We start from the raw sequence: 980,965 nt of genomic DNA, 5'->3' as shown, positions 1-980,965 counted from the left end.
GGTTGGAAATACTTTTTGACATTGCGTAACATTCCCACCCCTCCCACGGAGAGGGGGTGTCCAGTACCACCACTCACATGTATGAACATCATCTTGCCCCCCTCAAATGCAGTGTGTTGACCATAACCTGGAGCAAGGGCCCTTCCCTTTGGCACCACCCTAGTGACGGCCCACCCTATTATTTCAACAAGCATCTCATAATGACCATACAGTATATACACTTTAATCACAGTGGCTGACAGTCTGGTTGTTCAACTAACTCAGTAGCATGAATATATGTATAGGCATCACTTAGAATAACAGGTACTTATCATATCTGATAACAGGTATAATGCAATTCAATAAAAACCCCTAAAAGGCTTCACATTTATAATCGCATGGTTATGCAATTGCAACCAGGCACCCTGGCAGGAATGCCTAAGAACATATTTCTCAATTACTTATTATTTCACATAATGCATATGACCTCCAGTCTCCAAAAGGAACAACATTACATAAAAGCACCATAAGTGCAATTACACCTTTCTACCCCTAGATGGCGTCACCTCAATGACAATCCATGTTTATCCTCACACACCTCAGTGCAGTCCTAAGCATCAGCTGCAGAACAAAAGTTCCAGCATTAGGTAGCCTTTACAAAACATAAGTAGCCCTTGAAGGGTTATTTCCTTCAAGTCCCCCAGAGACTGAGGGTGGGGACATTTTACTTCTGTGCTGGGGGAGTCTGCGTTGCTCCTGCATCTCCCCCTGCACCTTTGCTCGCCAATGGCGGTGACCCCATCTTCCTGCAGTCACCACACACCACAAACGAGCTGGTTTGCTCTGCAGGCTTAAACATGCCCTGCAAGGCATTATGGGGTGCTCCTGCATGAATATTCTAGCAGCGGCACTCCCGCTGCTCCGGGAGAGCCCTGCTGCTGGCTGGTGGCCTCACGCCGCCTCGTCGCTTCTTCGGGGGGCCTGGTCTCACCTGGGCACCCCGTGTGTAGGTAAGGGTGGAAAGCAGCTTGGGGAGCCCACCCCCTTATGCTCTCACTGGCTCCCCGACTGGCCAGCACCCTTGCTGCTGCCGTGGGAGCTGGCTCTTTATTCTGGTCTGCCTGCTCCAGCAGGTAAACGGATGCTGTGGCTGGTCGGTCGGGCCATGGGGGAGTGTGGCGGCACTCCCCCCTCCCTTCCACTGACACCAGGGCCCGAGGAAGGATCCTGGGCCCCACCCACATTTATGGAGAGAGTGACGGCACTCCCCAAACTCCGTTTCTACAGGGACCAGAGTTGGGGATTCTGGTCCCGAGGAATCTCTCCACAGGGAGGGCGACGGCGCTCCCCGGCTTACCTTTCGGCGGGTTCCCCAGATCCCTAGAACATTTTCATGGGGGCGCCACAGTGCCCCCCCACTTCAGTTTTTGTCGGGCCAGGGTAGGCTCCTGGAACCCTGGGGGCCATTTCACAGGAAGCGCGACAGCGCTCCCCAACTTTACTTCGAGGGGGCCCAGGATGGAGAGCCTGGGCCCCATAGGCACCTTCACTGGGGCACAACAGCGCTCCCTGGCATCACCTTCTTCTAGGAGCAGCCCCCGGGATGGACCTGACCCACCCGGGGGCACATCAAAGACTGGCAGTGGAGACCCACACGCTTCGTCGTCAGTATGGTCAGAGGTCAAAGGTTGCCTACCTTCTTGGGGGCATATCTCGGCCCCCATGCGGCTGATTTCAACAATCTTGGCCTCTTCTCGCTTCTGGTGGCCAGCCCTAGCCACCTGGAGCACTTTTCACCACTCTCCTGGCCTCCATGAGGGTGCTTCGGCAAGGAGCTGTCTTCACTGGCTCCCTGCACCAGCCTTTCAACTGGTTATTCCTCTAGGCCTCTCTTCTTCTTGCCCAGAGGCCCAGGCTTCTTCTTACTGGCCCTGGACTCCCTCAAAGGCGCAGTCCAGAGTCCTGGGACAGTCAGTGGGTTCTTCCTTCCAACTGTCCATGGCGCCAGGTTCCAGCACCAGTCTTCCTCAGCAAGACCACACCCCAGAGAGAGCTCCTCTTCCTGTGCAAGAACTTTTAAGAGAAATTGGAGGGGTTGGTATGAAGGCACTTCTGCCCTATCCTGCAACGACACATCACCTCTCTGCCCCTGCTCCCTCCTTCCGGCACAGGCCTCTGGGATACTTCAAGATGGTGTTGTCCAGGGGTCTCATGCTACATGGTCTCTCAAAAGCCCCCTTCCCCCTTTGCTGTCTTCATGGCCCGGGCCTGGTGCCTGGCACCAGGTGACAGCTGCTGATTGATGCCCTGGTTATGAGCTGAGTCAGAGGAATATGACATTTCTGGATGGCCCATAAGCAAAACAGATATGGCTTTGAACTCAGCAGAATAATTCTTTTCACTCAACTTACAGTGTACTTTGGTGCATCTCTGGAGTTTGTAGGCCCTAGGGAACTGAAACTACCCCATGTGGTCTCTGGCTTTGTTGGAGAGTAATGGAGTGTTCCTACAGTAAAACAGTAAAGCACACTGACTTCCCCTTACATCAGTCTCCCCACATTATAAAGCCTGTTCCATGTCACCAACCCACTCTGCATAATCCGTGCCACACCATTCTATCTGTACCAGCTTCTGGGCCGAGCACGACAGGAATCTCCCCCGCACAGCCCTTACACGGATGCACACACGGATGCACACTCGTGTGCACATGTGTTCACATGTAACCAGTCCAGTGCCCCTTACCCTGGCTGCAGCGAAGCGGCCTTATCTCACAAGGCAGACACCGGTGAAATCCACATGCAGTCCATTTTATAATGAGTTCACTGTGGGTGAGTCCCATCTTATGAGGCTCTCCCACAGTAAAAGCTCAAAAATCAGGTATTCAAAAAGTAAAAACTCTGGCCGGCTCAGATGGTCAGAACCACCTTCTCACAGTTGTAAAGGTAATCCTCCACACTACTCAAGAGAATTACAAGTTGCCTTAATTATTGGAAGATAGTTCCCAAAATCCAAAATGTATATTTGGGATCCACTAAATGTTAATGCCTGGGACGTCTTATTCTTAATTGAAACATGGCTCAATTCAGAAGTGGGCTATTTGAACATTCATATTGATCGATCTACCACCCTGGGTTGGGGGACTGCCACTATCTATCTTTCCAAAAATAACTGTACCGTCACTAAGCTAGAGGATCTAGACCTAACTGAGAGGCTGGTCTTTTCCCTCAAGGTCTCCCTCTTCAGGGCCTTAGTCTGTCGCCCTCCCAAAACCTCTGCTCTGTCTTTAGATGCACCTATTAATGCGCTTAACCTCTTCTATCTACAAAACTCAAATGTCATGTTCGTGGGCTATTTTAATGTTCATATGAACGACCCCACATTGTATTGTATTGTATTGTAATTGCATTTATATAGCACTTACTAGATTGGCAGTTTTGAGATCACAGGACACTTCTTTTAGATATAAAAGGGTTTAATAAGTAACACAGAAGAAACCCCCAGAACGACCTCCTCAGCTCCTCAGCTAAGCTTCACTGCTGGACTCTACAATCCAGATTCCAGCAGTAGAACCTCGTTGCTAGGATATGAAGTACAAAGCATAACATGGCCACATTAAAGGAACCTTACATCTAAAGAAAACATAACACATCTCCCTTTCTTAAACAACAATATGGAAGAAAATAAGAATATTACGAAAGAAGATTTGCTATTCACACATACACATATAATTTACTACAACGCGTAAACAAATGAAGATTTCCTTGAACCACCATAGAAATTGGAACGTAACGATGCTTAATCACAAATAAAATTCTCCAATTTTTTTGGTCTAGACTTAATGCGCTCACTAGGAACCCTTCTAGGCAAATCACTAGTTCTGCTAAACAAGTTAGGATTTTTATCCAACCACAACTTTCTCTCAACTTCACTACATCTTACCACCCTATGCACATTCCACCATTTTCCATCTGAAACCTTGATCATGTTGCCCTGAACTTCACTGACCTTCTTAGGTTCCGATAAGTTGGAACTCCCTTTTTTTCCAAAACATCCTGCACTCACTCTTACCCAATCTCCTTCATTAATGCTAATGACAGATTTCTTTAACTTATCATTGTGTCTCTTTTGATAAGAATATTGGTAATTCTCCACTTTACTGCGTATGTCCCCATCATTTATAGCCTTCTTACCACATCTGCCCATCCATGCTGGCACCGACACTGTACAAGGCACCCTACCCTTAAGTAAACTAAAAGGCGTTTGCCCAGTTACGGAGTGGGGAGTAGTTCTGTAATTCCATATCAATTTTTTGACTTCAGTTCTCCAACACCCATTCATAGATAGAGCCAATTGAATATTTTCACCCAGAACTCGGTTAAAGCGTTCCACCAAACCATTTCCTCTGGGATGATAAACAGGAGTCTTCAAATGTTTGATGCCCAAACTGTTCAGAAAAACTGCGGACCATTATCCGTCAATATCTCTGCAGGACAACCTTCTCTTCTAAATACCTCATCACAAAAGGCAACGACACTGCTAGATTTGACATCACTGACGAATGCAACTTCAGGCCATTTCGAATAGTAGTCCATCATAACTATAGCATACTTTTCGGATGATGCTAAACAGTCAAATGGACCACAAATGTCCATCCCCAATCTCACCCATGGTTTCTCTGGAAGCTGCATGGGAATAATAGGTGATTCCCTTAAAACATGAGACTTGTCACTACAAGTACAAGCTATACATTCTCTCACAAACCTTTCGATGTCCCTATCCATGCCAGGCCACCAGAAATCCATTCTGGCTTTTCTCTTGACAGCAGACATGCCTCCATGACCTTCATGTAACAACCGCATTAATCTATTCCTTAAAGATTCAGGCACAACCAGTTTATCCCCTCTCCTTACAATGCCATTGACCACCGATAACTCCTCCCAAACATCCTTGTAACTTCTAAAATCGTCATTTATTTTCCAACCATATGTAGAGGGTAACATTTTGATGATTCTAACCAAAATCGCTTCCTCTGCAATTGCCTCTTTCCACTCAGACTCGCTTATTGCTTGACACACGTCCACGATGTTAGCTACCATCCATTCTTCCTCGTCAAGATTATCATGTGTATCATGACTCACCGGTAAACGTGACAAACAATCTACATTCACGTTCCTCACTCCAGGAACATACTTTAATTCAAACGAAAATTCCTGTAAGCGGTACAACCATTTTGCAATTCGTGGAGTGGCCCTTCCAGCACCTGCAGTAGTAAAAATATCTAATAATGGTCTGTGATCAGTATATAGTTCAAACTTGGTTCCCCAAACATACACACGAAAATGCTGTACACCCCACCAACACGCAAGCGCTTCCTTTTCAATAGTTGAATACGAAGGCTCAGCACCCTTCAATGTGCGTGATGCGAAGGCTACTACTCTCTCTTTACCTTTACTCCTTTGCATTAATACCGCCCCAAGACCATATCCACTAGCATCTGTCACAATTATAGTTTCATCCTGTGGATTAAACGGACTTAAAGCAGTTGCATTAGCCACGGCTTTTTTGATAGCTACAAATGCTGATTGAGTTCCACCGACCACACAAATGCCACACCTTTTTTCATGAGACCATGTAAGGGCTGTACCAAATCGGAAAAATGATGAACAAATTTGGCATAGTACTCGGCTAAACCGAGAAAAGATCTTAAATGGTCCTTGTCTTGAGGAGCTTTTTCCAAATCCTCTACTAAATTCAATTTGGGTTTTATGCCTTCAAATGTCAGGGTGTGTCCTAGATATTCAACTGTTTGTTTCCCAAATTTGCATTTTGGGAGACCAATCGTCAGTCCCGCAGACTGTAACTTAGTAAGAACTTCTTGTAAAATCGTATCATGTTGTTTTTCATCCCCTCCCCAGACCAGTACATCATCTTGGAATACCAAAACATTTCTTATATCCTTCAAAATTGATTGCATCACTCTCTGAAAGACTGCTGATGCCGAGGCTAATCCGAATGGCATCCTAACAAATTGAAACGCCCCTTCAGGTGTTATGAAGGACGTCAAATGCTTCGATTCTGGTTGCAAACGCACCTGATGATAGGCACTGGATAGATCAAGAGTTGTGAAATGTTTACCACCCGCCACGCTTGCCAACATTTCATTTATGCGCGGCAAAGGATGTCTATCTACCCATATACATTCGTTTAAGTCTCTCAAATCCACACACATGCGGATATTTCCGTTGGGTTTGTGTGCGATCACAATCGGACTCAACCATTCCGATGCCTCAATGGGTTCTAAATACGTAATAAAAGCTTCCTTCCAATCCTCCCATTCCATGCACGTGGGACCCGGTTCTTGTAAAAAGGTGGGCGGGGGAGGAATGCTTTGAGTGGTCATGATTGGCAATGCTTTTACTAATGTAACACTATGCCGCTTTCAAATTTACACAAAAAGAAAAGAAAACGGTTTGGCTTTTCTACAGTGAGCTATTACATAAAAACATAAACGCTGGTAATGGCATTCATTGACAAATTAACCACTAAAAATTCGCACGTTTAACATTCACCCCAGTGATACTTGGTTTTCTTTTACCACGTGAGCTTATTCAAAAGAAAAAATAAATGCTGGTAATGGTATTCGTGAATAAATTAACCTTAAATTCACACATATAACCTTCAGATCATCATTATGAAAATTACTTTCATCCCCACCCAAGATATCCACTTTGTGTCCTCCAATTCACCGTTCTGACGAGAGGAAACAAATCTGCGCGTCGCGAACGGTAACTAGGCAACACAAGACGACAATCGTCAGCTTCCTGATTGTCTTATTGCACCAATCCGGCGAGTTCATGGAAACAAGCGATCATCCAATCAGGCGGGGGCTTGCAACCTGAAAGCTGATGTCATCAAACTCTGGGCGTGGACTTGAACATTACGCATGGCACATGAAGATCCCGACGTCACTCCAGCAGCCTCAACAGTTCCAGCGCCACTCAAGAAATATGGCCGCGCAATCGCCGCTCCACCTTACGCCCCACAGACGATGTTCTTGACAAAGATGCGTCCAGTACACCACTGCTTCTCCACCTCGCAGCGTGATGCGTTATTAACAGCCACGTACCACGAAGGTAAAAGTTCTCTTGATCAGTAATGCCGCAGGTATTTTTAACACGAAGGAATCTCCAGGCGTCACGAGCAGTCACAGATCCTGCGCGCTCCGCGAGCGTGCATATTCATGTCGCTGTTGACTTACAAACAGCAACCGTCTTTCTCCTCCAAGTCAATTACCGCTGGGGCTGAACTCACGTAAAGTCCGCTTTTAACCACAATCTCTTCCCTGAAAGAAGGGGATTAAAATCAGAGTAGCGATAATCCAACGGTGCAGTCTGGGGGTCTTCTTAAAATGTTCAAAATGGAATAAAATTCTTCCAAGATAATTAATGTCCAAAAATATCTTCAAGTATCCACGTCTTCATAGGGATCCCATCCTCGTCGCCATTTTTGAGATCACAGGACACTTCTTTTAGATATAAAAGGGTTTAATAAGTAACACAGAAGAAACCCCCAGAACGACCTCCTCAGCTCCTCAGCTAAGCTTCACTGCTGGACTCTACAATCCAGATTCCAGCAGTAGAACCTCGTTGCTAGGAGATGAAGTACAAAGCATAACATGGCCACATTAAAGGAACCTTACATCTAAAGAAAACATAACAGGCAGAACAGTTTGGGAAAGGAATGGAGGATTTAAACTTACTCCAACTGGTCTAGGGTGCTACTCAAAATGGTGGCCATAGCCTTGACCTGATTTTATCTAACTGTCCGTCCCTTGTTATTGGTGCCCCCTCTCCCACTAGTCTGGACAGATCACATTTTAGTACCCTTTTGCGTTCCCTATGCCACGGCCAAGTCCAATACAATCAAAGCCAAGAGAACTCCTAGGCCATGGCATACCATCTTGGGGGCCGATTCACAGAACTAATCTCAGATAAAATCCTAAACGTACTACTTTTGGTATTCAAAGACGGCATTTAGTAGTAGTAAAGTTAGGGGTCCTAACTTTACTACTACTAAATGCCTTCTGTGAATACCAAAAGTAGTAAGTTTAGGATTTTATCCCAGATTAGTTCTGTGAATCGACCCCTTCGAGTCTAGTCTATCTAATATGGGGGCATATCAACAACAACCGGCGATAATTATCGCTAAGCGCACTTAGCGCTAGGATAATTATCGCCGGCTAGCGTTGATTTTTATCGCTGAGATAGCGTGCTATTAGCAACGCTTATCTCAATAGCGATAAAAATCCTCACGCTAAGTGGCTAACGTGAGATTAGCGCTGGAAACCCAGCGATAATCTCATGTTAGCTTGTTGATAGGGACAGACAAACTTAGCCATGATATCCTCCTTCCATAGGATATCATGGCTAAGTCAGAAAAATACCAGATGTAAAAAAGCAGCGTTAACCGCGGTTAGCGCTGCTTTTTTGTCTCTAACAGGGTTAGCGACATTCTTGATAATAGGAGAAATGTGGCTTAGCGACATTTCTCCTATTATTTTACTCTGGAACGCCCCCTTTGCATCTCATTAGAGATGCAAGGGGAAGCGTAGAGTAAAAGGGTGCTAACATGCGAATTTGCATGTTAGCACCCTGTTGTTGATAGGGCGCTAGTTTTATCTCTCCTTTTTTGGCTAAAAAGCAGAGATAAAGCCCTTGTTGATATGCCCCATGTTCTCTCAAATCACAGTAGATGCCTCTGCGGGAATGGATGGAGTGATTTTTTCTCTTAATGATGCCTTAACACTAGGCTTTGACAAGCTAGCTCCTTCAAGAACCTGCATGAGTAAGCAAACTGTTCTCTCAGCTAGCTGATTTTCACTCAGTCTTCAAGCTGAAAAACTCAAGTGTAAATAACTTGAAAGGACATGGAGACGGAGGTATGGCACTGAGGAAATGCTGGCCTTCAGTATTGCCCTTAAACAGTTCCAAACAAACAGAAAGAAAGCCAAAATTGACCTTTTTTGTTAAGCAAATCACTGCCTCGGATAATGCCCATAGAACAGTTTTTTAAATTGTTAAAACATTTCTGCAGTGGTGGCTCACAAACAGAGGGGCAGATTTACAAGCTCCTTGCGTCACTTTTGCGCTGTTGTTGCGTCACTTTTGTGACACTGTGGCAGCATAAAAGTTGCGGCCCATTTACAACGTGACGCATCTAGGGAGATGCGTCACGTTGTAAAGCCCTGCGTGACATTATACGTAGGTCAGGTAAAATGTATGCAGGGTAGGCGTCCCCACACAGGAAAGCCTCGTAAAAAGTGACGCAGTGAAATTTCAAAATTTCACTGCATGACTTTTAGGACGCCATTGCGTCAAAACTTTATGCCTGCTTGAAGCAGGCATAAGGAGTGACGCAGTGTATTAAGAATAGGCCGCAACACGCATTGCTGGAGTTGCGTCGTGCTTGCGACATGAGTCCAGCAATGCGTGACTTTTCCCTCAACAGATGCATCAGAATGACACATCTGTCAATCCATGTGCCATGGTGCGGCGTATTGTAAATACGGCACATCCATGGTGACGCAAGGGTTTTGCATGGTGGCGCAGAGAAAGTGACGCATCTCTACAGATGCGTCACTTTCTTGTAAATCTGCCCCAGAGTATTCCAACTTTGCTGCTTGACCGACTCGCGGAGATCGGTGTTTCAAGGTCGGTTTGGGGCTGGATTAGGTCCTTTTTGGAGGGCCGGGTACAGCAAGTCTGGCTGCCACCGGCCGAGTCTGCCTCTCTGCCAGCTACTACTGGGGTCCCACAGGGGTCGTCCCTTAGCCCCCTCTTGTTTAACATCTTTCTTACTCCTCTAGTCATAATGGTTGAGGATCTGGGGGCTAAGGTGATTGTCTATGCTGACAATACCCAGTTACTTTTCACCTGGAAAAAGGATGAGGATTCCGTGGCTCCTGTTCAATTCTGCCTGTCCTCGGTTTTTAAGTGGCTTGCGGGCGCCCAATTAAAATGCAATGAGGACAAGTCGGAGATACTCTTGTACGGCAACTTTCCCTCTGGCTTTAGAGATCTCATCTGGCTGTCTGAGTATCTACCACCATCTTCCAGCAGCAGTATTGCTAAGAACTTGGGAGTTTGGTTTGAGGATAACTTATCTTTTGCCACCCAGGTAAAGAGACTATCTGGGTGCTGCTTTGGCCTTCTCAAAATCTTGAGAAGATTTCTACCACTTCTCCCACAGGCGGCGAAAGAGACAGTAGTCCGCGCGCTCATTCTCTCCCTTGATTATGCCAACGCGCTTTATGTGGGGATTCCAGCATACTCTCTTAACAAACTTCAAGTGGTGCAAAATGCAGCAGCACGGCTTTTGGGAGAGATTTCTCAAAGAAGTAGCGTGCAAGGCTATCTCCGCTCCCTTCACTGGCTCCCTATGGTGGCCCGGGTGAAATTTAAATCTATTTCTATTGCCCATTGTGCCCTGCATGGCCTTAGGCCAACCTACTTGCAGAAACGGTTTTCCTTTTATGTTCCGGGGAGACTGTTACGCTCCTCCATTCTCCGCTTGGCAAAGGTTCCCTGCTTTCATCGGCATAGGCTGGGTGGCTGTTCTCTTGCTGTTTTGGCGGCCCAGGCTTGGAACGCTTTGCCACTTGCGCTTCATAATACTAAAGATCGTGTGGCTTTTAAAAAATTGCTAAAAACTCATCTCTTTGCTTAGTTTGGTCGTGCTCTCAGTCCCCTGTGCTCGCTCCGGGACACTCCTTGGAGTAGCTGTGCGCGTTAGAAAATTAATTAACATAACATAACAACCTCTCAGTCTTTGACAGAGGACCTATCTCTGTTCTTCCACACTAAAGTGGAGAAAATTTGCTCCAAGCTCTTTGGAACACCCTACCTACCAGATAAATTCTACCTCTTCTCCTGGTAAGGTTGGCTCACAGCTTGAGGCATTTAAAGAGATTTTGCTAGCCAAAACTTCACATACTATTTTAAGTCAAATCTGGCTCCCCACCTGATCCCTGCCCACCTGCATGCTTTCTAAAGCAGTGACATCAACTAATCCACAGACTAATGCCCTTATCAATTTCTGCTTAGAACGTGTTGTGGTACGTTCTAGTTGGAAAAAAACATTGGTTGTCCCTGTTTTAAAAAAAGTTAACACGGATCCGCTGATCTTGAGCAATTATAGGCCCAACTCTCTCCTTCCTGCCCTTGGGAAAACGTTGGCATCCCTGATGAACTTTCAGATCGCCAGGCATGTCGAGCAGAATAATATTCTTCATCCGACTCAGGCTTCCGCGCTGGCCTAGCTTGAGGTTACCGAATACATCCGAGGGAATCTCAATCTTGGTCGTAAAGCGATGGTCATTTTATTAGATTGGTCTGCCATTTTCGACACCGTGTCTCATAAGATCCTATTGTAACCAAGAAATGCAAATTAGATAAGCAACGTTACAAACTTTTGTGCCAGATGTAAAAGGTTATAAAAAGCCCGAAGTGAAAGAACCATAACAAAAAAAGGAAAATAATGGTGGCAAAGCATGTGTGATATCGGTACATCGGTTACAGCCAGCCTCATCCAATAAATACATCAGTGAAATACAGTAGCACAAGGGAAAGTCCTGTAGTTTTTGTTTTTAAACAATGGTCTATTTGTGAGGAGGTTGACGGTGTTTCGACCCTATAAGGAGTAGAAGAGTCTCAACAGAACTGTAATTGACCTTGGCGAGGGTTTGTCAAAGAGCGGTGTCTGTGTACATCACATCACTTAAGGACCACGGGAGGATGCAGACCCGTTGCAAGACTGCTGAAACCTACCGGCGAGAAATCAATCATCAGATTTATTCATAACTGAAGCCCGACTTTGATGAACTTATTTAAAGGACTCCAAATAAAGATACGAGTCTTACAAACATCACCTGTCTGTGAGGATCGTCTATACATCCGAAATAGCAGGTATCCAACTAAGATTGCCTGTGTCTACATATATCGTCACTGACTATTAGCACTGTGCAGATAAGGATCAACTTTAATCGATCTCAGGAGTTCCATATAATACACAATAGTCCTGAAGATGGTCTCATGGACGATTGCATGAGAGACCGAAACGTCGACCTAAGACACTTTTTCAAAAATCAACATATATAAGAAAAAGTGTATACAAATGTGATACTGTAGGACCATTGAATTGTTATCAAACTTCCTCTTGTTACATTGTATGCGTATAGTCACAGTACCCTTTATAAATTCTTTGAAAGATAAAATTTCCTTTTTTATATACACCCTTGTTAGAATATTTTTTGATAATTTTTCTTATGATTTGATTGAAGTTCTGATTGTATTTAGAATTGATTTACATTTACCAGACAAAATTAATAAAAATTAATTTACTAATAAGCAATTGATGAAAGCTTATAACAGAATGAGAGTTTGAAATTTCATGACTGAGTACTTTAAACAAATCCCTTGACGGCACTTTAACCCGTTTATTTAATTTTGCCCAGGCCCTCGAGGGTAGATTGGGTTTCCATTTTCTTTAAATACAAAAATACGGGAGGATTGCAGCAGAATAGTTGGACGCAAGGGGGAGTGCCAAGGGATACACCACAAGGAGATTAAGGGCAGATGGCATAGAGGTTAAAATCTCCAAGGAGGAAAGAGAATGACAATAACACTCACTGGGCTTGAGACCTTGAGGTATAGTGGCGCTCGATGCAGCAGGAGGGCCCGAGAGGGAAGCAGGAATCAGTGCTGTGAGTACGGAAATTGAGGCGAACTCCACAATCTGATGATCACTGAGGAGTATTGTAGCCGATCGCCAGTGTCTCCATTACTTTCCTTGATTTTTATTTGCGGCGCTGCCACTTTTTGCCAAGGGGAAGCTTTGAATTTAATTTTGGGGGAGAGTAAGTGGGAATCAATCACCAGTTTAACCTCACACTGGAGACACTGACGATCGCCTGCGATACTCCTCAGGCGATCCCTTCTCAGCAGATCCTCCAATTGTGGAGTTTGCCTCAATTGCTGCATTCAGGCTGCACTCACAGCACTGATTCCTGCTACCCGTCAGGGTCCCCCGCTGCCTCGGGCACCACTATACTGCACGGGCTCAAGCCCCGTGAGTATTATTGTCATTATCTTACCTCCTTGGTGATTTTAACCTCTAGGGCATCCACCCTTATTCTTCATGTCGTGTATCCCTGCGCACTCCCCCTTGGGTCCAACTATTCTGCTGCAATCCTCACGTGGTCCTCAAGTGAGGTTATGTACAAAGACACCGCTCTTTGACAAACCATCCTCCAGGTGATACTAAGTCCCAATGAGACCCTTCTACTGTTCATAGGGTTGAAACACCGTCAACATCCTCACAGGCAGACCATTGTTTAAAAACAAACACTACGGGATTTTCCCTAGTGCTACTGTATTTCACTGACGTAGTTGTTGGATTAGGTTGTCTGTTTAACACAAATGTACTGATATCACACATGCTTTGTCACAATTTCTTTCCTTTTTGGTTATGGTCCCTTCACTTGGGGCTTTTAATAACCTTTAACATCTACCAAAAAATGTCAGCTTTTCTTATGCAGTTTGCATTTCTTTTTTAAAATAAACTCTATTCAAATGAATTGATTGCAACAACTTTATACTGGTTGTTACTTAATTGTTCATTTCCAGATTAAATCTCAACAGCTATTTTCTGTCCTATTATATTCTCTTTGTGTATGAGTTCCATGTGAATGCCTGTTTAAACTTTGTGTTAGATACCTATGTTTACATGTACATTTGGTTCGCTCTTGTTTTGGAAAAATATATAATAAATAAATAATCATAAAATCCTGGCACAGAGATAGGGGAAGGCTGGAAATGCTTTTCTGCTACTTAGCCTATAGGCATCAAGCAATATTTCTATCCCCTTCACCTCACAGTTCAGAGATATAAGTTGTGGTGTCCCTCAGGGCTCAGCATTAATCCCTACCCTTTTTAACATTTATATGGACCCATTAGCCACAATAGTACAAAGTTGGGGTACGAACATTGTCTATAATGCTGATGACACACAACGTATGTTGACTTTCCATCAGCTCAATGATTCTGTGGTTTGTGACTTCCAAGGATGCCTCACGCCATTGAAAACTGGATGCATAACAGCTGCCTTCAACCCAACTCTGACAAATCTGAAATTCTGATGTTTGGCACCACTCTCCACTTGATACCATGAGACTTTGGCCTCCTGAGCTGGGACCAGCACCCACTCTAGCCACAGTGGTTAGGAACCTGGGGGCGCTGATGGATACGGCTCTATCATTCAAACCCCAGGTTCAGGCCACTGCTGCTGTTTCGGCATTTTAAAATTACTAAGGAAGTCTCTGAAATATCTATCTCTTGACCCCCAAAAAGAAATTGTTAATGCACTAGTAATGTCCAGGTTGGATTATGCCTATGCACTCTATCAGGGAGTCCCTAAGAATCTATTGACATGGCCTCAGCTTGTACAGAATGCCACAGCTCAGCTCATCTTGAATTTCCCAAAAAGACACTCTTTTAAGCAAGGTCTTAAACAATTGCACTGGCTATCAGTGAAATCAAGAATCAAATGTAAAACCCTCACGATCACACAGGAAGCATTCTATCTGAAGGGCCCAAGTTATATTCAAGACAAGTACAACAAATATCTACCTTCTATGGCTCTCGGCTCATCCAACCATAACCTATTGTGTGTTCTAAAAATTCAGAAAGCCAGATCCAGGGGCAGATCTTTTTCCTTTCTTGCCCCCTCCTTTGGAATGCCCTACCACACCTTTAAGTTTTGCTACTTCGTATGTGTGCTGCACAGTGCGGCATGCATGCAAAGTCAGAAAAAAAGGAGAAGTGAATTTTTTTTTCTATTAACGCCTGCTTTCTAGCGGCATTATTTTTTGGTGCTAAACCCTGTCTACTCATGTTAGTGGCTAGGGTTTAGCCTAAAAAAGCATGGGTGATTGCATGGGAACACACATGTACGACCCATGTAATGCCCCTTGACTCAAAGTAATGCAAAGCAGCGTTTTGCACTGCTTTGCATTACTTTCCCATACAAACCAATGCTAATACCAAATATTGTTGGTTTGTTAATCACCAAAAGGGTTTATCGAATATCACACTCTTCCTGGCCATTCTGGGGCAATGAGGATGACTTGTGCCCAGTTTTGGCAAATCTTCCTAAAAACTCACAGGGGCATATTAGCAAGGGCGGTATCGCAGCTTTAGCGGCAATTCTTGCTGCTAAAGCGGTGATATTTCTATCGCCCTATTAGCAAGCTGTCGCTAACAGCTGTTAGCGACAGCTTTATGGTGAAAGCGACTGTTTTGGTGCCACTTTGCATGTCGGCGTTATTTATAACCCCGGGCGTAGTACTACGCTTCGCCCACGTAGTGTATGTAGCGCTGCCTGCTTCGCAGTTTTCGAAGTAGGTGTAGCAGGCAGTGCTACGCACAGGCCAGGGCGAAGCGGAGCTGCCTGCCGCCCGCCACCCGCCTCCCGCCTCCCGCCAGCCCTCCTTTTAAAATAATGTCATGTATGATAAAAAAATTAAATATAAAGACTTACCTGCAGCGCGGCCACTCCGGGGCTCCCTCTTCCTCGTTCACAACTTCTTGTCACAAATGCGCATGCGAGGACGCCCGCGCATGCGCATTTCTTGCATATTTGTGATAAGAAGTTGTGAGCGAGGAAGAGGGAGCCCCGAAGACGCCGCGCTGCAGGTAAGTCTTTATATTTAATTATTTTATCATACATAACATTATTTTAAAAGGAGGGTGGGCGGGAGGCGGGCGGCGCGTAGTGGGGCTACGCTGAGCGCGCGAGTGTGCGTAGATTTGGGCACACTACGCGCTGCTCCACATAGCCCCACTACGCCCAGGCTTAGTTATTTATCGCTAATGACATGCAAAGTGGGCGTTACTCCACACCACCCCATGGGAAACACTCGCTAATACAGCTTCGGGATATTAGCAAGGCTGCACAAGACCCGCGATGCGAGCTTGAAAGCCACGCTAAGCCCCCTTTATCGCAGGTTTTTAACACCTGAAAAAAATACGACTTAGCCATCTCTAACATGGGAGGTGGATTGCATGGCTGAGACCATACCTGCCTATCATCAAGGTCTGCAGTATCGCTGGGAAATCATCGCTTGTTTTCCCACGATACAGCATGTTATCACGGCTATCGCTGGATTTATTATCGCCTTGGAGATAAGCATTGCTAATAACGTGTTATCTCGGCGATAATATCCAGCGATAGCCGGCGGTAAAAAAATGAGCGCTAAGCGCGCTTTGCGATATATATCGCAAAGCGTTGCTAATCTGCCCCACAGAATTAAGGGTATAGGGGAAATGGGTAATGCAGCAGAAACTTCCACTTCAACTGAAATGCATCCATCCAGAGCACCCCAAAACAGATACTGACGGGTGCAGATCCGTAGGCACTAAGCCTTTTCATAGGAAGAGAATAAGTCCACCTGAGGCGTGCCCCTCTGGGGAAGATTGTAGTTAAGTGCCCCTTTTGGATATGGTCAGTCCCACTTTTTGCCTCGTATCTGATTAAATTTTGACAGAAGTGCACTGGGTTCCTGCTAACCAGGTCCCCAGGCCAGATCTCTTTCCTTAAAACAGTACAATTTAGCACCCCATAAGTCTCTATTAAATGGCACCCTTGGAACCTAGGGCAAGGAGTACTAAAAAGGGTCCCTAAGGGCTGCAGCATGTATTGTGCCACCCTAAGAGATCACTCACTATCAACATTCAAGCTGCCATTCCACCCTGCGTGCCATGGTGTAGAGGAAAACGTGGACATGACATGGCACACCGCCTGCTTGCCATGCCCACAGACACTGCAAGCAGGATAGGTAAGCCATCCTTACAGCGCAAAGGCAGGTGCACTATACTACATGTGAGGACATAGCTGCAAGTGCAGATATGCCTCTGTGATATCTAGGTCGAGTCTTGGATATTACAAGTGAACAGGGAAGCCATTTTAGGAACATGTGCTGGTCACTGGTGTTTACAAATTCCCCAGCTACATTATGGCTTCTCTGAAATTAGGGATGTTTGGAATCAAATATCTCATATTTATAAACCCACACTGATCCCAGTGATTGATTTATTAATACATGCTCCCAGAGAGCACCTTAGAGGTGCCCCTGAAAACAGTGGGGTAGCAAGGTCAGATGGTACACGGTGCGGAAAATTTCTTGTCACCCCCGGCTTGACAAAATGGCAAAAATATGTGTTTAAAACACATATTTCTGCCATTTTGTCACCCCCTCAGTGATGACACCCGGGGCGGCCCGGACACACCGCACCCCCTTCCTACGCCACTGCCTGAAAACCTACCAGCTACTAGTGTGCTGGCTGACCAATGTGGACCAACCTGCCACCACAGACAGGTTTCTGACCCCCTGCAGTTGACAGCCCGTGCTCTAGGAGGACAGAAACAATGCCTGTTTTGGCCAGAGGTGCCTCTGCCACCTTTGATATGTGCCCCAAGGCTGACACTGACGGGAAAAATGCCAGCCCTGTCCCATTTGGCACCAAGACCGGTGGGAAAATTAGCTAGTTAGGAGGCATGCCCCCTCTCAGGCTACTGCCACCCCTAAGGTGGCCTACCTGAAGTAGACACAACTTTTAGAATTACACCATCTTAATTTTGGTAGAATTAGGCTTTCTGGGTCAGTGTTATGCCAATTTACCACCGGAAGTGGTCAAGTAGAGGGTGTAGACACTCTAAGGGTAAGTAGCCCATTGGCTACTACCGTGTCACTCCGTGTAACATCCCTAAATTGAGTATTTCAGTTGCACCCTGACACCAGTAACTTAGATTTGATGGACCAAGAGGAGAACACAGAGAACCGCATGAAAAAGTGAGAACTGAAGACTGCTGTAAACTTTTGCCGCAAAACCCTGCCTGCCATCTTGACAATCACGACCCAGTGACTTGTCCTGCAGCTGAACTCCTGCAAAGAACTCCAGCGGGCTGCCAGCACTTCTCAAATTGCCAGCAAATCTTCCTTGGAGTAGAAGAGCTAATCTGATGCAGTCAGGAGACATTTAAATGCAAAGTCCGGTCTACCGAGTTGCTGCTCCCCGGCCAGCCCGATGCAGCAGCCCCCCAGGAAAAGGACCATGTGCTCCAGAAGGTCAGATCTGTTTTTCCACCAAGTGAGAGGACACCAGGACCACTCAGGGCAGCACAAGACCAATACCCATGGGGCCGGAACCCTTGCAGCAAGCCAAGACCGTGAGAGTCCAGTCGTGATTCCAACTACTGCCAGACAAAGCAGCCATCAAGGGACATCAGCATCGCAGAGACCCAGTTACAGAGTGGCCCAACTGTCCTGAATTTTGCCCCCTCACCCGGCAAGACCGAGGACTGCAAGGCTCCAGGACGCACAGAGCCCAGCAGACCTTCCTACTTTGCACCAGAGTCCGCCAGCCGGGTACCAATGAACCGACTCTTGTGACCCGAGCTACCCCATTGGGAGCTCCTGGACTTGTCCCCAAGTTCCCCTCTGCAGCCGGTTTCTAGGTGGCTCCCTTTCCTTCTACATGCGTAGCATGGACAGCTGCCAAACCGATTAGTACCTCTGCACCCAGATGCCCCAGCGCAGGTAACGAGTAACTGCTGGTGGTACTTTATACCTTGGCCCCCACGACCCTAAGTCAAGAAGGAGAACCCCAGAAACCGAAAGCAAATAACTGTATACTATACATGCGTTTTCTCCCACATGAAAGCGTTGTGCGTAAAGAAGCATTCAAGTGAAATTTTACTTGCCTGCTAAACTCCATATTTTAAAAAGTACTTATTTGATAAAAGTTTTTGCTATCAAAATTTATATAAAAATACAACTTGTTTTTCTAAATTCGTCTCAGATTTATTCTTGACTGTGTGTCTCATTTATTGCCTCTGTGTGTGTCAACAAATTCTTAGCATTACCCTATGATAGGTCTAACTGCTCGCCCACACAACCTCAAAAGAGAGCATTTGGCATACCATTTGTACCTCTGTAATCCAATCGGGGTTTGTCTTGACTCTTTACACAGTGTACCTAATTTTGGTCCACTATATAAAGAGCCACCATCCTACAAAAGATGTCCTGGATTACCTCTGGTGGAAGACCCCACTTGTGATCAGAAAGATAAAGCCGGCTGAGGCTGTCACCTGTGACATTCAGAGACCCGGTTAGGTGTTTGGCGGTGAGCCAGATCCCTTGGCAGTGTGCCAAAGAAAACAGTCTCAGCGCCTCCAGACACATATGGTGAGACCCTATTTCCCTTGCTTGTTCACCTACCACATCACAGACGTGGTGTCTGTCATGATCTGGACAGATGATCCACGATAGAGCAGAGGAAGGTCTTGAATTCCAGCTGGATCACCCACACTTCCAACAGGTTGATGTGCAGCGTCTACTCCTATGGAGACCAGAGGACTCTGATCTTCAGATCCTCCAGATCAGATTCCCCCCCTACGGTGTAGACATCCTTCACTAATGTAATCACTGCCGGAAGATTAGTGAAAGCAAAAGAGACACAATTGATGGACGGAATGCAGAACAAATCAAAACATTCACCCCCAGTCAAGAGATCTGGGTTAAATCCATCATTATTTTGCTCACCATGCTACCCCAGTTTAGACCTGGCCATATGCAAATCAGTCTTGACGCTGTGCCTCATGGGAACAGTCCAGCCCAAACTGCCAATCCAGGTCCTCCCTGGACCGGAAACAAGCATCCTAGGACCGGTTTCTGGGTTTCACCCCTTTTCAACCAGGATAGCTTGATTTCAGTGGCACAGTGAGCCCAAGACCCACGTCTGGGCATACCTGGCACACTTAGGGCGAGAAAGCAAAAGACACACAATTGATGGACGGAATGCAGAACAAATCAAAACATTCACCCCCAGTCAAGAGATCTGGGTTAAATCCATTATTCTTTTGCTCACCATGCCACCCCAGTTTAGACCTGGCCATATGCAAATCAGTCTTGACCCTGTGCCTCATGGGAACAGTCCAGCCCGAACTGCCAAGCCAGGTCCTCCCTGGACCGGAAACAAGCATCTTAGGATGCCAGGATAGCTTGATTCCAGTGGCATGGAGAGCACGGGACTCACGTCTGAGCATACCCGTCCCACTCGGGGTGACAAATGCAAAACAAGCATTGGCATAGCCAATAAGTCTCGCCTTTGGGGCCTTATAAGTGTTTAACCATACAACAGTTAATGTTGTTACACCAAGGATATTGTGCTGCATAACTAAATACTTATAAGGTCCCAAAAGCGGGACCTATTGGCTATGCCAATGCTTGTTTTATATAAGACTGCTAAGACCCCTAAAGCTGTATTTTACCCAGACCTAAAAATGAATGCTTCAGATAAAAATGTAGGGCACTGCGCCTAAAATGACCCACCCGGCTTACGTCACCATGGCACCCTAGGTTCCGCAGTCGTAGTACATGGACTAAAGAGATATTATATGCATCATCGAGAAATTCAAAAGGTACTTTGATGATTTTTTTAAAAAAAAAGACAATAGGTAATTGTGTCTTGCATAAATAAATGCTACGTTTTGCATACCGCAAGTGCCGTGCTAATACATCCAGTCCCCTGGATGTTGGTAATGAGGAAAAAAAACCAAGTAAGAAAGAATACGCGATTTCAAAGGCTCAAGGGATGAACCTAAAAAAAAAATCTACAGGAATCTATTTGCAAGCGGTTTATCTACAGGGTTACGATAATTTTTCACGCTGGGCCCATTTCTGGTAAAAATAATTACAAGTGAAACTCCGTGAATTTAAGAACACGTTTTCGACGAGAGTGTACTGGTTTAGATATTTTTTATTTGATTCCCTGCCAGTCAGGCAGGATAATGCAAAAGCAACGTTGACTTTTTTTTTTTAAATAAATGACATTCAGCAGTCATATCGGAAGTAGTGTTACACCATGCTCTGCTTGAAAGGAGCTCACGTAAACATTTACAAATCAACCTGGATGACGACTAGAAGGGGGATGGGAGCACACTGCTACCTCCCAGCACAGTTTGCCCCTTTGCATCCTGGTACATGCAGTTCAATTTAAATGCTTACTTGACATTTTGCAGAGTGTCTCACCAAAGTTGGTGCAGGTTAGTGCTGTTAATCTCTAGACACATGTGTTTCTGGATTTCATCCTTCTTCAGTAGAGATAAAACAAAATTCTTCTGGGGTTTGCTGAGAAACCTGCCACAATCCTCTCAGGTCTCTGTACCTCTCCCTGGCGCACAGGTGCCTCCCATGAGCTCGTCAGCCCAGTGGCTCAAGGGAGCCTTTTTGAAACAGAAGGGGGATGGGAGCACACTGCTACCTCCCAGCACAGTTTGCCCCTTTGCATCCTGGTACATGCAGTTCAATTTAAATGCTTACTTGAAATTTTGCAGAGTGTCTCACCAAAGGTGGTGCAGGTTAGTGCTGTTAATCTCTAGACACATGTGTTTCTGGATTTCATCCTTCTTCAGGATGACGACTAGAACTAAATTTGTTTTTCCTTGTATTTATAGGTGGAAACTTGAATTCCAGGTTGCAATACACGTTTTGGTTTAGATATAACGTAGGTGGCAGAGAGGGGGTGGAAAGAGCACGTGAAGGGCAGCGCTGCATTAGTGCAAGTTGAAATGTGGTCAGACAGACCCAGCAATACACAAGTGTTGCGGCCCCATATCTTAACAGGTGCGCGCCTCGCGCTGAAAGTTTAAACAAGCAGGAAGTGGGATAAGGGAGGGGGGGGTAGGGCACGTCGCGCGCACTAAGGCGGAGAGAGGCACGCAGGCTGGCAAATGGTGTGCACTTTCGCGGCCGCTTTGATGTTCTCAGTGGCCGCGCGGCTCACTGAGAACATCAAAGCGGCCGCAAAAGTGATCACGCAGGCTGACAAATGGTGCGCGCGCCCGGTGCACATGCACTGTAGCTGGAGGCCTGAAAAAAGCCACTAGTTAGCACTTCCAAAACCCGCTTAATAAAACTCTCGCCAGACCAGCACTAAAGCGCTGGCTCAGGCGAGACCTAAAGAACTATTGATGGACAGAATGCATAACAATGTCATACATGTCATAGATGTCCTGCACATCTAACCTGGGCTTCTATTGGAATTCTATAACGCATATTAGCAAGCCCATTATCGCCGTTTTAGCGTCAGTTTCCTGCCGCTAAAACGGCGATAATTTTATCGCCGGTCTTGCTAATATGCCCCCAGGTTCTCAGGAGAAGGGAATGGGATTAAAAGGCAGGATTGCCAGGGGCACAATGATAAAAGCAAGCAACTTGCTGTTTGACTGCTGTTGTCGTTGATGGATTTTCCCTTGCTGCCAGAACTCATTCCAGCAGGGCCTTGTTGACAGGTAGAGCTCCGTGAGGACACTAGTTTTATCCTCAGTGGTCGGCAATTGAAGATCCAGTACCCCTGCAGCATTTAACATCACCTTTGCAAGGAGACGACCTCTGATGTTAGTGGACCAGTAGGGAAGTCCCTGGCTAACTCAGGTGATAAGTCCAACCCACATGCTAAGGACAGGCCTTGGAAACCTAGAGGAGCCTGATGTGGGTCACCTTAATGAAAAAACTCCTTAGGATCCGAGTCAGTTCTAAAAATGTCATGAATGTGTCCACTATATAAATCTCTGGGCCTCAATACGAGAGTGCACCTTGGGCTCGAAGCTGGGGTGCAGTGTTGCTGTATCTGGAGCCGGAGGAGACTTCGACAGTGGAGGAGTCAGGGGGTGAAGACAGGATTGGCATCATCCATGGCATTGGTTGTAGCATCATGAAGCGTGTGAGATCAAAACAGTATGGAGCTGGCATCAGTTCTGATGGAATGGTGCCAAATGGCTATGGTTGGAACGGTATGAAGAGTGGTAAATGTGTCAGCTCCACTTGGTCCAAAGTTGCTCCAGATGGCATAGACGCTTTTGCGAACATCATGTGCACAGCGCTGAGGAATGCTGCTGAGTCTGCTACTGATGCTGGGAACTCTGGGAGAGCCAGGCTTGGCGCTAGTGGATCGAGAGTTGATGGTATCGGAGGTCTACCTGGAGCTGGGTCCACAGAGGGAGCAAGGCTGCACAGAGGATCCTTTGTAGGAATAAGGACTGTTTCCGGTCCTTAGGACAAGGGTCCTGTAGCAGACAGAGAGTGACTTACCTCTGGCAGGTTTCTTCTTCTTTCTCCTCCGTTTCTCTTTTTCTTGCCAGATGAAGTCGAAGGAGAACAGGAACAATGTCTGGAACACTTTTGGGACAGACTGTCATCCTTCGCTTGGGCCTTGAATAGTTTGACCTCCTCCTTTTTAATGGCCTTGAGGTTCATGCGGAAGCACGAGGAGCAAGACTTTATGTTATGGTCAGATCCCAAACACCACAGTCTGTGTGGAGGTCTGTGATGGACATCTGTCACTCACAATCCCTACATGGTTTGAGTCCAGACTTTTTTGGATTAGACATTATTCAGCACCACCCTAAAATGTCCTCAGAAGTGAATCTCTGGATCCGCATTGAAGGCGAGTTAAAAATGGATATGACATTGGTGTGAAAGGGTGGCTACTTTATGGTCTCGGTAGCGCCACCTGATGTCACTTCCTATGCTGACTAAGTCCAGCGGCCTCTACTAGCGACCTCGTTGCTTTGAATTTTCTAGATCCAGTCTGACACCATTGGGATGTTCTCCAGGTGAGGAATATGCTGTTAGCAGTACCCATGTTATGTTATATGTTATGTTAAATCAACTTTTATAGCGCAACGACTCACCGGGGGGCATCTAGGCGCTTACTTAGTGAAAAAGAGGGGGGTCAAGACGCCGGTGCTGTAAAAAATTCAAAACAGAAATGTTTTTAATTGTTTACTAAAAACAGGAAGTGAGGAGCATTCGCGCAATGCAATGGGCAGTTGGTTCCAGTACCGTGGGGAAAGGTACGAGAAGGCCTTACCTCCTGTGCGACTGAGACGTATTTGAGGGACGTATTTGAGGAACTTTTAAGAGAGCTAAGGAATTAGATCTGAGGTTTCGACCAGATACCTGTTCGGTAAGTTTCTTTTGAAGGTAGAAGGGACCTTTGCCATTTAATGCATTAAATGTGAGGCAGCAGATTTTAAAATTGGATCGCTTCGTCACAGGTAACCAGTGTAGCTCTCTCAACAAGGGGCCTGAGGGAGAGCCTGGAGGACGATTTAAAATCATTCTTGCTGCGGTGTTAAGAATCACCTGCAGTTTAGCAAGCAACGTCTCACCAATTTCAGCCAACAATGCATTCCCATAGTCCAAGCGGCTGATCACCGTTGCCTGGACCAGGGTTCTGCGATGTTTGATAGGTAGATAGGGCAAAATCGTCTGTAAAAGGTGTAAGCTGTAATAACAGGAGCTGGTGGTGGCAGAGTTGTGATCTTTCAAAGACAGTGTCTGGTCCAATTTTAGACCAAGGTTTTTCACGGATTGAGTAGGAGTAGGGGCAACTCCCAGCTGACGCGGTCACCAATCCTCAGTCCAGATGGTTGAGGCTTTTCTCATTAGCATAACCTCAGTTTTGCTGGGATTCAACTGGAGGCAGTTCTCCGTCATCCAATTTGAGATGGCGAGCATACCCGCCGAGAATCGGATTTGCTCAGCTTGTATATTGGGGCCAATTGGAAATATCAGCTGAATATCGTCAGCATAAGAGAGTATTTCGAAACCTAATGGTTCTACGATTTTTGCCAAAGTGGTCATATATACATTAAATAATGTTGGACTTAAACAGGAGCCCTGGGGAACGCCCTTATCGAGACGAGATTTCTGAGAGAGGTAGGGTCCAAGCATTATCGTTTGCCATCTGTCCGACAATAAATTCTGTAGCCATTTCAAGGCTGTGCCTCGGATACCACATGAATGTAGTCTCTCCACGAGCAGGGAATGTGAGATGGTATCAAATGCCGCGGAGAGATCTAGGAGGATCAGAACTGCTGATCCTCTTGCATCCATTACTTGCCTTAGTGACTCCATCTCTGCCAGGATCCATAAGAATTACTTTTTTTTGCACTATGCAGCAACCAAAGGTACTGGGTTGTATGGTGCACAGGGGTAAAAGTAATGCAGAGCCTTATTTATTAAGACGGTTTGCTGCTGCTCACTACCCCTTTGCTTGTGCACAAGCTATCTTCCTAGCGCCATGCACACACCTTTGCACCATGGTGCAGAGGTGTGTCCATGACGTCTAACATAGGATTTGTATTGGAAGCCGAGTCACAGAGGCACCTTCTAAAACATACCACACATTGTATGTGTGCTATTCAATGCAGCACACAAGCAATGTGTAGAATGTTTGGAGAAATCAAAACATTTCTCCAAGTTAGCGCCTACTTCAAGAAAGCATTATTTTTTACTAAAATCTGGTCTACCAATTTTAGTAGATCGGGCTTTACTTCAGAAATTTTGGGTCCTTTCAATGATCTGCCCAAGTTACATCCGTGTAGTACCCCTTTATCACAATGTGCTACATAGTACCATAAAGCAGCACAAATAGCTATGTGTGAAGAGAAGGGCATCTTTCCAGACCGAAATTCCTTTTGCACTGGAAAATAAATACCCTTACAAGACTTTGTGCTGCTGTGTCTCACTTTACATGACTTTGAGCTGGCCCAAAGTGTTGGTCAATATTCCCCTCAATGGCCAGCGAGTGCAATTATTTCAAAGAAGTAGTAATAGCAGTTATTAATATGATATACAAAACCAGGCATCTGAGGCCAAATATATTTATTGAACTTACTTTCTAAATTGTAGATTTCCACAATCTTGGCCCTATAAATAATATTGTGTTATGGGGCAAAACTTTAGGAAACTTCAGAAATTGTTGCATCATTCTCTAGGGGCATATTTATTAAAAAGTAATGCAGCAGTGCAGTACACGGAAAGGGCGGGAATGCACCACATTTAACACAATGTGGCACATTCCTGCCTTTTCCCTAGCACTGGCGCACAATGGCTGCCTAGCGCCAACACAGGCACCCTTGCACTTTTGGCTACTACCTCTGGAACTAAATGAAAGATGCTAGGTGGATAGGGGTCCAATGGTCATCCTGACTTTAGAGATAGCCTGCAAATCTTGATCCACTGTTGCTGGAACAAACTCCTTGAGGGTAGCCTTATCAGAGGGCCCTGCCATAACTAAGTTGTTATTCATGCCTGCAAATCTGCTGCTAGAGAATTTATTAAAGATAGCTTCCACTTTCTGTTGAAAGAAACATGCCAGAGCATCACAGAAGACCTGACTGTCCTCCATTGAGTTGTGGATCGCTGGAGTTGAGAACTTGGTCACTGACAGCTCTGGGATCCAAGTACCATCAACTAGGATACCTGGGCTCCCATTGATGTCACTGCAGCCACTGCTTGCTGCAGCACCTCAGGACAAGACCCTAATACTTCCAGTAGCATAGGGTGTTCAGTAATTCTTAACACTGAGGGCCTGATTACGAGTTTGGTCGTCCGAGGACCGCCAGACTCAGGGTGGTGCGGTGGTGGCAGTCCAGCCACAGTCGCACTGGCGGTCTAACCGCCCGATTACGAGTTGCGTGGTCGGTCTGCCCTGGGACCACCGCCAGGGAACTGCTGTTCACAGGAGGTGGCGCTGTGGCCCAGAGGCCGCAATATACTTGGCGGGACCACTGAATTCTCACCAAGCATATTACGAGTTTCCTCTCCACCAGAGTTTTCATGGTGGTGCCACCTCCATGAAAACCCTGGTGGGGAGGAAACAAAGGGGACCATACAGGGCCCCTGTGCTTCAACCACATGTGCTTGCACACAGGGAGGCACAACACGTGCCCCTCTGTGTGCATGCACATAGGTAACTGCACAGCATGGTCATTTGAGTCCGTTCCGTGCGGGATCCGTGTTAGCGGTCCCATTACAGTGCCTTTTTCAAAGGCACTGCTGCCTTTGAAAGAGGCACTGCAGTGGGACTGCCATGCTGCCCGCCCACCACACTACTTAAAAGTCATAATATGGCAGGTGGGCAGTGGCAACCTTAGGCAGAGCGGTGGTTTGCACCGCCGCGCCACTGCCCCGCCCAAAGTCCTAATCAGGCCTTCTATGTCAGACCACAAGATAAATCTAGCTACTTCCTCAGTCCTCAGTATTCAACTGCATCACTAATGATATAGCCCTCTAAAGCCTTTGAAAACATACCAGATCTTACTACTCGACAATGAAAGAAAACAAATCATTGCACACCTATTGCCTGATTCACTAAACATAGTGGGAATCATAACGTACCTCTACTACTGCAAATTCCTTTCACAGTTTAATCAAGTCAAGATAAAAAATCCACCATGCTTAAAAAATTACAAAGTAAAATGCAAGAGCTCCTATATGGAAGAAAGTTTACTTCATATCAAAAATACCAAAACCTGAAAATTCCTCAACCCAAAGTTAAAATCCTAAAGAAACCACATGAAATGCAGAAAAACCCGAATTTCTGTGGAGCATTTTATTAACGCTTACGTCCAACCAGGTGACACACAGGGCCTTATTTATGAAGGCTTGTAACATTTTTATGCCGCTATTGCATCACTTTTTGTTACACAACGGCGGCGTAAATATTGAGCTACGTTTGCCATATTTACAAAGTGACGTATCTAAGCAGATGCGTCACTTTGTAAATGCCTGCGCTACATTATTCCTACGTCTGTTATAATGTATGCAGAGGGGGGCGTTCCCACGTGAAAAAGCCTTGTAGAAGTGCCGTAGTGAAATCTATCAAATTTCATTGCGCCACTTCTAGGACGCTGCTGCGTCACAATCTTAAGCCTGTCTCACAGCAGGCATAAGGGTGATGCAGTGCAGTGGGAATAGGCCTCCCCCATGCATTGCTAGAGTTGCATCATGCTTATGCGTGGGTTTTGCGCTGACAGATACTTCAGGATTCCTGACGTATCTGTAATTCCTTGCGACATGGTGCGCCATACAATAAATAAGGGTCACGTATCGTGTCGCAAGGAGGGCACACAGAAAAGTGTTGCATCACTTCTTTCACACAGCAATGCAACACTTTTCATAAAGGAGGCCCCTAGGGGCTTATTTACAAGCCCCATGCGTCACCGTTTGCCACTTTTCGTAGTGAGGAAATAGGGTTAACTAAGTTAGCATGAGTAGTATAAGCTTGGCTGCCATTCTTCCGCTTTTGCACACGACACTACGTGGCTCTGTTCTCGTGAAATACTTTGCTGACGCTGCTTCACATGAGAACTGTCTACCTTTCACTATTCCAGCGGGGCACCGCGATCTCTGTCTGTACAGCCTGTTCAAGGTCGAATAACAATGTATGCTGTTGATTCACTTTGGCCAGTCCCACGCACATAGACATAACATGATGCACAGCGGCCCAACTGAAACTCGGGTGCTTTTAATATGGCATTACATGCATGAAAAAGCACCTGGAGAAACCCTTTCTAACATAGAAGAGCTGTGCTGATCCTGAGATGTAATTCACTGCATCTGATCTCTTAGGTATGGGGTCTCGCTGACAAAGCCCAGAGGTCTTCTATAATTATTCTAAACTAGCTCATGAGCACGGGGAGGGTAGTAAAAGGAGCTATAGTCCTGTTTCCACTGTCATTATATTATGATTTCCTCTTTTGTGCCTTATGGAATTGTAACAATGCTAAGTATATTGTTTTTACGCATTATGCTGCTCGTATTGGCTAGAGTACTGCATCTTAGAGCACGTTAGTTAAAAATAAACATTTTAAACTTTACAGTGTCTCTGTTTACTTATGTTGTGGACAAGTATGAGTGTGAACGAAAGAGTGTTCTCGTTTCCCACTATTCCTGAGAGTTTACTAAGTCGCATGTTCTAGGTTGTCTAATCATTGGTAGCTACGCTGAAGTACGGAGAACGAATGAGACACTAATGCTAGTCGGATTGGGGTTCTGGGCAGTGAGGTGGCTTTTTTGGTACACAACAATACACCAAGGTCCTGGTTTCCTGCGCATAGTTCTGTGCATGAGCAAAAACCCTGCAACATGGCGCCCTTAACATTTGGTCTGGTACTTATCTACGAGACGCTTTAGTAGTGCTTCTACTTGTCCACAATACCCTCACTCCTGTTTTCCGGTAAACAGTGGTGACGGCATAACCTACCTGTATTAAAACTTTATAGGTCCTTTCAAGCTTGAACATATAAAAAGGTTTTCTTATTCATATGAATTACGAACCTATTGCGCTGCCACGCTTTTAAGTTGTTTTCCTTTTCTTAGTCCTTATGGCTGATGTCGATATTGCGGCGCATAGCCGCACCCCGGTCCGTCAACATTTGGCGAAATATGGGGTGCCAGACGCTGGTATCGCACTAATCTTTGTGGTTGGAGCCGATACGGCTTTCCACTTTCAGGTATTTTACTCTTGGGTAATGTTTAAGGCAGTGAACGGTGATGATAATTTGTTCCATACATACACTCCCACTGCAGTACCTGTAGCTTATCGGCCATATACGACTCTTGAAGTACTGATTTCGGCATGGCAACACCGTATTTGGTTTAATGGCGCCCTCCCCCACACCGTGACTCCGGTCTGGTTAGGCCCTTTGTCCATTCCAGGGGCTACATGGCCAGTTTTGGACAGGTACACACCACATCCACATTATCTAGCAGACACTGTAGCTGAATTGCGTGTCTTGCACACCTCCCTGATTGAGGTGCATAGGGCTCTAGTACAATACGTATCCCACAATCTCCAGATGGGAGCACCTGGGGTTGCAGCGCAACCAGCTGGCCCGGCCGGGATGTCTATTAGTCCCGTCATGGTTAATTCGGTTATGGGCAAGCGACCACAGATTAAGGATGATTTACCTTACTGGCTTGCTGAGAAATGTGACCAGCTGGAAGCGGTATTTCCTAATACCAATCCTGTGGAGAAACACAGGATTTTAACGATAAGTTTACAGAAAGACTTAGTTCCAGAGGTAACCGATTGTGAGAATTGGGGTAAGGTGTTCGCAGCAGTGTATGCAAAGTGTTTTGGCACAACTTCTATGACTGTGCTACCCTCCGCGATTAAGCGTGTTCAGGATGAGCCTGGACCGGAGGCGGCAGTTGAGCTGGGAATGAGGCTTGGAGTGTTTGACGTAGTTGCTGATCTCATACTTGTGAACATCAAGGGGGATGCGGTTAACTTTCAAGTGTCTAATGCTTTGCGTCTTGTCCCGGAAGAAGAGAAACCCCGAGAGTTACCAAAAATTATTGCCGATGCCTATAAGACCATTGGACGCAATTGTTTGGTTTTTAAGCCTTTTGCTAAAATACCGGCACAACAGCAAACTCAGATTGCGCAGTCTAATAAAGACGACCGCCCAATTTTTCCTAAAAAGAATTGGAAAAATAAAAAACAGGGGAAGCAACAACAGAAACAGGGGTCACGTGCAGCGTCACCGGCACCCGAAACCTCTGAGCGCACTTATGATTTGTGCGACCGCGCGAGAATTAGGTCTCCTGACAGGTTTCAGGTCCCTGACCAGCGTTCTCCTCGTTCTTTACAGGAAACATCAGGCTCACAAGCCGGTGGAGGTGATCGCCAGGATCGCGGCAGAGGTCGAGGTGCGAGGTGCCCTGCAAGGACGCAAGCAACCTCGTCAGACTGATGGTAAAGGGAAGCAGGACGATTTTCCTCGTGAATGCCCTCCGTTTCAGAAAAAGAAAGTTGCTGCTTTAACAGCAAGATATGCCACGGACGGTGAGAACCCGCCTTCGGAATCTAACTTGGGCAGTAACTCTGCTAGACAGCGCAGTGGAGGTTACCATAGTGCGGACATTTCTGGAGGCGACAGCAACTGACACTTTCATCACAGTAGAAACCGCTGACACCTGAGTGGCTCCCCCTGATAGATTATATGAAATTGTACTTTTAATTGAAGGTGATATACAATGTGTTATTATAGGGATTTTTTGGGAAAATCTGACTTTGTCGTATGGCATCTTGTTAGCTGAGGCAGACTGGTTCCCGCCTTTTGTTTTAGCCACTCCAAGGGGGGAGGAGGTGATCCTCCCTAGTTTTTCACACAACGTAGCCAAGGAGCAAGCAATTGCTTTTGCGGTAGAGTGGGCTTTGGTGCTTTCACCGGCTCTGTACCGTACTCAGGTGGGCTGGGATAAGACCTCTCCACCTCATGAGATACAATTGCAGTCTATGACACAGCCACAACCCCAATATACCCTCCGGCGGGAAGCAAAAGCTCCAGTTTCTCAAATTCTTGAACAATTAGAGTATCAAGGAGTGATTGAGACATGTGTGTCACCGATGAATAACCCTCTTTTTACAGTAACCAAACCAGATGGGTCGTACCGCTTAGTTTTGGATTACCGACATTTGAACTCTCATTGTCGTAACTGTGCGGTTCAGAATACCCATAGCTCAGGACTCATAGACAGTCTTGTGCGTAAAAAATATAAAACTTCACTTGACATTTCCAATGGCTTTTTTAGCCACAATCTATATAAGTAGTCAATGGACAGCTTTCACCCTGGGCGGTAAACAAAAACAATTTACTAGATTGGCCATGGGCTACAAAAACAGCCCGGGCGTTTTTGCCGCACGTGTTGTCTCTCTGTTAAACAACATAGACCCTGATGAGTACTCGTTGATGATATTTATCTCACAGACGACGAATTATGGCCGCATCTTTGTCACGTGGACCGCATCATAGTTTTGTTTGCGGACTACGGTTACAAATTTAACTTTGCAAAATCACACATTGCAGAGTACACAGTGTTGTTCCTGGGCTATGAGCTCAATAATGAAGGAAGAGCCCTGGAGCCTCACTTCTTGGAGAAATGCGCACGTTTGCGCTATCCTTCAACCCTTAAAAAATTAAAGTCTTTTCTGGGATTTTTAAACTTGGGACGAACTTACATTCCCGATTATGCCCAGCGTATCAAGCCGCTGTATGCCTTGATACAACTGACCTTTACAAAAGCCTGCTGGCTTCCGGAACATTCAGCTATTCTGCAATCCTTGCAGTCTGACCTTATTGAATCAAAATACTTGTTAACACGTGATAACCACACAAAACTGGTGATAAGAATTGTGCCGGGGCAGTGGGTTTCACCTACTTGTCGTTTAATGAAGGTGACACAGTAACTATTGCTTACAAGTCACATTTGTACACTTCGGCTGAACTGCGTTTTTCGACAGTTGAAAAAGTATTAACCGCAGTCCAGATGGCAATCCTAAAGGAACGTAAACTGGCGCAGGGAAAACGCATGAGGGTTGTAACACCATATCCTGCTCTTGAAGCTGTAACGAGAGCCAGTGCACCAAACTCAAAAGCTTTACATCCACGTTGGATACAATGGGCAACTTTGTTGACATCATCTGATGTCACCTATATCTTGACTCCTCATTACAAACTCAGGAGTTCTTACATATGAATTTGTTCACCCTGCTCCTCTGTCTATGCGCCCGCTCGAGGATTACCATTGTATTATTTATACAGACGGTTCTGCGCAACTGGTGACCGGATAAAAACATTCTTACTCTGCAGCTTGGCCAATAGTGGCAGGTACCATGGGGAACGGTGAGTTCAAGTCCAGTGTCATGCACACACAGGCACTAGGGAACTGTACCGCCCAGTTGGCAGAGCTGCGGGCTCTGGTGCTAGCACTGGAGTTTGCTGATCCTAATGTGACTACTTTAATTGTAAGTGACTCTTACTACTGTGTTCAGTCATTTAATGACAACTTATTCTTTTGGTCTCAGAATGACTATCGTGATTCTAAAGGCAGCGCAATTAAGCATAAAATGCTTTGGGCCTCGTTTATGAGAAGTGACGCATCGCTGCGTGAAAGCAGCAATGCTTCACTTCTCAGTGCGGCCTCCTTGCGACATGATGGATGTGCCATATTTACTGTATGACGCATCATGTCGCAAGGAGTTACAGATACGTCAGTATTTCTGACGTATCTGTCGACGTAAAAGTGACGCATTGCTGGAGTGTGTCACAAAAATGACGCAACTCCAGCAATGTGTCCTTTCACATGGGGCAAGCCCCATGTGTAAGGGCCTGCGTCAGTCTTACGCCTGCTGTGAGGCATTTGCACCCTAGAAGTGGCGCAGTGAAATCTCATAGATTTCACTGCGTCACTTCTACGAGACTTACCTACTTGGGAACGCCCATCCTGCATACATTATACCTGATGCAGGTATAATGTAGCGCAGGGGTTTGCAAAGTGACGCATCTGCTCAGACGTGAGTCCCTTGCTCACTTTGCCACTGGATTCAAGCAAGCCTGGCTGAAGACGGCTGAAATGCCAGAAACCGGTCCTAGGAAGCTTGTTTCCGGTCCAGGGAAGACATGGCTTGGCAGTTCGGGCTGGACTGTTCCCATGAGGCACAGGGTCAGACTGATTTGCATATGGCCATGTCTGAACTGGGGTGGCAGAGTGGGCTAAAGAACGGTGATGGATTAAACCCAGATCAGTTGACTGGGGGTGAGTGCTTGCAATGTTCAACACTCCGTCCATCATTTCCTTTGGTTTTCACTTCCAACAACATCAGAACTGACACTGCCATTGAGATGACCGCTGTTACTGATCCTCCGGCTTGCAGTCTTCATGAAGAAACTGAATATACATATCCTGCTACAGAGTCATTGGCTGGTTTGCAAGACAACACACTGAACCAGTCGCATTTTTCCTTTGACTCTAACTGCACATCATCGAGTCCCCCTTCCAAACTTTCTATTTTTTTCACCTGGTTTAGAAGAAATTATTTGGTTCTTCCTTGGACATACATATGGTTGGTGCTCATCGCCATTTTTTGTTCATGTCAATTGGATTTGTGACGTTTTTCTTCCTTTTAATAAATGGTCACTACCTCACTGAACGCTCTGCAGTTAAAATAATTGATGGAACTTTGGCAACACACTCCTCATCACACATCATGAAAAGGGACCAGACTTTTGTCAACATCTCTGCCTGGCCAGTTGCGGATTGAATAGTGTGGGATGCAGTGAACTTCCAAATTCATGGCCCCACTGAGGTGGTTAATGTCCCAATGTACTTCGGGTTTCTATGGAGGATGTAGTGAAACAGAATATACGCTCTGATGATTGGGACATACAAGTCGTTGTATCTTTGTTTTCTGATTTAAAAAACAAATTCTATTTTTTAATAGTTCGATTTATCAAACAACCTGTTTAGGTCTGGCCACTGCAAAACAAATGAATGCACCTAAAATACCTACACTGGCTCCTTATGACACCTGGGATAATCATACTGATTTGGCCATTGAGGATTTGCAACTGTTGCTTCCCAATAATACTTTTAATATCTCTAGTCTGCACCCCCAGGGTTGGTTGGTTTGACAAACAAGTTCAGATTCTTGCCAACGCTGTTTTCTAGGCAAGGCCCCAGGATACATACAGGATCGACCATATCCACGTTTTTCTGACTCCCATTCAGTTACTACCTATTCAGTAGGAAAATGATGTCAAAATTGGTTGCAACACTCGACCCTTGCGTCAGTTAAACGCCATTTGTCGTTCTTATCAGGTGACGTCAATGTGACTGATTTTATAAAAGGGCCTACTAGTCCTAGATCAAAAAGATTTATTTATGCCACTTACAACGAAATCTGGAAGCTGTCCCATATTGAAGCTGCTTCACGTCTAAGGGCAATAGACCAAGCTAATTTAGGAAAAGTGCTTGCTGTTGTTGATAATAGTATTAACACTCTTTCTTCCTGTATTTACACATTGGACAATATTGTTTCATCTGTTGTGGATATTGTTCAGGATGAGTTGTCTGTTTTGTATCATGGTCAAAATCAATTGCGTTCTATTATGCAGTTTGCCTGGACATTGCAAACTTTGAAGATGGGGAAAGTTCCATGGGATTACATGAACACGTAATCGTTATTTACGCCACTTAACTTGACAGATAGACAACAGTTTATGTCCATGAAGGATTCCACATACACTATGTTACATTTTGAAAAATTAGAACCTTTGCCTTTTTCAGTTGCTGAAACGAATTCTGCAGTATGGCTCATCCATGGGGTAATAACTCTGCCATTTTCCTTGTTTAAATTTAGTTCATGTATGAAATATTACCCCTTAGGGCGCTCTGAACCTTTAGGTACTGCATTTCTTCACGAGGTGTGGTCTTTACCATTCACGTACAGATGCTTGCGGGATGACAAAGAGGTGTATCTTACTGGGGAATCATGTGATTCCTCGCCTGATCATTCTCTTGTGTGCTAGTATATACAATTGCACAGCGCATGTAATTTATCGGCACCTAATCTAGCGTGTATTTTGAAGGGTCATCCAGTACCAGCTATCACACCAACGTTTACCCTGCTAGCAAACGGTAGCTATTTGCTTTTAAATAATAAAGATTGCTGCGGCATGCTTGCTGGCATCCCTTACATTGTAAGTCTCACAGTGTGTGGTTTGCTGTAAAAATTAGCTTTTTCCACCCCCGCATGAGAGGCTCGACATCTCGATTTTGCCTTCCATTCCGACCTTGAAGGCAGAGTTCAACAAATTGAGCAGAATAAAAGCATTATTGTCCCAAAGAGAAGTTGCTCTCACATCCGCCCGTGAGACATTCCTTCACATGGCTAACACCCGTACAGCGGTACATGCGCTTCTCAATACCGATCTCCCACTACATTTTGGGGCATTAATTCACACTATCTTCAATGCTTCTAACATGACAAGCATTGCCCATTTTTTTACGGCTGTGGGCCCTAGCCTTGTGACCTCTTTTCAAACTATATTTGGTGTAATACCGGCATTTATTCATTCTATTTTTTCCAGCGTCTTTGGTGGCTTGCCGCTGTTACTTGCACTAGCCGCTGGAGTCCAGCTATTAATTTGCTTGCTCCGAAATGGATGCTCTTCCTGTGGCACCACACAGCCGGGACCAGCTGCTGCTGCTCCGTAGTCGTATGCTTGCATGCTACGGTACTTTGCCACTCGCCACTCTGAGCTTGGCTTATGGATTGTCCTTCAGGTTTGGTTATTTCACTTGCGTGCAACCAGTTTTCCACTGCCTGGAATGTTCGTTTGAATGGGCATTGGATCTTTGCCTCTCCAATATGGTGTCTCCTGCCCGTATTATGACCTGCTAATGAGTCCACTAGTGGCATATGAGCTGGAATGTTCTGGTATTGGGATTATGGCCTGCGCGGCTGCGCTTGGAGTTTTAGCGGAATGGGATGTCTGTGCAGCTGCACATGATTTCCTACAACAAAGTAATCTTGAGGAACACGCAAGTTGTCCACTGATGGTGCTAGAAGTCCCATTGTTGATGAACATTTATGTTCATTCTCTTTGCTGGAATGGATGGCTACTCCCTTTTCTGACGATATCAATGACTTCCTCTTGGAGGCTGTTGCAACTTACTGCTCATATACCTTAATGGATTAACCTGGATGACTTCCATCATTTGCCGGATATTTTTTGTAATAGTTTTTCTTTTTCACTTTTTTCTCTCACATTGAGTTTTTACACAAGAATTGGTGCACCATTTGACTATTTGTCCAAATTTGACTGCTGCTCTTAATTCTTGCTCACTCTTATTTTGAACTCTGTGTTCTATTGGGTCCATTGTCTGTTGGTCCGACCAAGAGGTATAGTGAGGAAATGGGGTTAACAACAGACATTGCTAAGTTAGCATGAGTAGTATAAGCTTGGCTGCCATTCTACCGCTTTTGCACACAACACTCTTCTTCTCTGTTTTGCTCTGTTCTCGTGAAATACTATGCTGGCGCTGCTTCACATGAGAACTGTCTACCTTTCACTATTCCAGCGGGGGACCGCGATCTCTGTATATACAGCCTGTTCAAGGTCGAATAACAATGTATGCTGTTGATTCACTTTGGCTAGTCCCACGCATAGAGACATAACATGAAACACAGCGACCCAACTGAAACTCGGGTGCTTTTAATATGGCATTACATGCATGAAAAGGCACTTGGAGAAAACATTTCCAACATAGTAGAGCTGTGCTGATCCTGAGATGTAATTCACTGCATCTGATCTCGTAAGTATGGGGTCTCGCTGACAAAGCCCAGAGGTCTTATTTCTATAATTATTCTAAACTAGCTCATGAGCACAGGGACGGTGGTAAAAGGAGCTGTAGTCCTGTTTCCACTATCATTATAATATGATTTCCTCTTTTGTGCTTTATGGAATTGTAAGAATGCTAATTATATTGTTTGTATGCATTATGCTGCTCGTATTGGCTAGAGTACTGCATCTAAGAGCACGTTAGTTCAAAATAAACATTTTAAACTATACAGTGTCTCTGTTTACTCACGTTGTGGACAAGTATGAGTGTGAACGAAAGAGTGTTCTTGTTTCCCACTATTCCTGAGAGTTTACTAAGTTGCGTGTTCTAGGTTGTCTAATCATTGGTAGCTTCGCTGTAGTATGGAGAACGAATGAGACACTAATGCTAGTCAGATTGGGGTTCTGAGCACTGAGATGGCTTTTTTGGTACACAATAATATACCGAGGTCCTGGTTTCCGGCGCATAGTTCTGTGCATGAGCAGAATCCCTGCAACATTTTAATGTGGGAAAAAACTGACGCACCAGCAGCACAAGCGGCTTGTAAATAAGACCCACAGGGTCAATAACACTCCAAAGCACTTCTTTATTCTGTTTCTATATGCGAAAACTCATGTCAACATTTTCTTTAATTTTATTTATGATCGTTTCTGTAGCGCCACTACGCTGGCTGATTTTAGAGAGCTTTACATAGACCTATTGAAGAACTTATGCAAGATATATTTACAAAAGCAAACAAACTGGCTGTAAAAACTTTAGAGGGAACAACTCGTAGGAGGGAGGGTAAAAGTAGGAGAAAGAGAGAACCAAATATGGCATAGGGAAAAAGGTTCCTTTTATGCAAATATCAAACAGCTGTTTCTTTAAAGGTGAATATAGAACTATCAGAGAGCCACATTTCTGCAGCTATATTATTTTGTAGAATTTATACACTGCCAGAGCATCATTGCCCTGACAAAGCCACAAAGCGCTCTGATTTGCATCAGTATCCTAGCACCTCTTTGGAGTGTATGATTGACAGGGTGTTGAATATATTAATACCTGCGTGAGAGGTACTTTGATCATGATATGGCTGACGTCTCTGCACATAAGTGTCACTATTTTGCAAGGGTTCCTGTGCTGTAGGGGCGATTGTTTATGTGCAGTAAGGGACACCTTCCTGCACATAAACAATAATTCATGGCGATTTGCTATTCCCATGTGTGCCTCACAATGCAGCACACATGGAAAGAGCAAAAAAAGGAGGAGAGATCAATGATTTCTCCTGGTATCGCTAATCTAACGCCTGGTAATCCATGGCATTAGAATGGCGCTGTTTTTGGAGCTGCCTCAGCCTTGTAAATCTGGGGCAGCGTCAAAAAGCAATGGGTGTTGCGGTGGAATGCCCACTGCAACGCCCCTTTGCCACAGAGGACTGCGGTGGAAAGGGGCATATTTAAAAGGTGGCATTAAGCCATGTTAAGTGGCTTAGTGCCACCTTGTAAATATGGGAAATGGCACTATGCCACCAGAGCGCCAAAACAAGTGACACTCCAGTGGCGATAGGGGTTTGTACATATGCCCCCATGTCCCTCCGCAGCAAGTTCTAGCTTTCATCAGGATATTAATGTCTTATATACCACAACAGTATTAAGGTACAATTGTGCTCAATTATATAATAACTATTAATCCCATCTGTCGAAGAAATAGGGTCCACAGATGAAAATCATGCTAATTTTATTGTCTTTGTGGAAAAAGGCCTGGTGACCAAAATACAACAAAAATGTAATACTGTCAAGCAATCAGGTGAACATTGACTGTAAACAACGATTAATAAAAATGAAAACGTATACCGCATTCATGTTGTTAACATTGCAGTAGAGGTATTTTTTGAACAAATGTATTTTAGTTAAAATGTACTTGTAAAACACGTTGCTAAAATATTGATCCTGAGTTGAAGAGCAAATGATTAAAAGAGAGGAGGCCTGGGTTTCCTCTGACATATCTTCACATTACAAATGTGCATCAAAGATGGAGGCGTCTCCGAGGTTTAAATGTCTGCTGCGGGGCACGAATGCGGGTAGACTCCCGGGTGCTCGAAGGCCTTGCCGAAGTCCTGCACCTCGATGTGTTGTCCTTTGGTCAGTACGAGGTTTCTCATGCATCCACGGAAGGGCGTCCGGCTTGTCAAGCAGTTTTGTTTAACGTTGGCTGCAAAGAAAATGTTAAAAACCTTATGAAGAGTCTTCCAATTCATTTTGGGTTCAACAAGAATACGTTTTGTCACCATCAGCATGTCGAACAGATTAGCAGATTCATCAATAAAATACTTTTTTTTAAACTTGGTTTTCGTTTATTGCGTCTGTGACAATATTCCTATCTAGGCTAACGCTTCTATGTGACCAACAGCTTTTTTATGGATTGCGTCCTGTGCTTTATGTTGTGCATCTTTCTAACTTATCATCATCAAACTTTAAACAAGTGCAAATCAGAGAAAGGCAGAAAAGGGAGAAAGATAGAAAAAACTGGGACACATGGAGAAAAGTAGGGACGAAAAAGTACCTGCAACAGTGAAACAGAGACAAAACTTGTCGGCTGATGGAAGAAAGAGACATAGGGGCTTATTTACAAGTTCCTTGCGCCACTTTTGCGCCACTTTTTTCATGTTAAAAATTCCGCAAAAGTGGCGCAAGGGGCTTGTAAATCTGCCCCATAGGGTTTATTTATAAGCCCTGTGCGCCACCGGAATGTCACTGTTATTGACGTTCACGCGGCCTAGAGTCATATCTACGAGACAACAAAATGCTACCCAGCACAAGCTCTGCGTTGCCTCACACTGCACCGGGGAGGAGTGCCATGGGCGTTGCGGTGGGTGTTCCCACTAAATGCCCATGGTATTTGACACATTCCCAGATTTACAACACATTGTAAATCTGAGAATTCGTGAAAACCCTGAACCTACCCGGGTTAGGCCTAACTATTTTTTTCTATGCAGAAAGGTGCCTCTTACTGCACAAAAACAATTGTGCCAACAGCGCAGACACCCTTGAACCATGGTGCAAGGGTACCTGCATTGCTGCTAGGCACCAATTTGTGTACCAGCACAGTGGAAGAGAACAGGAATACGCCATATCACATAGATACATCACATTCCTGCCTGTTTCTTTTGACGCAGGGCAGCACAGCAAAGTGACATGCAGCGCTGCCCTACGTCAAATTGTTGTAAATGAGGCCCATTATGTGGAGTCATGGCTATAGTTAGCAGTGGTATACATCAACCCTGTCATTCAGCTATGCTGGCGAATGAAAGGAAACCCTGAGTCCCTTCCACTTACTTTTCGACAAAATATGCACTGCTTGTATCCACATCAAATTGTGGGGAGCACATAATTCAAACGTTTTCCAGAATAGCAGAGAGGTGGTTGAACTGCATCTAAACATATGAGGGGCATATTATCAAGAAACGGCGTTAAAATTATCACCGCTTTAGCGGCAAAAAACTGCCGCTAAAGCGGCGATAATGGGCTTGATAATATGCCCTTGAGAATTCCCATTGAAGCCCATGTTCTGGTGTCAACATGGGCTTCTATTGGAATTCTCCGTAGAGAGAATTCCAATAGAAGCCCATGTTGACACCAGAACATGGGCTTCTATGGGAATTCTCAAGGGCATATTATCAAGCCCATTATCGCCCCTTTAGCAGCAGTTTTCTGCCGCTAAAGCGGCGATAATTTTAACGCCGTGCTTGATAATATGCCCCATAAACCTTTAGCAACTAATAATGAATTACTTAGACCCCTGTAATAAGTGTAGAGCTTTTAACCAAATAACCAGGGGTGTGCAAAATCAGCGCAATTTGCTTTTGCATGATTATACAAAATACCGCTTAACTATGCAAAATGGAAACCCAGCATTTAGAAAAATAACACACAAAGACAAGTGGCGCACACAGCAGCAGCACATGTTCTTATTGTTTATGTTGCTCCTGAGCTCCCACACTAAGGTGTCTATTTATGAAAAAGTCATGCAGTGCAGCGCAGCAAGCCACCTTGCTGCGCTGCACTGCATGACATGGAAAGGGCAGGAATGCACCGTATTTAAGGCAATATAGAGCTTTTGTGCCTTTTTTCTCTGCACTGACGCCCTTTTGGCAGACTAGTGCCAACGCAGGCACCCTTGCACCGTGGTGCAAGGGTGCCTGCATTGCATGCAGGATTGTTTTTGTGCAGGAAGGAACACCTTCCTGCACAAACACAAATCAGAGAGGCATTTTCCTCTTTCTTTATGTGCTACAGAATGCAGCACACATAGAAAGAGGAAGTGACGAGGAGAAATATAGCTATTTCTCCTCGTTACGCCTCTACTGGGAAGGCGTATCTTTTTGGCATATTCCCAGGCTCACCAGTTCTGGTAAATCTAGGAATGCGTCAAAAGTGATGGGAGTTGCATGGGACCACCCACGCAACGCCTATGGAACCCATTCCCGGTGCAGAGTAAGGCAATGCAGCGATGTGCGCTGTATTGCCTTAATCCAGATTTATGGAGCCACTCAGTGCCACGCAAAGTGGCCTTGTGTGGCTTCATAAATCTGATTTAAAGTTTGCGTTGCTCTTGCACCACGTTGCGTGGTTCAATAGCTATGCAAACCAGCTCGTTATAGGCCCCAAAAACGTGCTGCAAACATGTCGTAATTACACTACGTGGCATAATGGCATATCTTGGGGGATTTCATGCAACAAGCATAGCGCTAAATTTGTGAAATTATGTGATATCACGCTGGTGTAACAGGAATTTCATCTAGGCCTAGACATTATGCAAAATGGCAATCTGATATTCAGATATATGTTCAAGAGTTGGGTGGTAATGCAAAATGTTCGACTTTCTGAATAAAGTTATAAATACAGAGGAGATTTCACTTGTGAAATTTCCTACGCTCCAAATATGGTGTGGGGGGAGCGATTCAGGGGGGGGGTGCAATTTTACTTGTGTATTCCTAGCTGGGTTTAACTCTGTATGTAGACATTGGGGGAATCATTATTACTAATCAGCTTTAAATCTGGTCCATAGTCCTGGGCTGTCTATTACTTGTGAATCATTTTGTGATTATCGAAATAACATTATTCCATATACAACCCTTCAACAAAAAAGATTGTCAGAAAATAAGTATATTCTGGGAATAACCCAATACAATAGGTTAGGAGAATGACTGTTGGAAGACAAAAGTGTCGATGAGGACCTTAGCTACTTTTGGACAAGCAAAGGGCCTGATTTAGAGTTTGGCAAACAAGTTTCTCAGTCACACACGTGGCAGATTTCTTGTCTGCCTTATTATAAGTGCATTATAAATCTTCAGTGGATTCTCTGCTCAAGGTCTGGGCTATAAGTAACCCAATGCACATCCTAAGGGGACGTCGAGAAGCTGAGCGACTTGCAAATGTGCACTGTGTCCAGGGGTTCCGGTGAATAAGGCTTCGGGATACCCTCCACATTTGTGATGGACTAACCCATCCGCCAAACTCTATTTCAGGCCCAAAGTCTTCAAATGGGTAGAGCTTGTCCATATTTTCTTGCAGATTCCCAATTAACAAACATTCCCAATTAGTATGAATTTAAAGAGTGACAGTGAAGGGATATAAGGCTCTTGGACCAGCATTGTCTGAACAAAAAGCAATCACTCTATATCCTTTTTTGTAGAATAGCAGTCACAACAAGGATATATTTTCCTGTTCTTAATTGAGTTTTTTTTCTGCCTTGGGAGAGAATACGGTCCTGATTTAGAGTTTGGTGGTTGATACTCAGTCACAAATATGGCAGATTTCTCTTTGTCTTATTAAAAGTGCATCATATCCTAGGGCACTGATAACAATGCGTACGCGTCCGCCAAATTCAAAATCAGACCAATTGTTAGGTATAATTGATTTTTAAAAAGAAATCAAGATTTACCATTAAAATGAAAGCCCTCCTATACAAAATGTACTACTCACATATTTTAGGAACTTCTCTATTCTTAATCCTAACAAACGTTTACTCACATTCACAATCATAGCAAAGAGGATGGCACAAAAAATGTATAGCAAAGGTTAGGTATACAGATATCAATGGCAAATGTGTCACTCCCATGCAGTTGGTGCCTGACAGTCCATGCATCTCTTGTGTTTTACAAGCTAGTTCCTTAACAACCTTTATTCGAATCAATCTGAGGAAATGTGGTGCTAATAAATTTAAAAGATAAAAGAATATTAAATATATTAACTGGGAAGGAAATGTGGTATTGGAAAGGAGAATCTATGGACCTGCCGCTCAAGAGTAGTTTGCACACTTAAGTTCAACTTTGGTTTGTGACAGAACCATTTGCAAGGATAAAATCCCAAGTCTGATTTACAAAACAATGATTGGAAGCATAGTACTCTTGTAAATGGCATTTATAAATGTGAAAATTCTGCTCATATCGTAAAGTTAGGGTTAAAAGCAGACTTACAGGCCATCCTGGAATTGTACTATTTCTCTGTTTTTGACGTTTGGTACACAGGGCTATTTTTCAACCAGCGAAACATGTTATTGGGGAAGTACTATATTTTCCTACTCAGATTACATCAGTATTATTTACTGTTGTTTCGTTAGTTTTTTAAAACATATGTTTGATACATATTAAGATATCTATTTTGTTAGTAAAATACATCTTAATTACTTTAAAAATAAACTTTGACAATGTTGTTTCCAATGTTTGAGTTTATTTTCAGGCATTTGTGATTATGTCTCTTATTACAGTAATAACTTTCTATATCTTCAAACATGCAAAGATTCCTTAAGGATACCCCTTCTTTGGCCCACATTGAATAAAGTCATGTCTTTTCGGGGTTTCTCCTCATCCAGTTTACCTAGCGATCACTTCATTCTGGAGGGAGGGGCCTATAAGCAAATCTTCAATTGTGCATGTCTTCCCAAAATATCAGGTCTACAAGGGCCCTAACATAATTCAGTATTCTAATGAATCAGGGATTCATTTACAAGCTCCATGTGCCGCTGGAACATCACTTTTAATGCCACCCCATTAACGCACACTGCAGAGGCATATCTACGAGGCCACATAAAGCCACCCTGCCTGGCTTTTCATGGCCTCGTAGATATGGTGTGAGGTAACTCAGCGCAAGTCGCTGCGTTGACTCACACTGCGATAGGGTTGCGTGCCACAGGCTTTACGGTGGGTGTTCCCATGTAACAACCATGGCATTTGACACATTTCCAGATTTACAACATGTTGTAAACTTGGAAATGCGTCAAAAGCCTACACCTCTCCACAGGTGGTGTAACTGTTGTTTTTGTGAGGGAAGGTGTCCCATCGTGCACAAAAACACCTGATTTTAATGCTGGCACCATGGTGCAAGGGTGCCTGCATTCACGCTACACAGCCATTGGTGTGCCAACGTAGTAAAAGAGGACCGGAATGCACCATATCTCATAGATACGGCACATTCCTGCCCTTTTATTTTTACATACGGCAGCGCATCAGGAAGGCTTACGGCACTGCCCTACTCCAAAAATACATAAATGAGGCCCAGAGAGTTTAAAATAATACAGAGAGTTGTTTCTTAAACAGCAACTTTTTTCAAAGAGAAGCTAAACATAATAAGTGCATTTTTTGAACTAGGAACAAACAACACTTGGGATATTAAATCTGATATGTCACAAAAACCCATTTGATAAGCAAAAGCTGTTCATCAATTTATCCTATGCATTTTATCAATCTCAAAGGTATAAAAGGATTAGTCAGCCTGACTTGAATTTAAATCTCTTTGGACGGACAGTCACTCGGTCCACTTAGCAGGCTAATTGGCCATATAGCTGAGAACTAAATATAGTAATGACATTTTCTTTACATTGTGGTATGGAATTAATGCAATGCACATCTGCCTCTATTGTGTCACTACAACAAACTGTACAGAGTGTCTGCCTGAGGAATAACTAATCACTCATGCTCATCTTGTAACTAAACTACCTCCTTCAAACAAAAACAAAAGAATGAAGCACACCTTCCAACTGTGCGCAACAAAGGTTTGGAACTCCAGCCTGACAATTATCAGAACAAACTTAGAGTTCAAGAAAAATCTCAATGCTCTCCTTTTTCAATATCACCTCTAAAAATGACAAGATGCAAGTCAATCTTTTCAGCCTGTCTCAGCTCAGAAGTCATTTAAACCTATGATATTAATCAAACAGGAGACCTCCTGTCATTTTATATTGATGACTGTGACTCCTTACCTTTCTAACTACAATTATCGTGATTTATTTAGGTCCATTTCGGAATGGTTAGCCCTCTGGGTTACTCTTTTGCTGTCCTTGTATAACTGCTAACTACCAGCTCCATAGTTCAAGTCCCCACGTGATGCCTTCTTAGTCCCCACTGTAGGAAACTGGGTTTTTGTTGCAGTGGTCCCCCACTTTTTGCCTAGTATTTGATACAACTTTGACTGAAGTGCACTGGGTTCCTGCTAACCAGGTCCCCAGGGCCAATGTTCTTTCCCCAAAACAAGACAACTGGCCACTTGATCCCTAAGTGACCAGGTCTTTAGCATCTCTGTAAGTCCCTCATAAATGGTACCTCTTGTACCTAGAGCATAGGTTCTAAAGAGGGACCCTAAGATCTGTAGCATATATTATGCCACTCTAAGGGACCCAACACCAAACTCGTACAGTCTGACACCACAGGCTGCATGACAAGGTGCTCCAAAAAGTGAAAACATGACATGGTACACACTGGCAAGCCAGATTCCCTAACACTGCATGTAAAATTTATAAGCCACCCCTACAGCAGACCTCACAGCCCTAGGGCAGGGGCATTATTTTACATATGAGGACATATCTGCATGAGCAGATATGCCACTGTGCTGGCCAGTTCAATTGCCAAAAGTACAAGTGAACAGGGAAATCATCTTAAGGTATGTACTGGGCACCAGTCAAATGAGCTGCCCAGCTACATAATGGCTTCACTGAAACCTGTGGTGTTTGGTATCAAACACCTCGTGTTAATAAACTCACACTGATCCCAGTGTTGGATTTATTAATACATGGACCTAGATGGTACATAGAGGTACCCCCTGAAACCTACTAGGCCTCTAGTGTTCTGGTAGACTTGTCCTGTCACGCCTGCCACCACAGACGAGTTTCTGAAACTTAGGGATGAGAGCTCTCGCCAGGAACAATATCTGCTCTGGAGAGAGGTGTTATCACCTCCTCCTCTAGGAAAGGGTGTAAATCAGCTTATCAAGGCAGATGGCTTCACAGGCCTCTGCCGCCTTTAATATGCGACTCAAGGCTTCTCCAGACAGGGGAAATGCCACCCCTTTGCCCTGGGGCCATTTGGTACCAAGATAGGCGATAAAATTTGCTATGCAGGAGGCGTGTTACTCTGCCAGGCAGGACACAACTCTAGGGTGACCAGTTTGGAGGGAACATGAAATTAGGAACTCTGCCATCTTGTGTGTGGTGGAATTAGGCTTCCTGGAACAGGGTGATGCCCACTACCCAAAGGAAGTGGTCATCTAGGTGAAGTGGTGACCCCAGGAGTAAGTAGTCCATTGGCTAGTACCCCTCATGCCCCTGATACCAAGACTTCTGATTTCACTGGACAAAAAAGACGGAGTGGACAAAGAAAACTGCTGACCCGAGAACCGAGGAGCACAACAAACTTGTTGCCATCTCTGGCAGCTTGCCCACTGCACCAGAACCTCGTAAAGCAAGTGACTCATCCTGCTGCTGTGCAGACTCCAAGAATCCCAGAGGGTTTCACCAATTGCCAAAGAAGCTCCCTTGGAGTAGAGGAGCTACTCCCCGCAGTTGCAGATAAAAAGGCGCAAGACCCGGTTCACTGACTACCAATGCAGCAGCTGCTCAGGAAGAGGCAGCATTAACAGGGGTTATCGCTACTTTTCCTGCGCTATGCTTCATAGCATGGGGCTTGATGATAGGAGAAATGTCGCTTAGCGACATTTCTCCAGTCATGTCAGGTCAGGAACGCCCACTTTGCATCTCATTAGAGATGCAAAGCTGGGCGTTAAGAATTTGTGCGCTAATGCAAGGTTTCACGTGATAGTGTGACCTTGCTGATTAGGCGATAAAATTATCGTCGTTTTTCTGCCGAAAACGGCCACAAAAGCGGCGATAATTTTCTATCGCCGCCTTGTAGATATGCCCCTTCTTTAGTTTCTCAAAGTCCACACTTAGAAACTTTTCAATGAAAAACAGTCAATGCTATCCTATGGAGGACAATAGTGTTATCGGTTTTGAGGTAAGTATTTGGTAGTGGGAGTTGAGGTTCTGGGGGTAGACTCAGGGGCCCCCGGGTTAAGGATGTACTCTAGTTACACCCTCAGTGGCACTAGGGTGGCCGGGTGCAGAGTGCTGAGGCCCAACGATAGCCAATAGGGGCTAGGGGGCCTCCGGTTGGTGGCTGCTGACGATCAGGCCACAAGGTTGTGCGAGCCAAGCTCCTGGTGTTAGGCTCAGGGCAAAAGGGGATCCTGTTTAGCACAAAAAGTGCACCCGCATCGGTGCAGGGGCGACTGGGTGCAGGGTGCTATTTTGGCATTGGGTGCTCTGTTGTTTTCAATGGGGATTTTTTTATTTTTGGTTTTCAGCTGCAGGCTCGGTCCAGGAAAACTTTCAGGAGGAAACAACAGCTGGGCAGGTAAGTTGGAGGGCTCGGGGACATAGATGCACCTCGGGTTCTGTTCTCCAGGGCGTAGGGCGGCTGGATGCAGGGGTGTCTTTTGAGGTCAGATTTCACCTTACTGGGCCGCTCCCGGTTGGGGGGGTCTCCGTGCAGAGGCTGCAGGCGACGTCGGGAAGGCCTGGAGGGGTCAACCGGCGGTGGACTCGTACTCTGGAGCACTGGGGACCTCGCTGGAACCAGTGGGCCACTCGAACTCGGGCTGTAGGCAACAGCTGCAGTGGTGATTCCAGGCATCAGATTTCTTTTTCCTCAGCAGGCTCGGAGTCTTTCTTTGGGGTTTCTTCTGAACAGAACTGCTGTTCACAGGAGATTCGGTCTTTGTTAAAGGCAGTATGTCCTCCCAGGGGTTCTGGAGGTCGCTGGCTACAGGACAAGACGATTTTTGGCGCAAGATCTCTGGAAACTGCAGACAGGCCATTAGGGCTGGGGCCAAGTCAGTTGTTCTCTGCAGTCTCCTCTGCTGGGCATCTTTTTTCGTCTTTTTTATGTCTCGCCTAGCGTTGCAGCACAAAGTGCTGCTTGCTCGGCTAGAGCTTTTGTGGATGAGGGGTTTTCAGAAAGGGACTCGAAGCCCCACCCCTCATTTCCATTGGCTTGCGTCACCATTTATGCTAAACGGTGGCCTGCCATTGGAAATGAGGGTATTTTGGTTGCCGCCCTTTCGCTTTTTGGTCCGGCCTATCCGGACTGGCTTGTCTGCTTTGCGTCTGTCGCAAAGCACTTTCTTATCTTTATGGGGCCATGTGTTTCTAATTAGTGTGGAGGAGCGCACTGCCCTGACCTCTCAAAGGAAAAAAATCTTGGTTTCGTCAAGATTTATTTCCTTTGCGAGGTCGGGGCAGTGCGCGCCGCCACTCTAATTAGAAAAACATGGCCCCATGAAGACAAGAGATCGATGCTTGTTTTAGAAGTATTCCATGCCAGGTTCGTGCATGTTACTGGTACTCGAGAAATAGAAAGAGGACGACGTGAGAAAAGCGGGCAATGGGGAAGGAAAGCAAAGGGAGCACAACATCCCAGGTTAGTATTCCCATCACCCCACTACCTCAATACCATCCAGTCTTAGCAAAATGATCGCAGAATATCTCTTTCCGCCGCTTTAATCAAGCCCATTTGATAATTCCTACTCTGCTCCCTCTACTCACACAAAGCTGAAGCAGTAATAATACATTCCTAAGCATCTCACTCCCGAAGCCTCCTGTTTCTGTCAGTTGCGTTGCACTCGCTGATAAAACGCTTCAACACCTCATTGGGGGTAGTCTGCTCTATATAATTAGTTGCTGTTACAATACAATACCAGTATTCAAGTTTCGGCTAGCATGGGTAGGCCATGCGCAATACTACAATAAGTGGCAGCGTTACACACTGTGCAAGATGAGAATCACACATTTGTTAACATAACTATAGTACTAGTTGTGACTCATAGCACATGACCGTATGGTATTTCGCGTGGACGATTATGTTTACCGATATTTCATATAAGTATACTGACAACTCAGATTACAATTCTGCACCTTTTTATGCACTGCACCAAATACGGCATTTTGACACAATGCCTGTGGGGCAGTCAATCTAGGCGTGGACCCTTGCAGTATTATGTCGGTACCTGGTGCATGTTCCTGCTTCTTTCCTTGTTTTAAGTCCTTATCTGGGCACTCTGTATACAGAGGGAGTCTGCGACTGCATAACATGGGATACAAAACTTTGGACTACCGCCGGTTTAAAAATGCTTCTGGGGCTCCAACTTTGGAAATCTTAATTTAAACGCAGTGCATACTATCTTTGGATGCATTTGCCATTCCGAGCTAATGTTTTAGGAGGGTTGTACCTGTTTCTGTGTTTAAAAACATTAAAAGTGACTTACATGAAATACTGCAAGCACGTTACGAGGGCGGAGAGGTGTTCATCGAGGACGGCAGATAAGGAATGCAGCCCTGCTGCAGTCAGCAGCCTGGAGTACACTTCAGCGCTCCGGTCACTTGCTGCAGTGCACGCTGCAATGTGGGGTGGTACTCCGCCCTACAATGTTTCCGTGAGGGCCCCACTGACTGCCTAACGTAACCCCACATCATGGCTCTTTCCTGTGCAACTGAATTATGTATGGTGTTTCCAAGAACATTCTGAGAGGAAACTCTAAAACCGTGCCTGCCCCTTTAAGAGACCACCTTAGCTAGCTTCAATCCAGGAAGCGGAACTCCTTTAAAAACGTGGTTAATACTGGGAGGTATTTGCAATTGCACTGGGTGAAAAAGAAAAGGAAGGAAAACAAGTTGGTCTCGGAATTAAAGTTTGGAGGATTCCAACATTTAATTCAGCTGAACATTGGTTCGAGAGCTGCAACCTTAATTAGGATTGTCCTCCCCGGAGAAATACACATATTTACGTTTTTAATACGCTTCAGAAAACCAACAATTAAATAAAGAATAAACGTTAATGCTAATGCTTAAAGCTAACAAACGCTAATGTTTAGCAACGGGGTTTCCATTAATGAAAGTCATTTGTTATGGACTAAAGTCCACTGCAGTTTAAACATTTTGATTATGTTGCTGCCCTCTATAGTGCCAAGAAACTCCGGGATAACAGCGCTTTAAAAACCTACCATGACATTTATGGCATTATATCAGAAACCAGCACAAATCCGTTCAGTACCGTTTAGAGCACAGACAAATGTGTGTCTTGTATCTGTGCATCATACATGTGTGTGGCTGCAGGAGAACAGTGGTGCGCGTGCGCAGGACACACACGTGCTATGTAGGGTGACAACACACAATAACATGTAAATAAGCCACTTTGAGCCCCAGCACGCTTTGATACTGTGAAGCGTTATTAACGTCTTAGGCTGCATTAGTTTGTAACTTGTCACAGCAGGAGGCGCTCTGCAGCCCCTGAGCTCTGCCCTCAATCACCAGGTACTGTCACCATCGGAGCGGTGCCACTTATTCACTCTATTTTTCAAGGGTGGGCAGTGAGTAGGGGCGCAGTACAGTGCCAGAGTGGTCCTCTCATGCCCATAGCCCCAGTTCTTGCCATCATCACTTGTTTAACGCCTTTTCCAGAACTGCAGTGGTTTATACATCCTGGTGCAAGAGAGCCCCTTATGGCAGCTGAGTTTAGCCGCAGAGTCACATGGAGAAGATGTGACCTAACAACCAGAGCTGACAACTTCAGAACTGAGGACCCGGGTTGATTGGAGCTCGGCGTCGGCTCAACATCCTGTGATTCTGGCCAAATCACTTATTCTCTCCCCTGCCTAGCAAAAATGAATGTTCCCTACTGTAGCTTAACTAGTGATCATGTAAAGCGCTCCTCTACTTTCGAGTCGACTTCACACTCTATAAAACTGCAAATGTAGCACCATGAAGCAAAGGCAGGCAGCACTTGTCTTGCCAGCCTTATAGTCGTGCGTTCTTTCCAGTGTGAAGGAGAGAGGCGGGTGCACACACAGCTCATGTGCCCCAACAGCTTTCACTCAGCTGTGCGCCCTTAAAATCACATAAACATATCAAGCACTGACAAACCCAACAGGCGGGGCTTTCTTTGCTTCTTTTTTTTTTAATGCAAGCACATGCCACAAAATAAAATGAAATCAAATGCAGTTGTAGTGTGTGGCACTTGGCTGCCACACACTTGCAATAAAAATGTTTACATTATAAAACATTCACTGAGGCGGCTGCTTTACCAGTGTTTTTTTGTGTTTTGTTTTAAATAGCAAGACCTTCGGTTGCACTGTACATTGTATGATTATTTGAGAAGGAGACAAGAATAAATCAACACCAAACCCTCCAATCACAAGCGCTCTAATCAGAGGGATCTCTGACGTGTCACTTACGCGACTTATTACAGCAGCTTTTAAAAAAAAGCATTTGCAATGCAATCGGTCTCGCATTTACGCAAGTTTAAGCTATTGGCATTGTAAATGACAATGCCTTTTTTTTATGTTTTAGAAAACAAAAATAAAAGGAATTGCTATTTGCAATGTTAGTAGCTCAAACTTGTGTAAATGCGAGACCTATTGCATTGCAAATGCTTGTTCTTTTTAGGTTGCGGGAATCTGCCTTCTTGCTTCAGGGCTGCCCCCTAAACGCTGGTTTTAGGGGACGTTTTAGGGGTCTCGAGGTCAGTAGCCAATGGACTACTGACCTTAGGGTCACTACACCCTTGGTGTGCTTACCCCACGTGGGGGAGTGAGCACAATTCCTAATCCTGATTGTGGAGTGCCTGCCATCTGCAAGATGGCGGGCACTGAAGAGTTGGCTTCCCCTCGCCTCCCCCACCTGAGAGGTGGAGTTGGCAGAGGTGGGCACACCTTCTGAGCTGGCTAGTTTTTCTCGCCTGTCTTCCCGCCGAAAAGGAGGGAAGACAGGAAGGGGGCCTACTCCTGATAGCAGGAGAGGCTGAGGGAAGCATTACAAAGACTGCCAGGCCTTTGAAGCTCCCCTGCCACAGATGGCTCTTCCTGGCCTGGGGGAGTTGTGAACACCTCTGCCCAGGAAAGGCTTTGTTTCTGGTCTCAGGGAACGAAGGCTCCCGCCCTAGGGGTCAAGAAACATGTCTCGTGGTAGCAGGCTGGTGTGTACCAGTCAGGGAACCCACCAGAGGCTGGTCATTTTTCAGGGGGCATCTCTAAGATGCCCTCTGTGTGCATTTTTCATTAAATCCCACACTGGCATCAGTGTGGGTTTAATGTGCTGAGAAGTTTGATACCAAACTTCTCAGTTTTCAGTGTAGCCATTATGGTGCTGTGGAGTTCGTAATGACAAGCTCCCAGCGCCATATACTCTTAATAGCAGCACTGCACTTACAATGTCTAAGAATGGACTTAGACACTGTAGGGGTACAGAGCTCATGCACCTGTACCCTCATCACTGGCATAGGGCACCCAGCTAGAGGGGTGACTGATCTATGCCAGGGCAGTGGGTTGTAGGCATGGCACACAGGGAGGTGTGCCATGTCGACACTTCACTTTGTTCTGCACCAAAACACGCAGCCTGCAAAGGCAGTGTGTGTGTGTAAAGGCACAGGGCCTCTAAGGGTGGCACAATAAGTGCTGCAGCCCTTAGAGGTCTTCCCTGTTCACTGTGCCCTGGGTACCTGTGGGACATTTACCAGGGGCTGACCTGTGACCAGAGATGCCAATTGGGTTAGGTTTCGGGAAAGAACACAGGCCCTGGGAACCTGATTGGCAGAGACCCAGGGCACATCAAGTCAAAGTGCATCAGTTGACTGGCAAAAAGTGTGGGGGGGGTTACTGCAACCGAAACCCACTTTCCTACAAATATATTTTGTTTAGAATATTTTGTTCCTATGTACAGCCTCCTGCCACTTGGTGGGCCTGGTTTGCGCTATACAAAAGTCAATACGCTCCTAATTAACATTTTATAATGTAACCGCTACAGGCAAACCAACTAAAGAATCTTAATGAGCTAGTGATATTTCAGTTACCCGTACACTTTGTCAAGCACTTAGAGTTGAATTGCTGGGAATCTTCAACCCCAAATATCAGGAGGGTGGAACAGTAATGCAGATCAATGTGCTGGCACAGGGAACCCTGCCTATGTGCCTCATGAAAGGTATTTTGAAAAGGAAATAGCGTGTCCACAGACAAATAGAAAGAGAGAAGGAGACATATAGGGGTACTGATGTAACCTTGATACCCAAGGTGCCTCGGAAGTGTATTTTTTTCACTTTTACAAAGGACCAATATCACTACAAGCACCAATGGCACAAGAAACAGAGGATGGCTCCTACAGTCCCAGACAAGCCATGAGTGATGCAAGAGAAACCTCAATTTTCCTTCTCAAGAAGCATTATTTCTCATTCAGAAATTCACCTAGAATGGCATCAGATTGAGCTTTTTTTTCCACTATTTTTAGAAGAAGAACAGATCTGGGCTCACTTTAGTAGTAAGAACATGATGCTGCAAGAAGCAAATGATCTTGATTTCCTCGTTTCTGGAACATTGATGTCCACAACTATTAACAGTTTTAGAAGTGCAATAGGCACTTCCTTTATCAATGTGCAGTCATAGTGTAGGAAGATGGCTCTTGCTATAGCATACCAAAAAGAGGTATACTGTGCAAAGAGTCCAGATATACCTTATAAATGGACAGGGACTTGCTCTAGCAACCCCAAGGTGCTCTCTTGGGGGGTAGTGTGTTCGAGCAGCCTCAGGCTTATCAGAGAGGAGTGTTAGACAGGTACTAAATGATACACATGACTCAATAAGGAGATCCACACTCATCTTTATATATATTAAGGCACCAAGATCATCACGATTAGGTAAGCACGTTTCCAGTTATGAATTTTTACAGTTTTTAAAAGACTACAGTGAAATGTCTGGAGCGGTAATGTTATCCTATGGAAGAAATATATATAGTGCATACAAGTATTTTACAGCGACTTGCAGGGCCCATCTTCTGGATTTCAGGTGAGTATGGGGCAGTGTCCAAAGCAGCACCAACAGGTCACCTCGGCAACAATGGGGCAGTCGAGTACTGAGGTGCAATTCAGCATCAGGTGCCCCGTTGAAGTCAATGGGGATCAGGCTGGAAATAAAGGGGCCAGAGGCTGGGACTGGGGGCCAGTCTGGCTGAACCAACAAGGGGGCTCAGGTCTCAAGATGCTCAGGAATGTGGGAAAACCTTTGGTCCTCTTCTCCTCAGGCCAAAGGAGCTGGGTGCAGAGGTGTCATGAGGCATCAGGTTTTTGTCATCAGAGACACTCACAGTAGAGGAGGCCTGCACAAAGAGGCTGCAGGTGGCGTTGGTGAGTCCACTGTGGGTAAACCCAAGGTGCGATATGTCTCTGGAGGTAAAGGTGACCACACTGGCACTGTTTGCCCACTTCAACTCAGTCTAGGGGGCATGGGTGAAGTGGTATTTCCGGTGTCGGGTTTGCAGCGGTCTGGAGTCCTCTTAGTCTGTTTGAGGTACCTGCAGGATGCAGGGGAGCAGCTCCAATACTACTCAGGAGTTTATTGATCTTGGGTGAAGGATGAGTGAGTCTTCTTTGGTGCAATTGTTGGAGCCGCAGGCATGCCGGCAGGGTTGGTGTCAAGTCAGTAACTGATCCTCTTTTCTTGCTTCTGTGGCTCTTTAGTGTCCTTCTTTTTTCAGGTCAGCAAGATCTGCTTTCTTGGTACCAGTGTCTCCCCTAAATACTAGAATTAGGGGTGTTAGGGGAGTGTGGGGTAGTAACCAATGGGCTAGTTACCCCTGGGGCCACTACGCCCCCTAGATGACGCCTTTCTGTGGAAAGTAGGCATACTCCTGTCCCAAAGTTCCTTATTCAGCCATCATCAAGAAGACAGACTTTTAATTTTCATATCCACATCAGATAGCTCACCTTATGGGCGGAACTAGCTTGAATGTGAACATGCTTCTCTGACTAATAATTTTCATGCCTGTCCAGGTGCCAAATGGGCCCTGGTCGGAAGGGGGGGGGGGGGGGGTGGCATCACCTCTGAGGGAAGCCAGATTTGTGAAACCAAGGTGGTGAGCTCTTTGGAATGCACATTTATGGGTCATCCTGCTGGAGGAGGTGTAAAACACCCTCTGCTGGAGCAAGCTTTGTTCCTGACCTCGTGAGAGTCTGGGCTCTCACCCCTAGGGTCAGAATCTCGTCTGTGGCGGCAGGCTGGCCAGGACCAGTCAGCCAGCACACTAGTAGTTGGTAGGTTTTCAAGGGGCACCTCTAAGGTGCCCTCTGGGTGCACATATTAATCCATCACTGGAATCAGTGTGGGTTTATTAATGCAATATGTTTTATACCAAATATCTTTGGTTTCAGTGAAGCCATCATGTATCTGGGGAACTCATTTTTACAAGTGTCCAGCACATGTGCTTAAATGGCTTCCCTGCAAAAGACACACAATTGATGGGCGGAATGCAGAACCAATCAAAACATTCACGCCCAGTCAAGACATCTGGGTTAAATCCATCATTCTTTTGCTCACCATGCCACCCCAGTTTAGACCTGGCCATTTGCAAATAAGTCTTGGCCCTGTGCCTCATGGGAACAGTCCAGCCCAAACTGCCAAGCCAGTTCCTCCCTGGACCAGAAACAAGCATCCTAGGAAAGGTTTCGGGGTTTCACCCCACTTCAGCCAGGATAGCTTGAATCCAGGGGCACAGTGAGCCCGGGACCCACGGTCACTTGTACTGGCAGTAATTGAACTGGTCAGTACAGGGGCATATCTTCTCATGCAGATATGTCAACACATGTAGTATAGTGCACCCTGCCTTCAAGATATACGGCCTGCTGTTTGGGTGACCTACATATACTGTATGCATTGCCTGCAGGCATGGCATACTGTTATGTGTGCCATCTCGTGTTTTCACCTTTGTCTGCACCAAAACACGCAGCCTGTAAAGGCAGTCTGCATGAGTTAGGTGATGGGTGCCTTAGGGCGGACCAATACAATGCTGCAGCCCTTAGGGACCCTCTTTAGCTCCCAGGTCCTAGGTACCTGGGTACCATTTACTAAGGACTTACAGTGGAGCCAAATGTATTGCCAATTGAGGGAACAATCGTACAGTTTTAGAGAAAGAGATCTGGACCTGGATAGCATTACCCAGTGCACTTTCTGTCAAAAAGGCATCACAGTCGGAGTGACCATGTCAAAAAGTGGCACTTTCCTACACATAGCACTATGGGTCTGAAACTTAGTAATTAGGCCTACCCCAAAATCATTGTATGCTGTGTTCATTCGATTTTGTGAAAAGCATGCACAAGACTTTTCTGCAATGCTTTAATTTACAAAAAGTACTGGCACTCAAAGTTGTGGCATACATGAGACATATATAGCCAGGACTATGAGTCTTCCAGTCATAGGAATGACACTAGGATTGGCCAAAGACTACCGGAGCCTCATGACAGTTTATTGGAATACTGTTTCAGTAATTTGCTATTGAAGGTCTTGACTTAGCATAATAGTAACTCAGGCATAGGAATTTGTGTAACACATAAAGCTGAATTTCTATTTCAGTTACCACTTTTGCTTTTACAAGAGCTACTGATTTGTCAATTCCTGCTAGAAAACAGTGGGATACATACCAGGATAGCCTCCAACATAAATCGGATTGTTTGTATCTGCTGAGGTAGACTGCGTATGGGGATTCTCCGACTTCACTAAGTTACCATCAACAATGATTATGTTGTGGTGTTTGCTCTTGTTTGCTTGAAGTTTGTGCCATTTTCCATCACACAAGGCGCTGGTTTGCTTTGGTTCATATGTAGTTGTTATTCTGCCTGCTCCGTTGTTTACATGGAACAAAACCTACATAGACATTGAAAAACAAAAACAAATTAGCAAGTGCAAGATTATGCCACTCTAATAAGAATAATACTCTGGGAAAAAATAACTGATAAATATTTCTGTAACATTATCATGTGAGCGTAAAATTGTAAGGCCCCTCATTAGAGACTGCCTTTTAATTTCATTGTGATTTGAGGAATTACAAGTTGTGCGTTTTCATTATGTTGGTTACCATCACACGGCACACGTAATTCTTGTCTCGAAAGCAAATTGAGATTCCTACCAAATCAAGAATTCAGAGGGATGCAGGAAGAAGAATGTTGTATGCAACAATTGGTTTGCAAACTGAGGAGCTTCGGATTCAAGCACCTTGCACACTGCTGCCGTTTAGTGTTCTGCGTGCAGGAATCCCACTGCAATATTCATGTGAGACCTGTGATAGTGGCCAATTCCCTTTCCTTTTAGCTATGTGCATTTTGGAAGGAGAGAGTGCACAAAATAATAAAAATGGCATGTATGGGGCAAAGCAGGAGCCCCTGTTATTCACCATTGTTACATCATTTAATCCCTTTGAAAGTTTACCACACAAAGATGGGAAAAAAACAATCCTCACAATGTCACTCTCTCTCAGGGAAAATTTCGTGACAGCTTGGTAGATTCTTAAAGAGTGTTTAAGAGCATTTTTTTTTTAAATGGATATATATTTTATTTGATAGGGTCTTGAATGGGTCTCCTGCTCTCACTAGGTTGTCGGGTCTATTTATGAGTTTTTCAGCCCACTTGCAAGTGACAACACTGTTGTACAAGAGGCGGTCAAGTACCGGCCTTATTAGTGCTAGCAAGCCATGAAATTATAATGGCTATGAAAGAAGACTATTGTGCTCTGTGGCACCTTTACTGCTTTTGAATGAAAGAAAATGTTACTCACTCTTTTGTGCAAAAGTTGAACTCAGCCTTTAGACCTTTTCTTTAGACAAGTGTACTCACACCAGTTGAAATGTAGCAATCCAATCCTGCAGTGTCAACTCTTAAGAAGGATTCCTCGAGCAGTCACCACCAATTGCAAGCAGTTAATATAAATGGACATTACATGGGCTTTTCTAAGCGCCATGTAGGAGTAAATGGTTATTGGGCAGTAACCTGTTTCACCACCATTATCCAAAGGTATGAAATAATATTTCCCTCCAACTGTAGGTACATCATTTGGGGATGTGAAACTGTGCAAGTACCAAAGAGAAGCAGTCAGTGTAGGACTTCTTGAGAAGTGGCATAACACCAAATGGTCAACAATGACACACGTTAAAAAAAAAATTAGAGAAGAAAACAGAGACAGTTCTGGGCGGCAAAGTAAAGTGCACCATGTGAATACAGAAAGATTCACACTTCAAAACCTCAGATGCAGTACGACACACTAAATAATGCAACCAAAAGCAAGCACTTTCTATTCAGAGTTTTAACTTAAAAAAAGAGAGGACATTTATTTACAGGTGTGAAATCGAACTATTAAAACCGGATTCTAAAAACAAGAGCACAGGATGCTAGTACCCTTTAAGCTAAGACAGCCCAGAGTGTGGATAGTCTCTAGAATATTCTAAACCCAAAAGGGCAGATTTACAAGCCCCTTGTGTGACTTTTGCGCCGCTGTTGCGTCACTTTTGTGACGCAGCCGTGGCGTAAATGTTGCGACCCATTTACAACGCGACGCATCTAGGGAGATGAGTCACGTTGTAAAGCCCTGCCTCACTTTATACCTGCATTCGGTATAATAGATGCAGGGTGGGCGTTCCCACATAAAAAGCCATGTAGAACAAATGCAGTAAAATCTACAAGATTTCACTGCGTCACTGTATGCCTTCACTGCGTCATAATTCCTACCCCTGCTCAGAGCAGGCGTGAGGAATGACGCAGGGCTTTTTGAATGGGACTCACCCATCTGTTGTGGCGCATTGCTGGAGCTGCGTCACTTTCATCAGCAACTCCAGAAATGCGTCACTTATGCGCCAACAGATGTGTCAAATTATCTGACGCATCTGTTAATCCTTGCGCCATGGAGCACTGTATTGTAAATACAGTGCATCCATAGTGACGCAAGGACATTCGGTGCTGACGTAAGGAAACTGACGCATCTATGCAGATGCGTCAGTTCCTTGTAAATCTGCCCCAAAGAGTGCATTGCTCCTTACAACAGCTTTCTCCAATTGAATGTAATAGAGTATACTCCTCGTCCTAAGAGCAACTCAGCTTCTACAACAAAAAATTGACAATACATATGTATTTTCAATCGACTTAAGTTTGTTGGTGATTTTTGGGAAAAACTGTCCCAAATTATGACTAGTATGAGGTAGCGCCTTATGCTGAAGATCAGTTGCAGTCATACTCAGAGAATAACCCAGTGGTAGAAATAAACAATATAAAGATGGTTCCAACACGTTGGGCATGCCGAAAATCAAATCTCAAAGGTTTTCGAAACAAAAGGCCAGATGTACGTCCCTTTTTCAGTAGTCGGAAACAGGAAATCAGCCCGTTTGCGACCGCTAAAAAGGGTTGTGGTATGTACAAACCCTATTTTGCGAGCAGGTAACCTATTGCCGACTTGCAAAATAGGGTTTGCGAGTTGCTGTTAGGGAGGGGTATGCTAAGGGCGTTCCCTCCTAATAACGAGTTGCACTGGTATGTACGATTGTTTTGCGACCACAAATGCGGCGGCAAAACAATCACAGTTATCAAATGTTTCAAGTAGTTGGTAAGCCAGTTGCAAACCCCTTAGTGAATGTATGCGAAAATATTTTTTAAGACCAGGCAGTGGTCCCATGGATCACTGCCTGCTCTTAGAAAATTAAAAGAAAACTTTTCATTTTTGTCTTTTAAACACATCCCGTTTTCTTTTAAGAGAAACAGAATGCACTTGAAACACAAAAAGTTGCTGTGCTTAAAAAGCAAACACAGACATGGTGGCCTGCTGTCCCCAGCAGGCCACCATCCATGTGATATGTGAGATTCCTATGGGGTCGCAGATTGCGACTACCTCGTTATTATTAATGAGGGAGGTCTTTAGCAACCCCATTCCATTTTGCGAGTTGCAAATTGCGAATCTCAAAACATTGCAATTTGCGACCCGCAAAATGGAATGGTCATACATCTGGCCCAAAATGATTTGCCCTTTTAAGAAAATAACGTGGCTTTGTTATGGTCCAACCCTGTTCTTTATCATAATTACCATATAAGCTAGTGCCCAAATCAAGTATTTAACATCGTTTGGCTGCAAACATTTCCTTGACACACATGCAATTTCACTCATCTTTTTCTTAAAACTCCTGTTTTGTAACGTATACAACACTAACCTTGCCATTGACAATTTCAATTCCCACAGCATCAACTTTAGCACTGCTGATTCCAACGAGGACTCCATTCAAGGCCGTTGTGCGGAACTCTAAAGAGATGTTTACATCCGATCGCACTTTGTAACCGTCTTTAGCTGAGTATAATTGAAAAAACATTGTATATGTAACTCACATTATGTACCCTATTGATTTTTTTTAAACAGAAATATGTAGCTATGCCTCCTAATATCTCTTACTTTTTATGCGTTACATATGGAGGGTTGTAAAATGCCTACCGTATTTACGATTTCACTATTTTACACAGATCAGCTAAAATGACGTATGCTGACCTTTCACCTGATCCAAACTTTATAAAATCAGCTCAAATGTAAAACATGGGTTGCTACGCCTTCAAGCTCAAAACAGCTTGTTTGTAGAGTTTTTCATTATCTAAATCTAGCCACAAAATACCTATCTAGCATCAGCCTTTAATTTATAGTCTAAAACAGAATCTACCTGATAGGATTATTTGTAATGAATACAATTATTTCCAAATAAACATAGTACACAATTGTGCATGCACCCCAAAGGCAACTCTATCAAAAGCACAACAAAGCAATAGCTCCCCCCTAAATCAAATTCAGGGATAAACCGATCATGAGGTATCACTTGTACCATTAACAATAAATATTTACCCAGGGCAGCATGTCCACTTCCGTCAAAGAAAGTGCCTTCTTGCACTGTCACGTAACATTTATCCACAAAGGCCTTTGAAAGTGGGGTTTGTATATCCAACAGCTTGGAGTTAATTGTCACATTGCCAATGCAGGAAACCATGCTGTTTGAGACCTAGAAAGTGAACACAGAACCATCAATGCACATGATAATAACTAACCCTGCAACAATGATCTGGAGAGCAACAAACTGCAGGGAAAATTCCAAAACAGACCTTCTCTGAAACAAGATTCTGAAGAAGGTACTTATGAAATAATGTTTCTGACGGAAACCTTTCCTCTGGTAGTATCGATGAGTGCCAGAAGGGTTTGAGGTCCTACCAATGAATGGGTGGGAGTCAACAAAAAGCACACACACAAAGCCGGTCATATTGAGGTTGTCAGATCATTTGCAGTCAAAACAAGGTCAGGCTATTGCATTATTGTAGCAGCTCATCATATTCCCTTAAATGAGTCATAAAGCTGAAATAATATATTAATCGTTTATCTGCATTTTTTTCCACATCCAAATTTAGGTTTAATGAGTGCACGATTGATTTTTGCCGGTGCGAACCGAAACGGATTTCTTATGATGAAAGGTAGTATAACCATACTTGTGATGCAATAACACCACTTACCTTTAAGGCCCTGACTAGATGCCAAACTAACTGTTTCAGGTTTTGGAGCAACGACTATCTTAACTGAACTAGCTGCAAAAAAAAAACATCTTGATGCATTAGGTTAGCATTTACTGTTTCACCAGGAGACAGTGCACTTAATCTTGAATGTCCTTCAATCATTAGTTTTTCCAGTGCTCAATTTGAGCCAGTGGCTTCCAGTGCTTGGCACCGTCACTTAATCATCAACACCGGTGTTTTAGTGCGAACTCGACCCAAAGGTATTGGAGCGCTTTGCATGAGCACCAGTTAAGGAAACATTTGTTTTTTGTAGACAGGGAAGATTAAGTGATTTGCTCAAAATCACAGGATGTTGAGCCTACGTCATGACTCAACCTGGTTCCCCAGCTTCAAAGTTGGCAACTTTGTCCATTATGCCACATCCTCTCCCCACTTGTAGCGTTTCATGGTTAGAAGTTAGCTCTGTTATGGGTGGTACTAATAGGAGCAATGGGCTGGTGCAATCTGCCTCCTGATGACAGCCCTGGTGCTTATTTTTTCGCAAATTAACCACTGGTTATTTACCACATCCACTTGCCACATATTACCTTGACGTAGTCTGCACTCAATAACTGGGATGTTGCAGCACTGGAAAGAAGGAAGCCTCAATTGGGTGGGGGTGATGGATTATTCCTGAATCCATAATCGTCCTATCGTCCTATGTGTTGCTACATTCTGGTCAAGATCAAATTAAAAGGCAGACCCATGTTCTGACTACCCCATCCATCTCATTTCATGGATGTCTATATAAAGATGAGCTTCACATGCGACGACTCGTTTTCCCACTAAATGCAGCGAATTTAAATATTTCATGGATCTCATGTTTTATTGTTCACTATTCTATGTCATATGTTTGTGAAAGACTGTGTTTCTGATTTAAAAAATATAAAGAAAGTCATCAACTCTCAGAAAAAACATCACTATTAATTTTAGAGAAACTAGCATTTAATAAATTACACTTCATAGCAATTTCTTAAATTCTTGATAAAATACTACATGTTCTCTGCAGTTTTCTCTGTTAAGTGTATTTATGATTTATGCAATGTAAACGCATATGGTAATCAAGCTACCAGGAAAAAAACAAATGTTAGCAAATTTGATAACAAAGTGTGTTGTGTTTTTTTTAGCCAATCACAAATCAGCTATTCCTTCAGTGAGTCTGGGCAAATCAATTCTTTGTGATGAATGCCTCTGTGAAAGGGTCCATTAAAAATCTATATTTAAAATAAAAAAAGATAAACTTCCTTTGCAGCGATACCTCAATTGTTACTACTTTGGAGTAGAAGTGATTGATCAATACTGTGTGACCTCATTAAAATAGCAGATTATGCATTACTGCAGTTATTGGCAAATTCGGTATAGCTCTCCCCATCATCAGAAATATACATTATGAACTTTGCATCTAAATTTTCCCAAAGCCCACTTACAATTCCTAACTTCTTGATGGTGTAGTTCGATGGCAGACCTCCAAGGAAAAGCTTTCCTTCTACATCCAGGGTGTTGCCGTCGCCAATGGCATTGACTGCAGTTGATTCTTGTGTGTCAACTGTGACTGACCCTTTCCTTTTCACATATTCAGTCTTGACCTAGATGAAATAAGAAAAGCTTATTCATAACTATGCAGCAAGAGAGGTAGGAAACACAGACTACCTTGAAACCACCCCTATATAACACATTGTCACTATGAGGCAGCCTTTACAAAAGTGTTTACTTACTGTCATTACAGTTTATTTAATTTCTACATTACATTTATGTTCTCATAAGCGATCTCCCTCTCCCGCATATGAAAGCACCAATGGTCAGACAACAAACATATCTCACCCTCGTAACAACAGGCACATAAACCAAACACACGTACATACAAATACAGATACAGACAACACACATGCAGGCAAACATGGATGGTGCATAGATAAACAAAGGGGCAGATAGGTGTATGATAAAGAACTCATGGATGCTTAACTCATGCTCAGTACTTTTTGTAATTATTTCACATATATTTATATATTGATGTTGTGTCCTGTGTAATTCAAAGGAGCCAAACTGCTCTTGAAAAAATCACAGCTTATTAGCTCCTTTACTACAATGATTAAAAGTACAGTATATTTTGGATGCAACAGATTAAAGTGGAAGAGAGGCGGTGTAAATAATATGCAATCAACAAAAAGCAAGCAGAACAAGAAGGAACTACATTTCTGACTTAGATGGGCTAGATGGAGTGAGTGCGTAGTCAGCCAGTAGCGTCAAAAGAAAGAAAGTAAAGACTAGCATTAAAATAAGAGTAAGAAGTGGAACTAAAGTTCAAAAGAGGAAATAATGCAGATGTAAAGTGTTGCCTAAATAAGTGAATAAGGACAGAACCCAAACAAGCATAAAAAAAAAGCAGAAACAAGATGACTTGCTGACATTATTTTGAACAGGCACATAGAGAGACAAAAAATAAGGTATCAAAGATTGGTGAGTACTCTACATAGATGTAGCAGAGCAGGCAGACAAGAAATAATGCATGTGAGAGGATAGGTGGCATGCAAGTAGACAAAGGGCAGACCACAGAGAGGAACACCAAACTGAAGTAGAAAAGACTTTCAAAACAGTTCTGTTGGATATATCGACTTAGTATGGCCGAATGGATAATAAAAATACAAGAGAGGACAAAAAAAGAAACTTCAATGTAAACTGAGAAAGTGGAGCAAAGAATAAAGTGAGTCACTGTGTCAAAGGCAACAGAAAGGTGAAGAGGAATATGAAGAGAGTGTGGTTCTGACTTGTGAGCAGGTGTTAAAGTGTTAGCGGCTGACAGATTAGAAGTTTCTTCTCACTGAGTAGAATAAAAGCCAGGCTGAAAATTACAGCTAGAATCAAGATTAAAGACTAAAGGCCCCAGTCATTTGGAGAGCAAAGATCGGCACGTGATTGGTTGAAAAGAGAAGAAAGGTCAAGAGCGTAATATAAGAATGAAAAGAATGTTAGAATGCTTGAAAGAAATGGGAATGGATAGGTAGGAGAGATCAAGTTTGGAGAGTCAGACAAGGTAGAATGGCAAGTAAAGATAAACAGGAAAAATACGGGAAGGGGGAATGGCCTCAGAAGTAGTGACAGTCAAATTAACCCTGATAAGCCAAAGATGGAATTCACAGTCAGAAATAGAAGTGGATGAGGATAAAGTGGAATGCATAGGTGAAAGCACAAGGGTGAGAAGGGGAACTGTTGGACCCGGCCTCGCAGAACGGCCCTCCGTGCACCCGCACCACCGAAACCTGGTACCTGCCGCCCCAACCACCCGGCCCAGCCGGTCCCTCCTACCAGAACACCCGCACCCGGCCCGGACATCCCCGTCCATGGCCTCCCTCCTTTCGGCCACCCCGGGCCCGCATGCCCACTTCATGCGTCAAGATGGCCGCCCGGCCCCAGCGCGACCCTGGCTTAGAGGCGCCACTCCGGCTGGAGGACATGACACTTCCCGGGGGATGAGAGAGGGAGGAGCAGTTTCTATCGCACCTCTGGACTCCCCTGGGACGATGGGTTTCGATCGGCCCTCCGGCCTCCCTGAGAGCTGGCTCCACGCCTGCTGGGTGTCTGGGACTCCTCCCGGCCCGGCCCTGAACGAGATCAAAAGACAATAGCAGGAAACCCCGACAAGCGACCCCCAGGTGACAAGACCCCTGCCTCCACCGACCCCGGACATCAAAGAGGGGTCGACCTATAACAAGGGGTGCTCCGGGCCGGTCCGGCAGATTCGACGCTGGAACAACGTAAGCCTGCTGAGTGACTCGCGGCTCCTGAAAGATCGTAACATCTCCGAACTTGCGCCTAGCCTGCTGAGTGACTCGCGGCTCCTGAAAGATCGTAACATCTCTGAACTTGCGCCTAGCCTGCTGAGTGACTCGCGGCTCCTGAAAGATCGTAACATCTCTGAACTTGCGCCTAGCCTGCTGAGTGACTCGCGGCTCCCGAAAGATCGTAACATCTCTGAACTTGCGCCTAGCCTGCTGAGTGACTCGCGGCTCCTGAAAGATCGTAACATCTCTGAACTTGCGCCTAGCCTGCTGAGTGACTCGCGGCTCCTGAAAGATCGTAACATCTCTGAACTTGCGCCTAGCCTGCTGAGTGACTCGCGGCTCCCGAAAGATCGTAACATCTCTGAACTTGCGCCTAGCCTGCTGAGTGACTCGCGGCTCCTGAAAGATCGTAACATCTCTGAACTTGCGCCTAGCCTGCTGAGTGACTCGCGGCTCCTGAAAGATCGTAACATCTCTGAACTTGCGCCTAAGCCTGCTGAGTGACTCGCGGCTCCTGGAAGATCGTAACATCTCCGAACCTGTACCTGAGCCCGCTGAGTGACTCGCGGCTCCCCCAGATTCTCACGGCCCCGCCGGACCCCGACTACGACCCCGTATCCCCCGGCTCGAGGATTGTGAGCTGTGCGCCGGATACGTCCCTGCTTGAACTTTTGCCAAAGACTGTCCCGCTACCCCCCTACCTTTCCGAGACTCTTGAACCCGTGCACACCGTGTACATATTTACCGTGATAGCCTACTTGATAAAGATTGTTTCTGAGAATAACCGGTGTGATTACTCTGTGTCGTGTGGCGCCAGAAGTACGATCCTAGCTGCGAGATTCCTCCCCCTGGGGAGTCTCCCGCCAGTGCCCGGCTACGATACTTTGAGGGTGGGTCTCAGGGTAGTCAGGACCCCCTTTCCGGGCTCCTCTGAGGTCGCCGTCTAACATTGGTGGCAAGCGACGGGATTCGGGCCCATCACCTAGAGATCGTACCGTGAACAACGGACGCACCACCGACAAGGATGGCAGAAGGAAGCGCCATGAGCCCCGCAGAAACCAACGCCAACAGGGTGTTCCAGGTGGAGCATCTAGAAGAATATACACACAAGGAGCTGAAGCAGTTTTGCAAAGAACTTAAAATCGCTACCACTGGTCTCAACACGAAGGAAGATTTGCAGAAAGCACTGAAAACTTGGGTGGAGACCGGGGCCTCCCGCCCGGAAGGCACGGGGGAGCGCCCCGACGAAACCGAACCTCCCCAAAGTGAAAGCAGCAGCAATCAGGTGCGAGGAGGCGTACCAGACGGGGGCTTCTCCCCAGAAGAACTCGCGGACAGAGAGCGAAGCCGCAATCATGAACTAGAGCTGGCCAAACTCAAAATTGAGGGCGAGCTGAAGTTAGCGGAAAAAAAACTAGCGGTAGAACAAATGCGTGTACAAGGCGAACTGGAGGAGAAAAAGCTCCAACGGGAGCACGAAGGAAGGAAGCTCCAGCTGGAGCACGAACGCAGCTTAAAGGAACTCGAGCTCAAGGCCCGAAACGAGGAAGGGAGGCCCCCAAGTAACCGAGAGACGGTCTCCCCAGCGGAACAGAAGGTCCACATCCCGAAGGATGTGGTCAAGGAATATTATAAAAACGATGACATTCAGCAATGGTTTCGGGCCTACGAGGTCGCCATGACCTCCCATCGGATCCCGGAGAAGGACTGGGGGGCGGGGTTGTGGGGGCGGTTTCTGAGCGAAGGAAGGGACACCCTGCTCGACCTACCCCTCTCCCTGCAGACCTCCTACAGCCACATGAAAGAGGCTCTACTCACAAGATACGGCCTCACCCCAGAAATGTACCGTCAGCGGTTCCGGGACTGCAGGAAGATCCCGGGCACCACATGGGTGGAATATGTAAACTTTTTCAGTCGGGCCTTCGATGGGTGGACCAAGGGCAGCAAGGTCACCACCCTGGCCGAACTCACTGATCTCATGTTGTGGGAACATCTAGCTGCGAACTGCTTCGTAGAACTACGTCAGCATCTGCTGGACAGTAAGCTCACAGATCCCCGGAAGCTGGCTGTGGAGGCCGACCGCTGGACCAACACCCGGGTCTCCCGGGGCATGGTAGGAGAGTACCCCCGAACCAGTCAGGGACCACCCCGCCAGAGAGGAGGAGGGAACCAGGGAGGGCCGAGAGAGTCCCAGCCTAGCCCCCCGAAGACACCACCTCCACCTTTCCCGGCGCCCCCTCCACCAGTAACCGGGCCCCCTGGGAAACGGGGACACCGGGTGACCGTCACATGTTTTCGCTGCCAGAAACCCGGGCACTACGCCAATGACCCAGAGTGCCCCATGGCCCCCCAAGTCCCCCCGACGAGACAGATAGCCAGCGTAGCCCTGGGGGAGGGGGTAGAGGAAGCCGAAGAGTGGGAACCCGCAGCAATGGCCCTAGTATCCCTGGGAGATAGGGAGATGATCCCTGGTAGCCTCCTCCCCTCCAACACCCAGAAGTATGGGCAGCTTGTCAAAATCAATGGCCACCAAGTAGAGGCCCTGCGAGACACCGGGGCCAGTATCACCGGTGTCCTCAGGCACCTAGTCCCCGAAGAGCAGATCCTCCCCAACGTCTTTTGCCCTGTGATATCCGCAGACAATAGAGAGAGCATGTGCCAGGTAGCCCTGGTGCCATTTGAGTGGGGAGGGGTGATAGGCAAACTCAAGGTGGCCGTAAGAACCTCCCAGCCGGTCGACTGCCTTTTAGGGAACGACCTAGAGAGTTCCCCATGGAAGCACGTAGAGCGTAAGGCCCACCTGGGAATGATGGGACTCCCCGAGTGGGTGTGCGCCACCACCCGATCTATGTCCGCCCGACTCACTCCCCAGAGGGAGGTCGAGAGCACCCCGATCGAAGAGATCAGAACAGTCCCCGCCGAGGGTCCTTCCGTCCCCCCATCAGAAGGGTCCGTCGCTAGCGATGAACCCACACCATCCGACCCGGACCCAGTCCCTGAGTTAGGCGATCTACCCGAGTTGGCCCAATGGCGCCACGAGGGCGGACCCACTCGGGAGGAGTTTTGCAGGGAGCAAGCCACTTGTCCGTCCCTGGTCGGGCTGCGGCGCCAAGCCGAGGGCCAAGCCGCAGGTGACCAGACCGGGACGCACCGAATCTATTGGGAGAATAGCATCCTGTACAGTGAGCAGAAGTCGGTGGAGCTGGGATCGGGACGGGTACTGGTGGTACCCCTCCGCTTCCGAGGTTTCCTCCTGGGTTTAGCCCACGACGTCCCCCTCGCCGGTCACCTGGGACAGGACAAGACGTACAACCGTCTTGTGACCCATTTTTACTGGCCTAAGATGAGAGCAGCGGTAGAGGCCCATTGCAAGTCCTGCCCCACGTGCCAGGCTAGTGGAAAGAGTGGAGGGAAACTCCAGGCTCCCCTCCAACCCTTCCCGGTCGTCAGTACCCCCTTCGAACGAGTCGGGATCGACATCGTGGGACCACTGGACCCCCCCACCTCCCAAGGCCACCGTTTCATCTTGGTCCTAGTGGACCACGCCACCCGCTACCCAGAGGCTATCCCCCTGCGCACCATTACGGCCCCTGTGGTGGGCCGGGCCCTGATGGGGATCTTTTCCAGGGTGGGGTTTCCCCGCGAGGTCGTGAGCGATCGCGGCACTAATTTTATCTCAAAGTATATGACGTCCCTGTGGCAACAATGTGGGGTGTCCTATAAGTTCACCACCCCGTACCATCCCCAAGGGAACGGCCTAGTAGAAAGATTTAATAGGACCTTGAAAGGGATGATCGCTGGCCTAGACGAACCCCTCCGGCGGAAGTGGGACGTCCTGCTCCCTTGCCTATTGTTCGCGTATAGAGAGGTCCCCCAGAAGTCCCTAGGATTCAGTCCGTTTGAGTTACTCTATGGGCACCCCGTCCGAGGTCCCCTCAGTTTGGTAAAGGAAGAGTGGGAGGCGGCACCCCAGACCACCCCCCGAGATGTGTTCCAATACGTCTTGGCCCTCCGGAACCAGACCAGGAAGTTCCGAGAACTGGCCGAGGCCAACCTGGAGGCGAGTCAAGAAGAGATGAAACGCTGGTACGACCAGAATGCCACTCTGGTTGAGTTCCAGCCGGGCCAGCAGGTGTGGGTCATGGCCCCCGTGAAGCCTGGCGCCCTCCAGGACCGATGGACTGGGCCGTACAAGGTGGTGGAGCGAAAGAGTCCAGTTACGTACTTGGTGGACGTCCAGTCGCCCCGGGACCCCCTCCGGGTCCTGCATGTGAACCGACTCAAGCCTCACTTCGTGCGGACAGAACTGAGCCTCCTGCTGGCCACCGATGACGGGGCCGAAGATGAGTCGGATCCCCTCCCGGACCTCCTGTGTGTCAAGGAGCAGGATGGCTCCGTGGAGGAAGTGAACCTTTCCCCAGCCCTCACGGCCCAACAACAAGCGGACTGCCGCCAGCTCCTAAGACAATTTGCCGACCTCTTCTCTCTGACCCCCCGGGTCACCAACTGGTGTGTTCATGACGTGGACACCGGGGACAGCCCGCCGGTGAGACACCGAGCCTACCGGGTTCCTGACCGGGTCCGGGCCTGCATTCAAGATGAGGTCTCGAAGATGCTGACCCTGGGGGTGATTGAGCCCTCTGACAGTCCCTGGGCCAGCCCCGTGGTCCTGGTCCCGAAGGCAGCGGCCCCCGGTGTCGCCCCCGAGCTCCGATTCTGCGTGGATTACCGGGGGCTCAATGACGTTACCCGAGCCGATGCCCACCCCATTCCACGAGCCGACGAACTCATTGACCGACTAGGGGCAGCTCGGTTCCTCAGCACATTCGACCTCACCTGCGGATACTGGCAGATTGCGCTCACCGAAGGAGCCAAGGAGCGGTCCGCTTTCTCCACCCCCGACGGGCACTACCGCTTCCGCGTGATGCCCTTCGGGATGAAAAATGCCCCGGCCACTTTCCAGCGACTGGTGAATAGGGTCCTGGCCGGGTTGGAACAGTTCAGCGCGGCATATCTAGACGATATCGCCGTCTTCAGTTCGGAGTGGAGTGAGCATCTCCAGCACCTCCGGAGGGTGCTAACCGCCCTGCGCCAGGCAGGCCTCACAGTAAAAGCTAGCAAGTGCCAGATCGGGCAAGGCTCCGTAGTCTACCTGGGGCACCGGGTCGGGAGCGGCCAGGTAGCCCCTCTACAACCAAAGATCGACGCCATCCTGGCCTGGGAACCACCCATCACCCAGACGGAGGTCCGAGCCTTCCTGGGACTCACAGGATACTACCGACGCTTCATTCGGGGATATGGCAGCCTGGTCGGCCCTCTCACCGAACTCACATCTAAAAAACAGCCAAAGAAGGTGCAGTGGACGGCTGCCTGCCAAGAGGCTTTCGATGCTCTAAAAAAGGCCATGTGCACTGCTCCCGTCCTCCAGGCTCCCGACTATGCCAAGGAGTTCCTAGTCCAGACCGATGCCTCCGAACATGGCATTGGGGCCGTCCTGTCCCAAGTGAATGACCAAGGCCTAGACCAGCCCGTCGCCTTCCTCAGTCGGCGGCTGCTGCCCCGAGAGCAGAGGTGGAGCACCATAGAGCGCGAAGCCTTTGCCGTGGTCTGGGCACTCAAGAAGCTACGACCCTACCTGTTCGGCACGCATTTCAGAGTCCAAACTGACCATCGGCCCTTGCGGTGGCTCATGCAGATGCGAGGAGAAAACCCCAAGCTACTGCGGTGGTCAATCTCCCTCCAGGGGATGGATTTCACCGTAGAACACCGCCCTGGCACGGACCACGCCAACGCTGACGGCCTCTCCCGGTTCTTCCGCCTCAGCGAAGAGAACCCCCCAAGATGATGGGCAGTTCTCTCCGGCTTTCAGCTGGGGGGGACGCGTGTTGGACCCGGCCTCGCAGAACGGCCCTCCGTGCACCCGCACCACCGAAACCTGGTACCTGCCGCCCCAACCACCCGGCCCAGCCGGTCCCTCCTACCAGAACACCCGCACCCGGCCCGGACATCCCCGTCCATGGCCTCCCTCCTTTCGGCCACCCCGGGCCCGCATGCCCACTTCATGCGTCAAGATGGCCGCCCGGCCCCAGCGCGACCCTGGCCTAGAGGCGCCACTCCGGCTGGAGGACATCACACTTCCCGGGGGATGAGAGAGGGAGGAGCAGTTTCTATCGCACCTCTGGACTCCCCTGGGACGATGGGTTTCGATCGGCCCTCCGGCCTCCCTGAGAGCTGGCTCCACGCCTGCTGGGTGTCTGGGACTCCTCCCGGCCCGGCCCTGAACGAGATCAAAAGACAATAGCAGGAAACCCCGACAAGCGACCCCCAGGTGACAAGACCCCTGCCTCCACCGACCCCGGACATCAAAGAGGGGTCGACCTATAACAAGGGGTGCTCCGGGCCGGTCCGGCAGATTCGACGCTGGAACAACGTAAGCCTGCTGAGTGACTCGCGGCTCCTGAAAGATCGTAACATCTCCGAACTTGCGCCTAGCCTGCTGAGTGACTCGCGGCTCCTGAAAGATCGTAACATCTCTGAACTTGCGCCTAGCCTGCTGAGTGACTCGCGGCTCCTGAAAGATCGTAACATCTCTGAACTTGCGCCTAGCCTGCTGAGTGACTCGCGGCTCCCGAAAGATCGTAACATCTCTGAACTTGCGCCTAGCCTGCTGAGTGACTCGCGGCTCCTGAAAGATCGTAACATCTCTGAACTTGCGCCTAGCCTGCTGAGTGACTCGCGGCTCCTGAAAGATCGTAACATCTCTGAACTTGCGCCTAGCCTGCTGAGTGACTCGCGGCTCCCGAAAGATCGTAACATCTCTGAACTTGCGCCTAGCCTGCTGAGTGACTCGCGGCTCCTGAAAGATCGTAACATCTCTGAACTTGCGCCTAGCCTGCTGAGTGACTCGCGGCTCCTGAAAGATCGTAACATCTCTGAACTTGCGCCTAAGCCTGCTGAGTGACTCGCGGCTCCTGGAAGATCGTAACATCTCCGAACCTGTACCTGAGCCCGCTGAGTGACTCGCGGCTCCCCCAGATTCTCACGGCCCCGCCGGACCCCGACTACGACCCCGTATCCCCCGGCTCGACCCCGTATCCCCCGGCTCGAGGATTGTGAGCTGTGCGCCGGATACGTCCCTGCTTGAACTTTTGCCAAAGACTGTCCCGCTACCCCCCTACCTTTCCGAGACTCTTGAACCCGTGCACACCGTGTACATATTTACCGTGATAGCCTACTTGATAAAGATTGTTTCTGAGAATAACCGGTGTGATTACTCTGTGTCGTGTGGCGCCAGAAGTACGATCCTAGCTGCGAGATTCCTCCCCCTGGGGAGTCTCCCGCCAGTGCCCGGCTACGATACTTTGAGGGTGGGTCTCAGGGTAGTCAGGACCCCCTTTCCGGGCTCCTCTGAGGTCGCCGTCTAACAGGAACTGATTGAAAAAGATTAATAAAGTTTATCATATTAGCAATGTTAGGTGAGAAAGAAACAAAAGAGATGCCAGAAGCATGAATACAAAGAAGTTAATGAAGAATAGAGAAAGAACAATGAATGGCAGAAAAGTGATTTGATCTTGCATCATTTAGCTTGATGTAAGGTGAATAGGATGTGAAGGTCAGAAGGACAGAGCGCGCGGTAGAGCGAGGCACATGCAGAGTAGCAAGACATATTGAAATTAGGTCAAGATGGGCAGATAGTGAGAAATCAAAGAGGGTAGACAGGCATAAATAGAAGAACGAAACCTGGATATTGGAGAAAGTTCTCTAAAGAAAGGAAGACAAAGTGATGAGAAGGGGGGAAGAGATGAGAAGGAGTCAAAATGAAGATGAGATTCAGATAAAACCAGTAAATATATCCAAAGAAATTTGAGGATAAATGTTAAACAATTGAAGGGAAAGATAAAAGTAATGTATGGAATGAGGATTAATTTCGAAATCTTTGATAAAAAAGAAAAGGGGTGGACAGGAAGTAAGAGGGATAACGCACATCTTAATAGAAAAGAGAAGGCACAGATGATTAGAAAAGAGAAGGGATAAGGTGCAGGGGAAGAAGCATAAAAGATTTTATAAAGATGAAGGGCAGGAAAAGGAAAAGAATGAGGGTGATGGTAGAAAAGGAGAATGGTTGCGTAGCCCAATGTCCCCCCATTGCAATAAAGGAGGAATGAAGAAAAAGGAAAGTGTGACAGCAACAGAGGCTAAAAGAATTGATGGAGATTTCTGTAATATATAGGAATTAAGAGATTAAGGGCCACATGTTATTATTTCAAAAAGTGATTACCTAATTGTGATTCTCTGCAAATTGCAATTAAGTAATCACTATTTAAATGTATGAAACTCCATGAGTTTCATTTAGCATTTCCCAATGGGTCACAAATCAACCTACTTCATAAATATTAATGAGGTAGGTCACAATTTGTGACCGATTAGGAATTGGTAAAATCACAGGGATGGTGGCCTGCTGAGGTAACAGACCATAATGTCTGTGATTGCTTTAAAATACAGGAAACATTTTTTTGATGCAGCCCATTTTACTTAAAGAAAAACAGGTTGCGTTTAAAAAAGAAAAAGGAAAAGTTTTCTTTTCATTTTTCAAGAGCAGGCAGTAGTCCGTGGGACCACATCCTGCTCTTAAAAACATTTTAACAAACATTCACAAAGGGAAAGGAGTCACTTGGGGACCCCTTCCCATTTATAAATGGGTTACCATCTAGTTGAAGTAGGTGGTAACATGCAAATGTTTTGGACAGCATTTCGGTTGCAAAACATTCCTACATACCTCTGCGATTCGGTATTAGGAAGAGACGCCCTAACCACTCTCCTTCCTAATACTGAATCGGTATGTATTCGCAATTCCAAATTGCGATTCGGTAACATGTTACCAAATCACAAATTGGAATTCATACATACCAAAAAGCATTTTACCAGTCACCAATGGCCCGATTTGGTGAATCGGGTCGTTTGCGACTGGTAAAATTCATGATACATGTGGCCCTAAGAGCTGGTTTGAATGCAGGGCTTAACAAAAAATCCTCCAATTTCTAGAGGGAGTGCTAAATGTGGAGGCAAATCTACTGGTGGAATTCCCTTCAGCATAGGGATAAAATGTTGTGAAAATTTCCATTTGGCATTTTTCCCAGAAATAGGATGATCTTCCAAAAGTAGAGATAGCGTTTTTGCAAACTGAGGGCCATATGAATTACTATTTCATGTAACAGGGTGCAGCATGGGAACTTGCTGTGATGCACTGTGTGAAAGGGAGAGAGCATAAATGCTCCATATTTACAAAGATATGGAACATTTCTGCTTTCGCCTTGTTCTCACACACTTGTGGCACCCTTCCTGAACTAAAACAATCCAAAGAGGCATATTACTCGTTATATGTGTGCTGTTTAATACAGCACACATGGAAAGAGGAAATAACAAGGAGAAATAAAGTTATTTCTACACGTTACGCTGCTGTGAGGAAGGCACACCCTTGTGGCACAAATACTGGTTTGAAAGTCTTTGTAAATCTGGGGTTTGCATCAAAATACATTGGTGAATACGTGGGAACGCTCATGCTCCACCCATGTAATGCCTGCCCAATGCAAAGTAAAGCAAGGCATCACTGTGCATTTGCAGTTCCTAGACCATGCAAAGCCACACAAAGTAGCTTGCAAAAACGGTTTTGCATTGGGGCTGCGCCACAAAAGTGATGCAACCCTGATGCAAAATTTTAGTAACCTTGTACCTGAATATGCATTTTCTGTAGTGTAACAAAATTAAGCAGAGGAAGGGGTACGTAAATAAATTGGTAAGTGAGATTGTAAGGGCACTGTAATCATGTAGAGACGTCTAGCGACGCGGTGCAGGCAGAAGAGAGAATTTAAGCTCAGAATGAGGCAGTCGTCAACAGAAGCAATATGAGACCAGAAAGATGCAAACATTAATATGTGCTAAGGAAAGACATTAAAGAGTTGGCAAAGAATCAGATTTAGAAACCAGAGCTGATGTGACCCACTGTCCTGGGCAGGTTGAGATGGGTGATCTTTATGAGTGCAGTGCCCAAGCTGCACGTAGTGAGTGTTCACTAACACTGGGCAGCCATTAGGTGCTGCAAATGGAAATGAAAGCAACCTGACAAAAGAACAGGATGACAAATGCCCCCCACAGGGCAGCCTTTGATGCCCTGCTGTCACGTTGTGTTTATATAGTGGACAATGACTTTTGGAAGGGGCCCTTTTAGCCACAGTAGTAGCTATGAAACTAGTGGTAGAAGTGGAGTGATCAGCCAGCATTATGTCGAGATAGCAAAGAAGAGGCCCCCTGCAGGCTGTTCTTCTGGCATTCTGTGGCTGCCTTCTGGTGCATTCAGGCATGTATGAAAACATGGAAGGGAAGATGTGTTGCTGTCTGCAACGTAGATGATGGGATAGGGACAGCAGTGACATGTCGTCATTTAATACGGCAGGTCTGTGCTGCTTATATCCCCGAAACTGGGCATACAAGTCCGACTGAAAGTGAAAAAGATGAGGACCTGTCATGCAGAAGATTTTGAATCCTCCAGTACACCTAGCGGCTTATTTACAGTTCCAAGCCAAATCCAGTGAAATATTCTGTAGTGCTCTTTATATTGCCACTGTGCATTAAATCCTGATTTTGTGGTTCATGCAAATTAATCAGGACTAACGCATATAAACACCTTAACTGCACATTTAGACACATTAATAAAACCTGGCTTTTGAGATTGGTAATGGGATAAGACAGTTCCCTAGTGGAGAGCATAAATAATACAACACTGATGTATTACCACATCACGCTCTCCATTTTTAACACAAACATAAAATCTGCACACCTGGGAAGTGGTAGTGTTACCATGGCAAAGGTCAATTGTAAGTGACAATTTTAGGAACCTGTGGCAAGCAAAGTACATTCACAGCAGAGACTACTCCTTGGACTAGTGATTGTTTAACTTGGCCTCGATTTACTAGACGGTTAAAAGTAATTTCTTTTTGGAGTAGATAATTCTAATTTTGAAACCCCAAAGCCCCTTTTTTATCAATGTTTCTTCTCTATCCCTCTTCCACAACTTGATCAATATATTGCAGTAGGGATTTATGATGCCTCATTTTTACCCGTAGATGGAAACATCCATAAGCTTAAGATATGGTTAAAGTTACGCCGCTATTACGACCAGGCGAAAAGGTGGTGCATCATGCAGGGACCAACCGTTTAGTGGTCCCCCGTTCACCTCAAGGCCTATGAGCCCTCGGGCACTTTTCTTCTCCCACTTTGTGCACCTCCAAGACTTCAAAATTCATGTTGACAATGCTGAACTGGGGGACACACGGGAGTTTCTTCATTCCCTGAAGCTAGCCCCATTACAAGAAGGTGTGTCCCTACCCATGCATCGAGAGGGCCACATCTTGGACCTGATCTGTTCTAACACCCCACTCACTGTAGATGAACACCCTGCCAGTGAAGTGGTCTGACCACTTTTTGATTTATTTTTCCTGGCAAATCCAAAATAAGGCTAAGCAGGCACGGCCACTTATAGGACACCGGGGTAAAGCTGTCCATAGAATAGACCCGGCGGCCTTCAGTCTTGCTTTAGCCGAAACATGTCCTGTGATAGCTAATGACTAGAACGATGCCCTGGGGAATATTACCAACTGGATCAACAAAGTGGTAAAGCGCCTCACCCCGAGTCTTGGCCCAGGTGCCTTAGGAATCCTCTCCCAAAACTATGGTTCTCTAGCTCCTTGAAAATGCAGGAACAGCAATGTAAAAGGCGGAACGAAAATGGAGACAGGATTATTGCCCCACGGCTAGAGCAACTCTTAACAAGCATTGAAAATGCAATAGGTCTCGCCTTTGATTAAGTTAAAGCCATTTACTAATGGTATTGTATAGCAAAGCAAATGTCTTTAACTTAATGAAAGGCGAGACCTATTGCATTTTTTAGCATACGTGTTTAAGCCACACCCTTAATCACATTGGCCACGCCCCTTTGAGAGACCCCCCCCGTTTTTTCATTCCACTTAAAGTCCTGCACAGGGCTACTGAGTTTGGGACATTTAAACCTACAGTTAAGCTGTGCTCTGTTTAAGGACAGTTTTGTAGTACTGTCGGGGCAAGAAATACATTAGATACTGGACTGAGCTGGAACCCGTCACTAGGTAAGGAAGGCATACTTTGGTGAGACTCGGTGCTTTCACTCTAATGAGTTATACTAACAACCAATGGACACGATCAGAGTTAACCTTCCTGTGAGAAGCGACTGGTCTTAGCATAAATATCTCATCTTACAGCTTCAGTACTCGCCTCTCGACTCATGTAATCTTTATATCAAACGTCTTGCGTGGGAAAGAGTCTTTATTTCTTGCTTAGCAAGTTTCCTGTAGTCACAAAAGAAGTGCAGTGCGCATTCAGGACAGCCAGCTTCAATAAATATAGCGCTGTGTGCCTTAAATGTGCCTGTTGCAGAGGCTGGGGAAGCTTCAATAAGCGCAAAAGTGAAAGCATTTTGCTTGCGCTTGAAACAAACCGCGTTAAAGAAATGTGCGGTAATACCCCAAAAAAAGTGCTTAGCGGCTAATTAAGAGACACTGTCTACTGCCGCAAGTAAAAGATCCAATCCAGGTTGGCGGGGCCAAAAGTGGATAGGATGGTAACCAGGCGGGACTAAAAAGCCTCCTAGACAATCATAACACCCGGTTTTACATAATTGGTGACGCAAAATGACTCGCACCAATGGAAAACACGGGTGAAGCAGAAAGCGAGCTTCTGGAAATCGTATCGATTCCAAGAATCCCTCACCTGGCGAGAGCAGCGCATGCATGCTGCTAACGCCAGGCGAGACCTAAAAAGGCAAAAAAGCTCTATTATGCTGCCATTGCTCAAGCTAAACGCCAAACACATTTTTAACATTGTTCAAAAGCTTTCTATCCCCTAAAGCAGAGATCAGCAGACACTCCCCTTCCCTTGCTTGGTGTGAGGAACTTTCCAGTTTTTTTTATTAATAAGGTTCTGGCTCTTCAAACCAGCTTTGGAAATGGGGACAGCCTGCCAGTAGCTATGGTTCCCGCCCAGTTGTCATCTTCCTCCACCTCAGCCAAATTCACATCCTGTGAACTTATACCGGTGTGGAACTCACTCGCTGTTCTTAACACCCTCAAATCAGGCTTGCCTTCTGATCCGTGCCCAGCCAAACTGCTGGCCGGCACTGCTGAAGTGATTAATCCGGTGATGAACACACTGATCAACATATCCTTAGCATCAGCCACTGTCCCTCCCACCTGGAAACAGGCGATGATTCTACCCTTACTTAAAAAAGCCACACTGGACCCCAATCTTCCCTCCAGTTATCGCCCTATTTCCCTTCTTCCAGCTGTGGCTTAGGTTTGTGAGAAACTGGTCAACAAACAGCTGTCTGATTTTGTGGAACAACATGATCTTCTCCACCCAGCCCAATCAGATTTCAGAGCCTCTTGTAGCACGGAATATGATTTGGGGGAAATTTCTGAGGCCATTCGTTAAACTTTAGATGCAGGGGGCAGGGCGGCTCTGGTCCTCCTGGACCTGACGGCAGGGCTTGATACCGTGCTGCACGCTTGCTCCTGGCTCGTCTTCAGGATATTGGCCTAATAGGGTCTGCATGGAAGTGGTTGAAATCCTTCCTTGAGGGAAGAACTCAGCAAGTCTGGATCCCTTCTTTCACAGTTCCATAACATCCAGAATACCGGAATTAGAAACCTAACCATAGGAAGAACAGGGATTCCACTGAACATGTGTGAAAAACCCTCTTTCCAGAAAGAAAAAATATTTTCTAGAGTCCCCTCACCCACCAGAGTTACCCCTAGGTGGTATGCTTAATCTTTGAGGTCCTCTCAATCCACTGCAAGTTGAAGCGTGCTGCGACTTGCGGACTACGAAGGAGCACATAGTTTTTGGAAAATGTGTGGTGCAGTGATGTGGAGTGGGAAAAAATAGGTTAAAAATACCTAGCTAGTGAGCTAATATTTTATTCCTGCTCCAAGTCGGTATGTTTCTAAGATCAGTAGTTAATACTCGGGAAAGACCTAACTGTAATGAGTATGGTGTCCCTAGTACTGGGTCGACATGTTTCAAGCTTTCCCCTAAAGCTCTTGTTCAGGACCGCACAAGGGCCAGCCCCGTGCATACCACTCCTAAAGAATCCTGTGAATAGTTAACAATGGGGTGCACATTCAGTAAGGAGGGTGAACCTAACCTTAACCTCTACCTCCCCCCGTTTTTTTTGATTGTCCCTCCTTTTACAGCCAACCCACAGAATCTGTTGACCGGGGTTCCGCAAGGTTCGGTCTTGAGCCCTCTGTTGTTCAACATCTGTCCCCACTCATTCGGATGGCAGAGGACTTGGGTGATAAAGTCGCATGTGCTGATGACAGTCAACTCCTTTTCACTTGGAATAAAAATGAGTTGTTTATTTCCCTTGTTAAAACATGCCTGACAGCAATAATTCACTGGCTCACTTTGGCTCAGATGAAATTTAATGAGTATAAAACCGAGATTCTTTTCTTTGGTAACTTCCTCCCTCAATTCTGGCCCTCAGATTAACAAGTTGATTGGAATGTGCTTTGGCATCTTGAAAGCACTAAATAAATTCCTGCCATTACTCCCGCTTTCCGCAAGGGAAATGGTTACTTGAGCGCTAATCACCTCGCGTATCGACTATGCCAATGCACTGTATGTTGGTCTGCCTGGCTTTCTACTGAACAAGCTTCAGGTAGTTCAAAATGCCGCAGCTAGAACTCTTCTCAGTCTCCCTTAGAGGGTCAGCATCAGGCAGCACCTTCGTAACCTACACTGGCTACCGGTAAAAGAAAGAGTGAAATTCAAGTCACTGGTAATGGCACTTGCTGCCCTCCATGGGCTCAGCCCAGTGTGTCTGAGAAAACGTATTCAGTTTCATAACCCTTCCAGGCAGCTTCACACTTGTACATTGCTGTTAGCTTGTCCTCCCTGGTTCCACCGAATAAGGATAGGTGGCAGCTCCCTTTCGTATACGGCACAGGTGGCCTGGAACCAACTTCCACTTGACTTACGTCGCCTTCAGGAGCCAAAGATCTTCAGGAAGAGATTGAAGACCTTCCTCTTTAATTAACATGTCTCCCTATTTCTGCTTCTCATCACTCTGGACTTGAACCGGGACACTCTTTTGAGTAGCTGTGCGCGTTACAAACTACTATAAGATAACATATAACATGAGTATCTGTGATATATAGGAGTCTCAGGGGCCCCTCATCACATTCAGCAGGAGGGCCCAATCATACTGTGTTACGCCACTGGCATCACATGCAATGAAAAAAGTAACAATGAAGATTCTCCAAACTGACTTGAAATCATTCTGTTTAGGATTCACAACATACCTGTTTACTTCATAAAATGTTCAATCATGTTGAAGTAAAGAAACAGTTACAGTTCAGCTTCCATCTGAAACTCTTACCGTATGCCATTTTCCATCACTGATGTGAACGGGGTGAGTGGCTACTGCCTGCCCTTTGCCAAGATCAAATAGAAACTGTAGCTGTCCATTGTGGAGTTGCAGAGCAGCGTAATCCCCTTGGTTCTGATGGGCCACATAAAAAATCAACCCGCTGGAGGCGTATGTTCTGATACTCAGCTGGACTGAAAGCCTTGAGAGCAAGAAAAAGAAGAATATGCCATCTGAGGAATGCAAACAGAGTCCTCATGGTAACAAGCAGGTGTGAATCATCAGCATGAGAGTGCCAACCATTGAGCCATTGAGCCAATTTCCCCCTTTTCCATGTCTACTCTTGACTTCCCATCCGTCCTTTTATTTTGCTCTATGACCTAGCATTTTGCACTGCTCCACCCACTAGATGGTGGAATTATGTACAGCATGTAAATCTAGAAAATATTTCATTCTAAAAAACAGAAGTTCAATCTAAGTTGCTGGCACTGAAGAAACCCCTGTTGACACCACATTTTTTCCATTTTGGTACTAAATTTCGCCTCCCAATGGGTGCTTCATCTTGTCCTTGACCCATCATAACTTCTTTTTCCTCTCCCTGACCACATCATGTCTGCTTCTAGTGTTTTATCCATCTCTGCTACTGGACAGTCTGATGTGGTGAAGAATCAGGTCCTATAAGTTCTTGCTAGTTTAAAAAAATAACCGTCACGCACCTTCTCACTACTGGCTCTGCTGTGGTTTTAGAGGATCGCCGCTGCCACTATCACATGGTCTAGTTTCTTGAATAAGCACATTATTCTCAAACTGCTCGGACTCAAAGCTACAAGGCCTACAAAATGAGTTGTACCTACAATCTTGTTGTCATCCAAGCAGTCCTTATTTCAGCTCAGTTGGAATCTCTTCCTATCTAACTGGCAGCAGCACCTTACCTATGGAAGAACCTCCCTCCACCTGAAACTGTGTATCCTGAAATAGGAGAGAATAACAAGTAGGGCCTAGGAGATGGTAGTCACCTTTTAGCTTGATGATATCAATCCCCATGAATTCCTATTCTTTCTGAATTTAATTTTCCATCATCTCTTAAAGGTAAATAAATCAATTAATCAAGTGGCTTGTACAGCGCAAGTACTCACCCATAAGGGTCTCAAGGCACTTAGGTATTACATTTTATGGCATTATTCATAATCTTCCAAGACAGTGTAGGTACAGAAAATTGTGCCCTGAATATCGAATTACACAATCTTTTTTTTTTTTTTTAATAATTCTTTTTATTAACATAGCTCATAGAATTACACAAATATTGTTAAAAAATATCAGCAGGTAAGTGTATATAGGTAGGAATAGGTTTTCTATAATTCAACTCCACATATACGTACTTTGATGATACATAATATATCTTCAAGGTACCCAGATGTGGAGTTAACAACAGTAAATCTATTCTTACTTGTTTGTGCTTACTTACTTCCTCGAAATTGTGTTCCCCAATATATTCACCAAGTTTATCTTTTAACTCACCATTCAGGACACAATATTCTGGACGACAGTCCTCAACCTGGTATTCGGCCCTGCTAGCAAAATATGAGAAATGCTACTGTTCTGCCTCACTGTGACCATTCCAATATGCGGGTTTAGGACCTTGTTAGGGAAGGTATTTCAGTCTCCTTCAGTCCCCTCCTGTGCTTAAGTCTTCAGCAGTGTCAACCCCTTTCCTTTTCCTGACAGTAAAACTCAGTTCGTATTCTCAGAAGCTCATGCTCTCACTCAATATCAGCCCATTATTAAGTGAGAATTGTTAGTAGCAGGTTCTCTTTTGATTTATTTGCATATTACTGGTGATCACCTATGATAAAGAAAAACCGTTGAAACCTTGCTTTTCTGCCACTAACCTGCTATTTGCCGACCGCTACTGCTTTGGTAGTCCCCAAGCTGGAACAATTGTAGCTCCTTATGGCCAATAGAGCACTCAAAAAATGTTCTTCATTAATCAGCAGTGCCCAAAGTAAGTATAGTGGCAAACATCTTGTAGATATATTGGTAACATAAGAAATAACCTTTAAATGGCACTATCTAAATATAATCTAATGTATTCGCAGCCAAACTACTCAAAACCATTTGACAATTCCAAAACAACCATGTATTTTCAGAAATGCATAAATGTATTTATTTCTAGGAATATCTGAAACTTATATCCTATTGAAATGTTTCCACAAACAAGACCTTTTTAAATCAAAAATCACGGTAGTGCCCCGAAATAAATGACAAAGTTGCACAAAAAACTGAAAGGTTCAGCAAAGTTGAGCCATTCAGTATGCCAAGGACTGTGTTGCAATAAAGTGGCAAGGCTCTAAAATACAAATACACATCTCAAAAAGGTGTACGTATCATCTGCTTTATAGAGCAAGGATACAAACCACTGATCAATGTCATGAGCCAGGTAGCAACTCTGTAGTAACGTTGTGAGGATAGCACCTTATTTTTTGCTGATAATAAATAGGAAAATTACTGGAGGTACCGCTTTGTATATGAGCAACAGAAACAATATACTCACTTCTTTCGGACTGCAGCGTGATCGAACGGCAGCACCAAGTGGCTTCTTAAGCTACTCCCAAAGTGATGTGCCCCATGTAGGATGGTTGGGCTATCATCTTGTGCACACTGTGCCTGAAATTAACAAAGGGACAGTTTAGTGCAAACTAAACAAATACTCAATGTGCACAGATTAGTAAGTTAGATTGATAAGTTCAACAACTACATTTAAACATAGGCCCTGATCCGGAGATTTTGCAAACGTGACAGAGTACCCTGCCTGCCAAATGCTCAGTCCTCTGCCTCATTTAGAGACCTTAAGTATTCTGTCGCAGAGTAGGTGTCATTGGAGGAAGGACATTGCACCAGCCGCCCTACTTGCAGTGGACGATGTAGTGTCTTTTTTTCCAAATACATTGTAGGAAGCTGGCTCTTTATTTAGTGGACAAACTAAGGTAAAGAGTGCAGGCAACCCTTATTGGTTTACAGAGGCAAAAATGATAGCACTAAATGATATCTTTTGTGGTAGAGTGGACTTGCATTTTAGGCTTATCAGAGGATAGTATTAAGCATTTGTTGTACTCACAGAGGCAATATATGAGGCACACACTCAAAAATAAATCTGAGATGAATTTAGAAAAATAAGCTGTATGTTTATATAAATTTTGATACCAAGAAATTCGTTATCAAGTAAGTACTTTTTTAAATATTTAATTTCACAAGTTACTAAACAATTCACTTAAATTAGTTTTTATGCAGCAATGCTTTGCAATAGGTAAAAAGGCATTTGTTACATACTGTTTTTACCGTCAATTTCTGGTGGTCTCCTTCGGGACTAAGGTTGTACAGGGCCATGGTCCAAAGTACCACAAACTGTTACTCGTTACTTGCCCTGGGGTATCCGGGTGCAGAGGTGCTCGTTGGGTTGGTAGCTTTGCGAGATACGCCGGTGGAAAGAAGGAGGGCCACATAGAAACAGGCTGCAAGTCCTGGAGCTCCCAATGGTGGGCTCGGCTCCTTAGGATTCGTAGGAGCAAGGGGGCATAGCTGTTTCATTGGTACATGGTCTGGGGAGCTCGGGTGCAGGGTGGCTAGGTTGGCTGGGCTTTGTGCTTCCTAGGTGCTCGCCGTTGTCAGTATCACCAATTGAGGGTGCAGAAAATCAGGATAACTGTGCCACTCAGGAAATGGCTCACTGCGATGCTGCCGTCCCTCGAAGGCTGCTCGGTCTTGGTGCTTTTAAAGTCCTGACTGGACTAAAACAGGCCTTGGTTGCTGCAAGAGGTTTGGTTCCCTGGGTATTGGTGCTGTGCCGCATTGGTCAGTAATGGTGTCCTCTCACTCGGTGGGGGGACAGATCTGACCTTCAGGAGCACTGGTACCTCTGCCAGGGGGGCTGCTGAATCAGGCTGGCTGGGGAGTGCCAACATGGTAAACTTAACTCTGCTTCTTCGGTGCCTGCAGACTTCAGGAAAGTAACTCCTCTACTCCAAGGGAGATTGCTGGTAATTTGCAAAGGGCTGGCAGTCTACCGGGGTTCTTGATAGTTGTTCAGCTACAGGGCGAGTCACTCGGTCACGATTGTCAAGACTGGTGCAGGCAGGCAGAGTTTGGAGCCAAAAGTCCACAGTAGTTGTCAGTTCTCGTTGTTTTGTGGCTCCTCTTTGCCCTCGTCTTCTTTGTCCTTCTCTCATATGACCATTTCCTGTGGGAAGTGGGCAGAACCTTGGCCCAGTAAGGCTAATTCCACCAAAAACCAAGGTGGTGGAATTCTAGTTTTCGTGTTCACATCAGGTTGCCCACCTTAGGGATGTAACTAGCCTAATGGAGAACACGCCTCCTGACTAGCTAATTTTCCCACCTGTCCTGGTGCCAAATTGTTCGGGCAGTGGGTGTCATTTTCCGAGTCATGTATTAATAAATCCATCACTGGAATCAGTGGGGGCTTAATAATATGAGATGTTTGATACCACACATCTTTAGTTTCAGCCATCAGGTAGCTGGGGAACTCACAATCACCAGTGCCCAGTAAATATACTTAAGATGGCTAGCTTGTTCACTGGCAATGTCCACGAATCAACATGGACATCACAGGGGCATATCTGCTCATGCAGAATATCTGCTCATGCAGATATGTCCTCACATGTAATATAATTCACCCTGCCTAAGGGCTGTAAAGCCTGCTGTAGGGGTGACTTACTTATATGCCATGCAGTGTCTGCAGGCATGGTGCACAAGAGGTGCGCCATGTCTTGTCTTCACTTTTCTCTGCACCATGTCATGCAGCCTGCAATGGCAGTTTGCATGAGTGTGATGAGGGGTCCCTTAGGGTGACATAATACATGATGCAGGCCTTAGGGACACTCCTTAGCTTCCCTGCCTTAAGTACCTCGGGTACTATTTACTAATGAGTTCTGTCAAAATTGCATCAAATACCAGGCAAAAAAGTGGGGGTGAGCATGTCAACAAGGGCCACTTTCCTACATACATCTATAAAGAACAAAGCATACCCTATGGTATACATCAAGAAATTGGAAACAGAGGTCCCTGCAGTGACAATAAAGAAGAATAAAAGATTCTTTTCTTTTACAAAAACTTTTTATTGCTCAATATTAGGAACATAAACAGTTGAAAACAGGTAACATAAGTGATCAGAGAGGTGAAGGAAGTGCTCGGTGCTCAAAACTTAGTGATGCATCTTTGCGAATTATACAATACAAAGTATCATCAATTGTAAACAACTAGTACAATCAACACAGGTCTTGGTCAACAGTCAATGGTGTTTCAATCCCATGTTAATAAAGGATTATCATTAGGATTTCAGCTGCAAACGTGTTGCTTCCGCTCTGGTGCATGTGAACTTAAGGGATGCACAACAGGCGTGTCTTGCACTGGTATTTACAGATGGTGGAAATGCCACAATGGGGAAGTACGCACTGTGTATATCTCGAGGGCCTTCACAGGTGCACCCAAAGTGTGCCGCACACACTTTGCAAAAGTGGATCTGTCGCAATGGGATGTTCCTGCTGAGAGACCAGTGGTAAGGGCCAGATATAATGAGGAGAACAACATCAATAGGTGGCTGCACTGGTAAAGGAGTCTCTTGTTGCTTTCCTGTACGTCACCTCCAGGAAAAGCCTGGTTTGTGAGGGACAGGAAAAAAACAATAACGACCCTCACAACCTAGGAGAAAATTCCCATGGTTTTGGGATCATTCGTTTTTTTCATTTTTCAGAAACAAACTTCTGCTTGGGGCAGCCATCCACCAAGTGTTTAGTGCATTGAAAAACATTGCTGTTATGGCAGTTTCCTTCGATGTACAGAGATAGCCGCTGGGCCTGTGGTCATCTCTTAACTTGGTGGGAGGAGTACCGTCCTGATGAATATGGCAAATTCCTTCGCCACATCAACTGCCACTACTTGGCTGCAAAACTCTAAATTAGGCCCTCTGATTTTTACTTGTTAAAGAAATAAGAAGACTATAGAATGTTAATATAGCATTCAGTACGAGACATGTACAAATGCATTTGCCACTTAGTGCACAAATAAAACAAAGAATACCTATTCAAATTTGCGATTGGCTAACTGGCTAAAACCCATCTAAGGATAATTACTATTGAGCATCTGGCCACTACATTGTTGGAACGGCATGCGTGATATGCCATATTGCCCCAGTATAGTTATAGTTAGGTGAGAATTTCCCTAGGAAATTATATTTACATTTTAAAAAAAAATAATGTTGCCTTAGTTTGACAATTTGCATGAAAATTTCCCGAAAAAGTTCATCTACTTGTGCTTCATCAAAAAGAGGTCATAAAAGGTAAGGGGGTAGATATAAGTGTGATTTCCAATTTATTTCCAATAGGAACGTTTGCTCTCCGATACAGAAAAAAAGGCAGGATAGATTTACACAAAACGTGGCACAAAGTTAGAATTTAACTTAGAAAGTGTGCATTTTGTGATCTGCTGTAATGCTGTTCAGCTGTTTCCAAGAAATAAGCATTTAAAGAGGGCCTCGAATCGGACATTCTAGGAAAATGTATACTTTTATGGTGTTGTTGTGAGACCTCACCATGTAATAATGTCACAATCTCTATATCAGGTCCAGTTAGGTTCTTTAATGAAACATCTTGCTCAGTCCTGAATAGCTTGGCACAGAGCAGTCCTGCTTAATCAAAGGAACAAGATGAAAGCATTTAAAAGTAGCAAAAACAGCCAATAAGTAAACAAATACGACTCTATAGAAATCCAACACCAATTTATAAAAATAGAGTATATTTTTACATTTAGATAGAAACTAAAAAGACACACATCTATAAAGGGAAACCGGAGATATAATTTTTCAAACCTAAACTAAATCTCTGTAGTTCAATCTTTAAGTTGCAACAAATCACTGCAAGTAGCTTAGCAGGTCGGAGTCAATGGGCTAGAATGGCTACTAAAACTCTCTTGGATGGGCCACAACAGGTTGGGAGCCAGTCACAGGGACTTGTCAGGTCCAGGGGGACAAATACCTGTCAGGTCCAACGGTCTCAAGGTCTTTCCTGTATCTTTAGCCTTTATCTACTCCAGCAAAAAAGTGGTCCTGATGCTGGGGATACTAATACTGAGAATACAGAATGTTAAAAATACAGGATGCTGAAGAGTTGTGAGATGCTGAGAATGATGTGAGCAGCGATAGGGCTTCCTGTGGCTACTCTGGGACCCACAAGGGTCAGATGCCCTCTCCAACCTCAAGACTTTATCTCCCGCGATGAACCAGTGGTTCCAATGCAGGTTTAGTCGCCACTGGTCAGCTGATCTACTTGTTACAGCAGTCTCAGAAGTTCCTTGAAGGTAATCATTATTTATAGTGGGTCCAGAGTCCACTCTCCCCCCTCTGTTACGGGTTCAACAACCATGGAGGCACCTCGTGACGGTCAGGACTCGGCTTCTGAGGCTGCACTTCGATGTCCAGTGGAGGGCAGGTGTTTCTAGGCAGCTCTCTTGTAGTCCTGTTGATTAACAGGATGCTAGCCACTGTGAGAAAGTGTCTCATTTGACATAGTTAGCCCCCACATTTTGCACTATACCACAGGTGAGGGCCTATCTGCATGAGTAGATATGCCCCTACAACACTTGAGTCGATTCTTAAATATTGTAAGTGCCAGGGAAGCCATAAGGTGAACATGGGCTGGAAACTCGACAATCCGAGTTTCCCAGCACCATGATGGCTTCTCTGAAACCAGGAGTGATTGGTACCAAACAACTAATTGAAATAAATCCACACTGATGCCAGTGTGAGATTTATTAAACCATGTACTCAGAGGGCACCTCACTGATGACATCATCCAAGTAGGCTTATAAATTTGTATGCTGGACCTCCCTTCTGAGGGTGTAAAAAAGTAGCAAATTATATATGGAACTTTAAGTTTAAAGGGGTTTAATTGTTTGGTGGTGCAGTAATAGACACATATTTCCTACTTGGCTGCATAGCATGTACTTGTAGATGGCCTATATGCCCCACACAATATAGTTATACATTCCTATGGGACATCTAAATAGCCAAACTCTAATACCTCAAGTGCCAGACCCCTAGGTTGAACTGCAAGGGGTCTGGAAGCCTGATTTGGCTGCTTTGCTGTGTGAGAAGTTCTGGCCTGTTCAGAAGTGTCTTGTGGGCACTGATGGACATCTGCTGGAGCATTGAGCAGGTGTCTACCTTAAGTTGAGGCAACCAGGATGCGGGAAATGGAGACCTCCCTCATCTTACTCACCATGTATGTGATAAGTGGGAGAAGCAGAAAAACACTGGCAAATATCCCAGACCAGTTCCTCCATAGTGTGTTGCCCATGGACTGTGGGGGTCAAAATCAGGGGGGTGGGGTGTGTTTAGACATCTTGTGTTTTCTGGGACAGCGAAGAGGTCAATGGCTGGAGTTCTCCACCTTTGGAAGTACCTGCAGAGGACTTGCAGATGGAGTTGCAAATTGTGTTGATGCACCTGCTTAACAGGTCCACAAAGTTCTGATTGACTCCTGAAAGGTGTTCTGTCAAGAGATGAATCTTGTGGCAGATTACACAGTACCAGATGTCTTGCGCTAGCAAAGACAGTGTGGGTAGTGAGTGCCTCCATTTCTGTTTGTAGGCCATTTGAGTGATGTTGTCTGCCTTTACATGGACAAGCAACTAGAAAGCTTTCAGGGCTTGGTTAGAGGCCATGAGCTCTAGGTAGGCGATGTGGTACTACTGTTGTATCCCACTCTACCTCTCCATCTCCCCCACTGCTGGGCACTGCTAGCATTGTGCTCTTTTGGAGGAGCATGCTGACATCCTCTTGGAACAGAGTGAGATGGTCTTAACTGAGGGTTCCTGTGCGGTTATCGGTTGCTTCTACGCTTAAGAAATTGTGGAACAGGTGAGCGGGTGCTCGTTGGGTGATTTGGAGAATATACAGAGGTATAGATGTGAGATTCTCGTATGCTAATGGGTTTATTTCGATTTTTTTAGCAATCTCTTCAGAGCCTGATTGACCCAGTGGGGATATTTGTTTCCAAAGGTGGTCAGTAATCTAAGGTTAGTGCACGAGGATCATTGCCTGTTTTTAGTTTGGCTAATTTAAAACTCTGAGAGCCCTTTTTAAGTTTTGGTATTTTTTTCTTTTTTGCTCACAGAGAGTGGTTCTTACATGGTCAACAGGTACGCTAAGCCTCAGTTCTTTTCCCACATACACGAACGTTTGAGTACACTATTTTTTCACCTAGGGTGACTGGGTTTCATAATGGTATCTTTCCTAGTAGTACGTTCTGATTGCAATAATTTATCAGCGTTATCAGTTTCAAGTACGCAACGTGATGATGAGATAATATGTTGCAGTTGCATATAGTACGTTTTTTCATGATATATTAGAGTTGTTGTCTGCACTTATGGAAAAAGAAATATTGTTGGATTTATTGTTTATAATTTCATCTTGTAGATTTTCCCCTGAAGAAGGGCCATCATACGGCCCGAAATGCATTGGGCGAGCACGGAAATGATCAAATTCTTGACCTATGTATAAATTATGTATAAATTGTGATGTACAAAGTATTATTGTGATTTGAACAATAATTAAATGCTGTTTTGTATAACTCATTCAATTGCGAACAACAATGCTTGTGAAATACAATTGTTTATGAAAATTACCAGACACAAAAAACAAGGTTGATCACTTAAGTTAAGTAGACCTAAAAATAAGCATTTGCATTCTGGGAAGGTTGCTCCGTAGCAAGAGTTTTTTTCTTTGCACCATCACACACTTAACTGAGGGTGTACCAGCGTGGTACTATGCTGAGCGGGGTGGTATGGAATTCTACGCAGTAGCCCTCAATGAACCACTGTTACTACCCACTGATCTGAGGTGATTTTCTCTCAGCAAGAGTAGAAAACCCTTTACCCTCCCCAACAGATGTTGTGTTATTGGATGGGAGAGTGGCCGAGTCAATGCTTGGGAGCGGAGGCTAAAAAAATAAAAAACAAATTCTCTGCCTGATCTGCCTCTACCTCTACCCTCATGTTGTTATCCCTGTAACCTCTCCTCAAGTATCCTCTCCCTACCTGGGACTTGTGAAAGGCTGATAGGATTGCTCCTAGTCTTGTGGAGGGGCCTTGTCCCATCCTTGACTGCTGTCTGCGAAAGGAATGTAGCAGACTGCAGGGTGCCCAGGGACTTTGGGATTTCAGTGTCCTTCTTGTTCACTTTGGAACTAAAGAGATGCTTCCTTCAAACGAGATGTTTAGATAGGTGTTCATGGGTCTCTAGTTTAAACCCTGAGATACGAAGCCATGCACGGCAGCGGAGCAGGATGCTGGTGTTTGTAAGAAACTGGCTCTATATATACTGCACCAAAGTGAGGTACAGTGTGTATAGAGTCCAAGAGTCTCCAAAGGTAGGTAGGGGTTAAAGTTAGATAGAACCTTACTCTCTAAAGTGGTAGCTTGGTCGAGCAGTAAGGCAGTATCAGAGGACAGTGTTAAGCATTTGATGAACCCACTCAGTCAGCAAATGAATTCATACACTCAGGAACTGAACTCTAGGCCAATTGTTTTTGTATAAAAAAGTATACTGTTGTTTTATTTCTAGAACCAAGCAAACCTGGTACAGTTAAGCATATAAATACTTTTCGTCTACAAGATGCCGTTGTTGAATACTTTCAAAATACAGTAGGACTCTGTACCAATTCGAGTTTACAGAGGTTGCAATGCAATGCACAAACTTAATAGACTTAATAGGCTTTTTTAGTAAAAATGCAATTAAATTACTTTTCGGATTACTTTTACTAACACAGTGCTGGATCCTAGATTCAGCACCGGGGCATTTCCTGAAAACAGTTGAGTAAATGCGTTTTAGTCAGTTGTACGATGTTTAAAGAATATTCTTGTATTTGAAAAGTTGACACTTAGAAACTTTTTCACATAGAATCACCAATGTTATCCTATGGAAGGAAATTCAATTTGCAGGTAGGTTACTTTAACGTTACTTTTCTTACTCAGTGATGGATACCTAGATTCAGCACTGGGACATTTCCTGAAAACAGTTGAGAAAATGTATTTTGGTTATTTGTGTGATTTTTAAGGAATATTCTTAGTTTTCAAAAGTCGACACCTAGGGTTCTGAGGTTAGACTCAGGTGTCTCCCAGGGTCAGTGATGCACTGTTGTTGCACCCCAAGTGGCACTAGGGCGGCCGGGTGCAGAGTGTTGAGGCCCAATGTTATCCTATGGAGGATAGGGGGGCTCCGGTTGGTGGCTGCTGGCAAGCAGGCCACTGGGTTGTGGGAGCAAAGGTCCTAGGGTTAAGCTCAGGGCAAGTTGGGGACCAAGTCAGCACCAAAGGGGCACCCTCAGCGGCACTAGGGCGGCTAGGTGCCGGGTGCTGTTTTGAGGTCGGGTGCCGTGTTGATTTCAATAGAGATGCTCCGGGACAAAGAATCACTGCAGGTTCGGGGGCGGGGATATTCCAGGAGTGACCACCACTTCGAGGGGTAAGTTGGGATGTTGAGGGTTGGTTAGGCACCGCTGGGTTGGGCACACAAGGCTGTGGGGCGTCGGGTGCAGGGGTGCCTTGGGACGTCGGATTTTCTTACCCGCTCTGGTCACGGTAGGGGGTGCTCTGGATTGAGGCTGCAGGCGTCATCAGGAGGCTTGAGGCAGGTCAGGGGTCGCCGGATCTTGGGTCAGGATCACCGGGGGACCTCCTTGTGGTATTTTTCCACTCGAGCTTGGGCCAGGTTCGGCGGTTGCAGAGTGGGCTGGATTCGCGGGTCCTGGCTGGCACCAGAAGCTGCAGTTCAAACACGTCCGGTGTTCACGGGAGAAACAGCTTGGAAAGTGAAGGCAGGCAGGTGCTCCGGGGTTTTTGAGGTTGCTGTCCGCTGGACACGCCGGGGTTTTGCAGGAGCAGGTTCAAGGGGAGACAGGCCTGTAGGGCTGGGGCCAAGTCAGTGGGCGTCGTCCTCTTGTTAGCTCTACACGGCTTCTCGTCCTTCTTCTTCTCTTCTTTTTCTTGTAGTGGTTGGATCTGAGGAAGGAAGGTTCAGGGTGCCCCTAAATACTAAATTTAGGGGTGTTACAGGTAGGCAAAGGGCAGGGACCAATGGGTCCCTTCCCTGGGGTGGGTACACCCCCTATTCTGCCACTCTCCAGTGGGAGGGGGGCAGGAGCCTGTCCCTGGTTGGCTGGGTCCCCCCATCCTCAAGATGGTGGGGACTCGAGGTTGTGCTTCACCTCGCCTCCCCCACCTTAGGGGTGGAGTTGGCAGAGGAGGACACACCTCTCTTCCTCACTTGTTTTTCCCGCCGGTTCTCCCACCCAAAGTGGGGGGTAGAACCAGTGGGGACCAGTTGCTGAAAGCAACAAATGGTCTGGAGAGGCTCACAAAAGCGGCGTGCCTTTGAAGCTTCTCCTTCGTGAACCCTGCCCATCCTGGGGGAGGAGGCTTGGCACCTTGTCCTAGGATGTGCATTGTTTCAGGCCCCCGAGAGCAGCAAGCTATCGACCCAGGGGTCCAGAAACATGTCTGGTGGTGGCAACCTGCGTAGTCACTCAGTCAGGTCACTAGAAGTTGGTCGAGTTTCAGGGGGCATCTCCAAGATGCCCTCTTGTCATGCATTTTACATTAAATCCCACACTGGCATCAGTGTGGGTTTAATGTGCTGAGAAGTTTGATACCAAACTTCCCAGTCTTCAGTGTAGCCATTATGGTGCTGTGGAAGGCGTAATGACAAACTCCCAGCACCATATACTCTTAATGGCAGCACTGCACTTACAGTGACCAGGAATGGACTTGGGCACTGTAGGGGTACAGGGCTCATGCTCCTTTACCCTCACCACTGGCATAGGGCACCCAGCTAGAGGGGTGACTGATGTATGCCAGGGCTGTGGTTTGTGGGCATGGCACACAGGGATGTGTGCCATGTCGACTCTTCACTTTGTTCTGCACCAAGGCACTTAGTCTGCAAAGGCAGTGTGTGAGTGTCAGGTTACAGGGTCGCTGAGGGTGGCACGATAAGTGCTGCAGCCCTTAGAGGCCTTCTCTGGCCACAGGGCCCTGGATACCTGTGGTACCATTTACCAGGGGCTGACATGTGGCCAGAGATGCCAATTGGGTTTGTTTTTGGGGAAAGAACACAGGCCCTGGGAACCTGATTGGCAGGGACCCAGGGCACACCAAGAAAAAGTGCATCAGTAGTCTGGCAAAAAAGTGGGGGGGTTACTGCAACAGAAACCCACTTTCCTACAGTGTTGACACTGGGAGAAGCAGTATCCACTGCATTGAATACCCAATGGATCTTCAAGTTGCAATTTATCTTTCCTTTTGCGACTAGCTTCCCACCTCTCTCCTGTAAGTCTCAGGGAGGTGTTGTACCGGGGCCTCTATCTCCTTCCAGTGGTACTTATCTCAAAAGCAACCCCACCGAATTGGCAGTTCAACACAAGGAGTTGCTAGTGGTGTTCAGACCCTTATTTCCCTTATCTTAATAGGAGGCATCCCCTATTGCTTGGGAGGAGGCCCACTTCCTTGTAATATGAGCCACAACAGAGACGGGGGACTCGCCTTCTGATGTAAAGTTCATTAGGAGAGGCCTTAAACTTTTTCTATATATCCTGGGAGTGACCACCTTGGCTCAGACAATGAAGGAAGAGGACAGTGTGTTCTGCCTTTGAGAGGGTTTCCACTAAAAAGTCGTCCTCATCCTATAGGACATGCATGTCAACTTTATGTTGGCGGACAACCCTCTGAATGACTGCATGATAAGAAGTGGTGCCATTGGGGGGAGAATATTTGGCTTGATAAGGCTTGAGGTCTGGATCTTCTGCCAGGTTGACGTTGTAGTTGCCCAGAAGTCATCCCTGTCTCCTATCCCAGGAGGCTGGTCATAAGGGTCTCTTTCTCTATATGAGATACTTGAGTCAAAGAAGAACTGAACTAACCTCTCAGGAGATTCTGAAGGATGTATAGCAGGGGGTGAACATGGCTGGGGTGGAAGTGGTGGTGTGGAGCAGGAGGTGACGTTTGAGTGGCTAGGTGTATAAGTGTGGGTAGAAGAGCTTGAAGCTGTGTCTTCAAGTCTCGGTGAGAGCATTTGGGTGGGTGGGGCTTAGCTCCATGGCTTGCCACCATGGTGGTATTCATGGTCCTTGGTGTCATGTTTATGCGTGACAATATTGGTGTCAACGCACACCCTCCCGATCAGTTTCCTCGAAGGTGCCTGGCCAATGATGCTGGAGAGGCCTCCCTCCTCTTCTTCGATGCCAAGCGGGTGCTGTTTTCCAAAAATGGTAGGTCTTTCAGAGGATGATTGCTACTGCATCTTACTGTGCGCCCGACTCCTTTCTCTTTGGTACCTCAAAGTTGTTTTGCAGCTAAAGGCAAGGCAGAAGCCACAGAATGACTCCTTGTGGTCGGGGAGAGGCAGAGGCTGCAAACTTTGTGCTTGTCTACCCAAGGACAGTTGACATTGCACTGTGGGCAAAATTGGAAGGCTGTTAATTTCAGGACCACTTCCTGTCTGCATTCTCTGAGGTAAGCTGCCAGAGATTGAAGAGGACTTTACCAAGTCTGGAAACAGAGCTTCAGCTACCTCGGCATTGAGGCAATCGGTTACAGTCAGTTAGGTCTGAGAAAGCCACCAAGGGTGTGTCGATCTTGGAGCCATGGATGAACATGTCTGAAACCATTTGCGGAAAAAACAATCCAAGGTCAAGTCAGTGCCCATGAGCGTTTTAGACAAGGGCTGGAGTCACACAACATCCTGTGAGCCAAAGCTTCTTCAAAGAAAGACAATTTGTAATGGCAGAGTCTAACACTAAGTGACAGGAGTATGTAAAGCATGTGTATCTACAGTCACACATGCTACAAACACACACACACACACATACATATACATATTTATACATATGGTTATAGAAATTTTAACTTATAGAAAACTTATATTAATCTGTGTATGAGATTATATATTTTTAAAATATGAATAATGTTTTTTCTAGACTTTCAAACACTACCTTAACTTTGTTTTAAATCTCTCCTTTCTATTTCCTTCCCCTGTGCTTCTTATAACTGAAAAGATAGTACCATAAATTTAAAGAGAGAGAGATCCTAGGAAACTCATGGTTCGAGTTTAGGTTATAACATGCCTCAGCTTGCTTTTGAAGGGTATGTGTTTGAACTGTAACATGTTGAGTGTATGTGAGAAAGCTCACCTTTTGCAGTTCAACATAAAGTGTAAGGCTTCTCATTGTTAAACATTTGTACACTTGATTTTTAATACACTTTTACCACCCTAGATAACTACAACAGTTCATCAATTAAACCATGCAAACTCAATAAAAATTAAAAGTAACTTGCAAAAATGGCAAGATAATCATTTTCAATATTTGAACCCAAATCCCTAATTTAATGCTTGTACGTCCAATTCCCAAAATCTTGCACTTTTCCTTTATCTATTTATTTGAGCTTTAGTTTTGTCTCATTAGGTGATTCACTGACATTAACATGTTTGTTTTTACGGTATGAATTCCCAACTAACATTTATTTTATGAAATTGTATTTTTAATCTGTTTTTACTTTACTCACGTCTTTTACCTTTGATACATAATTGTGGGTCTCTTTTTTCAAATTGCTTTTTTCTAGGAAGAAACTTTAATTGAGATGCTTGAAGTCTTGTAAAAAACTTAATATAGTCCACTAAGAAACACTCTACACTCAATAAGGCACTACTCACATCTTCTAGCCTGGGTTATACAAATATCAAGCATACATATGCCAAATGATTGACTATTTTTAGTGTCTAATATAAAACATGTTTGTAAATGTGTCTCCTCAATACAATGGTGAAACACATGACTCAGGGTCGCCTTTTTGGTATATACAGGTGCTGACAGAGGAAAATTGCTCAACCAACAATGTCAAAAGAGCAGATTAACTTTTCTCTCTGTTGCATAACCAAACGTTTTGGTAAGATTTGTAAGTAGTTAATCCAGTGTGGGAGGAATGCATTTCAGCGCAGTTCATCGCAAAACATGCGCTGCTGCCTTCAACTACAAGGAATTCATATTTTCAGGGAAGTTTTTGGAACTGCCTGATGCTGGTTCTGCTCAGCCACTTAGCCAATGAGAGCCCAATGAGAGGGTATACAAACGTGTCAATGCTGTCTGTTCTCCTGCCTTGTATTTATTGTGGACTCTTTATCTGAAAATGTGCTTGGTGAGACCAATCCCAGACCTTGTCAGTGTACACATTTGCAGGTTATTTGAAATCTGAGATGCAATGTTTCTCTTGGAGGGGGTGCACGTAGATATTCTATTGGAACATTTGCAGCTTCGTAAAGATGTTTCACTCTCGTTCCTTTTAAACATGAGTGTAACGCTTTTCCTTGGTGTTTCAGGGTGGTCAGAGATTACTAGGCAATAAATAGCTCATAAGGATGCTGTTCACTGCCATTTGTGTTCCAGGGTACAATACTATTGCCCTCCAACGGAAATGACCAAATACTCCCTTTTAGCATTTGCCTCGCTCAGGATAGCGAGGACAGGCAGTCAAGGCTTAATCCAGGAGTAGTTCAAACACTCATATGTTATCCAAAGGAGCCCCACTACTGATCAGAACAGATACCCACATATAATCCTTTGCACTCTCTCTCTTGCGCACACACACACACAGACATCCTTCATTCAAGTCCAACACACAATGAAAGCCAAGGGCCCCAGTTATGGGCGACTTAATAGACCTTTTAAAGAGACTCTAAATTGAATTCCACTGCAGGGGCACAGGTAAAAAGGCATGTCTCCCTTACTAGAAAACACACTTTTGTCACTGTTAGTCTCCACATAGCGATGGTCGAGAGAACTGTAGGCATTCTCCAACAAGCATTTGCAAAGCAATAGGTCTCGCATTTACGCTAATTTGAGCTATTGACATTGTAAATGACGTACGAGTTACTTACCTTCGGTAACAATGTATCTGGTAGAGAGGTTGTCCAGCCGCAGATTCCTTAACTTAGAATATCCCCAGGCGTCAGACTGGATCCAGAAAATTCTTTGCAGCAGCACCTCTGTGCGCCGGGGGACGGCGCAACACGACCCCGCCCTGACGTCGTCCACGTACGTGATGTCAGCGAGGTCATATAAGTCCCACCCGGCGCGCTGACGTCAGTTTTCTTCGGAGAAACTTTTCCGAGGCACTACGCGGAGCCACCAACAAAACTGTGAAAGTATGGGAGCAGTGTGTGAGGGATGAAAAATCCACAAAACAAATAAGGCGGATGGTGCAAAACACCATCATAAAAGCCAGTATCAGACACTGTCTACATATAAGTGAAAAAGCAAAAGTGGAACAACGCTGTGAGAAAGAACCCCGCATAGCGAAGCGTAAACTCTTTCCAAAGTGTGAGCAACAAGGGAAGAATATCTCAACAGACAAAAATAGGCTGTTATTACTATGTAGAACCGTGCCATCCAACAAGAACGGAGCACAGAAAGAAGGAACAGCAATGTACTTCAAGAAGGTATCGTCCCTCATGGAAGCAGAAAACAGAGCTTAAGAGATCTTCAAAGAAGACGACTATATAGGAGACAAGAGCCGCCAGTCAATGGAGAAAGCGGGAGGGAGGGAAGACAGCAGGAGAAGAAGAAGAAAAAGAATCTTCTGATGACAGTGAATGAAAAGGCACCATCTACAGGAAAAAGCCCCTTGGAGGGAGTCAGCCGCATTAGGTAATTCCAAAAGGGGTGCAACTATGTGAGCACCCTTGAAAGAAAACCAATGGCAACTGAAAGTAGGCAAGAGGTGAAGCCCACCTGGCAAGGTTCTCGGAGAACCGGGAGGATGGGAGGGCGTTAAGGAATCTGCGGCTAGACAACGTCTCTACCAGTTACATCGTTACCGAAGGTAAGTAACTCGTACATCTGATAGAGACATCTAGCCGCAGATTCCTTAACTTAGAATAGATACCACAGCCATCAGCCATACCCCGAGGGGGGGGCGGCGGGTCAGCGACAGAACCACAGAAAGTGCCCAAGCACTGAGCTGGAAACAGAGTGACGGACAATGGGGAAGGCTGTGGCGGGATAGCCATACAGCAACCCAATTAGCTTGGAAGAGCAAAAGATAACGGGAGGCAAGGTGTCCCAAAAAATGTCAGAATAGTGCTACACCTTACCCGTATAAGTATGTGATGTAGAAACAGCACCAACTATATCCCAGACAAAGAGAGAGAGAGAGAGTCCACAACGAAGGAGGAAGAAGGACCACTCTTAGCCTAATGGTGCACTATGTGGACACCAACATGGCGCACTATGTGGGCACCAACCAAGGTTGGGAAAAACATGAAAAGAGGCAACCAGAGCCTACCAGGCTAGCCCACGGAAGGAAGGCCAGCGAAGCTACAGCCAGGAACCAAAGGGCAAGGGGTAGAAACTGAGCAATGTCCTAGAAGGCCAGGCGTGAACAAGAAACACGCCAAGTGCACACCAAGGCACCAAAGGGGGGACAGGGGCGAACAGTAACAATCTGAAGCACGCGGATGCAGGCCACCACTGAAACATGCACAGAGCCGACAGCCACAGAGACAACAAGGTGGCGTAGCTAAAATAAGCCCAGGACTGCGCAACCAGGCAGCTTGAAGACTAAGGTGAGAACTAACTCACGAAATACAGATATGCAGGGTGCAGAACCGAGGACGACTGACATCAGAAGAGCTGTCCCGCAGACACAGCCGACATAGTATAGGGTGATACCTAATGAAAGGCACACATCCGAAGGAAGTGGCAGCAGAGGCACCAGAGCACCAAAATGCGTAAAAATGTAGGAAAGAATCTCAGAATCCTAGACCACATCCTCCGATTGGGAGTAACTTTCGTCCAGAAAGAGAGATATTGTCCAGTATCAGAACACCAAGAAGGGGGCAGTGTAAAGCCGGGGAACCACCCCAGGTAGTGGGACGCAAAAAGGACCCTATTGCTAAAGATGCAGGGAAAGCAACGAAGTGCACCTAAGTGTACTGAAAGACACCCTGCCGCATAGATCAAGGGCAATCCCGAGTGCAGTCCTGAAAAGCTCCCTGACCCATGGAGACATAGGACCAGACCTCGCAGCAGCGAAGAGAGGTGGAGATGTAGGAAGAAGAGTACCCATGGTAGCCTGTATATAATATATATATATATATATATATATATATATATATATATATATATATATAATCTACTGGCGGTTGCCAGTAGATAGTTATAGTTAGGACCGTGTTTCCATAGGAAATCCGCAACATTCTATTTGGAATAACTTTGGCGCCGGTTGACGAATCCTCGCGAAATTTTCAAAATAGGTGGGGCGCTCCGCTCCGCTCCTACCCTGAAAGTCTCGGGGGATTCGTCAAGCAGGGGCTGAGAAAAAAGGGGGGTCCCAAAACACGTTTTGCTCATGCAATTTTCCATAGGGACCTTTAGTCCAAGGTACAGCCCGAACGGCTGAACAGAATTACTTGAAATTTGGCAGAGAGGTAGTCCTCAGCTCAGGGAAGTGCCTTTTGCAGGTCTGGTGTCAATCTGTTCAGTAGTTCCTGAGAAAATCAAAAGTAAAATCATATATATATGTGGGCGGAGCCTAACCACACATCTCATCCTGAGATCTGATTGGCTGTCAGCACTTCATCCAAGAAGTGTTGGCAGCCATCTTGGGACCAATATACATGATAGCACCTCATTAAAAAGCATTGCAGTTAATAGAAGGTTTTAAGACTTTAGTTACATTATAAATCATTTGTTGATGGTACCATACTCATTTTAGGAATTGTGGTATGTTCTAAGGTGATTTCACCATGTGAAAAAGCCTTCTGCTGGGATATCATGATTGAGAGAAAAATATTTTCTCATGCTTTTCCCACAGAGGTTTGGAAGGTGATCTATAAGCTAAACTGAGAGCTTATTTTCTGTAAATTCACATTATCTTTCTCAGTCATGTGAGAATGAAGTCTGACATTCTCAGTAAAACATGTACATCCAACAAGGGCAGAGACTGTCAGTTGATTCTTTTATGTTCTACTGCAGCTTCCCAGAGGGTTCCAAAGAACAACTAGAGCGCTAACAGTCCTACTTATGATAAACGTATGGCACACCTGAAGCCATCTTGCTTGGATTAAAGTGGTAACTCTTATAACATTTAATTTAAAAAGGAACAAAATGAGGGGGTTCATTTTTCCATAACAAGTATGATTAGTGCTGCAGAAAGAAAAACTAGGGCACATTTTGACTTCTGAAATCCTCTTTTATTTCATTAAAAAATTCTGACATGCAGACTGAAACATGCACTTTCAATACCAGCAGCAGTTTTCCCTGGTGAGCAGTAGCTTTACTACAGTGATCTAATGAGCAAAAAGAGTGCTAACATTCTGAATTTATGGCAAATGTGTGACACATCTGAATGCCTTCTTGATGGAATCAAAGTAAAAAACTGAAAGTATTTCCTACTGAGGAGACTGCAGTAAATGAGAAAATTAGGAAACTTCATAATAAATAAGTCTCCCAAGATGGCCACCAGAGACAAAAGAGCCCAAATGTAGCCCAAATATCACCCAGATGTAGCCCAAGTATAGCCCAATGACAGAATGTCCCACAGTGTTCTTAAAAACAACTAGAGCGCTTACTGTCTTCATTATGACAAAAGTATGGCACACCTGAAGCCATCATGATTGGAATAAACTGGTAACACTTAAAACATTTAATTTAAAAAGGAACACAATGAGGGGGTTCATTTTGCCATAGAAAGTATGATTAATGCTGAAGAAAGAAAATGAGGGCACATTTTAAGTGACTTCTCAAATCCTCTTCTATTTCATTAAAAAATTCTGACATTCAAACTGAAACATGCACTTTTAATACCAGGAGCAGACTTCCATGGTGAACAGTAGTTTTACTACAGTGATCTAATGAGCAACCAGAGTGCTAACTTTCAGAATTTATGGCAAATGTGTGACATATCTGAATACCTTCATGATGGAATCAAAGTAAAAAACTGAAAGCATTTCCTACTGAGGAGACTGCAGTACATGAGGAAATTAGGAAACTTCATAACAAATAAATCTCCCAAGATGGCCACCGGAGACAAAAGAGCCCAAATGTAGCCCAAAATCACCCAGATGTAGACCAAATATAGCCCAATGACAGAAGTGTGCAAAACACTTATTATTTTGTGTTTTTTGCAGAGTTATATAGTGCAGACTTGTCAGGTATTGGAGTGCTTTACATGAGCATTGGTTACATCACACAAGAACAAATTCATTTTGGTTGTTAGACATGGGGGGACTAAGTGATTTGACCAGAATCACAGAATGTCGAGCTGAAGCAGAAACTCCAACCTGGTTCCCCAGTTGCAAAGTCTGCAGTTCTGGAAGTAACACCACATCCTCTCCCCTAAGTGCAACATTTAATCAAGTGGTCAGCTGGATAAAAAAACATAAAGATAACAAATAATTTAAAAGTGCTTTGTCGCTATTTGAAAACTCAGAAAATATGTCCTTATTTTAGTCTTTTAGAGCACTAACCATAATTTTGATGCCAATAAGACCCTCTCATATATGTACTTTCTAAAGGAAATGCTCTAGGTATTACAGTTTTGATTACATCAAGATGACGTCAGGCGTTCCACACTTTTGTAATAAATATAGAATGTTAGCAATCTAGTTGTTCATTAGGATACTGTTGAGAGGCAGAGGCCAGGGGCACGGACTCTGAAAATTGAAGGCAGGTAGGAGGGTGCAAAGGCAACAATTTAACCACACTGAGCAGGCAGGAAGGGCCGTGGCAGCACAACAGACTATGGAGGGCAGTGGAAAGGGGGGCAGGGGCAACAAACCAACAATACAGGACTTGCAAGAGAGGCTGTGGCAATGTAATAGACCATTGTGGGCAGAAGGAAGAGGCAATGGTAGTACAACCATACATGCCAACAGACCCGATTCAGCCAGGAAACGTCCAATGTTTTTAAGCTCAAATGGGCTTTATTTGATCTGTCTCCTGTCTACAATCTCCTCTTTTTCAATGTAACTCAAAGGGGAAAATCAATACCCCAGTTTTTTTTCAAAATCTCCCTCTTACCAAGTTCAAAATGTTCGCAAGTATGGTACATTGGATCATGGAAGGAAATGGGGTAGGGACATGGACTTGGATAACAGAGGACAGGAGGGACATGGAGAGGTGCACCAAACTGACCCTGAAGGGCAGGCATCAGGGTTTGCAGCAGCACAATACACCACACAGGGCATGCGGGACGGGAGTGCAGCACAACAATCCATAGAAAGCAAGAGGGAGGGGACAGGACCATGCACATGGACAACAGAGAACAGAGGGGCAAGAGGCAATGGTAGCTAGCTGACCATAATGGACAGACAGGAGAGAGAGCTGCAGCATAACAGACCATAAAGGGCAGGAGGGACGGATCAGGGGCATTACAATGGAACAGACAAGCCAGGAGGGAGGGAGTAGGGGTCTGCACATGTAAACAGAGGGCTGGGGGCAAGGGGGCAGGGCAGGAGCAGCAAGATAGCCATGAAGGTCAGGCAGGATGGGCACTAGAAGCAAGACACACCATGAAGAGCAACAGTGAGACTGTGATGGCATACACACAGACCATGGAGGGAAGGTGGGAGGGGGTCAGGGGCAGCTAACTGACCACACAGGGAAGGTGGGAGGGGCCATGGCAGCACAGAAGACCATGCATGGCAAGTGGGAGGGTTAGTGGCAGCACAATGGCTATGATGGGCAAGAAGGAGGGTGCAGGGGCATGCACAAAGGACGATGGAGGATAGAAGGGAAGGTCAGGACCTGTGCACAGACAAGAAAGTTCAGGGGAAGGGGCCTCACAACAGACCGCACGGGGCAGGCAGGAGGAGCAGTTGCAGCACAACAGACCAGGGAGGGCAGAAGGGTGTGGCAGTACAATGGACCATGTAGGACAGGAGGAAGAGGATAGGGGCATGGCATGTGGACAGGCAGGGTGGAGGTGGCAGGGACAGGTTACAGTCATCTGACAATGCTAGGCAGGTGGGAGGGGAGTGGCAGCTCAACAGAACACTCAGAGTAGATAGGAGTGGCAGGTCCATGGAACATGGTGGGCAAAAAGGATGGAGCAGGGGCATGCACAAAGACATCGGAGGGCAGGGGGAAGGAGAATAGGGGCAGCAAGCTAAGCACAGAGTTTAAGCACGAGGTCAATGATGGGGCATAGAATTGGGCAATGGAGGGCAGGAGGAGGGGACTGGTACATCATACTAAATTGAGGGCAGTGGCAGCACATCAGACCATGCATGGCAGGAGGGAGGAGGCTAGTGCATGGATTCACACAACAGAGGATAGGGAGGAGGGGGATGGGGCAGCAAGCTAACTGTTCAGAGAAGGCGGGTATTAGGAACTTTATTGTTTTTAAAACGTGTGTCTGTGCGAACTACTTAAAATATGAACAAGTATGCAGCATAATCTCACTTTTATTCAGGAAGAAGAGGACGTTTGTGACTGTGACTCCGGGCTCACTTGGCAGAAACACCCCCTGACCCTCCACCCCTATCGCAAAATGTAATGCCCGTGAAAAGGGTAGGTGAACACAGTGTTATATAGAACATAGTCCTGAGAGCACGATTGAAAATGAAAACTAGATATAGTGTATGATATAAACTATGCACCAAAAAGTGTGATATAAGATGAACCGGGCGTGAAATATAATATGCAATACATTGTGCGCAATGACAGATTCATTTGAGAGTGCGAGATAGCACAGGCACTAGCACGTGCTATGCGATGTGCGCCTGGGAGTGTAATATGCACAGGGCAGTGTTGTGTAACTTAACTAGTCTCTAAAGTTGTAATATAAAATATGTGCTGGGGAGTGTAACGTTGCATATGCACTGTGACAAAGATATGGATCCCAGATTGTAATATGTATGGCATAGCACTGTGCGTTATAACATAGGCATCGAGGAAGGCACGTTAGATGGGGCAATATAACCCGTGCGAAGACAAGTGTGGCATGACATATTCACGGGGTGGTGTTACAGTGCACATGGGCTAGAGAGTGTTATAGCATATGCACTAGCTGGTGGAATACAACACAGAGGTGTGTGGCACTTGGCAGGCAATGGTGGGTGTAACACAGCATTGGGCTCTGCCAGGAGCGCGCTGTGACTCTCAAGTGATGTTCGTCCCCTTTCCAGAGAGTAAAATAAAAAGTATTACACATCCTGCAGTGGATGTGTGTTTTATTAACCGTGAGGGGGGTTTCTTACATAGTTTTAACAAATTTTTGTCGAATCCCCTTTGAATGGCTTGGTGTGCATGTGTATTAAATGTGCCCGTCAATAGCTACCCATGTTTGTATAAATAAACAACAAGGGTGTCTACCGGGATTAGGCACGGTAAGGCATCAGACATGTCAGAGCTTCACTAGTGGTGTAAATACATTCCACGTGGATTCATTGTATGCATAGTCGCCTTTTAATGAATATCACTCAAATCATCATGGTGATAGGTACGTACGGTTTGTCCAGCATGTCCTAGGTGTGTCTATATATATATATTTTTTTAAAATAATAAAAAACAATCGCCGGCCCTGGGGATTGGGGTCAAAAAAATATAATTAGGAGACAGGCCCTGGGGGATGGGGTCATCAGGGCCAATAAATTAGAATAAGAAGGAGAACCACACAGCCCCCCTTCTTAAAAAATTAAAATAAATAAAAGACTGGCATCATGCCGGAGGCCACGCCCCCTCCTTGCAGCACTCTGCAAACGCGCCCCCTGGCGAGTTGTAAGTTGGGGAATTAATTCCTCTTCAATACTGAGGGTCCCTGAGGGCCAACTAGCCCAACAGGCATCTCCAGTATGCGCCAGGGAGCTGCGCTGCAGACAGGTGTTCTGAGGCCAAGCCCCTTTTTACACCTCTCTGCAACGCAGCTCTGTGGCGCTTACTGGAGGTACCTAGTGGTCTAGTTTGACCCTAGGGACCCTTAGGATTCAAGGGGACTTAATCTCTCAACTTAGAACAGCCACAGGGCGCGTTTACACAGTGGTGAAGGGAGGGGACGGGGCCTGAGGTGACGTGTGCAAACACGAACTATGGCACGTTTTAAATTGGGGATATAATTTCCCTTCAATACTGAGGGCCCCTGGGGGCTAACTAGCCCACCAAGTGCTTCCAGTAAGCGCCACTGAGCTGCATTGCAGAGAGGTGGTCCAGGCTGTGCCACTTTTTACACCTCTCTGCAACGCAGCTCTGTGGCACTTACTGGAGGTACCTAGTGGGCTTGTTGGACCCTAGGGACCCTCAGGATTCAAATTAACTTAATCTCCCAACTAAAAACGGACACAGGGTGTGTTTACACAGTGGTGAAGGGAGGGGACGGGGCCTGAGTTAACGTGTGCAAAAACGCCCTGTGGCCTGTTTTAAGAGGTAGTTTTAATCCCCCTGCCCTATTATATACTAGGGGCTTACAGAGGAGGTCATGCTAATCACAGGGGGACCCCAACGCATAATGTTCCCTAGTGTATGTAGGTGTTTTCACTGTATTCTAAGTGTCTTTTAACATACCACTGGCTCTAGGACTGTTTAGTCAGACTCAGTTACCACCAGTATCCGTCTGAAAAAGTTGAGGGTACAGGATGATTTTGCAACAAGGATTCTTTCTGCTCTTCTTTTTGTTCTTTCTGCACGTTATCCTTCTTCCTGCACTTTTCTTCGTCTTTGAGGACTTCTGTTGCTTCTTTCTGCACTTCTTTTTTTTCTTTCAGTGCATTTTTTCGTCTTTCTTCACATGTCCTATATCTGTAGGCATAGTTAGAAATTAGCATTTAAAAAACCTTTGAAATTCAAAGAAAAAACCATAGGTTTCAGGCACGTTATAGTTAGGAATTAGCATTTAAAAAACCTCAGAAATTCTCTGAAAAAACCATAGGTTTCAGGGGTGTTATAGTTAGCTGGACTTTTCACTTGTACAAAACCATTGAAATTCCCCAGTTATAGTTAGTTCAGCTAACTATAACTCGCGCGCCCGCAATGCACTGCTGATGACGTCACATATTACATCACTCATGACATGGTCAGTGACATCACTCATGACATCACTGATGACATCTCAAATGACATCACTGATGACATCATCCAGTGAATGTCTGTTTTTCTGAAAATTAAATATGTTTTATATATGTATATCTCAAGGTCGATGGAAGAATAAATGGGTATATAAGTGTCTAAATGGATGATTTGTTTTTGAAAAATTGATTGTGTAACTGACTGATTAAGTGTATCATAGTAAATACATGGCTTAGTGAGTAATGTTTAAATATGTAAATATCTGTATCAGTCTCTCACTTTGTGTATAAGTGGCTGCATGGGTTGGTGAGTAGCTACATGGGTGTCTATATAGGTTATTAGTTGGTTTTTTGAGTATCAGTCTGAGTGTCTGCATGGTTCGGTGGGGGGTATTACGTAGTGCATAGGTGCATGAATGAGTGACTCACTGTTTGTATGTGTTGAAGACAGCATGTGTGCAGGACTGTATGGGTGGATGAGTGTGTGTATGGGTGTGTTAGTGAGTGAATGACTGTCTCGATAGTGTCTTTATGAGTAACTGCATGTTTTAAACTAGTATATGTGACTATTGGTGTATATAAGTGAGTATATGTGAGAGTGAGAGATTGAAAGAGTTCCTGTATGAATAAGTATGTGTTTCTATAAGTGATTGTTTAAAAGACTAAGTATGTGTAAGTTTCCGTAGAAGTAAGTGTGGTGGTGTGTGTATAACTGTATATGCAAGTAAATGTATGTTTGATTCTTTATTAGCATGAGTGACTATGTGTGTGAGTAACTCTATGGATGTGTGGCATTGTGTAACAGGATGTATAGGTGTATGAGTACATATGATGAGTGAGTACATGTATGAGTGACTGTAGAGGACTGTTGGTGAATGAGTGGATGTGTATGTGGATCTTAGAATTACTGAAGAGGTTGTTTTAACTGGTATTGGTATGTCCATTGTTTTGAAAATGTTAGTCTCTATTTTTGAATGTGTGTATCAAAGGTTATATTAGGGTGAGAGGAGGTCTGCCACTCTATCACAAGGATGATGTCATCAGTGATGTCATCAGTGATGTCATTTGAGATGTCATCAGTGATGTCATGAGTGATGTCACTGACCATGTCATGAGTGATGTAATATGTGACGTCATCAGCAGTGCATTGCGGGCGCGCGAGTTATAGTTAGCTGAACTAACTATAACTGGGGAATTTCAATGGTTTTGTACAAGTGAAAAGTCCAGCTAACTATAACACCCCTGAAACCTATGGTTTTTTCAGTGAATTTCTGAGGTTTTTTAAATGCTAATTCCTAACTATAACGTGCCTGAAACCTATGGTTTTTTCTGTGAAATATATATATATATATATATATATATATATATATATATATATATATATATATATATATATATATATATATATATATATATATATATATATATATATATATATATATATATATATTACCTACTGGCGGTCGCAAGTAGGTAGTTATAGTTAGGACCACGTTTCCATAGGAAATCCGCAACATTCTATTTTGAATAACTTTGGCGCCGGTCGACGAATCCTCGCGAATTTTTCAAAATAGGTGGGGCGCTACGCTCCGCTCCTACCCTGAAAGTCTCGGGGGGATTCGTCAAGCGGGGGCTGAGATAAAAGGGGGGTCCCAAAACGCGTTTTTCCCATGCATTTTTCCATAGGACCTTTAGACAGGGCTACAGCCCGAACGGCTGAACAGAATTTAATGAAATTTGGCAGAGAGGTAGTCCCCAGGTCAAGGAAGTGCCTTTTGTAGGTTTGGTGTAAATCTGTTCAGTAGAATCTGAGAAAATAGCCTTTAAATCAATATATATATCTGTGGCAGCTTACGGTGCGCTTACCGTGCGCTTACCGTGCGCGTACGGTGGCGTGCGCGAGCGCGATTCTGATTGGCTGTTAGATCTTAGTAAACATTCGAATCGGTCGAAACCAGGAAGCGGCGGCCGCCATTTTCTCTCTCGCACTCTGAGGGGGGAGCTGATAAACAAATGCCAAAAACATATAAAGGGGCTGTTTAGACAGCGCCCATGCACATAACCATGTTAGTTGAGTCTTCAAAGATCCCCCAAGGCAAAAAACGGTAATTTTTTATTTTTCGAAAATTTCGCCGATTACGCTTACCGTACGCTTACCGTACGGGTACGGTCAAAAAATATAAAAAAAAAAAATCCACACTCTCTCCACCCCGCGTGCAAATGGTGGCCGAAGGCCACCATTTGTGAATGGCATATTTGAGCACAGCATTTCCCCAAAAAATTTCAACAGATTACCTATCACAAGGAAGCGCATAATATGTCCTCCATGTGCGCACGGTGCGCGAAGCGTATCGTGCGTACATGGCCCATCTAGCGTAACGTGGGCACGCGGTGCGCGTAGCGCACCGCGTGCCCACCGTGCGTGCACGGCACTAACTGCGTAAAGTGGGCGCGCGGTGCGCGAAGCGCACCGCGTGCTCACTGTGCGCGCACGGTGCGCGAAGCGCACCGTGCGCGCACGGAACGAACTGCGTTAAGTGGGCGCGCACGCCACGAATGGCGTAAAGTAACTTAGCATTTAAAAAAACGTACAAATTCACTGAAAAAACCATAGGTTTCACACACGTTATAGTTAGGAATTAGCATTTAAAAAACCTTGCAAATTCACTGAAAAAACCATAGGTTTCACACATGTTATAGTTAGCTGGAAATTTTACTGATAAAAAACCAATGAAATTCCCCCGTTATAGTTACTGTAGGCAACTATAACTCACGCGACCGTAATCCTGTGCTGATGACATATGTGTCTTTATGAAAAAAAAATATTTGTAATATATGTATAGCTAAAATTTAGTGGAAGAAGACATGGGCAAATAAGTGTCTAAATACAGTATTAGCATCAGCAGAGGATTACGGTCGCGTGAGTTATAGTTGCCTACAGTAACTATAACGGGGGAATTTCATTGGTTTTTTATCAGTAAAATTTCCAGCTAACTATAACATGTGTGAAACCTATGGTTTTTTCAGTGAATATATGTGTGTGTGTATATATGTATATATGTGTGTGTGTATATATGTATATATGTGTGTGTATATATATATATATATATATATTCACTTAAAAAAACATAGGTTTCACACATGTTATAGTTAGCTGGGCATTTTCCTCATGAAAAACCAATGAAATTCCCCCGTTATAGTTAGTGCAGGCAACTATAACTCACGCGACCGTAATCCGCTGCTGATGACGTCAGATATTACATCACTGTATTTACACATTTATATACCCATGTCTTCTTCCTTTTTTTTTAGCTATACATATATATATTTTTTTTTTTCAGAAAGACACAAATGTCATCAGTGATGTAATATCTGACGTCATCAGCAGCGGATTACGGTCGCGTGAGTTATAGTTGCCTGCACTAACTATAACGGGGGAATTTAATTGGTTTTTCATGAGGAAAATGCCCAGCTAACTATAACATGTGTGAAACCTATGGTTTTTTAAGTGAATATATATATATATCCACCTCTAACTTAGTCACGTTGCGGGAATGAACACAGCAGCTGACGGTTCAAAAACCTTTATTATCTACACCTGCATTGGAAATTCAAAGACTTGAAATAAACAAAATCCGACGCATTTCGGAGCTGACAAATGCTCCTTCTTCAAAGGATAATGGCTCCGCTGTATGCTGAAAACTCGTAACATCACCATTGCTGCATGCTCCGTAAAATAGTCCCTGTGGACTTCTCATGTGAGCGCAGTTCTCAGCATGCTGGTACATGTAGTTTAATTATTCTCGAGCTTACTTTTTTCCATGTGGAATCAGCATACCAGCAGAGTTTGTAATGTCCACATATGCCCATGTGGGGCTCCTAATTCAAACTGTTGGTCGCTTTCCTTTTTCCAGCTGTGCCGTGCAAGGTAGGAACAAGTTTCACAGCCTCTGGCCCCGTAGTTCGGTGGTTCATTCCCCACGGCCGTGACAGCTGTGTACGAATCCACCTCTAACTTTGTCACGTTGCGGGAATGAACACAGCAGCTGACGGTTCAAAAACCTTTATTTTCTGCAACCAGCATTGGAAATTCGAAGACTTGAAATAAACAAAATCCGACGCGTTTCGGAGCTGACAAATGCTCCTTCTTCAAAGGATAATGGCTCCGCTGTATGCTGAAAACTCGTAACATCACCATTGCTGCATGCTCCGTAAAATAGTCCCCGTGGACTTCTCATGTGAGCGCAGTTCTCAGCATGCTGGTACATGTAGTTTAATTGTTCTCGAGCTTACTTTTTTCCATGTGGAATCAGCATACCAGCAGAGTTTGTAATGTCCATATAATCCCATGTGGGGATCTGAATTCAAACTGTTGGTCGCTTTCCTTTTTCCAGCTGCGCCGTGCAAGGTAGGAACAAGTTTCACAGCCTCTAGCCCCGTAGCTCGGTGGTTCATTCCCCACGGCCGTGACAGCCGTGTATGAATCCACCTCTAACTTTGTCACGTTGCGGGAATGAACACAGCAGCTGATGGTTCAAAAACCTTTATTATCTGCAACCAGCATTGGAAATTCGAAGACTTGAAATAAACAAAATCCGACACGTTTTGGAGCTGACAAATGCTCCTTCTTCAAAGGATAACGGCTCCGCTATCTGCTGAAAACTCGTAACCACTCCTGCCTTGTATTTATTGTGGACTCTTTATCAGGGAGCGTCCCAGACAGGGCGCTGAGAAGCTCAACACAATCAGCACAGCGGTCAGGGGAGCCCGAACCCCCGCCATGGCCTTGGTGGAAGACCGGGGCTCTGCCAGTTTCGGGGTGAAGTGAAGCAGCGAACCGGGTACATAAGGCAGACGATGATGGGAGGGACCACAGGGCCCGGAAATGTGATAGCAAAACAGGTCAAACCGGAGAAAGGGAGCAGGAGACACAGCCAAACACCATAGGAGCCAGGCACCGGCAGCCTAAACTAAAAGCCTGAACAGGAAGCTTCCAATAATGATGAAATAGTGGGCTGCTGGCTGTTAACAGCATTAAGCACGAACTTCCGGCTGCCCACACCATTAAGATTATTGAAAAGCCTCAGGTCTTTCTATGAATAAACCGAGCACAGTGTCCCTAAAGCGGGCACTGCGCTCCAAATAAACACAGAGCGCGGTGCTGCTGAATCGCAAAGGCAGACACTTGTTTATATATATTCACATCGCGCTTTCACTTAAAGTGAAAGCGCGATGCAAAAATAAACACTCGGCTGCCTTTGCGAAAGCCGAGTGAAAGAAAATAGTGCTCAGCCACCAGATAAAACCACCCTGTAATTTCCGCCAGTAAACAATCCAATCCGGATGGGCGGAGCCAAAAGGAGACAGGGCAGTAACAAAAAACCCTGGGTATCAATCAAAAGGCAGCGTTTAACATAAATGATGATGCTACCAAATAGTAAACATGGGCGTGGCTTCGAGCCCTTTTCTAAAATCCACTCTGCCACAATATGTCTCGCAGAGCGAGGAGCGCATGCGCGCTCCAGCGCTAGGTTTGTGAGACCTAAAAAGGAGATACACTTTGGGTGTTCCCATGATAGCACAGCCCAGCTCTGATATATCTAATCAGTTAAAAAGAAAGTACTACATAAGGTTTTCTGGACTTTAGAGTTCATGGGGGAACACTAACTGGACAGTACAAATAATGCACAAGGATAGATTAGCACAGCTTCACAAAGCTAAGCAGAGGGCATATCTTCCAAAAAGTGATTGATGAGTCAGTGCGAGACTTAACTGCTACAAGTATAGCACGTTCATAAGGAGTGCCTGGTTACTAAAAAGGCTGGTTACCAAATAACAATGCTTTGGGAACCGGAGGCAACATATTTTCACTTGTTAAAATTCTGCTAATTGCACAGAGAAGATAGCATGCCACTAAGATACAAATCAGTTATTTACTTAATAAAAGCGCACAAATAAGGCATGTATATTTTGTTATAATTATTCCTCAGATAACTCATTGCCATATGAGATTATATAATACAACAAAGAAGAAACCATGGATTGACCATTACGACTGATCACACTGTGTCCAAATGGAAAGAAACATCAGAAACAAGACAAGGGTTTTATATGTAACTGTTCACAACATAACATGCCTAAGTCTATTTTTTAATTATTTGTTTTCCTTTTGTAATTTGTAGCAAGACAAAAAACTCACTATCGGTAAGGCTCTTTCTGGTAGAGACTCTATTTGGCTGCAGATTCCTCACCTTTTGAATAGTCCTCAGGTATCAGGCGGATCCTGAAACGTTTTGGTAGTATCTGACGCCATTCTGCTACGGGTGTGCAGGGCCTTTAAAGGCACCACTCCTGTGTGCTGATGTCAGTTGCTTTCAAGACTGTCTGTGCCTCCAGATGTGGAGCCCCAAAAGGAAATCGTAGATTAGTGTGCAGATACCTAGTCTTTGGAACTTATTAATCGATAGATTCCAACCACAGAAAGGGCGGATGGCTGGGTCAGTGAGGAATCTGTGTCTAAATAGAGCCTTGACCAGAAAGAGCATTACCGAAGGTAAGTAACCTGCTCTTCTAATAGAGACTTTTGGTCACAGATCCCTCACCTTTTAAATAGATACCAAAGCAGTAACTAAGATATGTGGAATGTGGTTGGACTCAAACCAGAAAGTCCTGCAGCACAGAGCGAGAAAAATTACTGTCTCGGCAGACTTGGTGTTGGAAAGTGGCTCTGTATATTCTGTTCTCAAATAGGTACAGTGTGTACAGAGTCCACAGTCCCCAGAGGTTTGGCAGAGGCTAAAGTTAGATATAGAGTTTATACTCTTGGTCTTGCCCTGCATCTAACAACGACGGGTGCTGGAAGTTGTTGCACCACGTACACAAACATAGTGTACCTTAGTAATAAGGAAAACAGTAGGAATACAAGTGCTTGACCTTGGTCCGTCGTTGGGTTTGCTTTGTTTTTGTATAAAGTTAGATATAACCTTACTCTCTAAAGTGGTAGCTTGGTCGAGCAGTAAGGCAATATCAGAGGACAGCGTTAAACATTTGTTGTACACACTCAGTCAGCAAATGGTCTCACACACTCAAGAACTGAACTCTAGGCCAATGGTTTTTGTATAAAAATATGTAGTTGTTTTATTTTAGAACCAACAATAGGTATCAAAATATACTTTCTTAGATTGAGAGGCTTTAGGTAAATACTATTCATGCAAAAGATACAATTGTTGAAATAGGCAACACAATTTCAAACACAATTATACATTGAGCTCAATGGGAATTTCTAGTAAAATTTTCTTACCACAAGACTGGATCCTAGATTCAGTCCTGGGAGAGTTCCTGTAAACAGGTGAGTAAAAGCGTTTTGGGTACAGTAGTGATTTTTAAGGAATATTATTGTATTTTAAAAGTTGACACTTAAAAACGTTTTCAGCAAAATTCACAAATGTTATCCTATGGGAGGAAATTCACATAGCAGGTAAGTGGGGTTATAGTTACTTTTTCTAACTCAGTATTGGATCCTGGATCCAGCACTGGGACACCTCCTGTAAACAGTTGAAATAATGTGTTTTGGTTATACAGGCGATTTGTAACGAATATCTGTAAGTTTGCAAAATCGACACTTTTTTAGCAAAAATCAGGCAATGTTATCCGATGGAAGGAAATTCAAGTTACCGGTAAAGTATGTTCTCGTTACTTTTGTAATCCAGTGCTGGGCTCCTAGGTTCAGCACTGGGACATCTATCTAAAACAGGTAAGTAATTACGTTTTCACAGTTGGTGCGATTTTTAAAGAATATTTGTAGTTTGCAAACATCGACACTTAGAAGAAATTTCACAGAAAAACAGTCAATGGTTTCCTATGGAAGAAATTTGGGTTAGCGGTAAGTATGGTTGTAATTGCTTTTCAGGGTGAGTGCTGGGCACCAAGATCCAGCACTGGGATCTCTCCTGATAACAGGTGAGTATTTTCGTTTTCGTTACTCGGTTGATTTTAGGTGAATATTTTAAAGTTTAGAAACTCCACACGTAGAAGAATTTCCAAGTGAAACCAGTCAATGTTACCCTATGGAAGAAAAGAGAGTTATCGACTTTTGGGTAAGTACTCGACTGGCAGAGTTATCCTGTGGGAGGCAGGGGGCCCTTGGTTGGTGGCTGCTGGCTAGCAGGTCACGCGGCTGTGGGAGCTGGGCTCCTGGTCACTTGCTCAGGGCAAATGGGGAAGTAGAGTAGAGTAGAGATTGCACTGCCAGGGGCACTCGAGCGGCTGGGTGCAGGGTGCTTTTGAGCCATCGGGCGCTCAATGGATTGCAATGGAGAAGCTCAAAAACAAACAAAGGCTGCAAGCTCGGGGACGAAGATTCTTCAGGTGTGACCACCACTTTGAGAGGTAAGTTGGATAGTTGGAGGATAGGCAGGCACCCAGGAGTTGGGCACAGGGGGCCGCGGGCGCCGGGTGCAGGGGTGCCTTTTGGCGTCTGGAAATCTTACCCTCAGCTGGTCGCGGTTGGAGGGGTCCCTAGTTCTGAGGCTGCAGGCGTCGTCAGGAGCGTCGAGGTGGGTCCTTGGGTGCTGGATTCGGGGTCACAGTCGCTGGGGGGACGTCCTCGGGGTCTTTGTTCACTCCAGCACAGGCCAGGCTTGGCGGGTGCAGAGTGTGCAGGGTTCGCGGTTCCTGGCTGATGCCAGGGGTGAGTTACTTGATTTGAGCAGTACCACTGCTCGTGGTAGTCTCAGTTGCTTAGAGTCACAAGGTAGCCAGGTCCTCTGGGGTTTGTGACGTTGCTGGCCACTGGAGATGCCGGAGTTTGGCAGGAGCAGGTTCGCGGGTCGACAGGCCGGTAGGGCTGGGGCCAAAGCAGTTGGTGTCTTCCTCTTGTGAGCCGCTGCACGGCAGGTCTTCTTGTCTCTTGATCTTCTTTGCTGTTTCGGAATCTGCATCTAAGGAAGGAAGGTTCGGGGTGCCCCTAAATACTGAACTTAGGGGCGTTACATGTAGGTAAAGGGCAGGGACCAATGGGTCCCTGCCCTGGGGTGGGTACACCCCCTATCGTGCCACTCTCTTGTGGGAGGGGGGCAGTAGCCTAGTTCTGATTGGGCAGGGCTTCACATCTGCAAGATGGCGAGAGCCCGGAGATGTGCTTCACCTCCCCTGCCCCAACTGAGGGGTGGGGTTGGCAGAGGCTGGCACACCCCCTTTCCTTCCTTAGGGTTTCTGGCCAATCTTCCCGCCAGAATGGGGGTCAGAACCGGTACGGGGCAGTTGCTGAGTACAGCAAGTGGCCTGGAGAAGCTCACAAAGGCGGCATGCCTTTGAAGCTTCCCCTGCCCATCCTGGGGGAGGAGACCTAGCGCCTCGCCCAGGATGTGCATTGTTGCAGGCCCAGGAGAGCGGATGGCTCTCTACCCAGGGGTCCAGCAACATGTCTGCTGTGTGGCAGCCTCAGCAGCCCCTCAGACAAGACGTGGATTGTAGGTTAGGTTCAAGGGGCATCTCTAAGATGCCCTCTGTCGTGCATTGTACATTAAATCCGACACTGGCATCAGTGCGGGTTTAATGTGCTGAGAAGTTTGATAGAGGCCTTCCCTGGTCACAAGGCCCTGGGTACCTAGGGTACCATTTACCAGGGGCTGACATGTGGCCAGGGTTTGCCAATTTGTGTTTTGTGTTTTAGGGAAGGAACATAGGCCCTGGGCACCTGATTGGCAGGAGTCCAGGGCACACTCAGTCAAAGTACATTCAGCAATTCAGCAAAAAGTGGGGGCATACCATGCAAGAAAGATGGCACTTTCTCACACTTGGGCTGTGCCAGAAGCAGCTTCGTAAGTGACTCCGAAGTCAGCCAACTTAGGCAGAGGGAACAGGACAGTTAACTGCACCCACACGTATCGTCAGTGGAGTGGGAATGGTGCAAAGAAGTGGAACGCTGCTTCAACTACTTATGCTTACCTGAGGATTTGTATGGCCTTTGTGAGCGGACCCTTCAACTCAAGAACAGGAGCAGGACGAGGAACAGGATTTCAACTTGGAGCAGGATGTGGTGTGGCCCCGGCACTGCATCTTCTTGTGGTTGGCTACGTAAAGTTTGCCTTGCTTTTCCTGATAGTTTTCAGGTTTGGCACTCACTCCCTTCAGGTCTTGGAGTAATGACCCAAACGCATAAACCACAGGCACACCTGGTGGGAATCTGTCAGACATCTGTTTGCAACAGGGATTACAATCTATTGTCTTAGGGGCTGACATCCCTGGCACAATGCAGAACATTTTGAAAATAGCTGACATAAAGCAGTCTCTGAGATGAGAGAAGCTTCAGATCCACATCTAGAGGCACGAAAAAAAAGAAACTGAAGTCAGTGTGCGAGAGTTGCACCATTATAGGCCCTGCAAGTCATTTCCGGAGTGGAATGGCGTCAGTGCACAGCTGTATGTCTCAACAGGGAAAATGAATAAGAGGACCAATCAATACATAATTCAATCAAAGGGAGGGAAAAATTAAGAGAGATCCAAGAATAGAAAAGGAACATATTTAATAATTAGATACACAAATGGTATATACAATTCAAAATAACCATAACTAACACATATGCACTGACAAAGAAGTGAAAAAGTGAACGGCGCAGTGACAAAAGTGTGGAAGTGACAACACGGTACGGCGAAATGATTTAAATAAATTCGAGGTCAAGGAGAGTAATATACAATGGGTAATTTACATATAATCATGAAGGTCTCACAGGACCCTGTAGTTAGCCGTAAGTAATGCTGTCTGGTCGACGACGTTTCAACCTCCTTAAGTTGAGGTCATCATCAGGACTATGGTTATTGCAATATTCTAAATACCTGTGTCCGTGGTCATAAACCACTTCAACGTTAATTGCAGGGAAATTGTGGAACAAATAATTATGGTCCGTCACATTTAGAAGGGGATCATCAAATGTCTGTGGGTAACAACAGAGAAATGAAGGCCAATAGGAAGGATAAAAATATCCTGGTAGTGTTTAAAAAGCAGCCATCAATAGGGGCATTTCGTTAAGTAACGAGAGGGCATCCAGCGGTAAATATTCCGCAATATTTGAAAAATAAGGACTTAGAGTAGGCTCGTTAAATGCCAAACATCGGGATTAGTCCACAGAACTTAGAGTAGGCTCGTTAATTGCCAAACATCGGGATTAGTCATCAGGACTTAGAGTGGGTTCGTCAATTGCCAAACAACGGGATTAGTCCGGGATAGGGCCTCAGCGTCCAGACAAGTAAGACGTCTTACTTGTCTGGACGCTGAGGCCCTATCCCGGACTAATCCCGTTGTTTGGCAATTAACGAGCCTACTCTAAGTTCTGTGGACTAATCCCGATGTTAGCCTACTCTAAGTCCTTATTTTTCAAATATTGCGGAATATTTACCGCTGGATGCCCTCTCGTTACTTAACGAAATGCCCCTATTGATGGCTGCTTTTTAAACACTACCAGGATATTTTTATCCTTCCTATTGGCCTTCATTTCTCTGTTGTTACCCACAGACATTTGATGATCCCCTTCTAAATGTGACGGACCATAATTATTTGTTCCACAATTTCCCTGCAATTAACGTTGAAGTGGTTTATGACCACGGACACAGGTATTTAGAATATTGCAATAACCATAGTCCTGATGATGACCTCAACTTAAGGAGGTTGAAACGTCGTCGACCAGACAGCATTACTTACGGCTAACTACAGGGTCCTGTGAGACCTTCATGATTATATGTAAATTACCCATTGTATATTACTCTCCTTGACCTCGAATTTATTTAAATCATTTCGCCGTACCGTGTTGTCACTTCCACACTTTTGTCACTGCGCCGTTCACTTTTTCACTTCTTTGTCAGTGCATATGTGTTAGTTATGGTTATTTTGAATTGTATATACCATTTGTGTATCTAATTATTAAATCTGTTCCTTTTCTATTCTTGGATCTCTCTTAATTTTTCCCTCCCTTTGATTGAATTATGTATTGATTGGTCCTCTTATTCATTTTCCCTGTTGAGACATTGTTTTTTGCTACTACATATACCCGGTCTCTGCTGGGCTAACGGGCTTGCTCCTGTTTTTCTTGTATAGTGCACAGCTGTATGGCACTACCTTCCGGCATCCTGAGATACTACAGAACAGTTTTTAAATCCAGTCTGGGGAATATTCAAAACATGAGGAATCTGTGGCTAGAAGTCTCCATCAAATATTTTTAACAAGTAAATCATATCTAACTTCATACAATTTTCAAGATTTATGAATACTCATGAATTTTCTTACTCACTTTGGAACCAGTTGTGGTCTGGAGCGTAGGCATCACCTGTCCTTCCTTATAGGTAGCAGGTTTAATGGGGGTAAGGGAGGGAAGAGGTTCAGGCTGAGGCTCCTCGTCTTCAGCATGTACGACAGGTCTAGGCCTTTCCGAGAGCAGACAGCTACCCTTGTCCACCTGCTCATATTTCAGTGCAGAGGTGAAGTCTACAATCCTAGATAGAACAGGGTGGAGACCATTAGACATATTTTCTGTTTTGTACATTCTTCTAGAAACTTTGCAAAAGGCCAACACTGTTATAAAAACACAGGTACGAGTCATACACAAATACTATTTACCGGTAAAACAAAATATTTTGTAATTAGTTAGCTATAATACGTTATAAAAATCATTTTGTAAAAAGAAATACAGTTAAAACATTTTGACACTGTTTATTTCTACTTACTCCATGTTAAAGATCAGGTTCTGGATACAACCATAAAATGACTTATTTGTCTTCAATGCAGGAATACTCTCCCCAGGTGGGATTCCACCGACGTACACATTGGAAACATTTAATGAACTTGCTTCCAGTTGTTGGGCAGTAAATTTCATGTCTGTTGGTTTACTTTCATCCACCTGCACTGTTACATTCCTGAAAAGTAATACAACTGCATGTAAATCTTTATCTATAAGTCAGTGTGATGCTGTGACCAAGAATGCTTCACGCATAATATTCATATGTTTTACTACAGTTCGGCAATTTACTTCTGTGACATTATGTCTCAGCTAGAAATGTGACACTTACTAATGGATGAGCAACATCAAATATTCCACTCTTCATTGAAAAGCTTTTAACTCAACTGTATTGAGGAATTGAAACACAGGAACCACACAGTAAAAAAAGACTCATAAGTAGGTACTAAAACTCAGTGAAGCAGAAAATGTGTGCTTCCCAGTCCACAATAGAAACTGCAGAGCTAGCATCAACACAACCTTTACAATGATGGTGTTAACTTTAAGGTATACCTCTTGTTGCGGATCACGATGACTGAATGCTGTTGTCCGTCGCTGTAAGCGCCTGTGGCCGATTTAAGGACAGCTTTTCTCATACCTGTGCCAGGGTTAATATGCACTTCCAAGTTCCCAGCCACCAACATGATAGAAAAAGATGGCTGTGGAGAGACAATCACAACCTATCAATTCAATTCCATCTGACATAACACATGATTTCAAAGTTCACACAATGGTTATATGGCGATGATAAAAACATCTAATAATAACAAGATTAGGGAGTGTAGAGGAAAAAGCCCTACACGGGCACTGGAGGTGGATACGTCCTCCACTCAGAATTAGTTACCAAACATAAGGATCCACCTCATGGAGGAAAACAAAAAACCTGGGTAAAAAAAACTGGGGTAGATGAGTGTGCGTGTCCCACAATGGTTGGACACACACTGAGTTGTTTAAATACCCCTCACACACCAAGAATGACCCATGGTGTCATGCTTCATCATAGGGGTCTTCCCGCCCCGCTGACGTATTAGGAGTAAGCACACATTGAGTAGGGAATCTCCGCACCACCTTTTTACTAGTACAAGCCCCCCCCCCTTGACATATTAAAGTTTCTTTGTCTTAAGGGGCCAGGTCCTTTTTAATCTCACATTAACACTTACCCCAGACCCTCCCATTGCATTACACATAGCATTTTATCGTCAGTGCTCCCGCGTAGTCGCAGGTCGTAGCACGCCCCGTCCCGCAGCGGGGCGGGAAGACCCCTATGATGAAGCATGACACCATGGGTCATTCTTGGTGTGTGAGGGGTATTTAAACAACTCAGTGTGTGTCCAACCATTGTGAGACACGCACACTCATCTACCCCAGTTTTTTGAACCCAGGTTTTTTGTTTTCCTCCATGAGGTGGATCCTTATCTTTGGTAACTGATGATGAAAACATGCCCTATGGAAAGGAATGTACGAGCATGTCAGAAAGAAGTTTGATATTGTCTTAATGACATCTTTAAAAATTAAACAAAAACTTAGGGTGAAATTAACGCGAGCCAATGTTATATAGTAAGGCGTTCACCGAAATTCAAATTTAGAACAAGAATCACATGTTGCTAGGCTTTTTAAAAAGTGGCTTTCTCTATTCACAGAGCTTGGCGGTTATAAACTAGTTTACGCTAACATATGATGGCATCAAGTTTGTATTTGTAATGTAAATGATTTATTGCAAATCAATAGCTCGTGCTTTGCGACATTATTTTTTTAGCTGCACAAACATTTAGCATTACTAAGACATATCATGAACTGTATTAAGGGTTAGCACGCACTGAGCGTTTTTCCAGGTGTAGCACACATTAATGTTGATGTGAAAAGCAAAGATAATCCACTTTAAACTTAGTGCACACCTGTTCCATTTTTATGTTATTATACTAAACAAAACCTGTTGTGAACACCAGATTTTTTCACTTTCTTTTGTTCATTATTGCATATTTGTCTTATATCAGGATTTTTTCTACATCTAAACTAGCCTGGATAGGTAGCATAGCATTTACACATAAATGAAAAAAACAATTGGACGTGTGCATATAACAGGCCCGTGGATATGAAAATGTTGCAATAGAGGATAAAGAGTAACATGTACATGTGCAATAAAACACATTTCATGGGATGGGAGTTAGGTAAAAGGATGGAAAAGGTACTGAGAGAAAAGGGTCAGGGACAGAACGAGTGCTTTCCAGGTCAGGAGTGACCCATGGTTTATTTCAGTACAATAAATACTTACCACATGTGCCTGTCTGCGGTTACGCTTTTTCACTCCCTTGCTGAGGCCAGCCAGGATAATGCCAGTATCATTCTTCGTGGAAAAGGTGGCCATGATCTCAAACTTTGATGGTAGGGAAATGGGCGGTAGTTCGATGTAGCCATTACTCAGAACAGTAATGCTATGGATAGGCTGTTGTGATGATCAAACGAATAAACATTAAGTAAAAATTCCGCAAACGTCTAGTTGGTGCTGTGAGAATTATAATTTCTTAATACACAAGGAGAGCAGTTGTGCAATTTATCTTCATTTCTATTAATCAGTAGAATTGACTATTTATTAGTATTTCAACACATTCTTAAAATCCAGTCTTATTCACATTAAAATATGCAAGCAAAAGTTGAGAGTTCATAAACATCAGAAAAATCCTTTAATTCAAAAATCACTGTTATACAGATCTCTACTCATCGTCACAAATGGGTCTCTTTTATGCCAAACTGTCGATATAATTTGATCCTCTAGCCCAATATCTGAAAAAAGGCAGAACTTTGCCTGGTAGAATAACTGCTGTGTTTGAACCAAAGGTCACACTTTCGTGGGAGTCACAAAGAACCCCAGGAGCACGCCCTAAAAGCTCCTACCATTAAAATTCTATCCAGAATTTAGCAAAATCACTGCACCAATAGTGTGTCACATTTAACAGTAATCATGTCATTTCCGATATCCAGCAGGGATTACTGTATTCCCCTTGATCAGATCAATATTGAAAGAAATCAATTCGAAGCGGCACACAGAGCCCAAATAAAGAGATCATTCACCTCTACCTGTATTCAGTCATTTCACCAAAAAACGAATGCAAATGTCCTGCTGTTTAGGGAATGGAAACAGATGCAAACTGTTGATCCCTAATCCAAATAGAGACCTTAAAAGGTGTACTCCTCTTAGGGAAGTACAATTATATGCTTCTTTCAGAGATGTGTAGAAGGAGATGGAGGCATGCTTCACATGAAAGTATAGGAGTGATTGGGGTTCTGGCACTGAGGGTTGCTGGTAGGGGAAAGCATGTCATCTGGGAAAGGAAGGAGTCTTTGTAGGGAGTGCTAATCGTGGAAGGGTTCTTTTTGCTGAGAAGGAGGGATCTGTGGTAAGAAGTGTATGGGCTGGGGGATGATTTAGAAGACTGCAGGGTGGGTCTTTGCAAGGGAAGGATGCTCTGGTAATTGGGAATGGTTGCAGAAACGATTCGGTGGGTAGTAAAAAAAGTATTATGAAGAAACTTGACAATTTAATCATATGATAGATTCTATTAAGTGTCTTGGGTTGCAGGGTGCACTTTGCTCAGGTTATGGGCTCATTGGAAGGAGGAGAGTGGGTCTGCTAATGCTTGGGATTGGTGAACTCTTCTGGAAATGGAATGTCTCCTAAAGGAGTCTCTGTACCTGAGCCTGAGGGAGATGATAAGGATACAGAGTTCATATATTTTAGTCTTGCTGCTTATAAAGAAGGGGATTGCACAAAATTGTTTCTTTTTTTGCTGGAACAAGTACTTGGGCATATTTACAAACAGGAATTTTCCGAGGCATTCAAAGTCAGCACCACTTCACAAATTTTAGCTAGGTTGATGACTTTTAATTAAAGTGAAACATCATTGTATCAGGAGATTACCTGAGTAAAGATGAAACTGCAGTAACGGTTTAAATGAAATGGTTTTACCTCATTGAAAATTGATTAGCATTTGCTGCTTCAAATAAAAATTGAAAAGTATGTACCACTTAATTTACAATTCTATAGGGCCTTACAGAAGTCACAGTAATTCTCCTACATCACACCCAAGACATGGAACAAACTCACTCAATTATCAGAGCCTCCTTTTCACTTCTTGAGCTCCTCAAGAAGCTGAAGACCTGGTGCTTCATATAAGCACCTTTGGATCACACACCTGCACATCTTGCCCAAGCACCTGGATACCCCCTTGGGTGATTAGTGCGCTATACAAATCAACATAACATAACAAAATGTAACAAAACTTAACATAATGCCTGTGGCCTGTGCAGCTTTGTTTGCATGCTATCACAATCTGTGTTGATTCAGTTCTCCCTAACTTATTGATCGACTCAAATGTGTGCTTTGAAAACCCCAGAAGAAGCTATGCCTCTCAGGGCCAGCCTTCTGCAGACACCACTGAACAGATGCATGAATGTGCACCAAAGCATAGCTCCATGTAAAATAATTTCTGGGGCAAACACTACTTCTGAGAGAGGACAACATGTCCACCTAAAAGGCCTGCACCCACTGAAGTTGGCAGCAAGTCATCTCACTGAGCAGGGCATGCGCCACATCTTGTTTGCGCATGGACTGGCTATGATGTCATATTTCTAGTGCTCAGCATTACTAGTCCATGCAAAGGAAACTGAAAACTCGCCAGTGCACAGAGTGATGGTCGATGGCCCAGAGTTGAATACAATAGCTACAGGCACCACTCTGTAGTGGCACTTTAAATTGATACTATCAGAGAACTGGCTATCAGCACTGCTGCTAGCAGTGGGGAAACCAGAGGAGGCTCCCGGGAAATGTACCTGCTAGTTTAGTTTGCTCAGAAGAGCTGCAGATCATGGCTCGTAGCAGTCTGCAAGCAAATCACCCACTGTCCAGAAAAACGCACAGCTGGGCAATGAGGAAACAAGCTCAGGCCATGAGGGAAGAACCTACATGAATTCCCATGCAGTTAGATTCTAGGACATCAGTCCTACAGGGGGCAAACAATGTGCTGTACAACACACTGACTGACTATACTAGTGGCCAGAGGATTGCTAGAGGGCGTGGAGGCAGTGGACAGCCAGTCTCTGCTGAGACAAGAACTACTTACTGTTAAAGCAGAGTGGCAATTCTCACTGCACTACATACCACTCTCTATGAGTCTCGGTGACTGCCATATACCATGCAGTTTGCTTGGCTCTGAACTCTCGCACGTGTGCAAGATAGTACAGCGCAAAGTGATGGTCTCTACGGCATTGTAGATAATTCTCCCTAATTTGTCTATTGCCCAGATGTAACAAACAACACACTGAGTTGCATGAAAACTACCACCCTTGCAACCTTTAAATGGCATGATGTGGCCTACGTACCAGAACGATTCCTAGTAATTTTACGCAAAAACAACCACTACCATATAAAACTCAGAAAACAAGACTTTAACTACCCTGAATATTAAAATCTTTAAAAAAAACCTGGTATTGTGGTGCAGCCAATAAATGTAGGTACTTTGAACACTTTGCCAGAGAACATTCTAAACTCTTCATTCTGTTTCTATTACCAGATTAAGTGTATCAAACTATAAACCGCAGGAAAAATTACAGACTTTAAAGTTTGCAGTCCAGTATTTCCACACTAACTGAATCAAATGAAACAGCGAATATGAATTTTATTTTCAGAGCGCAATTCATGAATCGTTTACATCAGTCCACTTAAAGGCACATAAGTGACTCCTACCTCCAATTTGCAGCCCTTTCTTACGCCGTAGGAGTTACTTAGCAAGTCAAAGTTAGAGCGTGCAATTTCCAAGCTCTTAATGCATCCTACAAAGGACCTGCTGCTGAGCTCTTTTCTGAAACAAAAAAAACATAAAATCGTTCGGAGATACATGCACCCTTCGGAAATGTTTAAATAATGAGCAGAAGGGCTAAGCTGCCCTAGCTGGGAGCATACTAATCACACAAAGGTGCACAGAAAACATAGTACATAGCAATCCAACCACATTAACTTCCAACCAGGCACATTCTTCTAGGATTAACAAACGCAGATGTGCAATGCAGTCACAAATATAATAATTTATGTTTCAATATAAATATGTCTAATTTCCTGTTCTACATTATTATCTGCTTAACAATTTTTAATGTAACATAAGATTTAAAAATCATCGCTGGGCTCAGAAAGTACTTCCCGTAGGGTTGCATCAATTCAGTACTTGCATAGATGTGATTAAGAAAACAATGCCTAACATCTTATTCAATTTAGAATGCTTCATATTTCATTTAATTCTTAGTAAGTACAGCTGTATAGGATGACCGTGGTATGAACATAATGGGCTGATGTCAAGTTGGCCAGTAACTAGCCTGTTAATTCGAACCCCATTATCCCCTGCAGCATTACTGATACCATGGGCATTAATACTTTCAAAGGGAGAGGGTAAATACCTCTTTTGCAAGATAATGAGGAATAACATGGGAGACTCCGTTTTCAGAAGAATGTTCATTAGGACATTTTGACAGCTCTCTGCAGGTAATATGGCAGGGTGAAATTAAACCCCTGGGCCTGAGGTGTACCTGCATACCCTATGCTTGCCAATGGAGCTGGTAACTCCTGTTCCTGGCCCCTCTGGGAATTATGGACCGTTTGTGATGGGCTCCTAAGGGACAAATGATAACTGCCTTACATTTATGGTATGCAAGAATGGGGATATTGCAGTGATTGAGGATTATATTATAAGGGTGTCCGCAAGACTAGGAGCAAAGGTTTTGCTCCTATTTTTGCAATAGCGCCAATTGATAGAAATGTACTTGATCTGGTCCAGCTATTAAAAATAATAAAGGCTAAAAACAACAGGAATAAGAACACGTGTTTTCACACTGGAATTGTTACATCTGATGCCAAATCTCAGTGAGGACGTGCTACAATATTATTAGTTCTGAGCAGTTTTTGCACCAGGGAGTTTTGCAGCAGACGCCACATGTCCACACTGAGGAGTCACACCAGTGTTTAGAGTGGCACAAATGGTGTTTGCACTTGTTTTCATACTAGCACCGACTAGGAAATGAGCTACTTTGATCTGAGTGTTCACCTCTAAACGAATCCACTAGAAATAGTACATAGCGGTAATGTTGGGTGTAAAGACCTTTTTGGCTAATTTTCCCACAATTATAATGCAAAATATGTATATCAGGAGCACAAATTTGTTGATCGCCTAATTAAAAGTTTTTTCTTTCAGTTTATCCTTGTTTTTGCTGCATCAGATGTCCTAAGTGAGATGTGTATGCCCTGACGTGGGTCTTGGGCTCGCTGTGCCATAGAACTTGAGGTACATCCTATTGACGAGCCCCAAGTATGGAAAAACCAGTCTGGGATTGCGTGTGGTTCCCTTCTGGAGAAAGCCTCGCCGGGCAGTTCGGGGTGGACTGTTTCCATGAAGTAAAGGGCTAGCACTGATTTGCATGAGGCAAGCACACTTTGTCTAGAGTGGCATGGTGGATGAAAAATGGTGCAGTCCGAGCGATTACCAATGGCTAAGATTAATAAAAGCATTCTATCCATCACCTCAAGGTTGTTTCAGTTGAGCCCCAGCACCTAAATGAGACCAATAGGATTTTCCTCTTTTTCAGCCAGTCTCGTGCATAGCCATAAACTACACAGTAATACTGTTTCAAAAGATTGGCTGCAGCAGGTAAAAAAAACACAAGCTATATTATATCAGTCTGTATTCAGTCATCAAATTAAATCATTCCAATGAACAAAAATTTGAATCTGTAAAAATAATAGCAAAATGTTATGTTATGTTATGTTATATTGATTTATTATGCGCACAGCTACTCCAGCCAAGGAGCGTCCCGGCACAGAGACAAAGAGAAACACAACACAACAGGAAAAGAGAAAACCTGAAATGGACAGCTAAAACAAAAACGTCTTAATGGCTCTCCGGAAGGACAGCAGATCGTCTAACTGACGGACTTCAACTGGGAGGGTGTTCCAAATTAGTGCAGCTTTCACGCTGAAGGAACGACCCCCCATCCGACTGAGTCTAAATCTAGGGACCACAGCAAGGGCCTAGCCCTGAGATCGGAGGCTACGGGTGGGGACATAGAAGGAAATAAAATTGGACAAGATTTCAGGGCCTATACCTCTTAATATTTTAAAAGCCAAGCAAAGGACCTTGAAAAGAATACGCTTCCTTACCGGGAGCCAATGCAAGGAGCGGAGGACATTCGCCACCGGGCAAAATCTGGGTAGGCCAACAATGGCTCTGGCCGCAGCATTTTGAACCCGCTGTAGGCGGGTTAACTCAGCCTGATTAGCCCCAGCCAGAAGAGAGCTAGCGTAGTCCAGGCGAGAGATGATGGTAGCCTGGACTACAAGCTGTCTGGTTGGGGCATCGAAATATTTAAGAACTGGTCTAAGTCCTCTTAACAGACCAAAACAACAGGCTGCCGTTTTTTTGGTATGTCCTATAAAGGTAAGGCCAACATCCAACCAGACCCCCAGATTTTTCACCTCCGACACTGGGGTCGGAGTAGGGCCCAGCTCAGAAGGCCACCACTGATCGCCCCAAAGTTCCACTCCCTTCCCAACAACCATTACCTCCGTTTTTGTGGCATTGAGCTGGAGACAGTTTTCTGTCAGCCAGCTAGCCACCGCCTTCAGTCCAGACTGAAACCTGGGGGCATCTTGTTGTACATCTCCGCTAAGAGTAACCGCCAGCTGAGTGTCATCGGCATATGAGACCAAAGTGAGGCCCCACTGCCTCGCGACATCAGCCAGCGGTCTCACGTAAAGATTGAACAACGTGGGACTTAGCGAGGACCCTTGCGGAACCCCCATGGCCAGAGGCTGGAAACTGGACGAAAAGGGAGGAATGGCCACACAGAAGGAATGGTTGTCCAGGAAGGAGCGGAACCACTGCAGCGCCAGACCACTGACACCGATCTCCTCAAGCCGATGCAGGAGGATGCCGTGAGATACAGTGTCGAAGGCGGCGCTGAGATCTAACAATATCAGCGCCGCCGTCTGACCCGCATCCAACCTTGCACGCAGATATTCCACCATTGCGAGGAGGGCGGTCTCCGTGCTGTGACCAGCACGGAAACCATTCTGTGTGGGATCAAGGGCGTTGGTCCGGGCTAGATGTTCTGACAGGGCCAGATTGACATGGGCCTCTGTCAACTTTGCCGGCCAAGGTAGCAGCGAGATGGGGTGAAAACTTTCAGGCTTAGACGGGTCTAAGGAGGGTTTTTTGATGATCGGAGACACTACCGCCTGCTTCCATTTAGTTGGAACTACCCCCGACTCCAGGGAGAGGTTGACAAGGGAGCGCACAACGGGGCGTCCCATAAAGGTCTGGTCTCGAAAGAGAGCAGGCCTTCCTGGATCGGATGGAGATCCAGATTTAACTTGCAAAGCAAGTTGATCAAACCCGTCCGAGGTGAGAGGGGGAAATGAAGGCAGGGTGATCTGACGTGGTGTCTCATTGGAACTTCCCAGCGGAACCCCAATGCTAGGGAAAGTCCGATAAATGGCTTGGACCTTTCCCAAAAAATAGGAAGCAAGGGATTCACAGTGGGAGACAGAGCTCTCGGCTAAAGAGGTAGTCCGCTTGGCCATAAGATCTTTAACCGCCTTGAAGATGGCCTTTGACGGGTTAGTGCTGTTCCGGAATTCTTCGGCATAGAAGGCCTGACGAGCACGACATATGGCCCGATGATAGAGCTTAACTGACGCGGCATATGCGGCTTTTAAATCGGCCCCATATGTCTTCCGCCAGGCCCTCTCTGCCCGTCTACTGGCTCCCTTCAAGGCGCGTAAGGCCCCGTCATACCAGGGACTCGACTCACGAGGATTGATCGTAGTCGATACAATAGGTATCAGAGCGTCCAGAGCCCTAGTGAGCCAGGAGCAAAAAAGGTCATACCCTTCATCAACATTGTTCAATGGGCCCAAGGGCTCCACCAACAAAAGATGATGAAAGTCTTCCAGCCTGAGTTTGTTCCAAGATCTCCTGAGTACCCGTCTAGCTGAAGAAGTGGGAGTAGTCACTGATACGGACACTGGATAGACACCAGGAAATGGTCAGACCATTCTACTGGGGTAATCGCAGTGACTTTGGCCTCAATCAAGTTGGTGAAGAAAGGGTCCAAAGTATGTCCCCCAATGTGCGTAGGCTGGGAAACCAGCTGGAACAGTTGAAAGGCCTCTAAGTCCAAAGAGATGGCACGAGCTGTCAGACTGGACAGTGTATCGAAATGCAGATTTAAATCGCCCAGTATAGAAAAGTTGGCGCAGTCAGTGATCAAAGTGCCGACAATATCCGAAAAAGCATTTCTAAACAGCACGTCACTGCCCGGCGGACGATATACCACCATCCCAGAGAGTGTAAACTCTGGGTTGACAGAGACTTTAAAAGAGGCGCTTTCACAGCCAGCGATCTTAAGGCTGTTCCACACACAGGGAAAACAAGACCTAACTATCAGCGCTATTCCACCCCCTCTAGATGCTCTATTCAAGGTGTACATCGAATAGTCAGAGGGGCATGCCAGATTGAGAATGGCAGTGTCAGCTTCCTGAAGCCATGTTTCAGTTATAGCAAGGATATCCGGAGCTTCATCCTCAATGAGATCGTACAGATTCTGCTGATGTTTCAAGATCGACCTCACATTTAGGTTCATTATCCGCAAAGAGGGAGAAGAGAGCCTGCTATGATGGACAACAGAGGGAAATTTCCGAGAAACAAGAAACAAATGTGCCACACCCGGAATCATCCATTTCATTAACTCCAACACTCTGTTTCAGACTATCTACTACCCATAGTACAACCAAACAACATTGATGACATCAGAGGGGTATCAGGCTTATGTTAATTGGCAGACTAACATGTCTAAGTCACATGTTTCTTTCTCCACTGGGCGCAAATGCAATGTTTTGAAATAGTTATTCAGAGATTGCTGATTCCTCTTCAAATATATTACCTGACAGTCCTTGACCGTGGGAGTCCGCCAATGTAAATTGGGTCCTTAGGGGAGCGATTAAGGTCTGCAGCATTGCCAGGCGATTCGCCGCGCATTGTCTCATTCTGCCTTGTGTTAAATGCATCCATAACAACTAGGTATCCTTGGGGAGAATAAAAGCACAACTTAGCTGCAAAGGCCATATTAAAACCGATGTATGGTGAATTACAATCACCATGCGTCACCTTTTTTCACCTTCTGATTCTTAATAAATTTTATAAAAACTGTATCCAGTTTTCAGCAAGTTACTCTACTGCGGTGTCCTAATACACACCATCCTTCACAAAATATCTGAACATTCCTAAAGTAGAAACCCCAAGACACTTATTTAAAATTCTACCCACATGTGACCCAATATTCCCGGTCCAGCATGCAGAGTTTCTCACTACAAGTGCCAAATTGAATTTAGAGTACTGTAACATAAAAGAGTTCCAAGAGATAAAATGTGTTCTTAAAAAAATGCCCCAAAATTTTGCAATTATTTCAACTAAACTGCCAGGTGGACTCTACTCTCTACTCCAAGATCCTTTTTTGTTTTTTGTAGCCACTGGATGTTGTCCCCCCAAAAAAGTATATACTTCTGACTAGGTCTAGGAATAAGTCCCACCTTCTTAGAGAATGCACCAATGCACTAGGCATTATGTTCATATGGTCTCTTAGAACACTGACTACTACTTTAAAGAAGACTTTTAACAATTATGAAGTGATTACAAAGTATACTAAATACTTGGAATCTTTTCAGTTCCATTCAGTCCAGCGGTTGTAACACACCTTTTTTCTTGTTTCGACCATAGGACAGCATATACCAAGCTCCATCATTGTATCTTTTCTCTGTAGTCATTACAAGTGGTCCAGAGCCGAGATCAATAGTCAACCTAACTCTCCCATCTACCAATTCAAATGATAAGAAATCTCTCTGCAAGAAAGAAAATGAGTTTTATGATTAAAAACAGAATAGAAAAATATAAATTCAATTTATGTATATATAATGCAATATTGAATATGATAGAAATGCAGCTTTACAAAATGGTCTCTTTTGTAGCAGGAGCTCTAGTTAGCACAATACTGCGAAAAGTTTGCAGAACTTTAACAGAAAAGTCATGATTTGCAAACATATGTGGAAATCTATGAATCCAAAACTTAACTTACACCTTTGATTTTTGTTGATTTCTGCATAGTTGTGGATCTACATAATCTATGAACTTAAACAGAAAAGGTAGATTGTTCACTCCTAATTGCATATTTTCTCCAGTTTTTTGCCATTAAGAGAGCAATATTGGTGTGCAAAAATATTGGGAAGGTTTTTTTAACCATCGTCCCTCCATGGCATGGGTACTCGTAAACTTTTGACCAGGGTCCACAAAGTATGGTCTGTGGTGTGACCGAGGGCTGCACTGTAGCGGTAGGGGGCCCTGGGAGGATCAGGTATTGTATAAGGAAGTCTAAAAAAAATTTAAATAAACGGGCAAGAGTTTATTTGCAGGTTAATTAAAATTAAGTGGTGCAGGACACCACAGTAGTTACTTTTTTTAACGTGCATATAAATGCTTGCAGGTTTATTTAACATTTTTTAGACTTCCTTACAGAATCTCTGATCCTCCATGGACCCCTACCGCCACAGTGTGGCCCTTAGTCGCAGGACTATGCTTCACTAAAAGTCTCCAACCCAGCAAGGACTTTATTCACCAACCTTTGGAATGTGGCAAGGACATTCCTTAACCCAAATGGCATAACAGTGAACAAGAAATGGCCATCTGGGGTCAAGAATGCTGTCTTTTCTTTTGCTCCAGGCGTCATACCAATCTGCCAGTACCCTGTTGTCAAATTGAAAGTAGTGAGAAATTTGGCTGCCCCCAATAGGACAATCAATTCATCTGCTCTTGGTATCGGGTGTAGGAAGCTGGTTCTTTAAGTGATATGCCCATATTTGGTTATATTGTGTAAAGAGTCCAGAGATTCCCACAGAGGTGTACAGGGCTCAATGCAAACCCAAAGTGCTCTATTTGTGGTATTGTGGTCGAGCAGCCTTAGGCCTAACACAGAGAAGTGTAAGACATTTGTTATGCACACAGTGATTAATAAATGGCACACATCTCAAAATGGAGATCCACACCAATTTTAGAAAAATAAGCTTCCTTCTAGATTTATTTTAAGGCAAAGATGTACAGTAAAATGTAGGTACGTTTTTCAATAAAAACACTTTTCACTTTAAAAAGTGGACACTGCAATTTTTCAGGTCAGCAATGTTAACCTATGGGAGGTAAACAAGGATGCAGTTTTGCAGGTAAGTACATGACCTCCAATCCAGTCTTCTGGGTTTCAGGTCAACACCAGGCAAGGTTCAAGTTAGTACCAAGACTGCACCTTCAGCGGCACAGGGGTGGCTGGGTGCAGAGGTCAAATTTGCAGTCATGATCCCAATGTTAAACAATGGAGACTGGAGGTTACAGAAGATGTGCTGTTCACAGATAAGTAAAGCTGTGTCACGCTGTACACCGTAGTTCTTGATCTTTATTGAAGGCAGGTAGTCCTCCCAGGGTTTTGGAGGTTGCTATGCCTTCAGGACGAGTCGACTTTTGTAGCAGGGGCAAAAGGCAACAGACAGGCCGGCAGGGCTGACGCCGAGTCAGTCACTGGTCCTTCTTTCTTGCTGTTGCGCCTTTTCTATGTCCAGGCTTTGTAGGTTGTCAGGAATCTCCCTACAGGTTCTGGGCGTGCTACCTACATACTAGATTTAGGGGTGTTACAGGGGAGTGACAGGTAGGGGCCAATGGGTCCCTTACCTGGGGTGTCTACACCATCTAATATTCCACCCTCCTGTGGGAGGGGTGTATAGTCCTAGCCCTGATTGGATAAGTCCCACCATCTTCAAGATGGTGGGCACTGAAAAATGTGATTCACTTCGCCTCCAACATCTGAGGGGTGGAGTTGGCGAAGGGGGGGCACATCATCTATTCTCACCTAGTTTTCCCACCGGTTCTCCCACCACAAGTGAGGGTTTGAACCGGGGGATGCTAGCTGCTGCAAGAAGCAGAGGCGTGGGTCATATTGCGAAGGCGGGAAGGCTTTTTAAGCTCTCCTCTTGAGCACTGTGCCTGTCTGGGGGAGGAGGTGTGACACCTTTGCCCAGGATGGACTTTGTTTCTGGCCTTAGAGAGCAAGAGCTCTCACTCCAGGAGTCCAGAAACGTCTGGTGGTGGCAGGCAGGCCAAAACCTCGACCCCTCCCCATCTGGATTCCGCAGCAACCACAGTACCGAGACTGCCCTCCTTGCCGCCACGACATCCGCACGCTCCTACTCGACCTCTCCACAGCCTTCGACACTGTTTCCAACTGCACCCTCGCAGCCAGGCTCCACGACGCTGTAATAGAAGGAACCACCCTCGACTGGCTCTGCTCTTTACTTGCCGACAGAACCCAAAGGATCAGACTCCCGCCTTTCCTGCGGAGTACCACAAGGATCTTCTCTCAGTCCAATGCTCTTCAACATCTACATGGCCCCCCTCACCACCATCGTCAGACAGCACGGACTCAGCATTGTATCCTACACCGACAGCACCCAGCTCATCCTCTCCCTCACGAAGGCCCCCAAAACCACCAGACTCAGCTTCCAAGAGGCAATGAAAGACGTCGCAGCTTGGATGGGCAGCAGCTGTCTGAAACTCAGCTCGGAGAAGACAGACGTCCTAGTCCTCGGATACTCCCCCTTCGTGTGGGAGATCTCCAGGTGGCCCTCCGCCCTCAAACCCCGCCCACCCCGCGGACCATGCCTGAAACCTTGGCTTCATACTCAAATCCTCCCTCACCATGACCCGACAGATCAATGCCGTCGCCTCCACCTGCTTCTACACCCTCCGCATCCTCAGCAAGACTTTCAAGTGGATACCCCCAAAGCCAGAAAGACCATCACCAATGCACTCATAGCAAGCAGACTGGACTACGAAACAATCAAATCCCTGCTAAGCAAACTCCAAGCCATCCAGAACACCGCGGCCAGACTCGTCCTCGGCATCCCACGGCACAAGCACATCACCCAACACCTGCGAGACCTCCACTGGCTCCCCGTTAAGAAGAGAGTAACCTTCAAGCTACTCACCGACGACTACAATTCCCTCCACAACAGCGGACTCAAATACCTCAACAAAATAGTCTCCTTCCATGTACCCAAAAGGAATCTCCGCTCCTCTGACACCGCCCTAGCTGAAACCCTGCACATCGTCAGAACCAGAGTAGGTGGTCGAGCCTTCTTGTACATCGCAGCCAAAGCGTGGAATGAGCTCCCATTCAAGATCAGACGCTCCCCCACTCTGCAGACCTTCAGGAAGCGCCTCAAGATCTGGCTCTCTGGCCGGACCGGAGCTGCGCCCCCTCCCAGCGCCTTGAGATCCTCGCATGTGTGTAGCGCGCTTTAAACCCCCTGATTGATTGATTGAAAGCCAGTCAGAGACCACACTGCGGTTGGTAGGCCTTCAGGGGGGCACCTCTGAGGAGCACTCTGGATACATATTTTAATAAATCCATCACTGACATCAGTGTGGGTTTATTAAGAGGAGTTGTTTGGTACTAAACACTCCTGGGTTCAGTGAAGCAATCATGGTGCTGGGGAACTTGAGTTGTCGAGTTTCCAGCCTATGTACTCTCTATGGCTTACCTGGCACTTTCAATATTAAGAAGAGACCTAAATGTTGTAGGGGCATATCTGTTATGCAGATATGTCCACACCTGAGATATAGTGCTTGCTCGAGGGGCAACTTACGATGCCTTAGGCAGTGCTGCTTGGCATGGCACACAGGTAGTATGCCATGTCGACTTTGTCTTTTTTGTCTGCACCAAGGCATGCAGGCTTCAGTGGCAGTTTGTGAGAAAGTGCCATCTTTCTTGCATGGTATGCTCCCACTTTTTGCTGAATTGCTGATGTACTTTGACTGAGTGTGTCCTGGGCTCCTGCCAATCAGGTACCCAGGGACTGTGTTCCTTCCCTAAAACTGCATGAAGCCTAAACCCAATTGGCATCTCTGGCCACATGTCAGCCCCAGGTAAATGGTACCCTAGTACATGTTGCTGGACTCCTGGGTAGAGAGCCATCCACTCTCCTGGGCCTGCAACAATGCACATCCTGGGCGAGGTGCTACGTCTCCTCCCCAAGCATGGGCAGGGGAAGCTTCAAAGGCATGCTGCCTTTGTGAGCTTCTCCAGGCCACTTGCTGTACTCAGCAAATGGCCCCCACCGGTTCTGACCCTCACTCTGGTGGGAAGACTGTCAGGAAACCCCAAGGGAGAAAAGGGGGTGTGCCAGCCTCTGCCAACCCCCCTCAGGTGGGGGAGGCGAGGTGAAGCACATCTCCGGGCTCTCGCCATCTTGAAGATGGGGAGCCCTGCCCAATCAGGACTAGGCTCCTGCCCCCCTCCCTCTGGAGAGTGGCAGGCTAGGGGGTGTATCCACCCCAGGGAAGGGACCCATTGGTCCCTGCCCTTTACCTACCTGTAACGCCCCTAAATTTAGTATTTAGGGGGCACCCTGAACCTTCCTTCCTCAGATCCCGGAACAAGCAAGCTGCTAACAAGAGATCAACACCAACTGACTTGGCCCCAGCCCTACAGGCCTGTCAACCCTCGAACCTGCTCCTGCTGAAACCCGGCGTCTCCAGTGGTCAGCAACCTCAAAAACCCTGGAGGACCTGACTGCCTTGTGACTCTAAAAGACTGGGACTCCCACGAGCAGTGGTTCTGCTCAAAGCAAGTAACAAGCCCCTGGTGCCAAGCAGGAACCGCGACTCCTGCACACTCTGCACCCGCCAAGCCTGGCCTGCGCCGGAGTGGACAAAGACCCCGAGGACGTCCCGCCGGCGACTGTGACCCCGAATCCAGCACCCAAGAACCCACCTCAACGCTCCTGACGAGGCCTGCAGCCTCAGAACCAGGGACTCCTCGAACCGCGACCAGCTGAGGGTAAGATTTCCCGACGCGAAAAGACACCCCTGCACCCGGCGCCCTGAGGCCCTGTGCCCAGCTCCTGGGTGCCTACCTAACCTACAGCTTCCCAACTTACCTCTCGAAGTGGTGGTCACATGTGAAGAATCTTCGTCCCCGAGCTTGCAGCCTTTGTTCATCACTGAGCTTCTCCATTGAAATCCATTAAGCGCCCGATAGCTCAAATGCACCCTGCACCCAGCCGCCCGAGTGCCCCTGGGAGTGCAACCTCTGTCCTATTTTTCTTCCCCACTTGCACTGAGCAAGTGACCAGGAGCCCAGCTCCCACAGCCACGTGGTCTGCCTGCTAGCAGCCACCAACCAAAGGCCCCCTGCCTGCCATAGGCTAACATTGGGCCTAACTCTCTCTGCACCCGGCTGCCCCTGTGCCGCTCAGGGTGTAACAACTGTACCTACCTCACCCTGGGAGACCCCTGAGTCTATGCCCAGAACCTTAACTCTGCCAGTCGAGTACTTACCCAAAAGCCGATAACTCACTTTTCTTCCATAGGGTAACATTGACTGGTTTCACTTGGAAATTCTTCTGTGTCGAGTTTTGAAACTTTAAAATATTCACTAAATATCAGCAGATCAACGAAAACGAAATTACTCACCTGTTATCAGGAGAGATCCCAGTGCTGTATCTTGGTGCCCAGCACTGACCCTGAAAAGCAATTACAACGGTACTTACCGATAACTTGATTTTCCTCCATAGGATAACATTGCCTGGTTTTTGCCAGAAATTCTTCTGTAGATTTTTCAAACTTACAAATATTCCTTAAAAATCGCCTGTGTAACAAAAATTTCTTTCAACTGTTTACAGGAAATGCACCAGGGTTGAATCCAGGATCCAACCCTGAGTAAGAAAATCATACGTAAAGTAACTAAAATTGCATTTATTTAAAAAGTCCCATTGAGCTCAATGTTATAATTGTGTTTGAATTGTGTTGCCTATTGCAACACCTGTAACTATTGCATTCAAAAGTCTATTGCCTATTGAAAGTATTTAACTAAAGCATCTCATTCTGAGAAAGTATATTTTGATACCTATTGTTGGTTCTAAAATAAAACAACCATATATTTTTATATACAAACCATTGGCCTAGAGTTCAGTTCTTGAGTGTGTGAGACCATTTACTGACTGAGTGTGTACAACAAATGCTTTACACTGTCCTCTGATACTGCCTTACTGCTCGACCAAGCTACCACTTTAGAGAGTAAGGTTATATCTACCTTTAGCCTCTGCCAAACCTCTGGGGACTGTGGACTCTGTGCACACTGTACCTATTTGGGAACAGAATATACAGAGCCACTTTCTTACACAGTTTGCATGGCATTGGTGAGGGGTCACCAGGGGACTCTTTTCAGTCCCAATTCCATAGGTACCAGGGTACCATTTACTAGGAACTTACAGGGGGGTCTAAAGTGGTATCAATCGTGGTACCAGTAGCGGCCTGTGGAGGGAGTGCCGCAGGACGATGGGCGGGGTGGGGGAGCGGCAGGGTGGGGGGTAGTAAACTCTGGATCACGGCCGACCAGAGTAATGTAACTAAATAAATTAGAAAAACGAATTTCATTGTGCGCGCTGAAACGCATTTGGCATTTCAGCGCACGCAATGAAATTCGTTTTTTTTTGTTTTTTTGTTACATTAGTCCGGTCGGCCGTGAGCCGGAGTTTACTATATCCCACCCTCCCCAACCCCGCCCCATCGCCCCGCGGCACTCCCTCCATGGGCCGCTACTGCGTGGTACAGTTTTGGGAAAGAACACTGCTACTGGGAACCTGATTAGCAGGGACCCAGTACTCTACAGTTAAAGTTGCATCAAAAGACAGGCAAAAAGCGGGGGGTACTGCAACAGAAACCCACTTTCTTATATGCTCCCTAGCACCCTACATCCAACAGGGGACCCCCAAAATATGATAGCAACTATTTGTAAGCAGTATATGTTTCTTTCTCCATAGGAAAGCATTACTACATAAAAGTGCATTTCTGTGACATTTTTGCTTGACTATAAAAATCGAGGACTCGAAAAGTACTTACCTGATTATTAAGCTCTTGGTGTTAAAAATTATATAAAAATACCTGTTATTTTTCTAAATTGGTCTCAAGTTTCCTCTTGAGTGTGTATCTTATTTATTGACTCTGAGGCATATTCTCAAAGATCTATCGCCGAGTTATCGCCCCATTCACAAGCTGGTGCAAACAGCCAACATCAACAGTTTACCTGCGATAGCATCCACAAAAAACATCGCCACAGATGACCCCGGCAACTATCGCTAATGAGATGCAGAGTAGGCGTTCCCGAGCAAAAAGCTGCGACAACACCACGTCACAACATTCTCAATGACCAGCCAGATCGGCGATAAGATCACAAAACATGTGATAAGGCGCGTTAGCAGCAGGAATGTAACACCTGCTCTTACCTGGTGGAAAGTTGGATGACAGCCTGCACCAGACAAGGGAGCACAGCCCACATCCACACATGAAGAACAACTGATGCCCTGGAGCAACTGAACATGCAGCCCGGAGCCTCAATAGGGCAACAACACCCACTGCCACCACCCCCAGGACCCCCCCAGCCCCCCCCACCGGGCACCCCCCCCCCACTTTGTACAAAGATATTGCACATCAACTCCACGAAATCATGAACCAAACAATTCACCTGCAGTCGAACAATCACAACACCTAACATACATGTGTGGTCAAAAAATAGGAAAATCATACATTCATCTCATAATATCCAAATGAGACGTTTATTACAGAATAAACCCAAAACAACAGTTCTGAAGAGTCATGGCGGATCTTCTCAGGACATTCTGTAAGTCACAGCATGCAAGACAGAAATCTAGATAAGAAGGTGTGTCATGCGCTCATCAAAGTACAGAGAGAGAGAGAGCGAAAGAGAGAAATAGAGATAAGGAGAGAAAGAGAGGGAGAGAGATAGAGAGAGGAAGAGAAAGAGAGAGATAGAGAGGGAGGTAGAGAGAGAGGGGGAGAGAGGGAGAGAGAGAGATAGAGAGAGAGAGAGAGAGAGAGAGAGAGGAGAGAGAGGGAGAGAGAGAGGGAGAGAGAGAGAGAGAGAGAGAGAGAGAGAGAGAGGGAGAGAGGGAGAGAGGGTGCTGACACTGCGGACCCAGGCCTCACTGCTCACCCGCTGCCACCGGTGTGTCTCCAGCCACGTGCCGGTATACACTGCAGTCCCCCAGATCCCTCATCTGAAAGAGTTTCCAGAGACATGAATGGCAGAGTCCATACAGTTGCACACGCCATCATCGCTTGCCCGCCCCTGTGCAACCAGGTTGCTGCCCCCCGCCGCCCAGTGGTGATTGCCCACCACTGCGCAACCACGCCTCACTGCTCACCTTCCACCACCGGCATGTCTCCAAGAGGGCCCACCACGTGCCGGTGGGAGCTCCAAGCCTGTGGCCCGTGACCATGGCACCCTCCACATTATGCAGCCCCACACCGCCGGTGACCAGGTCACACCTGATTCTGGTTCTTGATTTCGCAATTGCATCATCGCAGGCTGCACACCCGCTCAGCTCTTGAGGTGCCACTAACTCTGTGAACCGCGAGGCAACGCCACATGGCGGGAGGCCCGCACTGCCCGCTGGCTCAGGCCTACACTGCAGTCCATCAGGGCTCACACTAATCCTTGCCAGTCCGGACTGCCAGGATGGCGCATCATCGCAGGCTGCAAACCTGCTCCGCACTTTAGGTGCCCCTAACTCAGTGCATCGAAAGACACCGTCCCGTGGCGGTGTGCCTGTGCCTGCCGCAGTGTATCCGGTGCCACCAAGTCTGTGCACCGCTAGCCATGGACCCCTTATGATTGAGTCCCGTGGTGCGTATGCCATCATGTCACCCCCGGCACTGGGCAATTTGAGGTGGCAGGGCCCCAAGCCCTCATGCATGAACGATAACCACACAGAGACACCCAAGTAGAGAGTGGAAATGGCGTCCAGCAAGTGCGCAAGGCCCTTTTTATTGGCAGGGTCACATGTCCTGTGACGCGTGTGCTGGATGGGTGTTGTGTGGATGTAAACCAGCCGTGAGGGAGTGGCTGTGGCATGCTGACAACTAGACCTGTGAGCAGCAGATCCCTACAGGGAAGACCTGGGACATGTAGCGTTGTCGTCACCCTCTGCGAGCGTAAGCGGAGTGGGCTGTCCTGGCGTATGCCAGTCCAGCGTAAGGGTGTGAACAATGACCCCAGGGCTCTGGGCGAGGTTCCGTCCTGGGCTGGACAAGGAAGTAACTAATGGATGTGTCCCTGTTGTAGTGTCGGCGCAACCCGGACCGTAATCGGCAATGTGTCACCCTGTGACCCAAGTCCCACAACATGAGCAACATGGACATAAGGGGAAATCACTGACCCTACATTCATCCATACTTCCACACTTTAAAGATCATAGACATGACACATCTGTGTTAACGTGAATGTTTATTGCACAATCAGTGGAGTGTTGCAGCTGGAGCAGTACAGGGCCATGCAAACCCCACTTTACATTGTTGGCCCAAGGAGGGCCAGCCAGAGTCCTTCAGGGAATGACAAGTACATCAGAAGAGGAGGAGTTCAGTTCGCAGTCTGATAGCTGTGTCACTGGTGACCAAACAGAATATGGCAGTCCATGTCGAGGTCCAAGGTGAGTGTCGCAGAGTGCATCGGGGGACAGTGGAAGGTGATGATGCAGAGGGCAGAACCAAGCAGAAAGAGGCCACATGGCGGAGATGAATGTTACGGCCTCCTTCTGACCATGAAGGCATATTCATCCGCATCTTCGTCCTCTGCTGTTGCATGTGCCTCACATGTGGGTGGTGGTGTTCTGTCTCCAGCACTGTGTGGCAGTGACACCTCAGAGGTCGGTGGTGGAATGTCTGCCGCACTTTGTGACACTGACACATCAGGGGCCGGAGATGTGGATGGGATGGTAGCAGCAGCATGCATCAGCGCCAGGCCTTGTGGCAGCAATGCCATGAGGAGGGTATTTAGGGCATTGAGGGACTCAGCTACCTCTCGCTGGTGTGCAGCCGTGGCAGCTGCTCTTTCCACCTGCGTCTGCTCCATGTTCTTCATGATCCTCCGCATGTGTCCCAACTCCCGGGCGAGTTTGCTGGAGCTACTACTGGAGAGTCGTTCTTGTCGCAGAGTCAGGACTCTAGCGATGTCAGCCATGGTTCTTTGGAGAGCATGGAGTGGACTGTGGGTGTCCGTTAGGGACTGTGACTGTTTGGGGGGAGCTGCCTATTTGATGCGGGACAGTAGGCATTTCGACAACATCACAGATGTGTTTTTGTACTTGTACATCATCCTCTCACATTTCCCTGATATGCCATATGTGATTGGCCAGTTTCTACGCACATACGCCACCAGTTGTGTCCTCTGTTCTGTTATGGACGTGTTGCGATTTGTACCACATCGTTGTCAATGTTAATGTGCTCTGCATGTAATATCTGTGTGCTGCATTTTGGGGGAGTCGCCCCTGAATCTCTGATTTAGCTGCCCCTCATCCCTTACAGGCGGTGTGCCTCTGGCTTCTGTGCATATGCAGTACTGAGATGTTGCATACTTGTGTGCATTGGTCTCTTGGTGGGAGTTGGGGGTCTGGGGCATGGTTTTCCACAGATATGCTATGCTTAATTGTGCATGTGTGCCATTGTGCTCATCTCCCCCTGTCCCCCCAGTCCCTTGTCATTACTCACCCTGTTGCTGTTGTGTCCGGTAATGTAGAGCAGTGTACAGGCCCCCAACTCCTGCACCGTCTCCCTACTGATGACTGTGGACACCATTCCCTCCATCATGTATAGCTCCTCCATTGTCCTCTTCAGCACTCCGACTGCATTCCCTTTGTCCACGATGGTCTGCCATATTCCTTTTTTAGTTCCCAGTGACACAGTGGAGGTGACGAACAGTAGTTGATGGTGTTCTATCACCTCCGTTATCAGGATCCTGTTTTCCTGCGGACTGAACCGCTTCTTCCTACTCTTCTTGTCCTTGTCCTTCCCTGACCCCGAGGTCCCAGGCTGGTCCTCCGGGGGGCTTGTTGGGTTCTGATTGTCCTCTGTACTTGCTCCGGCTACCTCCATTGTGCTTCGCTGTTGTTTGGCTTTTGTTTGTATGTTTTTTTTCGAATTTTATAGTACATTTTCACGCATGACGCGTGGGAATTGCAGGCCTGTGGCTGGTTTTTGCTGATTTTTGTATTGCGATTGGCGTCATCGCTACTATTTTCGCGTTTTTGCGGCGTCGCATTGATTTTAACGTGTTCATTTGACGTGTTATCGTTGGACTATCCCATGGTACCGCTGTGTTGAGAATAGCACGTTGACACAGCGTTATTTTCTCGCGATAGACAATGTGAAGAGTTGCATTAAGCTAATTTTGCGGTAGTTATCACACGTTCTTGAGAATATGCCCCTCTGTGTCAGACAATTAGGGTCGTCTGGGTTTTCTACTTAGTGTACATCATGTTGGTACACTTCATAAAAAGACAGCTTCCTACAGTGAAGCGCTATTTTGAGAAACTACTAATCTTTGTGTTAGTTACATCCTACAAAAGAGCTTAGATAATGCAAAAACAATTGTTAAAGCTGTCGTAATAGTATAACTCTATGCATGCATATTATTGATCTAAAGCACAAGTCAAATGAGGGCAGATAATTGAAAAATGGAAAAATGATAAAAAGGAAATACAACTACAAGATCTATGAAACTGGTACTTCAGAGAATGAGCTACTACTGAGTTGTAGTCTCAATGAAGACAGGTGCTTTCAAGAATTTCTCTCTACAGAAATGTCAGAATGTCCGACATGTTGAGACTATCATAACTATAAAGCAATAAGAAAAGTAAAAAGAAAATAAATATTAAGGCTAGTAAGAACCAAGCAACAATAGGTGAAAACCTCTGGCTGACATAATTTAAGCAAATGTCACCTGCTTGGGTTTTTGCTACATGATGCACAATGAAGACAAAAAAAACAGGCATGATCGATTGAAAATGTCACTCTTGTCATTTAGTATGCAAATCTTGACGTAGGAGTAGTAGTAGTAGTAGTAATAACTTTTTTTGGTTAGATAACCATCAAAATATACACATCACCAAATAAAACAGAAGCACTAGTAAGTAATAGACAAGGAAAATGGTACATGTAATTCCTTTTCTGAAAAAAGAAAAAGGGGGACCTATATGCACCCAGATACAGCGTAATCACAATGTCCTGATTAAAATACAATCAAGGAAATCATTAACATTTTTCTAAAAGTTTGTTACTCATCATTGTATTCCTCCAGGTAATGAAAATTAACAACTTGACCATACAAAATGCGACTGTTACTGAAGTGCAAGATAATATAAAAACATGTGTTACTTAGGGGACAAACAAAACAAATAGCTAAAAACCACCTATACATTTATAGCGTTAGTATGGATGTGCAATAGAGACTGTGCAACAATTGCATAAAGTGACATAGTGCAAATGGATAATTAGGTCACAGTACAACAAGTAAAACAATCAGCTAGTAACCATGGGAATGTATTACATTTAAAGCTTTCAGTCTCTTGTACCACATCGTTTGTAAATATTTACTAACAGCAAATACTATTTTTGGTGACGTGTCCCTTCTTAAAATCCTGAAGATTTCCAGGTGACTAATAGTAGACAAGTCGCAGCAGATTGGAACTAACCATTTGCGACGTATGGTATGGTATTCCCTGCAGAAGAACAATACATGTTTCTCATCTTCGTTACACAACCCACCGATAGGACAAATGTTTAGATCTTGGTTAGTACACCATTTGCTTGTAAAAGACCTCAGTGGTAAGATCCCGTAACGGAATCTTATATACAACTTCCTGGTTGGGAATGGGTATATTGAATCAAGGAATTCTTCATACATGGGGGCAAACTTGTGATCTAAAAAAAGTGCTGATTACAGAACCATTATTAATATTGGTAACATAATGGTCGGTTATATAAGCCCAGAATTGACATGTTAACAGATTGTTATCTGATTTTACAATGGAGTTAGGGCCATCCCACAAGTTCTGCAATCCAAGTTTAGAAAACCAACCTGAGACAGCTATGTCCCATGGAATGTCCCTAGCTCCATAAAGATTCAATAGCTCTACCAAAGAGTCTTTAAAAACTCCAAGTTCTAGTATCGACCAGAGACGGATTTAATAAGCTAAGGTTTTTAAAATAGCCAGATCAGCAACTCATTTTATCCCAACATCAAAGTACATTGGGGTTAGTGGTGAGCTAGATGGTAGACCTAATAGTCTTCTGAAGAATTTATTTTCAGCGATCGTCAATGAATGTAGATTACCACAGCCCCAATTATCCGCCCCATAAAAAGCAGCTCCCTGTGCGGTTGCACAATAAGTTTCCATCGCAGGAGAAATTATGCGCGACGGCGTTTGATTGTAAAACCTCAGAATAGCATTAGATCAGTGTTTGATCGTTAGTGTAGATTTTTCCAATTGGCTTGTCCACCTTAAGATATCCATGAGTCTGACCCCTAAGTAGTCAAAGCTATGAACCCTACCAAAAGCCTCGCTACCAACATAGATAGTTTGACTTCCCTTCTTCGACTTTTCAAACACCATGAACTTGGTTTTATTTATGTTTAATTCTAAACCTCTTGAATTACACACATTTTAAAACATGTCAATTAAAATTTGTAGGCCCATTGGTGATTGTGATAAAAGGAGCGAATCGTCAGCAAAAAGTTAAATCGGTATCTTCTTAGTATTCAAAACTGGGGGGTCGTTCCTGCATTGTTCTAAAACATCCTCAACATCATTAATATACAGGAAAAATAAGGTAGGGGCCAAAACACAGCCCTGGCGGACTCCTCTCTCTATGGGTATGCGATCCGTCAGTTCGCCGTTGTGGTCCCAGCGAACTTGGTCGAAGTTGTTTACATGCAGTTTTTTATTAGATGTACTAGATTAACTGGGACCCCCTTATTTGCCAGGGCTTGCCAAAGAGCAGCACGAGGAATAAGGTTGAATGCTGCTCTGAGGTCAATAAAAGCTACATATAAGGCCCGATTCACAGAACTAACTTAAGACAAAATCCTAAACTTACCACTTTTGGTATTCACAGAAGGCATTTAGTAGTAGTAAAGTTAGGATTTTGTCTTAAGTCTGTCTTAAATCTGTCTTAAGTCGGTATTAAGAGAATTATGGCCACTATCCAAGAGTGCCACCACTTTCATATCATGCAGGAGTGGTCACAGTCTTATATCAACTAATGTACGTGTTACGTACCTTAGGTAACGATGTATCTGGTAGAGATGTTGTCTAGATGCAGATTCCTTAACTTAGAGTATCCCCAGGCGTCAGACTGGATCCGGAAAAACGTTTGCAGCAGCACCTTTGTACGCCAGGGGGATGGCGCCACACGACCCCGCCCTGACGTCATCCACGTACGTGACGTTAGCGAGGTCATATAAGTCCTTCCCGGCGCGCTGACAGTTTTCTTCTGAGACCCGTTTCCGCGACACAACGCGGAGCCATCAATAAAAAAACTTGGAAAGTATGGGAACAGTGTGCGATGGATGAAAATCTGTGAATAAATAAGGAGGATGGTGCAAGACACCATTGTAAAAGAGAGAAGTAGACACTACCTACGTATAGGTGAAAAAGCCTTAAGAAAGAAACTTGCAAGCTAAGCAAAGACCTTTCCCAAGTGCAACACGGGAAGAATATCTCAACAGACAGAAATAGACTGTTATTACCATGCAGAACTACAGACAAAAATAGACTGTCAGTACCATGTATAAATGTGCCTCCCAGCAAGAACGGAGCACAGAAGGAATAACAGTCCACAGCAGGTATGAAAAGTCTGGCACTGCCCCTATAGTAATGGAGGTCTGTAACAGAGGTGAACAGAACCCCAAATAAGACTACCGTAGAGGAGATCAGAACCATGAGCCAATAGAGAAGGCGGAAAGGCAGCAGGAGAAGATAAGAAAATGAAGAGGAGTCTCCTGGTGAAGGTCAACCGAAAAGACATCATTTTACAGACAAGAAACCCTTGAGAGGGAGGCAACTGTATTATGGCAAATCTCAAAGGGACGCAACAATGTGAGCACCCATGAGAGAAAAAAACAATGCCAACTGTAACAGGGGGGCCAGCGGAAAACCCCACTTGGCAAGGTCCTCGCAGAACGGGGAGGCTAGGTGGGCGTTAAGAAATCTGCGGCTAGACAACGTACATCGTTACCGAAGGTAAGTAAAACGTACATCTGATAGAGACATCTGGCCGCAGATTCCTTAACTTAGAATAGATGCCACAGCCATACCCCAAAAAAGGGGGGTGGGTGTGCGAGAGAACAACAGAAAGAGCCAAGCACCCAATTCGGCAACAGAGCGACGGATAAGGGGGGGGGGAAACCTGTGGGAGAACAGCCAGACCGCAACCCAGCAGCTCGAAAGGGCATAAATAACAAAGCAGGAGACATCCCAAAAATGCCTGAATGGCGCCACACCATACCCGTATAAAAATGACAGGCAGAACGGAAGAAGCCTTGTACCAGAGCAGGGAGAGAGAGAGAAATGAAGAAGAACCACTCTCCGCTTAATGGCACCCAATGAGTACACCGACCCAAGCTCGAAAGGAACTTGAAGAGATGCAACCAGCCTAACAGACTAACCTAAAAAGGAAGTCGAAGAAGCCGGTGTCACAAGCCCAGGGCAAGAGCTAGAACCTGAGCCATGCATTGGGAATAGCTAGGGGGCAGGAAACATGTCAAGTGCACACACAATCCCCAAAAAGGGTAAGTAGAGGCAATTAGCATCAATTCTAAACCCGCGAAGCAGGAAGAAATATTCAGTAGGCAAACAGCCAGAGAGACCTTAAGGTGGCTTACACAAGAAGCATAAGACTGTCCGACCGGGCAATATGAAGCCAAAGAAACAACCTACAATAGAGCTGTCCCGCAGGCTCAGCTGTAACAATAGTACGTGAAAACGTGGAAAAGGGCAGATCCGAAGGAAGTGTCCAAAAAATGCCAAATTTACGAATGGTGGGAAGAGTCTCTGAATCCGAGACCAACACTCCAGAAAAGACGCATAGTGTTGAACACCAAAAAAGGAGCATATGTGAAATTGGGAAAGTACACCAGCAAGCAGAAGCAAGGAGGAACCTATTGGCAACTTGCTACTACCTAGAAAAGGTCCCTCACACATGGAGATATTGGTCCGGGTCGTGCGGCCTCGAAAGAGGTGACGACATAGGAAGAGGAATACAAATGCATATGAAGTTATTGGTCCGCGTTGTGCAGCCTCGAAAGAGGTGCAACATAGGGGCAGCCAGCATGTATACAGAATGTATGAACATATAATCATGTACAGACAGATCTTGCCAGGAGCCAGAACATGCCCGTACCGGAACATATCTAGCACAGTAAGGTCAGGCTGGAGCCATTGTAGAAGAGGAGCCCATTAATCCTCCCAAAGAGGTGGATGTTCATGGCGTGAGCATATGGCCCCAGGAAAAAACAGAGAACACCGGACAATCTGACCACCAGACGACGCATGGCGACACAAGCTCTCCAGGTCAAGGTGAAATAAGCAAAGCTATATAATAGCATAAAAGTACCCCACATGGAGTATGCATACCCCAAACAACGGGGAACACCTCTTAGGGCAAGAAGCCAAGCTAAAAGAGTGCAGTAACGATCTGAACCCATGAACCTGAGTTCCGAGCCGTATGACATTACCAAGCTGAGCCGCCGGCTCAATACCACAGTCAGAGGACCAGACACAGCAACCCGTGGAACGCTGGCATAGCAGGCCAACATGCAGCTGAAAGCAAAACGCACTCAAGGGATGCCAATAAAAGAGTAATCACCCTTGACCACAGAAAAGAGGACGTAAGGTTCACCACCCATGTTAAACACAGAGCGCATCGAAGGGATGCGAAATGAAAAAGTATCACCATGGAAGATAGGCCTAAGAAGACATAAGTGGGAGGACGAAAGCCTGCAAGGAGTCGGTGAACCGCCGACTCGGCGTGAGCATCAAACAGCAAAACCCCATCAAAGGGTAAGTCAACCAGTCGCTCCCGGATATTTTCTGGGAAGACACTATCCCGTAACCAAGCGGGACGCCTTAAGGCAACAGAGCCCGCCATAGCTCGGCCCAAAGAATCTGCAGTATCTAAGGCTGAGTGGATTGTGAATTCGGCAAGGTTGCGGCCGTCCCAGAGGTGGCGAAGAAGATCAACCCGAGCACCTTCAGAGGTGGCAGAAAGCAAAAACTCTGCAGAGTCCCACAGGGCAGATGTAGCCTGAACCAAATCACACACTGTATTTAAGGACCGTAGGGCCGCACTAGTGGAAGCAAAGATGATCCTACCCTATGACTCAAGCCATCTAGACTCCAGAGTGGGAGGAAGCATTAGAGGAGGCAGTGAAGGAAAAGCAGTCTGCAACACAAACCCGTGCACATCAGGATGCACAAAAAGACAAACAGGGTCATGCGGAGCTGGACGGTGGGGGTGCAAAACTGAACGAGCCACTGGGTCACCGGAAGCAGGCCGGACCCAGGTACCCAAAAGGGTATCATAAAGGGAAGCCTCAGAGGGCAGAAGTGGCTCCACATTCCCAGACCCCCGGTGAAGGACCTCAAGCAAGGGGTCCACAGACAAGGGGGCAGATGGGGGTTGCATGTTTAAAATGCAGGTGGCTAATGAGACCACTCTCAAAAAAGCTGCACCAGCCTCGCTAGCCCTCCGTGGAGGGGACACAACTTATCAGTGGGGGAGGGTTGTAAGCTGACCCTCCCAAGACACTGAGGGTGCGACCAAAGCCCCACGGAAGGGAGCCCCATTGAAGAATGAGGATCCTGACGTGGCTCCTGGGGAGGCGTAGAGACTGCCAGATCTGGGAGCTCCTGAGGAGGCTCCACAAATTCCAAGGGGGGCACTGGCAACAGTACCTCCGGTGATGCTGGACGAGAGGGCGGCGCTGAACTCTCTCCAGAGGCCTCCGGAGAAGAGTCCATAATTCGGCGTGGACACAGTGCCGAAACGACGCACGTCGGCGCCACCCTTGCTTCGTCAGTCGCTGTCTCGGCAGCATCCGGCGTCGACTCAGTGCCGTCTGGCGCCAAAACTATGACAAAGCCCCCTTCCGAAGAAGGAGAAGGCACAGAGCCAGCGAGGCAAGCTTTCGGTGTCGACTCCAATGAGCTCCGACTCCGGAGAAAGAAGCGGAGGCGGAGCCGAGGAGGCGGGCCGAGGAGGCAAGCTTTCGGCGCCAGTACGGCACCGACCCCGGCTCCGGACAGGCGATCGCCTGCCCGGGAGCCCAGGGTGTGCTCAAGGCAGGGCTATGAGCACCTGCAACCACCTGCGGCGCCACAGGGAGCCCAGCGGGGCTATGCGGCGCGGCAGAGGCGCCGTGGATCGTAGAGGGGGACCCAAATGGGCAACGTCCTAACGACTCCACGTGGACCGCAGAGGGGGACTCAACCGGGCCGCACCCTAACGGCACCACATCTCTGACGTTCCTGGGGGGAAAAGGCTCAATTGACTTCGCCCCGGCGAATCCGTCAGAGATCCCAGAAGAAGCAGAGGCGCCGAGGACGCCCCCGGAATGGGAGAGGGCCCAAGGGAGGCCTGCAGAGTTGCGGCATATGCCTCCATTTGGGCCCGAGTCGCCCCCACACCCGGAAAGGGTTGGTAGAGGGGGGGCAACTGTTGGGAGCACATGTCTGGAATGTTCCAGGAACCAGTGCCTCTGACAACAGAAGAAGGGGAGGTCGAAGACCTTGGCGACAAGCGCCTCAACTTACAAAGTGGTGAACGAAAGCCCCGGACCCCGGAGGCCGAACAACGGCAGAACCAGACAGTAGAGGGACCTGCCATTGAAGAAGAAGCCGGGGAGGAGATGACTCCGACCGGGACAGCCGTGCCCAGAGAGCTTCATACACCGCTCCCGGCAAAACTTCGGCTTCAGGTGTTGGCAGGCTTCGCAGTACATGGAGTCATGGACTGCGAAGACACCCAGACACCACATACAAATAAGATGCGGGTCCGTCGCAGACATCTGTCGCGAACAGGAATTACAAGTTTTAAAGCCCGATGGCATTGCACACTGTTCCTGACGCGAAGCGTCGACAAGGAGGCCTGAAAACAGGCCAGAGGAACCGCTCACTCCGGATCCGTGTTGCACGCGGAAAAGAAGGAAACTGACGTTAGCGCGCCGGGAGGAATTATATGACCTCGCTGACGTCACGTATGTGGACGATGTCAGGGCGGGGTCATGTGACACAGTCCCCCGGCGCGCAGAGGTGCTGCTACAAAAGTTTTTCCGGATTCAGTATGACACCTGGGGATATTCTAAGTTAAGGAATCTGCGGCTAGATGTCTCTATCAGATACATAGTCAAGATGTCTCTATCAGATACATAGTCAATGGTACTAGTAAAAACCCCTCTTTTAAATGTTACTGCCCTTATGATGTCAGATGGAGTGCGCCCATTGCATGCTCTAAAGCCCCTGCTTAATGTGAGGGGAGCCAGTTCTAGTGCAACATTTGAGAACCTTTTCTTAGGGTGACCTAACAGTGGTGGAATACGCCAGACTTCATCCTCCTCTTTTGTTATGTCGTTTAGGTGGGTCGAGTGTTCAAAGGAGGTATTGAAACCACCAGCTACTACTATTTTTATGTTGGATTCCAATTTAACCAAAAAAAAAACAAGGAGGGATAATGTGGTAGATTTATCAGGTCCCCTTGTGCTCCTGACATAGATATTAAACATAGACAAACAAAGACCAGACTAGAAAGTCACAGTGATCCCCATTAGGTCAAGACTATCGATCGGCATCAGTGTAGAAGTGCTAGCGCAACTATTCTTCCTTAGGATCATGAGCCCACCTATCGCTCTCCCATAGTGGGCTGCCGGATTTGCCTCCACGCTATCACAAGTGAACCCCTCAATATGTTCTTTTTCTGTCGCCCACGTCTTCTGTAACAGGCAAATATATTGTTCGGCTATTAATTCCCTCCATTCTAATTTCGACCCCAGACCAGCTATGTACCAGGATAGTAATTTAAGGAAAGGGGCGGGGTTATTCTGCCCATTCGGCTCAATTTCAGTCACAGCAACTAATAGCTCGTCTTGGCCACAATTCCCTAGATGGTTCAAGCTATTAGCAACATAGTGCTTGCACCTACTATCTGCAAGATTGTTGACCAGCTCACAAGGGGTTAGTGAAATTGGATGTAGCTCCATATGGCTGTGACTCTCTACTAAGGTAGTTGAGTCTGCCAATCCCACCTGATAATTGTCTGTATGGTTGATCTTTTCATCCCCAACATAATAAACAGACAGATTACTTGGGTCAACAGAAGAAAGATCTAGAGTAATTGAATCCACCAACCCCAACTGATGATTGGCCGTATGGTTGATCTTTTCATCCACATCATATTAAACAGGCAGATTGCTTGGGTCAGCAGGAGATAAATCTGGGGCATCGATACAACCTGGGGCATGAAGGGTTGTATGTCCCTGCTTCCCTATTGAGGGGCATAGATCTTCCATCCCCGCCTGAAGGTAGCCTGTGTGATTAGACACTTCATCCCCAGCACAATAACCCAGAGAATTACTTCGCTCAACAGAAGTTAAAACTGTAAGATCAGAACACTCAATGACAAAAGAGACTAGAGGCAGTCTACTGGTTTCTTTTAAGTTAGAGTACTTAATCTATTCAACATCACGCTAACATTAATTTGGAATTATCACACTCTGTTGGTAAACTAATATAAATCTTCATGTTTGACAGTGTCTACCAAAAAGGATAAATGAATTGCTGAGTCAGAATTACTCACCATCCCATCGGAAGCTAAATACAGGAGAAGCCCATTCTGTGAGAGGGTGCTGAAATGCATTTCTATGTATGTCGTTTCAGGTCGAAGGGTCTTCTCTACTATAGAATATCCACTGCCATCAAACTGGAATGAAGTGTCTCTTTTCTCACTGGAACTACAAAATAAAGCATGTAAATTAGAAGTCCTAGAACAAGAAGAAAAACAAAAGCGGATATTTATCTTTATATTGCAAAACTAATTTTCAGCACATCAATTAGAACTGACCCTCTAAAAGTACAAGGTCAAATATCAACAAATCTGTTTGGATGAAGTACTTATTGTATGCTGTATTTCAATGTGACTAAAATCTCCATTTGATTTCTTAACTGGGAGGATTAACATCAAATCCCACAATCCTCAACTCTCATCAAGCTGTCTAACTGGAACGCTCACTCTTGTACATTGTTTAGCTCTACCTTTGCACCACAGACAGACCGAAGAACTATCAGAATGATTCCTAAATGGCCTTTTAGCACATCAAACTCAATGTCACTCAAAACAGGCTCCCTGGAAAAGGTTGTGGCTTTGCCCATTGCTATATTATTATCATACTTTTTTAAAGTTTAAAATGCTTTATTGAACTTATATGGAAGACTAATATAAAGTAAACACAATATTCAAAACAGTACAATTCAAGCACAGTGAATAAAATAAATATATGCAAGCTTAACAGTTCAATATATAAACTATTTACAAAACAATATGCATTTTTAGGAGATTTTGTAAGAGAAAAAAAGAGGGAGAAGGAAAAAGAAAGAGAAAAGGAGAAGAGAGGAATCATTCATACTTTGAATGAAGTGACAGCAAATGTAATACTGTTAGCACACATTAAAATGAAAAGAGAAGTACAACAAGGTTTTTATACAAGAAGTGCCCATCTTCAAAGAATAGTGTTATAAAGAATCCCAGTAATAATAAACAGGAATCTAACAAGAGACAATAAAATGATGGATAAAAGACCAAATGGAGGCCACACGTAACAAAGCTGTCATGGAGGTCCAGTTGATCATGATCTCCACTGAGTGAACAATTTCATTTTAGTTCTCCAAAAAGAGAATTTTCACAAGGTTGAGCAATCTCACTAGAGGCTAAGATCTAAAAATTATTAATAAAGCTCAGTAACAATCCTCTTTTCACCACTACCATCTGAAGGAGTTTGTGCAATTATGAAAATCTAATCCATTGCATCATCTTTGCATGTTGCTTTCAGTAAATTTAATGAAAATTAACCCCTGCGCTGCGGGGGTAATTCCCCGCGGCGCGGGTGGGGGGGCGGTGGCGGCGGCGCTGTGCTCATGACAAGCCCACTAATTGATTCTCCCGCACAGGCGGGGAATCAATTACGCATGGGAGTGGCGCGACGGTTATGACGAGCCCAGCTCGTCATGAGCACAGCTCCACTGTGCCTCATGACGAGCTGGGCTCATCATGAGCATGCAATAGGTTAACAAAACCTGGGGAGTGAGAGTTTTGATGCTTTCTTTTAGGTTTCAATCCTTAGTGAAATAAAACCATTACCAAAGGGATGCCTCAAACTCGTTACTTATCAATATATCCTGCACGTAGACAGTGCAACACCCCCTCAGCATCACTTCAGCACCAGTCAGTATCAGTCAGCACCACTTCAGCAGCACAACCACAGCACCACCTGAGCTTCGCTCAGCCACACCTGAGCACCACCACAACACCAGCACAGCAGCACCTTAGCATCATTTAACTCCAGCGCTGCACTACCTCAGCCCCAGCACTGCACCAGTGCAGCACCGCACCAACACATCAACTCAGCACAAGCACAGCACCACCTCAGCATCAGAGCAGCACCACTTCAGCAACAGTCAACGTCACTCAGCACCACTTCAGCAGCATAAAAATAGAACCACCTGAGCATCACTCGGCAGCACCTGAGCACCACCACAACACCAGCACAGCAGCAGCTCAGCATCATTCAGCCCCAGCGCAGCACTACTTCAGCCCCAGCACTGCACTACCTCAGCACCAGTACAGCACCACCTCAGCACCAACACACCGTTCAAGCACAGCACCACCTCTGCACCAGTGCAGTACCACCTCACTGCCAGCACAGCACTACCTCAGCATCAGTACAGCACCACCCCCTCAACATCAGTGCAGCACCAGCACAGCATCACTCAGTACCACCACAGCATCACTCAGGACCAGCAAAGCATTTCCTCAGCATCATTCAACACCACCTCAGCACAATCAAAGCATCAACACAGCACCACCTCTGCATTAGTGCACCACCATCAGCGCAGCACCAAATCAGTACCTGCTCAGCCCCACCACAGCATCAGCGCAGCACCAGCCCAGCACCATCTCAGCAGCAACTCAGCACCAACACATCACCACATCAGCATCAGTGCAGCACCACTTCAGCACCAGTGCATCATCACCTCAGCACAAGCACAGAACCAACTCAGCATCACTCAGCACCATATGGGCAGCAGCACAACATCACCTGAGCACCGCCAAAGCATAATTCAGCACTACCTCAGCATCACTCAGCACCACCTGAGTATCACCTCTGCACACCAACACCTCAGTATCACTCAGCACCAGTCAGGCAGCACCTCAGCACCAACACAGCATCAACACAGCACCACCTCAGCATCAGCGCAGCACCATCTCATCATTAGCACAGTATCACCTGAGCATCACTTGAGCACCACCTCAGCACCACCTTAGCATCAGCAGAGCACAACCTCAGCATCAGCACAGCACCCCATCTTCATCAGTGCACCGCCACCAGTACAGCAACAATTCAGCATTAGCGCAACTTCACCTCAGAACAAGCGCAGCTGTCCCTCAACACCAGCACAGTCGTGCCTCAGCAACAACTCAGCACCAAAGGCAGCACCACTTCTTCATGAGCTTAGCACCACCTCAGCACATCACTACCTCAGCATCTGCAAATCACAATCACAGCATCAGCACAGCACCACCTCCTCATCAGTGCCCTACCACCTGCGCTGCACCAACTCAGCACCGGGGAAGCACCACCTCAGCATCAGCAAATCATCACCTCAACATCAGACCATTTCAGCATTAGGACAGCACCACCTCCTTATCAGTGCACCACCACCAGTGCAGCACCAACTCAACACCAGCACAACACCACCTCAACACCAGCACAGCATCACCTCAGCACCAGCACAGTATCACCTCAACATCAGCACAGCACCATCTCAGCATTAGCACAGCACCACACCTGCATCAGTTTATCACCACCAGTGCAGCTCTACCTCAGCAACAGCACAGCCCCACCTCAGTACCAGTACAACCCTACATATGCAGCAATTCAGAACAACAAAGCACCATTTCAGCATTAGCGCAACACCACCTCAGCACCAGTAAAGCACCACCTCCGCACCAATGCAGCATCACCTCAGTATCACCACAACACTACCACAGCATCTGCAAATCACAGTCTCAGCATCAGCACAGCACCACCTCCTCATCAGTGCCCTACCGCTTGTGCAGCACCAACTTAGCACCTGGGCAGCACCACCACAGCACCAACACAGCACCACCTCAGCACCAGCAAAACATCACCTCAGCATCAGCATAATTTCAGCATCAGCACAGCACCACCTCCTCATCAATGCACCACCACAGGTGCAGCACCAACTCAGCACCTGCGCAGCACCAGCAACACATCACCTCAACATTAGCACAGCACCATCTCAGTAGCAGCACAGCATCACCTCTGCATCAGTGCACCACCGCTAGCACAGCCCCACCTCAGCACTAGTGCAACCCTATCTCAGCATCTATTCAGCACCAACACAGCACTACTTCAGCGTCAGTGCAGAATCACCTCAGCACAGCACCAACTCAGCATCCCTCTGCACCACCTGAGCAGAAGCTTAGTATCAACACAGCACTACTTCTGCATCAGTGCATGTGAGAAAGTGGCTCTGTATATACTGTTCCTTAATAGGTACAGGGTGTACAGAGTCCACAGTCCCCCAGGGTTTGACAGAGGCTAAAGTTAGATATAACCTTACTCTCTAAAGTGGTAGCTTGGTCGAGCAGTAAGGCAGTATCAGAGGACAGTGTAACGCATTTGTTGCACACACTCAGTCAGCAAATGGTTTCACACACTCAATAACTGAACCCTAGGCCAATGGTTTATATATAAAAAATATATGCTTGTTTTATTTTAGAACCAACACTTGGATTTAAAATATACTTTCTCAGAATGAGATATTTCATATAAATACTTTTGCAATATGCAATTGACTTTTGTAAACAGTTACAAGTGGTTGCAATAGGCAACTCTAGTTTAAACACAACAATGCATTGGGCAAAATGGAAAATTCAAGTTATTTGCAACAGATTACTTTTTAGATTACTTTTGGAATTCCAGGACTGGATCCTAGATTCAGTCCTGGGTCAGTACTCAGAATCAAGTGATGAAAGTCGACTTAATTACTGTAATGATTTTTAAACAATATTTAGCTATTTTAAAAGTTGACACTTAGAAAATATTTCAAAGAAAACAGTCAATGATTCCCTATGGAAGAAAATTCAAGTTGCAGGTACAGTATGCTCTCGTTACTTTTGTAATCCAGTACTGGGTGCCTAGACTCAGTACTGGGACCTTTATCCAAAACAGGTAAGTAATTACGTTTTCAGATATTATACGATTTTTGAAGAATATTTAAAGATTGCAGAAATTGACACTTAAAAGAAATTTCACAGAAAAACAGTCAATGATTTCCTATGGAAGAAAATTGGGTTACTGGTAAGTACAGTTGTAAGTATTTTTCAGAGCCAGTGCTGGGCATCAAGATCCAGCACTGGGAGCTCACCTAAGAGCAGGTGAGTAATTTCGTTTTCGTTACTCGGCTGATTTTTGGTGAATATTTTAAGATTTGAAAAGTCCACACTTAGAAGAAATTTCAGGAAAAAGCCAGTCAATGTTACCCTATGAGGAAAATAGAGTTATCGGTTTAAGGGTAAGTACTCGACTGGCAGAGTTGAGGTTCTGGGCATAGACTCAGGGGTCCCCCAGGGTCAGGTAGGTACAGTTGGTTCACCCTCAGCGACTCTAGGGCGGCCGGGTGCAGAGTGAGTTAGGCCCAATGTTATCCTACGAGGGATAGGGGGGCCTTGGTTGGTGGTTGCTGACTGGCAAGCAACGCAGCTGTGGGAGCTGGGCTCCTGGTCACTTACTCAGGGCAAGTGGGGAAGTCGGTAGGTGTAGAGGTTTCACTGCCAGGGCCACTTGGGCAGCTGGGTGCAGGGTGCTTTTGAGCCTTCGGGCGCTCAATTGATTTCAATGGGAAATCTCCGGGTTGGAAAAAGGCTGCAAGCTCGGGGACGGGGATTCTTCAGGTGCCACCACCACTTCAAGAGGTAAGTTGGGTAGTTGGAGGATAGGTAGGTACCCCGGGATTGGGCACAGGGGGCCGCAGGGTTCCGCATGCAGGGGTGCCTTTTGGTGTCGGGAAATCTTACCCTCTGTTGATCGCGGTTGGGGGGCACCTTGTTCTGAGGCTGCAGGCTCCTTCAGGAGTGTCGAGGGAGGTCCTTGGGTGCCGGACTCGGGGTCACAGTCGCCGTGGGGTCGTCCTCGTGGTCTTTGCCCACTCCGGCACTGGCCAGGCTTGGCTGGTGCAGAGTGTGCTGAGTTTGCGGTTCCGGGCTGCTGCCAGGGATTAGAGGAAGGTTTTGAGTAGAGCCTCTACTCATGGGAGTCCCAGGGGCTTAGAGCCAAAAGGTAGCCAGGTCCTCCGGGGCTTTTTGAGGTTGCTGGCCACAAGAGATGCCGGGTTGGAGCAGGAGCAGGTTCGAGGGTTGACAGGCCAGTAGGGCTGGGGAGAAAGCAGTTGGTGTCTTCCTCTTTTTAGCAGCTGCAGGGCGGGTCTTATTTCTTCTTGCTCTTCTTTGTAGTTTTGAATCTGGAATCTGGGGAAGGAAGGTTCAGGGTGCCCCTAAATACTAGATTTAGGGGCGTTACAGGTAGGTGAAGGGCAGGGACCAATGGGTCCCTGTCCTGGGGTGGGTACACCCCCGATCCTGCCTCTCTCCTGTGGGAGGGGGGCAGTAGCCTAGTCCTGATAGGGTAGGGCTCCCCATCTTCAAGATGGCAAGAGCCCGGAGATGTGCTTCACCTCATCTCCCCCACCTGAGGGGTGGGGTTGGCAGGCTGGCACATCCCCTGTCCTTATTTGGGGTTTCCGGCCAAAGCTTCCCGCCAGAGTGGGGGGTTGCAGTGGCCTGGGGAAGCTCACAGAGGCAGCATGCCTTTGAAGCTTCCCCCTACCCATCCTGGGGGAGGAGATTTAGCACCTCGCCCAGGATGTGCATTGTTGCAGGCCCGGAGAGCAGGGGCTCTCCTACCCAGGGGTCCAGCAACATGTCTGCTGGGTGGCAGCCTAGGCAGCCTCAGAGCAGACATGGATTGTAGGTTAGGTTTAAGGGGCACCTCTAAGATGCCCTCTGGGGTGCTTGGTACATTAAATCCCACACTGGCATCAGTGCGGGTTTAATGTGCTGAGAAGTTTGATACCAAACTTCTCAGTCTTTAGTGTTGCCATTATGGTGCGGTGGAGCTCGTGTTTGACGAGCTCTCAGCACCATGTACTCTTAAATGGCAGCACTGCACTTACAGTACTCAGGAATGGACCTGGGCACTGTAGGGGCACAGGGCTCCTGCTCCTGTGCCCACACCATTGGCATAAGGCACCCAGCTAGAGGGGTGGCTGATGTATGCCATGGCAGTGAAGGTGATGGGCATGGCACACAGGGATGTGTGTCATGTCGACTTTGTTTTTGTCGTGCACCCAAACACTCAGCCTGCAAAGGCAGTGTGTGTGTGTAAGGGTACAGGGCCTCTAAGGGTGGCACAAGGAGTGCTGCAGCCCTTAGAGGCCTTCCCTGGTCACAAGGACCTGGGTACCTAGGGTACCATTTACCAGGGGCTGACATGTGGCCAGGGTTTGCCAATTTGGGTTTGGTTTGTTTTAGGAAAGGAACATAGGCCCTGGGCACCTGATTGGCAGGAGTCCAGGGCACACTCAGTCAAAGTACATTCAGCAAGTCAGCAAAAAGTGGGGGCATACCATGCAAGAAAGATGGCCCTTTCTCACACAACCCCCACCCCCCCAAACTAAAGGTGATGAGACTAACCTTGCCCTATGGAGTCTTCTTTGTCTAAGTGGAAGAACCTGGAAAGTCCATCTGCATTGGCATGGGCAGTCCCTGGTCTGTGTTCCACTTCAAACTGCATTCCCTGTAGGGAGATGGACCACCTTAGTAGTTTTGGATTTTCCCCTTTCATCTGCATTAGCCATCTGAGAGGTCTGTGGTCAGTTTGAACTAGGAAGTGAGTATCAAACAGGTATGGCCTCAACTTCTTCAGGGACCAAACCACAGCAAAGGCCTCCCTCTCAATGGCACTCCAACGCTGCTCTCTGGGGAGTAGCCTCCTGCTTATAAAAGCAACAGGTTGGTCTTGGCCTTCATCATTGGTCTGGGATAGGACCGCTCCTATCCCTAGCTCAGAGGCATCAGTCTGCACTATGAACTGCTTGGCATAATCTGGAGCTTTTAGAATTGGTGCTGAGCAAATTGCTTCTTTTAGGGTGTCAAAAGCCTTTTGGCATCTAACTGTCCAGTTAACCTTCTTGGGCATCTTCTTGGAGGTGAGTTCTGTGAGGGGGGTCACAATGGACCCATACCCCTTCACAAACCTCCTGTAGTATCCAGTCAAGCCAAGGAATGCCCTGACTTGGGTCTGGGTTGTTGGAGCTATCCAGTCCATGATGGCCTGGATCTTGGGTTGTAAGGGCTGTACCTGGCCTCCACCTACAAGGTGGCCCAAGTACACCACAGTGCCCTGCCCTATCTGGCATTTGGATGCCTTGATAGTGAGACCTGCATTGTGCAGAGCCTCTAAAACTTTTCCAAGGTGGATCAGGTGATCCTGCCAGGTGGAGCTAAAGACAGCAATATCATCAAGATAAGCTGCACTAAAGGACTCCAGCCCAGCCACGACATGGTTCACCAGCCTCTGGAAAGTGGCAGGGGCATTCTTTAACCCAAAGGGCATCACAGTAAACTGATAATGCCCATCAGGGGTGGAGAATGCTGTCTTTTCTTTTGCTCCTGGGGCCATGCCAATCTGCCAGTACCCTGCAGTTAAGTCAAAGGTACTGAGGAATTGGGCAGCCCCTAATTTATCTATCAGCTCATCTGCTCTTGGGATAGGGTGAGCATCTGTCTTGGTGACAGAGTTGAGCCCTCTATTGTCCACACAGAACCTCATCTCTCTCTTTTCACCTTGTTGATGAGGTTTGGGGACAGATCCACTGGGCTGGCCCAGGGGCTCTCAGAGGGTTCAATGACCCCTAACTCCAGCATCTTGCTGACCTCAGCTTTGATGCTCTCCTTGACTTGGTCTGACTGTCGATAGATTTTGTTTTTGACAGGTGCACTGTCACCAGTGTCCACATCATGGGTACACCAGTTTGTCAGACCAGGGGTCAGGGAAAAGAGGCTAGCATACTGCTGCAAGACTTGCTTACGGTCAGTCTGCTGTTGGGCAGAGAGGGTGTCTGAGAAGATCACACCATCTACTGACCCATCTTTTGGGCTGTAGGAGAGGAGGTCAGTGAGAGGTTTCCTCTCTGCTTCCTGCTCCTCATCAGTCACCATCAGCATGGTGATGTCAGCCCTGTCATTGTAGAGCTTGAGGCGGTTCACATGGATGACCCTTTTGGGTGTCCTGCTAGTGCCCAGGTCAACTAGATAGGTGACCTCACTCTTTCTTTCTAGGGTAGGGTAAGGGCCACTCCATTTATCCTGGAGAGCCCTTGGTGCCACAGGCTCCAAAACCCACACCTGTTGCCCAGGTTGAAATTCAGCCAGTGCAGCTTTTTGGTCATACCAGTGCTTCTGGAGCTCCTGGCTGGCCTCAAGGTTCTTGGATGCTTTTTCCATGTACTCAGCCATTCTGGACCTTAGGCCAAGCACATAGTCCACTATGTCTTGTTTGGGCTCTTGAAGAGGCCTCTCCCAGCCCTCTTTTACAAGACAAAGTGGTCCCCTTACAGGATGACCAAACGGAAGTTCAAAGGGTGAGAAACCTACTCCCTTCTGTGGCATCTCCCTGTAAGCGAAAAGCAGGCATGGCAAGAGGACATCCCATCTCCTTTTGAGTTTTTCAGGGAGACCCATGATCATACCTTTCAATGTCTTCTTGAATCTCTCAACAAGGCCATTGGTTTGTGGGTGGTAGGGTGTAGTAAACTTATACTGCACTCCACACTCCTTCCACATGTGTGTTAGGTAAGCAGACATGAAGTTGGAACCTCTTTCTGAAACCACCTCCTTAGGAAACCCCACTCTGGTGAAGACACCCAGGAGGGCCTTGGCTACTGCAGGAGATGTAGTAGTCCTAAGTGGAATTGCTTCAGGGTACCTAGTGGCATGATCCACTACCACTAGAATAAATGTGTTCCCTAAGGCTGTGGGAGGTTCAAGTGGACCCACAATGTCCACTCCTACCCTTTCAAAGGGGACCCCCACCACTGGTATTGGGATTAGGGGGGCCTTTGGGTGGCCACCTGTCTTGCCACTGGCTTGACAGGTAACACAGGAGCTGACAAACTCCTTCACCTTTTGGTGCATCTGGGGCCAGTAAAAGTGACTCACTAGCCTTTCCCAAGTTTTGGATTGCCCCAGATGTCCAGCTAGGGGGATGTCATGAGCCAAAGTTAGGAGGAACTCCTTGTACACTCCTTCTGTGGCACTGCCAAACTTCTCAGTCTTTAGTGTTGCCATTATGGTGCGGTGGAGCTCGTGTTTGACAAGCTCTCAGCACCATGCACTCTTAAATGGCAGCACTGCACTTACAGTACTCAGGAATGGACCTGGGCACTGTAGGGGCACAGGGCTCCTGCTCCAGTGCCCACACCATTTGCATAAGGCACACAGGTAGAGGGGTGGCTAATGTATGCCATGGCAGTGTAGGTGATGGGCATGGCACACAGGGATGTGTGTCATGTCGACTTTGTTTTTGTCTTGCACCCAAACACTCAGCCTGCAAAGGCAGTGTGTGTGTGTAAGGGTACAGGGCCTCTAGTGGTGGCATAAGGAGTGCTGCAGCCCTTATCACAAGGCCCTGGGTACCTAGGGTACCATTTACCAGGGGCTGACATGTGGCCAGGGTTTGCCAATTTGGGTTTGGTTTGTTTTAGGGAAGGAACATAGGCCCTGGGCACCTGATTGGCAGGTGTCCAGGGCACACTTAGTCAAAGTACATTCAGCAATTCAGCAAAAAGTGGGGGCATACCATGCAAGAAAGATGGCACTTTCTCACAGTGCACCACCACCAACGCAGCACCACCTCAACACCAGTGCAACCCCACCTCAGTACCAGAGCAGCCCCACCTCAGCAGCAATTCAGTACCAAAGCAGCACCACTTGAGCATCAGCGCAACACCACCTCAGCATCATCCCAGCATCAACTCAGCACAGCATCACTCAGCACCACTTGAGCACCAGTGCAGCACCACCACCTCAGGAAGACCCAACACCACTGCATTACTCAACACCACCTCAGTATCAGTCAGCATCACCTCCACACCACCACCTCAGCATCACTAAGCAAAACCGAAGTCTGCCCTTGGAATCTGACATTTGTTGATTATCTCCTAGTATCCGTCCGCTACTCGTGTTGCAATTCAAGCACTATTTCCCAACCTCCACCCTCCTGTTGGTTATGCCCCCCCCCACCACAACAAAAGAAAAGCTAGAATAAACAAGCATTAGAACAGGCAGGAAGAAGTTACCAGCATTACCAGGACAAAAAAATCAGAAGACATTTTTTATGTTAATTCTTTTTATATAGGGTTGTTCATTTGTACATAATGTCTTCTTGGTTATATACACAGAACCAAAAATGCTTATAACACTTTTCTATTATAACTTTTCAGCATGCTGCACAGCAGCCACAATGCTCTATAACATAGCTTAAGACATTGGCAAAGCCAATAGCTCTGGCTAAACCCTTATAATGTCCGAAAGACGAGACCTATTGGCTATGCCAATGCTTGTTATTTATAGCAAAGCACCAGATGAGGATTCGGGAATAGGGAACCAGAAATCTCTTCTGTGTCAATCGAGTGTGCCTAGCCCTAATCCTGTGTTGTTTATACCAAGCACCACTTGAACGCTTTACAATTACTCATGATGCTTTAATTGAATAAAGTGTTTACTTTGACCATTGCTAAGCATGCTTTGGGAATACCAATGTATACCTATAATTATTAGATTTTTTTTATTAGTAGACCTAGGGTGGCCATGAAACGCAAAGGAATGAAGGACTATACATAGAAACAGGGAGAGGTAACTGGATATGGGAGGTGACTAATCCTAATCAGACCATGAGAATATGAGAAGGATGGGGAAGGGGACTTTTAAGGTGCTAAAGGTTCAGGTCAGCCACAACCACATAGCTCTTGTCAAAAGACAACAGCACATAAAGCCCTGTATGAATCTAAAGTCATGATCACTTATTGCTTCCGTACAAAATTAATAACTCTACCGCAAAGATTTTCTAGTGTGTATCACATGAAGAGTCCTTTCTGCTAATATATGAGACCTTGAGAAGAAAATGGTTACATAATGGCTGTACTGACATAAAATATGACAGAACACATTTGAGACCACGGCCTGAAACAAATGGCTATAATATTTCAGGCAGATACATAATCTTCCTGCAGATTCCTCATCTTCTTTATAACCTTCAGGTGCCAGACTGACTTTCAAAACTTTTATTCCCAGTAAATGCTCCATACGTAACAACATTGCAGTATACAAGGTGCCAACCAGTGCGCTGGTGTCTGTTTCTGGTGATTTCTCTACACTTCATCACGGTCCTAACAGACCATCAACTGCAGTGACAAATACAATACAGCACATAATAGACCCAATTTCAAAGGTAAATTTACACATGCAGATTTACTTGGATGTAAATTTATGGTTGAACCAAGGTGTAAATCTACACTTTTTAGGTCTCGCCTGACCCAGCGCATGCGCTGGTCTGGCGAGACATTTAGTAGGTGGGTTTAGAAAGTGCTACCCACCTTTTTGTGCTGGCGACAAGCTACAGTGCACAATGGCGTGCACGTGCACAGCTGCTCCCCGCATTTCCCCCTCCCTTCTCGCCCAGCCATCCTGCGCCAGCCTTCAGCACCATACCCCTCCCCCCGCTGCTGCACGCGCATCCCTAGTGTGCGTCATCGCGATCACTTTCGCTTTTACAGTGATCGCGATGCGGTATTGTCAGTGTGAGACCTCACACCAGCACACATAATCTACCTTCATTTTTGCTCACTTACCTCCAGCACCTCTCAGTCCAACAACCAGCTACGGCCCACTACTGCCACAGAGTACACTTTACACTCTGACCGCCGTTGCTGCTGTTGTGTCCTACCCACTGATTGGCACACTGTGGAAGAAGGGCTACACTGCTGTGCCTGTCGATTGGTCCTTCCACTCTTCTTTTCGATTGGTTCCGTTCTTGAGCAGTCATAACACGTTCGACCTATCAGCACTACGCACACCTTTATCCGAACCCACTTCGCCTTGTGTCATATCACATTCCCATCTGCCTAACCAGGTCGCCTCCAGCTTCACACCAGATTATTAGTATCTCGTGTATTTTAGATAAGATCTATATAAAAGACACACAAAGTCCAGATAAAAAACGTTTCCATGTCGCGGCTACATGGTACAGGTCATTGTTATAAGCCCTGAAAATCAGTGGAAATATCCTGAAATATATGTCTGCAGAAATGAAGGTGAAAATATACCTGTACTAACCTAATTTTTTGATTTTACTTTTTTAACTATCCTGATTGGATTTGTAACGTGTAACTATGTAAATATCCTATATAACGTAATTGGTTCTATTGTAAAGCGCTCTGATGCGTGGGTAAATAAAGTCCACGCTATATAAAGCTGCATTAAATAAACAAGCATTGGCATAGCCAATAGGTCTCGCTTTTGGGACCTTATAAGTATTTAGTGATGCAGCACAATATCCTTGGTGCAACAACATTAACTGTTGCATGGTTAAACACTTATAAGGCCCCAAAGGCAAGACCTATTGGCTATGCCAATGCTTGTTTGCTATTCTCCTTATCTGGGTAGATTTACACCTAAGTGAAGACTTACATGTCTCCACCCCCTGAAACCAAGTGGTTGAGACATCTAAGACTGAATTTATGGGTGTAAAGTTACTACTAGTAACTCTTCACTTGTAGGCGAGATCTTCACCTTTGGGGTGGAGACCTACCTATGGTAAGGGACACGGAAAAAGATGAACTTTATTAATAGCTTAAACATATTTTAATGTAAAATAAAAAAGGACATTAAATCAAAGTAATTCTTATTACCCTATAACTAATAAAATGATACAGCACATTAGCTCATCAAATAAAAAGTTCATCAAATAATGTAATGATATAAGTACTTTCATTTAATTTATAAAGACACCGCTGTGAAGGGGAAATTTATGGAGATCAAATAGTATCCATGTTTGTAGCTTTGATGTGTAACATTCCTGGGTATGATGGACAAAGATATGAGATTCAATAATGAATGTATTGTTTTACTACTGTAAATATATAGTTGTGTAATCTATGTATTGAAAGGATTACGTATTGGTGATTTAACCTGCACATCGCTTTGGAATGTTATTTCGTGATTATTTAAGACCACTACAAGATGGCCGACAGTTGTCTTTTTGACTATTTTCACTGTCATTGTTTTTCACGTCACATGCACTTGTACTGTTTTGTTTAAATGTCCACTTGTAAGAGAAATGAATTTACCCGTGAGCAAGGCGGTTTCGCCGAAACGCGTTGGGTGCTTCTTGTTGGCTCGATGCATTGAAAATAAATTCTTTGGAGCACTTTGGAGTTGGTGTTATTTTACGAGAGGAGTGCACGTGTGCTTGATTGCATGGTGAGTGGAAATAGAAAACCGGCCTGCCTCGGACCCGGAGGTGCACCGAGTGTCCCGGCTACTTCTGTGGACAGTCTTGTTCACACACAAACTGAAAAGTGAAACCTAGTTACATACCCTGATCAAACACAAATGACGGAAAAAAAGGGATGTCTATTTACTATACCAAAGTAAGGAACAGTGTGCACAGAGTCCAGTGGATCCCCAGAGGTTTACAGAGGTAAAAGTAGATAATACCATACTTTCTATTTGTGGTAGTGTGGGCGAGCAGTAAGGCTTTATCAGAGGGTAGTGTTAAGAATTTATTGTACACACTCAGGCATGAAATTATGTCACACACTCAAAGACTGAACTCAGACCAATTGTTTGTAGTAAAAATATTTCTTTAGCTGTATTTTATTTTTAGAACCAAGCAGGACTTGGTACAGGTACAGGTAAATAGAATTGTACTTTTCCAGACAGATTGATCAACAAGCAAGCTGGATGAGAATGACTTTTGTTACAGGTTGGTAAAATATTCAACTAGAGTTGTAATACATTTTGGATTCATTTTGATGACTTTTTAGAGTACTTTTTAGATTACTTTTTCTACTCAGTGTGATATGCCTTGATATCACACTGGGACATTTTCTAGATAAAAGTTAAGTAAAACAGTTTTCATAAAAACACAGTGTCTAATGTTTCCATACAAACATCCTCAACACTTAGATATTTTTCAGAGGAAAACAGTCAATGCAATCCTACAGACAAAAATGAGGGTATCGGTTTCGCAGGTAAGCAATTGGTCTTTGGGGTTGAGTTTCTGGGGTTAGAACAAGGGTTCCCACAGGTTCAAGAATGCACTCAAAAAGCACCCTCAGAGGCATTAGGGCAGCTGGGTGCAGAGTGCTGAGGCACAATGTTAGCCTACGGGGCTAAGGGGCCGTCGGTTGGCGACTGCTCTCGGGCAGGCCACAAGGTTGAGGAAGCAAAGCTCCTAGGGCTATGCTCAGGACAAAGGGGGGTCCAAGTTAGCACACAAGGTGCACCCACAGCGGCACAGGGGTGGCCGGGTGCAGAGTGCTGATTTTGCATCAGGTGCCCTGTTGTCATCAAAGGAAGTTGCCAGTTTGGGATTTTGGCAGCGGGCTCAGTCCAAGAAGTCTTCCGAGAGGAACAACAGCTGGGCAGGTAAGTTGGAAAGCTCAGGCATGTAGGTGCAACTCAGGTCCTCTTCTCCTGGGTGCAGGGCGGTTGGATGCAGGGGTGTCTTTTGAGGTCGGATTTCACCTTACCGGGCTGCTCGCGGTTGGGGGGGGATCTCCGTGCAGAGGCTGCCGGAGATGTCGGGGAGTCCTGGAAGGGTCAACCCATGGTGGACTCAGACTCTGGAGCACCGGAGGCCCTCGCTGGGACTGGTGGGCCACTTGGACTCGGGCCGTAGGCGACGGGTGCAGTGGTGGTTCCAGGCATCAGGTTTCTTTGTCTTTAGCAAGCTCGGAGTCTTTCTATGGAGATTCTTTTGAACAGAGCCACTGTTCACGAGAGATCCGGTCTTTGTTGAAGGCAGGCAGCCCTCCCAGTGGTTCTGGAGATCTCCGGCGGCGTGACAAGACGACTCTTGGTGCAGGATCTCTGGAAACTGCAGACGGGCCGGAAGGGCTGGGGTCAAATCAGTTCTTTTCTGGAGTCTCCTCTGCTGCACGTCCTCTTTCATCCTTCTTCATTGTAGGTTGCCGGAATCTGCCTTCTGGGTTCAGGACTGGCCCTAAATACTGTATTTAGGGAGTGTTTTAGGGGTCTTGAGGTCAGTAGCCAATGGGCAACTGATCTTAGGGTGACTACACCCTTGGTGTGCTCACCCCGAGTGGGGGAGTGGACACAATCCCAAACACTGAATGGAGACTGCCTGCCATCTGCAGGATGGCGGGCATGGAAGAGTGGGCTTCACCTTGCCTCCCTCACCTGAGGGGTGGATTTGGCAGAAGTGGGCACACCCTCTGGACTGTTCTAATTTTTACACCTGTCTTCCCACCGAAAAGAGGGGGAGACAGGAAATGGGCCTGCTCCTGATAGCAGGAGAGGCTAGGGTCATGTCACAAAGGCTGCAAGGCCTTTGAAGCTCCCCTGTCACAGATGGCTCTTCTTGACCTGGGGAAGGTGCGACTACCTCTGCCAGTAAAGGCTTTGTTTCTGACCCAGAGAGCGAAGGCTCCCACCCCAGAGGGTCCAGAAACATGTCTCGTGGTGGCAGGCTGGTGTGTACCATTTAGGGAACCCACCAGAGGCTGGTCATATTTCAGGGGACATCTCTGAGATGCCCCTTGAGTGCAATGTATAATAAATCCCACACTGGCATCAGTGTGGGTTTATTATGCTGAGAATTAAGTGAAGCTATTATGGTGCTATGGAGTTCGTAATGACAAACTCCCAGACCATATGCTCTTTAAGGCTTTATTGCACTTACATTGTCTAAGAATGAACTTAGACACTGTAGGGGTACAGTGCCCATGCACCTGTAGCCTTACCAGTGGTATAGTGCACTTAGCTAGAGGGGTGTCTTACCTTAGCTATAGGCAGTGTGTTGAGGGCATGGCACACAGGTATGTGTGCCATGTCGACTCTTCACTTTTTTCTGCACCAAAACACACAGCCTGCAATGGCAGTGTGTGTGTGTGTGTAAGGTACAGGACCTCCAAGGGTGGCACAATAAGTGCTGCAGCCCTTAGAGGCCTTCCCTGGTTACAGTGTTCTCTGTACCTTTTACAAGGGACTTACATGTGGCCCAAAAGGTGCCAATTGGGGGTCCAAAGGTACAGTTTTGGGAAAGAACACAGGCCCTGGGAGCCTGATTGGTAGGGACCCAGGGCACATCAAGTCAAAGTGCATCAGAAATCTGGCAAAAAGTGGGTGGGTTACTGCAACAGAAACCCACTTTCCTACATCCCTGTCCTGCGAAGATGGCCTGTGGCCACTGACGCGACTCTTGTAAAGGCCCAAGGGTCTGAAGTGAGGTCAAAATCAGAACAGTGAACTAGAAATAGATTGATCTTACCATAAACAGGAGATATTTCCTGTGTGACTGCAGGAACAACACATGAATGTATGTGTCCTACAGGTCCAGGGACACCATCCAATCCTTGTAGTTGGGGTTGCCTTCTTTCTCAGATAATAATACCAGCCATTTGTTCACATTTTAAGATTCTGCAAGGCCCTGACATAGACACATAAATAGAACATTCAATAAAGTCATAATTATTTATTTATAACATTGCCTTTCTATCTTTGTTTACTTTAATTACCAGCCAGGGATCATTAAGAGAGATTTTGAATGCATTTTAAAGTCCTTTCTTCTTATATTTTCTGTTCAAAGTATGCACTGATGAGGGGAAAACTATCAGCATTTAGTAGTTTGACTAGTTTTTGAACCAGCTGTAACATTAAAATACCGGTAATGCCGATACAAAACTGGCTATGTGGCAATGCTACTCGTAGTGCAAGGATAGCAGAATTTATGTCAGGCTCATCATCTTGATCTTCTACTTTTTTAAGAATTAGTTCAGTAATCTGAAACCTGGAATGGGCCTCAAGAACCATTTCTTTCTGGAGACCAGGAAGTAGAATGAGTAACAGCTCAGTCTACACTATGCCTCGGGAACCAGCTCAACTGCCCTCTTGGGAAGGAACATCAATACATTTTTTCAAACAGATACAGGAATGATCTGCCGACATCTGGGTGTAAACAGGATTCCCTTGAAGAGGGGTGTCCAGAGGAGGGGCAGAATAACCAACTTTGACAATCACGTTGACATGGGATGACTTCATCTGGTGTAATCCAGTTCCAGGGAAGGAACCAGCAGAAGTATGACTAGGGACCCCGCTCAGTCTGTGTGGCCAGAAGACATGCCAGAATAAGACAAGATAAATATGAAGATCTGCAGAATAGCTTCTTTGAAGGCATCAATCTGCTGCAGAGTCAGTGACTGTCTATGGAGCTCAGGGTGCATCAGCTGCAGATTTTGGATAGGATCCAAGGAGGAAGGAAATGCCACTCCTGACAACCGAAACTCTCTAAAAAGCATGGGTGTCTGCACATCAAAGACCCTTGTTAACTTTTCCTATGTTTCTTCTTTTACTTGTCCCTCCATTTCACCTTCTACTTACATGAAGAGGGCAACCTGGAAAGGGACAGGCATCATGGCAGGCCTCATGATCTGGATCGGAACAAGATTTGTTTCTTGCTTTTGATGATGTAGTGTTTGACCTCTTGCTCTCTCGTGGCCTTAGGATGCATCAGGAAGCTTTAGTCACAGGATGTGGAGTCTTATTTAATAATGAGGACCCACAGGCAGACGTTGTGTGGCTCCATGGTCAACGTGCTCATACACGTACTTAAAATGGGGTTTTGTCGAGTATTACTTCCTTATTTGTGGATAGATTAGGTAAGGTGAGTGTGCCTCAGCGTTCGAGGTAAAGATATAAGCTGTAACCATAACTGGCCCATTCCTCAGAAGAGAAGTAAAGGCATCACTGGTTTTGAATGATATTAGTAATATACACTATACTTACCACAACTAAACAACCTAGGAAGAAGTATAAATAGTTTATCCGCAGTACCCGAATGAAGTAGATAAGTTAACACGCAACTACATATACTATCATGGTAGCTTGAAAAGTGCAGTCCCATGTACTGTTCCACACAAAGAGTACACTTTTATTCAGAACATTAGGACTATTGGCTTTATGGTGTCACATATAGATGATGCAAGGTTCTAGGTAGCCAACGAGGGTAGGAATCATGGCTGTGGAGCTTTTTTCCTAGCAGCGAACAGTAAAGAAGAAGAGCTTGAAGGCATGCACTATGGTTGCTAGGAGATGAAGACGCATCCTTGGCCCAAGATAAGGACTACCATCAAGGGGTTATGTCCAAGGATGGTAGTGCGAGTAGTCTGATAACCACGTAATGTCTCTTCACAGAGACTGTTTGTAATTTGCTGAAGTGCTGGTAGTGTACATTTCCCATCACCATTGTAAGGCCCAGCTTGGCATTTAACATTGATGATGCACAGTGCATCATCACCTAACCCTCTAACTGCCAAGGGTCTGAACCAGTTGATGAAGAAACCTGATGCTTCCCAGCCTGCACTGGTATATAGTGGACCACTGCTTTCCATATGTAATGCTTTTCCCACCCGTCATCCATGTGTGGATTTATCAGTGCTGTGCATGGTGTAGTGAGACAGGATTGGGATAAAGTGTGCAGGAAGCAGCAGATGACAGTTGCCTCAACCTTTATGACATCAGTGCATTGTTCCCCAGAATGGAGAGACTAAGGAGGGTCCTTGATAACGTAGAAAAGCAAGCCTGTTCCCTATTGTAACAGGGACATTTGACCTCCCATGGAATGGAAAGGAAATACAGGGTGAATGAACAAGTAAGTGGCCTGGTAGCTCTGAATCTAGAAACCATGTGAGCAAGCGATAATGTGGGGATCAGTGTAGGAAGATACAACTGGAAGGGGTATATAGAGGAACCCTCGTTAAAAGGTAGGCTCTCTCTCTGATGACTCTCCTCAGATATTTCATAATAGGCATTCATCAACATTATTATAGTTCAAATACTGAATGTTTTTGTTGTTTCCTTTGTAGAATAGTGGCATTATTAGTAGTATGTAGAAAAGCTATCAGATTATCCTGTGTCTTGTTTCTCACCCAGCATGTTACATACTCTGCAACAATACACAAGCTCAATGTTCACATCTCAAAACAAGGGTGTCTGCCAATGTTTCATAACAAGTATTAACTATTATACAAAACAAAATAGTAGTTACAATTACCTTTCATGGCACCCGCTACATTTGCCTTCTCTTTCAATGTAATTCCAGAGACCAATGGACTTGCCGTTCAGTGACACGTCTTCCACACAACCCTTAAAATGGGTTACTTTAACTGCTGGAGATTTCTATAAAATAAATGACAACAGTATGAGCAAACAAGTTCAAAGATACATGTCTAAAGGTTTGAGTAAAAAGGTTTACAACTGATAAAATTATATGGTATTTTACTTTTTATATTTGTTACATTCATTCACACAATAAAGGGTAATATATGGCATATAAGCCCTCTTAAGGACATACCTTGATTTGTCCTCCTAAACCACCTACAAACATTAATGTTGATTTGTCCACATCCAGTATGGATGATGTTCCTGTGGAGGTTGCAGTTTTTGTTACTGGTTTAAGAGTAGATTTAATTTCCTTCACACTCAGTGTGCCTGTCTTTCCAAACCTGCAATTGAAATAAGAAACAATGAGAAACGTTTCATGTATATGTCATCATAAAGTATTGTGCTGCAGTAATCACTGACAGTGACTTCCACAGGGACAGAATGCTACTGTGGAAAGAAGTGAGTGCATATTTTGATGATTTAGTTGTTTTTTTTATCGGAATGCAAGGAGACACAGGAGAAAATATATAGACCCTTGTCGATTGTTTGCTGGGAGGGGCATCGACCATGGCCCCACCACGATGGTCATACATCCTATTTAGAGATCCCTGCCTTCCTAGCAGGACTCTATGTCCCGTGAAGGGAACAGCATCAGCAGCAGCTTCCTCACAGAAGTGAAGATATGCAGGCACAATGTTTAAAGCGCCATCTCTTCTGTAAACTTTTTTGTTTAGACAAATCATACTCAGAAAGCAGGAGTTTCCTCTCTTACCAAAAAAACTAAATCCTTGCAAGTTGGGACAATCTACATTTTCCCTGTTTGTGAATGCCATGCCCTTGTGTGGTATTCAAGGACCGGAAAAATCTGTGCCGATGATCCCATCCTCAATAGGGCGGAGGACTGTCACTTTGATCTGGCAGACTTTTAGGAAGACAGATAGTCAGGCAAGATGTTTACATTTCAGGAGCCAGCAAAGGATCCACCAGTGTAAGAACACAGCCCTTTTCTTTACTCTAAATGAGGTGAGCAGGGAACCGCATCGATTTACAGTGGTATTCCTGAACACAGCGAAGGAGAAACATGACAAGGTCACTGGTATAAGCAGCCCTGAGATTACACAAGAATATAAATATGGACAGTGTGAAAGTCAGAAAATGTACACAAGCACTCACTTGAACAACAAGATAGAGCGCTATAGAAAAATGTACAAAGAGAATTGTGATCAGAGACCAACTAATATGGACATGAGAACACTTCATTCATGAAAATGTCCCTCTGTGCTAAAAGCCAATGTAATGTCAGGCATTATGTTTTAATGATATGACAGGAAATAACACAAGATATAACTTTAGATACCATTTGTGAGGAAATGGGGTGCATTATAGGGTGTGGTTGTGCAACCTCACCGTTTAATACTCTTGTCAACCACTGTAGGTCCAGTAGGTTTCGTCTGGAAAAATCTTCGCTCAACCTTGGGTAGTTGTGGCACTGAGAAGCAAGGCTTACACAGAGGAGCAAGTATTAAGCATTTAAACAGCACCAAAACAATTGAAAAACAAATCGGACCAACACTCAAGAAATCCAACACTAATTTATAAAATTGGACACTTAGAAACTATTTCAAGGAAAACTAACGCAAATGTAACTGTAGTCGGTTAGAAGTACTTGCTGCAACCAACAACTAACTCTGGCAGGGAACTAGTCAGGGGGACCAGCAGGGTCCTCAAGACCAGTTACCTTCACAGGTGAGGCAGTCCTTCTGCAGTTCTGGTCACACTATCCTTGTTGCAATCCACTCCTATGGAGTGGTCTTGATGCAAGGGATGAAGGATGCTGAAGATGCTCAAAATATGCTGTGGATGTGACCTGGTCTCGAAAAGAGTCTTCCTGCTAGGATACCTTGGTCCACGAAGATGGTGAAGAGGTCCTGTTTGCAGGGTCGATGTGCCATATAGTTATCTCTGGTCTGGCCAAAGTCCAGCTGTCCCTGGACCACCAGTCGCCCATTGTCGTGGTCACAGGATAATCATTCCTGAGTCAATAACTCTTCTGAGGGTCCCAGTACCTTTCCAACAGTACTCCCGGCTTCAGCCAATTAGGGTGCAACTCTGTGCTGCGCTGCCTGGTCCTTGGTGCTGCAGCTTGAAGACATTTCTGGATTCACATGCTGTGCATTATTGCACCATCTAGTGGTTGGGTCCGGAATTGTAGTGTTTCTTTTCATTTTTTGTTTTCGTTTTTTTGTTGGTGGGCGTCAACATACCACCATTTGGTGTCCTCCTGTGACGTTGACGGGCTTCCACCGGAAGCTCCCACCTTTGGTCGCCATCTTCGCATTCTTTTTTTTTTTTCTTCTCTCCTCCTATTGTCATCTTCCTTGGCGGAGGAGGGTGGGTCCGCTAGTGAATCCAGAAAATTCGTCAAGCTGCAAAACTACACTGACAGGTAAGAAACTATTCATTTAGCAGCGTGAATCTTTTCTGGATTCACATACTGTGCATAGACTTTGTAGCGGTTTGCTAGTCTTGTGGTTGCAGGGTGGAAGATGAACTTTGGTTTGTGAATAGATGTTGTAAGACCTTTTGTCCTACTTGTGCTTCTTTGTTCATTTGTACGTCCACAAAGTAGTGCTTCGTGAATGTGTGTACTGAAGACCATGTTGCAGCCATGCAGATGTCTTGAATTGGAGTTTTAGCTGGAAATGCAATAGTTGCTCCTTTCTTTATTGTTGAGTGTGCCCACGGGGCACCTTGTAAGGCTTGCCCTGCTTGCCTGTGGTATAATTGTATGGCTTGCGCTATCCATCTTGTAATAGTGCTTTTGGTTACTGGTCTTCCCAGAAAACTGTTTGCAAAGGATACAAATAACTGTTTTGTTTTCCTGTATTCCTTAGTTTTTTCAATGTAGTACATGACCGCTCTTCTGCGTCCAGTGTGTGCAAAGATTTTTCCGCTTTGGTCTTTGGATTTTGAAAGAAACTTGGTATTTGTATACTCTGTTTTATGTGGAATCTTGATACCAACTTTGGTATTAATTGAGGATCTGTCCTCATAACAATCCTCTTACTATGTAAATGGAAGTAAGGTTCCTGTAGTGTTTGTGCCTGCAGTTCGCTAACTCTACGTAGGGATGCTATTGCCACTAAAAAGGTAGTTTTAAGTGTGAGCATTTGTGGCGTTGCTTCGTGTAGTGGTTCGAACGGTGCTTTCATCATCTGTGCTAGAACTATGTTCAGGTTCAATGTTGGTGCTGGTACTATTTTTGGAGGTGCAATTCTTTTTGCTCCTTCTAAGAACCTTTTGACTACATGTGAAGTGAAGAAACTTTTCCCGGTATCGTCTCTTGTATATGCTACAACAGCTGCTAAGTGTACCTTTAGTGATGTATAGCATAATTTACTTTGTAGTAAATGTGTCAAATACTTTAAAACCGACACTCTACTCACGGGCTGCTGTACTCGGCTGACCCGGCAAACCGGAGGACGAGGGGACTAGAACACGGATAATATTTGAGAGCGATGCCAAACTCGGGCTCCACGTCAAGGAAACTGTGATAGTCCTCGTTCCCCGCTCCTTTCACAGAACCCCATGTGGGACGGAATTACAACCACAATTCAAAGATTTCTACAGTACAAAGATAGCCTTGAGGAAGTCGTGGGACTACATTCCCGATACAACGAAACACGTGTTGGCTGTGACCGGCTGTAACCTTGAGGCTCCAATTGAACACTTCTTAATAAAGAAGATATGAAGAAGATATCACTTTGATATATGGTCTTGCCTTTTATGTATACATGTTCTTACATACTAAATAGATAACCTAATCTATATTATTTACGTGTGCTGAGGTTTTGAAAATATACTTTAAAACAGTTCTTTCTTTTGTAATCTTCTTTGAAAGACGAGTTTTAAGGCACCATTGTGTATATCTTTTCCATTTAGCTGTATAACATTTTCTTGTTGTTGGTTTCCTAGCTTCTCTTAAAACAGCAATTGTGCTTTCTGGTAGTTTGAGATGTGCGAATTCTAAGTCCTCAGGAGCCATGCCGCTAGGCCTAAGCTCTCTGGTACTGAGTAAAATACTTTCTAGTTTTGCATCGTTAGCAAATTATTTTTTGGGGAAATTTGTGCATTGCTCCTTGAAACATCTCCATTATTTCTGAGAACCAAGTTTGTCTGACCCACTATGGTGCAATGAGAATCATTGTCATTTTGCTAATCCTGCATTTGCTGATCACTTTGTTCATAACGGTATTGGGGGAAAGCGTAAGCAAATATCCCTGACCAGTCTATCCATAGTGCATTCCCTAGGGACTACTGCAAGGTCGCCTGGATGCAAAGTTTTGACATTTTGCATTGTGGTGTGTTGCAAATAGGTCTATTTGTGGTGTCCCCCATTTCCTGAAAATCTTCTGTAGTTCTGTTTGATTTAGTTCCCACTCGTGGGATGATGTTGTTTCTCTGCTCAGTCTGTCTGCTTCCTATTGTCTTTTCCTGGTAGGTGTATTGCTACTATGTCTATTCCCTTTGGGATTGCCCATCTCCATATCTCTTGAGCTAGTGTTGAGAGTGTGAGTCCCTCCTTGTTTGTTTATGTAAAATATAGTTGTTGTGTTGTCTGTTTGTATCAACACCCTTTTCCCGTAGAGCTCCTTCTGAAAGGCTTTTAAGGCTAAGAATACTGTTTTTAGTTCCAAGATATTGATGTGTTTCACTGCATCCTGCTGTGTCCACAATCCCCTCACTTTGAGGTTGTTCATGTGTGCTCGCCATCCCATTATGGACGCATCTGTTGTTATGGTCACTGTTGGAGTTGATGGTGCAAAAATTCTCCCCTGCGCTATGTTTGTTTTGTTCCACCATGCCATCGCCTGATGAACTGTTTGTGTGACAACAACTAGATCCTCCCAACTCCCTGTTGCCTGTGATCATTGTGACTGGAGCCATTCCTGAAATGGTCTCAAGTGTAGATGAATTTTGGGAAAAAATTAATGCATGAGGCCATCATTCCTAGTAATTTCCCCACTGTTCTCACCGTCAGATGTTGCCCCTTCTGGTATAGATGAGTCTCCTTCAATAAGGGAGATCTCCTCTTTTCGTTTAGGAATGCTCTCCCTAATACTGTATTTATTTCTGCGCCTAAGAACACCTTTATGAGTTCTGGCTCTGGTGATGATTTTTCACAATGTGTGGATGTGAGAAAGTGGCTCTGTATATACTGTTCCCAAATAGGTACCAGGTGTACAGAGTCCACAGACCCCAGAGGTTTGGCAGAGGCTAAAGTTAGATATAACCTTACTCTCTAAAGTGGTAGCTTGGTCGAGCAGTAAGGCAGTACCAGAGGACAGTGTAAATCATTTGTTGCCCACACTCAGTCAGCTAATGGTCTCACACACTCAATAACTGAACTCTAGGCCAATGGTTTATATATAAAAAATATATGCTTGTTTTATTTTAGAACCAACAATAGGTATTAAAATATACTTTCTCAGAATGAGATGCTTTATATAAATACTTTTGCAATATGCAATTGACTTTTGTAGAAAGTTACAAGTGGTTGCAATAGGCAACACAATTTTAAACACAATAATGCATTGAGTTCAGTGGAAGTTTCAAGTTATTTGCTACAGATTACTTTTAGGATTACTTTGGGAATTCCAGGACTGGATCCTAGATTCAGTCCTGGGTCAGTACTTGGAATCAAGTGATGAAAGTCGACTTAATTACTGTGATGATTTTTAGACAATATTTTGCTATTTTAAAAGTTGAAACTTAGAAAATATTTCATAGAAAACAGTCAATGATTCCCTATGGCAGAAAATTCAAGTTGCATGTATAGTATGTTCTCGTTACTTTTGTAATCCAGTACTGGGTGCCTAGACTCAGTACTGGGACCTTTATCCAAAACAGGTAAGTAATTACGTTTTCAGAAATTATACGATTTTTAAAGAATATTTAAAGTTTGCAGAAATTGACACTTAGAAGAAATTTCACAGAAAAACAGTCAATGATTTCCTATGGGAGAAAATTGGGTTACCGGTAAGTACAGTTGTAAGTATATTTCAGAGTCAGTGCTGGGCACCAAGATCCAGCACTGGGAGCTCACCTAAGAGCAGGTGAGTAGTTTTGTTTTCGTTACTCGGCTGATTTTTGGTGAATCTTTAAAGTTTTGAAAAGTCCACACTTAGAAGAAATTTCAGGAAAAGCCAGTCAATGTTACCCTATGGAGAAAATTGAGTTATCGGTTTAATGGTAAGTACTCGACTGGCAGAGTTAAGGTTCTGAGCATAGACTCAGGGGTCTCCCAGGGTCAGGTAGGTACAGTTGGTTCACCCTCAGCGGTACAAGGGCGGCCGGGTGCAGAAGGAGTTAGACCCAATGTTATCCTATGAGAGGTAGGGGGGCCTTGGTTGGTGGCTGCTGACTAGCAGACCACGCGGCTGTGGGAGCTGGGCTCCTGGTCACTTACTCAGGGCAATTGGGGAAGTAGATAGGTGTAGAGGTTGCACTGCCAGGGCCACTCGGGCGGCTGGGTGCAGAGTACTTTTGAGCCTTCTGGCGCTCAATTGATTTCAATGGGAAATCTCCGGTTTAGAAAAAGACTGCAAGCTCGGGGACGAAGATTCTTCAGGTGCCACCATCACTTCGAGAGGTAAGTTGGGTAGTTGGAGGATAGGTAGGTACTCCGGGATTGGGCACAGGGGGCCACGGGGCGGCGGGTGCAGGGGTGCCTTTTGGTGTCGGGAAATCTTACCCTCTGTTGATCGCGGTTGGGGGGGGGCACCTGGTTCTGAGGCTACAGGGTTCTTCAGGAGTGTCGAGGGAGGTGCTTGGGTGTGCCGGACTCGGGGTCACAGTCGCCGAGGGGTAGTCCTCGTGGTCTTTGTTCACTCCGGCACAGGCCAGGCTTGGCGGGTGCAGAGTGTGAAGGGTTCGCGGTTCCGGGCTGCTGCCAGGGATTAGAAGTAGATTTTGAGTAAAGCCTCTACTCATGGGAGTCCCAGGGTCTTAGAGCAAAGGGTAGCCAGGTCCTCCGGGGTTTGTGAGGTTGCTGGCCACAAGAGATGCCGGGTTGGAGCAGGAGCAGGTTCGAGGGTCGACAGGCCGGTAGGGCTGGGGTCAAAGCAGTTGGTGTCTTCCTCTTCTTAGCAGCTGCAGGGCAGATCTTCTTTCTTCTAGCTCTTCTTCGGATTTTGGAATCTGGAATCTGGGGAAGGAAGGTTCAGGGTGCCCCTAAATACTAGATTTAGGGGCGTTACAGGTAGGTGAAGGGCAGGGACCAATGGGTTCCTGTCCTGGGGTGGGTACACCCCCTATCCTGCCTCTCTCCTGTGGGAGGGGGGCAGTAGCCTAGTGCTGATTGGGCAGGGCTTCCCATCTTCAAGATGGCGAGAGCCCGGAGATGTGCTTCACCTCGCCTCCCCCACCTGAGGGGTGGGGTTGGCAGGCTGGTACATCCCCTGTCCTTATTTGGGGTTTCTGGCCAAGCTTCCCGCCACAGTGGGGGGTTGCAGTGGCCTGGGAAAGCTCACAGAGCTGGTATGCCTTTGAAGCTTCCCCCTGCCCATCCTGGGGGAGGAGATTTAGCACCTCGCCCAGGATGTGCATTGTTGCAGACCCAGGAGAGCAGGGGCTCTCCTACCCAGGGGTCCAGCAATATGTCTGCTGTGTGGCAGCCTAGGCAGCCTCAGAACAGACGTGGATTGTAGGTTAGGTTTTAGGGGGCATCTCTAAGATGTCCTCTGGGGTGATTGGTACATTAAATCCCCCACTGGCATCAGTGCAGGTTTAATGTGCTGAGAAGTTTGATACCAAACTTCTCAGCCTTTAGTGTTGCCATTATGGTGCTGTGGAGTTCGTGTTTGACGAGTTCTCAGCACCATGGACTCTTAAATGGCAGCACTGCACTTACAGTGCCCAGGAATGGACCTGGGTACTGTAGGGGCATGGGGCTCATGCTCCTTTGCCCACACCACTGGCATATGGCACCCAGCCAGAGGGGTGGCTGATGTATTCCAGGGCAGTGTAGGTGATGGGCATGGCACACATGGATGTGTGCCATGTCGACTCTTTGTTTTGTCTTGTACCCAGACACTCAGCCTGCAAGAGCAGTGTGTGTGTGTTAGGGTACAGGGCCTCTGAGGGTGGCCCAATGAGTGTTGCAGCCCTTAGAGGCCTTCCCTGGTCACAAGGCCCTGGGTACCTAGGGTACCAATTACCAGGGGCTGACATGTGGCCAATTTGGGTTTTTGGCTGTTAGGCAGTTTTTAGGGCAGGAACAGAGGCCCTTGACGCCTGATTGGCAGGAGCCCAGGGCACAACAGGGAAAAGTGCATCAGCTATTAGGCACAAAAAAGGGGGGGGGGGTTACTGCAACAGAAACCCACTTTCTTACAGTGGAGAAACCCAGTTGAACTAGTGTCTCTATCACCTGTTGTATAGGCTGTTTACATAGACTGTAAGAGTTAGCTCTGACTAACCAGTCGTCCAAGTAGGGGTAAACATGAATCCCATGCCTTCTTTTGATATGTGCTGCTACTGCTGCTAGGCACTTTGTGAACACTCTTGGTGCAGATTTTAGACTGAAAGCCAGTACTTTGAATTGGTAGTGTCTTTTGTTGACCACAAACCTTAGCAGCCGTATGTGTTTTTTGTTCATAGGGATGTATAAGTATGCATCCTTCAAGTCTATGGTGGCTATGTAATATCCCTCTTGCAATTGAGGTAGCACCTCTTGCAGTGTAGTGATTTTGAATATTTGTGTCTTTATGAATTTGTTTAGAAACCTTAGGTCTAAAATTTGGTGTAATGTTCTGTCTACCTTTGGAAATTAGGAAGTATGTTGAATATACTCCATCGTTCTTTTCTTTGTGTGGTACGTGCTCTATTGCATGTTTCCCCTGAAGTTCCTTCATCTCTTTGACTAGGTGAGATAATTCTACTTTTGAATGTATCTTTTGCTTTGTTTTGTTAGCTCTAAGCAGTAACCGTACTGTATTATGTTTAAAATCCATTTGTCTGAGGTTGTTTTCTTCCATTTGTTCAGGAAAAATCTTAGTCTGCCTCCTACTGGAGTGGTATGTTGGAGAAACTGTAAACTGACAGGTTCTTGTCTTTGTATATGTTGTTTTTCTGTGTGTACCCTCACTGCTGTTCTTTGTGAGTGTACCTTTTTTTGAGTGCAGTCACTTAGTAGAGGTTTGTTGCCCACCTCTTTGTGGCTATCCTCTGCCACGGGGACGCCCCCGAAAGGATCGCCTTCCTTGTTGGTATTGCCAGCTCTGCTGCTGACCCTGGCTTGTCCCTTGGTAAGTTTGCTGGTAACTTTGATGTGAGGTAGCAGGTTGGTGTGCACCTCTCCCTGCTGATCTCCTTGATGGTGTGCCTCTACGCATGCCTCTAAATTGTAGAGCACCCATGGATTAAGCTGTCTCATTTCCTTTTTTATTTGATTGAGTTTTTTTATCAACCATACCTCCAAACAGTTGCTCCCCATTGAATGGTGAGTTAATGATGTTACTTTGCACTTCCGGCTTGAAGCCTGATATTCTCAACCATGCGTGCTTCCTTTCTGTGATACCAATCAATATTTAGCTGCTTGATGTTTCTGCAGCATCTAGGGCTGATTTTAAACATGTATTCGCAATGTTTTTACCCTCTTCCACCAAGTAGCTAGCTCTTCTATGTAATTGTTCAGGTAGATTCTTCAACTATTCTCCCACCTCATCCCAATGTTGATAAGCATGTCTGTTTAGCAATGCATTGGAATTTGCTATGTGCCATTGATTTGCTTCACTTCTTTCTACCTTTATCCCTACAAGGTCCATCCTGTTGCTTTCTTTGTCTGGAGGTGGTTCCACTGTTGCTGGTACATTTGCTCTTTTCCTTGCTGTGGAAGTAATAATAGAGTCAGCTGGTACAGACCCTCTGATGTATATAGGGTCCTTAGAGGAGTGATTACATTTCTTTTCTGCTCTAGGTGCGATAGCTTTGCATCTTGCAGATTCTTTGAATGTCTCTTTTCCTTGGTCCAGTACACTTGGCAGTATTGGAAGGAATTGATTTCTTGATTGTGTTGGCATCAAAGTCTAATAAAAAACATGATTGCAGTTTTTCTTCCTCCAGCTGAACTCCATAAGTTTCTGCTGCTTTTTTAATCACCTGGTTATACATGCGAATGTCATCTGGGGGTGATGACCTCGAAAGATATGTTTCCACAGCCTCCTCAGGTGATTCAGCGTCAAGATCTTACCATTGGAGGTCTTGTTTCTCCAAAATTGCCGATTCGGCATATGTTTGTTCGTCATCTTCCACGTCTTCTCAGAAAAAGAATGATTCTTCCTCTTCTTCTTCGATCGGCTCAGGTGTTGTCGGCGGCATTAGTTCCTCGACGACCTTTTCTCCTTCTGTACTACTTGTTTTGGGCGGTATCTTGAAGTGTTTCAAGCTTTTGTTGGAGTCTTTTTTACGTTGTAAAATATTAGCCATTTCGGCTTTGAGCCTCTTCTCCATCTTGGCCATGTGTGTTTCGGTGTCGAGACTTTCGGCTTTTCGGTTTGTGCTCGTTGACGCCGATCCGGCTGTCGACGCTTGCTTGGACCTCTCTTTTTTCGACACTGGGGCATCCTTTTCCAGACTTTCTTTTGAAGTCTTTGTCTTTTCGAGGGTCTTTGCCGATGCGGAGTCCTTATCCAAGGATCCTACGGTGTGTTTTTGCTTGGATGCAGCTGCGGTCGCCAAGTGCTTCAACGCCGAGGCTCCCTTTGAAAGTCTTGAGTCTGCTTTTCGAGACTTTTCTAGTTTTTTCGAGGTCGACAACTCTCTTACCTCCTTTGAAGCCTTCTTCTCGACCTCCACGACCAAAACATCTCTGTCCTCGTCGCCTTCTGGCCTTTCGGCGACGTTATCTTCCTCCTCACTCGAGAGGCCCAGGTCTCGTAGCGATGGCGGTGGTACTTGGTCTTGCATGTTTTCTCTCACCCTCAATGTCTTCGGGGTGAAGACAGAGCACGCGTTACAGTCCTCGCTTCGGTGATACAGCATTAGGCAAAGGTTACAGACCGGATGCTGATCCTTCTGAGCGTACTTGTGGTGACAGTTCTTGCAAAACTTGAACGGTGTCTTGTCCATTACCGTGCACAGGGAGCTCCCTGCATGCGCATTCTCCGATCGGCGTCAGAGATTTTGTTTTTAACCTTTCGTCGATCTCCGGTCATTTTGAATTGAAAACTTGAAAGTCGAAACGTTCTACTGGTGTTTTACTTGAGGTTTTTCCTTATTTTCGCCGATTCTTCTCTGAAATCTTAGGAGCTTCTTCCGTATCGATCCAGACTCAACAGCGGAAAAAAAGAATCTGAAGAAGGCGACCAAATGTGTGAGCTTCCAGAGGAGGCCCGTCGACATCACAGGAGGACACCAAATGGTAGTATGTCGACGCCCACCAACAAAAAAAAAAAGAAAAGAAATACTACAATTCAGGATCCAACCACTAGATGGCAGAATAATGCACAGCATGTGAATCCAGAAAAGATTGACACTGCCAAATTTGGGTCACAACGTGGCCCAGCTGACTTCTTCAGCTGTTGTGTCCTTGTGCTGCAAACAGGAGGTCAGTCAGCTGGCCCTTGGTTTCTCTTGGCTTGACTGGACTCTGGAGACAACTCCTTCTTTGGGCAGGACATGTCAGGCACAGTCTCTCTCTTCACTAGTCACCAGGTGCAGCAGGTTCAGTCTTCAGCAGTGCATCCTCTCTTCTCTTCGGTCCTTCTTTTGGAGACCAGAGTTCTGTGTAAAAGGGGTGCCCTGTTTATCTTCATAAATGCCCCCAGGTATAGATGCGGTTGGTAGCCAATGGGCTACCAGGTTTCCATTCTCTTGATGATCACTTCCTGGAAAGTGTGGCATCTGGTAATCTTAGGATGCAGCATTCTGCCCACTCCCAAGATGGCAAGACCCCTCTCTCGGCATTCAAACCTCCACAGCTAACTCCCAGAGGTGCGACTTCCAAGGGGCTACACACCCCTGGAAAAAACTGTTTGACAACTGACTTCTCCTCTCCTCTCCCCAGTGTCAGCCTTTCTACCTACGCAATAGAGTAGTTCCTCTCCCAAGTGTTAACCATTTCCCTTCAAAGGCGGCTTCTCCTGTGAAGCTTGCCTTTTGGGGTAAAACCCATTTGGCTCTCAGCAGGAGGGAGGTAACACCTCTCTTTCATTCAGACCCCTATTGTGCCCTTTCCTGGGAGTCGTTAGTATGTTTCCCTAGAAGGGAAGTAAGCTGTCTGGAGGACAAGCCCTGCGCATACATCAGTAAATGGGCAGTTAAAAACTTGGGCAACTAAAGTAGCAACTTCTAAAGTTGCACTTTGCCTACCAATGTAACCGTTAAATCAGATTTAATGTACTCATTCTTTCGATACCAAACAGTACCAACCTTAATAGTCCCATTCAGAAGTCAGCAGTGCTGGGGTGCCAGCCTGCAACTCTATACTTGCCGATGGGGCTACTAGCCTTTCCATAGTAAACACGACAATTTCGTGTTTTTACTGCTGGAAAATGTAAAAGCACAGATTCCACCTTTTAACATCAAGCACCTTAGAGCAGAGCTCATTAAGCCTGCCATGGGGTGACTTAAATACATTAAAAGGGGAGGTTTGGGCTTTGTTAATTACCATATTTGGCAAAATCGAGGTATTAATTTTTAACTGCTCTTCCAGTTTGCAGTGGCAGAATGGAAGCTATGTTTTACCTTTTTTCCTACTCAGGTAATCCCAAAACGTGCTCTAGTCCCTGTGGGGACACACTAACAGGCCCTGGGTACCCCTGGTACCATATACTAGATTCTTAGAAGTAAGTTAGGCTATACTAATTGAGAATAAGACCATTAAACATACACCATTTTAAAGACCAGAGCCCTGTTTAGCAGGACTCAGGGCAATTCAGAGTCATTATACCAGTGCCTAGTAGTCAAAATGGTGGCAAAAAGTCGGGGTAAGCCTGAGAAAAGCCTACTTCCTTACAACTAAGTTGTCCAGTTTGCATTTGACAAATCACAAGTTCATTGTATACAATGTATTCCAATGGCACAGCTCTGTACCACTGACTGAATTCAGTTTAAAAACACTGGAGTAAATCTGAACAATTAGATTACTTAGACCACCTGAATAATTCCTGTAGGGAAGTGCCCCTTTTTGACATGGTCACCCCCAGTTTTTGCCTGGTATTTGATGCGATTCTGACTGGAAGTGCACAGAGTTCCTGCTCACCAGGTCCCCAGTGCCAGATCTTTTTCCCAAAAACTGCACAATTGTTCCCCAGTAGGCAACAACTTTAGCCCTCCCTGTAAGCCCTTAGTAAATAGTACCCCTGGTACCTAGGGCAAAGAGGCTAAAGAGGGTGGACCCTGAAAACCTACCAACTACTACTGTGCTAGCAGCCTGCCACCACAGATGAGTTGAGGGCCTTAGCTCTCAGGAGCCCAGCAACAAATCCTGCTTTGGGCAGAGGGTGTTTACACCGCCGCTCATAGGATAGCCTGTGACTTAGCATTCAAAGGCGGGTGCTTCAAAGGGCCTACTGCCTTCGGCGCCTGGGAATGGGGGTAAATTAGTAATCAGAGAGGCGTTTTCACCCTCAGGCTAGTTCCACCCCCTAAGATGCGCTACCTGAAGTGCCGACAAAATTTCACAGTCTGCCATCTTGGTGACGGCAAAATTAGGGACTCTGGGACTGGTTTATGCCCACTTCCCACAGGAAGCGGTAATACAGGGGATGTAGACACACAAGGGGTAAGTAGCCCATTGGCTACAGCCCTACATTCCCGTTTTTAGGGGAGCACTGGCACCAAGAAATCAGATCCTGCCGACCTGAACGAAGAAAATGGAGTGCAGAGTTGCAAAGAGCAAGAACAGAAGAACCAGCAACTGACTTGGAACCAACCCTGCCGGCTTGTTTGCCTACTTTCTTAATTGCGCTAAAGATGACTTGTACTACTGCTGCTGCTGTGTCTCCAAAGTCTTGGAGACTTGCCAGTACTTCACACAAGAACCAGGAACTCCCATGGAGAAACAGATCCGCTTCCCTACATCCTGCAGTCACCCCAAGAGAGCTGTGAGGTCTACGTACCACCAGAACCTGATACCTAAAAACACCACTGCACCTGAGCAGTCTAGCCCAACCTGAAGAGGGTCGGTGGGGCCAGCATGGTTCCCAGACCCTCTAGATCTAAAAGCCATCTTGAACTTGCCCTCTGTGGACTTCCCAACGCCACCTGCAGCCTCCATATGCAGGCCCCCACAACTACGAGTGTCTCCGGTGACAAAAACTTGATGCCTTGAAGTACCTTTGCACCCGTTGCCTTTGGCCCATGGAGAAGAAGACCAAAGGTGTCCCCACATCCCTGAGCATGATGAGGCCTGAGTCCACTTTTGGTTCAACCCAGCTGGCCTCCCAGTCCAAACCTTCAGCCGCTTTTCACAAAGGCTGATCCCCATAGACTAACATTGGGCACCTGAAACTGTATTGCACCGCTGCACCTGGCCGCCCTAGTGCCGCTGGAGGTGAGCAGCTGGTGCTGCCTTGAACCTTGCCCTATACTCACCTTAAGTCCCAAGGATTGGTATTGTAGGTTGCATGCAAAAAAACTGGTATGTAGCATTTGTTTTTCCTCCCTTAGGATAACATTGGTGCCTATGAAAATTGAATGGTGTCCATTTTTAAAATCTAAAAGTATTTCTGTCTTGAAACGTATATACCTGATCATATTGATTCTGGTGCCTAAATATGTATAAAGATATGTGTTATTTTTTATATATTGGTGTGGATCTCCTTATTGAGTTGTGTGTACCATTTTATTGACTGTATGTGTACTTTCAAAGGTCTACCACTTCTCTCTACCCCCTAGAAGAGCACCTTAGGATTGCTAGAGAAAGCCCCTGTCCACTCATAAGGGGATACCTGGACTCTTTGCACAATATACCTTTTCTTGGTATATCATATATAGAGCTAGCTTCCTATAAAATCCCACAGGGTAACTTCAGCCATAGTGGTAAATGGTATTTGAAAGCGTTGATCCTAGTATGTGGAATGCTATACATATGTTGTTTGTTGTATCTATGCCCACAAGGTCCAAACGCCCTTCTTACTCACCAGAAAATTAAAGACATAGAGCATAACACAGACTTTGGCAGACAGGTTCCTCTGTCACAAATGTGATGGATATCAGGTCCGCTGTATTACAAACGACATTGGATATAGCGCACTTGTATTACGGCTGACAGGATATCTGTCACATTTGTAACAGAGTAACCCATCCACCAAATTCTAAACGTGGCCAATCTGCTTCTTCTGCGTTATAACCTTGTATGTTCAAATTATTTATTGTGTTGACTATTCAAAGAGGTTCAAGTGCCCAAAGAGAGAACCTTGGTGACCCAGTTGGTGTGCAATAGTACTGATGACCTCTCACTTCCATTTAAAAAAACTGTGGGAAAATGCCCAGTAACTAATGATTGGGCCAGCACTCCAACAAGACCTTGACATAAACACATTAGGTAAACTATACCGCACACACAACACACCAGACAATCTGTGTATGTGACAAACATAACAGAACCAGGAGCATGGACACTTCATGCAAGGCAACGCACAACCAACCACCCTCACAGAATGAAATAAATGAAAACACATATAGCACATCGTCAGAGTTTCCTTGAAGATTTGGGAAACTATTATTCCTTAAACCGAATCAATATGAACCATCAGTCAACACTACATTGAGCAGAATAAAAAACAGTTCATACAAAATTACACTAAACCACGATTTCCCATGAATAAGAAATCTCAGAATCATGTGCATGGGGTGCCTTGGCTTCCAAGAGCAAAGAATGATCGCAAACATGGAAGAAGTTGCAAATACAAAAGTGGCAACATAAGATATGATGGGCAAAGAAAGCTCAATCTCCAAACATTGAGGTGTAGCTTCTAGAGGTTTAGGAGCAGATCCATGCCTTGTTGTGATGGCAGGTTCTCCCAAATAGGTTGACAGAGTAGGGACAGAAGTTCGGACTCAGCAGCATGGAATACCAGGCTCTTTAAGCTCAGTCCAGGGCTATCAGAGCCATATCAGGGCTATAAGACTGATCTCTCCTGACCTTCTCCAGAAGCAAGGGCACAGACAGAAAAGTGGAAAAGAGACTAGAGTCCCATGAAAGGTCGAACGTATCTCCCCAGGAGTCCTGAGGTGGAAACTCCAGAAGGCAAAGGCTCGACAATGAGCATTCTCAGCAGTAGTGAAAAGATATCCCCAAGGCATACCTCACTGAGCAAAAACACTTTGAACTACCTCCAGGTGCAGACTCCAATTTTGGTGAGCTAGATGACATCTACTGACCTTGTCTACCTTGACGTTCAGGTAGCCTGCCAGGTGGTTGACAGGCAGGGAAATTTCCTGATGGTCCAGCCAGCTCCAGATTTTCATATCCTCCTGGCACAACACACAAGACCCCCACCATGCCTGCTTATTACACTAAAACATAGTGGTCATGCTGCCCATCAGAAACCTGTATGGAGATATATCTGATGGAAGGCAGGAAGGTCTTAAAAGCCAGCAACATGGCATGCAGCTCCTGCAGTCTCTACAGCCCAGAAAAGATGCATCGATTACTCCTGTGAGCTCTGGAAGGAGCAAGGAGAACAGCCTGTCAAAGTTCAGGTGAACATCCTTCATTCACCATTGAGGGTCACCGGCTCACTCGCCTGACACACAAATATTGTTCAAGAGACACCCCATTGCAGAGCCAATTGAAGTCCCCCATATACCAATGGACATCAGGTACTGGTAGGATACAGGAGACCAAGAAGCCACAGAGCCATCCAGCTGGAACCCAGGACCAAGCCTGAAACATTGGGATCATATCCTCAATGTCCGAGACTCACTGCAGGGGGGGAAAAGACTTTGAATACTACTGTGTAAAGAACAACCTCTACATAGGGGATCCTCTGTCCTGGACAAAGTAAAGATTTTGGCTTGCTGATGGAGCACCCCAGGACAGAGAGTAGAAAGACAGTCATCCACAGGTGGTCTGCGGATGACTGTAAAGAGATGCCTTCAGCAGTCAGTTGTCGAGGTGCAGAACTATGTGAACCATGGCCTGCATATATCAAAGTAGTGCCACAACCACCACCATTTTCTTCAGACATATATCTGGGGGAGGAGGGGCAGGAAGATGTGAGGTGAGAGGTAGAACAGTGAACTGAATGTGTTCCGACACCACAATGAAGCAGAGGACACCTGAAAGTCCATGGACATCAACCAATCCATAGGATCTAAGGCAGAGAGGACATGGACAAGAGTCAACCACTTGTATTGTCCTTACAAGGGAAGGTGTCCAAACCTGATGATCCACAATTTGGCATTAAAACATAAGGAGTAGCACCTTGTGCTTCTTCCTTCTCAGGGACTTTCTTAACTGCTCCTTTGGCCAGCAGTGAATAAACCTCAAGGACAGAAAGACATTCTGCTGTGGTCTGAGTAAAAATAGGAGGAACTGGAAATGGATAGATAGAAAAGGAGGAGCATAAATAAGAAGAAAAACCAGCAGGAATAGCTGGGCTGAGGTAACTGCACTTTAACAGGGCAGGTAAAATTGGACCTTGCACCCAAAGGGAGAATCAGATTTGCGGTTGAAGAGGAAGAAGAAGAATGACCTTGCTGGTACCCCATCCTCTGCTCCCACCACGTATGGATCCTTCAAAAGGCATATCCATAAGTGATGCTTGCACAGCCCCAGAAAAAAACTGTTGCACGGATTCAGGCATTATAGCAATTCACAGCACCTGTGCTTATATTGCAGCACAGACTATCTGTGGTGCCCAGGGCTAGACTGTAAAATGTACTTGGCTGTGTCCTGGCTATTGAGAACCATCCGGTTAAAGGTTAAAGGTTAAGGTCAAAGGTATTTTGGAACTCCTTGGCGATGGCAGGCAAGATCTTCCTTGCCATATCCAGAGGGCATGATTGTATCTCCTCAACAAACAAACAGTTTTCAGAAACTGCAATGCCAAACTGGAAGGAAAGAACACCATCTTGCCAAGTGTGTTAATCAGTTTCAATCCTCTTTCGGGGAATAGGCAAGGCCTTCTGGTCCACCTTCTTGACTATAGCCTGCATTACAAGGCTCTGCAGTGTTGGATGCTGTGTCAAAAAGACTGAGGGCCATATCATCAAGGGCTTTATCTCCGCTTTTCTGGCTTTAAAAGCCAGAAAAGTAGAGCTAAAACCAACGCCCTATCAGCAAGAGGCTGCTAACATGCGTATTTGCATGTTAGCACCCTTTTACACTACGCCTACCTTTGTATCTCTAATGAGATGCAAAGTGGGCATTCCTGACATACACTACATGTCAGGAGAGCAATAACGCGTCTTTGCGCTATCAGCAAAGATGCCCTTGCATTTTAGCAGACGTTAGTTTTTGGAGAAAACTGCTGTTTTCTCCAAAAACTAACGTCTGCTAAAATCCTGACTAAGCCACCCCTAACACTGGGGGTAGATGATGCTGATACGACCACAGGGTCGTATCAGCAAGGTTATCGCTCTTTTGCAAGGAACATCGCTGGGAAACCAGCGATGTTCCCTGCAAAACTGCGATAACATCGCTATCTCTGGAATTTTTATCGCCCTGGAGCAGCACGTTGATGATAACGCGCTACCAGGGCGATAGCCAGCGCTAAGAAAATTATCGCTAAACACGGCCAGCGATAATTATCGCTGGCCATTGCTGATATGGCCCCTAATCACCTGAGTAAGTCTATGGCTCCTAGCAATTAAATGGCTTACCAGTGGCCCCACAAATGGTTTCGATAATGCCGTCTTCAACGTTTCTGTCAAGAAAGACCTGTACAGACCACCACCGAAAGCGAGGCAATTTTAGGAATCCAATTCAGTCTCTAGTGAGGGCTCAAGGCTATTTGCAGTCTGAAGGTTTAAATAAAGACCAATATCAACATAGTGAGGGGGTAGGAAATGTTCAGCCTGCTCCTAATCATCCTTGTCAAGTGGAATATTCTGAAAGGTCTTTATTGTGCTGAAAACACAGGAAAAGAAGCAAAGAATCAGAACAGCCAATCTTCGCACACTATGTACTGTGCCTTAGTGATCCTATAAAATGAAATTGTTTTAAATCTAGCCAAACTAATCTTCAGAGAAGATTCAACGTTGGCATCAGATTCGGAACCAGAGCCTTAGGAGTAGTGGCCGGTGCTAAAGCACCAGCCATCAGCTTGGCCTTCAGCTTGGTAGTGGAAGCATGGCCTTGCATATGCGAAGGGCTTTGCAGGGGCCTGTCAGGGTCAGTTGATGCTGAAAAGGCCCCATCAGTGGAATTCCGACTAGGGGCCCCAGAGGATCCTTTAGGTCTAATGGTGCTCCAGGACGATCCAGGATCATCTGAAAAAGCTGTACTATCACCTCCTTGAAGGCCTCTACTTCCCGCAGAGTCAAAGATGATGTGGGAAATTTGAGGAGCTTCAGCTGCAGATGAGGAGTAAGGTAAGAGTTGGAGGAGTACCGGGGTCGGTCCTTTTATGCAATGTGTTTTCATAGAGAGGGAGTGTGCAATGGGGAGAAGACTACCATTTGGACTTCTTGTTCTTTGACTTTGCTTTAAGACTTACCCAAGAAATTGAACATGCAGCTTCTCCTCCCACTCCCTGATAGCCTATTGGTGCATCAGGGTGCACTTTACATATGATTTCGAATCTTGATTGAGTCTGAGACACCAAAAGCAGGTATTATGTGGTCAGTAACCAACATCAGCTTTCTACAGATTTGGGATGGCTTGAAACCTGTACTTTTAAGGGGAAACATAATCTTGCACACTGTCAAGAAAACATTTTGGAGGTTGGTGAAAAGCTGAATAAGCTTGGAAGCCAAATTCCAGAACACAGTTGAAGGGTGTAGAAAGAAAGGAATTGCCATCAGCGCTCTAGGGCTGCCTCTATATATGGCACCACACCATGACTTCCAGAGGTGGAACAAGGCAGATGCAGAGATTGACAGCTCTAAATTTCCACGGGTGATCAATTACTGTAAAGTTTCTGGGTTCGGTCGGGCACCTGGGGGAATTTATAAGGTGAGGAATCTACAGTTAGAAATATCCAATTAGACATGCTATTATTATAGGGCCCGATTCACAGAACTAACTTAAGACAAAATCCTAAACTTACTACTTTTGGTATTCACAGAAGGCATTTAGTAGTAGTAAAGTTAGGATTTTGTCTTAAGTTTGACTTAAGACAAACTTAAGACAGACTTAAGACAGACTTAAGACAGACTTAAGACGGACTTAAGACAAACTTAAGACAAACTTAAGACAAACTTAAGACAGACTTAAGACAGACTTAAGTTAGGATTTTGTCTTAAGTCTGTCTTAAGTCTGTCTGAAGTCTGTCTTAAGTCTGTCTTAAGTCTGTCTTAAGTCTGTCTTAAGTCTGTCTTAAGTCTGTCTTAAGTTTGTCTTAAGTCAAACTTAAGACAAAATCCTAACTTTACTACTACTAAATGCCTTCTGTGAATACCAAAAGTAGTAAGTTTAGAATTTTGTCTTAAGTTAGTTCTGTGAATCGGCCACATAATGTTTACCCTACACAAAGTCACTCTGTTTTTGCTATCTCACCCAGGTACCAATGTTGGTTCTTGGAAGGGTACACTGCTGCTCCAACAGTTGTTAACTTACAGTGTGAGAGTCATAGATACTACTGAGACAAACAGTATGTGGGATAATTGGTGCTCTGCACCACTCTACATGATGTTAATATTACTGAGGATAATACTAGCACCTGCAAGTATTGTTTTCAAAATATGATGCTTGTTAAAGATCAGCCATGTCACTATCTGAATCATTCTAAAAATGGGAGTATTTTGGGGAGGTATTGGATCTTCTTTAGTCAATTCCCAAACTTATCCAGAATATGAAGGCTGCACAGAACATTTGGAAAGCTTACAACAGACATTCATAGACTGACTGGATTGAATGCCAGGACAACATAAGCAGAGATCATACATTTTAAGGAGTTAAACTATAGATAGCAACATATTCAAATTGCTACTACTGTTAGTTTAAGTAATATATACTGAAACATTGTGTTTCAGGTAAGCTGTAAAACATTACTGATGACTTCATATATTTAAGCATAGGATAGTCAAAAATGAAAGAATACGCCAATGATTGCTGAATATCTCAATGCAATGAAATAATAGGAAATCAAATATCCAGTCTGTACCTAGTTGCATGTATTCTGTACCAGGTGTCGTTTTTCAGTTGAAAATCAGAATACTCCAGTTTTGTGGCTCCAGAACCCAAATCCCAGAGGAAAGATACTTGGCCACGCCTCATTTCCAGTGCCAAAAAGTCCATCTGAAAATGTTGGAAAATACATGTTAGACGCCAGCTACTTTACAAGTTATCTAGACTAGCCAAAACTCCTCAAACATGCATAGCTTTGTCTATGTAACAATAGGAGTATAAAGATGTTTGTTTCTCTTTAACTTTTTTCACCATGTTTCTAACCTTTCTCCGTCTTATAAAATGCCTATACAGTGAAAACCAGAAACTTCTAGCATCATTCTCTTCATTTCATACAGAGCCGTGCTAGTTTATTTTTTTGTTATTGCTGTGTTTTTGCTGCAACTGTGTCCGTCTTCAGGGTGTCAGACAGCAATAAAACATATATCAAAGTAAAAGGATAAAAATAATTCACTGGTGGCTCTCAGGGGCGGTTACATATTAGTCCGAGTTGGACGAAATCAGAAATCGCATTCACAAAAATGTTTGGGCTTGATTTAGAGGTTGGGCAGGTAATGGGAAATCCACCATAAAGCGAAAGGTGTCACATCTGCTCACCTATGCATTTCCACATGCCAGTTAGAGAGCACAGGAATCAGCTCCAACATCAGGAATGCCAGCATAGTGGCAGGCAAGATCCCCATTTTGGGTTGCTGGTTCTCCACTACTTTCGACCAATCGTGCCTCCTCAGTGACAAACTAGCATTGAAACCACGGTGGGCTGTCAACCAAAACAACAGATAAGGGTCCCCGATATGCAGGGAGAAAAGACATCTGGAAGCTGAAACAAAGAAGGCTGATCTGGCAACAGCAAAAAAGATGAAAGGGCTGAAAGGTTCCCTTTAACTGTACCCAGGGCATGGCCTTGCTGAGCTAGGGACAAAACAAACCATAAAACATCCAATAACTTGTCCTGAAAGGGGTCTAGCTGCAGTGTATAGCACCAAGCCACAAATCTGCCTCAGCAACAGGCGTATACAGTTTTTGTCGTGGGACGCCGGACTGCCAAAATGACAACCACTGAAGGAAGAGCAAAGGTGTTCAGCTGCCATGGCTCAATCTCCTGGCATGAAGGTGGAGACAGAGATGGCCCGGGAGCTGAGCCCTACCCTGCTGCTGTACCAGCTAATCCTCCCAAAATGGGCAGCCTGATTGGAGGACAGATGCTCAAGTCCAGAGGTTCTGGATACCATGCTCTGTGCCCATACAATCCAGGGCCACTAGGATGACTTGGACTCGATCAGTCTTTATACTCTTCAGTACTTGGAGCAGGAGTGATATCAACGGGAAGGCGTACAGGAGTCCCGAGTATCCGAGCAAGAGACTCCTTGGAAACTCCAATACACAGAAGTGCTGACATGGTGCTTTCTTTGGTGGTGGCAACCAGATTGAGCCAAGCTTTTCCTTATTCGGGAAAGAGACCTTGTGCAACCTTGGGTGTAACTGCCATTTATGATCCGTTAAGAGCTGCCACCTCAGCTCCTCCACCCTGGAATTCAATCATCCTACCAGGTGGTTCACTACAAGGAAAATTCCTTGGCGGTCCAGTCTGTTCCAGAGGCACAAAGCCTTATGGCACAGGGTCTGTGACCCCACCCTGCCATCTTTGTTGCAATACCAAATAGGGGTGGTGTTGTCTGTGAACACCTGCACCAGCCTCCATTTCAAGGATGGTAGGAAGGCTTTCTGCCACTGATGTAGTCATGGTACAGCAACCACCACTGCAGATCTTTAGCAGTTACCTCCGAAATCTGAACATGGTCAGAGAGGTCCCCTTGATGTTGGGCTCACTGAGACAGATCCCACTGCAGAGCCCACATATGCCACCAGGTGTACTCAGCCAGGAAGATGCAGAAGGCTATCAGTCCCAGCAACCTTAGAGTTGAACTCACTGAAATCCAAGTCCCAGTCTGAAAGATTGTGATCATAGCCCTAAAGACCTGGACTCTCTTTGCAAGAGGAAAAGCATGAAGCCAAACCGTTTCCAGAATGGCTCAGATGAATTGAGTCAGGTGTGACTTCGGCACATTGATAGTGAACCCCTAAGATGACAGGAGGGTCACTGTAGTCTGGAGGTGGCTGACGACTCAAAAGAGCACATGTCATGTAAGAGCACAGGGGACTTGAATACTGTCAAGTGCACTATGAGCGATATTCTGTTTTTAGCTGACCCCGTAGCCAGTTTTAATGATCTTTTCTCACTCACAACATAGCACTGCACTTCTTTCAGTACACACCGAGCCACCATGGGGTTTTAGAATACCCACCTTCTATTTGAAAAAGATCCCTGAGCTCCTCCCTCGCAGCGAGGGGGTTGTAGCCCAAGTGAGGACTAGGTTCTCACGTGAGGAGGTACCCCCATGATTAAGCATGACACCACTGGTGTGTGAGGGGAACTGTCCTTAAAAAGGGAATCCCCAGCTTATACAAGTAGATATCCAGAGTCACATGCTAGACCTCCCCACGAACCTAGACCCGGGGCTTCTTTTGTGATTTGTTAGTACGAATGGGGAGTTGGTTCCCGCTGGTCCTTAAACCGCCTCCAGCCCCCCTTGTGTGATTACTGGTGGCTGGCGACTGCCTGGGGCGAGCCCGCCTTCACCAGCCACACATCAATGTAAGGGAAGGGTGGCACCCCTGACCTCCAAAGATATGCTGCCACCACTGCCATCACTTTCGTGAACACCTGAGGGGCAATGGTCAGACTAAAAGGGAGCACCTCAAGCTGAAAATACTTCTGTCCCATGATCAACCGCAGGCGATGCAGGTGTGCCGGCAGGATGGGGAATTTGGAAATAGACGTCCCGCAGGTCAAATGTTACCATTGAGTAACCAGGGTCTAGGGCAGATAAGACCTGGTCCAGTATGAGCATTTAAAAATGTTCCTTTAGGAGGGGGGCATTGAGAGGGCGCTGGTCTAACATAGGTCAGAGGATTCCTTTCTTTTTAAGCACCAGGAAGTAGCAGGAGTAACAACCACATCCTACTTCTGGTGCAGGCACCCTCTTGATAACCCCTTTGGCCAAAAGTGCTAGCATTTCCTGCCGCAAAACAGAATGATGGTCCTCCGTCATGCCTGATGTTGTGGCCTGCCAACCCAGCAAGAATTTCGTATCCTTCCTCCCACCAGGTGACTTAACTCCCCTGAGGGCAGGCTTAACGGGTTTTGTAGGTGATGCTGCAGCAGGGATCGGACTGGTCGGCTCTTTGACGTTAGCCATGACTGTGGTGAGGAACACAGTTGCAATCACAAAACTGCTTTGGCATGCTGGTGGTATGGGAACCTCTGATGAAACCGCAAAAGGAGCGGTAGGGATGATGCGGCTGGCGAGGTGTGGCAGATTACCCCAAAGAGCGCGCTGTGGCCCTGCTCTCCTTGAACCGCTAAAGAGCGGAGTCTGCTTTGTTTCCAAAAAGTCGATTCCCATCATATGGCATGCCCGTGAGGAACGACTGGACATCGCTTGAAAAATTGGTGGACCACAGCCAGGCATGGCTGCGAATGGCAACACTGGTGCAGACGAACTGCCTGATGGAATCAGTGATGTCAAAGCCACAACTAATCATGAACTTGGAGCATCTAATTCATCCTCAATGGTTTGGGCAAAGGCAGGTCAGAGTTCTTTGGGGACACCTGGGAGGACTTGACCCACTGAGTCCCAAAAGGCATGGGACTAGCATCCCGGCAGGCAGCTGGTATTCACTGACCTGAGCACCAAGCTGTTAAATGAACATACTCGTTTGCCAAAGTGGTTGACAAAGCCAGCAGCATCAGTCAATACATTTGGGGTTGATTATACAAAAAGAGGCATTTCCTTACAGACAGGCAATGTGAAAGTCCTAAACATTAATGGTCTGTCTTCTCAAGGTGATATGTGAAATCAAGTCATTAGTTGACCAATAAATACAAATATAAATTGGTCCAATACCATGAGGAGAAGAAATTCTCTCACAGGAGGTATCTTCTCTAAAAGGAAAGTTCTATTACCATATCCGATAGTCTAAATTGTTAACAATGGGATCGGGGAAAGTTGAGATTATGCATTGGCATGTGGTGCTAGATATTTCAAAAGCCAATACATATCTTCTGAATATTTGTGTTTGTGTTAATTGATACCTATATGGAAAAAGTAGGAATACAATACTTAGGTTTCAATGACTTGGGATTCCCAACTGTTTAATAAGGTGGCATCAAAGTATTTGCATCAAACATATATGATTTGTAGATATATGATATATTTAATAAGGTCTCCTGAGAAGGAGAAGGAGGATTCCAATTACTTTGAGGTTGGTGCTCTTAGTGAAGTTTTTTATATTTGTTCCGAAAGTTGTTGATACACATTGGGCAGGAGATACATAGCTCTTAGGCTCTGAAAATGTGTTTCAACAGCAGTCCAGCAGTCAGGTAGGTATCAGTTCTATAATTGTGTCTGATTAGGTTAAGCGGGGATGTTACTTTGTTTCGAAACAGACAGATCAGTTTCTATGAGCACCAAATATGAAGAATGTTCACCATGCTTTTAGTGTGAATAGTGCATTTTAAAATGGACAGGCTTACTGTTTAGAGATCAGATGATGCATTAAGAAGGAAATTAAAATTGTACTGATGAGCGGAGAGTTTTATAGACCTCTTGACCCCTAGGGGATAGATGTCACTTGTCATCTCAGTCATTAAAACATTGCTAAAATTATTCAAACTGCTCGGAAACCACCCTGGGTGAATTGGGACTAATCTAACATGAATGTTATTGTATCAACAATCGACAGTGTAGATGTTTATTTGTGTTGCCAGCAACCAAACTCTGTGAATGGAGCTGACATGATGTATCATTAGAGTCATCATCAGTAGGATTCAGAAACTTTGAAAGTTTAATAGGGCCTGGTGCTGAACTGGTCTGAACAGATAGAACTTTATGGTCAAGCACTGTGTAAGGAAAGCAGCCATTAGTTGTGTGGCCTGCACAAGTAATGGGTCCACATTTGCCCTTCACTGGGAACCAAATAAACCATTCTAGCACTTGACTCTCTCAGGGTAGTGGAGCAGAGCAGTCCAAGGCCTACTCAAGGGAGGTGGTGTGGGCTAGTACTCACCGTTCGCTAATAATACTCAATAAATAATTGCGTAATACACTCTGACTCCCTATAGGGGTCAAGATTAAAAATCTACATGCCAAAAACCATTATTTTACAAGCAAATGCAGTAATCAATAATAATCATGTTGAAATGCACTTATTAATGTTAATAATGCATACACAGTTGATCAGTAATCACTGTCAACATTATCCTTTCAATGAATCATATAAAAATGAACATCACATGTGTCTGCGTGCATTCTATATACATGAAACCATTGGAAATTCAATTATAAAAACAACCAGCCCATAGAGAGCATCGCAATATGATCACACAGGATGCAACCTTAGACTTTAGCCCTAGAGGGTGTTGTATAACATGTACATTCCTTTGAACATGTTTAGGTTACAATAGCTGTGACCATAAACTTAGCCCCTAGATGGTCCTGCACTCACAGTTGTAAAGCTGTAGCCTGGGGAGTGCTTGAAAACATGAACAAAATGCTTGGTTGGTCCATCCTTTGGAGACCCTACACAGTTAGGGTCAGTACATTTAAAGAGCATCTTTGGGCCTCCTGGCGTAAGTTGCAGAGCTCCTTTGTGTCTTTTTGTTAACATTTGGAGGTGGTCCTGCTGTCCTGGGGCCACCAAGAGAGGAGAAAATGAGACAAATTGAAGGGCCCATAGGGCCTTATGGGGCGCTCCTCTGGAGCAGTTAGTATTTGATGACCGGCTCTACTGCTGCTCCGGGTAGAGCCTCAGCCTCTGCTTCCCTTTGTGTTTCGTGCTGCGGGGCCTTGTGCCGGTGGCTTTTCTTTTTATTTGGGAGTGCCGGTCCCACCGGGCACCCTCCACGTCTCCAGACTTTAGGGGTAGCTGAGAAAGCCCAGCCTCACTGTCCAGATGGCTCCCTGTGCCTGCAGCACTCGTACGTGCTGCTGTGGGAGCCAGCAGGGCTCTTCTGCCCTGCCTGTTCCTGTGGCAAGGACGCTGGGTTCGGTGGTGGCAGCCCGCTCCCCCCGGACATGAGCACTGTAACCTATGTGAGAAGAAGTATTATGCAGAGTCCAAAGTCATATTTGTACTGCTTTTGGGTCATCCAGAAATGCTATATTTCTCTGAGTCAGCTCATAACCATGGCCTGGCTGGGGGCTAACTCTACCAGGCTGATTTAATGACCTTCTCTCCAAGCCGTGGTCTCAGAGGCCCAGCCCAGCACAGCCAGCATTCCAAGGGCAAGGGACTCCACTCAAAGAAGAGCAGATGGGTGGAGCTACAGGTTCATCCATCAGTAGCTGACACCTGGTGCCAGGCACCAGGCCGCTCTGGAGGGAAGGCAGCCTAGGGGGTATGGGCGCTCATAGACCATGTGGCAGGAGACCCTGGACGATGCCATTTTGAACAAACTCCGAGGCCTGGGCAGGAAGGAGGGAGCTGGGGCAGAGACGTGATGTGTCGCTGTGTGATAGGGCAAACAGAGACTTCCTGCCAGCCCCCTCCCCAACGTTTTAAAAGAACTTGCAACAGAAGAGGAGCTCTCTCTGGGGTGTGGTCTGCTGAGGCAGAAGGTGCTGGAGCCTGGCGCAATGGGCAGTTGGAAGGCGGAACTCCTTGACTATCCCAGGATCCTGAACAGCGCCAGGAGAAGAGACCAGGACCAGTGCGCAGAAGCAGGGGCCTCTGCGCAGGGAGAAGAGAGGCCCAGAAGGAGAGCCAGGCGAAAGGCTGGCGCAGGGCGCCAGTGAAGACAGCTCCCTGCTAAATCCACCCTCTGTGAGACCCAGAGGGCGAAAGAGAGTGCTCCCAGTCGCTGGGGAGCGCCACCAGGAGCAAGAGGAAGTGAAAATTGTGCAAATCTGCAGCCTGGGGGCCGAGATATGCCCTCCAGAAGGTAGGCGACCTTTGACCTCCAAGATGACCGACGACGAAGCGTGTGGGGCTCCGCCGCCAGTCACAGATGGGCACCCGGGGTCAGGTCCCAGGGGCTGCCCCCAACAGAAGTTAAGGTGGGGAGCGCCGTCGTGCTCCCCGTGAAGAGGGTGAAAGGGGGCCCGAGAACCCAACTCCGGGCCCTGCTGCAGGTGGGAGGGGTGCCGTTGTGCCCCCTTGCGAAGATGTGGAAGGGGAGGGGCCCGGGATCCCAACTCTGGGCCCCACCACAGCCGGGGTGCGCCGGTGCGTGCCTGTGCGCACCCCATGAAAATGTGCCAAAGGGCCCGGGACCCCATCCCCGGGGCCCGAAGAGGGAGATGACAAGTCAGGGAGCAAAAATGGCTAATCGGGGCGCCAGGAGCCCACCCTGGCCCCTGAAGACTCCCGAGGGAGGGGAGCACCGTCGTCCCCCCTTCGAAGATGTCCGGGACCCCATATCTGGGACCCCATACCCGGGCCCCGAGGAGAAGGAGGAGACCGAGAGAGTGCAGCCGCACTCCCCCGAGTACAGGAGAAGACCAGCGCATCTGCCCGCCAGAGCGGACAGGCCAGAACTGCGTTGCCGGCTCCCGCAGCAGCATGCAAGGGTGCTGGCCCGGGCGGGGAGCCGGCGGGGGCAGCCAGGGGTGGGCTCCCCAGGGTGGGCTCCCCAGGCTGCCCTCTAACGTGTGGGCATGCGGGGGTCCGGGCGGAAAAGCAGTTAATATGGGGGCCGTGTCTGGTATGCATATTAGTATGCAGGCGGGGTGTTGCCTTTCAAAGGCAGGTGGTTTTCACCATTGGGGGCCTGTAGCGGGCCCCCAGGGATTCTGGGGGGTGGGTGGTGCACATGGGGGGGTACCTATGGTACCCCCTGCCATTCAATGAACAACGTGGCAGGTGCCTGTCACGTTGTGCATTGAAACGCACAACCTGCCTTTGTGGCATTGTGGCTGGCGGTGCCCTCTGCACCGCCCGCTGCAATGTTGCAGATGCGCCCGCCAGTGTGGCGTGCGCATCCTAATCGGGAGTGCAGGACCGCCGCACCCTCAGATGGCGGTCCCGTTTCCCGAGGGTATGGCGGGCGGACTTCATACTAATGGGGCCCAAAACATTCATAAATAACAAAGTACTAGACTACTTAGAAGTAATGCGCAAATCTATCCTCTAAAATACATATTAACTTAACATAAATCTCAAAAAACACAACATACTCAAACACAATCAATCACATTTTTTAAATAAAATAATAATATAAATATTTTATTGCACCAGTGAAAAATGTATCTGAAATAAAAAATTATTATTCACTGATTATAAAAATCTTAATATGAATAATTAAATATATATATAATACTAACCAACAAACCAACTTAAAAATAAACTCAATCCATGACATCAAGTAAATACAACACATAATTTAAAAATACCACATAATAATAACATAAACATAATATAAGCAAAACAATATCACATTTCCCACCAACAACAAAAATGAATACAAAAACGTACTGTTTCGCAGCTGCAGATCTCTACCCAAATCCACATAATAAAAAATTGTAATCCAACAAAAAATGTATAAAACAAATACAAAAAGCCAAAAACAAAATTCAAAATATTAACAACCTAATCAAAATCCCTCAAAGCAATCCAAAGTCTGTAGCTTCCATAAAAATACCCGAAAAAGGATTAAAAAAATAATCACTCCAGGAAATTACAAAAATAGGGAATTCTAATTAAAAACAATTTGTAAAGTTCAACTTCCCATTGATATTGTTCGTAAACACAAACCTGTTAAATAAAAGTTTAACACCCTCCCGAACAACATTACAATCCCAAACTAATATATACATAACATTTAACCATCAAAGCATAAGTTAACATATTTTACAAATAATTTAATAATATATTAACATAAAAAAAGTTAAAAGTGGAACAACAACATAATGCAAAACACTAAGGGGCCGTTTCCGATCAGGGTCGGAAGGGCACCGAACGCGATCCGGCCGGAAAAACTACGAGCCGTACGCGTGTTTTCCGACCAACTCGTACAGCTGTACGAGTGAGCAAGTACGATGCGAGCTACGTGAAATTCACCGACCGAGTCGTTCCCGGGTCCAAATCGCACCGTACGTCTCGGTCGGAAGCTAATCGTGGCGTGTAATGTATGTGATTTACGACCGAGCCAGTACGATGCACACGTCGGACAGCCTGTGCGAGCCGGAGTGTCCGGCACACAAAACGTCTGGGTGGTTGCCTATGGGGGTCCGCGTTGGACCCCCTGTCACCCGCAGCCCTACGACTCGGACACAGGGGGAGACCCAAGGGTCCCCCCAACACAGGCATGTACGGTGTGGATGGCACCGACGCGTACCCACTGTAGGGGGCGCCCTTGTGCAAAGACATACCCATTCAGTCAATGGGAGCCCATGTCGTCGTACGACCGGCTCCCATTGACTTCTATGGGAGTCCGACAGAACCGAGCATACCGCCGCATCGTACTCGCTCGGTCGGACTGCAGGACTCTAGCTCGGTCAGAAAACACTCCGGATCCGGCACAGTCGGAGTGCTTTCCGACCCAGATCGGAATCAGCACCTAAAAAGAAATCTAAGCATACCTAACAATCTTAAACAACACTTTATCGAACCTTTAATCATCCACCCTAAATCCCGCCAAAGTAAAAGCCCTTAAAAAATCCTATAAAAGGGACTTACCTGTTCCGATGAACAGCAGCACGTAACTGTGGCTTGCCTCCTGCAAAAAGTATCCAAAATAACACCAATGGATTACAAAATACAAGCCAGCTGTAGAAAAATGGTAGCCAAATTAAATTACAAAAATAGACTATCTCCCAATAAACTCAATGGGAAATATAGTAAAAAAATAATATATGTTAAAAGAAGAGTAAAACGTTATTAACATTTTTAAACATGTCAAACAATGTTGAAAAAAATATTCCAAAAATTATAGTATAAATTAAAAAAAGTTTAAATGATGTACAATTATTTAAAATAACTATCTAATTTTTTTTTTTAAATGTATGTTCAAAAATTAGATTGAATGTAAAATAACATGTGAAAATGTATATTGTGCGAATATGAATAAAATCAATTTTTCTTTTATCAATACAAAAATGAAATTACTGCCTCTCCTCTTCCTGCCTGGTGCCAGCAGCACCTAGGACAGACTTCCTGCTCAGACCAGGCAGTTGGTAGGGGGTTCTCCAGCCCGTCTGCTCAATGCAGCTGGGCTGGAGAACACCTAAATGCATGTGTGTTTTGGTCATCCTGAGACGGCTGGCTAAACACACATGAGCATTTAGGGAGTGAAGTGCACTAGCACTCCTCCTCCCCCCTCCCATGCCATGGCCCGCCCCTACAAACACCACTGGCTAAGAGCTAGCAAATGTAAAATAAAATGTTGCAAACACATCATTTCATTTTACATTTGCTGGCTCAGAGCCAGGCAGTGGAGCGACACTCCTCCTCCATTGTGGAGGAGCTGCTATTGTGTTGGACATTAAAGGGGTGGAATTTACAATTCCCCTTCCAATCTAAACCAACTCAGGGAAGCTGTTGGACACTAAAGGGATTACATTTATTATTCCCACTCCAATCTATACCAACCCATGGAAGGTGTTGGACACTAAAGGGGCGACATATACTATTCCCACTCCAACCTAAACTAACTTGAGGAAGGTGTTGACCACTAAAAGGGTGACATTTATTATTCCCACACAAATATTAGCCAATTTGGGGATGGTGTTGGACAGTAAGGAGGTGACATTTGTTTTTTCCACTCCAATCTAAACAAAGTTGGGGATAAAAACTTGAAAATACAAATTAAATATTTCCAATTCAAAATAAAACTTTTGACCTGCAATATTATAATTAAGAAAATACAAAATACAGAATTAATACTAGACATTATCATACTTTAAAAATTATAAATGTTTCAAAAATTGTATATAACACACCAATGTGAACTACTAATATTTATATTAAAAATAAAATTTAAAAAAAAATATATTTTTAATTTACTAATAAAATTTCGAAAATTTTAATTATTTCTACCATTCATACATTTTTAAAAAGCACACTACTTTTTTTCCAAATAAACCAATCTGATAAATATTTCTAAACATACATAACAATTTCATACACAGATTTAGAGATTTTAATTAAAACTTATAAATACAAATATATTATTTTATAAAACGTTTCTAAAATATCTTAATAATTTTAAATATTTCATAATATATTTACAAAAACACATAAAAAAAAAGAAAAAAAATGCACATATTTTAAACATCACCCCACCCTTATACTTTATTGGCCCAATATCACGCTACAGAGAAAAAATAAAAAAATATTAACAATTAAAATTTAAGAAATAAATATTGGGGAAAAAAAAGCATTTTAGATGATTATATTGAATAGATTATTTTCAAATAAACATTAAATCAAATCTTATTTCACATTAATTAAAAAATGTATAATAAAAATGTTTTAAAATTAATAAAACAATTTGTATATAAAAATTAACTTAAAATTAGAAACTTACAATTCACATTTTATTTAAATCTCCCCACCCTTAATGCAACATCTCACTATTAAAAAAACTTCTATAATAAAAAAATAAAACTATATAAAATTACAAATTAAAACAATGTAATAAATAAACAAGCATTTGCAATGCAATCGGTCTCGCCTTTGAGACCTTATATGTATTTAGCTATGCAGCACATTAGCCTGGGTGCTGAAACATCTACTGTTCTTTAACATGGAGGGAAAGTAAGCACCAAGCTGCTTGACACGCCAGGTATGGGAACACATGGAGAGAAATATTGCCTTTCAGCGGGAAATGGAATAGTCCAAAGCTCTATTTTTAATATAAAATCAGGTGCTTCGGTGGACATATCACTGATAATACAAGATTTGAGAAAAGTATTATTGTGGTACTTGCCTTACAACATGGCTCATACTTTTGTAGTGCAGTAGTCGGATGACTGTCCTGAAGAGACCCCCAGCACTGTAATGTTTTTTTCACACATCATTACATATGGATTGGTTGAACCTATGTATTTTGACAGAAACTACAAGCAGTCTAATGTCTCTTAACTTACATTAGGTGATGAGAATTTAAACAGTGCATTAGATGGTCGATTCCTCGAAACCACTGAGAGGTGTCTATATTTTGAAAGATTACAACAGGACAATTTCCCACATTGTTATCTTACATCTTTATTTTCCCGTTTTAGACCGGTCAGCACTGCCTGGGCAAAAGTTTTGCATCACTAGTACCTGTTTAACACCCAGATACATAGTCAGGCATCAGTGGTGTGGTGTGATGGGGGAATCAGCTAACCTTTGCAAAAGACCTTTCGCTGTGAAGCAGTACGTGTTGTTGCTGTTTATTAGTAATTCTTGATTAGTTTGAGCTAGAATTTTTTTTTTTTGTTAAAATCTGCAGGTTATGCCACAGATGATCGATTAGATAGCAAATGCACAAATTATGTGGAAAACGCCAAAGACGCAGAGTACCATAATATTAGTGGCCCTGTCTACAAAATTGCTGTGGCATCTGTTTGACTTAAAGGTCAAGCTGCAAAACAATATCTCTGCCAACTTGATAGATTATACTCTTGGAGAGAAAGCACTTTTCTGCGCGATCAAAACATGCATTACTGCCCACCAAAATGTGTGCAGAGATGTATGCAGTACTCCCGAAAGCTCTTTCTGCGGTTAATTACATTGTGATGACACCTGCACTGTCAAGCGAGACCTAAAAAGGCAACCGGGTTAATGCAAGTGTTTAACACCTTTCTATGGAACTTAGTACTGTACACTCATCCCAACAGGTATAGCCATTCCTCTTGTGTAAAAGCAACACAATCATACATAAAGTCTTTATCCAGATTAATTTCAGAAAATCAAAAGCTCACTGGCAGAGGATCACAACTGATACATTACAAGGAAGAGACCCCAATTTTAGATTAAAGGCACAGAAATGAGGAATACCACTAATTATCAAAACATCAACCAACTGCTAAAAGTTTCTCACTTTTATGAGACCTTAAGCGTAAGTCCTGCAGGGACAGCAGTCTAATGAAGAGCCTGCTCAGTGACAAAACAACTATTACTGAGCTAGCACCAGTGCCGTTTGCTCGGCATCCATTTTGAGGGAGGGGCGCAGTGTCTTACTACAAACTGCATCAAAACGAATCAAGAGCGGTAGACAAGGCATGGGGGTTGGAAAGGGCGGTTGGAATCGGCGGCAGAGGAATACGCAGGGGGGATTCTGTGTCAGTGTTTCTTCAGCAGCAGCACAAAGAATCCGTGTTATAAGGCGCCACAATCAATAACAGGCGGTACCACCAGCCCTGGCTGCGCTCCATGACAGCGAGCCCGCGAGCGGAAGGGCAGAGTGGCAATTGTGTAACGTAGCCGGTGCTCATGTAAAGCGCTCCCATACCTTCGGGTCCAGTTCGCGCTATATAAATCTGCAAAAATAAAAAACGTTACACAAAAGTGGCACCTACGTGGCATAGTCACACACACGTGCGATGACATACGTTGGATAATTAAAGTCCTTCTCTCTCGATGCTCGGGGTGAGGCCAAATTGATTGTCAGTCAGCTGTGGGTCGGGGAAGAGTCCTTCCCCGACCCAGCAAGAGACACGAATAAACACGAGAACATCCCTGTAAAAAAAAAAAAAAAAAAAAACACGCCCACCAGTGTAAAAGGGACGGGGTCTAAAAAAGAGAAAGAAGCGAAAAAACACACCCCCGAATACGAAAAAGACGGGGCTTGAATTGACAGACAAAGCTCTTCTCCAATGGCTGACCAGCATTTAAGAGGCCAGCCAATGGAGAAGAGGGGCAGGTTCAAGCCCCACTACTAGAAAACATAAGATCTCGACAGAGACTGCGCAAGCGCAGCCTTCGCTAGCCGAGACCTAAAAATCTAAAATGAAAACATATAAAAAACTAGAAACACACAAAATAAAAAAGCCTATACATTATTTACTATTTTACACTAAAAAACGACATTATATTCAATGATATTTAATACAGCAATAGTTTTTTAGAGCAGGATTTAAAAATAACACTTAAAACAATATTTTTGACATTGATATTCCAGACCACGATATATATGAAATTTCAATATTCTTGACACATTGTTTCTGCAACACAATATATTTTTATCAGACATTTTCTCCAAATACCCACCATGGGTAGGGAGAATGCAGTGGCCCTTCCCTACTCTTCTCATCAATGTGGGGGACTGGAAGTTATTCTCTTCCCTCCTCTCCGGGGCAAGCGTGATGGCACTCCCCTACTCTCCTCAGCCATCAGAGGACCAGAGTTGGTGTCCTGGATCTCCAGAGATAAACTGGTCTGGGGGATGGGGTCCCCTGGGGCACTGGGGAAGGGGCCCCATGCATACCACCTCCAAGCATTGAAAAATAAAAGATCCTTTGTTCGGCAACCTACCTGGCCCTGGGGTATAGAACAGCTGGACAACGGAGCTCCACCTGCTCTAGGATCACAATGGGGGTCAAGGGTCATATCTCAGGCCATGTTGGGCTGTTTTGCACGCTTCTCTGCTTTTTTTGCTCTGGGTGATGAGCCCTAGCCACCTGGAGCACTTTCCTCAGGCATGGTGGCCTCTAAGGCATTAACATAACATAACATGTGTATTTGTAAAGCGCCCGTATCACCCAAGCTAGGGTCTCAAGACGCTGAATAACAGATGTTTATTGTTACCCAACTCAATGGGACTCATTGTATCGACCTCAGATGGATGAGTGGACCCGCCGGGATTTAAACCTCTGACCATGAGGTCGAACACAGGCCCCTAGAGTGGATGCATTAGTCCACTAAGCCACCAGACCCGGCTCTACTGCATCAAACTCTGCAGGGGCTGGCTCCACTGGCTCGATGTACTACTCTTTTTCCTTAGTTTCCTCTGTGCTTCTCTCCTCCTTGGTGTAGAAGTCCAGGTTTACCCCAAACTAGTCCTTAGGGGTGGAAGGGGAACAGCTTCCCTGGTCCTGGGATAGCACACAGGCCCTGGGGGTAACTGTAGTCAGAGTCCTGGTCCAGATGTATATCAGGGGGTTCCTCCTTCCAGCTGTCCATTGTACCGCCACCAGTCCCAATGTCCAGCAGAAACTCACAAGCAAGAGACACCTCTGGCCTATCCTGGGGTGCCAATTTACTTCTCCACCCCTGTCCTGATCTTCCTGTACAGCCAGCTGTGAAATTTCAAAATGGGGTCACGCAGGAGTCACTAGTCACATCTGCTCTGCGGGCTCAGCTCCACCAAATCTCCAAAGGGAGCCCCCTCCTGTGTTTGCTTCAGAGGTCTTGTCTCCCTCCTTTATTCAAGGGTCTTGGGTTGCCCTATCCCTGGTACAGTGTGACAACTTATTGATTGATGCAGATCCTTCATCCCCACCCCTTTCCTATTCAGGAGCTGAGTGAAGCGCTGATTATTGCTCCCTTTGTGTGGTGTGGCCTTTGTTCCTGCTGCTTGAGAGAAATGTAATTAACTTGGCACAGCAGGGAGACAATAGGTCTGTGCTCTGATCCTGAGCTGAGCCAGCAAGGAGACAAGAGGCCTGGGCTCTGATCCCGAGCTGAGCCAGAGAAATATGACAATCCTGAATGACCCATAAGCTACACAGATATCTTTTTGGAACTTACAGAATTGATTTTCCCGCACAGGTTACACCCCAGTTCGATATGTCACTGATCTCTGTAGGTCAAAGGGAAGTAAAGCTGCACTCTAAGGAACACTTCCCCAAAGGTATATAATGGAGTGTTACTGCACTCAAGACAGTAAACCACACTGACTTTCCCTATGGGTGTACACTAATATTATGAGGCCTACCCCAGGACATATCCAATCCTACAGAGTCCCCTCTGCACTAGGCGCAGTTACCGGGTTGCGCATGACAGAAGTCTCTCATGTGCAGTCCACACACGGGTACACACGCGTATGGACATGTGTTCATGTATAACCAGCCAAATGCCCCTTACCCTTGCTGCATCGCAGCAGCTGCCTTATCTTAAAAGGCAGACACTGGCGGTAAACAAATGCAGTCCATTTATAGTGAGTTTATCGTGGGTGAGTCACTGGTTGGGTTGTGAGGCTCACCCACAGTAAAAAGGTCAAAAGCCAGGTGATAAAAAAGTGAAAAATCTGGGCAGATTTAATGGACAGAATCTATTGTATTACATACAGGATCTGACATGAGCAAAGCATAATACTTATTCACATTTTCATTATCTTTTTCTTTGTTTTCTTATCTCGCATTTATTTAATTTTTCAAATGAATGTGTGGAATGAAAATAGAATATAAGTATTAATTAACTTTTTGGGATATCGTATAATACCATTAATAACTCACGTTAGTGCTACTCCCCAGGTAGAAGAGAAGGTTATCTGATTCATGGGTTTTCATGTTCAGCGATACGGTGTTGAAATTGGATGAAGAAATTTGTGGCTGATAGGCCCGGACACAGTCTCTGTCTGCTAATACTGCAACTTTAATCTGAAAACAAATAAAAGTCCTTAATATATCATAACAAATCATAACATAAGAGGGTAAGTTTAAACATGAGCATAAACAGATCGACTTCAACTAATTAGACTGAGAAATCCCACCATAGCTGTATTCTATCAGAGTTACTTGTTTGTTCAAATGCATACAATTTTGAATGTCGGAATATAATGTTGGTTTGCTTGTGACATTTTTACAATACAATACCCTCTTGTAAATTACTTCCCTCCCCCAGGTTATAGCATTTTGCCTGTCTGTGTCGTACGCCTTTATATAGAAGCACTGACCAAATGGCTTCTTATGCCTTGGTCCATGTTAATCCTTCCCTTTGGCATTGAGTCATCTACATTAAGAAACTCCACTTTTCAAGTCTGTACTTACAGATGCTGCTTCTTTTCGTGCCTGGCTAATCAGCTCCTTAATTTCGGAAAGGTTTCTGTTTAGGTTCTCCTGGAAAATTTTCAAGGGTTTCAGTCGATCAAATAAGAGATTGGCTTGTGCCTCTGCTTCTTTGACTTTCTTTTCAGCCGAGTCCACTATAAAAATAGATGTTTTAATAAAGACTGGGAAAACTCAAGTTATGACTACAGATGCAATTCATAGTTTACACCAGCCAATTTGTTTAGATGTCATAGACCTGTTATGCCAGTTTTTGAACTTTTTGCAAATGTGGACAAAAAAAACACCCAAAGCTAGCGGTATCCCACTAGGAAAGCACCGGATTTAACAATAACTCAATATATCTACTGGTGATATATTCCATTCACCACAAGTGTGCAATCTTGGTTAGCACCCGCCAGCACAATGCCGTTCCAGTTACTGGAATGTACATGAAAAAAAACAGCACCAAATGCACCACTCAACTTGTACAATGTAATTTAAATAAGTCCAAATCCTTAGAGTTTTTTTCTTTTCAAAAAGTTCTTCTTTATTGTGCAGTTTGTCATGCAATTATTAAAACTTCCAAAACAGCCAAAGCAGCCGACGCGTTTCGTCCACCTCTGGACTTCTTCAGGGCTGCAACAAATTTATACAAAAGAGGAAAAGCAATATAAATGACACACATAAAGACTAAGCACAAACAATTATGTCAACACAATGGAGGACATTATAAACATTATAGACACAATCCAATACAATTGGACACAAACACCAATACAATTACATCTAACATAAATAACAATTAAAAATCAACATATAATATTGCAAAGGTAATCCATATTTCGTAAAATATCTATTTAATATTTACAACATCGTATTCGTGACATGTTGACTGGTTGAAATAGCATGTAAGTGTATGATAAGTATATGAACACTCCTCTCAATATGTCACATTAAAAAGCCTTACAGGGCTAGTTTAACAAAAAGGTGAGACCAATGTCAGGCAATAGGTGGCAAACCACAAAAGCCTAATATGAAATATGTAAAAGGAATTAAACGTAAATCTCCAACAGGTGAGCAAAGTCTTTTACTCAGTAGGGGCAGCGTTGGTAAACCCCAGTCTTAGTCTGACTCAAAACGGGGGGAGCAAGGAGAGAAACAGTTACTACGGAAAAGAGGAAGGTATGTACCCACCAAAAGAATGGAATTGATGTCACCGTCTTTAGGTTCTTTTTTTCTTTCTAATCCCTCACTACTTCAATTTGTAGTATTGCTGGGAATGATAATCAAAGTCACTGGGGAAAGAACAAACACATAGGGCGCGCTAGTGTGACAAAGGGTTAAGTACATACAACCGCTAAATTAAGGGTCATAAAAATTTCTTACTCACTTTTTAATAAATTAAGGGTCATAAAAATTTCTTACTCACTTTTTAATAAAACATACAATCCGATGTAGAAAGGTTGTCTATTAAGTAACCCAAGTGAAGCATGTCAATATAATGGTGGTCCTATATAGAAAGTCATCCAATGATAAGAGCAGCTATATCGCTTTCCAAGATACCTATAATAAAAGATATATATAGAGAACATCCAATCAATAATGAATCGTCAAAGTTCATATAATCATATTACATCAAAAAAGTAAAAAAGGAAAAACATCATCAGATGGGGAACCCTAAGTAAATGTAGGGAAGAAGCCATATAGGACCAAGAAATATTTAAACGAAAAACAAAAAACAAAAAACAAACAAAAAACCTGCCCCCATGACCTAAACATATACTTTTATCGTGCCCTTCTCGGCACCTAACCATCGAATGTAATGGTTTTATAGAGCCAAACCAAAAGGTATGTGCATAAAAGAAACGCCCTCATGACCTCAGAGGATCCCCCTGTCGTGCCCATCTCGGCATTCAGTCATCAAGGGAATTAAATCCAAAGCGCTTAAGGCAATCAAAATGGGAGGAAAAAATATATACAAGTATGAAATACCCCGAAAAAATCTAAGTGTAGGATCACCATAAAGCAACATCTAAGAAGAGGCGAGAGGCTGTGCAATAAAGATATGGACTGCCCCATGTCATCTCATAGAAATAATCTCAAACCGCAAAATAAACCTAAGGAGGCAAGTGTTGAAAGAGCCGGGCAAATCAACTTACCCGATTCCGTATCGTTGTCCTAATGAGAAAAGGCACCGACCCTGTCAGGTAGCAACAGGACCTATGATTGAAGGTTCTTGCTTATATAGTGTCCATAATAGGTGAAAATGATAACACCTGAGTTCTAGATCCCGAAACGCGGGAATTTCAAATATCGACCAAAGGTCCAATCAAAAAGAGTAAGTAACTGGCCGCCATCTTTGAAAGGTGTTGTAAACCTATGTGGCGGTCAGGAGAATCGGAAGTATGAATGGTTTTGTATTTTCTTGCTTATATAGTGTCCATAATAGGTGAAAATGATAACACCTAAGTTCTAGATCCCGAAGCGCGGGAATTTCAAACATCGATCAAAGGTCCAATCAAAAAGAGTCAGAAACTGGCCGCCATCTTTGAAGGGTATTGTAAACCTATGTGGCGGTCAAAAAAATCGGAAGTATAAATGGTTTTGTATATAACCATCGTTGAAAAGCCAAAAATATAATATAATTGCTAAGTATGTGTAAACCAAAAGATATTTGGAAGAGCTGTGTAGATAATATCAATAAATAACGTTTAATAGGACATCGAATAACGGATTGGAGATGACGTAAAGCAACCGCCATTTTGGAAAAGTAAGCATGTAATAAAGGAGACGGTTGAGGATGAAGTAAACGAGCGCCATATTAGAGAGGTGATGAAATTAAGGTATCATGCGAGAATGAGATTATTACTAACAGAAAAGTAAAATTATTCCTGTATAGGGCAGAGCTTTGGGGTTTCGACGCACTATCATCCTTGACAGCAGTCGAAAACAAATTTTTCCGTGGCATAATTGGCCTCCCACAAAGCACGCCTCTGGTCCCATTGCGTTATGACCTAGGCAGAAAGGCCATTAAGGACTTGGCCAAACTCCGTCCGGTTTTATACTGGAGGAGATTATGGATTACACTGGAGTTACGGCCTTACGCAATGGGTATCATGGACATAATGCAGGCCGACAAGTTCCATAAGATTGGGTGGCTCAGGAACCTCTGAGAATCCTTGAAAGATCTGGGAATGGAGGGTCTATGGAACGACCCAGTTGCTGCTGTGTTTCCTGCAAAACAGCTCCTGAAAACGCTCTACTGGGAACGGGTAAACCATAGGCTGTGGAGTGACTCTACTTCTCCCACGATGACCAGCCGATTTTTAGAGGTAAAGGCTACCCCTTTCTTCGAACCTTACTGGGATTTGATCACCATACCAAGAGACAGGAAACTCTATTTTCAACTCAGAGCAGGCTCCCTCCCACTCAGGGCTCTAACTAGTGGGTGGTTCGGTGTAAGCGCAGGTACCTGCCCTGTCTGTGGTGCTAAAGAAGAAACCATTGCCCACTTCTTGTTTGTTTGCCCCGTATACGCTAACCCCAGACGATCCTGGCTTTCACCTTTATGTAAATTACCGGGCACAAGGAGCTCTGCTGTAGCTATTAGAGTCTTATGCACAAGCACTTTACCTGTCCACTCAATTGCTCTAGCCAAATACTTGGGCTGGGCATGGTCTCTAAGATGTAACGCCATTCGGGGCACTGAGGAGGTACACTCGTAGGGCCCCAACTACTGATGTTGTTTGCTAAAATTTTTTGCTCTACTTATTGTTTTTATCATGTAGTTGTATTGTATTTCATCCTAAGTCTGTTTCAATGTTTAATTCTTTTCTTAAATTGCAAATTTTAATTATTTATTGAAAGATTTTATATATTTCCAGTGAATGGGATTTTTTCTGTTTTATGTACATGTTTGTGTCTTGTATGAATTATTGTTTTAATTCGAATAAAGACTATGATGATGATGATGGTAAAATTATTCAAATAAAGCCGCCATTTAAAAGTTGTCGGAGAGGCCAAGATCGGGAAAGAAAAAAGATGGTATGTAATGATATAAAAGCCAGAAAAAAGCATGGGTAGAGGTAAGGGCTCACACAAAACCAACTTCCCACAACAACGTAGTTTGTAAGTGGTCGTTAGGATTAACAGAGAGAGTAGTATATAGGGCTAAGGCTTGAGAAGGGGAAAGGTAAATATGCTCTTAAGTCAGTTTAAGGTGAGAAACAGGGGCAAGACTCCGTCATGTCACGGTGAGGGTATTTAGTAAGTCGGAGCAAACCACAGAAATTTCGCTAGATTAGAATCCCCTAAGGAGGGATGGAAAGCTAGAGAGGGGCACCATGAGAGGAGGTGGCCAGAGGGGCCCACTTGCAAAAGTTATCCAACCATGTTAGCCCAAAGGGGCTCAAGCTTCTCAAAAAGTGTAACTATGAGAGGGGAGAAGGGACAAATATGTATTAGGCCAAAGTCATATGTCATACGGAAAGGAGTGCTCATCAAGCGCATACCAAAGAACATATCATCTAAGGATTTGTATTTGGCCAAAGTCATATGTCATACGGAAAGGAGTGCTCATCAAAAGCATAACAAAGAACATATCATCTCAGGAACTATAACAAAACCAACCACAAATGGTCTTTGTTATGAAACATACTGGGGGCAGTACATTGATCGTTTTGTAATGATATCATTACAAGTATCGTATGGCGTGAATACAGACAGTATAAAGTGTGGCCACAGAAAGGGGAACTTATATGGTGGTCTGCTAGTTTTAAAGAAAATAGTGCATTTCTGATTCACTATTATGACCCATTTCCACACAACGGAGTCTGCATATCCAACTAGCTTCATTTCTTCTTAAATCCTGTTCTCTATTTCCTCCCCTCGGGGATATCGGTATATGGTCTATTCCAAAAAACCATAACTCATTAGACTTATGTTGTTCTTCCTGGAAATGCGATGTAAGGGGATATCTAAGATCCCCATTGTTTACTGCCCTAAGGTGTTCTTGTATCCTAACCCTTAATTCTCTTTTGGTACTGCCTACGTATATCTTGTTACATGGGCATCCCAGAATGTATGTCACAAACTTGGTTTTGCACGTGATAATGTGTTTGATCCTGTGCACTCTTTCAGTGTTAAATTGGAAAGTACGAGTTCTGTTTTTTCCAATTTTACAGACGCAACACTTAGTACATGTGAAAAACCCCCCTTGACCTTCCCTCATCCAATTAGAAATTTTAGGGGATGTGACCAGGCTAGGGCAAAGCATATGTCTCAAATTTTGGCCACGCCTATAGGTAACCCTAGGGTTTTTGGTTATTTCATCCTTGAGGCCTGGAACTTCCTCAAGTAGTCTCCAGTGTTTCCGCAAGATGTTAAAAATCTTGTTACTGTCCCTATTGTAACCAGTTACAAGGGCAGTGGGCGAGCATTCCCCTTTCTTCTTACGTGGCATTCTTTCTCCAAGTGTGCTTTCTCGTTTGACATTCAAGGCCCTCCTCTCAGTTTTATTCATCAGGGTGACGGGATAACCCCTTGCCAAGAATCTCTTTTTGGTTTCTGTTACATTCTGAACAAATGTTTCCATAAATGTTTAAATGGCGGCTTTATTTGAATAATTTTACTTTTCTGTTAGTAATAATCTCATTCTCGCATGATACCTTAATTTCATCACCTCTCTAATATGGCGCTCGTTTACTTCATCCTCAACCGTCTCCTTTATTACATGCTTACTTTTCCAAAATGGCGGTTGCTTTACGTCATCTCCAATCCGTTATTCGATGTCCTATTAAACTTTATTTATTGATATTATCTACACAGCTCTTCCAAATATCTTTTGGTTTACACATACTTAGCAATTATATTATATTTTTGGCTTTTCAACGATGGTTAAATACAAAACCATTTATACTTCCGATTTTTTTGACCGCCACATAGGTTTACAATACCCTTCAAAGATGGTGGCCAGTTTCTGACTCTTTTTGATTGGACCTTTGATCGATGTTTGAAATTCCAGCGCTTCGGGATCTAGAACTTAGGTGTTATCATTTTCACCTATTATGGACACTATATAAGCAAGAAAATACAAAACCATTCATACTTCCGATTCTCCTGACCGCCACATAGGTTTACAACACCTTTCAAAGATGGCGGCCGGTTACTTACTCTTTTTGATTGGACCTTTGGTCGATGTTTGAAATTCCCGCGTTTCGGGATCTAGAACTCAGGTGTTATCATTTTCACCTATTATGGACACTATATAAGCAAGAACCTTCAATCATAGGTCCTGTTGCTACCTGACAGGGTCGGTGCCTTTTCTCATTAGGACAACGATACGGAATCGGGTAAGTTGATTTGCCCGGCTCTTTCAACACTTGCCTCCTTAGGTTTATTTTGCGGTTTGAGATTATTTCTATGAGATGACATGGGGCAGTCCATATCTTTATTGCACAGCCTCTCGCCTCTTCTTAGATGTTGCTTTATGGTGATCCTGCACTTAGATTTTTTCGGGGTATTTCATACTTGTATATATTTTTTCCTCCCATTTTGATTGCCTTAAGCGCTTTGGATTTAATTCCCTTGATGACTGAATGCCGAGATGGGCACGACAGGGGGATCCTCTGAGGTCATGAGGGCGTTTCTTTTATGCACATACCTTTTGGTTTGGCTCTATAAAACCATTACATTCGATGGTTAGGTGCCGAGAAGGGCACGATAAAAGTATATGTTTAGGTCATGGGGGCAGGTTTTTTGTTTGTTTTTTGTTTTTTGTTTTTCGTTTAAATATTTCTTGGTCCTATATGGCTTCTTCCCTACATTTACTTAGGGTTCCCCATCTGATGATGTTTTTCCTTTTGTACTTTTTTGATGTAATATGATTATATGAACTTTGACGATTCATTATTGATTGGATGTTCTCTATATATATCTTTTATTATAGGTATCTTGGAAAGCGATATAGCTGCTCTTATCATTGGATGACTTTCTATATAGGACCACCATTATATTGACATGCTTCACTTGGGTTACTTAATAGACAACCTTTCTACATCGGATTGTATGTTTTATTAAAAAGTGAGTAAGAAATTTTTATGACCCTTAATTTATTAAAAAGTGAGTAAGAAATTTTTATGACCCTTAATTTAGCGGTTCTATGTACTTAACCCTTTGTCACACTAGCGCGCCCTATGTGTTTGTTCTTTCCCCCAGTGACTTTGATTATCATTCCCAGCAACACTACAAATTGAAGTAGTGAGGGATAAGAAAGAAAAAAAGAACCTAAAGACGGTGACATCAATTCCATTCTTTTGGTGGGTACATACCTTCCTCTTTTCCGTAGTAACTGTTTCTCTCCTTGCTCCCCCCGTTTTGAGTCAGACTAAGACTGGGGTTTACCAACGCTGCCCCTACTGAGTAAAAGACTTTGCTCACCTGTTGGAGATTTACGTTTAATTCCTTTTACATATTTCATATTAGGCTTTTGTGGTTTGCCACCTATTGCCTGACATTGGTCTCACCTTTTTGTTAAACTAGCCCTGTAAGGCTTTTTAATGTGACATATTGAGAGGAGTGTTCATATACTTATCATACACTTACCTGCCATTTCAACCAGTCAACATGTCACGAATACGATGTTGTAAATATTAAAAAGATATTTTACGAAATATGGATTACCTTTGCAATATTATATGTTGATTTTTAATTGTTATTTATGTTAGATGTAATTGTATTGGTGTTTGTGTCCAATTGTATTGGATTGTGTCTATAATGTTTATAATGTCCTCCATTGTGTTGACATAATTGTTTGTGCTTAGTCTTTATGTGTGTCATTTATATTGCTTTTCCTCTTTTGTATAAATTTGTTGCAGCCCTGAAGAAGTCCAGAGGTGGACGAAACGCGTCGGCTGCTTTGGCTGTTTTGGAAGTTTTAATAATTGCATGACAAACTGCACAATAAAGAAGAACTTTTTGAAAAGAAAAAAACTCTAAGGATTTGGACTTATTTTTGCAAATGTGGCTAACAAATTCAAAAAACTTTAATGTGATTATGTAAAAAGCTCCTAATTCCAAAGTCCAAATTTTCAAATTTCATGTTACAACTCTAGTTCTTAACACAAAGGATTACTATTTATCACAAAGGCATTTTCAAGACTAATAAGTAAGCAAGCATACCAGTCGTTGAGGAGTCTTTTATGAGTTCCTTGGTTTTCTGTAATGCTTCAATAACTAAGGGTAAGGAAGAAGATGTGTTCTGCAATTTTTCGCTAAAATTCAATATACGGCTTAGAGCTTCACCCACAGTCACATTTGCTGATATAGCAAGCCCCTTGGCTTCAGGAAGTCTTTCATTTGTATCTGAAAAATATTTTTTGAATGGATGCATTAATCAGATATCAGCATTTTCCTAATTCATAAGCAGTGTCATCTCTTTTCTCGACAAACAAACAAATAAAATTCACCAGAAAGGTTTACGGAATGGCAAACAAAAATATGTAGGGGCTGATTATTTATGATGTCGGTCGGAAAGGCTCCGAAAAAGGGTTCTGATTTTCCTAACCTGTGTCGGAACCTATGTTTCCGACCGACTTGAAAACAATTCCGACTGGAATTCAGAGACTCCCGAGTCGGTCGGAGTTGAATCGTACAGGTCTATGGACTTCGATTCCGACCGACGTATTACGATGTCGCATTTGGACAGCCTGTCTGAATCAGTCTGTCAGACACGAAAGAGATGTCGGAAACTGAATTTGGGGGCCTGTAGCAGTTCCCCCTTCACCTGGAGGCCTCCGGTTGGGGCCCGAGGGGGGTACCCATGGGACCCCTCTTTCCAACCATGTACAGTGTGGCAGGCACCATGGTGTGCCCACCACAGGGTGCAAGGTTAACTGCAACCACCTCTTTTTTCAATGGGAGCCTGTGTTGTCAGTCGGAACACAGGCTCTCATTGAGGTCAATGGGAGTCTGACCGAATGGTGTTCGGAAACATTGTAATCAGTCAGTCGGACTCCCCGAACCCGAGTCGGTTGGAAACAATTCCGAAAAGGAGTCGATCAAAATGCATTCCGACCGACATCGTAATGAGGCCCATAGTATCCATTTCAATACTCAGGAACCCATAGGCAAATTAGGAAAGTCTATAACAAGAAATGGTGACCCATATAGCAAACCACCTTTCTGAGTGGTTAGTCTTAAGTGGGGAGGTCCTTCACTGACTAGCCTCCACTCTACTCTGAATGTAACGAGGGTCAAGAGTAAAATTACTTTTTTGCATTTGATTGTTCAGGGCAATAATATATCTCTCTTTTGTCACGTAAAGGACAGGCTTACATTTAAGTTAAATTCTCTTTATTACAATTTTAACCCCCCAAACCTCCCCAAACAAACATGAAACATACATTACACAGTGAGATTGAAGGCTTTGTCAGTATTTAACACCAAACAATGAAATCTGTGTAAAATTCTGCAAGTGGCAGTGTGGGCTAAGAACAAGGGCACACTGGTTTAATATCAGGACAATTCCATTAGCATACTCTCACACTCAACTTTTAGTGGTCACACTGCCCAAGAGCCACGTTCATGCAAAATCCAATTTTAGAAGAAAACGAGCGTGTAGAAGTCCATCCTTGATTCGTCTTTCCAAAATTCCAAGAATAATACTGTTTATTCCTTAATTATCATCAGTCCATTAAAAATATAATCACTTGGTAGTCTTGTGTTTCCTAATGGATCCAATTTTTTTATTCAATCAATGCTTTTCCTCAAAAGCTGTCAACGCAGTCCAGCCAACGCGTTTCGTCCCTACGAACATCATCAGGGCTCAATATCCCGATTCAGTCAGAAGACTCCGTTAATTCCCCTGTTGTGTCTATCAAGGTGCAGCACAATTCACATAAAAGTTTCATATCCTGTCCTCACTGATCTTGTGCTGTCAGTTCCAACAACGTGTCCATGGAGACCTCCTGACTGCTGCTCATCTCTTATCCATCTAGTTAAATGCTCTGTGTCTTTGAAAACATTATTGTTTATGAAAGTTGGAGCTTCTATGATTAATAGTAGACAGTTTGCACAATTCAGTGTTCAAGTTCTTAACCCATGCACTACCCCTGTTCGCAGAGCTACCTTTGTTACCTCACATGCAGTTTGTCTCATAAAGTTCATAGACAAATTGTTAGACCTGTGGAACAATGAAATTTCCATGGAAGAAAATGGATTGTCCTAGTGCTAGCAATGCAGGTGAAGATCTTCTGCTATAAAATTCCATTAATTGTTTTTCTTTGTCTGTCCCTATTTGATTTAGAAAATGTTATAGTCTACTGTTAGAATGTCTCAGGCTATACCAGTTGTTAAAGACCATCTTCGTTGTTATAGACCCTCTCTTTCAGCCAGGAACTAAATTGTGGGAAGAGAGAAAGACTCTGTGGCTGAGTCTCAATTATCAATGCTTACATATATGTGAGGTGATTCCCACACGTGTGGCTTGCTCCCAGGCTGGTCGTGTCCCAGGTGTTGCACCACACGATTTAACTGCAATCAATTTGCATGGGCCCAGGCTGGGTGAAACAGCCACCTGGAAGTACTTTTATGTCCAATTAAAACATGTCATGAATGTCATGAGGTGTCCCGGGCAGGTTGGGATACTATGAAATTGTTGTGGAGGGGATGGTAATTAGACTGCATTTGGTAATTGTTAGCACACAAAGGACAAACATCTTGAAAGGACTGAAAGAGTTTTCTGTCATTCCTGTAACTAAGGGTGTGATGACTGAAGGACTTTCCCTCAGAAGGGTCCATGTTAAAGATGGGCAGAGGATTTGGCTGACTCATGCCTAACAATCTTCCTTACTGACAATTGGTAACATAAAATAACTTTTCCTGGGTGGTAAACTTCCTAACTGTATATTCAATATGAAGGAGATTAGATTATCTATGGGCTGGTGCCCTGCTGGCTTTTATAATACTGTTTATGGCCACCTCAATCGATGGCTCCATCAGGAATGTTGTGTAATTATATAATGCCCCATTGGAAGTGAGTTGGGAATGAATGTGCAGCAGCCATATCTTGCTTTCCGAGAATGGTGTCAAGTGACAAGAAAACCCAGATTATAGCTTTCTTTCTTTCTTACCAAACGCTGCAAAGTACTTGTGGGCGAGTAGAAAAGTGAAATAAGACCAGATTAAAAAGCAGACTTATTGTAAAAACTTTTAGTCTAAAAGAAAATCCAGGGGAGGGGAGGGGAGGGGGGGGGGTAAAATCCGGCAAGATAATTCAACTTACCATTTCGGAGTGTGTTCAGTGAAAGCAGTGAGCCACTTAACTGAGTGGCTAATAGAGAAGTATTCTTTCTTATAAGGTCCACTTTCATTTTCAGTCTATTCATATCAAACATGACACCTGTATGAAACAAAAATGCCTGTTAGCATTAATGTGCACTGCTATCTAGTGTTCTAAAAGGCAGAGAGGCCACTGGAAGACCTCAGAATTCATATCATAGTTGCCCTTTCAAAATTCATGGTTGGTAAGAGTGTGAGTTGCAGTGTGGCGTACATAGAGGTGTTGGGTGGGATGTCTGAGAATCATAGATATGCTGCAATCAAGGTACAGAAAACCAATGGTTCTGGAGAAGCCTGAGTTGTTCCAGAAAGTGTGAGGACAGACAGGGTCACACATGTATGTACCCTTCGTCTTCTTTGAAGTGGTCCATGTCCTACAGTTTGAACCACCTTTGAATTTGGACCAGAGGGGTCCACCCAGAAGCAACAAAGGAAAAGACCACATGGAGTTGAAGCTTACAAGACAACAGGAGTATAAGCTCTGTGGAACTGACCATCAGCAATGGCAGGGTAGTCCACTGGGATAGAGTAAACTGCAATTTATGCCCCTGCCAGAATTAAAGAAACATTTGGTACATGAGTAGTTATCTACACTTTAAAGTGAATGTGGCCAACACATAACAAAACCTACTGAGGTTCATCACTGTATTTATTTGTTGATAGGAAAGTGAATGGCCTCATTTAGAATTTGTAACAAACTGAAAATCTACCAATTTTTGCAAGAATCTATAAAAAACCTTACCTCTAGAATACTATGGCATGGGCATTTCAGCTGGTGCACTGTACAACGTATCTAGAGTTTTCTCCAGAAACTGGAGGATTTTCAGCTTTTTATTTTGTACATACCCACAATTTAATAACAAATGTACATTTTGTTTCATTAATAAACATAAACCACTAAGATTGTGTCTTCCAGCGTAATACAATACTTACAGCCTCCATAGTATTATCAGGTATCAAGCAGCCTCTTTCCTTGACTACAACGCAAAGTTTATATTTGTAGCATGCTGCCCTTTGAAAACTAAAGCTAAAATATTCTCCAAGGCAAAATGGCATTTCAACTTCAGTATGGAAGTGTCACTACAACTCACCTTCAGATTTCTTAGTCAGGTTGTTCACTTCAGACAAAAGCTCAGTACTGACCATTAGAGATTTTCTTGCAACAGAGTCAAGAGATGCATTGTGCTGAAAAATCTAAAATCACAGAAATCAAACATTACAACAAACATCTATGAAGGGAATTCGTTGTACATGACATTTTGTAGCACACTTGCTTTGTTTGTAATTAATAACTATGTTTGTGAGCATTATTTACTGTGAAAAGTAAGTATGTTAGTGTGGTAAATAAGTGCAGTGATTACTTTGTATAATATTGACAAAACATAAAATGATAATCAAATATCTGGAATTTGTATTCATAAAATAATATGATAGACAATTTGCCTAGGAAAGAAAACTATTACTTTCTTTTCTACAGTGAATAGAAGTTTGTAATTGCCCTAAAATTGGGTGTAGTTTATGGGTTATTACAAATATGTTCACACATCAGAAAGTGTAATTATTAAGAAAATTAGATCACTACAGTAAGGAAAGGCCCCTCTTTGTATGGTTGTAGGAAGTTGGCTCTTTATATAATATACCAAAGAGAGGTATACTGTGCAAAGAGTTCAGGTATTCCCTATAAGCAGGCGGGAGCTTGCTCTAGCAATCCCAAGGGAATGTGGTCGAGCAGCCTTGGGCTTATCAGAGGAGTATTAGATGTCTGCTGCATGCACACAGTCAATAAATGATACACAATTCAATAAGTAGATCCACACCAATTTATAAAAATAACACATAGCTTTACATATATCTAGGCACCAAAATCATTCCGATCAGGTAAACTCGTTTCTTGGTAGTAATTGTTACAGCTTTTATACGTAGTAAGTGCAATTTCTGAAGCTGTAATCTTATCCTATGAAAGAAAGTATATGCTGCATACAGGTTCTTTACAGTGACTTACGGGACCAATCTTCCAGACTTAAGGTGAGTATGAGACAGGGTCCAAGTCAGCAACAACAGCTCACCGCGGGCAGCACTGGGGCAGCCGGGTGCTGAGGTGCAATACAGCGTTGGGTGTCCCTTTAAAATCAATGGTGATCGGTCTGGTCACAAAGAGCCTGCAGGTTTGGACTATGTGGCCAGTATGGCTGAACAAACAGGGTGGCTCAGGTCTCACAATGCTCGGGACGTGGGGACACCTTTGTTCCTCTTCTCCTTGGGCCGGGGTGCAGAGGTGTCCTGAGGCGTAGGGTTTTTGTCATCGGAGACACTCGCAGTAGAGGGGGCTGCACAAAGGGGCAGCAGGCAGTGGGGGGACGTCCAGAGCTAAGAAACCCAAGGCGGGCTGCAGATCTGAAGGGACTCTGCTCCCATGGAGGAACCACCGCTGGCCAGGAGAGGGGTCCTGCCGTATTGGACGTGGGCTGAATTGTGCATACTGGGATTGCCAGATGCCACACTTTGCAGGAAGTGGTCATCAGATGAGAGAAACCAGTTAGAGCATTGGCTACCAATCGCCTCCTGCCCTGAGGGCATTTCCTGAGCATAAGTAGGGCACTTCTGGAACCCCGACCTGGATGAAGGACTGAGGAAGGATTGTCCTGCTGCACGGTGGAGCTATCAAAGTGAGACTGCACCATAGTGGACTGCACATGCTGCACCTGGTGGCTAGTAAAGGAAAGGGACTGTGCCTACCATGTTGTGCTCAACGAGAAGTTCTTTCTAGAGCTCAGCCCAGGCCAAGAGACTCCAAGAGCCAGCTGATTGCCTCCAATTCACTGCACAATGACACAACACCTAAAGAAGAATGCTCAGGCAAGTGGGTAGCCCAAAGTCTTTAGCCCGCCGCCAACCGCTGCCGTGCAGCAAGCTGAGAGTGCTGGGGGTGTGTAGCAGGGATCCCCAGAGGGTGGGTTATTGACCTAAGAAGGATTGAACGGTGACCGACATACTGGGTGACTGGTAGCCCAGTGATAACTGGACTTCTGCGAGCGCCAGGGCACTTTGAAGGATGTCGACCCTGTAACCAGGATCACCTCACCGTCTTCGTGCAGCAAGGTGTAGTCACAGCATGTCCTCCGTTGACTGCATCACATCCACAGAATCCTTGAGCATCTTAAGCATCCTTCATCCCTTGCATCAGGACCACTTCAATAGGAAAGCCCTGCAAAGGATGAAAGTGCCTGCGACATACTGAAGACTGTTTCACCTGTTGAGGTAACTGTTTCTCAGGGCCTTGCTGGTCCCCCTGACTGTCTCCCTACTGGAGATAGTCGCCTAAAGTGACTCAGAATAACCACATTACAATCAGTCCAAACTTTTTACTGAAAAAGTTTCAAAGTATCAAATTCATTGAATTTGCCAATGTTTGCTCACAGTTGAGTGAAATGCGTTGATTTACTATAGATTGTAAATTCTATATCTCTGGAACCCTTTGGTGGATCTTTTTCGTTGTGGTGTCCTAAAATACATACAATTTATAGTCTATTTTTATAAATTGGTGTTGTATTTTTTTGGTGTCTTGTTAATTTCTCCTTCAATTGTTTTGGTGCTGTTTAAATGCTTTACACTTGTTCCTTTGTGTATGCCTTGCTGCTCAGAGCCACAGCTACCCAGGGTTGAGCTGAAGGTTTGACAAATAAAATCTAAGGGTCCTCAAGGGTTGGTGAGTGTATTACATGATGAGGTTGCACAACCACACCATACAATACACCCCATTTCCTCATAACTGCTCTTCAGGAGTCTAGCGTCTGCCGAGCTGAATCATCTCTAGATTTTGGCTTTTGGAAGAAAGCTGCAGCTGTATGCTTTGATTGAAGCAGAAGGCTGAAATCTTTTTTGGCAGGAAATGTGAGTAACTGAACATCACTACCTAATCTTGTCATTTTGAAGTTATGATTCTTGCACTGTGCACTACTCACCCAGCGCAGGGAAGTAATTGCCTCCAAGAAATCTGTCTTTATGGTTAGCAAACAAAAGTCCTATGATTTGCGTTGGTTTGAAGGGTGATTGCATAAGTTGTGTAAGTAAATTGTTGAGGTTTCATGTGGGTGTAGGAGCTGATTTCAGTGGTGCTAGTTTCTTTGTACCTTTCAGGAATCTCTTAATGACTGGTATTTGAAAGAAGCTTCTGCCTCTTACTTCTCCATAGTATGCTACAATGGATGTGAAAGTGAAGTGAAACATATGATAATCCGCTGTTGAATAGATGGGTGCAGTATTCTAGCACAGTTGTGTTGTGTGCCCAGTTGCATTTGGGTGCTACTGTGGCATGCTAGTGTTTGAACGCCTTCCATTTTGCAATCAAGCATCATCTTGTGGAAAACGTTCTTGCTTCCCATACCACCTCCATGGTTCTCTCTCACAATAGCAGGTGTCCAAATTTTAACTCTTCAGGAGCCATGCTGCCTGGCTGTGTGTGGGCCTCTGGGTGGCTACTAATGGTATCAGAGGAACTGGTGGAAAAGTGTATGCAAATGTCTCTGATTTATCGATTGATAAGGCATTCCCCTACACTTGTTGGCTTGGAAATCTGGCTGTGAAGCTTAGGCATTTTGAGTTCTCATGCTGCGAAAAGGACTATTGTTGGTGTTTACACTTACTCAATATAGTGTCTACCACCTCCTGCTTTAGCTCCCACCCATGTCAGATGCTAGCCTGACAGCCTCTATGTTCTGCACTCCTGGTAGGTGTATCGTGACCAGTGTGGTGTGCCTCTGAATGGCCCATGTACATATCTCTTGTGCTTCAGTGGAACGTTTGTGGGATCCTGCTCCCTAAAGTTGCGGTAGAACACGGTTGCAGTGTTGTCTGTCTGGACTTGCACAGTTTTACCTATGAACTGTTTCTGAAAGACCTTTAGTTCCAGAAAAACTGTCTTGAGTTCCAGCACGTTTATGTGCTTTACTGTGTCCCGAAGGCTCCATGCGCTCCTGATCTTTATCTCATTCATGTGAGCTCCCTAGCTGTGTGCAAGGCATCCATTGCAATTGTGAATGAGGTAAGTTGAGTTTTGAAAAGGGCTGCCTATCGTGATGTTTGATATGTTACACCACTGTAGGAAGTTGGCTCTGTATATACTATACGGGAAAAAGGTATAGTGTGCACAGAGTCCAGTGAGTCCCCAAAGGTATAGCAAAGAATAAAGTAGATAATACCTCACTGTCAATTTAGTGGTAGCTGGGATGAGCAGTTAAGACTTTTCAGAGGGTAGTGTTAAGCATTTGTTGTACACACTCAGGCAAGAAATGTTAGCACACACTCAAAGACCGAATCCAGACCAATTGATTTGTGTAAAAAGTTATTTTGTTGTTTGTGAGAAAGTGCCATCTTTCTTGCATGGTATGCCCCCACTTTTTGCTGAATTGCTGATGTACTTTGACTGAGTGTGCCCTGGGCTCCTGCCGATCAGGTGCCCAGGGCCTGTGTTCCTTCCCTAAAACTGCATTGAAGCCTAAACCCAATTGGCATCTCTGGCCACATGTCAGCCCCTGGTAAATGGTACCCTAGGTACCCAGGGCCCTGTGACCAGAGAATGCCCCTAAAGGCTGCAGCACTTATCGTGCCACCCTTTGAGGCCCTGTACCCTGACACATACACACTGCCCTTGCAGGCTGAGTGTCATGGTGCAAAACAGAGAGTCGACATGGCACACATCCCTGTGTGCCATGCCCACAAACACACTGTCATGGCATAACTCAGTCACCCCTCTAGCTGGGTACCCTATGCCAGTGGTGTGGGTACAGGTGCATGAGCCCTGTACCCCTACAGTACCCAGGTCCATTCCTGGGCACTGTAAGTGCAGTGCTGCCAAGAGTATATGGTGCTGGGAAATCATCATCACAAACTCCATAGCACCATGATGGCTACACTGAAGACTGAGAAGTTTGATATCAAACTTCTCAGCACATTAAACCCACACTGATGCCAGTGTGGGATTTAATGTAAACTGCACGACAGAGGGCAACTTAGAGGTGCCCCCTGAAACTAACCAACAACCAGTGTCCTGACTGAGAGGCTGCATAGGCTGCCACCCAGCAGACATGTTGCTGGACCCCTGGGTAGAGAGCCACCCGCTCTCGTGGGTCTGCAACAATGCAAATCCTGGGCGAGGTTCTAGGCCTCCTCCCCCAGGATGGGCAGGGGAAGCTTCAAAGGCATGCCGCCTTTGTGAGCTTCTCCAGGCCACTTGCTCTACTGGCCCCCACCGGTTCTGACCCCCACTCTGGCGGGAAGATCGGCGGGAAAACCCAAGTGAGGAAAGGGGGTGTGCCAGCCTCTGCCAACCCCACCCCTCAGAAGGGGGAGGCGAGATGAAGCACAACTCTGGGCTCTCGCCATCTTGAGGATGGGGAGCCCTACCCAATCAGTACTAGGCTCCTGCCCCCCTCCCACTGGAGAGTGGCAGGATAAGGGGCGTACCCACACCAGGGAAGGGACCCATTGGTCCCTGACCTTTACCTACCTGTAACGCCCCTAAATTTAGTATTTAGGGGCACCCTCAACCTTCCTTCCTCAGATCCTGATTCCGAAACAAGAAGAAGAACAAGAAGAAAGAAGACCTGCCATGCAGCTACTAACAAGAGGACGACACCAACAGACTTGGCCCCAGGCCTACAGGCCTGTCGACCCTCGAACCTGCTCCTTCTAAACCCCGGCGTCTCCAGTGGTCAGCAACCTCAAAAACCCCGGAGGACCTGACTGCCTTGCTTCTCTAAAAGACTGGGACTACCACAAGCAGTGGTTCTGCTCAAATAAGTAATAACCCCTGGTGCCAAGCCAGAACCGCGAATCCAGCCCATTCTGCACCCGCCGAGCCCGGCCTGTGCCTGAGTGAACAAAGACCACGAGGACGTCCCCCCGGCGACTGTGACCAAGAATCCAGCACCCAAGGACCCTCCTCGATGCTCCTGACGATGCCTCCAGCCTCAACTCTGGGGACCCCCCCAAGCCGCGACCAGCAGAGTGTAAGATTTCCCGACGCCCAGGTACTCTGGATTCACAGTGAATTGGCTTAAATTAGTGGTTTGTGTCCTTAAGGTGGAACCACCAATTATACCACGGGGTTGCCCGATCCAAATCATATCTAACGGGTTCTGGTATCTCGGAAACTTCGTCACACTAGACCCGAAACTCCGCTATGCCCGCAATTTGGACCCACCCATGCAGAGACTTAGGACGGACTTAGCGCATTGGAAGGCTCTTCCCTTTCCATGCTGGGCAGGGCAGTCCTTTTTAAAATGATGGCCCTGCCTCGTTTTCTATATGCGCTCCAAAACACGATGGATCCAGTTCCTGCGTCCTATTTCAAAGGAATCGAGGATCTCCAGAGACAGCTAATTTGGGAGGGTAGACCTCCCATAGCATTTTCCAAACTGACTCTTAACTGGTACGACAGTGGAATTAGTCTGCCAAACTTAAAGAAGTACTACTGGGCGTCTCAACTGGCTGCTATTAATCACGGGATCTACGGGCATCCAAGTGATCCCAGATATGCAATGGACAGATGGCAGCTCCCGGGGGGGGGATTATACCAGAGCGCTATACGCTAAACCCTATAGCCTAGAGTTCAGTTCATGAGAGTGTGAGACCATTTGCTGACTGAGTGTGTACAACAAATGCTTTACACTGTCCTCTGATACTGCCTTACTGCTCGACCAAGCTACTACTGTAGAGAGTAAGGTTATATCTAACTTTAACCTCTGCTGAACCTCTGGGGACTGTGGACTGTGCACACTGAACCTTACTTTGGTGCAGTATATACAGAGCCACTTTCTTACATTCTTAGTTTATTTTCTAGAACCAAGTTACTGAGTTGCAGGAGCAACACATTCCAAATACTTGTAATGCTGTTATTGTGAACTACAGTTCAGAATACAATACTTTTACAGGATAAACAGTGATCACTTGCAAACAATACTTGAAGATGGAAGTGCAGTTCATTTAGCTCTAGCACACTTTTGTTTTACAGAACACACACATTTAAATGCAATCCAATAGGAGGAAATTTAGGTAAGTAACTTACAGGTTAGTACTTGAATTAAGAGTTCAGTCTCGGGTTTGTTGCACTTACACTGGGCAAGAGTCAAGAAAGGGCAAAGGGTGCACCCTCAGCGGCACAAGGGCAGCTGGGTGTAGAGACCAAAGGGGAGGTCGGTTCCCAAGGCAAGGCTATGGAGACAGGGGGGGCTCAGGAGAGCACCGGTTGCAGGTAGGTACCTGTGATTTATGGATCAGGGCCCCAGGATCAAGGTTTAGCATAAAGGGGGCAACAACTTGGCACCAAGAGCACACCTCCAGTGGCACACGAGCAGTAGGGTGCACGGTGCAAAGTAGGCATCGGGCTCTCAATGGAAAACAATGGAGATCATTGTTCAAGGAAAAAGCCTGCAGGCGTGGACCAGAAGACTGGATGAAGGGAACCAATGACTGGAGGGTGAAGTTGGAGAGTTGCTGACACCGGAACACCATTGGTTGGGCACCCCTGCATGTTTTGGTGCAGAACAAAGTGAAGAGTCCACATGGCACACATCTCTGTGTGCCACGCCTACAAACCACTGCTCTGGCATAGGGATCAGTCACCCTTCTAGCTGGGTGCACTATACCAGTGGTGAGGGTACAGGTGCACAAGCCCTGTACCCCTACAGTGTCTAAGTCCATTCTTAGACATGTGCAGTGCTGCCATTAGGCCAGAGACCCTTTGGGCCAAACCAAGACTTGAGAAAGGCTAGTTAGCCACTTTTACTGGCTCCAGATGCACCAAAAAGTGAAGGAGTCTGTCAGCTCCTGTGTCACCTCTCCGGCCAGTGGCAAGACAGGTGGCCCCTCAAAGGCCCCCCTGATACCACTACCTGTGGTGGGGGTACCCTTTGTGTGGATATAGTGGGAGAAGCCTCTCCAAGAACCCAAACAAGATATTGTGGCCTATGTGCTTGGCCTAAGGTCCAGAATGGCTGAGTACATGGAAAAGGCATCCAAAAACCTTGAGGCCAGCCAGGAGCTTCAGAAGTACTGGTACGACCAAAATGCTGCACTGGTTGAATTTCAACCTGGGCAAAAGGTATGGGTTTTGGAGCCAGTGGCACCAAGGGCACTCCAGGACAGATGGAGTGGCCCTTACCCTATCCTAGAAAAAAAGAGTGAGGTCACCTACTTGGTTGACCTAGGCACAAGCAGGACACCCAAAAGGGTTATCCATGTGAACCGCCTAAAGCTCTACCATGACAGGGCTGACATCACCATGCTGATGGTGACTGATGAAGATCAGCAGACAGAGCATGAACCTCTCCCTGACCTCCTCTCCTACAGCCCAAAAGATGGGTCAGTGGATGGAGTTGTCTTTTCAGACACCCTCTCTGCTCAACAGCAGACTGATTGCAAGCAAGTCTTGCAGCAGTATGCTAAGCTCTTTTCCTTCACCCCTGGTCAGACAAACTGGTGTACCCATGATGTGGACACTGGTAACAGTTCACCTGTCAAAAACAAAATCTATCGACAGTCTGACCAAGTCAAAGAAAGCATCAGAGCTGAAGTCAGCAAGATCCTGGAGATGGGGGTTATTGAACCCTCTGAGAGCCCCTGGGCCAGCCCAGTGGTTCTAGTCACCAACCCTCATCCACAGGGTGGAAAGAGAGACATTAGGTTCTGTGTGGACTATAGAGGGCTAAACTCTGTCACCAAGACAGATGCTCACCCTATCCCAAGAGCAGATGAGTTGATAGACAAATTGGGTGCAGCCAAATTTCTAAGTTCCTTTGACTTAACTGCAGGGTACAGGCAAATTGGCGTGGCCCCAGGAGCAAAAGAAAAGACAGCATTCTCCACACCTGATGGGCATCATTATCAGTTTACTGTTATGCCCTTTGGTTTAAAGAATGCTCCTCCCACCTTCCAGAGGTTGCTGGATTGGAGTCCTTTAGTGCAGCTTATCTTGATGATATTGCTGTCTTTAGCTCCACCTGGCACGATCACCTGATCCACCTTGGGAAGGCTTTAAATGCCCTGCAAACTGCAGGCCTAACTATCAAGGCATCCAAATGCCAGATAGGGCAGGGAACTGTGGTGTACTTGGGCCACCTTTTTGGTGGAGGCCAGGTACAACCCTTACAGCCCAAGATCCAGGCCTTCCTGGACTGGGCTGCTCCAACAATCCAAACTCAAGTCAGGGCATTCCTTGGCTTGACTGGGTACTACAACAGGATCCATTTGTCAGAGGTAATGGTTCATTTCCAGCCACCAACATCTCTATGGAGATATTTCTACACATTAGTGGCTGGTAAATTGGACATGTTTATGTAGATAATAGTCCTTCACCTCACTAGAGGCCCAGACCTTAGGCTTTGGACCTACAGCTAAGGTGGAGGCATTTGTCTTCTTACGATTATGCCCAATCAAGCAGACACTAAAGCTATGCTAAAATATACAAAAGTATAAAGACAACCCTAACATGTGAAAAATAAATATTTTGAAATATCACACAAAGGATTGTAACTTACAATATGGCACTTACCAAATGCTCTGAATTAGCTACAGTAAGGTTAGCTTTCTGAGCCAAATCATCAGCTTGCTCAATCTTGTTTTTGATGAAGGAGTGAGAGTGAACTGCATTAGTTGCATTTACGGTCACATTTCTGACCTCTAAAAGATAACTAGGGCAGAAGAGAGAACACATGTAAGTCACATCTTAGTATACCACCAATGGTTAACTGATATTAGATAATGTAAGACATCAAATGCTAGACAGAAACCCCTCACAATCATGCACTCCACATGGCACTAAACGTATAGTTTCTTACCTGTCCGTGCACTTTTCCAACTTGGAAGAATTTTCTGGATTCACATGCTGTGCTTTATTCTGCCATCTACTGGTTGGGTCTAGAATTCTCTCTAAAAAACCTCTGCCCTTCTACTCTTTTTAGGTCTCGCCTAGGCAGAGCTTGCGCTGTCTCTTAGAGTCATGCTGTTTCTATGATATGGGCCTGAAAAAACGCCCATCTTTTTCATTGGTTGCTGTTGCTGTCCTTTTGAAATGCTGGATTTTCATTGGTGAATACACTTAGTAGTCCCTCCTTTTGGAATTCTGTATACTCCCATGAGAACTGCTCCTCTTACATGTGTTCTTACTGTTCAGGTTTTTTATTCTCAGAGAGAAATCTTTTTTTAGTTAGCCTGCCTCTTTCCTCGTTAACTGTTCTGTTTATTTGTGCAATGAAACTTCAGTCCCATCATTTGCTTGCAGTAGCTTTATCTCCCTGTGCCTCCCCCTCACCCCTCAAACAACACTGCTTCAGTTGCTTCATGTCCCATAATCTCCCCATGACTCCGCTCATCCCTCCCACAACACTGCTCGGAGGCTCTCACCACCCCTCTGAGGCCACTGCTGTTTTGCTAGTTTTTTTGTTACTTTTACAAACACTTTTATTTATATGGAGCACCTAGCCATGGGCTTGACAGCAGACTCGTCCACGGAAACCCAGCTCACCAGTCGGCAGCTCTCACCACTGCGGCATATCTTTTGCCTAGCCATGTTGCAGGGTGGAGGACCATATGTGGCCAAAAGAGGGCCCACGGGACACCTTGTGACATCCTGTGTTACTGCACCCTCACAACACTGCTTGTTTTTTTTGTTTTTGTTTTTTAAATTGTTTTTATTATTATAAAAGTTAGGGCAGAACACAATCACATAAATGTCTATACAATTGCAGTTTGTTGGTACATTGGCTTACATCAACGCTCATAGCACTGTTACACCACAATACTGGTCAGGTCCCACCGACGGACCCGTAGATATCGCCTCACCCCCTCCCCGTTTCAGATGGCAATATCCTCATTCGGCAACTCCGGTGGTTCGCAGATAAAGCCCCTGTATTTGTTCCAGGCACCCAACACTGCTTGTTTTTATGAGGAGTCGGAACTGCCATTTTCACTCTCAGCGCTACAGCACCATTGCAGGTGTACTACATTTTTTAAAGACATAACTGAGTTCTTTAATTTATTGAGGTGGGGAGAGCATATCTATTGCACAGGTAAAAAAATATTGGCATTTATAATGCCAATTGCTCCAACTCCAACAAATGCAAGACTTATTGCATTTCCAATTCTAATTGCTTTTGTTGATGGTCGGTGTTGACAGACCTCCATTTGGTGTCCCTTTTTGACGTCATTGTGCTTCCTCCGAAAGCTTCCACCTTTGATCGTCATCTTCAGATTCTTTTTTTTCCCCTGTTCTCTCTTGCATCTTCTTAGTAGAGGTGGGTGGGTGCGCTTGTGAATCTAGAAAATACTTCATGCTTCAAAACTACACAGACAGGTAAGAAACTATGTATTTTGCAGCATGAATCTTTTCTGGATTCCCATGCTGTGCATTGACTTTGTAGCAGCTTGTTACTACAGTGTTGGTTGGGTTGAAGATGACCACTGATTTGTAAACAGATGTTGTAAGACCTTTTGTCCTACTTGTGCTTCCTTGTTCATTTAGATATCTACAGTGTCTTGTGAACGTGTGCACTGATGACCATGTTGCTGCCATACAAATGTCTTTTAATAGAGTATTTGCTAGGAAAGCAATAGTAGCTCCTTTCATTCTGGTTGAATGTGCTCCAGGAGTGAATTGTAATGTTTCTCCTGCATTCTTGTGGCACAATTGAATAGACTGTGCTATTCATCTTACGATTATGTCCATGGCAATTGGTCTTCCTTGAAAACTCTTTGCAAATGACACAAAGAACTGGTTTGTCTTTCTGTCTGCCCTTGTCTTTTCAATGTAATACTACATTACTGCACGTCTTGTGCCTAAAGTACATAATGTCCTTTCCGCGTGCATCTTTGGTTTCTGAAAGAAGCTTGGTATCTGTATGCTTTGATTCAAGTGGAATTGTGAGATAACCTTTGGCATGAACTGTGGGTCAGTTCTCATGACAATCCTGTCCTTGTGTACTTGGAAATATGGTTCTTGTACTATGAGTGCTTGTAATTCACTAACACTGCGTAGTGAAGTAATGGCCTCTTAAAAGGCAGGGCCCAATTCACAAAAGTAATCTGAGACAAAATCCTAACTTTACGACTTTTGGTATTCACAAAGGGCATTTAGGAGTAGTAAAGTTAGGATTCCTGACTTTACTACTCCTAAATTCCCTTTGTGAATACCAAAAGAGGTAAAGTTAGGATTTTGTCTCAGATTACTTTTGCGAATCGGGCCCGCAGTCTTTACCGTGCGCACCTGCAATGTAGCTTTGTGTAAAGGTTCAAATGGTGCCTTCATCAGTTGTGTGGGGAGTACACTTAAATTCAACGTGGGTGAAGGTATTTTCTTTAGAGGTGCAATTCTCTTTGCTCCTTCCCAGACCTGCTTAATGACTGGGGCAGTGAAGAAACTTCTCCTAGTGTGGCCCCTTGTATATGCCACTATTGCTGCTAAATTACCCTTGAAGGATGCATATGTCAGTTTACAGTTTAGAAGATGTGTTAAATATTTTAGCACTGTTTTGTCTCAAGTGCTATTTCTTAATAATCCTTCCATAAGACACCAAAATGAGTATCTTCTCAATTTTGCTATGTAACACTTTCTAGTTTTTGGCTTTCTGTCCTCTCTTAGGACAGCCATTGCAAATCTGGTAGCTTTAGGTGTCCAAATTCTAAGTCTTCAGGAGCCACGCTGCCAGGGTCAAAGACTCTGGTTCTAGGTGAAGCACCCTTCCTTCTTCCCTTGACAGCAGATAGTGTCTGATTGGTAATTTGTAAATCCTTCCCTGAGATAGTTCTATTAGTTCTGAGAACCGTGTTTGTCTCTCCCACTGTGGTGCAATTAGTATCAGGGTCATACAGCTGACCTTGCATTTGCTGATCACTCTGTACAGTAGTGGTATCAGGGGGAAAGAACATGCCAAATCTCCATTACCAATCTATAGACAGTGCATTCTGCAGGGATTGGTGGTAATGTTGTCTGGAGGCAAAGATTTGACATTTGGTGTTCTGTGGTTTTGCAAACGATCTATAGCTGGTGTTCCCCATTTTTTAAAGATCCTCGAGTACTGTTTGGTTCAGCTTCCATTCATGGGAACATGAAGCTTGTCTGCTCAGTCTGTCTGCCTCGCCATTGTTTTTTACCGGTAGACGAACTGCTAAGATTTCCATCTTCTGTTGAATTACCTATTTTCATTGTTCTTGTGATGATGTTGATGGTGGTAGGGCCTGTGTCCTCTCTGTTGATATAAAACATGGTGGTTGTGTTGTTTGTTTGTATCAATATTGTATTTGTGCAAAGCTCTTTCTGGAAGGCTTTTAAGACTAGGAATACTGTCTTTAGTTCCAGGATGTTGATATGTTGTACTGCATCCTGTTCTTTCCAGACTTCCCTTACCTTAAGATTGTTAAGATGTGCTCGTTATCCCATATGTGAGGCGTCTTTCGGAATGGGAGTTGGTTGCGCAAATGTTCTCTCTAGTGTTATACGTGACCTGTTCCACCACGCTGTCTCCTCTTCTATTCTCTGCGTGACAACCACTAGATCTTCCCAACTCTCTGTTGACTGAGGCAATTGGTTTTGTAGCCATTCCTGAAATGGGCTGATGTAGAGTCTGGTGTTTGCTATCAAAGGGAAGCAGGAAGACATTCCTAATAACTTCCCCACCTTCCCCACTGTCAGAGCTTGCCCCTTACGGTACATATGTATTTCTTTTAACTGTGCCTCTGTTCTATTCTCGCTGAGAAACACCTTCCCTTGGATTAAATTGATCCTTGCCCCAAGGAATATCTTTTCTTGTTCTGGTTTGGGAGATAACTTCTCCATGTTTATTGAGAACCACAGCCTGTACATAGTTCTCATTACTTGCAGAATGTGTTCTTTGCAATTCTTGTGAGTTTGCCCTTACTAGCCAGTCTTCTAGGCAGGGATAAACGTTTATACCTTGACTCTGTAGGTCTACCACAAATCTGAGGAATCTTTTGTGGCTTGCATTCATTGGAATGTGTAAACAAGCATCTTTTAAATCTGCTGTTGCCATGTAATCCCCTACTTGCAATTGTGGTATTACATCTTGCAGGGTTGCCATCTTGAATGTTTGTGCTTTTATAATTTTTTTCTGAAACGTCAGGTCCAGAATTGGCTACAGTGTTTCATCTACCTTTGGAATATGAAAATATGTTGAGTAGTTTCCTTTGTTGATTGCTATCTTTGGCATTAGTTTTTTTGCATCTTTTGCTACCACATTTCTTTCACTTCCTTGAGTAGACGGGATGTTTCTTCCTTTGAATGTACTTTTCTCTTTGGCCCCTTGCATGGAAGTGTCTTGTCTAATACTATGCAATATCCGTATGGTATTATGTTTAAGTGATCTTCCACAATCCTGAAGGAATTTGTTTATTCTGCTCCTACTGGTGTTGTATGTAGAAATTCTTGGTGTTCTGATTTTACACTCTTGGATGTTTGTAGAGTGTCCTTAGTAAATGTTCCCAAGTCACTTATTGACAGGGAGTGCCCCTCCCCTTTGTGGCTGCCCTCTTCCAGATGTGTGTCCGCGAAAGGACCATCTTCCCTGTTGGTGCTGTCAACCTTGTTGTTGACTTGATTGACTACCTCCCTGATTTTCCTGTTGGTATGTCTGGTATGTCTGCCAGGAGCCCCTTCCTAGGGGCCTTCACGAGGGTACTGATCCCCTCTGCATGTTGCATCTTAACTGCAGAGCTTCCATTGACTTTGCTGTCTCATTATCCTTTTTCACAGATTCAGAGTTTCATTGACCAAACTCAGGAAAAAATGTTCGCCTTCAAATGGTGTTTTGAGAATGTTTGTTTGTACTTCAGGTTTGAACCCTGAAATTCTCAATCAGACATAGCTTCACTCTGTAATACCTATCACCATCTGCCTGCTCAAAGTATCCACTGCATTAAGCGCTGATTTTTAACATGTATTGGTGATGTTTTTGCCATCCTCTACCAGGTGAGTTGCCCTCTTGTGATACTGTTACGAAAGGTGTCTTATAAGTTCTCCTATTTTCTAAAAATGCTGGTATGCGTGGTAATTGTACTCATTGGAGTTAGCAATACGCCATTGATTTGCAGCACTACCCTCCACTTTTTGATCCATGAGGTCATCCTCTTACTCTCCTTTTCTGGAGGAGATCCTGATTCCTCCAATAGGAAACAAGACTGAGGTTTTTCTTCCTCTAACTGGACCCCATATCTATCTTCTGCCTTCTTTATGACCTGATTATAAATGCCCATACTGTCAGGTGGAGATGGTCTTCAGGGGTAAGTATGTACCCCCTCCTCTGGTGAATCTGTTTTAAAGTCCTGCAATTGTGTTTCCTAGTATTCTGAAGCTTCAGAACCCAGATAAATCTGCTCCTCGTCCTCCTCACAGAGGATGTCTTCCTCAAATTACTTTTAAGCTTCAGGAGTTAATGGTGGCTCGATTTCTTCACGACTCTTGTCCTCTTGTCCCCTTGATCCTTCGACACCAAAGACTTTGTTGGGATCCGATATTGTTCCAGACTTTCGTTGAAGTTTTTGTTCTTTTGTAGCAGAATTGCCATTTCGGCTTTTAGCCGTCTTTTCTTTTTCTCTATCTCGGCCGCCTGTTGTTCTTCGTCGAGACTGTTGGCCATCTTCCTCTTCGATGTTGAACAGTCTTTTAAAGAAACATCGATCGGCTAACAGTGTTTGGTTTGTTTTTGACCTCTCCTGCTTCGACGTCGAAGCATCTTTTCCTCGACCGCCCTTCGAAGTCTTGGATTTTTCAGGGGTCTTTACTGCTGCAGTAGCCCTTTTTGAAGGCTACAAGGGTATTTTTCTTTCTGGTCACAGTTGCGGTCGTTGAGTGCTTAGATGCCAAGTCTCCCTCTGAAGATTTTGAGTCTGATTTTCTCAACTCAGGTAAAATCTTTGAGGATGATAGTTCTCTTACCTCGATTCAAGATGTCTTCTCGCCCCCTTGTGTGTCAACATCCACGAACTGGGTGTCGACATTTGTTTCACCTGCCGGTCCTTTGGTGATGTTCTCCTCTTTGTCGCTTGAGAGAACCAAGTCTCGTAGAAAGAGGGGGGATGTTGGCCCTGCATATTATATTGGACTCTTCCCTTCCGCTCTCTTACCCTCAAGGTCTTTGGTGTGAAGACTTAACAGGCGTTGCAGTCCTCACTTCGGTGATCTACCGGCAGGCAGAGGTTACAGACCGGATGCTGATCCTTCTGAGCAAACGTGTGATGGCAGTTTTTGCACAAGTGGAATGGTGTTTTCTCAATAACCACATACAGGGAGCCCCATGCATGTGCATTCTCCAGATCCATCAATGAGAAACTTCATCCTTCGCGTGAAAAAACTTCTCTTGCAACTTCTTCAAGTGTTTCCTTCACTCCGTTAGACTTTTGGTAAACTTCTCATGATATTCGGAAAAAAAATCTTCCAATTGTTTGAGAGCTTTCAGCATGCATTCAGACTCAACGGCGGGAAAAAAGAATCTGAAGATGGCGACCAAAGGTGGGAGTTTCTGAAGGAAGGACAGCAACGTCACAAGGGGACACCAAATGGGGGGCTGTCAACAACCACCAACAAAAAAACAAAAAAAAAAGAGTAGGATAAAAGCTGCTTTAGATTGAATTTCGGACCCAACCACTAAATGGAGGAATAATGCACAGCATGTAAATCCTGAAAAGAGTCACGCTGCAAAAGTGATGCAGTTGGCAAAGAGCTGCCAAATCAATAGCACTGTCACACACTACATCAACATACACCCTACAAACATGCATAAAAATTGTGCATAAATAAAGCGCAAACACTCTCATACGCACATCACCTCATATGACCCAGACCTCGAATATAAACAAATTGACTCCCAATCAAGAGAGAAATGGAAAGTCTAAGTCCTTCCACAAACACTCCTATACACATAAAACACCACAGTGAATATTTTAGATAAATCTCATTTTAATTTCACACTTCACACTAACCTACACAAACCATTGCAAAACCGAACAATGTGAAAACTATCAATTAACCACACGTCACCAAACACCAATCAAACAGCAGACAATATCTTACAATAATTAATTTAGTCCAATGGCTGGCCTGGCTAGGCCCAATCAAAAGAGCACCCAGATAAACAATGTACTAAGATGCCATAACAGTGGCAGTTAGTGCTATAAAATTGTGAATAACATTACATGTAAGATTTCTAAGGTGAGTTGTGCCTATATACTTGTACAAGATAAATGCAAACCTTAGGTACTGACAATTTCAATGTGCAAGTTCAATTACCTTGTGTGGGATCCTTCAGAACAATTGAAAATATACATGCCCAAGACAGCATGAGCAAACTGAATTTTTTAAAGCCCCCCCACAATTTATTCTGTTACCATATCAGTAAAGACAAGGTCTGACATATCTGCTAATCTGAGCTAAAACACATCTAATTTATGGTAAGGATTCTGTTCATTGTAAATATGCATGCATTAACAATTTTTGTCAGATTGACCAAGTTATGGATGATGCAGTATACATCCACGAAGGGCCAGAGTAATTCTCACCTTCCTAGTGAATTTGCAAGGGCTTGGAGGTCAGCTGCATGGTCCTCTGCTTTGTAGACTAGGTCAAGTGCTTCCCGTTTTGACATCTGCATGACCAGGTTATCCACATGGAGCCTTAAGTTGGCACTCCACAACATCATCTCATCATGGTGGGCATCTAAAGCCTACACAAACAAATCACCCTTTTGTTAATGGCTTGCTGTTCTAAAGGCACTCTGGATGAAGAAAGGCTTAATCTGGCACTTACAGAGGTAGCATTAATCACATCTTCTGAAATATTAACAGCGTCGTCCACCAGAGAGACTCCTTCTTCAAGAAACACGACAGACTGGTTTTTGCCCTCCAAGATGTTTTGTTTTTTTACCTGTTGCATAAAGTATTTTAGGATCAGCAACATGACATATAAAATGCTCAGAATTAATTTAGCTTGTATTACTCTACAGTTTATTTTATTTTTGAGAAATTTATATTTATAGCTTGAAAACTCTTGAATAGAATATCAATTTTATAAAGATGAGTTCAGCAGATGCAATACACGAAATGTAGTTTGGCAACAATTTAGTATGTCTTTTATTTACATTCAGCTCCAGCAGATTGCTCTTAAAAAGGATGTGGAAGCGGCGGGCTTCGATGGTGTTTATGTCTGCTTCATCTATCAGTTCCTTGGCCTCAATTAGTTTCTTATGGTGATTTTCTAGAAGAACTCTTATATTTTCTATTTTCGTTTTCCCATCTGGCTGAGATTTTTCAAACTCCTTCTTAACCCGCCATAATACATTTCCAGCATTTCTGTAAAAAAGAGCAGTGTAAGATAAATATACCCTTACAAATGTCAAGCTGATCAGTGTGAATCTGAGTACGTAGAACTAGTTCCAAAATACAATGTGGCACGACCCAGACATGAGAAGAATCCAGGTGGGACTTGAAATCAATATAAGACTCGATAACTCAGGCCTGCTGACTACATTCAAGACTTTACCAACTTCCATTAGTTTCACACAGCCTAGATCACACATACAAAAAACCCTATACACCCTAACCTCTTGGTCACATGCTAATTTTCGTTTACTTGCCTCATATTTGCATTATGAAAATCTAGAGGTAATTAAACCAGAATAACAACATAATGGAAATAATGGGAGCACAAAATAACCAAATGGACACATGAAAAATTAGATTAGGGAATAAGGGGCCCAATTCACAGAAGTAATCAGACAAAATCCTAAACGTACTACTTTTGGTATTCACAGAAGGCATTTAGTAGTAGTAAAGTGAGGATTTTGTCTTAAGTCTGTCCTAAGTTTGTCTTAAGTTTGTCTTAAATCAAACTGAAGACAAAATCCTAACTTTACTACTACTAAATGCCTCCTGTGAATACCAAAAGTAGTAAGTTTAGGATGATTTTGTCTCAGATTAGTACTGTGAATCGGCCCCATTGTCAATAAAAGGGTGGAGGGAGCAGAAAAAGTTAAAAAGGTGGTGGTATGTAAGAGGGTCTCCCCACCCCAGACTAATCCATAAATTAAGTGCAAAATACATACCAAAAAAAGAGACGAGTACAATTAAATATGAGTTATACATTCGCAGAATAAGCCACAACGCCATGTATAGGCTACAGGAATATTAGCATAGGAATACAACAATGCTCTTAATGCGACATTAATGGAAAAACAAATAAATAATAGGGGTCTCAAATGAATTGCCTTGTCGCTATTGTTCTGAGATTTATCCCTAAGTGACTTATGTTCCCGAAATAAACACATGGAACACACATTCTGATGAGTACCTGAACATTGCCAGTGTAACTGTAAATACAACTTATACTTTGTACACAAAGTGCCCCTTTACCCACTCCAATCATGACATCTCTTGAGTTCCCCATTTGACTCTCCATACAAGGACAGATCAGGACTGCATTAGGTTTAAGTAAGGAGTCTTTTAGGGCGATTCGCTCAAATGGCTGCAGTCTTTTCTAAGAGTTAGACAAAACTGAAGGGATTCTCCGGAATTTAGGGATGTAAGAAGCCTACTGAACAGGCACTTCATAGCTTCATGGCAAGCCACGCTTTTCACTGGGTTTTAGCCATGGTAGGCATCTGGGTCTATGCCATAATTTGCCAGAGAAGATGTAGTGCATCTCCAACAAGGTGGGTGTGGAAGCTTTATCATAGACAGGTTTCTTATAGAAAAAGATGATCAGTCTGGGGTTGGACTGGAGTTTTTTTCTATAAGTTGAGATTTTGTTTTGGGCTATGTGTACTTAGTACAGAATTGTTCAGATATGAGCTTCGTTTTTGTGACGGTGGTTTAGTGGACTAGATGTAGCTAGGCATGAGGACATTTAATTTGGCCTGATAGAGCTTTTTTGGTTTGTTCAAGATTTCTTGGACTAGGTGGGGAATAAGGTTTTTTCTTTGCACTGAACAGTGTCTTCTTATCAGTACTCAGGGCCTGCATTAGATTTGTGAGGTCTGACCTAGACCACTTGCAGCTAGCATTGAAGCAGGCACGGGTGTGAATACTAGAGGTGAAGTTTCCCTAGGCCCTGATATACCCACTGTAGGAAGCTGGCTCTGTATATGGTATACCACTAGGTGGTTATACCGTGCACAGAGTCCAGAGTTTAACCCAGAAGTGTACAGGACTCATTGCAAACCCAAAGTGCTCTATTTATGGTGGTGTGGGTGAGAATCCTTAGGCCTAACACAGAGGAGTGCAAGACATTTATTGCACACACATTGATCAATAACTGACACACGACTAAAAAAGGCGATCCACACTAATGTTATTGATATTGATAGTGAGGCCTGCACTTCTCAGAGCCTCGAGGACCTTTCCAAGCTGGATCAGATGATCCTGCTAGGCAGAGCTGTAGAAAGCAGTATCATCAAGATAAACTGCACTCAAGGGTTCCAGCCCAGCAAAGACTCTTTTCACCAACCTTTTGAAGGTGACAGGCTATCTGTGAGAAAGTGGCTCTGTATATACTGTCCCTTAATAGGTACAGGGTGTACAGAGTCCACAGACCCCAAGGGTTTAACATAGGTTAAAGTTAGATATAACCTTACTCTCCAAAGTGGTAGCCTGGTCGAGCAGTAAGGCAGTATCAGAGGACAGTGTAAAGCATTTGTTGTACACACTCAGTCAGCAAATAGTTCCACACACTCAATAACTGAACTCTAGGCCAATGGTTTGTATATAAAAAATATATGCTTGTTTTATTTTAGAACCAACACTTGGAATTAAAATATACTTTCTCGACAGGAGATGTTTCATAAAAATACTTTTGTATATGTAATAGACTTTTTAGTAAACAGTTACAAGTAGTTGCAGTAGGCAACTCTATTTCTAAACACAATACATTGAGTTCAATGATAAATTCAAGTTATATGCAACAGATTACTTTTTAGATCACTTTTGTAATTCCAGGCCTGGATCCTAGATCCAGTCCTGGGTCAGTTCTCAGAATCAGCTGTTAAAAGTCGACTTTGGTACTGTAATAATTTGTAACTAATATTTAGCTATTTCAAAAGTTAGCACTTAAAAAATATTTCAGAGCAAACAATCAATGATTCCCTATGGAAGGAAATGTAGGTTACAGGTACAGTAGGTTATCGTTACTTTTGTAATCCAGTACTGGGTGTCTAGACTCAGTACTGGGACCTTTATCCAAAACAGGTAAGTAATTACGTTTTCAGATGTTATACGATTTTTAACGAATATTTAGAAATTGCAGAAATCAACCCTTAGAAGAAATTTCACAGAAAAGCAGTCAATGGTTTCCTATGGAAGAAAAATGAGTTAAAGGTAAGTATAGTTGTGGGCACTTTTCAGAGTCAGTGCTGGGCACCAAGATCCAGCACTGGGAGCTCACCTAAGAGCAGGTGAGTAAATTCGTTTTTGTCACTCGGCTGATTTTTGGTGATTATTTGAAGATTTGAAAAGTCCACACTTAGAAGAAATTTCAGGAAAAAGCCAGCCAATGTTACCCTATGAGGAAAATAGAGTTTGCGGTCTAAGGGTAAGTACTCGACTGGCGATGTTGAGGTTCTGGGCACAGACTCAGGGGTCTCCCAGGGTCGGGTAGGTATAGTTGTTTCACCCTCAGCGACTCTAGTGCGGCCGGGTGCAGAGAGAGTTAGGCCCAATGTTATCCTATGAGGGATAGGGGGGCCTGGGTTGGTGGCTGCTGTCGGGCAAGCCACGCGGCTGTGGGAGCTGGGCTCCTGGTCACTTACTCAGGGCAAGTGGGGAAGTAGGTTAGAGCAGAGTTTTCACTGCCAGGGCCACTCGGGCGGCTGGGTGCAGGGTGCTTGTGAGCCGTCGGGCGCTCAATTGATTTGTATGGTTTGGAAAAAGACTGCAGGCTCGGGGACGAGGACTCTTCAGGTGCCACCACCACTTCGAGGGGTAAGTTGGGTAGTTGGAGGATAGGTAGGTACCCCGGGATTGGGCACAGAGGGCCATGGGGCGCCGGGTGCAGGGGTGCCTTTTGATGTCGGAAATCTTACCCTCTTGTTGATCGCGGTTGGGGTGGCACTCTGTTCTGAGGCTGCAGGCTTCTTCAGGATAGTCGAGGGGTGTCCTTGGGTGCCGGACTCGGGGTCACAGTCGCCGTGGGGTCGTCCTCGTGGGTTTAGTTCACTCCGGCACCGGCCAGGCTTGGCGGGTGCAGATTGGGCTGGGATCGCGGTTCCGGGCTGCTGCCAGGGGTGAAAGGTAGGTTCTGAGTAGAGCCTCTACTCATGGGAGTCCCAGGGGATCAGGGTTCAAAGGTAGCCAGGTCCTCCGGGGTTTCTGAGGTTGCTGGCCACAAGAGATGCCGGGTTTGGAGCAGGAGCAAGTCCGAGGTCGACAGGCCGGTAGGGCTGGGGCCAAAGCAGTTGGTGACTCCCTCTCCTTTGCAGCTGCAGGGCAGGTCTTCTTTTCTTCTCGCTCTTCTTGTAGTTTCGGAATCTGGAATCTGGGGAAGGAAGGTTCAGGGTGCCCCTAAATACTAGATTTAGGGGCGTTACAGGTAGGTGAAGGCCAGGGACCAATGGGTCCTTGTCCTGGGGTGGGTACACCCCCTATCCTGCCCCTCTCCTGTGGGAGGGGGGCAGTAGCCTAATCCTGATAGGGTAGGGCCTCCCATCTTCAAGATGGCGAGAGCCCGGAGATGTGCTTCACCTCGCCTCCCCCACCTGAGGGGTGGGGTGGTTAGGCTGGCACATCCCCTGTCCTTGTATGGGGTTTCCGGCCAAGCTTCCCGCCAGAGTGGGGGGTTGCAGTGGCCTGGGGAAACTCCTAGAGGCGGCAGGCCTTTGAAGCTTCCCTTTGCTCATCCTGGGGGAGGAGATCTATCACCTCACCCAGGATGTGCATTGTTGCAGGCCCGGGAGAGCAGGGGCTCTCCCACCCAGGGGTCCAGCAACGTGTCTGCTGTGTAGCAGCCTAGGCAGCCTCAGAGCAGACGTGGATTGTAGGTTAGTTGTAAGGGGGCATCTCTAAGATGCCCTCTGGGGTGCTTGGTACATTAAATCTCACCCTGGCATCAGTGTGGGTTTAATGTGCTGAGAAGTTTGATACCAAACTTCCCAGTCTTTAGTGTTGCCATTATGGTGCTGTGGAGCTCGTGTTTGACGAGCTCTCAGCACCATGTACACTTAAATGGCAGCACTGCACTTACAGTGCCCGGGAATGGACCTGGGCACTGTAGGGGCACAGGGCTCCTGCTCCTGTGCCCACACCATGGGCATAAGGCACCCAGCCAGAGGGGTGACTGACATATGCCTTGGCAGTGTGGGTGTTGGGCATGGCACACAGAGATGTGTGCCATGTCGACTCTTCATTTTGTCCTGCACCCAGACACTCAGTCTGAAAAGGCAGTGTGTGTGTGTAAGGGTACAGGGCCCCTAAGGGTGGCACAATGAGTGCTGCAGCCCTTAGGGGTCTTCCCTGGTCACAAGGCCCTGGGTACCTAGGGTACCATTTACTAGGGGCTGACATGTGGCCAGGGTTTGCCAATTTGGAGTTTGTGTGTTTTAAGGAAGGAACATAGGCAGGAAGATTGGCAGGAGTCCAGGGTACACTCAGTCAAAGTACATTCAGCAATTTAGCAAAAAGTGAGGGCATACCATGCAAGAAAGAGGGCACTTTCTCATACAACCCCCCCCCCCGCCCAAACGAAAGGTGATGAGACTAACCTTGTCCTATGGAGTCTTCATTGTCTAAGTGGAAGAACCTGGAAAGTCCATCTGCATTGGCATGGGCAGTCCCTGGTCTATGTTCCACTTCAAAGTCCATTCCCTGTAGGGAGATGGACCACCTAATAGCTTTGGATTTTCCCCTTTCATCTGCATTAGCCATCTGAGAGGCCTGTGGTCAGTTTGAATCAGGAAGTGAGTACCAAACAGGTATGGCCTCAACTTCTTCAGGGACCAAACCACAGCAAAGGCCTCCCTCTCAATGGCACTCCAACGCTGCTCTCTGGGGAGTAGCCTCCTGCTTATAAAAGCAACAGGTTGGTCTTGGCCTTCATCATTGGTCTGGGATAGGACCACTCCTATCCCTAGCTCAGAGGCATCAGTCTGCACTATGAACTGCTTGGCATAATCTGGAGCTTTTAGAATTGGTGCTGAGCACATTGCTTCTTTCAGGGTGTCAAAAGCCTTTTGGCAACTAACTGTCCAGTTCACTTTCTTGGGAATTTTCTTGGAGGTGAGTTCTGTGAGGGGGGTCACAATGGACCCATACCCCTTCACAAACCTCCTGTAGTATCCAGTCAAGCCAAGGAATGCCCTGACTTGGGTCTGGGTTGTTGGAGCTATCCAGTCCATGATGGCCTGGATCTTAGGTTGTAAGGGCTGTACCTGGCCTCCTCCTACAAGGTGGCCCAAGTACACCACAGTGCCCTGCCCTATCTGGCATTTGGATGCCTTGATAGTGAGGCCAGCATTGTGCAGGGCCTCTAAAACTTTTCCAAGGTGGATCAGGTGATCCTGCCAGGTGGAGCTAAAGACAGCAATATCATCAAGATAAGCTGCACTAAAGGACTCCAACCCAGCCAGGACATGGTTCACCAGCCTCTTGAAAGTGGCAGGGGCATTCTTTAACCCAAAGGGCACCACAGTAAACTGATAATGTCCATCAGGGGTGGAGAATGCTATTTTCTCTTTTGCTCCTGGGGCCATGCCAATCTGCCAGTACCCTGCAGTTAAGTCAAAGGTACTGAGGAATTGGGCAGCCCCTAATTTATCTATCAGTTCATCTGCTCTTGGGATAGGGTGAGCATCTGTCTTGGTGACAGAGTTGAGCCCTCTATAGTCCACACAGAACCTCATCTCTCTCTTTTCACCCTGTTGATGAGGTTTGGGGACTAGAACCACTGGGCTGGCCCAGGGGCTCTCAGAGGGTTCAATGACCCCTAACTCCAGCATCTTGCTGACCTCAGCTTTGATGCTCTCCTTGACTTGGTCTGACTGTCGATAGATTTTGTTTTTGACAGGTGCATTGTCACCAGTGTCCACATCATGGGTACACCAGTTTGTCAGACCAGGGGTCAGGGAGAAGAGGCTAGCATACTGCTGCAAGACTTGCTTGCAGTCAGTTTGCTGTTGGGCAGAGAGGGTGTCTGATAAGATCACACCATCCACTGACCCATCCTTTGGGCTGTAAGAGAGGAGGTCAGGGAGAGGTCCACTCTATGCTTCCTGCTCCTCATCAGTCACCATCAGCATGGTGATGTCAGCCCTGTCATTGTAGAGCTTGAGGCGGTTCACATGGATGACCCTCTTGGGTGTCCTGCTAGTGCCCAGGTCAACTAGATAGGTGACCTCACTCTTTCTTTCTAGGATAGGGTAAGGGCCACTCCATTTATCTTGGAGAGCCCTTGGTGCCACTGGCTCCAAAACCCACACCTGTTGCCCAGGTTGAAATTCAACCAGTGCAGCTTTTTGGTCATACCAGTGCTTCTGGAGCTCCTGGCTGGCCTCAAGGTTCTTGGATGCTTTTTCCATGTACTCAGCCGTTCTGGACCTTAGGCCAGGCACATAGTCCACTATGTCTTGTTTGGGTTCTTGAAGAGGCCTCTCCCAGCTCTCTTTTACAAGACAAAGTGGTCCCCTTACAGGATGACCAAACAGAAGTTCAAAGGGTGAGAAACCTACTCCCTTCTGTGGCACTTCTCTGTAAGCGAAAAGCAGGCATGGTAACAGGACATCCCATCTCCTTTTGAGTTTTTCAGGGAGCCCCATGATCATACCTTTCAATGTCTTGTTGAATCTCTCAACAAGGCCATTGGTTTGTGGGTGGTAGGGGGTAGTAAACTTATACTGCACCCCACACTCCTTCCACATGTGTGTTAGGTAAGCAGACATGAAGTTGGAACCTCTGTCTGAAACCACCTCCTTAGGAAAACCCACCCTGGTGAAGACACCCAGGAGGGCCTTGGCTACTGCAGGAGCTGTAGTAGTCCTAAGGGGAATTGCTTCAGGGTACCTAGTGGCATGATCCACTACCACTAGAATAAATTTGTTCCCTGAGGCTGTGGGTGGCTCAAGTGGACCCACAATGTCCACTCCTACCCTTTCAAAGGGGACCCCCACCACTGGTAGTGGAATGAGGGGGGCCTTTGGGTGGCCACCTGTCTTGCCACTGGCCTGACAGGTGACACAGGAGCTGACAAACTCCTTCACCTTTTGGTGCATCTGGGGCCAGTAGAAGTGACTCACTAGCCCTTCCCAAGTTTTGGATTGCCCCAGATGTCCAGCTAGGGGGATGTCATGAGCCAAAGTTAGGAGGAACTCCCTGTACTTCTGTGGCACTACCACCCTCCTGGTGGCTCCAGGAGTGGGGTTTCTTGCCTCAGCATACAGTAATCCCTCTTCCCAATAAGCTCTGTGGGTACCACTGACATCTCCCCTTGCTTCTGAAACAGCTTGCTGCCTCAGGCTTTCAAGAGTGGGACAGTCTCGCTGACCCTGGCACAGCTCTTCCCTAGAGGGTCCCCCTGGGCCCAAGAGTTCAACCTGGTAAGGGTCAAGCTCCATGGACTCAGTTCCCTCAGGGGTATCCAAATCCTCTCCCTGGGGAGAGGGGTCCTGAATGGTTTGCTGTGTAGAAGCTGGTTCCCCAGTCTTCTTTCCTTTTCTCTTGGTTGGCTGGGCCATTATTCCAGGCTCCAGACCTACTTTTTCACCCTTCCTCTTGCTCTGTGCTCTGGTTTGCACACACACCAATTCAGGGATGCCCAGCATGGCTGCATGGGCCTTTAGCTCAACCTCAGCCCAGGCTGAGGTTTCCAGATCATTTCCAAGCAGACAGGCAGCTTTCAACTTTGGAGAGACCACTACCTGTTTCAGGCCAGTAACCCCCCCCCCCAGCCTAATGTTACCATGGCCATGGGATGACTAGTGGTGACACTGTCAGCGTTGGTGACTGGGTAAGACTTCCCAATCAAGTATTGCTCAGGGGAAACCAGTGTGTCTTTCACCATAGTGACACTGGCACCTGTATCCCTCAGAGCTTCTACCCTAGTTCCATTCACCCAGGGGTACTGCAAGTATTTCTTTAAGTTGGGTGGCCACACAGCTACAGTGGCAAACTCCACTTCTCCCAAGGAGACTAGACTGGCTTCAGTGTGTTCCCAGATTTGCTCAGGGTACACCTCTGATCCCATTTGTATGCTTGCTGCCCCAGGAGTAGCTGTACTGGGTGCCTTAGGGGCTTTGTTTTGGGGGCAAGCTACAGTTAAGTGTCCTTGCTTCTTGCAGGTATTACACCAGGCCTTTAAGGGATCAAAGTTCTTCCCCATATATGGTTGGGGCACATAGGGAGTAGTTTGGGTCCCACCCACCTGAACAGGTTTTTGGGGCCCTTTGGAAGACTCAAACTTTTTATCTTGGGGATTCTCACCACCTTTCCCCTGGGGAGGTTTTGGGACCACTTTCTTTTGGTCACCCCCTGTGGTTGTCTTAGTCACCCTAGTCTTGACCCAGTGGTCTGCCTTCTTTCCCAATTCTTGGGGAGAAATTAGACCTAGGTCTACCAAATGCTGATGCAACTTTTCATTTGTGCAGTTACTCAAAATATGTTCCTTCATGAATAAATTGTACAATCCATTAAAATCCTGCACACCATGTCCAGCTAACCAACCATCCAGTGTCTTCACTGAGAAATCTACAAAAGCAATCCAGGACTGGGTCTGGGTTTTGTGAGCCCCCCTGAATCTAATTCTATACTCCTCAGTGGTGAATCCAAATCCCTCAATCAGAGCTTTCTTCATGAGGTCATAGGATCCTGCCTCTGGCCCAGAAAGGGTCAGAAGCCTGTCTCTGCAGTTACCAGAGAACAGTTCCCACAGGAGTGCCCCCCAGAGAGGTTTCTTCACTTTTCTGATATCACAAGCCCTCTCAAAGGCTGTGAACCATTTGGTGATATCATCACCTTCCTCAAATTTAGGGACAATCCCTTTGGGGATTTTAAGGTCAGAAGTTTCCTCCCTATCCTTATTTTTATTATTGCTGCCACCATTGATGGGAGCTAAACTCATCTCTCTCCTTTCTTTTTCTAGAGCCAGGAGCCTGGACTCTAGCTCTAATCTTTTGGCCAGCCTCACAAGGCTGTCCTCTTCACTGGGGGGTCCCCCAATGTTCTCTCTGGGACCAGAGCCACCTGTGTAGTCTCTCGGTGCCCAGATGCTAATCCTTGGATTGGAGGGTATGGTTGCCCTCTCCTCCCTAGGGAATAGCATGGGGGGTTGTTGTCAACCTCCTCTGCTTCCCTTTCCTCATCTGACTGGCCATCACCATGTTCAGATCGGTGGTCCTTAGCATACTCAGCCAAGAGCTCTTGGAGCCCTAGTTTGGTTGGATGCAGGCCCATTTGTAAATTTTTAAGTTTGCATAAGGACCTCAATTCCTTGAAAGACAAGTGTAAGTAAGGTGTGAGGTCGAGCTCCTCCACCAGGTCCATGTTATTATTATCACTAATAGCTGGGTTTGTTTGAGACATTCTAACCTGACAGTTCTAACCCTCTACCCTGACTATAGTGACTTTTATTTTTCTAAAATTCCAATGGGACTTAAGCAAGGCCCTAGCAAGACTTTTAGTAATTTTGGAAAGACCAATCAGAATTCTAAAGGCAATTTTTAAGAGTTCTGTCGTGTGGTCAGATGGTAACCAAGTAGTCCAACAAATGCAAGTTTGTATCCCACCGCTGATCCACCAATGTGAGAAAGTGGCTCTGTATATACTGTCCCTTAATAGGTACAGGGTGTACAGAGTCCACAGACCCCAAGGGTTTAACAGAGGTTAAAGTTAGATATAACCTTACTCTCCAAAGTGGTAGCCTGGTCGAGCAGTAAGGCAGTATCAGAGGACAGTGTAAAGCATTTGTTGTACACACTCAGTCAGCAAACAGTTCCACACACTCAATAACTGAACTCTAGGCCAATGGTTTATATATAAAAAAATATATGCTTGTTTTATTTTAGAACCAACACTTGGAATTAAAATATACTTTCTCGACAGGAGATGTTTCATAAAAATACTTTTGTATATGTAATAGACTTTTTAGTAAACAGTTACAAGTAGTTGCAGTAGGCAACTCTATTTCTAAACACAATACATTGAGCTCAATGATAAATTCAAGTTATATGCAACAGATTACTTTTTTGTAATTCCAGGCCTGGATCCTAGATCCAGTCCTGGGTCAGTTCTCAGAATCAGCTGTTAAAAGTCGACTTTGGTACTGTAATGATTTTTAACTAATATTTACCTATTTCAAAAGTTAGCACTTAAAAAATATTTCAGAGCAAACAATCAATGATTCCCTATGGAAGGAAATGTAGGTTACAGGTACAGTAGGTTATCATTACTTTTGTAATCCAGTACTGGGTGTCTAGACTCAGTACTGGGACCTTTATCCAAAACAGGTAAGTAATTACGTTTTCAGATGTTATACGATTTTTAACGAATATTTAGAAATTGCAGAAATCAACACTTAGAAGAAACTTCACAGAAAAGCAGTCAATGGTTTCCTATGGAAGAAAAATGAGTTAAAGGTAAGTATAGTTGTGGGTACTTTTCAGAGTCAGTGCTGGGCACCAAGATCCAGCACTGGGAGCTCACCTAAGAGCAGGTGAGTAAATTCGTTTTTGTCACTCGGCTGATTTTTGGTGATTATTTGAAGATTTGAAAAGTCCACACTTAGAAGAAATTTCAGGAAAAAGCCAGCCAATGTTACCCTATGAGGAAAATAGAGTTTGCGGTCTAAGGGTAAGTACTCGACTGGCGATGTTAAGGTTCTGGGCACAGACTCAGGGGTCTCCCAGGGTCAGGTAGGTATAGTTGTTTCACCCTCAGCGACTCTAGGGCGGCCGGGTGCAGAGAGAGTTAGGCCCAATGTTATCCTATGAGGGATAGGGGGGCCTGGGTTGGTGGCTGCTGTCGGGCAAGCCACGCGGCTGTGGGAGCTGGGCTCCTGGTCACTTACTCAGGGCAAGTGGGGAAGTAGGTTAGAGCAGTTTTCACTGCCAGGGCCACTCGGGCAGCTGGGTGCAGGGTGCTTTTGAGCCGTCGGGTGCTCAATTGATTTCTATGGGAAATCTCCGGTTTGGAAAAAGACTGCAGGCTCGGGGACGAGGACTCTTCAGGTGCCACCACCACTTCGAGGGGTAAATTGGGTAGTTGGAGGATAGGTAGGTACCCCGGGATTGGGCACAGAGGGCCGTGGGGCGCCGGGTGCAGGGGTGCCTTTTGATGTCGGAAATCTTACCCTCTTGTTGATCGCGGTTGGGGTGGCACTCGGTTCTGAGGCTGCAGGCTTCTTCAGGATAGTCGAGGGGGGTCCTTGGGTGCCGGACTCGGGGTCACAGTCGCCGTGGGGTCGTCCTCGTGGGTTTAGTTCACTCCGGCACCGGCCAGGCTTGGCAGGTGCAGAGTGGGCTGGGATCGCGGTTCCGGGCTGCTGCCAGGGGTGAAAGGTAGGTTCTGAGTAGAGCCTCTACTCATGGGAGTCCCAGGGGATCAGAGTTCAAAAGTAGCAATGGTCCTCCGGGGTTTCTGAGGTTGCTGGCCACAAGAGTTGCCGGGTTTGGAGCAGGAGCATGTCCGAGGTTGACAGGCCGGTAGGGCTGGGGCCAAAGCAGTTGGTGTCTCCCTCTCCTTTGCAGCTGCAGGGCAGGTCTTCTTTTCTTCTCGCTCTTCTTGTAGTTTTGGAATCTGGAATCTGATGAAGGAAGGTTCAGGGTGCCCCTAAATACTAGATTTAGGGGCGTTACAGGTAGGTGAAGGCCAGGGACCAATGGGTCCTTGTCCTGGGGTGGGTACACCCCCTATCCTGCCCCTCTCCTGTGGGAGGGGGCAGTAGCCTAATCCTGATAGGGTAGGGCCTCCCATCTTCAAGATGGCGAGAGCCCGGAGATGTGCTTCACCTCGCCTCCCCCACCTGAGGGGCGGGGTGGGCAGGCTGGCACATCCACTGTCCTTGTATGGGGTTTCCAGCCAAGCTTCCCGCCAGAGTGGGGGGTTGCAGTGGCCTGGGGAAACTTCTAGAGGCGGCAGGCCTTTGAAGCTTCCCTTTGCTCATCCTGGGGGAGGAGATCTATCACCTCACCCAGGATGTGCATTGTTGCAGGCCCGGGAGAGCAGGGGTTCTCCCACCCAGGGGTCCAGCAACGTGTCTGCTGTGTGGCAGCCTAGGCAGCCTCAGAGCAGACGTGGATTGTAGGTTAGTTGTAAGGGGGCATCTCTAAGATGCCCTCTGGGGTGCTTGGTACATTAAATCTCACCCTGGCATCAGTGTGGGTTTAATGTGCTGAGAAGTTTGATACCAAACTTCCCAGTCTTTAGTGTTGCCATTATGGTGCTGTGGAGCTCGTGTTTGACGAGCTCTCAGCACCATGTACTCTTAAATGGCAGCACTGCACTTACAGTGCCCGGGAATGGACCTGGGTACTGTAGGGGCACAGGGCTCCTGCTCCTGTGCCCACACCATGGGCATAAGGCACCCAGCCAGAGGAGTGACTGACATATGCCTTGGCAGTGTGGGTGTTGGGCATGGCACACAGAGATGTGTGCCATGTCGACTCTTCATTTTGTCCTGCACCCAGACACTCAGCCTGCAAAGGCAGTGTGTGTATGTAAGGGTACAGAGCCCCTAAGGGTGGCACAATGAGTGGTGCAGCCCTTAGGGGTCTTCCCTGGTCACAAGGCCCTGGGTACCTAGGGTACCATTTACTAGGGGCTGACATGTGGCCAGGGTTTGCCAATTTGGAGTTTGTGTGTTTTAAGGAAGGAACATAGGCCCTGGGCACCTGATTGGCAGGAGTCCAGGGTACACTCAGTCAACGTACATTCAGCAATTTAGCAAAAAGTGGGGGCATACCATGCAAGAAAGAGGGCACTTTCTCACACTATCCTTTAGTCCAAAGGGTCTGACAGTAAACTGGAAGTGCCCATTTGGAATGGAGAATGTAGATTTTTCTTTTGCTCCGGGGGTCAGACCTATCTGTCAGTACCCAGGTGTGAGATCAGAGGAACTCAGATGCTTGCCTGCCCCTAACCTGTCAATCAACTCATCTGCTTTAGGTATTGCGTGTACATCAGTTTTTGTCACAGCATTGAGGCCCCTATAGTCCACGCAAAACCACATTATTTCTTTTCACCCTTTGAGTGAGGTTTGGGGACTACGACAACTAGGCTGGCCCAGGGGCTCACTGAGTGTTCAATGACACCCAATTCCAGTACTCACTTCAGCTTGGATACTCTCTCAGACAGCCTGTAATTTTGTTTTTGACAGGTATGCTGTCAGCAGTTTGCACATCATGGGTACACCAGCTAGCCTGACCAGGGGTCAGAGAGAAGAGCTCAGCATACTGACTGAGGACCTGCCTGCAGTCAGCCTGCTGTTGGTCAGTGAGGTTGTCTGACAAGATCACTCCATCAACAGACCATGCTTTTAAATTGCTAGACAGGAGATTAGGGAGAGGTTCACTCATCTTCCTGTCCCTCATGTGTGACATCAGCTCTGTCATAGAAGGGCTTCAGGCAGTTGACAGGTATAACCCTTTTGGGATATTTGCAATGCCCAAGGTCCACCAGACAGGTGACCTCCCATTTTCTTTCATGGACAGGGTAGGGCCCACTCTACTTGTATTGGAGGGCCCTTGAGGTCACGGGCTCCAATACCAACATCTTCTGTCCTCGTTTATATTCAACCATGGCAGGCTTTTGGTCATACCACTGCTTCTGCAGTTCTTGCCTGGCCTTTCTCCATGTACTCAGCCATCCTACCTCAGTCTGATACTACCTCCTTAGGAATACCAACTCTGGTAAAGATACCAAGGAGGGCCTTGGTCACTGCTGGAGCAGTAGTGGTCCTAAGTGTAATAGCTTCAGGATAACTGGTGGCATGATCCACTACCACCAAAATATATCTGTTTTCTGAGGCCGTTTGAGGGTTCAGGGTGCCAACAATGTCGACCCCTACCGTTTCAAAGGCTACTCCTGCCACTGGAGGTGGATTAAGGGGTCTTTAGGTGGCCTCCTGCCTTACCACTGGCCTTGTAGGAGACACAGGATGGACAAAAGCCCTTCACCTTCTAAGACATCCCTGGCCTGTAAAAGTGATTGACTAATCTACACCATGTTTTATCCTGACCAAGATGCCCTGCTAAGGGGATATCATGGGCCAAGTGAGGAAACCTCTAAACCTCTGAGTTACTACCACTTTCCTGTTTGCACCAGGTTTGGGGTCTCTGGCCTCAGTGTATAGGAGTCCATCCTCCCAAAGACCCCTGTGGGTGCCACTGATATCACCCCTTTCCTGTGTAGCAGCTTGCTTCCTCTGGCTCTCAAGAGTGGGACCGGTTTATTGTCCCTGGCACAGATCCTTCCTAGAGGGTCCTCCTGGGCCCAAGAGCTCGAGCGTGTAAGGTCCAAGCTCTTCAGGCTCAGTTTCCTCTGAGTATAACAAGTACTCTTCCTGAGAAGAGGGGTTCGGACTTGTCCCCCAGTCTTCCTGCCTTTTCTCTTGGAGGCCTGGTCCACTCTTTCAGGATTCAGCCCTTTTTTTTCACTCTGAGCTCTGCTCTGTGCTCTGGTTTTCACAAAACACTATCTGGGAGCCCTATTATCTTTGCATGGGTCCTCAGTTCGACTACAGTCCAAGGGGAAGTCTCCAAATCATTTCTAAGCATTTTTACAGGGATGATTGGGGACGCAACCACTTTGTTTGGTCCAACCTCTCCCTGCCAGTCAAAAGATACCATAGCCATGGGATGGAACTTTGTGACATTGTCAGCATTGGTGACTGGATAGCTCCTTCTAATCAGGTACTGATCTGAGTGAACGAATTGCTGGGTCACCATGGTGACACTAGCACCAGTATATCTCGAGATCTCTGTAAGAAGCTGACTCTATATATGATATGACACTAGGTGGTTATACCGTGCAGCGAATCCAGGGGTTCCCCAAAAGTGTACAGGTCTCAATGTGAAAACCAAAGTGCTCTATTATTGGTAGTGTGGGCGAGCTGGTTTAGGGCTAACAGAGGAGTGCAAGTCATTTATTGCCCAATAATGGGTACACAACTCAAAAAGGAGATCCACACCAATTTTATAAAAAAAGCTTTGTTTGTACTTTATTTTAAGACCAAAATCTTCGCAAAAAGGTACATTTTCAACTAAAAATACTTATCACTTTCAAAAGTAAACACAGTGCGATTTTTGACCAGTTCAATGTTGTCCTATGGAGGTAACCAATAATGCGGTTAAACAGGTAAGTTGGCAACTTACAGTTCCAGTCTTCGGGACCAAAGGTCAACAAGGTGCAAGGGTCAGGTAAGTATCAAAGCTGCAGCACCAGCGGCACAGGGTCAGCGGGTGCAGAGGTCAAAATCGGAGTTCAGCCCAGTGCACTTCAATGGACACAGAGGGTGCTCGAAGCCACACTGCTTGCAGGTAGGTAAATTGGTTGCAGGGGCCATGCTTTAGGGTCAGAGCAAGTATATAGCGGGCCACAAAGCAGCACCAAACATACACCACCAGTGGCACAGGGGCAGCCAGGTGCAAGGAGTAAAATCCGAGTCGGGGGCCCAATGCTTTTCAATTGAGAACTTGCTTTCGACAAACAGGCTGAAGGTGTTGCACAGTAGGTTGTAGGAGGGAGACCGACAACAGCATAGGTAAGTAGAGACATAGAGGGTCACAGGGACACCTCCTATTTAGCTCACCAAGGCACAGGGGCTTTGGATTAAGAAGGTGCCTTTAGACGTTGGGAGCCTTCTTACCAGAGCAGGTCGCAGTCAGGGGGAGCCTCTGGATTCAGGCTGTAGGGATACCTCCTAGCCTTTCTAAGATTTCCTGCTGGTTTTGCTGCTCAAAGTGGGGGTGTAAACCAGAGCCTGCCATCTGCTGCTAGCAGCAGAGGCTGGGGGTTGCATTACAAATGCGGCAGCCTTTTAAGCTTCCCCTTTGAGCACTTGGCCCATCCTGGGAGAGGACGTGTGACACCTCTGCCAAGGATGTACATTGTTTCTGGTCCCAGAGACGTCACAAGGGAACATCAAATGACGGTCCGTCGAAGCCCACCAACAACAAAAAACAAACAGACAGGACAAAAGTTTTTAGGTGGAATAATGATCAGCATGTTAATCCAGAAAAGATTCAAGCTGCAAAACAGGTTTTTTGCAGGTTTACCCTGATTTTTTGCCCCCATTTTAGCTACTAGGTACTGGTGTTTATGGCTGTAAAGTGCCCGAGCCCTATTAAACAAGACTCAGACCATGTGCTCTGACCCTTTAAAAGGTGCATGGTTAATTGTCTTTTCCTCAATTGACATATCCTAACTTACTAGTGAACTGCTAGTATTGGTACGAGGGGTACCCAGGTGTAGGAAGCTGGGTTTCTGTTGCAGTAACCTACCCACTTTTTGCCAGATTTCTGATGCACTTTGACTTGATGTGCCCTGGGTACCTGCTAATCAGGTTCCCGGGCCTGTGTTCTTTCCCAAAACTGTACCTTTGTACCCTCTATTGGCACCTGTCTGGCCACATGTAAGTCCCTTGTAAAAAGTACCATGGGTACAAAGGGCACTATGACCAGGGAAGGCGTCTAAGGGCTGCAGCACATATTGTGCCACCCTTAGAGGTCATGTACCTTAACACACACACACTGCCATTGCAGGCTGCATGTTTTGGTGCAAATAAATGTGAAGAGTCGACATTGCACACATTCCTGTGTGCCATATCTGCAACCCACCTCCTATGGTGTAGTTAAGGCACCCCTCTAGCTGGGTGCACTATACCACTGGTGAGGGTGCCTTTGCATGAGCACTGTACCCCTACACCCTTCAGTGTCTAATGCCATTCTTAGACATTGTAAGTGCAGAAAAGCCATAAAGAGTATATGGTCTGGGAGTTTGTCATTACGACTTCACAGCACCACAATAGCTTTACTGAATTTTGGGAAGTTTGGTGGCAAACTTCTCAGCATAGTAAACCCAAACTGATGCCAGTGTAGGATTTATTATACAATGCACACAGAGGGCCTCTTAGAGATTCCCCTTGAAAAACGACCAGCTTCTGGTGGGTTCCCTGACTGGTAAACACCAGCCTGCCACCACGAGACAAGTTTCTGGACCCCTGGGGCGGGAGCCTGCACTCCCTGGGCCCAGAAACAAAGGTGTTCCTGGGCAGAGGTGTTCACTCCTCTCCCAGGTCAGGAAGAGCCATTTGTGGTAGGGGAGCTTCAAAGGCCTTGCCGCTTTTGTAACATGACCCCAAGCCTCTACTGCTATCAGGAGCATGACCCCTTCCTGACTCCCCTCCTTTTCAGCAGCAAGACTGGCGGGAAAAATTAGAAAAGCCCAGAAGGTGTGCCCACCTCTGCCAACCCCACTCCTCAGATGGGGGAGGCGAGGTGAAGCCCACTCTTCAGTGCCCACCATCTTGCAGATGGCAGGCACTCTCCAATCAGGGTTAGGGATTGTGCCCACTCCCCCACGTGTAGTCACCCTAAGGTCAGTAGCCCATTGGCTACTGACCTCGAGACCCCCAAAACCCCCCTCAATACAGTATTTAGGGGTCAGTCCTGAGCAAAGAAGGGAGATTCCCACAACCTATGAAGAAGAAGGACTAAAGAAAACTCACAGCAGAGGAGACTGCAGAGAAGAACTGACTTGGCCCCAGCCCTACCGGCCCGTCTGCAGTTTCCAGAGATCCTGCGCCAAAAGACTCTGAGCCTGCTGAGGACAAAGAAAACTGATGCGTGGAACCACCACTGCACCCAACATCTACAGCCTGAATCTGAGTGGTCCCCCAGTGCCCCAGAATCTGAGTCAACCATGGGTTGGCCCCTCCAGGACTCCCCGACGTCACCTGCAGCCTCTACACTGAGACCCCCCCCCCCCCAACTGCGAGGGGTCCGGTAAGGTGAAATTCGACCTCAAAAGACACCCCTGCATCCAGCCGCCCAGTTGGTTCCTCCCGGAAGACTTCCTGGACTGAGCCTGCAGCCAAAATCCTAAACCAGCAACTCCAATGAAAACCAACAGGGCACCCAAAGCCAAAACAGCAGCCTGCACCTGGCCGCCCCAGTGCCGCTGTGGGTGTTCCTTGTGTGCTAAATCAGATCCCCCTTTGCCCTGAGCCTAACTTTGCTCCCACAACCTTGTGGCCTGCCCATGAGCAGCCACCAACCGGAGGCCCCATATTGCCTATTGGATAACATTGGCCCTCAGCACTCTGCACCTGGCCGTTCTAGTGCCGCTGAGGGTGCTTTGAGAGTGCATCCTCGACAGTGGGGGAACCCTGGTTTTAACTGAAGAAACCCAACTCCCCACAACCACGTACTCACCTGTAAACCGATAACTTCATTTCCTCCCATAGGATTGCATTGACTGCTTTTATTAGAAAATTCTTCTGTGTGTGGACTTGGTTTGTATGAAACCTTGAAAAACTGCACATTAACAAAAACGGAATTACTTACCTTTTGTCTAGGAAATGTCCCAGTATGATACTTAGGCATATCACACTGACTAGCAAAGGTAACTAAAAAAGTAATCAAGAAGTAATGTGTACAGTAATCTACAAAGTAACTGAAAAGTAATTTTAACTGTTGACTTAACTGTAAATCAACCAACTGAATTTGAAACTGCATTCAACTGTAATTCGCTGCTTAAATCTTGCTAAGTATTATTTCACTTACCTGCACCAGGCCTGGCTTGGTTCTAGAAATAAAATAACGAAATAATATTTTTTATACAAACAAATTGGTCTGAGTTCAGTTTTTGAGTGTGTGACCTCATTTCTTGCCTGAGTGTTTACAACAAGTGCTTAACACTACCCTCTGATTAAGCCTTACTGCTCACCCACAATACCACAGATAGAGAGTAAGATAGTATCTACTTTCACCTCTGCCTACCTTTGGGGTTCCACTGGACTCTGTGCACGCTATACCTTACTTTGGAATAGTATGTACAGAGCCAGCTTCCTACACCAGGGCTTGCAAATTAGTGTGTTGTAGGATGCTGGCTCTTCATATGGTATAATAAAAAGAGGTATACTGTGCAAGGAGTCCAGGGGTCCCCTGTGAGTGGACAGGGGTGTGCTACAGCAATCCTAATGTGTTCTTTTAGGGGGTAGTGTGGTCGAGCAGCCTTAGGCTTATTAGAGAGGAGTGTTACACATCTCCAATACACACACAGTCAATAAATGAAGCACACAACTCAACAAGGAGGTCCACACCAACTTCTAAAACTATCAGTTATCTTCATATAACTTTTGGCACCAAGATCATTAAAATCAGGTAAGTAAGTTTTGAGTTATGAATTTTTACAGATTTGAAAAATACACACAGTGCAATTTTTGAAGTAATGTTATCTTATGGAGGAAAGACATACTCTACAGACATGCACTTCACAGCAACTTACGGACCAATCTCCTGGACTTAAGGTAAGTATGGGGCAAGGTCCAAGGAAGTACCAACAGGTCACCTGGGGCAGCACAGGACGGCCAGGTCTAGATGTGTGCCCAATGTTATCCAATGGGGGAAAAACATGTACTGCATTCAGGAACTTCACAGCAACGTACAGGACCAATCTCCTGAACTTAGAGGTGCCCGCTGAAAACCTACCAACTACTAGTGTGATGACTAACTGCTCCTAGCCAGCCTGCCACCACAGACTGGTTTCTGACCCCCAGGCGTGAAGGCCTTTGTTCTCAGGAGGTCAGGAACAAAACCTGCCCCGGCAGAGGGTGTTTACACCCTCATCCACAGGATGACCTGCAAATTAGCATTCCAAGGCAGGGAGCTTTAAAGAGCCCACTGCCTTTGGTATGCAAATCTGACCTCCCTCACAGGAGAGGATGCCAACTCCCCTGACCGGGCACAGTTGGTGCCTGGACAGGTGGGAAAATTAGTTGTCAGAGAGGCGTGTTCACTCTCAGGCTAGTTCCACCCCTAAGGTGGGCTACCTGATGTGGGCATGAACAATTAAAAGTCTGCCATCTTGTTGATGGCAGAATTAGGAACTCTGGCACAGGGTTATGCCCACTTCCCATAGGAAGTGGTCATATAGAAGGCACAGTGAGCCCAGTGGTAAGTAGACATTGGCTACTACCCTACACTCCCCTAAAACCCTTACATCTAGTATTTAGGGGAGCCCCTGGCACCAGAAAATCAGTATCTGCTGACATGAAAGAAAAAGGAGATTGAAGAGCCACAAAAGCAAGAACAGAGGGCCAGAAACCGGCTTGGCGCCAACACTGCAGGCCTGCCTGCTGTCTTCAACAATTGTGCCAAAGACGACTTGTCCTGCAGCTGCTTGTGCCTCCAAAAGACTGGAAGGACTGTCAAACTTCACCCAAGACCCAGGAAATTCCGTGGAGTAGCAGAGCTGCTCGCCTGCAGGCACCTCGGAAGAACTGCAAGGACTCCCGCCCGCCAAAAACCAGACATTGGAAAGCACCACTGCACCTGGGCCTCCTAGCCTGAGACGAAGTGGGCCAACGGTGACAGCGTGGTCCCAAGACCCTCCAGAGATGAAAACCAACTTGGGATTTCCAACAGTGGACTTTCCAACACCACTTGAAGCCTCTTTGTGTAGGCACACTTTACCGTGTGTGTCTCCAGTCATGAAAACCCAACACCTAAGAAGATGTCTGCAAGAAGACTAAAGGAAACAAGGGGGCTCAAGTCTCACGATGCTTGGGGGTGTAGGGAACTATATCCTTGAGCATCGTGAGACCTAAGCCCCCTTGATGGTCCAGCCCGATTGGCCCCCCAGTCCCAGCTTGCAGCCTTTTTTTGACTGGACCAATCCCTATTGACTTACACGGGGCACCCGACACTGAAAAGCACCTCTGCACCAAGCCACCCCAATGCTGCCCGAGGGGACTTGTTGGTGCTGCCTTGGACCCTGCCCCAGTCTCACCTTATGTCAAGAAGACTGGTCCTGTACGTCATTGTAAAGTACTTGTACGCAGTAAATGTCTTTCCTCCATAGGATAACATTACCGCTCCAGAAACTGCACTATGTGTCGACTTTTAAAAACTCTAAAATATCATAACTCAAAATGTACTTACCTGATCGTGATGATCTTGGTGCCTAAAATGATATAAAGATAAGTGCTATTTTTATAAATTGGCGTGGATCTCCTTATTGAGTTGTGTGCATAATTTATTGACCGTGTGTATGCAGCAGATGTATAACTCTCCTCTCGGAGAAGTCCAAGGCTGTTCGACCACACTAACCAATAAAAGAGCACTTTGGGAATGCTAGAGCAAGCCCCTGTCCACTTATAAGGGATACCTGGATTCTTTGCACTGTCTACCTCTTTTTGGTATACTATATAAAGAGCCAGCTTCCTACAGCCTGAAATGTGTTATTGGCCCTTTTGTCGGGTATGAGGTTCTCATCTGAACTCTGTGGATGTAGGGACATCCGAATAGCCAATGTCTTGAATAAGAATATTGTGACTCGGCTAAATACTAATGGGGTGGCCATAGGAGGTACTCACTCTAGTGAAAAATAAATATGTACACACTCAGCGGGTATTTTCATTGCCTTTGAGTGGGAATGGCCTGCGTTGAAACGTCTGCTTGCGATGCACGAGCTGCCATGATGACCACATGAAAGGGCCCGTAGGAAGCTGACTCTGTATATACTATACCAAAGTGAGGTATAGTGTGCACAGATTCCAGTGGAACCCAAAAGGTAGGCAGAGGTAAAGTAGATAGTACCTCACTCTCTATTTGTGGTACTGTGGTTGAGCAGTAAGGGTTTATCAGAGGACAGTGTTAAGTATTTGTTGTATACAGTCAGCAAATGAATTCACACACTCAAAGACTGAACTTCAGACCAATTGTTTTTGTATACAAATATTCTTTTAGTTAATTTATTTTCTAGAACCAAGCAAGCCTGGCACAGGTAAGCAGTAAATACTTTACAGTAGTAAAGCAGTTTGTAAATAGTTTGAATTGCAATTGTAAATGTACTTTGATTTGATTACAGTAGTATTACTGATAATGCAATGCTTTTCAGAATACAGTACATATACTTGGTAAAGGAGTTTTAGTAAAATTACAGCTAAGTTACTTTTGAGATTACTTTTCTTACACAGTACAGTATGCCTGGATACTGCACTGGGACATTTCATGTAAACAGGTAAGCAAAAGCGTTTTTGTTGGTTAGTACAATTTTAAAGAATTTCTTTAGTTTTTCCAACTCCACACTTAAAACTTTTCACAGAAAAACAGTCAATGTTATCCTAAGGAGGAAAATAGTGTTATTGGTTTAAAGGTAAGTACTTTGTTGTGGGAGTTGGTATTCTGGGGTTAGACTCAGGGGTCTCCCAGGGTCAAGGAGGCACTCTTGTTACACCCTCAGCAGCACTAGGGCGGCCGGTTGCAGAGTGCTGAGGCCCAATGTTACCCAAAGGGGGATAGGGGGCCTCCAGTTGGTGGCTGCTGACAAGCAGGCCACTGGGTTGTGGGAGCAAAGCTTATGGACTTAAGTTCAGGGCAAATGGGGGTTTAGGCCAGCACATTAGATGGTCCCTCAGCAGCACTGGGGCGGCCGGGTGCAGAGTGCTGTTTTGGCTTCGGAAGCCCTGCAGCTTCCAAAGGGGAGACTCCGGTTTGCAAAAGCACTGCAGGCTCAGGGAGGAAGGTCTTCTGGGTGTGACTACCACTTGGAGAAGTAAATTGGGATCTTGGTGTAAGAAACTGGCTCTATATAGTACACCAAAATGAGGTATAGTGTGTATGGAGACCAAGTCACCCCAGAGGTAGGCAGAGGTTAAAGTTAGATAGAACCATACTCTCTATTTGTGGTAGAGTGGTTGAGCAGTAAGGCAGTATCAGAGGGCAGTGTTAAGCATTTGATGTACACACTCAGTCAGCAAATGAATTCACACACTCAATAACTGAACTCTAGGCCAATTGTGTTTGTATAAAAATATATACTGTGGTTTTATTTTTAGAACCAAGCAACCCTGGTACAGGTAAGCATGAAATACTTTTCAGTAATAGATTACTGGATATAGATTAGTTTGAAAATGCAATAGAATTGTACTTTGTTTGATTTACAGGGGATGCAGCAGGTTGCAACACTTAGCAAATACAGTACATTGAAATGAATAGGATTTTTCAGTCAATTTCAGGTAAGTTACTTTTTACGTTACTTTTCTAACTCAGTGCTGGATACCTAGATTCAGCACTGGGACATTTCCTGTAAACAGGTAAGTAACTACGTTTTGGTTATTTGCATGATTTTTAAAGGATATCTTTAGATTTCAAAACTCCACACTTAAGTCGTTTTTTGAATGAAAAACAGTGCATTGAAATTAATGGGTTTTTTCAGTGAATTACAGGTGAGTTACTTTTTACGTTCCTTTTCTAACTTAGTGATGGATACCTGGATTCAGCACTGGGACTTTTCCTGCAAACAGGTAAGTAAATACGTTTTGATTATTTGTGCAATTTTTAAAGAATATTTTTAGATTTCAAAACTCCACACTTGGAAACTTTCTGAAAGAAAATGTTATCCTATGGAGGAAAAACAGGTTTGTAGGTAAGTAATCGACTGTGGGAGTTAAGGGTCTGGGGTTAGACTCAGGGGTCCTCCAGGGTCAGTGATGCACTTTTGTTTCACCCTCAGCGGCACAAGGGCGGCGAGGTGCAGAGTGTTGAGGCCCAATATTATCCTATGGAGGATAGGGGGCCTCCGGTTGGTGGCTACTGGCAAGCATGCCACACGGCTGTGGGAGCAAAGCTCTTAGGGTTTGGGTCAGGGCAAATAGGAAACCAAATTAGCACCAAAGGTGCACCCTCAGCGGCACTATGGCGGCCGGGTGCAGGGTGCTGTTTTGAGGTCGGGTGCCCTGTTGTTTTCAATGGAGAACCTCCGGTTTGCAAAAGCACTGCAGGCAGGGAGACAAAGGCATTCTGGGTGCGACCACTACTTCGAGACTTAAGTTGGGAAGTTAAGGGTTAGTTAGGCAGCGTTGGTTTGGGCAAACAAGGTGCAAGGGGAGACAGGCTGGTAGGGCTGGGGCTAAGTCAGTGGGCATAGTCCTCTTGTTAGCTGGCTGCATGGCTGTTCAGTGCTTCTTCTTCTTTTCTTCTTGTTGTCAGGCTGGACCTGAGGAAGCAAGGGTCAGGGTGCCCCATAAATACTAGATTTAGGGGCATTACAGGTAGGTAAAGGGCAGGGACCAATGGGTCCCTTCCCTGGGGTGGGTACACCCCATATCGTGCCACCCTCCAGTGGGAGGGGGGCAGGAGCCTGTCCCTGGTTGGTTGGGTCCCCCCATCCTCAAGATGGAGGGGACTCAGAGTTCTGCTTCACCTCGCCTTCCCCACCTGAGGGGTGGAGTTGGCAGAGGTGGGCACACCTCTCTTCCTCAACTGTTTTTCCCACTGGTTCTCCCGCCCAAAGTGGGGATCAGAACCAGTGGGGACCAGTTGCTGAAAGCAGCAAGTGGCCTGGGGAAGCTCACAAAAGCGGAAAGCCTTTGAAGCTTCCCCTTCGTGAACCCTGCCCATCCTAGGGGAGGAGGCTTGGCACCACGTCCCAGGATGTGCATTGTTTCAAGCCCCCGAGAGCAGCAGGCTCTCGACCCAGGAGTCCAGAAGCATGTCTGGTGGTGGCAGCTGAAAGCAGCCACTCAGCCTGTACACTAGTGGTAAGTCGTTTTTCAGGGGGCATCTCTAAGATGCCATCTGTGTGCATTTTTCATTAAATCCCACACTGGCATCAGTGTGGGTTTAATGTGCTGAGAAGTTTGATACCAAACTTCTCAGTTTTCAGTGTAGCAATTATGGTGCTGTGGTGTTCGCAATGACAAGCTCCCAGCACCATATACTCTTAATGGCAGCACTGCATTTACAATGTCTAAAAATGGACATAGACACTGAAGGGGTACATGGCTCATGCACCTGTACCCTCACCACTGGTATAGTGCACCCAGCTAGAGGGGTGACTGATCTATGCCAAGGCAGTGGGTTGCAGGCATGGCACACAGGGATGTGTGCCATGTCGACTCTTCACTTTGTTCTGCACCAAAACACGCAGCCTTGGGTACCTGTGGCACCATTTACCAGGGACTGACCTGTGACCAGAGATGCCAATTGGGTTTTGTTTTTAATGCAGGTTTAGGGAAAGAACATTGGCCCTGGGCACCTGATTGGCAGGAGCCCAGGGCACACTCAGTCAAAGCACATCAGCAATTAAGCAAAAAGTGGGGGCAACCATGCAGAAAGAGGGCACTTTCTCACAGGCCCTAATAGTCAGAAACTGTTGACAGCCACCTAGTAGTATGGGGGTGGCATGGGGAAGCATGAGACTTTCACAATAGGGTTGAAACGCCATTGACAGTAATAAATAACATACAAATAACTTGGCAGTTATGGCCAAAGTACTATCATATATTCAGAAGTTGTTACAAACACACAAGCACATTTGTTTCCCCGTCTAGTTGTTGTTAATATCCTTTTTGTTGTGTTTTTTTTTCTTAGCTGTGAAACATTCAACCTTACATAACTTAGTGACAAAATGTTTGTGTTAAGGCACAAGTGTGATGGTCATTATGTTCAGCTGATATCACATCTATTGAATAAGGTGATTTTGCTTTTTACTGAAAAACTGTCTAAATGATACTTATGAGAACCATTGCTTTTAAAAGTGAAGAGGTGTATTTTGGGGCCCACACCTGTGCAGTTACAATGTGAAATGTCATTTGTACCCTACCTCTTTGTTTGGCCTCAGCTTGACAAATTTGCAAGTAACTTGTCATGCTTAACCCTAATCAAATGAACATTTTTATTGGAACGTTTTGTGCAGATCAGATCAGATCAGATAGATAGATAGATAGATAGATAGATAGATAGATAGATAGATAGATAGATAGATAGATAGATAGATAGATAGATAGATAGATAGATAGATAGATAGATAGATAGATAGATAGACAGATAGACAGATAGACAGACAGACAGACAGACAGAGACAGACAGACAGACAGACAGACAGAGACAGACAGACAGACAGACAGAGACAGACAGACAGACAGACAGACAGACAGACAGACAGACAGACAGACAGACAGACAGACAGACAGACAGACAGACAGACAGACAGACAGACAGACAGACAGACAGACAGATAGATAGATAGATAGATAGATAGATAGATAGATAGATAGATAGATAGATAGATAGATAGATAGATAGATAGATAGATAGATAGATAGATAGATAGATAGATAGATAGATAGATAGATTATGGAAACATGCCAGTATAACAATACAGTTCAATGGAAGATTGTTAATTTATAGCATTTGTACATGGATTGCCTTTAAATTGTAAGTAGGTGTGTGACACCTTACCGGAGCTCTGTTGTAGAGCTATGATTGTATGGACTAAAGTCCCTCCCACGAATAACTTCCAACATAACTGAGACATTCTTCTGTAGGTCTTCAAGCGTATTATTTGATAAAATTATATCAGATGCCAGCGACTCATTTAATGTTGATGCCACTTCAGCATACACTGAATAGGAGAAAAACATTCCCAGAAAGGAACACATGAAAATGATGACAAAAACCTATCAACCTAGCACACAATATGAAAAGAACATTATATGCACCATCTGCATTTAGCCTATGCGCCCCCACCAAACGCATGATGTCACCTGTGTATCTATCAATGTCAAGGAATCCTTTTGCAGTGAAAAGTGGACTTCTGAAACATTCAGAAAGGACAGCAGTCTTTGTTTATCAAAAAGGTATTAATTTAAATAGCATGTTTTATTTTTAGCTGAAATTTAACTTGAAGGCAGTGATCTGAGGTCACTAAAGGAAAGGTTACACAATGATTAGTCAGTAAATTACTGTTGTTTGTTTGCCTTTGGGTGTAGATGGGAATTGGGCAGTCAGGGTGAGACACAACATGGAGTCAGGTTAAGAGACATGCTGCCAGGTACCATTTTACATGGGAAGTTACAGGACATGCATGTTCAAATATAATCATTCAGAAAAGCTTGAATATGTGGGTAGCCAAAGATCAAATGTTTTGTAATTAATGGTTTCTTACCTGTCAGTGTAGTTTTGCAGCTTGAAGAACTTTCTGGATTCACTATGCTGTGCATTATTCCGCCATCTAGTGGTTGGGTCCGGAATTGTAGTATTTCTTCTCTTTTTTTTTTTTCTTTTTGTTGTTGGTGGGCGTCAGTGACGAAGTACCATTTGGTGTCCTTCTGTGACGTCAACGGGCTTCCTCTGGAAGCTCCCGCCTTTGGTAGCCATTTTTGGATTTGGTTTTTGTTTTTTTTAATCTTATTTGTTATCCCTCTTTATATACATCCTCCTTATAGTTCTCTTCCTTGGCGGAGGAGGGTGGGTTCGCTAGTGAATCTAGAAAGTGCTTCAAGCTGCAAAACTACACCGACAGGTAAGAAACTATTTGTTTTGCAGTGTGAATCTTTCTGGATTCACTATGCTGTGCATAGACTTTGTAGCGGTTTGCTAGTCTTGTGGCGGCTGGGTGGAAGATGAACTTTGGTTTGTAAATAGACGCTGTAAGACCTTTTGTCCTACTTGTACCTCCTTGTTCATTTGAATGTCCACACAGTAGTGTTTGGTGACTGTGTGTACCGAAGACCATGTTGCTGCAATGCAAATATCCTGGATTGGGGTGTTAGCGAGAAAGGCAATAGTTGCTCCTTTCTTCCTTGTTGAATGCGCCTGTGGCGCCCCTTGTAAAGTCTATCCTGCTTGTGTGTGGCACAATTGTATGGCTTGATGCTATCCATCTTGCGATTGTGCTTTTGGTTACTGGTCTTCCTAGAAAAACGTTTTGCAAAGGATACAAATAGCTGTTTTGTCTTTCTGCATTCTTTAGTCTGTTCCACGTGATACATGACCACTCTTCTTGCGTCAAGTGTGTGCAAAGCTCTTTCCGCTTTGTCTTTAGTGTTTTGACAGAAACTTGGGATTTGTATACTTTGGTTTATGTGGAATTTTGACACCACCTTTGGCATGAATTGTGGATCTGTCCTCATGACAATTCTGTTACTATGTATATGGAAGTAGGGTTCCTGTAATGTTAGTACCTGCAGTTCACTAACTCTACGTAAGGATGTTATTGTCACTAAAAATGCCATCTTTATTGTAAGCATTTGTAGCATTGCTTTGTGTAATGGTTCAAAAGGTGCTCTCATCACTTGTACTCGAACTATGTTCAGGTTCCAAGCCGGTGCTGGTACCATTTTTAGTAACGCAATCTTCTTTGCACCCACTAGGAAACTTTTGACCACATGTGAGGTGAAGAAGCTTTCCCCTGTTTCCCCTCTTGTATATGCTACTATTGCAGTTAAATGTACTTTCAGTGATGAAAACCTTAATTTACTTTGTAGTAAATGTGTGAGATATTTTAGCACTGTTCTTTCCTTTGTAATCTTTCTCGAAAGACGCCTTTGAAGACACCATTGCGTGTACCTCTTCCATTTTTCTGTAAAACATTTTCTTGTTGTTGGTTCCCTAGCTTCTCTTAGAACCGCCATGGTGTTTTCTGGTAGTTTGAGATGTGTGAATTGTAAGTCCTCAGGAGCTATGCCGCTAGACCTAGGCTCTCAGGTTCCAGAGGAAGCACTTTCCCGTTCTGCATTGTTAGCAAATGCTTTCTTCTTGGAAGTTTGTGCATTGTTCCTTCTGAGATTTCCATTAGTGCAGAGAACCATGTTTGTCTGGCCCATTGTGGAGGTATGAGAATCATTGTCATCTTGCTGGTTCTGCATTTGCCGACTACCCTGTTCAGCAATGGTATTGGGAGAAAAGTGTATGCAAATTTCCCTGACCAGTCTATCCATAGCGCATTCCCTAGGGACAGCTTGCAGGGTTGCGAAAGGATTCTCTGCCTTGGTACTGCCAGCTTTGCTGCTGTCCCTGCTTTGTGCCCTGGTTTCCTGTTTGGTATGTTTGCTGGAAACCCCAATGAGAGGTAGTTGAGAGGTAGTTGGTTGTTGCGTACCTCTACCTGCTGGTCTCCTTGATGGTGTTCCTCTACGTAGGCTCCTGAACTGGAGAGCCCCCATGGACCTCGCAGTTTCATTGTCTTTTTTCAATTGATTGAGTTTCTCATCCACCACATTCCCAAACAATTGCTCCCCATTGAATGGTGAGTTGATGATGTTGCTCTGAACTTCAGGTTTGAATCCAGAAATTCGAAGCCATGCGTTTCTCCTTTCTGTGATTCCAATCATCATTTGTCTGCTGGATGTTTTGGCAGCATCTAAGGCAGATTTTAAGCATGTATTTGCGATGTTCTTCCCTTCATTTACAAGGTGGGTAGCTCGCTTTTGGAATTGTTCAGGAAGATGTTTCAGCAGCTCTCCTCCTTCTTCCCAATGTTGGTAGGCATGTCGGTTTAATAGTGCATTTAAATTGGCTATGCACCATTGATTCGCTGCACTCCTCTCCACTTTTCCTCCTACCAGGTCCATCCTTTTGCTTTCTCTGTCTGGAGGTGGACCTACTGTAGCTGGGACATTAGCTATTTTCCTTGCCGTTGATGCAATAATGGAGTTAGCCGGTACCGATCCCCTGATGTATAAGGGGTCTTTAGAAGACTGTTTGTACTTCTTTTCAGCTCTCTGAGTTATAGCCTTGTAAGCTGGCTCCTTGAATGCCTCTTTTCCCTGGTCTAGTACGCTTGGTAGCATTGGGAGAAATTGGTTTCTCGATTGTGTAGGCATTAGTGTCTCTAATAAAAAACATGACTGTGGTTTTTCCTCCTCCAGAGGCACCCTATACGTGTCTGCTGCCTTCTTAACCACTTGATTATACATGCCAATGTAATCTGGAGGTGAAGGTTTGGAGGGATATGTCTCCACGGCCTCCTCTGGTGATTCTGTGTCGAGATCTTGCCACTGGAGGTCTTGATTCTCCGAGATTGCCCATTCCGCATACGTTTGATCATCTTCGTCGACGTCGTTCCCGAAGAAGAATGATTCCTGTTCTTGTTCTTCTTCCTCGACTGGCTCAGGGGTTGTCGGTGGAATTATGTCCTTGATGACTGTCTCCCCTGCCGTATCCTTTGTTTTCGGCAGAATCTTGAATTGCTTCAAGCTTTCGTCGAAGTCCCTCTTTCGTTGTAGTATATTTGCCATTTCGGCTTCGAGCCTTTTTCTCTACCTTTCTATCTCGGCAGCGTGTGTTTCGGCATCGAGATCTTCTGCCTTTCGTTTTTTGGCTGTCGACGCCGAAGCGGTCGTCGAGGGTTGCTTGTGTCTCTCTTTTTTGACGCCAAAGCGTCCTTTTGTCGAGCGTCTTTCAACGTCTTCGGCCTTCCGAGGACCTTTGTTGTTTCGGAGTCCTTATCAAAGGATCCTACAGTGTGTTTCGGTTTGGGTGCTGTCGCAGTCGTCTAAATTTTTGGCGCCGGGGCTCCCTTTGTTAGTTTCAAGCCCATTTTTTGAGACTCTTCAGGTTTTTTCAGGGTCGACGACTCCCTTACCTCTTTCGAAGTCTTCTTTCAACCTCCATGACAACAATCTCTCTTTCCTCGTCACCCTCTGGTCCTTCTGCGACATTATCTTCCTCTTAACAGGAGAGGCCCAGGTCTCGCAACAAAGGCGGTGGTCCTTGGCCCTGCATGTTGTGATTGGCACGCCGCTGTCTTTCTCTCACTGTCAAAGTCTTCGGGTTGAAGACCGAGCAGGCGTTGGAGTCGGCGCTCTGATGATCCAGCGGCAGGCACAGATTGCAGACTGGATGCTGATACTTCTGTGAGTACTTGTGGTGACAGTTCTGGCAAAATTTTAATGGTGTCTTGTCCATTACCGCGTCCAGGGAGCCCCCTGCATGCGTATTCTTTGATTGTTGTCGAAGAACTCAATTTTCGACTCCTCGTTTACCTCCTGTTGCTCCAGGCAGTCGAAAGAACTTCCTCACGGTCTTTCTTCTTTATTTTCTTCGATTCTTTTCTCCAATCTTAGGAGCTTCTCCGTAATGATCCAGACCCAACGGTGGAAAAAAAGAAACTGAAAATGGCTACCAAAGGTGGGAGCTTCCGGAGGAAGCCCGTCAACGTCACAGAAGGACACCAAATGATACTACATCACCGATGCCCACCAACAACAACAAAACAAAAAAAAGAGAAGAAATACTACAATTCCAGACCCAACCACTAGATGGCGGAATAATGCACAGCATAGTGAAACCAGAGAGATTCACAATGCAAAACTGAGGTCTATTGTCCTCATCATGTGTGTGGCATGGATGAAGAATGTGTATGTTTCACCAGCATTTGATAAATTGTGGGGCCAGTTGCACCTCTTTTTCTCTTTTTCAAGCAGCACATTATGCTGGTTCTTCTTTGGGGATGTTGGCTTTATCCATGTTGAAGATGACAGCCTCCATTAAGCCTCCCTTAGTTCCAATCCCTGAAACCCGTTAGTACTGTCAAAAACCACTTCCTTTTTTCAGAGAAGATTTCCCTTTGCCAGAGTAAAACCGACCCATCTACTACTTTCTGTATAGTTCCTGGTTCTAGGCAATAAAAACAAATGAATATCACTGTCAGAGATGCAATCCACAAATCACCTGAAACCAGTTCAAAACTGGTCTGAGCTGTGACTCTCGCCTACAGAATGCCGAAAAGCTAGAAAACAACAGGAATGCAAGCTTCTCCGTGACAGGTAGCTTTTAATCTCTATAATAAGGCAGGACTCTGGTTGACTTCTCATCTTGGCCACAAGAGGAGGATAGGTACTGACCCCCTTGATCAGTACTGGGTAAATTATCTGTAGAGAAAGCCAGGTAGCCAATCCAAAAATGATGTTGTAGGTTCCTACTGGGATTGTAGATAAGGCAGATATGTGTGTTACATTAATATACATAGAGGTAGTATAAGGAGTCTAAGGATAAGTCTCCGCACTTCCCTCACATCCCAGAACTGACTTTTCCCTTTCCGCCTGACCTCTAACTCTGCAATATCAGATTTCTCTTCTTCATAGTGGCATTTTTCCCTTCGCTGCTTACCCGATCATACACTTCTTTTCTCTAAAGGACTGCCATCCTTCATACACTGTGGGCAACATTCCCTGCAAGAGCAACTACAGGAAGGCCAAGGTAAGTAAATGTTATTCTCTCATGGCCAGAGGTAGCAGTGAGCTTCACAGGCTCCTCCCACAGGGGTTTAAATTTAAAGAGAAAACGTTAATTGAATTCCTTATCCCTCAACTCTACCATACAACCCCAATGTAATGGATTGTATTTTATGTATGTTTGTTTGAATGATTACAAAGTGCTGACTGTAGTTGGAAACTTTAACAAAATGACTATAAATAATAGTACGCATGCATAAAATCACCTTCCAACAGGAAAATGGACAGGATTTACTACCTGCCAATTATCAGCTCATTAGATGCTTTATTGACAGGACTGCATAAAAATGCAACACAGTCATCTAAATTCATGGCAATGCCATAATAGCATTACCATACCGAAAATCGACTGATGTAGATCATAGAGTTAATAAAGTGAGTCATATATTCACAGCAGCACATCACCTCTGATGGTTCCTTGTAATTTGTCAATCTTTGCAGCCACCTCTTTCGTCTTCTGGAGAATTAGTCCTGAAGAACTATTCAGCTCCTTTCCTGTCTCAAAAGCTTGAACCACCTATTGAAAAAAGAAGTACCTTTAACTAAACAAACATTTTGTAAGTGGCTTGTGGCTACCAAGTACACAACTGAGTCTTCACAGCATGTTTTATATTTAAAAATATGGATCTGTTGTGTGTTCCCAGGAACCAGAATCGCTAAGTCATTAAGTAGAATGTGATTCCTACAAATTTATTTAGAACAGTGTCTAACCACTAACTGGTTTACTAGAGAGTTGTGTGGCCCTGGAGCACAGAGGGAATCAGTCACTTATTTTCACTCAATTAATTATTTTCAAAGGTAAACAGAAAGATATGGAACATGACCACTGCAACTGTCATATTAGAAGGCTTTTGTATTATCCTGTCAAAAAGCATTGCACAGATAATCACTGTACAATCATTGTGGGTACTACAGGAGTGTATGGGGTGATAATGCAGTGCTCAGGTAAAATGTGGTGAAACATAAACATGTGATGAACATGTGTGAAAACAGTATTGGGCTGCCCAGCAATTCATTAATTAGAAGATAGAGAGACAGCACAAGTTGGAGACATTTATCCTGGACACCCTGTCTGCCCATGTCCATGATCAAGGTGCACAGGTCTGCAAGTGTGCTCATAATAACCATGCTAGAGTGTGCTTTGTTAACCCTTTCCGTGCTTGTGACGGAGCGGTTCCGTCATGCGCGACGGTCGCGCTGTGCGCATGACGGAACCGCTCCGTCACGGCCCCGCCCACGCACGGAACCTTCAGCGTGGCGCGGAAATCCACGCCGCGCTGAAGGGGTTAATCAATCATATTGATAATATTGATAACACCTTATTGTTTTGCTGGAAGCATGTAGTGGACTACAGTGTACACTGTGAGCATTAGAAACGGAAACTTTACAAGTTGCTTTAATGTTTTGTTATCTTTATTTATTTTTATTGCAGATGGTCTATATTTTTTTCTCGAGTCCTAATTAGCTCTCTGCCTCACAAACGATGGGTAGGGCATGGGCTTTTCCCCATTAGGACCTTGCAAAACCTATGGTGATTACTACTATCTATGTCTACTCAACCTCTCCTTACAAGGAATCGGAACCAGAAGTCAAGGGAAAGGGTTCTGGAGAAACTTATAGCTTCACTCAAAGCTTGGCAATACTGGCTGAGGGGAGGCCCTTAAACAGGCCCTTTAGTGCTCTTTTTCTCCAGACTGAAAAAAGCCAAGAAAAGAATTAGTTCCCAGCACGCAGGCTGCTAGCCCCCCTGAATCTGATTCTATACTCCTCAGTAGTGAATCAAAATCCCTCAATCAGAGCTTTCTTCATGAGGTCATAGGATCCTGCTTCGGGCCCAGAGAGGGTCAGAAGCCTGTCTCTGCAGTTACCAGAGAACAGTTCCCACAGGAGTGCCCCCCAGAGAGGTTTCTTTACTTTTCTGATGTCACAAGCCCTCTCAAAGGCTGTGAACCATTTGGTGATATCATCACCTTCCTCAAATTTAGGGACAATCCCTTTGGGGATTTTAAGGTCAGAAGTTTCCTCCCTATCCTTGTTTTTATTATTGCTGCCACCATTGATGGGTGCTAAACCCATCTCTCTCCTTTCTTTTTCTAGAGCCAGGAGCCTGGGCTCTAGCTCTAATCTTCTGGCCAGCATTACAAGGCTGTCCTCTTCACTGGTGGGTCCCCCAGTGATCTCTCTGGTACCAGAATCACCTGTGTGATCTCTAGGTCCCCAGATGGTAATTCTTGGATTGAAGGGTATGGGTGCCCTCTACTCCCTAGGGAATAGTGTGTGTGTGGGGGGGTGTTATTATCCACCTCCTCTTCTTCCCCTTCCTCATCTGACTGCCCATCACCATGTTCAGATGGGTGGTCCTTAGCATACTCAGCCAAGAGCTCCTGGAGCCCTAGTTTGGTTGGATGCAGGCCCATTGGTATATTTTTAAGTTTGCATAGGGACCTCAATTCCTTGAAAGACAAGTGTAAGTAAGGTGTGAGGTCGAGCGCCTCCAACAGGTCCATGTTATTATTTTCACTAATAGCTGGGTTTGTTTGAGTGATTCTAACCTGACAGTTCTAATCCTCTACCCTGACTATAGTGACTTTTATTTTTCTAAAATTCTAATGGGACTTAAGCAAGGCCCTAGCAAGACTTTTAGTAATTTTGGAAAAGACCAATCAGAATTCTAAAGGCAATTGTAAGAGTTCTGTTGTGTGATCAGATGGTAACCAAGTAGTCCAACAAATGCAAATTTGTATCCCACCGCTGATCCACCAATGTGAGAAAGTCGATCTGTATATACTGTTCCCAAATAGGTACAGGGTGTACAGAGTCCACAGTCCCCAGAGGTTTTGGCAGAGGCTAAAGTTAGATATAACCTTCCTCTCTAAAGTGGTAGCTTGGTCGAGCAGTAAGGCAGTATCAGAGGACAGTGTAAAGCATTTGTTGCACACACTCAGCCAGCAAATGGTCTCACACACTCAATAACTGAACTCTAGGCCAATGGTTTATATAAAAAATGTATGCTTGTTTTATTTTAGAACAAACAATAGGTATTAAAATATACTTTCTTAGAATGTGATGCTTTATATAAATACTTTTGCAATATGCAATTGACTTTTGTAGAAAGTTACAAATGGTTGCAATAGGCAACACAATTTTAAACACAATAATGCATTGAGTTCAATGGAAGTTTCAAGTTATTTGCTACAGATTACTTTTAGGATTACTTTGGGACTGGATCCTAGATTCAGTCCTGGGTCAGTACTTGGAATCAAGTGATGAAAGTCGACTTAATTATTGTGATGATTTTTAGACAATATTTTGCTATTTTAACCCCTTCAGTGCCACACCCTTTCCCCCTCCTGTGCCGGGCGTTGCACTAGTGGGTTCATGACGAGATAGTCTCATCATGGGCACAGCGCAACTGTGCTCCATGACGAGACTATCTCGTCATGGGCACTGAAGAGGTTAAAAGTTGACACTTAGAAAATATTTCATAGAAAACAGTCAATGATTCCCTATGGCAGAAAATTCAAGTTGCAGGTATAGTATGTTCTCATTACTTTTGTAATCCAGTACTGGGTGCCTAGACTCAGTACTGGGACCTTTATCCAAAACAGGTAATTAATTACGTTTTCAGAGATTATTCGATTTCTAAAGAATATTAAAAGATTGCAGAAATTGACACTTTGAAGAAATTTCACAGAAAAACAGTCAATGATTTCCTATGGGAGAAAATTGGGTTATTGGTAAGTACAGTTGTAAGTATTTTTTAGAGTCAGTGCTGGGTACCAAGATCCAGCATTAGGAGCTCACCTAAGAGCAGGTGAGTATTTTCGTTTTCGTTTCTCGTCTGATTTTTGGTGAATATTTTAAGTTTTGAAAACTCCACACTTAGAAGAAATTTCAGAAGAAACCAGTCAATGTTACCCTATAGAGAAAATTGAGTTATCGGTTTAAAGGTAAGTACTCGACTGGCAGAGTTAAGGTTCTGGACATAGACTCAGGGGTCTCCCAGGGTCAGGTAGGTACAGTTGGTTCACCCTCAGCGGCACAAGGGCGACCGGGTGCTGAGAGAGTTAGGCCCAATGTTATCCTATGAGAGGTAGGGGGGCCTTGGTTGGTGGCTGCTGACTAGCAGGCCACGCGGCTGTGGGAGCTGGGATTCTGGTCACTTACTCAGGGCAAGTGGGGAAGTAGATAGGTGTAGAGGTTACACTGCCAAGGCCACTCGGGCGGCTGGGTGCAGGGTGCTTTTGAGCCTTCGGGCGCTCAATTGATTTGAATGGGAAATCTCCGGTTTAGAAAAAGACTGCAAGCTCGGGGACGAAGATTCTTCAGGTGCCACCACCACTTCGAGAGGTAAGTTGGGTAGTTGGAGAATAGGTAGGTACCCCGGGATTGGGCACAGGGGGCGCGGGGCGCCGGGTGCAGGGGTGCCTTTTGGTGTCGGGAAATCTTACCCTCTGTTGATCGCGGTTGGGGGGGCACCTGGTTCTGAGGCTGCAGGCTTCTTCAGGAGTGTCGAGGGAGGTCCTTGGGTGCCAGACTCGGGGTCACAGTCGCCGTGGGGTCGTCCTCGTGGTCTTTGTTCACTGCGGCACAGGCCAGGCTTGGCGAGTGCAGAGTGTGCTGGGTTCGTGGTTCCGGGCTGCTGCCAGGGATTAGAAGTAGATTTTGAGTAGAGACTCTACTCATGGGAGTCCCAGGGGGCTTAGAGTCAAAAGGTAGCCAGGTCCTCCGGGGTTTGTGAGGTTGCTGGCCACAAGAGATGCCGGGTTGGAGCTGGAGCAGGTTCGAGGGTCTACAGGCCGGTAGGGCTGGGGCCAAAGCAGTTGGTGTCTTCCTCTCCTTAGCAGCTGCAGGGCAGGTCTTCTTTCTTCTAGCTCTTCTTCGGATTTCGGAATCTGGGGAAGGAAGGTTCAGGGTGCCCCTAAATACTAGATTTAGGGGCGTTACAGGTAGGTGTCCTGGGGTGGGTACACCCCCTATCCTGCCTCTCTCCTGTGGGAGGGGGGCAATAGCCTAATCCTGATTGGGCAGGGCTTCCCATCTTCAAGATGGCGAGAGCCCAGAGATGTGCTTCACCTCGCCTCCCCCACCTGAAGGGTGGGGTTGGCAGGCTGGCACATCCCCTGTCCTTATTTGGGGTTTCCGGCCAACCTTCTCGCCAAAGTGGGGGGTTGCAGTGGCCTGGGGAAGCTCACAGAGGCGGCATGCCTTTGAAGCTTCCCCCTGCCCATCCTGGGGGAGGAGATTTAGCACCTCGCCCAGGATGTGTATTGTTGCTGACCCAGGAGAGCAGGGGCTCTCCTACCCAGGGGTCCAGGAACATGTCTGCTGTGTGGCAGCCTAGGCAGCCTTAGAAGAGACGTGGATTGTAGGTTAGGTTTCAGAGCGCCTCTCTAAGATGCCCTCTGTGGTGCTCGGTACATTAATTCCCACACTGGCATCAGTGTGGGTTTAATGTGCTGAGCAGTTTGATACCAAACTTCTCAGTCTTCAGTGCTGCCATTATGGTGCTGTGGAGTTCGTGTTTGACAAGCTCCCAGCACTATGTACTCTTAATTGGCAGCACTGCACTTACAGGGCCCAGGAATGGACCTGGGTACTGTAGGGGCGCAGGGCCCCTGCCTCTGTGCCCACACCACTGGCATAGGGCACCCAGCTAGAGGGGTGGCTGATGTATGCCAGGGCAGTGTAGGTTGTGGGCATGGCACACATGGATGTGTGCCATGTCGACTCTCTGTTTTGTCTTGTACCCAGACACTCAGCCTGCCAGGGCAGTGTGTGTGTGTTAGGGTACAGGGCCTCTAAGGGTGGCACAATGAGTGCTGCAGCCCTTAGAGGCCTTCCCTGGTCACAAGTTCCTGGGTACCTAGGGTACCACTTACCAGGGGCTGACATGTGGCCAGGGTTTGCCAATTTGTTTTTGAGGTTTTTGTTTAGGGAAGGAACATAGGCCCTGGATTGGCAGGAGTCCAGGGCACACTCAGTCAAAGTACATTCAGCAATTCAGCAAAAAGTGGGGGCATACCATGCAAGAAAGATGCCACTTTCTCACAGACTACACTAAAGGAGATGAGCCGCCATGTCATAGAGGCAAGACCCAGCTATGTGACATGCTTGAGACTTGAGAGGACGGCTTTCCCAAGCTCCATGAGAATCTAGTACACTGTTGGCCTAACCCATACCTGTGAAGCATCTCTACAAAATCTGCATCAACAAGAGGGATGAAGATGTGCCAGAGAAAATGAAGGACTGCACCTGCTGGTGAGCCTGTACAGCCCAGCATACTGTCCACTGTACTCCTGCACTACAGAAAGAGGTAAGCGCCTGGACAAATGATACATAAGAGGATAAGACCTTTGCCTGAAAAGAGCTTCTTTAACATTCCCCCAAACCATTATTTATAACTTCAGTAGGAGGTGGAAGGGGATCGGATAGGCAGGAGAGAGTACAAGGTGAAAGGGAGCAGCAAATGTCAACAGGCATTTTTGATTTATTGGATTTGAAATAAAAGGAAAAAAAGGGCAGGCCATGAATGTCAACTCGCATGCTGTGACTGTTGAATATACATTTATTGTGTTGTTAAATGAGCTACAACAAGAACCAAATAGATTTCTAGGTGCTACGTCTCTTCACATATTAAATCAGAAGTCTTTTCTACAATTTCTTAATAAGAGTACATCTTAGTATGTTCAATAATTTAAATCTCAAACAGCATAAATGTTAGTGTACTTGTCACATGCCTAACTAAAGATAGTATATCATAAGTACCTTTTCGTACAGTTTAGAAGCCTCATCAGTAATGCCAGCAAGCATTTCTTTATTCCTCACCAAGGAATAGGATGCATTAACTCTTGAAGATAAGGTCTCCTTTAGAAAGCAAAAGACATTCTCAAATAAGAAACTCATTGTTTTGAGACATGCACAGACTATCATACTCACTGTCACTGACAAACAAATGTAGCTTGTATTGGGCGTGTGTGTACTTTCCTGCAGCTATTTATTCTTCCTTTAGAAAGTATTTTTGTGTTTCAATTTTTCAGAATAGCTCTTGCACATATGTTCAGAACATACAACCTGTTAATACAATAAAGTGTGCCATGCAAGTCTTTCACTCATTGATATACACTATCCCCTTTTGAATTGAAATGGGTTAAAGAACATGATACTTACCGTCAGTAATGCCTTATCTGATGGAGACTCAATCTAGCTGCAGATTCCTTGTCCCTTACCTTAGAATTAGCCCAGGTGTCAGACTGGATCTGGAAACTGTTGGTGCACAGTACCCCTGCAACAGGCAGGTGACATAGTTCAGCTCTGCTTTTCATGACTTTCTAAGCCAGGAATTTGGAGGGACGAAGAACACTGTCCACTGGTGTGGAAAACAAGGGCCCTGAAAAGAGAACAGCCTTGCCCCTAGAAATCCGTTCGCAGAGCAGGGAGGATGGGTGGGGGAGTCTGCAACTAGACCAGGTAAGGTGTTACAGAAGGTAAACTTGTTCATCTAATAGAGACTTCGAGCCACTAATTTCTAACCTTAGAATAGATACACAAGCAATACCTCCCCAGAGCTGCGTCTGCCAAACCGTTTCACACTAAAAAGTCCTGCAGCACTAAATGAGCAATGTGCCTGTCCCTATGTGCCAGACTGTCCAGGCAGTAGTGCTTGAGAAGCCCACATTGCTGCCTGGCAGATGTCCACTACCATAACTCCATGTGCTAATGCAGTGGTCACAGCCTTGGCTCTGGTGGATGAGCATGCAAGGCCTCAGGGGGTTGCTTCTTGGCCAATGCGTAGCAGACTTTAATGCAGAGCACGATCTACTGGGGAGATGGTCCATTTTTGCATGGCCTTTCCTTTCTTTGCTTTGACATACCCCACGAAATGTTGATCAACCACCCGGAACTCTTTTGTATAGTCAAGGCAGAGCCACAACACTCTTTTTGGGTCCAGTCGGTAGATTTGCCTCTCTTCTGTAGAGGGATGTGGCGGAACTAAAAGGTATGTAGGGTGATAGACTGACCTACATGAAAGGGAATGACAATGTTTGGCAGGAAGAAAGCTCTTGTGCGAAGAACCAGCTTTTCTGGGAAGATGATATTGATAACACCTTATAGTTTTGCTGAAAGCATGTAGTGGACTACAGTGTACACTGTGAGCATTAGGAACGGAAACTTTACAAGTTGCTTTAATGTTTTGATATCTTTATTTATGTATGAAGGCTTAAATGACAAAGTCTGATGCTCAATGACCCTCTGGGCAGAAGCTATCACCATTAGGAAGGCCATCTTGATGGTAAGTAGCCTGAGAGGACAGTTGTGCAGTGATTCAAAAGGAGGGCACATCAGAAACGTGAGAACTAGATTCAGATCCTACTGAGGCAGGGTGAAGGTGGGAACATGTGTTGCAGACCTTTCAAAACGAAAAGTTTCTTACCTGTCGGTGTAGTTTTGCAGCTTGAAGATCTTTCTGGATTCACTATGCTGTGCATTATTCCGCGATCTTGTGGTTGGGTCCGGATTCGTAGTCTTTTCTTTGTTTTTTTTTTTTTTTTTTTGTAGCCCAGGTGGGCGTCGACGTCCACCATTTGGTGCACCTCCCGTGACGTCGTCGTGCTTCCTGCGGAAGTCCCACCTTTGGGGCGCCATCTTCGGGTTCTTTTTTCCCTTTTTTTTTTTTTTTTTTAACCCTAGGCGATTGATTAATCCTTTTGTCCATATTTCTGTACGTTTCCACTTCTTTGATCCTATCCATTTCACCCCCTCTTCCTCCAGCCTCATCTTCCTGGCGGAGGTGGGTGGGTTCGCTAGTGAATCCAGAAAGATCTTCAAGCTGCAAAACTACACCGACAGGTAAGAAACTTTTCGTTTTGCAGCGTGAATCTTTCTGGATTCACTATGCTGTGCATAGATTTTGTAGCGGTTTTCCTATTTTTGTGGTGGCTGGGTGGAAGATGATCGCTGGTCGTTGAAAATGTGTTGTAGCACCTTCTGTCCGACCTGTGCTTCCTTATTCATTTGAATGTCCACGCAGTAGTGCTTTGTGAACGTGTGCACAGATGCCCAAGTTGCTGCGAGACAAATGTCTTGGATGGGCGTGTTTGCCAGGAAGGCAACTGTGGCCCCCTTCTTCCTTGTGGAGTGAGCTTGGGGCCCCTCCGTTAGCTCCTGTCCAGCCTGTTTGTGACAGAATTGAATAGTGAGGGCAATCCACCTAGCGATGGTGCCCTTGGTCACTGGTCTACCCATGAAGCTAGTAGCAAAGGAGACAAACAGCTGCTTCGACTTCCTGAGTTCCTTGGTTCTTTCAATGTAGTGCATCACCGCTCTTCTGGCATCGAGGGTGTGCAGGGCCTTTTCTGCGTTTGTAGTCGGGTTTTGGAAGAAACTCGGTATCTGGATACTCTGATTCATGTGGAACGCCGACACTACCTTGGGCATGAAGTGTGGGTCCGTCTTCAGGACTACCCTGTCTTTGTGAATTTGAATGTAGGGCTCCTGTAGCGTTAGTGCTTGAAGCTCGCTCACCCTGCGTAGTGAGGTTATGGCCACTAGAAAGGCAGTTTTCATCGTCAACATTTGTAGAGTGGCCTTGTGAATGGGTTCAAACGGCGCCTTCATGAGCTCCGTCAGAACCACGTTTAAGTTCCATGCCGGCGGCGGCAACCTTTTCGGGGGTGCCATTCTTTTGGCTCCCTCCATGAATCTCTTCACCACCTGCGAGGTGAAGAAGCTTCCACCCTTCTCACCTCTGGTGTAGGCAACGATCGCTGCTAGGTGTACCCTTAGGGAGCTCGAGCAGAGGTTACTCTTTAGAAGGTGTGTGAGGTACCTCAGCACAGTTGAGTCTATTGTCATTCTGTTTTGCAGGCCCTTTTTCCTGCACCACACCGTGAATCTCTTCCACTTTGCGCTGTAGCACTTTCTTGTAGTAGGTTTCCTTGCCTCCCGTAGCACTCGCATAGTGCTCTGAGGTAACCTTAGGTGTGCGAACTCTAGGTCTTCAGGAGCCATGCTGCTAGGTTGAGTGTCTCTGGCTCTGGGTGCAGGACCTCCCCGTTTTGCATTGAGAGCAGGTCTTTTCTCCTCTCGAACCTGTACGGATTGCCTTGCGCCATTTCTTGAATCTGTGAGAACCATGTCTGCCTCGCCCACTGTGGAGCCACCAGGATCAGAGTCATGTTGCTGGTTCTGCACTTGTCGAGCACTCTGTGCAACAGGGGTATCGGTGGAAAGGCGTAGGCAAATGTCCTCCACCAGCTTATCCATAGGGCATTTCCCTTGGATTGCTGATCTGGTTGCCTGGATGCGAAGCTTTGGCATTTTGTATTGTGGCGTGTTGCAAATAGGTCTATTGTGGCAGTCCCCCATCTCTGGAAGATTTTCTCCGTTTCCTGGCCATTGAGCTCCCACTCGTGTGATGCTGAGGTCTGTCTGCTCAGCCAGTCTGCCTCCACATTGTCCTTCCCTGGTAGGTGAATTGCCAGTAGATCTATTTTGAGAGGTATGGCCCATCTCCAAATCTCCTGAGCTAGGGATGAGAGGGGAAACGACTGTGTCCCCCCTTGTTTGTTGATGTAGAACATCGCCGTGGTGTTGTCTGTCTGTACCAACACCCTCTGGCCGAACAGGTGTCTCTGGAATGCCTTCAGGGCTAACAGTATCGTTTTCAACTCGAGGTAGTTGATGTGGCGGACCGCGTCTGCTGGAGCCCATAGACCCCTCACTCTGAGGTTGTCCATGTGCGCTCCCCATCCCTTCTGCGATGCGTCCGTGGTAATGGTCATTGTTGGGCTTGGTGGTGTCAGGCTTCTCCCCGTTGTTATGTTGTCTCTGTTCCACCAAGTTATCTCCTCCTGCACTGCGTGCGTAACAACCACTAGATCCTCCCAACTTCCGTTTGCTTGTGACCATTGCTGTTGCAGCCATTCCTGGAATGGTCTCATGTGCAGGCGTACATTCGGCACCAGCTGGATACAGGACGCCATCATCCCCATCATCTTGCTCACCGCCCTCACTGTCAGAGCTCGCCCCTTCTGGTAGAGCTGCGTCTCCTTGAGTAGAGCATCTGTCCTCCTGTCGCTGGGCACTACTGTACCGTTGAGGGAGTTGATCTTTGCCCCCAGGAAAATCTTTACCTGTTCCGGTTCCAGCGATGATTTTCCCCAGTGGATGGAAAATCCCAGATTTGTGAGGGTGTCTGTTACGCGTTTTGCGTGCCTCTCGCACTTCTCGCGTGAGTTTGCCTTGACCAGCCAGTCGTCCAAGTAGGGGTATACGTGTATTCCCTGCTTTCGTAGGTGTGCTGCTACCGCCGACAGGCATTTTGTAAAGACCCTTGGCGCTGATTTTAATCCGAAGGCCAGGGTTGTGAACTGGTAGTGTTCCTGTTCGATGTTGAATCTTAGAAGGCCCTTGTGCCTTCTGTTTATTGGGATGTGAAGGTAGGCATCCTTGAGGTCCACGGTGACCATGAAGTCCCCTTCTCTTATCTGTGGCAGTACCTCCTGCAGTGAAGTCATTTTGAACCTTTGCGTTCTGATGAACTTGTTTAGGTAACGGAGGTCCAGTATGGGTCTGAGGTCTCCGTCTACCTTCGGAACCACGAAGTAGTTTGAGTAGACCCCTTTGTTGCGTTCCCTGAACGGCACTGTCTCTATGGCTCCCTTTTGTAGGAGTTTCCGCGTTTCTTCTCTGAGTATTGCCAGTTCTTGGGCCGATCTCTGTCTTCCCTTCGGCTTCCTGTTTGGAGGTCTTTTCTCCAAGTCTACGCAGTATCCGTACTGCACGATGTTCCGTATCCACTTGTCTGTGGTTATACGCCGCCACTCCTGAAGGTAGAACCTCAGCCTTCCGCCTACTGGTGACGTATGCTCGTAGGCTCTTGAATCTTCTCTTTCCCCTGATGACACTGTTTTGCGCCTCCCCCTTGGGGACCTTACGAGGGTAGGCGTCTTCTTGCGTGCTGAGTCACTTCGAGGAGGGCTGATCGCCCCCTCTCCTCCTTTGGCCACGTCCGTTCCCTCTCCCGCGAAAGGACTGGCCCCGAGGTTGATATAGCCAGCTTTGCTTCTGCTGACTTTGTCCGTGACCTTCGCCCTGCTGACCCTGTTGGAACGCCTGGTGCGACGTCCCCTGTTGGCTTCCACCCCTACCGTAGGGTCTCCTCGAGGGATTTCCTCGTCTCATTCCCCTCAGCTGTAGGGCCCCCATGGACCTCGCTGTCTTGTTTTCCTTCTTGAGCTGGGTGAGCTTTTCGTCCACCGTTGCTCCGAACAGTGTCTCTCCGTTGAAGGGGGTGCCAAGGATGTTGTTCTGTACTTCCGGTTTGAATCCCGAGATTCTTAGCCATGCATGCCTCCTCTCTGTGACCCCTATGGCCATGAGTCTTGCTGAAGTCTCTGCCCCATCCAACGCCGTCTTTATACAGGAGTTGGCGATGTTCTTGCCTTCATCCACCAGGTGAGAGGCTCTCTGGCGGTATTCTTCGGGGAGGTGCTTTACTAGCTCCCCCATCTCATCCCAGTGTTGGTATTGGTGCCTATTGAGGAGTGCATTCGAATTCGCCATGCGCCAGTGCATTGCGGCGTTCCTCTCGACCTTTCTGCCTGTGAGGTCGATCCTCCTGCTCTCTTTATCCGGAGGTGGGCCCGAAGTTGCTGGAACGTTGGCCCTTCTCCTGGCCGTGGAGGCTATGATGGAGTCTGCGGTGACGCTACCCTTGATGTAAGGTGGGTCCAGGGAGGAGTGCTTATATTTCTTCTCTGTCCTGGGCGTGATCGACCGGCAGGTGGCAGGCTCCTTGAAGGCTTCTCTCCCCTGGTTCATCACGCTTTGTAGCATGGGGAGGAACTGACTCCTGGTCTGGATGGGGAGCAGTGTTTCGACGAGAAAATCGGCTTTCGGCCTCTCCTCGTCGAGTTTGACGCCGAAGGCCATTGCTGCGCTCTTCACCACCATATTGTACACCCCGATGTTGTCGGGTGGCGAAGGCCTCGAGGGGTACGTGTCCACGGCCTCCTCCGGGTTTTCGGTGTCGAGATCGTGCCATTCGACGTCGTTGCTGGTAGATGCCGCCGATTCGTAGAACGACTGTTGGTCTCCTTCCTCGGCTTCTTCCTCATAATAGGGCTCCTCTTCTTCCTCGAGATCCCTTGTCAGCCCTTCGGCGTCGAACTCGTCTTCGACCTCGACGACGTCCGCCGATGAAACCGTTGGAATCTTGAATTCCTTCATCCTGGCGTCGAACTCCTTCTTCCTTTGAAGGATGTTCTCCATTTCGGCCTCGAGCCGCCTCTTCTTTTTCTCCATTTCGGAGATGTTTTCGGCGTCGACCGCGGGTCTTTTCGATGAAACTTGCGTCGACGTCGAACGTTCTTTCTGCGTCGATCGGCCAGTTTCATGGGATGGTTTCGACGACCCTTGCCTTTCGGCGTCTTTCTGCACCAGGGAGTCCTTTTGTAAGGATCCGCTGGGCCTTCTGTCCGAAGTTCCCCCTTTGGACGTCGATGTTTTCGGCGCCGGGGCTCCCTTCGTGGGCCTTGACTCAGTTTTTCTCGAGTCACCCTCGTGTTTTCGAGGTGTTTTTTGATTTGCGCTCGACGATTCTCTTACCTCGTCTTCTTTTTTCTTGTCGGTCTCTACGACCGTGAAGTTTTCGGCTGTCTCGGCGACGTTGTCCTCGTCGTCCGTGTCGAGGCCCAGCTCGTAGAGTGTCGGGGGTTTCCCTTTGCCATCCATGTTGGCGTTGGCTCTTCTCTGCCTCTCTCTCACCCTGAGTGTCTTCGGCGCGAAGGCTGAGCAGGCGTTGCAGTCGATACTCTGGTGATCCACCGGTAGGCAGAGGTTGCAGACCGGATGCTGGTCTTTCTGCGCGAACTTGTGGTGGCAGTTTGGGCAGAACTTGAATGGCGTCTTGTCCATTTCGCTCAGGGTCTCTGAGCGTGCATTCTCCAAGGTTGTCGAAGAAAAAAGGTTCGCTGGTCCTCTTTCTTCGCGCTCCTGATGAAATCTGTTCTATTCCTGATGTCTTCTCTCGATTCTATCGATGAAACTCGCTTTTCTTCCTTCTTCCTCCGAGTGAATTTCTGGAGCTTCCCGATGACGATCCAGACCCAACGGCGGAAAAAAGAATCTGAAGATGGCGCCCCAAAGGTGGGACTTCCGCAGGAAGCACGACGACGTCACGGGAGGTGCACCAAATGGTGGACGTCGACGCCCACCTGGGCTACAAAAAAAAAAAAAAAAAAAAAAAGAAAAGACTACGAATCCGGACCCAACCACAAGATCGCGGAATAATGCACAGCATAGTGAATCCAGAAAGATTCACGCTGCAAAAACCTATTTACAATGAGGGATTGGAACAGAGAACGCTCAACAGGAAACAGCAGAAAAGCTGCGATGGCAGAAAGATATCCCTGTTAAGTGCTCAAAGCAAAGCCCCGCCGGGCTAGAAAAAGTATAAGCAGAAGAACCTGAGAGAGGAGAGCAGAAAGAGGGTCAGCCTGTTTCTCTGTACACCATACCACAAATGTGCTCCAACAGCAGGTATATTCTGTCTTGGTAGAGGGACACTTAGCTGCACAGATAACATTGCAGACGTTGAGCAGGACGTCAAAAGCTGTCACCTGTCGCCACTCAATCTCCACGCATGAAGGTGGAGCATTGACAGGTTCGGGTGGAGAACCCTCCTCTGCTGCTGTGACAAAAGACCCTCCCGAAGAGGCAGCCAGGTCGAAGGACCAATGGCTATGGTGGAGAGCTCGGGATACCAAATGCTCCAAGCCCAGTCTGGAGCTGTAGGAAACTGGCTTTTATTGCAGTTATCCTCTTACTTTGTATCCCCTTTTCAGCTACTAGATGCTTATTTTCGACTTTGACAGTGTACTGAGGCCTGCTAACCAGACCTCAGTGCCAGTGCTCCTTGTGCTACAATTGGCTAAGGACATTAGCACATGTGTAAGTTGTTAGTAAATGGTATCCCAGGTACCTAGGACATGAGTGTTACTGGATATTGCAAGTGAGCAGTGAAGTCATTATTAGGTGTGTACTGGGCATTTGTCAAAAAAAGTTCCCCAGCTACATAATGGCTTCACTGAAACATATGGTGTTTGGTATAAAACACCTTGTATTAATAATCCCACACTGATTTCAGTGATGGATTTGATATATGTACCCAGAGAGAACCTTAGAGGTGCCCACTAAAACTTACCAGCCCTCCAGTGTGCTGGCTGGCTGACTGGTTCAGTCCAACCCGCCACCACAGACGATTTTCTGACCCCCAGGGGTGAGAGTCCATGCACTCAGGAACAATGCCTGCTCTTGAGAGAGGTGTTTTACACCTCCTGCAGGAAGGCTGGTAAATTATCATTCCAAGGCAGTGTCCACCCTCAGGCTAATTCCACCCCTAAGTGGGCTCCCTGATGTGCATACGAAATTTAAAAGTTAGCCATCTTGGTGATGGAAGAATTAGGAACTCTGGGACAGGGTTAAGCCCACTTCCCAAAGGAGGTGGTCATATAGGGGGTGCAGTGACCCCAGGGTAAATACCCCATTGGCCATCGGCAGTTGGAGACTTTTACAAGTGGTGAGGCACGTGCAGAACATAAAGGTTAAATCACTTCCTAAAGTACAGACGTGCTTCAATTTGCATTGCAGGATTGATCAGGGCACATTCTATTTATAGGTACATTTAATTTATATAGAAATTGCACCAATCACCCTTGCAATGCAAATATCCTTTCTAGCCGAGCTGATCCTCCAGATTCGTGCTGCCAGAAACGATATGGATGCTGGGTAATAGTATTTCAGCCAAGCACTGCTGTAATGCTGCTTCTAATACCAAACAGAATAAGATCACTGCCAGGATTGGCTGGGCCAGGGAAAGACAACGTTCTGTCGGAGACTGATGGGGCTGTGTTGAAGCTCTTTCAGCTACCACGTAGAGTTAATTATGGAAGTCAGAACTGCGCATGTCAGGCTGGCCACGGCAAAACCATGGCCAATCGGATATGCGCAGTACTTTAATGCAGCCTCAGTCAATCTCCACATTGTCCATAGCCCCACCCCTAAAGGAACCAAGGGCCAGATCTACGTCCATCCAAATTGCGACTCGCAATTTGCACTCAATTGTGAGTCGCAAATTGCGAGTCACAATTTGGAATGTACTACAGTGTGTTCAATACTGTTTGCGATTCCCAATAGGGTCGCAAATTGCGAGGCTCATGAATATTAATAAGCTTCTCGCAATTTGCGAGCCCATTGGGAATGACAGGCTCTCCAAGGGATGGTGGCCTGCTGGGCTCAGCAGACCACCATGTCTGGGACTGCTTTTAAATAAAGCAGGTTTTTTTTGTTAAATGCCTCCTGTTTTCCTTAAAGGAGAACGGGATGCATTTTTTTTTTTAATGAAACGTTTTTAAGGGCATGTGGTGGTCCCTGGGACCACTGCCTGCCCTTAAAAAATATTTTTGGAGCCAGTCTCAAAGGGGAAGGGGTCCCCTGGGGACCCCTTCCCATTTTTGACTCCATTACCACCCTCTTGAAGAGGGTGGTCATTTGCAAGTGTTTTGCGATACCAATTGCGTTCACTAACATTCATACATGGCTCTGCGGTCGATATTAGGAAGGGAACTCCCTTTCCTAATAGCGAGTCGCAAAACCTATTTAGCGAGTTGCAAATAATTTGCGACTCGCTAAATAGACTTTGTACATGGCCCACAGTGATTTTGCGACCCGTTTGCGCATTCATAGGCACGTCATACATATGGCCCCAAATGCTTTGGGATAAGGAGTCTAGGGTGTAATGGCTAGCAGTGGAGGTCAACGCCCCCACGCTCATTTGGATGAGCCGCCCCTGTTATTGGCTACACTAGATAACATTGCAGACTTGGCAGGTCTAGAATAGGATGAAGGCCTCTGTCTATTTTGGGCACCAGAAAGTAGTGGGAATAACAACCATGAGCTACGTCTGGCGTCGACACCCTGTCTATGGCTCTCTTGGCCAAGAGAGCCCCCACTTCCGAATGGAGAAAGGGGAGATGGTCCTCCGTCAGCCTGTTGCAAGTGGGTGGCATGGGTGGAGGGGTAGTCATGAACGGAAGGGAATAGCCCGTTCAGACAAGCTGATGTTATCGACCTTCAGTGAGGCAGGTGATGGGGTATCCTGCCTCCCACTAGGTACCCATGATGGTTGGAGGACGAACTAAAGGGGCTTGGAGGCTGTAGCTGCTGGAGGGGTTGATAGACTACCCTAAGCTCTGGCTGCCCGACCCATAGAATCTATGGACACCGCATCCCCGGCCACACAGAGGCTGGGAAGCTTGCTTGCAGTGGTGGCTGGGTAGATAAAGATGAGGCTGGAAGCCCCTTCCTTGGCCACAAAAGTAGTGAAATGCGGACTGGGGTTGCTGGGGGCAATGGAAAGTCCCAAGGACCTAACCATAGCTCTGGTATCCTTGTGGCGCTCCAGTGCTGAGCCCAACTTGCCACTGAAGAGCCAGGAGCCATCAAAGAGCATGTTCATAAGCGAAGCTCAGACATACCCTGAAAAGTCAGTCACCCTCAGCCAGGCGTGGTGCTGAAAGCTACTGACGAAGAAACCGCCCTGCCTAGCAAATCAGTTGTGTCCAGCCCACATCGATCATGAGCTTTGCTGCATCTCTCTGACCTGCAATGGCTTGGGAGAGTATGGCCAGGGCCTTCTCCAGTGCAATGGGCAGCACTTGCGCAACTAAATCCCATAGTGCATGAGAGTGCCAGCCCAAAAGGCACTTGATGTTCATGGACTGCAGTGCCAGACTGGTGGAAGAAAGCATTCTCTCGCCTAAGGTGTCCAACCTTTTGGATTGCCTATCAGGTGGGGTGGTAGAGAATGCACCAGGATTTACACTGGAAGTGGAGGCTTGGACCACCAAGCTCTCCAGTCTAGGGTGTTGTGTGTGGAAATCTGGGATCCCCTGGGTAGAGGCGATGGCAGCGGGCAATTGTCCTGTGCAGGCTTTGGACCAGGTCCCAAGCAGGATGTCTGTAAGCGCTTCATTGCCTTCAGTGCCTTTTGTTCATGCTGTATGATGCTGATGAATGCTGAGATGTAAGGCAAAAGCTGGAAAAAAGAGGATATGAGGTGGCTGCATTATTTTGTATGTGTGCATGTGTGCAAAAGTGTGCGTGCATGTGTCATCATGCATATTTGCCTCCAAAATTACACGAGTGCCTTCTCTTTTTTAAATTTGAAAAAGGGTACTGCGAAAGTGCCTTTTTTGATTTGTATAAAAGAAGCAAAAAATATGACTTCTAGGTGGGCTTGAAATGGAGGAAGGGGTGGGGGTAGGAAGCAATGGGGTGTGGGAGGGAGAACGCAACAGTCAGCACGGGGAACACAAAGACTGGAAAAACACATGCACTCTTCTGGGATGCACCTAATATGCTAATATCATCAGTTATTCTTAAAAGTATTCCCATTAAACACTGGTTTTATGATGACAAATAAAAGTGCAACGTACACTATATCTTGAAGTGGATACCCATATAATTTACAGCTTTTGCTTATACCTATTTTCATACCATTTTAATTACTCCAACCAAGATATCGAGTTTGAGTTCCAATGGATCACCTTCACTACATCTCCCAGAATGCATTATGAGGTTAAATAAAAATCCAGGACTAGAGTATGTTGTCCTTGGTGACATGGCCTGCTCTGACAACCTTACTTATAGGCCATGCTGTGACCTCACCCTACTGCATGGCCTCAGTAAATGTTCTGTAACAACATGAACTCTCAGCACTTACCACATGGTTTGATGCAGTGCACAAAAGGCCATTTTGAACTACAAAACTGCATGGGAGTATTTCTAATGGATATATCTGTTGGTCAAACTCCTAAAATCAGAACAAGTGCAGATGGAGTACAAGTTCACAGGCCTGCCACCACAGGACATAAACACCTCCTCGGAAGCAGTGTCACCATGAGGCCTTTTAAGCATAACAGATGTCTGAGTCCAAAAAAGACTACAGAGAATATTGCAAAATACAAAGCATTGCGATACTCTAGCATCAACAAACTAGTGGCTTGAAGCAATAGTGTTCCTTAAAATAGCCCATAAAAAGTTCTGTTTGTCCAGTCCTGCATCACCAACAACAGGTTTTCCAGAATGTTCCTTAGCTTGATGATGTCTTCTTGACTATTGAGATCTAGTTTAACATAATCCACCGGATTGGTTATTGGATGCCTCTGGCAGTGTAGTTATGTATGCAAGTCATAAATGTACCTTACTCAGATAAGTCCCCTTTGCCAGCATCATGTAGCTCACCCCAAGTGCCGGAGAGGAGCCAGTCCCCCATCGTCTTCTCAAGGTGTTCAGAACAACCTGCCCTCCCCACCGAGCAGCCAGTGATGGAGAGCTAACATGATACACATACTAATAGACCAAGTTAAGTTACTGCTGCGTGAACCAGATAGGATGACCCACAGTGTTATTTGTAGTTATGGGGCATGGAAGTATATGATAGAATTGTGTATGGTAAATATGAACAGAGTCACACATGTGATACATTGTATTTGTTTATTTATGGTATTTATAGTGCACTGAACTAGCCTCATGGGCAACTGAGAACTTTACATATTACATTCCAACTGTATTCTGGAGGATCTAGTTGCTAGGAAGGCAAATCATTCAGAATCTTTTTTTGAAAAGGTGCTTTTACTACTTTTTGGGAAGTTCGGAAGTTTACAATTGGTCTCATGGATTCAGGGAACTGGTTAAGTAGTTTGAGGGCTTGGTAGAAAAAAAATCCTCTTGGACTTCTTTGTTTTATGAAACTTCCGAATCAGTCTCTCATACTCTTGTTCGTTTATGTCTCCCTGAGGTGTGGAGCTTTTACTGCAGGTATAACCACTGAGTACATCACATATTTGCTTTACGACACAAGGCATTATGGAGGGTATTTGCAAACAGAGCCACTGATGTGAAACCATCACACTGGTACTCCCAACTCAGAGTAGGAACTTTTAAAGTACCTATGAGTAAAAGGTTGAAGGAAGCAAGTGTGGGGTGTTGTCATTCAGGCGCCTAAGGCAAAAGGCCCAGATGAGGGGTACCTTATAGAAGAAAGATGGGAATTTTGAAGCAGCACAGAGCAGTACTTATTAGTGGATATTCTGAGCTAGAGTGTATCAAGGGTGGGTTTGCACTAGGTAAACTGGTGTAGTGTAATGGACTAAGATTAGTAGTTTGAAAGGGCCAATGTGTGTGTGTTTTCTGGAAGAGAGTCCATGCAGCAAACTTAATGAGTTTGTCCACGGAAGAAAAGGTTGTATTGGGGCAAACCAACTAGAAGGATGATGTAATATCCATTTGCTCATGACCAGTGAGTTGAACTATTCTTTGCCGGGAGAATAGATTTTACGTACATTCTGCATTAAGTATACAAATACCCTTATAATTGCTTACCTACTCTTCATGTGTACATTGTGCACTGAACCAGAGGAGATCAGAAACAAAGTTACAGTGTGGCTCATTTGCATAGCATTCCCAGGTGTACCAAGCTTCCAGGCGCAGGACCGTGAATTTAAGGATAAATATTTGGAAAAATATGTAACCCATTTGTGTGCCCTTTTTCAAATGTAGCTTACAGGCAGCCTCACATTTAACAAAACACTAAGGGGCCGATTCCGATCCGGGTCGGAAGGGCACCAAACGCGATCCGGCCGGAAAAACTACGAGCCGTACGTGTCTTTGTCGCCCGATTCATACAGCTGTACGAGCAAGCCTGTACGATGTGAGCTACATGAAAATCACCGACCGAGTCGTTTCCGGGTCCGAACCGCTCCGTATGTCTCGGTCGTAAGCTAACCGTGGCGTACAACGGATGCGATTCACGACCGAGCCAGTACGATGCACGTGTCGGACAGCCTGTGAGAGACAGAGTGTCCGGCTCGGAAAAGCCCCCGGAGCCAGACTTCGGGGGTCCACGTCGGACCCCCCTACACCCGCAGCCGTACGACTCGCACACAGGGGGAGACACATGGGACTCCCCCACACAGGCATGTACAGCGTGGATGGCACCGACGCGTACCCACTGTAGGTGGCGCACTTGTTCGAGACGTACCCATTCAGTCAATGGGAGCGCATGTACGCATCGCACAACTGGCTCCCATTGACTTCTATGGGAGTACGACCGAACCGAGTCTGACAGCATACGTGCGCATCGTACTCGCTCGGTAGGACTGTCGGGGTCCGGCTCGGTCAGAAAACACTCCGGATCCGACTCGGTCGGAGTGCTTTCCGACCCGGATCGGAATCGGCCCCTAATTTGTAAAGAGCACATGCACCCTTGGGTCTCTTGGCACTGAAATAACAGATGTTTATTGCTACCCATCTCAATGGTACTCATTTTATCAACTTCAGGAGGTTGCAATGCTAGGTGAACATACCAGGATTTACGTCTTTGACCACAAGATCAAACACAGATTCCTGGAGTGGAATCATTAGTCCACTGAGCCACCAGACCAGGCACCTGTTCAAACCTATATAGAAGGATGAGGGACCTGCTCAAGAGCTGAACCTCAGTCCAAAATGCTATTCAATAACTTCAGAGTGTACATATACCTTGATAAGGAGGATCTTTTCATTATATTTCAAAAGTGTAAGACATGCGCCAAACACTAATGTGATACGAACAAGGCACAATACTTGTAAATCATTCCTGTGCTATCAGGAGTGTCCTGTCACCAGTGACGTGACATTCTATATCACCAGTAGGTGAACTGATATCACATGAGGGGACACAAATCAGGAGGCTTAATCACTAATTAGGAAACAAGTTCTGAGAAACATCATAGACACGGTGTGCGAGGAAACAGAAAGAATTGCCTAAAAACTCAGGCAACCGAATTTGGGTAATGTAACACTTAATCCATATTGTTTGGTTATGAGGAAAATCATTTCAGTCTAAACATAGATCAAGGAGGAAAAATTCCATAGCCACCAGCCTGCATCCCCAGAACACCTGTATTTTTAAAGCATCTAGGTCAGCAAACGTTGTCTTAAAAAGGACTCAAGAACCAATCATAATGTACAGCCAGACAGAGCTTTTATATAAATGGATTTCTTCCAACTCAAAAGGCACAGACTAGATGCGAGCAAATGGCTTTTTTTTAACAAAAACTTGAGAGTTCAGAAGTGATTTTGAAAAATAAAAAAGGTATACATCTTTAATTTAGACCAAAAACCCTTAAAGGGAGCAGTAAATGATTTTTGAATTGCTCACCCAATGATACCTTTAATAGGTTTTTATAGAAGATCTGCAGAAACCTCCATAATTCTTTTGAGCAATGGTGCTCTACCCGAGTCAATCCAGTATTCGCAATAGAGAAATTGCTTACAGCAGAGGGCTGACTAAAAATCAAACTCCAAAGAAAGCGCAAGTGGATGCAAATAAACAGCAGAAAAGGTCCATCTGTGGTTCTATGGTATGGGCCCCAGCAGAGGGGTATTTGCTGAATGCAATTGATACACTGTGGTCTTTAGACCCGAATGTAACTGGGGACGAGGGAGGGTTGAGGGGTGGAGGAGTGGCCGAGTTATGTGGTATTGCAGCTATCGCCAGGAGGCCCTGCAAGCTACCCAACAGAAGTACCTGATCTTAGGTGTAAGTCCCTGTCGGTTACACAGGACAAACAAAATCATAAATTCATGACTCCTGAACAGCTGAAGGTCTTCAGATTTAATACGGAAAGCTGGAGAGAGAAATAACAGATGGAGAGAAGAGAGAGAAAAAAACAGAGAGAGAGAGGGAGGAAAGCTCCATGAGAGAGAGAGACCAATCAGGATGGGGCTGGTTCGGACAAAGTCAGATTAGAGTGAAAAAGAGTATTGGAGAGAGGATAAACTAAGGTCCATGTGACAACGGAGAGGCATATCGAGTGGAACGGTATGAGTGGCCTGGTGAAAGCTGTCGCCAAAAACAGAGGCAAGAGCCAGAGCAGAGCACCAAGGTCCAGCGAAGACTGAGCGAAGGGGAATTTGAGTGGCAGAACGTTTTGAAGCTTGCAAAAGAGGTAGGGTATGTGGCATGCAAGATAGAGGGCAGACCAAGAGCTACAAATTTAAGATCACAAAGGAGGGTAATAGTGAGATTTCTGTATCCAGCAAAAGTCATCTCTGTTCTGGTGGCCAATAGAGGCTGAGCTCCGATGCCCAGAGACAGCAGGAGCCAATCCTAGGGCCGGAGGGTGAGAAGGGGCGGGGCAGAATGCTCTGTGAGGCCAAGGGCTGCACACAGCCCATGTTCATGCACGTTCTCTTCTTCTTGCACACAGCGTATCAAAACAACACACATATCGAACCCAACAGAGAAAGAAATTTAAAGAGGGGCTGTCAAAAACAGTCTCTGACATTTGATCTCGGTCTTTGAATGCACAGCAAATGTGAGGAGATTAAAAGAACTATATCCTTGTTTACAGAAACAGGATTTGGAGTGCATAGCAACTGAAAAGATCGCGTGCTCATGTGCAGTGGTATTGGACAAGGGAAAAAGTAGTCCCTTTTAGAGTTGCTATAATTGGACAAATGGAGGAGTACATGTACTGGGGAACTGCTCTCTGGGAGTAAACAAACAATGAAAAAGTGGGACCAATAGGAAAGATTAACCACTTAGAAGCACAGATTTTTAAAGGACACTGACATAAGCAAATGAAAAGCAGGGGGCGGGCTGTAAGCCCACGAAGCGAATGCAGCATGTCTCGATTTAAAAAGTTAAACATAAAGTCAAAAAGTGTCAGTCAAAAAATGACTGGGGTTAGCTCTCTCCAGATATGCAGTGACCCGCACAGAAAGAAAAGAACTGATGCCAGGCCGCAGGGGTGGCGCCTTTATAGGCATCTTGCACGTCACTTACGGTGCGGATGACTCAGACAATGACACATGGAGGCGAATAACACTACCTATTAGTGTGCAGAGGTACTGCTCAAAATAATTTACGGATCCAGTCTGATGCTTTGGGATAAATCTAAGGCAAGGTATCTGAGTCTAGAAGTCTCGGTCATATATGAAACGTTACTCTCTTGGAACCTTCTACTACCTTGAAATGCACAATTGTAATCTTAACTTAAGATGCTGCAGTTTGAGGTGAGAAGTTTGAGTGCAAGCTAGTTTCTTGCATCAAACATTTCTGTGAATTGTTTTTACGAGTGCAAACCAACTTTTTGGAATTACAACAGTGGCTTTACATGCATAATCCAGGTCATTGGCACATATAAGTCTCAATTACATGAGCACAGCTTTGATAATCGGGACCTATATCTGTACACGTTAATTTTGAAAAAGAAACTTAGTTTAAGATGTTCCTCAGACATGAGCACTCTTGAGATGCAGATAAAAATAAAGAATAATTACATAGGGAAAAACCAAATTACACTATCACACAGAAATCAATATGCCTTTATCCACTGGTAAATAAACTGCAGCAGGATATGAAGGAAATGAAGGGCAGCACATGCGAAATCATTCGTTGTGCCAGCATACCTGATAATGCTTCAACCCTGGTGGTCAGTCTTGATGGTATTAGTCATGAAAACAAAGACTGCTTCTAATCAAATTGCCTTTCACTGGTGGCATGTGAAGTAGAAATGGACTGTTGATTAAGATTAATTTTAATCAATTCAAACAGACTGTGCTCAATTGTATGTATTTTACTAGAATACAATTTTCATGTCTCAGTCTGGATTTTTGAAAAGCCATATTTACTTCCATGTAAACAAAATAAAAATAAAAAGGATGTTGTTCGTCTAGAACAGAGTTCAAAATCAGGAAACAATTTTTGATATGATGGGAGTTAGGCAAAAAGCTGTGCCCCTTTATTTGTCATTATTTTATGGTAGATCTGCTAACAACTGGAGGTGGCATTGCACTGTACATCATAGAAGGGTGAAAATACTAAAGTAATAGAATTTCCTTTTCAGACAGAGTATACTATTAGCAGACCCGTTTGGTCTTTAGTGTAGTGAAAGGCGAGAAACTGGGCTTTGAAGAAATATGTTGGCCATGGCAGTGAAGTTACCTTGTGCCAGAACCATGCTCTGATGGGTAGAAGTATTGGCCGATAAACTTACCACAGATTGTAGAGTTTTAATTTGGGATGGAATCAGCCTAAATAAATAGGTGTGCTGTAATGATGGAGACTGTCAGTATGTGACGATTTTGGCCGTTGAACAGTTATTTTGACTGTCTTCAAAGCTTTATCAAGATGGCTGAGTAACTTTGAATAGATGACAGTCTAGTGCTTCAGCTACTGTAGGAATCACTTGCTTTGCCAGTCACATTTCCCCCTGCTGCTGTTGTGAGTGCATTCTCTGCTACAATGGCAGCAAAGTAAACCCAGTGTATGTAGATAGTCTGTTTAATCATAAAACTTGCAACAACAAGCAGACAATGTTCCCTTCTTTGGCAGACCACTGTTGGTTACAAAACATTTTTAAGCAGTGCTCCTTATTAACTGAACATTACTAAGCTTAAAGAACATTGAATAAACAGCCTGATACTGACTTTCTGTGTGCACATATTAAAGAAAGCAGACAATATATATGTGACTACAACCAGCTTGCCATCTTACTTATTGCCTTCATTAAACTTTAAATTGGTATAAAATTAACTCAAGTAGTTACTCTGGGTTTATTTGCACAGCCATATTGATAATGCTCAGCTGAAGCATGGGCTACTTTTAGCTTATTATTTGAAATTTCAGAAAAGTATAATTGCACCCTTTGTGGCATCCACAGTTCTGTAAAACCAGGTCCTAGAGAAACTAGTGGTGAGCTTAGGCATAAATTATGCCTATCATCAATACCCAAAAAGAAAAATGTTTTACTATGTCAGGATTTCCGGACCCAACCACTATGCATTGCGGTACAGGGCCTTATACTCTTGCGACTTGATTATTGCAATTCGCTTTACTTGGGCAGTCCAGCCTCTGTGGTAAAAACATTACAGATCATTCAAATTGCTGCGGTTCACGTTCTGATAAATATTTCCAAATCTCACTCTTTACGCACATCACTGGAAAGACTTCATTGGCTCCCAGTAAAGAGAGGGATTGAGTGCAAGGCCCTATGCATTTCCCACAAGATCAAATATGCTCAGGGCCCACATATTTAAGCTAGTTAATTGTCCCACACAACAGCTCATATGATTTGAGGTCAAACAATCGCTCCCTCCTGATTATCCAAAAGTTAAAAAGAACCAGAGGTGGAGGATGGTCCTTCACATACTTGGCATCTAAACTATGGAACTCCCTCCCCATACACTTGAGAGCAAACTACAATCTTCTGAGCTTTAGAAGGCAATTAATGACACAGCTGTTCAGTTAGTCATCTCAAAACCTTGTGTCATTATGTCTGCTAGTGCTGGGACACCCGAGTTTGGGTAGCCATGCGCTATATAAAACTTGGTAACATAACATCCATTATAATGCAATACATAGGAATCTTGAACATGTTTATGCTGCATGGCTATTTACTCCCTCAAGTAATGATTCAGGCAAAGTTTGCTGCAGAGACTTGAGCAGAAAATTAACATTTGCTACTTTGTCAATCCTTATAAATCATATTGTTGATATGCTTGCAGGAAATCAACCTGTAGCTCCAAAGAAATACAAAAATGTCAGGAAAAAGTTGCACATGCAACTGAGACGTCCGACCCACAATCGGTCAAGGTTTGGATTTAATGGAGGACATTCCTGTCTATATAGCTGACAATTGTATGATGTGCCAAGCGCAATTGCAAAAGCTTGAGAAGAGAATCAAATTAGATGTTTTTACTCTTTATTGAAGAGTTTACATGGGAGCATACTAAAAAACTGTGCAGTCCATCAAAATAAAAGGAATCAGGAACAACACAGATGGACAGTTGGAAGTAGTTTACGACAGACATATATATACAACAGCAACTACCAGTAAATGGTCAAAAGTCTGCACATATATGAAATGCGAATACAGTTAAGAAGGCAAACACATATGCTCAAAATAAAGGCTGAAATTTTCTTAACATATCATACCTTCAGGTTTTGCGTGACGTTTGCAAGATTGGAAACAAGGCTATGTGGAGTCAGAGCAACTCCAGTGAAGTTTACCAACGAGATGGCATAGCTGATGCTATCAAGGTCATTCAAGAGTAATCCTGTGCACTCATCGTCACATGCTGGGAATGTAAAATATTACAAAACACTCAGGTCAATTTACACATACAAAAGTTGAATGTACAGTTAAATACAAATTCTCATTTGTATAAGGCCTTCAATGTTAAAAGCAGTCTCCTCATGTTTTTATGTTATAGTTCAATAATTAAATACCTCATTTAGGGGCCTATTCCGATGTCGGCCGGACTCAGGTCCGTCTGACATCGGGCAGGAGCCGTAACCGACGGTTACGGCCCTGCTAGTACGATGCGTCCGCACAGGGTTCAGTCGCACTCGTATACAGGTCAATGCAGGCATGCATTCCGAGCGGAATGCATGCCTGCATCCTTGAAAGCAGGGGTGCAGTTCATCCCTGCACCCTGTGGGTGGCACCCCAAGGTGCCTGCCACCGGGTGCAGGGATCCACAGAGGGGCACCATAGCTGCCTCCAGGTTGCCATTTGGCAGCCTTGCACCCATGGGGGCCCTACTGGGGGCCCCCAAAGACAGTTTCCGACTGCCTTCTCATGCCGGAAAACTCGGCACAAAAAGGCAGTGAAAAACTGCCATCATACTCCCTCGGTCGCAAAGAGGCGGCCGGGGGAGTACTGGGAGATTTCTGGACGGCGGATGGGCTCTCCGAACTTGTCGTCCGCAATCCGAAAATCCGTGTCGGATTCCTTTCCGACCGAGCCCATCGGAATGGCTCGGTCGGAAAGGAATCCGGCCGACATGATCCGAATCGGTCGGAAGGGCTCCGACCGTCGGTCGGAGCCCTTCCGACCGGAATCGGAATCGGACCCTTAGAGTTTGCTTCACAGGTTACTGTGTCACAAATGATGTTGCAGATATCCTATCTGCCTTATGACAAGAGCCATAGGATCTAAAGCACCTGTAACGAGGTAGCACGATATCGCCATGTTTGTGGCGGGTTTAGCCCCTTTCGCAAACTCTACAACAGGCGCGAAGTTCGATACCTGGGGCCAAATGACAAAGAGATTATGATGAAATCTTTTTGGGAGATTTTAGTAAGGTCCGTCTTCTAGGAATGTGATCTTTCAAAAAAGTAGACATGCTACGTCAAAACTGAAAACATTTCCAAATAAATATGTTACTTTATAAAGGTTGAGCATTAGAGAGCATAGAAGTGTAGCAAACATAGATACAGAGCTATATTTCCCTTCCCTTGTGCAGGCGCACTTAAGGCTACCTTGTGCCAAAGCACACACCATTGCACCATTGTGAAGGGAGGGTGTGTTCTTTTAAATATAGGTTTTGCACTCAAAGGGACCCATCTAGCACAAAATACTATGCTTTAATACCCTCCGCACTATTTGTGTGCTGTACAGTGCAGTTGGAAAAATGTGAAAACCTTTAAAAATTGTTCCACTGTTACACCTGCCATCAGCAGGCATAATTTGTTAATCAAATTCCCTGCCTACCAATGCTAGTAGTTAGGGATTTGTTTCAAAAGCCAAGAATGCCCATGTATCACAAATGGCGCACCCAATTGATGAAATGTAGTGCAAAGTAGTGCCTATCGCTACTTCGTGTTACTTTTGGCAACTTTACAATGCAAATCATGATTCGCAATGGTAAGTAACTCCCAACACAATATTTTATACCAGGTTTGCATAAGTTTTTTGACAGAAACTTGGTGGGTTCAAAGAGTTAATAACTCTCGACCACAAGGTTAATTTACTTCACACCGAAGGCATATCAATTTAGACTGCATCCCACTCCAGATCTGCCCTGCTGAAACAGACTGTGATGCTGATGCATGATGGCAATCGGTACTGTAACCACATACATTTGTAATTTGCATATATAACATAATACCTAGAAGGGATGATTTTTGTTGCTACAAAGGTCTTTTTTTATAAAGTTAAAAAAGATAAACCACTTACAGATGCACTCTGTTTCCAAAAGGAGATGCCTGGGCTGACAGGCATCGCACAGTCGTCCTGTCACACCATCCTTGCAGACACACTGCCCAGATTGTCTGTCACAGTGACCATGCACAGAGCCATTAGGGTTGCAGTCACAGTGCTGACAGCTGCCACCAGGTTCACTGGGGTTTCCATAATATCCCAAGGAGCATCTAGAAGCACACAAATTAGCATAAGCACACGTTTGGATCAAAATGGGCAAGTCTTGAAATGAACACAAGAAAATGATTAATGTCAGAAATATATAATACATTGTTCTGTATTGAATTCTAGGTTAAACCCTTAGTCACAATGTTCAAGTAAGTTAATATATTTGCTTACAAAGGTTTGTCACAACAAGAGCACGTTGTAAGGAAACAGGCTTTTTGACGGTGCCTGTTGCGACTCAAGTACTGGTGTAATAGCTCAGAAATGCGTGGAGCCCTGATACACAGGACACAGTGCATGTGCTCAGACCCTTAAAATGGTGTATGTTTAAATGGGTTATCCCCAATCAGCATAGCCCAACTTACTTGTAAGGCCCTAGTATAAGATTCCAGGGGTATCCAGGGCCTGTAAGGTAGAGTGTCCCCCAGAGACTGGAGAACTTCTGCCACCCTGAGTGGGACAAAGTAAAACATGGCTCCCAGTCTGCCACTACAGACTGGATGGGCAGTTTACAACTACTAACTCGACTTTGTCATTTAAGGTAATGGCAAAGCCCAAACCTCCCTTTTGAATGTATGGAAGTCACCCCAATGGCAGGTCTAACGAGCCCTAAGACAGGATACTGTATATTAATAAGTGGAACGTGTGCTTTTTTATGTTCCAGCAGTACAAATCCTAGTTTGTCATTTTTACTGTGGAAAAGCTATTAGCAGCATTGGCAAGTCAGAGTTACAAGCTGGCACCCCAGCCCTCCTAACGTCTGAATGGGACTACTAAGTTTGGTACTGTTTGGTATCAAAAGAAACAGCACATTAAATCTGATTTAATAGTTACATCGAAACTAATGTCACTGGTGTGCAAAGAGCAAATTTAGAAGTTCCCGCTTTAGTTGCCCAGGGTTTCCAGGGCCTTTTTACTGAAGTTCATGGGGCTTGTCCAGCAGACAGCTTTCTACTCTCCTGGGGAGACATGCTGACAACTCCAAGGAAAGGACACAATAGGGGCCTGCATGGAATAGAGGTGTTACCTCCCTCCTGCAGGAAGCCATACAGGTGTTGGCCCAAAAGGCAAGCTTCAAAGGAGAAGCAGCCTGTGAAGGGCAACTGGGAAACTCTTAGGAGAGGAGCTGCTCTATTTTTAGGCAGATAGGCTGGCCCTGGGGACAGGAGAGGAGAAGACAGTTGTCAAACCGGTTTTTCCAGGAAAGTGAAGTTCCTTGTTAGCCACAGTTCTGCGGGTGGGCTAGGGAACTCTGAGTGTCAAGAGAGGGGTCTCACAATCTTGGGAGTGGGCAGAATGGTGCATCCTGAAATAGCCAGATGCCACACGTCCCAGGAAGTGGTCATCGGGAGGGAAGGAACCTGGTAGCCCATTGGCTAACAACCACATATGACCCTGAGGGTATTTTCTGCAGATAGATAGGGCACCCCTGGCACCCAGAACTCAGATCTCAACTGACTCGGAAGAAGGACTGAAGGAGGACTGCCCTGCGGCACTGCAGGACCAGCAAAGAGAAGCCGCACTGACAAGGACTGCACCTGGTGGCTAGCAAAGAGAGGGACTGTGCCTGCTGTGTCCTGCTCAGGGAGAAGCTGTCTCCAAAACCCAGTCAAGCCAAGAGAACTCCCAGGATCTGACTACTTGCCTCTTGTTTGCAGCACAGGATCACAACAGCTGAGGAACCCTGCTGGGGCAAGTTGGTAGCCTAAAGTCTTCAAGTTGTACCCATGTTTGCTGAGCCCGGAAGGGCTGTCAGAGGTTGCTGTTACCATCAGAACGATAGTTATCAACCCAGGAAAGACTGGCCTATGACCATGACAACGGGCGACTGGTAATCCGGTGGCGAATGGGCTTCAGCCAGACTGGAGAGGACTCTGTGGGACGGCCACCCTGCTTATCAGCACCCCATCAACATCTTCGTAACCCAAGGAATCCCTGCAGAAAGACCCTTGTCGACCGCGTCACACCCATAGCATCCTTGGAGCATCTTCAGCATCCTTCATCCCTTGCCCCAGGACCACTCCATAAGAATCGATTGTTACACAGATAAAGTGCCTGTAGCTGCTGAGGGACTGCTTCTTCTGTGAAGGTAACTATTTTGAGGACATTGCACGTCTCCCAGAGTACCTCCCTGCTAGAGTTGGTTGAACCAAAGCACTTCTAACCTACCGAATTGGCAATTACTTAAGTTTTCCTTGAAAAAGTTTCCAAGTGTCCAATTTGTTGATTTTGCCAATACTTGTCCATGGTTGAGTAAAATTGCTTTGATTTATCATTGCTTGTAAAATCTTATCTCTGGAACCGTCCGGTGGATCTTTTTTGTTCTAGTTTCTAAATTCTTATAAAAATAAGTAAAAATACAGTCTATTTTTATAAATCGGTGTCAGATTTATTGAGTGTCATGTTGATTTCTTGTTCAATTGTTTTGGTGCTGTTTAAATGCGTAACACTTGTTCCTCTGTGTAAGCCTTGCTGCTCCATGCCACTGTTACAGGACCTAAAGGGGTTGGTAAGTGTATTACATGGTGAGGTTACACCACCACACCATATTATACACCCTATTTCCTAACACACTTTCACAGTTTAACCACAATAACCAGTAATTGCCAGCACAAGTAATATAATGCACCCTGCCTTAGGGCTGTATGGTCTGCTAATACATGAAGTGTTTTCGCCTTTTGGAGTACCTTGTCACACAGCCTGCGGTTGCAGTCTATATGAGTTTGGTGCTGGGTCCCTTAAAGTGGCATAAGATATGCTGCAGCGCTAAGGGGACTTCTTTAGTACCTATGCAATAGGTACCAGAGATAATACTTACTAGTGGCTTGGTCACTTGGGGATCAAGTGACCAGTTGTCTTGTTTTGGGGAAAGAACACTGGCACTGGGCACCTGGCTAGCAGGAACGCAGTGCACTACAATCAAAGTTACATAATATACCAGGCGAAAAGTGGGGGACAACTGCAATAAAAACCCAGTTTTCTACTGAGGAGGAGGTGGATGAGGAAGAGGGCTGGTGCTCCAGTCCTTGTGCCTCTTGATTTTAGGAGATAGGGGAGACTCCAAAGCAGTTTAATCTTCAAATGTAAGCTTTCTTTTTCAGTGCAAAGTCTATCTTGACTTTGGAGGGAGCTTGGTAGTGATCTTGCCTGTCTGAGGACAGATGAACAGGGATTTCTGGTGAGCATCCAGGTATTCCTGTAGCTGCTGGAGGATGAGCTAGCCACAGAGGATGTTATTGGAGCCAAGTGTGCTCTTGGAGCCAATGGTGCTTCTGACATCGAGATTAGTTTAGCGTTAACAAGGGTTTCGGTGCCACAGCAGATTTGGCTTCAAAGGTCTGTGCAGGCTCTTCTGGGATTGAAGAATGTGATAAATCAGTCCTTGAAGGAAGGAGTGCTGGTGGTGCTACCCAAAGGCTTGAGTCAGTGCTAGCTATGGCCTGAGAGCAGTGGCTGTGCAGGCCTCTAGTAATACTTGAATGAAAGCGATGTATCTTGTCTAGAGTTTCCATTTCAAGCACACACCATTTTGGAGGTGGCACAGCCATGATAGCAAGGAGGCAGACAGGGGCATGGGTGCAAAAAAACTAAACTGGCATCTACTAGTATTCTGTTCAACTATGCAGGCTTCTAAGACACAGGATGGTGCATGCCGGTGGCATGTCATTGATGGTTGGGTGCTCTATTCCCCCAATGCCTGTGTTCCCGTGCATGTCAACAGGTGCAGGAGGGAGGAACAATATACAGACAAGGGTGTAGGGGATAATCCTAGGAATGCCTCCACCAATGGTATGTCCTTCTGCCCACAGGCACATTAATTGCAAAGCAGCCTAAACAAAAGAATCGTCCAACTGGGAAGTTAAGCACAATCCAAAAAAAGAACACACTAAATGAGGATCAACATCTTGAGACCGTCCTTGTTTCTGAACACCGCTTTGGTAGGAAGAGGCTACAAAATACTCTTGCATACACTGCATACATAAAATGAATGCTTCAGTGTCAGATGGTGAAATTCAAGGTCACTATTTAAGGACAGTGACTGCAGAATCAGTAGCACAGAAGGAAATAATGACTTCACATATAGTTACCTTGAGAAGGGTCACAAACATAAAAAATATAGACGCAAGTGTATGTATAGGGCAACACCTTGCATAATTACTTTTGACCTTGAAAATTCTTAGAAATCTGGATTGTTAGTGCTGTATATCAAAACTTTGCTTTGTGTTCTGTACCTTTCACAATGTTGCCCTTCATATCCAACAAGGCAGGCATCACAGCGAAAGTCTTCAACTCCTTCCAGCACACACGTGGGACTAAAGCTAAAAGGAGAATAAATTACAAACCATGAATCAGTATATCAACAAAAGCAGCAAAAACACATAATGCAACTAATTTGATTTGCACACCCTGTCTTTGTGGTTTCAAATGGTGATCTACACATGAGGCTGCAATTCCTGAACAAATAGAGTGTTCTAATATTCACATGAGCATGACGCTGATGAGGATTAAAGCCAGTGAAGAATGCTCCCCAGAGGCAGAATCAGGGTGATAATCCTACTTTTGTTACCTTCCAAACTCCTTCTTACACAACACACCCTTTCCTTTTGCAATAACTGAATTTGAAACAGTTCTAACAATTTGTGTTTACCTGTTTGGGCTGCGGTAAGGACAAGCACACAAAGAGCAATCACTGATGGATCCAGTTACTCTCCCATAGTATCCAGGTGCACACACATGACAGTGATCCCCCGCTGTGTTATCTCTGCACTCCTGCAAAACAATAAAATTGTTATGGTAAAACAAAAAAGGGTTATTGTGAGCTCCAGCTGAAATGAAGAAATTCTAACACATTGCAACAAAGGGGGCTATATTTCGACACAGGTGCATTCAAGTCATCTGCTAAAATAGGAAATTTCTTTGTTGTTCTATCTTCTGGTTCTGCAGTCCTATTTAGAATTGGAGGAATTATTGAATTTCCACCGGTCATGTCTCAGCTGGCTTCGCTGTAGGAAACCATCAACACAGTGTTCAGTCAGCCAAAAGACAACAAAGTCACTACCTATTTATGGCAGGTCAGCCGAAAAAACACCATGCGAGGCAGGACCAGACAGGAAAGAGAAGCAACGGTCCCAACATATATATGGAGAAAAATCTCTGAACACCAAGGATATTCGTTTTTTTGTTCTGCTGAAACAAATTGTTCTCACTTTGGGAGTTCCTATAAAAAAAAATGTAAAACAATGGCAAATGAGCAAACAAACATGTCATTCATCTGAAGCTTCTATGCATCCTTTACAACACCGGATCTACCAAAGCCACAGAGACATCTGCTATGAAGGAGAAGAACTCTATATAAGATGTGTGGTCCTCTATAAGGAAAATGGGCGCCTGAGCTCTGCTCACAAGGTGAACAGTCAGGCTGCCCACCAAACTCTAATGGGCACTGAAAGTTTTAATAGCTACATGAATCTCTCGCTTTGTTTGAGTAAGTCTAGGGTTGCAGGACAATCTGAATAAATCAAGAGCTACGGACTCTTTATCATGTGAAACTACAGGAAAACCAGATTGACCACTATCACTTCTGTATACCTGCCAGGGCTGTACATTTAAATGAAACCTGCCCCCTACTTTGAACCATGCCATTGATTTTTCCATTTTTCTCCCTTCATATGGATGAAAGACATGAGCTAGATACAACCCAACATTTAAATTGGGTTAACTTTGAATTAGGGCGTGTGCATTACCCAGTACTGGAGAATTGCCGTTTTACTTATTATTTTAACATCAGTATTTTTCCAACTCTAGCATATACCAGAGGATTAGAACAGAAGTTGATTTTATTGTTTTTCCTTTTATTATATATGTTTGTAGCATATGGTGAACTTCAGCATGCCTAGGAAAAGTCATCATTTGTCAGTGGCCAGAAATTCAAAGAAAGTTTAATGGGGACTCTATTAGCTTATAAATGTAAACAACAAGAGAGAGAGCGTTGAGACACACTCTTAATCCCCCTATATAATGAGTTAAACAACAGAAGAGTGCGTATGAAGAAACAAGTATTTCAATACAAAAAGCTCTAAGTGTATTAATGTGCCCTAGACAAATCACTCTGATATGAAATTAGAACCCTCACTCACCAACCTGGTTGGTGACATGCTTCATCATCGGGTTCCACCAGGGGTGCCTACTGCGCCTCAGGTGTGCTTCGACGCTTCCTTAAAGCGGAGCGCAAATATCAGACCAAAGGGATTTTAATATGTGATGAGTGCAAAAAATAATAGTGTTAATTAAAAAGTACACAGGATTCGTCCACAAACAATTTTAATGGCGACGAGCATGGCACTGTCTAAAAACAAGTGTGAGAAAGGTTGGTTAACACTGACTTAAATTGGTCAGGTATATCCTATATAATGAATGTTATATTGGTCGACATGTTTCAGCTTCTAGACGTTATTACACGAAGCTTTCTTCAGGATTCATTTTTCAGTACACATACCCTAAGGCTTTTGTGAAGTTTTCGAAGGCCTCTGCAAAACCGTGAGTTTATTCGGTTTTTTCTGCACCTGAGGTGAGGGTAAGCCTTAGCGAGCTTATACCGCCAAGGTGCTTTTTCCATTTTTTATAGGTCCTGAAGAAAGCTTTGTGTAATAACGTCTAGAAGCTGAAACATGTCGACAAATATAACATTCATTATATAGGATATACCTGACCAATTTAAGTCAGTGTTAACCATCCTTTCTCACACTTGTTTTTAGACAGTGCCAGGCTCGTCGCCATTAAAATTGTTTGTGGACGAATCCTGTGTACGTTTTAATTAACACTATTATTTTTTGCACTCATCACATATTAAAATCCCTTTGGTCTGATATTTGCGCTCCGCTTTAAGGAAGCGTCGAAGCACACCAGAGGAGCAGTAGGCACTCCTGGTGGAACCCTATGATGAAGCATGTCACCAACTAGGTTGGTGAGTGAGGGTTCTATATTCATATCAGAGTGATTTGTCTAGGGCCCATTAATACACTTAGAGCTTTTTGTATTGAAATACTTGTTTCTTCATACGTACTCTTCTGTTGTTTGACTCTATTAGCTTAACAACATAAAAACTCTGTTTTGTCCCTATTGAATTTTAAGGAGTTCTTGTCTAGCCATTTGACAGTGTCGTTCATACGATTGTGGAAGGAGTCTAAAACATCAGGCTTATTGCTTTCTATAGACAGCATCAATTGTGTGTCATTGGCATAGATGACAAGCCTGATGTTGTGGATTTTATGTGTTATTAGAGGTCGCATTTAAATGTTGAAAAGAATTAAGCTCAATGCAGATCCTTGTAAGACTCCATGGTTGACAGTTTTAAAATCAGTGCAGTATGGGGACAAGGAAATGGCTTCGCAACACTCTGACTGGTATGAACACATCCAATTCAATACTGTAACACTAACTCCACTCATAGCTAGTTTTGCCAGTAATATTTTGTGATTGAAAGTGTGAAAAGCAGCTGATAGGTCTAATAGCATTAGAACCGCTGACTGACCACTATCCACCCGTATCTAGAGTCCATCCAATGCCAATAGCAGTGCTACATCAGTTCCATGCCCTGTTCTAAATCCAAACTGCCCTCTTCTAGGAGTTTTAAGTCTTCCAGGTGCATTGACAATTTCCTGCTCTAATATTGTTCTAGGATTTTTACAGGAAAGGGGAGTAATGATATTGGTCTGTAATCACGAAGAACAAGAGGGTCTTCATAGGGCTTTTTTTTTAATAGGATGGTGACAATAGCCTTATTCAAGCCCACGGGACGAGGCCTAGTTCCAGTGATTGATTACAAATCTGTAGTTTTGGGCATGAGTAATTCATCAGCCATATCTTTCCAGACACTGTGCAGTAGCGGATCTAGGGGTAAGCCTGAAGTTGTAGACATTGCTGTTGCTCGAAAACGGTCCTCAGACATTGGTTCAAAAGATTCTAGCTTATTAAAATGGCTAACTGCCAAACTGGAGGCATTCATTTCTGATAGGACAGTCATTAAGGTTTCATTTCTCACATCTTATAAGGGTGCTTTAGGGCCAGGATCTGTCATTTGGTTAGTATTTCTAATGTCCTCTAGAATCTTTTTAATCTTGTTCTCAAAGAATTCATCAAGATTGTCACAGAGTGACTGTGAGGGTTTAGTTACTTTCCCCATACACTGCGGATTTGATCATTTGTGTAGGATGTCAAAAACTTTTTATGTGCTATTTGGAGCTACTAAAATTGCATTAGCATAATAATTAGCTTTTGGCTTACAGACCTTTTTCTTATATTCATTCAATGCACTCTTTAATCGTTTATCCACTTCTAAATAGGAGCTGCACCATTTTCTTTCCAGCTCTTTTTACTCTAATTAGGAATACACTACTGTTGTGGCTCTGAGATGCCAGTGATAAACAACATTAGCCACAAAGGGCTGAAGAACCCCAAGACATGCCCCACTCTCCCACCAACAATCTCCCTGCAGGCACTAACTTAAGGTAAAAGGAGATTAGAGAAGCTGGGTCATAAGGGACATAATAAAGAAACACAGAGAGCGAAGGTTAAGTGTTTATATAAATTGACCTGACCTTCATTATGTTTGATCAACTGATTCATTCATTTGAAATATGTTTATGAATAATATTCACTAAAGTTTGTTGATGCATTTTATAGAAAGAAAAGTATCCATGCCAAAAAGCTAATGGGAGAAAAATATATGAAAGAGATTACTTTATTTGAAGAAAAAAACACAAACTTCAGCAATGCAGAATAGCAAACACTTCACTGCTACATACCTGACATTTGCCAGTTTCCTGGTCACAGGTCTCACTGTGATTGCTACAGTGACACGGTACACAAGGGGCAATCAACGGACGAGGTCCTCTTACGTGTAGATCTGACAGTTTCTCCCTGTAGAAGCCAGGTGCACATTCCTAGAGAGAGAGAAGGAGAGAAAGAGAGAGAGAGAAAGAGAGAGAGAGAGAGAGAGAGAGAGAGAGAGAGAGAGAGAGAGAGAGAGAGAGAGAGAGAGAGGAGATGTGTGTGAGAGAGAGAATGTTGTCAATAATTAATATTCAAGCAGAAATATCATAGCTCAAGGGACAAGATCTCACAGGAAACAGTGTTTGAAACGCCGTTTCCACAATGCAGTACCATTACAACGTGGTCATTACAACGACTGCGTTGTTACCACGCATACAATTACATCGCAAGTCATTAGTACGACTTGATGTAGGGGGCGCAATGGTGCTGGATTTAGAATCCAAAACCTTCCCTGCTTTTGCGCAAACTGGAGTAGTAATAGTAAATAATACTATTCCTAAGTCCAGCATGCCCCCTACAGCAAGTCGTAGTAATGACTTGCGATGTAATGGTATGCATTCTAACAACATGCTCGTTGTAACGACTGCGTTGTTGCATGCGATGTATTCGCATGCGTTGTAAGGGTATATATTCAGGTCTCACACAAGTGAGACGGAGAGTGAACCTTGAGATCCGACCACAATCAGTCAAGTTGCCTGAACCTGGAAGACTCTGCAGCAGTTCAGCGTGAACACCAGATGCCCAACTTTAAGAGAACAAGGAGTAAGGGTAATTTCTCCTCTCTTCTGTTGATACTAATATTTATTAAGCCACCCTCCATAGAATGAAGACAGAGAAAGACTAATAGGAACAGTTCATATAGAGGTAAGAAGAGCAAATCGACTTTTGCTGTTATGTATGATAAACATAACAAGTGTTATGAAAATGAGATCCTGTGCACACATATGGATAATTAGCTGGTTCTGTATGTATTCAATAAATGCCAGAAGGAGTCAGACAGATTCTTAATAATGGATAAACACCGGTCGACATCAGGCGTGTTGTGTGCAAGATTCCTTTTAATGAAAAATTTCAGTTCAATGTACAAAAGAAATTGATCAGCCGACACGTGTTTCGTCACAACGTGTAGCTGTTGTGACTCATCAGGGCTGTACGGAAGTAAATGTATATGTCAAAAGGACCTCAGTACGAGGTCACTCGAGGAGAAGGACCCGCTGAGGGAACGGCGGGAACTTGGATCGCACGGATAACGCTAAAATAGCAGGTTCGGTTGAAGAGCGGTCTCGGGTAACGGATCAGCTCGCGATTCCACGGTGCGCACCCTGGAATCGCGAGCTGATCCGTTACCCGAGACCGCTCTTCAACCGAACCTGCTATTTTAGCGTTATCCGTGCGTCAGCGGGTCCTTCTCCTCGAGTGACTTCGTACTGAGGTCCTTTTGACATATACATTTACTTCCGTACAGCCCTGATGAGTCACAACAGCTACACGTTGTGACGAAACACGTGTCGGCTGATCAATTTCTTTTGTACATTGAACTGAAATTTTTCATTAAAAGGAATCTTGCACACAACACGCCTGATGTCGACCGGTGTTTATCCATTATTAAGAATCTGTCTGACTCCTTCTGGCATTTATTGAATACATACAGAACCAGCTAATTATCCATACGTGTGCACAGGATCTCATTTTCAGTTTTTGTTGTAGGTCTTGACCTACGCATTGCAGGGGTAATTTCATTGGGTTCGTCCCCCCTGACCTAGTGGCACCGGACACCTTTGTTGACTTGACTAAACCACGTACACGCTTGAGCGCCAAGCTTCCTCCAAACAATCAAACCCTTACCACTGTCAACATAACAAGTGTTATGTACAGTGTTATTCAACAACAAAACAGGGATTGAAAGTGCAACCGGTATGACTGTTTATCATAGCCAGAGCCACTGAAATTATTTGATTTTGTGGCCGCAGCAGTTTCTGAATTATTATGGATTTGCCATATAATCCATCATCTGTTGCAAAATCTACAGATGTTAACATCTAGCTCATATGGATCAAAAGTTACTAGAATTGCAGCAACATGTTGCCACACAGTGGATTATAATTGATAATAAGAATTTAGAATTACTGAATGATAATGTTGTGGGTGTGAACAATTTAGAGACATTTGTGTATGATTATGTAGCCTCGTTTTATTTTGTGTAGCATGTCTGCTCCATTGACAATTTAGAGTACACAAACTCTTGTAAGGCCCAGCAAGCCTTTAAAGCACCCTATAAATTGCCCGTAGAAAATCACCAGACATGTCATCTACTTTTGAGTTAAAGCTAGCACCACGTGTGTACAGTTGGGGTTGTATTTCTGCCAGCAGAATCAGTTTTTTTGTGTGTTGTACTTTTAAAGATCTATTTTTCCAACCATACATAGAGACATATTTGTTTAAGATGTTTTAGCAACAACTGGATATTCAGTCTATTGTACACTCTTTATTGTGTTCAACCTTTAATGCTCCTTACAAGTTTATTAACCCAACCACCTGCTGGAATATTAAGCCTAGGCTACGCAACTTTACTACCAGTAGTCAGTTACGTGGTAAGAATTTACTACATTAGGATTGCGGAGGAAAATACATTTGCAATTCCGAGGGTCCTCCGCCTGCCAAATTTAGAGTTGTCTGCCGATCCAGTGGACAAGTCTCGACATTGACAGGAACCGCTTGGCATGGCAGTTTCTTTCAATGCAGGAAATGTTTGATGGACGATACTATACGACATGAAAGTAGACCATCAAATTTTTCAAAAGATTTTTTGCTTTTCAAAAACAATTCCTGAAGTCAGAGTTTGTGTTTCAAAAACAAAAAGGACAAAAAAATTGCTCCCACACCGTTAAAGTCTCCTCCCAGGGTGTGGGGGTCATTATAATTTTTTCTATCCTTTACTGCGAGGTTTTTCCTGGGTGTGAGGGACAGGAAAAAAATACTTTTTAAACTGTGCACCCTAAATAGGGAAGGTGGTGTAAAGTGCAACCTCCAACGGCCCTTCGTTTGTCAGGACATCGAATGAAGTATTCCATCAGTGAAGCCAATGTGAGCTCCACTGATGGAATACTTACAATATGCCTGACTCTAAATGAGGCGGGAAGCTGAGGGCTTGGAGGACAGAGTACTCCATTTTGTTTGTGACAGAGTACCCTGTCTTCCACCCTCTAAATCAAGCCCTATTTTGTTAAGCAATTGGAGTGCAATAGTGCTGGTAGGTCCTTGACATGAGTACACTACAGCACCAACACAGCTTATCGCCCAGTAACCACTGACTACCCTAGGGCAGGGCCGTCTTGACAGCATTATCAGCCCCCAGGCAAAGCAGTGCACTGTGACTTGCCTACACAACTACTCACAGGAATAAAAACATTTAACGAACAATTAGTGTTAAATTCTAGTCTGCAAGGGGCCCCCATGCTCGTGGGGGCCCCGGTCAAATGCCCAGCTTGCCCATGAGTTAAGAGGGCACTGCCCTAGGGCCCTAATGAAGTGCCTCATAGCTTCTCATTGCTTATATATATATTATACACAGCAACAAGCGGCATTCACTGAATAAAAACTTTCAAATACCAGGTTGCACTTTGTTCGAATAACCACTGATGGCAGAAGAATGCAAAAAGTTTGACTCCTTAACAATTTTAGCAAAAACAAAATTTAGGTTAGAATATAAACTTTGGCTCAAATTTAAAGCCCTGACTGCACAAATCAGTTCTATCGCTATTGGACGTAGATCCGCCATCTTGAAAGCAGTAGAGCATTTTTATTAATAAAAGGTTTCAGAAACCCCACCTTTTTTTTTTTACATAAGTCAAATTGGCACTGTAACAAAGACTCCAGTCAAGAAGGGAACACAAAATTGCATCCCCCTCCCCCTAATTTGCGTTCACCTGGGGAGGACACACAAAATGCGCTGGTGCTCATATTGTGCCCATTTGTAAGTCTGACACCTTTGAGTAGGAAATAAAGCCCAAAGTGCACGCACTAGCCCATTGCAGCTAGTGAAAACAATGCATGTGCGTTATGTGAGGCAGATATCGCGGGATTAAACTATCGTGATTTGTGCCCACGTTATAGTATCGTTTTCGGCGCAAACAGAGATTGGATCCGAAACTGGATTACTGGCCGATCGTGATTGGTGCCAAACAGTGGCATTTATTCTGAGCATTTATCATGTGTACTTTACCTGGCATGACAGTCCAGTGTAGCCTGCTGGGCAGTCGCATGTCTCTATAAGACGGGCTGCTTCCCTGCTGGAGTGCATGTCCTCCGCTGGAACGGCAACCTCCATTGAGATATTGGAGATTCTGAAGTACAAGCGGGGAACAAAGTGAAAAACTACACTTTTGTATAAAAAATAAACAAATACATATTTAAAATAATATTTTATGCAGCTGCTTTTATGCACAGCAAGAATGTATTTCAAACCTGAAAGCTGTTCCTCCATTTAACCGCACATTTTGCTTTAATGTGGTCCTTCATTTGTGGGTAATCTTTTGACATTGTAAACGTCACTGTTGTCCATATTGGTAACACAGGGATCTTACTGTGTAAGTCTTACTCTGAGGACTCACCTGCTCTGCTGCAGTGCTTGGCCGTACGAGGCCTTGATGAGGATGTACTCAATGTTGCTCAGAACAGAGAGGAAGTCTGCACGAGTGACATGGCTCTCAGACACTGAGTTGAAATATTTCCAGAAATTCTGTGGACAAAAATAAATGTCCAGCGAGGATGAATTTATAAAAAAAGAACATTCATTTATTGTTTTATTTAGTACTATGAAGAATTATTGCACAATTATAAACCAATGGCTAACGTTGTATTTTCGAGAACTGGCTATCATCCTTTCACACCCGCTCCCCTTTAGAACAAAAACAATGTTATGCCAAAACTGCATTTCATAACCAAAATTGTTAGATCTAAGGATTAGACATGACACGTGCCACGGCTGAAGTATGCAGGGTTAAGTCTGTAGTGCTGGGTTCACTGGGGGCATCCCAGGATCCTAGAGGAGAGGGAGGTAGTGTAGAGAAAAGGGTTTGGGGGCAAAGCAGGCTTCATTTGGACCCTACAGGGAAAGGTAGGCAAGGAATAGCAAATGGTCAAGAGTACTGAGTCCAGGGAGTGGGTAGCGGCACCGGCTATGTGGGGTCGAAGCAGGTTCCAAGAGGCTGCAGTATAGTTCTCCTGATCAAAAAGTACCGGCTCTGGAGGAGCATCACAGAGTCTGAATTGGGAAGCTGTAGAGGGTCCCATGTGGTAGGGGCAGAGAACTCCTCAAAGTGCTAGTGGGCAGCACAGGACCAAGGTACAGGGAAGAGTTCATGCTCTAGGAGACAGCCGCACATGGTCCAGGGACCAAGAATCACTGAGGTCAGAGCAGTGGGCGGATTGGCCACTAGCCCCAGCAGAATAAGTGGATCAAAGATTTTAGGGACATTTCATGCAGATTATCACATTGCTAATTATGAGCATCATTGGAGGTAAATCCACATTTAAAGTTGGGTTGTGCCTTACACCTTAAATGCTGCAGCTCCTACTCTCATTCTCCCCTCTGAACTAATGTTAGGCACCTTAAAGCAGCTTTTTTTAGCATCATGCAAGGCTGTGCGTGGGAACAGCAAGCATAGACTATATAATACATCCCCATCTGCTCAGGGGTGCTGTCAGTGTGAATGAGAGGGAAAAGGCAGCAAGCTTCAAGATGGGAGGATACAGGCAGGTTACCAGGAAAACTACTTGGCTGCCCCAGCGGCAGCCCAGGTTGGTGGGGAGTGTTAGGAAGGCAACAAGGCAGTTGGACATAGGGACAGACTACCAACATGGCCCAGCCTTTCCTGCACTTTCTACTGCTGTCCTAGTGTAAAGCCAGTACCACTTGCTGCATCCTTTCCAGTCAGGATAATCCCTGCATTTCTGCAGTTAGGTGTTGTACAAACTTGGATGCTTAATCCAAGAAGCACACAATACACAGGTATTGGATGGCATCAATAATTCTTCTTTAAAGTAAAAAGCCTCACTGCAGCCCTTCTCTCTTTGGGGAGAGGAGTTGGCCGAATGGCTAGGGCGGTCGACCTCGAATCTGGGGAACTGGGTTTGAGTCTCAGCAATGATGCTGAACATCCTGTGATTCTGGGCAAATTACTTAATCTCCCCGTGCCAAACAAAACTGAATGTGTTTTCATGTAATGCAACTGGGGCTATGTACAGTGCTCTGATACCCAACTCGGGTCAAGTTCGCGCTATATAAAACTCTGTAAAATAAAATAAATAAATAAAAATAAAGTGTACTCACCTCTTTCATCTCCACTTGTACTTCACTTCTTACACCACTTTCAGGGGCAGGAATATCCATGTAGATCACATGTTTACTTAGGTGACCACCCTTCATGAGAATCTGTGGCTCAAAGTTTGACACACCAGATTCACCCAAGGCATGGAAAGCAGCAGTGTACTTCAGTTTCCCACCATAGGACATAAGCTGTAGAAACAATAAAATCAAAGTCAACTTTATCATCAGAGCTTACTTATTTTGATGAGATCGACTATAGAACAAATATAGACAACAGTCCACATTTATGTTCAAAATATATTATTCAAAGCACAAATACAACTATTACAAATTAAGCTATTAGGACAGAAATGTCCCCTACATGGGGTACAGTTGTGTTTCACTGCCCTGCATACCCAACTGCATGTATCCTGGTATTTGATTCTGTCTCTAGCTTCCCACTAATCTAATGTGTGTTAAGACCTAGGCCTGCCCTTTGGCATGAGTGAGGTCCTGAACCTGTCCTTAAACCTGGAGGGCATTCCAAGCATGCCCTCATTGCACTCACAGTGGTCTACTGTACCTGTCATGGGTTTAGTGCCTATACACTTGACCCATGGTGTTAGTGGTGGTAGCGTGCCATGTGTTGTGAATGGATAATTGTGACCAGGTCTTATTATGTGTGCCGCTGTAGTGGAGACATACTGGCCCACTAATGTCCCACTTCTATGCGCTAATCCGGATCCAGCGTTAACAGTGTGTTTGTGTACGTGCCCTACCAGCATGGTGTCTATGAGTGATCCAGAATAATGGACGCCTGTGGAATTCATTTTGGTTGCCCCTGACATAGCCTTGTGCAAAATATTGGGATAAGGTTGTTTTCTCAGTCAGTGGAAGTGTATAGCTGACAGTCCTGAAGCTGGGGGGAAGAAATAAAGATAATGAAGAGGGAAGAGAGGAGATAAGGCTCCTTTAGAAATTCAATTAGGATGTTAGTTGAGAGGAGCTGCTCATTAGTCTTCCTGTAGCACTGACATCTGGTAGATGGCAAGGGCGAAGAGTCGGGCTACAGTCTCCATTGTCCTTGGTGAAAGGGACCCTTAAGTGAAATCAGTCATTTGGCTTTCCCCAGATAACTTTTCAGGTGCCTGATGACAACCAGGTGCAGAAATCCCGCACCTCTTTGTGCACACTTGTTTGTTAAGTTGTGGATGCTTCAGGCTGAAGACAATCCTGCTGTAAAGAGAATTTCTCTGTACTAAAGTTTCACCTGGAGAGGAGCCGTAAAAAAAGGCATTTGAAAAGAAAGCTACCCCAAACCAGTTCTGAAAGTGCAGACAGGAGATTCCCCCTCTCCATCCTGCTATGATGAATGAAAGCGGTACCTACAGACCCACTTTTGGTTCAAGTTCCAAGTGCTCTATGATCAAGGAAGAGAGTGCACTGCAGATTACTCAGAGGACTGCTGTGCAACCAGAACTGGTGTCTGCTTCACAGTCTGCTTCCCAGAGGTGAGGGGACATCATTTGAGTCATTCCCTTGCTGGAAGAAGCTGTTCATCTCCCCTTAGACTACTTTGAAGCCAATCCTCTTTCTTTAGGTTTATAGAATTCAAGAGTTTTGTCCAGCTCAACCGATGTGCTTAGAAATAGCAATCATGAAAAATAGGAGGTTGCTACCATTTTTGGACCAAATGATGACCCTACCCAAAATGTTTCAACAGGGTTTATACAAGCCAACTGAAATCATGTATGTCAATATTAATAATAAACTTTAATTTTGAGTCATGTTTGTAGGAAGCTGGCTCGTTATATAATATATCAAAATGAGATTTATTGTGAAAGAGTCCAGTGGTTCCTTTATGAGTGGACAGGGGCTTGCTATGGCAATCCTAAAATGCTTTATTAGGGGGTAGTGTGGTCGAGCAGCCTTAAGCTTAACCCAGAAGAGTGTAAGACATCTGAAAATACAAACAATGGTCAATAAATGAGACACACAACTCAAGAACGAGATCCACACCAATTTATAACAAGGATTTGCAACTCACAATCTGATCATCTCCTCTGGACGTTATCCTCTTATCTGGAAAACAGAGGTTGTCAAGTCTCAACTTAAGAAACCTAATCTGGACCCATCGGAGCCTAAAAACTATTGGCCCATTTCCTTGTTACCTGTTCCCACTAAGATCTTAGAGAAACATCTAAATGCCCAGTTAAGCACCTACGTGGAGAAACATCACCTGCTCGATTGCTCCCAATATGGATTCAGGAGTGGCCCGGTTCTGAGACTGCTCGAATTGCTGCAGTAAATAACGTACGCATCAAAGTAGATGCCAGGCATACCTCAATGCTGATACTGTTGGACTTATCTACGGCCTTCGATACCATCTCCCCGACAAGACCAATTGACCATCTTCAGGAAATTGGGGTGTCAAACTCTGCCTTGGAGCTCCTGTCCTCATTCCTGACAGATAGGTCACAGAAAGTAAAGATGGACTCATTTTATTCTGATTCCATATCCACCTTCTGTGGAGTTCCGTAATACTCCTGTTTGAGTCCAACTCTATTTAATATGTATGTTTCTCGACTGGCTAAGGTGATTATATCTTTTAGGTTGAAGGCCTTATCCTATGCTGATGATACACAAATAATCGTGTCTATCACAAAGAATATAAATGCCTCTGCAGCCAATTTCAACAGCTGTATGCAGGCCGTGGCCTCCTGGATGGTAAACAACTACCTTCAACTCAATGGGGACAAAACTGAGGTCCTGGTCTTTGGCAGCCAACAAACTATATGGACCCACGCTTGGAGGCCAGAAATGCTTGGACCATGCCCATGCCCTGCTGCCTTGGCAAAGAATCTCGGTGTCATAGTTGACTACATGCTTTGATTTGATCCCCAGGTTAATAGAACTGTCTCATCCTGTTTCTGGGACATTAAGACCTTGAAGAAGATCTTCCCATTTCTCTCTCCCTCTTCGCGAAAACAAGCAGCTGTTGCCTTCATTCTGTCCAGGCTAGATCACTGTAACACTCTTTACCTGGACATTAACAGGAGATCCATCCATAAGCTGCAACTTATCCAGGATGCCGCAGCAAAACATATTTTGGTTCTTTCAAAATTTCACTCGATTTCTGCCGCCATTCGGAAATTGCATTGGCTTCCATCTGAGAAACGAATTCTGTTTAAGGCCCTATGTATTGTTCATAAAGCACTTCACAACTCAGGTCCAGAAGGAATTAAACACCTCTTTCAACGTTACATCCCTACTAGACAGCTGCGATCTACCAACAAAAATTGGCTAGTTGTGCTCAGATTTAGGAGGGCAAGGTGGGGAGGAAGAGCCTTTGCTGTGGCTGCATCTAAACTCTGGAACACCCTCCCTATATCGATCTCCTGCCTGGACTCACACCTTCTCTTTAAATCTTTAAAGACCTAGGTCTTTGCCTTTTAAACTTTCTTAGAGGGTTAACACCTCCTTCCCTCTGACCGTGATACCGTTTCAGCACCTTGACGCCTTTGGGCATTTGTTCGCGCTTTACAAGTTGGTCATTCATTCATTCAATAGGACTCACATTTTTGAGAGTTAAAGCTATTGGTGTTGTAAATGACAGTGTCTTTTATCTATGTGTTTTGGTTTGGAGTGTAGTGGATGTATGAACAGAAAGCAGCTGCAGCACTGCCTAAAGGGCTTTGAATGAGGACTTACCACTGGCACCAGAGACGCAGCTGCAGCATTGTCTAGATGACTTAGAATGAGAAATTACTGAAAGGACCAAACATTCAGCTGCAGCACTGTCTAGAATACTAAGAATGAGGAATTACCAACGGGACCAGAGAAACAGCTAGTAGCACTGTCTAGAGGATTTAGAATGAGAAATTACAACTGGGACCAGAGCAGCAGCTAGCAGCACTGCCTAGAGGACTAAGAATGAGAAATTATCACTGGGAACAGAGACACAGCTGCAGCACCGCCTAGAGGACTTAGAATGTGGAATTACCGATGTTACCAGAGTAGCAGCTAGGAGCACTGCCTAGAGGACTTAGAATGAGGAATTACCACTGGGACCAGAGAAGCAGCTAGCAGCACTGTCTAGAGGACTTAGAATGATGAATTACTGAAAGGACCAGAGAAGCAGTTAGCAACAATACCTAGAGGGCTTTGAATGAGGACTTACCACTGGCACCAGAGACGCAGCTGCAGCATTGTCTAGATGACTTAGAATGAGAAATTACTGAAAGGACCAAACATTCAGCTGCAGCACTGTCTAGAATACTAAGAATGAGGAATTACCAACGGGACCAGAGAAACAGCTAGTAGCACTGTCTAGAGGATTTAGAATGAGAAATTACAACTGGGACCAGAGCAGCAGCTAGCAGCACTGCCTAGAGGACTAAGAATGAGAAATTATCACTGGGAACAGAGACACAGCTGCAGCACCGCCTAGAGGACTTAGAATGTGGAATTACCGATGTTACCAGAGTAGCAGCTAGGAGCACTGCCTAGAGGACTTAGAATGAGGAATTACCACTGGGACCAGAGAAGCAGCTAGCAGCACTGTCTAGAGGACTTAGAATGATGAATTACTGAAAGGACCAGAGAAGCAGTTAGCAACAATACCTATAGGGCTAAGAATGAGGAATTAACACTGGGACCAGAGAAGCAGCTGCAGCACTGTCTGGAGGACCTAATATGAGGAATTACCACGAGACCAGAGAAGCAGCTTGCAGTAATGTCTAGAGGACTAAGAATGATGAATTACCACTGGGAACAGAGACAAATCTAGAAGCCCTGTCTGAAAGACTTAAAATGAGGAATTACAGATGTGGCCAGAGAAGCAGCCAGCAGCACCACCTAGAGGACTTAGAATGATGAATTAGCACTGGGATCAGAGAAGCAGCTAGGAGCACTGTCTAGATGACTAAGAATGATGAATTACCACTGGGAACAGAGGCACAGCTATCAGGCCTGTCTAAAGGACTTAGAATGAGGAATTTCCACTGTGACAAGAGGCACAGCTGCAGAACTGTCTAAAGGGCTTAGAATGGGGAATTACCAACGGGACAAGCATAGCAGCTAGACGCACTGCCAAGACAATTTAGAATGAGGAATTACTGACAGGACCACAGATGCAGGTGCAGCACTGTCTAGAAGACTAAGAATGAGGAATAACCAATAGGATGAGAGAAAAAGCTAGCAGCACTGTCTAGAGGATTTAGAATGATGAATTACTAATGAGACCAGAAAAGCAGCACTGTCTAGAGGACCTAGAATGTGGAATTACAACTAGGACCAGAGAAGTAGCTAGCAGCACTGTCTAGAGGACTTAAAATGATGAATTCACAATAGGGAACAGAGACACAGCTGTAGCACTGCCTAGAGGACTTAGAATGTGGAATTACTGACAAGACCAGAGTAGCAGCTAGCAGCACCATCTAGAGGACTAAAATGAGGAATCACCACTGAGACCAGAGAAGCAGATAGCAGCACTGCCTAGAGTAGTGTTCTTCAATCTGTGGGGAACTCCCCCCTGGGGGGGGTGCCACACCATCTCAGGGGGGGGGATGCGCATTCCACCGTAAAATCTCACCGTTGTTTACCACTGTCCAACGTCGCAAGTACATTAGCTTCCGGTATTTCTTCAGCCATTTTAAATGTGGCCTTTGGATTGGAGAACAGCAGCCAATCAACACATAGAACATCACCACTGACATTCCACCAATGAGGGGGACAGCATTATAGATGGGAGGAAGTGCGCAAAGATTTGTGTGCATAAACTCCTGCATTCTACTACCTTTTGGTTGTGTGGCGCTTCTTCACTCCTGCCGTTTGCCCCGTGCTTGCTGCCTTTTCTTCTTTAGTTGCTGTCCTTTGCCTGCTGCCTCGCTGTGAAAGATCTCGCCTCTGAACATTTTACATCACCAACAGGTAAGTGAAAGCGAACAGACAGTCCTTCCCAGGGCGTCTGCTTGCCTAAAGTAAGTCTGTTCACTTTCGGTTTGACAGCACAGGAGACAGCTGTCGCCTTTTGGGTGTGGGAGGGGGAATGTAGCTAATACAATTAACTTTATTAAAAGTCAGCTGCGAGTATCTTATTTAAACTACTTTTTGGATGTGTACATTGTCTGCCCACGAATCACACGTCAGATCCTGTGATATCATAGGGTTTTGCTGATACTATTTAGCCTCCCCACTATTTGTTTCAGGGACTGACCCCGACAGTCCTAGAAGTTAATTGGACCTGACAATAATATATAATAAATGCACTACTGAAAATAGCTCTCAGGTGGGGCACAGTACAAAGGGGAACTCGTACAGATCCAGAGCTAAGGACTGCTCTCGGGTGATGCAGGCTGTTGAGGGCAGACGCTGCACTCCTGGAGTTCTGTGCACAGAGCTGGTGTGGGCTGTTGAGGGCAGGCGCTGCACTCCTGGAGTTGTGTGCACTGAGCTGGTGTGGGCTGTTGAAGGCAGGTGCTGCACTCCTGGAGTTCTGTGCACAGAGCTGGTGTGGGCTGTTGAGGGCAGGCGCTGCACTCCTGGAGTTGTGTGCACTGAGCTGGTGTGGGCTGTTGAAGGCAGGTGCTGCACTCCTGGAGTTGTGTGCACAGAGCTGGTGCGGGCTGTTGAGGGCAGGTGCTGCAGTCCTGGAGTTGTGTGTAGAGAACTGGTGTGGGCTATTGAGGGCAGGCACTGCACTCCTTGATTCTTGTGTAGAGAGCCGAGGGCAGCTCCCTAAGCTCTTGGGTGGTGCAGGCTATTGAGGACAGGAGCTGCACTCCTGGAGCTGTGTGCACAGAGCTGGTGAGGGCTGTTGAGGGCAGGTGCTGCACTCCTGGAGTTGTGTGCACAGAGCTGGTACGGGCTGTTAAAGGCAGGTGCTGCACTCCTGGAGTTGTGTGCACAGAGCTGGTGCGGGCTGTTGAGGGCAGGCGCTGCACTCCTGGATTCTTGTGTAGAGAGATGAGGGCAGCTCCCTAAGCTCTTGGGTGATGCAGTCTGTTGAGGACAGGAGCTGCACTCCTGCAGTTGAGTGCACAGAGCTGGCGTGGGCTGTTGAGGGCAGGCGCTGCACTCCTGGAGTTGTGTGCACAGTGCTGGTGTGGGCTGTTGAAGGCAGGTGCTGCACTCCTCGAGTTGTGTGTACAGAGCTGGGTCAGTCGGTTGAGGACAGCTGCTGCACTATGCTTCATGTCTTGTCTTTCCATGCTCAAATGTTTATACAGCCAAGCACTGTGAAGACGACTACTGCAGCTACTTGCCAACCTGCTAGCAGGCTCTGTGTTCCGCTAGATTTTCTTTAATAAGATGGAACCTTTAAGTTCTCTGAACCTTCAGATTTGAAGGTTCAAATGCCTCTGCCTCAGCATCAAGAATTGCATTCCCTTTCTTGGCTCTTTCCCAATCTGGAAACCCACTGTATATGTCTTTCTGCTGCCTGCCCTGTATCCGAGGAAGCATCCTCCACTCTACAGTTTAAGTCTGCTCAGTGGTAGTGTAAGGGGATTTATAAAACAACAAACAAGAGACCAAACTTGTACCAATCACAGGTTGCATGTCTGCATATCCAGTGCCTTCCCAGTCGCACAACTGATGTCTTCCCAAATGCCTTAGCTTCAGAATTACAAACAAATATGCTTCATTTTTGTTTTCCTAACTGCTGAAGATGTACGTTATGTAATGGACAATTTGTTCTGCGTTTCAAAAAATGACATCCTCCTGTCTTTTATTTTACACTCACTGTACCCAAAATAGATTGACTGCAAAGTGAGAGAAGTTCAACAGTCTTTGATGTATTTGTGACAAAATGAAAAACGGGAACAGGATGGTGGCCATTCCTGAGCCATTCCAGAACCCCTGCACAATCCTCCTCTAGACTTCTGCACGTTTTGTTCTGGAAATCGAGCACATTACAGAGGATGGAGAAAAGAGTTCTATGGGAGACTAGAAACCAAGGAAATATTTCAGCACAGATCGAATCAGGCTGGATATTGCCACCAGTTGCAGTGCAGTGGGTATTCATGATCATAGAGCCTGGGAGTGCAGAAAGCACAGAGAGTATCTTCTCTGCACTGGACACGCCTGAAGGTACAGGAAGGGCTGTGGATATTCTTCCAGTCTTATTGACAGTACCCCAGATTCTGAGCCTTGCACAGACGGATCCTAAGAACAGCTTGGTAGGACATCTATGCACAGATTGCAGCTCATGAGTAACAGAAAGGTTTACCAAGGTCTTAACACATAAATAATCTTGTATCCGTAGATTGAACGGTTTGTAGTGGCCCCTGTCTCATGTTTAATTCGTTTTTTATGTCCATGATTTCCCCCCAGTTTTTGTGACTTCTGGTGCCACATAGGCAACCGCATCACCTGCTTTTGCAGCTGTACTCCCCTACACACTGTACTCCCCTGTCCCCCATATATTAGGGTTCTTGTCATCAATGAGCAGGTCTTTTATGTAGCACATGGGTTAAAATATCCCTGGGCTTGACTTTGGGGTTGTAGGATTTTGTGGAAAAACGGCAAATTTGGGAATATACCTGAGGAATACTTTGGCAGTACAATGCACCATTTAAAACCATTCTCTTTCATTATGTATTACGTTTTTTTCTAAATGCATGCAGTACAATGCATCGTTTGAACTATTTTTTTCATAAGCTAATCACACTTATTAAACCCAACCCTCTTTTAGTTTGCGCTCATCCACTGTACTCGTTCGAGTGCTGAACATGGATTGATGCTTTCTGCCACATCACTTTTACCATGAGTTTGTTAGCAGTTTCACAAGTGGGAGAAGGGTATCCGAGCCCATTTAAAAAAATATTAAGTTGTTACATTTCCAATTGTATTTGTTAAGTTTGCTCAAAATACACCAGAGTTGCTGACTTATAACTGGGGAATCAGGTTCCAGAAATTTTGCCGGATATGGCCTGGGATATGCGGACGACTTTCAATTATGCAGTGTAACATGGTCCAGAATTTTTGTCAGGTGGTGGGGGGGACCGACATCTAAAAAAATTCAGCTGGGGGGCTCAACCTAAAAACGTTTGAAGACCTCTGGCCTAGAGGACTTAGAATGAGGAATACCACTGGGACCAGATACACAGCTAGCAGCAATGTCTAGAGGACTACGAATGAGGAACTACCACTGGGGACAGAGACATAGCTAGCAGCACCGTCTGAAAGACTTATAATAAGGAATTACCGACAAGGCCAGAGAAGCTCTCAAGTCATTCAAGTTGGGTTAGAAAACAATTTCTTCCAGTCTGAGAGCACCATCAGTCACAGTGGCACACCGCAGTAGTGTGCCTCATTTGGTGCCTTTTGTGGTGCCCTACCTTGAGACTTGGCCAAGCCACACATCTACCGAAAGAAATTTCAGCCTCACAGCATGGCATACTACTATGAATATGTCTGTTCATAGGGTCCTTCACTGCTCAATTCTCCAACCACCTCAGCTAAACACTGGTTTCTGTAAATGTGGCATATCTATGTACCAACCCTATAATGTTTACAGCGTTTCTGATGCACGCATGCATTTAAATAAATACAAAGGGGCAGATTTACAAGCCCTTTGCGCCTCCTTGCACTGCCATTGTGTCACTTTTTTTGACGCAGCGGCGGAGCAGACAATGCGGCCTATTTACAACGTGACGCATCTAGGGAGATGCCTTACGTTGTAAAGCCCTGCATTACATTATACCTGCGTCAGGTATAATGTATGCAGGGAGGGCGTTCCCCTGCAGTAAGGCCTCGTAAAATTGGTGCAGTGAAATCTACAAGATTTCACTGCGCCACTTTTAGGACGCCACTGCGTCAAAACCTTACGCCTGCTTGATGCAGGCGTAAGGAGTGACGCAGTACAGTAAGTATATTCCTCAAAATACATTGCTGGAGTTGCGTCCTGCTTGCGACACAACTCCAGCAATGAGTGACTTTTGGGCCAACTGATGCGTCAGAATTTCTGACGCATCTGTTAATCCTTGCGCCATGGAGCACTGTATTGTAAATACAGCGCATCCATGGTGGTGCAAAGACATTTGCCGCAGGCGCAAGGAAACTGAGGCATCTATGCAGATGCGTCAGTTTCTTGTAAATCTGCCCAACAGTTTATTGACAAAAGCCAGTATTCAGATAAAATATTTTTTACAGTAATGGTAAGGCACAGACTAATGTAATTTTTCATAAACTATCCTAAATATTGTTTAGAAAAGGGCAAGGTTGGGCTCATTGAGTCACTCAATTATACATTCCAGTGACATATCCAAAATGAAAATGATTGTGAGAAACATATATATAATTACTTTTAGATATAATTATTTGCATATTTTCTTATTCTTCTAAAAACCTGGCTCGAGCTTACAAATGGGTGGATTGTTAAGCTCTAGATTTTTTTTTTTTTATAAACCAGCATGGCACATGTACCTCCTGAAAGAGTAACTTAACTAAACTGAGTAATATGTTAAATACAGTATCTGGCCTCACAGAAGTGAAATCTAACAATGGGGCACATATATTTGCAGTAAATCAAACAAACGAGCGGTTTTGAAGTCAGTGAAGTATACATTGTCTTGTGCTTTGTCAAATACCAATCATAACATTTTGAGTGCCAACTCCTAAACAAAACCACATAATATTTTTCATAACTTTAATTACAGAAATTAAAGGTATATGCAACATTAATTTTAACTCAACATGGTATCTCGCCAAAGATTTCTTATTGAAATAATCTTGGAAAATCAACAAATAAGAGTGAAACAAGTAAATTACCAGTCTAATTTGCTTTCAGAACAGCATATAAACCATTTGGAATAAAATATCCATGCTGCGCTGATGTTCTTTTTAGACACTGTACCTTATCTTCCAGGACAGAAGCAGGCATCTTCCAGTAGAAGGGCTCGGCGTGTAGATGCAACAGCACAGTGGCAGCATCCAGTACCAGCTCAGACGCCTGGGAAAAGACACCCTCAGTGGTTCCTGCCAGATTGCTTTGGGTTACCACAGGCAGGACAGCATTGTGTGGGATGACGGACATCTGCGCATACCGAACACGGGGCAACACATTCAAGTTTGTTTACTTTATGATGTAAATGTAACATGCCAATTGTTTCCTATATATTAAGAAGGTAATTTCAAGAAAGGTACAGTACAAACACAAGGAAAATGTGCTCCACGCCACTTATCATTTTGGAATAAAAATGGAAATATAGAGGACTGGCTGGCAAATGACTACTGGGTTTAAAATAATACCCATTTCTTAAAACTAGAGATATCCATAAATATAGCTAGCTTTTAACGCAAAGTACAATCATTATAATTAGGGCTCTTGGTTTTATGTGGTTTTTTTTTTTTTACATTACCGTCTACATTTATCCATATTTATTTTTGGCCATCTTATTGGTATTTATCCATATTTATTTTGTGTTTTGAAAATGGATGGAGTCGCAAAAATGTATATTTCTACATTTATTTAACTCTTACACATGCCCTTATACGTGATGCCTGTCGCGTTTTAGCAAATGAAGAAGAAGACACATATAACATAAAAACTACACCCACAGGTATTATACTTCAAATATATATATATATATATATATATAGCATATATCATATATCATGAAAGGCAGCATGGAGAGTCTCTCACAAAACCACAATCTTTAGTATTTTCTCGCTTTTAAAAATAAATAAATACAGACAGTAAACACATTGTTTTCTTTCTATATTTATCTGTAAAAATCTGTAAGAACAGAAACTGGGAGCCTTAAATACAATACAGAAAAAAAGCTTGACATAGGTACACAGGTTATTTGGAGACTATTCACCAGTTAGTGTATCGCCTTTTCGATGGTGATATACACATGGTTCTCATCTAAATGTTTTTATGCCCCTTACTGGAACATTTCAGACGAGCTTCTATGTTGTCTTTGCATCTGAGGTCAAAAGAGGACACATACATCTCCAGCACTTATTAAACATCTTGCTTGACTTACAGGAATCTTGACATGTCCTTGTAATTCTGAACATATGGAGGATAACCCAAAACAGAAACATGGCGAGCAACCCGAGGGATTTTCAGAGCGCAGTGCAAACGTCCCCTCTCTGCATTCGCTGCAATGAAGACCGCCCACATTTTCCTAAAAGGAATGCAAGATTCAGTTACAAAAATAGATTTAGAAAAGAAAAACCAAAATAATCTTAAGCACAATAAACTCATACAAATCCTTCTGATCTGTATCTTTAAACAGTCAGAGGTGTCTTGTATTCTGCCAGCACCAACTAATTCCCTTTTTACTAATTCAGTTGCTCTTGGAACTGTTGTGAAGTGCGGTAATCAGATTTAACCAGCAGAGTCCAGTATTGGAAAGCACACGTAGACCTCTGTCTGCACCCTGATTTTAGAGGTGGACTGAGCATTAAGCACTTTACTTCTCCCTAAAATGACCTTCATGGCAAGGGTACTCATAAGGCCCTCACTACCAGCAGGGCCGGCTTTAGGGCAGTGCGACTGGTGCGGCCGCACTGGGCGCTGTCCTGGGGAGGGGGCTCTGACCTCAACAGGTGGGGGGGGCTGCTTGGAAATAACTGATTTAAAAACACCTTCAGTAGAGTTCCTTGTGCATCCAGTTTTCAGGCAGCATTAAAAATGTCAAGATAACTCTTGTGATTAATGTTCCTGCTAGAGAGAGATCAGAGTTTCATCTAGGGGGTTTTTAACTCACCATAAAGTAGCGCAGAGGGTTAATGTGCCTACTGCAAAGAACGCTTATTGTGCAGATCACAGATCTTTATTTTATGTGGATAGCTAAGTGGATTATTGCGTTTGTCGCAGATATCCTTTTGTCACCACAGTTGATAAGATACAACCCAAATATTGAACAGTGACTGTTACAAAGTGTCATCAAAGAGCTGCATGCAAACTGCATTAAATAGGTAAGGATATTCTGTTTTTTCCCCCCAGTCTTTCATTATCTATTCCTAATGTTACTGAAAAGGGTGGGTTTGTTTGTTTGGTAGATATACATCCTTATTAGTAAAGTCAGCCTTTACCAGTGCTTTAAAACAAATGAAATGTATGTGGGAGAGGGGCTATGGAGAAATGAGGGGCACTTTTGCCTGGTGCTCGTGAGGGAATCCAAGGAGGTGGTAATGGGGGGGAGGGGTGCCAAAAATGATTTTTGCACCAGCCGCCAACAGCTCTAACCGGTGACTACCAGTGGCCTGGTGGGGGATACTTTATTTACTTGCCTTGATAAATGCAGATATGCCGGTATTTATCAGGGCCAATAAATAACTCTTCTCACAGGTTTTCGGCATCCAAATGGTGAATAACACTCAGATTTTGGTGCTTTTACACCCAAAACTGCATGTCCAGGAGGAAACAGAACTTTTTTAACCCCTTTTTACACATTTCTACCAGTCAAAATTTGACTCTGGGCATTGGACTTTATTGCGCTACTTAATTAACGGATGCAGTGTTCACAATTTACTGGGCCTCTTCCACCGATGGCCAAAGTCTCAAATATCTGATCCTAGTCCTCTTATGAAGACTTGTAAATCTGTTCCCAGGTACCGATGCACATATACAGCATTTGAAAGCACTTTTCTTAATTATATTATTCTGAGGCAACACTCAAATAAGCAGGTGTCTAGCCGTGGCAAGTGCTGCATTATTCTTTTTGGGAGGAAGGAGGCATACAGAATGGTGAATAACAAAACGGACAACTCCAGAGTCTACAATACTGATTTATTATTGAGATAATGCAAAACAAAACTCTTCCATCACAGTATGAAAAATTCAAAGATAGGCATCAAAAGGCCGAAACAAAATTTCAAAGGCAAATATTAAAGGACCAGTCATGTGGACCTAGCCCATGAGTATATACGGACGCACTTCGCTGGGCAGCTTAAAACTGGGCGATTGGTTTGGGCCTCCCTATCCAAATTATAGGTAGACAGCTTTCAAATCCAACACAATCTGTTTAGGACAAATTCAGTAATCCATGGGCCACAATACAGCACAGGAATGAAGCCACTGAGATAGTCATTCAGCAAGACAAATGGCTAATGTTGGAAAAGGTGATCACCTGATCTATATTAAATTCAGTTTATTTTAATTGTTAGGGCTGGCCTAGAGACTAGTTTCTCGCCAGCCTCATGCTTCCCAAAAAGTCATAATAACAAACATATAGCTATGTATACATAGAGGGACTTTCATTCAACTCTCTTCATTCATTGGTCTGTTCAAGCGTCATTCACATTTTGCTTTCCCCACCCACAAATAGTATACAGCATGGGTTAATCTGTCACCCCACTTCAACCACTGGTTCTTTTCATTATGAGTGGAGGCATTTTGCTCTTGCACATGTACATATTTATCCAGCAAATAGTCTATTTCAATGCTTGGGCTTGTAGGCTAATGTCTGCTTTCATTTTATTTACTTTTTTTTATTTATTTTTGTGATGGGACAATTTTTTTACTTTTTTTTTCAAGCCACCTTTAGAGATTTACATATTTTTACTTTAACTCTTTTAATCGCTTGTATATGTTGAAAAAAAATTATAATATTAAAAAATCGTTGGTGTGTTAGGCCTGTTTGGCTTTGCCAAAGCTTGTTTTTGCAGGTGATGTCCAGGATCGCAGTATGTCACGCTCTGAACAGTACTAACAATAGAGCACTGCACTGTATTGACCAAATGTCATACAGACTTTGACGATCCTCAGCCACACCACTTCCACCATATCATTAGTCTGCTTCACCGTGCATTGGCTTCATATAGAAATCCGGTGCAAATTCAAAACAACATGCCTGACATACTCTGTTTTTTTAAGTTCTTACTTTCTTGTAGTTTTCTAAGATTTACACTGCAAAGATAAATGTCATCGTAAATAACCTTTTCCACAGAAAATTCTTTCACAAGCTTCCTGGTAAGTCCCATCAACCTCATTCTTTCAGGTAGTTGCCAGAGCACTCCTCCCTTTAAGAAGTTTCTCACTGGGAAAGTCTAGATCTATTTAAGACACTTCTGTACTATTACAAAGAGACAGCTCATACAGGTTCATGTGGTGAAAGGACCTACCATAGTTCGTAAGCATCGATGTGCAACCCCTCTCCACTCATGGATCCCTATCCCTCTTAGCTTGCCAGTTAACACCCTCTAGACCAACACATTCCTCAAGGTCTGGCAAACACATTTATCCATGTGGTGTTCGCCTCCTGCTCCATCACTATGGAATTTAGCATGACTTTGAAATTGTTCCTGTTCCTCACTTCCCATAGGTAGGCAAGATCTCCATCATGTCCTAGTCCTGTTGCTTCCCCCCCCTGGAGTTCCCTTAACATACTAAATGGCAACGAAAACATTTATATATGTATTGGCCAATTACCATGACACAAATATGGATTCTGGTGAGCCACCCACATGTTCACTGTTATCACCTAAAAATCTTTGAGCACTCAGGGTTCAGAACCATCCTTAATGTTTAAAAGTTGACACCCACAGATGGTGAAAGTGTACAAATCTCCCCAAAGTAGTATCCCATGGGTGGGGAAATCACTTACTTAATTTGCTGATTAAATAAATTAGGCCACTCCCAACTCAACTATCTTTCCCATACTTTGTCCTATCTTTCCCTTTTGCCCAAGATATTGATTCCACCATGTTCCTCTAGATATTTAACATCCAGGGAAATACATTTCTTTCAACTGTAATGTCCTCTTCTGAAACGCTCAAATCATAGCACCATCGTTGTCAGTCATGATCCTTCTAACACCAAGGAAAAAAGATTCTGAAAGTAGTAAAATGTTTTTTGGTTGGGGGACCGTAAAAACCTATTGTCTCTGGAAGAGGTTATTTTCTTTATTTTCTCCTTGACATGTGAAAAGTTCTCAGTGAGGGCCCTCATTTCTGTATATCTAAAGAATTTTCTCTAAACATGCTGTGCACTAAACATTGATAACCTTGCCTCACCTTCGAAAAACACTGAGGATACTATTTAAAGCCTAAGAAAAGATTTTTTTAAATACAAGACTATGTAAATAAGGACATGGCTTAAAAAACAATGTCAAACAGTTTGGATGGAAGAACCATTAACTTTTAAAAGTCAACTGTAACTATTTATGTAATTAGTGTGTTTTACATTATGCCACCCTGCTGCCTAAACAAGTGCCCTTAATAGAATCACATAAGATATTAGTGGGCCATTCATTACGTCCAGAGTTTGGAGCAAAAGCAAACAAATTGTTCAATGTGTCCTAAATATGAGTATATAATGTCCACTTTTCAGTCACATGATTACCTCAACCTGTTTGTATAATGAAGTCTCCTAAACTGGCATCCAGGGCTTCCATATTTACTGTGCTTGTAATCAATTTTTATTTATAGTGTGTCTGAATAAGTATATAAATCAGATATGGTCAGCATTTCTGTGATTCCATGGAAGCTTAAATATCTTTCCAGAAAGCCCTTTAGATTTCAATTGAGACTGCTACCTGATGCATTCGCCTCTGGTCTTCAATCGCGTTCTTTGAGTCTTAAATGGTTTACGTTCAGTGCATGTCACAAATAAAGACACTAAAGACATGTACACATCATGACAAGAAATCTTGTGATGGGACTGTCAAGCAACTAATTACCTTACAAACACAGGCACCAGATTCTTCTGCACAGTGGCAAGTGGTTTGTTTCTCATCACACCACTCTTCCCGAGTCCCCCTCACATCACACTCACAGGGTACACAGTTGGGATGACCTCTAAATCCGAAGGCACATGTGTCACAGAGTTTGCCTCCAAAAGCTTCATTGCATAGGCATTGGCCTGTCAGGAGGTCACACTGGGGATTGGTGGAGCCCAACTCACTACAATTGCAGGCCTAAAGACATGAATACAATAGAAAATAGTTAATAGCAGAAAGCAAAATCATAGTATATAGCACAACATTTAAATGTGAAATTTGAAGTGCCTGCAGTAAGACTATATATTTGTTTATTTAAGAAGCATACTGTCTATACAATTGGCCATGTTGCTATGCTTTCTGAAAGGTATGCCCTCAGATAAATTTAAGAATGCCAGAACTTGACGAGTTCTACCTAGTATGATGTACTTCCTTGCAAAAGATTTCGTGATTGTGGTAGCAAAACATTACATAGTGACACTGACCTAACCAAGATCTTGAAGAAGGCAAATTGCCGACAGCAAACCCTGAATAGGATTCAGTGGAGGTAATGAGTTTAAAATCATAACCAACAAATCACCCACAACTGAAATGTGGAACAAGTTTCAACACCATTGGAAAAACCTACTGAGCCCACTCAAGACTTCTGTTTCAATTACTCATTGTTATGAATAATGTAGGGAGTCAACAGCCATTATTTATTCCTACAGGATGAAAATAAGTCATGGCCACGGATATCATGAACCTGGGTTCTTGGTCAACCGTTTCTGGTGGCCAAGTGAAACACTCACTTGAAATACACAATTTGATCACATGTCCAACATTTGACAAAGAGCCAATAGGCAATCTCCCTACAGGAGAAGAGGTAAAAAAGATATGCAACCCTGGACTAGTAATGAATGTAACCACGGCCAGTCATCAGATAGCCTGATATGAGGGGACAGTAGCCGACACTCACTATGTGTTCTTTGTATGTTCTTCCTTTAATCAGACTTCAACATGAAATGGAACACTTTCAGAAGACTGACCTTATTGTTCAATTCGCTGAGGAAAAACACAGAGTTAGTATAGAAAAATTAATTTGCCAGGACAGCACAGCTTTTCCAAGCTGTGTAGGTGAATGTCATCCCAATATCTTACCCATGTATTAAGGCATTACCAAAACACCTCACAAAAGGCAGTCTCCGGTTGACTCTTCTTGAGAACCACTTTCATCCATTTCATTCTTGGAAATTATATGTTCCACACTTTTGTTCACTATAACACGCAATTTAACAAACTATTGCTCATATGCCTGTAACCGAAACTAGCTTAAGAACTTGTTTAGTGACACCCAAAAATATTAAAATAATTTCAGGCTTTGAAAAATCTCACCCATTAATATCACAGTTTTGATTTCTACTTGAAAAGAATAAATCTGAGAGCATAAGATCCCTTGGCACTATGCTACCTGTAGGGTGTGGAAATATGAATTTTCATGATCCATTATGTCCCCTATCTTAGACCCCAACGGTTCCATGTATATGCTACAAGTACATGTATGTTCCCTCCAGTTCCAGTTATGAAGACGCAAACACATGTGCGTCCATTGTCAACATGTCCTCTTTCAGATCCGCCATGAATGGGCCGGATATTCCATTCCTAAGTACAAAAGGCCACCGACTTTGTATGGCTCAGTTACTCCATTTTGCAGTTCAGGCGAGTAGGCCCTGAATGCTACCATCAAGCCTTTCCCTGCTTTCTAGTTCTGACAGCTCCAGCATGAGCTCGCATCTGTATCCATGAACTTTGTCCTACTCCCTGCGCGGCTGACGGTGCCTGACTTCGGCCTGTCTGCCTGCCAAAACTGTATTTCACCTTCAAAGATTATCTGCTTCGCTCCCTATCCAATGCATTCCTGTCTAGTAGTTTAAGTAAACATTCTTCCAGCTACCGAGCAAAGGGCCCGGCTTCTCTGTCTTTATGCAAGTAATTCATAAGCCCTGTTACTATGAACGATTTCTGCCCTCGCATCTAGTGTAGACACTTAGACGCTTGTACACGCACACACAGTCAGTATAGAATAAGATTCTATCCTAAGAAACCTTCCTTTATGGATAACATAGTTCTTTAAACATAGGATGTTAGATATGATTTGGGATTAGGTTGACTTGACCCCCCAGACTTCTTGTCTCCACATGTAGAGCTAAATGTCAAGTCCCCTTCACCCCCTAGTTGCACGTCAATCACACGTCATGCTGCTGCGTGCGCATCTCTGCCAAGTATTTCTGCTGACATTGCGAAATCATCTCATAAGATCCACCCATTTGTGACATCACACCTAAATGACGTTTTCTAGTTACACCCAGTTACACCCATTTCCATTACGCATGTATGATTTTATCTTCACTATCAATTGTTACGCCTCCTGCATTTGTTTCACTGTAATGCTTCTTCTATAAAACGAATTGCTTGTCAATGATGTATTGCTCTTCACTTCCTGAACCTCCGTGGTGATGGAACATGAAATCCCCGATTCGAATCGGTATTGGAATAAAGCCCATTCCGAACCTCTAATACCACGGATTCTGCCTCTTATTTTACTGAGCTATTTTTACTAATTTTCCGTATCAAATTAAGTCCCGGTAATTAAATTATTTACCACATGAATGGCGCCCGAACAGGGACACTTTCTCATCTCACGCGCCGGTGATGCGTTGCAGGCCCGGTCTCCTGCCACAGCTGGACGGACAACAACGCGTACCAGCAGGATTTCCTGTATCTCCCTCCGGTCAAGCGGGGGCGACTGAGGCTGCGATCAACACCCAGACGAGGCGGTGAGAAGTGCGAAGTATCCCGACCAGAGCCTAGCTGAGAGAGCAAGATCCGAGGTATGCAGAGGCCCACCAAGTCCCGAAGTTTCAAGTCGAGCCCGAAGTTTCAAGTCGAGTCCAGTCCGGTAGTCCGGTCCAGTTCAAGTTCAGTTCCGTTCCGAGGCCTTCTGTTCCGAGCTACCCGGTGAGTACCATTACCGGGGAGGCGTTTCTGACGTGCACATAGGTTGTGCCGGTCAAGACGGGTTTGGGTACACAAATCCGGTCTGCACTGTTTCAGCAGTGTATCTGTACTGTTTAGCAGTATATCTAGTATGTCAAGTATGCTAAGTGACTAGTTTCCGAATGGCCATCATTATTGTTCGTTAACTGTTAAAGTGTTAAATGTTAAATGTTAAATGTTTTAGATACGTTCTGCATATTGTGGGGTGAATGACTGTTCATTATTGTTCATTATTTTTGTTTAGCTGTATTAAGTGTGTTTAAGATTAAGTATCAGATCAGTTCTCAATATGCCGCTCTTTTCAAAGTTAAGACAGATCAAAACTAGAAAAGGGGTACTCGAAGAAGCTGTTCCCATTCCTCCTAGGGACACTCCAGGGTACTTCATGTATCATAAACATGGCCTAGATGCTGTATTATTTCTTGATTTATGGGTAGACTATACCAAGGAATTACCAGAAAATCAGAGATGGCCCGCAGCTGGGACCTGGGATGCAGATTGCATCATGAAAGTAGAGGAAGAGTTATGGAAAAAGAAAGCTAGACAATCACAGAAAGATGCCATCGAATTATGGCGTAAAGAATCCTATAGACGTACAGAAAAAGCGCTCAGACTAGAAGAGAAGAATAAGGAGAATTCAAATAAAGCACAAGAAAATCTCTTAATTGAGGAAGGTACACGAGTAAAGTCAGAACAAGTAGACAGACAAAGAAATGCCCTTCTGAACGGTATGTATCCACTTCTGGCCGAAGGATTACCTAAGGCTACCCCGGAAATACCAAAAGACTTGCCACCCCCATTGTTTCCAATAAAAGTACATCCCAAAGGGCATCCCCGCACCGCAGAAGATGTTTTTCTTTCTTCATATTTAGACGACGCAGTTCCCGAGTATGCTAACCCCGCACCACATAGAGCGTCTGCCTTGGTTCAACGCCAAGACCCTGTGTCTGTACCTCAGCAACCACAAATTCCGACACAAGTTCCGGCAAGCACATCTGTTTCTACATCTGTTCCCACAGCCGTTTCTACAGCTGTGCCCACACCTATGGTTGCTGTATCAGGTTCCACAAATCCTTTCGCGCCTAGTACCCCAGATGGGGCTACCGGAGGTGCTATCAACGATTTTTCTACGCCGCCCAGAATAAATAAACTTACCTTTCAAGAATCAGCACATCCACGTACGCCCAAACTTATAAATTCCCGTACGCTTAAGGAACTTCTTGTAGATTGTAGATATGACCCTGTGCCCGGCAAAGAGGATGAAATGATCTTGGCATCATTACGTATCCGACGAGCTGCGATGTATTTAGGGAAGCTACCAGGAATGACTATGCACCTAGATAATATATATCATTTTGTCCAAACAGGGCGAGATTTTGAATGTATTAACAGAGCTATGGAATATCAGAAAGTAGAGATACAAGGGGAACTGTTACGTTTCCTCATAAATTGTGTGATCAGAAATCAAGACCGACCGGGGGTAAATCCGGAAGCAATGCAAATTCTTACGAGATGGAGCCAGAATATATCAGAGGGGAAACATGATAGGCAATCATGTATAGTAGCCATGTGCCGAAAGATCCGCAAAGAAATAGAACGAATACACGAAGAGAGATTAGAGATAGACGAGCCTGAACAAGACAGAATAGAAGAGGAAGAGACAGGACCGCCAACAGGATACGTAGACACGGTGGCTTATGTAGGTAGAGGAAGATTTTCCAATAAGACTAGATGCTATAATGATTCGATACGTCCGACACGTCCAGAAAGTAGCAGACATTACCAAACCCCTATAATAAATATAAGATCTCCCGAACATTTATTCCAAGCCGCTGACAACCTACTTCGAGAACGAAGAGGACATCATTTACTTGATTCTTTGGACGAACAAGAATTAGCCAGATCAGCAGTACTATGGGCTGACAGTCCCGGAAAATACAGTGATGATACACTAGCACACACGTTTTTAAACCTTACCCCAGACGAACAGCGTTTAGCTGGTATATACATGATTCAACATCTCCTTATATTATATAAAAGCCAACACTCTGATCCTGGTCCTTTACCGGACATATTGACTGAATTACTCACGAATAAATGGAGAGGTTCAGGTACTGATTTAATCAAAGAAATACTAGAATTCAGAAACCAGTATATTCTTTTTGTATGCCCAGAACATGTCTCACTACCCATCAAGGAAAGAACGACGTATTATATGGATAGACAGAATCCCTTACGCGAAGTACACACAATAAAGGGTGAAGACAATCAGTTTAAACGTGTATTTGTATACGCACCCATATCTAAAATAGAATTATTAGAAATGAAGAAGGTGGTACCCAGTCATGACAAAGACCCAGCGGGTTTCCACCGGGAAATTAAAGACATGTTGCTCATGGGGGAGTATACCTACCCCGACATTATGAAAATATTAAAGGTTCTAATGCCAGCTGGCATTTACGAGAAACTCAAAGAAAAAGATTGGGAGGTGGGAGACCAAAAGATAGATTGGACAGCATCAGAAACCGAAGAGAGAGCCCGAGGTCCAGGTTCAGGGCTTGGGCCAAAGACTAAAGCACTACCAGGTTTACTAGTACAGGTATTGCCACGTTTATTAACTACGAAAAAGGAAGACTGGGGTGCAATCTCAGCCTGTAAACAAAAGCAAGATGAAGATACTAGTGATTTCTATGCCCGATTCGAAAAATGTTTTGGTATAAATAGTGGTATAAAAGCAAATAGCGAATCATACCCACATCTGTTTGTGACAAAGTTAGTTGAAAACTCCCTGCCCCAAGTTAAGAATAGAGTATTGAAATTTGAGAGTACCTGGCAAGGTAACACTCCGTCACAAATGTTACAAATGTTACAGTACCATCACAATAGAATTAGGGAGGAACAAGAACATGAACAAAGACGAATGAAAGACACGAAAATGAAAATGCTAGTCTCCCAGACAGTTCCAGCTGACGGTCATAAAAAGGGTATGACACAGTCCAGTGACTCAGCAGGTCCTGTGAAAGGGACATGCAACTATTGTAAACAACCAGGTCATTATGTACACGATTGTCCAGTCTTAAAATACAATATCGCCAGAGGTGCAACAAAGGAAAGACCACGTCCGCTTAGACAGGATCAGAACCAACAAGGAGCCCTGCAGCATGCACAATCCATGCCAGCTCCGCAACACTCTATGCCAGCTACACCACCGCAGCCCATTGCTACTACACAATCAACGACACGACAGATGTACCAGACCGCACAGTATGACTATCCTGATTATCAACGATACTCATGAAACAGCCTGGAGAGGGAAGTTGACTTACCCCTTATCGAGGTTCCTGTAGATCAAGAAGGACCTTATGTACACAGTGAACTATTAGGCCAAGACAGAAAATTTTTACTCGATACAGGGGCAAGCCGAACAACAATAAAACGTAGTGAAGTTCCAGGGGTACCCCTCTCAGGCTCACAGAATATTTCCCTTGGTTTTTCAGGAAAACCTATCATTAACGAAGTATCACAGCCTCTTCCACTTACGATTGGTCCCTTGACACGAACTACAGATTTATTGCTTACTAAATCATGTCCAGAAAACTTGTTAGGTATAAAAACACTGAAAGCTCTAGGAGCTATAATATGCTGCTCTCCGGAAGGAGTACGATTGTTTTTACGTGATTTCAAAGGGCACTATGTGTCTCGAGACATGGATTCCCGACTGCAGAATTTACCTGTACACTTATGGGCACAAGGCCCTACTGATGTTGGTTGCATGAACATTACACCATATCAAGTCACATTAAAGACAGGAGTAGTATTACCACGAATACGACAATACAGGTTACCCCCAGATGCTGTAGTGGTTTTACTGCAAATCATTGACGAGCTTATTGCCCAAGGAGTGGTTGTGGAAACCGACTCCAATGTATGTAATTCTCCGATAATTCCGATTCTTAAACGAACTGATCCAAAGGCTCCGCCAGTATATCGATTAGTTATTGATCTGCGCGAATTAAATAAATGCATTGTGCCACAATTTCCTGTGGTCCCAGATATCTCGTCATTACTGACAGCCATTGATTCCGAAGCAACGTTCTTTACTGTAATTGATCTCAAAAATGCCTTTTTCAGCGTCCCAATAGATCCGGAAAGCCAATACTTGTTCGGATTTAGTTTAAATGGACGAAGTTTTAAATTCACACGCGCACCTCAAGGATTTACAGAAAGCCCCAGCATCTATAGCCAAGCACTGAAACGAGAACTTGACAGTATACACATGCCAGTCAACACTGCACTGCTCCAGTATGTTGATGATCTGCTGATCACCGCTCGAAGCGAACCTGAATGTGAAAAAGCATCACTGACGGTTTTACAATTTATGGCCGACAAGGGGCACAAGGTGTCCCCTTCTAAGCTGCAATTCTGTGTCCAGCGAGTTGTTTACCTTGGTCACTCGCTGTCCAAGGAGGGAAGGCAGCTTACACCCGACCGCATTCAGTTAATAGCTAACATGCCAATACCCAAGACACAAAAGGAGGTGCGGGCTTTTATAGGCCTCACTTCATACTGTAGGCAGTGGATCCCTCAATATGCATTTCTAGCGAAACCACTCATTCAGTTGACAACACAGGAGGCGGCCACATCGACTGTCCTCCCTTGGACCCAGGAACACACACTAGCTTTTGAAAGCTTAAAGACAGCTTTATGTCAAGCACCAGTTTTAGCAACACCATGTTACAGCAAACATTTTACACTCTTTGTTACAGAACGCGAAGGTACTGCCTTGTCGGTACTCACACAGGAACAAGCAGGATCACACAAACCGTGTGCTTATTTTTCTAGTACATTAGATCCCGTAGCTCAAGCTCTGCCTGCGTGCCTGAAATCAGTGGCAGCAACAGCTTTAGCAATCAGACAAAGTGATGCCATAGTGTTAGGACATCCATTGACAGTACAAGTACCACATGCAGTAGAGGTTCTTCTGAACCGAACGCAAACACAACACTTGACCATAGCAAGACTTACAGGGTACGAATTAACATTGTTTCAGCCACATATAGAGATTAGACGTTGTAAAACATTGAATCCTGCCACACTTTTGCCAGTAAACGGAACAGACCCACTAGCACATGACTGTATTGATGTTATTACTATCACGACGAAACCTAGACAAGACTTGACAGATATCCCATTATCAGACCCAGACCTAACGTTGTATGTAGATGGTTCATGTATGAGAACAAGTACAGGAGAGTTAGTGGCCGCGTATGCAGTCACAACAGAAACTGAAGTTATTGAAACAAATTGTATTAGCACTTTGTCAGCTCAAGCAGCAGAGCTCATTGCTCTGACACAAGCCTGTATTCAAGCCACAAATAAGAAAGTCAACATATACACAGATTCACGTTATGCATTCGGAGTTGTTCATGACTTCGGCGTGCTGTGGCGAGAGAGAGGTTATTTAACTTCTCACGGTGCCCACATTCAGCACGGACCCCTTATTCATGCTCTGTTAGACGCAATTCATCTACCCACTGCAATATCGATTATGAAATGCAAAGCTCATACGAAAGTTACTGATATCATTTCTCAAGGCAATGATCTAGCTGACAGAACAGCTAAACAGACTGCTCAAATTCACACATCTGACGTGACAAAGACTATAGTTCCGACACCAACACATTGCCTGACAGTTAAGGATCCCGCTCTTGATGTAATTGACATACAGACACATGCTACACCAGACGAGATAAAGAAATGGACTGAATCAGGAGGGATCCAAACGGACCAGGGATGGATGACGAAGGAGAAATCTGTATGGTTTCTTCCTGATTCAATGGTTCAAGTCGTCATAAATACCATACATAGTCCGGCACATCTAGGAGAGAAAGCTATGCTAGACAGCATTCAACACATTTGGTTCAACAAACATTTACGAACAGCAGCTAAGCAAAAAGTCCGTACCTGTATGATATGTTGTCAGTTTAATCCAGGTAAAAGCATCCCCGTAGAGCAGGGTGGATTTCAGCCCCCTGATCACCCTTTTGAAGTCCTCCAGATGGATTATATCCAGATGGAACGTTGTCGAGGATTCAAATATGTTCTCGTAGTTGTATGCGCTCTTTCCCGTTGGACAGAGGCGTATCCCGTCTCAGATTACACTGCCCCGACTACTGCCAAACAGTTAGTTCGAGAATTTTTCCCACGGTATGGTTTACCACGTGTCGTCTACTCAGATAACGGCCAGCCGTTCTCATCCGAACTAATGAAACATGTCTCACTTTTGCTAGGATATAAATGGAAGTTTCATTGTGTCCGACACCCCGAGGCAGCAGGTCTCGTGGAACGACATAATCAAACTCTGAAAATCAGATTGTCCAAAATATGTAGAGAGAAAGGTGTCGACTGGGTAGTAGCTCTACCAGTTGCACTCTTTTACATGAGAATGGTAGCACACTCTCGAACAGGGCTATCCCCTTATGAGGTGATCTTTGGCAGACCACCAAATATGTGGGGGACGCCTATACCTCGTAAAATAACTGATGTTGACTGTAATATGCTGACAGATTACCTGGCTTCCTTGATGTCTGCACTACAATCTTGTCGTTCACAGGTAGCTGCAGCCTTTCCTGACAACACCGAGGTGAAACCCCATGACGTAGTTCCGGGGGATCTCGTATTTGTGAGGAACTTTGATCGGAAGACTCAGCTGGATCCTAGGTGGAAGTCGCCACAACTAGTTTTGCTTACCACAAGGACAGCCGTGAAGATCGAGGGCCGCAAAGGCTGGGTGCATTCAAGTCATATCAAGAAATTTCATGGACTATCCTCCGATGTAGACATTGTGCCCTGCATTCCCTCACAGACTGATTCAAAACTTCCTTTGGTTGAAAAGACTGAAACCGAACTCTATAAAGTAAAATTGAGGCCTAGAACGTCAGACAATTTGATTGTTTAAGTCCTCTCCAAGGTGAAGCGGTTGAATTTGTCTCTGACATGTATCCTCTAGACCTGAATAGGGAAACCGATGGAAAAATGTTGAAAAGACATGCGTACTGCAAATCACTACGTAGTCATTGTACAGTGACGTTATTAATTTTGTTTTTCTTAAGTCTTTTAATAATCGTTGCAAGTATATTGTTGCACATATATTATCCTATTTCTAAACATGTTTACAATGTTACTGCCGAACATTCTTTTAGTGAATTACCACCGCATGAATTGTCCTATAGAGTTGCGCTGCGCAATAACACTTTCATTAGTATGTTACATCATTCCCATCAGACCAGCAATGCTACCAATTGTTGGATATGTGGCCAACTCCCTCCCTATCAGGATTATAAAGGAGTTTTGCCTCTTTTTCCATATCCATTCACACACAATGGCTCCTGTGGAGCATGGTTCAGTTTAATGAATTCCTTAGATTCAATTTCAGTAGTTCATCAAGACAATTGGGTATGGGGAAACCTGAACCTAGTGTTGCTTAAAGTCTGCTACCCTAACAAGGAGGGACTCCCCAAAAGAACAGGAACTGATCTAGAAAATGAAGTATATGGATTAGGTAATTTTACACTTAACCTCATGATCCTGAACGTTGAATCCGAACCTACACCAATCTTGCCCGCCATGTCAGTATTCCCAGTAAAAGGGGAACTATGTGTAAGAAAGAATGGTTCCGTACACATGGGCCATAGTAAATGCACCACTGTGATAAAATTCAGTGATCAAGGCAAGTCTACATACTGGGGCGGTATTTTCCAGGGCTACTGGTCGAGGGACGAGAGCAGCACATAGCATTATATGCGGATGACCTACTGCTCTTCTTGCCGAATGCTGGGGAGGCCTTACAGGGGGCGCGGGGTTTGCTGGAGACGCTGGGGAGGGTGGCGGGACTCCGGGTGAATTGGACCAAGTCTTGCCTATTTCCCACGGGCCCAGAGGGGTTGCTACGCCAGGGGGATGTCCCATGGGAATCCCGGTGTTTGCCTTACTTGGGAACCAGGATCTATCATGATCCCGCTGATTTGTTAGAGGGTAACGTGGGGCGAGCGATAAGAGGGGCGAAAACCTGCTTTGAGTTTTGGGGCACTCTCCCATTGTCGGTGGCCGGCAGGGTCGCCTTAGTGAAAATGGTGATTTTGCCCAGATTTCTTTATTACTTTGGGACTCTTCCAATCTGGATTCCGGGAAAGCTATTTGCTCAGCTGACCTCGTTGCTTACGGGGTTCATCTGGGGTGCGGGGAGACGGAGGGTAGCGCTGCTTACTCTACAGCGTCCTGGGAGTGAGGGAGGCCTTGCGTTGCCGGACCTGGAGTCCTATTACCATGCTGCGCAGCTCCAGTGGTTCATGAAGTGGGTGGCGGGGCACATCAGGCGTCCGGAAGAACAGGGAGGGGCGGATCCGAGCTGGTCCCAATTATCGTGCGTGCTGCTCCGGGTGCCGATGAGGAATGCCTCACTTCCTCCGGACTTGAGGGTGGTTCGACAATGCTGGGCGCGGTTGGCTAGGAGGGCGCGTGTGATTATTCCCTATGCACCCGAGATCCCGTTGCGTATGTGTGAGGCGCTACCCCACGGGGGAGACTGGAACCGGTTATTGACCTGGGAGGAGGCGGGAGTTATGACATTGGGAGACTTGTATGAGGATGGTAACCTGCTACCTTTTGACGACCTTAGGGAGCGGCATGATCTCCCGCGGGGGGACTTCCTATTCCATGCAGCCTTGACTGCGGCCGTCAGAAAGCACTGGCGGAAGGGGATGATGGAGCCGGACACATCTCTTGCCTGTCAGTATGTAGTGATGGGAGCGGGTGTCTATAAGGCGGTGACTTGCCTTTATAGGCGGATTACTGGTGATATGCGGCGACCCCTGGCTGCCCTGCGCGTCAAGTGGGAGGCGGATCTGGGAGCGCCTCTTACGGACAAAAACTGGGAGGAAATCATGGAGCGCCCTTGGAAGTGTACACGAAATGCACGCTTCCAGCTTATACAGTTTTATATCTTTCATAGGGCATACCTTACCCCTCACAAGATAGCTGAGTACTTTGGTGGGCCAGATGCTTGCCCCCGATGTGGTTATAGTGGAGCGACTTTTCTACACATGCTCTGGGACTGTCCGCAGGTGACAGGGTTTTGGGAGGAAGTGGCGACGCTACTCCTGACGGTGACAGAGAGGGACTTGGAGGTAGGCCCGGGGGTCTGCTTGCTACATGGCTTTCCGCATACAGCAAAGACTAAGATCACCAGTAGGTTTATTGATCTAGGGCTGGTCCTGGCCAAGCGGGAGATTACTTCTCATTGGAAGGCGCGGCAGGGCCCTAATTTCTTACGGTGGGCTAGGGAAATGGAGAAATGGGCGGGAAGTGAGGGGACTTATAGATTGTGCTTGGCTCGACGCAGTGACAATGAAAGATCGCACGAAGGGGCCCGGGCATGGATGGCTCTCCTGGACTTGTTCAAAGGTTCGGTTATGGGGGATGGGGGTGATCCGGTGGGGGATGACGGGACCCCGGTTCCTTGAGTGCACTATACAGGGCTTCCCCCCTCTGCTCTTGCGGTACTGTCTGTTGGGATTGCTGGGAGGCGGACTCGACGGGTGGTAGCTGAGGGTTTGATGTACATGTACTTCTGATAGATACGGGCGACATGCTTGGGTGGGTGGGTAGGGAGGAGGGGCTCGTTGGGGGGGATGTTGGGAGATGGGGTGGGGGTATTCTGGCTGTCTCGCACACTCATGGTGGATTACTCCTGTGGATGCACTACCTAGTAGCACGGACATTATTGGGGTGAATGCTGTACAGAGGTAGCTTATGTGCCGGGGTGATTATTGCAAGATGTCCTGATTTGGCTGGGGGGAGGACTATGGGGGACGGGGATTGACTGCATTGTGTTCTGTGACCTAATAAAGTTTGTTTAAAAAAAAAAAAAAAAAAATCAAGGCAAGTCTACATTTAGAGCTTCGCGCCATTCCTACTTTATATGTGGTCATATCGCATATATACGCTTACCTCTAGATTGGGATGGTACCTGCTACATAGCATTCCTTCTGCCACCTGTTTTTCTAGCCCCACCTGATTATCATAGGAATATCCATTTAGTACACAATAGAGAACAGAGAGATCTCCCAATTGTCGATTACACTGAGACGGCATGGGAAAAATATACAGATTTCAATAAAGGTCTTTTTCCCTATATAGGTACAGTTACTAATAGTAAGCTGATACGTAGATTAACCAGGACCCTTGAAGCCGTAGTGAATGAAACTATTTCCGCCTTAGGCAACCTGACAGAGGAGCAGTCTGCGATGAGGATTGTTGTTCTTCAAAATCGTCTTGTCCTTGACGTCATCCTGGCCGATAGGGGTGGAGCTTGTAGGGTCATCGGATCAAGTTGCTGCATATTCATACCAGAAAATTCGCCATCTGTATATGAACTTTATAACTCGCCTTCATAAGATTGTAAGCCAGATACACCAGAATCCAGGAACCTGGACTTGGTCCAGTTGGTTTTGGAGCGTGTTGTCAGCCTGGGGATGGAGAATACTATCCTTCCTAGGTATTGGCTTTCTCATACTATTCAGTTGCTGCTTATGTCTACAATGTGGGCCAGCGATTTGTGGTCTGTGTGCCACATCGTGTATCCCACATTCAAGTTTTCGTTCAAAATCCCGGATAAAGAAAGAAGAACAAATGATACTATATGAACAGATCGATGGATTGATGAAGATCGATATTTCTTGAGGTCAGTAGGGGACAAGGAGGGAATGTGGAAATATGAATTTTCATGATCCATTATGTCCCCTATCTTAGACCCCAACGGTTCCATGTATATGCTACAAGTACATGTATGTTCCCTCCAGTTCCAGTTATGAAGACGCAAACACATGTGCGTCCATTGTCAACATGTCCTCTTTCAGATCCGCCATGAATGGGCCGGATATTCCATTCCTAAGTACAAAAGGCCACCGACTTTGTATGGCTCAGTTACTCCATTTTGCAGTTCAGGCGAGTAGGCCCTGAATGCTACCATCAAGCCTTTCCCTGCTTTCTAGTTCTGACAGCTCCAGCATGAGCTCGCATCTGTATCCATGAACTTTGTCCTACTCCCTGCGCGGCTAACGGTGCCTGACTTCGGCCTGTCTGCCTGCCAAAACTGTATTTCACCTTCAAAGATTATCTGCTTCGCTCCCTATCCAATGCATTCCTGTCTAGTAGTTTAAGTAAACATTCTTCCAGCTACCGAGCAAAGGGCCCGGCTTCTCTGTCTTTATGCAAGTAATTCATAAGCCCTGTTACTATGAACGATTTCTGCCCTCGCATCTAGTGTAGACACTTAGACGCTTGTACACGCACACACAGTCAGTATAGAATAAGATTCTATCCTAAGAAACCTTCCTTTATGGATAACATAGTTCTTTAAACATAGGATGTTAGATATGATTTGGGATTAGGTTGACTTGACCCCCCAGACTTCTTGTCTCCACATGTAGAGCTAAATGTCAAGTCCCCTTCACCCCCTAGTTGCACGTCAATCACACGTCATGCTGCTGCGTGCGCATCTCTGCCAAGTATTTCTGCTGACATTGCGAAATCATCTCATAAGATCCACCCATTTGTGACATCACACCTAAATGACGTTTTCTAGTTACACCCAGTTACACCCATTTCCATTACGCATGTATGATTTTATCTTCACTATCAATTGTTACGCCTCCTGCATTTGTTTCACTGTAATGCTTCTTCTATAAAACGAATTGCTTGTCAATGATGTATTGCTCTTCACTTCCTGAACCTCCGTGGTGATGGAACATGAAATCCCCGATTCGAATCGGTATTGGAATAAAGCCCATTCCGAACCTCTAATACCACGGATTCTGCCTCTTATTTTACTGAGCTATTTTTACTAATTTTCCGTATCAAATTAAGTCCCGGTAATTAAATTATTTACCACAAGGGAGTGGAAGAATTATCTGCCCAATCCCGAAAAGACAGCTCTAAATGAATATTCAGAATTAGTTAACACAGCTGAACGACCACAGCCTTTAGGCTTATCGAACCATATTTAAGAAACAAGGCAGTAATCACGGCTCACACTTGCTTTCGAGATAGACACTCAGCTAATAGATGAAAATGCATGTGCATTCTTAACATGTAGGTATTTGACACATAAGCCTCATGTCAAAAGTTGAAAGCTTTCCATTGTAATGCACCTTCATATAACGGTGTTCTGTTGCTTATTCAATTCACTATGTCCTAGCTATTCTGTGTAATTCAAATGCATCCCTAAATATTGCTTTGCACATCATCTTACCTTGCATCCGAGAGCAGGGGCATGGCCCCAGTAGTTGGGTTCACATAGTTCGCATTTCGGGCCCAGAGTATGAGGCGGGCAGATGCATCGGCCATTTTCATGGTCACAATTATTCTGAGTATGAGCGCAGTCGCAGGCTTAAAAGAGAAGAGGAAAAAAGGAATTAGTAACATCTGACAGTGCAGATCACTTCACAAAGCAGTGATCAATACAACCTGCAGAGCACACAATTGCAAGAAATGAATTCCTTTAATTATTTACCATGTTTCATTTGTTCTCTTTTGAACTTTTGCACCACAGCACTTGAGCACTCATCTGCGCACAGGCTCACTCACCTTAATCCACTTTTTCAATTCCCTTTATCAATAAGTTCAGATAAAAGATTAATTTAACCAGAGTTCTAATTTATTGCACTGCAATGATAGAAGGACAGTGACAAAAGCAGTAGTGGTAATTTATAAGTTTTATAGCTGCCCATCTACCTTCATGATGTGGATTTAAGGCATCATAGGGACTAAAAGAAAAGGAGGTGAAAGGTGTTGGAGTAATGGAATTGAGGATCGTGAGAATATGCTACTGGTTTATAAAGCTTTAGCCCCATCAGTAAAAGTATGATGTTGTGGAAAATGGGATCTAGTTCTGACATGCTAAGTACTACCACATCATGTTAGTCGTTCACCTTGTTATTTTGTGATTATGTGATAGATGGCCAAATTAATTCAAGCATACTCACAATATGCCAAGGATAGCTGCCATTATGTCATGATTCGTCCAACAAAGGGGAGAGGATGTGGCCTAATGGCTAGGGCGGTCGACCTCAAATCTGGGGAACCGGGTTCAAGTCCCTGCAACGACGCTCAACATCCTGTTATTCTGGGCAAATCATTTAATCTGCCCGTGCCTAACAAAAATTAATGGGTCCTTCGTTAACACAACTGGTGCTCATGTAAAGTGCTCTGATACCTGTTACCTTCAGGTCAAGTTCGCGCTATAAAAAATTCCAGGGAAAAAAACCATTGAAGCATTCTACGTTTCTTCATCAATTTATATGGTAAGTCAAACTCACATTTAATCATTTAACTTGTCATTAAAAGAAGTTCATAGCATCTGAAGGTCCTTAGTAACTTATAGTGGGGTCTTCTGCATGAACAGAATTTCTGTCAAGATGGTAGAAATCGGGATGACATTAAGGTGGTCATAATAGTTAATCAAAGACTTTCACTGTCTCCAAGGCTGTTGTGCTAGCAATATATTATCAGAGGAAATTACAGTCTTTGAGGCTGGATTAAGTTGTTTTAAGTTATAGCGATTGATATAATTTCTCGTGAAGGGATGCTCATTTAACCTGTTTCCATGTACTCTACATGTGGGACTCTGATACTCAAGACGGATTGTTATTTAGAATACTCTGTGATCTTGTAACTCCATCCCACTTTCAAAAAGAGCCCAACGCTTTCAATGGTTCAGAGTACTTTCCCATTACACCTCCTATGTGCCTTGCAGTCATAGCTACAGATAGTTACCTAGTGTATAATTGCAGATGCCTAATCCTCCTGTGTATCATCTTCACACAGCGCAATCGGTCAAATAGTGCCCTGACATCATAAAGCTAGAGCAGGATGTCACCTGGCATGATGGCCAATCAATTTCCTAGCAAGCAATATGATACATTTCTCCTGGGATTGAAATGGGTAGCAGGGTATACAGGACACCTAGCTGAAGGCTAAGATGGTGGGATGAAAGAAATAAGGGCATTTTTTGAGACTTAGAAATTTGTTTAAGGTGTGGTTGATCATAAAACTCTCAACTTCACTATTGCTTGACTGTTAGGGATGCTAAAATGAAGATGTTAGAATCTTTTTTATAATTTGTATTATTCCCACTAACTGTAGCATAAACCTTCCTCCCTCAACTCATCAGATGAATTAATTATTAATGGTGTACCATAACCCAAAAGAATTTCAGGGAGAAGTATAGGCTATCACTTAGCTGGCAGGCAAATCTGATTATCTACGTCCTTATATAGGTGCTAGAGTTGTGTAGAGAGTGGTAGCAAATGAGGCATAGGATTGAGAGCTATATGTTAGGGTGAAAACAAAAATTTATATTTGATTTTTGAGTGAGCTCTGTATTTTCACAATATTACAGATATCATGGTACTGATATTAAAGCTTTATAAAGATTGTTTTTTATTGTAATATATTACTTTGAAAATATTCAAGTTTTAATAATGAAATAAAAGTGAACTTTTCCATATGCCCAACATGTGTCAAGATTTAACATTATTAGACCAGAACCAACATTTTGTCAGGATTAGTTATAATTCTACCAGAGGTGGACTCCTATATTGGTGGCACCATATAAACTTGGTGCTCCCTAACACAAGTAATGGCTTCCAGGGTGAGCTTATGTCTTCCAAAGAGGGACACAACAGCAACGACATACACAAGACATACATATGAGAGCACATGTACATGCATATACACAGAGAAAGATTTAAGCAAATACACATGCATATAGCCACACAGCAGCCCCACCATCTGAAACAAACAAGACCATGATCTGTCTCCACTTACAATCCAGCCTCTCCTTCGCTACGGGGCTGCTAACACAAGTTTATCACATTCTTCCACTCTATCTCTGGCAATCTCACACTTTAGCAACTACACTCTGGTTATTACTGGCACTACTTTTATGGCCCGTTTTGTACAGGTAGATGAATTGAGAGGAGTTTGAACAGTGACCAATCTCCATGTGACGTTAGTAAACTAAAAGTGGTGACAGGGGGTCATGTTGCAAATACCATACTGTGCTGGACTGCACTTTAGGGAGCTATTTCCAGGATACTGGTGAACTACCAGTAGCTCCTGTGTTACTCGGTGCAGATCCCTGATCTAGAAGGTGCTCTTTATGAAGATGGCATCTAGCACTCAGTTGAGCTCAAGACTGTCAGACCCAAATAGTATCTAGAAGGTGGAGTCCAGGAGAGATGGCATCTAGTGATGAGCTGGATATTTTCCACACTCATATAAGCAGAAAAGGTTATGTAGGTGAAATGAATCAGACAGCTCCTGGTGGAATCTTTCCCCAAACAAAGGCCACCAAGGTCTCTATGGAAGGTAGGATTGTGTGTTTTCCAGTATGAATCCCAAAATAAATGGTCACCTAATTAGCCTTGCTTAATAGACTGTGTATTATCCCACCAATTAATGTTATGCTACTCCAAGAAAGTGAGTCTGTGGTTATTTCTTGTGGGATAAGCCTTTTTGTCTTTTAACTTAAAGAGGAGGCATCTTATGCAATGCATGTTTGTTCTACACAAGAAAAATAGTAGGATGCACAGACACCACAACACGTGCAGCATGGTAAGTTTTAAACTACTCAAACCCCAACTGGATGTCATTTTCAGTATATGGCGGGGGGGGGTTGGATTAGACACTAAGGGCCATATTATAAAGAATGGCGAGAAAATTATCGCCGCTTTAGCGGCAGGAAACTGCCACTAAAGTGGCGATAAGGGGCTTGATAATATGCCCTTGAGAATTCCAACAGAAGTCCAGGTTCTGGTGTCAAGGACATCAAACCTGGGCTTCTATTGGAAATCTAAAGGGCATATTATCAAGCCCCTTATCACCACTTTAGTGGCAGTTTCCTAAACCAGCGATAATGTTATCACCATCCTTGATAATATGGCCCTAAGAATCTCCTGAAGAACTCAATGGAACATTGTATACAAATGTGAAAAATCTGTAGCTACATAAGCATGAGAAAAGGTAGAGAAACTGTGTTGATTGTGTTGATAAACGTGTACTTCTCTCCCCACGTTAGCATGACGGTCAGACTCTTCAAGGGCACAGCTTGCTTACCTCTAGCCCATATGTATAAAATAGAAAAAATGTTAAGGGAACCAAATAGTTGTTGTCTCTTACGTGTGCATCCTCCATCCTGGAATGCATAAAAACCAGGTGCGCAGTGGTCGCACTTCTTCCCAGACACGCCCGGTACACAATGACACTGCCCATCATCATTGCAATCTTCCGAGGCAGAGCCAGATGCACTGCAGTTGCAGGAGATGCATCCCTGCCCCGTGGTCAAGCCGTAATATCCAGACTGTGAGAAAAGGCAGGTAATATACAAAGTCACCATTTACTGCTTATCCATAGACTCATTTGCAATCCTACAAAGCTTATAGGTATGTGGGGCACCTGCTTCACTAAGATTTACATTATCCCACACCACACATAATGGATATTTGGGACAACTGACATAAAAACTCTCTCTATTGCGCAATTCATTGCCATATTCATCTGGAAAATGCTTCACAATCTTGCAGCAAATTCAGAGAGCAGGGATTTCAGTCTGCAAAGTTGGACACTATATAATATGAGTCATGTTAGCTCATGTAATTCAGAATTAGCCACATACATTTTTTTTGCCGATCATTCAAAGGCAGAGCTGATGTCACAAAATCACTGAAATGAGTCCGATTTTCAGTATAAATGAAGTAATAAGCATGAGAAAAATCCACACAAACCCCGGTAGTGTCTAGATTTGTCGATCATTCTGAAAACCTAACTAAATCTTTGTATTCATTGGCTCGACAATCCCAGTTCTGCTTTAAATGGGCCTGGCAGCTCTTACATCCAATGCATGTAGACAGTTTAACAGAGGGTTAATGCCTCGTCTAGTTTCAACTTTCCCGTTTAATTTTTTATTTGCTATGTCTAAAACGGAGGAAACCCCAACCAACCCAAAATGGTACATAGACTTAATTAGAATCAGATTATATACAGAGCCTTTGTGTGGAAACATAGTGAGTAGTGAATTTCTTGCCTGAATCACAGGTGGCAACCTCAATTAGAACATTTACCAAAATGCCAACTGGTGCAAATCCCAAGTCAGACTTTCATTAATATAAGTGTTTTAATAAGTGGGACAATGATCATCGAGCAGATTTTTTGCACAAAATATTAATCCGCTATCTCTCATTTTATCATCACTGGTGCTAATCCGTAAAGGTGTATGTGTTCCTGTAGCATAGATGCATCTTGTGGAGGTGAGCACATAGTCAAGGTTTTTTCAGAGACAAAAATCGTACAGTTAAGTGCAGAATTCAGGCAGACTTGTCATTGGATCAAAGATCTCCAGAAGTCATTATATTAGACCAAAGTGCTATGCACTCAGAAGGTGCTCAAGACCTAGCAGTATGGTTGGTAGATTTAACTGAATTATATTGCTACAACCGGTGTTAATATGCAAGTGTTAACACGTAAGCATGATGATTACTTTAGACACTTGGGAGGTCTATTCAAATCAGTGGAGCAACAGCACACCATAATGCAGCAAAAATGCCAGGTATAGGGGGCACTCCCAGGTAGTAATTGACTAAGGGTCAGACGATCAGATGATGCAGAGAAAAAGCAGAAGCCCTTTCCAATGACTCGGTGGAAACCTATTTGGGGTATAAGTATTGCAGAACATCAATTTCTCAAGCTCATGACCACAATTCCTGCCGGATATGCTTGTGCATTCTGCTTATGGTTGTAGTATTAAGGGGAGAGGAGGCTTGGTGGATGAGCATTCCCATCTTTGCCTACGAGCTGGCCACCATCTTTTTACCCCATGCATTTACCTGACAGACACTGACCAGTCAGCAACCACTCACTATGTGGCACTTTTTATTGAATGCTTGTCCTTTATCCATCAGTGGCATATGCCTTCTGAATCAAAATGTTTCCCAGTGCAGGACCTCAGACTCTCAGTCATTCATGGTGGAATTAGATTATAAGATTTTAAGAAAAGTAGTGCATTGGATTAAGGTCATGCAAGGAAAAGGTTTCTTTTAACTACTTTTCCCAGTGGCACTCGTTGTATATCAGAATATTGATAACGTAACTATTGTGGCCTTAATATCGGTTACAAATATATCTCTCCATTGGTGTAGATTTTCAATTATTAACACCAATGGGAGATTATTTCTGAGAATAACATCTAGAACATCATATTATTGTTGGATGATATTTGGCCATAGCATTCTAGTGAATATTTATAACCCAATCCCAGCAGGGAGTAAGTGCACCAGCATGCACAGTTCACTGTTGATGCCGTTGACACATAAGCAGGAGTCACTATGTGATGAGTACATCACTACACATGAAGTTAAAATGATAGGGATAGTTTATAGGAAAGTTTGTTCCGAAATAGAAGGTTCTCACAACCTTATAGTATTTCTGCAGCGTGCTATTACATTAATTAATTGCCATTCCCTCATTAAGGCTATTACCTGCAGCTTGAGCCGGCCTATACCCAATGAACAGAAATGTAATTGTGTGTATGGTCTGCTGGGCTAAGTTAAGGATTGAAGCAACAGTGAAGTTCTAAGCACATACAAGAGAAAACCTCACATACAACATCAGATGCAGAATGTGTGCTACATTGTGGAAATTCACTTTGTATGATTCAATGAAAGAGAACAACAAAAACAAGGTTAATCATCTTCACATTCACAACATATTTTAGTTTTGCTGGCTACAGCTAAAATATTCATTATGCCTGCTGTAGTAGAAAGAAATGGGAACAAGATGGAAACAGTACTAAAAACATGACCTACAAATGCACCAATATAATACTAAAAACCCATGGTTTCTTAAGCTGCTTACCCTTTCTGGAGCTCAAATGCCTAAAAACTACAAACATCTGCAAACCTTAACTATACTAATGAGAAAACTAGTCTAACATGTGTTATGAGGTAATAGCGCTTGTGGTGATACTTCTTACCAGGCACTGATCGCATCGCTGACCCACCACATTCGGCTTGCAGTCACACTGGCCTGTCTCGTGATGACATGTACTGAAATAGGAGCTGTTTATGTGACAGTCACAAGCTGTTACAGAATAGAAAAAAATGGATAAGTAATTTGCCACTGGGACATCTGTAAAAGAGCTCCGTCACCGATTTTTCAAAAGAACATATACATTTATTTTCAATTGTTTAGCAAAATACACAAAACCAAGTGGTACATTTCAAGAACACAAACGGCGTCACACGAGAAACATCCATCAGCTACAATAACGTCTATGAGACATCTGTGATGAAGTATTCAAAATCAGCACAGACCAGGTAAGACTTACTCTCTTCTTTTGTAAATCTACAGTTGTCTTGAGGCATCACACCAGAGGTGTTTTGATTGCATTGCCTAAGTAATGAGAACAAGCTTATATATGATTAGATATTATGGGTTTTCTAAGCCCCACTTGTGGTTAAAACACATCTTGAGTAAGTGAACTTATTTGAGAAGCAGCATTTGTTGTAGGAGTTGTGACAGTTTTTGAAAGTTAGAAAGTAAATATGTCCCCAATTTCCAAACATGAGAAAATATATTTTAAGAGCTTCACATGGAAGAAAATTATGAATAAATGTGGGTAGATTTATTGTACTTTATGCTCAAGGCCAATATGTTCTTTGATCTCCCCAGGTTCTTCCACTTACCCTTTTGACATCTGGCTTGACAGGGCATTTTTCTGAAAACATTATAGCTACAAATGCTTTAAAATCGAAATGGGGTAGAATGTGGGTTCCCCAGAGCAGCGTTACTCACTCACATTTACTGTTACTGGCTGCTTGGTGGATTATTCCGCCTCCTAGTGAATGCTTTCATTGAAAGTATCAGGGACTACTTAAAATCTCTAAAGTACAATATATCATCACACTTTATTTTTTTTTCTCATAGATGCATCAAATAGAGTGATCAATCTTTATTGCTTTATTTTTCTCTGCCTGTTACAATTTGTAGTTAGGGTACAAAATGAATGCAAGCCAGGCATATCAGCTTTGCAAATGGTTGCTTATGTTTGTGTTATTGTTTGGGTCAGGCTGGTACTTTGGTGTTTATGTGTGGTGTGATTTTATTTATTCTAAACATAATAATTGGTTTACATGAAGGTCAATGCATTACAATTTAACTACTCATATTTTATCAATGTAGGATTTTTTTAAAGTTTCATGATATGAGTGCATAATTGTAAGTATTTTTAATACACCTGCCTTAGTAGGCTTCAACTCACTAGAAATGTGCTGGGCTTACCAAATGCAGATAGGCTGTTTGGCCACACTCCCAGAGTCTAGACTGGAGAATGGAGTTATAAGGGGGCTGGGCCTCAGACTGTGTGGCCACCAAGGTTGGGGGCCTAGAGGATTGCTGCAACCCAGTTTCCCATATTTCAAAGTTCCCTCCGGGATGGTCTACATTCTGCACCTATCAAGGCCTTTTCTTGCATAATACATTCTGTAAAGGGAACATGTGCCAGAACACAAAAACGCCTATTATTTCCATGGGGGATAACCTCGTGCAAAGATGGGACCAGGGGCATAACACATCCGTTGCTGCACGTAGGGCCCAGGTTCCTTGTTCTGGGAAAGGGAGCAGTTCAGCCACCTTTCATTTTTGGCCCCAAAGTCTGTCTGGGAGTGCCCGGGGCATCAATGTACTTCACAGCAGGACCCCTCAGGTTTCGTTATGCCTCTATAGCGTAGAGGATGTTTTATCTTTAGTTCCACCCGTGATTTGAAAAGAAAGTAAAATAAGTCCTAAATCTACATTTGCAGAGTACACTTCTTAGTTTCTTTTTTAGCTTTACTTACAAACTAATTAGATCTGTGAAAATGTCAAAGAAAAATATCAGTGGCTATGGTCTTGATGAGCCTGAAAAGGTGCTATATTTGTAACTGCATGGCTGTGTTGGCCAATGCTGGAAAAGATTGTGTTTCAATGGAATTGCTTTGATTTATTATTGCTTGTAAAATGTATATCTCTGGAACTCTCCGGTGGATTGTTTTCATTCTAGTGTCTAAATTCTTATAAAAATACAATCTATTTGTATAAATTGGTGTCGGATTTCGTGAGTGTTGTGTTGATTTCTTCTTCTTCCAATTATTTTGGTGCTGTTTAAATGCTTAACACTTGTTTGTAGGAAGCTGGCTCTATATATAGAGGGCCAAAAAGAGGTATACTGTGTTAAGAGTCCAGGCAAACTCAAAATAAATTACAGAAGCACAAATGACACCACAAATGCTCTCTTTTGTGGTAGTGTGTGCGGGCAGGTAGGCATATCAGAGGGAAGTACTAAGCATTTATTGCACGCACAAAGCCAGCAAATGAGACACACACTCAATAAAGAAATCGAACACCAATTTATAAGCCATACTTTTATCTGAAGTTAGTTACCAAGATCATCGTGAAAGTACTTTTCGAGTTATGAATTTTTGCAGTTTTCAAAAGTTGATGCACTGCAATTTCTGGGAGCGGTAATGTTATGGGTGAAAAATATGTACTGCATTCAGGCACTTAACAGTGACTAACAAGACTGTTCTCCAGGACTTAAGGTGAGGATGGAGCAAGGTCCAAGTCTACACTAACGGGTCACCTCTGGAGGCTCTGGGGCGTCCAGGTGCAGAAGTGTGTCATGGCGTCGGGTGACCTATTCATTTCAATGGTGAACGGTCCAGCTGGAGATAGGCTGCAAGCTCGGACTGGGGAACAAGTCTGGGGAAATCCATAGGTGGACTGTACCCTTGAGATGCTAAGGCACGTGGGGACACCTTTGGTCCACTTCTCCTCATGCTGTAGGGCTCGGGTGCAGTGATGTCTTTTGGCATCTGGTTCATTGCTGGAGCCTCTCGCGGTTGCAGGGGCCTGCAGAAAGAGGCTGCAGGCAGCGACTGGAATTCCAGTCTGACCAGACCACAAAAGTGTGGGTCTCGAGACCCTGTTGGCCCCATCACCTTCCCTGGATTCGTGCTTTGGGGTGCAAGTGCAGAGGTGTTTGGCGGCGTTCTCAGACTCACCCTTTGTCTTTGTTTCTGCTGTAGAGGGGCAAACAGGACTGCTAAACCACTCTTGATGAGGGTCTCACTGTCCCTGAAGTCCCTCAATGTGCAGGGTAGTCTTCCTCGGCGTTGGTGTCCGGACTGGACACAACAAGCCTTGGTTGCTGCAAGGGGTCCGGTACCCCAGGTATTGGTACTGTGCGGCTCCAATCGGGCCTGGTGTCGCCACACTTGGAGGGAGGACGGATCAGACCTTTAGGAGCACTGCTCTCTCTTCCTGGGTGGCTGCTGTGATGATAGTGCCCATAGGCAGCAGGTCACTGTACCGGACGTTGCTTCTTTGGTGCCTGCTGGTACTGGGACCTGTGCTCCTCTGACTATGCACAAAGCATTGCAATAGGCATTCAACAATGGACATCCAACTCACTGAGCTATGGTACCAACATGGCATGCTTATTGTGTTTAACAGGAGTTCATTTTCATTTCACGCTTGGTAAACTATGAGGGTAAAATTATCAAATAAAGGGGGTTAACAAAAAAAGCAAAAGAAATAACAGTTTAGGATACCATGGCAAGCTTTTCAAGGACTTCCCTGCCAATCTAGGCAGGACAGTTCAACTTCAAGGATGTCATCAACCGTGAACACTACTAAAAACAGGAAGGCAGATACAGACAATAGAGTCTGGGACTTCATGACACTGCACATAGGTCTACCATTTTTAGGCAGCCAATCAGAGTCAACCTCAAACAAAGAGTTTCGGTCAGAAGCATACAATGCACAGCGCTGTTTCACAATTTACTTACCTCTGCAGTTTTTAGCAACGATAGCATCCCCATAGAATCCATCAGCACAAATCTCACAGTGTTTTCCAGCAGTGTTTTCAATGCATTTCAGACATTCTCCAGTGACTGCATCACAGTGGGCAGGCTCCAAAGGGTCAACGTTACCATTGCAGTCACATGGAGCACAGGACCCACCAGGTAATGATGGATTTCCATAATATCCGTTGGAACATCTGAATAAAAAACAGGAAGTTTGTAAATGTAACTTAGGTAATCACATTGAAAGTGAGTTTCAACATTTGTACTGCAGTTGCTGTAAATTCAGTCCAAATATGTTTACAACAGATTCGAGGTTCAAGCAATTTGATGTTAGGTACAAAGCCTTCAAAATAAAATGGATGCACCCACAAAAGTAGTGTTGTGTGTTTTCTCATAGAGGGGAAGATAGTACTATGAAGGTAAATATGGCTTAAATTAATTTATATTGCCTGCTATGAGTAGCCAAATGCAACTACCAATAGGCAGGCTGTTTACTATGTCCAAGGTAAACATATAACCCTCTGCTGCTATGGAAATGTAGTATCAAACTGCACTTAGTGTAATATATCCCATAGTACAAAGATAGCAAGAAAAATATTGCTTTCTATGTTTACTCATTTCAGTATGAACTATCATCCGCTGCTAATCTAAATAACTAAATAACAACATTAGCCTGCTTACTATAAAATAGCAAAAAGACAACAACCAACAGGTTCCTGTGCCAAGTTACCCCAGACATCATAAGAGCAATTTCTTTATATAAAAAAAAAAGGTCAGAATGTCTTGTTCATACCATAACTCCCCTTTAAGACGTGATAACTGCACACTTGCATGCTTGGATCTATCAATTTGTGTATGTCTTCAAAAAGATGAATTCAAATGCTCATATTTGAAAAATGTTTTCAAGTTTGTTGGTCTTTGTAAATCTCAAAATTCGGAACTTGAACAAAATTGTTTCCCAATGCCTAGTAGCCATGTCATACAGTGAAGTGTTTAGGGTGACTTAATTGATATACGCATATTTAACACATTTTTTATTTTCTGCCATTTAATAGAATATGAATAGCATGCCAACCACAGGAAAGGGAAGTCTGAATAAATTGTACACAGCTGTGGCATATTCCCCTAAATCCAGTGGATTATCCTCATACCACTTGAGCATGACTGTCTATGCAAAGAGTCCACTGAAAGAATGTGGACAGACTAGAGAGGGAGCGAGAAAAAGAGAGAGTGAGTGAGCGTCAAATACAAAGAAACAAGCTAAAAGGGAGAGATATTGTAGGAAGCTGGCTTTGTATATGGTATACCACTAATTTATTATATTATGCACAGAGTCCAGATATTCCCCCTAATGATATACCGGTTACCATGCCGAGGACGGAATTCTGCAGTTCGTTTAGACTACGTTACATGAAACAGTCATCATAAAGCTTTTTGGAATAAGGAGCAACACATGGACTCGTGTGGTTGTTCACATATGCCTGATATAATTAACTGTGTGCTCCCTTAACCTATAGATTATTTGATTTGCGCCTACTTCTGCCTTAATATCCATCGTGACCTGGAATATTACTTATTACGATAATTCTTATATATTGAATCCGATGTTGGAACATTCAGAGCCCTGACGAAGTTCCCTCTGGCAATCGGGAACAAAACGCGTTGGCTGTGTGCCAGTTTTTATGACTTACCTAATAAAAGAAGCAACTTCTGGATCAACTTGGCCCGACTGATTGATTCCGTTTGGAGTGCACCTTCCTTTTTCTTGAACATTCCCCCTAATGTGTACAGGGCCCAAGGTAAACCCAAAGTACTCTATTTGTGGTAGTGTGGGCAAGCAGCCTTAGGCCTAACACAGAGGAGTGTAAGACATTTGTTAAGCATACATTGACTAATAAATAACACACAACTCAAAAAGGAGATACACACCAGTTTTAGAACAATAAACTCCTTTCAGGTTTTATTTGAAGACCAAGATGTACGCAAAAAGGTAAATACGTTTTTTCAGTGCAATTTTCAGACTTTGCAATGTTGGCAGATGGCAGGAAAACAAGAATGCTGTTTTTGCAGGTAAGCACTCGACTTACAATTTCTTCAGTCTTAGGGGCCTTTGGTCAACACCAGTCAGGGTTCAAATTAGTACCAAGATTGCCCAACCAGCGCAAAGGGGCGGCCGGGTGCAGAGGTCAAATTCGAGGTTGGGCCCAAGGTTAATCAAAGGAGACTGGGGATACTCAAAGTTGCGCAGCTTACAGGTGAATAAAGCAGTGTAGGGATCGAGCTCCAGGGATTAAGGTAAGTACAAGGAGGGCCACAAGGCAGCATCAAAAAATGGCACTAAGCAACAAGCGAATGACGGCAGCTTGCCCCACGCTGCTGCAGTATGGGCTGAGTTCCACTACATGCTGAGGCATGCTGGCAGATAGCCTATCATGCTGCGGTACGGGCACGGCCTGCTCCACGGCACGCAGCTTGGTTCGGTGGCAGCTGGCCTGTGTGCTGCTGCTGCAGTGTGGGCTCACATCGACCAGCTGCACACAGCACCGGCTGCAGAAAGCTCTTTCTGGTGCAGGTTTCAGTCTGCAGTGGAACGCACCACAGAACCCCCACAGTTGTGCAGCGTGGGCTGTTGTCCCTGACAGTCCACGTCTGGCAATACAAAACCAACGCTGGTGCAGTATGGGCTGGGTCCGATCACCTGTATGCAGCACTAGCGCCACAGCTCCAGACCCACACTTACTTAGGATGGCCTATGCCTGTCTAGCCTACAGCGGCCTCAACCGGCACCGCATGCCTCGCATTTGTGCCAGATCGGCTGCAGCCAGTACCTGCAACATAGGCTCCGCATTAGTGTAATATATATAGGCTATGTCTATGTGTTGGTAAAAAGCAATGTACGCTTCTGTGCGACTTTCTTATTTGGATTTGTGCACTTTTCGTTTCTGTCTCGCCTCTGGACATATACCCCTAACCCACATTGTGCTATTTTACAAGTATTGTTTCTGCCCCACCCCATGCTGTCAAGTTTTCAACAGGTGTTGCGCCCAAGCCCTTTGTTTTTTCCACATTTTAGAATTAGTAAATAGTGCGAACACAAAGGATAGAGTACCGAAGTGTGGGTTTGCTATTTAATTTACATTTTAGGCACAGTAAGATTGTGTGATTTGCTCATAATAAAAAGATACCGGGCCATATTGCTCCACGCTTTAAATCACATTGCATTTACGAGTAGATATTGGCGTTTCTTATTTGGGTGAAAAAACTCACTTTAGTGCTCTAGATTGCTCGCTTTGCAGTGGACTTTTGTTCCCGAACCATATTGTAATATTTTGTCCATGTGTTTTTAGTACTCCCACCATGTTCTTCACTGATGTGCGTGTGCCTCTCCTTAGTGCCCTTCCATTTTTCAGGTTTTCCGGTTTTATCTTATGTTATGTCCGGTTTATTTTTTTCGGGTTTCACAGACAAAATATTAATTTGTCACAACATGCTGATGCCATATGGTGGCACACTTTGAACACATGACATTCACGCATAGATGTTGCCATTTAATTTGCCTTTGTTTTAGGGGAGCTGGGTTTGTGCTTAACGGGTGGTGCAACACCCGGTAGTTTATGGTACTTAAAGGGCAGACTTTATTTTCCTTAGTAATACAATCACAAGTTGCCAGTGCCATAGCGTGTCACGCTGTGATCACACGGCATTGGCACACAAATGTTGGCGTCTGTTACCTTGTTACAAATATCCCCCTTAGCACTGTAGGCTAGTATCTCGCATGTGGGCATTGGTCCACCAATCCATATTGTACTATATCACCAGTCAAACAATTAAAAAATGCCCTTCAATTTCAATTTCAGGCTTGAAAACACGGCATTCGCGCTCGCACTTTGTGTTTTTCTGCAAATTCTCTCTTTCACTTCAGTGCTACAATGCTAACATTGTAAATCTACATTTTAGTTTTAGTAAGGGGAGATTATGTTATTTAATCACAATCACCAGCCAGGTTGCAATATGCTTAGAGCACATTCCAGGGCTCTAGATTCTGTTTCACTTGTGGGCTTTAAGCACGGCATTCCCGCACATGCTCTGTTTTTGACTAATTTCCGCACTTTCTCTACATTGCTCCACAGCTTACATTGTCGGCTGGAAAAAAAGGCATTATTGCTCACAAGGTGTTTGTTTGTGCAGTTTCTTACTTTCAATTCAGCGCTACAAAGCTCACATTGTAAAGTTACAATTTTGATCCCGTACTGGGGTATTATGTGATTTGATCCAAAGCACCAGAGTCTGATGCTATGTTGCTATACGCTTAGAGCACATTCCAGTGTGCTAGGTTTCAGTTTCACTTCTGGGATTTTTTCTCTTTTTTAGTCCTCATTTTTCATCTCGCAAGGCCAAAATAGCTCTAATAGCTCAAAAGTGCCTGTCCCGGAATCCCGGGAACATGATTGACTAAATCTGGAGCCTAGACCTTGACCGCAAATAGGGTCAAAAGTTGGGGAATTTTAACAGCAACTACAAAATCTGGTTCCCCTTTTACCATCACTGCGAACATGTTATAATCATAGGACATGTAACATTCATGAACTAGGAGATAGTAAATCTACGTGCCATATTGGCCAGCTCTAAACCATTCTTCCCAGATACCCCAAAACTGTATTCTTCTAGAAGAGGGGCCACTTCGATCTAACTTGTAGATTCTTCGTACACTACACTGGTAACAACTCCTTTTACACTACCACCAACATCAAACACCAAACATCACACTGCTCTTACCCTCATCACTATCAGTCCTTCTGCATTACACTGCTCTTATCCTACTCCCTCTTCTATATTCTCCCTCAAAGTGCTCTTCTATACCTAACTACTTCCTTACACCTAAATCTAATACAATATTCTTACCTTGCTTCTACCTCACACTACTCTTCTACTTCTTACACTCCTTTCATATCCCTCCTTCTACTCTTCTACTACTCTATACTTCCGTATACCTCATACTGCTCTCCACACTTTCCTTCATTCAAAATAATGCTAATCTACTCCACGCTTTATTCCTTCTCCCTCATACTCCTCTCCCCCGCACCTTTCTTCTGCCTCATACTATTCTACCCCTCACTATACTTCATTAACCCACATGCTATTCTCCTACTCACTCTCCACTCCCAATTCTTAAACACTGCTCTTCTCCTCCTAACGCTATACTTTCCCCTACTACACAGCTAACAAATACAATTCTAACATAGAAACACAACATATCACATACATACACTCAATAATACATAGCTATAATACAATACAATTAGCAAAGCAAATGGCTTTAACTTAAACAAAGGCGAGACCTATTGCATTTCCAACGCTTCTTTTCTTTGTAGGTTGTCTCTTTATAGACAGGTCCACTGTCCATGGGAGATTTGGAGTCTTTATCGAAGGTAGGTAGTCCTCCCAGGGCTTTGGAGGTCACTGGGCCTGCAGGACAAGTCGAATTTAAGTAACAGAGGGGAGAGGCAGCAGATAGGCCGAAAGGGCTAGCTCAGAGACAGTCACTGATCCTTCTTCTTTCATGCTGGTGTGGCTCTTTGGTGCCTGGGCTTCTTAGTTCATCATAGATCTTTTTTCAGGGTCTGGGGGAGCCACCTACATACTAAATTTAGGGGTATTTTAAGAGAGTGGCAGATAGGGCCAATGGGCACCTTACTTGGGGTGTCTACACCCTCAATTACACCACCCTCCTATGATAGAAGGCTTAGTCCTAGCCCTGATTGGAGGGGTCCCCATCTACAAGATGGTGGGGACTGAAAAATGTGCTTCACCTCGCCTGCCCCACCTTAGGGGAGGAGTTGGCATAGGTGGGCATACCTCCTAGTCTTTCTAAGATTTCCAGCCGGGGGCTGCCATCAGCTGCTAGCAGCAGAGGCTGGGGGTCGCAATTCAAGGGCAGCAGGCAATTGAAGCTTCTCCTTCGAGAACTGCGCCCATCCCGGGGGGGGGGGGGGGGAGATTTGACACCTCCACCCAGAATGTGCATTGTTTCTGGTCCTAGAGAGCAGGCTCTTTGTGTAGCAGGCTACCTAAAGCCAGTCAGTGACCACACCAGGGTCGGTAGAATTTCAGGGGCACCTCTGAGTACATGTTCAATAAATCCCACACTGGCATCAATATGGTTTTATTGAGAGGAGTCGTTTGGTATGAAACACTCCTGGGTTCAGTGAAGCCATCCTGGTGCTGTGAAACTCGAGTTGTCGAGTTTCCAGCCCATGTACTCTCTGTGGCTTCCCTGGCACTTACAACATTAAGGAACAGACCCTGATATTGTAGGGGCATACCTGCTCATGCAGGTAGGCCCTCACCTGTGGTACAGTGCACCCTGCCTTAGGGCTGTAAGGCCTGCTAGAGGGGTGACTTACGGCAGTGCTAGAGGGGTGACTTAAGGCAGTGCTGGCTGGCAAGGCACCCAGGCAGGGTGCCATGTCGACTTTGTTGTTTTTCACCTCACTGGGGCATGCAAGCTGCAAGGGCAGTGGCATGGTCCTAGTGAGGGGGTCCCATAGGTCCCTCTTTAGCTTGCAAGCCCTAGGTACCCAGGGTTCCATTCACTAGGGACTTATCTGGGGCAGAATTATCAATTGTGGATATGTTTTATGGGAAGAACACTGGTACTGGAAACCTGGACAGCAGGGACCCAGTACTCTACAGTCAAAGTTGCATCAAAAGCCAGGCAAAAAGTGGAGGGATCTTGTAACAGAACACCATTTACTCACAGGTTGAATGCTTGATTTGTACAGCATTTCATCCATCATTTACTCTTTTTGCTTTTCTCACCATAAGTGAGAAGGCTGTGCCCATACATGGGTCCCATCCTCACTTTCCCACTGGGTCCAAGCTAGCCTGGCTGATGAGGGGTGATACTTTACGCCAAATCCGGACATAAGATGCTTGTTTCCAGTACAGGGAGGACCTGGTCTGACAATTCAGGTTGGACTGCTCCCATGTGGAGCTGGGTCAATACTGATCTGTATATGGCTAGGTCCAATCTGGGCTGGAGTGGTGAACAAAAACAATGATAGATTATACCCAGATCTGTGATTGGGGGTGAATATTTGATTTGTTCAGCATTCCGTCCATTATTTTTTATTTTTCCTTTTGTCACCCTAAATGGTAAGGGTATGCCCAGATGTGGGTCCCGTGCTCACCATGCCACTAGATTCAAGGTAGCCTGGCAGATGAGAGGGTGATACCCCGAAAGCGGTCCCAGGATGCTTGTGTGAAGTCCATGAAGGACCTAGACTGGCAGTTCTGGCTGGACTGTTCCCAAGGGGGGTCAAGACTGATTTGCATATGACTGGGTCCAAACTGGGGTGGAATTCTGACCAAAAAAAGATGGATTTGGTCAGCCTTCCGTCTGTCATTTGTTCTTTTTGCTTTTGTCAAACTAAGTGGGAACGTATGCCCAGATGTGGGTCCCGTGCTCACTGTGCCACTGGATTCAAGCAAGCCTGACTGATAAGGGGTGATATCTTGAAACTGGTCCCACGATGCTTGTTTCCAGCCCAGGAAGGATCTGGTCTGGCAGTTCGGGCTGGACTGTTCCCATGGGCAGCATGGTCAAGACTGATTTGCATATGCCTGGGTGGAGGGATGAGCAAAAAAATGATGCATTAAACGTAGTCCCATGCTCACTGTGCCACTGGATTCAAGCTAGCCTGGCTGATGAGGTGTGATACCCCGAAACCGGTTCCAGGATGCTTGTTTCCAGTCCAGGGATGACCTGTCATGGCAGTTCGGGCTAGACTGTTCCCATGGGGAGCAGGATCAAGAATGATTTGATATGGCTGGGTCTAAACTGGGATGGCAAACGATGGATTAAACCCAGACCTGAGAGAGGCACTGGGGGGTTGTTTAGTGCCAAATCCCCATGAACTGAAATGTAACTTACAGGTCCTAGGTACACCGAGTACCATATACTAGGGATTTTTAGGTAGGTTAAATATGCCAATCAGGTATTAGCCAACAGCACATATACTTTAGGGGTCAGACAACATACACTGGGCACGGGACTTCTGCACTCCAGTGTTCTGAGTCACTAAACCACCACTAAATCTAGCAAAAAGTAGGGGAAAAAGTGAGGGTAACCCTTCAAAAAGGGCATTTCTTTACATAAGTTAATAATAGCAATTAGTAATATACCAATTCAACCATGTATAAATGGAAACCAAAGGAGCTTTACCACTGGTTAGTAGGGATAAAGTGCCCCGAGTTGTAAAGTCAGCAAAAATATAGGGTCTAGCAAAAGATTTATAAACTGGGGTGACCACACAGAAAAGGAAGATTTCCTTCAGGTACTGTGTAATGTGGTCCTGTAATGCCATCTCTGAGCTCTGGTGACATTTATAGACCTTTGACGCTGTGGTTTGTGATATAATGAGAACCTCTACTCAACCCCATTACACAGTTTACTCATTATATATGTTGCAAAAGGAACCCTTCATGGGTTGTCACCCTCAGTTTTTCAATTTTTTAGAACTCACCTACTTTTAATCATGAAATCAAACAAGGAAACACTGATGCCCTGTGCCTAGTGTCTGTGATCTGTCCCCAAAAACATGTCAACATTTGATTAACATCTGATTGTCACATTTAAGTTTCCAAGAAGACCATGGTATATCATGCATAAGTATAAACACAGGATGGATATGTAAATACCACTTTTGTACTGCAGAGACTATTGTGCCATCCACTACGGTGACAGCAAAAATATGGAGTAAGGCCTGCCTTGTGTAGCCTGACATCAGTAGTTGGACCTTGCTGTCCTTGACTGTCAAAATCACCAGTTTGACAAGTAGGAAAAGCTGATTTTAAACCTTAAATAAACTACTCTAAAGCACACCGTGGTGCCCACAAGACATGGTGCATAATATTTAAAAGTGGGCTATGTATGACATTAGAAATGGCATGTTCTCCCAAGGACTAGGCCCAAAATGACACTGTCACTGGTAAAACCATAACTAGTACCATAGAGAAAGTCAAAGTATACGTTAACCTACTCATCTTGGATTTTAGCTTAGTCAAATTAGATCAATAGAAGAAAAACAAGATTATAACACCCAACATGCATTAGACTAAAATATAAATGTCTAGGGCTGGAAACAGTGTCCGTAATGACCTGGAGGGAGGTCCTCACCTGACATTTATTGAAAAATACCATCATGTTTCAGATCTTTAAAAATCTTTACACTGGATTCATATTATTGTCAGATTAAACTTTCAAATCTTGAATCTGTCATTTGAATATTTTAGGAGCTATCTAGACATCTCCCGGCTGGTAGATCATTACAGTCCTACAAAATATGTCATCTAGTTGCTCCCAGTACAAAATGCCCAACGTAGAGGGAAGTGCATTCCCACCATGTATTGGCAGAAAGAGGCGGAAGGAAGAGCACAAAATACAAAATGCTCTTACTTTAAAGGAATATCCATAATTTCAGTACAGGGTTGGGGTTACATAGTAAATTTTACAGAAGTTAATAAGAGACTAGAGTTTCTATGTAGGTAAAGAATTTTGCCATATACAATATTTACCTTTCACATCGAGAACCTGTGTATTCTGGAGGGCACTCATCACAGATAACTTCACCTCCCTCATCCAAGTGGCAAGTTGGGCTGAAGCTGAAAAAAACATCAAATGCTGTTGAAATAGATAAAGCTCTTCATTTGCAAACCTAAATTGATAGCATTGTCCACAAATAATGGCTTTTAAATGGACTATTATGAAAGTGTTTCTACCATAAAAGGCAGTGAACATCCAATGCATTTTTAACTGTCAGAAAACTCCCAACCCAATAAACTGAAAATTCATTTTGAGTTATAATTTTGACTTATCATATTTAAAATGTTCCTATTACAATTTAAGTCCATCCTTGTTTAACAAGGCCGCCAGCTGAAACTTCAGCAGGTGCTAAACTGGCTATTGACTTTTTCACTCACTTGTTGGATGCAGTGTTCAGTGGACAAGCACAGGGCTGGCAGTCATCACGTGTTCCCTTGGAAGGAGTCCCATAGAAGCCTGGGGAGCACTGAGAACAGTGATGTCCGGTGGTGTTATGCTGACAATCCTAACATACAAAAACATTTATTTTAATATTATTCAGAACAGAATTTTTTTTTCTGAAGTTGTTTGTAGAAAGCTGAATACTAATTAATGATACCATACTTCAACAGATTTGATCAGCACCATCATAGAAACTTAACCAATCACCAATCATATAAACTTAAAAAGGAGCAAAGAATCTGACAATGGATCTGGTGAAAATAACGTAAGTTTTACTTCCAGTGAATTTGTAACTAGAAGTATGTGTAACTTATGAATATGTGCCAACCACAGTATACCAAATGCAAAAACAAGCCTTAGTATATTGATTTTCTTGCACAGACAACATACGGAGCTGTAAATGTTTTGGTTTGAGAGACATGGCTGGGAGGCTGCGTGTAGAGAAGGAGTCAAGGGGAGGTATGGGCAAAATGTACGAGACACAATGGGTTGGATGGTAAAAGGTTTCCATGCATGGCTATATTGTGAACAAAATGTTTGAACAAAATGAAACATCTATGGCTGAACTTATTTCTGCGTTTAGTCTTTTTTAATCATGGCTGTTTTAAGGATTCTGATTTGTTTCTATTTGACAGTGAAACTGTCTCGGTCAATGATACATTACACATTGTTAAGATTAGCTCAAAATACTATACCCTACAATATAAGTTTGTTCGACCAGTTTTGAAATTAATGAATTTTACTCAAGTCAGGTCGGCTTTACTGTATTTACAGTTTTTAAATTCACCCACAGTATGTTTCTTTCTTACGCGTTTTCTCTCGGGGGATAAGTGTGATTATGTGGGTGACAATTTCTGCTCTCTTTAACTGACTTGTCTTTTATGATTTTATTTTTAAAATCAAATAAAGATTATGATGATGATGACTATGGCAGTCTGTGACAGACAAGCTTTTAGGGTAGATCTGGTGTTACATGAACATTGACATTTATTAAAAGGAAGAAGAAAATAATCAAGATAGCTAGCTAAGCAGATGGAAAATTGAAGGTGTATCAATATTTAAGAGCATTATATCATTGATGTTGTTCTTATTGGTGAAGTCAATGGCACCAGCATAGTTGTGGGTATCTTTATATAATGAAGGGGTATTAATAAAAAATTGTATTCACAAGAATCCATCTTAGTGAATGAGGCTGTAATTAAGTGGTACTTTTGTACAGTGTGAGTTAAGGTGGACTTGTTGAGTGGGCAAGCACAGCCCTATATCCTGTGTGCTACCTGCTTCACTGATCAATAGTTAAAAATAGTGTTTTCCCCCTGCTTAGGTACCATTAGGGCTTGGTCAATATACATATCATACACAAGGATACGCCAATTGGCCATAATGTCATGCTTAATTTCATATGGTGCTAATGACCGAGCTTGCATCTGAAATCGAGGGTATATATTCACCAATTATTTTGCACTGTTTTTGCAGTATATTATGCATGATCAATAATTACATAACCTAAAAACATAAACACATAGTTTTATTTGGATATTTTAGTATTCACTATATGATAATGCACATTTACCAAAGATGAGTTCAATCCAGCACCTTATTCAGAGCACTACAGACATATAATTTAGAAAAGGGAACCAAGTTAAAGAATTTGTATTTGGTTCAAATATCTGATAATAATGATATTATCAATGATATTTTTGATAGTCAGTTAAAACAAATAAATACAAGGACCCCTTTCTATCGGGACCTATGTAATGTCAGTAGTTCACTACAGTTGAAGGCATGAGGACACAATTTCTCATGCACCTGATGTCAAAGTTGAGGGTTCCTCAGGGAAGATCAAAACTCTCCAGTTAAAGGTGTGCTACACCAGACACAGTCAAAAATATATTGATGCATGCAAGTATTTTCTGCACAGGCAATATTCTGCAAAATTAGCCCTGCTTGTCGTGTCACTGGAGCACAGCTCCCAGACCAATCCACTTCTTGCATAGAGACCCTTATGACGCCACACTGTTTTCAGTAAAGGTAGTTTAAATTGGAGAAAATTTTGTTGCAAATTAAAAAAAACATCTATTCTGTGTATCCACGCGCCTGTGACACAACTTTGATATAAGCAAGTACTGCTTCTAGTGGAGGAATATGATTTATATATTTTTTTAGACTATTTGTACTTTAAGTAAAACACTTCTAACTCACTTTCATAAATCATCATTATATTTAAGAAAACAATTTAGCACAATTCTCCTACACTGAAGTCACACAATCTTCCAGGCTTTGTACCTTCTTATGGTTTTGGGTGTCTTATTTTGTATTATTACTTATGAAAAATACATCCTTTTCCCCATTTGTCATTAAATTATTCATTTACCTATACTTCAGTAATCTCACAGTTGCCCAATGCCTTTTTGTAATGCATGTTCAAAAATAAATAAATTATATTCGGACTTACAAAGCACATGCCATTAGTATCACATTCAGTCGCATGGCCGTTGCATTCACATGGTTGGCATATACCTCCAAACAGGATTCCATCCACACGATAATATCCGGAAATACAAGACTGGAAAATAAACAAATAGCATTAAACTACATCAAAATGCTAGGTTTCGCCATGACCACATTGGCCTTCCAGATTCATGCTCTAGAGGACATGTTATTATGTTATAACGAGGTATCTTGACCCTCTTAAAATTATTTTACTGCATAGAAAGGTGCCAGTGTTCATTAGGGGTGTAGAAAGCCCAGAAAACAGCAGCTGTCATTTGTGATTACATAATGACAGCTTTTACGCCCCGTAGAGCAGTCAGTGTCCTGTATCCGGAATGCCCATCTCTGCAACAATCTTGGAGCGATGCATGATAGCACCACCAGCCTTAAGGTTAGTATCCCCAACATGATGCTGTCCAACTCTGAACTGCGGAACCATGGAGGCACCACCTACTTACTACCTGTTGTCCCTGTTGTTCTTGATCCTGTACATTATAAAGTGATTTTAGGGTGAGCAATAAGGAGAATCCCTAGCCAACACTAGACTAGTTCATCAAGGTCTTGCTGCACCTTAAGCATCCACATGCATAAGTTCTCAATATGCGTCTTGCAGCCAGGAGGAAGTACTGAGGCAATGAGTAGCATCTCAATCTCACTAGGCACTAAATGTATGTTTTGAGAGATATTTAGAAAATGCACTTATGGCCGCAACAGTGGAGTTTTAAATCAAATGCACTAATTACACTCTTTCAATACCATGCTAAATAAACTGCTTATAATGTTGTGTGCTATGATTGCATTCGCATCGACTGCTCTGCCATTTACAGCAGTCACTGAGTCTCAGAAGATTAGCTTTTTGTTACAATAGTATTAAATATTTAAGGTTGTTCAACAAGAGAGAGCACCTGAGAAATGTTCCTTTTCAGAACACCCCAAGGGTCTAGGAAACCAAGAAACAAGATTTGGCCACCAAGGTTCTTTTAAACAATAGCAAAGTTTTTTATTTTGAAATCGTTGAATACATGTTTCCTTAGGTCAGGAGTTAATTGCAACTGTAATCTAACAATTTATAACGGATGATATTACCTCACAGGAAGTGCCGGTGTAACCAGGAGGACATTCACAATTTTCCACAGTGGCAGCAGGTAAAAGATCAATCACATTTGGGCGTGCCGTGTCCAGTGAGACGGAGCTTAACCTGCAAAGGAAGGAATTTGCATTGAGTTTCTAAAAGGGTCAAACAGAAACAGAGTATGCAGGAAGATAGACAGATGAGCATTTCAGATTAAATGAGCACAAATTCACTCGCGTCGAGGTTCAAAATATTCACATCATTCGGAGTTTATTAAAGTCAGCAGTAGACATTAAATCAAAGGCAGTACATTTTTGCTGGATGTAAAATAACGTAAAACAGCCCTAATTTTTGCCTATTTTTGTTAACATAATACTTATTATAAATGAGCTTTTTTTAAAACCTAATTCATATCACATGAAGGCATTATCTTTAAGAAAACAATCCTAAACGTTACCTATAGAGCTGCCAGCCAGGAGTTTCATCAGAAAAAAACGAATATAGGAGGTGTTCAAACTGAGTTTTATTTTCAACTGGTTTTAAGCAAAAGTGCACAATAATATAATTTTTTAACCTGCTTCACTTAAAGGCTGCTTGCTCCCATGTAAAAAAAATCCTCTGTCTCAGCTGGTAAACATAATTCGCCTATTGTTTTACAGTGCTTTTAAATGCTTTGGATTTAGTTCTGCAAGTTAAGCATGTCAATTACATGATGTGGCATATGTGTTATGACAGTATTAACAGTTCTATTATCAATTAACATTCATTGAGAAGGGTCACAACCCCAAAACAAATAACTGGTAAGAAGTAGCAGTAGCCCTGTGGAGCAAAAACAGCACATCTGTCAACTGGTGGGTCTCTTATACATAGGCTGTCTGGTTTTAGGTTGAAACCTATAATAACTGATAAAACTCCACCGAAAAGGAAATAGCCCTCACCAGTGTAAACATATAAACACTGAATAAACACCTGCACAACCACAAAATAAATGCCATTCAAAGAAAAGAAGAGTGAAAGAGTTATTTTTTTACTTTCTAAAGGGGCCAATACAATATAACTTGGTTATACAAACTAGCAGCAAGAATTCATATTCTGCTTGAGTTTTGTTTAGGGATGTCACTAAAATATAGTTTGTTCTTCCTTTTGCTTTTTTCGGTTTTGTGGTCTTTACTCTAAAGATGCTGGGTTAAGAAGCATGTTTTAGGTCTTGTTCAATTATTTTATAATCTTTGGTCTAAAGATGCCAGGTTAAGAAGCATGTTTTAGGTCTTCAATTATTTTATAAACTGTAGAGAATCAGGACATATCAAAATCATATCTGATATTTTGGCTGCTTTTGAGTCTTTCACTGATAGGTAAACTGGTTGGTTTCATAAGAATCATTCCCAATATGCAGCATCAAATTTACCCACAGAAAATGGGTCAAAATCCTTCATACATCAGCACCCCGTTTCTAGTGAGTCAGTATTGATATTAGGTGAATTGCCAACAACTCAGGCTTTAAACTTTCAATGCAAGGTGTAGTGACAGGTTTATGTGAAAAGAATGTTGTCCCAAGCATATGGGATAGTGGTGAAAACATGACACCAGACTTTTGGAAAACATGGAACGCTGTGTCACTTGCAATGCTGCTGCTATGAGGTTCTTTCCAAGTTCAACAAAGATTGGAGTGATATTGTTTGTATTTGCAGTGATTAAGCTACATATATGAAAAAGTTGTGCGATGACCTGACCAAATCGATAACTGAGCTGAAGTGCTTCCCTGTAAGAGATCCTCACCACTTGCTAGATGGTATGCTGAAAGCATCTTTACTATCTTCAGAAGTAATGGAGAATTCTATTACATTTTTTGTCTATTCTGGCGCACTGTTTGGTTATGCGCGGGAACTAAAACTCAAATATTTCTCATTTTGTGTTTTGTGTGGCATCAAAGAAAGAGTCATCCCAACTGTGTCACTTAACTGATGGTTCTCAGTCCAAAGGGCTGTGAATGCTATATTATCCATGCGCCAACCGTTTACAGAATGTTTGCTGAGTGATAATGCCAAAGGCAAGAAATGTGAGGATCTTTTGTCTCATATTGATAGTGATGTGAAAAAAGTACACACTACTGCATTCTTAGATTTCTACAGGAAATCATGACTGCTGTGGTGGACATAATTATAAAACTCGAGTCTGAAAACACCCTTGTCTGCCAAATGTTCAACATAATTGGTGTATATGTGAAACATCTCCTTGAGAGTAGGCTAGGCAACACAATTAGGGGCTTATTTATGATCCTTTATGTCACTTTTGCGCCACCGGTGCGTCACTTTTTGTGACGCACCAGCAGCGTAAAAAAGGTGCCTTGTTGCACCATATTTACAAAGTGACGCAACTAAGGTAGATGCATCACTTTGTACACCCCTGCGCCACATTATACCTGCGCCACGTATAATGTATGCAGGGGGGGGCGTTCCGATGCAAGAAAGGGTCATAGAAGTGGCGCAGTGAAATCTATAAGATTTCACTGCGCCACTTCTAAGACGCAAATGGCAGGCGTAAGACTGACGCAGGCAGATTTCACATGGGACTTTCCCATGTGTAATGACCCATTGCTAGAGTTGCGTCATTTTTGTGACACACTCCAGCAATGCATCATTTTTGCGCCTACAGATACGTCAGAAATACTGACGTATCTGTAACTCCTTGCGACATGCTGCGTCATACTGTAAATATGATGTATCATTGGTGTCATAAGGAGGATGCAATGAAAAGTGACGTATCGCTTTTTCTCGCAGTGATGCGTCACTTTTCATAAATGAGGCCCATAGTGACTTAGGAACTGCAACATGTTCCATGTTAGAGGGCTTGCCACTTGGTAGGCAAAGCAATGTTGAAGGGAAATTTGGAAACTTTTATTTTACAATGTACGAGAAATGGCTTGCAATGATGCATAGAAATGTCCCTTCGCCAACCATGGCAATTGAAGTCAATGAAACCTCACTGTGGTACTCTTACAAGATCTCGATCCCTTCCATAAAGGGGAATTTCCTCTGTAGTTTCAAAAGTGCTGCTTCATTTTTGACCGCTTCAATAACTCTGAGGGCATAAGTGCCCAGTTCAACGCAAATGTTGCAGAACTTGCCCAGAGAATCGCAATCTTCAAGTGCACCAGTATTGGCATAGAAAGCTGGGTCAGTGGCCAGAGATAGCAAATTGTGTACTGGCTGTTTTGGTGTTGCCCGTCTCAAGTGCCAATGTTGAGAGGGCCTTTTCAGGAAGAAAAGAGCGAGCGCACATGACCAAAGACTCACTGAAGAAGTATTGTATGGTGTACTGCAATAAGTTTGATTTGCAAAAATGTATTTGGACCTCATATGCAGTGTACATACACTGTCTATATACCATGCACAACATAAATCAGTACAGAAAGCAAGCAATAATAAAATCAAAATGTTCCATAAACACTGGAAAAACACTGTTTCTGTTGTTTTTAGCTGTACAAAAATGTGTAACCACTGTTTTTTTAAGGTATTGAAATTACTTGAAAACATTGAAAAACCCGACCAGAATTGACCAAAAATAGAAACTGAAAACAGGAAAGCCTACTTATAAACAATTACCTTTGGAGAAATATTATTGCAATAACTCAAAGACAGTTTTTGGCAAATATTTTCAGTTCCTTTGATTTGGTCCAGCAAGTGTAACTGTCTCTTGACCTAATTCAAATCATCACATTGTGATTTCCTATGTGTGATGTATTTTTATCTTATTTTCTTCAGGAGTACCTGTACCATATTCAGTTGAAAAGGTACTGGGCTTGCTGAGCACTATTGAATTAAAATGGCTGGCCTGTTGACAGTGCACCTAAGGTTTCTGGACAGAAATAAAACCTATGATGATATTCTGCTTGATCTATTATTAAATCGTTTATGAAGGCACTGGAGACAGAATATAGATGACTTATTATTATTGCAGCATTGGTTTCTTGATGCAGGTCTGCCTTTAAAATTTTACAGTATAGGTGTCACAAATAGAACATCCTTGGAATGTTCACAATCTCACGTTTGCGACTGTTCAAAAAATGACGATGCAAATCACATTTTAATCTTCCCACTCTCCACCCGTGTGTGGACTTAAGGTTCTGCAATTCTTTTGCCAAACAATTACACAGTTACAAAGTGCATGTGTGCCTAAAATGTATCCTTCTGTACATTTCTAGGGTGTAAATTCAGCTATTTGTTTGTGCAAACTTCCTTTACGGACAAAAATATATTTGTGAATTATGCCTTCAGTTCAAATGAATGAGTGATGGTGCAAATCCGAATATGCATTTAGGGTTAATCAGTGATGGCTGACCATGCATAATGATGATACTAATAATTTTTGACATGGGACATTCTTGGCACAGTGGTGCCCACTCTACACAATACTTGCAAATAAACAGAAATTTTTGACATATAATTGGACCAATGGCGCCCACCCTTGGAACAAAGCTTTGGCATTTTCATAAGACTGTTAATAATGCTGTCAGTAACTTCAGCCTGTTTCATTCATGTACCCTGCTTGCATTCACTTGTGCACTCAATCAGTTCATTCACACATTCAAGAATTCATTAAACCATACACAAATGTACCCAGTTATTGTATCATTCATCCACCTATGGACTCACTCCTTCCAAACATATCAATCCACTGTCACTTATTCATTCATCCAGCCATGTGTTTACTCATACATAAAACCGATGTCCTAGGGCCACCACAACCAGCCCCAAAAATATGGTATCAATTGTGAGAAAGTGCCATCTTTCTTGCATGGTATGCCCCCACTTTTTGCTGAATTGCTGAATGTACTTTGACTGAGTGTGCCCTGGACTTCTGCCAATCAGGTGTCCAGGGCCTATGTTCCTTCCCTAAAAACCTCAAACCCAAATTGGCAAACCCTGGCCACATATCAGCCCCTGGTAAATGGTACCCTAGGTACCCAGGCCCTGTGACCAGGGAAGGCCTCTAAGGGCTGCAGCACTCATTGTGCCACCCTTAGAGGCCCTGTACCCTAACACACACACACTGCCCTTGCAGGCTGAGTGTCTGGGACAAGACAAAACAAAGAGTCGACATGGCACACATCCCTGTGTGCCATGCCCACCACCTACACTGCCCTGACATACATCAGCCACCCCTCTAGCTGGGTGCCCTTTGCTAGTGGTGTGGGCACAGGAGCATGAGCCCTGTGCCCCTACAGTACCCAGGTCCATTCCTGGGCACTGTAAGTGCAGTGCTGCCATTTAAGAGTACATGGTGCTGAGAGCTCGTCAAACACGAACTCCACAGGACCATAATGGCAACACTGAAGACTGAGAAGTTTGGTATCAAACTTCTCAGCACATTAAACCCGCACTGATGCCAGTGTGGGATTTAATGAAGCAATCACCCCAGAGCCTGAAACCTAACCTACAATCCACGTCTGGTCTGGGAGGCTGCCTAGGCTGCCACACGGCAGACATGTTGCTGGACCCCTGGGTAGGAGAGCCCCTGCTCTCCTAGGCCTGCAACAATGCACATCCTGGGCGAGGTGCTAGGTCTCCTCCTCCAGGATGGACAGGGGGAAGCTTCAAAGGCATGCCACCTCTGTGAGCTCCCCCAGGCCACTTGCTGCCCCCACTCTGGCGGGAAGCCTGGCCGGGAACCCCAAATAAGGACAGGGGATGAGCCAGCCTGCCAACCCCACCCCTCAGGTGGGGGAGGCGAGGTGAAGCACATCTCAGGGCGTTCGCCATCTTGAAGATGGGAGGCCCTGCCCAATCAGGACTAGGCTACTGCCCCTATCCCACAGGAGAGTGGCGGGATAGGGGGTGTACCCACCCCAGGGCAGGGACCCATTGGTCCCTGCCCTTTACCTACCTGTAAAGCCCCTAAATCTAGTGTTTAGGGGCACCCTGAACCTTCCTTCCTTAAATTCCAGATTCCGAAAAACAAAGAAGAGCAAGAAGAAAGAAGACCTGCCGTGCAGCTGCTAAGAAGAGGAAGACACCAACTGCTTTGGCCCCAGCCCTACCGGCCTGTCGACCCTCGAACCTGCTCCTGCTACATCCCGACACCTCTTGTGGCCAGCAACCTCACAAACCCCAGAGGACCTGGCTACTTTTTGGCTCTAAGCACCTGGGACTCCTATGAGCAGAGGCTCTGCTCAAAACCAGCTTCTAACCCCTGGCATCAGCCAGGAACCGCGAACCCTGCACACTCTGCACCCACACAAGCCTGGCCTGTGCTGGAGCGAACAAAGACCCCGAGGAGGTCCCCCCGGCGACTGTGACCCCGAATTCAGCACCCAAGGACTCACCTTGACGTTCCTGACGACGCCTGCAGCCTCAGAACCAGGTGCCCCCCAACCGCGATCAACAGAGGGTAAGATTTCCCGACACCAAAAGGCACCCCTGCACCCGGCGCCTTGTGGCCCCCTGTGCCCAACTCCTGGGTACCTACCTATCCATTAACTACCCAACTTACCTCTCAAAGTGGTAGTGGCACCTGAAGAATCATCGTCCCCGAGCTTGCAGCCTTTCCCATTGAAACCCATTGAGAGCCCGAAGGCTCAAAAGCACCCTGCACCCAGCTGCCCGAGTGGCCCTGGCAGTGTAACCTCTACACCTATCTACTTCCCCATTTGCCCTGAGCAAGTGACTAGGAGCCCAGCTCCCACAGCCGCGTGGCCTGCTAGTCAGCAGCCACCAACCAAGGCCCCCCTGCCTCCCATAGGATAACATTGGACCTAACTCACTCTGCACCCGGCTGCCCCTGTGCCGCTGAGGGTGTAACAGCTGTACCTACCTGACCCTGGGAGACCCCTGAGTCTGTGCCCAGAACCTTAACTGTTCCAGTCGAGTACTGACCCAAAAGCCGATAACCCAATTTTACTCCATAGGGTAACATTGACTGGTTTCTTCTGAAATTTCTTTTAAGTGTGGAGTTTCTAAAACTTAAACTATTCACCAAAAATCAACCGAGTAACGAAAACGAAAATACTCACCTGCTATTAGGAGAGATCCCAGTGCTGGATCTTGGTGTCCAGCACTGACCCTGAAAAATATTCACAACCGTACTTACCAGTAACCCAATTTTCTTCCATAGGAAATCATTGGTTGTTTTTCTGTGAAATTTCTTCTAAGTGTCTATTTTTGCAAACTTCAAATATTCTTTAAAAATCGTACCAACTATGAAAACGTAATTACTTACCTGTTTTAGATAGAGGTCCCAGGACTGAGTCTAGGAGCCCAGTACTGGATTACAAAAGTAACGAGAACCTACTTTACCTGCAACATGAATTTTCTCCCACAGTAACTAAGTCGACTTTTATCACTTGTTTCTAAGAACTGTCCCAGGACTGAATCTAGGATCCAGTCCTGGAGTTACAAAAGTAATCTATTGCAAATAACTTAAAACTTCCATTGAGCTCAATGCATTATTGTGTTTGAAATTGTGTTGCCTATTGCAACAACCTGTAATCAGTATTTACACAAGTCAATTGCATATTGCAAAAGTATTTACCTAAAGCATCTCATTCTGAGAAAGTATATTTTAATACCTATTGTTGGTTCTAAAATAAAACAAGCATATATTTTTTATTTAAACCATTGGCCTAGAGTTCAGTTATTGAGTGTGTGAGACCATTTGGTGACTGAGTGTGTACAACAAATGTTTTACACTGTCCTCTGATACTGCCTTACTGCTCGACCAAGCTACCACTTTAGAGAGTAAGGTTATATCTAACTTTAGCCTCTGCCATACCTCTGGGGACTGTGGACTCTGTACACACTGTACCTACTTGGGAACAGTATATACAGAGCCACTTTCTCACATCAATTTCAGCCCCACAGAGCATTAAGGTGCACTCCCTCGAGGAAGCGTGAATATAAGATGAGCAGCTCTGGCCACATTCCTCGACTACCATATGTCCTCATGCCACACGGTTTCTTCAGTTTTCTTTCCTTTTATTTATTTCCTTGGGGAACCCTGTCCCACCGGGAATGCTGCATGGCTCTTTTTGTTGAGGGCAGCAAGGGAATCCAACCCAGTTGCCCCAGCTGTCTCCTCCCTGATCAGCATTCTGCTGTGCCGGCGCGGGAGCAGGCAGCAATCTGATCCCCTACCTTCTCTTGCAGGCATGGTGTCTTCTTTGTGGTGACTGCCCCGTTCCTGCGGACACAGGGAGGTGGGACGGACCCACCACTGTTTTGGGGGCACAATACCATTCTCCCAGTAACCCTGTTCCTCAGGGCCAAGAGATTGGGTTTTGGTTTCCAGTTCTTATTCGTGGAGGGGAGGGGAGGGGGGCACGATCGCACTCCTCGGTTTTATTGGTGGTAGGGGCCTGGAGCTGGGGTCCAGGGCTTCTATACAAATACATAAACTGTCACTGATCCCCTCCCCAGGCCTTCAGACTAGAGCACTGAGGAGGTGGCCCCATGCACACCCCCTCCGAGGGTTTTAAAATAATAATAATCCTTGCATCAACTCTCGCGCCATGGCCTACCCCAGGGGATCCTTGCTCTTCTGCAGCAGAGCTTTCCATGCACTGTTGACTTGGGGGTCAAAGGTCAAATCTATCTCCCTTCAATATTTTGGGCCCTGTTGGGCCATTCTGTATGCTCTAGGGCTCATTTTGCTCCAGATAGTGAGGCCAAGCCACCTGGCCTCCTGACCTCTAAGGTGGCATATTTTGCAGGGAGCTGGTGTCACTGACTCCCTGCGCCAGTCTTTCTTTTTCTGTCCTCTGGAGCTTCTCTCCTCTAGTATGGGTGCAAAATTCCAAAATTTGCCCCAACTGCCCTGTTTGGGTGTTACGGACAAGCTTCCATGGTTCTGAAGAGAGACCCATTGGTATTGGGGTCAACTCTAGGCAAAGTCCTTAGTTCAAGAGGGCATCAGAGGTTTCTCCTTCCAGTTGTCCCTGGCTGCTGCTGTCCAGTCCCTGTGTCCGGCTCCAATAAAAAGCACTCTGTGCCCATTGTGCAAGGGTTTTGAAGTGGGGGTGGTAAGTTCTAGAAGCCAGGCACCCCGGTCAACCCTAGGGTGCCATATCAACTCTCCACCCCTCCTGCACAGCATGCCTGGACAATTCAAGGTGACACCATCCAGGAGTCACTGGTCACAACTCCTCTGGGCTCACAGCTCAGCTCCTCACTGACATCACTGCTAGGGCCTTTGCCACCAAAGCTTCAAAGAGGTACCCCTCCTGTGTTGGCTCCAGTGGTTTGGGCTTCCTCCTTTATTGAGTTGGGCTGTTCGAACCCTGGTACAGTGTGAAAGCTATTTAACAGATGTAGATATTCTTCCCCACCCCTTTCTCAAGTACTGACTAAAGCATTGTTAATTGCTCGCTTTATGTGGGGGAAGCCTTTGTTCCTTCTGCTGGAGAGCAATGTAATTAACTTGGCCCACTGGGGTGACAAAATGCCTGGGCTCTGATCCTGAGCTGAGCCAGAGAAATATGATGAATCTGGATCACCCATAAAGTATTTATATAATTGTTTAGGAATAGTATAATCCATCTTGGCACACATGTGTCACCCTATTTTGATACCTTGATGGACTCTGTAGGTCAAAGGAAAGCGAAATTGCAATCTAAGGTAGAGTTCTCCCTACGTATATAATAAAGTGACAATGCATACAAACAGTAAATCACACTGACATTACCTATGAGTGTCCCCTAATATTATAAGGCCTACCCCAGGTCAATATCTAACTTACGGAGTCCCCTCTGCACTAGCCTACCTGTGTGCAGTACAGGGCTGCGACCAACGGTAGTCTCACACATGCAGCCCTCAAACATGTGCACTCACATGTGCACCCATAATCGCGTGTAACCAGTCAAGTGCCCCTTACCCTTGCAGCGCCTCAGTGGACTTATTTACCGGGTAATTTACCATGGATGAGACACCAGTTGTGGGGCACAGTAAAAAGTCCAAAACCAGATAATCCAAAACAAAAAATCCAGGTGGATTAAAAGGGCAGAACTCATTTTGTAACATATCCTCTGACAGATCTCCACAATCAACAGTGGGCCAATGTCACTGAAACCATATGTATACTGTATAGTAGGACACAGTTGTTATTCCAATTAAATATGTAAGTTCTAAAAATGGAGGAAAACTTTACACTTCTAAAGTTCTTCATTTCTAATTAGAGACAGAAATACTGTAACTGCCAAATCTTGTATATGTAATGAACATTAAAAGGTCTAACAGAGATATCATCACCAGGCACATGAATTAAATGAAAATAAAACCCACAGATTTGAATTCATTGACACGGTCCTCACTTCGCTAGCCTTACCTGAAGACAGCGTTCTGCGCAGTGCTGTAACTTGCACGGATCTGGAGACTATTCACATTTGCCAAAACAGTCATTAGGAGGTCCCGGTCTACAGGTCTTTTTGTATAGAAATCTACAAAGTTCTCAGGCACAATTTCCACTCCAGCCCCATGTTCTTCAAACGGCTGTAAAAGCAGTCCATCAGACCGTGTGCTTAATGAACGCCCATTTCCCTAAAACAGAACAGAAACAAGTTTTTGTGAAGATAGAGAATTAATGATTTTGGTAATTATTTTGTTAAGGTTGTGTTTTGTACAATTAGGTAATCTGTAAAGCTGTCAGTATAGTCTTTCTTTTGGTTTTATTGTAGAAGGCTCTAAGAAAAGAGTCCGTCTTGACCATATATTTCTTTCTAAGAGTCCCCGTGAAGCCATTTTTCTAGTGCTTCATTTCATTTTAATGTGGTCATTTGTATTAGTCTTATTTTTGTATTTCCATAATTAATTACAGCTGATAGAAGTCAAGTGGGTGTGCTTGGGGTGAGAAGCAAAATGTCCAACCCTGAATGATGAAACTTCCATTTCACAAAAGATGCATGATTACGGCAAGTATGGTAAATGACTAGCAGAAAATACAGCATAGGTGTGAATGAAAAGAAGAGAACCCGAAGAGTAGAGAAAGCAAGACAGAAATTGAGAGAGAATAATGGACTGCGAGAGAAGTAAAAAAGAAGATGAGACACACTGTTATGTGATACAAAGGTGTGTCACATGTCACATATGGCATATTCAAAGTCTTGTTACTTTTAGCATATAAAGCGCCTACACATGCTGCATCTTCTAAACACCAGAGAATTTGAATTTGTAGGGGGGAAAGGTTTCATGCTCCATGATGATGATAGTGACTAGAAGGAGTACACAATGCACAGAGGCGCATAAAAAGCATGATCACGCATTCTCCATATTAATTTATTTTCTTGAATCTCCTGCTGATTTATTGTGGTGTACATCAAACAGAAATACTTACTATTAAAAATAAATAGAAGTGTCAGGTAAGAAAATCTCAATAACATATTCAACTTGCAAATGATGGAATCAGAGCAGGCCTCACAGGCCATCAACAGGTTAACATTGTCTGGTTCTGGGAACCTGGGCTTCAAGGTCCAAGTGGCTCCAGAGACGGCTGATTTCAAATAGGTGACCACCATGGGGCTTCAAGCAGCTTGACCTTGCAGTGATCTTCACAGTAATAGGTCAACTACTCTTCTCAAGGAGGGAAGATCATCTTCTTTTTGCATGTCACAGACACAAGATGGGCCCATTTCTAGGGCATATTCCAAGACCTTAGACGAAGGCAGTAAGAGTCTGTATCTGGTAAAGTCACTCTGGGCTGGTGACTAGAGTATATTTGATGTCCTGACAAAGCATGGGATAAACACTCAAAGAGGCCAGAATCTATCCTAATTTAGGAGCACTGTAAGGGTGCCAAAGTCAACTAAAGGACAAGATATATTTCCATTTTGAAATCGTACTCCTCACACACAAAAAAGTGCATGGTCCAAACCAGTCAGGGTTGGAACGAGACTCTACCCCTGGCTGCTGGCTACATGCTGTTTAAGATAACTAATGGGGAAAAGTGGGCTTGTAGTAGAGTGGGGAAACTAGATTGGCAGGGGGTAGATTTGTGCTGCCAACAGACTACTAGTTAACTACAGTTCAGACAGGATTGAAGGACATGCAATTTGTCAGAGTACAAAGGCATTCTAAACATCCATATTGTGCAGACATATGTTGCATTTTCTCTAGGGACAACAGTACAATAGTCACTCTGCCAACAGTCTTAATGTCTTAAGCACAAGACACACACATCACAACAAACTGCATGCCAGGCATACTCTAGAGCTCTACAGAAGGCAAGGACGCCAGTTATTGCTGATTGCTCAGACGTTTATACTAAGAAAACAGGTACACAGGCTTCATAGGAGAGGTACTCACCTCTATTAGAAGGGGGAGCTTCCCACCCTCGACTATTGGTGGTAATACTCTTTTGGCTATCCTTTAAAGGGGAGAGACTAGGCTCTAACAGTGACTGTGATGAAAATCATAGTGCACCTCAAGTAGACAAAGTGACTGGGGGATTGTTGAGGGGAACACATAAGGCAGATCAGAATAAGTAGCCAGGAATGGTGACTCATCTTGTTTGGGCAATTATAGGACTCCTGCCTTGCTCATGAGATAAATGCTGTTCTCTAGGTGCAGTAAAGAGATTATGAGGCTGACTCAGTGTTTCATCTTTCTGAGAACGACACGAGTGCCATTTAGTTGGATGATGGCAACATAGACTATTTTCAGCTTTATAGTGCAGTATAGAGATTACGAGGCTGACTCAGTGTTTCATCTTTCTGAGATCGACACAATGAGTGCCATTAAGTTGGATAATGGTAACATTGACTATTTTCAGCTTTATATAGATATTAGAAATATCTTGTTTTGTGTCAACAATACAAGTACAGATAAAATAATTACCTGAATGATTACATCCATGTCAGACAGCAAATCGCTATCCGTAGAGTCCACTGGAATGTCATAAGACACTGTGTATTTCAAGAAGCCACCATAGGCTGTTAACTGAAATGACATTAAAAAGATAAAAACAGAAGTATTACATGTGGTAAGAGAAATGTTTGTCATACATATATTAAAGATGGCCAGATAAACAGTTTGCATTTTCTAATTCAGTACTCTCAGGGGCACATAACTAGTGTCAGAACCCTGCTTCCAGGGGTTTTTAGTATCACGTTGTCATGCTCTGTACATTGAATTAAATGTTGTCTAATAAAAACCTTCACACTACCTTGTGTATTCCTTTCCTCATAAATTCCTATCTGAAGCCCCATGGTCAACCACTGATTCTAGGTTAGAATCTAAGTAGTAGTGCGGATTATTGCGCTTACTTTAGAGGGTGACCAAAGATTGGTTTCCGATCCAACAACGTTGCATAAACGATTGTTACCTATTGAAGATGTAAGGCTGGTACGAGGCAATACAATACATCCAATTACTTTGAAGTTCTTGACGGCATAGAGAATTGAGAATAAATAAGTTGATATTGTACGCACTTGGGGCCTGATTTAGAGTTTGGGGGAGAGGGTACTGTTTCAATGGTGATGGGAGTACCATTGCTGCCAAAATGAAGTTCTGCCCGCCTCCTTTAGAATCGGGCAGAAAGTATGTCAGCAATGGAGACAACTCCATATTTCCCTTTAAATTCCCCTCTGATAGGCTGATGAAGAAAGGATCATTAGATGTTTGGACATTTGTCTGCGTGACCTATTTAGAGTGGGAAGACAAATGGTCAGTTTTTACTTTTGCAAATTGACGTCCAAAACATGGCGGTAAGTGAAAGTAGAAACATTTCAATGATTCCCCATGTCATGGGCGAAAACTCCCATGGTGAGGAGGGCATTGATTTTTTTTATTTTCAAAAAGAAAATCCTGCTTTGAGATTTTGTTTTTGAAACAGAAAAATATATTGAGAATGTGCTGTACAGCACCATCATGTTGACTGAGCTAATGGCATACTTTCAATGCGCTCACAAGAACCGCAGTGACAGTGGTTCCCTCCAACTTAAGAGATGTCTGCTGGGTTGGCGGGCATGTCTGAATCTGGAGTACTTCATCAGAGCAACAGAGTATTTTACTCTTACATCCCCAGGATGTTTAGCGCCGGGACACTCAATTCAGTAGCTGTGCGCTCTATAAATTCTTAGTAACATAACATAACATAAATTCAAAACATGAAACAGAACTATCCTCTTTTGGACAATGGAAGATTTAAACACGGCAGGAAAATAATTTTTGGCATTTTCTCTGAGCCATTGTTCTCAAAACATTTCAAGTTACCCGTCTAAGAACAGAAGAATGGATCTCTATATTCATGGCATCACAACAAAGAATCACTGAAGAACAATAAACAATAAATTCCAAAAAGAGACAATTCACACTGACAATGGTTTCATGATAAATACAAGAAAATGTATCTATAGGTATGAGTGGCAAGCCAGTTCTAATGATGTGTGTGTTTGTAGCCACCCTGTATCTTCAGTACAATATAATCTTAGCTACTTGAGTTCCTACATGTGCCATTGAATTCATCATCTACTGCATACTTACACCACATGCAAAATGGATAGTAAATGTACTTCATGGCACTCAACACAAAAAAAGAAGCTTGTGTACCTTTCACACGATCTAAGCGACTTCTCCTGCAACACTTGTCTTCAGCAGGTGTGTTGTCAGTGTGGTCAGTCTGACAAGCACATGACACCTGCACAGCAGTTGACCACAGCAGGACTGTCCCAGGGCACGGTGTCCATGGGTCATGCTTGGCTGCCATTGGCTCTGATTCTTTAAGTCTTCACAGCCATTGCTACATTGTACAGGGCTATACTAGAGCAGCATGCTCCAGACGTGGTTTATTGCTTCTGCTCCACGCTTAAGCCACTGCTTATGGGCTGAGGCTTGGCAGGTCTGAAATCAAGTGACTCAGTAAAACTGATTGACCCACTGAATATACATCAGCTAGAGTACCTTTGTGTAGGCTAGCAGTCCCTGAGAGGGCTAGGAGTTTGCGTTGATGATAGCGGGGTTGGAGATTGTTGGAAGGAAATACTATTTCAGTTCTCTCCATTGATGCTTGTTTAGTGCTGCCTTCATCTCCAACAACATATGACCCCAGTCTTGCAAATACCTCACTGCCTATCTGCATTTAAACGTTCAATTCTCTAAGAACTTTGCATCATCAACAGAGCCTACCAAAGAAATGGACCACTACGTCTACAAATTACATTCAAACAATACAAGCAAACTAGGAAACTGGGCTGCAGGCTTGAACCACAGATCGTCATACCACCTTGAGATACAAAATCCATGGGAGGGTCCAATTTGTTGATACAAGCCGCCAAGCTCTCAAACTCAATGGCCACCAAGATTCGAAGCATCCAGGGGCATCTTGTTTTAATCCAGAAGCAAGTAAAATTCAGAAGAGAAGTGAAAACATGGTTGTTCCCATGGTAATTAAAGTAACAGTTCACCATGGACTGGAACTCAGAACGATGATCTTTCAACCAAAATAAGCACAGTCAAGAGCTCTTGAAAAGCATAGACCAGCCTGCCATACCAAGAGGACAGACACAGGCATTCAGCCCAAATTTGGGAGCTCTACCCAGCATAATTTCACAATGACTCTAAAATAAGGATGGGAATAAAATAACTATTCCTCTCTAATCAACACTAGCTGCCACTCTTCACTGCAAGCCTGTAACTAGCTTGATGAAATATCCTCCAAAGTTCTCAGAGACATATTAAGCTATGTCTACCCCTCCTTACACGTCTAACTAACCACAAGACATAGGGCAGTTCATCTAGTCTTGATGATGGTCCTCCAATAATCAATCTGATATAATTCATGTCACTGTATCATATCATATATCAAATCAGTACCATGTCCCTAATCGTCACTAGGACAGGCATATAATGTATAAAAAGACATATGGAACGTTGGTGGCAACTGGACGGTCACATAAAGGCTAGTCCAGCACACTTAAAAAACATTCAATCTAGGCCTGCCAGGATCAAATAGATTTGGCACAGATTGTTGGTCAATGGAGGACTTTAACATAATCCGCCCTACTAGTTCTGAATAATCACACACTCTGAGCATTTATATCATATTATGACAAAAGGGTTGACAATAATGCAGTACATGTTGAAAAATCTCTTTAACTGACATCTCATAATGACAATATATAAAGGAGGACTATAATGCAGTCTATCCTAGTAGATATTTGATTCCCCGTCACTCTTTAGCCATGCCTGTTACGGCTTGCAGATCCATAAGATCACACAGTGGACACCCTCCTGCCTCAGCCAGCATAAGAAATCTGATCGAGAACATAAAAGATAAACTAGCAACAGAATAAAGAGACCTGTATAGTTACTCAGAGCAGTCAGGACAACACATATTTTTAAAATGTGTATGTCTCTTACACTTCCTCATTCACCACACTGCTAAGAGCTGTGTCCCATTACAGGATAACCCCAAACTCAGTGATCATTATGCAAGACATGGAAACATTTCCTATACAGGTTCAAAGCAAAGAGAAAACTCTTTCAACCACTCACCAACATACCTGCATGTACAAGGCTTTAGCATCCCACAAACAGGTAGTAAGTGCTATAAAGAAAACTATAACATAATACAATAGAATATTAATTGCACAGCTTGGTCCTTAAAGAGCTGCTCATCACCCTACAGGTCCCATCAAAAAAGTGACTCAAGTAATGATTGAGAAGTGTAAATTGAACCTGGGTGTCAAAAGGAATTCTAAAGGTGTAAATTCAAAAACCTAATCAGTATCTGCAGAAGTATATGACTGAAGATTGAAATGAAATGAAAATAAAATGTATAAAGCACAACTAATATCTGAGCGTGTCTAGGTGCTGATCTCAGAGAGGTGAACTGCAGTAAAGGGAAAAGAGACTGGGAGTATTGGTTAAAAAGCCAGGTTTTGAGTGCTTTTCTAAAAGCTACCAGATCTGTTTTCTTTTTTAATTCCAGGGGGAGAGAATTCCAGAGTCTGGTTGTGTTCACAATAAAGTTTCTGCCGCCCAGCCATTTTTTTTGTATTTAGGCACTATAAGGTTATGTGCTGAGGCAGACCGAAGTGGTCTGGGTGGGACATACCATTGAAAGCTGTGCTTAAGGTACTCCGAGTCAATGCCATGGAGTGCCTTAAAGGCAATGCACAAGGCTTTAAAATCAATGCGCTTCTTGACTGAAAGCCAGTGCAGGAGACTGAGCGCAGAAAAGACAGATTCGTACTTAGGAGTGCCTAAAAGCAAGTGTGCAGCTGCATTTTGTACAATCTGGATTTTGATCATGCACTTTTTTCTGATATTGATGAACAATAGTCAACCTTTGATAGTACAAGGGCTGAAGTCACGTGTATTTGTAGATTGGGTGGAATAAAGGGAGAGATCTTTCAGAGAAGTTTAAGCATGTAAAAAGAGGCAGAAGTGATGATGTGGCCTTCAAAGGAGAGTTCGCTGTCATATACTACACTCAGGTTCCTCACCTTGCAAACAGTGGTAGGAAGAGAGCCCAGTTCCTGCGGCCACAAGGTTGGGGTCCAAATGGAAACTTTCTTCCCAAAAGGTAGAACCTCAAGTTTTACTTGAGTTGAGCTTTAAGCAGTTTAACGCCATCCATTTCCCGACCAGGAGCAAGCAATCATGGAAATGCGTAACAATTTGTCTATCATCGGCGTAGGACAGTACCAAGAACTCAAAAGACTGAATCAGTTTAGCCAATGGGGCAACACAAATATTAAAGAGAGTAGTGGTCAACGATGAACCCTGGGAAACGCTATAAAGTAGTGTAAAGGTGGGTAGACATAGCCATTTGCAAAAATCACATAGACAGCAGATTTGAGAGACTTTCACAATGTTAAATATCTACTCAGTTCTTAGGTGCAGCTATACAATGCTTACAAAAAGCCTTTCATAGCTGGAATCTGCCCAAAGATCTCTACCTTTAAAGGGTCTCTTAGTGAGACATTCAATAAAAATACAATTGTACTAAAGGTTCACATAAATATAAATATTATATATATTACCTACTGGAGGTTGCCAGTCCAGTTGATAGTGATACTAAGGACCATGTTTGCAAAGAAAAGACATTTTTTGGCTTGCCTATTTCTTTGCCGTTGTTTGACAATGAGTCTTGTTGTGCATGGAAGAGTTTGGGGTGAACCGTCAAGCGGGGGCCGAGAAAAAGTGGGGGGGCAGCAAAAAAAGGCGGAACCGGTGGACAGAAATGCACCGAATTTGGCAGAAAGGTAGATTTGTTTACACAGATCACTCTTTCACTTATGTAGTAGTTTTTGAGAAATCCAAGGAAATCCAAATTTGTATATCTGCGATTGTGGCTAATTTGCGAATAATAACAAGCTTGTGCAGAGAACTGTGGAGCTATGATTGGCTGCCAACACTTCAGCCAGGAAGTGTTGTCAGCCGTCTTAGGATTTGGCTTGAAGCCGAGTCCCAAAAACAAACATTAAAAAAAGGAAGGGGGAAGGGTAGGAATATCCTGACCCCCAAGCTTTGGTCTTGGGATCACAGAGGTACCCCAGCAGGGCCAAAAAAGCATTTTTTTTTATTTTTGCTAAAAATTTGTAAAATTTGCAGCAAAAATGGGAAAAAAACATGTGTGGTAACCGCTCTTGTCTATACTAAAGCCCCTGGGTGGGCCAGGCCTGGAGGCATGTGCACACCTTCAAAAATACAAGAAGGGGGGTCCATGGGGCCACCCTCGTAGGGCATTTTTTTTGCCACCTCCTTCGGCATATGTTAATATGGAGCGGGGGCAACGCGGACAACCACCTGTGCCCCGGGGATCACCACTTCCCTGGGGTATTTTTTTCATAGAAGGAAGGAGCCACGCGGCCCCACAGTCTGGGCTGTTCTCAGCGCCGGGGACCACCACCTCCTCGGGGCAGATGAGCAAACAGAAGGAGGGGGGCCATGTGGTGGTCCTCCTGGAGCCATAAATGGTCCTGGGGACCACCACTCCCCAGGGCCAGTTCCTGCTAAGTCTCAGGGGACATAGCTGTTTGCTTTTGTTCACTCAGAGTCTCACACACCCCGCCACAGATGCACTCAGTCTCCCACACCCACTCACAGACCTACCCAGAGATCCATGCACTCACTCACAGACCCACTCAGAGACTCATGTACTCGCTTACACACCCACTCAGACACTCATGCACACACACACAGGCCTACTTAGAGACTCACACACCCACTCACAGACCTACTCAGAAACTTGTGCAACCACTCACAGACCCACGCAGGCACAAGCACCTACTCACAGACCCATTCATAGACTTATGCACTCACTAACAAACCCACTCAGAGTCTTGTGTACTCACTCACACACCCACTCAGACACTCATGCACTTACTCAAAAACCTACTTAGACATTCATGTAGCCACTCACAGACCCACTCAGAGACTCACACACCCACTCACAGACCTACTCACACACCCACAAACAGACCTACTTACACACCCACTGATACTTAGACACTCTCACATCCACCTGCAGACTTTCTGAGATACTCATGCACTCACTCACACACTCATTGTCAAAGGTTAGTGGTTACAGTTAAGAAATAACATTTAAAAAGTCATAGAAATTCATTGAAAATACCAAAGGGACATTATAGTTGGGAAATAGAATTAATAAACCTTAGAAATTCACTGAAAAAATAAAAGTTACAGGGACATTATAGTTAGGCTCAAATTTCACTCATACAAAACCAGTGAAATTCTTACACCCCCACAATGCACTGCTAATGACCTCAAATATTACATCACTCATGACATGGTCAGTGATATCACTGATGACATCTCAAATGACATCACTGATGACATCATCCATTCAAACCCCATAAAACCTCTCATACATCCACTCACACACCCACACAACCACTCACATACACATTCAAAGACCTAAACAAGTAGTCACAACCGTTCTGTCACCCATACAGTCACTCACACAGACACTCACCCACACATCTACTCACACAGTCACATTTTCACCCATACAGCCACTCACACACCCACTCACCCATCCATACAATCTCTCAACACAGCCACTCACTCACCTATACAAGCACTTGCACAACCACTTACATACATATTCACACATCCTTACAAGCACTCTCACATCCACTGTCTCCCACACACCCATTCACACAGATTATCACTGTCCAATACAGCCACTCACACACCAACTCACTTAACCAAAATACCCACTGAAACAGCCACTGACTCACCAATACAGCCACTTACATACCAATTCACTCATTCATATAGCCATTCAGACACCTATACAGTCACTCACACATCCACTCACCCACACATCCAGCCACTCACAGCCACTCACTCACCCATAGAGCCACTGACACACCAGTCACTTACCAATACAGCCACTCCCATAGCTACTCACCCACCTACAGAGCTGCTCACACACCCACTTATTCACCCATACAGCCACTCACTCACCCACTCACACACCCAAACAGCCACTAACACACCCACTCACACACAGACACACACGGTCACACAGCCACTTACATAATATATGTTTGAAGTAGTATCACTCATTAGTAGTACACCTAATATACTAATTGAACTTTTGCAGTACCTTAATATATATTTTTAACAATCATAAACTCTTGTAAAATACTTACATTCACTGGATTATACCATCAGTCATGTCCTTTGAGAAGTCAAAAGTGAAGTCATCAGTGATGTCACTGACCATGTCATGAGTGATGTAATATGTGAAGTCAAAAGCAGTGCATTGCTGTGGTATGAGTTATAGTTAGCTCAGATAACTATAACTGCTGAATTTCACTGGTTTTGTATGAGTGTAATTTAAGCCTAACTACATCGTTACCAGCCATGTCTCCCTGGGTGCCCTGGAGTGCACCCAGTGTGCTATGATGAGGACTGTGTGGGGAGTCTCTAGGCCCCCACGGTGCCAGCCAGCTTCCCACCTCTACGGGAGCCGGCATTGCTCCCGCATGCAGGGAGCTGCTAGAAAGGCAGTGAACAGTGAGGTGATTGAGATGCGCACCTCAACTCGTAAGTGAGGCATCCCTGGTGATGGTATCTTGCGGAACTGGGTCAAGGAAGTTCGCTTGTGTTCCACCACTGCAGAGAGCGATGTGTGCTGCCCCAAACCAATAATAGATCCTCTAGATGACCCTCTACTTGAGACCTCAAAGCACTGCAATGGACGCCTGTGCAATCTAGAGTGAGGAACTATGACTATGCAAGATACCATCATACAGAGCAAGCATATCACATTTCAGACCGTTACCTGACGATCTGGCTGAAAAAGATGTCACAAGTTTTGAAAGCCTTGTACTCATGCTGAACTGGGGAAAGCCTTCTCCACCTGCAAGTCTAGGATGCCCCGAGGGAGGGTTGCATCCAAAGGGGCTGGAGGTGGGGTTTTGTCAGATGGATGGTGAAACCTAGACCATGTAAGGTGTGGATGGTAGTTTGGGTATGCATAAGTGTGTGGCGCTCTTGATCCGCCATTTGTTCAGGTAAGGAAACATGTGGATGTCTTTCCTTCTGAGATGAGATGCCACCCCAGCCATACATTTGGTGAAACCTCCTGGAGCTGTGATAACCCCGAATGGAAGCACTTTAAACTTGTAATTTTTTCCACTCACCACAAACTCAAGTATATTCAATGCGCTGGGTGGATGGGTATGTGGAAGTAGACATCCATCAGATCGAATGTCTTGGAGATTCACCATGTGGAAATGTTTTGAAAAAATGTATTTGGTGAGGGGCCTGAGATTGAGGATGGACCTTAGGGTGCAGTCCTTCTTGGGGGTAAGAAATTACAGGGAATAAAAACCCTTTCCGCTGTATTGTTGCATAACCAGCTCTATGGCCCCTTTTGTGAGGAGGGCCTATATCTCTTCTTAGAGGAGTCGCAGCTGTTCTGTGAACATTCTGTCTGGGAGGGAGGAATGTTTGGTGGTGTTTGAGTCAGTTCAAGACAGTACCGCTCCAATAAAATGTTGAGAACCCAACTGTCGGAGGTAATTTCTGCCCAATGGAGCAGAAAACACTGCAACCTTCCCCCAATAGGCATTGTGTGGATGGGGAAGGTGGAGAGTGTTACTGTTTTGGAAGGGCTGCCCCTTTTGGGGCTGTGCCCCTTCCTCTACCCATGCCATTATTGCACCTGTATCCAGGTTTCCGGGGTGGTGGGTTTTTGTGCAACACGGCATTGGGAGCATCGAAAGCAGTCATGAGAAGTGATTCCTGTAGTGCACCCATCGCTTTGGCCATGCCAGTGTCTTCTTTGCTTTTTCTAACATCTCGTCGACCTGGGTCGAAGAGATGCTGGCCATTAAAATGTACATTTAGGAAGTGCTGCTGTACCTCTGGTTTGAAACCAGACACATGCAGACAAGCAAAACTATGCAAGAGAATGCTGGTGCTAACGCCACGAGCGGCTGCATCGGCATTGGGAGCGTCAAAAGGTGCCATGAGAAGTGATGTCTGTAGAGCACCCATCGATTTGGCCAAGCTAGTGTAATTTTTTACTAGTTCTAATATTTTGCGACCTAGGCCAAAGAGATACTGCCCACTGAAGGTCCTGCTATACCAAGATGTTGGTGTTAGAGAAAACTTTTCCTTCTGCCACCAATTCCTGTCTCTTCTTGCAGTACTGCTCTGGGAGATGTTTGGAAGATGGTCCGCCATCTAATTCCACTGAGCATGGTCGTACAGGGAGAGTGAGCCGATGGAGTCGGTGATGCACCAATGCATAGCACACCTGGGCACCCGGGCAAACGACAGAGCCAGAAAACTCCACACCTGGATCTCCAACTGTGCAGACAAGCTCGCCCCGCTACGCAACCCCGACTGACAACGCCCCAGGAAAGCCGCCTGGTTCACCACCGCTCTCCAAGAAGCCAGACGCACCTGCAGATGCCTGGAGAAGAACTGGAGAAACACAAAGACAACCGAAAACCACACCACCTACAAGGACGCCATGACGGACTACCACAACCAGATCAGAGCCACCAAAAGGAACTTCACCCACAACAAAATCCTGGCCAACTCCACCAACTCCAAGGAACTTTTCAGTGTCATTCAAGACTTCACCAACCCACGCAGCATAGCCACAGACATCACTCCATCCCAAGACCTCTTCGACAAGTTTGGAACCTATTTCCACCTCAAGATCAAAAACCTCTACGACAACTTCATTGACCATCCACCAGGCGCCACAGATGGCCCCTGCCCCCCACAAACACCAGCCAGCCCACCATCTCCAACTGGACACCAATCACGGCTGAAGACACCGCCTCGACCATGAAAAGCATCCACTCGGGGGCCCCCACCGACCCCTGCCCCCCTCAAATCTACCACAGAGCAGCGGCCGCCATCACACCCGAACTACAAAGCACCATCAACACCACCTTCAAAACAGGCACCTTCCCAGGCGACTGGAAGAGCGCAGAAGTCAGACCCCTGCTCAAGAAGCCCACAGCTGACCCCACCGACCTCAAGAACTATCGACCCATCTCGCTCCTCCCCGTCGCAGCCAAAGTTGCAGAGAAAACAGTCAACAGGAAACTGAAACGATTAATTGAAGAGAACGCCGTCCTCGACCCGTTCCAATCCGGATTCTGAAGCAACCACAGCACAGAGACCGCCCTACTCGCTGCCACAGATGAAATCCGCACTCTCCTGGACCAAGGCCACTCCGCAGCCCTCATCCTACTCAGTGGCCTTCGACACCGTCTCCCACCGCACACTAGTCGCCAGACTACACGACGCAGGCATACAAGGAACAGCCCTGGACTGGATACGATCATTCCTCACCGGAAGAAGCCAAAGGATCAGACTCCCACCCTTCCTCTCCGACCCCACAAAAATCACCTGCGGAGTTTCACAGGGTTCATCACTGAGTCCCACCTTCATCAACATCTACATGGCCCCCCTCGCAGCCATCGTCTGTTAACACGGCCTCAACATCATATCCTATGCCGACGACACGCAGCTCATCCTCTCCCTCACCAAAGACCCCACCACTGCCAAACTCAACTTCCAGAAAGGAATGCAAGACGTCGCAGTCTGGATGACCAACAGCTGCCTGAAGCTCAACGCCGAAAAGACAGAAGTCTTCGTCCTCGTACCACGCCTTCTGCATGGGACAGCACCTGGTGGCCGACCTCCCTCAGAAGCCCACCTACCCCCTCAGACCACGCCAAGAACCTCAGCATTGTACTCGACTCATCACTCACCATGAACCAACAGGTCAATGCCGTCACCTCCAGCTGCATTAATACCGTCCGCATCCTCCGCAAGACCTTCTAGTGGATCCCCCCTGAGTTAAGGAAAGCAGTCACCCACACACTCATCACCAGCAGACTGGACTATGGAAATGCTCTCTACACTGGCAGCAAAAAGTCCCTACTCCGCAAACTCCAGACAATACAGAACACCGCCGCCAGACTCATCCTCGGCATCCCCAGACATGAACACATCAGCCAACACCTACGAAGTCTCCACAGGCTCCCCGTGGAGAAAAGAGTCACTTTCAAAATCCTCAATCACACCTACAAATGCCTAAACAACAACGGACCCAAATACCTCAACAACAGAATCAGCTTCCACGTACCCAAAAGAAACCTCCGATCTTCCAACCTTGCACTGGCCGAAACCCCGCGCGTCCACAGAGCCAGAGCAGGCACATTGCAGCCAAGACCTGGAACGAGCTACCGACAGACATCAGACACGCCCCCTCCCTGAACACCTTCAGGAAGACCCTCAAGACCTGGCTCTTCGGCTAAACAGATCTGAAGACCCTCTCCCCCCCCCAGCACCTTGGGACCCTCACAGGTGAGTAGCGGGCTTACAATTCCCTGATTGATTGATTGATTGATAGCAGAAGGTGCTGCTAGCCTCTGACTCCTGGCATCAATGTTCTTTTTCTCCCGGTCTGGAGGGGGCGTATACCCTGTGCCCTGAGTGTTAGCTCGTTTCTAGCTGTATGGACTACTAGAGAGTCAGTGAGTAACTAACCTTGTATATATGGAGGGTCATTAGGGGAGTCCTTAAATTAATGATCATCTCTAGGTGTAACAACCCTCGCTTTGACTGCCTCCTTAAATATCTCAGTGGCTGGTCTAAGGTCCTCTATTGGGCATGATAAAGGTACACCAATAAGCGCTGGGTGGAGGAGAGGATCTCCATGAGGAAATCATCTTCCTCTTGCTGCACATGCATCTCCATGTTGCGGAAAGTAGCTGCCCTATGAAGGACCTAATGGTAAATGGTGATGTCTTCTGAGGGAGAGGATTTTGCAGGGTACAAGTCTGGATCTGGATCCACTGATGAGCAGTGGCATAAGAGCCAAAGGGAAGACTTGGACAGTGCCCACCCCCTGATTGTGATAAACCCCATGGTGAGTGCTTTGGAGACTCCACATGCAGTACAGGAGAACTAGGAGAAAGTTGAGAAGGGGGAGGGGTGCGTGGAGGAGATGGAAGAGATGGTCGATCAATTGGCAATGGAGAGGTAGCCCTGTAGAGCATTTTAGGCTTTTTTTGGGAGTGGGAGGGACAGGAGGGTTGAGGGCATCCTCAAAAGTCAACTTCCTCTTTTGAGAGACTGAGGGTAATATGTATAAGGAAATGGCGCAGCCCGGTGCTGCGGCAAATTTCCCAGCGCTGCACCATTTAAAAACTGCAGGGATGTGCCATATTTATAAGAATATGGCACACCCCTGTGTTTTCATTAGCTCTGGCCCTAAAAATAGCTGCCTAGTGCCAACACAGACACGCTTGAGCCATAGTACAAGGGGTCCTGCATTGCAGGGATGATTGGTTATAAGCAAGAAAGTGTCCCCTCCTGTACATAAACAATCAGTAACGGTGATTTGCTACTTCTATGTGTGCATCACACATAGAAGTTGCAAATCACCATTATTTAATGATTGTTTTTGTGCAGGAAGGGACACCTTACTGCACAAAAACAATCATTAATGGTGTTTTGCTCTTTCAATTTGTGCTGCAGAATGCCGCACACAAGGAAAAAGCAAAATCAAGAAGAAATCAAAGTATTTCTCCTTGTTGTGCCAATCTAATGCCGGCTTTAGCATGCTGTTAGGTTTTGCCGCTGCCTCAGATTTACACAGCTTTGTAAATCTGGGGCAGTGTCAAAAAGCAATTGATGTTGTAGTGGAACGCCCACAGCATCATCCATTGTACGCCCAATTCATGCAGATACCAGTGTGAAAGGGTACCATATTTACAAAGCGGTGTTAAGCCATGCAAAGTGGCTTAACGCTGCTTTGTAAATATGGTGCAGGACATTGCGACACTACCATCGAAAAAAGTGACGTTCCGGTGGCACAATCCCCTTGTACATATGCCCCTGAGTCTTTTGCCAGCTGTGGAGGCTTTGTTATGATATGAACAGTGCCCGGCTGGTTGTGGATCCACTGCTGCTTAACATTGAGATGTTCCTGCATTCGCTGGAGGATTTGTTGGTCGAAGTCCTCACAGGCAGAAGAGGATGCAGCAGTGGAAGGAGTTCTGGAGTGAGCAGAAAAGGGGCTTGATCTTGACTCAGAATGCCTCGGCCCTGAATGCTTAGAGGCGATGTCCTTGGGTTCCGAATGCTTCGAGATGTCCTTCAGTTCCGAATGCTTCGGGTGGCAAGTATCTGGTCCACCCGTTTCGAGTCCAAGGGTGGTCAAGGCTGCATCTTCGAGTCTGGTGCCGAAGCAGTAGTTGAAGGCAATGCTCGAAGGTTGAAGGAGGCCTTCGGCACAGAGTGTTTAACAGACATCGGGCCCAACTCAGAACAGCAGAGTCAACCATGGCCGGAAGGCAATAGTGCACCGGAGGCCTCAGAGACGGCACGGGAGCTCAAGGCTGGTGCCTCCATTTGGTGAGCAGAAGGGTGCCAGTACTGACTTTGATCTTCTGGTTTGACATCCGCCTCGGAGTTGAGGCATTCTGGCGAAAAGGCCGCTTCGACTTCGGCGCCTGCGGCAAGCTGTTGTTCACCATCTGACTTGGCTCGCTCACCGAAGAAGTCTGAGGTATCTTCCTTCTCCCATCTGTGTGCCATGAATGTCGAGGCGATTCAAAGAGAGCACTGCTTCCCTAGAGTCTTCTTGTTTCAGAAAGCAAGAAATGCCGAACAGGAGAGGGAACAGCCGGAACAACGCGGGTAGAGCCACGCATGTTCCGACTACACAAGCGTAACCACGCTTGCCTTAACCAGGCATATGCCTTAACCACGCATATGCGTGGTTAAGGCAGTGCTCAGTCTAGCTGCTGAAGCTGCAGGGCGGAACTAAGAAGCAGCAAGACCTTGGACCTTGACAGAGGACAGGCTGAGGAAAGTATGGCTGGGGCTGGTTTTGGGGGTAGTTTGTATGGTTTTGGGGGTAGATACAGGGCTGAGGGGTTCGGCGTTGTTTTCAGGGCTTGGGAAGGAGGCGGGTTTGTTTTCAGGGCTGGGCAGGGGGTTGTTTTCATGGTTGGGGAGGGGGTAGTTTTCAGGGTTGGGGAGAGAGTTGTTCTCAGGGTTGGGGAGGGGGAAGGGGGTCATTTTCTGGGGGGGTTCAGGATTGTGTTCAAGGCTGGGGAGGGGGAGTCGAGGTGGGAGTGGGTCGATGTAGTGATAGCTAAGGGTCAGGGTTTTAGGCCTTAGGGCAGGGGAATGGGTAGTTGGGACAGTGTTTAGGGCTTCGGGGATGGCGGGGTAGATTTTAGGGCTGGGGGGATTCGAGGAAGTTTACAGTGCTAGGGAGGATTGGGGTAGTTTAAAGGGATGGGAGAGGCTTGGGGTAGTTTATTAATTAGGGGTTAGGGTGTTAGGCTTAGGGGCAGTGGAAGGGGTAGGGGTAGTCTTAGGAACAGCGCAGGGGTGGGAAACCGTCGGTGTAGTGTTAGCTAAGGGTCAGAGTTTTAGGCCTCAGGGCAGGGGCAGGGGAATGAGTAGTCAGGACAGTTTGTAGGGCTTAGGGTAGTGGTTTTCAAACTATGTTACATGGAGCCCCCCTTGAAAAAATGTTTTGGAGTCAGGCTCCCCTCGAAACTACAAAGTGGTATATTTCGAGACAAGGGTAAGTATGGTACTAAACAGGGGTGGGCTTACAGTTTGTGTTGAGATGAGGAGCAGTCGATCTCTGGACCAAGCTGCGCTTACTCCCATTGTGTTGATGTAAGGAGCTGTAGCCATGTAGACTCAGCTGAGCGTCATATGGCAGCACTGAGACAAAGATCACAGAACCCTTGAGTTTAGGGCACTTTCCTGAGACTGAGTATGAGAGTAGCAGAATGTCCATCCTTCCAAGGGAAGAACGCTAAGTTCTTCATGGATGTTAGTGTATTATGGGACCTCAGGCCCCTTCCATACCCACTTCCACCATCACCACCACCACCACCACCACAACCACCACCACCCTACAGGAGACGTTGTTAGTAAAACTGGCATTTACAGGGGATGAAACACTAATCTCAGGGACAAGCAGGTCTGTAGGACATCAGGAGAGCTAGGGAGTATGGGCACCCACTGCAGAGTTGATTGAAATGATGGGGTGGGCCTTCAGTATACTGTGGAAGGGGAGAACAGGAAGATGGATGTGTTATTCCTTTTTTGCTTCTTGCCACATAGTGCCCTACCCAGCATCTTGTATAATGGGCATTTCGGCAACTGGAATACCCCCGACCAGTGTTGAGAGGACAAAGGAGAGAACATTGTAAGGCCTGTGGATGAGGATTAGATGAAGGGAGGCAAGGCCACGGTGCAGTTGTGTCTGGTAAAGGCAGCATGTCGTAATGAGAGAAAGAGGCATGAGAATGAAAGCAAACATTTTTTAAACCTGGCGTTTGCTTTACTTACAATTAAGTGAACCACTTTTTTGTCTGGTGTGATATTGTCCCATTCTACAATTTATTCTAGATAGCATTCTCAGAAAATAGCTTTTCAAAAATCACATGAAACTGCGTTTTCAGAGGAACTCTAGAAAGAATATCAGAAGAAAGCTCTTACAAAATTGTGGTAATTGTTTAGGTTGAATGATGCATGTTCTATTCCTAAAGATCAAAAAAGCAAAAACATTAAAATGTGTGAAAAAGACACTATTTAGCACATACTTAGAGGCTGAGTTCTTTTGACTGCCCCACCTACCTGTTTTCCCTAGGCTTCCCTTGAAATCTCCTCCTCAGAACAGGACTCTTGCAACAGCCCATGGGCAGGGCCTGATTAGCTGTTTAGTTCATCGGGCATTTCCTTGCCCCAGGGGGTCCGTGAGGGCCATTAGGGGCCTCTTTTTGACAGTTAACGGCCTATTTCTCCAGCAGTCAGGTTTAATGCAATTGGCACAGAGGGTACAAAACGAGAGAGATCGATATTGGGAAGAAACAGAAAGGTAGCAGGGGCTGTTTTCAACATTTTGCTCAGGCTGCTTTCAGATTCCAGCCCGGTACTGCTTACCTAGTTTCCACTGTTCTTACAAAGGACTTTAGACTAAAAGAAGCATTTGCAGTAGAAGGCAAACTGCATTTAAAAATAAAGCCACAAAATACAAAACAAGGGAAATAGGTAACAAAATATTTTGAAGAAAACTTTCTGTTGGGACTCGTGCACTACTGTGGGTTTGTGGAGCTGAGCCCCTCTTCAAAAGAGTTCCCGCACTCCTAGTGGGGCGCACCCCACAGTTTGAAGATCACTGGCTTAGGGGGTGGCGGGGTAGTTATTAGGGCTTAGGGTGGTCGGGTCGTTTTTAAAAATAGGGGTTATGGTTTTAGGCTTCAGGGCAGTGGAAGGGGTTGGGGTAGTTTTAGGGACAGCGCAAGGTGAGAAGGGTTCGGGTAGTGCAAGCTGAGGGTTAGGGAAAGCATGGGGGTTGGGTATTGGTACCAAAGGGCTGGGTGGGCATGCAGGGAGTTTGTAGTTGAGGGCAGGGGGAGGGGGGTCGCAAACTTAGCCATGCATACTCAATTACCATTCATGCCTTCACCATGAAATTGCATGGTAAAGGCTTGCGTGGTAAATGAATGCGTGGTTAAGATGCATTTGTGGTTCAGGCTGTGTGGTAGAGGCATGCGTGATTGAGCCATGTGTGCCTACACCATACAACCGAACAGGAGTCTTCACAATGATTAGGAGACAAGTAAAGGTTGCACACCTCATGGAGGTCGGTACTCAGATGAAGAAAAGTGCCCACTTTTTGCCTGGTATTTGATGCGATTTGGACTAGAAGTGCACTGGGTTCCTGTTAACAAGGTCCCCAGTGCCAGATCTCTTTCCCAAAACTGTATCAATTGTTTCCCCAATTGACAATACCTTTATCACTCCCTGTAAGTCCCTAGTAAATGGTACCCCTGGAGTCAATAGAGGGTCCTTAAAGGCTGCATCCCGAATTGTTCTACCCTAAGGGACCCCTCACCAAACACATACAGAATACCACTGCAGGCTGCGTGTCTTGGTGCAGACAAACGTGAGAACACGACATGGCACACATCCCTGGGTGCCCTGTCCACAGACACTGCATGCAGTACAGGTACGTAAACCCTACAGCAGGCCTTACAACCCTAAGGCAGGGTGCCCCATACTACATGTTTGGACATATCTGCATGAACAGATATGCCCCTGTGGTGGTCAGTTTTATTACTGCCAAAACAAGTGACCAGGGAATCCATTTTAAGGACGTGCTGCACACTTGCGAAAATGAGTTCCCCAGCTTTACGGAAACCGGAGATGTTTGGTATCAAACATCTCGTATCAATAAGTCGGCACTGATTCCAGTGATGGATTTAACAATACATGCACCCATAGGGCGCCTAAGAGGTGCCCCCTGAAAACCTACCAACTACTGGTGTGCTGACTGACTGGTACTAGCCAGCCTGCCACCTCAAACAAGTTCCTGACCCTGAGAGCTGAGGGCCTTTGCTCAAAGGAGGTCAGTAACAAAGCCTGCTCGGGCAGAAGGTTGTTAACCTCCCCACACACACACAGGATGGCCTGTGAATTTGTATTCCAAGGCAAGGAAGGCTTCACAGAGACCACCATCTTTGGTATGGAAATCTGGTATCTAGAGAATCCCCTGGCACCAGGAAATCAGATCCTGCTGACCTGAAAGAAGATGACAGGCGTGAAGAGTCACAAGAAGTAAGAACAGAACACCAGCAACTGCCTTGGCACCAAACCTGCCGGCCTGTCTGCTGTCCGAGACAATTGTGCCAAAGACGACTTGTCCTGCAGTTGCTGTGTCTCCAAAAACTTTGGAGAATGACCAGCCCTTCACCCATGAAAAAGGAACTCCTGTGGAGTTGTGGAGCTGCTTCCCTGCATTCTGCAGGCAACCCTAGAGACCTGAGAGGACTCTTGACTGCCAACACCCAACACCAGAAAGCAATACTACAACCATGCCGCCTAGCCTGAGCTGAAGTGGGCCAATGGTGCCAGCGTGGTCCCCGGCTCTCTAGAGACAAAGCTCACCTTGGACTTGCCCACTGTGAACTCACCAACACCTCCTGCAGCCTATACTTTCAGGCAGCCTCGACCACGAGTGCTCCCGGTGACAAAAACCCAACACCTCAAGACACCTCTGCACCCATCACCCCTGGAGAAGAGAACCAAAGTTGTTACCGCGTCCCTGACCACTGCAAGACCTGAAACCCCCTGCTGGTTCAGCCTGAGTGGCCTCCAAGTCAAAATCTGGAGCCTCTTTTCACCAAGACCGATCCCCGTTGTCCAACATTGAACACCCAATGCTGTATTGCACCTCTGCACCCAGCCGACCTAGTGCAGCCGGGTGTGACCTCTTGGTGCTGCCTTGGACCTTGCCCCATACTCACCTTAAGTACAGGAGATTGGTCCCATAAGTCTCTGTATTGAACCTGTATGCAGTATTTGTTTTTCCTCCATAGGATAACATTGCCACCTCTGAACACTGAACTAAGTGTCGACTTTTAAAACCTGGAAGTCTTTCTATTACAAAAAGTACTTACCTGTTCGTATTGGTTCTGGTGCCTAAATACATATAAATATACATGTTATTTTTATAAATTGGTGTGGATCTCCTTATTGTTTTGCAGATGTCTAACTACCCTCGAGAAGAGCATCTTGGGATTTCTAGAGCAAGAACCTGTCCACTTATAAGAGATACTTGGACTCTTTGCAAAGCATACCTCTTTTTGGTATACTATATAAAGAGCCAGTTTCCCACAACAAGTAGGGCAGAACCTGAATAGAATGCTTTCCATTTTGAAGACATTATCAACTCAAGCGATGAGAGTCGAGAGGTTGGTGACAGACACAGAGTGGTAAGTATGCAACAGTGGAAACTGATGAAAGGGTGTGATTGTTTAAAAGAACCGACGAGAAATGGGCCAGAAGTCCCGATGAGAACACCATGCGATGTCAAACCAGAGCTCACTTCGACATGTCTTAACTGGGAAACTTCGTTTACCCCACATTTTTTGCTCCACATGGCTTTACCCTGCATTTTTTACTCTGCAATAACTTTTTACATCGCAGGGCTTTACACTGCAAAACTGTTACAACCTATTCCCCAAAGTAACACCCCCCTGGAGTTAGAATAGTAATTGCGTTGGAATGGGCAACAGCCCAATTTATGTGATACCCCTATGATTTCTTGGTGTACTTATCTATGCAATGAACATGATGCTGATACATCCCTGTTTGCCAATGCAACATTTTTTTCTGGATGTGTAGCAAGAGCTTGAATGATGAGAAGATGTGGTGAAATAAGGGGGTGCGGGTAAGTGTAACAATGGGCTCCATCTCTTGGGGAGTGAATTTTGCCAGTTATGCCATAAGGGTAATGATGATGCTGCATATGACCGGTCACAGCACTGGAAAGTGAAGCAGCAGATTTTCTTGGCTACGAAAATAATTTATAAAACTCTATTCTCTTCTGTAAAGTTCCAATGGACTTTTATAATACTAGTTTATTTTTTAGACTTTTGTTATAGTCTCTACAATAGTTAGCTCAAACAATGTTTGCTTAATGTTTTTTTATTCAGCCCAGAATCTGTTAGTCATGAGTGCCATCTACTTACTGTTAACCGCCTGATTGTAGTCTTTGCCACCTTAATGGCTCGATATATTAGCAGCTTTTGCAGTCCAAAAGGCTGTGATTCGTAAAGTCACAGGCTTTGCAACTAAATTAGCACAAGTGACAACGCACTAAATTTCCTTTGTTTCTCAGAAATGCTTTTCCAACTCACAAAGGGGTTTTGATAACCCCTTGTGAACTATAGCGAAGAGAAGCATTATTGGCTAGTTGCAAAATACAGAACAAATACCAAAACCCTACATGAGGTGATATATCATTGACAAAGTGGGAGCTGTCCCTGTGAAATTCCTGCACCTCTGACTTATATGGCCCAACAACGAGTTTGGTGGACAGGCAAATCACCAGTTTATGGTGATTCAAACTCTAAACAACCTTCTACATGTCAGTGCAATATATTAGAACAAGCACTGGCAAAGTCAATCGGTCTCTCCTTTATATTTTGAATGCCAAGCTGTTCAGTTTACCAATGTTTGTCTGTAAAGTACTGTTTAAAAAAGGTAGATAAAAAGACATTTCAAAATACTAAAGGGAACGCAAACACATATCTTATGATATCTCAAAACTGTACATTGAATTCAATGTTGGGAGGAGTGGAACTAACATAGAGTGGGCAGAGGGTATTTGACAGGAGGAAACAGAGCACAAGGGAGAGAGCTAAAAAACACATGCACTCGCATGGAGAGTTAAATTTAAAAACTTAATTCTCTAAATGTGACAAATGGAAGGATAGAAATTGGCCAGTCAAAAGGCTCATAGAGAGGCCATGCCCCAGGGGAGGGAAACACACAAGCAAAGGAAGGCAAGCCACCGACTAAGAAGCAGGCAAATAAAAATAACAATAAGACCAACCAAAGGTAAGGAAGGGGCAGGCTGTAAGCCCACTCTAAGGTCACAATAGATCTTTTGCAACTTTTTGTTAGGCAGACCTAGAAACGCTACTCTCAGCCTGTCATATAATTCCCAAGGAGATACCAACCCACTATGCTTCCCGCTCGGACAACATGCACAACCATACTTAATGCAGTGAGCAATAATCAACCATCACCCTAAAAAATCAAGAAGCAAAATGATCAAGACTCTTACAAATCCTTCACGCACTCTGATAAAAAAAAACATATAATTCACAGGAACATAACTTCCAAAGATAATTAAGACACAACAAAGCCACCCAATGCAGACCAATTAAAAGTTATACAGAGTTCACAATCTTTGCAGTTTCACAAATTACTAAAATTCCCCACACAGACAATGTAATTTTAATTCATCATACACCTATGTTTTACCACTCTGTGCACTATAGCTGTACAATACTTATTTTGATTAATTGATTTCTTAAAGAACATGGCAAACTCATTAGGTACATAGAAAATATTTACCCCTTATGGCTACACAAAGTCCTTCATATATAGCTTCCAAAGCACTGAAGTACACATATTTTTTGTCTGACATAGTAAACAAAGTTCAAGGACAATTTATGTAAAAACAGATCAACAGAATATAAACACTGAAAGAAATCGCTAAACATTGCATGCTATGCCCAAAAGCTTAAAAGTGTGTTTATGAATTGAGTTAATGTGTAAGATGGCATGACATGTTAGGAAACTTACCTTATTCCCAAGGTATGCTGTAGGGGCTTCCCAGTATATTGGAGTTGGGAGTGTTTTCATTGCTTCACTGTTGTTGATACTGATTTGATGAGGGCCGTCAAACAAATCCCTCTGAGGCTCAATACTATTTTCACCTTCTTGGTCAGTAACAAGCCACCCTACAATGTCTGACACCTAAGGGAAGAACATGACAACTTGAAAATGAGGTACTATTTACATACATGAATGAAAACAACATATTTTTATATATGTGTATTAGTGAGGATAAAGACATGTATCCCCCCGATAAGTGTTGGCAGGGTTAGAGATTGTGTTAAGGGCTACAATGAAAGTGTTTTGCAGCCTCTTTCTTAACTCGCAAATATATGTCCAATTGTTCAACGAAAAAAGGGCAGTAGTTTAATTCTAAATGAAATGATCACAGTAAAATATTTTATTTGCTTAGACTGATGTAAGGGAAGAGTTTTTGTCCTAAGTGAACTTTACACTGATACCCTAATGAAAGAGCCGTGATGCTACAAATATTGATCTGGAACCCTGAAAACATGAAAAAATGTTTTGCTCCGCTGCACCACTTTCTGTGGTTGCTAAAAAATACAAGTACTTGGCCCATTTGTTCAAAATGCCCAAAATCCTCACATTTTATAGGCGGGGCAAAGGCTTGGACTAACAGAGAAGGAATATGGATTCTCAGACCCACAATCCTCACCCTGAGAGTCTTCTAAAGCTTTTTGATATTTTGGTTGAGAAATTTAGAAGATGTCAATTCAGCCTAAAACTCCTGATTTAATATTAAATAAACCTGTGGGAGATACACATGTTTTGCTGGTGTTAGACTTGGCATCTTATAGCGTGTTTCCCATGTCTTTTTGCTTTCTGACCTCATGGTTTTGACTCTGTTTTTGCTGATTTACTGTCTCTGCGTAATTTCTCACTGCTATTCAGTGGTAAAGAGCAAGTGCTCCGTGTGTGCCCAGGGCCGGTAAATCAAATGCTGCTAGTGGGCTTGCCGCACTGGTTGTGCCACCCACCCAAGCAGCCCTTCAAAGGTAACTCAGATCTGCCATCACAGTATCTGTGTGCAGTCTAGTACTGCCATGTCAACTTGGCAAGTGCACCCACTTGCCAGGGGCAAATATTCCCTTTTCTTACACAGGAGTCACCCCTAAGGTAGGCCCAAGGTACCCCTGTGGGCAGGGTGCAGTGTATGTGAAAGGTAGGACATGCCCAGATGTGTGTGGTTTATCCTGATAGTGAAATACTGCCAATTAGTTTTTCACTGTTGCAAGGCTACCTGTTCACATAGGGTAGAATGGGGAGTTTAGAACATTTTATAAGCATAACTACCTCTGGGAACAAGTTAGGAAAATAAAAGTTTAGTATGACTGGACTCCGAATGTTAAAATGCATCTTTTAGTGAGAGTGATTTTTACATTCTGTGTTTGAAAATACCACTTTTAGAAAGTAAGTATTTTCTTGCTTAGCCATCCAGTGTGCCTCTGCTGGATTTGTGGATTGACTGTCTGGCTTTGGAATGACAGGGGCTGGGGATGTGCCATGGCTCCAGAGAGTCTATATGGGTCAGGGCTGGGCTGAATAGACCTAGGCTGCATTTAGAGTAGGGGGAGGAGATTTCCTTTCACCTGAATGGGACTGGTCTGCCACTGACAATGCTGTCTTCAACTCTTGCCAGGAAGCTGCACCAGGGAGGACAAGACTGGTTTTGGCTAGGCACAGACACTCTATGCATCCAAAGAACAAAGGATTTTGGGCTATAAAAAGTGGGGCCCAACCCCCTAAACTTTAGAACTGTGTTGGAACCAAGAAGACTGCCAAGAAGAAGAGTGCAAAGAAGCTGTGAGGAGGGACTGCCACTTTGCAGTGTGCTTTCCTTTATTGCCCTGCTTCTGTCTTGGGCTGTGAAAGGACTGGACTGAACTTTCTGCAACTTCCTTTTTGTGAGTTTCTCCAAGGGCTTGAGGTAGAGCTTGCCCCTTGTTCAAGAAGTCTCAGGAACAGCAAAGTCTTCAAGTTCTTCGCCCATCAGCACTGGGGACTGTGTGTTTTGTGCTGTAACAGAAGAATAGCAATCCACGGTGCCGCTGCCGACTCTGTGTCCTGAAGGCACTGCAGAGGGCACCGCCGCAATGCCGCACCGTAACCCTGCTCTCACCAACTACGCCACCTGATGCCACCTCCGAGCCGCTGCTAGCACCGTGATCTGTGGGCACCGCACTTCCCACCGCCTCGCTTCACACTGTCACCCTGATATCCCTCAACGACGATGCTCCACGCTGACATCGACGCTGCTGCTTGCACCGTGGTTTGAGGGCACCGCTCGTAAGTTTAATGACACACCATCCTCATCCCGCACAGCAACCTTGGCCTACCGACATCGGCGCCATCGACTCCAGTTCGTCAGTCGACGACAGCTCTTCAGCAACAACGCCGCCGCTGCTTGCACCGTGACCTGCAACCTCCGTGACGAGCACTGTATCACTTTCCACCGCAGCCCTGGTCTCACCGACGCCGCTGGATGACCGTCACCGAGCCGCTGCATGCACCACGAACTGAGGGCACCACACGCTGTACTGTGGAACTTTGCACCGCAGCCCCGACGCCAGCCGATGCAGGCGCTCTTGACTTCAACTGCGAGGAGTTTGATCTGTAATGCGTGTGACTTCAAGGGTACGACAACTCCTGCACTGACCCCCAGAACCGACGCCTGCAGACGCCAGCCTTTCGAGGCTCATCGAGAAGTCGCCCACACCCTGCATTTCTAAAGGTACCGTTTTGGGGGTCTTCCCGACATCATAGCTGGCCCGTGCCACCGCGGTCATCCAGAACTGTTTGGATTTGCTGTTCAGGATGCCGTGATAGCCCCAGCCGGAGCTATCGACTTCAAGGAACTATATTACAAGTCTATTTTGATGACTGAAGATTTCTAAGTGTTGTATTGTGGATTTGTATCGTTTTGGTCTTATTTGAGTATATAAAAATATTTGATATTTTTCTAAACTGGTGTGGTGTCCTTTTGTAGTGCTTTCACTGTGTTACTGTCAGTTTTGTACAAATGCTTTACACACTGCCTCTAAGATAAACATGACTGCTCATGCCAAGCTATCAAGGGGGTGAGCAGGGGTTATTTAGGAGTTTAACTCCCTTATCCTGGCTTGATATAGGGGCCCTACTTGGACAAGGTGCAAACCATTGCCAACTAGCGACCCCCTTTTCTAACAGCTGGTTTTAGTACCCATCTCCAATTATGATTATAGGCTTCTAGCCTACTGCCAAGGGCTATACAAGGCATTGAACACAAGTTGTAGGCTCAAGCTGAAGGCAATGGCCATTATTAAGGGAAGAGGGCTTTAACAATTGGTGTAGCACGTGTAACACGAGGCAGAAGAGCTTTAAGGCTATTACAACATTCCACCCATTAAGCGTTAAATGTTCAAAAATAAACAGGGAGAAAAAAAAAGGAATGCATTGGAATATTGCTGTAGAAGGCCTGACATTATTGAGCCTGAGCCACTCCATTGTCTCCAGTAGACCTCTCTACATTACAATGTTCTAATACTTTATAGTTTTAGATGCAATTTCTTTAAAGATATAGAAATGACCGCTGAGCCGGCGGTCATCACTGAATTTGGTGGATGTTTGTGGCCCTGTTTGGTGGGCAGTGTTTACTGTCGATTTTCCTGATATCACCACAAACATTGCCTGCAGCAAACACAATGTACGCGGTCTCCTATACCTTACAAAATACCCATACAGCATGTTTTTACCAAAGCCTGATTTGAAAATGTGGGCCACTTTTTTAGCTATCTGGTTTGCGAACCGGGCATTCTTTTGTTTTGATGCCCGGAACTATTTTTTGTCCCAGTCCAACCCTGGGTGGAGGTAATGGCCTCCGTCATCCCAAGCAACACTACTCTGACTGTCAAGCTCTAGATCAGTCCCCATGTCTCATATTGTGCCTAAAAGCAAGTAGTTTAACAAAGGTGCTAAATAAATGTATATATTCATTCCTTCACTAATTCACTCCCTAACTAAAACCATTCTTGCAAGAAGCCCTTTCCCCAACTACAGTCTAAAGCACTACACAAAACAACAGGGACCATTTCCTTCAGAAATGGCCTTTGCATCAACCAGAGGTTTGCAGATGTATCTATTCTTTGTAAAGTCTTGAAATTCACCATAGGCTAAACAGATCTGTAAATAACACTGTGTTGTGAACAGATAAGAAATAAATGGGCTGTGTTAGAATAAGGTTTTAAGAGGAATGAAAGGGCATTAAACGAAGGCATGTTAATTCTATGGCTTCTTTGGGTCGATCAGCACATTCAGTCGGAATATGGGGAAATGTATGTGCCAATCTGATGAAACATATAGTAAAAGAGGCAAAACACTGAGCTTATTCCCAGATACAGACCCGTGTAACATGCCAGAAAAGGCTCTCGCAGACATCGGACACGCCAAAGCAGAAGCAGTCTGTGCAACCCCGAGGATTTCTCTCTTGCAGGTTGTATGTTCCTGGTTTGCAGCGGTCACAGTTTTCACCCTCAACATTTTCCTGCAAATTAAAAAGAACGGATGGTTTATGTTTGGTCCAAATGCTCTTCGAAATGTACACATGTCAACAAATGTGATGCAACTCATTCGCATTATAGGAAGTGTATTTAAACTTTTACAAAACATCTTGGGAAGGTCCCAGATATATTTCACTTCTATTGGTATTTTGATGAAGGAAGTCAGTCTATTAGGGGCAGTAAAATATGAATTGTCAAAATAGTCTCTCAAATTGTAGAATACATTTTTAGCTGTATGATAGTGTCTTTCAAATCCTGTGTTATCATTTCTTTATTCTGTATCACAAAGTCTAAAATCACAGTACCTCAACTAACATGTCTCATTTAGGCCAAATTACAAACAAAACCCTTCATCCATGCATTCCAAACAGTGTCCAAGAACCTGATGCACATTTGGATTGGTTCTTTGAACTGTTGCCTTACAATTGTGCTAGACTGTGGGTGGGAGTGGGGGCGGGAAAGGCAGCAGTAGTTGTATTTCTGTTGTTTTTTCGACTCAGTCATTAAACCAAAAAAAATTGTTTATAAAAAAAAAGAACCTGATGCAAATTGAAGCATTTTACAATATGGTCAGGGGTATGAACCATTGAGAAAAAAAATACAACCAACCCACCTAGGCAAAGCTTTGTGTCTCACAAGTTTTTATAAAAGTACAATACATACACTGCACACTGCCTTTGATACTGTGATATACTTACGTCATCCAAAGGACAAGAAAACAGTTCATTCACCAAATCAATATAAAAAAATGTTTAAATGTCATATACTTTTTTCTACTAGAACCTACAATTATAAATTTTTAATTTTTTGTGAAAGTAAAAGCAAGCATTCACCTTTAAAACATGTCGTCCTGTGTTTGAGCTGGCATAATATGTCCTGCCTTAGCAGTGTTTACAAAGCACAACTACGTATAAATTACACGAATACACCCTACAATGAGCATTTCTGTATGTGTAAGCAAAATACATTATGCAAACAAAAGAATCTTCACACTCACCTTGCAGAAACAGGGCTCGGTGCATGGGTCATCATTCACGCTGCCCACCAAGCTGCAGTTGCAATGTAAGCAATGTGGATAGCCCCGGTATCCAAAGACACATCGGTCACACTTGTCACCAGTGTAGCCTTCTCTGCATTGGCAACGGCCTGGAAGGACGCCTTGAAAAATATATGTAAGAATGAACAGATAGAAGAGCGGAACAGACCAATTTCGAGAGGTTCTGTGTAAAGTGCAAACCATTAGGATCAGAGATCTCTTGCTGGTGCCAACAAGAAGGGGGACAGCAGAGGAAAGCAATACAGCATTGGAAAGATCTAATAGCGTACGAGGACAAAATAAATTAAAAAAAAAAAAAAGAATGAACACAGAATAATACATTCACTTTATAAAAGAGAGGAAGATGATAAAAATCACCAAATGCTTAATGTGCCACTTCTGTGTTTATGAACCACTTAAAAGAGGACCTCTTCCTTGGCATGACACTTTTTTAGCCACCTAAAGTTTCTTGGCGCTGCACTTTTCAGCCTGTATTTAAAACAATGGCTCTAGGGCCCATATTCAGGTGGCCTGAAACCCAACCTCTGATCCAACTCACTCTTTTCCTTTTTAATATTTTATTATTATTTCTGTTTATTTGGAACAAGAATTATGTTGTAGAAAAACAAAAGTGCATGAAAAAAGTGAAAGTGGTGGAATGAATTTTTGAAATTTCAAAGCTGGTAATTATGCTTTCACAAAAGCATCAAGTTGGGCTTCATAAAAATATGGGACAAGTGCTTAGACAAGTACGGCTAATGAAAACTCGCCTAGCACATAGCTATTACTATTCACAAATATTTATTTTTAAACATCAAGTGATTAATATAGTTTGACTACTACAACTTTTTGTATTACTTTTACATCAGAGGAGTATTAGTCGAATATTACTAAGTATTGTAGAAGATATTGTGATGTATCTAGAAAATGTTATTTGTATTTGAAATAGAATTACTTAGGAAAGGATTACGTAAAAACAATCCTCATGTACAATTTGCATATATATGTATTTAAATATTCGCAGAAAATCCTGCCTATTCCATTCACATAATCTCATATTTAATACACGCTAGTAGTGGTCTGTCCCTTTCAATCTCCCACAGAAGGAAGAGGCAGCCATCTCTTGACCATAAAGTGCGCAAAGGATTGCATGACAGACTATCGATGACCAGGTTAACTGATCAGCCTCACTATTGAATGTGAGACAATGTTGCAATTTAACAAGGGTGAGGTGGCAAAGTTCTCGTGCATTTGTCCAAAATGGAGGCCTTGAGCTGACAACTACGTTACCCTTTTACTGTTCATGCTACTTACCATGCTCCAAATCAGCATGGGTGTCATCCTTTACACATACGGGGCTGAGGGACCCAAAGGGGTCACATTCGCAGGGACGGCATGGCTGCGCCTCATAGGGAGACATCTGGGGGGAAAAAAAGAGAGAAGCCGTTCAGAGATTCATTTTATGAATGGTTTGATATCCACAGCACTAGTCAGAAATCTAGCCTAAAAGGAATCAAACAGTTTTGGCTAATGCACACAAGTTTGATTATGTTTTTTGCATTGTTGGGTAGAAAAAAGCTCCGGGTTCCTAGCCAGATCTGCAGGCGTTGGTTGCTCCCATGTGATGCCATAGAATAGGCTAACACAAGCGGCGAGGCCAATTTCAACATGTTAGTAGCCCAGGAACTCTGCTAATTGGATGGATTATTACAAGAAGGCTTAAAGTACAAGTGCCTGGCTGGTATCTATTCTCCAGATGAGGGCAAATGTTCAGCTTCCAGCCTTTTCTGTAAAGCCACTCTGCAGAGCAACTCGCTTTAACGAGATTACATGAAATCAAGGAAAATCTCAATTTTAGAGTGAGCACAAAAAGTGCTGTGACTGAGCACAGTAAAAAGCTCTCTTACTTTGTAAGGCCTGAAATATCCGTCAATGCAGGTTTCACAGTTGATGCCAGAAGTATGCTCTGTGCAGTTGATGCATACACCTCCCCCAACAAACTGTCCGTTGATGTTCATACTCTGATTCTGATCCGCCACGTTCTGGTCGAAGTAGCAGTCCTCCGCTTTGTTATGGCAGTTGCACTCTACAAGGAGAATTGGGAAGATTGGTTAGAAGTTACATGCTTATGGGCATGCCTATCGTGCTCAGTTACTGGGCTATTAAGGACTGCAGATGACAGGGTCTGTCCAAAAGGACCAGGAACTCCTCAGGAATACCAGAGGGTTTGCTCTTTGGAATGTGAGGGATGGCATTTTCATCTCTTGACTTCAATCTTGCAGCTTGCGTATCAGTTTGGATTAAGGTTGAGCAAGGGTTATCTCACATATCAAGTGGCCTTCATCTGGTCACACCCAATACAATCTTAGTCTCCCAGTTACTAGTAAGTTGTTGCAGGACTGGGCTTACAGTCATGGATGAAGTGTAGGCCAAGTCAAATGATACCTAAAGTGGACTTCAGGAGTATTTTGCAAATAGTGGTGCCAAGATGGATGAATGTTAATAATAAAATGCATTGTTAAATCACTAACTCCTTATCTCGAGGTAGGGGTAGCAAAACAGTGGTTGGATTATAGTAATATAAATATTCTATATGTCGTTATTTAATATTTTATTCGTCCTTTGAAAATGAACCAAAAAAAGCAATATCTCTGAATGCATATTTTTCAAGGATATCACCTATTAATACATTTTAACATTTATTCATAGCCTCTCAAAGGGCCACAAGATCACACCTTGTATTTTAATTATTTTATAGGAGACTAGTGTGACCTTTGGATATTTGTGGTGGGGAAGATGCAACACTTAGGGGCCGATTCCGAGCTCGCTCGGAAGGGCTCCGAACGCGATCCGGCCGTAAAAATTACGATCCATACACTTGTTTTCCAACCGACTCGTACAGCTGTACGAACTAGCAAGTACGATGCGAGAAACGTGAAATCACCGACCGACTCATTTCCGGGTCCGAACCGCTCCATACGCCTCGTCCGTAAGCAAACCAGGCCGTGCAATTGAGGCGAATTCCGACCGAGCCAGTACGATGCACGTGTAGGACAGCCGGATCGAGCCGAAGTTTTCTGCTCGCAAAACGTCCGGGAAACTGCCTTTGGGGGACCACATCGGACACCCGCAGCCTTACGAATCGGACACAGGGGGAGATCCAAGTGTCTCCCCAACACAGGCATGTACGGTACGGATGGCACCGACGCGTACCCACTGTAAGGGGTGCCCTTGTGCGACACGTACCCATTCAGTCAATGGGAGCCCATGCACGAGTCGTACGACCGGCTCCGATTGATTTCTATGGGAGTCCGACCGAACCGAGTCCGGCAGCATGCGGCCGCATCGTACCCGCTCGGTCGGACTGCAGGAGTCCGGCTCGGTCGGAAAACACTCCGGATCCGTCTTGGTCGGAGAGCTTTCCGACCCAGATCGGAATCGGCCCCTAAGATGTGTTTTGTGATAAAGGGTTCTATAAGTAGGAACAAAAAGATGAACAGGAGGTATCATTCAAAATCATATCTTCTCAGTTGGGAATGCTGCCACTTTTGTCCATCAAATGCTTGCAGGTATTTGTGTATCTATTTTGCAGCAAAATATTTTTCTATACCAAACTATTTTTAGTCACTGGGCTCTGATTCTCGCCAAAGCCTGGTAAGGTGGCATCAATATTAACAGCAAGAGAAATAAAACTCATTGCTGTCGAATAATCACATTTCCAAATATAATTTACATTTCTATTCTTCAAACCAATATCTATATGCATGGGTGTGGTGGAGGGTGGCTTGACACAACTTCTTACAGCCCCCATTGAATTGTATCAAGACCTACAAAAAACCACATGCCATGCCTCCAAAAACCACATGCTCCCAAACATACATGTTTCAGGAAAAGTCACAAGACACTTTCCACAACACAGCCTTTACCAAAGGGTAACGGTAACCCATGGCCACACTTCACACTCTTTGTCCACAAATACGTAGGTGGAGACATGCTTACATGGTCTAGTACCGTTTATTTGCTCCATCATATTCTAACCAATGATTGCAGTGAAAATGATCCACTGTCTACACATACACTGATGCAGGGATTGGTTCCAAGGCACAGCACATGGCAAGGTTCTCTCTAATGGGGCACCCCACAGCTACAACATATCTTGTTATGCAAAAAAACACATACACACAGACTATTACATACAATCACATACAAACACATGGGACCCATCCCTCTACAGAAGTCCTATTACCACAAAACTCAGAAATATCAGACAAAGCGTTGCTGAGGCAAACATCTGGAGCCAGAAGTGTGAGAAAGTGCAATCTTTCTTGCATGGTTTGCCCCCACATTTTGCTGAATTGCTGAATGTACTTTGACTGAGTGTGCCCTGGACTCCTGCCAATCAGGTGCCCAGGACCTATGTTCCTTCCCTAAAGCCTAAAGCCCAAATTGGCAAACCCTGGCCACATGTCAGCCTCTGGTAAATGGTACCCTAGGTACCCAGGGCATTGTGACCAGGGAAGGCCTCTAAGGGCTGCAGCACTTATTGTGCCACCCTTAGAGGCCCTGTACCCTAACACAAACACACTGCCCTTGCAGGCTGAGTGTCTGGGTACAGGACAAAACAGAGAGTCGACATGGCACACATCCCTGTGTGTCATGCCCACAACCTACACTGCCCTGGCATACATCAGCAACCCCTCTAGCTGGGTGCCCTATGCGAGTGGTGTGGGCACAGGAGCCTGAGCCCTGTGCCCCTACAGTACCCAGGCCCATTCCTGGGCACTGTAAGTGCAGTGCTGCCATTTAAGAGTATATGGTGTTGGGAGCTCGTCAGACACAAACTCCACAGCACCATGATGGCAACACTGAAGACTGAGAAGTTTGGTATCAAACTTCTCAGCACATTAAACCCGCACTGATGACAGTGTGGGATTTAATGTACAATGCACGACAGAGGGCATCTTAGAGATGCCCTCTGCACCTAACCTACAATCCACGTCTTGTCTGAGGGGCTGCCTAGGCTGCCACACAGCAGACATGTTGCTCGACCCCTGGGTAGAGAGCCATCCGCTCTCCTGGGCCTGCAACAATGCACATCCTGGGCGAGGTGCTAGGTCTCTTCCCCCAGGATGGGCAGGGGAAGCTTCAAAGGCATGCCGCCTTTGTGAGCTTCTCCAGGCCATTTGCTGTACTCAGCAACTGGCCCCTACCGGTTCTAAACCCCCACTCTGGCGGGGAGACTGACCGGAAACCCCAAGGAAGGACAGGGGGTGTGCCAGCCTCTGCCAACCCCACCCCTCAGGTGGGGGAAGCGAGGTGAAACACATCCCCGGGCTCTCGCCATCTGGAAGATGGGGAGCCCTGCCCAATCAGGATAGGCCACTGCCCCCCTCCCACAGGAGAGTGGCAGGATAGGGGGTGTACCCACCCCAGGACAGGGACCCAGTGGTCGCTGCCCTTTACCTACCTGTAACACCCCTAAATTTAGTATTTAGGGGCACCCGGAACCTTCCTTCCTCAGATTCCAGAATCCAAAACAGCAAAGAAGATCAAAAAGAAAGAAGACCTGCCGTGCAGCTGCTAAGAAGGGGAAGACACCAACTGCTTTGGCCCCAGCCCTACCGGCCTGTCGACCCTCAAACCTGCTCCTGCTAAATCCCGGCACCTCCTGTGGCCAGCAACCTCACAAACCCCGGAGGATCTGGCTACCTTGCAACTCTGAGCATCTGGGACTCTCACGAGCAGTGGCTCTGCTCAAAGCAAGTATCTAACCCCTGGCATCAGCCCGGAACCACGAACCCTGCAAACTCTGCACCCGCCAAGCCTGGCCTGTGCTGGAGTGGACAAAGACCCTGAGGAGGTCCCCCCGGCGACTGTGACCCCGAATCCGGCACCCAAGGACCCACCTCGACGCTCCTGACGATGTCTGCAGCCTCAGAACCAGGGAACCCCCAACCGCGATCAACAGAGGGTAAGAATTCCAGACATCAAAAGGCACTCCTGCACCTGGTGCCCAGCGGCCCCCTGTGCCCGACTCCTGGGTACCTACCTATCCTCCAACTACCCAACTTACCTCTCGAAGTGGTGGTCACACCTGAAGAATCTTCGTCCCCGAGCTTGCAGCCTTTGTTCGTCCTTGAGCTTTTCCATTGCAATCCATTGAGCGCCTGTAGGCTCAAAAGCACCCTGCACCCAGCCGTCCGGGTGGCACTGGCAGTGCAACTTCTACTCTTACCTACTTCTCCATTTGCCCTGAGCAAGTGACCAGGAGCCCAGCTCCCACAGCCACGTGGCATGCTAGTCAGAAGCTACCAACCAAGGCCCCCCTGCCTCCCATAGGATAACATTGGGCCTAACTCACTCTGCACCCGGCTGTCCCTGTGCCGCTGAGGGTGTAACAACTGTACTTACCTGACCTTGGGAGACCCCTGAGTCTATGCCCAGAACCTTAACTCTGCCAGTCAAGAACTTACCCAAAAGCCGATAACTCACTTTTCTTCCATAGGGTAACATTGACTGGTTTCCCTTGAAATTTCTTCTAAGTGTGGAGTTTCTAAACTTTAAAATATTCACCTAAAATCAACCGAGTAACGAAAACGGAAATACTCACCTGCTATTAGGAGAGATCCCAGTGCTGGATCTTGGTGCCCAGCACTGACCCTGAAAATTTCTTACGACCGTACTTACCACTAACTCAATTTTCTCCCATAGGAAACCATTGACTGTTTTCTGTGAAATTTCATGTGTGTCGATTTTTGCAAACTACAAATATTCCTAAAAAATCGTACCAACTGTGAAAACGTAATTACTTACCTATTTTAGATAGATGTCCCAGTTTTGAGCCTAGGAGCCCAGCACTGTATTACAAAAGTAACGAGAACATACCGTACCCGTAATTTGAATTTTCTTCCATAGGAAACCATTGACTGCTTTTTTGTGAAATTTCAATTTTGCAAACTTATAAATAGTCGTTAAAAATCGCCTGTATAACTTAAACGCAGTTTCTCAACTGCTTACAGGTGGTACACTCATGCTGGATCCAGGATCCAACACTGACCTAGAAAAAGTAACCATAACCCTACTTACCTGCTAAGTGAATTTCCTTCCATAGGATAACATTGGTAATTTGATTAGAAAAAGTTTCTGTCAACTTTTAAAATAGCAAAATATTGCTTAAAAATCACAACAGTAACTAAAACGTATTTACTCACTTGTTCCCAAGAACTGTCCCAGGACTGAATCTAGGATCCAGTCCTGGAGTTAGAAAAGTAATCCTGAAAGTAATCAATTGCATATAACTTAAAAATTCCCATTGAGCTCAATGTATTATTGTGTTTGAAATTGTGTTGCCTATTGTAACAAACTGTAACTATTGCATTTCAAGTCAATTGCCTCTTGCAAAGTATTTAACTAAAGCATCTCATTCTGATAAAGTATATTTTGATACCTATTTTTGGTTCTAAAATAAAACAACCATATATTTTTATATACAAACCATTGGCCTAGAGTTCAGTTCCTGAGTGTGTGAGACCATTTGCTGACTGAGAGTGTACAACAAATGCTTTACACTGTCCTCTGATACTGCCTTACTGCTCGACCAAGCTACCACTTTAGAGAGTAAGGTTATATATAACTTTAGCCTCTGCCAAACCTCTGGGGGCTGTGGACTCTGTACACACTGTACCTATTTGGGAACAGTATATACAGAGGCACTTTCCTACAAGAAGCCATGCAAATTGCAGATGTTTCACTTAAATAAGGTGGGTCAGGAATTAGTCACACTATAGTGTAACCCGCAATGTCTCCTTGCATCGTAAATTGAAGTGAGTGTACATTTTGCAAAAAATATGGCACTAAATAACAGATTTGTATTTTGTGTGATTATGCGTAACTTTCACTATATTTTGTGAAAGTAAATTTCTGCAAATTCTGAATACCCATACCAAAAACATACTGCCAAGTCAATGAAACAGTGTGACTGTAATCTCACAAAGTTGGTGTCATGGAAATGATCTAATTTCAATCTAGGGCTCAACTCAGTACCCACCAGGTTAGTTTTTTCCCTTTACATGTAGTTCTTCGAATAATTATGGATCTAACACTATGTGTTATATGAACATCAGATGAACAAATAATCCCGCAAGAGTCTGTAGGTCAAGCGGATAAATTTGAAGAGTAGAAGATGCTCTAAATATGGAGAAGATTTTTATCTGTCATTAGGCAGCAGTTTGTGACAAAAGAAACCTAACCCGATGTAGCACTTAATGAGTGACTGTCAGTACTGTAATCATAACCCCCCTAAACCTAGCTAATAAAGAACAATAATAAATGTTGAAAGTGATTGAAGACTAGGCCAATATCACAAATAGAGCGCACTGTCCTTGTTTGCGCAATGGCACATCTGTTTAAAGGTGAATAGTGGCGTAAACAATGACAGTGCACACCATTACAATTAAGGCGTTGCCCTCAGTGCGGCTGGGATCCCGCACCTGCCCTTTGGACAGGGTATTCAGTCAAATTTTGAGCGGATGATTAAAGGGACCTCCTTGTTTCATAGTGCAAGTTGCATGCATCTGCACTTTAAAGAGGGAAGAGAGATCCCCTAGCAGGCATGTAAAGTGAGGGGCTGCACCTACCTGCAGAGGGATATCAGGTGGGGGTCAATAGGACCCCCCTTTCCCACCTTCAGAGGGATGGCTTAAAGAGGTGCACTGAAAGCGCACCACCTTTTTGTGGTGCACTCTCAGTGCACCTCCTAAGGGCCAGTTTGACTCTGCGTTCACGTCTGTAAGCCGGGCCGCGCCTCCATGCAAATGAGGCAACAGCCCCTGAAGATACCTCTGGTGCTACATGTGCGCCTGTGCTATCAGTATTACAGAAGGGGCTGCACTGCACATGGGTCTGTGACCCCTTTTGTAATACCATAGTGCCCCAGGGTGCAAACAGCAAGCACACGCGCCCACTGCGGCCCAGGGTATTATGGCCTCAGGTGACTACACTTTCCGTATGTGCGTGAAACCTAAACAAAGCCATTGACACAAGTCAATGAAAGAAATGTCTATTGTCCAATCAGGATTCAAACCACTGGCTTGAGAGTCTTTTCCCCAAAAATTAAAACCATAATTGAACAGTAAGAGGTGAAAATCTCTATGGATACCAAGGCACGACCCAGAGGGTTGTAATATAATGTTATATTATACTGAGGTACATGGCAGTATATCACTTTATTTATTTGCTATAATAACAAGTCATCAGCCAATTGGTCACTAATACACAACTACTATTTTCAGCATTCCTTCAACATTATCTCAACTGACCATAATCTTTATATCACACTTATACACAGACACATCAGTGCATTACTGACATAATGGTACAGCGTATTCCACAAAAGTGAAGCACTTTAGCTCATTATGCCTACTCCACCTCTGCAATGGAAGCAACTTACTTTCACATGTGTTGCCAACAGACAGGGTCCCAGGTCTCCACTGAGTCTGGTGGTAGCCTGGGCAACACTCGTCACAGCTTTCCCCGCAGGTATTGTGCTCACACACGCATTGCATTTTCTTTAATGAAAATGGAGAAAAACATAAGTTGGTCAATATTAGGCAGGTGAAAACAAAGTACTCATAGCATAATGCAAACACTGGCAATGCTGCAGCAACTGAAGTAATGAAATATCAATACAAAAACAAAAACAACCTCTCCTGTAATCAAGCCCAATGAGAAGCCAAACTAAGTAGCCTATGAAAAATCAACTCTATTGCTAAACAAATACAATACTTTTTAAAGGCACAGAACTCTGATGTGACAACTATCTTTAAAATATATTTGATAGATTTATTGAATATAATGGCACAATCATAAAAGGTATTCTTCTGAAACATTGAACAGGTTACCTGCAAAACCCAGAGCAAATGTTTAAATGCAAAGGATTTATTGTAGCGCCATGGCTATAGCATAAGCAAAGTTTAAATTGTAAACCCGAAAAATACACAACCTCTTCGAGCTCACCCTTCATGTTGGGTTATCTCAACTATTGGTAAAGTGCACCATCGCCTAAGTGCACCTTGGTGCTGAGAAGAAATAAGAGACCATTCCTAATAATTTTATATTGGAGCGACAAAAGTTTTTAGGAATCTCTTAAAGCTAAGATGGTACTAAATAGAGCTGGCCTCTAGCAGAAGGGTATGCGGCTGTTATAAAAATGCCCTAATTCTCTTAAGCATGCACTTTATGCATGAGACGATCATGAAAATGAGTCACCAGAGCAATTAGCGTGATTGAGTCAGTACCTTGTTTGTGTGGCCTGGCAAAATTTAGGACCTGAAATCAAAAGGCTCTAAGAGCTATGCAATAGGCCTAATACACGTATGTGCATCTACTGGTCAACAGTGAAGCGGATGAAGCGTTGGCGAGATTTCCCGCTCTGTAAGACATGCACCTGACAGATAATTTTGACACATAATAGATCTTGAGCTGAGCTCCCTAGGATGCTGAAGCCCAAAGAGATTTACCAAACAGCCATGGTTTTATCTGTGTATTGTTAGAAAAACATTCTAAGTGAATAGAAAATGCAAATCATGCATCCTGATGAATCTATAATCTCTAGGGTCTTCCAACCAACTGGAAGCTAAATGGTAAATTGCTTTAGGGTACCTTGAGTTCAAAGACTTTCTGTAACTGAAATTTACCATGGAGCTCAAAGAGACAACTTCGGCTCACTAGAGCTGTGGTCCACGGCCAGAACCACAAAGTGATATCTTGTGGTTAGCAGCAAAGAAGGAGTTACCAAAACCTCCAGCAGGTTGCAAGGGTCTTGGCATGGAGTACTGTTTAAAGTGATGAGCAAATAAGAAACTGTGTTAATTGGGAAAAAAATATAATAGAAATCGATGCAAATCTCTTACCTATGTATCATGTATGTACTTGTGCTAAAGACTATGGGCCAGATGCATGACCATTACAAATTACGACTCGCAATTTGCGCTCAATTGCGAGTCGCTAATTGCGACTAGCAATTTGGAATGTACAAGTGTCAGAGACACTGATTGCGATTCCCAATGGGGTCGCAAAATGCGAAGCTCATGAATATTAATGAGCCACTCGCAATTTGCGACCCCATTGGGAATGGCTGGCCCTCCCAGGGATGGTGGCCTGCTGGGCTCAGTAGACCTCCACGTCTAGGACCGCGTGTCAATAAAGCAGTTTTTTTTTTAATGGAGCCCGTTTTCCTTAAAGGAAAACGGGATGCATTTAAAAAAAAATAATGAAACCGTTTTGTTTCATTTTTTAAGGGCAGGTAGTGGTCCCTGGGACCACTGCCTGCCCTTAAAAACCCTTTAAAAATATTTTTGGAGCCAGTCACAAAGGGGAAGGGGTCCCCTGGGGACCCCTTACCATTTTCGACTCCATTAACACACTCTTGAAGAGGGCAGTAAATTGCGAGCGTTTTTTGCGACCGCAAATGCGGTTGCAAAACCCTCATACATGCTAGCCATGTATGAGGGTTTTGCAACCGCTATTAGGAAGGGAACGCCCCTTCCTAACAGCGAGTTGCAAAACACTATTTTAAGAGTCGCAAAATAGTGTTTGTACATGACCATGTAGGTTTTTGAGTGCGCAAGCGGGTCGCAAACCCTTTTGCGCACGCAAAAACTGGTAGTACATCTGGCCCAAAGATGTTCTTGGGGTATTACAGGATTTACAGAAAGTGAATAACAAATACCGTGGCACGTTATATTCTGTTGAATACAAGTGTCTTATATTAAGTTTTTGCTTTTATCGTAGAATGTGCAGCTCTAAGGTCAACTAAAGCTGTCTCCAAGTGCTGGGAGGGGATAGTAGAGGGGGATTGGGGACTAGCTTTGTGAATACAGTGATCTTCCATAACACTGTCAGATTACACAATGGATGCTAGGCTAGGAACACATAATGGGGAGCATCACTTATGCTCCATGATCCACTATAAACTACTACTTTAGACCACAATATTCTGCTCATCTTATGTGTAGTTGTGTTTCATCCAAACGTTGGAGTGTTAAGAAGATAGAGGGGCATATTGAAGTCTGCCAGTTTGCGGAAATTATGATACTGACATGTAGGTCAGCCTGACAGGATGTACCTGCAGACCTTCATAAGCTTACATACAATATGAAAATACAGACGAACCACACAAGTAGTGTGAACAGCAGTGATCAAATGGTCCATCTCTGGATGAAGGAAAGAGTCGAGCAAATTCAGCATGATCTTGATGAACCAAGTATCACCTTCCCATCACCACAACATGTTAAACAAAGACACACTTGGGTTTGTCATGCCTTGAATATTAATATTGTTTCAGAAAACAATGTGTTAATATAAGCCATAGACAAATGAGAGCCACAGACAGCACTTCTACACAAGGATCAGGAGAAGTAAAACTGGTAGCATGTTCCGCAAAATATGGAGAATTTAGTGTGGCTTGCTATATAATCTTAACCCCAGTGCCCCCTCCGTGCCCTGAATGTCATCTGTATGTGTTTCAGCTTCACAACAACTACCAGTGAACAGACATCGGTAAAGGAAGTGCTGCCTCCGAACATGTGGACCACAAAAGCCCACAGAAAAGACACAGAAGCAGTACAAATCAGGCATACGGCAGCTCAACGTTTTCAATCAAACGGGTTCACAATGACGACTGAAGGCATAGCTCCTGAGAATGTTAATGCACAAATATGCCTAAAGCAGGAGCGGCCCTTGCAGGTAAGAGGGGTGGGGCGGAAGGGGGGGACTTGACAGATCCCAACTAGGAAAAATTAAATAAATAATTAATTTTCCCTAGTCGTAGTCTGTCGAGTACCCCCCACCCCACCGCATCGCCCCACCGCTCTTACCTGCACAGGCTGCTCCTGGCTCAAAGCACTGTGCTAAGAAAGTTGACTGAGGTCGATTGTTCATTTTCACCTTGTGACTACATCAAGTTTACAGCAAGGTTAGAGCATAGGTCAAGGCGGTGAAGGCTCATAATTAGGTCAGAAGGCAGACAATGCTTCAACAAAGCCTTTCGAGATTAACAGCCTGATTTAGAGTTTGGTGGATGGGTTACTCCATCACAAATGTGATATCCTGTCTGCCTTATTACAGGTGCATTATATGCAGCAGTACTTGTAATAAGGCAGACGGGATATGTGTCAAATTAGTGACGGAGTAACCCATCTCACAAACTCCCTTAATCAATATATAAGTGCTAATTTTGCTCTTTCTCTACAAAGGTCACCTGGGATATAAGCTATTTGGAACACCTGAAACTGTGGTTTCGTTCTAAAGTGGCATGTATCAGTATATGTAGGGTAACTATACAGCACAAAACTAGCTAGAAAGCAATAAAGCAGTTATCATATTTTGTGATTCTTTGCGAGTTATACAACAAGGGGCAGCAAGTCAAGAAAACGCTTCTACAGACATCTTTTGCCTGCTGAGGTTCTACGCATATCCTTTACATATTTATTGCAGATTACTTTTACAATCACCCATTGTTCTAAGATGTAAGATGCTATACATTCCCAAAGGCAGAATATTAAATATTGTTAAGCCCTCCAAAATATAACAAGTATATATTCTTCTACTTCTATGTCACTGATGCCAGTTTTTTGTGCACACAATTTGCACATTCATGGCCTTTGGTCAAAGGAAACAATTGTTTTAATTTGGGGAATCTTTACACTGCAACAAAAAGCTTTTCCTGCAGCCTGTGCATAGATTATATAGCAGTGTTCCTTTGTCCTGAGGGAAGCTGGGTGGAAAAATAGCTTGTATTTGTAAACAGAAGTTTAATTACTTTCTGTCACACCTGTGCTCCCTTGTTAGCTTGAGTGCCCACATAGTAGTGTTTTATGTAAAGAGGACAATAGTTCTGTCATGTCGCTGATTGAGACATTAGCTTTGAAGGTACGCATCGCTTCTTTCTTTCTCGTATAATTCACTTGTGGCCTGTCTTCTAATGAGACCCCTACTCTTGTGTGACAGGTTTATATTGTTTGGGGTATTCATCCTGCACTAGTCTCTTTTGAAACTGGTGCCTCACTGGTTGCTCAGGCAAAGAACCTGAAAAACTGGTTGGTCTTCCTGATAGGTTTGGTTTCCTATATGCAGTACATCACTAGCATCCTGATGTCAAATGTGCCATGGGAGAGTTCTGCCAGCGATTTTGGTTGCTGGAAAAAAGCAGGTTGTTGTACAGAGTGAGTGACATGGAATTGTGAGACTACCTTGTCTTGGAAGCTTGGATTACTTCTTATTACAACTCTGTCTTTATGGATTTGAAGATAGCGTTTCTGGATTGTGAGTGCTTGGAGCTGGCCTAATCTGCTCAAGGATTTGATGGGTACTAGGAAGGCCATCTTTAAAGTAAGGAATTGCAGCTTATTGTTGAGCCTGGTTTCAAAAGGAGGTTTCATGAACTGTGTTAGCACCAGGTTTAAATTCCACATTGGTGCGAGGGCTGTCATGTGTGGTGCTAGTCTCTTTGCCACTTCTAAGAATCTTTTGGCAACTGATGTTTGGAAAACAATCCTTCCTATGCCCCCTCCTTTGTATGCCACAAATGGCTGCTGTTAGATGTGCCTTTTGTGAGGCTTAGGACAGTCCCAATCCCTGTAGATATGTTAGGAGCAGGTCCTGGAATCTCTCTTTGGAGCACCAATATCTGACTGATCATATGGTCTGTCTTCTTGCTTCTTTCAGGACTTTGATGGTCGTTTACTTAAGCTGTAAATGTCAGAATTCTGTGTCTATAGGAGCTATGCTGCTAAGCTGAGTGTTTTAAGTTCTGAGTGCAACACTTGGACCTTGTGCATGGTCAGTATGTCTGTTTGCAGTGACAGTGGCATGTCATTGACTAGTGTTGCTCCACGAGGTTGGAGAACCATGCTTGCCCGGGCCGTCGTGGTGCAATGAGGATGAGAGTTATGGATGTTTGCTTGTACTTCTCTATCACCAAGGGGACCGTGGGGATTGATGGAAAAGATTTTGCAAATTGTTCTTGAGCATATGGATGCAAAGTTTTGCATTTTGTGTTCTATTGGGTTGCAAACAGGTATGTATGTGGGTTTTCCCACCTTTTGAAGATTCTGTCTATAATCTGTTGTTTCAGTTCCACTCATGCAAGGCTTTCTTCTGTCACCTAGCCTGTCTACTTCTGTGTTTTTACTACTTGTATGTGGATTGCTACTATTGTTATGTACCTCTGCATGGTCCAGGTACATATATCCTGCATTAGGCTGGATAGGACGTGAGATTTTGTCCCCCCACTGGTTGAGGTAGAACATGAAGGTAGTGGTATTTATCTGAACCTGCACTTTCTATTCCCTTTAACTGTGACTGGAATGCTTTGAAGGCTTGTACAACTACCTCGAGTTTCAACACATTTATGTGTTTTACTTCATCCTCTAGGATCCAGAGGCCACTGATGTTCAATTTCCCCATGCATGTTCTCTACCCTTTGTGAGATGCATTCATCATTATAGTAACAGGATCTGGTCGAAGGGTCTGCCTACTGTGTTGCTCCTTGCCTTCCACCACTGCATCTCCATATGTACCTTGTCCATTACAACCACTAGATATTCCCTACTTCCTGTTGCCTGTGGCCAATGACTCTGTAGCCACTCCTGTAATGGTCTCATAAGAAGCCTGGAGTTTGGTATGAGTGGCATGCGTGATGCCATCATGCCCATCAGATGAATTTGTTCTGCTAAAGCCAGGGTTCTCTTCTCAACAGAGAAGGTTTTACCTTCTCTGAAATTCAGTCTGGTTCAAAGAAATGTATTTTCCCTTTCCGGCTTCAAGGTTGATCTTTTCCACTTGACGTAAACTCCCTGATTATATAGGGTTCCATTACTGCCCTTCGACTGTCTTTGCATTGTTTGTGGGACTTTTCATTTACCAGCCAGTCATCCAGGTAGGGAGGGGTAGACATGGATTTCTTTTCTCCTTAGATGTGCTGCCATTGTGGCTAGGTATTCTGTGAACACCTTGGGCACAGAATTTATCTGAAAGGTAACACAGTGAATTGGTACAGAACCTTGTCTACAACAAATCTCTGGAACTTCTTGAGCCTGTTGTTCATTGGCACATGGAAGTACCCATCTTTGAGGTCTATTGTTGTCATATAATCCACTCTTCCCAGGTGTAGGATAACTATCTGCAGGTTTGTCAACTGAAACCTTTGTGTTTTGTATGTATCTGTTGAGGGCCTTGAGATTTAAGATAGGACCGAGGGACTTGAATGGGGTTGGGACCAGAATGTAAACTGAGTAGTCTTTTCTTTTTGATACTATGTTTATTGCCTTTTCCTCTGCAGGTCTTCCACATCCTTCCTTAGATGCAGTAGATCGAATTTGCTGTGTTTACTTCACTCTGGTGTGATGTTAGGTGGTAGTTTCAAAAGTTCCATACAGTATCCATATTAAATTATGGTGAGTATCTATTTGTCAGCGGTGATGCCTTTCCATTCTTTGAAGTATTCTCCAGTTCTGTCCCCTATGAGCTTTAAGTGTAGGTTAACCTCCCCTCTTAAGTCACTTGCCGGCGTGTCCAGCACCTCTTGGTGCCAGTGCCTCTTCCCCAAATCTTACCTCAAAGGGCTGCAGTGAAGTGCTGGGGTATTGTCACTGTGTTGCGGTGCTCTGGCTTTATTGTTGTGGTATAAAATGTTAATTAGACATCACTGGATGTGATCCTCCTCTTTTTGGCAGTCTCTTCCTAGGGGTGAACCCGCCTCGGGATTGACTCTTAAATTGGAGTACTTCCATGGACTTGGCAGCATCATTGTCGTTCTTCATTCATTTCAAACAGTTGTCAACTTCCGAACCAAAAAGGCTTTCTCATGTAATCAGCATGTTTACCACTGCCACCAGTATTTCCTGCTTGAAGTCGATCACCCACAGCCAGGTATGCCTGAGCCTTGTCTCAGTGCAAAGCTGTCTGCTGGAAGTGCCTGCTACGTCCAGGGCTCATTTCAGGCATGAAGTGCTGGTGATTTTGCTCTCCTGGATAATATAATTTTCACATCTTTGATATGCATGAGGAGGTGCTGCAATAGGCCTTCCACCTCCTCCCACTGCTGGTGGCTGTACCTATTCAGAAGGGCACTGAAGTTTGCGATCCTCTGCTGGACCACAGCAGAGTTTGATTTACCTCCCACCATTTCTTGCTCTTCTTGTAGGATGGTGGGCCTACTGTAGCTGAGGTGGAGGTGGGTATTTACCCTCTTCCATGCCATTGACACAATGATAATACATCGGTTGATGTATGTGGGGTCTTGAGTGGAGTATCTATATTTCTTTTTGACTCTTGCGGTAGCTGCTTTTGCTGCTGCAAGGTCCCTAAATGCTTCTCTCTCCTGGTCCAACACATTTACCAGCATTTCACTGCAAAGGTAGCACACCTTCCAGCAGGAAACATGATTATGCTTGTTATTCCTCTAGTTTGACTCCATGGGTGTCAGCAGCCCTCTTAATCACTGTGCTGGATACAGCGATATCGACAGGCACTGAGGGTCTCTATCGATAGGTGTTGACTTCCTCCTCTGGTGAGTCAGTGTCCAGGTCCTGCCATCCTTACCCCAAGGTGTCTATCATGAATGCTCTCTGCTGATAGGATCTTTCCTCGATGTTCTCCTAATACTCCAAAAATTAAATTTTCCTGTTCTTCCGACTGCTCTGGTGTCAATGGCAGCTCCAGTTCCTCGACCTCAAGTGTTTTTTTCTTCGACTGCTGAAGTGGGCACCTGCATCTCTTCAGGGAGTCATTTAACTCCTTCTTCCTCCTCATCAAGTGCTAACTATTTCTGAATCGGATTGCCTCTTCTTTTCAATGCAGAGCGGCTCGGTTCACCATTGAGCAGCAAAATCCTCCATTTCGGTGCTGAAGGTTCCAGCTCGCAGGATTCCTTCTCACTTCCACGCTCTCAAGGCCTTTCAGAGTCAAGACAGGTTCTGGGGGATTTCCTTCTGTAGAATACTTGGGTTTGGATCCGGGGCTCTTTGGGTTTGTGGTTGCCCTCCAACGTCATGGATTTTGAGGTCGATGTCGACTTGGGATGTTTGGATTCCAACACTCTCATCTTTGTGCCCACCTGCCTTTTGATGTTACCTTCTGTTGGAAGCTCTCAGTGTCCTTCGCTGTTGAGCTTTTTGGTGCTTTCTGCTTTAGGAGGTAGATTCTCTTGGCAACAGAGTCCTGTTTCTGATCTGTTTTGGTTTCCTTGCGGGCATCATCCTCACTGTAGGCCCCTGACTCTTTCCTGGGAGTTAAGTTCTGCACCTTTGCCATGGCGTATTGTGACTCCTCTGTTTTTCTCGATCTTGAATATCTTTGGCACAAATGCATCTCAGGCATCAGAGACCTCTGATAAGTAGCCTTGTATAGGCACATATTGTAGACATTGGGTTGTAATTTTGAGCAAGCTTATGATGGCATTTAGGGCAGAATCTCATTGGTGTGTGTGCCATGCCTCAAATGCATTCTCCGATCCATGTGATCAATGACCTTGTGTGATATCAGGGTTGAAAACGCAGAAGTTTTTGATGGAAAATGGTGATTGTCCTTGGTGTCCTCCAGTACTCTATGTTCGGCGTTGAAGAAAATTGGTGTCTTTTCTCCAAAACACTCCTTTTTCTTCTGCCCATCCAGGAGCTATCTCTTCTGCATTCAGACTCAACAGTGGAAAACAAAGAATCTGAAGAAGGCAATCACACAGTGGGGCTTCCAGGTCGAACGTCTGATGTCAGTAAAGGAGGAACATAGCACCAAATGGTCGACAATGACAACCACTCAAAAAAAAGGACAAAGAGAGAGAGACAATTCCGAACCCAATCACCTATGGTGTATTAATGCATCCAAAATGATTCACGCTGCAATACCAGTAACATTGGGTATAGAAACACAGAGCCCAGTTTTATTGGTGAGACTATGCACCTGATAAAACTTAGCTGGGTTTGTGGCTGGTGTTTGCTAATGGCAGGGTCTGTGGGCAAGAGCGAAACCTGACCTCCATCTGCCTCCTACAGCATCGCAGGGAGAACTATCAAGTGTACCCCTAATGAGTCCCATGACTCCCGTGGCCACGTGACGCTCCACCAACTTCGCAAGTAGAAAGGTGGATGCAGGTCCGCACATGTCAACAGCAGAAGCCCTGGCCAAAAGCAGACAACAGTTCTCCAGACTAGACTTAGCCTCTTGTACCCTCAAGCCAACATGAGACCACTAGACTCTCACCCACAACCCCCACTGCCCTTCTTGCTCCCATTTACCACCTTCTTCGAAAAACAGTGAAAAATCTCCTTAAAGCAGGAAACATTAGGCAGATTTAGAGAGGGTAAGGCGGGATCTATGTTGCTATTTCCCATTCTTGAGGGGTGCTAGAAATATCTGGATTCCAGTGAAAGGTTAACTCCTGGAATCAGTGAAAATCTTTCCCTCACAAGGATGGGTCCATCCAACAAAGAATTTCAAACATAAAAAGAAACCTACTGAAATATTAATTGAAGGTACTTAAACTGGGAAAAGAAATCCACAATACTTGGGCGATATGTGAATTTTATGAAAATCAACATTCTATCACCTTAAAATAATACGAGTTTGTGCTCTCTATAACCATGTTTTTATTCTCAATTATTGATAATATGAATAAGAGTGTTTATATAATTTATTTATGAGATGTCACTTAGAAAAAACAAAGTTTTAAAATGTCCTACCTTTGTAGTTTCATCCCAAGGGCAACTGCTAGCATGGCCGTAGCAAATGCACATTCCTCCAACTGAAATGTCTTTTATAGAATAGTAATACTGCGGGGGGAAAAAGACAACATAAAGGCATATTTTGGCCACTTCATGGAATATTTACTTTATAATTAACTCTAGTTATTCTACTAACAAACTGGTGGTGAACGAATGAGCTGCAAAGTCTACATTCTATTGAGCAATAGATAACCCGCTGGTTGAGCGAACTTGAGGATTTTAATATGTATTTTCCACCAATTAAAGAGCTCACGGAAAAATAAAGTGTGACAATCATTACTGTAATCTTTTACATATGGTAAGACTATTATATTTTAGTAGATTTTCCAGAAGACATCACAAAGATTTATTGATTGCAATTATTCCATTTTAAAAATATGTTATGTCAGAAGTCATGAGTGACTGCTCAGGGTTGATTTCCCATTGCCTAACCACATCTCTGTCACGACTTGGTGTTTCCTTCCACTTTCCAAACCAACCAATGAAACCTAACTTGGATCATGATTACATAGAGGAGCAAAATCTGCTAATGATACAGATTCAATCTTACACTGGTTTATGCAGCATCCTGCAGACCATGGAATATTGTAGGCACATTGTAAAAATATGCTCACATTTTCATTCATGACGATACCGGAAACATTTTAGAATTTGTTGACTCTAGTTGCTGTCAGTGTACGCAGCATCAAATGCAGAAACTTACCCTTCTAGTGACAATAGGATCAACATCCTTGAGATCTCGCCGATTCAGTGTCATGAGGTCAGCGTTGAGTGTTCTAATACGCTGCAAACGTAGGCGGATATATCGAGCGGATGTGAAGTCCAATAACGCTGGAGACAAATCATCAGCACTTGGTCTGCCATTGATTAGGGATGTGTGAATCTACGGTGGGAGACAAGAGGCCATGTTTAGCCAATGGAATACAAGCCTTTGTTATAGCTTTATTGAGGACACCATAGCACTATCAAAACATATCTGCTTTTCAAAAACAGCACATAATAATTGAACATATAAATCCACTAGGCAGAGTTCTGTGCCTGCGAGAAAGTAGTAAGCAAATAATGTTTCAGTAAATGTTACTAGTATATAGACGGAGACCCAGTGTTGTATCGTTGATGTGAAATATGGCTAAAAACAGATTACTGATCTTGGAAAAAGTATGCAGAGCTAAATAATAAACTCTACAGCATTATTAACTACATTTTGAAATACATCTTTAACTATTGTAAATATATTAAATTAAACAAAAAATATTTTTCTCAAGTCCAAATGTACAAATAAATTCCCACCTAAATTATTATGCATAATAATCATTAAAACTGGTGTATACAATTAATTAACAGTCATTTAATTATATTTAATCAACATTATTGCTGCAATATTTTTTAAATGCAGAAAATTGTATTCAAATTATAATGAAATGAAAAAAATCTAATTTTAAAAAGTAAATCTAATGTTATTGAATTTTAACTTTTTTTTAATTAACATTATTTCCTATGAGGGTACCCTTTACATTCCTGCGTCCATTATTTCCTATGGGAGGGTGTTGCAGCACCAGTGGTTGGCCATGAGTGTTGCTGTTCTTAATAATGTTACAGGGGATGGAGGACTGTAAGTCTACACATTTGAGTAACTTTACACTCAGATTTTGTGAATAGCCCAAAGTAGGATAGTAACTCAAAAGTGTAAGAGCAAAGTAACGTGTAAATTACGCACAAGTGCAACTTAAATTTTTTGAGCAGCCCCATGGATTTCTAAACATACACATATATCTACAAAAGCACATACACATATATCTCCTGTATTGTATTGTAGCATTTATATAGTGCTTACTATCCCTGCGTGGAGTGCTGAAGCTCTTGCCTACATGAGTTTCATGCGACACCATGTAAGGTGTGTTGTTGGAAGAATGCTGCTTTTGCTTTAATCCTACGTGGGAAGTGTTTCCATGTCATGCATGATGACCACTGAGGTGCAGTTATCAGGTTATGGGGCGCAGCATGTTGGATGATGATACACAAGAGACAAATGTGCAGTATTAAAGTATTCAGTATGTGTTTAGCTTTGAGAAACTCTGTAGGTCCCTTTACAGTATTTCATATGATAATGTCTGCCTAGCTGGTTACGGCACTGGGTTGCCCAATCTGAGATTTTGTGTATAGTTCTGGTCCTGAGCTGGCATGGTTAGAGGGCGAGAGAAGCAGAGAGATCTGTAGGTATTGGCATTTTTATCATCCCATATCTGAGTGTCTATGTGAGATGTAAAGAAGAAATCAGATTGTAATGTTATTTAGGATCTGCAGTGAATGGCTTATATTAGATATACCATGCCTGTTTATTTGGTGTTGTTTGGTTTTTTGGCTGTGCAGTGATGGACATCCTTTGTAGCAAATATGTATTGTGTGAGTTTAATAGGTATTAGTTACAATGTGTTGCTGACCACTGCATATCACGGTTTTTGTATTATTGTGGACCGTAACAGTTATATATGGAAGTACAAAACTATAAAATGCCATGGAGACCACAGGTCATCCCTTTTTGATTCCCTGCGTAATGAAAGCTGATTGCTGGGTAAGTTGTCTGCAGTTCGTCGATTGTAAGCTGAGGATTGCACTTAATGGTGTGACTGCTTTCTGCTGCCTGGATGTCGGTGGTGCAGTTAATTTGATGCCTTTTCAGTTCATCCACAACTGTAGGGCTCGTGCAAGAGGCAGTGGTGTAACACAAGCCCCTGTAAGGGCCACCTCAACCCTTTAGGCCAAGGTCAATTAATGTCCATGAAATATGGGCGACTCAAGGGGGCCCTTTTCACATTCTGCAGGAGGTGTGGGTATTGGTTTGATTTGTATCACTAGCAAGAGGGGTGAGTGCTCAATGCTCTCATCTTTGACTTTTCTTACAACAACCATGTACTATGAAGCATTATCTTCTGCTTCATACTTTCAATTAAATCAAGCAATACGTGTTGTACTTCTTTTTCTAGGTTCATTTTATATAAAAAATTTTAGGCAAAATAATATCAATTGTTTACAGGGGCATAGCTTCAGGGGGGTATTTTGGGTGTTATGTATTTTGGGATAAATAGTCGGGTGCAGGTGCTTTCAGTCGGGAATGGTGAGGTGTCTGTCGGATTCCTCCAGGTAATTTTACACATATAGACAAACACGTTTGTTTGGAAAGACTTCTAAAATGTTAGTTATTTCACAAAATGATGTGCTTTCTCTCACTTAGCACCCATACCAATCCTCTTAGTGCCCTGGTTGTCGTGTATTGTATTTTAAAATAACGTGCCAGCATGATTGTTGGGAAATCTGAAGGCCACACGCCCCCAATCTTACTGACCAAGCCACGCCCCTGTTTGTTTACTAAAAATGTGATTGATTTTTCTGTATTTGATACTCCTACCAGACTTCTTGAATAAATGTCAAACCACTGAAAATTAAGAATGGTGAAGGGGGCAGACTGCCACAAAACGTGCATGACCTAGCTGTTGGCGCCGTTTTTCATTAGTGGCACAAAATGAATGATTTAACCAATGGTCAATCTGTAAAAAAACAAGTGCTGGGGCTCTCGTCAGAAGGTCACTTGCAGTGGCCCATTTCTCCTGTTAGTGCCGCCTAAAACAGAAACAACTGCTAACCGCGAAAGTTGAGAGAGGATGTGGCCTAATGACCAGAGCTGATGACTTTGGAGCTGGGGAAACAGGTTTGAGTCTCGGAGTCTGCTCAACATTCTCTGATTCTGGGCAAATCACGTAATCTCCCTGTAAATGAATGTGTCCTTAACTGGTGAACAGCAAAACACACAAAATGATGGACGGAATGTTGCACATTGGCAAAATATTCACCCCCATCCACAGATCTGGGTATAATCCATCGTTATTTTGCTCACCACGCCACCCCAGTTCAGACATGGTGAAACCCCGAAACCGGTCCTAGGATGCTTGATTCCGGTCCAGGGAAGACATGGTTTGGCAATTCGGGCTGGACTGTTCCCATGAGGCACAGGGTCAAGACTGATTTGCATATGGCCATGTCTGAACTGGGGTGGCGTGGTGAGCAAAATAACGATGGATTAAACCCAGATCTGTGATTGGGGGTGAATGTTTTGCCAATGTGCAACATTCCGTCCATCATCTTGTGTGTTTTGCTATTCGCCCTTTGTGGGAAGGGTATGCCCAGACGTGGGTCCCGTGCTCACTCCGCCACTGGAGTCAAGCTATCCTGGCTGAAGAGGGGTGAAACCCCGAAACCAATCCTAGGATACTTGATTCCGGTCCAGGGAAGACATGGCTTGGCAATTCGGACTGGACTGTTCCCATGAGGCAAAGGGTCAAGACTGATTTGCATATGGCCATGTCTGAACTGGGGTGGCGTGGTGAGCAAAATAACGATGGATTAAACCCAGATCTGTGACTGGGGGTTAATGTTTTGCCAATGTGCAACATTCCGTCCATCATCTTGTGTGTTTTGCTGTTCCCCCTATGTGGGAAGGGTATGCCCAGACGTGGGTCCCGTGCTCACTATGCCACTGGAGTCAAGCTATCCTGGCTGAAGAGGGGTGAAACCCCGAAACCGGTCCTAGGATGCTTGATTCCGGTCCAGGGAAGATATGGCTTGGCAGTTCGGGCTGGACTGTTCCCATGAGGCACTAGGTCAAGACTGATTTGCATATGGCCATGTCTGAGCTGGGGTGGCGTGGTGAGCAAAATAACGATGGATTAAACCCAGATCTGTGACTGGGGGTGAATGTTTTGCCAATGTGCAACATTCCGTCCATCATCTTGTGTGTTTTCCTTAACTGGTGCTCATGAAAAGTGGTGTGTTCATGATTAAGTGCTGAGCACCGGAAACCACCGGCTCAAATTAAACACTCGATTTAACAGAGCAATATGGCATATGAAGTCTCTCACAACAGTCTGTTTGTGCCTGAAAAGTAAGCTATTCATGAAGTGCAAGCCATCGAATAATGTTCAGTTGACTGCCACGACAAACACAACAGCCTCCTCACTGAGTTTATTACATTGTTTCATTATGCATCTGAAATAAATTACAGAACGCGCCATGAATGGACTGCATTAATTAAAAGAACAATAGACAGTGAGCCTGAACATCTTGAATGACGCTACCCCTTAACAATGCGAGAGAGGATTGCAGACTTCCTGCGGACGAGAACCCTGCTCTCTTTGGGAGCTTTGATCTTGCAGACCAGGTGTTCCCTTCAAAAGAGGCTTCTTTTACACTTTAATAAAGACTTGGCATGAAAGAAACTCTCTTTGCATTGATGTGTAAAATCTAAGGGCAAACACACTGGCTTCACTTTTTTTGTGATGGATTCCTCGAAATTTTTCTATCAAGTGTGGAAAACAAATGGTATGGCGACTGGTATTCAAGACTCGCCCCGCATGTTGTCATGCAGAGGCTTGACAGAAAACATAGTTCGGCCATTTCACCACAAAAAGAGAGGAAAACAGAGATAGATGTCCCAAATATTTTCAAGTAACATACAAATGACTCACAGTTCTGCAAATTAGCAGATGTATTAAGTGAATTTCTAATTTTGTGCTGATTTATGTTGATGGTTCCCAACAGAACATGGTCCCTGAGTCCAATAAAAAATAGACATGATTATTGAATTTCTTCTCGATTAATGTTGGAGGTGGTTACCTGCCTACGAATCCCATAAAAAATAGACACTCTACTATCCCTGTCTCCTCATGTTCTTATGGCTTTCAGCTGGCCTGAAAGTTCAAAAATACTTTTGAAAGCACATTAGTCTTAGGAGCCTGTAAAACAAAATACATAATTCCGGATATGACATTCACTATACAAAAATATTCATTTGGCACACGAAATTCAAAATTTCTGGGAATTATTCATTTGAAAAAGTGTATGTATGAACCACTGCTAAAGTAGTGCGACCTGCTAACTGCGACTATTGTCAAAGCAGCAACAAATGCAAAAATAAGAGATTCTCCAGGATCTGTGATGCTAATTTAACACATGATTCTCATACCTCTCCGTGTTCCAAAGGGACAAGCCGGGAGTAGTAGGACGTGCAGATCACTTCGTTGTCCTTCTTGTATGTGGGTGAGCCAAGCCTTGGTGTTACATTATATCGAGTTAAGCATTCGGTGTCACTGATGGCATAATATTGCCATGGGGTGAAGTTAACACCGTCAATGGAGCGCTCCAAAATCCAGTTCCCAGGGCGGGGAGAATTTGCAGCTTTGATGATGACATATGCAACTCGAAAGACCTAATAAGAATTAAAACATCTATAAATTCGATGAAAAGAACTAAGATATTGGGAATTAGTGTGCACATTGAAACCGATTCATTACAGACAATGTTTGCAAAAACGTTATTCGTTCCAGTACATGTGTAACAAAAAGCACAATGCCATTACAGACTACGCATTTTCAATTGAACACCACAGATACCATAATGTGTGGGTATGTCATCATACAGAGTATTAATTTGTTTTGATCGTATTAAAATATTCGTTTCTATCGCACTTCAGAATTACAAGAACATGTGCTTTATGTGTGCTTTCCTAATTCGTATATATTATGAAATGTCTGCACAGTTTATTACGGACATTTACACTTTGTTGTGTGCTAGAAAAAAAGCCTTTCATAGCAAGATTGTCACAAATACTCTCACTTTGAAGTCATAGAAAGAAAAGTAAACACAAAGCTCCCTCGGAAGACAGAGCCTGACATGTGACCTCTGTCTTTCAATGCACAGCAAATGACACAAGATAAGAACAAAATTCAAAGACTTGTATACAGAAAGGGAGCACTTGGAAGGTTACAGTAAATAAGTAATGCTCATCGCGAGGTACAAACTCAAGCTGAACAGCCTAAAACTAAAACAAAGAAAGCCAGCAAATAGAAAGCAAGCAAATGTGAGTTACTAACCACAAAGCCAATTGTAAGCAATGGGAGGAATGCATTACCAGTGAAGCTTTCCAAATACCACATGATGTCTTTAGCAATCAAGACAGCTGTGCTGTCTGGTAGGCTTTGACCTAAAAATAATCACATTTGATGTGGGCAAATGTCTCGGTTTAATTGTTGCTCGTTTATGAAAATACAAGTCACACACTCTGCCCAAAATTCACTACAAGTGGTTTACGGTTTGTGTATAAGTCAGTAGTACTTATGTTTAAACCACTGAATCTTGACATAGCTTGATGCCAACAGTTGCTGTTGTCAACTTGTAATTAATTATACCATGAAATAAAACCGCCAAAACCTTTTTTCAGACAAACCACAATTACAATGTTGCAGAGATTAGCAAAGGTGCCCCATAATGATCTTTTCTGTTGCATGGATATAGTGGCTTCAAAATTTGTTCCTCTTGTCCTTTGCTTTTTGAGATAAAGAAGAGCAGGAAGGGGCATAATAGATGGCACAGTTTCAATTCTTCTAAGAGTTTTACAATATGGTCTTATTTAGTAGTGACATTAATAAAGTCACCAGTGGCGTCATATGTATCGTCATCCATGGTGTGATTTCCGATTATATGTGGTGTCATTAGCAATAGATTGATATGAAGTCAACATTTAATTGCCCTTGTATGCCCCTTCGTTTGAGGGTTTTCAACAATCAATTCACTGCATTAAAGAGCTTACAATGAACCCTGAACATCATCAGATTTCTCTCCCAATCATTTGGTCGATCATCAACTGACAGCCCCACAAAACAACTCTAAAAAACCACGAAACAGCAATCGTCTTTTCAGACTCGCTGGCAAAGTTTTCTTTCACGCATTAAAACGGCATGCTTAACAACACCCCAAAGGCATTAAATGGCATACTCCAAGCATTGTTTTCCTCTCACATCACACGAATTACATTTCTAATTAATATTCTTAATTTTCCTCCGTAGGCGGGTGTAAGATTTCAATGTTCTTTACTTTATGATAATCTGCCTTTTAGCCTCATGATGAGGATGATGGAGGGGACAATGGTAACTCGATTTGTGTTAGAAACTTCAGAGGGATTTATATATTTCTTAAATACCAAAAACTCTCTCCGTCTCATTCGTGCTTCCTACAAGATTAACATAATTGGCTATTTGTGTGCCTGCCAAACATATCTTTTTGATGTGGCCTAGCATTCAGTCATTGGGGCAACTTCGTATGTCATATGTTGGCAAATAATCTTCTCACAGGGAAAGCTTTAAGGCTTATGTGAATTAATGTTATGTATATGTGGGTCTAGCATAGAGGCAGATGTCTTGCCGTTCTCATGTAATCAAAGAAATCAATGAATAAAAAATTCATTTGTATATACATACATGTGCCAGCCATATAACCCTGCCAGAATTTTAAGAGGGAAAATAGCTAGTAGATAATGAGATATGATGATTTTGGTGTAGTAAACAGCAAAATCCATATGCTATGCTCCATTTTGAGGGCAAAACTTGTGATGGGTGACAATTTTCACACCCGTTTTATTCAATACACATCAGGGAAGAGTTGTGGCGCCGCGGCCAGGGTGAGTGACTCCGGAATCTGGGGATCATGGTTCGATCCCTGGCGCTGGTGGCAGATTAGCCCAGCACCATGTGACTCTGGGCAATAGCTTGCTTAATCTTCCCGACGGCCCACAGCGCCTAGAGACCCTTACGGGTGATTGTTCGCACTTTACAAATGTGGATTATTATTATATTATAGTGTATTTTTGATTGCCACTATAATTATCACACTAAACACCAGGCCACTCAAAATGAGGGTCAGTCTTCTTCATACATTGGTCTGTTAAACTATGATTCACATTTTACTTCCTCCCACCACAGCATTCAGGTGGTGGCAATGGGTCAGCCCACTTCAGCCATTGGCTATCTTGCACTGTGACAGTATTTTGCCTAATCATATGTGCACTTCTGCCTAAAAAGGAGTGTACTTCAGTGCCAAGGCGGTGAGGCTACGACTGTACTTTACCAATACTTTAGTCATCCCTGTGTGTTTAAGCTCTGTCTTCAGCTTAAAGTAACTCAAAGCCAAACGTGTTTTCTCGCTGTGCCAATACAAATCATATTTTCTTGTGATGTGCTACTTAAAACAAAATAGAGTTTATATCCTAGTTCTAAGTAAACCGGCCTCCTAGGAAGCTTTCTTACTTTTCTATTAAAATTATATAAAATTATTTTTTTATTTTGAGATTTACTTTTTTTGCAAGCATATGGCCACCACATTTAGGTAGCAGCATGTTTTAATGTTTCGGTTTTTTCTTCTTTTTCTTTTTGTAGAATACATTTGCGAATAAAATACAGAAATACATCACACCAGGTTGCCAAGACCCGATCTGTTGGATTTGCCAGTGCTTGTTAGTGAACTATCACCACTCATGATGAACAACTGCCACCCAGTTAGAATCCAAGGCTAACCCTCTACACCAGGCTTCTACTCGGCATCTACTGGACAAAGTGGGTTTGTAGCAGTAGAATCTATGTTTTTTCTATCAATTCTCAACTTAAATGATTTGGACAGAACGTTCCTACTCAGCCTAGAGCACGGCAAAGATGTTCAATGGATTCATATGTGCACATTTCCGTTGGACACTGTGCTTGAGCCCACCTAATCCCCAGGAAACACTCCCATGGTTTAAGAAGGGGACACTTTTTGTGGATCCTATGGAGCATGTATGTGGCTGTAAGAGCAAAAACGTCCAATAATGGAAATTACATAGCTCCGAAAAGGGGAAATCCATAGTTCCTGAAAATGAATCTTACAGATTATATGAAACTGTGTGTGGGAGTAATTTCATGATTCTGCATTCATTTGAATGACTCACTGTGGCAATTTTATGACACTCCTTGGCAGTAGCGCCTAGAGACCTTCTGGTGATTTGGCGCACTACAAATATAAACTAATTTAACATAACATAACCTAGCATGAGAGGTGGACATACTCATGACTTGTGTGAGAACACATGCCACATGTAGGAAATGTTGTACCTTCCCCCAGGTAATGTAATGTGAGAACACATGCCACATGGAGGAAATGCTGCACCAGGTAATGTACTACCGAGTAGTTAATATAGGGAAAGTTTTCCATATTACCGCCATATTGAAGTGCCACATGCATAGAGAAATTCATGGGTCATCAGTTGACAATTTTGTGGCCCAATGGGCCAATTTCATGATTTGCATTCGCAGTGTGATGGTTTTTAGAAAAATTCAATCCGCTGGCAACTTAGAAATCTGGAAAAAGCGCTCACTAATACCTTTCAAGGACAGATCCAGAATGGGTAGTTATGGGCCTCGGTCTGAGGAACCTTGACTTGAAGTGAATATCTTTCACACTTCAGGGGCCTAGCTTCTAGCTCAGGTAACCTTTCAGGTGAGATTTGCAAGTCTACAGATTTGCTACCTGCTGCGGTGGTCAGAAATGTGGTGGCACCCTTACCGTTGACTACAACTGAACCTGCTCAGCATTTTCTCCTTTGGCAGCAGCTCTGTAACTTCTCTGGTCTCCTATGCAGAAGTGACACTGCCAGGGTGGAACTTCTGAGGGGTTGGCCTCTAAAGTGTTAGGACAGCACCAACTCTACTCTAGAGCTTCCTCTCTGGCACTGCACAGTGAGCCCACCTGCAGTCAGATCAACCTTGCTCAGCTGCACCTCAAGTTGTGAGATACAGCAGCGACCGGTGCAGATAAGTGCGATGAGGGGGGCAAGGGGGATGTAGACAGATGATGGAATAGGGCAAATTAAGTAAATAAATAACTCCTACTCCGTCTGTCGACATCCCCCCGGAGCAACACCCCCCCCCCCGCCCCACCACGCTTACCTACACCCGCCGCTGCTGGTAAGATATAATTATAGGGCACCAAAATTCCATCTGCTAAACTTTCATTCTATAAGACACAACTTCACCCTGAATCATCCTATCTTATCAAATCCGAACAACTCACATTCACTTACAGTCACTCAGAAAACACTCATGTTGCCATCGGTCACTCAGAACACACTCATTCTGCCATCCATAGATTTATCCATCTCAAATATTTCGTGGAAATGAAACTTGGCCCTTAAATCACAAATCAGCTCTGTATCGAAGCTTTAGCTTCAGTACCAGAATGCTGTGAACCTCGCTCACTGCCACAACTATCGCCCATTTCACTGTTACTAATAAACATTATCCACGCTTAAGAAGGCCTCACATATCCCGATCTGTTTTCTTTCCGAGTTCAGAGGTCATGGCATGCAGTCATACATTCAAAATGGCGTGTGAACTGTCCAATGTTGGTCTACAACGAATGTGAGTATGTGGATAAAAAAAACAATAGTTCAATTAACTTATTCAGAATTCAGCTGTACCTGTAACTGGGGAAAAAATGTTTGCTGAAATAATTGAACTTACCTCAATTATGAAGGAAACGTAAATAATGCAGTTCTTTTTGCACCGGGAGAGGGGGTCAATGTTAAATCAGTTCCCCATCCTCCCCCCTTCAGCGATGAATATTTTACCATGTGTTAGCAACAGTCTGCTAAATCGCTTCATTGCTCGTTACGCAGCTGACTGCACAGCAAGTGAACCAAGCGCTTTTTGATTACACTGACATTTTTCAATTGCTCGGCATTTACTACTGTCTCGCCACAAATGCCGCTGATACAGCCGAGGGCAAATCCGGTTTAAACAAGTAAAGAGAAGAATGTCTCTTCCTTCCCCGGGTGCACGCAGGCAGCTTGGACTGTGGGAAAATATGGAGTGTTCCACAGGGGATTTGCACCAGGAAGCTGTCACTTGGCACCCACACACGAAGCATTTTGAGAATCCTACATTCAAGATAAGTGCGCTAAATTTACACTGTGGCTCCATTACATTTAAGGGGCCAATTGCATTATGGGTGGAAACATTATGTTTGCACCTGATAAAGAATTCCAATTTGGGTGGTTTCTGCCCATGCGCTATTTGCACATGTACTATTTGCCTATGTGCAAATTGAATAACCTGGACCATTTTAAAGAGGTAAAACATGGCAAGAATGTTGTTGGCAAATAGCACAAATTTCTGATTTGGACACCCTGAAATGCATTCTGGGGTGCACAAATCAGAATTTTGCACCTCTGCCTCTTGGAATGCATGGCCAATACAGCTCTGTTTCAGCCCCTTTCCAGCTGACATTTTTTTTTTTAATTGGGCCCTTAGGACCCGATTTAAAGTTCAGGTGACGGGTACTAGGATAAAATGCACTTGTAATAAGGTACACAGGGCTATCCGTCGCGTTTGTGACGGAGTACCCATCTGCCAAATTCTAAATCGGGCACATCGTCTTATTCGTAATTAATGAGCTCAGAAATATTTTCGATTCAACAGCTACTTACCTTGTCAATCTACACTTACCTATTTATAGTTACCATGACAATTTAGAGGTAGACGATATTCAACAGGCAATGTTCTTGTTGGTTCATATGAAAAACTAGCTAGTGCGTGATAGAACACAGTTTACTCGTTATATGTAAAGCACACTAATGAAGTCTGGTACAGTCTTTGCTATGGAAAATTTTAAATACAATTAAAACTGAATGTGTATATAAGCAGCACATACATAGCCTGCATACATTGTCACATTATAAACACTACTGGCATTAAGGACAACTCTGTCTTTGAACAATTGGCTTGTTTTGACAATCCACTGTCTACAAGGGTTCCAAATATATGTCTCATCCATCACATCCAAAAAATCCTTTGTCAACCAGACCCCACGCTCACACCCAGTGCTGTTATATGTTTCAGCATCTCAGGATAGAGGTGCTCTCTGTAAAGTGCTCCACTGCTCTCTGGAGCTAGATCGCCACTAAATAAAATACCTAAAATCTTGTAATATTTTCCACCAACATGAGGGTGGTTAGGAGGGCAGATGCCTGCCACCCACGCAGGGGCCAATGCCTTTGCCCCAAGAGGTCAAAAGGTTGGGCATTTCCAGGTGCATAAGCAAGCAGCCCCACAAAAGGACATGCTAATGCAGGGTCAGCTGTAGAAACAGCCCACTGGATTGAGTATTCACTAACGAATCTACATTACAATATTTAGGCTGCATTACAGAGCGTCCCAGATGTACGTTCTAATCCGCTGAGAAACGTGTAAATCCTTTCAATGTAAGCTAGCAAATTAGTTTTCAATATCTGCTATTTTAGTTTCAAAGTCACCCCACCAAGATCTTAGACCAAGGAGTTGCCCCAGGAACCCCCTGCCAACTGCACAGCATCCTTCAGCATCCTGTATTCCTTGCCTCAGAACCACACGCTGTAACTCTGTATCACACGGATTGAATTCCCTGGACGAATGGAACACAGTTATTACGAGTGGCTAGGATCCATGTTGTTACTACATGTTGTTACTCTTTGATGCCCAGACTGTAGTATTCTTGGTCAGTGTGTGAAAAAATGTCGAAAAAATGTTAATAATGTGTACAAATTCTCTAATTGTTTGAGTCTTTTTACAACATCTTACTCCTTTGTCTAAATTGTTTTGCTATCCCAACAATGTTGTTTTTACCTATCCCTGTCTTCTCCCCCCTTCCCCCTTCCTCCTTCCCCCCTCCTCTCCCTCCCTCCCTCCTGCCTCTCTCCCCTCCTTCCATCTCTCTTTCCTTTCCCCACCCCTCTGCTGTTTCCTCCCCTTGCCTTACTCCACCCCCACGCCTCCCCCCTCTCCTCTCCCTCCGCCACCTCCATGCCTTCATACACACCCCTTTGATTTTCTCCTCCATAATCCACCCTACTGTCCCTGCATCCCCACACTTCCCCTACTGTCCCTCCCTCCCCACCCTTCCCCGGTCTCCTTGTTTTCCAAATGTGTTTCAACATAGATACTGTTCATTGAATGACGTTGCAATATTAATTTTTGTTTATTTGTCATTCACAATTTGCTACTTGTGTTGATTGTCTATATGTTTTATCCATATCTTACTATTATGGTGTCTAATTGTATTTATTAACACTGTTGCAATCGTAAATTGCTTTGCCCTTGATCAGAGGTTCATACGGAAATTGTTAATTGTAGTTGACAATAACTATACATAATTTGTATACTTCGTAAGGAATTTATTATTTTTATTGTTGATCACGACACTGATCGGGTGTTTCTTTCCTTTCATCTTCCTCGTTCTACCTAGGGTCTTGTTTCCCTTTCTATGCCCGTACCTGCTAGTCCCTCCTTTGTGGCCTTGCTGTGGTTACATGACCCGGATTGTTTATTTTTAGCGTCCACGTCTCATATGCGCTTGACGTCTTACTTGTTTGGACGCTGAGGCCCTATCCCGGACTAATCCCGATGATTGGCAATTGACGAGCCTACTCCAGTAAGTCTCCCCATGGTTGCCTCCCTTGACTAGATTATTTATTTTTCGTTTTGATTTGGCATTGTCTTTACACGCCCGCTTTTCAAGCTCGTTTTCTTTCTGTCCTGTAGAGTCCTGAATTTTTCAAATATTGCGGATTATTTACCGCTGGATGCCTTCTCGTTACTTAACGAAATGCCCCTATTGGTAAGCGTTTTTGTCCCCCAAACCTTTTTTATTTTTCCAACTTGAGCACGAGTTTCATTTCTGTTTCTCTTCACGATAGATGGCCGCTTTTTAAACACAACCAGGATACCTTTAATCATTCCTATTGGCCTTCATTTCCCTGTTGTTATTCACAGGTAAGCGCCTTACACCGCGCTTTACTTTACTAATTGCATTGAATTAGTTGTCCTCCCTTATATTTTCTTCATTATTATTTCAGACATTTGATGATCCCCCTCTAAGTGTGACGGACCATAATTAATTGTTCCACAATTCCCTGCAATTAACATTGAAGTGGTTTATGACCACGGGCACAGGTACTATTACCCCCTGACATGCTTTTTACTTTTCATTTTCTGTGCTGTAAGTTATGTTTTTCTTCTGGGCCTTTCTATTCATTATCCTCCCCCTTTCTTCTTACACATAGGTATTTAGAATATTGCAATAACCATAGTCCTGATGATGACCTCAACGTAAGGAGGTTGAAACGTCGTCGACCAGACAGCATTACTTACGGCTAACTACAGGGTCCTGTGAGACCTTCATGATCACATGTAAATTACCCATTGTATATAACTCTCCTTGACCTCGAATTTATTTAAATCATTTCGCCGTACCTTGTTGTCACTCCCACACTTTTGTCACTGCGCCGTTCACTTTTTCACTTCCTTGTCAGTGCATATGTGTTAGTTATGGTTATTTTGAATTGTATATACCATTTGTGTATCTAATTATTAAATCTGTTCCCTTTCTATCCTTGGATCTCTCTTAATTTTTCCCTTCCTTTTATTGAATTATGTATTGATTGGTCCTCTTATTCATTTTCCCTGTTGAGACATTGTTTTTTGCTACTACATATACCCGGTCTCAGCTGGGCTAACGGGCTTGCTCCTGTTTTTCTTGTATAATTCTCCTCAAGCAGGGCACAGCAGGACTCTCCTTCACATTTGCTAGCCACCAGGTTCAGCAGGTGCAGTCCACGCCGGTGCAACCTTTCTCTGCTGGTTCCGCAGTGCAGCAGCGCAATCCTTCCTCAGTCTTTCTTCTAGTCGAGATCTGAGTTCGGGCTGGCAGGGGTGCCCTACTTATAATCTGTAAATGCCCTCAGAGCAGGATGTGGTTGAGTGTCAATGGGCTACTAAGTTCCCTCTCAGTTGAGTACCTTTTCCTATGAACTGCAGCATCTGGGCATCCCAGAATGTACCATTCTGCCTACTTCCAAAATGGCAGGACACCTCTTCCTGCTTGTGGACATCCCTAGCCCAACCAAGAGGTGTGGCTACCAAGAGGGTTATACCCCCAGGGAAAACCAGTTTGGCAGCTGGTTTCCCCTCTCCTGTCCCTAATGCCAGCCTGTCTACCAAAACAATGGAGTGGCCACTCTCCCAATTGTTCCCATGTGTCTTTCAAGGCACTTCGCCTTTAAAGCTCGCCTTTTGGGCAAACACTCATGTGACTTGCTGCCTGGGGAATGTTAGAGCTCCCCCAGTGGCAGGCCTCTATTATTACCTTTCCTGGGAGTTGTTAGCATGTCTCCATGGGAGGGCAGAAAGCAGTCTGCAGGAAAGACTCATATACAACAGTTAACTGGCACTGGAAACCTTGGGCAACTAAAGTGTCAACTTCTAAAGTTGCACTTTGCCCACCAGTAAAGTAAAATTTGATGTAACCATTAAATTGTATTTATTGCACTGATTCTTCTGATACCTTAGAGTACCAATTTTAGTAGTACCATTCTGAAGTAGCAAGGCCGAGGTGTCAGCTTGGAACTCTGTACTTGCCAATGGGGCTACTAGCATTTCCACAGTAAAAAGAACAATTTAGGGCTTTACTTTGTTCTTTGCAACCTACAGCATGCTGCCTTAGGGCTCGTTAAGCCTACTTTAGGGTTGACTTACGGATATTAAAAAGTGAGGTTTGGGCTTTGCCATTATCTTAAATGGAAATGTTGAGTTTGCAGTTGTAAACTTCCTTTCCAGTCTGCAGTGGGAGACTGCAAGCCATGTTTTACCTTATCCCACTCAGGGTGGCACAACAAGTGCTGCAGTCCCCAGGGGACACTCTAACTTACAGACCCTTGGTACCCCTGGTACCATACACAAGGAACTTACAAGTAAGGTTGGCTGTGCCAATTATGGACAAGCCATTCAAACATGCACCATTTTAATGGTCAGAGCACATTCAATGAGTCCAGTTTAGCAGGGTTCAGGGCATTTCAGAGCCATTACACCAGTTACTAGTAGTCAAAATGGGGACACAAAGTGGAGGAAAACCTGCAAAAAGCCAGTTTCCTTACAGCCAACTTTAAATGGGACATGGGAACCTCTGGTTTGCTGAAGCAGGAGCACTACTGGTTTATGTGGCTGTTGACTGTGAGGGTGTGATGTGGCTTCATCATGTCCACCAGAGCACTTATAAAGCCTCCCCATCCTTAAGTATATTTTTTGCACACTTACCAATGTGCATGAAGTACTAAGTCAACCTCTGCAGGAGACTGGGTGGGTTGCATGTTGAGCCATAACTACTCATGCAGTAAAACAATTTTTGTAGGTCAGTAACCTTTTTTTATAAGGATACATCTTATTTATTTATTTATTTATTCATTTATAGAGCGCCTGGTTACACCAGCCGGTGTGTCCCCGCGCTTAGAGAGAGTTCTAAGAGATATGTTGGGTGTCTGCACACATGTCCGTTGAGAGGGAATTATCCAAGAGGTGGATGTACAAATAGCCATGTTTTAAGTAGCCTACGAAACTTGATTTCGCATGGCTCTCTTCTTAGGTTAACCGGAAGGCTATTTCATAGTTTGCGGCTCGGTACCTGAACGAACGTTCGCCCATTCTGGCTCTAAAGATTCTTGGTATGTTCACCAAGTCCTTGTCTATTGATCTTAGACAACGCCCTGGTATGTATTTCGTGATTAACGGTTGCAGATACCTAGGACCTTTCTTTAGAAGAATTCGATGGCAATGGCACATTGCCTTAAATACTACTCGCTTCTCCACTGGAAGCCAGTGGAGAGCTGTCAGGGATTTTTTTGCATTGGCTCTTCTTGGCAGCCCCAGTACCAACCGAGCTGCCGCATTCTGTACTCTCTGTAGTCTGGCCATGTCCCTCTTGGTTGCTCCGAGGTATAATACATTTCCATAATCCAGTTGGGAAGTCACCACTGAATGAACAATGGTCTTCCTGGTATTAGACGGTAATAAATCTAGTATTTTTTGCAAAGTTTTTATCGTGGCATAGCATTTTCCGGCTACCTTCCTGATTTGGCTCTCGAATGTCAAATCTGAGTCGAACCACATTCCGAGGTTTTTTACTTCAGCCTTAGGTGTAGGTAGTATGCCCAGAGAGTCAGGCCACCATGCGCTTGACCAATGGATGGCGTTTTCCCTACAATCAGTACCTCCGTCTTGCTACCATTTAGTTTGAGGCACTGATTTGTCATCCAGAGTGCTATTTCCTTTAGACATTCAGAAAAACGAACAGCTGCTTGGTCCTTGTTTTGAGAGAGCAGAACAATCAACTGCGTGTCGTCCGCGTAAGACACTATTATAAATTCATAGACCGCAGTACTCTGCATTGGTGCCAGGTTAGAAGTTGAGCACTTCTTAATACATACTTAGGTACCCCTAGTACCACCCTTGGATCTCTTGCTCTACTGTTAACAATGCAATAGTGTTATGTAAAAGCATATGCGTAATTACGTGTAACTGCTGTATAAATATGGCCAATGGAAACTTTGACATTAAATAGCTACTGCTTGGGGCCTTGTGGAATGTTTTGAGTTTAATGTATAAACCATAGGCCACCAGGCTGTAGCGTGGTTGTATGAATTGTAAAATCCACCTAAATCATACTGCCTTTAAAATATTCCTATTTTTGTCAGTTTCGGCCATGGGAAGTTCCTTAGTTTTCCTCATGCCCTTTAGCTTGCACGAAGATTCATTAATGCCCTTCCAATTTCTGGGACCACATCATGAACAACGCACAGAGCCGCAGAATGGAGCTATGCGCCTGTGTTGTGTGAAATCGCTGCTGTACTGGACAGGACATTCTTTTGGTGCAAATATCTACAAGAAATGTTGACACAAACGATGCTTGAACTGAGCGGAAGAAGGTAATCATTCCTGAGCACACATATGGCGTGGGATACTAATTCACCGTTCGAATTCAGGTGCCAAGAATTCAAATGTCAGGAGCTATATCCAGGACAGTGTGTGATATATTTACCATGCCTGTCATTATAGTTAGGGCTCCCAGAATAATTGCATTTTTAATTTTTTTATATTTCCATCTGTATTTATCCATATTTATTTTTTGGTTATTTTAATACGTATTTATCCCTATTTATCTTGTGTGTGGTATGAAAAATTAAACTGCTGTGGGTATATTTCAACGTTTATTTAACCGGCAAATATTTACTCTTGTTGGAATGTCCAACTAGTTTTAGCCATTTACAGTACAATGCAATCATCTGAATCATCGGCATTGTAAAACAGCTTAAACAGCTGTACTGTTGCAGTTATTTAGGCTTCAGTGAAATTGTTGCTTTCTCTTTTTTAACTCCCCTACCTGCCGGTCTGCACAACTATTGACCCAGCATGCATGACTGACAATATTCAGAATCATCCACCAGGAAACCCCTTTTTTCTGTATTTTTGCCATATTTGAAAATACATACAGACAGGAAAAGCGATTGTTTTGTGTCTGTATTGATCTGTAAAAATCACTAAAGGCGGAAAGAAGTGGAAGCCTTAATTACAGTGAGGGGAAGTGTTTTAACATCATCTTTCAAATGGAAACTATCTATACTGATAACTGGTTGGCACACTTCCAATCTTTGGAGACACTCGAACTATACAGATCACGTTTTGTTTCAAGCATCACATTTCAAAAGTTGTAAGTGTATAACCACTTTTTAAGTTCATGTGCAGCAGCTAGACGAGCACTTGCCTTTTGTGCGCCTACACGCTAGCCAAAGGCAGCCAAAGGAAATGGACACATTGTGATTTATTTTCATGAAAATAAATATTACGAAATTGTTCGCATCTTTGTGTCTTGTAACTTACCTCCTGTGCTGTGTGCAATATTGTATGGCGAAGAGCTCACACTCATTGGTGGGTCTGACTCGCTCTTTAAAACATTGTAAAAGAATTACAAAGTAAAATTCAGGGCCACAAAAATGCAGAAACAGTGATGGACATTGACACCACTTCCTCCACAGACACATGGTAGGTTTTAGATTCTTCTGTCTCCTGACCTTTGCTTATGAAAACACTGGGGGGAGGGCAGTGTGTTCAATCCCACATCCCACCCTCTCTGTAACAAAGAAGTGTTGTGCTCTTTCAATGAGACAAAGCAAAGGCTTTGAAGCAGAGCGTACACTGCTTTTAGACTCATTTTACAAACAAACAATGCATTTAGTAATTTATCTCCTCTTTCACTCTGTGCCAAAGAAAGAAGGAGCTTTAGGAGGCAGTGACTCACTAGCTTTTGACCCTCACCTCTGCCCATGCTGGTCTTGGCATGATACCTGGCATGAGATTTCCCAACAAATACCTTCAATCATTCACCACATGCCAGCCTGGCATTTCTTAGGGATCGCGGATCTTATTCCGACTGGACAATTTATAAGATGATGATTTGCACCAATCGGTGCCGATTGACTCTACCATTGGCTTGGCGGAATGAGATCTTGTCTGTGGTCTCCGTCAAAATATCAAGTGAGGAAGCAAAATATAATGTTATCATTGCAGTGTAGAGAATAGTTGCCTAACTACAGTAACCTCGTTCCTTTTCATATCCTTCTCTTAGTCAAGTTTCATTTCCTCCTCATCACCTCATTAAGGATATCCAACGGCATGACATGAGGGACAGGGTAGCTTGTCAGACATTGAAAGGTTGCAGCTGGTGGCAGAAAGGACCACCAAGCACCTTAGAGAAGAAATGCTAGGATAACCATCAAGAAGGCACAATTTTCTTGCATTCTTCTGGACTGAATGAAGTCAATGTGCAATAGTCTACCGCGGCACACTTTTCTCATCATTTGGAACAAATGTCAATTGGTGCTGTCACATGGGAGTCTTCATTGGAAATCATTCCCATTAGACCTGGGAACTCTCTCATGGCAGAGAGTGAGCAGATCTTATGGATGTTTGTTTGCAATGCTAGCAAACACCAGCAGGATCAAGGCTCAGGTTTCAGAATCATAAGTTTTTTTTTGTTAGGGGAGCTGGCTCCTTATATGATATGCCAACATTAGGTATATCATGCAAAGAGTCTAGATTTTCCCTTACTAGTGGACAAAGGCTTGTTCTAGCAATCCCAAAGTGCTCTTCTAGGGGATAGTGTGGTCGAGCAGCCTTAGGATTATCAGAGAGGAGTGTTCAACATCTGCAGAACACACACACAGTTAATAAATGATGCACACAACTCAATAAGGGGATCAACACCAATTTATAAAAAATAACATGTATTTTTATATATATTTTGGCATCAGAATCAATATGATCAGGTAAGTACATTTCAAAATAGAAACAGTTTCTGTTTTCAAAAGTCAACACAGTGCAATTTTCAGTAGCTGCAATGTTATCCTATGGGAGGAAATACAAGTACAGCATACAGGTAGGGCACAGTGAATTGAGGGACCAATCTCTTGGACTTTAGGTGAGTATTGGGCAAGGTCCAAGGCAGCACCAAGAGGTCACACTGGGTGGCACTGGGGCAGCGTGGTTCAGAGGTGTAATACAGTGTGAGATACCCAATGGTAGTCTATGGGGTTCGTTCTGCAGGTTTGGACTGGGAGGCCAATCAGGCTGAACCAAAGAAGGGACACAGATCTCACGATTCTCGGGGATGTGAGGACACCTTTGGTCCTCTTCTACATGAGCCACAGGCGGCGGGTGTAGAGGTGTTCTTAGGCATAGAGTTTTCAGCACTGGGAGTGGTCGCAGTAGAGGGGACCTGCAAACAGAGGCTGCAGACAGCATTGAAAAGCCCAAAGCAGGAAAACCTGTAAGGTCTGAGGAGTGCATTGGAACTGTTGGCCCACTTTAGCTCAGGCTAGGTGGCTCGGGTGCAGTGGTGCTTTCCGGCGTCGGGTCTTTGCTGTCCGGAGTCCACAGAGCAAAGTATTTGGCACCTGCAGGATGCAGGGGAACAGCTCTGCTGCTCCATAGGAATTTCTGAGTCTTTGAAGAAGTGCTGGTAGTCCTCCCAGGCTTTGTAGGATCAACAGCGCAATTGTCGAGAATAGGCAAACAGGCTGGCAGGGTTGGCGCCAAGTCAGTTGCTTATTCTTCAGTTCTTTCTTTTCGCTTCTCTTCAGTCCTTCTTCTGCTTTTAGTAAGCAGAATCTGATTTCCTGGTGCCAGGGGCTCCCCTAAATACCGAATTTAGTGGTGTTAGAGGAGTGTAGGGTAGCAGCCAATTGGCTACCTACCCTTGAGCTCAACACACCACCTATGTGACCACATCTTGTGTGAAGAGGGCATAACCCTGTCCCAGAGGTTCTATGTTTGCCATCACCAAGATGGCAGACTCTAAAACTTCTTCTTTACTTCAGTAGCTCACCTTAGGGGTGGAACTAGCCTGAAGGTGAACACGCCTATCTGACTACTATTTTTTCCACCATGTTCAGGTGCCAAATGGGCCCTGATCAAGTTGGGGTCGGCATCCTCTCCTGTGAGGGAAGTCAGATTTGCATACCAAAGGTGGTGGGCTCTTTGAAGCTCCCTGTCTTGGCATGCTAATTGGCAGGTCCTCCTGTGAGAGGAGGTGTAAACACCCTTTACCCGAGCAGACTTTGATCCTGATTTCCTGAGAGCAAAGGCCCCTCTTTAGCCTCCTTGCCCTAGGTATCCCGGGTACCATTTACTAGGGACTTACAGGAAGTGCTAAAGGTATTGCCAATTGGGTAAACAATTGCACAATTTAAGGAAAGAGATCTGGCACTGGGAACCTCAGTAGCAGGAACCTAGTGAACGTCCAGGCAAGTAACATCAAATACCAGGCAAAGAGTGGGGGTGACCATGTAAAAAAGGGCACTTTCCTACGCTTTTGTGTTTCTTTTTCCCCTGGGCCCAGCTCCCAACCTATTCACACCCAATTCCTGTAGGAATTTCTTCAATCAGGGCCATATACACAGGAGGTCAAGCAGTGGTGGCATCGAATAGAAAATATTTCTGGCTTACCGTTGTGACCCACACACAAGATGTGGTCACCACAAACATATACCCCTGGGGGTCTTGACCATCCCTTCATAGGTCAATGTTTGGTGCTAGGGAATTGGCATCAGTCTTCTGGACTCTAAAGCACTGTCAACTAAAGCTCTAGGGGACGTTAGCCCTCGTATAATCCAAGGGCACATTGACTGTAACATACACACTAGGAGATTCACAATCTATGGGTCTCAGGTAGGATTGCTGGGAATGTCAGCAGTGCAATTCAGGGATTTGGACAATTTCCAAGTGGACAATTCCAACAAGGAATTTCAGCCTCCTGTAGAATACTGATTATGATGACAGTTTACGACAGCCCTTTCATGTTGGCCTTTCCGACATGGAAAGGCTGTTGGAACGTTTTTTGGGGGGCCCTAGCTGGGCCCCCTCCCCTCTGACCCTCTGCAATGGGGCCTGGTGGGCACCTATTGTACCCCCTAAACATCCCTGCACCGTGTGGCAGGCACCTCACAGTGCCTGTCACACGGTGCAGAGATGTTTCAAAACATGCATTTTACAATAGAATCTTGTGCTGTGGGCCTTTTCCGCAAGCCGCACAAGCTTCCATTGTAAAATACATGTTTGCCACCGCCCTATGGACGGTCACTTCGTAATCCTACGGTTGGAACCGCCAACCTAAGGTCGGGCGGTCCCAGACAGATACAGTGTTGTAATTTGGTCCCTAGTGTTCCAATAAGGGGTCAATATATTAAAAATGTATGTAGTCTAAGAGAGGTTGAGACAATACTAAGCTTTGAATGAGGAGTTGATGACACCTCAAAGTTAGATCTGCTGGCATCAGAAACAGACTCTGGATAGATGCAAGCAGCTCTGTTTTCATTCAGTAAAGTAAGAAAAGGGAAGAGCACATTAAGCATTAATGCAGCAGTCACTCTGATATTGTTTTTTATAAACGCAAGAAAGTGCAAACAACCAGATCTCCCATGAAAGTAATAGAAACACTTATGACAAAAATGTCTGTACAAGGACCACTAATCAATCATCCAGGTCTAACCATAGTTAAAATGTATCAAGTGGCATTGGCTGACAATTGAAAAGGGAAAACAGGTCACAGCTGGCATTAGTTGGACCAATACATGTGGCATGACCTCCACAAAAAGGCAGGCTGGCACCTGGGTGATCAGACTGAAACAGCAGGTGTGATGACATATAGCATGACCAAGACGTTTGGGGCGACTATTACTGATCACCTTGTTTACTGGAAAAGCAACATGTGGTTGCTGGTGGTGCTCATGCCTTGCAGCGGAGTATCTGACCTGTCAACAAATCAATGTCAGTTCAGAGACTCTGTACATGACCTATTGCTGTGGTCAATGACCAGTGTGAGAAGGTGTCATGTACTAATACAGGCAGGCAACCCTCTCTAAAACAAACAAAACTTATACTAGATGTCAACGCATCATCTTCTTGATAAAAAGAATAGTACAGACTACAGGAAAATGGAATCAATTGGAATCAATTGGAATCTTAGAGCTCCTGTTAGTGATGTTGATGAGATGATGGTGGTACAACTGGTACAGGCCCCAAGGTTTAATTTGAGGACTGTTTTTGGAACAAATTGAGCGACAGGAAAAGTAGCATCTAACTGCCAAAACAACACATATTTCCATACTCTATCTCTATGAATATTTATATATTCTATTTTTCCTTATTACTGCCCTACCCCCTAAGCTTACCAGTTGCTTACTCATGCCTGGCAGACTACTATCAATGTGAAGCAACACTATACAGTGCTGGGTCCAGGTGTTTCTGGTGGCATCAATGGTGTACGTCCATCTGATTGGCTATCTTTATCTCATGTTACTGCTCCACATTCTTGAATGCTATTGCTTCTATGAGCTAATCACCCAGACAGCTCTTTCATATTCCCGATGAAGTGAGTCCCCTTGCCTACAGAGCTAGACTCTCCCTTGCCTGCCCCAGCAGTAGCAGCGAGGGTCTATTGAGTTGATGCACTTTTGCTGACAAGGTCTTCACTGCTTTAAATGAGGCAGGATCAAACTCCATGATTGATCAGAGAGTCTACGACATGTGTTCCAAGCCCCCACACAGGGAGGACATGGAACTCTTTTCGATAGGCGGATTAAGCAAACACTTGGAGCACAGGGACCAAATTGCACAGATAACACTATAAGTGGCCTGTGTCCAAAATGCTGAGCACTTGCCACCTCATCCTAAGCACTATTTGGGATGTAAGTGTTTGAAAAACTTTCAGCATACAAAGGCCTACTTGTACCATGAACCCCAGAAACATGTTTCTTGGGTACATTCCCCATGCATGTACATGCAGAAGGAAAAATATGACTGCCCTGCTAGTCCAAACAAATTGAGGAATTGTGATCAAAAGTACTGAGAGCCCAGAAGTGGGGGGCTGAATGGATGACATGGAGGAATGGTCACAGGACCGGACTGGCCGTAGTGAGCACTGGTCATTTCCCCGGTGGGCCGCCAGGTGGGGGCCTGTTTTAGACCCTTGGGTGGGAGTTTTTGTTACCAGGGCCGGTTTTGCAGCATAAAAGACCCACCTCCCAGCGTCCCTCCCCCCACGGCCTTCTGAATCGATTGCCAGGGCCTGTTATATATATATATATATATATATATATATATCTCCAGTCATTTCCGTTATCTATTTTATTCCTAAAATTCACAAGAACTCTGTCAAACCACCAGGCAGACTGATCATATTGGCTCGTAACAGTTTAATGGAAAACACCTCACGTTATGTGGTTTATTTCCTCCATGAGCATGTAAAAAAACTACCATCCTTCATCCAGGATACAAGTGACCTTTTACAGAAAATCAGAGATGGGGCATGGGACTCAGAGTGTGTATTGATCACCCTTGATGTCGCGTCACTCTACACTAGTATCCATCACCAGGATGGAATCAAGGCAGTGGACCATTATTTGAGTACCAGACCTATGTATCTGAAGCTTCACAACAAAATGTTATTGACCATGATTATGACATGTTTGGATAATAATTATTTTCTTTTCCAGAACCAAGTATTTCACCAAATTAGAGGGGTAGCAATGGGGGCCTGTTTCACCCCCAGTTATGGAAAAAAACAACAATTGTTCCTATAGTTCCTCAAAAAGGAGAGAGAGGGGATGGTGTCAACAATAAAGGCTGACATGTGTTAGTAGCACCATGTGGACCCAATTGGGAAATCCAAATGTCGGATTTGAATGCCCTCACACACCCTTGCAGGTGTCATGCTTCATCATTTGGGCTGCTCCTCATCGGGCCGGCGGTGCAATGCCCGACGGGCTCCCTCGAAGGGGCACTTTGACGGAGATCTTTTACCCGACTGCCGTAAAGATGAAGTGCGGGTATGGGGCCTGGTAGTTGTAGATATGAAGTGATGTGATTAAAAGGAGGTGAGGAGTGTCCGGATGAAAGCAAAATTTTTATTCTGGTGGCCTCCTACCTCAGATAAAAACGTGTGTACATAGCACTCATACGGGTACAATGTCCCTGATTAAAGTGGCATGTAACTATCAAGGTTTGGTCAACATGTTTCTCGCTGTGAGTATCTCTACTCGCGATTCTTCAGGACCTTTCTAGAACAAATATATATATCTACAATATGTGGACCTATTTAGGTTGTGGTAATAAAAGGGGTCTACATTTATAGACTCAATACCTGTCGATGTCAGGAACTACCCTAGTCGGTTATTTCCCTGTCATCAACAGTACTCGGTGGACTGTCCCAGGGATCGTATTCCTCAAAGTTCATGGAATAGCTTCTTCCCTCGACGAGCGCGTTCACCTACCCTCTCCCCAGTTATGCCTGTCTCCATATGGGACTGTGGGAGGAACAGGTCCTCGAAGTGGAACATGGTGATATCTTGACTATTCATGTGTTACATTGGTACAGATACATTGACGATCTGTTTTTAATCTGGAGAGGCACTCCATTTTATCGAACAGATCAATAAGAACAGTTTCAATTTACAGCTCACAAGAGCAGGGACTCTGCGTGCTTCTTGGATGTAGAGGTGTTTGTAATGAATGGTAAGTTGGAGACTAGGCTACACAGAAAGCCCACAGCAGGTAACACAGTGCTCCATGCGACTAGTCATGATCCAAGACACCTTATTCGTAGCATGAACAATGACTGTGAAAGGGCCCAGAAAAAGAGTAGAGATAGATTCCTGGCCAGGGGTTACTCTATTACCATAATCGACAAAGCAATTGATAAGACTAGCCTAATCCCGAGATCGGATGCACTGGTTAGCAAAGCCAGATCTATGAACATAACCTCTGTACAGCCTGGTCCACCTACCAGCCTGATCTTGACCTACAATCGACAACATCAGTCTTTACGTAGGATATTTATCAAAAATTGCGTGCGAGTGCTTAATGACCCAATACTCGGGGACTTACTTTCTAAAACTCCAAGCATAACCTTCAGGAAAGCACGCTCTATGTGCGATACCTAGGTCAAACGTAGTCCTGAGATAACTACGACTAAAACCTGGTTAAATTCCAGAAAGGGATTTGTCAAGTGTACCTCTTGCAGAGCATGCAAATATGGTACTAGCAAAACAACTTACAAAACCCTTTCAAATCACCTCCAGTGCCCATCACCAAGATGCTCACATGTAAAACTGAGTACGCTGTGTATGTGCTGGATCGTTCATGTGGCCTGCAGTATGTAGGAAGTACAAAACTGCAGGTCCACAAAAGGATACTCCAGCACATTAGGGCGATTACCAACTGCGATGCATCGTACCTGGTTGCCAGGCACTTTAAGGACTCCCACTGCAACAGTCTGGAACATCTGAGATACTGCGAAAACTGGAAACCAGGTACATACTGGAGTTAGACACCAAGAGGCCACAGGGCCTTAACTCAAGTGAGGACTTTTTTACCTGCCTTTATCTATTCCATCTTATCTGCACAATCATTACATTTTAACTGCTTTGCCCCTGATAACTTTTTTTAGCCATCATTTATTAGCACTTTGCACTTCTATGAATCAAAGTTGGTTTATTAGGGTGACACTTTTTATGCACTTGCACCTTGCACTTTGTCAATAAAGGCATAAGGGGAGGCTTCATGGCCCACTTGGGCTGAATTGTTCTGCACCAGCACTTTATGTAAAAGCAATGGACCAATAAGTGCTCTGAGATATTGCTTTGGTGCACTATTCACATACAGAGTTGAAGAGACAGATTTATGACGGGGGCCAGTCCAACATACGCACATGCTTAGGAATTTCCCTATAGTGTATCTATGTCACATATTACCCGTTTTATTTATTGAAATTTTTGGAGATGTCATCAGTGATGTCACTGACCATGTCATGATTGATGTAATATGTGACGTCATTAGAAGTGCATTGCGGATGCGCGAGTTATAGTTAGCTGAACTAACTATAACATGGGAATTTCTATGGTTTTTTTGCAAGAGAAATGTCCAACTATCTATAACGTACCTGAAACCTATGTTTTTTCAGTGAATTTCTAAGGTTTTTTAAATGCTAATTTCTAACTATAACGTGCCTGAAACCTATGGTTTTTTCAGTGAATTTCAAAGGTTTGTTTAAATGCTAATTTCTAACTATAACGTCCCTGAAACATATGGTTTTTCAGTGAATTTCAAAGGTTTTTTACATGCTAATTTCTAACTATAACATACCAGTTGCGTTTCCAGAGTGGTGGAGAAAGGTGAGCGTGGCCTCCGAAACACCTCTTAGCAATCCCACTGTGTGGGATTTACTGGAGGTAACAGGAGGAGTAGTTATCCCCAACGTCAACCTTGGGGGCCAACTATCCCTTTTATTACCACCAGTAAGTCCTACACAGCAGGATTTCTAACTTCTTACATCAGGCCCCGCCCCTCCCTGCACCGCTGTGCAAACGTGTCCCCTACATCGTGTAAGTTGGTAGATTAAGTCCCCTTGAATCCTGAGGGTCCCTGGGGGCCAACTAGCCCACCAGGTACCTCCAAGAAGCGGCACATAGCTGCTTGCAGAGAGGTGGTCCAAGGTCACGCCCCTTTTTACACCTCTCTGCAATGCAGCTCATGGGCACTTACTGGAGGTACCTGGTGGGCGGGGCATGATGTGACAAGTGTGCAAACGCGCCCTGTGGCGCGTTTTATGTTAGGGGATTAAGTCCCCTGAAGTCCTGAGGGTCCCTGGGGGCCAACTAGCCCACCAGGAACCTCCAGTAAGCACCACAGGGGTGCGTTGCAGAGAGGTGGTCCGAGGCCATGCCCCTTTTTACACCTCTCTGCAACGCAACTCTGTGGCCATTTTCCCACGGGGCATGGCCAGTATTTTATTTATTTTTATATTTGGAGGGGGCTGCGCGGCCCCCCTACTCAGGCCACTTCCAGCCCCGGGGACCCAATCCCCCAGGGCCTGGCCACTCCGTTGGGGACCGTGGGAGGAGCACCAATGCCCCCACGTTCCCGCCAGCTCCCCGATTCCTGCAGGAGCTGGCACTGCTTTCCACACGGGGAGCTGATAACTTGCAGCTCCCCTTGTGAAAAAGCAATCTGCTTTGGATTTTGGAAGCGAGAGCAGGAAACCTGCTCTCATTTCCAAAATCCAAAGCAGTGTTTGTCCCGCCATAGCAAACAGCAGTGTCCTGGGGGTGGGTACCCTGGGACACTGCAGGAGCCGGCCCTGTGGGGTGGTGGTCCCCAGGGCCATGAAGGGCTCCAGGAGGGGGTCGCGCGGCCCCACTCCCTACCATTGCAAAGCCCCATGGAGGTGGTGGTCCCTGGGGCTCGGGGGTCCGCAACGGACCCCTGCATTTAGATTTTTAGTGCCCCGGGAGGTGGTGGTCCCCGGGACAAGTGGGGGCACTCGAGCCCCCCCACACAGGTTTTATTTTGAAAAAAATAGAGCCCCGGGGAGGTGGTGGTTACCGGGGCAGTGTGGGGGGGATTGGGACCCCCCCACGCATTTTTGTACACAGCTCGGGGAGGTGGCAGTCCCCAGGGCTGTGGGGGGGCCACGTGCCCCCTGCGGTTGTTTGTTATAGCCCTGGGGAGGAGGTGGTCCACGGGGCAGCGTTGGGGGGATTGGCACCCATGCATTTTTTTTATCAGCCCTGGGGAGATGGCAGTCCCCGGGGCTGCAGGGGGGCCACGTGCCTCCCCTCGGTTGTTTATTAAAGCCCCGGGGAGGTGGCGGTCCCCAGGGCAGCTTGGGGGGATTGGGACCCCCCACACATTTTTCACAGCCCCGGGGAGGTGGCGGTCCCTGGGCTGCGGGGGCCCCCGTGGGCCCCCGCTATTATTGATTTGGCAATGCCCCCGGGACCTGGCCCACCCGGGGGCCTAATTTAAATGAAGCGCGGGATCCCGAGCTTAATTTTTTTTTATAATGTCGGCGGGATGCGCGATCCCAGCGCGATTTCCGCTGAAATTATTTTAAAAAATGCTTTTTTGGGCCCTGGGGGCCCTGAGCAGGCCTAGGGGTCAGGGTGTTTCTTTCCTGACCCCTTTTCTTGTTTTTAAACATTTTTTTCACTGTTTTCTTGTGACTCGGTTACCGAGTCACAATATGGCTGCCAACACTTCCTAGTTTGGAGTGTTGGCAGCCAATCACCGTGAAGCTCGTGCTTGGGAGGGTTCGCGAACCCACCGCTGCCCTAGATATCGAAACTTTTTCTTTTTCAAATTTCTCAGGAACTACTGAACGGATTTACACCCTTTAACAAAAAGGACTCTTTCTAAACCAAGGGCTACCTTTTTGCCAAATTTGGTGTAATTCCTTTGTCTAAACTTTCCTATGGAAAATAACATGGGGAAAACGCATTTTGGGACCCTCCTTTTTTCTCGGCCCCCACTTGACGAATCACCCTGAAACATTTAAGACAGGAGCTGACCGGAGCGCCCCACTAGTATTGAAAAATTCGCAAAGATTCGTCAACTGGCGCCAAAGTAATTGGGAAAACAAAAAACGCTTTTCCTATGAAAACTAGGTCCTAACTATAACTACCGTAGGATATATACATATATATATATTACCTACTGGCGGTCGCCAGTAGGTAGTTATAGTTAGGACCACGTTTCCATAGGAAATCCGCAACATTCTATTTTGAATAACTTTGGCGCCGGTCGACGAATCCTCGCGGATTTTTCAAAATAGGTGGGGCGCTACGCTCCGCTCCTACCCTGAAAGTCTCGGGGGGATTCGTCAAGCGGGGGCTGAGATAAAAGGGGGGTCCCAAAACACGTTTTTCCCATGCATTTTTCCATAGGACCTTTAGACAGGGCTACAGCCCGAACGGCTGAACAGAATTACTAGAAATTTGGCAGAGAGGTAGTCCTCAGGTCAAGGAAGTGCCTTTTGTAGGTTTGGTGTAAATCTGTTCAGTAGATTCTGAGAAAATAGCCTTTAAATCAATATATATATCTGAGCCAGCTTACGGTGCGCTTACGGTACGCTTACCGTACGCGTACGGTGGCGTGCGCGAGCGCGATTCTGATTGGCTCTTAGATCTTAGTAAACATTCGAATCTGCCGAAACCAGGAAGCGGCGGCCGCCATTTTCTCTCTCGCACTGAGAGTGATGTTTAAAATATAAAGCACAAAAACATGTAAAGGGGCTGTTTAGACAGCTCCCACACATATAGCCATGTTGAGGGAGTCCCCAAACATCCCCCAAGGCCAAAAACGGAATATTTATTTTTTCGCTAATTTCGCCGATTACGCTTACCGTACGCGTACGGTAAACAATTATAAAAAAAAAAAACTATCCACACCCTCCCCACCCCGTGTGCAATTGGTGCCAGAAGAGCACCAATTGTGCATGGCCTTTTCAACTTAGAGATAAACTAAAATATTTTAAAAAAAAATAATAAAAAAAAAATTATCCACACTCTCTCTACCCCGTGTGCAAATGGTGCCCGAAGGGCACCATTTGTGCATGGCTTATAACATTTTCGAAAAATTAAAATATTACCTTTCAAAACGAAGTGCATCATATGTCCTCCATGTGCGCACGGTGCGCGAAGCGCATCGTGCGTACATGGCCCATCTAGCGTAACGTGGGCACGCGGTGCGCGTAGCGTGCCCACCGTGCGTGCACGGCACTAACTGCGTAAAGTGGGCGCGCGGTTAGGAATTAGCATTTAAAAAACCTTGCAAATTCACTGAAAAAACCATAGGTTTCACACATGTTATAGTTAGCGGAAATTTTACTGATAAAAAAAACAATGAAATTCCCCCGTTATAGTTAGTGCAGGCAACTATAACTCACGCGACCGCAATCTTCTGCTGATGACATATGTGTCTTTATGAAAAAAAAATATTTGTAAAATATGTATAGCTAAAAATGTATGGAAGAAGACATGGGCAAATAAGTGTCTAAATACAGTATTAGCATCAGCAGAGGATTGCGGTCGCGTGAGTTATAGTTGCCTGCACTAACTATAACGGGGGAATTTCATTGGTTTTTTATCAGTAAAATTTCCGCTAACTATAACATGTGTGAAACCTATGGTTTTTTCAGTGAATATATATATATATATATATATATATATATACTTCAGTGATGCTAGAAAGGACATAACACCAGCAGAGGGTCTGACAGGTTTGCTAGTGGTCCTAAAAGCGCTTCTGGACCAGAGGTTGCACTACCTCCTTGAATTCCACACTGGCTTTGCACTACAGTATGTGGTGTGCATCAATGGCTAGGGTGTCACTCCTGAGTATCAATATTTCAGATTCTATTACCCCACACTCGCGTACAAGAGATATATAGTGTATTGCTACGCTAACTGTAGTTGCCATGCCACTCCAGAAATATTATAACTCAATCTTCCCTACAGTGTTTAAACTTAATAGGCATGGCCTGAGTTTTTCTAGTCTATGCATAGATCATTATTTTGGGTATATATTAAAACTGAATAAAACATTTTCCTGAAAATGCTTGACTGATTCTGAGGCTCCACGTAGATAAATGTTGTTTTACAGGCAGGCAAGCAGAAATCTCATTCACTCCAGTCAACAACACCTTGCTCCTTCACTGCCTCCATCTAAAAACTGCTCCTAGCGTAATTATGGCAGAAGAGAGGGGGGGCATTTTTCTGTCCCTGACTCCACCTTAATCCCCTTACAGGTATTTCCCTGCATGCCAGTCACTGATTCAGCTGAAAGAACCAAACCAATAAGAAGCAAGGGGTGGGTAAAACGGTCACAATGCAAACCAATCAGACAACCACCAAAAGCAAAGCAAAAGCAATAAGAAATGTTGTAAAGAAAAAAGTACAAAACTATATCAAACCACAGAAATCTAATTGCTTGTTTCTCTCAAATCATTTCCCCCCCTATATCTTTCTCGGTGTCTCCAAGAACAGAAACCTTTCCCTCTCATGTCTCTTTCCAGCAACAACGACCAGACATTTCCTCAACACTCTCTTCATTCATCACGTCTTCACAGACCAAAAACAAAGAAGGGCGCTCCAGCCAGGATACCATCAGACTGCAAACTAAAACGTAAAAAAAAAAATTATGAACCCAGGATCTGTAAAACGTATTCATCAGGACCGCGTCAACGGTGCTTCAATTTAGGAAAGAGTTGAAGAGCACCTTTTCAAAGTACACTAGGTCTCAATCTATTACCAGTCCACAAACAAGCTCTATGCCTCTATGCTTTTCTTTCATTTTGTACAGCGCTCCACTGCCTTTTGGCTAGGTCATGCAATAGAAATACCACATACGTACATACAAACATTCTCCCAGTACAACAAATGACTTCTACATAAGAAATAACACTTGGCAAGCATCTTGCAACTGTGCGGAGTAGTCCATGTAAAACATTTGTTTAAATTTGGGGTTTATTTTGGCCTGTATGAATCTGAAATCAGTTTTCTGATGCGATGAGTGTTTAGCTCTGATTGCATGGAAAATACGGCTGCCTTGACAGACGAATGCCTGCTAGTCGACAGCGTGCTCACACACAGCAGCCACGGGTGAAAAGGGTGACCATAATTAACAAAAGCTTTGCAGTGTGGTCTACCATTCGGAAGTTTGAGATCCTCGTGTCTCATAATTCGCTGAAAACTACTATGCGTTTGAGGTTGGCTTCAGCAGATAAAAAAACCTACTGTAATTACTGAAGATGAAAGGGTCATGGCGGCTGCAGGACACCAAAGCCTGGAGGCACGCTTTTAAGGTGTCTTTGCGCCCATTTACTTCAAGGCACTATGGGGGGGGGGGGGTATTCTTGAGTACACAGATATGCTTTTGACATTTCAAACTCCAGTGCTCTTTTTAAAACTCACCTAACTCGGACAACATAACCAGCTACACATGTGAATGAGTATTAAAAGTGATTTTGCATAAAATGAATATCTAGGCATTATTAATGGACCATCTGGAACTAATGCCACATTTCAAAAAGCAGTGGCAAAGTCAATGCGTCTTACCTTGTCACTGTTTTTTAGCTATGCTGCAGACACCATCATGGCAAAATAAGAAAAAACAGCCTATGACACGGACAGTCATATCATTTTGTAGAGCGCGTACCATTCATGGGTGCACCTACAAAATGAATATGTTTTTCAACTCTTTTTATTTTCCGCCTTGGGCTAGCAAATAAAAAAACATTCATTGGCAAAGCCAATAGTTCTCGCCTATGCTAGATCTATTGGCTTTGTCAACAGTTTTGTTAGCATTGACAAACCCACAGCCCTCGTGTTTTCAAGAGCTATTTGGCTTTGTCAATTTTGTTTTTGTTGAGTAGAGGGATGGGAGATATGCCTATGGTGATATAAAAGGCATCAAGCACGAAAAAGACAGTAGATCACTATTGCACAGTCATGACTGGTGCGATGATGTTTGACTATGGTGACATAAAAGGTACCAGGTATGAAGAGGTTAGCAGACCACTGTGTTACATCAGGGCTGGAGTGATGATATCTTTCTTGGGTAGTTTAAACGATACCAGGCATGAAGATGTCAGTAGATCACTGTTACACAGCCAAGCTGGAGCGGTGTGGTCTGATACAGACGGCACCAGGCATTAAGAGGCCATTAGATCACTGTTTGACAAATAGGGCCAGTGTGAAGATGCCTGTCTAGGGTGATATAAATAGTGCAAGGTTTGATGAGGCCATTAGATCAGTGTGATTCAGTCAGGGCGAGAGCGGTGGGGTCTGCCTTGGGTGGTTAGAACAGTACTAGGCACAAAGAGGCCAATAGCCAATCCTGGGCAGTAATCTCTGAGTAGGGTAAAAGGCATCAGGCAGGAATAAGCTAGTAGATCAATTTTGGATCGTCAGGGCAGTGAGGGCCGGCTCAGTGATGTCTGATGATGGTGATATAAAAGGCACCAGGCACGAAGAGTCTGGTTGATCAGTGTTATACAGCCAGAGTGGTGAAGTCTGCCTTGGGTAGTATAAATGGTACCAGACATAAGGTGGGCAGCAGTGTACTGTTATATAGCCACGGTGAATGCAGAGATGTCTGACGAGGCCAATATAAATGATCCCATCCAAGAAGAAGCCAGCAGATCACTGTTATACAGACAGGGTCTACACAGTGATGTTTCAATGAAATATGAGCCACATTCTGCTGCAGTGTAATGTGCTATAGTGCACTGGGGGTAGCTCTTTGGATGTTTGCAATACACCAATACAGCCAAAATCCCTTGCGTCTGGCAAGTCTGCTTCTGATTGCGAAGTGACATGAGCAGGTATCATGCTGGGGTTGAATATTGCAATTGCAAATATAAAAGATACAGCTGTGATTTGTGCACATGTTCTGCTGAGATTAAAATTGATCTGGTTTATGTTGTTCACTATGTAAATGGCAAGCACCATATTGCGACATAACACCTGTTGTTTGCTTCTGTGAGGCATTTCACATCTTTTTGACACCTATTCAAATATTAAATCCTGCCTGGGAGATGTTTGAGAGCAAATGCAAATTAGCCTCTAGGAACATCAGACAGGGAAAAGATAACTTTTTAAAAGTTATTTTTCCTTAATAGTTATTAAGAAATCCAGGTTCACCATTGTATTTGATTTTCAATACCTAATAAAAGCTAGTCAGTGCAAGGCAAACGTCTTCAAACTACAGGGCATGGCCCCTGGAGGCCAATGGCTGCATTCCCAGGTGGCGCAAATGCATGTGCATCTACTTGTAAATAAAGATGTCCTGGAAGCGCAACTTTGTTTATTTGGTGCATTTCCAGACTATCTTCATTTAAAGTCATTGAATCTCCACGTGGCTATAATCTGCCCTTATATAATGTAACTGGAGCTCATGTAAATGGCCCCAATGCTCTTGGACCGAGTAGCATAAAATTAAAATAAAAAAGGGGGACAGCAAATATATTTCAAGATTGGAGTGATGATCTGCCATGATGGGGAAGGGGTGAATGAAGCAGAGGAGCCAGCCTCCTACTAAGGGCCCAGCTATCATTAGTGCAGCAGGTGCAGTTACATTGAGGCCCAGGAGTGTGAGGGTTTCATAACACCCCAATTATGGGGAGCAGAGTTTTCTAGTCCATTCCTATATGATGAATTTGCTCTTTTCTGAGTCTCAGAGTTATTGTAGATTATAATTAATAGAAAAAGTGTCTCCGAAATGATCTCATAAACGCTCCATCCTGAGCTCAGCCCTACCCCACCGGCTCTCTCACTCGTTGTCTTGAAGTTTTAGAGTCAGGCCATGATTTCAAACTATTTTGCTCTTGGGGGGTCAGAGCAAATAAGTTTGTGAAGACCTCAGCTGTAAGGGCATATCAACATTAAATTTCTACATGTAATTTATGTACTACTGATTTTGTTTTGGTATATGTTGTTGGCGGGCTGTTAGATTTGTAAGGATGTAGGATGGGAAGTTAATCTGGTAATAACTAAATGTAATATATTATTAATTGTTAATTCATTATTTAATTGATGTTTTATTATGTGAAATATGGAATACTGATTTATTGTACTTATATTTTAGTTGCTGGTGGTTAGGTTTGTAGAGGTATAGGATGGGAAGTTAATTAAGTAATTATTTATTTGAAGTTTAAATATGTAACTTGTGGAATACTTATTTACTTTTGTTTTATTTTAGTTGTGGGATGCTAGGTTTGCAGGGGTCTAGGGTGGGAAGTTAATTAAGTATTAACTAGTTAACAATTAATTGTTAAATAATTATTCAATGTTTTTAAATATGTAAATTATGAATAGCTATTTTTTTGCTATATTATAATTATGAGCTGCTAGGTTTGTAAGTGTACAGGGTGGGTAGTTACATAATAATTACAAATATTTATTAACTGGTCATTTTTTATTGAACAGTAATTACGTAAATTGATTAATTGTTTCAAGTTTTGGTAATACATATATTTATATATATTTTATGTTTTTTCATTAAGAGTTTAGTATTTTTCTAATTTCAGGAGTTTACTCATATGTTTGAAGTGAGGTATTTTCCCTACTCTTGCTTAGACAGCAGTAGAAATAGCAAAATTAACCTTCTCACAGTTCAACACTTTCCATACTATTGTGCTATTCGGAGTCGGAATAGTGAATCTCACTCCTCCAAATCAAACACTTTCCCCACTTTTGCAGAGACTGTAGTGGGAATATTCCACTTTGCCTCTCCAAAGTCCAACGCTTTCCCTATTGTTGCTTAGACTGAAGTGGGAATAGTAAATTGCACCCCCTCCAAAGTCCAACACTTTCCCTAATATTGCAGTGACTGGAGTAGGAATAGTAAATGTCACATGGCCTTAGAATAACAAAAGAGAGGGGCCAAATAAAACTGAGGTGGAGGGGGGCCACGCAGCCCTCCTTCTGGAGCCAACAATGGCCCTAGGGACCGCCACACCAGGCTCCCTATGTCTTGAGGTGTCCACCCTCAGGACATGGTTGTTTGCTGTCACTTGGCGGAAGTTCTGACAGGTTGCTGCAAGCAAGAGCAAACAGTAAGTTGGCCCCCAGCAGGCAAGAGGAGGAAAACTGCTCCCGCACGCTGGGAGCGGACTTTTCAACTGTTTTGACAGCGGGCAGGAAAACAGATGAAAGAATTGCTCTCACATGCAGGGAGCAGCATTTTCGGCTGCTCCTTGCATGTGAGAGCAATGCTGGCTCCCGCTGGAGGCGGGGAACCTGCAGGGACCACAGGGGCATTAGATTCTCACCGTAGTCCCCAAAAGTGCACAATGGGTGTCCTGGGTGGGGCCAGGGCAGAAAGCAACAAGGGGCCAGGCCCCGGGGGATAGGATCACTGGGGCCAAAATTGGCCCAGAAAGGGAGGAGCACGTGGCCCGCTCCTCTTTTATTAATTGGCCAGGTCCTGGGGTGAGGGTCGCCGGGCCAAAATCATCTGCCTTCCCCTTTCATATATGAGGAGGGCCCTGGGGGATGAGGTCCCTAAGGCCAAATAGGCCCAGGGAGGGTAGCCATGTGGCCCTCTCCCCTTTCACTAACTGGCCATGCCCTGGGCCAAAATCGGCCCAGGGAGGGGGGCCTGCAACTCCCTTTTAATAATGGGCTGTGCCACGGGGATAGAGTCCCTGGGGCCGTAATTGGCCCGGAGAGGAGGCTACAAGCCCTGGTCCCGGGTTGGCTACATATGGGGGAGTGCGCCACAGGTCCTGGCTGCAGAACAGGCTCTGTAGCCATTCCTCCGCTAAACACAGTCAAAGGCCATGCGGAATCTGCTGGTGTGTGTCAGTGGCCAACCCACCTCTCCGTGCGTGGTGTGGGGATGGGTGCTTATGGGTGGTTGGTTGCAGGACCTGGCCTGTGGACAACACCTGCTGTGCACAGTAAAGGGCGTGCGTGGTGCAGGGTTGAGAGCCTATTGGGGGTTGGCCACAGGGCCTAGCCAAGATGGTTGGTTTATTCACATCGCAATAAAACACATATGGTAATAATAAAGTATGCTGTATGTTCTTCTTAGCAAGTTTTTTAAATAAAAATATGTGTGTGCAAAACTGTTTACTTGTTCATATGATAAAGCAAATGCATGTTTTTTACCTTGCAAATCAGTGGTGTCTTTTAAAAGTTTTACTATTTGAAATTTTCACTCCCAAATGTGTAAACATCACAACACCTGTCAATTTAAATTAGTTATATGACTATTATGCTTATTACTGTCATATTTGGACACGACTCCTACAATAAAAACTGTTGCAATCAGTGTTTGTGCTGCATTACAGCATTAATACAAATTAGGAGATGAGTGAAAAAGTGCTTGCTCCCCTTTGTGCACTCTCACAGCTATGTTTTCAGGTCTTGACAATCGTGAGCATGAAATCTTGAGACACTTAGTATCAACTGCACATGCAAAATGGGCACAAAAGCAATTGTAACATTTTACTTCTCATATTTGCACACCAAAGTGGAGATCAGGCATACAATCAGTCCAGAGACCAAGAGAAAACATTATTTGCAACCTTGTTTTAACACTCGGAACACATTAACTAATACTTCACGCAACGCAGGGCATCAAGCAAAGTAGCTGCGCTGTAATGCATGAAAGAGAGAGAGCAGAAATGCTCCATATTTACAAAGGTATGGAGCATTTCTCCTCTGTCCTTGCTCTGGTGCATTGTGTGCAGCCTAGGGCCAATACAGGCACCCTTGCACCATACAGCAAGGGTGTCTGTGTACTCGGCAGAATTATTTTTGTGCAGGAAAACGCACCTTCCTGCACAAATACAATGTTTAGAGGCATTTCTTCTTTCTATATGTGTTGCATGGAAAGAGGAAATAACGAGGAGAAATAAAGATATCCCTTCTTGTTACACCTCTGTGTGGAAGGCGTGGCATTTTGATGCATTTCCAGGATTATTAGCTTCAGTAAATCTGGGAATGTGCCAAAATGCATGGTTGGATACATAGGTACGTAATGCTCCCCCTACAGCACAACTTGCACAACGCAAGAACAACACAAAGGCTTCATAAATCTGGGCCTAAATGTTAAAGGCTCCCTTAATATTTTACTTCTTAAATGTGATATTCTATTATACACAAAGTGTGGGTTGGTTGATGAAATATTAAAACGCGGGTAGTAAAAAATCTACATATATTGAATTTCAGGCAAGAACCCTTGGACTTTTTTTGTTCATTCTGAAAAATCAAATTGACTTTCCTATTTAGTGGTGCGGTGAGCCCTGCCCTAACAGACAATGCTGATCCATACCCTTTGAATCAAAATAAATATGGACTGGGCTATGTGTGTGAACAGCTGCATTACTAAACAACCAGCTTAGGTCCCAGCCAGGTCCCAGCCGGAACCATTTACTCAATTAGTGTTGACCAAGCAACATGTTTTAGTCATACATTTCATCTGTGCTTTTTTTCTCAGGCTCTACTGAATGAAACCTTTGCTGTTGGAATGACATCACTTTGCCTAATCGAATCAAGGCTCAGCCCAACGGAAGAGGGACAAAGAAGGTTTTCACAGAAAAGAAACAACTAGATTTCAGTTCTTTCTTTCAACAAGTTGAGTTTGCAATTGAATCTAAGATTCTGAATGGTAGGTATTTCACAGACGAGACCATACAAGAGAAAAGGACCCATCACCCATGGTAACCAAACCTCTAAATTTGAGATTCTAGTTGTCAGACTAGAATTGCATTGCACCCTAGTAAAGGGTGCTCCTACGGCCAGCTGAAAATGTTTGCCAACAAAGCACTGTTTGCTCATATTAGTTCATCAACTGAAAGCATAAACGCTCACACACTTCCTCAAACCATGAGGCAGAGAGAAAGGCAATCACTACAAGCGGAAAGTAGTACAGTGCAGAAATATGTCTTTGTTGCCATCTCCTAAATGTCCATAGACATCTAATTGCCCATGCCTTCTCAGTTATCTTGTAGTGCACTACACTCATTACTGGCTGTAGCCACTCAACCTCTTCCCAAAATGGGGTTGGAAAAAAAAAAAGTCAGCTAGCCTAATGTGAGGTAACACAAACGGAAACCAGCACCAAAAAGGTTCAGTGCTACTCACTGTAGTGCAGAGGACTGTTATTGGATTTCCTACTTGACCTCACAGTGAGTTAAAAGGTCACATTGTTTCCAGTCCCCATTCTAGCCCTACCCACTCTCACAGTAACCACTTGGACCACCTCATCATATTTACCTCAGTGGCACAGTCCTCAATCTCTAATTAACCCATTTTCCTCTAACCATTCTGTAATCCACATGGACATTGACATTCCTCACACTGAACGACAGTCCCCCATATCCAAATGTGCATTTCTAACTTTATTTCCTTCTGTCTTAAAGCAATCCACCATCTCCTTGCTTCGCCTCTTATGATGCCTTCAACAATGCACTTCTGAAGGCCTTTGGCTATCACTACCCATAATTTGAAGACCTGCTTCTCCATTCTGCTGTAAATATTTTGGTACATCCTTGTTTAAGCTAGGCTCACGCTCTTTTGAATGAGGCCCAGTAACATTTAAAGGTTAAAATGCCCATGTGACATACCTCGCAGATTATTAGGCACGCTACGTGTAGAGTAAAGACCTTTGCACTTCAATATAACATCAGATTCCGGTGCTCACAACCTGGTACCATTGAGGAACCTTATCTGTATACTGCAGTATCAAATACCCAAAAGAGGCCTAGCTCCTGGGTGCACTCAGCACCGAAAGAGAAAGATTTAACATCTCACTTAAAATGAGGATAAATCAAAAGAATTTCCCAAGCTACCAATGAGACTCTGTTTATAATGGCACTGGGAATGATGCAGTGATAGAGATCAGCTCTATAGATGAAGTCACAGTTGATGAAAGTTAATATACTACTGAAGTGTCCTGCTGGTGTGAACTACTTCGGAAAAAATTGGGAAACTCCAGATATTGCAAATCAGCAACAAGGGGAATAATGAACCACTTAGAGGAGCCATATCACGACCGTGAGAAATATGCCCAAGCTTCCAGTACATGTCAGAATCAAATTTAATATTTTGACACTGGTTCTATTTTTCTCTTCGGTGGAACTCTGGTGTTTGAGGGAAAGGCTACATCTCTACAGGTGAGGTAGAATACTGCGGTCAGATAATAACAGCTAACTAATGACATCAGAATAGCAAAAAATAAGAGCATTTCCAATTCAGGTCTGTTGAATGGAGTAGAAAAAAACTAATTGGTCTGGTCAATGAGGAATGGGGTACCAAAACAAATGTGATTCAACCACCAATGGTTTCTATTTACAAAGGATCTCAAAGCATATTTGTTCAGTTGGGGCCAATTTCTCTCTCCCATGCCAATAATGTGCATGGTAACATAAAGGTTTCAGTTTTATACAAAAAACACAATGGTCAGGAACATGATTTCAAATTCCAACAGACCAAGATTCAAGCAGAACTTGAGAACGTTTTAATTGTCCACTGGCATCCCCCAAGAAAGAATATGTATGAATCCACATCACAAAAGCAAATGTATCAATATATGCAGAGTTATAAAGCATGGCACATGAATACCTTGACAGAATGTTATACATTTCTTACCTGCCCTACAAGGTGAAACTGCCCTTTGGCAAAATGTAATGGAGTCTTATAAATCTCATCAGCTGGGTGGAGGACATCATGATAAGAATCTGTTTTCTTGTTACATCTGTGGGCTATTTTTATAGCCCTCTTAATGTATAGCAAAGGCCTCAACACATGGAGAATCGAGCGCTTCACAGAAATGAAGAAATACATAAATGAAAAGTCAAGCGTGTTAGATAATTATTAAAAACAATATGAGCCTTACGGTAGATAGCATGGTGGAGGTAATACAGTCCTTCAGATATGAGTGGTGTAAATAGGTTTTCAGGTTTCTGAGCTCTTTGAGTAGATTGGTAAGGAGCTTTGGAGTTAGACAGTAGGTGGCTTGGTTAATGTGTTTAGATGTTTTACTTTCAGAAGTTCTTGGATCATTTGAGATTTGCTTCTGGTATGTCTTTTCATTCCTGTGGAGAGGTTTGTCTACAAGCTTCAATAAAAATTACTATACTGAGTGAAGGGCCCGGTCAGTCTGTCTTATAAAAAAGTGACCTTGCTGTATTTGCCCCTTCAATTGTTATGCTTGTACTGACCTTTTAAGTTTGGGTACTCAGCAATCCAATTTTCTTTAATAATATGGAAGAATAAAATCCTGGCATAGGAAGAAAAAAAAACTTCTCTTTCCCCGGGTTAGGAATGTTCGTTCCTGTCTCATACAGCAGACCACATCAGATACTGACAACTGTATTCAGAGTTAGATGTTCTTTTTGGCTACTCCGTGCCCCTCACTTCCCTAATCATACTGTTTGTTCTTGTTTTCTTGCTTTGAGAACTAATCTCAAAATAGGTCATACTCTTCATGCATTGGAAGACACAGTGTGACAGTCAAATACAAAACACATAATACAGTCCATAGCTACTATCATTTGACTGCTTTGGAATCTCTTACAGAACATTTATGTCCTTCAAAGCACTGGCAAACAGCAGTGAAGGAACAAAGTAAGGGATGGATTGACACACTAGCAAACTTATTTAATAATGCCATAACTATCTTTGGGGCCTGTTTAAAATATTACTCGATTTTACTTAGCCTCCTTAACTGCCCTATGGCCCAACATTCAAGAGACTGCAATAACTAACAATATCACCGTCTCTGTAGTCAATCATGTTACACTGGATATCATTTGGAGAAGCAGCTTTTTGAAGTGGTTTATGTTTTTTCCTAGTTCACCGTGCTGGAGTTTAAGGATATTTCAAACAGGCCTTCACATTCCTAGGCCTGAGCAGGAGCAGCTGCCTTAGCTGGCTTTTCTGAACTTGAGATGTTAGGGTTATGAGGCGAAAATTACTTTGGAAGAATTGGGCTTAATGTCTAGGACCAAGAGGCAAAAATGGAGTCCAGATTCCCAACTTCAGCATGCTTGTTAGCGAGAACGGACATTACAGTGCACTGGCAGACAAGCACTTCTCCACCAGTTGCCGTAGGGCTGTCTAAAATTAAAGTTGTCCAAAATGGAGGGTGCTGCACTACACGTGTTCTCATGAAATGGCGAGAAGACAGTGAATTTGGATCAGCAGGACACAATCTTACTTTCTCTGGCGAGGTCAAACGATGATAAACCCCCTTGAGCAACTTGGCAATAAGAAATAATATTCCCACCAAAAATCAGCTGGGATACACACTCTTGGCTGCTCTCGCCATTACACAGACAAGCAAGGAGGCCCCAAAACAATTACCTGAATCTAGGGAAGCAGCATATGGGAGGGCAAAGAGGAAGATCATGATTCATATCCCCATCCACCTTTGAAATGAAAATGTATTACACTGGAACACCTTACACATGCTGGTAAGTAAATCAGCTCATGTAGAGTGGAAAATGATTCCTGCAATGTCAATGTGATACCTGTAGTACTGTAAACTTTAATGCAGAGAGTGTAGACTTGCACCTGGGACTGGTTCGTTGATGCAGTTATAATTTACTCTATTGGTGCTTTCCAGCTTATCAAACATCCAGTTAGGCTCAATATGAATTTAGATAAGTGCACACGTTTCAGTACGGTTTGGTACTTATAAACTTTCAAGAAACGGATTTTTTTTAAAGTTGCAAAAGTGCACTGGCCTGAATATAGTAAGTTTATCTGAGATTTCCAGGTATTATTTTGATTAGAGAACTTTGTATATGAGGAACAGGGGTCTGAAAGTTGAGTAGGATTTGTTGGATATGCTGTTGAGTTGCAGTATTACTGGGTGATGCAAGAAGGATCTTCTGGATCCAGTGATCAATATTAATGTTACGTTTTTTAACAATTATAGAAGCCAACAACTAACTGCCTCTTTCAAACTCACATACAGGCAGTTGCAATACCCTACCTGGGGAAGGATGAGAACTTGAGTGACAATGAAGAGGTTATATTTGGAGAGCACAAATGTTATCTTGCGAAGCAAAAGTGGTTAACACGTTAGTTCAAAACTGTTAGGTTTAACTAAGAGTGAAGTATCAACCAAGATGACAAGATTCTACAGGCCCTATCGCAAGTTGTGTAGCTTTAGGTGAAGATACTGGGTTCCCAGAATTAACCATTTCAGACAGTAGTGCTGCATCTAAATCTCCCCTTTCTGAGCTAATTCTAATGGAACATGGTAATGGTCTTGTGGATTCAAAACATTCTGCACCGTACACCCTTTTCATTAGAGATTAACACACCCATTTACCATTTGCTATGAACAGGTGGGAAATGCAAGCGATGGGTCTGATGCAGGAAGGGGGAGGGGGGTTCAGTCAGGGAGGCTAAAATTTAAAATGTCCACAAATAAAAATACAATCTGACATACAATGTGGTCAGTCAGGGAGGTTAAAATTGAAAGTGTCCACACAAAAAAAGAATATCTGAAATAGGATGTGGCCTGGCCTGCTGTTGGGTAATATTAAATTACACCAGGCAAGCTATAATTGCGCAGCGAAGAATTCCACCTTGGGATACTGCTCCACCCAACTTGAAATCAGGCCCTATGTGAGGTGCCCTTCTGAGAAGGACTTCAGAAGGAAAGTGCTCTCCCCTTTGGTAGCACCATCAGAGCACTGAATTCAATGCCCATTCTGCTTACGAAACTATTAGTCTACGTGGCCAAGCCTGTTTGCCTCAAGCCCTTATGAATAAGGTCCATTGCCTACTTTGAAAACAACATAGCAGCATATCATTTCCACTGTATTAGCACCCGCTTCCCTCATATTTTGGTAGACTGCTGAATCTTCCCTGGGAACACAGAGAGAGTTTGTTACAGTGATCTTAGATTTGCTGCCTGAAACCACACCCATGAGAACAAACCATTTTAAGAAAGGAGGTAAAAAGCTTCTCCAATTCACTAAGCAAGTTTTACAATGTATGAGGATCTTTGTGTAACCCATCCCTAAGGCTGAATTGTCCTACCACTTGAGTCATTATCTTCCGCTTTATCCCATGACTACTTCATGCCCAACTGTCTCATCCTTTAGCCACAAATGACCAGTCCAGCCGAAGTATCACTTTCGCCTAGCCTATTTTACATAGCATTATGCACAATGCCACAATATATGGCACATTTACTTAGATAAGAAAAACAACATAATATTGCAATTTTCAACACAAGCACTCCATATCCAGTGTTATGTGTTCACCTGCTTCAAGTCCAGTGTGATGGTGACCCCATGGTACTCCCTTCCGTTCTGAATGCTCGGGCTTTGCCACCAGTTGTTTGTTCCGTCAATGGCATTTGTGATGGGATGCTTCTCTGTAAAGAGAGACCCCATTAAACAGTTGATTGAACAGTGTATATCAGGCCAACTACTCTAAACAGACCAGCCATCTAAAGAACACAATGTGTGAGGTTCAGTTTGAGAGTCCTTACATTGACAGTTTATCATGAATATGGTAGTACAGGCCTGGAATACCTACTACAAAAGTGCACCAGTAGCTGGTTGTAGGACATGTTCACTTACAAAAAGTCTGATTCTCCGCTTGGATCTGCACTAAAGATCCTTTAGCTTAGAACAAGATAATTGTCTCCCTCTGATTCATAGAAGACTAATACATCTTCGGAAATTTGTACCCCTGTCCCCAAACAGGAATAACCTTTTCACTTATGGTACTTAATTTTTGCAAAGTTACGAACCAATAGGGTTTTTCACTGAACTGTAGCTTAAATTTGTGTTCGACCGCACTTTAGCCAAAATGTAGGCATCTTCAGGTGCATACTTTTTTCTTTGCGTAATTGAAACAAAATTGTTAAAGCTGGCATTCATCAAATACAGATTCAGAAAATAGAGGCACCTTAGTCTCTAAATTTACATGCTGCGATTTTAAATGAAACTGCTGTCTGTTAACAATGTATTGTTTACCAACTTTTATGTAGGAACTGACCTATAAAAGATACATGAGTATATGGGATATTCAATTTTTAACAGTACTTTTACAGTGTGTGTGTGTGTGTGTGTGTGTGTGTGTGTGCGCGCGTGCGTGCGTGCGTTTGTGTGTGTGTGTGTGTGTGTGTATAGCCAAAAGAAGACATATTCTACTCCTGACCTCTGTGCCCTTGTGGGGGTGGTGCGTTGAACTGGCGGAGGTGTCGATATAATTTTATAATCAAAACTGAGAAAACCGAGAAAAACATGCACTCAAGTATGCTGTGTAGATACCTTTATTCATTTATTGCCAAATTCCTCATGATGCATTTCGACCACAAAGGGTCTAGTACGTGATCGTGACCAAGACCCTTTATGGTTGATACACGTCATGAGGAATTTGACAATAAAAATACCTATACAGCATACCTGAGTGCATGCTTTTCCTGTTTTTCTCGGTTTGCGTGAGTATATATATATATATATATATATTTATTTAGTTAGTTAGTTAGTAATTTGGCTATGTCAAGACTGTCAACACGAAAAGCAGACAAGTTCTACTGAAAGAGACAATGAAATAAAGTAGCTGATTTGCCCGAATTACAGTCTTACCTTTGGGATTGGCACTGTTCTGGTCACAAACACGGCACTGTGCATTGCGTATGAGCCGGCCTGGCACATGCTCCACAAGTTTGCAGAACATCTCTGGTCCATTTTCACCACAGGTGGCGTTGGCGGTGATGTGTGCATTGCTGGCAAGATTTAAAATGGCAGGAAACAGACCTACAAAAAAGGCATGCATTAAGATATAGTCCACATTATGTTAAGATTCTGTATTATTAAGGACATTTGCTTTCCCCATATTAGGGCAAAGAAGGATTTGGTCTTCTGCAGTTTTTCTGAAATTATTAAACAAAACTCAGGAAAGCAATAAAAAAGAAACTGCATTGTGCAGACGGAGCAAATATACATTCTGATACATGTTCTTAGTGCGTCATTCAGAATGCTAAATCTAATCAAGGAAGAAGGGGTAGCTCAAAATCTGCAGCGCAATGCATCATTCGCCTGTAGGTTAACAGTTTGTGGGCAGTGTCGCAAGCAATTTTGCTGCATCGAGCTGTGTCGTTTTAAAAACGCAGGGATGTGCCATATTTACAGTGCACCCATGTGCTCTCCCCGGCACCTATACTAAAACAGCAGCCGTGCACCAACGCAGGCACCCTTGCATTATGGTGCAGGAATGATTGTGTTTGTGCAGGAAGAGACACCTTTCTGCACAAAAACAATAATTAATTGTGTTGTGCTCCTCAGAATGCAGCACACATAGAAAGAGAAAAAAATTAAATAAAAGTATTTCTTTGCGTTGTGCCACTTTAATGCCTCCACTTGAAAGGCGTTTGTTTTTGGCGCTGCCTCAGATTTACCAATCCTTGTAAATCTGAGGCAGTGTCAAAAAGCCATGGATGCTGCATGGGAACACCCACAGCAACACCCATGACATGCCCCTTTAATGCAGAATACTGTGTGAAAGGGCCCTATTTATAAGGCCATGTAAAGCTATGCAAAGTGGCTTTGCATGGCCTTGTAAATATGGGCCAGCAAACAGCGCCACCGGAGCGTCAAAAACAAAATGACACTCCAGTAACCCCAGTGGCTTGCAATTATGCCCCAGGGTTTTTTGTATATTAGCAGGTCTCTCTTGACAATAAATAACCAATTTCTCAGTTCTAGAAAATTGGTTAGTGTGTACCACACAGGAGAGGTAAATTAAGTCTCAGCAGGTGGAGAAGGATTCCTTCTTATTCTCACAAGGTGGTCTCTTCAATTCACGTAGATGGAAGGTTACGTGTGTGTATGTGTCTGTGTGTGTGTGTCTCTATAGAGGTCAGTTCTTACTGGTGCCATGAGCTTAGCTTCAGTGCATACACAAAGTATCACAGATTCTTCCTCTAATATACATATATCACATCTGTTCTTTCAGTCGAAAGTCCAAACAATATACCAAGAATTAGAGAGCCTGAATACAGGACCCTCCTCCCTGCAGGCATCACCCGAGGTGGAGGTATCCTCCACATCCGGTAACCTAAATAGTTTCTCCCCCCTGACCACCAACATGGTAAAAAACCTGTTAACCTCAATCAAATCTAGCTCCCCCACAGACTCCTGCCCACCAGATATTATCCCTGGGGTCTCAAACATAGTCAGTAAGATGCTCACCCCTCTTCAGAACACTGCCATTATTAATAGAATTTTCCCAACCCCCTGGAAGAAGACATGTGTAAGGCCTATCTTAAAGAAACCATCTTTGGATCCTCTTGAGGTGACCAACTATCGCCCAATCTCATATCTGCCCCTGGCAGCTAACGTTCTGGAAAAAGCGGTTAATTCAGAGCTCACGGAATACCTAGAAAACAATAAACTCTTAGATCAAACCCAACATGGTTTCCGGACAGACCACTCCACAGAATCGGCACTTATTACGGCCACTGAAGAGATACGCTGGCAGATAGATAGGGGCGGAAGGGCTATACTGATCCTACTGGACCTCTATCAGCTGCGTTTGATACGGTTAACCATACCGTTCTCACACAACGGCTGAAGGCAGTAGGTATTGGGGACACGGCCATTGCCCTTCTCACCTCTTTTCTCTCTGATAGAGTTTATTGGGACAATTTGAAATCAGGCAACTTCTAACCTGCCTGGTGGAGTACCACAGGGATCAGCACTCTCCCCAACGCTGTTTAACATCTATGTCTACCCTCTAGCCAAACTGATTAGGGACCATGGTTTCTCACTTGTATCATATGCAGATGATACTCAAATCATCATATCTATCTCATCAACAAATGATCCAATTGCAGACAGATTCCATAGCTGTCTTAGTCATATCATGACCTGGATGCACACAAACTTTCTAAAACTGAACACTAATAAAATGGAAGTCATGGAATTTGGTAATGGACCTCCAATCTGGTCCCAGGCATGGTGGCCCGCAGAGGCAGGGGCCTGCCCAGTTCCTGCCACCAAAGTCAGGAACCTAGGAATCATGTGTGCTGCTCAACTTAACTTCTCAGGACAAATAAATCAACTGACCTCTGCCTGCTACCTTCTTTCAAAAATACTTCAATTAAATTCTGCCCTTCTTACCTCTGGGGTTGAAGAAAACCGTAGTGGTAGCCCTCATTCTCTCCCGCTTGGACAACTGTAACGCCCTGTACTTGGGCGCAGGGCCGGACTGGCCTTAGCGGGCACCGGGCAATCCCCCGGTGCGCTGCATGGGTGGGGGCCGGTTTTGGGCCCCCAGGGGCCGTTTTTGTTACAGGGCCGTTTTTGCAGCATTGCTGCGAAATCGGCCCTGTAACAAAATCGGCCGAAAACCGTCCCTGGCAAAGAGCTCGGAGCTCTTTGCCAGGGCCGGTTTTGGTTCCCAGTCCGGCCCTGCTTGGGCGTAAACAAACATCAGTTGTCCAAACTCCAATCCCTGCAGAACGTGGCTGCACGCACCCTTCTCAACATTCCAAAGTTCAGTCACATCTCGGATGCCATCAGAAACTTACACTGGCTCCCAGTTGAGCAGCGAATTAAGTTTAAAGCTCTTTGCCTTGTTCATACAGCCATGCACGGAGGGGCACCTAACGACTTTCAAAACCTTTTCCAATGGCATGTACCTCGCCGGATGTTGAAATCGGCCAATAAAGCTCTGCTCTCCGTGCTTAGAGTTAGAAGAACCAGGTGGGGAGGCCGATGCCTCTCCTTTATGGCACCGAAGCTCTGGAACGAACTTCCTCTAAACATCAGACTACTCTCTTCAAGATCTCAGTTCAGGAGTCAGATTAAAACCTGGCTCTTCCCTCACAATTAATGACCAAGACCTTCCTGACTTTCCGTACCTTCTTGTTTTCTCAGCACCAAGACGCCTCGGCATTTGTGCACTTTATAACATTTTACTTTCTTACTTACATCATATAAAAAAAACATTGGCAAAGCCAGTAGGTCTCACATTTGGGACCTATTGGGTTTGCCAGTGGTTTTAGCATTGTGCCACAGTATCCCCAATGCTGAGCCATGTCGCTTAAGAAGATTAATGCAGTTCGCCATGCCATTTTGTAGATGTGCGCACAATGCATGCATGCACATACAAAATTAAGCATCCACCTTTGTCTTCCTGTTAAGTAACTAGTTGAATAGGTAACTAAAATGGGGGGGAAATTAGAGAAAGATTTAGTGGGTGGGGGTAGAACACCACATGGTTGTGAGTTGGAAGCAAAACGGGGGCACTGATATGGGGAAGCAACATGGAACTGGTAGGAAAAAAGTTTGCATGGGTGTGGGGGAGAAGCACACGGGCAAGAGAGAGGAACACAGAGCACAGCAGGGGTGGGAGAGAAGCAAACGAGAGAGACAGAAGGAAAACATATGCACTCTCGTAGAGCGCCAGCAAAAAGAAACAAGCATTGGCATAGCCAATAGGTTTCGCCTTTGGGACCTTATAAGTGTTTAGCCATGCAACATTTGCATAACTAAATACTTATAAGGTCCCAAAAGCGAGACCTATTGGCTATGCCAAGCGGCCATGAGGCCGCGAAAGTGATCGCGATCACGATCAAACATCAAAGCGGAAGTGAAAGTAATCGCGGTCAAGCGCGGCGCGCGCGCCCGCGCACATGCACTGTAGCTCTAGGCTGGCCTGGTAGCACTTTTTGGAGCCCTCTCAAAAAGTCTCGCATGTGTTGGGTCAGGCGAGACCTAAAAAGTTGTGGCTTTAAAAGCGAGCAGTGGAAGAACTGAGGGGCATATCATCAAGGACCGGCGATAATTATCGCTAAGCGCACTTAGCGCTGGGATAATTATCGCCAGCTAACGTGGATTTTTATCGCTGAGATAGCGTGCTATTAGCAACGCTTATCTCAAAAGCAATAAAAATCCTAGCACTAACTGCCAAACGTGAGATTATCTCTGGAAATCCAGTGATAATCTCACGAAGTTTGGCATTAACTTGATGATAGGGCAAGGCAAACTTAGCCATGATATCCACCTTCCATAGGATATCATGACTAAGTCAGTCTTGAAGCAGGCGTAAGGAAAGTAGCGATAACCCCTGCCGCTATGCTTCATAGCGTGGGGCTTGATGATAGGAGAAATGTCGCTTAGAGGCATTTCTCCAGTCATGTCAGGGCAGGAACGCCCACTTTACATCTCATTAGAGATGCAAAGCTGGGCGTTTAGATTTCAGGCGCTAATGCAAGGTTTCACGCGATAGCGTGTCTTTGCTGATTAGGCGATAAAATTATCGCCGCTTTTCGCCCAAAAACGGACGCAAAAGCAGCGATAATTTTTTATCGCCTCATTGATGATATGCCCTATAGTTATGCGTCCATGCTCTAGTGAAGGGAAAAACAGAAGAAGAGAAAGGAAAGTCCACACGGATAATGAATAAGAATAATGAGAGGGACAATGAAACCAACCAATCGTAAGACGTGTGAGCTCTAAGCACAATCTAAGATAACAAGTTTTCTCTCGCAACAGACACGCATGTGAGGACTTTGGAGAGACCTAAAAGTTCGTTCTTCATGTGGAGAAGGGCAAAGACGCTGTACTCCAGGGGGCGGACAAAAACGAGAAGCGGTAAGAAAGCTATCAAATAAGACGCAAGCAAATGAAATGTACAGGGAAACGAACCAATAGCAAGCAATTGGCTATCCAAAAGCCTACTGCGAGTATTTGGTACTGGCCATAACAGGTCTTCGATAACAGACATCTAAAATCACTCTATTGACGAGACCTAAAAATCTGTGCGGATGCTCCCGATATGCACTATACTCCCGCTCCCCGGTCAGATACGGCAGGCACAATATCTACCCTCGCACAATGGGTACAGTTATTCTTCCTTTACAGGAGGGAATATCTGTAGGAATAATTCCCCGTTTCACAATAATTACTCTTTTCTGGGAGAATCATGACAACCCTCGTTCTTGTGATCCTAGGAATTGATTACTGACTTAAATTTCCACTGATTGAAGCAGGAATCGTTTATACAAACATCTCTAAAGTCGCTAACTGCTGCAAACATAGATTCAGGTACTTCGACGTTGTTTAAACTCGTTCACCTGCATCTGCTCGGGGCCCTACGTGCCTAACAAGCATGCTTCCGAGCGTTTCCCACGTGGCTTTGCGGCTATCGCACACGGCTTCTCGCGCGCCAAGTGGCCCGAACAATAACAGCAGTTAGTGATTCTTAGCACAGATATGCAGCCGGTGCTGGCGGTGTGCAGTCACGCATGGCACTTAATTTAGCTGAACATTTAAAGAATGTTCATTCATAGCAGATGTTAACTCGCTAACTTCCACAGTGCTGCTCAGAGAGGTTTCTGAAAGTCACTGAAAAACGCTGCCTACCCACTGCAAATGATTTATTTCAGTTCCATGAACGCTGACTCATATATGCCAAAAGACACTATTCGGACGGAAGACTCTCGATTTTAGAAGTCAAAAATTGCTTTCTTTTTCTGTCTCCCGCCTGAAATTGCTTTTGTTGCAATGAAAAAAATACATTTTCCTGGTTCTGTTTTTTCAAATCTCCCGCTTTGCTCTTTTAAAAATGTCGGTAATGCAGTGTCCGGCTGGACACGTTCTAGTGTTTCACCCATTATAACATCCACACTAGCACCCACCCATCGCAGGCATCAATAGTCAGGTGACCCTGCTAATAAAAGGGGCCGGGCGCACGCGCCCTGGGCCAGTTACCAGTACACTAAGCATGACTCTGTGTGCCTTATTTATATAGCATGTGGGCCCTGGGCCCACGACACCACAGGTATGTATGCTGACCTACTGCACTCATCACCCGCCTCCTACTGGTTTACTACAATTCCCCCTTACATGAAACAACTGAAACTGAAACTCAAGAATTGGGGAGGGGCAGGCCCTTGCTGCCCCTGTAGCTTAGGAGTGCCCTTAACCCTACAGCTCCCCCTCCAACACTTCAGTGGACCCCCACTGAGGCAAAAACGAATGAATATCTTTGAGATATGGGTGACTCATGGACTCCTCATCACATTCTGCAGGGGGCGTACCATAATTTTGCGTTACACCACTGGGACAGACCAGAAACAGAGCATTTTGAAAGCCAAGGCAATGATAGGGTGCCAATTGCATTAAGGCTGCAGATTGTCTCTAACCAACTTGCATCTACCAGATTAAATATACTCCATTTGCGTAGAAAGGGGGTGGAGACACAAAAGTGCTTGAATTGGGATAGGCACATAGTTCCTCAACCCAAAGGTTCTACTTGTTTTGTCTGGCCAAATCACCTGGCCTTTTAGAAAGATGTGCAGCATAATTGTTCACAGTTTTATGCCAGTAATGGGGTTCTGCCCTCTGACATCACCGTATATTCTGAAAAAGCAGCAGGCTTGAGTCACTCACAACCCCAGGATGAACATTTGTAAGTCTACTCCAATAGAGTTACTCCTGACGTTGAATTAGATTTCTGACTTGTACGGCATTTACAAAATAATCGAAGTAGTACTTAGGCAAACCTGCACCAATCATGGGGAGAGGATGTAGCCTTACGGCTAGAGCGGTTGACCTAGAAGCTGGGAAACCGGGTTCGAGTCTCGGCAACGACGCTCAACATCCTGTAATACTGGCAAATCACTTAATCTCCCATGCCTAACAAAAATGAATGTGTTCTCCTGTAACAAAACTGGTGCTCATGTAAAGCACTATGATAGCCGATAGGATGTAGCTTTATGGCTAGAGCAGTCGACCTCGAAGCTGGGGAACCAGGTTCGAGTCTCAGCAACGACGCTCAACATCCTGTGAATCTGGCAAATCACTTAATCTCCCTGTGCCTAACAAAAATGAATGTGGTGCTCATGGAAAGAGCTCTGATACCCGATGTCTCGGGTCTAATACGTGCTATATAAAAATCTAAAAAAAAAAAAATCATAGCCTCGCAGGAGTAGTCCAAAACACAAATTTTACTTAGCATTGTTCCCAACAGCCTGAAGAATACCAATCAGATATATTGCTTTTTCTTCTTTACCCAAGGGAAAATATTTTTTGCTTTGAAGAAAAAATCCTTGAAAGGCACTTCCTGCCTTTCACAGGAGTACTTTTGTGTGCAATGTATTTGGAACGTGTAGACTGTTTTGTGAACATTCACCAACCAACATATAGGGGAGTGTTTAGAGAAATATTTCCGTGTCCCTTGACCGCCCAGTAAAGTCCATATTTCCACTGCTGTACCTGGCAAATGTTCTATATTTTAGAAAGTGTACAATCCCAACAATCGTGATTAAGTCAATGAGAAGGTGACATGTATATTTGTGATCTGAGTTTTTGCACACTGAAGTGAAAAGTACACGAATAAACAAATGTGCAAATTGGGCTCCCATTCTTTCACACATGAATCAAATAAAGAACATTTACAGAGCTACTGCAGTTCGGTTGCCTGACAGAAAATTCTGTATAAAAAATGTCCAACAAAAATATAGTAGTCAAAATATCGACTATAACAATATTGTGAAGGCGCAGGTGAGGAAGGCCGGGACCAGGGAAGGGAGGGAAGTCTGAGGGGGAGGAGAGATAAAGAGATCAGTGGCGTAGCAAGGGGGGGGGTGGCATAAGTTTTGGGGGCGGCAGCCTCACCCCTGCTCTTACCTGTGGCTGTCGCGGGGCAGCAACCGCAGGAATCGCCAGCACCCCCCGATCTTCCTGCGGCTGCTGCTACCAAGTGGCAAAAACAGCTACCGCTACGGGCGGAAAAAGGTCTAGCTATGTGTAGTAAGTAGATTGTATATTGTTATGGTAAGTGGGTTGTGTTACTTTATGGAATGTAGCTAGGTGAGCAGAAGGTAGAATGCTACTGGGGATCTAGAATCTCTGGTAGTGGTGAGATGAAGACAGGATGTTAACGGGATATGTCGTGGGTCATTTGCTATGAAAATAAATATAACATTTCAAGAAACTTCTGTTCCTGTGATTTCATTATATGCTCTGAAGGTGAAGAGAGCATACTACACTACGCTACTGAAAGAGAGGGCAGAAGTGGAGAGGGCAGAGGAGGAGAGAGGACAGAGGAGGAGAGGGTAGAAGAGGAGAGGGCAGAGGAGGAGAGAGGACAGAGGAGGAGAGGGCGGAAGACATGAAGGCAGAGGAGGAGAACGGAAGAGGACAGAGGGAGAGAGGGCAGAAGAAGCGAGAACACAGGAGAAGAAGGGAAGAAGAAGAGAGGCTAGAGGAGGAGATGAGAGGGCAGAGGAAGAGAAGAGAGGGAAGGGCAGAGTAAGCAAGGACAGAGGAGGAGAAGGGAAGAGGAGAAATAATCTGGGTCGTTGGTGCCAGAGAAGGTGCAGAGGTGAGGTGATCAACCCTACAACAGGGGCAGACCTTAGGGGACCTGGTCTAGAGAGCAGAGGGCTCTCCCATATTCAGAGTGAGTGAGAGAGACTGTTATAACTTAATTGTTACCATTCCTTTTTCTTAGCTACGTCTTCCCTACTGCTCAGTCAGGATGAGTGCTGGAGTGCTTGGTGATGAGTGGAATGTTGAATGTTTGGTGATGCCATAGAATGCATGGGTGCCTGGTGATGTGGTAAGTGTCAGTTGGAGTATGCAGGCTGAGCAGCACAGAGGTTGCTCCTGGTGGGGCTATCCACTATTTACATGTCATGGCGGTGATATGCTCTGTTCTGTGCGAGGCTCCTTCCTGCACGCTGTTACGGGACTCCAGGATGTCACAGTGGAGGCTGTGCGTTCCGAGCGGTGCTCGAGTAAAAGACTGGTGCGCTGACCCACATGAATTTGCAGGTTATGCTTTTGTGATGCTGTTCAACTGTCAGGTGATGCGGCGTGTGGCTGAAGTAATCTATGCTAATCGGAGCAGAGCACAGCAGGAGTCCTATGGTTACCAGCGTGTATTATGTGCGACATGAGATGCCATTCTGGAGGAGGACACTGTATATCTTTTAGTTTCTCATCGCATGCATTGTGAGACGCCAACTGGGAGGAGGTCACAGTTTATTTTGAAGTTTCTATTCATATTGAACCCTGTGCACCACGGTGTATTGTGTGGCTGCAGCAACATGGAGCTCGTGGACAAGTATTCAGTATGGGTGAGGACTTCGGCAGAGATATCGCTCACCGGAGTAAAAGACTTTCAATCTGCTTTTGATTGGATTACATGTGTGCTGCATGAGGAGTGGTTGTTTCTTGACACTATTTGGGGTTTCCTGCCTACGTGTATTATGCATTTATGGGCCCCATTGATGTTAACCCATGTCTTGTAATGGTGTGTGGTATATGTTTCTGAATGGTGGTAGATTCTTGTACTATATCATGGGGTTGTTTAGTTTTTATGCTGCGCCTGTCTTGTGTGCTTAATTTTTGTGTGCTTGTGGTAAGGTCATGTATTTTGTTTTGGGATGTAAGGTCTTTTGCCTTAGTACAGAGTTGTGGGGTGGTGAGTGCCCCAGTACAGTGTTGTAGGGTTGTGTGTACCCTATTACAGAGTTATAGGGTGGTAAGTGCCCTAATGCAGTGTTGCAGGGTGGTGTGTACCCTAATACAGAGTTGTGGGGTGGTGAGTGCCCCAGTACAGTCTTGTAGGGTGATGTGTACCCTATTACAGAGTTGTGGGGTGGCGAGTGCCCCAGTACAGTCTTGTAGGGTGGTGTGTACCCTAATATAGAGTTGTGGGGTGGAGAGTGTCCCAGTACAGTGTTGTAGGGTGGTGTGTACCCTAATACAGAGTTGTAGGGTGGTTAGTACCTTAGTACAGTGTTGTGGGGTGGTGAATGCCCTAGTACAGAGTTGTGGGGTAGTGAGTACCCTAGTGTAGGGTTGCGAGTACCCTATTACAGAGTTGTGGGGTGGCGAGTGCCCCAGTACAGTCTTGTAGGGTGGTGTGTACCCTAATACAGAGTTGTGGGGTGGTGAGTGCCCCAGTACAGTGTTGTAGGGTGGTGTGCACCCTAATACAGAGTTGTACGGTGGCTAGTACCTTAGTACAGTGTTGTGGGGTAGTGTGTGCCCTAGTACAGAGTTGTGGGGTAGTGAGTACCCTAGTGCAGGGTTGCGAGTACCCTAGTTCGGAGTTGTGGGGTTGGATGTACCTACCTGAGTGTTGAGTTGGAGGTGTGTGTATTTGATTACTGCGTGAAGTTTGTTTGCCTGAGAATTTTATTGGCTCAGATGTATAGGGTGTGTTGTGTTTTACGCCATGTCTTCTTTGGTCTCGGAATGATTGTATATTTATGTTCCCTAAGTAAGGGGATGGGGTAAATCTTAATGTATTTAATTGATTCAGGAAGTGTTGGTTGCTTTAGGAGTTATCGTTTGCTTCAGGTATATTCTGTCAATTCGTTTACATGAATTTAATGCATGTATACATTAGGAATGTTCCTTCTATCATTTGTGAATTTAATGTATTTAATGAGGTTTCTGTTTATTTGCATTATTTCTGCTTATAGTTTCCTTAAGGAGGGGGGATGTGCTATAACTTAATTATTGCCATTCCTTTTCCTTGGCTACATCTTCCCTACTGCTCAGCCAGGATGAGTGCTGGAGTGCTTGGTGATGATTGGAATGCTGAATGTTTGGTGATGTCATAGAATGCATGGGTGTATGGAGTATGCAGACTGAGCTGCACAGACGCTGCTCCTGGTGGGGCTGTCCAGTATTTACCATCATCTACTTACTTACCTGGAACTTACCCTGTAACTAAGCTTGAATAAACCAACCTTAGATTATACACCTCGGCTAATGGACTTTCAAGTACAACAGAGACCGACCAGGAGCAGGAAACCAAGACATAAAGGCAAGGCAAGACCATTGTCAGAGGTCACAATAACCTTTTGTAACTTGCTCTGCCCTGAAGGCTGAATGGCAGAGTGTGGTGCTAGGGCCCCTGGGGCCATGAGAAGGCCCCCCTCAACCAGGTGGTGCTGTATGCCTTCCAGAGCGAGACCGTCAAGAAAGAGAAAGGGAGGCAGAAGTTATACATGGAATTTAACATCAATCCATTTCACAAGGGGAAGAGGGTATAGAGAGTATAACATCATCTCTATCACAAGAAGGAGTGAAAATCTGTATCACAATATCGTCTCTATCGCAAGATGTTACAAAGGGTTTACCGCTGTCTCTGTGACAGGTTATAGCATCAATCCATTTCACAAACATCAGAGGGTATAACATCTACATTACAAGCAGGCTAGCAGGTATAACATCATCTCCATCACAAGAGGGTACATATGGTGTAACTTAATCTCTGTAACAAGAGGCTTTAACATCGATCTATTTCACAAGAGTAAGAGGGTATTGCATATACATCACACACCGGCATAGAGGGTATAACATCATGTCAATCACAAGAGGGTATAAAGGGTATACCATTGTCTCTGTGCCAAGAGGCTATAACATAAATCAATTTCACAGGGAAAAGAGGGTATAGATAGTATGACATCATCTCTACAGCAACGGTTCTTCCATAGGAGTGGAGGAGCACAGCCCCCCTCCACACACAGCTGCAGAAAGCTGGAAAAATAAAATGGTAATAAAAGGATTCTATTACCATTTTCATTTTCCAGCTTTCTGCCGAACGGAGAGGGCAGGGCAAGGCCAGTGGATCATTGCTATGACGAGTGGCCCTTTCGGTGAAATTGCGCATGTCGGTTTGGCCGACAACATTATTATGGCCAAACGGACATGCGTAATTCAACCTCTCGCAGGCACAGGCCCTTCTGTGCAATAGGAGCGCTGAAGCAGCCTGCTCCAGCCAATCCAAACACTTTTCTCATGCAGCATGAGAGCAGTGTCTCTGTTGGATAAAGAGCTGCAAGACCTGCGCTGGAGGAGTCAGAAGCCGGCTGGAGAACACTGAGGACATGCTGCAGCCTAAAAAAGTAAGTGAAACTTTTTTTTCATTTTAAAATGTAAATATTTATCCATATACTGTTTCATTTTGTTTATGTCAACTCACCATTTTTGTGGGTCATCACCCGCCACTGCATCTCTATCACAAGCGAGTACAAAAGTCTGAATCACAATATCGTCTCTATCGCAAGATGGTACACAGGGTATAGCATTGTCTCTGTGATAGGTTATAACATCGATCCATTTCACAAGAGTAAGAGGGTATAGCATCTACATCACATGAGGATATAGAGGGTCTTACATCATCTCTATCACAAGATGGTACAAACGGTATACCAAAAAAATCATTATAAAATACAAAAATAAATTAGCTTCAAGTACAGCAACACTTGTATGTCTGAGTTTATACAATGCAACTTAAAATCTTGATATATTATCTTACATGTATCCCCTTTCTATGTAGTTATCTATCTATATATGTATTACTTTACTCCTACCGTAGAAGGAAAAAACCTCTGACTCTGGCTAATACACTACTCTGTCTCACCCTATACCTTTCTCAATATATCCTCTATCTTTACTCTCTGACTCATCCCACATGTCATTTTACTACTATGGTCTCCAAAATAACCCTTTACAGACTCTTCCCTCCTTGGCTCACCCTCCTAAACCTCATTTTACTACTATGATCTCTCAAACAACCCTTTCTAAATTCTTCCCTCAGGTATCCTGTTGTATTCAAAGATACGCCAACCCAATGGTGTGTATAAGGATACACTTTATTTCAAGCCCAGATGATACTGCATTGGTGATTCCTCCTTTGACTCATCCCAAACCTCATTTAACAACTATGATCTCCCAAAAAACACTTTCTAGACTCTTCCCTCTTCTACCCCTTCATTATCCTATTCAATCCAATTAACAGACTTGCATGTCCACCGCTCAAATTAACTCATATTTCCCAATACTAATCAATCACTAATCCTTTTTGGGTTCCGGAGTAGCGTGCTACTCGCCGTAAAGCGCTTTGTCGCCTCGCCAGGGGTAGTAAGTGGTATATAAATACAATTACAATGTATGTATGTATGTATGTATGTATGTATGTATGTATGTATGTATATATATATATATATATATATATATATATTATCTACTGGCGGTCGCCAGTAGATAGTTATAGTTAGGACCGAGTTTCCATAGGAAATCTCAAAATTTTGAATAACTTTGGCGCCGATTGACGAATCCTCGCGAAATTTTAAAAACTAATGGGGCGCTCCGCTCCGCTCCTACCCTAAAAGTCTCAGGGTGATTCGTCAAGCGGGGGCCGAGAAAAGGGGGGGTCCCAAAACGCGTTTTCCCCATGGGTTTTTCCATAGGGACTTTAGTCGCAGCTACAGCCCGAACGGCTGAACAGAATTACGTGAAATTTGGCAGAGAGGTAGCCATGAGGTCCATGAAGTGCCTTTTGCAGGTTTGGTGTAAATCTGCTCAGTATTTCCAGAGAAAATAGCATTTAAATCAATATATATATCTGTACGCGCGCAGCGTGCGCGCTTGATGCGCGCACCTTGCCGTGAGCGAGCGCAATTCTGATTGGTTGTTAGACATTAGTAAACATTCGAATCAGTTGAAACCAGGAAGTGTCGGCCGCCATTTTGTCTCTCGCACTCTGAGGGGGTGAAAAACAAATGTGGAGAACGTGAAAAGGGGGCAGGGTGGACAGTTCCTGACCCCCTAGCCGTGGTCAGTGGGTCCCAGAAGGACCCCCAAGGGCAAAACATTTTTTTATTTTTTTTTCGAAAAATCGCCGAGTGCGCGCACCCTGCGCGCACCACCCAAACGGTAACAATTCTGCGAAGTTCGCGCAGCGTGCGCGCACTCCGCGATTTTTCGAAAAAAAAAAAAAATTATTTGGCCCTTGTGGGCAAAGTGCTCCGTGCCCACCGTGCGTGCACGGTGCGCGAAGTGCTCCGTGCGCACACTGCAAGAACTGCATAAAGTGTGAGCGAGGTGCGCGAAGCGCACCGCATGCCAACCGCGCGCACGGTGCGTGAAGCGCACCGTGCGCGCGCCGTGAAAAAGTTTTGTTTAAAAAAATATAAAAATACATAACTTAGCATTTAAAAAAACGTACAAATTCACTGAAAAAACCATAGGTTTCACACACGTTATAGTTAGGAATTAGCCTTTAAAAAACCTTGCAAATTCACTTAAAAAACCATAGGTTTCACACATGTTATAGTTAGCTGGGCATTTCGCTCGTAAAAAACCAATGAAATTCCCCCGTTATAGTTAGTGCAGGCAACTATAACTCACGCGACCGCAATCCGCTGCTGATGACGTCAGATATTACATCACTGATGACATATGTGTCTTCCTGAAAAAAAAAAAATGTAATATATGTATAGCTAAAGATGAATGGAAGAAGACATGGGTAAATAAGTGTCTAAATACAGTGATGTAATATCTGACGTCATCAGCAGCGGATTGCGGTCGCGTGAGTTATAGTTGCCTGCACTAACTATAACGGGAGAATTTCATTGTTTTTTTACGAGGAAAATGCCCAGCTAACTATGACATGTGTGAAACCTATGGTTTTTTAAGTGAATATATATATATATATATATATTCACTGAAAAAACCATAGGTTTCACACACGTTATAGTTAGGAATTAGCATTTAAAAAACCTTAGAAATTCAGTGAAAAAACCATAGGTTTCACACATGTTATAGTTAGCTGGACATTTTACTCGTAAAAAACCAATGAAATTGCCCCGTTATAGTTAGTTCAGCTAACTATAACTCGCGCGCCCGCAATGCACTGCTGATGACGTCACATATTACATCACTCATGACATGGTCAGTGACATCACTCATGACATCACTGATGACATCTCAAATGACATCACTGATGACATCATCCAGTGAATGTGTGTTTTTCTGAAAATTAAATATGTTTTATATATGTATATCTCAAGGTCAATGGAAGAATAAATGGGTATATAAGTGTCTAAATGGATGATTTGTTTTTGAAAAATTGATTGTGTAACTGACTGATTAAGTGTATCTCTCACTTTGTGTATAAGTGGCTGCATGGGTTGGTGAGTAGCTACATGGGTGTCTATATAGGTTATTAGTTGTTTTTTTGAGTATCAGTCTGAGTGTCTGTATGGTACGGTGGGGGGTATTACGTAGTGCATAGATGCATGAATGAGTGACTCACTGTTTGTATGTGTTGAAGACAGCATGTGTGCAGGACTGTATGGGTGGATGAGTGTGTGTATGGGTGTGTTAGTGAGTGAATGACTGTCTCAATAGTGTCTTCAGGAGTAACTACATATGTTTTAAACTAGTATATGTGACTATTGGTGTATATATGTGAGTATATGTGAGAGTGAGAGATTGAAAGAGTTCCTGTATGAATAAGTATGTGTTTCTATAAGTGATTGTTTAAAAGTCTAAGTATGTGTAAGTTTCCGTAGAAGTAAGTATGGTGGTGTGTGTATTACTGTATATGCAAGTAAATGTATGTTTTATTCTTTATTAGCATGAGTGACTATGTGTGTGAGTAACTCTATGGATGAGTGGCATTGTGTAACAGGATGTATAGATGTATGAGTACATATGATGAGTGAGTACATGTATGAGTGACTGTATAGGACTGTTGGTGAATGAGTGGATGTGTATGTGGATCTTAGAATTACTGAAGAGGTTGTTGTAACTGGTATTGGTATGTCCATTGTTTTGAAATTTTTAGTCTCTATTTTTGAATGTGTGTTTCAAAGCTTATATTAAGGTGAGAGGAGGTCTGCCACTCTATCACAAGGATGATGTCATCAGTGAGGTCATCAGTGATGTCATTTGAGATGTCATCAGTGATGTCATGAGTGATGTCACTGACCATGTCATGAGTGATGTAATATGTGACGTCATCAGCAGTGCATTGCGGGCGCGCGAGTTATAGTTAGCTGAACTAACTATAACGGGGCAATTTCATTGGTTTTTTACGAGTAAAATGTCCAGCTAACTATAACATGTGTGAAACCTATGGTTTTTTCACTGAATTTCTAAGGTTTTTTAAATGCTAATTCCTAACTATAACGTGTGTGAAACCTATGGTTTTTTCAGTGAATTTCTAAGGTTTTTTAAATGCTAATTCCTAACTATAACGTGTGTGAAACCCATGGTTTTTTCAGTGAATTTGCAAGGTTTTTTAAATGCTAATTCCTAACTATAACGTGTGTGAAACCCATGGTTTTTTCAGTGAATTTGCAAGGTTTTTTAAATGCTATTTTTTTTTTTTATTCTTCATTTTTTTCAAACATATTTTTAATTTAATTTTCTTATCTTTTATAAAGACTATGCTTAAATTTTTAAAATCCTTAAATATTTTTTTTATATATATTTTTTAAAATAAACATGTAAAATTTATTTCCAGATTTTTTTTTTTTTTTTTTTTTTTTTATAGTACGCGTACCGTAAGCTCACGGTAAGCGTACGGTTTACGCAACGTCCGTAATCTATCTACGCTGCTTGCGTATAGTTACGTACTTTGCGTAGCCGCGCGTACTGCGCGTGGGACGCGTGCGCGCTTACGCAACACGCGCACGTTACGCGGAAGTGCCGGGAAATGACTGTTATGCGCATGCGCGCAAGCGCGTGTCTTTTTTACGCGCACGCGTACTTTTTGCCGTAAGCGCTCCGTAAGCGTACCGTAAGCGTACGGTAGGTCATGTGATCATGAAACACAACTTTTGATTGGTGGAAACTACTTTCAGTTCTAGAACTCTCCTACACCACACCCATTCCCCTCATTTCTGCTTGTGATCCCTTGGAAGAAGGAGCTGGTTTGTCTTTGGGATACGATGGCAGAACAGCAGAGCCCTTCTGAGAGTGAGGCTAGCACCAGCAGCACTGTCTTGAGGCAGAGAGCGAGGAAAGTAAAGCCTTCTTATGTTTGGGATTATTTTACTTTTCCAGAAGGCCAGCAAAAGGTGAATGCACCCTTAGTTACTTGCAGGCTGTGTCAGCGTGTACTTTCTAGAGGTAATCCTGACAGGAAGTATTCCTTTGGGAATCACACCATGATCAGACACCTCAAGGATGTACACAAAAGGACACATGGTCATCTTTTTGGAGGTAACTCTTCAGAAAGACGAGCCAGTACATCCACAGCAGCTCAGCCTGGACCATCATCTGCAGGGCAGACTCCTTCTTCTGCAGGTCAGGTGAGCCCTTCATCTGTGGGGGGAGAATCTCCTTTTGCTGGCCCTCTGGAAATTAACCCTCGGTTTGCGAGGGTTGAAGTACGGTGCGCCACTTGTCACGATCTAATTACTTATAGGGAGACCAGTATTTCCCTAGTGAACAATAACATAGATCAGCACACTTGTCGTACCGTCTAATATTACCAATCTTTCTTTCCTCTGTCCCTGCATGAACACAACGGCTCTTTTAAGAGCCAACCTTATCTTTCATCTTTTTTTTACATATGTTTTTAAAAACTTTTTTTTATTTTTTTTTTACCGTACGCGTACGGTAAGCGTACCTTTTTTTTATTTTTTTTAAAAAAAACACTAAAAATCATTTATCACATTACATTGACTTACCATACTCACTCAAAAAAATATTTATTCATTTGTTTTTTAAAAAAATAGTTTTTAAAATGGTTGTAGTTTTCGAAAATTTTCTATATCGATCTGAAAAAAAAGAAAAAAGTATTAATATTTTTATAACAATTTATAATACAGTACACATATTTACATTTTTTTCCAAAAAATATTTTTGCCTCTTTTAACAATTGGAAATCACTTTTACAAACTGACACATTATGAAACCACTATTTTTGATTTATTTAATTGCACGTGTCCAAGCTGTTTTTTTTTCAGACCACCACCATGTGCATTCTCTGTGACTGCCTACACTCCACCAAGGGCAACCAGCCTTAGTGATGCTGAATGTATTTGCATTACAGACTTAAACCTGAAAACCCCACTGGCTTGTAAATACTGTGCATGACTATACACGGCAAGGACATGGGTGTGTGCTAACCCTCTGCTTATTCCCCCAAAAATTCGCTCCCCCTTTCCATCTAATGCAACTGTGAAATCACCAGAGCAAGACGCAATAAATCTCTGCCTATAATTCTTCTATGCACACAGAGTCATGTTTTCACATTAGTCCCAAAACGAAATTTCTTTGCCAATTTGAAAGCACACTTACTGCTCTTTTTTTTTTCAGGGGCAAGTGTAAATCACTTTTACACACTGACACATTATGAAACCACCATGTGTAACTACAACAAAAACAATTCCCATTTCTATTATTCATTTCTTAAGTTACCACATACATACCCTCTCAAACTGTAAACTCACCTTTAAAATTAGTTAGTTGTGAAAGAAATGTGACACTCAAACAGCAGATTATCAGAGCCAGGATCTCTGTTGTGTTCACCTCTCTCCTCTCAGCAGAACCAGATAATGGCAAACTTTCCCTCTATTTTTCCACACATATACATGTAAGTTTCAAATCTCAGTGCTTCCCCCTTTTTTTCACATGTAATCACACATTTCTATTGGTTGAAAACGAACCCTTTTCCAAAAGTACCCTTCCCCCAACTTGACTTCTGCCTAGTACCCTTCCCCCAACTTGACTTCTGCCTGCTACCATAGCAACAGCTCATGGAACACTGCTGTGTGCAGTTAGGTCAGAAGTTCGACACACAATGTTTCAATTCCACAGAGCAAGAGTGCTTGACTTTTCAAACCTAACAGCAAATCCATAGTACTGTTCTTTGGTTACACATTTTTTTGTACCAATACAAAACATGCTTCTATTAATTTACACATACAGCCTAGTTTTTATTCTAGAATGGTATGAAACAGCCAATCAGTTCTTTTTGTTTTGAAAAAAATATGTATGCCTCCATTTCCAAACTGTCTTTCTTTTCATATTGCCATTCTACTGAAAGACACCTCCTGAGTGCATCCAGATCTCCTTTGAAGATGTTCACAGTGTGGATTGTAGGGCACAGCTATGTCTTCTGGAGTGAAAAGTTTGCAGAGAAAACAGATATGGTGAGAGACCTTGCTTTGCCAAATGTAGACATTAAATGGATTGGTCAGAGAAGGTTAAAGTGGCACCAATTGATGCCATTGGTGAAATCCTTCATGCAAATCCAACACCCTGACCTCATAATAGTGCACTGTGGTGGCAATGACCTAGGCACTTTGACTGGGGTAGGTCTGGAAATGCTTATGAAGGACACCTTTGCACAACTGTTTTCACTTTTCCCTAAAACTGCCTTTGTGTTTTCCAACATATGCCAAAGGCAAAAATGGAACTGGTCCAATCATTTCTGTCCACAGATTGACAAAGCAAGAAAGCACGTCAACAAATCTGTTTCTGCTTTCCTCCGTGACTATGGTATGGGTGCCATTTACCACAACAACTTGCGTTACGACATGCAAGACATTTATAGAGGAGATGGTGTGCACTTCAATGATGAAGGGAACAGAGTCTTCTTCTTGAACCTTAGACTCTGCATCGGTACTTACTTGTAGGTACCACTAAAAAAATGACTCCATAAACACAACAGCTCTTTTTAGAGCTCCCTAATTTCTAAACTCTTAAATCTGCTTTTCATTTATTTATTTTTATTTTTTTTACCGTACGCTTACCGTAAGCTTACCGTACGCGTACCCCGTGATTTTTTTTAAAATCAATAAATGTTTTTTTTGTACTTTTCTGTCCATCTTTGACCCCCTTACAATTGTTAGGGGGTCTGTAACTCTCCTCATTGCCCCCTTTCCTTGTTTTCACTCTTTTTTTTCAGAGTGAAATACACAAAATGGCGGCCGCCGCTTCCTGGTTTCGGCCGATTCGAATGTTTACTAAGATCTAAGAGCCAATCAGAATCGCGCTCGCGCACGCCACCGTACGCTTACCGTAAGCGTACGGTAAGCGTACCGTAAGCTGGCTCAGATATATATATTGATTTAAAGGCTATTTTCTCAGAATCTACTGAACAGATTTACACCAAACCTACAAAAGGCACTTCCTTGACCTAGGGACTACCTCTCTGCCAAATTTTGAGTAATTCTGTTCAGCCGTTCGGGCTGTAGCTCGTTCTAAAGGTCCTATGGAAAAATGCATGGGAAAAACGCGTTTTGGGACCCCCCTTTTATCTCAGCCCCCGCTTGACGGATCCCCCCGAGACTTTCAGGGTAGGAGCGGAGCGTAGCGCCCCACCTATTTTGAGAAATTCGCGAGGATTCGTCGACCGGCGCCAAAGTTATTCAAAATAGAATGTTGAGGTTTTCCTATGGAAACGTGGTCCTAACTATATAACTACCTACTGGCGACCGCCAGTAGGTAATATATATATATATATATATATATATATATATATATATAAACACACGATCTCTTCATTTGGAAGGAATCAGAGGGACACATTGAGGGAGCCAGGAAAGACGTTTATTTGCAGTGTTGGCATGACGCGTTTCGGCGGGGGTATACCTTTATCAAATGCCGGTATGCTAACTTAGTCAAATCCCCATCCGCCATGATATTACTGAAAACGTTCTCTGATTGGTGAAAATACAGGTGGGCCGAGTTTGTAGTCCAATCCATACTGCAGCCCACGTCGGTAGACTACAATTCCCAGCAGGCAACAGTTCTGGCCTGTTAGGTAAATGTTTGGCATCAATCCCACGGCATCTCATAGTGAATGTTGGATTTTCAAGTTTTCAGGAACGAGATACCATGCAGAACGGTGAGTGTCCAATGTTGCCACAGAAACAACTTTCCCTCCCTGGCCCCTCGATGCCCAAGCCGCATTAGTCCAATTCCAGCGTGCCTCTGGGACAAAGATACAATGCTCTTGTCCCTCCGTGTAATCACGGACTGCTTCTGCAGCGATGCTGTGCCTTCGCAGGATGCGGCGGTCACGGAGTAATTCCAATCCTTTGGATGCTTCACACCGATGTTGCCCTTGTAACTCCGGACACTTCGTTGGGAGGGTCACCTCTAGCGCGTCAGGGACAAACGCGCAACATACAAACACACGATCTCTTCATTTGGAAGGAATCAGAGGGACACATTGAGGGAGCCAGGAAAGACGTTTATTTGCAGTGTTGGCATGACGCGTTTCGGCGGGGGTATGCCTTTATCAAATGCCGGTATGCTAACTTAGTCAAATCACCCATCCGCCATGATATTACTGAAAACGTTCTCTGATTGGTGAAAATACAGGTGGGCCGAGTTTGTAGTCCAATCCATACTGCAGCCCACGTCGGTAGACTACAATTCCCAGCAGGCAACAGTCCTGGCCTGCTAGGTGAATGTTTGGCATCAATCCCACGGCATCTCATAGTGAATGTTAGATTTTCAAGTTTTCAGGAACGAGATACCATGCAGAACGGTGAGTGTCCAATGTTGCCACAGAAACAACTTTCCCTCCCTGGCCCCTCGACGCCCAAGCCGCATTAGTCCAATTCCAGCGTGCCTCTGGGACAAAGATACAATGCTCTTGTCCCTCTGTGTAATCACGGACTGCTTCTGCAGCGATGCTGTGCCTTCGCAGGATGCGGCGGTCACGGAGTAATTCCAATCCCTTGGATGCTTCACACCGATGTTGCCCTTGTAACTCCGGACACTTCGTTGGGAGGGTCACCTCTAGCGCGTCAGGGGCAAACGCGCAACATATAAACACACGATCTCTTCATTTGGAAGGAATCAGAGGGACACATTGAGGGAGCCAGGAAAGAAGTTTATTTGCAGTGTTGGCATGACACGTTTCGGCGGGGGTATGCCTTTATCAAATGCCGGTATGCTAACTTAGTCAAATCACCCATCCGCCATGATATTACTGAAAACGTTCTCTGATTGGTGAAAATACAGGTGGGCCGAGTTTGTAGTCCAATCCATACTGCAGCCCACGTCGGTAGACTACAATTCCCAGCAGGCAACAGTCCTGGCCTGTTAGGTGAATGTTTGGCATCAATCCCACAGCATCTCATAGTGAATGTTGGATTTTCAAGTTTTCAGGAACGAGATACCATGCAGAACGGTGAGTGTCCAATGTTGCCACAGAAACAACTTTCCCTCCCTGTCTCCTCGACGCCCAAGCCGCATTAGTCCAATTCCAGCGTGCCTCTGGGACAAAGATACAATGCTCTTGTCCCTCTGTGTAATCACGGACTGCTTCTGCAGCGATGCTGTGCCTTCGCAGGATGCGGCGGTCACGGAGTAATTCCAATCCCTTGGATGCTTTACACCGATGTTTCCCTTGTAACTCCGGACACTTCGTTGGGAGGGTCACCTCTAGCGCGTCAGGGGCAAACGCGCAACATATAAACACACGATCTCTTCATTTGGAAGGAATCAGAGGGACACATTGAGGGAGCCAGGAAAGACGTTCATTTGCAGCGTTGGCATGACGCGTTTCGACGGGGGTATGCCTTTATCAAATGCCGGTATGCTAACTTAGTCAAATCACCCATCCGCCATGATATTACTGAAAACGTTCTCTGATTGGTGAAAATACAGGTGGGCCGAGTTTGTAGTCCAATCCATACTGCAGCCCACGTCGGTAGACTACAATTCCCAGCAGGCAACAGTCCTGGCCTGCTAGGTGAATGTTTGGCATCAATCCCACGGCATCTCATAGTGAATGTTGGATTTTCAAGTTTTCAGGAACGAGATACCATGCAGAACGGTGAGTTTCCAATGTTGCCACAGAAACAACTTTCCCTCCCTGTCCCCTCGAGACCCAAGCCGCATTAGTCCAATTCCAGCGTGCCTCTGGGACAAAGATACAATGCTCTTGTCCCTCCGTGTAATCACGGACTGCTTCTGCAGCGATGCTGTGCCTTCGCAGGATGCGGCGGTCACGGAGTAATTCCAATCCCTTGGATGCTTCACACCGATGTTGCCCTTGTAACTCCGGACACTTCGTTGGGAGGGTCACCTCTAGCGCGTCAGGGGCAAACGCGCAACATATAAACACACGATCTCTTCATTTGGAAGGAATCAGAGGGACACATTGAGGGAGCCAGGAAAGACGTTTATTTGCAGTGTTGGCATGACGTGTTTCGACGGGGGTATGCCTTTATCAAATGCCGGTATGCTAACTTAGTCAAATCACCCATCCGCCATGATATTACTGAAAACGTTCTCTGATTGGTGAAAATACAGGTGGGACGAGTTTGTAGTCCAATCAATACTGCAGCCCACGTCGGTAGACTACAATTCCCAGCAGGCAACAGTCCTGGCCTGCTAGGTGAATGTTTGGCATAAATCCCACGGCATCTCATAGTGAATGTTGGATTTTCAAGTTTTCAGGAACGAGATACCATGCAGAACGGTGAGTGCCCAATGTTGCCACAGAAACAACTTTCCCTCCCTGGCCCCTCGACGCCCAAGCCGCATTAGTCCAATTCCAGCGTGCCTCTGGGACAAATATACAATGCTCTTGTCCCTCTGTGTAATCACAGACTGCTTCTGCAGCGATGCTGTGCCTTCGCAGGATGCGGCGGTCACGGAGTAATTCCAATCCCTTGGATGCTTCACACCGATGTTGCCCTTGTAACTCCGGACACTTCGTTGGGAGGGTCACCTCTAGCGCGTCAGGGGCAAACGCGCAACATATAAACACACGATCTCTTCATTTGGAAGGAATCAGAGGGACACATTGAGGGAGCCAGGAAAGACGTTTATTTGCAGTGTTGGCATGACGCGTTTCGATGGGGGTATGCCTTTATCAAATGCCGGTATGCTAACTTAGTCAAATCACCCATCCGCCATGATATTACTGAAAACGTTCTCTGATTGGTGAAAATACAGGTGGGACGAGTTTGTAGTCCAATCCATACTGCAGCCCACGTCGGTAGACTACAATTCCCAGCAGGCAATAGTCCTGGCCTGCTAGGTGAATGTTTGACATCAATCCCACGGCATCTCATAGTGAATGTTGGATTTTCAAGTTTTCAGGAACGAGATACCATGCAGAACGGTGAGTGTCCAATGTTGCCACAGAAACAACTTTCCCTCCCTGGCCCCTCGACGCCCAAGCCGCATTAGTCCAATTCCAGCGTGCCTCTGGGACAAAGATCCAATGCTCTTGTCCCTCTGTGTAATCACAGACTGCTTCTGCAGCGATGCTGTGCCTTCGCAGGATGCGGCGGTCACGGAGTAATTCCAATCCCTTGGATGCTTCACACCGATGTTGCCGTTGTAACTCCGGACATTTCGTTGGGAGGGTCACCTCTAGCGCGTCAGGGGCAAACGCGCAACATATAAACACACGATCTCTTCATTTGGAAGGAATCAGAGGGACACATTGAGGGAGCCAGGAAAGACGTCTATTTGCAGTGTTGGCATGACGCGTTTCGACGGGGGTATGCCTTTATCAAATGCAGGTATGCTAACTTAGTCAAATCACCCATCCGCCATGATATTACTGAAAACGTTCTCTGAATGGTGAAAATACAGGTGGGCTGAGTTTGTAGTCCAATCCATACTGCAGCCCACGTCGGTAGACTACAATTCCCAGCAGGCAACAGTCCTGGCCTGCTAGGTGAATGTTTGGCATCAATCCCACGGCATCTCATAGTGAATGTTGGATTTTCAAGTTTTCAGGAACGAGATACCATGCAGAACGGTGAGTGTCCAATGTTGCCACAGAAACAACTTTCCCTCCCTGTCCCCTCGACGCCCAAGCCGCATTAGTCCAATTCCAGCGTGCCTCTGGGACAGAGATACAATGCTCTTGTCCCTCCGTGTAATCACGGACTGCTTCTGCAGCGATGCTGTGCCTTCGCAGGATGCGGCGGTCACGGATTAATTCCAATCCCTTGGATGCTTCACACCGATGTTGCCCTTGTAACTCCGGACACTTCGTTGGGAGGGTCACCTCTAGCGCGTCAGGGGCAAACGCGCAACATATAAACACACGATCTCTTCATTTGGAAGGAATCAGAGGGACACATTGAGGGAGCCAGGAAAACGTTTATTTGCAGTGTTGGCATGACACGTTTCGACGGGGGTATGCCTTTATCAAATGCCGGTATGCTAACTTAGTCAAATCACCCATCCGCCATGATATTACTGAAAACGTTCTCTGAATGGTGAAAATACAGGTGGGCCGAGTTTGTAGTCCAATCCATACTGCAGCCCATGTCGGTAGACTACAATTCCCAGCAGGCAACAGTCCTGGCCTGCTAGGTGAATGTTTGGCATCAATCCCACGGCATCTCATAGTGAATGTTGGATTTTCAAGTTTTCAGGAACGAGATACCATGCAGAACGGTGAGTGTCCAATGTTGCCACAGAAACAACTTTCCCTCCCTGGCCCCTCGACGCCCAAGCCGCATTAGTCCAATTCCAGCATGCCTCTGGGACAAATATACAATGCTCTTGTCCCTCCGTGTAATCACGGACTGCTTCTGCAGCGATGCTGTGCCTTCGCAGGATGCGGCGGTCACGGAGTAATTCCAATCCCTTGGATGCTTCACACCGATGTTGCCCTTGTAACTCCGGACACTTCGTTGGGAGGGTCACCTCTAGTGTGCCAGGGGCAAACGCGCAACATATAAACACACAATCTCTTCATTTGGAAGGAATCAGAGGGACACATTGAGGGAGCCAGGAAAGACGTTTATTTGCAGTGTTGGCATGACGCGTTTCGACGGGGGTATGCCTTTATCAAATGCCGGTATGCTAACTTAGTCAAATCACCCATCCGCCATGATATTACTGAAAACGTTCTCTGATTGGTGAAAATACAGGTGGGCTGAGTTTGTAGTCCAATCCATACTGCAGCCCACGTCGGTAGACTACAATTCCCAGCAGGCAACAGTCCTGGCCTGCTAGGTGAATGTTTGGCATCAATCCCACGGCATCTCATAGTGAATGTTGGATTTTCAAGTTTTCAGGAACGAGATACCATGCAGAACGGTGAGTGTCCAATGTTGCCACAGAAACAACTTTCCCTCCCTGGCCCCCGCATTAGTCTAATTCCAGCGTGCCTCTGGGACAAAGATACAATGCTCTTGTCCCTCCGTGTAATCACGGACTGCTTCTGCAGCGATGCTGTGCCTTCGCAGGATGCGGCGGTCACGGAGTAATTCCAATCCCTTGGATGCTTCACACCTATGTTGCTCTTGTAACTCCGGACACTTCGTTGGGAGGGTCACCTCTAGCGCATCAGGGGCAAACGCGCAACATATAAACACATATATATATATACAGTCCACAAACGATTAGGAACTCCTGCTGCCTCCAAACCAAAGGGCGCGTCGAAGTCTGGATCTCCCAATCACGGTCCAAAGTAATTCACCAAACTTTCCTCAAAGAAAGCAATCAACGCCGTGTCTGTGCGCAGCAATTCGTTTAATGTCAGCTGAAAATGCTAGACGCAATGGTTTTCAGCTGTGTGAGTTAAACTTAGGCTGTAATACAGACCACCATGGTCACAATTGTGGTTGAGCGCTCTTCGCCTAAACACGGCATCCTGTACAATGTAGTTTTCAAACAGAACAGGACTAGAACACAATCAATATGTAACCGTTCCTTTTTGAAAAATTGTTATGTACTTAGTTCACAACTAGGCACGTATTCAAATTCATTCCAGCAAAACCTGTATGTTGTATGGAAAAACTACCAGTCTGTTGTCTAGCTTTATTGCTGTAGTTCAACACGTTAATTCGAACAACAAGAGAGAGAGGGTTAAGCCACACTCTTAGTCCCCCTGAATAATCAAAAGCAACAACAAAAGAGTGTGAAAATAATATACACAGGACTAGTGGTTCGTAAAAAAAAGACAATTGTGACACTGCGAATCAATCTGAAGTTCCTATGGAACCCTCACTCACCAACATAGTTGGTGACATGCTTCATCATGGGGTTCTCCTGGGGGTACCTTGTGTACCTCCAGTGTGCTTCGACGCTATGTTAAGGCGGAGCAACAAGGTCAGACTAAAAGGATAGTGATTGTCAGTGAAAAAAGGGGGAGATTTAAAATGTCAAGATTCATCCACCGATATATTTAATTGTGATGAAGCTTAGACGTTAAAAACAGTGAAGGATGTGTAATCCTGACTATTAGTGGGTCAGATACATCCAGTTAAGGTCATATTGGTCGACATGTTTCAGCTTCTAATGTGTAATTCACAAAGCTTTCTTCAGGACCTAACCAAAAAAAATCAAAAAAACCACCAGGGCGGTATAAGCTTACTAAAGCCTATCCTGACCTCAGGTGTAAGGAACCGATACACTCACGGTTTTCGTTATGTGCCTTCCGCAATTCCGAAAGGATACATGTGTTCAAAATGGTGCTGTACTCCTTAGGCAAAAAGGTGGGTGGCGGGACTACAGGACAAATCTTCCAAGTCCACTGCCTGGCTCTTAAACCTACGTGAAACCACCGAGCCCGGAGTCCGGGCTCGGTGGTTTTTTCCCTAAGGAGTACACAATTGTCACAATTGTCTTTTTTTTACTAACCACTAGTCCTGTGTATATTATTTTCACACTCTTTTGTTGTTGCTTTTGTAGTTCAACACGTGACTTGTTCACATTTCACAGTTAAAAATCCATGAAAACTTTAATGAATTGCTAGTGAACAAGCCTGCAGGACAGGCGAAATGCGTCTAGCATTTTCAGCTGACATTAAACGAATTGCTGCGCACAGACACGGCGTTGATTGCTTACTTTGAGGAAAGTTTGGTGAAATATATATATATATATATATATATATATATATATATATATTCATGCACATATATCTACAGCATGCCAAATGACTACTTTCACGCCGATGGGAGCAGCCTCAGCGTTAGATGTGATTACACCTGGATTGTGTCATATTTCAGTCACAGTCACAGTGACGGCCCGTGTAGGGCGTTTTACCGGGGCGGTGACGTGGCGCAGAGGAGGGGCAGGGTGGGGGGTTGCAAAATACGGCAAACGGCCGATTTCAGCTAAGTTACGAACAAAATTAATAAAACAAATTTCGTTGCGCGCGCTGCATCGCATTTGGCATTTCGTTTTATCCACGGCTGAGAATGTGTATTTACAAGTAATTGGCAATATTGATAATTTGTTGACAATAGTGCATCATGAAAGGACGTATGCCGATACACGGCGAGATTCTAACATGTATGCTAATGTCATAATATGGTTTAAAAACATCATTGATGGGGTATTTACTCGGAATAATTAAATTTGACTCTGAATTGCTTTAGAGTTAAGCCGATACACAGCGGAAAATAACGATTGTAACCATTACAATATGGCACTTGCATTTGGTTATAAAATGTTTGTCCTTTCTCCATGTCGGAAGCACTAAGTCAACCCCTTTTTAAACGTGCCAACATGAAAGTGTTATGAACACAGAAGAAGGCTGACGCCGAAACGCGTTTGTTCTGTTTGCAGTTACCATTAAACTACAAACTGTGATGGTCCCCCCAGAGTGCGTTATTTCTTTGAAACAAGAGAAATTGGAGCTTGGATATATATATATATATATATATTTATATATATATATATATATATATATATATTCATGCACATATATCTACAGCATGCCAAATGACTACTTTCACGCCGATGGGAGCAGCCTCAGAGTTAGATGTGATTACACCTGGATTGTGTCATATTTCAATCAGTCACTGTAGCCTAAAACGAGATATTTAGTCCCGTGTAGTGTATTACAATATCCGCCATTAATTCCCTCATTTGCTTTTTATAACTCTGTGGAACCCTTTTGTGATGTGAAACGTGGACTCAGCATGGGTTTTTATTAAATACCACAATAGATCTCTGTAGTTCTGCTCACAACGTCCTAAAATCTGTCTAAAGAACGCAATTTTGGTGATCGGTAACCTCACCATCCTTGCGACCGATTTGCAACAAACGTGACAAGAAAATGAATTGCATGACTGAGAGTTATTTGCGAAGAATTTCAGGGAACAAACTTCTCCTAATGTGATTGGCATAAGGTGTTTACCTTCCACTGGTGCCTTTGTGCCAACAGTAGAATTCCTGTACATTGCTTTTACAGATGCCTAATATATAGAATTATAGATGGGTAACAGTTTTTCATGTAGGGGCGCTGAGTGACATGAAATAGATAACAAGAGCAAGCTTGAGTTTCGGGTGATGTCACTCAGAACCCCAAGGTGGAAAATATCTCTGCAGTTTGTTTTTCGCCTATTTATAATTTTATAATATGTCTGCCCCTCACCCAATTCATCCATCCCAGCTTTCAACAGCTACACAGGAGCAGAGGATTAATGGGGGAGCCATACACAACATGGTCTCTCTTGTGTCCAAAAGTTAAATAAAATTCCCGGCCTCCTGTCACTCACCTCCACCACTCTCTGTGCCTTCCCTTCCCTCTCCTTCAGAAGCTGTGAATTCCTGAGTTGCTCGGATAAGCTCTCACAGAGCACAGCCAGAGCAGCCTGGAATTCCATTACAACATAGCAACATAGCAACAGTGAATTATGACATCTGTAACCCACCATTGCTACGTCACAGAGCTGAATTAGCACATTTAGACTGTGACATTCACGCTAATGGCTCTCAGTGAGAGTCACACATAACATTAATATTGATTCCCACCAGGATCCACCACTCGATCTATCGCGGGCAACGAGTGTGCCAACAAAGATTCACTGCTAGGCAAACTCAAGAGTTACAGAGGTGCCATATTGAGCCAACTTTAACTCTTCTGTGGCTTCTCAACTGTAATAATTTTCACCTAAGAGTTTTAATGGATCTTTAAGTGCCCGCAACATCATAGGAAAAATGCTGCCCTTTCAAATCAGAATTTTGGAATCTTCTGTAAATGAGTTATAACACATTTTGCAGAAATAATTACCATACGAAAATCCTTTAAATAAGCATGAAAACATGTCAATGTAATCATTTGCTCAGCACATCATCATTTTTTCTTAAATTACGGTTCTATAATTTCTTCACCATCATTACGACCCTTAAGTATGGATCATCCTTGGACCCCTGCCAAGAAAATCCCTGGAAACGATAACCACTATGGATCACTAATGCTTTTCCTAGGATTCTAAACTCCACTCCACCAGGCATAATCACAGGTACTTTCAAACACAACGTAGCTTCTCCACCACTCAAACAAGCATTGTCCGAATCCAAAGTCTTTCAAGCCATAGGCCTAGTTGTCGCTCCCCTTCCAGTTTGTACTCAGGCTCAAGAGGCTGCAGTTACGACTCAACTCTGAAATGTAACTCAAGGCACCAATCATCTGATGATGTTGATGCCACAACACCAATTCAGTCAACACCAATTCAGTCATAGTAGCAGTGTTGGGTGATTTGTAGATGACTGCCAATGTTAGTTAGGCCAACGCCCTAGTTCATATGGACCACTATGTGACATTTGGTGCCATTAACAAAGCGATAATGATTAAACAAGTCAGGCTTTTTAGACTGAGGGGAACAGTGCCCAAATAAGTTAAACCTGCAGTACTAATCTGCCCCAAATAGTGTCTAGTTTTTCATTTGTATTCCAAACCTGGACAGTTTACTTGTGGTGTCCCACAGGGTATATCTCACCAAGTCTGTAAAACAGCTACATTGACCCATTTAACTCACTTCGTGTATTAGCTGCCACTTTTACACTCGTGCCAATGACACTGAGATTCTCCTTCGCCTTAAAAAGGAATCTAGGTGAAACCGCTGATTAGTTTCAGGCATGCACATTGGCAGAAAGAGTACTAACTGGCTTAAGCTCAACTTAGATAATATAGAAATGTTGCTTGCTGGAGAAGCAGAAATCTATGGAATAAATTATTTTGGCCATCAGAGCTAGGCCTTTGCCCTATAATGGAAAAACATAGGTTTATGTCAGATGAGAAGGTCTCTTTGGAGACTCTAAACTCTTTTTCTCATTATTTCTTCTTTCTGTTTTTCCTCAAGCTTTTTTCATCACCACTGTCACTCATCAGGAGGGGCCACAGTCATTAAGATTATCATTGGACACAAGACCAGTATGGAAAATAGGAATGCTTTCTACCTTATACTCCCCAAAGAGTACTTCCTCAGACAGCAATCACTCAAAAAAGTGTTGACCTAATGCCTTTGTGATGCCTGCCAAATTGACTGCCATTCTTCTTCTGCAATCATTTCTTTGACTCCCTGTCCAAATCAGCATTGATCCGATGTATTATAAATTAATCGCTGAATAACGAAGCTCCTTATCTAGTAACAACAAGCATTTACAATGCAATGGTCTCGGCATTGTTAAAGTTAGAGCTATTGGCATTGCTCATGACATTATTTTTGTTTATGTTTTTGTTTTTAAAACCTCGCCTGGGATTCTGTGTTATGGAGCGGAATTATGTGGAATGGTATTTTGTGTCGTGTAGTGGTATGGTGGAGTTCAACTACGTGGTGTGTTGTTGAATTTGATAGGATTATGTGGTATTCTGTGGCGTGGATTGGATGTATGTGGTGTTGTGTATATGTGTTGTTGAGTTGAATTATGAGGTGTGTTGTCGAATTGTGTGGTGTAGAATGGTAGTGTGTGGAGTGGAATGGTGTTGCGTGGAACTGTGTGGCGCTGAATGAAATGATTCTGATAGGAGTTATGTGGCATGATGGCTCGGTTGGAAGGAATGCAAGAGAGAGGCGACAGAGAAAAGGAAAAGCTGGTAAGGATGAGAGTGCATAACATGGGAAAAAGACAGAATGAAGGGGAGAGAAGAAAAAGGAAGCAGGAAAAGTGGATAGAGCGGCAAGTGAGAGAAAGGCTAGAGGATGGAAGAGCGAGGAGGGCAGAAAAGGGAATGAAAGGAGGAAAAGCGACAGCAAGAGGAGTGCGAGAAAGGAGAGTGAAGAGAAAGAAAGGAGAAGAGTGGTAAGAGTAGAGGAGGAGGGAGGCAGACTCAGAACGGGGAGAGCTGAACCGGCTGCAGTCAGTGCTGGAGTCGATGCTGGTCCGCACATGAGCCTCACTGAACTCTTGATGTAATCCCTACATGTTCATGTTAAGCTAGAGCTTTTGAACTGTGGTGTTCAATCCGGGGCTTTCGGATTTTCTTCCACCGGGTGGTATGCAAGGGTGCAGCTCCCGGTGGCATTTGTCTCCGTTACCTGAAGCTGCACTCTCCGAAGGAGCGCTCCTTCACCCTGTACCAAGCTAAGTATAAGTAAGATCCTTAAACAAACATGTAACGTAGTGGGAGAGGTAGCGGACAGGTGCAACAAGCAAAGCAGTGAGGATATGGGAGGTGCGACCATAATGATGAAAAATGAAGCGCGGTGGCCGGGAACAAAGTAGTGTTTACTGAAACCTTTATGGCATGTTCAAATGACAAGCTCTGAAGCAGTGCTAAAGTAACGTGGCGGGAGGGACAGCAAGCAACGGAGGTGGAAATGCAGCCACAATGAAGAAGCCGAACGAAAAAAATGTGTGCATCAGACAAATCATAAATAAATAAAAGGGTAGGACGATATAACAGGAGCAGGCTCCATGGGAGTGAACTAAACACCAGAATGCCATAGTCGTACTCACTGTTTGATGTTGTCCCCTAACGCTTCGCTTAGACTCTTCTTGGCTGCTTCCAGCTCGCTCACAAAAGTTGCCATCTTTGAGCCCACCCGCATGACTTCTCACAGAGAGAAAGATTGAAAACAGAAAAACACCGCCGAACAACAAACCAAAGTGCGCCCGCTCTCCTCAAAATTTGTTTAAACAAGCAATTGCATTAATTATGTAAGGAGGGAGAGGTTTTTTTTTGTAATGCAGCAACTTCCACTACGGGTTCGTCGTCGCTTTTTAAATAAAGTTCTTTAAAGTTCAACCACAGAAAATGTTCGCTTAAACAAGGAGGTTTTTGAAGGAAATCCAGTAGCAAGCGCGTGGGGACTCCCTCTCAGCTGTGGGTGTGAGGGCGAAGCGTGGACTCCTCGGGAAGAGCCCGAGCAGAGAACAAAGGAGGCTGCGGGAATTGGGAGCCAAGGCTGCATCGCGCCTGCCTTCCTCCCCGAATAAACACGAGAACGTCCCTGTAAAAAAAAAAAAAAAAGCACTCCCACCAGTGTAAAAGGGGCGGGGCTTAAAAACGAGAAAGACGGCGAAAAAACACACCCCCGAATCCGAAAAAGACGGGGCTTGTTTCGAGAGACAAAGCTCTTCTCCAATGGCTGACCAGCATTTAAGAGGCCAGCCAATGGAGAAGAGGGGCGGGTTCAAGCCCCACTACTAGAAAACGTTAAATCTCGCGAGCGAGACTGCGTAAGCGCAGCCTTCGCTAGCCAAGACCTAAAAAGGAGTATCCTGTTACCATTCCATCATAGGACAACATCTTCTGATGTCTGTCTCCTTTCAAGGGAGAAGAATGTTTTTGGTTTTGACTCCCACTAGATTGGAACTATCTCCCTTTGTACATGTTCTGTTCCTAATCTGCTCTTATTCATGAAAACACTGAAGACATTCTTACTTTCAACATCCCCTACTAATAAAAGGCATCCTTGATTTCAGTTCTTGGTGGTTTCAGCACCAAAAGACCTTTCCGGGTGGCTAAGCAATATACAAAACCTGTTTTAGATTATTTAACATATACCAATTCGGATAAAATTTTTAAAAAATGCAATGCTATCTAAAAATCATATCTAACACGGAAGACCAGAAGAGTGAAGTGCTGAAAAATAGTCCTCTCTAGATTCCAGTCTATGGGAAACGTGCACCAAAGTGAAGAAAACTGGAAGGAAGGGAGTAAGCACAATTACGGGAGCTGAACCCGCTATCTAAAAGGAGGGGTTGTAATGGTCAATTTGGAACAGATGGAAGTTGGATAATTTCCAAACTTGAGGTGGCTAGTTTCAGTTTTAAATTTACAGGGTAAGCATTACGGGCCTCATTTGCAAGGCCCCTGCACCGCCAGAACATTACTTTCAATGACACTCAGGCGGTGCCCATTACAGTGCCATAGCTACAAGGCCACGTAAAGCCACTCTGCGTGACTTTTAATGGCCTTGTAGATATGGTGTGAGGCAATGCAGCGCAAGTTGCTGTGTTGTCTCTCACTGCGTAGGGGAGGCATGCCATTGGCTTTACGATGGCATGTGACACATTTCTAAATTCACAACATTCAGTAAACCTGGGAATGCCAGGGGAGGCACAACGAGGAGAAATAACTTTATTTCTCCACGTTTTTTCCTCTTTCTGTGTGTGCTGCATTCATCAGCACACATAGGAAGAGGAAATCACCCCCATTGATTGTTTTTGTGCAGGAAGGTGCCCCTTCCTGCACATAAACAAACATCCCTACAACAAAGACACCCTTGCAACACAGTGCAAGGGTGTCTGCATTGCGCATGGCAGCCAATTGTGCACCAGCACAGGGAAAGAGGACAGGAATGTGCCGTATCTGATAGACACAGTGAATTCCTGCCCTTTTCTTTTGCTTTAGGACAGCGCCGCAGGAAGCCTTGCTGCGCAGCGCTATGCAAAAATATTCTAAATGAGGCCCTCCCCAACCAGGGTCCTTTGGCTCAGAAGCATTTTTATTCTTTCTACGAGAAAATTGTTTTGCCAAAAATACTGGAGTTGCCTCTTTGCAAACCTACAGCTTCACCTTTAAGATTTGAATCTGGGATTCGAAAACAATTACTTCAAGGCTGACAACAAACACCTTTCAAACAGAGAAGGATACATTTGCCGTGGGTTGAACAGCAAGTTCCATTTTTGTGTTTTTTCTGTTTTAACTTAGGCCAAAGTGGTCGTGTTTTAAGTGGAGGCTGAGTCCAGAGAATCCAAACCCTTTCATATCGAAATAACGCCGACGGGGCCCTTCTCTGAAGAGTTGCAGTTCAATGAATTGTGCGATTCTTGTCATAACTTCACAAACAATACATTACAGGGATTTAAATTACTGTGTATCATAGCTAAAAGTAAGTCTTTAAAGACCTCATCTTTAAATGGACATGGTCTTATGTTGTTCAGAAAAATTGCCATATAAAAATGGAGGACATCTGAATTCTAGAATGAACTGCTGGCAAAAAAGCATTTTGCCAAGCATTTTACACCATGTAGCCCAGCTCTGTCATGATAAAACCAGATTCCACTGCACCCGTTGATCTTTATGAATTCAACTAAAAAAACGCAAAGGTTTTTCAAAGACCAGTTTTTTTTTTACTGCAGTGTAAACAAAAGTTGGAGAAGTCACCAATCCTGAGCCCACATCAATGAGAACTCGTGTGGGAAAACAAGGCTCAGCTTGGCTTCCTTGGAGGGGTCAAAGAGCAATCCTGAGCTCTCTGGTTATAATTTCAACCTGTTATTTTAATACATTACACTAAACTAGACCCCGCAGAGCGTGACATTCCCACAGGAAGCTCAGACCATTCCAGAAATTACTTACACCAACACAGCCCTCAGTTCTGTAAAGGCTTCAGGGGTACACCGTGAGCAAAGGCAAAATTTGATTTTAAATGCATCTTCCAATTTCAACCAAGTACCAGAGACAAATTTACTGAGTATTTACTTGAAAAACTATGCTATGTGCTAGCCACTAGGCATTTAAGGCATTTGTAGTTTCAATTATAATATGGTTTCCAAGATGTAATGGTCAGTAAACTTACAAGTGAGCAGGAACACCGACTGGCAAAAGGGTGTAGGTGCAAATCTCCACAACGGCGTAATTCAGTCTTGGATAATGATGATTAAGAGAAATCCCATCTCCTGATTCTGCATCAAAATGTAGTTTTTCTCTAGCCCTTCGCGTGAATTTTGATGTTTCCTACTATTTGTAATATGAATCAAACCAGGAATGGCTTCTTTATGGAGGAACAGAAAATACTGTCCACTGCTCCAATTACTTCTGTAAGCCACTTACTATCTAAGATCAAATTTCCCTGTGATTTCCCTATTGAGAAATTCTCCGGTCGTGAATATTTGTTACATATTTGATACCGTCCAGTCTGCTCGAAGGAGCAATTTACAGAGACCCCTTTTTAGTGCAGCGGGACCATCTTGAAAATAAGGTCCCATGCACAGAAAAGCATACTGCATCTAGTACGGTCCCGAAAGTATTCGACAAGCTTTGGCAAAGCCAATGTTGGCAGTGTAACCTATTGGCTTCTGCAATGATATTTTTGTAAGATAGACACTGCAGAAGCCCACAAATCCATGGCTGAAGGCCGCCATCTTTGAATTTTGTTTGCTTTGGTTTGTATCTGCTACCAACATGTTGTCAAGAAATCCTGTACTACAAAGATAACACCATCTTTATGACCTAGATTTCAAGTTTTTTTATGCCTTTGATGTTTGTCTCACTGTTATTCTATGCATTGTCCCTGTGTGTCCAGAGTTCTGTCGATCGATATGAAGAACTTAAATATGGATTTTACTAACAAGCATGCCTCTGGGCACCTATGAAAATATCCCTGCAATATTAAGGGTAGGATAACTCAGACGGGGAACATTCATCTGGTTGCATCAACTATATTTCATCCAGGGAACAGAGTGTTAGAAACACTGGAGCCTGGAACAGACCTTTGACCTTTACCAAGGAATGCAAAAGAGACCAGAGACAGCACCGACGGTCGGCGAGGAGATAACCTTTGCACATTAGCAAAGAAAACAAGAAGCTGGCGGGATCAAAAGCAAACACCATTTAACTGTCACTTTCTCCTCTGCTCTGCACCAGCGCGCTCGTCGCGCCAACCACTGGCTTTGATGGGCTGCGCCCCAGGGTGTCTGTGCCCGGGAGAGCAATTAGTTGCACCTGCAAGGATTAATGTTCAGACTTAAAGAGATGAGTCTGCAGCGAGCCCTGAACGGTTCAGGTTAAACTACACCTCGGGCGACGCGAGCACGAGGGCCGAAGTAAGTTTGACGCCCCCCAGGGCGCTGTGGTCTCTTCCTCCAGAGCGGGACCTTTTGAAAACCATCTGAAGGTTAGAGAGAACAAAGCGTCTCTGTTCGACGGCTCAAAACGAAGTTGACGGGTTGCTAATTAAAGGAATCGTCTCGTCACTGGCCTCTGCCTACCATGATGCCCCCTAATTTAAAAAGAGGTCTCCCTTTCATGTGCTGTAACTTTACGAGTATCCTCAGTGCTTTATCTGTAAAAAGGACAAAAATAAGTGCAGGGACCCAAAGTTTTACTAAGGTGCCCAACATATGACGAATATCACCAGGGTCTGCCGACTGCAGCCACTGGCTAAGAGTGACAGTATAGTGTATTCATAATGTGCACCGCTGCAGAATCGCTAGCCTGCTTCAATGCCAGGGACTACTGGTGCAATGTGTGCTTTTTACATATAAAAAGGAAATATTTTGGTTTTTAGACAATGCTTGTTTTCATACAATGTGTGCCCTCACACACAAAAAATTCACAAACAAAATAAGCACTGGCAAAGGCAAACGGTCAAAAGGCAATGCAACTATTGGCTTTGCCAATGCTTGTTTCCTTTAGTAAGAAGGAACAGCCTTTGTTATACCTATCAAACAGAAGCTAAAGAAAAAAAATTGTGTCAGATAGCACCTCCCAGGCCTAAACAACTAAACATTTTCCCTGCATATTTTTGACTAGGAGGAGGCGCGGGCAGCTCTGTAGCACGTGATGCTCATCAAAAAAAGTATTGAAACCTTGGTGGAATTTGCTATCAGGATCTACGTTTGGTTCATCAAAGCAAGTAGTGCTCTTTCTTGCTAATACTGTGGCTCTTTTGGAAAGTCCAGGAAGAGGGTCTAGGTGATTTCAGTATCAAACTCAAGCAAAAGTGAAAAACAAAGTTGAAGCAAGTCAGAAAAATAGTTTGTAAATTTTTGTTAATTAGGATGAGGTGAGGTGGAGAAACTGCATTAAAACACGGTCAAAACCACGCGTGCTGTTACAGCCTTTCCTTTACCACGCATACGCCATAACCACGCATATGACTTAACCACGCACATTCCCTCACAACCATTTCTGTAGTAAAGGTGGCGAAGGCATATGCGTGGTAAAGGAAGGCAGTCAGTAGTCTAGCATTGGAGTGAGTGGATGGTTAGTGGGAGGTGTTGGAGACTTCCTGCGGACAACAATGGAAGGAACGGCATTTGGGGTATTTTAGAGGGCTGGAGGCTAGGTTTCAGAGCGGGGGTCGGCCATTTTTGAGGGCTGAGGGACAGGATTTAGAGCTCGGGCAGGAGGTTGGGATAGGTTTTAGGGCTGGGGTCGGGGTAGTTTTTAGGGTTGAGGACTGGGTTTTAGGGCTCAGGACGGGCAGTCGGGCTGGGTTTTAGGCCAGGGAGTCGGGGTATTTTTCAGAGCTGGGGGTTGGCATTTAGGGCTCAGGGCGGGTGGCCACAGTAGTTTTTAGGGTTGTAGTCCGGTTTTAGGGTTCAGGGTGGGGGGCTGGGGGCTGAGGTGTTTAAAGGGCAGGGGTTAGGGTAGTTATTCGGGCTGGGGCAGGTTTTAGGGCTCAGGGTGGGAGGAGTCTGGGGTATGTTAAGGCCTGGGAACGGGGTAGTTTTAAGAGCTGGGGCCGGGTTTTAGGACTCAGGGCAGTGGGGCTGGGAATGTCACCTTAACCACTCTTTTACCTGTACCAATCATGCCTCTACAACAAAATGCGTTGTAAAGGCATGCGTGGTAAAGACGCGGTCGTTGTTAAGACTGCTTTGTGCGGGCATGCGTTGTTAGTGCATACATAGTTCCGTCATATAACCAGTGAGGTGAGGCGCGGTGAGGTGGAAATAAGCACAGTCCAGATCACCCGTGCTCGTACACCTACTGAGCTTGTTTCACAAAGACTTTTCCATCAGTAAGTGTGACTTTCTCTTGTACTAATCCTGACTTACTCTTCAATTTTAGGAGTAGGTCAGGGGTCACATCAAAATCGTTGTGACTCGAGCACTAATTGTATATAACAGTTTCACAGTATGTAGTTTGTTCAATGAGAACCCAAATGTATACTATTAATCATCTCCTTAAACAACAAAGGTAGATACTGCTCTCTGAAAGTTTTCTGAGACCCGAGAATCACATATCAAACCTAAAAGCCAAGTCTTTATTTAGATCCACAATTCAGCATTCACCTTGATTCATGGATGCATTTACTCAGCTGTGCCATACTCATATGTTTCTCTACATACATATTTACAATTTGTTGATGCTTATAAAAAGAGGAAAAGTAATTTTCCCATGTCAGCCAAGGTAAAGATTTTATTGGTACAATATTTACACTTTCTAGGGTCATAACTAGTTCCTTTAAAAAAAATCAACTCTAAAACGATTTAGGATATATAATGAAGAAAATGTCCTCATTTTAGATCAGGGTGTTGCTGGGCCACACTTTTTTTTAAATACATTTTTTTATTAACAGACATCAGCTTATTGATTACATTACAGAGGAAGTGATAAGTCAGGCAACATGGAGACAATAGGTAAAATCAGTTAATACAAAATGTCACTTGGAAGATCTAGGGTGAGGGGGGTCTTCACAACTAACAGTGAGGGGCGGCCGACATATGTCCCCACGATTGGAATTCCAGAAGCCCCATATGCAAGTCCACTTTTTAGGGCAACCCCGGGCCACATATACTGTCTTCTCTCTGAACATGGACCAATCCAGATCTTTCTCCCAGTTTCCCACTGTGGGAGGATGTGACGCGCCCCACAGCTGCGCAATGTTTCTATTAGCAAGCATAAGCCCCAGAGTGACCCATTGCGTGGTGTAATCATTCAAATCTGTTGGCTCCCAGATATTCAATAAGCATCTACGAGCTTCAAGACTGAGTTGGGTGGATAGAACCTTGTTAATGATGTCATGTATCTTACACCAGTAGGGTTGAATACTGTCGCATTCCCAAATTATGTGCATGAAGGTACCCACCTGGCCACATCCCCATCTACAATCCCCCATGTCTATTTTCCCCGTTCACACCAACTGGGGTCCCGTCACATAAACCCTATGGAGGATTTTAAGTTGGACTAGTCGGAATTGCGCTGTTATTGCCACGACTCTAGGCGAGGAAACAGCCTCCTGCCATTCCTCGTCATCCATCTCAATTCCATCTCCTGACCATCTCTCCCGGAGTGATTGAAGAGGGTCTGGCTTTTATTTATCAATTTTTTTTATATCAGTGAAATAGTTTTGTCGGGGACGTGGCCATCCAGTATCCTAACCTCCAATGTGGAAGACTCGGGAAGGGTGGTACCACGCTGCAAGTGGGAGCGCAAAGCTTGTCATATATGTGTGTAACGGAAGAATTCCGAGTCAGCTAGTTCGAATTGCTGTTGCAGGACGGTGAATGGTTTAATATCTGTCTTGTCCCATAAGTCACCAATACGCGAGATACCTATAAGGTCCCACTTGTCAAACCCCTGGCATTTCCATAGATTACCCAGCTGTTCTGAGTCCCGTAACAGGGTCGCAAGGGTAAGCCTGCGATCCCAACCAAGGCATTTAGTGGCAGTATGCCAAACATGCACCAAATGTTTGGTGGGGCCCGTGAGTTTAAAGTGTTGAGGTTTGGAGTGGGCCACACTTTTAATATAAAGGTGTGACATCGTACATTTTGCATGGTAACATAAGTGCTATATATATCTTCAAGATTGTTCATAACAACAGTATGACCGATGGGGTGGTTACCTAAGGAAGAGATTATGGCATAGGGTTGGCAGTGAGACTCTTGCTTATACAGTACAAGGCATGGCATGATTCACATAACCTTTTTTCATGAGTAATTGTGTTATTATCCTCAAACAACTGTAAGGGACAGAACTTTGTGAATGGATTTAACAATTGGCACACATATTTACAGAAATGCACCAACTTATCATGCACAGCAGTAGCGACTGGCTTTCTTTGGTTTGTTGTGGGGTGGAGCGTGGTGGTATTGGGATTATGGGTATCTGGGATCTAGGGTGCATGAAGATGGTGTTTCATGGCTCTTCGGGTATTGAAGGGTTAGGGATGGTGTTCCATGGTATACACCCACTTATCAAATGGATCTGAACCTCATGGGGCACACAGGTATCTAAGTATAGTCAGGAAGTGGAGGCTAACTGGGCGTAGGTAATGGAGTGGAGTGTGGCATGTGAACTGCTGTGCTATGGGTGGTTTGGAAGTTATGGTGAGGAGCTTGAATGTGCCCGGCGTCTTGTATGAAGTCAGTTGTCTTGGTGCCGAAGAAATGAAAAAGGTGATTTCGAGTTGTGTAGTGTGCATGTGGCAAAAGTGAAGATTTTTTTAAGATTGGGAATGTGTACCCGGGCGTTTCTATTAGTAAATTGTCTTTAATTATATCCCAGTTTCCTGATAACCAATTTTTTTAATTGGAAAGGTGCTCGCAGGCATTTCTGGTCCTGGCAACTGGAAATTTACCACATGTTGGTGGAGGTAGTGAAGCACTGCAGTCACTTGGTGGAATACAATCGAAAAGCCTTAGGGTCTTACAAGTCCCTTTGGCAAGCATTTAAACAAGTTGAGTTGTCCAGTGAAAATTGCACCATAATGCATCCTATACTCTGTAACTTCCTACTTGTATTGTATTGCAGCATCTGTATAGTGCTTCATAGCCCTTATGATGTAGCAAAGCACTTTAATTTGCACTGGCGTCCTGGGTGCCCTTTTGGAGTGTACTGCTAGAAGAATGTTGGATGTGGGATGCCCTACATAGATATTGGGTGTGGTATGCGAGTATTAAAGACATGTTTCAAACATGATGTGGGTTATGCTGCTATGCACATAAGCATGAAGTGATGCAAAGAGTGTGAGTAGAGATGCATTCGTGCACACCAACTTCTAAAGTTTGTAATTTTCATCTTGTGATTATGTGGCAGGAAGAGCCTGTCTGAAATTAAATGAGGTATGGCCTTCCTTATATTATAATAACTTTTTTTTTCATCTGCTTAAAGTCAAATGCTGCGGTGTGCTCATTTTATACACTTCTAACGACATTTACATCCATCTTTTAAATTCTTTGCTCGTTATTCACGTGAAATATTCCTCATTGACATATTTATGTCAAATCAAGAGCACTCCATTATTTTATGCTTTACATGAATGGCAATGCACATTACCACTTAAAAGGATACATTATCTTCGTTGGTAATTGAAATCAGATATGAACAGACATGCAAAACCAACCTTCTCCGCTCCTCGAATACCCCGAAGCTACTGTGTGTTATATAAGGTGCAGCAATTTTATAATAGGTTATGCTTGATACCCTACACCAACATCCAAAAATGTTTCTCAGCCTCAGTGCCCCAAACAGGCCCAAGTTCTGAAGAGCTTCAGCACCCCCACCCCTCTGTTGGCATTCGGTAAGAGCTGGACATCCCATTAGAGTAAGAGCGCTGCCTTGTTCTGCACACAAGTTGAGAGCAACTGCTAAGCACCCATAAAGCACCACCAAACACAATTTGCAACACTTTGCTCAGTATCAAGGTATGCTCTATCCAATAAGCCGGGGTAGTTGGTTGTGTAGACTGGTTGTCGCCACCAATTTAGCTTGCATAACCACCAGTATACTCACTATGATCAATGACAGAGTGTGTGATCCGTCAAAGAAGCAGAACAGGCCATGCGAGCGGCACAAAGAACCAGTGTTATGGGATGAGATGCCATCAGTGTTCTACGGTCATGGCAATACCATATACCATTTAGCAGGGAGGTTATAAGGCAACACACAAACGTCCCATATGGAACCAAAGAGCGTGGAAAGGGAAGCCGCCCATGGACCACTCGGACCAACCACCTGTTGCAATGAAAGATTCATCACCATATGTTGGATTCTGGACAAAGAAGATTATAGTTGAGCCTGAAAGATAATTAGTCTTGGTGTTGCAGTCCCCCACAGGTGGAAATCCCTGGAAAGCAGTGGGAAAAACAAACACTGGACAAAATTGGAAACCACACGAGAACATTAGAATGTTGAAAGCTCCTTCGAAGACAACGAGTGATTTAGTACAGCTAATAACTGCTAGAGTGCTTCTGCTCCAACATTCCAATCTTTGTGTTTTTTGCTTCTCCCTGTTTAATTCTAGAACATTCTATTCTCAGTGGCTGGAATGTTTTAATAGACCTATAGACCTTCTGCGTCTGGCTAGTCCAGTTGTTAAAGCCCCTCTCATTTGTTCTAACCTCTCGCCTACAGCTTAAGCCAATAACAACCGGCAGCCCTTTACAGCAGTCTGTAGGGCTATATCATAAATCTGATAGAGTGGTGTTATCTTGAGGTAAATGTGCTCACAATAGGATAAGGAACACAGCACAGTACCTTCTAAGCTATCTATGGGTGAGAAGAAATATAGTGGAAAGCACCCACACCTTGTCACCAAAGTGCACCTTTTTTCCAGGCCGGGCTGGTGGCTAGTTACAGATCTTTGGGTATCACACACCGAGACTTGCATATTTAGAATATTTTGTCGAATTTAGTAATTCAAACTAATGTATAGATGTAAAATCTTTCAAATGTCACTTTTAGAAGTTAAAGTGCATTCATACCGATAAGTAGAGATGTTTGATGAGCAGAGTTGTTTCGAGCAGCTTTTTCAGTTTTCAGTCCCAAAATCTGAGCTGCACCCCGTGCTGTAAAGTCACAAGATGACTCATGTCAGGAAGCACACCATATTCCAGGCCTAAGAGGTCCCTTAACAGGCCAGTTTTGGTAGACGGAGTCCTTATTCATCAAAACAGAACAAGTCAGAATGAGAAAGGTTTGTAATTTTAGAAAGCCCTGGACTGGAACTCGCTCTCCGTGACAGAGAGACATCTGATAACCTGCCTCTTGGTGCAAATGACCCTGAATTAACCCTAAGGAATGCAGAATTACATCTGCAGAAGCAAGCTGCAGAGAACTTGCTTAAATCTGATCGAATACTCGCCTTTCTTATTGCTCCCTCCTCCGCAGCTTTAAAGGATTTTGTCTTCGGAGAGAGCAGGCATCCTGACAAAGTGTTTCACGGTTCAGCTGCTGCCTTTAAAAGTACTTCCTTTTCGAAATGCCGCGGCCTCTTTGTTGATAGCATCGCACGCTCCTATGGCCAGTGCCGTGACATGCTCAGGGAGGCCCGGGTTCAAAGCCTTCCTTCCTCGCAGTCTGGGCGGCAGGAAACCCCCTGGACGCTTTGAAAGGGTGCTATTATTTGGGTTAAGTGAGCATTTGATGTGTTCGAGGCTCCACGACCATGGCAGAAGCCACTTAGCGCGCGCTTCCTACGCGTTTCTTGTGATGGTGGGATATCATTGTGTTCGTGGAAGGCAGCCACGGCCGTTTACCACTCTGAAGTCTGGTTGTGGGAGAAAAATAAAAGGAGGGGGGTCGCCATGATTTTTCCAGTTTGATATAGCGCCATGTTCACCCGAAGGCACCAGAGCGCTTTGCATGAGCACCAGTTGCATTACAGACAGACACATTCATTTTCAGCCGCGGCCCGTGGAGGGAGTTCCGTGGGGCAGAGAGGCGGAGCGGGGGAGGGGCAGGGTGGGGGGTACTAAAAACCGGAATATGGATAATTGGAGGTAAGTAAACAATTAAATAAATAAAACGAATTTCGTAGCGCGCGTGCATTGCATTTTGCGATGCAGCGCACGCTACGAAATTCGTTTTATCTATTTAATTCTTTACTTACCTCCAATTATCCATATTCCGGTTTTTAGTACCCCCCACCCTGCCCCTTCCCCGCCCCGCCTCTCTGTCCCACGGAACTCCCTCCACGGGCCGCGGCTGTTCATTTTTAGGGACAGGGAGATTAAGTGATCTGCCCAGAATCACAGGATACTAAACCTCCCGCCAGACTCGAAACTGGTTCCCCAGATTCAAGGTGGGACGACCTAGCCCTCAGGCCACGCCTTCTCCCTGGGGCATATTATCAAGCACTGCGTTAAAATTACCGCCGGTTTAGCGGCAGAAAACTGCCGCTAAAGCGGCGATAATGGGCTTGATAATATGCCACAGAGAATTCCAATAGAAGCCCATGTTCACACCAGAACATGGGCTTCTATGGGTATTCTCAAGGGCATATTATCAAGCACATTATCGCCGATTTAGCAGCAGTTTTCTGCCGCTAAACCGACGATAATTTTTAACGCCGTCCTTGATAATATGCCCCCCTATTCTTTAAAATATGCTCTTCTGCGAGTTTAAATATCTCTAGAATATCAAAAACAGAGTGGATAATCCTACTGAGGTGCTTCAATCTGTCGAAACCAAGGGGCATATTATCAAGCGCTGCGTTAAAATTAACGCCGCTTTAAAAGCGGCGATAATGGACTTGATAATATGCCGCAGAGAATTCCCATAGAAGCCCATGTTGACACCAGAACATGGGCTCCTATAGGAATTCTCAAGGGCATATTATCGATCCCATTATCTCTGTTTTAACAGCAGTTTTCTGCCTCTAAAGTGGCGATAATTTTAACGCTGTTTCTTGATAATATGCCCCCAAGATACATATATTAGAGATAACACAGAAGTATCACTCTAGTACCGAAAGAGGTAACAAGCATTGGCTAAGCCAAATGGCTTGGCATTGACTGCATGACTTTTCCTGTGCCAATTCTGTTTTGTCATGGCTTAGGTAATATTTATCTTGGAGGAGCCGCTTGGCCCTCAACAGCTTAAAAAATTAAACTGGCTAAAAGCAAAAATAGTTTGTTGGTCTCAAATAACGCACATTGCCGCAGTAGTCCCTGTCACTGGAGGGAACTACTTTGTGTTTGGATGTGTTCCTCGTGAAAGAGAAGAAAGCTGTCACTCACAGTGAAGGCAGCCAATGGATGAAGTGAACACACCATTGCCCCATGCTGTAGTTGCACTAGGTGGAAGAAAAATGTAAGTGACATAAATAACAATACACCAATGGAAGACGTGGTCTGGCGAAAAATCCCTAATATATATATATATATATATATCCACTTCGTTTACCCACACAGGTTTCCTCGCGCACTCCCAGAAGGACAAACAGCTTCACCAATGATCGTTTTTTATAATTCCTTTACTTTCAGCATGCCAGATACAAAAAGACAAACTCTACGCGTTTCAGTCTCAGCAGAGACCTTGCTCACGAGTCTAGACTCGTGAGCAAGGTCTCTGCTGAGACTGAAACGCGTAGAGTTTGTCTTTTTGTATCTGGCATGCTGAAAGTAAAGGAATTATAAAAAACGATCATTGGTGAAGCTGTTTGTCCTTCTGGGAGTGCGCGAGGAAACCTGTGTGGGTAAACGAAGTGGATTTTACAACGGCTTAACCCTGCCGTACCTCGAACGCACCACCGCAGAGCGCCCATGATTCCTGAAGCGGGTTGTGTTGGAAAAAAAAAAAAAAAAAAAAAAAAAAAAAAAAATATATATATATATATATTATCTACTGGCGGTCGCCAGTAGATAGTTATAGTTAGGACCGAGTTTCCATAGGAAATCTGAAAATTCTATTTTGAATAACTTTGGCGCCGGTTGACGAATCCTCGCGAAATTTTCAAAACTAATGGGGCGCTCCGTTCAGCTCTTACCCTGAAAGTCTCGGGGTGATTCGTCAAGCGGGGGCCGAGAAAAAAGGGAGGTCCCAAAACGCGTTTTCCCCATGCATTTTTCCATAGGACCTTTAGTCGAAGGTACAGCCCGAACGGCTGAACAGAATTACTTGAAATTTGGCAGAGAGGTAGTCCTCAGGTCAGGGAAGTGCCTTTTGCAGGTCTGGTGTCAATCTGTTCAGTAGTTCCTGAGAAAATAGCATTTAAAAGCATATAAATATCTATAAGCGCGCACCGTGCGCGCACCGTGCGAGCACCCTAACGTGCGCGAGCGTAATTCTGATTGGTGGTTACATGTTAGTCAACGTTCGAATCGGTCGAAATCAGGAAGTGCCGGCCGCCATTTTGTTTGTTTTCAGTGCGAGAGTGAAAAAGGAAGGTGGCGAACGTGAAAAGGGGGCAGGGTAGAGAGTTCCTGACCCCCTAGCCTTTGTCAGGGGGTCCCTGAAGGACCCCGAAGGCAGACATTTAAAAAAAAAAATTTTTTTTAAAAATCGCGGGGGTGGAAATAAATCTATTTTCCATGGCATTATTCTAACCACTTAATCAGATTTCAAATTATATACAGCGACTATATTTTAGGATGCAGGGTATCATTTAAACCTGTTTTTCACATCCGAGCTAACATGATTATATATGCTGCTAATAAACTTTACAATATTATAGCATATATAATCATATAATCATGTTAGCTCGGATGTGAATAACAGGTTTAAATAATACCCTGCATCCTAAAATATAATCGCTGTATATAATTTGAGATCTGATTAAGTGGTTAGAATAATGCCATGGAAAATAGATTTATTTCCATCTGTATCCAAATATCCTATGAACAGTGGGAAACGCCTGTTTGTTTTACCTCTTTAAGATGGCGGCTCTACCAGGATTAGGATTATTGTCTTTTGTCCTTTGTTTATGTCACTTTGTTTCACGTTACGTACTGAGTAAAGTGTATATAATCTGTTAATTGAAAGTAATGTATTTACCGGTGATCAAGGCGACTTCGCCGAAACGCGTTGGGTATTTGCGGCTTGGATTCTTTGCAATAAACTGTTCCAAAGCCCTGTGATTGTGCTGTTGTGTTCGGAAGGAGTGCATGAGTACTTTTGTGTACGGTGAAACTTTATATATATATACATATATATATGTATATATATATATATATAGGTATAGGTATCGGAAAGGATGTAGAGGGTCTTGAATTTGCCTGTGGGGCAGTGGAGTGTGTTCATTGTTGGCTAAACACAGTTAAACATTTAATCCAGGCACATCTGGGTTGCCTGATTTTGGAGTCTTTGAAATCTGCCTTCAGAATCTTTGGGCAGCCTTGCAACAGTCTAGATGCCCCATGACAAGACATCTTGCACCCTCAAACCAAAGGGCAGTTTGTACAAGAGGGAGAATTTTGAGAAGAATGGAGAGGGGCATTTTAGTACCCTTAGTCACAGCACTGACTTGAGAGGTGAATAATCTGTCTGGATCTAAAATGAGGTCCAGGAAGCAGGCCAATTCAAGAGGAGCTAGGCTTAAGAATGTCCTCTAAATGTCCTAAACATTTGGTATGACAAACTAACATTACTGGCCTAGTCACACTGAAGCTACATTAAATTGTACAAAAAACCACACACATCGCTGGACACATTCTTGACATAATTTTTACAAATCCAGAACTAGTTACATTTCAAGCGCTTCCTCCAGCCACATGGTCAGACCACCATTTGGTAGATTTACAACATATAACACCACAAATCAACACATTTAAGACCACCTTAGATGCATCCACCTATCACTAACACAACTAACATCCAATACAGATCTAGACACAATAAGTTCAGTTATAAAACTTTATGATGGCTACAGGAAGCGTTTGATATCCTAATGCAACTAAAAAATACAAAAACAGGACAAAACTAAATATGCACCTTGGAGAGATACGGATCTAAAAAAGTTAAAACATCAAATTAGAAAGCTGACACCTGGCTCAAAACAAACAGCAATCAAGAAAATCTTCACCTACACAAACTCAACAGAATAAACAAGTCAACAATCAAAACCGTTTAAAAAGGGTACTTTTCAGACAGAATTGAAAATGCTAAATGTGCAAATAAACAATTTTATTAAATTCTTATAACATTTCGTAAATCAAAATGCACAGAAGGAACTCATCCCATTACTCAAGAATTCACTGACAAACTGGCAAATCATTACACAACCAAAGTAGGCATGTTGGACTCCTATTAAAAATAAAGAAAAACCACCAGCACTTGGTCAAAGCAAGCAGGCCAGCTGGCTGCCCTTCTGACCCTTGCCCACCACAAATCTTTCCAGAAAACCTAAAAAAAGGCATTCATATGCCCATTGTTAAAGAAAACTAACCTGGACCCACATGACCTCGACAACTACCGACCAATAACAAATGGACATTTTCTGGGCAAACTGATAGAAAGAGCAGCATTCATCGAGATGTCACAATTCATTGAAGATAATTCCATACTTTCAGACTACCAAACAGGATTCTGCCCAGGAATAGGAACACAATCTGCCCTCATCGCCATACAGGATGACCTTAAAAACACAGTAGACTGGAATGCGGTTGCTGCACAACTTCTCTTGGACCGCTCAGATGCCTTCGACACAGTTGACCAAGACACTCTAATATAAAGACTTTATGAAGCCGGCATAGAGGGGATTGCTCTCAACTGGCTCAATCCTACTTTCAAAACAGATTAAATGTCATCCATTCTCGCCCTTTCTCATCCAAACCATACTTCAAAAAATGTAAGGGTCAATCAAGGCTCTATCATCTCACACAAGCTTTTCAACAGCTACACAAAGTCATTACCGGCGACAATCAATACATTTCAGCTCACATGCTATAACTATACAGATGACACATAGATACTCCTGAATCTGGAAAACCCCAAAGACATTGGAAACTTACAGATCTTCAGTTGCCTCAGAACCGCTGATTAGTAGATGTCATGGAGTTATCTCAAATTGAATGCCTCCAAAACTGAAATACTCACATGTGTCAATTGGAAAAATTATGACAGTTAAGATGCTAGTATTAAGAGAAATAGGTAGGACCATCAACAGTGTAAAGTCTGGAGAATGAACACTAAATCCTACTAGGACCTAGGGAATGAGGTAGGCAGGGGTTGGAAAGGCGCATATGAGATTAAAAAGACTTTAGATCAAAGGCTACCAACTTACGAGTTGCTTGAAGATATCAAGAATAGCTCTTCCGGGATGGAGAAACAAAGGAGCTCTTCCATATCAGGAAATATTTTCAGAGACAACGTTCATGCGTTTAAAGATGCTTGGTAAAGGGAGGGGGCCCATCTGTGGATACTGGAGAAGAAAGGACCCACACGACTTAGGAACAAAAGATGCCTATCTATGCTATTATATATGTACGATTTGTCTGAAAGTTGGAGCTATATGTATTAATCCTGATTATAACTGTTACTTCGCTGTATGACTATGCTAATATACTGACGCTGCATGAAGACTGAACGGTGCGCTTGTAGGGCAGACTTGTGTTTTTTCTTTTTCTTTGTATAAATAAACAATAAAATACATTTTGAAGAAAAAAAGAGGCTTCGTAAAATATATCATGAAAGGGATTCTCTATGTGTATTTCTCTTAATCTTTTTGTTTGTTTTTATTGGACGTTTTCATGGCCTGCTGCTTATAAAAATAATTTCTATAGCGCTTCACAAAGTCACAAGGTTGCCTCAAAACCTCTGTGGTGGGCAGGTCAGCAGGAGAAGTTGGAGTCAGAGAGAATAAAACAATAGTGTGGACACCGGGGAGGATGAAGTTGCCCAGTGGATAAAGAGGTCTTCATCAAACTGTTAATATCACATCAATGAAGCCAATGGTACTTTTTAAGTTGCCGGTCTTCAGCTTTTCATTCTGGTGGTCGCTCATTATAACACTGTGGGTTAACGTATATTTACCTTATTAACAAATTCCCCAGCTCACACACAATTATAGGACATCCCCCCAGGGTAATTATGAGCTGTCCCAACTGACAACTAATAACAGACTAAAGCATGAACTTTTTCCTAAAATGTGTATGTTTTCAGACTCATCATCTTTATGTGTTTTGTTTGCTGAAAACTGCAGTTAAATTAAAGTTAAAAATGAAAAAAAATAAAAAGGTGGAAATAAAAGCCCGTTCTAAAATGGGCTACTTCTCAAAAGCTGTGGGTTAAACCAGGGTTAACAATATTATAGTAATTGGCAGGAAGACACCCAGACAGTAGAAACGATTCTGCCATTACCTCTTTAAAACACTTGGCTCAGTCAACACTGGATGAATGGCCCTGGGTCCATGCCAAGCATGAGATGCGGAGGTCTGTGGAGCTGATGGGGGTTTTTGTAAAGACCTTAAAGGCTTGTGGCCTGCTGCAGACAGAGATCACTCACTGTAAAGTCTCGCTATTCACAAAATGTCCCTGCCTCCAAGTGCAAGATGAAATGTGGTTTTGTGGTTCATGGCGGGGTTGCCATGAAGCGATTGAGGATGCGGCTAATACCTGTACATTCCTAATATTTTACACTGCTGTAATTGTTCAAAAATCTAAACAATAAATGCTTTGTTATTCTGTCAGTAGCCCGACAGGAGAATCAAACAAGCATTTGCAATGCTATAGGTTTCGCATTTGCGAGAGTTTGAGCTATTCGCATTATAAATGACAATGCCTTTTATTTATGTGTTTTGAAAACCTGCATGATGTGCATAAGCACGCACTTTGTACTTATAGTCGTTGCTTACAAGAAGCAAGGCTGCAGTAACTGGGCCTCTTTTGCTGCCAGCCTTGCTTCTCGTAAGCAAGGACTTTAAGTGTTGCTTGCCCACTTGTCTTCTTCCCGCAGTTTATATTTATTGATATATAATTTTAAATTAAGTTTATTTATTTTTCTTATTTAGGGGAGACCTTCCCCCCCCAACACTCCTCATTTTTTTTTATATTTCTCTCTGTTTTGCCCCCTCCAAACTCCTGTCTACCACAAAAGCATTAAAAAAAGCCAAATAGCACTCGCATGCCTGAGACATATTTAGATTTATCAATGCTTTTTTACCTACACTGTATAGTAGAACAGACTGCTATGCAACATGTCTTAAAGAGGAAAAAAAAACTATGACATGGTCAATGCTGGCTGCATCATAACACTTTTTTTCTTTACTTTATCCTGTGCTTCTGTGCAGCATATCTAATAAAACATTTTCGTCCAATCTCCCTCTTGCCTTTCCTGGCAAAGGTATTGGAACGACACGTGGTCAAAACACTGAGTGACTTCGTGGAAAGTCATGGGGCCTTGGCCCCAAGACAGGCTGGCTTCCGCCCAGCCCACTCAACTGAGTCCGTCATAACATCAGTCCTGGATAACCTCCGACAAGGAATGGACACCGATCAACATCAGGCCCTGATCCTCTTAGACCTTTCCGCCGCATTCGACACCGTGGACCATACCATCTTACTTTCACGGGTCGAGGCGGCGGGAATCCGAGGAACAGCCCTACTATGGCTGTCCTCCTTCTTGAGCGGTCGGACTCAGGCGGTTCGTCTGGGAGAGTTCTCTGCGGAATCGTTACCCATCCAGTGTGGTGTACCCCAGGGTTCCTCACTATCCCCCCTTTTATTTAATCTCTACATCGCCCCTCTTATTTTTGCTTTACAGCAGCTGGAGGTCTCTGTGTACAACTATGCAGATGATCTCCAGCTCATCTTTTACCTTTCCTCTGCCCCAGAGTCCATATCCAAGGTTCAGTCCATCATGACCTTTATCCAGGACTGGATGAATTTCAACCACCTGAAACTCAACCCCGATAAGACGGAGTTGGTGTTGACAGGTGGTTGCTCCAGTCCCTGGTCCCCCTCCTTCTGGCCCCCATCACTAGGTCCCCCACCCACTCCTGTATCCTCTGTCAAAACCCTTGGTTTCAAAATCAATAACCAACTTTCCTTACACTCCCAAGTCTCTGTTGTGGTGTCATCAGCCTTTCTCTCACTCAGAACTATCCGCAGAGTCTCACGATTTTTTGCCCCAGACGCGCTCAAACTAATTCTACTGGCCATGGTGACATCTCGCCTAGATTATGGCAATGTCCTCTACCATGGCATGCCTGACTACCTCATGAGGCGCCTCCAGCTGGTTCAAAACCAGGCAGCTCGGCTGGTTTTTAACCTTTCCAAATCACACCATGTTACCCTTCTTCTTATTTCCCTCCATTGGCTCCCTGTCCGGCAGCGCGTCTTATTCAAGCTCGGCTGCACTATTTTTAAAGCCAGGACAGGATCCGCCCCCTCCTTCATCAACTCAGCTATTCAACCCTATACTCCATCACGAGACCTCCGATCCTCCTCCCACCACCTTCTCGTGGTTCCCCGTTTCAAACGGAAGAAATGGGGTGGTTCCAAATTCGCTACCACGGGCCCAGCTTTTTGGAACTCTCTCCCACTGTCCCTCAGATCCTGCACTCAATACCCCCTTTTCCGCAGAGATCTCAAGACTTTTCTCTTTACCCAAGCCTTCCCATCCTGATCCTTTTACCGTCCCCCCCCTCTTCCGACCGATTGAGTAGCTGTTACCAGTGAGCGCCAAGAAACCGCCTGGTGTACGAGCGCTATACAAAACCCTTCAAATTCAAATTCAAAGCCAAAAGATCTTGCATAGATGAAACCTATAGGTTTTGCCAATGCGTATTACTGTAGCCATGCATGTGCCTGCAGGTTTGGAATGGGCAGCAAGTAGTCTCCATCAGTGAATGAGACAGCTAAAAAAGTGTCCCACATTTGCAAATTAAGGGCAGTTTTGAACCTGTAAGGACATACTGTTTGTGTTTTACAAGGTATGGGACACTCCATGCATGTGTGTTTACGGCAGGCAGCGCTTGTGATAATGTCAGGGAAATCAACAATAAAAACCGGCCAACCAACCCATAAAACATGCCACAAACAGCCCAAAAAATCTGCCTGTAAGTGCAGCCTGATGGCCCCATAGACCAGTGAACCTGTGTCTCCCCTACAGCCTGTTGACATATTAATGCACTTAACACCAAGTCAAGTAAAAGGTGTTAAATGCATTAGCATGTTTACTTAAAGAGCTGCCTCATCACATTGACACCCTGAGGGGCCCCATCAGAATACTGATGGGACCCCAGCAGGATCTCATTTCAACTGGATTCCTTCCCCTTTTGCAGCGCGCACAGGAAGAGAAAACTTCCTTCCACGCTGCTGAATTCTTTTTAAATGAGCAGCTGGGGAAGTCTTTCTCTTTGTGCCCTAATCTTTTGTGCTCTCCTGCAGATGTGCTGGGTGCTGTGAAAGTATAAGGTGTACACGCGAGCACGAGCACACCTTACAGGGATCATAGCTTGTCACCCCTTCTTCTTGAGCCCACCTAGGGGTCTGTGGGATTTAAGTGGGGAGCTTACACCACCACTGTGATGCGCCCTGCGTTACAGAAGTGCAGCACATGCTGCAGGTTCTGCCCCGTGAGGGCTGCCAATGCTGTCTGCGTCATTCAGTAGAGGCATTGTGAGAAAGTGCCCTCTTTCTGCATGGTATGCTCCCACATTTTGCTGAATTGCTGATGTTCTCTGACTGAGTGCGCCCTGGGCTCCTGCTAATCAGGTACCCAGCGGCCTATGTTCCTTCCCTAAAATTGCATTGAAGCCTAAACCCAATTGGCATCCCTGGCCACAGGTAGGCCCCTGGTAAATGGTACCACAGGTACCCTGGGCCCTGTGACCAGGAAAGGCCCCTAAGGGCTGCAGCACTTATTGTGCCACCCTTGGAGGCCTTGCACCTTTTCACTCACACACTGCCTTTGCAGGCTGCGTGTCTTGGTGCAGAACAAAGTGAAGATTTGACATGGCACACTTCCCTGTGTGCCATGCCTACAAAACCACTGCCCTGGCATAGATCAGTCACCCCTCTAGCTGGGTGCACTATGCCAGTGGTGAGGGTACAGGTGCATGAGCCCTGTACCCCTACAGTGCCCAGGTCCATTCCTGGGCATTGTAAGTGCAGTGCTGCCATTAAGAGTATATGGTGCTGGGAGTTTGTCATTGCGAACTTCACAGCACCATATTGGCTACACTGAAAACCGGGAAGTTTGGTATCAAACTTCTCAGCACATTAAACCAACACTGATGCCAGTGTGGGATTTAATGTAAATTGCATGACAGAGGGCATCTTAGAGATGCCCCCTGAAACTCGACCAACTTCTAGTGTCCCGACTGATTGGCTGCTTAGGCTGCCACCAACAGACATGTTTCTGGACCCCTGGGTCGAGAGCCTGCTGCTCTCAGGGGCCTGAAACAATGCACATCCTGGGACGAGGTGCCAAGCCTCCTCCCCCAGGATGGGCAGGGTTCACGAAGGGGAAGCTTCAATGGCATGCCGCCTTTGTGAGCCTTCCCAGACCATTTGCTGCTTTCAGAAACTGGTCCCCACTGGTTCTACCCCCCACTTTGGTTGGGAGAAACGGCGGGAAAAACAACTGAGGGAAAGAGGTGTGCCCATCTCTGCCAACACCCCTCAGGTGGGGGAGGGGAGGTGAAGCACAACTCCGAGTCCCCGCCATCTTGAGGATGGGGGGACCCAACCTACCAGGGACATGTTTCTGACTCCCTCCCACTGGAGGGTGGCACGAAAGGGGGTGTTCCCACCCCATGGAAGGGACCCATTGGTCCCTGCCCTTTACCTGCCTGTAACGCCCCTAACTCTATTTAGGGGGGCACCCTGAACCTTGCTTCCTCAGATCCAGAAACAACAAGAAGAAAAGAAGAAGAAGGATCGAACAGCAGTGCAGCCAGCTAACAAGAGGAACACGCCCACTGACTTGGCCCAGCCCTACCGGCCTGTTTCCCCTCGAACTTGCTCCTGCGAAATCCCGGTGTGTCCTGCTGCCAGCAACCTCAAAAACCCCAGATGACCTGCCTGCCTTCACTTCCAAAGACTGGTTCTCCAGTGAACACCGGATTTGTTCAAACTGCAACCTCTGGCAGCAGCTGGAGACCGCAAATCCAGCCCACTCTGCACCCGCCGAACCTGGCCCGAGCTCGAGTGGAAAAACACCACGAGAAGGTCACCCAAGTGATCCTGACCCGAGATCCAGCAACCCCTGACCTGCCTCAAGCCTCCAGCCGACACCTACAGCCTAAATCCAGAAGGCCCCCCTGACCGCGACCCGGAGCTGGTAAGATGATCCGACGCCAAAAGGCACCCTTGCACCCGATGCCCCACGGCCTTGTGTGCCCATACCAACGGTGCCTAACCAACTTAACTTCCCAACTTACTTCTCAAAGTGGTGGTCGCACCCAGAAGTCCTTCATCTCCCTGCTTGCAGTGCTTTTGCAAACCGGAGGTTCTCCATTGAAAACAACTGGGTACCCGACCTCGAAACAGCATCCTGCACCCGGCCGCCCTAGTGCCGCCGAGGGTGCATCTTTTGTGCTACTTTGTTTTCCTATTTGCCCTGACCTTAAACCCTGAGAGCTCACAGCAACCGGAGGCCCCCTATCCCCCATTGGATAACATTGGGCCTCAACACTCTGCACCCGGCCGCCCTAGTGCCGCTGAGGGTGTAGCAAGAGTGCATCACTGACCCTGGGGGACCCCTGAGTCTAACCGCAGAACTTTAACTCCCACAGTCAATAACTTACCTGTGAACCGATAACCTGTTTATCCTCCATAGGATAACATTGAACATTTTCTTCCAAAAAGTTTTTAAGTGTGGAGTTTCAAAATCTAAAAATATTCTTTAAGAATTGCACAAATAACCAAAACTTATTTACTTACCTGTTTGCAGGAAATGTCCTAATATTGAATCTAGGTATCCAGCACTGAGTTAGAAAAGTAACGTAAAAAGTAACTTACCTGTAATTTACTGAAAAAGCCTATTCATTTCAATGTACTGTATTTGCTAAGTGTTGCACCCTACTGCATCCCCTGTAAATCAAACAAAGTACAAGTTCTATTGCATTTTCAAACTGTTCTACATTCAGCAACTTATTATTGTAAAGTATTTAATTCTTACCTGTGCCAGGCTTGCTTGGTTCTAAAAATAAACAACAGTATATTTTGTTATACAAAAACAATTGGCCTAGAGTTCAGTTCTTGAGTGTGTGAATTTGTTTGCTGACTGAATGTGTACATGAAATGCTTAACACTGTCCTCTGATACTGCCTTACTACTCGACCACTCTACCACAAATAGAGAGTAAGGTTCTATCTAACTTTAACCTCTGCCTACCTCTGGGGTCACCTGGACTCTATACACACTATACCTCATTTTGGTGTAGTATATATAGAGCCAGTTTCCTACAGGCATGCATGCATAGAGACTCACGTGTGCATGCATGGTGACGCATATGCATTCACGTATGAGTGCACATATTGAATGATACAGCTGCATGATTTCATGACAGGTATGCACGCATCGTTTTTCTTTACTTTTCTTTTGATTTTTGCCTACTCCATTCAATTTAATTTAAAAAAAGGCCGAAAAAGGTGACACAGGCTTTCCAAATGCTTGTCGTTACTAAGGCAGCTGAAAGCGGGACACGTGGAGCTGCAGAAGGCAATTTAGACATGTCAGTCTCCTGCTGCACTATCTCACACTTCAGGGAACTCTAAGACAGAGTTTTTACTTTCAAAGGTTAGAGAGTTGTGAGACTTTGTGCTTCCTTTCAGCAAGAGGTGAGATCCTATTTTCACTGAATTGTCTTCTGATCTGCCCCACAACGGTAGTCACCATCAGCGGCTCCTCTTTCATAGCTTTTATAGCAAGTAGCATATCTGTCTGTACTTGGCCGTACCCACTGTGTCCTCTTCACTGTCAGGTTGATGACTTGAAAGCGGTGGAAGCACCTTCTTGTATGGCGTGCTTCCACTGAATTTCTATACAGATATCTGTTTCTCCCACATTCCACTAGGAGGCGGCAAAAGATTGGACAGTGCAGAACGCCACTCGAAACCAACAAAAAGTTTCTGCATGCACGAACCATCATTTTACAGTCTGGGAAACAAAACAATGAAACAATTTTACATTCGGCTAAGGTACAGCGAAAAAAGCAGAAAAAAGGCATGTATATTACCAAAAATGTCTCATCCCTTAGAAGCTTTTGAGGCTGAGCCCTCTATTTGTTCCAGTTGCGGTAGGTGAACCTTTAGTGTGGTGGAACCTTAATCGCTGTTCTAGATTGCTGAGAGAGAGTGACGTGAGCAAACCTGAAATTCTGTGGGCGAATACTGGTAGAGTAGTCTACGCAGGGGCTCAACTAGACCCGAATTATCCCAGGGGTAGAGGAGGGAGGGGAGGGAGCTAAAGATTAAGCAATGAATGGAGTAGGGTTTAACTCTTAAAACAGGGCAGAGATAGATATCGTTAGAGTCAATACAAACTATGGCAGCGTCCCGCGAGTGGTGTGTGTGGCTGCCATTGTGAAAATAAAAGCACGCATGCCGCGCAGAAAATAAAAACAAGAAGCGGCTGCCATTATCGCTCAAGGTCAGCATCCCGAGTGGTGTGTGCGGCCACCACTGCTGAAGCCCGGGGTGCCGGGCAGTTTAAAAAAAACACATGATAATTTGAAATCCAAGGGGGATGGAGTGAATGCCATGCTAAAGCCTCCTTTAAAGAGGAAGTGCTGTCAGGCTGAATATAAAAGAAGCGCCGCCATTACTATGCACTCGCACAGCATGTCATGCCTCCTTCTGCAAGACTTTCATTAAGTAAATAGTTCTCCCTTACTGCTAATGAAAGCTAGAGAGTAAGAACACATGTAAGAAGGGCTGTCCATATGGGAGGTAACAACAGGAGAGAGGGAGGTACTAAGGAGGGATTTCTAAGCCTATTGAAAAATCAAAAACCATCATTTTCAAAGAACAGGAAGAGGAGCCAATTGTAAAGGTGGACGGTACATGGGCGGAGCTTAAAGCCCGTATCCTGTATACAGCATGTCTCAAAGAGACTACGCTAGCGCTGCCTAGGCAAGACCTTAAAATGTGGTGAGAGGGTGAAAAGAATTGGCATGGTGCCAAACATAAAGAAACCTGAAACAAAATGACAATTTATTGCGGTCACTAACATATGCGCAATGCAGCAAATGAGACAATGGCAATTTATGGAGGGCCAATGTTTTTAAAGGTCCCAAAACAGCTAAAGCATGAATATAGGGCTCAACATTGATTCAAGCTGCACATTACTGATAGCCATTGAAGATACAGTGTTTGTTATGTTGTATTAGAACATTGGAATGTTGAGATCTCCATTGAAAACAATGGAGTGGTCTGGGTTTCTAATGGCCGGTAGAAGCTTGGAGCTCCAACATTCCAATGTTTGTTTACAACTGTTGCTGTGAACAAAAGCCTCAACAAGCCCGAGGGGATTTCAGCTCCCTTTGGGCTTTTTGAGTCCTTTGAGCGAAATGTTCTAATAGCCATAGAGCCCGCCGTAGCGAGATCTATCGGTCATTAAATCCTACCTGCCTTGTTAAAGGCCCTCGCCTTTGGCTCTAGCTTTTAACGTTGGAGCAGGCCTTTAATGAAGTGGTAGAGCCCGCTACGGCTGGCTCTAAAGCTATATTAGACCAACTCATGCAGAGCAAGCAAGAGTCTCAGGTGGCCTTATGTATTCAGTAAACACTGCAAAGGGTCACAATAGATAATGATTCTTTATAATTAGGCCTGTGATTACATGATTCGAACAGCTTGTGTCTTGGAAACAAAAGGAATATCCTCTAACATTAGGGACTGATAATAGAAAATATAACCCCAATGAAGAATTGTCTTTGTAACCTATTTCTAGGCCAAAACATTTGTGTTGTTGGAGGAGCAGAAGGATTGTAGTGAAACAAATACTTTAAATGTGGATTGCAGGAGCAACTGTCCTACTTACAAGTGATTTGAATCACACTCCTTGTTAGACCACGTGCCAATGAAGAGTGGCCAGAGGAGAAGAAATATGGCCTCTGTAGCTTATTGAATATGCTACTTACCAGTATGCATCTGTTCTTGGCATGTAGGGCTGCTGACATTCATATCTGTGCATAGATCGCCGCCTAGTGTTGGGTCCGGATGTTTGCACGTTGTTGTCCTGGAAGAGTCTTCGAAGTATCCTGGGATAGGTGACTCCTCCCCTGGACTACAGTGCGCATGGGCATCCTCTCCTTCCTCAGATTGTTTTTCGCCATTGTGGCAGTGATGGAGTAGATATAGAAAGTGATGACCATGCTTACAGTAATTCTAAGAGCTGCAGCTGCTACAGGCGCCGGGGAGGAGGGAGGGCGATATGAATGTCAGCAGCCCTACATGCCAAGAACAGATGCATACTGGTAAGTAGCATAGTCAGTTCGAGGCATGTGGGCTGCTGAATTCATATCTGTGCATAGAATATATAGCAGTGCCCTCTTATTAGCGGCGGCTACCAGTGCCAGCTGCAGCGGTCTGAAAAAGAGTTTTGAGAACAGCCTGTCCTACAGCTGCCTGCTGTTTTGATTGCACATCTACACAATAGTGTTTGGTAAATGTATGTGTAGTGGACCAGGTGGCTGCTCTACATATGTCATGCAAAGGAATGTTTCCTAGGAAAGCCATTGAGGCCCCTAACTTACGTGTTGAGTGGGCTCGTGGGGGAATCGTTAAAGTGCGTTTAGCCTTTTGATAGCAAATTTGAATACATTTAACGATCCATCTGGCTATTCCTGCTTTGGAGATAGCGTTACCTTTGTGGTGTGGGGCAAAGGCAACGAAAAGTTGTTGTGTTTTCCTAAAGGGTTTGGTCCTGTCGATATAATACATGAGGGCCCTTTTGACATCTAGTGTATGGAGTGCCCTTTCTGCGACAGTTTGTGGGTTTTGGAAGAAAACGGGCAGTTCAATGGTTTGATTCATGTGGAACTGCGATACCACCTTCGGCATGAATTTGGGGTTGGTACGTAGTACGACCCTGTTGGTGTGAACCTGTATAAACGGCTCTTGAACGGTTAGTGCCTGGAGTTCACTAACTCTTCTCAAAGAAGTGATCGCTACTAGGAAAGCTACTTTCCAGGTAAGGAATTGAATCTCGCATGAGTGTAGAGGTTCAAAGGGTGGACCCATCAGGCGCGTGAGGACCAAGTTGAGGTTCCACATCGGAGCCGGTGGGTGGCTTGGTGGAATGACTCTTTTGAGTCCTTCCAAGAATGCTTTGATGGCAGGCACTCTGAATAGAGAGAGGTGCTGCCTGGTCTGCAGATAGGCTGATATTGCGGTCAAATGGACACGTATAGAGGTGTACGCCAGATTGCATCGGTATAGGTGTAATAGGTAACAAATAATGTTTTGGATGGATGCATCTAGGGGGTTAATGTCATTATTATTGCAATAAATGACGAACCTCTTCCATTTTGCTGCATAGCAAGCTCTGGTAGTGGGTCTCCTGGCCTCCTTAATGATGTCCATACAGTCAGGTGGCAGGTTTAGGTAGCCAAACTCTAGGACTTCAGGAGCCAGATTGCCAGGTTCAGCTGTTGTGGATCTGGGTGCTGAATCTCTCCATGGTTCTGCGTCAAATGCTCGGGTTTGACCCGCAGCCTTTGATGGGGCACCACGGAAAGTTTGAGAAAGGTGGTGTACCACGGCTGGCGTGCCCACGTTGGAGCAACCAGGACGAGCGTCAGTGAGTGTTGACGCAGTTTGCGTGCCACCAGCGGTATCAGTGGTGCTGGGGGAAAAGCGTACGCAAATCTGCCGGACCAGTTCATCCATATCGCATTGCCCTGCGACTGCGGATGTGGGAACCTGGCGGCAAAGCTTTGGCATTTTGCGTTTTCGCTTGTCGCGAATAGGTCTATCTCTGGGTGACCCCACTGCTGGAAGTACGGTTGGAGTACTGATGGGTGTAACTCCCACTCGTGCATCTGGTGGCTGTGTCTGCTGAGCAGATCCGCCATGTGGTTGTCTTTGCCGGGGAGGTGTTCTGCCATGAGGAACATGTTCCTTTGAATGGCCCACTTCCACATGCTCTGAGCCAGATGAGACAACTGTGGAGAGTGTGTTCCTCCCTGCTTCTGTATGTAGTACATGGCAGTCATGTTGTCCGTCCGGATCAACACGACTTTGTTGCACAAGTGTACTTTGAATGCTTTCATAGCGAGGAAGATTGCCATCAGCTCTAGAAGGTTGATGTGCATCTTGTTTTGTTGTTGTGTCCATAGTCCCTGCACTGTGTAATGGAGTACATGAGCTCCCCATCCCTGGAGAGACGCGTCCGCCGTCAGTATTATCTGTGGGACAGGCTCTTGGAACGGTCGGCCCTTGCAAAGGTTTTGTGGATTCCACCAATGCAGAGAGTTGTATGCCGACCGCTCACCAACACTAGGTCTTTCAACTGTCCTTGAGCCTGATTCCACTGACGTGCTAAGCACTCCTGAAGCGGGCGCATATGTAGTCTCGCGTGGGGGACTATGAAGATGCAGGAGGCCATCATGCCTATCAACTGCATGAACACTCGCGCGGGAAGGGAGTGTTGTGGTTTGAACTTGGAAATCAGCATTTGCATGCTGTTGATTCTCACCAAATTTGGCTGAGCTGTGGCCGCCAGAGTGTCTATAGTCGCACCTAGGTACTGTTGTACGTGTGCGGGCTGTAGATGGGATTTTGGGTAATTCAGTGAGAACCCCAGACTGTGAAGGAGGTGAATGGTGCGGGACATGTGGCTGGCACATTGCTGGGCTGACTTCGCTTGAACGAGCCAGTCGTCCAGGTAAGGGTAGACGTGTATGTGCTGCCTCCGTAGATGTGCCGCCACAGTAGCTAGGCACTTTGTAAACACCCTTGGTGCCGTTGTCACGCCAAAGGGAAGGACTTTGAATTGGTAGTGCTGCCCTTGAACAGTGAACCTGAGGTATTTTTTGTGTGAGGGGTGAATGGGTATGTGGAAATACGCATCCTTGAGGTCCAGTGTGGCTAGAAAGTCTCCCTGCTTGAGCAGCGGGAGGACTTGCTGTAGAGTGAGCATGTGAAAATGCTCGGAAAGAATGTATCTGTTTAGGGGTCTCAGGTCTAATATAGGTCTGAGTGACCCGTCCTTTTTCGGTATTAAAAAGTACAGGGAGTACACCCCCGTACCTTGCTCGTGGACGGGTACGACCTCTATTGCGCCTTTTAGAAGCATACTTTGCACCTCCTGCTGTAAGAGCGTTAAGTGCTCTGAGGACATAGGACGGTTTTTTGGAGGTATTGTGGGTGGAGTGGAGGTTAGGTCTAGACAGTAACCGTATTTGACAATATCTTTGACCCACCTGTCCGTGGTGATGGAGGTCCACGTGGACAGGAACCTTTGTAGCCTTCCCCCGACAGGTGTTATGTGGTCGGGAGGAAGGGAGAGGGCGTCACTGCTTGTTCTTGGGGGAGGACCTGGTGTTGCCGTAGCCGCGTCCTCTGCCCTTTGTACTGGAGCCACGATATCCACCCCGGGTGTTTTTATCGTAGGTGGTTTGTGTATTGCCCTTGTTGTATGTTTGCTGTGACCCCTGTCCTCTACCTGCTCCTCTATTTCCGGGGCGACGAAAGGAGCCGCTCCGAAAGGACTGAGTCTGGAGAGCCCCCATGGACTTTGCAGTGTCCGTGTCCTTTTTTATTTTCTCTAGGGTGGTGTCAACCTCCGGGCCGAATAAATAGTCGGGGTTGACAGGCTGGTTGAGTATGTTGTTTTGCACCTCAGGTTTGAATCCGGAGATTCGTAACCAGGCATGTCGTCGCAGCATGACGCTAGTGTTTATGGCCCTGGCAGCTGTGTCTGTGGCATCCAGCGCACATTTGATGGATGCGTTTGTGAGGAGCTGTCCCTCCCTGATGAGGATCTCTGCACCTTCTCTGTATTGGTCAGGGAGATGTTGGATTAGTTGCTCTAATGTGTCGTAGTGCGCTCTATCGTAGCGAGCGAGGAGTGCTTGAGTATTGGCAATGCGCCATATGTTGGCTGCCTGGGCGGCAACCCGTTTGCCAGAGGTCTCTAACACCTTGGACTCTTTGTCCGGGGGAGGAGCGTCACCTGTTGTTTGTGAGTGTGCCCTCTTGCGAGCATTCGCAACGACAATGGAATCCAGAGGTAATTGGCCTCTGATGTAAGTAGGGTCCCCAGGCGCTGATCTGTATTTCTTGTCGATCCTGGGGTTTATCACTCTTGCCCTGGTGGGTTCCTTGAAGATGTCCTTTGCTGGTTTGAGGACACCCTTCAACATGGGTAGAGTTTTTATATTCCTTTCTGAGGATGCAAAAGTATCCATAAGAAAGTCGTCCTCGACGGTGTCCGAGTGAAGTTGCACCCCATGATTGGCCGCAGCACGTTCAATTAGAGCGTTGAACGCTGCAGTGTCCTCTGTGGGAGATGTTTTTGCTCCATAGAGTTGCGGGTCTTGTGCATCCATAGGTGCACCTGGGTCCACAGGGTCATCCCAAGTTTGATCAGGGTCCTGTTGGCCGTCAGGGTCCATGTCTCCGGGATAGGGGACTTGGTCACCCATGTAGTCCACCAACGCATCCGTGTCGGAGTGTGTGGGAGAGAAGGATTGTGGATCCTGGTAGGGTGAGTGGAAAGGTTCGTAAAGAACTGGTTCTGAAGCTACAGGCAGCTTTCTTTTAAGTGGAATCCTGAAGGAGTCCAAAGCCGGCTCCGAAGTTATTTTCCGTTTGTGGATAATCATCCTGCCGGTGTCGGCGTCGATTAGATGCGATGGAGACGTCTCCGCAGAGCGTTCGGCAGGCGTGATCGTGGTATGGGTCACCCGTGTCCTGATTTGGAATAGTTTCGGGGCCGTGGATGGTGGCAGGCCAAAAGTAATGTTGGCTGGTGTCGAAGAGGCTGCTGGAGCGTTAATTGGTTCGGAGCCCGACGTGTCCTGGAGGACCATTTTCTTTTTGGTGCTTTGCGCAGCAATGGGTCGCGTCTGGAGCGCCCTCGATTCTTTTGCACCGACCGGTTCTGTTGAGGCGGTCGTGGATTTTTTCGGCGCCGGTGGGTCATCGAGTCGAGGGGCGGGAATGGCCGTCGACTTCTTCGATGAGTGTGGCTTTGGTGTCGCCGTGGAAGCGGTGTGAGACGCAGCAGGCTGTTTGACCTTTGGGGTCGGAGTCGATTGCGTCGGTGCCGGGAGCCGAGCAGGTTTGGTGGTACCGAAGGCCTTCTTCCTTATGTCGACTCCGATGTCGGCCGCTTCGAGTTCGGCACCGAAGTCTCGTTTGGTGCGCTCGGTGCCGATGTGTGTTGCTGGCGTCGAAGGTGTGGAGGGCCTCGATCCGACCAGCGCCACTTTCGGTTTCGGTTTCAATTGAACCAATACAGCTTTCGGTTTCGGTTTTGAAGAAGGGAAACCGGCCGTTTTGGGCATTAATGGCTGCCGCTGAATGTCCGAGGCCGGGCCCGAGGGCGGGGCCGAAGAACTGCGGGATAGGTCTTGGGTAAGGCCCGAAGGCGATCCCTCGACCGGAGCCATAGACTGTTGCACTGGGCTTTCTTCAGTCTGAACGGGTAGGCCTTGCTCGTCACCGGAGCTACTCTCTTCGGCCCCTAAGGCCTCATTGTAGTCTCCTGCCTCGGTGTCGTCTTCATCTCTGCGAAAGAGTGTTTCGTCGACGTCTTCCGATCCGGAGTCATGTTCAGAAACGGGACTGGAGGGTAGGTTCTCCACTTCTTCGACATCTTCGGTCTCGGCGTTGAAGATGTCGGCCGGGGCCGGTGCCGCTTGCTGCGCCTCGAGTCTCGCCGCTCGTCGAGTCCGTAGAGTCTTCTTGGATCGAAATCTGGCACAGGCCATGCATGTAGATTCGTCGTGATCCGGTGAAAGGCATTTGTTGCACACCGGATGGACGTCGACGTGGGGATATTTCGCATTGCATACCGGACACCTCTTGAATGGTGTCCTCGATTCCATCGTTGATGTCGAATCGACGGTCGGGTAAGATGCGAAAGTTTGTTCTGTAAGTTAGTAAACTAACAAAGATACTATCGATACCGATCGAGAACAGTACCGACGCGAACTAAAGGCCTTTTGGCCTGAAAAGAGATTTTCCTAACTTGAGTCAAGATAGCACATCCGAACCCAATGGCGGAAAAAAACAATCTGAGGATGGAGAGGATGCCCATGCGCACTGTAGTCCAGGGGAGGAGTCACCTATCCCAGGATACTTCGAAGACTCTTCCAGGACAACAACGTGCAAACATCCGGACCCAACACTAGGCGGCGATCTATGCACAGATATGAATTCAGCAGCCCACATGCCTCGAACAAACATGATACAATGTGATGCCGCATTGTGGAGGCCCTACAGCCATGGTCACGAATAACCTTGAAGACCAAGAGAGATACTTGTGGCATACTTCAGGCATAGAAATACTGATGATAATGTAATTTGTGCAGGAACAGTAAAAAACGTAATACTCTACCAAGCAATTGTAGGTAAAAATGTGTACTTTTGACGTATTGATCAATCTGGAGTATTGTCAAATATTTGAAATCAGTTTAGATGTCTAGATTTCTTCTCCGTTTTCATGGCTTTGGGACAGGTCCACAACTAGCCTACTGGCTAGTTCTCAACAGGTTGGAGGGTTTTGTCCATTAGTAGCCATCTGGGTGGCAAGTGGCAAGGGAGTGGTAAGGGGATTATTGAAAAAAAGAAAATACGTACCTCATCTCCACGTCTCTCTGTGGTCTCTCCTCAGGAACATAACAGGAAGCAGGCAGCCAGGCTCCCCTGACAAATCACAATGCTGCAATGCAGCGTTGTGATTGGTCTGTGTGTTGTGGTTCGGCACTCGGCCAGTGACTGGGGGCCTGGGCATGTTCTCCATGCAGGCTGTAATGCAGACTGCTTGGAGAAAATGCAAAGTGTGCATGACTGTTTCGCGTGCCCGAGAGGGCCGGCCAAACAGCCATTGTACACTTAGGAGGGTGCTACCACTCCTCCCCTGCCCTGCTCTGTGAGGAGAGCAGCCACGCCCATCATGCAAAGCTGCCGCAGCAGGACAATATAAAATGATGATAATATTACATTATCAGCATTTTATTTTTCCTTTCTTTCACTGCTTCAAAGCAGTGGGGCGACGCTCCTCTGCCTTCGCAGAGGAGCTGCCACTAGTTTTGTCAGATCCTGCAATCGAGACCTCAGTACCTGTTCCATTCAGTTTACATTTATTCGCTACCGTCCATTGAACTCTTGCAACAAATTAGTTGGTGAGGTTCTGACTTGATTCCATTGATGAAGGCTACTGATTAAGCAAAAGTTTGCATCTGCACAGTTATAAAGCTGAAATGCGAATCAATTTAGTGAATTTGAACAAAGAGAGATGGAACTTCTGAAAGACGAGGAGTCACGACACGCATTTGAAAAAGGGAGAGGAGAAACGGGCCACTGCAAAGATGTGTCACCTATCAGGGAGAAACAAAGACAACAGTTTAGCCAAAGCCTACTTGTCCTAATTCCTGCAGAGGAATCTCGTGGTCCACAATGTCAACGGCTGCACTGATTTGCAGCAAAATCTGTGGACCTCCTCTCAAGCATCTACCTCAATACCAAGGGTCATACAATATGTTCACTTTACTGCCACTCAAATCTTCTTGAAGCACTAAATCCTGTCTAAGTATCATGGAAGATACTGTCCTATCTTATGAATAGTGCCTTTGGTTTGGTTTGTATTTACCATTACAGTATAACCCCTTAGAGTAGTTGTGGTTCAGTACCATTACTTGAATTGATCATATCGAAAACAGGCACATGTGAAGTGTGTGTGAAGATAAATCTGCTGATTTCCAATAAACTGAAATTGTCATGTAAGATTAAACTGATCGTGATAAAAAAAATAATAGGATTGAGTTATTACCGCTTGCTGGAAGGAGTTTTAACTTAACAAGTTCGATTTGCAAATGAAGTGAGGGATTAAACACTGACACCAGACAAGCATCATAAGACGATTCAGATCATCCGCTTCTTTTATTAAACTTATGAATAGCAATTTGATTAAAATTCCAGAGGGTTTATTACACAGGTTGGGTTCAGCAGCAGTCTGACTGAGTGGCTTTAGTTCAATGTATGTGTAGATTTTATACCTTTTGTTGATGAGAAAAGCATTAATAAAATCACAAAGGTCTCAGGATATCGTAATGAAACTGAATCGTTTGGTGTCAAAATAACTGCCATATATTTTTTATATTTTACTCACTACTTTAACCCCTTCAGTGCCCGCCCCTTTCCCCGCCCAGTGCCGGCCGTTGCATTAGCGGGCGGGGTCTATGACGAGCTGGACTCGTCATGGGCACAGCGCCACCGCGGCCCATGACGAGTCCAGCTCGTCATGGGCACTGAAGGGGTTAAGAGGGTGCGGGCATCAGCACATGAAGGCTAACTAGCATGCGAGAGGTACCTAGGAGGAAATCTTTGGTCTTAGGGCCATGAACTTGAGAATAGCCCAATCACTTACAGGTCATCTTCATTACTCATAGTCCTATTCATACGCACCCAATCATTACTAATGAAGAATACCTAAGCCCACAAACAGACTTCATCAAGAGATGAAAAAACCCAAACACTGCAAGATTTCAAAGCACACTCAGTGATTCATTAAAACCGCCAACCCATTGTGATATTAATGAGGATATCCCACCAGCATCAAAATTCTTGTCCATATTATGACCTCCATGCAATGTATAATGCTGAACAGAGGTGTGTGAATTTGTCCATGAGTCAGGTGTGCACATTTCAAAAGAGGGAACCATTTAAACTCTACCTGAGAAGCTTCTAAACTCCGGATTGACCTACTCTGGATACAGTTGAGGAGAGAAATGTGTACCAAAGAACATGCCAAAGCTGTAGTAAGTTGGATACAACAACTAACTGCCTAAGAGGAAGCTTTCCTTCCTTGACCCAAACTGCCAAAGGTCACAAACAAGTTGTCATACTGCTGGAAATCCTGAGGTCTGTGGAAATATGTGGCCAGAGAGCTAACTACATCAAGTCAATGAGTAGATACCTCTTCAAGAGGTCGGATGTTCAAAAAACATAGGTAAGATCAGAGAAAGAAGGTCTGGCTCAACGGGCTGCCATCTCCTCAACCCTTCTGGCAGACATAATAGATACTAAAAAGGCTGTCTTCAAAGTAAAAAAAAAAAACATGAAATCAGAGGATCAAAGGGATGGGACTGCAAACCCTTAAGAACAAAAGGAAGATACCAAAGGTTTCAAAGAAATGTTGAATAAAGTACAACTTTTAAAAAGTCTAGTAACCTAACTTTTGAAATCCGAGATGAGAGATTGAAAAGTGCAGGCACCATAAATACCTGTCCTTAGTGCTAAGTGGGACTAGAATAAAACTTCTTCCATGAATAATCTATTTTCATATCTATAGAATCCTTTAAAATTGCATCTTTTGTCAAACAAGAGCTTACCACTATTGGGTTAACAGAAATAGAGCCTGGTGGAATAGAATCCATAGCAACACAAAAAGATGATGGACGGAATGCTGAAAATTATCAAACGTTCACCCCCAGTGTCAGAGCTGGGTTGAGTCAATCGTTTTTTTTCTCACCATGCCACTCCATTTCGGATCCAGCCATTTGTAAATCAGACGTGACTCTGCTCCCCATGGGAACAGTCCAGCCCGAACTGCCAGGCCAACACTGGCGGCTCCTCGAGGGAGTGGCCTCGAGGGAGTGACCTGGCCTGCAGTGGTGGCTCCTCGAGGGAGTGGCCTCGAGGGAGTGACCTGGCCTGCAGTGGTGGCTCCTCGAGGGAGTGGCCTCGAGGGAGTGGCCTGGCCTGCAGTGGCGGCTCCTCAAGGGAGTGGCCTCGAGGGAGTGGCCTGGCCAGCAGTGGCGGCTCCTCGAGGGAGTTCTGCGGGGCGGTGGTGCGGGGTGGGGGAGGGGCAGGGTGGGTGGTAGTAAACTCCGGCATACGGCCGAACAGAGTTAAGTAAATAAATACATAAATAAAACAAATTACATTGCATGCGCTGCATCGCCATTTATTTATTTACTTAACTCTGTTCAGCCATATGCCGGAGTTTACTACCCCCACCCTCCCCCACCCCACCGCCCCGCAGCACTCCATCATGGAGCCGCCACTGCAGGCCAGTCCCCCTCTGGTTCGGAAAACAAGCATCCTGGTACGGGTTTCGGGGTCCACCCCACAACAGCCAGGCTAGCTTGATGGCAATGGCGTAGTGAGCACAGGACCCACGTCTGGGCATACCGTTCCCACTAAGGGTGACAATAGCTACACAGAAAGATGATGGACAGAATGCTGAACATTGATTAGAATCCATATCTTTCAGAGGATACAGGCTTTGCATGAATTTTGGAAGCATAGTTTTGCCTGTGTCCTTCCATTGTCTAAGAACCACATCCATAACATGAGGATAGACGGGATGCCGAAGCTGAGGAGGGCGCACCAACTGCCTCAAAACTTTACCAGAAGACGTACTGGACTCCTCTGGAGCTGGGAACCCCATATTGTCTTTGGCACAGATTAACAAAGTCCACCGCAACTCTTTCCCAATGCATTTACCCTTTTGATTATCTGGGGTAGATTTAATTTCAACACCTTCAACATCAGAATCACCAGATTCAGATACGCAAGAAGCCATTTTACTTAGATCACTGGAAATGCTTCTTTTACTCCCCATCTCCTGCATGCTTTCTCTGATCAGTCTTTTCAATCTTGTATCATCATTCTCCTTTGATGCCGATCTTGGCTTTTTGCTGACGGCAAGGGTGATCTACACCTTGAAGCCGAAGAGGAGGAGGAGACAAGCCTCCTTTTCTTGTCATCCATTTTTCAGCCAACATTCCACAGATAAACAATATTCCATGAAAACCGCTTATCTTAGTCTGCTTCTCAGGCTTCCGAAAAGCAAAGTTCACACATGCGCTGATCTTGCACCTCCAATGCGCATGTGCATCACTGGGAGCTGCAAATGTTCCTTCCTCAAAGTGAATGGGAAGATGAGCACCAGACACGAAGAAAGTGCTCTGGCCCAACATGGTGATAAGCTTAATAAATGTAAGAATGCTAAAGCCCAGTAAGGACATAATTTTAAAAGAGCTCCTACAAGGCTGGGTAACAGCAATAGTAATAGTAAAAGCTATAGTCCTAGGCCAACAGAGTCCTTAGTTCCTATTCTAGTTAAGAGTACCAGTAGATACGCCAGGCACAGATTAGAAGAAAGTCAAGAACAATTCATTTGAAAAAATGAGACCAAGATCAGCAGTGACCCTTCGAGTACTTCCTGCAGGAGGCAGGAAACAAACAGGAGGATGCTGGGGTTCTAAGCCTATTTATATCACCCAGTTGGGTGGGCGGGCTTTAATTTAGTATTTCCGGTGGTTCCCTGTCTCAGGGAGGTTGGAATCAGCTCAATAGTAATGACTAAGGTAAGGACGAGGGATGCAGAGGTAATGTTTGATTCCAACTCTTCAAGGGCGTTGATCCAGTTGGACACATCAAAGAACTTATATTATCGACTAGGACACTTGAAGTGTAATTTGGGTAATGGCAGTATGCGGACCTTTGGTGATGCCTACATTTCAAAAAGGCACTTGACCAGCCAGCATGCACAGGTGAAAGAGTAGCGGGCAGAGATTTGGGCCTTCTTTGACATCAGACTCAGGACAAAAAGGCAGTTCAGCTAAATAAAGTATTTTCCCAGGATCACACAGTTTGGTTAAGCAGAGAAGCTGAGATGGATCCTTGATTTTCCAGTTGCACACTGCGATTCAACCACTAGGTGACTACCTCTTTCTGACATCAAAACTAAAGGCCTGATTCACAAAGGGCCCCTGCACTCGTGGTGGAGGCCCTGGAGTAGTGGCAGAAGCCCCACACTCGTGGGGGTACCTCCACATTGCAGTTTCTCAATGCGAAGGTCTCGCCACAAATACAGGCCCCGCACTACAACTACGGGCCTCGGCCATGAGTGCGGAGGCCCAACATGAATCGGGGCCTCAATACTTTGAAATTCTTGGAGGATAAAATTGGAGGGTGTGTGACAGGCAGAACCCTCTATTATGTTTTAGGGAGTTATGGATACAGCAAACCTTGCCCAAGCATTTAAGGGTTCTTCACAAGAGACTCAGTCAGCTAACCACATTTTATTTCGGTCCAGTGAGATCTGCCAGGATTGACAGGATGCTGATCGAAGGTCGGGATTCGAACCCAGCTCCCCATGATACAGGGTTCGCAGTATAGTTGTGAGGCGCCAGTGCCTCCTGTGAAACCTCGACTTGTTTTGGGCTCGAGGCTCAAGAGGGCCTTGAACTGAGCCAGAGCCAGGTTTCTGGCTATCCTTCAGTGGCTCACCACCTGTATTGTTTCCCTGAGGGAGTTCTGGAAACAAAGTGGCAAAATGGTGCCTTTCACTCCTCAATACCTCAACGGGCATCCATCCATCCATCTATCTCTCCATCCTTCCCTCCATCCATCATCCATTCGTTCTTTCATGCTCCCTTCTTTCATCTGCTCACCACCCCACAGCTCCATCATACTGTTCTCTTAGAGTGAGTTACTTTATGTTTGGAGAGCAATATTTCTAATCAAAGTTAAATGAGTGACAAACAATATTTTACGGGTTTTAGAATTCACACACTGCAATCGCTACCCAGCCCCGCTTAATCTGCAGAGGTGGTGACGGGGTGCAGCTGCCATTGGTGCAGCAGGTGCAGTGGCACCCAGGCCTGGTGGCCTGAGGGACCCACTAAACTCTGATTATTGCTGTATTTCATAATTCAAACAGCGTCCAGAGGGCCCATTTCCTTCCTTGCACTACGGCCCATGACGCACTGACTAACTGCTGAGTTGAAGAGAGGGTCATGGTGCCCCTGACGTCATTGTGCCACATGCTCCTCCTTTACGTTCTAGACCTTAGTAACGTTGCCAACCGTTGGGTCTTCTTTTAGCCAGAGGCGAGAACACCCACCCAACAGGGAATTTTGGTGTCTCGGGGCCTAGATTGTGATACGTGCAGCATTGTTCGGGGTTGGCTTGAAAAAAAAGTCAACAACTTTCGACAGCCCTGGAGCATAGCGGTTTCTCCCTGCATGTCAAACCCGGGTCGGATTTCGACAGTGTGAGAAGAAAATGAACAATGCGATTTCATATTCCTGCCGCTCCTTCTCTTTAATGTGAGTCCCCACATGCTTTCTACCTCTTTCCATGTGACCTAAAGAGGTGTGAAACAGTCCTTGAGACACTGGAACTGTGGCATCGAGTTCCCCGCACCTTTTCTGGCTCCTTGTGTGATCCTGAGCCAAGTCACCGCCGCTCCCTTCTCATCTCCTAATACATTGTCTACAGTTTTATGTGAACCAAGATGTGTTGCTGTAATTGGTTCAAGTTACACTGAATGTTGTGTCTGCTTTCACAGGGGACTTTAAAAGAGCAGGATCATCAAAACTGTTTCTCACAAACGTAGTGACACGTCACGAAAAGCTGAGCATTGATATTAAATTCAATTTCGCGGAATTTGTTGTGCCCCTATTAAATATAAGGTTCACACCTTAAATTCCAAATCATAGTATATGCAGCTTATGTAGGGAGTTGCTACTAAACTCTCATGGAAAAGTGAAGGAACGCCTTTAATCAACGTGAAGGACAAGATCGAGTTGTATCTTGCGTTTGCAAGGCGAATTTTAATTCGGTTCTAGTTCTGCATAATCCACTAGACCCAAAAGTTGAGGAGGAAAATGAAAAAAATGAACGAATAAAGGTATACATTCAAAATAACTAAATGTAGTGAAGCGCCTCTTGTGAGCCTCTCGCACAGGTTCCATAACAGGCACAACTTGTAAGAGAGTACTTGTTCTCATCGTAAACGGTAGGCAAGTCTCAATAGACAGCATATTCAAAATGAACACGCCTTGAAGGTACAGGTCAGTTAGAGGCACCTCTCGCTGTAGCATTACTCCATATGGGCATATCAACAAGGGCTTTATCTCTGCTTTTTTGGCTATAAAAGACAAAAAAGCAGAGATAAAACTAGCGCCCTATCAGCAACAGTGTGCTAACACGCAAATTCGCATGTTAGCACCCTTGTACTCTACGCTTCCCCTTGCATCTCTAATGAGATGCAAAGGGGGCGTTCCAGAGTAAAATAATATAGCGACATTTCTCCTATTATCAAGGATATCGTTAACCCTGTTAGCGATAAAAAAAGCAGCGCTAACCGCGGTTAACGCTGCTTTTTTACGTCTGGTATTTTTCTGACTTAGCCATGATATCCTATGTGAGGTGGATATCATGGCTAAGTATGTCTATCCCTATCAGCAAGCTATCGCCAAACCTTGTGGGATTATCGCTGTATTTCCAGCGATAATCTCACAATTGGCAGCTTGCGCTCTGAATTTTATCGCTTTGGAGATAAGCATTGCTGATAGCACGCTATCTCCGCGATAAAATTCAGAGTTGGCCAGCGATAATTATCCTCACGCTAAGAGCGCTGAGCGATAATTATCGCCGGCCCGTGCTGATATGCCCCTATAATAGCTGAGGCTTTTATGTTTATGAGGAGGGGGAGCTCAAAATCGGCACAAAATAGGACAGACGGGTGATCAGACAGTGTGAGTTGCGCTACATGTCCATTGTTTTCGCTTATCCAGTGAGCCCAAACTTTATATTTCTGCATTATCAAAAAGTGCTCCTGGCTTTTACTATCCAGTGATTCAGACACTGTGCTTTAATCATCCCTTCCTGACTACTTGGTGGTCGATTGACACCCTCATCTACACAAAGCTTTACAGTTCCCTACTCTTTATTTAGTCCAGAGGATGACTTTTAAATTGTGGTGCAAGGTCGAAACGCAGTGGATACATTTGCAACCAGATCAAGGCAAGCCAACTTAGTATTAATTATAGAGAAGTGCAGTCTGGTTCCTAGTGGCATGCCTATAATTTTGATCCTTGATCGACAGAATTGTTTTTAATGTATAAATACACCTGTCTCACTTTGCGCATTTTCACTATGATCACTTTTGAGCACCCCTGGAATCAATAAGTCATTAAATACTTGAAATGTATTGGTGTTTTGGGAAAAAAAACAGTTTGCTCAATAAGGGTTACCAAATTGTTGCATAACAACGTAACACTTGGGCAATTTTTCTTCATAAATAATGACGAAACTTCTTTAAATAAGTCCTTTCTAAACCACAATATAGCAACATACTTGTACGCAGGGTAGATATAGGCATATTGTGTTGGCTTGTATTTTAAAATGACGGGACATATTTCTAAGTAGAACTAAAAAGAAACAAATACGCAACTGCAAAAGCCCTGAGTTATGTCTTTGCTGAACTGCCATCTTTCTTCTGTCTCCTCTTGAACACAAGTATAGAGAAGTACTGAATGCTGGAGAGCAGAAAGCCCTCCTAAATCAGGAAGCTCATTCATTCGACGCCTACACGTTTTCAACAATAGCCTGATTTTTGCTGCGATGAAGTCGGTTTCATACCCAGGCAGACAACTGGCACAGTCTGAAGGAAGTCATTATGGTTTGTTAAGATGAATGCTGCCAATCCCATTCATGAACAGATATAAGAGTGTGAAAGTCAGACTTTATTTCCGGTGGAAGGCTCTAAACAATGCTGGTTTCCATACTGGACAATGGCTCTTCAGAAAAAAAGCCTTGAACAGTCCCAGCGGATGCTATAACTGGTTGTCAGTGATTAAGTCATAATTAGGTACCTTTCATATGGCAACTCTAAAGGAAACTGCTTCCAGCTGTAACCGTAGATCAGCAAAACCGCCGCCTACGTGTGTGTGTGTTGTCTTTTGCATATTGCGCTTGTGTCGCTTTGAAGAAAACAGTTAAGGGCATAATTGACAGCGCCATGGGGCAGGGGTATGAACAGGGCTTAATTTGTTAATGAATAAATAAATTAATGCATAGGGGCAAAGTTTTTGTTAGGAGCATGCCACCAGTGCTGCTGAGTGGTTGGGATGCCCAATACCGAGGCTGTCTAAGGTTATCAAAAGGAGTGCACCGAAACCAGTCTCTGTGATTAGAGTCTCTTCTAGAATAGTAGTGAGACCCCAAATGACTGTTTTCCTTTAGTGGTATATTGTTTTCACTGGAGTACTTACAGCCAAATGCATCATCATAGGGTCTGGCCTCACAGAGGACATGACCCTCCTATGTGCAGGTGTCTCATTTCACAATGACGGAGCATTTTTTGTGAAAATACGCCACATACCAGTGCAATTGGTGGTGCAGCATAGCCATGTTGATATTTTGTAGGAACATGCCTCCTTCCTGATATCTGAGGGGCTAAGTAGTGCTCCTCCGAAGGAGACAGAAGTAGATGCCTTATTTCGACTGTAAAATCTCACGTCAAACCACATTTCAGGGGAATAATGTCCAGCCTGGCATCTTAGGGATCTGATATATAATTGTTCTTGAAGAAAGCCATCAATCTTTGGGTGCAAGTAGGCTGAAACATGTTGACAGCCATTTTGACCACCCACTGGATATGCTGGACACATTAACAGTTCCTATCCCAGCTCACAATTTTTAACGTTGCCACTGTCCCAGTTTATGATTAAGATAGGATAATATCTCTGGGGTTGGTAACAATTTTAACTCACACTCTGCACAGCTCCCACCATGTCTTCATGTTTCACTATACTAACTTTCAACACTAATCGTTTATGGGTTCCGGAGTAGCGTGCCACTCGCCAGAAAAGCGCTTCAACACCCCATCAGGGGTAACAAGCGCTATATAAATACAAAGCTTTTTTCCTCTTCTATCCTGCTATCCTTCCGAATCCAAATAACTGACTAACCTATCCACCTCTTAAAATTTACTTGCATGTTTCACTATACTAATTCAACACTAATCCTCTATGGGTCCCGGAGTAGCGTGCTACCTGCCGAAAAAAGCGCTTTGACACCTCGTCAGGGGTAGTAAGCGCTAATTAAATGCAATTACAATACAATACAATGTCTCTGAGTTAAGAGACTCTACTTCCTGGTGGAGGTGAGACCTTATGATGATGCATTTGACTGTAAGTGGAGACAATATACCAGTAAAAGAAAACAGTAATTGATGGTCTCACTATTATTCTAAAAGTGACTTTAACCACAGAGTATTGTTTGGGCACACTCCTTTTTTTTTATTTAAATATTTTTTATTAAGCAGTTGGATACAATCAGAAGGAACAGAAGGACAGAAAGCAACAAACATTCTTAACCTGGACATAAGATTGGGCAACAGAAAATAAAATAAAACAAAAGGAGAAGTAAATATTCATTCACAATGCCAGATCTTCTCCCTACCCTGGTCTCACAGCAATCCATTCGGATATGGGGGACCAGATAGACTCCCCAAAATCCCTACTTTTCTTCTCTTTCTGAGCATACAATAATAGCTCGATATTATAAATGCCCAATAATCTTGATAACCATAATTGAAATGAGGGAGCATTTGTGCCCTTCCAACCCGAGGAAATTAAAATCCGAAGAACAGCTACACAAACAACGACCAGAGCTTCCTCGGCCTTTCCAAGATTTAATCTATTGTCCAAACCTAACAGCATCAGAGAGGGAGATAAATCGATTCTTAAACCTAATACTTCCTCCCAGAATTTGACAATTTCTCCCTGAACAGCAGTTAGAGAACCACAATTATAAAACATATGCAATAAATCAGCAGGTCCCATATTACATCTGGGGCAAGAATCATCTTCCCTGACCCCCCAAGCGAAAAGCTTAGCGGGAGTATGATACAGATGAAATACTGTCTTGTAGTGCTGTGCCCTCAGATTCGTAGAACGAAAAAATTTTTTATTCAAATATAATGCCATATCCAAATCAATATCAGGGTTCCCTAATTTAGCTGCAAGAGTATTTTCCGTTTTCTCCATATCATCTTGTATTTCACCCAATAAAGACAAATAAATAGTTTTAATACTCTGACCCCCTTTCAACAACAAATCAATCAAAGGAAATTTTGACAAAAATGGGATCTTGGGCCTTAAAGTCTTAAATGAGCTCACTAATTGAACATAAGAGAGCCAGTGACATGAGGGGATAGCGGCTCTACGTTGAAGGACATCAAACCCCTCAATCCCATCTACACCCAGTATATCCCCTACAGTCTTGATTCCCTGCACTTTCCAGGCCTGGAGGTTCCTTTCTAGACCCAGCTTCAAAAATAAACTAGAGTTACAGAGATGGAGATACGAATGGATCTTAGGAATTTTACATAACCTGGAGATAGCCCTCCAGAGCCCCCATGCTCCTTCCAGAATCTTGAAGCGGGCCCTTTTATAATATCTCCGATCGACTTCACACATCAAGAGACCTAATGCTTTCCTGCCCACTAACAACTCATAAATTGAGGGTGGTTTCTGGATGTCAATGTTTACAGAGTTATGAGATGGCCTTGACTGAAAAAGAATGGACATTTGGGTTAACAAACATGACCAGTGATAAAGACCTAACCTGGGTAATGCGAGCCCCCCCCTCTCCCTCGGAAGAGACAGTAAGCTCGTAGAGCGCCTGATTTTTCCATACTGCCAAATAAACCTTATAAAAGTTGATTCCAGGTTTTTGATGACTTTCTCCTCGACTAAGAGGGGGATAGCACGAAACAAATAAAGTATCTTAGGAAACATAGTCATTTTAAGAACATTAACTCTACCAATCAGTGACAGGTGTAGGACATCGATTCTTTTTAAATCAGCCTCAATAGATTTACCTAATGGAATAAAATTCTCCTCTATAATTTTATCGACTGATGCATTGATCCTAACACCCAAATAATTTGCAGAGTCCATAAATCTGGAGTCTGATTTAACAATGTTTCTTGTACATATAATTTGGGTTTTAGATTCATTTAGCAAATACCCAGATTGACACCCAAATATTCTTGCCAGTTGGGCGACGGCCACCAGGGCCTGTTGGGGATTAGTAGTTATCACCGCCAAATCATCTACATATGCCATAATCTTGTTTTCATAACCATTACAGACCACAGGGCTTATCAAAGGGCTCTCTAATATCTGCCGAATAAGTGGATCGATATAGAGGGCAAAAAGAATTGGGGAACAGGGGCAGCCTTGACGCGTGCCTCTATTAATAAAGATTTTCTCCGAGCACTCCCCCATAACGACAATCCGTGCAACTGGGTCAGCATACATTGCCCTGATAGCTTGGATACATTTCTCACCAAAGCCTCTTCCCCTTAAGATCTGCCAAAGGTACGCCCAAGCTACGCGATCAAAGGCCTTTTCAGCGTCGAGCAGGATCATGGCCATCTCACCCCCCATGACGGCCTGGGCATCGAATAAGGCTATCGCCCTCCTAATATGATCTGTGGTACCTCGCCCAGGCACAAACCCGTGCTGCCATGGGGAGACAAGGTCGCCAATGATCCTGCCCAACCTCCTAGCCCAGATTTTAGAGTAGAGCTTCGTGTCAGCATTGATCAATGAAATGGGACGATAAGACCCAGGTTTCTCAGGAGGCTTCCCTTTTTTGTGAAAAACAACTATATTGGTCTCCTTCCATGACTGCGGGACCTTTCCTGTACAGATTACACCATTGAAAAGATCGATTAGAAGCGGGGTGATCTCAGTTTCCAGGCATTTATAGACCTCAAGAGGAATTCCATCGGGGCCCGCTGCCTTACCCAAGGCTGAGTCATGCAGGGCAGCCAAAATCTCATCCCGATTAATATCCCTCTCCAGCTCCTCCCTTAGTGAGTCCAAGATACGAGGACCTTTATCACTAACTTTTGGATATTGAGCGTCATTTAGCTTCTCGTCAGTGTAGAGTTTTTGATAAAAATTCTTAAAGACCTGTAAAATATCTTTGGCATCAGAGTACTCTACCCCACTTTCTTCGATCTTGGAGATGATATTTTTAGATTTCCCTTGCTTAATTTGTAGAGCAAGAATTCTGCCTGCCTGTTCGCTCGTCTCATACCGTTTAGCCCTGGTTGTTTGATATTCAGACATAGACCTCTGCATCACCAACTTCTGTAATTCCGCCCTAGCTGCCAACAATATCTTGTAGCTCTCATTGCTATCCCCTCCTTGTACAATATCAGAAGTGTGTTGTTCCTCCGCAACAGACAGATTCCTACCAAGTATTTCAATCCTACTTCTGTCTTCCCTTCTCAGCTTTGTTGCGTAGCTTATTGATTCGCCCCTGAAAGCAGCCTTAAAAGTCTCCCATACCCCGTTTCGTGATGTACTATATCGATTGGCATTAAAAAAATCCACCACCCATTTCCTTATGTGTTCGATAAATCGATTATCCGACAATAGACTCCTTTCAAAGGTCCACCTGGACCGGGCCTTTCCTTGCACTGCAATTTGATACGTTAGTACTAGGGGATTATGGTCTGACAACAGCTTTGGAAGTTTCGTAATTGCCACCCTATTGATTGCGGAAGATGATACCAGAAAATAATCGAGTTTGGGCACACTCCTTTTGATAACCTTAGCACGAACCTTGGAAGCAGAGTGCATCGCACCTCTAGTGCTTCTACCTCCCCTATTGAATTTTTCTTAGTTTTGTTTACACCTCATGCCTCTTTTTACCACCACCTGACACTTCCTATCTCTCTTCTGCAGGTATGTCCCTTCTCTCTCTCCCTTTATTACTCTACTGCATTCCGTTTCTTGCTTCTTTTTCCTTCTTCTGCCTTTCTCTCTCTTTCTCAGGGTCATAGTCTTTTGCCCCACAAAAATGAGTGCCAGTGTCCACCACTGGCAACCACCTGCACAAATTGAGCACTGGATGTGAGTTAACCGGAAGCCACAGAGGGTGCTGATAACATATTTAAAAGTCTAATGCAAAATGAAACAGGGGGCCTTCTGAGCTTCATATGCATCAGTATAAGGTTGAAGGTGAAGCTATGGTAGGAAGATTCCTGGTTGGCTGGTTGGCAGTCACAAAGGGAGGAGCCTCGGATGTTAACTGTTCTGCTCAAAATGCTTCTCATTATAAGAAATCTTCTTGTTAGTAAAAAAAAAAATAGATAGATAGATAGAACTAATTACCTGAAATTGTCTGAGTAAAGATCTGCTACAGGCCTCAAGGTCTGCTCCCGACCCAGGCCCAAAGAAAAGGATTTAATGCGACAAATGCACAATTAGGGCGGGGCTCAGCATAAAAGTGTCGAGAGATGTCTGTTATTTCATTATCTTGCCAGTTGCAGGTACCTAATTTACAATAGCTTGCAGCAAAATGTGAAAATCAAAACGTGCTGTTTCCAGAGCTTCCATCCCCCAGTGACAGCCGTGAAGGGTCAGTCTCGGATAGTTTTTGATGTCGAGGACAGCAGCGGAATGGCTGATTCATGCGATGTCTAGACAACATCAAACAAAAGAAAGCTACCACATGCAAACAGCAGCAGCCCCCCTGACACTGCGTCTTGTTCACATGTCTGGACCGTATCCGAGCTTCCCAGCACGATTCCTGGAGCAGGTTTACACAGATAATAATCTAAAGCCCATATTTTGGAAACACTTGGACTGTGCCCTCTCTTTCACGGGAAGGTGAGAGGGTCGTCGTTTCACGCATTGACTTCTCTTGAAACGAGGGAGAACTTCAACGGCATTTCAGAGAAACTGCTGACGTCATTTCATTCTCACCCCCCCCCCCCCCACCCCTTCCAAGTTCATCAACTAAACTCGTAAAATGGCCTGCCAACGCGGGCCCACCTCCAGCAAACTCAAAATAAAAACCGGAACTGTCTGCTGGCAAGAACAACGCCATAAAAACGGGGCCTACAATGAATGTGCGTGAAATTATCTTTTCACGTGTCTCCCTATTTGGCTCTGACCAAATTCACAAATAGCTTTTTTTTAGGAGAAAAAAAAGGTCAAGCTGCTGGGAACATTCTTTGATGTAGTGTGTGTTTAATTAATTCTATCAACTTTTGTACAATAAACTGTCCTATCACGAACATTAAGGCTTGTGGGCAATGGCAAAAGTACCAGCCTGCCATCCCATGGCCTAAGAAACTTGAAGCCCCTCCAACAACATCAAGAGAAGTAAGAAGCCTAGAAGTAACCATGGACTCAGACCTATCCTTGGTAGCGCATGTTAACATCACACAGACGTCACAATGGCACTTCGGTATGGGATGATAATAACAATGTCTATCCCAACAGATCTCTCCACTTCTCTCTCCCTCCAACCACGCCAGTTCAGGGCCACATATATACAGAATCTCAAATTGGTCAACCCAGTGCTGTAATCAGTTAAGCAGACTATAGCATAACAAATACCATCAAGAACCTGCAGAGCTGTTCAAAGTTTGTCAATCATAAAACTGTGGGTTTGTGTCTCACACTCCATCATCCACCACACTGCGATGTGCTGCATCCCACAACACAATAATCACAGCTCTGTGCTCATCACTCATGACACGGAAACACTTCCCACACAGGATCAAAACAAAGACAGCATCCTTCCACACTGTGCAGCCTGCTAACTAAGGAGGCAAGTGCTTCAGCACCCCACATAGGGGAAGTGAGTGCTATATAAATGATGCAATGCAATGCAATGCAAGAACAATTTAACTTGACAATGAAAAAATCTGGCTATACAGCTATCCTGGTTAAATAGAGCCCTTCACCCAACCAGCTACGGTATTTGCGTCAAGTTAGTGGATTGGCTGCACTTGATACATCTTTGAAGATTGTATGGCCCGAAGGACTGCACATCATGTACATGGCTCCAGTGCAGCCCTGCCCGTGCCCCCACTACCTGTCCCATGTCCAACTCCCCCAGGGCCAGACTGGCCATAGCGGGCACTGGATGTTTCCCTGGTGGGCAGGAAGGGCCGGGCCGGTTTTGGACCGGTGGGGCCCGTTTTTGGTGGGCAATGGGCGTTTCCCTGGTGGGCAGGAAGGGTTGGGAGGTTTTGGCCGGTTTTGCAGCAATGCTGCAAACAAAATTGGTCCCTTGTAACAAAAGCATAGCAGTCTTCCTGCCAGCTCACCCCCCCCCCCCCCCCTAAAAGGCCAGTCAGTCTGATTTGCCTGGGCTGGTTTGCAATCCCAATCTGGCCCTGATCTCACCTTAGGGTTTCAGCACCGAGCAGGGCCTGTGAGGCCAACAATAGCGATGCAGATTTACTGGAGACCTAGCAATGTTGCCACGCTACTAGGGTTACTTGGTAGGTGACTTATTTGTCATTTTATGACCAGTGCCCTCAGTCACATACGAAAGACTGTGACAGTTTGATTAGACACCTGGGTGAATCTCTCAAATTGCACAGAGTATGTCCTTGGCCAGACTCTTTGGCTTGTCACTCATACCGAAGCACAAAAGCACACAAGCCAGCAGTTCTCTCAGCAGTCAGGAGCACAGTGGTATTCATATTAACTCCCTGCACCGCTCACAGGTGAAACTTGCATGGCTATGATTGCACTGCATGGTACTCAAATATATGTATGTCAAAGAGAGAATGGGCTATGACTAGGTGTTGGAGCAGACATTTTGCAAATAGTCTTTTTTTATTTTCTTGAACCCCATAACTTCTATGCATTCGTGGGATAATAGGAGTACCATGAGGATTTATGCTGACTGGGACCGGACCCAGGAAAGTGTAGCAAATTGTAGTTTCAACAGCCATTTTATTACTTCATAAGGACACCACCACTTTGGGACCGGAAACCTCAAAATGCAGTTTGCAGTGTCTAGGTCTACTGGATGACTGATTTTGAGATCAACATTTTCAGGACTCCGCTGACAGATAATCGGTGGGGTTTAGAAACAAGAGGGGGGCAAATATGAGGCTGGCAAAGAAGGCCTTTATTATATCTGTACAATGTGTCAACTAATTTAATAAAAAACATCCCAACCTTCACAGCATCTGTATATTCTCTTCAAAACGGGTTCTCTACAATTTAGAAAGACACCACTTGACAGTCCTATATAATATATGAATAATACAAACTTGACCTATGCATTGTAACGTTAGGCTCCCTCACTATAGTGCCAGCAGCATTGCTAGCCATAAACTCCAAAAGCCCACAAATCCACAGTCTTGTTGTTGCCCTAGCAATCCAAGTGCAAAAAAACCCCAGGGTTCTCCATCATGTGCAGTGGCTCTCCCAAATCGGGTGACCTGGGACTATGGCAGAGGAGCCAGGGCCCGATCCAGGAGTCATGGTGCGGATCGCCACAGCCTTTGGGCAGGGTCGGGCAGATGTGGTTCGGTGGGGCGCGATACCTGGAAACACTAGAGTACTTCTGGGGTTATTACTGGCAACGTGGTCGGCCACACCCCTTTAAATGGTGCCGAGATGACACAGCTGGAGCAACCCTCCTCACTGCTCCCCCTTATGTCTCCGGCACGCTCCGCTGCTGTGACTCTGCAGCAACAGCCCCAGTCGGGATGCGTACCCCCTGGGAGCTGCATAGGTTAGACAGCTTGATTCTCACCCGACCCGAGTGTGCTGTGTCTCCTGCACTAGGTGGTGGCTACGGGGGGCCCATGAGGGCTGTGGAGGTGAGGGGGAACATAGGGTGGGGGGGTTGTGTGAGAACAGTTTGGATTATCTGTTTGCATAAAAGGTATCTGTAGAAAAGTGCCCTTTCTAACATGTCACCCCCACTTTTTGCCTGATACATGATGTGATTTCAACTGAAAGTGCACTGGGTTCCTGCTAACCAGGCACCCAGTAGAATTTTTCACCCAAGTTGGCAAAACCTTTAGCACCCTCTGTAAGTCCTTAGTAAATGGTACCCTGGCGTCTATGGGCTGAGGTACTAAAGAGGGTCTGTAAGAGCTGCAGCACGAATTATGCCACCCAAAGGTACCCTTCACCAAGCACATGTAAGACTGCCATTGCAGGCAGCGTGTCTTTGTGCAGACAAAAGTGAAAACACGACATGTCACACATTCCTGCACACTTCATGTAATTTTTATAAGTCATCCCTATAGAAGGCCTAACAGCCCTGAGGCAGGGTGCTGAATATTATATGTGAGGGAATACATGTATGAGCAGATAAGCCCCAGTGCTGGTCAGTCCTCTTACTGCCAGTTCAAGTGACCAGGGAAGCCATTTTAAAACACGTGCTGGACACCGGTGAAAACAAGTTCACCAGCTACATGATGACTTCACTGAAAATAGGGATGTTTGGTATCAAACTTCTCATATTGGTAAAACTCTTACTGATGCCAGTGCTGGATTTACCAATACATGCACCCAGAGGGTACCTTAGAGGTGACCCCTGAAACCCTACCAGCCTCTAGTGTCCTTGCTGACTGGTTTCTGCCCGCCTGCCACCCGAAACACTGTTCTGACCTCCTGGGGTGAGAGCCTTTGCTCTCAGGAGACTCAGAACAAAACCTTGTCCGGGAAGAAGGTGTAAAACCCTCTCCACAGGTTGACCTGCTGATTAGCCTCCTTGGACCGGCGAGCCTCTACGAAGCGGCCGCCTTTGCAATGCAAATCTAGCTCCCCTCACAGGAGAGGAAGCTACCTTCCCGTCCAGAGCCTCCTGGGCACCTGGCACCTGGAAAGGTAGGCATGCTACCTCTAGGCTAGTACCACTCCTAATGTGGGCTACTGTGAGGTGGACACGATTTTTCAGAAGTAGCCATCTTTGTGATGGCATACTTAGGAATTCTGAGACAGGGTTATACCCACTTCCCACAGGAAGTGGTCATATAGGGGGTGTAGTGACCCCAAATGTCAGTAGCTCATTAGCTACTACCCTACACTGCCCTAACACCCTTAAATTCAGTATTTAGGGGACCCCCTGGCACCAGAGAAGCAGATCCTGATGACTTATGAAAAAAAAGGACACGAAAAGCCACAAAAGCAAAAGACTCAAGAGAGCTCCTGACTTGGCCCCAGCCCTGCTGTCCTGTCTGCCGTTCTCTATCGAACCTACGCCAAAGACGACTGTCCTTCGGCTGTGTGCCTCCAAAACCTGGGAAGACTGTCTGCCTTCAATAAAGACCAAGACCTCTGGAAGAACAGCGGACCTGTTCCCTGCATCCTGCAGAAACTCCAAAACAAAAGACTTGGAGGCCTCCAGAACCGCCAAAACCCGATACCCAAAGTCACCACTGCACCCATCGCCTCCAGCCTGAGGTGAAGTGGGCAACTGGTGCCAACAAGGTTCCCCAGCCCTTTAGAGCTCCAGTCCATCGAGGTTTCACCCCTCGTGGACTCCTTGACGTCACTTGCAGCCTTTTTATGCAAGCCCCATCCACCGCGACTGCTCCCGGTAAGAGAAACCTGACACCTAAAGACACCTCTCCATCTGTTGCCTCCAGGCCGTGGAGAAAAGGACCCTAGGTGTCCCTATGTCCCCAAGTATCGCAAGCCTTGAACCCCCCTGTTGGTCCACCCAGACTGCCTTCCTAGCCAGAACCTGCAACCTCTTATTTGATCGATCCCCATTGAAAACTATTGGGCTTCCGATGCTGTTATGCATCTTGCACCCAGACGCCCTCATTCCGCTGGTGGCGTACTGTTGGTGTTTTCTTGGACCTTGCCCACCACTCACATTAACTCTTGGAGATTGGTCCTGTAAGTCAATGTACTGTACCTGTTTGCAGATCTTGTTGTTCCTTCCATAGGATAACATTACTGAACTCAGAAATTGCAGTGTCCACTTTTTCAAGTGAAAACAATTTATATTTAATAATGTACTTACCTGAAAGATTTTCCTCTGATGCATAAACCTAAATAAAGATAATTGCTATTTCTATAAATTGGTGTAGATCTCCTTATTGAGACGTGTTGTCGTTTATTAATCATTGTGTGTATTTGCAAATGTCTTGCACTCCTCTGTGTTAAGCCTAAAGCTGCTCCCTAATAGAGCACTTTGGGATTGCATAGCAAGCCCCTATCCGCTCATAAGGGAACCCCTGGACTCTTTACACGGTATATCAACTTATTGATATATCTCATAAAGAGCCAGCTTCCTACATTATCAATTTCCAGACCAATCATATATTTAGCTATTATCTTTTTATCTCTCTCCTTTTGTTACATGGCTTAATGCTGTTGAGTTTATTCTGTTAGGTGTCCTGATTACATTTGTTACAAATTGTGTGGGTGATGTTTCCTATGATCCTGGCTATCTGTTTTATAATGGTTGAACACTCCAAGGGTGTAGATCCTGCGTGTGGAGGATAGATTCCAATACCTAATATTTATTTCCTTGGAGACTCAACTTTAAACGGCAAACCACTACTTCCAATGGAGTAGATGTTTACATTCTTTAGTCGAGCATTCATTACAGTGACAACAGTGGTGATCGGTAGGTCACATGTTTGAATCCAGGAAGGAGTCAATTGTGGACTAGTGTTTGACGTCTCGGACTCTTTAGTCAAGCGTTCATTAAATTGACAACAGTGGTGACCGGTAGGTCACAAGTGTGAATCTAGCAAGAAGTAAATTGTGGCCTAGTGTTTGAGGTTGCGGATTCTCACTGGGGACTCGGCTGCCTGCTCCGCATACCCGGTTCCGGCTTCCCTGCTATAGGCTCGGCTCCCCCAAATTGCGAGTGCCTGTGCTAATTATTTAGACCTCCATTTTAGAAACATAAATTCTCTTCAGATTGCTCACATGATGTGTTCTTAGGAAACCTGGGCCAGCTTTCCCTTTGCTTGCATCCATACCATGCATTTTGTTCCATGAGCAGGTCTGAGTGCTACTGCTTGTTTATCCTAAAACTGACGAAATTATGAAATGTCTATTTTCTCTGACATACTTATGTTGACATTGCTCCCTGACCCAAAACAGCTGTACTTTTATGTTCAGACTTCCAAGTCCGGCCATTGCTTTTGAAGGTGGAGAGGTCATCCCGACATCTAGGGCTCTTGCAGTTAATCTGGAGGCACTGCTCCATTGCAGGATTTCTGCATTGCTCATTGTCAGTTTAATTCTTTATGCCGTTAAAACTAAGCTTATAACGTGTGTTTTAAAATGTTTCTAATGGGCCTGGGCACTTATACTTCTCCCGCTGGTGGCTCCTTATGTACCTTTAGATCAGTTCGGCTTTCGACTGAAGGCAACAGTTCTGTTGAGAGAGCGCTGTTAATCGTGAGAGCCTGGCACTATCAATGTGTTGCCACCTCAGGGTGAGCCTCAAATAATTGCAGTTAGAACCTCACAAGGGAGGACTGGGGGTACCCGACTTTAGGGCCTACTATTATGCTTGTCAGCTTCAATAGTTATCATATTGGACGGCGGGCAGGAACTTGCAGGAAATAGGATATAAGACCCAGGACTTAGAGCGAGGATCACTGCACACTCTATTGTTACCGAAAGCGAAAATTTCCCCGACTGTGCCACCGCCACTTAAGACGGCGCTTCACTGTTGGAAAAAGGCACTGCTTTATACCTCAGGTGCGACCCCTCATGCTATTAATATCCCACTTTTGGGACTACCAACCCCTGGTGGCAGTCTCACTAAGGCTAGGCTACACGCCTGGTCGGTGGCTGGCGTGGACACTTTTGGGTCACTGTTTGGTGATGGCACCCTCCTCGATCATGACGCTTTTTTACAAACCACGGGTGTACCGGATCGCCTTTACTTAACCCATGCTGCGGTATCCCACTACGTAAAGAAGATGTGGGCCCCTCAGCGACATGAGCCTCCACCACATGAATTATCCCGCATGTTATAAATATATGGGGTTGGGTAGCCATCTTATCAAATGGATGTACGTTGGTATTCGGGCACAAGCATACGTCCCACTCAGGGACCTAAGAACAAAATGGATGGAAACAACTGATGGTGTACTAACCGATAAAGTATGGGCAAGTATCCTGGAGCACCCCAAGCGAGTGTCCCGCAACTCCAAATTTAAATTCATACAAAGCATGGTGTTACACAGATCCTATTTAACCCCGCGGAGATTACATCATATGTTCCCAGACGCCTAACACTGCTGTCCAAGTTGCAGGTCTGAGGAGGCGGGTTTCGTTCCCATGCTATGGGCTTGTCCATACCTTTGTGGCTACTGGGCTGGGGTTCGAAATGCACTTGGGGAGATAACACATTTACAGATTGAGGACAACATAACTGAGTGTCTACTAGGTCTCCGCAGGCGCACAAGCACCCTAAAAGTTCAATTGCGCTTCCTAGACCTTGCCCTTATACTAGCTATACGCACTATCACCATGAGATGGAAGTCCACAAGATGTCCCACTCTATCCACATGGCAAGATGAGGTGGTACATTGGAGTAGTGCCGAAAGCGCTGCAATTAAGTGCGAGGAGGCACGGGAGTTACGAAAACGCCCCATTGCCATGGAATGGGATATCATGTTGGAAGGGTTCAAAACACTAAAACTTTTCCCACAACAAACCAATTCTACCCCGCAGTGAAACACGTGTTATGCGGTTCTAGGTTCACTAATTGTCAAGCGATTATATAGCGTCAACATCCGCACATCAGCAGTAATTCACATCAAGTGATGTCTACACAAGTAGATAAACGCGAGAGGCACATGGAACCGACAGGCCAGAAGGTGGGAGGGGGGTGGGGTTATTTTACAAATGGGATTGTTTGGAATTATGTTGATTATTGAATCAATTATATTTGCACCTGGTATCTATCCTTATTATCATAACAATAATGATATTATTAATTCCTTCCTGCTTATGTACGCATACACTCGGAAATGCGAATAGATAACATATGTAAACAGTGTGGAAATAGAAAATACCTCAATGTACTGGATATGATAACTCAGAGCTACTATGTGGTGATCAATAAAGATTGTTTAAAAAAAAAATCAATGTGTTGCCACCCTCCTGTAGGTAGATACTATGGCTGGCAAGAAGCCCAGGTCGTGGGAAGCTTACTGCATTCACTTTCACCCATAAGACCTTCTGGAATGGTGCATGGATTCAGCGGCACAAAATCAACTAGGTTGTGCCGCTTACCTTGTAATGCGATGCCGAAACATTGTCAGTGCAACTCTCTAATGGCTGCAGGGAGTAGGTTTCCGTTATAGTGTACGAAGATAGTTGCATATGTATACCTGTAGGTTTTTTGCAGGGCAAGATGGCTGCATCCACTGCCCATCCCACAAAAGCGTAGTTACACCTTGTTTCAACACATTGCATGGCTATCAAGAAGAATTGGTGGAACCAGCGGCCTTGTAGGGATCCAAGGTTCTGGAGGCGGATTCTTTTGGTTTTGCGGCTTCATTCTCATTAACACCGCTAATGCTGGCCTGCACCTGTAGCTCAACTTTCTGAGAGTTTGGACTGATGTCTTTGCAGGCTGGTTCTGTGTTACATGAGGATGTATGAACCTTCTGTTCTGTTAAATGGCGTGGCCCCAATATCACTGTACTGGGCTCAACAACCCTGCTCAGCAGCCATCCGTACAGCATGGCATGGGTGCGCAAAGTGGGTCTTGTCATCAACAGCAATTGCGAGGCTCTGTGTCCAGGGCGGATAGCGTATAACTTTGGTGAGATCGAGCAAGCAATTTGTTGCCATTTATGATTTTTAACAGCCTCGCTTACGCTTATATGGCGGGGAAGTTCCATGGAGCCCTGGCGACCGCCCCCCATCAGAGAGTTAAAACGCTTCGAAACTGCATTTTCTGTACTTGCTTCAAACAGGATATATACATAAGAAGTGCTGTTGAGCGTGTGTGTTCTACATGTGTGTTAATGATCCCTGAATAATAATTATGGGGAACTAAGGCCAGAAAAGGTATCTTGCAAATACATATAGGTGATGTCGCTAGAAGTTGAATACTGTGTCATCTTATGGCCTTTTCTTGGACACTTTAGAGCCACAGCAACCGTCGGTAAATGTTTCTAAGGGGATGGGGGGGTCACCGTAGTCACGAGTGAAGGAAAGAGTAATAATGCTGGCAGCTGCCTTTTTCGAGACATGCGCCCCACGCAGTGTTTCTCAGGCATATGCCTTTCTGTTTGGCTCCGTTAAAGAGAAGGCCTGGGGTCTAGCCCATCAAATCGGGATGGGCAGTTTTTCCAAACCTTCCCTTTGTTTTTGTGGGAATAACCATTTCAATGCGCATAGCATACCCCCCTTTTTTAGGGCACCTTTGGTGGGTGCTACCGGCTCTAGCCTAGGAGATATCAATAAGCAAGTCGATGAATTCTAATATGCGTTAGAATACATTCTCGGTTCGGTTCAAAATCTTTATTCGATTCATACAGTGAATCATAAAAGCACAAAGTTACAAAACATGAGTACACAATTAAGATGAACCATCTGTGACACAATAATTGTAATTGAGAGACCATCATACAGCATAGATACAAATTCCCATGGCAGAATACAGGTCTACAGCTAAATTATCCATAGCGTTTCCTAATCTGGAATTCATTCTCATATTTGACTCTTCTGCCAGTTGCTAGACAGCATGGGGGCCAGTTAGACGGGCCAAGAACAAGAGGTGTACTCACTGACCACCAAAATCACTGTTGTAGGGCAAATGGCGTAGGTAATTAACTTGACTATGTGAGTGAAGTAACTGGAATGCAGCAAACTCAGAGTTCACCTCCTAAGTATGGGCCATTGCCTTAAAGCAAACCACTGGGCAAGCTGTAGGTCATTTAAAGCAAAGGGTCAAAGTCTCTGTGTTTGGATTGTGCCTTATAATTAATTAATTAATTAAGCCTCTCCCAATCTTGGCCTTTGCAGTCCCAACTCAAACTCGTAAGGAAAGGGCCGCATTTAATGTTGTCGGAAAGCGGAGTCTGTCTTTGCCTCAGTCTCCCATATGCGTAGCTGGATTATGGCAGTGCCCCTGCCATTAGGGACCTCGCCAAGGAATACCAAAAGGTTTTGAGTGCTGTATGATGCCGCAGAATAAGCAAGAATCGGTCACCTTTGCTTAGCAAACAAAACCTACACTAAATCTGGGTGGCTGCCCGAGTGCAATGCTTCTCATGTTGACACACGAAAATGTCATTACAGCCCTGTTCGGAGTACCGCAGGTGCTGAATAGACGTGTGGCTCAACTCCGTCTGGGACCTGAATTTGATTCCCGGGTAGACATCTCTAGGTTCCCACAGGAGACGAGCGTGGTTCTTTCGCAGCCGTTGGAGGACTGCCTGGCGTCCAGGGAGGTGGCCCTTCATCAGCTGTAGGTGGTGGTGGGGCAGTTGAATATTTTGCTCTCCGTGTCATGCCAATGGGTTGCCAATTTTCCCGGTCAGTCGCACAGGCCATGCCGGGCGGAAGCTAAGGCACCACAATACTAGGATACTGAGTGCATATAAAAAATGCAAATTGTGTTTCTGATTATATATATTCATAAATACAGGTGGTGAACTTTCGACCCCTAACTCAAAGAACTAGATTTTGTGTTCTTGGTGATTGACATGTGTGTGAAGGCGGTTGGGGGCTTTGGGGATGGGGTTTCCCAAGGGGCATCGGCGACTACCTGACCCTATGACTTCCTCCTATCCTGAACACATCTCAACGCAGCCAGATACACAACCCTAGGGTGAACTCTAAGGTGCAGAAAGCTCCGTCCAGGCCACATTTGACTACGTAAGTGCTATGGGCATGCCTTTAGCAACCTGTGGAAGGTTCGTTCTCTGACCCTTATCTCTCATCCTCCCAGAAGCCCAAGCGCCGACGAAAAGTTCTCACTGTATCGATTTCCCTCTCCTGGTACACAGCTGTAAATGGATCCAACAGGGAGAGGCTGATAATTCTCTATTTACCGTTCAGACATTTGGCAACCTACCCATCACCAGCGACCTGTAATAGCAAGGACCTCTCCTCATCCCCTCCCCTCCGCCTTATTCCGGTCCCACTCTTTCCCATTTTACTTACGTTTCCTTAGCGCTTTGAGATGGCTTTCCTGTGGTGTAAAGCGCTGGACAAGAAAAGCGCTGGACAAGAAAAGAGCATAAACCTATCAATGATAGCAACTAGAAAACAATGAAACCCTCAGTGCCAATAAATTGACCTGGTGGCCAACACCAGTGAAGGTAAAAAGAAAATGACACGAACAATTCAGTGGCCTCCAAGCTCCAGGGGCCCCCTCAACACAGTACCCTGAACTGAGAGCTCCTGATTAAGTCCAGAGGGGAGGAGGGGGGGGGGGTCTATGTACCTTGCAGGAGGGGACCCTCAAGTTTCATTACACCACTGGAACAAGTTGTATCACATGAAAATTAGAATCAGACAAGCAGGTATGTTCAGATTAGAGTGTGGAAAAGAAAAAGAAAATTGGGTTTTAGGAACACACCTACAGTTGTTGTTGCTGAATTCTAAAAAACCTAAGCAAAAAGTGCGACTGTACAGAAAAAAGTGTGTTTCACCCTTTCCACTTCAAACCACGTGCATAATTCAGGCCAGTGGGGGATTTGAAAAACAAAGGGTCTTTTTTTTTTCGTCTACACATGCGGTAAAATATGTTCCCTGTTTGTGAATTGCCCGTAAATGTACACCCTATTAAATTTACACTCTATGGGGACTTGCATTCCACGGGACTAAGTTGGCTATTCTCTGAGCCCCTGCCCTGTCGCAGATTGCTACACCCCCCATCCCCCCTCGAACACACCCCCATGCCGCCCCCCCCCTCCGCTCCCAACCTCGAACAACCCCCAAAAGTCTTTGTTCTGTCACTGAGGGTATCTCTGCGTGGCATCCTGGAATGCATGGACGGGAGCAGCTGTTCAGCCGTGTTCAAACAAAGGCAGTGTTTTTTTTCGGGGAAGGGGGCGAGGGTGAGGCTGAAACCGCTTAAAGGGTCTTTTTTTGTGCGAAAGTAAACACAACCCGTCAACAAATGTTGGCCTGCTCTGTGGGCCTTCCGCCTTTTCACGGGAAACCGGGAATCACTGAGTGGTTCTCTTTGCTTGCATGATTGAGTTACCTCTGTTGTTGCTGTTACATTTTGTCTGGTCTTGAGACGGTTTTCCTCGCCCCTCCCCCACCACAACATGAGAAACTTCTTTAGAAAAGTGGGAAAAGTAAACAACAAAAGTCAGAGATAATAAATCATATATGTGTACTTACTCGTATAGATATGCCAAAAGGCGGAAGATCTGCATGAGTAACCCAGAGTAAAATGTTTATTTGTATTTTTATTTTGTTCATACAGGATGTGAATGCTTATTATGAATAGGGCGCATCGAATTTTAGGTCTAAAACTTGAGAGCTCCCCTCATAAATGAGGATTTTTGGCCCAAACCGCTTATTTTCCTGAGATCCCAGGGGGAATAATGTATGTATCTTGTGTAGGGACTCTCACAACTTCATCTTCCGCTGCAGGATTTTTATCATCTCAGGTCACCGTTTTCGATTTCAAAGTATTTTATTGAGTTTTACACACAGGTATATTCGCTTTACTGTTACAGGGTACTAGCCAAGCTTGGCTGAATTTGTCAGGTTTACAGGTAGGTGATATACATGCTAGGCTGTACCCCTTTCCAATGACTTGTTAGAAGATTAAGGACAGCTAAAAGAGGAGAGAATAGAGAATGGAGAGAGAAAAGATTGCCACAAGAAGTCTACTTTCATAGCAGCCAATTCTGGTCTTGTTCTGTACTTGTATCGTACTGATTTGCGGACACTCGACCCTCCCCCCCAAGTGATCTCACGAGGTTCATAGGGGTCCAGATACTCGTCCAGGCGTTTCCACATCCCTAGGAGCTGGCCTCCAGGGTGAGTTTTGCAGTGCTATGCAGTCGGCGCCCCTGAGGTGTATCACCCAGTTGAGCCAGCCCTTGAAAGATGTCTTTGATGTGACCTTCCAATTTCCCAAGACCAATTTCACTGCTGAGGTTAAAAGGAGGTCTAGCAGATCTCTGTCATGTTGTGAGTCAAGTGCTGTGGTCATAAATACAGTGGTAAGGGTAGCGAACTCTGGTTTCAATGTGCATCCCAACGCTTTTTTTATGAAAACAAAGATTTTTCCCCAGAAGCTTTCAACTTTGGGGCAGTAGAAGATGAGGTGGGTTAGGTCCCCCTTGTCGCAGTCGCAGTCCAACAAATGTCGCTTTCCCTGAGGCCTAGCGCGGCTAGACGTGCCGGGGTCCAATATGTCTTGTGAAGTAGCCAAAATTTAGTTTATTATAGTACTGGGGAGATTTTGTTACGTGAGGGGGAGGCCCAGAGTTGACCCAGGTTCTGTTCGCTTAGTGGGGCGTTGTGTTGTTTTGCCCAGTAGTTCAATGGTTTATCATTAATTTTTGTGGCAGTTGGACGTAGGAGTTTATACAGGTGTGACACCTGATGGCCTACTCTGTTGAGCCTTGTTATATATTGAATAATTGATGGGGTGTGGTGTGCTAGCTTGGTTTTTGTGAGCACTGTTCTGATTTTTAGGAAATTGTAGAACTCAATGTCTGGGAGCCCATGTCTGCCTTTTAACGTAGCAAAAGTGACGGGGCTGCCTTCCTCTTCCAGTTCTGCTGGAAAGGATATGCCTACAATTTTCCAGGGCACCTTGAAGGCCTTTCTACGTGGCACTCAAGTAGGGATCAAATGGGTCACATTTTAATCACCAGCATTGTCAATAGTATATCATAACTTGAACTTAGCATCATACAGTAATGGCCATACTGAAAGAAATGTATTACTAACTCAGTGGCCTTACAGATAATCAACTATGTAGAAAAAAGTACATGAATTTAGTAATTCAAGGAACACTTAGACCCAAAGGCAATTGCACTACTCTCTTCAGGATAGTCCACAGAACACTACATGGACATGATACTGGTGACAAAGATAAGGAGAATAATGCCTTCAGACCCTACAGACCAGGAGCTTTAATTCATATGGTACTTTGGGGGTGCGAACAAGGACAGTGCGCCCTGAGTATAATATGGCCCCAGAGTGCAGATAGAAGTAGGTCAAACCGACATAGTACGGAGTGGTTGTGAGGCGACGGAAAGTGGGGCTTCTTGGAATGGTAGTGAGGGGTGGACAGAGTATGGGGACAACTAAAGGTGGTAATAAGTAGAGGGCAATTTTACAGTGAGAAATATTAGGCATCTCTGAAAGGGACACACACATCTGAAGGGAGGTGTGGTATGCTGGAATTCACCTCAGAGCCATATGGACTATGAACAAGAAGGGTAGGAGTATGTACGGGGATTTAGTGGGCACTTGCTGTATTGAAGGGGAGAGCAGTAGATGTATACCAGGGAAGTGGGTTTCCACATAATGTGCCACTAGCAATCACAACTGAGGTGCATGCCCTCAACAATGAATACTCTTAACAGCACGCCTAATTTTGCATTAAGATGCAGTGGCGGTGTCATCCCAATTGAGAATTTTGATAAGGGATCAGCTGTGGCATATCAAGTGAAGGCTTCAGTAACTTAGTAAATAAAGTAAATGTGTAGGCCTTTTACTCCATGTTCTGAATCTCAATCCTCTTTCACATTTTTACTATCGCTCATTCTCCATATTTTACTTTCCATTCAATCATGCCATAAACCCTTTTGCAGCGATACTCAGACCACATACTTCAATTAATTACTATTAAGGATGTCTCAAGAGAAAAAGAAGTACTTCTGATCTGATATTTTGGTTACATGATTCAAGAACTGTAAAAGTTGCCTTGTTATAGATATAACTACAGCCAAGGCCACTGGAATTATGCGGCAGGAGAGGACCAATTTATGCAGCAGGGGAGTATCAGTTTATGGGCCAAGAAAATGTCAGTTATGCGGTGAATGCAGCACATTTTAAAGCACTATTCAATATCTTGCAATTTTTACACATGTTAACACTGCATGGGCAAAAGCTAAACCTAATTAATATCAGTTTAACACCTAAATACAGCAATCTGTGACTGAAAGGTCACCTGCTTATAGGCAACATAAGATATGTCACTGGTTGGCAACATGTGTGGTACTGTTTTAAATAACTTTTGTTCCGTTTGATCAAGAAATATTTTTTGTTGTTAAACTCTGCAAAGTATGCGGAAGAGGGTAGAATATGTGACTACTGTGGCACAAATTATGCGGAAACCTCCAAAGCCGCAGAATCTCATAATTCCACTGGCTCCGTTTTAAAACCCCCAGGGACCTGATATGACATGTGATATGATATGTTACACTAGCCAAACAGAAGTTTAAAGGCACACAAAGAGATCCACTGGATTATGGAAATTAAACTCAGGTTAACATTTGCTAAAATTCCTTTTCCTTGCGCTGCTTTTGGGCAAGCGAGCAGTTTGTTATCAGGCAAGCGCTGCGCGCGCCATTAATCACCAATTGGTGTCGTCACATGGCGTGAGCCTAATTGCACAGGAAATCACAGGTGATAAACGTAACACGCAGTCACTAATTAAACCTGTTCAGCTGGACAGCTGCTGCTACACTCGGGCTCAGACCACGTGGAAGGAAGACCTCGGCAGCATGAGGCTTCCATCTTCAGGATTTATGGGGCTGAGGGGAATAACCACAACTGAGGCTCCGTGTTAGCCATTTTAAATGATTTTTACACGTACATATAGTAAGTGAAAATGTTGTTTCCATCTCTGTATTTAAACTTATGAAAATATTTTTATTTTTTTGTATTTCTTTGAACTGTCATACAAGACCGCCAGGCCAATAGCTGTGCATATTGAAAAAAATAGGCAGTTTAGAAAAAGGAACACGAGTTCCTAATAATGTAAAAAAATGTTGGCGATCTTGTCAGGTTAGTTTTTGTTTTCCTGTATCTAAGTACTTCATGCACTACAGCCCAACAGGCTAGGAGCTATGGTTGGTCATTTATTAGTGAAATAATGTTGAACTTTACTAGCTGTCATATCAATTTTTTTTATCAACCAAAAAATCATATAACTTATTAGCAATAAAGTGAAAGCAATATGCATATGGACAAACGCAGAAGAAATTATTTTTGAAAATTATTAATTCCGGGACCATATTTACTACACAAGATGAAAAATTCACCTGGGCCACTGTTGTGTTACAAACTTTTTAAACCACCCTCCCTTCTAGCTTGCACTCACTGAATTGACCTTAACTTTCCCATGGACTGCTGAACATGTACTACCCTAAACATTGAGTTAAACATGATAGCACTACAATGTGTTTGCCAGATCAGGGATTGCTAATGGCATTTTTACTCTAAAGTATATTTCACAGAACCAACTTCTTTTTACATAATAGTAACAAAATGTACATTTTCGGCCACATCTCTAACAAGAACTTCTTATGAGGGTGCACGTCATGTTAGAAAGTATTTGCATGTGGGGGCGTGGCTTGCCGCCCACGGAAGATGGCGGATACTCCGTGAGCTCCGGCTGAGTGGCGCTGAGCGTCCCTTATCAAGCTTGAAGCACAGCCATCACGTTCGGATGTATTGGTCATCATGCGGATTCTGATGGCGCCACTGAAAATTATTTTTTAAACAAGGTATTTCGAATCGGCGCTGTCCTCACATTCGCGTCCGCCATTTTAGGAGTTCACACGCTGAACCCCTTCCCCTCTGACATCGGTAGCGGTACGCGTATTTTCAATCTTTAAAGCTCCAGACAGTATCCAGTTGGAAGCCTCCTTCTAGCTAACAGTCTACAACTTATTTGTGACTCTTTCGGAGTTTTTATTGTTATGGCAGCAACGCTATGGTGATTTTAAGAGTTCGTGCTCTGAGGCGCTTCCCTTCTGAATTCTGCAGCGGTACACATACTTTCAAGTTCTAATACCCAGCTAAAAGTTTCCTCGTTCCTGACAGTTATAATTTTTGGAGAATTTATTATTAGGGCAGCAATGCTTATATCAACCGTCAGTATTTTCTCATAGAAACGGTTGCAACGCAGTACTAATTTCAGTCAGGATGCCCTTGCAGGTTACTGTTTCAATTTTTTTTTTTCTTTGAATAAGGCTCTGTACCTTCACAACAATGTGTATTTTATGCCAATTTTTGTCGTTGTACTGCTTACAACTGGACTCTGAGTTCATTACCTAATAAGCATGCATGTTGTTCTGCCTCTGTACTCTCTAAGTGAACAGTTATTTTCACCTCACACTTATACTCACAATATGAAATATTTTTGAAATGCTGGCATTTGATATGTTATTTTCTTGACCTCCTGTCACTGACTAGCTCTTGCCTGTTTTCTTTATATCGACGAATGCTCTGCATTTTTTCTTGAACTTTTTGCCTGCTCACTTTATAGGGAGATTGCAGAGACTTTCCTCATCATCTGCACCTACATCTCATCGGTTTATCAAAAACTCTTAAGATTTTTGCAGAATTTGCTAAGATGGAATCTGACTCTACATCCTCAGTAAAAACTGGTAGCTCCTCACAGTCGCAATCATCGGTTCCTACTTCTGCGAACTCGGTAAAGGCTACAACGAAAAGGCTAAAATAAGATCCTCCATCTCCATCAAAATCACCTGCGCCCATCTCTATGGATCTACTTCTTGAGGAAATAAGATCTTTTAAACCTTTTATGGAAGAAACAAATTCAAAACTTCAATTTTTAACTGACAGATGGTCTCAAATTGATGAAAGGCTAGTTCTGGTGGAGCAAAATGTCTCCTCTTTTCAAATGACTGATTCCAAAGTTCATGCTCTTCAATCACAAGTATCTCAATTGCAGAGACATGTCGAAGATTTGGAAAATAGAAATCGTAGAAACAACCTATGAATTTATGGCCTGCCAGAGAACACGGAAGGTGCAGACCCTATTTCCTTCTTCAACTCATTTTTGCCAAAGGTGTTGAATATTCCTACAGAACCATCTCTAAATATTCAGCGCGCCCACAGATTGGGTCATCAACATGCAGTTACTTCTACTTCTCCTCGTCCAAGAGGGATCATTTTGTACTTTTTGGAATATACAGACCTACTCAAAGTCTTGTCAGCCTCAAAAAAATGTCACGTATCTCATGGTCAAGCCACACGTTGTTTTTCTCACAAGACTATGCTAAAAGTACTGCTGATCGTCGTAGGGACTTTCTAAAGATGAGACTGGAGCTGCATGATCTTGGCGCTAGATATGGCCTTTTTCATCCTTGCCTTTTCAAGGTCACATACAATAACAAAACTACTACTTATGAAGATCCCCTCAAGTTAAAAAGCTTATTCAACTTCTGTAAGACTGATACTATGGATACCTCCAGTGCATCTTCTTCACATTATGGCTGATTATATTAATTTAATTTGTACTGTTTCATTAATATTTTTTCGCTCCGTTAATATAGCATGTTCTCTTTTCTATTTCAGATGACTTCTGCTAATCATTTGTTCTAGTTTTTCCATTATTATTATATTCCCTAGGATATTAACCCTTGCTGTGTTTTCATCTGTTGTCTCGCACCTTGTAATATTTCATCTATATGTGCCTCCCTTTGTGAGATCTGGATGTGCCGCCCTTCAATGTGGTTTCACCCTCCCCCCCCTTCCCATTTTTGGAGTTCTGTAGGTATGTGCCCCTTACTTCTTGTTCGTTTATTTTTTCTCTTCCATGCTTCTTCTACTCCTTTCTTGTGTCTCTTTTTTTGCTCTCATATTGTTGCATTCGATGTTCTCTGTTTCTCTCTCTCTCATTATCTCTCTTCTTTGTCTCTTCTACTACTCCCAGAGTTATGCAGTTTTATCTTCCTTCCTTTATATTCTTGTTTTTCTTAACTGTTGTTAATGCAGCATTTTGCCCAATCTCTTCCCCTCTTTATTCGACACCTGTTTTTTATCTTTCCCTCTTTTCTCTTCTTTTTTTCTTCTTTCTCTTCATCTTCCTTTCTATGTTACTTCCCCTCATTTTTTCAGTCCATACTGGATCTGATTTCATTCATTCGGTCTTCTCTCATGTTAATTCTATATCTATTTAAATGATTATTTCTTCAAATGTCATTCCTATATGTTTCGCTTATATGCATTCATGGTTATTCGCTATTATAAGTACTGTTTTATCTGGTCTTATCTTGATTGCTCTCTTAATGTCTCTTAGATGACGTTAAATGTTGTCACTTGGAATGTCCGGGGTTTACACTCTCCAATTAAAAGGCAGCGTATATTATCACATTTATCCAAATTGAACGCCCATGTAGCCATGATTCAGGAAACTCACTTCACTGAATCTGAATCCCGGAAGTTAAAGAGAGATTAAGTTGGAAATGTCTTCTTTTCTCCAGGTGATGGCAAACGTAATGGCGTTATTACCCTTGTTCATAAATCTCTTCAAGCAAAACTTGTTTCTCAGGAGAATGATGACATTGATCGCTGGTTAATTACAAACCTACTGATTGGGAAAACCTCACTCACTTTTTTTAATATATATGCTCCGACTTCTGGTGACTGCCTTTTTTGGTCCCATCTTGGAGAAAAATTAATGCAATTTCCTCATGAAAACTTGATTTTAGCTGGAGATTGTAATCAAATTGTTGCTGCCTTTATCGACCGTAACTCAATGTCCTCTTTTATTCCCTCCAAACCTCATAACACTTTTTAGGTCTCGGCTCGAAGGCTGCGCTTGCGCAGTCTCGCTCCGAGATTTAATGTTTTGGAGTGGGGCTTTAACCCGCCCCTTTGTTTTACCTCTTCTCCATTGGCTGGCCTCTTGAATGCTGGCCAGCCATTGGAGAAGAGGTTTGTCTCTCCGAACAGGCCCCGTCCTTTTCGGATTCGGGGCGTGTTTTTTGCTACTTTTCGAATTATCTCCTCCAGCTAATGGCAAGAGGAGAGAAAAGAAAAACACGCCCCCGAATCCGAAACCGCCGCTGCCTTTTTCTGAGGCATTTCTGCTTCGCCTCGGAGAAAGGCAGTGGTGTGCTTAGGCAGTGGTGTGCTTGTTAATGCTTGTTTAGGGCTTGAGCCCTGGCATGTGCTATATGGGTGACAATCTGAGATAGACCTCCACACTGACAGATCGATAAAATGAAAACTCACAGGCACGCACATACTAATAATTGCTTTGATTTACTCAGGAGGAAGTGGAACTCGAAGTATTCACACAGCAGAAAATTGTCACTCATTCATACACTGAAACCATGGCTGGTGTGCTTCAATACTCTTTATGTATCGTAACTGCCCCGATATATACTCGAGTAATACAATGTAACACATTTCTTTTTTAAAGCGCCATAGCACCTCTGGGTAAGGTCCGCGTGGGCGCTATAAAAGCGCATTGATAAGTAAGTGAGGCGCGGGCAGCTTCCTCCTTGGTGCCTTGTCCGTCTTCTGTGTCGCTGAACTTACCTCGGCAGGACCCTTGCTCCTGGCAATGCGTAGCTGCTCCCGCCCCCTCGTGACATCGCCGGCTCCCGGGCACGCTCCTCTGACGTACTCACCCGCTGCCCTTTGTGACGTACACGATTCGCGCTGACCCTGCGCACGGGCCGCCGTTGATGACACGCTGATCGCGCGGCGGTGCCTGGAGTGCTCTAGTTGTCCGGGCGGGCGGAGGAAGATGGCGGAGTACCTGGCCTCCATCTTCGGCACCGAGAAGGACAAGTGAGTGCGGGGAGGATGGGAGGGGTCCTGGTGCTGCCGGAGACCATTCAATGAATGGACTCCGGCACAGCCTGCCCCTGTCTCTGTGAGTGACCCGTGCCATGCCTCTATCTCTAGGAGGCTCCATCCCTCTGACCGGTCCAACAGAGAACTGACTGCACAGAGGCCCCTTTCCCTACCCTGGCTCCACAAATACCCTACCCTGGCTCCACAGATGCCCCTTTCCCTACCCTGGCTCCACAAATACCCTACCCTGGAGTTGGGAGCGACGCTAGCATGGCTTAAAACGCCACGTCAGCAAACAGTGGTCTGGAGCAAGGGGGGGGGGCTTGTTTTGATGTTACAAAGGGACTTAGTGGCCGTGAGACAGTTTCCCGGGATACTCGGTGACTGTGGTAGAGAACACAGACAGATGAATGGGAGAGGAAGTATGTTGGTCTAGGTAATGCATGGGTGGAGGGTTTAGGATGCAGTGACTGTAGAGGCTTCACACTCTTGAGGCTTGTGGTGATCAGAAACGAGGTGGCTGATGTGCACGTAATTTGATGTGTGGAGTCCTTACACAGTGCGCTCACCGATGGGGTTGTGTTAGGCGCTAGGTACACGTCATCAAGGGCTTTGGGGCTGATCAGGCTATCACCAACTTCGGACATATTACATCTCTTTATGTTCATTCTTTTCGTGAGAAATCGTGTGGTACAAAAATAATGTAGGTGCACATGGAAGAAGACCGAGTAGTAAACCCAACATCTCTTTACATTTGTTTTGGCTGTGCATTTTGACGACACTCAATAGCTCTCCAAAGTGATGCATTTTACATCCACAAAATGCTAAATCATTTCCCATTTGGCTGGCATTGGGTGACAGTCTGATCGGCGCCACTTGCACTGGTCTCCTTCGGCCCTTCCCGCCTCCTCCATTACCATACACTCCTTGGCCCCTCCCGGCCATCACCTACCCCCCTGCCCAATGGCTCCCGGGCGCCACGCTGAAACTGTGACCCACCCAGCCGGCCTCTGAAGGACGAAAGGCTTCGGGATAAATACCACGCAACTCCTGCCTACCCCCAGGTCTTCCCCCTGTTTGTCCTGAGCACCACCGCGACCGACCCCCCGCTAAAGGCCGCATGGGTCCCCTATGCAACGGGCAAAGCCGGGGTGCAGCAGCAATCTGCAGCTCAGCTATCACCAAGTGCAACCACCCCCCGCCCTCTCCAGCATTGCTCCCTGTACCGCGTGGCCCTGCAGCTGTCCGCACCTTTATGCCACCCTGCTAAACGGCCCCCCTCCCCTGACCCACCGATCCCCCAGCCCCCCTCCCACCCTCACCTCACACCATGTAGCTCTGTGTGGCGGTGGCTCTGTGTGTGTGTGTGGGTGGTTGTGTGTGTGGGTGGTTGTGTGTGTGGGTGGCTGTGTGTGTGGGTGGCTCTGTGTGTGGGGGGGAGGGTCTGTGTGGGTGGCTGTGTGTGGGTGGCTGTGTGTGGGTGGCTGTGTGTGGGTGGCTCTGTGTGGGTGGCTCTGTGTGTGTGGCTCTGTGTGTGTGGGTGGCTTTTTTTGTAGGTGGCTCTATGCGTGGTGGGTCTGTCTGTGTGTGGGTAACTCTGTGTGTGTGTGTAGGTGGCTCTGTGGGTGGCTCTATGGGTGGCTCTATTTGTGTGTAGGTTGCTCTATGTGAGTGGCTCTGTGTGGGTGGCTGTGAGTGGCTCTGTGTGGGTGGCTCTGTGTGTGTGGGTGGCTTTGGGTGTGTGGCTCTGTGTGTGGGTGCAAATGCAATAGGTCTTGCATTTGAGAGTGATTAAGCTATTGACATTGTAAATAACAATGCCGTTTCTTTAAATGTTTTAAAAACATAAACAAAAATAATGTCATGAGCAATGCCAATAGCTCTAACTTTAACAATGCCGAGACCATTGCATTGTAAATGCTTGTTTACGTTCTTTTCAGCAAAGACACTTAGCTGATGCCTGGAGACTTTGCAATCCCTCCTTGAGGGAATACACTTTTTTTTCCCCAGTACATCACAACAATCACGCATTGAATACATTTTCATATCTCATGCCCTTTCTCAACCTTTAAACTCTTCAGATATCGGTTCTATCCTAATTTCGGACTATGCCCCGGTTTCTGATTCCTTGGACATTCTTAATAAATCCTCTGCACCTAGGCGTTGGCATTTCAATAATTCTCTATTACTCGATCCTGTCTTTACTTCATCCTTTTCTTCTTTTTTTAAAGAATACTTTTCTCTTAATGAATCAGACACTCTTTGCTTTTCTGTTATATGGGACGCTTTCAAAACAGATGCACAGGATTTTGTTATTAATTATTGTTAGAACTGGGGTCACCAATTCCGACACGGTAGCTTGGAGCGAGGTAGGAAGGCACCCGAAGGCAATGTGTAAAGCACTGGTGCAGCACTCACTCACACGGACCCAGCCATGCGCACACAATGAAGGACACCACAACAGGTTGTTTAGTAAAAGCACAAGATTCTTTATCTATCTCAAGCTGCGGTGAATCAATTCATTTCAGGAATAATCATGCAGTTAATTTCAAGGCAACAACAACAAAGTCATTCCCATTAATGGAGTAGCTAAAACAGGTAGTCATCAGGCAACAATCAGTCCATTCAGTTACATCAAGCAATGCAGGTTAGAGTAACAACTAATTCATTGCAGTAAATCAATCAGGACACTTCAGAGCAACAGGTAACTAAATTAGATATTCACAGAGCAACGATCATTTCCTCCAAATACATAAATCAGTGACTGGCAGGGCAACAATTAATTCCCAGTAAGTGAAACAGAGCCTTTCAGGGTAACAGTCAGTGAGTTCAGGCCAATATGTCAACGAATACCGGGATAGCAATTATCTCATCCAGGTGCGTCGAGCAGAGAGGCTCAGGGCATCTTGGGATTCATTGCGACACAAAACAGGCCTGAATTCATCTAAGGGCATAGTACTAACACTCTACTGGCAATAAGCAATACCTAGTGGTGAACGGGACTGTCTCTGGCCCTATCCGGTCTCAATCGGGTTACTGGTAGGCTCAAGTGGGGGCCTTCAGGGCCCGGTTGCAATTCCCTGGGGGGGCGATCAAGGGGCTGTCGCGGAGAGGCTCCTCGGCAGCCCCGCCGATTTAGTCGATCTCGGCCCTCCCCCAGGGGGGGTTACCTAATTGCCTTCGGTCTCAGTAGGCCTTCGCTGCTTTCCTGGCCTGTGAGGGTTGCGCGGGGGCCCCCCGCTCTCCTCGGAGCCCTTGCGGCGGTGGTTCAGGTGTCTCCGGTCCTTCTTTGATTCCCCTCGGCCCGGGAGCCAATGACGTTGCGGCGTTTCGGGGGCCGGGCAGCAGGGGCCAATAGGGTGGCGGCTCCCAAGAGGCGCGGCCTCCGGAACCAATGGGGCCGCGCCAGCCACTGGATACGGCGGACGTCACGCTCAGGGCCTAGCGTGGCCTCCTTCGTTGCCGCGGCAGCCCTCCCGGGCTTCGGGGGCTTCAACGGCGGCTCTTAGGCAAGGCAGAGTGGGGGACGGTAGGCGCCGGGGCCGCGGCGGCAGATCCCAGGCCCACGGCGCACACTGCATCAGCGGCGCAGGTGGCGGCCCCGCCTCCACAGCGCCCAGGCCGCAGCGGTGCTCCTTGTCGGACGGGCGCTTCAAAGCCCAGCACCACCAGGCAGGTACCGGGCTGCGGCGGTGATGGGGGGCAGTCAGCGCTCGGCGTTCTCAGCGCTGGGAGTTCACAGCACACGAAGGGCCCGGGAGCAGGTCTGTTAAATCCTGGGCCGCGGCGGTGATTTGGGAGCTGGCAGCGCTTAGGAGTCACCACGGGCAGGCAGGGGGAAGCACAGCAGCAATTCAGGGTGTCGTGAAGTCATAGCGCTGTGAGGTTACACAGCGCTTGCTGCTCTAAACGTGCAGGGGCATAGCAGTTCCAATCATAAGGCACTAGGGGGGTGCAGGACAGGCAATATAGCGCTAGGTGGGCACAGCGCTTTACCGGCAGTTCCTGTTCAGCAGTCCCCTTCTTCCTTACAGCGCCTGGATGGCACAGCGCTTTTCTTGGGGGGAGTAGATGGCTGGTCTCAGTTGCAGGTCTTTGGGGGGAGTGTAGGGGGTGGAGTTGGCAGGCATCAGAGGCAGGGTGGGTTCCTGCAGCACACTGGAGATGGTCCCCTGGGTTGCCCCCTCACCAGGCAAGATCAGCAGGCAGGCAGAGTCCCTCATCTAACTTGGGTACAGCAGGGTCTAGACTCAGTCAGTCCCAGTAGTGTAGGTTTCTCCCCTAGGCCCAACCACCTACACTCCGGCAGAGGTTCCCCCAGGTCCAGTGGTGCCCCAACTGACTAGTCAGGTTTCCCTCCTTTCCTCTTATACCCCCAGGTCAGGTGGCCCTCCTGCAAAGGCGGCAAAGCATAATCCCTCCCAGGGCTGGAAGATTCCAGGAGCTTCCACATAATAGTCTATGGGACAAAAAGGCGGGAGGGAAAAAGATACTGTATCAGAACGTCCCAGCCTGCTCCTAACCACTAGTATGTGTATGCAATGGCCACTCCGCAGTAGCAGGGGCCTGTGGCAGCCATGTTGTTAGGATAGAGCACCTGCACCTCAGCACTGTTTAGCAGTGGTAAGGTGCCCAGAGACCTAGGGCCAACAAAAAGATGGCGGAAAAAATGAGGCAACAAGGACAAAAAACGGGTAGACCACCCTGGGGCTGACAGGTCTAACAAGTATGTTTCCAAGAAACGCCATAGAGCTCGAAAATTAGCCACAGATCTTTTTGCTAAAATAAAATCTCTAGAACATGCCCATTATACATCTGAATCAAAAGATTGCTTAGATGCTCTCATAGCTGCCAAACTTAAATTTAATAAGGAATCTACTGATAACGCTTCCCTATACCTGCTTAAATCTAGCGCCAAATTCTACGGTGGTAATAATAAATCAGGCAAATTATTGACAAATTATCTTAAACTAAAAAAAAACACAAATTTAATATTGAATCAATTCTTGATGTTCACCAGGTGCCCAAATTTAAAGATTCGGAAATTTTGCAAGAATTTCATACGTTCTATAATTCTTTATATACACCTGAAAACTACCCTACGGATAAATCCATCATGAATTATCTCTCTTCTATTTTTAAACCCCCTGATCTTAACCTAGATTTTCAATCTTTGGAGTTGGATATTTCAACAATTGAACTACAAAGTGCTTTGTGCACTCTTAAGAAGGGCAAAGCCCCAGGTACTGATGGTTTCACTGTCGAATTTTTCTCACACTTTTCCCATCTTCTCCTTCCTAAGATACACAAGCTTGTGTCCTCTTTTTTACAAGTTGGTACTGCTTCTGACTCCTTTTTAGAAGCCCTAATTTGTCTTATTTTCTCAAAATCCTTGGCCCTACGATTAGAATTTTTCCTTCCAGAACTTCTAGGTAGAGAACAGTCAGGCTTTGTGAAAGGTCGCTTTCTTACTGATAATAACCTTCTGTCTTTTTATATTCTTTCAAAGGCCTCTCACGTTTCTGAATCTTTAGCTGCTATAGCATCAGATGCTGAAAAAGCCTTTGACAGAGTCTATTGGCCTTTCATCTTTTCATCACTGAAATGGTTTGGCTTTGGTCCCAAAATTAATTTGTTAATTTCTCTCTTATATTCAAACATTCAAACCCTAGAGCTGCTATATTCGTTAACGGTCTTAACTCTTCTTATTTTAGCTTAGGCATGGGTGTTCGTCAAGGTTGTCCTTTGTCTCCCTTTTTGTTTAACTTAGCTTTAGAACCATTTTTATCTAAACTTCGTCAAAACTCTGACTTTCAAGGTTTCAAATTTGGTAACAAGCAGATTAAATTGGCAGCTTAAGCTGATGATGTACTGTTGTTCATGTCTAATCCCAACTCTTCTTTACCTGCCTTTTTACTTGAAACTCAATCTTACTCTTCCGTTTCTGGCTACAAGCTAAATAATGACAAATGCGAAATCCTTCCCTTAACTAAGTTTACCTTTAAAGAAGATTTCAAAATCACCAACTTCACTTGGGATACCAATCATATTAAGTATTTAGGAGTATATTTTTCTTCTTCTATTCAATCGTCAATTTCTATTAACATGGACAAATGTTGCTGTAAGATTTCTTCCCTTCTTGGCAGGTGGCATCCTTTATACCTCTCTTGGTGGGGGAGATTGGATACCATCACGATGATGTTATCCCCAATTGTCTTATTTACTATTTCTAATATACCAATTACCATACCTCAGAAATATTTCAAAAAAATTAATTCTTTGATGTATTCTTTTCTTTGGAATAAGAAAAAAGTATGTATGTTATTAACTAAGCTTAGTCGCCCTAAAATAGAGGATGGGGGTCAATTTTCCTGATTTTCCTGCTTACCATAAAGCCTTCAATCTACGTCAGTCGTCTCACTGGCTTACTACCCCCTCGTCAGATTCTCCCCTCTGGGTAATTCTTGAACAATCATATATAGATTATTTTTCCTTTCTAGAATACCTCTCTTTCACCCAGAAACCTCTGTAGTTATCTACCCCTATTGTTAAGCTCACACATAAACTACTAGATTCACTTTTAATTGACAAAACCTCCAAAGACTCTCTTCTTCAATCCTCAATCTGGCATACCCATCGTATAATGATTAATAACAAACCCATTTATTGGAAATCATGGAGGCAAAAAGGTCTTCTCTGGGTTCACCAGCTATTTCATAATGATAAAATTATATCCTTTTCTCAGGCTAAGCTTACATTTAATCTTCCTACTTCATTTTCCAATAAATATGAATAAATAAATACTCATCCTTGAGTCAAGCAACTATTTCTTCCACTATTGCTCAAACTTTCTTAAATACCGGTCCTAAAGCCTCAGCCATTTATAATTACCTGCGTAAACACACCCTTGTTAGAGATAAGACTAAGGTGGAACTAGACTGGGAACATGACCTACAAGTTGACTGGTCTGTTCAAATATGGAACAACATTTGGCTTAAAATCAGGAAAACTTCTAGGGCAGCTAACACTACACACACTCTTTTTTTTATATATATAACAGATTACTCCTTTCCCATCTTCTATTGCATATGATTCACACTGAGCTTTCTGACACTTGTTGGTCATGCTCTTCCATAAATGCGGATTTAAAACATTTACTTTTTTTCTGCCCTTTTGTGCAGGTGTTCTGGAGGAAGGTCTGGAAACAAATTACTCAAATTTTTCCTCACACAGTCCCTTTCTCGTTTGTTAACATTTTTTTAGGCTCTCTTTCCGAAGATTGGTTAGATTGTCCCTTACATATACAGATTTTGGACTTACTTCTAGGAGTAGCATTTCAGCAGATCACCAAGAACTGGAAACATTTCTCTGATCTATCCTTCCAGGCTTGGTGGTATGCTATATGTTATAATCACAGACTGGATACTGTTTATGTATTCCCAGCTTCCTTAGCCCTTAAACATTCTCTTTTATGGTCCCCAATTAGATTGCCATGCAAAACTTTTGTATGGACGTAAAGTCTCTGAGCAAGAAGTGTTGAAACCTCCTAGACATTCCGTTTTGTTCATGTTTTTGTTACTGTTTTAACCGACATTCTCATTGTATTTCTGTATCTTAAGTTTTTTTTTTACCAGAGTTGTATTATATATTTACTTATCTTCTTTATATTATTATAAGACTTCTTAATTATGTATTTTTTAGGATTTTTCAATTTGTAACATGTATGTATTTTGCTATATTTTCCCTTCTTTTCCGCCCTCTTTTTGTTCTCTTTCTTTTTCTCAATAAAATTTACATTTTTCAAACTTAAAAAAGAAGGTATTTGCATAGCACAGCGTTTGTCAGTTATTTGACTTCTTTGGGGTAGATTTACAATAACTGGCGCATCCCTGCAGATCAGCAGGGATGCGCCAGTTATTTTGCGTGACATCAGGAACCCCTTGCACCACCATGGATGCAAGGAGAGACAGATGCATGACGCATCTGTCAGCGTATAGGTGACGCAGTGCTGGAGTCGCGTGGCAAGCGCGACGCAACTCCAGCACTGCTCAGGGGCATCCTATACTTGCAATACTGCGTCACTCCTTACGCCAGCTACAAGCAGGTATAAAGTTTTGACGCAGCATGGACATAAAAGTGACTCAGTGAAATCTTATAGATTTCACTGCATCACTTTAACGGGGCTTCCTTGCGACGGAACGCCCACCCTGCATACATTATACCTGACGCAGGTATAATGTAGCCCAGGGTTTTACAATGTGACGCATCTCACTAGATGCATCATGTTGTAAATCTGTTGCATGGTTTACGACACCGCTGCGTCACAGAAGTGACCCAACAGTGTCGTAAAGATGATGCAAGGGGCTTGTAAATCTGCCCCTTAGTGCAGACAGCAACAAGTGGGTTTGACTGATCCAGTGCAGAAACTGCGCTGGGGGATTTTGCTCTCAAACCACATTGGAGTGGGTGGGGTGTTCTGCGTTGGGGAAGGCTTGTGACCATCTAAACTAACACCTATGAATGTTGAGTGTGCCAAAGGTTGTCTCTGTGTGGTGGTTCACAGTATAAGCTCAGGTCTTGAGAACTAACATGCATCCATTAACACAGTGTCATTGTGAAATGGCGAGAAAACTATTTCCCTTGACCATGATGGAGAAAGATGGTTGGAAAAATTCTCACAATCATACCTTTGTTTAATGCGACATCTGTCTGCAGACATCTGAAGAGGACCAAGCTTATCTGTGCATGATACTCCAAGCAATCTTGACAAGCCCCTTTCTACTATACAGCCCTAAATCCCTGCAACAAATCAGAAATCACCTTTGACTTATATTCTATAACTCCGCTCTCCTTACCCATCTTCTCATCCGTGACCTACCCTCTATCACCAATTAATTGCTCAGCTCTCATTCCTTAGCTTATGTGATATCCTATAGCCTTAGAGCCCAACGTAGCGGGCTCTACTAGCCATTAAAGGCCCGCTTTCGGCGCGGGCCTTTAACAAGGGAACATGCGTGCCGCTAGAGCCTGCTACGCAGAGCTCTAAGGCTATTAAAACATTCCACCCCTAGAAGGCAGAAGGTTCTAATTTGTTTTGTTTTTTTAAGTCCTGTGAGGCCTTTTGTTCACAGCAACAGCTGTGAAGAAACATTGGAATGTTGGAGCTCTGGGCTTTTACCAGCCATTAGAAGCTGGGAACACTCCATTGTTTTCATGGGAGCTCCCAACATTCCAGTGTTCTACTATGTCTTAAACCACACATTCTATGACTGTATACTGCCTATACTGTGAACTTCTCTATCCTATTACCTCACCAAATATATTGCATGAATTCACAAATGTCTTACCAACTGACCATGCTTGCCTCCTACTAATAAATACCCCTGCAAAGAACCTGCCTTTAACACGTGGAACCGTTTGACAACACAAGACTAAAACCAATAATCATTGAATCCACCACCAAAATTGGGCATTACAGAGCTCAGTCAAGGAACCTCACAGGCAGCAGACGGTTTGAGGGAGTTATGGGGAGGGGGGCCCAGAAGAACGATGGAGTCGCAAGGGATACATACGTTATGAATCAAGAACATAGCATTTTAAAAAGTGCATTTAGTGCTTCTTCTGAATACTTTGCCATCTGTGTAACGCTGACACTAAAGCACCCCACCACCACCATCCAGGATTTAACGACGCGTACAGAATCTCGAATGTGGCAATGGTTATGGAAATGTAGAAATTACGTCAGTCAGGCCGTGAACTTTGACAGCAGCAGTAATTAAACCGCGGGGGAGGCCGGGAATATGAAGGAATGTGTATCCCCCTTCCACCCCCGCAGAGCAGAGAGAATAGCGCTGCTGATCGCCCTAATTCAGGCTAACTTCTGAGGCGCCATTGTCTGACGGCCTACCGTGATATGCAAACAGGAAACCCACGCACTGTGAAAACAGGGTAAAATGTAAACTGTCATTGGTCTTTTAAATTTGTAGCCTCTTTAAATTGCGTCCATCGGCATATAATTACAGAAATGAAAAACAGACCTACTCCTGTTATATATTCTCAAATTTGCACTCACTTGCATCAAGTCCGTGGCGCTCTATTCTCTACGCACATTATGCACAGAAGACAATGTGACATGGTCTGGTCTAGAGACTGCTTTATTTTTCTCGCCAGCCTAACATAATAATAAAAAACATTAAAATACATAGACACACATCGAGGGCCTTTGTGTCAGCCCTCTTCATTCATTAGTCTGTCCAAGCATCATTCATATTTTGCTTTCACCCACAACAGCATTGTCAATGGGTCAGCCCACTGCATCCATTAGCTCTATCACAAGGTGTCTGATGGCATTTTTGCCAGGAGAAACAAAAGTGCTGGGGTTAACTTTTCCATTGGATACTTTCATTTTTATTAAAATATGTTGTGTCTTTACCAATTCTTAAACTTTTAATTTCCCAATCGGGGTGAAACTGGTCGTTCACAGATTACCTACCCGGCTTCACAGCTTGGGCTGGACTGATTCTATTGAAGCGGTGTTGAGACTGACTTGTGTATTACTAGGTCTAATCTGTGGTAGCATGGTGGGCAAAAGAACTATAGGTTGGAATGCTACCCCAGGTGATTGCTCATGGTTAGACTTACTGCAAGCATCCTCCTTTCACCTTTTCTGTGTTTGATTGGAATGCCGTAGGTGGTCAAAGGTATGCCCCGATGTGAGTCCCTTGTTCACTGTACCACTGGAACAAGCCACCGCCGATAGAAAAGCCCCAACAAGGGTGAAACCAGTCTTGAGTTGCTTGTGTTCTGGTTCAGAGAGGACCAGATTTGACAGCTTGGGCTGGACTGTTCCTATTGGAGCAGGGTCAAGACTGATTTGCATATAGGTCAGTCTAATCTGAGGTGGCATAGTGGGCAAAAGAACAATGGGTTGAAATCTTACCCTGAAAGGTTGCACATGGTTAGATTTATTTGAAGCATCGTCCCATCACCTGTTTGTGTGTTAGACCACATAATCTACAGCAATACAATTTAAGAACTGGGGTGGGGGTAAAACAGATTAGAAAAAATGAGCTACTAGAACAAAGAAGACGCATAGGGTCTTCAATTTCTAGCACAATGAGCAAGACTGCCGTAACAAACACTACTGCTGTTCCTCTCCAAGCCCCAAGCAGGGGTTAAGTCTAAGGCCATGGTGTTCCTTGGCTCAGTACTGGGTTCTCTGTAATTGGGATGGTGGTTCCAAGGTAACTGCCTGCCCACTTATTGTCGAATATGTTTACAACCTTCATGGTAATAACTTTGTTTTCATACAGTACTCCATGCTTCACTTAAGTAACAAGTTTCGCTTCTGCCCACTGTTATGATACTTTATTTACAAGCCTAGGCAACACAGAAGGCTTAGCTTCGCAGGATTCAAACCTATGACCTCCAGATGAACATAGAGGTCAGCAATAAGTGTTGATGTCATTGGGCACTCTTGCCACCATTCTCTCTTTTTGTTGCCATTGCTGCCGGGCTGATGCAGGGATTCAAATGCTCTGGCCTCTCATATCATATGTCGCCATGTTGTACATCAATGTGGTTGCTCTTCAGCATAGCTAAAAGTTAGTGGTGTGGAGTGGCATGAAGGGGAGTGTTGTAAAGTGGATTGGGGTGCCGTTCGTGGTAGGAGTTTGAGACTGTTTTTATTCTCAAGTGCTTTTAACTGAGGGATCTATTGAGTGCTGAGGAACGGAGGAGCCGCCTGAACCCCTATTGGTGACTGTCATCCGAGGAAGCGAGTGTAATGCGGGACTGCGAGGACCAGCAGCCCCGCGATTGAACACAGCTGTGTCCTCTTCCCGTACTCCCGCCCTCCCGCCCTGACGCTATAACACTCCTCACGGCCCCCGCTTCGCGGGAGCCGTTCGTGGTAGGAGTTTGAGACTGTTTTTATTCTCAAGTGCTTTTAACTGAGGGATCTATTGAGTGCTGAGGAACGGAGGAGCCGCCTGAACCCCTATTGGTGACTGTCATCCGAGGAAGCGAGTGTAATGCGGGACTGCGAGGACCAGCAGCCCCGCGATTGAACACAGCTGTGTCCTCTTCCCGTACTCCCGCCCTCCCGCCCTGACGCTATAACACTCCTCACGGCCCCCGCTTCGCGGGTGCCGTTCGTGGTAGGAGTTTGAGACTGTTTTTATTCTCAAGTGCTTTTAACTGAGGGATCTATTGAGTGCTGAGGAACGGAGGAGCCGCCCGAACCCCTATTGGTGACTGTCATCCGAGGAAGCGAGTGTAATGCGGGACTGTGAGGACCAGCAGCCCCGCGATTGAACACAGCTGTGTCCTCTTCCCGTACTCCCACCCTCCTGCCCTGACGCTATAACACTCCTCACGGCCCCCGCTTCGCGGGACGCGCGCGGGCGCGCTGGGCGAAGCCCGGGCCAAGGGCGGGCCCGTCTGAGCCCGTCCGAGAACGTTCAAGAACGGAACGGGACCCTCCTCTAACACCTGTTGCTTGCAGTTTTTGATGCTCGGTAAGTGCAAGCTATTTACCGCACGTTTGTAACCTAGTGGGTCTTTGCCTAAAGACGTTGCAACTATATGCCAAAGATGGATAAAACGCAGAAAAGGGACGGTCCTATTTTGCATTCGACTGGGGGCGCACTAATGGGAACATTGGATAATTTCTTGGTGAGAGTGCAATCAGTCCTTGCTAAGGACATTGAATTAACTGAAAAAAGATTATCATTAGACATTCTCTGTGACAAGCGGTCCTCTTTGGGGAATATGGCTAATTCAAGATCACCTCCATGTGGCCAGCCCGTAAGATTGGATTCCTCGAGTCCAGTGTCTCCAGTGATGGATGAACAAACTAATGAGTCAATGATTTGCCCCACGCCTCTGATTGAAATACTGGATGATAATGTTGACACTTCAAATATGGGTAATGGGGTCCCTACTTCCAAATCTTTGTCAAGTATTAAGACCCGCTCAACCAGCATCTTAAATGCGGCTTCCGGCCAGCAACAACCAGCCATTACCCTGAAAAAAAACTGTAGGGGTAATCAAAAGAAAGCCGCTGTGAAGAACGTTAACACTAAGGCTGGTAAATCCCTCGTCTCTGTCTCAAAGAAGGTTCCACCCCCACACCCCAAGCCTCTAACAACTGAAACAAGGGCACATCCATTACCACCACTGGGGTTGTTAGACGTGGAAGTAACAGACACAGCATGTTTTTGGGATAAAATGGAAAGTATTGTTAAGAAATTATGTGACCCCATCTATGAAAGGTTAGGTTCTATTGAAAGTAGACTTGTATGTATGGAACTTTCACTTGCATCGGGTCATTCCCGGGGTGGCAAACAAGGCCAGAGCTCGGTAAAAGAGCGCTCTGGCACAACATGTCACCGGATTGAGACCAAATCCACTGCCAGTAATTTGATTAATTCTGCACCAGATAATCGATCTATCCCCCAGGAGTCTAATCCTACTTCAGCAGTGGACACTCGGGTAGTAGCTGAACATCTCTCCCCACACCCGACACCAAGTAGTCCTAGGGAAAGTAGAGCAAGAACTGACAGGCAGCCTCCAATCATTCAGCCTGTAGTACAGGCCTCTCCAGGCCTAATTGATCTACATTTACCCCCTGAAGCTGCCCCCTATGTGGTGATTTTAACTGGGGTTCCCAATCTGGCAAATGGAGCAAGGGAATCCTATTGGGATCTAAAGAATAAATGTACACACTGGCTTAATGCCAAACGACCACTGCCGGCCCATATGCGTGCTGAGATCTTATACGCTAGGCGTGTAAATTGGGTGGGCAGAAGCACTAAGTCATTTAAGGGGGATTGTGTTGTTATTAATTTTAGGGATAGGCGGTGTGTGGAATATATCTGCTCTTGGCCCCAAAATGATCCTTCGGCTCTGATATGTACAATGCCACTGTCTTACTTCTATGTACCTAAGTCTCAGCCTTTAGGTGGGATTACACGCAGGGGCCCCTTGATAAATGGAACCTTTCTTGAGGACATAAGATCCATCAACAGATTTGATGTACTCTCTGGGTTAGCGGACTGCGACTGACTGATTGATGGTAGAACACACTCCAATGATGCAATGCCACATGTATCCTTAGCGACATCAGGCAACTGTGAAAAATCAAATGTGGCTCTAATGGCAGATGAGGGTATGTGTGATAGTGATCCGCCTAATGGTAGAGATGTTAATATATCCCTTGACCAAGTAAATATGACTGGGACTAGAGAACAAGGCATCCATGCTGAATGTCAAAACGAATTTTCAGGTATTGATCCCATCCCTTGCCTTGGGCAAAATATAGCCCCTTCCCCTATACTTACCATAGGGAGTATGGAAGGGGGACTTGTCTCTACAGGTCATGTATTGTTTTTACCTTGGAATGTGGCGGGTATAAACTCTAAACTATCATCTCCCCTTTGGGTAGATTTTATCAGCAAGCATGACATCTGTCTTTTCCAAGAGACATGGTCATTAGACCCGGTGTTCATGTTGGGATATTTGAATTTTTTTGTTCCAGCAGAGAAAAAACCCAGGGGCCGGGCGTCAGGAGGCCTGATCATCTGGGTTAAACAGAATCTGGAATGTAAAGTTCAAACTACTCACATACAGAACGCTGACATATTGGGAATTAGGTTGACCAGTCCGCAAAATCTCAAAATTGACATATACAATGTATATGTAAGGGGTTTACCAGGCGGAAAAAAATCTGAGGTGATATCCGCATTAAATACCATTGTAGAATCCAGCCCCATTGATGTGCTCCCACTTATTGCGGGAGATTTTAACACGACTTTCGAGCCACTCGGGTCTCAAGACATGCTTCTGACAGAGGAAGAGGATGCAAAATGGGGTGTCCCACAGCTTGAGACAAAGACAGTCGGTAAGTGGACAGAGGCGGCCCTGTACCTGAAAGGGTTCTGCCTGGGCAACCAGCTGAGGGCGGCCAATGGCAGAACCAAATCAGATAGGATGTGCAACAAAACGTATGATAATGGCACTAGGGCAAGTTATATAGATTACCTCTTAGTCCATCTGAGGATGTGGCATACATTAGTGGATATGGTGGTCGAGACCAGGATTGAAAGCGACCACAATCCCCTAGTAGCCGTGTTTGATTTGGGAATGGGAGCTAGTAAAGATCAAACTCTTGAAAAGATTGGCCCAGCTGTAGTTCTATCAAATAATGAACGCCACCTTAAATGGCGTAACGTAGTAGAACACCCAGATTTGTTAGGTAATATCGAGTCCTATGTTGAAGAGGCGCTGTCGTCAATTACGGTAGTAGGTAATTTAGGACAACACTTAGTAACATTTGAGGAAATTCATGGAAAATTAGTTGAAAAACTAAAATCATGTTTTTGCAGACCCCCTGTAGTACAGAAAGCCTCAAGAAGCAAACAGGAGGGTTGGTATAACGCCTCCTGTAAACAAGCCCGCACCGAGCTGGGACTTGCTCTAATATCAAAAGATCCAAATAAGATCAAATTTGCTCGTAATACCCATAAAAAAGTCCTATGGAAAGCAAAAAAGGATTGGAATGAATGTGAGTGGCAAGACCTAAAAGCAGCATGTGTTGATAAAGACCAGAAAAAATTCTGGAATATTTTTAAATGGAAAAAGGGCGAAATAGTTGATAGTCCCCAAAATCATGTCCCCCAGAGTTCTTGGGTAGACTTTTTCAAGTCTCAGTATTCGATAGGCCCTGAGGAAGCTAGTAAACCTTATCAGGAGAGGCCGTTTTATGATACCCCTGTGTTTAGTGTCGGGGAGGTTGACATTGCACTTGACAAGGTTACCCAGGGTCGTGCACCCGGCATGGATTGTATCCCGGCCGATGTATTTTTGTATAATAGAGCGAGGTGGTCATTATATATTATGCACCTAGCTAATGCCATAGCTCAGGGAATGGCGATCCCGTACTCGTGGAAAGGTGCAGAAATCGTCCCAATATACAAAAAAGGGGATAAATCGTTGGCTTGCAATTATAGACCCATTGGCTTGATAGATGCTTTACAAAAGATTTTGGGTAGGCTGGTCTTGGGCAAAATCCAGACCTGGATGGAATCCAGTAATGTACTGAGCCCATTACAGGCCGAGTTTCGCCCTAAAACCAGCACCATAGACCAGGTCTTCAGGTTCATTGTCCTCTATTGGAGGACAGTGGTTCTAGAAAAAGGGGTTTTGTACGCTGTGTTTGTCGACCTGCGGGCGGCCTTCGATTTGGTTCCACGTGATAAGCTGTGGCAAGTGTTGGAGGATTTGGGGATGGCGCCGGAGTTATTGGCATTGGTCGTCCGCTTACATGAGAGCAATTTTGCTCGGGTCCGGTGGGGAAGACAGGGCGAGGTAACGGAGTCTTTCCCCGTGGAGCGAGGAGTGCGGCAAGGATGTTTCTTGGCACCGACCTTGTTCTCACTCTTCGTGAATGGGGTGGCCGAGTTCCTCTCCCGTGTCCCCTCAGATGCTCCGGCAATGTCCGGAACGCGCATTCCTGTTCTCATGTTCGCGGACGACACGCTGCTGATTTCTAAAACTCCGAGTGGCCTACAGCTAACCCTCCGACGCTTTGAAGAATTCTGCTTGCTACGTGGCTTGGAAATAAACGTTTCCAAGACCAAGTTTATGGTCCTGAATGGCCCGAACCCGCACAGGTCGTACAAACCCTTTAGTAGTGTAATTGTCATGAATGGTTCTCCCCTGGAACAGGTGGATGCTTTCACTTATTTGGGAGTAACATTACAGAAGAATATGCGCTGGAAAAGCCAAATAGACTTTTCTATTATGAAGTTCAAACAACAGACAGGTTTCCTTTTAAAAAGATTTAAAAACTCGCAGACCCAGCCTATAGCCCCACTCCTCGAGGTTTATACGATGAAGATACGTAGCTCATCTCTATATGGTTCTGAGCTATGGGGATATGGAAATAACCCAAAACGGTTGAATGCTATGGAGAGCGAGTTTATAAGGAAAGTTGTTGGCGTACCACAAAGTACTCCCTTGCTACCTCTTTTCTGGGACCTTGGTTTGAAAACCCTACAAGATACCGCTAATTTGCGACCATTGCTGTATTGGCGCAGGATCTGGTCAACTGAGGAGCTAAAGCATTATGCGCTGGGCCTAAAAGAAATAATGGAGAAAGACCTCTTTCATAGAATAGACTGGTTGAGGTCCATTAAGATGTTACTTTATAGATTGGGATGGAACAACCTTTGGGATGATCCTCAAAATGCTGTTTTTCCCCCAAAAGAAATTGTCAAAGCCAAGTACTGGGAATTTATTGCCATGGAATCTGCTGCAAAGGGGTGTACATCCCAGCTAACAGCCAGATATCTAGAGATTAAGGCTTACCCCAGACAGGAACTTTATTGGGATTTGATAGAAGCACCAATTGATCGCAAACTCTATTTTCAGTTTAGGATAGGTACTCTCCCTATCTGCTCATTTACTTTTAAATGGACTAAAGGGTCCCTGGATAAATGCCCAAAATGCAGGGACATGATAGAATCTCTGAGTCATTTTGTTTTTTTCTGTCCTCTTTATGAGCTCCCACGAAAAAAATGGTTATTACCTGTCTGTCGGCTTTTAGGCACCCGAAGGCACGTAGAGGCACTAAGAATTTTGTGTTCAGATCCGAGCCCACTAATTGCAATTGCAATGGCAAAGTATATAAAGTGGGCCTGGATAATACGATCCAGACAGCCAAATATTAAAGCACCTAATGTAGTGGCGCTTGTTTGAAGTCATGTATCTATTCATTTTTTATTTTCTGACTCATCTGTCTAAACTAAATCAAATTGGAAAGTTTCTTTAATCAATTGTCTCATTGGATATTAATGTTGTTTACTTAAACTGATGATTAGTACAGGAGTAAGCTAGAAAATAGTGTGCCTATGGAAATATGTCATGTTTTGTTTTAACTTATGTTTTAACTCATGTGTATGTTGTTGGCTAATGTATGATACTTTCAAGACTTAATTGTCGAATAAAGTTTTTCAAATCGGTAAAGTGGATTGGAGTTGCGAAGAGTGGAGTATATTTTCGTAGAGTGGAGTGCCATGGGCAGTGTCATGGAGCGGAGTTTTATGGAGTAGAGTGAAGTAGAGTGATGTAAAGTGTAGTTGAGTAGAGTGGAGGGCCACAGAGTGGAAGCACATAGGATGGAGTACAGTGTCGTAGAGTAGAGAGGCATAGAGTGTCATAGTGTTGAATGGCATAGAGTGGCATATAGTGGAGTGCTGTAGAGTGGAGCGGAGTGGAATAGTGTGTTGTACAGTGGAGTATCGTAGAGTGGAGTATAGAGGTGTGGAAGAAGTTTTGTGGAGGAGAGTGACCTAGAGTGGAGTACAGTGTCTTAGAGTGGGGTAGAGTGTTGTAGAGTGAAATGTCAGAGTGGAGTGTGGTAGAGTGGAGTCTGGTAGAGTGGAGTGTCATAGAGTGGAGTGGCATAGAGTGGGGTAAAGTGCCATAGAGTGGCATGGAGTGAATTCCGTAGAGTGGAATAAAATGGAGTGTCGTAGACAGGATTGGCGAAGAGTGAATGGGCATAGAGTGTTGTAGAGTGGAGTGTTGTAGAGTGGTGTGGAGGGTGGTAGAGTGGAGGGGCGTAGATGGGGCATTGAGTGTAGTAAAGTGTTGTAGAGTAGAGTGGCAGGGCGGAGCGCAGAGGTGAGTGGCGTATAGTGGAGAAAAGTGTTGTAGAGCGGAGTGTAGTAAAGTGGTGTAGAGTGGAGTGGCATAGAGTAAAGTAGTGACGTAGACTGGAGTTGTGTAGAGTGGAGTAGAGGGGCCTAGAGTGAAGTGGCTTAGAATGTAATAGAGTGGAGTGGCATCGAATGGAGTGGCATAAAGTGGAGTATAGTGTCATAAAGTAGAGTGGAGTAGAGCAGAGTGTTATAGAGTGGAGCGGTGTACAGTGGAGTAATGTGGTGTAGAGTGGAGTGGAGTGTACTGTCATAGTGTAGTGTCATAGAGTGGTGTAGCGTAGAGTGAAGTAAAGTGTCATACAGTGGATTGGCATAGTGTTGAGTGGCACAGAGTGTTGTAGAGCGGAGTGTCGTAAAGTGAAATGACATAGTGTGAAATGTCGTAGAGTGGAGTGGAGGGTTGTGGAGTGGTGTAGAGTGGAGTGACGTCAAGTGGAGTATCCATGGTGTGGTAGCGTACTGCCATTACAGACAACACATTTTCAATTGAAACGACCATTATATTTGCTCACAGTATTACTGATGAAACTATTCACCACACAATCAATAATGTGTGAAAATGGCATCACTTAGTGTATAGATTTGTTTTGACTGTATTAAAATATGTATTTCCCCCACACTTCAGATGTACAAAAAAGTGCTTCATTTGTGCTCTCCAAATTCTGATATATTCTGAAATATTTGCACAGTTCATTTGCAGACATTCAAATTTTGTTGTGTGCTAGGAAAAAACTTTACTTTCTCACCCCTAGTATCCGGTAAGATTGTCACATAAATTCTCTCACTTTGAAGTCAGAGAAGGAAAAGTAAGCACCGAACTCTCTCAGAAGAGTGAGCCTGAGAGTTGACCTCTGTTTTTGTATGCACAGCAAATCTGACAAGATAAGAGCAAAATGTAAAGGCCTGTTTACAGAAAGAGAGCACATGTGGATCAATACAAGGACAGGTGGTAAAGAGGCTATGCTCCACCGAAGGGACTGGACAGCCTAAAACAAATGAAGTCAGAAAATAGAAAGTAATCAACTGTGAATTACAAAACACAAAGCCAATTGTAAGCAATGGGCGGAATGCATTCCAGGGGAAGCTTTCAGAATGTCCCCAGCAAGTATTTTCTAGTAGGCTTCAACCTAAAAAAAAGGACCAACTCGGAGAACTGCTTCGTTTCTCATTCAAACACCTTGTTTGGAACAATCCTCTCTTGTTCCAACATGGCAACGTATCAATTTGCCAACTCATTTATTACTACTTCTCGCAAACACCAATGAATAAAGCAAGGAAAGCATTCTTTGTCAAAGCAGGGATACCTGACGTGTTCTGTGACTTCCTGCCCTGTGGCTCATGCTAATGCCAACACAATAGTTTCCCACTACGAGTGCAGTAAGGCCCCTATGGTGGCTTGCATTTTGTGTATTAACTAAAGTTTTAAAAAGTCCACTGCTGTGAAAAAAAAACAGATACTCCTTCTTTTCTATACACAATGCATCCGTGAGAAAAATAATTTCATAAGTTATAATTCAGAGTACTTTTGAGATGCAAAATAGTCTTTCATGCACTCCACAAAAGTCAGACTGACCCACCAGACAGCCGTTAGCATGAGGTGAAAGAGTCATACTTCTCTGCGGGAGCAAAAGTCCATTCGATGTATATTTCAATGCATTGGTAACAATAGGTCAGCAGACAGCTGCGCTGCAAAGCCACACCTAAAACCTGAATAGCCAATTACCAACCCAAATTAAATGTAAACCCACATTACCCAAAATATCTAGACTTACCCCCTGTTCAAACCCAAACCATTCTTCAAACTGCCTGCCATCGCACATATAAAACCTGGCTCCTTGGAATAGAACAGCCAAAGAAATCTGTACACAAACCACACTATAGTCTACAGAAACGCACCAAGGCTGAACAATTCCTCCACCCCATCTAAACACAGTCAGGGCGCATCAATGTTGTGCAAAGCTTTTCACTGTCCTAGGACATTTTGTTATATAAATACATAATAGGGTCTTATGGCTAAAAATAACCTTTGTTGTGTGAGGCTTCATCTAATTCACAGCACAAAAGCACATTTCAATCACAATGTCACTTGGCAAGTAAACTAGCACTCAAACACTGCAGGTCCCCCCTGAACCATCCCTGCTGGTGCTGTCACACAATAGTAACATCTTGTAACCTACGATGACGGTTCTAGTTAGGGAGGAATAACTGAAAATAAAACTATTTCAGTGCATCTCAGCCGGGTAAGGTGGCTGAATCAATTCTCACAGTCAAAACATTGTGGAGTGTGACAAACATCTGCATCTTCTGAGGTGGACAGTGGCAGAAGGTAAATTGACACTCTATCCCTCCTGTCCCCGGAGTCCGGGCCGTCAGGGAAGGGGTATATTCCCCAGGCTCTACACTTTTTCAGGACTCATGCTACACTATAGCTTTACACAATTTAAAGGAAAGATTGCTCCATGCATTAGTGACAAGGAAAAACACGGCAAAAAACCACCATATATCGCCACACGCTGCATCTGCCTCGCTGCCTCCATTCATGCATGGCCATTTTTAGGTCTCGCCTGACCCAGCGCATGCGCTGGTCTGGCGAGACTTATTGAGAGGGCTCCAAAAAGTGCTACCAGGCCAGCCTAGAGCTACAGTGCATGTGCGCGGGCACGCGCGCCGAGCTTTCCCGCAATTACTTTAACTTTCGCGGCCGCACGGCCGCTTTGATGTTTGATCGTGATCGCGATTGCGATCACTTTCACTTTTGCGGCCGCACGGCCGCTTTGCATAGCCAATAGGTCTCACTTTTGGGACCTTATAAGTATTTAGTTGTTCAACTGTTGCATAGCTAAACCCTTATAAGGTTCCAAAGGCGAGACCTATTGGCTATGCCAATGCTTGTTAAACTTTGGAACGCAAGCTTATCCTATGAGATCCTTCCTCGCTATGTTTCTGACCTGAGCCCCGAAAAAACCTCTGACATGACTGCCTCCCAGAGAAATTTTAAGGCAAAGTGGGCCCTGGCCCAGGGCCCCGGGCTTTCAGAGGGCTCCTTGATAGAGCCAGCTCTGGTCTGCAGAGTCTCTTGCACTGATGACCTTGAATAATTCTTAAACAGATTGTTCTAAATACTGTTTTACTTTTATTTATTTTTAATGTGGGTGATGTGTGAGAGTCTATTACAAACATTGTGCAGACAAATGTTGTGTTTAATGTTTAATGCAACATCTGTAAAAAAATCTTTTAGATCAAAACAGGACCTCATATATGAGAAATTGGAGGGTGTCACAGATATTATTCGCAGCAATATTAACACATCACCCTTCCTGAATATTAGATGTAAACACATTTAAAATTTGGATGAGTGTGCATGTGCACTGTCAGTGACCTGGCCAAAGTGTTCATGAAAGAGCTGAAATTGATTATAAATTCAAAGCTATTCTGAGCAGGGGCCCTCAAAATACGTTTGGCCTAGGGCCCCCAAAATCCTTAAGATGTCCCGGCTGCCTCCCGCATGTTGGGAACACCTGCGTGCCTTTGATATCACTTACTGTTCAACTACCCCCAGCCGGGGAGTCAGTGAAGCGCACTTAGAGATGAGCTGAACAGAGGCGCATTCACTAAAACACAGGCAAAACGTCTGTTCTTAATTGAGGCAAACAGGTGTGGGCGTAGGGTGTCCCTGGAGGACAGCAGGTGTGGGTGCATGGTGGCCCTGGGGGCCAGCAGGTGTGGGTCCAGGGTGGCCTTAGGGGCCAGCAGATGTGGGTGTATGGTGGCCAAAGGGGCCAGTCGGTGTGGGTGCACGGTGGCCCTAGGGTCCAGCCAGTGTGGGTGCACGGTGGCCCCAGGGTCCAGCAGGTGTGGTTGCAGGGTGGCCCTAGGGTCCAGCAGGTGTGGTTGTGAGTGGCCCTGGGGGCCAGCAGGTAAGGGTGTACGATGGCCCTACGGGCCAGCAGATGTGGATGCACTGTGACCCTTGTGGCCAGCAGGTATGGGTGCCCAGTGGCCCCCAAGGACAGCAGGTGTGGGTGCAGGGTGGCTCTGGGGGCCAGCAGGAGAAACACTGTTAACCTCATAAATAACGATTGGAGCCTAACTTGAGGAAAAAGCATGTGCTCTGCTGGTGAAGATTAATAATTATATTAAGCTGTTTTAACAGTGCCATATCTCCCCTCAATGAGGCAATATACCCCTAAACGACGTTAAAGGCTTTGGCTCAGCCTCCATCCGCCATTGGCTTCTTTTGCTCCAGAACCTTCTGTCACTGGCTTGAGACATTGTCACAAGCAACTTGCATCACCCCTCCCCCCCCCCCACCCCCGGGGTATTTAAGTCTCAACGTTTTTCTTTTGGCTGTTTGGGCGTGTCCTTACAGCTTCAATTGGAATGTATGGGGTTTTTTTTATATGTGAAATCAGTTTGCGAGCACTATGGCAGCTCTGGAGATCAAGTGCTGATAAAAATATCCCCCAAAAAGTGCAGCTAGAAAAATAAAGCAGATATTTTTTTCTGTATCTTTCACGTTTCAGATGCTTTTATCTGCAACTCAGTATACAATTGGTTTGAAGCATGTAAGGTGGCTTTTCCACAGGGCAAACAAATGTCAAACCTAGTGACTTTGTCAATGCTTGTTTTAATTGCAGGGGTTCCAGTTTAAGAGTGGCCTGTTGGTGGGGACCACATTCCTTCTGGGTCATGCTGATCAACAGAATAGTCTCTTAGGGTTTTCAATGGCAGGCCAGTGCTTTGAATGTGTCCCGGTGACCCTGCGGGTGAGCTGGCAGCCAGAACAATACCTTTGCTTCTATTCATAGCTAAGCACTAGCTTGCAGGTGTTGCGTCAAGCGTGCACTGCCATTACGTGCCCAATTGACCTCGACCTCCAACTGACCTTGCATCCATAGTGCCTTGACCTGCACTTAGAATGGTGATTTCCACAGGTCCAAGAAAAGGTCAGTCAAAGAAAAGGACAGGGCAGAACCACTATAAGTGGGAGTAATGGTCGGTGAAGTGAACTAATTACAGACATCTGGTTGGCACTGATGACATTTCCTGCTGCCAGTGGCGTGGCACGGCCACTGGTAAAAGCCTTTACCAATGTGAACAAGTCTGGAACCGTGCCAGGCCACATAGGTGTCAGCTGTTAGTGTTTCTTTCGTCACCGATAGTGGGGGCATGAGTAACTTTCAGTGGAAGAAAAGTGTGGGAAAAATAGACTATGTCTATGTCATACCCTTGCAATTTCCTGCCAATGTCACATCTCAAAACTGAGATAGATGTCTATTACATATCCACCTCCTTCCATAGTACCAGTCCAGCTAGCACAGTGCTGTCAGTTCTGCCAAGGGTTCATTGAGAAATATGATGAAAAATATCACAGTTTTACTGACAAAGCAATTCAGCACACAAACAATAATGTGTGAAAATGGCATCACTTACTGTATTGATTTATTTTGACTGTATTAAAATATTTGTTTCCACCACACTTCAGAAGTACAACAAAATGCTTCAATTGAGCTTTCCTAATTATGATATATTCGGAAATATTTGCACAGTTCATTTACAGACATTCAAATGTTGTTGTGTGTTAGGAAAAAAACGTTCCTTTCCCACCTACAGCATACAGTAAGATTGTCACATAAATCCTCTCACTTTGAAGTCAGAGAAGGAAAAGTAAGCACTGAGCTCTCTCAGAAAGCAGAGGCTGACAGTTGACCCCTGTCTTTGTATGCACAGCAAATGTGACAAGATAGGAACAAACTTTAAAAGCTTGTTTACAGAAAGCGAGCACAATACAAGTAGAGGTGGTAAAGAGGCTATGCTCCACAGGTGGGACTGGACAGCCTAAAACAAATACAGTCAGAAAATAGAAAGTAATCAACTGTGAGTTACAAAGACAAGGCCAATTGTAAGCAATGTTGGAATGCATTCCCAGGGAAGCTTGCAGAATTTCCTCAGAAAGTCTTTTCTGGTAGGCTTCGACCTAAAAAACTGGGAGAACTGCTTCCGTTCTCATTCCTTCACCTTGTTTGGAACAATCCTCTCCTGTTCCACCATGGCAGCATATCAATTTGCCTGCGCATTTATTACTACATCGCAAACACCAATGAACAAACCAAGAAAAGCATTCTTTGTCAAAGCAGGGATACCTGAGGTTTCCTGTGACTTCCTGCCCTGCGGCTCATGCTAATGCCAACGCAATAGTTTCCCACTAGCAGTGCAGAAAGGACCCTATGCCGGCTTGCAATTTGCATACTAACTATAGTCTTAGGGCAGGGGCGTAACACGGGGCCCTAAAGCCCTCACGGTGCAGGTAGTGGCCCAACTATTAAGGGGGGCCCTTTCAGTCCAAGGCCAATGAATATTTGTGAGAAATGGGAGACTCAGGGGCCACTCATCAAACTCTGCATCCGGGCCCCTTCATTATGCGTTACACCAATTGCACCGCTGCACCTGGGCTAATGATTATGACTATCTGCAGTGGCTTCAGTGACTAACAGATTTTTGTGGACATTCAGACTATAAAATGAATAACCTTGAAGATTAAACACGACATTAACCAGTTGTTTATACATCACATTTAGCCCTTTGAGGCACCCATACTATTGAGGATACTGCTTCTGAAGTGAATCAAGTTTAAAAATGAATACAAGACTCGGTGAATATTAGACCCAAGAAAATGTCCATTATGCTGGTGTAAACACTGGCCAAAAAGTAAGCTTTGCAGATGAAGGGTATACCATTCCCATGGGTATCATGTTTATGAATGTGTGCTGCTATCTACGGCTGTTTCGATGGGACTGTGAATGTATTGTAGATTAGTGCAGTCTCAGCGTTTTTCACCAAATTATGGATTTGCTGCATTTGCCATGTAATCCACAATCTGCCGCACAATTTGCGGATTTAAAAAAACTTAAAATTCTAGGTCAAACAGATCAAAGTTACTAAAAGTGCTGCCACGTCTGTTGCCACACAGGCTGTTTACCATGAAGTGACTGATCACTTTTGCTGAGGTATTAAGTGGATTTTGCCAAGACAGCTTTAAAACCGAAGAAATGACAAAATAGAGAAGGAATTCTGGTCCTGCACTGCATTACATATTTTGTTGTTTTCTGCCACATAATTTAGTTAACCCTGCCACATAATGTATTCCTCCCGTGCAGCATCATTCCAGTGACACAGAGTACAGCATAATAAGGTCCACTGTTAAAATGTGATTGTGCTGCATTGCCATTAAGAATGTATGTTGAACTCGACATGTATTCCACCCTCGGATGTATAATTTGTTGGCTGCATAGTTTTCAGATTTCAACTACTAAAACTGCTTTAATCTCAAACAGTTCAAAAGTTACTAGAAAAAAAGCACCACACATAATGCAGCACAGTGACGGACACTTAACAAAGGCTACACACCTTTCTATGATGTTCACATAGGTCAGTAGGGCAATATAGGTGTTAGGTCCCCACTTGATGGACTTGGAGATAGATGTTGTCTATATAGAATGAAAAAACATCCTGATCTATGAAAAAATGTATTCAAACACGGTGGAAATAATGATTGCTTATTCGCTGTGAAAATATGTTGCTTCAATTTCCGTGCAAATTCATGTAATCCAACAGATACTGTTTTCAAAGCAACAGTTTTTTCAAAAGGGCACCCGGAGTACAGATAAACCTAACCATTTTATTTCTCATTCTAAATTTTTATATTTTGAAGATTACAGTGCCTGCCAGTGAGACAATTACATTAAAATATGAGATATACAATATTTCTGTCAGGCTCTTTCATAATAGCTGTGAAACAAATGATTTATGCAGAACTCAAGAGGTACATCTTTTGTTACAGTAAGTGTGTACCATAACAATTATTTTCAGCTGAGTGCAACATTGTGTTTTACACAAACTACTTAACGAGTGCTAATAAAATGGTGATTAATGCATCCATTAAGTCTAAATCAGCAAGTGTTGGTTAATACATTCTTCAAGAGGATAGATCAAGTCAATTGTGCATAAATTTTCTTCTGATAAAAAGCTTTGCATTTTGCATACCAATGGGATTCCTGTCAAGAGGGTCCTGCCAAAGACTGTGCCCCATAATTCCACACCATTTGCTGCTTCTTGCACCTAATTGATTTAACCCTGCCGTATAATTTGGTCATTCGTTGCCACATAATTTCTGTGGCCGTACTATGATGCTGCACCGACTAGCTTATGTTAGAAAAGATGAGCATGGAATTAAGGAGTAACCTGCTGGGATAGCAAACGTCTCAGAACCAGGAGTCAGGTTCTGCATTTCACGTGCCTAACTTCCCAGCATGCACCACAAGCTTCCTACATCACTTAACTCGCCAGTCTGCGGATTTCTTTAAAGGGGCATCCAATTAAGTAACAAGTACAGTTCACTGTACCCAATCCAGCATCAATAATGTTCACCACCAAAAACCATCTCAGAATGTTGCTATTTTTGATGACATCAGCTGGGGTTTTAAGACATGTTCTGGTGACATCATTCATCATTAAGGTGTCTTTTCTAACTTTTCTCGGCAAAACGTTCATTTGGTGATCAAAATTTTTTGTAATAATAGCTCTTGTGTTATGTTTTTTCGTCCAAGTGTGTTGGGGCTCAGAATTTCCAAAACCAACCCGACGCACGCTTCTTTTATCTTCCAAAGCCCATTGAATCCTGCACGCAGGGCCTGAGAATTCCAGCTATTCCGCTTTGATAACCATGTGTGGTGGCCCCATCATCCGCCCCTCCTGGCGCGTCCACTGTGAGAGAGAAACGCAGGTCCCGCTACGCTTCACAACGTGAATGACTTTCCCGCCTCATCTCAGGCAGGCAGCTTATACCAAAACTCTTAGGGAATACCTCGAGGGCTGTCTGTATGGGCCCTTCCCGGGTAGCGCTGCACGGGAAAAGCCTCAAGAGGGCTTCTCCACGCAGCAAACTGCGCCTCGAGGCAGCTGGTAAAGTGTACTATGTAAAAGCGCCCCCTCGCCGCTACATAACAGCTCCAGGGAGCACTTTTTGGTACACTGCGATAATAGAACTTAAACAACAATTCGGAAAAACTCAATTCTGTCAGCTAAACTGCCACCGAACATCTGTGAAAAATGCTCAATTTTACATGGCCGCACGCGGGTTAAAAAACCCAAGCAGTACACGAGACGAAGTATGCGGGGCTGCTTGCACCCTGTGGAGTTGTAGCGGATTCCTGCGAACACATCCCATTCCTCAGCACACCAGCTGGGCCCCCCTCACGCATAGGAAACTGCAAGGGGGGTTGGAAGGGGCACATCTGCACCACAATGTACCGGCAGCAGTGATCCCTGTTCAGTACAGAAACATCTGCAACACGTTCAACAAAGCGAACCCTTGTTCACTGGAGTCACCCAGCAGCAGAAAGGTCACAGGGAGCCAGATGCGATTCAGTGGCTAAGTCCGGACTGTGGAACCCGGCGGCCTGAAATGCAGCCCTAGATTACACGCGTTACCCCATGTGTGAACCTGAGCAAATGGATCCCTCGCTTCATCTCCCAAATGGGGGCAAATTGAAAAGACAGTTATAATGGGAGATCATGCGTGACCGGCTTCTACTTCCAATATAATTGCAATGTGAATTCTTGCAGCCGACAGGGTATGAGGCGCAATGAGATGTCTTTGCCATAAAAAAGTTAGATGAGCACTTACAGGACACTGACTTGAATTAATGAACATGAGTTTTAATTACGACTCCCCGACTTGGACGCACGGTGTGATCCTAGGCAGAGCTCCGTATAGTCCCATCACCGCCACTCTTCAGAAGATGTAAATGCTTAAAATAGCTCTACCATTTACGGTTCCACAATATTATTCGCTATTTCACGTCAGCCTATATGCATTTGCAGTGGAGCAGTAAGGGCGTCAAGCGCCTAAATGCAAGCAAGGAAGTTGCCCCGCCATCATCTGGCATGGGAGTAAAACAAAGCTTTAACTGCTGTAGAGTGTGCCTCGGACTGCTGCGCCTGGTGCCACGGTACCTGCTGCACTTTGGAATACTGCAACCAGTGCATTTACAGCCCCGGACTGCGCAAGGACAGCCCCTAAGAGAACTGTGCGGATTCCTAAATTACACAGAAAGAACGGTTTTATAACGTGCCTCGTACCTATAGCATCTTCAAACGGAACACCTTAAAAAGAAAAGGGCAGTGGAGGCAAGCATTGCCCTGCACGTGCAAACTGCCTGGCGCTTCCCTTATGCACGCACAGGTCACACAGATAATTGACTGGTGATCCACAGCTGGATCGCACACCTTGATGAAATGTTTTGCGTCTGATTATACAACAACAAAAAACAATTAATTGCAAGCAAAGTTGGAGAAACCTCGTTATTTCCCACAAAAAAAATTAGATTGGGTAGGCAGGCACCCATCTCATCTGCTCAGGTCCACTCTCTTACCTCTTTGCTGCTGGCCCTGCACCATCCCTGCCCAGAGCAGCAGCAGGAGGACGGTCCTCTGGTGGGACATCTCTCACAGGCAGGCAGGGTCTGGCCCTGCAGCAGGCAAAGGATGAATGCGCCGCCTGCGTGTCCCAGTGTTCCCGGCGACCCTCGGGATTCACAACTCTCCTGCTGTCCTGCCACCCCGGCCGTTCCTTCAGCTTCTCTAAGAACTAAAGCCTAGCAGCAGAAAAGTTCTACTAAGGGGCGGGACGGAAGCATCCATTTGTCATTTGTCAAGGGAGGGGCGGTGCTGAAACTCACATAGTCGCGAACCGCGGCTTTTGTAACGTCCTTTTGGGGCTTGTGTTATAAGAAGACGAAGAAGACCGAAATACCGTATTTCAGTCGGCACATTTACAATAATCCATTTTTTTGTGTGCTTGGACGTGCGCGTCTGCCATGAACGAGGACACCTCTCCCCTGAGTGGAGGGGTCCAGTAGCTGTGGCAGCGAAAGACGCCGGCAGGGCACCGGCAGCACGTGAGGCAGGGGACAGGGAATTCTAAACGTTGAACGCGCAGGGGTCTCGTGCCGACACGTAGACACGCACAGCGGGAGAGGGACGTGCTGTAGACTCACGCACAAAGGGATAGCCGTCAAAATGAAATGCTTTCCATCCTCCCGCTGAACTATATCGCGAATGGCATCGAGTGGAGCGAGTGAGTCAGGCACTCACTCGTTCGTTTGCTTCTCTTAGGAAATTCTGACAACAATGTGGCCAAATGGTACCTTTCACAGGTTAAATCTCAAGGATTTTGGCCATCCATCCATTCGGCCATTCATCCATCTATTCAACATTCTATCCATCCATCCTTCCATGCAGTCAGTCACCCATCATCATTCTCTCCATCCTTATCTCCACCCATTCATCTCTCTCTCCAGCCAGTAATCCATCCACTTACTCATCCAGCCACCCATCCACCCATCTTTATCCACACCCTTCATTCCATCCCTGGCTCTGTCCCCCCTCCAATCCTTCTTTCATGTTTTGTTTTATGTATACCTCAACCCACAGCCTCTTCGTAAAAAAATCACTTGCACTGGTACTTAGGACGTACTTTTTAGAAACCAATGTCCCTGATCAAAGTCAAAGAAGACACAAAGACCTTTCAAAGGTTTTATGTTGCACCAGTGGTTGAAAGGGAATTATAAAAGTGCACCTACTCAATAATCTGTGGTACCTGTTTGCTGTTGAGAAAGGCCTGTGCCTTACTATTAAAGGTACTGCACCAGTGCTAAGAAGCGGAGGTACTCTCCCTTTCAAATTCAAGAAGTTGAGGTACTCAGTACGACAGTCCTTGTCCATTTAAAGCACAGTTTTAGATTTACTGCCCAGTGGTATCCACACCTGCTCAAGCTGCTAAAGTAAGGGGGGGGGGCATTTTGCCCCCACCCATGCACTTCGCAGTCCTCTAGCAGTCCCTACCATAAAAGGGCATGTTTAGAAAATGCAACTAAGGTTCCAATTGGAGACAAAGAAGATGAACACAGCAAGGCAAAGGTACTTGATTTGTGAAGAATAGGGACAAATTAGCAACAATCTCAAATTTCAGAGAGCCTTAACTGTCTGACTGTTTCTAGTCACTTAATACTATTGCAAAGCTGCACTGCTACTACAGAAAGTATTAGGTACTCGCATGTGTGACCACGTCCATACTCACAGTTAACTTTGATATCTCATACTTAAACACAGCTACAAGTTTGTTGCACATTGATTGGACCACTTATGTGATCCCTAGGCACTACCATCAACACTTTCCATATGTTGATTGTTAGACCTGTCAGCCTTAGGGTGGTCTTCCCACAAAAACTTTGCCTTCTCCTCTCCTGTTTTGCTGAAATTATTTTTGTTGGCCTTAGGTGTCTGTGCACTTTGGCACTTCTGACCTCTGCTATAGTGCTTGCACTTACTCTATAAACTAGGCCTGGGTGGAGTTTGTGTAGTTTTACTCAGCTGAACTCCGCGAAGTGCCAGAAAAACTCTGCTGCACTCCGCGGAGTTCCGCCAGGAGCGGAGTCTATTAAGTCGCACTGCTCTCACTGATTTTTAGCACCAAGAGTTTGTCCAGTGTAAAATCAGTGCGAACGGCACTGCGTGTCGCACCAGAGGGGGTCTCCAGCTTTCTGCCACTCGAGTAGACATTCTACTTGAGCAGCAGCTTCCTCAACGTGAATGACAGATTTCTCTATGTGAGTGGTCACACCCTGCCGTGACCGCCCGCCAGGAGATATCTCGCTGGCTTTTCTGGCGAGCACTCCTCTCTGCTTCACTACGCAGAATTTTTCAGAACTCCGCATGGAGCGCGAAGTGGGCAAAACTCTGTGAACTCCGCCAGCGGAGCGGAATTCTTCACCCACCCCTATATTAAACATGGTAACATTGGCTTAAGCCTAATTGGCATATTCAATTTATTTATAAGTCCCTAGTAAAGTGGTATACCATATACCAGGGCCTGTAAAATAAATGCTACTAGTGGGCCTGCAGCACTTATTGTGCCTTCCACTGAAGTAGCCCCTTAAAACTTGTCTCGGGCCTGCCATGGCAGTCTATGTGCTGTTTTAAACTGCTAGTTTGACCTCGCAAAATAAACCTGTTGCCAAGCCTAAACTCGCTTTTTAATACATATGTCACCCCTAGAGTACATCCTAGACACTGTGCATTATATTTTAAGAAACTGGACGTGTAATTTTAGGTTTTACATGTCCTGCTGCTGAAAAACTCACATTTGTTTTTTCACTACAGTGAGGCCTAACTCTCCTATAGGATAATATTGGGTTACCTTATTACATTTAATATGATAGCTTTTGTTTGAGAGCAGGTAGAAATGTCATCTTTGGTTTCTTAGGAATTGTAATTTAAAATCCTCTTTAATGGTAAAGTTCGATTTTGTCACAATGGTGAAAATGTCACCTTTAAAAGGGCATTTTCTTGTCTGTAGCATTTGGTGACTGCAACCTGTATCCTGGGTTACATGACTAGGTGTAGTTAGCAGTTGGCCTTTGCGTTTCCTACCAGATGGTTACACAACAGAGTGATTGGGTATTGGCAGGATGGGCCATCCTGTGAGATGGAAGGGGCAGAGCTGTTCACAGCCCCACTTGCACTTCAAAGCAGCTGCATCAGCCCTCACACAAATAACTTCACACTATTCATTTGTGCCCCGAGACATCCTAGAAGCAGGGCAGGGAGGCAGGAAGTTCCAGACACCTCTGGAGAATGGGGGCGGGGACTCCTAATGTTTCTTCCACTTCAAACCTGGCACCAGGTATAAAATTAGGTCCTTCAAACCCACTCTTCAGTTCACTTCTGTACCTGTAGATGATTCTCTCAGAGGACTGCCCTGCTGCCTGTGACCTGCTATATACTTCAGAAGGCTGTCCTGCTGATGCAAGATGACTGCCCTGCTGCCTGAAGCCTGCTCTGTGCCCTCACAGGAGTACACTGCTGCTTGAGACCTGCTTCTCTGCTTGAACCCAGGACTTCCAGAGTGACACCAAGGGCTAGTTGGCTGACCTCCTGATCAGAGCCTCAGGGACAGAAAAGGCTCCAACTTGAATTCGCACCTGCACTTTGACCTAGCCTGAGTGAGTCCTGACTCTGCACATGGTGTCCCTCCAGTTCTAGACCCTTGAAAATTGCACTAATAGTGCCCAGGTGGCCCAAAGCCCAAACATGGGACATAGAACATTTTCAGCCAAAAAGTGGCCTGAGAACCGAGAGGGGACTGGGACTTACTTGCTCGCTGATCCGCCTAAGGTGCATCACCAGTCAACCTGACTTTGCGGTAGGTCCCACTACATTCTTCTCTGAAATAGCAAAACCTGTTCAGCGGCTCCTTGCAGAAGGGGTATCCAGCCTCACAGAGCCCTCGTCGGCTACAGCCTGCAGCTTTGTCCCGCGGTAGATTTTTGACTTCTATAAAAGAGACTAAGTCCGAACATAGAAACCTTAACTGCAACTTAATTTAACGACTCCCCAATGACGAAACCTCCTTCATGGCCAGCTGCCTTGCCCCACTGATCTTTATCTTCTTAGACATTTATTCTCAAAAATTCTTCTAAGGCTAAAGGTAAGTGGACACTGGGCCCAATCCGCTTCATGTGTCTAAACTGCACTCCATCGCGGTTGGCCATAACGTTTGACTTTGACCTGGTATCGCAGAACTTGATGTCTGTGGTTGGCACTTTGATCTTTTAGATGCTATTTTTCACTTTAAACTTTCAAAATTCATAACTCTGGTTCCATTGATTGGATGTTTGTCATTTTGGTATCAAATAATTTATAAAATGTTACTCTATTTTTCTAAATTCATGGCGGATTTTTCTTGTGTTGTGTCTTCACTTTATTACTGTTCAAGTGATGCATAAATGCTTTACTCATTGCCTCTAGGTTAAGCCTGACTGCTTTGTGCCAAGCTACCAGAGGGTTAAACTCAGGTTAATTTAGTGACTTTCTTTGGTTCACCCTGACAAAGATTGTGGCTGTTGCTAGGGAATTGCTCACACCCCCCCCCCCCTTAACAAACAACCTAATTTCTCACATAGGAAAATAAAAATAACTCAGACTCTTTCAACCATTCATTCCAAAAAAGGGTCTCTCTGGATAACAGTGACAAGGGGAGCACTTTACTCCCTGGTTAGGGCTATGAAGTGATATAAATTCTGCAGTATAGTACAAAAGGACAAGTTCTGGTTGATGAATACATTGGCTAAAGAATGATAAACGATGACAGGATATATGACAACACCTTCATTAATGTGCTTAAATTGTATAACAACAAGTTCCAGGGCCCTCATCTGGAGGCCACTGCAGCTTGCACCACACACCCGCCTTCCCGCAATGACAGAACCAACAAAACTACTAACTATCACACCCTATAAGTGTGGCAGTTCAGACTAGTCCAGCCCCCAAAAGCTATAAAGACAGCTAGGGCGGCAGGTATTAGTACATTTTTGATGTATACTGCATTAATACACAATTGTTGCTGTGCTCATCTTTAAATTAGACAAACAGCGCCTCCATGTGGCAGACTGAGATAAGTGCCGGTGTTGACAATTAGGTGCCGGTGCCAAGCACCAGAAACCACCGGCTCAAGTTAAGCACTGGCTTTCTCGCTTGTTAATCTAATTATAACTATCATTTTTTTTAAGGTCTGGAATTTGTGAAGACCTTTTGATTTGACTAAAATTATATATATTATACTTACTTATTTATACAGGTTTTCAGCCAAACCCCTTTATTGATTGATCTGTTGCAATGTCATTCACATGTTTCTTCTGCTCACTACAGCATACAGAATGGGGAAATAAGGATGGCAACAACCATGGACCCCGGGGCCCCAACGTACTATACCCATCCATGTATCCCCCTATACACCCACAATTTGGGTATGGCTGGAACCCACCTTTTGGTCCACCACCACCATACATGAACCAAAACCAACCACAGTCTTTTTTAGGAAGAGGCCGAAGAGGTCGCGGAAGGAGACGCAGAGGGAACACAGTACACTGGCAAGACGACCCTCCACAGGGAGCACAGACGAGGAGCCAAACCAGAGACCAACAACCAGGCCCGAGCACACGCTAAGTCTCATCACCAACCTCTCTCAATACATTTTAACACCCACAGAGGAAGCCATCCTTGAGAAAGGCCTTGGCTATGCCCCCACGACTAAGTTGGATAAATTCAAACTACATTGCGAACTAGCTGAATTTTTTCGCAAACTAAAACTTAAGGCATTCTTCGAGAACACTCCGACTCTCCCTGACCCTAGTGATCAGGGGGACACCACCCTCCGGGTAAAATCTACCTTCATGCCCCCTCCCAGCTCAATTCCACCAGAAATCTTGGTCTATGAGCAAGCAGTGTTCAAGGAAATCGAAGCCCTCAAAGAACCCCACACATTCCAAAACACTAGTAGACAAGAACGGCTTGCCCTACAATCATTGAAGAACAACCCTGATATAATCATCAAACCAGCCGATAAAGGGGGAGGCACGGTAATCCTCAACTAAGAGGACTATCACCAAGAATGTCAGCGCCTACTCAATGACACTAAGAACTATGAACTGCTCACTCATGATCCCAGCATCTCACTCAAAACGAACATTCAAACCCTAGTAGGAGAAGCGGAACAGAGTGGGCACATTTCACAAAGTGAGGCCAAATTCCTCACCACTACAAAAGGGAAAATACCATACTTTTACACTGTTCCCAAAATTCATAAGAACAGGATCCCTCCCCCAGGTCGCCCGATCGTTTCAGGCATCGGGTCCCTGTTGGAACCCCTTTCACGTTTCTGCGACCACTTCTTACAACCCCTGGTCCAGTCCACCAGCACGTATCTCAAAGATACTAAAGATCTACTAGGACTCTTAGCTAACATACACTATGACCCAAACAGCTCTTTTCTGGTGTCACTGGATGTGGAAAGTCTGTACACCAGCCTCCCCCAAGATGACACCCTACGAGTATTAGAAGAAGCCCTCAATGAGACTGATTGGCAATACCACACGCCTCCCTCATTCGTACTGAAGTGCGCCACCCTCACACTCAAAGAGAATTACTTCGAATATGAGGGCAAGCTTTACCTACAGAAGTATGGTACATCAATGGGGAGCGTTTTCGCTCCCAGCATAGCGGGCCTGTATGTCTTCAACTTCGAGACCAAACATCTGCTCAGTAACAACCAGCCACGCATCCCACAAATCAAGTTCTACAAGCGCTACATTGATGATATCCTCCTCATCTGGGAAGGATCAAGCGAATCACTCACTGTAGGAGAGTAGGGTCTGCTATCCTATGGTCACCCCAAATTTTTGCTTTTTGCTTCACTGGTTTTAGACATATTGAGGCTGTGGGCCTGCCAATCAGACCCCCAGCCTGCTGTTCTCTCTACCAAATTAAAACTATGCACCCTAGGTGCATAACCAATTGGAAGTGGATCACCCTGTCAGCCCCTGTACCAGTGTACACTAGGTACCCAGGGCATTGGTGTACCCAAGGCCTGCCAAGGGCTGCAGCATGTATTATGCCACCTCAGGCTTGGCCTAACAATTTGACACAACTGGCTGATCACTCAGCTGGGGTAAGTTGGTGTAATCACCTCTTACTTAGGTGTAGTATACCTATACCTAACCTTAAATGGGACACCTGGTAACCTATAAGTCACTCCTATGGCAGGCCTTAACAATCCTGAAGGCAGAGTGCTTGGTTCCATGTGAGATGGTGCTCTGGCATGAGCTGAGCCTGTCTGCAGTGGTCGGAACAACTTCCTTCTACTGTTTCCAGATATCGTCATACCATATACTCTTAAGTGCATTATGAACCTCGCGGTTAAATGCTATCTTTGGTTTGGCTTTATCAAAACATGTCGAGTAAGGTGTCATACGAATTGGAATACTAACCCCTCGCCAATTCTGGCGACGGGGTTAGCATTCCACCCTTCTAGAGGGACACGACATGTACAGTACCTGAAACCCGGGTAAAATCAGACATAGCCTCAGCTCCACAAAATGGATGCTGCCACCACAGACACAAGTCTGCCCTCCTGCTGCTGGGAGTCCTTCCAGCTTGGGAGGTGTGGACAAAGGGTTTCCTGCCAGGGGAGGTGCGTGCACCACCCCAGACAGGATTTTGTGTATTGGTCAGGTAGGGCTTGAAAGAAACCAGACATGCCTGTGGCTCACAAGGAGCCTCGGTGCATATGCCAGTTCAAACCGGTCCTGGGGCACACCAGTCCCGGGCCTGGGGCGAGCTGGACAAAGGATTGGGGGTGTAACCACCCCCCTTCCTGGTCCCACCCATAGGGAGGGACCTAGCAGGTAGTCCGGCCCCTAGTTTCCGCTTAAAGGTAGGAGCTGTGTCCTAAGACTTCAGACATCCTGGAATCAACTTGAAACTAAGAAGAAGACGGGAACTTCGACGCTCTGCTGCACAGAGGACTGAAGCCAATCTCCCCTGTGGTCAGGGAGTGACCACCTTGCTAACGCAAGCACCATCCAGCGAATCAACGTCTGCTTTGCCGCCGCCTCCCGCCGGAGCCCGAGCCCAGAGACTGACAAGACCTGGACCTCCAGACCTCTCACCGCCCGATCCACAGTCCCTGCAAAGAGGAGACCCGTGGAGGCACCGAGACACATGGAGCCAGCCATCTTGAAACGACTACGACAAGCTGACCAGTGCAACAACCGAGGCTCCCTCCAAGTTGTGCTTTGGGTCCTGAGAAGCCCAACCCTCGAGCAGCATCTGCACCAAAGGTGAGCCCTCCAGCATCTCCACGATCTGCGTGGGGCCCTTCTGCATTTTGCCACTCGACGCGCCTAACCGGTTGCTGGCCCGCTGGCTAGTGGCCATCTTGGCGACGAAATCTACGACAAACACCGCTGGTCTGGTTGCTCCAGACTGGCCCTTGCTCCCCTCCAAAGGAGCAGTTCCTCTGACCTTGCTGGTCAGAACCATCAGCTTAAACTCCTTGCCCACAACAATTGCTTTTGCCAAGGCTTGTTTGCTTCGATCAAGTCGCCGACACCGCCGACAGCGAGAGCCGGCGTGGGACAGCTCGTGACTTGACTCCTGGACGTCGTCGACCTTCAGGGACCACGTGGCTGCAGAGTCAAGCTACACCTTCCTTCCTGTTTGCACCCGACATCGCCTGGTACCCACCTGGTGCCACGCTGGTCACTGGCTAGTGACTGTGAACACTGTCCCCTCTGCTTACAGGTCTTCAACATCTCCGATCCACTCTTGGATCCACTGCATCTCTTCCCGACCGACCGCCTGCAGCACTTTTGTCTACAGGCCCCACGGAACCGATAGAAGAAACCCGACGCACTTCGAGGCCTATGCACCCGCTTCCTGTGGGTGAGGTAAAGCTGGCACTCCTGTGCCCAAGTGTAGTATTACATCTCTAGTGCCTGTGTTCCAAATCTTAAGTTCCTAGGTCATCCGGAAGATTCCTTTTGCAGTAACTTTGTACTTTTTACGCACCCATTGAAACCTATGGGAGCACGCGTGTGACTATTTGCTCTGCACACGCCACCCGTGGACCTCCTGGTCACTAACTGACGTTAGCTCCTTGTAGGCCCAGCGATTCTAGAGGCCCTAGGCCTTTTCCCTTTTCTGTTCGTGGTACTTATACCACTATTTTAGTATATGGTTCGAGTGGCCACCAGGGCCTATCCATATAAAGTGCAACTTCTGTGTATTCTGTGATAATCTTGTTTGACGATTTGTGCTCCTGTGCTCATAAAGAGACTAGGGGTTACTTTGAGAAATAAATACATATATATTTTGAATATATATCTGTGTGGTGTCCTTTCATTGGTATAAAAGGGGGTTACTATTGGTAAAACAGCTTGCTTAACACGCATCACGAGTTTAGCCTCAAAGACTGCTTAGCCTACGCTACCACTAGGGCAGCTAGTCCGAAAAGGTTGACTTACAACCACACCATAAGGGTTGCTTGGCATGGTACAAGGTGGTCACTAGAACTAGTGAACAGCATATACCAGGCCAACTTCTCACATTGGTGAGCAGCGGTTGGAGTTGAGCTTGCTGTGTTTTACCATTGTAATCTCTTGGTTACCAATTGAAAGATCACATAGGTACCTGTAGATACATATAAAACAAGATTAGATATACTTAAGTTCTACTGAACTTAGTTGTTGTAGAGCAAAGGGAGTAGCACACCCTGACTACAACTACTAGATAGGTTTAGTAGGTAAACCCAAGTGTAGGTAGATTGCAACACATCCACCCACACTTAAGAGCAATGGCTGGGGCAGAGGGGTCCACTGTACCCATCTCTGTTGAGAGTGACCCCCCGAGGGCACCATCCATCTTTGCTACCCTTTTTTTTTTTTTTTTTTTTTTTTTTTTTTTTGAAACCGTTTATTGCAGGTTGTAAAAGTTACAGGTATGGGCCTACAACCACCCGGCCGGCCGCTAGAATGACAAAAGCATATTGCATACATACAGTAAAAGTCTCTCGGCAGTGCAGAGCAGTGAAACAGGAGTAATCAATGGTGCAGGCCACACAGCTCCAAGCCCACAGTACGGTTCCCTTTTCTTGAAACAAAACAACACCAAAAAACCACACCCGCAAGGCAACCCGCGATCCAAAGTGACAGCACGTGCTCCATAAGTGGGGGATCCAAACCAGCAGCAGAACTCTGAGGAGGGGAATGGGAGTAGGCCAGGGACTGGGGGACCGCGCGCCCGCGGCCGAGGGAGGGGGGCCGTCTAGGGAGACGGAGCAGGCGAGGCAGCCGGTAGCAGTGGTGGCTCACAAATACCCCCGCGGTAGGCGTTCCAGGGGCCCCAGAGTTTCACCCACGCCCCAGGCTTACCCCTCGCCACATACACCACCTTTTCACGAAACATACACCAATCCATATGCTCTTTCCAGGCCGACACCGCAGGGGGCCTCTGGGATCCCCACAATTGAGCAATGTCACGCTTAGCTATCATGTATCCCAGAGTCACCCACCGCGTCTGCGGGACCGAATAGTCATTCGGTTCCCATACATTCAGCAAGCATCTCCTCGCTTCAGGCAGCAGCGCGACACGCGTAACCACACGCAGGACCTCATGCACACCACGCCAGAATCGCTCCACCTTCGGGCACTCCCACAGTATATGCATGAAAGTCGCCAGCGCACCACAGCCACGCTTACACAGTCCGTCACCAGCAAAACCCATACGCAGAAGCCTTGGCCCCGTCACGTAAACCCGGTGAAGGATCTTGAGCTGGACGAAACGAAGGCGAGCCGGGATGGCCACCTCTTTCGGAGAGGCCACCGCGGAAATCCAATCCTCGTCGTCCAGCTCCAGCCCGTCGGCAACCCAGGCCTCGCGGAGACTAGTCAGCAGGCACGATCTATCGTTGATCAGTTTTTTGTATATGAGGGAGATCGTGCTGTCCGGTACATGGCCGTCCAGCACTCTGTCCTCCAGGGGGGAAGACTCCGGAATGGATGCGACGTCCGGGAAGACGGAGCCCAGCGCATGGCGGACTTGTAGGTACCGAAAGTACTCACTGCCCTGCAGCTGAAACTCCGCCTGCAGCGTCTCAAAAGTTTTGAATCCCCCCCTCGTCCAGAGATCTCCCACCGTGCTGATTCCGATCGTGTCCCACTTCTCGAAGCCCTTCGACGTCCATAGGGAGCCCAACCTCTCAGACGCATACAGCGGTGACGCCCGGGTCAAACGGTCCTTCCACCCCATAGCTGCATTAGCCGCGTGCCAGACACGCACCATCACACGCGTCGGTCCCGTCAAACGGGAGTCGGGCGCGCCAGAGTAGAGCGCGCGATTGTAATCGCCACCGGGTAGGAGCATTTTATCCATCTCAAATGCCGGGTTCAAGGCGGGCCCATAAAGGCCATGATTAATTGCAGCTAGTTGGGAGGCCCAGTAATACCGTTTAATGTCCGGGAGGGCGACCCCCCCATCGTACCACGGGAGCGTCAATTTAGCCAGAGCAATGCGCGGCCTCCCGTCCCAGAACAGGCGCCGCTGGAGGCCCTCCACCTCACGGAAATAGCGTGCCGGGACCAAGTCCATAGTATTCTGGAGGGCGTAGAGGAATCGCGGCAGGGACATCATTTTGAACAAAGCCGCTCGGCCGAGCGGCGAGAGCGGCAGACGCCGCCAGCGCACCACGTCCTCCCTCAAGCGCTGGAGGGGGGGCAGCAAATTCCGCTCATAGCGGGCCTCCGGGTCAAGTGTGATATAGATACCCAGGTACCGAAAACCTTGGGAGGCAATCTGGATCGGACAGTCCCGTGGTAGGGCCGGAGCCTCCCCGGAAAGCACATAGACACAGGATTTCGCCCAGTTGATGACCAGGCCTGAGTTGCGACCGAATGAGCGCAAAACATCAACCAGGACGATCAGTGATTTACGCGGGGAGGCGAGATACAGAAGGATGTCGTCAGCGTAGAGGGACACACGGTCCTCATGCTCGGGGGTCCAGCGGAGACCACGGATAGAAGGGTGCCACCGCAGCCACTCCGCCATGGGCTCCAGGGCCAGGGCAAACAGGAGAGGCGACAGGGGGCAACCCTGTCGCGTACCCCTCCCCAGCGCGAATGGGGCCGAGACTCGCCCATTCACTACCACCTGCGCCAATGGGCCCGAATATAGCAATTTGACCCAGCTAATGAAACCCGGGCCGAACCCGAATTTCGCCAGCATCGCCCAGATGTATGGCCATTCAAGCGTATCAAACGCCATGGTGGCGTCCAAGGACGCCAAGATGGCCGGCTCCCGCACAAATGGGACACGCGCGAGCACCCCGTGCAAGCGCCGCAGATTGAGCGCCGTGTTGCGGTGCGGTATAAAGCCAGATTGGTCTTGGTGGACCAGGTCGCCCACCACGCCAACCAACCGGTTGGCCAACACCTTGGCAAGGATTTTGGGCTCCGCGTTCAAAAGCGAAATCGGCCTATAGGATGTGACCCGTTCACGGGGCTTCCCCTCCTTGTGGATCACCACAATTGTGGCCAGGCGCTGGTCCGGCGGGAGGGAACCCTGCGAGTGGGCCGCCAGGAACATCGCGCGCAGGTGGGGCGCCAACACATCCGGGCGTAGCTTGTAGAGCTCGATGGGAATACCATTGGGGCCCATGGCCTTGCCGGATGCAACCGAGCGAATAGCCAAGGCAATTTCGTCCGAGGTGGGAGGGGCGTCCAGCGAATCCCTGTCCTCCACCGTTAGGGAGGGCAGTGCGATGTCCCGAAGCAGGGCATGGGAATCTTCCTCCGAGCAGGGGGAAACCGGGGAGTAGACTTCGCGGAAATAATCCGCGAAGCAGGAGACAATGGCTTCCGGCTCGGTGACACACGCACCATCAACACTCTCAATCAAAGGCACCACGCGGCTCGCTCTCTCCCTCTTATCCAACCACGCAATCAATTTGCCAGCCTTATCACCCACATCATACAATCGCCCCTGCTGCTCTCTACTGAGGCCCCTGGCCGCCTCCGTGACGAGGGCCCGATAGGCCGCCTGCTTTAGGTGTAGAACATGCAACTTGGCGTCTGTTACCCCGCTCCCCAGGTCACCCTCCAGTTCTGCAATCTCGGCCTCTACTCGGGTCACCTCCTCCCGCTCGAGCCGCCGGGCATGGGAGATAAAGGAAAGGGCCTCCCCTCTAAGGACTACCTTGAAAGCCTCCCACAGGGAGATGGCGGAAGAGACCGACCCCACATTCTCGTCGAAATATCGCTGTAAGGATTTGATCAAATCGGCACGAATGGTGGGGTCGCGCAAATACCATGCATTGATTGGGGCCACCCTGCCATCCCCCCTCGGGAAGACATCGAAATGCAACAACAATGGGGAGTGGTCTGAGATACCCCGCGCTAGATGGCGCACCTCCCCCACCCTCCCTGCATGGGCCGCCGGGACAAGGACGTAATCAAGCCGCGAGAGGCTACCATGGGCACCCGAGTGGAAGGTGTACTGTCGCAATGCGGGATGCTTTAATCGCCAGCAATCCACCAGGCCCAGCGTGTCCAGAAGGCCGGGCAGCCACGCCTGTGCCCGGGGGAGGTCCCTAGGGGGATGGCGATCCATAGACCCAGAGGCTACCGCATTAAAGTCCCCTCCAACCACCAGCAGGCCACTCGGAAGATCCAGAAGGAGGCGCCCCAGGTCAGCGAATGTGGTGGCTTGTAACCCAGGCGGGACGTACACTGATATAAAGATAAACACTCTACCCTCCATTCTTCCCACCAGAACCGTGTAGCGTCCCCTCTCATCATGGCGCACCTCATCAATCTCCAACGGGAGCGAGTTCTTGATCATAATACCCACCCCCCGCGAGCCCGAGGTGAAGCCGGAATGTGCCACCAAACGATATCCCCGCCGATTCATTGCATGAAAGGAGTTACCTATAAGGTGCGTCTCCTGCAGGAAGACAACATCTGGTGAAATACGTTTTAAGTACTGCAGGACCACACCACGCTTAATCCTATCCCCCAGGCCGTTAACATTCCATGACAACACAGTCAAATCCCTACCCCCCATCATACGTCGAATCAATCGGTCGTCCCCCATCGAGCATCCTAATAACAACAACATAGTAGCGGGTTTGCCCTGCGGTGCTAACAAACAACACACCCCCCCCACCCCCCGGTCCCAACAGAACTCCCCCCTCCCTGCACCCCTGCATGAGCCCAGACAGCCCCCCCAAAGTGCAGTGTGCCTGTCGCCCCATAGCTAAAATACTAACTAGTCCCCCAGAGGAGGAGGGAAGCCCCCAACAGACCCCACGCAACCTCCATAGGAGGGGAACATACGCAATCAATAAATGGTGAAGGAACAACGTCCAGAGCAAGGCCTATTCAGTCACCCCTCAATTCTGATCCGGCGGGCCCTCCTCGCCAGCCGCGCCCCCCCCGCCCCCCCGGCCCCGATCTCCAGGCAGAGTGTCCAGCCAGTCCCCAGCCGCCTCGGGCCGGTCGAAGAAGTGCGTGCGACCATCCACCTCTACCCTCAGCTTGGCTGGAAAGAGCATTGAGTACTTGAGGTTCAGGTCCCTTAGGCGACGTTTAACCCCAAGAAAGCTCTGTCGCTGCTTCTGGACCGCCGGAGTAAAGTCTGGGTAGAAATGTATCTCCATGTTGTCAAGCTTGACCGGTCCCTGTTGCCTGGAGGTCTGGAGGATAGCATCTCTGTCCCGAAAATTAAAAATCCGGGCAATGAGCGGCCGCGGCGGGGCACCAGTCTTAGGTCTGCCCCCGGGGACCCGGTGAGCACGCTCCACCGCAAAAAGCTTACTCAGCCCCCGGGGCTGGAGATGGGTCAGGATCAAATCTTCCACGAAAAGATCCGCCGCCTCCGCCTCTCGTCCCTCCGGGACCCCCACAATACGGACATTATTCCTCCGGGCCCGACCCTCGGAGTCCTCCAATCGCCGGTCCATCAGGGCGCTCGCCTGGCCAAGCCGGCGCACCTCCTTCTGGAGGGCCACCACGTCTGTCGTGAGGCTCGTTGTGGTGTGGGCCAGGGAGTCGACTCGGTCGTTTGTTTTGGACAAGTCTGCCCTCACAAGGCTCACATCCACAAGGACCGAGTCTATTTTTTGCGCTAAGGTGTCGAAACGCTGGTCCACCGAGGCCTTCATCTCTGCGATGGCGCCCATGACGTCCCGGAGGGTCAGATCCACCGGATGAGCAGATGCCTCCGTCGGGCCCACCGGGGATGCACGCGATGTCTCCGGAGAACCCTTCTGAAGCGTGTAGCGGTCCATACTGTTGGCCTGGTGCGCCGTGCCACGGCGGGTCGTCTTCACCTTCGCCCGGTCGCCATCTTGTTTGGTGGACATGCTGGCTCTTCCACCGTCGTGCCAAGCTCCCCAAACGGGCCGCTATACCAAGTCACGGGTGCCGGGGGGGGGGCAGGGGCGACCACCGAACCGCGGGTCAACCCACCACCGGCGGGTCAGCCGGGCTCCTGGACAAGGCCACCGCACCCCGCTCCGCAGCCCGACCCGGCTTGAGAGCTAGGAGGGCGCAAAAGCGAAAGTGAAAGTGCGGGGTACGCCAGTCGCCCAGCCCCGCTCGCCGCTGTTATTCACTTTGTCCCCGGATCGCCCCACTACTCCAATCCGGGGGGCCGGCGAGGAGAAGGCCGCAACCTTCGATCGATGCTCCCACCGGCGTTCGGGGTCCGATTCGAGCCCAAAAAACGGGTGGCGCCTCAGCTCCGGTTCCCCAACACAGTCCCCTCAACAAGGACAGGATATCGCCAGGATTAATTCAGGAGGTCGCGGAGGTCCTCGGGAGCCTCGCACCTACGCGGCCATCTTGGTTGCGCGCTAGGCTCCTCCTCTCCATCTTTGCTACCCTTAATCAGAATGAGCTCAGGCAGTTGGCAACTCTTAGAGGCCTTAAACAGCCCAAGAACCCTACCTCTGCTGTGCTCAGAGCACTCTTGCAAGATGATGAGAATCAAAGAGAGCTCAAGAGAGCTTCCCAGTTAGCCCCCTTAGGGACAGGAACAGGAGGCCCCCCTTCTGAAGATGCCACTGAGGTACCCCTTTCCAATAGCCATCCCTTAGATGAAAACCATACTACAGAGGAGGAAAGTGAGGGGGATACAGACAGTGGTGAGGATGAAGGGAGAACTAGCCCAGTGCCAAGTGTTATACTTGGCCCAGCTAAACCAAGGCTATTGGGGACTGACAGTGGGTTCACCCCACTGGATCTCCCCAGTGGACTTAACACAGGGCTTGGAAGGCAAAGGAATCGCTCAGGTGACTCCAATGCTTCCCATGGCTCTAGAGGCTCTCAAGGTCACTCCAGGAGAAGGATGACCACCCCTCAGAGGAGGGAACATGAGGCCAAGATGCAAGAAGCCCAGCTGAGGATCAGGAAGCAGGAGCTAGAAGTAGCCCTGATGGAAGAGAAACTGAGCAAGGCTAGACAGCATAAAGAGAGTGGGTCTATACCCACTGGTGGCAGCATTGTCCCTAAGGACAAAGATAGGGTTTTCGATAATAGAAACCTGTCTAAGGTTGTGCCCCCCTACAAAAGTGGGGATGACATCCACAAGTGGATAACTGCTCTTGAGAGAGCCTGCAAAGTACAGCAGGTTCCTGAAGACCAGTGGGCAGCAATCCTCTGGCTCTCCTTTGAGGGATGAGGCAGAGACAGACTCCTCACTGTTAGAGAAGAGGATGTCAGAAACTACAGAGTCCTGAAGAGTGTTCTAGCTGATGGGTTAGGCTTAACCACTGAGCAGTACAGGTTAATGTTCAGAGACACCCAAAAGACACAGACTCAGGACTGGTCTGAATACATTGAATGTGCCACTAAGGCTTTGGAGGGTTGGTTGCTGGGAAGTAAGGTATCTGATTTTACAGGATTGTATAATTTGATGATGAGAGAACAGATTTTAAATAACTGTCAAAACCAGCAACTGCATCAACACTTGGTTGACTCTGATCTGACCTCTCCCCAAGAATTGGGAAAGAAGGCAGACAAATGGGTCAGAACCAGGGTTAAGCAAAAGAACCAGAACCAGGGCCAAGGGGGTGATCAGAAGAAAACAGACCAAAAGGGTGGAGATCAGAAACCTAAAGACCAGAAGTCTTCAACAGGGCCCCAAACTACTGCTAAGGAGGGTGGGTCCCAACAACAGTCCAAAAAGAAGAAAGAAGGTCAAAAGAAACCCTGGTGCAATCATTGCAAAAATACAACTCACTGGACTAGTGATTGCAAAAAGGGTGGAGCCCCCAACACTGTTGCCCCTAAGGCACCTGCTCCCAGTACTACTGTTAGCAGTGTTGGTCCCCAGACAAAGGGTGTAGTGGGAATCACTATGGGAACTGAAGGAGATTCTGACTTAGACAGAACCCTGACACAGGCAGTCTTGATCTGTGATGGGGACATTGATTTGTCCCTGACTGTGAGCCCCAGTAACCTGGGCAAGTACAGACAGACTCCTTTAATTAATGACAAAGTGGCTCAAGCCTACAGGGACACATGTGCCAGTGTCACTATGGTGACACCAGGCTTTGTGGACCCTGGACAGTACATACCAGGTGAGAACTACCTGGTGACCAATGCCAGCAATGCCACTACTTCACATAGTGTGGCAGTTGTTAACTTCTCATGGGGAGGGGTAACTGGCCTCAAAAGGGTTGTGGTTAGTGCAGACCTCCCAGTAGAATGTTTGTTGGGCAATGACCTAGAGAGTTCTCTATGGTCAGAAGTGGAGTACAGGACTCATGCAGAGATGTTAGGTATATCATCACATGTCCTTGCTGTGACCAGGTCACAGGCCAAAAAGTGCCTCACTGAACCTCAGGTCTTGGATCCTGGAACAATGGACCAAGCACCTACCAAGAAGAAGAACAGGAGGGTCAAGGCTGTGCCTTCCCCCCTGCCTCAGAGTGATGATCAGCCTTCCCAGGAAGCTGATCTAGAGGACCCTGAAGGAACTGTCCCTGAAGAGCTTGAACCTGATCAGGTTGAGTTTCTGGGGACAGGGGGACCTTCAAGGGCTGACTTGAGGCAGGCTCAGTTATCCTGTCCCTCTCTTGAACCCCTCAGACAGCTGGCTGCTGCTGAGGCTGCTGGGAATGCTCAAGGTACCCATAAAGTGTATTGGGATGAAGGGCTCCTTTATTCAGAGGCTAGAGACCCCAAGCCTGGTGCTACCAGGAGGTTGGTTATACCTCTGCAATTTAGGGGCTTCCTTCTTACCTTGGCCCATGACATTCCTTTAGCAGGACACTTAGGCCAGAACAAGACTTGGGACAGACTTGTCCCTCACTTTCACTGGCCTCATATGAATGAAGATACAAAGGAGTTTTGTCGCTCCTGTGTTACCTGCCAAGCCAGTGGCAAATCAGGTGGCACAACAAAGGCCCCCCTGATACCACTACCTGTGGTGGGGGTCCCCTTTGAAAGAGTGGGAATAGACATAGTGGGTCCCATGGATCCTCCCACTGCATCTGGGCACAGATTTATACTGGTGGTAGTGGATCATGCCACCAGGTATCCAGAGGCAATTCCCCTTAGGACCACTACAGCACCTGTTGTGGCCAGGGCCCTGCTGGGAGTATTCTCCAGAGTGGGGTTTCCTAAGGAGGTAGTATCTGACAGAGGTACCAACTTTATGTCAGGATACTTAACAGCTATGTGGAAGGAATGTGGTGTCAACTACAAGTTCACCACCCCTTATCACCCACAATGCAATGGGCTTGTTGAGAGATTCAACAAGACCCTAAAGGGTATGATCAAAGGATTACCTGAAAAGCTCAGGCGAAGATGGGACATCCTTCTACCCTGCCTTCTGTTTGCTTACAGAGAGGTCCCACAAAAAGGAGTTGGCTACAGCCCCTTTGAATTGTTGTTTGGGCACCCTGTGAGAGGCCCACTGTGTTTGGTGAAGGAAGGCTGGGAGTTACCTCTCAAAAAGCCTAAGCTAGACATAGTGGACTATGTACTTGGTCTCCGCTCCAGGATGGCTGAGTATATGGAGAAGGCATCCAAAAACCTTGAGGCAAGCCAGGCCTTACAGAAAGCTTGGCATGACCAAAAGGCTGTCTTGGTTGAGTTTCAGCCAGGACAGAAGGTATGGGTGTTGGAGCCAGTGGCCCCAGCAGCACTCCAAGACAAATGGTCTGGACCCCATACAATCCTGGAAAAGAAGGGAGAGGTCACCTACTTGGTCGACCTAGGAACTCCCAGGAGTCCCCACAGGGTACTCCATGTTAACAGGCTTAAAGCATATGTTGACAGGGCCGACATGGGCTTGCTCATGGCTACAGATGAGGGACAGGAGGAAGAGAGTGACCCTCTCCCAGACCTGTTGTCTCAGAACCCTGAAGATGGCTCAGTGGAAGGAGTGACCCTTGGAGGCAACCTCACTGCCCATCAGCAGACTGAATGTAGACAGGTTCTACAATCATTTTCACATATGTTTTCCTTGATACCTAGTCAAACTGACTGGTGTACCCATGTGGTGGACACTGGTGACAGTCTGCCTGTAAAGAACAAACTTTACAGACAACCTGACCACGTCAGGGACTGTATAAAGGCTGAGGTACATAAAATGCTGGAATTAGGTGTCATTGAACCCTCAGAGAGCCCCTGGGCTAGCCCAGTGGTTCTGGTCCCCAAACCTCACACCAAAGATGGCAAGAGAGAGATGAGGTTCTGTGTGGATTACAGAGGACTCAATGCTGTCACCAGGACAGATGCACACCCTATTCCAAGGGCAGATGAGCTCATAGACAAACTAGCTTCTGCAAAGTTTTTGAGCACATTTGACTTAACAGCTGGCTATTGGCAAATCAGATTAGCTGAGGAGTCTAAGGCCAAAACAGCATTCTCAACCCCAGGTGGGCACTACCAGTTTGTGGTGATGCCCTTTGGTCTGAAGAATGCACCTGCCACCTTCCAAAGGCTGGTGAACCAAGTCCTTACTGGGTTGGATGACTTTTGCGCAGCATATCTTGATGACATTGCTGTCTTTAGCTCCACCTGGGAGGATCACCTGATCCACCTGAAGAAGGCTCTTGAGGCTCTGCAAAGGGCAGGCCTCACTATCAAGGCTAAAAAGTGCCAGATAGGGCAGAGTAAGGTTGTATATTTGGGCCACCTTGTAGGTGGAGGCCAAGTTCAACCACTGGAGAGTAAGATACAATCCATCAAGGACTGGTCCCCTCCAACCACCCAGACTCAAGTTCGAGCTTTCTTGGGCTTGACTGGGTACTACAGGAAGTTTGTTAAGAACTATGGGTCCATTGTGACTCCTCTTAATGATCTGACATCCAAGAAGATGCCCAAAAAGGTTCAGTGGACAGTAAGCTGTCAAAAGGCATTTGATGACCTGAAGGAGGCCATGTGCTCTGCACCTATCCTGAAAAGTCCTGACTACTCCAAAGAGTTTATTGTCCAAACAGATGCTTCTGAGTTGGGTGTGGGAGCTGTGCTGTCACAACTTAATGTAGATGGTCAAGACCAACCCATTGCTTTTATTAGCAGAAGGTTGACCCCCAGAGAGAAGAATTGGTCAGCTATTGAGAGGGAGGCCTTTGCTGTGGTGTGGGCCCTGAAGAAGCTGAGGCCATACTTGTTTGGCACTCACTTCAAGATTCAGACCGACCATAAGCCCCTCTTGTGGCTAAATCAGATGAAGGGTGAAAACCCCAAACTGCTTAGGTGGTCCATTTCCCTACAGGGGATGGACTTTACAGTGGAGCACCGGCCAGGTACTGACCATGGGAATGCAGATGGTCTCTCCAGGTACTTCCACTTAGGACATGAAGACGAGACTGGTCAAGGCTAGTTTAATGTCCCAGCGTTTGGGGGGGGGGTTGTGTAGGAGAGTAGGGTCTGCTATCCTATGGTCACCCCAAATTTTTGCTTTTTGCTTCACTGGTTTTAGACATATTGAGGCTGTGGGCCTGCCAATCAGACCCCCAGCCTGCTGTTCTCTCTACCAAATTAAAACTATGCACCCTAGGTGCATAACCAATTGGAAGTGGATCACCCTGTCAGCCCCTGTACCAGTGTACACTAGGTACCCAGGGCATTGGTGTACCCAAGGCCTGCCAAGGGCTGCAGCATGTATTATGCCACCCCAGGCTTGGCCTAACAATTTGACACAACTGGCTGATCACTCAGCTGGGGTAAGTTGGTGTAATCACCTCTTACTTAGGTGTAGTATACCTATACCTAACCTTAAATGGGACACCTGGTAACCTATAAGTCACTCCTATGGCAGGCCTTAACAATCCTGAAGGCAGAGTGCTTGGTTCCATGTGAGATGGTGCTCTGGCATGAGCTGAGCCTGTCTGCAGTGGTCGGAACAACTTCCTTCTACTGTTTCCAGATATCGTCATACCATATACTCTTAAGTGCATTATGAACCTCGCGGTTAAATGCTATCTTTGGTTTGGCTTTATCAAAACATGTCGAGTAAGGTGTCATACGAATTGGAATACTAACCCCTCGCCAATTCTGGCGACGGGGTTAGCATTCCACCCTTCTAGAGGGACACGACATGTACAGTACCTGAAACCCGGGTAAAATCAGACATAGCCTCAGCTCCACAAAATGGATGCTGCCACCACAGACACAAGTCTGCCCTCCTGCTGCTGGGAGTCCTTCCAGCTTGGGAGGTGTGGACAAAGGGTTTGCTGCCAGGGGAGGTGCGTGCACCACCCCAGACAGGATTTTGTGTATTGGTCAGGTAGGGCTTGAAAGAAACCAGACATGCCTGTGGCTCACAAGGAGCCTCGGTGCATATGCCAGTTCAAACCGGTCCTGGGGCACACCAGTCCCGGGCCTGGGGCGAGCTGGACAAAGGATTGGGGGTGTAACCACCCCCCTTCTTGGTCCCACCCATAGGGAGGGACCTAGCAGGTAGTCCGGCCCCTAGAATCCGCTTAAAGGTAGGAGCTGTGTCCTAAGACTTCAGACATCCTGGAATCAACTTGAAACTAAGAAGAAGACGGGAACTTCGACGCTCTGCTGCACAGAGGACTGAAGCCAATCTCCCCTGTGGTCAGGGAGTGACCACCTTGCTAACGCAAGCACCATCCAGCGAATCAACGTCTGCTTTGCCGCCGCCTCCCGCCGGAGCCCGAGCCCAGAGACTGACAAGACCTGGACCTCCAGACCTCTCACCGCCCGATCCACAGTCCCTGCAAAGAAGAGACCTGTGGAGGCACCGAGACACGTGGAGCCAGCCATCTTGAAACGACTACGACAAGCTGACCAGTGCAACAACCGAGGCTCCCTCCAAGTTGTGCTTTGGGTCCTGAGAAGCCCAACCCTCGAGCAGCATCTGCACCAAAGGTGAGCCCTCCAGCATCTCCACGATCTGCGTGGGGCCCTTCTGCATTTTGCCACTCGACGCGCCTAACCGGTTGCTGGCCCGCTGGCTAGTGGCCATCTTGGCGACGAAATCTACGACAAACACCGCTGGTCTGGTTGCTCCAGACTGGCCCTTGCTCCCCTCCAAAGGAGCAGTTCCTCTGACCTTGCTGGTCAGAACCATCAGCTTAAACTCCTTGCCCACAACAATTGCTTTTGCCAAGGCTTGTTTGCTTCGATCAAGTCGCCGACACCGCCGACAGCGAGAGCCGGCGTGGGACAGCTCGTGACTCGACTCCTGGACGTCGTCGACCTTCAGGGACCACGTGGCTGCAGAGTCAAGCTACACCTTCCTTCCTGTTTGCACCCGACATCGCCTGGTACCCACCTGGTGCCACGCTGGTCACTGGCTAGTGACTGTGAACACTGTCCCCTCTGCTTACAGGTCTTCAACATCTCCGATCCACTCTTGGATCCACTGCATCTCTTCCCGACCGACCGCCTGCAGCACTTTTGTCTACAGGCCCCACGGAACCGATAGAAGAAACCCGACGCACTTCGAGGCCTATGCACCCGCTTCCTGTGGGTGAGGTAAAGCTGGCACTCCTGTGCCCAAGTGTAGTATTACATCTCTAGTGCCTGTGTTCCAAATCTTAAGTTCCTAGGTCATCCGGAAGATTCCTTTTGCAGTAACTTTGTACTTTTTACGCACCCATTGAAACCTATGGGAGCACGCGTGTGACTATTTGTTCTGCACACGCCACCCGTGGACCTCCTGGTCACTAACTGACGTTAGCTCCTTGTAGGCCCAGCGATTCTAGAGGCCCTAGGCCTTTTCCCTTTTCTGTTCGTGGTACTTATACCACTATTTTAGTATATGGTTCGAGTGGCCACCAGGGCCTATCCATATAAAGTGCAACTTCTGTGTATTCTGTGATAATCTTGTATGACGATTTGTGCTCCTGTGCTCATAAAGAGACTAGGGGTTACTTTGAGAAATAAATACATATATATTTTGAATATATATCTGTGTGGTGTCCTTTCATTGGTATAAAAGGGGGTTACTATTGGTAAAACAGCTTGCTTAACACGCATCACGAGTTTAGCCTCAAAGACTGCTTAGCCTACGCTACCACTAGGGCAGCTAGTCCGAAAAGGTTGACTTACAACCACACCATAAGGGTTGCTTGGCATGGTACAAGGTGGTCACTAGAACTAGTGAACAGCATATACCAGGCCAACTTCTCACACTCACCACCTTTTGTGACTGGCTAAACACGTGTGACCCAAACCTACGTTTCACACACAGTTCTGACAGACACCAGACCACCTTTCTAGATCTTGACATCCATGCAGTTGCAGGAGGACTCATGAGTAAAACACATTTCAAACCCACTGCCCGTAACTCCCTCCTTCACTTTTCTAGTTTCCACCCCCGAGCCCTCCGTGAAAACCTCCCGTATGGTCAATTTCTGCGACTTCGCAGAAACTGCAGTGACCCCAGAGACTATAAAATACAAGCCCAAGACCTTTGCCATAAACTGCACCAACGCGGCTACCCGAAACACATAACTAAGACCGCAAGTAAGAGGGCCAGAAATCAAAACCGAGAAGGTCTACTGACAACCTACCCCAAAGAACCTACCCCCCCTCCACTCACTTGTGTCACCACTTACAACACGGTGACCAACAAAGTTTCCCAGATCATTAAAAAGAACTGGAAGATCCTCAACACAGGCCACCTGAAATGGGAACCTACCCTTCTCTCAACTAAAAGAGCTAGATCCATCAAGGACACGATAGTATCTACTAGACTGGGGGTCCCCGCTAGACCTTCCAACACGGTGCTCAACGCCTGGGGCCTCCCCAACATCAAGGGGCACTACCCTTGCGGTAACTGCAGCGTATGCCATATCACAGAGACAACCAAATACCTGAACCTGGAACCTGGAAGGACATGGGAGTTACGCAAACATACCAATTGCAACACAGAGAATGTTGTATACCGGATCATATGTCCGTGCAATCTGACCTACATTGGTATGACCACCCGCAAAGTCAAAACCCGAATCTGTGAGCATCGCAGCACTATACGCTGCAAGAAAAATACCACAAAAATGACCAATCATTTCTTGGAAAAAGGCCACACGACCAACGATATGAGATGGGTCATACTTGCAGCCCTAGACCACAACCTTCCCAACATTCAGACCCGCCTCCTGGAACAGGAACAAAGATGGATATATCGCCTTTCGAGCCACATCATTGGTTTGAACGATAATATCCCCTGGAACTGCTTGAGAAAGTCCTGACAGTATCTTCCTAATAGGCCTAAACATTCTGACCTGGAACCACAGGGTTACGCCTATCCATGGCCTTTACCCACTACATAGGTACTCCCCTCATCTCCCATTCCAGTTCCGGCTTATCTTGCCATCTGGTATTTCGACCTTCCTACAGGCCCTGGCTTCTACTACTCAGCTGGCCTCAGATGCTCATGTACACCCCTGTGGCTCTCCCACAGCACCAGCCTTGTTCATTATTATGAACTTTCCTGTCTTTCTTAAGATCAGGCTTATACTACCTAGTGGGCATATGTTTTATGTTTAACTTCCCGTCCTACCAGGTGTTCACATTATTTCTAGCCTCCGCGTAGTCATGGGTTCAATGAAACACCCACCGCGGCTTTCTTCCCCCACGCATGCGCGCAGGACTCCCATCGCTCCCCTGAGCAGGCGCTTTCGCTCATAACCCCTGGGTATCTGCCGCGCATGCGCGCTAGCCTCGCGCTACCCCTACACGCATGCGTGGTCCACTCGGCCCCGCCCGAGTTTACCAGCACTCACGCACGTACACAATGGAGCACCTCCATATTTGTTCTCCGTTTCCCCTGGGTCCCTCAGCATCCGGGACTTCGGGAGGCCACAGTAGGTGCCAGGCGATGGTAGCTTCACGACCAAGTAAGGTGTCTCCCACTCGCTCACCCTGGATACCGTTACTTCCCTGCCTACCTCGCATTTTAATCTTGTTATTTCTTTTGTCCACAGAATTGTTGTAAGGAGCGCCCCCCTCCCGCTTCCTGCATAGCGCTTTCACTCAGCCATAGTGTAATTATCCTTTTTCCCTTTTTCCCTTCCCCTCGCTGTTTTGCGCATTGTGTTCCTTTCCTTGAGACTGTGCCCACCCCATACCTCTAGCGCTTAAGGGCTCCATTTAGCCTCTTCCCACTAGCGCACAGTGGGCCTCTCACTATATACACACCTCATGTAGAGGTCTCACGACCATTGCCGGTATAATCACCTGGCGCTATTCGTGTGTAGTTCACCATTTGCTCATTGTAGTGCCGTATTATTTACCACTTGGCACCCCTAGTTCACATAGCGCTTTGCGTCTTACCTAGCATTTCTAATGGTCTTGCCTCCGCCTTTTCGCTTAGCAGCATGATACACCTCAATAGTGTGTGTGTCACCAACGGTACGTTCGCTGAAGACAGGTTTGATTATTCACAGCACTTAAAATCTATTTGAATGTTGCCTGCCATCCAGGGCACCAATGTAACCCTCTTATGTGTCTTTTGTGCTGTCTTGTTTTCTCCCACAGGTTTGCGCCGCAGTGTCCACAATTGTGTTGACACTGTGTCCACACACCTTAGCGAGTGTGTAGGTAACTAACATTTTTAATATAACCGGAACTATTTTATGCGTAGATCTATTGCTACCAAGAAGTTTCTACTTAAAATATTGTCAAAAAATCCAAATCCAAATGGAATAGACTGTGAAGATGTCCAATAACCATCTATGTTTGCACTTTAATATCGAAGGGTAAACATGGCTTGATAACCATAGCCTTAGCAAGGTATAAGGCCAATAGGTTCCATTAGATTTACGCATAAAGTAGTTCCGGTTATATGGACAATAACACTCTTTGACTCAACTGTGGCTGGTGTGTCACTACTCTGCCGTGAAGAAGTCCTAAGTCAACAGGACGAAACACGTCGGCGGATGAGAAAAAAACACCTTTTTTGATTAAATGAAATAAACAAATAAAAATAAGTCAAAGAGTGTTATTGTCCATATAACCAAAACTATTTTATACGTAGATCTAATGGAACCTATTTCACCTATACAATATCAATGATAGACAAGAATGCGTGCTAATAAACGAAAAGGGCCCCCTGTCCAGAAGCACCTCCCCACCAAAGGGGATACAACATAAACAACCACAAATATGGTTCAGTGCCACAATCCATCAACAAAAAGAGTATATAAATCCGTAATTGTACAGGACCATGGCTTATTCTTCGAGCAATAGGTGAACATTGGGCACTTCCTTGGACAGGAATGAACACAACACAAAAATGCACAGCAACGTGAAAGCAGCTTCACTTAAATGAAAAAATGCCTATACCAAGTAATAAAGAAAAGAGTGTAACGCCGCAGGGATGTTACATTACAGAAGAACACATTCATTCCTTTGTTTAGGCACCGAGATATTAAGTGATTTGCCCAGGATCACAGGGTGATGAGCCGACGCCGAGACTGGAAGCGGGTTCCCTGGGTCCTCAGGCGGCAGCTCTGCCCATTGTCTGCCCTTGAAGGCTGACGGTGGCGCGGAGGAGCAGAGTGAGCCTCATAGCAGCGCCTCAGACGCACCTGAAGGCAGTTTTCATCCAACTGTCATTCGGAGCCCTTTCTCCAATAAAGCCTCTTTTGTTGGAAGTTCGCAGCAAGGCGCAGAGAAGAACTTTGGCAGCAAAAGCCCAAATGAAGAAAAACTTAAAATGTGTCTTAAAAAATACATCTCTTTTTTTCCATGAAAATGCAACAAGATTTCATTGAAATATATGATTTGTGGCCCCTAACCTAGCTTTCCAATGTGGCATTTGTTTAAATATCTGTAGAGGCGAGTGGGGTAAGCACCAAACGTTGTACGACATTTGCACCGCAGGCATCCTGCTCATTACGAGTACTCCCTCTGTGTGGATTTAAAGACAGAAATAGCGCCAAGACAACCTGTGATTAATTTTTGTAACACAGCCCTATGACTTTTGAGATAGCGCAGTGAAGCGTTATACTGTGTTTTTGTACAATGCTTTCACTTAACTTGCCCTGTGAGAGCACCATGTCGGGGGCTGCCCTGCGACGTGAAAGAGTTCGAACATGACGTCAGAGGGAGCACGGCTATGGAGGGGAGAGGTGTATTTATTTGTTTTTTATTTGTGCATTTTTATAGCGCGTCTCGTGCCGGAAAGCATTGGAGCGCGTTACATGTGCACCAGTTACATTACAGAAGGATACATTCATTCGTTTTTTTAGGCACCGAGATATTAAGTGATTTGCCCAGGATCACAGGATGTTGAGCCGACGTCGAGACTGAAAGCGGGTTCTCCGGGTCCTCAGGCGGCAGCTCTGCCCATTGTCTGCCCTTGAAGGCTGGCGGTGGCGCGGAGGAGCAGAGTGAGCCTCATAGCAGCACTTCAGAAGCGCCTGAAGGCAGTTTTCCTCCAACTTTCACTCGGAACCCTTTCTCCAATAAAGCCTCTTTTGTCGGAAGTCCGCAGCAAGGTGCAGACAAGAACTTTGGCAGCAAAAGCCCAAATGAAGAAAAACGTAACATGTGTCTTAAAAAATACATCTCTTTTTTCCCTGAAAATGCAACAGGATTTCATTGAAATATATGATTTGTGGCCCCTAACCTAGCTTTCCAATGTAGCATTTCTTTAAATATTTGTAGAGGCTAGTGGGGTAAGCACCAAACGTTGTACGACATTTGCACTGCAGGCGTCCTGCTCATTACGGGTACTCCCTCTGCGTGGATTTAAAGATAGAAATAGCACCAAGACGCCAGTGTGGCACTAACCTGCGATTCATTTTGTAACACAGCCCTATGACTTTTGAGATAGCGCAGTGAAGCGTTATACTGTGTTTTTGTACAATGCTTTCACTTAACTTGCCCTGTGAAACACCATGTCGGGGGCTGCCCTGCGACGTGAAAGAATTCGAACATGACGTCAGAGGGAGCACGGCTATGGAGAGGAGAGGTGTATTTATTGTTTTTTATTTATGCAATTATTTAGCGCGTCCTATGCTGGAAAGCATTGGAGCGCGTTACATGTGCACCAGTTACATTACAGAAGGACACATTCATTCGTTTTTTTAGGCACTGAGATATTAAGTGATTTGCCCAGGATTACAGGATGTTCAGCCGACGCTGAGACTGGATGCGGGTTCCCCGGGTCCTCAGGCGGGAGCTCTGCCCATTGTCTGCCCTTGAAGGCTGACGGTGGCGCAGAGGAGCAGAGTGAGCCTCATAGCAGCACCTCAGACGCGCCTGAAGGCAGTTTTCATCCAACTTTCATTCAGGGCCCTTTCTCCGATAAAGGCTCTTTTGTCGGAAGTCCAGAGCAAGGCGCAGACAAGAACTTTGGCAGCAAAAGCTCAAATAAAGAACAAGCGCGGCCACGCAGCCGCAAAAGGAATGCGAGGTATGCAGCTGGCACTTGGCCACGCTGTTGCTCACGCAACTTGCCGGCAAGCAGAGAGGCGCGCACAAGAGAGGAAAGCCAGATGGTGCCTGTGCGAGAGGAAAGCCAGATGGCGGCGGAGCGCGTAACCGCAAGCTCTATGCCACAAGCAAAAGCATGTGGTCGGACTTTTTAAAGCCCACTTACTAAATGTCTCGCCAGGGCAGCGCATATGCTAGCTCAGGCGAGACCTAAGAAATGGCTCCTTTGACTGCTGCTAGAGTTGTATAGTACATTAATTATCAGGGTTCAAAGGGCCCTTCAAGGCCCTGGTGCTACTGCACTTTCTGCACCATTGGCAGCTATGTCCCTGGCTGTTAGAGCTTACATTCAAGTTTAATATCAACCCGTGGCCCCCTTGTGTTGTGTCTCGAATGAGCATTTTCTTGGCATGGGTGGCTTAATATACTGCTACAAATTTTGGGGTTTTATTTACCCTGTGAGACCTGTACAAGCTGGATGAGAATATGTTGATTTTCGTATGGCGGGACATCCACCATGTTTGCGACTGAGTATCCTGTCGGGGAACTGTAATTAAGGCTGCCAATGAGGGCTTCCGGTCCACTGCCTGTAACACAAAGGTAACACATTTTGGGTAATTCTAATATATGAATGTAGCGTTTAGTAGTCTTCGTCAAAATGAAACACCAAAATTGCGCCTCGTCATTTGTTATGAAGGGGATTTTAACCTGTTCCACGAACTGCTTCTTATATAGCCTTCTTGATAGGACAAAACCGTAGTGTAAATCACTCGGAAGACAAAAGACAGCCTTCTAGTCTTGTTGTATGCTTTTTTCTAAAATGAAACAAAGGCTGAATACATTTGTGTGTTTCTATTGTAGTACTGATCCAGCGGTTTAAGAACAACAGATACTCTACTACCATGTACTCACTTGGGCAAATAAACACACAAATTGAGTAAACCACTGGTGTCAAGTTTATACGTTTTCCAAATGTTTGGGATTAGTCTAAATACCTCAATTCACTTTTAACTAACCCTTCATGGATCAAAAAGTTCTTTCCTCTGGTCAGTGGACCATTAGTTGAACTAGTTGATGCTGCGAATATTTAAGACTAACTTACTTATACTTTAATTATAATGAAATAACCACAGACTCCTTTAGGATTTCAAAGCTATATCTAATTTTTAGAGCATGTGAACCATCTCAAATTTACAATGCAGTCGCCATCAATCATGGGAGAGAAAAACTCAATTAATAAAACACCAAGCATACACTTCGGACTCCTACAATGATCAATGCTAGAAAGGGAGAGGACTGAGAGAAAAGATCATTCACAAATAACGAGAAATAATAATTACCAAGGATGGAGTGAAAGACCAACCCCCTGGCCAAAGGGCTGGTGAGGGTCCCTTGAGATAGATTCAGGAAACAAAGACTTCAGGACAGGAATCAGGACAGGATAGCTACCTCTCTAGTTACCGACGATTGCGCCGCACCCCTCTCTGACACTCTCTTCATCCTCGAGATTCTTCCGCAAATCTTCCCAATTAAATTAAGATAGAAGTTCTGCTTCGGATTCTGCAATCAACTCCCTACACTTCTTCAATTCTTCATCAGTATCTCAGCATCCCTGACAGCACCTCCCCCAGCATTCATCTCACAGCATCATCTACACCACGCATAGCATCTCGATCTGCTTCTGCTCCGCAATGTATTGCCAACTAACTAACTAAAGATATCTTAATTATACTTTTTGTTTTCCATGTCCCACCCATTAAAGTTTCAATATCGGGAAAATACGAAATATGATTGGTCAGGCAAGGGGGGAAGCTCCATCAAACCATGCTTACATGTCATCAATATCTATTCAACTATTGTTCGCAAACCCATCCCCTTAATTTTTATTCATAATTTTTAGTTCTCACAAGCATTTATATTTACTTGAAACATTATTATAACATTTAAGCAAGACTTCTTCTTCGTTGAACTTTTCACTATCCGTTCCCAGGGTATGACACTTAAATTGGGCTTCCGTACAAGGGTTCTGTAATCGACCTTCACAACTTCATTCAATAGACATGCGCAGAGTCTGCATCATTCAGCCCATTTAGTTATACATGAGAGGCCCAAATGTGCACTAGTGATAAAAGTCAAAAGACAAATATTAGTTCAAAGAATAAAGTGGTTGCGCTGTATACCACCCACCTCTACTCTATCCCACTCTATTTATTAACACTTTTCCCCGCATAAGCATTAGTAAATTAGCTCGTTTTCGTTTCAGCTAAGCAGGTGCCATGCATGTGAGACTTCGAGCTTCCATATTTAATGCTTCTGCTCATGCGCAAGAAATTCCCTCCAAGCTTTAAGACGTCATCCTACGTAGATGTAGTTGACGAATGCGCAAACAGATTTCCCGTTTAGAGCGGTATTAGTCCGTCGTTCATATTATCCACGTTAGTAAACACATAAACAAGTTTCACTAACCCACGTATTCATGTGGTGCGCATTAGTTTTCGATGAAACGACATTAGTAACTTGTTAATAAGTTAAACGAGCGGATTGCATTCAAGCAAGTCTCTTTTCAATAAGTCCTTGCTCCATCAGTACCATACTTGAAAAGAAATATAAGTACATTTCCACTAATGTAACAACGTAACTTGTGCATTTTAAAAGTGTACTTTCACCTCTAGGGGCATCTTGGTGCTGAATAATAGATATTTATGGTTGACTAACTTGTTAATACTCATTTTATCGACTTCAAAAGGATGAAAAGCTGAGTGGAGATAGGCCACATGGATTCGGACCATTTGCCTAGACTAGGGTTCTCCAAAGTCGGTCTAGGAGGTCTGAATCCATGCCAGATTTTTAGCATATCTCCATTTAGATAAATGTAGTTATGTTAAAAGTCTGGCATGGATCTGGCCCTCCAGGACTGACTTTGAAGAACCCTGGCCTAGACCATCAGATCAGTTTAAAACTTCGTTTTGTCTGACCTTCTAGGAAGATCAAAAAAGTCCCAGAGGTGCTACGTCAGCTAGCAGCATCTAATTTCAAGGGTATCCTTCAGATGAAGTCCTTACCTCTGCTGTACTCCGGTGAAGGTCTTACCTCTGTTGTGCTGAAAGCTGGGGAAGCTGCTATTATAGGGAAGATAAGGAAAGTAAAATGCAGTGGCGGCTCCTCCGCTAAGGTGCGTCACCCCACTGCTCAAAAGGAAAAATAAAATGATAATAACATGTCGTTATTTTCATTTATATTTTTCCAATTGAAGTCAATGGCTCTCGGGTGGGGCTGGCCACAGCATGGAGAGGATTGGTTTGCACTCCTTAAGTGTGCATTACTGGTTGGCCGGCCCTCTCGGTACGGCCAAACACTTCTGCACACTTTGCATCTTCCCCACCAGGCTTGCTTTACACAGCTTGGTAGGGAATACGCAAAGCCTCCCAGTCCCCGTCTCAGTGCAGAACCATGGCACTCAGACAAATCACTATGCTGCATTGCATCATTGTGATTGGCTGTGGGGAGCCTGGGAGCCCTGGTAATTCCTGCTGCCGGCGGGGACAGAAAGAAGAGGACGGAAGAGAGGCGGTGGCTGACCGGCCCAGGTAAGTGTTTTTTCCCTTTTCCTTCCGTCCCACCCGCCCTACCCCTGCCCCGCCACTGCTGATCGATAGCAACCACTACTGGTACAAAATGCATGATGAATTGATGGAGTGGAGAGGAATGTATGCATTGTTTGGGATATTTGCGGGGAATAGGGCACATGAGACACTTGAGGGACCTGCTGTGAGTTGCCTACCATGGTCACATGCTCCATGCGAGAGTAGACGCTGGGTATGGCCACCAATACACAGACCCTTCCCAAGTTCACACAGTGTTTCAGTTGGCAAAGAGCCACAGGATGTCAGAGGGCACATATCCATACCCTAAGATTACACAGATTGTGAGAGAATGATGATACTCCACTATAAATTAGAAGAATCTATATATTATTTGAGACACAGAGACTAGCATTATGTTCTTACAGGGATGCTCCGCAGTAAGAACAGTAGTTTTCTGCTTTGCTTATAAGAGACAGAAAGCTGGGTTAGTGGTAAAAGGCTTACATTAGAAGACCTATCTACTCAGGAGCTAGGGTTTAGGATAAAGACCTGTTGTTTAGTGAAGGGTTGTTATAACAATATGTACAAATACATTAAGGGCCAGATGTATGACCATAGTAAATTGCGAGCTGTAATTTGCGCTCGAATGTGAATCGCAGATTGCGAGTTGCAATTTACTATGTACTACAGTGTCAGAGACACTGATTGCGATTCCCAATGGGGTCGCAAAATCCGAGGCTTATCAATATTAATGAGGCACTCGCATTTTGCGACCCCATTGGGAATGGCTGGCCCTCCCAGGGATGGTGGCCTGCTGGGCTCAGCAGACCACCATATCTGGGACTGTTTTTAAATAAAGCAGTCTCTCCTTTTTAAATGCAGCCCGTTTTCCTTAAAGGAAAACGGGATGCATTAAAAAAAAAAAATTATGAAACGTTTTTTTTAATTTTTTAAGGGCATGCAGTGGTCCCTGGGACCACTGCCTGCCCTTAAAAAATGTTTCCGCATGCATTTTCAAAGGGGAAGTGGTCCCCTGGGGACCCCTTCCCATTTCCGATTGCATTACCACCTGCTTGAAGTAGGTGGTAATTTGTGAGTGTTTTGCGACCACAATTGCAGTCGCAAAACATTCATACATGGCTCATGAGTCGCTATTAGGAAGGGAACGCCCCTTTCTAATAGCGAGTCGCTAATTGATTAGCGACTCGCAAAATAGGTTTTGTAACTGGGCCCAAGGTTTTTGGCGTGCGCAAATGGGTCTAAAACCCGTTTGCGCACGCTAAAAACCGTCATACATCTGGCTCTACAACTTTTATAGGGTTAGACAAGATGCAAAATTCGGTGAGGACAGGTGAGATACTTGGTATCTTTTTCTTTCCTGTAAGTGTGTGAGTTTATTTGTGGTATGCACTAGGAAAATGCATGCTGTGTTAAGACGCCATTCACATTTGTATACGGCTAACCACCATTTTCATGGCATTGTAGTGGGCGCCTGTTTGTGTAGAACTGGGAAGGCCATCATTCGATTGTGTCTGCTGTTTGTTGGGGTTTGATTGTATGCGATTGGTATAGAGTATGAGCAATGTTTAGTTATGAAGTGGTTTGCGTAAATTTGTGTGCACGGACACAGTGTTCGATTTTGTGAGAAATCCCTTGACTGTTCCACCCCTGCCTATGCCACTCCCACTTATTATTCCTGCCTCATACAACCCATGCTTGTGGTATCTCCCTGTCTCTGTTCCATGCCTCCACCCATGGTTCAGTCTTCCTCCTTAATCTTCCTCCTTAATCCTTGTATCTCTCCTGTGTTTCCACCTATAAGCTGCTCCCCTCACTTTTACCCCATCTCTTTCTTAGTCCCTTTATGACACCCTGCTCCATTCCTTCCTGTATGCACTCCCTGAGCCTTCCTGCACCTCACCATGAAGCTCTCAGCCTCCTGTGTCTCCTGGCCCCTGCCCACTGTCACTCGGTGCATTTATGATGGTGCTACTAATGCTTCTTTCTGCTTCCCTGCATCTCCCAGCACACTCTCTGCACATATCACCCATCCTTCATCTGTGAACCCATTCAATTAAATGTTACTTAAAGGTCCCTTGTGCCTCTAATGCCATCTGTGTCTCCACAGTGCTTTCCCTGCCTTACCTGTGCTTCATCTTTACCAACCATGCTCCACCTGTGCTCACCCTGTGCCTCACGTGCCCCCTGTGCCTTCTGTCATGTTGCTCAAAATGTATTGGGGTCCCACCCATTAGATTGGAAGTTAAACAAAGTGGAGTTGTTTGGACCCCATTTTTATACTCATTTTCCAGACAAGCCAAATGGTCTTGGACCTGATTTGAGGTGGTTCCTTTTCAAAGGTCATTTTAAGGCTGCAGTGGAAACACAGCCTTTATGTAAGGCAGTGGCCCTCTCAGTAGGTAGCAATGAGGCTGGTCCCAAGTAGGAGTATCTAAAACTTAGGCACAATGAAGTGTGGAAACTCTGCACCCGGCCATCACAAGACTTCATGAAGTAGCTATCAGGGCCACATCCACTTTCAACAACAGAATCAGCTGACTTATCACTCTGTCCTCACTATATGGGAATGCTCAAGAAAATCTAATACGCTTTTCCTTGCTAAAAGGTTCTCATAGAATTTGCGAAGTTAGCTCTGTCTCTATCTTCCCTCACTTATGTGTCTGGTCTCCACCCTCTGGCTTCAGGAATATGAGCAATGCACCAGCACTCTCTAGAGAAAGTTCTATATTTCCTTCATCTTGTGCCATGCTAAACCAGGGCCATCCAGAATGGATTCTACTGGACCCAAACATATCCATATTGCATGCAGTCAACAGACACATTGGCTGTGAGCCCTAGAGTCTGGGAGCTACACTGAAGCAGAACACTAGAACACACTTCTTTCTGACACAGTAAAAAGGTCTTGACAAAACTATTAATTCAAAACAATGGTACACTGCCACCACCGTTTCATGTCAACAGCCCGGCGCACAGGTGACGGAACCATTTCTGGAACTTGGCATTACCAGGGACAGGCCTACGTCTCAGCGTACACACTAGATGAGTGTAATAACTTTATTGGAAAAAGCAAATGAAGTTAGATCTCACAGGGCAGGGGTACATTCCCATCCCAACAGCGTCTCTAAACCATACATTTGGAAAGTCAGGGCACAGGGATTGTAGATACAACTTCTTTATTCAGTAATCAGAAACGGATCCTGGTCAGTCCCTGATCCACAGCAATTGCCTGCTTCACAGCTTCTCAGAATCCACACAACCGATTCCAAAAGTGGAAGCATCTAGCTGCCCAGGTACAGCATCCTGTAACTAGGATACATAACATGTGAACATAACATATGCCTCCTTTTAGCAATTGCTGATATACAGTTTCTAATGCAAAAACAACAATTGATGGACAGAATGCAGAACAATGTCATACATTCACCCCAGTACAGAGATCTGGGCCTAAATCCATCGTTTTTTTGCTCACCTTGCCATTCCAGTTTGAACCCAGCCATATGCAAATCAGTCTTGACCCTGTGCCTCATGGGAACAGTCCAGCCCAAACTGCCAAGCCAGGTCCTCCCTGGACTGGAAACAAGCATCCTAGGACCGGTTTTGGGGTTTCACCCCTCTTCAGCCAGGATAGCTTGATTCCAGTGGCATGGAGAACACGGGACTCACGTCTGAGCATACCCGTCCCACTCGGGGTGACAAATGCAAAAATAACAATTGATGGACAGAATGCAGAACAATGTCATACATTCACCCCAGTACAGAGATCTGGGTCTAAATCCATCGTTTTTTTGCTCACCATGCCATTCCAGTTTGAACCCAGCCATATGCAAATCAGTCTTGACCCTGTGCCTCAGGGGAACAGTCCAGACCGAACTGCCAAGCCAGGTCCTCCTTGGACTGGAAACAAGCATCCTAGGACCGGTTTCGGGGTTTCACCCCTCTTCAGCCAGGATAGCTTGATTCCAGTGGCATGGAGAGCACGGGACTCACGTCTGAGCATACCCGTCCCACTCGGGGTGACAAATGCAAAAACAACAATTGATGGACAGATTGCAGAACAATGTCATACATTCACCCCAGTACAGAGATCTGGGTCTAAACCCATCGTTTTTTTGCTCACCATGCCATTCCAGTTTGAACCCAGCCATATGCAAATCAGTCTTGACCCTGTGCCTCATGGGAACAGTCCAGCCCGAACTGCCAGGCCAGGTCCTCCCTGGACTGGAAACAAGCATCCTAGGACCGGTTTCGGGGTTTCACCCCTCTTCAGCCAGGATAGCTTGATTCCAGTGGCATGGAGAGCACGGGACTCACGTCTGAGCATACCCGTCCCACTCGGGGTGACAAATGCAAAAACAACAATTGATGGACAGAATGCAGAACAATGTCATACATTCACCCCATTACAGAGATCTGGGCCTAAATCCATTGTTTTTTTGCTCACCATGCCATTCCAGTTTGAACCCAGCCATATGCAAATCAGTCTTGACCCTGTGCCTCATGGGAACAGTCCAGCCCGAACTGCCAAGCCAGGTCCTCCCTGGACTGGAAACAAGCATCCTAGGACCGGTTTCGGGGTTTCACCCCTCTTCAGCCAGGATAGCTTGATTCCAGTGGCATGGAGAGCACGGGACTCACGTCTGAGCATACCCGTCCCACTCGGGGTGACAAATGCAAAAACAACAATTGATGGACAGAATGCAGAACAATGTCATACATTCACCCCAGTACAGAGATCTGGGCCTAAATCCATCGTTTTTTGCTCACCATGCCATTCCAGTTTGAATCCAGACATATGCAAATCGTTCTTGACCCTGTGCCTCATGGGAACAGTCCAGCCTGAACTGCCAAGCCAGGTCCTCCCTGGACTGGAAACAAGCATCCTAGGACCGGTTTCGGGGTTTCACCCCTCTTCAGCCAGTATAGCTTGATTCCAGTGGCATGGAGAGCACGGGACTCACGTCTGCGCATACCCGTCCCACTCGGGGTGACAAATGCAAAAACAACAAATGATGGACAGAATGCAGAACAATGTCATACATTCACCCCGGACGGTGATGGATCAAACCCGGATCTGTTGACTGGGTGTGAGTGTTTGATTGGTTCTGATGCTCCGTCCATCACCACCCCCTTTTGTACCGCTTTGTTCGCCATAAGTTGGCAGGGTATGCTCAGACGTGAGCCCCTTGCTCACTTTGCCACTGGATTCAAGCAAGCCTGGCTGAAGACGGCTGAAATGCCAGAAACCGGTCCTAGGAAGCTTGTTTCCGGTCCAGGGAAGGCATGGCTTGGCAGTTCGGGCTGGACTGTTCCCATGAGGCACAGGGTCAGACTGATTTGCATATGGCCATGTCTGAACTGGGGTGGCAGAGTGGGCTAAAGAACGGTGATGGATCAAACCCGGATCTGTTGACTGGGTGTGAGTGTTTGATTGGTTCTGATGCTCCGTCCATCACCACCCCCTTTTGTACCGCTTTGTTCGCCATAAGTTGGCAGGGTATGCTCAGACGTGAGCCCCTTGCTCACTTTGCCACTGGATTCAAGCAAGCCTGGCTGAAGACGGCTGAAATGCCAGAAACCGGTCCTAGGAAGCTTGTTTCCGGTCCAGGGAAGGCATGACTTGGCAGTTCGGGCTGGAGTGTTCCCATGAGGCACAGGGTCAGACTGATTGCATATGGCCATGTCTGAACTGGGGTGGCAGAGTGGGCTAAAGAACGGTTATGGATCAAACCCGGATCTGTTGACTGGGTGTGAGTGTTTGATTGGTTCTGATGCTCCGTCCATCACCACCCCTTTTTGTACCGCGATATACAGTTTCTAGGCATGATTCTCAGTGGAGAGGAGTAGTCGCTCAGACTTGGCTCCTGAATCATTAAGCATGATATTCAAACAGTGCTCTTTGTTCAAAACATGTACTTGGAAACTTACTGATACATTCCTTTCTTCTTCCTACAGGATAGAACACACAATGTTATCTCCTTCATAGCTATTTCTTCAGCTGCCATGTTTACGAGGCGTTCACTAGAGAATAACAAATTTCCTTTCTCGATGCCATGAGTTAGAAAAACAAATTGAATCCAAGCACACGTTTATTGACTGCAAAAAAGTAAAACACAAAGTTGGCCTACTTTCTACTATTGAGGCCTTTTACTTGCACGCATAGCATCTAAATGTAAAGGCAATGTTAAGTTACCTCGTGTTATGCGCGGTCAGGTCTGTATTGCATGTAACGTGAAAAATGCACAAAAAGCACTTCCATACGTATCACTTGCAGTGTCTTCCATGCCTCGCAAACGTCTTTAATCACTCCATACATTCTTCACCACTCTGCAACTTTATTGCCCCTACACCTCCTGTGCTACACACTGTCTCCTGGCGGCCCCATGCCCATCTGATTCTTTCATGAACCACCTGTACCTCTCATGCTCCAACCACCACAGACCTGCCAACTCACACGGTGCCACCGTGTGACACACAATATAGTGATACATGGAATGGGACCACTCTTTATCAGGAATAAAATCACCAAACACATTCAACATAGGAATTTCCACTCTAGAGTGGCACCTTGCCTAAAAATCCCAAGACACAAGAAAAAAAACATGGGTGGCACATCCTTCTCTGTTCAAGCAGCCAAACTATGTAACTCTTTAACTCCCAACATAAGATCCACGGACAACCACCTTATCTTTAGAAAACTACTCAAGAATTGGCTCTTCCCCACATAAGTATCATACGCAAACAGAAATATACAGCATATCCCTCTGTATATAAGCATTTATTTGTATTATAGATATGTACCTATATACGGGTATTGCTTTGTAGAAACATGTAGAATAATTATGTCTAAAAAAAACAATTCTTTAAGTACAACAACACCTGAAAACCAGCGTTTATCTGATGCAGCTTTAATCTACATATACGTACTTCCTTTATACATCTATATACCTTCCATGTACTTGGATCTATAGAGTTATGACTTTTCTCCTAAAAAAGCATACAATGCACTACCCTATTTCTCACCCTATACCTCTCTCAATATATCCTATACCTCAACTCTCTGACTCATTTCAAACCTCTAACTATTACTCTTTCCAATGCACTAACCTATTTCTTACCCTATACCTCTATAAATGTCCTTAATCTACATATACCTCCTTCCTTTATGCATCTATACACTTTCCATGTACTTATGGTTCTATATATTTTTTACTTTCTTCTAATTCAGCATATCCAATGTACTACCCTATTCTCACCCTATACCTCTCTCAATATATCTTCTACCTCAACTCTCTGACTCATCTCAAACCTCTTTCTACTACTCTTTCCAATGCACTACCCTATTTATCACCCTATACCTCTATCAATATATCCTCTACATTCACTCTCTCATTCTTCCCAAACCCCATACCACTACTATGATCCCCAAAATAACAATTTCTAGACTCTCCCCTACTCTATTCTCCTTGCATCATCTGACACCTCTTTTACTATACCGATCCCCAAAACAAGCCTTTCTAAACTCTTCCCTCTGACTCTTCTCCTCACCATCTCTTTTTACTCATCCCAAGCCTCCTCCTACTGCTATGACCTCCAAAAACAAAATCAAAATCCTTCACTCTTCTATCCCTCTACTATCCTTTTCAATCAAATTAACAGACTAACAAGTCCACTTCTCAAATATCATATTTCACTATACTAATTTACCACTAATCCTTTATGGGTTCCAGAGTAGTGTGCTATTCGCCAAAAAAGCACTGCAACACCTCATCAGGGGTAGCAAGCACTATATAAATGCAAACCTTTTCCCTCTCCTATCCCTCCGCTACCCTTCTCAATCCAAATAACTGACTAACTTATCCACCACTCAAATTACTTTCATATTTCACTATACTAATTCAACACTAATCCTTTATGGTTCCGGAGTGTCGAGCTACTCACCAAAAAAGCACTTCAACACCCCATCAGGGGTAACAAACTCTATATAAACGCAAACCTTTTCCCCTCTTTTATGCCTCAGCTATCCTTCTGAATCCAAATAACTGACTTACCTATCCACCACTCAAATTACTTTCATATTTCACTATACTAATTCAACACTAATCCTTTATGGGTTCCGGAGTAGCACGCTACTCGCCTAAAAAGTGATTTCGCGCCTCATCATTTTTAGCTTGTTTTCAGAGGCTTTCAACTGCCAACGTTCATTAATATGTGTGAAAACACCACAGGACATTGGAAAAAGTCTCAAAAAGCTTTTCCATTTGTTTTTAGAGGAGGTGGCTTTGGGCCTGGTTGGGGGCAAACGTGCCTTTTAGGTACTTCTCGGCATGAGGCTCCGCCTCCTCCATCACACGGTGAGGTTCTTGTTGAAGTTGGCAGGTCTGCCACTGCATATTTTCCTCTCATACATCACGTTACCTATTTTTTCTCTAGCAACTACCTAATACGCTGATTTCTTGACAAGCGGGCAATCTACCAAGAACACGCTCTGTATGGAGAATATTTAACCTCCCACATTGGTAGCCATAGAAAGGACTCGCATGCCCGAACTATCAAACATCAACCAAGCATGCAGGCATTCCTCTAAGGGCCCCTTTCTTAGTGGAGGATATTGTTTTTCCCACATTGGTGCCTCCAGGGATGTCCCTGCGTGAGTACCTTATTATTTAATGCAAAGCTTGGTGTCACAAGCAAGGAGTTTTCCCATTGTGGATTATTTTGGACAGATGCAGCCATTGCTACATTAAAAGGAGTTCCCCTTATCATCTTGCCCTGATGAGACCCTACATCTAATACAGGGTCGAAACATCGCTGACTCCACACACATAAACAAACCTTATAAAGCCTAACTGAAACAGGTTTAGGCTTATCAAACCTAAGGACTAAAAGATTTATGGTTGTTTGCTTTTTGCCAAACACACATTTTGTTTATTATTATCTGGATCTGTTTTTATCATTGTCTTAGGTGTTTGTTTTTTTTGGGACATGACGCACTTTTTGGATGGTTTCTTGCATATGATGCTGCCTGTTTAAAGTAATATAACATTTGTGGTTTGAGGTGATGGTTTCCTTCATTTAAACTACATTGAATGCTCACTGCCATTGTTGCTGACCAATTGATAGTTATATGATTAATGATGACAATGAAAACCACTATTACTTGAATATATTGTATACCCGGTTTCCCATGGGAGTAAAGGCTGCCCTTGTAAGACAACGGTGCACATGTTCCTTGCAGCCGCGGCCCATGCAGGTCAGAGTTGTGGGGTCAGGAAGGGGGGGGGGGGATTTCAACAGACGATGAGGGAAAATTAATTATTTCTTTAATTTTTTCACATGCTTGTCTGTCAAATCCCCCCCCAACCCGGCTCCACCGCTCTTACCTGCACGGGCCGCAGCTGGTTCCTTGTGACATTTGTGGACCTCCTGTGCCATCCCACACCATGCACCATATGCCGCTACTGCTTATACTGCAGCTTCTGTGCTCCCCTGAGTGCCATGCCCAACTGTGGTTTCTGTTCACCTATGCCTCCCAAGGTCTCCTACATACACACGCACTTGCCACAGTCTCCTGTGCCTTCTCAACTATAATTGTTTTTCTTGTGCCTTACCTTTGCTTCTCCTGCCTCTGTGCCTCCTGGGGCTACTGTCCCTCACCTTTGCAGTACATGTTTCTCCTATGCTTTTAATAGATCCGCCATCTCTGTTGTGACTCCCCTTTGTCAGTCAAATCAACCTTTTGCCACCCAAGTTTCCCAAGTGGTTTCCCTTCCTCCCCTATACCTCACCTGTGTCCTCGTGTCCAACCTGTCCCACCCATGTCTCTCTGTACCTCCCCCATTTCTCTCAATTCCCTCTGTGCCTCATATACCCACAGTGTCAGCTGTGCACCATTTCCACCAACCCTTCCACACTCCATGCGTGGCTCATGTCCTCCTCACTATTTTTGCCACCCATACACTGCTGAGCCTCCAGTGACTCCATGCCCACCTATTTCTCTCATGCCCCATCTGTGCTTACTGTGCCTCCCCTGTTTCTCCTATGCCTCCACACCTTCCGTGCACTCTCTATCCCTGGTTTGCCACCCTGTGCCTTCTGTGTTCTATCCGTGCCTCTTCTGTGCTTCCAACGTCTACTCGACTGTGGTATTCTCTTTTCTTGCCAAACATGCTCGTTGCCCCCCAAGCCTCATATGCTGGTTCTGTGCCTCATTTCTCTTTTAATCGGGCTGAAGATCCAGGGTTGGAAAGGCAGGTGAAACCAAAGGATAGGTGGGCCGGACATCTACTTATTTTTTTCAGAATTATCCAGGACTACCAACCTCTAAGCAGGGCTGGCTGTAGGTCTGGTGGTACCCAGTCGACAATGTTTGTTGGCACTCCCCAATTACCACCTCTGCCATGGATTCCCTCATTGCCATCCTTTAACAGTGTCTGCCAAATCTCCATAACCACTCTCTTTCAGATGCATTTCATTAGGTTTATAGCACCACTCATACCAGTGTAGGGTGTCAAAGCACTTTACATCACACAAATATTACACAGAGACAGTAGTCACACATGTGTAAATCAGTATATAGGAAATGTTACATAACACAGAGAGCTACAAGGTGTAGGAGACAGCTGAGTACTAGAGTTCATGTTCTCTCCTCAGGAGCCAAGATGTGGGCTTCAATGTCAGAGATAGCCTCTTCCTGTTGGCAACGTCAGTGTGAGCAGACAAAGCTTGGCTGACTCAGGATATGGTTACGCTAAGGCAGTAATTTCTGTTCCACAGTTTTCAGTGGAGACAATGGTCGACAAGACTTCAAAAAGATTTCATTTTTACAGACAAAGCCTAGTGATTCGCTCAGAAGGTTGTTGTTGCCCCTTCGTGCAGGGAACGAAGTGTATGAACTGTTTAGGTCTGTGACAGATACTGGAGATACAATCACCACATCACTAGCAGCATTAAAAACGTATGTTGAACCTTTGGTATACAATAATTATTAGAAATTCTGGTAATTTAAGTGATCCAGGAAAATATACAATTGAAGCCTTCCATGCCAGCGTAAGATATCATAGTAGTGTAGGGACTTTTAGGGATCTTGGAGATGAAATAGGGGCTAAGCTGGCGTCTGGGTGCAGGTAAACCAAAATGCACTGCCTGAAACTATTGGAACCTAGAATATCATTACAGAATATTCTCATGCTAGAAATATCACTCAAAGTTCAGAATTCTGAGTCTCCCAAATAACATTGTAGGAGTCCCTATTCAATCTGAACTTCATGTGCATTTGGCCAAGATGGGGACCAAGTGTGCTGAGAGGTATTTACGTACCTCAACATGTGCATCCTCTGGGGTATCCAAATGTCATTCAACAGACGTTCCAGTCAAGGGCTGGAAGAGGTTGACCTGTAGAAAAAAGGACCATTTGTAAAGGTGTGCCAGTCCATAGCTCCCTCATCTGACATCTCCATGAGTGGGGGAAGTCAGCAGTCGATGAGAGCAGAAGAACCTGACAACTGCGAGGACCGTGAACAGGACTTAGACAAAGTCAATGCTGAAAATGCAATAAACTGGTATATATGGGAAACACAACACTGCATAGGAGAAGTAATCAATGAGGTTGCCACATATCCATTCAGGGTCATCAGATAAATCACTTTGCAAATTGACATTGGTGCATAATATCAGGTCAATTTGCTAGATTAATCCACAGGTATCTATCATTAGTCAAGACTGTCCACAACCATAATTGAAGTCTTTGCATGTGGGAAACTGTACTCTCACCAGTAACCAGAGTTCTGCAAGGCAGTTAAATGCCATTTCATTGGGCATAGAGAAGCATAGCATGGTGGCATTCAACTGGGCTCTGACATCTTCCTGAGTCAATGAACAGCAGAGTGCCTGAAAATTATCCCATGTGCCTAGAGCTTTCAAGCATAGGAGCTACACATAATGATCAAATAATTAAATGTGTCTTTCAACGCATAGGGTGTCTCAAAGACAAAACGGTGAACCTCCACATCCATGACACAGTGTTACAGAAAGAACTGAGACATCAAATATGTTGTACCAAGTATGGAAAAAGGGGTAGGAACAACTGGTGAAGCTGGAAATGGCGGATGTCAATGAAATTGTAGATGGTCCCATGCAACATATTTCCTTGATAGCAGTGGCACGGAAACAACCCGATTACAGATGAATCTGTATTAAGTTAACATGCAACTACTGAACCATACCATCAAGATCTCTAACCCTAACTATTAATGACCCACAGATGAGGTCAATGGATCATGCTTGTTTTCAAAGCTGGATCTCAAATCTGCATATTATCCACTGCTACTTCACCCTGGGTCGGTGTACACCACAACATTTTTCAACCATAGTGGCTTCAGAAGGTATAAGGATGTTAAGCTTCGGAATATTCAGAGCTGCAGAGGGTTTTCCAAAAATGCATTACAGAAGTCCTTTCTGCTTTAATTGAAGTCACCAACATCGGTGGCGATTTTCTAGAGCATGTCACCTATATATGGGGTAACACAATGACCATCCCAGGGTATGACAAAGGAGATTAAAGGAGCGGGTCCTCACACTATATCCATAAAAATGTGAAAACAGAGATTTTTTCTGAATACCAATTTTCAAGTGCGGCACCAGATCCAAATATGGTAGAATGCATTAAATCTGCAGCCATGCCATAACCTATCTCATAGCTGAGAAGTTGCATAGGCGTGCTAAACTCTTGCATCTGCTTCACTTTGCTAACTCACTCATTAAGAGACACCCTTAAAATCCATGATACCTCAAGTGAAGAACAAGAGCAGGCATTTTAAAACACCAGAGTTCACTTGACAGCACCGAGAACCATTAAATACTATGATCAATGAAGGCCAACAGAACTGGAAGTAGTTGCTAGCTTTCTGGGGCTTTGAATGGTCTAACTGCAAATGCAGAGAATGGGCACCAGCTGCCTATGCAAGTAGGCATCTCACAGAAATGTGACATCTCACATATAGAAGGAGACAAGTGGCATTTTGTGCAAGTGTCACTAATTCAAATTATGCCTGTGTCTGTAGTAATTCTCAAGTTTTGTCTTTATACTAACACCTGTGTATACTACACTGCAAGAGGACACATTTTTGGTTGCATAGATGCAAAGAGCAGGCTGATTGCCTCTTCAGGCACGCTTGTGACATAAAACATGGGGCTGGAACATGCCCTCTCTGGAAAACTGGCAAGGAAAAAAAAGCCAGGGCACAAACCTCCAGAGAACAGCCAACCAAGAACAACAGAACCAAGAGCAGAAAGGAAAAGGCAAACTTTGGCTAACAAGGATACAGAAAGGAACCAGAGAATCTGGGAGCACTGGGATGCACAGAGTAAAGTTTCAGTTTATTTAGCTAAATGTGACATGGAAGGAGAAGGTGAATTCACAAGAAGTGGAGTCTCCACAATGGTTTGGGCTAATTCTATCTTAGCCCGAGAAACAGCAACCACGATGGACTGGGATGAAGGACCAGGAAGTCCTGCCCCATCATGGCACCACAGCTTTCTGTCCCTGTCCCACTGTGCACCATGCAGCTGCTGAGGACCCCAGGTGCCCCTTATTCTCCTGGTGCTTTGTTACCTCAAGAACCTGATGTTGATGCATCAGAAGACACCTGCAACAGCATTTGCCTGCCAATAGTAAGAAGTGCGTTCCACAGTTATGCCCAACAGTCCTTAAAGAGCGCATCCCCTGAGCACATCAATATTTACACCTGAATGACGTTTGTTGATGTTCACCCACCTTGATATACCCCTCTCTCGTCCCACAAAAACTTCAACTATTTCACTTGGGTCATCATTGAATAGTCAAAACAATATGAGAATTCAAGGGACTGTAGATGTCCCCCTGGACAGGTAGATGAGCTTCTTAGGACATGCATTGCCTATTACAAACATCACAGAAAATATTATTGCCCTACCATGGGATAGGGTAATTGAGGGCTTTGGTAATCTCTGATGAATGCCACAGATTGGTGTACTAGATGACTACATAAAGAATACTGAGATAGAGTGACCTCCACCTCAGCAGATGAGCTAATCCACAAACTGGAAAAAGATCACAGAGGCTCATTATCTTCTCTAATAACTTACTTCAGCTAATGGAGGTACCATTCCAATGTAAAGCAGTGGCTGAATATCTGGTTTCTCTCATGATAAGACAAAGCAAGATCTGTTCAGAATTGCACCAACCAAATTCAAACAGTGCCTGTGTGGTGGGCCAAGCAGCCCATGAACTGAACACAATTTCAGCATTCCAGGTGTGGATGTTTTAGAGGTCTGGTGGCAAGCTGTGTCTTAAAACAGAACCTTCGGCGGTTTGGAAGTGTACTGTATGCCTATCCTCTAAAGGTCAACAAGCCAATGGGAAGAAACCATGCATACACTTATAATGTGATTTAGAGTAAAAGGTCTGGAACATGGGCATATGTGTGAGAGTGTATGTGATTTTTGTATTCATGCAATGTCTACTTGTGTATTTGTATGAGATTATGAGGTCGATATCAATGGGGTCCATTGGTAGCGCCCCTTCATAGCAACCACCGACCTTGAACTTAACTATTAAGCTACATGTTACAAGTGCTGCCACCGCAAAGAGCATAAGGGGCCATCTCTGGAATGATGGGGCCATACTCTGGTGCTGTAGTGATTGCATTGGCATAATATATTGTAGCATTAATATGGATCACTGACAGAATATCGAGGAGCAGAATATTGAGCTGCCAGAATATCGAGGAGAAAATATCAAGTGACAGAATATCGAATTCCTATCTACAAACAGGTAAGTACAAAAATATTGAATCGTAAATATCGTTGTAAATAATAGTTTGCTAAAATATCGACTTTTAAATGTCTTAACAGTAATATAAAATTAATGAAATAATAAATATAATTAAGTAAAACATACTTAAAAATAAATAAAAAACGTTAAAATTAATAAATAATAAATGTAATGTAAAAAAAGCATGCATTTTTATTTGTTATTATATATATTAACTTAATAATATTAACACATAATTAATATTTTTAATTATAAAATGTAAAAAACATAATTTAAAATATAATTACATATATATAAATAAACCTATAATATTAATATATGCAAAATTAAAATATGATAAGTTTAAAACATTAAAATAAATATATTTAAAAAAAAATAATATTTTACACTACATTAAGGTGCCGATTCCGATCGGGTAAAAAAAATTCCCGTATGACTCGTATCCGTATCTTTTTACGTACGAATCGTACAAGTCCCGTCCCACCGGTGAAGTACGATTCGTACGTGAAAAATACATACGAACCGTATCGAGAAAAGGTCTACGAGACGTACCCGGACAGTTTTACATACAAATCGTAAAACTGAAGTCCGAGCGCACAAGTACGATCCGTACCGCCCTTCCGAATACACAAGCGTATGTAAAACGTCCCGTACGTAGCGAACTCCGTACCACTCGTATCCCGGGTAAACTTGTGCCCAGGATACGAGTCGTACATCCCCCCTCCGTCCTGCGTATGTCCGCGCGTACCCCCGTATGTCAGCACCGTACCCCCGTATGTCAGCACCGTACCCCCCATGTCCGCACCATATCCCAGCCCCGTACTTGTTCGCACCGTACCCCAGCCCCGTACTTGTACGCACCGTACCCCAGCCCCGTCCTTGTACGCACCGTACCCCAGCGCCGTACCCCAGCCCCGTGCTTGGACGCACCGTACCCCAGCCCCATCCATGTACGCACCGTACCCCAGCACCGTACCCCAGCCCCATACTTGTACGCACTGTACCCCAGCCCCATACTTTACGCACCGTACCCCATCCCCGTACTTGTACGCACCGTACCCCAGCACCGTACCCCAGCCCCGTACTTGGACGCACCGTACCCCAGCCCCATACTTGGACACACCGTACCCCAGCCCCGTACTTGTACGCACCGTACCCCAGCCACATACTTGTACGCACTGTACCCCAGCCCCATACTTTACGCACCGTACCCCATCCCCGTACTTGTACGCACCGTACCCCAGCACCGTACCCCAGCCCCGTACTTGGACGCACCGTACCCAAGCCCCATACTTGGACACACCGTACCCCAGCCCCGTACTTGTACGCACCGTACCCCAGCCACATACTTGTACGCACCATATCCAAGCCCCGTCCCCCAGCATCGCGTATGTACGGACCTTACAACAACATTGCGTATGCGAGCACGGTACAACAACATCGCGTATGTACGCACCTTACATACACGAAAACGACTCGCACTGAACCAGGACACTGTAAAACAGCACAAGGAGGGTCAATTTGACTCGCACAACACCACAAAACACGTCTACAGTAGAAAAAACATCAAAATGACTGACCTGGCACATCCAAACAGGCAAACAGAGGCCTAAACTCACAACCACCTCTTATAACACACCCACCAAAATTTCAAACTCAGGCACACCCACAAATGGACCAATAAAAAGGGCCCACACACATAAACAATGAGCCTTTGCAACAGACTCACTGCAGCTACAGAGCACACCCCAACAACTGCACCCATACACCTTAACATATACACCTTCACACAAACTCCTTCACACATACCTCAGATATCTAGGACAGGAACTCACACTCACTGTCATGGCAGCATGCTCCATGGGGGGACAGATACATCACCTGGGAGACCCACTGCCAAATCACACTACACCCACCAGCAGGCCCTGTCACACACACCCCTTACACAAGCACACAACCCCGGGGCAAGCAATGGATTTACCCACTCTCACAATGGACATGTGACACAACAAGATCAATCCATAGCCAAAGAAGCATCTAACCCTAAAATCTACATGTCAAACACTCAGGAGAACATATCAATCTGTCCCCCGCAACACACCCATCCACAAGTGAACATTGAGGAGAATGCTAGGCACATACAACTACCTGGAGGAACTGTGCCAACTTGAATATGTATGAAACATGGATGTCGCATAAAACAGCATTAGCATTGTCTCTCTCTCACACACAGGGCAACCTTATGGATCTCCCCCAACAATGGGGGGGAATAATCACAGTCCCAGGCTCGGGAGGAACCTGAGCCCACCGGCAGCGACACCTCTCAACACTCCGTGGATGACCCCAACCCACCTGGACCCTCTGGTGTCCAAGCCCCTGCAGCACCTGCTTCAGGTACATCTGTGCCAACCACCACCCCCATTCCTGCCACATCCCAGGAGACACCCAGGAGCCCTGCCCGCACTGAACAACTGAGCCAGTCTGACCTGGAGGGACAAGGTTCACCGGGCACCCAGGAGGAGGCAGACAACCCCGCAACTGCCATCCCTCAGGGGTCCCGTAGACCCGATGTGCCCACAACGGCAGGCCAGGCTCGTGTGGGCAGGGGTGATGGGAGTGGAGGCAGGCGGAGGCAAGAACCTGACCAGCCAGCTGAAGGGACCGGTATGTCACACATACGCAACATCAAGGACGCATACCGGTGTGACACCAGGGCCATCAGCCAGGTAGTGGAGACCCTCAAAGAGATGAAGAACCAGCAGGCCGAGCAACACGCTAGTCAACAAGAACACCAAGGATGGATGGAGGCAAGACTGGCTGAGCTCCTGGCGGTGCAAACGGACATAAGCCGTTCACTCCGTCGGATCGCCGACAACATGGGCAACCCTCCCTGTGCCACCAGGCGAAGACCACCACCAGCCACAGGGAGGGAGAAGGAGGAGGATTCGTCCGACGGAGCGTCCCAAACATCGTCAAGGCCTGCATATGAGGGTCTCACGAGGAAGGTGGGTCGTCCATGGAAAAGACTGTGAGAGGCAGCGGACCATCCACATCTCCCAGGTCACCTGGCCTGGCACCTGGCCTTCATGCGCAATAGCATCACCTCATTCACTGACATTCTCTGCCACATGGACTTGCTGGTCACAGTCTGACCAATGATGACAAACACTGTGTTCTGGACTCTGATGACTTCAAATGCCAAGGATCCCATCTCCCCCTGTGAACTTTGGATTCTAGGCACACTGTATAGCACCTATTTGTTCCCACAAAACACGCCCCCCACCGAGAATAAAACTAAATTTCTTTAAATTGATGTTGCAGTCATTTTGCATGAGTCCACAACATACATGTAGGGAAATGTCAAACTATGCCTGAGTGTTGAACTAACTCCAGCCATTCATACCCTGGGATCTGACTCCAGTACAGGACACACATGGGTCACAATGTATCATCCAATACAGGCATGGAGCACAATACTCACCCGTGATGGCCTCAAGCTGCTGAGGGGGGCTTGCAATACTGTGCGGACAGGCCAATTTGGAAGAGTATCATTAAGGCGTAGAGGTCATGGCTCATGTGGAGGTTCCCGGGGAGGGAGTCCCAGGTATGTTTGGCCAGGTGGGAGAACTATCTCCTGCATGCTGGAGTTCGGTGGATGTGAAGAATGGTGGCCAGGGCAAGATTGGATGCACAGAGTTGGCCCAACGGGGTCTTGGATGACAGACGTCCAAGGTTGGTTTGGGGTCTGGGGTTGTGGACTGCCTCCTGAGTGTGGGTGAGGAGTGTGAAGGTCTTCCTGCAGCACACAGTGATCCATTGCAGCTATCTCAGGTGGACGTTGATGTGGCTGGGGCACGGGATGTTGAAGCTGAGGTGTGCAGATGCACCCTGGATGTGGACAAGTTTTCCGGGAGTTTGGCTGTACTTGCTCCGTAGAGGGCGGGGCTGTAGTTGACACGGCTGGTGTCGTGGACCTGGGGGATGGTCTGTCTTGCCTTGGAGTGGATCTATCTGTGGATCATGTGCATCATACGGAGGGTGTTGCAGCATGAGGTACAGATGCTGTGGATGTGAGGGCGTGCGTGAAGATGGACGTGTTGATGGCTTTGCGGAATTGTGGATGTAGGCCTGGAGATCTGTAGATTAGTGTTACTCTGAGGGTTTGCAGGGAGTTTGTGCCAAACCGGATTTGTGACCCTGAGTGCGTACTTGGGAATAGATATCAATTCATCCTCCAGGATTGTTAGTGCCGTCCCTGCGGGTGCTCTTGTATCCGTCTGAGATGGCAATGAAGAAGTTGTGTGCTGAGGATGCTTTTATCCAGGTCACTGTCATGAAGGTGATGTGTGGTCCTGGTGTGTTGAGGAGGTAACAGAGTCCAATGGCGTGCTGTTGGACGGAGCCGGTGTGGAGTAGGAGGGACATGACCTGGTTGGTGTGACAGGGCCTGGAAGGCGGGGCAGCGCTGTGAAGGCAGTTGGAGTTGCACACTCAGCATGCGAAGGTGTCATGTGTGCGCTTAGGGTATGCCTGAGAGCAGGCGGTTGATTTTCGGTTGGACAGTGCTTGGAGGGTGGCTGCAACATGAGACTGTTGTGTGATGTGGGTCATGCAAGGACATGAGGGTCGTGCAATGTGCACGTTGCATGCGCTGACGGTCCTGCATTTGGCACCGCGTGGCCGCAACAGTGGCACAGACAAGCTGATGACAGCCTAATGAATGGGTGGAGGGAGGAAGGGAGGAGCATCTTGGACGTGTGTGGGTTGCAGAATCCGGGAACTTGGTGGGCCCTTGCCGCAGGGGCCGCATCAGCAGGCAGCATGTACTGGAAACTAGGCCGAAAGTAGCACACAAAGACAAGGATGTCAGAAAGGACAACTGCAACAGGCGTACGTAAAGGAAGGAGTGTCAGGTTACTCATGGCTCACCCAGAGAAAATGGATGAATAATCACCAAAGATGACTGACACAGGATCAGGAAACAGAAGGCAGAGCTGCGCACAGGAGACACACCCTCAGCAGGCTTTGACGGCCCGTTGGGGGGAGCAACCTGCCCAAATACATACACAACCATGGACTTCATGCACAATAGAGATCATTAGCCATGAAGAACTGCATGCATGTTGCCGAACTACACATACACTCATATGCACAATCTTTGACAACTATGCCAGAGATGACACATGCAAAGTGGCAAGAGACCTGCATTGACAGAGATGAGGCACTTTGGAGGGTGAGGAACACCTTAATTACTCAAACTCACACTAAGGGAAATGCATCAATATGAACAGACTCACAGGTCATTTGACTGAACATGTGGGACCTACGCTGGACACCCCCTTCACAACACGGATGTTGTAAATCCAAATGAACTGGCACACAAGTTAAGGGGATGAGCCAAACACCTCCTGCTGCACACGGAGAGGCTGCAATTCCCCATTGAGCCTGTTATGGGGATGTCCCACACTATGTCCACCTGTAGCATCCCGTATGTTTCAGAGGGAAGTTTTACACACATTGATGCCTTCACCAGAATCCAAAATCCATTACAGATGACTGTCACGAAGGGTGACTATCAATTCATGGGAGTCATGCTACATGTTATGTGCCCCATCGTGAGTCGACATGTATGCATGGTAACACAACATGCACAGAAGCAGTCCCCACACATTCCAAACACGTACCACCCCCAAAATGCCTTGCTGAAATCCTTACCCAAAATGACATTTCCCTATGTTCGTGCCTGGAACGCTGATTCAGCACACGTTGCAATACTCATGAGGAATAGCAGGAGGACAACGATGACACGAGCAGACAACATGCACAAGAACCTGGGAATGACAGACACACAAGAAGTCAGCTCAAAGATTTTTCTCCGCATACATGGTCATTTACTAAACATGAACAATGTTGTCCCCATGCTAATTTAAAAGAAAGTGTCTCTGCTAAAATGTGTGGAATGACATCATCACTCGAGTGACACATCAGAACACACATCTAAGTCACTTAGCATACAGTCAGCTGGACACACACATTGCAACACATGCCACCCAAGGCTACAAGCGTGCACACTCAGACCCAGTGACTCACCATTATGAGAAGAAGTTGCGTATGAGCTGACTCCGGATATCCTCCTCGTCCTCCTCAGTTGCCTTGTGACCAAGCCCTTCATCCTCCACGGGTGGATGTTCCTGCTCATCCTGCTCCAGGATGAGTGGCACTGCCTTCTCCACTGCCTTGTTGTGCAGCATGCAGCACACGAGGAAGATTTTGCAGACCATTGCCGGTGCATATGGGAGGGACCCGCCTGTCTTGTGAAGGCACCGGAATCGGCTCTTCAGGAGGCCAAACGTCCTCTCAATCACTCGCCAGGTCTGCCCGTGTGCATTGTTGTACCGATGATCTGCAGCTGATCTTGGGTTGCGTAGAGGTGTCATCAGCCATGGCATATTGGGATAGCCAGAGTCCCCTACATGGAAACATCATGTAAATAAGTGGGTCAGGAGATGCCGTAAGAGCCAAATATACCGCAACACACAGGACAAACAGAGTATACCCACCAACAAGATATGCTCTTTCGTTGTGCAGCCGCAGCATCATTAGTGGCGCCCTGCTACGCCTCATGATGTAGGCATCGTGTGCTGACCCTGGAAAACGTGCACAGACATGGGAAATCAGCATGTTAGCAAGACACACCACAAGGGCATTTATAGAGTGGTAATGTTTACGGTTGCGATAGGCTACCTCCTGTGCCTGTGGTGGTACCAAAGCCACATGTGTCCCATCAATGGACCCAATGACATGGGGCATCCCTCCCAGGGCATAGAAATCACCCTTGACACTTGTCAACTCCTCAGGAGTAGGAAAATGGATGAATTCATCAAGGTGCTCCAACATGGCTGCCAAAACATCACGCAGGACACGGCTGAACATTGTCTGTGACATGCCACCAACGTCAGCTATGGTGAATTGAAACGTACCTGTGGCTAAAAAATGTAGGGCTGCCATCACCTTCATCTTGGGGGTCAGCGCAGTAGGATACCTGTGTCGCGGTTGGAGGTGTGGTGCTAGCTTGTAGGTCAAGTCCTCAATCAACTGTTGAGTGAATCTGTAACGTCAGATGCAGGCACGTTCCCTCATGGCACCCAAGTCTGGCATTGGTCGGGGGACAGGCGGTGCCCTGCAGAAAATTGTATTGAATAACGAAGATTTAGAGCATAACAACATCAATGTCAATGAACAGAGCACATGCTAAATTGCTACTACACATCAGATAAATACAGAGTCTGGTCTGTGCAATACATCCAGGACATGTATGCCAGCTTGGTGAAAATCCTACAAAAACCCAGATACACCCGTTGATTGGCAAGTCTACATGACATGCCCTGAAACGACCTGGGGGCCAGTCTGAGTGAACAGCCAGAGACATCACAGGAGTGACATACATCCACATAGCTGCATTTAAAGGATGTCATCTCATACAGACAGCTGACGGCAAGCTAGACGCACAGGTCACATGGAATGTCGAATGTACAGATCAAACACATTGCAATGAAGGGGTACATGTGAAAACAGAAAGCACAATCATTAAGACGACGCAGATATGGCCTCATGTGAAAATATCATGTCCGATGCATACAGACCCTGCTTACGTGGGAATCCACATGTGGCATGGTGTGCGTAGATGTGTGCCATGCCCATCTCCACACAGACACATGTTGGATGCAGCAACAGCAGATGTAGTTGATGGAACACTAACAGCAAGCTCATTGGAACACATGACACACACATGACATAGTCACATCGGGGCACGCTGATCGTGAAATGTCAGTTGTTAGTGTCCCTGTCCCTGGCATCAGGGAACAGTTGCGGGTGGTGGTGACTGTGCACGTTTGTACTACAGGCACACATGTGCAAAGTGTGAAGGGGAAGTGTGCCACATAGTGCCCCATCACACATGACATGTGTACACAGGTCATCACACATCAATTGTGCAACTACATGAGAAGACATGTGCAATATCAAAGCCTGACACACCTAGGCCCTGCACATGAAAGTCTGCAATGACAATGACTTGATGTACAGCCTTGTGCGAGTCGGAGACCTCCATTCCTTTCGTGTGCCCTCCTATCATCAGTGTAAGCGTGTGAAACGCCCCGTACACACGCTCTGAGAACGTGTGTACGGCCCATACCATGCATACTCCTACGGCACCACTACAATAGTGATACGCACCGTACTCACACATCCATTGGGTGGGTACGGTCCGTATCACTAGAGTAGTGATGCTGTAGGAGTACGCGTGGTACGGGCCGTACACACGATCTGAGAGCGTGTGTACGGCCCGTACCATGCGTACTCCTATGGCACCACTACAATAGTGATACGCACTGTACTCACACATCCATTGCGTGGGTACAGTCCGTATCACTAGAGTAGTGGTGCTGTAGGAGTACGCGTGGTACGGGCCATACACATGCTCTGAGAGCGTGTGTACGGCCCGTACCACGTGTACTCCTATGGCCCCACTACTCTAGTGATACGGACCGTACCCATGCTATGGATGTGTGAGTACGGTGCGTATCACTATTGTAGTGGTGCCATACGTGTACCGGTACGTGTGAAACGCACCGTACATGTTTTTTGGATTCTAAAATTACATAGGGGACAAGTATTAGGCCCAAAATGCATGCTGGTTGTCATGGATACAGAGATTTCAGTTGCAATGTGGCCATCATATGGGCTTGAAAAGTCAGTTGGGCAAAAAATTACAAGTTGCAAAGTGGTGTTTGCCTTGCTCTGATGCTCAAAATTTGAACCATGCAAATTCGTGTCATTGGTGCATGTTTAAAGGGATTGGAGGACACGTAGGATGCAAATGAGTCTGACCAATCACTCTGTACTCCTGTAAATGAAAGCCCCCAGCAAGACAGATATAAGTCAGCCAGAACCCATGAGAGGGCACTTGCCTGCACAACTTTCCTGTCGACCACACTGCTGCTGTCTGTGCTTCCTCTGGCACCATGTCGCGGACTGTGGAGAGGGCCCAGCCATTCACACTTGAGGAGAATGAGGCATTGCTGGATTTCCTCCTCCCACAGTATCCCAGCCTGTATGGGAGACCAGGGGAGCAGGTGAGTGCTGACTCCACTAACTTTGACTGTGCACCTTTTTTGTGACTGTCACTTCTGGCATTGTGTCCAGGTGTGACAGACATGCAATGTTGTTTAGAGTGGGTCCCGGGGGGGAAAGGCTTATGTCTCTCATGCAGAGCATGATGTATTTCCTGTGTGCACTCCTCACTTGCATTGTGCTTACTGTGACATTCACTGCATGGTGCATGACACATTCAGCCTGGCAAATCCTTGGTGGCATTTTTTGGCTATTGTCCTGAGGTGATTCAGTGGTCTCCCCGGTGTGACAGGTGACTGTACCCACAGATGTGTATGAGTTGAGTGGACCTGTGGTGAGAGTGTCAATGTGATGTGTACACCCTCCTGGACATTGATGTGTGTGAATGTTCCTTGTCATGTGTGTGAGTGTCTATGTGAAGTGTTGCACCACAGCTGCATGGAGGAGGCAACAGCTCTACCCATCTGATGTGACAAGTAAGCCGTGCTGTGTGTCTGACTTGCTGAGCTAGCCCGACACCTGTGACACCCCACAGGCAAGTAGCACATGTGCAGAGTGAGGTTTGTATCCGCTGTTGCCAATGGCAGGTGATTGATCTGTGCCTGTGTGTGTCTGTGTACTCTGCTGAGGTTGCGTCTGTGGCCTGGGGCATGTAACTGCTTTGAGGTGCTGTCCATCAGCCTGGTGTTGCATGTGATGCACAGTGTGTGCCATGATCAGGGAGTGTGTCGCACCCCTCCTGCCACCTGTGTACTTTCAATGCCATGTAGTGCATTGGGGCTTCCACAGAGGCCAATGTCCATATGAGAAAGAAGCAATTCCTTGGCAGCATCCTATGCCCTGTTCAACATATCAAAGATGTTCAAATGTGTGTCTCTGTGACATGGAGCAGGTGTAGTGATGTTGTCTCACTTTGTCATCCTCACAGGTAACTGCCTACGAGAAGGGGGGATCTGGAAGCGGATCGTCAAGGCAGTGAGATCGGCGGGGGATCACAGTCGGCGCCTAGCCCAAGTCAGAAAACGGTGGCAGGACATCCGGTGCTTGACTCGGTGGATTGCCCGGGTCCAACTGAGGCTCTCACCTCCACGCCCCCACGGCGGGCGCCGACGCCTGACCCCCCACATGACACGTGTCCTGGCAGTGGTCTTCCCTGACCTGGATAGGCAGTTACAGGAGAGACAGCAGCAAGGAGGGGGTAGGTACATGTCTGTTTGTTGTGTTGTGTTTCACCAGCTTTTGGAAGTGCTTTGTAGCCTGGATACACTGCCAGGGTTTATATGTGCATTGCATTATCTGTTCCCCAAAGTCAACCGGTGCTCTTATTCATCCCTTCCCCTCCTTGACATGTGTCCCCTGGTCTGTGTGTAATCACAATTGTACATGGTCATCTAGGCTGCCAGTTAATCCAAGTGCACATTGCTTTCTGCATCATGTGTGAGGGTGGTCTGTGACATGTATTGGTACCTTGCCTGTGCCCTGTACTCTGTTGGGGGGCCATATTTGTTGCCACTGAGGATGAGTCTCAACATAGGAGTGTGAGGTTTCAAATGGACACACTTGCAGCATGCATGACCAATGTTGTTGTCTCAGACATGATGTGCATGAGTGGGAGATATGCATAGTGCCAGGACGGTTGCTCATGTTACAGTCAGATCATTCCAGGAACAAGGAGCAGTGTGCCCACTACAGTCCCCTGAGACCCCCTTGCCTCGTAATCATGTGTGTCATCCAACACTGTGCCCATTCTCTGTGTGTTCAGCATAGGTTGGCCTCTGTGGCATTGTTCCCTGGCCTCATTTGTATTTATCCAAAGTGTGCTACATGTGTCCACTGGACAGGGAGACCCCGTTTGGCTTGTGCATACTCACACTGGGCAGTGCCTGTGTGTCTATTCACAACTATCTGTTGATGGTTGTTTGTCACAAATATGTGTTGCCAGCCTCACGAGGTGATGTGGAGTACATTTGGGAATTCTTGCTGCACATTTTTGTAAACCCTGATTTAGAGGTGTCACTTCTTGATCTGTCTCAATCACATTGTCTCAGGTATGGGGGTTTGTGCGGGCGAGGCCTACATGGCCAAGCCTTATGTCTCCTTGCCAGGTCTGACCTGTGTGTGATAATTGGCTGGACAGAGACTCAACGTGCAGTGACCCAGTCATGTTGTGCAGGGTTTAATGTTTGTGCTTTGCAGCATGTGTCAATTGTTTAAATACATGATTCCTGCTCATACATTCTTTGCACCAGTGTGTGGTCCAGATGCTACGTAGTTTGGTCTTTGTGTGCTGACATCTGTGTGGACATTCTGGCTTGCCGTGAGGGTGTCTCCTCTGTGCAGGTATGCATTTTTACAACACAATTGCAGGCCCAATAGCTTATGCATTGTCCTGGGTTTGGACAGGTGTGCCACTCCACATGACAAGCAGTGGGTCAGATGTGTTGGCAACTATGTCATCAGGTAACGGATGGCCATGTGACAACTGACATAATTCAAGTTGTTAGTCAAAAAGTATTGTACCTTGGCACTCACAACACTTGTCAACAGGTCTTCATGTTTTCTATGCTTTAGTTTGACGTTTTGATGTTAAGTACAATAATGTGCCTGCATGACAGATGTCTCCCAAGGAAGTGCACAACAAACCACGTTTACACTTTCAGGGAACACGCTGGCACATTTTAAAAGAAGGCACTGTTCTAATAAGACTGTTTTGCAGATTATACCTATACATGTTCCCACAGTGTTGTGGAATTTGGGTAAGTCCTTGGTTATTGGTGATACCAACTTACGAGTGTCAAGTCATCAAGACCTTCGTGGGCCCATGTATATGTACTTTCTGCAACACCATTTCTTTTGGACAGTGGCTTCTTTAAATAAGGCTGCCAGCTTCTTCAATGACTGGGTAAATGTAGTTTTGTGTGCACCTCCTTGTGAGACATCTTTTATACAGGTACATGGGTGTTCTGTTCACAAAATGGCACATTCCCACATTCTAAACATGTCGATTGTGTAAAGTATTGTTATTCCCAAGGGGCAAACATTTTTTTGTTTTGTGTTCCAAAGTACTTACAGGTCTCTGAGTGTGGGGACACCTTTAGTATTGAGGTCTGTTAGTTTGCCTTGGGAGCACCACTCCTGTTTCTTTCAGGGTAAACAAGAGGTGGCATGACTTAATTGTATTGCTGTGCTCACCTGTTTCCAGACACTAGCTTCTCAGTATATTTTTCATTCAAGTTTGGGGCTGGTGTGTCCTATTTTTCCTTGTGTCCAAGTGGCATGGTGGGTCTACCAACTGGGGAGTACAGGGCTTACATATGAGTGGAGTAATCTAGGTGTTACTCATGATGCATTGCCTGATATGCACTGTGACCTATTGGTTTTGTACTCATGTGTCAGATGTATATAGGTGACTGATGTTTTTCTGTATCTTCACCTTGCCCACAGCATCATCATTGGAAACCGAGGGAGACACCTGCACGGACCTGGAGGAGGGACCCAGCACCAGTGCCACCAGTGCTGGCGAGTCTGCGGGAGCCAGTGGCACGGAGGGTGAGGGGAGTCAGTCGGAGGACCTGTCTGGTGGCGAGCCCAACTACGATGCAGATGGGTCCGAGGCTGACCTCATCGAGGGGGCGGAGGCTGCTACAACACCTGGCAGCAGCTCAACATCTGTCCCCGCCTCCTCCATTCCCATCACCACCCTCCCAGTTGCTCCGGTCCCTTCTGTCCGTGCAGAGCACCACCATGTCTCCTTCGTGCCAGGCACCGCACCCCCTGCCCCTATCACCCCTGCTGCCCTCAGTGCTGAGTCTGTGGACATACAGCGGCAGTTGCAGGTTGGGCAGTCATCGGTGCTGCATGTCCTACATGGCCACACCACACTGCTGACACAGATGGTGTCGTTCATGGAGGGTATGTTAGCAACAATGTCTGACCAATGCAGGTTTCTGCAGTCCATGGACTCTTCCCTGATGGCAGCAGTGACTCTCCTGCAGCGCTTCGTCCCCCCCACCCCAGCCCCATCCACACTTCCCTCTCCCATACCTGTCCCATGCACACCCAGACATTCCCAAGCACGCACCCCACCAGACACAGGCAGCACACCACCAAGTAAGGGCAAGCGAATAACTCCTGGCACGCACGCTCAGGGGGATGTAGGCACACCCACTGGGTCTGGGGCAAAAAGACATACACGCAGCCACAGTCTGAGTCCGCAGGCCTCACAACCCAGTCCCTCCAAAAGCACTCCCCTTGGCTCCCCTGCCAAAATGTCACCCAAAGAGGTCTACATGGCTGAGCGGGACCTCACCCCCACTGTGACACCACCCCGCAAGCGGGCGAGGAAGTCCCTGGGCAGGGGAGTTGAGTCCACCCCCATGTCCACCCCCTCCCCCAAGAGCGCTGCACCCCATCCCTCGGTCCCCCCCTCCGTTGGCCCTGTGGTTTCTTCCAGTGCAGGGGTTACTCTGGACGCCCTGGCAGAAGTGTACAGCACTGTGCTCACCTCCACCTTTGGCGCTGCCCCACCCCCTGTGGTGGAGACGTCCACCCCTGCACCAACCACACCTAACCTTCCCCCACCTGTCCCTGCGGTGCCTGGTCCTTCCCCACATGATGCCCCCCCCCGGTCGACGAACCTGAGGGTTCCACTCTGCAGGCAAGCTAGGGGAGACGCGTGCCCATGTGTCCCCCCAAGGACTTCTATTATGGACTGGCCATTGGCCTTTGTATATAGTGTTATTTCTTAATTTCTTTTTTATGCTGAATAAAGCATTTTATTTTTACTTTGAACACTATTGCATTTCAGGTATTGATGTTGGTGCCGAGGCTCCAGGAGTTGGTGTTGTGGTAATGTGTTATGGTTCTGAGAAATGTTCTAGTCTGATGGTCATGAGGTGGACCATGGTATCTGCGTGCCATCACAAGGTCTCTGGAAAAAATCATTGGTAGTGTGTGTTTATTTGTTTTTGAGACATTGTCCCAAGGAGTGTTCCTTCCTCTGTGGCACCTGACATCTTCCCTGCAAAGAGTTGCACAATTGTTGTGCTGACCTGTGTCTACATTTCCTTTGTTGGTGACGGATCCCTTCAACTATGGCCATGCCTGCTCAGCAATGTCTCCGGCTGCATCGTCTGTGCCATCCTTGCTAGTCACTGTACTTGTGTATTGAGTATGTTGAAATGCCTTCATGGAGAAATTCTCCCTTTTCAGCACTATGCATGTGTGTAATCCTGGCCTAGCACACATATGGTACTTGTTCTGCAGGGTATTTGGGCACATGACTCACAATTGTGGGCATTGTATCTGTGGGAACTCCACCCTATTCCTTCCATGAGAGACAACATCTTGGTGGCTGGCCCAGCACCTGTGCATTCCTATCAGTCCTGGGATGTGCGTGACAGTGTGTGTTCCCTTTGGCTCTCTTAGTTTAGTAGGCAGTGACATGACTATACAGTCTTGTGGCATGATCTCAGTGTGTGTATTGTGCTGCATCCACCAGGGGTGGGTATGCATGTGTTATTTGTCCTCACACCCACATGTGGTGTGTCATGCAGTGGGGGAAAGACAGCCATCCTCCTGGGAGTGGGACACTGCTGTTAGTGATGTGTTGTTATGGCACTATCATCATAGTCCAAAGTTAGGGATGCGTACACACACCCATGGAGTTGTGGTCATCTGATAATGATGTACACCCCCCTATGTCTCTGTCCACTGCTGGGAGTCCTCTGCACCCACCCCTCATATTGCAGGCCACTGCTGGGAGTCATATGCACCCACCCATATATGTCTGTCCACTGCTGGTAGTGATATGCACCCACCCCCATGTCTCTGTCCACTGCTGGTAGTGATATGCACCCACCCACATATGTCTGTCCACTGCTGGGAGTCCTCTGCACCCACCCCTCATATTGCAGCCCACTGCTGGGAGCCATATACACCCACCCCTCACATGTCTGTCCACTGCTGGGAGTCCTCTGCACCCACCCCTCATATTGCAGGCCACTGCTGGGAGTCATATACACCCACCCATATATGTCTGTCTACTGCTGGTAGTGATATGCACCCACCCCCATGTCTCTGTCCACTGCTGGGAGTCCTCTGCACCCAACCCTCATATTGCAGGCCACTGCTGGTAGTCATTTACACCCACCCCTCATATGTCTGGACACTGCTGGGAGTCATATGCACCCATCCCTCATATGTCTGGACACTGCTAGGAGTCATATGCACCCACCCCTCATATCTCTGTCCACTGCTGGTAGTCATATGCACCCACCCCTCATATGTCTGGACACTGCTAGGAGTCATATGCAGCCACCCCTCATATGTCTGGACACTGCTGGGAGTCCTCTGCACCCACCCCTCATATTGCAGACCACTGCTGGTAGTCATTTACACCCACCCCTCACATGTCTGTCCACTGCTGGTAGTCATATGCAGCCACCCCTCATATGTCTGAACACTGCTGGTAGTCATATGCACCCACCCCTCATATCTCTGTCCACTACTGATAGTCATATGCAGCCACCCCTCATATGTCTGGACACTGCTAGGAATCATATGCACCCACCCCTCATATGTCTGGACACTGCTAGGAGTCATATGCACCCACCCCTCATATGTCTGGACACTGCTAGGAGTCATATGCACCCACCCGTCATATCTCTGTCCACTGCTGGTAGTCATATGGAGCCACCCATATATGTCTGTCCACTGCTGGTAGTGATATGCACCCACCCCATGTCTCTGTCCACTGCTGGTAGTGATATGCACCCACCCACATATGTCTGTCCACTTCTGGGAGTCCTATGCAGCCACACACCCCCTTGGTGCAGTACACTGCTGTCCTGGGCCTCCACACACACCAATATAATGGTGATATGCTGCACCAGGCCGTAAGACAACATTCGTGGCGTGTGTACGCTTTGTATCCCAAATGTACTGGTGCCGTAGGGGTACTTGTGATACGGACCGTACCCCCGCATTGAGAGGGTGTGTACGGTCCGTAACACGCGTACCCCTATGGCCCCAATCCAATAGTGATACGGCCCGTACCCACGATATGAATGTGTGGGTACGGTCCGTATCACTATGGTGGTGGTGCCGTAGGAGTACGCGTGGTACGGGCCGTACACACGCTCTCAGAGCGTGTGTACGGTCCATACCACGCATACCCCTATGGCACCACGACAATAGTGATACGGACCGTACACACGCTCTGAGAGCGTGTGTACGGGCCGTACCACGCGTACCCCTACGGCACCACAACTATAGTGATACGGGCCGTACACACGCTCTGAGAGCATGTGTACGGCCTGTATCACTATAGTAGTGGTGTCGTAGTAGTATGCGTGGTACGGGCCGTACACACGCTCTCAGAGCGTGTGTACGGTCCATAACACGCAGACCCCTACGGCACCACTACAATAGTGATACGGACCGTACACACGCTCTGAGAGCGTGTGTATGGTCCGTACCACACGTACTCCTACGGCCTCACTACAATAGTGATACGGACCGTACCCACGCTATGGATGTGTGAGTACGGTGCGTATCACTATTGTAGTGTTGCCGTAGGGGTACGCGTACACGTCCACTTCCGTTGTTGCGGGACGCAGGGATTGGTGGACACGCCCCCCGAAGTGACCAGACCCTGGAGGTTTTGTATGTCCAGTCAGTCAGTATTTCTTTATTCGATGAATAAAACATCATAAAAGCACATAAATACACAGTTAAAATACAATTAAATCATGTCAAGATCCTGACTGTTACAACACGTTTAAAAGAGTAAGAAACTTGTCAATACAATTCATTTACAATAATAAAATCGAATATATAATATCATAATACAAAACTACAATAAAAAGACAAATATGCTTGATATGTGGTAAGAGCATACTACCCACTTTCCGATTAGTCTATTACCAATAGTATCAAATCTAGCCCGAAGGGCTATATTGTTAAAAGCCCTCTATCCTATTGGGTAAGTTGGGACTTAAGTCTCCTTATTCGTATCAACCAGGCTCTTCCAATGAATTTGGCTACGCCACATACCATCAAAGAGGAAGACGTATCAGTACAAAGGACCCGCAGCGCCATTACATGGCATCTGAGGCCCAATTGTTTACATAAGGGTTTTAACCAAATCCTCCTCGGCACCCTGTATGCTGGACAAGCAAACATAAGGTGTGCTACAGATTCTAAAGGTGCTGCACAGCACGGACAAGCCTTAGAAGAGCCACATAGGTTGTTCCACCCAGAAGTGAATGCATTTACTGGGAGGATCCCAAACCTAACTTTTAAATACAGTGATCTATCCAAGGGTTTCTCAATAAAATCAAGAAGTGGTTCGAATAACCTAGACCATTTGAATTCTAGGAATCGCTCAGTAAGAGCACCCCCTGTACCTCTACTAGAGGTCTCCCGCTGCACCCAATCCCAATACAGCTTCTTAATAACTAGCTTGGGTGGAGGGGTTTGACTCCTCCATAGATCACTCAAACCCAAAAAGCCAACCATCTGTCTCAGGTTACACAGCCACTTAATCCTATTACCTCTATCGAGTAGGATAAGATCATCTAGAGCGGCTGCATAGTTTTGGAGCTCTTCAGTTCTTCTCAGTCGCACCCAGAATAGTAGAGGGCGAAGGCGCACTAATTCTTTAAGGGGGCGCCTGCCCATATCTAGACGTAAAGGGATTAATGGGGTGGAGACTGGTAATGCTACAAGATCCCTCAGGAACTTGTTTTTTGAAGTGGTTATCTCCGGGATGTTCTCAAACCCCCATAATTCAGAGCCATAGAGTGCAGATGGCAAAACCTGTCCTTCATAAATTGCGAGGATAGGTGCCACTGGTTTGCTCATAGACGCCCTATGTTCTCGCAAAACCGCCCCAGCTACTCTTTTAAAGTTTAATAGCATTTTAGCCAGATGGTCTTTCCAGGTCATCCGGCTATTCACCCTAACCCCCAAATAATCAAAACTATCCACCATCTCCAAGAGTTCACCATTTAACATGAGGGAGTTCTTAAATCTTTTGGGTGGTGCAAGGGCCATTAGCTTAGTTTTGGAGGTATTGATTGTGAGACCCCTGTAATGTATGTCCTCAATATTGTAGGTTTTAATTTGGGTAGGGGGTATGTTTCCTGCCCCTCACCCCCCCTTGGCCCCTGGGTGTTGTTCTCACCTTCTGTGGCGTGTGCGCCAGGTTCGGTGCACCAGGTCGTACGCTAAGAGGGCCGGGATGACACGTAGGATGGGGTCCATGGCTGTCCGTCGCGTACCGGGGCTCCGTTTTCACGTCGGACTCAGTTTCCCGGGATTTTCTGGCTGCCGTAAAAAAATAGCTGTGCGAAGTGATGTAGAGACGATTCGTACTTGCTGGTCCGTAAAACGCTGCCTGACTCCGTACGGACGTCGCGTACGCGCTGTCCCGGATCAGACTCGTTGGTATTTTTTTGCCGTACGGTGTTTTGTACGTTTCGTACGGAAATGGTATTTCTGTACGAATCATACTTGCTGGATTGTACGGTGGATTTCCCGGGTACGAGTCGTACGGAGAATACGCTCCGTACGACGAATCGTACCCGGGTTTTACAGGATTGGAATCGGCACCTAAATATAACAATACTAAATATGTTACATAGCGTAAAGGATAAAATTACTATTTCCACTCCAACAAGTGGTACAGTAGGGAAAGTGTTGGATAGCGGGTGGATAAAAATGACTATTCCCACCCCAGCAAGTGGAACAGTAGAGAAAGTGTTAGATAGCGGGTGGGTAAAAATTACTATTCCCACTTCAGTGAGTGCAACAGTAGGGAAAGTGTTGGATAGCGGATGGGTAAAAATTACTATTCCCACTCCAGTGAGTGCAACAGTAGGGAAAGTGTTGGATGACAGGTGGGAATAATGTGCTATTCCCACTCCACCGTGTGGAACAGTAGGGAAAGTGTTGGATAGCGGGAGGGTAAAAATTACTATTCCCACTCCAGTGAATGCAACAGTAGGGAAAGTGTTGGATAGCGGGTGGGTAAAAATTACAATTCCCACTCCAGTGAGTGCAACAGTAGGGAAAGTGTTGGATAGCGGGAGGGTAAAAATTACTATTCCCACTCCAGTGAGTGCAACAGTAGGGAAAATGTTGGATAGCAGGTGGGTAAAAATTACTATTCGCACTCCAGTGAGTGCAACCGTAGGGAAAGTGTTGGATAGAGGGTGGGTACAAATTACTATTCCCACTCCAGTGAGTGCAACAGTAGGGAAAGTGTTGGATAGCAGGTGGGTAAAAATTACTATTTCCACTCCAGTGAGTGCAACAGTAGGGAAAATGTTGGATAGCGGGTGGGTAAAAATTACTATTCCCACTCCAGTGAGTGCAACAGTAGGGAAAGTGTTGGATAGCAGGAGGGTAAACATTACTATTCCCACTCCAGTGAGTACACCAGTAGGGAAAGTGTTGGATAGCGGGTGGGTAAAAATTACTATTCCCACTCCAGTGAGTGCAACAGTAGGGAAAGTGTTGGATAGCGGGAGGGTAAAACTTACTATTCCCACTCCAGCAAATGCAACAGTAGGGAAAGTGTTGGATAGCGGGTGGGAATAATTTAATATTCCCACTCCACCAAGTGTAACTGTAGGGAAAGTGTTGGATAGCATAGGGGAATAATTTAGTATACCCGCCCCTGCAATATAATTAACATTAATTAACAAGTATTTGTTTTTCAAAATTAATTTGCCTCCCACCATTTACCCCTATAAACGTCACCTACAATATTGTAAAATATTAATAAATTAACATACTTAATTAACAATTAATTAATTAACTAAAAACAATTAACAATAAAATTGATGACCATCAAATCTAAATTAATTCACACAATTAACACAATAAAATTACTTTTAATAAATATAATATATAAAATAATAAAAATTACATTAACATTAATTACTTCCTACGCTACTCCCCTATCAACCCTCAACCCACTCTTAAAAAAAGCACACACTTAACATATCTACGAATTAATTATTAATTATTAATATCTAAATAATTACTTATTAATAAAAACACAATTAACATAATCTAGCAATTAATTATTATTAATTGTTATTAATCACTTTATAATTAATTAATAAAACATTGATTAACTTAATTAACAATATAAATGATTAAATACTAAATTATTAATTAATAAATACATGAATTAATTAATTAAAATTAAATTATTTCCTACCCTATTCCTCTATAAATCCACAACCCGCTAGAGAATTAAATTACGCAAAAGTAAATAACATATAATTAATTAATTCTAAATAATTCTCAAAAAATATATTATAATTAAATTACTTCTATTCCCCTATAAACCCACAACCCGCTACGGAATAAATTACACAAAAATTAATTAACATAAAATTCATTCATTTAAAAAAATTCAAACATACATTACAAAAATAATACATACTTTTAGCACATATACTAACACTTAAAACACTAAAAAACAATTCGATATTTTTAACAACTATATTATGACTGTCGATATTACTAACTTTGATATTATGACAACCGATATTACTTACCTGCATTTCGATATTCTGCACCACTATATTTTTGACAGTCGATATTATGTCCATTCGATATTTTAAACTCGATATTTTCAAATATCGATATTTAAAATTCGATATTTTGACTGTTCACCCATTAATATAGCTATTCATGTCCCTGACAGGGTTACAAAAAGATATTGTTTTGTTCAAATTCTCACTTGCCCTTTAGCATGCATTGTTGAAAAGGTTTTGGCTGTAATTAGGCTGAAACAGGAGATGTTGGATGACGTGTGAATATGGAGACAGTCTCTAAATACAGACCTGCAGGTTGACTGAGCATTAACATGGGGTGTTGGTGAATGGTGAGAGAAAGCATGCAGTCAAATGTGGATACCTACTCTTTTTAGCAGGTAACTACATCATAGTCATTATGTGTGAAATAAGAGCCAGATTTTTAATATTCTCTGAAATTCGAGATGGTTGTCAATATTCCTATTCTAGATATGGATTGAGTTTTTATTTCTTGACAGACCAAACTGAGATGGAGTTTCTGCCACTGATAAAGATGGTCAAGAATTGTGTCAACCTAAGTCTAAGAGCAGTAGTTTGGTGGTAGGTACAGAGTTTATGCTGCAGGAAGAAAGGTCCAGAACAGCAAATGGCACAAAGAGCTATGCGTTTTGTGTTGAAATTCACATGTCTGGCCATCAACGGTTAGTGAAGGAACTGAACTGCTCATGAAATGAGACTTTGAATGTTAAGACTAACAAGTTATCTCGTAAGCTGCAGTGTGCAATCTTTGCAACTTTTGAACCTCATATTGGGGGGCTTCAATGTAAGTACCATTGGCATATTCTAAGTTGCATTGTACTAAGTTGATGGTGGCTTGTATCCATTAATAGAAAATTATATAGAGAAAATTTTGATGTAGGCATCTTGCCAGGTAAATGGATCCACTTATAACATGATCCACTCAATGGGAAAAAGAAGAATCCATAATCACCCCTGTATTCTTTACTTGGAGAGATTTGCTTGAAGGTGAGCCAATCTCTTTTGGCCAGATAGTGAGGATGCGCTGGTGTTCAATTTACCACAAATTAGTATCTCAGTTATTGATGTGTTGAACTTGAGGTGGGTCATTATCATGTAGTAGTCAACAGTGGGAGACCTTGTCAATTGTTCCCAGAATCAAGATGAGATTGTTTTTAAAATGTAAGAATAAATTGTCTATCATTGGCATAAATGTAGCTCTTCAGATTGAATGAGGGCATGCGCCTTGGAAGTGGAAAAGGTTTGTGACACTTCCTGATTGGTTTGTGCAAGGCATCATGTATAGGTACATCAGAAAGTCTACAGACACATAGATAAAGTCATGGAAACAGTGAGATCCCGCTGCAAAGGCTGATTACCACTTTTTTTTAATCAAAACAAAACGTATAATGCATATTTGTAGAGAAGAGCACTGTAGGTTCAGCAGTCGATATGTGCACCGGATATTATCACATCCTCATAGATAACTCACACGTCTTGGCAAAACTGAGTTCACCCCCAAAATCACTATATCAGTAAGAAAAATAAGTGTGTAACAAGACCTGGGCAGTACATGAACAGTCTGTTAATAAGTGGAGTCCTACCTGTACGGAAAGTAGAATATGGTTGATGTTAGGGAGGAGGGAGGATGGTAGAACTTTAATTGTCTTCAGCTGTTGATGGGAACAATGCAGATCAGAAAGAGGAAAGTTATATTATGAATTATCTTCTAGACAGGAAGGAAGCAAGTGAGTGAAGGAAAGTGACTCGTACTTCTATAGTCTCTAGTCACTAGAGCAATGAAGGATGAAAGACGGTGCCAAAAGCAAAAAAAAAGTCCAGTAGCAGAATGCCTCTAATTCATTTTTACCCATTTTAGTGTTGGTTGGTTGATGTCTTCCAATATTGCAATCTGAGTAGTTTGTTCCCTGAGCAGGTTGGAATTATTTGTGATTATCAGACAGAAGGGTATTTTCTTCAATGGAGATATGCATTTGAATGTCACGCTTTCTATCATTTGTCCTTGAAGCAGACCATTTTGAATTGTGTGAAAGGTGGGCATGAATAGTTGAGTTGAACAGGATGGAGCATCCACAGATCATGTATTCATAGCAAAGACTGGAACCTGTATACTGCTAAAGCTACAGCAGAAGAGCTTGTGCTAATACAATATGCCCACAGCATACTTGTGAATAAATAAAATGTAAATATGTAGATAATGTTTATAGTTGTAACATGGAACAAAAATCTTATAAATGTTTCTGTTGTTTGCAGGTTCGAGAAAGTTCAAGGTGGGGACAAAAGCATCAATTGGAAACTAACTATAATGAATGTTTTTTTTATCTGTGCTTTCTTTGTATTGAATAGAACAACCAATAAAGAAATTCAAATCAGACTAGTTGCAAGAACTCTGGAAAATTGTATACATTTAATGGACATGTTTTGGCTTAACAAGCATTTCAAGTGTATGAATTTTGCTGGGTGCGCAAAACATGTTTACTACAAGAATCTAAATATCTCAAAAGAACTGGCGGTATCAGAAAGGTACATTGGCCTACACTGTTCAGTGAAAATGTCTACACAGAGGGGCCAATTCCGGCTGCAAAACAAACCGACCGACCCGGACCCGGACTGAATTCCGACCGACACGGACCAGCGCCGTACGACCCGTGTAGTACGATGCAACGCGTGTGAATTACAACCGACACGTACGGAATACAAGCCGTACGACCGAGCCGTAGGGAAAATAGTGATCCGGCCGGAAAACCGACGTGATTTTCACCGACCGACACGAACCCAGAATGAACCCGACTGACCCGTACCCACGATGTACGATTAGCGCAGTACGATGCAATGCGTGTAAAACCAGACCGACTCGCATGGAGACCAAGCCGCACGACCGACACGCACAGACAACCCGGCACACAAGCAATAGAGACTGCCGCGAACGACGCGTACCAAACACAGAAGACAGGCAGCATGAACGAGGCGGAGAAGCCCGCACGAGACAACAGCAGCGTCCGTTTCCGTCACATGAACGTCTCCTTCATGCCTACAAAACACAAAGGAAAAAAGACAAAAAAAGGACCAAACAAGCAATGACAAAGCCAATAAATACCCCCCCCCAAAAAATGGGACAAAGACACACCCACAACTCCAACTATATAAAGGACTACAATCACTACCATCATCCTTTGCAAACAGGAGACACAGTCAGCAGCAAACACCAGTACACAGCAACCACAGACACACTCACAACTCGCACATCACACAACTCACACACCATCAGCACCTCATACAAAAGCACACACACATACACACAGCAAAACCAGCACCAAACCACCATCACTTGCACACACATCACTCACCACCACCATGCCTCCAAAGAAGAATCCAAAGTTCACAGATAGTGAGTTAGAAGTACTGGTAGACGAGATCATCAGAGTAGAGCCACATTTGTTTGGTACATTGGTTCAAAGGACCCCCATCTCACAGAAAACCAAGATGTGGGCGAGGATTGTGGACAAGGTGAACGTACAAGCACCAGCAAGGCGCACAAAGGACGACATCCAGAACAGGTGGTATGACGTGCGCAGGAGGGTCAAGAAACTCATCGAAAAAGATCACGCCCTGATCAGTGCACAGGCGGTGGCCCTCCTGCCAAACCAGTCTACTTCAGGACCTGGGAGGAGAAGGTGCGGGACATCCTACCACCAGAGAACATCCATGGCCTAACACACATCCCAGAGCCTGGTGAGTACACAAACAACATACCCAAGATTATGTGGCAAGGGGACAGTGAAACCATGCACCGCAAGCAAAGCTACACTAACCAATAGATAATCAGCCCAAGATGTGTATGCCAGTCAGACACACACAATACCTGCCATCTCATAGTGACTGGGGACTGTGTCATGACATGCACCAACCTACAAACAAATAGAGCAAGTCAGTGGCACTAGGCCAAATACACCCTTTCCAGACAGTTTGACACCACAAACACACCACCTCACAGTGCAGCTGACAGTCAGGAAGGAATAGTGGAGATGCAGATGAAGTGAGTGTAGCCAAAAGCATGATGGGGCCTGTAGTCACAGATAATGCTCCCCCTCCTGATTGGCCCATCAAGACATCTCTGAAACATGCCCACATCACAGGGAGTGGAAAATGACTGACAAGATGGCTGACAGTGGGTCCTGCTGTGGGGAGCACAAGGCCCTGCTAGAGCTTGTGTGTAAATCAGAAGCAGGACACCACTGACTGACATCCTGAAAGACAACTTGCACGCCCTACAATGGAAGCACGTTTCATGATGGGAAGGAGGACTGACAGCCCTGACCATACTACTCAGCATGGGGAGACACCCCCCAAAACAAACTCCACACAACTCACCGGGTACAATGCATTGACACACACATCATTGAAATATCAGCAAAAGATCAAGTCACTTTAAGATGGCAGTTACATGGATTACAGGTGATTGGGGATTTGTGTTCGGGCGGGGAAATATCTACTTTTTCTGTTCTTAAGGAGAAGTTTAATTTATATACCCATGATTTTTTTAAGTATCTTCAGATCAGAAGTTTTCTTGAAAAACCCCGGAATAAGATCACTAGTATATTTTGCAATATAACCATAATAGAAATGGCTCGCAAGAAAGTCAGAATCGGCATGATTTATCAGTATTTCTTATCATGTCTACCAGACGACTTGGACTCGCAGGATTTGAAGTGGGATGGGAAATTTGGTAAGACAGGGGTTGATACTAGGCTCACGTTACAGTTAGTAAGCCGGATTTCAGTTTCAGGCAGTTTACAAACACAATATTATATGGCGATGTTCGACCTATACTATACACCTGCTAAGATTGCAAAATGGGGGGGGCAGAAGGGTGATAGATGCGCTAGATGTGGATTTCAGGCTGCGGATGTAGTGCATATGTTTTATGTGTGTCCCAAGTTAGGGATATTTATGCATGAGATCGAGCAATTTATTAATGTGATGTTGAAGATTCAGTTTAAAATTTCCCCTGAACTTGTGATAATGGGCTGTGATGGTAACGGATCCATTGGGGGCTCTAGATACACAGCTGCTTTTCTTTTTCTAGCAATGGCAATGATTCGGCTATGCATTACATCACAGTGGATTAGCTCGGAAGCTCCAACTTTCTTTAATTGGAGAGCCAGGATGTTAGCATTATATAATTTGGAGTCATTGTTTTTTTTGTTAAGGGGGAGGAAAAGGCGGGAGTTCGGGGCTAGAACCTGGGCCCCTTTCAAGGACTGGTTTGAAGGCTGATGATCTGTTTCTCTAGTCTGTTTTCTTTTTTGCTCTCTTCTTTACTTTATTGTGCTGTGTATAGTATGCTTGTCATGTTGTGTATTATTGTAAATTCAAAACTCAAAATAAAGGAAAAAAAAATAAAAAATATCAGCAAAAGATACCCCGTACTAGGTGCTGCTGTGTGAAGCACAGGGGCTCACTTAGGACTTGTAGCCAAACATACACCAGGATTTCACAGTCAGCCATCTTGCCATTGCTGTCACACCCCCTCACAGGGAAGCAGAGTCAAGGAAAGGAAGTATTGCTGGGAAGGGGGGTGTAGCCAAGAGTATGATGGGAGTCACAGTCACAGACAACCTACACCCAACCACATGGACCAGCAAGACCAAACTGAACCATACTCGCCTCAAGGTGCTGGATGAACACCTTGACATGCGTGATCAAGTAAACGCCGTGGTCTCTGCTACCTCTTATACCCGTAGGACCATGAGGAAAATTTTGCCCCTTCTGCCGGCCGACTGCAAGCGTACAGTGGTTACGGCCTTGATTATGTCAAGACTTGACTATTGTAACAGTCTTTACTTAAGTATTCATGAGCGCAGCTTACAAAAACTTCAGATGCTCCAGGTTGCTCACGGGAACTCCGAAATTTGCCTCCATCTCTTTCAATAAAAAAACTTCACTGGCTGCCTGTAAAAAAGCGAATACTTTTTAAATCACTTTGTTTGGTTTTTCGAGCTCTTCAGGATGCAGGCCCATTCTATCTGAAACAACAATTTCAGTGGTATGTGCCTGGAAGATCGTTACGTTCATTAGGAGCTAAACTTACTGTAGTACCCATCACTAAGAGAGTTATATGGGGAGGCAGAAGTTTTTCCGTTGGGGCAGCCAAGGCCTGGAATAAACTTCCTGTTGGCTTAAGAAATTGCAATGACTTATTTGCTTTTAGGAAGGCGCTCAAAACATGGCTGTTTTAATTTCCCCTGGCTAAAACCTTAGAAGGACTGTAGCAAGCGCCGGGACACCTTCGGGTAGCTGTGCGCTATATAAGTTTTACTAACATAACATAACATAACAAGGAGTGGGAAGGGACTGACAATATGTCTGACACTGGGCTCTGTTGTGGGGAGCACAAGGCCATGCTGGGACTTGTAGCCAAACAAACACCAAGATTTCACAGTCAGCCATCTTGCCATTGCTGTCACACCCCCTCACAGGGAAGCAGAGTCAAGAGGGAGGAAGCATGGGCATGCTGAGAAGGGGGGTGTAGACAAGAGTATGATGTGAGTCGCAGTCACAGACAACCTACACCCACCCACATGGCCCAGCAAGACCAAACTGAACCATACTCGCCTCACAGGTAGTGGGAAGGGACTGACAAGATGTCTGACACTGGGCTCTGTCGTGGGGAGCACAAGGCCATGCTGGCACTTGTAGCCAAACAAACACCAGGATTTCACAGTCAGCCATCTTGCCATTGCTGTCACACCCCCTCACAGGGAAGCAGAGTCAAGAGGGAGGAAGCATGGGCATGCTGGGAAGGGGGGTGTAGCCAAGAGTATGATGGGAGTTGCAGTCACAGACAACCTACACCCACCCACATGGCCCAGCAAGACCAAACTGAACCATACTCGCCTCACAGGGAGTGGGAAGGGACTGACAAGATGTCTGACACTGGGCTCTGTCGTGGGGAGCACAAGGCCATGCTGGGAAATGGCCAACAACAGTATCAAACTCTGTCTGTGACAAGCTGGGGGAAAGCAGTGTACAGGCAGGCATCTGTTTGAAAAGTAGAACATGTAATGTTTGTGAACCAACGATGCATGTAGAAACATAAATCACATTGTCATTAGGGTGTGGCTTGTTGTTACGTACGACTGGGGTATCCATGATTCAGAGGGTCAGCATGACATCTGTGATGTGACTGTAAGAGACAAGACCTGTGTGACATATAGGTGTGTGATCATTTGACAGCGCACAATGGTGTATGCAACTGTGTCCTTCATGCAGCTGGGTTACATGCATGGCAGACTGTGATGTGTTAATGTACAGGGAGTTGTGTTTGCTGACACTCATATGTCTGATTTGCATGATGTGGGGTATTCTGGGTCCTGGATATGTTGTTTGCATGGGATGGGCAAGTGTGCCGGTCATCTGCTGAGTTTGCTTTACCCCAGAGCTAGGATTGTGAGTCAGTGCATATTGTTGTTGTCTGGATGCCCTGCCCCTGTGACAGGAGACAGTGTTGACTGACTTTCAGGGCATACCAGTGCCATGGCATTTAACTTGCTATGAGTGAGCCTGCATTGTGTTCAAGTGTGCACCATGCACCACATTGTGGCATTGACCATCAGGACAGGAGTACATCATAGTGTGTGTTGCTGGCATGCATCACAAGCATGTGGAATGTGTCTCTGCCCATCCCTTCACCCGGACACCTGTACTGAGTCAGTAGCAAGAGATGTGCTGTGTGTATAGTGACATACTCCTACATGTTCACTTGCATGTACAACTGATGTGTGGGTGGTGCATGTTGGCACATTGGGGTGTTAGCATCCAACATGCAACGCCCATATGTGTTAAAGTCAAGGAGGGATATGTGTGCCATGGTTGATGTTGAGAATGACAATTGTCTTACAGTGTTGGCACTTTGAGCTGTGTTCAGCTGATGATGCCAGGGCTTGCCCTGTGATGTGATGTACTCACGGTGGTGTGTGCAGTCGGTGCAGGTGACTGATGTTGTTCTCTTACTTCCTATTCCTATCCAGATACATCCACGGCCACAGGAGGGGACAGCTCCATGGACCAGGAGGAGCCACAGAGCCTTACAGGGACAGAAGGAGAGGAGTTGGGTGGACCCAGTGGCACGGAGGGCGAGTTGAGCCACACAGAGGAGTCGTCAGCAGCATCCCCCCCAGCTGAGGGCCACAGCAGCTCTGAGGATGACTCCCTTGTGGAGGCGGGTGTCAGCAGCCACAAACCCCAGCTAGTGAGGCTGTCCCCGCCCCCGCCACTGCCACCACCACCACATCCCCTCCTCCCATCGGCTCCCATCCCAGAGGTCCCTGTGGGCTCCCGTGCTCGTGAGCATGTCTCCTTCGTGCCAGGTACCGCACCCCCTGCCCTGTGTCTACTGCTGCCCTGAGTGAGGAGTCTGTGGACTTACTTCGACAGATCCATGTAGGGCAGACGTCGATGCTGAAGGTCCTCCATGCACACACAGGTCTGTTGACACAACTGGTGTCATTCATGGAGGGCATTTCCTCGGGCATGTCTGCACTACAGAGGACCAATCAGTCCGTGGCCTCCTCCCTGACGGCAGCAGTGTCCCTCCTCCAACAGTCCCGCACCCCTCCTACCCCTGCACCACCCACGATTCCTAGCACCCTACCTGTCCCAAGCACAGAAACCACAAAACCAAGGTCTAGACGTGCACACAAGCAAGCGCAGGGGACTGATTCCACACTCACAGGGGCTGGTTTGCTGACACACACACAGTCATCCACAACCACTCCGCAGTCCTCCGAGACCTCTCCCTCCCAGCCCCCTTCCCTTGCCTCACCTGCAATCCCATCCCCCCAGAAGCTCTACCTCTGTGACCTTGGCCTCTTCCCCACTGACCCTGCAGATCCTGATTACAAGGGGAAGAAGAAGTCCCCACACACAGAAGGGAGTTCCCCTCACACCCAGACACCCTCCCCCAGGCGCAGTCAGACCGAGACACCCACCCGCAAGTCCCCCCGGCGCCAGAAGAGCAAGACACCCCCGCCACCACGCAGCTCCAAGGCAATGTCTCCGTCCTCCATCCCCCAGGCCACCACTCCAGAGGTTCCCCCACCACTCCCTGCCCTGGGTTCCCCCACACACAGATGCACCATCCTCAAAATGCTACGGCCATCCCCCCTAGCACTTGCTCCTCCACACCTGGTCAGACAGTTGGTGCCACTGATGTGGGGACTGTGTCCCCCCCTTCCCTGCCGACCTCACCTGTCCCCCATTCCGCTCCCATGGATGTAGGCACTGCTTTGGAGTCTACGACCACCCCGTCTGACTTGGGCACTGCAGTGGTGAGCCAATCCACTCCATCTGACCTGACCACTGGAGTTGTGCCGGCACCCACCCCATCTGACTTGTGCCCCATAGTTGTGACAGCACCCACCACTTCAGTCAGCTCCACTGCAGTTGCAAGTGTCTTGCCTGCATTCCCCACCTCTTCACTGCCTCCTTCTGCTGCGCCCTGATCCTGTCCCTGCGGTGCCTGGCCTACCCCCATGTATGCCCCTCCAAGGGGATGACCACGGTCCTAGGCAGTGCAGGCAAGCAAGGTGTGACAGTTGGCACTCTAGTTCACTCCTTGGCATTTGGACATGGACTGGCCATTGGCCTTTTGTTTGTACAGACGTTTAGATTTTCATATACTGAATTTGTCACTCTAGTTCACTCCTTTGCATTTGGACATGGACTGGCCATTGGCCTTTTGTTAGAACAGACGTTTCACTTTTAATATGCTGAATAAAGCTTTTTTCTTTATCCCTGTGAACTTGATTTAGCTGTACATTATGTTGATGTTGTTTTACATGCCCTTGCACCTGTAATGCTTGGTTTACAATGTTGAATACTGATGTGTTGATGTGAGGTACTCCCTGTGGTCCATGAGATATGTATCCTATTCTGGTGGGTATCCATGTCATCCTTTGCAGCTACCTGGGTGTGTCAGGATCAACTATTTGTGTACATCTCTCTGTGAGCATTTCATTGGCATGGTCACATCTGTGGCTTGCACCCCTAAACATATGATGTGCTTCCCATTGTCCGATTTGTCACTTCCACATACTTTGTGCTCATCAACACTGGACCTACAGCTGGGGCATCATTGTAATAGGAGCAACTGGGGCCTCTGTGCAACTTGCTAGACATATTTTTTGGGTATGTGCAGATGACTTAGGGAAGACTCCCGTACCCAGGATGTTGTGACCAGAGCCTTCATTGTGTGGTAACTGATGGCTAACTGACCAAGTGTTCTGCAGACATGAGTGGGACTTGCGGTGTATATGTTTGGCACAGCTGGGCTCCCACAGGAGTTGTGTCCCCTCAATTAAGTGTGTTGTCCAGTGACATGGCCTGGGCCCATGGTGTGTGTTGTATGAGCATGTGTGTGTGTCCACATCCCTGTCCATACGCAGACAGTGTTTCCTTGATATGTTCCTGTTGTTGATGCTTGCTGAGTGGTACTGGGTTCATCCCACTACTTTTCCAATGGGCTACCAGATGTGTGGGTGCATGACACACTACTGTTAATTGGTGTATTATCATTGGAATTTGTCAGTTCTGAGTGTTGATGATGTTGTCAGACACAGATGGGACACAGTCAGGGTTCCTCAATGCACTTGTTTGTTCGCAATATCATGTAGTTTTCCCTACGTGGTAGTTTTCAGTGATTGAGACATTTGTATGTGTGTGTGTGACTGCTCCCACTTGTCGGGTTCACGGCTGCGATGCTGGCAGGTGTCAGCATGTGTGCCTTGTGTTTCTCCCTGGCATCTGCATTGTCCTAGGACTGTGGCAGGGATTCTGAAGGTTACATGAGCTCTGAGGTCATGGCCATGTCCCGCATACTGTGCAGTATGTCTGTCATTCCCCAGGGTTGTAAACTGTCCTTGTGTGATGTGTCTGTGCACCTTAGTTCATCCCAACATTCCTCTGTTTGTCATGGGTGCATGTGCTATGTCACCTGTCCATGTGGGCTTCACAGATACACATTGTTGCAGTTCAGGGTGTGTGGTGTTGAGGGTGGACTGATGTGAATGTTTGCATGGATGGTCCCCTAGCTCCCGTTTGTCCATGGAAGAGGGGCCTGAGTGATTTGTGTTTGTGTATGTGTGATGTACGTTTGTGGCACAGGACACATGTCTGGATTTCCCAGTTTGTACAACATCTGCCTTTGTCATCACAGTGGAGGTGTCATGCATGCTTGTGTCACCCCACTGTCTGGTCCCTGGGGGTAGTGGTGTTGTGTGTCAGTCTCTTGCTGTGTTAGTTGGTGTTCATTCCAGCTTGTGTCACATGTGTCAGTTGTGCTCCCTCTCATCTCCCAATGCTTGATTGCCCACTGAGGGTGTCCCAATGATGGTTTACTTTTGTATGGCACTGTGTCCGCATCTGTGCCACAGTAGTTCAGCCCTCCTCATGTGTTGTGTAGTTGCCTGGGGATACTGTGACACACACACACATGTTGTGTCCGATGTGCAGTGTGAGTTTGTCGGTTGATCTTTGTGCATCTGCACCAGTGCATTGGTATTGCTGTTGTGGGCCGTTGTCTGGATGCTGTTTCTGTGATTTTGCATGCTGTCCCTGTGAGTCATTTCACATCATTGTGCACATTCATCCTGGTTGTTAGGTGCCATTGCTGGCATGGAATGTGAGTTTGTGAGCTGACACCCACAGTCTACACATGTTGTTTTGATTGGTGTGTCTATTTTCGAGATGTGTGCATGCTTGATGATGGTCACTTTTGCTGTTGTGTCATTGTACGCTGTATGCATTGTCAGCCCCCATGTGTGGTGCTTGTCTGCACATGGCAGAGAGTGTGTTATGTTTTCACAGCACTGTTAGCCTCACCACATCTCTGTGTGTATGGGACACAACCACTAGTTTGCCCCAGAAGTGTTTGATGTGTTGGGAGCAGGGATCATACATGCTGTTTGTTATTTGCAGCTTTGACCATGGTGACACTTACCTTTTGGTCACTGTGATGAGGAGGGTTTGGTCCCTATTACCACAATGCTCCACATCTGCTGCATTTTGTGAGCCCCCACTTAACATCTGTTCTACACAGTGAGGGGGTGTTCATTTTACATTGCCACAGTGCTATGGTGATGCTTGCCTTGTGTATGTCACACTCATGTGTTGGTCACACATGTGCTGTTACTTACATTGTATGCTCATAGCCATAATCACTGTTGTGGGCATTTGTCACAGACTACACACTGTTGTCATGATGTTATGGGGGATGTATTTTGCGGACATACCTGATGTTGGAGGGTGCTGGATGTGTTGCGCATCACCCATCCCATGGCTAGGGGTGGCAGGTGTGATGGGCAACATCAGCCCTATGGCTGGTGGTGGCAGGGGTGATGGGCAACAGGTCCCCTGTGAGTGGGGGTGGCAGGGGTGATGGGCAATATAAGCCCTATGGCTGGGGGTGGCAGGGGTGATGGGCAACAGGTCCCCTGTGAGTGGGGGTGGCAGGGGTGATGGGCAACATCAGCCCTATGGCTGGGGGTGGCAGGTGTGATGGGCAACATCAGCCCTATGGCTGGGGGTGGCAGGGGTGATGGGCAATAGGTCCCCTGTGAGTGGGGGTGGCAGGGGTGATGGGCAACAGGTCCCCTGTGAGTGGGGGTGGCAGGGGTCATGGGCAACAGGTCCCCTGTGAGTGGGGGTGGCAGGGGTGATGGGCAACATCAGCCCTATGGCTGGGGGTGGCAGGGGTGTTGGGCAACAGGTCCCCTGTGAGTGGGGGTGGAAGGGGTGATGGGCAATATAAGCCCTATGGCTGGGGGTGGCAGGGGTGATGGGCAACATAAGCTCTATGGCTGGGGGTGGCAGGGGTGATGGACAACATCAGCCCTATGGCTGGGGGTGGCAGGGGTGATGGGCAACATCAGCCCTATGGCTGGGGGTTGCAGGGGTGATGGGCAACGGGTCCCTTGTGAGTGGGGCTGGCAGTAGTGTTGGGCAACAGATCCACTATGGGTGGGGGTGTTTGTGGTGCTGGCCATGCAACCCCTATGTTGGGCTGTTGTTAGTGGCCAGGATGTGGATCCCCTGTGTGTGTGTGCCAGTTTGCGGGTACGTGTCATTTTTTTGTGATGTAGGTGTCTGACTTACCGCGCGCGCCGTTGGCGTTGGTCCCTGATCCGGTCATAGATGTAGAGTACTGGCATGACCTGCGCGATGGGATTCATGATGTGTAGCTCCGTCTCGTACCCGCTGCAAGCTGGTCCGTCTCGTAGCCGTGTATTGATATGTGGCGCGAATCGTAGCTGATATGCTTGTTTTCCGGAATTCTGTGACGTCCCGTGCATGACGACCGTCCGGCACGTAGGAAGTACGCATCGTGCTTGTCAAGCTGGAAACTGCTATGGATACTGCTTCCGGGCGACTCGGTTCATCTTTAGGAGTTACGGCTCGGACGGAGAATGGGGCTTGATTCACAGCCTACGTGTCGGTCGTGTTTTTGGCAGTTATGCGCATCGTACTTCCTCTACAGGACGGACCGGCTCCAGGTACGTGTCGGTCGCACGGTAAGGCTACGGACAGCTGTCCGACCGGCCATCGGAATCGGCCCCTTTGTAGTAATTTTAATCTAGTAAATGGTGGATAGCCAAACAAAGTAAATTTACTACAAAGTGCCAGAGTAAATGTACATGTGTTGGTTTACCCCCATGTATATTTACTTTTATGAATTGCCCCCTTAGAAAACAGACTTTTATACTGTGTACAAATAGGGCAGGCAAGAACATATTCCTGAATATCAGAATGAGATGTTGCCCACTAAAAACATTGTAAAACTAAACCCAAAGTATTCTCAGTCCCTCTGTGACCATAAAGAGCTAAATCATGAAATATCTTCATGACATCCAATTGTAAATCTTTAGTAGGAACAAAAATAGCTTGTTATCGGAAAAACTGTTAATTGTTTTGAATAAGAGGAGTCTTTGAATGAAGTTCTATCAACCCCCTTAAATCCAACTGTTCTTGAGATGTCCTTGTTCTTGTACATAAAGGACTAAACAATTTCAACTACATAAAGAAATGGAGCTACAGTTTGATCCAGTGTAAACAATGACTCAAGGTATTAGTGGGATAACCTGTGAAGACATTCTATGAACTAGGTATACACATGATAGTGAAATCAAATTCTGCAAAGAAAAATGCCCATCCAGCTTGACAACGATTTTGCTTGCAGATTTCTCATGTGCTGTAAATTCCAATGATCAGTTCAAAGTTAAAATAGTTCTCCAGTGCCCTTAAAGAGATGTCCCCATTTATTTTAAGCCATCTTCATGGGTAGAAGATCTCTTTCAATTCAGATTTCAACAGATGGTGAATAAAAACAATATGATCTTGTCCATCATCTTCTTGCTATTGTAACAATATGGTCCTAACTTCCCATTTTGAGGTAGCTGTTTCCAAAATATGAGTCTTTTAAGTATCAGAATGACATAGGATCAGTGCTCGAGTAATAATTTGTTTGAGCACATTGAAACCTGTTTCAGATTGTTTGTCCCAACAAAAACCACTCTTGATAGCCACTTTTTTCAAAAGAGAACAGATATCACTAGTTATTTCTGTAAAATTCATGGTAAATTGTCAATAAAAGTTTGTAAATGTAAGGAAGCTGAGACAACTTAAAATTAGTAGAAGAGGAGCAATCAAAATAGGTAAAACCTTCATAGGATCTACAGAAAGACCAGTAGTGTTCACTTTAAATCAAAGACACTCAACAACTTGATTTTCAGACTAACACTTCTCACTTTACAAGTCAAATTATGATGTTGGAGCATCAAACGTTCTTAATGTTCAGCAATAATTTTTGAAGACTCTGGGATATCATCTAAATAAAGCAATACCAACTAAGTCAAAATATCTGAAAGTATAATGAGGTGCTGAAAAATAACTGAAGTTTTGCCCAACCTCAATGGCATTATGCAATATTCAAAATGCTTAAATGTGGTATGGAAAGCCTTTTTTCCACTTTTCTCCTTCATTCATGTGCAACAGATGATAGGCACCTCTTGAGTCAAGCTTTGTAAAGACTTGAGCATCATGAATTGACTCCAAAATAACATTTACAAGTGGTAAAGATTATCTGTCCTTTATCATGATATAATTTAAACATCTGTCATCAATGCAAGGTCGAAGATCTTGAGCTTACTCAGGTACAAAAAAGAAACATGCAGTTGTAGATTAATAAGATATTAAACTAGTTTTCAAACTCTCTCGTAAATAGGCCTCCAGTATTTCTGTACCCTTTTCTTTCCCAGTTAAGAAAAAAATATGTCTAAAAGGAATTATAGTGCCTAGTTCCATTAGTATATCACAATTTTATACCCTGTGGCAGGGATGTCGGGAAACATTAGGCTTCACAAAAAGTGGAGAAAAAGCGCAGTACTGCAGTGACATTGGTGATAAATTAGCTATAACTAAAAATGTTGATTCTGTATCTCATCATTTAGAGGCTAATAACTGCCTGGAGCAATGCAATTCTCATTGCAAAACTGTGATGGCATGAAATAATGTGATGTGACCAATTCACATACGGATTGTGCCTCTTTAACAAACGTATTCTCAAAATTGTGACAAAATTAGGAAAGGCAATAATGCCAAAGGATACCACTTCTGTAACATCCCTAAATGAAATCTGTAATGGAAAAGATGCCTCTAGAATAGGACCAAATGTTAACCCCTTAACTGCTGAGGCTTTTTCACTCCACTCCATAGCCCTTTTTTGGCTATTTGTGGGACGTCATCTTAGTCACTATCTTCCCAGCTTTCAGGAATATACAGAACTGTCTTGGAAAACCAGTTGTTTTACTACAGTATTACCATTTTTCTAGGAGGAAGCTCATTTAATTGAATTTTTGTACTTTAAACCTACTTCCAGTTTGTGGTGGAAACCAGTGTGAAACCCATGGGTGATCCCAGAAAGCTGTAGATTTCTGAAAGGCAGACAATTTTCTGAATTCAGTATGGGGTCATTTTTGTAGACCTCTCAAAGTTTTCTCAAAAAAATTAAATGTTGAAATAAAATGATATTGAACACGAGTAGGAAAAAACAGCCATTTGTTACATTTTCATGTGTAACTTGTCATGATAGCCAATTTAAAAAAAGCGATATACACTTATATCCACTCGACTCTGGTTGCAAAGATATATAGGGTTTGTAGGTTACCCAAGAACCCAACAACTGAACTTTCACCTTACAATGGTTTCTTTATTGTCTACAGAGTATAGAACAATTCATATGGTAAAATGTAATGAGCCGAAAATTGGTATGAAGGAAACCTGAGTTTATGACCAGTGGTTATTTGTACATCTCTGAATTTATAGGTACACATTCCAGCATGTGATTACGACACTCTGGCTTAAATTTAGAAGGTACAAATGTAGAGGAAGCCAATGGGTAATAGAAAATGTTCTACTATTATGTGTTTCCACATGTTTTCAAATAAAAATGGTATCTCTCTTATGTAGATAGACCTGGTTCCCGCAACAGGAAAGGGTCCAAATCACAACATGGATACGTCACATTTTTTGACAGAGCCCTAGCTCACCCGGCAACAAAGGAAGTCCGGCATACCTGCACTTTTTCTAAAACTAGACACCTTGGGGAATCAAGGGTGGGGTGACTTGTGTGGTTCTCACCAGGGGTTCCTACCAAAGTGCCCTTGCAAACTTCAAAGTTTGAAGAAAAACATACATTTTCCTCTCATTCATGGGAAGAACACTTGTGGAATTAACGGGGAGCCACAAATGTCTCTACCACGCAGCTTTTCCCCACACCTCCCAATAAAAATTGTATATCACTTGTGTGGGCAGGCCTAGTGTCTACGAAAGAAAAGGGCCCAAAACACACCATTGACACATCATAGTTTTCCACTGAAAACTGACCCTTTCTTTGCAAAGTGGATAGTTATGGATTTTGAGGCCTAGCTCAGCCAACACCTAGGGAAACCTAGCAAACCTACACATGTTTGAAAACCAAACACTTGAGGAGACCCAGTATTGGGTGGCTTGCATGCCTCTTATCAGGTATTGCTACCCAGATGCCAGTGCAAACCTCAACCTTTGACAAAAAACACACATTTTCTTCACATTTCTGTGAGGACAACTTCTGGCATCTGTGGACAGCCACACATTTCCTAATGCCAAGCATTTTTCCAAGTATCCTAATAAAAATGGTATCTCACCTGTGTGGGTAGGCCTAATTACAGCAACAGGAAAGGGCCCACCACAAAGCATGGACATATCACATAAGTGGAGAGGTACCCGCAATAGGGGTAGCTGCCTTATTTTGTGGCTGTGCTCGACCACCAATCAAGAAACCTACTAACCACTGACATTTTTGAAAACTACACACCAAGGGAATTCCAGGGTGGTATGCCTTGAATGGATCCCACAAGGTTTTTGCTACCAAGAATACCCTGCAAACCTCAAACTTTGCCTAAAATCACACCTTTTCCTTACGTTTCAGTGATAGAAACCACAGGGATCAACAAATGGGATGTTTTAAGCTGCTAGGGAAGAGGTAGACTGTTGAGGCTTTTGGGGTGAGGATGGGGCCTGATGACAGAATGGACAAGACCCCCCCACATTATGTTTTATAACAGTGGGCTTTCTGCCCCCCTCCCCAGGGCACATTAGAGGCAAACCACCTGTCTGCCCCTGGGGGGACAGAAAGACTGGTTTGCCCCTTTTTTGGGTGGGGGTGTGACCAATGCCAAACTGTAACAACCACACTCCTTCCTTTTGCCCCAAATGCAAAATCCCTGGAGTCTAGTGGGCTTCCCACCCCGCAGGTACAGATTTGGGACAACCTCCCCAATTGAAACAAAACTCCTATCTGCTCCAGGGGGGCAGACTGACACCATTGCCCCTTCTGGGGCAGAAGTATGGCTCGATGCCATGATAGGCCTCCTTCTATTTGTTTTGGCGCCCTTTTGAATTCACTGGTGTCTAGTGGGCTTTCTGCTCCCCAGGGGCAAATTGGGGGCAAACATCTGTCTGCCCCCTTTTAGGAGATCAGAAAGACTGGTCTGTCCCTTTAGGGATGGGGGTGTGACCAGTGGCAGAGTGCAATGGCCCACACCCCTTTTGCTCTAAATGCAAAATCCCTGGTGTATAGTGGGCTTTCTATCCCCCCAGAAGAAAAGTTTGAGCAACTTCCCCAAATTAGAGAATCCTCCTATCTTCCCCAAGGGTGGCTGAAAGGCTGTATTGTCCCTTCTGGAGTGGGCGTATGGCTTGATGCCAGGGTAAGCCTCCCTCTCCTTTAGTTTTTTTTGGTGTCATTTTGAATTACCTGGTGTCTAGTGGGCTTTTTGCCCCTCAGGAGCAAATTGGGGGAAAACCCTCATCTGCCCCTAGGGGGGATGCAGAAAGTCTGGTTTGGCACGTGTGGGGTAGGGCAGCCCCCACCCCTCTGTGGATTTGGGGGTCTTTTGGGGGACCACCCAATGGTGCAGGGTCCACCCTTCGTCCACGGGTCCGGGATACAAACTGAGACCAACTCTAGAGCGCCGAGAGAAAGGATATTTATTACAATCTCATGAGATGGAGAGAGAGCATCGGCAACAGACACCCACAGCTTGTCTGAGGAGGCAATCTCCTGAGTGCTTTGCTTCTGCACCTTATATACCCTTCATCCCCACCTGTGTGTGCTAGGTGAACAATAACAAACACCAATAATTTACATACAAGCAATGGTCAGTTATGATACAATCAGCAGGTGGTGGCTGTTTGGCCCCTGCAGGGCATAGGTGAAAAAGGCATGATTATATGTCAAACAAAGGTTAATCTGATAAGTCTACAGATGGTAGCGGTGAGGCCCCTGCAGGGTGTAGGCGAAAAGCATGTTTATACGACAAGTAAAGTTCGATCAGATAAGTCCGCAGATGGTAGTTGTTGGACCCCTGCAGGGCACAGGAGAGAGGAATGATTACACAGCAAGCAGAGGGCAATCTGACAGGCCTGCAGATGGTAGCTGTTGGACGCCTGCAGGGCATAGTGTGCAGGGTGAGGACGATAAACATCTGGGAAACTCCCTGCCCGCCTGGTTGAGCATGGGCTGGTCAGTTTGTGGCAGGTCAAAGCACGAACAGGGTGTGAGCGTCCGTGCAGGAATGTGGGAGGTCAAAAGTGGAGCTCCAGAGTGATCGTGAAAGAGAGAGAAGGTCAGTCATGAAGGGTATAGTACAAAATGGTGGAGTGAATGGCAAGATAACAGACCTACTTTTCCACAGTCCCTCCTTTTGCCATAAGCGAAACCATTTTTTTTTTTTGTCAATTACAATGTCCATCAATAGCTGTGTCTCATGTTCAGTCTTTATTTTATCGTTCTTGACCTGTGCATTTACGGGGACTGACTTGATAGCATTTGCGCAGAGGCCACAGAGTGGAGGACCACATTGAAGGCAAAGACAACAAAAGAGAACCAGGGCAAGAGGTATCAGGATGATCATTAGAACCTTCCATCCCCATGTCAGCAGAAGTTGCCATATCCAAGAACCAAGGGACCATGGGTCTGTATCTTGATGGAGGTCAGAGGCTATTCGATGGAGTGCGGAAATAGCCTCGTAGACAGATGATGAATGATCCGGAACATACACGCAACAGCTGGTGCCGATGATGCGACATGCTCCTCCGCGGTCAGCTAGGACGACATCAAGGACCATGCGATTTTGTAGAGTGACGAGGCGTACCGCTTGGAGCTCCGCAGTGTAGTTGGCCAAAATACCAGCTGTGATGTTGACGGTGGCTTCCATGACTCTGGTGAGGTGGCGATTGGCTCCACTGTTTGCCATTGGTCCCCAGAAGGGAAGGATGCCCTTCATGGCATCCAGGAATTGTTGAGAGATTGTGTCTGTTTGTTCACCCACATCGTTGCTGCGGCGGGCGCGATGATGAAGAGGAGAAGCAATGTAGACAGGGGGAAGGAGGAAAGCAATGTAACATGTGCCTCCCCAGTTCTCGTGAAGCCAAGTGTAGGCCTTTGTTCCACACACGAAGTAGGTGTTTGGGGAGGCAACAAGGGGCGGTTGAGATGTCGTATTCAGAGTTGTTGTCACGACACAAGAGCTGTCCCCAACGTACTCAATACCTAAGCCTCTGATACACATTAGTCCAGGAATGCGAACAACAGCTAGCGGTGGGGTCCGCTTGGTAGGTGTCCTTGCTTTGAAGCTGGAGAAGCGTATTCTACTGGTAGAGGCGAATACCAGCATTTCCTCCTTCTCATCCTCAGACATGCATGTAGAATTGTTCTTTGGACAAACAGCATTGCCCGTTTTGTTCTGCCAGAACTCATCTTGCAATTGTTGGAAAGTGATGTCGGCAAGGCCGCTGGTCCGATGGGCGCCCATGATGAGCGACATCCAGGCAGCGCAAGAGGCGTGTATAGAGTAAGAGTAAGGGAGGAAGGGAATGTTATTCTCCGTGGAGTGTGGCAGGAGACCACAGACCCAACAGTTCATTTTATTCAATACCTCATTATGTTGATTCAACATTTGGATGAAGGTGTTGTTCCAAAACTCTTGTCGCCTATTTTGGAGATAAGGGGACAAGGAGACATGGGAATGTTCAAAAGGCATGGCATCAGTGGGCAATATGGTATCCTTGGCTGGTGCCCCTTCCTCTAGGATCTAGAAGAGGATGCCAAAGATAATAGTGAGGAAGAGAACTGTCGTCAAAGCTATTGACCTGTTATTATGCAGTTTGTTACATAGTGCTATCTTCTTGTTGGAAAGTTCCATGGTTTCTTTGTTTGTCATAATCAGTCTTATTTTGGGCTGTACAGCTGTTGGAGAGAAAAGGTGAGCCCTACGCATCGCCGGTAGCTGGTGGTTGCTTCTCCTGGCTAGGCTTCTCAGTACCCCGCTACCTGGAGTACCAATCCACCCTTCCAGATAATACTACCACCCTGCGACTTTTGGCTCACCTCCTCTGTCCAGTCGCTGGAGCTCCAGAGGCCATGTGTGGGCATAGGTTGTATCTTTCGTTAGTTGGCACGGTGTTATCTTTGAATAATTCCAGTTCTGGTTCTGGGAGACCACACACAGGGGGGGTCGCACGTTAGAACTTCCTTGTAGGTGGACAAGGTAGGATCAGTTTGAGTGATGCTTGGGATCTTCCGGCAGTGCACAGCATGGATCCAGGATTTCTTGCCTTCCACTCGCAGGGCCGTTCTAGTGGTCAGAAGGACTAGCAGGGGTCCTTTCCACCGGGGTTCCAGCATCTTCTTTCAAGCAGAGTTTTTTACCATGACGAAGTGGCCGGGTCGGATGGCATGTCCCGGCCCGGTGGATCGATCAGGCAATGCTTCCTGGACCTGCTGATAAATGGAAGACAAAGTTTGTGTAAGTACGGACAAATAATCACTCAGCAATTCACAAGGTGAATCAAACAATGTGGTAGCAGGGGGTGCGCCCCAGATGTTCATTGGGCGTCCAAAGACCACCTCATACGGAGTCAATGAGGTGCAGGAATGCGGGACAGATCTTCTTGATAGAAGGGCCAGTGGTAGCGCATCTGGCCATTTTAGCCCCGTAGTTTCTACTATTTTGACTAGTTTGGATTTGATCGTGGCATTGTATCTTTCCACTAGGCCTGCTGATTGGGGGTGGAAGACTGCATTAAATTTTTGTCGAACACCTAATCCTGATAGTATATGCTTTAATATTTCTCCAATTAAATGACTCCCACTGTCACTCCATAGGACTCGGCAAAGGCCGTAGCGGGGAAAGAATTCCTTCAGCAATATCTTGGCGGTGGTTAGGGCAGTGTTGTCTCTACCCAGGTAAGCCTTCACCCATTTGCTGAACGCGCAAACAACCACCAAAACATATTTAAGGTTGTTGCATCATTCCATTTGGATATAATCCATTTGCAGCACTTCAAAAGGTGATGTGGGGATGGCATATCCTGCCCGAGGTACCCGAGTCCCTTTACCTACATTGTAGTGGAGACAACCCAAACACTGTTGGACCAGCCTGGAGGCGGTAGACCGGAGTTGGTGGTTATCCCACACTTCCTGTAATATTTTAGTCATGGTGGCAGCATTGGTGGGTGCTGGCAAATGAGTCATGTTCAACAATGGGCGGAGATAAGCATTTGGCAATTTCCAAAGTTTTGCATCTTTGGATCGCCAACAATTTTCTTCATCAAGCATGCCCTCCTTCTCCCAATTTTGAAGTTCTTCAGAGGTGGCAGTGGACTGGATGTCCCGGATCTGTTGTCTAACATCATGCCACTTCTCTGCTTGGGATTTTTCTATGTACATAGGGGTATGTACTCTTTCCTGTGCTGTTTCCCGGGCTGTCTCATCAGCAAATGCATTTCCTAATCCTATTTTGTCTGTGACCTTCTTGTGTGCGTTGCATTTAACAATAGCTAATGTTCTGGGTAGTGTCAATGCTTGGAGCAATGCAGTGACTAAGTCACCATGCTGAATGGGCGTACCATGTGACGTTAAGAACCCTCTCTCCTTCCAAAGGATACCAAAACTGTGGGCCACTCCAAAGGCGTACTGGCTGTCGGTATAGATAGTGACAGCGAGATCCTGGCTAAGGATACAAGCGCGGGTGAGAGCTATAAGTTCTGCGGCCTGGGCCGATTTCTGAGGTATGCGTGCAGTCTCAACAACGGTATTAGTAGCGGTGACGGCATAGGCAGCAGATGTGGTACCGTTTGATAGTTTAATACAAGATCCGTCCACCCACAATTGCCCATCCTGTTCCGTGAGAGTGGTGTCTTTTAAGTCTACCCGTCCCTTAGTCTGTTCTTCTGTTCGAAAGAGGCAGTCATGTGCAATGTCTGGGATGTCAGGATCTGGTGTGGGCAGGAGTGTGGCAGGATTCAAGGTCGCACATCTCTTTAGCGTGATATGGGGTGCTAACAGCGTAAGTTCGTATCCTGTTAGTCGTGCACTAGTGAGGTGTTGTGTCTTTGTCTGATTCAGTAATATGTCGACTGCGTGTGGAACTAATACAGTCAATCTAGTTCCCAACACAATCCCTTCACTTTGTTGGATAGAGACGGCCGCTGCTGCAACCGCTCTAAGGCAAGAGGGCAGACCTCGGGCCGCAGGGTCTAGGGTGGCCGAAAAGTAAGCGCATGGGCGTTGTTTGGTGCCGTAAATTTGGGTCAGGACTGAGAGAGCACATCCTGAGCGCTCATGGGTGTAGAGGCAGAAGGGTTTAGAGTAATCAGGTGTGCCCAATACTGGTGCAGAGCAAAGAGCGTGGTGTAAGTCTTGAAAGGCTTGGTCGTGTTCATGTGTCCAAGGAAGAGGTGTGGGTGTGTCTTTTGTAAGCAAAGCAAGGAGTGGCTTAACTATGAGGGAAAAATTCGGTATCCATTGGCGACAAAACGAAGTGAGGCCAATTAGTGCATGAACATCTCTTTGGGTGGTGGGAGAGGAAAGGTGGAGTATTGTTTGGATGCGGACTGGTGTGAGAGTACGTCCCTCCTTAGACAGCAGATGGCCAAGGTAGGTCACCTGCTGTCTACAATACTGTAGCTTATTCTTGGATACCTTATGGCCCTGTGATGCCAAAAAGCACAGTGTAGTAAGAGAGGCAGTGCGAGCCAGGACCGGAGTGTCTACAGCCAACAGAATGTCATCGACATATTGGATGAGAACAGCGCCGGGTGGTAACTGTATTTGGTCGAGCTGTTGTTTAAGGGCCTGGCTGTAGATGCTAGGGCTTTCGGTATACCCTTGAGGAGCCTGACAGAATCTGTACGATCTGTTTTTTATGGTGAAACCAAAAAGATAGCGTGACTCAGGATGTATTGGTATGGAGAAAAAGGCATTTTTGAGATCTATTACTGTGAAGGTAGTAGCAGTTGAGGGGATCATTGTCAATATAGTTGTTATGTCTGAGACCACAGGATATTGTGGGACCACTATTTTGTAAATTGCGCGGAGGTCAATGACAAAACGGTATATTTTCTCAGAAGTGGATGTACGTTTCAAAATTGGAAGGATGGGGCTATTGTAAATGTTAGACTGAACTTCCTCAACTACCCCAGCTGCAATCATATCCTGTACTATAGTCATGAGAGCCTTTTCGCCGTCTGCAGACATTTTTTTACTGAGGGAGGCGAGGAAGAGGTGCATTCTGTTTTACTGTTATGTGGACAGGATCCATCACAATCTCCCCCACGTCGGTGTCCATGATGGCCCACAGGGTGTCCGGTAACTGGGACAAATCCTGCTGTTCGGAATCAGTGAGACAATAAAGGCGGGATTAATAATCAAGGGGGCAATCATTATCAAACAGTATGACTCTGACATTCTGAGGAGAACAGCAAATGGTGGCTCTGAAATGCTTTAAGAGATCAATGCCCATCAAATTGTCTGGGCAGTTTGGGGAGAGCAGAAAAGAGGCCATCACTGCATTCCCCTGTATGTCCAGGGGCACCTTAGTAGAAAGGGGGTTGGTGGAGGACGTGCCGTCAAATCCTACAGATGTGACCGATAAGCCAGACAGGGGCGCCCTACGAATCAGCTTATGTGAGAGGGCACTTCTAGAGGCCCCTGTGTCAACCAAGAATTTGCCCTGAGTTCCAACCACTGAAGCTGTGACATAGGGCCCTGATTGATCAACTGGAAGTTCCACTGGTTCCTTTCCCTGTCCCTAGCTGTCTCATGCAAATTCATTGTCTGGGAAGTGGTCACCAGAAAAATCGTGCGCAAAAGCCTGTCTATTGTTATCGAAGACATTGGGGTGTTGTCCGTTGGAGGGTGGGACTCTTCCTCTACCTCTACTCAGTCCCCTTCCCCGACCCATTGTATTTCGCTGTAAAAGAGGACAATCTGCGCGCCAGTGGCCTGCTTCCTTACAATATGCGCATTGGTCCTGGGACAGTTGACGTGGGGGTGGGGGTGTTCCAGCAGTTGCGGGAATATAATTATACTGTGGACCTCTACCGTTTCCTCCCCCGCTGATGCTTATTTGGGAAAGCATTACCTTTTCTTTAAGTTCTTTTCTTTTCTTAACTTTTTCCTCCTCTATCTTCTTCTGCAGATGTTCATAATATTGGGCCATAGTCAAGATCTGTGTGGGTGTTGCAGCAGGCCACGTGCTTTCGCTACTCTGTAACTTTGTGGAGATGGGTGGCGACAATTCTTTAACAAAAGTCTGAACTAGTAAGTGTCGACCTGTCTCAGGCGTCGAGTCCTGTCCACTATAGTCAATAAACACCTGGCTGAGGTGGGAGAAGTAGTCAGATGTCGTTTCCTCAGATTTTTGTTTACAAGCAGTGATGGCTGTCCAATCTACTTTCCTAGCTGGAATTGTGGCCTTCAATTTTTTTACTATGTTACCTGGCAGCTCTAAAATAGCTTCTGCAAGCCTTTCACCTGGTTTTCTGTCCCTATCCATTGTCGTCAAATCCTCCCACTTATGTTTGAACAAGTCCTCATCGTCAACTTTCCTTATGGGTCTCCAAATATCTGGGGGCAGAATTAACCCAAAGAACTGATCTATGTCAGTCAGTGTCATCGTATAAGTGGTAATAACCGTGTCCAGCCCTTCGTAGAATCCCGTAGGATTCTTCCGGGGGTCAGGCAAGTCCTTTTTGATAGCTAAGATGTCAGCTCGAAGCCACGGAGTGTACACCCAATTATATAACGTCCTACTTTTGGCATCTGGACTATCCAGTCCTTCAGCAGTACCTGCCCCTCGAGCGGGGACAAAGACTGGAGCTGCTTCCCTTATTGGTGCCATACAACCTCCAGTCGCACCCTCCATTACTAGTGGCTTTTCCTCTTCCTCCTGGTCTCTCCTTAGACCCTCCATCATTTGTAGCGTGAGTGCTAACAAACTGTTGCTTTCCTCAGCACTTCCTCTCCCCTCTGTCAACATACGATACAATCCTCTAACATGGTCTGCTGGTGTCATTCGTGGCGTTTCTCATAAAGAGAGAATACTTCATAAGCAAATTGTTGTAGGAAGTAGCCCTTTTGAGGTGGTGCATAGGCCTCATAGATAGCACAGACTTGGCTAGAGGTGAAAAGATCCTCCAGGCAGGTGTGAACTAGCCCATCCAAGGCCTGTTTCTGTGCGGATGTAATGCGGGGTGTGTGGGATCGAGCAGAAGATGTGGTCTCGGGGTCAGATTGAGCGGGAGGGGCAGTGGGATCGGGAGGCAGGGGTTGTGCATTTTCAGAGGGTACATTTCCATCGGCCGGCCGTGGGATAGGATGGGGAGGGACATGGTACGGTGGTGGCAATGGATGGAGGAGAAGCTCCACTTCATGGGGGTCTGCTTGCGCTAGTGGTGTATGACGCACAGGATACTGACCAGACACATTCAACCTGTGTTCTCTGTCTGTGCACGCAAGATTGGATGCAACTTTTTCCTGCTGTAATTCTATTAATGTCTGTTTATCGCTCTTTCGAGCCTCTTTCTGTAGCCTCGGCTGAGCCCTTCTCCCTCTATCAGCTCCCTCCTTTTTCCATTGGCCCAGGGCGTCAAACATAGCTTGTCGTGACCTTCGTCTAAAGAGCTGTATTTCTACAGCCTCAATTTTGTGAGATTCAAAAGAACCATATATGGGCCACTGAGTCTCTTTATCCTTGGACGTGTATTTATGCCATAATGAATTATACATTACGGGAGAAATACCGCATTTTATGTACATATCCTTACTTGAGGTACCTTCCGGGGGAGCCGGCTGACTATCTACCAACACCCTCGATCGAGATATACAACAACCAAACCATCGTGCAAATTTACTAAACGCGGGCATGTTTTTCTATGTTAAGAAACGTCTCTACAAATTTCTAGTTCGGACAAAAAGTCCACATTACCCGCCCAGTATCACTCTTTGCAAAGAGTGACTTCTTACCGAAGAAAACCAGCTAACCAAACAAATAACAAAAAGGTGTCGCAAACCAGCGACCCTACCAGAATCCTTTGTCTCGTTCTCCAGGCGGTCTCTTTACTGCAAAGATCATCCAAGTCTATCGGGGGCCCGAGTCAGGACCGGAGCCACTTGCGGGGGTCTTTTTGGATGTAGTGAAGGTCGGGTGGTGGCTATGAGGACAAGGGTCTTTTTCGCGTAGGCATGCCCCACCACCGTCCGTTCAACTTCCTTCTCTGGACCTCTCAACCGGGCAACCGCGTCTCTGATCGGGCCTTACGTTTGGGCGCCAATTGTGGATTTGGGGGTCTTTTGGGTGACCACCCAATGGTGCAGGGTACACCCTTCGTCCACGGGTCCGGGATACAAATTGAGACCAACACTAGAGCGCCGAGAGAAAGGATATTTATTACAATCTCATGAGATGGAGAGAGAGCATCGGCAACAGACACCCGCAGCTTGTCTGAGGAGGCTTTGCTTCTGCACCTTATATACCCTTCATACCCACCCTGTGCGTGCTAGGTGAAGAATAACAAACACCAATAATTTACAGACAAGCAATGGTCAGTTATGATACAATCAGCAGGTGGTGGCTGTTTGGCCCCTGCAGGGCATAGGTGAAAAAGGCATGATTATATGTCAAACAAAGGTTAATCTGATAAGTCCACAGATGGTAGTGGTGAGGCCCCTGCAGGGTGTAGGCGAAAAGCATGTTTATACGACAAGTAAAGTTCGATCAGATAAGTCCGCAGATGGTAGTTGTTGGACCCCTGCAGGGCACAGGAGAGAGGAATGATTACACAGCAAGCAGAGGTCAATCTGATAGGCCTGCAGATGGTAGCTGTTGGACGCCTGCAGGGCATAGTGTGCAGGGTGAGGACGATAAACATCTGGGAAACTCCCTGTCCGAATGGTTGAGCATGGGCTGGTCCGTTTGTGGCAGGTCAAAGCACGAACAGGGTGTGAGCGTCTGTGCAGGAATGTGGGAGGTCAAAAGTGGAGCTCCAGAGTGATCGTGAAAGAGAGAGAAGGTCAGTCATGAAGGGTATAGCACAAAATGGTGGAGTGAATGGCAAGATAACAGACCTACTTTTCCACACCTCGATTTTCTGATTACTTTTATCACTGCTGTCTAGTGAGCTCTCTGCTTCCTCTGGGGGGTGGGACAAAGTGGGACTGGGGGCACGGCCATGCCCATGGTGGACAACCCACATCCGTGAGTTTTTTTTCTACATTTACCTGGAGCAAAGAGGGAATTTTCCCCTCCAGGGGCTTTGTTTCACCCCAGGTAGGTGGATTGGGACAAGCCATCAATCTGCCCCTCAGGGGGGCAGAAAGACTGTTTGTCCTTTTTTATGGTAGGGGCATGACCATGGTTTGCAGATGCCACCTCTCCTTTTTCTGTTTATTTTGTTTCTCACTGGTGTCTAGTTGCTGTCTGCCGTCCCAGGGGGGTAGAGTGGGGGTAAATGCCCCCATCGGCAACCCAGTTGGAGCTGAAAGACTGCACATTTGTGGGCATAGGGGAACACAAGCCATTACCTAAGGGCCCCTCCAGAGAATCCCTGGTGTCTAGTGCATAGATCCCTTCATGGGGATCGCTCTCCAGTGGTGAACTCCAAGCAGGGATCACCTGGGGAGAGATACTATTGGAAAGCGGCGATTCTTCCCTTTCCAAAGATACCTACCCAACACAATCAGTGCTCGGGGACTGAGATATGCCTCCAGAGCATTGATGCAGTGAAAGAAATGGGCTTGTTTTACTTTCACTTTAGCAAAGTGAAAGTTTAGTGCCCTGCACGCTAAAAAAAAGCCTCTGGCTTCTCAGGAGCCTCTTCCCGAGCATCCGGAGCTAAAAATTAAAAAAAGGAATCCCTTTGGTGCAAAGCGCCCAAGGGTCTTTTATAGCTCTCCCCAGTGTCCATCAATAGCTGCCACACTCATTGGGAAGGTAGTGTAGGCATTTGCCATTGGCCAACACCTGTACTAAAATAAAACACAGTACTGACACACATCGTGGATGACACACTGAAAATACTGGACCAAAATGATAGTTGCCTTTTTTACTCCTGATCTTTCCACGCCGTTCAACATGGTCAAACATGACAACTTGATTGCTTTTCTTGAAAAAAGGATGGGGTTATCAGGCCCAGTCTTAAATTGGTTTGCATTGTTCCTACATAATAGAGCTCGGAGAATCAAAGTCCACCACTCCCTTTCTCACAGTACCTCAAAGATCAACCCTATCACCTATGCTCTTCAACCTATACATGGAACCTCTCACCAAAATTCTGAAACTCTTGAATATAAACTACTACATGTACGCAGATGATACCCAACTGTTCATGAACATTTCTACACCCGCTGACATCAAAACTCTTAACTCAGCCCTTGGGAAAACACAACACTGGTTAACTCATAATCACCTTTTGTTAAATACTATGAAAACCTAATTCCTCCTGATGTCCCCGCACAATCATCCTACACCCATCCAGGACTGGCTCAAACAACTAACAGCCCTCAGTTGCACACCACATGTTGTGGACTCAACTAGATCATTAGGCATAACTCTGGACAAACACATGAATATGCAAGACCACATCAGTGCAACAACTGTAGGAGCTAATCACCAACTCAACATGTTAAGAAAAATCAAACTCTTCATACCTCTTGATGACATGAAGCATGCAGTCTAATCCCTAGTTATCTCCTGTTTAGACTACAGAATTGCGACCCTAGCTGCACTTCCCAAATCTAGAATGTACCCTTCAAGGTTTACTTTAAACTCTGCTGCCAGATTTCTCACAGGCTCAAGAAATAGTGAGCGCATCACACCAGACCTAATTTAACTCAATTGGCTCCCTTTTGAAGCAAGGATTAATCTCAAGATAGCATGCCTAACACAAAAGGCACTTCATTACAACACTCAAGTTTACCTGGCCAAAAAACTTGAACTATCCGGCTTGAATTGAACCCTTAGAAGCTCTAACAACATGATCCAACGGCGCACCAACAACAGATACTCCAATACCATATACTCACCTGGGCCCATCAAAACACACACACACACACAATATCTGGTAAAACCGCTGGAATTTTGAACATTTTATCAGTTGATTAATTCCTCAAGATTAGTTAATCATCCTAACTAACTTTTCACTGATCAAGAAGTTCTTTTCATTTGGTCGATGGACCAAATTAGTTGGAACTAGTTGATGGTGAAGATGCACATAACCTTAATTACACTTTGATTTTATATGCAAATTAAGCACAGACACGGGAAGTTTTAATAACCTTTATCTAAAATTTAAAATGTGAGTGAACCATCTCAAATGCACACTACAGGCACCATCAATCAAGGAAGGAAGATTCAATTAAACAAATACACTCAGATTCAATTCAATGGCTTTGCACTGAAAGGAGAGGATAGAGAGAGCAGTACATCAGAAATATACGTAGTTTATATTACCCAAAATGGTGTAAAGACCAACTCCCTGGCCAAAGAGCTGGTAAAGGTCCCCTGGGACAGAACAGACGACAAAGGCTGTAGGACGGGAATCAGGACAACATAGTGGACCTCTCTACAACCGACGACTCGTCGCACCCCTCTCTGACACTCTCTTCCTCCTCGAGATTGTTCCGCGATCTTCTTTCTAATCAATTTCTTAAGGTAGGAAATACTTTTAATTGATTCTTCATCAGCATTACTCGTCACTCCAACAGCATCTCTGGCTCACAGCATCCTCACATTCTCGATCACACACTTCACTCTAACTAACTAACTACCCCAATTATACCATTTGGGATTCATGTACCACCCCCTAAAGTTTGAATATCGTAAAAATACGAATTTCTTATTGGACAGGCAAGGAGCGTTAGGTCATTACACCATGATGGCATACCATTTCAATCAAGTTGCCCTTTGTTCATAAATCCAGCACCTTAATTTATATTCAATTTAATTTTCCCATTCGAATTTTATTAATATCTGCAACAAATTATCATCAATGTCCATATGACTTAAAAGGTTGAACTCTTGACTTTTGGTTTCCCAGGGTTTAGCAGTCTGTGTCCATGGCTGTGATTCAAAACATGGTGTCATCCTTTCAAGGGCACCTCGGTTGGACATGCACAGACGACTTTCACTCAGAACACTCAAGTCATGGCGAGAAGGCCCAAATAAAAACTAATGGAAAGGTCATAGAGAGAAAATATGAATTTAAAAAATAAATGGTTTCACTGTATACCCCCCACCTCTACTCTATTACCCTTAAATCATAAGTACTTTCCCTGCATTAGCTTTTAGTAAATAGAGCGTTTTCTAAGCAACAAATCAGATGCCATGCATGTGGGTCTTAAAGACGCCATATTAATGCTTTCTGCTCATGCGCAGGAAGTTCCCTCCAAGCCGTTAGACGTCACATTGCGTGTATGCAATTGACGCATGTGCAGTAAAGTTTTCCTTGTTCCAGACGCGTTTAGTCCGCTATCTGTATTAATGGTTAGTAAACACATAGGCAAGCTTCTCTACCTTTTATGTTTATGAAATGCGTGATGATTAGTCACAAGACACAGTTAGGGGCCTATTAGGATGGCGGGCGGACGAAACCCTAGCGGTGCTGGGAGCGGCTGCCAGTGATGCAGCGGTCCCACACTGGCAATTAGGATGCCACCGCCACAGTGGCGGTGGCATCCCCCATCAACAACATTGTGGTGGGCAGTGCTCACAGCACCGCCCGCCACAATGCTGTGGATGCACCTTGTGTATTTGCATGAACCCCCCACCCCCAACACCCTGGGGGCCCGCAACGGGCCCCCAACTGAGAAGACCGCATGCCTTTCCGTGAAAGGCTGCTTCCCGCTGCCATTCTAATATGGATGGCGTTGTCTAGCAGACACCGCCACCATATGCAGCCCTTTTCCGCCCGGTCGACGACTCAACCGGGCGGAAAAGTGGCGGACGGTCTTCCCGTCTGCCGCGGTACTCCCTGCCATCATAATGTGGCGGGGGAAATGGGAGGCAGGCGGGGGATAATGTCGGGCGGATTGCCACCGCGATCCGCCCAACATACTAATAGACCCTTGTTGTACCTGTCAGCCCTTTGGGTGGTCCCTCCTCATCATTATTTATTTTGTCCCACTTTTGCCTCAAACCCTGTTAGAATTTTTCCTTTTTGGGAACCACCAGACTTTTTAGTGTTGATGCAGATTCAGGGAGCCATTTTATCTACCCCTGGAACTTCTGTCTGAGGGCCTGGAGCACAAAATGGTGGCCACCTGTGACATCATCAGAACCCACTAAAACCTACTAGAACCTTCTGCAACATTCTGGAGCCCTGTGACAGTTGGAGGCGGTTTAGAATGTTGGGAAGCTAAGACAGAGAGTTGACAGTTGGAGCTGGCAGTTGGCACCTGACTGGTGAAGAGAGAGCAGCAGAAACCTGAAGGAGGAAGGAGTGAGGCAGCAGGGGTGGAAACTTGTGCCTGGAGTGGGGTCCATAAACCCACCCTTGATACTAGTCCCTACTGACTGAGCCCAGCCTGGAGCCCTGTGTGGGAAGAAGCAAGAAAAACCATCTTAAGGACCTGGACAGCAGGAACAGGCCTTAGAAGCAAAGAACAGCAAAGTCCTGACCTGATTATTGGTTTTCCTGGAGACCGACGTCGAGAAGCCTAGAGACCCGGAGCCCGAGGTGGAGAAGCGGCGCTGACTGGAAAAGCAGACGTCGTACCCGGAGCCGCCAGAGGTCGAGAGAGGGCGCCGACGGAGGTCGTAGAGAGTACCAGAGGTCGAGGAGGAAGTCACCCGAGGTCGAGTGAGCGGCGTCGACGGGGGAGTGAAGTCCGCCCTCCGGAGTCGCCGGAGACCGAGGTGAAGCGTGCCGGAGGTCGGGAGTGGAGATCGCACTCCGGAGTCGCCGGAACTTGAGGAGAGGAGCACCGGAGGTCGGGAGTGGAGGTCGCACTCCGGAGTCGCCGGAACCTGAGGAGAGGAGCACCGGAGGTCGGGAGTGGGGATCGCACTCCGAAGCCGCCGGAAGTCGACATCGAGTCAAGGCCGGCCGACGTCATCGAACCTGAGATCGCCATCGGACCGGAGCCGCCCGAAGTCGACATCGAGCCAAGACTGCCCGACGTCATCGAACCGGAGGTCGAGATCGAGCCGAGGCCGCCGACATCGAACCGGAACCGCCTACCGGCGTCGTCAAGAACTGACATTGCGCCGAGGCCGCCGACATCGAACCGGAACCGCCTCACGGCGTCGACACGACTCCAGCGGCGTCGGAGCTTCAGAAAAAGGGCAGTAAGTGGAATAGAGGGCGCCTGAGGCCCTGTGGAATCCTGAGAGACTACCCTAGGGGCTAGAGAGGTGCTGGAACCAGCTTGATTGTGCCAGGGGTGAGCTGAGACTAATCCAGAGGGGTTGTGTAGAGTGAGAGAGCCAGGTCTCTAGAATCTCCCCCCTTTATCTACCTCAGTTTGGGCCTCAGCCTTGTTCAAGCCAGGGAATAGACACCCTCAAGCCATCCACCTAACCACAAGCTGTGGCTGGGCCAAATCAGGCCATAGAAATCTAAATGTGATCTGATTCTATAAGTGTCACTGTCAGCTTTTAATTATTTATTGAGAGCACTGTATTTATTGTATTTAACCTATTTATTGCTTCACTGTATTTATTGTTCCACAGTATTTATTGTCGCACAATATTTATTGGCTTGCAGTATTTATTGCCTCATAATATTTAATTGCCTGTATGTAATGCACTTATATTTATGCCTTAATTATTTATGATCTCCCCTATTTATTGAATCATTAAGACAGTATTTATTTGACGTACCCTTCCACAGAAAAAGCCTTGTATATGGTGATTGTGTTATTATTTATTTAATCAGCAACTAAGAGAAAAAGAAGATAAACAGAGATATTTTCATAATTTTTAAGGTGTAGTGTTGTTTTTGGAACGGATGCACGCATGGTTATTGTATGGGTATTGCGTATGCTTAACACGGTGCCTGACCCCTGACCACTCGAGCCAAGCTACCACTGTGTATGTCTGGAAGGACCCCGTTACCACCACCCTTTCCGGTGTGGGAGTGGGGGATTTCCAACATAATTGGTGTTCAGCGGCGGGATTGAGCTGTGCCTACGCATACTCGACAATAACTGTGGGTAGTCCATAGGCCTACACCTGGAGTTTTCTCAAAGCGGCCTTCCTAATTGTGAGTTTTTGTTTTTCCAAATTTACTCTGGTGGTGGGAGGAGGTATCATTAAAGGTACCCCCCTGCATTGCTTCTGTAAAAACCTGTCTTCTGTTCTGAGTGGGCAAAATGGAGTTTGTGCTAGAAGACCTGGAAACCTACACTGTGGCCCAACTCAGGGAGTTTTGTCAGCGGGAGGGGGTGTATTGTCCCCCAGGAGCAAAGAAGGGTGCACTCCAAACCAGCTTAAGGGCTTGGGGAGAGGCACGACGAGAAAGCAAGGCTGAGGAGGAGGACAGGGATAGAGAGCCCGACAGTGAGGGAGCTGGTCTGTACCAACCTGAGGTGGGGAACCTAGTAGCGGGGCCCGGAACCATTTCCAGGAAGGGCAGCAGTGCCTCTAGCGGTGGCTTGTCTGAAGTGGAGTTAACAGACCGGAGGGAGAAAAGACAGCTCACATGGGACTTAGCAAGGCTGGAGAAGGAGAAGGAGGAACAGAGGATGGCTCATGAGCTAAGGCTGAAAGAGATAGATCTTCAGATCCTAAGAGTCGGGGCACACACTGTTCCCAATGGTGGCAGCAAAGACCAAGAGTTCACCAGGGAACCCAAACCCTACCTGCCAAAGGACATAGTAGCTAGCTATGGGGCGGGTGACGATATCGCCAAGTGGCTAGCGGCCTATGAGATCTCGTTAAGGGCCCATGGGGTTCCAGAGAAGTACTGGGGAGCAGGATTGTACAAGTACATGCCTCCAGCTGGTAGGGATGCTTTATTGGCCTTAGAGGAGGATGAGCAGACCCACTACCCCACCATGAAACTGGCGCTCATAAGAAAGTTTGGACTAACACCCGAAAAGTACAGACAGAAGTTCAGGGGTAGTCACAAACTGGGCACACAGAATTGGGTGGACTTCCTGGACTATGCAAAGAAGGCACTAGAGGGTTGGATTCAGGGCAGTGAAGTGAGGAACTATGAGGGGTTGTTTGATCTAGTACTGAAGGAACACCTGCTCGAGAAATGTTTCCCTGAACTGCGTCAACACCTGGTGGATAGCAAGCTGACCAGTCCCCGGAAGCTTGCTGAGGAGGCGGACATTTGGGCTAGTACCCGGGTGTCCACAAGGGGGACTGGAGGGGATACTCAAAAGGCCGGACAGGGCGCCCCCCAGAAGAAAGAGGGAGGGGAAAAGAAAAAGGAGTTCTCCAAAGGCCCCCAAAATAACTTCCAAGGGAAGGGAACAGGATTCACCCCTAGGGCTAACCCACCCAGAAACCCTAATCCTGGCCAGAGTCAGCAGCCAAGGGTTGTCCATTGCTACGAGTGCGGTGGCGTTGGACACTATAAGGGAGATCCGAAGTGCCTGAAACGACCACCCCCTCCCATTGGAGGAAAGACCCCCGGAGTAGCTAGTGCAGTGCTCGGGGAGGAGATGCCCTTAACTAAGGGAAGGGAGTGGGCGGGTGTCACTTTAGTGTCCCTGGGAGAACGGGAGATGGTTCCTAAGATCCAGGTGCCCGCAAATACTGTAAAGTATGGGCAGTGGGTCACCATCAACGGCCAAAGAGGGGAGGCTCTGAGGGACACAGGAGCCAGTATGACTATGGTGCGTAGCCAACTGGTGTCTCCAGAGCAGGTAATTCCCGATGTACTCCACCCAGCCGCGATGGCTGACGGCAGAACAGGCCACTATCCGGTGGCCGAGGTTCCCTTTGAATGGGGGGGGGTTGCAGGTTCACTTCGAGTTGCCGTAAGCCCTGCCGTGCCAGTCGATTGTCTGCTGGGGAATGACATGGAGCACAATGCTTGGAAGGAGGTGGAATACCGGACTCATACTGAGATGCTGGGTACACCTGACTGGGCCTGTGTGAGCACAAGGTCCGCGACTACCCGGAGAGGGAGTTCGTTTCGGCTGGAGCCTGGAACAAAGGCCCAGCCAGCTGCCAGTCAAGGGAAGAACCGAGGACAGGAGGAGCCTGCCTCGGCGTCCACACCCCGTAGGACGGATAGGCCACCGGAGGTGGTGGACCAGGAGTCTGCGGTGGGGGATGTTACCAAACTGGAGGACCTACCCATCCCGGCCGAGTGGCACGTGGAGGGAGGCCCGTCCAGGGAGGAATTCTGCCAGGGCCAGAGGGAGTGCCCTACCCTTGAGGGGCTAAGGCGTCAGGCCCAAGCCCAGGCAGCAGGAAACGTTGAAGGGAACTACAGTGTTTACTGGGAGGATGGCCTCCTCTACAGTGAGCCCAAGGCACCCCTACATGGATCGTCACGAGCCTTGGTAGTCCCTCAACGTTATCGAGCCTTCCTTCTGGAGTTGGCTCACGAGATCCCATTGGCAGGACACCTGGGGCAAGACAAGACCTTCGCCCGACTTGTCCCACACTTTTATTGGCCTCAAATGAAAGTGTCGTCCGATACCTACTGCCGGACATGTGTGTCTTGCCAAGCCAGTGGGAAAACAGGGGTGAAGCTAAAAGCTCCCCTGGAACCACTTCCTGTCGTTAGCACCCCCTTTGAAAGGGTGGGCATCGACATTGTGGGTCCATTAGATCCGCTGACTACAGCTGGTCACAGGTTTATCCTGGTTCTGGTGGATCATGCCACACGGTACCCAGAGGCAATACCTCTGAGGACCATAACGGCACCTGTTGTGGCTAGGGCCCTGATGGGAATCTTCACCCGAGTGGGTTTTCCCAAGGAAGTTGTGTCCGACAGGGGGACCAACTTCATGTCAGCGTACATGCGGGCCATGTGGAAGGAGTGTGGAGTGACCTACCGGTTCACAACTCCTTACCACCCCCAGACCAATGGTCTGATGGAGAGGTTTAACAAAACCTTGAAGGGCATGATCAGAAGTCTGCCTGAAAGCCTGCGGAGGAAATGGGACGTCCTCCTACCCTGCTTACTCTTCTCCTACAGGGAAGTGCCACAGAAGGGAGTGGGCTTCAGCCCCTTCGAGCTTCTGTATGGGCACCCTGTACGTGGACCTCTCAACCTGGTGAGAGACGGATGGGAAAGAACTCCCAGAAAGCTTCCCCAGGACATGGTGAGCTACATGCTGGCCTTCCGGAGCCAAATGGCTAAGTTGTGGAAGCAAGCTTCTGACAACTTGGAGGCCAGCCAAGCAGTGATGAAGGCGTGGTATGACCACAATGCTCACCCGGTGGAGTTGGAGCCTGGCCAGAAGGTGTGGGTGATCGAACCAGGAGAGCTTAGTGCCCTCCAGGATCGCTGGTCAGGACCCTTTGAGGTGTTGGAGAAGAAGGGTAAGGCTACCTACTTGGTGGACCTGAAGACCCCTCGTCAGCCCCTACGGGTGCTGCACGCCAACCGCCTCAAACCCCACCACGAGAGGCCCGAAGTCATCTTGATGATGGTGACTGACGGAGCAGAGGACGTGGAAAGCGAGCCTCTCCCCGATTTGTTTGCGTCTCAAGAAAAGGATGGGTCGGTGGAGGGAGTGATTCTCTCCCCATCTCTAACTCCTGAACAGCAGGAGGACTGCCGCCAGGTCCTGGGGCAGTACTCTTCGTTGTTCTCCCTTGTCCCGGGTAGGACTCACCTGTGCGTCCATGACGTGGACACAGGAGACAGCCCACCTGTGAAGTCCAAGATCTACCGGATGTCAGACAAGGTGAAGGCCAGCATTAACGGTGAAGTCACTAAGATGCTGGAGCTAGGAGTGATCGAACCTTCTAGCAGCCCCTGGTCCAGTCCGGTGGTACTAGTACCAAAAGCTGCACCACCGGGTGCCCAACCGGAACTGAGGTTCTGTGTGGACTACCGGGGACTGAATTCAGTGACCAAAACTGATGCTCATCCGATCCCTAGGGCGGATGAATTGATTGACCGGCTGGGAGCTGCCCAATATCTAAGTACCTTTGACCTTACTTCTGGGTACTGGCAGATCTCTTTGACTGATGGAGCAAGGGAAAGGTCAGCCTTCTCCACGCCCAATGGCCACTACCAGTTCTGTGTGATGCCCTTTGGGCTCAAGAACGCACCTGCCACGTTTCAGCGCCTGGTAAACCAGATCCTCACCGGAATGGAGAGTTTCTCTGCTGCTTATCTGGATGACATAGCCGTCTTCAGTAACAGCTGGGAGGATCACTTGCGTCACTTGCAAGCTGTTCTCCAGGCCCTGAGACAAGCTGGATTGACGATCAAGGCCAGCAAGTGCCAGATCGGGCAGGGGTCGGTAGTGTACCTTGGACACTTGGTGGGTAGGGGAGCGGTGCAACCCCTCCAGGCGAAGATCGAGGCCATCATGGCCTGGGAACCCCCCAAGACACAGACTGAGGTCCGAGCTTTTCTGGGCCTCACGGGATATTACCGCCGCTTCGTGAAGGGGTACGGTACCATTGTAGCCCCCCTCACGGAGCTCACGTCCAAGAAACAACCTCGACGGGTAGTCTGGACGGAGGCTTGTCAGCAGGCCTTCGTGAAGCTGAAGCAAGCCATGTGCGAGGCCCCGGTCTTAAGGGCCCCAGACTTCTCCAAGGAGTTCATTGTCCAGACGGATGCATCAGAACATGGCATTGGGGCAGTGTTATCGCAACTCAATGAAGAGGGTCTGGATCAACCCGTGGTCTTCCTATCCCAGAGACTACTTCCCAGGGAACAGAAGTGGAGTGCAATACAGCGTGAAGCCTTTGCAGTGGTATGGGCTCTGAAGAAGTTGCGGCCATACCTGTTTGGCTCGCACTTCCTGGTTCAGACCGACCACAGACCCCTTCGTTGGCTGATGCAAATGAAGGGGGAGAATCCCAAGTTGTTGAGGTGGTCTATTTCCCTACAGGGAATGGACTTTCAGGTGGAACATCGGCCTGGAGTGGACCACGCCAATGCAGACGGTCTCTCAAGGTATTTCCGCCTTAGTGATGAGAACTCCCAAGGGGTTGGGTAGCTCTCCCCACTTTCAGCTGGGGGGGACGCGTGTTAGACCTGTCAGCCCTTTGGGTGGTCCCTCCTCATCATTATTTATTTTGTCCCACTTTTGCCTCAAACCCTGTTAGAATTTTTCCTTTTTGGGAACCACCAGACTTTTTAGTGTTGATGCAGATTCAGGGAGCCATTTTATCTACCCCTGGAACTTCTGTCTGAGGGCCTGGAGCACAAAATGGTGGCCACCTGTGACATCATCAGAACCCACTGGAACCTACTAGAACCTTCTGCAACATTCTGGAGCCCTGTGACAGTTGGAGGCGGTTTAGAATGTTGGGAAGCTAAGACAGAGAGTTGACAGTTGGAGCTGGCAGTTGGCACCTGACTGGTGAAGAGAGAGCAGCAGAAACCTGAAGGAGGAAGGAGTGAGGCAGCAGGGGTGGAAACTTGTGCCTGGAGTGGGGTCCATAAACCCACCCTTGATACTAGTCCCTACTGACTGAGCCCAGCCTGGAGCCCTGTGTGGGAAGAAGCAAGAAAAACCATCTTAAGGACCTGGACAGCAGGAACAGGCCTCAGAAGCAAAGAACAGCAAAGTCCTGACCTGATTATTGGTTTTCCTGGAGACCGACGTCGAGAAGCCTAGAGACCCGGAGCCCGAGGTGGAGAAGCGGCGCTGACTGGAAAAGCAGACGTCGTACCCGGAGCCGCCAGAGGTCGAGAGAGGGCGCCGACGGAGGTCGTAGAGAGTACCAGAGGTCGAGGAGGAAGTCACCCGAGGTCGAGTGAGCAGCATCGACGGGGGAGTGAAGTCCGCCCTCCGGAGTCACCGGAGACCGAGGTGAAGCGTGCCGGAGGTCGGGAGTGGAGATCGCACTCCGGAGTCGCCGGAACTTGAGGAGAGGAGCACCGGAGGTCGGGAGTGGAGGTCGCACTCCGGAGTCGCCGGAACCTGAGGAGAGGAGCACCGGAGGTCGGGAGTGGGGATCGCACTCCGGAGCCGCCGGAAGTCGACATCGAGTCAAGGCCAGCCGACGTCATCGAACCTGAGATCGCCATCGGACCGGAGCCGCCCGAAGTCGACATCGAGCCAAGACTGCCCGACGTCATCGAACCGGAGGTCGAGATCGAGCCGAGGCCGCCGACATCGAACCGGAACCGCCTACCGGCGTCGTCAAGAACTGACATTGCGCCGAGGCCGCCGACATCGAACCGGAACCGCCTCACGGCGTCGACACGACTCCAGCGGCGTCGGAGCTTCAGAAAAAGGGCAGTAAGTGGAATAGAGGGCGCCTGAGGCCCTGTGGAATCCTGAGAGACTACCCAAGGGGCTAGCGAGGTGCTGGAACCAGCTTGATTGTGCCAGGGGTGAGCTGAGACTAATCCAGAGGGGTTGTGTAGAGTGAGAGAGCCAGGTCTCTAGAATCACCCCCCTTTATCTACCTCAGTTTGGGCCTCAGCCTTGTTCAAGCCAGGGAATAGACACCCTCAAGCCATCCACCTAACCACAAGCTGTGGCTGGGCCAAATCAGGCCATAGAAATCTAAATGTGATCTGATTCTATAAGTGTCACTGTCAGCTTTTAATTATTTATTGAGAGCACTGTATTTATTGTATTTAACCTATTTATTGCTTCATTGTATTTATTGTTCCACAGTATTTATTGTCGCACAATATTTATTGGCTTGCAGTATTTATTGCCTCATAATATTTAATTGCCTGTATGTAATGCACTTATATTTATGCCTTAATTATTTATGATCTCCCCTATTTATTGAATCATTAAGACAGTATTTATTTGACGTACCCTTCCACAGAAAAAGCCTTGTATATGGTGATTGTGTTATTATTTATTTAATCAGCAACTAAGAGAAAAAGAAGATAAACAGAGATATTTTCATAATTTTTAAGGTGTAGTGTCGTTTTTGGAACGGATGCACGCATGGTTATTGTATGGGTATTGCGTATGCTTAACACGGTGCCTGACCCCTGACCACTCGAGCCAAGCTACCACTGTGTATGTCTGGAAGGACCCCGTTACCACCACCCTTTCCGGTGTGGGAGTGGGGGATTTCCAACAACCCTTTAGTATTTCATGTTAATAAGTTAGACGAGAGGATTGAATACATGCAAGTCTCTTAAAAACGAGTCCTTGCTCCATCAAACATACTGCTGAAACAACAAAAACTCAACATGGAAAGAACTTGTACCCGAGCCTTCTCTGGTCTTGCTCCAAGCAAGAACTCTGATAACCTTTGGGGTAATGTTTGTGCTTTATAAAACCTTTCAAATAAATAAATAAATAAGTTAATGTTGAACTGTTTACAGCACAAATTACCTTAGACTTCTAAACTCTCCTAGAAATAATATTTTTGTGGCACAGTCTTTTGCAATACACATTTCATATGCACCCCCATCCAACAATGCAGATGTATTAATAACGTTTCCTTCTTTTGTCTTGAGCGCAATCAGCGTTGGAACTGATTCATAGATGATGCAATACAAGGAAGCCCATTTTCCACTTACTTCTTCTGAGAAGATGATCGAACTTTATCAGCTTTCTTCTAAAGCTGTTTATAACAGACCTGGATCCTAAATATAGCATAACCACAACACAGACAAAGCCCATGCTCGCTGGTACGGATGCTTTTCACTTTCAGTCAAAGGATCCCTTATAGATTCTACTTACATAGGTTGTTCCTGGGACAACAGGTCCACATTAATCTCTGATTGAGCACACAAAGAGACATTATGAAAATTAGAATAACTTTCTTGGGTCTCCTTTCTTTCCTTCCTTCTCTCTAGTAATCTATGTTAATTAATAGCAAGCGATAAGTTCAGTGAAGAAGGACATTATGAATGGATTAAGTTGTCCTTGATTTATTCTTTCAACTCCTGCTGAAAAAGAGTCAGTAGAGTTATTTTTACCAAGGTATATTCGGCTGCAATTGATGAAAGTGAGTCACATGAGTCAAACATTAATTCTTCTTTATTGAATATCACACAAAGCTTCTTCTGCACAATATTCCAAATCTAGATGTTCAAACATCTTCTTAAAAGCTAATAAGAAGGAGTTGTAAGACTGAACACAAGCACCCAAACTCATTACCAGAAGAGCAGCTCAAGTCAAGGCAGATCCAGTAAGTCATCCAATCAGGCAACCCACCTTCACTTGATCATGACAAACAGTGCAGAGCAAAAAGCAAAATGCACTGCAAGTGAATCCAAAAATTCTTTTAGGTTCATATGCTCCCCAGAAAAAAAAGATGGGCCACTTGGAGGGTCTATTTGGGACATCGGGAGACTGTGAAACCAAAGCCTGCGCTTGAACTGTATTCTCAATTGTGCCTGTGCTGTAGTTCTTGAGCTTCATGAGGAGAAGGACCAATGGCTTTACAAACCCCAAGGAGTCATTTGTATCAGAATTTGTCAAGGATTTTTCTGTCAAGGTCTCTTGTGTCCCCTTCCTAATTGCCTACAGTGACCCATTCCAGCAGCCATGGTGCCACCCTGCACAGATTAGTGTACATGAAAGGTGACAAGTGTCCCCTGGGGAGGTTTTCAGTCAGGAGAAAAATGTCACATTGCATAAACTCTATGGCAATCTTGTAAATCTGGATTGAAGATGAATGTTAGTATTGAAGAAAGATGAAGATGAGTATTGAAGAGATCAGAACAGATCAAACCCCCTCCTTACCTGAGGAAGCAGAAAAGAGCCAAGAAATGGTGTCCATGAGAAGAAACGAAAGGAAGTTCCAACTGCAAGGAGAAGAAAATGGTAGAAAAGAAGTGATGTGCATAACATAAAATAAAGAAACAAATACTTTTCATCCCAGCCAAAATGTTTTCTTTAACATGAGACGACCAAGAACTGCCTTTACAGGAACAGATTCTGCCTCATTTTGCATTGGGAACCTCTCTTAACACCCTATGAGCAAACCACAATCCTGTAGAGGGCGAGTTATAAGGCTTGCCAATGACCCTTTTCTGAGAAATACAACCTTCACGTGGTAAACAAAGAATAGGCCCAAGTTTGACATATTTGAACCAGAAAAAAATTAGCACTGGTCTGAAGCAGGTGGAAGAGATCAGTTCATAAGTGATGAAAAAATGAGACATTCCAGGTGAAGCTGCGCTAAACAGCACATGTCCTGAATGAAATAAAGCGGAAAGAGTCACTTTTTTATCCACATAAATCTCACTTCTTTCTTTAATTCTCTTTTAAGTCACAGTTGGATATGACGAAAACCAGATCACGTACATTGAAACATATTGCATTAATAATCATTGGCTAGGTTTATTACATTTGCCCTCTCTTATGCATCTTGCTTTTTGTTACACCCATTTCTCCATCTATGAGTAGAAAGAAGACGAAAGGAAATGTAAACACAATGCATAAAGGAACCGAATTGAAGTATGGCAATGGAACGTGAACAGATCCATCTGTTATTCAAAGGGACAGTGTATATTTGAACATGTTGACTCTTCCCCAGGAACAATTACCATCTCCCATAACCCAGCAGAGGGATTCCTCTGACCTTCATTCAGAATTTGCATTTTATTAATAAGAGACACGACTAAGCATCAATTATGACACAAGTGACATTGTAATCACAGACACAACAATGTATCCGGGATTGTCTAACAATAACACACAATAAAATATATGATTCTCCAGAGACAGCTATTAATGGAGAGAGTTACTTAATCTGAGATCCCCACTGTGGAGGTACACAATGTGTTCTCAGTGGGAGCATAACTGTTTAACTAAATAACATGAACAGATAAATAAAGTATATATAAATAAAAAAAACCGTAATTAAAATGTTTATAACTCTTTGTAAATGTGAAGGAACTTGAAATTGAAGGCTAATAATTTTGTTGGGGTCTTTAGCTTGATTTGTGATGTAGGAAAGTAGGGGCACCTGCAAACAAAAGAAACTTGCCAAACGTAGGAACATTATATCAATTAAGTTAAAGCCTAGGCAACTGAGAAATATATCATGTGTGTAGGCAAACCAGAATAAAACCGTACAATGACAGTGGATCGAGATATCATACTTAACGATTTTGTTGGTTTTTATCACAAAAGATATATTTGATTATACAAATAAGACAATATTAAATAGTTTGCAATATAAAACCAGCAATGTGGTTTGATATAGTGTCCTATATTGAACTGTTCATATACATTAATATACTACAAATTATACATTCATTTCCTTTTTTTTCCGTTTGCTTCTCACTTGTAAAATTGCACATTACAATCATTCATAAAACTGTCAAATGATTAATAGATAAATCCACAGGCCGAATAGCTTAAATGAACAAGAAGGCTGGCAGTAGGTTGCAGCGGCAGGAGTGCCTTCATCAGGAGCCCGTCACACCATTCACTAACTTGAGATTCATCATAAAACTGCTTGATTCGTAGCAAAATCTAGTATGAACGATTGATGGCCTCAATCGAAGCACTGGTTTGCGCCAAATTAAACAAGAGCATGCATTAGGAGCATAAAAAACAAAGCAATATGCTAGAGTCTAGCTCACTGATACTCAACGTACAGCCCGGGCACCACATGTGGCCTGCCAGCACCTCTTTGTGAGCCTTTCACTGCTGTTTTGAGCCAATGTTATTTCTGAGTGCTTCCTTGTTATAATTCTAAGGCTCTTTAGTAAATCATATTATCGTTATAAAATGTAAATCATTTACTTATTTCAGGGTTCCTTTCCCAGATTACCTTTTCTTAAGTTATGTTTTTTGTGGTTTGTAAATGTTTAAAAAAAACAAAGAGAGAGATAAGAAGAGGAAACAATTTAGAAATGATGCTTTAAGTAGATTTCAGAAGAGCAGATACATTTATGTTTTCAATCTTAATTTGCATCCATGATTTCCCACCACACAACATCAATAAAGACCCTGGTCAAACTCTAAAACTTTACCTTTGGCTCCTTATTATATATTTGCAAGTAGCCCTGACCTAGCATATTTCTTATTCTTTTAGAAATAAAACTACATATTGAAAAGCTCCTACCTTCTCATTAAAATTAATATATCGATTCTTTTTTTTTTGTTGTAAATTAAATACAAATGTTACTATTTGTGTGTTTGTTGGCTGTATACTTCTTTCATCAGTTCTGTTTATTATTTTTTGTTTCCAATCGCTGATTGCTTAGCCTTAGCCCGAGAAAATGTTAAAAACCACACCATTGTTCTGGATATTGGTGCCTAACCGGCACCATAACAAGCAAAGAACCTCACACTTGTTTACATTAAGTCACTGCACTGAAAACACATAAAATAGAGCACACATCCTGTTGTGTAAATTAAAGATCACTGCCACTCCAGCCCTCACAAAAATGACAAGTCACCCCTTGTCATGCGGTTATGCGCACATTATAAAAAATACATTATAATCCCAAAACAGCTGCCATATGTAGTGGGCCCAGAAGCCTTGGACATTGAAGGTCTTGATACAACACACTACGTTTCAACACATATAAAAAGTGTAACAATGCTTTTCACACTGGAAAACACCTGAAAGCCTGATGCTAAATAGAACAGGCAACAACATGAGATGGCTTCAAAATTGTGCCACTACAAACGGAGAAAATTACTAGTTTAGACAAAAGACAGGTTGTATGTATTAATCAATCAAGAAATCGCAGGCTCCCCACCTGTCAACGGCGGCCCATCCATTAGGGCAGAGGAGCGTCGCCCCCTGCTGCTACAAAGGTGAAAAATAAAATGGCAATAAAATACATTTATTACCATTTTATTTTTTCCTTTCTCCATCCAAGCCATGCTTGGGGGCGGGCCCCTGCTGCTGACTGGCAGCAGGGGAGTGGTGCTCACTCCACCTGTTTACACTGCGCATGTCTTTTTGGCTGGCTGTCTTGCGACAGCCAGCCTGACATGCGCAGTGTAAACCTCTCCACCCAGCTGTCTAAGACAGCTAGGTGAAGAGCAGACACAGGCCCCCATTGCCTCGAGGAGAGTCGAGGCAGCCGGCTCCAGCCAATCCTGGAGCTGCGCTCATGCTGCTTATCTGCGGCATGAAAGCAGCATCGGGATTTGTATGGGGAATTGCATTCCTGCAGTCAGAGCGCCGAGGGACTCATGAGGACTGGAGGAGGCAAGCAAGCGGAGGGAAGTGCAATTTTATTTCATTTTCAGCCTCGTCCTCAATGCTAGAGCTGTTTGTCATGGTTCGTTGTAAACACAGTTTAAAACGAGCCATGACTGACAGTCACAAGCGGCTGGTACCCTAAATATTTGGCTGGTTTGCTCTCCAAATGTTTAGGGTACCAGCCGCCACTGCCACCTGTACAACAACCCCTCTGGATAATGCATGCAAACGTACATGTAATCCTCTTTGTGTTAATGCCCTAGCCCATATTGTTACCAGTTCACCAAAGAGTGGATCCTTGAGAATCATGTGTCACGGGGGACACACTTCTCCCCCCTTTGTGTTCCTCCCCTGTCCGTGTTGGCTTTGCCCTACCCACCTCTTCCTCTCACTTCTTCCCTTCCGCTGCCTATGTTGTTGTTGTGCCTCCCTCCCTCCAGCTGTCCCTTTTAGCTGTGTCCCCTTCTTTCTGCTGTCTGTGTTGGCTCTGACCCCCCCTCTCACTCTCCATGTTGGGGTTGCCCCCTCCCTCCATCCCTCCTGCTGTCCATGTTGGCTTTCCCCCCTTCTGCTGCCTGTGTTGGCTTTGTCCCCACTCACCCTCCTGCCTGCTGTCTGTCTTGACTTTGCCTCAACCCTCCCTCCCTACAGCTGTCCATTTTGCATTGCCCCCATACTGTGTGTGTTGCCTTGCCCCACCCATCCCAACTCTCCTGTGTCTGTTATCCCCCCACTCATCATAAAACAGAGCGCTATAACGTGAACACTGCTGGCCACGTAATAGCGCTTTTTTCCACTCCACCTACCTTCTAGATTGCATCCCCCTCACCATGTTGCTCCTGCCCTTCCCTCCCTCCCACCAGAAATAAAAAAGATGTGGCCAGCCATTCTGCACTTCGGCTGTGTTGCTATACAAGATGGATAAAACACATTGCTAAAGCCAATATCTCGCATAGGTGAGGCCTATTGGCTTTGCCAATGTTTATTTTTGACTGAGGAGGGCACTTCAGCACCCCAACAATAAAGTTTTGCAAAAACCATGACAAACCAAAAAGAGGATTGGCAAAGCCAAAACGCCGGCAGCCAACCCAAAGCTATTGACTTTGCCAATGCTTGTCTAAACAAGGTTCTAAAATGAAATGATTTGCCTGTGACGTAACAGTTTAGAACAGCTGCGTGGTATGATGGGAGCATATTCAAAATGCATACCTTGGTATTGTAAAAACAAATGAAGTGTTATGTACTGAAGAATCATTTGAGCTATATGGCATGATCAGCCAGCACGCCGCACATGGGAGGCGAGATGAACATGGCTGAGGGAGCACTTGATATCATCTTATGTCAGCAAGGGGTTAACAATGAGAGGATATTGCAAACTTTCATGGGAAATTATAAAATGGAATGCAAGAGCTTTCTAGTGCTTAGGAAATTTAGACATCAGCAAACCTACACATGAATGCGCCGCGTGCTCCAGCCGTGTGGCTTCCATCAAGCCGACATTATGAGCATGTTGTTCTTCCTCAGTGTCCCTGAACCCTGCAGCACCCAGAGCAAGCGGAAGGACATTGCATCCTATTAGCTTCTATTTATAATTATTGGGCTGTCCAGCAAGCAAGGAATGAACTGGGCTGGAAGTCCAGTATTTATTAGTGTAAGTGGAATTGTCATGCTTACTGGACCTGGTTTAGGAAACAATACAGGAACCTCTTAACCCTTCCAAGTTTTGTTTTGCAAAAGTAACTAGCATTTGCAATGCAATATGTCTTGCACTCATGAGAGTTTAAGCTATTGGCATTGCACATAACAATAGGTTAAACTCTCGCAAATTCCAGTCCTATTGCATTGCAAATACCTTTTTTGTAAAGGCGCCCATGCCGCGCTTTCACGTTAGTGGAGGCTGCATCCCTATCTTTAGACGAGCCGAGTCTACAGAAAGGTCTGCGGCTGCCATTAAAGTGAAAGCATGGTATGGGGCGCATTTACAAAAAAAGCTATTTGTTTGTCACGTTGACAAACAAATGCTTTTTGTAAAAGCACTCCTTGCTGCGGTTTCACTTTAATAGCTGCTGCGGACCTTTCTTTAGATGCGGCACATTTAAAGAAAGGGGCGTGGTCACCATTAACGGGAAAGTGCGGCATGGGGTGCTTCTAAACCAAACAAAAAATTGCAAATAAAAAGGAAACAAACACGCGGCTGCATTCAGCATGGCAAATAAAACAAAGGCTCGGCCGCCACTGGGACGTGCCATCCTATAAACAAGCATTTACAATGCAATGGTCTCTGCAATATTATAGGTAGAGCTATTGGTATTGCTCATTATTTTTTTTTCATTTTTGTATCCCTAAATAAATGGCATTGTCATTTCTATTGGCCTTAGCTTTTTTTTTTGCATATGTGATACCTATTGCATTAGCAGAGAGAGAGTGAGGTAGTGAGATAGAGAGTGATTGAGGTAGTGAGTGAGAGAGAGTGAAGTTGTGAGGTTGTGAGCTTCTAATTCTGAACTCTGCATCTTATTAATTTTCGGTCAATGCATATATGCTGTTCTCTTAAACCTACTCTGCACATTTCTTTGAAACCTCGCTGGTTCAAGGTCGTTCTGTGTAACACAATACATTCGTAACATAAATTAAGCAGTGTGTCCTGCTAAGGAGATCACGTCCGAAGGCCTCACTTGGAGCAGTTTGTTCTGCTCTGTAGTGTTTATCGGCAGCATTGCCTCGTGGTGTTTTTTTCGGATGCCCATCTGAAATACTAGCAGTTGGTAAAGCCGGTGACCATGTAAAGCCTGTGCGTCGCAAGGCTGCAGAGAAATTAGCCAATTGCCTTTCTTTTTTGGTTTCATGCTGCCGTGGCTTGCGTGCTATTGTTTTTAATGCAACAACATTCTGGCCAGACTTGATTACATGTCAGTGCTTGGCACACATTAGGAGACCCCTGCAAATGATACAGATATGCAGAACAAACAGGCCTTGCGGGCCTGCTGGACGACAGTTCAAAAATCGGCCCTGTGGTCTACGTGCGAAATGAGACTCCTAATTTTAGGCCAGCAGCCTTCTCTGCTTGAGAAGATAAACACGGGAATTTAGTGAAGGGACATGCCCAGTCCATGCTCTATCGCTGTGCTCGTCGTCTGCAGTATTTACAGAACGGTGATGCAATATAAGACTGCTGTGCATGATTCGTGCAATAACAGTGCAACAATACGCCCTTAGCGTGAACCGTGCACCTCCTGTCAGAATGCTTTCTAATTGTCAAGGCAGCCGAGTTGCGATCAGAAAGGACAGATTTGCACTTAACGTGACTGGGAACCGCTCCTTCGCTGGCAGCAGACAATGGAGCGCAAACCGAAACCTGAACCGGAATGTAGCTGAATTTATACAATGAGGCTTCTCCCCGCCCAAGGAAACATAATTTGGACGTCCTCGTGTCCAAACAAAAGACACCAGGGATTATTTAACGGCGACAAGAAGCGAGGCAGTGCTCCTACCTGAAGCTTCATCTTCCAGCACATATGCATCGGCGTGTCCTTGCTGGCGCTCCCCCTCGTCGCATGGCTCCTGTAATCCAGGCTGGAGGTGGGCGCTGTGCGCGCACAGCTGCCGCCTGCCCTACATTCGCGTGCAGGCTGAGAGGAAGCGCCGCGGCTTGCCCGGGCTTGCTTAAGCCCCTCACAGCGCAGCGATCGGAGCCGCGCTCCAGCTCCTCCTCCAGCTGATTTCAGGCAAGGAAGAGGAGCGATGATTAATGGATGAGGGCTCCCTCAATGTGCTTCACTTTGTCCTCTCAGCCCTCCCACCCACGCCCCGTGGAGACAGAGCCGGGAGACAGCGGCGATCAGCTGATGAGAGCAGGGTGGCTTAGATACAGACCGGCTTCTGTTATTTATTGGATGCCGACTCTTCCTTCAATGCAATCGTATAAAACTGCCCACGCTCTCGCAGAAAATAAACGCTACTTTCATGAATATATTCTGGGCCTCGAGTCATAAATACATTCCTAGTTGATTTTTGTTTTTTAAACGGTAGTGTTACCGCACTCATCTGGGGGCAGGGACATATTTCATCTTCATCCGGCTTTGAAGGGTACAAGACAGAACGGAAAAAAACACTGCCTTTCTCCGAGGCGAAGCAGAAATGCCTCGCAGCGGCGGTTTCAGATTCGGGGGCGTGTTTCTTTTTCTCTCCTCTTGCCATTGGCTGGAGGAGAGAAAAACACGCCTAAAAAAGGGCGTGGCTAAAAAGTGGAAAGAAGAGCACGGAACACGCCCCCGAATCTGAAAAAGACGGAGCCTATTTGGAGGGACGGCTCTCTCCTCCAATGGCTGGCCTCCGTTTAGGAAGCCAGCCGATGGAGGAGAGGCAAAAAGAGAGGCGGGCTAAATAGCCACTCTAAGAAACATAAGATCTCCGGACTTCCGGTTCTGCCTTCGGCAGACCGGACGGTCCCTCGACCTAAAAAAGCGTTAGGAGAGAGCGTGTCTTGCCTCCAACAGCAGGCAGGTGAAAACAATTTAAAGAAATAGTGCTCGGAGCAATTAAAGCCTACACAGTAACAACACGAGTAAGAAGGCCAGTCCTTATGGGAGGTTACAAGATGAGACAAGGCAGTACTAAGGAGGGTCTACTAAGGCTATGGACAAATGAACAGCTTACAAAGGACAATGACACAAGCCAATAAAAAATATGGGCGGCGAGTGGATGGAGTTTACCTGAATACAGCATGGCTCGCAGAGCAACATATGCGTGGCCCAGATTCGAACTAAAAAGTGCACATTCCTTAAGCAATCAGAAAATCTGCACATTTTACTGAATCTGAACACCATGTATTAAGCAGAGAAACTAGGAGCCCGATTCACAGAACTAACTTAAGACAAAATCCTAAATTACTACCATTTAGGTATTCACAGAAGGCACTTACTCATTTTGGTATTTACAGAAGGCACTTACTCATTGATGAGTAAGTGCCTTCTGTGAATACCAAAATGAGTAAGTGCCTCAGAAGGCACTTACTCATTGATGAGTAAATGCCTTCTGTGAAGACCAAAATGATTAAGTGCCTCAGAAGGCACTTACCCATTGATGAGTAAGAGCCTTCTGTGAATACCAAAATGAGTATGTGCCTTCTGTGAATACCAACATGAGTAAGTGCCTTCTGTGATTACCAAAATGAGTAAGTGCCTTCTGTGAATACCAAAATGGTAGTAAGTTTAGGATTTTGCCTTAAGTTAGTTCTGTGAATCGGGCCCTAGGATGGCTGCTGTGCGGAAATTAACGCCTGTTTATAGCCACATTTCAATGTGAATCAAGGCAAGACTTTTCTGGTAGCGAAGGAAGCCATCCAAGATGGTGACATATGTCATTTGCTTAACACCCATTTTCCAAATAAACGTGCACAGCAAGGGAAGTTGTTTCCTATTGGGCTTTGGATGCAAATAGCAATGGCTGTGCTGGACCATCCGGTTGTGCGGCAGAACAGCACTGTGTCTTTGAACTGAATCGGATGTAATGATCCAGGACAGTGCATAGCATCAGTGCATAACAAATCACACAATTCCCACATCATTAACAATCATAAGGTGGTAATTGGTTGTTTAGCTCATCGCAAAAGGCTGCAAATGCAGTAATGGATGCCTTGGAAAGGAGAATTCCATGTGTGCATTCACTTTTTAAAAACACATATGTTTTTATTGGCATTTCTGTAGAATACAGAGAGCACAATCATGATGTATTTGGCTACCATACATGTTGTTAATATGCGATGGTCAAATAGGTATTACGTTATTTATATAAGGGTATAACATGTTAACCATTCAGTTTGGAGCTCTATGAAAGCAATTGTACATGGCCGACAGTGTGGTTACATCGGTTAGGATTGCGACGCTTATGATACAGTTACAAGAGGAGTATAAAAATTTGTTATAGTACATTAAAGGGTATATCTGTTATCAATGTGAATAAGGAAAAAATCAATGATGAACAAGAAACAATCCCTGATGGCTAATTATGAGGAGAGTCTGGACTTCTATGTTAATATATAGAATGTAAGTCCATTTCCTGTGACATCATGCCATGGTCATAAATGGTTGCTTGGGTATATCGATTGGTATAAGTCCCATCGACATTGTTGTCGAATCCACATCGGGGTAGCAAGCGTACTGTTGGGCTGGAGGAAGCAGTAAACATTTGCAATATGATTGACCTTAGGGGCAAATTTGGAGACTGACAGACAGAATACAGTGTGTCAAGGTCAACGACATTTCCTCCGTCATCCTGATGGTACCCCATCCATCTATTTTAGAGATGACCACAGGCCCAGCAGTCATCGCTGTAACATGAATGGAACTGCTGTCACAACAGTTCTCTTCAAGGCACAAAACATATGGTGGTGGCTGGAATTTGATATGACATCCAGCCACCATACTTTCAACATGTTTTGTTGTTCAAAAACAAACACCCAGGTAGGCGTTATTGAAAAAAAAATAATGAACCCCACACCCTGAACATTTTCTCCCAGGATGTTGGGTCATTATTCATTTTTATTTCCCTCACTAGCAAGTTTTGCCTGGTGGTGGCGGACAATAAGAAACCCATCAGGCTCTCCACTCTGAATAGAGCGGATGGAGTGATGGCTTTACTAGGGCCACCCATGCTCCTTCAAGATATCGGAGTGAGCTTTCTGCCAGCAGACTAATGAGGGCTCCCCCAACAGAATGCTTATGGTCCATCCATCTCTAAATGAGGTGCATGGGGTAAAAGTTTGGCAGACAGGGTACTCCATTGTGTATGTGAGGAAGTAACCTGCAGGTCAAACTGTGAATCAGCCCCTAAGGGCCACATGTACGACCATTTCCTTTTGCGACTCGAAATGTGCAAATTTTAGCAAAGTCGCTAAAGGAAATGTACTAATGTGTCTCAGACACATTTTGTGATTCCCAATGGGGTAGCAAATGACTTGCCTCATCAATATTCATGAGGCAGGTCACAATTTGTGACCCACTAGGAATGGGCAATAACACAGGGGTGGTTGCCTGCTGGGGACAGCAGACCCTTATGTCTGTGTTTGCATTTTTTAAATAAATTATTTTAATGCAGCCCATTTTTCTTAAAGAAAATCGGGATGAATGTTTTAAAAGAATGATGAAATGCTTCAGTTTAATTTTTAAAGAGTAGGCAGTAGTCCGTGGGACCACTGCCAGCTCTTAAAAAAGTTTTTGCTGCCAATCACAAAGGGGAAGGGGTTCCCTGAGGAACCCTTCCTGTTTTTGAGTGGCTTACCCCCTACTTGAAGTAGGCCGTAAAGTGCAATTGTTTTGCGACTGCATTCCGATCATAAAACAATCGTACATGCCACTGCAACTCGCTTTTAGGAAGGGACGCCCTTGGTACGTCCCTTCCTAATAGCAATCCGCAACCCCTAATTTGTGAGTCGGTAACAGGTTACCAACTCGCAAAATTGGGTTGATACATGCTACAACCCTTTTTAGCAGTCGCAATTGGCCTGAATCTCCATTTGCAACTGCCAAGAAAAGTCGTACATGTGGACACAACGGGGCCGATTCACAGAACTAATCTGAGACAAAATCCTAAACTTACTACTTTTGGTATTCACAGAAGGCATTTAGTAGTAGTAAAGTTAGGACTATTAACTTTACTACTACTAACTTGAGATGAAATCTTAAACTTACTACTTTTGGTATTCACAGAAGGCATTTAGTAGTAGTAAAGTTAGGACTACTAACTTTACTACTACTAACTTGAGACAAAATCCTAAACTTACTACTTTCGGTATTCACAGAAGGCATTTAGTAGTAGTAAAGTTAGACTTTACTACTACTAAATGCCTCAGTGAATGCAAATAAAATCCATATCGGATATGGTTACAAAATGTGACTGGAAAATTATACAGGCACAGCGAAGAAAGGAATCTCCCTACAGGCACACTGTGTGAAAACACAGACGTAGAGTATCTACTGTGCTTCTGCTTGAGGTAGGATTCTTATCAAAGGCTTTTTGCAATGGGTTGAAATTGCCCTAATATCCGGGAAAAAACAGCAAATGTCACGTCTGTGAACTAAACAACCAATTGTCACAGAATGAGAATGACTCAAGACCCTTGGGTTCTCCACCTGTAAAGCAATCTGGCAGGTCACAATTGCAATCAAAACCCATATGGCATGTCTTCACACCTTTTCATGCATTCCACACAAAATGTCACATGTCAAGAGGGTACCTCACCGTTTCTACTTATCTGCAGTAGGTGCAGTTGACAGCACACTCCTTACTCTAAAGATAGCTAGGTTTCAACACTTTATTATCTAAAAAAGTGCTTAATTTGTGGGGAAATAAGTGCCATGGCTCCCGCCAGGAGGCCACTACAGCTTGCACCAGTCCATTGCTCCTCTCAGCACCGCCTGTGACAGAACAAACACAACTGCTAACCATGAAATCCTACAAGTGTGACAATTAAAACTATTTCTAGCCCCCAAAGCTGTAGCAAGGGCCTAGAAGGCAGGTAATAGCCATTTTAAGATATAAAATATTAATAACCAACTGTTGTTGTGCTTGTCTGTACATTAGACACACAGCACCACCATGTGGCAGAGTGTCATAAGCACCAATTATGACAATTAAGTACCAGTGCAGAGTACTGGAAACCACAGTCTCAAATTAAGCACTGATCTTCAATACAACAGGCTATTAATTTAGAGCTTTGATTGACGCAACCCTATGTCTTACATGTGCATACAGGCCTATTCCTAGCACTTCCTATACTCATGACAGGATGCAGCCTTCATAGGCACCGGTCATGTATTTTGATCTATGTGAAAATGAAGGTATGGGCACCCTGTCTTATTAAGTGAAGTAACATGGCACGTGCACACTCAAAACTGCAGCTGGTGTCACACATCACCTAATGAACTAGTCACATGTCAGCCCTACAAATGAGAGTGACTGACTTCTTAAGTTTTAGATCAAGACCTTGTGCCACATGTCTGCAAACTCTAACCAAGGGAGACATAATAAACTCCATACCTGTGTAGCACTTGAGAGAAAAGATAGCATTATCAAATTTCACAAATGCGCCTTAATCAAGAAATCTGCCTCCACCAAGTGTATTGTCTAGGGCAAACAACTTCCTCTAGGAATGTACCAGGATGAAAAATACATCAGTCACTGCCCTTATAGTTGCAAAATCTGTATTTTATGGCACTGGCGTTCTCCACAATTGCCGTTACATGAGAAATGGCTCATAGACATCTATAAGACCGCGTCCTATGAATGGGTCATTTACAACTTAATGGACGAAGCAGATATTTTTCTTGTCATATATTCCCACTTTTTAAAGGATACCGGGCCCCCATAATTTGCCTTTATTTGCATAGATTCTGAAGTATTTCTCATCACTATTATCGTACCACCTTTCTCCACCCACCTCTTTTATTATGCTTGGACTTTGCCTAACTGACTTATCTGTTTTGTAGTTCCGCCTTTCATCCCTTCTTCTTCTCTCTCTGTCCATCTTCCCTCTCCTTACCGTTTCCTTCTATAGCTTATTCTTTTTCACCCCTTTCACCCTTTTTCCATATTTTCTTAAATATTGTATATAATTAACCTCTGTAACTCACTGTGGAAATAAGCACTGTATTTGTTGTTACTGCTTAATTGTTAATTTTTACCAATAAAATAATTGCTACACAAAAAGAAAAATACATCAGTCAGTTCACACTTGAGTCCTAATTTTTGGAAGAACGTGGATACCTTCATCCACAACCGCCACCACATATATAGGGGCAAAGACCAGTGATTTAAGTTAGATAAGCGCATTGCCATGGCTTGATGACAAGAGGACAGCAATGACAAATAGTGTGCCACTGACATACACACCCGCCTCAACTTGCCTAACACTGATGAGCCAGCTTGCAACTATGCTTGTTTATGACTCCATGCCGTAGACGGCCCTGTAATGTTTAGGGCCCTAGGCCCTCATGCAGCACCGATGACAACTAAAACACATAGTGAATGTTTCTGGAACTGGCCCAGGGCATGAACGCCGAGACCCTTTTATTGGCAAGCTCACCTGACCGGTGACGCCTGTGATGGGTGGGTGTAGGGTGTATGTACAGGAACACTAGAACATGTCCAACAGGGCACCACAGACCTCTGACTGGTTTCTTTGCAGCATGTTACACACAGCTCTATGGTATAGCAACATTATTTGGATTTTCAAAGATTCTTTGCCCCAGTGATCCTGCTTTTAACATTTCCACCGGCCACATTGAAACCCACCCTTCTCCAGAACACCGGCTACCTTTCGCACACAGCACCCCACACGGCCAGTGGCGTAGCACAGGCCCCCCGCAGACCATGCTGTGTGGGGAGGGTAGAGCTCCAGGGGTGCCCCCTCAGGACAGTACTTTAACCGTAGAGTTCCTGATTGAGTCGGGAGGGTGCTCCTCCACGTGCCTTGCTGGGGGCCCCCCTCAAGTTTCGTTACGCGGCTTACGCCAATTCACATGCCGGTGTGTGTAAGCCAAGCCTCTCCCAGATGCATAGCCGTCACGCTTGCAAGCCATTATTTTGTTTCCTGTCCATCTGTCACTTTTGTGATAACCCAAATAGAAGCCAAACGTGATTGGGAAGAAGCCTTCTGGTTAGACCTAAAGGCCGCCAGCTTGGCTAAAGATGGGAACACCTTTTGGAAGCTATTCACGAAATGTAAAGATCAGGATCCTGATATTATTCCTAACAATATTACGGACTATGCGTGGTTCGAACATTTTAAAAAGCTTTACTCTGGGGCAGTTCCTCATAATACAAGCGTACACGTTGGTCCTTTATTATCCCTTTCTGCCTCACAACCATTTTTCCCTTTTGAGGAACCCGAAGTTTTGCTTGCTATTAATAAAATAGTCCCAGGAAAGGCACAAGGGCCGGACGGTTTGCCAGGTGATCTGTTTCGAGCAGACCCTCAAAATTGGGCTAGTTATTTTACTCTCTTACTTAATGCCCTCCTTAGGGGATCCCCTGTCCCCGAATCATGGAAAGGGGCAGAGTGATCCCAATTTTTAAAAAGGGCTCCAGGGAAGATCCTGCCAACTACCGCCCAATCAGCCTCGTTGATGCTGGTCAGAAGGTGATTGGCAGGGTCTTGTTAGAAAGAATTTTGTCGTGGACTATTGAAAATGACGTTCTGTCAGATTACCAGGCAGGCTTTAGGGCAAATGTGGGAACAATTGGCCAGGTATTTCGGCTCCTTCTACTCCACTGGAAGGTGGTTTCGATTGGCAAGGGCAGTCCTCATTTGGCCTTCATAGTTCTGAAGACTGCCTTTGATTTAGTTCCTCGCGACCGCCTCTGGTCGGTGCTGAAGGAATTGGGAATCCCGCTACCTATTTTAGATCTCTTGATTCGCCTTCAAGAGGGCAATTTTGCCAGGGTGAGATGGGGTTGTCAGGATCAAAAAACGCCCAAAATTCAGGTCATTAGGGGAGTGCGCCAGGGCTGTGTTATGGCTCCGACCCTACTCTCTTTATTTGTGAATGGAGTGGTAAGCTTTTTACGGGAGTTTCCTGCTGATGCCCCGGCCCTGGCGGGCGATAAGATTCCAGCCCTACTCTTTGCCGATGACACCCTGCTAATTTCTAAAACATCAGCAGGGTTGCAAAAGCTTCTTGAGAGGTTCAACCTTTTTTGCAATTTGAGAGGCTTATCTATAAACACCTCAAAAACTAAGCTCCTCTCGTTTAATCCCTCAAGATCTTCTAAAATCAATCTTACTCTAGAGGGAGCTTCCCTTGAGTTTGTAAAAATCTTTGATTACCTTGGATTTAGGATTTCTGACAAACTTAGTTGGAGACCCCACATCGACAAAATGCTCCTAAACCACAAGAGAGTTGCGGGGGCAATTGGGAAGGAACATCGCTCATCCCAGAGCAGGCCCGTTGCTCCCGCACTGGTGGTTTATGCTGCAAAAGCTGTAAGCTCGGCACTCTATGGGGCCGAACTCTGGGGCTTCGATAATGTTAACGAAATCTCAATGTCGGAAAACAAATTCCTTAGGGATCTGGTCCCGCTCCCAATGGGCACCCCACTAAAGCCTCTTATGAGAGACATGGGCAGGCGCTCATTTAGGGACTTTGCCAGACTACGTCCCTTGCTTTTTTGGACCCGCCTATGGCGTACCCCCGAGCTCTCCAAATATGTTGAGGGTCTTAGAGAAGTGATGAGCTTGTCGGTTTCCCATAGGATCACTTGGCTGTGTAACATTAAAAAGTCCTTCTTTGCAATGGGCTTAAGAGAAGTCTGGGAGTCTGGAATGCATTTAAGCAAGACTGATCTAAAGAAGGCTTATTGGATTTGGATTGATAACCAAGGGAACACTGCTGTGAATGTTGGTAGATTAACTGAGGCTTTTTACTTACATAAACCAGTGACAAGGCTGGAGTTTTACTTTGATCTTATCCAGAAGCCTAGAGATAGGAGACTGTATATTCAGTTCAGATTTGGTACGCTGCCCATTCGGGAGTGCACAAGCAAATGGAAACCTCCCTATAAAACGATTGCAAGTTGTCCATGTTGCAAAGCGAAGGTGGAAACTGTAGCGCACCTTTTGTTCGAGTGCCCTGTCTACAAAAATCCCAGGGCAAGAGGGTTGAGTCCCATCTGCAGACAATTGGGCACTGTGAACCATCGTGTAGTGCTTAGAATTCTACAATCGGACACTAGTGCTTTGCTCGTATGTGGGGTGGCCAAATTCCTTGCCTGGTCCTGGTTGATTAGATTAAAGCTCCTGGGTCCTTTGTCGTAATATACCTTTTTTGCCTCCTTATAATATGATATAATGCCTCTCCTTTTTCTTTCTTTTCTTCTTCATGTCAAAATGCTTAGGGGAAACAATTCTTCTCTCGTACCAAATGTAATTTAATACTTTTTTAACTTTGTGACTTTTTTTTTTTTTAAACTATTTATTCAAAATGATTTTAGATGTCATGTGTTAGGCCGAGGGGGGATTGGAAAAAGGATGTAGTAATGTATTTTTGTATCCAGTATTCCGTCTATCGATATTTGTATTATTCTCTCGCCTTCACTGAATTTCGTTTTGATTTTTATTGTATCTTTTATGTTTGTTTGTACGCTTTTATGATATAATTTTATCGAAATAAAGCTTTTGATGATGATGATGATAACCCATGTGCTTCCTTAATTCTAGCTGAGATTTATTATCCACATGGGCACCATAACACACACTCGTAGTACCTGAAGCAGGTCTTTCCCAAGCAGAGCTAGCTCTGTATACTGAAGTGCTTCCTTTACTGCCATGTAAGTGCTGCTCTCCATACCATCTTTGACATCTGTCCTGAAGATCATCTGACAAGTTGCATAACTGAGGTCGAAACTTTGACATGCGCCTGGTCAGGGGTAGAAAGCGCTATATAATTACAATTACAATTGCATACTTACTTGCTCCTGTGGCCTGCTCGTGCCTTTAACCTTGCAAACAGGTGAGAACAGATTACATCACCCCTCCAAAGACCAATGATATGCAGCCACAGTTGTCTTTGATTCACATGCAGCATGCCATCACTTCTCATCATATGCAGGTTCCGTATTCACACGCACTTCTCACAGTTGGGGTACCCTTTCATGATACTGTGGAAGTACATATTTGATTTTGTGACCAATATGTAATACACAAATGAACTTTTACAGGATCAAACATTGAACTGTGTGCTTATGATTTTGTTTTGCAACAGGCTTATCTAAGACCCCAGTGAAGACAATTGATTTATTTTAATTTGAATGTGAGTCGATACGACCGAGAGAAACACTTTTTCATTGATTACATTGTCTTCAAGGGTACTGTCCAGGCACGTAATCACAGCGTGGCCATATGGAAGCACTTGAAATAAGTTAATTCTGGTAGCCATTCTAATGGTGCTCAAATGACTAACATTGGAAGTTAGGAGAAGGAGATGACTTTGCCAAGATTCAGATTAATGTGCTGCAGATCACAGTGGATGTCAGTGGGTAGCATTCAACTCAAGGAGCCATCGCTGTAGTTTATCTTTTGTTTGTTGGCTGCGTGTTACTTTGGATACATGTGTACGCCCTGTGTCATGTCGCTCCATTTTTTGATGCACCTCTCAAGTGGCGCATGTCATTGGGTTGCCTCTTGACTGCAGGCCTGTGATCTTGTGCTACTTGAAACTGGGTCATTGTGTTTACCTGTCAGGGCCCAGTGGGCAGGTGAAACTCTCCCTGCATGCAGATGTGTCCTGTATTCATGAAGGGTTCAATTTGCATTAGCATGTTTCAGTTGTGCAGCTTATGTGGTGGTTGGGGGTAGGCATTATATTCAAAGGTGTTCTGATGCGTCAGTTGTTTCCTCTGCACTCTTGGGTGGAAAGTATCTTAGTGCCCTCTATCTGGGTACACTGCTGGGGTTGAGTGCCCAAGTATGAGTGCTTGTGGAACCGAAAATGTTGACTTTGGTGGCTGCAAAGAAAGAGGCCTTGGCCATGGCATCATTTGTGTTTGTCTGTCCTAGATGGATGGTCCTTTCCAAATGATGGGTCTTGGCTGTGCCATGCACCTGCTGTTCACTGCTGCACAGGTAGAACTTCAATGCTAGAATGCAATGTCATGTGAAGTTGGCCTCCTCTTGTTTGTAAGTTATGTGTCCACAAGAACAGAGGCTCTTAGTTTGTGGAAACTGCTCTTTGAGTCCACAGCAAGCCATGCCACATTATGCCAGCACACATGGCATGGCATGCTGTTGCTGTTCTCCCAGCAGTGACTGGCACTGGAGCTGTTGGGTCTTGCCATGCCAGAGCAGGGGCACTGTGGGAGATGGACAGTAGCAGGTCTGTTTTCTTAGGGCCCTTGGCAGTAGCAGTGTGCGGAAAGTGGAAACTTGTTCTGGGGAGGATCAGGGCATTCAGGGAGTACTTGAGACAACTGGAATGTTACTCCCTTGGTCTCGTTGGGCTGCCCAACTATAGCCACCACACTGAGCACCAGTGACGCCGGTGAACAGGGTCTCAGACCCATTCACCCAAACACTCAGTGACCACAAGCACACACCCTCTGTTCTAGAACTCTGCTTCCAGCTTCACATGAAAAGCTCCTCAGCAGTCACTAGCAGCTGCTCTTGACACTCAGAGAAGTAAGGCAGACCAGATAAAGACTTAGGGGCATATTATCAAGAAATGGCATTCAAATTATCGCCGCTTTAGCGGCAGAAAACTGCTGCTAAAGCAGCGATAATGTGCTTGATAATATGCCGCAGAGAATTCCCATAGAAGCCCATGTTCTGGTGTTAGCATGGGCTTCTCTGCGACATATTATCAAGCCCATTATCGCCACTTTAGCGGCAGTTTTCTGCCGCTAAAGCGGCGATAATTTTAACGCCGTGCTTGATAATATACCCCTTAATAATGGAGGAAGTGTAGGTTAGAGCCTCACAAATCTGCAAAGCACACAACAACATGGACTTCAGCTATTTCAAGCCAGTGCTTTTAGTGCTAAAAAAAGGTTACTTTAATTCACATACAACTGAATACCAAACATGTCTTCATCATTCAGAGCAATGAAACTACTTCATATGTGCTCTAATGCTGATATATCAACCATCATTTCATGGGAAAAAAGCGACACCTCAATGAGGTGGACAGACACTGTCCTCTTATGCAAGGAAACCAAATCGGAGGAAGACAACTGAACCCACTCCCAAGGTCGCGCCCATGATGGCTTATGAGATGCTAGGTTAAGGTAAACAAACTTTAAATGAACATTGCATTGTCATCTGTGGAACCATAGCAGGTGGAGGCCAAGAAAACAGGTCATGTAGGAGAGATTAGTGAATGAAACTCCTCATAAACCCGTATCCTCACTGTCATGTTTTGCTAAATGGCACAAGGTTCAGTCTGTAGAGGCCATGAAGCAGATTCATGACTTCTTCACCATGAAAAAATGGAAATTGAAGTGTGTACCATCTCCAATAAAACAGAACCCTCCATGATGTTGGTAAGTATCTCACACCCAACCCACTCATAATCAAGGCATCAATGTTAAACAATGCAAGTTGTGTCAATTAGCACACTCCCAATTTCCACCAGTGTAAATATCAGCAGGTCAAAACTGACAAAGGTTACTGGGGAGAAATGCATGGTGCATTCCGAGACATACAGAAGTGTGTGTGTGTGCGTGTGTGTGTGTGCGTGTGTGGGGTGTGTGTGTGTGTACATGTGTGTGTGCGTGCGTAAGTGTGTGTGTGAGACATCATATTCTCCATGCAATTCACCAATTTCAGGAGGAAAAGATGGCAATGGAGGTGTTTATCAAACCAAATATATATAGCACCTTGTGATGTTCATACTTACCAGCTATGGTAAGTACCTCACCCTCTTCCTACCAACTGATAATCAGGTCCTCAGTGTTACACAATGTAAAGCCCCTGCTATGGTGTTTGTCGTGGAGTTTACCATGTAAAACCCTTTCCTATTGTGTTTGTCACAAAGCTTACAATGTAAACCCCCTTTCTATTGCATTTATCAGGAAGTTCACAATGTAAAACTTCTTACTTTAGCATTTCCCAGAGAGTTAATGATTTAAGACCCTTTGGGCCACATGCATGAAGCCTTTTTGAGATCACAAATGGGCCGATTCACAGAATCGGCCTGTTTACGAACGCAAAAAAGGAGTTTCACATGCATCAAACCCAAATTGCGACTCGGTAACCTGTTACTGAATCGCAAATTGGGTTTTGCGAATCGGTATTGGGAAGGGTCGTGTTTAGGGTGTCCCTTCCTAACACCAAATCGCATCAGTATGTATGAATGTTTGGCGACCGAAATGCAGTCTCAAAACATTCGCATTTTACCACCTACTTCAAGTAGATGGTAACCCATTCGCATATGGGATGGGACTCCTTCCCCTTTGTGAATGTTTGTAAGAGTATTTTTCAAGACCACGGACCACTGCCAGCTCTTAAAAAATTAAAGGAAAACTTTTCATTTTTCTTTTTGTAAAAACGGGCTGCTTTACAAAAGAAATGTACTTTATTAAAAAGCAATCACAGACATGGTGGTCTGCTGACCTTAGCAGGCCACCATCCCTGTGATTTTTGCGATTCCTATAGGGTGTCAAATTGCGATGTACCTCATTAATATTAATGAGGTAGGTCGGTTAGCGACCCACTACGAATCGGTATTTGAAACTCATGAAGTTTCATACATTGGAAATTGCGATTACCTAATTGCGATTCTCAGAAAATCGCAATTATGTAATCACAGTTTCCAATTTTGATACATGTGGCCCTTTGCTTATAAAAACCCTTTGCCTTTTGAAAGTGCCAGAAAATTCTCAATATAAAATTAAACTTTTATATTTGTTAGAGTGTTAACAATTTAAAATCCCTTCCTACTGTATTTATCACAGATTTATGCCACACAAAGGCCCTTCCTTCTGTATTTAACATAGGTCCGCAATAGCAAACTATGGGGCATATTATCAAGCCCTGCGTTAAAATTATCGCCGCTTTAGCGGCAGAAAACTGCCGCTAAAGCGGCGATAATGGGCTTGATAATATGCCGCAGAGAATTCCCATAGAAGCCCATGTTCACACCAGAACATGGGCTTCTATGGGAATTCTCACGGGCATATTATCAAGACCAATATCGCTACTTTAGCGGCAGTTTTCTGCCGCTAAAGCGGCGATAATGTTAACGCCGTTTCTTGATAATATGCCCCCATAAGTTGTGGCCAATGGAAATACTTCATAGGTGGGCTAACACAAATGATGTCCAATCGAGATGATGTAGAAAAAAGACCAACAAAGGGGGAGACCAAAGCTCTCCGTACACTGCTTTCAAACTTCTTTTTTGCGATTACACCAGTCCTAGATGACCTCTGGCCTAAAAATCATAATCATTTTTTGTTCATATACACTACTCGAGCACATGCCAAGCCAGGTGTGCCCTGCTGAGACCGTGACCAAAGGCCTTGAGAGGCCTGCTTCCCAATCCAGTTCTGTCTTGTGCTAATGTGACCTTGAACGGAGGAGAGAGCAAACTATTAACCGCCCCTTGCATGCTCCATCGCCACAGTAAGTGCACGTGAAAAGTAGGAAAACAATTGCGCTGAACCATTACAATAGCTTCGTTGCAAAACAACTCCTCGCAACCGGTTTTTTCTAGTTGAAAGTCAAATATTGTTTTTTTAGCTATTTTTTAGTTCGTTGGAGAACAGAAAACATGGCCCATTTCCTTCAGAATTATTACTGTAAAGACGAGGGGGCAGATTTATGACTGCTGGCGCATCTCTGCTAATCAGCAGAGATGCGCCAGAAGAGTTGCGACTCATCTGCCCACCTGTGCGCCACCACTGATGCGCCGCATTTACAATGCGGCGCACCGTGGCGCTCGGATGGGCAGATGCGTGACTCATCCCCCGTCGGAAAGGCGGCGCATTGCTGGAGTTGCGTTGCAAGCGCGACGCAGCTCCAGCAAGGCTCGGGGGTGCCCTATCCCTAACATGCTACGTCAATCCTTACGCCTGCTTCAGGCAGGCGCAGGGTTTTGACGCAGCATGGCCTTAAAAGTGACTCAGTGAAATCTTGTAGATTTCACTCAGCCACTTTTAGGAGGCGTTCCTGCGTCGGAACGTCCCCCCTGCGCCGGAACGCCTACATGTGGCGCAGGGCTTTACAACATGACGCATCTCCCAGATGCGTCACGTTGTAAATACCCCGCACCATGGCGCAGGATTTGCGCCGCCGCTGCGTCACAAAAGTGACGCAACGGCGGGGTAAATGAGGCGCAAGGGCCTTATAAATCTGCCCCGAGGTTATTATTTATTTCAATTTCAATTGCATCATTTGACAGGACAACCTTGCACACTTTCCTATCCTATGTGAAAACAAGAAAAAATAATGTGATGCAGAGTTGCCTGGCAAGCAAAGCAGGGCTTTAAGTGGGCCCGGTCCTGCCGGTTTTTAGCACCGACAGCTCTAGAAAGCAGGTGCTGAGACAGGTCCCTGCCCGGGTCTCCATTTTTGCCCTCACTTTCAGGGTGAAAACAAACTCTCAACTATGCAGCAGTACCACTGTTCACTGCCTTTGGTGTAACTTAAAAGAGACTCGTTATAGTTCCTTCAGTCACAATTCAGAAATGAAGCATTTCCAATATTATATACAACCAGTGGTGGCCCCACCGCTAAGGCGGAGGAGAGTCACCCCACTACCTTTTTGCAGTGAAACAAAGGGAAAATAAAATAACTTGCAGCTTTGCGTGGTCAGGGGAGAAGTAGAAGCTTACAGCCTGCATGGAGAACATGCCCAGGCTCCCAGTCAGAGTCTGAGCGCTGAAACAAGGCGCACAGACCAATCACAACATGGCTAAGGCAGCGTTATGATTGGCTGACTGGGAGTCTGGGTGTGCTTCCTGTTGAGGCCGAACGAGAGAGGACTACGGAGGAGAGACACGGCGATGAAGCTTTGAGAAGGTACAATTTGATTTTTTAATACCCCCTTCCCCCGCGTCCTCCCCGCCCCACCCCTCTACCTCCAATCTGTGTCGGCCGCCGCTGTATACAACAAAGCCATAGCTTTTACTTTTCTTATGCAACTAACAACCATTGACAAAGTCAATACAACTGACTTGTTGTAAGTATAATGATATTTGCAATATTATATATCTGTATGCAATGACAGGAATAGCAAAATACTAGTCAGGTGGCACACTATGCTAAGAAAAGGTTTTTAGTTTAGGTGTCTTTAAGCCACACCCTTAATTGAATACGCCACGCCCCTTTGAGAGACTTCCCCCCCCCCAAGTTTTTTCATCCCACTTAAAGCTGTGGCTGTAAGACTATGGGCCTGATTACTAGTCTGGCAGTCCGAGGACTGCCAGACTCGTGGTGGCGTGGCGGTGACAGTCCAGCCACCTCCGCACCAGCAGTCCGAACGCCCTATAACAACTTGGGTGGTCGGCCTGCCATTGCACCACCACAACTGCCAGGGATAAGAAGTCCCTGGCGGTTGCATGGTGGTCTTGATGGCCTCAGGGACATGGGGTGCATGCAGGGGGCACATGTTGTACCCCCCTGTGTGCATGCACCCCAGTATCTGCAGGGCATGGACTGCACCAGTCCATGCCGTGCAGGTACTTCCTTTGACGTTCCCATAGCGGTGCCTATTTCATAGTCACCGCCAAAGAACCACCCACCAGTGACAGAAAAAGTTGTAATCTGGAGGGCGGTGCACACACAGGTTTGGTGGTGCTGGAGCAGGCCGCTGGCATTGCAGTCGGCTCCCGCACCGTCAAACTCATAATCAGGCCCTAAATCTATGGATAAGAACTATATGCAAAGTTCATAAAAGTATACCCAAGTTTTTTGATGCTGTGAACACTTTCAATGTGTTACTGCAATTGGTCTCCTCATGAAAACGTTGCGTACTAGGAACTCACCCTCAAAATAGACATCCTGGTCTGTGATGCATCTGCACACTCCCTGTCGCTTCTTACGTAAACATACGTGTAAGTATATTAAATTAATTTGTTAAAAAAATGAGTTCGCTACATTCCTGCAAGACCCCAAAATGAAATGCTTGTCTTGTGAAGAATTGGCAAAATGATTTGAAACAAATTGCATTATTTTTGTATTAATTTATGGAGAATGCAGTTTGCATGCACACTAAGAAACCTTGCCATGGCTCGTGTTTCCCAACCATATGCTGCTGTGGTTATCTTTCGGTGAGGGCATCCTGGGTTGCAGAATGCCTAGTGTGGACATACAGCCTATTTCTAGAGAGGCTACTTGTTGTGTATCACAAGAAACTGGGATGTTGGTAAGTCACAAGAGAACAACAACTGAGTTGTCGTTGATAAATCATTTGACCGTTCATAATGGAATTTCTTTTTTGCCCCCTGGGCAATGCTCAGTTCATACCTGCTGCTCAGTCCCTCTGCTCATCCCGCCTAATAGCACTGGGGAGCAATGGAGGAAGAGTGCACATTGGAGGGCCAGAGCAGAGTTACCCTTTAAAGATCTCAAGTTTACCTTCATCTAGAAGAATGTAGGGGCATATTATCAAGCCAGGCGATAAAATGATCGCCGCTTTAGCGGCAGAAAACTGCCGCTAAAACGGCGACAATGGGCTTGATAATATGCTCTATAGAATTCCAAGTGAATCCCATGTTAGATGTGAAGGACATCTAACCTGAGCTTCAATTGGAATTCTATAGAGCATATTATCAAGCCCATTATCGCCGTTTTAGTGGCAGTTTTATGCCGCTAAAGCGGCGATAATTGTATCGCCTGTCTTGATAATATGCCCCGTAGATCCACTTGTCAAGCCCGAAAAAGTTTAAATGAGTTCGCTGTACAAATAAAACTGCTTTTGCTAACAATATTCTTAGAGTGCTCCTTGGCTCCACCGCTTTCATCTACAGGCTTTCTGTGATAAACCTTTTTTTTTAACCTTTGGCTTGAAAATGTATCAATCACGTCATGGCTCAGCCTAGTTGAGTATTCATCTCTCACCTAATGCTATTGACTGGGTGTATCCTTCCTCCACCACTCAAGTTCTTGCATTGAACAGCATGAGGGACTACTTTCCAACAGTAACCACCTTGGTCCTCACCTGCAAGTTCCCTCCCGTGTTTCTCGACTCAAAGTACCAACCCTGCATGCACTTGCAAATTAAACATAGCTCTGCTCAGTTTGCGACTGTTTGATTCTTTCAGTAATTTACATTAATGTCATTGCATTAACAGTTGCTAGGGCATTTTTCAATAAATAAAACTGAATGCAATTAACATAAATATAATGTGAAGGCCTCAAAACCAAAAAAAACATTTTAAGGGCAAGTGACAGCACCAGGCTTTCATAGCTACATAGATTAAAGTAGAAAGACTTCTGAATGCATTTTTCCTTTTCCTTTTCTCTGACCTAAGGTCAGTAATGTCAGTAACATAAGATGTTAAACTTTCAATGATACAAAAATGCTGAACTGTACATGAACTAATAGAAAATGTTAGATTTCGAACTTCCCATAGAGATAATTTTCATAGAATAAAATAATGTATCAAAGTGTATAGTTTAATTACTGAAAAATGTTTTTTCCTAAGTAAAACTCTCAAGTTAGAATGTGTAACCGTTGCATGATTTCATCTGTATGATGCCAGCACCTAACCATGAATTGTTTTGTCTTGTAGTAGAAATTAACAGTGGGAGACTAACTGACTTGAACAATGTTTATGAAATGTTTCATTTTAACACTAAGGGCCCAATTATGAATTTGGCAGTGTGAGGGTGGATCTACCACGCCACTGCCACGCTCCCCCTCTGCCAAACCTGTGTACGCACTGGCCCCCAGATTATGACTTTTACAGACACTGGCGGATGGTTCATTGGCGGTTTCACGGCGGTGCCTATGAAACAGGCACCGTAATGAAAACTGGAAGGCAGTACCTTCACGGCATGTACTGGTGCTGTTCATGCCGTGCAAGTACTGGGGTGCATGAACACTCGGGGGGCACAACATGAGCCCCCCTACATGCACCCCATGGCCTACTGTGGCATCAGGGGGTCTTGAATGGCCCCCTTTGTTTCATCTCCGCCACAGTTTTCATGGAGTAGGAACCGCCATGAAAACTGTGGTGGAGAGGAAACTCGTAATATGCTTGGCGGGACCGCAGCGGTCCAGCCAAGCATATTGTGTCCTCAAGACCTCCACGCCACCGTGGCAAATGCGGCAGTGCAATGTCGGTCTGACCACCCAAGTTGAGGTAGGGCAGTCGGACTGTCGGTGCCACGGTGCCCGCACTACCTCCGCAGCTACGGCTGTCCATAGGACCATCGTAGTCATAATCAGGTCCTTAATGTCTATAAGCCTTTGTCCGGAAACACAGCTTTCCTGTTCCCATGATGACACCACAAAATAGTCGGCTGAGAAGACAGAAGAATGCAACATTTTACCTTAGTGTGGTAGATATCAAAATTTCATATTAGCTCATGTTCCTATAGTGGTGTGTGGCGATTGTTCAGATCCTATCTAGACTCTCTGCAGAGCCCTTTGCACTGATTCTCTCAGAGAGACCCATTCATTTCCCACTGCCTGAATCTATGCTGTACTGCGACTCCATTGAGATACTTTAGTTTCTCCTTATAGGAAGTGCTGATCGATTTAGAATTTCTTAAAGCTTTATGCTTTCACCTCTCGACTTGGAACTCTTTGGGGGTTCTAAGAGATATAATTGTCTCATTTCCTAGACTTAGAATGGAGAATTACTTATATGGAATGTTCTTTATGCAATTGTTCTGTATTGTATTACTGATGATTTGATGCCTATTTTGAGAACTTATATATAAAGAAATACTTATTAAAAAATTATAATAAACTTTGAAAACTCACACCTTAAACTGTGATGAATAGATTGATTTGATTTGCGGCTTCTGATTAATTATCTTCTTACGTCCAAGGTCTTTCGGCCCTGGGCCCAGTAAATGAGAGGGACTTTTCTCCAGATAGGTAAGAAAACTGATAGCCTAAACCAAATAATTATTTAAAGTACCTGCTCCACCACAGTGCACATTCAATTATATTTTTGCAATGAACAAATTGTAATATTATATTCAGAAAATAACTAAATATCAAATCTCTGTGCACGAATTCCAGGTGCTAGCTTGAGCTAGAATCTCCAGGTGCACTATACATTCCTCTGTTTTTTAAGTCAGTTCCATTTGCAAATGTTCAATTTTCTGTTATAAGTTGCTTGATGTTCCTTTGACCTTTAAAGATACACATTTCTGTTGGGCTGGTTCAGATTTCACTCATATAAATAGATGACAAATGCTGTATGGAATGTTTTCATTATTTCTTCCTTTTATGTTTTAAGAAAGAACCGCTTGTGTTCTTTGTAGTGGTGCAAGATGCAGTGATTTGCTGTTGAAAAAAACGAAGCTGTATACATTCTGAAAATGTTGTGGTTTAAATGCTTCAGGATTGAACATTAGCTAAGAACCTAAAACACATTTATTTTCAAGAACAGTGTTATGCTCCCCAGTCTGGTCTCACAAATAAGTTACGACAGAATTTGCATTCAGCATTTATTAACATACATAAATCGAGACAGTGGGTTAATGTTTGTTCAAAGTGTATGGAATTATCTCAGTGATGTCGTCATAAACCTGCTCTGGTTGCATTTATTTTTTCTTTACCTTTACAAGGTATTCCGCTGATGATCCGCATGGCTGAACTAATTATGGGTAAAAAATGTGATGAGGATAGTGATAATTGAGGCGATGTGAACCTTACCTGTACCTCACTGAAATCTAGAGGTCATTCGTATACTGTAGCCATGGTTTAAAGCAACCTTGAACTGATCAGGGCTTGCTTCACAAAGGTATACTTACAATTTGTAGCAAGTGTTCTACTGTTTTGGTATTCCCAAACTACGAGTCAATTTTTACTGATAGTAATTTTACAACTGCAGAGACTGGAGCCATAAAATTACTAATAGTATAGGGGCATATCAGCAACGAGGCGATAAAAAATGATCGCCGCTTTTGCGTCCGTTTTCGGACGAAAAGCAGTGATAATTTTAACGCCTAATCATCAAGGTCACGCTAGCGCGTGAAACCTGGCATTAGCGTCTTTTTTTTGAACGCCCAGCTTTGCATCTCTAATGAGATGCAAAGTGGGCGTTCCTGCCCAGAATAATGGGAGAAATGTCGCTACGCGACATTTCTCCTATTATCAGGCCTCACGCAAAGCAGCATAGCGACAGGAAAACAGAGGTTATCGCTACTTTCCTTACGCCTGCTTTGAAACTGACTTACCCATGATATCCTATGGAAGGTGGAAATCATGGCTAAGTATGTGAGGCCCTATCAGCAAGCTTTCGCCAAAAGTTGTGCGATTATCGCTGGATTTCCAGCGATAATCACACATTTGGCAGCTTGCGCTCTGAATTTTATCGCTTTGGAGATAAGCGTTGCTGATAGCACACTATCTCCGCGATAAAATTCAGAGTTGGCAGGCGATAATTATCCTCACGCTAAGGGCGCTGAGCGATAATTATCGTCGGCCCTTGCTGATATGCCCCATAATTATTGTGTTTTTGAATACCAAAACAGGAGTAAAGGTACAACAAAGTACCTTTATAAATCAGTCCCATGAAGAGAGAAAGCAGCTTCTGTGCCTGGGTAAAGAACAAAAGGACACACCTCATTGATGTGGTACAAATAATTTCACTGAATTGTAACATCAATAAACTTTTTGCCTTAGGGCATGCAAGCACAGTTGCCTATTGTTCCTATTTTCCAGTGTATTAGCAAATCAAATGTGTAAAAATAGTTCAGTGCATTGAAAGCTACCTCTACAGTGAGACACACTTCTTGCCAAGGATGTGGCAGCCTTAGCAAACCACCAGAACACTGAGATCTCTCTGAAGGATCTAAAACGGTGAATTACCACTCAGTAGTCGTAGAAAGTGTGACCTCATATAAAATATGGCTTGTTAGAGCGAAGGTCTCAGACAAATGTAGCATATTGAAATTATCGTGCTTAGTTGTTCAAGGATGATTCATGTCTGGAGGTATTGACAGATTAAATGAATGATAAGGCAAGCGTCAGGTTTTGGGACAAGCTATAGAATACCCTGTAAGCCCGGTCACCTCCAACTACATCAGTATATAAGCTAACAGGGAAAATGGAAGTGAGGAGCAAAGGGTAGTACCACATGATTTTCTCAGGCTTTTCATGAGCCCTAAAAGGCTCTGCCAATATATTGCTTTCTTTACCTCTGTTGGTTTATTGATCTTATTGTCACTGTATCCCATCATGCATTATCTCATGGGCCTAGTGCAAGTATGAACGTTTGAGTATACCCCATCTTCTTTCCAATGCTTGACTTATGCCACGACCCATTGACAAGGTCATCGTTCCATTGACTCAGCAACTGTCTCCCGATGGACGCTGGATCTGAATGGTGATGGTTGTGCATTCAGCCATTTGGGACCTCCTAGAGTTGACACCATTTGTTTCCCTGCTTTTGGCGCAGGATCGCTGCTCTGCACTCACTGTTCCTGTCACTCTCCTCCTCAACTCTCCAATCATTCCAGGTTTCACTCTCAACTCCACTTGTGCTCTCCTTCGCACTATTCTTGTCTCTTGTTTGTCCCTGCTCTCCTCTTACCTTGTGTTTCACTATTCTCCTTCATGCTCCACTTGGCTACTGCTCCCCACTTGCCTACATTTCTCATACCATTCATTGCCAAGTCAACTTAAATCATATAAGGAAATTGGACGTCCATTCCTTCCCGTCACTGATTCTGGTTCCTGGCAAACAGCAAACACACAAGCAAACAAATATTCAAACTAACAAAAGAACAATCAAGCTCACTGGTGTAGGTCAGGACTGCGAACTTCATGTGATCAAGGCCATTTCAACCTGGAAAATGAGGAAGCATTCATTTATCAAAAAACATGGATTTTTAGGAATTTGTAATGAAACATTGTTAATTTCCTCCAGATCGTCACACGAAGCATGCTTCTGTGCCCTGGGTATTGACTGCAAATCTGCGGCTACTTATGAGCTACGTTTGTTACCGGAATGAAGAGTGGTTGGATGGCGACACACAGGCAGCATCCATGAGAATGGTGTTTCATTATGTTTCATTGTGCTGGTGTTTTGTTTTGTTGCTTTTTTGTGTGCGCAATTCTCAGTGAGGAAGTTCGTCCAGGAGATGATGTCTGAGAACTGGTGGAGTGAATTCATGTTTTACCAAAAAGGGACCGAAAACAGTAGTACATTTCTCTAGCTCAGACCTGGAGGAAGTCCAGCAGCACACATTTCCAACCACTGGTACTGCATCAGTGTTCCATAGAAAATAATGTAGGTATGGACTTATAATAAAACCCCATAGGAAATAATGTACATTTAAATTAAATTAATTTAAATATTTACAAATATAAATAAATATAACTTAATGTTAAAAATATCTAAAAATGAAACATACAAATATAGTTAAATTACCTTTAATTAAGTCTATACAATTACTTTTAATAATTATTAATGCATAATAATGTTTTTTTTTGTTAAACTTTAGTTGGAAATTTATTTTTAGTTTAAACTTCAGCAAATTTGAGGGTGCCTCCATTCAACAAATAGATTAAAATCTTGCAAAAGGAGATCCCCAATAAAATTACAGAAGGTAACTACAAGGCAATTTAATAAACCAAACAAACCAATGCACAGCAAAGAGAGCTCCAAATGTGCTCCTGAGATTAATAGAATCCTATTCAAACTAGAGCTTGACCAAGGAGCAGCCCTATGAGGAAGCATACTAAATCGGCATGTGATTGAGGGCTTGTATCTTGTTTAGGAGACACCTAGTGATCCACTTGACAAATCAGATACTATTCTCTTATGAACAGTGCTTTAAATGGGCCGGTACTCTCCGGTACGGAGTACCGGCACTTTTTTATTTTGAGAGAGAGAGTACGGCACTTCTCATGAGAAATGTAGTACGTTTAATTGGAGAGTACCGGCAATTCTCAGAAACAAGTAGGTACTCTCGTACAGAGTACCTGCACTTTTATTTTTCCATTTCAAGCACTGCTTATAAACACAAGTTAAGGTCCTCAGTATCTGGTAGGGTTTCTTGATTCAGATATGTATATCATGATCATAACGTGTAGACCATGGAGGCCTGGACCCCTTATTGTATATGTGTTACTATGACAACACATAACTCACTCATTCTATGTTGGTGATACCTGGGTGGTGATGGCAGTAGAGTGGGCAGAACTTTAACAGATTGAAAATAACACACAGTTTATTAACATAAACGGATGATTGCTTGAATAGAGAGTGTATGTCTGACTTTAAATGCTATTAGCATTTTCCAAGTGCCACATATCCCATAAAATACTCAGCCATGGAGCTTTGGCAAGTTTGTTGCCACAGGAGTGTCCCTGCAGGATTCCAAGGGAGGACAGAAAATGTAGATTGCCTCTCTCAAGCATCACTGTTTGCGTGTGTGACACAACCATTGAACCACCTCAATGTTAGAAACTCACAAGAACATATGTTTCAAAATGTCAACAGAACAAAAAATAACGCTAATATTGTATCAATCTGTCCATTTTTTGGCAGTGGAAGGAACAGAAAAACTGGGGAAACGAATCCGTGAATAACGAAAAAACTGGATAGATCTCAGTCAAAGGAGGTCAATTATAAATTATTTGGTAGGCATCATTACCCTTCCACGATCAAGCTGGATAACGCCTGTACTATCCCATGGAAATGAAGATTAAAGAATGGGAATCACAAATGGGTCAGAATTTTCCTGTGGTTTCTGTAATTTTCCATCATAGCCCTTACCTGGCTAACGCTGGCATAACAGATCTCCCAAACTGCTTTGTAATGACAAAATCACCACCCTAATTTTGAGATTTGTACACTGCACAGTCCCAATAGTCCTGACCACTGAATGTCAACCACAACCAACCAACCTGTTTTTTTGTTTGTCCGGTTGATCTGCTACTGCCCTTTTGTTCTCTGGGCTCCTGATTGGTTTAATAGTACATTTTTCCCACTTTTGGTCTTGGGAATCTGGGCTGTGGAGAAACTGACTGGAAGCAACAGTTCACAAGTACCACTTTGAAAATATGCAATAAAAATAAAAGCAAGAGAATACTTCACAGATTTATTGTCCCCCTGAACTGTTCCTGAAAAAGGTCCGACACCCATAGTCAAGTTGGCAATTTCTGGCATAGAGAACACTTACGCGGATTTCACCATTGTGAATAGTGGTATATCTGATTTCCACTGGTTTCATAGGCCCCTGCTATTTTGATCTTTATTCCCCGCCCCCTTTGCCCTGCTTTAAGCTCATAAGTGGCAAATCATTTTATCTGCATCTCCCCATTCAAGGCATAATATGTTAGCAATGTCCCCTCGCCCTGCTACAGGATCTAAGAGTGGGGAAAAATATTTCCAAGTTATGGAATCCTGTATGCAGCTCTCTGCAAAATATTCTGTCCACATTTCACAGATGTTGATGGCTCTTGTCCCTTTGCAATTTCCATTGTGTAATCTGCTTTTACTTACATGTCATTTTCTTGAGACTGTATTATGTGGCAAATACCACTATAACCAAATGAAAGCAAACCTTTGCATCCTCCACTTCCTGTAGTATTCCAATCTTGTCTTTCTGTCGAATTTTTAGTTTTGCTTGCTCTTCATTTAACCTCAGAAGGCAATTGATTCATTTCCCATCTTCAAATGCCTCTCATTGAAGACCGACAATAAAAATTCATTAATACGGTTCCATGTTCAGATTTCTTTCAGTTGATAATCCATAGCATTGCTCAGCACAGGCAGGGCTCTTTGCCCCATAGCTAATACTTATCTGGGGGCCCGCACTCCTGTTACTACATATAGTCAACTAATAACAAGCATTGGCCAAACCAATAGGTTTTTGTTTGTAGTTATGAATGCGAGTTGGATTGATAACTGAAAAGAAAAAAATGTGCAAATGCATTTTTTTCAACTGGTTGCTCGGAAGAAAAGGGGTGTGGAAGCAATACGGGAGCAGGGAAGGAAGAAACACGATGGAAAAAAACACACATAGCAAGGTGGTGGGCGGAAGCAACATTGGGGGTACCTGTGGGTGGAAGCAATGTGGATGGTGCGCGGGGTGGTAGTGAGCTGACAGAGAGAAAGCAAAGTGGATCAGGGAGGGCAAATGGACCAAAGACAGCAACATGAAGTGGGTAGAAGAGAAGCACATAGTCAAAAAAGCAACAGGGGAGTTGGGAAGTACACATCGGTGAGCGCAACATGGAAGGGGTAAGGAGAGATACAGAGAGATGACAGACAGCAACATAGAGTGCAGGGGGAGAGAAGTACATAATGGAGACAGCTGGAAAACACATGCACTCCCATGTAGTGCTTAACTCATAGAAAACGTACTGCTTGAAAAGCAAGCAGAGGAAACCTAAAGGCTAGCAAATCAAAAGTGATAGCAAAGAGGCAATGCTTCATTGGAGGGCCAAACACAAGACTGACAAGCTGCGACATGATTAGGAAGCAGACAACCAGTGTTAAGCATTGGGGCTCCCTGTATGTTCTTAGTAAGTGCACAATATGTCTTGCAACAGACAGCGCTAGCACTCAGTGGTGACTGCACCTGGAAATCAGTAGGGTAGTGGGAAGGAGCACTTAAAATAAATCACTTACCTGCTGGCCTCTGCCTCTCCTCCGTCCTCTTCCTGCCATCGTTTGTGCAAACAGGAAGCACCCGGGCTTCCAGGCTCTCCATAGCCAATCACAACTCTGAAATGCCGAGTTGTGATTGGTCTGAGGGCCGTAGTTCGGTGCTCAGCCAGGGAATGGGAGCCTGTGCATGTTCTCCACCCAGGCTGTAATGCAGCCTGGGTAGAGAACATGCAAAGTACACCCGAGAGGTCTGCCGAATCAGTCACTGTGCACTCACATAGTGCCCCCACTCTTCTCCCCTGCTCTTAGAGCCCTACAAGACGCTGCAGCAGGAACACTTAAAATGATAATAACATCAAGTTATTATCATTTTATTTTTCCTTTTTTTACACTGCGAAAAGCAGTGGGGCGATGTGAGATAGTGGCTCTGTATATACTGTTCCCAAATAGGTACAGTGTGTACAGAGTCCATGTTGGACCCGGCCTCGTAGAATGGCCCTCCGTGCCCCCGCACCCCCGAAACCTGGTGCCTGCAGCCCAAGCACGCGGCCCAGCCGACCTTTCCCACCAGGACACCTGCACCAACCCCGGACATCCCCGTCCATGGCCTCTCTCCTTTCGGCCACCCCGGGCCCGCGTGCCCACTCCCTGCAACAAGATGGCCGCCCGGCTCCAGCGCGACCCGGGCCTCGAGGCGCCACTCTGGCTGGAGGACATCACGCTTCCAGGGGATGAGAGAGGGAGGAGCAGTTTCTATCGCACCTCTGAACTCCCATGGGACGATGGGTTTCGATCGGCCCTCCGGCCTCCCTGCGGGCTGGCTCCGTGCCTGCTGGGTGTCTGAGACTCCTCCCGACCCGGCCCTGAAATGATCAAAAGACAATAGCAGGAAACCCCGACAAACGGCCCCCAGGTGACAAGACCCCTGCCTGCGCAGACTCCGGACATCAAAGCGGGGTCGACCTATAACAAGGGGTGCTCTGAGACTGTCCGGCAGATTCGACGCTGGAACAACGAGAGCCTGCTGACGTGGTCGCGGCTCCTGGAACTGGAACCCACCTGAGCCCTGCTGAGTGACTCGCGGCTCCCTGAAGATCGTAAGACCTCCGAACTTGTACCTGAGCCCTGCTGAGTGACTCGCGGCTCCCTGAAGATCGTAAGACCTCCGAACTTGTACCTGAGCCCTGCTGAGTGACTCGCGGCTCCCTGAAGATCATAAGACCTCCGAACTTGTACCTGAGCCCTGCTGAGTGACTCGCGGCTCCCCCAGACTCTCACGGTCCCGCCGGACCCCGACTCCGACCACGTATCCCCCAGCTCGAGGATTGTGAGCTGTGCGCCGGATACGTCCCTGCTGGGAACCGTTACCAGAGACAGTCCCGCTACCCCCTACCTTTCCGAGACTCTTGAGCCCGTGCTCACCTTGTACATATTTGCAGTGATACCTATTTGATAAAGCTTGTTTCTGAGAATACCCAGTGTGGTCTCTCTGTGTCGTGTGGCGCCAGAAGTACGATCCTAGTTCCGCGATTCCTCCCCCTGGGGAATCTCTCGCCAGTGCCCGGCTACAATACTACGCGGGTGGGACTCAGGGAAGTCAGGACCCCCTTTCCGGGCTCCTCTGAGGTCGCCGTCTAACATTGGTGGCAAGCGACGGGATTCGGGCCCATCACCTAGAGATCGTACAGTGAACAACGGACGCACGACCAACAAAGATGGCAGAAGGAAGCGCCATGAGCTCAGCAGAAACCAACACCAACAGGAAGTTCCAGGTGGAGCATCTGGAAGAATACACACACAAAGAGCTAAAAAAATTTTGCAAAGAACTTAAAATAGCTACCACTGGCCTCAACACTAAGGAAGACTTGCAGAAAGCACTGAAAACTTGGGTGGAGACCGGGGCATCCCGCCCGGAAGGCACGGAGGAGCGCCCCGACGAAACCGAACCCCCTCAAAGTGAAAGCAGCGACAATCAGGTGCAAGGCATTGTACCAGACGGGGGCCTATCCCCGGGAGAACTCGCGGACAGAGAGAGACGCCGCAGTCATGAACTCGAGTTAGCCAAACTCAAAATCGAGGGCGAATTGAAGTTAGCGGAGAAAAAGCTAGCGGTAGAGCAAATGCGCGTACAAGGCGAACTAGAAGAAAAGAAGCTCCAACGGGAGCACGAAGGAAGAAAGCTCCAACTGGAGCACGAACGCAGCTTAAAAGAACTCGAGCTCAAGGCCCGAAATAAGGACGGGAGGCCCTCGGGGAACCGAGAGACGGCCCCCCCAGCGGAACAGAAGGTCCACATCCTGTGGAAAAGTGGATTTCCCTGGTCAGTTATGTCCCCTATCTTGGACCCCAACGGTTCTATATGCATGTTACAAGTACATGTATGTTCCCTCCAGTTCCAGTTTCTAAGACGCAAACATATGTGTGTCTACCATCAACATGTTCTCTGTCAGATCCGCCATCAATGGGCTGGATATTCGATTCCTAAGTATGAAAGGCCACCGACTTTATATGGCTAAGTTACTCCATTTTTACAGTTCAGGCGAGTAGGCCCGATTCTGTCCTCAAAGCCTTTCCCTGCTCTCTGTCTCTGACAGCTTCAGCTTGAGCTCGCATCTGTATCCATGAACTTTGTCCTACTCCCTGTGCAGCTAACGGTGCCTGCCTCGGCTAGTTTTCGCCTGTCTGCCAAGAAGTTGTATTTCACCTTCGAATTATCTATTTTGCTCTCCAGCCGATGCATTCCTGTCCAGTGATTTAGGTAAACATTTCCTTTAGCTCACAAGCAAAGGACTCAGCCTTTCCGTCCTCCTGCAAGTGATTCATAAGCCCTGTTGCCATGGAAAGTTTTCTATCCCTCGCATCTCATATAGACACTTAGACGCTTGTACACGCACACAGTCAGTATAGAATAGATTCTGTCCGAGAGTCTCTTCCTTGTGGATAACATAGTTCTTTAAACATAGGATGTTAGATATGATTTGGGATTAGGATGACTTGACCCCAGACTTCTCGTCTCCACATGTAGAGCTAAATGTCAAGTCCCCTTCACCCCCTAGTTGCACGTCAATTACACGTCATGCTGCCGCGCGCGCATCTATGCCAAGTATTATCTTATAGATCCACCTATGTCTGATAATTCTAACCAATCATGTTTCTTTTATTCCTTATTACGCCTAGTTTCGATTATGTCACTGTTACGTCATTTTTCTTATCAAATGTTACGCCTTCTACATTCGTTTCATTGTAATGTACTTATTATAAAAATACATGTCTGTTAATAAATTATTGTACTTCACTTCCTGAACCTTCGTGGTGACGGAACCTGAGGGCCGCGACTCGAGTCGGCCATTTTGAATGGAATAAAGCCCATTAGAAACCTCTTATACCACGGATTCTGCCTCTTGTTATTTTGAGCTATTTACTTTAATTTAAGATTCCGCATGAAATTCAGTCCGGTAATATTTATTTTATTTACCACATAATGGCGCCCGAATAGGGACACTTTCTCATCTCACGCGCCGGCGGTGCGTTGCAGGCCCGGTCTCCTGCCACAGCTGGACGGACCATAAACGCGTACCAGCAGGATTTCCTGTAAGCTCCCTCCGGTCAAGCGGGGGCGACTGAGGCTGCGATCAACCCAGACGAGGCGGTGAGAAGTGCGAAGTATCCCGACCAGAGCCTAGCTGAGAGAGCAAGATCCGAGGTATACAGAGGCCCACCAGGTTTTCCGAAATTCCGACGTCCAGAGGGTCCGATGTCCGCAGTTATCGAGTCCTGTCCATTCTCTGAGGCCTTCCGTTTCAAGGAGCTACTCGGTGAGTACCATCGCCGAGGAGGCGTGTTGACGCGCACATAGGTTGTGCCGGTCAAGACGGATTTGGGTACACAAATCCGGTCTGCACTGTTTAGCAGTGTATATGTACTGTTTAGCAGTATATCAAGTATTCCGAAGTATTCAGTTATTGTCAAGAATTCAGCGTGGTGATTAGTTAGGCAGACTGTCATCATTGTCGATCATTGTTATAATGTTTAATGTTTAATGTTTAAAGTATTCAGAAAATGTCTTGCATATTGTGGTATGAATGACTGTTCATTGTTCACTGTTCATTATTGTGTTTCTCGTATTAAGTAAGTTCAAGAGTAAGTATCAGATCAGTTGTCAATATGCCGCTCTTCTCGAAGTTAAGACAGATTACTACCAGAAAAGGGGTGCTTGAAGAAGCAGTTCCTATTCCTCCTAGAGACACTCCAGGACATTTCATGTACCATAAACATGGCATAGATGCCATATTGTTTCTTGATCTATGGGTAGATTATACCAAAGGATTACCGGAAAGTCAAAGGTGGCCCATAGCGGGAACCTGGGATGCAGAGTGCATCATGAAAGTGGAGGAAGAGTTATGGAAAAGAAAGGTCAGACAGTCACAGAAAGACGCCGTTGAGTTATGGCGTAAAGAATCTCATAGACGAACAGAAAAAGCACGTAGACAAGAAGAGAGGAGTAAAGAAAGTTCAAATAAAGTTCAAGAAAATCTCTTAATTGAGGAAGGTATCCGAGTGAAATCAGAACAAGTAAATAGACAAAGAAATGCTCTTATGAATGGTATGTATCCCCTTCTAGCCGAAGGACTACCTAAGGCTGTTACGGAGGTGCCAAAAGACTTGCCACCCCCGTTATTTCCAATTAAGGTACATCCAAAGGGGCATCCCAGAACCGCAGAAGATGTTTTCCTTTCCTCATATCTAGACGATGCAGCCCCCGAGTATGCTAACGCCACACCACATAGACCGTCTGGCGGAGGGATTCAACGTCAGGATCAGGTATCTGGCCCCGTGCAACAGCAAGTCCCGATACAAGCATCGGCAAGCACATCTGTTTCCGCATCTGTTTCCGCAGTCGACTCTACAGGGGTATCGACACCCATAGTTGCTGTATCACGTTCGACGAACCCTTTCACACCCGACGCCCCAGATGGGGCCACGGGAGGTGCTAGCAGTATTTTTACACCACCTAGAATAAATAAACTTGTTTTTCAAGAGTCAGCACATTCACGTACACCTAAGTTCGTAAATGAACGTACGCTTAAGGAACTTCTTGTAAATTGTAGATATGACCCGGTGGTTGGTAAAGAGGACGAAATGGTCCTGGCATCATTACGTATCAGACGAGCCGCAGAGTATTTAGCAAGGTTACCAGGGATGACTACGCATCTAGATAACATATATCATTTTGTTCAAACAGGACGAGATCCAGGATGTATTAACAGAGCTATGGAATTCCAGAAAGTAGAGATACAGGGGGAACTGTTACGTTTCCTCATAAACTGTGTGATCAGAAATCAAGATCGTCCGGGGGTAGACCGGAATGCAATGCTTATTCTTACAAGATGGAGTCAGAATATATCAGAAGGGAGACACGATAAGCAAAATTGTATAATAGCCATGTGCCGAAAAATACGTAAAGAAATAGAGCGTATTCATGAAGAGAGATTGGGAACAGACGAGTTTGAGCAAGATGAAGTGTCCGAATCAGGGGACTCTGCAAGACAGTCAGAAACCATAGCCTATGTAGGCAGAGGAAGATCTTGTGAAAATACTAGATGTTTTTCTGATCCAATACACTCTGTATGTCCAAATAATAGCAGAACGTATCCGACGCCTGTAATAAATCTGAAGTCTCCTGAACATTCGTTTCAAGCCGCAGATAAAATACTACGAGAACGAAGGGGTTACCACCTCCTCGATTCCATGGATGAGCAAGAATTAGCCAGATCAGCCGTTCATTGGATTGTTAGTCCTGAAAGATACGGTGATGAGACCGTAGTACACACGTTTCTCAACCTCAGTACAGATGAACAACGTTTAGCTGGAATCTATATGATTCAGCAACTCCTCATATTATATAAGAGCCAACATGCTGATCCTGGTCCTTTACCTGATATATTAACGGAACTACTCACGTACAGATGGAAAGGTTCTAGTAACAAGCTAATTAAAGAGATATTAGTGTCACGTAAGCAGTATGTTCTTTTTGTAAGTCCGGATTCTCTCTCCCTGCCCCCCAGAGAAAGAGCACCGTACTTCATGGATAGACAAAATCCTTTACGAGAAGTGCACCCAATAAAAGGCGAAGACAATGAGTTTCACCGTGTATTTGTTTACACACCCATATCAAAAATGGAATTATTAGAAATGAAAAAAGTAGTGCCCAGTCATGACAAAGACCCAGCGGGTTTCCACCGAGAAATTAAAGACATGTTACTGATGGGAGAGTACACCTTTCCTGATATTATGACGATATTAAAGGTGCTTTTGCCTGCTGGCATTTATGAAAAACTGAAAGAAAAAGAGTGGGAAGTGGGAGACCAAAAGATAGACTGGACAGCATTAGCAGAGGAAGAAAGGGGCCGAACTGCAGGTTCGGGGCTCGGGGATAAAGTTAAACTATTACCAGGTTTACTAGTACAGGTACTGCCACGTTTATTAACTACAAAAAAGGAAGATTGGGGTGCAATCACAGCCTGTAAACAAAAGCAAGATGAAGACACAAGCGATTATTATGCTCGATTTGAAAAATGTTTTGGTATAAATAGTGGTATAAAAGCAAGTAGTGACTCATATCCACATTTATTTGTGACAAAATTAGTGGAAAATGCATTGCCTCCAGTGAAGAATAGAATATTGAAATTCGAGAGTACCTGGCAAAGTAACACTCCGTCGCAAATGCTACAAATGTTACAGTATCATCACAATAGAATTAGGGATGAACAAGAACACGAGCATAAACGCATGAAGGATACAAAAATGAAAATGCTAGTTTCTCAGACAGTACCAGCAGATGGTCACAAAAAGGGTGTGACACATTCTGGTGATTCTGCAGTTCCTGTAAAAGGAACCTGCAATTACTGTAAACAACTAGGCCATTATGTACATGATTGTCAAGTCCTGAAACGAAATATAGCTACAGGTATTGCAAAAGAGAGACCACGATTAGTTAGACAAGATCAGAATGAAAAAGGAGCTATGCAGCATGGACAGTCCGTGCCAGTTCAGCAACAGTCTATGCCAGCCTCACAGCAACCCATACAGTTTGTGCCAGCTGCACCACCGTTGCCTACTACTGCCACACAAACCACAACACAACAACTGTATCAGACTGCACAGTATGAATACCCTGAATACCAGCGTTACGCATGAACCAGCCTAGAGAGGGAAGTTGACTTACCACTTATCGAGATTCCTGTAGATCAAGAAGGACCTTATGTACATAGTGAATTATTAGGTCAAGATAGAAAATTCTTACTCGATACAGGGGCAAGTCGAACAACTATAAAACGTAGCGAAGTTCCAGGGGCACCCCTCTCAGGCTCTCAAAATGTTTCCCTTGGTTTTTCAGGAAAACCTATTGTTAATGAAGTATCACAGCCTCTACCACTTACGATAGGACCTTTGACACGAACTACAGATTTATTGCTTACTAAATCATGCCCAGAAAATTTGTTAGGAATTAAAACTCTGAAAGCACTAGGAGCCATAATATGTTGTTCTCCGGAAGGAGTAAGGTTGTTTTTACGTGATTTTAAAGGTCACTATGTGTCTAGAGACATGGATCCCCGACTACAGATTTTACCAGTACATCTATGGGCACAAGGCCCTACGGATGTTGGCTGCATGAACATTACACCCTATCGAGTTACATTGAAAGCAGGAGTGGTATTACCACGAATGCGACAATACAAGTTACCGCATGATGCTGTAGTGGCTTTGTTGAAAATCATTGATGAACTAATTGCCCAGGGAGTAGTTGTAGAAACAGACTCCAATGTATGTAATTCACCGATAATTCCGATTCTTAAACGAACTGATCCTACTGCTCCCCCAGTGTACCGATTGGTTATTGATTTGCGTGAACTAAACAAGTGTATTGTACCACAATTCCCTGTGGTCCCTGATATATCATCATTGTTGACAGCAATTGATTCCGAAGCAACATTCTTTACTGTAATTGATCTCAAGAATGCCTTTTTCAGCGTCCCAATAGATCCGGAGAGCCAATACTTATTCGGATTCAGTTTAAATGGGCGCAGCTTTAAATTCTCACGCGCTCCCCAAGGATTTACAGAAAGCCCCAGCATCTACAGCCAAGCACTGAAACGAGAACTTGACAGTATCCACATGCCAGTCAATACTGCACTGCTTCAATATGTCGATGATCTGCTGATCACCGCGAGAAGCGAGCCAGAATGTGAAAAAGCTTCTCTGACAGTTTTACATTTCCTAGCCGACAAGGGGCACAAGGTGTCCCCTTCTAAGCTGCAATTCTGTGTTCAGCGAGTTATTTATCTTGGTCACTCGCTGTCCAAGGAGGGAAGGCAGCTTACACCAGATCGCATCCAGTTAATTGCAAACATGCCAATACCGCAGACGCAAAAGGAAGTGCGGGCTTTCATAGGCCTCACTTCATATTGTAGGCAGTGGATCCCTCAATATGCATTTCTAGCAAAACCACTCATTCAGTTAACCACACAGGAGGCAGCCACATCGACTGTTCTCCCTTGGACTCAGGAACATACACAAGCTTTTGAGAGCTTAAAGAAAGCTCTATGTCAAGCACCAGTTTTAGCAACACCATGTTATAGCAAACCTTTTACACTCTTTGTTACAGAACGCGAAGGTACTGCCTTGTCAGTACTCACTCAGGATCAAGCAGGATCACGCAAGCCATGTGCTTATTTTTCCAGTACATTAGATCCCGTAGCTCAGGCTTTGCCTGCATGCCTGAAATCAGTGGCAGCGACAGCTTTAGCAATCAGACAAAGCGATGCCATAGTATTAGGACACCCATTGACAGTACAAGTACCACATGCAGTAGAGGTTCTTGTGAACCGAACACAAACGCAACACTTGACCATAGCAAGACTTACCGGTTATGAACTGACATTGTTTCAACCACACATAGAGATCCGACGGTGTAATACATTGAATCCTGCTACACTATTACCTGTAATTGGAACAGACCCACTAGCTCATGATTGTGTTGAAATCATTGAAATAAAGACGAAACCTAGACAAGACTTGACAGACGTTCCATTGTTAGATCCAGACCTGACGTTGTATGTAGACGGATCATGCATGAGAGCAAGTACAGGAGATTTAGTGGCCGCGTATGCAGTCACAACAGACACTGAAGTTATTGAGACACATTGTATAGATATTCTGTCAGCCCAAGCAGCAGAACTTATTGCTCTAACAAAAGCCTGTATTCAAGCCACAAATAAGAAAGTTAATGTATACACTGACTCACGTTATGCATTCGGAGTTGTACATGACTTCGGAGTGCTTTGGCGGGAGAGGGGTTATTTAACTTCTCATGGAACACATATTCAACACGGGTCCCTCATTCATGCCTTGTTAGACGCAATACATCTACCCACTGCTATATCGATTATGAAATGTAAAGCACACACGAAGGTTATTGATACCATTTCTCAAGGCAATGATTTAGCTGACAGAACAGCTAAACAGACTGCTCAGAATCGCACATTAGACATGACAAAGCCAATAGTTCAGACACCAACACAGTGTATGACAATTAAGGATCCCACACTTGACGTAATTGACATACAGACACATGCCACAGCAGAAGAAATAAAGAAATGGACTGAACTAGGAGGGATCCAGACAGATCAAGGATGGATGACGAAGGAGAAATCTGTATGGTTTCTCCCCGATTCCATGGTTCAAGCCATTATAGCTACAGTTCACAGTCCAGCACATTTAGGAGAGAAGGCTATGCTAGACAGCATTCAGCACATTTGGTTCAACAAACATTTACGAGCAGCAGCTAAACAAAAAGTTCGTACCTGTATGATATGTTGTCAGTTTAATCCAGGAAAGAGTGTTCCCGTAGAGCAGGGTGGATTTCAGCCTCCTGACCATCCTTTTGAAGTCCTCCAGATGGATTATATTCAGATGGAACGTTGTCGAGGATTCAAATATGTCCTCGTAGTTGTCTGCGCTCTCTCCCGTTGGACAGAGGCGTATCCCGTATCAGATTACACTGCCCCGACTACTGCCAAGCAGCTAGTTCGAGAATTCTTCCCACGGTACGGTTTACCACGTGTTGTATATTCAGATAACGGTCAGCCTTTCTCATCCGAATTAATGAAACATGTCTCACTCCTGTTGGGATATCAGTGGAAATTCCACTGTGTCCGACACCCCGAAGCAGCAGGTCTCGTAGAAAGACATAACCAGACACTGAAAATCAGACTGTCCAAAATATGTAGAGAGAAAGGTGTCGACTGGATAGTAGCATTACCAGTTGCACTCTTTTACATGAGAATGGTAGCACACTCTAGAACAGGGCTATCCCCGTATGAGGTGATCTTTGGTAGACCGCCGAATATGTGGGGGACGCCTATACCACGTAAAATAACTGATGTTGACTGTAATATGCTGACAGATTACCTGGCTTCCTTGATGTCTGCACTACAATCTTCTCGTTCACAGGTAGCTGCAGCCTTTCCCGACAACACTGAGGCGAAACCCCATGACGTTGTTCCGGGTAATCTTGTCTTTGTGAGAAATTTCGACAGGAAAAGTCAATTGGAGCCCAGGTGGAAAGCACCCAAGTTGGTCCTGTTGACCACAAGAACAGCCGTGAAGATCGAGGGACGAAAAGGGTGGATTCATTCCAGTCACGTAAAAAAATTTCATGGACTACCTTCAGATATAGACACTGTGCCCTGCACTCCCTCACAGACTGATTCAAAACTTCCTTTTGTTGAACTGAATGACTCTCAGTGCTATAAACAGAAACTCAGGTCCAGATCTAAACTGTCGGACGATTTGATTGTTTAAGTCCTCTCCAAGGTGAAGCGGTTGAATCTGTCCCGACATGTATCCCTTAGGTCTGAATCATGTAGAGTCCAGAATCATAATGAAACGACATGCTTATTGTAAATTACTGCGTAACCACTGTATTGTGACATTATTAATTTTGTTTTTATTGAGTATTTTAGTAATTATTACGAGTATGATTTTGCACATATATCATCCTGTTTCTAAACGTGTTCTCAATATAACTGATGAACATTCTTTTAGTGACCTACCGCCACATGAATTATCTTATAGACTTGCGCTGCGCAATAACACATTCATTAGTATGTTACATCATTCCCATCAGACTAGTAATGCGACCAATTGTTGGGTGTGTGGCCGACTCCCTCCCTATCAGAATAACAAAGGAGTTCTGCCTTTCTTTCCACATCCATTTACACACAATGGCTCCTGTGGAGCATGGTTTAGTTTATTAAATTCCATAGACCCAGACACAGCAGTTTATCAACAACATTGGATATGGGGAAATCTGAATCTAGTTTTATTCAAAGTCTGTCACCCTAATAAGGAGGGTCACCTCAGTAGAACAGGAACTGATCTAGAAAATGAAGTGTATAAATTAGGTAATTTTACACCTAATCTTATGATTCTGAATGTCAAATCCGAAGTTGAACTAATTTTGCCCACTATGTCAGTATTTCCAGTTAAGGGTGAATTATGTGTAAGAAAAGTTGGTTCCATACATATGGGCCATAGCCAATGCGTTACTACAGTAGAATATAGTGATCAAGGTAAATCTTCATTTAGAGCTTCTCGCCATTCCTACTTCATATGTGGTCAGACGGCATATATGCGTCTGCCTCTAGATTGGGATGGTACCTGTTACATAGCATTCCTTTTGCCACCTGTTTTCCTAGCTCCCCCTGATTATTATCGAAATGTTCATTTAGTACACAATAGAGAGCAAAGAGATCTCCCAGTTGTCGATTATACTGAGACAACATGGGACAAGTATGTAGATTTCAATAAAGGTATCTTTCCCTATATAGGTACTATATCAAATAGTAAGCTGATACGCAGACTCACCAAGACTCTTGAAGCTGTAGTAAACGAGACTATAGCCGCCCTAGGCAATCTGACAGAGGAACAATCAGTGATGAGAATTGTTGTTCTCCAGAATCGTCTTGTCCTTGACGTCATCCTGGCCGATAGGGGCGGAGCTTGCAGGGTCATCGGATCCAGCTGCTGCATATTCATACCAGAAAATTCGCCATCTGTATATAAAGCTATAACACGCCTTCATAAGATTGTAAGCCAGATACACGAGAATCCAGGCACTTGGACGTGGTCCGGGTGGTTTTGGAGTGTGATATCAGCCTGGGGATGGAGAGTTCTATCCTTCCTAGGTATTGGCCTTCTTATGCTCTTCAGTTGTTGTCTATGCCTGCAATGTGGACCAGCGATTTGTGGTCTGTGTGCCACATCGTGTATTCCACATCAAAGTTTTCGCTCAAGATCCCGGAAGAAGAAAGAAGAAGAAATGATGCTCCATGAGCAAATCAATGGAATGATGAAGATTGATGTCTCGTGAAGGGCAAGAAGGGGACAAGGAGGGAATGTGGAAAAGTGGATTTCCCTGGTCAGTTATGTCCCCTATCTTGGACCCCAACGGTTCTATATGCATGTTACAAGTACATGTATGTTCCCTCCAGTTCCAGTTTCTAAGACGCAAACATATGTGTGTCTACCATCAACATGTTCTCTGTCAGATCCGCCATCAATGGGCTGGATATTCGATTCCTAAGTATGAAAGGCCACCGACTTTATATGGCTAAGTTACTCCATTTTTACAGTTCAGGCGAGTAGGCCCGATTCTGTCCTCAAAGCCTTTCCCTGCTCTCTGTCTCTGACAGCTTCAGCTTGAGCTCGCATCTGTATCCATGAACTTTGTCCTACTCCCTGTGCAGCTAACGGTGCCTGCCTCGGCTAGTTTTCGCCTGTCTGCCAAGAAGTTGTATTTCACCTTCGAATTATCTATTTTGCTCTCCAGCCGATGCATTCCTGTCCAGTGATTTAGGTAAACATTTCCTTTAGCTCACAAGCAAAGGACTCAGCCTTTCCGTCCTCCTGCAAGTGATTCATAAGCCCTGTTGCCATGGAAAGTTTTCTATCCCTCGCATCTCATATAGACACTTAGACGCTTGTACACGCACACAGTCAGTATAGAATAGATTCTGTCCGAGAGTCTCTTCCTTGTGGATAACATAGTTCTTTAAACATAGGATGTTAGATATGATTTGGGATTAGGATGACTTGACCCCAGACTTCTCGTCTCCACATGTAGAGCTAAATGTCAAGTCCCCTTCACCCCCTAGTTGCACGTCAATTACACGTCATGCTGCCGCGCGCGCATCTATGCCAAGTATTATCTTATAGATCCACCTATGTCTGATAATTCTAACCAATCATGTTTCTTTTATTCCTTATTACGCCTAGTTTCGATTATGTCACTGTTACGTCATTTTTCTTATCAAATGTTACGCCTTCTACATTCGTTTCATTGTAATGTACTTATTATAAAAATACATGTCTGTTAATAAATTATTGTACTTCACTTCCTGAACCTTCGTGGTGACGGAACCTGAGGGCCGCGACTCGAGTCGGCCATTTTGAATGGAATAAAGCCCATTAGAAACCTCTTATACCACGGATTCTGCCTCTTGTTATTTTGAGCTATTTACTTTAATTTAAGATTCCGCATGAAATTCAGTCCGGTAATATTTATTTTATTTACCACAATCCCCAAGGATGTGGTCAAAGAATATTATAAAAACGATGACATTCAGCAATGGTTTCGGGCCTACGAGGTCGCCATGACCTCCCATCGGATTCCACAGAAGGACTGGGGGGCGGGGTTGTGGGGGCGGTTTCTGAGCGAAGGAAGGGACACCCTGCTCGACCTACCCCTCTCCCTGCAGACCTCCTACAGCCATATGAAAGAGGCTCTCCTCACAAGATACGGCCTCACCCCAGAAATGTATCGCCAACGGTTCCGGGACTGCAGGAAGATCCCGGGCACCACCTGGGTGGAGTATGTAAACTTTTTTAGTCGGGCCTTCGATGGGTGGGTCAAGGGCAGCAAGGTCACCACCCTGGCCGAACTCACTGACCTCATGTTATGGGAACATCTGGCGGCGAACTGCTTCGTAGAGCTACGTCAACATCTGCTGGATAGCAAGCTCACAGATCCCCGGAAGCTGGCTGTGGAGGCTGACCGCTGGACCAACACCCGGGTCTCCCGGGGCATGGTAGGAGAGTACCCCCGAACCAGTCAGTGACCACCCCGCCAGAGAGGGGGAGGGAACCAGGGAGGGCCGAGAGAGTCCCAGCCTAGCCCCCCGAAGACACCACCTCCACCTTTCCCGGCGCCCCCCCCGCCAGTAACAGGGCCCCTGGGAGACGAGGACACCGGGTGACCGTCACATGTTTTCGTTGCCAGAAACCCGGGCACTACGCCAATGACCCAGAGTGCCCCATGGCCACCCAAGTCACCCCTGCGAGACAGATAGCCAACGTAGCCCTGGGGGAGGAGGTTGAGGAAGCCGAGGAGTGGGAACCCGCCGCTATGGCCCTAGTATCCCTGGGAGATAGGGAAATGATCCCTGGTAGCCTCCTACCGTCCAACACACAGAAATATGGGCAGCTCGTTAAGATCAATGGCCACCAGGTAGAGGCCCTGCGGGACACCGGGGCCAGTATCACCGGTGTCCTCAGGCACCTAGTTCCCGAGGAGCAGATCATCCCCAATGTCTTTTGCCCCGTAATCTCTGCGGACAATAGGGAAAGTATGTGTCAGGTAGCCCTGGTGCCATTTGAGTGGGGAGGGGTGATAGGTAAACTCAAGGTGGCCGTAAGAACCTCCCAGCCGGTCGACTGCCTCTTAGGGAACGACCTGGAGAGTTCTCCCTGGAAGCACGTAGAGCGCAAGGCCCACCTAGGAATGATGGGACTCCCCGAGTGGGTGTGTGCCACCACCCGATCCATGACAGCCCGACTCACTCCCCGGAGAGAAGTCGAGAGCACCCCGGTCGAAGAAACCCGCACCGTCCCCGCCGAGGGTCCTCCCGTTCCCCCATCGGAAGGGTCCGTCGCCAGCGACGAACCCGCACCATCCGACCCCGCCCCGGTCCCCGAGTTGGGGGATCTACCCGAGTTGGCCCATTGGCGCCCCGAGGGCGGGCCCACCCGGGAAGAATTTTGCCGGGAGCAAGCCACCTGTCCTTCCCTGGTCGGGCTGCGGCGCCAGGCCGAGGGCCAGGCCGCAGGTGACCAGACCGGAACGCACCGAATCTATTGGGAGAATAACATCCTGTATAGTGAGCAGAAATCAGTGGAGCTGGGATCCGGACGGGTACTGGTGGTACCCCTCCGCTTCCGGGATTTCCTCCTGGGCTTAGCCCACGATGTCCCCCTCGCCGGTCACCTGGGTCAGGACAAGACCTACAGCCGTCTCGTGACCCATTTTTATTGGCCTAAGATGAAAGCAGCGGTAGAGGCACACTGCAAGTCCTGCCCCACGTGCCAAGCCAGTGGGAAGAGTGGGGGGAAGCGCAAGGCTCCCCTCCAACCCTTCCCGGTCGTCAGTACCCCCTTCGAACGAGTCGGAATCGACATCGTGGGGCCACTGGACCCCCCCACCTCCCAAGGTCACCGCTTCATCTTGGTCCTAGTAGACCACGCCACCCGCTATCCAGAGGCTATTCCCCTGCGCACCATTACGGCCCCCGTGGTGGGCCGGGCCCTGATGGGGATCTTTTCCAGGGTGGGTTTCCCCCGCGAGGTCGTGAGCGATCGCGGCACTAATTTTATATCAAGGTATATGACGTCCCTGTGGCAACAATGTGGGGTGTCCTATAAGTTCACCACCCCGTACCATCCCCAAGGGAACGGCCTAGTAGAGAGGTTTAATAGGACTTTGAAAGGGATGATCGCTGGCCTAGAAGAGCCCCTCCGGCGTAAGTGGGACGTCCTGCTCCCCTGCCTCTTGTTCGCTTACCGGGAGGTCCCCCAGAAGTCCTTAGGGTTCAGCCCGTTTGAATTACTCTATGGGCACCCCGTCCGAGGTCACCTCAGTTTGGTTAAGGAAGGGTGGGAGGCAGCACCCCAGACCACCCCCCGAGATGTGTTCCAATATGTCCTGGCCCTCCGGAACCAGACCAGGAGGTTCCGAGAACTGGCCGAGGCCAATCTGGAGGCGAGTCAAGAGGAAATGAAGCGCTGGTATGACCAGAATGCTACTCTGGTCGAGTTCCAGCCGGGCCAGCAGGTGTGGGTCATGGCCCCCGTGAAGCCTGGCGCTCTCCAGGACCGATGGACTGGGCCCTACAAAGTGGTTGAGAGGAAGAGCCAAGTCACCTACTTGGTGGACGTCCAGTCGCCTCGGGATCCCCTCCGGGTCCTGCACGTGAACCGCCTCAAGCCTCACTTCGTGCGGACAGAACTGAGCCTCCTGCTGGCCACCGATGACGGGGCCGAAGATGAGTCGGATCCCCTCCCGGACCTCCTGTGTGTCAAGGAGCAGGATGGCTCCGTGGAGGGAGTGAACCTCTCCCCAGCCCTCACTGCCCAGCAACAAGCGGACTGCCGCCAGCTCCTCAGACAATTTTCTGACCTCTTCTCCCTGACCCCCCGGGTCACCAACTGGTGTGTTCACGATGTGGACACCGGGGACAGCCCTCCGGTGAGACACCGAGCCTACCGGGTTCCTGACCGGGTCCGGTCCTGTATTCAAGCCGAAGTCTCGAAGATGTTGACCCTGGGGGTGATCGAGCCCTCTGACAGTCCCTGGGCCAGCCCCGTGGTCCTGGTCCCGAAGGCAGCAGCCCCCGGTGTCGCCCCCGAGCTCCGGTTCTGCGTGGATTACCGGGGGCTCAATGACGTTACCCGAGCCGATGCCCACCCCATTCCACGAGCCGACGAGCTCATTGACCGACTAGGGGCCGCCCGGTTCCTCAGCACTTTCGACCTCACCTGCGGCTACTGGCAGATTGCGCTCACCGAAGGGGCCAAGGAGAGGTCTGCTTTCTCCACCCCCGATGGGCACTACCGCTTCCGCGTGATGCCCTTCGGGATGAAAAATGCCCCGGCCACTTTCCAGAGACTGGTAAATAGGGTCCTGGCCGGGCTAGAACAGTTCAGCGCGGCCTATCTGGACGACATCGCTGTCTTCAGTTCAGAGTGGAGTGAGCACCTCCAGCACCTCCGGAGAGTGCTAACCGCCCTGCGCCAGGCGGGCCTCACCGTAAAAGCCAGCAAGTGCCAGATCGGGCAAGGATCCGTAGTCTACCTGGGGCACCAAGTCGGGAGTGGCCAGGTCGCTCCTCTACAGCCAAAGATCGACGCCATCCTGGCCTGGGACCCACCCATCACCCAAACGGAAGTCCGAGCCTTTCTGGGACTCACGGGCTACTACCGCCGATTCATTTGGGGGTATGGCAGCCTGGTCGGCCCTCTCACTGAACTCACGTCTAAAAAACAGCCAAAGAAGGTGCAATGGACGGCTGCCTGCCAGGAAGCTTTCGATGCTCTAAAAAAGGCCATGTGCACGGCCCCCGTCCTCCAGGCTCCCGACTACACCAAGGAGTTCATAGTCCAGACCGATGCCTCCGAGCATGGCATTGGGGCCGTCCTGTCCCAAGTGAATGATCAAGGCCTAGACCAGCCCGTCGCCTTCCTCAGTCGGCGGCTGCTACCCCGAGAACAGAAGTGGAGCACCATAGAGCGCGAAGCCTTTGCCGTGGTCTGAGCACTCAAAAAACTACGACCCTACCTGTTCGGCACTCATTTCAGGGTCCAAACTGACCATCGGCCCTTGCGATGGCTCATGCAGATGCGAGGAGAAAACCCCAAGCTACTGCGGTGGTCAATCTCCCTCCAGGGAATGGACTTTACCGTGGAACACCGCCCTGGTACGGACCACGCCAACGCTGACGGCCTCTCCCGGTTCTTCTGCCTCAGCGAAGAGAACCCCCCAAGGTGATGGGCAGTTCTCTCCGGCTTTCAGCTGGGGGGGACGCGTGTTGGACCCGGCCTCGTAGAATGGCCCTCCGTGCCCCCGCACCCCCGAAACCTGGTGCCTGCAGCCCAAGCACGCGGCCCAGCCGACCTTTCCCACCAGGACACCTGCACCAACCCCGGACATCCCCGTCCATGGCCTCTCTCCTTTCGGCCACCCCGGGCCCGCGTGCCCACTCCCTGCAACAAGATGGCCGCCCGGCTCCAGCGCGACCCGGGCCTCGAGGCGCCACTCTGGCTGGAGGACATCACGCTTCCAGGGGATGAGAGAGGGAGGAGCAGTTTCTATCGCACCTCTGAACTCCCATGGGACAATGGGTTTCGATCGGCCCTCCGGCCTCCCTGCGGGCTGGCTCCGTGCCTGCTGGGTGTCTGAGACTCCTCCCGACCCGGCCCTGAAATGATCAAAAGACAATAGCAGGAAACCCCGACAAACGGCCCCCAGGTGACAAGACCCCTGCCTGCGCAGACTCCGGACATCAAAGCGGGGTCGACCTATAACAAGGGGTGCTCTGAGACTGTCCGGCAGATTCGACGCTGGAACAACGAGAGCCTGCTGACGTGGTCGCGGCTCCTGGAACTGGAACCCACCTGAGCCCTGCTGAGTGACTCGCGGCTCCCTGAAGATCGTAAGACCTCCGAACTTGTACCTGAGCCCTGCTGAGTGACTCGCGGCTCCCTGAAGATCGTAAGACCTCCGAACTTGTACCTGAGCCCTGCTGAGTGACTCGCGGCTCCCTGAAGATCGTAAGACCTCCGAACTTGTACCTGAGCCCTGCTGAGTGACTCGCGGCTCCCCCAGACTCTCACGGTCCCGCCGGACCCCGACTCCGACCACGTATCCCCCAGCTCGAGGATTGTGAGCTGTGCGCCGGATACGTCCCTGCTGGGAACCGTTACCAGAGACAGTCCCGCTACCCCCTACCTTTCCGAGACTCTTGAGCCCGTGCTCACCTTGTACATATTTGCAGTGATACCTATTTGATAAAGCTTGTTTCTGAGAATACCCAGTGTGGTCTCTCTGTGTCGTGTGGTGCCAGAAGTACGATCCTAGTTCCGCGATTCCTCCCCCTGGGGAATCTCTCGCCAGTGCCCGGCTACAATACTACGCAGGTGGGACTCAGGGAAGTCAGGACCCCCTTTCCGGGCTCCTCTGAGGCTCCTAGGCTCAGTACTGGGATCTCTATCTAAAACAGGTAAGTAATTACGTTTTCACAGTTGGTACGATTTTTAAAGGATATTTGTAATTTGCAGAAATCAACACACAAGAAATTTCACAGAAAAACAGTCAATGATTTCCTATGGAAGAAAATTGGGTTACTGGTAAGTACGGTTGTGAGTACTTTTCAGGGTCAGTGCTGGGCACCAAGATCCAGCACTGGGATCTCTCCTAATAGCAGTGAGTATTTCCGTTTTCGTTACTAGGTTGATTTTAGGTGAATATTTTAAGTTTTAGAAGCTCCACACTTAGAAGAAATTTCAGAAGAAACCGGTCAATGTTACACTATGGAAGAAAATTGGGTTATCGGCTTTTGGGTAAGTACTCGACTGGCAGAGTTAAGGTTCTGGGCACAGACTCAGGGGTCTCCCAGGGTCAGGTTGGTACAGTTGTTACACCCTCAGCGGCACTGGGGCGGCCGGGTGCAGAGTGAGTTAGGCCCAATGTTATCCTATGGGAGGCAGGGGGGCCTTGGTTGGTGGCTGCTGACTAGCAGGCCACGCGGCTGTGGGAGCTGGGCTCCTGGTCAGTTGCTCAGGGCAAATGGGGAAGTAGGTAGGAATAGAAGTTACACTGCCAGGGCCACTCGGGCAGCTGGGTGCAGGGTGCTTTTGAGCCTTCGGGCGCTCAATGGATTTCAATGGGAAAGCTCCAGGACGAACAAAGGCTGCAAGCTCGGAGACGAAGATGCTTCAGGTGCCACCACCACTTCGAGAGGTAAGTTGGGTAGTTGGAGGATAGGTAGGTACCCAGGAGTCGCGCACAGGGGGCCACAGGGCGCCGGGTGCAGGGGTGCCTTTTGGTGTCGGGAAATCTTACCCTCTGTTGATCGCGGTTGGGGGGTACCTGGTTCTGAGGCTGCAGGCATCGTCTGGAGCGTCGAGGTGAGTCCTTGGGTGCCGAATTCGGGGTCACAGTCGCCTGGGGGACATCCTCGGGGTCTTTGTCCACTCTGGCACAGGCCAGGCTTGGCGGGTGCAGAGTGTGCAGGGTTCGCGGTTCCGGGCTGATGCCAGGGGTTGGAAACTTGCTTTGAGCAGAGCCACTGCTCATGGGAGCCCCAGATGCTCAGAGTCACAAGGTAGCCAGGTCCCCCGGGGTTTGTGAGGTTGCTGGCCACAAGAGGTGCCGGGATTTAACAGGAGCAGGTTCGAGGGTCGACAGGCCGGTAGGGCTGGGGCCAAAGCAGTTGGTGTCTTCCTCTTCTTAGCAGCTGCACAGCAGGTCTTCTTTCTTCTTGCTCTTCTTTGCTTTTTCAGAATCTGGAATCTAAAGAAGGAAGGTCCAGGGTGCCCCTAAATACTAGATTTAGGGGCGTTACAGGTAGGCAAAGGGCAGGGACCAATGGGTCCCTGCCCTGGGGTGGGTACACCCCCTATCCTGCCACTCTCCTGTGGGAGGGGGGGGAGTAGCCTAGTCCTGATTGGGCAGGGCTTCCCATCTTCAAGATGGCGAGCGCCCGGAGATGTGCTTCACCTCGCCTCCCCCACCTGAGGGGTGGGGTTGGCAGGCTGGCACATCCCCTGTCCTTACTTGGGGTTTCCGGCCAGTGTTCCCACCAGAGTGGGGGCCAGTTTGCTGGGTACAGCAAGTGGCCTGGAGAAGCTCACAAAGGCGGCATGCCTTTGAAGCTTTCCCCTGCCCATCCTGGGGGAGGAGACCTAGCACCTCGCCCAGGATGTGCATTGTTGCAGGCCCAGGAGAGCGGGGCTCTCCACCCAGGGGTCCAGCAACATGTCTGCTGTGTGGCAGCCTAGGCAGCCTCCCAGACCAGACGTGGATTGTAGGTTAGGTTTCAGGGGGCATCTCTAAGATGCCCTCTGTAGTGCTTTGTACATTAAATCCCACACTGGCATCAGTGCGGGTTTAATGTGCTGAGAAGTTTGATTCCAAACTTCTCAGTCTTCAGTGTTGCCATTATGGTGCTGTGGAGTTGGTGTTTGATGAGCTCTCAGCACCATATACTCTTAAATGGCAGCACAGCACTTACAGTGCCCAGGAATGGACCTGGGTACTGTAGGGGCACAGGGCTCATGCTCCTGTGCCCACACCACTGGCATAGGGCACCCAGCTAGAGTGGTGGCTGATGTATGCCAGGGCAGTGTAGGTTGTGGGCATGGCACACAGGGATGTGTGCCATGTCGACTCTTTGTTTTGCCTTGTACCTAGACACTCAGCCTGCAAGGGCAGTGTGGTTGTGTTAGGGTACAGGGCTTCTAAGGGTGGCACAATAAGTGCTGCAGCCTTTAGAGGCCTTCCCTGGTCATAAGGCCCTGGGTACCTATGGTACCATTTACCAGGGGCTGACATGTGGCCAATTTTGGATTCTAGGTTTTTAGGGAAGGAACATAGGCCCTGGGCACCTGATTGGCAGGAGTCCAGGGCACACTCAGTCAAAGTACATTCAGCAATTCAGCAAAAAGTGGGGGCATACCATGCAAGAAAGATGGCCCTTTCTCACAGGTGACGCTCCTCTGCCTTAGCGGCAGAGCCGCCACTGCTAGCACTATCTATTAGGCCAGACCTAAAATACAGGCCTGACCTTTTCGTTTGTGATGCAGATACTACTGCAATGCCATTAGGGGGCAACAAATATTATCTTTGCCCATTCCCCAGCCTACTTGTATCCTCTATTATGACTGCAACTTGGATGTGAAACCAATAGCGACCCCACAAAATTATTGCCATCCTGCCCCACAAAAGCTTCTGGCATGCCTGCACATAGGCCACAGCTGACAAACACCTGCTTCCTGAGACTGACCATATGCATTTTTGTTTTAGTAAGATCTGTTTTGGATTCCTTTTGAAACAATGTGGTTTGTACTTCCTGAGACGGAAAGGCCTTAATTTTAGAATCCCGTTCGTTCCTCTCAGTAGGATCAGTTTTCTTTATTGATTGTCAAACTCTTCTTTCATAATTCAGAACAGTTTCATCTTTTTCCATAGGTCTAATCGTTATTACAGCTTCTTAATGGACATCTTCCAAAGCAGAACATGCTGGTCAAAGACCCCAGTACTTTACAAAAACACTAATGACCTAATTACGATCTTGGCGGATGGGATACTCCATCACAAATGTTACGAATATCCCATCCTCCGTATGCTTGTTGTCATTTAATCCTGTTTATTAAAGCTGAGCCTCATATTTTGAAGATTCCAGGTGTTATATCATTTATTGACTCCATTTGTACTCTCTCATAGGCAGGCCTAAGGCCCTTGTAAGACCTTTACAGTGTTGAGCCCAAGTGAAATTTGATAGGATACTCAACATATTTTGAAAGGGGGCATCGTTGTGCTTTGTGCGACAGCTATTATTTTATTTCTGTCTCTAGTATCAAAAAATACAAACTGTTTCCATCCTTGGGCATATGAGAACTCACTGTCATGGAGGCAGATGCTTAAGTTTCAGCTCCACGTGTAAATGGAAAATAGCAAAATACATGCAATGTATTTCTTAAAAGCCAAAGAATGACCATCAGAGGGATTTATGAAGGAGCATTCGGTAATCCACTGCTCAGGCCTCTGTACATACCAGTGCATGGGAGTGTTTGCTGGGATACATTGGCGTGAGTAATGGTAATCGCCATGTATTAATATTGTTATGTCTACTTTGTGCTGTGTTTATTTGAACCAGATTTGTTTGGTCAGTAGGACATTTTCTTCAGTGCTGTTCTAATAAAGATTCGGCTGTTTACACAAGAAGCTCAGAAGGCGTCAGCTGCACTCTTTGTTTAGATGTGTGCTGCATACTGTTAGTCAAGACTGCAGTCTGTACCCTACGTGTGCATGCATAGAAGGAGAAAGAGTTTCTCTAAAACCAGGCCATTTAAAGCTCCAGTCAGATCCTCTGGGTCCAACAGGACCCAATACAATCAAATCCATGAAACCAGGGTGAAGAATTTTGAGATTGATACTTAAAGTAACAGTTATTAGGTTATAGCTGTTTCTGTTGCTTGTGGACAATATTGTTGTAATACAATTGTATCAAAATATGATCACATATCTTAAAGGTATATGTACTTGGAAGAACTAAGGGGCTCATTAGGATGGCGGGGGGACTTCAGTCCGCCCACCATCCCAGCGGTAACGGGACTGCCTGCCTGCCATGATGCGGTCCCGCAGCCCTGATAATGATGCGAACGCCATCGAGGCGGTCGCATCTGGCAATTAAACATTGCAGCGGTGCTGCTGGCTGCAGTACCCGCTGCGATGTCCAATGGCCATGTTGTGCATTTCCATGCACATCGTGGCAGGTACCGCGCGGTGCCTGCCACCTTGTGCATGGAAATGGAGGGGGTACCATGGGTACCCCCAGGGCACCCCCCACCTCCCCTTACAGAGGGGGGCCCACAACGGGTCCCCAAAGCCAATCCCCGCCAGCCTTTCGGAAAGGCCTATACTCTCCCACATCCTAATGTGGCTGGCGATGTATACCATATTTGGCCATATTAGTGGCCCAGTTCCACCCGGCAGTCAATCGTAACAATTGCCGACCAGCGGAAAAGCGGCAGGCAGACTATGCGTCCGCTACAATACCCACCGCCACCATATTATGGCAGGGGGTGTTTCTAATTATGATGGCGTAACGATCGCCACCGCCGGGCCGGCAGTGCCGATTGTTAGGCCATCGTAATGAGCCCCTTAGTCACATACATGGTCCACTGGTGTTTAACTGCCATAAATGTCAAGAGACTGCCAGCCAGCCAACCAAGCCAACCTGAAATGAATAAAAGCAATTCCTGACACGTTTTTCGGTCTCATTAGAGCTCTTCAGAGAGGTATAGCTGTGTTCAGACACAAGGGTATTGTTTTGACTTATACTGGGTGCTCCCTTGTATCTGGACAAACCTATACCTCTCTAAAGAGCTCTAATGAGAGCGAAACATTGCTTTTCTTAATTTCAGGTTGGCTTGGGTGGTATTTTACCAATTTAAAACTGTAATACTGTGCCTAGAGAGGTAAAAGGGTTTTTTTCAATTTACAGCTCAGCATGGACAGCCCTGTACTAGTCCTGTGCTTACAAACTTTGCTGAAAAAATGGCAAAAGACTTTGTTCCTTTCTATCACGGCATGGATGGTACTATGCTAATCCTATGCTTAAAGACTGTGATAGAAAAGCAGACATTTGAGGTGAGCAGATCTAGAGTGTCACTGGTGTTGAGTGTGCTCTACACAGGAGCTGCCTTCCACCTAAACTTGAGAACTACTCAGAATTCCCTGCTTCTTTTTTGCATATCTAAGATATATATATAGGCTTGAGGGTTGCAATAAAATAACATCTGCCTCATATTGCTGGGTTTGAATCTCAGTTTGCCGGATGGAAATGCGGAGAATTTAAGTTGTTTTTGCATATACATATATGGTCTTTCTTTTGATGGACGTTTCTGCACCTATTCACGAGCTTGCCAGTAGCGCGTTTACAGAAGACCCGTCACACAAGTGGCCTGTGGAAATATTGGCAAAGCGTTCCTTTTTGTTCCGAGGTATTAGAAATTCACAGGCCCCCCGCAGGACCTGGCCAGTCTAGCGGCCGCTGCGACTAGCAGTCCGTCACTGTACGGGGGTGCAGGATCATTGTACCTGCACGTCACGGCCCGTTTTGGTCTTTGTTCTGTTGTTGGTGGCGTTGGGGACTCAAGGCGGCCACAAACACCCCGAACATGGGATCAACTCGGCAAACATCAGCCCCCTCCCTTCTTTGCCGGGCACACCAGTACTCACAGCAGCAATTTACAGCTCTGCAAAGAACACCTACCAGAGCGAAGCAGCTGGGATTTGAAGTCCCTCAGTAACGGACCACAGCTGCAAGCAGTAACCGATGGAGCACATCACATTCCAGCCAATGGGAATGCTGTGGCATCTTTAAAGAAGGGAGCGAGTAACACCCAGTATATTCAGGTATCTGAGGAAGGCTTACGCTGAAATGCATAATGCCTGCCACGGTGAATACATGGTTGCCAACTAGTACCCCGCCGTGTCTTCTGGTCTTTCTTTTGATGGACGTTTCTGTATATATATATATATATATACAAGGTACGTACATGTGAAGTTAAGAATAGTAAATCTATACTTATCTATTTGCACTTACCTTCTCAATATTTTGGTCCTCGATATTTTTGACATGATATTCTGTCCACACAATATTTTGGTGCGGATAGTCATTGTTTCAAGCCTGTAAGCAAGATTGCATTTCCAGGTATAGAAACGTTTTTGATAATAACAGTGTCACTGAGAATGTTATCAGAAGTTAAAAACCTCACAGTCTGTCTCTCTAACACCCAAAAATGAATGGCTATTAGTTGATGTCACCAAAACAACTTTGAAACAGACTGCGTGCTAACAGGTTAAGCAAAGCAATATTTCAAACTTCACATACCACTCACCAACAGCCTGTCACCTCCATTATCACCTCCCTCAAAAAATCACTTCCGTTAAGCCTCTAAGGGGCATATGTATCAGGGGATTGTGCCACCTGAGAATCACTTTTTACTGCGCTCTGGTTGCGCAATGCCCTGCTTCATATTTACAAAGCGGCGTTAAGCCACTTTGTGTAGCTTAACGCTGCTTTGTAAATATGGTACCCTTTCACACAGGTATCTGCGTGAAAGGGACGTGCAATGGGTGTTGCTGTGGGTGTTCCACAGTGTTCTGCTTGGGTTTTCGGATCAGATAGAACCCGCTCATCAGAGCCTCACTAACCCAGCCAGAACGTTACCCCCTCCCTAGAACCTATTTACAATCCTACAACCACATATATCTATCACCTAAGGACAGGGGATTCCTACTATGCATACCAAGATCTCATAAGTGGCGGCCTCGCGGTCCCATACGAACCCAGACCTCTCTGCCCATACGACAGTATCACAAGTGGCGGCCTCGCGGTCCCATACGAACCCAGACCTCTCTACCCAGACGGCAGTCTCAGCACAATCGGCGGCCTCGCGATCCCATACGAATCCAGACCTCTCTGCCCATACGACAGTATCACAAGTGGCGGCCTCGCGGTCCCATACGAACCCAGACCTCTCTGCCCATACGACAGTATCACAAGTGGCGGCCTCGCGGTCCCATACGAACCCAGACCTCTCTACCCAGACGGCAGTCTCAGCACAATCGGCGGCCTCGCGATCCCATACGGATCCAGACCTCTCTGCCCATACGACAGTATCACAAGTGGCGGCCTCGCGGTCCCATACGAACCCAGACCTCTCTGTCCATACGACAGTATCACAAGTGGCGGCCTCGCGGTCCCATACGAACCCAGACCTCTCTACCCAGACGGCAGTCTCAGCACAATCGGCGGCCTCGCGATCCCATACGGATCCAGACCTCTCTGCCCATACGACAGTATCACAAGTGGCGGCCTCGCGGTCCCATACGAACCCAGACCTCTCTGCCCATACGACAGTATCACAAGTGGCGGCCTCGCGGTCCCATACGAACCCAGACCTCTCTACCTAGACGGCAGTCTCATACGACAGTTCATCCTATGATCACCATAACATACAAAAAGGGAATCAGTCTCACTATTCATCAGATCACACAAGGATTGCCAGTTCGGGCATAGCCTGTTCTCAGGTTTGAGGGGCTCCTCTTTCCCCTATTCAGTTACCACTTACCTGATCAGGGTTAACATCTGTTCATGTAGCCGCAGCTGACCAGAAGAATAGGCTACCCTCTTACACAAGAACACACAGCATATGTTGGTTCACTACAAACTGGATACTTTATTACTCATTGCACATACAATCACATAACATTACGATATAACACATAACCTGCAAAGAAAAGTGAAAGATTAAGTTGTACACTCTAATAAGAAAGGGTCGACATCACCTTGGTAGTATGTAGCCTGCACTCAGTGGTCATCTAGGCTCCCTTCTCGTCTGTGCCTCGGCTCGCCTGGAATCACCCTTCTCCGAGTCACTGGGACCTCTTCCTTATCGGCTACTCTCTCCTCTCTGGTTATTCTGATAGGAAAGCATCTGTCTCTCAGTTCTTCTCCGCCTTCAAGATGGCGTCTGTCTTCCCTGGAATAAGTAGTAGCTCTACTGCTAACGGCTAGATGCCGCCTACGGACTGAACATGTAACTGCCTCAAACTTTCACTAATATAGAGGTGCATTTCCTCATGGAAAATTCCGGCCCGTAACCTGCCGCCCACCAAATTCTTGTACCTCCCCGTACCAAGGACACGTTCCCAGCCGGCCGGCCTGATGTAGTGTCTTCGGCATGAAGAAAAATACAATCCTTCGATAAGGGCCGGCCTGAACCGGTTCTCTCCAAGCGAATAACACCTCATAACTAAAACATTGCATTTGACCTAGAAGAATCCCAAGCTGCCGGAGCAGAAAGAAAGATGGAGTCCCTCCCGTTTGAGGCCTACCAGGCCTGAATTCAGCACGGCTCCATGAAATACCCTCACTACAGGACAGGTTATCCCTAATACTAACGAATCTATCCCCTAGGCTATGTGTGCAAGCCCTGATCTATGGGGAAGAGCACAGGATCATGTCGGAGTGCCTAGTAAATAGGCTCCATTCACTACTCTAACCCTTAGACTTGAATGGTAAGAGACTGAAGTCACATTCAATCACCTTTCCTCACAAGAAGGCCGGGAAAATCGAGCAGAACATTTCACCCTTGACTTCAGTCTATTATACATTCATTAAACAGAACTAACATCCGTGGAAGAATAATATGAAACAAAACTAACTGATCTATGTCTATTACCAGGTGTGCAGAATTGAAGTAGTGAAGGAATACACTGAATAAAGCAACAGATGGAAATCAAAATACCGATAGTAATCAAAATACCTCCTAATATTTGACGTAACATATGTGAATCAGGTAACCAATTAAAGAGCCAGTCAAACCAGCCCTGGTCAATGTGTTTTCTAACTTCTTCTGTTAAGTCATGTAGCTTATTAATGTGAGCTCGAATGGATTGTGTATGATCAGACAAGTTAAAACAACAAAGACCCTCAAAATCAGAACAATCGTGTCCATGTTTAAGCAAAAGATAATCAATGGCCGCTCTATTTTGCAAGATAGCCCTTCGTTCACCCTGGGCGTCTAATAGCATGTCCGACAGGACTGTAGAAGTATTATTAATGGATTTCACCATCCAGCAGGCCATTTTCTCAATAGATTTTGCATTATAAACTGCCAAAGCAGGAACACCAATAATTGAAATAGCCAGGCTAAGGTATTCGGACTTAGAATATAAATGCAAAGATGAGTCACAATCCTCCTGTAACCTCACTGTATCTCGAATCACACGAGAGTTGGCATTCGGATGTGATGAAAACATGAGCAAGCTTAGTCTAGTAATGGCACAAGGGCCTCCAGAAATATTTGCGGGGACATATGGCCAGGAAGTATTACCACATGAGAAAAGCCATCCGGCAGGTAGTAACATCGTGCGATAATGACTGGGGGCAACTACCATACTCTTACAAGTCATGTTGTTCTGAACAGAAGTACATGTTTTCGGTGTCCTTTGAAAGCACAAAGTTCGTTCATGAGTGGTGAATGAGGTGGCACCTTTCAATTTTAAACGCATACATTCCGAAATTGCACTAGGATTACACGTAAGGAAGAAACACAAATCACCTTGTGTGATATTATAAGTAACTATTTGGGACTGGATGGGGGGTAGCGGATCTGACAGTTCAGTACACAAGGGGCAATACTGATGGGTAGCGAAATCGCCCAGAAGAACATTGGGGCGAGCGGTTGATATATTGAAAATATGAGTCAAAGTCTCCAACGATGCAGGGACAGCATCCAAACAAGTTGCCAAAATGTCGTTTACTGATCTCATCGGTGTCAAGCAGAAATGAGGGGCGCTAGTCACCCGTTTCGCTAGTGAAGTCCAAAAGTTCGATGACGAATCCCACGCAGCAAAGGAACGCGACACTCGGGTTTTCAACTCATCCCGGGTTGATGGGATCCCTCCTCTCTCGTCGCACCAGCCCGAAAACAGTCCGACACCGACACATCCTGCAGCAACAGTCCAAAGGATGATCTGAAAGAGAATCAAATACAGGCATTATTCATTCTCGTAAGTAACATTTGTCAGCCGGGACTGCTTCCCAGCTATCTTTCCCTGGTCTCATAACTAAAATGGTATTATCTTGACCGGTTGCAATGACCTCTGCTTGTTCAGGGGGATTCTTAGGCGACTGCACCCAAACTCTGGCCCCAGGATTATCTGTGGAGCCAAAACCTTTCTGGCCTCGTACAGTTAGCAACGTTGGGGCAGTGCCTTTTACCATCTCACCACTGAAGACAGGCATTATTAGCAATTGAGCCACTCGGTCAGTTTTATGTATCAGTAAGTCAACCTCACTGCTATTCAGCAGGAGCACCTTAATCTCTCCCTGATAATCACTATCAATGATTCCTCCAAGCACCTGAATACCTTTTACAGCTAGCCCCGATCTAGGGGCAATTAATCCGAAATTTCCAGGTGGTATCTGAACACCAACACCTGTTTCAATGATGACTCGATCTTTACTTTTTATAATGGTGTCATCCATGGCATGCAAGTCTAAACCTGCCGACCCTGGGGTCGCTCTGCATGGAGCCAAAGCTCCGGGAGTAATCTCCCAGTACATCACAGTCTCTCTGATCTCGTTAGGTTTAGCATCAACATTCGGAGGAAACAAACGCATAAGTGGGGATTCAGCATTTAGAAAAGGATGGTTATTCAAAATCAATAGCGCTTGAGGCAAAAAATTTCGCCAATTCTTATACTTGTCATCTGTTAATTTGCGAAGTTGGTCTTTTAGCAGGCCATTCAACCTCTCCACAAGACCCGAGGCCTGTGGATAATATGGTATATGAAATATCCATTCAATATTGTTTTCCACACAGAATTCCTGTACCAATCTTCCACGAAAATGGGATGCATTATCAGATTGAATTTGGAATGGCACACCATAATACATCATAATCAATTCCAATGTTTTAATAGTATTCAATTGGGTAGCTTGCTTACAGGGAAGGGCCACCAACAGGCCACTGTATGTATCAACAATGGTGCAAACATATTGACAATTCCTACTCATAGGAAGTGGACCAATGTAATCAATCTGCCAAATTTGAGCGGGCAATTTCCCGCGATGTAAATGACCTTTAACAATTTGGGGCACTTTGCGCTGCCTGATATGCTGACAAATGGGACAATGTAGAATAACATTTTTAATTAAATCTAGGGGAATATAAATTCCTCGATCAGCAGCCCACCTGCTAGTGGCTTTCTCTCCAAAGTGTCCTGCTTTCTGGTGGGCCCATTTCGCCAATCCCGCAATATCAGAATCTTGCGTGTCCACCACTGCCTCAGCAATTTTAGATTTCTCATCTGCAATGTTATGAAAGAATTTGTCAAGAGAGTCTATCGGGGTATGAGCATCCACATGGAAGATTGTAACAGTACTCTGTGGGAGCATTTCCCAAATCTCCTGCCATAATTCTTTTCCCCACAATTCCTTGGAATGAATTTTCCAACTATGGGAATGCCAAGTCGGTAACCAAACTGCCAGTCCATTGGCAGTAGACCAAGAATCGGTAAAAATATGACATGTGCCAGGTAACTCTTGTTTCAGAACTTGATAAACAGCATAGAGTTCAGCAAATTGACTGCTCTTACCCTCACCAGCTGTACTCAGCAATTTTTGTGCGATCGGATTATAGGACACTGCCTTCCAATGCCGTTTCGTCCCTATGAACCTTGCTGAACCATCCGTAAACCAGACATGGTTTCTGTCCTCTGCGGACAAATCATCAAAAGGTTTACCCCACTTAACAGGAGACTCCTGTACTAAGGGTACGGAACATTCACTCTCAGTTTCAGTTGATGGCGCCCGTGCCACCTGCTCATGCAAAGATGCAACTCCTTTTTGTCCCACACGTGCCCTGTCTTGTATATACCATTTCCATTTAATCACACTCGCCTCTTGGGCGTGTCCTATCCGGTGAGTTTTCGGCGAACTCATAACCCACTGCATGATAGGAATTTCAGGGCGCAAAACTATATCATGTCCCAAAGTCAATTGCTCGGTATCCACCAGAGCCCAATAACATGCAAGTAACTGTTTCTCAAAAGGTGTATAACGCTCACCAGCATCAGGTAACTTTTTGGTCCAGAAACCTAACGGTACTCTACTCTTGCCTTGTTTCGGCCACAAACTCCAATTCGCATAAAGGCCTTGTACAGACACATTCAAATCCACATCACCATCACATACAGGCCACAAATCCAGAGCATGCTGAATTGCTTCTTTTGCCAGACTGAACGCATCTTGCTGTGGTTTACCCCATTCAAATGCATTCTTTTTACGAGTGACCTGGTACAAAGGGGACAATATTTGACTCAAATGAGGAATATGCTGGCGCCAAAATCCAAACAAACCAATGAAGCTTTGGGCTTCTTTCCTATTTCTCGGAACTGCAAAATCAAGAATTTTCTGTTTAACCTGAGGGATCACTTCTCGGTGCCCTTCATGCCAATTAATACCCAAAAATTTCACAGCCTGGGACGGACCTTGTAATTTATCCGGGTTGATTTCCCAACCTTTCTCACGCAAGCACTCAATGACTCTATCCAATTGGGTCTGAACTTCCTCTTGTGATTCACCTTGGATCAAAATATCATCAATGTAGTGACATATCTGAATTTGTGGATGAACTGGTACCTCAGCCAGATGCTCTGCCACCAGCCGGTGACATATCGTAGGACTATGCACATAGCCCTGAGGAAGACTTCTAAACGTCATTTGACGCCCGTTCCACGTAAAACTGAATTGTTCCTGACACTCAGGGGCAATCGGAATCGAAAAGAAAGCATTAGCAATATCAATGGATGCATACCATGTACCTGGATGTTTCTGGATTCTTTCAATTAGGGTAATAACATCCGGTACTGCAACAGTCAAAGAGGGTGTGTGTCTATTCAATTCTCGATAATCAATAGTCATGCGCCAAGAATTATCACTCTTACGTACAGGCCAAACAGGATTATTCCAAGCAGAAGTAACTGGGGTTATAACTCCTGCATCCACCAACTCCTGAATAGTGGTACTAATCTCTTCATGACCACCTGGAATACGATACTGCTTCTGACGAACCACTTTTGTCGCCTGAGGAACTTTTATGGGGGGCATTCTTAAACGACAAACCCCTACAGGCCTGGACGATATATAATGTTTAGTTCCAAATTGGTAACATCCATCATCTAAGTGCAAAGTCATTCCTTTCAAAATATCAATTCCAATTATGAATTCTAAGAGTGGCACCACTAATACAGAGTATTCTTTTCTAGGAATTCTACCTATTCTTATTTCAAGTAAGGTTTGAACTGCGGGAGTTTCCTTTCCACCTAATCCGGTAATTGTAAAAGGCTGACCTTTAAACTTCTTTGATTTTCCATGAATAAGAGTGGCCTCCGCTCCTGTATCTACCAATGCTCGGGCCCTTTGGATATTACGATGTCTCCAATAAATATCAATATCTACATAGGGTCTATTATCTCTGTGAGCCCATCTGTGTACTGGAGCTTGACCTATTTCCTAGTCCTTTTTATTGTGTTCTGTGTACCAGGATAAATCAGGATAAAGACTCTCACGGTTCCTAGGTATCGATACCTCCTGTTCATATCCATCTCCATTACGAAATGGATTACTGTTCCCTGCATTGTACTGCGGGTTTCGATCGGCCAATATGTGTCGATCCTCTCTCCTTCTCAACTCAGGGGATTGATCCCTATCATCTCTACGTCTGCTGTTAACATAATCATCTCTCCCCCTCTCTCTTTCCCCCTCTCTCTCCCTGTCTCTCTCATGACGGGGGGACAAATCACGCGCATAACGTCGATCATCACGACGATCAGAGCGCCCACGGCGGTCGTCATCACCGCTACCGTCAGAAAAACCACGATCACACTCAGTTGTCCGAACACGCCGGGCACCCTCCTTTCGATCCAAGCCACGTTTGCGAAACATTTCCCACAAACGAGAAGTAGTCTCACCATCAATGTCCTCCTTACGCACACCATCAGCCAGAAGAGCAAGAAACATATCACGTCTAGTAAATTTATTTTCACCAGGAGTACGAGTGTCAGGCCGGGACTGCCGTTCAGGTTTAAACCACTCACCCAACTCACCGAGTTGGCGTACCGATTCCAGCACCACAGATCACATGTTACCAGTCTGATTAATCAATAAAGTCATCATGACCTGCTTATAAGCAACAGGGGAAGAACGAATAATACGATTCCGCACAGAAGATGTCAAGAAAGCATCAAGCAACCGGTCAGCAGTATTCAGAAAAATTGCCGTTTTCATCACCTCCTCTTTGAGACGTTGCGCAGCATCGCGCAAAGTATACCACGGTTTGTCATTCACAGGCCAATCAGACTCAGTAGGATATTTTTGATTACAACCCTCAGTCGCCAATTGAAGCAAAGAAATTTGACCACCACCATTAAAGTTACGAAAATGATCCTGTACAGTAGAATCCGAACTCAAGGAGCAAAACTTCAAACAATCGCCAGCATCCAACATAATGCCAGCAGCGCCCAGTTCATAAAGGCGCACCATCCATGTGAGCAAGGGCTCACCAACTCGCTGCCGAAATCGCTGTAAAATATCACTAATTTCTTGTTGAGTAAAATCCTCCAAAGAGTCTAAAGCAATACCATTCGGAGCACCGGGAGCCTGCTGCACCTTCCGTCGAAAAACTGGATGCGCCGAGACCGCGGGATGAGCATCACAAGGAGCTCGACCAGTACACGTAGAGGAACAATCAGTGGAAGAAGCATCGACCCCGCTCGAAGGACGAGCGCAATCACGGGGTGCACCATCAGAGGCGCAAGAAGCAGATTTACAAGCACGGCCGGAGCGAGAGGATTCGCGCTTGGCAGACTCCTCACCCAAGGAAGGAGAATCACTCGAGTTCCAGATATTACCATCCCATTCATCAGGATTCCAATCCAGTCCGGCTTTCGCCACGACCAGACGCACCTTCCGCGTCGAAACTCGACCACGCCGATTCTTGTATTTATAACGAGCAATTCGCACAGCCGCTCTCTCTGCAATAGTTTGGTACGTCTCAAGTTTGTCAGCAAGCAACTTATTTTGACACCGTAACAAAGTATGAGCATTCTGAATCTCAACAAAGTTCGCTTCCAAATCCTTATGCAAGTTCTGCAACTTCAACAACCTCTCATGGAGAAGCCTGTACGCAGACAGAACAATCCAACCTCTGCGCCCTAAAACGGGAAGCTCATCACCCTTAGATACCGGCGCCTTCTGTAAGCAAGTAATCACATTAGCCGGCTCCGCCAGCTTCAAAAAATAATTCCAATTCTCACTCAAACCAGTAGAATCAGCCCACTCACGGGCTAAGGCTTCATAAGGCGTTGAATCCCAACCGGGAATATCAACGGGCAACTTAAAAGTAGATTTCGACTTTCTAGAAAACATTTTTGAAAAGAAAGAAAAAGAGAAAAAGAAAAAGAAGAAAGAGAAAAGAAAATTATACGCAGGTAGATACAAATAATATACAAACAAAACCACGCACGCGCCAAAGGCAAACACAATACAACCACAACGCACACAGGTTTCGTAAACGGTTCGTGACGCCAAATGTTCTGCTTGGGTTTTCGGATCAGATAGAACCCGCTCATCAGAGCCTCACTAACCCAGCCAGAACGTTACCCCCTCCCTAGAACCTATTTACAATCCTACAACCACATATATCTATCACCTAAGGACAGGGGATTCCTACTATGCATACCAAGATCTCATAAGTGGCGGCCTCGCGGTCCCATACGAACCCAGACCTCTCTGCCCATACGACAGTATCACAAGTGGCGGCCTCGCGGTCCCATACGAACCCAGACCTCTCTACCCAGACGGCAGTCTCAGCACAATCGGCGGCCTCGCGATCCCATACGAATCCAGACCTCTCTGCCCATACGACAGTATCACAAGTGGCGGCCTCGCGGTCCCATACGAACCCAGACCTCTCTGCCCATACGACAGTATCACAAGTGGCGGCCTCGCGGTCCCATACGAACCCAGACCTCTCTACCCAGACGGCAGTCTCAGCACAATCGGCGGCCTCGCGATCCCATACGGATCCAGACCTCTCTGCCCATACGACAGTATCACAAGTGGCGGCCTCGCGGTCCCATACGAACCCAGACCTCTCTGCCCATACGACAGTATCACAAATGGCGGCCTCGCGGTCCCATACGAACCCAGACCTCTCTACCCAGACGGCAGTCTCAGCACAATCGGCGGCCTCGCGATCCCATACGGATCCAGACCTCTCTGCCCATACGACAGTATCACAAGTGGCGGCCTCGCGGTCCCATACGAACCCAGACCTCTCTGCCCATACGACAGTATCACAAGTGGCGGCCTCGCGGTCCCATACGAACCCAGACCTCTCTACCTAGACGGCAGTCTCATACGACAGTTCATCCTATGATCACCATAACATACAAAAAGGGAATCAGTCTCACTATTCATCAGATCACACAAGGATTACCAGTTCGGGCATAGCCTGTTCTCAGGTTTGAGGGGCTCCTCTTTCCCTTATTCAGTTACCACTTACCTGATCAGGGTTAACATCTGTTCATGTAGCCGCAGCTGACCAGAAGAATAGGCTACCCTCTTACACAAGAACACACAGCATATGTTGGTTCACTACAAACTGGATACTTTATTACTCATTGCACATACAATCACATAACATTACGATATAACACATAACCTGCAAAGAAAAGTGAAAGATTAAGTTGTACACTCTAATAAGAAAGGGTCGACATCACCTTGGTAGTATGTAGCCTGCACTCAGTGGTCATCTAGGCTCCCTTCTCGTCTGTGCCTCGGCTCGCCTGGAATCACCCTTCTCCGAGTCACTGGGACCTCTTCCTTATCGGCTACTCTCTCCTCTCTGGTTATTCTGTTAGGAAAGCATCTGTCTCTCAGTTCTTCTCCGCCTTCAAGATGGCGTCTGTCTTCCCTGGAATAAGTAGTAGCTCTACTGCTAACGGCTAGATGCCGCCTACGGACTGAACATGTAACTGCCTCAAACTTTCACTAATATAGAGGTGCATTTCCTCATGGAAAATTCCGGCCCGTAACCTGCCGCCCACCAAATTCTTGTACCTCCCCGTACCAAGGACACGTTCCCAGCCGGCCGGCCTGATGTAGTGTCTTCGGCATGAAGAAAAATACAATCCTTCGATAAGGGCCGGCCTGAACCGGTTCTCTCCAAGCGAATAACACCTCATAACTAAAACATTGCATTTGACCTAGAAGAATCCCAAGCTGCCGGAGCAGAAAGAAAGATGGAGTCCCTCCCGTTTGAGGCCTACCAGGCCTGAATTCAGCACGGCTCCATGAAATACCCTCACTACAGGACAGGTTATCCCTAATACTAATGAATCTATCCCCTAGGCTATGTGTGCAAGCCCTGATCTATGGGGAAGAGCACAGGATCATGTCGGAGTGCCTAGTAAATAGGCTCCATTCACTACTCTAACCCTTAGACTTGAATGGTAAGAGACTGAAGTCACATTCAATCACCTTTCCTCACAAGAAGGCCGGGAAAATCGAGCAGAACACACAGCAACACCAATTGCTTTTTGACGTTGCCCCAGATTTACAAGGAGAGAAATACTTCTATTTCTCCACATTTTTGCATTCTGCAGCACACATAGAAGGAGCAACTCACCTTTAATGATTATTTATGTGACAGAAGGTATCCCTTCCTGCACATAAACAATCATCCCTGCAACTCAGGCACCCTTGCACCATGGCTCAAGGGTGTCTGTGTTGGTGCTAGGCAGCTTTTGTTAGCACCAGCGCAAGGGTTAAACAGGGGTGCGCCATATTCTTGTGAATACGGCACATCCCTGCATTTTTTAAATGACACCGCGCAGTGCTGCTAATTTGCTTGCAGCACTGGTCTGCACCATTTCTTTGTGACAATGCCCCTAGGTGTACTCCTCCTCTGTATACCTTCTAAAATGACATCACCAAAGCCACAACCTTCAGGCACCATGAAAAGGGAAACAGAAGCTCAAACAAGATGCATATGTCTGGATGCAGTGCTGACAAAATTGCCGGCAAGCCCATTGCACTCCCACCCAGAATTACATTCACATTGATAGAGCATGGATGTTATCTTTCGTCTATCTCTATGAATTCACCCTAGAAAATGATTTGTGACATTTATTTCCGAACATGACGTGCGTTTTAGTTTACCATGTTTAAGAAAACACACACACAAAACTTGATTTAGGTACTGCATCATAAAAGCATGCAGAAAGTTAGATGTAGAATTGTGATGATATTTAACCGTAAACAAACTAATGAAACTTTCAACAAATGTATTAAGATGTTTCTCTCTATGCGTAAAAGAATGTAATAAACAAACGATAATATAGAAAACGCTATGAAAATAATAAAAACCGTAATGTGTTATGAAATATGGTTGTTAACCTTAGAACATGAAATAATGAACACTGACAATAAAGAGAGATATATGTTATAATGATTTGCGTTATGAAAAATTATATTCCAAATGTGCCTTTGACTCTTGGGTGATGTATTAACCTATAACGTGAAATAGAAAACTGCTGAATAGAATGTGAACTGAAAATGAAGGGTTAACTTTTTTTTTTTAGGGGTACTTTATACTTACATGATGTAGATGCCAATCATTAACGTGCCTATTGGAAAACTAATGCCTGATTTCTAATAACGTGACAATCATATTTTAGCATAAATTAATCGTGCACAGTCTGTGTTTCATGAAGGCCCAAAACTTGCTTTCCTAGTATGAATTTATTAATTGAATAATCTGAAGCCTACGGGAAGTTTTCGTAATGTTTCTACTTGTGCTTTAACAATCATTGATTCCTTTCACGTTTGTAGCTCACTCGACTTGAATTGCAACAAATTTGTTACTTCCGAGAGCACATGCTTGGGAAAAAACTGACAAGGGATGTGAGCATGGACTCGCCTTTTTCCTAGATGACACAACCAAACGTATGAATAGGGACAGTTGTTTTAAGAAAATGCAAAGTAATGGATTACTTAATTCTTCCGGATTTGTATACTTTTTGCTCATGACTTCATCTCATCCTACTGAAAGTGGCTAATGGGACAGAGTGGTTCGACCAAATCAATGATGTCAAGGGGTGTAAACTGGAAATTGATGGAGTATAATTGCCCAAATTATGGGCAGGGGCGGTTCCTATTTTTTCCACGTTCTTAATCCACCTTGCGGTACAGAGACTGATTTGGACTTCCAGAAACTAGCGTGAACTGTGACGAATTACTGCGTATGCTACTGGCTGGAATGCTTGCGTAGTGGAATCTTTCTGGCTGGAGGGTTTCCGACAACAGCTGTGACATTGACGCTGCAGTGCGGACAGGGCAGACAAATCCTGTCCATGAACTGGAACTGGTAATATGGTGATTACTGCACTTTCCACTATAGGGTTTGTATGAGAGTTATTTGCTTTAGAGGACTCACTTCTCATGTTACAATCCAATTCTCTTTAAACGTGTTTCTTACAGCTTTGTTGATGCTTATTAAATCCCTTTAAGTCGAAAATTAGATTGACATGCAAACTTCTTTAAATGCAATAAAGATACCAACTGATATAACTACTCTGCTGATTCTGTTTCATTCATTTCTTGTGGTCACTTTATCTGTTTCCAAGGTTCACTGACAATAGATAGAATTTATCTAAGTAAATCCATTCGGTAATGAATAAATGCTAACAATTACCTTATTCCAGGTCCTCATTTGATAATTGTTCGTCCCCCAAATATTCTAGTCCCTTTCAGCACAGAACAAGATCCATTGGAGTACCTTGTGAGATTAGTATGGTAGCTGAGGTTATTCTGGGATAAAATATCTTGATAAATTGAAGTAGAAATTCATGAGGCACAACAAGTGTGCACTACAACAACATCAAGACTATGTTCAGTGGGTAGCTGCTTATTAACTCAGAACTCCAGAATCAATCTAGGCATGGAGTGCAGTGACATTTAAAGTATTCTTGAGTTGGCATAAAATAATGGAGATACAGCAGTGCTCAATGGCAGAGCATTTCTCTATAAATAAGGGATGTGCTTCTTCATGCCTTGGACCTCGCTGCAGCTACTCTCAGGTAACACCCACACCTTTGATTTTGTGTTCACCAGACATTGGAACTCTTTTAGGCTTTAAGAAACTCTGTGGTGGGGTTACCAGTTGCGGTTGGGTTACCACCGCTTGCACTATGCCCCTTGAATATATTGTGACAAATCATAAGTGGTTAATTGCTGCTATTCTGTCTTAGCATCAGACAGCTTGAACATCCAGCCTCCACACCTTGCAGCAGACACACGCACCTATCAGTAACATACACATTCACTTTACTGAAAGCGCACCTTCACTAGCCAAATTAGACTCCACTCGTTAACTTCTGAACCATTTGAAATTGTAATTGTAATTGCATTTATATAGCGCTTACTACCCCTGACGAGGCGTCGAAGCTTTTTCAGGGAGTAGCACGCTACTCTGGGACCCATAGAGGATTAGTGTTGAATTAGAATGGTGAAACATGAAAGTAATTTTAGTGGTGGATATGTTAGTCAGTTATTTGGATTGAGAAGGGTTGGGGAGGGGTAGAAAAGGGAAAAGGTTTGCATTTATATAGCGCTTGTAACCCTGATGGGGTGTTGAGACGCTTTATTAGCGAGTAGCACGCTACTCTGGAACCCATAAAGGATTAGTGGTGAATTAGTATAGTTGAATATGGAATTTGAGAAGGGAACATGTAAGTCTGTTAATTTTGATTGAAAATGATAGTTGAGGGATAAAAGAGTGAAGGATGTTTTTTTATAGGTCTTAGCAGTAGGAGGAGGCTTTTGGATGAGTAAAAAGGAGTTTTGGATGGGAGGAGCCAGAGGGAAGAGTTTGGAAAGGTTTGTTTTAGGGTATCGGTATAGTAAAAGAGGTGTCAGATGATGCAAGGATGGGTAGAGTAGGAGAGAGTCTAGAAAGGGTTATTTTGGGGATCATAGTTGTGGTATGGGGTTCGGGATGAATGAAAGAGTGGATGTAGAGGATATATTGATAGATGTATAGGATGAGAGATAGGGTGGTACATTGGAAAGAGTAGTAGAAAGAAGTTTGAGATAAATCAGAAGGTTGGGCTAGAAGATATATTGAGAGAAGTATAGGCTGACGTATAGGGTAGTGCATTCGAAATGCTAAGTTAGAAGAAAGTGATAAATATATAGATCCATAAGTACATTGAAAGTATATAGATACATAAAGGAGGTAAGTATATGTAGATTAAAGATATTGATAGGCACAGGATGAGAAATAGGGCAGTGCATTGGATATGCTTTTTCTGGAGAAAAGTAACAGACACACAGATCCAAGTACATGGAAGGTACACAGATGCACAATGGAAGTATGTACATGTAGACTAAAGATGATTTTTATTTATTTATTTATTATTATTATTTTTTTTTTCTCTCAACAATATAATTAGTTTACATGTTTATACAAAGCAATACACAAAGTACATCTCAGCCTCATGCATCTCAGCCTCAATACATTTCAGCCTCATGCACCTGTACCCTCATCACTGCACAGGGCACCCAGCCAGGGGGGTGACCGATGTACGCCAGGGCAGTGGCCAGCGGGGACGGAGCACAGGAACACGTGCCATACCGACTCTCCACCCCGCTCCACACCAAGACACGCAGCCCACAAAGGCAGCGCGCAAATGCCAGGGCACAGGACCTCCAAGGGTGGAACAAGCGCTGCAGCCCCCAGAGCCCCCCCCCCCCCAGCCACAGTGCCCCGGGCACCCGCGGCACCACCCACCAGGGGCCGACATGTGGCCAGAGATGCCAACCGGGTCCGCCCCGGGGAAATGTTACCCCATGACTCCTAAAAGCATTACAATGCCATATCAATGGCTGATTATGTCCTATACAAACACCAATAGCAACCTTAGATTACATAGGCTAATGCACATTTGACTGTTGCAAGCAGAGAAGAATGTTTAAAAATCACACCTGCAATTTCTCTGTGTGCTAGTTCAGCTGCTCCGTGTCTGATTGTCAATAATTCAATCATTACACCTGCAGGAACCATTAAATAAAAGCAGGGTAACAAGCATGTCCTACCAAGATCACTATTCTTGGCACTCTGTTACAAGCCTGCACCAGTGTATGTGTTGGTATTTTGATAGCACAAACCTAGCTCGGGAGCAATGAGCAGCAGTACATTAATGGAGGGGCAGTGTATGATTTACGATTGTAAATCAGTAAGGGGGAGGTAGAGGGGGTAGACAAAAGGACTCATCCTCCTACTAAACATACTGTAAACAAAGAGAGCACGTCCATTTCCTGACACTGCCTTTCCACCTCAGATTTTTTGGAAAACAGAAAGTTTTCTTTAGATAACTGTCGCCCACCAGGGTTTCCCCTTGGTGGCATGCTTCATCATTGGGTTCTACCTGTTCCGCAGCCGAACGGGGCGTGCTGTGACCTACGAGTTACGTGAGAGCACTTTTGGTGTTGTCTATAATAGAGGAAGAGAAAATAGGATTGGGGGATGTTTGTGGAAGAATGCAAATACCTGGCTAGTAAGTAAGATATTTGTATTTGTACCTCTATAGGGTATGGTTAAAAAGTGGGGAAAGTTAAAACTCTATGGACTTATGTTCCTGAGTTTCAGAGGTCTTCATGTTTCAAGCCCTATCCCAAGGCTATGCATCAGGACCAAGGGTTGCTATTCCTTGATACCACTCCTGTCAACTCTTAGTTGATATGCCACTGCATGCTAGAATTATGAAAAGGGATCTACATTTACGTACAGCACCAATTTGATGTTATATCTGGAAGATCTGAAAATATATATGGAGTGAAAAGTGAGTCTTTCATGGCTCCTGGCCATGTGACATATATTATGCTTGTATATTGGAAAAACATCACCTTGGTGAAATACGTAATATAATGTTCTCATTGATGAATGAACACTTCTAGTGCTACCAAATAATTTAACATTAAAAAGGCATACATATAAACATACACACATATCTGTTTGCCATCAATGATTAACTTGTACGCGGCAGCACACTGTGTTCAGCAGTTGAACGGGAAGAACCCAATGATGAAGAATGCCACCGAGGGGAAACACTGGTGAGTGAGGGTTATCTAAAGAAAACAAGCCTGAAGTGGAAAGGAAGTCCATAGAGATGGACGGGCTCTCTTTGTATACAGTACGGTTCATGATTGTGTACATCAAATTGGGATCTTTAATAAGTGCATTACACAATTACATCAAATTTCACACAATATACATATTTTAATGCACAGGAAGAAGAAATTCTGGTATACGGATTGTCTCTTCTCCATTCTTCCAGGACTGATCCATCTGCCGGGCCGATGGTTACCCATCCATCATATTTAAGGTTTTAGCTCAAATGCAGGAAGGAACATCAGCTGTCCTTCAGTCCTCCATCATCGGTTCTCCTGTGCACTTTCATCTGTCCTCACTCAATGTTTGTATGGCAGACATCTGTATTTCGAGTTGTTAAATTTCAGATAGTGATGGAGGGCCACTCACAAGGGAGGATAGCAATGGCAGACAAGGTTTCTGGTGGTGACGTATCCATCAGTGTAGATGGACGCATCTGTCATTACACACTTCCCAAAATCAATTCATCAACACCTGTAGCTCCCATTATAAAAGACACCCCTCAAACCACACAAAGCATTCTTCACTCACTACACACAGCAGCAGTAAAGCTCCTGGGCTCTAAATGATGAAGATGGCTTGAAGATGTCAATGTAGATTCTCAGAAAATGAGCTAGTTGATGGTGGGTAAGATAATTTGGGTTGAAACCCAGTTGTTTTAAACACAGGTCCAGACAACAATCATGAACCAGAGAAGGGAAATGTGAGCCAGAATCGTGATTAAGGTAAATGCTGTCTTCAACATCGGATGTTCACAGGAGGATATATGGAAGCAGTGGAATGACCTGCAGAAGAGAGGCAGTTTCCTCACTTCCAGGAAACATTAAGAGTTCCTGGCAACTGGTTGTGGTTCTCCTGGGCTCCTCACACTCATGAAGTGGAAGGAGAAAGTGTATTCCATAGCCCATCCACACACAAAACCCTAGAAGCTGTTCATGGTGGGGAACCAGAGGCTGTGGGGCCCCAGTGATGAGCTGGCCTCCAATCACAACAATTTTAACACAACTAAGCCACCCGCGATGCACTATATTCCTGTATATCAACTAGTGCATCACCTCATAACAATCTACTGGGCATATATACACAAAAATGTGATGGGATGTCATGCTTCATCACAGGACTCCATATGCTCTTCAAAAACCTGTTTGATAAGGAGCGGGCTTACACTTGAAATCAAGGAGGCACTTCTAACAAACAAAGGACTCATGAAATATAATGATTACAAATCAATGTGATATGTCAAACAGATCTTTTATATTTACATGGAATACCACTTGATATTGTTGGACTATAACAACAAACATTTGCATTTTGGACCCAGACAACAATATAGTTGAGCACTCAGGACAGAGGTACACATCCATTACCTTAACCTGTGCCCTGAATTCGATCTCCCATTTCCATGTTATATATGTATATAGCTATTGCGCTATCTATCTGTTTATTTGATATCTGTAATTTCAAGCCGTTTCTCTTTTGTTAACTTGTTGGTATTCCATGCTGTTAAAATATTGTTTTTTACTGTTACTATCTTCATACTCATGTAAAGCGCTCTGATACCTCTGGGTCTAGCCAGCGGTATATAAAACCTCTAAAATAAATAAAAAATAAATAAATTACCGTGCAGAGGACTTTTCCTTCCAACACCCCTAATGCTGTATCAACTTCCAGTTTGGATAGCAGGAGGTGAGGTCTCTCTCCGTCCCAGGTGTAGTCTTTGATCATCTGCAGTAGCAGATGTCTTACAATGCCCACAAGGATCATGCTGAACAAGTAATTAAATCGGGGAGCCGCAATGATTTTGATTGCCTGGATGCCTCCCCAAAGAGACAGGCACAGGTGGGAATTGTTGAGACCAGTAAAAGCTACATATTTTCATGTGCCCCTGAAAAAATATAGTTGTAAATCCCAATCTCTAGGTAGGTTATTGTTCCATTCACCCATTAAAATTGGGAATCAGCCAGCAAAGTCGAAGGGTCCAGTGGTTCAGTGGGAATGCCTCACATTTCCCCCAGTTAATCTTGTACCCACAAAAGTAGCTAAAGTCAGCAATCAGTGCCATGACTGCTGGAAAGTAGGTGTCCACATTTGACGGGAGCATGGGAATGTCATTGGTGTAGAGCAAGAGCTTGAGTTTGCCCGCCAATGATAGAATGCCTTAGACTTATGCCGTCATTCAGTCAGAATTGACAAGGGCACAAGAGCCAGGAGGAATATAAGAGTCAAAAGGGGGCAACCTTGCTTTGTTCACCTGGAGATGGCAAACCATTCCGGCAAAAAGCCATTGCTTCTGATTCTAGCTGATAGAAGGGTGTCGTGAAGTTTAATCATTTGAATTAAGTGGTTTTGGAAGATGGCCTTCTCCAGGGTGTAAAAGAGATATGGTCATTTGATGTGGTTGAAAGTCTTCTCAGCATCAAAGGAAATTGCCACTTGCTGATCTCTGCTTCTGTAAGCTTGCCACATGGCATGAAAGAGTAGCTGCATATGATTAGTGGATGACCTTGGGTGCACAAACCCTACTTGTGATTTGTGAATCAGCAGAGGTTGAATTTCCAGAGTCTCATGGCTAGTACCCACTCTAGGATCTTCATATCCACGTTGATCTGCGAGATAGGCCTGTAGGTGGCACACAGCTGAGGATCTTTATTTTGTTTGTGAAGTAAAATGATGGTTGCTGTAATAGATTCAGGGTGAAGAGAAGAGATGTTCCTCCTATTGTTAAACACCTTTCCCAACAGAGGAGTGAGGAGCACGGCATTCATCTTGAAAAACTCAATAGGGAAATTATCATCCCCTGCACTTTACAGGTGGCCATTTGTTTTATAACCTCCAGGATTTCCCCTGGTGAAGCATTCACTTCCAGTGCACTAGCAGTTTCCTCTGTGAGACAGGACAGGGCTATGCCATCAAAAGGGGACTTCCCCCATCTGGGCTGTGTGGAGTTCCATGTAAAAGATTAGGAATTCCTCTGTGATTTGTTGTGTCTGTGTAAGTTAGCCCAAGTCCATCCTAAAGGTTGAGATAGCCCTTTAGCAGTCCACCTGCTTAAATTATTGTGGCGGTATTTTTCGCCAAATTTGTAGTGGTGGTGTTTAATTTGGGACTGTGCTGTCTCTGCCAGGAAGGAATACATTGAGTTTAAGTCCATCTTGGCCGGTGTTAGATGCTAGACATTTTTGTTGTTTTACGTACCCACCGAAGGACACTTGCAAAGAAAGGATGGAAAGGATTGTTTGTTCCACTTGTTGCTTTGTAGCGGCTAGCCTGAATTTTTGTAAAGCACTTTCCCTCATGATTTGTCCTTGCTGGAATGCCTTACATGCCGCTCGCAGGGCCCGATTCACAGAACTAACTTGAGACAAAATCCTAAACTTACTACCATTTTGGTATTCACAGAAGGCACTTACTCATTTTGGTATTCACAGAAGGCACTTACTCATTTCGGTATTCACAGAAGTTAGGAGTCCTAACTTCTGTGAATACCGAAATGAGTAAGTGCCTTCTGTGAATACCAAAATGAGTAAGTGCCTTCTGTGAATACCAAAATGGTAGTAAGTTTAGGATTTTGTCTTAAGTTAGTTCTGTGAATCGGGCCCATAGTGTCTGAGTGGAATCATTGGAGTCCAAGTATTCTTGTAGATGGGCATGCAGTGTTTGTTTCCCCTTTGGGTCTTTGAGCTTTTACGTTGGCATCTTCCAGAGGCCACTAGGTGGGCTGATGATATCCAGGTCCAGAAGCACTCGGAAGAGAGCATGGTCCACGATAGTACTAGGGATAATGCCACAGGTCTGGAGCTTCAGGACTAGTGTGCCCATAAGAAGGAAGAAGTCAATCCCAGATTTTGAATCATGCGGGTGAGAGTAAATAGTGTAGTCACAAGCCTTTGGATGCAGGTGTCTCCAGGAGGGGAACATTAACATTAATTGAAATGATTCAGGACAACTTTGCTGCATATACATTTTGTTTGCTCACTACATAATCTATAACTGATGTGTGCATTTGTCTGCTTTCAGCTTCATCCACAGCTAACTAGGGGGATGATGGATACTCTTCATTGGACCATCAGGAGGCCAACTGTCAGTTCAAAGGTAGAGCAACAGACACGTAAGGACCCAGTGGCAGTGAGGGTGAGGGGGTGGCCAGGAGGCCACATCTTCATCACAGTCCGAGGACTCTAACTTTTTCCAGCCACTCATGGTAGAAAATAAACATCAGAGGAAACAAAATCTGATCCTGTGGATGTCACAACTACTAGCACCAGTACCACCCTCACATCTGACCCCCGATACCTACACAGATGACGGTTTTCTTTACTCTGGGCACCTCTCTCTCTATACCCACTCCACCAGCATTGGTGTCAGAGAAAGCACTGGAGGTTCCTAGGACCCTCTGCGTGGAACAGGTGGCACTGTTGCATGCCATCCAGGGCACCAGTCAGTAACTGGCTTAATTGACTTAAATCCTGGATGATATGCACTCTGTAAAGTCTGCCATACAGAGAGGTCCTGTCTCTGCTAGTGGCTTCTCTGACATCAGTGCTTACGGCACATCTGCCATAATCCTCCTTCTGACCCCATTATAACACCTGAACCAATTCCAACAACTGACCCTATTCCATCACCAAACCACATTTCCCTGCAAACCAAATGCCTCCACCTCCCTCCATTATTCCACATGTCCCAAAACCACACCATACCCCGAGTACGAGGACGTCGGCGTGAGGGAACTGCAGACGAGAGAAATATCAAACAAGACGTTTGGCTACAAGATATTGGATAAGGAGCGTCGATATTGAATACCCCAAAAGAGACATTTACCCACGCCGGAGGATCGTGTGGGTCGGAATTATCACCGCACGTTAATAAGTACTGAGAAAAGCCAATTGAGCCTTGAAAAAGTCGCATGTACATTAAACAGAGGCGACGAAACACATGTTGGCTTTGGGCTTTCGACCAGTCACAGTAACTCATATTAAAGAAGGATCAAGAAAAGAATAAAAGAATGAAGATTCCAATTATTTGTTTTGCGTCGTGACCATATATTCGGATTCACTTAGGGGCATATTTACAAGCTGGTGATAAAAAATTATCGCCGCTTTTGCGGCCGTTTTCGGCCGAAAAGCGGCGATAATTTTATTGCTCAATTAGCAAGGCCACGCTAACGCGTGAAACCTTGCTTTAGCGTGGGGATTCCTAACGCCCTGCTTTGCATCTCTAATGAGATGCAAAGTGGGCGTTCCTGACCTAACATGACAGGAGAAATGTCGCTTAACATCAAGCCCCACGCTATGAAGCATAGCGGCAGGAAAAGTAGCGATAATCCCTGTTATCGCTACTTGCCTTACGCCTGCTTCAGGACTGACTTAGCCATGATATCCTATGGAAGGTGGATATCATGGCTAAGTTTGTGAGTCCCTATCAGCAAGCTAACGCCACACTACGTGAGATTATCGCTGGGTTTCCAGCGATCATCCCACATTAGGCTGTTAGCGCTAGGATTTTTATCGCTGAGGAGATTAGCGTTGCTAATAGCACACTATCTCAGCGATAAAAATCCACGTTACCCGGCGATAATTATCTTCACGCTAAGAGCGCTGAGCGATAATTATCGCCGGGTGTTGCTGATATGCCCCTTAATTTGCTACTGTTGTTGCATTAATTTTGTTATAAATCCCACGTGTGCTAGGGAATGTTGTAAATATGTAAGTCTAAACCTGCCTATTAGCAAGGTTTCCAGTATCGCAGGAAAATTATCGCTTGTTTACTCACGATAAAGCATGTTCTCACGGCTATGGCTGGATTTCATATCGCCTTGGAGCAAAGCGTTGTTAATACCGCGCTACCACGGCGATGGAATTCAGCGATAGCCGGCAATAATAAAAAACTCGCTAAGCACGCTTTGCGATAATTATCTCAATCTGTTGATGATATGCCCCCAGAGTTGTCATCTGAGTTAGGGGGTTTTCAAAATTCTGGTAATTTGCCATTGCATAATTAAGTGGAATTCTGAAAAGGGTCTATAAAAATACGTGAAACCCAAAATGCGCATTTGGCACTGTATAGCAGTGCGAGATGCGCGCTTGTATCCATTTTGGACACTGGGGCGCATGTCGTGCAAAAAAGGAAAATAAAAACAGCAGGAAAACAAGTGCCATTAAGAACAGCTGCTGGCAGTACGGTCGTTCACACAGTTATTGTGCTCCTGTGTTACATTTTCTCCACAAACATGGCGTTATTACTCCATGTGGCATAATTGCAACATTTTTGGTATTTCACTTACAAGGCATACCGTGAAATTCACGAGATTCCGCGAGATAACGCTGGCATCACAGAAATGTTGGTCACGCCTAAATCAGATTTTTTTGCCTCATTAATAGTCGTGTCTTGAGAAAGGCAAATTTCGAATTTTAGGGAAATATTCTTTGCCGTCCGAGGGTTTGAACATCCCTCACCACAAGGGCGAAAGGCAACAAAAACTGCACCAGGACCAGCCTTTTTTGACATCAGGCCCATGTCATTTCCGGGGCCCAAGTAGGTAAGAGAGAGAGAGGTCTCTAAACTCAAGCGAATATCAGCTGTGCACGTCTGAGGTTTTACGTAAACGTTAGGCTTTCTAAATAGTTACAAAGTATTGCAGTCTGCATTCCACGATATAAACGGTTTCTGACACATTGTTGGCTTACAGGACTGTGTCGCAAGCACCTACGTGTAATGCAGAAGGTTCACATAGCAAAACCTCCCAGTTTGGCAGTGGCATCCTTGAGAACGGCCAGATCTGTCCGAGGAAGGCCGCCATATCAGCCAGCTGGAAAAAGTCAACGTCTATCACCGCAAATATTTATGTCAACTTCCTGTTCGCTGATACTACTGCTGAACAATAATGAATAAACAGATAGAGTTTATATTAGCTTGACATCTTACAATAGGATTATCTAAAACTTCCGAATCCTCAAATATGTCATATAAAACATAGATAGCCCAAGTGTGTTTGTGTTCTCTAATTCCTTTTTAAAAATGACTAATGCTTTCTGGTGCGAGTACAACCCTCTCTTCCCAGACTATTTTCCCTTCATTGTTAATGTAAAAACCAGAGTTGTTTAGGTTTCTATGTCCTTTGTTATTACTCTTTCTAAGTCGTTGATGAAGTAAGATTGGCACTTCTTACATGGCTATGCATCTCTTAGTGCAGAGAAACAAGAAATATTGGTGTCATTTTAAACCGTTTTGAAAAAAATTGAACTAAATACGGCCTATTCTTTGGCTATGGGGGATTCTCTGGGGACAAGTTCAAGCGAAATCAGTACATGCTCTAACTGACATGGGTGACTCTCAGTCATTCTTTATAGGCTGATAAAAAGAGATGTGACATATTACCCAATTATAATGCCAGAATAGTGCATGACTCTCCCTCTTTTTCTCCCCCCCCCTAGAAACAGCGCAATAATGGCTGTCGCTTTTACCAACTGGTTGTTGCCAGTAGGTAGTTATAGTTAGGACCTAGTTTCCATAGGAAAAGCGTTTTTTCTTTTGCCAATATCTTTAGCGCCGTTTGACGAATCTTCACGAAATTTTCAAAACTAATGATGCACGCAGCTCCTTTTTTAAAGTTTCGGGGTGATTCGTCAAGCGGGGGCGGAGGCAAAAGGGGGTCCTAAAACTCTTTTTTTCTGTGTTAATTTTCATAGGAAACTGTTGATGCAGCTACAGCCTGAACTGCTGAACGGAATTACGCCAACTTTGGAAGAAAGGTAGCTCTTGGTCCAGAGTGCGCTCTTTTTATTAAATGGTATAAATCCATTTAGAAGTTCCTGAGAAATTTTAATATTTACAGATATCCATATATTGACGCGAAGGATCCGCAAACCCCCAAGATCTAGTGCCTGGGATCGGATTGGCTGCCAACACGTCAAACCAGGAAATGTTGGCAAGTGTCTTGTGACTCGGTTGAACCAAGTCACAAGAAAAACGATAAAAAACAAAAAAGGGGGTAGAGTAGAAACACCCTTATCCCAAGTCCTGCTCAGGGGGTCCAAAGGGACCCAAAGGCCCAAAAAAGCATTTTCTTTAATTTTTTTCGGCTGGAGTCACGTAGGGTCCACGAATCCCACTAAAAACTTTAAAAAAACAAAGCATGGTCTCCCGCGCTTCATTTCTTTGAAGCCCCCGGGTGGGCCAGGTCCCGGGAGTAATGGAAATTATGCTGCCCAAGGACCGTCAACTCCCTGGGGCTTATTTTATTAAATGCTGGGGGAACATGCAGCCCCCCCCCTCCAACCCCGGGGACTGCCACCTCCTAGGGCTTTATTACTTTAAAAATGGCATGGGGGAGTCCTACCCGCCCCCACCCAGCCCAGGGGCTGCTACCTCCCCAGGATATACACATTAAATACGGGGGCCCATGAGCCCCCCCGCAGCCACGGGGACCGCCACCTCCCTGGGGCTATGCATTAGAAATGAAGTGTGGGAGGGTTCGAACCCCCACACACTGCCCCAGGATCACCACCTCCCCGGTGCACACCTAGATTAAATGCAGGGGTTCGATGCGGCCCCTCGGCCTTGGGGACCTCCACCTCCGGGGCTTTAAAACATGTTGGATGAGTCCGGCACGGCCGCCCTTGTGGAGCCCTCCATGGCCTTGGGGCCGTTCCAGCAATGTCCTGTGGTGTCCACGCCCGGGAGATTGCAGTTTGCTATGGCCATAGCAAGCTTTTGCTTTGCTTCATGAAAGCTAGAGCAGGAAAACTGTTCCCGCTTTCATGAAGCGAAGCACAATTGCTTTTGGGCAAAGGGAGCTGTATTGTTATTATTATTTTCATTCTTATTTTGTAGTAATATTATTATTATTAGTATCATCATTATCAATAATAATAGTAATAATAATAATAATAACTTTATTGTATATGGTTTGTAAAAACTGTTACAAAACCACATTAATAAAAAAATAAAGTGACTTAGTAAAACGTATCTTGCAAAGTAGATTTTTTTTATATCACCTACTACTTATTTAAATATCTAAAACCTAATGATAAATGTATGCAGCAGGAAATAGGCAACAATACCTTGACAAGCCACTTCATCCTATATAGTGACTGAAAACATTAAAACCAATCATTAAACAAGCATTTACAATGCAATGGTCTCGGCAATATTATAGGTAGAGCTATTGGTATTGCTCATTATTTTTTTAATTATTTTTGTATCCCTAAATAAATGGCATTGTCATTTCTATTGGCATTAGCTTTTTTTTGCATATGTGATACCTATTGCATTAGCAGAGAGAGAGTGAGATAGAGAGAGAGAGAGTGAGGTATTGAAATAGAGAGTGAGGTATTGAAATAGAGAGTGAGGTATTGAAATAGAGAGTGAGGTAGTGAGAGAGAGAGTGAGATAGATAGAGAGTGAGTGAGGTAGTGAGATAGAGAGTGAGGTAGATAGAGTGAGGTAGTGAGAGAGTGAGGTAGTGATAGAGTGAGGTAGTGAGGGAGAGGGATGTTGTGAGGTAGTGCTAGATAAGCATAGAGTGATGTTGTGATGTAGTGAGATAGAGAGAGAGGTAGTGAAAGTGAGTTAGTGAGATAGAAGTAGTGAGGTAGAGAGTGATTGAGGTAGTGAGTGAGAGAGTGAAGTTGTGAGGTTGTGAGCTAGAGAGTGAGGTAGTGATGTTGAGAGAGAGAAGTTGTGAGGTAGTGAGATAGAGTGGAGTAGTGAGGTAGAGAGAGTTATGTAGTGAGAAAGAGTGAGGTAGTGAAACAGTGAGGTAGTGAGGGAGAGGGATGTTGTGAGGAAGTGAGATGGTCGGTGGTTGAGATAAGTAATGACTGGCTGATACTGGCCTTCATTCTTGAGGGGTCCGTTGGTGGCTGGACTGTAGCCCACATAGGGAGCTGTGATGTAACAGGGCTTCAGAGACAGGTTTTGAAAGTAAAGTAGTGTCACTTCTCGTGAATATATCATGACGTTCACGGGACACAACTGACTCGTCTCATAAAATAGTTAACTATGGTAGGATATTGTTAGCATGGTCTTTAAGGCTTCCGTACTTGAATTGGGACAGCTACTGGAACTTCTCTGCACAATGAAGTAGTACTGGCGGATCTCAAAAGGACTCCTGTGTGTCAGATGAGAGGGACTGGCCTGTATCGGCTGTAATCGAACACTTTCTGTCGGACAGTGTACGCACGCCTATGGATCATTTGAATACTTTTCATGGGACAGCCGCTGCAATTCTCAGCTTTTTTCTAATAGTTTTAAGGGACTGAGCAGATTTTTATCAGCAGGTATAAAATGAACTCTACAGTGGTGGCGCTTCTTTACAGGATTCCTGTTGTGTGATGGCACTGGCACTTATCAAATGAAATCATGGCACATCTCAAAAGTATTATGTTACTTTTAAAGTGACATCACTGCCACACTACTCGGCGCTGGCACTTCTCAGCAAAATCCAAACACTTTTCATGGGACAGCCGTACCACACTGCTAAACATGACGCTACTCAGCAAGATTCTAGCACTTATAATGGGACAGTAGTATCATGCTGCTCAGCAGTGACACTTCTTAGCAAGATTCTAACACTTTTAATGGGCCAGCAGTAACACACTGCTCAGCATGGCATTTCTCGGCAAGATTCTAACACATTCGATGGGCCAACAGTACCACACTGCTCAGCACTGGCACTTCTCAGCAAGATTCTAAAACTTTTGACGGGACAGCACTACCACACTGGCACTTCTCACCAAAATTCTAACCGTTTTAATTGAACAGCGCTATCACACTGCTCAGCACTGGCACTTCTCAGCAAGATTCTAACACTTTTAATGGGAATTCAGTATCACACTGCTCTGCACTTGCACTTCTCAGCAACAGTTTAACACTTTTCATGGGCCAGCAGTACCACACTGCTCAGCACTGGCACTTCTCAGCAAGCTTCTAATTATTTTAAAGTGACGGGAATCGATACTCTCCACAGGATTATAATGTTTTCAGTGAGCCAGTACTCACTCGTAATTCTGTGCTCTGTTGCAGTATTTGTCAAAGTTAGTGCGCTGGCACAAATGAGCAAGATGCGAGAACCTTTAAAAGTCTTATCCACAGGATGGCTTTGATTTCACTGGGTAGAGGCGGCACTTCTGGCAGGGGCTCCAGACAAGTTGTAAAGCGGTATCAGCGACCCTGTAAAAGTCCAGAGCATTGAATTTGCCTTCTCAAAAACTGTGGGCCTGAGAAGCACAGGTTCCAATCCCGCAGGGCACATCCAGCCATTTCTCCTTCGCAGGTATACAAGTCCCTTCCAGGATGCTGTTTCCATCAGTGCTCTTTGGTAGATTTGACGTGTTCTTGTTGGTGCCTCACAGGCCGGCCTGCTTCCAGAGCTTACAGAAATGTTGGTTTGTTGTGGACACTATATGACTGGCAGTACATCAGGGCAGACGAGAAGGAGAACATGTGTAAAATGGGCGTTAAGGAACATGGTTTGAAAATGGCAGCTTCTCACACTGGACAGTATGAGTGCAGCCTGGATAAAGTCAGAGACTAGGTAGGCCTCTAGGTTCGGGGGTAACCGACAAGAGGGTATGAGAAGAACAGAGTGGTGTTGTTTTCCAGTCGTCACTTCAAGTGATTTTTGGCTAATCTCCCTGCCTACACCACTTCAGGCTGATGTGTTTCCCTAAACAGTGTGATATTTTTAGACATTTCCTGTGTTTACGCGAGCTGCAAACACACCTCAAATTGCACTAAACATCTACATCACCACACCCAGAGGCCTCTCCGTCAGTGGCTGTAATGGCGAGCTTTGGAAGTCTTAGCTATTCCGAAGAGAAGGCAAGTAACGCACTAGCTAACACGGGCCTCGGTAGACGCCATGCCAAGGCCTGTTCGATGAACTGTTTCATGCAGTGGTGAGAACGCTTCCTTCCAATAATGTTTAAATCCCTGAAGAACCGTACACAGACATGCAAGGCCCGCATCTGCCAAGTGGGTCCATCTCACGTGTGGCATGCTCGACCAATCCTAGCTTCCAGCAAAGAGCCCGTGCCATTATGGGAGCAGAAGGCAAATACATATTTTAGCAAGAGTGCAATGAGAATTCCTGTGATGTACACTGGTAGCAGAGAGGCATGGCCGGCTAGCTGTGTGACACGTGAAATTAGGTTACATGGCAGCTAACATATTTCTGCTGGATTCAACGCTAAGGATTCCAAATGGCGTGTCACTCTTTCCAAGTGGGGAGCACCTTTACAGCAACCGTATGTTCATTTCAGTCAGACAGCGGATACTGGACAATTGTTGACACACACGACGATTTAGGTAGCGGTCGATGCATTCCAATGCCGATTTGAAGGGCTGCAAATAACAGGTGTGCGTTTTCCTATTCCAAACAGTGCTGCACTTATTTTCACATGCAGGAAAGTGCGTTCTAAAAAGGGTATTTTCTCCTGAATTGTGGTAAATGCAGGCTAGATTGGCCCACAAAAACTGGCGGAGCCAAAACCGTCCTCAGTTAATTAAGTTCCGGATGACAATACAAGGAAACAATGGCGCTGACTAAACAAGGCGAAGCTGGAGACCGCACAGGGGCAGACAGGGAAGCACGGGAAGGCTGGATGGGCCGTGGCTCCGACTGAGAGTGCACATTCGCACCCGTGCCGTCTCGAGAGTGCACATTCGCACCCGTGCCGTCTCTTTTGAGGATTCTAAAAGCGGTTCTTGTCATGATTTCTTGCAAAAATCCAATCTGAATGAGCCGTGTGCTTTTATAACGCGTGGAATAACGGCGCATGCGCAGTGGGACACATTCGTCGCCTCACCTCCCTTAGCTGCAGTATGAAAACCAGAGCCTGGGAAGGTGAACCCCCTCTGAACACACACGGAACCTCCAGGCCAATCTGCCATTCGGATCTTTCCACCCTACCGCCCTACGCGCTCTTCAACTCAGTCTACAAATCTAAACCATGTCTGAAGTCAGGATTGATCAAAGTGATAATAGTGAACAGCAAACACAGCCACTCCTCGTTCCCTACTTGTGTAAGGGGTCCTGGGGTCACACGAAGAACGTGATACATAAAGTAGTAACACTCTCAGCAGGTGAGATGGTACCCTGCATTGAGTGCCTGTTGTTGATGTGTGTATTAAGCCCACAGGAGCGGCCCCAGCAATCTCTCCTTGGTGGATGTAGTGTGCACTGAAGTGTGGTACTGGTAACGCGCTTATTCTATCGACAACGGGCAGTTCAAGTTGCAGTATGTGCTATATAAAAATGACTAATGTAGTTTGCGGTATTTTTATGAAAACGCGCACAATAGGTTACGCTGCTGTTACCAAATTTACTGAAGAAAAAAATACATGAATACATGGTTAATTGCTAAACAAAGGATCATATCTGCCTCGTTTGCTCACTTACCTTCCCCTCATACACGAGATTGTTTTCCAGGCCACGAAACGTCCGTCTGTCCGCTCTTCGCGAAGGCGGGAAATGGCAGCAGTTAAGGGTTAGGGGTGAACGGAAACAGAAGGAAGTAAAGGGAGAGATAAAGTGAAGACAAGCAGAGTGCTTCATGCAGTGCCGGGAGGGTAATGGGCACGTGTTTCGAATGCTGTCTTTGATCTGTTTCTAAGCGCTACTTATTTTGGAACACCAGAGAGCTAAATTACATGGAGAGCTAGTGATTTGATAAAGATCACATGGTTTGGTACAATATGGTTGAGCTGCGATTAGAATCGATTTGAGACCTGCTGGTGCCACAACTCGCAAGTCAACAACTGCCAGTTTGCTTGCCTCGTCCACGCGTGAATCTCTGCTACAATTAGCTCCGGAGGCACAAGGGGGAAAGGCGTCCAAAGCATGGTGCGGTTCCCTGCTCATCGAACTGGAGCCTGCCCCGGCAGCGCCGCCACCAGCACAACAACACGGCGCCGGACGGATGGCAAAAAAATGGCAGATGGAAGCTTCGAAACTTTTTCGGATTCGGGGGCGTGTTCCTGCTGTTCTAAAAGGGCGTGGCTAAAAAGTGGAAAGAACAGCAAGGAACACGCCCCCGATTCTGAAAAAGACGGAGCCTATTTGGAGGGACGGCTCTCTCCTCCAACGGCGGGCCTCCGTTTAGGAAGCCAGCCAATGGAGGAGAAGCAAAAAGAGAGGCGGGCTAAATAGCCACTCTAGGAAACATTAAATCTTCCGACTTCCGGTTCTGCCTTCGGCAGACCGGTAGTCCTCGACCTAAAAAATGAATGCTAATTAATATGACAGAAAAGGAACAGAAGCAACTTAATAAGGCATATATTATCATGTTCAATGAGTAAAATACGTTAAAACGAATCATTTAAAATTAATGATTCCTGCAGTTAACTGTATTAACCAATTTGGATATGCTAATTACTGTCTTTCACTAATCTGTTTTCCACCAACATCAGGCATTTTGTAATCAAATTTTATGAGCAACATATTTGTGTCCAGGCTCCGCAATAATTGCCTGCCAACAGGAACGAATACCCTGTTCATTCAACAGCTCCCTCAACAGAGATCTGCATTCACCTAGTTGACTAGGACAGATGCAGACACTGTGAAAAACAGTCTCAACTGCTGAGCTGCATAGCCTACAGTCAACACTTTGATTAGATTTGATCCATGGTGGATCAAGGTCATTTCTTGGTAGGCCTACAAATCTAAAACACATGCATTTGGTTTTTAAAATGATGGAGTAACACACTCCTAAGTAAAGCTGCCTATGTTGGACGGGATAGTTGGTTATAATCATCCATGCATTAGAACATTTTGAGATAGGAGATCCTTGTCCTGTGTTCTTGAAAACCACTGCCTACATTTGTTTACCAATTTTTTTAATTCTTGGAATGAAACAGACAGGATCCACAAGTCTCTTATTTGTAAAGAATCTAAAGGTACCTCCAAATAGAGGTTGTATTGTTAACGCTGGTTATATTCATCCAAATTGCATAACCAAGAGGTTTGCACTTAGAAGCTTTGAACTTAAAGCATGTTTTTATAAATACCCTTAAACTTGCTACTGCCTGGCCTTTTATACTAAATTCCAAGGGGATTTGGGCAGGTGAAGCATTTCTAAGAAGGTGAAAAACTTGCCTTCAGATACTAGGGTTGATCGTGCGCAAACAATTTGACATTTTACTACAAAATACTTTGCAGCTGTAAGTTAGGGTTGACTGCAGCTTAGTGCTTCTTATTTTAAACTTTGGCTCCAGGGTCCTTCAACTCAAAGACCTTTTAATGGAGAAAAAGACCATCAGCAGGGCATTAGCTTTTGATCTGATGGCCTGATTATGGGGCTTGCAGGTTTCCTCAATAATTGGCAAAGGCTCCTACGTACTTGTTTTGCCTTCTTTCTTTACCTTCCTGCCGATGACAAGAATTGTGTGCCCGATTCACAAAAGTAATCTGAGACAATATCCTAACTTTCCGACTTTCGGTGTTTACAAAGGGCATTTAGGAGTAGTAAAGTTAGGATTCCTAACTTTACTACTCCTAAATGCCCTTTGTGAATACCAAAATTCGTAAAGTTAGGTTTTTGTCTCAGATTACTTTTGTGAATCGGGCAGTATTTTTTCCCCAAATAATTTCCATTTTATATGTCACAGAAAACTCATCCAATTTCAAAAGAAGTCTTTGCATTTCAACCCTAGTTTTACTCAGTAGTAAAAACATCATCAGTGTATAAGAGATAAGATAGTGAGTCTCCTCCCAACTTTGGAGAATGTCCATGCACCTTGACCGATTATGTTGGTAAATCAGCAATGTACAAGTTAAACAAGAGTGGAGCCAAGAAACAGCTTTGCTTCACATCGTACTTGGTTGGTATTTTTCATGAAAGGGCAGACCTGTCACCTATTTTATGCGCACCCATGCATTGGAGTATAACTGGAACCCTTTCAGTAAGATAGGGGGGATCCCCCAACAAGGCCCCCATTCTTATTAAAAACCACAAAAGTCCAAAAGAACAATATTGGAAATCCACCACTGAGAAAGCATATTACCTTTCCTGATATTTGTTTGGAATGGTTTCTTCTCTCACAACCCTTGTGCACTGTTTTACATTGATTGCACCCACTCACACATTTTATAATCAATTCAATCAATAATTGATTGAAAACATGGACAGTATAAGACAGGCCCTGTTCCTTACTAATAAAAAGTTCAGTTTTTATCACATGGTGAGGGTTATTCTCATACTATACTCCCTTCTAGCTCTTTTTAAGTCTCACAGAAAAGCTAAAAAAACATCTTGCGCTCCCTTATAGCCACTCATTCCACTAGTACATTCAACCTAACTTGGCTATTAAGGGAAGATAAGTCCATCTTTACTCAAAATATAAATTCATGAGGGTCTAGTATCTGATTCCTTCAAGTGAGAGATTTCACTGTTAAAACGTTCACCATGGATCCTACCACAACATTCAACTAATATCCTAGTACCACCATACTCAATTCCTGTAATTCTTTGAATTCTTATGTATTGTGTGTTGTGATTTATGGTGTTATATGTCCTTGTAATTTCCTCCTCATTGTGATCGAAAAAGCTGATATTAGATATTTACAAATCAGTAATAAACATCCATACTTTTATCATTTAATGAACCTTCTCTCTCTGTTAATTGATTCTTCTCTTGCTATAGGAAATGGATTTTGATGCACGCCATTGAGAAATATTGTTGAAATTGTTCCCTCTGGAGCAACTTTACACTGTTAATAATCAACTGGGATGAGGGGGGTGTGGCTTGGCACACGATGCGGATGGCAGCGTTCGAGTGACGCTCCGCGAAACGGTCCGGGAGTTTCGCATAATGAGGCTCGCTTTTTCCTTATGGTGAGCTTTTTATGCTGTCGGATTATGCCCTGACCTGCTCCACCTCGATTCTGTAAGCATTGAAGACCCGCTTACTTAAATATTCGAGGCGACACGCTCGGCACTTTTGCGGCACGGAGCGCGGCTGCCATTTTGGATGCGGCATCCCGCTCTGTGAAGTGCCTCTATGGTGAGGAAACAATTTATGCAGCAGCGAGCTTGTATGTTTGGCACCCCTCTTTTCCCTGATAAATTGGGCACTTGGAAATATATTTTTATACCATCCATGCTACCTGCTGTGAAGTGCCATTTGTCTCTGAAGGTTTTCTAATGGCTCAATACTGTTTCTTCTGACTTTACTCCTGGCCAGAGACATTTTAAGATGTTAATTACTGATGCAGCACCAACAATTTTATTCCTCTGGATTTTCATAGTGATGCATCTTTTTTGGTCATTTTTCTTTTTACTCTGCTTCTGTAGCTGCACCTAAAAAAACAGATGCTTCAGCTTTGGTGATTGCCTATGATTAATGTATTCAACTGCTGTGTTTTCTGACTTTAAATAAGCTTTTTATATCTTGCAAGACCATTAATTATACTTACCAAGGCATTCACGATTACAATATCCTTGAATTTCATCGTATTATTTCTGTGTCTTTTGTATGGGAAGATTAAAGAAGCTGGGACCCTCTGCGCCACGTATCACGCATACATTTATCAAAAATTCCTGAATTTTCTCTGAATTTTCTAAGATGGAAAACTCGCTTACTTCCGCTTCTAAAACTTCCCCTCCTTTGAACGCAACTGCTTCCACAACTGGTAAAGTCACCACCAAAAGACTCAAGAAAGATACCCCTTCTCTTTCGAATGCATCTTCGCCTGTCTCTCTGGAAGTGCTGCTGGAAGAGACTAGAGCGCTTCGCCCTTTTATGGAGAGTACTTCTACCAAGCTGCAGTTCTTAACGGAGAATTGGTCTCAGATGAATGAACGCCTTACTACAGTGGAGCAGAGTATCTCCTCCTTCTCTCACACTCATGAGAAAGTTAACACTCTTCAGTCTCAGGTTACATCGTTGCAACAACAGGTCGAGGATCTGGAAAACCGAAACAGAAGAAATAACCTTTGTATTTGTGGTTTAAGGAAGGTTCAGAAGGTCCTGTCTCTGTATATTTCTTCAAGACTTTTCTCTCTAAATTACTACATTTGCCTGAAGGAACTTCACTGAATATTCAAAGAGCACATAGACTTGGTCATCAACGCACTGGCGCTTCTCCCTCTCAAAGACCGAGAGGGGTCATCATGTACTTTCTCGAGTATACAGATCTACTCAAGGTACTTGCAGCAGCCAAGTCTATTAAACGTATTACTTGGTCCGGTTCAACACTATTTTTTGCCCAAGATTATGCTAGATCTACAGCTAACAGGCGCAAATAGTTATTTTAAATGAGACCTGCTCTACGTGCTATGGGTGCTAGATATGGCCTCTTCCACCCTTGTCTTTTCAAGGTTACCGTAAAGTAACAACAAAAGAGGAAGGGTAATAACACGACTGATCCCCTCAAGGGAAAATGTATAAACCAACGAAGTCAGTGTAATCTCAAGAATGCACTCACCATCCAAGGAAGCACCGGTCTCCAAGGTCAGAACCTGCCCGATCAATTACAGGGAGGGAAACAGACCTACGGAGGTAATACAAATTATGTATGAAAAGCCCTCACTCACCAACCTGGTTGGTGACATGCTTCATCATCGGGCTCCACCGGGCATGGCCGAATGCCATCCCAGTGTGCTGCAACGCCAGGTTACTGCGGAGCGGGGTTGTGTGTGGTGACAGTGAATTTAAAATTCCCAATTAAGTCAAAAAAGTATTTTATTCGTTTTGCTAATTGGAAAATTAAAACAAAATAAAAAGGAGTGATGGTCAAAAAATAACAGACCGGGTTCACTCCATGGCGGTCAACATGTTTCTGCCTTTATGTGTGATCTACAGGCTTTCATCAGGACCAGAGTGGAAGTGTGGGTGCCCCGGTGGTGTGAACGCGCTAAGGTTCACCCTCCCGTGGGCTGCTGTGTGAAAAATAATATATAAACACAGGAAAAATCCGCCAAAAAAAAAAAATTTGATGGTGGAGAGAAACGAGTTTACTCTATAATGAAAAAAGAGACGTACAAACACAAGACAAAACACAAAAGAATCGTAAATGTGCGTAGTCATGACATTATAAAGCGCCACATTTATAGGCTCAAACATAGTGCATGGATGGGGACTGTGCCAATAATCAGTACCTCAGGTGCATAAAAGATGTGCTGTCAGTGCACCTAGAATTAGCCAGATACTGGTGTCAGGGAAGTAAAACAAGACTTCACCTGAATAGCGTGACTAGCGATGTATCACGGAATCGACGTGGAGTCTCAATGCTACGTGAGAGACTAAAACTAACAAGGGCCAGGAGACAAATGAACGCGGCCCGTGAAGCATTCCTGGTGGGTAGAAATGCCGATGGGAGTAGAGGGGTTCTTACTGTGAGGCTAGACCGTTCGTCGCCTCAGGGATCCCGGGGTGGAGGTGCGAGCAAATATGGCACACCCTGGAAAGAAAAAGAAAGAGAGAGCGGCCACGAGCGGCTGAATAGTGAAAACACAAGCCGAACAGTACTGCAAGCCTTACCAAAAGGATACAGGAGCCAGAAGGTACACTTACGCCCTCGCTGCTCGGCACCCGTTAGGAACCTACACCGCCTCGAGCCACCGGGTCCAGGGAGAGAAGAGACCTGGGGCGAGGTACCTAAAAGCAAGAGTGCAGAAAGGAAGCCCGTCGGTGATAGGGCAGCACATCACATGCTGTGTTGTGATTGGATGAGCCCCAGCCAATAGGACGCGTGGAGGCAAAAGGCTCGTCCGATTATTACCATTGACAGCTAGTCAGTAAAGGGACGAGACATCCCATACTGTGCAGTGATAGGTTGAGACACAGCCAATAGGACGCGTGAATGAGGGGAGGCTCGTCCGCTGTTTTAAATGACAACTCGATAATGGAAACTTTATGCGGTGCAAAGCGAATAAGCATGAGCACGCTGGACACATCAGAAGTGTGTTTCTGTGTTGAGCACTAGATGCAGATTGGGGGGACGGTTTGTGGAACGCACGTCCACAGGCTCATTCAGAGGAGAGTGCCAGTGGTAAACTGGGAAGCGGCGTGTTAAGGGGACACTGCATGTCATGTGCCCCTGGTAGTCGGTAAAAGCTGATCGCGTAATGGGGTACAGCACAAGGGGGTCAGAACAGGACTATATACTGGGTGGACAATGGTGAAGTCACACAAGGTGACCCAGCCCAGTAGATGTGAAGGTCACTGTTGAACAGCGGTACCATAAAAGTAAATGCAAACATAAGAGCATACTTAGAGTATGTTGACCCAGGGTATATTGTCATTAAGACCCACAAGGTTGGTACCCAGACGGTACACCCATCTTTGTTCCTTCTCGAAAAGGATTTTTTGAGTGTTTCTGCGTGTTGTGACTTCTTCAATTACTGTCCAGTGCAGGTCATTGGTGGTATGGTTAACAGACAGGAAATGTTCACTGAGTTTAGTAGTGATTCTTTTGCACCTAATGTTGCTCCGATGTTCGCATATGCGGAGTTTCACTTTCCTGGTGGTCATCCCTACATAGCGTAGACCACAGGGACAAGTGATGAGGTAGATAACATTAGGTGTATTGCAGTTGGTGTGGCTATTTTGGGTCCAGATCTTGCCTGGTTCCAGCTTAAGACTGGTAGTGTGAGAAGTCAGATGGCATATACTGCAATCCGAGCAAGGAAAATGGCCCGTAACCTTGGGAAGACCCCATGCTTCTGTAATGGATCTTTGAGCAGTGTTAGGTCTGGTAATGGGACGTGTCTGTACTAGGCTATTACGCAGGCTTTGAGCCCGTTTGAAGGAGAACAAAGGTTTTTCCCATCTCCGGTTATTACTGTTGATGATACGCCAATGTTTCGTGACAACTTTCTTCATGGCATTGGACAGGGTACTGTAAGTAGTGACGCATGTGAGTGGTATAGACGTGACGTCTTTGACAGAGTCCTCCAGGAGGACTTCTCTGGGTTGGTTTCTGGCCCGTTTGTAACTCCTTGAAAGGAGGGGGAGAGGGTACCCTCTAGCTGTCATTTTAAAAGTAAGATCACTAGACTGTGCCTTAAAATCAACCAGAGCGGTACAGTTCCGTCGTAGACGGAGGAATTGCCCGTAAGGCAGATTCTCCCTCAGTGCACGAGGGTGGAAGCTTGTAAATTCAAGAAGGTTATTTCTAGATGTAGGCTTGTAATGTGTCCTGGTGTGTAGAGAACCATGTTTGTTAGTGATCAAGACATCTAGGAATACGACTTCGTGAAAGTCATAAGTGTAGGTGAATCTCAAATTTGGATCCAAGGTGTTGATCCACTGGAAGAATGTTTCAAGGGCGTTGGTGTCACCGTGCCATATGAGAAGCACGTCATCTATATATCGTCTCCATAGGCCTATGGAGAGAAGATGAGGATTGGTATCAGGGAGAATGTACTTCTGTTCGAAATCGTACACATATAGACCTGCTACACTCGGAGCAAAGGTACTCCCCATGGAAGTACCCGTGGATTGCAGATATAGTTGTCCCTGATACTCAAAAAAGTTACTTTTCAGTGCCAGAGTGGCACATTGGATAATGAAGTTCTTAGAGGTCCTATACTCCCAGGGATGGGAATTGAGAGATTCACCCAGGACCCGGATGGTCTCGTCCTGGGGGATACTGGTGTATAAGCTCTCAATATCCAATGTGACCAGGATAGTATTCTCTGAGCATTGAATACCATTCAGTAGTTTGAGCAGGTCCTTCGTATCTTTAAGATACGTCGATGATTGTTGGACCAGAGGCTTAAGGAAATGGTCGCAGAACCGTGATAATGGTTCCAGGAGGGAGCCAATCCCCGACACAATGGGGCGCCCAGGGGGAGGGAGTCTCCCCTTGTGGATTTTGGGGAGTGTATAGAAATATGGAATAGTCCCTTGGCTCTCGGTAAGGAAACGTGCTTCCGGTCTGGTGATGGTGCCTTCAGTTAGTGCTTCCTCGACTATCCTCTCGATCTGGATCTTAAGATCGTTAGAGGGGTCATTGGGAAGCGGTGTATAGTTCTTGCGGTCACTGAGGAGTCTACGGCACTCATGGTCGTAATCAGCAGTATTCATTAGGACCACTGCTCCGCCCTTGTCTGCCGGTTTGATGGTGAGATTCGGGTCCTCTCGTAACGAATTGATGGCTCTGAATTCATCGGCTTTGAGATTTTTGAAAGTGGAGGGGGGGTCCATATTCTCAATCTCAGTAAATACAGCTCGTTCAAAAGTCACGATCTCAAGTGGTATAGTGTGTGGGGGGGGTGTGAACGTTGACTTGGGTCGTAGAGGTGTGTCACCTACATCAGAGTCTGCTACCTCTGAAGAATGTTCCTCAAAAAAGGCTTTCAATTTCAGTTTTCTGAAGAAAGCCGAGAGTTCACAATGGAGACGGAATTTGTCGGGACGGGCTGACGGAACAAACCCCAGTCCTTTTTCCATTATTGTTGTCTCCTGGGTAGTTAGAATCTTGTCAGATAGGTTGACAATTAGGCTGTCGAGGTGCTCGGGCCTGCGATTGCTTGATCCTGTAGTTGTTTGCTCCGGGTATGGTTGCCCACCGGGTCGTCTTGTATCCAATGGACCCTTTGATTGGGCCCTCTCCGCCGACCTTTGCCCCTTTGGCCTCTCTCTAAAAAAGGAGGCGGTGTAAAGTGGTTTTGTGGATACGTAGGGGCCGTATACGCAGGATTCCAACCCATTTGTGGATTGAATGGGTAATGGAACTGCATAGGATGTGACCCCATGATACCTTGTTGGGGAGGGAAGTTCAGCCAAGGGGATTGATTGAAAGGGGGGCGTGTTCTACCCCTTTGTTTACCCCTTCTTGCCTGCCTAAAGCTGTTATTGCTTGAGCCGCTACTATTTGATGACTCATCCTCAGAGCCATAGGTGTAGGTCTCAGTTTTGCGCAATGCCACGAAAGAGGGATCAGCGTAAGGGTAGATCTTATTGAATTCAAACTTTTTAAGATCTTTTTGGAATTGGTTCACCTTACTTTGAGTTAGGTTTTCCTTATATTCATTGATGTCTTTGTTAAGTTCATCTAACCGTTTTTTGAACCCCGTTAGGGTGGCCTTAAATTGTGTCTCTGTTTGAGTGATCTCAATCATGATTGCCTCTGATAATCGTACTGCTGTTTTTATGATCAAGACGAGCCAGTCTCGAGTGCAGTGCCATGCAATCATGGCCCATTCCTTTCTAAAGGTGGCATCCTCGAGGAAGATACGGGGCGCATTAGTCACTAGTAGGCCCCTAGGGGCTGTATTAGTCCTCAAGTATTCCGTGAGGATTGTGCCGTGTAGTATCGTGCGTATACGGTTTTTCTTTAGTTCCGAGAGTTGTTCCCATTCACTGGCATATGTAACCGTCTGTGAGATAGTGGGATCTGCAAATAGGGAAGGACGTGCTAGAATGGCATCGACCTCAGAGTCAGAAAAAGTGAGACCGAGAGTGGCCATATTGTCAGTATCCGGGAAATGATCAAATCAAGATCAAAAAAGAGAAAAAGAGAGAAAGAGCCCCCTTAGTATAAGGGAGGACAAATGAGCTCTTACAGCTGTGCGCTGCCAAAATGTAAAGTAACAACAAAAGAGGAAGGGTAATAACACGACTGATCCCCTCAAGGGAAAATGTATAAACCAACGAAGTCAGTGTAATCTCAAGAATGCACTCACCATCCAAGGAAGCACCGGTCTCCAAGGTCAGAACCTGCCCGATCAATTACAGGGAGGGAAACAGACCTACGGAGGTAATACAAATTATGTATGAAAAGCCCTCACTCACCAACCTGGTTGGTGACATGCTTCATCATCGGGCTCCACCGGGCATGGCCGAATGCCATCCCAGTGTGCTGCAACGCCAGGTTACTGCGGAGCTACGACGATCCTGTTAAACTGCAAAGCTTTATCAATTTTAGTAAAACTGACTCTATGGACGTCTCTGGAGCTGCTTCTTCCCAGGCTATTTAATTCCTTCTCATGTTTATTATATTGACTTCTCTCCTTGGTTTTATTGGTTCTATATATTAACGTCTAACATTTATATTAGATTGTTTGTTTGTTCTTACCCGTTTGTTCTGTTGGCTCTTTTATGGTATTGTGTCTATATTATGCTTGTTCTATTTTCCTGTATGATAAATATTGTTATCCTCGTTTAATTCATCTAGTTAAACTATTTGTTTGTTCTCAATCGTTTGTTCCACTGGCTCTATTTTATGATATTATATCTATGGCATGTTTTGCTCTATTTTCATGTAGTAATAATTTCTGTTGTCCCTTTTTCCCCCCCCCTCTCACTCACAGGTCCCTGCATACTTGTACTCACTTTGTACCCTCACCTTATTTGATTTCCTGTGGTTTGCTCTCGTCCTCGTTTCATTGAGTCTGGACGCGCTATTCGTTCCTCGTGGCTTCACCTACCCCCACTCCTTTGTGATGTGTTTTGAATTAGGTGAGTTGTCTCTCTCGTACTGTTCCTCTTCTTTTTCCCTCCTCTTTTTTCTCTTTCCGTTTTCTATTCCGGTATTACATCTTCTTCTTCTACTTTCCTTTTTCTTTTCCCTCGTCTTCTGGTTAATTTTTTTGCTCTTTCTCGTCCATTTTTATGACCTTTCTTCCTCTCCTTCATTCCCTTCTTCCTTAATCTTCTTGTTGTATTTCATTTTTTTACCTAAGTTTTTCCTTTCCTATTTTTTCTGGCTTTTTTCCCCTTGCTTAATTTTTTATTCATCGTTCTCGGTTTCTCTTTATGAATAAAATGTATGCTCTTATAGTTGGAATGTTATAATTCTTATCTTCTGTGTTTCAACGGGTTTTATGGGCCTTCTTTTTCTTGTTGCTTTTATGTCTTTGAAAATCATTTCATGGAATGTAAGAGGTCTGTACTCTCCCATTAAACGACGTGTGTTAACGCATTTATCCAAGTTAGGAACAGATATTGTTTGTTTGCAGGAATCTCATTTAACTGCTACAGAATCTTTTAAGTTGAAGAGGGGATGGATTGAGAATGTCTTTTTTAGGTCTTGCCTAGCGATGCAGCGCATGCGCTGCACGCTCCTGGCGAGATCTATTGTCGTCGCTTTTCTTGCGAAGCGAGGGTGGAAGCTCCACCCACGCTTCTTACTGGCGCGCCTGCCAAATCCATGGTTTCTATTGGGAAGCATGTTTGGTTCCCTCCCTGTCTTCCTTCGGCGTGCTTGCTCAGACACAGCATGTGAACGCGCCTGGACATGACATGTACATGCACTACTTTGCTTTCCCCGGGCGTTTCCTGTAATGACAGCACCCGCTTTCACTTTCTTTACTCTTCACGCGCCTGGACATGACATATGCATGCACTGCTTTGCTTTCCCTGGGCGTTTCCTGTAATAACAGCCCGCGCTTTCACTTTCTTTACTCTTCGTGTTCCCACAGTTTCCCATCTCTGCACTCTGGTACCGCAATAATGTTGGAAAAGCACATTCGAGTCCCAGTGCCGGTTCACTCTCCTGTGGTTCTGTGCCAATCACTTAATCTTCTCCGAGTGCAGCTCCAGCAGTGCCAGCAGTAGGCAATACCGCAGGCCTGTAGATTCCCAACACAGATACCTCCTCTACAGGTGGTGTCAGATGGAGGCGGCGGGGAGGGTTGGGGGCGCTAGCAACATACACTACAGTCTCCCTAGGGTTAATGGGTCTGTTTCAGACCGCTGTGTCAGTTACTCCATGATGCAGAACACTGGATGCCATAGATATTCAACTGGAACAAAGTGTGCGGTGTATGGATTACTGCGCTCGTGCAAGTGGAGCCAGCAGCCTGCCCCTGCGGTGGAAGCGGGGAGGGTTGGTCGGCTTGGCCGGCACCTGCCCCCCCTCGGAGATAAGGGGCCTACGGTGGCAGGCAGCACACGGCTGCCAGAGAGAAGGCAGCACAAGGCGCCACAGAGCACACATGGCGCCCGTTTCACATCCTAGTGCGCAGTGTCTACAGACCTGCTGTGTGCACACAGCTCACTATTGCAGCCAGACACAAGCACCTAGAGCTCACATACATCTTGGCACAACGAACGAGAGGCACGCTTGTGTGCACCAGATGAAGGTTACAAGTGGTTGTTATGATCCAAACATTAAATAAATGAACGCACTGTTTCTTAAACACCTGTCAGGCTTTCACTCTTGGGGAGGGCACCGCTCCCGCCAGGTCTTTAGTTACAGAGTTTTCACTGACTCGTGTCCCTGTGCCGTAGCACCGTCGGTGTTTGCCTGCTGCCCCTGGCCCCCGCGGCAGGGAGCTCGCAACCTGGCGAGGGAGGGCTCCTGTCTCACGAACCACACACCTCCAAGCCCCTTCTAAATCAGCGATGTTTGGGGCAGAGTTAAAGGTGACTAAGGTTTCGTTAAGGGGTTCCATGGAACACCGCCAGGGGCTTTAAGTGGGATGAAAAAATGGGTGGGGTGAGGTCTCCATATACGAGTGTTCAACCAAGTGCACCTAGTAATTTCTTAAAAGGGGGCGTGGCTTGTGCAATTAACGGAATAGCTAAAAGATACAAAATAAAGCACCGTGCTTCAGATAGGTATCACCTGACAAGTATTTGGGGGCCTCTCTGATTTCTCCAATATTGCGTGAAGATACACCGCACAATAACATAATAATAATAATAATAATAATAATAATAATCCACATTTGTAAAGCGCGAACAATCACCCGTAGGCGCTGGGGGCCGGCGGGAAGATTAAGCAAGCTATTGCCCAGAGTCACATGGTGCTAGGCTAATCTGCCACCGGTGCCGGGGATTGAACCGTGATCCCCAGATTCCGGAGGCAGTCACCCTGGCCACGGCGCCACACCTCTTCCCTACGAACATATGCCTAAACATATGCCTAAAACAAGCTAAACATTGAGTTTGCAAATGCTTGTTAACTGTATCATAAATGAGTAACAATGATTTTGTTGTGAATATTTAGAGCTGAAAGTGTCAGTTGTGAAAATATCTCCTCCTCCCATGTTTCACCATCTATGTGTGCCTCCCATGCACACACTTTCATATAAAACAGTGATTACAATCCGCACATAAGTGATCATAGCACTGTGCGGTCTGCCGAGAGGCCTGGGAGTGGATGAGTGAGTAGTCCAAGCACCTTTATGACCCACTGCCTGGCATAGTCAGAAACTCCCACAGTCTTCACTCCAGAGTGCCCAGAGGTGAACTCGGTTCACAGAAGGCACTGTACAAAAGTCCTTTGCCACATGAAAATATAAAACAAGCATTTGCAATGCAATAGATCTCGCATTTACGCGAGTTTAAGCTATTGGCATTGTAAATGACAATCCCTTTTATTTATGTTTTTTAAACGCAAACAAAAATAAAAGGCATTTCTATTTGCAATGTCAATAGCTCAAACTCACGTGAAAGCGAGACCTATTGCATTGCAAATGCCTGTTTCCCCAGTTGATGGTAAACACAATGGAGTTATTACCCTTTGTCACAAATCGTTAAATATTAATTTGCTTTCTCAATAGTCTGATGAGGGCAGATGGTTATCTACTAAAATACAAGTGGATGGTGTTCCGATATTGTTGTTTAATGTCTATGTGCCCACTAATGGTGATCCCTTGTTTTGGTCTTTTTTATATTAGCACATTTCCTCTTGCATTGATGGTAACTTTATTCTCGCTGGTGATTGCAATCAGGTGATGGACCCCTTCACAGATAGAAGTTCATTGGTTTCTTTTAAACCCCATGAAGCACATAAATTATTCACTCAAACTATTCAGCAATTTAAACTCATTGATGCCTGGAGAATTTGTAATCCCACCACTAGAGAATTTATGTTTTTTTCCCCAGCCCACTAAACTCAATCCATATTGGATTATTTTTTTGTTTCACATAATATATCCCAAACTTTAAGAAGCGCCGACATTGCCATATCAGCCCATGCCCCTGTTTCCATACAATTACATATAGTTTTAAAATCTAACTTATCTAGAAGATGGAGATTTAATAACTCACTTCTTCTTGACAAAAATGTTCACTCCTCTTTTGTTTCCTTTTTTAATGAATATTTTTCTTTTAATCAAACGGACAATCTTCATTTCTCGGTTGTCTGGGATGCTTTAAAAGCAGCTGCTAGAGACTTCGGGCCTGATTCACAGAACTAACTTAAGACAAAATCCTAAACTTACTACTTTTGGTATTCACAGAAGGCATTTAGTTAGTAGTAGTAAAGTTAGGATTTTCTCTTAAGTCTGTCTTAAGTCTGTCTTAAGTCTGTCCTAAGTTTGTCTTAAGTTTGTCTTAAGTCTGTCTTAAGACTGTCTTAAGTCTGTCTTAAGTCTGTCTTAAGTCTGTCTTAAGTCTGTCCTAAGTTTGTCTTAAGTCTGTCTTAAGTCTGTATTAAGTCTGTCTTAAGTCTGTCTTAAGTCTGTCCCACTACTTTTGGTATTAAGTGACGGCATTTAGTAGTAGTAAAGTTAGGATTTTGTCTTAAGTTTGACTTAAGTTTGACTTAAGACAGACTTAAGACAGACTTAAGACAGACTTAGGACAGACTTAAGATAGACTTAAGACAGACTTAAGACAAACTTAGGACAGACTTAAGACAGACTTAAGACAGACTTAAGACAAAATCCTAACTTTACTACTACTAAATGCCTTCTGTGAATACCAAAAGTAGTAAGTTTAGGATTTTGTCTTAAGTTAGTTCTGTGAATTGGGCCCTATATCATTAGTTTTGTTTCCAAGAAATGTAGAAACGCCCGTAAGGTTACCAAAGATCTTTTGGCTGAGATAAAGAGGCTAGAACACTCCTATTACTCCTCAAAATCCAAGAGCTGTCTCTCCCAACTTGTTAAGGCAAAATTACAATTTAATAAGGAATCAACTGAAAATGCCTCGTTATATTTGTTGAAGTCAAGCGCAAAGTACTATGGTGGTCAGAATAAGGCTGGTCAACTCTTGGCGAATTACTTAAAAGTTAAACATAATAAGTTTGATATTGAAGCTATTTTTGATGCGCACAATACACTACGAACCAAAGACCCAGAAATATTACACAAATTCCTTCTTTTCTCTAAATCTTTATACTCTCCTGATATTACACCCTCTGACTCTGATATTACGCAATTTCTCTCAGGTATCCATAAATCCTTTAGCACTCAAATAGATTTTGCCCCCTTAGAAGCTGACCTAGCCTAACAAGAACTTCTTTCTGCTTTACAATCACTTAAGAAGGACAAAGCACCGGGACCTGATGGTTTTACAGTTGAATTTTTTACTCACTTTGCTCCTATCCTTCTTCCCAAACTACTCAATCTCCTAAATCTTTTCACACAGTCTAGAGAATCTTCAGGTTCCTTTTTGGAGGCTCTTATATGCTTAATACCCAAAGAGGGGAAAGATGTGAAATACTGTAAAAACTACAGACCCATTTCCCTTGAATCGTTCCTCCCCCAGTTATTAGGTGCAGAACAGTCTGGTTTTGTTAAAGGCTGTCTCCTCTCTGATAATACTCGATTGTTCTTCGATATTTTATCAAACGCTCCACACCTTCCCCATTCTCTAGCTGCAATAGCATTGGATGCAGAGAAAGCGTTTGATTGAGTAAATTGGTCGTACCTCTTTCACATGTTAAAATGGTTCGGTTTCAGCTCCAAAATTATTTCTTTAATTTCTATCCTGTATTTCAATCCACGGGCAGCTGTTTTTGTGAATGGTACCTCATCTCCTTATTTTGAGCTAAAAAGAGGGGTACGTCAGAGTTGCCCACTATCTTGGTTCCTTTTTAATCTAGCCCTGGAACCTTTTTTATCCAGAATTCGTCAAAACTGTAGACATAAAGGGTTTTGAAACTACAGCCACTCATCTTAAGTTAGCAGCTTATGCTGATGACATCTTGCTATTTCTTTCTGATCCGCAATCTTCTGTCCCTGCTTTCTTGCAAGAAGTGGAACTTTTTGCCTCTGTCTTTGGCTATAATCGTGATAAGTGTGAAATACTGCCTCTTAATAAATATACATTTAAGGATGATTTTAGTTCCTCTAACTTTGCTTGGAACTCACATCACATTAAATACTTGGGTCTTTACTTTACTCCTCTAATTTCAACAACACTATATCTTTGTATGGAGACATGTTTACACAAAATTTCCTCTCTAACCACTAAATGGCACCCGTTATATATCTCTTGGTGGGGTTGTCTAGATACCATCAAGATGATGCTGGCTCCACTAATTTTATTCACCATTTCTAATATCCCTGTCCCTATTCCTTCAAAACAATTTACAAAAATGTATTCTATCTTATTATCTTTTCTGTGGAACAAAAAACCATCTTGCATGTCCCTGTTGCGTTTAACAAAAACTAAAGCAGAAGGTGGAGTTAACTATCCTGATTTCCCCACTTATAATCGATCTTTCCTATTTCGCCAAGCATCGAGATGGCTCTCTGATTCATTGCTGGACTGTCCTTTATGGGTAGTACTCGAACGTTCCTTATTCTCTCCCTTCTCTTTTAAGGAATTTTTCTCCTTTACCCGTAGACCACCATCTCTATCTACAGGAAGGGGTGGGAGCACACTGCTTCACCTCCCAGCACAGTTCGCCCCTTAGCATTATGGTATATGCGGTTCTTAGTATATGCTTACTTTAGATTTTACTGGAGTGTTCCACCAAAGTTGGTGCAGGTTAGTGCTGCACATTTCTAGACACGTGTTTCTGGATTTCATCCGTCATCAGTAGAGATAAAAACAAATTTAATATGGGGTTGCTGAGAAAACTGCCACACTCCTTACAGGTCTCAATACCTCTCACAGGCACAAAGGTGCATCTCCACTAGCTCGTCAGCTCAATGGCTCAAGGGAGCCTTTTCAAAACAGGAAGAGGTGGCAGCACACTGCTTCACCTCCCAGCACAGTTCACCCCTTAGCATTATGGTAAATGCAGTTTTTAGTATAGGCTTACTTTAGAATTTACTGGAGTGTTCCACCAAAGTTGGTGCAGGTTAGTGCTGTTCATCTCTAGACACGTGTTTCTGGATTTCATCCGTCATCAGTAGAGATAAAAACAAATTTAATATGGGGTTGCTGAGAAGGCTGCCATAATCTGCACCAACTTTGTGGAACACTCCTGCAAAATACCAAGTACGTGTACACTGCAAACTGCATTTACCATAATGCTAAGGGGCGAACTGTGCTGGGAGGTCAGCAGTGTGCTCACACCCCTTCCTGTTTAAAAAGGCTCCCTTGAGCCACTGAGCTGATGAGCTAGTGGAGATGCACCTGTGCGCCTGTGAGAGGTACTGAGACCTGTAAGAAATTTGGCAGCCTGCTCAGCAACCCCAGAAGAAAATCTTTTTTGATCTCCACTGAAGATGGATAAAATCCAGAAACACGTGTCTAGAGATGACAGCACTAATCTGCACCAACTTTGGTGGAACACTCCTGCAAAATACCAAGTAAGCGTACACTGCAAACTGCATTTACCATAATGCTAAGGGGCGAACTGAGCTGGGAGGTCAGCAGTGTGCTCCCACCCCTTCCCACCATCTCTATCTACTTCCTTTCTTAAATATACTTGCAAACTTCTGGGTTTTTTTCTATCCCCTTCTCCGTCCGTCCGATCGAGATTCCTTTCTTAACTCTTCTTTGTGGCATAACACGTCTATTTTAATTGGCGGGAAACCTATTTATTGGAAATCCTGGAGAAACAAAGGTTTGATTTGGACACATCAATTGTTTTCTCAAAATAGACCTTTGTCTTTTTCTGAGGCTAGTTGTCTTTTTTCACTTGCCCTCTTCCTTCCAGTCCAAATATAACTTAATCTCTCAGGCCCTCTTAAATGCATACACTCAAATTCAAATGCAACCAATAACTCCCACGGCTAACAATTTATTGGCCTTTCTTCTTTCATCTCCCAAAGCTTCCAATATTTATACCCATGCTTGCAGTTTGTTAGATCGAAGACCAAAGTCAAACTTGGGAGGAGGATCTTGGTGTTGACTGGCCTTCTTCTTTATGGAATAAAATATGGTAAAAAATTAGGAAAACTTCTAGAGCGGCAAATGTCATGCAAACGTTATTTTTTATTTATAATAGGCTTTTGATACTCCCAGTTGTATTACATAAATGGCATGATACAGTACCTGATATTTGTTGGTCCTGCTCCTCTCCACTAGCTGATTTAAAACACCTGCTTTTCACTTGCCCTAAGCTACTTAACTTCTGGACATCTATTTGGGGTCCAATAAACTCTATCTTTCATTCCAATTTCCCTTTCTCTATTACACATTTATTTTTATGGAGCTTTTCTCCTATCTGAGAGAACCAGGCCTCCAGCACCAAGATTGTAGACATATTGTTGGCAATTACCTTTCAACAGATCACTAAAAACTGGAAAGATTTTACAAATTTATGTTTCCAAGCTTGGTGGTATGCAGTGTGTTATCACCACAGATTGGACACATCTTGTGTTCATCCCATCGATCTTGCCATGAAGTGTTCTGTGGTATGGTCAAATATTATGTCGTTCATTGATTGTAGTGCTAAACGTTCTTTTTCTTTAACTCCTGGTGAACAAGAGGTTGCTCGGACTCCTTGACATCCCATGTCTTAGATGCTAATATTTTATAATATGTTCTAAATATTGTGGTTATTGCTACGTTCTATATGGCTGTTACATGAAATGCTTTGCTTTATAGATATGTTGTTGTTTTCTAAGGCATTTTCATTCCAACCTTGATATGTTTTCATGATAAAATTATCTTTTATGTTTCCATTTTTTTGTTCCTTTACCCCCCATATTGTACTGTACTTTATCACTTGCTTTCTTAATAAACATACTTTTTTGAACTTAAAAACAAATAATAATGATAATCAACTGGAATAAGTCACAGGGCTTCCCTTTGACAAAGAGTAACCTTGAATGTGATTTCGACTTAATGTGGTGTCATTCCTCCATCAAATGCTTACTGATATAGATAATTTACAATATAGATTCAATCCTCTGGGAAATCAATGGCATAGTCATCTTGAAAGCGGAATAACAAGTGGGTACTATTGTTATCACCCGCCACAGTGCCTTCCTTATCTGGGTGTTGAGGTGGATGAAGTGTCACACACGCCCTGGGGATTGCACTGTGCCAGACAGCAATCCAGGTAGCAGAGCAAAAAAACTCCTCAGTCTACATTTAGGGACATCTTCCTGATTGCCACTTCCTCCCCATACTAGCTATAACTGACATGATAGACCATACCACACTTGAGATATTCTGATACTAAAGAGTCAGTGTAGCATGCAGATCTGTAATTTCCACGTTGACCCATGAACTCTCTTAATGTAAGACCCTTTTACTGCAATTGTCCTCTCGTAGAGAATAGTGTCAGCCTTTCATTATTCAATGCAAGTAGAGGAATGTATTACTTTTCCTCCAGCTAAAAAGAAATGGGGGATTTTGAATTCTAGAGAGCAAATGGTGAATGGAAATATTGCTGTGCTCAAACAATACCCTTTCGCCGAAAAACAGACACAGATTAATACACCTTGATTTCTTCATAGAAATTAATATACCCCTAAAATCCTGACGAAACATGGGGGCATATTTACAAGGCCCCCCTATCGCCACAGAAACGACACTTTTAGTGACATTCCTTTGTTGTTAGGGACTTTGCGTTATTCACAAGGCAGCTTAATTTAGTGCCAGCGCAGGGAGAAACGCAAGGGTGCACCTTATTTTGTAAATACAGCTCATCCCGATGATTCTAAAGTGACGGAGAGCAGCGTTAGCTATTTTTGAGCTAACCAGCACTATGCCACTATATTGTAAATATAACCCTTCGTTTGTAAGATAAGTTTTTAAACAGCAGATGCCCGACGCCTGAGGGGAGTTTTTTTTAATCAAACCTGATCATGTCCACCAATAAGTGTATGTGGACAAACAATCTTTACAGATATCTCTTAGATGATAGGCCAGACCATTTAGCCATCGCCTAAAATGGCTCTGCCGGGATATGCGACATACGTTAAAAAATACAGAGTCTTACACTGTAGTCTAGCACTAACCGCTAGAAACTGGGTGATGATATGGTATACTCTAATTAGCAAATGTCAACATTCAAGACAATACTCCTGCGGATATCCAGACCAAAGGATATCCGTGAAGGTTTGTGATCCTTTTTGCAAGAGCTGAGTTCAGCTGTTCTGTTTAGTCAACGTCTTTTGGTTAGATCACAAACCGTGATTAGGGTTAAGCCTTGATAAGTACTAACTGTAAGTGAGAATTGTAGGAGAGTTGAGCTGGCACCACTGCATAAGATGGGGCTGCTGTCATTCGAAAAAATATTTCTACACGGTAAAATCTTGAAGTTTCCGGAAAATAGGAAGAGACTTACAAAAAAATGTCGGTCTAGTATATATTTAAAAACATATCCATAGAAAATATCAAGAAGAAGAAAGGGCCCAGATTTATTAAGGGCTTGTGTTGTCTTTGCGTTGTCTTTGCGTTATGCAAGTCATCGAAATGCAATGCAAGTCCTTTGATGGTATTTATAAAGCCATGCGAGGGGCTATTTGCACTGCCTTAGATGACCTTTGAAAGAAATGTACTGCAGTGTAGCAGCTTGCATTGTGTTGTGTTACATTTCATTATAGTAGACATGTCATGGGTGGCGTATTGGCATCCATCCATGGAATTTGACTCATCCCAAATTTACTAAAGGTAGTAAATCTGGAATTGCACCAAAATGGTGCGTCTACCACAGAGAGGCATAAAAAAAAGAAATATGTTTATTCTGCATCACACATAGAAAAATGAAAATGAGTCTTAGGATTTTGTGTGCAGGATGGTTTACCTCCCTGCAAAAAAACAATCCTGCTGTAACACAGGAACCGTTGCAGCATGGCGCAAGGGTGCCTGCATTGGCGCTAGTCAGTCTTGAGTACGCCAGCGTTGGCAGAGAGCTGAAGAGCAGCACATTTTAGTAGCTCTCTCCCATTCATACACCGCAATGCAGCAACTTTGCTTGCTACCCTGCGTTTCATGAACTCATAGTAAATATGCCCCTCGATTTTTAAAATTATGATGTGGACAGAGGAAGATAAACATAAACAGGAGGCCTAAAGACTGCTCTCGGACTTGAAGATTAAAGCCTAGAGAGGGGGTCGAAGAATGGAGGGAAATTACCAAATGATACAGCATAAAATATCCCATCCCACTGCACTTGCAAAATAAACAAGTCAATGATCACTTTGGGATTCCATGTCATGCTTTCTCAGCAGCCTCAGGTTCTTTGGAGTTCTGGGCCACTTCTGCATCTCCTTACAGCTTTAGTAGCAATGCTTCTGCATAGTATCCTTAAAAATAGTTACTATACAAAAATATAGAACAGAGGTAGTCTGCACTCTGCCTGCTGTTAGAGTAAGACATCCTTTTAAGCAGGGTGAAAAGCATTCTTAAGATATTATTGATGTCTAAAACACATTGTGCATGCATCCCTAATGTAAGAGCCGTGCAATGAAAATGTGGAATAATCACTTTAGCAAGAGATGAAGTTCTAGTAACATCAGTGTAGAAACATTCGAACCTTATCACCTGCCCTGAGTCACAGAGGGCTTTGAATGGCTAAATGGGCTCATATTTCTTATCTGACAAATATGTCTGCTCTTATGTGATGTTGATGGTATTAGTACAGCACTTTGTAAATTATGGCACTGCAGCGCATTCTTCGTCTGTGCACGCTTTCGTGCGGACATGGGAGTAAGTTTGGACTGGCCTATAGGGCAATAAGGCAGTGCCCAAAGTGCCCGTCTCACAGATCAGTGTAAGGACTGTTTTTGGCTGTTTCTGGGCCTGTTTTATGGTCTCCTGGGCTCACATTAGTGTTGATTTCCATGATTGTGAGAAGTTGGCCTGGCATATGCTGGTCACTAGTTATAGTGGCCACCTTGCACCAGTCCAATTAGACTCTTATGGTAGATAGGTTTAAGACAACCTTTTCAAGAAAGCTATCCTAGTAGTAGCTGTGGAGAGCAACATTCAGGCTGAGTCTCTGAGGAATGTAAAGCAGCTTGTTTTACCTTATAATCTGTTGAATTACCAAATGAAAGGACACCACACAGGTACATATATCAAATATATATGTATTTATTTCTAGACGACACACTCTGCTAATCTCTTTATGAGATTAGAAGCCAGGAACACATTCAAATATCAATGTTTCACAATAAGTTAAGCACAAATATGGCTGGGGCCCTAGGGGCGTACCAGACCATATACTAAAAAAGAGGTTTAGGATAGTCGACTTGCAGAGGGACCAGGCCTAGGGCCTGTAGAATCGCTGGGGCTTCACTAATCCACCCAAGGCAGGTAAGTAAAAGACCCACGGGAGACACGTGCAGTGTGAGAACACAGTCGCGGGTTCCCTATTGATTTCAATGGAGCAAGTCGCGGTTGGATTTTCATAGTGTTAGGGTACTTCGAGGAAGTCTACAAGCAAGCCACTTACAAGGTAAGTAATTCGAGCACCAACACACACTAGGGCACCGGAGTGCACAAGTTATCTCACCCAGGGAAGCCGGGTGCATAGGTGTCTTTTGGTGTCAGGTCGTGTCGCTGTTTTCTATGGAAGCCAAAGAAGATTTGCTGCTTGCGAAGACTGGAGAAGTGTCCGGTGGAATCCAAGGATGGATTCAAGATGAAGATGACCTGAAAGCAGAAGGGACAGTGTTCACAGTCACTTGCCAGTGACCCGGGCCAGGCAGATGGATGCCCACGGAAGTCGGGTGATTTTAGGTGATCAAGGGTGTTTTGACTCTTTGCTCACAAGGACCAGGAGGCATCGACGATAACCAGCAGCTGGATTCGACGTGTCCCACAATGTCTGCAGCTTACGGAGGTGTCGGCAACCGGATTGGAGCCAAGAAGCCTTGACAACCACAAGTCTTGTGAAAAGTGAATAAAGTCAATGGTGCAGACCAGCAAGGTCTGAGGGACTCACCCAGCGAGGGTAATTGAGGGCAGGCCTGGAGCAACCAGACAAGCCCTTTGGTTTGAACAGGAAGTCTTCAGGGGATCCACAAGCCAACGGGCAAGGGATCGCAAAGACGCCTTGTGAGGAAATGCTTTACAGGAGCCCACGGTCACTCGGGACAGGGTAGGCCTCTGATTTTCGGTGCACAAGTTGCTGGAGGCTTGGGCCACACATGGTCCAATGCACAAGTTCGTAGAATGTCGTGAAGGGGTTGCACTTGACAATAGTGCACTGTACCTGGGTATTGCTTTTCCTCTTCACTCGTGGGGTCCACTCGCCTCAGCTCTGCTGGGGACTCACAATGGCCATCAAAAAGTCAGGAATTCTACTTCCACGGCTGCAGGGACTTCGGACTCTAGCGGGAGCGGGAAAGTTTGCGACTGTTGATTAGAGTTTTTGGTGCCTGCCAAGCAGGGGAGTCACTCCTTGACTCCAAGGGAGATTCTTCCGTGTTCCAAAGGTAGTGGAACATCGAAGGGCCAGGATTCTTCTAGTAAAGCGTTGTCCTGGGTCATCTAGTTTGCAATGGCATGGGTTCCCTATCTTATACTAAAAGAAAGCTAGGGACTAGCTTTATGACCACTCCTCTGGGAGGGTCAGGGTAGGGGGGTGGTTACACCCACTTCCCTTTGTCCAGTTTTGCGCCAGAGCAGGGACAGGTAGCCCCTGAACCGGTTTGAGCTGGCATATGCACAAAGAAGCCTACTGCTCCCCCAGTGCAGGACTTCAAAGCACTCTAGGAGTGCACCCACCCAGCCCCAATACACTAAATCTTGTCTGGAAGGTGGTGACACCTCCCTGGTACAGGATGCCTATTGTTGGGCCTCCTCCACTGCGAGTTTCAGTCAGCAGCAGGAGGGCAGCCCAGTGTCTGTGCTGGTGGCATCCATTTTGTGATGCCAGGGCTCTTTCAGATTTCTACCTTGTTACCACAGTAGGTACATGTCGTCCCCTCTAGACGGGTGGGATCATACTCCCACACCAGTTACTGGTGGTGGGGGGTATGATTCCAAGTTGTTTGACACCAAACACGACATGTTTTGATGCAGTCATTCCAAAGTTAGCATTTACCGGTAGGTTATAATGCACTAAAGAGTATATGGTTTAACCGCATCCACAAACAGCCACAGAGAATAGACTCTGCCAGCTGCAGAGGGGCCCTGCTCATGCAGAGGCAACCCCTCACATTGTAAACCAAGCACCCTGCCCTCAGGATTGATAGGGTCTGCCTTAGGGGTGACTGATAGGTTTATATGTGTGTTTATGGTGAGATATAGGAACCCATACCTCAGTGAGGAGTGCTAACACTACCTCACCCAGCCTGCAGTAGCAGGCCTGTGGTGTCAGATTTAGTCTGCTTCCCAGGGGTGGCATAATACATGCTTCAGCCCCTGCAAAGTACCTATGCCCTTGGTACCTAGGGTACCATATACTAGGGGGCTCATAAGGTACCACAGTATCCAATCACTAGTGCATCTAGTATGCACTCAAAGTTGCTTAGAGAAAACAGAGAGACTGGGGCCCTGATTAGCAGGGACCCAGCCAGACTATAGCCAGAAACCAGTGTTAACATCAGAAAAAAAGTGGGAGCAACATAAGTGCAGATCCTACTCTCCTACACAACCCCCCCTCCCAAATGCAGGGACAACAAACTAACCTTGACCAGTTGAGTCTTCTTGTTCTAAGTGGAAATACCTTGAGAGTCCATCTGCATTGGCATGTTGGGTCCCAGGTCTATGTTCCACTGTATAGTCCATCCCCTATAGGAAAATGGACCACCTTAGCAGTTTAGGATTTTCACCTTTCATCTGTTTGAGCCATAGGAGGGGCTTGTGGTCAGTCTGAACTATGAAGTGAGTGCCAAACAAGTATGGCCTCAGCTTCTTCAGGGCCCACACCACAGCAAAGGCCTCCCTCTCTATAGCTGACCAATGTTTCTCTCTAGGGGTCAGCCTTCTGCTTATAAAAGCTACTGGCTGGTCTTCTTGACCTTCATCATTCAGTTGAGACAGCACAGCTCCCACACCCAGCTCAGAAGCATCTGTTTGGACAATGAACTTTTTTGTGTAGTCTGGACTCTGTAAGATGGGAGCAGTGCACATGGCCTGCTTCAGGTCATCAAATGCCTTTTGACAGCTATCTGTCCACTGAACCTTTTTTGGCATTTTCTTTGAGGTAAGATCATTTAAGGGGGTCACTATAGATCCATATCCCTTAACAAACCTCCTATATTACCCAGTCAGGCCTAAAAAGGCTCTAACCTGTGTCTGGGTTGTTGGAGCTACCCATTCCATTATGGTTTGGATTTTACTCTGCCATGGTTGAACCTGGCCTCTACCTACAAGGTGGCCCAGGTACACAACCTGACTCTGCCCTATCTGGCACTTAGTGGCCTTGATAGTGAGGCCTGCTTTTTGCAGGGCCTCCAAAACATTTCTGAGGTGGACCAGGTGATCCTGCCAGGGGGATCTAAAGACAGCAATATCATCTAGATAAGGTGAGCAATAAGTTTCCATACCTGTCAGAACTTTATTCACCAACCTCTGAAAAGTGGCAGGTGCATTTTTCAAACCAAAGGGCATCACCACAAAGTGGTAGTGCCCACCAGGGGTTGAAAATGCTGTTTTGGCCTTGGCATCATCAGCTAACTTGATTTGCCAGTAGCCAGCTGTTAGGTCAAATGTACTCAGATATTTGGCTGAGGCCAAAGTATCAATGAGCTCATCTGCCCTGGGAATTTGATAGGCATCAGTCCTGGTGACTGCATTGAGGCCTGTGTAGTCAACACAAAACCTCATTTCTTTCTTACCACCCTGGGTATGAGGTTTAGGCACAAGGACTACTGGACTAGCCCAAGGGCTATCTGAAGGCTCAATAACACCTAGTTCCAACATTTTCTGGACTTCAGTCCTGATACAGTCCCTGACATGCTCAGGTTGCCTGTAGATTTTACTCTTAACAGGCAGACTGTCTCCAGTGTTCACCTCATGGGTGCACCAGGAAGTCTGACTAGGGGTCAGGCTAAACATATGTCTGAACTGCTGCAGAACTTGTCTGCACTCAGTTTGCTGATGGTCAGTGAGGCTGCTTGCCAAAGCAACACCATCTACTGACCCATCATCAGGGTTCTGTGAGAGCAGGTCAGGGAGAGGTTCACTCTCTTCTGGGAGGCCTTTAATCATTCCCTTTAGGGTTTTGTTGAACCTTTCAACTAACCCATTGCATTGTGGATGATAGGGAATAGTGAACTTGTAGTTTACAGCACACTCCTTCCACATTGCAGTTAGATACCCTGACATGAAGTTTGTGTCTCTGTCAGATATAACCTCCCTAGGGAAACCCACTCTGGAGAAAACTCCAATGATGGCTCTTGCCACCACAGGGGCTGTGGTGGTCCTGAGGGGAATTGCTTCTGGGTACCTGGTGGCATGATCCACTACCACCAGGATAAACCTGTGCCCAGATGCTGTTGGAGGGTCAAGGGGACCAACTATGTCAATCCCTACCCTTTCAAAGGGAACCCCCAACACAGGTAGTGGTATCAGGGGGGCCTTTGTTGTGCCACCTGAGTTGCCACTGGCTTGGCAAGTGACACAGGAGCGACAAAACTCCTTGGTGTCCTCTGACATGTGTAGCCAATGAAAATGTGGAACAAGCCTATCCCAGGTCTTGTTTTGGCCCAAGTGTCCTGCCAATGGGATATCATGTGCTAGGGTCAAGAGGAACCCCCTAAACTTCTGAGGTATTACCAACCTCCTGGTGGCTCCAGGGGTAGGATCTCTAGCCTCAGAATATAGGAGTCCCTCATCCCAATAAACGTTATGGGATCCACTAGCATTCCCAGCAGCCTCAGCAGCAGCCTGCTGCCTGAGGGGTTCAAGAGAGGGGCAGCACTGTTGCTCCTTACTCAGATCTTGCCTGGAAGGTCCCCCTGCCCCCAAGAACTCAACCTGACCAGGCTCAAGTTCCTCTGGGGCAGTTCCTTCTTCAGGCACTGCTTCTCCTCCCTCAGGAGGGGAATCTGAGATCTGAGACAGAGGGGAAGGCACTGCCTTAACCCTGCTGCTCCTCCTCTTGGGTAGCATCTGGTCCATAGGTTCAGGATCCAGAGTTGGTTCAGCTTTATGCATTTTGGCCTGTGACCTGGTCACAGCAAATACCTCTGCAGGTATGCCCAACATCTCAGCATGAGTCCATAACTCTACTTCAGACCAGGCTGAAGTCTCCAGATCATTGTTTTATGTAAATAGCAGGGACCCCCCTGAATATCAGGAAATAAAGTATAATTCCTAGGACAGGGTATAACACAGTGCAATAGTAACTTCCTAGGCAATTGACATATTAGGTGAATTGATATTTAAAACGTGTCCAAATTGTATAGCCAAAATCAATATTTAAAATTTTCACATAAGTGTTTATTGTTAATATGATTCTCACAGAATCAAAGACAAATTCAATAAAAAAAGCAATTCAACAGTGCATTTGTACATAATATATACATTCAATGTAATAATATTCATCAAACAAAAAAAGGTAAAAACAAATGAGTGGCCATATGATTATCTTCTACGCGCGTTTCGGTGAAAAGTACGCCTTCGTCAGGAAAAGCCACACTTCTTCAAGAGGTAGTTTAGCGAATGAATGAAACGTGATGGATTTATCAGGAGGTGGTATGAACAGCCTGATAATTAATGTGATGCCTTAAACCAAGTGGTTTCACGATAGTTGAAAGAACGTAGCAGGGTATATCTGGTGGTGGTCGTAAGGCCTGTTCTATCTTTTTGATGGATTTTCAAATGTAGTGATCAGGGGACTAGAGTAGACTGGGCATTCGTTCATAAGTTCAACATGTGTTCTTTATGCAGCAAGATTCTTTTGATGTGTAAACCGGGTGGAAAATTCACAGAAGGTGTATGAACTGATGCCGTATCGATGACGGACGTCTAGTTATCGGTACAGATATCCTGATCTGGGGCGCGGTGAGGTGCCGATTGCTTCTTCGTGAACATATGCACAGCTGTGGATCGGGCGGATAAGCGATCCACAGCTGTGCATATGTTCACGAAGAAGCAATCGGCACCTCACCGCGCCGCAGATCAGGATATCTGTACCGATAACTAGACATCCGTCATCAATTTTCCACCCGGTTTACACATCAAAAGAATCTTGCTGCATAAAGAACACATGTTGAACTTATGAACGAATGCCCAGTCTACTCTAGTCCCCTGATCACTACATTTGAAAATCCATCAAAAAGATAGAACAGGCCTTACGACCACCACCAGATATACCCTGCTACGTTCTTTCAACTATCGTGAAACCACTTGGTTTAAGGCATTAATTATCAGGCTGTTCATACCACCTCCTGATAAATCCATCACGTTTCATTCATTCGCTAAACTACCTCTTGAAGAAGTGTGGCTTTTCCTGACGAAGGCGTACTTTTCGCCGAAACGCGCGTAGAAGATAATCATATGGCCACTCATTTGTTTTTACCTTTTATTGTTTGATGAATATTATTACATTGAATGTATATATTATGTACAAATGCACTGTTGAATTGCTTTTTTTATTGAATTTGTCTTTGATTCTGTGAGAATCATATTAACAATAAACACTTATGTGAAAATTTTAAATATTGATTTTGGCTATACTATTTGGACACGTTTTAAATATCAATTCACCTAATATGTCAATTGCCTAGGAAGTTACTATTGCACTGTGTCTCTAGATCATTGCCCAATAGACATTCGACAGGGAGGTCTGCACTGACTACTACCTTCTTGAGGCCAGTTACCCCTCCCCAGGAGAAATTCACAACTGCCAGACTATGGTTGGTCCTGACATTGCTTGCATTGGTAACCTGGTACATTTCACCCAGGATGATCTGTGCAGGGTCCACTAGATCCTCTGCCACCATGGTGACACTAGCACCTGTGTCCATGAATGCCAAAGCCTGTTTGCCATTTATTATAGGCTGCTGTTTGTATTTGCCCAGATTACTGGGGCTCACTAGGAAGGACATGTCAAGGTCTCCGTCACAAACCAGCAATGCCAGAGTCCACATCAGAACCCAGGGTAAACCCTACTACACCCTTATTCTGATTACCACCTCCACCAGTAGCTGTACTAGGGGGAACAGTTGCCTTAGGGGCTTGAGTGGTGGTGGTTTGGTCTTTGGATTTGGTACAATCAGAAGTCCAGTGCCCTTTCTGTTTACAGAATTTGCACCAGGGCTTCTTTTGGCCTTTTCCCTCTGTAGACTGTGAATCCCCACCAGATGCAGATTTTTGGGGCCCTTGTGAAGACTTCTGGTCTTTTGACTTATCCCTACCTTTCTCTGAGCCTTTAGGATCCTGCTTCTTAGTGTTAACCCCTTGGTTCTGGGTTTTCTGCCTCACCCTGGTTCTGACCCATTTGTCTGCCTTCTTTCCCAATTCTTGGGGAGAGGTCAGATCAGAGTCCACCAGCTACTGATGCAACAACTGGTTTTGGCAATTATTACGGATCTGTTCTCTCATCATAAGATTATACAATCCCTTAAAATCAGTAACTCTACTACCAACCAGCCAACCCTCCAGAGCCTTGGTTGCATAATCTACAAAGTCTGTCCTGTCATGATTCTGTGCTTTTTGGGTGTCTCTGAACTTCAACCTGTACTGTTCAGTGTTTAAGCCAAACCCATCTATTAATGCACTTTTCAGGACATCATAATCATCAGCATCCTCTTCTCTAACAGTGAGGAGCTTGTCTCTACCTTTATCTGAAAAGGAGAGCCACAAGATTGCTGCCCACTGTTTCTGGGGGACCTGTTGAACATTACAGGCCCTCTCCATAGCAGTTATCCACTTGTGGATATCATCCGCATTCTGGTAGGGAGGAACAACCTTGGACAGGTTCCTATGGTCTGGGATATAATCTCTGATTCTAGGGACACTGTTGCTGCCACCAGGGGTTTCTAACCCCTCTTTCCTAGAAGCTCTCTGGAGCTCAAAGGCTTCTTTATCTAATGCCAACTGCTTGGCCTTAAGGGCACATCTTGCTTCCTCATAGTGTAGCAGTTTATACATTCTTTCAGTGGAGGTCTCTCTTCCAGTAAAGTATGAGCTCCTCTGATGAACAGATTCTCTTCCAGAGTGATATGAGTGGTCAGATTTCCTTGAAGGGGACCTAACCCTATCTTCTACTCTGTCAGTTCTCTTAGGGAGAATTCCTCTGTTCTGTTCAGACCCTTCTGGATCTGGACCTTCAATCACAGAGTCCTGGTCATCTTGATTTTCATCATCTGACCCAGACACTGTAATTGACCCACTCCCTGATTCAGATCTGTTAGCTCCTAGAGCCAACCTCAGATCATCTGCTGTCAGCAGATCTATCAGGCCTAGTGTGGAGGGACTCTGTCCTAGCTTCAGGTGTCTTGCAACACACATGGCCTTCAGGTCAAAGAAGGTCATGTCCTTTTACTGAGGCTGGGTGGACCCACTGGCTCCATCCCTTGAAGACATTCTAGTGTTATGCAGTGTTGTACTACCTACACTAGTTTGTGGCCTACTGATCCTAGCTTGAGCTGTAGCAAGGGTGTGCTATCCCTTCACAAACAACTCTAAGTTCAGTGGAACTTATTGATACTAAGCTTGACTTTTATATGTACCTTTAGTGGTTTTCAGTTAGTAATTCAAATAGAGATTTTCTGGTAAAACAATGGCAAGCTGGAATCCCACACGCAGCCCACCAATGTGAGAAGTTGGCCTGGCATATACTGGTCACTAGTCATAGTGGCCACCTTGCACCAGTCCAATTAGACTCTCATGGTAGATATGTTTAAGACAACCTTTTAAAGAAAGCTATCCTAGTGGTAGCTGTGGAGAGCAACCTTCAGGCTGAGTCTCTGAGGAATGTAAAGCAGCTTGTTTTACCTTATAATCTCCTGAATTACAAAATGAAAGGACACCACACAGGTATATATATCAAATATATATGTATTTATTTCTAGACACACTCTACTAATCTCTTTATGAGATTAGAAGCCAGGAACACATTAACCCCTTCAGCGCTGCGCGGATTCCCCCGCGGTGCTGAAGGGTTCGAGCGCGGGCGGGGCCATGACGGAACGGTTCCGTCATGAGCACAGCTCAACCGATGCTCATGACGGAACCGTTCCGTCATGAGCATGGAAGGGGTTAAAATATCAATGTTTCACAATAAGTTAAGCACAAATATGGCTGGGGCCCTAGGGGCGTACCAGGCCATATACTAAAAAAGAGGTTTAGGATAGTCGACTTGCAGAGGGACCAGGCCTAGGGCCTGTAGAATCGCTGGGGCTTCACTAATCCACCCAAGGCAGGTAAGTAAAAGACCCACGGGAGACACGTGCAGTGTGAGAACACAGTCGCGGGTTCCCTATTGATTTCAATGGAGCAAGTCGCGGTTGGATTTTCATAGTGTTAGGGTACTTCGAGGAAGTCTACAAGCAAGCCACTTACAAGGTAAGTAATTCGAGGGCCAACACACACTAGGGCACCGGAGTGCACGAGTTACCTCACCCAGGGAAGCCGGGTGCATAGGTGTCTTTTGGTGTCGGGTCGCGTCGCTGTTTTCTATGGAAGCCAAAGAAGATTTGCTGCTTGCAAAGACTGGAGAAGTGTCCGGTGGAATCCAAGGCTGGATTCAAGATGAAGATGACCTGAAAGCAGAAGGGACAGTGTTCACAGTCACTTGCCAGTGACCCGGGGCCAGGAAGATGGATGCCCACGGAAGTCGGGTGATTTCAGGTGATCAAGGGTGTTTTGACTCTTTGCTCACAAGGACCAGGAGGCATCAATAATGATCAGCAGCTGGATTCTTAGTGTCCCACATCGTCTGCAGCTTACGGAGGTGTCGGCAACCGGATTGGTGCCAAGAAGCCTTGGCAACCGCAAGTCTCTTGAAAAGTGAATAAAGTCAATGGTGCAGACCAGCAAGGTCTGAGGGACTTACCCCGCAAGGATAAGTGAGGGCAGGCCTGGAGCAACCAGGGGATCCCTTTGGTTTGATCAGGAAGTCTTCAGGGGACCCACAAGCCAACGGCAAGGGATTGCAAGGACACCTCATGAGGAAATACTTTTCAGAAGCCCACGGTCACTCGGGACGGGGTAGGCCTCTGATTTTCGGTGCACAACCTGCTGGAGGCTTGGGCCACAAATGGTCCAATGCACAAGTTTGTAGATCATCGTGAAGGGGTTGCACTTGACAATAGTGCATGGTACCCAGGTATTGCTGTTCCTCGTCACTCGTGGTGTCCACTCACCTCAGCTCTGCTGGAAACTCACAAAGGTCATCGAGAAGTCAGGAAATCCACTTCTGGGGCTTCAGGGACTTCGGACTCCGGCAGGAGTGGGAACGTTTTGATCATTGATTAGAGTTTTTGGTGCCTGCCAAGCAGGGGCGTCACTCCTTGACTCCAAGGGAGATTCTTCCGTCTTCCAGAGGTAGTGGGACGTCGAAGGGCCAGGATTCTTCTTGTACAGCATCGTCCAGGGTTATCTAGTTTGCAATGGCAAGGGTTCCCTATCTTATACTAAAAGAAAGGGAGGTACTAGCTTTATGACCACTCCTCTGGGAGGGTCAGGGTAGGGGGTGGTTACACCGACTTCCCTTTGTTCAGTTTCGTGCCAGAGCAGGGACAGGTAGCCCCTGAACCGGTTTGAGCTGGCATATGCACAGAGGAGCCTACTGCTCCCCCAGTGCAGGACTTCAAAGCACTCTAGGAGTGCACCCACCCAGACCCAATACACTAAATCCTGTCTGGAAGGTGGTGGCCTCCTCCACTGCGAGTTTCAGTCAGCAGCAGGAGGGCAGCCCAGTGTCTGTGCTGGTGGCATCCATTTTGTGATGCCAGGGCTCTTTCAGATTTCTACCGTGTTACCACAATAGGTACATGTCGTCCCCTCTATAAGGGTGGGATCATACTCCCACACCAGTTACTGGTGGGGGTATGATTCCAAGTTGTTTGACACCAAACACGACATGGTGTGATGCAGTCATTCCAAAGTTAGCATTTACCGGTAGGTTATAATGCACTTAAGAGTATATGGTTTAACCGCATCCACAAACAGCCACAGAGAATAGACTCTGCCAGCTGCAGAGGGGCCCTGCTCATGCAGAGGCACCCCCTCACATTGTAAACCAAGCACCCTGACCTCAGGATTGATAGGGCCTGCCTTAGGGGTGACTGATAGGTTTATATGTGTGTGTATGGTGAGATATAGGAACCTATACCTCAGTGAGGAGTGCTAACACTACCTCACCCAGGCTGCAGTAGCAGGCCTGTGGTGTCAGATTTAGTCTGCTTCCCAGGGTTGGCATAATACATGCTTCAGCCCCTGGCAGGCCTGTGAAGTACCTATGCCCTTGGTACCTAGGGTACCATATACTAGGGGCTCATAAGGTACCACAGTATCCAATCACTAGTGCATCTAGTATGCACTCAAAGTTGTTTAGAGAGAACAGAGAGACTGGGGCCCTGATTAGCAGGGACCCAGCCAGACTATAGCCAGAAACCAGTGTTAACATCAGAAAAAAAGTGGGGGCAACATAAGTGCAGATTCTACTCTCCTACAATGATATTATCACAATCAATGCCTACAGCAAACACACATGCATGCAGTCTCTCATACGTGCAAAACATTTATACGATGTGTCAGTACAAGTTCTAAACTGCCCTGATTTGCAATTGGGGGCCACTTTTTTACCTATCTGATTCTTTAACTGAGACACTTTTATTTTGCATGCCCAGGCCTATTTTCTGTGCTAGTCGAACCCTGCACGGGAGTGTCATTAATCAGTTGTTTCTGTTGTTGGCGTTTAGTTGTGTGAGATTAGTAAAGCATTTATTTAATCTGTGTGGTCTAGAAATTGTATATTTAGTCAGCGTGAAAGTAAAACAAGTTTTACCTTGAGAGATCTTTGTAGTGTCTTTTTTATTTGAAATAGTTTCTGTAGGAAGCTGGCTCTGTATATACTATACCAATTACAGAGTCCTGGGAGTCCCCAAAGGTATGGTAGCAGTATAAGTAGATAGAACCTTACTCTCAATGTCAGTGGTGGCTGGTGACATTTGAAAGTGGTGAGCGTAAACGTTGGGCATGACTTTGATATAGCGAGCAACGTGAACAGGTGTAATGGACAAGCCTCGTGTCCAGGGTGGGTCCTTCTCCCGAGAATGCAATGAAAAAAAGATTGCCAAATGACTAATTTCAAAGCAAATGAATGTAGCATTAAAGCAAGGCTTATAAAGCAGTAGGATAGTGTAGTCTTGAAATATTAAACACATTAAAAACCGCCCCCTATCTTACTGCATTAATATGTTCAGCAGTTAACGTAATGTGCAAATTGTATGGCGTGAGAACTTTAGCACTCTAAGGGGTATATTCACAAGAAAGTGTGATAACTACCGCAAGAGTAGCGTAACACAACTTTCAATATCGCAGCCCATCGCGGGAAAATAACCCTGTGTCAACGTGGAATTCAAAACAAGGCGGTAGCATGCACTAGACACCAGATAACACCACGCCGCAAAAATGCGAAACGCGAAAAATCATGCGATGAGGACAATCACGGTACACAAATCAGTGAAGACCAGCCACAGGCCTGCAAATCCCACACGTCTGGCAGAAAAAAGCAACATAAAAGCAAGAACAAAAAATAGCCAAAAAACATTTCAAACTGCGTAGCAACATGGATGCACCCGGACCAAGTGCAGAGGACAAGCCAAACACCACAAGCCCCACTTAGGACCAGCCAGGAACCCCACGTTTGTGGAAGTGCAAGGACAAGAGGAAGACGTGGTTCAGTCCGCAGGAAGACCGGATCCTCGTCACGGAGGTGACCGAACACCATCACCAACTGTTCGGCACCTCCACTGTAGCACTGTAGCACTGGCAACCCAAAACGAAATATGGCAGGCCATCGTTATCAACGTCAATGCAGTCGGAGTGTCGAGGAGGTCACTGGAGTAGGTCAAGAGGCGCTGGCATGATCTGAAAAGGCAGACCAAACATAAGCTCACCGACAACAGGGAGGCAGCAACGGCGACTGGAGGTGGGCCTCCTGCGACACAGGAGGAGCTGGATGAGCTGGACAAATGGTGTCCACAGTCAGCAGTGAGGAGACGGTGGCAGGATTGGGGGGCCTGGACACAGCACAATAAGACCTGACTCAACGGCAACAGGGTGAATAACGACCAGGGACGGGGGGACGAGGGGAGATTGGCACAATGGCACACATGCACAAGTATGCGTAGCACACTGCACACCCACTATGACCGTGGAACATGTCCCTGATTGCCTTGGCACACTGCAGCACACATAGAAACGCCAAGTAGGCCCCCATCGGGGGAGGAGCCTAGCGCGCAACCAAGATGGCCGCGTAGGTGCGAGGCTCCCGAGGACCTCCGCGACCTCCTACGTTTATCCTGTCTTCATCCTGCATCGGTTGAGGGGACTGTGTCGGTGAGCCTGAGCCGAGGTGGTACCCGTTTCCCGTTCTCGAATCGGACCTCGGGTGCCGGAGTGAGCACCGATTGAAGTTTGCGGCCTCCTTCGCTCCTGACCGCGGACTCGCGTTTGTGGGCGACCCGGTGGCAAAGTGAACAACAACGGCGGGCTGGGCCTGGCGAGTCGCGTACCCCGCACTTTCACTTTCACTTTCGCACCCCCTTGCCGTCTTTGCAAGTGGGATCGCGGCGCTCCTTGTGTTGGGGTGGCCTAGCTGGGTGACCCAGCCTGCCTGCCTGCTGTGGCCCGCTCCGCTGTTCTGGGGTGACCCCCCGGAGCCCGTGGCCTTGATTGCTTGCCTTTTACTGCGTGGCTGATGAGGGGGTGAGACCCGCGACGATGGCCACGAAACAAGATGGCGATCGGTTGAAGGCCAAGTCGACCCGGCGTGGCGCCGCACATCAGGCCAACATCATGGACCGCTACACCCTCCCGAAAGGATCTCCCGGTGGACCGCACAAGTCCTCTGAGTGCCCTCCGGATACCCCGGATTTGCCCACAGAGTTGACTCTGCAAGACGTCATGGGCGCCATTGCTGAGATGAAGGCCTCGGTGGGCCAGCGGTTTGACACCTTAGCCCATAAAATCGACGCGGTCCTCGTGGATGTCAACCTGGTGAGGGCTGATCTCTCCAAGACCAACGACCGGGTCGATTCTTTGGCCCACACCGCGTCGGGCCTCACGACTGAGGTGGTGGCCCTCCAAACGGAGGTGCACCGACTTCGTCAGGCGAGTGTGCTTATGGATCGGCGCCTGGAAGATTCCGAGAGTCGGGCCCGGAGGAATAACATCCGCATCATCGGAGTACCCGAGGGACGGGAGGAAGCGGCGGCGGATCTTTTTGTAGAGGACCTTATCGTTACCCATCTCCAGCCTCGGGGACTGAGTAAATTCTTTGCCGTGGAGAGGGCCCACAGAGTTCCCGGGGGAAGGCCGAAGGTCGGAGCCCCTCCGCGGCCCCTCATTGCCCGGATTTTTAACTTTCGGGACAGGGACGCGATCTTGCAAGCCTCCAGACTACAAGGGCCGATTAAGCTGGAAAATATGGAGGTGAACTTTTATCCCGATTTCACTCAAGCGGTCCAGAAACAGAGACTGAGTTTCCTGGGTGTTAAGCGCCGGCTCCGGGACATGAACTTAAAATACGCCATGCTCTTCCCGGCGTAGCTGCGGGTAGAGGTGGATGGTCGCACGCACTTTTTTGATCGTCCCGAAGCGGCCGGGGACTGGCTGGACACTCTGTCTGGGGGTAGTGCTCGAGATGGTGGGGGGGGGGTGGCGGGAGGAGACGGCCCACTGGATCGGGACTGAGGGTTTGATATTGGACCTCACTCTGGACGACTATGATGCCACTTTCGACCAAAGCTTCTGTCTTTGTTCTTTCCCCTCCCTTGGAGGTTGTGTGGGGTCTAGAAGGGGTACTCTTTCCTCCTCTAGGGGGTCTAGCTAGTTTCACTATATAGGGGCGACAGGCACACTGCAAGTTGGGGGGGCTGTCTGGGCTCATGCAGGGGTGCAGGGAGGGGGGAGTTTTGTTGGGGTGGGTGGGTTGGGGTGGGGTGTTGTTCGTTTCTACCACAAGGCAAAAGCATCGTTGTATCATTTCTAAAGTGCTCTCTGGGGGACGAGTGATGGCTTCTGTTTATGATGGGGGGTAGGGGACTGAGTTTGTTGTCCTGGAATGTTAATGGATTGGGGGACAGGATAAAACGAGGTGTGGTCCTGCAGTTCTTGAAGCGAATTTCGCCTGATATAGTTTTTCTGCAGGAGACACACCTCATTGGCAACTCCTTTTGTGCCATGAATAGACGGGGCTACCGCCTTGTGGCCCATTCGGGCTTCACGTCTGGTTCAAGGGGTGTGGGCATTATGGTTAAGAACTCGCTCCCGTTGGAGATTGATGAGGTGCACCATGACGACAGGGGACGTTACACGGTTTTGGTGGGTAGAATGGAGGGCAGAGTGGTCGTTTTTGTGTCTGTCTATGTCCCGCCGGGGCTGCAGACGACCACCTTTGCGGATCTGGGGCGCCTCCTCCTTGGCCTTCCGGAGGGGATTCTAGTGGTGGGGGGGGATTTTAATGCTGTGGTTTCCGGAACTGTGGATCGTCACCCCCCTAGGGATCTCCCCCGTGCCCAGGCATGGTTGGCTGGCCTCTTGGAAACCTTGGGGCTGGTGGATTGTTGGCGTTTGAAACATCCCACGCAGCTGCAGTACACCTTCCATTCAGGGGCTCATGGTAGTCTCTCACGGCTAGATTATGTCCTGGTTCCGGCGGCGCACGTTGGGAGGATAGGGGAGGTGCGCCATTTGGCACGGGGTATCTCGGACCACTCTCCACTCTTGTTGCACTTTGATATTCTTCCGAGGGGAGAGGGTAGGGTGGTCCCGATTAATCCCTGGTACCTGCGTGACCCCACCATTCGCGCAGAGCTGGTTAAATCCCTTAAGCGCTACTTTGACGAGAATGTGGGGTCTGTGTCATCGGCGATCTCATTGTGGGAGGCGTTCAAGACGGTACTCAGGGGAGAGGCCTTGTCCCTTATTTCCCATTCCCGGAGGCGCGAGCGGGAGGAGGTGACTCGTGTTGAAGCGGAGATAACCGAGTTGGAGGGTGATCTAGAATGTGGGGTGACGGATGACAAATTACATGTTCTCCGACTCAAGCAATCGGCTTATAAGGCCCTCGTCACGGAGGCGGCCAGGGGCCTCAGTCGAGAGCAACAGGGGAGACTGTATGATGTGGGTGATAAGGCTGGTAAATTGATTGCATGGTTGGACAAAAAGGAGAGAGCGAGTCGAGTTGTCCCGTTGATTGAGAAACAGAATGGTGTGTGTGTCACTGAACCAGAAGAAATTGTCTCCTGCTTTGCAGACTATTTCCGTGGGGTGTATTCCCCGGTGTCCTCCCGCTCTGAAGAGGATTCCCACGCCCTGCTCAGGGATATCGCGCTCCCTTCCCTTTCGGAGGAGGACAGAGTGTCGTTGGACGCTGCTCCAACTTCCGAAGAAATTGCCCTCGCCATACGATCAGTCGCTTCCGGCAAGGCCATGGGCCCGAATGGTCTTCCCATCGAGTTGTATAAATTGCGACCGGATACGCTGGCACCACATCTCCGTGCTATGTTCCTCGCGGCCCACTCGGCGGGTACCCTCCCGCTAGACCAGCGTCTAGCTACTATCGTGGTTATCCATAAGGAGGGGAGGCCGCGGGACCGGGTCACATCCTATCGGCCTATTTCGTTATTGAATGCAGAGCCCAAAATCCTCGCCAAGGTGTTGGCCAATCGGCTGGTCGGCGTAGTGTGTGACTTGATTCACCAGGATCAGTCCGGCTTCATCCCTCATCGCAATACAGCGCTTAACCTGCGGCGTTTGCATGGGGTGCTCGCACGTGTCCCGTTCATACGAGAGCCGGCCATTTTGGCGTCCTTGGACGCCACTATGGCGTTTGACACGCTTGAATGGCCTTATATTTGGGCGACGCTCACGAAGTTTGGGTTTGGCCCAGGATTCATCAGTTGGGTAAAATTGTTGTACTCTGGCCCGCTGGCGCAGGTCATGGTGAACGGTAGAGTGTCGGCTTCGTTCGAGCTGGGCAGGGGTACGCGGCAGGGCTGCCCATTATCGCCGCTCCTTTTCGCGCTCGCTTTGGAGCCCCTGGCGGAGTGGCTGCAGTGGGAACCCTCCATTCGTGGTCTCCGCTGGACCCCCGAGTATGAGGACCGTGTATCTCTATACGCTGACGATATTCTCCTGTACCTGGCTTCCCCACGTAAATCACTGATAGTGCTGGTTGATGTATTGCATTCATTTGGTCTTAACTCCGGCCTTGTCATCAACTGGGCTAAATCGTGCGTCTATGTTCTCTCTGGGGAGGACCCTATCCTTCCGCGGGGCTGTCCTATCCAGATCGCCCCGCGGGGATTCCGGTACCTGGGTGTCTTCATTACCCTGGACGCGGAGGCCCGATATAGTCAGAACTTGCTTCCCCCCCTCCAGCGCCTGAAGGAGGATGTTGCGCGTTGGAGGCGCTTGCCGCTCTCGCCGCTCGGCCGGGCGGCATTGTTTAAGATGATGTTGCTGCCGCGTTTCCTGTACGCTCTGCAGAACACAATGGACGTCGTCCCGGCGCGCTACTTTCGCGAGGTGGAGAGTTTACAGCGCCGACTGTTCTGGGAGGGTAGACCGCGTATCGCCCTGGCGAAGCTGACGCTCCCGTGGTATGACGGGGGGATCGCCCTCCCGGATATCAAACGGTATTATTGGGCCTCCCAGCTGGCTGCGATTAATCACGGCCTGTACGGGCCCGCTCTAAACCCGGCCTTTGAAATGGATAAGATTTTACTGCCGGGTGGTGATTATAACCGAGCGCTGTACTCCGGCTCGCTTGAAGCACGTCTGACGGGCCCCACGCGTGTCATGGTACGAGTGTGGCACGCGGCTAATGTGGCGATGGGGTGGAAAGGTCGTTTGACCCGGGCGTCGCCACTATACGCATCTGAGCAGTTGGGCTCCCTGTGGACCTCGAAGGGCTTTGAAAAGTGGGACATGATAGGCATCAGCAGGGTGGGTGATCTCTGGACTAGGGGGGGATTTAAAACGTTCGAGATGCTACGGACAGAATTCCAGTTGCAGGACAGGGAGTACTTTCGGTATATGCAGATCCATCATGCGCTATGCTCCGTATTCCCGGACGTTGCCTCCATCCCGGAGTATTCCCCTCTGGAGGATAGAGTGCTAGATGGACATGTACCGGACAGCACGATTTCATTGATCTATAAAAAACTTATCAATGACCGCTCGGGACTGCTGACTAACCTTCGTGAGGCATGGGTGGCCGATGGATTGGAGCTGGATGACGAGGACTGGGTATCGGCGGTGGCCTCCCCGAAAGAGGTGGCCATACCGGCCCGCCTTCGCTTCGTCCAGCTCAAGGTACTCCATAGGGTCTATGTCACGGGGCCAAGGCTACTGCGTATGGGATATGCTGTAGACGGGTTGTGTAAGCGTGGGTGTGGTTCTTTGGGGACCTTTTTCCATATTTTGTGGGAGTGCCCGGAGGTGGAGCGTGGTGTGCATGAGGCCCTGCGGGTGGTTTCGCGTGTGTCGCTGCTGCCCGAAGCGAGGAGATGCCTGTTGAATGTGTGGGAGCCAACCGACTACTCGGTGCCGCAGACGCGGTGGGTGACTCTGGGATATATGGTGGCCAAACGCGACATTGCTCAACTGTGGGGTTCCCAGAGGTCGCCGACTGTCTCGGCATGGAAGGATAACATGGATTGGTGCATGTTTCGGGAAAAGGTGGTCTATGTTGCGAGAGGTAAGCCTGGGACATGGGTGAACGTATGGGGCCCCTGGAACGCCTACCGCGGGGGAATCTGTACCCCGCCGTTATTGCCCGATCCGTCACCGGCCCCATCCCCTTAGCCAGTTTATCTCCCCGGTCCCGGACACTGAGTCCACCTAATCCCAGTCTTGACCCTTTTTCCCCCCCTTGCTACTCCTATGGATTGGTAGGGTCCCCCCCGCTAGGGGAGCACATGCTGCTGTTTCCGATTGTGGGTTGCCTTGTGGATTTGTTTTTTTGTTGTTATTTATATTAAAATGAAACCGTTATGTGTGCCCGGATGGTGTGGCTACCACCGCTTCTAACTCCTGTGCATTTCCCTTTGCCGCGGCATGCGCGCTATTGTTTGTATCACATGCTCCTCTTGCTTGCTAGCGGCCGGCCTGAAGGTTGTAGGCCCATCTCTGTATATTTTTGAATTTTGTAACAAACGGTTTAAAAAAAAAAAAAAAAAAGTAGGCCCCCATCCACAATGTGCACAGAGGGCCTCACCCAATCGCCAATATTACAACCGACCCATGCACATGTGCCGAATCCAGCAAAGCAAACGGCTCTGTGACCCACACTGACTATGCAAGTAACACTACATGTCCGATAGCATGGCAGCAGCCAAAAAAAGATGACATGGCCCACGAATCGACATGGAGGTAGCCCAGGGCAGATCACATCCGTAAAGGAGCAGGTCACACTCTGACATATCCACGTGCACCCACAACCCATGCAGTACAATACACACAGCAGACGAACAATGCACCAGGCCACAAAATCTGTCCGAGAACACATATGACCCAAGTCAAAAACGATTCAGCCCCCGAAACGCACACAATTCAAAGGCACCCCGTCTCAAAGTGAGAAGGCTACACCAAATCAGAGCTGCAGGGGCAACGCCCTAACAATGCAGCACACACACATAGCAATCACAGGACATCAGCAACAATGGCAATGTGGTACAATGTGCAACACCAGCACCACAGGACAAAGCCCACAACAGATTCTGCTTGTGCATTGTAACTGTCCACTCACATCTGGCATTGCCTGACACAGTGTGATGATAATGAAAGGGTACCACCACGCATCCGTCATGTGTGGACAACCTGCTCATAAGTCAAGATACCCTCCAACGGATACTGGACAGCCTCTGCACCCCACCCCCAGGAGCAGGGCAGGCCAGCTTCCTCGAGGTGACCCCTCCACCTGTACAGACCACACAGCAGGAAACACACACCACCACGGCTGTCTCCCAGGACCCCCCGACCAATACATGGAGCACATACAACATGTGTGGTCTTCCCAGGTGGAGCTGGCTGAACAGCTGCGGGTGGGTTTCGAGCTCATGGCAGCCAAACTCGATGGCATATGTGGGTGCCTGAGTCCCATCATGAACCACGTACAGTCCCTATCGGACACCCCCTGTCCGCACCATGCTTTGCCACAGACCTTGGCTGACCTTGCTGGTGCCAAGAATCGGACACAAGAACTGTGTGGGCAGACAGGCACCAGCCATTACAGCACAGAGTTGGGACAGATGTGGAGGTCAATGGAGACCATGGAGCGGATGCAGGCTCGAAGGATGTCTGACACAGATGGACACCAGCGAGTAGTAGCTAGGGACTTCAATGGCCTACAGTACTTCATCTTGCCATTGCTGCCACTGAGCCAATCCCAGATGACTGCAGCGGGAACATCGACACACACAGCTCCGACCCCTGATGTGTTCGTGGCACACAGTGATGCTGCCCCATCACCTTCGCAGTCTGATGTGTCAGTGGCACACAGTGATGCAGCCATCACCCCGCCACACACACCGGACACAGAACCCGTATCAGGGGAGTCAGAAGGGGATGTGAACTACTGTGTGGGGAAGGAGGCAGTAGCATTCATCACTGCCGTATGGCCTGTCCCTACCTGGTTATGACCTACGCATCATGGCCTGGGAAACACCTCATAGTGACCTCCGGATCACTCTGCGACTTTCACCCGGACCCCGACACGGACTGCCATTTCTTCACTGCTGGCCAATTACACAGCTATCCTGCTGCGGACTGCACTCTCCCTCTTCCCAATCACTGTGCAATCCCAAAAGGACTCTGGATGGCACACTACTGGGCTTTCATGTGATGTGGGCTTGGATGGCCATGTACAGCCCCAGCTGCCGCAGTCACCTGAATGTGAATAATATATTTGAAATCACACAGATGTGTCGTCACTATGTTCACTCACGTGTGGAGGTATGGCTGGATGTAGGTACAATGATTGCACATGAAGGTACACCCTGGTAACTGACATCTATGCGCATGTGTATCCCTGAGACAAATGGCCAATTGGATGACTGTGAAGGTGAGTACTAGCTGTGTCCCCATTGCACATCAACAACAATCTCACAACCCCCAACGTAGGCACACGTCCATGTTTTGAATAGGGCTGTGTGTAGGACTGGCCCAAACGAAGGCAGGCCCGGAGTGGTGTCCTACAGCACATATGACACCAGAAGTTCACGTTGCATACTTACTCACACACATCTGTGTGGACACATTCTGTTGTGATATATGACATTGCTCCACATGGTCAGGGGTTGGACACCATACTCACATTGCTGAAGTCATGTAAATGTACACATGGCGTCCCGCACGTATCCAATAACAATGTATGGCTCACAGAGGTGGAGCTTGCCAAAGGGACACACCCTCATTGCACATGCGTCAGTCAGTTCCTCCCTGTGTAGGGACGATGCCCATTGTGGCGCACGAGTTGACAATCCAAACAACACACCTCACAGTTAGACACCAGTGTAGTTGCATGGATTTTATTGGCATGTGCGTGTAAGTACGGATGAGGCAACGGCCACAGCAGGCAGGGACATGCTTAAGACACTTACACGCAGCATGGATACATGTCGAATTTTAGGAAATGTTGGGGCTAAACTGGGCAACATTAATCACGGATGGCAATGCTCTCAGCCCACATTGCCTTGCTGGATAAGTCATGTGTTGTTTGGCGTCTGCCCATTGTCCCGTGTGAGGGGGCACAACTCACTTCCCACGGGATCTGCATAGTACTCTGCCTCTGGAGTGCGCCGATTGTCTGCTCTGCTGATAGTGATCAGGTGTGAGGGTCCGATAGGTTCACGTGTCGTGCTACATTGCCATGTGTGTGCTCTCCCCTAGCAGTGTGTCCGAATTGGTAACATTGCAAAACGACGCTGTGTTGCACCGGGCATGGACCTGCATCACCTTGCACAGGTGTGTGTACACACGCATTGTTCCACGCACATGCATCCAGAGCCGGGACGTAGGCAGACGTATCCTCTGTTGTGGTGGAATGTGTGAGCAATCCCCATGATGCAACAAGTTGTTGGGACATGTACTGTGGGTGTCAATCGGATGTGGCTGCAGGAACGTAGTTACTCATCCATGAATGCCCGTGCAGCTTCATGTGCAATGTGTTCAAATAGTATGTCGTTGTCGTGGTCAAGGAACCCAAGGGTAGACCAATCCATTAAGTGGTCCGGACATGTGTGCTCAGCCCACAGCATTTCACCAATCCGCAACACAGTCCAGTAGGGGAGCGCCTCGATGTGGTCACTGCACACAAGGAATTGTGCAATCTCCCATGCACAACTACCAACACATACGTAGTATGTCAGGGCATTCCATGCACAGCTGTCTCGGTTACACTCCTGTTCATGATCCAACAGGGGGCGCAGACACAAGTCATAGTCCAATTCATCAACAGTTGTGTTGGCTAGGCAGACATCCATGGGATTCTCGAATGTGCATGTTCGACAGTGGAACCAGGGCTGGATGCATGTGACGTGGGCAATGCGGAAGCTGAGCCGGTAACTGATCCGCAGCACTGCCAGTGGCACTGCGCCCAGTAAATGCAGCATACGTGCACGGTACTGTTCCACGTGACGGGGGTTGTGCATGTGCCCGGTATGGCCTGCCATTGCATTGGTGAGTCTCGTGGAACCGGCACTCTTCTGTACTGCGGCAGTTGTGTGGAGGATATGCCACAGCTCTGAGCAATGATTCGAATGTGTGTGCAACATTGAGGAGAGTGGGTTGCTGTTTCCGTGAGTGTCAAGGGCATCCCATGCAGGTGTACAACAGGCACGGGCTTCTGTGCGTGGGATGTGGATGAGTCGGAGAGTTCATTTGCGGAATGCGTGGTGCATCTCTCTCAGGGTGTTCCAGGCACATTCTGGACCAAAGTCAGAGGTGCAGGTGTCCTCCCGCCTTCTGCATTGGAACAATGGAGCTTTCATCCCTGATGTTTGTCTGACTACTACTTGCGTTTTCGGAATGTGATGTGGCTTTGGCGCTGAGATTGGGACACGGCCTTGGGCTCATGGTGTATGGATGGCGATACACACACACATGTTGGCATGTGGAGCCAGGTGCCCAAGGGGCCTTGCGCTGCTTGTGCAATCTCACTCCGTCTCTCTCCCTCGCTCTCTCCCTGTCTTTCCTTTGTTGGGTGCATGGCACACCTTCTTCTCTTGGATTTGGTCTTCCAGGCTGTGTGCTGCGGAGTGTCCAGTGAGGAGCCGCTAGGACTCATCCTAAGGGTTGTCTCGGGTTTTGTTTGTATGGTGTTTTGTGTTGGTGATTGTATTGCTGTTTGACTGAGTCTCCATTTCCTGGCCACGCATGTCTGTTGATTTTCCTGCTTGTGCGACTTCAGGCAAAATGTTTGTATTGGGATTCGTGGTGTTGGTGTGCAGTTTCTTAGTCCGGGATTGGGGTTGGTCCCAGGGGGGGGGGTGCGGACCTGGGTGTGGTGTCGGAGGATGTTGTGGCTCTCTTTGGGTGTCCGGGCCGCATGATGAGTGGCTCCATGGGATCTGTTGCCCTTCCGATGTGGCCCTGGTCTGTGCTCCCTTTTGTTGTGCAGGCTGCTGTCCGACTTTACACCAGGTCAGAGCAGGTGTAGATTTCCTGGTGCTAATGTGCCTTATCGCCTGTTTTCTGTTTTTATCGCAGTTCTGTCTGGTCATTGTGAATGTTGAGGTGTGATGTTGTCGCGGCTTTTGGCACGGGAACGCCCACTCTGCACTCTCATTAGCGATAGTTGCGGGGGCCTCTGTGGCGATGTTTTTTTGCGGCTGTTATCGCGGGTTTACTGGTGCTGTGGACTGTTAACAACTTGTGAATGGGGCGATAGATTTATCGCAACTTTGGCTGTGATAAAGTACCGTTGACTCGGTGATAGTTTCTTGTGAATATGTTTGCTTGCTCACTGTCTTGCACTGTATGCATGTGAGAAAGGACCCTCTTTCTGCATGGTTGTCCCCACTCTTTGCTGAATTGCTGATTTACTTTGACTGAGTGTTCCCTAGGCTCCTGCTAACCAGGTACCCAGGGCCTATGATCTTTCCCTAAAACTGCATTAAAGCCTAAACCCAAGTGGCATCTCTTGCCACAGGTCAGCCCCTGGTAAATGGTACCACTGGTACCCAGGGCACTGTGACCAGAGAAGGCCTCTAAGGGCTGCAGCACTTATTCTGCCACCCTTAGAGGTCCTGTACCCTTACACTGACAAACTGCCTTTGCAGGCTGCATGTCTTGGTGCAGAACAAAGTGAAGAGTCGACATGGCACACATACCTGTATGCCATGCCTATAACCCATTGCCCTGGCATAGACCAGTCACCCCTGTAGCTGGGTGCACTATACTAGTGGTGACGGTACAGGTGCATGAGCCCTGTACCCCTACAGTGTCTAAGTCCATTCTTAGACATTGTAAGTGCAGTGCTGTCATTAAGAGTATATGGTGCTGGGAGTTTGTCATTACGAACTCCAAAGCACCATACTGGCTGCACTGAAAACTGAGAAGTTTGGTATCAAACTTCTCAGCACATTAAACCCACACTGATGCCAGTGTGGGATTTAATGAAAAATGCGCCGAGAGGGCATCTTAGACATGCCCCCTGAAAGCTAAGCTACCACTAGTGTCCAGGCTGAGTGACTGCTTTCAGCTGCCACCACCAGGCATGTTTCTGGACCCCTGGGTTAAAAGCTGTTGGACTTGGCCCTTCTGGCAGGTTCACCCCTAAACTTTTTTTGCTTTTACTGGTGACCTGGTGGTAGTGATTTTTGGTTTCTGCGCACTTTCCCTGTGTCCCAGAGTAAAGTGCGTGCGCACTCTGAGTGCATGTGGTGAGATAGGCCTGCCCTCCTATAGGAATGCATGGGGAATGTATGTGTCCCTGGTAGTTCCTGATGCGTGGGGTGTGCAGGGTCGAGTCTGGTATGTACGGACTCGTGTGATGAAATGCTGCGCGATGATGTGTGCGGCGTGCATGTACCTAGGATGGAAGTGCCACTTCTAGAAGTGGGCACTTCTGTGTGCAGTGTGTAATGTGTGCCTTGCCTGGCGATTGGCTGGCTGAGGTCATGTGACGGGCTAGGGAATCCCCAGAGTCAGGAGGAGTCACCCAGTGGTGAATAGGGAGATCAGCAGCTAGATGGGTGGGAGGAGTACACCTGGGTCCTGAATAGGGCTGGGTTTTCCCCACACAATGCTGGCTCCGCCCCCTGTGGTGCGACTGATGACCCTGGCCTGTTCTCTGAATAGGGAGAGGGGCTGAGCAAAACAAAGTGCTCAGGAACCAGTTGTAACTGGTTCACCCCTTCCCTGCACCTTGAGACAGAGGAAAGCTGTGTATAAGAAGGGGCTGTGACCCCATGTAAAAGGTTCTCTTCCAGGATCCTGCCTGAGGGGGCTGCTGCTGTTGCTGGGCCAGAGGACCGCCACTTGGACTACCTCCCTGCCTGGAGGCCCAGTGAGCTGGCTCTGGGCCCAGCCTTGCCCCCCCTGCCTTGCTGCATACAGAGGAGAACTTTGCTGGACTTTCGTTATTCTCCCCTAAGCGCTGGGAGCGCTTCATTTGCATCTCTAAGCGCCTGGAAGCGCTGGACTGGCCTTTAGCGCTGAGAGCGCTTTCACTTTTTCCCTTAGCGCTCGGAGCGCGTTATCTCTGAAAGAGCCGGTGCCCACCCGGCATTTCCCCGCGAAACCGGAAGCCAGGCAACCGGAGTTCGGACGTGGGCGGGACATCGAGCCGGAAGCGACGGGAGCCTACCCCGCGCTTCTGCAGAGGAAGAAGGAAGCGAGGCAGCGAGACGCTGCTGCCCCGCCGGAGTGCTGCCGGCGAGAGTGAGAGAGCCCCCGAGGAGCGGGAGCTCTCTTGTGACAGGTGAGGCGCTCTGTGAGCCCAAAGTCCCCGTGTGGCTGGAAACATTTCCTCGCGCCCCCAGCCTGTGCAGTGCCCAGAAAGGCACAGGACAGTTCTGCCTCGCTGTGCTGCTGCGTGCGCAGCCCAACCCCTGGGGCATTATTAGTCTCTCGAGTCCCTGAGAGGGACTCCAACGAAGGGGCACATTGTTTTAAGAGCCTGCGAGGCTCGCGAGTTCCCCGAAGCGGGACTCCAACCCCGGGGGCATTATTTATTGCTCAGAGTCCAGAGGGACTCCAAGGACGGCGCATGGTTATTTAGAGCCTGTGGGGCTCCACATCAGCCAGTAGTCTTTGTTTCAGAGCGCGAGTACGCTCCAACGGCGGGGCAAATTGCCTGTCACGAGTCCCCCGAGCGGGACTCCAACAAGGCGGGCATTCTTTGTGCAGAGTCCAGAGGGACTCCAACGGGACTGCAATATTTGTCAGAGCCATGGAGGCTCTAGGGGGCATTTCTTGTTCTTTAGAGCCCAGAGGGGCTCAGGGGACAGTCAGTGGGACAGAGCCTGCAATGCTCCAGCGTTGGCCCCCTCATTGTTTTACAGCTGCCCAGCACTTCGTGGGCAGCTGCTCCGTTTAGGCCCCTGACATTGGGACACAGGGCGTCCTAGCCCCCTACGAGGCCAGTTGGCCTAGGGACTGCCACAGGTGGTGAGTTTTGCGCTATTGTTCCTAACCTGCACCTCTGAATGTGTTTTATGCGTCATGTGCCTTGTGTTTACACCTCTGAATGTGTTGTGATGCATCATGTGTAATGAGCTTATACCCCTACAGGTATTGTGATACTTAGGTGGTTGTTTTTCTCCTAGTACAGGTGGTGTTAGTGAGGTCCTGGTTCCCTGCGTGACATTTTTGTTTAGGTTAGGGTTGCGTAGGTGGTACTTACCTGTTACCAGTAGTTACTGGTTGTGTGCTACATGTGTTATTTCATGCTACAGTAATTTTATATCCTATGTTCTAAGTGCTAAGTTCTAAAAGTGCTAATTCCTGACAGTGGTCCATGTGGCCCTGTCCCCTGTACATATAATCCCTTGTAAAATTCTGCCCAGTGCCAGTTGGCACAGTGTAAATTGTGTGAAGAGTAACTAATGTGTTATGGTATAATACAAAGGCTATTTTTATATAATACCTTGTGTGGAGTTTCTTTTGTGGTGGGCCTTGAGTGTTGTTGCTGGGTGCGCGCGCAAACGCTTTGCACATTGCCTCCGGGATAAGCCTGACTGCTCGTGCCAAGCTACCAAGGGGGTGAGCAGGGGTTATCTTTGGCGTGTAACTCCCCAGCCTGACTAGAGTGGTGGTTTCTGCCTGGCTTTGGCGCAAGCCCTAGCCAACCAGAAATCCCATTTCTAACAAGAGCCTGCTGCTCTCGGGGGCCTGAAACAATGCACATCCTGGGACAAGGTGCCAAGCCTCCTCCCCAAGGATCGGCAGGTCCACGAAGGGGAAGCTTCAAAGGCTTGCCACCTTTGTGAGCTTCCACAGCCCACTTGCTGCTTTCAGCAACTGGTCCCCGCTGGTTCTGACCCCCACTTTGGGCAGGAGAACCAGCGGGAAAAACAAGTGAGGAAGAGAGGTGTGCCCACCTCTGCCAACTCCACCCCTCAGGTGGGGGAGACGAGTTGAAGCACAACTCTCAGTCCCCGCCATCTTGCAGATGGGGGGGACTCAGCCAATTAGGGAAAGGCTCATGCCACCTCCCACTGGAGGGTGGCATAATAGGGGGTGTACCCACCCCAGGGAAGGGACCCATTGGTCCCAACCTTTTACCTACCTGTAACGCCCCTAAATCTAGTATTTAGGGGCACCCCTGAACCTAGCTTCCTCAGGCCAGAAGAAACTACAAGAAAAGAAGAAGAAGGACCGAACAGCCATGCTGAAGCTAACAAGAGGAAGACGGCCACTGACTTGGCCCCAGTCCTACCGGCCTGTCTCCACCTCGAACCTGCTCCTGCAAAGTCCCGGTGTGTCCTCCAGCCAGGAACCTTGAAAACCCCGGAGGACTTGCCTGCCTTCAACCACAAAGACTGTGTCTCCTGTGAACACCAGATTTGTCCATTTCCAATCTCTGGCTCCAGCCAGACACCGTGAATCTGCACCACTCTGCACCCACCGCCCACGGCCCGAGCTCGAATGGGTAAACACCACGAGGAGGTCCCCCCAGCTATTCTGACCCGAGGTCCAGCATCCCCTGACCTGCCTCAAACCTCCAGCCGACGCCTGCAGCCTAATTCTGGTAGGTCTCCCCAACCGCAAGCAGGAGCTGGTAAGAAGATCCGACCCTAAAAGGCACCCCTGCACCCGACACCCCACGGCCTTGGGTGGCCAAACCGACGGTGCCTAACCAACTCCCAACATCCCAACTTACCTCTCGAAGTGGTGGTCACACCCAGAAGACCTTCGTCCCCGAGCCTGCAGTTCCTTTGCAAACCAGAGGTTCCCCATTGCAAACAACAGGGCGCCCAACATCGAAAAAGCACCCTGCACCCAGCTGCCCTAGAGCAGCTGAGGGTGCACCTTTGGGGCTACTTTGTTTCCCCATTTGCCCTGAGCTAAAGTCCATGAACTTCGCTCCCACAACCAAGTGGCCTGCTCGTCAGCAGCCACCAACTGTAGGCCCCCTATCCCCCTTTGGATAACATTGGGCCTTAGCACTCTGCACTCTGCCACCCTCGTGCTGCTAAGGGTGTAACAAGAGTGCATCCCTGACCCTGGGGAACCCCTGAGTCTACCCCAGAACCTCAACTCCCACTACCGAATACTTACCCTAAAACCGATAACACTGTTTTCCTCCATAGGATAACATTGACTGTTTTTCTTGGAAAAGTGTCTGTGTCGAGTTTGAAAACCTAAAGAAATTCTTTAAAATTGTACTAACTAACAGAAACTAAAAATGTCCCAGTGTAGTATCCAGGTATACTACACTGTGTAAAAAAAAAGTAATCCCAAAAGTAATTTACCTGTAATCTCACTGAAAATCCCATACAAAGTGCATTTACAATTGCAATCCAAACTATGTTACAATCTGTATATTTACTGCAAAGAACGTATCACTTACCTGTGCCAGCCTTGCCTGGTTCTAGGAAATAAAATAACTAAAAAAATATTTGTATACAAAAACAATTGGTCTGAAGTTCAGTCTGTGAGTGTGGGAATTCATTTGCTACTGTCCTCTGATAAAGCCTTACTGCTCGACCACACTACCCCAAATAGAGAGTGAGGTGCTATCTACTTTACCTCTGCCTACCTTTTGGGTTCCACTGGACTCTGTTCACACTATACCTCACTTTGGTATAGCATATACAGAGCCAGCTTTCTACACCAGTTATATTATAAATGTTCCTATTCAAATTATGTTTGCATACTTGGGACATTAAGTGATTTGCCCAGCATCACAGGATGTTGAGCCAACACTGAGACACAAACTTGGTTCTCCAGTCAGCAGCTCTAGTCAAAGTACTACATCCTCTTCCTCCAGTGACAAAGTGAGCAAGGGATCCATGGACCCACGTCTGGGCATACCCTACCAATTTAGGGCAAACAAACCAAAAACACTAGATTCAAGCTAGCCTGGCTGATGAGGGGTGTTACCCTGAACCCGGTTCCTGGATGCTTGTTTCCTGTCCAGGGAAGACCTGGCTTGGCAGTTCAGTCTGAACTGTTCCCATGAGGCACAGGGTCAAGACTGATTTGCATATGACTGGGTCAGAACTGGGGTGGCGAAGTGAGCTAAAGAACGATGATGGATTCAACCCAGATTTGTGACTCGGGGTGTGTGTCTGAAAAGTTTCAGCGCTCCATCCATCATTTCCTTGTGTTTGCTTTGTGTGCCCTAAGTTGGCAGGGCATATGCCCAGACGTTTGTCTCTTGTTCACTTTATCACTGGATTTGAGCTAGCCTGGCTGATGGGGCGTGTTACCCAGAAACCGGTCCTAGGATGCTTGTTTCCGGTCCAGGGAAGACCTGGCTTGGCATTTCGGTCAGGACTGTTCCCATGAGGCACAGGGTTGAGACTGATTTGCATATGGCTGGGTCTGAACTAGGGTGGCAAACTGAGCTAAAGAATGATGAGGGATTCAACACAAATCTGTGACTGGGGGTGAGTGTCTGAAAAGTTTCTATGCTCCGTCCCTCATCTCCTTGTGTTTGCTTTATTATATACTTACACACTGGGCTGTCTGGAAGCCCCCTTCATCTATTGGTGTGTTCAACTATCATTCACATTTTGCTTCTGCCCCCCAATACAGCACACAGTATCAGGCAACGCGATTCACTTCATTGCGAATTTCGGTATTTTGTTTGTGCACAAAGTGCACACCTACTATAATGACATCAGTTTTCACTGTTGAGGCGATGTGCCAATGTGTTTTAATACTACAGTTTTCATTTTACAAACTTTATTTTCACACACTTCTACAGGGACCTGCAAGCACTGGTGGCCATCGGCAACCGCTCATGCTTGAAAACAGCAGGTTGTGCACAGCTACAAACTAATATGTTTCAATGCCTTATATTTATGGAGCTGTGGTTCACAAGTAACATACAAAAGGAAAAGGGAGTATGCGTGCAATAAGTCTAACCACCGCCAATCCTTAGGAGTAGCATTCCAACCAATTGTTCTTTTGCCCACCATACAACCTCAGATTAGAACCAGATATATACAAATAAGTCTTGACCCTGCTCCAATAAGAACAGTCAAGTTTGAACTGCCAAGCCAGGCCCGCTCTGAACCATAACACAAGCAACCCAAGACCGATTTCACCTTGATTGGGGCTCTTCAGTCAGTTGGGGCTTGGTTGCAGTGGCACAGTGAACAAGGGACCCATGTGGGGGGGGTGTACATCAAACACACAAAAGGTAATAGTAGGATGATTGCAATAAGTCTAACCAATGTCAATCGCTCAGGGTAACATTCTAACCCATCATTCTGATGCCCACCATGCCACTTCAGATTAAACCCAGGCCAGGTATATGCAAATCAATCTTGATCCTGTTCCAATAGGTACAGTCCATCCAGAACTGCAGGCTAGGCCCCCTCTGAACAAGAACACAAGCAACCCTTGACCAGTGTTGCCCTGATTGATTAGGGTTCCTCAGTCAGGTGTAGCTTGGATCCAGAGGCAGTGTGAGCAAGGGACCCATGTCTGGGCATACCCATGTAACCATAGGGTGCTACATCAAACACACAAAGGTTAATGGGAGGATGCTTGGAATCTGTGGCATACCAAAATTTGAGGGGGCCCTCCTGCAAAGTACATGCAGGGAGCCCCCCACACTCCAGACCAAGTCTGGAGCTCTCAGGTCATGGACCTGCAAGTGCCCGAGGGGGCCCCAGACACTGCAGGGGCTGTAAGGGCTTTTGTTACATCACTGCTTGGAATAACTCTATTTACTGGCAATCGTTTGGGGTAGCATTCCAACCCATTGTTATTTTGCCCATCATGTGACCTCAGATTAGATTATTTATGAGGCCTTGCAACACTTTTGCGCCTCCGTTGTGTCACTTTTTGTGACGAACTGGCGGGGTAAAAGATGCCCCATGTTGTGCCTTACTTACAAAGTGACACATCTAAGCAGATGCGTCACTTTGTAAAGCCCTGCGCTACATTATACCTATGTAAGGTATAATGTATGCATGTTGGATGTTCCCCCGTAACAGCCTCGTAGAAGTGGCGTAGTGAAATCTATCACTCAACTCAACTTTGCTTGAGTTGCGTCACTTTTGCGACACACTTCAGCAATGTGTCATTACTGTGCCTACAGATACGTCAGAAATACTCACATATCTGCAAAACCTTGTGACATAGAGAGCCGTACATTAAATATGGCGCAATCATTGTGTCGCAAGGAGGGCGCAGTTTTCATAAATGAGGCCCATAGCCATCCTTGCACCATGGTGCAATGTTGCCTTAGTTGGCGCTCGGCTGCAAATTTGCGCAGGCAGAAAGGGCAGGACTGCACTGTATCTTATAATACGGTGCATTTCACAATGCACCGTATGTTATAATAGAGTGCATTCCTGCCCTTTCAAATTGGCATAGGGCAGCACCGTAAAATGACTTGCGGCGCTGCCTTACGCCAATTCTTTGTAATGAAGTCCCTTGTTTTCTACCATGAGTTTATTTTTTCTAAATATGTTTTAGTGCCATGAATATACTGTGCTTGTTGCAAATGTTGTGCTCCATGTTTTTATTTCTGTTTTTTATGCCTTTTAGGGATGCGAGCTTGGCCATTCTACTGAGTCCAAGCCCTTTGCCTGATTTCAAAGCCGTTCATGTTTTTTTTCTCCTTTCATCAGCATAAGTACACTGGTGGTATGAAGGTGGGCTGGGAATGATGGCCAGCCCAGCCCTGAAACTACACCATGCTGTTTTTCCCTTTTTCTTCACAGCCTGTAAATCACTGCATTTCTCCGACACAGCGAATCTGCCTTTACAGTTAACTTTCTATTTTTTCCGGCAGCCACAGCGTCACCTAATGCCACATTCAAATCCAATTTGTGATAATTCTACAAAGATACTAAACTGTTGTATACGTAACTTCGAATGCTAATAATTATGCTTGATAAACCAAAGGCATTACCATAAATGTACTAAATAAAAAAGACCTTAAAGAGAAATGTACACAACTTCCTAGTCTTCTCCTTTTCACAGTCTGTGAAAGTAAGTCTATGTTACAACAATTAGAGCTTCATCTCTCTAGTCTGCAGTCAGTGGCTATAGGCTTTGAAAAGAAAACTAGTAAGACACCTAGGGGGATATTCTCAAGAACCGGCGATAATTATCGCCAACCTAGGTTAACGCAATTTTACATAACGCCGTCTATCGTGGGAAACTAACACCGTGTTAACGGTGTATTCTCAACACGGCGGCAACAGGCGATAGATTCCCGATAACGCGTCAAACGACTGCGTTAAAATTACCGGTACACCAATAAAAAAGGAAACTCGAACGAGAAAAAAGTGGCGATGGGCCCAACAGCGATAAAAATATCAGCGATAAGCAGCGCCAGGCTTGCTATTCCCACGTCAGGCGGGAAAAATCACCATAAAAGCTGCAAAAAAAACTAAAAAACCCAAACAACAGAGAAGCACCATGGAGGAAGTTGGAGCAACTACAGAGGCCAACCAGAACCCCACAAACTCCTTGTACACATGTGATCTGTACATGGCACATATGTACAGGGGACATCTTGGTGTGTTACACGCAAGGTATTCCTGCTGGCTTTTTGGCTGGTGTGCATTTCCCATGTTGCTGAGGTGCTCACTGTGCCCCCATCCCCCTACGTCCATGTTGCTTATGTTGAGGGACTTGAGTCACAGGGTGTATCTCTGCCTCAGGGTGGTTCATATTTGGCCCCAAATGACACCCGAAATTTCATATTTGACCCAAAATGACACCCGAAACGTCATATTTCACCCCAAATGACACCCTGTTGTCTTTTTTTTGAACACCAATGACAGCCTTCATGTCATGTTTTTGTACACATGTGATACGCTGATGAGTGGGATTACATACTACATTTGACACCCTGAAATGGCATTTCGAATACGTGACACCCTAAACAGCCTCTTTGTACAGAGGTGGCATACCCACCATCTATTTGCTATTTGTGAGATTGTTAGCACTTAATGTTGGACTTACACTTGTCAGAGTGATGTGCTAATGCAGAGGACTGACATGCACACAGGGAATGTGTGTTGCAATGAATTTATTTGCACATGCTGTTCATGTGGTCATTTTGTACTGTACCATGATTGCTAAAGACAGTCACAATGTGACGTGCTCATGCGAAGAACTTGTTAATGATTGTGTTCCTTCGGGCTATTCCTGCTGCAGCTGCAGTGGGGTGTGGTCCACCTGCCTCATCTTCCTCATCATCGTCCGTTGCATCTGGCACTTGGATCCATTGGGCATTGGTGCGTACACATATGGCGTACACATGTTGTGCAATACACAACATACAAGGATCATCTTGCACACTATTTCTGGGCTGTACAGGAGTCTTCCACATGTGATGTCCAGGCACCTGAAACGTGACTTTAACACGCCAAATGTGCGCTCAACAATGCCCCTGGTGCATTTGTGTGCCACATTGTACTGCCTCTGGGCCTGGGTGTTCGGGGCTTGGAGGGGTGTCCTCATCCACAGGCAGAGTTCATATCCTTGATCACCTATGAGAGGTAAGTGAGATAAGTGTAAATTGGTGGTTCTGCATGCTGTGTTGGCAGACTTACAAGTTTTGTGGTGTGTGATTTGTGCGACTTTGGGATTCATGTTTGCCATGTATTGCTTCTGGCATATGTGCGGGATCAATGTGTATTACGTAGCCTCCCAGCTGCTCCTTCCTCCCCCGAGCCTATTTACTTGTGTGCGCTGCGCGGTTGCATCACTTGCACTCCTACGGCACACCATTGTCATGCCTGTCTGCGCATGTCCGCAAACCTGACAACAACAATGTAATGTTGGCTGTTGGAGGTGGGCGGCCACGTGTGTGTAGGCCTATGATAAGGATAGGGCAGACACAGATGTAGAGGTCAGGCCTGGCTGAACTCACACTGTGACTGAGGCGAGGCCTTTGGCTTATGCTGCGGCAATGAAGATACACACACAACAGTTGGCATATATGAGCCAAGACCCCGAGCGGTCTTGCGCTCCTTTATTTATCCATTCGGGTGAGCCTGCCCTCCTGGTGCATGCTACATTGCAACATTGTCGATTAAGGGCTGGGTGGCGCCGACACTACAACAGAGACACACAACATCGTTACTTTTGTGGCCAGCCGGGAACTGAACCACACCCAGAGCCCAGAACTGAACCACGCCCTGAGCCCCGGGCCATTTCTTCACACTCCTCACATGCCTAAGTGTGGGCTGCCGCCGTGGTGCTGGGATGTTGTGCTCTTCGGAGTACGTCTCCAGACGTTCCACCCAGGCTTTCCAGTGGCCTGCCTGGGACCGGGGTGGCCCAGTGACTGTGAAGGGCTCCAGTGGCGTTACCGAGGACATGCTCTTGGCTGCTAGAGGCGGACTTGTGGGGTAGCCCCATGGGACGATGACTTGTGGTGCACAGAGGTAGTGGCACCTGAGGCACTGCGTCCAGCACAGGCCAACCGCCATGTGGCGATAACTTGCGGTGCACTGAGGTAGGTCCACCTGAAGAGCATAAGCGGGTGTGCAGCCTGCGATGATGCTGTAGGCCTGGAGGTCCGGACTGGATTTGATTTGTGTGAGACCTGCTCGACTGCAGTGTAGGCTGGAGGAAGCAGTCGGCACACACAGACCTCTGCGGTGCAGTGCCGCAGTTTGTGCTGGGGGCCTGTTGCCCGGCAGCCAGTGATTGGCTGAGGAGGCTGCCAAGCTTGCGGGCCTCAGGATTGAAGATTGCACCAGCACTTGGTGGGCCCTCTTGGAGACACGCCGGTGGCGGCAGGTGAGCAGTGAAGCCTGGGTGCGCAGGGGCGGGCAATCACCGCTGGGTGCCCGACGGGTCTGGGGACCAGAGGGCTGGGATGCAGCAGGCGCACAGGATCGCACAGGCACCACCGGTCATGGCGGCGGCCTCGTGGCAGGGTGAAGGGCGCTGCCCTGGCAGACACCCCCTGCAGACGATGACGAGATGTGCGCCGGGTGGCGTGTGACGTAGCCACCTCGTCGCCAGTGTAACCTTGGTCATTGAAGGTGATCGGCCACGTGTGTGTAGGCCTATGGTCAGGATATGGTGGACACAGAGACACATGCAGTAGTTACTTTGGTGGCCATCCCAGAAGTGAACCACGCCCAGAGCCCAGGGCTATTTATTCACACTCCTATGCTGGACTGGGGTACGCCGGCCCAGCCCACTATGCTTATGCTTACGGGGGGGGGGGCGACATAGCTACATGTCCATGGTCTTCACCACGGCCTGAGGTGACATGGTTGCATCCACTGCCACAATATTACAAAAACCAACGGTATATGTCCACATGGACATGTCTGTGCTCTGCATATTCAAGACTGTCCAGCACATCACAGCCAAACTTGGCATTGTGTACATTCTTATTCATGGGTCACTTGCCTCCTTTGCACATTCTTGGTTCCCACCTCTCCCCACATTCTGCAATTGTGTGGCAGAGGGGCTATGCCTTTGTGGATGGTTTGTCTACATGTCTGGCCCCTGTTGCCACAGTTACTTGTGTTTTCGTGTCTGGTAGGTGGGCATGTAGGTTGGTATGTTGTATGTGATTTAGTTACGTGTGCATTCCCACAGTTGTGCGTTGTATGATTGTGGAGTTGAGGTGTGTGGTGTGTTCCATTGGTACTTACCAACGAGCAGTGCATTTCAATAGGTGCCATCCTGAAAGTGCTGGTTGAGGATGGACTGTTGGAAGATGTAGGAATCATGCACACTGTCTGGGAAGTTGGCGACGACATTGGTGATCAGTCCCCGGTGGTCCACTATTGCCTGCACATTGATGGAATGCGTATGCTTTCTGTTGCAGTAATTGGGTGCAGTGTCGGCAGGTGGTACAAGTTGGACATGAGTGCAGTCAATTGCCCACAACACGTGCGGGAAGCCAGATATGGCTTAGAAGCCTTGCTTGGTCTCCAGCTGTTCCTGCACAGTGTGGGGGAAGTGAAGGTGCTGGGGTATAAAGCTGACGATGGCATCCAAGACAGGTGTGAGGAACTTTTTTTTTTTCTCCATTTTATTAGTCATAAATGCACAATATACAGGAAATGAGCACATAGGGAAATAACATTAACTAAATCCAGAAAGACAAAGGGAGAACAAGGGAACACTGATAGAGGAAGAAAAAAGAAAAGCCTCACATTTTTGTAATGCAAACAGTAAAAGAAAAACAAAAATTAATTATAAACTCATATATATCTTGCTGGATATAAACTCAAACAAAGTATGTATATAACACAGTTCTAGTCCCACTGAATGTCAGACCACATCCGTTAAAAGTTTCGTCAAGAACATGGACCTCTAGCTTTGCCAAGAGCCATCAGCATTTCGTATATTTCACAAAGCAAAATCCAAAATTCGTTAATACTGGGACTTGTTTTTTGGATCCAAACATGAGCAATGCACAAACGGGCACATACAATTAAAGATTGATACAAATGACCCCGAAAGACAACCTCGATCCTACATTACCCCCAACACAATTTCCTTCTCTGTCATCTGAATATTGTGTCCAGCCAAAATTGAAAAAGCATGATTAACTTTAAGCCAAAATACACTCAGCCCTGGACACGTAATGAACATATGTCATAGATCAGCGGCATACGCTTGGCATTTTGGACAGTATGCTCTAGGTGAGGATTATTGATTCACAACCCATTTAGAAATTAGCTCGGGAGTATAGTACAGCATCACAATTACCCTGTGTTGCTGTAGGTTCAGGTTGACCGATGCTATTGCTGTATCTATGGTCGCCATGGATTCCTGTATTTCATTACTAGTTATACTGATTTAAAAAAAACGATTTAGCTGTGCTGCAATCTATGTACCATCATCACTGACAGTAGCTAAAAGTTTCCCACCAGTATCTCTCAATGGCTTAGAGCTCAAACTAGCTGCATATGCAGACGATATAGCAGTCTTTTCCTGTAGACCTAAGGACTCTATTGCTGAGATTACATTAGAAGCCCAGTGTTTCGGGACATTTTCAGGCTATAAATTAAATTTAAATAACACACAGACAATATTGAACTATCAATCAATTACGGCTCTGGCCGCTTTGGGGATTACACGAACAGCAACATATTTAGGAATTTGCTTCTGTAGTCAAGTAGACTTGGTGATCGCGCTTAATTATGAACCACTGCTTAAGAGGGCTTTATCAAATCTGCGTAGTTGGCACCAGCTTCCCATCAGCATTTTGGGGAGATGTAATATTGTTAAAATGAATATTTTGCCGAAGATTTTGTATTTATTTAGTACTATCCCATATAGGCTTCCTCTGGCATTCTTTAAAGGTTTAGAGGGCGCTATAAGTAGCTTTATTTTGAGCTATCGACGTGCTAGGAGAGCCTTACTTTTTATTAAGGTATCTTATATTCAAGGCAGGTTCATGCTCCCAGATTTTAAATTATAATTTTGGGCCACGTTTTTTGGTCGAATGCAAAGTTTGCTTAAGGGACCTGATAGTGGCAGTATCTGGCTTTCTTATCAAATGGCATGTAGCCCTGATGCGGGGTTTCTGTTATACAAAACCACGGACCCTAACTATTACAAGAGGGCGCGATTTAAGATTGTGAGAGATATTGTTAAGATATGGCAAGATATCTCTAGGACGTATTCTTTTTCACATCTGCATGCATACACTAGATTATGGGGAAATCCTGCATTACCTAAGGTATATCACGACCCTGTTGGAAGTAGGTGGCTAAGTAGGGCAATAGCACAACTCGGCCAGTTGTATGGCGGACAAGGGTTCCTGTCATTTGCTGCCTTGCAGGAAGAGTATGGGCTGCCACAGACTACATTTTTCAAGTATCTACAAATAAGGGACTGCTTGTTACGCGGCCTGGGCCTATTACAGATACCAAGTCCCTCTGAGATACTCTTTGTACTCTTTCAGACTTCTGGCCGGGGGTTAATTGGTAATGCCTATGAGGAACTTTGATAGGGCTGGCTGTGAGACTCCTCCGACTGTGGCAGCTGTTGGTTGGAAGGTACCAGAGGCCAACAAGTGCAGCACAGCCAGCAGCTGGGTCTGGTGGCTCAGTGGACTAAAGCAGCCACTGCAGGGGCTTGTGTTCGACCTCATGGTCACAGGTTCAAATCCCGGCGGGTCCACTCAGCCTTTAATCCATCTGAGGTCGATAAAATAAGTACCATCATTGAGTTGGGTAACAATAAACATCTGTTATTCAGTGCCAGGACACCTACGGGTAATCATGCGCTTTACAAATATACCTGTTATGGTATGTTAGCTTTGTCTACGGAGGGATGTTGGTTGTCCGTTGTGTTGGTACTGTCAGCCTGTGGGCAATGTGGGTCAGGATGCGGAGGATGGTTGTCCTTTGGAGCCTGTAGTGGGTAATGACATCCTCTGGCGTTAAGTCTCAGAGGTTGGAGCGTTTTTGGAAGGTCCGCTGTCTTGTTCTGCGCTGCCTCGGTGGTAGTCCGGGGGGGTGGTCCTGGGGGTGGTGGCGGTGGGTGTTGTGGCCCTCTTGGGTCTCCAAGCTGCATGATTAGTAGCTCCATGGCATCTGTTGGTCTTCAGATGTGGCTCTGGGCTGGGCTCCCTTTATACTGCAGGTTTTCATCCTACTTAAGACCAGAAAAAAGCAGGTCTTAAGTCCCTGCTGCTAACGTGTCTTATCGCCTGTTTTTGGACCGCATCGCCGATCTGGCTGGTCGTTGAGTATATCATGAAGTGGTGTTATCGTGAGTTTTTGGACGGGAACACCTACTCTGCATATGATTAGCGTTAGTTGTCGCTGTCAGCCTCGGCGATGTTTTTAGCGGCAGCTATTGCAGGTAAACTGATGATGTCAGCTGTTAGCGCAGGCTTGTGAATAGGGCGATAAATCTATCGCTACTTTCGTGGCGGAAAAGTGCAGCTAAATCGGCGATGAGTCCTTAAGAATATGCCCCCAATTGTGTGTATTAGCAGTGCGTCTTTAATTCATTGTCAGGGGTTGTGCTTTTAATTACTACCTAACCAGGGGCCCATATTACAGTAAGTGCCCCGGGTATTACAGAAGGGTGCGCAGATACTTGTGGGTCACCTATAGTAATACCGATAGTGCTGGTGCACTAGAAGCGCCAGCGCTCCCTTCAGGGGGCATTCCCTCATTTGCATGGGGAGAGCCCTATGCAAGTGAGGGAATTCCTTTGCCTCAGCGCCTACGACATATTGCAGACACGGCGCAGATGCAAAGAAGCCCCCAAGGGGCGCACTCACAGTGCGCTACCTAAAAGGTGCTGCACTGTGAGTGTGCCCCCTGAGAGCAGCCCTATGGAGGGCGATTGGTGGTCCTATGGACCCCCCTTAAAGGCAGGTGCAGTCACTGACTGCACCTGCCTGCAAGGTTATCTCTAATCCCCTGTAAAAGTTCAGGTGGGTGCCGACTGCACTGTGAAAACATGGAGCGGCAACAAGCAGCCCTCCGTGTTTTCACATGAATGATCTTCCCCCCAGAGCAGCGCGAGTTCGCAGCTGCCCTGGGGACAGCGCATTCACCGAAATAGGACGCACTTTGGTGCATATTTACAAAGAAATGACGCAGCGCTGCACTGTGACATTTTTTGCAACACCATGCTGTGTCATTTATAAAACCCAGGAATGTGCTCTATTTCCAAGAATTCGGTGCACCCCTGTGTTTTCCCTTGTGCTGGTGCTAAAAATAGCTGCCTGGCGCCAACAAAGACACCCTTGCACCATAGTCCAAGGGTGCCTGCCTTGCAGAGATGACATTTTATGTGCAGGAAGGTGTCCCTACCTGCATATAAACAATCAATAATGGTGATTTACTGCAGCACACATAGAAGTATAAAATCACCATTATATATTCATTGATTTTGTGCAGGAAAAGACACCTTCCTGCACATTATCAATCAATAATGGCATTTTGCTCTTTCTATGTGTGCTGCAAAATGCAGCATATATAGACAAAAATGAGGGCAAATAATTGTATTCCTCCTCATTGCGCAAAACGAATGCCTGCTTTTGCATGGCGTTAGATTTTGGTGCTGCCTCAGATTTACATATCCTTCAAAAAACAATGGGTGCTGCGGTGGAACGACCACAGCAACACCAATTGCACGACCCTTGCATGCAAAAAACTGCTTAAAAGGGTACCTAATTTACAAAGCGGCCTTAAGCCATGCAAAATGGCTTGACGCCACTTTGTAAATATGGTGCAGGGCATTGCATCACTAGACTATCGGAAAAAGTGACGTTACGGTGGAGCAATCCCCTTTTAAAGAAGCCCCTATCTTTATTGTTATAGTAAGTGCCTGAGCTGAAAATGCCCATGCTATGATGTGTACAACCCTGGTGAAATGCTTCAAATAGCATAACATTGGGTATTTTGTATTTTCTTGTTTTTTCATTGCATTATCACTGTTGTTGTCTGAGGCTGAAGTAAATTTGAAAAAATAGATGTTGCTTCCATTTGCGTCACTTTTGTGATGCAAACAGCGCACAATCTTAGTAAATATACCCCTTACTGTCAACAGTGACTTAGATTTAAATTCAGAACAAAAATATGGGCAACGTGTTAGGAGAATGGGAAAGGTCCTGTCTTAAATGAAATAACAAAATGCGAGGAGATGTAATTTCTATAGTTATCTAAATCTAAAATTGTAGCCACAAAATGCATTTTTAAAAGAAAAGAGAGGTAAATAGATCACTGGTGAAAACAAATCAATCACAAAGGTGGCCTCATAATGCCTAGATGCATAACTATGATTGGTGTGGAAGGTGAAGTTAACCGAGGTTCAAGCTAGTGAGAGTCCAAGCTAAGTCAAGGTTTGTCTGCCTTTTACCATTAAAGTAGGTAATATCCTTGCCGGTTTAAGAGCCTATGGGCCAGATGCATCAAATGGTTTTGCCCATTCTGTGTCTATGGGAAAATGTGTCCTATGGCACCTGTGCTACACAATTCATGGCACCGCTACAGCTCTGCCAGCTTTAATTAACGCTGATGGTCTAAACCATCGCATATTCTGTTCTTTGAACTAGAACTTCTGATTTCCTATTTCCAGTGATACATCTTCGAGCCTCTAGCTCCTGAACTGAAAATGTAGGCACTAGACGACTGCATCACCTCAGCTTGTCTTTGACAAGGCAGTAAACCATTTTCTTTGTGGAATGCTTACCAGTAGTGCCTAGCGTATGGCAAGAAAGCTCCAGCTATCATCGAAAATTTGAGGCATATTTATGTTTTCCGTCGCCCTGGCGCCACTCAAAGGGGTACAAGGGCGATGTGATACCTAAGTCGGATTTATCAAGCCATGCAAGGCCACCTTGCATGGCCCTGAGTGGCTTCATAGATCAAGAGTAACGCAACACAGTGCAAATTGCTGTGTTGTTACTTACTTTGCAGCAGGAAGGCGTTCCATGGGTGGAACATGAGAGTTCCCAGGCATCTACCCATGGATTTTTTGCATTCCTAGGTTTATCAGGACTGGTAGACCTGGCAATGTGTCAATAGGCAACCTCCCCACGTGAGGCGTGACAAGGAGAAATATCTTTATTTCTCCTAATTTTTTAGTCGTTCCATGTGTGCTGCATAGAAAGAGGAATATGCCTCAGGGGATTGTTTTTGTGCACTACGGTGCCCCTCACTATACAAAAATAATCCTGCTTACAAGCAGACACCTTTGTACCATGGTGCAAGGGTCTCTGCTTTGACGCTCGTCAGCACATTGTGCACCAGCACTACGAAATTACAGGAATGTGCCATATACGAAATTACAGGAATGTGCCATATGTTGGTAAGTGCGGCACATTCCTGCCCTTTCCCTATCACACAGCCCGGCAGAGGGGCATATCAGCAAGGCGAGGCGAATTATCGCCGCTTTTGCAGCCGTTTTCGGCCGAAGAGCGGAAATAATTTTATCGCCTAATTAGCAAGCTCACGCTAACGCGTGAAAACTTGCGTTAGCGTAGGAATTCCTATCGCCCAGCTTTGCATCTCTAATGAGATGCAAAGTGGGCGTTCCTGACCTGACATGACAGGAGAAATGTCGCTAAGCGACATTTCTCCTGTCATCAAGCCCCACACTATGAAGCATAGCGGCAGGAAAAGGAGCGAAAACCCCTGTTATCGCTACTTTCCTTACGCCTGCTTCAGGAATGACTTAGCCATGATATCCTATGGAGGATGGATATCATGGCTAAGTTTGTGAGTCCCTATCAGTAAGCTAACGCCACATTGCGTGAGATTATCGCTGGGTTTCCAGCGATAATCTCACGTTAGGCAGTTAGCGTGAGGATTTTTATCGCTTTTGAGATAAGCGTTGCTAATAGCACGCTATCTCAGCGATAAAAATCCACGCTAGCCGGGGATAATTATCCTAGCGCTAAGTGCGCTAAGCGATAATTTTCGCCGGTTGTTGCTGATATGCCCCAGAGTGAGTTGCTGCGCTGCGTGATATCTTACTTAATATGCTCCCTAATGGATGAAATTCACCCTGCGGCAGAGATGACAAACATCATTATTAGGCTGCGCGAGACTCTTCTTACCTCGTTGACTTCCACAATATCACCACTTTTCTGTGAATCATGAAAAGAGTGAAATGCTCCCCTCTAGTGGTCAAGTTTTGAAATTAAACACACGTACAGACTTGTGGATATCAATATTCTGGACTTCGAATGATTTCAGTAGTATATTGGTGACTAACGTGATGATCTCTAAACACAGAACAGGACGCCTTGTTGTCCATTAAAAGCGGGTTTACCCTCAGAAACACAACTGAAGGATAAATTCTGGATATTTATTTATTCACTCAAAAAAGGTCTCATTTATTTCTGCCAAATGAACAGAATAAAACCAAAGCTAATCTCACTTTTTTTTTAACTTGTTTTTATTGAAAGCTCTGCATCAGAGCACATCTTAAACATTTGCCATATATATTACATTATAACAATCCTTTTGTTGTGGCTAATTATTCACATGACTTTACATTGCCATCACCACTCGTGCAGTGGATTACTATATACTGCAATATACTTTGAGCTTTAATAATAACTCTAATCTCATTTTATAGGGTGAGTAATAAACAGAAAATATTTTACGTATATTGAGCAAACAGTCCTACAAGTAAAACAACAGGATGTCCTCTTGTTCTAATTAACCTTTGCTGAACACCAAATAATACATAATTTACTTAAATGCTAAAATGTTTTGTGCTCATATTTGCTGCAAAGATAGCTGGATTGCTGCTACAGAGCACGGTTGTGTATAGTACTAATACGTTTAAAAATTAAGAACAATTTCAGAGGTTTTGTGTACTAATGCAAAATGTAACTATTAACCCACATCAGAGTCGTCTTTGGAAGTAATTTTTAGGCGGTTCACAGATTGGGCAACAGATACAATTGGTACTGTCCGCCTTCATGGGGCAATTGTAGAGTGTGAATATATATATATATACATATATATGCACCAGGGCACCCACCTTTAATTGTACTAACCCCGGGGATGGGGTCCCTGGGGACGATAATGGTTCAGGGAGGTGGGCCATGCGCCCCCTTCTCTTTTAACATAGGCCCTGGAAGACGGGGGCCCCAGGGCCTAAAGAGGCTCGGCGAGGGGGCCTGCCCAGCCCTTCCTCTCATTTTTACATATACGTACAGCCCTGCAGGAAAGGGTCCCCATGTCCTGATGAGTCTCGGGGAGGGGGGGCTGGGTGGCTCCCTCCCCATTAGTTTTAGGAATGTCCCTGAGGCATGGGTTCCCCAAGGACTAACAAGGCTCGGAAAGGGGAGAAAGAGCCCCCTCCCCTTTATTTACAAAAATGAAGGCCCTAGGGTCACCAGGGTTCACTGAGGCTCAGGGAGGTGGGCATGCTGCCCCCTCCCCTTTATTTACAAAAAAAAAAAAAGCCCTAGGGGTTGAGGTCCCCAGTGCGTAATAAGTCTTGGGAAGGGGGCCAAGTAGCCTTTTCCCCTTTAATTAAGAACAAAAGGGCCTGGGGGGTGGGGTCCTTGGGTCCTAATTAGGCTCAGGGAGAGGCCTCCCTCACCTTAAAGAAAACATGGCCCTGGGTATGGGGTCCAAAGGGCCTAATGAGGATTGGAGAGAAGGACCAGGAGGCCCCCTTCCCCTTTAATATATATATGCCCCTGGGGATGGGGTTCCAAGGGCCATAGTAGGTTCGAGCAGGGGGGTCATGCAGCCCCCTCCCCTTTACAAAAAGAACCTGAGGTCCCCAGGACCAGGTCCTGTGGCCAACCCCTTGCCGCGCATGGCTGAAGGCAGTGTGCAGTGTGTGGTTGTCTGCCTTTGGGGGATGGGGTGGCCACTTGGCCTGGCCTTGTGTCCAAATCCCCACCGTGTATGGCTGAAGGCCCTGCGAAGTGTGGGGTTTGTTGCCTTTACAGGTGTTGGCCATAGGGCCAGGCCAGAGCCCAGGCCCTGCAACCAGCCCCACGCTGCACTCGGCTCAAGGCTGTGCAAGCCAAAGGGACTCGATTTATGTATGGTAATAAATTCTTACTTTACATTTAAAAAAAACTAGAAATTCAGTGAAAAAACACAAAGGATAAAGTAACGTTATAGGTAGGTGAAATATTCAGTAACAACGTAACGTTTTAAACAAAAAAAAAACACAGAACTCCACGAGTTATGGGCATAGCTCTCTCAAGAAACAATAACTCGTGCTCTAAGTTAACCATGATTGGCACCCTTGTCATGCACTGATAATTATCCCATATATTAAATCTATCATGACACATTCTATGACATCATTGATAATATCACTGCAACATTTGCAGTAAAAATATTGATGAAAAAAGTTATAGTTACCTTAGAGCACAAGAGGTCTACAGTAGACCTGCGTGGAGTGGAGTTAGGTACAGTCTAGTGGGTTAAAGTGAAACAGTGTGCAGCGTAGTGACATACAGTGGAGTGGTGAACAGTGGAGTAGCGTACAGTGGAATAGCACACACAAGAGTGGAGTAGAGTTTAATAACATACAGTGCAGTGGCATGCAGTGGAGTAGCATACACTGGAGTTGCATCCAGCGTAGTAGCGTACACTGCAGTACTGTTGAGTGGAATCACGTAGAGTTTAGTAGTGACAGGTCATGTAACCTACAGTGGAGTAGTATAGAGTATATAGCGCCATGATGCTCCTCGGAGTGAAAGTTGCACTTTACAAATACCATATAATATAACATAATACAGTGGAGTAGCGCAGAGTACAGTGTTGTACAGTGGAATTGGGTTAACTGTAGAAGTGTACATTGTAGTGGCATTCAGTGGAGTGGCGTAGTATTTAGAATTGTAATGTCATAGCATACAATGGATTAGGGTAGAGTGGAGAGGCGTATACTGCATTTCAGTGCAATGGAGGGCCGTAGAGTGGAGCACGAAGTGAGGGAGAGAGTGGAATAGCATAAAGTAGAATAGTGAAGAGTGGAGTTGCGTACAGTAGAATAGCTTACAGTTGCAAGCTGTACAGTGTAGGGGCATACAATGAAGTGGCATACACTGGAGTGTAATGGAATAGAGTGATGAACAGTATAATAGCAGAGAGTACAGTGGTGTAGACTTGAGTGGTGTACAAAGAAGTGGCATGAAGTACCGTGGAGTGACATACAGTGGATAAGCATGCACTGTAGTGGCGTATACTGGAGCATCGTAAACTGGAGTAGAATAGACTAAATACAGTGGAGTGGTGAAAGTGAACTGTTATAGAGTGTGTTGGCGTAAAATGTAATGTGTACATTTAAGCAGAGGTACCATAAATGTGTGTGAAAGGACGCCAATGTTATGTTATATAAAACTTAGTTATATATTGTGTTTTGCACCGTTTGGTGAAAGGGTGCAAAGAAAAAAGAAAGTCCCAAATGGGCTTCAAATCCTAAGCATTTTATGTAGACGTTTTATTTTGTGTAGAGTGAAAACCATTAGTCAAATTCGGATGAAATGTGTCCTGATTACATATTACTGTGCATAGATGATTCTTTTGGGTAGTGCAGATAAGCAGTGTAAGTATTTTAAAAGTTTAAGGTATTGCAAGTTAGCGATATGTTTTGCCATTGTATTTTAGTGATGTTTCACTGTATTTTGCAGTAGTACCATGGTACAGAGCAATGACAAATGATTAGGTGATTGATGATTGGCTAATGGTTGCCTTTAGAAAAGTTAAAGGCAGCCATCTTGTTTTTAGGCACAGTTTGCCCATGTTCTGAGTTACGCCTTCTGATGTAGGTAACCATTAGATTTTTTATTTTTTTCCTACCTATTACTATTTTAGTAAAGTGGTAATAGGTAGGGTAAAATGTTTATAAGTTTGCATATTTCTTTAGATAAAAAAGTTATACGGAGTAGTGCGGTACTACCGTGGTACCAAACAAAATCTTGTTACGGTTAAGATTCTGGTTTATAAGTTTCTATATATTTTTATACCTGTCTAGGGTTAACTGCATTTATTTTAAGTAGCGCGGTGATTGTAGGAACTTGATAATCTGTACAAATTTGGGTGTATTTAAATATATAAAAAATAGGAAATATACTGCAGCAAGCTATTTTTGTAAAAAATGTGTCTTATAGTGTATTTTGCAACAAATGTTTTGGGTACTTCGGTAGTACCGCGGTATTCTATATTATTAAAAATGTATAAATATTTGGCCCTGACCCTTACAACGAACACCAGAAATTGGGCACTTCAAAGCATGAATCATATAACTAGTGGCTTGTTCTTGGGCCTGCCATGCTAGAAACCTTACAGTAAAATTTCTCCTCATACATTTTCAGCATATAGACTCGGTCATTTGGCACTTTGGCGCTCTCGCACTCAACACCTTTGGCATAGCGTGCACTTTGAATATGGTTAGCTCCAGGGAGTGGAAGGAGGCTGTGGACTGTAGGAGTGCTTTGAAAGTGGTTTTGTTCAATGTTAATGAGCTTAACAATAAAACAAATATCCAAGCTATAGAATCCTGGGTGGAGGACAGCAGTCTGTCGATGGGGCTGCTACAGGAAACTCATATACCAGCAGGAAAGCTTTTAAAATTCTCCATGTTTGGGAAAAGGGCAGGGTATAGAGGTTTGTCGTCCTCCCAGGTGACCCACCTTGGCACTGCAGTTTTTCACGCCCACGGATTGAATGCTGACGTGCCTGACTGGGCCAGCGACATGCACGGTTGCTGGATCTGGATGAACTGCTTGTTTTCTCTAGACGGTACACTTTTGTTAGTTTTATGTCCCAGTGGAAGGTAATGTTAGGCATTATGATAAGCCATTTCAATCATTAATGCTAGTCCTAGGGGGAAACAGCGTTTACAAAGCTGCCATCACATCGCATTACTGTTACAACGCGGTCGTTACAACGACCACGTTGTTACAACGCGATACCTTTACATCACAAGTCATTAGATCGACTTGCTGTACGGGCGCTCTAGCATAAAGAATAGTATAATTTACTATTCCAACACCTTCCTTACTGTTGCGCAGGCTGGACTTGGAATAGTAAATTATACTATTCCTAAGATGTGATGGTATGCGTTGTAAGATGCTATATTCGTCCTAGGGGAGATTATTATTGGTGGGGATTTTAACTTTTTGCAAAATCCCAGAATAGATTCTTTGGTCAATCTCAAAAAACAGTTAAATCACAGGAACACAACTATTATGCAGAACTATCAAAAAAACTCTTTCACTAATCGATCCTTGGAGAGATGCCTTTCCAGTAAAAATAGGTTTTACATGCTTCTCAGGAAGGTTCCACAGCTCCTTGTGGATTGATTATTTTTTATCTCCAAAACCCTGACTTTTGAGGGTCAGCAGCCCTTCCCTGATAGTTTTTCGGACCATATAATACTTGAACTGGAGATTTTTTTAGAGAAGGGAAGTCCACAAGTAAGGAGGGAGGTAATAATAAACAATATTTACAGGAGGAGGGAAGAGTTAGGATATGCAAAGAAGAGACTATTCTTGACAAGGAACCATGGGTCAGCCCCGCCAGTTGCAGTGTGAGATGCACTAAAAGCTTATTTAAGAGGGCTGGTGACAGCGAAGGATGTGTCCAACAATGGAAGTGCCAGAGAGCTAAAACAGGTCTTGGAGAAGGCTGCCTAGGAAGTGCATGATACATTTGTGAGTGAGGCAACCTTCCAAAGCAAACAGAAAAGTACTTGAAAAGACTAAGTACTTTAGAAGGCTAAATGGGTACTAAGCTTCTTCTACTATGCTAAGTGCTTCACACCATCATTCATGAATCTGTCGTTATCGGGGACAGCCTTCAGGAGGAGCTACAAAAGGTTTGGGACTTTGTATCTCAATCTCTTTGCTTGGAAGGGCAATGCTCTGGTTCACAGATTTTGATTAAGACTCCGGGAAAAAGGAATCTGGGGAGCAGAGGCTTTACTGATAAAGGGGCCCAGGAGATTACTTAATGTCTTCTCTCCTTTTCATCTAAGGCCGAAAGTCCTGGCCAGGATTCAGCAGGAGCAGGCGAAAGTCATTCTAGTAGTGCATTTTAGCTATGTCAATCATGGTTCATACTCTTAAAAGCTTTAGCTGGGCACCCGTCTCAGGTTCTTTCTCCTCTGAAAGCATCTTCTTTACATCAAAATCTAAATTTGCCAGTTTGGATTTGAGAATTTGAATTTGTTAAGAAGAAGACTTCCTACTAATTTGGTCAATAGAAATCTCTAAGCGACCTTGAAATCTTATTCTAAACACTGTGCATCCTTTGATAAGGGGTGTTCTTTGTATCACCTAACAGTGCCATCCTTTCCCCTTTCTTTGGTGTTCTAGATGTTTTTGGGTGGTTTTCAACTCATCCTTTCTCTTTCCACATTAAAATCACAATGGTTTACAATCAAAACATACAAGGAATCCGAGAAACCACAGAGTAAAATTGGTTCTTTAGTATCCAGGATTTTTAGAAGGTTCTCTATCACTTTAAATGTATTCTATGTTCTGCTTTTCCTCCTTGGGATCTTCTTTCAGTCTTAAGATGTTTGCAGGGTCCTCCATTTGAACTTTTTGAACTAGTAGATCTGAAATATATTTCTTTAAAAGTTTTGTTTGGTTGCTAGTACCTCTGCTCAGAGGATTTGGAGCTTTGGCTTTATGATCTCACCCTACTTTGCTAGGATTTTTTGATGTTAGAGTGATTTTGAGACCCGTCCTGTCCATCATTCTAAAGGTCAATTCATACTTTCATATATCACAAGAGGTGATTTTTTTCATTCCTTCTTTCCTACACCTTCCTTAGAGGAAGAATGGTGTCACACACACTGGATGTTAAAAGAGCAGTCTCTATTTATCTTGGCAGATCACATGATTTCAGAAAGTCCGATCATCTATTTGTGAGTTTTGGTCAAGCAGGAAGAGGAAGGAAAGTAACAAAAATGACATTAAGCAGGTCGATTAAAGCCATAACAAAACAAGCAAATCAGACTGTTTCTGATCATCAGGATTCAATAAATGGCAGATCCACATTAGGCATGGCGGCATCTTGTGCATAACTGTCGGGTGCCTCCAGTTTGGCAATTTGGCCCTCAGACAACAAGTTTCTGAAACATTATCTACTGAATAGTCAGACAAACTTAGGTGTTAGGGTTCTTAAGTTGATGATGTACTAGCAGATGGGTTAATATCCTATTCATTTTAGTAAATAAAAAATGTAGTTTGCATGAACATTAATGGGTGTGCATACTAACATTTCAAATGGTATCTTTAAAAAAAAGGCAAAGACTTTTTCTTTGGTATACCTCAAATGTAATTACTGGGACAAGGATGAGGGACATAGAGGTAATGCTCCATTACTTACCAGTAATTTTCATCACTCTTAGTCCTAATCATCCTCCTCACAGTCATTACAATGGGGTTTTGGGGGCAGCCCACCGGAAGAAGGTCTACCCCCAAGGGTGTTTGGGGAAGTGGTGCAGTCCAGGGGACTCCGCGGCTGGACTGGGCTACCTTTGGGTTATGATATAGCCCAACATATATTGGGGCTCTATTTTGGTTACCAGACACCATTTTAGCGTGGAAGCAGGGTGGTTGGCACCCATTAGCAATTTTTGTCCTTCTTTTGTTTGCGGGGTTTGTGAGGGTAGAAGACAAGTAGTTTAGCTCAGATACCTGCCTTATGACATTGGTAGGTGACGAGAGAGTGGCCCAGGCAGTACGCCTCTTGGCTGAAGCCGGACATCTCGACCTCCTGAAGGATGGGTCTCTGGCAATGAGTGGACGGCCACTGAGGAAGGCCACTGGGGGTGTGCCCACTGTGGTGCTGGCTTGCGCATCGGAGTACACGCCACTGCCCAATGTGGAGATGCAGGTGGGTTGGAGGGGCTGCTTTTGTGTATGGAGAGCGGTCTGCAACAGAGGAGTTAAAACGGCCCGCTCAGGCGGCAGACTAAGAGCTGATGTAGGCCAGGCCCTGCCCTGACAGCGGGGCCACAGCAGGAGGAAACTAGATGTCAGTGAAGCCTCCCGCAGAGAAGGGATGACCTCGCAGGACGTAACTCTTGTGAGGCAGCACAAGGCCCCTGTGAGGGAGAGTGAGGTCTCAAGGGACGCGGTGTGGGTGGGGACGAGCAAGTGGAACAGCGCAAGGCCTCACAAGAGCATAGAGAGTCCTCGTGGTTTGAAAAACAGGGTGGGCTGCCACTAATGTGCATGCGGCCTCTAGCAGAGGTAGAGGGAGGGTGAGTAATGCAAGAGGTTTTACGGGGCAGGGAGAGGGGAGGGGGGATTGGAGGAGAAGATAGGCCAGTTGACGGACATGAAACAACAAAAGGCACCTTGGCAGCAAGTAGGTTTTAGGGAAGTGTACAGCCAGTGATTGTCTGCTGGTAATGGAGAGTCAGTGGAGGTTAAGCAGGCACAGGGCTCAGGTTCTGGGGAGAGGCAGGACATTGAAAGGAGCAGTGACTCTTGCTCCCGTGGGAGCCAGATATACGCTGCACAAGGGGTTGACGAGGGGCACCTGGGGAGGGCTTGGTAGATCAAAGAAAGAGGGGGCCTTGGTGAGGGGGTTAACTAAGCCAGCGGGGCCTGGAAAGCCTGGAGTGGAGAAAAGGGGAGGAGCAGGAGGGAGGAGCTTTGAGGGCAGGCACAGAGCAGAGACCCTAGTCGGTTTGTGAGTGGTAAAGCCCTCAGGCAAGGTCTATAGCCATGCTGGGCATAAGGGAGTGCCAAAGGGTCCGTTAGATGAGGCCCTTGAAGAGGGGGCTAAAAGGGACACTGGGATTAGAGTTTATTGGGCCCTAGTGCCCCTCCGGGTTGCTGGATGAGTGAGAGGTTGGGAAGGCCCATAGTGAGGGGTTTAATTTGACCGGCACACTGGACCATGTTTCTTTTTTGCAGGGCAAAGCGCGGAAGGAGGATCGGACTCGGGTGAACCACGTGCGGCTCAGTGGCCCCGAAGAGAAGAGTGAGAGAAGCCCCATGCGGCCAGTTGTCATGCAGCGTGGTACCCCAAGGTCACTGCCACGCATGGGTATGGCGCGAACCCGGTAGTGCGATGGTTGGAAGGATTCGGAGCATACTCCACTGGCTTGGAGCAAAGGACTATACGTCCTGCAGCGGTAAGAAGGTGGCGGGACAAGGTATGGCCCCCCGGATAGTTATAACAAAGACATTGTCGAACTACCTCACACCCCCTTGAGATATCAGTGGAATAGCAGTGGGCATGGACACCCCGGTGTAGATTGGAAACAATGGTAGTGCTGGAATATAATGAGGACAATCTAGAGGAACGGGAGCAGCAGGAGGAAATCTCAATGGTGGGAGGAGGGAGTAGTGGGGGGTCGTCTAATGTTTGTGCACCTAGTGTGTTTCATGATACAAGGGCCCAGCAGCAGGGAATGGGTCAAGACAGACACGGTCACCAGATATCAGAGAGATGGAGGGCACCCGAGTGAGCACCGCCTTCGGTGCCAGGTAAGAAGAACAAATAGGAGGTGCTTGCAGATACAGATGGTCGCAAATGGTTCAGGGAGAGAGAGTGCCAGTCCAGCGGGGAGGCCCGCATGCGGGCGGTCTCAGTGGGGGTTGAGGCCAGGGCGCCTCAGAACAGTGGGGAGGCCCACCTAAAAAAGGTGTCAGTAGGGGTGGAGGCCATTGAGCCCCACGCTAGTGAGGAGGCCCCTTCAAGGAAAGGTCACTATGTGCGGACACTGGTGTGGGGACAGAGGACCACCTGTTGTGCATGGACCAGTAAGAGCCAACACTAAAGAAAACAAAGGAACGAAGTGGGGCTGCAGGCGTAGGACAAGAGGTAGGGCAACAGGGTGACCAGTAGGAAATTCAAGAAGTTACCATACATGGGGACAACAAAGCCAATGGGAGCACACCTCATGCAGTCAGCAAAGTAGAGTATCTGGAAAGGGGAGTATGTTAAGATTTTAAAACTATTGCATAGGGAACTGAGGTCCAAAGAGGGCTCCAAGGAGGAGGAGTTAGATCTATCTAGGTGTCCAAAAGTTCCGGTGACGATTAAAAACTGGACTGCAGCTTTCCTCGTATATGCTAGTGTCCAGTGTGAAGAATATAGCTCATTACAGTACAATGTATTAAATCGCGTGCTTTTACAACGCGGTCATTACAACGACCGCGTTGTTAGTACGCAATATATTTACATCGCAAGTCATTAGAACGACTTGCTGTAGGGGGCGCGCTGGACTTAGGAATAGTTTTATTTACTATTCCTATTCCAGTTTGTGCAACAGTACGGAAGGTGTTGGTGTTCGTTTCCAATACCTTAGCACCTCCTACAGCAAGTTGTTCTAATGACTTGCGATGTAAATGTATCACGTACTAACAACGCGGTCGTTGTAACGATGTAATGACATCGTTGTAAACGCTGTTTCCCACTGTGAAAAGTTCCCAGAGAGGGCAGTAGGCCGATTGAAAAACATAGTTGATTTTAAGAAGGCGCACCTTAACTTTGGGGGATTTGCTTGGGCCCAGTACGATGAGGAATTCAGGGCTCGATTAGCAGTGGACAAGGAGGTTTCAGTTCAGATTTGTAATCTAACCCATGGGTAGGGAAAGGCAGCATGCGCTGGAAGGAGCTTATACCATGTTTGAACAAGCTGCTGGTGTGCAGGAAATGCCCAGATGTGCTCATTATTCATTTTGGGGGAGGGAACTATATGGTGGTATAAAAGGGGTTAGCGCTGATAAAAGCAATAAAAAGCAATGAAATCTCCGGCAGAATTGCAAGCTCTGGGCAGGCTGCTACACTATGTGGACAAAGTGTATACCCAGGAGAGTATGGCACAGAAGTTAAAATCGTCAGCAATAGACAAAACTTGGAAGAAACTAAATAAAGAAATGAGGGTCTTTTGCAGGGACAATAGGATTGGTAGGATAGAACATTTAGATTTGAGGTATGAGGATGTTGAATTTTTCAGAGGAGGTGGAGTACACTTGTCGTTTATGGGAATGGAACCTTACTTGCCCCAGTTGAAGTTGGAGTTAGCTAAAGCTTTGGGAGTTGAGTAACAGGGGACATTTCCTGCCTAGATTGTTGCAGGCCTGGTTTCAGTTGGGTGGGGTAGAGGGCAGAGTTAGGAGGGTATCTCCCTTCCTTACTATGGGTGGTGGTGGGCTGAGAAGTTGCCAGGATTTACAGAACGTCATAGTTTGTCAGCTGCGGTTCAGGCTGAAGGGAAACGGGCAGGAAATTCACGTCTGGATGGCATAGGATGTTAAAGGATAGGGAGGAAGTTCCATGAGGTTCAAAGGGTAGTTGAGGTAGTACTGATGCAATTATGTTATTCAAGTTTGAAAATTTTATCAGGGGAGGGTTAATTTAGAGGTTGGGGTAGTTCATAATTGGTGAATAAAGATGTATAGTGAGGCTATACTTTTGTAAGACAGAGGCCCAGGTTATGTTGTAATGTGCACATGTTTCATTAAAGCGGCCTTTATTCACACAACCCAGGTGTCAGTGGTTTGTGCTATCCCCCTTCTCTAATAAGATCTGCCCTCCTCTCCTGGTCCTTTGACGGAGCTTGGATATTACAGGAAGATTCTAGGAATACTAGCCCTTTTATAGCACCCAGGAGGGTGAGTGGGATTTTAATTTCCAGAATTCACCTACATTTTTCCTGTTTTGGAGGAGGGATCACAACAGATGTAAAGACTGTAACAAGGATGAGTCAGACTAAGTGTACTGTAGATTACTTAACAGTTAGTTATCGGGGCAACAAGGGCTGCTCTGCTGACGTGCTATGTGGTAACTGACACCGAAGATAGTTTCTAGGACTAACAATTCAGTATGCTTTATGGTAAAGGAATATTGAAAACTATAATGTTTTATTTGTTAAGTATGTCTTTTTTTAGGAAGTCATTTTTATTCTAAAAATTATGGGTCAGATGTAGGTGGCCAAACAGCAAGAACTAACGCCGAAATTCGCAGAATTTCAGAGTTTGCGATCGCTAATAAACCATGTGAAATGTAGAGGCAGAAACACCGAATCGCTAAATAAGGAATCGCTAAAAACAATGGAAAACAACTAGCGATTCCTTCTGTAGCGAAAATGCCACACCGACTCACTATTTAGCGATTAGCAAGATAAGGAATCGCTAAAAAAATTAGCTAAGCAATGTACATAAACTCGCTATTACCGAATCCTTAAAAAATCGCAAATTAAGAGTCGCAAATTACCACGAACTCAAAGCAGGTGGTAACCAGGTGCACAACATATAAACAGCCCCAGAATGCATCAGCCTGAACACAATGGCGGCCCTCTATGTCATTGCAAGGTGGTTACGGATAGGAGCTGCAGCACAAAGGATCTGGAGATGACAGGAACGCGTATACAGATTGCGCATCACCTTATTCCAACTCACAGAGGCTGAAATCCATGAGAGGTACAGGCTTCACCCAAACACCATCCTGGACCTGATACGGGACCTGCACCCAATCCTGGAGCACCAGTCACCAAGGGTGCATGCAATACCTCCACATGTACAGGTACTCTGTTGTCTGCACCTACTGGCATCCGGCAGTTACCAGGGGGTAATAGCTGCGGCAGGTGGAGTCTCACAGAATTGCCTGTCACGTTTCTTCAATACATTCCTGGATGCCATGTTGCAAAGGATGCCACACTATATCCAATTCCCCAGCACACAGGCAGAACTGCATAAGACAAAGATGGACTTTTATTAGAAGGCCCAGATCCCACATGTCATAGGGTGCATTGGCGGGACACATATACCAATCTGCCCCCCCTCTGCGACTGAGTACATCTACCGCATCCGCAAATCCACACATTCAATCAATGTACAGGTTATATGTGATGCTTCTCACATCATCAACATAGTTGTAAAATTCCCATGGAGCACGCATGATTCCTACATCTTCAGGAACAGTGGGATCTATACGTCTTGTTGGGGGTGAATTTGGAGAAGGCTACCTGCTAGGTAAATCCATGTGACACACCCTGAAGTATACATTTGATGCAATGATTGCTGACTGTGAATAATTTTCCTTTCTTTTACACTTAGGTGATAGCGCATATGCGGTGCGTGCTTTCATCTTGACTCCATACCTCAACCCATCTACCCCAAGTGAAAGGAGAGACATAAATCTATGTGCAATGTGGTGGAGCGTACATTTGGAATCCTCAAAAGCAGGTTCCGCTGCCTCCACAAAAGTGGAGGTGCACGGCAGTACCGGCCCCTGATCTGCTGAAAAATAATAGATACATGTGCCATGCTGCATAACCTTGCCACAAAGAGGGGGACACCCGTAGAAATCAGTGAATCAGAGGATGAGGATGAAGAATGTCCCCAGCCACAGCACAGCACTGCAGGTGTCGCAGCTGCACCAGATGGGAGACAGACGCGGCAGAGATCACACACAACTATTTCTGAGTAAGTAATGAGACAAAGCTAGTAACAGCAATTGTGTGACGGTGTTTAATTGACCTTCAGTCAGGCAATTAGACAGCACACCACAACACTATGATGGCCTCACAGTGCCTGGTCAAGCAAAACATGGCATAGTCACTCCACCATGCAACATCCCTAGTCCCATCATTGTGTCAAATGGGTTACGTCACCCACCACACAATGGAATGAGATGGCAGTGCTTATCTTCTGCGCCCACGCGCAGCACTGCTGCATTCAGCAGGCACACTGTCCTCCCTAGTGCTGTATCCAGCGGCTGAAACGTGCCTACCACTGCGCCTCCTGGTGTCCTGTAATGGGGGTGATGCTGCTGCGGCTTGTTGCCTCCTCACTCTCAGCCCCATCCCCCGATCCTGTGGCAGCAATTTGGTTGGTCTGAAGCACCTCCAAGGCACTGGTGATTGTTACCAACCCCTGAGTGACATCACAGCTGCACTTGGCCATCTCCAATTGCATGGCCACCGAGCGCCTGCTGAGGACATGGGTGGCATTGCACAGCCTGTTAACTGCCTTAGAGTACTCTTCAAGTCTCTGTCTGTCCCTGCACCTTGCACCACGGTTGCTATCAATCTTGCTGCATGAAACCCTCATTGGATCCTTTAAAACCGGAGAGCTACCGGCCCATTTCCTTGCTCCCTTGGCCGGCAAAAGTTGTGGAGGCCCACGTCAACCAGGTTCTTTCTGACCATCTTACCCGAGCCAACATTCTGGATGCTACCCAGAACGGGTTCCGTGCTGGGCACAGCACGGAGACAGCCCTTCTCGCCATGGCCGAACACCTGCGTATGGTGCTGGATGTGGGACAGACGGCGGCGCTAGTATTATTAGACCTGAGCGCCGCCTTCGATACTGTTTCACACCGCATCCTTTTGCATTGCCTGGAGGAGATAGGCATTGGTGGGCTCGCCCTACAGTGGTTCCGTTCCTTTCTCGACGACCATTCCTTCTGCGTTGCCATACCACCGTACCAGTCCAAATTCCATCCTCTGGGCCTGGGGGTGCCGCAGGGATCCTCGCTGAGTCCCACGTTATTCAACCTTTACGTGAGACCGCTGGCTGATGTCGTCAAGCAGTGGGGCATGACTATGGTCTCATATGCCGACGACACTCAGCTAGCGGTTACTATCAGCGGGGAAGCTGAGCAGGATGCCCCTAGGTTCCAGAGCGGACTGAGGGCGGTGGCGAGCTGGATGAATGCCAACTGTCTCCAGCTCAAAGCCAAGAAGACCGAGGTCATGGTTGTCGGGAAGGGGAAGGAACTCTGGGGGGACAGAAGGTGGCCTCCGGAGCTTGGGCCGTCTCCAATCCCGGTAACAGAGTTGAGAAATTTGGGAGTGTGGTTGGATCCCACTCTTAGCTTCGTCGGGCACACTAAGAAAACCGCGGCCTGCTGTTTTGGGGTCCTTCGGGGCTTAAGACCTGTCCTGAAGTTTTTTGACCCCTCTACCAGGCAGCTGGTGGTTCAGGCAACAGTAATATCTCGTCTGGATTATGCCAGCTCTCTCCTGGTAGGGGCAAACCAGGCAGAAATCACCCGCCTTCAACGTGTCCAAAACGCCGCAGCTAGAGCCATAGTTGGCTTGCCCGGGTCCTGCTCTGTTTCTAGTACCCTTCGATCTTTGCATTGGCTGCCGGTTAAGACAAGAATTCATTTTAAAGTTTTATGTCTGGCTTTTAAGATCTTGAAGGGATCAACCCCCCAGATCCTCTCGAATCTCTTGTTTTGCTATGTTCCGACCCGCTCTTTGAGATCACTGGGCCAAGCGCTCGCTGTGGTCCCGAGGTTTAAGCTCAGCAGAGCTGGTGGCCGGTCCTTCCGGGTAAAAGCAGCAGTGCTTTGGAACTCTCTTCCGATTGAGATTCGCTCGATGGAAGACCTTCTTTTGTTCCGTAAAGCCATAAAAACCTTCCTGTTTTAATTTTTTCCCTTTTACTAGCTGCGCCCTTTTCTCTGTTTCTATATTCAGTGTTAGTTGTGTTTTACCTTGTCATGCGCCAGGACGCCCCTTAGCTGGGGCAGCTGTGCGCACTACAAATGTTCCTAACATAACATAACATAGCAGCCTAACAGCATCAGACATCTCCCTCATGCCCTCAGCCACGGTGTTATTGAGGCAGTATATGGCCTCCTTCAGGTCGTTAATGTTTTTATTGTTTGCCACCATCTGGCGTTGCATTGCCCTCATTGTTTTGCCTTGCAGGCGCTGCACTTTAAGCATCTTCCTCTCCAGACCAGAGAAGACACTGGACTCCTCTGCCTCAGGACTGTGTGCCCTTTGTCGGCATCTTCGTGCACCTGTGTTGCCAACCTCCATGGGGGACTGTGTTACAGATGCGTGTACATCATCATCCTGCGGGGTCTGTTGTGCTCCCTGGCTCTCATCCTCTGTGCCCTCCATCTCCTGGAGGCTACCCACTGTATACCTCCTGGCTTGTGGTGGTGGTGGTGGTGGTGGTGTGACGTCAGCAGGTGATTGGACATCCTCCTCCAGTGTGTTTTGCTCCCTGGAAGCCTCTTCTGTCTCCCCTTCTGCAGCCTGGCGCAATGTTTTGCCTGTGGATACAGGATGTTCTTTTACTCACTTGTCTGGCAGCATTTACCTACAAATAAATGTCATTACTGCCAATCTAGCTGTCTGTCCCTCGCTTGCTTATCTATTGATGTGTGTGACATGCATATGCTTTTTGTGGACTGACTGATATGCTGTTAGTTGATAGGGACTACATCTCCCATGATGCATTGCTGATTTTAGGCAAAACATGGTCTGGAGTGGGATTCATGCAGGGGGATTTGGGTTAGGGAGGGGGGTACAGCATGCTGAGCATGCATCTTACCTTGTCTGTTGGACCCTGTGGCTGAACTGTCCACGTCTCCAATGCCACTGATGCTCTCCGGCTGGAGGCTGGACTCCACCATTTGTTCCAATGCAGTCGATGCAAGCGCTGTTGATGTCCCCCCACCTGTCTTTCTGGCTTGTTTGAGCCGTTCGGCCACCCTCTCCTTGGCACGTTTCCCGAGATCGTACCAGCGCTTCTTGAGGTCCTCTGTTGAGCATGGGTGTGGCCACTTCCTGGTTGTGAGGTCACCAGGAAGCACAGGATTGGCTGATTCACAGCTTTGCGATTTTTTGAAATACCAGATTTGCTAATTACCGATTCGGTAATGTGGAATCGGTAATACGATTCGGTAATGAGGATTCGGTATTTTTAATAGCGAATTTTACCGAATCGCAAACTTTTTGTGATTTTTTTATCTACATTGCATATAACGAGTTCTTGATAGCGAATCGGTAAATTTCGCTATTAAGAGCTCGCTATTTCGGTTTTACCTACATCGGGCCCTATGAACTTAACACTCATGATCCCAAATGTTTACTCTAGTTTATTGGTATTCTGGGCAGATTTACAAGTTCTGGCGCATTTCTGCAAATCAGCAGGGATGCGCCAGAAAACTTGCGACACGCCAAACTACTCGTGTGCCACCACGGATGCGCCACATTTACAATGCGGCGCGCTGTGGCGCATGGATAGGCAGATGCACATAGTATCTGCTGGCGTAAGGTTGGCACAGTGCTAGAGTCGTGTCGCGGGCTCGACGCAACTCCAGCACTGTTCCAACCCAACCTATCTCTAACATGCTGCGTCTCGCCTTACGCATGCTTCAAGCAGGAGCAAGGTTTTGAAGTAGCGGCGTCGGAAAAGTGACTGAATGAAATCTTGTAGATTTCACTCAGGCACTTTTCCAAGGCTTTCCTGCGACGGACCGCCCACACTGCGATGGTACGCCCACATTATACCTGACGCAGGTATAATGTGGCGTAGGGGTTTATGGTGTGACACATCTCCGTAGATGCATCACGTTGTAAATCCGTCGCAGCATGGCGCTTGCTTTACGCCGATGCTGCGTCACAGAAGTGACGCAGCGGCGGCGCAAATGCGTCGGAAGTGCATCGTAAATCTGCCCCTTTGTATTTGTGTTAGTGACTGCTGTTCTTGGAACAGCAAGGATGACATTGAAACTAGCAAGTTATATTTACCGTTGCATGTTGTGAACGTGGTATTTGTTCAAGCCGGAATGCAAACACACATTTACAAGCCAGGACACCCTTAAGCAATCCCAGGCTGGCTCCCAGAGTGTAAGAAAGGTCCATCAGTCACATAGTTATGGAAACTAAAGTTATGTCGATGGCTGGGTCCATCTTTAGCGTATGGGGGTGGGGGCTAATATTGTTTCTGAGCTGTTATTAGTACAGCTCTCGAATTACAAGTCAGACCAAGGGTTGCAATGCAGAGTGGATGAGCTTTGACGTGAACTTGTGTGAAACCATCACCAGAGACTCTTGCGGAATTTTTATTTTTGCACCGGGGTCCGTAGTTGATGGTAACCGGCTTCCCAAACAATTCACATACATAGCAGACATGGTTTCCAGTCAGTTTGGTAGCGGTGTTACATACATTAACTGCACTCGAATATTGCTTGAGAGTTAGCTACGGAGACCGTCAGAAGGCACATCCCTGCCTAAGTTAAATACAGCATCCTCCTGCTCCGCGCGCAATGACGTCAGGAGTCCGACCCGAGAAGGAGTGACGGGTGCAGCTGTGCAGCAGAAGGCCGTTTGAATTAACCAGGCCTATTCAGCACTTTCCGAAATGAGGTGTTCATTACCATCTGCCCCGTGAACACAACCTACACACCCTACTCGAACAAGCGGTGCTCATCTCCGTCTGCTTGTGTCGCAGAGCATGCTCGGGAACCCGGAAGTGCCTTCCTCCTCTCCTCAAGCAGGTTTCTGCGCCGTTCTTCACTGCTGGCTGCCTTGAAGTTGAAACAGTTTGAACCAGAACCTTGACTTCACATGCTCTTGAAAACAAGACACTGGCCTTTGCACGGTCATTGCAGTCTGGGAGTCTAATGGGAAACAAGCAGTCGAAATCCTCAAAGGAAAAGCAGCAGAAAGGCGGAAAGCAGCCTGCTAATAATGCCAAACCAGCACCATTGAATCAGGGCCCACAGACCAAGCGAAGCGGCAACAACTTATACCTCAGCTTGGTGCTCAAGGGCATGGTGGAGATCCCCAAGCATGTGTGGGAGCTTACGGAACTGCAGCGACTGAATCTTTCGCAGAACCGCCTCTACATTCTGCCTCCCGCTCTGGGGAGACTAGATCACATTGTGGTACTGAACTTATGTGGCAACCGGTTGACATATTTGCCAAAAGAAATTGGTCGGTTGAGAAACCTCAAGGTTTTGTTTGCCAACATGAATTTATTGACTGAGGTACCTGAAGAGCTGAGCCTCTGCGGAAAGCTGGAAGTGTTAAGTTTGTCACACAACCTCATATCAGAACTTCCTCTGAGTCTAAATGATCTGAACTTTCTTAAGAAGTTAAACCTCGGAAGCAACCACATAGTCCACATCCCATTGTGTGTGTTTTCCATGAAGAGTCTTGATTTCTTGGATGTGGGCTCGAACAGGTTAGAAAATATTGCGGAAACCATCCAGCATCTGGAGCGTCTGCAAATATTTATTGTTGAGCATAACAGCATCCACATGTTGCCGAAGACTCTCTGCTCCGTGACCGCTCTGGAGTTACTTAATGTAGATCACAACTGCCTTCACACGCTCCCCGATGAGCTGTACCTACTCTCAAGATTACCAAGAATTGCAAAGAACCCAATGGAAAAAGGACTCCATGTTTTACATAACCCTTTAGCCAGACCACTTCCATACATTCTCGAGGGAGGATTGGATGTGCTCTTCAGCTATCTTAAAGACAAAAAAGAGAAAAACTAATCTGCATTTTATTGTTGGACCACTCACAGTAAGCACTCAGACCTATCCTAACTAGGAATGTTCAGTTCCACCTGGTAGGCAAGATGGGCCCGTACCTTTTGAGGGAGCCGCGTTGGCCCACCCAACCTACTACATTCACATCTGGACAAAGCTCTGTCTGCTTTCTTTTGAATGCTGATGTCCTTTCTCTATGTCTAATGGCTTTAGTTGCATGTTAATCAGCATTTGTCTGAGCTACTTTATGTGTTTCAGTGTCTAGAATAGGTATGATACCAGCAGGGATCCCATTTGCACCCAGAAAAATCAGGAAGGGAGCTTAAAACACGAGGCCATCAACAAAAACAGAGGATGCAAGCATCTATCTCAAGGTAATTAAAAGAAAGAGACCGTGATATAAGATCAATTATTTATATTGTATCAATTCTGCCTTCCCATAATAAGTTAATAGATATGAAATTAGAACATATATCTCATGGTTCTTTCTTTAATATTGTTAGTGCTGAAACTTATTCATGAGACCCAATTGTACGTATAAAATAAATTACAAATAAAATGACCAAAAGAAATGTTTCTGCTCTAATAAAAATGTTTTGATTACTCTACACTCAGCACATGATGTGTATTTATGTGTGTGCTTTTGCCGGTATTGTGTCTTTTACTTAGAAGCACGTTTTGAACTGAGCTAGAAATTGCTAAATCTCGGCTTTATCAAACACGTATAATATGTGATGTATTTTCTATTGTTCAAATGAACAAAACACATTTTGCAAATGTAGTTAAGGTTACAAAGGGTGCATACTGCACCTTCACAAATTAGAAAAAGTGCAAAAACGAATTAAATACTTCACCTGGGGGATATTTTATTGAAATAAAATGTGTTGTACAAACACTTACGTAACCCTGATTAATGCTTGTTGTTATGTTATGTGTAGGCTGTGGTTAATTGTGTGTAGGTGGTTGCAGGTGGTGGGCATTGGCAGTCATTTTTGGAGACAAATACTTATTTTCCATCAATCGAATTTGACCCTGAGCAAGAGAGAGAGAGAAAGTCAGAAAACGGAGAAAGAAAATGAATTAGGAAAATAGGAAATCACTGACAAATAGAGAAAGCAGCAGAGAAAATGAACTTGCAAGAGTGAAATAAAGAGACCATATGTGTAGGGAGGGGGAAGGAAGAGGTACGAAGTCAAAACCAGGCACTCAAGATATTCAGCAGCCCTGACAATTTGGCAGCACGGGTGGCAGACTCCGAAAAAAACTTGGTCCCTTCGCACTTATTTTATTTATTTATTTTTTACAAATTCAGCATTGCATGGAGAGTCCTTTAACACTGAGGACTAACATATAAATATGTATCCTTTGCAAATTTCTTTTGTGAAATGAGTATAGATGTAATATATGTTTTGGGTGAATTTGGCTTTATTATCATCAGTTTTCTAGGCCCTGGAAAAATATAGGGGCATATTATCAAGAAACGGCTTTAAAATTATCGCCGCTTTAGCGGCAGAAAACTGCAGCTAAAGCGGCGATAATGGGCTTGATAATATGCTCTATGGAATTCCAATTGAAGCCCATGTTAAATGTGAAGGACGTCTAACATGGGCTTCAATTGGAATTCTCTACGGCATATTATCAAGCCCATTATCGCCGCTTTAGCGGCATTTTTCTGCCGCTAAAGCGGCGATAATTTTAAAGCCGTGCTTGATAATATGCCCCATAATTAGGTGGACGAAATCTTCCATCATGTGCATATTTTGCTTGATTTTTGCTTACAGGAGAGTGGTTGGAAACGAAAATGTCTAGAAAGAACAGTAAAATTACTACAGAGTAACATTTTCTCCTCAAACCAGCATCCTGCTAGTCAAGGGCGTAACGTGGGCCCCGGCAGTCCCTGTGGTGGTGGGGCCTCCAAATCTTTAGGGGGTTCCCATTCAGTCCAAGACCAGTGTATATCGGTACGATATGAGAAACTTTGGGGCCCATCATCACATTCTCCAGGGGGAGGCCATCAGTTTGCATTATACCACTTCTGCCAGTATCTTGTGACATCTTCCAACTGGAGGTATGCCCTTATAGTAAGGGGCATATTTATTAAAGATTTTCATCAATTTTGCAGCTCGCAATGGGGCACAAGAGCGATGCAACTCCTAAGTTTGATTCATCAAGCCACGCAAGGTCACCTTGCGTGGCCTTGGGTGGCTTGATAAATCTAGAGTAATGCAACACAGCTCAATTCACTGCATTGCGGTATTCTGCCCAAGAGAGGTGTTCTATGTGTGGAGCATGAGTGTTCCCAAGCATCCATCTATGGATTTTGGTGCATTCCCAGATTTACCATGAGTGGTAGACCTAGGAATGCATCTTAATGCTATACCTCCCCCTGGATAGGCACAGCGAGGAAAAATATCTGTATTTCTCCTCATTACTTCTTCTTTGTATGTGTGCTGCATTGTGCAGCGCACATAGAAAGAGGAAAATGCCTCTCATGATTGTTTTTGTGCAGAAAGTTGTCCCTTTGTGCACAAAAGCAATCCTGCTTACAACGCAGGCACCCTTGCACCATAGGCTAAGGGTGCCCGCATTGGTGCTAGGCAGCACATTTTGTGCCAGCACTGGGAAATTACATGAATGCGCCGTAGATTTTTAGGCAGCAGCGGCCCGTCCGTAGGGGCTGAGGGACCAAGCACCCCACCTTTTTCCCCAGAAAGAAGAGAGTGTCAGGGTGAACCAAGGTCAGACACTCTTCTTTTCCAGGTCAGGCAGCCAGGAGCTGGACATGTGCAAAATGGCTGCCTGAGCTGAACTTTGGGTGACTGAGGATGTCACAGCCTTCAACCTGGCAAAAGTGATTCAAGGCCCTCCCCCTCATGGCGAGAGGTAGCGTCACCCATTGCCTTGGACCTGGGTGCTTCAGTTTTAAGCCCTCAAGTGCCCAGGGCCAAGTTTCACTGAACCCCATCCCACTTGGTGAAGAGGTTGGGACTGCTGCCTTCCGACACTGGCTGACCTTAGGTCAGCCAATGTGGAAAGGCAGCAGTCCCAACCCTCCTGGGACCTCCAAGGCTTGGGACTGCCAGCTTTCGAGGGAAGCAGGTAGTCACAACCCTTCTGGGACCTCCGAGGCTTTCTTCTCAGGGATCTACATGTAATGCAAGTGTCATGTTTAAAAAAAATCTTTGGTGCATGCATGCGTGTATGTATGAATGTATGTGTATTTGTTAGTGAGTGTTGTGGATGGGCATGTGTGCATATGTGAATGCATGGGTGTGAGTGATGTGTATGCGTGCTTATGTTCCCCCTAAACCTTCTCCTTCCTCCCTGGTAATATTACCAGCTGCCACTGTTGTTAAGTTTGGCGCATTCCTGTCCTTTCCCTATCACACAGCGCAGACAGCAAGATGACTTACTGTGCTGCAGTGCATAACAATTTCATAAATATGCCCCAGAAATTTTGGTAAGAAACCGGGAGGAACTTTTCACAAAATTAGGGGAAAAAATGTCATGCTTTCATCCAGGGGTGGTTTCTCCATTAGTGCTCTGGGACTGCGCCTCTCCAGAAATTCCTACACATTCATGAACAAAAATGAAATAGATCAATTCATTCTGTGATTCGATGATATCTCTAAACAAATAGATGTATAGCAGTAAGTCAACTTTCTGAACTGTGACACATGACACAGGGTTTACTGTTCTAAAGCCCTTCATTGCCATCGTAGTCAATGGCATTATCCACTATAGGCCAGTGACGCTTTCAGCGTCATGGTTTCGGGCATTAGAGTCTCCATTCCTACGTGAGAGCAGCCCGCTGTCATTCACAGGCATAGATTCCCACTCTTTCCCATTCGTCACACGTAGGAGTCGTTGCAAGCACTTGTTTTTTGGTGCCTTGTTCTAGTTGATGGTAAGTGTTAGAATGCTGCTTTTCTGTTATGCATATTGTGCTCAGTCCCTTCGCCATGCTAACCTCCCCAACTGTGACGACCCAGGCCCTGGCTGCTCATCGCTGGCCCTGTTAGAAGTGGAGCTGCTGCATTTGTTATCCAGCAAAATTGATCCAAAAGACGAGCAGGCCATGGTTCTTGTTCCCTTGTGAAGTTGATCCAAATATCCTAGTCATGTGCAAAGTGAGAGATATATGCCTACAGTAGACAGTTATCTGCTGTATGACATTAAACTGGCCCTGTCTTTATGCTGTCAAGCAAATGAATGCCAAAAGCATGGTTTGATTGATATAAAATGAGTGTTTAAAACTTTAAGGCAATGCATGTCAGTGATTTAGTTCCTCTCTCAATTCACATTTTACTTAATCCTGTCTTCCTCAAGAATTAGCTATTTAATCATGTTGTGCTACTGTTTTTGTTTCTGTGCATACTTTGAGCTGTGCCGTATTTTTATGAATGTATATCCTTCGATGATATTCTACAGTCATATTTCAGAAAATATTTTGTTGAGGTAAAAGGACATTGACTCTAATTAATCCATTTTTATTTGTTCGAATATGCACTAATTGGAACAAAGCTAATTATTTAATTACTCTTGGTATTTTGAAGTTCACTCAGTGTCACCTAGAGGTCTCTACAGAGCACTTGTTTCCTAGACAGGTGCTGAAAAGATGGGAAAGTTGGCTGCACAGTGGAGTGTTGGTTCCCACCAATTTGTCCAAGATCCAGTCCGGTTGAATCCCTAGTCCAGTTGCCATGGCACTAATGGCTGTCCTCAGTTCTCCTTCCTGTAAAAACTGGGAGCACCTAGGAGCATGCTAAATTATCAGAACTAGGCACCATATGAAACTGGACATGTTAGTGTTCTCAACAGGCAGACATTAGCCTGACAGGAAAAAATAAAGCTTGACTGGAACTCTACCAAAACTCAGTAAGGGGTATTGCACACATCTGCTTCTCAGCGTTTCAATCCAAAGAATGCCCACAAACGCCAGCTTGGGATTAGGGATACTACAGGAAACCTTAAAAATCTGACAGCAACACTGTAGAAGCTGGGCAACTTCTCATGCTGCAGTTCAGCTCCTGTGGACAATATCAGCATTAGCAATCCCTATTCACCCTCCCTTCATTTTACTGCACTTGCCCAGTACCACTAAAAGAGGGCTAGGGTGTGAACCCAAGGGTACAGAGTGCAGCCATTTTCTTTTTTTATGTTTTTTGCTCGTCCATGAAGCTGAGGAAACTTGTAATTGAGTGGTGCGTGAGTGAGTGAGTGAGTGAGAGGAATGATTGACCTGTGCCTCTGGGGAACGAGGAATATTAAAATAAACAGCATGACCACAGGGATTACATATACCAATGGCTAAGTAAATGAGTGCCTGTGATAGGCTAGCTGATGGGAGCTTTAATCTCGCTACATCTTGTGTTCGTGATGCTGGGGTCGGACTACAAGTATACAACCCCCCGAAGCCTTGAGAATCCTGCCCGCAGCAAGGAGGAGAGGGCAGCTGAATTTGCGCTTTTATTCGCCTCGTCAGTCCCAGGCGCCCATCTGAGCCTGAAGGAGGCTGGGCCACCCCTCTTGACTTTGTTATTTTCAAAGGTACTGTGTCTAGCTGATTAGGCTGTTTCTCAGCAAGCACATTGACTTTTTATTAATGGACGACTGTTAGCATCACCATTTACATTTTCCCCAGTGCGTTCATTTGACCTCTGAGCTGTCTCCTGTTTGTGCATATATGTCTAAAAGAAAGCAAGGTCCTAATATCGAGGGGGCTGCTGCTGCCAAAAAACTGGCACACTGGATTGGTACATTGAAAAGGCAGTGGGAGCTTTAGACAAATCTGACTCGTCGAAAGGCGGTTATGAATAGTATCTATAGCAACTCTGTCTAGTGATGGCGACACCCTAACTGCTACTCCTGCCCGATATGTGTGGGTGGGGGCCCAGGTGATAAATGTGTTTCTGTCAGCAATACACAGGCTACGAAGCTTGTCTTTTTACACTGCATTAAACGGAAACATGGGTCACCACAAGCACTAGCAGTCAAATGCTATAACTCGCACAAACCAGCATCCACTGGGTTCTAAATGCCTGGGGGCAGATTTACAAGCCCCTTGCGACACATTTATGCTGCCGTTGCGTCACTTCTGTGACGCAGCGGCGGCGTAAATCATGCGCCATGTTGCGCCATATGTACAACGTGACACATCTAGGGAGATGCGCCACATGAAACCTGCGTCAGGTTTCATGTGGGCGTTCCAGCGCAGGGTGGGCGTTCCCTCGCAGGTACGCCTCGTAAAAGTGACGCAGTGAAATCTACAAGATTTCACTGAGTCACTTTTATGGCCATGCTACGTCAAAACCCTGCGCCTGCTTGAAGCAGGCGTAAGGATTGACGCAGCATGTTCGCCATAGGGCACCCCCGTGCCTTGCTGGATCCGCATCGCTCTTGCGATGCGACTCCAGCAATGCACCGCATTTCCGCCGGGGGATGCGACACGCATCTGCCCATCCATGCGCCACGGTGCACCGCATTGTAAATGCGGCACATCAGTGGTGGCGCACGGGTGGTTTTGCGGGTCGCAAGTGTTCTGGCGCATCCCTGCTGAGTTGCAGAGATGCGCCAGACCTTGTAAATCTGTCCCCTGATATTTTTACTAATACCTAAGAGGACATTGGCGGTATCTTGGCTCAGTTTAGTAAGGGGGTTGCTGACCTAATTGACTCTAAGCTATCAGGGCTGTATGATTGATTGGGGGCAGGTTAAGGTGAAATTGAGCGAACTGGATGTGAGGCGGCCTAAAGGCCATGCGCAAAAGGGTGGTTTGTCAACGGGGCACAGGATTCCAAGTGCTCGCATGGAGCCACGGTCCCAGATGGAGGGTGAGAGGAGTGGGCAATTTCACACCAGTGAGACAATCACAGTCCCCCGCACTGTTGATGATGGTTGCCCGATGGAACCTGAGATGGCTGGTCTACCTGTTGTGGGGCCTAATACCTTGAGCATCCCTCTCCACCTCCCACTCAGGGTTTGTCACAGAAAAGTGTCTCCCATTTTAATTTACCACCTTCTGCATTCCCTTATGTTATTGTTTTGTCAAACATTCTGATGTTATTCCCCGAAGCCAATGAGTCTGCTGTGGAGTTAATTAATAAGATTAATAATTGGATTCATGGGAGCATCAGGTGCAGGGGCAACATTTGTTCAGAGGTACTTATGTCAAGAAGAGTTGGCTGGATTGGGAAGTTGCATAAAGAATATGTTGGATACTGCTAACATCAGCTCTTGAAATCCCAGGGTCGCATGAGAACTTATTTGGACCCCCAAGCAAGGGCACACCAAACTTAGTGATGTTAAGATCTTGCCCCTAGGATACTTCAATAGAAATCTGGTAAAAAATCCAGAAAAAAGGGAGAGTTTTTCTCAACTTATGCCCTCCCAGTCATTACCCTTCAACATTTCCACTCAAAATAGTTTTTTCCCCATGGGTGATTCGCCATTGAATAAGTGAAAGAGTGATCATAATGCGGTTAAGAAGATCTATGTTGAGGAAGTTCACAGTGTAGAGGGCCCTAAAGAGCTTTGGCCTCACCCATTTAATGATTTGTCAAGATCCAAGGTCCGTTAGTTACAAATTCCATGGAATGCCCTTTGATGAGTAGCAAAGGCAATTCAATAATCCCAGATAACCATGTCCAAGAGACTAAGGGGACATATTTACAAGGAAGTGGTGGAGCACGGGGTTAGCCTCCTTGGCCTAACGCCGCGCTCCTCCTCTTCTGAACCACAGGGCTGCACCATTATACAGTGCAGCCTTGCATTTCCCCCTGCGCAGTTGCTAATTTAGCTGCCTAGCACCAACGTAAGCACCCATGCACCATAGTGAAAGGGTGCCTAGGTTGAGGGAATGATTGTATATGTGCAGAAAGGTGACCTTTCCCGCACATAAACAATCTAAAATCGCGTTTTGAAACTTCTATGTGTGCTGCTTAATGCAGCACACATAGAAGTTGCAAAATGTAATTTTTTTATTTTAACAATTTTTATTAAAGGTAAAGCACAGAGTCATCATTACAATATCACATTGTAGTCCAAAGTTCATATATTACAGTATATCGACGTTCGCTTGCTAAAAATATTAATGAGTTGAAGGGTCACCAATTCCATTTCTTCTCATCGCCCTATCTTCTGTTGGAGAAGTACAAATTTTCCCCCTAAAGGCATTCCATCCTCCCCATTTTTTATCCCACTTCTTATGGCACCCTCTTTGTTTGTAGACCTCTTTGTCTGCAATCATACATCTATCCATCTCTGCCACCCATCCAATCGTCAGTGGCCGTTTTTTGCATCCCCAGAGCATTGCTATAGCTCGCTTCACCAGCAGGTATCCCAATGCCACCCATTGCTGCTCCACTTCTGTCAAGTCGGTGGCCTCTCATATATTTAGAATCCCCAATCGCGGTGATAATTGAATGTGTTTACCCAATGTGTCCTTCATTTTCCTGGTTGTCCTGTCCCACAGAGGACGTATATGGGGACAGTCCCACAGGACATGATATAAGGTACCGTCTTGACCGCAGCCCCGGAAGCACAATGCATCACCTTGGCTACCTATTTTGGCCAAGAGTACTCCTGAAAGGTAGGGCCTGTGGAGTATTTGTAGTTGTATGATGCGGAAGCTGTGATTTATAGCTGTTTCCCTGGGGGACATTAGTGCTGTCTGCCAGTCCTCATCTTCCAGTAACCCTACGTCTGCCTGCCATCGGTCACGAAGAGTTTGAAAGGAGTTAGGTAAGTTATTGCAAAGTTTACGGTAAGTGCAGGAGATAGCTTTAGCCAAGAGTGGTTCAGTGAGCAAGCGGTCCTCTAAGGGGGAAGCGTCTGGCAGGGAAGGGAGGTCAGGAACGCTAGTGAGAATAGCGTGTCGGATCTGTAAGTATTGGAAAATCTCTCCTTGTGCAAGAGCATGTTTAGTTTGTAATTCCTTAAAGGGGAGAAGTTTCCCTTTGTTGACCAAGTCCCCTATATTAGTGATACCAATGGTGCCCCATTTATCAAACCCGTGTGGAAGCAAAGTGATCCCAACCGCTGCGATGACCACAACGGTGTGGCTTTTGTGAATTTATCTGCCCAACCCAGGCGCTTAGTGGCCTAATGCCAGATGGCCACAGTTTGTGACATAGGCACTAAATAGCGGCCTCTTCGAGCCTTACTGTAAAGGGCACCCAAATACCCCTCTCGTCCAGTTTGGTATTGTTCTAGGTGGAAAGCCGGGTTCATTGGGGATCCGTAGATCCAGTGATTGATGGCTACCAGCTGTGAGGCCCAGTAGTAGAGGTGGAGATCCGGAAGGGCAATCCCTCCGTCATACCACCCCTTGGTGAGCTTCTGGAGGGCGATACGGGGTGCTTTCCCATCCCACTGCAAGGTACGGAGTTCCCCTTCAATGGTGGTGAAATAATTGTCGGCTATAGGAAATGGGCAGTTTTGAAGTATGTATAAAAATCGGGGAAGTGCAAGCATATTAAATAGGGCCGCCCTGCCCAGGAGGGACAGGGGCAACGACCTCCAGTATCTAACATCTTCCTGTAGCCGCTTTAAGGGGCCCCGAAGATTATGTTCATAGAACAATTTGGGGTCGGTGTAATAAAAATGCCCAAGTATTTAAAACCTTCAGTGGCCAGTTCTATTGTGTACCCACGAGGTAGGCGAGGCGGGGGGCCGTGCAGCACGTACAGTACAGATTTGGACCAATTAATAGAATACCCTGCGTATTTGCCAAAATTAGTGATGACGTTAAGTAAACTGTTGATGGATGTCCGGGGGGATGCTAGGTATATGAGTATGTCATCAGTGTAGAGTGATATTTTGTCCTCTCTATCTTCGCTCCACCTCAGTCCCCGTATAGAAACATCCCGCCTTATCCAGTGGGCTAACGGCTTGAGGGTCAATGTAAATAGTAAGGGGGACAACCTTGCCTGGTCCCTCTCGGCAAGGCAAACGTGCGTGACATGTGATTGTTCACCCTGACTTGACCCAACAGCTAATTGTACAGCAATGCCACCCATTGTCTGAATCGTGGGCCAAATTCAAGTCTTGCCAATACCTCGAAAAGAAAGGGCCACTCTATCAAGTTGAACACCATAGTGGCGTCTAAGGACAGTATAACCGCATCTTCCCGCAGATAGGGCTGTATACCCAGGACATTGTGGACATGACAAATATTGAGGGCGGTATTTCGACACAGTACAAATCCTGATTGGTCTTCAGGGACCAGCGACGGAAGTACTGCCATTAGCCGGGATGCAAGAAGTTTGGCCAACACCTTGGCCTCTGAACTAATTAAAGAGATCGGCCTATATGAGCCGCAGTTAACCGCTGATTTACCCGGTTTACGGATTACCACTATAGAGGCCAGCCATTGGCCCAAGGGAAGGGTGCATCTCTCCTGACTCTCGTCGTACATGCTTTTTAGGTGGGGAGCTACTTTAAGGGCCATCCCTTTGAGGAATTCAATTGGGATCATAATAGGCCCCATTGCTTTCCCAGAGTTAATAGCAAATATAGCTTTACAGATTTCGTCTGCAGTTATGTCTGCATCTAGGGCTTCCCTGTCAGTGTCTGCGAGTGTAGTCAGATTCATTTCTTCCAAGAGCTGACGAGAGTCTTCAGAGGAGGATGTAGTCCTAGAGGTATATACGGTCTCCAGGTGATCTGCAAAGGTCTCCGCTACATCCCGAGGGTTTGTTACCCGCCTCCCATCCTCAAGTAAGATTTCAGGAACCCATCGAGCCTCCTGATCTCGTCTTTCTCGCCATGCCAGCATCTTGCCGGCACGTTTCCCAAGCTCGTAGACTCTATGGCGTGTCTGAAGTAATCTGGCTTGGGACTTTTCCCGTGCTAGGACTTTGTATTCTAGTTGTTTATTCCAGAGTCTGTGGGCTGTGGCTTCAGTGGGAGATGTGTTATGTTCCGTCTCAAGGAGGAGTAAGTCACTCTCCATTTGTTTCAGCTGTTCGCTGTGGTTTCGGATATATCTGATTTTTAAAGCCAGGGCACGTCCCTTGATAACTGCCTTTATAGGCCTCCCATATAGTATTTGCCAAGTCAACGGAGCCAACATTTTTGGTGAAGTAATAGTCTGTGTGTTCAGCAAGGTCGTCTTTGATATCTGAAATTGTAAGGAGCCACGGGTTGATGATTATGGGGCCTCGGGCAAAGCGTCGGTGAAAAGTGAGTTCAACCCTGAGGGGAGAATGGTCAGAGATGCTTCTTGGGAGCCCCTGGGGATGCTGGAAATGATCTATGTCTGTGAGGAACGTAAGGAAATAGTCAATGAGGGTAGTAGTGTGTGAAATGAGTTATATCGGGAGTCAGGGTTCGCCATATGTCTGTAAGTCCCATTGCTTGGGCGAAGTCAGCCATGTCAGTGCTACGTCGGGCAGACGATTGTTTGGGGTGTCTATCAATCATGTCGTCCATAGTCATGTTAAAGTCTCCTCCTTGTATAAGAGTACCAGGGGGGAGATCAATGAGTATCTTGCCTAGATCTTGTAGTGCTTTCTTTCCCAGCGCTGGTGGGAGATAGGCCGAAATTACATTCAATGACTTGCCCTCCCAGGTCGCTTACAAAACAGCAAATCTTCCCTGGGGGTCGGTCCAAATACGGGTGGGTGTAAGGGCTAGATTAAATGTCATTTTTTTAAATGATTCTTTATATGCAGGAAGTGACACTTTCCTGCACATAAAAAATCAATGGCATTTTGCTGTTTCCATGTGTGCTGTACGAAGCAGCACACATGGAAATTGCAAAAACGAGCAGAAATTAAACATTTCTCTTCATTGCGCCAGGGTGAGGCCAGGTTTTCCCTTGTCTTAATTTTGGCACTGCCCCATATTTACGCCACCCTTGTTAATATGGAGCAGCGTCAAAATCAATGGGTGTTGCGGTGGAACGCCCACCACAACACCCATTGCCCGCTCCTTTCACTCCAAGTATAGCATGAAAGGGTAGCTTATTCACAAGGCGGCGTTAATCCATGTTAAGTGGCTTAACGCCACCTAGTGAATTTGGTGCAGCCAGTATCACCACCACAAAGTTGAGAAAAGTGACATTGTGATGGCGATAGGGGCTTGTAAATATGCCCCTAAGATCCTCTTTTGGATCATTGCAGGCCTAGTAAGTAAAGTGGGCTGCGAGGAGTAGGTCAACTTTATATGTGTCGGGACCTGGCTCTGTGTATATGGTATACCACTAAGTGGTACACCATGCACGAAGTCCAGAGTTTCCCCCAGAAGTGTTCAATGCTCAATGTAAACCCAAAACAATCTATTAGTGGTAGTTGTGCAAGCAGCCTTAGACCTAACACAGAGGAGTGTAAGGCATTTATTGCACACACATTGACCAATAACTGACACACAATTCAATTAAAATAAACTTTGTTCAAATCTTATTTTAAGACCAAGATCTTCACAAAAAGTTAGGCACATTTTTCAGGAAAAATACTTTAGTCTTTTAAAAGTCTAGAGTACAATTTACAAACAGTTTAATGTTAACCTACGGAGGAAAAAAACAATGCCGTTTCACAGGTACATACCCAACTTACAGTTCCAGTCTTAAGGGGTTAAGGTGAGCAGAGGGCAGGGTTCAGGTAGGCACAAAGTCTGCACCATCAGCGGCACAGGGGCGGCCAGGTGCAGAGGCCCAAATTCGAAGATAGGCCCTATGCGTTTCAAAGGAGACTGGGGGCGCTTGAAGCCACACTCCTTGCAGGTAACATCTTCCTGTAGCCGCTTTAAGGGGCCCAGAAGATTATGTTCATAGAACAATTTGGGGTCGGTGTAATAAAAATGCCCAAGTATTTAAAACCTTCAGTGGCCAGTTCTATCGTGTACCCACGAGGTAGGCTAGGCGGGGGGCCGTGCAGCATGTACAGTACAGATTTGGACCAATTAATAGAATACCCTGCGTATTTGCCAAAATTAGTGATGACTTTAAGTAAACTGTTGATGGATGTCCGGGGGGATGCTAGGTATATGAGGATGTCATCAGTGTAGAGTGATATTTTGTCCTCTCTATCTTCGCTCCACCTCAGTCCCCGTATAGAAACATCCCGCCTTATCCGGTGAGCTAAGGGCTTGAGGGTCAATGTAAATAGTAAGGGGGACAACCTTGCCTGGTCCCTCTCTGCAAGGCAAACGTGCGTGACATGTGACATGTGTGCAGGGGCCAAGCTTTGGGGGTTAGAGCAAGCACAGGGGGAGCCACAAGGCAGCATCAAACCAACACCATCAGCGCCACAGGGGCAGCCAGGTGCAGGGTGCAAATGCAGCGTCAGTGCCCAATGCTTTTCAATGGAGAATCTTGTTTTTCTTCAATGGAGAATCTCGGTGTGACAAACAGGCTGCAGGTATCGAACAGGAGGCTACACAGAGGAAACCAGCAACAGCTGAGGTAACTTGAGATTCTGTAGGTCGTAAGGACACTGTGTGTTTAGCACACCAAGACCCAGAGTCTTCAGGTGCAGGGGTGTCCTTGGACATCAGGTTTTCTTACTGGAGCCAGTCGCTGTTGGGGGGAGCACCTGGATTCACATTTTTCAGGTGCGGTCATAGAGTCCAGGAGGGGTCAGCCAACGCTGGACTTCAGATCAGAATCGCTGGTGAACCTGTTCTGGATCGGTGAGCCACCTAGACACAGTTGGAGGCGTCAGGTGCAGAGTGGGCAGGACTCGCAGTTCCGGAGGGCACCAGAGTCCTTTGTATGCATTTCTTGGGGACAGATGCACTATCCTCAGGAGTGATGGTCTTTATCAAAGGTCAGGCAGTCTTCCTCAAGTTCTGGAAGTCGCTGACTGCAGGACAGGTGTCGTCTTCTTTTGCAGGGTCTTTGAAGCTGTAGACAGTCCAGTAGGGCTGGGGCAAAGTCAGCAGGTGTCTTCAGGCTTCGCTGCACAGCGTCTTCTTTTTCGTCCTTCTGCTTAGGTCAACAGGAACTAGATTCCAGGTCTGACAAGGCCACCCAAATACTGAATTTAAGGACATTTCAGGGGGGTAGCAGGTAGGTCCAATGGTCACCTTACCTGGGGTGGCTACACCCTCAGTTATACCATCCACCTGTAGGAGAGGGCATAGTCCTAGCCCTGATTGGAGTGATATCCCGATCCTCAAGATGGCGGAGCCTGAAAGATGTGCTTCACCGCACCTCCCCCACTAGGGGTGAAGTTGGCAGATGTGGGCACACCTCCTATTCTTCCTAGGTTTCCCGTTGGTTTTCTTGACCAAAGTGTGGGTGTAAGCTGGGGGCTGCCATCTGCTTCTAGCAGCAGAGGCTGGGTGTCACATTACAAAGGTGGGAGGCCTTTGAATCTTCCCTCTTGAGCACTGTGCCCATCCTGGGGGAAGAGGTGTGACACCTCCAAGCAGGATGTGCTTTGTCTCTTGTCCCAGAGAGCAGAGGCTCTTGACCCAGGGGTTCAGAAACATATCTGGTGGTGGTAGGATGCCTAAATCCAATCTGTGACCCCACCAGGGCTGGTAGGTTTTCAGGGGGCACCTCTGAGGTGCTCTCTGAGTACGTTTCGATAAATCCCATATTTGCATCAGTGTGGGTTTATTGAGAGTGGTAGTTTGGTAACAAACATTCCTGTGTTCAGAAGTGCAGTGTATATGTCGATTCTGCCATTTTTATCTGCACCACGCCATGCATGCTGCAGTGGCAGTCTACATGGCCTAGGTGAGGGGTCCCTAGGGGACCCTCTTCAGTCCCAATGTCCTAGGTACCAAGGTACCATTTACTAGGGACTTACAAAAGGCCTGAAGGGTCAATTGTGAAATAGTTTATGGGACGAAGCACTGGCACAGGGGACCTGGTTGGCAGGGACACTGTGCACTACAATCAAAATCACAGCAATATCCTTGCAAAAAGTAGGGGGCTAACTATGTCAAATGAGGCACTTCTCACAATATGTAAGTACAATGTCATTTTTTTTCCAAGAGGTTTGGGCCATTGAAACCATTAGCTTTGAGGGTTATTGTTCCCACTCAGTCTCTGCTGGCCCATCCATGTCAGGTAGATCTGGGCAGGATTAATGGCATGGTTTGACCTTACTCTGGACTGTAAAAAAAGCTTGGTCCCTTCTGGTTGCAACTTATTCCAAGCATTTTATTTACATGGCCTAATGGTTTAAATGTTGTTTTTATAAATTTTTATAATTGATACTTTGAGATGGATAATACTGCCAATTTGAACAAGTTATATGATTTTATTTCTGGCCTGGAAGCCCAATGCCTATTTGCAAAAAGGGTATCAAATCATTTTATGTGCAGATTTTACTGCTAAACTCGGGTCAACACAGATGGAAAATGAGTGCAATATGTTTGATCGCAATGGTATAGGTCATGATTCTTACCCCAGGGATTTTACTTTTTCACTTGATTAAGCCATTTGGTCTAACAAATGTGTAGGAATTCTATAACTTTAACTATATTACTAAAGCCACTTTTGAAAGGGGACAGTACTCCTCTATCATTGATTATATTTTGGCCACCTGTGACTTGCTGGCTAGGGTCTCCAGGGTAGCCATAGTTATTAGTGCATATAGTGATCATAACCTACTGAGCCTAGATTTATGTCCATCAAGGAGGAGGGCTAAGCGTGTGCCAAGCAATCATTAATGGTTAAGGTTCAAGGTTTGTGCCTGGCTTGGAGGAATGCTGACCTGAATATCCTTATGTCTAAACTTTGTTTCAACCATCTTCCCCTCTTGTCTAATTGTCTCAGTCTCTTTGATGATCACTGGGCTGTGATTAATCTATTTGTTCAGCTGAATTCAGCCGTAAGTGGCTTGCTTATGAAACCAGGTAGAGTAGGGGCCCATGAGGCTAAATGGTTTGACCAGCATTGCAGGAAGGCCTCGGTGTTACCACATGAGGCACTGAAGGAGATACTCAGAGACTCATTTTAGATACAACAACGCTGAGCAGTGTATGTGGCTGCTCTGTGGAACAGGAGTAAAGACTAACAAAACAAATCCTGGGGGAAGTTGGTCAGGGCTTATGGACTGAATGATGTAAGGGCCTTTTGGCTGGAGGCTTACAACACCAAAACTATTGGTGTTAAATCTAACACTGTTATTACCACCATTAGTCCAGAATCCTTGGTTAACCACTTCAAAGAAGTCTATGGGTCCAGTGTTTCTAATGACTATGTTTAGAAGGAGGTGGCCTTCCCATTAATCCTGGAATTTACGCTTGAGAAGGTTATGGAGGCAATTAATAAAAGCCCTTCAGATAAGGCTCCAGGCTTTGATGGCGTGTCCATGGACATTGTGGGCCCCGCTGCTGTGTAACTGCTTTATGCTATTTGTAAGGCAGGACTTCCACAGACATGGCACACTACTGCTATTGTTCGGATTTTTAAGAAGGGTAACCCTCGTTCACCAGGGTGCTACCAGCCAGTATCTCTGCTGTACTCAGCTGTGAAGTTGGGTGGTGGAATGTACTGGAACATCTCCTAAACTGTGTTAGGGAGATGGACACGCTGTCGTAGGTGCAGTATGGGTATTGCGTGGGGATCGGCACGATGGAGCAATGCTGAAACATGCATCTGCTGGTTAGCAAATCTAGGGCCATATTATCAAGGAACGGCGATAACATTATCGCCGCTTTAGCGGCAGGAAACTGCCGCTAAAGCGGCGATAATGGGCTTGATAATATGCCCTTGAGAATTCCCATAGAAGCCCAGGTTCAGACCACTGCCTACACTTAAAAAATAAAAAGAAAACTTTTAATTTTTCATTTTTGTAAAGTATCTCGTTTTCCTTTAAGGAAAACGGGATGTTTTACTAAAAAAAAGATTGCTTTATTTAAAAGCAATGACGGACATGGTGGTCGGTCTGCTGATCTCAGCAGGCCGTATCCCCGTGATTTTTGCGATTCCTAGGGGGTCGCAAATTATGACCTACCTCATTAATATTCATGAGGTAGGTCCTTTGCGAACCCCTAGGAATCGCAAAACGTGTACTATACATCTTCATACATTGCATTTTGCGATTCCTTAATTGCGAATCCTTGTGATTCGCAATTAGGGAATCGCAAAATGCTATATTCATACATCTGGCCCATAGTGAATTTGATTTTCATTTGATTTGACTGTGAGAAGTGTCCATGTTTATATGTTTAGCCTCAGTGACACTCAAAATAATTAATAAAGTGCTCCAACCTCACGGTATGCCAAATTCATTTTGGTTTGTTACTAAATAAACATGCATTGGTCGAACCATGTGTTTTTGCATACTAGCTGAATATGACTTGGTTCTGAGCACACCTAAGCTATATATAAACCTTGAAAACTTTGAGAGTGTGTTCAAAAACTGAACTAAAACCATAGTTTACACTACGAAATCCATGATCAATGTTCAGCAAACTTCACCTATGGAAGCACAAGTGAACTCAAGAAGGCTGTTCGAAATTTAGTGAACTCAAAAGTTATAGTCAAATGTATTTCGAATCTTTAAAGAATGTAATGCAACCTTAACTGTAGCGATGCCCCTTTGTCAATATATTTATTTCACTGTATACATAGAAGATGAATAAAAGGTATACATATAATATAATATTTGTACCACAGAATTGCACCTTATAGTACACAATATTAACATCTAGACATCTCTGAAACAGATAATGGAATGGGGAAATATAATTTAAGCGAATTATGGAAATTAAATAATGTGTGGCTACAACATGACTTAGCATAGAATTTAAAACCCCTGTGTGGTTCCTGCAGCAACATCAATTAGCATTTTCTTGGTGTCACAGACAACACATTCATGATCTTCTTACAGTAAGTAGTCATTCAGATGTGTGCATTCTTTGAAACAACTTGTCCCTTTCACAGATTGGTCCTCCTCCTTTTTTTTAAGTTGAGGAAAAGAAGGGATATCAGGGCAGGGCAATTAACAGCTAACATGGTCCATTAAAACTTTATTGGTGGTGGTTGGACTCTATTACTCTGTTGTGCTGCATAACTGTTGTTTTGTTGTGGTATTGAATTCTGCCGTGTTGTTATATGTTTTATACTATTTGTTTTGTGCTGTTGTGTTGAGTTGCATGTCTTATTTTTGTGTATCTGCAGTAAATTTCACTCAAGATTTAAAGGAGTGGACGAGGGTGGGAAGTCTATGATGTAGTCTGACAGCTAAGAGAGCCACCATTGTTTTTATATATGTTGGTTTCAGTTCATCATTGAGTTGTGTTGTGGTTCATTTGCATTGTATGTTTATAGAATTGTCTTTTTACTGTAAAGCTGGAGTTATGATACTTTGTACTTGTTTGCGTGTTTGCGTGCCTTTGTTGCTCAAAATCCAGTGGTATAAAAACCTATTTCAGAAAGAACCACGAAATATGGAACACATTCACAGTTCTCTGTGAAGTATGGATTGTTTGATCATAACGACAGCCCCAAATCTCTCTGCAAAGCTTCACTATTGACAAGGCCAGTGTGATTATGCAGCATGGTGGACCAATTAAATTATGTTATCTAAATTGTGCGGCCAGTATTGGCCGGTAGTGCAAATTATGTGGAATATTTTCTGGCAGTGTTATTTCCATACATTTGAGCTACAACATGAAATCTGCAAATTATGTGAAGAATTTGGTAAATTTGGCAAATGTGGTAAGTCTATAATTATGAGGTAGGCGAATGTCAAATCCTTAGGATGGTCTTTCCCCAGACATTTTTCCTTTTACCTTCTGTGTTTGATGATTCTTTTTGTTGGCCTTAGGACTCAGGGATATTATCAAGAACGGCGTTTACATTTTTGCCGCTTTAGCGGCAGGAAACTGCCGCTAAAGCGGCGATAATGGGCTTGATAATATGCCCTTGTGAATTCCAATAGAAGCCCATGTTCTGGTGTGAACAAGGGCATATTATTAAGCCCATTATCGCCGCTTTAGAGGCAGTTTCCTGCCGCTCAAGCGGCGATAATTTTAACGCCATTCTTGATTATATGCCCCTGAGTACTGTAGTACTTCTAACCAGTGCTAAAGTGCATGTACTTCTCCTCTAAGCATGATGACACAGGTGTATACCTGATTGGCATATTTGATGTACTGGTAATTTCCTTGTAAAGTGATATACCAAATACCCAGAGCCTGTACTTAAAATACTGCTATTGGGTCTGCAGCAATAATTATGCCACCCACATAAGTAGCTTCTCAAACCTGTCTTAGGCCTGCTACCGTCGTGACTGTGTGTGCAGTTTACTGCCCCTTCGACTTGGCATTTATAACTACTTGCCAAGCCTTAAAATGCCTTTTTATCACAAATGTCACCCCTAAGGTAGGCCCTAAGAAACCTTAAGGGCAATGTGCTATGTAAGTAAAAGGTAGGGCATATATCTTTATGTTTTGCTGGTTTCTTCCAACACTGGGTTCATACAAATAATGGATCTTTCTTCGTCGTAGTGAGGAGTAAGAAATCTGGATGTCCCAGTGTCAGCCACAGAATGAGGGCCATTAATTGGTAGCCAACTCATATATTGGTGATCAGGTTCAAATATATTACTCTTAGAACCATGCTGTAAAAATAGAGTATTGCAATTGGAAGACCCAACCTCCTAAAGAAGTTTAGTCTGGCAAGAATCATACAAACCAAGAGCTCTGCTGTGTCTACACAGAAGAAGAACAAAAGAACCTGATGTTCTGAAAATAATCCATGACTCTCACTATTAAGCATTTAAAAATCAGAAAATTGTAGGCAGAGTTTCTCCAGAAAGAACATCAAGATACAATACACGACGAATTGTGTTGAAATAATTTGGTTATTGTATTAAAGATCCAAAACAAATGCATATAAGTAACATTTTAAGAAGCTCAGTCACAAGTCTTTCAGCTCCAAATATAAAATCACACATCTAGTCAAAGTAAATCTATTGCTAATTACCGACATCTATAAGAGGATGGTTTCAATTGTTAGAGAGTACTACCACCAACAAAGGCAGGAGGATAGTTTCCAAAGGGTTCTTGCTTGGGCAAGAGAATCAAGTTAAAGTCCACCTAGGAAAAGTCCATGGGCATGGGCAAGGGAAATGAAGCATAAATCAGGAAAGTTCAAGTCTGGTCTCTCACCAAACTGCTCCAAATGGTCTAACAGGCAAGTTCCTCAGCAAAGGTAAAAAGGCAAGTTGCATGATAGAGAAAGTTCGACAGGCAGGCTGGAGGGTAAGGAAAGTGAAAAGGGGTAACCTTCCTCCTTCTAGGAAAGTCCCTTTTTATAGTCAAAATTGTCCAAAGTGACATCAGTAGTCACCATACAATGGTCTGATCATCATGTGACCATTTTTCTCTTCTCCAGGTACAAATTGACACTCCAGCATACTTTCCCATGCTCATCATGAGAAACTACTGTCCATTCTGTCCTCACAGGTTAGTTGACAAAGTGCTATTTACTTTGTTGTTCTCCATGGATATAGTCCAAAGGTCAATTTTACACAATTCATACACAAAGAGATGCTGTAAAAAAGTCTCTTATTGCTTAAAGAATGTCGCATGAACAAGAACTAAGGAAGCAACATTTGAAGAAATGTATTAAAGTCCATTGAACAAGGCGATGAAATAATGCAGCCTAAGGAGAAAAGACAACTCAATACATTTTAAAGTTAGCATTTCTTTTTTTTTTTTTTAGAACATATAGCTCTTTATTGTTTGATTTTAAAAACCATTTACAACTGTACATGCTAATAATTAAATGATCTGATTTAACTATAGTAAAGAATTTAAAACAGTACATGCTAATAATTAAATAATCTGGTTTGACTCTAGTAAAAAAAATTTAAAACAGTTGATCAATAAAATAGAGTTCAGTGGTCGTGAATGTCTTAGTAATATTCTGGTGCAATACGTCGCCCTAGGTTTCATGTAGTTTGAGATAAAACATCTTTTAGTTCAGGATCTCGACTCTTACTGAAGTGGGGGTTTGGCTTCAAGAAATCTTGACGCTTTATGAACGAATTTCGCAAGCCCAATATTTAACTTGGTGTTCGCAGGGTTAAGGGCAGCCAGTATTGCTTGACGGCAGGAACGTACACCCAATTTAATACATTGGCCTCTCAATAACTGCCGTCTGGCTTGAAGTAGTACTGGGCATGCACAAACAATATGTTCCATTGATTCGGTGTGGTAACCGCACAACCTGCATGCAGTGCTACAGCCCGACCGGCGCCATGCAGGGAGATTCTTCAAAAAGGGCCATTCTCCCATCCTCAAGGCTAAGAACTTACGCTTCCAATAAAGTGCATATGTGCTAGACAAATGAGGCAGCTGGACACCCACTTCGTAGTTGGTAATCACTGCCCAGGCATGTCCCCTCTTTGATAGTGTTGTCCTATCTGAATGGAAGGACCACAACCTAACAGATTTCTTTATGGCAGATTTTAACACTGATGGGGAAAGATTTAAGTCCCATAGGTCTTTTGCGCCTAAAAGCTGTAAGCTGTGATCCAGGTATTGTCGGTACTTTTGACTAGTGGGCTTTTTCTGTATTTCCTGCCAGAGTCGCGCCTCCAAAGAACCCTCCCGGGCCTGACGCAGTCTATGGCACAGTTTAACAAAGGCGCCTGCCTCCACACCGAGGTGATCTTGGAGTCCCAGTTCTAATCTCACCTGGGCTGGCGATGCAGATTTTGGCAGCCGGAATGCTCGTTTGAAGATTTTTGTAATTAATTTGTTTATTAATTTACTGGTTGAGCCCTTGGTGATCTCATGACCATATGTTAGTGCGTTGATTACTTTGGCTTTCATTACTTTCAGCATAGGTGTAAGACTGGGACCTAATAGCTGGTTTGATAGTTTTGCAGCGGCCACCTCTAATGAGAGTGCTTTTATTTGTAATGCTTCCTTGTGCTTGCCAAAGGAGCCACTTGCCTCCAGGAAGATGCCCAAATATTTATAACTGGAGGTTGAGTCCAGCTTTGTTTTATTGAAGAACCACCTTTCTATTGTCCTTTTTTTTTTCCCAAAGGAGATAGTTTTGGTTTTTGACAGGTTAAGTTCTAAATGATTTTTTGTCGAGTATGGTAACAATTCGTCCAATAACCTCTGTAGACCCACTTTTGTGTGGCTTAATAGCACCAGATCGTCGGCGTAAAGTAAGTTGGTAATGCGGGTCCCATCGAGTTTTGGGGGATGACAATTTACTCTATCAAGTGCTGGGGAAAGGTCCGATATAAAAAGGTTAGCATTTCTTATTTAGTAATAAAAACTCCTACTTAATTCAAGTATGACAGAATAAACCAAACATATCATATATGAACATTTTATAAAGTTGTCAGTGACTGTTAAACAGAAATGCCCAACTCTTATTGTGGCCTACTACCACAATTTCAAAAAATGTAGCAGCATGTAAACTATTTATAAAAATCATTAAAATAAATGTGTTTCTATGAATAAAAGATCTTTATAATGTTAGGCACTTATACGGAAAGTTTCAATCATCTAGCATATTGCATGCATAAATTGCACCATTGTTGACTTTGTTATGGTGCTCTACAATGAAGTCAATATAAATGGTAAGTTTCATCATTAATTTTCATGACATCTTTGTTAATAATATGAGATAATTAGTTATTAAACATTTCAAATTCACTATTTGATTAATCCTTTTTCTGGCTCGTCAAGAACACTTTTAGGTGCTGGCACTTCAACTTTCCTCCGTTTCAGTGTCATTTTTCTAGATTTGTGCAAGTGCACATTTGTGTTTTCGGTGTCAATATTGGTTTAAATGTCATGTAAAGCATGTTCAGTTTTTACGCTGCATCGGGTGCATCGCATCGGAAGCCGTGATTTGCCTCCAGAGCTCAACCATTGGACAGCGTATCGCTGCAGCTTAGTGAGATCGACGCATCCCCTCGACTGTATGCCTGAAACCGACGCATTACTTGACACATCGTCGCTTTCACTGCTTGGAGAAGAGCGACACATCTTGTTGCTTGCGACCAGGAAAGGTTCTTTGTTCACTGGGGCCTGCATGTGTCTTTTAGCCGGCCTGCACTTCCACAAGGTCAACCCGAACTTTGACTTTGCCCCAGTCCAGTGTGACCTGAAGTAACATTTGTAACGCTACTTGCTTCTAAGCGCTCAAATTTATTCTTTTCAAATTAAATATCTCAACTTCTATACATTGGATTTTTGTAATTTTTGTCTTATTTTGTTTATAATATAAAAATCTATTTTTCAAAACCTGTGTGTAGTTTTTTTTGTGGTTGTACTTATTGTATTACTGTGTGTTTGTGTTGCACAAATACTTTACACATTGCCTCTTTAGTTTAGCCTGAATGCTCTGTGCCAAGCTACAAGAGGGTGGGCACAGGTAAACTCTTAGGGGCAGATTTACAAGCCCCTTGCGACACTTTTACGCCGCCGTTGTGTCACTTTTGTGACGCAGCGGTGGCGTAAACCATGCGCCACGTTGCGACTTATTTACAACGTGACGCATTTAGGCAGATGCGTCACATTATAAAGCCCTGCGCAACATGAAACCTGCGTCAGGTTTCATGTGGGTGTTCTGTTGCAGGGTGGGCGTTCCCTCGCAGGAATACCCCGTAAAACTAACGCAGTGAAATCTACAAGATTTCACTGTGTCAGTTTTACGACGCTGCTGCGTCAAATCCTTACGCCTGCTTGAAGCAGGCGTAAGGAGTGATGCACCACGTTAAGTATGGGCGGTCCCTGTGCATTGCAGGAGTTGCGTCACGCTTGCGATGCAACTCCAGCAATGCGCCACCTGTACGCCACAAGATGCGTCACACATCTGCCCCTCCTGGCGCAACTGTGGTGGCGCAAGGGGGGATTGCGCGACACATCTGTTCTAACGCATCCCTACTGATTTGCAGAGATGCGCCAGAAGTTGTAAATCTGCCCCTCATTGCGTATCTTACTTACCCTGAGTAGAGTGGTGGTTCCTGCCTTGCTAGAGTGCATACCTCAGCCAGCCTGGAATTCCATTTCTAACAGCTTTAAAGCACAGATTTGCATAAACCCACTTACCCCCATCTTGTCTATTGTTTTATCAACGGTTGATTCATGCAATGTAAACTAAATGGAAACATTCAGATTTCAATCAGAGCCCATTGTTACCTGCACCTTAAAAAAAAGAGTTTGCTCATTAGCTATGTTAGATCAGGCCCGTTAATGCTTACGCAATGCCTTGTATAAGTTAGCATTCACTATATCATTTGCTTTTCTGTTGTCCATTTTGTATGATGATCAAAACTAATTCCTACTTATTTCAAGAAATGCCTCTTGCTAAGTTTTGTTTCTGCAATAATGAGCAGTTAGTGCCAGTGCATAGCTTTCACCCTAGATAGAGGCCCTCTCCCACTTGTCTGGTAGTCTTATCGCAGTACCAGGTGCAGCGGCCTTGTACTGTGCTGAGTTGCGAGAAGAGAAACAGTTTTTTCTGCATTTTTCTGTCCTGTTGTATGAGCCTGGAAAATTCCATTGTGGGCTTGTGTTCTTAATCAAACATGAAATGTAAATAATGTATTGCTATGCTTGCAGACCTTTAGTTCCCTCTGTACCACTCCCAGAGACTGTGCAGACGGGGCTCCACTCTGAGTGTATACAACAAAACAGTAATTGGTTTATATTCTCCACTGACTCTCTGACTCTTCATTTGTATGGAAGGCTAAGAGGTGGTCTGTAGTGTCCAAGGTGGCCCCAGGAGTGTCACTTCCTTCAGTTGGCACCCGAACAGGGACTCCTTCGGGTTGTTGACCCATTCCCTGTCTACAGACGGAGGGGAGGACGAGGACTTTGTTAGGTCGGACTGACAGCTCAGGGATCCCTGCAGGAAGAGTTTCTGTTACTCGCAGCTGCTGCCTCTGTCCTTCCAGACGGTGCCTTGCCCAGCGGTCATCCTGACTGGGGTCCTGCATGGCGAACCCTTGATCTGACTGTTTAGTCCGAAGAGTCGGCTGTGTATAACTGGTTTCTTTGTATTTCGGATATCAGGTGAGTCTGCTTTGGTTCTATATGGATGTGGGACCACTGTGATTTGGGTTTGTTTTGATATTTGAATTGTTTTGGTAAAAAGTGTTTGCAAATACTTTGCCAGGTAATGTAAAAATGTGTTTCCTTATTCTTTTGTGATGCCTGAATTTAGCAAGATTCAGAGTTTGTTTTGTGGTTGTTGTTCTAGTGATGCACGGTTGGCAGAACCCCAGCCTGCAGCTCCTTAGAGCAGTCCTAATTATGACATGTATGTGAAACATGGCCTTGGTCCTATTATGTTTAGTACATTATGGCACAAATATACGAGGGACAATGTCGAATGGCAGTGGCCTTTGATGGGCTCTTTTGATGAACCAAAGATAGGATTTCTACAGGAACATTTGTTCAAAAGACGTAATTGAGAACTATGTTTGATTCTGTTCGTACTAGGCAAAAAGAGGCCAGACAAAAACGATTGAAATCAGAGAGAGATGCTAGAAAAGGAAAGATGCAAACACTTACACAAAAAGCTGTAGCTTATGATAAAGAAAAACAGGAGACAGGGATAGAATGTGAAGATAGGAGAATCCGGTTACACATTGATAACTACTATGTGGCTAAGGAGGATGATGATACTTTCATGGATTCTCTGTTAGATACTCGGCCTCCTCCTCCATATGTCCCCGAAAGGGTCTATCCTGTTATTCCACATCAGCAGTCACAGGCACTAACACCAGTTAGTGTGCCATATGCTCCTCCTCTTCAGTTACACTCTCTAACTGTTGCAATACCACCTACTCCTGCCCCACTAATACATCGCCCTTAATTTCTGACACACCAATGCGCGGTTTGGGAAATAGAAATCCTATTGGACTAAGGGAACAGTCACGTCCCTTAATGCGATCCGGAGTGGGGGATAGGGAGAAGAATGAAGTAGCCGATCAAGTGATAAAGTGGGTCCCCGACCTGATTTATAGTCTTGTGGATAGTTGGCAGGTAATGCGGGACTATGAACCCTTTTTGCAACAACATGCTCTTCAAAAGAATATATGATGTTACAACGCATGCAATTACAACGCATGCTTTCACAGCGCAATCTTTACATAGCAACTACCATTCCATTGCGTGGTTTTACAACGCATGCCATTACAACGCATTTAAAAAACTATCATTACAACGCATTCCATTACAACGCATAATACTTTCAGGGCAACAATAGGGTAAGTGTTAGATAGTGTAGGGGTAAAAATTACTATTCCCACTCCAGTGAGTGCAACAGTTGGGTAAGTGTTGGATAGTGTAGGGGTAAAAATTACAATTCCCACTCCAGTGAGTGCAACAGTATGGAAAGTGTTGGATAGTGTAGGGGTAAAAAATTACTAGTCCCATGTACTCCAAAGCCCATACCCACCCAAATACTAAAAAAATCTCCATGACTTACCTGATAATGTTTTGTAATGGCATGCGTTGAAATGGTATGCGGTGTAATGTCATGCGTTGTGGTGACATGCTTTGTAACAATGGTTTTAGGCCCAGATCTCTGGACTGGGGTGAATGTATGACATTGTTCTGCATTCTGTTCATCAACTGTTGTTTTTGCATGCTTTGTAATGGCATGCATTGTAATGGCATGCGATGTAAAGGCAGTTGCATTGTAACAGTTGCGTTGTAAAGGTAGGTTGTTGTAATGACTGCGTTGTAATGGATGTTTCCCCTTAAAAATGTGTCCTCCACCTTGATTGACCTTTGGTGCATACACATTGAAACGGAAGCACCCCAGATACTATTTGATATCAATGAAGGTGCTTCTGTACATAGTTTGGAGCCACCTTCTTTGTATAGAAACATTTCCACACTGTTGACTTATAGAGATAGACTACATGATAAGAGTCCCACTAAAAAAGGCACAATTCCCTTTGCGAGAAGTCCACTCAATTTATCATCCAGAAATTCCTGCAATAACAGATCAGCATGGGGCGGTTACCAGACAGGCTGTGCCTGCTCACTTTCAGGAACAATGGGTTTATAGTCCATGGAAGAGAAGTGAGGTTTAGGCTCTGAAGGCTACGTTGCCCGATCCTAGGAAAGATCCTACTGCTTACTATAAAGAATTGACGGAGTCTACTTCCTCTAACTTAATGACCCTTGCTGACATTGAGATGTTTTTTGGTCTACTAGTTCCAGTTGATATCTGGCGGCAGGTACATACCCAAGATCATGTTGTTGAGTTGGGCAGAACGTGGGACACGTATAAGGGTTGGTATATAGATAGGAAGCCTGGAGATAAACCATGTGCTGAGTTACTTGCCATGTCCGGCCATATAATCGCATACATGCATACTCTTAATCGGCCTAAGAAAAAAAAGTTGGGATAGATTGACTGCCTGTATGCAGAAAAAGGACGAGCATGTATCTGATTTTTTCACTAGGTTTGAGGAAACATTCTTGGATACAGTGGATAGGATATGTCTACAGAAGGAGGAGTTTGTTTATTTGTTGATAGGTTTGTCATTAATCTCCTCCCCAAAATAATGTCCCGACTTCAGACATCCAAGAGTACTTGGTCTACGTCTTTTCCCTCTGTGATTTTAAATATGGCCCAATATTATGAGCATAGGGATAATAAAGAGAAAGACAGGAATAATAAAAAGCATAAAGATTTGAAGACTAAGGTATTATTGCAACAGGCATATTGACGTAACACCAGGGGACGGAGACCCCAATAACAGCCTCCTCATACTAGACAGCCTCCAGCTATACCTTTGGGACAGAATCAGTGTGTGTACTGTAAGAAGTAGGGTCATTGGCGTATCCAGTGCCCCGTACTTTTGCAAAAGATTTCATCCACTCGATCACAAGCTTCCGGAAGTAGGGGCCGCAGGACTGATAGGCAGCAACATACTTCTGCCCCTGCAGATCGTTCTGACAATTATTTTGATGATGCTAAAGATAGGCAGTACTATAATGACAATTATGATTTTTATGATGTGACGGGGATGTCTTGTAGCTAGGACAGCCAGGGAGAGTGTACGGGACCAGTTAAGATATCTGTAGATCAGCGCGGCCCGTATGTCAAGATAAACATGCAAGGCTCCCCTAATGAGTTCCTGGTTGATATAGGTGCCGCAAAAAGTTCTATTGCAAAACACCTGGTCCCTGGGGCACCCCTGTCTTGCCAGAGTAATGTTTCGATGGGTTTTTCAGGAATACCAGTTGTAAGCCCCATCTCATGCCCCCAGCTCTTACCATTGGTACTTTTACTGTGGATTCTTCATTTCTTTTAACATCTAATTGTGGTTAGAATGTGTTAGGTTTGGACTTATTATTATTACTTTATTATTATAATTAAATTTATATGGAGCCAGGTCTTAAGGTGTCTTCGAAACTTGATGTAAGAAGATTCCTGTTTCATGAGGTTGGGGAGGGAGTTCCAAAGTCTAGGTCCAAGACACGCAAAGGAACGCCCACCCATTCTGGTCAATTTGAATCTAGGAAGTACTAAGTTACCCAGAGTGGAGGAACGCAGAGCTCGATGAGGAGTATAAGGGCGAATTAGTTCTTGCAGGTATGCCGGAGATGAACCTTGCTTGATTTTGAAAATGTGACATAGGGTCTTAAATTTAATACGGCTTTCAATACGAAGCCAATGCAAGTTGTGAAGAAAAGGAGAGATGGAAGGTTTCCTGGGAACGTGGCAGAGAAGGCGCGCCGCAGAATTTTGAAGGACCTGGAGCTTGTTCAAAAGTTCCTTACTGCTTCCCAGATAGAGTACATTACCGTAGTCCAGGCGAGAGATGACAAGAGCCTGGACCACAGTTCTCTGAGTGGAAGCAGGAAGCATCCAGATCATCTTCCGTAACCATCTGAGTATGGAAAAACAGGTGCCGGCGGTGCTAACCGCTTGTTGCCGCATGGATAATTGACTGTCAATGATAAACCCTAAGTTGTGGACCTGAGCAACAGGCTGGGGGAACGGACCTATTTCCTGGGGCCAATGGAGAGGACTCCAAAGATGTTTATCTTTGCCCAGGATAATGACCTCCGTTTTGTCCCCGTTCAATTTAAAAAAATTGGCATTCATTCACTCCGATACTTGACGTAATCCACTCCACAGAGAGGATACAGGAGCATCTTTAGAAGAGGATAGAGAAAAGATCATTTGTGTGTCATCGGCGTAGGACTTGCTAAAGAAATTGCACGCTGCTATTTATTGTTCCCCAGATCTATATGACCATGGACTCGGAGGTAGGTATTAGACAGTATCTATCTAAAGATGCCTCCCTTCCTTCTGAATTTGATCAAGTATCCCCTATGTTATGGCCCACCGGTGATACCGATGTGGGTCTGTTGCATATACCACCAGTTTCTATACAGGTTAAGGACAATGCTATACTGCCCCGTATCCCACAGTAAAAAATACCACAGACAGGAGAATGAGCCCTTTTTGAAATAGTTCAGGAATTTAATACGTAAAGGAGTTGTTGAGGAGACCACGGGTAATGTATGTAATAGTCCCATTCTTCCTGTCCTAAAAAGGGTACTTTCTGACTCTTCTGATAAAGATGATGACGTATATCATTTTGTGATTGATAGGCGATAAGTCAATAAAATAGTAGTTCCGCAATTCCCAGTGGCTTCTGACATTACTACTCTTTTGACAATGATTCCATCCACCGCACAGTTTTTCTCTGTTGTGGATCTGAAAAACGCATTCTTTAGCATCCCTATACACCCCGACAGCAGGTATTTGTTGAGTTTACACTAGCTGGCAAAAGCTTTTGCTTCTGTCGCGCTCCTCAAGTCTATAGTCCTAGTATTTATAGTCAAGTATTGAAAGGGCAGTTGTATTCACCATCGCTTTCTTCAGGTAATGTATCGGTTCAATATGTCGATGACTTGTTAATTGCTTCTGACATAGAACAAGGTTGTAAGGATAGTACAGTGAAATTATTGTTACATCTGGCCCATCATGTACACAAGGTATCCCTTTAAAAGTTTCAGTATTGTCGACAGGAGGTCACCTATTTAGGTCACCTACTGTCGAAGGAGGGTAGAGGTTAACACCAGAATGCATTAGTACCATTGTTAAAATGCCCCTTCCGAAAACTCAAAAAGATGTGCCCGCTTTCATAGGCATTACTTCTTACTGTCACCAGTGGATCCCAAATTGCTCCTTATTAATCAAACCCTTGCTTGCATTAACAATGAAAGACGTGCATGAGCCTTTACCCTGGATGCCTGATTGTCAGCATTCTTTTGAGCAACTAAAAACGGTGCTTTGCTCTGCTCCAGTGCTTGACACACCTGATCATAGAAAGCCTTTTGTCCTCTACATCCACGAGACAGCTGGTTGCGCTCTCTCTGTTTTGACTCAAAGATTTGGAGATAGACAGAGGCCTTGCACTTATTTTTCTGCTGTGCTTGACCTTGTCGCAAGTACCCTCCTGAGCTATCTGCGAGCGTTTGCGGCTGTGGCCACTTCAATCGGACAATCAGCTGGACTCATACTTGATACTGTCCTCACAGTTATGGTACCCCATGCTGTGGATACACTTTTGCATACAACAAGAACACAGCATCTCACCAGTGCACTTCTTACTGGTTATGAATTGATATTGTTCACCAAGCATATTACAATTAAACAATGTGTCACTCTGAATCCAGCCACGCTACTACCCCTCCCTTCTGAAAGCGATGCAGTTGATAAGAATGACTGTATTTTCCGAACGGGTAGACCTGACTGGTGTTCCCTTATCTGACCCCAAAGAAGAACTATATGTTGATGGCTCCTGTTTTAAATTACCAGATGGCACAACTACTGCAGCTTATGCAATTACTACTTTGCGCACGGTAGTGGAAACATCACAAGTTCCTTAACAGTCTGCTCAAGCGGCAGAGCTCACGGCTCTTAAACGAGCTTGTGAATGGAGTGGTCTGGTTGTCAATATCTACATGGACAGCCAGTACGCATTCGGGTCGCGCATAACTTTGGGTGACTGTGGACAGAGAGAGGATTTCTTACCTCTCATGGCACCAAAATCCAATACGGACACCTTATACTGCGGCTTTTGTCTGTTTTAACACTCCCCAAGAAGGTGGCAATTGTCAAGTGTAGCGCCCACAGAAAGGTGACAGATGATGTATGTAGAGGAAATGCATTTGCAGATCAGACACTTAAGGAAACTGCTCGAAGTGAACTGAAGAGAATGTTTGTTGCAGGTCCAGCTAGATGGGTTCCTGGGAACTGTATGTTTGAAAATACAGTTGAAAGTGTAAAAGAGATACAAAGTGAGGCAACGGTAAAAGAACTAGCGATATGGCAGGAAAGTACAGCACAGTTGAATGATGAAGGGTGTTGGATTGATCAGTTTGGAGAACAGAAATGGATGTTACCTGATGCATATGTACTCCCTGTAGTTACTATGGCGCATGGACCAAGCCATATTAGTGCAAAAGGCATTTGTACATTATTGGCCCCAGTTTGGTGTAACAATAACATCTCTAGAACGGCTATGCAGCTAGTAAAAAGCTGCATGATTTGCATGATGCAAAATCCAGGGAAGGGTACCCCCACACCATCTGGTAATTTTGCACCACCTACATTTCCCTTTGAAGTCCTCCAAATGGACTTCATTGAACTGGAACATTGTAATAACCTTAAGTATGTCCTAGTCGTTATATGTGTGTTCAGTAAGTGGGTTGAGGCTTACCCTACTAAAGACAATATAGACACTACAACGGATAAGGTACTCCTTAAAGAGTATTTTCCTCGTTTGGTATGCCCCGAATTATCTGGAGTGACAACGGAAGTCATTTTAATGATTAAATTAGTATGTGAAGGCTTCTACATCAAACAGAAATTTCATGCAGCCAATCACCCACAGTCAAAGGAGGGAAAGATCCCAGTGGAAACAAACTTAAACTAAAACATGAACATCAACATCACCTATTCAATCAATTACAAACAATATTATTCATGTTGAAAATATTTATTCATGTTGAACATGTAGTCTGATGTTCGAAAACACCACATTTATCAATGAAATTGTGAAGAGGTTCCCCAAAGGGGAAGGGAGGGAAGGGAGGGATAATTGCAGCAATGTGTGAGTGTGAAGGTAAGTGAAAGAAGGAGGGCAGTGTACAATATGTACATCAAAATCATAAATGGCCTATCCAGGCTTGTCCCTTTCAATTATTCGTAGGCAACCCCCAACGTCCAGATGGAGACCCTAATGTAAGAACCTAATTTGCCTACACACAACCTCTGGGCCAAAACGTCGACGGCTTTATTTTATGTTGACCTTATATGGACGACAGTGATAGATTCACTGTGTCCTTTCAAACATAATGGTTTTGTAAATAGATTTGCCTGGATTGGCCATTTATGATTTTGATGTACATATTGTTCACTGCCCTCCGCCTTTCACTTACCTTCACACTCGCCTATTGCTGCACTTCTCCCTCCCTTCCCCTTTGGGGCACCTCTTCAGAATTTCATTGAAAAATGTGGTGTTTTTGAACATGAAAATACATGATCAACATGAATAAATATGTTCAACATGAATATTATCGTTTGTAATTGATTTAATGGGTGATGTTGATGTTCATGTTTCAGTTTAAGTTTGTTTCTACTGGGACCTTTCCCTCCTTGTACTGAACATTACCCAGGTCCTAGCGAAGTGTCTGGGGTACCCCCTTTGTTTTTGTAAGTCACCCGCAGTCAGCAGGACTTGTTGAGAACTACAATGGCACTTTCAAACTGAAATTGGCAAAAATTCAAGAGACAACAGGGTTGAAATGGCCAGACGCTTTACCGTTGGCTCTTTTGTCAAATAGAACTACAGCACATTTTATAACAGGCTTGTCACCTTACGAGGTCATGTTTGGACGCACGGCAAAAGTCTGGGGTGTCCCACGTCCCCGTAATGTTCTGATATTGGAAATCCAGTGTTCCTTGATTATCTTGGACAATTGACCAAAAGTTTGCATTCTATTCACCAGCAGGTACGTGACTCCCTACCTCTGATACCAGAGGGACTTAGACACAACTTCCAGCCTGGGAATTTCATCCTTGTGAATAACTTTCAGAGGGAGAAAAGTTTGGAGCCCCACTGGACAGGTCCTGAGCAGGTTCTGTTGGTAACAGGGATGGCTGTAAATGTTGCTGGACGAAAGAATTGGGTGCATGCTACTCATTGCCGTAGGGTCCCTTTGCCCCTGCCATATGGCTGGAGTGTCAGGGAAGGAGTCTGCAACACTGAATGCGAGCAAGTGCCTAGATTTGTCCCGTTCAGTGATGCCTAGCTGATCTGGACACAAACAGAGGAGAACAACAACGTTCTGAACGAGGCTGTCCCGCCAGAAATACGAGCAATCCAGGAGCCTTTGTTCAGTGATCATACAGTGCCTGGGGCTGCCAGGTACAATTTGCGTCCTCGGCTGAGGGCTTTTGAGTCCAAGGAGAAAAAAGATTAGGGATGGACTGTATAAGATAGTTAGTACTTACGTAACAGTACCAACGACTAATTGAGATAAGTGAAAATTCTGCATTTGATTTTCTGTTGTTGTATGAACATTAGTTAGGGAAAAAAATACTTTGAAAGTATACCACCTTTATCAATATGGGATAGATTAGGAGAAGAGCTTAGGACAGAGCAAGCTCCACTGGTGGTGCTCAAGAGTGCCAGCTTTTTGATGAACAACAGGAGCCTGTACCAGTGAGGCATTAACGGACACTGGGACTGTTTATATTTTCTTGCATTCTCCTCTCTTGAATTCCCTATGCATACCTCTGGCAAAAAGGTGACCGAGGAGGAGCAGCCAATTGTTACTGTACAACGTAATATAATGTGGTCAAAGATAAGTAAAAGACTATGTGTTGTCCTTTTGATAGTGGTGATAATAATACTGTGTGGGGTGTCATGGGTTTTGGAAGATGCTCAAAGTGTGCCTCTGTGCAGTAAGGATAAGATAATTTTCCTGAGATGAAATAAAAGAACCGCTCCAAGTATGTAACAGATATACGGTTATTTGGTGAAGGGACTGCCTGTTACCTCACTTGATCTGTCACTAGTCTGTGGACGGCATATCCATTGTCACTTATTACTTATACATATACTCGACCACTTCAGTTCGCAGAAGTAAAAGGAGTGTTTGGTTTTGGTTATCCGGGGCCATGTCTATACCGTAGAAAGCCACAGGGAGTGGGTTATCCAGATTGTGAAACAATACATATTGTGATAATTTTTATGTGGAAGAACAGAACATAACACTAGCGGGTTGGCATTACAAGGAGTTGCCAGTTCCTCGAGAGGCTCGTTATTACCCTGCCTCCTGCCCCATTGTGAACAGTACGGATACCTCATTGTACATAAATTGTTCAGGGATAGTACTGTAAGAACATACGTTCCCCTTAGTGAATAAAGACGATCCAAGTACCTTTGGAATGAATTCCAGGTACGCCGCTGTGGATTATGACAGGCTGACTTATGCACACCAAGAGTTTTTCTTCTTGTCTAATGGGACTCATTTCAATGTCCATAATGGTACTGACGATCTGGACCTTGGAATGGTATTACCTTTGGGTGTGCCCTGTACACATGCAAGACCTAAAACACAAAAGAATTCTGTGAGGGTGTGACCGATATAGAAGTCAATAATTACAGTAATGGTATCACCTTTGGGTACATCCTTTCTCCTATTTTCACACTGGGTGGTACTTCTATGGCCAGGCGTGAGAAGGCTAGAGAATATTTTAGATGCAAGCTTCAAATTCAATCTAATAGTACAGTAGCAGCTTTGCGCGACTTCACTACCCAATTGGAAAGTATGCAAATATATTTGGAACAGACTAGATGTGCAGTGGATTTTATTCTAGCTAAAAGTGGTGGTGTTTGCGCAGTAGTTGGCGATCAGTGTGTGGTTAGGATCAAAAATCTGGCAAAGAATATCATCAAGCACATCATGGATATTTTTGAAAACGTTAAGGGAATGGAAAGTGGAAATTGGAGTTGGTGTCTCTTTGGCGGTTGGGGTTGGGGTTGAGAAAATAATTTGTCTTATAGTGGTGTTGGTGCTCTGTTGAATTCTCATACAATGTCTTCCCCTATATTGTTCATATTGTGCAATTATTTTCACACTGAAGCAGAAGATTTTGGCTCTTGTTACTAATGCTGCTATGAAGATTCAGTCATACATTGATGACCTTATGAACATAGATGAAGGGATATTTGAGGAGTCATCTCTCCTAGCTGTTTCTCTGCCTGAAATTGAATGTAAAGAATGTTCATAATTATTGTACCCTCATGTTTCACCCTCAAATGCTCTATTGGTATTTGTTTTGACAAAATGGGTATACTTATGATTTTTATATATGCATACCTTATTTTCCTCATTTGTTAGCACCGATTTTTAGCTCATGCTAAAAGGAGATTCTATTAGATTAGGCCCGTTAATGCTTACCCAATGCTTTGTATAAGTTAGCATTTGCTACACTATTTGCTTTTCTGTAGTCCTTTTTGTATGATGAGCAAAACAAATTCCTACCTATTTCAAGAAATGCCGCTTGCTAAGTTTTGTTTCTGCAATAATGAACAGTTAGTGCCATTCCATAGCTTTCGCCCTAGATAGAGACCCTCCCTCACTTGTCTGGTTGTCTTATCGCAGTACCAGGTGCAGCAGCCTTGGACTGTACTGAGTTGCGAGAAGAGAAACAGTTTTTTTCTGCATTTTAGTGTCCTGTTGTATAGGCCTGGAGAATTCCACTTTGGGCGTGTTCTTAATCAACCATGAAATGTACATAATATATCGCTATGCTTGCAGACCTTTAGTTTCCTCTGTACCATTCCCAGAGACTGTGCTGACGGGGCTCCGCTCTGAGTGTATACAAATAAACAGTTATTGGTTTATATTCTCCATTGACTCTCCAATTCTTTATTTGTATGGAAGAGTGAGAGGTGGTCTATAGGGACCCGGGTGGTCCAAGTGGGTCACTTACTTCAGCTACCCCAAAATAAGCATGTATATAAACAAATAACTTAATGGATGACATATAAAATGGTCCTTAAGGTTCTTGGAATATTTGCACACCTCTCAGCCTTCCTTTTCTTGCTTAATGGTGTTATGATGTCACAAGAACCCATTGATGCAATATGAGACAATTTTCTCCCTCTTGCATGCATTCTCGCTCCCTCGCTCTCTAATTCTCTTATATATATATATATATATATATATATTACCTACTGGCGGTCGCCAGTAGGTAGTTATAGTTAGGACCACGTTTCCATAGGAAAACCTCAACATTCTATTTTGAATAACTTTGGCGCCGGTCGACGAATCCTCGCGAATTTCTCAAAATAGGTGGGGCGCTACGCTCCGCTCCTACCCTGAAAGTCTCGGGGGGATCCGTCAAGCGGGGGCTGAGATAAAAGGGGGGTCCCAAAACGCGTTTTTCCCATGCATTTTTCCATAGGACCTTTAGAACGAGCTACAGCCCGAACGGCTGAACAGAATTACTCAAAATTTGGCAGAGAGGTAGTCCCTAGGTCAAGGAAGTGCCTTTTGTAGGTTTGGTGTAAATCTGTTCAGTAGATTCTGAGAAAATAGCCTTTAAATCAATATATATATCTGAGCCCGCTTACGGTACGCTTACCGTACGCTTACGGTAAGCGTACGGTGGCGTGCGCGAGCGCGATTCTGATTGGCTCTTAGATCTTAGTAAACATTCGAATCGGCCGAAACCAGGAAGCGGCGGCCGCCATTTTGTGTATTTCACTCAGAAAAAAAAGAGTGAAAACAAGGAAAGGGGGCAATGAGGAGAGTTACAGACCCCCTTACATTTGTGAGGGGGTCAAAGAAGGACTGTAAAGTACAAAGAAAACATTTATTGATTTTAAAAAAAATCACGGGGTACGCGTACGGTAAGCTTACGGTAAGCGTACGGTAGAAAAAAAAATAAAAAAAAAATGAAAATCAGATTTAAGTGTTTAGATATTAGGGGGCTCTAAAAAGAGCCGTTGTGTTTATGAAATGATTTTTTAGTGGTACCTACAAGTAAGTACCGATGCAGAGTCTAAGGTTCAAGAGGAAGACTCTGTTCCCTTCATCATTGAAACGCAAGTTGTTGTGGTAAATGGCACCCATACCATAGTCACGGAGGAAAGCAGAAACAGATTTGTTGACGTGCTTTCTTGCTTTGTCATCGCACCGCGTGCCCACCGTGCGTGCACGGCACTAACTGCGTAAAGTGGGCGCGCACGCCACGAATGGCGTAAAGTAACTTAGCATTTAAAAAACCGTACAAATTCACTGAAAAAACCATAGGTTTCACACACGTTATAGTTAGGAATTAGCATTTAAAAAACCTTGCAAATTCACTGAAAAAACCATAGGTTTCACACATGTTATAGTTAGCGGAAATTTTACTGATAAAAAACCAATGAAATTCCCCCGTTATAGTTAGTGCAGGCAACTATAACTCACGCGACCGCAATCTTCTGCTGATGACATATGTGTCTTTATGAAAAAAAAATATTTGTAATCTATGTATAGCTAAAAATTTATGGAAGAAGACATGGGCAAATAAGTGTCTAAATACAGTATTAGCATCAGCAGAGGATTGCGGTCGCGTGAGTTATAGTTGCCTGCACTAACTATAACGGGGGAATTTCATTGGTTTTTTATCAGTAAAATTTCCGCTAACTATAACATGTGTGAAACCTATGGTTTTTTCAGTGAATATATATATATATATATATATATATATATATATATATATATATATATATCTATATATATATATATATCTATATATATATATATATATTACCTACTGGCGGTCGCCAGTAGGTAGTTATAGTTAGGACCACATTTCCATAGGAAATCCGCAACATTCTATTTTGAATAACTTTGGCGCCGGTCGACGAATCCTCGCGAATTTTTCAAAATAGGTGGGGCGCTACGCTCCGCTCCTACCCTGAAAGTCTTGGGGGGATTCGTCAAGCGGGGGCTGAGATAAAAGGGGGGTCCCAAAACACGTTTTTCCCATGCATTTTTCCATAGGACCTTTAGACAGGGCTACAGCCCGAACGGCTGAACAGAATTTAATGAAATGTGGCAGAGAGGTAGTCCCCAGGTCAAGGAAGTGCCTTTTGTAGGTTTGGTTTAAATCTGTTCAGTAGATTCTGAGAAAATAGCCTTTAAATCAATATATATATCTGAGCCAGCTTACGGTGCGCTTACCGTACGCTTACCGTACGCGTACGGTGGCGTGCGCGAGCGCAATTCTGATTGGCCGTTAGATCTTAGTAAACATTCGAATTGGTCGAAACCAGGAAGCGGCGGCCGCCATTTTCTCTCTCGCACTCTGAGGGGGGGAGGATAAACAAAGTGTAAAAACATGTAAAGGGGCTGTTTAGACAGCTCCCAAGCACCTAGCCATGTTGGGGGTGTCCCCAACGATCCCCGAAGTGAAAAAAGGCAATTTTTTTTTTTCGTAAATTTCGCCGATTACGCTTACCGTACGCGTACGGTAGTAAATAATAAATAAAAAAAAAACATCCAAATTCTCCCCACCCCGTGTCCAAATGGTGCCCGTAGGGCACCATTTGTGCATGGCTTATATATACAAAACGAAACATATATTTTACCAGTCACAACAATGTTCATCATATGTTTCCTCCATGTGCGCACGGTGCGCGAAGCGCATCGTGTGTTCATGGCCCATCTAGCGTAACGTGGAAACGCGGTGCGCTTCGCGCACCGCGCGCACGGAACGAACTGCGTTAAGTGGGCGCGCACGCCACAAATGGCGTAAAGTAACTTAGCATTTAAAAAAACGTACAAATTCACTGAAAAAACCATAGGTTTCACACACGTTATAGTTAGGAATTAGCATTTAAAAAACCTTGCAAATTCACTGAAAAAACCATAGGTTTCACACATGTTATAGTTAGCTGGACATTTTACTGATAAAAAACCAATGAAATTCCCCCGTTATAGTTACTGTAGGCAACTATAACTCACGCGACCGTAATCCTCTGCTGATGACATATGTGTCTTTATGAAAAAAAAATATTTGTAATATATGTATAGCTAAAATTTAATGGAAGAAGACATGGGCAAATAAGTGTCTAAATACAGTATTAGCATCAGCAGAGGATTGCGGTCGCGTGAGTTATAGTTGCCTACAGTAACTATAACGGGGCAATTTCATTGGTTTTTTATCAGTAAAATGTCCAGCTAACTATAACATGTGTGAAACCTATGGTTTTTTCAGTGAATATATATATATATATATATATATTATCTACTGGCGGTCGCCAGTAGATAGTTATAGTTAGGACCGTGTTTCCATAGGAAATCTCAAAATTCTATTTTGAATAACTTTGGCGCCGGTTGACAAATCCTCGCGAAATATTCAAAACTAATGGGGCGCTCTGCTCAGCTCCTACCCTGAAAGTCTCGGGGTGATTCGTCAAACGGGGGCCGAGAAAAAGGGGGGTCCCAAAACGCGTTTTCCCCATGCATTTTCCCATAGGACCTTTAGTCGAAGGTACAGCCCGAACGGCTGAACAGAATTACTTGAAATTTGGCAAAGAGGTAGTCCTCAGGTCAGGCATGTGCCTTTTGCATGTCTGGTGTTAGTCTGTTCAGTATTTCCTGAGAAAATTGCAGTTAAAAGTACATAAATATCTATAGTCGCGCACTGTGCGCGCACGGTGCGCGCACGGTGCGCTCGGTGCCGTGCGCAAGCATAATTCTGATTGGTGGATAGATGTCAGTAAACATTCGAATCGGTCGAAAGCAGGAAGTGTTGGCCGCCATTTTGTTTGTCGCAGTCTGTGGCAGTGAAAAACAAAGGTGGAGAACGTGAAAAGGGGGCAGGGTGGAGAGTTCCTGACCCCCTAGCCTTTGGGACCCCCAAGGGTGAAAAAAACATTTTTTTTTCCAAAAAATCACGGGGTGCGCGCACCGTGCGCGCACGGTGAAAAACCTTTTTAAAAAAAACATATAAGAACGTGAAAAGGGGGCAGGGTAGAGAGTTTCTGACCCCCTAGCCTTTGTCAGGGGGTCACAGAAGGACCCCGAAGGGTGAAAAAAAACATTTTATTTTTTTTCAAAAATCGCGAGGGTGCGCGCACGTTGCAAAACCCTTAAAAAAAAAATACCTTTTAAAACTCTTTATAATTTTATAGAAGATATTAACTATACTGTTCAACTTTATCCAAATAAAAAAAAAAAAAGCTGAGCCATTCCAAATTACAGGATACAGCCAATCTATTACTATATACATAGGTAGTTTATTGTAAAATAAATATATCAAAAATATAATAATACATTCATAAATTAGCATTTAAAAAACCTTGCAAATTCACTAAAAAAACCATAGGTTTCACACACGTTATAGTTAGGAATTAGCATTTAAAAAACCTTTGAAATTCACTGAAAAAACCATAGGTTTCACACACGTTATAGTTAGGAATTAGCATTTAAAAAACCTTGCAAATTCACTTAAAAAACCATAGGTTTCACACATGTTATAGTTAGCTGGACATTTCACTCGTAAAAAACCAATGAAATTCCACCGTTATCGTTAGTTCAGGTAACTATAACTCGCGCGACCGCAATCCGCTGCTGATGACGTCACATATTACATCACTGATGACATCATCCAGTGAAAATGTGTCTTTCTGTAAAATAAATATTTTTTAGATATGTATATCTTGGAAGAATAAATGGGTAAATAAGTGTCTAAATACAGTGATGTAATATGTGACGTCATCAGCAGTGGATTGCGGTCGCGCGAGTTATAGTTACCTAAACTAACTATAACGGTGGAATTTAATTGGGTTTTTTACAAGTGAAATGTCCAGCTAACTATAACATGTGTGAAACCTATGGTTTTTTAAGTGATATATATATATATATATATATATATATATATATATATATATATATATATATATATATATATATATATATATTACCTACTGGCGGTCGCCAGTAGGTAGATATAGTTAGGACCCTGTTTCCATAGGAAATCCGCAACATTCTATTTGGAATAACTTTGGCGCCGGTCGACGAATCCTCGCGAAATTTTCAAAATAGGTGGGGCGCTACGCTCCGCTCCTACCCTGAAAGTCTCGGGGGGATTCGTCAAGCAGGGGCCGAGAAAAAAGGGGGGTCCCAAAACGCGTTTTCCCCATGCATTTTTCCATAGGACCTTTAGACACGGCTACAGCCCGAACGGCTGAACAGAATTACTTGAAATTTGGCAGAGAGGTAGCCATAAGGTCAAGGAAGTGCCTTTTGCAGGTCTGGTGTAAATCTGTTCAGTATTTCCTGAGAAAATAGCATTTAAAAGCATATATATATGTGGGCGGAGCCTAACCACACATCTCATCCTGAGATCTGATTGGCTGTCAGCACTTCATCCAAGAAGTGTTGGCAGCCATCTTGGGACCAATATACATGATAGCACCTCATTAAAAAGCATTGCAGTTAATAGAAGGTTTTAAGACTTTAGTTACATTATAAATCATTTGTTGATGGTACCATACTCATTTTAGGAATTGTGGTATGTTCTAAGGTGATTTCACCATGTGAAAAAGCCTTCTGCTGGGATATCATGATTGAGAGAAAAATATTTTCTCATGCTTTTACCACAGAGGTTTGGAAGGTGATCTATAGGCTAAACTGAGAGCTTATTTTCTGTAAATTCACATTATCTTTCTCAGTCATGTGAGAATGAAGTCTGACATTCTCAGTAAAACATGTACATCCAACAAGGGCAGAGACTGTCAGTTGATTCCTTTGTGTTCTACTGCAGCTTCCCAGAGTGTTCCAAAGAACTACTAGAGCGCTAACAGTCCTACTTATGATAAACGTATGGCACACCTGAAGCCATCTTGCTTGGATTAAAGTGGTAACTCTTAAAACATTTAATTTAAAAAGGAACAAAATGAGGGGGTTCATTTTTCCATAAAAAGTATGATTAGTGCTGCAGAAAGAAAAATTAGGGCACATTTTGAGTGACTTCTCAAATCCTCTTCTATTTCATTAAACAATTCTGACATGCAGACTGAAACATGCACTTTCAATACCAGCAGCAGTTTTCCCTGGTGAGCAGTAGCTTTACTACAGTGATCTAATGAGCAAAAAGAGTGCTATCATTCTGAATTTATGGCAAATGTGTGACACATCTGAATGCCTTCTTGATGGAATCAAAGTAAAAAACTGAAAGTATTTCCTACTGAGGAGACTGCAGTAAATGAGGAAATTAGGAAACTTCATAACAAATAAGTCTCCCAAGATGGCCACCAGAGACAAAAGAGCCCAAATGTAGCCCAAATATCACCCAGATGTAGCCCAAGTATAGCCCAATGACAGAATGTCCCAGAATGTTCTTAAAAACAACTAGAGCGCTTACTGTCTTCATTATGACAAAAGTATGGCACACCTGAAGCCATCTTGATTGGAATAAACTGGTAACACTTAAAACATTTAATTTAAAAAGGAACACAACGAGGAGGTTCATTTTGCCATAGAAATTATGATTAATGCTGAAGAAAGAAAATGAGGGCACATTTTGAGTGACTTCTCAAATCCTCTTCTATTTCATTAAAAAATTCTGACATGCAGACTGAAACATGCACTTTTAATACCAGGAGCAGACTTCCATGGTGCAGTAGTTTTACTACAGTGATCTAATGAGCAACTAGAGTGCTAACATTCAGAATTTATGGCAAATGTGTGACATATCTGAATACCTTCATGATGGAATCAAAGTAAAAAACTGAAAGCATTTCCTACTGAGGAGACTGCAGTACATGAGGAAATTAGGAAACTTCATAACAAATAAATCTCCCAAGATGGCCACCGGAGACAAAAGAGCCCAAATGTAGCCCAAAATCACCCAGATGTAGCCCAAATATAGCCCAATGACAGAAGTGTGCAAAACACTTATTATTTTGTGTTTTTGCAGTGTTATATAGTGCAGACTTGTCAGGTATTGGAGTGCTTTACATGAGCATTGGTTACATCACACAAGAACAAATTCATTTTGGTTGTAGACATGGGGAGACTAAGTGATTTGACCAGAATCACAGAATGTCGAGCTGAAGCAGAAACTTCAACCTGGTTCCCCAGTTGCAAAGTCTGCAGTTCTGGAAGTAACACCACATCCTCTCCCCTAAGTGCAACATTTAATCAAGTGGTCAACTGGATAAAAAAACATAAAGATAACAAATAATTTAAAAGTGCTTTGTCGCTATTTGAAAACTCAGAAAATATGTCCTTATTTTAGTCTTTTAGAGCACTAACCATAATTTTGATGCCAATAAGGCCCTCTCATATATGTAATTTCTAAAGGAAATGCTCTAGGTATTACAGTTTTGATTACATCAAGATGATGTCAGGCGTTCCACACTTTTGTAATAAATATAGAATGTTAGCAATCTAGTTGTTCATTAGGATACTGTTGAGAGGCAGAGGCCAGGGGCACGGACTCTGAAAATTGAAGGCAGGTAGGAGGGTGCAAAGGCAACAATTTAACCACACTGAGCAGGCAGGAAGGGCCGTGGAAGCACAACAGACTATGGAGGGCAGTGGAAAGGGGGGCAGGGGCAACAAACCAACAATACAGGACTTGCAAGAGAGGCTGTTGGAGGGAAGATCTATTACGGGTCAAGGAAGCTAGGGCCGGTCCCCAGATCCCCGGGAGCCACCACAGAACTGAGCAGGAGAGTGAGTCAGGGACAAAAGGGGCACCTTAATTTGAGCCGGGGTGCCTAGGAACGCTTGCTCCAAAAATGAAGAAAACAGACATATGAGACATGGAATTGGAGGCAGAATACAATGGCAGTTTAATGAGAAGATGCAACTTCAAAGAAACCGCAGAATAGAGACATAAAGTACAAAATACAGAATCCAGATAATCATACAGCTGTCATAATATTCTCTGTATCTCAATTAATGTACTGACAGAGAGAGAGAGAAAACACATCTATAAATGCATCATGGGAAACAAGTTACACCAAGGAAAATGTTACCTAGGAACACTCACGTTTACTCTTAGAGCAAGCATTCCTGCAATTACAATACAAAATCTTTTAAATGCAAAAGTAAAGAGAACAATGGTTAAACATAACATGACATTTCATATAGGTAAAATAGAATAAGATACTTCAAGCAAAGCAGAGCAAGACATTTTAAGCAAAGGAAGACAAGAGCTCCCAGCTCTTGGGGAAAACCTGCACTGCCTGTTAACCTACATACAGACGGCGAGGTAGTCCGTCGATATCTGTGGGTGCTCCCTTTTTATATCATTTTGTGGGCTCCTTTGCACGCTACATCTACCTACGTATGCTACCCAAAAGCTTCGTCTGCAGATTTTACCAGACATTTCGTCATTTACCCACTTAATGCTGACAATGGACTGGGTGAAAAGGTCAGTCTCTCAGGCCAATCGCTTATCGTAAGTTCCATAGAGCAAGCAGAAAATAATGGGTATTGTACGGGAATTCAATATATTCATGTATAAAATCTCCTCAGTTCTCCTAACTTGACGCTCTGCGGTTGCCACTTCCTTAAAAGCGGGAAACCTGCCCAGGAAGCAAGTACCAGTCCAGGATGCAGCCTACTGTATGTCGACAGCTTCAGGGGGATGTTGAACTTTGATACCGAGCACGGAGCACTCGGGTAGGGTGGGGGCTACTAGTTTGGATCAGAAGGCCTCGCAGACCTGCCTTCAGACTGCTATACACTAAAATTGCAGAGCTATGGTCAATTTAACAAAGAGGCCTACATATTGAACAGAAGGGCCTACACAGGGGTTTTATGCTGGCTGAGTGGTAAGGATGTCTCAGGATAATTATATAGCAACACAGGACCCGCTGGTCAATTTAATACGGCCTACAAATGCAGCTGGCAGGGCAAGGACAAGGGTCTCATACTTCAGGTGTGGACAGAACGGGCCAGGGGCCCCCTGTGATACAAAATCTACCCTCCTTCAAGGCTGTGGCAATGTAATAGACCATTGTGGGCAGAAGGAAGAGGCAATGGTAGTACAACCATACATGCCAACAGACCCGATTCAGCCAGGAAACGTCCAATGTTTTTAAGCTCAAATGGGCTTTATTTGATCTGTCTCCTGTCTACAATATCCTCTTTTTCAATGTAACTCAAAGGGGAAAATCAATACCCCAGTTTTTTTTCAAAATCTCCCTCTTACCAAGTTCAAAATGTTCGCAAGTATGGTACATTGGATCATGGAAGGAAATGGGATAGGGACATGGACTTGGATAACAGAGGACAGGAGGGACATGGAGAGGTGCACCAAACTGACCCTGCAGGGCAGGCATCAGGGTTTGCAGCAGCACAATACACCACACAGGGCATGCAGGACGGGAGTGCAGCACAACAATCCATAGAAAGCAAGAGGGAGGGGACAGGACCATGCACATGGACAACAGAGAACAGAGGGGCAAGAGGCAATGGTAGCTAGCTGACCATAATGGACAGACAGGAGAGAAAGCTGCAGCATAACAGACCATAAAGGGCAGGAGGGACGGATCAGGGGCATTACAATGGAACAGACAAGCCAGGAGGGAGAGAGTAGGGCTGGGGGCAAGGGGGCAGGGCAGGAGCAGCAAGATAGCCATGGAGGTCAGGCAGGACGGGCACTAGAAGCAAGACACACCATGAAGAGCAACAGTGAGACTGAGATGGCATACACACAGACCATGGAGGGAAGGTGGGAGGGGGTCAGGGGCAGCTAACTGACCACACAGGGAAGGTGGGAGGGGCCATGGCAGCACAGAAGACCATGCATGGCAAGTGGGAGGGTTAGTGGCAGCACAATGGCTATGATGGGCAAGAAGGAGGGTGGAGGGGCACGCACAAAGGATGATGGAGGATAGAAGGGAGGGTCAGGACCTGTGCACAGACAAGAAAGTTCAGGGGAAGGGACCTCACAACAGACCACACGGGGCAGGCAGGAGGAGCAGTTGCAGCACAACAGACCAGGGAGGGCAGAAGGGTGTGGCAGTACAATGGACCATGTAGGACAGGAGGAAGAGGATAGGGGCATGGCATGTGGACAGGCAGGGTGGAGGTGGCAGGGACAGGTTACAGTCATCTGACAATGCTAGGCAGGTGGGAGGGGAGTGGCAGCTCAACAGAACACTCAGAGTAGATAGGAGTGGCAGGTCCATGGGACATGGTGGGCAAAAAGGATGGAGCAGGGGCATGCACGAAGACATCGGAGGGCAGGGGGAAGGAGAATAGGGGCAGCAAGCTAAGCACAGAGTTTAAGCAGGAAGTCAATGATGGGGCATAGAATTGGGCAATGGAGGGCAGGAGGAGTGGACTGGTACATCATACTAAATTGAGGGCAGTGGCAGCACATCAGACCATGCATGGCAGGAGGGAGGAGGCTAGTCCATGGATTCACACAACAGAGGATAGGGAGGAAGGGGATGGGGCAGCAAGCTAACTGTTCAGAGAAGGCGGGTATTAGGAACTTTATTGTTTTTAAAACATTGTGTCTGTGCGAACTACTTAAAATATGAACAAGTATGCAGCATAATCTCACTTTTATTCAGGAAGAAGAGGACGTTTGTGACTGTGACTCCGGGCTCACTTGGCAGAAACACCCCCTGACCCTCCACCCCCTATCGCAAAATGTAATGCCCGTGAAAAGGGTAGGTGAACACAGTGTTATATAGAACATAGTCCTGAGAGCACGATTGAAAATGAAAACTAGATATAGTGTATGGTATAAACTATGCACCAAAAAGTGTGATATAAGATGAACCGGGCGTGAAATATAATATGCAATACATTGTGCGCAATGACAGATTCATGGGAGAGCGCGAGATAGCACAGGCACTAGCGCGTGCTATGCGATATGCGCCTTGGAGTGTAATATGCACAGGGCAGTGTTGTGTAACCTAACTAGTCTCTAAAGTTGTAATATAAAATATGTGCTGGGGAGTGTAACGTTGCATATGCACTGTGACAAAGATATGGATCCCAGATTGTAATATGTATGGCATAGCACTGTGCGTTATAACATAGGCATCGAGAAAGGCACGTTAGATGGGGCAATATAACCCGTGCGAAGACAAGTGTGGCATGACATATTCACGGGGTGGTGTTACAGTGCACATGGGCTAGAGAGTGTCATAGCATATGCACTAGCTAGTGGAATACAACACAGAGGTGTGTGGCACTCGGCAGGCAATGGTGGGTGTAACACAGCATTGGGCTCTGTCAGGAGCACGCTGTGACTCTCAAGTGATGTTCGTCCCCTTTCCAGAGAGTAAAATAAAAAGTATTACACATCCGGCAGTGGATGTGTGTTTTATTAACCGTGAGGGGGGTTTCTTGCATAGTTTTGGTCGAATTTTTGTCGAATCCCCTTTGAATGGCTTGGTGTGCATGTGTATTAAATGTGCCCGTCAATAGCTACCCATGTTTGTATAAATAAACGACAAGGGTGTCTACCAGGATTAGGCACGGTAGGGCATCAGACATGTCAGAGCTTCACTAGTGGTGTAAATACATTCCACGTGGATTCATTGCATGCATAGTCGCCTTTTAATGAATATCACGCAAATCGTCATGGTGATAGGTACGTACGGTTTGTCCAGCATGTCCTAGGTGTGTCTATAAATATATATTTTTTTAAAATAATAAAAAACAGTGGCCGGCCCTGGGGTTTGGGGTCAAAAAAAATATAATTAGGAGACTGGCCCTGGGGGATGGGGTCATCAGGGCCAATAAATTAGAATAAGAAGGGGAACCACACAGCCCCCCTTCTTAAAAAACTAAAATAAATAAAAGACTGGCATCGTGCCGGAGGCCATGCCCCCTCCGTGCAGCACTCTGCAAACGCGCCCCCAACAGGCATCTCCAGTATGCGCCAGGGAGCTGCGCTGCAGCCAGGTGTTCTGAGGCCAAGCCCCTTTTTACACCTCTCTGCAACGCAGCTCTGTGGCGCTTACTGGAGGTACCTAGTGGTCTAGTTTGACCCTAGGGACCCTTAGGATTCAGGGGGACTTAATCTCTCAACTTAGAACAGCCACAGGGCGCGTTTACACAGTGGTGAAGGGAGGGGACGGGGCCTGAGGTGACGTGTGCAAACACGCACTATGGCACGTTTTAAATTGGGGATATAATTTCCCTTCAATACTGAGGGCCCCTGGGGGCTAACTAGCCCACCAAGTGCTTCCAGTAAGCGCCACTGAGCTGCATTGCAGAGAGGTGGTCCAGGCCGTGCCACTTTTTACACCTCTCTGCAACGCAGCTCTGTGGCACTTACTGGAGGTACCTAGTGGGCTAGTTGGACCCTAGGGACCCTCAGGATTCAAATGAACTTAATCTCCCAACTAAAAACGGACACAGGGCGTGTTTACACAGTGGTGAATGGAGGGGACGGGGCCTGAGTTAACGTGTGCAAAAACGCCCTGTGGCCTGTTTTAAGAGGTAGTTTTAATCTCCATGCCCTATTATATACTAGGGGCTTACAGAGGAGGTCATGCTAATCACAGGGGGACCCCAACGCATAATGTTCCCTAGTGTATGTAGGTGTTTTCACTGTATTCTAAGTGTCTTTTAACATAGCGCTGGCTCTAGGACTGGTTAGTCAGACTCAGTTACCACCAGTATCCGTCTGAAAAAGTTGAGGGTACAGGATGATTTTGCAACAAGGCTTCTTTCTGGTCTTCTTTTTGTTCTTTCTGCACGTTATCCTTCTTCCTGCACTTATCTTCGTATTTGAGGACTTCTGTTGCTTCTTTCTGCACTTCTTTTGTTTCTTTCTGTGCATTTTTTCTTCTTTCTTCACATGTCCTATCTCTGTAGGCATAGTTAGAAATTAGCATTTAAAAAACCTTTGAAATTCACAGAAAAAACCATAGGTTTCAGGCACGTTATAGTTAGGAATTAGCATTTAAAAAACCTCAGAAATTCACTGAAAAAACCATAGGTTTCAGGGGTGTTATAGTTAGCTGGACTTTTCACTTGTACAAAACCATTGAAATTCCCCCGTTATAGTTAGTTCAGCTAACTATAACTCGCGCGCCCGCAATGCACTGCTGATGACGTCACATATTACATCACTCATGACATGGTCAGTGACATCACTCATGACATCACTGATGACATCTCAAATGACATCACTGATGACATCACTGATGACATCATCCTTGTGATAGAGTGGCAGACCTCCTCTCACCCTAATATAACCTTTGATACACACATTCAAAAATAGAGACTAAAATTTTCAAAACAATGAACATACCAATACCAGTTACAACAACCTCTTCAGTAATTCTAAGATCCACATACACATCCACTCATTCACCAACAGTCCTATACAGTCACTCATACATGTACTCACTCATCATATGTACTCATACACCTATACATCCTGTTACACAATGCCACTCATCCATAGAGTTACTCACACACATAGTCACTCATGCTAATCAAGAATCAAACATACATTTACTTGCATATACAGTTATACACACACCACCATACTTACTTCTACGGAAACTTACACATACTTAGTCTTTTAAACAATCACTTATAGAAACACATACTTATTCATACAGGAACTCTTTCAATCTCTCACTCTCACATATACTCACATATATACACCAATAGTCACATATACTAGTTTAAAACATATGTAGTTACTCATAAAGACACTATTGAGACAGTCATTCACTCACTAACACACCCATACACACACTCATCCACCCATACAGTCCTGCACACATGCTGTGTTCAACACATACAAACAGTGAGTCACTCATTCATGCACCTATGCACTACGTAATACCCCCCACCGAACCATGCAGACACTCAGACTGATACTCAAAAAACCAACTAATAACCTATATAGACACCCATGTAGCTACTCACCAACCTATGCAGCCACTTATACACAAAGTGAGAGACTGATACAGATATTTACATATTTAAACATTACTCACTAAGCCATGTATTCACTATGATACACTTAATCAGTCAGTTACACAATCAATTTTTCAAAAACAAATCATCCATTTAGACACTTATATACCCATTTATTCTTCCATCGACCTTGAGATATACATATATAAAACATATTTAATTTTCAGAAAAACACACATTCACTGGATGATGTCATCAGTGATGTCATTTGAGATGTCTCCAGTGATGTCATCGGTGATGTCACTGACCATGTCATCAGTGATGTAATATGTGACGTCATCAGCAGTGCATTGCGGGCGCGCGAGTTATAGTTAGCTGAACTAACTATAACGGGGGAATTTCAATGGTTTTGTACAAGTGAAAAGTCCAGCTAACTATAACACCCCTGAAACCTATGTTTTTTTCAGTGAATATATATATATATATATATATATATATATATATATATATATATATATATATATATATATATATTCACTGAAAAAACCAAAGGTTTCAGGGGCGTTATAGTTAGGAATTGGCATTTAAAAAACCTTAGAAATTCACTAAAAAAAACATAGGTTTCAGGGGTGTTATAGTTAGCTGGACATTTCCCTCATACAAAACCCTAGAAATTCCCCTGTTATAGTTAGTTCAGCTAACTATAACTCGCGTCCCCGCAATGCACTGCTGATGACGTCACATATTACATCACTCATGACATGGTCAGTGACATCACTGATAACATCACTGATGACATCATCCAGTGAATGTGTGTTTTTCTGAAAAGTTTAAATATGTTTTATATATTTATAGTGAAAGGCCTATGGAAGAATGAGTGGGTGTATAAGTGTGTGAATGGGGGATTTTCTAGGTGCATAACTGACTCTATAAGTGAGTAATTAAATGTATCTTACTGCAGACTAGTGACTAAACTGTGTGAATGTCTGTATGTGTCTGTGTGTTGGTGTATAAGTGGCTGCATGGTTTTGTGAATAGCTATACGAGTGTCTATATGGGTTATTGATTGATTGTCTGAGTATCTGTATGGGTGCCTGAGTGTTTGTGTGGGTAGGGTGTGTGTGACTCTGTGCATAGATGTGTGAGTGGGTGATTCAGTGAGTGCATGGTTTTAAGAGTGCATCTGTGATGGACTGTATGGTTGGGTGACTGTATGTAAGGGTGTGTTAGTGATTACATGTATATCTCAGTTGTACATGTGTCAGTAACTACATATGTGAAACACAGTGTATATGTGTGTAAGAGTATATGACTATTTATATGTGAGAGTGTATGATTTTGGGAGTGGCTGTATGGATGAGTGTGTGCTTGTATCAGTAATTGTATAAGAGCTCAAAATTTGTTAGTATTTTTATGAGTAAGTGAACTTGAGTGTGTTTAACTGTATAGGTGAGTAAATTGGACTGTAATTAATTATTTGCATGACTGACTAAGTGTGTCTGTACCTCAATGGATGATTGGCGGTGTGTGAGTGTCTATATAGGTGTATAAATGCATATGATTGTCCTGTACTGAGTGACTGTAAGTATGAGTGACTGTACAGGTGAGTGAGTGGAGGTGTATGTAGACCTAAGAGTCAATGAGTGGGTATGTAGTTATTGGTATCGGAGTATCTAGGGTTTTCAAAATGGCCGTCTGAAATTTTGAGTCGGTGTATCAAAAATTTTATTAGGGTGTGAGAAGATGCACTCATTTATCACATGGATGACATCATCAGTGATGTCATTTGAGATGTCATCAGTGATGTCATCAGTAATGTCACTGACCATGTCATGAGTGATGTAATATGTGACGTCATCAGCAGTGCATTGCGGGGGCGCGAGTTATTGTTAGCTGAACTAACTATAACAGGGGAATTTCTAGGGTTTTTTACGAGGGAAGTGTCCAGCTAACTATAACGCCCCTGAAACCTATGTTTTTTTTAGTGAATTTCTAAGGTTTTTTAAATGCCAATTCCTAACTATAACGCCCCTGAAACCTTTGGTTTTTTCAGTGAATATATATATATATATATATTTCCCAGCGTGTGACCAAATCCAAAGGTCACCAATTGAGGCGCACACTGACACCGTAAGTTTTTCAAAATTTATTTAGGTTACTCGGATAAATGGACAGACGCGTTTCGGATACGCCTTCCTCAATGTCACAAAATTTCATTTGAAAGAGATGTAACTTTATAACCGAAATGCATTCACAAAATCATAAAAATCATGAGAGGACTCGTAATTCATAGAATAGGCAACACAAAAGAGGGACTATGTTTAACAAATCAACATAGTGGCCATATTGGAAGGTCTCTTACATTTCTCATCATTTAACCATTTGATAACATGATGCTAATCAATTGTAAAAGTACAAATGTATACACATCAACTTATACTCAATTCACTTAGACCATGAATAAATATTATGGTCAAAACATATATAATCTATGTTACATGATTATTACAGATTCTCTAATCAATTGCCATATATAGGCAGCAGCATCACGTAAGACCTATGATGGTCGCTCTTTCAATTATGCCCTGAATGGGCTTATTTAATCATATTTTAATTGTCTTTTTCTCTTTTTTTGTTTGTTGCCTGGGAACTTATCTACTTATCTTCTAGTTCTATTAATATTGGTCCAGGGGTATAGTACAATTTATCATCACTATTCAATGTGGACCCAAAGCTCCTCATCATTGTTCAGACCCCGTGGAGCTTTGGTTTGCATTTCAATTATGTACCGGGATTCAAGTTTTCGCAATGCTCTAACTCTGTCGCCTCCTCTTTTTTTTTTTGGTGACCTGGTCTAGACAAAAGAATCTAAGCAGATTGGCATTCAATTTGTGTTGTTCTTCAAAATGCCTTGCCACAGGATATGCTGCATCATGATTTTTTATGGCACGCATATGTTCCAATATCCTTTTTTTTGTGGGATGGATGGTACTTCCCACATATTTCCTATTACAGGGGCATGTAAGACAATAAACCGTATGGTCTGAATTACAGTTCAGCAATTTATTGATCTTATGCATTTTCTTCCTCCCTGGTACTGGAAATTCTTTCACCTTACTACTATTCCTGCATGCCTTGCAAGACATGCAGGGATAGAAACCTGTAATCATGTCTTTCTTCCTTGCTGATTTGGAAAAATGACTTCTCACCAGCTGATCTTTGCTCGACCTCTTCTGTAGGTGATAAGAGGGGATTATGAAATTAATGAGCCTATGACATGATCTGCTTTTAAAACTTTCCAATTTCTTCTGAATATTTGGAAAAAAAAACACAAAAAAAAATATATATATATATATATGTATATATTACCTACTGGCGGTCACCAGTAGGTAGTTATAGTTAGGACCTAGTTTCCATAGGAAAAGGGTTTTTTGTTTTGCTAATATCTTTGGCGCCGGTTGATGAATCTTCTCGAACTTTTCAAAACGAGTGGCTTGCTCCGGTCAGCTCCTGTCTTGAAAGTTTGGGGGTGATTTGTCAAGCGGGGGCCGTGAAGAGAAGGGGTCCCAAAACGCGTTTTCCCCATGTTAATTTTGGAACAGGCTACTGACCGAACTGCTGAACGGAATTACACCAAATTTGGCAAAAAGTTAGCTCTTGGTTCAGAAAGAGATATTTTGTTTAAATGGTGTAAATCCATTCAGTAGTTGCTGAGAAATTCAAGAAATAAAAATATTGATATCTGAGCACCAAGGAGCGTTCGCGAACCCTCCCAGGCAGGAGCTACACTCTGATTGGCTGCCAACACTCCAAACTCGGAAGTGTTGGCAGCCATCTTGTGACTGGTAACCGAGTCACAAGAAAAAGGGTGAAAAATAAATGAAACACAAGAAAAGGGGGCAGAGTAGAAACACCCTGACCCCCTAGGCCTGCTCAGGGGGTCCCATTTAAAAAATAATAATCTGCAGAATTTGCGCCGGGTACGTGAATCCTTCATTTTAATGAGCCCCCAGGTGGGACAGGTCCTGGGGCCAATGCCAAAATGAAATAGCTGGGGCTCGTGGGGGCCTCCGCGGCCCTGGGGACCGCCACAACCCTGGGGCTATGCTAATGATATGTGAGGGGCACGCGGCCCCCCGCAGCTCTGGGGACCGCCACCTCACCGTTATTTCTTTATGTGGATGTGGGGGGCGCTCCCAGACCCTACCAAGCCCCGGATCCCGCCCCCTCCCCAGGGCTTTATTTAATTATGCGCAGGGGAGCACGTGGCCCCCAGCAGCCCCAGGGACCGCCACCTCCCGGATCTTAAATTAATATAAAATAGGTGTGGGGGAGCTCCTGCTCACCCCACACTACCCCTGGGACCACCACCTCCCCGGGGCACTAATTATTCAAATTTAGGGGTCCGTTATGAACCTCCGTCCCGGGGACCACCACCTCCCCGGGGCTTTACAAATGATGGGAAGGGGGCCACGCTCCAGGAGCCCTTAATGGCCCTGGGGACCGCCACCCCCCAGGGCCGGCTCCTGCAATTTCCCGGGGTGCCTACACCCCGGGACATTGCTGTTTGCTATGACATAGCAAACTCTGCTTTGGTTTTTGGACGCAAGGTTTCCAAAAACCAAAGCAGAATTTCTTTTGCACAGGGGGAGCTGCATGTCAGCAGCTCCACCTGTGCAAAAGCAATGCCGGCTCCCGCAGGAGGCGGGAAGCCGGCTGGGACTGTGGGGGCATTGGGGCTCCCCCCACGGTCCCCAACGCTAAGGGCTGGCCCCGGGGGATGGGGTTCCCAGGGCCAGGAGTGGCCCACCTCCCTTTAGTTAAAAAAAAAAGAATGGCCTGGTCCCGGGGGATGGGGTCCCTGGGGCCAGAATCGGCCTGGGGAGGGGGGCCATGCGGCCCCCTCCTAAAAATAAATATATAAAAAAAATGGCCAAGCCCTGAGGGATAGTGGCCCATGGAAGAGGGGCCACGCAGCCCCCCTTCCCTGAAAATATTTAAAAAAAGAAGAGGCCATGCCTCGGGATGGGATCTCCGGGGTCAAAAGTGGCCCAGGGAAGGGGGGGCGACGTGGCCCCCCTTCCCTATAAATATATTTATAAAAAGGAGGCCATGCCCCAGGGGATGGGGACCCGGGGCCGAAATCAGCCTCGGGAGGGGGGTTGTGCAGCCCCATTCCCATTTTTGTTTTTTAAAAAAAGGTCAGGCCCTGGGGGATGGGGTCCCCAGGACCCCAAAAATACTAAAAGAAGGGGGGCCACACAGTCCCCCTTCTAAAAATACATACAAAAAAAGCTGCCATCTCATCGGAGGACCTGCCCCCTCCCTGCAGCACTCTGCAAACTCACCTCCTGGCACGTTCTAAGTTGGGGAATTAAGTCCCCTTAAATACTGAGGGTCCCTAGAGGGCACCTAGCCCACAAGGTACCTCCACTAAGTGCGACACAGCTGGATTGAAGAGAGGTGGTCCGAGGCCATGCCCCTTTTTACACCACTCTGAAAACGCACCTCTTGGCGCACTGCTGGTGGGGCGATGAGGTCCACTTGTGTCCTGAGGACAGCCTCCTACATCTATTAATTTTTATGAAACAGTGTTGCATTTCCAGTGATTGACCATATGTGGTACTGGGCTTACTCAAAGTGTGAGCTGGAGTACATTTATAGAAGTGCAGTTTGTGAATAGCAATGGGCTTACCCTGAAGACGACTGTCTGTCCATCCCTAAATCCCTCTTTTGCCTTCCTTAAACCCCTCTTCACTGTACCCTAAACCCAGTAAATGTAGAAATATTTCCCAGTTTCTAGTGACTACCTTGTCCCTTCTACATTTACCACTAAAACGCAGGTCTACATGTGTGGCAGTCTTGTAATTGGGATGGAGATCTCAACATTCGAAAGATTGTCAAGACGAAGATCTCCGCATATAGGTTAGTGAATGGGATTTTGTAATATGTGAGTAGTACTACTTTAGCACTTCTACACATACTACAAAGTGCAATGTGTGAGTAGGCACCTAAATAGGGCCCTGATTCCTTTGTAAACAGTACAGCTAGAGATAGCAGAGGTTATGCATCCTGCATATATGTGTATAAATGCCTCATTTAAAGCTTTGTACTTTGTGGCAATAGTATCCTGCCCCTATAACTGTAAGGGTGCCAAATTCAAAGATGTCCTTTAGTTTGACAAACATTTTCCCCTTCGGAGAATCTTAAGTGTGGAAAGCAGGAGCTGGTTTGGGGGATAAAGCTGATGATGCAGGGCCACCATGACATGGCAGAATTGTGGACCTGCTGAAACATATGCTTTTTTAAGACAGGCCCGAATTCAAAGGGAATATTTCTGAATAAGTATGAGTAATGCCCCACCACTTGCATGGAGTTTACTACATACTTGTGGGAATATTTCTAGATGGCTTCTGTGCAGGACAGGCATGATTGATCTTGTGGACATGGGCAGAATGGAGGTGAGTGAAAATGGTGCAGGAGGTAGCCCTTACGGTGCCAACAGAACTCAGGCAACACTAGCAAGAATATTCACCTGCTGTCCATGGAGCACCAATCACCAGCCACTCTTGAAACCTAATTTTTAGACTTTCACTTTGAAGAAGAAGGAAGCCCAAGCAGTCACTTCTTACACCTGAAGTTTGTTTGGTGGGGTTGAAACTAAAACATAGTAAACAAATAATACACAGTAAACTGATTGTTTTGTAAGTTCAATTTCTTTATAAAAAACATGCAACTTTTATTTTTTACATCAAATGACTCAGTAATAGCAATACCTAGGCAGATAGAAACTCTTGATCCTGGGCCAAGGAATGTACTATCTTCTTCAAAATAACAGCGACATCATTACACATTGTGTACATTGAAGATGCATAGGTGCTGTATGCCTGGTTTCTAACAGGAAGCACAGAACATTTTGGAAACTTTGTCAACATTGTTATGCGCCCTTGTGCCTGTTAAGGAGTGCTTGGATCGTTAGTCAGTGACCATGAGGTCGCAGCCTCGATGCAAGCTCATTGCAGGTCAGTCACATGCTGAAGAACAGAGCATGCATGTTGGTAGTAGGGAGTGCTTGATGGTTTGTGCAGTTGGCGCATCAAGGGCTCACCCATCAGTGTGACATGGCACAGTCCCGGTGTTAGAAATGGGGGTTTCTAGTTGGCAGAGGTATACACCTTGTTCAAGGAAGACACTTCCTTCTAGACAGGATAAGGGAGTTACACACCCAGATAACCCCTGCTCACCCCCTTGGTAGCTTGCATTACCACACAGGCTTATCTCAGAGTCAATGTGTAAAGCATTTGTACATAACCACACAGGTAAAACAGTGAAAACATAGCAAATGGACGCCACACCATTTTGGAAAAATCTATATTTTTTATCTAAACCAATCAAGACCAAAATAATAAAAATCCAGCATACATATATCAAGATATTACTTTTAGTATGATTATTGCAAAAATAAAGCTCGTAGAAACATATAGCTCCAACTGGGATCATTTCGATGTTGTGACAGGCACAAATCCAAAGTACGGTGCCGAACGCAAGGTGCGCGGGTCTGCCATGGATTCACACAGACCCCCCAAGTAACAGTACCTTGAAAAATTAAGTAAACACATGGTGCATGGTGTCAAGGTGTCACAGGGGTGAGGCCTCGAGGTCATGGCTAGGCTGGCTCCTTACTGCCACAGGGAAGAAAAGGTGTTGAGTCTGCGAGGGAACAACGCGTTGAGTCTGGGTTGGTTCAGGAGGTGAGGTGGCATCAATGGTGAGGCATCAGTTCCATTCGGCAGGGCGGTGTCGATGAGTTCGGGAAGTCACTCTTGTCTACAGGTATCAGCAGGCGTTAAAGCTGTGGTGCAGACAGGGAGGAGTGTTGTGCTCTTCACTAGTGGTGACCACGTCTTGGTGCAGGTCGCAGCATCACTTGCGGTGTCGCTGACCATGTTGGTGTTGGATTTGTTGGGTTACAGCCCCAACCACACAATTCCACAAGCAAAGGAACTGGAATGGGCACCCTTTGGCAATCAGGAGTCAAGCAGAGGAGTCCAAGTGCTGTTTAGCAAGTTGCAGTGAAGTCTTTGTGTCCGAGAGACTTGAGAACAGGAGGCAAGCTCTACTTCAAGCCCTTGGATAATTTTCTTAAGCAGGATACCACAGCATGGCAAAAGACCAGTCCTTTCCACCACCCACAGAGAGAAGCAGCTACTGAAGGCCAACCCAGCAAAGCAACACACAGCAAAGGGGCAGTACTTCTCCTGGCAGCTCTTCTTCTTGGCAGGTTCCTCTTAGTCCAGAAGTAATCTAACGTTCTGGGGTTTTAGGTCTAATATTGATACCCCATTCTTTATTTGTAGTCTTTGTTTCAAGTGTCTCTGAGCTCAGCAAAAAACAGTTCTGTCCTCCCTCATCTAGCTTCCCTACAGGAGGTGGAGACAGCAGTGTGCAGAGCAAACACAGCCTATTCCGGTGCTAGTGAAAACTCCTCCCACCATTCTAAATGCAGAGAGGTATAGTCAGCCTGGCTATGAGTTACCCTGGAAAGGAAGGACACACCTCAACCCTCCTTGTGACTGCCTAGAATGAATGCTCATACCAAACTCCTGTCACTCTAAAACCAGACGGTGAATACACAAACAGGCAGAGCTACACAGGATGGTTAAACAAGAAAATGCCCACTTCCTAAAAGTGGCATTTTCAAACACATAATTTAAAAACCACCTTTACTAGAAGCCTAAACTCCAAATCTGTAGCTTTTACCAATTGCAAGTTGCACATTGTAAAATGTTACAAGGCAGCTCCAATGATAGCCTATGGGAAAGCTAGTCTGTACAATAGTGAAAAATGAAATACAGTATTTCACTATCAGGACATGTAAAACACACCAGTACAGGTCCTTCCTTTCATATACACTGGATCCTGTGCATGGAGGTAGCTTGGGCCTAACTTAGGGGTGTCTTACATGTAAAAAAGGGAAGATTAGGTCTGGTGAGTGGATGCACTCGCCAAGTCGACATGGCAGTTAATTAATGTGTGCACAGACACTGCAGTGGCAGGTCTGAGACACATCTGAAAGGCTACTTGTGTGGGTGGCAAAACCAGTGCTGCAGACCTACTAGTGGCCTTTGATTTAAATGCCCTGGGCATCCTCATTGCACGTGGGCCTCACCAGTAAATCAGATATGTCAATCTTGGATAACCAACCATAATTATAATTTACACAGGGAGCACTTGTACTTTGACACTGATCACTTGTGGCAAAATTCCCAAAGCATCTAGGCCAGCAAAAACTAAATCCAGCACACAGTTGGAAATGCAGGAGGTAGAGGCAAAAAGTCAGGGGAAACCACGCCAAGGATACCAAGTCTAACACCAGGTAAAATGACATGACTTAAAGAAACAATAGTGAGGGTGTGTTGCCTTCATGCGACTGTGCAGGGTTCTAAGGTTTGGCTCTTAGATTCATTGGCAGTGCAAATAAGAGCTGGAATTATTTCCCTCTATCTTGCCACATTTACCAAGGAACTGAAAATCCTTTTATTTGGGAGACACTTTATGTCAAAGCTATGATCACCTGTGTTGGCTTGTCTTACAATCATGACACAAACTGCTGAACTGTCTGTCCAGATATTAACTGTATAGAGGTAGAAAAGAGTCCCTGGATGAGTCCTTCAGTAACTATTTTAAGGACAAATAGTTAGATCCATGTTTATGTCTGTCACGTTTTTTGATTCTGAAAATCCGGTCACCATGCCTTTGTGCCATGTTTGCACGATAGGAAATTGCAAACATAAGTGACTATGTAGACTGTCCAGAGCATCAAAGAGGTGTGGAAAGTCACAATACAATAGGCAGCACCTTTGAAAAAAGGGAGGGCTATGGGAATGGCAGTCAAAGGAAAAAGGAGAGTCCCTCAGGCAAACCAACCAAAAGTTAGAAGTGAGACCTAGAGGTTTCTTGAGGTCTTCCTTTCTTACCATGCAGAAGGTGCTGTGGGGTCTCTCTCTTGCAATGAAATGTATAGAAAACAGCTCAGAGAGGATCTTCACTACCAGATGATGTGTAGTGTTTGATTGGGCAGAAACAGTTTCACTTAAAACTTAAGGCCTTATTATGAGCTTGACGGTGGCACCGCCAAACCCATGTACAAAATGCCTGCCAGATCAGGAGTTTCCTCCTGTCTGGCGGGCGGTTCTTTGGCATTCCCAGGGCGGTACCTATGAAATAGGCGCTGCAATGGGAACATCAAAGGCAGTACGTGCATGCCATAAACTGCTGCAGTCCATTCTCTGCAGATACTGGTGTTCATGCACACAGGGGGCACATGTGATCCCCCCTGTGTGCAACCACATTGTGTAAGGCACAAGGGAGCCCTGTGGGGCCCCCTTTGTTTCCTCATTGCCATACTTTTCGTGGAGGTCTTACCGCCATGAAAAGTGTGGCAGTGAGGAAACTCGTTATATGCTTGGCAGGGCAGCAGCATAAATATTGTGATACAAAAATAAAGTGTCGAAAATATCAGGATTTCAGAAATATTGTCAACATAAATATCGAAGATAAAAATATTGTTTTAGTGTTGTTTATAATATAGTGGAAAAATATTGATGTAGAAAATATCATTGTATGTAATCTGGTTTGTAAATGTTAATTAGTGTGTAGTTTATTGTAGTTTGTTTGCTAGTATATGTTTATAAAAAAATTAGATAATTTATTAGTTATGAAGTTGTTAAAATGTGTATTTATAGTTGTATTAATGTATATAAGTAATGGTTTTATACATTTTTAGTAGCCCGCTATTGTTTTTTGGAGGGCATAAGGGTGGGGAGATTTTGTTCAATGTATATATTTTAAAGTCAAATTCATGGTAAGAATTTTAATGCTAAGCATATTCATATTTTACAATTCTAATATTTGTTTTAAGAAATGTTAATATAATATTAATATATATATTTGAAATAATTGTTGTTTAAATATTTTTTTTAAAAAAATTCAAATAATGTAAAAAATAAAAAGTACAATAATTAGAAATTATTTTTATATAAAAGTTTAAAATGTTAATTTATTCTTGGGTAATAACTTTTAATAATACAAATATTTGACATTTAATTCATGGACCCCACCATGAAAAGTTCAGCAGAAAGGCAAGGAAGTGACCCCAAACAGTGACTGCATGGTGGTACATGTTGTGCCCCCCTTTGTTTGCAGTGTTAGGTGTGCAGCGTGTACCATGCATGAGATGGTGTATGGTACACAGCGCACCCAACATGTAAGCGGCACTGCACTGCAGCGGCATGTGATTCAGGCTCTTACTATGAGCAAAAGCACACTGACGCCATGGCACCGCTGGTGGTGAGGTCGCAATGCAGAGGCCGGGTTACCACGAGCTTTGCGGCGTACTCACGACCACTGCAACGGTGCTCCAGCAGTCGGACTGTCAATCTCCTAATCGAGCCCTAAGAAATTGACTTCTTTGTTATTTATGAAGAGTTTGACATTAAATTGTAGCATGTCAGACATTATTTTGGTTTTTTGCTAAGTTTAGGGGCAATTTGTATTGCTCCATTTGCATTTGTTGGTAGCTTTGCTCATTTTGTGATGCTTCTATAAATTTATAGAGTGTAGGTTAGGTTCTGCCTAGTGTAGATTAGAAGGAATTGTGTCATCCTTCCACTGGGTAGTTTTGGCTGCCTGTTCCAAGATGCTGTCATAGACATTCAACCATGGTATTTGGAATTTGTGTTGAAATCTGTGTCTAGAGTGATGCAGTCTGCCAACCCAAGTGTCTTCAAAATAATCTATTAGAGGGCTTAGTTTATCTTAATTTTGTTGGTAGAAAGAGCTGTCTATTAATATATTTTAGTGGTGGAGTCTAGGCAAGTGCTGTAATTTTTTAAATTTCAAATGCAAATTGGCTATTTTTAGACTATTCTAAACGTAGGGCCCGATTATGATGGCGGACAGACTGGAGTCCGTCTGCTATTGTGGTGGTGACCGGGACCGTCCGCAATACATGCAGCGGTTCTGCACACCAAATTAGGATGCGACCGCCACCATGGCGGTCGGATCTTGCATTTTTAACATTGCGGTGGGTGCTGCTGACAGCAGCACCAGCTGCAATGTTGGAAATGCATGTTGTGCATTTCAGTGCACTACATGGCAGGCCACCACACAGTGCCTGCCACTTAGTGCAGTGAAATGTGGAGGGGTACCATGGGTACTCTCGTACTTTAGAATTTGGGACCGCGTAGGAGGCAAGGCCCTACCCCTGTCTATCTCGGTATTTGTGAACCGCGAATGGTTAATGCGGTATGCACAAGTGCTTTTTGTAACGTTTTAGCTATGAATGCACTGTGTATACGCTATTTCACATCACTACGTGGGTTCCATTTTGTATCGGTGGCCATCTTGTGGTTGCCCTCACATAGGCTATATAGCATGAAGCGAATACGGGCCTTTTAGAGCACATGTGCCTTTCTCTGACTTTTCTGTGACCTGGGCAGCTTGGCTCCACTGCCCCAGGTGAAACTCTTCTCACGAGTTTCCCGTCCTCTGGCCACTTGTGATTAGCATCAGGGCTTGACACACCATAAAGTCTTTTCATCCTACACGAGCCTCCAGCTAATCTCTTTCGCACCTGACTGTTCCTGCTTTATGGCTTGTTTCCCAAAACAGGAGATGCTCATGTTTATTGGGGCCTATCGATATCTGACGTGGGATCTGGACCTTGCTGTGTAAATAATTGCGGGCTAGCTTAACTGGAATGTGGGATGGTCATCATGACTCTGCCTTTTCGTTTTGTAATGTATACTTTATATGGCCATGCCATAAAACTAAGGAATGTATGCTTGAGGCAGGATATTCTGTATTTAAGAAGAAGCCCGTTTCTGTGATTTTCAGCAGTCTCCTGAGAACATACACGCTGTTGTACTTCTAGGACGCCTGTAATTGGTCTGCAGCCAATAAACTGATCTTTGACTTCACCCAGAAGACTCTGTGTTTCTGTAGGTCTGAAACAGGAAGAACCCAGAAGTCATAGGGTGTGTTCCCTGCACCGCTGGCCTTAAAATACCTAGTACTTCAGTTGGCGCCCAACTCGGCGCGATTTCAGCGGTACCGGTCCAAGCCAGAGGTTCGTGAGGAGCTTCGTGTGGAAATTCTGAAGGAAGGCCGCCACTTCATCGACCCCTGCATGTCGACGGGGTCCGAAAGTCTTTTCTGCGAGGTTCTCCGCGTCCCGACGGCTACGAAGGACTGCTGCCCTGATTAATCGCCCTGTTTTGGACCCTTGACGATTTTGGTAGAGCGAAACAATCGAGAGAGTCTTCTGGTGACGCCATCGATCATCAATATTCAGTTAAGTATAAGTGGAGCGTCTCCTAGTTTGAATTTGGTATCCTTCGGGATCATTTTGATTTGGTGCTTGCAAGTCCCAAAGCCAGAGGACTCGTGTATTCACGAGACTATCGTATTCGATAATCCTTTGACGTTTGAAACTAGACTAGTGAGCGAAGATGCCTGGTGCTAGTGTATTTGGTAATTGGTTTTGTTTGAGTTGTAGAAGGGATTTCCAGTTAGAGGATTCATGTCCGGTTCCTCCAATTGGAACTCCAACTTATGAGCTTTATGTAAAACATGGCGTAGGCCCCATTGCATATAATGAAGTATGGATCCGATACACCAGAAAGGACGGTGTTTTAAAATGGCCCCAGAATGGTAGTTTTGATACAGATATCTTAGATAATTTGGAAGTAAAATTGTTTAAAAAGAAAGCCTGGCCGGCGATGTTTGATTCTTTCCGCCTATGGCGAAAGGAAGCCAAACAGAAGGAAATTAAGCTAGCGAAAAGAGATAAGAGAGAGAGGGGTATGTCAGTGATGCAAGCAGCTGTGCAATTTAAAGACAATGAGGAGGAACAAAGGAATGAGCAATTACATAGACAGCGCAAACTAGGGATTGATAAATGTTACCCTGTTTTGTCACCCCTTGTGCAAGATGAGACAAAAGAGAAAGAGAAAGATTCCCTAATGTCCCATTTGCTAAGTTCGCCACCCCCGTATGCGCAAAATGCCACCGCACCTCCACAGCTTGTAAATGCGCAACCTCCAGTAAATATGCCGCAAGTCTTCCCGCAGCCGCCAGCTCCTCCTCAGCTGGCTCCTATCCCTGCAGTGCAGCCCTCTCAAGGGCCGCCAGTTTTGCTACCTGTTGCCCCTGCGCTTCCTGCGACTTTTCCTAGCACGCCAGCGGTTTCCTCTGGCGCTCCTTCTTGCACTACCCCGGTACCTGTATCTGAACCTGTTTTTCTTCCCTCTGTCTATCCCCCTGTTTCCGCCTCAACTTCTCCTTCAGCACGACAATGACTAGCTAATGTAGTTACTAGTCTAATGTCGCCTTTCTTTGGGTCATCTAGTGCGACTCCTGGCTTACAGCGTAAGCAATTGCGCAGTCAGCTGCCTGATCCTGAAGAGAAAAAGACATTAGATCATATGGCGCGTAGGTGGATTATTTTTTCATCACTCTATGATGTGGAATCAGTTGTTGACGTTTTTCATCAATGGGATGCCCCGAAACAGAGGTATGTGTTCGAAGAAATGTGTGAAATCCTTTGTGAGGAATTGGATGATCATGGTAGAGATCCAAGCCCGCAGGAGTTATGTCGAGTGAGATTCGATTTTGGAAAAGGTATGATTGTGGGCCCCGATGTCAATAGAGCAGTTGCGATCTTATTAGCCTTGAGGAATGATGATTGTCAACAGTCGTTGTTTGAACCAGATTTCCCTGTGGGGAGAAAGGGAAAAGCGCGACAATACCCCATGAGAGAAGTCCCTCCGGTATGGAAGGAAGCTGTTGCGGCTGATGCCGCTCATGGTATTGCTGCTGCTCCAGCACATTTTCAACGTGTTTGGGTACATGTCCCATGGAAGCGATCTGAGGTGTTAGCACTTAAACAGACATTACCTGATCCCCGTAAAAGCCCTGCAGGATATTATAAGGAGTTATCCCAAACTGCAGAATCGTGCGTCATGAATCTGGCTGACATAGATATGTTATTTGGGAATGTGGTTCCACAGCCTTTATGGGGATCCATTCGTAATGTAGATCACGCTGCAGAATTGGGTGATACATGGGCTAATATTGTTGCTGCAGACGCTAGACAAGTTGGTGGTGCAAAACCTGAGCCCCTCATAGCAGCGCTCCCTGGTAGAATTATTACCTACATGAAAACTATAATGCCTGCGATGCGCGTAAATTGGGATAAACTATCCGCATGTAAGCAGAAGAAGGATGAGACAGTGTCTGATTTCTTTACTAGGTTTGAAGAAACGTTTATCGACCACAGTGGTCAAGACATGAGCACTGAAGGTGGCCAACGGTTATTTGTTGATAAATTCGTGCAGAATCTGCTACCCGAGTTGTGTAAGAAACTAAAAGACTCAGAAAGTTCTTGGGCTGTTTCCTCTTCAGCGCAAATACTGGCTACTGCACAGTATTATGAGAATAGAGACAAAGCCGAAAAAGATAGAACGGATAAGAAAACGAAAGAACTAAAGACAAAGGTCCTTTTACAGCAGGCTTATCCACCACGTGGAGGACAGAGTAATTATAGGCAAACACAAGGTATCTATCAGCAACCCCAGCAGTTTCAGAATAGTGAGCAAATGAATGGGTATTATCAACCACGAATCCCTGTAGGTCCCAACCAATGTTCATATTGCAAAGAGGAAGGTCATTTTAAATATAGTTGCCCTAGATTGAGGCAGCGTAACAGTAATGCGTATGGCGTAAGAGGAAGAGGTGGTCAGCAAGCTCCTAGAGGCAGAGGGCGTGGAAATCTTCCCCAGAACGGGCGTCCTCTTCCGCCTCAAAATACCATAAATAGCTTCGATCAGCAAGCCAATGCGATTGGCAATACAGCTCAGTACTACAACAATGATTATTATGCAGAAGACGACAATGTAGAAGATGATGATTACTAGGACCGCCATAGACAAAGAGAGGGAGTTGTTTCAGTGCCAGTGGATCAGAGCGGACCTTATGTTAAAGAAACTACAGCAAATGTAACGGAGCCCTTTCTGCTGGATACTGGTGCTGCAAAGAGTTCAATCATGCATTCAAAACTCCCTGGCGCGCCTTTGTCTGGCGAAATGAATGTCTCAGTAGGTTTTTCTGGCGCCCCAGTTAGGAACCCGATTTCTAGTCCTATGTCACTTTCTGTTGGACCTTGTCAGCTAAAAGCACCCCTCATTCTAACAACAGGTTGTGGTGAAAATTTGCTAGGCTTAGATTTGCTGAAAAGATTACATGCGACGCTATATTGTTCTCCCTCAGGAGTACAACTTACATTAGGTAAGAAAGTGATTTCCCCAATGTATTTGTCTAAAAATGCAATGCCACCTGAACTGTCATCCCTTCCGGATGCCCTCTGGGCCACTGGTCCCAATGATGTGGGTCTCCTGGAAATACCGCCATATGTGGTCACTTTAAAAGCTAATGTCAGATTGCCACGTATTCCCCAGTACAAGATCTCCAATGAAGGTCAGAAAGCATTGTTAGCAATTGTCAGTGATTTGATTAAAAAGGGTGTAATTGAAGAGACAAGCGGCAACGTTTACAATAGTCCTGTTTTACCTGTCTTAAAACGAACGGACCCTTCACAGTCACCTGTTTACAGATTTGTGATTGATCTTAGAGAAGTTAATAAGATTGTTGTGCCACAGTTTCCAGTTGTCCCTGATATAACTGCCTTGTTAACCATGATTCCCGCATCCGCTGCATGGTTTTCAGTGATCAATTTAAAGAATGCTTTCTTTAGCATCCCAATTGCAGAGGAGAGCAGAGACATTTTTGGTTTTAGTTTGGGAGGTCGCAGTTTCCGCTTCAAACGCGCTCCCCAGGGCTACTGTGAAAGTCCCTCAATATACAGTCAGGCTTTAAAAGCGCAGCTTGATGCACTGGTTTTACCCAGTGGCGCTATCCTTATTCAGTATGTTGAAGATTTGCTAATGGCCGCGGATACTGAAAAGATTTGCAAAGAAGCTACCTTGTCATTGTTGCGTCATTTGTCTGCCTTCCATCACAAAGTGTCTCTCTCAAAGCTGCAATATTGTCGACAAGAAGTGACCTACTTAGGTCATCTCTTATCGAAGGAGGGAAGGAAACTGACCCCAGAAAGAATTCAAGCCATTGCACAGTTGAGTGTGCCAAGAACACAGAGAGAAGTGCGTGCTTTCTTGGGCATTACTTCATACTGTAGGCATTGGATTCCTAATTTTTCCTTGTTGGCAAAACCTTTGTTAGCATTAACATGCAAAGACACACCGAATCCTATTCCATGGTCTGAGGAGTGTCAGAAAAGTTTTTTGGAATTGCGTAATGCATTGTGTTCAGCTCCTGTGTTGGGTACCCCTGACTACAGTAAGCCTTTTACATTGTATGTTCACGAAAAAGATATGGTTGTGCATTGTCAGTGTTAACACAGCCTTTTGGCGACAGACCGCGTCCATGCGCGTATTTTTCGTCAACCTTGGACCCGGTTAGCGAGGGCATTGCCAAGCTGTCTGAGAGCCACAGCCGCTGCAGCTATGTCTATTCGACAATCTGCTGGCCTAGTGATGGATAATACATTGATTGTTATGGTTCCACATGCTGTGGACACATTGTTAAACAGAACCAAGACACAACACTTAACTAGTGCACGATTATCTGGTTATGAGCTGACACTGTTAGCAAATCACATACACATAAAGAGATGCAACACGTTGAATCCAGCTACACTATTACCAATCCCAGCAGACCTAGACGAGATTGAGCAACATGATTGTCTGTTCAGAACAGAAGAAGAGACGAAAGGGAGAGTAGATCTCAAAGATAATCCCCTGACTGAGTGTGATGGTACTTTATGGGTGGATGGTTCGTGTTTCAAGCTTCCGAATGGTGATACGACTGCTGCATATGCCATCACGACTTTGCATACGATTGTGGAAACTGCACGTATGCCACAAAATTCGGCTCAAGCAGCAGAATTGATTGCCCTTACGAGAGCATGCGTGTTGTCTGAAGGAATGAAAGTGAATATATATACAGATAGCCAGTACGCCTTTGGTGTGGCTCATAGTTTTGGGCGATTGTGGAAGGAACGTGGGTTCCTGACTTCGCATGGAGCTAAGATTCAGAATGGCAAGTTGGTGAATGATCTCCTTGAGTCACTGACCCTACCGTTGCAAGTTGCAATTATGAAATGCAGTGCGCACAGGAAAATCACTGATGATGTTGGTCGTGGTAATGCGTTTGCTGACGAAGTCGCGGAAGAAACAGCAAAAGATGTGAAGACTCGAATGTATGTTGCAGGCCCTGCCAGATGGGTTGGTGATGTTGGAATGTGTGAAAACACAATAGAGAGTGTAAACTCCCTTCAAGCTGAAGCCACAGAGAAAGAGTTGAGCAAGTGGAGAGAAAGTATGGGTAAGTTGGATGAGAATGGTTGTTGGATTGATTTGTCAGAACATAGGCGATGGTTGTTACCTGATGCATATGTGCTTCCAGTGGTTACTATGGCACATGGAATGGCACATATCAGTACGAAAGGAATTTGTAAGTTGTTGGCTCCAGTATGGCATAATGCTGGAATTCCTAAGTGTGCAGAGAATGTGGTCAAGAATTGTATGGTATGCTTGAAGTACAACCCTGGTAGGGGAACCCCAACTCCAGCTGGTCATTTTGCGCCTCCATCATATCCATTTGAAGTTTTGCAGTTGGATTTTATCCACATGGAAAGGTGCAACAACCTGAAATATGTATTGGTGGTTGTTTGCGCTTTCTCAAAATGGATAGAGGCCTATCCTCTAAAGGATAACACTGCCCTATCCACAGCCAAAGCCCTTGTGAAGGAATTTTTCCCTAGGTTTGGAATGCCAAGAATGGTGTGGAGTGATAATGGGAGTGAGTTTGTGGGTCAAGTGATGAAGAATGTGTGTGAGGGACTAGGTATAAGGCAGAAGTTTCACGCTGCAAATCACCCCCAATCAGCTGGATTAGTAGAACGTTACAATGGCGCTCTAAAACTCAAACTGGCCAAAATCCAAGCGAGCTCAGGTCTTAAATGGCCTGACGCTCTGCCTCTAGCACTCCTGTCCACCAGAATGACCGTGCACTCAAGAGTGGGACTTAGTCCCTACGAGGTCGTTTTTGGCTGCCCGGCCAATGTATGGGGTGTGCCAAGACCGACGAAGTTCAGCGAAATCGAGCATCCAGTACTGTTTGATTACTTGCACAAATTGACAGCTAAACTGCGTGTTTTACACCAACAGGTGCATGATACTCTCCCCCTGGCTTCTGAAGCTCCTGGACACCCTATCGAACCAGGCACGTGGGTCCTTGTAAAAAACTTCCAGCGGAAAACCAATGATGAGCCCCGCTGGATTGGTCCTCATCTCATACTACTGTCTACAAGATCATCTGTTCGAGGAAAGGGGAAAAGGAATTGGATCCACGGCGCCCACATAAAGAGGATCCCTTTGCCTCTGCCGTACGACCAGTGGGTCCAGGAGGGTATCGCAAACTCTGAAACAGACACTGTACCTCGCTTTGTGCCGTTCAGTGATGCACGCATAAAAGGCACAACTTCAGCGCAGGAAAGTGACGATATTTTGCAAGAAGCTGTGCCACTGTCAATTCGATTGGACACTACAGAGCCTGAACTTTTGTTCCAAGATCAAACAGTACCTGGTCGTTCTCGGTACAACCTAAGACCAAGGCCCATGGACAAATAAATATTCTTTTTCTTTTACCTTTCTTTTTTTTTTTTTGATAACCAGAGCTCTCCCATCTGAAGGACTTTCTTGATTTTTTGTTTTTCGAACCACCATCCGGGTTCAGCCGCAGGGTCGCGGTGCCAAGACTTTGGGGTACAAGCCGAAGACGTTAGGTCGACGGTTCTGGTTGGTCTAGGGCGTTCCCTGGACTGACAGGCGTACTCCTTAGCAGAAGAAACTCACCCGCCGCGAGCGGCACGATTAGAGGATGGAGTTTTTTAAGATGGAGAGACCCGCTGAGGAAATGAACTTTAAAGCAAGAATATGTAAAATAATGAAAAGCAAACGTTTTGTGTTTTTATGCCTGTTTGTATTATGTAGTATGGTAGTGTTTACTGTGGGATTTGTATTCTTCTCCTCTCAAGAGCCCATTGCACCCACAGTACAGCCTATACTTCCTCCTACTGTCTCCTCACACTCTTTTCACCCTTTGCCTGAACATGAACAAGCTAGACGGTCCGAATTTGTAAACAACTCGTTTATTCAGCTCTTGCACCAGCACCAACTAGTCATGAATACGACCAATTGTTGGGTGTGTGGTTTAATGCCACATACCATTAATAAGGGTATTCCTTATCTAGTGCTGCCGTATAGTTACAATGGATCGTCATGGGCATTCCAGACCATGTTTCTCTATGCACTAGAAGTGTACTCCCCGCGACAACCGCGTTCCATCAGACCTAGCACCAATAATAAAGCTCTAATGAAAGGAATTGCCGATATGAGCAGAGATATCGATGCATACTCATCCATTCCCAAAGAAGAGTTGAGAGCTTATGTAGGGTGGAACGCGACAGGGTATAGTATTAGTCTAGGTGAAAGACAGCGGAAAATCTCATCCCCAATCTGGGTCGTACCCCACATAGGTCGGTTCTGTTTGCAAGATAATGGTCAGAATCCTAGAGCTCAACTGGGAAGAAGTGACTGTACTGAAACGTACACTTTTCCGTCACAGTTTTCCCCTGCGTTTTTGGCTGCCAAGGGTACATATTTTATCTGCAATGATCGAGCATATACATGGTTGCCCCCTGACTTCTCGGGCACATGTTATATTGCAAATCTGCTACCGCCAACATTTACTGCCGCCTCTGACTATCACAAGACCAGAGTTGTGAGAGGCGTGATTAGTAAGGAGGATACTGCCGGTCAGGAAGCGGGAGATTTCTTTTTGGGTTTCCTGCCATTTTGGGGGCCTATGGTTAATAGTAGGAACCTGAGACAGCTGACTCGTGTGGTTGAATCCACAGTTAATGTTACGGCTGGTGCCCTTGGTAATTTGACAGCTGAGCTCCAAGCGGATCGCCTCATGACTTTGCAGAACCGCATGGTTCTAGACGTCATACTTGCAGACCGCGGTGGGGTATGTAAGGTTATCCAATCCAGTTGTTGCATTTTCATACCAGACAACGCTCCAACAGTTTATCAAGCCATCTCCAAACTGCATAAAATATCTGAGTCCATACACGCGGATAAAGGAGATTGGTCACTGGTGGGGTGGTTCTGGGAACTGATATCTGTATGGGGTTGGAAAGTTCTGATGGTCATTGGAATGATCTTAGCCATCCTTTTCCTGTTCTGTCTGTGCATACAGTGTGCTCCTGCGATATGTGGCCTCTGTGCTACATTATGTGTAAGGAAACCTGTATCGAGGGACGAGCTAAGTAATAGGATGATGCTACAGCAACATCTCCATGACTTCGTGAATATTGACCTAGACTCGGATTGAAATGAGTATAGTTATTGCCTATGTGAGGGCAAAAGGAGGGTCTGTCGTACTTTAGAATTTGGGACCGCGTAGGAGACAAGGCCCTACCCCTGTCTATCTCGGTATTTGTGAACCGCGAATGGTTAATGCGGTATGTACAAGTGCTTTTTGTAACGTTTTAGCTATGAATGCACTGTGTATACGCTATTTCACATCACTACGTGGGTTCCATTTTGTATCGGTGGCCATCTTGTGGTTGCCCTCACATAGGCTATATAGCATGAAGCGAATACGGGCCTTTTAGAGCACATGTGCCTTTCTCTGACTTTTCTGTGACCTGGGCAGCTTGGCTCCGCTGCCCCAGGTCAAACTGGTCTCACGAGTTCCCCGTCCTCTGGCCACTTGTGATTAGCATCAGGGCTTGACACACCATAAAGTCTTTTCATCCTACACGAGCCTCCAGCTAATCTCTTTCGCACCTGACTGTTCCTGCTTTATGGCTTGTTTCCCAAAACAGGAGATGCTCATGTTTATTGGGGCCTATCGATATCTGACGTGGGATCTGAACCTTGCTGTGTAAATAATTGCGGGCTGGCTTAACTGGAATGTGGGATGGTCATCATGACTCTGCCTTTTCGTTTTGTAATGTATACTTTATATGACCATGCCATAAAACTAAGGAATGTATGCTTGAGGCAGGATATTCTGTATTTAAGAAGAAGCCCGTTTCTGTGATTTTCAGCAGTCTCCTGAGAACATACACGCTGTTGTACTTCTAGGACGCCTGTAATTGGTCTGCAGCCAATAAACTGATCTTTGACTTCACCCAGAAGACTCTGTGTTTCTGTAGGTCTGAAACAGGAAGAACCCAGAAGTCATAGGGTGTGTTCCCTGCACCGCTGGCCTTAAAATACCCAGTACTTCAGTACCCCCCCGGTGCACATACACCTCCCCCCAACACATTGGGGGCCCGCAACGGGCCCTTGAAAAGAATCTCCACCAGACTTTCCATGACGGTTTCGCCGTCATGGAAAGACTGGAGGAAAGCCTGCATCATAATATGGTGGACTGTGCCTGTAAGGCACCGCCACCATTTTATGGATGCAGACAGCTCCCCCAGGCAATTGGTATGATTGCCTGTGGCAGTTCCATTGCGGACAGTCTATGCGTCCGCCACGGTCGCTGTGTTGATCCACCCGCAATCCTAATCTGGTGGCAGTCAATCCACGTTTAATGGCGGACGGATCGCCACCGCACGGCTGGCGGTGACGGTCTGTCCGCCATCATAATGACCCCCTTAGGGCAGATTGTTGGAGGTGTCTGCATATGCTTTGAGTGAAATGCTAGTAACAGCCTTGTATGGCTGTGTGAGGTTACATTTTTTAATTGTTTGAATCGTGGCTTGCCAAAAGTCTATGATAATGTTTTGGGGGTAGTAGTTATTTGTTTTAAGTTTAATGTGGTTTAAGAGGTCGTAGTAAGTGCTTGTTTGTTCATTTGGTAATAGGGCATATATAAAAGTGATATTTATATTTCAATATTCACCATGTATGCTGTCTATCTTAGTGACCCATTTCGGACACACTTTGAAAGTCCCATCCATCACCCATGTTTGACATTGGCTACGTTTTAGTAAGTTATTTGCTGTAGAGAATATTACGATTAATTTCTTATTAATTAGTTTGTCATGTAAAAGGAAATGTTCTTCACTATGTGTTATAGTTAAATGTTCAGGCATTTGTATGTCTTGCTATCTTCTAGGGACAGGAGCAGTATTTCTAGTGACTTTTTTAGTTTTTGAAATTAAATGTTTTATAGTGGGTATAGATGGTAGTTGGCCTGTGATGTGTTCGGGTACTTTAGGCAGTATATCTTTAAGGATTTTAATTGTGGGCTCCTGGGAACTAGTCCTTGCCTCTCCTATGTCTTGCAATATCTCCCTTACTTCTATTTCTGTCACATTTTGAGGGTGGTTGTGCTTTTTTACATGAATTACAACATCATCTTTTGTAGTTGCCCTCCCATACCATTCATTAGACTAATATGTGGTACATTTCCAATTCATATTTTCTGTTGATGCACTTTCTTGGTTGTAGGTGCAGCCCATATGATTTAGTAACTGCTTTCCTTATCAGTGAAGGTATGTACTCTGCTGCCTTGGTCATTGTATCTGAAAGTAGTGTAATAGCATACATATATACAATATTTTAAATTTTGTATGTTTGTTATTTACATTTAAAATTATGCAACTTCTTTGATTTTGCATACTTACATGTATGTTCTCTTTATATCTCTCACACGTTTTTGCAGCTTTTCTATTAAGGGTCTTCAAATGTGTAGCAGATGCTTTCTTTCCCGTTGGAAAAAAAATAATCGTTAGTTTCATTTACATTTTTTATTTTTGGGTAGTTTATAGAGGTTGATGTCATTAGGTTCACTTTTACTCGCTATTTGGGTGAGTTTATAGTTTTTTACTAATGTATGTATGCTTACTTTCTTATATTCTTCTGCTGGTTAATTTTTTTCTGGGGGTTTATCACTTTTTCAAGTCATAATTTTATCTTTTAGTGCATACATATTATTGAGATAAGATTGTTGAAAAGAGGTTACAGTATACAGGTGATTAGATCATCAAGACACCGGATGGCAGGAATAGACAGGAAATATTAGATACACGTACTAATGTTAGACATAAATCAAAGTAGGTTTGCCTAATCACGGATTACAGTTGGCTGTCCTATAGATACCATAAATGCTTGAGGAGGCATCGGCATGTACTATTGGCAGATAAAACGGTGGATGATTGTGTGTCTACAAGGCCTATTCTTCAGGGCCGATTCGAGATGTTTTGCCGCCCTAGGCGAGAATTGAAAAATGCCGCCCCCTCCCTTTTACTAGCATTTCTCTCTCCCCCAGTCATCCAGGTTAACTGTCCTCTGCAGTTTCTCACTCTCTATACACTTTCATTCTTTCTCTTCCAACATCTCTCTGAAATGGCCCATAAGCACGCCGTGTCGGTGCGTTGTTAAAATCTACAGAAACATCACAGTCTTCAGGAATGCAATATAGAGTAAAACGTGTGAAATGTAAACAGGAGCTGCGTCGGGGTCATGGATTGCCTTTAGGGTGTTAGTTATTCTTCAGCAATCGTTTAGCACCCTTTGAGAACTTCAACTGCCAGTTACAGTGGCCGCTCTGCTAATTTTGCTGCAGAGTAGACTGGCCTTGGTGTAAAATGATCTGCTCTCGGAGTCAGAGTGCCTGCTTGGGACTGAAATTATGTTTGTGACGGGGGAGGGGGCTCCACTGACTGCCAGGAGACCCTTCGGTTTTTGGCGATGCAGGGCCCAGGGGGAGAAAAAAATCATCTTGCCAACACCACAGCCTAGGGCAGCTCAGTAAAAGGAACCAAACAGCCTGTTTCAACCTCGAATCTATACACTACATGGGCATAGTAGTGACTGTCTGGAGTGCCTTGCCAGCACTTAAAGCGGAAGGCGAGGCACCACCAGATCTGCATGGGGCTGCAGCCAGTGCCCGTGTTCGGATTGTGATCCTGATCATGTTGTTCTCCTCCATATGTTGAACAGCACATGAGGAAAGCCTGTGGGGCAGCTCCGACAGGGGCAGCTTAATTAATCACAGGTTTTGATCTGGGCTTATTGTGATGCTAAAATAATAATGTGATAAACATGCCAGCGCTCACCTCACGCCGGGCCCGGCTCAAATCTATGTCACACACCATTGATTCAGTCACAGTCAAGAATCTGTCAAGAATCTACTGCGGGATGTTTAAGTTGGGCAGTAGCTGAAAGCCAGCAGCAAGCAACTCCCCCTTCTAAAGGCTGCCAGGCAGCAGGCTCCTGCTCTCGACGGGGAGTCTGAGTTAGCCAGTGCCGATGGTGGTTGTGTGGTAAATAATTTAATTACCGGGACTTAATTTGATACAGAACATAATAAAAATAGCTCAATAAATAAGAGGCAGAATCCGTGGTATTAGAGGTTCGGAATGGGCTTTATTCCAATGGATGATTCGGAATCGTGGCCTCCAGGTTCCATCACCACGGAGGTTCAGGAAGTGAAGTACATACATTATTGATAATTAATCACTTTTATACAATAGGCATTACAGTGAAGCAAATGCGAGAGGCGTAACAATTGATAAGGAAGATAACATTATACATGCGTAATGAAAAATGGGCGTGATTGGGCGTAACAAAGGAACGTCATCAGGCATGATGTCATAATGGGGTGGTTCTATGAAAGAATTTCGCAATGTCAGCAGAAATACTTGGCAGAGATGCGCGCGCAGCAGCATGACGTGTGATTGACGTGCAGCTAGGGGGTGAAGGGGACTTGACATTTAGCTCTACATGTGGCGACAGATGTCTGGAGGGTCAAGTCAACCTAATCCCAAATCATATCTAACATCCTATGTTTAAAGAACTATGTTATCCAAAAGAGAGGCTTTCTTGGAGTAGAATCTTATTCTATACTGACTATACTGACTGTTAGTGCGTGTACAAGCGTCTAAGTGTCTACACTAGATGCGAGGGCAGGAATCTTCCATAGTAACAGGGCTATGAATTACTTGCATAAAGACAGAGAAGCCGGGCCTTTGCTCGGTAGCTGGCAGAATGTTTACTTAAACTACGAGACAGGAATGCATTGGGCAGGGAGCGGAGCAGATAATTTCGAAGGTGAAATACAGTTCTTGGCAGGCAGCAAGCTGATGTCAGGCACCGCGAGCCGCGCAGAGGATGAGACAAAGTTCATGGTCACAGATGCAGGCTCGGACTGGAGCTTCAGAGACAGAAAGCAAGAAAAGCTTGATGACAGAATCAGGGCCTACTTGCCTGGACTGTAAAATGGCATAAGTGAACCATATAAAGGCGGTGGCCTTTCGTACTTAGGAATGGAATATCCGGCCCATTCATGGCGGATCTGAAAGAGGACATGTTAACGGTGGACGCACATGTATTTGCGTCTTCATAACTGGCACTGGAGGGAACATTCATGTACTTGTAACATGCACATAGAACCGTTGGGGTCCAAGATAGGGGACATAACTGACCAGGAAAATCCATATTTCCACATTCCCTCCTTGTCCCCTACTTGCCCGTCAAGAGATATCAATCTTCATCAATCCATTGATCTGTTCATATAGCATCATCTGTTCTTCTTTCTTCTTCCGGGATCTTGAACGAAAATCTTGATGTGGAATACACGATGTGGCACACAGACCACAAATCGCTGGTCCACATTGCAGGCATAAGCAGCAACTGAATAGTATGAGAAGGCCAATACCTAGGAAGGATAGAACTCTCCATCCCCAGGCTGATAACACGCTCCAAAACCAACCGGACCAAGTCCAGGTGCCTGGATTCTGGTGTATCTGGCTCACAATCTTATGAAGGCGGGTTATAGCTTTATATACAGATGGCGAATTTTCTGGTATGAAAATGCAACAGCTTGATCCGATGACCCTACAAGCTCCGCCCCTATCGGCCAGGATGACGTCAAGGACAAGACGATTTTGAAGCCCAACAATCCGCATAGCAGACTGCTCTTCTGTTAAATTGCCTAAGGCGGAAATAGTTTCGTTCACTACTGCTTCAAGGGTTCTAGTTAATCTACGTATCAGCTTACTATTAGTAACGGTACCTATATAGGGAAAGAGACCTTTATTGAAATCTGTGTATTTTTCCCATGCTGTTTCAGTGTAATCGACTATTGGGAGATCTCTCCTTTCTCTATTGTGTACTAAATGAGTATTTCTGTGATAATCAGGAGGAGCTAGAAAAACAGGTGGCAAAAGGAATCCAATGTAGCAGGTACCATCCCAATCTAGAGGCAAACGTACATATGCCGTCTGACCACATATAAAATAGGAATGGCGGGAAGCTCTAAATGTCGACTTGCCTTGATCACTGAATTCTATTACAGTGGTGCATCTACTATGGCCCATATTTATGGAACCATTCTTTCTTACACATAGTTCACCTTTTACTGGGAATACTGACATGGCGGGCAAACTTGGAGTAGCTTCGGATTCGATATTTAGGATCATAAGATTAAGCGTAAAATTACCTAATCCATATACTTCATTTTCTAGATCAGTTCCTGTTCTTTTGGGAAGTCCCTCCTTGTTGGGGTGGCAGACTTTAAGTAAAACTAAGTTCAGATTTCCCCATACCCAGTTGTCTTGATAAACTGCAGAAATTGAATCTAAGGAGTTAATTAAACTAAACCATGCTCCACAGGAGCCGTTGTGTGTGAACGGGTATGGAAAAAGAGGTAGAATTCCTTTATAGTTCTGATAGGGAGGGAGTCGGCCACATATCCAACAATTGGTAGCATTGCTAACCTGATGGGAATGATGTAACATACTAATAAAAGTGTTATTGCGCAGCGCAAATCTGTATGACAATTCATGCGGAGGTAATTCACTAAAAGAATGTTCAGCAGTAACATTATAAATATGTCTAGAAATAGGATAATATATGTACAACAATATACTTGCAATAATTATTAAGAGACTTAAGAAAAACAAAATTAATAACGTCACTGTGCAATGACTACGCAGTGATTTACAGTATGCATGTCGTTTCATCATTTTTCGGGTTTTTCCTCTATTCAGATCTAAGGGATACATGTCAGAGACAAATTCAACCGCTTCACCTTGGAGAGGACTTAAACAATCAAATTGCCCGACTGATTAGATCTGAGTTTTAGTTTATAATGTTCGTGACTACTGGATTCAACCAAAGGAAGTTTTGAGTCAATGGGTGAAGACACACGAGGTGTAGTTTTTACATCTGATGGTAGTCCATAAAATTTCTTGATATGACTTGAATGTACCCAGCCTTTTCTGCCTTCGATCTTCACGGCTGTCCTTGTGGTGAGCAAGACCAATTGCGGCGACCTCCACCTAGGATCCAGCTGAGTCTTTCGATCAAAGTTCCTCACTAAAACGAGATCCCCCGGAATTACGTCATGGGGTTTCACCTCAGTGTTGTCAGGAAAAGCTGCAGCTACCTGTGAACGACAAGATTGTAGTGCAGACATCAAGGAAGCCAAATAATCTGTCAGCATATTACAGTCAATATCAGTTATTTTACGTGGTATAGGCGTCCCCCACATATTTGGTGGTCTGCCAAAGATCACCTCATACGGGGATAGCCCTGTTCGAGAGTGTGCTACCATTCTCATGTAAAAGAGTGCAACTGGTAATGCTACTACCCAGTCGACACCTTTCTCCCTGCATATCTTGGACAATCTAATTTTCAGGGTCTGATTATGTCTTTCCACGAGACCTGCTGCCTCGGGGTGTCGGACACAGTGGAATTTCCACTGATAGCCTAACAAAAGTGAAACGTGTTTCATTAGTTCGGATGAGAACGGCTGGCCGTTATCTGAGTAGACAGCATGTGGTAAACCGTATCGTGGGAAGAATTCTCGAACTAACTGTTTGGCAGTAGTCGGGGCAGTGTAATCTGAAACCGGGTATGCCTCTGTCCAACGGGAAAGAGCACAGACAACTACGAGAACGTATTTGAATCCTCGACATCGTTCCATCTGGATATAATCCATCTGGAGGATTTCAAAAGGGTGATCAGGAGGCTGAAATCCACCCTGCTCTACGGGGATGCTTTTACCTGGGTTAAACTGACAACAGATCATACAGGTACGAACTTTTTGTTTCGCTGCTGCTCGTAAATGCTTGTTGAACCAAATATGTTGAATACTGTCTAGCATAGCTTTTTCTCCTAGATGCGCTGGACTGTGGATAGTGTTAATAATGACTTGGACCATTGAATCAGGAAGGAACCACACAGATTTTTCCTTCGTCATCCATCCTTGATCCGTTTGGATCCCTCCTAATTCAGTCCATTTCCTTATTTCGTCTGGAGTAGCATGTGTCTGTATGTCAATTACATCAAGAGCGGGATCCTTAACCATCATGCAATGTGTTGGCGTCTGGACTATTGTCTTTGTCATATCGGATGTTTGAGTTTGAGCAGTCTGTTTAGCTGTTCTGTCAGCTAGATCATTGCCTTGAGAAATGATATCAGTAATTTTCGTATGAGCTTTGCATTTCATAATCGATATTGCAATGGGTAGATGTATTGCATCTAATAAGGCATGAATGAGGGGTCCGTGCTGAATGTGGGCACCGTGAGAAGTTAAATAACCTCTCTCTCGCCACAGCACGCCGAAGTCATGTACAACTCCGAATGCATAACGTGAATCAGTGTATATGTTGACTCTTTTATTTGTGGCTTGAATACAGGCCTGTGTCAGAGCGACGAGCTCTGCTGCTTGAGCGGACAAGGTATTTATACACTTGGTTTCAATAATTTCAGTGTCTGTTGTGACTGCATAAGCGGCCACTAACTCTCCTGTACCTGTTCTCATACATGAACCATCTACATACAACGTCAGGTCTGGGTCTGACAATGGGACATCTGTCAAGTCTTGTCTGGGTTTCGTCGTTATTGTAATAACTTCAATACAATCATGAGCTAGTGGGTCTGTTCCATTTACAGGTAAAAGTGTGGCAGGATTCAATGTGTTACAACGTCTGATTTCTATATGTGGCTGAAACAATGTTAATTCGTAACCTGTAAGTCGTTCTATAGTCAAATGTTGTGTTTGCGTTCGATTCACAAGAACCTCTACTGCATGTGGTACTTGGACTGTCAATGGATGTCCTAACACTATGGCATCGCTTTGTCTGATTGCTAAAGCTGTCGCTGCCACTGATTTCAGGCACGCAGGCAGAGCCTGAGCTACGGGATCTAATGTACTAGAAAAATAAGCACACGGTTTGTGTGATCCTGCTTGTTCCTGTGTGAGTACTGACAAGGCAGTACCTTCTCGTTCTGTAACAAAGAGTGTAAAATGTTTTCTGTAACATGGTGTTGCTAAAACAGGTGCTTGGCATAGAGCTTTCTTTAAGCTTTCAAAAGCTAGTGTGTGTTCCTGAGTCCAAGGGAGGACAGTCGATGTGGCTGCCTCCTGTGTTGTCAATTGAATGAGTAGTTTTGCTAGAAATGCATACTGAGGGATCCACTGCCTACAATATGAAGTGAGGCCTATGAAAGCCCGCACCTCCTTTTGTGTCTTGGGTATTGGCATATTTGCAATTAGCTGGATACGATCTGGTGTAAGCTGCCTTCCCTCCTTGGACAGCGAGTGACCAAGGTAAATAACTCGCTGGACACAGAATTGCAGCTTAGAAGGGGACACCTTGTGCCCCTTTTCGGCTAGAAATTGTAAAACCGTCAGTGATGCTTTTTCACATTCAGGTTCGCTTCGGGCGGTGATCAGCAGATCATCGACATATTGGAGCAGAGCAGTGTTGACTGGCATGTGTATACTGTCAAGTTCTCGTTTCAGTGCTTGGCTATAGATGCTGGGGCTTTCTGTAAATCCTTGAGGTGCGCGTGTGAATTTAAAGCTACGTCCATTTAAACTAAATCCGAACAAGTATTGGCTTTCCGGATCTATTGGGACGCTGAAAAAGGCATTCTTGAGATCAATTACAGTAAAGAACGTTGCTTCGGAATCAATAGCTGTCAGTAATGAAGAGATGTCTGGAACTACGGGGTATTGTGGTACAATACATTTATTTAATTCGCGCAGATCAATAGCCAATCGATATACTGGGGGAGCCTTTGGATCAGTTCGTTTAAGAATCGGAATTATCGGTGAATTACATACATTGGAGTCGGTCTCCACAACCACTCCTTGGCCAATAAGCTCGTCAATGATTTGCAGTAAAGCCATTACAGCATCTGGGGGTAACTTGTATTGTCGCATTCGTGGTAGTACCACTCCTGCCTTTAGTGTGACTCGATATGGTGTAATGTTCATGCAACCAACATCTGTAGGGCCTTGTGCCCATAAATGTGTGGGTAAAGTCTGCAGTCGGGAATCCATGTCTCGAGACACATAATGACCTTTGAAATCACGTAAAAACAATCTTACTCCTTCCGGAGAACAACATATTATAGCTCCTAGGGCTTTCAGTGTTTTTATACCTAACAAGTTTTCTGGACATGATTTAGTAAGCAATAAATCTGTAGTTCTGGTCAAGGGTCCTATCGTAAGTGGAAGAGGCTGTGATACTTCATTAACAATAGGTTTTCCTGAAAAACCAAGGGAAATATTCTGTGAGCCTGAGAGGGGTGCCCCTGGAACTTCACTACGTTTTATAGTTGTTCGACTTGCCCCTGTATCAAGTAAAAATTTTCTATCTTGGCCTAATAATTCACTATGTACATAAGGTCCTTCTTGGTCTACTGGGACCTCGATAAGGGGTAAGTCAACTTCCCTCTCTAGGCTGGTTCATGCATATCGTTGATAATCAGGATAGTCATACTGTGCGGTCTGGTACAGCTGTCGTGTCGTGGTTTGCGTGGCAGCAGCAGGCAACGCTGGTGCGGCTGGCACAAACTGTATAGACTGTTGTGGAGCTGGCATGGCCTGTGCATGCTGCGGTGCTCCTTGTTCATTCTGATCCTGTCTAGGTGGCCGTGGTCTTTCTTTTGTAATACCTGTGGCGATATTACGCTTCAGGACTGGGCAATCGTGTATGTAATGTCCTGGCTGTTTACAATAGTT

The 980,965-nt window shown here is 45.2% G+C and overlaps 2 protein-coding genes across 4 annotated transcripts; one reads left to right on the top strand and one right to left on the bottom strand.

Annotated features, from left to right (window-relative positions):
- Nucleotides 1-38,777: 38,777 nt before the first annotated feature.
- LAMA1 (laminin subunit alpha 1) lies at nt 38,778-731,592 on the bottom strand. 3 transcript variants are annotated; one of them, XM_085605997.1, is made up of 64 exons: nt 731,372-731,592; nt 724,451-724,512; nt 482,384-482,554; nt 481,049-481,161; nt 441,225-441,467; nt 435,912-436,091; nt 435,167-435,256; nt 424,879-424,996; nt 417,338-417,516; nt 416,745-416,850; nt 415,392-415,552; nt 414,238-414,378; nt 409,806-409,979; nt 387,993-388,094; nt 385,489-385,700; nt 375,186-375,297; nt 374,062-374,172; nt 371,543-371,670; nt 371,138-371,224; nt 361,544-361,755; nt 357,691-357,797; nt 354,843-355,023; nt 350,914-351,050; nt 335,529-335,765; nt 330,885-331,028; nt 329,750-329,929; nt 318,916-319,101; nt 317,195-317,322; nt 316,807-316,927; nt 312,557-312,694; nt 308,401-308,522; nt 307,985-308,071; nt 303,564-303,757; nt 301,538-301,680; nt 281,257-281,355; nt 274,894-275,005; nt 268,712-268,874; nt 241,418-241,628; nt 241,087-241,203; nt 240,840-241,003; nt 232,828-232,966; nt 223,370-223,472; nt 222,223-222,339; nt 219,120-219,302; nt 210,942-211,096; nt 210,408-210,551; nt 193,943-194,076; nt 172,855-173,005; nt 172,555-172,679; nt 152,700-152,853; nt 131,656-131,800; nt 130,846-130,987; nt 125,606-125,720; nt 122,138-122,308; nt 120,379-120,524; nt 119,816-120,004; nt 119,383-119,584; nt 83,537-83,649; nt 80,998-81,187; nt 63,180-63,338; nt 61,058-61,211; nt 60,384-60,517; nt 56,841-57,063; nt 38,778-39,268 (listed from the first exon to the last, which is right to left on the bottom strand). In XM_085605997.1, the coding sequence occupies exons 2-64, from the start codon at nt 724,485-724,487 to the stop codon at nt 39,108-39,110; spliced, it is 9,297 nt and encodes a 3,098-aa protein (XP_085462123.1). In that variant the 5' UTR covers nt 724,488-724,512; nt 731,372-731,592; the 3' UTR covers nt 38,778-39,107. The 3 variants fall into 3 exon arrangements, with proteins under 3 accessions (XP_085462123.1, XP_085462126.1, XP_085462124.1); XM_085606000.1 differs by lacking the exon at nt 724,451-724,512 and having other exon boundaries at nt 731,372-731,504; XM_085605998.1 differs by lacking the exons at nt 724,451-724,512; nt 731,372-731,592 and adding an exon at nt 613,718-613,927.
- Nucleotides 731,593-898,013: 166,421 nt separating this feature from the next.
- LRRC30 (leucine rich repeat containing 30) lies at nt 898,014-899,625 on the top strand. Its single transcript, XM_085604171.1, has one exon. The coding sequence runs from the start codon at nt 898,082-898,084 to the stop codon at nt 898,961-898,963; it is 882 nt and encodes a 293-aa protein (XP_085460297.1). The 5' UTR covers nt 898,014-898,081; the 3' UTR covers nt 898,964-899,625.
- The last annotated feature ends 81,340 nt before the right edge of the window (nt 899,626-980,965 follow it).

This window comes from Triturus cristatus, chromosome 5_1, assembly GCF_964204655.1.
Source record: "Triturus cristatus chromosome 5_1, aTriCri1.1, whole genome shotgun sequence".
NCBI classification, from domain to species: domain Eukaryota; kingdom Metazoa; phylum Chordata; class Amphibia; order Caudata; family Salamandridae; genus Triturus; species Triturus cristatus.
Note: the sequence above shows the minus strand (reverse complement) of the source record. Positions and strands in the feature narration are given on the sequence as shown.

What these genes read in the sequence shown, in the direction of transcription:
- LRRC30 (XM_085604171.1), top strand. Translation starts at nt 898,082, where the DNA reads ATGGGAAACAAGCAGTCGAAATCCTCAAAGGAAAAGCAGCAGAAAGGC.
- LAMA1 (XM_085605998.1), bottom strand. Translation starts at nt 613,787, where the DNA reads ATGTCCCACCAGAGGACCGTCCTCCTGCTGCTGCTCTGGGCAGGGATG. An exon ending in CAAGCACTGCAGCAGAGCAG is followed by an intron (nt 316,928 to 317,194) that starts GTGAGTCCTCAG and finishes CTTGTACTTCAG; the next exon opens with AATCTCCAATATCTCAATGG. An exon ending in TTATGTTGGAGGCTATCCTG is followed by an intron (nt 39,269 to 56,840) that starts GTATGTATCCCA and finishes TTTTCTTTGCAG; the next exon opens with CCAACGTTAAACAAAACTGC.